At 43.6% G+C, this 1,108,387-nt stretch overlaps 18 protein-coding genes and 3 long non-coding RNA genes across 50 annotated transcripts; 8 read left to right on the forward strand and 13 right to left on the reverse strand.

Annotated features, from left to right (window-relative positions):
* Positions 1–23,957: 23,957 nt before the first annotated feature.
* Positions 23,958–26,682, reverse strand: LOC140069003 (protein kinase C delta type-like). The gene is made up of 3 exons (XM_072114348.1): positions 25,533–26,682; positions 24,500–24,720; positions 23,958–24,315 (listed from the first exon to the last, which is right to left on the reverse strand). Exon 1 carries the CDS (start codon positions 26,636–26,638, stop codon positions 25,559–25,561), a length of 1,080 nt encoding a protein of 359 aa, XP_071970449.1. The 5' UTR covers positions 26,639–26,682; the 3' UTR covers positions 23,958–24,315; positions 24,500–24,720; positions 25,533–25,558.
* A 2,734-nt stretch (positions 26,683–29,416) lies between these two features.
* Positions 29,417–43,354, reverse strand: LOC140070254 (phospholipase A and acyltransferase 5-like). Its single transcript, XM_072116606.1, has 6 exons — positions 43,309–43,354; positions 40,919–41,018; positions 35,284–35,570; positions 33,688–33,787; positions 30,659–30,930; positions 29,417–29,446 (listed from the first exon to the last, which is right to left on the reverse strand). The coding sequence occupies exons 1-6, from the start codon at positions 43,318–43,320 to the stop codon at positions 29,417–29,419; spliced, it is 801 nt and encodes a 266-aa protein (XP_071972707.1). The 5' UTR covers positions 43,321–43,354.
* An 8,088-nt stretch (positions 43,355–51,442) lies between these two features.
* Positions 51,443–79,395, reverse strand: FERMT3 (FERM domain containing kindlin 3). 2 transcript variants are annotated; one of them, XM_072118349.1, is made up of 15 exons: positions 79,272–79,395; positions 73,816–73,992; positions 67,265–67,498; positions 67,060–67,185; positions 64,286–64,457; positions 63,475–63,577; positions 63,263–63,370; positions 60,238–60,369; positions 58,342–58,391; positions 57,560–57,684; positions 57,073–57,179; positions 56,446–56,658; positions 56,230–56,354; positions 55,908–56,049; positions 51,443–52,504 (listed from the first exon to the last, which is right to left on the reverse strand). In XM_072118349.1, exons 2-15 carry the CDS (start codon positions 73,973–73,975, stop codon positions 52,322–52,324), a joined length of 1,980 nt encoding a protein of 659 aa, XP_071974450.1. In that variant the 5' UTR covers positions 73,976–73,992; positions 79,272–79,395; the 3' UTR covers positions 51,443–52,321. The 2 variants fall into 2 exon arrangements, with proteins under 2 accessions (XP_071974450.1, XP_071974451.1); XM_072118350.1 differs by having other exon boundaries at positions 73,816–73,986; positions 79,272–79,375.
* A 3,766-nt stretch (positions 79,396–83,161) lies between these two features.
* STIP1 (stress induced phosphoprotein 1) lies at positions 83,162–101,147 on the reverse strand. The gene is made up of 14 exons (XM_072118352.1): positions 100,976–101,147; positions 94,184–94,393; positions 93,683–93,824; positions 93,459–93,600; positions 91,131–91,299; positions 89,938–90,064; positions 89,748–89,850; positions 89,337–89,457; positions 88,163–88,259; positions 86,934–87,058; positions 86,221–86,257; positions 85,542–85,645; positions 85,199–85,371; positions 83,162–83,499 (listed from the first exon to the last, which is right to left on the reverse strand). The coding sequence occupies exons 1-14, from the start codon at positions 100,982–100,984 to the stop codon at positions 83,427–83,429; spliced, it is 1,632 nt and encodes a 543-aa protein (XP_071974453.1). The 5' UTR covers positions 100,985–101,147; the 3' UTR covers positions 83,162–83,426.
* Positions 101,148–117,476: 16,329 nt separating this feature from the next.
* Positions 117,477–607,652, forward strand: MACROD1 (mono-ADP ribosylhydrolase 1). 2 transcript variants are annotated; one of them, XM_072118356.1, is made up of 11 exons: positions 117,479–117,770; positions 123,773–123,874; positions 129,302–129,421; positions 543,325–543,354; positions 590,322–590,438; positions 591,235–591,356; positions 597,810–597,840; positions 597,927–598,000; positions 600,085–600,166; positions 603,845–603,875; positions 607,526–607,652. In XM_072118356.1, exons 1-10 carry the CDS (start codon positions 117,578–117,580, stop codon positions 603,847–603,849), a joined length of 876 nt encoding a protein of 291 aa, XP_071974457.1. In that variant the 5' UTR covers positions 117,479–117,577; the 3' UTR covers positions 603,850–603,875; positions 607,526–607,652. The 2 variants fall into 2 exon arrangements, with proteins under 2 accessions (XP_071974456.1, XP_071974457.1); XM_072118355.1 differs by lacking the exon at positions 603,845–603,875 and having other exon boundaries at positions 117,477–117,770.
* On the reverse strand, positions 323,953–349,249 carry LOC140069004 (uncharacterized). The gene is made up of 3 exons (XR_011848673.1): positions 348,429–349,249; positions 342,644–342,753; positions 323,953–324,275 (listed from the first exon to the last, which is right to left on the reverse strand). It is a non-coding gene; the product is annotated as an uncharacterized lncRNA (long non-coding RNA).
* On the reverse strand, positions 396,442–532,575 carry FLRT1 (fibronectin leucine rich transmembrane protein 1). 2 transcript variants are annotated; one of them, XM_072118353.1, is made up of 3 exons: positions 532,275–532,575; positions 449,966–450,618; positions 396,442–401,798 (listed from the first exon to the last, which is right to left on the reverse strand). In XM_072118353.1, exon 3 carries the CDS (start codon positions 401,732–401,734, stop codon positions 399,701–399,703), a length of 2,034 nt encoding a protein of 677 aa, XP_071974454.1. In that variant the 5' UTR covers positions 401,735–401,798; positions 449,966–450,618; positions 532,275–532,575; the 3' UTR covers positions 396,442–399,700. The 2 variants fall into 2 exon arrangements, with proteins under 2 accessions (XP_071974454.1, XP_071974455.1); XM_072118354.1 differs by lacking the exon at positions 532,275–532,575 and adding an exon at positions 452,230–452,459.
* Positions 607,653–635,001: 27,349 nt separating the features above from the next.
* Positions 635,002–641,263, reverse strand: OTUB1 (OTU deubiquitinase, ubiquitin aldehyde binding 1). The gene is made up of 7 exons (XM_072118357.1): positions 641,100–641,263; positions 637,785–637,846; positions 637,508–637,606; positions 637,299–637,417; positions 636,433–636,517; positions 636,084–636,278; positions 635,002–635,445 (listed from the first exon to the last, which is right to left on the reverse strand). Exons 1-7 carry the CDS (start codon positions 641,140–641,142, stop codon positions 635,248–635,250), a joined length of 801 nt encoding a protein of 266 aa, XP_071974458.1. The 5' UTR covers positions 641,143–641,263; the 3' UTR covers positions 635,002–635,247.
* A 5,195-nt stretch (positions 641,264–646,458) lies between these two features.
* LOC140071083 (uncharacterized) lies at positions 646,459–648,765 on the reverse strand. Its single transcript, XR_011849038.1, has 2 exons — positions 648,495–648,765; positions 646,459–646,669 (listed from the first exon to the last, which is right to left on the reverse strand). It is a non-coding gene; the product is annotated as an uncharacterized lncRNA (long non-coding RNA).
* Positions 648,766–664,716: 15,951 nt separating this feature from the next.
* On the forward strand, positions 664,717–669,084 carry LOC140071084 (actin, alpha skeletal muscle 3). The gene is made up of 7 exons (XM_072118358.1): positions 664,717–664,864; positions 666,385–666,532; positions 667,339–667,663; positions 667,756–667,917; positions 668,184–668,375; positions 668,463–668,644; positions 668,839–669,084. The coding sequence occupies exons 2-7, from the start codon at positions 666,404–666,406 to the stop codon at positions 668,980–668,982; spliced, it is 1,134 nt and encodes a 377-aa protein (XP_071974459.1). The 5' UTR covers positions 664,717–664,864; positions 666,385–666,403; the 3' UTR covers positions 668,983–669,084.
* Positions 669,085–673,112: 4,028 nt separating this feature from the next.
* Positions 673,113–681,498, reverse strand: NAA40 (N-alpha-acetyltransferase 40, NatD catalytic subunit). 2 transcript variants are annotated; one of them, XM_072118359.1, is made up of 8 exons: positions 681,315–681,498; positions 680,083–680,178; positions 679,938–679,990; positions 679,189–679,284; positions 678,804–678,962; positions 676,375–676,458; positions 673,571–673,648; positions 673,113–673,480 (listed from the first exon to the last, which is right to left on the reverse strand). In XM_072118359.1, the coding sequence occupies exons 1-8, from the start codon at positions 681,318–681,320 to the stop codon at positions 673,342–673,344; spliced, it is 711 nt and encodes a 236-aa protein (XP_071974460.1). In that variant the 5' UTR covers positions 681,321–681,498; the 3' UTR covers positions 673,113–673,341. The 2 variants fall into 2 exon arrangements, with proteins under 2 accessions (XP_071974460.1, XP_071974461.1); XM_072118360.1 differs by lacking the exon at positions 681,315–681,498 and adding an exon at positions 681,172–681,238.
* A 34,365-nt stretch (positions 681,499–715,863) lies between these two features.
* Positions 715,864–728,775, forward strand: RCOR2 (REST corepressor 2). Of its 2 annotated transcripts, none has more exons than XM_072118362.1 (13): positions 715,864–715,989; positions 716,477–716,631; positions 722,266–722,322; positions 722,500–722,577; positions 723,484–723,536; positions 724,240–724,401; positions 725,322–725,440; positions 725,638–725,707; positions 725,794–726,009; positions 726,364–726,441; positions 726,531–726,588; positions 727,138–727,364; positions 727,933–728,775. In XM_072118362.1, the coding sequence occupies exons 2-13, from the start codon at positions 716,511–716,513 to the stop codon at positions 728,197–728,199; spliced, it is 1,506 nt and encodes a 501-aa protein (XP_071974463.1). In that variant the 5' UTR covers positions 715,864–715,989; positions 716,477–716,510; the 3' UTR covers positions 728,200–728,775. The 2 variants fall into 2 exon arrangements, with proteins under 2 accessions (XP_071974463.1, XP_071974462.1); XM_072118361.1 differs by having other exon boundaries at positions 715,892–716,152.
* A 5,808-nt stretch (positions 728,776–734,583) lies between these two features.
* On the reverse strand, positions 734,584–814,058 carry MARK2 (microtubule affinity regulating kinase 2). Of its 10 annotated transcripts, none has more exons than XM_072118365.1 (19): positions 813,170–814,058; positions 764,714–764,911; positions 762,269–762,322; positions 760,260–760,308; positions 759,193–759,258; positions 754,783–754,853; positions 754,275–754,331; positions 753,042–753,278; positions 751,772–751,891; positions 750,846–750,945; positions 750,396–750,508; positions 748,789–748,921; positions 748,474–748,652; positions 747,135–747,232; positions 746,157–746,306; positions 744,723–744,977; positions 743,891–743,917; positions 737,877–737,921; positions 734,584–735,448 (listed from the first exon to the last, which is right to left on the reverse strand). In XM_072118365.1, exons 1-19 carry the CDS (start codon positions 813,218–813,220, stop codon positions 735,094–735,096), a joined length of 2,358 nt encoding a protein of 785 aa, XP_071974466.1. In that variant the 5' UTR covers positions 813,221–814,058; the 3' UTR covers positions 734,584–735,093. The 10 variants fall into 10 exon arrangements, with proteins under 10 accessions (XP_071974466.1, XP_071974465.1, XP_071974470.1 ...); XM_072118364.1 differs by lacking the exon at positions 813,170–814,058 and adding an exon at positions 799,282–799,688; XM_072118369.1 differs by lacking the exon at positions 813,170–814,058 and adding an exon at positions 781,890–781,935.
* Positions 814,059–831,298: 17,240 nt separating this feature from the next.
* Positions 831,299–850,181, reverse strand: LOC140071090 (kelch domain-containing protein 1-like). The gene is made up of 11 exons (XM_072118374.1): positions 850,028–850,181; positions 842,284–842,469; positions 841,090–841,183; positions 839,710–839,884; positions 839,338–839,460; positions 836,547–836,734; positions 836,256–836,452; positions 835,359–835,450; positions 834,823–834,877; positions 833,823–833,920; positions 831,299–831,680 (listed from the first exon to the last, which is right to left on the reverse strand). Exons 1-11 carry the CDS (start codon positions 850,090–850,092, stop codon positions 831,475–831,477), a joined length of 1,479 nt encoding a protein of 492 aa, XP_071974475.1. The 5' UTR covers positions 850,093–850,181; the 3' UTR covers positions 831,299–831,474.
* Positions 850,182–864,144: 13,963 nt separating this feature from the next.
* On the forward strand, positions 864,145–878,617 carry LOC140071091 (uncharacterized). Of its 4 annotated transcripts, XR_011849039.1 has the most exons (5): positions 864,870–865,039; positions 866,667–867,355; positions 870,583–870,891; positions 873,983–874,554; positions 877,967–878,617. XR_011849039.1 is itself a non-coding variant. In XM_072118378.1 (4 exons), exons 2-4 carry the CDS (start codon positions 866,671–866,673, stop codon positions 874,246–874,248), a joined length of 1,260 nt encoding a protein of 419 aa, XP_071974479.1. In that variant the 5' UTR covers positions 864,145–864,228; positions 866,667–866,670; the 3' UTR covers positions 874,249–877,071. The 4 variants fall into 4 exon arrangements, 3 of the variants coding, with proteins under 3 accessions (XP_071974479.1, XP_071974476.1, XP_071974477.1); XM_072118378.1 differs by lacking the exons at positions 864,870–865,039; positions 877,967–878,617 and adding an exon at positions 864,145–864,228 and having other exon boundaries at positions 873,983–877,071; XM_072118375.1 differs by lacking the exon at positions 877,967–878,617 and having other exon boundaries at positions 873,983–877,071.
* Positions 878,618–890,997: 12,380 nt separating this feature from the next.
* Positions 890,998–906,264, forward strand: ZFTA (zinc finger translocation associated). 2 transcript variants are annotated; one of them, XM_072118379.1, is made up of 6 exons: positions 890,998–891,380; positions 893,486–893,953; positions 898,908–900,329; positions 900,520–900,999; positions 902,280–902,699; positions 903,876–906,264. In XM_072118379.1, the coding sequence occupies exons 1-6, from the start codon at positions 891,233–891,235 to the stop codon at positions 904,307–904,309; spliced, it is 3,372 nt and encodes a 1,123-aa protein (XP_071974480.1). In that variant the 5' UTR covers positions 890,998–891,232; the 3' UTR covers positions 904,310–906,264. The 2 variants fall into 2 exon arrangements, with proteins under 2 accessions (XP_071974480.1, XP_071974481.1); XM_072118380.1 differs by lacking the exon at positions 893,486–893,953 and having other exon boundaries at positions 890,999–891,380.
* Positions 906,265–919,155: 12,891 nt separating this feature from the next.
* On the reverse strand, positions 919,156–941,649 carry RTN3 (reticulon 3). Of its 6 annotated transcripts, none has more exons than XM_072118381.1 (9): positions 941,566–941,649; positions 939,689–939,778; positions 928,894–929,862; positions 923,902–924,109; positions 922,022–922,160; positions 921,831–921,900; positions 921,704–921,750; positions 921,160–921,218; positions 919,156–920,008 (listed from the first exon to the last, which is right to left on the reverse strand). In XM_072118381.1, the coding sequence occupies exons 1-9, from the start codon at positions 941,633–941,635 to the stop codon at positions 919,963–919,965; spliced, it is 1,698 nt and encodes a 565-aa protein (XP_071974482.1). In that variant the 5' UTR covers positions 941,636–941,649; the 3' UTR covers positions 919,156–919,962. The 6 variants fall into 6 exon arrangements, with proteins under 6 accessions (XP_071974482.1, XP_071974484.1, XP_071974483.1 ...); XM_072118383.1 differs by having other exon boundaries at positions 941,473–941,610; XM_072118382.1 differs by having other exon boundaries at positions 941,447–941,587.
* On the forward strand, positions 941,554–971,328 carry ATL3 (atlastin GTPase 3). Of its 2 annotated transcripts, none has more exons than XM_072118387.1 (13): positions 941,554–941,902; positions 953,399–953,607; positions 954,265–954,408; positions 955,265–955,369; positions 956,392–956,442; positions 956,707–956,763; positions 958,827–958,919; positions 962,005–962,143; positions 963,107–963,234; positions 965,356–965,412; positions 965,502–965,573; positions 966,122–966,553; positions 967,527–971,328. In XM_072118387.1, exons 2-13 carry the CDS (start codon positions 953,401–953,403, stop codon positions 967,608–967,610), a joined length of 1,569 nt encoding a protein of 522 aa, XP_071974488.1. In that variant the 5' UTR covers positions 941,554–941,902; positions 953,399–953,400; the 3' UTR covers positions 967,611–971,328. The 2 variants fall into 2 exon arrangements, with proteins under 2 accessions (XP_071974488.1, XP_071974489.1); XM_072118388.1 differs by lacking the exon at positions 941,554–941,902 and adding an exon at positions 950,830–950,874.
* A 9,760-nt stretch (positions 971,329–981,088) lies between these two features.
* LOC140069007 (uncharacterized) lies at positions 981,089–988,517 on the forward strand. Of its 4 annotated transcripts, none has more exons than XM_072114350.1 (5): positions 981,138–981,183; positions 982,278–982,295; positions 984,104–984,203; positions 985,614–985,861; positions 987,613–988,517. In XM_072114350.1, the coding sequence occupies exons 1-5, from the start codon at positions 981,169–981,171 to the stop codon at positions 988,171–988,173; spliced, it is 942 nt and encodes a 313-aa protein (XP_071970451.1). In that variant the 5' UTR covers positions 981,138–981,168; the 3' UTR covers positions 988,174–988,517. The 4 variants fall into 4 exon arrangements, with proteins under 4 accessions (XP_071970452.1, XP_071970454.1, XP_071970451.1 ...); XM_072114349.1 differs by having other exon boundaries at positions 981,159–981,183; positions 984,101–984,203; XM_072114351.1 differs by lacking the exon at positions 982,278–982,295 and having other exon boundaries at positions 981,089–981,183; positions 984,101–984,203.
* Positions 988,518–990,441: 1,924 nt separating this feature from the next.
* LOC140071097 (uncharacterized) lies at positions 990,442–1,057,369 on the forward strand. 2 transcript variants are annotated; one of them, XR_011849041.1, is made up of 4 exons: positions 990,442–990,519; positions 990,826–990,955; positions 1,050,177–1,050,278; positions 1,057,134–1,057,369. It is a non-coding gene; the product is annotated as an uncharacterized lncRNA (long non-coding RNA). The 2 variants fall into 2 exon arrangements; XR_011849040.1 differs by lacking the exon at positions 1,050,177–1,050,278.
* LOC140071096 (uncharacterized) lies at positions 1,056,356–1,097,073 on the reverse strand. Of its 2 annotated transcripts, none has more exons than XM_072118390.1 (20): positions 1,096,877–1,097,073; positions 1,083,187–1,083,308; positions 1,082,621–1,082,690; positions 1,080,851–1,080,920; positions 1,080,692–1,080,750; positions 1,078,574–1,078,657; positions 1,078,327–1,078,467; positions 1,077,940–1,078,085; positions 1,072,964–1,073,045; positions 1,072,322–1,072,471; positions 1,071,800–1,071,946; positions 1,069,731–1,069,935; positions 1,069,401–1,069,585; positions 1,063,838–1,067,994; positions 1,063,447–1,063,572; positions 1,062,572–1,062,758; positions 1,062,290–1,062,435; positions 1,062,088–1,062,183; positions 1,060,542–1,060,684; positions 1,056,356–1,057,334 (listed from the first exon to the last, which is right to left on the reverse strand). In XM_072118390.1, exons 1-20 carry the CDS (start codon positions 1,096,934–1,096,936, stop codon positions 1,057,057–1,057,059), a joined length of 6,654 nt encoding a protein of 2,217 aa, XP_071974491.1. In that variant the 5' UTR covers positions 1,096,937–1,097,073; the 3' UTR covers positions 1,056,356–1,057,056. The 2 variants fall into 2 exon arrangements, with proteins under 2 accessions (XP_071974491.1, XP_071974490.1); XM_072118389.1 differs by having other exon boundaries at positions 1,056,356–1,057,337.
* Between the last annotated feature and the right edge of the window lie 11,314 nt (positions 1,097,074–1,108,387).

Here is a 1,108,387-nt window from a genome sequence, read left to right on the forward strand (position 1 = left end):
TACAGCCCTGAGCCCCAGTGTACAGCGCCAGCCTCTGATATACAGCCCATAGCCCCAGTACACAGCGCCAGCCTCTGATATACAGCCCATAGCCCCAGTATTACAGCCCATAGCCCCAGTATTACAGCCCATAGCCCCAGTATTACAGCCCATAGCCCCAGTATTACAGCCCATAGCCCCAGTATTACAGCCCATAGCCCCAGTATTACAGCCAGCCCATAGCCCTGTATACAGCCAAAAGCCCCTGGTGTACAGCCCATAGCGCTAGTATTGCAGCCCATAGCGCTAGTATTGCAGCCCATAGCGCTAGTATTGCAGCCCATAGCGCTAGTATTGCAGCCCATAGCCCCAGTATTGCAGCCCATAGCCCCAGTATTGCAGCCCATAGCCCCAGTATTGCAGCCCATAGCCCCAGTATTGCAGCCCATAGCCCCAGTATTGCAGCCCATAGCCCCAGTATTGCAGCCCATAGCCCCAGTATTGCAGCCCATAGCCCCAGTATTGCAGCCCATAGCCCCAGTATTGCAGCCCATAGCCCCAGTATTGCAGCCCATAGCCCCTGGTGTACAGCCTGCTCCCGCTATACAGCACCAGCCCCTGGTATACAGCGCCAGCCGCAGGCGTACAGCATCAGCCCCTGGTATACAGCCACCCCCACGCCAGTACATAAAAACAATAAAACATGAACTCACCTCTCCGACGCCCCGACGCTGCTCCCCTGCTTGAACCCAGTCCGGCCGCGGTGACAGCTCCGTACGGGCCGGCGTCGCACAGACCATGACGTCAGCCGCTTGCCGACGTCATGGTCTATGCGACGCCGGCCCGTACAGAGCTGTCACCGCGGCCGGACTGGGATCAAGCAGGGCAGCAGCGGCGGGGCGTCGGAGAGGTAAGTTTCATGTGTTATTGTTTTTACACCGGCCCCAGCAGTCCAGGACCGGCCCCAAACCAATCGGCCCACCGGGATTTCTCCCGGTGGGTCTTATGGCCAGTCTGCCCCTGCTCCAGCCACATGAGGTCTAGCATTGTCCAGCATTAGGAGAAACCCAAGGCCAACCGCACCAGCATGTGGTCTCACAAGGGGTCTGAGGATCTCATCGCGTTTCCTAATGGCAGTGAGGATACCTCTGGCGAGCAAGTGGAGGGCTGTGGGGCCTACAAAGAAATGCCACCGCACACCATTACTAACCCACTGCCAAACCGGTCATGCTGAAGTATGTTGCAGGCAGCAGATCGCTCTCCACGGTGTCTCCAGACTCTAGACTCCAGACTCACGTCTGTCACATGTCCTCAGTGTGAACTTGCTTTCATCTGTGAAGAGCACAGGGCACTAGAGGTAAATTTCCCAATCCTGATGTTCTCTGGCAAATGCCAAGTGTTCTGCACGGTGTTGGGCTGTGTGCACAACCCCCATCTGTGTGGAGACCTCATACCATCCTCACCGAGTCAGTTTCTAACTATTTGTGCAGACACATGCACATTTGTGGCTGCTAAATTTTATTTTGCAGGGCTCTGGCAGTGCTCCTCCTGTTCCTACTTGCAGTGGAGGTATTGGTCCTGCTGCTGGTTTGTTGCCCTCCTACGGGCCCCTCCATGTCTCCTGGTGTACCGCACTGTCTCCTGGTAGCACCTTCAGCCTGTGGACACTACCTGACAGACACATCAAACCTCCTGGCAACAGCTCGCATTAATGTGCCATCATGGATGAGCAGCACTACCTGAACCACAAGTGTGAAAGCACCACCAACAGTCAAAAGTGGCCAAAGCATCAGCCACAAAGCATTGGTTCTGAGAAGAGGTCTGTGGTCCCGACCTGCAGAACCACTCCTTTATTGAGTGTGTGTCTAATTGCCTGTGAAATTGATTGACAATCAGTGTTTCTTCCTAAGTGGACAGTTTGATTTCACTGAAGTTTGATTCACTTGGAGTTATAATTTGTTGTTCAAGTTTTACCTTTATTTTTTTGAGCAGTGCATAATATTAATTTTAGAAGAAAGGAGAATCTGGCACCAAGGCTAAGACTTCAAATCTTTATTGATCCATTAAGTACATGTTCATGATACTGTACATGTACAGTATCTCCAGAAGATGCGTTTTGGTCGTTGACACACCGTTACTCTTAGGTTATCTTATAGATGTCTGACAAGTTTAGATCTCACCTCTAGACCACTCAACTATTAGGAGAAACATGACCTCAACATTGTTAGAGATATTGTAAGAGATGGGCACTATTTTCCACATGGTAGCTGCTTTATGTAACTCACGTTGACTTTACCAGAGAGAACAAAGGACCATGCAGAGAATCAGAAATTGTGATTGGGTTCTTTACACCCTATTCTCTCTCTCAACCTACCAAGATTACCATACAGTCACATTATAGTGGTAGATACAGGTTCTACTTAGAGCTCACACATTTTATTAATAATCAGAGAATATAACAATGTAGTGACTTAAAGATAACATCGCTGCCTCAATTCATACACAATTCCTGTTTCTTCCCTCTGACCAGGGCCACCATGCAGGGCCACCATGCTGGACATTCACTGGGCCCACATAAGGATTACATAAGGAATCCATAGGGGTGAAGCGGCTTATGAAGGGGTGAAGAGACTTATATAAAATAACCATAAGGGGGCTGTCAGGCGCGCACCACCCATGAGGCGAGTTGAGAATCTTGCTTCGGGCGATGTTCCAATGGACAATGAGGGGGCGGCATGCAGAAGAGTACACTGAGGCCGGTAAAGTCAGGACATGTTTTATTAAAATAACCATAACCACAGCATGTCCTGGCTAGAAGTCAATCAGCAGATGGAGGAGGCAGCAAACTGAAGTGAGCGTGGAGCGGAGCCGCAGAGAATTACTTCCAACAGTACAGTGTCAGTCAGCAGAGCTTAGAAAGTGCCCGTGGCCAGCCTACTTCAGGGGTGGCTTACCACCCCCCAGTGCAGGGATTCTGAGAGTCATCACCGCCCATACAACATGAAAGTGAGTCCTGGCTTGTTCCCCCGGCATCCCTCTAAATGCACACTGGACCAGAGAACCATGTGAAGCACTCCGGGAACTGAAGCACCCCAACTTCCACAACAGCATATGTGTTGCAGTAAACATCACGCGGCCTGAATTTCTCCTCCAGGACATGGAGCTCATCCGATGGGGACAGTGTGTGACTGCTTCACTGTGCGTCAGGGATGTGTAAAGCTGGGGGTGAGGTGTGGTGGGTACGGCAGCTGCCATATTTAAATCACAGAGTAGATATCTCAGGAGATGGGGCTATGAAAGGGATGCACTAGGCGATAGGTGAAGGGTGACATGCAAGGGCATGCTTAAAAATAGTCTAAGGGTGCTATGTAAGTGATGCATTATGAGATGGGCACAGGTTGCATGCAAAGCCTACATTATACAATACACAGAAGATACAATGCAAGTACTGCTTATCTAGTCCACGCCCACAGATCTGAATCTTAGGCTCCTTTCACACATGCCATGTGGGGTTGTACTGTGAAGAATACGTCTAGGGAAAACTTTAGGGAACAGGAGACTGTTTTAGTTTCTAAATTTTGAATGTCGCCATGTGAGTTCACTGCAAAGGAGCCACTGAGGCTTTGTCGCCCAGGGGCCTACTGATACCTGGAGCCAACCCTGCCGCCATGAACTGCCAGCTGCATATTGGATTTACAGTATGTTTAAAACAATAAATAATTGGTGAAGTATTTGAATCCAACCCACAAAAGGCAGAAAGTTGAAACAGTTATACAATCATGCTGAAATGGATGTCCATGGTTATAGATGTAAGAATAGAATATTCCATTTATATCCATCAACCTGAAATTCTTATGTAGTTTTCTGCTGTGCCCACATATACAGGCAGGGTCAGACTGGCCCACTAATGTGTCGGTGAAAACACTGGTGGGCCCAGACGCTTTTTAGCTCTTGCCCTTTCGTCAGCCATTGAGAGTTCAACTCTTTCTGTGTCTGGAGAGGGCACAAATAGAATTGAATAACAGCATGGTGCAGAGAGCTATTAGTTTTCTGCAGAATCACTGTAGCTGTGATGCCGGCAGGCGCAGGGCAGTGATGACATTATCTGTCGGCATCACAGCGTTGAGAAGGATAAGAAGAGGAAAACCGCTGGGGAATGGGGACAGGGGAGTATGTGGTGTTTAGTAGCAGGTTGTAGGTTGTCTATAAAACAACTTTACCACTTGATATGAGATTGAAAGGGAGTTCTGTAAGTGGATAGAATTTTTTCCTCCCACACTGCCATGTACAGATTGGCCAGCGATGGGGAGCATTTGCCCCCCATCCCTGCGCCACATCTCTTTATGTAACAATGCCAGATTAAGGTTGGTGGGTTCCCCTGGGCGCAAAATCTGGTGGGGGCCCCCAATGAATGTAATCCAGACAGGGAACAGAAAAAGATATATACTGCCCCCCGACCGCAATAACTACATACAGCCTCTGCAGTAATGACTATATACTGCTCCCAGTAATCACAATATACAGCTCCCTAACAATAACTACATACAGCTCCCAGTACATACAGCCTCAAATACTCACTATATACAGCCCCCCCAGGAATAAATATATGCAGCCACCCAGTAATTAATGTATACATCCCCTTGTAATGACTATATACAGCCCCTAAGCAAAAACTATATAAAGCTCCCCAGTAATAACCATATAAAGCCTCCTAGCAATAAATATATACAGCACCACAGTAAACAATATATACAGCCCACTAACAATAACTATATACAGCTATCAGTATTCACTATATACATCCCCCAGTAATCACTATATGCAACCTATATACAGTCCCGCAGCCTTAACTATATACAGTTATCTCCCAGCATTAACTATATACAGGCCCCAATAAAAACAATATACAGCCTCCCTATAACTATATACAGTCTCCTCATAAATATATACAGCCTCCCCATAACTATATACAGCTCCCAATAATAACTTTATACAGCTCCCAATAATAACTATATACAGCCCCCAATAATAACTATATATAGCCCCCAATAACTATTTACAGCCCCCTATAACAACTATATATAGCCCCCTATAATAACTATATACAGCCACCCTTTTTAACTATATACAATCCCCCTTTAACTATATACAGCCCCCAATAATATACAGCCTATCTATAACCATTTACAGCCTTTCTATAACTATATAGATCCGTTGTATAGTAACTACATACAGCATCCCTATAATATCTATATACAGACTCCCATTATAACTATATACAGCCTCCCTTTAACTATATATAGCCTCCCTATAATAACTATATACAGCCTACTTATAACTATATACAACCTCCCTATATCTATATACAGCCTCCCTATAATAACTATATTCAGCCTCCCTATAATAACTATATACAGCCTCCCTATAACTATATACAGTCTCCCATAATAAGTATAGACATCCTCCCTATAATAACTATATACAGATGCCTATATTATCTATATACAGCCTCCCATAATAACTATATAGTTTTCCTATAATAATCATATTCAGCTGCATATGATAAATATATACAGCCTCCCATAATAATTATATACAGCCTTCCATAATAAATGTATACAGCCCCCTATGCTAAATATATACAGTCTCCCATAATAACTATATACAGCCTCCCTATAACTATATACAGCATCCTGATAATAACTATATACAGCCTCTCATTATTACTGTATACAGCCCTCCTATAATGCATATATATATATATATATATATATATATATATGTGTGTGTGTGTGTGTATATATATGCATATATATGTGTGTATATGTATGCATATATGTGTGTGTATATTTTCATATAAATGTGTTTAAATATATATGCATATATGTGTGTGTATATATATATATATATATATATATATATATATATTGCTGTTTGTGTGTTTTTGTATACAGTGTGAATGTACAGTTTTTGCTGTATATCCTGTATGTGTGTGTGTATGCTGTATATACTGAATGTATGTGCATGTGTGTATATTCTGTAAGTATACGTAGTATGGGGGTTATTTATCATTAGACCAGCTCCTAGATGTGAGGCTCGGGGCCCCCGGTCCTCACCAGGGCCTGGCGCAAATCTGGATGGTCTTGCTGTGGCATAGAGACACCAGGTCGTTCCACAGGTACAACTTGCCTGCGGTGGCAGCCAAGGTCCTGGTACAGGAACAGAGACCGGTCTCAGAGTCTTGAATAGGCTGATATTCAGGTCAGGGTCAGGTCTGAGGTCACAACAGGAGGTCAGGATACAATGAACAGGAATCGCAACAGGAAGTTCTCTCTCAGGCATAAAGCTCAAAGATCCAGCGGGGGTTGATGAGAGCAGCCGGCTTAAATAGAAAACCCTGAAATGGCCAGCGCCAATCAGCGGTGTGCTTGCCCTTTAAATCTCCGAGAGCCTGCGTGCACACTCCCTAGGGAGTGGGGAGCGGCTGGAATGGAAGCAGGAACGCGGAGAGGTAAGTGCGGGCCGGGGAGGGCGCCGCCACAGAGAGGAGCTCTATGTCTATTTTTTGAGCTCCGCTGCCCATCAGGTTCATTAAAGTGGCTTTAGGCGTCTAATAAATGTTCTTATGGTCTATTTTCTGTCTGGGATTTGTTTTTCAAAAGTCCCAAAAAATCTAGTCTCAGCACATAGACCAGCAGGGGACCGAAGCAACTATGAGACTTTTTATTTGACATTTAACAAAAGTCCTGAATCTGGCTTTTCACTGTGTTGCACTAGCAATAAAGAGGTGTATGTAGTTCTGTGACACTTTTTAACAATGAAAAGTCTCAAAAAGCATCAATGTGACTACTTTGAGACTTTTTTACGCCAAAATAAAACAGGAAAACCAATGATAAATAACCCCCTATGTGTGTATATGGTGTGTTTATACTGCATTTATGTAAATATATGGTGAGTGTATAAGGATGATATATATAGTATATGTGTATGTATTATACAATATGTGTGCAAATTTGATTTGCATATACTGTATGTTTGTATATACTGTATCCTCATATACTGTATCCTCATATACTGTATCCTCATACAGCATAGGGTCAGATCGGGGTGCCTGGGGCCCACCAGTGAAATTGATCTTAGGGGCCCACCCAGGGCGGACAAAGGGTGGGGCCCTTGGCGCAATCTGTAATTTTTATAAATGTTGCTAGTAATATATGATAATATATGTTGCCCGTAATGAATATATACAGCTCCCCAATATACAGTGCAACCCCCTAGTAACACATATACCAGTATACACAGCAATACACCTGTTAACATACAGACACATATATATATATATGTATATTGCCATCTAAAATACATACAGCATGCCACCATACCGTATATAATACATACAGCGTGCGGCCATATAATATATAATACATACAGCGTGCCCCTATGTAATATATATATATATACACACTGACACCATACACACCTACATATATACACACACTGACACCATGCACACCCTACATATATAGGGTATACACACACTGACACCATATACACCCTACATATATACTGTATACACAAACGGACACCATGTACACCTACATATACAGTATACTGTATACACACACTGACACCATATACACCTACATATATACTGTATACATACACTGAGAGCATGCACACCTACATATATACTGACAGGCATACAGTATATGCAGATCAGTATTTTTTTATACCCCCTTTTTTGTTTTAACAATTTTTAGTGTCTTCATTTTACACTGAATAAATTGGATTCTATACTAAGTTGTCCAGCGCCTTATTAACGCTCAACAAAGCACATATTCTTTATGTGTTATTCCACAAATTTTACTGGAGACGTGTTTCCAAGTAGCAGAAGGATTGACATCGGGAGCATGGCTGCAGCACAACTCTGTCAGGTTAGTAGTTCCACTACTACTCTCATACCACAATAATTAATGAAGGATATTGCACTATAGGAGTGCCCCCTCTCTCTCCATTTTCTTCCAGATTATTATCTCCTTCTTACTCCATGCTTGGACACTTGCATATTGAGAATTCTGGGCGCCCGTTCAATGGGATCATAATCCCTAGTGCCTTTCCAGTGACATCGGGGGATAATCTCCGACCAGGCCAAAGAAACCGAGTTGAAAATCTGGAAAAACGGGCAAAGTCATCCTTAATCAGGGAAATGAGTTCTCCTAACTTTACCCGACCTAAATCATTGCCCCCCGCATGGACAATAATGATCATGTCACTTTGGTGGTCCCGGCTGACCTGCACTACTTCCGGCAAAACTTGAGTCCACCGCATGCCACAAACACCACACCAGTGCACTTGAGCCTCCTTAAGACCTAAATCACAGCAGCAAGGGCGGACAGCCGCTCTCCGCTCGGCCCAATTAATAAAGGAATGGCCAACGATCCAAATGTGTTTTTGGGGCCCTGGAACATCAGGAAACAAGTTTTTTTTGTATTTAAATAAATTCATCCAGATTAACTAAAATATAAGTTTATAACTAACCATTTAACAAATGAAGAGGTCTACAGTAAGAGATCAAGATCTGGGCGGATATATAAGACTTAAAAAAGTCAGATTTCCACTGGCCCAGTCTTTTTATGGATTCCTTGCTCATTCCACATGAGTGTGCCGTAGTTGCTGCACCAATGCGGAAGGAATGAGTGCCAAATTCCTTAGGGTTCAAACCTAAATAAAGCAGAGATTTCTTTAAAAATGCACTCGATTGATAACTAAATATTAAAGGAAACCTACCACTTGTAGTGGCAGGTTTCTGATGGAAACACCGGGCACCAGCTCAGGGTGAGCTTTTGTTAGTGTTTTAAACCGCGGTATCGCGGTTTAAAACACTTTTTAAACTTTATATCAAGGCTACAGTGCACGGATCGGTACCCAAGGGAAGAATGGAAAGCCATATGCCCCTGCCAAAAAAAAAAATCTGTTTTGGACCGACAAATACAAACTTTAACTAAATTATGTTTAACAATCATGTCGCGGCTGAGTAAGTCGCCAGGCTTAGAGACGCTGAGCGGGACTAATTCCCCTATCCGAGGGGCCCCGAAAATGGCGATAGAAGAGGCCGCTTTAAATGAGGACGCCTTAAAAGCATCAGAGTAGACAATGGGGGTCATTTACTAAGGGCCCGATTCGCGTTTCCCCGACGTGTTACCCGAATATTTTCGATTTGCGCCGATTTTCCCTGAATTGCCCCGGGATTTTGGCGCACGCGATTGGTTTGTGGCGCAACGGCGCTATCATGCACGCAAGGGAAATCGGGGGCGTGGAAAAACCGCCGCATTAAAAAAAAAAATTGGTCGCACGGGCCATACTCACATGCACCACGATGAAGATGATGAACTCCAGGGCACCTTGGCGGACTTCGGCGCAGCAGCGCCACCTGGTGGACATCGGGCGCAGGACCTTCATGAATCTCCGGAAGACCCTAACGCTCGTCAGAGAAGCCGCCGCTGGAACGCGAATGGACCGGGTAAGTGAATGTGCCCCAATGTCTACAATGGAAATTAAACAACAAAATAGGGGAAGAGACACTGGTCTCTGGGAATTGTGGGAAGATATTTCACGTTTCCAGCCTTTTAGGATTTGTTTTAAGAGGAAATCTTAAGTTATATCGGGACGGTTATGTAGTTTTAGCATAAAGGTCAAACTACTCTTTGCCTTATTAAATGAGGCGCCCTGTTGTCTAATTTGCAATAGCCAATTTAGCGAATTATCCAAAGGTTGGAACCTCTCCGCGGGTAGTGTACCACCAGAGAATGACAACCAATGTGACCAAGACACAGAATACTTCTGCCATGTAGCTGCTTATATAGAAGTCCTTATTAAGTGTGCAAACTGTTCTTGAACCAGGCTCCATAAGAATTGGGGGCATACAATCCCGGACTCGTCCGCTGACCCGTGAAGTTCTTTGAACGCCTGAAATTGTGAATGGGACAAGGCATTAGCCATGTTGTTCGAAAAATCAGGGACATACCTAGCCTGAAGCCAGATGTTGGATTGGAGGCAGCGTAAAACCAGGTGACGTAGCAGCACAAGTACGGGATATGAAGAGGAGGAGAGACTATTGATGGCATGTACCAGTGAGGCGTCAGTTGACCACAATCTAATCATGGTGTTGGCTAAATTAAAACCCCAAATTTCAAGAGCCATGGCTAATGGGAAAAGCCATAAAAGGGTGCAATTAGTAAGTAGACCCATCCTTTGCCGTGATGATGGCCAAACATCTCTGCACCAGTATTGCGCCAGATGGTACCGAAGCCTTCGTTAGCGGAAGCTGTGGTAAATAAATTCAAGAAACAACTGTTCGTTTCTGCATCCTGTAGGATACGGGAACCATTGAAATCCTGTAGGAATATCCCCTAAACTTGCAATCCACGTCTCAGGGGGCTGGTAACTCTAATGAAGTGACTAGGGTGAAGCATGCCTTTTGTGGCTGATGAAAGGCAGCGTGAGAAAGCGCGGCCCATGGGAATGACTCCATGCGAAATTGAGCAGGCCCAGTAGGACCTGAAACTGGGGGAGTGGGGCTTTCTTTTTACTGAGCATGCAAACAATCTCTTGGCATAAGAGGGAAATTTTTTCCTGTGGCAATCTAAAAGTCATGGTAGATGTGTCAAGCTCAATACTCAAAAATGATAACTGTGAAACCAGACCGACAGTCTTGTCAGTGGACAAAGGGACCCCGATGTACTCCACGAATGATGTAAAACTGCGCAGAAGGAAGGAGCAAGTATCAGAATCCCTCTGCCCAATGAAAAAAAAAACATCCAGGTAATGAGTCATTTAAAAAATTTCTGCCTCATACCCGATAAGCCACTCCAAAAACGTGCTGAAAACTTCAAAGTAGTAGCACAAAATGGAGCGGCCCATGGGGAGGCACATGTCGTAGTAGTTGTAACCCTCCAGGCAACACCCCAGGAGATGAAAACAGGCAGGATTGACCGGGAGTAGCCTAAAAGCAAATTCGATGTCAGACTTCGCAGGCAAGGCTCCTGGGCCTGCTTGCCTCACCAAGTTAAAGGCCCGATCAAAAGAGACATAAGACACAGCGGCGTCTTCCTTTAATATGGCATTGTTAATTGATGAACCTTTGGGGAATGAAAGGTGATGGATCAGCCTAAATTTGTTGGATTCCTTCTTGGGAACCAGACCCAAGGGGGAAACTCTGAGGTTTGTAAAAAGGGGTTCAGAAAAGGGGCCCTCCATCCTGCCTAATTGGACTTCTTTAGAGACCTTCCTCTGAGGCTAATGAAGGATTCTCCCTTACCGACATTATATTGGTGACTGGGGGCTATACAACTGAGGGGGCCCAGGGCACACCCCACTGCTACATAGAAATATTACCTACATTGCAGTTTCATTTCTTGCCACTGGTGGGGGAGGCAGTAATGTATATATAGTGATCCCTTTTTCCTTTCCTCTCTTCAAGTACTCTCGGTTTGTGCAAAATGGCTTAGATATATGAAAACTAGTGCAATGTCTCTTCTGCATTTTGCCTCACTAATGTGCACTTTGTGCCACAATATTTAATAGTGTAAATCTGGTCAGTTTTCTGGATGCGTCAAAGTTTCACCTTTTTTTCTGGCACACTATGCTTCATGCTGTTGTGTATATATATATGGGCCAATAACTGTGGTGGTGATGTAATGTTAGGGCATTCGGAATGTACATATCACCACTCAGCATCAGTGTTACCAATTATCAAATGCTGTCAACAATAATAACTGATGACATTAACCATCCCACAACCAAACTCTGGGGTCACAGTGCTACATAGACAGAGGAGATTTCTCTTGACACTGGCATTAATCAGAATGATCAGCAGAAGTTGTGTATAGTACTTCACAGGTGACACAACTTCCTCAGGTCCGGAACTGTGTGAAGACTTCTCTCTTCACATAATTTTCCATCAGTTATTGGCTTCTTGCAGCATATCTCCACACTGCACCCCTAAAGATACCATATTCAATGTCAGTATAATGGCACCTGGATAACAGATATGACCCACATTCTGCTCCCCCTTTTCTGATGACCGCCTTGGTATTAAGCCGTTGCTCGGACGTGCTGTGCGGGGACCAGTAATCACTTGTAGAAAAAGAAGAGTTATCCGGCATCCAGGCAATGAAAGTAGTTTTTGTAGAATTAAAAATCCACTTTTTTTGAGAAATTATCTTTAAAAACATGAAGACGTCCTATAACATAATCGGTCTGACGCGTTTCGGACTATGAATAAGGACTGGACATGGTCCGAAACGCGTCAGACCGATTATGTTATAAGACGTCTTCATGTTTTTAAAGATAATTTCTCAATAAAGTGGATTTTTAATTCTACAAAAACTACTTTCTTTGCCTGGATGCTGGACAACTCTTCTTTTTCTACAAATACCGTATATATGCACAAAAAAATGTGCTGAAAAACCTCACTTCAGTTTATACTCGAGTCAAGAAAAAAAACAAACAGTATACTCCATGCCAGCATCGGCACAAACTATGATGTCAGCAAGCGGCTGACATCATGGTCCTTGAGATGGACCGTGGGGACATGGAGATGATGCCAAAGCATTGCTGTATACAAGAGGACCTGCCGGGGGGGGGGAGAAGGGGCTTCGGAAGGTGAGTACACTGTTTGTTTTTTTTACTACAGGAATTATATCGGGGGTAGGGGCTGCAGGCTATATACAGGGGAGCCTGGAAGGCTATATAATACAAGGGGGTGGCAGTCTATATACTAGAGGGTCTGTCTGGCTATACACTACAGGGGGATGGGCTGGCTATACACTACAGGGGGGCTGGCTGGCTATACACTACAGACGGGCTGGCTGGCTATACACTACAGGCGGGGCTGGCTATACACTAAAGGGGGGGCTGGCTATACACTACAGGGGGGATGGCTATACCCTACAGGGGGGCTGGCTGGCTATACACTACAGGGGGGGCTGGCTGGCTATACACTACAGGCGGGGCTGGCTGGCTATATACTACAGGTGGGGCTGGCTATACACTACAGGGGGGGATGGATGGCTATTTATTACAGGGGGGTGGCTATACACTACAGGGGGGCTGGCTGGCTATACACTACAGGGGGGCTAGATGGCTATACACTACAGTGTGAGCTGGCTGTACACTACAGTGGGGGCGGGCTGGCTATACACTACAGGGGGGCTGGCTATACACTACAGGGGGGCTGGCTACACACTACAGGGCAGCTGGCTGGCTATACACTACAGGGGGGCTGGCTGGCAATACACTAAAGGGGGGCTGGCTGGCTATACACTAAAGGGGGGCTGAATGTACACTACAGGGCATTTGGCTGGCTATACACTACAGGGGGGCTGGCTGTACACTTCAGGGGGACTGGCTTGCTATACACTACAGGTGGGCTGGCTGGCTATACACTACAGGGGGGCTGGCTGGCTATATACTACAGGGGGCTGGCTATATATTACTTGGGGGCTGGCTGGCTATATACTACTTGGGGGCAGGCTATATACTACAGGAGATGGCTGGCTATATACTGGGGAGGCTGTGACCAGTGCATTTCCCACCCTCGGCTTAGACTTGAGTCAATAGGTTTTTCTATTTTTTTTTTTGTTAAAATTAGGGGTCTTGGCATATAATCAGGCCGACTTATACTCGAGTATATACAGTATACCCCCATAAACAGAAAAAAATTGCTATTCTCCCTGTATATATCAATGATTTTACTGCAACCCCTCAATATATACAATAGCCCTGAATTGGCAATATAGTGTGCCCCCAATTAAATATTTAATAAATTATTTCCCATGAATTATATATAGCGCCTTCAATAAATTGTTTTACCTATGTCAAGCCCCCTTTATTAATTTTATACAGTGCCTGAGGCGAACTATAGAAAAACGCGCCCCCCCCCCCATCATATGTGTAAGGGCTCATTTACTCGGTCATCCGCGGGGACGTATATGCGGCCGCACATACGTCCCCATAGACGGTGTGGCACTGTTCCGCGCCACACACCAGGAAAAGATAGAACATGCGATCCGCCATATACCATATAATACATACAGCGTTCCGCCATGTACCATATAATACATTCAGCGTGCCGCCATATACCATATAATACATGGTGTGCTGCCATATACCATATAATACATACAGTGTGCCACCATATACCATATAATACATGGTGTGCTGCCATATACCATATAATACATACAGCGTGCCGCAATATACCATGTAATACATACAGCGTGCTGCCATATACCATATAATACATACAGCATGCCCCCATATACCATATAATACATACAGCGTGCCGCCATATACCATATAATACATGGTGTGCTGCCATATACCATATAATACATACAGCGTGCCGCAATATACCATATAATACATACAGAGTGCCGCCATATACCATATAATACATACAGAGTGCCGCCATATACCATATAATACATACAGCGTGCTGCCATATACCATATAATACATACAGAGTGCCGCCATATACCGTATAATACATACAGAGTGCCGCCATATACCATATAATACATACAGCATGCCCCCATATACCATATAATACATACAGCGTGCCGCCATATACCATATAATACATACAGTGTGCTGCCATATACCATGTAATACATACAGAGTGCTGCCATATACCATATAATACATACAGAATGCCCCCATATACCATATAATACATACAGCATGCCCCCATATACCATATAATACATACAGAGTGCCGCCATATACCATATAATACATACAGCGTGCCGCCATATACCATATAATACATACAGCGTGCTGCCATATACCATATAATACATACAGTGTGTCGCCATATACCATATAATACATACAGCGTGCCGCCGTATACCATATAACACATACAGCGTGCCACCACATACCATATAATACATACAGCATGACACCATATAATACATACAGCATGCTGCCATATACCATACAATACATACAGTGTGCCGCCATATACCATATAATACATGGTGTGCTGCCATATACCATATAATACATACAGTGTGCCACCATATACCATATAATACATACAGTGTGCCGCTATATACCATATAATACATACAGCGTGCCGCCATATACCATATAATACATACAGCGTGCCACCATATACCATATAATACATACAGTGTGTCGCCATATACCATATAATACATACAGCGTGCAGACATATACCATATAATACATACAGTGTGTCGCCATATACCATATAATACATACAGTGTGCCGCCATATACCATAGAATACATACAGTGTGTCGCCATATACCATATAATACATACAGCATGGCGCATTATCCTGCTGAAAGTAGCCATCAGATGTTGGGTACATTGTGGTCATAAAGGGATGGACATGGTCAGCAACAAAAGGCTGTTGCGTTACAACGATGCTCAATTGGTACCAAGGGGCCCAAAGAGTGCCAAGAAAATATTCCCCACACCAGGGGCGTCGCTAGGTCAAAAGATCCGGGGCTCGTGCCCCGGATCTTTTGGCCTGTGCCCCGGATCTCCCCGGGCCTCCTCCCCTCTCTCAACACGATCTGTGTCCTGCACGGATCGTGATGAGAACGTTTGCTGTCACTGCTTTCCCCAGCAGCTCAGCCTCTGGTGAATAATAATTACAGAGGCTGAAGGACCTGTGATGATGTCATGGTCACATGACCTGCCGGGGAAAGCAGTGCACAGAGAGAGAGAGCACTGCATCTGTGAGGTAAGGGGGAGACATGATAGGGAAGGGGGGGAATAAGGGGGGTTAGTGTGAGGCACATTACTTACTGGGGGGCTCTGTGTGAGGCACATTACTTACTGGGGGGTTAGTGTGAGGCACATTACTTAGTGGTGGGGGCTGTGTGAGGCACATTACTTACTGGGGGGTTAGTGTGAGGCACATTACTTACTGGGGGGCTCTGTGTGAGGCACATTACTTACTGGGGGGCTGTGTGAGGCACATTACTTAGTGGTGGGGGCTGTGTGAGGCACATTACTTAGTGGGGGGCTGTGTGTGAGGCACATTACTTAGTGGGGGGCTGTGTGTGAGGCACATTACTTACTGGGGGGCTGTGTGAGGCACATTACTTAGTGGTGGGGGCTGTGTGAGGCACATTACTTAGTGGTGGGGGCTGTGTGAGGCACATTACTTAGTGGGGGGGCTGTGTGTGAGGCACATTACTTACTGGGGGCTGTGTGTGAGGCACATTACTTAGTGGGAGGCTGTGTGTGAGGCACATTACTTAGTGGGGGGCTGTGTGAGGCACATTACTTACTGGGGGGCTGTGTGTGAGGCACATTACTTACTGGGGGCTGTAAGTGAGGCACATTACTTAGTGGGAGGCTGTGTGTGAGGCACATTACTTACTGGTGGGCTGTGTGTGAGGCACATTACTTACTGGGGGGCTGTGTGTGAGGCACATTACTTACTGGGGGGCTGTGTGTGAGACACATTATTTACTGGGAGGCTGTGTGTGAGGCACATTACTTACTGGGGGGGGGCTGTGTGTGAGGCACATTACTTAGTGGGGGGCTGTGTGAGGCTCATTACTTACTGGGAGGCTGTGTGTGAGGCACATTACTTAGTGGTGGGGGTTGTGTGAGGCACATTACTTAGTGGTGGGGGCTGTGTGAGGCACATTACTTACTGGGGGGCTGTGTGAGGCACATTATTTACTGGGGGCTGTGTGTGAGGCACATTACTTACTGGGGGCTGTGTGTGAGGCACATTACTTACTGGGGGCTGTGTGTGAGGCACATTACTTACTGGGAGGCTGTGTGTGAGGCACATTACTTAGTGGGGGGCTGTGTGAGGCACATTACTTAGTGGTGGGGGCTGTGTGAGGCACATTACTTAGTGGTGGGGGCTGTGTGAGGCACATTACTTACTGGGGGCTGTGTGTGAGGCACATTACTTACTGGGGGGCTCTGTGTGAGGCACATTACTTACTGGGGGGCTGTGTGAGGCACATTACTTAGTGGTGGGGGCTGTGTGAGGCACATTACTTACTGGGGGGCTGTGTGTGAGGCACATTACTTACTGGGGGGCTGTGTGTGAGGCACATTACTTACTGGGGGCTGTGTGAGGCACATTACTTAGTGGTGGGGGCTGTGTGAGGCACATTACTTAGTGGGGGGGCTGTGTGTGAGGCACATTACTTACTGGGGGCTGTGTGTGAGGCACATTACTTAGTGGGAGGCTGTGTGTGAGGCACATTACTTAGTGGGGGGCTGTGTGAGGCACATCACTTACTGGGGGGCTGTGTGTGAGGCACATTACTTACTGGGGGCTGTGTGTGAGGCACATTACTTAGTGGGAGGCTGTGTGTGAGGCACATTACTTACTGGTGGGCTGTGTGTGAGGCACATTACTTACTGGTGGGCTGTGTGTGAGGCACATTACTTACTGGGGGGCTGTGTGTGAGGCACATTACTTACTGGGGGGCTGTGTGTGAGACACATTACTTACTGGGGGGGCTGTGTGTGAGGCACATTACTTACTGGGGGGGCTGTGTGTGAGGCACATTACTTAGTGGGGGGCTGTGTGAGGCTCATTACTTACTGGGAGGCTGTGTGTGAGGCACATTACTTAGTGGTGGGGGCTGTGTGAGGCACATTACTTAGTGGTGGGGGCTGTGTGAGGCACATTACTTACTGGGGGGTTGTGTGAGGCACATTATTTACTGGGGGCTGTGTGTGAGGCACATTACTTACTGGGGGCTGTGTGTGAGGCACATTACTTACTGGGAGGCTGTGTGTGAGGCACATTACTTAGTGGGGGGCTGTGTGAGGCACATTACTTAGTGGTGGGGGCTGTGTGAGGCACATTACTTAGTGGTGGGGGCTGTGTGAGGCACATTACTTACTGGGGGCTGTGTGTGAGGCACATTACTTACTGGGGGCTGTGTGTGAGGCACATTACTTACTGGGAGGCTGTGTGTGAGGCACATTATTTACTGGGGGCTGTGTGTGAGCACATTACTTACTGTGAGACTGTGTGTGAGGCACATTACTTACTGGGGGACTGTGTGAGGCACATTACTTAGTGGGGGGCTGTGTGAGGCACATTATTTACTGGGGGGCTGTGTGTGAGGCACATTACTTAGTGGTGGGGGCTGTGTGAGACACATTACTTAGTGGTGGGGGCTGTGTGTGAGGCACATTACTTACTGGGGGCTGTGTGTGAGGCACATTACTTACTGGGAGGCTGTGTGTGAGGCACATTATTTACTGGGGGGCTGTGTGTGAGACACATTACTTAGTGGGGGCTGTGTGAGGCACATTACTTAGTGGGGGCCTGTGTGAGGCACATTACTTAGTGGTGGGGGCTGTGTGAGGCACATTACTTACTGGGAGGCTGAGTGAGGCACATTACTTAGTGGGGGGCTGAGTGAGGCACATTACTTACTGGTGGGGGCTGTGTGAGGCACATTACTTACTGGTGGGGGCTGTGTGAGGCACATTACTTACTGGTGGGGGCTGTGTGAGGCACATTACTTACTGGTGGGGGCTGTGTGAGGCACATTACTTACTGGTGGGGGCTGTGTGAGGCACATTACTTACTGGGGGGCTGTGTGGGCACATTACTTACTGGTGGGGGCTGTGTGAGGCACATTACTTAGTGGGGGGCTGTGTGAGGCACATTACTTACTGGGGGGCTGTGTGAGGACATTACTTAGTGGGGGCTGTGTGAGGCACATTACTTAGTGGTGGGGGCTGTGTGAGGCACATTACTTACTGGGGGGTTGTGTGAGGCACATTATTTACTGGGGGCTGTGTGTGAGGCACATTATTTACTGGGGGCTGTGTGTGAGGCACATTACTTACTGGGAGGCTGTGTGTGAGGCACATTACTTACTGGGAGGCTGTGTGAGGCACATTACTTAGTGGGGGGCTGTGTGAGGCACATTACTTAGTGGGGGGCTGTGTGAGGCACATTACTTAGTGGTGGGGGCTGTGTGAGGCACATTACTTAGTGGTGGGGGCTGTGTGAGGCACATTACTTACTGGGGGCTGTGTGTGAGGCACATTATTTACTGGGGGCTGTGTGTGAGCACATTACTTACTGTGAGACTGTGTGTGAGGCACATTACTTACTGGGGGACTGTGTGAGGCACATTACTTAGTGGGGGGCTGTGTGAGGCACATTATTTACTGGGGGGCTGTGTGTGAGGCACATTACTTAGTGGTGGGGGCTGTGTGAGACACATTACTTAGTGGTGGGGGCTGTGTGTGAGGCACATTACTTACTGGGGGCTGTGTGTGAGGCACATTACTTACTGGGAGGCTGTGTGTGAGGCACATTATTTACTGGGGGGCTGTGTGTGAGACACATTACTTAGTGGGGGCTGTGTGAGGCACATTACTTAGTGGGGGCCTGTGTGAGGCACATTACTTAGTGGTGGGGGCTGTGTGAGGCACATTACTTACTGGGGGGCTGAGTGAGGCACATTACTTAGTGGGGGGCTGAGTGAGGCACATTACTTACTGGTGGGGGCTGTGTGAGGCACATTACTTACTGGGGGACTGTGTGGGGCACATTACTTACTGGTGGGGGCTGTGTGAGGCACATTACTTACTGGTGGGGGCTGTGTGAGGCACATTACTTACTGGGGGGCTGTGTGGGCACATTACTTACTGGTGGGGGCTGTGTGAGGCACATTACTTAGTGGGGGGCTGTGTGAGGCACATTACTTACTGGGGGACTGTGTGAGGCACATTACTTACTGGTGGGGGCTCTGTGAGGCACATTACTTAGTGGGGGACTGTGTGGGGCACATTACTTACTGGTGGGGGCTGTGTGTGAGAACATTACTTAGTGGGGGGCTGTGTGAGCACATTACTTACTGGGGGGCTGTGTGAGGACATTACTTACTGGGGGGCTGTGTGAGGACATTACTTAGTGGGGGGCTGTGTGAGGCACATTACTTAGTGGGGGGCTGTGTGAGGACATTACTTAGTGGGGGGCTGTGTGAAGACATTACTTAGTGGGGGGCTGTGTGAGCACATTACTTAGTGGGGGGCTGTGTGAGGCACATTACTTACTGGGGGCTGTGTGAGCAGTGTGAGGGGGGGCTGTGTGGGGACATTACTTACTGGGGGGCTGTGTGGGCACATTACTTACTGTTGGGTGATGGGTAACACGCACCTGGTTTCGTTTGGTTTTGTTGATACAAGGCAGGATGGATCCATGCTTTCATGTTGTTGAGTCCAAATTCTGACCCTACCATCCGAATGTTGCAGCAGAAATCGAGACTCATCAGACCAGGCAACGTTTTTCCAATCTTCTACTGTCCAATTTCGATGAGCTTGTGCAAATTGTTGCTTCAGTTTCCTGTTCTTAGCTGAAAGGAGTGGCACCCGGTGTGGTCTTCTGCTGCTGTAGCCCATCTGCCTCAAAGTTTGACGTACTGTGCGTTCAAAGATGCTCTTCTGCCTACCTTGGTTGTAACGGGTGGTGATTTGAGTCACTGTTGCCTTTCTATCAGCTCGCACCAGGCTGCCCATTCACCTCTGACCGCTGGCATCAACAAGGCATTTCCGCCCACAGAACTGCCGCTCACTGGATGTTTTTTCTTTTTCGGACCATTCTCTGTCAACCCTAGAGATGGTTGTGCGTGAAAATCCCAGTAGATCAGCAGTTTCTGAAATTATTTATTTTCGTCATGTTTTTAAACAGATGTAAAGCGTTTAAACGCTTTAGTAATCTTTATATACAAGTACCATGCACGTGAACACTTCATGCGCCTGAATAGGAAGTGCTCGTGTGCATGGTGCGCCGAGCGCGGACCACGGTGTGGTGAAGCTACTTGTATATAAAGATTACTTAAGCGTTTAACCCCTTAATGACCACCCTATCGGGATTCTACGTCGGTCATTAAGGGTACTTCTTCTGACGCGACGCCTTTCTACGGCGCCGCGTCAGAAGAAGATTTCGGGACATCGGGTCAGTATAGTGCCGGTGTCGGACTGTGATATCACAGCCCAGACCCGGCACTAACACCCGGGATCGGAAAAACTCCGATCCCGGGTGTTTAACCCCTTACACGCCGCGGTCAAGCATGACCGCAGCGTGCAAGTGTGTCCCCCGTGGATCGGACCCCCCCGGTGTGCTTACCGGGGGATCCGATCCCTCCTGCCGCTGCCCCGGGTCCCGACAAGTGACCCGAGGCTGTCAGCTCCTCTTCTCGCCGGGTCCTGCCTTCCTGGCAGGACCCGGCTGTAAGTAACTGAGCATGCGCGACATGCTCAGTTACTTTCACTTTACACTGCAATACAAGTGTATTGCAGTGTAGAGGCTTGAATAAGTGATCGGATGATCGCTTGTTCAAGCCAAAATGTGGAAAATATGTGAAAGTAAAAAAAAAAAGATTAAATAATTTTATAATAATAATTAAATAAATAAATAAAATAAAGTCCCATAATCTCCCCAGTTACACATATAATGCAAATACAGTATATAAAACACAAAAACACACGAAAAATTTACATATTTGGTATCACCGCGTCCGTATTAATCTGTACAATAAATCTAAATCAATATTGAACCCGCTCGGTGAACGATGAAAAAAAAAACTATGAAAAACTTCCCGTAATATACAATTTTTCATTAAACACCATCACAAAAAATGTTCTAAAAAGTGATCAAAAAAAGCTATGTTCCCTAATATGATACGACTGAAAAGAACAACTCTTTTTGCAAAAAATAAGCCCTCAACCAGGTCTGACAACATAAAAATACAGAAGTTATGGCAATAAAAATTTGTCAATAGTAAAAACAATGCGATATTCTCCAATATTGGTTTTGCTCAGGAAAATTGAGCAAAGATAAGAAAAGCTATATAAATGAGGTATCACCGCAATCGTAGTGAACCAGAGAATAAAGATAAAATATTATTTTTACATTACGGTGAGCGGGGGGAAAAAAAATGCTAAAAATCCAAAATAAAAATTGATGATTTTGTTTGTGTCCCCCTTGAAATAGTTAATAAAATCTCATGAATAAGCTATAGACCCCCCTAAATGAATTATCTATACATTGTATCTCATTCCGTAAAAAATAAGCCCTCATATGTTTGCATTACCAAAAAAAATAAAAATTTATAGGTCGTACAATGTGACAATACAAATCTGCAGTGAATGGCGCCTCCATTCATTCTATACTCGGCCGTGCTCCCGTACAGCAGTCACCACCACATATGGGGTATCAGTACACTCGGAAGGAATTGGGCATCAAGCGTTGCAGTGCGTTTCATCGTTTAATTTATTCTGAAACTGTCAGTTTGGCCTAAATGAATGTATTTTCCAAAAAAATTCCATAGTTTCTAAATCGCAGGTCCATATTGTTTTAACCCATGTGAAACACTTAAAGGGTTAATGGACTTAGAAGTTGTTTTACATACGTTGAGGGGTGAACTTTCTATAGTGGGGTAATTTATGGGGTTTTACTATTATTTAGGCCTCTCAAAGTCACTTGGAAGCTGAGTTTTCCCTCAAAATGTGAGTTTTGGCAATTTTCATGAAAATGAGAAAAATCGCACCTAAAGTTCTGCACCTCATAACATCCTAGAAAAGTGAGAGGATGCATAAAATATCATCCCAACATAAAGCAGACATTCCGTAAATGTAATTTATCAAGCTTTTTGGGTAGTTTTACTTCCTATGTGGAAAGCAGAACATTTAAAACTTGGAAAATGAAGAATTTTTACAAACTTTTGCCAAATTTTCACTTTTTTTCAGAAGGAATCGCAAAACGTATCACTTAAATTTTATAACTAACATGAAGTACAATGTGTCACGAGAAAACATTCTCAAAATCACCGGGATATGTTAAAGCGTTCCGAAGTTATAACCAATTATCGTGAGACATGTCAGATTTGAGTCTGGTCATTGAGCTGAAAACTAGTGTCGGTGATAAGGGGTTAAACGCTTTACATCTGTTTAAAAACATAACGAAAATAAGCGCCGGCACCAGCTCACCCTGAGCTGGTGCACGGCATTTGCAGCCTATAACCACCATCGGAAGGTTGGTAGGTTTCCTTTAATGAATTCCCCCCAGTGTGTCATCCGGGTGCCATCCGTATTTGCAGATCACTTGCTAGGTAACACAATCGTGTGAGTCCTCAAGGGGTTGGGACAAGTTACTGACATCACTTATCTGCCTCCAGTTCTTTTTCTTAACGGATCCGCAAAATGGATGACGTACAGGTGACGTATTGCAGCAACTCTAATGTATGATGAAATTGTAGTGTAGAGAATCAGACAGCTCTGAATGTAATGTAGCAGCGATCCAGGATTCCCATAGACAGTAATTCTGTCACTACACAACGGACATAGATGTCTCCTTCCAGCGCCATCCTATGTGTAGTAGTGCCCGGGCACCGCTCAGAAGGGTGACATGTGTAATATACTGTAAGCAGTGACTGGCAGCTTCTCAGGAGAGGGTAGAGGGACACAATTACTGGCTAGTGGCGCCCCCTCTTCATGTAGCACCCCCTCTTCATGTAGCACCCCCTCTTCATGTAGCACCCCCTCTTCATGTAGCACCCCCTCTTCATGTAGCGCCCCCTCTTCATGTAGCGCCCCCTCTTCATGTAGCGCCCCCTCTTCATGTAGCACCCCCTCTTCATGTAGCGCACCCTCTTCATGTAGCGCCCCCTCTTCATGTAGCGCCCTCTCTTCATGTAGCACCCCCTCTTCATGTAGCACCCCCTCTTCATGTAGCGCCCCCTCTTCATGTAGCACCCCCTCTTCATGTAGCGCCCCCTCTTCATGTAGTGTGTACTCTATGTTATACAACACAGGACATACAAGGACATATTATCAGAAGGAATGAGCTGGAGAATATAGAAATATCCTGACCACAGATTCCGCTAATAACCAAAGTATTTATTCATAAACTAAACCAAGATCAGTAACGTTCTCTTCCTCTGGTTATTGTTCTGCGGATAAAGCCATTGTTATCAGAGGAGATTGGACTGAAAGGCTTTAATGCCAAGGTGAAGCCTTCCCGTTGTCCCCGCAGTCTACATTGATGCGGGTAAAAGCCGGGCAGCTGTTTTATACAAGATTCAGCTTCTGTTTTCCTGTAGACTGAGTTGTGTGTAGCGAGGGGTGATGGAGGTGTCACAGTGACACTCTGAGGTCGGCTTGTGTGGTCACTATAGAGGTCTTCAGACGAAGCTCAGAAGCTTGTACCATCTCCGCGCTCAGTCAGGCCCCACAACTCGGTGATTCGAATCCAAAAGCATCTGCCATCTGCTTTACATCCTCTGTCTATAGGCTACAAAGAAACATACATTTATACTTTATTGTCCCAAACACAGAATTAATAGCAAGTGATAAAATGTAACAGGTCCAGCAACACATCATACTATATACACATCATACTACCGTATATACACATCACACTATATACACATCAGACTGTAATACAGCTATAGCTATTTCATTGAAAAGAAACTTACCTTATGGTTCAGTTGCCAAAAGGCCAAAAAACTAAACATGAAAAGTGGTCAGGTCAGGGGGCTACATCCAAGTCCTGTTCTAGGTTGTTATCCAGGGATTTCATGTCGCTGGTGTCCAGCCTAAGACGCTGCTTCCCCGGGCTGATGGATTGAGAACACAAGTGGAGGATGAGATAGTTGAACCTCAACTCTGTGTTAGCATTTAGTGAAGAACCAGAATCCTTAAAAAAAACATAAATACTTTATTATAAGGAGTATAATTTTCTTAGTGAGAAGGAAATGTACAAGAGCAGTTACATGTTTACAGGTTATTGTTGTGTTACAATAGAAACTTCATATGGAAGTAATGTTACTGGCTAACGCTGAAATTACCAATGTTCTCCAGAAGTTGTAACATGACTCTGCTTAACCCCTTCATGACTGCCATACGGTTATGTACATGCCCCATGCAGAAAGGACGCCTATAAAAGTCTTGACAGTGACCAACTTCAAAATGCAATAACTCCCGAACCCTGGAACATAGAAGCTGCAGAACCTCCCTTTGAATATGTTGTATGGATTCTGTATGGATACTTAACAGAACCGGAGATATTCACCTTTAAAGTTGTACTAAAAAAATTATTTTTATGTACAGCTTTGTATTCCCGATTGTAACTTTAATAATGGATATCTCCGGTTCTCTTAAGCATCCATGTGGTGTCTAACCACTAGGTAATAAATGAGTATCCTGGTTACTACAACTTATCCCCACTCCACAGGACGGAGGAAAGTGTCTGATCAGTAGTAATCTACCATTAGGACCTTCTCCAATCTTGTCCTGTACCGTGTATGAATGGAGCAGTAAGTTGTGTCTGTGCATTGCTGGTCCATTCATTTCTGGTGAAGATATCACTGGGGTATCAGCGAGAGACCACCACTGATCAAACGGTATATTCCTACTATTTGTATGGTGGATAACTTGTAATAGATAAATATCCCTATAACAAGGTCAGGCAGATGTAACTTACTATACATTATAAGACTGAATACTCACAGTGCCGCCTCCTTTCTGGATGATATTCAGGATTTTGATTCTCCGGGGATATATGGTGGTGTTATACGCAGCTGCTCCAGGTCTTCCCAATTGATGCCCTTAAAAAATGGATGAGATCTAATACAACCGTTCAGTCCTAATCGTGTATTGGGATTGTCATCCAGCAGCTCCTTGATGATATTTGCAGTGTCTCTGTGAAGGCCTTTGGATGGGAAAGCTGATGGGATACAGCGGGAGCTGGGGAGTCCTGTGGCCAACTGGAAGAGCACAACCCCAAAAGAATACCAGTCCGCTGCTAAATTGTAAGCTCCTCCGCGAAGAACCTCTGGGGCTACGTATCTGGGAGTACCAGCTTTTCCACAAATATCTTGTGTTTTCTTCACTGCCAGGCCAAAATCTGCCAGTTTCACATGTCCAGAGCTGGCAATAAGGATATTTGAGGGTTTTATATCCCTGTGGATATATCCTTTTCCATGCAGGAATTGGATGCCGGTGGTGATCTCTGCTGCGTAAAATTGGACACTTGATTTAGGGAGACGTCCGCTGGTTTTAAGATGAGTTAGTAAATCTCCACCAGAGGCGAACTCCATTGCAAAGTACCAGAGTTTTTTGGTGGTAAAGGACAGATGGCTGTGGATAAGGAATGGGTTTCCAATTGCTATTTCTAAGACCTCCTGCTCCGTGCGCAGAGACATCTCAGCCGATGATGACTTTCCTCTGGGGACAGTTTTTATGGCAATATGGCGTTTTTTTATCACATCCCAGACTTTCACCACTTGTCCAAAGCTTCCCTGTCCTATGACCTCTTTTCCTGTGTATCTTTTCGTATTCATGGTAGCCCCACTATCAGGGGGGGTCACTTTGCTAGGTCCAGGCTTGGGCTCCTTCTCTTCCTCAGCCTTTGACCCGCATCTCATCCTCTTCTGAGAAGGACCAGTAAAAGGACTTACTGGCCTTTTTCTGTTTTTTAGGGCTTTTTCAGCCTCTTCGCCTTGCTCCCTCTCTGGGCAAGGCTTCTTCTTTGGGGGCTCTGATGATAAGAGTGCCTCCCTACTCCTCTTCTTACCTCCATTTGGGTCTTCTTTAATTTTTTTTGAAGATCCCATGTTTGCAAAATTGCACACTTAAAACGCACGTCTGTAACCAACAGTCGCCAATGGAACACTGACCACGGTTGCCAGGATCAGAATCATGTAGAATCTTATGATTTCATATTAGAACATTCTGATGTCAGTAGACCATCATGATTAACCCTTTACATGCTCTATCTTTAACACGTATGACTGGGGATCCACTATGGATTCTGGGAAAGGAATACGCATATAAGCTCTGGAGCAGAGGAGCATTGGACTTTGGACATTTGTGGACATTTGAATATTTCCCCTATATAAAACATGTCTTACTTTATTTCACATTAAAGGACATATACGACCAGGATGAAGGATGGTAAACCAGGCACACTGACATACTGGTGTTTGTCCCCTCTGGCAGGATCTGCTCTTATTTTAGCTTTTAAAATTATTCAAATAGGGGCTCCAGGCTTCATAGGTGTTAATGGAGACTGGAGCCCCTCAGACTTATTTGCATAATTTTTAAAGCCTTTTTTTTCTTAAAAACAAGGGCATAGAAAGCTTAAAGAGGAGCAGATTCTGCCAGAGGGGGCACACACCAGTATGGCAGTGTGCTTGGTTTACAATTCTTGATCCTGGTGGTAGATGTTCTTTAAGCTCTAGTGTTGTGTAATATACATTCCATTTATTAGTACGGTGTCTATATAGACCTGTGATTGGTTATGAGTGGAGAAAAATGGGCTCATGATAGAACTCTACCAGAGGAAAAATAACGGGTCCAATAAAGTTTACGGTTAAAGGAAATCTACCATCAGGAAACTACTTTCTGCACTAATTCCTGCTGCAGATTTTCGCTTCCCTCGGGATTTTTGCCTAATTCTGGGATGCAGCTGCTGACGATATAAACTTTAATAAATCATTATGGTAATTAGCTTCAGAGTCTATTAGGGGTGTGTAGTAGCCTCATAGCGCTCTGGGGCTGAAGGCTACTCCTCGCTAGCCAGAAGCCATTTCATACCCGCCTCTATGCTCGTAATTGTTCATAAGACCATTTTTCTCTAAACATAATGATCTATCAACAGTCACAGTCCCTAGTGTCCTGCAATTTGGGAACATGTGTTGGAAGCGGATAATCGGCCTGGGTGACCAGAAGAAGCAGAGATGGGGACACCCTGACATAGACACTTTGGCCATGGACCCAGCCTTTGGAGAAAGTGAGAAACATTTAGCGCAGGCCTTTCCTCAGCATGAAATCCTTCTTCTGCCAGGGAAGAGATTGGAGAAGTCAGCCCCATGTTTTTGTTTGTGTTGTTTTGCACTTTGATTTCCCCAGTAAAGAAGCTGCTTACTGCAGACCCGGACTCTCCGGGCCTATTTCCATTTTGGTGCACCAGACCATACTATCCCTACTGGAGAGCAGCAACACATGGTGACTCCTCGATGGTGTCTGGTAGACTCAGCATAGGATATGTTTCTGCTGGCAATATCGCTCACAGCTCAGATTTCACAAATGTTTTTTGATAATGCACTTCTTTATTGTATATCTTTATAAAATACATGCAAATTGATATATCAAATAGTCAATATTTGTCACACAATGTGATAAATTTATCACATAATTTACTGTATATCACACAGAAAAATCAAGTAATAAACATATCAACATATATAAATAATTTCATATCACTAGTACTGAGTAGTAGTACTGTGCTGTGCCAATATACACTGGATAGAAGTAGTAGTACTGTGCTGTGCTCGTATATACAGGATAGGAGTAGTAGTACTGTGCTGTGCCCATATATACTGGATAGAAGTAGTAGTACTGTGCTGTGCCCATATATACTGGATAGGAGTAGTAGTACTGTGCTGTGCCCTTATATACTGGATAGAAGTAGTAGTACTGTGCTGTGCTCGTATATACAGGATAGGAGTAGTAGTACTGTGCTGTGCCCATATATACTGGATAGAAGTAGTAGTACTGTGCTGTGCCCATATACACTGGATAGGAGTAGTAGTACTGTGCTGTGCCCTTATATACTGGATAGGAGTAGTAGTACTGTGCTGTGCCCATATATACTGGATAGAAGTAATAGTACAGTGCTGTGCCCATATATACTGGATAAGAGTAGTAGTACTGTGCTGTGTCCATATATACTGGATAAGAGTAGTAGTACTGTGCTGTGTCCATATATACTGGATAGAAGTAGTAGTACTGTGCTGTGCCCATAGAGATGCAGCATGATTTAACGCGACTTTAGTTATTACAAATATATGTCATCTATTCGCTTATATCACAGATGTGTTATCATGTCTGGTTAATGAGTTAAGACAGTCATGTTAGTGCTACATTTGTATATACAGGACAAGAATAGTGCTGTGTTGTGCCTATATATACAGGATAGAAGTACTAGTACTATGCTATGTCTATGACGTCCCCATATATCCAGGATAGGAGTAGTAGTACTGAGCTGTGCCTATATATACAGGATAGGATTAGTAGCACAGTGCTGTGTCCATATATACAAGAAACAAGTAGAAAGGAGTAGTATGAGGATGACACAGAGACACACATAAAACTCATACTTACCTCACACATGTGCTCAGTCTCCCCTAAAAGGACCTTTGGAGGGATGTCACAGGTCCTGGAAGACCAACAGTAATAAATATGTGTCAGGAGCTGGCGCACATGTATTACCATAGAGACGAAAACAAGGCTGTACTAGTAACTGTGTATAACTCTGTGTCCTAGAGAAGTAAAGGTTCTCCTTACAGAGACTTTGCCACTTTAGGGCCGCCTTGTAGGCATATGGAGACTTATAGCCATTGATGCTCCACTAGGGAATTCTGAGAAAATAAGCAGACAAGTTTCAGGATAGGATAAGGAAAACCAGGCCTCTTTTAGCTACCTTAATAGGCAGCTCCTTTGACATCAAGCATGACCTTCAAGAAGCCTAATGACATGATGCAGGATTAAGACCAAATCAGTATATCTATTACAGAAGGAACAGACTTCCAACTGTAGACAACACTTTTCGACCTGGTTGGGTCCCTTCAGTACAGCGTAGGGAACTGGCTAAGTGAGAGGCTTTTGACTAGGATCAGGACAAACAGCTGTCAGAGTGGGCCCCTCAAAGCTCTGGGGCCCAGAGCCACCACCCCCTTTGCCCCCCTGGTTACTATGCCCCTAGTGAGTGATAGGATATATATGATAAAAATGTTAAAGGGGTTGCACAATAACAATCTCCCCCTCTTCATATAGTATGTGTTATATGCTATGCAGAATTAAAGTTCTCATCTTCCGGTTATTGTTTTGCGGAACCCATCATTTTTCATCTTGGGGATTGTACTGAAAGGCTTTAATGCCAACGCGATGTCTTCCTATTGTCCCATCGATTGAATATTTGAATCCTTTCTGATTTCTTCCATACTTTTTATGCCTATATCAAAAACCAAAAATGCATTCTTTTTTATTCTTTGTAAGTGAAAAGAAAATATTTTAATGATGACAAAGAGCTGTTAATATTACATGGTAATTTTGTATAGTAATATTGGCCCCTTTTACTTTTGGTCCCCCACTTTGTGATCTATTTCATGTATCCCCCCCCACCCCACCCACACACATAGAAACAATTCCCTAGCTTTCTGATATCCTACTACCCCCTCCCTTTTCCCATTGTAGCCCCTGTCCCCAATCCCCCTCATATGTGGCCTCTATCCATGAGCACTGGTATATGATAAACTTGCCCCATGTTGGTCAGAATGAGCCTAATATTTAGTACCTGTACCAGATTTCCTGACATAGACCTCATGTATAGTGGACACTGTAATTGGATGTTCATATATATATTTTATTACATCAACTCATTAAATAAAAATGTGCCATGTGTCAGATATCTGCTCCTACATAGTTTGCTGTGGGACCCCAAAACATCTGTGTAGGTCCTAGGAGCATTGTGCACATGATGCAATCGGTGTAAGTGCAGTTTTAGTAAGGAGCGCCGAACATTATATTCTATGGATCTTATACTAATATTACCTAAAGAAGTAATAAATTACCTGGTCACTAAAGCCTTTCCCATATCTTAGTTCGGTCACAAAATGTTCACAGTTGACATTGTATGTTGTCTTTTTCCCCACTTCTTCTCTTGCTGCGTTCACAATTTGTAGGGGTGGGAAAGGTTCATATCTTCTGTCATACTTGTTATTCACTCTATAGGTACAGGCAATAGCAGGAACATTTGGAACAACGGCAGCGGCAGCCTCTAAAGGTTCTTCTGTCACCACAGATAAGTATCCAAATAACCAGTCAATGAGGTTATCATTTAGAGCTGAGTAGGAAGCAGAAGGAAGATGTACTTAGGGGACTTATTGTTCATCTTTTAACTTGACTGCATTGCCCTATTATTTGTCATGTACTGTACTGTAGCCCTAGGCTACAATAAACTGCTATAACAGTTATCACAGGTGTCTGCAATGAAGCTTTATTGTTATTCCTGGTTCTTATGACAATCCAACATTTTTAAAATCCAATTGTCACAGAGACAAAAAAAATTTGGCTGGATCTGCAATTATACACTTCCGACTTACATACAAATTACATACAAATTCAACTTAAGAACAAACCTACAGAACTACAAACCTTCATAACTCGGGGACTGCCTATATATATATATATATATATATATATATATATATATATATATATATATCAATCATGTGTATAGTGTTTGCCTTCTGTGGCCTTAAGACAATTAATGTCTACTTTATTCTTTGGGTCGTTGCGATCACAGGGATACCAAATTTGTATAGGTTTTATAATGTTTTCATACATGTACAAAAATTAAAACCTCCTGTACAAAAAAAATTCTTCATTTTGCCATCTTCTGGGGCTAATTACTTTTTCATACTTGGGTGTACGCTGCTGGGGGTGGTGTCATTTTTTGCGACTTTTGATGAAGTTTTCAATGCTACCATTTTTTGGCCGGTACGACCTTTTGATCACTTTTTATAGAATTTTTTATATTTTTCAAAATGGCAAAAAAGTGCCATTTGCAACTTTGGATGCTATTTTCTGTTACTGGGTTAAATACTGTGAAAAATTGTTATTATATTTTTACCAGGCATTTTCAGACACAGAGATACCTGATGTGTTTAGGATTTTTACTGTTTACTTCTAGGGAAAGGGGGCTGATTTATATGCCGTATATACTCGAGTATAAGCCAACCCAAGTATAAGCCGAGGCCCCTAATTTTACCACAAAAACCTGGTAAAACCTATTTTTTTTTTTACTTGAGTATAAGCTGAGTTTGGGTTTTCAGCAAATTTTTTTGTGCTGAAAACCTAGGCTTATACTCGAGTATATAAGGTATATATTTTTTTAACTTTTTTTATTTTATTTTTACTATTTTTCAGACCCCCTAGGGCAGTGGTGGCGAACCTATGGCACTGGTGCCAGAGAGGGCACTCGGAGGCATCTCTGTGGGCACACGGGCTGTCTCCCAGGTACAGAGTTTGCCAGACATGGCATCTTCCTGCAGTCTCAGGTAGTCCAAGTAGTGCCCTGTTATTGTAAAGTGACCCATCTTGTGCTGCTTGGTCCTGTCCAAAGAGTGAAAAGGTGTCGGATTGGAGCTCAAAGATTCTGGTAGCAATAAGTTTGTTACTGCCTAAATTGCTGTGTTGGCACTTTGGGAAAAGCTAGTGGTTTTTGAGTCTCACTTTGGGGACTCGATCTCTAAAAGGTTCACCATCACTGCCCTAGGGTATATGGGGATTTTGCACATTTCAAAAATCGCACATTGCAATAGATAGCCTAAAACATTACAGCCTCAGATCTTTGTGTATCGAATCTACCATATACTGCCATACTACATTGTGGCAGTATATAGGGGGCATTTTCCACCTCATTCATTAAAATGTGCAAATCACCCATTTAAAAAAGTTAAAACGAGACAGCCTCGGGTCTTCAGAAGACCCGAGGCTGTCATGGCGACCGATCACCGCTCCCCAATTACGTCGCGGGGAGCGACGATCGCCATCAAGATGGCGCCGCCCATCGCGATCACGGGTGTTACCGGTAAGTCTTTGCTACAATAAACAGCAAAGATTTACCAGCCCGTGAGCCCTCTCTATGTACCTGCACCTGTAAAGGGTTAATAGAGCAGCAGACAGCAATCTGAATGTGCCACAAATCTTTAGAGGCTATTAGACAGGATACCTTCTAGAGATAGATACACTCAGATGAGATAAGATGTCTAATCTATAATACAGGGAAAAGTAGGGATAACTCTATCTGCAACTTGCTATCTATCAATATAAGATCACTAATAAAGGGGGGGAAGTTATCAAACCCTCCTAGATCCAAATGTTATGTTGCACAGAGGATAGTATCTCCTAACCCCTGCACACTACAATTTCAGTTACTGTCTGTCTGTGTTTTTAACCTTTCACTGTAGCTGTTCTTAATGAGGAATACATAATAAAGGTTATACTTTAACCATTCACTCTATCCCTGGTGGATAAAGGGTTTTTTGGTCGTAAACTGGGCGACTATTGTGTGTTGTCTGTATGGGTTTTTTTTAGTTTAATAAACGGTATTTTGGATATTAGAATACATTTAGTTTGTTATTTTATGTGTGTGCAATTAGTTTTTTTTGGGGGGAGTAGGTTGATTATTATGTTATTTTCCCTGAATGCAACCTGACAGAATCCTCTGTGTAGTTCCAGGGGTTGGGCTTTGGTTTGGATGCATTTCAAAAAACAACACGTAACTTGTCTGTGCTACAGACTGCTGAGGTCTTTGCCCCCACCTTTGTGCTCCACCTTTTACGTGTTAAAGTAAAATCTATTCTTGCAGACCACTATTGTACAGCTACATGCAAATACTTTAGGAAAAAGGAAATATGGATTAGTACAGTCACAGACATCACCTACATGTTACTACTTTTTTATTGTTCTGTCATCTATGATAAGATCTGCTGAGCCATCTGTAGAGCCAGTATCTAAAACTATAATATATTATAACTGGTGTTAATGCAATCTTGGAAACCTGTGACCGTCATAAACTACTGATCAAAAATCTTACCTTTTAAATGAACAACTTTTCCGTCTCCAACGTATATTGCCCAGTGCTGGTAAGCAAAGAACTCATATTCAATCAGGTCGCCTTCTCTTGGGAAAGGGCCCTTAAAAGAATCACATTATACTGGATATTATTAAGCATCCAGGTGACCTTGTTTCAGTAAAGTTTAGTTTATTGAATAGGTGCTAAAGTGTATATATAAATTCTCAAACATTAATCCCTAAGTGATGTTTACACAATAAAAATAATTTTTAACACCTTATTTTACAATTTTACTCAGTTGCATTGCTGTTTTAGCTCCTATCACTTAGTGATGGCCAGTGTAAAATTCCAGAGTGTGGATTCCTCTGTGTTATAAGATAATATGTGCTGACAATGTGCTTAGATTTTCAGGGTAGAGGTTTATGTACACTTTCATTTAGCTTCTGAACATTCCCTAGTATCTGACACATAGAAAAAGACAGATCAGAAATGTCAGCTCTGCTGTGCCTCCCTGGATAAAGACAAGGGGGGTCATTTATCATTAGACCAGCTCCTTGGGACAGTTCTATGTCTATTTTTGGAGCTCCTCTGCCCATCAGATACATTAATGTAGCTTTGGCCCTTTAATAAATGTTCTTATGGTCTATTTTTCTGTCTGGGATTTTATTTTCAAAAAGTCTCAAAATGCATAAAAAGTCTCAGCACATAGACCAGCAGGGGACTTTTTGTGAGACTTTTTGAAAAAGTCTCAAGTCATGAATCTGGCTTCGCACGGTGTTGCACTAGCAGTAGTTCTATGTTTAGGCCAGATTAACGAAGAGGTGTATATTATCCTGTGAGACTTTTTAGCAGTAAAGAGTCTCAAAAACCCTCAATTTGACTCCTTTGAGACTTTTTTAAAGCTAAAAAAGCCCAGGAAAACCAATGATAAATAACCCCCATTATCTGTCTGTTTGTTATTTGTCTGTTGTAATGCAAGGTGAGGGGCAGGAGGCAAAAAGGAGCTCACTGCAGCATCAGACAGGAGAACAAACTGTCCTGTCTGACCCTAGTCTTCTGATTTATGGTCGGATCCTGTGAAACTGAAATTGTGTACAACAGGACTGATAGAGATTGATCATCCTAAAACATGATATTCTACCTGATGTGGCACCCTATAATATCTATGTAGGACCGAGGACAGTGGTGGCAAACCTATGGCACCGGTTCCAGAGGCGGCACTCAAAGACCGCTCTGTGGGCACACGGGCTGTCCCAGGCAGTATTGCTATTTTATTTTAAAGTAACCCAAATTGGGCTGCCTGGGACTGTAGAAATAGTGAGAAGATGTGGACTGAGTTGGTTTGGAACTATTGGAGAACTTGCTCCTTGCCCCCAAATTCTTCCTGTTCAGGGGCCCTTACCTAACTTCCTGTTGGGGTCCTAAAGACGTCATGTTAAATTGCCATGTTGACACTTTGAGAAAAGTGTGGCACTTGATCTCCAAAGATTATGCCATCACTGCACTAGGAGGTTTGTGCACATGATGCAGTCACTGTAAGTACAGTTTTTGTACATTGTACAGAAAATTATATTCTATGGACCTTATACTAATGTTAACTAAAAAGTAATAAATTACCTGGTCACAAAAGCATTTACTATATCTTAGTTCGGTCACAAAATGTTCACAGTTGCTTTCCATGAGGTTGTATTTCTTTAGTTTCCCCACTTCTTTACGTGCTGCACTCACAATTTGTAGGTGTGGGAAAGGTTTACTTCTCTTGTCATACTTATTATTCACTTTATAGGTACAAGCACTAGAAGGAACATTTGGAAGGAAGGCAGCAGCGACCTCTAAAGTTTCTTCCGTCACCACAGATAAGTATCCAAAGAACGGGGCAATGGTGCTGAACCAACCATGTAGAGCTGCAGTAAGAAGCAGAATAAAGATGCACTTAGGGGACTGTATTTTTGCTCTGTACTAGATATATCACACATATGTTATATTACTGGTTTGCAGTAATAGTCAGATTAATCCCAGTGACTGATGTCAGGTGATAAAATTGATGCATCTATTGTATAAGATGTAATAATATGATATTAGAGACGGGTCAGATGTCAGGTTAGTGGTTTCATGTCAGGGCAGGAAATTATGAACTTATTTGCGAGCTGGCTGAGGACATCTATAGGGGTCTCTGGATCTCTGGTTTCAATGGTTGAGAAGTAGTCAATTTCATTCCTTTTTTTTTTAAACAGTTTTTATTGGATTTATAACAAGTGACTGCAAGGCACATACAAAAATTAAAAAAGAGAACAAAAAAGACAAGGAAAATCAAAACAACAAGACTGATTACTGTATATACTCGAGTATAAGCCGAGTTTTTCAGCACAAAAAAATGTGCAGAAAAACCCTAACCCGGCTTATACTCAAGTCAAGAAAGAAAAACTAAAAGTGAACTCACCTTCCGACGCTCCCTGGCATCCATCGCGGCTCCGACATCGGGTCCCAATTCGTTGCAGTCTTCATGATGTCAGCCGCATACTGACACTCTAATGTGTGTGCTGGCATCGGCACACACTATAATGTCAGCGTGCGGCTGACATCATGGTGCCTGCGACGGGGGGCAGGTAGGCTATATACTCGAGGGCACTGGCAGGCTATATACTCGAGGGGGCTGGCAGGCTATATACTCGAGTGGGCTGGCAGGCTATATACTCGAGGGGGCTGGCAGGCTATATACTTGAGGCGGCTGGCTGGCTGTATACTACAGGAGGCTGGCAGGCTATATACTCAAGAGGGCTGGCAGGCTATATACTCCAGGGGAGTGGAACGCTATATACTCCAGGGGAGTGGAACGCTATATACTGGGGGTGCTGAGACCAATGCATTTCCCACCCTCGGCATATATTCGAGTGAATAGGTTTTTCCCTTTTTGTGTCGAAATTAGGGGTCTCGGCTTATACTCTGGCTGGCTTATACTCGAGTATATACGGTACTTAACATCAATCCTGCTACTAAAACTAGGCCTAGAGCTACTGACAATCCGATATCAATCTTGGAAATATACGCTTTGTATCCAAGTATCCCAATGTTTTATAAAGGTGGTATAGTTATTGTTTTGTAGAGAAATAGCTTTCTCTTAGGAGCATGTGGTATTTATTTGTGTTATGACCTCCTTAATTTGGCCTTGGAGTATCCTTCCAGTACCTCGTTATTGTCAGTTTTGTGGACATTAGGACATGTGCTACTATAGTACGTGACTTAAAAAGGGTTTCTTTCAGGTTCATTAATAGAAGTGCTGTAGCCGGGGAGAATGGGATGTTGGTAATGCCCAAATTGTTAATCAAATTGTATGCTTCTAGCCATAGAGGTTTAACTTTAGGGCACAGCCATAAAATGTGTGTTAGAGAACCCTTTTGGCCGCGTAATCTCCAACAACCTGGGGATGAAGACCTAAATATTTTGTGAAGGCAGGCGGGGGTAAAATACCAACGTATATGCGTCTAAATTATCGGGGACAATCTTGCCTTGTACCATTCGACCAGGTGAACTTTTGAGACAACCTGCCATTGACAAATACCCTTGCCGAAGGGTTAGAATAAAGCACTTTGATAGTAGTCAAAATAGTACCAGTAAGTCCGAACTTGCTTAAAGTGGCAAATAGATGGTTCCAGTTCACCCTGTCGAAAGCTTTTACGGCGTTAGGAACGAGGACGGGGTCTGTTCTAAATCGCATACTTGAAGGAGATCTATTCGTTTCCTAGTATTATCAGAGACCTGTCTACCTGGGATGAATCCTGATTGTGGGGATTACGTTTTTTGATCTGTCTGCTAGGATTCGGGCATATATCTTAATGGGGCAGATTTACTTATCCGGTCCATTCGCGATCCAGCGGCGCGTTCTCTGCGGTGGATTCGGGTCCGGCCGGGATTCATTAAGGCAGTTCCTCCGACGTCCACCAGGTGGCACTGCTGCGCTGAAGAGCATCGGAACGCACTCAAGTTCACCGGCCTATTCCTAGTGAAGGTAAGTGCAAGCTCCACGACACATTTTTTTTTTAAAAATGCGGCGGTTTTTCAAAATCCGTCAGGTTTTCATTCGGCCACACCCCCCGATTACCGTCGCGTGCATGCCAGCACCGTTGCGCCACAATCTGATCGCGTGCGCCAAAATCCCGGGGCAATTCAGGGGAAATCAGTGCAAATCGGAAATATTTGGGTAACACGTTGGGAAAACGTGAATCAGGCCCTTAGTAAATGACCCCCAATGTCTTCGTTTAAAGAAATAGGGCGGAAATTAGCTGGGTTGTCTGTAGTTTTATTTGGTTTTGGAAGGGTTACTATTACGGAGGAAAGCATGGCTTCAGGGAATTCTCCTCGAGAGGATGCAGCCTCAAAAACTCTTGTTAGGTAAGGGGCAATTAAGTTTGAAAATTTTTTGTAATATGCCCCTGGGTGGCCATCTGGGCCAGATGCCTTATTGGGAGGTGGTATTTTATGGTCTTCATTATTTTGTCACTTAAAATAGGAGAATTAAGTCTGAGGATGTTTTATATATGGAATGTTGGCTTTCAGTCCCCTTTTTTAAGCTTATTAGCGTGGAGAGAGACAGCTTTTTGGTCCTGAGAATAGTATTTTATTTTGAGCCTGCGAAGTATGCATGCATGGTTATGAAGCAGGAGATTTCTCAGGTCTCTATTTATTTAATGCTTCAAGTGAGTTTTGAGATATCGCCCTTTTACTATTTTGTAATTGTTGGATGTTCCCTAAAGACAGATTAATTTCTGCTTCTCTTGTTTTCTTAATGTTGTGTTCTAACTTTCTAAGATCGTCTTGGATGTACCCTTTATGCATCAGCCAAATGGAGAAAATATCTGCCTTACCGTTGTCATTAAATCTTAAAAACTCTCTAAAGGCAAGTTCTATTTTGGCTGAGTTAAGGGGGTGGGCAATGGCTGCCATGTGGCTTTCCAAATGGCTTGAATGCTGTTCTGATATTGTGATTTTTATATGGGCATGATCTGACCATTTAATTAAACCAATAGAAGAAGATTTCACTAAGTCTATAAAGTAGTCTAATAAAGGAGATTTGACCGCTATTGGGGGTATACAGATTGGACAATTTGAGGGCAATAAGGACCCCTCTTTTTTTTGAGAGAGAGAAAGTGGACATGAAAATATGTGGAAAAAGCGGGTTAGATATTTTTGGTGGATTTAGAGAGTTTGCGTGTGTTTCCTGGATACACAAAATTTCACATTTTTCTCCCCGAGCCTCTTTCCAGACAAGTGACCCTTTTCTATGGGGTGCTCAAACCCTTTAAATTAAGCGACAAAATTGTAAACCCCATTGGAGTTTAACTTTTTGGAAGCTATATATAATACTAGATGCTCCATCAACAGCTACAGGATATATTGGTGTATATTTTAGTTAGGCTATAGCTCATTAGGCCTATGGAAGTAATCATACTAAACAACAAGAACAAAAACATAAAAACAATTAACATATTTTTTGGTACCAGTAAGAACGAGTACTTCTTTGGGGTAAACAGTTCCAGTGGAAGCATGATAGGAGGCCGGCAGTCTCTATGCCCAATAGATATTCATCAGGACTGCTGAGAAATGACCAGCGGTCATTTGATTTTGCACTCCTGGTCTTGACGGTTTTGACGTGGCAGTTTAATGTTATGTAGGTCGTCATCTTTCCATCAGTTCCAAGGCTTCTTCTAGTGTTTTGATGGCCACAATGGTATTTTTCCACTTCACCAGAATTTTTGTGGGTATGTCCCATCTGTTGGAAATTTCTTTTTCTCTGAGGAGTGACGTGATAGGGTACCTCTTCTTCCTGGCTTGCAACGTTGCCGCAGATAGATCCATGAAGAGTTTAGTAGAATCGTAGGGAGCCGGGAGGGCTTGCAGTTTCCTTGATTCTGACAGGAGTTGTTCTTTAACGTGATAAAATGTATATCTTGGTGAGACATCTCGTGGCACCGAGTATAGGAGGTTGCTAGGTTTGGGCACTCTGTGTGCTCTGTCTATGCAGAGCTCATATTCCGCCAGATTAGGAATAAGGGTTTTTGTCAGTTGTTGAATATATGCTTTCAGATGAGCTTTAGGCACAGTTTCTAAGATGCCTCTGAATTTAACAGTATTGCGTCTATCTCTGTCTTCAGAGTCAATGATTTTAGCTTGAATTGCAGACACTGAATCTTCCAGTGAGTTATGAGAGTCCACTAATTCGATATGTGCCTGCACAAATTAGGTTAATTTATCGTCTGATTGAGATTTTTGCACCGTTAATTGTCAGGAAGCAAAATAATGGCCTGTTTTAAAGTGTTCTAACGGAAAATCTCTGGAACTCTTTAGAGACATAGAGGGGGTAATATTAACACTAGCAATTACACTTTTCTGTTCCAAAACAAATGCTCTCCCCTCACTTATAAATGGCGCAAGCGGCAGGATGAGGAGTTTGTATCCTGGATATTAAAGAGCATAACAAATAAAATATGGGGATGTGGCTCCAGTCACAGGACTTTGTGGAGGGCCATGGATCCTTTAGCCAAGGCCGTGAATGTCCCGGTCAGCGGTGCTGTTTAACCACTCCCCAAAATTAAACCTAACTGCGTCGTCCTAAAGCAGATAGGGTTGAATGCTATGTAGTATTTTGTTTGTAGATGCCCCCTATGATTTGTAAAACGCTAATAATATGATGGTGCTATATACTATAAATAAAGATTATTATTATTCTGGAATACAGAGCTTTCTGCTCCCTGTTACACAATGCAGCCTATATTAAGCAGTTCCCAGACTTGCTTGTTTTTATATTATACAGAGTGGGGGCATTATTATAAAGACTGGGGAAGAGTGGGAACATTATAAAGACTGGGACCGAGTGGGGGCAGAAGGATAATTCTTATATTCTACACTTTCCCCTAACAGAAGTCTTTGTGATAAACTCAACATGGACGATGCATGGCAGGAAGAGAAGACATGGTGATTTTAGGCTTATTGGAGAAGTTAAGGAACAAGAACAATTAGAATTTGAAGACACGTCACCTGCAGTCACTGGATGGAATAGGTGTTTTGTCTGTATTTTCTGTAGCTGTATATGATAAGCACTGTGTTTTGGGGAAGTGCATGTGTGTGGGGTATATGTAGGGGTCGGCCGCTACTTAGGTAGTGCATGTATTTGTACTGTTTTGGGACACATAGGGCCTGTCTTTCATGACAGTGGTGATACTCCTGCCATCAGTGTTATGTAAACTACTGATCTTACCTTTTAAATGAACAACTTTTCCCCCTCCAACGTATAAAGCCCAGTGCTGGTAAGCATAGTGTTCATATTCAATCATGTCGCCTTCTGTTGGGAAACGGCCCTTTAAAAAAATCAACAATACTGTGTCAACTGATTCAGGACAGTTCATTGGGGGCTGAGGGCATTTTAGGAATTAGGTGGGTTTAGTTATGAAGCAGGACACATACGGGAAGACTAGAGGTGCAGTGTATTACCGGGTCTGGCTTAATTGGGATAGACAGTGTCAACTGATGCTGAAGCAGATACCTGGGTGAAGGGATTAAAGCAATGCTTATAGTTGTTAGGAGCCAAAGCCAGAAGCTAAAACTGTGAGCCAAAGTGAGAAAAAGGCAAGGCAAAAGAAGTTTGTTCAAAAGGACCCTAAAATGACACAGGGGCATGCAGCAAGGTCCTAGTCAGGATTTAGCCCAGTGTTTGCCAAATAAAAGTTCACATTACTCCTACCTCAAGTCCCCAAGATAGGGTGTTCCAAAAGTTTTTCATCAACACTGTCCCACCATGTTATAATCTGTGCATATAATATATAGCATCTCCGTTATTACGGTAGTCAGAATCATGAATCATGGGTTTGTCAAAGTTGGAGCACTCCTGTATGTCCTTCTTAACAGACTCTTAACCAAAAAGCAAGAGGTGGCCGCTCTTGTTATCAAAAGATACTACTGAATGGGGGGGTCTTACACTGTTTTATGCTGAATTTGTGCTACAAAATGACTGCATATGCCAATGGTGACTGAAATGTTATAATGGGACAGAGTTCATCTTAAAAATATGATGGTCCACACAATAACGCTAGGCACCCTGGAAAAATAATGGATGGCAACTCTTAGCAAGTTTAATTTTAAGACATAATATCAGCCAGGAAGGGACCATGCCCATGCAAATGCCCTGTCCCTCTGAAGAGAAAGGAGAGGAGGTTGCGATATCCAACGCAGTTTTAAGCATATGGGAGAGCGAGGGAACATTGGGGCACATTTACTTACCTGTTCCTTGGAGTTCACAGAAAGTGCATTGTCTGACGATAATGCACTGTGCCACGTTTTACTAAGATCTTGCGCCCGATATCCCGCATGTGTCGCTTCCCCGCTCAAGTCCGCAGGAGTTCACCTTCTTCTTCCCGGTGCATGTAAGTGCATTGTCTTGCGACACAATTTGAAACTTAAATCCTGCGCTCAGTCCGAATCAGTCGGACCATCTGATGGCCCGCCCCCCGATTTCTGTCGCATGACACAATCCCAGCACAAACCCCTGTTAAGTACATGTCAAAGCTGCGTAAATCCTGAAATGGCAAACAGTCAGACGAAAGTGAGTGGCGTGACCCTTAGTAAATAAGCCTCAATATGTTCTCTGCTCTGCCACAGTCCCAGAAGCACACAGTCCTTGGCATCCTGGTACAGGCGGCGCTGTGACATCACACATGCGCCGCAGTAGGAGGTAGAAGGCTGTATATAGATTAATTACTGGGGGGAGGCTATATATAGATGAATAACTGGGGGGAGGCTCCCTATAGATGTATTACTGGAGGGGGGAGGGTTTCTCTGGCCCCTGATCATTTTTTTTATTCAGAGCTTCCACTGGATAGGTCATCACTAGCTGAGATGTGGACATTGACTCAACAATCATTCTGCCTTTGGTCATCAGAACCTGTATGCTGGACAGAACTAGGTACCGAAAGTTCTATCCAACGGATAGTGGTGGCACCACAGAACCGCCTGTTTACATGAATGGGATTTGTGCTTCAATTTCAAGTTTCTAGCATCTGGAGGTTTGGTTGCTGAACTAAGCAGGAAAGCTGCAGGCTGCTGCCTGAGGCAGTGTTTGCTGGTAAAGTTCATTACATTATGGCCCACATTTATTAAAGTGTTTGCACCAGTTTTCTGTCTGACTTTGCACTGGAAAGAATGTGCAACCTGCTTGCACATGTATTTATAAAGTGTATGCGCCAGTTTTGTTTCGCGGCAGCCCTGTGTCCGACAAGACAGAACAAGTGTTCACCAAAAGGGGCGAGTTACTGATTAGTCGGAACGTGTGCCACGATTCTGTCTGACGTGTGCCACAACGGGACCATGCTATCTCAATAACAGGATTCCTGTTCTCACTAATGGGTGGAGTGGCAAGCATAGTATGCACCGAACCAATGCTGAGCACAGCGCTCAACTATTTCTGAACACACATAGTTCATGAGAGTGAACTCACAATCAGTTCATGAGAACAGGATCCCTGTTCTCTGGATAGCCGGGGTCTCATTCTTGTGATCTATTATTTTACAAAAATGATATAAAGAAGGTAACACATAATACTATATCCCAAACAGTGTAGATATATACTGGATAAAAGATGCCAATCACACTCACCACTAATGGCATGGCTCCAGATTTCTGTGTACTCCTGACTCTTCTTTGTCTATGGAATATTTGAGGAATCACTGAAGAAAGAAATTGCACAGAAAGATAATTGTATAAATTATCATAATGAGCAATTACCTTGTAATCCTAGAACATAGATACACGACTTACACCACAGCAGATCCGTCCAGAGGACTAATGTCGTCTGTCAGTTTCCTTTATATATCTGTTCTTTCACTTTTGCGGTGAGTTTCGTTCTTGAGTAAATAAACACTCAGAACTATAAGGATGTAGCACTGGTAAACATGACTGGCCTAACCTATTACCCAGACTTGATTACTTAAAGGGAACCTGTCACCAGATTTTGCCCCATTATTTTACAAACCCCCCTCAGGTACGGTATGAAATGTTGCTTGTAGAATTCAATTTTCTTGTGAAATCTCACCCATTTACTTATGATAAATCTCCTCCTCGTGTGATAATGAGTAGGGAAGGGTCACATAGTGCTGAGAACAGTGCAGGTGCTGCGGTCCTGCCCCCTCCACTTCTGGCCGATACATTCTACAGCTTCTACACAAAACCCCCTCCCACAAGTCCTCCACAACAAGACGAAGACTTCACATATGGAAGGTAAATTGATTTGCAATGGTTAACAAGTGTACATTATGTGTGTCGCACAACTTCACCATTTGTAAATTCCCTATTACAGTGTGTTATGTGTTCAAAATGTAAGTATCACTGGATTGATAGAATATTGTCCAATTAGTATAATTAGGGGGGCCTAATAAGATGTCTGCTATGGGGACCAGTAGGCTTGGGCTGGCCCACAGGTGAACAGGTGGATCCCCCAGTGGGCCCCTGAGTTAGGTTGGCCCCCAGGCTTTGCATAAGTAGTGCTGGACAAGGTAATTACATGTCCCAGTAATTTACACATATATTTAGCATAGAGCGTCTCAACTGTCCTATGTATTTATCCATTAGATGTCTGACCGCTCCCATAGACATTGTAGGGAGCTACAGAGAACATAATTATCAAGTCGCTCTACCCAACCAAGTTCTCCAGATTGTGAGGGTATCATTTTCATGAACAGTGAAGGCCTGAACATAACCAGCCACCAGCAGGAGAGGTAAGTGTGCAATGTACAATAATGTGTATGTTTATGTAGAGGATCTGTAAGTAATGTTTGTGTTGTTTGTATGTACATAGAATTGTTACATGTGTGTGTATATAGTATGTAAAGCCCATGTGTGAGCAATATGAAATATGTTTTGCATGCAGTATAAGTGTCGGTGTATATGTGAATTTATACACTGGAGATCAAAATTAGAGAACAATGTATGACCACTTGATATTGATAAATAATGTCATCTCCCTTGATAAACATCTGATGGAGTATTGTACACCATGCCACTAGAACAGTGTTTTACAACATTACCAATTATATATCAACATAAACCTTTATTTTGCAAAAAAAAGTGATGATCATAATTAGAGAACAGCAATCAGAAAGACTATAACTATATTTTCAGAAGGGTACACCAGTCATCAATCAGCAGAAGTACACAGCACTTTGCTTTGGGGCATAGGACATCACTACTCTGGTGGGATTTTGATTCACTCTTCTTCCAGGCTCTGCCACAGTTCTGTGACTATTGTGGCCATAACTTTGTCACCACTGATTCTCTAGAGATTTTATATTGGGTTTAGATCAAGATTGTGGGCTGGACATTTCATTGTTTCAATGCTTTCTATTGCAAGGAAATGCTTTACCTATTTTGGTTTGTGACAAGGGGAATTGTACTGCCCAGTGTTGGGTATGTATCCAAGCTCTGCCATTGTCTGCTCTAATAGCAGACTTCTTATTCCTCGCTAACGAGGACAATTCCAGACACAGGAGTTTCCACAAGGTGTGGACTGGAGGGGATGGGAATGGCAAGTCTACTATTATCTACTGGGGGCACTGGTAAAATTGGCTACTGAGGGCACTGACTATTGGCTACTTAGGACACAGTGACTATTAGTTTCTGTGGGGGCAACTTTCATATTGGCTTCTGTGGGGAACTGTGACTAATGGCTACTGTAGGGCACTTGTCTGTAACTATATTTGCTACTATGAGGGCCCTGTCACTATATTGTCTTTTGTGGATCTCTGTGATTGTATTGGCTACAGAGGGAGCATCATTAATATATTGACTACTGTGGGGACACTGCTACTATATTGACTACTGATGGAACACAGTTACTAAAATTGAGAGAACTCAGTTATCACCTGCAACCTACATCTTAAAATGTTTAGGTGATCTGAGCACACAGTACACCATATTTATAAAAAGGAGAGTTTCTAAAATGAGCAAATAAGATTATTGGTAATAACAGACAATTGTATATCTCAGAGAGAAAGGTCTGGGAGAAGAAACATGTGACATGGTTTATATGCTCTATAACTCAAGGAATGTCCCTGTCAGACCTGGCGCAGGCATCTTCCATAAATCAGAGGACAATAAACCGTTCACACTCCCTATCTATGAACTGCTCTTACTTCTACAATTCTTTTTACTTCTCACATTGTTGAATCTATATGATATTCCATCTCATATTAATATATTAGATTTTTGTCCATAAAAATGTAACTTATCAGATATTAAGTTATACCAGACTAGTAGTCTCTAAAAGCTTATCCTCTTCATAGTACCCGACCCAACAGATACTGCATCCACTTTGGCTGCAAGAAGCTGCAAGAATACAGAGCATGTTGAGACTAAGGCTACATTCACACAAACGTATGGGGGGTGTATATACGGCGTATATATAAGTCACCCATATATCGCAATGGCCTCACGGCGCTATATAGGCTATACGTGCGGCACCGTACTGTTCCATAGCCCTTAGAAAGATAGGACATGTCCTATATTTCTACGGAATACGGCACCGTGAGCTGTTTATTTCTGTGGAGAGGGGCGGGGGTGAGCAGTGCTCTCCCCCTCGCCGATGTATGCCCGCCGTAGTACGGTACAGCAGGCATACATGGTGTCCATGTAGCCTAATACTGTAACTTGGCTGTGGACGGAAGGTTGGCAGTGACATGCGGTGCCACGGGAGAAAAAGAATGTAGGAGGAGGTGAGTATAAGGTTTTCTTTTGTTTTATAGCCACTCAGGCCTTGTATAAAATTTTTAAAAACCTCGGACAACCCCTTTAAGCTGCCCCTGAACTAAACTATCGGACACTATTAGACCAATATCAGGTAAGTATACAAAAACACTAAAAGTCCTATAACCATTGTAGTGTTTCCTGTTAAACAATAATGGTTTGATGTTAATCAGTAATGTAAGAGAATGTATTGTATTGGTTTATATAAAATCTGCTGGGGTAGAGTGGTATGTAGGATTTCTGATCACTATACTGAGAATAAATGTAAACAATCAATTAGATACATGGACAGTCATGCTAATCTCTTATTATATAATCATAACAAGAAGATAATGTAAAGGTATATACCGTATATTCTGGTGTATAAGACGACTTTTGAAGACAGAAAAATCTTCTGTCTTCTCTGGGGTCGTCTTATACGCCGGTAATCCCGACCGCCCGCCTCCATAGCCGCTAAGTCTTTGCTGCCGGCAGCCTCAAAAAGATAGCGGCGCCCATCTTACCGGCGCTCCCCAGGCGATCCGTCTCCATGGTAGCCTCGGGTCTTCCGAAGACCCGAGGCTATTTCGTTTTAACCCCTTCATTACAATGTGCTGATAGCACATTGTAATGAATGAGGAAAACCCCATATACTGCCATACTGTAATATGGCAGTATATGGTAGGATCGATCAGACAACCTAGGGTTAAAGTACCCTAGGGAGTCTGAAAAATAGTATAAATAAAAATAAAAAAAAGTTTAAAAAAAAAAATTAGAATAAAAAAACCTAAAATTTAAAATCACCCCCCTTTCCCTAGAACTGACATAAATATAAATAAACAGTAAAAATCATAAACACATGAGGTATCGACGCGTCCGAAAATGCCCGATCTATCAAAATATGATAACGGTTTTTCAATGCGTTTAACCCCGTAACAGAAAATAGCACCCAAAGTCTAAAATGGCACTTTTTTGCCATTTTGAAAAATATAAAAAAATCTATAAAAAGTGATCAAAAGGTCGTACAGTCCTAAAAATGATATCATTGAAAATATTATCAAATATCGCAAAAAATGACACCACCCACAGCTCCGTACACCAAAGTATAAAAAAGTTATTAGCGCCAGAAGTTGGCAAAATCAAAAAAATAATTTTTGTACAGGAGGTTTTCATTTTTGTAAATGTATGAACATTATAAAACCTATACAAATTTGGTATCCCCTTAATCGTACCGACCCAAAGAATAAAGTAGACATGTCATTTGGGGCGCTCAGTGAAAGACGTAATATCCAAGCCCACAAGAAAATGGCGCAAATGCGTTTTTTCACCATTTTCATTGCATTTGGAATTTTTTTCCCGCTTCTGAGTACATGGCATGGAATATTTAATAAAATAAAAATTTAAGGTACAGTATGGTAACATTTACAGTAAAATGGACGATGGTAATGTTGTTGTTGTATGCCTTATGTTTATGAGCGACAGTTTTCCTGCTATATACCTGCATGTCATAAGAATTTAAATTAAAAAAAGGACCATGTTAAATTCAAATCTGTTTTTTTTTTTTAATTTTACCGGTGTTTTGTATGCGTTGGAAAAGGGGTAGTCTTATACGGCGAATATATCTTAAACTCTATATTTTAAACAGGAAAGTAGGGGGGTCGTCTTATACACCAGGTCGTCTTATACGCCGGAATATAATATCATGCATACAGTAAAGGGACTGTGATACAGGGGATTTCTATGAGGATTTTGGTATGTTGTATGTTCCTTTACTAGTGTCTGCATAGCCATATCGTTGTACTATTTATAGAGACAGTAACATAGTCGTAGGGTTAGGGGTATGTCCTCTGCATATATACACAACACAACGGGCCCCAGCAGCCCAGCGACACCCACCTTTCCAGGTTCAAGCGTCTTTTACCGTGGTCTGGCGTAGACGTCCCCGGCCCCTAATGCTCGCAAGCTGGCTGTCCTGACCTTTCTGTTTTGTCCCTGTCTCTGATCCCGTGCTGCCTGTCCTGCCCTCCTGCCTGTCCATGACTCCTTCTCTGCCTCGCGATTCTGCACCTCGCCTTGGCCACCACCACAAGCAAAGTAGCGCCTGTAGAGCGACTTGGTGGTATCCTGTCGCAACAAGTCCAACCCGCTTTGCGGCGGGCTCTAGTGAAAACCGGGTGTCACTTAGACTCGCCATCACTCGCGGTGATTCAGTCCTGACACACAACTTCCTCACTCTCAGTGCTCTAGGCCGTCCTCATGGCGTCACCCACTGTATCTCTCTAAATCACTGAACATCATCACTGACAGACTGAGAAAAAAGGGATGGAGCAGGATCAGTCATGATCTCCTACTTCAGTCCCCATTAAGCAGTGCTCACACTGTAAACAAAGAATTATGGAGAGTCTGCAAACAGCGCAAATTTAAGTAGCAGTAATGCTTAATCACCTGATGAACATTCAGGGCAGTAAAAGCACATGGTCAATTTATATAAAAGAATGGCCAATCCATTGAATAGAAAATCACCATATAACATGACAGAAGTTCATGATTTCAAACAAAAGATCGGACAAACAATGATGGATATCTGTTTATTATTATGAATGACGTACAGTCATATTATTAGCACAGGTTTTACTATTTGAAGTGTATTGCATGTAGCAGGGCTGTGGAGTCATGATAAATTGGACCAACTCAGACTCAACACATATAAAATACATTGGCATAGTTTGATCACTGGAGCTGAATATATTTTTTAATAGAAATTTTGGAAAAAATTATAAAATGTCCTTTAAATGTTGGTTCTATTCCTGATTTAAGAATTCAGGCCAGGGTTGAATGACCTCTCTTGGTCAGAGATCCACATTTTCATACTGCTCAACAGTACAGCACAAAATGCCACCCTACAAATTGTAGACAACACAGTACAGTAATAATAAAATCATTGCTGGATAGAGAGTCTGATTTAGAGAGACATCTAGTGGTAGAATTTATGTAATACATGTGTGTTGAAATTGTGTTTCATTCAAACTGTAAAAGACATCTACCACCAGGATGAAGGATTGTAAAGCAAGCACACTGACATACTGGTGAGTGCCCCTCTGCTCTTCTTTTAGCTTCTTATGCCCTGTTTTTAACAAAAAGTGGCTATTAAAATTATGCAAATAAGCCTGAGGGGCTCCACGCTCCATAGATTTTAATGGATCCTGGAGCCTCTCAGGCTCATTTGCATCATTTTTAATGCTTTTTCCCCCTAAAAACAAGGGCATTGGAAGCTTAAAGAAGAATGTATCATGTCATAGAGGGCAAACACCACTATGTCAGTGTGCTTGCTTTACAATCCCTCATCCTGGTGGTAGATGTCCTTTAATGGGTTTTCTGGACCTAAGCTATAGGATGGGTCATCAATAGGTGATCGATGGGTTCTAAAACCTGCCACCGCGGTTGATTAGCTGAGAATCAGACCATTTTAAACATAGTATGGCGGCGATCCAGTATTCCTGTAGACTCTACTCTTGTTCATGTCAATGGGAGACAAGCCTGCAATAATCCTGTTAATACACTATAGATATAGATGTCTGCTTCCAGCTCCATCCTGTGTGTAGTAGAGACCCAGGCACAGCTGATCAGCAGGGAGCTCCAATGACATGTGATATGTTGTGTGATATACTGCAAACAGTGACAGCTTCTCAGGAGAGGTTAGAGGGGACACTAATACTGGCTGATAGCGCCCCCTCTTCATGTACTTGTATTCTATGCTATACAACACAGGACATATAAGGACATGTACTCTTTGAGTCGAACTTTCAATTTTGCATGGAAAATTGGTCTTTTAAAAGGATGTTCTGCTCATAGGGGGGAGTATAATAGGGAAAAATATTGGTCTTCTAGGGAAGGGGTCTTCTAAAATAGGTGGTCTATTATGTGTAAGAAGGCAGTGGCGTAACTTGAAGCCGAGGGGCTCCAGTGCAAAGTCTGTGCCAGCCCCGCCACTATAATTAATTAATGTACCTATCCATTAATTATCTCTCTATGCCCTACATATTCCCTATATTTTACTCTATCATTTACCTATATTTTCTATTCCTGTATCCCCTATATATTCCTACACCAATTCCACAATCATCTTTGTTTTCTTTCTGTTACTTAATCCTACTGATAAACTATCTGTTATCTTTATTCTACATCCATCATCTGTCAGCTATCTATCCACTTTTTATGATCTATACCTTTATCCTATACCCCTCCCATAAATATATTTTGCCCTTCATATCCTTATTTATCCCCCTATCCCCTACATATATTTGTTTATCAATTATCTATCACTTTAGTCACTATATTCCCAGAAATTGTTATTTTTACACTTAAATTTAACTCGTCACCAGTTTTTACCCCACTAAATTACTGGTCCCCTTAAGTATGGAAGGAAATGTTCTTTCTAGATTTCCCTATTTTATGTGAAATCTAACCCATTTACCTATAAACAATCTCCCCGAATGTTAAGCAAATATAACTCTTCTCACCCAATTTTCTAGCGTCATTTTCACATGAGACAAGTCACGTTTAATGGTTACAGGGGTAGTATCAATTTAGAAGCCCTTATCCTCTGTTGTATAAGCCCTACAAACATGCTTGAGTCATATTAAAGTTAAGGCAGTCTATGGCTCTATGAGCTACAGACCCGGAGATACAGGCAGCTAAAGACATAGTTGGAAATGCAAACTGCAGATAAAGATCCTGTTCCTGCCTAATTTTTTAGTGGCTGTACATGCAGGTAAGTGTCATGATGTGTCTTGTTTGTGTCTTATTGATTTTGTCATATTGATTCTTATCTTTAATATGACACATGCCTTGTTTTTAGGCACTATAGAACCAAAGATACAGACTTCTGAAGTGACACTGCCTCAAGTCAAAATGGGATGAGGAGGGTCATATCTGCCCGACTTTGGGGGAGATGTTTTATAGGTAAACGTGTGAGATTTCACATAAAAGAGAGCCATGAGAAAAGACATATCAAACCCTACCTAAGGGCCCTAGTAGTTTAGTAGGGTAAAACCTGGTTCCTTTTAACATGGTGTCATTGAAAAATACCACCTTTTTTACAAAAAAACAAGCTCTCATATGTTGGCTAAAAGTATATGTACCATAACTCCCTGATGCACACACAGACAGGAGATCAGATCAACAAGTTAAAAACTAAGGTAAGGTAATTTATTTTATTTTCCAGCAGTAACATGTATGTAACAATTGTTACTAAGTATCAACAATGTCATCCATAGTTTGATAAATGGGCTGTCTGTGAAAGTGTCTAAGGAAATTCACAGGAAATCCACTCTTTGGCTGTAGCAGTCACGTGCCGACATGCATGAAAAGATGTATATTAGTGAAAAGATGGCTACATGACGGCTCAGGGATGAATCTAAACTCTCTGCTGCCTAAGACAAACTATAGAACGGCACCCCTTCCAAGTTGGTTCCCCTTGCAGTGTCTCACATTCATGCTGGCATCGGGTGTCAAGAGACGCTATTATTATCAGGTCCTGCTTTATAGCAGGTGATTGCACCCCTGGTGCTGCCCCCATCTAGCTGCAGGTGTTGCTGCCTGAGGAAAGAGGCTCAGTTCGCCTCATGGATGATGCAACCCCTGTGATGCTTCCACTATTAATTCCTTCTGTCATATTTACAAAGAACTGAAAGGTCCATGAAAAACCTAGCTACTATTATAAGGACAACTATTCATTGGTGAAAATCTAAATACATGGAAACACAGAAGTCGCACTGTTTTTTACAAAAAGTCATAGCTTTACATCAAAACCAGAAATATATACTGCATGTGGATATGATAGCGAGTGAGGTGCAGGTATCATACATGAAAAAAAAAAGTGAAAAGGCAATTCCTAGAGAGCTTCATGCCCCCCAGTAAGTTTATGGAACAAATCTTCATTCAGGCCTTTGGTGCCTCCATCCCTGGCCCTTGTAGACATAAAGATGTAGCCTCCTATATATTCATGGACAACTTTACAAGAAGCAGAGACACAGGTGAAGGCAACATTAATGTTCTCAGTGAATTCAATGGACACCTGAAATGTAAATCAGGAAGAGAATAATTATTTCTAAATGGCGACACAATTACAAGTAAGTAACGAGCACTTCCCCCTCCTGTACATGTTCCTTGGAATTTACATCTAGCATCAAGGTAACCACATAGTAATAGAAACATTATGGCTGCCCTATTCAACAAGTAGAATCCCTAGGCTATATATATATATGTATGTGTGTGTGTTTGTTCATGAATATATATATTTTATGCTTCTCATAAATTTGTACGCCTACTACTGTAAATGTTATGTTATCCATTAGAACTCTGGCCTGACGAAGACACCAATACAGCGTAGAAATTAGTTGGCTGAAAGCTTTAATAAAACCTATTTTAGATCAGAACTTTTTTTATTAAAGCAAAGACAAAACAACGCTTTCCATTTTAGAAGAAAGGACACTGTACATAAACAAATGGACATTTCCAAAAAGGTGGAGAGCTGGGAGCTAAAAGTACAGATGAAGAATGAGAAACAAAAATTAACAGCCCAAGTTGCCCTTACAAGACCCATAACCCAATCCCTGGTCTGGCGCCTTATTGCCTGCAAACGGGCATAATATTTGTGCACATATTGGGGCACATTTACTTACCCGGTCCTGTTGCGATCCCCGATCTGGACTGTCTGACGAGGACGAAGTCCGACGCGATTCACCAAGATCGTGTGCCCGATATCCTGCATGTGTCACTTCCCTGCTCAGGTCCACCGGAGTTCACCTTCTTCCTGGTGCAGGTTAGTACATGTCTTGCGACACAATTTGAATTTTAAATCCCATGCTTAATCCGAATTAGTCGGGTTGTTCGATGGCCACACCCCCCCCCCCCCCCCATTTTGTGTCACATGAAAGTCGTCGTGATTGCGCCAAAATCCGATCATGGATCGACGGAAATGCGGTCCGCGGACCCTTAATAAATGTGCCCCATTGTATTAGAGCTCAGCTCATACTCCTGTAAGATACACTTTGAGGTGTGAAGTGCCCCTTTACAGGACCGTGATCCCATCATTTTCCAATAATCTATACCACCTAACTAGTTGGAAAGTAATGCCAGTTTCTGTTTAAATGCTAGCAATGCTCCTGTTGGTAAGCCCAGTGTGTTGCCAGCGAACGACCCCACAAGATTTTGGGGGGTTTTCCTCTTCAAATAGACCCTATATTCTAACCTAATAATGTTATATATACAGTTTTTGTATTCCCTCATAGTTGGAGATGAGCCCCGTATCCAATGAGAAACAATTTACTTTCATGCTTGATATGGGGCTTTTTGAATTCCCAAACTAGTTGGGCTGTTTATTTCCAATTCAGGCATATTACCAAAAATACACATTTGGGGGGTCAGTACTTAAATGAAACTGGAATACCCCAAACAGTATGGGTAACACTTATGTAATCTAACTCGCTGCATGCCCAGAGCATATGTAGGAAGTTGGCATTGTCATTGTGACAATGAGGATATTGAGATACTGGGCAGATACTAAACCTGTACAGCAGGTCAGGAGTCCTGTATAGATAAGGAACAACTGGCTCAGCCATTGACTATCACTAGGGGACAACTTAGGTATCATGTCCACAGGTCATCTGTAATTCGTCCCATATCATCTTTCCATTTTTGTCAGGCTGGAAACTGGAATTAATTTAAGTATTTCCCCAAAAGCCAGGAATCATCCCTGAGGTCTCTTCTCTCTTGGTGATTTGTCAACAAAATATTCCCTTCGATTGCTAGGGTCCCCTCCCCGAATATAACCGCAAAAACTGGTAAAAGAACCCACCCCCCAGGTCAAATTCATTGTTAAGTTGCTGAAATGTTTTTAGGTGGTCGTCCTGTTTAGTCTGAGCTACTGTAACCATTCTCTTTCGTTCCCATGGGGAAAAAACTTCTGAAATAATTCCGGTAAGCGGGGGTTACACCATTAGGGACTATATTCTGTTACCAGGCCCAGCCTCGTAAGGATCTTTGAAGGAGGCCCAAATGTGAGTCTGCAGTGGGAGGGTAGGTAGCAAAGTGTAGTTAAGTTAAGTGAACCCTGCCTCCAGGGCATGCAGAGAAGTGGGGTATCCCGACCAGCGACAAACTAATCTTCCTGCAATCCAAGGCGTTGCTGAACACCCAGGTATTTGAACCTATACAGCAATTTTACCCAGTTGATAAAGTTCAGGCCCAGGCCTAATTTTTGCAGGACTGCCCATAGGAACCCTCCCCACTCAAAAGCTTTTGCATCGTTGGTCCTCGCCTGGTCAGATGTATGATTACCGCAGACAGACTATTGGCTATGGCCTTCACTACTATCTTAACACCTGTAGACATTAATGAAATGGGCTGATAAAAATCATGAAGATGGTGGTCTTTGTCCACTTTGAGCAGAACCACGATTATGGCCTCCCGCATATATACCGGCAGTCGCCCCTCATCTAACGCATCCGTAAAAACTTTTAGCAATCTAGGCAGTAGGGTATCCTTGTATTGTTTGTAAATCTTTCTAGGCAGGCCGTCTATCCCTGGAGCTTTTTTATTAGGGAGAGTGGCCAGTTATGTCTCCTACTCAATACAGGCGGTCCCCTACTTAAGGACACCTGACTTACAGACAACCCATAGTTACAGACAGACCCCTCTGCCCACTGTGACCTCTGGTGAAGCTCTCTGGATGCTTTAAAATAGTCCCAGACTGCAATAATCAGCTTAAAATTGTCTGCAATGAAGCTTTATTGATAATTCTTGGTCCTATTACAGCAAAAAAATTTGAAACTCCAATTGTCACTGGGGCAAAAAAAAAAATTGTCGGAAACTACAATGATAAAATATACAGTTTCGACTTACATACAAATTCAACTTAAGAACAAACCTACAGTCCCTATCTTGTATGTAACCCGGGGACTGCCTGTAAAACCTTTTTACTCACACATTGTCTAATATATTATTCATCTCCATGATGAACAGATTCACACATTATAAACTATTTAATTTCATAAGTGGCACTAAGTCATTATATTGTCAAGTAACTGAGGCTATAGAGAAACATGCAGCTGCAAGGGTTTCAGTATTCTCCCTTTACTCTATTCTCCCTACATTGATAGAAGAAGCAAAATCACTGCTCATCATGTATAACCTGTATATAATTTGTGTATTTACCATACTTAGAGCTGAACTGAGGTATCTAAACTGCCTCTGTAGGTAAGATGTGTTATTTAATATGTTTCCAGAATACACACAGCTCTTTTGGAGGTCAAGGGAAAAACATATTTTTCGGATTTTGTCCCTAAATTTTTAAGACCAGGGCAATGAATTTAGCTGCTAGTTCTGTATTGCTGGGTCATGTGACGAAATGTTGCCCTGGGGCCCATGAGTCTTTACTTGGGCCCTTGTATCTATTTCTTACAAAAACTCAATCTTACCTGTCTGATATCCCAGTTTACGTTCCACTGCTTCATGTTACTGTACATCCAGGTTTTCACCACATCTCCAACATTCAGGTCTATTCTAATTAACCGGTTGCTGGCAATGCCTAATATCTCATCCCGACGAGCACCTTTGAACCTGGAGATTTAAATATGGAAGAGAAATATAATTGTAAGTGAATAACCTAAATATCCAATGATCTAGTTGGATATATTGGCTATAGGTGTAGTCAACATCAATTAAATAAGGCATACCGTAAAAAGCTATGCATGAGTACAGGAATAATTTATTGAAGGTGTTCAAGAGAAAAATACTAACCTTACAAGGAAGTATGAGAGTCCAAAATCAGGTAGGGATTGCCAGTCCTGTATTAAGCGCAGTTTAGCTTCCATAAGTGTAATCTGGGCAATATTCTGGTAGGCCTCCAGTATACGAGGTGATAACTGAGAAAATCACATAGAAAAATTATAACAGAGACAAGACCTTGATCTACAGAGTGATTTCTAATTATTTTTTTTGGTTTTAACCCCTCACCTGCTTAAGTTTGAGCTTTTTTTGGTACCTTGGTGATACCAGGGCAAGCATGTTGATGGACTCCGCTGCTGAGGTTGATGTTTGCGCATTGGATTTCTGAAGCGTCAAGAAGGATAAAATATTTTGCACTTCTCCATCATAGGATGAATCCCCCATGTTGCGTCCTTTTGCTGCCAGGCGGCATCCAGCCATCCAGCGGGCATACTGCTGTTCCTGAGACCAATGGTTACATTGTGTTGGTTTAGTTTTTGGTTCCAACAACAGGATAATTCACATTTACTAAGGTCTCAACCCCTGAATTCTGCTTCCTTTTAGTACAAATTTATTTGGATATAAAAAAAAAGAAAAATGTGTTGACCGTGGGACATATTTTTTTGTGTTGTCGAGACCTTAAATGGACCACGTTTAATACTAGAGAACATCAGCTTTTTGGAACAGTGTCAACCAAGTCCATCAAGTCAACCATGTCAAGTCAATCAGGTCAACTAAGTCACTTGAGTCAACCATGTCAAGTCAGCCAATCAGTTGGGTAATTTTGGACTTCTTGATTTTAGGTTATAAATTCTAAATATTGGGCAGGATTATTAAATATAAGACAATAATTTCTACAACCTGATTGACACTTACATTTTCACATCGCAGATAAACTTCATTCATTCCTTCAGGAGATGGCACCAGAAGCTTGATACAGAACTTCTGAGAAGCAATGTTGACCTCTGGTATAACTTCGCATCCTAGACAGAAATGTGGGGTCATATTTTTATTATTATTTTATTTATTATTTCTATATTAGTGATGTACCATCTATATTCGGGATATATGTTGATATCCTTGATGCTATGTTGGTGGTATTAGAAAGTGTCCAGCAGTGAAGCATGCTGCATAAAATAGATATAACCACAGAACCCCCTTGGAAGATGACTTGAAGACAATTCATGTAGCAGTTTTATGGCAGTTTTCTAAGTTGGGCAAGGTCCACTGTTAATTCTTCATGAATACAGGGTCATGACTGGATTGTTAAGCTACATCTCCATATTGTATGAATACCAGAGGTTGGTATATTATTTATTGGCAGTAGGGTATTTGGGTTTTACGGTCCACAATACCTACTCACCCTTCAGTGCCAGTAATATCAATGGTTCTCCTCTGGCTTCTTCTTTGTTCTTATAACATGACACGTTGGTGCCTTTCAGCATCACCCAATTCTGTTTGTAGCCTTTTAGAGTCATTTTACGCGGCCTAAAGAATACAGTAAAAGTCTCAAGGTTAAAGACAAACTATAGAAGTACAAAGTCTCCGTTGAAGATTTAGCATCAGGAGGAGTTTTGTAGAAGATCCACTACAAGATGTAATGTCTGTAATTGTCGGGGACTGTAGGGGATTTGCCACAGGCGTCTCCATTTCCATTAGAAAAGAGAACATTCTTAGGGAAAATTTATAGCAGAAATTCACATGCTTTGGATTGAAAATCTTTTTCTGTAGATCCTGATATGTGGCCGGGATGGAGCTGCTTAAAACAATAAACATGTACTTACCTCCGCGGTCCCTCCCGATGTCCCGATACAGAGCTGAGACAGGGGACGGGCGGTCATAGCCGGCTGGCCGGAAGCTGCTTCCATGCCCCTATAAACAAACAGGGGCACGGCCTGGAGAGACAGCGGCGCAGAACACCACGAGGGACTACGGAGGTAAGTACATATTTTTTGTTTTAAGCAGCTCCTTCCTGGAAACATATCAGTTTTTTTAGGTCTCGGATAACCCCTTTAAAATATAATCCATAAAAATCCATTAAATCCAAAAATCCATAAACATCTATAACCAATAATATACTGATTTTCTGTCTAAATCTGCACGGCAAATCCACAGAATATTGTCCTGTAGAAAAAATAGATTTACCTGAATACTTTCAGATATTCCTGGAGCTCCGGCTCAAGTTCAATTCCTTCCTGGCAAAGATTGAGGTGAAAAAGCACATAGTAAGTGATCTAGATGTTTGTATTTATTAATGTTCTACGTTATTAGTTATAGTATTAGACTAAATTTTATTGCAATATTATCAACTATGGTGAATGGCGATTATATACACCACACAGGCTCAGAATGGCTCACCGCTGGTCCCCAATTCCCATAGAAGGCCCCTTCCTGTGATAGCAATATTTAGCTGAAATGGGACCAAGGATTGTCAATAAAGCTTTATTAGACACCTTACAGCTGATCATTGCAGCCTGGGACTATACAAAAGCATCCAGAGAGCTTCACCAGAGGTCACAGGTGGCAGAGGGGTCCGTCTGTAACTATGGGTCGTCTGTAAGTCAGATGTCCTTAAGTAGGGGACTGCCTGTAGAGGCAGATGGCATTAACTAGGACACAGCACACGTAACTTTTGATTTAGAAAGCGCAGCCACATCCTGTTCCCATCCGCCCCGACTCCCACCAGAGGAGGTGGGAGCCCTGCCATAAGTAAGTTATTTTTTTAAAGATACATAAAGGCAATGGCCACTGTATTTAATATTTTATGGGGGCATATATGTAAATCAATTCTTTTGGAACACTACTACCCCCCCCAAGTGTTTATTTACACATAGTGACCCTCAAAGTATTAATTTAGATCAAATGTCCCACCAAAAGTATTTATTTGCATATAGGTCCCCCAAAGAAATGCCCCTGTATGTGAATTAACAATTTGGGGGCGCTATATGTGTCATTGTAGGGGCTATATATGATGATATAATGTGGGAGCACTATGTATGAAAAAATACTTTTGGGGGACATTATGTAAAAATCAATACTTTGAAGGGGCATAATATTTACATACAGTATAGTGCCCCTTAAAAGGATTAATTTATGTATACTGCCTCCCAAACTATTAACTTACATACAGTACCCGCAAATATATAGACTTATATATAGTGCACTGAGGCGACCGAAAAGGTGAACTGTCTCTACATTCATGATGTTGAACTAGAACTTAGTAGACCAGCTTTTCGCTCATCTATTAATGTGCCAAAAATTGCGCCAAAAAAGTTTCAGAAAGCTAGAAGAGCAAGAACAGTTTTATACAGGTGCTATATTACATATTGTAATATATTGATATTGCAAAGTAATTTTTGATATTTGCAAGGGGCACAGCACGATTTTGTTATTTGAGGTATGTTTGATATATTGGTGAGGGGGGAAGCGTAGTCAGTTACATCGTGGAGGCTAAATAATATTGTTATGACTGTTATTTTTAGGGGCACAGTGTGGAGATGCACTGCATAGGGCTGAAGCCATCAGGTAAAAAAAATCTGCTGTCAAGAAAAGGAGAAGTTGTTGTACATTTCTGTGCCCAAAGGCGACTACATGTCGATCTATGATACCACGTCTTCTGCACAGTCTGATCAGAACTATCTAGATTGTGTCAATGAGACAAGTCTGCTTTCTGAATAAGGTGTGGTGGTAGTAGGGGTTTAAAACAAATCTTGAGTTATTAACTGGTAACATTGGTGCTGACACTTACATCCCTAACTACAGCCCAGCCACCAGCAGAAGCCCTTGAGACCAGGGGTAATTATTATCCCCAACATTAATGCCTTGTGGATTTGTGCCGCTATGACGGGGATTTAGAAGTGGATTGTGTCGCACGCGATCGGATTTTGGCGCAGCGGCGCCGGCTTTCATGCAACAGAAATCAGGTGCCCCATCGGGCGCACAATCTTCGTGAATCGGGCCAGAGTGCATGAACGTCGGAACAATGCACTTTGGATGAACTCCTCAGCCGGGTAAGTAAATGAACCCCAATGTCTGACGTACCAGCGCCTCACTGGGAGTCGATGCCTCTAATTTCACTTCCAGATGTGACAGCGCCTCATCCAGGTCCTGAAGAGCAGGGTCTTGGGGCAAAAGCATGGGGTCTGAGGTTGCCGATAGTTTGTTCACATGATACTAGGGAAGCCATAGAAAAAATGAAATATTATTAAATTCGTATTTCCCTGTATGGAAATATTTTATACTAGGAATTTACAGCTATTTTGTCCTGTCCTATAAATCAAATATAATCCTGTAAATGACAGATTCTGAAGGGTAAGTGCTCATAATGCAGATTGTTATGCAGAAATTTGTCATAAAAATCTTTATGAAGTATTTGTGAGTACAGTCAGTTAGGATATACGTTTACATAAACTATTGGTTGATCAAATCTATGGCCAAAGTTTACTCCAAACCTGTAATTTTGTCTTGCTATGTTGTGATTCAAACCATGGACTCTAACTACAGCCCTGCTAATGTAAGACATGCCCCCTGCTCTAGCTCTAGGGGTACCTGACACATTTTAGATCCATATAATGGAAGCCAATGTTCTCCTGAATTCAGTATAATGAATACTTATGATACTGGTGATTCAGACAGTGGAATTTGTAACCAACCAATATGGTGTCACTCAGGTCCCATGGGTGACTTGTTTAGACTTCACATCATGTTTTTCCATGCGTTGTAAGGACACGTCAGGTTGATTCCTGAGGGGTTCTTACAACATATGGCACAGACATATCCTTATACATATACACATCCTTGTATGCTTATACAGTGGGATACATTGTCCTGAATACGGGGAGAAGAGTGAACAGCAGCACCAGCCAGTGATTGGCTGCTGCCAATGTTAGGGGTGTTTCCCCAGTAATGTCACTGTCCAAACACTGTGTGTAGGAGGAGTTATCAGGACTCTCCCTGTCAATCACTTTGTGTGGGAGGGATTATATGGACTAATTTAGGGTAATATGGGGTCATTAAGACTTTCACTGTCAATCACTGTGTGTGGGCAGGGTAATCAGGGCTCCCAGTGTCCATCACTGTGTGTGGGCTGGGCTATGAGGACTCTCACTGTCAATCACTGTGTGTGGGAGGGGTAATCAGGACTCTCCCTGTCAATCACTGTGTGTGGGTGGAGTAATCAGGACTCTCACTGTCAATCACTGTGTGTGTGCGGAGTAATCAGGACTCTCACTGTCAATCACTGTGTGTGTGCGGAGTAATCAGGCCGCTTACAGTTTCTCTTTGCAGTCCTGTCAGATTTTACAGAGTTTTTTACACAGAAATTATCCAAGTTATTAATATATATATATATATATATATATATATATATATATATACACTGCTGTAATATAGGGCAATGCTGGTCACCTGATGGATTTGCTTTAAAAGCTATGGATCATTGATGAGGATTTGTCTTGTGCATCAGCTATATTTTACCTTATCCTGTTGAAAGAGTCATTTACTTTGTATTTTATTGCGGGTGAATGCTCAATTATATTTTTATTCTACCTAAATTGAATTTACTTTCAAGTTTCCAAATGATTTTATAAACGGATTATGGGCACTTTAATAAAAGAGGACTTAATTATCCATGAAAAATTGCATCCTTAACTCCAGAGGGAACAAGGGCATTTATAAAGAACATAAAGTCTTAACAGGAACATTTTCAGTTAATGAAAGTGCTATTACTACGAGTCCAAGAATAAAATGATCTATGTGTACATCATTTCTGAACATTAACATTAAGTGCAGCAGATCACATTGATTATTTTTTAATGAAATAACTTGCATTATATAAGACAACTACTGAGGTATGAAGACTAATCTACTGGCAATATCTTAATCCACTCAAACAATACTAAAATAATCTCTAGAGGGATGATGAGGTAGGCGGTGATAACCCCCAGATCTCTAGGCTTCCTGAAAGTCAGACTTTGACTAAAAGCAAGCTGGAAACCGTATTTGCATATTCCTTAGCCAGAACCCCTAGGAGACAATGCATGGGCTTTAAGACTCTGTATGCACAAAAGGTGATATACAAAATCAATCTCCATATCAAGACATAATTCCTTCCTGACCTATCTCCATGACCAAACCAATTCCCTATACTGTATTGTTGAGATCTAATAACATCAAAACAGTACTGTATACAGTAGAGATTATATTCGTTTTGTAAAAGACTAACTATTTTGGCTATAACTTCACAATATGTCACTAGGTTTTTTGAAAGTCAACCATTAATTCCTTCCTGACCTATGCCAATGGCTTATAACTTAGCCAAACCAGTGTGCTATAGTCCACTGATCAAAACAATGCTATGCACAGCATAGAGTCTATTCCTTTTTGTAAAAGACTGACTTTTTTGGCTACTACCGCATGTCACTAGGTTTTTTTGATAGTCATCCATTAATTCCTTACTGACCTATGTCCATGGCCTATCACTTAGTCAAGCCATTTCTCTATAGTGTACCGATTGAAACAAAACTGTGTACAGTAGAGAGTCTATTCCTTTTTGGTTTGGCTATTATCCCTATTACAAGGTTTCCTCAAAGTCAGTCACTGATTTAGAAGGAGCTGCCTAGTACTGAGGCATAGTTTTCATTTTTCCCACCCTGAAAAATTATTTGCATATTCTTTACCCATGAAGACTAGAACACTCCCTCCATTTTACTACATAAACTTTTAAGAACACTTTGCAACATTAAATGTATGTCTGGCAAACTTAATACTATGCCCTAAACAATGATTTCTTTACTTAGGGGTAGATTAGGAAACTGGCAGAATCCTTTTAAAGTGGCAACATAGCCAGTGCACAGCAATTTAGATGGTTCGGATTTTCACTGATCTGAATTGGGTGAAAATCTCTCAAAATGTTAATTATGTAAAGGAACCAGCTGATTACATTTAAATGTAGTGTGACCCAAATGAAAACAAATGTGGATTTATGTTTTTCCATGTCATATAGAATGTGATCACATATAGGGTAACATCGCTTGGTTTGTATTATCACTGATAATAGAGTAAGTACCTGTAGTGCAGCAAACATCATCATCTCCTCTTCAGTGCACTCGGTTTCCTCTAGAAGAACGGCCCAGCGCGCTTGTTCAAAAAGTAGGTTAATCCGTACAACATCCATCTGTGGGAGAAAATTTTACTAAATCAGTATATTTTCTATGCAGGACCTTTAGTCGGATCTGGAGAACATCTCTACAGAATATCATGTTATATATGTTCTCTCACTTTTGGATCCAAGTTATGAAATGTATAATATTTAAATTGCAGCCATAGCCGGTCCCCTTCCTGGACTCCTTGCTGCATGAGAGACTTGGAGGAATCAAGCCACCTGTATATGAGAAGAGGATATTGTGAGTGTAACTATATAGAGCATAAAGGGCAGTGCACAATAGCTGTTTGGCACAAAATGCACAATTTTTTGGTGTGATAACTAGAGATGAGCAAGTATACTTGTCCGAGCTTGATGCTCGTTCGAGTATTAGCATACTCGGAACGGGTCGTTGCTCGGACGAGTATTTCCCCTGCTCGAGATCAAGCATTTAATTAAGAAAAGACAGTGAAGAACAGTGAAGAATACAAAGAAAACAGTGAACGCAGTGAACACAGGATCATTTAAGTGAAGAACACATTGAAAGAACACTGAAGAACACATTGCAGATGTTTCCATACATATATTGTTCTTCACATACTATTGTGGAGAACATCGTTCTGCATGCGAGTCTTCGGATAAGTTAGCAGATGTATGGAAACATCTACAATGTGTTCTTCAGTGTTCTTTCAATGTATTCTTTCAGTGAAAACATCTGCAAACATCTGCAATGTGTTCTTCTTTAGTGTTCTTTCAATGTGTTCTTTCAGTGAAAAATGCTGGAGTCTCCCATTGACTTCAATGGGGTTCGTTAGTCAGGACGAGCACTCGAGCATTGGGAAAAGTTTGTCTTGAATAACGAGCACTCGAGCATTTAAGTGATAACTAGTGATAACTAGTGATAACATGAATATATTTCCCCAATTGTGAGTGTGCTGCAGTTCATACCTGGCGTGCACCGCAGTTTTATCAGTCACAGAAGTGGCCTTGTATCGTTTCTGTATATCTTCAGGAGTTAGTCCGATTTGGCAGACAGATAAGGCTCTGTAACATTCTTGTCCTTCAGGGGAACCAATAAAGTGTGGTGGTACTCCCCCAAATTGTGTCTGTCCTTCTCTGGCTGGGAGAGTGGTAAATTAGAAGGCGTAATGGAAAAATCTAATTAAAGGTGTCAATTATGTAGTTAAGTTAAGTAGTTCTCACAAAAATAACACTTATTCCTTATCCACGGGACGGGGTATGGGACTGGTCTATGCAGGTGTGACGGACCGAAATTCTCTTGAAGCGTCTTATACCAAATGGCGTGCAGATACAAAAGCTTGGCCTGATTCCATTCACTTATGTGAGTATACTCGGCCGAGATAAGAGATAGGCAGAGGCAGGCGCGTGCATTTGCTGCATTTCTCTTGTGTGTCTTAAATAACACCTGATGAAACTTGTGTTCAGTTAGCAAATTGAATAATCCTCCAGGACCCGTGATGACATCATCACAGGTCCTGCCATTTAGGAGAAATAGCAAATGTGCTGTCATCCGACAGGATTAAGGATTGTAAACCAAGCACACTTACATACTGGTGTGTGCCCCCTCTGGCAGGATTTGCTCTTCTTTTAGCTACTTAAGACCCTGTTTTTACAAAAAAAAGTTTTTAAAATTATGCAAATGAGCCAGGCTTCATTGACATCTTTTGAGTCATCTTATGAGCCTCAGGCTAATTTGAATAATTTTTAAAAACCTTTTTTTTGTAAAAACAAGGGCATAAGAAGCTAAAAGAAGAGCAAATCCTGCCAGAGGGGGCACACACCGGCATGTAAGTGTACTTCGTTTACAATCCTTCATCCTAGTGGTAGATGTCCTTTAAAGCTCAGCAGCATTTTCTGTAATGTGGCATGCATTGCTTTACATGGTTATAATTTTTGCACACCTTAAACAACAAATTGATTCTGAGATTGTCTTTTTGTTACATTTTGTTACCAAATATTTGCAAATGCGCATGTGTTTTTGTGTCAATATATTATGAAATTCATATGTTTTTATTTATCTATTTTTCAGTCAACAAGTTTGAAGGAGCATTGTTTTCTTTTTTATGTGACAGAATCACCGGATATGGATTGTTTATGGGAAGTGGATGAACACTGTCTTTCTGCTCAGCATCTTATGATCTATAATTACCTACCTAATGGTAGGACAATACCTACAATTCACTTTCAGTAAATACAGGCAGTCCCCGGGTTACGGACTAGATAGGGTCCGGAGGTTTGTTCTTAAGTTGAATTTGTATGTAAGTCGAAACTGTATATTTTATAATTGTAGATCCAGACAAAAAAATGGACCAATGGGACCAAGGATTATCAATAAAGCTTCATTACAGACACCTTACAGATGATTATTGCAGTCTGGGACTATAGTAAAGCATTCAGAAAGCTTCATCAGAGGTCAGAGGGGTCTGTCTGTAACTATGGGTTGTCTGTAAGTCGGTTGTCCTTAAGTAGGGGACCGCCTGTAATTGATATTGTTTGGCTAATGAAAAGTTGTACAATTTTCCAATATACTTTCTTTATCCATTCCTCACTGTTTTCCAGATCTCTGTTTGCTGTCATTCTATAGGATGCTTTGTTGTTTACTTCCTTCTGTTCTCATTATATCCCTGGTCATGTGATGTCACACAGGTGCACAGCTCACTAGTATCACAGAGAGTAATCAGAGCTGTGTGCTATAACGAGCCGTGCACCTTTGTAATTTCACATGACCAGGGGTCGTGGTTTATCCACAGGAAGTAAACAATGAAACTTCCTGTTGATTGACAGCAAGTAGTGATCTAGAAAACTGTGATGACTTTATACAGAAGGTATATTGGAAATGTTCATTAGACAAACAATAGCAATTATTTGCTAAACATGAACAACTGGCAACATTGTAGGTGCCCTTTACCATATTATTATGCCCATATGCAATGTGTCCATGGAGATAATTATACTAGAATATCTGCTTATTGCCAGGCTCTAGTAATCGTAAGTAGATTAGAAGAGGAGGATCAGAATATAAAAACATAATGTAACGTTGAAAATAGGATTGAACCCTAGGGCAGTGGTGGCGAACCCTTTTTGTGGGCACCCGGGCCATCGCCCCAGCGCACCAGACAGGACTCAAAGAATCTTCCTGCAGTTCCAAGCAACTTAAAAGATGCAGTTTTCAGTCATATTTTGATACTTACTTTGCTACTTGGGACTGTCGGAAGAGGGAGAATTAGACAGGGCCGAATTATCTGTGTACAGAGGGAAACTGGAAAGAAGCTAAAATGATGAAAATTTTCCATCTTTCTACTGTGTTTCTGTCCTCAGGAGGCCAATATGATTGAAAGTTGTTGAAAAACAGGGAGCAATAAGTCACTGCTTTAATTTTTGGTTGTCACCTCGCGATAAATAAGGGGGGTTTTGGGTTGCAGTTTGGGCACTCGGCCTTTAAAAGGTTCGCCATCACTGCCCTAGGGGATGTAAAAATAACACCACCATATATTCATCTCTCTCTGGGGTCACACTGGTCTGGAGCATTGGAGAGAGGTCAGTTTAGGTTGGTTGTTATTTTTAAACGCTTTTGAACCTAAAAAAAAAAAAACAATTTAGTAGAAGAACTAATAGTCAATGATTTTTATAGCACTTCTCTTTTAACTTGGGTTTATCTAGACAAATCCAGCATATGGATCTAGTTGTATAAGGTGCATTACCGACTGTGGGCTGGATGGAAGTAAGGTCAAAAATTTCTTGCGTCACAGAATCCTTATCTTTTTTTTTCTTTTTTTCTCGTTCTTCGGGAGCTTTTAGGAAAGAAAGTTCTTCTGGATGCCTGATACCTAGAAGAAGAAAAATTCAATAAGTATTCGGGATAATCCATAGATAATGTAGGACAAACTAAAAATAGCAGATACTTACCAAGTATCTTACAGACCTCAGCGCATGCGCCGAATGTGGTGCTGGAGAAGCAAACACGGATCCTAATCGACCGCTGGTTTGGTAAAGATAAGATGACGGGCTTGTGTTGGGGCATAAAATATAGAAGGGCGTCTGCCAGGATACCATATTTATCCAAGGCCCAGTTAGTTCTAAGCAACCACTGACGCTTCTGCTTCCACCATAAGCCATGATCAGACCAATCCTTGGCGATATCTATATTACAAAAGTAACAAGAAAGAGAGGAAAATATAAAATTGGTAATTTGACCTATCATAGTAAAAAAATGAATTAGTCTTACCGGTAATTCCATTTCCTTTAGTCCACCATGACGGCCCCACCTGGAGGATGACCCCTTGACCTCTGTGGGGACAGGAAGCAGAGAAGTTAAAGGCCCCACCCCGGCATCCATACTCCAGTGTCTACCAAATAACTACACCGGCTTGGATGCAACCCGATTTATTGCCTGTTATTATGCACAAACAATTAAATCAAACAAGATTTTAAATAAATTAAATCACATAACCTAGGGTGGGAAAAATATATGGGCCGTCATGGTGGACTAAAGGAAATGGAATTACCGGTAAGACTAATTCATTTTTTCCCTTACGTCCCCATGACGGCCCCACCTGGAGATATACCAGATGAATTATTTTTTAGGGAGGGACTACGGCCTGTAGTATCTTTCTCCCAAAGGAAAGGTCCATGTTATTCGGAATGTCCAGCCTGTAATGTCTAGCGAAGGTAAGTGAAGAAGACCAGGTAGCCGCTTTACATATCTGTTCAATTGTGGCTCCTCTTCTTTCAGCCCAGGAGGTAGCCATCGCTCTTGTGGAATGGGCTTTTACGGTATCTGGTGCCGCCTTATTTATAGACTCATAAGCCTCTCTGATGACGGTTTTGATCCATCTGGATAAGGATGCTTTTGAGGCCTTTCTCCCTTTGTTCTTCCCTTGGAATTGGAGAAGAATGCCAGGTGATTTCCTTAGCGGATCTTGGGTTCTGGCAAAATGAAGGTAGGACCACTTCCTGATTGCGGTGGAAAGCTGTGCAAACCTTAGGAACAAAGTTTGGGTCAAGCGTTAAAATGATCCTATCATCCGAAATTAAACAATAAGGTTCATTTATAGATAGTGCCTGAATCTCGCCAATCCTTCTTGCGGTAGTAATTGCAATTAGGAAGGTTGTTTTCAAAGTTAGATTTCTAAGGCTTACAGATTCAATTGGTTCAAACTGAGGCCCAGTAAGAAAATTTAGCACTAAGGATAAGTCCCAGGGAGCCACTGAAGGTTTCACTGAGGGCCTGATTCGGATAGTTGCTTTTACAAACCTTTTTATCCATCTATGGTTAGCCAGGGATGAATCAAAGAACACACTCAGAGCTGCAATCTGGACTTTGAGGGTACTTGTTTTAAGGCCCATGTCGAACCCGGCTTGCAGGAAATTTAAGATCTGAAAGATATTAGGAGAGGATTGATTGGGGACTGCTGGACCACAGAAAGAAATAAACTTCTTCCATATCTTCAGGTATATAGCTGAGGTAACTGGTTTTCTACTAGATTGTAGAGTAGAGATTACCTTGTCAGAAAGGCCTTTTGCCCTCAAAAAGCTCCTTTCAGGATCCATGCTGAGAGCCTGAGATCCTGTGGATTCGGATGCAATAGTGGCCCTTGGTAGAGTAGATCTTTCTGAGTGGGTAGCATAAGAGGTTCTGCTAGAGCCATCATCTTCAGGAGCGGAAACCAGCTCTTTTTGGGCCAGAAAGGAACGATCAGGATGACCTTGGACCTGTCTCTCTGAATTTTCCGAAGAACTCTTGCTATTATGGGGAGAGGAGGAAAGGCATATGCCAGAGAAGCATCCCACTTGTGGCTCAATGCGTCCAGGTTCGAAGTGGTCTCTGAATAACTCAGAGAGTAGAAAAGATCCGCTTTTGTATTTTCTCTGGTGGCAAACAGATCCACTACAGGCATGCCCCACATCTGGGTTAGAAGATGGAACACTTGCTGGTTCAAACACCATTCGTTGTGGTCTAGTTTTTTTCCTGCTCAGAAAATCTGCCACCTTGTTGTCCCTTCCTCTCAGATGGACTGCTGATAGGGACTTGATGTTCAATTCTGCCCATGAGAATATTTCGCTCGAGATGTCTGAAAGGTCTGGAGATCTTGTACCCCCTTGATGTTGAAGGTAGGCTATCGTCGTGGAACTGTCCGATAGGATTTTCACGTGTTGACCTACCAAGAGATGACTGGCTGTCTTCAGGGTTTCCAGGACTGCTCTCAGTTCTCGATAGTTGGAAGACATTCTTTGAATAGGAGGAGGCCAGCTTCCCTGGAAGAAGGACCCTGCTATGTTCGCACCCCAGTCCTTTTGACTTGCATCTGTTTGGACTATAGATAGGGGCCAGGGATGCCATGGAACCCCTTTCTGTAGATGTGCAGGAATGGTCCACCACTCTAAGGACTGTTTGACCACAGGAGTAATGCTGATATAACTGTCCAGATGTAGGGGATCTTTGTCCCATGATTGCAGTATCCAGCCTTGCAGGACTCTCGTATGGTTCTGAGCCCACTGGACACACTGGATGCAAGACGTCAACTGCCCCAGGAGCTTCATAGCATCTCTTATGGAGCATCTCTGGCGATGAAGAAAATGGTTGACCTGACATACCAGGCGTTCTGACTTCTCTGTGGGAAGATAAGATTTCTGGTTCACAGAGTCCAGGAGGGTTCCCAGGAAAAGGATCTGGGTATTTGGATGCAAGGCAGACTTCTCCCAGTTTATAATCCATCCTAGATCCTGTAGCGTCTGGATTGTAAAGTCTCTGTGTAGAATAAGCTCTTCTCGATTTTTCGCTATTATGAGTAAGTCGTCCAGGTATGGAACGACCAGGACTTGATGTGTTCTCAAGAAGGCTACGACCTCTATGATAATTTTGGAAAATACTCTTGGCGCTGACGCAATCCCGAAAGGTAGAGACCTGTATTGGAAGCATAGATTTTTCCCTTGTGGTGAGACTATTGCGAACCTCAGAAACTTCTGAGACGGAAGGTAGATAGGGACGTGGTAATACGCATCCTTCAGGTCTATCGTGCACATGTAGGCTCCTGGATGGATCAGTGTTACTGCAGATTTTATTGACTCCATCTTGAACTTCCTGTACAAGAGATGCTGGTTCAAGCCTCTGAGGTTGCAAATCATCCTGTGGGATCCATTTGGCTTTTGAATGAGAAACAAGGGGGAGAAGTGACCGCACTTCCACCTTTCTTCTGGTACTGGTGTAATTACGTCCATCTGAATGAGTTTCTGGACTTCCTGAAAAATTAAAGCAGTCGACTTTTGAGACTCCAGCCTGGTAAGGATAAACTTGTGGGGAGGAAGAGAGGTTAGTTCTAGCTTGTACCCTTGTTTTATTATGTCCAGAATCCAAGGGTTGGATGTGATCTGGGACCATCGTGCAAGGAACCCCAGTAACCTTCCTCCCACTCTGGCGTCATTGTTTCCCAAATGAGGTTGAATTACTGGAGCTAAGGAGGAAGCCTCTACCTCTACCTCCTTTTGGATGGCTCCAGCGCCCTTGCTTGCCTTTGCCTCTGTATGAATTCTTTCGATCTCTAAAGTCCTGAAAGGGCTGTTTTCTGGGTGGCTTCTTAACCTCAGGAAACCCTTTCTTTTTGTCCGCTGCTTTCTCCAAAATAGAATCAAGTTCGGGACCAAACACAAATTCTCCTTCAAATGGAATGCTGCAAAGTTTGGACTTTGACCTGAAATCACCACTCCATTGTCTTAACCATAGCGCTCTTCTGGTTGCAATGGACAATGCCCCTTCTTTTGCCGAGAACCTGACGGATTCACCAGATGCATCGGCAATAAAGGCAGTAGCCGACTTTAAAGTTGGAAGAGTCTCTAGCAGGAGTTCTCTAGGGGTGCCTTCCCTAATGTGATTCTCCAGCTCAGATAGCCAGAAGTACATTGTACGGGCAACCGAGGTAGTGGCTACATTAGCTTTTAGATTAAGCATAGTAGACTCCCAAGCTTTTTTAAGCAAACAGTCAGCTTTCCTATCCATAGGGTCTTTTAGCTGGATAGAGTCCTCAAAGGGCAGGTCAGTGCGCTTTGTTAGTTTTGTTACCTGGACATCAACCTTGGGAGGTGAATTCCAGAATTTAGTATCGCTTTCGTCAAATAATAGACGGTTCCTGAACTCCTTAGACGCAGAAATCCTCTTTTCAGGATCTCTCCATTCTTCCTGAATAAGTTGTTTGAGAGTATCATTGATGGGGAACACATTCATTTTTTTTTGGGATCTAAGGATGCCAAACAGCTCATCCTGAATGGATCTAGCTTCCTCCACTTCCTCAATCTTTAGAGTATCACGAATAGCCTTAAGCAATTGGTCTAAATCCTCAGAGGAAAACAGATATCTGGATTCCATTTTTGAAGCGGATAGAGAAGTGGACGGCTCCATTTCTAGAGAATCCCTAAAGGAGGAATTATCCTCTGAGTCAGGGTCTGAATCTGAGGCACATATTAGAGCCCTTTTAGGTGGGGGCTAAGAGAGGCTATGGAGGAGGCTACAGAAGACTGGACTTCTCCTTTAATGAAAGAACGTATCTCTTCCATAAAACCTGTTCGCTCTTCTCTTAGAAGGTTATCCAAACAGTCCTTGCATACTGTTTTTTTATAATTAGAATTAAGCCTTGTATTGCACATGTTGCATTTACGACAGGCTGATTTCTTCCCATCTTTAGAGGGATCCTCACTCCTCACTTTCTCTTTCGGCTCCTGCCAAGAGAGAAGTGACAGCTTAGTTTTACAGGGGATATAACATATATATATGAATAGAGCCCCAACCCCTTTAAATCTATAAGACACTCACTGGGCCTGTAGACAGGGGATCTGATACAGAAGATTCCATGGCAAGGACCTCGCTAGAAAAGATAGATACTTCCATGGGCCCTATAAATCATAGGTAAGGGGGGCTTATTCACATACAGCAGTACAATATATAGCAGTATCAAGTACATTAACACATGAGCATCATGTACAGTACCTTATCGGCGTAGTGGTAGGCGATCTAGACCTCAGAGTCAGAGTGACTACCTGCGACCAACCTTAATTTTTGGCGCCGCCGAGCCCCCAAACGTCACTTCCGGTGCGACCGGAAGCCATGTAAACCGTGCGCTGGAGCACCTGACACCACTCCGGCCTTTCAGTGACCCAAACGTCACTTCCGGTGCGACCGGAAGTCTCCATCGAAGCACGTGACCGGAGCCACCACGTGTGCTCCGACTTCCGGGTACCCTGGAACTACGCGGAGTCGGGGGTAGAGCCGGCACAACAGTCCCCTTATGGAGCCAGGGAGGGCGCGCGATGCGCCGAGGCGAGGTCCGGGAACTGGCAGGGTAAGGGTCAGGCCCGTGCCTGCAAGCTTGTGCTCCCCCCACTGCCCCACCTGGAGGAGGCCTGTGAGGAGAGATCCATCTCTGCTCCCTGCCCTGTGTAGGGACAGGAAGACACTGGAGTATGGATGCCGGGGTGGGGCCTTTAACTTCTCTGCTTCCTGTCCCCACAGAGGTCAAGGGGTCATCCTCCAGGTGGGGCCGTCATGGGGACGTAAGGGAAAAAAGGTTAGAAAAAGACATCAATCCATCAACCTATACATTATATTGCATTGATCCAGAAGAAGGCAAAACCCCAGGAAGGCCAAAGCCAACCAGCTTGGTGAATCCTGGTCCCGCCCCAAAAATTTGGAGAGAGATGGTGATGTCAGAGAGCCAGGGCTCAGAGAGTGCAGGGCGTGAGCTTTCTGTAAGCTCTTCAGGTGGGACCAGGACGGACTATAACAATGCAGTTAATTTATAAATTAAAAGACGCCAGTGACACTTCCTTTCCCCCCTGCTCCCTCAGCACTTCCCCCTCCCACTGTGTGCTGAAACTTTCACTGCTGCAATGAGATTACATCCGGCAGAGGAGGAGGGAAAAGCTGGCACACAGTCATAGTGCCTGGATCTATGAGTAAGTGCTCCTGATTTCCTTGCAAGCACATGTCAGAAGAGTAGAAAGGTACCTTTTAAATTACTATAGAGTGAAAAGGGGAAGACTGAGTAAGTCACCATGGGACCTACAAGGTCAGATGATCCATGCATGGTTCACCTTGGATTTACTCTGATTACTCCTGTGTACCGCATTGAGCTGGTTACAAATTCATTTTATCTCTTTCATATACAGATTTTCTCTATGAAGTTATTATGTCTATTTCTGTAGTTGTTGCTACCACTCCTCTTCAGTGACCACGGGCAAAACACTTCTTCCTCTTTCCCATCACTTAAGTTATTTTTGTTTCTTAAGTGTCAAGCCTTGACAAGGATAGGAGGAAGTAATAACCATAGAGAGGCCTGGACCATGAAGATTACATTTCAGGAATACTCAACGGATACCACAAGAGTGGAGCGAGCATAAGATGTCAAAGCGGACAGCGGTACATGGAAACTTCAGATGTTAGCAGTGTTACGAGCTAAAGATGAAATTACCGATTTTCTCCACAAGTTGTAACATGACTCCTCCAATGTGTTGTTCACCGGTCACTCGGAGTGTTATTGGATCAGCATCTTCTCCTAGGTCCTCCACATGGACCTTTAGCTCCCACGAGGAATCTATATATTCTCCACTGGCGGTCTGTATTCCTGCCATTTTCAGTCCACCTGCCGCTATTGAAATAAAATATGTATAATTATGTGTTTTTAAAAATAATATTTTTTTTGTCTTTATGTGACTCATTATGTTCATGCAAAAAAAAATCTACCATCAAAATCCATCATGATAAACCAGGGACACTTGGATAATCCAGGCAGCGTGACTGTGGTAATCTTTTTATATTCTAAAATCAAATTTTAAAATTATGCTAAGGAGCCTAGAGGGCTTCAGGGGGTGTTACCAAAGTCCTCAGTGCTGCAGATTCACAGTTCGTTACAATGAGCAGAACATGTCTCACCCAACCTCCTGTTTCTCCCTCCTCTAACTACCTCTGTAACACAGCAGCAGCAGGAAGTGAGGGGGGAGGGGAAGACCTGCTTTGCACATTGTAACAGCCTGTGAAGCTACAGCAAGGAGGGGCTCTTGAGGCTCATTACCAGAATATTAAAAGTTAGTAAGAGTAAGTGTTCCTAGTTCATGATGCTTTATTTTAAGATTATTTTTAAGAGGGTTGTCCAAGTGTATAAAATTTTTTATTCCCTTCTTATGCCCCATCCAGCCACTGGGTGAGGAATCTCCAAAAAGGGCGGGTGGGTGATCATTTCAACCAGGTGCGCAGAATCCCATAGGAAGAGGATCTGATGTGCCCTGTCATTTAAAGGTTAGTGGCTATCTACACTCCTCCTCTTCCAGCCCTAGTAGTCCATCCTCTACCATAGGTCAAAGCAGATTCTCTCTCTCTCTCTCTCATATTATATATATATATATATATAGAGAGAGAGAGAGAGAGAGAGGCGTGGTGTGGATTAGTGGTATAAAAGGCTGAAGAAATCTGAGCACAATCATCACCTGTAATATTTTAGATGCCCTTTCTACCTGTGGTTGATGAGTACTGTAGTCACTGGTTAACCTTCTAGTGTGTGAAATAATACAATGCCATTTGGTGTGTTATTGTAAAATTGAATTGTTAGGGGGCCCATACAAGGGTCTGTATTTGCTGAAATTTCCCATGGCAGATACTGTAAATACAGCTGTGAAGGGGGAAGATTCAACAACTAGTGGCACGTGCCCACTTCCCCTTAATCCTATCTGAACCTGATACATATATCTAGGGCCAGCTCCAAGTTTCAGAAGGCCCCTGGGCGACAGAGCTTGAGTAGGCCCCGTTACAGTGAACTCACGTGGCATTGATTCCTAATGTACAACCTTATGTGAGCACCCCAGCAGCCCTTGGTATGCCCAGTGCTGGTCCTACATATATCACATTATATAAGAGGAGAGAACTACAAGCCTCATCATGCCTAGAAGGCATTAAATAGTGATGCTACAATAAGAGATATCACAGACTCTCCACCACCTCATATGGTGTAACCATTTTACAGGTCCTTCATCCAGTGCTTTTTCTGCCCACCACTAAACTCAGCCTACTCACAGGTCCTTTAATCAATACTTATCTTCTCCATTGTAGCACCTGGACGCCCTTTAACCACAGTTTTAGCTGTACCTACTTCACATTTCATGTGACCGCCCCCAGACAGTTACCTCCCTGTACTATGCTGTCCAACAAAAGCCCAATACATAGGCTTACCAATATCTAACAATACATAAGTTAAAACTTATGTAAACAGGTGTCAGTGTTAGGTATTAAATATGCCATTATATGATCTATGACTAGGACTTCTGACCATGTCCTAAAATGGAAACTGTGAGGGTCATTTACTAAGGGCCCGAATCGCGTTTTTCCGTCGCAGTACCCGAATTTTTCCGTTTTGTGCCGATTTTCCCTGAGTTGCCCCGGCTTTTTGGCGCACGCGATCGGATTGTGGCGCATCGCCGCCAGCATGCGCGCAACGGAAATCGGGGGGCGTGGCCGAACGAAAACCCCATGGATTCGGAAAAACCGACACATTTTTTTAAAAAAAGTGTCGCTGGACACGCGCTTACCTGCACCCGGCTTGGTGAAGTTCAGTGCATTCCGATGTACTTCAGCGCAGCAGCGACACCTAGTGGACGTCAGAGGAACTGCCTTAGTAGACCCGAATCCTCCACACACAACGCGCCGCTGGATCGCGAATGAACCGGGTAAGTAAATCTGCCCCTGTATGCCTAAAATAATGTGTTGCAAAAAAACTAAAAGGGCGTTTTGGAAATAACATGAATATATTTTTTGGGAATCAAAATTATTTTCATCCACTGACACCAATCTGAGATCTTAAAATTAATCTTTTTTAAGTTCCACACAGAGACTTTATCTTGCAATTCCTCTTCATTACACAATACATCTATATCCTGTATATAGCGTATATACTGTACATGGATCTGCTCTCTTAGTCTCATTTGCAGATTTGGCTGAACAGGTGTCATGTTCTATTTGCAGCTAGAAGGAGGAACAGGAAGTGTCTTTGATCACGAAAAAAGCGTTGTGCAACACCCCTACCAATCCATAGGCATGCTGATAGTTTCGAAGAACGCCCTCTCCAGGGTAGGAGCTGTCTGAGGGAGTCGTGAACCCTCTATGATGGTTCCAGAACCTGGTAATTATGTAAGTGCAGCGGCAATTAAGTGTATTAACCAATGAGTTGGCTGTATTGTAAACTGGAGTGTGATTGGAGAGGTGCTACCACCTGACCAAGGGAAGGATAAAACCCCCGGATAAAACTACCAGGATGGTGCTTTATTTCTGCAGATTACTCTCCATGCCCACTCCAGTACCAGAATCTTCTGTTGACCGTTTAGGCCCGTTGCCTGCTACCTGTTCAATAAAGAACTGTGAGATGATTTGCACAACGTTACCTCCGTCTGATCCCTGAATATGGCTGTCACCACCACGGGCTTATCTATTTATCTATTATTAGATCAATATTTTCCATAGCCCTGACATTACATCCTAATAATATTCGCTATATGATCGTAAGCATGCACACAGCCACACCTTTCACAGGAAATGCTATATTTCCTCACATGAGCATTGCACACTAGCTAGCAGAGGAGTAGCAGGGTGAGACAAGAGGTTTCTTAGTCATTTGCATAGCATTCAGTATTGCATGGTATTGCTTTGTCATAAGCCAAATAGGATACATTGCATTGAGCATTAAGCCACCTATCCATATACATAATAGGGGATAAGAGTCAAGCTTGTGAGTCCTGTGTGCATGCACACCACCAATACGTTCATCTCTATGGGACCATAGAAGCCTAACCCCAGCAGTCCTGAATAAGGTATCAATGCATAATTATTCACTTTATATTGATTCACTGATGTGAATATTATCCTCTATCCTTTGAGAATAATGTAATAACAGGAGTAATGAGCTTTTACATCGCTAAACTATCTGACTCCTGAAGAAGGGTATGAAATATCCTTTCCTGCATTCTCTTTAAAGGGGTATTCCCACAAAGACAAGATTGTCGAATATACTCAGGATAATGAAATAACACATTCTTTAATTCAGTATTATTAGGATAAATATAGCATTCCAATTCCAACCTGTCTCTAGCAGTCCTTGTGTATACAATGTCAATTAACCTGGAATTCGACCGTACATTCTCTGACTTAGGGTCAGGCAGGGCAGATTCTCCTCATAAATAGCTTCTCAGGTCTGCTCACTGCAGTGTTTCTCTGCATAGGCCCCTCCCCCTGCATTCCAAGACAAGCTCACACACAGACACTTCCTGCCGGCAAGCAGTAGTGTGAGGAGACTAAATCTACAGATAAGATCTTTATAGCAGTGGAGGGAGTTATAGCAGGGCTAACAGTGTTTGTTATGGCTCAGATGTAGCAGAGCTGAAGTGTATCATTGTGTGTTAAATGCATCTCATGGATGTGTCAGATACTAGGCAATGTTCAGAAGCTAAATGAAGTTGTATATAAACCTGGACCCTGATAATCTAAGCACTTTTCAGCACACAGCATCTCATAGCAAGGGAATAATGTCGTGTCTCAGAGGGTCCCCACCCACACTCTGGAATTTTACAATGACCATCACTGAGCTAAAACAGCAAACTGATTAAAATTGTAAAGTAAGGGGTTTATTTGGTAAACAAAACTAGAGGATTACAATTTGAGAACTTTCTTTCATGGGAAAACCCCTTTAATGTTAAAACATGCCTATTTTCTTGTTAAAATAATTCAATACAAATTCATATGCAAATGAACTGAAAAGGGTTATTTTTCTCCTGAAATTAGTCATTTATAGAGGCTGTAGTGGAAGCGTCACTTCAAACTTACCCAGCATGGGTCCTATGGCAGCTAGAACTATGAATCGGGAATTAGATTACAGGAGATACAGTCTGTTAAAGACAGTTAACCCACAGTCCTAATGTGATTTAAAAGATTCAATTTAAACCTTTAATATGACACCAGACTTAACACCACCTTTCCAGACTCTAAAGATGACTTATCTCAGCAGTGGCATTACTAGAAGCTGATGGGCCCCAGCGCAAAGTCTGTGCCAGGCCCCCTGACTACAATGTATGGTTTATTGTAATAGTCTTCTCATATGGGAAAGTGACACCATAAGGACCCCCTAAACCTCTTGGGCCCAGGTGCGATCGCAACCTCTGCACCCCCTATAGTTACGCCCCTGTATCTCAGTCAAAAAACTGAGTTATCTATTCTCTGCTTTTAAAGGGGTTAAATATAAAAGGGGTTAACATAAAAAAGAAATGCTAGAAAGGACATTTCACTGTAAATGCTTTAAATAAATATTTTAATAAATACTTTAACCCAATTTTGGAACATCAAAGTATGTCTGGCATTAGATGAAGAAAAAGATGGATTTAAGCAAACATACATCTGCCAGAAGATACATCTGCACAGCTCACCCCCTCCCCTCTCCGTAGGTATACACAGCACACAGTTCTGTATTCCGTCGAAAGATAGGACACCTATCTTTCTACGGGCTACAGAACGGTGCTGCTCCCATACAGTGCCGTCAGGCCATAGAAGTGTATGGGGGACGTATAAACGCTGTATATACGTCCCCCATACGTTACTGTAAATGTAGCCTTAAGCTGTTCCAAAGATTCTTCATTTAAAGAACAGCAGAACAGAACTGAAAAAATTGACCTTCACATTCAGGAACCAGTGACCCTCGGTGCCTGGAGAGTTGAAGAGGATGGCCAGGATGTGCAAAAAGTTTCCAATCACAAGTAAAAAGATACAAACTACGCACTAGTATAATCTAATGATAATGTATCCATAGTCTTTCTCTTAAAGTAACATGGCAGATCCTTTTATACTACTATTACTGCTATTTTCTGATCCCCCGCAATGCAATGAATAAAGTCTTACCGTCTTCCTTGGCTTCTGGTTGGGTTTGTTGGTGGTTTTCCCGCCCGTGTTGGTTCGCAGAACCCTATAGTACACAACTCATGCAGTCACTTCTTTCAGCGACTCTTTGTGAATTGTCCCCTCCCTCCTCTTTCCTGTCACTTTAAATTTACTGAGTTTCCTCTTAAGTTGACTTGACTGCTCATCTCTCCCCCTACCGGTAACCGTTACACCTACCGATTTTTTGATATCTCGTCTAATACTTGTGATTTACCACTTTTTGTTTCTCCAGCTATTCTCTGTCTGTCCACTACAAAACCCTATTAAATCGCACTTCACTCCACTACTTTTACTATGTCGTGTTCTTTACACTGTTGTCCTCTTTCTACCCCCTTCATTTTATCTTTACTATGCATCTCCTATGCCCTCTTCTCCTTCCTCCTTTAGTTTCCTTCGTAACCTTCACTTCCCCTTTATATATGGAATTAGTGATTTTCAGAGCGTGTAACATAAACTAATCAGCAATGTGATCCTACAACGCTGCAGCCAAATCAGCCGCAACGCTGGAAAACTCAGGTGCCATAGACTCTGCTTGGAGGGTGAAAAATTCCCAAATTGTGTCACAAAAAGTCACAAAAAATTACATGCAAATTAAAAATAAAGATTGGCATTTCATTTTCTATGCCGTGAACTGGAAAGCAGGAAAAAAAATTTGCTAAATGACAAAAAACAAACTGGTCTTTACAACATTTGGGCACAATTTTCCATAACAGAGTTCACGCACGGGAATAACCGTTTTATATATCGATAGATTAGGACTTTCGTTACGCAGCAATATCTAACATGTTTATCTTTTTTATTGTTTATTTTTAAATTAGTTTTAGGGAAAGGGATGTGATTTGTACTTTTAGGTTTATACTGTCAAGCTATAGTAATACTGCCATACTACGGTATAGCACAAGGGAGTAACTAGGAGAGGCGGGCCCCAAAGAAGACTTCTGAATGGGCCACCTTTCTTGAGAAGTCTTCTTTCCCCAAGGAGGTCGAGGGCACATATCTGTCCCAGGAACTGCAGACCACATGAGGGACGTAGACGGCAGGAAGCTTAAGAGGAGAGATTCCTAGTTCGGCTGTCGCCTCCCCAACATTTCTTATCAGAGTTTCCAACTCAGGTGTGTACTGTAGAAAAGGTCACTGTTATATACATATTACGATGTGCAATGTAATATGTGTATATATAAGGGTGCATATTCGGTTTATATTAGTGTGTCGGGTTTGATGCTGAGGCCCCCTGACACTGCAGGCCCCATAGCAGCCACTATGGCTGCTACGGCTGTGGTTACGCCCCTGGTATAGCAGTACATGGGTTTTTTTTTTTTTAACACGATCGTTGGTGCAGATCTGCATCAATGACAAGTCCAGGGGGTCATACAAAGCACATAGGCTGTTGTGACGAGGGATTGTTGTCCCCCAATGACCACATGAGGGACGTAGACGGCAGGAAGCTTAAGAGGAGAGATTCCTAGTTCGGCTGTCGCCTCCCCAACATTTCTTATCAGAGTTATCTGGCAAACAGTTGATCTATACCAAGCTCCAGGCTTCTCTGCAGTCGTTTTCACCTAGGACCCTGTAAATAAGATGGCGGCTGATGGCTGGTTCAAGCAGCAACATCGTTGTTTAGTAAATTATTTATTAAATTATTTTATATTGGTCCCTTATAAAGAATGGCTGGACCATTATACAACCTCTTGTGTCACCCCCTTTGTTCTGTGTAATGTAATATAGTTGTATTTGTCACCTATGATTTGTAAAGCACTACGGAATTTGATGGCGCTATATGAATAAAGATTATTATTATTATTATATTATTATTATTATCACAGGGAGAGACTATCCCAGCAAAGATGGCCGGACATGCATTGATCGTGAGTGGTAACTGCAATATACTTGGGAGCCCTCTCCACACACCACGCCAACGTACTATTACGTCAGTTTGCAGCAAGAGGTTAATGGAATCACGAAACACTGCAGCACCCAATAATAATGAGCCCCAAGTCATGCATTTAATGCATGTATCAAATCAGTATATTAAACAGAATACACAAGTCATCTTAACCCACAACTACATGGGGCCGCACACACATGGTATCCCTCTAAAAATGTTGGTCTACCTCCGTTACTTCCACCACTGTCCTTACTGGACCCCAAAATGGCTTTCTTTTTGTTCTTATACATCAACTTGTCTTTTCCAATTTCCCTCTTCACTGTAATTTCATTGGTTACAATTTAATTTCCTCATTTCATTTCGGAGAACGACGTTTACATAATTCTATCCCTTTTGTGGTCTAATTTCTGAAGGAAGATGACAAGGATAATTGTCACGTATACTTGGGGGACCATTCAGAAGAAATTGTACAAGAACCACATGGACTCTGCTCAGATGTGGTGCTGGAAGCCAGTCTGGGGCACTGTACCACATAGGGCTCATAGGCAGATCCTACCTACACGGAGTGCTGTATGCTATTCTCTATTAATAGAAGTAATGGAACAGTGTATTATCAATTACATGCACTACTATACGTCATATAATGTGATAAATTAGCACAAGAAGAAATTGGCAGCAGAGGATATAATAAAGTTCTTGTTGCAGAAGTCACTGACACTTGGAAAGAAGTTCCACAATACACAGAATAATGTACTTTAGCTTCTCTAGTGCCTTCAACACCATGAGCCTGAGTGTAAATAAACCCCCATCAAATTGAGACTAAGTAGTGCCAGGTCAAATGTCTGAATGAGTAAATGTGGTGAACCACAGGGGACTGTCCTGTTACTGCGGCTGCTATGGGGCCCACAGTGTCAGGGGGCCTTGGCATTAATCCTGACACCTTGTACTCACCACAAAGAAATAGCGAAAAAACAATGACAGAGGACGACACCTCGGGTAATAACATTGGATAATGTGGATAGAAAAATTGCAAGTAGGGTGCTCACCTGCTCTGCAATAATTAATTGCATGTAACCCTCGAAATAGGGTGGTCCGGGTAATGTTCTATGGACGAAATCAATGATTGGTGTCAAGCTGCTCCCAAGATCCAAAAAAAACCTGTTTCCTAAATTAGGGCTGGTACACAGCAAAAATGGAGGGGAAAAAATAGAAATAGATGGGCCTCTAATGGGGTGCTATACAGAATTGGTATGGGTATGGAATCTCATAATACACTCCTGGATGAAATTTTAATTGTTTAAAATCATATAAAAGATTAAAATTTCCTATAATACATTTCCGGGTCAAGCAGGACCCTTTTTCAAATATTGGACGTAAAATGTACAAATATAAATATCATTGAATGTCCGGGATGAAGCCAAATCAATGGCACCTTGTACTCACCCGACTTCAGGCAAAGTTGCAACATTTGTCATCTACAAAAATTCTCATCCAAGAAAACAATGACAAGTACAGACAAGTTATTCATGACTGAGTGGTGTGATAGAAATGACCTGATACTTAACATAAAAAGGACCAAAGAAAAGGTATTGGTCCAAGGAAGAAGCATAGGGAGGTGCATTCTGTGAACATGAAAGTCCAGGCCATTAAATGTGTTAAAGAAGACCCTCACACCAGTAATACCTGCTGGTAATGGATTACAAGTCCTCCACATGTAACCTAAAATGATCACAGGCAAGAGAACATGTTACCAAAATTTCTTCCTTCCAAAAACAGCAAAGAACGGCTTCTTGCAAGTGATATTAGATAGAAGGAATCACTAGCCCCCTTGTGCCAATTGTCTGAATGCCACAGCTGTAATGTACGAACAACCTGCACTACAGCGACATCTAGTGGTAAAGAAGGGAATTGCAGAACTGATTCCGAAGGTTTAAAACAAATAACACTTCCACCAGTCATCAGAAAATCTTGTCACGTGCTGCTTTTTATTAACATTATTACAGCTCAATAAACTTAACATCTGGGAGAGATGGACAGAACAACAGCGCAACCGTAGAGTGCCTGGCGCACAGATCTCTCCCCCTATTCCTTGCTGAATCGAGGGGGATCTTCTCAGCGAGTCCTTCAGCTCTCAGCCGCTTCCTCACACATGGAGAGCAATAAAGGAGTAGCAGAAGGACGACAGGAGACCGACATTGGAGACGAAAAAAAAGGAAGGAGTGGGGAAGTCATCACCGAATAGCAATAAGTCCAACATCCATCAGCTTCTGGATTTTCTGGGCAATTACTGGATTCTTCAAATGTCTGAAATAATACACAGAAAAAAGATGAAGTATGAATTAGAAAATGAAAAAAAAAATAAAAAATGATATCCTCCTGTAGGATAGAATGGATCGGAAGGATGCATATGGTTCTAACTGCTTCACCCATTAGTGAGAACGAGACCCTCGGTTATCTGGATTACAGGGGGTTCTGTTCTCATGTTGGGACCCTCGCTGATCACCTCATTATTACTCCATCTACGGTATAGATGCCCAAGCAGGATTAACCCCTTTGATATTTTTGGGGATAGTTCTTCTACAGAGGCTTTTTATAAATGCAAAAGTGTACCATTAAAATATATAATTTTTTTAAATATACATAGGCATGATAAGGAGTCCCCTGAATAAATGGAGCAGCAGAGCTCCTATATGACCACCACTTTATTCACTTATATAGGACTGATGGAGCCATGTACCACTGTCTCAGTAAGGCATTACACAGACGACCATCGCTTTGGCCTTGAACTAGCCGCACAAATAGTGTCCAACTCACTGTCCCATTGGTTCCTATAAGGCATGTTCATGGTGCGATGAATGTAGGGAAGTGACTTACATGCATCCTCTAGTTTGAGGGCATATTAGCCGTTCTTAGGGGCAGACTGGGGACCGCCCTTGTAAGGGCCGGGAGCTATTCCATGGGGCTAGGGTTAAGATATAGTAGGGTGAATTAGGAAAACGCCACAGCAGATTCCCTTACTCCCTACCCCTGGATGAAGACAGGTGAGATCAAAACCAAATTGATTGCTGTATCTCTCTCCCTGGGATGAAGACTGGTGAGACCAAACCTATCTTTCAACTGTATTCTTTCCCCCATTTTTCTGCCGTAATTTATGCCTGAAGGACTTCTATGCCCTCTAATACTATGTATTTGTCCAGGAATAACTGTCCTGGTTTGCGTTGATTGTCCCGGACTAGGTTTGACATACAATACAATTGCATTTGTTTGTATATGTAAATGCTGAGACCATTTTTTATCCTGATTTATTAAATGTTAATTTTTATATAATTCATTAGGGCATTTGCTTCTATAATTTGACTACCATTGATGCCTGGTCACTGACTGGTTCCCTATGACTGACTAATCATTTAGCTAGAACTGGTTACTGCTGTGTAAACTTTGCGATGAATGTACTGTGCATCGCTGTGTATATGCCGACTGCCCATACAAGAAAAGATAAGATAGGAGAGCTCTTATTTCTACCTTGTTTGCAGTGCAGGCAGCAATTTCCTATGAAATTCAGAGGGGTGGGCAGTGCACGTGCGTCAACATGCAACAAATCAACAACAGATGGGCAAAGGCATAAGGTCCACAGTCATGTGCAAGAGGAGTTTTGTGATCAGACACTATAGGGGGTTTACTCATTAAAAAAACAATTTATGGCTTATCAAAAGAATATTTCATACAATCTCTGATGCAGGTTCCTATATTCATCTCTAAAATGATCCCTTAGCAACCTCTCCACACTGTGTGCTTTGTTTTTCCCCTAAAAAATGTAGAACTGGTGAACAGTTTTTTGAGCGAATTTGAGAATCAGACCTCAGTAGACAGTAGGTACATAGGTCAAGGGGACATGGTCACACGTAAAGGTCCCAAATATGGAAATGTATCATTCTGTGGACTTTTAAATGAATGCCTTTCATTGGAAAACCCCCATCTACATGATCCAAGCGTTAGGACTTACTCGCTCAGTGCCTGTGGATCCTTTTGCATCTGTTCCAATATAAGTCTCATTGCCGGATCACTCATGATCTGCTGAACTTCAGGATCTGCCATGGCTCTGCGCTTCACATCCTCGGGATTGTCATTTCGGTTGTACTGGGACATCATACACCTCTGATAACCTTCACTCGCTTCCTGTGCACATAAAATATCAAAATAAACACAAATCACTTTTCACAGCACTTATCTACAAAGCCTATAAAAACAGCACCAAGACCCGTAGTACCTGCAAAGTATTGTGGGAACATACAGGTCCAGAGTATCTACAACAATATGGTAATCTATGGATGCATTTTGTACAGTACCTTGCATGCAGAGTCCAGATCTAGCGCTTTTTGATAGACATCCATTGCCTTGGTGTAATCTTTCATGGCCTCTAGTGCAGCAGCTTTACGAGTGTAGCCTTTAACTGAGGGAGAAGATAAAATGTATTATATAAAGATACAGCAAGAGTACAGATTTAAAGAAGAATTCTAAGCGTGACCCCATAGAGAATGACACAGGGCATGATCAGACATGCAGGAAACTGTACACTGCGCTACTCAATCTGTAGGTTATTACTAACACTAAGAATCATTTCTACAGTCAGCAATACTTCTCCTCAGCACATGCTTTTCGGTTCAGGCACCTCGGAGTTTATATTCACATATGTTCAGCAACCTGTATTATTCCACAGATTTAAAAATCTGGGTGCCAGGCCCAACTTAAGTCTATAGAGTTCTAGTGGGTATGACCCATCTTCACTACTAGCGTTTCCATTCCCAGGTGCTCAGAAGAACCAAACATATGTGAGTGCCCCCTTACGACAGGTGCAGCATCAAAAACTGCCCCGCACTTCTGAACTCATAAAACACAAACCCCTCTCACTAACCAGAAACATAAGGCCGGGGGTAGAGGATTGTGGTCTATCCATGAAAAATAGACCACTATAATGGGAATTTTAAAACATAAATAATTTTTTTTAAAAAGAAAAAGAATACTCACTGAATGCAGGTTCTAGCCGTATACATTCTTCACAGTCCTAAAACAAAAGTCCAGATAAGCGTGTAATCTGTCAAATTATGTCACTAATACAATCTCTTAAAGGATCACGATTGCAGATCACTCACTAGCCAACAAATATAGACCGCAAGGAGATTACACCTTTGCGTTATCCACGTGGTGTTCCCCTTTTTTTTATTTTTACATTCACATAGATTTCTATGGGGAGGCTCAAACCACTAACATTGACAGGATAAGAACCTGCTTTGCGTTTTCTAAAGGCGCCACACTGATCCAAGATGAACAAATTCATTCCTATGGGTCTATACAATAACGGCTAGCATGATTCCAAAAACAGTATTTACGTGTGTTTTGGGTTTTAACTTTTTGTACATTTTTGAGATTTCCAAGTAGCTTTTTTTTTTTTTTTTTTAGGGGCAACTGCAATGCCTGACTAAAGTTAAATTGTCCCACTTTTCTTGGTTAGCGCTGGATTTAGTGCAACAGTTCAAATATCACAAATACACCTCCATAAAAACCCATCATGGGTGACGTTTTGAAGGAAGTTTTGTCGCTCTACAGTACTCTCTTGAGAACCTCAAAAAGTCTCACAGGCAAGAGAAGCCTTTAATGTTCTCTCTGGTAATAACGCAGCCCATAACAGTCACAGGAAAGCCACAGCCTTACATTGCAGTACTAGTAATAATGTCCATTACCTTTAGTGCAAGTTGAAACTCCAGCAGTTTTGTGTAGCACGCCGCGCGATTACTGTACAGTTTGGCATCTTTCGGGTTCCTCTTGATAGCCTCTGTGTAATGTTTCATTGCTAGAGGGTAATCTCCTGCAGAAATAGAACAGCAAATCAGATACTTTCACGTCTTTGGGATGATTCGGGGGTCAGGTCTGCTTCAGAATTTGGAATTCTGGAGCAGATTCAATTGAAGCAACTTTGCAGCTGTAGCCTTCAGCCACCATTGCAATAGCGGAGAGCCACGCAGAATTGATATAGCATCGAGTCCACTGTATAGGGCATTTAAAGCAAAATTCTATCTAAAGGTTGGACTTCATGGACTTGCGTCTTTTTCCAGCCTTATATAATATGATACTATGCTCAGCCCGCAACAGAGGAGTCTTACATGCAGAATTTGTGGCTCTCATCTATCACACCAAGTTTGGTACAGGACATCTCCACATATGATGCCATTACATGGCATAGAAGGATAATTGGAAGTTGCAGACAATTCACCTCCATGAATACAATTACAATAATATACAATATTCAGGGATTGTCTAAGCAGGTGGAATATTAATGATGTTCTGGGCAAGGACTAAGAAATTAGATATTTCAGAATGATAAGTGTTATACTCAGGCACTACCACACATAAAGGAATGACCTTACACATCAATGCGCAACTTTCAAGAAATGGGATAATGGCCAAACCAGTAAATGCCTTTAAAAAAAAAAAAAAAAGGGGAAGAGGATTACAAAACAAAGCAGTCTATTGCTTCTGGGAAAGACCTACTGATTTGGATATTAGTCCACATAATCTCAGGAGTCTACCTGCATGTCGACATTGATGTAGGTAGTGCTGCCAAGGGCGTAGGTTATCCCTTTTCCCATTTCAGAAAACTGATTTGCATAATCCTTACCCAATATTTACATGAAGGATTGCCAGAAAATCAAGGGAGTTTGGCAATACAGTGTTTAGCATGTCCTAAAGACATTATGCGCACAACAACACTTGTGATCTGGAATGTCTAAGACTTCAATGTATAATATAAAGATTTGTTAGCAAGACCCATGACCAGCTGCAATCCAGCCAAAGGGATACAACTTGGGGTAGGTTACGATAACAAAACATAAAGGACACATCTGTATGTTGGGGCTGGCTTCACTGTAAAGTAGGTATTAAAATAACTGTAAATGACAGGCAAGTACTCTACCTTTCTGGAAAGCATCATTGCCTTTATTCTTCTCCTCCAGAGCTAGCTCAGGATTGATATACGCTAAACGTTCCTGTTCCTTCAGGATTTTTTCAGCCTACATTTGAATCAAAGAAAAGCCACGATTAAAATAATTATTCTATTTTCTAATGAAACTTTTATGCTGGATCTAAATGACCAGCCTGGTGTACCATAGGCTCTGGCTCCCGGGCAGTGCTGTCACAGCATTGTACTAGGGCAGTGATGGCAAACCTTTTAGACACCAAGTGCCCAAACTACATAAAAAACCCACATATTTTTCGCAAAGTGCCGATGCGACAATTTAAACAGTAACTTATTACTCCCTGCTCTTTCACAGGCTTAAATTGTATAGGCACCTGAGGACACCAATACAGTAGAAAGAAGGAGAAAAAGCTTTGGTTATCATTGTAGCCTCCTTCTAGGGTCCTGGGCTGCCTGGGACTGCAAGAGGCCTCGAGTCCTGTCTGGCGGAGTCTCCGGTGGGGTGATAGCACGGGTGCCCATAGAGAGGGCATAGGTTTGCCACCACTGTACTAGGGGTTAGTGGTGGGTGTCTGCTGTGTAATTCATCAGTCACCTGCTGTGTGTGTGTCTATGGCTCGGCTGAGCCACCTTCGAGATGCTGTAGCGTAATAATAGTCTTTAAGGTTTTAGTGTGCAAATATATGAAACAAAAAATAGCTCCACTTTATTTAGACGGAGCCAGAAGTGTGCCGAGCCTGACTCGTTTCTATAACATCTCCAAAAATACAGCACCAGCCCTGACCCCACTTTACCCCCACAATAGAACATGCTAAAGGTACTAGGGGAGAGACCATAGCCCTGCGTTAGGATGCATGCAAATCTCCTAAACCCTATTCAGTATTTAGGAATTATCCCATGTCTGTAGGTGTTACACCCAGGGCTGGCACCAGGCAAACCAGGGCAAGTGTCGGGGCCAAGAGCTGCTGGGGGCCTGGAAGTGCTTGGTGAGTGGGGCTTTATACATTTAATCCATGGGGTGTCTGTATATAATAAGCCCTTGACAAGGGAATGATAAACTAGGGAATATTTTAGGGATCCACTGAGGTTCGGTTGCCCAGGGGCCTACTGAAACCTGGAGCCGGCCCTGGTTACACCATTAAGCATTTCTTCTGCTACTATGAATACAGACCTGCTGACATTTCTTGAGAACATCGGGTGTTCGGTGCTCCGTCAGAGATTTATTAAAGTACTGAATCGCTTCCTTGTATTTTTCTTCTTTGTAATAGGAGTTTCCGATACGTGCATAGGCTCTGAAGATAATAAGGAAAATAAAATTGCCCTTTTTGAAAGTTTCTTATCAAACGTTTTATTTTTTACTTTTTTGGAAAGTTCTATACTATATCAATAGAACCTGCAATATAAAAACAAGTACTATACGTATATATAATCTACATGGATACCTAAAATACAGATACAATATAATGAACCTGTACCAACAAACAATAGGATATTAAACATACACTGCACAAAGGCCAAATTTAGCCAAAAGTCTGCTGCACAACTTTGCTAGAAATCATCATACGACTCCATTAGGACTCACTTGGCAATTTGTCTATAGTCTTCTCGATTTTCTCGTCCGACTTCGATGGCTGTTTCGCAGAGCTCTCTGCACCGATTGTAATCTCCTTGTTCAAAGTATACAGCTGGATAACAAAAAGAAAACGTCAAGTTAGGGGGAAGTAAATAATGAAGTTTTGAATGAGCGCCTGACATCATGGTTCAGAACTTACCTGCCTGGTTTGTAATATACGTCATGTTAGTAGGATCAAGCTCCCGTGCTTGTGCGTAGTGCTTCAGCGCAGACTCAAAGTCTTTCTTCTTGTAAGCTTCATTGCCAAGCTCCTTCTCCTTTTGAGCCTAAAAATAAGAAAGTTTGACACGTCATTCACTCATTTATTAATTCTCTACCAAAAAGTGAAAGAATGTATGGCATCTGCAGCAGTCATATAACTTAAGATCTACATGACAAAAAGGTCATTGCTAAATGCCAGGATGCCGACCACTTCACTCACTGTTTGGTTTGTTTCAGACTGTCATCGAGTGGTCCATGAAACATGGACTTTGTGGTGGCCTCATTTCACAACATTGAGTAAGACACTCCGAGAATCACACTTCTAGATGATGCAAGAAGACCATTTTTCTCCCATGACATAACAATGCCATACTGAAAACATAACTTCCCTATGGTGTGGTCATCCTGCAATGGGTGCAGGGGTTCCTTTCATCATGTAGGAGTATGACATTTGGATTCCCCAATCTAAGGTAATGTTCAGTTTGTAATAAGCAGCAACACATATAGCATGTGGATTAACTTAAAGGGGTTGGCCACTTTACCTCCTGTTTTTTTTTTGTAACATGTGTGTAAGTGTGGGGTGCAGGATATTAAGTAATTTACCAATATACATCTATTAATAGTTCTGCTACGCTTTCTTGATATGTAAAGGGAAGTCTCCGGTCTTTTACCTCATCAGCCAGAGATTCATGACCATAAAATGGCTGCAGATGAAGGGTTGTGTGATCTTATCTGTCAATGAACAAGTTACAGACCACATGACCCTGAAATCTATGGCCATTTTATGGTCAGGAATCTCTGGCTGATGAGGTAAAACACAGGAGGCTTCACTTTACATATCAAGAAAGCAGCGCAGAACTACTAATAGACGTATATTGGTAAATTACCTAATACCCTGCCCCCCAAACTTTTCAAAAAAACATAAGGTAAAGTGGCCAACCCCTTTAACTCTCCTTACAGATAAGGACAGAGTTGTACATGTCATGCACTGCAGCTCCACTCACAACTTTGCACCATGGTCCCCAAAACTTTGTGTCCCAAACAGATTAAATTCTAAGTAAAAGTATCATGCGTTTCTGTAAAAGAATAGCAAGGAAAGAACTTTATACAGGCTTCCAGCAAGTGTATTACCTGTTTTTTGTTCTCTGGGAGGTCTTCTTCCATTGGCTCTGGCTTGGCCTCTTTCTTGGGCTGTGGGGGAGGGGGGGCAGGTGGTTCCTCTTCCTCATCGTCAACACTTCCAAGGTCCACTCCGAGTAAGACACTGAGGGTAGTCATAACCCGGGGATCCTGAAGCTTTCTGCATAAATGGCAAATATTTTGGGAGATTAAATTTTAGCAACGAATTACGGACCTAAATTCGAATTAAATTTGACTTCTTATCGGTCACTTATAAAAGAGCTATTGTGGATGTAACAAGTTGTCACCAATCCGTTGGATAAGTTATGGGATGGTTAGAATCAGAGGGGTTGGTGGGTGTCTTTATGTGGCCTAGCTGAAAAAAAAAAAAAAAAAAAAGCCAATCCATTTGCAGACTAATAAATCGGTGGACATTCATACACCGCCACGGTCCAAATCAGCCAAGGCCTTTACTTGAAAGTTGCTGAACAGGGAGCAATAAGTTACTGCTTTAATTAGTTCTTTTAGCTATAGAGTGGAGCAGCAGTGCACACGCTCCATTCATTTCTGCCCATGGTCTTCTGGTTGGCCTGAAACAGGAAGGGGCGGTTAGGGTTACCCTTTTTTAGTAGTTAGCCTGGGTCCCTAGATGTATGGCAGATATACTGAATAATTTATAGGTCCACAGTGTTAACCAGCATAAATGTTCTGTATAGATATTTTATACATTTACACACGCAATGCGGCATGAGTCAGACGTGCTCATGTAGAGAGGACTGCAATTGTTTCTCCATCCTCCGCACTCCTGAGCGACAGTGTATAGCGAGGAAGGAGTCACTCACCAGCAAAGGGGGATGGGGTGCTTTTTGAGGGCAGCATTATGCACCTAAATGCTACATTCTCAAACTTGAATTTATTGAATTTGATCCAATACAGTTGCTTGGGGTCCCCCCCCCCCTTACAGGTCCAGGTCACAAACATAGGCAGTAATAGGACCCGTTCTAAAATGTGCAGCCCAGACAGTCGGCTCATAGACGGGGCTGTGGAAACCATAGCCATATGTAGGACCCATAGAAACACACGGAACCATGTGTCAAGGTTGTAATGCCCAAGTTTAAAAAGTCCAAGTTTAGTGATGGTAGAGGTGTCCTGATAAGAAGTAATGTTCCTCAAGACTTCTTTTATTAAAACTCTATATGCCGCCGAAAAATAGGATTATAAAAGTGCTGCAAATTACCCTGGGGCGCTCGGGCTACGTCACCCGAGCTCCTCAGGGAGCCTTGCATTGTAATATAATTAAAGTCTTTCCTTAGTAAATGTCCTTTAAGCTGCACAACCCCCACAAGAACAATTTGCCTGTTCGTCAGATGAATTTATGGTTCCGTTTGCACCCTGGAAATATGAGTTACTTTCGGTGACAAAGAGACCAATGACATCTGACTGATCCATATGGAAATCATTATTTGGAGCAGAAGATGGAAATCATGTCGGAAAAGGACTTCAATCTATTAGTCACAAGATGTGGCGTGACTAAACCAAGCTGCATATTATAAAAGTGACAGATGACATAGAAATTGTTAGTTTAAAGGGAACCTGTCACTATATTAAACTACCAAAATAAAATAAAAATATGTGAAATCTTGTCCTTTTACTTCACTATTACTAGAGAGTACGGTGAATCAGGTGAAACAGGGGGAGGAGGTGCCCTATTTTAGTAGTTGGTATGTTAAGTATGTTACACACACACACACACACACCTTAAGACATTCCCCCTTCAGCCTCTAAAATTGACTCATCTCATGACAAATGACTGCTAATTCTTAAATGACTTGAGTAGATTTTTGAAAAAGGTAAATGGGAGAGATTTTACATGAAAAAGGAAATACTAGAAAGGAAATTTCCTACCCTACCTGAGGGGGCAGTGGGAGATAGATTCCTGACAGAATTCATTAAAGAACCCATTCCACTACTATATTATACAAACATATCTATCAATGAACTCTCATTAAAAGACCTTTGTTGTTAAGATATGTAAACAAAAGTTCAGTCATCTCCATGGCCATAGGATTTGTGAGGGTAGTGGTCAGGAGTTTTACCCATGACCAATTAAAAGCTGGGGAAGCCAAGAGGCGCTTGGGTGTCACCTGCCTGAGCGCTTCCGCCACTTTTACAAAGTTAATATTTCAGTTTTAAAGATGCAAGAAAAACCTCTTAAAAACAGCGCCCCCCCCCCCCCCCCCCCCATCCCCCTAGATGGAAAGAGCAGCCTAATTAGGACACTATCTCCAGTATTCTGGTAATAGATGTCCTTTAGACAATGATACACTGATGTGTACTTACGTGCCAAGATCAGAAGGTTTGTTTCGGAGTTGTTCTATAAGTTCTTTGTAGCTGGGGTCACTAAGGAGGGCTCTGGTACGGGGGTCAGACTCTAGTTTCTGGAATAAGTTAGGCGAGTTGAAAGGATTCATAAACTTTCTCTCTGTAGACAATGGAGAGAAGATTATTAGTAACAAAGCATAGATCTATGTCCCTCTATAGCTGTAGAGTAACCGCTCCCGTACCCGCTAGCCTCGCTTCCATGTTCTGCAGGCCTTCTTTAAGCTGTGCATTGGTCGGCTCATGTCTTAGACCTTCCTCATAGGTTTTCTTGGCTTCCTCAAAGCGATTAAGAAATTCCAGGGCAGCGGCTTTCCGGGAATATCCCTGTATTAAAAAGAAAAAAAAGGACATAGTTGTGTAATTGAGGAGTTTGCATGTCATACATTTTCTGCATCCACAGAACTAGTTGAATGACAATGATGTGAACAATCTTATTATACATAGGTCATAGATCCAGGCACCGTAAATGTGGTAATCCTCTCCTTCTAAAATCAACTTTTAAAATTATGCCGATGAGCCCAAAGGGTTCCTGGAGGGTGCTTCAAGATGCCCCTCCATGCTGCAGCTTCACATGCTGTTACACTGTCTCCAGTCTCCGTCTTCAGCACCCCCCACTTTATACTTGTATATAGTATCCCACTATAATAGAACACAATAATAGTCCAGTGTTATGAGGGTTTTACCTTTCCCCAGTCTGGCTTCAGCTCCACGGTTTTGCAGCCATCTTCTAGGGCTTTGGTGTACTCCCTCTTCTTGGCGTAGGCGGCGGAGCGATTACTATACAGCACATGGTTTTTGGAGTCCAGCTTGATGGCTTCTGTGTAGCATCGCACCGCTTCATCCAAATTCCCGGCTGAAAGAGCCTTGTTGCCCTTCTCTTTTAATTCATTAGCCTGAGAAATGTGGGTAAGAAAAGGAAAAAGGTAAATGAGACAGAACCTATAGGTCATAACTTCGGCTGACAACTTTATAATCAGACTTAAAGGGCATCTACTACCAGGATGAAGGACTGTATGCAAATGAGGCTAAGGGGCTCCAGGCTCAATAGGAGTTAATGGAGCCCGAAGCCCCTCAGGCTCATTTGCATATAGTACTTCACCCTGGTAGTAGATGTCCTTTAAAGGACACCTGTCATCAGGTCTGTGTCACTTGTCCTGTCACTACTACCTGTTGGAGCAGCTCACAAGGATCCCATCCCTGCCTTTATCTAGTTATTTCATACATTATTCATTGTAAAATCATCTATTTTTTTATCATGTAAATGAGGCTGGTCACATGGTCAGAGGCAGTGATGTCACCCCTGTTCCCCCTCCCCTCTCCTCCCCCTGCTCATGTCTGTGTGTAATGTATAGTAAAGCATGGCTAGTGTGTGTGCTGCATCTGCTGACATGCTGCATCCTCCTAATATACAGGTGAGAGACACAGACATCAGCTACACATGAATCTGACATGTTCTGCTGTAACATGGCTGCCTGGAGCTGCTGTATCTCTCCTGTACACACACACGCATGCACACACAGGCTGCAGGGGGCGTGGCCACCAGCACCAGGAAGCACATCATTATACAGCCTCACATCATTATACAGGCTGTCAGTCATGCACTGGGGGTGTGGCTGTGCCTCCCACTCATGAATAGAGTGGACAGCTTGAATATGCTAAGGCTTCATTGGACATATCACAGGTCATTTGCATACAGCTTTAGGACCTCGTTGCTTAGGTTTACAGGCATGTAGAGGGACAATGAAGGGATAGAGGCAATGCTCTCTAATGGCAGTTTATGAAAATATATTTAGTTTAGGGGGGTTATTTTGCATGACGGGTTCTCTTTAAGTGCAATAGTCTGAAGCATTTCCACAATGTTGAGTCAACATGGGTGCTGAGAGTCAGACCTGACCAAACCGGCACCCAGCTCTAAACTTCCAGATTATCTGCTAATATTCTTCATTTTACCCCAATATTTGGCTCGAATCCATGTACTTACCATACGCACAGTGTCAATATTTGGATAACACAGTCACGTTACATACAGACGCTGCGCATTAAAACATCCCCACTTCAGTCTGTAAACCATCAATTAACCCCTCATGTCCCACAACCCTCTTACAGCTGCCGCCCCCACTCTGACTCACTCAGGGCAGCGTGGGTTGGATAGAAAAAAAAAAAGAAAGGCACAATTTTAACGATTTTCTTCTCTGCAGAGAACTGTAGACCGCCTGAGCCGCGGAGCAATTATCTAAAGTATAGGTTACGCTAGAATTTTACTTAAAAACACATCTGAGCCGAGACGGGAAGGAGTGCAGCAACAAAATAAATGGAGATCTTGTTAAATGGGTTTTCCCACGAATAAAAGTTAGGCCCTATCCACAGGGTAGGGCCCAACTTGCTGATCAGTGGAAGATGAAGGGTCCGATAGGGTCCCACGTTCCTCCGTCGGACCGTCGCCGCTCCATCAGAGAAATGGAGTTGACAGCCGCGCATGACCATTCTGCTCCGTTAATCTATATGGAGCTGATGGAAATGAACGCCGCGCTCACCAATCTTCGTCAGCTCCATAGAGATTAAAGGAAACCTACCACTTGTAGTGGCAGGTTTCTGATGGAAATACCGGGCACCAGCTCAGGGTGAGCTGGTGCCGGAGATTATTTTCGTTAGTGTTTTAAACCGCGGCGCTTACCATGCGCGCGGCTCTCCTTCACTTCCTATGTAGCCGCGCGCACGGTAAGCGCCGAGCTCGTACCTGCCTGCGCCGGCTATAAAGTTTAAAAAGTGTTTTAAACCGCGATACCGCGGTTTAAAACACTAACGAAAATAAGCTCCGGCACCAGCTCAGCCTGAGCTGGTGCCCGGTATTTCCATCAGAAACCTGCCACTACAAGTGGTAGGTTTCCTTTAATGGAGCAGAACGGTTTGCTCCATTACTCTGATGGAGCGATGAGGGGGTCGATAGAGGTACGTGGGACCTCATCGGACCCCTCGTTCTGCGGGGGTCTCAGCACTGAGACCCCCAATGATCAGCAAGTTGGGCCCTGTCCCGTGAAAAAGGCCCAACTTATGTTCGTGGGAAAACCCTTTAAAAAGCCACTCAATTGAAGCCAACTTATAGGTTACGGGGTGAATGTATGAAAGCTGAAAGCCCCCTGATCACAGACACAGTGGTTCCAAGCACCAAGATCAATGGTCAAGTATGCACCCACTCTACATGGCCAGGACCACAGATGGGCTCACATGGTCATCCTACTGCTCCACCATTAGAGAGAACAGGACCCCTGGGCTATGGATTGCTGGGGATCCTGTTCCAGTGATCAGCGAGGGTCCCAGCAGTCAGACCCCCGTCCCAATCAAGACGTTATGCCACACCCTGTGGACAGGAGATACATTTAGTAAAAAAGGGCCTTTAAACAGAATTTTACTCTTCTTTAATACAAGCCGCATCCTTAGAGACGGTACAGCATATTCATACATTCCACATGGAAGTATTTGATACATAGCCCCCAATAGGGTAAAGTAATAGACCCTCATAAACAAGCTATTCTTAACCCTACATTGCAACACTAGATCATACTAAACCAACCCATATGGATGCAAACGTCTCATCTGTGTGGGGGGACAAATACAGTTACAGAACAGGGATTTTTAATTATTTAATTTTTATCTCCAGTCCTCAAGTGCCCTCCATAGATTGTATATTCATGTTCCCCTTATGTTCAGGCCCCAGCACAGATCAGCAGACTGCTGTAGTCTAGGATTTTCTTCCCCTCCGGCGATCAGCTGTTCACAGGGAATCTGTCACAAGGATTTATGTAGTGTTGTCTGACCGCAGTATTAGAAGTGACAGACGCCCTGCATCCAGCGCTGTGGCACTTACTAGACGTATTGCAGCATTTTCCGGCCTGCTCCTGGTTTTAGTTTGGCTCCTGTATAGAGGGGCTCTCTGGCTACACCTGTCCTGCTCCTGGTTTTAGTTTGGCTCCTGTATAGAGGGGCTCTCTGGCTACACCTGTCCTGCTCCTGGTTTTAGTGTGGCTCCTGTATAGAGGGGCTCTCTGGCTACACCTGTCCTGCTCCTGGTTTTAGTGTGGCTCCTGTATAGAGGGGCTCTCTGGCTACACCTGTCCTGCTCTTGGTTTTAGTGTGGCTCCTGTATAGAGGGGCTCTCTGGCTACACCTGTCCTGCTCCTGGTTTTAGTGTGGCTCCTGTATAGAGGGGCTCTCTGGCTACACCTGTCCTGCTCCTGGTTTTAGTGTGGCTCCTGTATAGAGGGGCTCTCTGGCTACACCTGTCCTGCTCCTGGTTTTAGTGTGGCTCCTGTATAGAGGGGCTCTCTGGCTACACCTGTCCTGCTCCTGGTTTTAGTGTGGCTCCTGTATAGAGGGGCTCTCTGGCTACACCTGTCCTGCTCCTGGTTTTAGTGTGGCTCCTGTATAGAGGGGCTCTCTGGCTACACCTGTTCTGCTCCTGGTTTTAGTTTGGCTCCTGTATAGAGGGGCTCTCTGGCTACACCTGTCCTGCTCCTTGTTTTAGTGTGGCTCCTGTATAGAGGGGCTCTCTGGCTACACCTGTCCTGCTCCTGGTTTTAGTTTGGCTCCTGTATAGAGGGGCTCTCTGGCTACACCTGTTCTGCTCCTGGTTTTAGTGTGGCTCCTGTATAGAGGGGCTCTCTGGCTACACCTGTCCTGCTCCTGGTTTTAGTTTGGCTCCTGTATAGAGGGGCTCTCTGGCTACACCTGTCCTGCTCCTGGTTTTAGTGTGGCTCCTGTATAGAGGGGCTCTCTGGCTACACCTGTTCTGCTCCTGGTTTTAGTTTGGCTCCTGTATAGAGGGGCTCTCTGGCTACACCTGTCCTGCTCCTGGTTTTAGTGTGGCTCCTGTATAGAGGGGCTCTCTGGCTACACCTGTCCTGCTCCTGGTTTTAGTGTGGCCCCTGTATAGAGGGGCTCTCTGGCTACACCTGTTCTGCTCCTGGTTTTAGTTTGGCTCCTGTATAGAGGGGCTCTCTGGCTACACCTGTCCTGCTCCTTGTTTTAGTGTGGCTCCTGTATAGAGGGGCTCTCTGGCTACACCTGTCCTGCTCCTGGTTTTAGTTTGGCTCCTGTATAGAGGGGCTCTCTGGCTACACCTGTTCTGCTCCTGGTTTTAGTGTGGCTCCTGTATAGAGGGGCTCTCTGGCTACACCTGTCCTGCTCCTGGTTTTAGTGTGGCTCCTGTATAGAGGGGCTCTCTGGCTACACCTGTCCTGCTCCTGGTTTTAGTGTGGCTCCTGTATAGAGGGGCTCTCTGGCTACACCTGTCCTGCTCCTGGTTTTAGTGTGGCTCCTGTATAGAGGGGCTCTCTGGCTACACCTGTCCTGCTCCTGGTTTTAGTGTGGCTCCTGTATAGAGGGGCTCTCTGGCTACACCTGTCCTGCTCCTGGTTTTAGTATGGCTCCTGTAACCAGCTCACCCCAATATCACAGTCCTTGGGTGTAGCTTTCTCCTAGGCCTGTGGGAGTTACAAAAACCCCATAACAGAGTTTACATACAACCCGACCACTATTGACAGCCCGGATGTGATGACGAGGAGCGATAGGGCATGGTCCTGGGAGAAAAAGTACTTTACTAGGTTTACTGTGCAGTTGAGATGTAGGAGATGTGGTATATAATGTGGTCATTATTTGTGCATGATGTAGGGTGTGTACATAGCGACCACATTGCTATATGATCATATTTTACATGAAATACCTGCAATAAACACACTAGACCTGTGAGCACACACTAATATATATGTGGCTGAATACCAGATGGAGCGTCACACACAACTAGTGCAATGAACATAACGGACCCCTCACCACTTTCTGTACAGATATGAAGTTTATACTTAATTGCAGTCAATTCTGTCCTAAAAATAATTGTTATTAAAGTGAATTATTATTAAGTTTATTGACTTATAATCCCATGAGAAAACACTTGAACCTCCTTCACACTGTCAGTATTTCACATCCGTACTTGAAAGTGGAAGCAACACAGAGAAAATGGAAAAACTGGCTTCGCTTCTGGTTTTGGCTCAAATACTAATAGTAACATCTGCCCTGTACAGGAACTACACAGAGACGCCTGCTTAGGAGTCTGTCTGTACTAAAACTTTTGGGGGTGCAGAATCAGCCCCTCAACAATCAGATCACAGGGAAAGATCATCAGTATCAAAAATGTTCCAAAACAGATAACATCTCCATGCCAACAGTTCCTCACGGATGCATATTTTACATCAAAATGCTTGATGTTCTCAAGTTAAAGAACATATACCACCAGGATGAAGGATTGTAAACCAAGCACACTGACATACTGGTGTGTGCTCCCTCAGACAGGATCCCCTCTTCTTTTAGCTTCCAATGACCTGTTTTTTTTGGAGCCTCTCAGGTTCATTTGCATAATTTTTAAAGTATTTTATTCTTAAAAACAAAGGCATAAGAAGCTAAAGAAGAGAAGATCCTGCCAGAGGGGCACACACCAGTATGACACTGTGCTTGGTTTACAATCCTTCATCCTGGTGGTAGATGTTCTCAAAAGGAAATCTACCATCAAAATCCATCATGATAAACCAGGGACACTTACTCATAATTATGCTAACAAGCCAAAACATTTTCTCTAGCTCTTCTGTGATTTGGCTTTAGAGACTGTTACACGGTCTCATTCTTGCTTCTTCAGCAGTTCCTACTCAGGAGGGTGAGGCAGTGTAACAGCCTGCAAAGCCAGATGACAGAAGAACTAGAGAAGACCCTCGGGCTCATTAGCACAATTATAAAAGTTGATTTAGAAGGAAGGAGTCTATGGATAACAAATATAAGAAGATTATCACAGTTATGGTGCCTGGATCTAGGAGTGTCATCAGGATGGTAGATTTCCTTTAAAAGACTTATACAAGGATATTTCAGATCAAGCCAGACAAGACGGTATGAATTAGGTCTAAGGGCTTGTTCAGACGGGCATGTCCACAACAAACGTGGATGTGTATTATCTGTATATTATATCCGCATCATTGTGCGATCTTTGTTTTTTTTTTTTTTTTTTGCAGAACCATTGCATGTCCCATGTCCAACAGTCTGCACATCAGTGAACAACTTTTTTGTAACAACTTACAAATTACAGAACGTCTACAATCTCTATTGTTACCAGAAATTCCTATACAGTCCTATGGCCCCCAGACCCAAAAGCTAAACTTGTGTGTGGCCCCCCAGAGGCTCCCTGCTCCCCCAGCCCTGCAGAGGCTCCCTGCTCCCCCAGCGGCTCCCTGCTTCCTTAACACCAGGGGGATCAGCCATACACAGCACAGGAAGTCCGTGCACCGCATGTGGCCCCAGGAAACTGGAGGTAAAGTTCTGCACGTCCCGCACGTAACAGACCGGTCATTACTGCAGTCACTACTATACTGGGTGCACTCCCTGCCCTTCACCCTAACACAGTCTCCTACCCCCCGTGACTTACACCCGGTGCCCCTTACCGTCTCCATAGCTGCACTGTATTCCTGTCTCTCCACGCGTCTTCTGGAACCTACTAGAAGATGACAGTTCAAAGCCAGCCCACTAAACGGCCAGCTATTCGCCGAAGTCTTAAAATGAATATAGTCGATTGGACCGCACCGACGTCAATCAACAAGCGACTCCCTTCTCCACCTTTGGCAGGGGAGTTGCCAGGCGCTGTTAAAACCCTCCCCTCGGAATGTTGGCGCGCGATTGGTCGAGGCGGATAATGTGAGTTGGGTGGAATTGGCTGGTGGATTCTGGAAGCTTCTACTGTGGGGATTGGCTGACGTCAAGCGCTCTGCGTGTGATTGGTCACTGTCGTGAAATTCCGCCCATAATCTTCATTGAGAAAACGTGAGGTCATCAGAGGGCCAAACCGGCAGTGATGTCACTGGTGTCAGCTGGGGAAACGTCATGTTGTCATCACACGTGACTAACCTTGCGTTATATAAAAGATAAGGGCAGGGTAACCTATAGCTGGATCCAGGTATATGTGATCTGCTATGAATGACCTTCATTTTTGGTAACATTTAGGCAGATTTGGGCATTGATTGTTTGTAAAAGTGACAGATCCACCCTGGTTCTGGGTGCAGCTTTGTGGGGCAAGATCTAAGGGGGTATTCCAGGGTTACAGAAACAGAACAATTTTATTAACCCCTTGCAACTCCCCACTCCCCATACCGTTTTCTATTTTTGTGTTTCTATTGGCTGTAGTTTTTATAACTTTTTTTTTTTTTTGTAAATTTACTATTTTTGTAGGTCTGATCGCTACACTATACTGCAATACTAATGTAATATTAATGTACTAATGTATTAGCAATTCAGTGGACCCATATTAGAAAATGGTCTATGACAGGCTGAACTCCAGGATGTCATAGCAAGGGAGGGGGCGATCACAGCCAATGTGGCAAAGCAGGACCTTACAATATCTCATACATGTAGTGATGCATATACTATTGTGTAGGGGTTGCTACACTGATTCAGGGGCACTTTGAATTTTCTTTCTAGCCCCCGTGGTTTCTGAGATATCAGTAGAGGTATGTGACCATCATAATCCTCTCTACTGTCAGAGAGGAGGAGTTGGGACAGAGGTAGGGGAGTCTTCTACTTGTCAGAGAAAATTATCATAACACATGGCCCCTCCCAGCTCCTCCTCTCTGACAGTAGAGAGGATTATAATGGTCAGATATTTCAGCAACCATGGGGGCTAGAAAGAAAAATCAAAGTTCTCTGGGATCTGTGTAGCAGCCCCTACATAATCCACATTTCCATTTAAGTGGTGAAAAGTCCTCCTACTTAAAGGAAATCCACCAGGTCATGGATTGTTAACCAAACACACAGACATGCTGGTATGTGCCCTCTCTGGCAGGATCTCCTCTTCTTTTAGCTTCATATACCCTTGTTTTTAAGAAAAAAAAAAGGCTTTGCATTTATGCACATTGACACCCATTAAGCCCCTCAGGCTAATTTGCATAATTTAAAAAAGCCTTTTTTTTTGTAAAACCCAGGGCATAAGAAGCTAAAAGAAGAACAGTTCATGCCAGAGGGGAGCACACAGGCCCATAAGGACCTCTGGGTGGTTTAATTTTCCCTGACAGGACCTTAAGTGCCACAGGTAGCTTTGCCTGCAGAAAAAAATGGTTAGCAGTGATATCTGATATATAATGCAGCAAACACTTGCTATGTTGGGGGATAGAGAAGTATGTGAGCCCCCTCCATATATTCCTAACAATGCTATACAGTAGTACAGAGAGGGGGGACCTCTGAGGAAGCCACGTGTAAGTGCCGAAACGCGTGTGATTTCTCTCCCCCCTTCAAGCACAGCCATTGGTTTATATAGGTGATACTTAGTGCAATAGTATTTCTAATTAGACTCAAACTTGAACTACATTTTTATACTTTATACCAGTGGTGGCGAACCTTTTGGAGACAGAGTGCCCAAGTGACAACCAAAACCCACGTATATGTCACAAAGTGCCAACATGACAATTTAAGCAGTAACTTATTGATCCCTGCTGTATCACAGGTTTTAATCGTATTGGCGTCCTGAGTTTACCAATACAATAGAAAGATGATGGAGAAATTTGGATTGTTGCTTCCCTCCAGGGCCCCCTGTAGAGGAAGAATCAGGGGGCCCAGAGCAGGAGCTCCAATGACAATCCATCTCTATCCACACCTTCTCGCTCCTCATGTAGTGCTGGCAGCCAAATAGCTCTGAGCATGGCACGCCCTAGGCTGTATTGGATCACAGGAGAAAGCCTTGAGTCCTAGCTGGCAAACTCTGTGTTGGAGTGAAGGCCTGAGTGCCCACAGAAAGGGCTCCGAGTTCCACCTCTGGCACCAGTGCCATAGGTTCGCCACCCCTGCTTTATACCTTGTACAGTTGTGCAATATATCTACTCCTGTGTAATATTCTGTATATCTTTCGCTAGGGGAGAGAGGATAATACTGGGTTGGGATTAACTGTATTAAAGCTATGGTATTTGCACTGTCCATTTTAATTATTTTTAGAAGTTTTTTTTACCTTGATGATAATAAAGATTTTTTTCACTGGCATAGCTCGGTCTGAATATGTCATTTCCTTGTTTTGTGTATTAGTGTATCTATTTGTTTTTGGGGAAGGGATGAAGCTATTGACCTTTGAAGCAGCCAAACACTTCGTAACAACGAAACGCATGTGTCAGAACGCCACGTGTAAATGCACCCACATGAATGTAGATGGTGCTGGTCTAAATAATATAAGACAGTAGTACAGAGAGCATTGCTAGGAGTAAACCCCTTATGGCATGTGACTGATTATTACACCGGAGGATGGGTTCACACGATGCGTTGTGTCGCTTTTTTTGATGTGTTTTCAAATGCAGCGAAAACGCGATGTAACCATAATACGTGATCAAGGCTGAAGTCTTTGGAATGCATCAAACCCCCCCCCAAAAAAAAAAAACCACAACGCATCTGTGAACATGGCCTCAGCCTTCTCCATACTTGGTGGGTGTTTGCTGCATTATACAACTGACACCTATCACTAATGCCTGTAATTGGTGCTGGCATTGATCGTGGGAATAAACCATTTAAATGGCTTGAACCAAGTTAGCAAGCGAATATGTATTTAAAATATAGGGACTGATTTGCCAAGCTCTAGGCGCACTATATAAATAAAGGAACTATTATTATTAACCCTGAAAATGGGGTCTCATTTTCCACTACTGTATATAAATGGAGTGCTGGTCGCACTGGGGTGCTGCTGCTCTATTAATCGGTATTGGGAAGACTGGACATTCTGCGCAGTACTTCTAATCTTGAAATGAGGGGGATCTATGAGGATAGTTGCCTCAAAACAGAATATAACCTCTGACCTATCCTATGGATGCCTATGGACATAACCCCACTGATTAAATCTTATATCAATGGAATCGTCAGGAATGATAATCTAAATGATTAAATCCTAGTAATCTAAAGTACATGTATGGCCCAAGTAAGATACTAAGGGTGGTGGCACACGTGCCGTTTTGGCTGCGTTTGGTAACACCTGCGATCGGGAACGAGCCGCCAGTGTTTTCTGTTAATTTAATGCCATAGAAACGCTGATGCGATCGGCCGCGGCCCGCGCCGGTGGTTGCAGCTTGGTCTGAGTTTTCGTTTGCAAACGCAGCCAAAACGGCACGTGTGCCACCACCCTAAACAGAGCTGGTGCAATGGTTGCTGTAGATTTTCTTTAATTCTGGTCCCAGACATCGAACATATGGCTGCCCCTGTCAGTGGTAACTATGTGGTTTACATCATGCTGAAATCTTAGTACAACCAAGGGAAGAACCTTTAGGACAGTGGCGGCGAACCTATGGCACGTGTGCCAGAGGCGGCACTCACAGCCCTTTTTGTGGGCACCCCACAACCTCAGGCACGCCTCATCACACCAGGCAAGACTCAAAGAATCTTTCTGCAGTCCCAAGCAACTTAAAAGATGCTGCTTTCAGTCATATATTTAAGTGATACTTACTTTGCTACTTGGGTATGTAGGAAGAGGGAGAATGTGTAGACAGGGAGGAATTATATTTGGAAGACCTTCTGCTGGCCCCACGATTCTCTGTACAGAGGGACACTGGAAAGAAGCTAAAATGATGCAAATTTTCCATCTTGTCCTCAGGAGGCTAATATGATTGAACTTGTTGAAGAACAGGGAGCAATAAGTTACGGCTCTAAATTTTGGTTGGCACCTCGCAGTGAATAAGGGGGGTTTTGGGTTGCAGTTTGGGCACTCGGCTGCTAAAAGGTTCGCCATCACTGCTTTAGGACATCTTACAAAAAAGTAGTGGTATAAAAAAAATCCCCTTAGGATGATGCCACACATGGCGCTTTTAGTCTTTTTTTAAGCATGCGTCTTCAGTTCGTTTTGTCAGTTTTTCCCAATTATCCTAATTAATCGTACAAATCTATTTATAATAATACCTAAACCAATTGGATATCCAATATATAAAAGACACAAAAAAATATATCATAGGGAGCATTCACGCGTGGTATGCCCGACGTGTGGGCATACCGTCGTGTGCTGGAGAGGAGGAGGAGGTGAAAACAGTGGCGCACACTCGCACACAAATAGATCATGCGGTGTACGGCGCCGGGCCGCCATTGACGTTTATGGAGACAAATTTGCGGCCGCATCTACGTCCCCCCAGACAGCCGTGTGATTGAGCCCATATGTATAGGCACAAAAATATATCATATAACACGTGTAAAGTTGACCCTGGCCATTATCTTAAGGCGGCTACCAAAATCTCACTGTGCTGCCAGTTTAGGCCGCGGTAACACGTTTCGCTAGCATTGCGTTCATAACAATAAGGTCAGACAGATGTAAGTTACTATACTTTATAAGACTGAATACTCACAGTGCCGCCTCCTGCCAGCTCATCTCGTAATTATCGGTCACAGCTGGTATCTGCACAAGTACAGAATGGTGGACGATCTCACGTCTTCTTCTTTGCTGGATTATATTCTGGTATCTGGTGTTACAGGGATATATGGTGGTGCTATACGCAGCTCTTCCAGGTCTTCCCAATCAATATCATTAAAAAAGAGATGAGATCGAATGCACCCGTTGACTCCTAATCTTCGGCCAGGGTCTTCGTCCAGCAACTCCTTGATGATATTTTCAGTGTCTGTATTAAGGCCATAGAATGGAAACTCTGATAGAATACATTGGGAGACGGGGCGTCCTGTGGCCAACTGGAATACCACAACCCCTAAAGAATAATAGTCGGCTGAGATGTTGTAAGGTTTTCCTGAAATCACTTCTGGAGCTTTGTATCCATGAGTACCAGCGTTTCCCCGAATGCCCTCTGTTTTCTTTAATGCCAGGCCAAAATCTGCCAGTTTTATGTGTCCAGAGCTGGCAATGAGGATGTTTGATGTTTTTATGTCACGATGAATATATCCCTTTTTATGCAAAAATTGGATTCCGGAGATAATCTCAGCTGTGTAAAAGGTGGCGCTTTGGATAGGGAGACGTCCACGTTTTTTAATATGGGCCAATAAATCTCCACCACCAGCGAACTCCATTGAAAAGTACCAGCGTTTTTGGGTGCCAAAGGACAGATGGCTGTGGATAAGGAATGGGCTTCCAATTGCTATTTCTAAGACCTCCTGCTCCATGCGCAGACACATCTCAGCCCATGATGACTTTCCTCTGGGGACAGTTTTTATGGCGATATGGCGTTTTTTTATTACATCCCAGACTTTTACCACTTGTCCAAAGCCGCCCTTTCCTATAACCACTTTTCCAGTGTATCTTTTCGCAGTCATGGTGTCTCCACTATTAGCGGGGTGTTCTCTGCTAGGTCCAGGCTTGGGGTCCTGCTCTTCTTCTTCCTCAGCCTTTGACCCGCATCTCTCGCCTCGCTCCATCTTATGGCAGGGCTTCTTCTTAGGGGGCTCTGATGATAAGAGTGCCTCCATTTTACTCTTCTTATCTCCATTTGAATTTGGGTCTTCTTTAAATTTTTTTGGAGACTCCATTACTGCAAAATTGTACACTTGAAATGCACGTCTGAATCGCTAATGGAACACTGGACACGGTTGCCAGGATCAGAGTCATGTAGAATATTATGATATCATATGAAAACATTCTGATGTCAGTAGACCAACATGATTAACCCTTTACACACTGCCTATATATCAGTGAGGGCGAACCTATGGCACGGGTGCCAGAGGCAGCACTCAGAGCCCTTTCTGTGGGCACCCAGGCCTTCACCCCAGTTTGCCAGATAGGTCTGCATGCTCAGCCCTATTTAAAAGCGACTCCTGGACTACAGGAGGAGCGAGAAAGTGTGGATAAAGATGGTTTGTCATTGGAGCTCCTGCTCTGGATCCCCTGATTCTTCCTCTTCGCCCCAGCACACCAGACAGAACTCAAAGAATCTTCCTGCAGTTGCAAGCCACTTAAAAGATGCTGCTTTCAGTCATATTTTGATACTTCCTTCTCTACTTAGAACTGTAGGAAGAGGGAGAATGAGTAGAGAGGGCCGAATTATCTTTGGAGGACCTCCTGCTGACCCCACGATTCTCTGTGTACAGAGGTGGATGGAAATTTTCCATCTTACTACAGAACCCGAATCCTCGTCGGACAACGCGCTGCGGAATCGCAACAGGACCGGGTAAGTAAATGAGCCATTAATTTTCTTCCTCAAAACCCAGCAAATAGAGTTTATACTAAAATGGTCTTATCTGACAATATGACCTTTTACCCGTGCCTCCTCTGAAACATCCAGATGATCAGTGGGGAACTTCAAACAGGCTTGAATATGTGGTGGCATGAGCAGCGGTACCCTGCATGATTTCAATCTAGTGTGTTACTAACGGTAATCTTTGAATCATCCTTGTCCCGCGAGGTTGGATCTTGCATGGAGTCCGAGAGTGAGGAAGATTGACGATCATCTAATGTTTCTTCCATTTTCTAATAATTGTGCCAACAGTTGTCTTCTCAACAAGCTGCCCGCCTATTGACCTGTAACCCATCCAAGCCTTGTGAAGGTATGCAATTTTGTCCCTGGTTGTCAGGATTTCAACCGGCATCCCGTCACCTTTCTAGACGGTTCTCCACTGCTGTGCTATGTAGCCGAGTGGGCATACGTCCGGAGCCATGGACCGGAAGGGGGGTGACCCCCTCCCCTCTCCATAGCAATGCAGTAGGTGCGGGCCGTAACACAGGGAAATATAGGACATGTCCTATCTTTCCCCCACGTACTGAGCGGTACGGTGCCGCACATGTGTAGCACCGTATCACTCTGTGCGGCCATTGCCATCTATGGTGTGGATTGAGCCTAAGGCTGGATTTATCATTCAGTATTTGCTAGGTATTGTTGTATTCGCAGCTTATCCCTGGCTCTGTTCTGAAGGAATATCTATACTTACTAAGTAGCTTGTTTTTTTGACTGTGGTGAGAGATTCTGTTAACTTTGTCTTTTCTCCTGTATTCTCTCACCACTTTCCTACCTGTTCCCCTTTGTCTGTGTTTATTTTATAGTGAGTGTTTTGTGGACCTGCTCTGGTTGTTGCCCTTTATTCCTGCCCTCCCCATTGCCCTCCTTCCAGTCTTGGTTGTGTGTTTGTGTGCATGTTGGCATTGCTAGAACGCCATGTTTTTCTTGCAGCAATTGTTTCGTTAGGGGGAGGGGGGGGGGACCAAATTTAGTACACCAGACCCTAGTATGTTTTAGTCCTTTTTCCTACTATCCGGAAAGCACTTTGTGTTTAGAAAGAGAGAATTTGTCGGGTCACGGGCATATTACAGCAAACACCCACCGCTCACATTGACGAGTATTAACTTTTCCAATGCTACCAGCAGCATTTAAAAGACAGCAGCGCATGGGTACCACCATCTTTGTTCCGATCGTTGCTTCCCAGGACGTCATCGGAGAGCAGTTAATGCCATGACCTTGGATCTTTGGTAGACCGGAGGCCGCATGGCTTGTGAAGATTCATTATAATGAGCTCAGTGGCACCGCCAGGACAAGTAACTTTATAAGTATTTATATAGATCTGTGCATATATATATATGGTATACGCTCGAGTATAAGCCAAGTTTTTCCTGTACAAAAAATGTGCTGAAAAACCATAACTTGATTTAAACTCGAGTCAGTGAAGAACACCTCTGTACGCCCCCGCAGGTCCTCTTCTGTCTTCAGATCCATCTTTGGAGTTCCCATGCCGTCCTGTCGCACAGAACCACAGCCATTGCCGACATCATAGTATGTGCTGCCATCGGCTTTTGGGTTGGGTTTTTTTTAGGCTGGGTAGGGTGCTGCTGGTATATATACAGGGTGGGGGGAAGGTACTGGCTATATGCGGGGGGGGGCAAGCACTGACTATATACGGGGGGTTCAGGCACTGGCTATATACTGGAGGGGGCAGGTGCTGGCTATATAAGGGGGGACAGGCACTAGCTATATACTGGGGGCAAGCACTGGCTATATACTGGGGGCAGGCACTGGCTATATACTGGGGGGCAGACACTGGCTATATACTGGGGGGCAGACACTGGCTATATACTGGAGGGGGCAGGTACTGGCTATATAAGGGGGGACAGACACTAGCTATATAATGGGAGCAAGCACTGGCTACATACTGGGGGCAGGCACAAGCTTTATACGGGGGGAGCAGGCACTGGCTATATACTGGGGGGCAGGCACTAGCTATATACTGGGGGGCAGGCACTGGCTATATACTGGGGGGCAGGCATTGGCTATATACTGGGGGGGCAGGCATTGGCTATATACTGGGGGGGCAGGCATTGGCTATATACTGGGGGTGCAGGCACTGGCTATATACTGGGGGTGCAGGCACTGGCTATATACTGGGGGTCTGGCACTGGTTATATACTGAGGGTCAGGCACTGGCTGTATACTGTATATCCAGTTTATATGTATGTATATGCATATACAGTATATAAGCGCATATATATATATATATGCATAGATATAAATATGTTTATATATATTTATGCATATACAGTATGAGTGTATATGATGTACATGTATATGTGTATGTTTATATTAGTTTATTTGCTGTATGTATGTTTAAAGGCTATATATACTGTTTGTATATGCTGTATGGATACGCAGTGTGTGTAGATGCTGTATATACTGTATGTATGTATGTGAATATATGATGTATGCATGCACAGTATGTGTGTATTCAAGTCCCAAGGTCAACAAGAGTTTGTATGTTCTGACCGTGTTTGTGTGGGTTTCCATCAGGTCCTCCAGTTTCCTACAACACTCAAAAACATACTGGTAGGTTGATTACATTGTGAGCCCTTTGGGGACAGGGACTGATTTGGTAGCCTCTGTGCAGTGCTGCGTAATCTGTGTGCGCTATTTAAATAAAGAATTATTATTATTAGCTATGGGGCCCAAGCTCTCCTAGTTATGCCCCTGGATAGAAAAATAGATGATGGATAGATTATAGATAAATGTAAGGTATAGAGAGAAAGATTGGTAGGCAGATAGATTGATCAATCAATAGTGCAGCCTGTTGAAGTTCCCGGGGGCTCTCCGTTCTGCACTATTGTGGTCTACAAGAAGTCGCTGCAGAACCTGAGCCTGTAGTATCAAAGGAAGTTGTAGCAGGCACAGATGTGACACGACCCTTCCTTGCAGGTCTATCACCACCGCTGCTTTTTTCATTTTAATATACCGTATATATTCGTGTATAAGCCGAGATTTTCAGCACAAAAAATGTGCTGAAAACCCTCACCTCGGCTTATACACGAGTCAACTATAAAAAAATAAAAAAAACAAGTAAAAAAAAAAAAAATAATACTCACCCTCCGGTGTCCAGATCCTCGGCGGCAGCTCCCGATTCTCGGCAGCTGCTCCGCTCCTCTCTTCTTTCTTCACTGGCGGCTCCCGGGCTCTTTGCTTCCTTCGCTAGCCGGCAGTCGGGCGCACACTAAGATGCGGCGCTGTCGCATCATAGTGTGCGCCCGCCCGCAGATCGCATGGACGCGACTGCCGGCTAGCGAAGTGACCGGGAGCCGCCAGTGAAGAAACAAGAGAGGAGCTGCCACCGAGGTTCGGAAGCCGCCGCCAGGACCGGGAGCCACCGCCGAGGACCGGGAGCCGTACCGAGCATCAAAGGTGAGTATCGTCGGAGGGTGAGTATTAAGTTTGTTTTTTTTATTCACTTGGCATACTGGGGGCAGGCTGTATACTACTATTGGGGCATGCTGTATACTACTATTGGGGCAGGCTGTATACTACTATGGGGGCAGGCTGTATACTACTATGGGGGCAGGCTGTATACTACTATGGGGGCAGGCTGTATACTACTATGGGGGCAGGCTGTATACTACTATGGGGGCAGGCTGTATACTACTATGGGGGCAGGCTGTATACTACTATGGGGGCAGGCTGTATACTACTATGGGGGCAGGCTGTATACTACTATTGGGGCAGGCTGTATACTACTATTGGGGCAGGCTGTATACTACTTGGGGGCAGGCTGTATACTACTTGGGGGCAGGCTGTATACTACTTGGGGGCAGGCTGGCTGTATACTACAGGGGGGCAGGCTGGCTGTATACTACAGGGGGCAGGCTGGCTGTATACTACAGGGGGCAGGCTGGCTGTATACTACACCCTCGGCTTATACTCGAGTCAATAGGTTTTTCCAGTTTTTGGTGGTAAAATTAGGGGTCTCGGCTTATACTCGGGTCGGCTTATACTCGAGTATATACGGTACTTGCAGTTCCTGTCACTGTCCTATTAGAAGATATGGGAATACACACAAAGTTCTTAATACTGCCCTGAAAAGGATAGTTATTTAACAATTCTAGCTGCCCCTGTCATTCTAGCGGCTGGAGTGTGGCCTGGGTCCACTCATAACTACCCATATTGTCATAGAGCACAGTGACATTGGGTTTTAATTTTTTTTTTTTTTTACAGCATAGTAATTTTTTAAATTACAGCATTTAATTTAGTTTTAATTCCTTTTTTGTTTATTTATGTACTTAATTTTTTTTTATCTGGTATTATTTTGAGTACTTTCCCTACCCTAAATTTTGGCAGAGCAGTTGCCATGTTATTACCCTCATTTTGCAACCTTACAATGTCCATCTAACAGCTATTTTTGGGTCTTTAATCTCGGGCTTGGTTTCCATGGGGATCGGATTTGGTTCAAGCCCGAGTCACTAAACCAGACTAAAGTGCAGAAGAACCTATTAAAACTGAATTTCGACAAGTTCGCTCAGCGCTGTTCCTCTTCATGCTTCAAATACGAGGCACCTATTAGTAACGTTTGTTTCATCATTTCCAGAAAAAGTCGGGGATTTCACTGTGAGACCAAAACAACTTTGCCCTTTGGGAATATTTTTGGCTATCCATATGTCCAAATGGCCTCTTTTTGCCATTTAGATCAAATTGTATAATTCACAAAATGGTATTTATGACAATGTCAGCTCATGCTGCAAAAAAAGAACACCTTAAAGGGGTATTCCCATTTCGGAAAATTAATGTTATTGTTTGTATGATAAAAACGTATACAATTTTCCAATATACTCTTTGTATCTATTCTTCACTGTTTTCTAGATCTCTGCTTGCTGTCATTCTATAGAAAGCTTCTATGTTTACTTTTAGTGGACAGAAATCAGTCCATGGCCACACAGGTACACGGCTCATTATATCACACGGCTTTGATTACTCTCTATGACACTAATGACCTATGTGAACATGGACAGATTTCTGTCTACTGGAAGTAAACATAGAAGCTTCCTGTAGAATGACAGCAAGCGGAGATCTAGAAAGCAGTGAATAATTGATACAGAAAGTATATTGGAAAATTGTAATAACTTTTTATGATACAAACGATAACATTTATTTGCCAAAATGGGAACACCCCTTTAAACTGTAAGGAAGTATGAAAAGATTGCAGGTGGCGAAATTAAGAATCAAATTCTAGGACAGTTCTTTTAGGCCCACGATCCAATGTCTGGAGGATGGAAAAGGATTATCTTCCAGGCAGAAATTATACAGCTGCATTACCAGTTGCAGACAGTAAACGGCGCACAGAGGTGATGAGTCTCTATCAGACACATGCAATCTAATAGGAGCCATATTTTGTAATGGCAGAGCCATTAGACTAGTACACAAGATAAACTGTAAGGCCCCATGCACACGTCCACATCAGCAGACGTGAGCCGCAAGCCACCACTCCCTTGGATTGCCGAGCGGCTGCGCCATAGCCTTGGCATGAATAGCAAACCGCTCTATCATTTGCGGTGCGACCACCATGTCCAACCAGTGCCCACATGCAATGCATGCCCATGTTTTGCAACTAGCTCACGGCTACCACCATGCGAATGTGTGCATGGGGCCTAAAGAAGAAGGAGTTGAGCTATTCTCTGCTCCCTGCAGCGGCTCCCACAGGCTCACCAAACCCCGCCCACAAATGGCTCACCATGCCCCCTTTAACCTGATAAAATCGTGTTAAAAGTGGAGTGGTGCGGGCGCCTGACCGGCCTGCGACTCCCTATTATATATTTAATAGGGAGCCGGAAGAGTCGGCTCTTCTTAGTGAGCGGATCCTAATGAGCCAGCCAGGGGCATAACTAGGTGCGACAGGGCTCCATAGCAGACCTCTGAATGGGGCCCACTTCCCCCTTAAAAAAATATACATATTTGTATACTCACACAGCATAAACAAAATACAGTATAAACATACATACAGTAAATACACAACATATATACATAAAGCATATATACAGTATATAAACATCACACACAACCAGCATAAACAGCCCCAATACTGCAGGTGGTGGGGCCCACTGACACTATGGGGCCCATAGCAGTTGCTATTGTTGCTTCCCCTGTAGTTACGCCCCTGGGGCCAGCTCACTAAGAAGAGCCGGAATTCCTATCACTAGGAAAAACAGCACTAAAACTGAGTAAAATTGTAAAGTAAGGGGTTTAAAATTATCTTTATTGTGTAAACATTACTAGGGGATTGAAATTTGAGAATTTTCTTTCATGGGCAAACTCCTTTAATTAGCTCATTCAGAAGAACAGACTATAAGCGCTCATTATGCACACAATGGGGCACATTTACTAAGGGTCCGAATCACGTTTTTCCGCCGGGTTTTCAGAATTTTAAAGTTTTGCAGCGAATTGCTCCGGTTTTTTGTCGCACGTGATCGGATTGTGTCGCTTCGGCGCGGGCTTGCATGCAACGAAAAATGGGGGGGGGGGGGGCCTCGGAAAAACTTTACTACAAAACACATGTGGAATGCCAGTATATGATATGAAAATGATCTGAGTTAAAACAGAATTTCCACTAGGAGGAGCTACAGTACAAATTATTAACTAAATCCTGACTGATCTCTTACAGTGTTCACAAAGTTAAAGTGGTTTTCAGAATTTTATAGTATATTGATGGCCTATGCTGTGCAGGGCCACTACACAGAACATCTGCCTCTATTCTCTGCAATTACCAGAATGTTACCCACGGGGATGGGCCTGTTTGGGCAACAGTTAGCATAGTGCTATGGGAACCTGTCATTAGGTTTATTAGTGAAAATCTGATGACATGTTCCCTTATTCTGTTTAATATCATGGAAAAATAAAATTCCAAATATGATGAATTTGGCAGGAAATTTTTTCTTACTGACTTTGTCTTTTAAAGCTTTAACTATGCACAACCCAAATGACACATCCCTTCTATTTGTTGGTTCGATCCGATCTTGGGGGATACCAAATTTATTTGGTTTTGTTATGTCATAGTACATTTAATATTGTTCCTTTGTAGCATTTTCTTTCATATCATTTTGGGAACTGCCACATGTGTGGCACTGTTCTGCGCTGTACACAGGGAAAAGAAAAGCAGGCTGTGTGCCGCTGTTCTCTATGGAGGGGTCACCTCCTCTCCAGCGCACAGCGGTATGCCACAGCCGGGCGGCCATACGGCTGTGTAAATGTGCCCTTAGGCTACTTTCAGACAATGTATGCCCACCGTACCATACATTGGCGCTGCAGAGAGGAGCAGGGGATGAGCACAGCTCACTCCCGCCCCTCTCCATAGGCATATACAGCGCATGGCGCTGTATCAGGTAAAAAGATAGGACATGTCCTATCTTTCTACTGGCTACGGAGCGGTATGGTGCCGCACATGTGCGGCACCGTACCGCTCCCGTACAGGGCCGTGAGCCCATAGAAGTGTATGGGGGACGTATATCGACCGTATATACGTCCCCCATACATATGTGGCATTACAGGACATCTACCACCAGGATGAAGCATTGTAAACCAAGCACACTGACATACTGGTGTGTGACTCCTATAGTGGGATCCACTCTTCTTTAAGCTTCTTGTGGCCTTGTTTTTCAGAAAAAAAGGCTTTAAAAGTTATGCAAATGAGCCTAAGGGGCTCCAGGCTCAATTAACACCTATGAAGACTTTAGCCCTTCAGGTTCATTTGCATCATTTTAAAAAGCCTTTTTTAAATAAAAACCAAAGCATAAGAGACTAAAAGAAGAGCAGATCCTGTCTGTGCATTCACACGTTGCGTTTTGTTAGTTTTTAAGTTTGCCTAATGACATTGCTGTCAACATTGCATTTACAAAACGCAATCATTAACGTGATATTAACACGTGTTAACAAATGCATGCATTAACAAAACACTTTTGTAAACGCAATGTAATTAGGCAGATATCATTTTCATCTGTTTGAAAACGCTTGCGTTAAACGCAAACAAAACGCAATGCGTGAATGCAGGCTAAGCGTGTTGCCTTGCTTTTTTTAATGTGTTTCTGACGCATTCCAAAGGGCTTTCATCCTTGATCATATGATAAGGTTACATTGCGTTTCCACAGCATCTGCTAAAATGCAATGTAAACTCAATATGTGATCAAGGCTGAAGTCTTTGGAATGCGTCAAGAATGCATCAAAAAATTAGACACAACGCATTGTGTGAAAGCGCCCTTAATGTGAGGTTAATGCATGCATTAACATTGCATGTTGTAAACACAAATGTTAACATCAATGTAATTAGGCAAATCTCCTCTCTTTAGCTGACATGTTGCGTTTAAAAGGCAAGCTTTAACCCCTAAACGCTCTGCGCCGTAGCTCTACGGCGCAGAGGTATAAGGGATGTATGAAGAGGGCTCACGGGCTGAGTCCTCTTCATACAAAGGTGGGGGTTTTTGCAAAATGCATAAAACCCCCACCGCTAATAACCGCGGTCGGTGCTAGCACCGATCGCGGCTATTAACCCCCCCCCGTTGCCGCCGGCAAAGCGCGGGCGCCGCCATCTTTTTTTCGATCGCCACGCCCCCGAACGTCATCGGGGGGCGGCGATCGGTTGCCATGGTAGCCTCGTGTCTTCTTTTGACACGAGGCTATCTGGCAGCTGCAGATTCGTTACAATGAGCCAGTGGCTCATGTGCTGCAAAAATGCCATATATTGCAATACAGAAGTATTGCAGTATATGGTAGCAGCGATCTGACCATCTAGGGTTAATGTACCCTAGATGGTCTAAACGATAGTGAAAAAAAAAGAAAAAAAAAAGTTTAAAAAATAAAAAAAATTAATAAAATATTAAAAGTTCAAATCACCCCCCTTTCCCTAGAACGGATATAAAACATAATAAACAGTAAAAATCACAAACATATTAGGTATCGCCGCGTCCCAAAATGCCCGATCTATCAAAATATAAAAACGGTTACAGGCGGCGGTGACCTCAGAGGCGGGAAATGGCGCCCAAATGTCCGAAATGCGACTTTTACACCTTTTTACTTAACATAAAAAATGAAATAAAAAATGATCAAAATGTCGCACAGACCTCAAAATGGTAGCAATGAAAACGTCGCTTCATTTCGCAAAAAAGACCCCTCACACATTTTTTTTCTTTTTTGTACACATTCGTTTAATTTTTGAAAATGTATTAAAACACAATAAAACCTATATAAATTTGGTATCACCGCGATCGCACCGAACCAGAGAATAAAGTAGGCGTGTTATTTGGAGCAAAGAGTGAAAGTCGTAAAAACTGAGCCCACAAGAACGTGACGCACGTGCGTTTTTTTTTCCAATTTTTCCACATTTGGAATTTTTTTTCAGCTTTGCAGTACACGGCATGTTAAAATAAATAACATTACGGGAAAGTAAAATTTGTTACGCACAAAATAAGCCCTCACACAGGTCTGTACACGGAAAAATGAAAAAGTTATGGATTTTTGAAGTTGGAGAGCGAGAAATGAGCCGAAAAACCCTCCGTCCTTAAGGGGTTAAAGACAAGGGTGAATAAAGCCTAAAAATTTGCAATGAATCCACAAACTGACCATGAACTCTGGTGTTTATAGAAAAACCGAGCCCTGTAACAGAACCAAAATTATGTGCAGTAGGTCTACAACAAAATGGCGGCTCACCACCGCTTCACTGTGCGGAGACAGGTGACACGCACCTGCGTTCCACGCTCACTTCCCGGTAGCGCCCCCTGTCCGCCGTCAGCTGTCACAATCACTTATAAGGAAGAATAGTGTCTCCTGAGCTAATAATAATCTCCTGCCCTTGTGTCAGCCGCGGCTAAATATACCCGGATGACCAGTGTCGTGCTCGTGCCCCGCGGGCTCCTCAGCCCCCGCTCCCTGTGGCGAGCAGCCTCCTCCGCCCTCCCCGTAGCCCTCCCGCTGTCCCGCTGCTTCACCCCGAGGACACTGACCTCCTCCGCTCACACCATGGCCGGCAAGATTGACCTCAACTCTCCCTCCACCAGCTGGAAAGAGGCCAAAAGTGAGAAGCTAACGCTGCCTGCTGTGACCCCGCTAACTGCCCCCACAGGGAATTGCCCTGCTAGCAATTGTCTAGTGTAGTGATATGGACATTGCAGTCATCCTGCTGCTAGGGGGAGCTAGTCTGTGAGGGTTTCGGGGTCTACCTGAATAAACTGGATGGGCCTTTTTTGTTGTAACTACCTCTGCAAGCTGTCAGTGAATCCATTTACCTCAGGAAGTTCTGACAGCTAAGGTTTGGGTTAGTAGCAACCTATTCGGACTGCATTCACACGTTGCGTTTACTTGAATGGAACGCAGCCTCATGGTGATGCCACACGTGGCGTTTTGGTCTGTTTTTAAGCAGTCTGTTAAAAAAATGCATGCGTTTTTGACAGGTTTTACCAATTATCTTAATTAAAACGGGTCAAAAACACATGCGTTTTTGGACGGACTGCTTAAAAACGGACCAAAAAGGATTCAAAACGCAATGTGTGGCATCACCCTCAGTCTTAACCGCTACGTAAATCTATATGTGTAGAAAAAAAAGCAAGGCGTTGCAAGAGTATGTTCACACTGCCCAAATACATGTCAGGAAATACTGTGCTAGAAAAGTAAGATTCCTGAGGCAAACTCTGGGGAACAAATAGCTTGTTTTACTTTGGAGTCGAATACTGGGTACAGGAAAAGTTGTGGCGTGTGAATTAGAGCTTAGCTTAGTATTGAAAGATGAAAATGTTTTGTTGCGCGGGTTCCAATTCAAAAAAGTGTACATAGCCTGAGGCTGCGCTCACATATTGTGGTTGTATTGTGTTTCCAAACGCTATCAAACTGGGGAGGGGCCCGTTCGCACATGTGTTTACGTTGAGACGCATGCGACCGGTGCCAATACCCGGTGTCTTGTATGTCAACAATGCAAAACACTCAGGGCGCGTTCACACGTTGCGTTCAGGTCGTGTTTTCATTGCGTTTGAAACGCATATGAGAGGTGATTTGCTGATGAGAGGTGATTTGCCTAATTACATTACCGTCTACGTTTGTAAACCCAATGTTAATGCATGTGTTAACATCACGTTTACGATGCGTTTTGTAAACGAAAATGTTAACAGTGATGTAATTAGGCAAATCACCTCTCCTCAGCTGTTGTATATGCGTTTCAAACGCAACGAAAACGCATTTCAAAACGCAACGTGTGAACGCGCCCTCAGTGTTTTCTACCAATCAAATGCATTTCAATGGAAACTCAATTCTATTCGGGCTTAACGTGGAGGCGCTGCTCCCCAACATGGATGCGTTTAGAAACTATGAACACATTGTAATGGGGAAAGACGTATGTCTTGTGGAGAGGTGATTTTCCCAATTACATTACTGTTGAATTTTGCGTTTACAAAACGCATTGTAAATGCATGTGTTAACAACATGTTAACAAATGTAAACAGTAATGTAATTGGGCACCTCTCCTCAGCTGTTGTAATGCGATTCAAAACACAATGAAAACGCAACCAAAATGCACTGTGAGAACGCAGCCTCCTGTGCCTGAATTGAGTTTCCAAGCGCAACATGTGCTTCCTGGATTTTATGGAGCGAACACAATGGGGGACATTTACTTACAGTGTCGGTGTCTGCATTGGCTTTGTTACCGACCTGCTCTCGGTAAGAAGATACACATTTAATATTGTGGAGCTGTGCAGAGACATTTCTGGCGCCGAGACCATTTTCTTTCGCTGGGACCAAAATCTGTCCCGAGCACCAGAAATGTGTCCAACAGTCCCTGCTAGACCAGTTTTCTTTTGGTCTACTTTCCGTCAGTTTACACCGCCCAAAAATGGCTGTGACACATAGTAATTGTGTCTGAGTTTCCACTCCGCCAAAGCCACGCCCCTTTTCGGAGAAGAGTCGGAGCAGACGGAAAAAGGCATTTTTTCTGTCCCCGACAGCTAATAAATAGGTCGGAGAGCAGAACATGTGGTGAGAGCGCCACAAAACTGTCGGAAACGCCATAGTAAATGTCCCCCAATGTTTGCAGGAAAAAAAAAAAACTTCTTGTATCATCTTTGACTATAATAAGTCCACCCAGAGCACAGACTGACTGCGGTCGTGTGCTGCCGGCCTGAGGGTGAAGACACACATGGCGTTTTTTGTCCGTTTTTCCGAAATTGCGCAATGAAAACCAGACAAAAACGCATGCGTTTTTAAAAAACGGATGCGTTTTTTAACGATCTGAAAACGCACTTAGTAAAAACGGCCCAAAAACGCCATGTGTGTCTTCACACTGAGGGCTAGTTCACACGGTGGTATTTGACGCAGATTCACAGAATTTTTACCACCATGTCCTGGCTTCAGAGCGTTATCCGCCCGGATTCTATTTGGAATCAAAGGAATGTTCCATATTTTTATCTGTGTGCGGAAAATATAATGTGCAGCCTCTCATTGTGGGACATGTACAAGCCCTGAAAGGAATTGTGATTATTTCCCGTTTTACTCGACCTCCTCTCCAAATGGGCATGGAGGGTGTGATGGGGGTACGGCTAGCGACAGAGTAGGCCTGAACAGGGGCAGGTATTAGCGCAATTGTACGCCGGAGCCTCTTCATGTATCTAGGGGCGGCAATTTCATCACACACTGGCGCGACTAGAAACCGGCGTATGATAAATTGTCGCCACTAAAATTGGAGAGGATTTTTGCCGCAGATTTTCCAAATTGAAAATAAACGCCAAAATGAGAGTGTAGGTAAACGGAGAGGGGTCGTTATTGGTAACCGGCACAAAAATTTCCTGCGTAAATGAAAAGATCTCCACCATTCGTAATAGTAATAATAATAATTAATAATATGACTGACTATGGTATCGCTGTATTCAGCTCTGTTCACATCATCCTAGCTTCTGTCTATAACTGTGGTCAATGCGTCACCTTATTACAGGCTCGGCCAAAGCATCCATGGCTTTGATGAAAAATAACACTACAAGCCTTACTATTTATTTTCTTTTTTTTCCAAAGTCTCTGACACGGATGTGAACAGAGCCCTAGGGCAGTGATGGCGAACCTTTTAGAGCCTGAGTGCCCAAACTTCAACCAAAAGCCACTCATTTATTGCAAAGTGCCAGCACAGCAATTTAAGCAATAATTTATATCTCCTTGTTCTTTGACAACTTTCAATCCTTCAGCCTCCTAAAGACACCAACACATTTAAAAGGAGGAGGGCAAATTTGTCTATGATTGTATGAAGTTTCTATAGGAAGATTCTTTGAGTCCTGTCTGGTAAACTTCATTCTGGGGTGATGGCCTGGGTGCCCACACAGAGGGCTCCGAGTGCCGCCTCTGGCACCAGTGCCATAGGTTCGCCACCACTGCCCTAGGGGGTTAGTACTAATGCAAGTCCCTAATGTACCCTCTGAAGGGAAGTACTGGGGCGTTTCAGTCACTCACCAGAACACTTTGATTCCTAGGCGATAGACACCTTTGGAGCTAGGTTTTTTTATTATTATTGTATTATTTTATGTATTTTGGCCTAAAATACTCTTATAATGTGTTATTTAAAAAAAAAAAAAAAAGTTTAATTTGCCTTCTACAGATTCTTTGCTTTACACGACATTGCAGGCTACAGAATTTATATTTTGTGATAAATTGGTCGGTCACACTACAGATGCTCCAGTCCTTCTCCTTCTTTATGGCATCTTCAAGCTCAATATGTGACCAAATTTTGTGAGAAATATAATGAGCCGTGCACCTGTGTGACATCGCATGTTCAGGGATGTAACGACTTGTGTGACATCACATGTTTAGGGATGTAACGAGCCGTGCACCTGTGTGACATCACACGGTCAGGGATCTAACGAGCCGTGCACCTGTGTGACATCACACGGTCAGGGATCTAACGAGCCGTGCACCTGTGTGACATCACACGGTCAGGGATCTAACGAGCCGTGCGCCTGTGTGACATCACACGGTCAGGGATCTAACGAGCCGTGCGCCTGTGTGACATCACACGGTCAGGGATCTAACGAGCCGTGCGCCTGTGTGACATCACACGGTCAGGGATCTAACGAGCCGTGCGCCTGTGTGACATCACACGGTCAGGGATCTAACGAGCCGTGCACCTGTGTGACATCACACGGTCAGGGATCTAACGAGCCGTGCACCTGTGTGACATCACACGGTCAGGGATCTAACGAGCCGTGCACCTGTGTGACATCACACGGTCAGGGATCTAACGAGCCGTGCACCTGTGTGACATCACACGGTCAGGGATCTAACGAGCCGTGCACCTGTGTGACATCACACGGTCAGGGATCTAACGAGCCGTGCACCTGTGTGACATCGCAGGACAGTTTTTTATCCACGTGAAGTAAACAATAAATTTTCTATAGAATGAAGCCGGTGGCACACGTGGCATTTTGAACCCAGTTTTGGGCTGTTTTTAAGCAGTCCGTTAAATGCTTGCATTTTTTTGAAAACGCATGTGTTTTTGACTGGTTTTACCAAGTATCTTAATTAAAATGGGTAAAAATCCGATGCGTTTTTTAAGACTGCTTAAAAACGGGTTCAAAACGCCACGTGTGCTACCGTCCAGACAGCAAGCAGAGATCTAGAAAACCACAATAAATTGTTACAGAAAGGATTAAAGTTTATACATTTTCATTCTACAAACAGTATGAATTATTTTATGAATGTGGCTGACCCCTGCACCAATAAGTGGGGTACAGTAAGTTTACTTCTAGAGATCTATTTACTTCTTGAAAAGGTTAAGGTTCATTCAATCATGGATTGTCATATGATCTATACTGATGCAATAAATGCCCAGGTTTTCATGGGCTCACACAAAGGATGGCCTATATGTGGGATACACAAAGGATATCAGATTGATGGTGATCGGACATTGAGCACCCCTGCCAGTCAGGAGCTATGACATATGGAAAGTCCTGCGGCCTACTCGGCCAGGCCCATCCATGACAGCACATGGGTGTCCCCTAATCATAGGGTTTGGGGCACATTCCAGGAAGACAAAGGGGGACATTTACTTACAGTGTCGGTGTCTGCATTGGCTTTGTTACCGACCTGCTCTCGGTAAGAAGACACACATTTAATATTGTGGAGCTGTGCAGAGACATTTCTGGCGCCGAGACTATTTTCTGTCCCTGGGACAAAATCTGTCCCGAGCACCAGAAATGTGTCCAACAGTCCCTGCTAGACCAGTTTTCTTTTGGTCTACTTTCCGTCAGTTTACACCGCCCAAAAAGGGCTGCGACACATAGTAATTGTGTCTGAGTTTCCACTCCGCCAAAGCCACGCCCCTTTTCGGAGAAGAGTCGGAGCAGACGGAAAAAGGCATTTTTTCTGTCCCCGACAGCTAATAAATAGGTCGGAGAGCAGAACATGTGGTGAGAGCGCCACAAAACTGGCGGAAACGCCATAGTAAATGTCCCCCAAAGTGTCAGGAAGCCCTTAGGCCAGCGGCGTTTTGCACCTGTTTTTGGGCCGTTTTTAAGCAGTCCGTTAAAAAACGCATGTGTTTTTGACCGGTTTTACCAATTATCTTACTTAAAAAGGTTTAAAACCGGATGCGTTTTTTAACAGGCTGCTAAAAAAAGGCCCCAAAATGGGTTTAAAATGCCACGTGTGCCGCCGTCCTTAGATGCCGCAGTCACTGTATCCAAACTTGGCACCAGGGTAGGTATCTCTTATATAAGAGCTGGCACCTGCTGATACTAAGTTGAAGCCATATTCATAAAACACATTTATGACATTAACCAGTAAGTTTCCGCACTTAACACATATAAATCTCGTTATTTTTCTCGTCTCTCTTGTCTGGTCTTCTGCTAAGAAGAGGATTAGCTTCCAGCACAGTGCTGTGCCATGAGCAATAAGGTGATCAGTAGGGCCTCCCTAAAAATCTGATATTGATGATCTCTCCTAGGGATAGGCTGTCAGTAAATATCCCGCAAAACCCATTTCAATTGTACTCGATCACTTAAATCCCTATGTCACTTTTTTTGTTTTACCTCTTTTCTTTTTACATGTTTGCAGCCTTCTTGAAGGGTCTCAACAGTAAGCAGAGGCGTGAGCACTACTCGGTGAAAGATTTCATCAAGCTGAAGGAGATACCGTCTTGGAAAGACATTGCAAAAAGTGAGACACAAACGTTCACTGTCTATGTGTGGTGGTAATTTATAATATACATTGCATAACTCCAAATTTGTACACTATGTTTTTCTATGTATGTAAAAAAAAAAAAAATGTACGACCTATCACTCCTTCCATTGTGGGAAAGAGGATGATTCTGATTGTGGGGACCCACTGGTCAGAATGTTATCTTCTATCTGATAAGAGTTGTTAACATTAAAGGACATTACCACCAGGATGAAGGATTAACCTGAATCTCACCCTTACCGCTAGATTGGGGGTTCTCCTACCCGCACTCTACTTTGGGTGTGTCAGAGCGGGCTTCAGCCTCTTAGGGTGGGTTCACATGTTGCGGTTTGATTGCTGAGGAGAGGTGATTTGCCTGATTACATTATGTTTACATTTGTTAATGTGATGTTAATGTACATTGCATATGTTAGCAATGCGCGTTGTAAGCCCAAATGTTAACAGTAAGGTGATTGGGCAAATTACCTCTCCTCAGCTGTTGTAATGCGTTTGGACCAACCAAAATGCAACGTTTGGATGCGAGCACTGGAATTTTAATTCCAGTGGGTGGAATTTTGAGACTGGTGTTCAAAAAAAACATAATTGGTCTGAAATCACAATATTTTTGTCGCACACACATGACAGTTTCCAGATTACATATCAATCCATAATAAGAAACATTTTACTAGGCTTATATATTACTATATGCTGTTGTACAAAGCAGGGTGCATAACTAGGAGAGGATGGGCCCCATTGCAGATTTAAGTATGGGCCACCCTTCCCTTTGAAAAATATATACATATTTGTGGACACAGGTTTATAGAATAGCACACATTTATAAACTTGTGTGCACACATATTTATATACTTACTGTATATACACACAAAGTTCTACACTCATACAAACACATTTATACGCCCTTACACACACGCATACATGTATACACTCATGCACACATTTATGTACTTATATATACATTTAAACACCTATTCATACAGTATATACACTCACAGTATGTACACATATACAGTATATACCACTGGTCACCAGACCAGAACCCAATCGCCATGTTTTGGGGCACGCTGGACCACAGAGTGAAGGCAAAATGGCCCACAAGTGCTAAGTATCCCTGGGAACTCCTTCAAGACTGTTGGAAGACCATTTCAGGTGACTACCTCTTGAAGCTTATCAAGAGAAAGCCAAGAGTGTGCAAAGCAGTAATCAAAGCAAAAGGAACCTAGAATATAAGACATATTTTCAGGAACTTCACACTTTTTTTTTTTGTTAAGTATATAATATATGTTAATTCATAGTTTTGATGCCTTTAGTCTGAATCTACAATTTTTCTAGTCATGAAAATACAGAAAACTCTTTGAATAAGAAGGTGTGTCCAAACTTTTGGTCTGTACTGTACACCCATACAGCATATACACACCATAAACATGCATACATTTATACACTGATACACACATGTATATACTCACTGCCAGACAGTCTTCTTGTCTGGATGCAGTAGCCAATGAGCACATGGGAGATGTAGATGGCAGGCAGTAGAAATGAGAGATTCCCAGTCCTGCTGCCCCCTCCCTTTCCCTAATTATTTCTCATCTGAGCTATGGGCTCAGCTGTGTACTGTGGAAGATATCCACTGTTATATACATGCTATGCTCTACAATGTGCAGAATAATATGTATTTATAACAGTGCGCCTCCTCCGTTCTGTAGTGTGGCAGGTCGGTGCTGGGGCCCCTGACACTGCGGGCCCCATAGCAGCTGCTACGGATACTACCCTTCTGATGTTTTCAGATTCAAACCAACTTTTACCTTAAATGGAGATGTAATCTACTATAAGAATTTTATGATATATGATGATATATTATCTTCATTTTAAAGGGGTTGTCCGAGTTTTGAAAAAAAAAATATATGTGGCCGGGAGTGGGCTGCCTAAAACAATAAAGCTGTACTTACCTTCCGGTGCCCTCCGGTATCCAGCGCTGCTGTCGCTACGGTCCGGGCGCCATGTAAACAACATGGCCGCCTGAGCAGGGATGCATTCAGCTTCCGGCCGTGGCCGGGTACGCCTATCCGTCCCTATACACAGCATTGTGTATGGGCCGGCCGGAAGGTTGTAGTGTCCTGCCAGAAGCTGAATGCAGCGCTGCTCCGGCGGCCATGTTTGTTTGCATGGTGCCCGGACCGGAGCGACAGCAGCGCTGGATACCGGAGGGCACCGGAAGGTAAGTACATCTTTATTGTTTTAGGCAGCCCTCTCCCGGCCACATATATTTTTTTTTCAAAACTCGGACAACCCCTTTAAGTAAGTAAAGTAAATAAAATTTTAATTAAAATGTTGCGCATTAATAATAATAAACTTACCACTTCTTCACTGAAAAAAATATCAAAACATAAAATTACAAAAACGCTGCTTTGAAAAGTTTTAATCCATAGTAGAGTTGCTTATAGACGTTAGAAAAATGTCTATAGGAAAAAGTAGTTTGGCCAATGCTTATCATCTCATCCCTTTTTTTTATGGAAAATATACATATAATTTCAATGAAGAGAAGAAACGAGATCCATCCAATTTTGTTAATTCCTAAACGAGTAATTGGCTAAATATTAAAGGCTGCGGATCGCAAAACACATATCGCGTAATATAATTTTGGAGCAGCTTTTCTTATTGCTCTGCATCACATAGTTTCTCTGTTATTCATCCTGAATTTGAATGCACTGACAAGTGGGAGTTACTATTTTTTCGATGGGGCGTGTCCCTTCACTTGCAACACTGATTGGATAGAGCTAGAGATTGCAGGGACAACTCCTTTCTCTTTGCCGAGTCAATTTATTTCTAGGGGAAATAACAAAGGAACAGTAAATTTACTAAAATGGACATGTCTGGAGAGATGACAGCAACTCTTAGAAATTTAGTATTGAGCTGGGGCGACGTTTAATCCTCTGCCGTGTTATAAAACAGCAGAGAACACAAGATTGTGCATTATACACACCGTCTTCTCCAGGCAACGCTTCATTTACACACCGTGGTTTCCTCGCACGGTGCACCAGAGAATGACCGGCCACGGCTATAATTGCTCGGCTTAAACGGGCAAAATGATTGTAGCAATTGGCGGCTGCATTCAGCAGACATCCTGAACAATTTTCTTCTGTCAATCACAGCTACAAGGCAGAGTGAATGTGGAGTAGACATCATTATGGGGATTAGGAAATTCCGTTTTTTTCTTTAAAATTTTACTCCCATCATTGCAAAAAGAAAAAAAATAATTTAAATTAAAAAAAAAAAATTCTCCCTTTCGCTCTCATCTATTGCTTACCTTATTGAACTAGAACAGCTCCATACAATGGAAAGGTTTTGCCAGCTCATTTATTTGATGTGGATGGAGCTTGGAGAACCTTCACTGCATGCTACAAAGTGCATGGACTGTGCTGGTTCTGGTACATACCAGCTTTTACACCACTGATCTACCAAGTATGAAAATATCTCTCTAGGGCAGTGATGGCGAACCTTTTAGCAGCCGAGTGCCCAAAAAGAAAATTCAATTACAGCAGTAAGTTATTGCTCCCTGTTCTTCAACAATCATATTGGTCTCCTGAGGACAGCAATACAAAAGAAAGATGGAAAATTTGCATCATTGTAGCTTCTTTCCAGTGTCCCTCTGTACACAGAGAATCCTGGGGCCAACAGAAGGCCCTCCAAAGATAATTGAATGTCTATTCATTCTCCCTCTTCCTGCAGTCCCAAGTAGCAAAGTAAGTATCCAAATATGACTGAAAGCAGCATCTTTTAAGTTCCCGGAACTGCAGGAAGATTCTTTGAGTCCTGTCTGGTGTGCTGGGGCGATGACCGGGTGCCCACAGAAAGGGCTCTGAGTGTCGCCTCTGGCACCCGTGCCATAGGTTCGCCACCACTGCTCTAGGGTATGAAATATCTTTCTAGCAGTTACTTGAACATGCAAACTCTTGCTCTTTTACTTCTAAAAGAGTCATGAAAGTCTCAATGTGTTGAGAAAAGACACTTTTTGATTGAAAGGAGTCATTTCTAGAGACTGGAAGAGCATGGCACTTTTAGAGGCCCCTAGTTTGGGCTTTATAGTACTTAAAACCATGCTTTTAGTATTTTAAAGATTGTACTTCTGTGTTATAGAACTGGATAGACAGTTAAAGACATAGTTGGGAATGTGAGCTGCAGATAAATATTAAATTCCTGCGCATGGTTTTAACTTTATCTCTAATTCTGTAGCTCACAGAACCCCAAGCCTGAGGGTGATGGCACACGTGGCGTTTTGAACATGCTTTTGGGTCGTTTTTAAGCAGTCCGTCACATGTTCTGCTAGCGTTGCGTACATAACGTAACGCTACGCTAACGCACAGGGGGCTGGTCTCGGCCCGATCGTATATGCATTTCCAGAGACTTGTGACCGCGGCCTTAGGGTGGTGTTACACGTCACGTTTTGAATCCATTTTTAGTCTGTTCTTAAGCCGTTAAAAACTGCATGCATTTTTTGACAACGCATCAGTTTTTTTGCCGTTTTTGTCTGTTTTTCCCAATAAGCTTAAAGGAAACCTACCAGTTAGAATGGCAGGGGTAAGCAGCAAGTACCGAGCACCAGCTCAGGGTACCGGTACTTACTTTCGTTAGTGTTATTAACCGCTGTATCGCGGTTTTAACACTTTTTAAACTTTAGAGCAGAAGAGGCTTCGGCGCTGCGTGCGCACGATCGTGCGCGCGCCTACATAGGAAACAGCGGAAATGTTGCGCGCGCCAAACCGTCTTCTGCTCTAAAGTTTAAAAAGTGTTAAAACCGCGATACAGCGGTTAATAACACTAACGAAAGTAAGTACCGGCACCAGCTCACCCTGAGCTGGTGCTCGGTACTTGCAGCTTACACCTACCATTCGAACTGGTAGGTTTCCTTTAAGATAATTGAGAAAAACGTACAAAAACGGTAAAAAAAGGATGCATTTTCAAAAATGCTTAAAACGAACTAAAAACGTATTTAAACCGCCACACGTGACACCACCCTTAGGCCAGTGGCACATGTGGTGTTTTGAACTCGTTCTTGGGCCGTTTTTAAGCAGTCTGTTAAAAAACGCATGAGTTTTTGACCAGTTTTAATTAAGATAATTGGTAAAACCTGTCAAAAACGCATGCATATTTTAATGGACTGCTTAAAAACGGACCAAAAATGGTGTTACTTTTACTCTGCTCACCTCATTTGCATATGACTTTGAAGATGATTTGTACAAACCATGTTAACTTAAAAGACAGACGAGCCAAAAACGTTTCTGGTAATTTGCGAATTTTATGGGAAAACGACTATAAGGGCGGCTTTCCCGCATTGCCACGTGATAATTTTGACAGTAGTATCAGAAGAAATTGCAGTTCACAGATTTTGTTTTCTTTTGTCACCTATAGAGACAAAAGCCAAGCAGCCTGAAGAGGTGAAGTTCCCAAAGAGCAAGGATCTGATAGAGAAGATTTCTCTCATCAGAGGAGACATCACCAAACTAGAGGTAGATGCCATTGTTAATGCAGGTAAGAAGAGCATCACATCCCCTGTGTATAATGCAAGGGAGAAGGAACTCCAGAGTATTTGTGTGCCCCTTACTACATGTAGGTAATCTGTGCCGCACAATCACCCTGACAATGTGTAATGAACTGCAGCCACTTATAAGCAGTAAGGTGAGGCCGGCACAATCGTGCGGAAACTGTTTACCGGCTCATTATCTTTCAGCAATGGAAAGTCTTGTGTACAATGTGCCTCTCTTCAATAGTACAGCGATGTACCGACGTCCTATTCTCATTATCAATGGTGTTCCTCACAATTTCCTAAATTAACAGGTGACAATCATTAATAACGCATCCATTTTTGACAGTTTACCATGGCTGCTTAGATCCTGTTATCTATTAACATAATCTGGAAAAACGGTCAAAAATGGATTCTTATAAAAACGGACCAAAAATGCCTTGTGTGGCGTCACCCTTAACTGCAATATGTGACTGCATGCGTTCATACGTGGAGTCCTGGCACATGGGTTCTTGTGTTACTATGCGTTTTTCATCATGGCTAAAATGTAAGCAGCTGTGTGCCAATGTTCACACAGCTGATTACACTTCTAGCTATGAAGAAAAACTCTTTTTGCGGCCGCGGTCCATGGAAACGCATATGTGATCAGCCGAAGCCCGCTCCCTGAGCGCTATACCGTTATGAACAGACGGTTAGCGGAACGTGTGACTGCAGCCTCAAAACTGGAAAACAAGTAACAAAAAAAAGTCATGGTTCAAAACTCCACGTGTGAGTTCACCCTGAGACCGTAGTCACATGTGCTGCTAGCATTGAGTTTCTTAATGGGAGGTTGTGTGATTGCACCCTAAGGCCATGTTTACGCATTGCGTTATCAAAACGCAATGTGACAACAGGTGAGGGAAGCCCTTTTATTGTGTATGAAAACCCAGTGTGTGAATGCGGCCTCAACATATCTGATGAGTTTTAGAGCTGTTTCCGTGCGTATTCGTTGCATTTTGAAATGTATTGCAAATACATTGGTAAAAAACGCATGCGTTTTGGGGAACACACATAAGCTTTTATAGAGTGTATTTTTCCTTGATGTTTTAAAACGCAGCAAAAATGTCATGGGTGTAAGTAGGACTAAGGACTAAGCTTCATGCACACATACATCCTTTTTGTCGATATGCTATCTGTTTTTTTTTTTTTTTTTCCATTTGCATTTCAATGGACCCACGCACATAAACCTGCTTTTTGTGGATCCGCAATTAGGCTATAGAAAACCCAGAGCCGATCCTTTTCCTGTCCGTGTTTGCGGCTAAGTCCTTCCTACATGTGGAAATGCCAAATACAAATGCGATGCAGGTGTCCGTATGCGGTCTGTTTTTACGTATCAGTTGATTGTTTTCTCCAATCGTGTGACCTTTTTAAGAGGTTGGGACTAGCTAGTGACGTCATTTGCTATCATTTTAGATAATTTTCGAATCCGCAAAAATGAATGCCCACGACAACAGTCCATGTGTCATCCAAATGTCAAACTGTATGGTTCGGCAATTAATTATACACTGGTGAAACACAGAACCCGAAAAAATGGACCACGGTTCCTTTGTTTGCAGCCTGAGAACATAACACATTTGTATGCAGGTAGCGTCGGCCCAATTGCATCTGAGTTTCCAGTGAAACGCATCGGTAACGAGTACCTAGTGTTTTGCATGTACACAATGCAAAAAAAACGGGTACTCGTTACCGATCACATGCATTTCGAGCCAGGTCCTGCTCTATTCCTGAATGTATGAAAGCAGCCTGTAGTGATGGGGATTCCGGCTCTTCTTAGTGAGCTGGCTTATTAGGCTCCTCTCACTAAGAAGAGCCGGCTCATCTGGCTCCTGAACGGCTCCCTATTACAAGTATATTAGGGAGCTGCAGTCCAGCCAGTCACCCCATTCCACACCATTTTTAACAAGATTGTATTGGGTTAAAGGGGGCGTGATTAGCTGGTCCGGGGCGGAGTTAAGTAAACAATTGGCTAACTGCAGGGAGCTGAATCCCGTCATTCACGTAAAAGAGCCGGCTCTTAGCGCAGCCCAAGTCTGAGAGAGGATGTAGTAGGTACTTGTGTTTTAGTCATTAGCTGAATGTAATACGAGTGTGTTTATCTATACCCTAGACCTTGTTGGCTTTATTGGCATCTATCAGCTTATGTTGTGTCTTCAGATGAGATGCACAGAAAAACAGCTCTTATAGAGACCCAGCGGATCCATACCAACAAGGTCCAGATCAATACGTACCTTTCTACAACAATCTCAAGTGTTGCTAGATGTGTGGTAGGAGAATTACATTTACATAATCGCTATATTTTTAGAGACCTGAGAAGAAGAAGAATAATCAATTGAAGGAGATTTCTAGGGTAAAAATATTAAAGGGCCCCATTATTATATTGGTGGGGATGCAACACAAGAAGCAGACAGCTCCACGGTATGTGATGTGGTGGATCCAGGATACTGTAGATCAACTCCCTTTATTTGAATGGGACTAAGCTGTAGTTACTCTGTTCAGCCACTACATAGGGAGTGGCGCTGCCCGCTTCCTGTTTCATTATTTAGTCGTCAGTTGCAGAAAACAGCTGATCCGGTTGGGAGCTGGGTGTACCTGATGTTTTACCATATTACTGGTATCTCATCGGTTCATTTGTAAATATTTAATGTCTCCCATTAAGTAAATAAGGTTCATCAAAAGAATTTTTTATTTCATGAGTTTTTAAATTTTTTTTACTAGTTTTGAAATTTTGATGTACCCACGTGAAAATTCTCTTCATCTATTGTCATGTGATATCTTTGATAAAGTGCTTATATGTTGCCGTCATTACTCCTTTATACACAAAACGAAAACTTCTTGATCCAGAGAAGCTGAAATGTTAAAATCCTTTTTTCAGATTCCAACATAAATATGGAGTCCTTTTATTACTCTACTTCTTTATCAGACTTGCCTTGCGCCAAAAGTTTGGGTCCGCTCATCTCTAGTGTTAATGTTGTGCGCTAATTGTTTTGTTATTTAGAATTCTAAATGATTAAATATTCTACATATGGGGTAGCATCAAAGTATAATAGATCACATATGAGCTTTCACAAGGCATAAAGTAAAATATTCCAATTTATATTTGCATGGTTTATAATCTCAAATGGACATGTTTTCCTCCTTGCACTATTTTACCCCAAAATTACCCCCCAAAAAAACAAATATGAGCTAGCGGTTCAGGTCCAAAAAATGCATATACCCATTTCAGGCTCCTAGGTCGCATGATTACTCGGAGCTTTAGAGCTCTTGGTAACTCTGATGCAGCACTCCTAGATGGAATCGAAAAGATGTTGGCAGGTCTGTAGATCTCAGATGTCATTTTTTTGTTTGTATTTTGACACAGGTTATAGTAAATTTGGCAGACCAAGGCGTTCCAAGCCCCCAACTCTTCCCCTTTTTTTTAAATTTAAAAGTGGCACTAAAAGGTCAGCATTAGAGATGAGTGAGCCCAATGTTATTGCTCCGGTTTGGATGCATGACCTGGACACATCACTGGATTGGGGTCACCCCTTAGCCAATCATAGCCTAGGCTAATTGCCAGGGGCATCACTTTGCCGGATTGGTTGTTCGTCAATGTGTCCAGGTCGCAAAGGCCAAACCAAACCGGAACATCATGTGCGTTCGCATCTACATGTTGTAAAATACAATATGATTGCTGTGTTTGCGGTGTCATGAGATGGGCTCTGGATGCTGAGTACGGCAGTGGCGGGGGTTAATGGGATGAGACTGAAAGAGGTATGGAAAGTGTAGATGATAGAGAGGAGAGAGCGGGATGGGGCGGGCTGGGGGACAGATTAGGGAGAGTCTCGTTAGCCAGCTGTCAGGAGATAAATTGCATCTATCATGCTGCGCCGCTGACATCCATTACTGCTGGGGACAGATCTTCATGTGGCGTCACCTCCCTTGGGACGATCAGTGTAGGACTGTACTGCCTTATAAGTAATGGTTTCTTTACAGATGTAACCATATTTACCGGGTTATGATATTGTGCATGAAAACGAATTCTACATTCCAATTTCCAAGTTCCATTCGGGCCATGAAATAACATCTCCTAACGTATTACATGTCTCTGTCAATAAAAGGTAGACAGCGGGATGCTCACATAGGCTCGACCCATTACATTGTGTGACAGATGTCACTGCAACATTATATTTCTCCATTTACATACAGGCAGATTGATAGGAGCCGTTACTGAAACAAAAGGACCGACTTCCTGCTAGATCACTTTGTATATACAGTATGTAATGTTCTATCATTCATGAACCAATGTCTTGTATAAGGGCGCCCATACACATTAAGACATTGTATGAAACTGATTGTTGGGCAGACCCTGTATTTGCGGTTGATATATATTATTTTTTAAATATTTTATATATATTTTATTCCACATCTTCATCCATATTTTATAAAAAAAAAAAATAATGCATATTGCGATTTTCACTCTTCCAATTTAGATTAACTATACACTGATTGTTGTAAATTTGGTGATAGCTGTATATAAAACATCACTATTGACAATAGATGATGTCACGGCTTATCCCCTCCCCCTCCCTGTACAATGACCTCTATATAGACAACAATGACCCATTATTACATCACTACTGACAATAGATGATGTCACAGCTTATCTCCTCCCGCTCCCTGTACAATGCCCTCTATATAGATAACACTGACCCATCATTACATCACTACTGACAATACCTGATGTCACAGCTTATCTCCTCCCCCTCCCTGTACAATGACCTCTATATAGATAGCACTGACCCATCATTACATCACTACTGACAATAGATGATGTCACAGCTTATCTCTTCCTCCTCCCTGTACAATGACCTCTATATAGATAACACTGACCCATCATTACATCACTACTGACAATAGATGATGTCACAGCTTATCTCCTCCTCTCCCTGTACAATGACCTCTATATAGATAACACTGACCCATCATTACATCACTACTGATAATAGATGATGTCACAGCTTATCTCCTCCCCTCCCTGTACAATGTCCTCTATATAGATAACACTGACCCATCATTACATCACTACTGACAATAGATGTCACAGCTTATCTCCTCCCTCCCTGTACAATGACCTCTATATAGATAGCACTGACCCATCATTACATCACTACTGACAATAGATGATGTCACAGCTTATCCCCTCCCCCTCCCTGTACAGTGACCTCTATATAGATAACACTGACCCATCATTACATCACTACTGACAATAGATGTCACAGCTTATCTCCTCCCTCCCTGTACAATGACCTCTATATAGATAGCACTGACCCATCATTACATCACTACTGACAATAGATGATGTCACAGCTTATCCCCTCCCCCTCCCTGTACAGTGACCTCTATATAGATAACACTGACCCATCATTACATCACTACTGACAATAGATGTCACAGCTTATCTCCTCCCCCTCCCTGTACAATGACCTCTATATAGATAACACTGACCCATCGTTACATCACTACTGACAATAGATGATGTCACAGCTTATCCCCTCCCCCTCCCTGTACAATGACCTCTATATAGATAACACTGACCCATCATTACATCACTACTGACAATAGATGTCACAGCTTATCTCCTCCCCCTCCCTGTACAATGACCTCTATATAGATAGCACTGACCCATCATTACATCACTACTGACAATAGATGATGTCACAGCTTATCTCCTCCCCCTCCCTGTACAATGACCTCTATATAGATAACACTGACCCATCATTACATCACTACTGACAATAGATGATGTCACAGCTTATCTCCTCCTCCCTGTACAATGTCCTCTATATAGATAATACTGACCCATCATTACATCACTACTGACAATAGATGATGTCACAGCTTATCCCCTACCCCTCCCTGTACAATGACCTCTATATAGATAGCACTGACCCATCATTACATCACTACTGACAATAGATGATGTCACTGGGTTTTTCTTTTGCATTGCATAGTGATGATTCCACTGCACATCTTTTGCAGATTCAGTGTCAGTACCACATGTGTCCAGCAGGTGGTGTTGTGCAGCCCTTCTCTATACCTGCTTATTGTTTTGCTCTGTACCCAGTGGACAGAACATTTATGTGAATTTATAGATTTGTCGGGATCTATATTTTATATGCGTCACATGTATTTGCCGTATGATTTGACAGCATTTGACAAAAGTTAAGGGTGAACTGCCCCATGAAAGTGCTGTATTTGTTTCATCGTAACGATTTCTTGTCAGGGATCTTTCATGTACTGTACACTTGTAAGCACTGCAGATCCGCTATCCCCATAATTATATTCATAGGATTCTGCAGAGCCGCATTTCTCAAGTGGACCCGTGTACTTGACCTTATTAGTCTATGGACATAACCTAAGGTTACAGCTGAATGTTTCCCAGTGCTGAGTTCTCCGGACAAAAAAGATGCCGACAAATATATTAAAGGAGAACATTCCACAAGGAAAGATGCTTGTGAATATGTATACATTCTACCTATGATTCTGTGTGGATGGGTTTATCTGCTGTCCCAAAATTATGTTTGGTCCTAAGTTGAATCTTTTCCTCTAAATGGATCATCTGTCCTAGGAAACCTCTACAAATAGTAAGATAGGAAATACCTTATCAGCAATCCTTGCTGCCTTCTCTGCAACTATAAGAGAACATGCAGTGGATGGACATTACCCTGCTTGTATTTTGTGAATGGACAAAGAACATGGCCACAGGCCAATGATGGTGAACCTTTTAAAGTCTGAGTGCCCAAACTGCAACCAAAACCCACTTATTTATCGTAAATTGCCATCATGGGGATTTAAAGGAAATTTACCATTAATCAACTTATTCATAGATCCAGGCACCGTGATTGTGAGAATGTTCTGATATTTGTAATCCGTGGTCTCCCATGGTCTCCTAACTTCTAAGATATACTTGTGTTACCAAAGCTCCTCTGTGCTTCAGATTCACAGGCTGTTACCCCCCCCCCCCCCCCACTGTGTGAGATTACATCAGGCGGAGGGAAGTGCTTATGAAGCATTGAAAAGATAAGACAGCGTATCAGCCTGTGAAGCTTCAGCGTGGATGGGCTCTGGTAACAGCCCTAAAAGCCCTATAGGCTCATTATCAAAAAATCAGAAGTTGATTTTAGAAGGAAGGAGGAAATGGATAAAAAATATAAGAAGATTTCCACAGTCAGAGTGTCGGGATCTGTTAGTAAGTGTCCTTGATTTATCCTTCTTGATTTTGATGGTAGATTTCCTTTAAGCACTAACTTATTGTTTTCTACTCCGTCACAGCTTTCATTCGTATCAGGTGATGAAAAATGCAGGTTATTATTGTAGCTTAGCTCCAGAGTACCCTGAACGGGAGGGGAGCTCCAAAAATAATCCAGCTCTGTTCACACCTGCTCACTTCTGTTGTAGTTCCAGGCAGCCAAGGATGTGTCACTTTAATATAGTGCTGAGGTAAGTACATATTGGGTGGTTGAATCCTGTATGCCAAACTCTGTGCTGGGGTGTTTACCTGGGTTCCCAAAGCGAGGTCTCTGAGTGCCACCTCTGGCACCCGTGCAATAGATTCACCACTACTGCTTTAGGCTCTATATGCTTTGCCTTGTGCAGAATACAAGATGCTATAATTATGTGGTGGGGGGGAGGTTAGGAATCAGAATATTGATGGCCCCTGCAAACCTATGTAAGCACAAGCACTGTACTTCTTTAAACAACTACTTGCTACAGGTGTCAATGATAGGACTCTCCCTTTAAGACCATGGTTCCCGGTCCTGTCGCGATGCCCGCGGTGCGTTGTCCGACGAGGATTCGGGTCTGGCGCGATTCACTAAAGTCGGGCGTCCAATTTCCTGCATGTGTCACTTCTCCACTGAAGTCCGCCAGAGTTCACCTTCTTCTTCCCAGTACATGTAAGTGCTTGATCTTGCGACACAATTTAGTTTTGAAATTCTGCGGTTGGTCCCAATCGGTCAGGTTGTCCGACGGCATGCAAGCCAGCTATGCGCCACAATCCGATCGCGTGCACCAAAAACCCGGGGCAATTCGGCGCAAAAAAGGAAATATTTGGGAAACCTGACAGAATCGCGTTCCGCGGTCCCTTACTAAATGTGCCCCCATATGTTCACAAACGTAGACTTTGTCCGTGCACGCATTCGTTGATTCAATGGCCAGCAGTATATTGCCAAATGCTTTTCTATGGGCTCACAGATGTGGTTTCCATTGCTCATTGTGTGAGCTGACTCCCTGAGCCACAAATTTTAGGACAGAAACTTGTTCCTACCTGTGCTTGGAGCAGTCTTTTTTGTTAAATTGAGATCTGTTCATGGGCTGGTGACACATTGGCCACAAACAATTGACCATATGTCATGTGCAGGTAGCCTTATAGAGTGGCCACAGCTACTCCTGGCTCTGCCTCCTGTAGAGGCAGCTAATGATGTAGTAACTCCCCTGATCACATTATGTGCATTAGTGTCAAAAGTGTCTGGTTATAGGGCTTACCTCCCTCTTCTCATTTATAACACATGCACACAAAGTGAGTATCGATGTATATGGGAAGGCAGCTGTGAGCGTATTCACGTAAACGTATTCTGTCCATGATATTGAGACCTTGTGGTAGGTGTTTTTCATGGACCAATCGTTGCCTCTGGAGCAGGACTTTAAGCTTTATAGGTGTCTAAGATGCTGGGATGCTGAGAGTCCCTGCTCTCCAGTACTTGTGAATACATAAGTAAAGTCCAGGACAGTTGTCCTGGAAGGAGACTCTCCCTCATTGCTTTTTAGAAAATTCTGACGCTCCCAGCTCCTGGGCTAGTGTTTGTCAGTGAAATGCAACCAGTACATGGTCACTATTTCAATTATTAAATGGATTTTCCATAAATATGTAAAAACCAGGGGGCCAGAACTGGGGTAAGAAAAAAAAAATTTGGGAAAACCCTAGGGGGCAAGGGATACTAAACACACTATGGCTGCAGGTTCCGGCATCATTTGGTTTCTTTCGATTTTGCATCTTGTTGAAATTTCCAGAGGATCACGGGAATGGCCTCCACATAGATGGGACCTCATTCTCCTTTTCCGGGGGACTTCACTTCAGTGTTTTTCCCTTGTCCAAGGTGACCAATCAATGGATGACGCTTGTCCCATGACACTCCCCCCTATAATTTTCTGATGGAATTTACGCCCGAAATCAGAAGTATCGGAGTGACGTGACCAAGTCCTGGTCCCCTTTATGCCCAAAGGTACTTCTCCACATTAAATAATCTTCACCACAAGGAAGGAACAAATGTATGTTGTTCTATATTCCTATTGAATTTCCAAAATGTATTTGAAATTCCTTCTGAGATACGGAAAGACAATGTCTGCTTATACATTTACTCTGATGCCTAAGTGCCTGGATGCTTGACAAACCTCTCAATCATAATAAATGTAGATACAAAAAAAGAATATAGTCCATTTAGACTCAATATCTAGTCATTTGCTGTAATTTCTTCCTTCCTTCCGCTCCTTTTTTTTCTTTTTTTTCCCACCATATATATACAATTTAATCCTCTCCCGTGTGAATCAATGCTTTTTTTTTTCCTCCGAGCTGGAAAGCTCTCAGGTCGGCTTTTAAAGACTGCTCGGTGACAAATTATTTTCTGAGCTTGGGCATTCATTAGCTCGGAGTACTCTGCGCCCTGGCACACCTTCTTGTTTGTTTTAAGAGAACGAATCTCAATTTTCTGCGGGTAGAGGGCAGCGCTGAAACTCCGAATCTTGCACATTGCCTACCCCCCCTTCCACCCCATCTCCTCTGCTCTGTTTCCTCAAGGCAGGAAATTAATCTCTAGAGACCATAAATCACCCTGTTTATTAAAAGAATAAAGAGCTTTAACTAACAAGAGGTTTTGTCAGCGCTCCATAAATCTGCTCTCCTGCCTTTTGGATACCCATATGTGCTTAATTCATATGTATAAGTCCAGAGCGTGAATATAATACTTGTCCATTAAATTCTTCTTGACCTGATTAAAGTCATTAGCTGTGAATAATTATCTCCTCTTCGTTTCTATGCTGAGCCGATATAATGCAAATGGCCTCATCTTTACCACGGATGAGAAGTGTTTGCTAGGCGATTGGTTTCAAAAGAGTCTTCTCTCTTAATAAATCAAACCTGGAGTCGCTCTTACGGTAAAACTGAATGCGTTTTAATAGAAAAAGTAGCATATGTTCTCCTCCTTGCGGAACCGCATAGCAACATAAAAAGAGGACGACGGAAATTTTTCCGCCTCTGTTGAAAGCACAAGTGGAATGACATTTAGTCTGACTGGCGCAAACGCCGTGTGTTTTAGAGAAGGCTTAAGGTTACTACGGAGGCCACGGCGGAGGAGCCCAAATGAAATGATGGCTTCTCACCTTGTTAATTTGATTCACACAATCACATTTGCAGCATCGCAAATTAATGGATTTCAATAAATTTAATGTTTCATTTCTAAAGCCAGACATAAAAACACAGATAAATTCGCCTTTTGCGGACCATGGGTCAAAGCGTTTTTTAATGGTGACCCTTCTTTTTCACTTTTTCGTAGTCTTTTAACCACTGAGTTCTCTTGCATTCTAGTAGAATGTGAAAAGAATTCTGCTGGATTCCGCTATAGAGATATTGGCGCTGGGCTTCCATTCTCTCATGCCAATTATTGTCTGCCACACAAATTTAGTTACTTCACATCAATTCATTCAATGGGCGCATGCACGTAGCAAGCAGCAAAACTCAGAACGGGTCCTAGTGGTGCCCATGCTTACGACTGTTGCAGTCTGTGTAGCGGTCATTGGGTGTGTGAGCTGACCTCACGCTGATGACATGCAGAACCATGGTTCCATTGCTGCGTCCCATGATATACATTTGTTTGTGTGCATGAGGGTTAAATTGTAGAGAGTGAATCCATCTACTCACAGCGAGACCAAACAACGTTAAAGTGGTGTTCCCATTTCGACAAATTAATGTCATTTTTTGTATGATGAAAAATGATACAATTTTCCAATATACTTTCTGTATCAATTCCTCACTGTTTTCTAGAACTCCGCTTGCTGTCATTCTATAGAAAGCTTCCATGTTTACTTCCAGTGGACAGAAATCTGACCATGGTCACACAGCAGCACGGCTCGTTAACAGAGTAATCTGAACCGTGTGATATAACGAGCCGTGGATGTAACCATAGAAGCTTTCTAGAGAATGACAGCAAGCAGAGATATAGAAAAATGTGAGGAATTGATACAAAAAGTATACTGTATAGGAAAATTGTATAACTTTCCTATGGCTGCATGCATAGCTCTCACCAGAAGTGAATTGAAGAGGCTTTCACCAGAAGTGAAGGTGTGCAAGTATGGCCACGTCTCTGCGCATAGTGTTTAAGCCTTCAAGCTTTTACCAAGAATTAGAACTTAAAGGGGTGCCTTTTTTATTATTTGCCACAGGTGTAAAAAAAAAATCAAACCAAAACCAATAGTTTCCTCTGTGCTTACCTCCCGTCCAGGATGGTGACCTCATCCAGGAAATCAACTTTGAAGTAAGATTTATATTGGTTCTATAAAGGTCATGGGTCGGGAAGTATCATAAGGCCTCTTGTAGGTCATGCTTGATTTCAAAGGAGCTATCTTACAAGGTAGCTAAAAGAGGCGTGGTTTTCCTTATCCGATCCTGGAAAACTTTGCATATTTTCCTAGAGGTCATGGGGGCAGAGAATTTGGCACTGAAGTCCAGCTCTCCCCGCATCAGAATGTCTCTAAACTGTCATTGACCACATTCGCTGTACTTACGGAAAAATAGTTATTATTTTCTGGTCATATGGTTGGCAATTACAGGAAGGTGTTGTGCTGAAGAAGGGAGAGCTTGACTTCAGTGCCGAACTCTGCCTCCTTACAACCAATTTACAATCTTACTTCAAAGTAGATTTTCTGGATGATGCCATCAAACTGGGCAATGAAAGACTCATGATCTGGAAGGTGTTACTCTGCTTGACCGCATACTGGTAGTGGTTTATTGGATGATTTTCTGATGCAAGGTTCCCTTTAAGTAAATGGGAGCTGAGCTGCAGAAACACAGTTCAGCCACTATGTCAGACCCTCTACTAATCTGATTTTAATTATATTTTATTGATAAGACTCCTTGTAAAGTTTTCCTCAACTTTGAATTTAATCCATAAAGTATAAAGAACTTTGGACATTTTTTTTTCTACCAAATTACTAAAAAAGTGTGTAGTGTCTTCCTAATTTTCCTGATATTTAGAATGCACCCCAAAGAAATTTGCCTGGTTTAGCATAAGCAAGTTTTATAATATTTAGAGAGAAGTGAGCATCATTAAAGATTAACTAGTATTCATCAAAAACCTTAACCAGCAGCGATCGAGAGCATGGATTGTAATCACAGTGTGATCAGAGTCTCATGGGATGAGATAATCTGGTTTGCTGTAGAAATCTATTGTTCTGCTCAGTTCCAGCTAGTAGGTCGATTACTACTAATTGAATGTTGTTTTGAGCCATACACTTGTACAACATGTTAAGGCATAACTAAAGAATGAACATAATGGAACAATATTTTTTTCTGTTGCAGAAATGAATAGAGCAGGTGATAATGAAGTACAAGACAATGTTTAGTATTAAGTACAGCAGCTTCTCTATGCCTTTTCTTCTCTTTCTCCTGTAGTGAGCAGTGTATCTGAAAACCTTTTGAGGTCTATCAACTTCAGACAGATAAGGAGGCTAATGATCAACTCTTTCCTTACATAAAGAATATTTCCCTTGACTATTCAGCTGTCCAAGGAGATTATATATCCAGGGACTGTCTGTAAAGGGTTGTTATTTTCTTTTTGTTCATTTATCCCTAATATTATTGTTGTTATAGTTTGTACTTCACTCTCTGTACCCTCTCTGCTGCTGTAACGCTGTGAATTTCCCCACTGTGGGACTAATAAAGGATTATCTTATCTTATTAGTAGTAGTATCAGTTTCCTTTATCTCTCAGCTGTTGGTGGATACAGCACAGAAAGATTTATACATATTGCTTAAATAAAGTGTAGCCTAGCCTAGACTCTTTATACTTTGACCTATAATGGATTATTAGGTTTTCAGTGGTTACCTTGAATAATATAACACAACATTCAGTATGGACGCTTTATTCATTGATAAAAGTGATCCGGCTCTAATAAATCTCTGATGAGCTCAGTCCTTTCCCATATGCCCCCTATGCACACAGTAAGGTTGAAACCAATCCTAATTAAGGTCCTTGTGCATTGTATTACACAGAATTAGGCTACGTTCACACGACCGTTGCACAACTGTTGGGGGGCGTGTATACGGCCGGCAATGGACGCACAGAGCAGTATGGTGCAGCACACGTGTGGCACCGTACCGCTCCATACCCGGGGAAAAGATAAGACATTTTCCTATCTTTCCCCGTATGAGGGCGTCATGCGCCATGTATGTATCTCTATGAAAAGGGGTGGGGGTGAGCAGCGCGCACCACCTCCTCCCCTTCGGTGCGCACAGTGGGCACACGTTCGTGTGAATGTAGCCTTAGCCTTACTTATGTTGCCTTTGTGCCATTTATGTGGCATTTCCATTTTTAACTTTTAGCTGGAGGAAAAGGCAGCATAAAAAAAATTGTGCAAAACACAGAAATATCACAAAATCCCTGTGGCTTCTTACACACTCACAAACAAAGGGAGGCAATTGAGAAGAAAGAGTGGGCCGGATGGAGCGAGCGTTGTATGCTTCTGTTTATTGCCTTTGATCTGATAATACAGCGTGTAATGCATCAAATTGATTTGATTTTGTGTTGTGACTTTCAATATTTTATTACACGTTACTGACAAGATTCATCACATCACCAAAAATATTTCATCAAAATCTTCCAGCAGTAACACATTTGCCTGGGATTTGCAGGTAGCTGAAATTAATAAATAAACTTCTTCCGGTATGTGTCAGAACAGTAATGAAGATCTGGGAGAGTTAAAGGGCCACAGGAAAATTCTTTGTGAGCTCAGTATTTGTGGGCATCATACATGGTAACTATAGTCCATGGTCCATGCTGTCATCCAGAGAAATCCGAGCAGGAATCATATAGTTGCTGGACACTTTCCTAGCGATTGCCTGGGCTCACAGCATCTTTAATTGGTCTAAAATCTGAACAAACACGCTTCAATCTTAAAGGGGACCTGTCACCAGGGACCTCATTTTCACTAAAGGCAAGTTGCAGAAGCCCATAACACCTGCAGTGCAGAAATGCATCTCTGCCTTTTCTAAGCATTTGCATTACAATATAATTATGTGTTATAACTTACCTTGCACTCTGAAAAAATCCTGGGGTAGTTACAGGGGTTGGGCTTTGGCTTGGATGCATTTCAAAAAACAACATGTGACTTGTCTGTGTCAATCACTCCTCAGATCTCAGTCTCCACCTTTGTGCTCCTGTACAGCTCCTCCTCCTGCTTCTTCACAGAGGTCACAGCCTCGTGAGATGACATCATTGGGAGAGGGAGAAGCTGCACAGGAGCACAAAAATGGAGGCCAAGAGCTGAGCAGTCTGCAGCACAGACAAGTCACATGTTGTTTTTTGAAATGCATCCAAACCAAAGCCCAACCCTGTGACTACCCCAGGAGGGTAAGTATAACAAGCTTACATTGTAATGCAAATGCTTCTAAAAGGCAGAGAGGCATTTTTGCACTGCAGGTGTGATAGGCTTCTGTAACCTGTCTTTAGTGAAAATGAGTTCCCTTTAAAGGACATCTACACCAGATCTACTGGTGGTAGACCATCCTCACCACACTGCACATTACCTGTTCATGTTACAGGATGTCATTTTCTTTAGCTCTTAAACATCCATATGGATAAAAAAAAATCTTTGTAAAAATATGCTAATGAGCCTGAGGTGCTCCGGCCGACTTCATCGGAGCACCTCTTGGCTCCACTGTGGAAACTCTATGGAAACTTGTCTACACGTTGGAGGTATGTTCCACTCTGTGTTGTCAGTATAGTCATACTGGGTGGGGGAGACCCTTTGGACTGTAGGAATGAAAAACACAATTTCTAACAACACATTGAAGACTTTAAATGAAAAATTTAAATAATTAAAAAAAAAAACTTTTACATTTTTAAAAACAACAATGAAATTAATATTTAGAATTGTTATTTCCGACACAATCGACATGTCGGGAAACAGACAGGTTCTCTTTAGAATGTTCAGCTAGTGGACATAGTGCAGTGTTGACAAAATTTTACAGGATCTTGCCTGTGATGTCAGCATATTAATACAAAGTGCAGTTGCGCCATTTGCAGCAGTTACTGTGGGTAATGTGAATATATGAATGGACGTATATGGGGCGACAGCATCAAGAGACCCTGCACAATCAATGCCGTGAAGAAAGATGTTCCCTGTCTGACTCGTATAGAGGTTGCACCTCGAGGGGAAGGCTCTCACAATTAATAGATGTAGAGACTGAATGCAAAGTGACTTCAAGTGTATCTCACAAGGGGGACAGTTCTCCACGCTCCAACGCCATGTAAAACAGCAGGGAAATCAGAGCAGCGCAGCTGAATCACGGCATGTAATGGAAACCAACAAAACCATCCATTTTACTGAGCTCCCAATGTACTATATTTAGGGTGACATTTTCAAAGGTCTGAAAATTAGGTGGAAAAATGATGCTCTTAAGTCTCACAGAGGTTTGACCATTACCTAAAGGGGATAAAAATTGAGGTATTGTGATATTTTGGAGTCATTCATCTCCAGGTATGGCAGTTTTATAAAGTCTGATATTATAGCAAGGGAAAGAGATTAATCTCGTTCAGTCAATAAACCCATACACATATCCTGCAAATGGCTAGTAAGCTGCAGAAATATTACATCTGCAATATTATATAATATGGGGTCTATTGCTAGTAACTGGCATTAGTCTTAAAAAAACAAAATCTATACTCATATTCCGGCTTCTTTTCCCCGGTCCTGCGGCTATGGCTTCCCCTTCCGGACGGGGCGCACCACTATCATGCGGCGATGTCGTGCCCGCATGTTGTCATAGTGTATTTGAATTGCAAGCAGGAAGAGGAGAAGACACTGACGTTGAATATAGGGTTTTTTTTTTCCAATAGCTGTGGGCGGTTTATTAATGTGGGGTGGGGGAATTGGGCCTTTTATGTAAAGAGGGCATCTGCTGTGGACATTTTATTAAAACGGGGCATCTGCTGTGGACATTTTATTAAAGCGGGGCATCTGCTGTGGACATTTTATTAAAGCGGGGCATCTGCTGTGGACATTTTATTAAAGGGGGCATCTGCTGTGGACATTTTATTAAAGCGGGGCATCTGCTGTGGACATTTTATTAAAGCGGGGCATCTGCTGTGGACATTTTATTAAAGCGGGGCATCTGCTGTGGACATTTTATTAAAGCGGGGCATCTGCTGTGGACATTTTATTAAAGCGGGGCATCTGCTGTGGACATTTTATTAAAGCGGGGCATCTGCTGTGAACACATGTTAGTTTGGAAGCTGGGGGGGTCCCTAGTCGGGTAAACAGCCAAGAGCCCATGGGACACATAATCTGCCATGGATTGTAAGGTCCTCCCTAAAGCTCATCACCTTTTTTTGTTGCATCTCTATTTCATAAGCCATTATGAACATGGCCACCTGAGGACTTCAGATGTATGAAATAAACAAAAAAACCATACAGGGGTGGCTAAACTGTTTTCAACATCTTTTATCAAAGATAGAGAGGCTACTGGGATGTGGAGTAGCTACAACGTGTAGCTTCATGTCCGGCTACTCCACGCCCCAGTAGCCGCTTAAGAAAATTTACATATTAGGGTATTAAAGTTTTAAAAAGATAGCGGGGACGTGAGGATTAGCTCTGAAAAGGGCTATCCTCACGTGCCATACATCCACCTACCACCTGTTCTACCTTTTATAGGTAGAATTGTGGTGGTAGGTTCCCTTTAAGGGGATTTCTATGGCGAACACCCAGGATCGCAACCTGACAAAGTCTTTGTGACCTCATCTTCCTCTGCCCATTTACAATCAATAGATACAGTTCAGAACTAAGAAGAAAGCAGCAACCTGACAGATGGCTATGGCTATGGATGTATTTCCTAGGATAAAGCTCCCCCTTGTATATGATTTAGTGCTGTGTAACCTGGACCAGACCTTTGTTTTACGGTGAATCATAATTCCTACCAAGGGAAATATTTTGCTTTTAGGTTTTGATGTTAATACGAAACATTAGTAGCATGTCAAATAAATCAATTAAACCTGCTGGAAACAGTAGGACAGAGATCAAAGGAGAGGGTTACATGTGGCCCCAGTAACCCCAGCTAGTCTGATACAAAGAATTCTCCATTATTTCTTTTAGTCCATTGCAGTCTGAGATTTTACTACCTGGCAGTGGAGAACTTAATAATTTTCTTTGCATTGAGATAACAGCTGCACGCACAGAACCCAAGCAAAATAATACTAATAAAAAAAAGCAAATAAGTGAGCCGGGTCTTGTTTTGCAATCTGGCTTAATTTCCCTGGATATGCATAATAATTTATGAGCAGTGCAGATTAGATGTGATATTTCTAGTTACTGGGAGAGTTATAGGACACTTCACATCTAAAGACTGAACACTTGTTATTTTAGCAGCAGGACATACGGGATATCCTTAGAAGGAGATTATATGCTTTGGTGCAGGTGTTTACCCTTAGAAGCCTATAATATATATCATAGCTTCCGGCTGAAAGCAACAATGCATTATTCTATTATTTTTTTTATTATGGTGCAATTCCTGTATACAAATATTTACATAGCTCCCTATTTATCCCCTTATCTCCACATCTGCATTTCACTTTAATGACCATGCTATTTCACAGTTTTTTCATCAGTGTCTTCCATACTTTTCTGTTACTGTATCCGTATGGGGTCTTTGTCTGCATTCACACACATGTATGGGGGACGTATATACACTTCTATGGGCTCACAGCATGGTACGGGAGCGGTACGGTGCCTCCGTAGCCCGGGAAAAGATAGGATATGTCCTATCTTTTCCCGTATTACAGCGCCGTGGCCCATATGTTCCTATGGAGAGGGCCGGGGGTGAGTGGCGCTCACCTCCTCCTCCTCCTCCTCCTCTCCCTGTGCTGCCGTGTGCCCATCGTGCTACGGTGCGGCGGGCACACAGTGTGCATGTAGCCTTTGTCTGTGAGAACTGACATTGAAAAGAGAGATGCAGTGGTTGATGCTTTGAGTACAGTGAGTGATAAATTTCTGTACCATATATACTTGAGTATAAGTCAACCCGAGTATAAGCCAATGCCCCAATTTTACCACAAGTAACTTGGAAAACTTATTGACTCAAGTATAAGCCTAGGGTGGGAAATGCATGGGCCACAACCTACCTGAGTAAAGTAATGCCTAGCAGCATCTCCGAATAATGAAATGCCCCAGAAGCCCCCCCCCCTAGTAATAAAATGCCCCATGCAGCCCTCTAATAAGGCAATTTGAAATGCAGCCCCCCTTATAATGCAATGTTCGATGCAGACCCCCTAATAATGAAATGCTCGATGCAGCCCCCCTTATAATTCAATGCCTGATGTAACCCCCCTAATAATGCAATGCCTGGTGCAGCCTCCCCTAATAATGCAATGCCTGTTGCAGCCCCCCTAATAATTCAATGCCTGATGAAGCTCCCTAAGAATTAAATGCCCGATGCAAGAATACAGCCCCTCGGTGTATAAAAAAAAAAACCTCCCATACTCACCTTCCGAACATTATGATGCGTTCGTGCCGCCACTGCTGACATCTCGGCTTGTACGTGAGTATATACAATTTATGTGCAGAGGGCAGAATGATGAGAGCAGGGAAAGGCTGAGACTCTTAAAGGTAAAGACACAGGTGCATATACATATACAGTTGAACAAACTAAAATGGGGTAGAAAATGAGAAAAATGAGTCGTGTAGTAATGACTAGATGCTAAAATTGTTACTCTATAAACTATACTACCATGAACATCCGATCGTTGGATAGCATATAAATGAAACTTATTGTCATCCCTCCATAGTAGGGTTGAGGAATCCAACAGAGAACATAAATTAAGCAAAATTTTTTTTACATTTTATTTCAAAATAATGAAACTCTGATTAAAATGGTATTGTCCTAAATAGGACACAAAAAGAGGGTTGTATGCCAAGCAGCGGATCAAATCCTATAACATTATTAATGCAATCATATGCTGGCAGCAATGGCCATATAAGACCTAGCAATGGCCATATAAGAATAGCTTACCCATATTGTTGATCGCCCCTGCCCAGGATGACAACAGCCCATAAGTTTTGACTGGGTTGCAGCCTTCGTCTGGGGGTGGATATAGGTGCATATTCATGCAAAGATTTGTCTGAGGCTGCGTCCACAGGTTCACTTTTTCAGATGCATTATTATGCTCCACACCTGCTTTTGGCTTTAAAAACTGCATCCGAAAAACTTAACGTGTGGCTGCGCTCTAACGGAAGAGATTTACTGAAAGTGTCCAAACCCTTTCTATATAGCATATTTAACAAAAGAACTGAAATCAGACATTGGGGCCCATTTACTAAGGGTCAGCAGACCGCACCATCGTCGATTTATCCGACGCTTTCCAATTTGCGGCGCATTTAGCAGGGGATTTTGGCATACGCGATCGGATTTTGCCGCATCGGGGCCGGCTGATTCCGACTAAGCACGGGATTTAACTTTTAAATTGTATCACAAGACATGAACTTACATACACCGGGAAGAAGGTGGTGAAGTCCAGCGGACCTGAGCAGGGAAGTGATACGTGCAGGATATTGGGCGCACATTGTAAGTGAATCGAGGCAGATGTGCATTCTCGTCGGACAACGCACCTCGGGGAACGCACAGGGACGGTTGAGTAAATGTGCCCCATAGTTTTTAATAAAATAAACATTTTCTGCATTCATCGTGAAACCTGAATATAAACGATGGGTCATTACTCGTACAGCGATACCAAACCAAGGGTTTTATCAATTACCTTCATTTGAATAATGGCATCCTTTTTGGGGGGAAATAACTTTAGCATCTTTGTCTTGCAAACACCTTAACTTTTTTTTTTTTTTATCTTGTTTTTTTTTTTTTTACTTTAAATTTTTTCCACACTAGTGAGATCTAATCTCATGAGATCATTTGATCTCTTAGATAATACACAGCACTACTTATGAACACCAGCTCTGGATCCTATTACGAACATGTATTGATTTCATTTTTTTGATATCTCTAATACTGGTTATCGACAATACACTTATGATGTACTATGTATCTATAGCTGCTCTGTTTTTCAACAATCACTGTATCCATTGGGCTTGTACGATTAGGATGCAGCAGACATCTCTATATGAAAGGGATTTCCAGCTTTTCATCAGCCTCAGAACAGTACAATAACAATAGACGTAAAATGAAGCTTCCTTAAAGAAAGATTTGACAGAGTCAGTCCATTAGAAATCCATACAATGGTTATGTCAGATGTAGGTCACCTTGCAATGGAGAGTACTGCACAGTCTCCAAGTAATCTGCAGATGTCTCCACTTTATACTATTACTAGAGCTGTGCTATGCAGCAGAAATAGGCAAGTCTATTTTTTCATTCCCTTTGCTTAAATATCTCCAACATATTCCACTCCCTGCCATCCTGCAGAGGGGAAAAGTATCGTGTACCAATACATTTTAATACATATGACACTTTTTTTTTTTTTTAAAGTAACAGTAAGTACAGGCATCTATGACGCTTGTACAGGCGCTAATGCGACCTCTGGGCTGTACCAAGTTAGCATGATCTCCCGTATCCATAGTACAGGTCAAGTAGCGGCGGGTATGAGATCTTGATGCGAAGGCTGAGCCTCTGTATACAGACTGAGGCAGGAGGTGATGGAAGATGCTGTGCTAGAGCGGAGATTAGGACTGAGTTGAGTCTTAGCTATTTCTTACGTATATATCAGCTGGGGGGGTCTATAATATAAAAAAAACTAATTATTTTGATTTTTGACATCTCCTTTAAAGGGGTTGAATCAAGTTAGTCCGTTATCCCCTATCTACGGAATTGTAGGTTACAGGTTTATTGGTGAGCATCCCACTGTCCATCTATCATAGTAATGGGCGTCCTGTTCTGTCTAATGAGTGGTGTGGATGCTTATCCAATATTCCACCCATCAATGAGAACGGGAACCCTGTCCCCCGGATTACTGGGGTCCTGTTATGGTGATCGGTGGTAGTCCCAGCAGTCTGACCCTTAATGATCAGTTTGTAATCCAGTAGATTGGGAATAACTCGCTAACTTGATTCAACTCTTTTAAAGGGTTTGTGCAAGATCAACCTTATCTTTCTTATTGACCCCCAGCTGATATAAAAGTATTATTAGTGTATAAAACAAAAATGTAATACCTTGGTTATTGCCTCTGGCGGCCAAAGCGTGGCTCCTCTCATTATCCGTGGCCCTTGTGTGTGTACAGAGTCACAGTAAAAAGGCACACCCGCTACATCCAACTACAGACCATGTAGCGATGGGTATGAGCTGTTACCGCAAAGGCTGAGGCAAGAGGTGATGGGAGGAGCTGTGCTAGACCGGAGATTAGGACTGACTAGAGTCTTAGTTCTTTCTTAGGGTTCTTTTACACAAACATGCGCATCCCATGTATATGCGACATATGGTGGCACCATCCCACGGGCACAGAGCGGAGCATGGGAGTCCATGTATTATATAAAAAATATAATACAAGGACGTTCCCCCTGCTGGCCAAAAGGCTGCACCAGAACTATACTAATTATTACAGTTCCGTCGTGGCTAGTCGAGGGTTAGGGTCCTCTGCCCTATGATGAGCTGCAGTACCTCAAAACGTCCACTAAATATCACTAGGTCATCATTTTAGTAATTTACTCTCCAAACCCCTTTAATTTGTTGCCTGTACCTTCTTATATTGGTAGGTTAGCCCTACATACTTTTGTTATATCTAATGGAAAGAGTACAGACAGTCCCCTACTTAAGAACACTCGACTTACAGACGACCCCTATTTACAAACGAACCTCTGGATTTTGGTAATTTACTGTACTTTAGCCTTAGGCTACAATGATCAGCTATAACAGTTATCACAGGTGTCTGTAATGAAGCTTTACTGTTAATACTCGTTCTTACGACGACCCAACATTTTTAAAATCCAATTGTCACAGAGACCAAAAAAATTTTGGATGGGGTTAGAGTTATAGGATATACAGTTCCAACTTGCATACAAATTCAACTTACATGCAAACCTACAGAACCTACCTTGGGGACTGCCTGTATGCATAGAAACTGAAAAGTGATGGATAATTCCATCTTTACCTCCCCCTCCACATTATCCTCAACTGTTTAAGTCTTTTATATTGTAGTTTTTTTTCTTTATAAAGGCAAATAACACAATTTTGCACATCGCTGTAATTGGGTTTTCTTGCACACACATCTTTATTGCGCAGCGCTGAAGACTAGAATATAGACAGATGCACATAAAGATAGAATGTATCCAAGGAACAGAAAGATGGGAAGAAATGTCTGTGTGGAAACTGGTTTAATTTTAGTTTAATTGTTTTTAATTGTTGTAACGTTTTAGTCCTTCGCCGTGCAGTATTTCTGTACCAATTAGATGTTGCAGTTTCTATCCTCGCTAATGTCTTTTTTTTTCTGCTTCTTTGCCTTCTTTCCTAATGTATCATTTCTTGAGTACACACTGGTTGTCATAATGATGCCGGGTATCGTGCGCCGGGCATGTAGCACTGTGTACGGCTGAACATGGCACTTTGTCTCACGCTGGGCGCCTGTGCTTTGATAATGAAACTTTAATGTTCCCGAGTATCTGTTTACATTGGGAGTGTAAGACGTTGTGTGTCTCCCTGCATTTACAGATTAAATGATCCAGGGTTTTACCACCTCTGCACAATATAACACGACCCAGAGCTGGAAGGCCGCGACAAACTGTATCTGCCACGTTCTAGTTCTCACGCGGGTGAAGGTTAATTCATTCAGACCAAACATATGTTTAGGCAAAATAAAACACCATTTCCATCTTCTGCAATTAGCGGCCTTTCCCTTCCGGTATCAGTCACCGTCTTCGCCTTAAACTCGCCGCTCCTTGACAGATCTGCTGCCTGGAGGAATAGGACAGTCATTTGGCATCCCAGACCTGCAGGGTTCTGGCTTTACATATCACATTATGAAGTGTTAGGAGGCGTCTAAAGACAAACCGTTCATTTATTTCACTTAGTCCAGGCTCTCTAAAGATTATTATTGCTGAGCGTAGGAATGCTCATAGTTTAATTTTTGCCTTTGCACAGTAGTATACAACATATACTAGCCAGACAAAGACATAGCAGGCTGCGACTTTACATTCAGCTGCCTTCCGCTGAGCAACATGTACGGTCAGCGGAAGCGGCCATTGAAGCCTATGGGGGCGGATACAGCAGTACAGCTTCTCCCCCAGCCTCCGCTGAGCGTATACATCACTCAGCAGGAGGGAGGATCCCAGTGATGTCATTGTCCATAAAAGAACCTCACTGGGGAAACACCAGAACTTCGGGGAACCCCGCATTCTGACAGCAACATGTTTCAAGTTTATTATTAATTTAGGTCTGTGTTCACGCACATCTTTTGCTACGTTAAGAGGAAAAATATGAGTTTCTAGTTCCCAAACACAAGTGTTTAGGTCTGAACACATCAAGTTTGGGAGTCATTCCTCCCAGTTGCACTTGGATTGCCTTTTCAAAATGTGAATGTGACCTATGCATTTTGCATAGTGAGCAACAGAAAGCTTCAGCGTATCACACAGAGCAAACCTTCTGTTTTCTCACATGTAAGGAGCATCAGGTGCAGTGCTGTAGGAACATTAACCCCAGAAATTAATGGAAAAAGATAAGTGCTGCTTGATGATCCAGACACAAACATCCTTGGGAAAATAACCTGCAGAGAACACCAGGTTTATAGGCCAATCTCTTCCATCTACCTTCCAGTTTACAGTAATCTTTACCATATGGCAGCAAGAGCAGGATGGGGAGCTGCTGCTACATCCAGTTGTCTTGCAGCCAGGTAAAGACAGAGAGAAGGCAGGAGCATAGATAGAAAGAAATGAAAAGAAGAGAATAGGTAATGCATGTTTGACAGGACGTGAACAGTTGAGATAGGAATAAAAAATATGGGGCTGGTTCACCTCCATATATTGTTATGGTGTCAAACAATACATAGGGGCTTATTTACTAAGGGTCCGCGGATCGCATTTCCGTCTGACTTCCCGACATTTTCGGGATTTGCGCAGCTGGGACAGGTATTTAGAAGGGGATTGTGTCGCACGTGATCGGATTTTGGCGCAGCTGCGCCGGCTTTTATGTGACAGAAGTTGGGGGGCGGGCCACCGGGCAATCCGACTGATTCGGACTGAACGCGGGATTTAACATTTAAATTGTGTCGCAAGAACAAACACTTACATGCACCAGGAAGAAGATGGTAAACTCCGGCGGACCTGAGCGGGGAAGTGACACATGTCACTATCCATATAAGGGCAGTGAAATCACTGTGGGACACACCCTAAACATCTGCAGCAGCCAATCATTGACTGCAATTAATTTTCCTCCTCTAGGTTTTAGGGGGGAGTGGGACAACATATAGTGGTGTACACATATAGATGTACACATCCTCCCAGTATATCCTTACAACGAATTAGAAAAAGTACTTATGAATGAAGCCTTATATACAATAATAGTACAGTACCGGGTAGAGGGAAGACTCCTTGTAATACACAGCATTTATCTCCTCCATTTATAGAAGCGCTTCCACGAAATCCTCCATCGCTTCATATAATCTCTCTATGTTTGTCTTCATCTTCCAGTCTCACTAATGTAAATATTTTACTCCGTTTTACCAGTGGAGTAGCCACAATGCTCCTGAGGTCTCACTGTCAGCGAAAAGGATTAATTGTGGTGGCCTAATTTAGGAAAACAGCGCAAGTGTTCACTACACTTTGTGTCTCTCATTACTCAGAATCGCTTTCTATTCACTTGGGCCTTGCTGTAACGAATGTCCCCCCCTTCCCGTTTATTCTAATCGCTGAGCTGTGAGACGAGATTAAGAATCTAAGGTAAATAAGACGCGGCGGCGCAAGGTGGTTGAACTCGTTTATGGTCATTTCTTTTATTAAAGGTCGCAGCTCAATTACATCTACTAATATCATGGTTTGCCTCTTGGAGATGAATGTCACCATTTACTCTGTCCATTGAAATCGGGCATTAATGTCTGATCCGCTGTTATTGCCCGGTGAGGATGAATTATTGGCTATAATTACAGAAACATAATATTGCTTGGTGGTGATTTGAATAAATGGGCTCCTATGTAATTCATGGGCATGTGGGGTGCAACAGAAGTCTCTTACAGAATACATACTGGGAGGTGCCAATCAGATATGTATTGGCAGGGGTTGGGTGCTACTATTGTACGTGGTCTACCAGGTCTTTTACACTAGAGAGTGGTCTACCGGGTAATAACTTCTCATGCCCTCTGACATTCAGAAAAAGGGTCTCCCAGGATACATTTTGGATACAAGAGAAGAGACACAGTGGGGGAAGATTCGATATTCCTTTCCTTACAGTTTCCTGGCTTCTCCGAAAGACAACTAAGGTGTGTCCAAGCAGGCAAAATCGTGAACACCCGGCTCCCCAGATTTACTACGGAAAACCGGTGGAGACTAGGAGAAAACTCTGCCATATCAGACACAGTCTACAGGTCCTATCTGTAATGATTGTGCCCTACCTACTAAGCAGATATGGGTGCCGGGGAATCGGCAGGGGGAATCTTAAGAATTGAGTATAAAGGTCTCCAGTATTATTTGTTCTGGGTGTCCCCATAATTGTCTGTTTTGGTGTTCTCCAATAGGAATTGTCTGCTGGGGGGGGGTCTCCATTATTAGTTGTCTGATCTGGGGGTTGCTACTGCTGTTGGTGGCTCTATTAATAGTTGTGTGCTCTGGGGGTTTCCATTACTACTTGTCTGCTCTGGGGGTCTCCAGTATTACATGTCTGCTCTGGGGGTCTCCAGTATTACATGTCTGCTCTGGGGGTCTCTATTATAAGTTGTCTGCTCTGGGGTCTCCATTATTACTTGTCTGCTCTGGGGGTTTCCATTACTACTTGTCTGCTCTGAGGGTTTCCATTACTACTTGTCTACTCTGGGGATCTCCAGTATTATTTGTATGGTCTGGGTATCTCAATTATAAGTTGTCTGCTCTGGGGTCTCCATTATTACTTGTCTGCTCTGGGGGTTTCCATTACTACTTGTCTACTCTGGGGATCTCCAGTATTATTTGTATGGTCTGGGTATCTCAATTATAAGTTGTCTGCTCTGGGGTCTCCATTATTACTTGTTTGCTCTGGGGGTATTCATTATTAGTTGTCTGATTTTGTTTTCTATGGAGCATTGCCATACTATTAATACCCAAAGGGTTGTAGTGATGTACCGCTGTCGGAGAAGCTCCTGTATCTTGTATGATGTTTTACTGCGCAGTCTAATCCTATGGAGAACAGCTATTATAATAATGATTCTCTGTACGGTCCTCCCCACATCCTACACGTAACACACACTGCACCTGACTCCTTTCATTTTTGGTAATTACCTAAAATCAAGGTGATTTGTAAACTCCATAGACATTCACAGTGGAGTGTGTTTATGCATTCAGTACACAAGTGCGGGGAAGCCGTCGTATAAGGACTCGGCAATTACACAGACTGACTTTAACTTGTGGATTATTAATGCATCGAGGGCGGTAAACACAAGGCGGCATTCTGTGTTACTGACTACGACAGCCTTTTACATGTGGGCAAAGTGCAACAGCCCCGAGTGCTATAAACATCATACCATTTAAAGTCATTACACGAGCAATTAGAATGTATTAAGTCTGGATCAAAGGATACGATGAATCGCTAATAAGCATCATATAGGATCGCTATAGGCTGCTGTAGCCTAGCAACTGTGGACAAACATAGTAAGTATAACATATCTACGAACATAACTACATATCTACACAATCCCTATATCTATACACATATGGGGCCAAGGTAGACATATATATATTTATATATATTTATATATATATATATATATATATATATATATATATATATATATATATACGCTGAAAGGTGGCCAAGATGTGATGTAAGTCATAAGCTGCTGGGGGAAGAGTACAATAACATCATTCAGCCACTGCACAGCATAAGGAGCTGTGCACATCCAGCTTCATACACTCTTTCTGCCTGGGTCAAGGCTGTTGATATCAGTAGATTAGAGGGGGTGTCGAGTGTTTGACCCTTACATATGTAATATTGCTATTTCAGCGAAGGGCAACCTGTATGGAGTTAGTATTTTCCGCTCATCTTCTCATGCAGTCATCATGTTAATTTGCACCATGTGAGATGTGGAAAGAGGGGGAGTACAAAAAGAAAGGGAGAGATAGTCGCCTTGTGGTACTCGTGTTGGCCTCATTGGATCGGGAGGAGCTGGTTGTGGCATCTAGCCGAGAATCGGGGAATGTGCGATAGCCAAGTGAAATAGAGATAAAAAATATAGTAAACTCAGCTCTTGTCCTGATGAAGACACCGTTTTCCGTGTTTGGATTTCTATCAACTCAGGACATCCTTTGATCTGGTAATCCTCTGATCTATGCCCATATGTTTTTATCTCCATTTCACACGCCTTGTAAGATGAGGTTGACGTGACCTCCACTCTCTGATGTCGGCGTGATCCCTTCATGAACTGCCAGTCAAAAGTGGCGTGCAGCGGCGTAACTTGAAGCTGATGGGCTCCAGTGCAAAGTTTGTGCCAGGCCCGACTATAATGTATGGTTTATAGTACTAATCTTTTCATATGGGAAAGTGAGACCTTATGGGCCCCCAAAGCCTCTTGGACCCAGGTGCTACCGCACCCCTGCACCCCCTCAAGTTACGCCCCTGGTGGCGTGGTTAATTGTGATGACTAGATGATCTGGTCCCTGCACCATTCACCAATTAAAGTGGTTTTCCAGAAATTTCTGAAAACCCAGTGGGGGCTGGGATGGTCCCACCAGTTTTTAAGTCTTCAGAACCTTTGCACAGATTAAAGGGGTTGGCTTTTTTTTTTTTTTTTTTACCAAAATTGCCCATGTGCCTTTACTGCCTTTAATAATAATCCCTGAATGTTCATCAAGTGATTCAGAAGTCCTGCTACTTACTTTAGTACATTCTGCAAATCTCCTTTATTTACATGTCTGAGCACTGATGAATAGAAGGAGCTGTAGCAGGAGATTATGACTCATCTTGCTCTCCCCTCCCCTCACCATGTATCTGTCAGTGAGTGGACTGTGAGAGGAAGAGACACCATTAGGTAAGGCTCAGTCCACACCTGCACCAAGACTTTTGGTTACACTCTCTGTGATAGAAGACCTTAACAGAAACTAAAAATGAAAGGTGTTTTTTCTTTTACCTTCCGTTCCGGATTGCCGTAAATGAATGGAAGGTTACCTTCCCTTACACTTCCATTATTTATAGCGGAAAAGATTTGGGCTATTTAATAATGGAAAAGGCGCTCAACAGGTTCCCTCTTAAATATCTTCTGCTTGGTCCAATAAAAGGTTTGAGAGTCCAGTGGATTGACTATAAATGACACTCTTTCCTGTATTAGACCATGTTCACACACTGGAACGTCCACACAGATTTTGGCCACGAATCCACGTAAAGTCTGTATCTCATACATGCGCAATGAGCTCTATAAAGCCCCATTAATATGCATTATAGATTTTCTGTTGAGGTTTTTGCTGCCTCAGTGGAATATCCAGAGATAATACATGGGGAATAAACGCCCTGGAAAATACAAGGATTTGATCACATTATACAGTATTAGTAAATATCCTGTGTAAATCATTATATAACAAGGGCGCGCTGTCAGCAGGACACATTCCCAGAGACACAATCATATTACAATCCTGAGCTCTCAATTTCTCTTCAGATATTACAAACCAGATGTGTCCCTTTGGAGTTTGATGTTTTTTCTTCTGACCAGCAGAGGGCAGTGTTATGGCATAGATTTCACAGTGGTTGCTGAGATTTTAGAAAATCTCATCATTTTTGTCCCATTCTATCCTTAGAAGAATTATCTTAATATTACACCACATGCTACATATTCTGGTTTTATGAGTCATCTGGATATCCTGGAAAATTTCACAATCCCTAAGCTTCATATACTGTAATGTGCAAACATATTATTATGAGTACATGTAGATTGTATAAAGTTCGAGGCAAAGACAGAAGTGCGTTCATGGAGAATTTTATAACTATTTTAACATATACTTTAAATGGGCAGAGACCACCCACAGCTTATGTTTGAATGGGGACCTGACTGGCATGGGGGGAATACAGTCCAACGCCCACAAAGATTTGATATTGAAGTGATGGGGCAGCACGGTGGCACAGTGTATTACATTACAGGCATTACAGCCTTGCAGCGCTGGGGTCCTGGGTTAACATCTTCAAAGAGTTTGTATGTTCTCTCCGTGTTTGCATGGGTTTCCTCTGGGTCTTCCGGGTTTCTCCCACACTCCAAACAAATACTGGTAGGTTGATTAGATTGTGAGCCCCATGGGGACACTGACCGATTTGGCAAGCTTTATGCAGCGCCGCGTAATCTGTGTGCGCTATACAAATAGAGAAATAAAGAAATATTTTAGGACAACAGTAAGTCCCGGAAATGGCCAAGTATAATGGCTATGGGGATGGGCATTGTGCAGAAAATAGTCTGGTTTGAACTAACTATAGCAAACCCCCTGTTGATGACTTGTATTTCATAGTAACAAAGATTTGGATGGGTAGAAATCTAATGCTGCCTAATTCTTAAAAGGGACTCTTTCACCAGATTTCATCCCGTTAAAACAGGTAGGGTATGAAATGTATTTTCTAGGATTTCCTTTTTTATGTGAAGTGTCGCCCATAAAAAAAAATCTCCTCTAAAGTCATGTGAAAATGAGCAGAGAAGAGTCATATTTTGCCCGAGATGAGTCACCTTTGGAAGCAGCAGGGGGAGAGTCGCTTCAGGCGCCCTTATCTTCAGTTCTATAGCACCCAGAAACTTTATTAAAGGAGATCTACAATCAGTATCATTGACGGCAGACTAGTCCTACTTATACACTCCTGTAGAATCCCTATTATCTGAATGTCTTTTATTATAAGCCTTTACAAATTATGCTAATCAGTCTGAGGCGCTCAGGCTTTTGTCACCGGAGCTACTCTGAGCGCCACAGCTTATAATTTATTCACTCCCCCATTACACTTCCTGTCCCACCTGATCCCTGATATCACATGGTCCAGACTGGACTGGAAGAGTAATAGGGGAGTGAATAAATTATAAGCTGAGGCTCTCCAGTGACTCCTCTATATTGCCGAAATCGTGGCGTACAGGGTTACAATAAATGATGTTTGGAGAAGAAGGATTCCTCAGGAAGTAGGACTAGTCTATCATCAGTGAAAGTGATGGTACATGTCCTTTGAAGATAAAAATCTCCTCTTTCAAATCACATCAGGCATGTTCTTTGAGCTACAGAGCCTGAAATACAGTATAGACCTGTAAAGAAATAAGCCAGAACTGTATCTTTATCTAGAGCTCACATTTCCAACTATGACTTCAACTGCCTGTATATCCAGGTCCATAGATCACAGAACCACAAGTCTGATGTGGTTTGAAAGATGGGATTCTGACCTTAAATATATACCCCAAAAGAATTAAAATGTAGATGTGAAGATAGGGGTGTCTGAAATGATGCCCCAACTACAGTGACTCATCTCCGGCAATACATCTATTTTCACATGACTTTGGAAACCATTTTTTATAGGTAAAGGGATGAGATTTTACATAAAAGAGGGAATTGTAGAAAGGACATTTCATCGCCCTCGTCCGGCGATCCTGCCGTCTGCGCATGCGCAGAAGAGCAGGCCCGCGCCTGCGCGGTCACTACTCCGAAACAGGCGCGGGCCTGCTCTTCTGCGCATGCGCAGACGGCATGATCGCCGGACGAGGGCGCGCAGCTACGCGGAGCTGCGCGCCGAAGATGGGTGAGTAGGAGGGGTAAAGTGGCTACCGGGGCGTGGAGTAGCCGCCTCGTGTAATCTCATATGCGGCTACTCCACGCCCCAGTAGCCGCATAAGTAAATTTGAATAAATATCTAATAAAAGTTATCAAAAAAGTGCAGGGACGTGAGGATTAGCCCTTAAAAGGGCTATCCTCACGTCCCATTGATCCACCTACCACCCAATCTACCTTTATAGGTAGATTTGTGGTGGTAGGTGCCCTTTAAGCCTGGTTCATACAGCGGATGTTGCATCATTCAGATGCTGTCTAGAAGCCACCTGCTGGATTCTGCTCGGAATATATGGTAATTCAGTCAGAATTGTGTCAAATGAGCAGCATGGTACCTCAGTGGTTAGCACTACAGCCTTGGAGCGTTGGGGTCCTGGGTTCAAGTCCCATCCAGGTCAACATCTGCAAAGATTGTCTATGTTTTCTCCATGTTTGTGTGGGTTTCCTCCGGGTCTTCTGGTTTCCTCCCACACTCCAAAACAACATACTGGTAGGTTGATTAGATTGTGAGCCCCCATGGGGACACGGACTGATTTGGCAAACTCTGTGCAGCGCTGTGGCATCTGTTGGCACTATATAAACAACGGAATGATTACTACAAATGCCGCACTACTGACCCTAACCATGATGGGTGCCGTGAGTAGACCTTTGTATGATCCTCAGACACACATTACATTATAGTTTATCCAATATGTGTGACCGACTTCAGACAAATCTCTGCTCCGAAAAAATATTGTGCATCAATGTCCAATTCATCCTCTTCTTCTACCGATCCATTCACTCATGCAAACGTCTAAACACATAACACGTAATCGGAGCTTGGTAAATACCGTCCAATAAGCGTCTCCTCAGCGGCCGCGGTGACAGTCATATGTTTGATGGTCCATTCGTGCTTCCGCAGCTTATGATCAAACTAATGTCATTTCAGGAAGGAGCACAAGCTGAACCCCATAATGTTCCCAGGCTATGACCTTGCAGAGTAATCTCTTTTCAGGAATTTATTTGTTGCCGTAAATTGGGCTAGCCTTCATAAATCCTTTGCAGGTTTTATCCCTGGTATATTTTGCTTAAACCCAGAGACAGATGGAGCACATAGTGATTAACCTTCAGATAAAAATCTTGTGTGTCGAGATTTAAAACCTCAGCCGCTTCTATTATAATAATTATCCTTATATTGTATTAACCATAAAACCCGCTCCTTATATCGGAGGGAAAAATCCTTCATCTGACAGAGGCGGCCATTTATCGCAGCCCGCTCCGTTATGTCGCCCCCATCCGCTCTCCATGATGGACCGTTGTGGATGGAGCTTCATGATTCTTCTTCCTGGGTTGACGCAGCATTTCACACATCATTGTCAGCCTCTTTGTGTCAGGAAGTTATGGCTGACTATAATTATTCTCAATATTGTTCTGTCTGCTGTTTAAATGCCACCCAGGCCCTCAGTTTTTGCCTTGATTGATAGAGGTGGCAACATTACTGGAAGGCCGAATTTACACAAATGTATGCCCACCAGACATACGTGTGTTGGACCCCCAAAGATCTGAAATTAAAGACCTATTCTATTGATATATTATTTAGATTTTGAGCCTAGAAAACCCCTAGAAATCTACCGTTTGATTTCATGCATTATGAACCAAACCTTGAGAATGCTGTAGCTACACTGATACAGAAACTTATCTTGCTTAATCCCTGAGCGGAGTGGTTTTGCTGAAAAAACTATTATGAAATTATGATTATGAGGCTCTGGCGCTCCTGTGGCTGCTCTGCACTTCTCCTCTTACCCTTGCACTGCTTCAGAGAACGCTGTAATCACTGTGTTGTCCTTGACAGGCAGAAGTAATCAATTGCTGCACGATCCCGCTGGTTGCTGTGTATGAGTCATCCAGCTCAAGTTGATTAGTCCTGTCTGGACAGTTTGGAAAGCTCCATGTAATGTGTTTATGAACGGCAGCCTTGCATGCAACTCCGCTTTCCCAAGGTCCTGAATTTTATAATTGTTTTTTGAGCAAAACCACTTGGATCAGGGGTTAAACAAGATATGTTTCTGAATCAGTGTCGCTCCAGCATTCTCAAGGTATGTTTGGTTCACAATGCATAAAAACAAATGATAACCTACCGTTACTTATATTTACCTCTTTTTCTTCATATTTCCTCCAGTACTGACATCAATGAATATTTTAGCTTTCTTTCTCAATTTTTCTATTAGACTAAAAGCAGTCATGATTCCTGCGGGGAGGACTACAATAAAAAGCTTTAGAAAGAATCTGGTTTGATTTTTTTTTTTTTTTGATTTTTTTTTATTCTTTATGTCAATATCTGTATTGGAAAGATTCAAGTGATTTTGCCGTTTTTTCACTGACTGTGGCCTTTTATAGTAGTCAAAATCCTCCTGTTTTATAGGGATCATTTTTAAGTCATCCTCTTATCATCCTCATTACAGACCATAAAAGGTAACCCCTCCATTAGAAAGCATGAAATGAAACCCTCATACAGATCACAGATCATGTGCACAACTCTGAATACCTGAAGCCTGCTATTGGGCAATGGAAAAAAAAAGTGAAATTGATTACCGTATACAGTTACATTTTTATTTTATTCTCTGAATAAATATATTTGTATGTCAAAGTTTTAAAAAAAATACTTTGAAAACAGCCAAAAACTACTTTTTAAATTAAATTTTAACTTAAAACCTGCAAAATGATTGAAGACTACAATAAACTTCATTACATATGTATTTTTTTGCGGTTCTAAAATTAGCGGCGTTTTTGTTTTTAAATAATTTTTATTTTAAGCTTAGACAAAAAAATACCCGTATATACTCAAGTATAAGCCGACCCAAGGATAAACCGAGGCCCCTAATTTCACCACAAAAACCGAGTATACGCCGAGTTTGAGTTTTCAGCACATTTTTTTTGTGATGAAAAACTAGGCTTATACTTGAGTATATATGGTAAATATAAAAAGAAAAGCAAAAGCAGAAAATAAAAAATGAGCCAGTACTTCCCTAGTAAACTTTAAGTGCTAATGGGTGAACTGGGTAACCCTCTTTTTTAAAGGCAGTATAATAACTTACGGTTTTATTCACTGGTTATAGTTATTAATTATATTGTGACCCTTTTCTTGCTCTTTCTTTAGTTTATCTGGTTTGAGGGGCAAGGAAGCTGTACCTTTACACTGCCTTTCAGTATCTCTTCTACTCCAGGTCACAATGTCATAGCATCATAAGATAGGGGCTGGATCAATGCTAAAGAAAACCAGCCCCCTCAGTCACAGCTGGGTTACTAAATTGTCAGATGTCGGGCAACTACTATGACTGAGGGGGCTGGATGTCTTCAGTGAGTCCACCCCTGGTCAAATTACTCTCAGGAGGTAGTGACTGTGACACGCAGTCTGTGTGTCATTGGAACGCAGTGTGGAGACACCACTTCCGGGTTCCTACATCAGATTAATTATTTTAAGGAGCGACCAGGGAAGGGGAAAAGTTAGTTTGTAACATCACTGAGAACTGAATACACTGCTGAGATTTTATATTCCCCGGATAACCATTTTAAAGTTTTATCTTTTAAGCAGAAGCTGTTTGATATAAAGGAATTTACCACTGACCATAATGAATATCAAGCATCTCCTGGCCTGGTAATTGGGATGAATATTACATATTAATATAATGTAATTGAACTGATCAGTTGTGTTGGACATTGCTATTACTCCATTTATATCCTAGGCTCTTTTATATAAATGAACGATTAATAACCATTGTTTCCAGGAATGGATCTGTAGAACCTTTGATAATACCAAAGCTTTCAAGTCGTCTTCCTATGATACAGTGACATGAAACATAATTGTAATACCTTTATTTTTAAAAGTGTAAAAAAAAAAAACTTATTATGGACATAGATCGCTCCTCACTGTAATATAATTGATATCAAGAAATTGCTCACAATCCAGTTACTTATTATAATTACATTTAATGAATGTGGAATTCCTGTAATTAGCTTGGGGGACATAATCACCAGAGTCAGATTGACGTTCTATGGAATTGTGGTAAATGGGGAAGGTGGCATTTTGTTCATTTTTAGGGGGGAAATGGGGAGCACTAGCACTCGAGGATAATGTGAAAGTACCACTACCATAATGACCACATGGGTGTCTCTAAAGGGGTTTTCAGGATTTTTTTTTTTCGTGATGGTCAATGCTCAGGACTTTCTCGACGATCAGATGTTTGGACCTGGCACAACATTCACAAAGTCGGAAGAGTCTCCTGTTTAGTGAATAGACTTTATTCCATCTAAACGTTTTGATCATTGAGAAAGGTAAATTTTTGACCAAAAAGTTGTAGAACGAAAAATCTGTCTACTTGCATCGTTTCCATAACATACTGGGTTTTCGGCAAGCCTTGTAGGACCACATAGCCTCTACACATGAGGCTTCCCTAGTTTGATTGAACTCTAGGGGCACAATTTTTTTTGTGGTCATGTGGAAAGTGAAATTATTTGCATCTGTTTCTGGTCTACAAAGGAGAATGGGAGGACTGGAAACGCAGACAATCAATGGGCACCAGCATGAAACTGAAGAAGAAGCCCCCAGGATTATGATTCACTTCTTGTTATTTTCACTTCGTCTTATTCGCTTTTGAAAATAAAGAGCAGTGATTCATATTCCTTGAGGCTTTTCTTACAATTTGATGTTTGCTCCCATTGATGCCCTTTGACACTTCATTGTTAGCCCTCATGGGCTGTGGCTGGACCTCTTTAGCATGTCAGATGCTGGGACCTCCAGTCCTCCAATGGGCTAGTCCATTATTTGACAACCAAGGATCTTAAATGAAATCTACCATCAAAATCCATCATGTTAAACCAGGGACTCTTACTCATAGATCCAGACACAGTGGATGTGATAATCTTCCTATATTTGTTATCAATGGCCTCCTTCTTTCTAAAATAAACTTTTTAAATTATGCTAATAAACTTGGAAGTCTACTGGGGTTATTAGCAGTGCCCCTCTGTGATTCACAGGCTGTTACAGTGTGCAAGGATCACTTCCCCTCCCCACTGTGTGCTGAAAACTTCCAAAGCGATTACATCAGGCAGAGGAAGGGAGAGAAGTGCCAAGAGGGGAGGGGGAGACAGTGTAACAGCCTGTGAAGCTATAGCATGGAGGGGCTCTGGGAAATGCCCCAGTAGCCTTCCAGGCTCATTAGCATATAATTAACAGTTGATATTTGAAGGAAGGAGGCCATGGATAACAAATATAAGACCTTTACCACTGTCACGGTGCCTGGATCTGAGTAAGTGTCCCTAATTTATCATGATGGCATTTTGGTGGTAAATTTCCTTTAACCATGATAAGGATTTTGTATCAACTGAGAAAGAGAATTTGTTTTTATTTTTACTGTAACCCTACAAAACAAATCTAACATTGTTGTGCCTTTGAAAATAAAATGTTAAAAATATAAGTATTGAGCCTTTGACTCAACAATATATATATATATATAAAAGAACAAAGAGCATCTGCTCGAGTGGAAGGATTGTCTGCCGCTACGTTGAAGAGTTCATTATGTGACTGCACACAACAAAGGCAGAACTGAAGCAGATTTCCCTCGTCAAAATAAAGCCAATTTGATGTAGAATTAAAAAAATAATACCGTAATAACATTTTTCTTTATTGAAGTTAAACAGGGACCTGTGCTGTCATTTTTTTAGCTAATGCTGTGAAGCTTACGGTTGTCTAGTGTGGACGTCACTATGTGGTATTTGTAGCACAGCTATCCTGAGCTGAGAACATTGGCAGCGGTCATTGATATTCAGGGTGTTTCCCTCCAGTGATGGGTCTGTCCTTCTATGGCACCTTTCTAAGCTCAGCAGAGGCCGGGGAGGGATGCAGTGCTTTGCATTTGCCCCCCATTGCCTTTAATGGCCTCTGCTCAGCGTATATGTGACACAGCAGGACGCAGCAATGGTGTTTATTTCAATCCAGGCTTTTCCACAGTATATGATGTACACTGGGCATTTGACTCCGTCTGCCATTATATGTCTATAGCGTATGAGTGTATTAAAAAAATGTGATTTGAATGTAGCCTTAAACAGGAACAGGAAGTGAAATTTTTCAGCAGGAAAGGCCATGTAACAAATTTACTGGGTAGATTGGTGAGGCGACACCTTCCCTACCAATCGACTGATTGGTAGAACTTACCAAACCCAGCATTTTGGGGAATTTAATGTAGTGCTAGAAATTTTTTTATATCAAATTTCTGTCTATCCAACTATAAAATAGTAAAAAGATTTAATACAGGCAGTCCCTTACTTAAGAACACCAGACTTACATATGACCCTTGAACCTCTGGATGTTGGTAATTTACTGTACTTTAGCCCCAGGCTACAAAGATTAGCTGTAACAGTTACCACATGGGTCTGCAATTAACTTTTATTGTTAATCCTGGTTCTTATGACAATCCAATTGTCCAATTGTCACAGAGACCAAAGAAAATTTGCCTGGGGTTACAATTATAAAATATACAGTTCCGACTTACATACAAATTCAACTTAAAAACAAACCTGTATACAGATATGACCTAATTGCAACTTTAGGTTTGGCAGCTCTTCGTAACCCGGGAGTGTTGCTTGAATGGCTGTGATTGTCCAGGTCCACCGGGTGTTCGTCTGACCAATCACAGCCATGACTAGTTGCTAGGGGCATAAAGCTGCCTGAATGGCTTCTCTGTAGCCCATCAAGCAACACATCTGGGTTTGGCGCAGCTGCCAAATGGCGGATGCCGAACCCATGGACATTGATCAGTAGAGGAGGTGATGGCATGTAAGTAGAGATGAGTGTAAGTTAGGTTCTGGGATTTGGGTGGGTCCTGCACGACCCGGACATATTGCTAGATTGGATCTGTAAAATTGATGCACCTAACTACTAGCCATAGCTGTGTTTGGCCAGGGGTGTCCTATTGAGTCATCACAATTTTTGCTAGTAGCTAGGGTTAAAGTTGTGGTGCGCTCATCTCTACATGTGAATAGCCCAAAAAGAAAAGGTGGAAACTCTTCATCCTGAAAAATCTAATTTGTCACTGGCAACGGCTTCCGCCCTTTGCTGATGTTGCCATTTCTTTTATCCCTTTGAGGTTTCATTGACGCATTTGACTCCTTTTCCATCTTGTAAATGTGCGTGGTTTTCTTTGCTACATTCCTGCAGGGATTCTCATGGAAAAGTGGATGGATATCGGTGGATGGATATCGGATGTTGGTGCAATGCACACAGCGCAGGTTTTGGTCACTGCATGTGGATGAGATAAGGTAAAATCTCATCCATTACACAGGTTCAGGACAAAATAGCCGGTGATGCTATAGGGCAGTGATGGCAAACCTTTTAGACACCGAGTGCAAAAATATGCAGGTTTTGGTTGTAGTTTGGGCAAAGTGCCAATGTGACAATTTAAGCAGTACCTTATTACTCCCTGCTCTGTCACAGGTTTAAATTGTATTGGCATCTGTGGACACCAATACAGTAGAAAGGAGGAGAAGAATTTTGGATTATCAATGTAGCTTCCTTCTAGGGTCCTGGGCTGCCTGGGACCGAAACAGTGCTTGAGTCCATTCTGGTAAACTCTGCGCTTAGGTGATGGCGAGGGGGCTCATAGAGATGGCTCTGAGTTCCACCCCTGGCACCCGTGCCATAGGTTCGCCACCACTCCTATAGGGGATGTAGAGTTAGAATTTTGAGTGTACATTTTTTGGGAAGAGTGAAGTTGCTGACTCACGGCTGGGCGTTGTCTGGATCTACCAATTTTTTTCCATCATAATAGATAATATTGAAACTGTAGCTGCTTTTTATTCCCTTTTGTAAATGCAGAGTTATTATAATTTCCTGGGTTTAATATAACCGGTCTGTAGACATTTGGAACATCACAAGTGACAGTAGAATTTTGCAGAGTGCGCCGTTAGCTCGACTCAGCCGAATTTTTAATGAGATGCAAGAAAAATCAGCAAGACTGTCTCAATTAGTGAGGGCCAGACTAAATCAACAAGGGCGACAGGTCTGCTCCTGGCTATTTGCTTCTCTATTCCCTTGGATTTTTAATCTAGGACCTAAATGTGGGAGCTGAGAAGTGCTGATTTGTATTTGCATCAGCGCCAGTCTCTAATCTCGTAAGCAGGCGGCGGCACCGCGGCTCGGCTTTATAAAACCAATTTTGTTGCTTTGTTTTTCCTTTTAGCCATATGATAAAATTTCACAACTTTAAACAGTTGGGGAGAAGCGAGTCATGGGCTAACATTAGCTGTTTAATTGATGTTTCCCTCTGTAGATGATGCTCATTATAATCACAGAGGCATCACTGATTCTACCCCTCCCTTCTGTAATATGTATTATGCCGGAGACTAGCGGCTGTCATTGTCACAGCTGTTTGTTAGAGAACATGGCATGTCTTCATTTTCTTTTCAACTTGGATATAATAATTATTATTTATGAAGATTGTAATTTCCCCCTATATATAATATTTCTATTAAATATTACAAAGTCGATAGTGATATAGACATAACTGCTCCAGATGCCATGTACAGGACCCGGTGTCTCTAGTTTTATTTGCATAACTATAAAAATCTGAATTTTCTATTTGATTTGGGATCTATTAGACCCCTCTGGCATGGATCCTGGTTTACTGCTAAGTTGTATTTCAGAGGAACTTTGGTTTATTTGAGGTTTTACACCTGTAAAACAACTCCTCAACCATGGATCCAGGTATATATGACCTTCTGTCATGTAAAGTAAGCCAAACTTAGGCCCATCCTACACGAATGTTTTTTCTTTTGCGTGCTACCCATACCGTACCATTTTGGTACGGGTAGCATACAACCACATAGGCAATACGTATTGCCCACCGCACCGTACATGGAAATAAGATCGAGCTTTCTCCATCTTACCCCTTACGTATGGCCGGCCGCACTGCACTCCTCCCCTTCTCTCCTCTAGCGTGCAGCTGTATGGTTGCCCGGACAAGCATACATTCATGTGAAAGAGGCCTCGTTCTTAGGTTATTTATATTTAGATCTACCAATTTGTACCTATAGTAAATAACTTTTGTAGACTTTGTGGTGGTTTCTGGAGCTATAGTTGTCCATTGATACAGCCAAATAAATGGGGTTCAGAAATCGGTTACGGGGCTAGTAGGAAACTGCTGTTAGGGTAATGCTTAACAGGTAGATTAAATTGTGTAACGACAGATAACAAAGACACAGACATTGTTTGCTGTATCTAAGGAGATCTGAAAACAATAAACATCTTATACTTGCCTCTCTCCGCGTTCCCGTTCTCCCGCAGTGACTGCCGTTACAGCCGGCTTCTGTTTGTATACATCGGCTTCTGTGTCGACAGTGTGAGTGCGGCTACACCATGAGCTCCTGCTGTAGTGGTGTGCACCCTGTCGGCTTAACCTCACCACTGGCCTCTGTTTGTATACAGTATACAATAATGAGCATCGCAATGGAAGAATGGGAGCCCAGAGAGAGGCAAGTATAAGATGTTTATTGTTTTAGTACACCCCCCCACCCTTAGCAATATTTTATTCTGATCCTGGACCACCCCTTTAATTCTCTGGACCGTACCTACTTTCTCTTTTATAAAATTTGGTTATGGTGAGTGTCTCACCAAAATAATAACAAAATTTTGAATTGTAAATTACTCACTTACTGTTTTTTTTTTTTTTTTTTAAAATTCCGTTTATTAATGAAACAAACAGCAAATCGATATGTGACATCATGCGTCATATCAAATACAGTCAGTACATGTATATTTGGACAGGCATGTGTCTCTGAATAGATACAACAATAGAATTAAATTACTATGTGGGACCAATTCGCATGTCTGTCTCTTTTTTTTTTTTAAATTATTTTTAAAGAAGGTAGAGAGAAAAGGAAACAGGAAGCATTGTGTATAGAATGTCAGCCCGGTAGGGCTCTAGGAAAGCTAAACAGAGGGTTATAATAGGGAAATGGGGAGCGGAGGGATTTGGGTGGGTGTAGGGGGTGCTGGGGAAGTAAGGGGAGGGGTGTCAGGGGAGGTGTGGGGGGGGGGAGTGGAGAAGGGAAGGGGAAAGGGGGAGGGTAGTGAAGAGGGGTGGCTGGTGGGAGCATGCCCCTCCCAGGAGGAAACCACCGCGTTTCAACCTTCAAAGTAGTGCCCTATATTCGGGGGATTGTTTAAATTGAAGCCATGGCGACCATGTTTTGTGAAATTTCTCATAGGTGCCATTAACGGAGGAGGTAAGGTCTTCCATATGCATTAGGTCATTCACTTTCGCCACCCACATAGCCATGGTTGGCGGTGATGTCTGTTTCCAAAGTATCGGAATGCATGCTCTTGCGGCAATGATAAGGAAACGAATAAGAGATTTCTTATACCTTTGTGTGGACATGTCACAGTGATGGAGTATGAGGAGGGGGGGTTCTAAGCTAATCGTTTCTCCACATAGCACAGTCAGCGTCCTCCCAAGTTCTTCCCAAAATGTAGACAGTGTCCTACAAGACCAAAACATGTGTAGGAAGGAACCTTCCTCTTCACCACATCTCCAGCATACATTAGATACATGTGGAAAAATGGTATGTAATCTGGTGGGGACTCTATACCATCGTGCCATCAGTTTGTAACTCGCTTCTTGGTATCGTGAACTGATGGAAGCGGAATGACAGAGTTCAAAGATCCTGTCTTTTTGTTCGTGAGTCAGTGAGATATTTAAGTCATCTTCCCATTGTCTGAGATATAGTGGGCCCGGGTCTTCAGGAATTGACAGGAGACAGGAGTAAGCTAATGACAAGGTGTGTCTCAAGCCGTTTACATTGCCGCAAAGACATTCAAAAGTGGTCTTTCTCCCTACATATTGCTCGCATGGGGGTAGTGAAGTCAGGTAATGTCGTAGTTGGGTAATTCTCCAGGCTCCCAGAGGGAGAGGTTCAGTCAATGCCGCTAAGTCTGAGGTCGTCATCCAGGTCGCATCTCTAATGAAGTGTTCCGCCCTGAATCTCCCGGCTTTTCTCCACTGTCCGAAAACAGGGTCATTCAAACCAGGGGGAATTCTGGCCTACCGAGGATTGGGGTAAGGGGGGATGTCAACGGTAGGAGTCTGTCACGTACTAGTTTTGATTGACATATCTTCAGTGTGGGGCCTATTGTTGGGTGGCATTTCAGAGATGTCGTTTTGGAGGACTCTAACCAGGGTAGGACTTGTAGCGGTAACTGTGCAAAGGATTGCTCAAGATAAGCCCAAGGTTTAGAGGTATGGTTGCAGCACCAGTCTAGGACTCTCGCCATGTGAGCAGCATTATAGTAGTTTCGAAGGTCAGGGAGTCCCAAACCACCCGATCTCTTGGGCCTGAACAATGTAGAACGGCCTATTCTTGCTGGTTTATCTGCCCATACAAATCGGTGCTGGAGAGCGTTTAAGGAGCGGAAGAAGGCTACGGGTAGATGGATGGGGATAGCCTGAAACAGGTATAATAATCGTGGGAGGATATTCATCTTGAAGATAGCGCATCTCCCGAACCAGGAAAAAAGTCCCTTGGACCATCTGGAGCAATCTCGTTGGATATTCTGGAGGATAGGTGGGAAGTTCAATGCGTATAATTTGGATAGTTCCGCTGGTAAGTGAATACCGAGATATTTTATACTCGTTGGGGCCCATTTGAAGCTAAAGGAGGCTCGCAGTGTTTCCACCAGAGAGGCAGGTATGGACACATTAAGAGCTTCCGATTTCGACCAGTTGATACGGAAATTAGTCAATAGAGAGAAGAGGTCTAGCTCTTTCATGAGATTAGGAAGGGAGACCTGTGGATTTGAGATAAAGAAGAGCAGGTCATCTGCATATGCTGCAATTTTTTGCGTGGATCCTCTAGTCGTGATGCCAGAGACATCCTGACTATTGCGAATCCTGCGTAAGAAGGGTTCTAAAGTCAAAACGAACAGTAAAGGGGAGAGGGGGCAGCCCTGACGTGTGCCATTTTGAATGTTGAAGCTGTTGGAGAGTAAACCATTCACCCGGACAGAGGCTGACGGGGAGGAGTATAGTGACAACACCCAAGAGAGCATTCGATTGCGCAGTCCGAAATGTCTCAGCGCCTCAGTCATGAAGGACCAATTGACTCTATCGAACGCTTTCTCGGCGTCTGTTGAGAGAAGCATAAGAGGAAGTTTCTCCAGTCGTGCCTTATATATCAAATTTATAGCCTTCGTAGTGTTGTCCCTGGCTTCTCTCCCTAGAATAAAGCCCGCCTGGTCCGAGTGTATGGTCCGTCTCAAGAGGGGGGCAAGTCTTGTCGCCAATACTTTCGAAAATAATTTGAGGTCTTGATTCAACAGTGATATCGGTCTGTAATTGGAGCATAGAGTGGTATCTTTGCCCGGTTTGGGTATGACTGTAATTGTGGCCTGTAGTGTCTCCCTAGGAAGAGGGGTGCCAGCAGCAACCGCATTAAAAGCTGCCAACCAGTGAGGTTCAAGTTGTTTTGCCAGTGTCTTGTAAAAAGGTAGGGAGAAGCCATCTGGGCCAGGGGCCTTACCAGTCTGTGTCTCTTTTAGGGCGTGCCTGAACTCTATGTCCGTTATCGGGGCTTCAAGTGTCTCTGCCTCTTCATTTGTTAGCGTGGGTAAACCCGATTCTATGATATAGGATCGCATCTTACGTCTGAGGTCCTCCCTAGATCTTTGAGATGTCGGCTGTTCTAGGTTGTACAAAGATTGGTAATAATCTCTAAAAGTGGCTGCAATGTCTCGGTTAAGGTGCAGAGTCGTTCCTGTCGGGGAGGTGATCTTGGGTACAAAGGTGTGGGTCCTCTGCTCCCTCAGGGCTCTGGCCAGGGTCCTACCACACTTGTTGCTATATTCATAAAAGTGTCTCCTACATTTAGCCAGGGTACCCTTGGCTTTGTCAATGAGCAGGGTACGTAGTGATTCCCTGGCAGATAGCAGGGCAGTCCTAGTGTCGGGGGCAAGAGTCCTCTTGTGTAAGAGCTCTAGTCTCTTGATTTGTTCTAGGAGGTCAGTTATAGCTTGTGCCCTCTCTTTCTTGCGACGGCTACCATGTGTTATCAGGATGCTACGGGCGTTGAACTTGTAGCCCTCCCATGCAATGCAGGGATTAATCCCTTCCGTCAGTGTTCTGTCGAAATGAGAAGTAATTGAGCTCTTTAGCTCTTCTAGCACTAGCGGGTCCTCTAGGAGGGAGGCGTTGAGTTTCCACTGCCATTGAGAATCTGAAGGGTTTGGGAGTGTTATGGTGATGGAAATCAAGGCATGATCAGAGAAGGTGATGTTGTCTATTGTGGCCCTTTGGAGTAGTCCAAGGTCTCTGTGTCGTAAGAATAGATAGTCTAGTCTCGAGTAGTTATCATGGGTTGAGGAGTAAAAGGTAAAGTCCTTGTCTGAGGGGTGGAGTAATCTCCACGTGTCACTTAGCTGATGCTCATGTAAGGTGTTCCTTATTCTGCGCAAGCTAGCGTGTGTAAGTGTGGATGAGCCAGACGAAGTGTCTAGCAGTGGATCAAGAGCTGTGTTAAAGTCACCGCCAGTTATTACTGTTCCCTCAGCAAATTCGTCAATCATGTCAAGAAAGGAGCTTACAGCTTGGGCCTGTCCTGTATTTGGGAGGTATAGCGAGGCAAAAGTGTAGAGACTGTTAGCTATTGTACCTTTGACCATACTCACTCTACCCTCTCCATCACTGCAAGAGTCTAGAAATGTCCATTGGAGTGAATTGGACAAGAGAATAGATGTGCCTCTTGATCTGGTATCGTCAGTGTAGCTGTGATAGGAGTGTGGAAACCAATTGTTCTTGAAATTGTATGGTCGTGCTTCCGTGAGGTGTGTTTCTTGAATGAAAGCTACTTGGATCTTTCTGCGTTTGAGCAAGTTGAAAAGGATGGATCGTTTTTCAGGGCTATGGAGACCTTTTGCATTAAGAGAGCCTATGGTCAAGGTGCGCGAGGCTTCCCCTGGTCGAGGCATGTCTGTCATCAGTTGTGAGGTAAGGGAGGTGGGGAGGGGAAGAGTGTGTGGGGTCAGTAGTTCAGGTTAATGAGGGGGGGAGGGGTAGGGTGTGTCTAGTGCGGGGAGTGGGTAGTAGAGGGAAGGAATCAAGTGGGTAAGCGTGAACAACGATGGGGTAAACCCCTATATCCCAGGTGTGAACCCAAGGGATCACCTATGAGTGGTGAGTGGGAAGCGTGGAAGTACAGTAGCGGAGCTTGTAGACCAGCAGGCAGTAAGTTGTGAGATGACATGCGATGGGGTCCGTAAGCGTCGTCCCCCCTGCCCCTGTGAGGAACGGGACAACATTGCCCCTCCAAAGGCATGGGTCATGAGGGGGAGGTACGAACTTAGGGAGCCGCTTTCCCCAAAGGTGGGGGTAAAGCAGGCTAGTTTCGTTTAAACTTGTTGAGCAGCATTACATAGTAATTAACAACAAACAATATAGACACTGTAGTGAAGTATTAGGCAGTGAACAATAAGGTATCTCGTTCTGCTTATCTAATGATAACGTCTATGTGCATTGGTGATGGATCAGTGGGATGACTCTCTTGTTGGCATAGCTTCGGTCCCCTCACCACTCGTCTGAGAGTTTCATGGATCCAACTAGCCCAACACCAATACGGAACATGCAATTAACAAATAATACAAATAGGCAACTCAAAAGGATATGGCGTGGGCACAGGTGAGTCATCACTGCGCATCAGGCGATGAAGATAAGACTTTCACGGAAGTAGGTAATGTGTAATGTAAAGGCTTGGTGCGTTTGTTAGGTCGGAGTTTTTGATGGAGCAGTGATGGCGTCTGAGGAAATCCGTCTCGTCCAGAGTGCAGTTTCAGGCCTCTGTGGGTAATGCCACGGATAAGTCAGGGCCCAGTGGGGCATCGCTTTCGGTGTGTATGGTAGCAGGCTGATTTGTTGCAATTGCAGTAGACGTGCGTCTCCTTCTCAAGGAGTTTCTTCTCCCTCTGGTTGTGGTGGCTCCCAGTCTGTTGTGTTCTAAGCTAAGCCAGTTTGGTACGTCGATAGGGGGTATGTTCAGGAAACAGAACAGGTCTGGAAGGTCTTCTGGTTTGCGTAGAAAGAAAGTGTCACCATTGTGTCTGATCACTAGGTGGAATGGATGGCCCCAGCGATATGTGGCACCCATCTCCTTGATGCTATGTAGTAACGGTTGTAAGGAGCGTCTCATGTTTAGTGTTCGTGCTGAAACATCTGGGTAGATGTGTATTTCGGCTCCATCCACCCGAATAGTACCTTCAGACCAGGCTGCACGGATAATTTTATCTTTGTCAGTAAAGTAATGGAGACGGCAGAGCACATCCCTGGGTAGGGAGGGATCTGTAACTGACATCCTGGAGACTCTGTGTACCCGATCCATAGGCATGTCTGCGGTTAACGGTCGGTCCAGTAGTTTGTTGAAAATGGAAGATACCCTTTCTGGTAGGTTGTCATTAGGAAGACTTTCTGGTAGGCCTTTAATGCGCACATTATTCCGCCTTCCTCTGTTTTCCTGGTCATCTAGGAGAAGCGCCAGGTGTTGCATATGGAGTCTAGAATTACCAGCTTCTTGTTCAAGGGCAGAAACTCTGTCAATCAAGGAAGCAGTGGTACTTTCAGTGTTCTCAGTGCGGGTCGCCAATATGTCCAGGTCTTCCCTGATTTCCACTAGTGCCTGTTGATGTGAGGCCTCTACTCTGTGGATCACAGAATCCAAGTCCTGCCGTGTCGGGAGGGCCTGTATAAGCTCTCTGAGCAGCTGGAGTTCAGAATGAATTGTACCCCTGTGTGTGATGCTGCTGGTAGGTGATGAGCCTCTTTGGGGGCTATTCTGCGGGCTTGTCCATTCAGGACTGGAAGCTAGGGCAGACTCCAGGTTTTGTGGGGAGCATTGGCCTCTGTGTGTGTGTACAGAGGGATACTGCCTTCTCCATCCCCATTATCAATGTCCTGTGGCCTGCTGGTACCCTGTTTATGGGTCCCATGTGTCCCATGTGTGGCAGGCTGAGAGCCTGTCACTGACTGACCTGGGGGGGAGAGTGGTATAGGTACCGAGGCACCAGGCGGGTTTTCTGCGGTCTGCGCCGCTGTGAAGGAGGCATCTCCAGCCGCGCCGTCTGTCATGCGGCTTATCGCGGGAGCGGGCGCCATCTTGGCCCTGGACTGCGGCTCCGGCCCGTCTCGCGACTGGCGCCGGAATCGCTCCAGGCTCGGTGGTGGAGCGGGATTCGGGGCTCCTGATTTACCGGTGCGCACTGCGCTCCTCCCCCTCTTGTTTGCCATCTCACGGGCTCGGAACGGCTCTCCGGATCCAGTAATGGCGCCTGTCGGTGGGGAGCTCCTAAGGTGAGCGTCCTCACTCCGCCATGTCCAAGCCACGCCCCCCCTCACTTACTGTTTTTACAATTTTATTTTTAGATGTTTTTCCCTATTTTGGGAAATGTTAAAATTATGGAATTAAACCGTATTTATTATATATTCCCCCATTGGCCATTGCATTAATACAAGGCAGAGAACAGTGGAACTTATGTTGAACACAAATTAATTTTACGCGGTAAAGTACCTTTGATGACATCATTGTTGTGGTGGAGTGAGTGTCCTGCTCTTGTTCTCCTGAAAGCAGGATAACAAATTTTGAAAACATTGGAGACTGTACATGGTAATCCTTTTGATCTGGTTGTTGTAGGATAGTACAGACACCTGTCGTGGGCAAGACGGACAGATCCGCTCCTGTTCCTGCTCCATTCAATATCTAAGTTCTTTTCCACTACATTTCTGAAAAAATCCTCCCATACATTCTGAATATGTTTTATATTAACTAATACACTGCAGGCTTGCTACACGTTTGCTACATTTTAACACCGTTCTAACTGTCCCAATGTATAGGGCAGCATGAAACAGCTGTCATATCTCTATCTAACCTTACTTGTTCCATGGGGTGAGAAACTTGGCGTAACGAAGGGCTTAATTTGTTACGACAAGGTGATAAGTGCCATTATCATTTACTCCTTAGTAGGTAGATGAGCGGACGTCGAGGACATGTCGCTGATGGTCCTGCTGCTCAGCGAGGACATCATACCAGGCTCGTACTGAATGTGCTTATACTGAGGGTTTTTCTTCTCCTTTCTGATTCTGCCGACTGTTCCATAACTACCTCTTGATGTACCGCAGGAACTGATTTCTACAGATATTAGATATTGGCCCACCTCTCTGTAACTAGATTTTGTCTTTTTGCCTGGAGACCACTATGTCTGACAATTCATCCAGTGTTCAAGCTGCTCATCCCCCAGATATATTATACCAAGAGATTACTTAAGAGTTTTCTAATCAGTGTGATTCAAGTGCTCTCTAGATGCTGCTTTATTATTTCTTTTGTCTTTTAAAAGGCAAGTAGCGACGGCGGCTATATATATTCTTCTCATCATTGTGTATTTTACAGTAAAATAACTTGTGTTTTTACATTACTAAAGATTATTATTATTATATTGCTGGGATGTTTTTTTTAGCTCATAAAGAATACATAACTGTATAACAGTATATTGCTATAGTACTGCTGCGTTACTGTACTACTCATCAATTTATGGTCACTGGTTTGTAGGGCCTAACATGCTGATCGGTGGGGGTCTCAGTGATGAAACCCCCACAGATCATGAGAACGCGATGGAGTCAGAGGTACCTTAGTCGGAGTAGGATGTATTGCTAGTCCTGCCACTCCACCCACCTTCTCTTAATTCTCATGAATGGTGGGGGTGCAAGGTGATGAACCTTCACCAATTAGGAAGTTATCCCCTATCCTATTGATTGGGGATAACTTCCAAAGAAGGGACAACTCCTTTGAGAAGTTTAATCCCCATAAAATACTGGCTGTCCCCTACTTAAGAACACCCAACTTACAGGCTGGCTGTATACTACATGGGGGCAGGCTGGCTGTATACTACATGGGGGCAGGCTGGCTGTACACTACATGGGGGCAGGCTGGCTGTACACTACATGGGGGCAGGCTGGCTGTACACTACATGGGGGCAGGCTGGCTGTACACTACATGGGGGCAGGCTGGCTGTACACTACATGGGGGCAGGCTGGCTGTACACTACATGGGGGCAGGCTGGCTGTACACTACATGGGGGCAGGCTGGCTGTACACTACATGGGGGCAGGCTGGCTGTACACTACATGGGGGCCGGCTGGCTGTACACTACATGGGGGCCGGCTGGCTGTACACTACATGGGGGCCGGCTGGCTGTACACTACATGGGGGCCGGCTGGCTGTACACTACATGGGGGCCGGCTGGCTGTACACTACATGGGGGCCGGCTGGCTGTACGCAACATGGGCCAGGCTGGCTGTACGCAACATGGGCCAGCCAGGCTGTCTATATACTACTGGGGCTGGCTGGCTATATACTACTGGGGCTGGCTGGCTATATACTACTGGGGGCTGGCTTGCTATATACTACTGGGTGCTTGCTGGCTGTATACTGGGAGGCTGTGACCAATGCATTTCCCACCCTAGGTTTATACTCGAGTGAATAGGTTTTCCCAGTTTTTGGTGGTAAAATTAGAGGTCTCGGCTTATACTCGAGTATATACGGTACATAATCACATACTACGATTCTTTTTCTCAATATTGCCATTATTTGGTGATGTTATACAGTTTATCGGTAGCCTCTGTACTCTGTTTCACAAGTGCTTGATGTCCCTGCCATTGCCCATTCTGAAGCCTGTAACTCCCCCTATTACTCCATTTAATCAATGTAATCTCTTCTTTCATTTAGTCCGTCTCGCTTCCTCTAATAGACATTTGGTATCCTGGACACATAACTTCTTATCTGTAATGAGCAGCGCTTGCCTTTCCTTCTAATAGAATATCAACAGTAAAGTCTAGGTAAATATTAATACACCGAGAACGTTATAAATATTTCTTAATGTGACCAGCCTTAAAAATAAAATAAATAAAATTTTATACAAAAAATAAAAAAGCTACGCTACCTTAGCTCAGCAAAAGATTTAATGGTCAGAACTGCGAAGGTTGCGGTTTAATTTCACAGTTCACCAGTCGGGAAATTGATGCCGAAAAGATGCAGAAAAGCCAAGATGTGAGACTCTCTGTTCTACCAAACAGATACAAGCGAGGATTCCCCCGGAGAAATGGCCTAGGCAATCGTTCTTTCCTTCTGTCTGTCTTTCTGTCCATCCATCACATCTTATCACTTAGCCTACTTTATGTTATTGTTGTTTTGTAAATATATAATTTAGATATAACTATTTTATATATCTATTTACCACTTTGTTACCACATGGTATTATTTGTAATATTTATCTGTCTATCTATCCATTTACTATCTCCTATCTATCCATGTACTGTCTCCTATCTATCCATCTACTGTCTCCTATCTATCCATCTACTATCTCCTATCTATCCATCTACTGTCTCCTATCTATCCATCTACTATCTCATATATATCCATCTACTATCTCCTATCTATCCATCTACTGTCTCCTATCTATCCATGTACTGTCTCCTATCTATCCATGTACTGTCTCCTATCTATCCTTCTACTATCTCCTATCTATCCATCTACTATCTCCTATGTATCCATCTACTATCTCCTATGTATCCATCTATCTGTCTCCTATGTATCCATCTACTATCTCCTATGTATCCATCTACTGTCTCCTATCTATCCATGTACTGTCTCCTATCTATCCATGTACTGTCTCCTATCTATCCATGTACTGTCTCCTATCTATCCATGTACTGTCTCCTATCTATCCATCTACTATCTCCTATGTATCCATCTACTATCTCCTATGTATCCATCTACTGTCTCCTATCTATCCATGTACTGTCTCCTATCTATCCATCTACTGTCTCCTATCTATCCATCTACTGTCTCCTATCTATCCATCTACTGTCTCCTATCTATCCATCTTCTGTCTCCTATCTATCCATGTACTGTCTCCTATCTATCCATGTACTGTCTCCTATCTATCCATCTACTATCTCCTATCTATCCATGTACTGTCTCCTATCTATCCATCTACTGTCTCCTATCTATCCATCTACTATCTCCTATCTATCCATCTACTGTCTCCTATCTATCCATCTACTATCTCATATATATCCATCTACTATCTCCTATCTATCCATGTACTGTCTCCTATCTATCCATCTACTGTCTCCTATCTATCCATCTACTGTCTCCTATCTATCCATGTACTGTCTCCTATCTATCCATGTACTGTCTCCTATCTATCCTTCTACTATCTCCTATCTATCCATCTACTATCTCCTATGTATCCATCTACTATCTCCTATGTATCCATCTATCTGTCTCCTATGTATCCATCTACTATCTCCTATGTATCCATCTACTGTCTCCTATCTATCCATCTACTGTCTCCTATCTATCCATGTACTGTCTCCTATCTATCCATCTACTATCTCCTATGTATCCATCTACTATCTCCTATCTATCCATCTACTGTCTCCTATCTATCCATCTACTATCTCCTATCTATCCATCTACTATCTCCTATCTATCCATCTACTATCTCATATATATCCATCTACTATCTCCTATCTATCCATCTACTGTCTCCTATCTATCCATGTACTGTCTCCTATCTATCCATGTACTGTCTCCTATCTATCCTTCTACTATCTCCTATCTATCCATCTACTATCTCCTATGTATCCATCTACTATCTCCTATGTATCCATCTACTATCTCCTATGTATCCATCTATCTGTCTCCTATGTATCCATCTACTATCTCCTATGTATCCATCTACTGTCTCCTATCTATCCATGTACTGTCTCCTATCTATCCATGTACTGTCTCCTATCTATCCATCTACTATCTCCTATGTATCCATCTACTATCTCCTATCTATCCATCTACTGTCTCCTATCTATCCATCTACTATCTCCTATCTATCCATCTACTATCTCCTATCTATCCATCTACTGTCTCCTATGTATCCATCTACTGTCTCCTATCTATCCATGTACTGTCTCCTATCTATCCATCTACTATCTCCTATGTATCCATCTACTATCTCCTATCTATCCATCTACTGTCTCCTATCTATCCATCTACTATCTCCTATCTATCCATCTACTATCTCCTATCTATCCATCTACTGTCTCCTATGTATCCATCTACTGTCTCCTATCTATCCATGTACTGTCTCCTATCTATCCATGTACTGTCTCCTATCTATCCATCTACTATCTCCTATCTATCCATCTACTGTCTCCTATCTATCCATCTACTATCTCCTATCTATCCATCTACTGTCTCCTATCTATCCATCTACTATCTCCTATGTATCCATCTACTATCTCCTATCTATCCATCTACTGTCTCCTATCTATCCATCTACTGTCTCCTATCTATCCATGTACTGTCTCCTATCTATCCATGTACTGTCTCCTATCTATCCATCTACTATCTCCTATGTATCCATCTACTATCTCCTATCTATCCATCTACTGTCTCCTATCTATCCATCTACTATCTCCTATCTATCCATCTACTATCTCCTATCTATCCATCTACTGTCTCCTATGTATCCATCTACTGTCTCCTATCTATCCATGTACTGTCTCCTATCTATCCATCTACTATCTCCTATGTATCCATCTACTATCTCCTATGTATCCATCTACTATCTCCTATCTATCCATCTACTGTCTCCTATCTATCCATCTACTGTCTCCTATCTATCCATCTACTATCTCCTATCTATCCATCTACTATCTCCTATGTATCCATCTACTATCTCCTATGTATCCATCTACTATCTCCTATGTATCCATCTACTATCTCCTATGTATCCATCTACTGTCTCCTATCTATCCATGTACTGTCTCCTATCTATCCATCTACTATCTCCTATCTATCCATCTACTATCTCCTATCTATCCATCTACTATCTCCTATGTATCCATCTACTATCTCCTATGTATCCATCTACTATCTCCTATCTATCCATCTACTGTCTCCTATCTATCCATCTACTGTCTCCTATCTATCCATCTACTGTCTCCTATCTATCCATCTACTGTCTCCTATCTATCCATGTACTGTCTCCTATCTATCCATGTACTGTCTCCTATCTATCCATCTACTGTCTCCTATGTATCCATCTACTGTCTCCTATCTATCCATCTATCTGTCTCCTATCTATCCATCTACTGTCTCCTATCTATCCATCTACTGTCTCCTATCTATCCATCTACTGTCTCCTATCTATCCATCTTCTGTCTCCTATCTATCCATGTACTGTCTCCTATCTATCCATGTACTGTCTCCTATCTATCCATCTACTATCTCCTATGTATCCATCTACTATCTCCTATCTATCCATCTACTGTCTCCTATCTATCCATCTACTATCTCCTATCTATCCATCTACTATCTCCTATGTATCCATCTACTATCTCCTATGTATCCATCTACTATCTCCTATGTATCCATCTACTGTCTCCTATCTATCCATCTACTGTCTCCTATCTATCCATCTACTGTCTCCTATCTATCCATGTACTGTCTCCTATCTATCCATGTACTGTCTCCTATCTATCCATGTACTGTCTCCTATCTATCCATGTACTGTCTCCTATCTATCCATGTACTGTCTCCTATCTATCCATGTACTGTCTCCTATCTATCCATGTACTGTCTCCTATCTATCCATGTACTGTCTCCTATCTATCCATGTACTGTCTCCTATCTATCCATGTACTGTCTCCTATCTATCCATGTACTGTCTCCTATCTATCCATGTACTGTCTCCTATCTATCCATGTACTGTCTCCTATCTATCCATGTACTGTCTCCTATCTATCCATGTACTGTCTCCTATCTATCCATGTACTGTCTCCTATCTATCCATGTACTGTCTCCTATCTATCCATGTACTGTCTCCTATCTATCCATGTACTGTCTCCTATCTATCCATGTACTGTCTCCTATCTATCCATGTACTGTCTCCTATCTATCCATGTACTGTCTCCTATCTATCCATGTACTGTCTCCTATCTATCCATGTACTGTCTCCTATCTATCCATGTACTGTCTCCTATCTATCCATGTACTGTCTCCTATCTATCCATCTACTATCTCCTATCTATCCATGTACTGTCTCCTATCTATCCATGTACTGTCTCCTATCTATCCATGTACTGTCTCCTATCTATCCATGTACTGTCTCCTATCTATCCATGTACTGTCTCCTATCTATCCATGTACTGTCTCCTATCTATCCATCTATCTGTCTCCTATCTATCCATCTATCTGTCTCCTATCTATCCATCTATCTGTCTCCTATCTATCCATCTATCTGTCTCCTATCTATCCATCTATCTGTCTCCTATCTATCCATCTATCTGTCTCCTATCTATCCATCTATCTGTCTCCTATCTATCCATCTATCTAAAAAGTAGAAGATCCAGAGCAGCACAGCTAGCGGTGGGTGCAGAAGCCGGTGATCCCTTGGCCAGGGTCTCCAATATAGGTTTTATTCCATAAAGAGCGACGTTTCAGTGTACCATTACACCTTTATCAAGCTTGATAAAGATGTAACGGTACACTGAAACGTCTCTCTTTATGGAATAAAGCTTCACCCCTTTCACTGCTACAAGGAGTGCTGGCTCTTCACTGAACCTATCTATCTATCTATCTACATATGCCAGAGGCAGCACTTCAAATGTATTAGTCATCCATTGTGCTAATCTGGATTTTCCATTTCCTCTTTTCCTATCTATCTATATATCTACCTGTTTTTCTCTTTTGTGTCTTTATCCAGGTAGGTCTATGCAAAAAAACATGGCGATCACCTCTATTCCAGTGTTTGCCCCTCCCCCTCCTTTTGCACCCAGGTCTTTCCATTGTGTAGGCCCTGTTCTCTGAGGCAGGTGGAGGTCCAGGTGTAAGAACCCTAGCCATCATGTACTGAGTAGTAATTCTGAATAATGCTTAAAGGGCCCAAGATATGGGCATCTGAAGTGATGCTCCCTCTTCAGCCTCTCAGCTTGACTCATCTCAGGCTCTCTTCAGCTCTTTTTCACCTGACCTCGAAAAATTATTATTTTTTTAATAGGTAAATGGGCAACATTTAACATGAAAGAGCAGATTTTAGAAAGAACATTTCATACCTGAACTGAGTGGACTAGTAATTAAATGTGGCAAATGCTGGTGGACATGTCCCTTTAGGGGACAAAACAACCATTTTTATTGTCTATATGTACCTGTTAGCAACTAACATAAATTCAGCTTTAATAAACTAACTTTCTGCTGAATTTATTTATTTATTTTTTTTATTCAGGGAAGTTTCTCTTGTAGTCGTCCACGTCAATTTTTTCTCCCCCCCCCCTCCCACGCTTTTTGTATCACAGTTTTAATTAATTGTTAGGAGATTTTCGGGGGTAATTTTTTTTTTCTCCTAATCAAGTCATGCAAAACTTTATTTACCAGATATTATTCCGATGGAGAGACAAGACCATTCCCGTCTGCTAACAAGTCACTGAGGGATTCCTCCCAGAGGTTTTTATATATCTTAACGCGGGAAGCAAATTAGACAGGTTGTTTCACTCCAATGTTGTCTTTATCAAGGCGTATTCTTCCTTTGGAGAAAGTACGGCAATGGCTTTGTGCTGTTATGTTTTATTTATGCAATCAGTCTTGTTTGTGCGGTCCTATAATAGTATACCTGACATATGGATAAAATACGGTGCGCAATATAAGAAAAAAAAAGTAATTACCGCGGATTACATTGTGTGATTGCCCATACTAACGAGCTCGCTGAATTGTAACAGGAGAACTTCCCGACGACAGCACTTTTTTTTTTTTTTCTTTTGTATTTTAGTTATTTTTTTTTTTTAATTTACTGGTTTGTGATTGAAAAAAATAGATTTGTGACTTGTGAATATGGAGAGACCGCCGCATTATTTAGCTCTGCATTCCCTCCACTCTCATCCCTGCAGAGCAGCTCTTGCGGGAACATTACGGTGCAGGAAAAACCTGAAACCTGTTTAATATTTATTGACATATCCACAGGATTATAGATGTGGGTACCCCCCCCTCTCAAAAACGGGGGTCCGGTGACCTCCTTCCATCGGCCCAGATGATTGGGCAGCTTGGCTCATGCACTTTCATGGATAGCGGAAGCATTGAAGAAGCTTCTGTTCCATATATGAGAACCTAGAGAGAGGGTTTTTTTTCTGTATTTTCTGTTAAACTCTTCTATTCTATTAGCTTAGTTAATATTACAAAAAATGTGCCTTAAAATGTGCCAGCATCTAAATCCATCATGATAAACCAGGGACACTTACGCATAGATCCAGGCATCGGGACTGTTGTATTCTTCTTATGTTTGCTATCCACGATCTCTTTCTTTCTAAAATCGACTTTTATTATTATGCTAATGAGTCTGAAGAGCCACTGGGTGCATTCCCAGAGCCCCTAAGTGCTGTAGTTTCACAAGCTGTTACACTGTCTCCCTCTTTCCCTGCACCCTGAGCCCATCCCCTCTCTCTGCCTGATATTATCTCACACAGTGGGAAGGGGAGACATGCTCTTTCACAGTGTAACAGCTTCAGGCTCATTAGCATAATTTACAAGTTGATATTAGGAGGAAGGAGGCCATTGATAACAAATATAAGGAGATTACCACAGCCTTGGTGCCTGGATCTATAAGTAAGTGTCCCTGAATTATCATGATGGATTTGATGGTAGATTTCATTTGATTTAACATTTTTTTTTGGATATATCAAAAATACAGGATACATGAGTCCCAACTTAGAATTGCTGCAGAACATTTTTACGATGCCACACAAGTCATAAGAGTGTCCAGCAATGATCTAAAATCCTAAATAACTGCGGTGCTTGGGATTTATGCAGTTACCTGGCTCAAATTGCTACAGATTTTTTTCCAGAACATCTTGATAAAACCTTTTTGTTTTAAGGAACATTACAGTCACCGCTGATTATACCTTATGTGCAGGACCTGAAGGGAGGAGCAGGACTCCAGGTTCTATGAATACAATGAAAATGAGTCCTGCTCCTCCCTTCAGGCGCTGCACCAGGTATTATACAATGAATTAGCTTTGACTGGAGTGTTCCTTTAAGGAGAATCTACTACTACTAAACAGCCTGCATTCCTTTTAAATGGCTGGAGTTTAGGGTTCTAAAAATATTAAGCTCACTTCTGGCCTTTGCCATTATAAAGAGATACCTGGGTGGAATGTAACCATTGATCTAATATGAGGTTCTGGTGCAGTGCACCGGATGAAACCGAGGACGGAACACCTTGCTTTCCTGCTCATTCTAAGGATACAGGACAACTAAATGGTGAAGTGTGCTTCTCTCAGTACTGTGCATGCGCAGGAGGCCAATACAGACCCGTTGCATCTGACCCACAGCTACTTTCCACCCATATTTCTCTTCATCGCAACATGTAAAAGGAGGGTGCATATGATTGGGACCCTAAACACCAGTTGGATGATTAGTGCTCCTAAACAGTCTGGTGGGTTCCCTTGAATTTTATATTTTGGTGGGGTCCAAGAGTTAAATCTAGTCTGATCATTAAGTGCACTGATCCCCATCTTGAATGCAAAAAAAACCCAAAAATGTATTGAGTAGAAGCAGCTTTGTATCTAGTGCAGCCAGGAGTCACACCAGGATTTGGGGATCCTCTGCCTCTTCCTTGCAGATCCCCTTCAGTTCCCTCAGGTTGGAGAGTGAATGTTGGTGGACGCCATTTTCAAGTCTCTCCACAGATGCCCAATTGGGTTTAGGTCAATTTGTCTCTGACCTTAGTCAAGAATGGTCATAGAGTTGTTCAAATCTTGGTGTTGCCTCTCTAGTTATATCTCTAAAGAGCATCAGAGAGGACCAGAGTAGTTGTGCTGGAATCGTGGAGAATTATATATATTTTAACCGGAATTTGACCGATCATGACAATCTCTTTTATGACCTTTTAAGCTTCAAAGTTTTAATTTAAAAATGATCCTATTTCCCTTGATGTACAGTAGCGTTATGTGACACAGTGTTCAGGAGTGGTCGTGTCTCCTAAGAAGGTGTATGTGATATATTTATGCCTACAAACCATACAGAGAAGCTGATTACGATGTGCCAGGAGGTGCGGGGAGGCCGGCATGCAGACGCTATGCAAACAAGGCTTCTTAATGTTGCTGCGAGTTATGTAAATTCTGCCTTTGTAATGACTCTGTGGCTTAAACTGACAGCTCCGGGCTAATCACTTAATAGCGGCCTGAAATTCTCCTGCGCTGATCTTGGTTAACCCAACGTACAAAAGCCGCTCGCTGTATGACAGGGCTCATAGTCCTTATGATGTGTCTTGAGAAATATAAACAAATGGAGCTCATTTATAAAGTTTTATCCATTGCAGGGTTTGCGTTTCTTAATGACAGTAGTAAGAAATTTTCATAATAATCTCAAAGAGACATTCTCTGACACCGGGGGAGTTTCTACATAATTTGTTGTACAAGGCGAATCTCAAAAAATCGCCCCTCCACCCTAGTATACAGGTATCCATCACACTGCACCCTCCCCCCCCCCAGCATATAGGTATACAGCACGCTGCACCGTACAGTATCTAGGTATACAGCATGCTGCACCATACAGTATATAGCACACTGCATCCTCCCCCCAGTATATAGGTATACAGCACACTGCATCCTCCCTAGTATAAAGGTATCCAGGACACTGCCCCCCCCCCTCAGTATATAGGTATGCACCCCCCAGTATAAAGGTATACAGCATGCTGCATCCTCCCAGTATATAGATAGATAGCATGCTGCAGGTATCTCTTTATAATGGCCAGTATATAGGTATACATTACACTGCAGCTCCCTCCCAGTATAAAGGTACATGGCACACTAAAGCCCCCTTCTCAGTTTATAGGTATCCAGCACACTAAAGCCCCCCCTCACCCAACCAGTATATAGATTTCCCCCTGGTATATATGTTTCCAACACACTGCACCCACAAGTATATAGGTATCCAGCACACTGCTGCCCCCCCCCCATACCCAGTATACAGGTAACCAGCACACCACAGCCACTCTCCACCTTCTAGTATGTATGTATCCAACACACTGCACCTCCACTATATAGATATCCAGAACACTGCACCCCCCAGTATATAGGTATCCAGAACACTGCACCCCCCAGTATATAGGTATCCAGCACGCTGCACCCCCCATTATATAGGTATCCAGCACACTGCAACCACCTCCCAGTATATAGATAGCCAGCACACTGCAACCACCTCCCAGTATATAGATAGCCAGCACACTGCAACCACCTCCCAGTATATAGATAGCCAGCACACTGCAACCACCTCCCAGTATATAGATAGCCAGCACACTGCAACCACCTCCCAGTATATAGATAGCCAGCACACTGCAACCACCTCCCAGTATATGGATAGCCAGCACACTGCAACCACCTCCCAGTATATGGATAGCCAGCACACTGCAACCACCTCCCAGTATATGGATAGCCAGCACACTGCAACCACCTCCCAGTATATGGATAGCCAGCACACTGCAACCACCTCCCAGTATATGGATAGCCAGCACACTGCAACCACCTCCCAGTATATGGATAGCCAGCACACTGCAACCACCTCCCAGTATATGGATAGCCAGCACACTGCAACCACCTCCCAGTATATGGATAGCCAGCACACTGCAACCACCTCCCAGTATATGGATAGCCAGCACACTGCAACCACCTCCCAGTATATGGATAGCCAGCACACTGCAACCACCTCCCAGTATATGGATAGCCAGCACACTGCAACCACCTCCCAGTATATGGATAGCCAGCACACTGCAACCACCTCCCAGTATATGGATAGCCAGCACACTGCAACCACCTCCCAGTATATGGATAGCCAGCACACTGCAACCACCTCCCAGTATATGGATAGCCAGCACACTGCAACCACCTCCCAGTATATGGATAGCCAGCACACTGCAACCACCTCCCAGTATATGGATAGCCAGCACACTGCAACCACCTCCCAGTATATGGATAGCCAGCACACTGCAACCACCTCCCAGTATATGGATAGCCAGCACACTGCAACCACCTCCCAGTATATGGATAGCCAGCACACTGCAACCACCTCCCAGTATATGGATAGCCAGCACACTGCAACCACCTCCCAGTATATGGATAGCCAGCACACTGCAACCACCTCCCAGTATATGGATAGCCAGCACACTGCAACCACCTCCCAGTATATGGATAGCCAGCACACTGCAACCACCTCCCAGTATATGGATAGCCAGCACACTGCAACCACCTCCCAGTATATGGATAGCCAGCACACTGCAACCACCTCCCAGTATATGGATAGCCAGCACACTGCAACCACCTCCCAGTATATGGATAGCCAGCACACTGCAACCACCTCCCAGTATATGGATAGCCAGCACACTGCAACCACCTCCCAGTATATGGATAGCCAGCACACTGCAACCACCTCCCAGTATATGGATAGCCAGCACACTGCAACCACCTCCCAGTATATGGATAGCCAGCACACTGCAACCACCTCCCAGTATATGGATAGCCAGCACACTGCAACCACCTCCCAGTATATGGATAGCCAGCACACTGCAACCACCTCCCAGTATATGGATAGCCAGCACACTGCAACCACCTCCCAGTATATGGATAGCCAGCACACTGCAACCACCTCCCAGTATATGGATAGCCAGCACACTGCAACCACCTCCCAGTATATGGATAGCCAGCACACTGCAACCACCTCCCAGTATATGGATAGCCAGCACACTGCAACCACCTCCCAGTATATAAGTATGAATTTACTTTATAGTGAGGGCAAGACTTGTAGGTAGCAATGTTCGGTGTATGTTTGATGATTTGAGGGTTTTATATTTTCAAGGGGTTGCATATTGCAGTAAATGCCCACCATGAAAACCTGTGGTCGGTGCTGACGTTAACCATGTAAATGCGTCCGGCAAAGCTGTCGGCATTTGCTTGGATTTGATCGCCACCCCCCCAGGGGTCATCAGGGGGCGTCGATTGGTTACTATGACAGACGGGAGTCTAGTATAGACTGTCATTCAGCCTGAACTCTAAGCCTCTGCTTGAGCCAGAGACGTGGAGATCACTAGCAAAGCCGCCATGTACTTCAATACTGCAGAATTGGTAGAAGTGATCAGGCACCCAAGGGTTAAAGCACCCTTTGAAGTCTAAAAAAATTTGTAAAAAAAAATTTGAAAAACCTATACCAATAGCCACCCTTTCCCTAAAACTGATATAAAAATAAGAATCATAAACATGTTGGGTATCGCCACGTACCATTATTCCAGATCTATCAAAACATAAAAAGGGTTATTCCCGCTGTTGAACCCTGTAACGGAAGATAGCGCCCAAATATCCAAATTGACACTTTTTTTTGTTGTTTTGCAGCTCATAAAAATTTTAATAAAAATTGATCAAAAGGTCATACAGTCGCCAAAATGGTAGCAGTGATAACGTCATTTAACCTTGATGAGACCATACACATATCTGTATCTGTACGCTGTAGTATGAAAAAGTTACTAGCGCCAGAAGATGGCAAATTTAAATTTAAAGGAATAAAGTGAAGGGCTCCATTGGAACTCGCCACATTTGTAATTTTCTTTCCCACTTCCCAATACACGGCATGGAATATTAGACACCATCACTGGAAATTACAATTTGCTACACAGAAAACAAACCCACATACAGCTCTTTACATAGAACAATAAAGAATTTAAGATTTTTGAAGATGGGGAGCAAAAATTGGAAACACAAAAACAAAAAAGGGCCAAGTCATTAAAAAAAAAAAGGCTAGAGATGCACAGGGTGACAAACATACAAAGTTGTATCCTTTGTGTCCATAGACATGAATGGATACGTTGTAGCACACATTTTGATACTTTTCCTTTTCAGTGAAAGTGTCCTCCAGCAGTGCGCAAAAAACGAGTATTACAAGTGTTCTAGTATATTGATACGAAAGTAAGATCTTAAAAGTAAATGATTTGTCTCTGTAATCCTGGTGACCTGAAAAAAATAAAGTGTTTTGTTTTCATGTCCACCACGTTTGATGTATTATCCAATGCCACTCGGAGTATAAGCCTAGTTTTTCAGCACAGAAAAAATGTGCTGAAAACCCAAACTCGGCTTATACTTGAGAAAAAAAATAGGTTTTACCGGGTTTTTGTGGTAAAATTAGGGGCCTCGGCTTATACTCGAGTATATACGGTAATTATATTGCATTACTGTGGACGGAAAATAAAAAGTTGTGGCAAAAGAGTTAAAAAATGGAACCTCAAAAACAGAAAAAAAAGTTAAACAGTAAATGTATCGTGCCTATTATCTAAGATCATTCCGCTTTTTTAGGGTGTTTATTAACCCCATGCTGTGACATTATAGTCTTAATTGTGCCTATACTCTTCGTTATCCACATGTTTTGATGCTTAGTTTATTATCCCTCCAGTTCCTCTGCTATATACTTATTACGCCTTGTTGCAGATTTTTGCATTTGGGCTCCGAAACTTCACGTTCCACTTGAAAGGGCATCAATGACACTGATCCATAGCTTCATAATCAGGATGGTGTAGGACACCATTGTCAGATCACTCGTTCCGAGTATCATAATTGAGGTTAAAGTAAAAAGTCAGTGTTAATGTCGATTTCTTCTGTCCTATGTTGTTGGACTTTACAATATGCACAAGAATAATACATTTAAATAGGCAGTAACAAAGGCCAGACAGAGATGTTGCCTCCTAAGTTATAGAGACGGAGTAGAAATCGAGATTGTATGGACAAGGGCATTGTTACAATTCATTTACCCTGGGAAGCGCATCAATGAGGAGATAATAGTAAAGGCCATGTATGTGTGTGATGGACTAGACAGCCATGAAACAGTAAGATTACACCGCCTATTACCCATTATCTCTGCTCATCAATACCCAATACACCCTTCTAGTCTTCATCATGTGTTGGGATCTATAAGAGGTTTTTATGCATCCTTCAGACAAGCATGTAACATTAAAGGCTATTCTCACCTGTGTACAGGGAAAATAGGGTGCTAGCCTAGGTCCCTGTACTAAGATAAGAGGCACTTAGCTGTTTTGAGTTTTTATTATCATGTATTCATAAATCATTTCTAAATTGTAGTTTCTTCTCTTTCAGACTTGTGGCTGTGGGGTGTTCCGTATCACTGGTAACATTTTTTAGCTGTCTGTATCTTACATGTAGGAGACTGCTCTAATCTGCTCACACTCACTTCCCCATTTAATCGACATAGCTACAATGATAAAAGGATGGTCTCGGGAGATTCTGCTCTCTCCCTTGTGTTATCCTGATATATAGAGACTGATATAAAACTAACACTACTCCGTATAAGAGAGGAAAGTATCGGAAGTGAGTGTAGCTGCAGCAGGTATGGGTTTTTATCAAACTGAGCTGTCTGCTGTGAGATGAGAGTTGTGTGGCTGACAGTATGCTACAGCTGTAGCGAGCTGTATCACACTGAGTGCTCTGCTGTGAGAATGAAGGATAGGGGTGTGGCTAAGGGAAGGATATAGCAGTAGTGAGCTGTATCACACTGAGTGCTCTGCTGTGAGAATGAAGGATAGGGGTGTGGCTAAGGGAAGGATATAGCAGTAGTGAGCTGTATCACACTGAGTGCTCTGCTGTGAGAATGAAGGATAGGGGTGTGGCTAAGGGAAGGATATAGCAGTAGTGAGCTGTATCACACTGAGTGCTCTGCTGTGAGAATGAAGGATAGGGGTGTGGCTAAGGGAAGGATATAGCAGTAGTGAGCTGTATCACACTGATTGCTCTGCTGTGAGAATGAAGGATAGGGGTGTGGCTAAGGGAAGGATATAGCAGTAGTGAGCTGTATCACACTGAGTGCTCTGCTGTGAGAATGAAGGATAGGGGTGTGGCTAAGGGAAGGATATAGCAGTAGTGAGCTGTATCACACTGAGTGCTCTGCTGTGAGAATGAAGGATAGGGGTGTGGCTAAGGGAAGGATATAGCAGTAGTGAGCTGTATCACACTGAGTGCTCTGCTGTGAGAATGAAGGATAGGGGCGTGGCTAAGGGAAGGATATAGCAGTAGTGAGCTGTATCACACTGAGTGCTCTGCTGTGAGAATGAAGGATAGGGGTGTGGCTAAGGGAAGGATATAGCAGTAGTGAGCTGTATCACACTGAGTGCTCTGCTGTGAGAATGAAGGATAGGGGCGTGGCTAAGGGAAGGATATAGCAGTAGTGAGCTGTATCACACTGAGTGCTCTGCTGTGAGAATGAAGGATAGGGGTGTGGCTAAGGGAAGGATATAGCAGTAGTGAGCTGTATCACACTGAGTGCTCTGCTGTGAGAATGAAGGATAGGGGTGTGGCTAAGGGAAGGATATAGCAGTAGTGAGCTGTATCACACTGAGTGCTCTGCTGTGAGAATGAAGGATAGGGGCGTGGCTAAGGGAAGGATATAGCAGTAGTGAGCTGTATCACACTGAGTGCTCTGCTGTGAGAATGAAGGATAGGGGTACGGCTAAGGGAAGGATACAGCAGTAGTGAGCTGTATCACACTGAGCTGTGTGCTGTGAGAATGAAGGATAGGGGCGTGGCTAAGGGAAGGATATAGCAGTAGTAAGCTGTATCACACTGAGTGCTCTGCTGTGAGAATGAAGGATAGGGGTGTGGCTAAGGGAAGGATAAAGCAGTAGTGAGCTGTATCACACTGAGCTCTCTGCTGTGAGAATGAAGGATAGGGGTACGGCTAAGGGAAGCATACAGCAGTAGTGAGCTGTATCACACTGAGCTGTGTGCTGTGAGAATGAAGGATAGGGCGGGGCTAAGGGAAGGATATAGCAGTAGTGAGCTGTATCACACTGAGCTGTGTGCTGTGAGAATGAAGGATAGGGGCGTGGCTAAGGGAAGGATATAGCAGTAGTGAGCTGTATCACACTGAGCTTTCTGCTGTGAGAATGAAGGATAGGGGCGTGGCTAAGGGAAGAATATAGCAGTAGTGAGCTGTATCACGCTGAGCTCTGCTGGGAGAATGAAGGACAGGGGTGTGGCTAAGGGAAGGATACAGCAGTAGTGAGCTGTATCACACTGAGCTCTCTGCTGTGAGAATGAAGGATAGGGGTGTGGCTAAGGGAAGGATACAGCAGTAGTGAGCTGTATCACACTGAGCTGTGTGCTGTGAGAATGAAGGACAGGGGCGTGGCTAAGGGAAGGATATAGCAGTAGTGAGCTGTATCACACTGAGCTGTGTTCTGTGAGATGGAAAAGGAGGGAGCATTACCAAGATGCCAGGTGGGTGTTGTATAAAGAGGGTATTGAGCCCCCTGAATTTTACACAGATGGTTTTTACTGAGAAAGCGCTGCAGTGTACTGCTACCCTTTTAAACTGCCTAGATCAAAGGGTGGCAAATTGGCAATAGATTCCCATTGGTACAATTATTTTACCTCTCTCTTTATGAATACAGTGTAACATTGCTTTATGAGGATTATTCGTTCTGGGAATCGCTCGTATATCAAAGCAAGTTTTCCCATAGGATATCTTTAAAAAAAAAACCAGAGAATTGGTTCCACAATGTCTAAAAACCTTGAATTATAAGAAGAATTTGTGCTCATACGTCAAATCGCTTGTATGTGTCGAAGCAAACTTTCCCATAGGAAGTAATTGGAACACCGACAATTCGTTCCACACCAGAAAACTATTAAACTATTTAATACAACTTCTAGCACCTTTATTTAGTAAAGACAAAAGAAGTTGGTTCTCTTGATAGAAGTGTCCTATGACTATGAATTAATAAAAGGAGGAAACAACATTTAAAGAAGATCCTTCACCTCCTCAATCAACTCCAGTCTTTCAACCATTAATAGGTTCTGTTTTGCTGATTCTGGGATAGTTAGGAGTTTTTTCTGTAGCCCCCTTCCATTGTCATTATTTTCATCTCTCTGGCAGTAGGGAGGAGTCAGGTTGTCAATTCCAACTCCGGACCACCCATTTGACGGAAGAGAGCTAATGCAAATTAGCATATTGGTTGCTGAAATTATTGATATTTGGCTACCTATTATAGGACATTAGGGAGATGAAATATTGGCATTAAATAATCCGGAATGGTGGAGGCTAGTGAGAAAATTTAGTACAAAATCAGTGGAACAATTGGAGAGATGTATGACTCTGTCTACGACAGATAAGTCGTATATACTCAAATATAAGCCCAGGCTCCTAATTTTACCACAAAAAAAATGGGAAAACATATTGACCCGAGCATAAGCCTAGGATGGGAAAAGCATTGCTCACAGCCTCCCCCCAATATATAACTATTCAGCACCTATGCCTCCAAGTATATAGCTAGTCAGCCCCCTGGCCCCAGTATATAGCCATCCAGCCCAAAGTAAATAGGAAACCCTCAGTATATAGCCAGCCGGCCCAAAGTAAATTGGAAACCCTCAGTATATAGCCAGTCAGCCCCCAGCATTTAGCCAGCCAGCCCAAAGTACATAGCAAAGCCTCATTATATAGCCAGCCAAACTTTCAGTAAATAACCAGCCCAGCCCTTCCAGGATAAAGACCGACACATTAATCCATCTCCCTCACTGTCTGTAAAAGGGTGCAAAATATTGGGTGGTGGTGAAAGTTCCACTTTTATTACAGGCTACAGGTAATTTTTGCCTCATTCTGACCTGGCTTGTTACCTGACTCTAACTCCCTGTTTGCTGCCTGCTCTGGTGTAATATTTTCCTTTGCTTATCATTGAAAATGTCATGCCAGTCCTGACCTCTGTAGCTACTGACACTCTAACATTACTTGGGGTGATCTACTAGTGAAAGGTCAAGGCCAAGGGGACCCTGGAATTCTCTGCCACAAATACTAGATCACTGTATGTAGGTTAAAGGGTAACCAATCTTCACCAATCTTTAAATCCCCAAACTGTGCTCTGTATTAAATATCCTGTAAAAATTATATTTAGAAATTTTAATTAATTTTAATAATCTTTCGGTGTGAAGCTCTTCTTTTTTTTTTTGCGAATTGCTGATGTCTTCGGATTTTATACGTGCAGTCCTCTTGTGTGAGATAAGTGGAAAAAACTTTTTGGATTTATGATACCATCATAATCGAGCATATTAAAGCAGGGGCTCTTTTTAATAGATCCAGGCACAGTGACTGCGGAAATCTTCTTATATTTGTTATCTATGGCCTCCTTCCTTCTACTATCAACTTTTAAAATTATGCTAATGAGCATGAAGCACTCATTTGGGTGTTACCAGAGCCCTTCCCTGCTGTAGCTTCTCAGGCTGTTACACTGTCTTATCTTCCCCTCTGCTCCCTCAGCACTTCCCCCTCCATATTCCTGATGTTATCTCATACCAATAAGGAAGGGGCTTATTAACATAATTATAACAGTTGATTTTAGAAGCACGGAGGTCATGGATTACAAATATAAGAAGATTATCACAGTCATAGTGCCAGGATCTATGAGTAAGTGTCCCTGGTTTATTATGTTTGATATTGAAGGTAGATTTTCTTTAAGTGGTATTAGGTTTACAAGGGCTAATAAGGTTGCTAGAGGTAGGATATAAAGGTATATATCCTTCACTATTGTATATGAGATTATAGGACTTGGGTTTTCACCATTCGACTTATCCATTGCTATGAGATAAAAAGTTGAAGAACTGTATGAGGATAAATCTGAAGTGGGGTTCATTAGTTTAGTAATTCAAGTGGCTTTGAATTATGCAAAGAAACGGGCAGAAATGGAAAACCTCTATTAATAGAAATCAAGCATTTTAGGTTTTTTTTTTTTGGGCCCTTAATTTTGGGGTCCTTAATTCAATCAGAATAAGTAGTACACTCATTATCATCAATGGCCGCTCTTATCATCCTGTCCATGTGTTTATTGCTAGTAGTCAGATCATGCACAGGATTCATTTGTTTCTCATTTTTTAACCTTTTTTTTTAAGGGAATTTAAAGATTGTAAAGATAGGCCATCAATATCTATTTGGTGGGGGTTTGACTCTCCGCACCATTACAATCATCTGTTGTAAGGACCAAGGCTGTAAAACATGTGTTCTGGCCTCTTCATTGTTTGCACTGTTTTTTACACCTACTACTTAGTAGCGATGCATTTCAGCTTCAGAACAAGGCTCTGAATACAGTACACTGACACTTGTGAGTAGAGGACATGCAGGTAGATGGATTGATGTAAACAATGAAGGTCACAGGACTCGTCTGAACACTGAGATTATCTAATATGCACTAACAGAAAGATATTCTATTGTACTGCCATGGCTTCCATCAGCAGAGCTGGATAATGTCACTTATATGGCTTAAAAATACAGTATTTAATACACTATAATTTACTTGGATATTACTTAAAGGGAATCTGTCACAAGGGACCTCATTTTCACTAAAGAAAGGTTGCAAAAGCCCATTACAGCAGCATTGCAAATAAGTCTTTCTGCCTTCTCTAAGCATTTGAATTACAATACAGTTGTGTGTTATAACTTACCTTGAACCTTGAAAGATTCCTCTGTGTAATACCAGGGGTTAAGCTTTGGTTTGGATGCATTTCAAAAAACAACATGTTACTTGTTTGTGCTGCATACTCCTCAGCTGACCTGGCTGTGACCTCTGTGAAGGAGCAGGAGGGAGGAGCTGTACAGGAGCACAAAGGTAGGTGCTTAGATCTAAGGAGTAAGCAGCATAGACTTGTTGTTTTTTTTAAAAATGCATCCAAACCAAAGCCCAACCCCTGGGACTACACAGAGGACTCTGGCAAGGTGTAAGTTATGACACACAATTATATTGTAATGCAGATGCTTAGAGAAAGCAGAAAGACATCTTCCCAATGCAGCTGTAATGGGCTTCTGCAACCTGTCTTTAGTGAAAATAAGGTCCCTGGTGACAGGTTACCTTTAATTTTCGATAGGAGGACTCTCATTTCCCTTATCAATTAATTTCAAGCACAAAAAAAGCAAATGTATACCTAAACCCAGATCGAGAATACCTGAACCTAGAAATTTGCCAAATGTACGGAACATCAAAAGGTTATTGAAATAGTTTTTCTACAATATGTTTTAAAAAATTCAACTTAACTTCCCGCCCCAATCCCTTACAAATCTTATATCACTGCTGCTCGGGTCTCTTCCAATTGAATTTAACTGGTCCAACTCAACACATGAAAAAAAATGCCCCAGAAGGTTTTTTATTTTGAGAAATGGTGAAAGAGAAGTCATCAGGACGGGCATCACAAAGGTTAGCCTAGATTCTCTGTGTACTGAAGTAATCCTTGTCTAAATCACAGTCCTAATAATGACTTGGGCATAAACTTGAAAGTAGATTTGAGCCATAATTTTGGCTTATTTATTATGTAAATGATAATAATTTTATGGGGTGGTGAGAGAATTTTTTTTCTTTTACAAAAGTAATAAAGACCACAAAAAAGGCAAATGTTTGCGACATCTTATGTCACAATTTGCTACTTCTACAATTTTTGTTGCAAGGAAAAGGTGAATTAGGCCTCACGAAAACAACCATGTGCCGAAAGGGGCCACAAACCGGGGAAAGTTTACAGCCTGTTCCGGCCAGATGGAGATGGAGCAAGTCCTATTTCTGGATGTATTTGCAGGCCTCCCATTTCCTATCTCTTGCGGTGTGGCTGCCCGACTCGGACACGGTGTGGCAAGACCTCTGCGGTGGCCGTGAGCTGGTCGCAGTTTGTCGGTTGTGTGTATGAGGCCTAAGGACTCATGTACATGAATGTTTGCTTACCCAGGCCGTAACCTGAGGAAGCACATGACCGGGAGGAAGAGGGGGGAAGCGCTCCTCACCCATCAACTCTCCATAGAAAGCGGCTGCCGTATTTCAGCTAAAAATATAGTAAACAACCTAAATCTTGCACTGGCGCCAGACTCATCATGGAGAGACACTTGGGGAGATTTATTATGTTTTCTGGCAGAGAAGGCACATAAATCTTCCCTTACCACCTATTTCCTGAACCCACATGCCCCGGACAGAGGGCAGGGCAGTCTAAGGACGATCAAACCGGGAGAGACTATAGCAAAAAAAACTCTGCTAGTTCTCACCTGTTCTACAGATCTTGTAGAGTTTGTACTTGTATTTAGTAAGAAGCTGGAGCCTCTTTGTAGATATGGGGGCGCTGGACCACCAGCTGGGCATACTTTAAGACTGGCTTAATGAATTCCCCGTACCTTGACTGTGTGACCAAAGGGGCACATTTTTCCCTTATACAGTGGGTACATGAGGCTTAACTCTGATTATTTTGGAAAACCGGTCAGAGAGAAAAGTGGGTGATTTCCTTCTGGCTTGACAGATTTCTCCCTAAACCAGTTATCAGGATATAAAATATTCATTGTAATGAGGTGCCTAATTGGGCCTGTTCTTCCATAGGTCCACCTGAATCTCCTGGCAGGTTCTCTTTAAGGAAAAAAAAACCTGCATACATCTATGAGATAAGTTATTGCGCTTTCTTATGACAAATCAAAACCATCTGTATAACAAACGTTACAAAAAGCAAAGGAAAACCCCCGCCACTGTGATCATCTTATACCGGGGGTCGAGCGAAAAGGACGTAAACGAGAACCCCAGCCAACACATTGTTTCCGCATGTAGGTTCAGGAGGAAGGAGGCTGCATCTGCTGCAAGCAACCGTGTGGCAGCTTTTTATTTTCCTGATGACAGCTTTGATAAATTGCCAGACAGAAGGGTACATCTGTCTGCGGCGTTTTCTAACCTTTTGCACGATGTTACTGATAGCCTGAGACGACAACGCAGGGAAGACAGTTCTGACAGATTTGGATGGTTGGGTGGAGAAATGGTAGAAGAAAATACTTTGGATGATGGCGTGGATATTCTTGGATGCTGTGTTTGGGAAATCATTCGGAGTAGGAGGTTAGATAATTACCCAGAGGTAACATATGGCTATAACTAATATATATAGTATACATACACATATATAACTAGTATATATACACATATATAACTAGTATATATACACATCCCAAATCCTGTTAAAGGAGCTCTGCAGTTTTACATAGTTATAGTGGGAAGAGAAAGCATACAGAGTAGTGAAGTTATTTATTAATGCAGGGTATCTAAAACTGATTGTACATAGTGTACTATCTCCAGGCAGCATGTTATAGAGCAGGAGGAGCTGAGCAGATTGTATATTAGTGATCGTAAATCTGGCTCTTCTTAGTGAGCTGGATCATTACTCTGCTCGTTAAGAAGAGCCGGCTCTTCTGGCACCGATTAAATATATAAAAGGGACTCTCAGGCCACTCTACATTTAACCCAATTTATCAGATTAAAGGGGATTGGTGAGCTGTTTAGGGGCAGGATTAAGTGATTTTTTGGCTCACTGCACGGAGCCGACTCCCATTGTTCACAAGAAAGAGCCGGCTCTTTGCGCTGGTTCGTTCACAAACGAACCATCACTGTTGTGCGTAGTGTCCTATCTGCAGGCAGCATGTTATAGAGCAGGAGGAGCTGAGCAGATTGTACATAGTGTCCTGTCTACAGGCAGCAAGTTATAGAGCGGGAGGAGCTGAGCAGATTGTACATAGTGTTCTATCTGCAGGCAGCATGTTATAGAGCAGGAGAAGCTGAGCAGATTGTACATAGTGTCCTATCTGCAGGCAGCATGTTATAGAGCAGGGGGAGCTGAGCATATTGTACATAGTGTCCTATCTGCAGGCAGCATGTTATAGAGCAGGACGTGCAGAGAAGATTCTACGAATAAAACACATGTACAGATAGGTCATCGATATTAAATCAAATCAATTTTTGATTTCTAGTCTCTTCTTTGCAGAAAACTAATGAGAATGTTGCAGGGTATCTGCCAGTCATAAGCTCTGCTACCAGACATGCCTAGCGCGCCTGTTCAACAAAACGATTCAGCAGCAAAAAAAAAATCCAGCATTTACCAAACAATTTTTAAGAGAGGCGCACCATTCCCCAACAGGTAAATCTATTGATCTCAGCATTTCACGCAATCATAGAGATGAATGGATGAGCTCTCCCCAGCCATGCGTATAAGCGCATAATATTGTCTTGTCATGCCTGCAGCTCAGCACAGGTATACAGCAAGAACGGTAGACATTGTGTACAGAACATTACACTGTAGATTGTTAGCTCTTGGGTCCCTTGTAGCACTCTCTGCAGCTCGGCCCCTCTCATCCCTTCCGATACAGTATTGTGCTCCAGATTTATAAATTATGGGAATATTGCACTGGCCGGGACAGTTCTGTGGTTTCTCTTTTATGCAAATGAACTTCTGCTCAGCTCAAAGCAATTCATTTTCATGAAGTCCCCGGCAGCTGTGTCAGAAACGGGGTTTGGACCCATTTTTCTCCCGACGCATACACTTTGTGAGCAATTACACTAACACAAAACATTGACAATTGTTATCCTTTAAAATGGCCCCGGAGAGGGGGTGACGCGTCCTCTCCACAAGACGCGTTGTACTCGCTTCCCTTATGTTACACACTGGATAAAATGTCATTTAAATAAAAGTGCACGTTCCAAGATAAGGCGACCTGTCTGCTACCGAGAAGACAAACACAGCCTCAATTTTATCACTTCAGCCTTTTTTTCTCTCTCCCTATATTGATGGTTCGCTTCTAAACATGGATAGGTAGGAAATATATGTCGCTTTCTGGAAGTAAGTATATATCTTACAAATATGCATTTGATGTCTCCCTTTATTCCTTTAAAAGCAGAAAATCTTCTCAAATTCAATTTTCCCCCAAACAGCTGTAATTTACTTCTCTTTGTAACTCCCATGTCCCTTTTAGATCTCGTTTTCCGAATCAGGAAAAAAAAAGCTTTTTGGCTTCATAGTACATGGGGGGGGGGGGGGGAGAGAGTTTGTTGTTGGAGTGTATTATGAAAAGTTGATAACAAAAATTCTTTGGATGCTTCTTAGTAATAAAAAAAGAGAGGAAAGATACATGGAAGAAGGTTAAAGGGGTTTGGCTATGAAAGAAAGTTCTCAAATTTTAATCCCATAGTGATGTTTACACAATAAAGTGTGGGTGGGGACTCTCTAAGTAGACACTTCATGCAATGAGATGTTGTGTGCTGACAATGTGCTTAGATTATCAGGTTATAAGGTTTATCTACACTTTAATTTAGTTCCTGAACAGTCTACTAACATCTGACACATAGAAAAAAAGAGACAGACGGATCAGAGATGAGAGGGATATAAGACACAATAACACACTGAGCTCTATAAAACAGTCAGCACCACTATGTCACCCCCTCCCCTGGGATCTTGATTATGGAGCAAATTCCACTCTTGTGTCCTCTCCCCTGATGAACCAAGAAGTGCCTTTGTCTGTAGTATTGTCTGCCTCCTACTCCTCCCTGTGACAGGACAGATAGAGACAGGTTGGACTTATATCTGTGAAATGCTGTATTTTTGTTAATGACAGGCTGGCTGGCTATATACTACAGAGGGCTGGCTTGCTATATACTAAGGTGCTGGCAGGCTATCTACTACTGGGGCTGACTGGCTGTATACTACAAGGGACTGGCAGGCTATATACTACAGGGGGCTGGCAAGCTATATACTACAGGGGCTGGCAGGCAATATACTGCAGGGGGCTGGCAGGCAATATACTACAGGGGGCTGGCAGGCTATATACTAGAGGGGGCTGGCAGGCTATATACTAGAGGGGGCTGGCAGGCTATATACTAGAGGGGGCTGGCAGGCTATATACTAGAGGGGGCTGGCAGGCTATATACTAGAGGGGGCTGGCAGGCTATATACTAGAGGGGGCTGGCAGGCTATATACTAGAGGGGACTGGCAGGCTATATACTAGAGGGGCTGGCAGGCTATATACTAGAGGGGGCTGGCAGGCTATATACTACGAGGGGCTGGCAGGCTATATACTACGAGGGGCTGGCAGGCTATATACTACGAGGGGCTGGCAGGCTATATACTACGAGGGGCTGGCAGGCTATATACTACGAGGGGCTGGCAGGCTATATACTACGAGGGGCTGGCAGGCTATATACTACGAGGGGCTGGCTGGCTATATACTACGAGGGGCTGGCTGGCTATATACTACGAGGGGCTGGCTGGCTATATACTGGGAGGCTGTCACTAATCCATTCCCCACCCTCGGCTTATACTCAAGTATATACAGTATGTTTAAAAATCTTGTCTTTGTGGGAATGCCCCTTTAACCACTGCTTATTTTAGGGTCTTGTTGTTATGGTTATGACTTGATTTTAATACAATTAATCTTTATATAGCTTCATTAAATTCTGTAGAGCTTTACAGATTCTGTGGAATATATACAAATAAAATAAGACATTACAAAGTAGAAATATGAAACAATAGGAGTGAGGACCCTGTCTTTCTACGACAATGGAGAGTGTACACGTTTTCCAGGAGCTTGGTGAAGTAGATGCGTTTATCTCTTACATGATATGTTATTACTCTTTATTTTTTAACCTGCTACCACGCAGCTGCAGATATATGACCAAATGAAGATACATGTCATACCTGGGGGGCTAGAAGTTTTTCAGGGGACATCATACCCATTTCAGTCTATCACCTACTGCATGCTTTAGGCTTTAGAATTTAATAGTCTACAATTTTCCAATATGCTTTCAATTCCTCACTGGGAGTATAACATTCATTATAAAATTCTTGCTGACATTCAACCGGAAGTTTCATTGTTTACTTCCTGTGGACAAAAAAAAAACAGTCCCCGGTCATGTGATGTCACACAGATGCATGGCTCATTATATCACAGAGAATAATCGGAGCTGTGTGATTAATCGAGTTGTGCACCTATATGAAATCACATTACCAGGGATATATAACAAGCTGTGCACCTGTGTGACATCACATGACCAAGAATATAACAAGCCGGACGCCTGTCTGACATCACATAACCAGGGATATACCAAGCTGTGCACCTTTGTAACATCACATGACCAGGGATATAGCAAGTCGTGCACCTGTGTGACATCTGATGACCAGGGATATAACGAGCCGTGCACCTGTGTGACATGACATGACTAGCAACATATCAAGTAGTGCACCTGTGTGACATCACATGACCAGGGTCCGGTATTTATCCACTGCAAGTAAACAATTATAATTGTATAACTTTTAATTGGGCAACCAATATTATTTGCAGAAAGTGGAAAACCCCGTTAAAGTAGAAGTATTTTTTTCATTTTATTGACATTCACGTTTTTGCTGTCTTTGGTTAATGACCCATCTTTTTTCTTCCCTTGGTTATCGTACATTTCTGTCTTGCTTGTCTCTTGTACTACACCCTAGTTCTCTCTGACATCTTGTCTCCCTCTCATGTAGCTCTGCTTCGTACTATGCAAAGTCTTCCCCTGGAGTTGGCCATATGCTTACCTTTTTCTAATATTAATTATGAGGGGAGTTAATTACATCTTCAGGCTCTTTTCGTTCCTCTCCAATGCTCTTCACCCACAGATAGAAATGCAGCCACGCTCCACATAGGATATGTGAACTGTCACAGAGATAGATCACTTCACCCCTTACTTGCTAAAGGCGATTTATATCCGAGAAGCGAACTGGAGCTGATCTGCATATGGTCTCTTTACCAAAGTGCCCTTTCTCCATACCGAAAATCTACATATTGATCTATACCATGTAGATCTCTATATATCTATAATACTGTATATAATCTATAATACTGTATATATATATATCTATAATACTGTATCTATATGTATGTTTATAGTTTGTTCCGCATTCTACAATGTATCCGTTATCTGTTCTTTCCTCGATAAATAAGAAGTTAGAAAAAACAAGAAAAATAACAGTTTCCATGTAATTTTTACAATAAAATCAAGTCTAGTCTGCTTTTTTTACATTGTTTTTTGTGGAAGACAAAACCAATCCAGGAAGAATAGCAGATGCAGTAAGTAGCCTCATGTGAACGACTTGTGTTTGCTCATTTGCGTCTTCTTTTTTTAGAAGGTGGACCTAGAATCTTATAATAATACATTTTTTTTATTTATATAGAGCCATCATATTCTGCTGTGATGTACAGATCATTGGGGGCATTTACAAATAAAACAAGACATTACAGAGTAATAAACATAATCATGCCAAACAATAGGAACGAGGGCCCTGCTCCCAAGAGCTTACAGTCTATCATCATATATATGCATGTTTGCACCTTTACTCTTTACAGGGGTTTTACCAACTTTGATTGTTATCCCCTATCCACATGATAGGGGGTAATTGTCTGACCAGTGGGGGTCTGAATGCTGGGACCCCCATGATCACGAGAATGTACTATCTATTAACGAGAACAGGGTCCTAATTTTCAGTAGTTGAATGAAGCGGCAGGTTGATCATGTGCCCTGCCGCCCTATTCAATTTTATGGCAGCACAACACTCTGCTGTCTCTCCAATTTAAGATGGTGAATGAGAGCCATAGGGTGCATGCTTGTCCTACCAATTCTTTCAATTAGTAAGTTCAGGTTCCCTCTTCTCATGAACTGCAGTTCTCTGTTCTCGTAATTAGTGGGGTCCCAGCAGTCGGACACACACAGATCAGATTATTAGAAGAATTCTAATGGAAGGAGAATTCAGGAATTTGGGAGGCATAAATACCAAGGGAATATTAATGGGAGAAGAGTGACCTAGAGGGAAAGTCAGACATCACTGAGACTACATGGAGATATAGGTTGAGCTCATGTTTTGGTGTATAGATACAACTCAGTGTGGCTTGTTTACTAAGGGTCCAGCGATCAGATTTTGGCGCAGGTGTGCTGGCTTTCATGCGACAGATGGGGGGCGGGCCATTGGTCGATCCGACTGATTCGGACTGAGCACGGGATTTAAGATTCAATTTGTGTGCATTGTGTCGTAATGCACTTACATGCACCAGGAAGAAGATGGTGAACTCGGGCGGACCTGATCGGCGAAGCGACAGATGCAGGATATCAAACGAACTTGGTGAATCACGGCAGAGTGCATTATCGTCGGACAATGCACTTTCGGGCTAAAATTAAAAAAAAAAATAAAAAATTGCCCCAGTATCTGTCTCCAGTACCTGGTGGAAACTTCTGGATACAGTGATAAAGCATAAAGGCCCCTTATGAAGGGCATGAAGACCACCCGTATCAAGGAAGATTCTATTACTCCTACAACTTTGCCTTATAATTAGTTTTCATTCCTTTATTTCAATGTTGGGTTCAATGACTCGGTTGTGTACAAAGAATCTGAAGAGGCCTTTCACCTTCCAATTGATTAACATTGATTCAATGTTCTCCTAGGTATAATTACCCCCAGCCCCTCTTACTAGTGACTGACAGCCACACAAGGGTCTTCTTCATTCACTCGTATGAATATGAAGTGCTCATAACTATGAAGGTGCTGTGGATATTGTGCGCGCCTGTCCCTGTTATCTTATTTATGGACTGGTAACATCTATTCAGTCATTGTTTGTTGATACACCTGCGCGTTCCGCTATGAAGCCCCCGGCGCCGGTATACAAAAGCTTATTCAGGACTTGAACACAAAGCTGATAGAACAAGAGTTAGCTGAGAATTGTAGAAATGACAATGCTTTGCCCTGGTGGTCATGTTGTATACTATGTAGCTGACAATAATATATGGTCTCTGTATGGTGGCAGGATTCTATTCATAGGGCTATGATTGTTTGGTAATGACACATATACATATGATTGGGATAGTTTACCTTGACAGAAGCGGAGGTCACTCATTCTCTACCAAGTGATTTCTTTATTAAGTGAATTTTTAAGAATTACAGAAGACAAGAGGCCACATAGACTCAACTCTCTACCTGAAAGTAGCTCTCACCTTATTAGTGTATGTACCATCAATGTTCTTACAAACATAGCAGTGCTGTGTCAGCGTGGCAAGGCACGGGCTTATCTGTAGACCATTCCTTTATAAAGGTTTTTTGTATTGATGGCTTATCAGACTTCCTATATCCTCCCTATCGGACTCCCTATATCTTCTCTATCGGACCCCCTGTGTCCCCCCTATCGGACCCCCTGTGTCCCCCCTATCGGACCCCCTGTGTCCCCCCTATCGGACCCCCTGTGTCCCCCCTATCGGACCCCCTGTGTCCCCCCTATCGGACCCCCTGTGTCCCCCCTATCGGACCCCCTGTGTCCCCCCTATCGGACCCCCTGTGTCCCTCTTATCGGACCCCCTGTGTCCCACCTATCGGACCCCCTGTGGCCCCCCTATCGGACCCCCCTGTGGCCCCCCTGTCAGACCCCTTGTGGTCCCCTTTTTTTATTAATCAAAAGAAATGAACAAGGTTGTTATCTAAATGTCTATTTCAGACAAAAAGTTACAGATACTTATGGGTTATGGGTTGAATTTGACAAATCAAATAGCTGTATTTGTGTGTAGCAGAGCTGTCTGCGTGTGCATGTGTGTGTCGCACATAGCAGAGCTGCATGTATGTGTAGCAGTGCATGTAGCAGCTCTGTCCGTGTATGTGCATGTAACAGAGCTGTCTGTGTGTGTAGCCCGTAGAAGAGCTGTGTGTATGTGTAGCAGTGCATGTAGCAGCTCTGTCTGTGTATGTGCATGTAACAGCTGTCTGTGTGTGTAGCCCGTAGAAGAGCTGTGTGTATGTGTAGCAGTGCATGTAGCAGCTCTGTCTGTGTATGTGCATGTAGCAGAGCTGTCTGTGTGTGTAGCACGTAGAAGAGCTGTGTGTATGTGTAGCAGTGCATGTAGCAGCTCTGTATGTGCATGTAGCAGAGCTGTCTATGTGTGTAGCACGTAGAAGAGCTGTGTGTATGTGTAGCAGTGCATGTAGCAGCTCTGTCTGTGTATGTGCATGTAGCAGAGCTGTCTGTGTGTGTAGCACGTAGAAGAGCTGTGTGTATGTGTAGCAGTGCATGTAGCAGCTCTGTCTGTGTATGTGCATGTAACAGAGCTGTCTGTGTGTGTAGCACGTAGAAGAGCTGTGTGTATGTGTAGCAGTGCATGTAGCAGCTCTGTCTGTGTATGTGCATGTAACAGAGCTGTCTGTGTGTGTAGCATGTAGAAGAGCTGTGTGTATGTGTAGCAGTGCATGTAGCAGAGCTGTCTGCGTGTGCTTGTAATAATAATAATTCCTTTATTTATATGACATATTCTGCAGCGCCACACAGAGCTTGCCAAATCGGTGCCTGTCCCCATCGGGGCTCACAATCTAATTAACCTACCAGTATGTTTTGGAGTCTGGGAGGAAACCAGAGAAAACCCTCACAAACACGGAGATGTTGACCTGGATGGGACTTGTACCCAGGACCCCAGCGCTGCTGTAGCATGTGGCAGAGATGTGTGTATGTGTAGCAGTGCATGTAGCAGTGCTGTGTGTATGTGCATGAAGCAGGCTGTCTGTGTGTGCATGTGTGTGTAGAATGTGGAAGAGCTGTGTGTGTAGCAGCGCTCTGTGTATCAGTTCATGTAGCAGATCTGTCTTTGTGTGTGTGTCTACGTAAAAGAGATTTGTTATGTGAATTGTTAATTGCTGTCAAATATGTAATTTGTTTGTTTTTATTTTTTAAGTCCAAATCTGCAAGTTTGTCTTATTGCCCAAAAAAATAGTCACAATGAATATTTTAAACTTCTAAACCCAGTAAAATCCTGAAATATGATCGTTCTTTTATTGACAAGTAAAATGAATAACTGCGTTTAGTAAGTTATAACTAAAAATAGTGCTGAATATGGCGACCTGGCATGTTATAATTGTGGAGTTTTGTAACTTCGATTTGGCATGGTGCCCACCATGGGCTGCACTATAAATAGCGATGAATGCCCCCCTTTCCCTCATGCACATTTCTATATCGGGCTCTATGTAGGTGTGACATCATTACGGTCGTGAAGTTATTCAGGGTTCTCTGTTTCTATAGCACCCCAATTCATTCTATGGGCTCGGAAGACTTTGTACTACACACCATCCCTATTAGCATCACTGAGATAATTTACATGATTTTATAGAGCTGTGTCCCCATTCCGAGTATATATTCTCCGCACATCATCATTATACATCTGCACTGTGGTGGATGGAGACAGAGTTAGGGCTATGCCTTCTTCTTTGAACATAAAATGCTGCATTAATCATAATGCTCGCTGGGTGAAATACTGACATATATCAGAGCATTTTTCATCCGAGTTCCTTCCCCTAGAAGGCAAAGGATCAGGCAAGTTAAGCTGATGAAAGGTTGTGATTTATCTCCCTGTTACGATTTCCCCTTTTGGATAAAAAGATTGTAGAGGTCAGGTATGGACATAGCAGTCAGAGGATGATGCTCCCCGGTTGGCTTTTTAGTAGGTTTGAGTTACTTTGCTATCACTTTTCTCTTTTCACAGTGATTATACTTAAAGCGAACCTTCACTTTTTACCTTTAGCTGTGTATTAGGCAGAGAGGACTGATTATTTGTCCCAAATATATTCGGAGGTATTAAGAAGACATCTATTATGATGATCCAGACTATAGGCAGTGTTAGGTATTGACCCTGGAAAGTTCTTAATTCTTACCCCTAATATATATTTGCAACGTGAGGTAGGCATTGTTTCAATGGGTAGCACATGACCCCATGTATTTCTATGGGCTCTTATACATGGGTTTAGTCACAACTGCACCCAGCATGAGCTGACTGCCTGAGCTGCAAATTATGTAAAGGGTCCGATTTTTGCCCAGGTTTGTCGGTTGGGCAGGGTTTATTGCTGAACGTTCTGCATTGAAGGGATGCTGTCATCAGGATCAAACATATTAACCTAATGATAGGTTCCCATAGTCTTTTTAATACTAATTTCCAATCTCCTTTTATCATTCATTTTACTAATTTCAATCACTGTTAAACGTTAATAAAAGTTTACCTTGTAAGGAAACTGCAAAACTAGAGTTAAATAGTCATCATTATTATCTCCTCCCTGCCCATAGAAGTCTACGTCCGGCTCCCTCCTTCCCGTCCATCATGCAAACATGAGTTGCCGCTGTGTTGCGAGCAAACCTCTGTCAGCGCATGTGATCATGATGGGTGGGGCTGTAGGGAGCTGGAAGTAGAGTTGTAAGATCAGAGAGGAGATAATGATGATGCTCCATCACTTGATCCAGTTCTCTGGCAGAGAGACAGGTATATTTTTATTAGCTTTTGATAGTTGGTGGAACCAGTAATCTTAATTATAAAAGCAAATTAGGAATTGCGTTGAAAATGTGAGATCATGATGAACGGATTTGCTTTAAAGGTGTTGTTCAGAGATTGAAAAACAGGGCTGCTGTCTTTCAAAAAACAGCTCCTCTGGGAAGTGCATGTTATTGCAACTCGGTTCCATTCATTTCTACAGAGTTGAGCTTCAATATAGAAACAAACCTTGGTGAGATGTGGCGCTGTTTTTGGAAGAAAGCAGCCATGTGTTTCAACCTCCACACAACTTCATAGCCTTTCCATTTGCTACACTGATTTTATACTCTTGTGGCGATCTGGAGATCTGTAAAAAAAAAAAAAAAAAAATTAATTTTTTAGCTTGTTTTCTTTGAGATCAGTTGTTTTTTTTAAATAATAATTTTTAAATTACAAAAATGTAGGGGGGGAGTGGAGTGGGGACAAGGAAAAAAAAGTTACTCACCTTATTCTGGCTCTAAGGAAGGATTAATATTGATAACTTTATTCAAAATTTCCCCCGGATCACTTATCTCCTTGTGATTGCAGCTTCTCTTTCCTCAATGTGGTGCTGACAGGAAGGGAATCAGTGAGTGTCTCTGAGCTCCATGCAGGGGTCGGGGCTACAGGCTCAGAGCAGAGAGACACAGAAATCTCAGCTGCACAATCTCACATAGAAATCCAAGATGGCAGCACCCCGACCCTAAGGCTGCATTCACACTACCGCAAGGGGGACGTATATACGGCCGACGTATATACGGCCGATAAACGTACCGCATAGACGGCAATGGGCGCGCGGCGCCCTACGGGAGCGGCACCGTACTGCTCCGTGCCCCGTGAAAAAATAGGACATGTCCTATTTTTTCAGGGCATACGGCGCCGTGCGCCATATATCCCTATGGAGAGGGGCGGGGGTGAGCAGCGCTCTCCCCTCCTCCTCTCCCCGCACGCTGCCGTGTGCCCGCCGTGCGGGCCCAGAAGTTACAGGATCGTACAACAGGACTGATAGAGACAGGTTGGGCTTATATCTGTGAAATGCTGCATTTTAGTTACTAACAGTGAATTAGAGAATGTGTTATTTTCTTATCCTGAGTACATATAAGAAACTTGTTTTGGGGGAATACTCCTTTAATAGGTAGATTACTGATGGTAGGTTTCCTTTGAGGAGACGTGTTACAAGCCTGGACTAGCGTTCTGATGGAATTGTATAAACACTCTTATATACACCGGTGTAAAGAATATTTTCCTATACAGTAAATTGACCCCCTCCCCGAATACACTTACGGTATATAAAGTGTTATTCCAGACCGTACTGATGGGCATGAAAATCACATTGGTTAATACAATTGGCCAATATAATTGAAAAATAGTAATAGAAAAATACTTTAAGTCAGCATTTCCATTAAAATGAAGCTTTCATTCCAAGAAATCCATTTAAACCTTTCACAGAACAACATGTAGCACAATGTGGAGCGCCCCATTATGCTTTTCTAACCACACTGATTCCTGGTAAGATCCCGCTGTGACTGAGATGCCATGTGGAGTTCTTGGAATACCGTAAATGCTTTGTGTTAAATGAGGTGCTGGAATGAAGTCTGTCAATTTACCTACCTACCTTACAGCCACCAAGTTACAACATACTGAGATTTAACATATCAGTAGAAATGAGTGTAGTACATTTAATTGCACAGCATACACAAAGGGGGTCATTTACGAAGGGCCCGGAACACGTTTTTACGTCGGGTTACCCGAACTTGACCGTTTTGCGGTGATTTTCCCTGAATTGCCCCGGGATTTTGGCGCACACGAACTGACTGTGGCGCATCGGCGCCGGCATGCACGTGACGGAAATCGGGGGGCATGGCTATCGGAAAACCCGCCGGATTCGTAGAAACCGCAGTATTTAAAAAAAAAATAAAAAATGTGCCGCTTGACACACACTTGCCTGCACCCGGCCTGGCTTGGTGAATTTCAGTGAACTTCGACGAAATTCAGCGCAGCAGCGACACTTGGTGGACATCGGGGGAACTACCTTAGTGAATCGCCGGAAGACCTGAATCCTCCACAGAGAACGTGCCGCTGGATCACGAATGGACCGGGTAAGTAAATCTGCCCAAAAGTATATCTTAAAGCTAAAGCAACCCTTCAATTCACAATAAAACTTTACAAAAAATTTCTTTATGACATTTTGTTAAATAGTCCATCACAAAAAGCATAAATCTGTAGCAGGAGTGAACACAATATATTTCATATCGGAGGAAAGTTCTTCTTTCTAGTAGTCTATGCAGCGGAGAGGGGGAGTGTGAAGTCACAGAAGCTAGGTCTCCACCCAGCAGCTTAGACACAACTACAAATTCCCAGACAGAGAATACACAGATAAAAATTGTAAGAAAATTAAGGATTCAATGTCATGCAATGTCCAGAAACTGTGTTATATGTGTTATATTTTATAAGGCAGCACCCTCCTTATCCTGTCTACAGGGGGTCTTCTATATCATTTTTGAAAAGTCTCACTGGTTTGGCTTTTCACTAGGCTTCTTGAAAGTAAGACATTGAATCCCCAACGAAACCTGCATTCCTAAAAAGGTGTCCTGCAAAGGCAATCAATGTTAGGGTGCATCCGTCGAGGCCAAATATATCGTCCCCCATTCATGGCTATGGAGTCTGGGTTCGGTGAGCCTTGGCAGTGCAGAAGAAAGAGCATGATCTCTCTTGGGCTGTGAGATTGGCCGTGCGACATTTTTTATGGAGAGTGGAGGGGGTTTCCCCTCCTCCTCTCCAGGGCGCCCCCGTATGCTCACTCGGCTGCATACATCCATGTAGATGTAGTCTTAGAAGAATGACCAATTCTTGACTGATTAAAGACCAAGTAGTATCTTAGATTACCATATGCACTCTGTGCTTTATAGTCTAAGGGTATTTTACGGAAAAACTAAGGGAACTTCACCAGAAAGGAGGACACCAAATAATTTAATAATGCATTACCATATTTTTCGGACTGTAAGGCGCACCGGATTATAAGGTGCACCATCAATAAATGCCTGCTAAAACGTCTAGTTTCATATATAAGGCGCACCGGATTATAAGGATGAATGACCAGCAGGTGGCAGACCTGTGCACAGTTCAAGGCAGCTGTTGTCTGTAAGTACGGTTTATATATAAGGCGCACTGGACTATAAGGCGCACCTTTTGATTTCTGAGCAAATCCAAAGATTTTTTGTACGCCTTATAGTCCGAAAAATAAGGTATATATTAATTGTGATTTTTTATTTTTTTTTTGCAATTTATGATCTGGATTGCCCTGTAAATAAGACGATCTAAATACATGTGTTTATTTGTATGTGTCAGTGTCTTGGTTGGTTTGTGAACATCCGTCTTTCATTCCAAAAGCTGTCTCACTTTGATGCGCTACACAACTGTTGCCGTGCTCTGGGGGTACCGCTGTGATTCTGGCCCTCGGGGATTTGTATAATGAGCCGTGTTTTACATTCTCTTGTGTTTTACCAGCCTTTCAGGTATTTGGTTAGAACACAAGTTAAAACAAGTTTCTGATGTGTTCCTCTGCTGCGTCCCTATTGTTTATTTGTCAATACTAATACCCTTGCCAAAAATATCTGCAGGATTAGGGGTTAATCGTATAGAATACTGCGGCGCCTTGAATAAAAAACCGAAAGGACACAATTTCCCAAAATAAATTTTGCAGTATGTGAGAGCGATCTATCCCCTGACTAATAATACAAAGTAAATGCTGCGGCTTTTAATTTTCCCCAAGATTCTCACTTTTGAAAATCATTAAAAGTAAAAATGTGTTTAAGATCAGACGGAGGGAACACGAGGCTCTTGTTATCGTTCTGCCGCTCATTACGGGAACGAAACAAGTGAAAGCCCCATCAACAACAGGCAGCCGCACACAGTAATTAATTTCCCAGTAGTGATGTTTCTCTATCTATCAGAATTGATTTGCAATTTGACACAAAGTTGCCTAAAAAAAAAAAAAAAAGGTTTATTTGTGATGTTGGCATGGACGATGCGTTCTTCATCTAGACAAGCTTCAGCCTGCTGGAAGGAATTACAAATCATCCAGGGGTGGCCGCAAAAGGTCACATCTGACCTACTGCTTGCATATTTACAAAATGCTGAGCGGCATATATGTCATGCTGGGAAAATGATGTTTTTTCCCTGTCACATGCCAGGCCTAGGCTGTGGTGTCACACCATTCATCTATCATTGGGTGAAAGGAAATCTGTCAGCGGTTTACACCACTCAAAACTGCTGACAGCGCTATTAGAGCAATGGAAGCATACCTTGGGTAATGGCCATGCAGGTAGCATGACTGAGATTTCCAAGTTTTAACGTAGACCACATTCGCAAGCAGTATCGGACTGAATTTCCTTTGGCCCACTAGATAAAATGATTCTGGAGATCCACCTTTCATCTCCTAGTAAAAAGATACTGCTATATCTTTGGGTTGCAGTTTTTAAAATAGTCTGGGCCCACCGGGGGATCCTCTGATTCTCTGGTGGGCCAGTCCCAGGAGGAGGTGCCTTCACATGCAGTTTACAAGTCTCTATCTTCTGCTGTGTCTCTGGGATGCAATATTACAAAAGTCTGGGCCCACCCGATGATCCTCCGATTTTTTTGGTGGGCCAGTCCCAGGAGGAGGTGCCTTCATATGCAGTTCATCAGGCTCTCTACACTGAACACTCCCATCCTCTCCTCTCTCCATTGAGTGATAAGGTTAGAGGTTTTGTTATTGGACACCAGAGTGCCCTGGGCACTTTTCATCAGGGTGATAGGGCATTGAGAATTTACCCCAGTTATGGTTATACTCTGAACTTTGGAGGGATGATATCCCTTTAAGTCCTTAATGAGGTATTCCCATTTCGGCAAATTAATGTTTTTGTTTGTATGATGAAAAGGAAGTAAACATAGAAGCTTTGCATAGGATGACAGCAAGCAGAGATCTAGAAAACCACGAGGAATTGATACAGAAAGTACATTGGAAAATTGTAAAACTTTTCATTATTCAAAGAATAACATTTATTTGCTGAAATGGGAGCGCCACTTTAAATTATTAATAATTCAACTTTTTCCCTAGACTTTAGGTGGTAATCCAGTAGATCTGTATAACTGACAAAATCTAACATCGTATTAGACTGAATTCATAACACCGCTAGTGGCGTCCATTAATCTGTTCAGTAATGGAATAGAATAATTATCACCTAGAACGGATGGTAAATGGATTGGTTCCCACTGACCCTCATGTCAGCAATTATTTCTTCCGTACATTTTGTATTTTTTTTTTCAGAGGTACCGTAAATTCTTTTGCCCGGTTTAATCCTTTGGAAAGTATCAAGTAATTTTGTACATTTTTTTCTGCTATAGAGTAAATAAATATTAGCGTAGCAATATTTTGTTTTTCCTTGTAGTGAGTGTATAACTTGAGAAAGTAATTTTGGTCTTGTGCAGTGAAGAGTTACGTGGTTAAAGGGGAGATGAAGAATGTTAGTGGTAAACTTCCCGGTGGTCTACATGAGAGAAGGATTTAATTTTTTGTTTAGGATTTTATTATTTTTTTTTTTATTCCCTGGTGGTTTTAGGCATGAAAGGGTCAGAATTAAATACAGGTGCCCAATGTGCCTCCATGTAAAACCAGTCCTGTCTGGATTGTTTTGACAAGATTACAGCCAATAGGGGGATTTATCTTGTGCCAGCGTACGATTAAACCCCAACCCTCCGCAAACCAGATCTCTTGGGAGGCGGGAGGGAGTACGATAAATATTACTATAACTAATCTTTCCCCTGATGAAGTCACCTTGAGTGTCGGAACGCGTGGGGTGTGTTTGCACCCTGGCTGCCTTCGGTGTCTTGTTTTCGCCTGTACTGATGGGTATGATGTGATTCACATATTTTTCCCGGCTCACTTGAACTGGTTGTTTATAGGGCATCAGACAGGTCATGGTAGGTATTTTAAACTGCTACTACACAATGGTGCACATTTACTTACCCGTCCCATTGCGATTCCCGAGGCGTGTTGTCCGACGAGGATTCGGAGCTGCCACGATTCACTAATCACCGGAGTTCACCTTTTTTTTCCCGGTGCATGTAAGTGCATGGCTTGCGACGCAATTTTGAATGTTAAATCCTGCGCGTTGTCCGAATCCATGAAATCATCCGATGGCCCGCCCCCCAATTTGTGTCATGTGAAAGCTGTCGCTGATGCAGCAAAGTACGATCACGGACGAAAAAAGGCCTTCTAAGTGTGGCGCACATTGGAAATCGTCAGTTATTCCAGTGATAGTGCGGTCCGCTGACCTATAGTAAAGAGTCGCACTTTTGTCGGATTTTCTGACGTTTTCGGGTTTTGCGCAGCTGTGACAGATGTTTAACAGGGCATTGCATCGCACGCAATCGGATTAGTGCAGCTGCGCTGGCTTTCATCCAACGGAAATCGGGGGGCAGGCCTTCAGACGATCTGACGGATTCGGACTGAGCGCGGGATTTAACTTTCAAATTGTGTCACAAGATCAAGCACTTACATGCACCGGGAAGAAGAAGGTGAACTCCGTCGGACCTGAGCGGGGAAGCGACACATGCAAGATATAGGGCGCACAATCTTAGTGAATCGCGGCAAAGTGCATTATACACGGACAATGCACTTTCTGTGAACTCCTCCAGACGGTTATGTAAATGTGTCCCTATATATGCGTGTTACCGTATATACTCGTGTATAAGCCGAGTTTTTCAGCACAAAAAATGTGCTGAAAAATCTCACTTCGGCTTATACACGAGTCAATTAAAAAAAATAAACTTCTATACTCGCCCTCCGGCGGCCCCAATGTCGGCGCGGCTCCACTTCTTTCTTCGATCTTCTGTACAGCCAGCAGGGACGCGGCCATGTTATCTTCCTGGCTGGCGCATACTATGATGCGGCCGCTGATGCACCGGCCAGGAAGATAATATGGCCTCCCTGTCACAGGGAGCAAATCCAGGAAACCATTAACAGTCTTGACGGAAATGCGATCTGTGGACCCTTAGTAAATAAGCCCCAATGTGTCTAATTTATCTAATACGGTGCAGGATACATCCTTTTATTTGTTGGAATAGGGAGTAAATAGTCACAATTCCCGTCCATGCACCAGGAATTTCAAGTAAAAGCTTTCAGTAAAAGCAGAAGCTTTGCCTTATATCCTCTTATGTATTGAAAGATCAGTGGATCAAACAGGACCGTTTCACTGCATTGTTTTCGGGTTTTAGATATTGATTACCTTTTCTTAGCATTGGTCTTCATTATCAGATGAGTAGGCATCCAAAATATGGTGACACTCATTGATAAGGTAAAATTGGAAGCCGTTTTGCTTGCACTTTAAAGTTTACAGAGATGGAAGACGACAGCTCCATTTTCAGTGTAGTGGTGGTACTAAGTTATTGTATCTCAGCTTCATACATTCAGAGACTGTAAGCTCTTGTGTCTCCCCTCATCCTCATAGACTGTAAGCTCTTGTGTCACCCCCTCATCCTCATAGACTGTAAGCTCTTGTGTCTCCCCTCCATCCTCATAAACTGTAAGCTCTTGTGTCCCCCCTCATCCTCATAGACTGTAAGCTCTTGTGTCTCCCCTCCATCCTCATAGACTGTAAGCTCTTGTGTCACCCCCTCATCCTCATAGACTGTAAGCTCTTGTGTCTCCCCTCCATCCTCATAGACTGTAAGCTCTTGTGTCACCCCCTCATCCTCATAGACTGTAAGCTCTTGTGTCTCCCCTCCATCCTCATAAACTGTAAGCCCTTGTGTCCCTTCTCATCCTCATAGACTGTAAGCTCTTGTGTCTCCCCTCCATCCTCATAGACTGTAAGCTCTTGTGTCACCCCCTCATCCTCATAGACTGTAAGCTCTTGTGTCTCCCCTCCATCCTCATAGACTGTAAGCTCTTGTGTCACCCCCTCATCCTCATAGACTGTAAGCTCTTGTGTCTCCCCTCCATCCTCATAAACTGTAAGCCCTTGTGTCCCTTCTCATCCTCATAGACTGTAAGCTCTTGTGTCTCCCCTCCATCCTCATAGACTGTAAGCTCTTGTGTCACCCCCTCATCCTCATAGACTGTAAGCTCTTGTGTCTCCCCTCCATCCTCATAGACTGTAAGCTCTTGTGTCACCCCCTCATCCTCATAGACTGTAAGCTCTTGTGTCTCCCCTCCATCCTCATAAACTGTAAGCTCTTGTGTCCCCCCTCATCCTCATAGACTGTAAGCTCTTGTGTCTCCCCTCCATCCTCATAGACTGTAAGCTCTTGTGTCTCCCCTCCATCCTCATAAACTGTAAGCTCTTGTGTCCCCCCTCCATCCTCATAAACTGTAAGCTCTTGTGTCCCCCCTCATCCTCATAGACTGTAAGCTCTTGTGTCACCCCTCATCCTCATAGACTGTAAGCTCTTGTGTCACCCCCTCATCCTCATAGACTGTAAGCTCTTGTGTCACCCCCTCATCCTCATAGACTGTAAGCTCTTGTGTCACCCCCTCATCCTCACAGACTGTAAGCTCTTGTCACCCCCTCCATCCTCATAGACTGTAAGCTCCTGTGTCACCCCCTCATCCTCATAGACTGTAAGCTCTTGTGTCACCTCCTCATCCTCATAGACTGTAAGCTCTTGTGTCTCCCCTCCATCCTCATAAACTGTAAGCTCTTGTGTCCCCCCTCATCCTCATAGACTGTAAGCTCTTGTGTCCCCCCTCCATCCTCGTAGACTGTAAGCTCTTGTGTCACCCCGTCATTCTCATAGATTGGAAGCTCTTGTGTCCCCCCTCATCCTAATAGACTGTAAGCTCTTGTGTCACCCCTTCATCCTCATAGACTGTAAGCTCTTGTGTCCCCCCTCCATCCTCATAGACTGTAAGCTCTTGTGTCACCCCCTCATCCACATAGACTGTAAGCTCTTGTGTCACCCCCTCATCCTCATAGACTGTAAGCTCTTGTGTCACCCCCTCATCCTCATAGACTGTAAGCTTTTGTGTCACCCCCTCATCCTCATAGACTGTAAGCTCCTGTGTCACCTCCTCATCCTCATAGACTGTAAGCTCTTGTGTCACCCCCTCATTCTCATAGACTGTAAGCTTTTGTGTCACCCCCTCATCCTCATAGACTGTAAGCTCCTGTGTCACCTCCTCATCCTCATAGACTGTAAGCTCTTGTGTCACCCCCTCATCCACATAGACTGTAAGCTCTTGTGTCACCCCGTCATTCTCATAGATTGGAAGCTCTTGTGTCACCCCCTCATCCTAATAGACTGTAAGCTCTTGTGTCACCCCTTCATCCTCATAGACTGTAAGCTCTTGTGTCCCCCCTCCATCCTCATAGACTGTAAGCTCTTGTGTCACCCCCTCATTCTCATAGACTGTAAGCTTTTGTGTCACCCCCTCATCCTCATAGACTGTAAGCTCCTGTGTCACCTCCTCATCCTCATAGACTGTAAGCTTTTGTGTCACCCCCTCATCCTCATAGACTGTAAGCTCCTGTGTCACCTCCTCATCCTCATAGACTGTAAGCTCTTGTGTCACCCCCTCATCCTCATAGACTGTAAGCTCTTGTGTCACCCCCTCATCCTCATAGACTGTAAGTTCTTGTGTCACCCCCTCATCCTCATAGACTGTAAGCTCTTGTGTCCCCCCTCCTCCTCATAGACTGTAAGCTCTTGTGTCACCCCCTCATCCTAATAGACTGTAAGCTCTTGTGTCACCCCTTCATCCTCATAGACTGTAAGCTCTTGTGTCCCCCCTCCATCCTCATAGACTGTAAGCTCTTGTGTCACCCCCTCATTCTCATAGACTGTAAGCTTTTGTGTCACCCCCTCATCCTCATAGACTGTAAGCTCCTGTGTCACCTCCTCATCCTCATAGACTGTAAGCTTTTGTGTCACCCCCTCATCCTCATAGACTGTAAGCTCCTGTGTCACCTCCTCATCCTCATAGACTGTAAGCTCTTGTGTCACCCCCTCATCCTCATAGACTGTAAGCTCTTGTGTCACCCCCTCATCCTCATAGACTGTAAGTTCTTGTGTCACCCCCTCATCCTCATAGACTGTAAGCTCTTGTGTCCCCCCTCCTCCTCATAGACTGTAAGCTCTTGTGTCACCCCCTCATCCTAATAGACTGTAAGCTCTTGTGTCACCTCCTCATCCTCATAGACACATTCCTTACATCATATTTAATAATCTATCTGGATATTTTCTGCATCTTGTGTGGGTTTAGACAGAAAGGGATGTAATTTATCAGGAAAGGGACATCACACTCCAAAGGTACAGCTACATTTTTGGTGCATTTTATGCTGCAAACTAAACGTCAGTACAGGCAGTCCCTGGGTTACATACAAGATAGGGTCTGTAGGTTTGTTCTTAAGTTGAATTTGTATGTAAGTCGGAACTGTATACTTTATCATTGTAACCCCAGCCACATTTTTTTTGGTCTCTGTGACAATTAGATTTTAAAAATGTTGGATTGTCATAAACCAGGATTAACACTAAAGCTTCATTACAGACACCTGTGATAACTGTTACAGCTGATTATTGTAGCCTAGGACTAAAGTACAAGAAATTACCAATATCCAGAGGTCCGTTTGTAACTAGGGGCCGTCTGTATGTCAGGTGTTCTTAAGTAGGGGACCGCCTGTATAATGATCCACCAAGATTCTCACCCAGATTTAGTCATTGGAAAAAAAATCTTGTTCAGTTTAGGCTACATTTACCTTTTTTTTGGAAATGTTCCTTTTATCTCTGTGCTTAGAGGATATCCTTTAGTCTAGGTTCTCTACCTATAGCAATAGGGAATACTCTGTCCTAATGTCATGCACAGGGTATGCTCAGAGCCTTGTGGGCACTTAGAGGGCACTTAGCTTTGAAAGGTGATGATATGTAGAGGGATGGAGGCGGGAATAGTGGGATTACAGGCTCCTTGAAGGGGCAGATTCTAATTACCCTAATAGGATATATTACAAAGTATCATGTGTTCTCATGTACGACCCATTTCTGAAAATTAGAATGATAGGTAAGCTTTAAGGCACAGCTCTTCATGGCACAGACACTTCCTCTGGCATTTTCGAGTTAATAATATTGTTACTGGAATTATTTCAATATTGAAAATCCCTGGATTCAGGGGATGGGATCCACAGACATGGCAGTGCATTGAAAGTGAAGCTTTATGATACTCGAGAGCAGCATAGTATGAAGGAAGGTCCGATACTCCATTGTGTCATTTGGCTAATAGCAGCAATCAAAGAATAAAGCCGACTCTTCGTTACACTAGTTCTCTCCTTTTTACACGATACAAAATCGTTTCTGAAAGACATAAGGTTTCATTAGATGCTTGATTCCTTTTAAAGCTACACTTCTAAAAAGAACATTATATTATGACTATGGGTCTGTACGAATAGAAGTCAAATGGGACCAAAGAATGCTGTACTATAATCCAACTATGAAAGTGCTCACTGGTCTCATCGTTTGAGTCTGGCAGTATTCATGAGCAAAGTGCTCACTCCATCTCCGCCTGTTTCAGGATTATCATTGATAGGCTGCTGTGTACAGAGGTAACTTAACGTGACCTAAGGTAAGTTACAGGGGTTGTCCAAGAGTAATAAAAAATAGCAAGGTGGTAGGGGAGGAGCTACATAAAAAAAATAAACTTGTACTTACCTGATACAGTGCTGGGACTGAAAACGGGTGGTTGTGCCCAGCCGTCAGGAAGTTGTCCTAGTGGAGCTTCCGTGCCCCTGCTTAAAGGAATTGGGATAGCCGGAAAAGGTTAAGTACAAGTTTATTTTTTTTATGCAGCCCCTCCCTGGCCACATCACTATTTTTTATTACTCTTGGACTACCCCTTTAACTGATTTAGTTAACTCACAAAAGGTGCTCTCCCTAATATTACTGTGTTTCTCCACATATAACACATTGGGGGTCATTTACTAAGGGTCCGATTCGCGCATTTTCGTCGATTTCGGGTTTTCCGATTTGCGCCTTTTTTCCCTGAATTGCCCTGGGATTTTGCCGCACGCGATCGGATTGTGGCATATCGCCGCGGGCTTTCAAGCAACGGAAATCGGGGGGGGGGGTGTGTGTGTGGCCGTCGGAAAACCCGACGGATTCGGCAAAGCAGCGGAATTTTTTTTTTTTTTAAAAGTGTCGCTTGAAGCACGCTTACCTGCACCCAGGCTAGAGTCGTGAGCTCCTGTGAACTTTGGGGGACTTCAACGCAGCAGCGACACCTGGTGGACATCGGGCGCACAACCTTAGTGGATCGCCGGAAGACCGGAATCCTCGACAGAGAACGCGCCGCTGGATCGCGACAGGACCGGGAAGGCTTAGTTTCTTGGGATATCTGTATTTTTACCAAAAACAAATGTTCATATATAATTCAAATATAATTCTTTAATTAACTTGATTTATTGGCCCTTATTTCTAATGTCTTGCAATGGTACTTGTCCTTACAGGAGCCTCACTTGTCCATGTAGCTGCTTGCAGGCATTTTATCTGTCAACTCCCTCTTCCCTGCAGCTCCCTCCTCCTCCTCCTCCTCCTCCTCCTCCTCCATCTCCCTCCTCCTCTTCCCTCTGACTTCTGCTGACGTGCTGGATGGGGCACATTTCAAACAGTTACATCTTCTGCATCTAGAAACCCCTTTCTGGTGTCATTTTAAAAAGGGTAATCTCCCTTTTAATATTGCACAAGGATTATGTTTTTTAGGCCACAGGGACACAGAAATATCCACTGTTAAATTTAAAGTCAGCAGTTGGATCTGTACATAAAAATCATGCTCTAAACTGTACCTTCAACAGTGAGTATTTCCAGTTCTCTGGAACCTTGAAAGAAGATTGAGCAAAATTTAAGGAAAAAACCTTGTCTTTAAAATTACAACAAAATGGTGTTTCTACGTGCCATGGTTCATGAGCCATTTATAACTAGTGCTCATTTTCACTATGGCTCATAGCAGCAGCGGAGGGAGGAGCACCCAGCTCATGAATATAGCTGGATTCAAACATGAGACCAATGTATTTTTTCTTATTTTCAAATAGCAAAGATTTAATTTATACAGAAGTAACTGGGGCTTCATTCTAGTAGACCGTGGAGAACTTATTATGATCTGTTGTCCAATATCATGTAAGTATAGTTTCAAAATATTCTAAAAAATGTTGAGACAGGCTTCACAAACCTTACAAGTCATTGTTGCTTCCCATTTATCTGTGGATATAGAAAGGGAAATGCCTTTTCCAGTGGAGATATGTAGCAGAGGCGCTACTGTCAGCTTGTTCTGTTTTACGAGGTCCAGCTCGCCATATTTCACGTAAAGGTTTTACACATCATTACAGCATCTCCTCACAGGAGCAGGAGGTCAGCAGACAAATTCCTTGCCAAAGGTTTGCTGTAGCCTATAAATCTCTGCCCATATGGCCCCGAGTTTGACATTTGGTAAGGTCTCATCTCTATGTACAATTGTTGAAAGCAACAAATCCTGGTCTTAAAGGAGCAACACTCGCATCATTTTGTACTGCCAGTCATCAATCCACGGCGGCGGACAAAATTTTAGATTGGTGAAACATTCTTTGGAGCCTAGTCACAAAGATTATTGTCATAAGTGCTTGTTTTTTTTTTTTACTTGATTTGATATATTTTTTATCTACATTTGATTTAGGGTTTCAAAGGAGTGCATACAAGATTATACTAACATGGTTGCTTTTTTTTCACAAACGGTACCACCACTGGTCAAAGAAGGTGGATGGGAATGCAGAACTCGGTACCACTGGCCACCTGTTTGATTGCATCGTGCGGGCATTACAGGGGAGAGGGTTTTACAGCAACCACTGCTTATTTTTTGCACATATCTACGTGGCTGCTATTGTAATCCTTGCATCATTTTGCACATATTTGACTGATTACATAGGACATGAATTTGCACATGTTGGTGCTTTTAAATGTTTTTAACTTGTCTGTAGTATGAATTTAAATAAAGATATTTGATATTTTTCCAAAAACTATATATTGAGTCAGTACCTTTAACATGTCAATTCTAGGAATTTCTTGGTGGTGTTGTGCCCGGACTTCAGCACCTGCATCTAGCCGGAAATGCTGGATAGTCATGGGACCCACTTCTGCCAATCCTCGGACTGGACAAAATAGGTTTTGTTACCTGACACAGTGGGCCCCATAGGAGCTGCTATGGCTTCTCTCCCTGTAGTTATGCCCCTGTCCTCACTGTCGGACATGGGGACAGTTTTAGTCTATCATCTTGCATTGGGGAGATCAGAATGTACTATAACACTATATAGTTTGCCCTGGTGTAAACTGTCTTCCCGTACTACATTGACGTCAGAGGGCAGCAACATCTTCTCTGTTTGAGAAGCTACAATGGTAGATATATGCACGAGCCGCTAGAAGAGCAGGGGTCACATCTCCGGAGATAACTGTGTTATTCAGCAGCTGATCCTTCCACAAAGGAACGTCATTAAACGCTTGGATGAGCCAAACTGCAGCATGAAGATTATTAAGGTGACATCCACATTGCTCACATTACTAGACCTATACTGCCTAAGCGGCTGCAGGGCACAGGGATGATACTGAAAGCCTAAGGTGTAACTTGCTACTATAACCTCTGGACATCATGTGTCACCTAACACCGTAACATACAAAAACCCTACCTACGCACGGACATGTGCTTTGTTGGGCTGTGAACAACGCATCTCTGTCCCATTGTTTGTGTTCCATGTGTCATCAGTGTGTGCGGTCCACTCGCACATCGATGACTGTATAAAAGACCCCCCCAGGGCCTGCACTGAGTTTTTCAGTTCAGGTAGTCGGCTAATAGAAATTAATTTGTCCATGTGCTTTCTTTTGATTCAAGAGATAGCACAAATACAAAAACACTGGCCTTCTGTGTGAGCGCCAAGGCTGGGGAAGACCGCCTTCGTCCAGTTCAGATTATAACCATGCAATGTTGATCCAGAGGCAAGAACCGCGAAAGAGAAAAGCCAAATTTTCCTTATCTTTGGGAACAAATCCTTCCTAAAATAATGACAATAAATCCCTGCATCAATGACCCATCTCCAGTTCCCTATTAATTGGCCACAGATCTTCAAGTTTTATAATAATGAATAGTACAAAAGAATATGGGAAATGTTTTAATACATCTTATCAGAGTAAGTGCCTCTTTAGCCACTTTCTTTGCTCCATTCATGCTCACTCCCGCCCTGATAAAATGGCTTTCCTTTTAAGACTTCTGCTGAATTCCGTCTTGCTAATAAGGCAGATGGGAACACAACTTAGGTGTCTTCTATAAGCATTATAGAGAGGGGCTGGGTGAACCTGAACTGAGTAAAAAATACTATAAAGCAGTGCTGGCGAACTTATGGCACGGGTGCCAGAGGTGGCACTCGGAGCCCTCTCTGTTGGCACCCAGGCCATCACCAAAGAGGACACAAGGTATCTTCACGGATTCCCAGACAGCCCAGGACTTTCTGCGCTCAGTGATATCTTAAGGCAACAGCGCTGTCTGAGACTATAGGAGAAAATTCTTTCTATTCAGGGGCACCTAAATTTGTCACCCTTCCTTTCTACTGTATTGGTGTCCTTAGGATACTGATATGATTGAAAGCTATGACAGATAAGGGAGCAAGAAGTTACTGCTAAAATTGCACTTAAATGTTGGCACTTTGGGATAAATAAGTGGGTTTATTGTTGTAGTTTGGGCACTCAGTCTCTAAAAGGTTTACCATCACTGCTATAAAGTATCGGACTGGCCGAACACAGCACCAGAGAATCCTCAGGTGGACCCAGGCTCTAAACTGAATACTAGAAGAAGACAGGAGTCAGCTCACCTGGACACACTGATCTGTGGTCCAGGTAGTCTCACAGACTTGATACTTCTAACTTTAGAGTAGAGAAGTCCAGCTCAGTGAAGCGTTCCACAGCTGGTAAATATAAAATATATAATTACCGGATGTGGAACGCTTTATTGAGTTGGACTTCTCTACTCTAAAGTTAGATCTCCCCCCTACTTGATACTTCTATCAAATGCCGGCACACTCATGCGCTGGTGTACGGTCCCCTCCTGTGCCTTGGGATACATTAGGAGACTCCGTCCTCCTGATGTATTCGGCAGGGCAGCTGCTGCGCTAGTGTATGCAACATCCTATGAACTCTCAATCATGAAAGTTTGTAGCGAGCGCCGATTGCGCTCCCCTCCATGCCCGCTCGGCATGAAGGTGCCTTATAGGGCATAATAATCGCAATTCTTTGCGGTTCGCATTACACATCAATTATGTTGGCAATATGGCGTAAAAGCCCTGATAAACCCTGGTAAAGTCCATTTCCTGGGTAACAATGAACCTTGGGCCTCCAGAGTAATTTTACGTGGTGGACCCAACGACTCCCAGTTCAACATTGCTACTAGGTCTCCACCCAGTAGCTCAGTGACAACCGAAAATCAAATATAAAGGCTGCAGATGGGAACGGCAAGACAATATAGTACACAACTTACTGTATATACGCGAGTATAAGCCGAGTTTTTCAGCACAAAAAATGTGCTAAAAAACTCATTCTGCCTATACTCAAGTCAAGAAAAAAAATAGTCAAAACTCACATTTCCAGCGCCCCCTACAGGTCTACTCTTCTTCCATCGGCAAGGGGCACTGGATGGCTATATACTGGGGGAGTGGGGCTGGCTTGCTATATACGGGGGGGCTTGCTGGCTATATACTTAGGGGCATTGGCTGGCTATGTATTAGGGGGCACTTGGTGGCTATGTACTAGGGGGCACTGGATGGCTATATACTAGGGAGCTCTGGCTGGCTATGTACTAGGGGGCGCTGGCTATGTACTAGGGGGCACTGTCTGGCTATGTACTAGGGGGCACTATCTGGCTATGTACTAGGGGGCACTGTCTGGCTATGTACTAGGGGGCACTGTCTGGCTATGTACTAGGGGGCACTGTCTGGCTATGTACTAGGGGGCACTGTCTGGCTATGTACTAGGGGGCACTGTCTGGCTATGTACTAGGGGGCACTGTCTGGCTATGTACTAGGGGGCACTGTCTGGCTATGTACTAGGGGGCACTGTCTGGCTATGTACTAGGGGGCACTGGCTGGCTATGTACTAGGGGGCACTGGCTGGCTATGTACTAGGGGGCACTGGCTGGCTATGTACTAGGGGGCACTGGCTGGCTATGTACTAGGGGGCACTGTCTGGCTATGTACTAGGGGGCACTGTCTGGCTATGTACTAGGGGGCACTGTCTGGCTATGTACTAGGGGGCACTGGCTGGCTATGTACTAGGGGGCACTGGCTGGCTATGTACTAGGGGGCACTGGCTGGCTATGTACTAGGGGGCACTGGCTGGCTATGTACTAGGGGGCGCTGGCTGGCTATGTACTAGGGGGCGCTGGCTGGCTATGTACTAGGGGGCGCTGGCTGGCTATATACTAGGGGGCACTGGCTGGCTATATACTAGGGGGCAGGAGGCTGACTAGCTATATACTGGGGGATGGCTATATACTGGGGACATGTGCTGGCACCAATTCATTTAGGTTTTTCCAGTTTTTTGTGGTAAAATTAGGGACCTGGGTTTATATTTGAGTCGGCTTATACTCAGGTATATACGGTATATAATGGTCATGAATAGTGTTACTTCTCAAAGGGCACTGTATGATATATTGGCAGCCTCTTGAAGCCAGTATTTTAGCACATGTCGGCAGCCTTTAAGCCATCCTACCCTTATCGAGTAAGATGCAAAAACTTTCTAAAATGCATTAAAATAAATGAAGTAGTAAAACGCTTGTATAATGCTGAGAGGGAGGATTCTGGCATGCGCATGGTCAATCCCATCAAGTAAATTGCAGTCTCCGTCTGATGATAATATGTTTCTGTGTAATGTACATTTTTTTTATTTTATATTTTTCATTTTTTTTTTTTTTTAGAGGATCTAGGCAAAGCTTTAATTCTCCGTTGTTGATGCTTTCCTTAATGAGTAAATTATTTCATCTTTAATTCCAAATTACTCCATTGGGAACGCTTGACAATAATAAATGATGAAAAGCATGAAAGCCATATAATATATTCTCAGCAATCGCGGATATTGTCTTGCTCGCTGCATATGTTCCTCGCCGCTCACTCATTTGGTTTTAAATAGATTGTCTGCGGAGAAGAGATGGATGTTGGCGCGTCTGGTACAGTGTGTGTAGTCTCCATTGTGTACACTACTGCCGCATTGTTCTAAATGATACGTAGGATAATAATATACCTTCCCCGAGAACAGATCTGATCACGTTCCCAGCTCCAGGAAATATCTGCACAGAGTAATAAATAAAGGCCGGGGCGGCACAACTGTTGGGTTTCCCATGTTTTTGCTTTGTTTATGTCCCATATTTTGCTTGTTCCAGAGGGCTTGTTTAATGTACCTAATATATTTCGACATCAATAAAATACTTACATGGCCTGAAAGCTCTCACAGAGCACTTATACGCTCCCTCCTCCTCTGCCTACAGCTTCTTCCCTGGAAGGTGCTTCTGTGCAAGAACAGAAATAAACCAAAGCCTCGCAATGACTCAGAGACACAATGATTAAAAGTCTTTGCTAATCGAGAATTAGCTCAATTGCTTAATTTTTAGTACAATTTAAAAAATGTCTATCTCTATTTATCCGTATCTATCTATCTATCTATCTATCTATCTATCTATCTATCTATCTATCTATCTGTGTGTGTGTATATATATATATATATATATAGATATATATAGATATATATAGATATATATAATGTATATGTCTGACCAAAGGGGGACCCTGCAGTCCAAACCTTCACGTGGCAGAAAGGGGGATCCTCTTAGTTGCCCTGTGACGCTAATTTCGGCATTGGGTCCTTCTGTAAGTTGTGCGGAAAGTCCCATACATAGTTAAAGGGGTCTTGTAGTCCATTCTGCCGATCACGGGGGAAGGTGGGGTTGGAAATCCGTTGTTGGTTTACCCCATAAATCTCTTTTATATTATAGGTGCTAAATAACAGGTCTTCAGTGCATTTCAAAGGCCATGAAACTGCGGTCAGTTGTTTGCGATCCTTGTGTCATTGGCCTGTGAGGTACATCCATGCGCTAATTATTAAGCCTCCTTAAACCACCACATGGCAGGAATAGGATCTGCTCCAAGTGTTTCAGTCTGGGCAGTCGGTGAATCCTTTGCCACTGCCGTGTGAGCCCATAGAAATACATGGGGTGATACATGTGCTACTGCCAATACAACGGTTGGCACACGTCCCTGAAATACATTTGTGTCTATGACGTATAAGATAGGTGATGATCATAGACCATCACAGATCAACGGATTCAGGAGCTGAAAAGAGAAGAGGGAGTAGCCTGCTCCATTCTCTGTGTAGTGATCAGACCAGAAGCCCTGGAACAGCATTTAGGTATGATAAATTCCCCCAAGAAAATTGATCTGTCTACCTTATCAGCTGCTGAGATCGGAGGATGTGTGAGGGTACTGGGTGTTGGACCCCCACCAATCTGATATATAGGGGAGAGACTTGAATCTACAATGACCAGAGAATCACTTTGGTGGCTTTGATCTAAAACAATCACTTCTATAAAACATCTATAACTGAGCAATTCCAATGTCATGGGTGCATCTCAGGCGCACCAATGCCCCTCTCTGTGGCGCCCACACTCCCCGGCATCACCTCTCCACGCTCCTGCACCCGGCACGGGATCCCAGCACATGCGCCCCCTGTAAATTTAAAGGGCCAGTGAACCGCTGATTGCCACTGGCCATTTACCGGAATGGGGTATAATCCGGCTTCTCCCAGCATTCCCTGCCGGACCTTCGTGCTATATGCCTAAGAGAAAGCCTGTATCTTTGCTATATTCCTGTGTATTGATCTCCTGTTGTGACCCCGCACGTGTTCCCCTTTACGCTCCTCCGCTGCCAGCCCTGACCTTCTGCTCTGCCTTTCACCCTGAACCTTTGCCGCCTGTCTTGACCTCCTGCCTGTCCCCCACCACGAACTTGCTTTCTGGCTCTGCACCTCGCCTTGGGTGCTACCGCGGACAAGTCGCACCTGTGGAACTACCTTGTGGTACCACGCCTCAGCAAGTCCAACCCGCTTTGCGGCAGGCTCTGGTGAAAACCGGGTGCCACTTAGACTCAGGTCCCAGGTGTCAGCTTTTGTCATCGTCCGCGGGGGTCCACTACCCCTGAAGCCTGACAGCCGATGATGAGCACGTCTTTATCTCAGTTGGAATATTTTTCGCAATGACGGTAAGCAACTTTTAAAGTTTTATATCCAAGTTGTCTTGGAAAGCAGAGGGAGAAAAAACTTTTTTTCTGTCTCTACTCTTGGTAATGACTCCCTGTTAGATTAAGTTTCAATTTTCACGCCGTTGTTTTGGACGGTTTTTGCAGTAATCACAACAAAAACTCGCACCATAACCGCAGCGTGAAAAGCCAGACTATATTACTACTTCTAATCTCATCATAGCACTTCCTATGTGATCGAGCTGTCTGCATTGTGCACGCCGTGACTACTTACAGAGGATTGTCTCTTACTATAAAACACATCATCATGGCAAAGGATGTAAGTTTTCGCATGTCTATATCTGTTACCAAGACGTGAAAAATGAAGCTGCGACTGTCGGTGAAGAAAACAAGCACAAACACCTATGTACTCAGCTACTTCATAGCCCCGATCTCTCCCTGTTTTACACCAGCTGTAAATTATAGCATCCGAATTGTCTGCACTTCCAGGCAAACACGTCCCTAGTTGTGTGCAGCGCCTTACATCTCAGCTTGTTTACTTGATATAGAACCAGACATATACTGTATTAGGAATTCATTGCTTGGGTATTTATTGGTTACAGCTATCCTATATTTACAGTATTAATAGACAGTTATTAATATAAGGAATATTAGATTGTGATGTCCCCCACAGGTGCAGCAAATATATGACTGCAAATCATTTATGTAAAATTAAATAAAGAAATTTGAGTGCAGCTTTCTAAAGGAAGGTCAGGTATAACAACAATAGTGATTATGGTAAATTTAAACCTAGTAACACAGGTCTAGGTTTTAACCATAGGCCAAAAGCGGCCCTATGGCAGCAAGGGACCTGCCTCAGGATGTAGATAGAGTTGAATGTTTTGGCCACAGCCGAGATGAGGCATTTTGGTGTCCCCCCCCCCATTAAAAATAATTATAAAGGCCAACTGGTATGGAAACATCTACAATAAGGCCTCCCAGTCATGAACATAGTGTGCAATAAAAAAAAAATGTCCCTCCAGTGAAAATACCTGTGATGATTATACCAAAAAGTATCTAGCAAACACATAAATATATTCCAGCAATGAATATACCAAACACATGAATACCAATGACTAGGCCACACATATAAATATTTACCATCAAGGAATAAACAGCTCATAATAACATCCTGCACTTATAAATACTGACCAAATATTAATTTACTAGACACATCAATATATACCAGCATTACATGTACTACACACATCATTATATACCAGCATTACATGTCCTGCACATCTGAGCTGCACAGACATCACTTACTCTTAGGATGCCGCTGTTTCCTTGTATGTCTGTGTTGGCCTGGTCCATCCCACTCTTCCTCCTGTAGTATCGTCATTGCCGCCAATTCTTCTCTATCAGGTAGAGAACGTCATGGAAACTTCTTCCAGTCGTGACTTATCTCTGCAGAATTTGCCACCTTAGTGACTGTGGCCTCTGGAGAACGTCTCCACACTCCGCCTCTAAAAAAAAAAAAAATCATCAGCCACACACCTGGGGACTAGAGGACACTGGCTACACACAGCAACCAGCGATATGTTCATCTTAAAGATACACATGTCGCTGGTAGCTATAGGGGCCAGGGCGAAGCCTTAGGATGGGAGGTGAGGGTAGCGCTTTAGGCGATCACCTACCCCTTGTCCTGGCCCTGGCTTTTGCAATAAGAGTCTGTCTTTATACTAGTTTTGTGTCGTACAGCACAGTGCTACTGCTCCTATCCTGTAGATATGGGCACAGATGTTCTCCTTCTATTCTCTATATATGAGTGCTGTACAGTTATTCTACATCTATTCTGTATATATAGACATAGCACAGTACTACTGCTACTTTTCTGTAGATATGGGCATATCATAGTACTTCAACTTTTAAATGGGCACAGTACTACTACTTCTATCCTGTATACATGGACACAGCACAGTACTACTACTCCTATCCTGTATATATAGGCACAACACAGTACTTCTACTAATATCCTGTATATATGGGCACAGCACAGTACTACTGCTTCTGTCCTGTAAATATGGGCACAGCACAGTACTACTACTTCTATCCAGTATATATGGGCACAGCACAGTACTACTACTCCTATCCAGTATATATGGGCACAGCACAGTACTACTACTCCTATCCTGTATATACGAGCACAGCACAGTACTACTACTTCTATCCTGTATACATGGACACAGCACAGTACTACTACTCCTACCCTGTGTATATAGGCACAGCACAGTACTACTACTCCTATCCTGTATATATAGGCACAGCACAGTACTTCTACTCCTATCCTGTATATATAGGTACAACACAGTACTTCTACTAATATCCTGTATATATGGGCACAATACTACTACTATAAATGGCCATCAGGGTACTACTACTCCTATCCTGTAGATGTGAGATCTGCACAGTACTCCTTCTCCTAATCTGCATATATAGCATGGCCACAGCACAGTAATAATAACATTAATAATATTTCCTTTATTTATATAGCACACACAGATTACGCAGCGCTGCACAGAGCCTGACAGATCAGTCCTACTACCTCTACCCTGATCACGTTTACTAATGTTTACATGTTATATGATTAGACTCGTTGTAAAATAGGTAATTCTTACTCATATCCTTATTGTACAATGAGACAACAGGTATAACATCGGTTTCCTATCTGTATGTTTTGCAATCTAAGGGGCCAGGATCTCCCCATTTTATGGCTAAGTGCTCCCCATGTTACAGCCGAGTGAGCAAGATCACAAGAAGATCTAAAATTATAAATTTCCCTTACACCTTTGTGCTTCTGCTTAGATAACAGATGTATTGTCAGAGGATGCACTCAAAGGATGCACCATTGTTAACATTTATTTCTGTGGCAGATATTTCTCACTGGTTTCCTCTATAGATTTTACATCAGCATGATAAGCAGGTGGTGTACGACTGAAGCTCAACTTCCGTCAAGGAGCAAAGAATAATATAGTAAAAAATTCAATTGTTCTAGAAATCCGTCTTAAAGGGGCGTCCCATCTTCTCATTTTCTCTTTATGCTCTGGGACTCCTACAGCGCAAGAAAATGGGAGTTGTGTTCCTCCATTTTATTGGAGCCATAGGTCCAGCATGCTCCCTGCCATTCCATTCATTCCCTATGGCAGTGTTGGCGAACCTTTGGCACGGGTGCCAGAGGTGTCACTCAGAGCCCTTTCTGTGGGCACCCCAGCACAGAATTTACCAGACAGGACTCAAGACTTTCTCCTGCAGTGCAAGAGACGCCTCATTGGCTGCCAGGACTACACGTGGAGCAAGAAGGTGTGGGCAGAGAGGGATTATCATTGGAGCTCCTGCTCTGCATCCCATGATTTTTCCTCTTCAGGGGACTTTGGAGGGAAGCTACAATCCAAATTTCTCTATCTTCTTTCTATTGTATTGGTGTCCCCAGGACGCCAATACGATTGAAACTTGTGATAGAGGAGGGATCAAGGTTACTGCTTAAATTGTCAGGTTGTCACTTTGCAACATAAAAATGGGTTTTGGTTGTAGTTTGGGCTCTTTGTCTCTAAAAGGTTCACCATCATTTCCCTATGGCATAGCTGGCATCGCTTTTCGTTATTCCAACAGTGACTAGTGATTAACTCTTTCCGTACTAAGAACATATTTTCTCTTATGATTCTAATAAATAAGGACGAAAGACATAAGGAAGGACTTTGTCGAAAGATTATTTAAAGGCAATGGATCTTCGAAAAAATAAGCCAATGTGAAAACACCCATTGAAAACCATGGCCTTGGCATCCGTGGAAGTCATCGAACCACTTATCTGAATAACAACATCAATGTGAAAGGGACATTTGAGTTTGTTCTTAAGGGATTAGGGAATTTGCCCCATTTTTGAGGGTTGTAGTCTCCACACTCCCAGGAGGTGATGTAATTCATACAGTATAGTGAATCCTTTATATGGAATGAAATGATAGACATTTGATAAAAATAACTGATGTATTTATTACCTCCCTGTGTTAATGGGTTTTGACATATTATTAGCACCGTTCATTAGGTAGCTGGATGCTTTCCATATAGGGATTAATATCAGTGTTATTCATTCTAAATGAGTTATAATTGAAATAAAGATCTTTCAGGTAGACATTTCATGGTTACTGTACTTCTTATGTTTTTTCAAGGTCTTCTCTCTAAGGGTGCGGTCACACGTTGCAGTTAAAACTGCATCGCAATTAGTTTTGGGTTGGTTTTAGGTGGTATTACTTATTTTAACAAGTGGAAGACATGAAATCACCAGGTGAATGAAATTTGTGGAACAGGTTTCTCCTTCAAAATCAAATTCACCTATTCAGTTCATGTCTTTCCCCTCTGAAATTGACAAAACTGCACCTAAAACCACCTCAAAACTAATTGCGATGCAGTTTTAACTGCAACGTGTGACTGCACCCTAAATGTTATATATTCAACGTGTCCGGGTACTTGGCTTGAGAGAATAGGACTCCATGGAAACGATTCTCTATTTCTCATTAGAAAGAGTAGTCCCAAAATTCCTTAAATATCTTTTTAACAATTTGGTCCCTGTCTTTTACCCCTGCCCCTCTCTTGGTTCTCCTGTTCATACTTGAGTGGGCTTACTCTGCGTTTTTGAAGTGTAACACAACCTGAAAACTGTAGATCACTCTTAGACCTCATTCACACGGCTGTGTGCTCGCCCCGAAGCGGATCTCAGGTGAGCACAGGGTCGTGAGGAGGAAGTGGTAGAGGTGAGCGCTCTTCACCCCTCCTCCCTTCATAGCCAGATGAGCAGCCTTGCCGTAATATAGGACAAGTCCTATATTTTATATTGCGGCGCCTTACTTGGTGGCGGTGCGGTAACATACAACATGCTCAACGACACCGGTATCCATAGAAATCTATGGGGCACATGACCTGGTCACAAATCATGCGACTAGATCATGACCCCCATACAGACCGTGCAAATGAGCCCTTAGACCTACTGTGATTGATTTTCCATGATGTGGAAAGGGATGGTACAATGAAGGACCTACCATCTGTTCCTCTAGATTTTCATGCTTCTTTACTAGTTGCTAAGCAATGTATTATAAATTACTGGATACAATCATCCAAACCGATCGGCTCGGAAGTAACCACTCATAAGATATCTGATTAGACTGGATACATTGGAAACATTATGACACAAAGAGAAACAAGCAACAGGTTTTACTGGTAAATGGAAAGAGTTGTTGACTCCTTTTTCGACTCACAACATGGTATAACATGGGGGTTCTTCGAGGTGCACTCGGAGCTCTCCAACTCTGAAAGGACCTGTCACTTGGTTTTCTGCTCTATATACCGTTTCTAGATCTCTGCTTGCTGTCATTCTATGGAAAGCTGCTATGTTTACTACTAGTGGACAGAAATCTGACCATGGTCACACAGGTGCACGGCTCGTTATAGCACACAGCTCTGATTACTCTCTCTGATACTAACGAGCCGTGCACCTGTGTGACCATGGTCAGATTTCTATCCACTAGTAGTAAACATAGAAGCTTTCTGTAGAATGACAGCAAGCAGAGATCTAGCAGTGGGTCGACTCTTAGGGCAAAGTTTTTACTCCCCTCCTAAATGTACTTTTCTTGGGTTATTTATGTTTTTTGATGGCTTTAATATTCTGGTAATATTATTGCACACCAATATGTAATACCAACGCCAATACTGTTTTGTATGTTTTTTCCTTTGGAAATGTTATTGGAAAACCAACAAAAAAACTTTGAAGCTGTATTTTCTATATTAACAGTGGGAAATTATTAATGACCCATAACACTGTGTAATTATCCATCAAAGAGGACCTGTCACCAGATTTTGACCCCCCCCTGACTAACAATGCCTACTGATAAAGGGTTACAAGTCCTCCCCATATCACCTAAAATTAGCTGCCAGTGGGGCCCTGTACCTTAATTACAGACGTTTTTCTAATGTGCAAATTAGCTTTTCTGACTCATCTCTGACACTTCACTCTCTCAGGCTGGCAGTGAGCCATGCCCCATAATTCTGACTGACAGCTCTGTGTCTCTTCAAATCCCTGCTTGTACTTTGGGGCCGCCTGCTAATATTCAACTACAGACATATAGAGCTCTATGTAAAGATGGGAAATATTGTGTCAAGTGTTTTACATGGTGCCTTGTGGTACATTCATGCCATGTGACCAGTGACATCATCGCAGGTCTCTTAGCCTTCTAACAATAGCAAACTGTACACCATGTATGTGATTACATGAAATCACAGAAGCCTCCTTGGAGGATGGAGAGGAGTAGAAGTCCATGGAGGCTGCATATGTGGTAAGATACAGTTTGCTATTATGAAGTGGCTAAAGGAACTGAGATGATGTCACTCTGGTCACTTGACATGAACTGTGACCAGTTAGGAGCATAAGGCATGGGGAGGATTAAATGGGAGGTGCCGGCTGAGCAGGACCCCCCCCCCCCCTCTGATGCCAGGTAATATAAGATGAAAAAGTGATTTATGTGGATGTAAGCGAAACAATTTTTAGCTAAAAGAAAGGGGTCAGTCAGTTAATAGAGATCTATAGGTACCTTTCACTGGCTGTATATGTGCAAATTAATATTAATTTATGATGCAACGAATCCCTGATTACCCACTAGACAGAAGCAACGATACTGTAAACAATTACAATACATTGCTGCTGTTGAGGAGCAGCACTGGGTAGATGCGTAATTATAGATTTTTGCATGTTGTTAATAGCAGCAGCAGGACTGTGAAAAGTAAAATTTTAATCCAGTATTGCAGCTAGGGCAAGGTTTCTGGAAGGTCTTTTTAGCCTGAAGAGCTTTCTGCTCTATAACTTGTGCTGCTCCACAACCCCTCTGCTGCCAGTAGGAGCTGTTTTGGGGTTTTGGTTAGAAACTTACAGCAATTACCCAGGGCATAGGGGAGGGACTATTCATTGCAAAGAGCAGAAAGCTCTTCAGGGTGAAAGACCTGCGCAGAGCCCTTGAAGGAGCACTGGATTAAAACAGTTCACTTTTTACCCTCCTGCTGCTTCTTACAACACACAAAAGTAATGGTTACGCAGATTTACAGTTCTTCTACCTGAAACTATCTGCAACTTATTATGATCCAAATTGCTGAAGAATTCCCTTTAAGGCTTCATTTCTTTAGCTCACATTCTGGTATCTCACAATACTGAAGAGCCTTGTGTCAGGACAGAAGAAATTTGTTGCTATCTCATTTGTGGATCTTTTTTGCTTGATATATAGTTGGCTGTGGTTTTACTGTCTGCTAGTAACAAAAAATTATAAGCTGATTCAGCCTGAAGCGGGGAGAGGACGGAGTCGGCTGAGATGATGCGGGTTTTCATGTGCACCTTCAAGCACTTCATATTATAAATGTAAAACGGAAGCCCTAACAATGTCAGCTCTATAAGAACCTGCAGGGATTCTTGTGGACTTCACTGCCTGCGAACAATGCGTCCTTTTAAAGGTCTCTCCCTTAGGATTTAAGAAGCTTTTCTGTCCCTGAGTCTTTCTGTCTTCATCTTTATACATAAAGTGAACATCTGATGTCAGAGCCACTGACCTGGAACTAAACCCCAGCGCAGGGTATTAAAAGAGGCCTCGTCCTTTCTCTTACTGTATTGGGCATCTGCACAGTCACAGAAGGTATAGATACCATATAGATGATACTGTGTGTGTGCTATACATTACAATGCATGAAATTTAAAGGCACAGCAACACGTTTTTGAAGAATATTCCATTACAAGAAACCTAGAAGTGTATTTTTTTTATGTTTCTAATTTGTGCTGGGACACCAATCATTTCTGGAAACTGGAGTACCCAATTCAAAAGCTTTAGTGTCAGCACAATAATGCATATTTTTAAGGGAACATGTCCACATTAAAATTATAGTACATAGTGTCCTATCTGCAGGAAGCATGTTATAGAGCGGGAGGAGCTGAGCATATAGTACATAGTGTCGTATCTGCAAGCAGCATGTTATAGAGCAGGAGGCACTGAGCAGATTGTATATAGTGTCCTATCTGCAGGCAGCATATTATAGAGTAGGAGGCACTGAGCAGATTGTATATAGTGTCCTATCTGCAGGCAGCATATTATAGAGTAGGAGGCACTGAGCAGATTGTACATAATGTACAATCTGTAGGAAGCATGCTATAGAGCAGGAGAAGCTGAGCAGATTGTACATAGTGGGGCTTATTTACTAAGGGTCTGGCGGCTGCATTTCCGTCGGGCTTTCCAACGTTTTCGGGGATCGCGCCGCTGGGACAGGTATTTAGTAGGCGATTGTGTCGCACCCCATTGGATTTAGTCGCAATTGCGCTGGCTTACATCCGACACAAATCGGGGGGCGGGATGTCGGACAATCCGATGGATTCCGAAAAGCTGCGGGTTTTAACTTAAAAATTGTGACACAAGCTATAAAGTTACATGCACCAGGGGGAAGATGGAAAACCTGAGCAGGGAAGCGACACATGCAGAATATTAGGCACACAATCTTCTTGAATCGCGGCACAGTGCATTGTCGTTGGACAATGCCCCAGTTTTTTATCTGCAGACAGCATGTTATAGAGTAGGAGGTGCTGAGCAGATTGTACATAGGGCACATTTACTTAGAAAGTCCAAAACTGCAATAAAAGTGCTATTTTCGTGTATAATGCGGCAATTCACAAAGATCGAGCAGAAATCATGAATCTGTTGCTTCCCTGCACTGGCCCGACAGAGTTCACCTTCGTTTTTTGTGGGGCACCTTTAACATAGGGCGTTCAACACAATTTACAAGTCAAGTACGGCGCTCGGTCCGAATCAGTTGGACCTACTGATAGCATGCCCCCTAATTTGTCTAGCAGGAGTCTAGCAGGGGGAAGGGTCAGGTTAATGATTGACAGCTATCTCTGTGTATACATCGTGGCTGTCAGTCACTCGTAGGATTTCCCAGGTGATTGCTTCTAAGCACAGGAAAGCTAAGGTATAAATTATTCAATCTCTACTATTAGTGTATCGTTTCCTACTAAACCAAGAATGATCCTGCTCAGCTCCTTTTGCTCTATAACAACATAATGCACACTAAATGCTTTATGCATTAACTTGACACATAACAAATCCACACATGATCATCCATGGCTTCCAACACCAGTGAATGAAGACAAAAACAACTACTTTTACATCTGCCCCGTGTTTACATAGCTCCAAATAACTGATTGGTGTAGTAGTTTTGCACCCTCCAACCTCATGATTAACTATTATAGGCTTATCCTGGGTATAATGGGTAAACCCAAAACCCACTTGGTAGAATTTGACACAGATTCTGGGTTTAGAATCCCAGGAGAAAAAAAAAGCGGATTTATCTATACTTTTTATGGAATCTTTGTTGGTTCCGTAGTCCAAATCTGCGTCCGAATTTGATAGCGATTTTTCCGCAGTGCAAAATCACCATGTGACCTTGGACATTTGTCTTTGTCGCTTCCAGAGGTTTGTCAGTGAAGACGCATTGGCTGTGGATGAATGGTTGGCTCATCTAATGAATGGACGCCATTGGAGGGAAGGAGACGTAGGAGAAATGTATGGCCTCAGTTAATCTTTGGCTTTGAATTTAGATATGTTAATCTTGTCAAATCAATTAGCCCTTCTGGCAATAACCACGCGATTCATTTCCTTACTACAGAACGCCGTTGCACTAATTCGTGAAAGATCTCTGTCCGCTGTCTCCCACCAGTCATTACTATCACCGTTAAAACAATGTACAGTACATAACGATCAATAATATTGATACCAAGCAGACGCTCGTCCGCGTTGCATCTGGAGCCGCCAAGAAAGGCAATAAAGCCTGACACTCACACTCGCTCAAAAATTATTTCAGAGGATATCTAGGGCACGTGAGTGTATGAGGCGCGCTGTATTTTACTAGTATTGATGTACTGACCTGTCTCTGAATGCATATGGGTTTGTCTGGGTTGAGCAACAGATGGTTGTGTTTTAGATCGTCTGGTGCCGGAGCCATTGATCATGTCTACCTGCAACATCCAGCTCTAGGATTTATCTATAGGGATAAGTTATGCCCAGCGTACACTACATACTCTGGATGATATCTCCAGCTGTGTCAGGGCACAGCGCTGGCCAAGTTATGAAAATATATGGATATGGGGCTAAGTTATGCCTAGTTATATATATACAGGGTATATAGGGATAAGTTATTCCAAGCGTACACTACATACACTGGATGATATCTCCAGCTGTGTCCGGGCACAGCACATACATACATATGTATATATGTAAGTGTGGGATATACTATGCAGAACAGGATGGAGGTAGTTATCTCACCACATATGATGATGTTTAAACACAGGTGTGAACAAGGCCTAAAATGTTTTTTTTTTTTAAAGGGAATCTGTCAGCAGAAATCTTGTCAAGTAGCTTGCAGATGCTGTTACTTTCATGGTCCAGGGTGGTGGCATCATTCTGAAAATCAGCTTTGAGCTGAAATGCAATTGAAAATGGATGTATTACACCAGAGGCAGAGAGTTTAGTACCCTTCTAAAGTCAGGGGGGAAAGGGGGGTGGGGGTGTAAAATGGTTGTATAAAGCCAGAGGCAGAGAGTTTATTACTGAAGTCAAGCTCTCCCTCCCTCAAATCGCCCGCCCCCCCCAACTTTAGAAGGGCTGTTTTTTGATGATCCTGGACATAAGTGAATCAAATACAGCTAAGGAGACATCCAAAACTTAAATGTAAAAATTTTGAAAAGATTTTGTTTAACCCCTTGCCGCCAATGCCCTTTTCTGTTTTTGGGTATACATTTTCTGCTCCCACCCTTTCAAAAGGTGAGTGTAGATTGGTGATGATCCCGGACAATATGGCGGCTCTGACTGCAGCACTTTAAACTCCAGTTTGTAAATGTGCTTGGTTTACAATCCCTGATCCTGGTGGTAGATTTCCATTAAACACCTTATGACCTATGAAGTGAGCGCATGGGCTGAAACTTCTTCCTAATGATGCGGCAAATGCCCACCGCTGACTCCCTCTTTCAGTGTTGGCACCGATTGAAGGAGTTAAACAGTTAACTTATGCCAGCATCGCATTTGGCGGTAGTTAAATGGCAGCACTGTATGGGATTGTTACTCCCTGTGATGTTATTAGGGGCCGACAAAGTCTTACCATGACAGGGTGGAGTCTTTATAAGACTTCAGGACCTATCATTTGGCAAGATCTATAACAGTGTGCCAGAGACAAACTTCTATAGATACTTATCATATTCTGCATATACTGCAATGTAGTATAGTGTTTCAGTATATAATAGTAGTGATCAGACTCCTTTGGGTTAAAGTTCCTAAGGGGGCCTAAAAAATAGTTTAAAAAAAAGTCCCAAAGTATTAAAACGACCTTACTCGCCGGTAAACACGGTAACTGAAAATAGAGCCCAAATGTCCAAATGCCACTTTTTGCCATTTTGCAACACATAGAAAATGTAAAAAACGCGATCAAAAAGTCATTGGGGGTCATAATATTTCCAATTTGCGCCGATTTTCCCTGTATTGCCCCGGTTTTTGGTGCATGCGATCGGATTGTGGCGCATCCGGTGCCGGCATGCACGCGACGGAAATCGGGGGGCGTGGCCGAACGATAACCCAACGGATTCGGAGAAACCACCGCATTTAAAAAAAAAAAGTGTCACGGACACTCGCTTACCTTCATCCACGATGGCTCGGTGAACTCGAGTGCATTCCAATGCTCTTCAGCGCAGCAGCGACACCTGGTGGACGTCGGAGGAACTACCTTGGTGAATCCCGGCCGGACCTGAATCCACCGCAGAGAACGCGCCGCTGGATTGCGAATGGACCGGGTAAGTAAATCTGCCCCATAGAGTTCCCCAAATGGTAGTAATGGAACCATCAGCTCTTTCCAAAAATAAGAACTCCTTTTACAGCTCTCTACACTGAAATATGAAAACTTTATTGGCCTCAGAATAAGGTAAAATAGAGACTTTTTTTTTTTTTTGGACAAAAGGTTCTTAATACAGAGAAGTTTGCAAACTTTAAGACGATGACTGAAAGGGGTAAAACTACTAGAATATGAAGAGTACAAGCACAAGTACATACCCACACACACTGGACTACTAAATTCTGGAGAAACCGATTGTTGTTTTCTTTAAAGAGAACCCGTCATGCAAAATAACCCCCCTAAACTAAATATATTTTCATAAACTGCCATTAGAGAGCATTGCCTCTATCCATTCATTGTCCCTCTACATGCCTGTAATCCTAAGCAATGAGGTCCTAAAGCTGTATGCAAATGACCTGTGAAATGTCCAATGAAGCATTAGCATATTCAAGCTGTCCAGCTTATTCATGAGTGGGAGGCACAGCCACACCCCCAGTGCTTGACTGACAGCCTGTATAATGATGTGAGGCTGTATAATGATGTGCTTCCTGGTGCTGGAGGCCACGCCCCCTGCAGCCTGTCTGTGTGTATATAGGAGAGATACAGCAGCTCCAGGCAGCCATGTTACAGCAGAACATGTCAGATTCATGTGTAGCTGATGTCTGTGTCTCTCACCTGTATATTAGGAGGATGCAGCATGTCAGCAGATGCAGCACAGACACTAGCCATGCTTTACTATACATTACACACAGACATGAGCAGGGGGAGGAGAGGGGAGGGGTAACAGGGGTGACATCACTGCCTCTGACCATGTGACCAGCCTCATTTACATAATAAAGAATAGATGATTTTACAATGATTAATGTATGAAATAACTAGATAAAGGCTGGGATGGGATCCTTGTGAGCTGCTCCAACAGGTAGTAGTGACAGGACAAGTGACACAGACCTGATGACAGGTGTCCTTTAAACCAGATAAGTCTCATTTCCGGTCTATTCTGCATTCATCTGCTCTGACTTGCCCCGATACCTGATCCCAGTATAGTACAACTTTCACTGGTATAGAGGGGAATATTCTCCATGTTATCAGGCAGTGAACATTGCGCCCTTAGCAGTCTACTTGTCGAATCTATTGAGAATCTTCTTTCATCACTGTATAAAGACTTTTGTTTGTGGAATATTCCGAGCATCCCTTGCTACTTCCAGCCGAAAAGCTATTATCTTTGGACAAGTGTTCAGTAAATGGAAAAAGGTGTACCATAGAATCTTCATTAAATGAACCAATTACCAACCAAATACTTGGAGATCGGGTACAAAAGAACCTGCAAGGGTCAAGTTACATAATGGATGTACCGCTTCACTCCGAGCATATAGAAAGCTCCGGAACATCGGCACAAGTGGCTGGAAAATATTAATTGCGGATTGATTGCTATAGCAAAAGTAGACGATTAGGACGACTTTTAACGACTATAGTGTTTCCCCTGGATTTCAGATCCCAGGAAAACAAGTCCTGTCAATTACATTCAGCCATTAGTTAGGATACATACAAAAGACAGTCTGACGTGTTCCACTAAATGATGGATGTTGCTCGAGAGACCTATATGTAGCGACTTAGCAATAATTGTGAGGAACGCCATGTGTGAACGCAGGTTATTGCCTGTAATCATCTGCCATGCAGTCCACCAAACACTTTCCCTATGCGGAGCGCAGCTATTTCATTATCATTCAGGGTTTATACCTTCTGTAATTTGCTGCTTGGGAACATTAGCAAAGTAGAGATGAGAAAATTCCTGTACCATGCAAAAACGGAAGCCATGGCTGGTCTGTAAGCGTCTACAAAGGAGATGTATAGATTGGTATAACTAGGGTGAAATAACTAATGTGATATCAATGTACATGCAGTTTACTTTGCCTCGTTGTTGTTTTGTTACTCATGTGTCCTAGATATGAGGACATGCACAACACCTGTATATCATCCGTATGCCACTGTAAGCCACCTCTAAGAATACGGCCAAAAATAGGACATGCATATTTTAGCTGAAATATGGTATGGTGGTAAATACGGCAATTTAAATGTGCAGTGGGATTGGCAACAGCTAAACGGTACAAATTTGCATTGACAATATAATTGGTGAGATTTATAGAAAGCAGTGAAGCCGGGTGTAATAGGCCAGTTCAATTGTATACGTGTGCGGGCTCCAAGTGCTCCGGAACAGAGTAAACATTTGTAAATACTTATTGAGCACCATTGTATGATGAAGATCGCGACCTTCATTTGTATGTCAGACCTGACTTGCATAGAATTGCGCAGCAGCCTGCAAACTTTATCATAGTAAAAAAGGTTAGAAAAAGACATCAGTCCATCAAGTCCAACCTATACATTATATTGCGCTGATCCAGAAGAAGGCAAAAACCCTGCAAGGCTGATGCCAGTTCGCCCAAAGAAGGGAAAATTTTCTTCCAGACCCCTAATTTGGCGGTCAGAATATCTCCCTGGATCAACAGAAGCTACTAACAAAACGTTTTATTCCCATACAATGTGATATTATTGCTCTCCAGAAAGACATCCAGGCCCCTGGATGTCTTTGACCATGTTCAAAGAGAGTTGCATAGTCTCACTGCTCTTAGAGTAAAGAACCTTAGATTATGGTGATGGTAGAACCTCCTCTCCTCTAGGCGTAGAGGATGCCCCCTTGTCCGGGCCAGAGGCTTAGGTACAAAAAGACCTTTGGATACTTTTACTGCCGGGTTCAGATATTTGTATGTTGTAATGAGGTCTCCCCTCATTTTGGTTGCTCTCCTCTGCACCCGTTCCAGTTCTACCATGTTTATTTTATACACTGGTGCCCAAAACTGTACACTATTCCATGTGTGGTCTGACCCCGGATTTATATAAGGGCAAAACTATTTCCTAATCATGAGAATCTATTCCTTTCTTGACACATTTCATAATTTCATCTGCTTTAGCAGTAGCCGCCTGGCTCTAGTCACTAAAATTAAGTTTACCATCCACCAATACCCCCAAGTCTTTTTCTCCATCAGTTTTACAAAGAAATTTATCGTTTAACACATAATTATAATTTTCGTTTACTTGACCCAAGTGCATAACTTTACATTTATCTACATTAAACCTCACCTGCCATTTTTCCGACCATGCCTACAGTTTCCACAATTCCCTCTGTAATGTTATAATATCCTACTTTGTGTTAATTACTTTACACAGCTTAGTATCATCTACAAATATTGAAACTCTACTTTGTAAACCCACTACAAGGACATTAATAACAATATTTAAAAGAATGGGGCCCTAATACTGACCCCTGTGGCACTCCACTGATCACGTTAATCCAATCTGAGAATGTGCCATTAATGATGACCCACTAAGCCATTTGCTTACCCAAATACACAGATTTTCCCATAGTCACAGCAGTCTCATTTTATGTACCAACCGATGTTAGACTCACAGGTCTGTAGTTTCCAGGATCACTTTTTGACCCTTTTTTTTTATTATTTTGGCAGCACACTTGCAATGCACCAGTCCCGTGCAACAGAGCCTGACTTTTATGAATCTTCAAATATTAGAAATGATGGTGTGTCTATCACAGTACATAATTCACGGAGTACCATGTGAAATTTTTCTGGCTGTAGCCAATACGACGGAAGTGCCCCCTTCATGCCACTTGGCGTGAGGCTGCATAAAGTGGATAATTCTGACAGTACCTGGCAGTTCACTAGGCATTGCTATTATTTCAGGGCTCATACGCCAGAATACTGGCATAGAAACCCTGATAAACACCCCCCCCCCCCTGTACATTATATGTTGTCTTTATCTCTCTATTGTTATATTATTATTACTGTAAATTCAGTATTTTAGCACTTTTTTTAATATCCGAACTAAACAAAGCACAACCATTACAGCAATAGGTTTGTGTCTCCAAGTAGTTGGTATTCTGTCATGCATGGCATTACGGCAGCTCTTGGCTCACTACATGGTCAAGAAATCCTTCATAAACAAAAAGTAAAAAAGAAAAAAAAAATTATATCCCAAATGAAATGCATGAGCCCGGCCGGAAATATTATTACCCAGCCATTGTATCAAGAAGGGTCAGAGAACGAGCGTTGCTTATAATAATAGATTCCTGTATTTCTTTAACCTTTGTATATGTGTGTTTTCAGCTTGGGGGTCAGTGCGTTCTCTTCCAATTCGCTCAAATGTAAATGAAAGTTGCTGCACACGCTGTCTCGGTGCGAGTACCCCGGGGATATGCTAAGCAGAGCGGCTGGCGAGCAGGACGCCCAGCCAGTAATTACACCTCTCTGCTGCAGCACGTAAACAGGGACTTGATGGATAGCAAATATTACAAAGTGCTTGCCCAAGGTTTAATGTATAGGAAACACCACTGCTGATGAAATGTTCCTCATCACATTCGGGAGATGGGGGAATAGTTACACCGCTCTGCACCACCCTAGCACAGCAGTGATACAATTATTTACTCCTGAGCCCTAAAAACCTATAACTATCCTAGAATTAAGGATAGCACTTACCCCAACACTATAAATGTGAGGCCGCCTTGTGGTTCTGTAAATATTCTTTATCATGACCTTGGTTCTGTCTTGGTATGAAAGTGCAATAAAAGTGAAGTCTGGCATCAGCAAAAATATTTAAAGGGCATCTGTCAGCAGTTTTGATCATACAAAGCTGCAGACAGTTTAAGGGCCTTGAGATCTATGTAACCACACCTTTCTGTGCATTGTTAGTAGCAGCAGGACTGTGAAAAATGCATCCAGGATTGTAGTTGGACTTGGATCACTCTGGTTTCTGGTTTACTTGTGTGTATGTGTGTGTGAGATCTCTTCAATGTACTCATCTTTCACACTAACATTTTTTTTCCCGGTGTATGCTATTCGTACCGGTAGTATATGGTTGCATGCATTTCGATGGGCAATACGGTTATCCTTTTATATGGATGCATTGCCCAGCGTACCATACCGTGCACAGGAAAAAGATGGGGCCTGCTCTTTCTTTCCCTGTACGTATAGCCGTTCTTTACTCCTCCCTATGGAGAGGGCTCACCCCACCTCTCTTCAGCGCAGCTGTATGCTCATACGTTAGTGTAAAAGAGGCCTTAATCTGTCGTGTTACAAAGCTGCAGACCGTGTTAGGTATTGGCTCTGGAGATCTGTGTAATTTTACCTTTTGTGTTTCTTGTTAGTAGTAGCAAATATGAAAAATGCTTTTTCATTCCAGGATTGTACCTCAACTGGTGCACCTGTGTGAAAGATCTCTACAATGTATTCCTCATTGTTTTGTTATATATTTAATGTAAATTTTTTAGTGTTAGAAATTGGTCCTGGATATATGTCTAACTGTACCATGTCTAACCGTATTGTTAGTAGAAGCAGGACTGTGAAAATTGCATTTATATTCCAAGATTGTAGATGAATTGTGGCACTCTTGTGCACTTCTTTTCACTGTACTCTTCACAATTTTGTACCTTTGTTATGCATTGCGTTCCGAGAAACATAATGCGGAAAATGGCAACCAGTCCGATATTATGCATTAGCCAGTCGGCTATTACATTTACATTTGTAGGAAGAATAAGAGAATTGCAGGACAACACAGAGCAATGCAAGAAGAAATGATCTCAAATTGTCATTTTATGGGGAATAGTAATATTCTCTGTGACAGACATATCCACAGAGGTGACTGGTTCTCAGAATTTTATTTGGAGACGTGTAAGCAGTTTAACAGTGAATGTCTCTGCCATTGACTACAATCTATAGTGACAGGTCGGAGACCATACATAACAGGTGCTGGCATCAGTGGGCGTCCAAAAGCACTGACTATCCCCCCATTTATATTCCTCAAGTTGTATTCCTTGGAAGAAAAGAGTCAGGAAAGTTCCATATGAAATATGCATGTGCCTTGGCTACAGCGCAGTCATATCACACACAATTTGTAAGCAAACGCAGTGACATGACTGATGCGGTAACCCTAACAATATCCCGGTGCTCTACTCTTTTGCAGCCAAGTACATTTGATGCCCTCCCGTTTTAAGTAAGCGAAGTGGAAAGAAGTCACCTCCAGACCAGAGATGAGAAATAATTTCCAGAGTGCAATGACTGGTGACATTGCGAGTGGCTCGCTACAGGCCTGAAGCCAGCGCTCGCTGGATTTATTTTTAGAAGTGCATGCAATATTTATGTGTTGGAGGCAGGCATGGTAGGACTGGTTAAAAATTCATATTTTTTTGTGGGTCTGCAAAAAAAAAAAAAAAACGTAAACAAGAACCGGAGTAATGACCTGAACGAGAGCGCCCCAGTACCATCTCCGACGGCACGGTTATCCTTGCTCTAACTGGTTAAAGTCTTCTCCCTTTGACACAGATGACTGATCACTTTGTAGACAAATCAGATTTAACACAGTTTGACTGCTTTTCTATGATTTATGTCTGAAAGTCATTCTAGGGGTTTCCATGTTTTTAAGTGGTTTCTTTCATTCTCGACACTAACGGGATACTGGAAGACTCTAAACCAACACAGTTTAATGGATTTTTCCATAGTAAGGCTGCATTTACACACACACGTATGCTCGCTTGGCCGTAGGCAGAAAAGCATACAGGAAGCACATCGGAGAGAAGTAGGAGTAAGCAATTCATAGGGGAAGCAGTTGGAGAGAAGTAGGAGTAAGCTCTTCATGCGGGAAGCACGCTGGAGAGAAGGAGGAGTAAGAGCTTCATGCGGGAAGCATGCTGGAGAGAAGTAGGAGTAAGCGCTTCATAAAGGAAGCAGTTGGAGAGAACTAGGAGTAAGCACTTTATATGGGAAGCACGCTGGAGAGAAGGAGGAGTAAGAGCTTCATGCGGGAAGCATGCTGGAGAGGAAGAGTAAGCACTTCATACGGGAAGCACACTGGAGAGGAGGAGTAAGCACTTCATACGGGAAGCACAATGGAAAAAAGGAGGAGTAAGCGCTTCATATGGGAAGCACACTGGAGAGAAGGAGGAGTAAGCGCTTCATACGGGAAGCACAATGGAGAGAAGGAGGAGTAAGCGCTTCATACGGGAACCCATGCATACGAACGGTGAAAGATAGAACATCTTCCATCTTTTCCCCGTTTATAGTTTGGTTCCACATGTGTCTGGCATCATACTGCCGCTGGGAGCCTATTGCTGTCCATGGGGAGATATATAGAGCGTTAAACTTGCCGCCATATATATACGTCTCCACAACGGCAGTGTGAATGCAACCTTAGACTGATTTAATCATTAAGGCTTCAAAGAGGACAGAGTCGTTCTCCGGACATGACTAATTTACCGTAGTAAGTAATTGTATTCTCCAACATATAATGATTCCAGACTTCCAGTCTCTTGCTCTTCTACTTTAATTCCACTTGTAAGTTAGAAATAAATTGTCAAATGGGCGTTACTAAAAACAGGTTACCCTTCTGTGTACTGTTAGACTTTTCTTACACTTTTTAGCAGAACATTTCAGGCTGATGCACAATGTTATCTCCATCTCTCTCAATGGAGCCCTCTCATAGGGATTGCTGGAGATGACCAATTTCTAAATCTCCCTTAGCATTGATTGAAGAGGCAAGACATATGTTCGACCTGCTGCTCCATCTTTTAAAAAGGAGCTGCACCTACTCATTCTCCCTCAATAGACCTGTCTCTTTGGGAGTGCCAGAGATGGCCAATTTTCAAAACTCCCTTAGAATTGATTGAAGAGGTGGGACACATGCTCGACCTGCCGCTCCATCTTTTAGGACGGGGTCCCCTTTGTCATATCCAGTGGATTGCAATCAAACATGAAAGGTTCCCTTTAATGTTATCAAATAGACAGTACATTGGGCCCACACTGGTCTCAAGCTTTTGAATAAATAGATATAACCCCCTTGTCCACGAAGGCTGTATCCTGAATGGTTTCTCCTGCACGTGTTCCGCTTCTGTGTGTATTAGGCAGAACATTCATTGCCTGAGTGCTTTGTTAAATTCAGAGATTAAGCCCTTGAAAACTCACACGGAAAACGGCTTTTAATTTTACATGAAAAGAGGTGAAACCTTACAAGGAAGCAGCGTCCTTTCTGCCTGCTGACTGAATTATAATTGTTGGTTTGCCATTGATAAAAGTGGCAGCGATTTATCTATGTTATTGACCACAGTGGAGATTTGTTATGATGCTGGGGGCCTCTGGGACATGAGGTCACCACATCTCGCCTCTCCTCGTTGGGCCTAGAGCAGTGGTGGCGAACCTATGGCACGGGTGCCAGAGGCGGCACTCGGAGCCCGTTCTGTGGGCACTTAGGCCATTGTCCCAGCACACCAGACAGAACTCAAAGTATCTACCTGCTGTTGCACGCCACTCAAAAGATGCTGCTTTCAGACATATTTTGATACTTGCTTCTCTACTAAGAGCTGTAGGAAGAGGGAGAATGAGTAGACTGGCTCCTGCTGGCCCCATGATTCTCTGTGTACAGAGGGACACTGGAAAGAAGCTACAATGATGCAAACTTTCCATCTTTCTACTGTGTTTGTATCCTCAGGAGGCCAATCTGATTGAAAGTTATTGAAGAACAGGGAGCAATAACTTACTGCTTTAATTTTTGGTGGCACCTCGCGATAAATAAGGGGGGTTATGTTACAGTTTGGGCACTCGGTCGCTAAAAGGTTCGCCATCACTGGCCTAGAGTTTTGGTTGGAGAGTGCCCATGCTTCTTGAACACAAATTGCACTTATCATCTTCCCATATGAGAAGGTGCCTGAGCAATGAGGTACCTATTGTCCTGCAATGGTGCAATTACGATGACAAACTAACTCATTCTGCTCTACAGCAAAGAGGTTATAGAAAATTATAGATAATAACATTGATCCCAAAGAGAAAAGTTGAGTCAGGATCCAGGGGACAGGTTTAAAGGAGTAGAAAACTTTAGCAGGTAAGCATCAGACCCTTAATAATACCGAAACAGATGTTTAGAAAAAATATATATCCTTTATTAACATTCCATACAAATAATGCAAATATAACTCCAAAAAAAGATTGGGGTAATTCAAAATATGGAGGAAAACGGACGTCCCAGAACCTGTAACCATCCCACCCACCCCCCTTATGCCCCAGAGTCAACGCGTGGCCAAATTTAATTAGCGAAAAGTAATGCGTCCAACGAGAGGACAAAAATAGGGGTAAAGTGACAATAGTGCAGTAACCACCAATAATTCAATAAACCGGAGGTACCTATCGGTATTAAGGATTTTAGGCATCTATGTCACACTTACCCACAGACATGATGAAAGGCAGATAAAGGACAATCAGAGGGGAGGCCGGAAGATGAACCCCGATGCGCGTTACGCACAAATGCTTTGTCAGGAGGTTTGGCTTTTAAGCATCAGACCCTTACAGGGTCACCCATTTTATACTTGCCCTGATAAAGTTTCCCGTTTGCCGCCAGGAAGACATAGTTACATTTCCTCCAGGCAGCAGGCTTGGGATTGACCCGTGTCGTGCTAGCTTCTGGCAGATATATTATATGCAATCTACATCCGTCATATCCAATATCCAAGTTTTCTATAAGTGGCCAAAACAATCCTGTCTCAATTTGTCCCCTTGGTATCAATGTTGTTGCTATGCAATTTGCATGGCTTAGCTATCGGTGAATGGAGACTTATGCCGACAACCACTGATATTGGATATGACAGAGGTAGCTTGCCTATAGTAATTTCTAAATGGCCACCTTACATTCATTGGAAACCAACAGAAAGCGGGATGTCACAGGAATTCCCATGTCCTGCTGCATGGGCATCATGAGACTCACTGCTCCCAGTGGTGAATGGGAAACTTTTTCAGTATATGGATAATATGGATGACCTTGTAAGGGTCTTATACTTACCCTCTTAAGACCCTATACTTACCCTGTCTCAACTATCAATGTTGTTGCCTTTCAACCGGCCTGGCTTATCTATCACTGAATGGAGACTATTCAAAGTGGTAGTGACCCAGTGGTCCTTCAGCAACATCCATATCTCAGTAGAGGGTTAAAGGGTGCATACCAGGTAACCAATAAGACAACACCCTTGATAGTAGCCACTAGTGACGTGTGGTGGGTCCACGCCGGCTGCACTACAGATGTCCTTGTATTTTCTGTAGTCTAGAGTTATTATTATTACATGATCAAGTTACATGTACGTAACATCCTCTCACTGACACACAGAAAAATTCTCTTCAAATTCGGGTTGGGAGTTTGAAGAAAAAGTAAATTATTCTGCCTTATCTTTGATTTTTGGCTGGAGATGAATCTCAACAGCCTCAGGGGATTTTTCTGTGATTCGGGGGTTGTCCTGCCAGACACCTAGAACTGCCTTGTATTTGTTACTGTGTTACTGGGTTATTTATTGTATAATCACATTTTTGTAATGTGTGATGTTTTTTTATCTGTGAATTTGACTGAAGTGTATTGTCAAGGATGGCATTAAGGATTCTGTTTAGGATATTGTGATTGTGGACTTTGATTGCTGAGCTATTTTTGTCATTCCTATTGACTTTAAAGTCTTTGTCCCAACTTTGGAAGTTATTCCCAATCCACAGGATAGGTGATAACTTCCAAATTAGTTAGGGCCCAACAGCTGGGACCCCCACGGATCATGAAAAACTACCCCCATCCCCCCCAGCAACTGGGTATAGTGGCTGTGCACGCTGCCTCTCCATTCAGTTTTATGAGAGCTCGAAGATTGCTAAGCATAACATGAATGGAGCGGCATACCCTTTCTTGGCCTGCTGTGCCACCCATTAGTGAGAATCTCTGGGATCCCTGTTCACATGATCTGTGGGGTCCCAGCTGTGGGACCCTGATTGCCTTGGAAGATATCACCTATCCTGTGGAGTGGATTAACTTTCTTGAATAGGAAAACCCTTTAAGGGGAGTCTACCAAAAGTCTTCACCACCCAAAGCTGCATGCTTTGTATGTTGTTAGTAGCTGCAGGACTGTGAAAAATGTGTTTATATTCCAAAATGTATTGGGGCACGGAGCACTATGCTGAAATCTAAGCTCTCACAGCACAATGTGATCTGTGACAATGCAGAGATCTAAGAATACAACAGTGTGAGGAGACAAGCTACACTTCTGGAATATAAATATATTTTTCACAGTCTTGCGGTTACACAGATGTCCAGGAACAATACCTATGATTGTCTGAAGCTTTGAATGGTCAATAATGCTTGTAGACTTTAAATGCAGTCCAAATCAACACTCACCTGATGTGAGTCCATTGAGGCCCTGCATATTCAGTGGTTACTGAATTGCCCCTCCTCCTTGTTCCTGATTGACTGGTCTCGGTTCTATGATATGCTGCTGTATGGAACATTGAGAGAGAGCTCTGTTACATCATTGGGCAAAAGTTATGTGACCAGGGTGATGTCATCAAAGGTCCTGTTACATCTGCTACATCTACCCCATGTATGTATCTGATCACATGAAATCACAGCATCATCCTTCCCATTCTCCATGGAGTCATTCTGTCAGATACATACACGGGGTAGACATTGCAGGTGTAACAGGACTTTAAATGACATCAGCTTGGTTACATGACATGAAGTGCTGAATACTTAGAAGAGGCCTTTGACATGGGGAGGATTAGATGGGAGGGGCCAGACAAGCAGGACACACCCCTCTGATGCCAGTAAACATAAGATAAAGTTGATTTATGGGCATGTAAGGGAAACCATTTTTAGCAAAAAGCATGTGGTCAGTTAGTTAATAAGGGAACCTGTCTCTAACTGCATTTGTAAAAATGTGGCGACAGGTTCCCTTTAATAACTAGACAGCCATTACCCTGTTATTTTTGTGATCTGTGTGAGTACCCAGAGATTACTCTGTAGCACATAAATACCGGATGCTCATGCACGTCCATAGGTCTCATACACATATGAATAACACTTGCATTGAATTAATAAAGAACATTGCAGCGCTGCAAGGAATTCGGGAGAGGGGCATTGTTTGTTTACTCATGTACACTGCTACCATTGAGACTTCTTGTTAAACCAAGTAATATATGCACGTCAGGGGACTTTAAAGGGGTTGTCCAGAATTAAATAAACATGGCTTCTTTCTTCCATAGACCTCATCATTGCAATGTAGTTTAACTCCAATATCTCAAACACTTCATGCATTGTCTCCAGAAGAAAGAAGCCATTTTTTAAGCTTAAGGGGGCTTCACCAAGTATTTAAATTATCTCCTATCTACAGGATTGTTGTTATGTTTTCCTTTTTTTTTTATATCATACTGTAAATATAAACTGAGTCTTTATATTTTTTTTATTATATTTATTTTTTTCAGGAGATATTTAGCATGTAATCCTTACTTCTGTGTAATCTCTCTTTTTTAAATAGGATACTTTTTATTTAAACATAAACGGATACAGTAATTTTTAGTAGATGCCGTTAGACCCTGCCTCTGGCTTGTCCTAATAGACATCTATACATGGTAGCCTGGAGGCCATTGTTAGGCCTAAGGCTCCCATGGTAAGCCCTCAGCGCCCCTAAATTGATTTTTAATACTTTTTTAAAATTACAAATACATATATTAAACTTGTTGCCAGTGCTCCGCTCCATGAGACACGGCAGTAATGTTATTCTGACGCTCTTATACTTCTGGGCTGCTCTAGAGGCAGGAGCCAGTGACAGCTGATGACCCGGCCTGGGAGTTAATATCACATGCTTTTGTAGTGTCCGCTATTTAAAGACTAGTAGCCTCCAGCAAGGACCTGCTGCTCCTATGGGAGGGAGAGAGGTCTTGACACGCGTCTCTTGATAGAGCCTCCTTTCAATCACTGCACTGATTATGGCTGCAATCCTGTCTTCCTCGGTTCTCCTCTTACCACATCTTCAGTCACATTTCCCTCCTGTCTACAATGAGCAATTACTTGATACGAGTCGTCCAGTCTTTATACTGTGTCCCTTATAGGTGGAATCTCATAAATTCTTCCCTTGTGTCTTCTGTAGTTATAATCTAGTTACCTTTTATGCTGCATAGTAGAGAAAATCACATTCGATACAGCTCACCCCTGCGATGTTGGATAGATGGGAGTCAAAGGGGCACATGTATCATAAGTCTGGCTTTTTTTGTCTGTTTTTTGAGACTTTTCTTGGCTTTTCTGCTGGTCAGATGTATCTTAGCTCTGTTTTTCCTTTATTGATACATGTGTCGTTTGGTCTGTAGTGAATTCGCGACTTTTTAAAACAAAAGTTGCAAAAAGTCTCCAAAAATTTGAAAAACATTTCCCCAGCTAATTTCTAGATTTCTAGATGTACTCAAAAAAAAAGTTGATACTTTCACATCTGGATTAAGGTGATAACTCGGGGAAGACTGCAGAAAATGAAACAATGGAGAACTTTGAAGGGAGACTGTTTTAGGCACAAAAAAAAGTCGCAAATGAGCACAAGAACCATGAAAAGTCTCAAAAATGAAAGAAAAAAAGACCAGCCAAAAGTTTGATACACATACCCTAAAGCAGTGATGGCGAACCTTTTAGAAATCGAGTGCCCAAAATGAGACCTAAAACACCCTAGCTTTTCCCAAAGTGCCAGCACGGCAATTTAGGCAGTAACAAACTTATTGCTACCAGAGTCTTTGAGCTCCAATCCGACCCTGTCCACACCTCCTCACTCTTCAGACAGGACCAAGCAGCAAAGGATGGGTCACTACTTGGACTGCCTGAGACTGCAGGAAGGTGTCATGTCAGGAAAACTCTGTGCCTGGGAGACAGCCCGTGTGCCCACAGAGAGGTCTCTGAGTGCCATCTCTGGCACCAGTGCCATAGGTACACCACCACTGCCCTAAAGAGTCCTGTGTATTACATCAGAGAGGTTGAAGCCTGTTGAAAATTCAGTTGCAGAAAAAAGGTGATCCTAGATTAATTTTCAAAGTTGATTTTAGAAGCAAGGAGGTTATGGATAACAAATATAAGCATATTACCACTGTCACACTGCCTGGAGTAAGTGTTTATCATGCTTGGCTTTGATGGTAAGCTCATAGTTCAGTGCCTTCAGTGCAGTCCTACTAGGTGTATATGTGGCGTCTAGTTGGGGACGTAGCTAGGAAGACCCCCTAAGCTTGGGAGGCCCACACCACACTCTCTTAGTTTTTTCTCTGCTGGGTCCAAATACTTGTATCGAGCCGTGGTGTAGACTGCAGCAGACACTTCACAATTTTCCTGGGAGACCAAGTACCACTGAAGTACATCATGTTCAGCCCAAATGTAAGAACGCTGACAATTCAAAATGAAGGAATCATCCGAGATTTAATTTGCCTCCGGCTCAAATCGAATCAGTCTGAACTGATTTTAATTCAATTATCCCTATTCCCTAATCTCTGGGATGAATGACCCCTGACCATACCACTTTTTTTTGGCTGTCTCCACCGCCGCCAATTTAACACCAAGACACTATCTATACTCCTACAGCAGAAGACCTTCTATAGCAGTGATGGCAAACCTTTTAGAGATCGAGTGCCCAAAATGAGACCCAAAACACACAAGCTTTTCCCAAAGTGCCAACACAGCAATTTCGGCAGCAACAAACTTATTGCTACCAGAGTCTTTGAGCTCCAATCCGACCCGGTCCAGACCTTCTCACTCTTCGGATAGGACCAAGCAGCACCGGATGGGTCACTTTAAAATAGCAGGGCACTATTATCGGACTGCCTGATACTGCAGGAATGTGCCATGTCAGGCAAACTCTGTGCCTGGGAGACAGCCCGTGTGCCCACAGAGAGGCCTCCGAGTGCCATCTCTGGCACCAGTGCCATAGGTTCGCCACCACTGTTCTATAGACTATAATAGTGAGGAATTGATACAGAAGGTACTGTATATTGGAAATTTGTATAATTTTTCATTACACAAACAATATCAATTATTTGCTGAAAGTGGAGAACCCCTTTAAAGTCAAAACAGATCACCACAGGCCGGTTGACTAACAGAGGGTCAGACCAGGCACTACTGCTATATTCCATGTACCACTTGTGAAAGAACCAATAATATACCTCGCTATACCTCCTACTGTCATCTAATACCACCAAATCAGCCCCCCCTCCCCCATACCTGTCATACCCTCCCCCAGCCTTTTTTTTATCATCCTCTCCAAACTCTAACCTCTAATAACACTTAAAGGGATTAGCAATGGACCATTGGAGCTAACAACGTAAAATAATAAGTAAATCTTTTTCTATGAAATGCTGAATAAATCTACATAATAATTACATTTGTCATAGTTAGAGTGGGGGGGGGGGAGGTTGGACTGCACCATAAAGAGTCACGAGCCATCAGCTTAGCCAATACATTTATGCAAATTATACATTAGGTGGATTAGGCCTTGGATATGTATGTTAGGTGGAGATATCTTTTCCTGGAAACACCATCAATGTACAGAAGACCACCATTAAGTGGCTTAGATGACTGAGCTTCTGGCTTATGAAAAGTTTGTTGAGTTGGTCCTCTTCCTTATTAAATACTAGGGTGTCAAACTATTTAGTAGGAATTGAGGCATTATGGGGACAAGATAGAGTTGAAAGAATTGTGAATCCTCTCCAGAGTTCCTACAACTGGTTCCTATGTGAAGACGTTAGATCCATTTAAAGGAAACCTACCATCAGAAATCCACATATTAAGCTAGAACTGATGGTAGGTTCCCAGTGACCTTCTAAACCCTAATTTATTTTTAGCTAATCCTAGAATATGTTACACTAAACTACAATTTATCTAACTAATACAGGCAGTCCCCTACTTAAGGACACCCGACTTACAGACAACCCATAGTTACAGACGGTCCCCTCTGCCCACTGTGACCTCTGGTGAAGCTCTCTGGATGCTTTAATATAGTCCCAGACTGCAAAGATCAGCTGTAAGGTGTCTGTAATGAAGCTTTATTGATAATCCTTGGTCCAATTACAGCAAAAAATTTTAAACTCCAATTGTCACTGGGACAAAAGAAAAAAATTTGTCTAGAACTTCAATTATAAAATATGCAGTTTCGACTTACATACAAATTCAACTTAAGAACAAACCTCCAGACCCCATCTTGTATGTAACCCGGGGACTGCCTGTATGCTAATTTCTGGCTATTGAGGATGGAGTAAACTCTCTGGATATCGGGAGCAAAGGCTACGCCCCAGTAACCTCTGTGATCCCTCCCACCTTCTCATCGCCGGTGCGCTGCTTCGATGCTTCCACATTCCTGGCCTCCTCTGAGCTCTGCGCATAAATATGAGCCAATGTAGCATGCATACCGGCGCCCAAAGGACCCGAGGACGCAAAAGCAGAGCAGCAGTGCACCTGGGATGACCCGGTGGGAGGGATCTCAGAGGCTACTGGGGCGTGGAGTAGCATTTGCTCCCACTGCCCAGAGGGGCTACTCCACGCCCCATATAGCCTCTGCCAGAAATTAGCATATTAGTTGTATAAACTGTAGTTTAGAGTAGAAAGTATTCTAGGAACAGCTATGGAGAGATCAGGGCTTAGAAGGTCAACCTACCATCAGATTAATAGGTAGTTTTCTGTGGGTAGGTGTTTTTTTTTTTTTTTTTACTTTGCCCAGTTATGTTACCCTAACTTTTGTTAGTGGCGCTAAGTCAGTTTTATAGTTCAAATTTGGTTTTTGAGGTTTTTTTTATGCCATTTTTATGAAAGTTTCTTCATCTTGGCTGGGGGACTGGGTAATAAACTGAGTAATATTTTTTGTAGGACCTCAGAGTCTACTTCCTAAGAAGTCCCCAGTCGTCTGTTGCTTTTACTAATTCATTAGTTGAAAATCCTTGTTGAAGAAATTTGGTCAAGAAAATAAAATAGCAACAAAAGATGATCGTCCGTCCTGTAGTTTTTATTTGTTTGTTAACCTTGTAAAACTGGTTAAACTTGTAACTTTTCCTCTAAAAACATTTTCCTATTGTCATTTTTACCCATGTAGCTCATCCCCATCCTCCGTAATCAGCCAGACGAATTTCGGTGACTCAATAGGACATTACCAGCCAATGTGTAGTAAAGAACACTAATGGTTAATTGGATATCCGAGCAGAGAAAAAGTCAGAGCCTGAGAGTTTTTTTTTTTTTTTTTTTTTTTTTTTTTTATTTGTCTCAAGGTTTTTGCTGACTTTGACAAATGTTTGTGTTGGAGCAGCAAGGTTCATTAATAATGTTAGTGAGTCCTCTGCTCGTGTTTAATTCAACACTTCGTCTGTCTGGTTACTACCAAACGGAATATGTTATCATGTAATCCGTCTCCTCTTCGGAATATGCCCCCTCACAAAAAATAACGGCAGCAGTTTACAAAGAGGAGTCTGCAGCTGGGTCAGCGTGGAGGAGGTACGCGCTATGTGGTTGTATATTCATACTAACCGGAATGACCTTGTACCCGGGTGAACCCAAAACCTAATTTTCCTTTAAACACAGTACATGCAAATTTTCTAGGAGTATTTTTGTGGTAGGAAACAAGAGGATTTTCACATAAATGCAGTCAGACTATAAAAACTGCTTGTAGTTAGTGGCTCTTTCTGCATGTTAATTTACATACATATATATATATATATATATATATATATATATATATATATATATATGACCCTAAACCTACAGTTCTCTTGAACTGTTGCCAAGTGCTGTGAAAACAAATCCTTCTTAAAGGGGTTGTACCAAATTGCAGATTAAATCCTGATCCACAGGACAACTGCAGGCACCCCCAACGATCTCGGGAACGGGACCCCCAGCAACCCGAAAAACAGGAGTCCCATTCTTACTATAGCAGAACATTTGGATATTTCTGAGTAAAGGCACTGCCTGTAGATAGGATGCTATGTACAATCTGTTTAGCTAATCCTGCTCTATAACTTACTGCCTGCAGATTTCACACCTTGTACAATAAGAAAAAACCTCCTGCTCTGTAACATACTATTTGCAGGTAGGATACTATTTACGTCTGCTTAGCTCCTCCTGCTGTAAAACATGCTGCCTGCAGATAGGACACTATGTATAATCTGCTCAGCTCCTCCTGCTTTATAACATGCTGCCTGCAGATAGGATACTATGTGCAATCTGCTCAGCTCCTGCTGGTCTATCACGTGCAGTCGTTTAATTGGACTGTATTCATGCTTTCTCTGAGTATGACAGCATGTACAATCTGCTCAACTGTTCCTGCTTTATAGCGTGCTGACTGCAGATAGGACACTATGCACAATCAGCTCCTCCTGTTCTATAACATGCTGCCTGCAGATATGACACTAAGTACAATCAATTCAGCTCCTGCTGGTCTATCACGTGCAGTCATTTAATTGGACTGTATTTTCATTGTAAATAAAAGGTTTAATCAAAACACTTTTACAGTCGGTCCCCTACTTAAGAACACTCGACTTACATACGACCCCTAGTTACAAATGGACCTCTGGATATTGGTAATTTATTGTACTTTAGTCCTAGGCTACAATAATCAGCTGTAACAGTTATCACAGGTGTCTGCAATGAAGCTTTAGTGTTAATCCTGATTCTTATGACAACCCAAAATTTTTAAAATCCAATTGTCACAAAGACCAAAAAAGTTCTGGCTGGGGTTACAATGATAAAATATACAGTTCCGACTTACATACAAATTCAACTTAAGAACAAACCTACAGACCCTATCTTGTATGTAACCCGGGGACTGCCTGTACTTATATCTGCATCAACTTGTGAATGAAATCCCTTATAGTGCGACATAGAAGATTACCAGAACATTTCATGGATGTGGGTCTAGGTCGTAAAACCTAGTACAGGCAGTCCCCGGGTTACATACAAGATAGGGTCTGTAGGTTTGTTCTTAAGTGGAATTTGTATGTAAGTCGGAACTGTATAGTTTATCATTGTAACCCCAGAAAGAACTTTTTTGGTGTCTGTGACAATTGGATTTTAAAAATGTTTGGTTGTCATAGGAATCCGGATTAACAATAAAGCTTAATTGCAGACGCCTGTCATAACTGTTATAGCTGTTTATTGTAACCTAGGACTATTAATTACCAATATCCAGTGGTCCGTTTGTAACTAGGGGTCGTATGCAAGTCGAGTGTTCTTAAGTAGGGGACCGCCTGTACCAGAAACCCAACTACCAAAACTACAGATGCACAAATATGAAAACCACCAAATTGCAGTGTCAGACTGGGGGTTCTTGGGCCCACCAGAAAACATTATTCCGGGGTACTACTTTTGACATTCACAAAAATAGCAACCAAATGGATAAGTTTAAAGTTCCTCCCGTAACTTACAGTACAGAAAACAAGCTAAATAGGGGTATATAGGAGTAGAATTATGCTAAAATGTAACTTTTATTTAGTACACATAAAACCGCACCAAAGTAACATGTGCTATTGGTATGATGTAAGGAAAAAAAAGACAAAACAATTTAAACCTTATTGAGTGCCGTATCCTCAAAGGTCTCAATGTGAATTTGGACGTCAATATCAGAAACAATAACACTCTTACCGTGATTCTGACGCCAAAAGGATCATTCGGGCCGGAGGTTAGGGGTGACAAGTGGACATCTGTCCCTATAGTACCCCAATTGACTCCTGCCCTTACAAGGACAGTCCACAACTGACCCTGTAAAGTCAAAGCATGCCCCCTAAAAAACACCGTATACCCTGACGCGTTTCGTCAAAATAGACTCTTCAGAGGGATTTGTAGATAAATAAAGCAACCTGCCAGATGCTCGGCTTTAGTTGCGGTCGCAAGTGGCATGCATAGGAAAACATGAACGGGCTCGCTGTAAGCTGCTGCCCCGAAGACATTAACCACTTAGCGCTCCGCGCCGTAGCTGTACTGCGCAGCTTCCGACTATTAGCGCTCAGCGCAGTACAGCTACGGCGCGAGCGCATACTATTTTAGAATTGTCACCACGTCTCGCGACGTGGTGACATCGGGACGAGAATTGGGTGACAGAGGCAGGAGGAGTTCCTGTCTCCGTCACCCGACCAATCAAATCGGTCCCGCCCGCCGATCGCCGTGATTGGCCAGTCAAACCTGACTGGCCAATTACAGCGATTTTGGGCTAAAAAACGTGCTTTTAGCCCTTTCCTCTTCCTCCAGCGGCACCATTTTGGTTTGGTATCGCTGGAGAGAGGAGAGAGCGTTACTGTGTGCACCAAAATACACCTTTACACTAAAAATAGTGTTCTGATCCTTATCTGATCCCTATTGTTCCCTACAAATTCCCATCCCTATCTGTTTTTTCCTGTGTCCTGTGTGTTCCCTGTGTGATCGCCTTGTGTGATCCCACGTGTCTTCCGTTTTTCCCTGTCTGTCCCTTCTGAACCCAAACGCACTTTTCAGTGCGCTGTGTTAGCGTTGTTCTGCACTGGACGCACTTTTCAGTGCGCCGTGTGAATAGCGCTGCACAGAATCTTTAGCAGTCTTAGCGGTAGTTAGTTTGTCTTAGGGCAAGCTAGGTGCATTTGTAGCGCCTTTTTGCGCGGTGCACATAGGTTTTTTTTCGGTGCCTGGTAATATTTTTTTCCAGAGCGCCGTAGGTGTACCCGTACGTAGCTACTTTTTGTGTGTGCCATCTGTGCGGCTGGTCCGTGTGGTTTGGTGTGCATTATCTTTTTTTTTGTGTGCTATCTGTGCGGCTTGTCCGTGTAGTTTAGTGCGCATTATTTTTTTTGTGTGCTATCTGTGCGGCTTGTCTGTGTAGTTTAGTGCGCATTATTTTTTGTGTGCCATCTGTGCGGCTTGTCCGTGTAGTTTGGTGTGCATTCTCTTTTTTTTTTTTGTGTGCTATCTGTGCGGCTTGTCCGTGTAGTTTAGTGCACATTATTTTTTTTGTGCCATCTGTGCGGCTGGTCCGTGTGGTTTGGTGTGCATTCTCTTTTTTTTTTGTGTGCTATCTGTGCGGCTTGTCCGTGTAGTTTAGTGCGCATTATTTTTGGTGTGTGCCATCTGTGCGGCTTGTCCGTGTAGTTTAGTGCGCATTATTTTTTTTGTGTGCTATCTGTGCGGCTTGTCCGTGTAGTTTAGTGCGCATTATTTTTTTTGTGTGCTATCTGTGCGGCTTGTCCGTGTAGTTTAGTGCGCATTATTTTTGGTGTGTGCTATCTGTGCGGCTTGTCCGTGTAGTTTAGTGCACATTATTTTTTGTGTGTGCCATCTGTGCGGCTTGTCCGTGTAGTTTGGTGTGCATTATATTTTTTTTTTTGTGTGCCTGCTAGACGGTTTATCCGTGTAGTTTGGTGCACATTATCTAATTTTTCTAGTTCTCTATTTTTTTTGTGTGCAATGTCTCAGAAGACATACACCGTGTTGGAGGCATATAACATGCTTGCCTCCGACACCGAGTCAGCTAGTGGGGATGATGGTCCCTTTTACCTATCCTCATCCTCCTGCTCATCTTCCAGTGACCTGGAAGGACCCCCAAGAAGGCGCTGTAGGGTTCCAGGGACTTCTGCAGGAGAAGTGCCTGGGACTTCTGCAGGAGAAGTGCCTGGGACTTCTGCAGGAGAAGTGCCTGGGACTTCTGCAGGAGAAGTGCCTGGGACTTCTGCAGGAGAAGTGCCTGGGACTTCTGCAGGAGAAGTGCCTGGGACTTCTGCAGGAGAAGTGCCTGGGACTTCTGCAGGAGAAGTGCCTGGGACTTCTGCAGGAGAAGTGCCTGGGACTTCTGCAGGAGAAGTGCCTGGGACTTCTGCAGGAGAAGTGCCTGGGACTTCTGCAGGAGAAGTGCCTGGGACTTCTGCAGGAGAAGTGCCTGGGACTTCTGCAGGAGAAGTGCCTGGGACTTCTGCAGGAGAAGTGCCTGGGACTTCTGCAGGAGAAGTGCCTGGGACTTCTGCAGGAGAAGTGCCTGGGACTTCTGCAGGAGAAGTGCCTGGGACTTCTGCAGGAGAAGTGCCTGGGACTTCTGCAGGAGAAGTGCCTGGGACTTCTGCAGGAGAAGTGCCTGGGACTTCTGCAGGAGAAGTGCCTGGGACTTCTGCAGGAGAAGTGCCTGGGACTTCTGCAGGAGAAGTGCCTGGGACTTCTGCAGGAGAAGTGCCTGGGACTTCTGCAGGAGAAGTGCCTGGGACTTCTGCAGGAGAAGTGCCTGGGACTTCTGCAGGAGAAGTGCCTGGGACTTCTGCAGGAGAAGTGCCTGGGACTTCTGCAGGAGAAGTGCCTGGGACTTCTGCAGGAGAAGTGCCTGGGACTTCTGCAGGAGAAGTGCCTGGGACTTCTGCAGGAGAAGTGCCTGGGACTTCTGCAGGAGAAGTGCCTGGGACTTCTGCAGGAGAAGCGTCTGGGGCTTCCACTGACCCCACATGGGTAGCCCCAGATAATTATACCCCTCAGGTCCCTGACTTTACGGGCCATCCTGGAATTAACTTTGACACGACAGGGCTCAGAGCTGTGGACTTTTTTAAGTTTTTTTTTGATGAGGCGCTGCTGAATATTATTATATTTCAGACAAATCTCTACGCTGCACAACATATTGCCCAAAACCCCACGTCCTTTTATGCACAACCCTACAGGTGGACCCCTGTCACTGCAGCAGAGATGCACAAGTATTGGGGCATAATACTCCTTATGGGGATAGTAAAGAAGCCTTCAATCAGGGACTACTGGAGCACAGACATACTGTACCACACCCCCATGTTCCGCATGGCAATGAGCAGGATGCGCTTTGAAGCCATCCATAAGTTTTTGCACTACACTGACAACACACAGTGCCCACCCAGAGGTGACCCCAGTTATGATCGGTTATTTAAGGTCAGGCCCATATTAGATCATTTTAGTGCCAAGTTTGTCCAGGCATATACCCCCGCCAAACATGTGAGCATAGACGAGTCCCTGGTACAATTCAAAGGGAGACTTCAATTCCGCCAGTACCTGCCCAATAAGAGGGCAAGGTATGGTGTGAAGATGTATAAGCTGTGCGAAAGTTCATCAGGGTACACATACAAGTTCAGGATATATGAAGGGAAGGACTCCACTATAGTGCCCCCAGAATGCCCCCCCTTCCTGGGTGTTACAGGGAAGATAGTGTGGGATTTAGTGCACCCACTGCTGGACCAGGGCTACCACATCTACCTGGACAATTTCTACACCAGCACCACCCTGTTCAAGTGCCTCACTTCCAGAAATACTGCGGCATGCGGCACTGTACGCAGAAATCAGAAAGGTCTCCCTAAGTCGCTGCTTGGGCAAAAACTTAAAAGGCACGAAAGCAGGGCACTATGCAGCGACTCTGTATTGTGTGTTAAGTACAAGGACAAGAGAGAGGTCCTTGTATTAACCACAATACATGAGCACAGCACCACCCCTGTCCCAGTACGAGGTACCAGTACAGAAACCCCCAAGCCAGACTGTATTTTAGATTATAACAAATACATGGGAGGGGTGGACTTGTCTGACCAGGTGCTTCAGCCGTACAATGCCATGCGGAAGTCAAGGGTGTGGTACAAGAAGCTGGCCGTGCACATCATGCAGATGGCATTGTATAATGCTCATGTGCTGCATCGATATGCCGGCCAGAGGGGAACTTTCCTGGAATTTCAAGAGGTGGTAATAAAGTACTTTCTTTTTGGAGACCAGGAAGGGGGGAGTGCTAGCACATCTGGAAGTGAGGCCACATCACGTATTGTACCAGGGCAGCACTTTCCAGGAGTAGTTCCCCAAACAGCCAGCAAGGGAAGGACACAAAAGAGGTGCAGGGTGTGCTCCAAAAATGGCATTAGGAAGGACACCATTCATCACTGTGAGACATGCCCAGAAAAACCAGGGTTATGTATGAAAGATTGCTTCCGAATTTATCATACATCCCTGGATTTTTAGAGTACCCTGTTGTTACCCTGACGCACAGCTTATACATCATGCCGCATGCCGCACCTTCCCTTCTAAGCCCTGCCATGTGCCCAGCCTGTAGATTACTGTCCTGTATGCTTTACCCGGGAAAACATGCATCATGATTTTTAGGGTGTTTGTCTCCCATGGCAGCAGCTGGGCACAAAATGACATAATGGATATTTTTTACTATGCACTATCCATTATGCACTTTTTCAGGGGTCCACCTGTGGGGTTAAAATGCTAACTATACCCCTAGATTAATTCATGGAGGGGTGTAGTTTCCAAAATAGGGTCAGTTCTTAGGGGTTTCTACTGTACTGGCCCCTATTGGCATCTACAAATCTTTCATGATGCCAAAAAGAAAAAAAAATGTACAATGTCTGTGCTCCAACAAGTTATTCCCTTTTGAGCCCTGCCGTGTCTCCATCCTACAGGTTATTGCCTCCTATGGGGTATTGCCCTAACCGGGGTAACCCGCAGAATGATCTTTGATGTGTTTTTCCCCAGTGGCATGAGTTGGGCAAAATACTTTTGTCACTTCAATGGCATATTTGATAAATTGCAATACAATTGTTTCTCTGCACTACTCACTTTGTATTACATTTGAGCCAGCACCTTAGTGGTTAAAATGCTCATACAAGCCTACATACATTCTTTGAGGGGTGCCCTTTCCAAAATGGGTTCACTACTTGGGGGTTTCTATTGTACTGGTACCTCGGGGGTACCCCCCATTACCAATCTAGTGAAAACGAAGCTTGAAAACCTAAATTGTGCTTCTTTCTTCCTGACCCCTGCCGTGTGCCCAGCCTGTAAATTATTGGCACATGTGTGGTATTGCCGTACTCGGGACAACCCGCAGAATGATTTTTGGGGTGTTTGTCTAAAGTGGCATGGGTTGGGCACAGTACATGAGGCACTAAAATGACATTTTTGAGATAAAAACACAATTTTTACTCTGCACCATTTACTTTGCACTCAATTTTGGCCAGCGTGTTGGGGGTTAAAATGCTCATACAAGCCTACATACATTCTTTGAGGGGTGCCCTTTCCAAAATGGGTTCACTACTTGGGGGTTTCTATTGTACTGGTACCTCGGGGGTACCCCCCATTACCAATCTAGTGAAAACGAAGCTTGAAAACCTAAATTGTGCTTCTTTCTTCCTGACCCCTGCCGTGTGCCCAGCCTGTAAATTATTGGCACATGTGTGGTATTGCCGTACTCGGGACAACCCGCAGAATGATTTTTGGGGTGTTTGTCTAAAGTGGCATGGGTTGGGCACAGTATATGAGGCACTAAAATGAAATTTTTGAGATAAAAACGCAATTTTTACTCTGCACCATTTACTTTGCATTTAATTTTGACCAGCGTGTCGGGGGTTAAAATGCTCACCACAACCACCGATATATTCTTTGAGGGGTCTAGTTTCCGTAATGGTATCATTTATTGGGGGTTTCTATTGCACTGGCACCTCACGGGCCCTGCCAACATGACATGGCACTCCAAATCCAAACATGTGAAAACGGAGCTGGAAAATCAAAATTTCACTCCTTCCGTTCTCATCCCTTCTGTGTGCCCAGTCTGTAAATTATTGGCACATGTGTGGTATTGCTGTACTCGGGACAACCCGCAGAATGATTTTTGGGGTGTTTGTCTAAAGTGGCATGGGTTGGGCACAGTATATGAGGCACTAAAATGACATTTTTGAGATAAAAACGCAATTTTTACTCTGCACCATTTACTTTGCATTTAATTTTGACCAGCGTGTCGGGGGTTAAAATGCTCACCACAACCACCGATATATTCTTTGAGGGGTCTAGTTTCCGTAATGGTATCATTTATTGGGGGTTTCTATTGCACTGGCACCTCACGGGCCCTGCCAACATGACATGGCACTCCAAATCCAAACATGTGAAAACGGAGCTGGAAAATCAAAATTTCACTCCTTCCGTTCTCATCCCTTCTGTGTGCCCAGTCTGTAAATTATTGGCACACATGTGGTATTGCTGTACTCGGGACAACCCGCAGAATGATTTTTGGGGTGTTTGTCTAAAGTGGCATGAGTTGGGCACAGTATATGAGGCACTAAAATGACATTTTTGAGATAAAAACGCAATTTTTACTCTGCACCATTTACTTTGCATTTAATTTTGACCAGCGTGTCGGGGGTTAAAATGCTCACCACAACCACCTATATATTCTTTGAGGGGTCTAGTTTCCGTAATGGTATCATTTATTGGGGGTTTCTATTGCACTGGCACCTCACGGGCCCTGCCAACATGACATGGCACTCCAAATCCAAACATGTGAAAACGGAGCTGGAAAATCAAAATTTCACTCCTTCCGTTCTCATCCCTTCTGTGTGCCCAGTCTGTAAATTATTGGTACATGTGTGGTATTGCTGTACTCAGGACAACCCGCAGAATGATTTTTGGGGTGTTTGTCTAAAGTGGCATGGGTTGGGCACAGTATATGAGGCACTAAAATGACATTTTTGAGATAAAAACACAATTTTTACTCTGCACCATTTACTTTGCATTCAATTTTGACCAGCGTGTCGGGGGTTAAAATGCTCACCACAACCACCGATAAATTCTTTGAGGGGTCTAGTTTCCGAAATGGTGACATTTTGGGGGGTTTTCTATTGTACTTTTACTTCAGGGGCTCTTCAATTACACTGTGGCACCACAAAATATTTGCAGCCAAATTGGCCTTCCAAATTCCCAGTATCGCTAACTCTGTTCTGGACATCGCTGTGCGGGGAAACAGCAGCTGACATCCACATGTCTGGTATTGCCGTACTCGGAAGAAGCAGGGCAAGAAATTAGGAATATATATTTACCTCAAATTCCTTCTGAATGTATCCGTTTTAGGGCTAAATTGGAAAGATTGAAATCAAAAATTGAAATTTCAAAATTTCCACTCCATTTTCATATGCTTCCGGAAAAATAATTAAAGGGTTAACAGACTTCTTAAATGCTGATTTGAATAGGTTGAGATGTTAGGTTCATAAAATGGTGTTACTTGTGGGGGTATATAGTACATAAGTCTTTATAGGGCACTTCCAAACTGAATTGATCACCAAAAAGTTAGCATTTTTCAAATTTCAAGAAAATCTGAGAAGTTGCTCCTAAGACTTCAAACCTTCTCACATCCATAAAAATAATGGAAACGTAAAACAAATTATGGATATAAAAAGAAGACCAATGGCAAAAGGTTTCTATCAAAAAAAATTTGTGGTATCACTTTTTGTCTAAAAATTATAACATTTGAAACTTTGAAAATAGTCATTTTTTTCAAATTTTTCCTAAATTTTTGAATTTTTACCCCCCAAAAAAGGAACGGATCACCGAAATGACACTACTAACATAAACTACAATGTCTCACGAGAAAACAATCTCAAAATCACAGAGATATCTTAAAGCGTTGAAAAGTTATTACCACAGGAAGAGACACTGGTCAAATTTCCAAAAAAAGTTGCGAGCCTTAACCTGCAAACAGGCTGCGTCCTTAAGGGGTTAAAAGAAGCTGCTTATCCCTAGTCCCAGTGGTGGACTTAGGAACCTGTTGTGTGCAGCTGGCACAGGAACTTGCACAGGAAAGTGCAAGTTCCTGTGCCAGCTGCAAGTCCTTGTAAGGGCAGGAGTCAATTGGGGTACTATAGGGACAGATGTCCACTTGTCACCCCTAACCTCCGGCCCGAATGATCCTTTTGGCGTCAGAATCACGGTAAGAGTGTTATTGTTTCTGATATTGACGTCCATTTCACATTGAGACCTGTGAGGATACGGCACTCAATAAGGTTTAAATTGTTTTGTCTTTTTTTTCCTTACATCATACCAATAGCACATGTTACTTTGGTGCGGTTTTATGTGTACTAAATAAAAGTTACATTTTAGCATAATTCTACTTTTGACATTCAACAAAAAAAAAAAGATCCTTCCTGCTTCCAAATTTAGTCTTCTGCTGTATTTTTGCAGTCCAGTTTACAGTTGCAGCCTGGACCCACCGGAGGATCCTTTGATCCCTCGGTGGGCCAGTCCGACACTAGATGGATGGAGGTAAGTGGTTAGTTTTTAGCTCAGCAATGCAGCAAATGAGGAACATACATACATGTACACTAGGCAGGGGTCATACAGGAGACTGCAAATTAAGCTCCTTCTCTTGCGCACCTATAATAGATAGGTCATGGCCGCCCACGCACATCCTACTAATTATTGCTATACATTTCCACGAACATTTTGATCATCACAGGTTGATCTATCACCGTTTTCTTCAACACATGTGTGGGAGGTAGATGACTGAGAACAAAATTAGGTACACAGAGTCCTAGGAATCCATTAACTTGGGCTTTGTTTTGCTATGTAACATTGGTGGCGGTTAATTTCCTTCTATTATATTGTGATAAATGTCATCACTTTTTTGCTTCCATGGCGTAACTAAATAATTTTCTGCATTAAAAGTGACTATTATTAGATTTTCATTACTAAACCGTTGCGTTTCGCATAAGAATGACCCTTTAGTCTTCTGTACATGACACTGCCTCAGAATTTCTTTTGAGTATATAAATACAATTAATGGAACAATATGATTAGGTCAAATGCAGATGGTTATTACAGCAGCAAGAGCTATGTGATCACTACTAGTATCGAGTGGCCTTCAAATAAAATTACATATTTGTGTAAAAATTAGTCATTTTAGAAAATTTTAGCACTGCGAATCAACTCTAAGTAGGAAAATCCAGTGCCCTGGTGAAATCACAGATCATTTATTCTCAATGCATTGGTGAATATTAGATAAACTGAGTAAAATTGTCCACTTTAATGGCTCTATGTTATAGAGCAGGATGCACAGTCTCCTATTTGCTGGCTGCATATTATAGGAACAGGAGGAGCTGAGCAGATGGTGTATAGTGACATATTTGAAGGAAGCATGTTATAGAGCAGGAGAAGCTGAAAAGATTGTACATATGGGGGCTTATTTACTAAGGGTCGCGCTACTCACTTTTATCGGATTTGAGCATCTTTGACAGGTATTTAACAGGGATTTGCACTGGGATTGTGTCGCATGAGATTCGATTGTGGCACTTGTGATAGAAATATGGGGGGGGGGGGGTGTTGTGCCGTCAGACGATCCGAGTGTTTCGGACTGATAGCGGGATTTAAGTTTGGCCGGCACTTGTTTGGCCGCGTGTGTTACCATACTAGCGTGACCGACCTCGATAGACTCCAGTTTTGCGAGCGAGCTGATATCAAAGCTGAATGCTAGGAGATTTAGAATGAGATAGGTGGTCGTTATTACATGCACCTCTGATGAACCGCTATCACACCTATTAAGCAGGGAAACGCGTCAGGCTTTAATTGACTAGTGGTCACTATAGGTGCAGATCCTGGAATGCTAATATCTACATAAATGAAGGCAGTAGGGACTAGCACCAGAAGTTTTATGTAGATGTATAGGTTCCATCACTGTGCTGAATAGTGGTTGGGCATAAAGTGTTGAATGAGAGGAGTGTGTGAATGATAACTTAACACAACACTGTCCTCCTCACACAGAACCATTAGTGTTTTGGAATCTATACTCTAATTTGTTTTGTTCGTCCTGTCAACTTGGTCATAAAAATAGGCAGCCCTATTAGTATTTTTAACGTTGTTCTAATAAAGTTTACGTTGTTTCAATGGCCTTTTGAGGTAGTTTCTAGAAACCACTATATTTAACATAACCATCAATGTTCTTTAGGTGTAATAAGGTATCTGGACCCTTCTTGGAGCTCTCTGCTGTCCCTGCTGTGACCAGCGCCTGAGGCAGGCTACTCCACAGATTGACAGTTCTTATAGTAAAAAAGTCCTGTCGCCCCCGGTGATTAAACCATGTTTTCTTCAGACGGAGACAGAGGACCATTCATATATTTATATAAATTAATCATGTCCCCTTTTAGTCGTCTCTTTTCCAGACTAAATATATCTAGTTGTTTAAATCTTTCCCTCCATACCCCTTATCATTTTTGTGGCTCTACGTTGAACCCTCTCCAGCTCCAGGGCATCCTTTTTTATGGACCAGTGCCCACTACTGGACAGCATATTCCAGGTGAGGTCAAACCAATGCCTTGTACAGTGGTAATATTACATCCCGATACCACTTTTGATACTTGACAAGAACTTGCCGACTTTAGAGGTAGCCGATTAACATTACATTCTGTTATTTAATTTATGATCTACTAGTACCCCAGGTCCTTCTCAACAAGGGACTCTCCCAGATTTACTCCCCCAAGGACATATTTTGCCTGTGGATTATTAGCCCCCAGGTGCATAACCTTACATTTATCCACATTGAACCTCTTTTGCCAAGTGGATGACCAAACACTCAGTTTGGTCAAGTCCCCCTGCAGCCTATGAACATCCCCCATAGACTATTACACTACACAGCTTGATGTCATCTGCAAAAATAAACACAGTGCTAATAATTCCTACCTCTATATCATTAATAAATATATTAAATAGTAGTGGGCCAAGCACAGAACCCTGGGGTCCACCACTCATAACTGGTGACCATTCCGAGTAGGAATCATTGACCACAACTCTCTGGACACAATCCTGCTGCCAGTTCTCAATCCAATTGCAAATGATTCCTGCCAAACCAATAGCCCTAATTTTACCCATCAGGCGTCTATGAGGGACAGAGTCAAATGTCTTTGCAAAGTCCAAGAACACAATATCCACAGCAGCTCCTCCATCCAGGCACCTGCTCACCTCTTCATAGCAGCAGATCAGGTTAGTTTGACAACTTCTATTCTTTGTAAACCCATACTGGCTGTCACTTATTATACTATTTGACGTCACATACTGCTATATATAGTCTTTTAGCAACCCTTCCCCACAATTGCAGTTAAGCTTACAGGCCTGTAATTGCCTGGCAAAGATCTAGAGCCTTTTTTAAATATTGGCAAAACATTCGCCTTGTGCCGGTCACTTGGCACCGTACCAGAGATTTTAGACAGCGGTACAGCAGTTACAGAACTGAGTTCTTTAAGAACTCTGGGGGGGATTTTATTGAGCTTAGATTGGATCATGTCTACATTGAAGCCAGTCTAGTATATTACAGGGTGCATGACGTGCACTGGCACCACCCACGTCAGAAGTTCTTTCTTCTATTGTATAAATGGAGCTAAAAAACCCATTTAGTATCTCTGCCTTCTCTTGGTCCCCAGTCACCAATGCCCCATTTTCAAAATATAGGGGTCCAACCTGCTCCAACCTCCATTTTTTTCCGCGTGGATATACTTTCTTAGGATTTGTTTTGCTGTCTTTGGCCAAATGTCTTTCATTTTGTACTTTGGCTGATTTTATTTCCTTCTTACAGAATTTAGTAAGCTTCTTGTAATTATGGAAAGCCTGCCGGTGACCCCTCAGATTTATACTTTTTGAATGCCGTCTTTTTATCATTCTTTGCCCTTTTATCTGTAGTTGTAAGCTAAGTAGGGTGTAAACTTGCCTGTCTATACTTGTTACCTATTGGAATAAATTTAGAAGTATGATGACCCAGTATAGATTTCAATGTCTCGAATTTAACATTAATACCAGCTATTCTTTATGCCCCCTCCCCTAATTTACCTATTTGTTTTTAAGCGTTATGAACCAAACATACCATGAGAATGCTGTAGCTACACTGATGCAGAAATATACCTTGTTTAATCCCTGAACTAAGTGGTTTTGCTCAAAAAACAATTATAAAATTCAAGACCTTGGGAAACCTGTGTGCAGACTGGCTGCAGTATACAGTATAAACACATTACACGGAGTTTCCTGAACTGTCCAGACACGACTAATCAACCTGAGCTGGATGACACAACACAGCAGCCGGGGGATGATTCAGCGATTGATTACTTCTGCCTGTCAGGGACAATACAGTGATGGCCTATTCTCGGCTTATGCTGAGCGGGACAAGGCTGGAGCAGTGCATAATTAGGGTAAGAGGAGAAGCGCCTGGGCAGCCACAGGAGTGCCAGAACCTCATTATCATAATTTTTAGAATTGTTTTTTCAGCAAAACCACATAGTTTAGGTATTAAACAAGATATGTTTCTGCATCAGTGTAGCTACAGCATTATCAAGGTATGTTTGGTTCATAATGCATAAAAGCAAATGGTAGATTTCCTTTAAGCATATTTGTCACATTGAAAATGCGACAGACCGCTCCATCCGCAGACTGCTCCTTACACTGTAGGAGTAGTGTATTGGTATATTATTACAGTATAATATACATATAATATACAGTGTAATATACATATGCAGCATACATATGTAGAATACATATACAGTATAATATAGTGTATTAGTCCAATTACAGTAGACTCCTCCCACTGGACTCCTCAAGCCAGAATAAGCAGATTTACATCATTACTTGATCAGTTCTACTTCTCATCTGATCCTACTATTTAACCCCCCCTACAGATTAGACCACAGCCATTTCTTTTGATAAAAAAAAATAGATTTTTTTTCTTTTTCTTTTCTTTTATCCTGACTATAGGGCTCTGAACGCTATAACATCAAACAGGTTCTCTTTCCCATAGTGTTGGATTCCGAAGGAATCTCCAGGGCTTCTTACCATTAACAAGATTACTCCTGGTATTTTACACTGATACATTCATTTCCCCATGTGATTTCATGCCTTGCTGTCTGGGCTAATGGTATTACATGTGTACATACAAAACACTGTAACACTAACCCCACTTTGCCTGGTGGTGTTAAAAGCATAGGAGCCGCAGCAGTTTTGTCTGTGCAATTGATACCAGTAACACTAAGGCGCCCATGACAGGGCGTCAGCACCTTATCCCGGCAGTGTTGTGTTTTATCGCTGGGTGCTAGTTGTCTGCGTTATGGTGAAAATGTAATCTGTCCATCAGTACCGACACATGATGTATTATTTATAAGAGTATCTGAATATATTTCTGTGTATAAAAGTATTCATGGCATATCCTGAGGATGTCAGCGGGGGATCATCAATCACCTGTATGTGCCGGGCCCTACACACGGCCCACGCTGCTCCTGGCAGTATATCTGAATGCTCCCCCATCAAAGGGGCGGTCTGTTATCATCTGTACTCGCTTGATTCTAAGTAATTATAATGACATTTGTTTAGGTCTAACAAATAGAATAAATTATTGCTTGGGGATATTGTGATGCTCTGGATAACTCTATCCATAACTGGATAAAAAAAAATGCTACAATACTGGTAACGAGTGAACAAAAACACTGTTGGGATTCAAAAATTACTGCCATACTGTAAAAGAACATTACCTCCATCAGAGGTCGCATCACAACGCGTCATAGACGCATGATGAGGCACCATTACCCCCCAAAATAATTGCCATGCGTAAAGATATGCTTGACCTGAGAGCATTGCTGGGTGAGTGTGAGCCGCTGCCGAGGGTACACTGCACTCTTCGTGCATGTGCTGTGTGTGTGTGTGTACGCTGTGCGCGGTGAGTGTGTGTGTACGCTGTGCGCGGTGAGTGTGTGTGTACGCTGTGCGCGGTGAGTGTGTGTGTACGCTGTGCGCGGTGAGTGTGTGTGTACGCTGTGCGCGGTGAGTGTGTGTGTACGCTGTGGGCGGTGAGTGTGTGTGTACGCTGTGGGCGGTGAGTGTGTGTGTACGCTGTGCGCGGTGAGTGTGTGTGTACGCGGTGAGTGTGTGTGTACGCTGTGCGCGGTGAGTGTGTGTGTACGCTGTGCGCGGTGAGTGTGTGTGTACGCTGTGCGCGGTGAGTGTGTGTGTACGCTGTGCGCGGTGAGTGTGTGTGTACGCTGTGCGCGGTGAGTGTGTGCGCGGTGAGCGTGTGTGTACGCTGTGCGCGGTGAGCGTGTGTGTACGCTGTGCGCGGTGAGCGTGTGTGTACGCTGTGCGCGGTGAGCGTGTGTGTACGCTGTGCGCGGTGAGCGTGTGTGTACGCTGTGCGCGGTGAGCGTGTGTGTACGCTGTGCGCGGTGAGCGTGTGTGTGCGCTGTGCGCGGTGAGCGTGTGTGTGCGCTGTGCGCGGTGAGCGTGTGTGTGCGCTGTGCGCGGTGAGCGTGTGTGTGCGCTGTGCGCGGTGAGCGTGTGTGTGCGCTGTGCGCGGTGAGCGTGTGTGTGCGCTGTGCGCGGTGAGCGTGTGTGTGCGCTGTGCGCGGTGAGCGTGTGTGTGCGCTGTGCGCGGTGAGCGTGTGTGTGCGCTGTGCGCGGTGAGCGTGTGTGTGCGCTGTGCGCGGTGAGCGTGTGTGTGCGCTGTGCGCGGTGAGCGTGTGTGTGCGCTGTGCGCGGTGAGCGTGTGTGTGCGCTGTGCGCGGTGAGCGTGTGTGTGCGCTGTGCGCGGTGAGCGTGTGTGTGCGCTGTGCGCGGTGAGCGTGTGTGTGCGCGGTGAGCGTGTGTGTGCGCTGTGCGCGGTGAGCGTGTGTGTGCGCTGTGCGCGGTGAGCGTGTGTGTGCGCTGTGCGCGGTGAGCGTGTGTGTGCGCTGTGCGCGGTGAGCGTGTGTGTGCGCTGTGCGCGGTGAGTGTGTGTTTGTGTGCGGAGAGCTAGTTTTTGTATAACTAGCGTTTATTAACATTATATAAGGCTATGAGTATTATATATTATTTAGTTATATGTAGTACCGAAATTTTCATACTCCTCCTCGGCTAAAAATACTCCTCAAAAAGAGTAGGAGGAGTATTTTTAACCTTTTGGGAAAAGAACATTACCTCCATCAGAGGTCGCATCACAACGCGTCATAGACGCATGATGAGGCACCATTACCCCCCAAAATAATTGCCATGCGTAAAGATATGCTTGACCTGAGAGCATTGCTGGGTGAGTGTGAGCCGCTGCCGAGGGTACACTGCACTCTTCGTGCATGTGCTGTGTGTGTGTGTGTACGCTGTGCGCGGTGAGTGTGTGTGTACGCTGTGCGCGGTGAGTGTGTGTGTACGCTGTGCGCGGTGAGTGTGTGTGTACGCTGTGCGCGGTGAGTGTGTGTGTACGCTGTGTGCGGTGAGTGTGTGTGTACGCTGTGCGCGGTGAGTGTGTGTGTACGCTGTGCGCGGTGAGTGTGTGTGTACGCTGTGCGCGGTGAGTGTGTGTGTACGCTGTGCGCGGTGAGTGTGTGTGTACGCTGTGCGCGGTGAGTGTGTGTGTACGCTGTGCGCGGTGAGTGTGTGTGTGCGCGGTGAGTGTGTGTGTACGCTGTGCGTGTGTGTGTACGCTGTGAGTGTGTGTGTACGCTGTGAGTGTGTGTGTACGCTGTGAGTGTGTGTGTACGCTGTGCGCGGTGAGTGTGTGTGTACGCTGTGCGCGGTGAGTGTGTGTGTACGCTGTGCGCGGTGAGTGTGTGTGTACGCTGTGCGCGGTGAGTGTGTGTGTACGCTGTGCGCGGTGAGTGTGTGTGTACGCTGTGCGCGGTGACTGTGTGTGTACGCTGTGCGCGGTGAGTGTGTGTGTACGCTGTGCGCGGTGAGTGTGTGTGTACGCTGTGAGCGTGTGTGTGCGCTGTGCGCGGTGAGCGTGTGTGTGCGCGGTGAGCGTGTGTGTGCGCTGTGCGCGGTGAGCGTGTGTGTGCGCTGTGCGCGGTGAGCGTGTGTGTGCGCTGTGCGCGGTGAGCGTGTGTGTGCGCTGTGCGCGGTGAGCGTGTGTGTGCGCTGTGCGCGGTGAGCGTGTGTGTGCGCTGTGCGCGGTGAGCGTGTGTGTGCGCTGTGCGCGGTGAGCGTGTGTGTGCGCTGTGCGCGGTGAGCGTGTGTGTGCGCTGTGCGCGGTGAGCGTGTGTTTGTGTGCGGAGAGCTAGTTTTTGTATAACTAGCGTTTATTAACATTATATAAGGCTATGAGTATTATATATTATTTAGTTATATGTAGTACCGAAATTTTCATACTCCTCCTCGGCTAAAAATACTCCTCAAAAAGAGTAGGAGGAGTATTTTTAACCTTTTGGGAAAAGAACATTACCTCCATCAGAGGTCGCATCACAACGCGTCATAGACGCATGATGAGGCACCATTACCCCCCAAAATAATTGCCATGCGTAAAGATATGCTTGACCTGAGAGCATTGCTGGGTGAGTGTGAGCCGCTGCCGAGGGTACACTGCACTCTTCGTGCATGTGCTGTGTGTGTGTGTGCGCAGTGAGTGTGTGTGCGCGGTGAGTGTGTGTGTACGCTGTGCGCGGTGAGTGTGTGTGTACGCTGTGCGCGGTGAGTGTGTGTGTACGCTGTGCGCGGTGAGTGTGTGTGTACGCTGTGCGCGGTGAGTGTGTGTGCTGTGCACGGTGAGTGTGTGTGCTGTGCGCGGTGAGTGTGTGTCTGTGCGCGTGTCTGTGCGCTGTGCGCGGTGAGTGTGTGTGTGCGCGGTGAGTGTGTGTGCTGTGCGCGGCGAGTGTGTTTGTGTGCGGTGAGCTAGTTTTTGTATAACTAGCGTTTATTAACATTATATAAGGCTATGAGTTATATATTATTTAGTTATATGTAGTACCGAAATTTTCATACTCCTTCTCGGCTAAAAATACTCCTCAAAAAGAGTAGGAGGAGTATTTTTAACCTTTTGGGAAAAATGTAAGTGCGACCTCTGACCTCCATAATAATTGCACTTATTGTAAGGATATAGGAGGAAAACTACCATCTAAATCAGTGGTGGCGAACCTATGGCACGGATGCCAGAGGTGGCACTCAGAGCCCTCTTTTTGGGCACCCAAGCCATCAACATTGCACAGAGTTTGCCAGACAGGACTCAAAGAATCATCCTGAAGTCCCAGGCAACTCCAGAAATGCTGTTCTTAGTGCCATTTTAAAGCAAAACATTCTTGAATGCTTAGGACTGCAGGAAGAGGTAGAACATGTGGAAAGGGGAGGATTATCTTGGCCCCACATTTCTTCCTGTACATGGGGAACATGGCGAGATGCTACAACAATAGTCCAAATTTTCCCTTCTTTCAACTGTTTTGTTGTCCTGAAGAGGCTGACATAGCTGAAAGTTGTGGTAGAACAGATAGCAATAAATTACTACTTGAATTGGCGTGCTGGCACTTAGCAATAAATAATAAAAGTGGGTTTTTGTTGTAGTTTGGGCACCCGGTCTCTAAAAGATTCACCATCACTGATCTAAATGAAGCATGATCAACCAGGGACACTTACTCATAGATCCAGGCACTGTGACTGTGATAATCTTCTTATATTACTTATCCATGGCAACCTTCCTTCTAAAATCAACTTTTAAAATTATGCTTAAGAGCTGAAAGGCTCCACGTGGTTGTTGCCAGAGCCTGTATGTGTTGTAGCTGCACAGGCTGTTACACTATCCAGGAGCACCCCCACTCCCTCTGCCTGATGTAATCTTACAGAGTGGGAGAGGGGAACTGCTCCTGCACAGTGTAACAACCTGTGAAGCTACAGCACAGAATGGCCCTGGTAAGAACTTAGAACACTTCAGGCTCAATAGCATAATTTTAAAAGTTGATTTTAGGAGGAAGGAGGCCATGGGTAACAAATATAAGAATATTACCACAGTCACAGTGCCTGGATCTATGAGTAAGTCCCTGGCTTATCATGATGGATTTTTATGGTAGATTTCTTTTAATAGCTGTTCCCCCATTTCTATATACTGTATTATAGAGCCTATAATCACCCGTTCCTTCATTCCTACATACTGTAAAACTCCCTCATGACATCCCTGTACATAAAGACTATTAACTTGCTTTATAACATGCTCCCTGCAGATAGGTCACTTTATACAATCTGCCCAGCTCCTCCTGCTCTATTATATTCTACCTGTAGATTGTACATAGTTTCCTATCTGCTCAGCTCCTCCTGCTCTATAACATGCTGCCTGCAGATAGGGCACATTAGAAAAAAAGGATTTTATACAAGTTGACTGGAAAATAAAGACAACCTGAATAAATGTTCTTTTGCACATTTTGTACAGCCAGTGAGCCCTGCGTGTAGAACCACTACTAAGCGAAATCTGAAGAATTGAGCCAAAATGATAGTGGCCCCTGCGGTATCATTGATGCAATGAAAACATGAGTGTGTTATCCAGTGATGTTAAAATAAAATCTTTATATGAGCTTACATCGCTCTCTAATGTGTATCCACGATTGCGAAAATATATGTAACATAAAATATTTATTTCCTGCTTGATATCGGTTCTGGTCCGGTAATTAGAGGAGCGGGAGGGCTGGAAACCCCAGTGATCTCTGGACGCACTTAGAATACATCTCATATCTATGGCCGGACTACATGGATGAGACGATAACTGTGTGATCATTATAACCTACATCTTCTATCCAAAGGTAATGAACTAGAGATCTGACAATTACTACTGAGCAGAGCCGAGAATTTCTTGGAATGGTGTAACATATCGGGGCTGGGGAAGGCGAGGGAACGGATTTTACAGAAGCTGAACTACATTTTGTGTAGATAAGACTATCGGTAAGCTCATGTGTACTATGCTGACTCCCACCCTACAGATAACATGATGGCTGCCATACCTTTCCATGGGTGTGTGGGTCCCCTGAAACGACGTTCCCAAAAAGCAAATTGCCTGTGAAAAGAGGATAAATGGCTGATCACTGGGATGGCCTATAGGACTGCGACTGAAGTCAATAGAGAACATAGACAACAATTGGGCTTCTGGCATAGTTCTAAAGATGAGCCCATTCTAGAATTTGGCATCTCAGAGAAGATATGGGGACTTTCAGACCCCAGTCAATTAAACATATATTTTGTATTTTTTTGAGAAAACCCCATTAAAGGAAATCTACCATCAAGATAAAGTCTGATAAACCGGGGGGGCACTTACTCATAGATCCACCTTGACTGTGGTAATCTTCCTATATTTGTTTTCCATGGCCTCCTTCCTTCTAAATTCAACTTTTAAAATTATGCTGGGTGACGTTACCAGAGCCCCTGGGTTCTGCAGACTCATAGGATGTTACACTGTGCACGAGCACTTGGCCCTACCTTGTGTGATATCACAGCAAGCAGAGGGAGGGGGAAGTGCTCCTGCCCAGTGTAACAGTAAAGCTGCAGCACGGAGGGCTTCTAGTAACAACCCCACTGCCCTTATGGCTGATTAGCATAATTTTAAGTGTCAATTTAAGATGGAAGGAGGCCATGGATGCCAAATATAAGAGGATTACCACAGTTACATGCCTGGGTCTATGGGTTTATCGTGATGGATTATGATTTCAGCTAAAGGGAGTTACGAGGGTAATTTCGGAGACACTTCCATACTATTTAATGGAGCTGGCGCTCCACCTGTTATTGGGTACAGGACTTTTCATGGATGACCCACTATTTCTATTGTTTAATCCTGTCCTTATAGAGATCATTGTCCTAGGACCTGATTTTTAGTCATGCATGTTTATGCAGAATGATAATATGTTTTATTATAAAGTGCACAGATATAATGATATGTTTCTGGACTGCTAGTCACACAGCGTGCTATACGGGTGAGTATTAGTGACACGTCTGTACAGCAGATCCCTATGTTAGTCGACTGCTGTTATGTTTCTCTTGTCTTTTCCTATTAACATGACAGCTCTGTGATAAATACTGTGATTTAGTGCTTGTTGTAATGAGTCCTCAGGATCTAGTTAACAATAGAAAGATCCAGCATTCAGGACAGACTTGATTGCGTCTCTCGCAGTTGCATTTGATGCCTGCAATAGGTGACACTTCTTATCAAACAGTAAACCATTGTAGATAATAGAGTCATTACAGCAAGATACATACAATGCATGTTCCAGACGGCGGCTATATACAGCACAGATCTAACATTATAGGATAAGCTGGATATATTAAGGCAATACAAGCAGACAATGATTATGCCCACAGGATGACTCTGACCAAAAATCATTTTTAATAAAACGGCAATGGTTACTTTCTGTATGCCCGAGGCAGCCGCGTCACACTGCGCTCACACATTGGTGTCACATAGAATACGTGCTACCAGAGAAGTAGCATGCAGACATATGGTCATGTTACCGAAATAGTAAAATCACTTTTTTATTTCTCAATAGTGGTAAAAGGGTTTGTTACCTTCACAAAATTTATGTTGTATTGTTAGAATAGGATAGACTTTATCTGATTAATATCACATGACTCAGGGTCTTTAGTATTGGCATCCCAGCATATCAGCAGAAAAGGGGTGTTCGGAGTTTGCCGCAAATTCATTTTTCTTTTAAGGGAACTGTCACAATAGTAAATCTGATGACAGGATCACAAACCACTTTTCTAACTATCGCTCACACTGTGCCCCATGTCTCCCACCATCTCCCTCGTTTCCCCTCCCTGCGCCAGAGGAGGGCAGAGCAGGATGTTGGCCGAAAGGAAGGAGGAAACAAGGGAAATGCCAGAGACATGAGCTGAGACACAATGACTCACCTGAATAACAAACTTGTAAGCTATCCTGAGTGCCAGGAAGGCTTACAAAGTTCATTTTCTGGACATAGGTATTATGCATTCTTTTTCGCGAAAGTGTGGGCATTAGTTAGTGCAATGGAAACCTGTCATCAGGTTTAGTAGTAAATGGAAATCTAGCAAAATGGGGTTCTAAAGTTAAACTAAGCAAAATTACCTATCGTCATATTTTACAGCAGTGATTTTCAACCTTTTTTGAGCCGCGGTACACTTTTTATACTTAGAAAATCCTGGGGCACACCACCAACCAAAGTAGCACAAAATGACACTAAAACAGTCATATTATACATATAGCTAATAATATAGATTCTAAATTTATTTTACCCAGTGTGAAACCTGGGCCTGTTTCGATAAACACAAAAGGGATATCCTGGCAGGAATGGTGGAAAGACACACGAAGCTCTTCCTCAACAGTTCTCAGTTTCTCCCTGTTTTTAGTATATGGTGCTGATTGTTATGTGGCTCATATACTGCAAAATAAAGGGGTACAATGAGAAGTACTATGGCCATGAGGCCAGAGTACAAGTGCCAGCTCATATACTCAGCATATGAGCTGGTACTTGTAGTACTCCAGCCTCATGACTATAGTATTTCTCATTTTACTTTTCTCATTGTTATATGCAGTATACTGCTGGAGTACTAAAAGTACCAGCTCATATGCTGAGTATTCTGCCAACAGTTCATGTACTCAGGCAAAAGCTCATATAGTCAGCATTATTGGAGGGAATTACCTTGGCGGTGGGCAAATGCGAGAGTCTCTTCGCTCTCAGGATGATGCGCCGGCCTCGGTGACGTCATTTTGTCTCGCGAGGTTCAAAGCTTGTACATGTGTTATTGTACACGTCTCCTACATTGTAAGAAGCCGTGACTGTGCATCGCTGCGCATTGCCGGGAAACAAAACACAGGGGGCACCATAGTTTGGGGAACTTTCCCCGCGGCACACCCGACCATGTGTCGCGGCACACTGGTTGAAAATCACTGTTTTACAGGATCCTGGCACTGGTCTTCATTATGCTCGACATGGCAGGACCACTGAAAAAAAAATGAGTTACAAAAAGTAGCTACGGAGCGGAGGGCATGATGTCAACCACTCCAGGCTGTTAATTATTCACGTGCCATAGCCTGCTGCTTGTAAAAGGAAAAGGGGAGAAACCCATCGAAAGCAGAAGGCAGGAAAGACAGACAGATAGAAAAAGCTTTGACTTCTTGGATCCAGAGTCTTCATAGGACACGTAGTCAGGTGTGAATAAGAACTATAAAAGGACTAAGTAGAGAACAAAGATACCAGATAGCTGGGGAAATGCTTTTACACTGATATACAGAATGCTTACTTAAAGCCAGGGGAGCCTTTGGGGCTCCTTTGGTTCACCAGCTAAAATTATCCTGGGGACCCACTCTATGTCCACTCCTATAGAGTAGACCTGAGCTGGGATGAAACCTAAACCCTCTGTTGCCGAAGGCGAGCTATAGAACTGTGCCTTCTGCTCCCTATCTGGTAGTAATGTATGAGGTTATTTTCTTCAGTATGTTGGTTCTCCATGCACCTATGATGACATCAGGTGTGAAGAGACATTATTTTTAAGTTTAATGTCCCAGATAATTGTGCCCCTGATGCTGTTCCTCTGTTCCAGTCCAGTCCTGCTTGCAGGACCTCCATGTTGCAGCACGTCATTTGGAGAATGTGCATGATTTTTTTTTTTACCCCCAAGGCCCTGCACACCGCGTGACACCATTCATCAGTTTTGCCCAATGTGGTCCCTTCATCTTTGGACAGCAACATCTTTGAAGGGCTTAACTGTCTACTCATTTCAGCACTGAAAAATGTATGTATTCCTGCATCATGAACCGTGAATCTCTTCCCTTTTATGAACAGTAAATGAACTGCTCTTATGAATTCATGATAAAAGAGTTGAAGAGCATGAAGAATCATATCTGTAAAGTTGATAAAGGCACATTAGGTATTTCTCCCATACACATAACCCCAATGCGAAACTAGCACATAGCGTACCGAGAATTCCACCGACTTCTAATTTATACCAACTAACCTTCCCTCCGTCAGACCTTACAAATGCTTATCCGATAAATCCTCAGGAGTCTTATTGATTCACAATGAAAATTAAGCAATTTTCTCTGCAGATAGATGGCAACATGTTTATGCATAGCTCCGTTAGCTGTTAAGACGCCTTGGCCTGGATATTAATTACCATCGGTCAGTTTTTTTCCCATCTGCCTTTTATTTTCAAGGCCGGGGGGGGGGGTCAATATTACAGTTTTTCCGGCAAATATATATTTTCTGGAATGCAGATATTTTTTTTGGAGATGTGCTGGAAGAGAGAAGAAAGAAGTTTGTCGCCATCTATCACATGGATAGTTCTGCGTCACGCTATAGGGGACAGAAGACGAGGCAAGAGGGGGGCCCGATGCGCCAAAGGAAGATTTAAATATTTCATTTTAATATACAGCAAAGCTGATGTCAGGGCGTGAAATACGGCCCCGACGCCGAGCAATGAAATCAAAGGCAAACACAATTAAACATATAAATAAATGGAATTGATTATGTTTAATTCACAGCTTTAAAGAACAAATACATTCTGCGCCGCGCTCTGTCTCTTACATAGTGTGACCCATTTTTTCTGGAAGTGTCTAACCATATTAAAGCAATTTAATATAATAAAAGATGTGAACGTCCCAAGAGGACCATGTGCTATTCAGAGAGGGTTTTTCATTTTTTTTTTAGTGTCGCATGCAGTCTGAAACCTACATTTTAGCTGTCCTGTAAGACTGCATCTGCAGCGGAATGTATAATTTGTATATGTTCTAGAGCTGAATCCCATGATACGGGGGCATGGCTCTAGGAAAAGTGCACAGCATAATTTCTCTACTATGGGAGACCTACATAAATATTTAGAGCCAAAAAGCTAAGGCTGGGGGCACACAGTGTGAACTCGCAGCTAAATTTCCATCAGGGAGATTCCACTTCAAGTTGCTTTGAAAGCTGCGGTGGCAAAATCTGGTGGTTATTACTTCAATGGTCCTGCAGGAGTCTCTGTAGGTCCCTTGCGGATTTTAAGCTTTGCACTACAAAGCTGTGGGTGAAACCCATTGCACAAACTGAGACGCTGCATGGTTAAAGCATCTTTGCACTGCAGATGTAAGTCGCATTATGTGGATAAGATTTATTTAAAGGAAATCTACCTTGGGGAATCTACTTTCTGAGAGATTCCCCATAGTAGATTCCCAGTCTGAATTGGTGACAAAATGGGATGCAGCTGCTGCAGAAATAAAGTTATATTGTTCAACATGCAAATTAATTTCTAAGGCTACTGGGGCGTGGAGTAGCCTCAGACAGCTTCGGGGGCAAAGGCTACACCACACCCCCAGTAGCCACTATGACCCGCTTTTACCCGCTCCAGCTTTCTCTGGCATCATATGAGCTCTGTGCAAATGTAGGAGTTCACTATCGGCAATGCGCATGCGCAGTAGCTCCCATTCTTCTGCCGGCAGCACACTAGCAGCAAGCTACGGTGCTTGTGCAGAGCTCATATAATGCCGGAGCAGGCATAGGCAGGTCAGTAGTGGCTACAGGAGGCGTGGAGTAGCCTTCACCCCAACAGCTGTCTAAGGCTACTCCATGCCTCCAGCAGCCTTAGAAATTAATTTGCATATAAAGCATTAAACTTTATTTCTGCAGCAGCTGTATCTCCGACTTAGTAAAAAAAACAGGATGCAGCTGCTGCCCGGACTGGGAATCTACCATGGGGAATCTCTCAAAAAGTACATTCCCCATTGTAGATTTCCTTTAAAGTGGTTGTACAAAGTTTGAATATTATCCCCTGTCCAGTGGGTAGGTGATCACAAGAACGGACCACCATCAAAAACGTAAAAAGGAGAGGAAATGAAGCAGCAAGCCGATTTGGCTTCCTGACACTCCATTCAATACTATGAGAGTGATGTAAACTGCAGAGCGCTCGGCAATCTTCAGCACTCTTCTAGACATTGGGGGTCATGTATCTTTTTCTCTCTCCCATATTTGAAACGTTTTTATTTTGGTGCATTTTCGCTACAACATTTGCAATTTTTTTATTGACCTTGGAAAGCTGGCTGCGAAAGAAGTCCAGATGTGGGCATATAAAAAAAAAGTTGCAATTTGGGCACAAACCACTGTAAAATGGCACAATTTTGGCAGGAATAAACAAGGTTCCAGAAGAATTTGCAAGATTTTGATGACCCGATCCTCCAAGGCCAAGTTAGGACTCTCAAAAAGGGCAGCTACTTTTTGAGAGACTCACGTTTTTGGCAGAATTTCTGCCGCAGCCAGGGCGACACACAAAATAAATTTGGCAAATCCATTGAATCAAAGTTTTGTGATAATAATTGATCACCTCCAGGAACTACCTACCGTAAATGATTGTACACTCACCGGCCACTTTATTAGGTACACCATGCTAGTAACTGGTTGGACCCCCTTTTGCCTTCAGAACTGCCTCAATTCTTCCTGGCATAGATTCAACAAGGTGCTGGAAGCATTCCTCAGAGATTTTGGTCCATATTGACATGATGGCATCACACAGTTGCCGCAGATTTGTCGGCTGCACATCCATGATGCGAATCTCCCGTTCCACCACATCCCAAAGATGCTCTATTGGATTGAGATCTGGTGACTGTGGAGGCCATTTGAGTACAGTGAACTCATTGTTATGTTCAAGAAACCAGTCTGAGATGATTCCAGCTTTATGACATGGCGCATTATCCTGCTGAAAGTAGCCATCAGATGTTACAGGGTACATTGTGGTCATAAAGGGATGGACATGGCCAGCAACAATACTCAGGTAGGCTGTGGCGTTGCAACGATGCTCAATTGGTACCAAGGGGCCCAAAGAGTGCCAAGAAAATATTCCCCACACCATGACACCTCCACCACCAGCCTGAACCGTTGATACAAGGCAGGATGGATCCATGCTTTCATGTTGTTGACGCCAAATTCTGACCCTACCATCCGAATGTTGCAGCAGAAATCGAGACTCATCAGACCAGGCAACGTTTTTCCAACCTTCTACTGTCCAATTTCGATGAGCTTATGCAAATTGTAGCCTCAGTTTCCTGTTCTTAGCTGAAAGGAGTGGCACCCGGTGTGGTCTTCTGCTGCTGTAGCCCATCTGCCTCAAAGTCCGACGTACTGTGCGTTCAGAGATGCTCTTCTGCCTACCTTGGTTGTAACGGGTGGTGATTTGAGTCACTGTTGCCTTTCTATCAGCTCGAACCAGTCTGCCCATTCTCCTCTGACCTCTGGTATCAACAAGGCATTTCCGCCCACAGAACTGCCGCTCACTGGATGTTTTTTCTTTTTCGGACCATTCTCTGTAAACCCTAGAGATGGTTGTGCGTGAAAATCCCAGTAGATCAGCAGTTTCTGAAATACTTAGACCAGCCCTTCTGGCACCAACAACCATGCCACGTTCAAAGGCATCAAATCACCTTTCTTCCCCATACTGATGCTCGGTTTGAACTGCAGGAGATTGTCTTGACCATGTCTACATGCCTAAATGCACTGAGTTGCCGCCATGTGATTGGCTGATTAGAAATTAAGTGTTAACGAGGAGTTGGACAGGTGTACCTAATAAAGTGGCCGGTGAGTGTATATTTCGCATTACTATTTTTTTCTTTTGTTTTACAGGTTTTTTTTAGTTTTTTTTTTTGTTTATTTTTTAGTATGCGTTAATAGTACAGTACTTACCTTGTACTGTTGGGGTTTTTTTTCCCTTCTGAATGTACAGCATTTTTACTCGAGGCTGTCTGCCTTCATTGCAGATGATGTATACAGATATATGGCGCATATGCACTGCAGCCGCTGCCATCTATGTCTTTCCGGTTGAGATTGACTATTTGTCTCTTGGCAGATGTGTTATCAGGAGTGATAGATGGGAATAGACTGTGTACGTTCTCCAGTGATCTCAGATTTGATCACCGAGGGTTGCATTCAATACCTGCCATCATAGAAGCATCTCTGAATATTGATGGACTGTGCAGTATAGAGATGTATAAATATATATATGAAATGTGGAGTAGCCTCGGCTAAGTCTTTTATCTTGCGAGCTTATTTATTCAAGGTTTTTTCACGTCTCTTGTCACTGTATGGATTTTCTCATCATTCAGTATTGCTGGAACTTCTAATCTGCTCTCTCTAAACCTTATTTTTCTACATTTGTTGTTCTCAAGTAGAGATGTCTGCATTACTTCTATTACTCAAAGAGGTAATACATTCAGTGTAGCTGGCCATAGATGGGCAGATGCCTTGCCAAGACTGATGGGATTGTCTGCCCATTGCTGGGATTCCTGCTGCGCTGGCAGCACCACTGGCACCGTTTGCACTTGATTCTCTTCTTTTCTATGATTTTTTTTAGCAAAATCTCTTTGTTATAAAATGTGTTCTGAGTGATATTAAGATTTTCTGTTGATTGGAAGCAGTTGGTATTTACCAGAGATGAGTTGGCTCATCAGCGGAAAGATTTAGATCTATTAATTTGGAAGTTGCATCATTTTGTTACAGACTTTGTTTTTACAACTTTCAGTGTCTGAGCTCCTGTTATACAATGCTAATATACTGCTTCACTATTACATCCTGCCTCCAGCAGGGTACGATACTGGTGGTTGAACAGCCATGGGAGCTTCTTTGAGGTGCCAGAAGCGGCGGGTGTAAGCTGTGCAGCACAGCTAACACCCTGCTGTACCACCCACGATCAGAGTTGCCCCCGATTGCGGATGTTAACCCCTTACATGCAGCGGTCATGCTTTATAGGGGGATCCGATCCTCTTTATGGCACCACCTAGGTGTAATGTGTGCAATTATGATGAAATCAGCTTGACATAGATCCAATCTAATCTAATCTTGACATAGATCCATGTGTTCTACAGGGTTTAATAGTCTCCAGCTATTCACCAAACCGAGAAGTTTCAAAGAACTTTCTTTATTGGGATTGGATGGAGGCGACCTGTGCTCTGCATCATCTACAAGATTAAAATCTCCTGCAACAATCTTATAGCACTGATTTTCTAAAATATTTTTAGTCATGTTATCACAATTTTTGTTTGTGTGTGAATACCATGTAGACCCTTTTAAATGAGTTCAATCCTAGGGTAATTTGCGCCCATTTTCCCTCATGATCATTCATATGACCGGTCACTTTTGCCATCAATTCCATATTTATAAGGATACTCCAGATTTTTCCCAATTGCTAAGGATCCAAACACTTGTTAAAAGAGATCTACCACCAGGATGAAGGACTGTATAAAATGAGCTTAAGACTGTATGCAAATTAGCCTGAGGGGCTCCAGGCTGCATTAACAGCTATGGAGCCTGGAGCCCCTCAGGCTAATTTGCATACAGTCTTTCATCCTGGTAGTATATGCCCTTTAAACTTGCTGACCTAAATATAGTCCTTACTGGTGACATTGTAGGGGGTCTGCCATATCAAACTACCGTTCTTGGGTTTACATTCTACAAATATTTAGCTCTTGTTAATGTTGATCTTCGGAAACGTAACATCTTGAGAGTGAAAAATGAGACCTCGAGCAATATAATTACCCTCTCACCGCCGCGGATACTTAGTGATGAAGGCTAATGACTTTGATGGGATTTATATTCCTCAAAAATACATACATTTATTACAGTCTGACTTTGTGATGTTAAACATGAAGAGGAAGCTGTTATAGTTTTATTGTCATTATAAAGGAAACATTATATTTAACAGATGAAATTGCCGGCTTAAAAGTGAAGCGTACAAGGCTATTATTTGATCTCCCGACAGACGAGCGATGCGTCTCTCATGCAGATTACGACCCATGCTTCAGCTACCCCATTACGTTTTTAGTGGTCCCTGCGCTGACCAAAGAAATTAAAAACGCTGTGTTCCAATACAGAGATGATGGCGAGATGACACATCACTGGAGGCCCAAATCTGACAACTGCAGATTATTTATGAGCTAAACATTATCTGGAAGCTTAGAGCATGTGAGGTTCTGTAATGGACTGATAAGAAGTCTTAGAATCACCGGAACCGACCAGTGGTCTCTTTTTATTTGTAGAGGAGTCTCCAGTTTGGCTGAAATGAATCAATGGTTTGGTGTTTGGCAAAACCACCGTCCCACACACCAACTTTAATTATTAAGTAGTATTCAGAAAATTTACTTTAGCAACATTGTATGGTTAGGTATTGAGACCATGGGACTCATTTACTAAGGGTCCAAATCGCGCGATTCCGTCGGGTATCCCGACAATTTCCGATTTGCACCGAATTCCGCCGGGTTGCGTGCAACGGAAATCAGGGGCGTGGCCGTCGGAAAACCCAACGGATTAGGAAAACCTGCGGTAATTAAAGTGTCGCTTGACACGCACTTATCTGCACCAAGAAATAGAAGGTGAACTCCAGCGGACTCGGCACAGCAGTGACACCTAGTGGACATCAGGCGCACGGACCTTAGTGAATCCCGGCCGGACCCGAATCAGCGTCGGACAACCCGCCGCTGGATTGCGACTGGACCAGGTAAGTAAATCTGCCCCCATGTGTATGATTGTGTGTGCACCTACCGGTCATAGGCCACAGCCGGGCGCACATCCATCACAACATAACTGCTGAAGCTCTGTGTGCCAGCAGAGGGCGGCAGTGATGCGATTAGTAGTGCCGGACCTAAGGTAGGAAATGAGAGGGTGGGCACTGCCTAATAAGAAAAGAAATACAGAACACATGGGTTTTAGGGGCCCTCTGGGAATATTAATTGTTTTTTATATGCTCATACTTGTCCCTGTCCCCCTCCTGTTCTCATGCGGTACCACCCGACTCCTGTTTGTATTCTGAGCCCGACGTTGATGCAGTTCTGCAGCTTCCGTTTTTTATTCTGAAGCTGCAAAAGTAGTTGGAGCGCATCACCGCTTGAGAACGGGAGCGGGGAGAGAGGTAAGTATAATTTTTTTTAAAGCCCCCCCAATTGTCCATAGAGAAAATAATTAGTACTCTCAGGTAACCCTTTTTAGAACACATCTAATATTTTATTGTATTTAATATATAAAGAGCATAACACAGTTAAAACAATGAAAAAACCTGAAATCCCCACACAAACAAAAAAAGATAAGTGTACAAACAAGAAAAGAGACCATAGTCCATGAAAACTTTCTTGGGAAGAAAAACACCATATGTGGCACCCCCCTTCAAGTCCATGACTGAATCTTTGCTAGGGTATAATTTCATAGGCAGCTCTTAAAGTGCGCTGGGTTCAGATATTTGCCCCTTAACAAATTTTGGATCATGACTTTCTAAGCTTCTCAAAATGAAGGCTAGATCTGCTATTATTAATCGCAATTTCTGGAATAAATGATAGTAAATCTGCTGTGACATGTTGGGCCCCACACACTATTTTTGTCAAAGGTAGAGCAAAGGAGGCAAAAGGCACAGGTTTTTTTTTGTACAAAAATGATGTACTTTATCATTCCAGAAATCTGGCATATATATAGATAGAGAATCTACTCCTCTATATATAAGATGTTTATATCACCTACAGCGTGATTTTGGATGCAGTATTATTGGCACTTACAGTCCGTTTCCTTGTGGGATTTCTTGGTCTTTGGAAAACTGTATATATTTTATAACAGTTTCAGGCGTTTAATTAAATTGGCTCCTGATCAGCTATGGAGGTATTCAGAAGCTTTGTGTTAATTGCTGATTGGCACATTAGTAGGCATGAATTGCTAGCACTAGCCCATGGAGATTTGGGGAAACCATTTCACATCTGTCTGTGTAGTGAGTAAATAAGGGCAGGCTTGTAAGTCGCTTTGAAAGGCCAATGAGTAGAGAGTCGGGGGACCGCCATTGTCTGGATGGAATATGTCAATAGGAAAGGTGCATCCTATTTTCGATACAGCACATTTAACACCACCTAAATAGCAGACCCTGGATGATTGAAGAATTTGGACCTGACATGTCGTCTGTCTTATCTTGTAAAAGAGCTTTGTGGGCTATTTAGCATCATCTAGTGTGCGAATCACAATCTGAAACACTGCTCCTTCTTGCTTAAACGTCGATACCATTTTACCATTCATACTCAAGTATAAACCAGCCTGAATATGAGGTGAGGCCAAATTTTTTACCACAAAAAACTGTGAAAACCTATTGACTTGAATATAAGCCAAGGTTGGAAAATGTATTGGTCACAGCCTTCAACCAGTATATAGCTAGCCAGCCAGTCAGTTCCCTGTATGTAGCCAGCCCCCTGCCCCAGTATATAGCGTGCCCTCTGCCCCCAGTATATAGCGTGCCCTCTGCCCCCAGTATATAGCCAGCCCTCTGCCCCCAGTATATAGCCAGCCCTCTGCCCCCAGTATATAGCCAGCCCTCTGCCCCCAGTATATAGCCAGCCCTCTGCCCCCAGTATATAGCCAGCCCTCTGCCCCCAGTATATAGCCAGCCCTCTGCCCCCAGTATATAGCCAGCCCTCTGCCCCCAGTATATAGCCAGCCCCCTGCCCCCAGTATATAGCCAGCCAGTCAGTTCCCTGTATGTAGCCAGCCCCCTGCCCCCAGTATATAGCGTGCCCTCTGCCCCCAGTATATAGCGTGCCCTCTGCCCCCAGTATATAGCGTGCCCTCTGCCCCCAGTATATAGCGTGCCCTCTGCCCCCAGTATATAGCGTGCCCTCTGCCCCCAGTATATAGCGTGCCCTCTGCCCCCAGTATATAGCGTGCCCTCTGCCCCCAGTATATAGCGTGCCCTCTGCCCCCAGTATATAGCCAGCCCTCTGCCCCCAGTATATAGCCAGCCCTCTGCCCCCAGTATATAGCCAGCCCTCTGCCCCCAGTATATAGCCAGCCCTCTGGGGACCGCCATTGTCTGGATGGAATATGTCAATAGGAAAGGTGCATCCTATTTTCGATACAGCACATTTAACACCACCTAAATAGCAGACCCTGGATGATTGAAGAATTTGGACCTGACATGTCGTCTGTCTTATCTTGTAAAAGAGCTTTGTGGGCTATTTAGCATCACCTAGTGTGCGAATCACAATCTGAAACACTGCTCCTTCTTGCTTAAACGTCGATACCATTTTACCATTCATACTCAAGTATAAACCAGCCTGAATATGAGGTGAGGCCAAATTTTTTACCACAATAAACTGTGAAAACCTATTGACTTGAATATAAGCCAAGGTTGGAAAATGTATTGGTCACAGCCTTCAACCAGTATATAGCTAGCCAGCCAGTCAGTTCCCTGTATGTAGCCAGCCCCCTGCCCCAGTATATAGCGTGCCCTCTGCCCCCAGTATATAGCGTGCCCTCTGCCCCCAGTATATAGCCAGCCCTCTGCCCCCAGTATATAGCCAGCCCTCTGCCCCCAGTATATAGCCAGCCCTCTGCCCCCAGTATATAGCCAGCCCTCTGCCACCAGTATATAGCCAGCCCCCTGCCCCCAGTATATAGCCAGCCCCCTGCCCCCAGTATATAGCCAGCCAGTCAGTTCCCTGTATGTAGCCAGCCCCCTGCCCCCAGTATATAGCGTGCCCTCTGCCCCCAGTATATAGCGTGCCCTCTGCCCCAGTATATAGCGTGCCCTCTGCCCCCAGTATATAGCGTGCCCTCTGCCCCCAGTATATAGCGTGCCCTCTGCCCCCAGTATATAGCGTGCCCTCTGCCCCCAGTATATAGCGTGCCCTCTGCCCCCAGTATATAGCGTGCCCTCTGCCCCCAGTATATAGCGTGCCCTCTGCCCCCAGTATATAGCCAGCCCTCTGCCCCCAGTATATAGCCAGCCCTCTGCCCCCAGTATATAGCCAGCCCTCTGCCCCCAGTATATAGCCAGCCCTCTGGGGACCGCCATTGTCTGGATGGAATATGTCAATAGGAAAGGTGCATCCTATTTTCGATACAGCACATTTAACACCACCTAAATAGCAGACCCTGGATGATTGAAGAATTTGGACCTGACATGTCGTCTGTCTTATCTTGTAAAAGAGCTTTGTGGGCTATTTAGCATCACCTAGTGTGCGAATCACAATCTGAAACACTGCTCCTTCTTGCTTAAACGTCGATACCATTTTACCATTCATACTCAAGTATAAACCAGCCTGAATATGAGGTGAGGCCAAATTTTTTACCACAATAAACTGTGAAAACCTATTGACTTGAATATAAGCCAAGGTTGGAAAATGTATTGGTCACAGCCTTCAACCAGTATATAGCCAGCCCCTTGCCCCCAGTATATAGCGTGCCCTCTGCCCCCAGTATATAGCGTGCCCTCTGCCCCCAGTATATAGCGTGCCCTCTGCCCCCAGTATATAGCGTGCCCTCTGCCCCCAGTATATAGCCAGCCCTCTGCGCCCAGTATATAGCCAGCCCTCTGCCCCCAGTATATAGTCTGCCAGTCCCCTGTATATAGCCAGCCTGTCCCCCGTATATAGGCAGACAGACCCAGGAGAGTGCAGAGGTTTTTTTTTTATATACCCAAGTATAAGCCGAGACAACATTTTCACTGAAAAACGTGACTTATACTCAAGTATATACGTTAATTCTAGAAATCCTATAAACATGTTAGGCCTCATGTGCACAACTTTTAATTGCATGCATAGCACCGTGACCAGGCAGAATAGAACTGAAAAGGACACATTTAACAAACTTTTACTTGCCCATTTCTTTAATATTTGTGATTTTTCATGGCGCATGCGCTCATTTACAACTTATTTTGCTCCTAAGACAATTTCCCTTAAAATTTCACCATTGTCTAGTTTTCTGTAGTGTTCCTTGAGTTATCACCTGAATCCAGATGTGAAAGTTGCCATTAAAAAAAATATATATATATTGCTGCCCCTGACCAGACGCAGAAATTAGCCTAGAGCTGATTGCAACTTTTGGAGAATTTTTGTGACTTTTGTTTTAAAAAGTTGCAAATTCACTAAAGACCAAACACCACATGTATCAATAAGGAAAAACCACTAAGGTACATCTGACCAGCAGAAAAGCAAAAAAAAACTGATGGACAAAGCCATACTTATGGTACATGAGCGCCGTCAGCCGTCTGTGTGCAAACATTGACGGCCTATTACGTACAGCCTGAAAATTGCACAAGTTCTTGAAACCTTTACATCCTTCCAATGAGATGTTCTGATGGATTTCATTGCCTATTATGGTATGTTGGGTCTGCATCCTATGGAGGTTATGTACAGTCCAATGTACAGTTGAGCGCTAATTTTATGTCTGCTATGAGATGGGTTTTAAGAGGGTTTTCCAGGAAGCCTAAAAAAACTGTTTAGTAGCTGAGGCAGGGGTGGCCAAAATAAAGACTACTCTGGGTACTGGTGTCTACATCATGTCAGCACTTCAGGTCTTCTCACAAGCCCCACCGGAAGCGCCAAGTGGTCAGTCGTCAATAGTACACAACGTATGCCAGCATGTATTAAAGAGTATATGAAGGAAAAAAGTAACACGTACAGTCGTCACAGGATCTGTTCTGGCCTCAAGTCGTGGAGATGGTAGAAGTACATTATGGGGACCACCAGAAAATTACTTTGTATTCGCTAATACAGGCAGTTTGTTCTTAAGTTGAATTTGTATGTAAGTCGGAAAAGGTATATTTTATAATTGTATCTCCAGGAAAAAATATTTTTTGCCCCAGTGATAATTGGATTTTCAAAATTTTTTGCTGCCATGGGAACAAGAATTATTAATAAAACTTCATTACAGACACCTTACAGATGATCATTGCAGACTGGGACTAAAATAACATCCAGAGAGCTTCACCAGAGGTCACAGTGGGCAGAGAGGTCTCTATGTAACTAGGGGTCAGGTGTACTTCAGTCGAGAGGTCTGCTTGTAACTCGGGAACTGCCTGTGTTGCCATTTTCACATGTATTGACAAATAGTCGACAAATTAGGCTAAAAGAGTTAAAGGAAACCTTCCTTTTGATTTCATGCATGATGAAGCAAACATGCTGTAGCTACACTGATGCAGGATCATATCTTGGTTAATCCCTGTGCTGAGTGGTTTTCTGATAAAACAAAAATAACATTATGATAATGAAGCTCTGTGGCTTCTATGGCTAGTTCAGCACTTGGTTCAGCGCTTGTCCTACCATGTGAGTTTTTTGCTGCAGGAGAGGATGATGCAATCACTGTTCTCCCTGCCAGACAGAATAATCAATTGCTGCACCATCCCCCAGCTGCTGTGTATGAGTGACCCAGCTCAGGTTGATTAGTTATGCTTGACTAACCACCATTTGTAATTACAAGCTCAGTGTCTAATGTGTTGATTTAGGCAACCAGCTTGAACCAGCTTTCCCAAGGTCCTGAATGTTATAATTGTTTTTTTCTGCAAAACCTCTCAGCTCAATGATTAACCAAGATATGATCCTGCATGAGTGTAGCTACAGCATTATCAAGGTATGTTTGCTTCATAATGCATGAAATCAAATGGTAGATTTCCTTTAACCCCTTAAGGACCAGGCCCTTTTTCGTTTTTGCGTTTTGATTTTTCACTCCCCACCTTCAAAAATCTATAACTTTTTTATTTTTCCGTGTACAGAGCTATGTGATGGCTTATTTTCTGCGTAACAAATTGCACTTCGTAGTGATGGTATTAAATATTCCATGTCGTGTACTGGGAAGCGGGAAAAAAATTCTAAATGTAGTGAAAATGATGAAAAAACACATTTGCGCCATTTCATTTGGGCTTGGTTTTTACAGCTTTCACTGTGCGCCCCAAATGACAGGTCTATTTCATTCATTGGGTCAATACGATCACGGGAATACCAAATTTGTATAGGTTTTGTAATGTTTTCATACATTTACAAAAATTAAAACCTCCTGTACATAAAAAAAATTCTTCATTTTGCCGTGTTCTTGCGCGAATAACTTTTTCATACTTTGATGTATGGAGCTGTGAGTGGTGTCATTTTTTGCGACTTCTGATGACGTTTTCAATGCTTCTATTTTTAGGACTGTGCGACCTTTTGATCACTTTTTATAGAATTTTTACTATTTTTCAAAATGGCAAAAAAATGCCATTTGCGACTTCGGGTGCTATTTTCCGCTACGGGGTTAAACGCAGTGAAAAACAGTTATTATATTTTGATAGATCGGGCATTTTCGGACGCGGCGATACCTAATGTGTTTATGATTTTTACGGTTTATTTATATTTATATCAGTTCTAGGGAAAGGGGGGTGATTTGAATTTTTATGTTTTTTTAATATAATTTTTTTTTTTTTTACTTTTTTTTATTTATTTTTTTTACTATTTTTCAGACTCCCTAGGGTACTTTAACCCTAGGTTGTCTGATTGATCCTACCATATACTGCCACACTACAGTATGGCAGTATATGGGGATTTTGCATACCATCTATTACAATGTGCAGATCGCACATTGTAATAGATAGCCTCGATCATGACAGCCTCGGATCTTTGTGTGATCCCAGGCTGTCATGGCAACGGATCGCCGCTCCCCGGCGACGTCACGGGGAGTGACGATCGGAGCCAAGATGGCGGCGCCCACGCGCCGCCGGCTCTTTAATGCCGCTGGCACCTTTGCCGGCGGCGGTCAAAGGGTTAACACCCGCGATCGGTGCAAGCACCGATCGCGGGTGTTAGCGACGGGCGTTTGCTTCATTATGAAGCAAATGCCCGGTGAGTATGAAGAGGGCTCAGCCCGTGAGCCCTCTTCATACTCCCCCATGCGCAGTAAGACGTAAGGGTACGTCTTATTGCGCTATGGGGTTAAAGGAAATCTACCATGACTTTTACTCAATTCCTGAGGAACTATTTTTTCCAGGACTTATTTTATTATGACTCTATATGTCAAAATTTCGGCAATATAGAGTTATAAAAATTATGGGGCGCTCTGGCTAAGTCCCGGGAGTGCCTCTGAGTGGCTCATCGATTAATTTATTAAATTCCCAAGTTATGGTACAAGTCTACCTGCTCTCTGATGTCCCCTGCTCTATGCCCTGCGGACCGGCCGGACTTGTATTGCAACAACTAAATTAAAGACTAGTCACACTGAGGCGCTTAGGTGATGTAGCCGGAGCACCCCACACTGATTAGCATAATTTGTATACTGTTTAATGTATTGTAACTGTATATAGCTGCAATCTCAGTGTATAATAAAAGAAGAACTGGTTAGTAGGACACGTCAACATCCGTAAAACTGATGGTAGATGTACTTCAATGCTATCATTTTACTACTACCCGAATATAAAAAATGAAGCGCCATCCACTAACAACACATACATACACACATGCATAACAAACTTTAATTTACATGAACTTCATGTTTTTCCTCTTATGAATATGTACATAGTAATGAATATTCATCTGAGCCAAACACATACTTAGGGGGATACGGTTGATATTTTGCAGCCCATGGCTTTATCCATTCTCTTTCAGTCCCTACACACAGGATAGCCATGTTTTCCACTCATCAGAAGCCACTCCGCGTCCACTTGTGCTTCTTCTTTTATGCTGCGTTAAAGCCTTTGGCAAACAGACAATCAATTTCTCATCTACATATAGAAGTACACATGTGCCTGGAGCGTAAATAAATATCCCGACCCACCGCATGTTGCTAGACTACATTTCCCAAGATGCCCAACCAACCAGTGGTGTTCATAATACCTGGGGAAATGTAGTCCTGTACAGCAGATGGATCATAATGTGTTCATCTGTGACCTAACCTGTCTTACAATAACAATATAAAATCCTACATACATGAATAAGAGGTAAAATGATGCGGTAGAGTGGGATATATAAACTCTGAACCATCAAAGTGTCACCAAGAAAAGGCTAATTTTGTAAAGTCGTTTTTAATGAATGTTTCCAAAATAGAAGTAATTTACACTGCAATTTTCACATCACAGAGAAGATTATAATAGAAGATAACTCCATTGTTACATCATTACTGACAATAGATGATGTCACAGATTATCTCCTCCCCCTCCCTGTACAATGACCTCTATATAGATAACACTGACCCATCATTACATCACTACTGACAATAGATGATGTCACACATTATCTCCTCCCCCTCCCTGTACAATGACCTCTATATAGATAACACTGACCCATCATTACATCACTACTGACAATAGATGATGTCACAGCTTATCTCTTCCTCCCTGTACAATGTCCTCTATATAGTTAACACTGACCCATCATTACATCACTACTGACAATAGATGATGTCACAGCTTATCTCCTCCTCCTCCCTGTACAATGACCTCTATATAGGTAACACTGACCCATCATTACATCACTACTGACAATAGATGATGTCACAGCTTATCTCATCCCCCTCCCTGTACAATGACCTCTATATAGATAGCACTGACCCATCATTACATCACTACTGACAATAGATGATGTCACAGCTTATCTCCTCCCCTTCCTGTACAATGACCTCTATATAGATAACGCTGACCCATCATTACATCACTACTGACTGTAGGTCAGATTGTTCAATTAAAGGACACCTGTCATCAGGTCTGTGTCACTAGTCTTGTCACTACTACCTGTTGGAGCAGCTCACAAGGATCCCATCCCAGCCTTTATCTAGTTATTTCATACATTATTCATTGTAAAATCATTTATTCTTTATCATGTAAATGAGGCTGGTCACATGGTCAGAGGCAGTGAAGTCACCCCTGTTATGTCTGTGTGTAATGTATAGTAAAGTATTGCTAGTGTGTGTGCTGCATCTGCTGACATGCTGCATCCTCCTAATATACAGGTGAGAGACACAGACATCAGCTACACATGAATCTGACATGTTCTGCTGTAACATGGCTGCCTGGAGCTGCTGTATCTCTCCTAAACACACACACATGCACACACAGGCTGCAGGGGGTGGGGCCACCAGCACCAGGAAGCACATCATTATACAGCCTCACATCATTATACAAGCTGTCAGTCATGTACTGGGGGTGTGGCTGTGCCTCCCACTCATGAATAGAGTGGACAGCTTGAATATGCTAATGCTTCATTGGACATTTCACAGGTCATTTGCATACAGCTTTAGGACCTCATTGCTTAGGTTTACAGGCATGTAGCGGGACAATGAAGGGATAGAGGCAATGCTCTCTAATGGCAGTTTATGAAAATATATTTAGTTTAGGGGGGTTATTTTGCATGACGGGTTCTCTTTAAATTGCTGTCCAGTGATATAAGGTGTCATTTAGAGAGTGTACATCTACAATTGTCGCTTGCCATCATCCTTAGGTCAATTAGAGGCAGGGTCCCGGAGAAGCATTTAATTATCAGTCTTTGGTAATAACAGCTTCTTTCATTTACTGGACGACACTAAATATATTTTTCTCCCTCCCTAGAGCCCCAGGTCATCCATAAACAAAAAAAAATAAATCTATAATCAATACTTATGATTTATGCCTTGTTTGTACAATTGACTATTACGAAGACTCAATAAGCCAATAGCCTTCTTGTTAAAGAGGTAGAATTTTACATCCACCGTAGGGAGTAGTAGTTTGTCTTCTAAGGAGTAGAACAAACTAGGTATAATAGATACTGATTCAGAATCAGCTCTGTAGTGCACTGTAATTCTTTTATATATATATATAAAGGAAAGAGTCCAGAGCAGCACAGCAAAAAAAACAGTGCAAGAGCAGTAGATCCCTAGGCTGGGGTTCCAAATATATGTTCAGTGAGGAGGCAGCACTCCAAAAATGTGTGAAAGAGGGTGAGTCTTTATTCCATTAAAGCGACGTTTCGGTGTAATGCTACACCAAGGTGTAGCACTGGTGCTACATTATAGGTGTAATGTTACAGGCCTGGTGTAGCATTACACCGAAAAGTTGCTTTGATGGAATAAAGACTCGCCCTCTTTCACACATTTTTGGAGTGCTGCCTCTTCACTGAACATATATTTGGAACCCCAGCCTAGGGATCTACTGCTCTTGCACTGGTTTTTTTTCCTGTGCTGCTCTGGACTCTTTCCTTTACCATACCGTATATACTCGAGTATATCCCGATATTTTTTTTTCAGTACAATTTTTGTGCAGAAAATTCCCCACTCGGCTTGTACTCAGGTATCCAAAAAAATAAACTACTCACCATTCCGACGGCCCGGGCAGCTTCTCTTCATCTTCATGCCGCAGGTCCGCAACAGCTCCGTGGCCACTACTTCTCTGTCTTTATGCCGGCTGCAGGTCCGCAACGGCTTCGTGTGCACGGCCCGGCCGCCGCACAACTGAGATATCAGCTGCTGCTGACATCACGAAGTGCACCGGCTGGGCTGTGCGCATGGATCTGTCACGGACCTGATGCCTGCGCACATGAAGACAGAAGAGGCGTGGCCACGGAGCTGTCGCGGACCTGCGGCATGCAGATGAAGAGAAGCTGCCTGGGTAGTCAGTTTATTTTTTTTCTTACCAGCAAGCTATACCCTACAGGGGGCTGGCAGGCAATATATACTAAAGGGTGGGCTTGCTATACACTTAAAGGGGCTGGCAGGCTATACATTACAGTGGGCTGGCAGGCTATATACTACAGAGGGGGTGGGAGGCTATATACTACAGGGGGCTGTCTATATACTAGAGGGGCAAGCAGGCTATATACTAGAGGGGCTGGCAGGCTATATACTACAGTGGGTTGGCAGGCTACATAATACAGGGGGCTGGCAGGCTATATAATACAGGGGGCTGGCAGGCTATATAATACAGGGGGCTTGCTGGATACATACTGGGAGGCTGTTACCAATGTATTTCCCACCCTCGGCTTATACTCGAGTCTATAGGTTTTCCCAGTTTTTGGTGGTAAAATTAGGTACCTCGGTTTATACTCGAGTATATGTACGGTAATAATCCTGGAACCTAGCCTAACTTGATACAAACTTTTATTTTAGTAATATGTAAATTATCTGCAGAGGCTACTGGGGCGTGTACTAGCCTGGCCGGGCACTGGGAGCTAAGGCTACTCCACACCCCAGTAGCCTCTGCAGCTACTTTACATATTACTAAAATAAAGTTTTTAACAAGTTAGGTAGGTTCCAGGATTATTACATTACAGATTAGGGCAGATACATGTAGGGGGACTTTACGATTAGATCTACTTCTGATAATAGATTTAATGGTAGGTTTCCTTTAAGCATAGCTTTATTTTTCGTTTACAATACATAGGAAACTGATGCATCACCATATGATGTTTATACCTTAATACACCTCCTTATGGTGTTTACTTTTGTGTATGTTACTGTCTGTCTTCCTGGGGCTCATATTCTTGTATATTTCTGTATGTTTGCATTAAGCTGTGACAGCCATTGTGTGTATGTGATAATCACATTTTGTAGGGAGTCAAAACTTCCCGACTCTTTATTGCAACACTCTGATTCTTTATGCCCCTCCCAGAGCTTTCTGGCTTTGAGTTGATCACACATGTTGTATTGGATATATATCAGCTGGACCAGACAGCCATCTTGTGTTTAGGAATTTTCCGACTTTCCCTCTCCATCAGATATTGGAAGAAAGATGCATCAGGCATCTGTGAAACTAAACTTTTGAAGCTTGTTTTTTTAGAAATTAGCAGAGCAGGTGATGATAATGAACTTTATTTACAATTCATTTATCAATTTTTAAGTTACACTTTAAAGGGAACCTGTCATCAGAAACTGGCCTAATAAACCACTACTAGTATATTGTTAAGCAGTGTAACACCTTCTAGTTTTTGGCCCATGGTGGTGGCATCATCCAGAAAATCAACTCAAGTAAAGTACCGTATAAGACGACCTGGTGTATAAGACGACCCCCCTACTTTCCTGTTTAAAATATAGAGTTTAAGATATATTCGCCGTATAAGACTACCCCTTTTCCAACGCATACAAAACACCGGTAAAAAAAAAAAAAAAAAAAACAGATTTGAATTTAACATGGTCCTTTTTTCAACCCCTTCCCGACATTTGACGTAATAGTACTGCATCGCGGGAGGTGCGTTCCCGCAAAATGCAGTACTATTACGTCATGCTTCTGGCCCCGGCTCCTGAACAGAGCCGGGGCCAGAAGCTGCGGGTGTCAGCCATATATTATAGCTGACACCTGCCTCTAACACCCGCGATCGGAGATTTCTCCGATCGCGGGTGTTAACCCCTAACACGCCGCGGTCGCGCTGACCGCGGCGTGTTAGGGGGAATTTAAAGTGAATCAGACCCCCCCGCGGCGCTTACCGGGAGGGGTCCGCTGTTCCGATCGCAGCCCCGGGACTGCCGGTGCCCGGGGCTGCGCGATCCTCCTCCGGCTGCCGGGTCCCTGCCTTCTGACAGGACCCGGCTGTAACACACTGAGCATGCGCAGCATGCTCAGTGTGTTACATTACACAGTGTAATACATCTGTATTACACTGTGTAATGTGAAGAATAGCTTGAACAAGCGATCCGTGGATCGCTTCTTCAAGCTTACCTATAAAAGTAAATAAAAAAAGTTAAAAACATTAAATAAAAACATTTTTGAATAAAAATAATTAATTAAATAAAGTTAAAGTCCCCTAAACACAAATATTCCCTATACATATGCAATAAAGGGAGAAAAACACAAAATCGCCCAAAAAAACCCACATATTTGGTATCGTCGCGTCCGTAACAATCCGTACAATAACTCAGAAACATTATTGGACCCGCTCGGTGAACGCCGTAAAAACAAAACCCGAAAAACACGCCAAAAATGTACATTTTTCATAAAATCTCTGCACAAATATGTTCTAAAAAGTGATAAAAAAAAAGTTATGTGCGCCAAAATGGTACCACTGAAAAGAACAACTCAACACAAAAAAAATAAGCCTTAAACTAGCTCTGTCAACCAAAAAATATTAAAGTTACGTCTCCGAAAAGATGGCTATGCAAAAACAAATGAGATTTCCTCTATATTAGTTTTTATCCAGTAAAATTGTAAAAATAAATGAAAAACTATATAAATGCGGTATCACCGTAATCGTAGTGATCTGTAGAATAAATATAATATAGTATTTTTAGTGTACGGTGTACGACCCCAAAAATATACAAAAAGAAAGGAAACCAAAATTGACAATTTTCTTTTCACCCATACATTCAAGAGTTAATAAAACCTCATCAATAAGCTAATGACCCACTAAAATGAAGTATTTGTAAAGTGCATCTCATGTCGCAAAAAATAAGCCCTTAAATGTCCAAATTGCCCAAAAAAAGATTGTATAGCCAATAAAATGTGACAATGCATAATCTGCTCTGAATGGCGCAGCTTCTCTTTGATGCCCTGGCATGTGCCCATACAGCAAGTTACCACCACATATGGGGGATTGTTATACACGGGAGGGATAGGGTATCAAATTTTGTGGAGCGTTTTGGTATTTTATCCACTGAAAATTTGTACATTTTTTGAAAAACACATTAATTTAGCCAAAATAATTTCCCTTTCAAATTTGCATCCGATTTTGTTTTAACCCCTGTAAAACAATTAAGGGTTAACAAACTTCATAAAAGTTGTTTTACGTACGTTGAGGGGTATAGTTTCTATAATGGGGTAATTTATGGGGTTTTACTTTTATTTAGGTCTCTCAAAGTGATTTAAAACCTGAGCAGGTCCCGCAATAGCAGGATTTTGCGGTTTTTATGAAAATGTGAAAAATTGCACCTGACGTTCAAAGCCCCATAACATCCTACAAAAATAAGAGTATGCATAAAAAACCATGTCCACATAAAGAAGACATTCGGTGAACGTTAGTTATTAAGTATTTTTGCGGTTATGACTATGTATGGAAAAAGTAGAACATTTTGAAGTTTGAAAATCAAGAATTTTTCCAAATTTTCACCAAATATCTGATTTTCTCATAAATAAATGCAAAACATACCACCAAAATTTTTCAACTAACATGAAGTACAATGTGTCACGAGAAAACAATTTTAAAATCACTTGGATATGTTAAAGCGTTTCGAACCACTTATAGTGACACAGGGCAGATTTGAAAAAATGGGCCGTGTCAGGAAGGTGAAAAGTGGCTTCAGCGTTAAGGGGTTAATTTAAATTCTTATGACATGCAGGTATATAGCAGGAAAACTGTCGCTCATAAACATAAGGCATACAACAACAACATTACCATTACAGCACAGCCCCCAGTAGTATACAGCACAGCCCCCAGTAGTATACAGCACAGCCCCCAGTAGTATACAGCACTGCCCAGCACAGCCCAGCCCAGCATTAAAAAAAAAACCAAAAACTTATATACTCACCCTCCGGTGGCCCCGATGTGCTGCGCTGCTCCCCCAATGTCGGCGCGGCTCGTCTTCAGTCTTCTGCGCCGTCTTCTTTCTTCTGCTGGGCGCCGCCATTGATCTTCCCCCGCAGGCGCCTAGTATGACGCGCCGCTGCTGACGTCATACTAGGCGCCTGCCGGGGAAGATCAATGCCGGCGCCCAGCAGAAGAAAGAAGACGGCGCGGAAGACTGAAGACGAGCCGCGCAGACATCGCGCCCATGCGCCGCTATCTTTTTGAGGCTGCCAGCAGCCATCGCTGTGAAAACACCCGCGATCGGTGCTAGCAATATGCAGCAAAGACTTACCGGCTATGGAGAGGGCTCAGCCCGTGAGCCCTCTCCATGCAGCGCGATCCGACTGCGGTAGGGATTACCGGCGTATAAGACGACCCCAGACAAGAAAGAAGATTTTTTTGTCTTCAAAAGTCGTCTTATGCGCCGGAATATACGGTAAATCAAGTAAATTGGTTGTATAAAGTCAAGGAAGAGGAGAGTTTAACGTTAAAGGGCCTCTACCATCAGGATGAAGGACTGTATGCACCATTTTCATAAAGTCTTTCATCCTGGTGGTAGATGTCCTTTAAAGTGAAGGTTGGGAACTCTGAATGCCTTCTCCAAAGTGATTGACATCATCCATCGGACTTAAGGGTAATGCTCTTGTATTGATGTCTCTCAATGCAGGACCATCAATTACACTGAAGGGCACATTCTGAGGCAAGGAGAGCTTGACTTCAGTGTTAAAATCTCCGCCTCCTTGACTTTATACAATCAATTTACATATCACTTCAAAGTTGAATTTCTGGATGATGCCACCACACTGGGTCATGAAAGAAACAGGGCCTTGAAGGTGTTCAGCTGCTTGGCAACATACTGATAGTGGTTTATCAGCTCAATTTCTGATGACGGGTTCACTTTAAGGGATTTTCTGATATTTCCATACATTTTACATCTATTTTACTTGCATATAAATAGAAAAAAATAAATAGATGACACCGTTGAATTTCAGAAAACCTATGTAAACATTTTTTTACTCTTACATTAAAAATATAAGAAATTGGTAGGAAAATCCAGCATCCAGGAAAAATGTAGAAAAAAATAAAATCCCAAATTCTTTATTAAAGATTATCAAAATTAAATACACATAGGGTCGTCACTATAACATATTTGTGACGTAGCCGAACAAAATGATATAGTGCAGAGTATTTAAAGGGGTTTCTCTAGAGTTCCAAAGAATTATTAGTCAGGCTGGCACTTGGAGCTGAGACATGGAGTGCGAGTAAAAGCTACTCCCTGCCTCAGTAGCCTGTTTTGACACCACCTACGACCTTCTGTAAAAAAAATAAATGTGTACTCGCCTCCTCCGCCCATCCTGATGTCCTGTGCTGTGATCAGTCTGTTCCGTGCCCTTGTAAACTGTGCTTGGGGAGCCTCCGGCTGGCCAGCCACACCCTATCGGACGTGGCTTGGTGGGTGGGCATTTTTGGCCACCATGTTCTGCAAGAAGCTCTTCGAGCACAGCTTCTGTGCCCCTGTAAGCAAACTGAGGTATGGATCAGTCAGATCACAGCGTGGGACATCATCAATGATGGAGGTGAGTATACATTTTTTTCTTTTACAGAAGGTGGTAGATGACATCAAAACAGGCTACTGGGGCAGGGAGTAGCCTTTACTTGCACTCCATGTCGCAGCTTATACATGCCCCAGTAGCCTTCGGAGCTCATTTGTGTAGAACATAACTAATTTAGTGGGTTATATTTTATATAATTATTTAATTAAAAAATTATGGGGATTTATGTTAAGGCAACCTATCTGGTTGGTTTCCATGGGCTATGGAATGCCAGGAGCACTGCAGGGGGCATTCCATTAGAGGGGAGCACTGCAAGGGGCATTCCATTAGGGGGGAGCACTGCAAGGGGCATTCCATTAGGGGGGAGCACTGCAGGGGGCATTCCATTAGGGGGGAGCACTGCAGGGGCATTCCATTAGGGGGGAGCACTGCAGGGGGCATTCCATTAGGTGGGAGCACTGCAGGGGGCATTCCATTAGGTGGGAGCACTGCAGGGGGCATTCCATTAGGGGGGAGCACTGCAGGGGGCATTCCATTAGGGGGGAGCACTGCAGGGGGCATTCCATCAGGGGGGAGCACTGCAGGAGGCATTTAATTAGTGGGCACTGCAGGGGGCATTTCGTTAGTAGGGGAACACTGCTGGGCATATAATTTTATGGGGGGAGCACTGCTGCAGGGTAGGTCATCAATAGCAGATCTTGAATAGGAGCTCCTTTTCAATGTGTTTCAGGATAAGCTGATCATGGGGGTCCTGTGTATTTCATGGGTGTGGTAGCAATAGTATGTATACCGGCAATCCTGCGCCATCACTGGAATAGATGTTTCATAATGCACTCTTGCGGCTGAGAGATGTGCGTAGTAACTTGTTTGGTGTGTTTGTCATTTTACTTTCAGTGAGTAAGAAAATATTATGGTCGTGTAGAGGAAAATATAAAGGAAAGACATCTTAAGCAGCAGACAGCACCGCCTACATGATGTGAGAGCTGTAAGACTGGGGAACAAATTACAGTCAATTTCAGATACAGTATATGTGCAAAATACCGTATCCTTATTCCCTTCCACGTGAACTCCAGAGAGCTTGAAAATGCTTTACTGTTTCATGAATTAAAGAGAAGGGTGAAGAAGGACAGCGCTGAGAGCCCATGTATAGGGGGGTTTACATTATTTCATAGAGATTACAGTGGGGAACATTCATTTTGGTGCCTTAAAGGGGTTTGGCCAGGAAAGAAAGTTCGCAAATTTGAATTCCATATTTTTAACCCCTTACTTTACAATTTTACTAAGTTTATTGCAGTTTTAGCTTTTTATAACTCAGTGGTGGTCATTGTAAAGTTTCACATTGTGGGTGGGGACTCTCTAAGCAGACACTTAATGATTCCTCTATTCCATGAAATGTATCTACACTTAGGTTTATCTACACTTTTATTTAGCTTCTGAACATTCTACTAGTATTTGACACATAGAAAAAGAGAGATGAGAGGTCGGAGTCATGACATGGATATAAAACACAATGACACAGCTCTCCTGTCTCACCTATAATACAAACATTCCTTCTGTGTCCGAAAAGTCAGTCTCTGTTGAAGACCTATCTGACTCTTGTTCTCGTGGGGTCCAACTGTTCAAAAAGGTATAGACCTTGTTTTCTTTGAAATCAAGGAGGTCCCTGTGAAACTGCTTGTGCTTCCTTTCTTTTAAATGAAACTGGAATTTGTCCAATACTGTCTGTAGCTGTATTTCCTTATTAACAAATTCTGTTTCGGACTGAAATTTTTTTGTCGTATCTATTTGTTCCCTCAATTTTATCTCTAAACTGGCAAGGTTAGTCCTTTCCTCCTCTAAAAGTAAATTCATAAAGCGTAGGGAGCTATTTGCAGCTTCTTTATCCCATTTAGCCAACAAGGAGGGGTTCCTACACCTCTCGGCTGGTGTCAGGGAAATGCGTAGACCCCTTGGGACAATCCCACTTTTAATGTAGTTGTCAAGACTTTCTGTTTCCCACCAGGATGTGATGTATTCTTTGTATATCTTAGTCAATTCCTTAAATGCTGTAAAAAAAGTTGGGGTGTATTTCTTTTGTGTAAAGGTTCTGTCTGAAAAAATGTCTTTTGCCTCTGTCAACCATTGCTGTTTGTCTAAACCGACTGTCAAAAATCCGGCCATGCTCCCAGATCCACTCTTAACAGTAAATAACAAGCAATGAAGTTCCTCTGACCCTGTTAAGGGTACCGGAACGTTCACCAGAGAGTAAATATATGTTATCAGCACAGGTGAAAAAATAATAATCTTAAAACATAACTTTTACTTAACTTCTTAAAATTCAGGCTCCACAATATCTCACATAATACAAAGCATAAGTGAAAAACTCACTCAAAAATACCTGCTAACTATAATGAAGCAGGATACTTCAATAAAGACCAAATAACCACACACAATCACTATGTAGTATTGCAATCGGTTTGATACACTGTAGATTTGTTCTCATCTCAGTGCCTATCCCAGCTTATTAGTCAAAATACTGGCAGCGGGTTATGGTCCAAACAAGACATTAAAATGCAGTATGGAACGGTCTTACCATTGCTGTCTTGAGGCTCAGTGCATTAGTCCAAGTCGACATGGCTCACAAGTTTAGGAGTCCATCCATGTGTCACTGGATAAGGGAGGTCCCATAAAAAAAAGTGACCCTAAAGAAACCCTATTGCACCCTGGCTCATATTTTTTATAGCTCCCGCCCTTACTAGGGCAGTCCCATTTCTGACCCTGGTAAATTCCTACCCTCGCCCTACGCGTTTCATACTTTGGTCCGTAATCATCAGGGGCTTGAACGGAGGTCTAGGAGACGAACAGGAGTCCCTAGCAGCGTTAACTACGTGGGACTGGGTCAATAATCTTCCCGTTAAGGGAACAGATGGGGAGTCTATGGTTTAACCCCCCCCCCTCCTTTCTCTCTAAAGTGCAGTGGGAGCCGTGTCTGCCGCTAAGTGTGTCAATCGCGGAGTTAAGTAAAAGTTATGTTTTAAGATTATTTTTTCACCTGTGCTGATAACATATAGTGCATCATGGCCTGACAATTCACCAGGGACAAGATTTGCCTATGGATAGCTAAAAGTTCTCCAACTCTTATATGGAATTTTCACACATTGATTTGAGAAAGGGACTTTCTCACCTGTATTTTCACAGTTTGATTTAATTTCATATGCCATATATACATTTCTTCAATTGGATGTTATCAAGAAAATGTACCTGTGTGAAGTTGCCGTAATGTTCCTTAGACATGAAATTTGCCCTTGAATATGATCACACCTACTCTCTGGCAGCGCTGGTTAGATGCACCATACCACCAGGATTCAGTGTCACAGGACACTGGACGGCCACAGGACGGCGGTGGGACATGCAGAAACTCTTTGATATTTCATATGCAAAAACTATTTGTTTATTTCTGCAGTCACTCCAGCAATGGTGGTCGTATCCAAGGACAACAATCTAATTTCTAAAGGACAACACAAATTATCTTCACACAGGTGCATTTTTAATAACATGCAATAGAAAAAATATATCTATATGGCCAGCGTATCAAATTAAATGTGAATGTCCAGATGAGAATATCTCTCTAAGCCTGGATGTCTGTAGGCAAATCTGGTTGACCCATGGGGAACTTATAGACTGATTTTCATATTCATGAAGAGATGATTATTATGAGTATTTTGGACATGGCAAGTATGCCACCACCACCATGGTCCCAGCAGTGCCTGTTTACTTCCATGTAGTGATGATGGGTTGTGCACCTGAATCTCTGCCAATCCTGGACCTTTTTAGTGATCATGTGACTCACAGGCCTCAGCAGTTTCACAGCTGAGGCCAGTGATTAGATGCGGCGGTCAAACAAGACATCTGAGTAATCGCTGTGGGTCCTATTGGACAAAATTAGTTAGGATAAAGCTGAAAAACACCTGTATCCTGTCTGGATTACATCATTCACTCTTACCTGACTAGTTGTGTACATGGGAGTGTCGTGCCAGCACATAACCTCACTGTATACATATTTATATTGTACCTTGTGAAATGCTTTCTTTGGAGTCCCGTTGTTGCCTTGCCCCGTAGCTTCCAATGTATAAATTATGTTACCAAATATCTTATTTATATTCCGGGCACATAATATATTGCTTGTACTCTGCAGCCATAAAGCATCCAGAGCAGTTCATTCTGTAGTTTTCTTTGGATAGAGACATGGCTAGCATTTACTAGAACAAACAACGGCTGTAAACACCCTCCATTATCAGAGGGAGCATTAATGCCATTTAACTGGATCCTCATTAAATGCATCCCGTGCTAGGACACAAATTCCCATAATGCACCCTAAAAGGACTTTTATGGTCCTGTATCCTATGGGAGCAGAAGACTGTCAGGTGAAGTCTTATCCTTGTCTGTTAGTTTAAAGGGCATCTACCACCAGGATGAGAGACTGTATGGTGGTAGATGTCCTTTAAGGCTACATTTGTGCATTGTTAAAGGGGAAGATAGGATATGTGCGTGATATCTAGGGTCCAGCCATTGGAATCTCACTAGAATAAGGTCCCTAATTGGAATGGAACTGATGGAACTAGATGGAAAATCCAAAGTTAAAAAAAACACCAAACCACTTTAAAAAAATAAAATAAAAGTACACAGAATTTGGTATTTCTCAACTGTACCAATCCAGGTTAGACATCTATAATAGTATTTATCTCATACAAAAAATTTCTTTTAAATTAATAAAAATTAATTAAATAGAACTTTCACTGTCAATCACTGTGTGTATGCAGGGTAATCAGGACTCTCACTCTCAATCAGGGCCGGTTTTAGACAAAGTGGGGCCCCAAAATAAAACTATTTCTGAATGGTCACAGTCAGTAAGAGTTTACAGACAGCAGTATGAAAAGTTTCTGTGATATGGGAGTGTAGGAGAATTTTGGTAGATTGATAGGTAGATTGATGATAGAAGATGAATATGAAAGATTATAGAGATTTATAGATAGATTTATAGATACAGAAATATAAAGTAGATTATATATATCGATAGATGATGGATGATAGATATGAGAGTAGAAGAGAGTTAGAAGATTAATTGATATATGGATAGATAATAGATAGGAGATAGGTAGGTAGAAGATGCATAGATAGACAAAAAGCTAGATAGATAAATAGTTAGACAGATCTATAGATAGGAAATAGACAAATTATAGGAAATAGATAACTAGACAGATAGATGATAGATATATAGACAGGAGATAGTTGATATGTATCTTCACCCGGGCATTCAACCAAGGGGTATTAAAGGAGCAATAAGTCCTCTGCCCCAATGCAGGGGCCGCTGGGCAAATGCCTAGTTTGCCACCCCCTAACAGCAGCCCTGCTCTCAATCACTGTGTGTGGGAGGAGTAATCTGGTTTTTCACTTTCAATCATTTTGTGTGGGCAGAGGAATCAAGACTCTAACTTGGAATCACTGTGTATGAGTAACGGGATAATCGTGACTCCCACTGCCTATCACTGTGTGTGTGTGTGGGGGAGGGGGTATTCAGGGCTATCACTCCCTATCACTGTGTGTGAGCGGGGTATTCAGGGCTATCACTTACTATCACTGTGTGTGAGCGGGGTATTCAGGGCTATCACTTACTATCACTGTGTGTGGGCGAGGTATTCAGGGCTATCACTGCCGAACACTGTGTGTGTGTGTGGGGGGGGGGGGGGGGATTATTCAGGGCTATCACTTCCTATCACTGTGTGTGGGCGGGGTATTCAGGGCTATCACTTCCTATCACTGTGTGTGGGCGGGGTATTCAGGGCTATCACTTCCTATCACTGTGTGTGGGCGGGGTATTCAGGGCTATCACTTCCTATCACTGTGTGTGGGTGGGCTAATGCGGGCTATCACTACCTGACCTAGGATTCCTGTTACAATTCCCACAGATTTTTAATCAAAATCATATAAACCCATAGATTATAGAGCTTATTATCTTTGCCTCTTATCATCTCTTCCGAATCTATTAAACAGTGTCCTATATATGTATGAATTGGTTTAATCCATTACACCCCCTGTTCTGGGCGCTGGTCATACCGGCTTTGTCTCTATTTATAATGCGAAAGACAAATGGGTGTTGCTCATTTCACATCCTGATAGAAAATATCTATTATTTTCAGAGGCAGATTACTACATTCTGCTTCACTTTCCTGCCCAGGAATGCTGATATCTTAACCATAAAGTCACTTTTAAAAAATGTAACAAAATCGGAACAGGAAACCTTCATTCTCCTGGATTACGCTCCCCGGAGTAGAACGTTAGTGTGAGCAGTGAGCGGAGCCTTAGATGAATGTTCAACGCTTTCAGTGCAATATTTAATAATTTACAAGTCCCAGACATTCGCAGTCCGTGCTAGTGGAGCCCGCAGAGATGGCTCATTATAACATTGATTGTCTGAAGTGCTGGATATTATTCCAGCAGGTGAACCGAACAGCGTCTGGAGCCCAGAACCCTTAAGAAACGGAAAATAAAATGGCTGTCAAATTTCTGCTTGACTTTTTTCGGTACCCTGCGGCATATGCTTGTGCAACACTAAATAGCCACCCATTGGTTGAAGCCTTAGCCAAGCTCGGGAACTACTAAAATAAGACATTTTGACTGCCTCTCTATGCAAGCGATATAAGGCCAGGATGAAGTATGACTGCAGGAATACTGATTGCTTCACCAGCGGCCGACTGTCCCTCTGTCTTAACCTGCAAGACCTGGTAATTTGTGTTGTCGAAGTGACCTCCTCGCCACTCTGGAAATTGCTTTTCTGCTGCAAAAGATTGGAATCTGCTTTATTTAATTATTTATTTCTTACGGCCCCAGCTTGATATGCACATTATCTATCTGGGAGGACTAGAGATCCTGGAAATGATATCGACTCCATTCTTTATCGTTTACCGTTTAGCGCTTTTTATTACTCCGTTTTATATTTATTTTTCTACGAGGTAAGAAAACAGTTCAGCAATTTATAGCCGGGGCTTCCATTGCCCTCCAAGGCGTACCGCAGGTCAGACATTAATCCCAATTTACTTTCAACAGTAAAGCGGAGAATGCATCGTAGAAGAAAAAACCCTTCTCTTTAGGAAATGTTTACACTGGCATTTTGGGTATAAGCAGACGGCAGGCGGCATTGTCAGTGTACGTTCTTGTGATATATCTGGCTGAGGCAGATTAAAGCAGTGGGTAGTATCAGCCAAAGGCAACAGTTGCAGCTGGATTTACCTCTGCTCCCATAAATTGAAGTTCACTCGCTCCTTGTAGATTTGCGAGAGTGAATTTTTTCACCCTGAAATGAAGGTCACGCAACTCTCCTGATCACTGAGGTGTCTCCCCTGGGTGTCAGATTAGCGCACAGCAGAAGATGAGCAGCGGAGAGAGATCTTGAACAGAATAAGAGGAAAAGACTAAAAATATACCACAGATTTGTTTGCCTTGTGAGTGACAGATATTCATTGCCGAAGCTTCAAACTCTTTCTAAGGGCTTACTCTGATAAATGTGGGCCATGTGATGGACCTATTTCCCAGAGCGGGAACTAGGAAACTGTCCTACGACAGATAAGGACACCTGGTGTCAAATGCCAACTCCTTGGGCACCATATGACCCATGATATATGGCAGGGGTAGGGAACCTATGGCTCGGGAGCCAGATATGGCCCTTTTGGTGGCTGCTTCTGGCTCTCAGACAGATCTTTAATAAATAGTGATGGCTGCTGTGTGTGTCTAAGACTGATCACTGGATACAGGCAGCAATGTTACCGCTGCCTACGTCCTTTGTACTACCCAGGTGCCATCACCGCTATTGTTTAAGCCTGGGAGTATGCGCTGTGGCTACCTATCTACTGGAAGGCATGTGCGGTGGCTATCTATCTACTGGAAGGCATGTGCGGTGGCTATCTATCTACTGGGAGGCATGTGTGGTGGCTATCTATCTACTGGGAGGCATGTCTACTGGGAGTATGTGCTGGGGCTACCTATCCACTGGGAGGCATGTGCTGTGGCTTCCTATATACTGGGGCATGTGCTTTGGCTACCTATTTACTTGAGGACATGTGATGTGGCTACCTATATACTGGGGGACATGTACTATGGCTACCTATCTACTGAGGGTATGTGCTGAGGCTACCTATCTACTGGGAGGCATCTGGTGGGTGTCAGGATTTGCAGTAGTGAACCCCCTGGACCACCATGGACAATGGTGTAAGCAGACACGTGGGACCGGAGTCTAAGTGGTACTTAGTCTTCACCAGAGCCCGCTCCAAAGCAGGATGGTCTTGCTACAGCGTGGTACCACCAGGTCGTTCCACAGCGCAACTTGTCCACAGTGGCAACCAAGGTCGAGGTACAGGATCACTAGGCAGCATTGTGGTCAGGAACAGGTAGACGGTCAAGACAGGCAGCAATGATGCGAGGTCGGAGACAGAGCAAGAGGTCAGGGCTGACAGCTAAGGAGTAGAATCAGGAACAGGTCCTGGTGGTCTGGTGGTCTTTATAGGAACCCGGGAAGTGGGCAGCACCAATCAGCGGCGCACTGGCCCTTTAAATCTGTGAGTGCCGGCGCACACGCGCTGGCCAGCCGGGAGAGGAGCCGGAAAGTGGTGATTGGAGAGGAGCACGGGTATGCCTGTGATCCGAGATGTAGATCGTAGGGGCATCACTGACACTGGGACTACGTATCTACTGGGTGCATTTGCCTATGGTACGGCTCTTACGGAATAACATTTTAAAATATGTGGCGTTCATGGTTCTATCAGCCAAAAAAGGTTCCTGACCCCTGATATATGGTCAGTTCTTGGTCTGTTTTTGACAGACCTGGGCAACATACACACGAACATGTGCAACTGAGAACCGCAAACAAGAGACCTGCGTTTCATCCACATGTGAGGTCCCCTCAATCGCCAATGGTTGCCCGAGCCATAAACATGAGCAAAAATAGAATCTGCTCTGTTATTTTTGTCTCGGACAGTATATTAATACATGAGGTCTTGGAAACCAAGCCCATATGTATGAGCCCATTGGGGCCTTTTTCCTTGCTTTACAGATGATGCTATGGGAACAACTTTTCTGTCCCCATTGAAAACACATTCATGTTTATACTGTTCTTTATGTTCCTTTCATTTTGATGAGTTGAGTGGACTAGCTGTTCGTCTCGTAAGCACTCAGCTTTTGTATGTGTATTTCCACCATACAGGGGTTGTCCCAAGTATTTAAGTTGTCCCCTAACCTATAACTAGTTGATTGTTTAGGTTCCAACTGATCACAAGAATGGGACCCACATCAGTCTGGAGAAATGGATTCCCGTTCTCACCGATGGGTGGACTGTCAGGAGGAGCATTCATCCTTACACTCTATTCAATGGGAATGCAAAAAATTGCTGTGTACAGATCTAACCGATTGCAACCTTAGACAGTTAAAGGGAGCACATGGGACCAATGAAAGAGAAGGGAATAGTTGTTCTCAGGCTTACTGGTATTCCTATTCTTGTGATTTTCCGAACCTTACACATCACCGAGGGACAACCTCTTTAAGGCTGCATTCACAAGCTGTTTTTGAATTCCATTCAGAAACACAATTCAAGGGCAGAGGGGAAGATGCCCAGCAGAATCCTTTTGATAGTACTCAGTACTTACTTACGGTGCTCCCCACAGCTTTTCTTCCCTTTCCACTTCCGGTGTAACAGCATGAGTGGAGATGGGTCCAATTGCTCTGCCCATGTACACACAATGATGTCATCAGGCAGCAATACCGCTGCGTCATAGTTTGTGCAAACAAAGTGCATGGGCCCTTCTTTACCCACGCTGTTAACCTGCGGTATTTAATAATAATAATAATAATAATAATAATAATAATAATAATTATTCCTAATATTTATATAGCACACAGAGCTTGCCAAATGGGGCTCACAATCTAATCAACCTACCAGTATGTTTTGGAGTGTGGGAGGAAACTGGAGGACCCGGATGAAACCCACGCAAACACAGAGAGAACATACAAACTCTATATTTAAAGGAAACGTACCATTTGATTTAATGCATTATGAAGCAAACATACCTTGAGAATGCTGTAGCTACACATATCTACACAATCATATCTTGGTTAATCCCTGGGCTGAGTGGTTTTGCTGTTAAAACAATTATAAAATTATGATAATGAAGCTGTCTCGCTTCTGTGGCTGGCTCAGCACTTCTCCCAGCACATTCACTGCTGCGCAGGATGAGGTCAGTGGTGTAACAACCACCATAGCAGCCGTAGCGAGTGCTACGGGGCCCGGGTGCAGGGGGGCCCGCGAAGGACGGGGAAAGTAAACTTTATTAAGTCATAGCGCTGGTATTGGGAGCCGGCAGAATTATACTATGCTAATGATATGTCTCCGGGTCCGTCCCACTACTTCCCCTGACTACAGGTCTCATACCAGGTGGGCGGAGAGGTAGTGGGACGGGCCCAGGCGGGCACATCATAAGCAAAGTATAATTCCTGCTGGTCCCTGTACCTCCCCTGAATGAGAAGCTCGGCTGGCCCGCGCGCTCGCCTCACGTGCTGCCGGCACCTTGCGTCCGTCCCCCGCCGGCGGCACTGAGCTTTGGCCCCCCCTGCCGGCCTGCATCAAACTCCCGCATGCCGACCGGCCAGCACCACTTTCCAGCCGGGCACTGTGCTCCCGACCGTCAATGTGCTCCCACCCCCCACTCCCCGTATATTTCCGCTCCCGGTTCCCCTTGCGCTCCCGTGTCAACCCCGCTCTGCTCCCATTTCAATTCCGCTCCGCTCCTGTTTCCCCCTTCCCCCTCGGCTCCCGGCTCCGACCGCCCCCGCTCAAGCTCCATATCCCCCCCTCACCGGCTATCAAGTATTCCCGCTCCCGGTTCCCCTTGCGCTCCCGTGTCAACCCCGCTCTGCTCCCATTTCAATCCTGCTCCGCTCCTGTCTCCCCCTTCCCCCTCGGCTCCCTGCTCCGACCGCCCCCGCTCAAGCTCCAGGCTCCATATCCCCCCCCCCCCCACCGGCTATCAAGTCTTCCCGCTCCCGGCTCCCCCACCGCTGCAGGACAAGGCGCTGATCACAAGAACACAACAGAGAGGTAAGGTTACTTTATCTTTGTGTATGTATATATATATATATATATATGTATATATATATATATATATATGTATCTGGACCAATTTTTTACATGCTTTGTGCAGTGCTGCGTAATCTGAGTGCGCTAAATAAATAAAGAATTATTATTATTATATATGTATATATGTGTGTATCTGTGTATATATGTATATGTGTGTGTATATGCTGTATGTATATGCAACATATGTGATATTTAACAGGGCTTCTATTTTGTACCTCATGGCGGTACTCTGTATGCATTTTATACTACATGGCGGTACGCTGTATGCATTTTATACCACATGGCGGTACGCTGTATGCATTTTATACCACATGGCGGTACGCTGTATGCATTTTATACCACATGGCGGTACGCTGTATGCATTTTATACTACATGGCAGTGCGCTATATGCATTTTATACTACATGGCGGTGCGCTGTATGCATTTTATACTACCTGACGTTACGCTGTATGCATTTTATACCACATGGCGGTACGCTGTATGCATTTTATACTACCTGGCGTTACGCTGTATGCATTTTATACCACATGGCGGTACGCTGTATGCATTTTATACTGCCTGACATTACGCTGTATGCATTTTATACTACATGGCGGTACGCTGTATGCATTTTATACTACCTGACATTACGCTGTATGCATTTTATACTACATGGCGATACGCTGTATGCATTTTATACTACATGGCGGTATGCTATATGCATTTTATACTACATGGCGGTAAACTGTATGCATGTTATACTACATGGCGATACACTGTATGCATTTTATATTACATGGCAGGACACTGTATGCTTGGGGGGGTGTCTCTCTATGCATTTTATACTACATGGCGGTACGCTGTATGCATTTTATACTACATGGCGGTACGCTGTATGCATTTTATACTACATGTCGGTATGCTGTATGCATTTTATACTACATGGCGGTATGCTGTATGCATTTTACACTACATGGCGATACGCTGTATGCATTTTATACTACATGGCGGTATGCTATATGCATTTTAAATTACATGGCGGTAAACTGTATGCATGTTATACTACATGGCGATACACTGTATGCATTTTATATTACATGGCAGGACGCTGTATGCATGGGCAAGGGGGGGGCGTCTCTCTATGGCTTGCCTAAGTCAGCTGAAACCCACCGAGTGACATCCGAGCTGAGCTGAAGGTGGGTAAGTAAAATTACTGCATGTGTGTGTGTATATGTGTATATCTGTGTGTATGTTGAGTATAGACTGGATGTGTTAATGTATGTATGCTGTATATCTGTGTGTATGCTGTAAATACTGGATGCATGTGTATATATGCTGTATATCTGTGTGTATGCTGTATATACTGGATGCGTGTGTATATGCTGTATATGTGTGTGTATGCTGTATATACTGGATGTTGTGTGTTTATGCTGTATATCTGTGTGTATGTTGTGTATATACTGGATGCATGTGTATATATGCTGCATCTGTGTGTATCCTGTATATACTGGATGCGTGTGTATATATGCTGTATATGTGTGTATATATATATATATATATATATATATATATATATATATATATATATATATATATATGGGGAATGGGGCCCCATTCAATGGTCTGCTATGGGGCCCAGCCTCTGCTAGTTACGCCCCTGGATGAGGTAATGCCTGGGTTGTGCCTGAAGGCAGAATAATCAATTGCTGCACCATCCCCCAGCTGCTGTGTATGAGTTACCCAACTCAGGTTGATTAGTCATGTCTTGACTATACTCCATGTGTAATACAAACTCTGTGTGTACTTGGGATTGGGATTAACCAAAATATGATCCTGGATCAGCTGATTGGAATGGAACCCCCAGCAGTCTGGAGAAATAGGATCCCGTTCCCACTGAGAGTAGGAGGTGCTTTCAAGATAGTCCCCTTTTAGAAAGATACACTTCTCCCAATGTTCCTGCCATTTTTTTAACCCCTCCAAAAAATAGCATTTGTCGAACTCTCCAAAATACACCTCTGTCTCGGCGATGACTTCCTCGTTTGAGCCAATTTCTTCATTTTAGGGAAGCCGCAGGGAGCCAGATCGGGTGAATACAGTGGGTGCGGCAGCAATTCATAACACCTGAATAAATGTGCTGGCGCGTTATCGTGTTAAAACCTTCTTTTTCGCCAAATGCGTCCGTGTCTCCTTCAATTTTTTGTCGAAGCGGTCCAATAACTCACTGTAGTATTGCCCGGTGATCGTTCTTATTTTTCCTAAAAAATCTGTGAGGATGACGCTGTTTTCATCCCAAAAAATCGTTGCCATGTCCTTTCCGGCCGATTGGATCGTCTTCGCCTTCTTTGATGCAGATTCACCGGGAGAAATGCATTGTTTTGATTGTTGCTTAGTTTCTGGTGTGTAATGATGAATCCAGGTTTCATCAACTGTGACAATTCGGCGCAAAAACGCCTTTAGATATCGCTTAAATTCAATATTAATTGCTATTCAGGCTGACACACCTATGGCCTCTGCTACTTCATACACTTTCGTTCGGCGATCGGCGAGTATCATGTTGTGGACTTTTTGAATGATTTCCTCAGTAACTACGTCTGCCGGGCGTCCTGGTCGCTCCTCATGAAAAACGGATGTTCACCCACGTTTAAATTCATTGAACCAATATCTAACTGTGGTCATAGATGGCGAAGTGTCCCCATAAAGAGCATCCAACTTTGCTTTTATCTCCTCACATTTTTTCCCATCCGAAAACAAAAAGCGAATTACCGAACGATACTGTTCTTTTTCCATCTCAGCGAAAATCACGAAACGCGTCTTACTCAAATGGCTGCAAAATTCAAACTAACCTATTAGTCAGTCTGCAATTTGTTTTGCCATCGTTTGATAGATGTCAGCGCACAATGATAACACCAACTTCCCTAAGGAACGCCCTCTGTTGTCAAACTTATTGAACCACCCTCGTGTGTGTATATACACTCACCGGCCACTTTATTAGGTACACCTGTCCAACTGCTCGTTAACACTTAATTTCTAATCAGCCAATCACATGGCGGCAACCCAGTGCATTTAGGCATGTAGACATGGTCAAGACAATCTCCTGCAGTTCAAACCGAGCATCAGTATGGGGAAGAAAGGTGATTTGATGCCTTTGAACGTGGCATGGTTGTTGGTGCCAGAAGGGCTGGTCTGAGTATTTCAGAAACTGCTGATCTACTGGGATTTTCACGCTCAACCATCTCTAGGGTTTACAGAGAATGGTCCGAAAAAGAAAAAACATCCAGTGAGCGGCAGTTCTGTGGGCGGAAATGCCTTGTTGATGCCAGAGGTCAGAGGAGAATGGGCAGACTGGTTCGGGCTGATAGAAAGGCAACAGTGACTCAAATCGCCACCCGTTACAACCAAGGTAGGCAGAAGAGCATCTCTGAACGCACAGTACGTCTAACTTTGAGGCAGATGGGCTACAGCAGCAGAAGACCACACCGGGTGCCACTCCTTTCAGCTAAGAACAGGAAACTGAGGCTACAATTTGCACAAGCTCATCGAAATTGGTCTGATGAGTCTCGATTTCTGCTGCGACATTCGGATGGTAGGGTCAGAATTTAGCGTCAACAACATGAAAGCATGGATCCATCCTGCCTTGTATCAATGGTTCAGGCTGGTGGTGGTGGTGTCATGGTGGGGGGAATATTTTCTTGGCACTCTTTGGGTCCCCTGGTACCAATTGAGCATGGTTGCAACGCCATAGCCTACCTGAGTATTGTTGCTGACCATGTCCATCCCTTTATGACCACAATGTATCCAACATCTGAGGGCTAGTAAATATATGGCAATTTTCCAGGCTATCAGCGGCGCCAATCACTCAGAATAGTTCCTTTTCATAAATGAGTATCTTTATTCATAGGCTGAATAATACACGTTTCGAGGCGGGCCGGGCTCTTCCTCAGTTATATACAGCTCTTCCTCAGTTGCTGTATATAACTGAGGAAGAGCCCGGTCCGGGCTCGAAACGCGTATTATTCAGCCTATGAATAAAGATATTCATTTATGAAAAGGAACTATTCTGAGTGATTGGCGCCGCTGATAGCCTGGAAAATTGCCATATATTTACTACTCTGTTCTCCGACGAATTCTATTGCCGGAAAAACCCAGGACGGCTGCCGAGACCACTACAATACCTAAGCTACTATACGAGTTGTACCGCTTGTACAACCAGAAAAGGTGAGCAGATTACCAATCATAACTTTTTTTACCAAGCCAGAAACTGCTTTCACACATGTGGCGCTTGTATCGCTTTTCTTTCTTCTCTTTCTACATCTGATGGCTACTTTCAGCAGGATAATGCGCCATGTCATAAAGCTGGAATCATCTCAGACTGGTTTCTTGAACATGACAATGAGGTCACTGGACTCAAATGGCCTCCACAGTCACCAGATCTCAATCCAATAGAGCATTTTTGGGATGTGGTGGAACAGGAGATTCGCATCATGGATGTGCAGCCGACAAATCTGCGGCAACTGTGTGATGCCATCATGTCATTATGGACCAAAATCCAAGTGGGGCCATCTCTGCACAAAAATTATGCTGAAAAACTTGGCTTATACTCGAGTATATATGGTATTTTAAATTTTATAGGATGAATAACAGAGTAATGGTACAATATAGCTTTTGTAGGTAAAGATACTCCTGAATTGTTATTTCATGAATAATTCAAGCACTAACAAAATAGACATGTCTGGAGAGCCGACTAGTTCTCTATAACGCTAAGGCTACATAAAGGAGATGTCACTGAGAATTGGCAAATTCCCTTTTCTGCACAAAAGACGGGAAAAATGAATAGCAAGTTCCATATTCTTGAATAGCTGTAAAGTATTTTGTACATAAAAGAATAACAATAGACTTGGTTGGACTTGCGGAGAATCCTCTCGTGGGCCAAGGCTCTATGACAGTTTCTGGGTCCAAAAAGTCCAGCAGATGATAACCCATATGGAAGGGTCCTCGAAGCCAAGAATCTGCATTGATGCACGAATAACAACATATTAGTTCTTAATGATAATATTCATGTATTCGGATTTATTTACTTTAGTGAGCCGAAGTCTGACACTGACAATAGAACATATTATCAGACATTATGTTTCAGGCTGCGTTCATTGTTTCTCAATTGTGTTTTGAAATGCAATTCAAACGCAATGAGGAGGGAGCTCAGCCCGATCGAAAAATGCTTTTACACTGAAACGCTTGCAAATTGCTAATGAGGTGCTTATTTTACATGCATTTCAGTGGAATCACATATACAATCAGGCCAAGCTCCTCCCTCTTGTGTTTCAATTATGTTTAAAAATATGCGAACGTGGCCTTTAAAGGGTTATGAATATTGATGACTTGTCATTAGGTTCAAAAAGATTCCCAACCCACCAATTTTCAGCATTTCTTCACTTACCTACCACTTACGACAGTTTTCTCCCTTTACAGGAACACTATCAAACGGGGGCGTTTATCCGGTTTCTGAAAAGTTTTGTGAAAAGTCGTCAGGCTGGGAGGTTGAACTTACTGTAGCCTATGCGATTATATTGTCACAGCTTTTAGCGAGACTTATGCCATGCTAGACTTGCAACCAGAATTACTAAGAGTCAGGAACCTCCTAGTAATTCCAGTGTGTTGAGCGCCAGTCATAATAAATCCTCCCCCCTCCCCCCCCCGTAGTTTCAAATGTGAGCCGCAGATAAAATTCCACTTCTGTGATACGTCTTTAAATGCATCTCTGGTTCTGTAGACTACAGAATCACAATCCTGATGTGATTTGAAAGTTGCGATTCTTATCTTTTATATAACACCAGCAGCATGTTTCTAGGTGCTACCAAAATGAGTTTGTTTCAGAAATGAGTCCCCCTTCAGTGTCTAAAAATATGATTTTTTTCTAAAACTATATAAAATATTACATTTTACTCAGTTTTTACTTAATTTTTGGGAAAAAAATGCTACCTGGACATTGTAATTGCCTATTTCTAATTTCCAGCATCTGGATTATACTATTCGTTGTAGTGTGGGATTTTAGACACAATGGTCTTTCGCTCTGTCTCTACTGTCAGTATTATGTCAGCCCCCTATCTGTATCACCTTGGGGCAGTTTAGCATCTCTTACCCTTCCTGGCTGGGGCAGCAGCAGCTGAGATTCCAGCAGTGTTTCCAATTTGACTACCCCCCTACCTTCCTGAAACGCTATGCTTTCTGTCTCTCCCAATCCGCCTTCTCTGCATCTTAATGCGCCAATATCAGATCAGGGAGAGCAGACCTTGCCTAGAATAACAATAAAGATGATGGCGGCTCGGAGAGGAACATAGCAAATGTAATAGTGGAAGAAGATGTGTATTGAGAGAGTGGGGTGAAGTCTGAAGTGCTGGAAAATGCAGCGGTGTGGAGAGATAATTAACCCATTAGTAGGCCCAGGCACCTGCGTTCCCCTCTCTACATCGATTGTCTACATTTTCGGAGCCGTCCTAGACCGACTTGTTGACATTTCTATATTTACATAAGTAATCAGAGTCCCCGAGAAGTGAAGCGTCTTTGTACTCTCAGGACCACAGGTGACAGTCTGCCTGATAGGTGATGAAATTCAGATGATGTATTTATGATCATGTATCCGCCGAAACGCTACTACATTAATATTTGCAATTTTTGTTACCAAAGGTGTTTGGCTACCTCCTGTGTATTGCTGCATTTATACATTGGCCACACTCAGAATCACCTCATACATATTCCATAGCCTGACTACAATTTTTTTCTTTCTTTCCGTTTCCCAGGATTCTAAAGTTTTATTATTTATTTTTTTTCCTATGTTGGTTACATTGTTATTGATGTATTTTTCAACACTTTTTTCTTTTTTATACAAGTGTCTATTGACTTTTCACACTTGAAAACTCCTTCAAAGTCTCTGCTGCTTTATATTACTCCCGCATGTCTGGTGCCCTAGGATAGACTGGGCCGTTATAATACACAGAGTGTTGATATAGTCATCTGTCATAAGGGAAGACACCAATATTGTAAGATGCACATGATTGGACAGAGCAGAGTCACAAAGTGATTTTGGTAAATTATTCATGCCTTCCTATCCTAGAGGGAAATATAGAAGGAGAGATGGTTAGCTATATGATGGATAGGTTCATATGATTTGGAGCAGAAGTTTTGAGTAAAAAGCAGAGTTAATAATGTCAGGACTCCTGGGGAAGTCAATAAGAGTCCACATTAACCCACCCAGGGAGAACAATGTCAATCAATGCGTGTGGGCAGGGTAATCAGGACTCTCATTTTAAATATCTGTGTGTGGACTGGGTAATTAGGACTCCTACTCCCACTTTGTGGGCAGGGTAATCAGGATTCTCTCTGTCAAACACTGTGTGGGCAGGGTAATCAGTATTCTCGCTAGAAAATCTTTTGAGTGGGTGGAGTAATCAAGACTCTTACGGTCAACCACTTTTTTGTGGACTGGGTAATCAGGATTCTACCTGTCAATCATTGTGTGTGGGCAGGGTAATCGGGACCATCCTTGTCCATTACTGTGTATGGGAGGAGACATCAGGACCCTCCTATTCCATCAATGATTGACCATGAGAATAGTAATTTCTGCACCCACACACAGTGATGGACAAGGAGGGTCCTGAAGTCTCCTCCCACACACAGTGATGGACAAGGAGGGTTCTGAAGTCTCCTCCCACACACAGTGATTGACAGGGAGGGTCCTGATGTCTCCTCCCACACACAGTGATTCACATTGAAAATACTAATTACTCCGCCCACACAATCCACTGTGTGTGGGTGGGGTAATCAGGACCCTCCGTGTCCATCACTGTGTGTGGGAGGAGACATCAGGACCCTCCTTGTTTATCACTGTGTTTGGGCGGAGTAATTAGAATTTTCACTGTCAATCATTGTGTGTGGGCGGGGTAATCAGGACACTTACTGTTGGGGTTACCACGATTTGTTATTGTCTTTCCTAGGAGTCTTGTCAAGATTTAAGTTTTTTAAAATTCAGAAATCTCAATCCAAATCATATCAACCTATATACCTTATTTTTTTTTCTAACAAAGTTTACTACTACAAACAAATCCAAATTTGAATCCACCTCTCCTTAAATGACAGCTCTAGATTGGTCTTGGAAAATGAGTTAGAATATCTCATTGGCTTTGGATCAATTCTGATAAAGTGATAAGTGTTTATGCAGCTCTCAAATATATAATTACATGTTCATCAAAAAAACCAGATAATTGACTCATTAGGAAAAAAAAAAAGTATTTGGCGCCACCGTCTTAGGACATGAGAACATTAACCCTCATTTCACTGTGTAAATACATCTTTGATTTGTAGCACATTCATGGAGTAAAACATGATGCAGCTGGTTTTCAATTAAAGAAACAACAGGTTTCCACATCATTGCAGCATTTCCTGTAAATATACTGCTGGCCAACGCGTTTCAAGCGTCCTCGCCCTTACTCATGACCACAACCATGATATGAAGATTGCTTGTCTTTTTAATAAAAATTGGAAGAATAAAATAAAGTTGGAATGCTTTAAACTTCATCCTGGTGCTGGAAAAGAATCTTGTTCTATTCTGGATCTATTGTTACGAGCATCCGAAGTCCATGTGGTTTCCTGCATTTTGGTTACTGGTTGGGAATTATACATTTCTGATTTGTATTTGTAATCTCACATCATGTTTTTAGACTTCTTGTAGGTCATACTTGGTATTAAGGGGGCTGCCTTTTAAGGATGCATTGTTTTCCATTTAACACCTATGAAAACGTATTTGCATACTTCCCAGAATTGCCTAGTGGAGCATCTATGGCTTTAAGTCTCCACACACCGATAAGGCGTCCTTAATTGACAACCTCTCCATAAGGAGAACTTTTACTTCTGATTTGTATTTGAAGAGTCTTAGTGGGTTTCTAGAGTCAACAAATACTCTTGACCAGACTTTCTTTAGATCAATATCTTCAACGTGTATCCAGTCCCTTCATCTTCCCTCTTCTCTTCTCTCTTCCCCTGTCCAAGCTAAGCCAGAACTTATATAGAGTGAGTTAGGCGCCACACTCACCGTTTAGATAAATATGGGCCCCCAACTGTACCAACCACCACTATGGAATTAGTATATTAAAGCAAGGTGGGTAAAATATAACTTTTATTCAAAAATTCCTTACAAATTACTTAGTAAACCAAAATATAAACACAATGCTATCATCATATGAGCAAACACATAGGAAGTTCAGCCAGTATTATGTGATGCTCAAAAATTCAAATCAAATTCATAGAAAGGACAGCAAAAACGTTCCAAGATTGATTATCCTGAAACAATTGGAGAACTACCTATGCGTCATACGGCACCCAGATACAGATGAGGGATAGGCTTGATATACATAAATTGGTGATCAGATTTCATCACGCTGTATAAACAGCCGGACATGCGCAGACTATCCCTGCACACGCCAGCCGAGCATCCGGTATTCACTATGCCGGGTTGCATGTGGAATGGAGCCACTGCTTTATTCTAACTAGCTATACATCTTTTATTATTTTCAAAAAGGATTAGTTTAACCTGATCTGTATCCCCTGATGAATCTGCACCATAGCAGAGGAAACGCGTTGGGATTTTTGTTTGCTGGAGACTACCTAAGCCAGGGCAAGATATCCAGTAGGGATAGCTGTGGACCGTCCTTGTGAGGACGGGAGTTTGGGCACTTAAAGGGAAATTTAAAAGCTGAGGGTTATACAGAGTCTCTACATGAACTGCATGAGTCGATGACCTGAGATCTCCAGGAATGGTAAGATCACCTTATGCTTTTCCCATCCTTGTCATTGGCAGAAGGTAAGAGCATGCTACCTGCTATCTAACTGTATGTGCCCACATTGTGACTATGTCCACTCTGTGTCCATACCAGATATTTATATCAAGCATGGTATATAGTGATGAAATCTGATCACCAATTTATGTATATCAAGCCTATCCCTCATCTGTATCTGGGTGCCGTATGACGCATAGGTAGTTCTCCAATTGTTTCAGGATAATCAATCTTGGAACGTTTTTGCTGTCCTTTCTATGAATTTGATTTGAATTTTTGAGCATCACATAATACTGGCTGAACTTCCTATGTGTTTGCTCATATGATGATAGCATTGTGTTTATATTTTGGTTTACTAAGTAATTTTTAAGGAATTTTTGAATAAAAGTTATATTTTACCCACCTTGCTTTAATATACTAAGCCAGAACTTATAGGAAACTGTAGTGGGGTAAGTAGAAGACTCATCGGGTTACCCATATTGAACTTGCCCACACAGTTTCCATAAAGTTTCCCGTTCCACAAAGAGAGCTGTGACCCCCTAGGCAGCAGGACTTTGGTCTTCCTGTGACGTCCCGTGTCCTGCTGGCTTCCAGTCGGATGGAGGAGGCCATGACCTTTTAAGAAAGGGAATACTGGGACATCAGATTGCAGAACAACAACTTTTTTTGCACTGATGTTGGGTAGTAATTTTTTTTATGTAGGACTTCTCTCACCTCCAGGACCTTGATGATCTGGTCCCAGCTGTTCTCTGCTTCTGCCAAAAGGCTATAATTCATAGTAGTCAGAAAGTCATCAAGGCTGAGGACCACCGTGTGAGTGGTGCTCAAAAATATTCGGAGATCACACAGCTCATTTAGAATTAGATCTGAGCTCCAGCTCCATGGAGACTAAAAATGAATGGGACTGTTAAATCCTCGACAGTGAAGTCTTTGTGGCTCATACACATCCTTCCAATATTGACCAGATAGGTTTGTGACCATGGACAGTTATGATTGATAAGCGTAGACCCCTTTATGTCTTTGCTCACGTGTTGGCATAGAAATTTTTTATTGTCCCTTTAAATCATTTGTAGAACAGTTTTCTCTCTGCACAGTGGCCTCCAGCCCATCCTGCCTGAACAAAAATATCAGTTTGTTTTGCAGTAAATCTAAGCTTAGTGGTGTTTGATGAATCCACATTTGCAATGTAGATTTCCTGGCAGCGAGAACTAGCAATGCAGCCAATTTTTTGTCAAGTTTTCGGTAAAATGGTTTGCGATCTTCTGTCTCTGAACAGGGCCTGTTCCGGGAGCATAGGAATATGTTCCGTTAAGCCGGTCTTCTAGTAACGAAGAACTGTATCCCAAATTATGAGAGGGTACAACCACAGACAGGGTGATAAATCAGCGTTAAATATGGCTGATCTGTGATATTGGAAGATTACGCATTTCCTATATATTTTAGAGGAATTCAGGAAAATGAGGCAGAAGTGAAATGAAATAGCATCGACTTGAGTCCTGAGGGTCAGAGCCCTTCATAACTAAGTTATTATAATAAAAAATCCTTGTAACCTTTACCAGCCTGTGACTTTTCATTATGCATTGGCTTTGCGTTGCGTCCTTCCAGCTACGGGACAGATGTGATCTTCACGATGCAGATGTCATCTTCTACATCTCAGTAACGTTTTTCCATATATCTCTAAATATATCTCTCTATATGCGGAATAATATCCCGTGGCATCTGTATTATTACATATTTATGCCCTACATTCCCGAATTACATATCGCTGTCAAAATTAACAAATCTGATCATCTCTGTGGTTGGGTCCATTCTGTTCTAATTCACTCTATATAGATTTTTTTTTATAACGCTTGATACAGAGTAATGGACTCTCTTTTTTTTGCTACGTGTTTAGACTTTGTGAAAGCCTCTTGATGGATACAATTGTCATTGATATGGTGAGTTCAGCTCCAGTGCCCGTGGTGGTGAAATACAGAAAGCATGTTATATTTATCTGTAATGGTATTTTAACCTTTAAATTGCAAGACTATCTTACAAGTAATTCGGTTTTGTGGCCAGGAGATTTACTAGTGTGTGGACCGAAACATAAAGGCCCATCTTTTCTGTTACCTTTGGTGACGTGTTGCATGTCATTTTTAGATACATTTATTAATCAGCAGCCACAAATTTTAGGTGTTTTAATGATATCTTCATTATTTCTAATTTTTGACTACAATTCAGACATCGCCATTTTCTTCCTACCTTGAAGACAAATTTATGAAGCCACACTAGACCTAATTACAGTCTGTCAGAAGTTTAATGTTGGGAGAAGTTTGGTGTTGTACCAACAATATAACTTTTCAAGCAGATTGGTGAGGGTTCAAATGATGGTACCCTCACCGATCACGAGAACAGGACCCTTAGCAATGTAGAGAACAGGGATTCCATTTTTATGAATGGTTGGAGCGGCTGGTTAAGCATGTATACTGCCACTCCATTTTATAGTATGGGACTGCCATGGATAGCTGAGTGCTTTTGTGAATTTTTGAAACTATCATAAAATTTAGTTGAGCACACGAATATGCTTTATTAAGATATTCTGCCTAATTTGTAAAACAAAACAGGCTCCAGAGCTCCCTCCCATAGAGATCCCTATTCACCTCTGCATAATGTGTGTTTATAGAGCTGGCTATGAGCTTACGTCTTATCTCACTGTTTCTTTAAATAGCTGTGGGAAGGGAGAATTAATCCTTCAGCTTGCTAAAAATAATAATCATAGTATAGTATAGCCAGAGAAAGAGCAGTATAGGTTAACACTCACTGCTTAGAGCTGTGTAAACAAACAGAGATGAGAGAAAGTTCTGTCTTCAGTCTTGTAGACAGATATGCCTTGACAACAGAGAGGTAACTCTGTTACTAAGGGACACTGCAGCCTGCTTCTTTTCAAGCTTTGATGTTGTACAACATTCACAATACGTTCACTGTTAAGTCCTTCATTAATAGGTAAGTGGCTTGATTGTAGTCTCTTCTATTGAAATTTTTGTTCCAGCACTTTGAACAGAATTTGTCCAATCTTTAAAGCGGTTTTCCCACAAACAAGTTAGGCCCTATCCATGGGTTAGGGGTTAACTTGCTGATTGGTGGGAGTCTCAGTGATAGGATCATCACAGATCACGAGAACGAGGGTTCGACACTCGCTCCCCGAGATGACCGGAGCAGCCATTTGCTTTGGAGCTGATGGACATTGCCGAGCACCACGGATCACTGTTCAGACCCCCGTTCTCGTGATCCCATCACTGAGACCCCTACCAATCAGCAAGTTAGGCCCTGTGCTGTTTCTAAGGCCCAAATTGTTTAATGGGAAAACCCCTTTAACACCAAAGTAAATGAAACCTCACATTATCAAATAATATTCAGGTTGTAATAGTCACATTTACTTTTCTCAGCCTAATTTCCAAAGACTTAATGTAAGAGATTCTCTATAAATTGAGAACCTTATAACACAGTTGTGCAGCATGTCACAACCTCATCCAGTAACGTTCATCATATTAATGCTGCAGGCGCAGGTTTACGGACAAGTAGCTTCCTATAACTATGCTGAATGTAGAGAATACACAGGAAAATAATGAAGGGTGTGGATATTGTTTTAGCAAAACTTGCAAAATGTTCTTGTTTTTTCAATATCCAATACAAAGTTAATGACTTGAAAAGTTCTTTGAGCGTATCAGCTGCATTGCCATAACTCTTTTCTGTGCACTACATGGGGATATTATTAAGATCTAGGAAAGATTTACTCTGTAGTACTTTTGGTGTTGCTGGGTATCTTCAGAGACGTTTAAGCAGATGTTCATTTTGTTAGCATTGCTAGTCAGGCAGAGAAGGCATTAGGGAAATGTCTCTGGGTTATATGCAGTGTTATAGTAATTGGGGATGCAATCCTTAGACTATGGGGCTTATTTACTAAGGGTCCGCGGATTGCATTTCTATCAGGTTTTCTGACGTTTTCAGGGATCGCGTCTCTGCGACAGGTATTTAGCAAGCGCAATTTGGCTCTTTCATGCGACACAAATCAGGGGTGGGCCGTTGGATGTTCCACCGGATAAGGACAAACCGCGGGATTTAACTTACAAAATTGTGTCGCAAGACACGCACTTACATACACCGGAAGGAAGAAGGTGAACTTCGGGGGACCTGATCGGGGAAGCGACACATGCAGGATATCGGGCGCACGATCTTATTGAATCGCGGCACAGTGCATTGTCGTTTGACAGTGCACTTTCGGGAACTCCTCTGGACCGGGTAAGTACATGTTCCCCTATGTGTAGAAACTTTCACCTGTTTGCATCCGGGTGAAGGTATGAGGGGTAAGCGCTGTTCACCCCTACAATCTCCATTGGAGAGGAATGGGCCACCTGGCCCGACCACGGTGTGGTGAGACACAATAGGGAGCTTCATTAAGACTGGCTTAAAACTCCTTCCGCCGACGGTCCGCCGCCCATATACACTAAGAGGCTCCGGCTGCTTGGTGTTTAGGGGTGCTAACTCCACTAGTTCTGAACTCTAGACAAGATTGGATCTAGCAGAGTTTTCAAATATAGTCCTCACGCCCTGGCCCCCGCTTGGTCCGCCCCACTCCCTGCCATAGTGAAGTTCTGGACGGAGAAATTCCAAATCTGGCAAGGAGATTTATATGGTTTCTCTACCAGAAAAGTGGCAAAGAAGCCATAATGAATATTCCCCAGTGTTCTCACCACACTGTGCCCATGCAAAAGCTCACAGACAAAAGAGTGGCCTGTCCGCAGGTTCAGTCATCAGTATTTTTAGCATAGAAAACCTTTTTTTTCCAATAGCCTAAACTATTCTGATTAAAAATGCCTTTGTCAGCATTCTGAATTATTTCAATATTTTATATAAGTTTAGTTCACATTACCTGGCTCCCTGCCACCACAAAACAGAATCAAATAAGTGCAGTTTTTTTTTTCGGTGCTCTCCAAGGTTCTGATCCCATGCTATATAGTAAAATTTAGGCCTCATGAACAACCCTGTGCTAGCCTCCCAAATTCACGACTCTCATCCACTTCTATACTTGCACTGCACTGTGAGCATTCTGCAAATTGTAGAGCAAGTCATATTCAGCCATGGGGCTGAACTTGGCTGCAAACAGGGCCTGGTTGTAGCTTGTAATTCACACATTTTTGTGTGCATGAGGCCTAAATTCTACTATATAGCATGAATTCAGTACCTTGGAGAGCTCCAAATAAAGAGATGGGGTAATGGGACAAAAAGCTTAGTAATACTGCATTTGTTTGAATCTGTTATGTACAGGCAGGGAACTGGGTAATGTGAATTAAACTTTTATAAAGTATTGAAATAATTTAGAATGCTGACAAAGGCATTTTTAAAATCAGCATAGCATAGGCTACTGGAACCTGTAACTGGCTAAAAATTACATTCCTGGTGATGGCTTCGCTTTAGAGAATGATGATCTTAACCACTGTGCTGGCTAAGTGAGTAAGACCAGTGACTGTGAAGTGTTTATGCTAATGATTGTAGAGCCCCTGGCGAAAGTCCCAGATTGAGCCTCATTGACACATAACCCCAATTCCCATTGTATGGTATCAAATACAGGCGGTCCCCTACTTAAGAACACCTGACTTACAGACGACACCTTATTACAAATGGACCTCTGGTAATTGGTAATTTACTGTACTTTAGCCCTAGGCTGCAACAAACAGCTATAACAATTATCACAGGTGTCTGTAATGAAGATTTATTGTGCATCCTGGTTCTTATGACAAATCAACATTTTTAAAATCCAATTGTCAAAAAAATTTATCTGGAGTTATAATTATAAAATAAACAGTTCTGACTTACAAATTCAACTTAAGAACAAACCATCAGAAACCTATCCTGTATGTAACCCGGGGACTGTCTGTATTATAAGGACAGAAATTACAATAAATCATGGAACATGGAAATTAAAAAAAAAATATTTGTTTGCTTTGATGTCAAAATTTGATTTTGATTACAAAATGACATTTTCTAGAGTCAAATATAGAAGTTATAATAGAAACATAAAACTTTCTTTTTTCTTTTCTAACATACAGTATAAAGTCATTTCTGATGCTTATTCAAAGCTTTGGGTATTTGCACATATGTTCAGGGATCTGAGGACACCATACAGGGAATACTGGATGTGTTCCACCTATTGTGTGCCACCACTCTGTGGCCTCAGACTGGACATAGCAGCCAGTAGTGGATTATAATATTGGGTAGTATGGGCAGCTGCCCCTGGGCTCAAGGCTCCTAGGCAGCCCATAGGCACCTAAACCAACAAATCTTGAAACTGACCTGTAGAAATAGCAAAATGAAGATTCTCCAGCCATGAAATCCTCTTACATGTGTTCCTTAGCAGACAAGAGCCCTTTCAGAACCTTTGAGGTCCAGAACTGCAAGTCGACAGAAGGGACCAATCCTCCTTTCCCAAGTAGCTTGGTACTGTTACTAAATGTCGGAAGTACTTTGAACTAATTTTGACTTGTGGATGCCTACTTACCTTATATCCCAGGGCCAATGGCTTCCTTAATCTGCCTCTTATGGCAGTGGACCTGTTATCTAGACAGAAATTACCGTACTGCTATCAATATAATTTGCATAAATGCTGCATTACCAAAAGTGCTTGAATCCACCCATACAGTGGCTGTCCCCTCCATGTGTCTTATTGGTCAGTCATGGAGATGAGTGGACTTAACGTTCCTATTTGGCCATAAGACCCGGACATTGCCTGATTGGCAGCACTGGCGGTTATGATTAGCCAGTGGTGTCAGTTTTCCAGATTGGTGGTCTTTGGACCGATTTGCAGTGCGGCTATTGTGATTCCTATGAAGAGGGAGGGATGAGGAACACTCATCCCTCTCTATTTCCCACCAGACATGTGCTACACCCAGGTTACGACCCGGTGAAGCAGAGGGTCGTGTGCATGAAGCCTTAGTCCACCACATATGATATGGGTTCTTTACAAAATATTGGGGGAGAATCATTAAGACTGTCCAGCAGTGAATATGGGCGCAAACACTGCCAGTTCCGATCTTTAGAACAAATAAGAACTGGCGGAGATTGTTGCTATGGTATCCACCGTTTTTATGGTGAAGACTATACTAAATATGACGGGTCAGTGATTCACACAAAGGGCTACCCTCCGCTCCGCCCTCTCCCCACCCGTTCTTCGCCCCAACACGCCCTTAGTGCCGCGCGGATTGGAGAAACCTCAAAACTGTCGGAGACAAAGAGATTCATATGGTTTCTCTGCCATAAAACAGAGAAGCCATAATTAATCCCTACCTTTAACTCTTGAACAATCTGATTGAAGTATTTAGAGATTGTCGAAAATTAAGCCCAATTCACTTGGGTGACCTCAGTGCTCTTGTTTAGGGCATTGGACATGCAGCTGCGTTACTGCTACCTTCGAATATGGAACTTTGGTGAACCCAATTTTCATTATCACTGGACGTTGCAATCTTACACCAGTTCCGCCTTTAGGATAGCAAAAAAATGTAAACATATGAAAAATATCTGGTTTTATGTCATAAGACGTATTGAAACCAAACCATTTATTCCACATGATGCCATAATGCGACACCAATAACGCCAGTACCTGTCAATTTCCCGGACAAAATGGAACAGCGTGTTATCACAGAATTTGTAACACAATCTGCAGTGAGGAAACCGATACAGATGTGAACTGCGCCTGATAACAGATTTATGTCTGCGAGATATAGCAATCTCTGATTACTAGATATCATACAGGAGTTTTCCATTAACCCAGAAGGCAGGAAATCCAGAAAGAGCAACACGTCGGGGAAGGACAGATCCCAAACTCCTTGGAAGATCAGGACAGATGTCCCCTTGAGGGTGGCAGAGAGATGAGATTGTAAAAAGGCATCTCGAGAGATGCCACATCAAGTTAAATCATCGGAGCGAGGCCGGGCCTTTCATTCTGAAGGCTGAGTTCAGCATAACCAAGAGATTTGTCCCCAGGGCTCATCAGATATGACAGGACTGAGACTAAAGTATCTCCGGAGAACAAGGGACAGAGGAGCAATAAGGAAAGATGACGACACGCAGTGTAAAATCAGAGAAAATATTGTAATTGTATTTGGCAAAGTGCTGTGTGATGATTTTGCTCTATATTAGCAGTACAAAGATCTATGATAATAATCTCAATATCTCTGGCTGACTAAGCGTTTACTCACTTCATTCACTTCTAATTCATGTGTTACATGTGATGAGGAGTAGCCTTTTTTTGTTTATTCATATTCAAGGGGTTGAACACTTATAGAAAACTTTAATGGACTAAGGCTATGGGGGACGTACTACGGCACGGCGGGCATACATCGTGTGAATGTAACCTAAGGGCTTATTCACATGGCCGTCTGCGGGGACGTACATGCGGCCGATGTATGTCCCCATAGACGGCAATAGTGGCACGGCGCAGATACAGTGCCACACATGTGTGGCACCGATCCGGGCCACACACCGCAAAAAGATAGAGCAAGCTCTATCTTTCGGCGTGTGTGCAGCCCTGCGCCGCTAATCTCTATGGAGGGAGGAGGGGTCACCTCCTCCTCCTCTCCAGCACACGGCGGTATTCCCGCACCGGCATCCACTGTCTTCATGGCTATCTGCATGGGGCATGTAAAAATAGGATGTATATGTATATATAGCCATATGGAGGTGTTATAGGGGTATTCCAGGAATAAGCATAATTCATATACAAATGGATCCTTGAAATATAAGCTAATATGTAATTTGTTGTTACTTAAAATGTTGCTCCTCTTAGCAGAAAAATGTGGTCATACTATATGATGAAGAATTAAAATGTTACTGGCCCTTTAATCAGTCCTGTGACTTTGTTCCTGTGATGCAGACACGGGACAGAAGATGGCCACTGGTCCCATGTCCACATCACATGTCCTCCACCTGCCTGAGCAGGCAGGTCATGTGATCACCACTATATTTGGCTGTAGTTAGTTGGTTGCAGAGCAACCGGTATGACCAGTGTTGTGGTGAGACCTCATCTGAGTTCGGCAAAGTCAGTTAAATTATCACTGGGAGCAGAGCATGAGAGGGAAGAGGAGTTACTGATAACAGAAGGATCATGGTATTTGTAGTTTTCAGTGGCGGCCATCTTGCTTATAACTCTGCCTACTTTAGAAAGCCCATAAGATTTTGTGAGTCAAAATCAAACCATTTTGTGACTATTGACATTGAGTTTTGTTATATTCATTTATTTATAGCATTATGGGTTTTAGTAACAGACGATCATATTCCCGGAATACCTTTTTAATATAGCTTTCAGGGGTTGTCCGTGATATAGAAAAAGCATCTTGTTTCAGCATGACTCATATTCTGTATTTCAGTAATTTTCCATCTCAGTTTCTAAGTTTCCCCTGAGCTGGGAAACCGAGCTTGACTATTTGAGGAATCCTATAGCCAGCTTTTGGAGAAAACAGGAGATTCTCCTACACCCATCATATAGATCATCATAGAGAGGTACTGAGTGGTATTGATATGCAAAAAAGAATTTTCCTGTTTCACTATGAATCTATCATTTTGTCCCTTTCTGCTCCACTCTCCAGATTTCTATGGGGACATGTAACTTTATACCTCAGTCAGTTGACAGTCCGTCTTGAGAGACCAAGATGGATTGAGCAAAGATTAAGCAGTGTTTAGGACAAAACAGAAAATCAGCCTACCAAGTGCAGAGAAGTATTGTTTGATAATGTTTATTAGAATGTGTTTTTTATATTTTCATGTACTTTTGGAAATGTTAGTGACTAGAGATAACATAGTGTGCTGGTTTAGCCCTGCTGGCCCGGAGATATTGCCAGATTTGGGACCGAACATCCAATCTGGCAAATTGACACCCCCCTGGCTAATCATAACTATGGCTTGTTGGCAATTTTCCATGTCACATGGCCGAACACGAACGTCTGGTCCACTCATCTCTATTACTGACTAATAATCACATGGAGGGGACAGCCACTGTATGGGTGGATTCAAGCATTTTTGATAATACACCATGGATGCAAATTGACAGCAGTACTTTCTGTCTAGAAGACAGGCCCACTGCCTGATTAAGGCAGCCATGGGGTGTGGAAAGGGGGCCTCCAAATAATTTGTTTAAGGTATCTACTTCCTACATTTAGTACCAGTACTACGCTACTTGAGAAAGGAGGATTGGGCCCTTCTGTCGACTTACAGTTCTGCATTTTGAGGACCCTTCAAAGGTCTCTGCTGAGAAACACATGTAAGACAATTTCATGGCTGGAGAATCTTTCTTTTGTTATTTCTACAGGTCAGTATCAAGCTTTGTTGGTTTAGATGCCTATGGGCTGCCTAGGAGCCTTGGGCCCAGGGGCTGCTGCCCATACAGCCCAATATTATAATCCGCTACTGGCTGCTATGTCCAGTCTGAGGCCACAGAGTGGTGGCACACAATAGGTGGAACACATCCAGTATTCCCTGTATGGTGTCCTCAGATCCCTGAACATATGTGCAAATACCCAAAGCTTTGAATAAGTATCGGAATCATCATAACTTTATATTGGAAAAAGTTTTCTGTTTCTATTATAACTTCTATATTTAACTCTAGAATATGTAATTTTGTAATGGACATCAAAGCAAAAAAACAATATTTGTTCTGATTCATTGTAATTTCTGTCCTTATAATGAATATTCGATATAATAAGCTTACAATGGGAATTGGGGTTATGTGTCTATGAGGCTCAATCTGGGACTTTCGCCAGGGGCTCTACAATCATTAGCATAAACACTTCACAGTCATTGGTCTTACTCACTGAGCCAGCACAGTGGCTAAGATCATCATTCTTTACTATGGAGATGAAACATCTTCTGGGGTAGAATATCCATATCCGAGTGTTGGAAGGGAAATGTAGATATGTTCTGCATGGACGAATGTTTTACTTAAAGAGACTTCAGTTCAGGCTGGGGTCAGGTGAGCGCAGCGCTGTGGTAGACATCACTTCATTCATCTATTTTGAGGTCATTTTCATAAGATGGATTTTTTAATTTTCCGATTTTTCAGCACATTTACACATTGTGTGATGAATAGAGATGTCTATAATTTTATTTTTCAGTAAAGGATAATGCTAAAACACAGGTCCAAAGCCTTCTAAACTGAAAGGAGTAATAATGTCTACACTAAAACCTTAATACATGAGCTGAGTATGAAGAATACATTTTCACTGTCATCCTGACTTTCTGTTGTGGCTTTTACCGAATAAAAATGATAATAATTACACCTCCACTTCACTATCATCAAAGATTTTCACATGTCTTTATAACAGAAGCTCTAATGGGCTCTGCTACAGTGTATCACGCTGACTGTATGGACACCGGACTAGCTGTGACATATACTATAAATATACACTCACCGGCCACTTTATTTGGTACACCATGCTAGTAACGGGTTGGACCCCCTTTTGCCTTCAGAACTGCCTCAATTCTTCGTGGCATAGATTCAACAAGGTGCTGGAAGCATTCCTCAGAGATTTTGGTCCATATTGACATGATGGCATCACACAGTTGCCGCAGATTTGTCGGCTGCACATCCATAATGCGAATCTCCCGTTCCACCACATCCCAAAGATGCTCTATTGGATTGAGATCTGGTGACTGTGGAGGCCATTTGAGTACAGTGACCTCATTGTCATGTTCAAGAAACCAGTCTGAGATGATTCCAGCTTTATGACATGGCGCATTATCCTGCTGAAAGTAGCCATCAGATGTTGGGTACATTGTGCTCATAAAGGGATGGACATGGTCAGCAACAATACTCAGGTAGGCTGTGGCGTTGCAACGATGCTCAATTGGTACCAAGGGGCCCAAAGAGTGCCAAGAAAATATTCCCCACACCATGACACCACCACCACCAGCCTGAACCGTTGATACAAGGCAGGATGGATCCATGCTTTCATGTTGTTGACGCCAAATTCTGACCCTACCATCCGAATGTCGCAGCAGAAATCGAGACTCATTAGACCAGGCAATGTTTTCCCAATCTTCTACTGTCCAATTTCACTGAGCTTGTGCAAATTGTAGCCTCAGTTTCCTGTTCTTAGCTGAAAGGAGTTGCACCCAGTGTGGTCTTCTGCTGCTGTAGCCCATCTGCCTCAAAGCTCGACGTATGGTGCGTTCAGAGATGCTCTTCTGCCTACCTTGGTTGTAACGGGTGGTGATTTGAGTCACTGTTGCCTTTCTATCAGCTCGAACCAGTCTGCCCATCCTCCTCTGACCTCTGGCATCAACAAGGCATTTCCGCCCACAGAACTGCCGCTCACTGGATGCTTTTTCTTTTTCGGACCATTCTCTGTAAACCCTAGAGATGGTTGTGCGTGAAAATCCCAGTAGATCAGCTGTTTCTGAAATACTCAGACCAGCTCTTCTGGCACCAACAACCATGCCACGTTCAAAGGCCTCAAATCACCTTTCTTCCCCATACTGATGCTCGGTTTGAACTGCAGGAGATTGTCTTGACCATGTCTACATGCCTAAATGCAGAGTTTCCGCCATGTGATTGGCTGATTCGAAATTAAGTGTTAACGAGCAGTTGGACAGATGTACCTAATAAAGTGGCCGGTGAGTGTATATGTACAGGCGGTCCCCTACTTAAGAACACCCGACTTACAGACGACCCCTAGTTACAAACGGACCTCTGGATGTTGGTAATTTACTGTACTTTAGCCTTAGGCTACAATAAACAGCTTTAACAGTTATAAAAGGCGTCTGCAATTAAAGGGGTATTCTCGTCTGGGCACTCACATTCAGTTTCATCAATCTGCCATATATAAGCATTTCTTCAATTGGATGTTATTAAAAAAAAATGTTCCTGTGTGAAGATAATTTCTCATAAATGTAGTCATATGGTCCCTTAGAAACAAGACTGTGTCCTTGGATACGGCCACCTCTGCTGGAGGGATTACACAAGAAAACAAAAAGTTTCTGAATATTAAATGTCAGAGGGGTTACTACAGGTTCCACAGCCGTCCTGTGGTAATGATCGCTGAATCCAGGAGGTTGGGCAGGACTCAATACCACATGTCTGGCAACCGCTGCCAAAATGTGAGGTGGTCGTATCTGAGGAAACCATCTCGTATCTAAGGGTCAACATGGCGACATTTATGAGAAATTGTCTTCAAACAGGGACATTTTTTTTAATACCATCCAATTGAAGAAATGTTTACATATGGCAAATGAATTTAATTAAATGTGAATGGCCAAATGGGAATACCCATTGAAGCTTTATTGCTTATCCTGCTTCTAATGACACCCAACAATTTTTAAATCCAATTGACACATAGACCAAAAAAAATTTTGTCTGGAGCTACAATTATAAAATATACAGTTCCAGCTTACATACAAACTTAAGAACAAACCTACAGAACCTATCTTGTATGTAACCTGGGGACCCCCTGTGTATCTCGTGTATATGTACATATTCACACTCGCATTGTTAATTTTCATCAGTCTCCATGAGAAATCTCACAAACCTAATAGATAGTTTGTCAGCAGAGAAAAACTGTGCTGCCTCCGTCATATTGTATCCATATCGTAAAAGATTATGATTGATCATATTATATTTCTCATATTTTTCTCGGATCTGCAAAAAAAAAAATATACAAGTTATGATTGCAATCTTCCATCGTTGCTATGACAGCAGTAATAGTGGCTCCCTTTGTGTGTGTGTTTTTTTTTATCCCTTACTGTTCATTAAATAAGGTTTTTTTTTTTATGGCCATCGCTACTTCTGAATTAATTGAAGATGTGAGTGAGTGTGTAGATGCAACCTCATATCAGGGACCTCAAACCGAGAGCTTCTAGCTTTAATGGGCTTTAATTTTTTGCAAAAAAATGTGTAATATACCATATTTTATCAGCGGAAAATCCTTCTTTCTCTTCTTATATGGATCTTTTCCTGCACCCCCTGCCCTTTACTCTGAGGTCTGTTCTGAATTGTGTTTTGTTTGTGAGATGTACAGAAGATCATTGAGTTGTAAACCACTAAGGGGTAAGAGAAGGGACTGCCCTATAATTTATCCGTTCATGTTATTGTCTGTATTGATAATAGCATTAAAAATGGTTCTAATAATTTGCTTGTTATTCCGTATACACAGGATACTAGATAACAATCTGATCAATGTGGATCTGCCTGCTTGGACCTGTAGCGATCATGAGAATGAACTCCCAGTAATCAGTAGAATGGGGGTCCCGTTCCTACTAATTGATGGAGTAACGGGTATAGCGGTGGCTGAGTGGGAAGCACTTCTGCTTTGCAGAGCTGGGTTCGAGTCCCACACAGGTCAACATTTGCAAAGAGTTTTGTATGTTCTCTCCGTGTTTGCATGGGTTTCCTCCGGTTTCCTCCCACACTCCAAAACATAAAGGTAGGATGTTTAGATTGTAAGCACCATTGGGGAAAGGGACCAATGTGACATGCTTTGTGCAGCTCTGCGTAATCTGTGTGCGCTATATAAATAAAAAATTATTATTAAAGAATTATTATTATAGTGTGTGTCCTGCCACTTCTTTCAGTAGTATGCGATTGTTGGGAATTGCTGAGCACAGCACTTCATTCACAGTCTATGAGTGTGCTGGTGATAGACTGGTGACACTTGACCTGCCATTTTACACATTTGGAGAATGGGACAAACCTTCTCCAGATTGCTGGGAATCAGTTCTAGTTATTTTGTGGGTCCCAGCAGTCCAACCCTCGCTGATCAGATTGTTACCGCCTCTCTCTTGGATAGGGAGTAACATGGAAAGGGTACAACCCTAGGAATATTAATCCCCAGGCTACGGTACAGTATAATACTGCGGGCACCCGGGTGCAATGTAACTGGCACAACCTTTACCATGCTAAGCCACACTTTTATGGAGTTTAGCGTTCTTACTTGTCCGTATTAATAGTATTTCGCTGAGCAGACAAGGGGTTAATCATAATGCATGGCAATGCAAACACACGTTGAGGTGCTTGATATAAAAATTAATGACTGTTCTGTGCATTGTGTCATGACGCTCAAAATGCCAAATACATTTCACGACTACACAGCTGAGGCGAATTATTAATTAGAAACCCGTCCAACGATGCCTCCTCACATGCCATTTTGATGCCGTTTCTAAAGCCAGTGCCAGGGGAGGATCAAAAGGGGGTCTAGGTAGGAAGAATTCAACTTCTCTTTTAAAAAAAAAAAAAAGATTTGGACACCTAATAAAATATTCTTTAAAAAAACTATTTTGTTCACGAGAAAGTATGAACAATAATGCCTTCCTGTGATTACTGCCACCTACTTGTACATTAACATCATTGTCAGGTAGTCTGAGACACTTCATGAGTGCTGGTCCATCCAACAGCAGGGGGCAGTGTCTTAGTCTACCGAAGCATGGTGTACATAGAGTAACCTCAGAAGCCATTCAAGAGGGGATTGGGAATTTTAGCAGCTCTATTACCCGATCATGAAGCAAAACAGTAGTTTTAGGGGAGAATTTTTTTTTTTTTAGAAAATAACTGTGGGTGACATTTGTTACGGCTTTAAACTAGAGTAGAAACCCTGAAATTATTGCAAACCTCCAGCAATTTTAATTATTTCCTTCCTGACGCCATCTCCACACTAAGGGGGCGTTAAAGGGGGGGGCTGCAATTTGCAAATTTTCATTAGTTACATTTTAAATTCTGCAAATATCTCTACCCCAGGTAGAACCTTGCATAGAAATAAACGCTGTGCAGAACCAGAAACACCAGATACATGAAGAGCATGAGCGCTGGCATATCATAAACCATCCCCTATTTGAGGACTAGAGGAGGTTTATACCAATTTCCAAAATAGCTGGACAAACATAGTTTCCAACTGACCCGAATCAAATCTTTCAAAAGATCTGTTGAAACTTCAGTAAGGCGAGCCTTGCACCATGCACTTCTCTGGTTATGTGTATAGGATCAGGTCTAGTGTCCTGGATAGTTTACTTTCATGTAGGCGGTGCTGGTCAGGGGAAATCTGGTTCCTCCCATCTGACAGTAGAGAGTCTATTCAGAATGCTGAGTGTCAAAACTAAAGGCAATGATTCTACGGGAACGGTGGGGACTACAGCAAACATATTGATTAAAGGATCCAAAGATTTGGAGTTGGTGGAAGCAGTAAGGTACTCTGTAAGAACTCTTTCTTATGACAAAACTCTTAAATTCATAACATGCAATGAGAAAAAGACCTATATAGCATATCATTGTAACACAATATTACCTTAAAAAGCTTATCATCTTATGCAGGGTTGGCTTCAGGTTTCAGTAGGCCCTTGGGCGACAGAGCCTCAGTGGGCCCCTTTGCAGTGAACTCACATTAAAAATTCAGAAACTAAAACAGACTCTATTACCTAAAATATTCCCTAGTTTATCATATCAAACAGCCCCCTCATTGTTATTTTATATACAGCCCCACTCACCCCCTATGGACTTATTAGATACAGCCCCCTCATTTCTATGGATTCCTTATGCATAGCCTTATGTGTGCCCCCCCCAGGAACCCTGGGCCCCAACACTTGCCCGGGTATGACCAGTGCTGGCGCCAGCCCTGATCTTATGACACTTATCTTGAGATGTCCATCCAAGAGGAACACAGAAACGGGGTTGGTGAAGACAACACATGGGGGCTCCAATGTACAATCTAGACATATTAGTAAAAAGTAAAACACAGATGACGCGTTCCAGGAGCGAAACATTCTCCTTCCTCAGGTCCAATTTTAAGAACAGTAGAAGAAGTGTTGCGGCGTGCCCGTGTGAACCCTAGAGTCAGAATAAGGTCAGGCACGTCTGTATTGTGAAAATTCTACAGGGAACTGGTGGAATCTCTTATTTTGGTATGCATGGACATGAATATGTAGATAATGCATAGATACTACACACAGGAATAAAATACTGCGTGTCAAGACAAAAATTGATATTTAATTCCAACAGAGGTATAACATTTTCCTTGATGAACAATTATAAATGAAATCCATTCTCTTCCATAGTACAAAGCGGAAGGTGCCATCATCTGTATGAGCCGCAGCGCATTTATTGGAACATTGTGATGACTTATTTGTATTTAAATGAATACTATTTCACCATCTTCTCAAAATGAAAGTGTTAAAAACATTGGGGCTTTGCATATTGCGCCGCCTGTACGATCCATTACCGGAGAATCATGTATGCCGAACGCATTATGATTCTAATGGCGAGCAAGAGAGAAAGAGGATGGAGACAGTAAATGAGCCACGCGGGAGCCCTTACCTGACCCGTGTGTGAAATGGAATAAAAATTACCAAGCTCTAAGGTTCCTGGGTGAGAGAGGGAACAGTTAGGGAAATGTGTTTGGTTAAACCAAGCTCCAGGTAATGTCTATAGAACTGCATCCGATTCTGCAATAATCAAGAGAGAAATGGCATATGATAAACAGCAGCCCTGGAAAAATAGGGCAATCTCCCTAGGATTAGGCTTTCCGGGTAAGATGATACTGACGGACAATTTTCGACTCGGAGAACATATAGATCTCTCCTCTTCTACGTGCTCAATGCTACACAGGCCCCTTCTAAATAACAATCACTGGACGTTTCTATTCCTCGGATTTTCTTCTTTTACCAGGGGTTTTGATGTGATCCTGAGTGGTTTCCTATTGACTAAAGCATCACATTAAGCCACAGGATGAATTGAAAACTATTGGTTGCCAACAGCTGCCAAATAACCTGACCAAAAGGGATGAATGTGCATCATATCTATGCGGCTGTACAACCGCGCTGATGTAAGAAGCATTAGCTCTGTAGATATAAGGGAGCAAAGGCTGAAAGTATTTTGCAGGGCATCTTGATTGCAAATGAGAAGCCGCTATCGTTGTGATCTTCCTGTATATCGCCACATGCGCAGAAGCATCTTAAAGGATTTTATTCCTATTTTCCATCAGCCCCAGTGATGTAGAGACTGTTATCCTCAGCAGTGTTTACTAGTGCACTGCAAGCTCAGATTATATACATTAAAAAAAAATCTAATTTTTTCTGATTTACATATTAGAGTCTTGTAGAAATCTTTACCAGTCTAAGAGCATATCCTAAAGGCAACCTATCATCGGGTTTTCACCATTAAACCTAATGGCAGGTTCTCACAGAAGTCTTCATACAGTGCCCCATCCTTTTCTTTGTATCAAAATCCATAGCTCAGATCTAGCTGAAATCACTTTTAAAGTAGATCTCTCACCAAAATTTTACCCCTCACACCAGTAATACATGCGGCTAAAGAGTTAAAAGTCCTCCCCATATCAACTTAAATTATCTGCTACTGAGGCAGAGTTGGGGTAAGGTTTATTTTGTTGGTTTGTGATGACAGGTTCCCTTTAAGGAGACTCAACAAGTCACAAGGGACAGCTTTCTTGTCCCCTTTTCCCTCAGGAAAAAGAGCTATGTATCTGTAGGCTCAACTCCCTCACTTCCCCCTTCCCTCGGGAATAAGGGAGTTGAGAGAGATGTTGGATGTGTGTGGCTTCTTGAAGAGAAATTAGCTCCCTAATCCCCCCCCCCTTCAGGATTTCTCTTCAAAAAATTCAACTGATCGTATATGTTTTCGTAATGGAGAAGAAAATCAGCCAATACCAGACTCCTGTTGTGGTAGATAATCTTTTCGGAAAACAAATGATCTCAAAAGTTGAAATTCCGTCACTTCTAATTCTTCTTTAAGTTAAGTTTTAGAGTGAAAAATGGGTTTAGTGGTATCGATTTATTGATACTTTTGGGAAAATTTATCTTCGAACAAGAACACAACATGTCAGCCTTGGGGCATCCTACATAAAAAGCACACCCGTTTCAAGCCCGGACAAATTTCACTAGATAAATGAAAATTCACGACCAAATGACAGTTGTCATTTATGAATTTCATAAAATATTTATTTAGTCGATGTCCAGGTTTTCCAAAGTTATAATATGTTAATTGACTCTGCAACCTTATTAGAATGAACAGAATTTAGCACCGTGCTGAAGCAGAGGAGCGCTCACCCCTCCCCTCTCCATAGAGCATGCTCTATCTTTTACCGTGCATGGAACGGGTGTGTGGTCACCGTACCACCACCAGGCCCCATAGCCTTCTATACACCTCCCCACATGTTCAGTGTTGAAGGGGCCTTAATCAGATAAATATCTGATGTTAAGAAGTCAAGATAACCCCAACAGTGAGTTTCTTATGTTTTTGTAAAGTTATAGAAGATTTAAGGCATAGATAGAAAGCGCTTTATATATCAGCCGGTTCACTATCCCTCAACAGACCTTGCTTTCCGTTCTTCCAGCCAGCATTAGCCCCTTTGATATTGCTTAGAGAAACCTATAAAAGATAGAACATAGCTAATGTTAGAAATGATAGAAAAAGTTTAAAGTTTCAGTGAAAAATCTTGACCAGAGGACAGCAGTGATCAGATCACAGAGACTACGAGATCATACAATGGACAAATGAACCTTCAACATCGCATCCATCTGAAGCTGGCACTAGGCCAACCTTAGGTTCACCAGTAGCCCCTGTGAAATCTTTGTTTGGTGCCCTGCAATCATTATAGGGAAGACTTGGACATACTATTCCTTAAAGTAAAACCATAAATTTTGTGTGCGTTAGCAGGACTGTGGAAAATAAGGATTTTATTCCAGGATTGTAGCTGAGCTTGGTTCGCTCTGATGCACTTCTGTGATGTGAGATCTCTTAATTGGACTGATTAAAGTACCTTCCCTCTGCTCTGAGTAACCGCTGTAGTATTGAAGCAGTATCCCACAGTTTCATAGATTCCCTTTAAAAATATGCCCTCCCCTTGTGTACCCTTCAAAAAATATTGTGGGAGTGATGATGAAAACATGTCCTTCAAGTTTCTTGTAATCATATGTACTATTAGTTTATGAAAAGTGTCTGACCATTTAAAGACAAGAATGCAACTGAATATAAGTAAGGACGGCCAGCTCCGAGGCATAGAAGACCATATGATATTGTGTTGTCTACTTAGAAAAAACATTCTTCTGGAAAGAAGGCAAGTTGAGGGAGAAAGTGTGAAGCTCTGGGTAATGCCCTCAAGGAAAAATACCTAAGTCCTGGTAAATATGTAGGTGTTTACAGTGACACAGGCCATCCGCCAAAACATCATATTAAACCATGTATCTCCTAATGGCATACGCCTCGTAGTGTAATGCCTCTTACTACACCAAGGTTCAAGCAATATTAGGATCGGAGAGTTGACTGAACCTTGGGGTTAATGCCAATCATACAAAGGGGCACCATTTAAACCATTCAAGTGGTGCCCAAATACAGGTAAAAAAAATTCAAGCTCTACTCTAGTTCAGATGAAGATTTGTAAGGATTTGTTAAAATTTTGGTTGTGAGCTGGCTGCACAAACGGCGGCCGGTTCACATCTCCCGTAGACTTGTACTGTGCGTAGTCACCGCATGGTGAGGCATAGTGGATGCACTGTGTTTTACAGCACCGTGACTGTGCCTGGTGACATGGTCATTCACTTCCGGTGGACATGCCCCTCCTCCCATCGATGCCCACCAGCCAAAATGGACACATGGTTGTGTGCATGAAACCCAAAAGGGACAACTCCAGATGTAGCTCTTTTCCATGGATTGGAGTACTGTCTGATGAGTTAAACCTCAGGCTAGTAGATAGCACAACCTTGATTTATTGGTCCTCGTAATAAATCAAAAAAGTTTATCCATTTCCTGATAACCCTGAGCAAAGCTACATTTTTTTGAGGGATCCTTGTACCATGGTTAGACAGCACTCTCCTTCTTGCTGACAGTCCCAATACTCGGCCCAGGGACGCTTTAGAAAAATATTTCTTGATGATTCTGAACTGCTATGATGTCTATCTCATTGTCTGTAGCAACCGGCTCGCTCTCTGTAGTGCGGATGATTTGTTTTCCCTTTACCCATACCAAGACGAATGACTCTTAGTCGTACAATCAAAAGGCTGATTTACTGCGGTTGCTGTGAGTTTTCTTTTATTGCAACACCTAATTCAATGATAACATTTAAAAGTATAACTTGTACATCCTGTCGTACATCCTCTTTTCTCATAACTAATACCCTCCATACCCCTTATCATTTTGTGGCTCTTCATTGTACCCTCTCCAGCTCAATAAACCAAGGACCACTTCAGTCCAATAGTTACAAGCAAGCATGGATAAACCAGGGACACTTACTCATAGATGCAGACTGTGGTAATCTACTTATGTTTTTATCCATGGCCTCCTTTCTTTCTTAAATCAACTATTACAATTATGCAAACGAACCTAAAAGGATACTGAGCCCCTCTATGCTACAGATTCACAGGGTTTTACACTGTACAGGAGCACTTCCCCCTCCCATTTTGCGTAGGAGATTCCTGTGCGGCAATGAGATCACGTCAGGCAGGGGGAGGTCCTATAGGAGGGACTCTGAGAACTGCCCCAGTAGTCTTTTAGGTCATTCGCATAATTTTAACCGTTGATTTTAAAAGGAAGGAGGCCATGAATAATGAATATAAGAAGGTTACCACAGTCACTGTGCCTGGATCTATGAGTATGTGTCCATGGTTTATCATGATGGATTTTGGTGGTTGGTTTCCTTTAAATAGTCAATTCTGTTTGTAAGGCTGTACAAATGTAATGTTCTTATATTCCCCAACATCTTACACTCAAGCAGCCTATCTTTATGTGCTAGGGCCTGGGGCATGGGCTTCAAAGAAGATCCGTCTATGGCTGTATCTAAAAACTGAGCTTGTAGACCTTTGGACCTTGTGCGTCACCTATGACAAACAGCTGTCTGCCATGATAAAAATGTTTGCCTTTGCTAAACCACAGGGTCTTTTTGAGGGAGTGATAGTTATCAGAAGGCAGTAGATAACTACATGTACATTCATACAGGCGGTTCCCGACTTAGGTCCGTCTCTTACCAGGTGCCCTTATCGGCCCACTGCTGAATGTTTCTGGATACTTTACTTTAGTCCCAGGCTGTAATGATTAGCTCTTAGGTGTCTGTAATGAAGCTTTATTGATAATCCTTGTTCCCATGATGGCACAAAATTGTAAAAATCCACTTTAAAAAAAAAAAAATAGGAAAATTTCTGGAGGTACAATGATAAAATATACCAGATTCTACTTACATGCTAGAACAAACCGAAAAAACCTGTCTTGTACGTAACCCGGGTACTGACTGTATATACCTTTATTGAGTAAGGTCCGGACACATCTAGTTGCTTTGGTTTTTAAAAACTGAAATGGGGTCACTTTCTGCTTCTATATAAGGTCGTGTAACGGGTTAAACCGTAGCAGAAGTAAAAGGTGAATAAACATGTCAGCTACGGATGGATAATTAGTTTGGTTAAGACTTGAAATGGATATGAGTCAACCGATGCGCGGTGGTCATTCCTATTTATGTTGCATTAATAGCAAAATTAATTATTTACACATCAATATTCCTTTAAAGTTGTCTCACTGGGAGGACCGGATACGTGAGCCAAACATCTTATAGCGGTGACCTTGACCCGATCTCCTCCCTCTCAAATATTCCATCAAATTTTCCAGAGTATAATTAACATGTCTTCCTGTTTATTCTGAGCCTTGATACTTCTTATTCTGTCTGACTTTTATTCCTAATGGAGACGGTCACTGCGAAATCTGTTTTCAAAGGCTTAATTTGATGTGGAGCAGGATATCTCCTCCAAATGCAATTGCTTCCCAACGTGTAGGCAATAATTTATGTTTATATGTTTTTCTCGTCTAGTTTTTTTTTGTTTTGTGGCTCCTACAGTTTTAGTTGATTGATGGATTTCATATTTTCTTTCTTTTTAAGACTTGAATCGTACACAAAGATCTGTAGGGATGGAAATAAAAAGGAGCTTATGCTTCTCTTTCCTGTTGGATTCATTTTTTGCTTTGGCTCAAATACAGGCGGCCCCCTACTTAAGGTCACCCGACTTACAGATGACCCCTAGTTAAAGACAGACCCCTCAGCCCGCTGTGACCTCTGGTGAAGTCTCTGGATATTACTATAGTCCCAGACTGCAATGATCAGCTGTAAGGTGTCTGTAATGAAGCTTTATTGATAATCCCTGTTCCTATTGCAGCAAAAAATTTTGGAAATCCAATTGTCACTAGTCTGAAGAAACAATTATAAAATATACAGTTCCGATTTACATACAAAGTCAACTTAAGAACAAACCTAAGGAACCTATCTTGTATCTAACCCGGGGACTGCCTGTATAGTGTATGCTTCCGATTTTAGGCTATAATCACATGTGCTTTTATTGTGCACGTTTTTGGAGTAGTTTTTTGGCTAGTAGATGGGAGGGGCATTAAATAGATAGATTAAATAATTACACATAAGAAAAATATGGTCCAAACCCGCTAAGTAGAACCAGATAATGTATATCTAGTAAAACAAAGGTAACAAACTTAGACTATAAACCCTATATAACCCCCATATTGGACAATTCAATCCCCTTATCTAGCAAAAATTAATATATTTATATATTTTTGTCTTGAAGACTTTCTGTCACCGCGATTTACTTACCCAATCCAACATGTTACATAGGACTAAACCCACACATGCCACCCATACATTTGGTTTTATATATCAGCTGCTTCTCCTGTACCCAAATTTCCCTTTGGAGGGCTCCTGGTTTCCACATCTTTTGGACCTAGGAGTAATGAAGGGTGAAGGATGAGTGAAGGTGCTGGGCAGTTGGAGTGTAGCAGGTTGCGCTGTTAAAGCTGCAGAACTGGAGTCCTGAGGTGCTCTGCTAACACCCCCAAAGCACTTCAGCCTCATTTGCATATTTGTAAAGTGAAGCTTTTGGCATGGAAGGAGCAGCTGGAAAATAAAACCAAAGCTATGGACGGTATGTGTGGTCTTAGCCCTATGTAACATAGGAGACAGTTCAAGTAGGTAAATTTGGGTTAGGATTTCCCTTTAAAATACTGCATGTGTGGTTTTTTAGCTTTAAGTAGTCATTAAATGCATGATTCTTTTCTAGAAGGGGTTTCCAGCTGCACTAAATTATTTGTAAAATTGCTCAACATGCTGTTAAACTATAAATGAAATTATAATGTCATTTATCAATCCCCCGCATCTCCCCATTAGACAATGACTGGTTCCCCGTCCTCTCTCCGTTTCCCAGGTCTACATTGACGTGTGGACAATGGGGCATCTCTGGCCACAGTCTATCTATCTCATATCTATGTATCTATCTTCTGTATCTATCAGTCTGTCTATCTCATATCTATCTATCTTATATCTATCTCATATCTATCTATCTATCTATCTATCTATCTATCTATCTATCTATCTATCTATCTATCTATCTATCATCTATCTAATCTATATCTTTATCTATCTTCTGTATCTATCTATCAGTCTATCTATCTCATATCTATGTATATATCTTCTGTATCTATCAGTCTGTCTATCCCATATCTATCTATCTATCTATCTATCTATCTATCTATCTATCTATCTATCTATCTATCTATCATCTATCTAATCTATATCTTTATCTATCTTCTGTATCTATCTATCTAAAAGTTTTCAATATATATTTGAAAGTGAATAGACAAGCTATGCATTGAATAAATCATACATTATTTATTAAATATAATATTTGATTTTGAAGCCGGAGCCATTTCTAACCAACAATGATTCAGGCTCCACAGCCCAGAATGAATGGATATTGTGTTAAAGCTATTGAAAGTCTAGGCCGCATATTTATTATAATTTAACAAACATTTAAAGAATCTGTGCAATCTATGGGAAATCAGATGGAAAAGCAGAGTAAATGTACATTACTATATGCGTGCCTCTTATTTACAGAACATTCCTCCTATCCCTCCATTCTTCCATTTCCTGTTTATTATCCCTCTCCTCCTGCTATCAGTGACCTGTAAAATTGCCTACTCTGGAAATCCATCTTCCTAAGAGCGGCAACATTTGTGTTATGCCGGGCAGCCAGGTTTTTGCAGAACGCGCTATATGTTTATGTTTTAACCCCTGCAGTGGTGGATGTGGCTATGTCAACATCTGCACAGAGTTTGTATGTTCTCTCTGTGAGTTTCCTCTGGGTCTTCCGGTTTCCTCTCACACTCCAAATCATACTAGTAGGTTGATTAGATTGTGAGCTCCATTGACACAGGGACTGATTTGGCAAGCTCTGTGCAGCGCTGTGTCTCTGTGTGCGCTATATAAATAAATATAAATAAAGAATTATAATTATTATTATGTTTTTGTATTAACCTCTGCAGTGGTGGATCTGGCTATGTTTTTGTTTTAACCCCTGCATCCGTGGATCTGGCTATGTTGCTGTTTTAACCCCTGCAGTCGTGGATCTGGCTAGGTTGTTGTTTTAACCCCTGCAGTCGTGGATCTGGCTATGTTGTTGTTTTAACCCCTGAAGTGGTGGATCTGGCTATGATTTTGTTTTTACCCCTGCAGTGGTGGATCTGGCTATGTTGTTGTTTTAACCCCTGAAGTGGTGGATCTGGCTATGATTTTGTTTTAACCCCTGCAGTCGTGGATCTGGCTATGTTGTTGTTTTAACCTCTGAAGTGGTGGATCTGGCTATGATTTTGTTTTAACCCCTGCAGTCGTGGATCTGGCTATGTTGTTGTTTTAACCTCTGCAGTGGTGGATCTGGCTATGTTGTTGTTTTAACCCCCGCAGCGGCAGATCTCGCTACATAACATATGACAAACACAAACAAGAGCAAATAAAATAAATGTAAATGGCTACCGCCTTAAAAACATCGTCTGCAAGGGAAAAGATAGTGGAATTAACTCTACAGCGTTGATCTCTTCCCTCCATAACCGCTAATGAAATGTATCTGGAAAGTGAGGCATGTTCCTACAGCAAATAGTATGGAAGGAAATAAAGTAAAGCAAGGATACTTATCTGCATGTCTGCACATTGCAGCTTCCTCTTCTCGGATAAAAGGGAAATCTCCCTTCTTCATTCTTAAAAGAGAAGCTGTGTGTTCATGTACTAATCACCCCATGGAGAGAGGCTGCTCTCACATTCCCTGTGTCTAGGATAGAACGGCTTCTTTCTTTCCCAATGTTCTTTTCGCCTTTGTGTTCTCCTCTCTGTGTCCCCTCTCTTCATCCCCATTACACAACCAGTAAGTTTACGCATTACCGGTAGAGAACCGGTGGCGGCGGCGGCTGCACCCAACATCTTGATGGACAAATTAATAAGATGTATCATCATTGCGGAACAGGTGATCATCAGATAGTTTTCGAATATTTAACTAATTACGGAAGATTAATGGTTATTCATTTCTGATTAACTCCCGACACGGATACTGGACCTTCAAATTCAATTCAGTATTGTAGCAGAACTGCTCAACAGGTGGGGGGCACCGAGCGTGGACAAAGAGGAAGATGACAGCACTTAATAATCAACAGGACGCAACTGCTTGTCACTTCCATAATGATGACAAATGGCCTCGTCTTGGACACTGGCGTGGTCCTGAATTGACAATGAGGATGCACTTTTGTGGTGGTTCATAAGATGGTATTGTAGGTAGCATCTACAAACTATATACTGATAATATACAGTGGACTTCCAGGACATATATTTCTTCATTTCTGCAAAAAAAAAAAAAAAATCATACTGTCTGATGCCACCTTACCTGTCCTATTAACCCATAACACCCAATATAGGGAGAATACGTGAAATTATAAAGTTCATGATCTCTTTGCCAGCCATGTCAATATCTGCATCCGTATGCTTCTGGAATAGCTGTAGGATTACCACTGCGCTGAATCCTGCAGTAATTTTAAGCAAAATGTGCAGATAGTAAGAATAAAGAGCCGCCAGTGCTCAGGTGAGCGCTGTGGTGTCTTCGCCTAGCACATACCGTGTTTCTACAAACTTATAAAACAGGGTCTTGTATTATTCTTTGCTGTGAAAAATGGGTCAGGACTTATTTTTAGTGGATGTCTTTTTTTTTTCCATGTACAAAAATCTGCATTTATACCAGAACAGCAAGATCACCATTTATTCATATATATAAGCATGTCAACATTTTCTGGAACAACCTCAGAACACACAAACTTATGCAAGCACAGTGGCTCAGTGGTTAGCACTACAGCCTTACAGCGCTTGGGTACTGAGTTCAAGTCCCATCAAAGTCAACATCTGCAAAATGTTTGTATGTTCTCTCCGTGTTTGTGCGGGTTTCCTCCGGGTCCTCTCATACTCCAAAACATACTGGTAGGTTGATTAGATTGTGAGCCCCATTGAGGACAGGGACTGATTTGGCAAGTTCTATGCAGCGCTGAGTAATCTGTGTGTGCTATATAAATAATGGAATAATGATATTTCTAATAATTCTATTGTGAACTTCTTGTGAATTTTTTGTGCCTTTTAGGTTTGTTGGACATTTATCATGGCTAGCACTGGCACTTTTCTTGAATGAGCACCTCTTGTGGCTGTGACTGCTTGTAGCGCATTGCATCTCCCTCTTCCTCCTATTCCTTCTCCATGCTGCCTTCAGCTGACACGCTTTTTAAAGAGAATCTTCTCTTTAATACTGCATGGATTGTGTTTCTTGCTGCCATGTAGATATTCAAAGTATGTCAATGCAAAGAGGAGATCATTGTCTTTAAAATGTCACCAGAATTGTGTTTCTAGGTGCCATGATTCAGAAGATATAGCCATTTGTAACTAGGGCTTATTTTCGGGGTAGAGCTCATATTTCAGAACTTCTTTAAAAGATGGATACTGCAAGGGCCTATTTTGAGGGTAGGTCTTATTTTCTGGGAAACATGGTAATACAGTGGCTGTCCTTGGTATTGCAGCTCAGCTTCTTCCATTTCAATGGTACTAAGTAGTAAACCATGTGATGAAGTTTCTTTATGTTACTGGCTTGTGAAGTGTAAGCACTACTCTCCTCAGCATGCAACCAGTTCGGGCAGCCGAATTGCCAGTTGGAAAGGTATCACCTATCCTAGGGACAACCCCTTTAAATGCGCGTCTTTGTTGTATAGTAGTTGTCTGCTATGTCTGGGGATGAGCAGACCTGTGGAGCCGAGTTTACCCAAATTTGAAAGTTCTGTTTGGGTTTGGGTACCGTACACTATCCCGAACATGCACACAGTAACATCCGCAGCATCGCTCCCTGTAGCGTCATTTGGGAGCGACAATCCTACAGTAAATGGTGCCGGGGGGGTGAGCACAAACACAAAACGCCAACTTCTTGTTGAAGTCGGGTTTCTGTGACCCGAACCCTCAATGTTCGCCACAGACTTGACCACAAGGCAGTTCGGGTCTGCTCATCAATGACATATTCCATCCCAACGTTTATATCTGTAGTTCATGTCTGTGGTAGTAGTTTACCAAACCACGTTGGGCGGACCTGACATCAATGACCCAATTTTGTCTAACCTAGTTTTTAAGAGACTGTATTAAAGAAAACTGCATGGCAGATTCAAGGTTGCTAGATTTGTTTAAAAAAGAAAATAATAAAAAAATAAACTGGACATCTGTGACCTACATATGTTGGATATCTATTTTTAAATAACTTATCATTTCTGCACCAAATAACAGTATTCATAGATTATTTATATACTATACAGTAATCTCTATACAGATCCTCGGTGTTATGTCATGTCTACTATCATACAGTCACTAGCTTCTAACAAACGTAGCACAAATCAACAATACAAGCGAATAGAACAAATGCTGTGGTATATTATATGGGAGAAAAATTCCTCTTTCTCTTCTTATCCAGTTCTTTTCCTGCTCTCCCTCCTCTTTCCTTCTAAACTGATATTTACATCATTTACAGTCATTACTTTACTGTATTGTCTTATATGATGGTTCAGCTTCCATAAGTGAGCCAGAGAGGGAGGGGAGCTGAATTTCCTAAATCTTTATGCACAGTATAATGGAGACATAATAGCAGCTAGTCTCCAGCCACCAGTTCTGAGACATAAGAGCTTGTAGAGTTCAAAACTTCTGGAAAGAAACCATATAATTGAAAGATTAGGGGTTACTTATAACGTACTTAAACGTATCAGCTCATCCTGAATACAGAAAGTATATTGGAAAATTGTATAATTTTTCATCAGTCAAACAATAACATTAATTTGCCAAAGTGGGATTACCCCTTTAATAATCCTTTTGTTCTCTGCCCAAGTGTATAACTTTCGATTTATCTACGTAAAACTTCATCAGGGCTGCTTTCAGGCAGAGGGGAGGAACAAGACAGTGGGACTCATTTTCTAAGGGTCCGCGGAGCGAGTTTTCGTTGGTTTTCCCGACGATTTCCATTTTGCACCGCATCACGCCGGGGATCGTGTCGCATGCGATCAGATTTTGGCGCATCAGGGCCGGCTTGCACGTGACAGAAAACGGGGGGTGGGCCGTCGGACAACCCGACGGATTCGGACTATGCGCAGGATTTAACATTTAGAATTTTGTCCCAAGACACGCACTTACAAGCACCGGGAAGAAGAAGGTGAACTCCGGGGGACCTTGGCGCGAAAGCGACGGATGCAGGAACTCGGGCACACGATCTTCATGAATTGCGCCGGACTTCATCCTAGTCGGACCATCCGAATCGGGGATCGCAACAAGACCAGGTAAGTAAATTTGCCCCAATGTATCATACTGTATATTCATACACTGGGATACGTTCTAGCCTGTAGTGGATTATAAAACAGGACCTTCACCTATGAAATCCTCATACATCTGTTCCTGCTCTCAATACACAAGTACACAAGAGCCATTACAGGATTTTTGAAGGACCTCAAACCGTAGATTGAAAGCAAGCGGAAGAGATAGATCCTCCATTCCCCAAGAAGCTGATTCTAGTACCAGATGTAGGAAGTGATTCCAGACTTGTAGGGGCTATAATATTCATACAGCCCAGGGTCTCAGAGCGGTCTTAATCCACCCCTGATCCTTGCCCTCGGTTGTAAGAGCCCTCGGAATACACCTAATGGGGCACATTGACTTACCCGGTCCTGTCACAATCCCCGAGGTGTGTTGTCCGACGAGGACGAAGTCTGCTGCGATTCAACAAGATTGTGCGCCCCCAAAATCCTGTCACTTCCCCGCTGAGGTCCGCCGGAGTTCACCTTCTTCCCGGTGTGAGTGTGGTGTGAGTGCGGCGTGTCTTGCTTCACAATTTGAATTGTTAAATCCCTTGCGTGGTCCGAATCCGTCAAATCGTCTGTTGACCCACCCCCCGATTTGTCTTGTGAAAGTCGGCGTGATTGCAACACAAAACGATCGAAGGGACACAATCCCCAGCGCGATCCTCGAAAAGTCCGGAAACCCGACGAAAATTCGGCCGCAGGACCCTTAGTAAATAAGCCCCAATGTGTCCTAAAATGTGTATATGTATATTTATAATCCACCATTCTCAACAGGTGATATCACAGTTATCATCATTGGCTAATTAGCTGCCCCCATAATCTAGTACAAATATATAAAAAAAACTTATTGTCTCAATTTTTTTCTTTATTGATGGTGAGAAATAGATGATACAATATTTAAAAGAGTTTTGCTGAAATAGAAACCTTGAAAGCATCACCTTGTCCTTGCTCCAATGGCAAAAGCCATGTAGCTATTACAAAACTAAAATTACAATTCTAAGAAGAATTCATCAAGCCGGAGCGTAGAATAATCCGGAGACATGTGTGACAGTGTGGAAGATGGCACTTTATGATGTGAGCGGCCCTGTACAGTGTCACGGTGCCCCGTTCAGCTTTGTCAATTAGCACCAGCCGTGACATAAGCGAGCGCATAACCCTTCCTTCTTACTATTCTGCAGGAAATCACTTAACCCCCTACCAAACAGAGACCCCCCGCTGTCCTGCAGAGAGGCGTCGTGAGCTCTTCTGTGTCGCTTCACCCTGTACTTCTAATTATAGTTATCACATCTCTCTTCTTCAGTCGCTGCTGAGACAGATTTTTCCTCGGATCCTGTGGTCAGGATTCCTCTTGTCACTGCTTTTATCAGCCCTGTCCCCTCCGCGTTGGGGTCTCTCAATCAAGCTGACAAGTTTTCCCAGGTGCAGAGGGCTACTATCCCGCTAAGGAGGCGGCGCAAGGACCTCTCTGTCAGACTTCATTCCTCTTCATAGGATCGCTCCGGCTTCAGCCTTCTGCACAGATTAATTTATAGGTATTTAAGGCTGGCAGGACCTTTAAAGGACTTGACTAGGAAGCTGGTGCCATTAGACCTGGGCGAGTAGAGTCAAAGGGGAAGTGACACTGGGAAAGAAGAGTAGAAATTGACCAGCATGATGGAATTAAGGGAAAAAAAGTTTTCAGTGGTGTTCAAATTAATGTCTTTCTTTAAAATTGTCTTTGAAACAGTAGGATGGATAGTACAAGAAGTTCCAGAATCCATGGTGTTTTAATGCAAAAGTAGGTTTGTAATTTAAGCATTAAAAAGCCCCCTCAGGTAGAATATGAAATGTCCATTCTAGAATTCCCTGATTTATGTGAAATCTAGCCCATCCAAATGTATAGGCAAGTGAGCCGAGACAAAAAGAGTCACTGTTTACCTAAGATTAGTCACTTTTTGCCTGAGATGAGTCACTTTTAGAGGCTGTCTTTGTGATCAGGTTCCAGCTTCTAGTAGCTCCAATGATCACAAAAACAGTTTTCCTATCTACAACTGCTTTATTCATTACTATGGATCTACTAGCAATGGCTAAGTAAAGAATGAAGAAGAAGAAGTAGAGAATGAGAATGAAAGAACACCTCTGCTTTTGAACTGGAGTGTTAACAGTCATGGTCAGGCCGCTCCACTAGAACAAAAGCACCTACTGTATTTTTTCGGACTATAAGATGCACCCCAGATTTAGTCATTCAATAAAAGGAAATTATAGTTGATTAAAAATTACATGTTGGTCACACACAATCACAGCACAAACAACTTTTTCACATCCATTCACTTCCACACAGCTCTGTTACATCAATTCACTCTCACAAACAAAGCTCCTCTACATCTATACACTCGCACACAGCTTTGCTATATGCATTCACTCACACAAGGTTCTTCTACATCCATACACACACACACACACACACACACAGCTTTGCCACATTCACTCACTTCCAAACAGCTCTGCTATATCAGTTCACTCACACAAACAAAGCTCTGCTACATCCATTCACTTCCACACAGCTCTGCTATTTGCATTCACTCACACAAGGCTCTTCTTCATTCACTCACACACAGCCATATTCTATCACTCTAAGTCCTGCAGTACCACTGCTGTTGGGACAGCTGGGAGAGGGAGAGATCAGTGCAGAGGCTTTGCTCTCTCTGAAACTGGTGAAATGCTTTATCAGGGCTTCACCCGATCTCCAGGACAGTGGTCAGGAGGGCCTGGCAGAGCTGGATCCACCTGACCTTTTTAGTATAAGATGAAGGAACATTTTCCTTTAGCCAGTAAAATTTATAGAAATTTAGAGTAAAATTTAGATACAGGAGCATAGAAATTAAGAATTATCTGGGTTACCAATTCAAAAAAATAATTGTGCTTACATGAGGCTACTGAGTTAGGGTAGGTTAACAGCAGGGTTGTGCCACCTCAGGCATTCATGACCTATCCATAATGTCAATAGGTGCAGCCTTAGATATTTTTGGCACTCCCTTTGGCATGAATCAATCAGTTGTGCACATCTCCATTCAGGAGCGGGGGTGGGCACACTGAGGTCAGTATAGGCGTGGGCCCCACTGGTAGGCTTATTGTTCCAAAATCAAATATGTTTCCTTTGGCAGCACATGAGTACTTGATTGAAGGTGCTAGGCACAAGGAACGCTGTATGTTGGTTGGTGGGCACACGGCATAGGATGTTGATTAGACTGAAATTGTAGGTGTCCCAATAGTCAAAGAGCTTGTGTTGCCCAAAATTCAACCAATGCGGAACATTTTCTATATAAGATGTGCATATATATATTTTTTAATAATAATTAATAAAAGATTACAAATCAGTCATGTGACTGTCTTCCTGCAGTGTTGTCAGAAAGCAATGGGAGGGGGTCTCTAAAGAAACCGATGGGGCAGGGGACAGTGACGAGATACCAGGACGGGAAGATTAATGTATGGATTGTGCCCTGTGATACATCTAATGTATTTTCCTGTTGGTAAATAAGCTCCCTGTTTGCTTTGTAGGCTGCTGGGTCCCTGTGAGACAGTGTGCTCCGAGAGTGCGTGTGTTGTCTTTATCCTTCTCAGTGTCTTGTTCACCTCTGCGTGAATCCGCTTGTTTGTTAACTCCGGCTGTGATGTGGGTATTAAGCAGCGTTAAGCATTACTGGTGACAAGAGATCGCTCCCCGCGCCCTGTGTACTGCGCGTTATCTGCTGCGCCTGTCTCTACCGTGACTGTACACAATATGGACGACCCATGGCACAGCCCGAGCTGATAGTCATGTGTGTCATCATTCTCAAGTCATAATGATATATTTATTTACACCACAGAGGGGGGTTTGTAACAATTTACCATGTACCCATGACCCATGTTTAAAGGGGTTGTCCACTTTCAGCGAATATTGTATTTCCTGCGTATAAGCCGATCCGAGTATAAGCCAAAGCACTTAATTTTACCATAAAAAAACTGGGAAAATTTATTGACTCGAATATAAGCCTAGGGTGGGAAATGCAGCTGCTACTCTTTAATAAAATGTCCAGCCGAGCCCCTTCATTAATAAAATGTCCACAGAAGAGCCCCCAAATTAAACTCTGTATTTACTACTGGTATCCTCCTCACCCCATAGCTCCTCTTCTGTCCGCAGCTCTGGTTTCTTTACCCGGCATACACACTATGGCGCGTCAATGTCACCTGCTGAGATATTGGGGCTCATTTACTAAGGGCTTCGCGGCCGCATTTTCGTTGGGTTTTCCGACTTTTTCCGTTTTGCAGAGAATTCCGCCGGGCTTTTGGTGCACATGATCAGATTTCGCCGCAATCGCGTCGGCTTTCACGCGACAGAAATTGGGGGGCGTGGCCGTCAGAAAACCCGACGGATTCGGAAAAACCAGCGGATTTAAAAAACAAATTGTGTTGCTAAATCAATCACTCACATGCACCAGGAGTAGGTTGGTGAACTCCGGCAGACCTCGGCACAGAAGTGACACCGGGTGGACATCGGAACGCACTACCTTAGTGAATCGCCGGAAGACCCGAATCCTCGTCGGAGAACCCGCCGCTGGATCGCGACAGGACCGAGTAAGTAAATTTGCCCCAATGTGTCAGTAGAGGGCATAAATGTGTACCTGTCGGCACTCCCCAGAGGACGCAGGGAGAAAAAGGAATCGGAGCTGCAGTTTTTTTTTATATGCACCCAAGTACAAGTCCAGTGGGGTCTTTTTCTGTAAAATTTTTGTGCTGAACAACTATTCTCGAGTATATATGTGGTTAATCGATATTGTTTGTGTAATGAAAAGATACCAGTTTTCAAATGTACTTTCTGTATCAATTCCTCCCTGTGTTCTAGATCTCTGCTTGCTGTCATTCTATAGGAAGCTTCATTGTTGGGACCCCAGTTCTTGTGAGCAGCCCCCATTAATTATATTGTAATCTCCTATCCCAGTGTTGGCGACCCTTTAAGAGACCGAGTGCCCAAAATGCAAACCAGACCCACTTATTTATTGCAGAGTGCCAACACAGCAATTCTAGCATTACATTATTAAAATCTTCTTGCTCTGTGTTATTCAGCTTTCAATGGTGCTGAGGACACCAATATCGTTGACAGAAGGTGGGAAAATTCAGATTGATATTGGAGCTTCCCTGAACAGGAAGAATTGTGGGGCCAAGAGCTTCAATGACTCCAATGATAATCAGACCATGTCCACACCTTCTCTTCCTGCAGTCCCAGGTAGACCCATATGCTTCACGTCCTGGGCTACCTGGGCCTGCCGGAGGAACCCTCAAGTCCTGACTGGTGAATTCTGTGCTGGGGCAGCAGCCTGAGTGTCCACTGAGAGGGCTCAGAGTTCCACCCCTGGCACCCGTGCCATAGGTTCGCCACCACTGTCCTATCCTGTGCACAGGTGATGGTGATACTCCGGGGTCATACATTTTAATAATCTATTGTTAGGATAGTTCATAAATGTCAGATTATTGGGGGTATGGCACCCACCAGCCCTGACAGCACCCCTGACATTCAGCTAAGGTCTATGTTGATGTGATGGCTAGAAGAGGTGATTTAATGATTTCGGTAATAACAATTTAGTTCTTACATGTTCTCCATCTCTCTGGAATCAAAAACCAGACGGTTTTCCGGCTACACAGCAACTTTCTGTGTACGATGTTACTTTGTATGCAGTATCCAACCCCATAGGAACGCGCTAAGATCCATACAGCGCAGTGTACGAGACCCGCATAACCAGGTAATGTATGTATGTGTAGCCGCCGTCCAGATAAAACCATGCTGCTGTTAATCTGATTATTCCGCGTATGAGTTTTATGTACTTTTTCTGGTCGAATGTCTCTCTAGCCTCCATTATTAAAGGAGAGGCAGGGGATCATGAATATCTTGTATTACATTAATGTGCCTGTTAGTGTAATGTGTGAAGTAATCAGGGAGAGAAGTGTGAGCGCAGCGATCTGCCTCTGTTTACTAATATTCACACGAGGGAGAGGAGAGCCGACGGATGTGCAGGTAGCCCGCCGCTTGTTCTGTGCTGCGTCTCGCTCTAGCAAGGTCATCCCATGTAACTCTCCGTATGTCTAACAGAGAATAAAACCTTTATTCCTTCTCCGGTTCTTTACTCTATTACTTATTAGTTCTGGTTATGCCTCATATCTGCACATGGTTTGTACCGTCACAAGACTGACACCATTGGAGGCCATAGAACTCCAATGACCGTACAAAGCATTGGGAATATGCAGTTTAGTTCTGGTCACCAGTCCATAGAGAGTATGTACTGGAGCTGGAGCGTTACAAAAATCATAAACGGTATGGAGGGTCTCAATTATGAGGAACGATTAAACTAATTATTTAGTCTCAAGTAGAGACGACTAAGTGGGGGGACATGATTGATTTATATATATGGTTTTTACACAACATCTGGTGAAGAGTTGTTGCAGGTCAAAAGACAGGGGGCGCTAGGCAAGGTTAAATCCCCAGAGGAGAACATTTTTCTTTACCATAAGAACTATGGATCTGTGGAGTAGCCGAGCTCAGGTGCTGGTCACAGCAGGGACAGCAGAAAGCTTCAAGAAGGTCCTAGATGCCTTTTTACAGCAAAATAACATTGATAGTTCTGTTATAATATAGAATTATTTCCCTTACATCAATTCCTCATCCCAAGCCTTTTCTTTCCTTCTTTGTTTGATACAAGGAACTTGATGGACATGTGTCTTTTTGTAACTATTTAAAAGTTCTTTTGGGCTCCATAGTATGTATATCACGGGCTCGAAAAAAATCTGGCCTGTCCACCATTATTTGTGGCTGGTGTGTCACTGGTGTGTGAGGCCTGTGCTGCAGTTTGTGCTCCAGAGCTGAACTTCTTACTGTAATGGGAATAGTTCACAACATAAAACCATCAGCATTCCACCTGTAACCTGCTCGTATTTGAGTAGTCAGTATGTTTTCGGAAAAGGGGGAAAAAAACATAAACTCCTTACAGATGTCGCCCTTGGTCGGATTCAGCCTTGACATAAGAAACTGAATATTTATAAGACAGAACTTCTTGTTCTTTTACAATCTACTTTCCACTCCATTCTGTTTGGATGTAGAACTACCAGAACTCCAAGGCAGAGAACCCGCAGATCTGTCTCCTACTCCAATATTTAAAACAATGTTCATATTCAATAAATGTTTTCCCTTGGCAACCCACAAAAAGTGTAATTTTGATTCATTCTTGACCATTTTCAATCAGTCTTTCTCTCACGTAACTTTACCCTCTCTCTGCTTTATCCATCTGTATTCATCTCTGTGACCAGCCACTAGGCTTGTGCGCCTACAACTCATCTTTCATCCATTAGGTTCTCCAAATTGCCTCGCTTTTCTATATCACCTCCGTACCTCTCTGCCTGCCACCCAAACTGTGCTGTCCAATCAGCCAGTGCTACAAGAATGACCTCATGGTCCCAGACTTTTCTTGTGCTGAACTAATTCTCTAGAATGTGCTACCTCAGATAATCAAGTGGCTTCCCTAAAGCCACAGTGTCATAAGTGTCCTCATAAAACATGGAAAACGCCCAGGGGGGAACATAAAATTTGGTCGGGGTGTCATATGCCTAATGTGTGTTTCGTGGATCCGTATCCTGTCTGTGGTCAGAGTCTGAGGAAAGGTTTTGCAGTTCCTGACATTACATGGGATGTTCCTTTTTTGTATTTTTGATGGTAGGAAGCTCCTCATCACAATATTTTTGATATTTGGAGATTGTCTGTAGCACAGCAATGGAGGGTCTGGGAACACTAAAGGATTATTATAAAGGATTATATAGGTGCCAAACCTTCACCCATGAAATGCTCATACATATATACATGTATATTGAGGAACAGGAACAGAAGACATTTCAGAACCTTTGAAGGTCCTGAAACCACAGATTGAAAGCAGAAGAAGGAACACATCCACCTTTCCCCAAGAAGCTGATTCTGGTACCAGATGTAGGGAGTGATTCCAGACTTGTAGGGGCCATAATATTCATACAGCCCAGGGCCCATGGTAGGCTTAATCCGCCCCCGTCTGGGGACATTGGCCCAGAATTGTGTTGTATCTCAGTCATAACTATGGCACAAACTATTAAAACCCACACCACTGCGCCCCTTTAGGTGCACCATGTCTGACAAAATGCAACCGCAACACGAGGCTCCAAAGATGCTTTTTTCACGCAAATGTGGAAATAAAAGAGGCGCAGACGCAATAATTTATCTTGGTCACTGTCTTTAGGCAGTCGTCTTTGTGGAGAATGTGGCGGGGATTTCCTGAGGTTGTTTTTAGTATTCCCAAATGTGTCGAAAAAGAGAACACATACTTTGCTCTGGGACCCAATATCCAGTACTTCCAGCTTTCGGGACTGACATTACGGGGGTGGGGGTGACCGACCCTAATGAATGGCCTCCTTAATCTACAGGACATCACTTGCGTTTTTTAGGGGAATTTGCTCTTTGGTTGGAGGAGGCCAACTGGAAGTTCTAGCCCTGTAGACCAGAGCTGGAGTGGGGTAAGTATGTGCACTTTTGTTTTTTCCATCCCAGCTCCTGGGGGTTTTCTTAACTTTGTAACTTTTTTTTTTATTCTTAACTGCTAACTTTTTCTTATGCTCCACACACTCACATTCACTACAAGTCACGTTCACCATCAAAAGGAATAGAGCTACAAAGATACAAGAGGTGTATTCGCCTTTTTTGATGTTTAGAGAAGTGATGAATGGACCTGTTAAAATTCATCTTTAGGTTCGGCCGAACTACAACGGGTCTGCTCATCACTTCTCTTGACGTCAGTAAAAGCTGTAGATAATTTTCCTGTCTGATTATCCAAACCCAAAATTTTAAAAACCTGTCCTGGACCCCAACCAATAACATCCATGATCAGTGCTGCCACTAATTGCGAGGGTAACTGTTTAAATGTGATTGGCAAAGTCTCCAGTGACATTTAATTTACCCCCAGCAACAACCTGCCGGTGGCATCGGGCGCCGTCATTTTCAGGGGGATCATCGCTCACCAATGACAATTTTGTCACATGCGATCATTTTAACGCCGCTGGGGACTTTGCCAGTGACATTTGTGGGTGTTACTGGTTGGGGTCTGGGTTCGGGACAGCTTTTTTATTTTCAGAGTTAAAGAGTTAATAAGCTCTTATCCGCAAACCACTGGATGGAAGAATGGACAATAGGTGGGTTTCACCATCGCAGAATATGGGGGGTCTAACTGGTGCCAACTAGGATTTGGCCAAAGCCTCAGGCAACGAAACAATACAATCAAAGTTGCCTTGAACTCTTCTTTTTTGGGCTTATTCCTGCACAGCTAATCTCTAGTCTGCGTAGTCAAGTCCTTTACAAATGTCCTTCAGGAAACGTCTTTATTGTTTGAAAGGAAGCTATTAGATTAAAGAAGAGACACAGGAAGAGCGTCTGCAGCCTACAGAAAGCCTCGTCTGGCCTGGGTAATAGTGAATTCCAATTTCATGCTCGGAGATGTACCTGCAAGATTAAAAAATACAGCTGTTTTTAAATCAAATTTGGGCCACGATTTGCCTCCTGGGAATAGGATGCATTTGATATTAGTTTGTTTCCCAGATAAGCATTTCTGAATGAGCTGTACTGTAAAAGCTCTCCGAATGATTATAACCCAGACAGGTACATTCATATATGGGTCCTCTACCATCCCGAATGCAGGATTATTTCAAGGGCTGCAAACTTTCTTGTAGACACATGGCAGAGGTCTCTCTGTATAGCTGTGTTCCGCTTCTACTGGGACATAGAGAAGTATCTGGCAACAAGGATCTTTTAATGGAAATATTATTTCTCTTTAACTACCTGCCTAAGGACTATATAGATACCTGGGAGATAAGATACATCAATCTATATAATAGATATATACCGTATATACTTGAGTATATAGCCCCCTGTATTATATATCCTGTCAGCCCCCTGTAGTATACAGCCTGTCAGCCTCCTGTAGTATATAGCCAGCCAGCCCCCTGTAGTATATAGCCTGCCAGCCCCCCTGTAGTATATAGCCTGCCAGCCCCCCTGTAGTATATAGCCTGCCAGCCCCCTGTAGTATATAGCCTGCCAGCCCCCTGTAGTATATAGCCTGCCAGCCCCCTGTAGTATATAGCCTGCCAGCCCCCTGTAGTATATAGCCTGACAGCCCCCTGTAGTATATAGCCTGACAGCCCCCTGTAGTATATAGCCTGACAGCACCTGTAGTATATAGCCTGCCAGCCTCCTGTAGTATATAGCCAGCCAGCCCCCTGTAGTATACAGCCTGCCCAGCCCCCTGTAGTATACAGCCTTCCCAGCCCCCTGTAGTATATAGCCTGCCAGCCCCCCTGTAGTATATAGCTGCCAGCCTCCTGTAGTATCTAGCCAGCCAGCCCCCCTGCAGTATATAGCCTGCCAGCCCCCCTGTAGTATATAGCCTGCCAGCCCCCCTGTAGTATATAGCCTGCCAGCCCCCTTGTAGTATATAGCCTGCCAGCCCCCTGTAGTATATAGCTGCCAGCCGCTGTAGTATACAGCCTGCCAGCCCCCCTGTAGCATATAGCTGCCAGCCACTGTAGTATATAGTCTGCCAGACCCTGTAGTATATAGCTGCCAGCTGCTGTAGTATACAGCCTGTCAGCCCCCTGTAGTATACAACCTGCCAGCCCCCTGTAGTATATAGCCTGCCAGCCCCCTGTAGTATATAGCCTGACAGCCCCCTGTAGTATATAGCCTGCCAGCACCTGTAGTATATAGCCTGCCAGCCTCCTGTAGTATATAGCCAGCCAGCCCCCTGTAGTATACAGCCTGCCCAGCCCCCTGTAGTATACAGCCTTCCCAGCCCCCTGTAGTATATAGCCTGCCAGCCCCCCTGTAGTATATAGCCTGCCAGCCCCCCTGTAGTATATAGCCTGCCAGCCCCCCTGTAGTATATAGCCTGCCAGCCCCCTGTAGTATATAGCTGCCAGCCGCTGTAGTATACAGCCTGCCAGCCCCCCTGTAGCATATAGCTGCCAGCCGCTGTAGTATATAGTCTGCCAGACCCTGTAGTATATAGCTGCCAGCTGCTGTAGTATACAGCCTGTCAGCCCCCTGTAGTATACAACCTGCCAGCCCCCTGTAGTATATAGCCTGCCAGCCTCCTGTAGTATATAGCCACCAGCCCCGTGTAGAATATAGCCTGCCAGCCCCCTGTAGTATATAGCCTGCCAGCCCCCTGTAGTATATAGCCTGCCAGCCCCGTGTAGAATATAGCCTGCCAGCCCCCTGTAGTATATAGCCTGCCAGTCCCCTGTAGTATATAGCCTGCCAGTCCCCTGTAGCATATAGCCTGCCAGCCCCCTGTAGTATATAGCCTGCCTGCTCCTGTAGTATATAGCCTGCAGCCCTTGCCCCCAATATAATGCCTGTAAAAAAAACAAAAAACAACAGTGTACTTGTCTACCGACGCCTTCCCCCTAAAGGTCCCTTCTCTAAACAGCAATACTCCTGCATCAGCTCTGTGTCCCCTGCCATCCGTCGCATGCACCATGACGTCAGCCACTCGCTGAAATCATAGTGTGTGCCGATGCCGAGTAGAATGTCAGAGAGCGGCAGGGGACACGGTGCCAATGCCGAAGTATCGCTGTATAAAAGAGGACCTGCCGGGGGCGTCGAAAGGGGAGTACACTGTTTTTTTTCTTGACTCGAGTATAAGCCAAGGTAAGGTTTTTCAGCACCTTTTTTTGTGCTGAAAAACTTGGCTTATACTTGAGTATATATGGTATATATATTTGTGTACTGTAGCAGTTGTAAAGAGGCATCTATATCAGGAGCCAATGCTGAGGCTTGCTAACCTCCCTGTATGGTTGGTTTATAATAAAGGACGTTTTTTCATTTCCAACACCGGAACTGGTGAGTGCCGTTACCTTCTTCTAGTTTGTTTTCTGTACTCCTTTGATATTGACTGAGCACCATCAGAAGGTCCAATACTGGATATATTGGTCACAGCCCATAGTCCAAGTGTGTGGTTGAAGAAAAAATCCGTTGTGGCAAAGACAGTGTCTTTTCTCTCGTTTGAAGGCTTATTCACATGGTCATACTGGGGGCAGCGAGTTGCATGTTTTGCGTCCAGATCCCAGTCCCCATAGACCTCTATGGCCCCCCCCCCCATCCCCCAACAGGTGATAGCAAAGAATAGCACGCTCGCGATCGAGGACTCGTGAAACATTCTCAGGATCTTGTTTCATACATTTAAGGACCTGAGTTTCCTGAGAAAATAAGATCTTGATGCGGCTTTTTTAGTTGCTCGTCTGCAGTTTTCAGCCCAATCCAGTTTGTCATTGATTATGACCGGGCACCCAGGTACTTGATTACCATTTCCTTGGTTTTTGCAGTATTAAGAATGAGGTTCTTGTCCTCACTGCAAACTACAAATGAGTTGATGGTGTCCCTGTAGTGCTCGTCGTCACTGTCCTCAATGCAAACGAATTGAGGCCTATTGGTTAGATAGTCATGTATCCAATTGACATTGGAGGGGTGTAGGTTGAGGTGGGTCATTTTCCCCCTAATCAATGCTGGGTTTATGGTATTAAAAGCACTGGAGAAGTCAAAAAAAGGTTATTCTTACAATTTTGCCCTTGTGTTACGGATGGGAGTAGGTCCTATGTAGAAAATACAGCACCACGTTGAAGGTCTGCCCTTCACATCCTCCTTCATGTGAGACAGGAGAATTATCTCAAAGGATTTCATTATATGGGATGTGAGTGCAATAGGGTAGAAGTCCTTGTAGTTTGTTGGATTTTTTTGGTTTTTTTGCAGTGGTCTAACACAGGACAGTTTCCAGATTTTAGGGACTGTCTCCTATAGGCTATAATTGAATATATCGGTCAGTGCCCGGCTTAGCCCATGGACAGATTACGTCAGGCCCCGCAGCCTTGTTGGGTTTGAAGCCGGATAGGGCCCTACTAACTTCCTCCACAGTTACCATCAGCCCCTTATTTCCATAGGTGTTGGCTCCATCGGTTGGTGTAGGTAGGAGTGTAGTGGATGGGGGGTCAGACATAGCTGTGTCCCCCACCAGGTTTACCGGGAACCCGAGAATCCATTAAAGCATTGATACCATCCACCCAGTGCACCGATTCCTCACTCAGGTTGAGTTCCTTCCCCATGATGGTGATTTCTTTTCAATCCCTACCCAGACCTCCTTCATGTTGTTGTTTGCAAGTTTTGCCTTTGCCATACTTGTCCTTACTCTTCCGTATTTCTGCTCTCAAATTAGTTTGTATTTTCCTAAGTGCTGCTTTGTCCTTGCGTCTAAAGGCATCCTGTCATACAATGATACTGTATCCCGTGATCTTCCAGAAGCAATTTGCGATTTTTAATCCCTCACGTTGTCCGAATCCGTTGGATCGTCCGACGGCCCGTCCCCCGCTTTGTGTCGCATGAAAGCCGATGCGCCAAAATCTGATCGCGTGCACCAAAAACTCCTGTTAAATGCGGCGCAACTTGGAAATCGTCAGGGAACCTGACGAAAATGCGGTCCGCGGACCCTTGTTAAATGAGCCCCGATATGAGCTGTAAAGTAATAAAAATCCTACTCTCTGTTATACATTGTTAGACTGTGATACATAAGTAAAAGCAGCAGCGATCCCTATTAAATATGTCCCTCTCCGGTTAGAAAGCAGCCCTGAGATTCAGGATTCGGTAGTCGCACATTGCTCTTATTCAGAAATAGAAAGAGCGCGGTCTGCTCCTGCTGCTTATTAGATGTAGCGGCTTCTGTATCTCATAAAGTGTTGGTGCGGACCCCGGCTATCCTCATTACAAAGGCCGTTCTGTGAGATAAGCTCATCACATAATCCTTCTGAATGGTAAAGGTCACCGCGCTGTGTGCAAAATGTCGCTCAGAGAATCGGAAGGGACAAAGCATAAAGCTAAATGCGCTTCTCCTGTCAGGACACCACCACAACTTCCTGCCACAAGGTAAGAGAGGCCGGGCCCAAGCCGGAGGAGGATGGAGAACAAAGTGTAGGACGGGGAGATTATAATGGGAAAATCAAGCAGGATAAATCACAGACACGTCCCATCTCCGATCGCTCTACAAGTAATCTCACACAGTGGTGAAAAGTGGTCCTGCACAGTGTAACACCCCGTGAAGTTATAGCATTGACAGGCTCTGGTAACGCCCCCAGAGCCCTTCAGGCGCATTAGCATAATTCTAAAAGCTGATTTAAGAAGGAAGGAGGCCATGATTAGCAAATCTAAGAAGTTTACCACAGTCCTGGTGCCCGGATCTTTGTGTAGGTGTCTTCTGTAGCCCCCGGGAGGCGCACTGTGATGACGTCCCTGCTTCTGCCAGGCTCTGCTGTGTACAGACATGGCAGTGAACTGGCGTAGATGCAGAGAGCTGTATTACCATAGCAATGCATCCAACACTATCAGCGACCGGTGGACAAGGTTAATATCCCAGGCCATACCTCCCGCTGGACAGGACAGAGCCTGCAACCCGGGACAATTTGAGTTTCAATTTTTTTTGCTGTAATGGGACCAAGGATTATGAATAAAGCTTCATTACAGACACCTTACAGCTGATCATTGCAGTCTGGGAATATAGTAATAGCATCCAGAGAGCTTCACTAGAGGTCACAGTGGGCAGAGGAGTCTGTATTTAACTAGGGGTCGTCTGTAAGTCCAGTGTCCTTAAGTAGGGGACCGCCTGTATACAAATAAGTATATTTTCTGAGGGGGGTGGAGGGGCCCTGCCTCTCCCAGTTAGGCTCCTGCTGTTGCCCCCCGGGGTGCCTTTGGGCCGCTCATATGCTTTTCCTCTTTGTTCATTCCTTGTGTCTGGGCCTTGGTGTTACTTACTGTTCCTTACCACAGTATTCAGTGATCTATAATTGTACCATCTTATATTATTAATCACCTACAATATCACAGACACATTGTACTACTTCTCATTTTATACTTTTTTGCCTTCCTCTGATGATTTCCCCTTTATTGTGATATTTACTGGTAAATGTTATGTCCAATTAGCTTCTGTAAACTTCTGACATCTCTGCTATTACGGATATAAGGATTGTGCACGCTTTTTTGTTCTCTTTTCCTTCTCTCTGTTTAATTCCTTCCTATAAACCATATTATGTTAAAAAAAGTATGCTAAAAATAACATAAATGGTGAAAAAAGTTTTTACAATGTGGTTATGATCCTATGATCTAAATTCAATCTTAAAGGGGATCTATTGCCAGGATGAAGGATTGTAAATCAAGCACACTGACATACTGGTGTGTGCCCTTCTAGCTTCTTGTTTTAACAAACAAAGGTTTTAAAAATTATGCAAATGAGCCGGAGGGGCTCCAGGTTCCATTGATATCTATTGAGCCTGGAGCCCCTTAGCCTTTTTTATTAAAAAGAAGGGAAAAAAGAAGCTAAAAGAAAAGCAGATCCTGCCAGAGGGGGGACACACTAGTATGCCAGTTTGCTTGGTTTACAATCCTTCATCCTGGTGGTAGATGTCCTTTAAACAAAGTTGGGATATTACCACAAATTTGTGGTATAATGATCTGCAATAATCACTGCAACAACAAACCCAGAAAACGGCACTGTAAAAACCCAAACTAAGGCTCCATGTAAGAGTTGTTACTATCCAGCTGTGGAATCATATATGACTATGATGCAAGGAAACCCTTTCACTGCACTGTGCTCAGTTCGTGGGATCTGACCAACACACAGGTCAATTTCCATTGACCACCCACGGTAGTGTTGTCCTAAGAGCCCTTTACTTATTTTAATTCTTTACTGAGTATGTGTAAGGACCAAGCACAGTGCCGGGGATGGGACTCCAAACATCCTAGTGCAATATGATACAGGGAGCCCCTGCTTCCTCACAAAACAGAAGTGCCTTACACTAATCATGGTGACATTTCTCCGCAATGGCTGCAGGGATTCCTTGTATCATATATCACTATGATGCTCGCAGTCCGGTCCTCTGCTCTGTTTTGTCTTTGCCTCACACTCCGTTTTTTATGGACCTTCCAGAATCGTGTTCCGCCGGCCCAACACCTTGTATCAGAAGTGCTTGTAGGTTCAGCCAGTATATCAGGTTTGACCAATAAACATCTGTACATCTCATGTGTGCGGTCATTTTACCCCTATTCTATGCATTCTATTGTTCTCTGTTATCAGCTATTGGGGGTGGAGGAGAGACTATAGTGCTATATAGAATCCCTTTTATAAGCCACTTTACGGCTCCTTATAATCCAGTTTTTAGATTTTTTTTTTTTTTGTTCCAGCCCCGACAGCTCATTTATCTTATTGATCACAACAGATTATGGAAAAATTAGCAGCGCCGCTCTCAATAACAAAGCGTGGCATTTACGTGGCGGCTGCTTGTCGTCGTACTCGCCGTAACGCCGATCCTGATTATGTAAACATTGATAATGAGCCTCCGTGTGATGCTGACTTCACGTGTGAAGGGAATAAATAGAATATGGGTGTCAGCTTCCCGAGCATGAAAACCAGGATTACAAGAGGACACATTAAAGGGACCAGCTGCCCGAAATACCACAGAATGATGGAGGAGGGGGGGTAACGTGTGCTCACCCTGTATGAAGTATCACAGGAAAGACGAAAACTTAGATAGGAAGAAGTGACCATGAGGCATAATCGCAGCAGGTTCACAAAGTGAGCTGCAGCTTTTTTTTAGAAGGGGTTCCAAAATAAAATTATGCTGAGAAAGGTTCTGCAGGGGTAGCACCACTGGTCCCTGTCGCCCTCCACTTCCTGTGTGGGAGCAGCACCACCTGATTCCTGGCGCCAGGGCCGGCTCCAGGTTTTAGTGGGCCCCTGGGCGACAGAGCCTTAGTGGGCCCCTCCGTGGGCCGCCCTCCAGTGGCCACACTTCCCCCCCCTCCCCACACACTGACCACCCCCCCTCCCCTGCGGACACACTGACCCCCCCAACCTCCCCCTGCGGACAAACTGACCCTCTCACCCCCCCCTGCGGACACACTGAAACCCCCCCCCCTGCTGACACAATGACCCCCGCGCTGACACACTGACCCCCTTCTCCCCCTGTATACACAGTGACCCCATCCCTCCCCCCGCGGAGACACTGACCCCCCCCCTCGCCCCCTGTATACACACTGACCCCATCCCAACCCCCGCGGACACACTGACCCCCCTCCCCCTCTATACACACTGCCCCCTCCTCCCCTCCCCTCCCCCCCCGCGAACACACTGACCCCCCCCCCCCCCGCGAACACACTGACCCCCCCCCCTCTCCCCCTGTATACACACTGACCCCATCCCTCCCCCCTCCCCCTGCGGACACACTGAAACCCCCCCTCCGGGAAAGAAGTATTTTACCTGTCCTGGTTCCCCCGGCGCAGCACCTGCAGCTGTCTTCGGCCTGGGCCTCCCGTACGCGCCGGCTCTGAAGCCGGCACACGTGACCCGATGACGTCATCATGTGCGCCGGCTTCAAGGCCGTCGCATACCCTGCGGAGCGCCGCATCGTGGGAACCAGGACAGGTGAGTTTTAGATTCTGCCTCTATGCTGCGCTCCCGACCAGCGCAGCATAGATGCAGAATAGTGATCCATCCGGATGGTGATCAATTGTACCAGTGTCTCATAGAACACATAGAAACACCCCACTCAGTGGCACCAAGCCCGTTCACCTCCGGCCGTGCACACCACTGCTCCTATTGATCCGGGGGCCCGAGTGGGCCCCTCCAGTACCCCGGGGCCCCAGCACTTGCCCGGGTTGGCCGGGTGCTGGTGCCGGGCCTGCCTGGCGCCCTCCACTTCCTGTGTGGGAGCAGCACCACCTGATTCCTGGCAACCTCCACTTCCTGTGCAGGGTCAACACTACTTTACCCCTGGCACACTCTGCTTCCGGTGTGGGGGCGGTACCACCTGATCCCCGTCTCTCTCTACTTCCTGTGCAGGGGCTCTACCATCTGATTCCTGACGTCCTCCACTTCCTGTGTGGGGGTGGTACCACCTGATCCCTGGTGCCCTCCACTTCTTGTTCTGAAGTAACACCTGATCCCTGGTGCAGTACACTTCCTGTGTGGGAGAGGCACCACTTTATCCCTGGTGTCCTCCACTTCCTGTGCAGTGCCACCTGTTCCCTGATGCACTACTCTTCCTGATCCCTTTGCGGTGTCACCTGATTCCTGGTGCACTCCACTTCCTGTGAAGGAGAAGTAACACCTGATCCCTGGCGCTCTACACTTCCTGTGCGGTGCCACCTGTTCCCTGATGCACCCCACTTCCTGTGCGGTGCCATCTGATTCCTGGCGCTCTCCACTTCCTGTGCGGTGCCACCTGATCCCTGGCGCTCTCCACTTCCTGTGCAGGGTCAACACCACTTTACCCCTGGCACACTCTGCTTCCGGTGCAGGGGCGGTACCACCTGATCCCTGTCTCTCTCTACTTCCTGTACGGGGGCTGTACTACCTGATTCCTGACGTCCTCCACTACCTGTGTGAGGGTGGTACCACCTGATCCCTAGTGCCCTCCACTTCCTGTGCAGTAACACCTGTTCCCTGCCACTCTTCACTTCCTGTGTGGGAGAGGCACCACCTTATCCCTGGCGCTCTCAACTTCCTGTGGGGTGCCACCGGTTTCCTGATGCACTTCACTTCCTGTGCGGTGCCACCTGATCCCTGGCGCTCTCCACTTCCTGTGCAGGAGAAGTAACACCTGATCCCTGGCGCTCTCCACTTCCTGTGCGGTGCCACCTGATCCCTGGCGCTCTCCACTTCCTGTGCGGTGCCACCTGATCCCTGGCGCTCTACACTTCCTGTGCGGTGCCACCTGATCCCTGACGCTCTCCACTTCCTGTGCGGTGCCACCTGATCCCTGGCGCTCTCCACTTCCTGTGCAGGGGCGGATCACTATTACAAGCAGTAGATTGGTTGGGTGATCTCTCCTAGTATTTTCTGTGGTAATAGGGAGGTCTAAATTCCCTTTTATTAGTTTTTGGCCCCCAGCAGACCTATTTTCAGCACAATTTTTCTTCCCTTTAACCCAGACAATGCAAACTTTGAAAGCAGAGTCACATATACAGTGACAGGTAGGTTATAGCGACTCACCTGGATGTATTCTCTTCTGCTGGGTCATACAACGGACATGGCAGAATATCTTGGTAGCGCCCAATATCCTGATCTATTACATTGTCAGCAAGGAGGTTGAAAAGAGAAACAATTTAATTCGCCCAAGTTTTTTGGGATATGACTTTTTCTTTCACTGCCGGACACGTTTCCATTTACAGAGCGATATATCATCCAGATAACACACCGGCCTGTAAAATGGTGAAATACAGGTCTATAAACTAGTTCAGCCTCCCCTGTGTTATATGGAGGACTCCAGGTTGTAAAAGGAGCTGCATAAAACATATGGAGCAGGTCATCTCAGTTAAAGGGGTTGTCTACTTTCAGCAATTAAGTGATATTTTAGCGTAAATTAAAAGTTCTACAATTTTCCAATATACTTTTTGTATCAATTCCTCTCAGTTTTCTAGATTCCTGCTTGCTGTCATTCTATAGAAAGCTTCATTGTTTACTTCCTATGGATTAAAAAACAGTCATGTGATGTCACATAGGTGCATTACTTGTTAGTATAAGAGAAATAAGAGCTGTGTGATGTCACAAAGGTGCAGGGCTCGTTATATATCCCTGTTCATGTGATGTCACACATGTGCACAGCTCGTTACATCACATGACCAGGGATATAATGAGCCGTGCACCTGTGTGACATCACATGACCAGGGATATAATGAGCCGTGCACCTGTGTGACATCACATGACCAGGGATATAAGGAGCCTTGCACCTGTGTGACATCACATGACCAGGGATATAATGAGCCGTGCACCGGTGTGACCTCACATGACCAGGGATATAATGAGCTGTGCACCCATTTGACATCACATGACCAGGGATATAATGAGCCGTGCACCGGTGTGACCTCACATGACCAGGGATATAACAAGCCATGCACCTGTGTGACATCACATGACCAGGGATATAATGAGCTGTGCACCCATGTGACATCACATGACCAGGGATATAACGAGCCCTGCACCTGTGTGACATCACATGACCAGGGATATAATGAGCCGTGCACCTGTGTGATGTCACATGACCAGGATCCAGTTTTTATCCACAGGAGGTAAAAAGTGAAGCTTCCAATGGAAGCAAAGATCTAGAAAACTAAGGAATTGATATAGAAAGTATATTGAAAAGTAGATCTTTTCCCTACACAAACAATCTTACTTATTTGCTCAAAGTGGACAACCCATTTAAGTTTCGTTGCCCTCTTACCCCAGCTGTGGCTCAAATTTACCCACAAATCTGCAGCCCACTGCCCTATGATATATATTTAATAGCGTCTCAATGTTGATAATCTTTGCTTTGAATCCTAAAAACAGAACAATAATTTAGCAAATACTAGTAATAAAACATTTATATTCTGTTATTTTCGGTTACCCCCGGTGTCCCTTTGGTCAGATTCCTGATGAGATCTGAATTGTTTTTTGGTTGGGCCTGTATAATAGGAAGAATTGCTTTTCCATCTTGTATAAAGTGTCCATGTTTTGTGATTAAGCTACTGAGCATGTGCGACCACCTGCAATGGACATAATTGCACGTTCTGACAAGCAACAAAAGGACCACCAGGTGGCGCCATAACAATATATTTAATAAAAGTCAATACCAATTGCAAACTTGCACTTAAATGAATATTTATTTTACTTTTTTCCAAGTTTCCTATTTTATCTGTTTATAGCACAATAATCCTAGCAAAATGATAAAAGCAGGTGACACAGAGGTGTCCACATTACAAGGCAATGCATTTAATAAAGCAGATTTTCTATTCATATGAGGCGCAGTTTAAACTTTACTCCGTTCAGGGTGAGTACAATGGGCGCAGCGTTTCCAAGATTTCGGCCTTTGTCTGATATAACGATTAAAATCCTCTTCCTCGCAGAATTCATACATAACATCCTGTAAACAGATGAGTCCCGGACCCCCCTCTGAACAATGCGCAGTGGTTTCTTCTGTCCTGCTTTTATGACTTTGTGTCCTTTTGCAGCACATCGTCCTCCCTGAGCCGCACAACAATGGAGGACACCACAGAGTCACAAGTAAGACAAATGGTGCTTGTCAGGCAGGTCTTCAGGGGCAATTGTGCAGGAAGAAAATTAAAAATTAGTGGGGCGCTAGAAACTTTTCCCTGTTGTTTACATGGTAGATTTTTTCTAGCCTAACAAAAATACAATCAAAATCCTTCTTGATAAACCAGGGACACTTACTCATAGATCCAGGCACCGTGACTGTGGTAATCTTCTTATATCTGTTATCCATCACTTCTTTCCTTACAATTATGCTATTGAGCCTGAAGGGCACTGGGGTTTTACCAGAGCCCCTCTGTGATGTAACTTCACAGACTGTTACACTGTCTCCCCCACCACTTACTCAGCAATTCCTCTCTCCCCCCATTCCCTCGGTACTTTTCTCCATCCCTCTGCCTGCTTTAATTTCAGACAGTGGGAGGGGGGGGGGGGTGCACCTGCACAGTGTAACAGCAGGTGAAGCTACATCACAGAGAGGGGCTCTGATAATGAACCCCAGAGCCATTATGACTCATTAACATACATTTTAGCATTGCTGTGAGACTCTTGCAGTTTTATTTCATTTTGCATAGATGATTCATTTGATGTCAGTGGTCTAATATCCTGGACCCCCATGTCTGCGTGCAGCTCAGCTCTACTTTAATAGGACCTCTCACCACCTTCACCAACCCCAACTCTTTTATAGCCACACTGCAGATTCTGGTGGATTTTTTTTTCTTTGGAGCCCAGTAATCTATACTGTCAGATAGGCGGAGCCAGACTGTCTGCTCCATCCCAGGACCACCCATCTGACAGGAAATAGCCTAACTAGTATACTATTTAAAATCATAATATACTAATTAACAGCTGTCAGAACATTCCAAATATTTCAGAATCATTCAATTTTCTGCAGTTTTTACTCATGGTTTAACATTGGTTAGAAAACACAAGGCCTGGTTCCCTGACGTCATCAGTGAAAAAAACGGACCTGTCATCAGTTTTATTTTTGCAGACCTGTAGACTTCTATTGCCTTCACTGTACCCCAGTGTGTGAGAGCCCTGACGGAGGAGGCCCAAGAGCGAGACAAATCTCTGTGCACTAGTGGATTATAATATCGGTGATTCTAGAGAAGGACTGAGAAGGACCTTTACCCATGAAATCCTTGTACATCTGTTCCTGCTCTCAATACACATGTACACAAGAGCCAATTCAGGACCTTTGAAGGTCCTCCAAAGGTCCTGAAACTGCAGATTGAAAGCAGCAGAAGGGACACATCCTCCATTCCCCAAGAAGCTGATGCTAGTTACATGTATAGGAAGTGATTCCAGACTTGTAGGGGCCATAATATTCATACAGCCCAGGACCCATGGAAGTCCTAATCCACCCTTGGATTTCCTGAACTGCACCGTCCATCAGGGACTGAATAGATAAAGCTGAGTTCAGTCCAGTGATAGGAGGTTCAGTCTTGGAAATCCCTCCAGCGCACGGAATGTTTTTCCCGGGACTGAACTCATTTGTGGATAACCGGCCCGATGCCCATAAAATAATGTAACAAGTTGGAGTTGATGGCGGTGGCGAAAAATTTTCTCTAAGTGAACAACGCAAAACACTTGGTCCTCGTTCCTTATAGCGAGCGCTTTAGAAAAACTCCTATCCCACCAAACCCCTCCCCCGCAGTGTGTGAATGCTGCCTTAAAGGGGTCTCCACTTCCTGACAAGCACATGGCTGTACATAGTGTGAGGAGAAGTGAGGAATAATATATATAATAACCGTATAGAGACAAAGCACATGCAGGACAAGGACACATGTGAAATTCTATTTATTTCAAGAAAGAGATGGATAGTTGTCACTTACAGATTTTTATACTTCTATGAAAGGAAATAAAGAACAAGAGACACATTCATCAGAACAGTGAAAAGATCAAGGCACCTTCTAGAGTCCAAAGGGCTATTTAGCAGTGCACTTTGGTTCTGTTTATTATTATTATTGTATGGAAACCCTTATGTATATTCATATTTATATATATATATTTATATTTTCTTTAACAAAAAGTCACCCAGAATATACAAAAAGCAAATGATAAAGTTACTGTAGAGGGGCGGGAGGCTGCTGCTATCAAACAGTCCAAGAACATGTTCATCCCTAGGGCAGAAGTCTGGACCCGCTGCTGTGTGACCGCTGGGGGAGATATTAGTATGTACAACACAGGGACCTCCGGACACCATCCGGAAAAGTACCGGCCCGCTAAGACAGATTGGAGGGAAAAAAAACAAAAATATTTCTTCTTTGTGGTTGTTGGATTGGTAACATTCCGGAAGGTGCATGGAACACAAGAGTTTTCCCTAGTTCTGGGATCATCTCAGTTGTTGCAGGAATATCAGTGGATGTACTGATTATTTAGCATATGGAAAGGTTTTGTATATTTGTAGCATAAGGCCATGGGGAGTGATCGGTGTCGTTCACCATGTACATGAACGTTGGTTTGGCCAACAGCTATTCCTCCATACATGGCCAAGTTCAAGCTGAACTACGTGAGTGTGGACAGGGGAGAAGCCTGGACACCTACAGGGGTGGAGAACCAATATTCCGAGTGCCTCAGTCTTGATATGTCTAGTTGGGAGCCCCCATACATGTTAGATGGTTGGCCGAATGCGCAATAATCAACAGGTATGACCACTATGTATCACAAGATATATTACCAAACTGCCTGTCCCCAGAGGAGCTTACAATCTAATGTCACACACTGGGAACAATATTGATGGGGGAGATTTATCAGATCTGTTCTAGTTGTCCATGGCCACCAATCAGAGCTCAGCTTTCACTTTCCCACAGCTGTTTATGAAATTAAAGCTGAGCTCTGATTGGTTTCCATGGTCAACCAGAAAAATTTTATCACAGAAACTTGATGATAAATCTCCCCCTATAGGTCCGTGAAGAGTCGGCATTGATACCAGAAACATGATTGTAGAATCGGACATGACACAGACGATGGGGGATAATGAGGTATCACACTGCAAGTGATATCATTACATGGGTGGCCATGATTGTCACCCAGGTCTGCGCCCTCCACGATCTCTGTCACATGTCGCCTCTGGTTTTACGAAAGACTCTTAAAGGGGTTGTCCCATTTTGGCAAATTATTATTGTTTGTATAATAAGTTATACAATTTTCCAATATACTTTCTGTATCAATTCCTCATGGTTTTCTAGATCTCTGCTTGTTGTCATTCTGTAGAAAGCTTCTATGTTTACTTTCTGTGGATAGTCCATGGTCACACAGGTGCACGGCTCGTTAGTATCACAGACAGTAATCAGAGCTGTATGATATAACGAGCCGTGCACCTGTGTGACCATGGTCAGATTTATATCCACTGGAAATAAACATAGGATGACAGCAAGCAGAGATCTAGAAGACAGTGAGGAGTTGATACAGAAAGTATATTGGAAATTTGTATAACTTTTCATTATTTACTGAAATGGGAGCAGCCCTTTAATCTCCCTGTGTGTGTCATCATTTGCTATACATGGAGCGCAATTTATTCATTTCCAATACATTCAGATGAAAGCTAATGATGTACAACGCTCTGTCCACATGTACAGCGTCATGCCTACACCTCTGTTTTCATACGTGTAGAACAGAAATATCCAATAATGCACCAAAAACATAGAAATATGATAGACAATTCTGATACAAATACAATGGTAACTGGTAAATCTTCTTACATTGGATATAACCCTATGTCATAGGATCTCAGCGTTGCACAGGGTAAAGCCTAGTACTGAGTCTAAGACTAAGTATTGTACACCCGGAATGTGGGACAGAGGTTTTTTTTTTTTTTTTGCATTATTGCTAAGTGGTTGTAATTACGTGAAATATTAAGTGTTTACAAAATGTTAACATTGGTGGAGAGAAGGAGGAGGGTAAATAGATGGGGAGCAGCAGGTAATTAGGGGCATGTAGTAAGATAAAGGTATATCCCAGGGGTGTCCAAAATCGCTCACCCGTCCAGTACCTCCATACAACTAGAACGTGGTCAGATGTATCTATAGGTGGCATGTCCTCCTCCATGTATAGGACACATTTGTCAGTGTGGATTTGGGGGGGATGTTAAGCCCTTGTATACAGCCCTCCTTGTAGTAGGTTACAGCGCACACGGAGGAGACCCGGGGAATGATCACATGATCCCACATGGAATCGCCTGGGGCCGGAATATCTGTAGAACAATCAGGACGTTGATGGATTGATACTTGTACATTTCCATAATTCTCATTGATCTCCATCCAGCTGCAGGGCCGCCTCTCATACACTGTATATGAATAATAATAGGCCTGATCACTATATATGTGATATACCGGAAGCAGGGAGCTTGTGCAGCTTCTCGCTCCATTATCCCGCTGCTGAGGATGTGTCATGTCAATAAATGGAGAGTGAAGGGAAGCAGATGACGGCGGTGACACTGCACAGCCACGTCCTGTACCGGGGCGCGCCACTTACTGTCATGTGAACTTCTACTTTCTCTAAACTATAACACAATCTGGGATTCATTTCTTGCCAAGTATCAGAAGACTCTTCCAATGGGGGAGAAGCTGAACTGTGCTACCCGAGGCGAGTCCTAGGTGACAAACCCCTCCGCACCATCCAGTGTTACCATATCAATTCTCAAATGTCTCACACCCATATAGCTCATATTAGATGTGAAGAGACTATTGTTGAGTGTCAGGTCCTGCTTTGTAATAGTTGACTGCACTCATCATGTCGCCCCCCATCTTGCTTCAGGTTCTGCTGCCTGAGGCGAGAGGCTCAAAGTGCCTCATGCCAGGTGCACTCCTCCTCTTCCATCTCTTCATGTCCACATTTCATGGGGGGTAGTTACTATCACCCTATACCTCAGTACTATGAAACTTGTCCCCATACCAGAGATTCTGCTGTCTTATGCCTTAAACCCTTGCCGGGTCACACATCATGATGGCAATATGTCAAGAATTATGATGGCAATCTACATTTTGCTACTTTCTTTGAGCATATTTCTGCATTGATTTTGTAATATTTTGCACTTTTCCCCCAATTCACTTGTAAAAGGGGGTGCAACTTTAAGGAAATTTGCACAAGAGACGAAGACATAGTTAAGACAGGTTAATACTGCATTTGGGTTCATCATTTTCTGATGCTGGTTGATAAATTTAAGGGTGGGCTTGTGCACTGGCTGTATTTCATGTACCAACCACAATCTGGAGGACAGGACTGTGTTCGTTAGAGTGATATATAATGTAAGGAGTCCCTGCTTCCCTGCTGCTGTTCCACAGGGAAGCAGGGACTCCTTATATCATATATATATGCGTGTATGAAACTTATAGTCCCGTCCTCTGCTCTGTGGTTGGTTTGTAACAGACCTACCACCATCATGTGCCGCAGGCCAAAAAGTAAATCTTATTAGGCCACACCTTTTACAAACGTCACACCGCTTTCCAACAAGGTTGTGCCCAAGTTTCGGGTGAAAATGGCGCTACACTACCCTCTATGTTTAATAAGTGTCAAAAAACACAGAACTCTTCTCCCGTCTCTTCCTCCTGCTTCTCCTCCTCATAGATATATGATCCCAGCAGCTACTTACTGGTTCTAGTCACTGCTGGGACATGTGCCTGGCACTGTTAGGGAACCCAGAACCCAGTGTGGATGGGTGAGCTATGGATTTTTATAGCACTTCTACATCAATTAATCACTTTATGGCAGCCAATTTTTTTTCTCCATCTCTCTGGTAACATGAGGGGGCGCTATACAAGGGTTAGAGCTGGATGCATCCGATATACTACAAATCCATGACGCTCCTTGTTATGTTTATACTCCTCAATATAAATCCAGGCTCCAAGTAATTCATTTACCAAATAATGTATCCAGGAACTGCTCCTTATTGTGTTATTTGCTAAATGAATTACTTTAAGCCTGGATTCATATTGATGGAAATAAAGTCACAGTAAAGATAACAAGCGCCATGGATTTATATCGGAAGAGACACCGGCAACACTAGTAAGTAGAGATGAGCGGAACCGAAGTGTAGGTTTAGGATGGGGGGCGTCCCTCTCAACCTGAACATACTGTCGGATTTGCTGCCGAAGAGGCAATCCGGCAAATTAACGCCCCCCAACAACTAAGCATGGCTGTGATTGGTCAGGGGGAAAATCCGGGTGCCTTACTCGACCCAACACTTCAGGTCCGCGCAACTCTACTTCCGTAGTAAGGCTCCTTCTCCGGTCGCAAACAATGGACCAGTGGTGGCCTAAGTGCGAGGTCCGGTAACATGCTGATGACAGTAGAGTCTGTCGAGAACCGCAATCTCTGCAGCAGTAGGACCTGTTCTATAATCTGTGGCTCCGGCAGTCAGATCATACATGGTCATGGAAACCACATCCATGTGTATGAGCCCATAGAAATATATAGGGCTGTGTGCTAGCTGTTGTAGTTACCCAAAATACAAGTTTTTGTGCATGTGTCTGAGACGTGCCAGAGAAGATTTATGACTAGAGATGAGCGGACCCAATTGTTGGGTTCGGTGTTCGGCTGTTTGACCCAAACATATTGCTAGTTTGGCAGCCGATCAGCCAATCCGGAAAATTGATGAACCTCGCAACTAGTCATGGTTATGATTTGCCAGTGGGTTGCTAGGGGCATGAATTAGCTGGATAGACTGTTTGGCCACCAAACCAGCAATTTGTCCGGGTCAGGCGGCCGAACCCAACCATCGGGTCCATCTTTATGGGACAGAATTTTGTCCTACATTGCGACTTATCACCTAGAGTGGGTCCGATCACCCGGAGCCCTTACAATGCCGCTACTTCCATTTATGCCAAGCGGAGCTGTACAGGACTGAACTCTTACAAAGGAAGACAATGAAAAGATATCAGCCTGGAGGAAAGTCCCCTAAGAGCAGATTGTTAGGACAAACCAATGTTCTGCTTGTATTGAAGGATCAGTCCTGATTCTCCAGGAGGTGGAGGTAGATGGTGCATGGGTAATGGCTTCCCTCCTGGCCTTGGCACAGATACCCGGCTCTCCAGCCCTGCCACATTCAGTCACTGCGCTGCACAAATAGACCTGATCCAATTTAGTCTCCCAGATGCTGGTGTCTTAGAGGTCATAGACTAACAGGTTTAGCTGAGACACCAGGCGGCAGAGATGACAGCGAGCCTGACAGCTGGGATTCCCACATCACTTTATAGCGCACAACTACTAACACTCCCGTACAATGGCCGCCATCCTGCGGGACGCTGGCTAATCTTATCTGCAGGCACCGTCTTACATGATACAGGGGCCGACTCACTAACAATAACCCAGATGAAAGCGAATAATTGGAACATGGAAAACGGCAGAATATTTCCTCGATGTCTGTAGGCTGTGGGCGAATGTCTCCGGGCTTCATTGTCAGGAGTTAATATGTTCTCTCTCTATCCATTATCTCCCTGACAGAGGTGAAGGGTCACATGCAGATAATTGATTTCTACAGGAAGATGATGGCTAAGCACATACATGACGGGAGGCCCGTGTCACCTGCTTACATGGCTCTATGTATCTCCCTGCCATAGACTATTATACTGTAGTGATATTACCCTGAGCGGGCACATTACAGACATCACTCAGGAGAACAAAAACTGCTGAGGATACAGAACTGCGATGATGATGAGGACTTATCGGACCCATCAGTGCCTACACCCACTGCAGGATCTGCAGAAGTCATTGCTATAATGTCCTGCCTCTAAGACATTGGAGAGAGGAAAGGGACAAGTTTGGCAGAATGTTATAGAGCAGGAGGAACAGTAGATGAATATAGCATTATGTTAGAAACGTTCCAGCATGACTTATCCTGTATTAATGGGTTAAGGGCTCCAGTGCATTGTCCTAATCAGGTCATTGGGAGTCATCTGTAAGTCCACTTTCACACGTCAGTATTCGATCAGTATATTGAATCAGTATTTGTGAGCCAACATCATAAGGGAGTCCAAAAGACTGATGAAAAGCAGAAATTTCCATTACAGGTGGTCAGCGACTTAAAGGAAACCTACCATTTGATTTGATGCAGTATGAAGCAAACATACCTTGAGACTGCTGTAGCTGCACTGATGCAGGATCATATCTTGGATAATCCCTGTGCTGAGTGGTTTTGCTGATAAAACAGATATAACATTATGATAATGAAGCTCTGTGGCTTCTATATGTGCTCTGGCGCTTTCTTTCCCGCTTCTCATAGCAGGAGAGTTTCTCTCCGATTGCATCATCATCTCCTGCATTTCTCTCCCTGCCAGACAGAATAATCAATTGCTGCACCATCCCCCAGCTGCTGTGTATGAGTCATTCAGCTCAGGTTGATTAGTGCTTGACTAGTCATGCTTTACTTAGCAGCCATTTGTAATTCCAAGCTCCGTAAGCCAGTCTGTTCCAGCTTTCCCAAGGTCCTGAATGGTATAATTGTTTTTTCAGCAAAACCATTCAGCTCAGGGATTAACCAAGATATGATCCTGCATCAGTGCTACAGCAGTCTCAATGTATGTTTGCTTCATAATGCATGAAATCAAATGGTAGGTTTCCTTTAAGGACACCTGACTTACAGACGGGCCACTGTGACCTCTGGTGAAGCTCTCTGGGTGCTTTATGTTAGTCCCAGGCTGCGATGATCAGCTGTAAGGTGTCTGTAATGAAGCTTTATTGATAATCTTTGTTACCGTGACAGCACATAATTTTGAAAATCCAATTGTCACTGGGACAAAAAAAAAATTGTCTGGAGCTACAATTATAAAATATACAGCTCCAACTTACATACAAATTCAACTTAAGTACAAACCTAAAGAACCGATCTTGTACATTACCTGGGGACTGCTTGTATACTGAAAATACTGATATGAAATACTGACGGTGTGAAAAAGGCTTTAGATTGTCGTCCATAAGTAGGACCACTCAGAGTTACACCAGCCATGAGGTGAGTTGAGCCTCTTTCCTCAGGCTGCATTACCTGCAGCAAGATGGGGGGCGGCATGAGATGTCACTAAAAAAAAAAAGCAGAGCAGGACCTGTGTTTTCACACCTGATGTTTCCATGGGTGTGATATGTTGCTAAAAAATGTGTTACAAAACTACTGGATGGGGTGGAGCAGTTCTAGAGTTTGTTTCAGGCAGAAGAGAGTTAAGGTTCACCCCTGCGACCACCGTCCGGACTCTAACCCCAGAATGAGCAGATATATAAGACTGTCCGATGTGTCCTGGGTGGTAAGTGAATCCTCATCAGTAACCAGGAATAGGCCGCCCGTCACTCTGCGTATCCGGAAAGGTTATCCGAATTAATAGAACGTCTGTGAAATGTAAGAGAAGGTCAATGGCCGCGGATCAGTGACCTCCGCAGATATTTTTAATGTTTTTCAGAAGGGGAACATTAAATGTTAGAGAGAAGTTGTATAGTGAGGGGCGTCGGTGTCTAATCTGCCGCTAATGATATTATGGAGTTTGTTTTAACACGCGCTGGTCCTGCTCTGGGGACCCCTGATTATCCCACTACCGAAGTAACTGGATTACTGTCACATGTCATCATGTTAACTGGAATAACTAATGTGTTCTTAAGTAGATGATAACAGGCTTATCCCTTCTGGGAAGAGCCGTGTAATGTGGTTATAGTCAGAGTATTCCTGGAAATGCCTCCTCGGGGAGTATGGCCGCCCCTTCCAGGCTCTCTATACTATAGCGTCCTGGGATTGCTGCTCTTATAAACTTCTTTATTTGTATGATATATAGGACCAGATGTAAGAGGCCGATAGCTATAAAGAGCCATCAGACCCAGCGCATATGTGACAGGAGGGGACAGATGGAGAATGGGGTCCATAGTCTATGGTGCGGCAGGGATGGATCACGTGTCTATAGTAATGGATGTGGGAGATCTGTATGCACCGGCCATAGTCTCTACCTGTCTCCTCACTACAAAACATTAGAATTCACAGCCACTTCTAACACCCAGTTATATGCAAACCAGCTCCTATCAGCCCCGGCCAGACATAGCGGCTGATTTGCATACTTTTCTTTCCCATGGAGCATTGCTGGATAATGAGAATCCATGAAATTAAGTCTATGACACCCCCTCCCCCCAAAAGGCAAAAATAAAAGTTTTGTTTTTAGCATCGCCGAGACACAAAAGTTTCTAAAATTACAACGTCTCAGTGTCTTATGTAGAATGATAAGGCCCTGATCCGATACGTCCTCCATAATTTCATTCAGTTCTTTTTGAACCCAAACCAGGTTTGGATGAACTCACAGAACAGGTGCTATACGACTATACAGAGATGAGGTATAATGGTATATAGACTTGGTATAGATAAGATGAGGTAAATAGACTTGTTCAGTGTGCTCAACCAAACCTGGTTTGGACTCAAAAGAACTGATGCAAAGAACTGAAGATGGAAAAAATTAACTCTTGCGTGGACTGGTCTAGTCGTATTTTGCATCTCCTATTAGTTGAGTTAGTTTATGACAGAAAACTGCGCCAAAATTCTGATATCGTTTTTGGTCTGACCGATTCTCCCAATTAAGCCGCACCCCTATGTTGTACTAGATCTCAAAGTAGCTAAAATCCTAAAAATGTGGTGCAACAAATTTTAGACAGATTAAGAAATCTGTTCCAAAATATCCATCCTCCAAGCTTTAGTCCTCTTTGGAGCAGTTTACAAGGATTTCCAATTAGATTTTGATAAATGTTATGTTATTTTCCTATGTGTACTGGACTAGGGTTCAGTAGAGAAGAAGCTGGGGAGAGTCCAGTCACCAGTCACTCTCGCACATTTAGTTTTTGGTATTTGTAAGGCCTCATGCACATGAATGTATATTGGGGCCATGTGATAGGTGCTGTATCATTAACTTCTATGGGCTCATACAAGGCAGTGGATTCCGCGTTTCATGTTTGAGCTGTCAAACAAATTTTAGAGCAGCCATAGTTTGTGATCCTGGCAATTTTTTTTCTAGTGTCATTGACTTGTGTGACAGACCGCAGGCAAGGGACCACAATCCCATTGCAAGATGTCCCCGACTTAAGGACATCAGCGTTACAGACGGACCCCTCTGCCCACTGTGACCTCTGGTGAAGTCTCTGGATACATTACTTTAGTCCCAGACTGCAATAATCAGCTGTAAGGCGTCTGTAATGAAGTTTTATTGATAATCCCTGTTCCCATGACAGCATAAAAAATTTAGAAAATCCTATTGTTACTGGGACAAATATATTTTTTGTCTGCAGCAACAGTCCTAAAATATACCTGTTTTCTGACATAAGCACAAAACTAAAGAACGTCTCTAGTTTATGTAGTGTCCATGTCGTCTTAACTAAAACCAGACTTGGAAACTACAGAAGAAGTTTAAATGGATTTTTCTTTGTAAATACTGACCAAATACTGACTGTGTGAAAGTGGGATCTGGAAAGTTTAGTTATGGTTTCTCATTGTTCTCTTCTGTGAAGGAGGAAGATAAAGGAAGATAAATTAATTTACGACTTGATATTGGAATAACTATCGCAGCCGAGTGTGCAAGTATCTTAAATAACAGAAAACTTGATGCTCTGTTCTGTTTCATAGCAAATGATATAATGGCCACGCGTCACGGGCCCCTAGATACAATCTTATATTAATGTTACATATTACTCTGGGATTAAATTACCAGAAGAGATTAGTATTTGTGTATCTGAGATCCTCTGGTTACTATGAGGCAGTGGTCTGGTAACACGTGAAGTCGTCTCCCGCCGGCTTGTCTGCCTATCATAGACTGTAGACGAGCAGGAGACACCGAGGCGCGAGGTAATGACTAGGATTTTGATGGTAATAGCTGCCCATAGCTTAATGCTATCATCTCCCACCTACATAACTGTACAGCCAGGCATAAAGCTACATGAATATCCCCAAACCCAAATGTGGGGGCCCTGTTGCTATCTCCAGACCCCTAATGACTTGTTACCTCTCTACACGGATGACCTGCAGCGAATACATTTTAAAAATTCTAATTTTCCTACATAGTGACACTTTTTGGGGGCCCTTTGCAAAACTGCAATAGGTACTGCCATGTCTAATACATAAAAGCAGGATAGACAATGACTAAGGGTATAGACAGTATACAGGGGAAGGGGCTGGGGGCGGCAGATTCCTCCTCCTACACACCATGAATACACAATGGCCATGTTACAATCATGTATCGCCTGTAAATATCACTTCATATGTGATTTGATCCAAATCCTTGAAAATGAAGAAATAAATGGCGACCTTTTATACCCCGCAATCCTGTAAAGTGTCATGCATTTTTCATGATGGATTCTCATTTGCCAATGAGTGCGACAAACACACGGATGAATGCGGGATAATCAAGGGAAATGTCACCAGAGATCCGTCTCTACCCCTGCACCCTAATAAATGCCGCTTACTCCCGGCTCCTGTGTGTGCACGGGATTTTCTAGCTTTCTGCTCAGGCCCCCTCCACTCATTGCATCTACTTTATGACATAACCACATCTTCTGTGACCTACGGAGCTGAATTTGGATCTTTTATTTACACAACACAACCGCCCTGTGTCCCTAACCCATCCTATTCATGTCGGTGGCCGCCATATGCGGAGGCTGCACTGCTCATTTTTAAAGGGGTTTTTCTTTTGAATAGTCATCAATATCAGATCAGTGGGCGTCCAACACTCTGGGACCCCCACAAAGTATCAACACAGTCAATGGACAGGAAGGACAGCGCCACCTATATGTAGTGTCTGTTCTTGCAGGTGCTTTCTGTGTTGCTTCTGGCCTCTAATACTTAGGATATCAATGATCACTAATATATGCCATAAAATGCCTTTAATTGTGAACATTGCATCCTATCAATCGTTACCATTTACTGTATTTGGATCCAGCATTTATGTTGCATATGGAGAAATATTGCAGGAAACTCATCCAATAAATAGGTAGAATAACCTGCACTGGCAGACATGAAACCATCTATAAATGGACCCATAGATGTCAGGAGTATGACTCTCCATTAACAGCCATGCGTTACTAGTACAGGTATCCCTGCAACCCTAACATTCATATACCTCTAACCTTCCTATCTCCCTGACTGTCCTATTCCCATGACCATCCTATGTCCCTAACCTTCCTATGTACCTAACAATCCTATCTTCCTGACTGTCCTATTCCCATTACCACCCTATGTCCCTAACCTTCCTATTTCCCTGACTGTCATATGCCTCTAGCCATCCTGTGCCCCTTACCATCCTATATCCCTGACTGTCCTATTCCCCTGACCACCCTATGTCCCTAACATTCCTATGTACCTAACAATCCTATCTCCCTGACTGCCATATGCCTCTAACCATCCTGTGCCCCTTACAACCCATCATATCTCCCTGACTGTCCTATTCCCATGACCACCCTATGTCCCTAACCATCCTGTGCCCCTTACCATCCTATCTCCCTGACTGCCATATGCCTCTAACCATCTTGTGCCCCTTACCATCATATCTCCCTGACTGTCCTATGCCCATGACCGCCTTATGTCACTAACCATCCTATGACCATGACCGTCCTATGTCCCTTACCATCTTATCTCCTTGACCGTCCTATGCCCCTGACCATCCATCAGGGACCTTCCTGATTATCCTGTGCCTCTAACTATCCTGTGTCCCTGACCTTCCTATGCACCATCTGATCTTACCAGAAAATAATCTATATCACTCCTAATAAGGACCGAAGGCTTGTTTATAAAGGAAAGTAATGCCCAAAGTATAATTTCTGTGGACATGGATTGTGGATATTGCCCGGGGGAAATATGTCAACCAATAGAACGTCAAGACTCATTTGTTGTAGGTTACAAATTGTCTTGGATTTTTTTGCACCTCCCATAGAAACCAATGGATGGCCCCCCACACACAGGGGTTTAGGAGACCCCCCCCAGAGATGTTGGTATTGGGAAGAGAGTAGGTGGAATAAATAATTGTCGTGTAATCCCCGTATTGTGATTGCAATGTGGAAATGACTAGAAACAAGCGATGTTGGAGTTGCAATAACATCAATTGGCATTTATCATGTGCTGCATTAATGGGCCTCAACCTCGTAAGGAATAATCTCCTCTGTGCAGAGAGTAATGTGTGTATAAGGTAGAGGAGGGACAATGTGGGGGCTGGTGAATGGAGTATTTAACATCCTATCCCTCCTGCTTCTTCTTCTATGTGGAAATGTCATGTAATTATTATATATAAAGGAACACAATTCCAATAAGAGATTGTAATAAATGTATCTGCCAACACGTTCCCTCTCATCTGTGAGATTACACATTGTCATCAGAGCCTCGCCACCCCCTCTCCTGTTATAGCTGGTGAGAAATTTGCATTACCCTCCCAAATATATTTCCTCCCATCGCTTTTCCCACTTTCACATTTCAGCTCCCTTCCACATGTTGCAGATAGAGTTTCTCTAGCGGAAGAGAACTGCAAATTGCTTGTTAATATAAAGCCGGCAGCAAACAAAGACAAATCAACGAGAAGAGAAAATGAATGCGGGATGGGAGGCGCTGTAATGCTCCGGCTGTCTCATGGTGACTTGTACAGTAAGGAATGGGGGTCAGCTCCATAATCTGAGGAGCAGCAGGAATGTGCTAAAAACAATGATTGGAATCATGGACGTACAGGACAACCACAAAAAAACAACTAAACTGGAGCTTTAACTTTATGTCCCAGGAAGACTCCTGCTCCAGCCAGTTGTCCTGCAGCTTGTATGAGCCCTGTGCTATGCTGTGGGAAGAGGCCAGGCTCATGTCTGTATTAGAGATAAGCGGACCTGCTATTCGGGTTAGGAAGCGCAACCCGGAAAATGGTAAGCTAATTGCATACCTCTCCAGGGCGGAACGACCGTGTGCATCAGTCCCCTTTATAGCAGATGCGAATGGGGCCTTGGTACATGACCCTACCTCCATAAATAAGGTGTTTAAGGAATTTTATTCTTCCCTGTACAGTCCTAGCATATCTACTTCGGCTGCCGAAATGGATGCCTTCTTGGATGACCTTCCTCTGTGGCACTTAACCCCTGCTCAATCACTAGAACTAGACTCCCCTATCTCAGCGGAGGAGGTGGAGTTGGCTATTCAGTCTCTTCCGGCAGGTAAGACACCTGGTTTAGACGGGTTGGGGGGAGAATGGTATAGGAGCAGATGTGAACTCTTGGCCCCTAAGCTGCTTGAAGTTTTTAACACAGCCCTTGAGAATGGCTCGTTGCCTTCCTCTATGAGAGAAGCTTTAATAGTAGTTCTCCCGAAGCCCGGGAAAGACCCTTCTCTCCCTGACTCCTATCGACCTATCTCTCTCCTTAACACCGACGTAAAAATCCTAGCCAAAATCTTGTCGACAAGACTGAATAGGGTGATTCTGTCACTGGTGCACCCGGATCAGACGGGTTTCATGCCCGGCAGGGGAACGGATATTAATATCCAGAGATTATTCCTAAACATAGAAGCAGCTGAGGGCTCTCCTGATCCTGGCTTTGTTCTATCACTTGACAATTGCAAGGCCTTCGACTCTGTCGAGTGGCCATATCTATGGGCCATACTGGCTAAAATGAGAATAGGCCCCAGATTCCTGGCCCTTGTCCAGCTTCTATATCAGGGTCCAAAAGCCAGGGTCAGAACTAACCTGAATGTGTCTGCTCCCTTCCCCATGGGCCGGGGCACCAGGCAGGGTTGCCCGTTGTCCCCATTGCTTTTTGCATTGGCCATTGAGCCCCTTGCTGTGGCTATTCGCCTATCCGATAATATAGTTGGATTGGTACGAGGGACGATCACAGAGAAGGTTTCTCTATATGCGGACGACACCTTAGTATTCCTTGGAGATGTTGGTGCTTCCCTAGTGTCTCTTCTTTCCCTAATTGACAGATTTGGCTCCTTCTCAGGCCTACGGGTAAATTGGGATAAGTCGGTCCTCTTCCCTTTATCCGGAAATACCAGTCTTAATCTATCTATCCCCTTGCAGGTGGTATCAAGCTTCAGATATCTTGGGGTTAGGGTGTCCCGCAGGGTCCAGGATTATGTTGCATTAAATATTGACCCCCTGATAACAGACACAGAGAAACGGCTGCAAGCATGGTCCACATTACCCATATCCCTATATGGTCGCATTAATATTTTTAAAATGATTTATCTACCAAAATTCTTATATCTACTTCACTCCTGCCCGGTACTACTCCCCAAACTAATATTTAAACGTATAGACAGTATTTTAAGATCTTTTTATTGGCAAGGGACCAGCCCACGTTTCAGTCTGGCCGTGCTACAGGCTCCTAGATCCCGAGGTGGACTAGCGGCACCTGACCTATACCTTTACTATCTGGCATCCCAACTTGTCTACGCACAGTGGTGGATTGACATAGATAGGGGGAATGCAGCCACTGCTTTGGCCGGGTCTCTGATGGGGTCATATGAAGCTCTTACGAACCTTCTATATAGGTACAAATCCCCGGCCTCAATCCCAATTCCCTTGCGTACCATAGCTGTATGCTGGCGAAGAGCTCAATTGCTAGTCAGCCCCTCCTCCCCCCCTCCAGTGTCTCCCAGATCTCCCATCTGGTTAAACCCTTGGTTCCCACACCTTCTCTCCCTACCTGGGTGGACGATGTGGGGGGTGGCAGGTGTCAAGTTCATCGGTCAATTGTTATCCTCTAACTCTGAGCTACTCTCCCTCGGTGAACTGAGGGAGAAATTTTCCCTGCCCCCCATGGCGTCCTTCCACTACTCCCAACTGAGGCACGCCTTTAAGGCCCAGTTTGGGTCCACTAAATTGTCCACTAAATTCACTAAACTGGAAACCCTGCTAGGAACTCCTGACTTATCTAAAACTCTCACACAAGTGTACACTGTTCTGCAAGCGCAGGGAGTTAGACCATTTGATCGGGCTCATGGGCGCTGGAGAGAGGATATCCCAGACCTCTCAGAAGAGGAATGGGGGGAAGTCGAGCACTCATACTTTGATTCAGTGGTGAGCGCTAGGGATTTCCTAGTACAAACAAAATTCCTTCACAGAATTTATTACACCCCAGTAAGACTTAATCGTATGGGGGCTAGACAGGACGATAACTGCTTCAGATGTCAGGGAGCCCGTGGTTCTTTCCTACATTGTGTGTGGGCCTGTCCCAGGGTCAGTGCCTTTTGGACAGAAGTGCTAACCTTCCTCAACAGTCATTTTGGCTTTCCCCATATAGCCAACCCTAAGGTTTGCCTTCTGGGAATAATAAATGAGGTCATTGGTGGCCATTATGACAGGATCTTCTTTAGACTCGTTCTGTATTACGCTCGTAAGGTGGTGATAATGTCCTGGAAGGATCGTGATCCCCCTCCTCTGCAGAAATGGATATCGCTGGTCAACAAGGTTATCCCTATGTATTACTCTGTATACAATAACAGACAATGCCCTAAAAAATTTGAATTTATTTGGTCAAGATGGAACATGAACTCTAACACTGCGGTGTAAAGTAGCTATCATAAACGAATCCTTTTGTCTGGCTCGAACCCCATGCAAAGAGGGTGGTGTGTTGTGTTGTTAGTGTTTTGTCTTTTTGTGTCGGCATGAATGGGTGCCTGAATGTTTGTTCATTAAGTTCTGACTGCGGCGTTTACATGCTGTATATGTACTGATATGGTCATCTATTTCTGATATTAGAATGCCATTTGACCGATTGCGATATTTGCATATGCTGCTTTGCTATTTTCAAGTATTACTACGCTGCGCCGTAGTCCAATGTGTTAGGGTGTTACTGTTGAATTTAAAAATGAAAAATTCATAAATAAAATCTTTTAAAAAAAAAGGAAGCGCAACCCGGATATATTTGTGACCAAACAGCCAATCCGGCAAATTGAAGCCAATAGCAACAAGACATGGCTACGATTAGCCATGGGAAAGACAACCATCTCATCGTAGCCAATCATCTCAACTATCCATGGCTATGATTGGCTAGGGGGAGTCCCTCTGGCCAATCATAGCCATGGCAGTCCGCTATGGGGGTCAATGTGCCGAATTAGCTGTTTGTCCGCCAATATGTCCAGGTGGTGAGACCGAACAGGAACGGCAGGTTCACTCGTCTCTAGTCTTTATATATTGCTCAGTTTTCGCTGTAATGTGAAACTAATTATGACCAAGAGAAGAATGAGATGAAGGGAGGAAGAGCTGGGACACTTATTGTCTTTTGTGCATTTGCCATGTTTTTAGTGTTTAGGATCTGCTTAGGATCGGCTCCACTCTTGTCCATAGGTTGTGCCTGATATTGTATCTCTGGGGACTATGGACAGCAGTGGCGCAATCAATTTTTATTCGAGCTCTAAAGATAGTAAACCAAAATGTAAAAAATCCCCCTCAGAGGCCTTGATAAATAATCACTCTGGAAGCCATATTACCAAATATTCATTTATCCATGGTTATCCTATAAGAAATGATAAGCCTGCAATAAAGATAACGTCATGAAAACATCCCGAGCAGTACATAGCAATAAGGCACCTTCCGCGCTACCTGCAATGTGTCTTAGTGGGAAGCAGAAAGCAATGAGACCTTACATGTGGACATGAAGGACGCTCCTTACCGGGTCTGCTACATACACAATGTCATTGGCTTTATGGCTGGCAAAGTACTGCCGTCTTGTATATATTAAGTAAAATATATGTGATCCTGAATCTTTTACCACCTCACCCACCTGACGTTACATTCACTATAATCTCTACCTAGGGAATAACAGTGTATCCTATGCATGAACATTAGATATTATCAGACATATGCCGTCCTATGTACAGCGCTCTGCATATCCCTCTTACTAAGAAGCCGTTTCCCAGGTAGAGGAGGAAAGCCATAACATTTCTGAGATCTACCTGCTTGATATAAAAGTGTCTCTTCCAGATTAATGAGAGGGGCCTGCGATGTGGACCAGGCGGTCGTTCTCTGCCTAATTAACCAAGCCGTGACTCCGGCGGTCAGGTAGTGTATGATACATTGGGATACTGAACACGTACGTATTACCATCACACGCTACAGATATCTGCTGAAGGATCTGAGTGTCAGTAAGGGTTTCCACAGAGACCGAATAAAAAGTCTATTGTATAGAAAGTCTATCGTAGGTAACATTTCAATTATTCTCTAGTTTCTCTATCAATCGGTTCAAATTTTGACCCTTTTCAGAAACGAACGCAAAGTTCTCTATAAATCTGCAATTAGGAAAAAGAAGAAGAAGAGGAAACGATCTCCCATTTGTAGAATAAGTTGCTTTTCTTATTTTTTTTTTTTCACCATTTATTTCCAATAAAATTTAAAAAAAAAAATTGGAAAAAGGGAAAAATATATATATATATGAACTAGTAGAGAGATGTAAAACAAAGATATTCATTGCACCGTGTCTTCATTTTCACCCTGAATTTAACAAAACCGAAATAAATGCAAATTGTATCCAAGTGCTTGACTCGATTTCCTTGTTCTAGAATGGTTTAAACTTCTGTAATAAAGTTCTCCCGAGACCCTTTCGATTTGCCGGATGTGGACTACCGCGTCTAGTTTGTGTTTTTTTTTTTTAATTTTTCTTGAATTCTTTCGGCTCAGGTGTTTTGGGATGTGAATATTGTTTCTATTTCATACAAATGATCCCATAGAGTCTTGTTGGTGTCATAACTTAGGTTTTCCTATGTATCTAATTCTTTCTCTTACACTGTTACGTATCTTGTGGGCACCAGGAGAATCAGAGATTTTACTATGGGAAGGAATCTGGACAGTCCAAGAACTAATGGTTCATCATGTATAGGAGTAGTCTGTGTCAGGAATACCACCATCTCTGTATCCCCTGTGGGTGCCATAACCTATCGTGTGGGTACTTTTGTAAAGACTGGTACCGTTAGATGGAAATATGGTATGGATCACATACTCTTCCTTTGCTCTATGTGGGTTTATCGGTAGCATCTGAAGTCCTGGTCCTCTAATCTCCAATATAGAGTTATCTTTCTTGGTGCCGGATTCAATATAATCGTCCTTCTTTCGGCTTCCCCGACTGCAGGCTCTTTCCCGGGTTAGTAGTTGACCAGCACGATGGACATACCAACAGATAGATGCTAAGATGAGAAAAAGGAAGACAAGTGTGACAGCCCCACCAATAATACCCGCCAGAGGTAACCCGGCCAAGGGATCCGCATTTTGTTCTCGATTCAGTGTAGTAGTAGGGCCATAGTTGTCCCCTGTCTCTGCCTTGGCACATACAGGAGACTCATCTGTAAGGTAGGTGTTTCCAGTTTCCATTGATACCATACAGATGATGTAGGTCGATCTAGGCTCCAGGGCGGTCAATAAATACTCTGTCTTGTCTCCTTGTACCAAGGTTTCTGTAATAGAGCCAACAGCTGGGCTATGACCCAGTCTCAACCAGCTCAGACGGAAAGAGCTGGCTGGAACAGAAGACTTCCAAGTGATGCGAATACTGTCAGCTGTCAGTGGTTTGACACTTATCACCAAAGACTTTGTCCCTGCTCCAGTTTCCATAGGGTAATCCAGGTTGGAATCAGGCAATCGTATCCCTGGCCTTTTAGACTTAAGAGTAAAGAGGGATCCTTGGGGAGGGGTAGTGATTGAAGGACTTGCAGAAGTTGCTCGGGCAGATGCTACATTGCTCTGTGGACCTCCCTCAAAGCACTCATCCATCTCATGTGTGATGTCTTTGATGGCCATGCCCCTAACTTTCTCAGGACCCTGGCACATTAAGCCACGTACATTGACTATACTGGCTCTAGCCTTCACCCAGTCTCGTAGCCATATAAGATTGCAACCACAAAACCAGGGGTTATTCCTGAGGAGGAGTTGGCCCAGGTTTTCTAGGTCATCAAAAAGGCCACGAGGGAGTGCTGTAAGGTTATTGTTGGACAGATCCAGTCTCTGTAATTGCTTCATCTTGGACAGTGTGTTATAGGGAATATGTGTGATGGCATTGTCCTGTAAATACAATTTCTGGAGATGTGTAGCGGGCAGGTTTAAAGGTGGGGCACCCAGTGAATTTCTTACCAAGGACAGCTCCGTCAAATTTTGGAGCCGACTAAACGTGTCATCTGCAATGCGCTGATTTGCCAGGAGATTGCCATCAAGCACCAACCTCCGTAAATTGTTGAGTCCTTTGAAGGCATGAAGAGGAATAGTAGAAATGCGATTATCATCTAATCTTAGCTCTTCCAAAGTGTGTGGCAAACCATTGGGAATGCTGCTCAGATGGTTCCGGGAAAGGAAAAGCAAACGAAGCTGACGACTATCTAGGAAGGCGTCGTCCTCAATGCTGACAGTGGACACAGAGTTGTCATCTAAGTGAAGCTTCTCTATGAGTGGTATACGGGAAAGGGCATCCCGGGTCACACTGCGGATGTTGTTATCTTGGAGGTGAAGCTCTCTAAGTGATCTGGGAAGGTTAAGGGGGAACTCGTCTAGGTCGTTCTCATACAAATAGATAACTCTAACATTGGTTTTAGTTTTCAGCTCTGGTGGGACTCCAGCATTGTTGATCTGATTGTTCTGGAGGTAGAGGGTGGTTGCATCGTCTGGAATCTCGGCTGGGATAGATGTGAGACCTCGGTCATTACAGTAGATGAAACCATTGTCACAACGGCATACATAGGGGCAATTGGTGCTATCTATTACTTCTGTCAAAAATGCGATGAGTCCGTAGCACAGAAATAGCCAATCGCGTAAGTCCAAGGTAGCTGTAGTCATAGCAACTGTGGTAGCAGTGGCCGTGGTGGTGGCCGCTGCCGAGGCAGCCGCCGCAGTGGTAGTGGTGGTTGTGGTGACCGTCATGCTGCCGCTGCGTCTTCCAAGTTGCGACAGTGTTGTAGGTTTCCAATTAATTATGAGTAAATTCCTGAAAAACAAAACGTAAAAACATCAATTAGGATTGATATAAAGGAGAAAATAATGACTTCAACTTATCTAATACAGTATACCACAGAACAAACACTAAGAATTATCCAATTAATAAAGGACTATCCAATATTGAGCATAAATCTCCAGATTGCCTTCCTATGTATCATTCACACCATTGATAGCCATACACCTACTTATACAATTGCTGAATACTCTTTAGGTGAGCAGCTAGTCCTTTGACCTTCACATGCACATGCACACTCAGTTTGACCAATATAGTGTGTATCCTAAGTCAGGAAAGAAATGCTGTGGGCTAAATTATTTCCTAGGGGAACAATGAACCAGACACGATAAGATTGTCTATGCTTAGATATCACGTTTCAGGGCAGACATAGGAACCCCCATACACATAATAATAATAATGTTAGGTTTCTACTAAAATTAGGCTTGACCAACCTTTCTCTAACTGATATAGGGGCCTTAAATCGTTCATGTATGGCCACCCAATGGCCCTCTTTTTTGGGTGGTTGTCCCTGTGGGGTAGGATTCCCCATACGCCCCCGGCTGTTCTCCACATATTGCATGTATTCTCCCGGCAGGCACACTACATTGCCCGTGTGAATCACAGTGCCTGCGTTTTGCTCCACATAAAAGCAAATTAATAAGTGAAGAGACGCAGAAGATGAAGTGATTATAATGTGTGAGGAAGTTCTGAGAGTGATTTTTAAGCGCATGATTGTAAAAGCAAGTCCATCTTTTGACTTACATAATAGCTTCTCCAAGCCATCTCAGCCGGGAGATTAAAGCCTGCGTCACCGGCATTATGATGGAAATCACATTCTCATAATGATTGAGCCCTTCTTCAGCCCTTGGAGAGCGGCAGAAAATAACTCTCCTCACAATAATCTGGTACCTTGCCAAACGTTAGCAAATCAACCTCGACTCGTCATGGCTTTAGAGGGTTAATATCATGATACCCTCTAAGTGTCGAGAAGAACATTTCGAACATATTAAATCGGAGAAAGAAAAGTACATTTGGCCATTTTGAAAGATCATCTGTCAGCGACTTCTACGGAAGAGTCGCTTTTCCCATGAAATAACAAATCTTATGCATCTTCTCTCATAAATGTATGATGTGCCCTTCTTTCGTTATTTCTCCTCAAAATGATTAAAGAAATGGACAACTGAGTGTTACAATTTCTACTGTCCAATAGTGAGGTGTTTTTAAGCTAAATGAATACCGTAAAAATCAACTGGAGAGTCTTTGTTACATGTTGATCACATTGCGTAAACCCAGTAACCTCTTCACGTTGACCTCTAGTGGGTGCGGCATCTCATGGCACCACATAACACCAGCAGGGGTCAAGAACGAGCAGACCGCCAGTACCCATACTGATTGCTTTGGGCCTTGGCATCCCACAAAAACCTTACCACAACAGTGGATGCCATGCAGTACCGCAGGTTTACAGCTCTCCATTCTTCATGTTGTCTCAGACATGTTCACATGTTGCAGTACTGCATGGTGTCCAATGTCCATAGCTCATACCATATCAGTAGGTACTAGTGAGTTTCTGGGTCTTTGTCCCTGCTGGTGTAGTGCTGTGGTGAAGCAGCACCCATTAATGTAGGGACCAACTAAAACAAGGTCACCAGTAAGAGACTAGAGGAATAATGCAGTTATGGACCTTGGCGTCGCTTTGGACTTACATTGTGTAACGTTTGGAAGTGCAGTCCAGATCTCTCTGGCAATGTATAAAACAGGTCCACTGGCTGTACTCCTGCCGGGAGCTGGGCCCATTATGCCGACCTGGAGGAGTCACCAATGTGCAACCACCAAGATGGTAGCGTTACAACATAGTATGAAACCTGCACTAAAATCTCATGAATATGGTGGTACACATACAAACTAACTCGTAATACAAGACAACAGGTAAGGACCCTGTTTAAGGAACCAGTCCCACAAAATAGTACGGAGATGACTTTTAGTCCAGCATGGCACAACTACACGACCACAAGAAGCCCAAAATCTTGCCAAGAAATATCCATGGATAACTTCTCCCTGCAGTCTTGCTTGTGTCTATCTCCTGCCATATAGCAGGCACAGTAGGAATACACATTGACATGTAATTGACACAATTGTAGCCGCACGTGGACTAAGGACAAGTCACAATGTCCCATCATCGCTCCAGCGGGTCACTGCCATATTGAATAGACAGGTAGGATGAGGCCAGCAGCCCAGTACATTAACAAGTATATATAAAGAATAAATGTCTTTGTGACTAGTTGCTAAATCTGTCAAGACATCATTACGAGAAAGTCTTGAGCAAAGTGGACAATCGCTTTCAATGGTTCCGGTAGGAAGGCCTGGATACCTGAAAGAACGCTTTATGTTATACCATCAAAGGCAATGGTGAGCTTCAAATAGGAAGAGAAGAAAACCAGAATCTCTGAGAACAGGAAGGAATTCTACTTTAGAATACAGACGAGTCAAATGAAACCCTGGATAGGAGACACACAGCCCCATGGCGGCATCTTTAATGGGGCCAGATCTTTCTACCTGTTTAAAGTATTCAAAGAGCAAATAGCTGATAGAAATAAGTAAATTTGCTCCGGTATGATGGTTTATTCATTCCCCAGAGTCAAATCCGCAAATGTTCCATTCGCTCTCTCCCTTCTGTATCCTGGGATTACAGTGAAAGACTCAGAAACCATCTCTCAGTGTCAATACTCGGCTCTGCGAGCGCTGCCTTTAATCTCTGCTCTGCAATAAGAGCTGGCAGCAAGTGGTCCCTGCCGGGTCAGACCTGGGGGCTTTACTTACCCCATCACTAGTGACGGCAGTCTGGTCTTATGCTCCCACGGGATGTATTAACCTCTCACCCTACGGCTGGATAAATGACTGTTTTCTGCTACTGAAGCTATCATCTATTTCCTAAATATTGTATGAGGGGGAGGGGTGCTGGCCCTGCGTGTGCGTGTGTATGCTGTGTATTTGTGCCGGTCTTCTCTCCTTTGCTTTTCCTTTCTGCTGACTGGGAAGACTGGATGTTATAATTTATTATTATTTATGTGTAGCCTCTAGCTACATCCCCCGCACCCTGAAGTGAGTGCACTACTTCCAGGACCCCCATAGACATCTGCATCCATGAGGGGGAGAATCCCCCCATTCTCCAGCAGTCACATTGTTATCCCATATCCTGGCCCCTAGTGACACACGCTGAGTGTATATGCTGTGATGTGTACATGGAGGGGACATACAATTGTCTGATTCTACCAATCCTGTCCAATATTTAGTCAGCATAGATGTTATTTATGACACATCCCCTTTAAAATTTACCACAGTGACTTCATCAATTATGTGTTCGGTGCTTTTTTTAGACACTTTTGTCTTACCTATTGGTGGCTAACTTTGTGCCATTGTATCCTTTCTAACCTCTCTTTATTTTAATTCTAAGCCGGAACCTCCTTGTCAAATAAAGAATGAAAAGAGTACTCTACATTTAAACAATGTTATACAATTCATATATGGCTATATCATATCTATCATCAATATTTAATATTTATCGCCTATCTATTCATCCATCTACATATGTCTCATATCTATATATATATATATAGGATAAGAAAGGTAAGCAGCACTCCAAGACGTCCAATGTCAAGTGGTAATAAGAGGTGTTCTTTATTCCATGTTCACAGGTACAATAAAGTACAGCGACGTTTCGACTCTCCTGGAGCCTTTTTCAAGCCAAGTGATAACACCTCTTATTACCACTTGAAATCGGATGTCTTGGAGTGCTGCTTACCTTTCTTATCCTTATTGCTGGAGCTTGCACCCACAACTATTTTCTTTAGTGTGCTGTTTTTGTATTCATCTATCTATCTATACAGATATAAAAACATGTTCAGCATCACCAATGTAATAACCCTGCTCTTGTGGGTGCAAGCCCAAATGCTCATGACTTTCCTGTATATGCTAACTCAAAAAACAAAAGGCTGCACTTCAAAATAAGTGAAAAAACATGCATTAGGTACTTTATTAACCCAAGTACTACTTTCCAGACCCTATTCCCAAATAAAGTACCTGTAACATGTTTTTTGAGTACCGCATATACAGGAAAGTCATGAGTGTAGGGGCTTGTACCCACAAGGTTATCACATAGGTGCTGCTGATCTTATTCTATATATGTACTGTATACAGATATCTGTGTTAGTGTGTGTATGTGTATATAAACATATACACATACACACACATATATCTATGTATATCCTTCTGTATGTATGTCTATTTATCTAGCTATCTATCATTTATCTATCCTACAGTTATCACCTATTTTACATATATATTTACCTACATATGTATCAACTATCTACATACTCTATCTCATATGTATTTATCCTACGTCTATTTTCCTATCTTACATATATAGTTACTTACATATCCATCTAATGTGAACGTCTTTGATGTGAGAAGATAATAAGGCAGAGCAGATGTATGTGGAGAAGTGGAATACATGAATATCTAAATGTCACTTGTATAATATCCCATAGTGTGATGTAGATGACCTGGCAGTATATACAGAGTGTGTGTGTGTGTGTGTGTATATATATATATATATATATATATATGTACTGACTCATTCAAGTTCGCTGCAAGAAAAGTTGTAATTCTGATAACTAATAAAACCCATCGGATGGCTCCTTTCACCCCTCCACCTTCAGAATAATTGAATTCATTCAGCCCTCCCTTTATTTTTCCAGCCATTAATTTTAAATCAGGAACATTAATTTTCCGCTTCCTTTCCATTACATGTACAACCCTTGTGTTCTGTCTCAGTTTTGCCTTCTGTCATTGCTGGAGATCTTTAGACCTGCATTGGTAATGAGCTCCGTTTTGGAGACCTCACCTTCAAGAAGATCTCAGTAAGTGTAGAACTTCCTAGTAAATTGTACATAAAGCTGTTACATGTAGATAAAAGCTGACCCCTCGGAAGTAATATAGGTGAATGGGGCCGTGTTGAGACCCTGAGGTTTGCAGTCGTAATAAAAATTTTTCTGGAAATTTAAAGTGAGACGTAGATTTGCAGGACTTGAGCTGTGGATCCGCAGCACATTATACTTACTATGTAGAATATCAGCCATAGAGTTGAACATTTTACCTCCACATGGAAATTAAATTTCCATTCCACTGATTTACCCAGAACTTGCCAAATTCCTGATGTGCCCCTAAAGCCAAAATCACAAAGACCTCTCCCCAATTAAAGGAACATGAGAGCTGGGAGGACTAATCACCAATTATTTGATCAGATTGTATGTACACAAGGTGAAGCAGCACACGATCTATTACATAGGTATAAAGATTTTCAGTGCCAGACAAGCAGAACAAGCCAGAGATGAACCCGACTCTGCAGATTCTGAAATTATTGTCCATTTGATTTCACCTCTAACAGATATCATTAAAGTTTACAATCAGGAAAGCAGATTTCACAGAATCCTAAGTGCTCAAACTAAAGTTCATGCTCTGTAACTAGATGTTCAGCTCTGGAAAATATATGACTGTGCCCTGGTATAATAAAAAGACTGCCAGGCTCATCTCACCCAGGTATGAGCTCCTGCTCGCCCTCACTCCTGTACATATTGGGGCTTATTTACTAAGGGTCCCGCGTCCCCATAGACGGCAATAGCGGCACGGCGGGGATCTGGCCCGCACACCGCAAAAAGATAGAGCATGCCTCTATCTTTTGGCGTGTGTTTGGCCGTGCGCCGCTATTCTCTATGGAGGGAGGAAGGGTCACCTCCTCCTCCTCTCCAGCACACGGCGGGCATACCGCTGTGTGAATGTACCCTTAGTGAATCGCGCCGGACTGCCTGATCATCGGACACTCCAGAACTCGTGAACTGAAGCGGCTGGGTAAGTAAATGTGCCCCATTGTGTGGATCATTGTGAGATAGCATGTTACTACATGTCTACTCCTGCAGATAGGACTCTATTTAAAATCTGCTCAGCTCCTCCTGCTCTATAACATGCTGCCTGTAGAATAGGCTGCATTTTTAATAGTCAATTTTCCCTTTACCATGTAGATCCCTGAGCAGTTAGTAACTGATGAGTGTTCTTGTAAATGCCTATTACTTATCTGCATAACACTGACAGGCTCACTTTGCCATATTTTTATTGTTTCTCTCTAATGCCATGACATCATTGAGTTGGCAGAGCTATAATTATACACTGGGCGTCCTGCTAAGAGGATCTGCCTGGAAATGCTGCTCAGATTTACATTCCTGAGATGTCACATGGATTAATTACACAATGACTGGCCCCTTCTGTAGTCCAGCAGATGCTGCCCAGTGTTTTCTCTGACCCCTCAGCCACTTTCCTCCTGGCCCACCAGATCGCTTCCCTGTCATTTCCATAGTGGGGATAGATGAGACCTGGTAGTGACAGCCAGCCGCTGGCTCCGGACCGCAGGCTACTCATCAATGCCTTGTTCCAAATCACAAAAGCAGCTGCTGCTCCTGTGTAAGGAAGGAGTTATAGATATCATCAACCTCAGGTCAGCTCCGGCTATTCTGCAATGTGTCCTAAGGAGGTGTCACCATAATATACTCCCAATAATGGGAATAATGACCTCCGTACAGTAACATATAGTATATAGTGACCACATGAGGATGCGCTTCTCATCATCATCATATACTTCAGCTTGTTATCCATAACAGCAGTGTATGTTACAGGGAAATCAGCTCATTGAAGGTCTAGTGTGTATATACACTGATACAGGGAGAGCTGTCAATCACTGTGTGTGGGCGGAGTAATCATGTGGCTCCGTCCAATAGTAATGCACCAGCTGGAGGAAGTAGCTCTGTGGATTCTATAAAAACTTGAATTGGGACCACATGAATGTATATTGCTTATTATGAAAATACTGCCGTTACTATTGCTGACAAATTTGTCCACAGAATACAGATTAGTATACATGGCAGCCTTCCTTCTTGTCAGCATAAAACCTGCATAACTTTACTGACAAGACCAGACCCATCAATAAGATTTAGGAAATAAACTATCTATACTTTGTAGATAAACTAGATAAGTGGTGACTAATCTACATGATAATATATTCTTGCACTTAGTACAGTCAATGTCCGACCCTTTAACAGGCTTCACAACATGAAAAGATCCAAGCCCCTTTATATGTAGCACAGACCCATCTGCGGAAACCTTACAAGTCCTATAAGACTCCTCAGGTCAAGTGTCTGTCTCCTCAAGGGAACCTGTTCTCTCCCACCCCTAACGTCTGGTTGAATATATAACATAAACCACAGACCACAATGGTCGAAGGAGATCAGCAGAAGACACATCTTTGTGTAATTGCAATTCGAAGAAGCCAATCAATAATTCACTGACACAGAGAAGGACATTTGTAACCAGTGTTTGGTCAAATCTGATATTTATGGACTGGCCCTCAACTTTAAAGTCACACATGTACCCACCAACTTTCCAGTTCCCTACTTTTGGGCATGTTCTTTGTTAAGAGACACGCCCAAGGTGTAAGGTTGACGCAAATTCGCCAGGTTTTGCAGACATGTCGAATATTTACACTATAGCTGAGGACTCAACGTTAACCCTACTCCTAGAAATTTCCCACTGATGTTATTTTCATCAATAGCATCATCTAGTGCAGTGATGGCGAACCTATGGCACTGGTGCCAGAGGTGGCACTCAGAGCCCTTTCTGTGGGCACTCAGGCCATCAGCCCAGGACAGAGTTCACCAAACAGATTTAAATCCATTGACTGTTTGGAACTGCATGAAAAGTGAGAAGGTGTTGAAAGAACTGCATTATTCTTTGGAGGTCCTGCTGGACCCACCATTCTTCCTAAACAGAGAGACCCTGGAGAGAAGCTACAATGATAGTCTGAATTTGCCCACTTTGCTTCAACTGTATGGGTGGCCTCAAGGGGCCGATACAATTAAAGAAGTGAAAGCACAGGTAACAGTAAGTTACTGCTTAAAATGGCACACTGGCACATCAGGGTAAATAAATGGGTTTTGGTTGTAGTTTGGGCACTCGGTCTCTAAAAGGTTCACCATCACTGATCTAGTGGGACAGATTTACTTACTACTTACTGTAGTGTCAAGTTGGGGTAAGTGTTGGATGATAAAACCCAGTCAGCCTAGTCTCACTATATACCTACTAGTAGTTGGGTAACTTTATGTCAGAACATTTTGGTGCAAAGTGTTGAAATTTAGGCCGTGCCCAACCGGCTGAATCACAGGCTTATTCCATAGGCTTGACAAATGTGAGACCAGACATGTCCTACATCCGCATATACATATCACATGTGTAATGGATCTAGAATTACAACAGGAGATGATTGGCCTGGGCTGGAGAAGAAGAGGTCTATGTCCTCATCAATGACCCCTATAATAAAACAACATAGAACCTGCTGCCCTAATCTTTCAGTGAGGAGGAGATCTACTACTTCTAAGCTCCAGTATGAGTAATAAGAGCGTTAAAATCCTTCTTTATTACCAAGGGTAACGTATTCTTGACATTGAACACAACCAGGTTCATAAATCTGGGTTAAACATCTAAGTAGGGGGCAGCAGATAAATCATTAGGTCAGTATCCTGTCTTATGAAGAGACTATCACAGACGGTCTCATTGCCCGGTTGCCCCGTGACTGGGCTCTGGTTGCAGTGATCAATGAGGCAGATGCCCTCTGTATTTTCGGCAGGCAGTGTATGGAGCCCGCGTGGTCACGCCATTGTCAGCCCCGGCTGTTCGCAGCACACACTCCAGCTGATATATGGACAAGTCCTATGGGTTAATTGTCTCGGAAATGTATTAGGCCGTTTTTAAAAAAGACTTAAAGGTTACGGAGAGTCTGCCGGCCGTCTGCTGAGCCCTGCGTACAGACGAGGAACAAAGATGAGACAAAGGGGGATTAGAAGTGCAGGCTTTGATGTATTTGGATTATACAGATTCTCCGGGAATTGTGCAGAATCGCTAGAAAAGCTACAAATAGACCTTTCTATCTGCGGACAAAAATACAGCATGTATTGTTTTACAGAAGCTCCGCGCTATCCATCCGCCCCAATGTGCAGCTCCGCCACGTGCAGCTCATCACTATATAGAAGTGTTTTGTCTGGTGTCTTATTATTTGTGCTTGTGAATCTTTCGGGATGATATTTTATTTTACCTCCTATGGACGGACAATGGGTAACACAGAGCCTCATTTTGTTGCATTGTGTGTTGCGGTGTACAGGGTCTGGGAGAGGTGCACAATGCAGGACACTGTCTGCTATTCTTCTATGCGGATGACAAGCAGTTTGGAGAATAAACAAGCTGCTTATTCCCCTTTATCGTCTCCGCAGCTCCATTGTGCTCCTTGCTGAATGGAGGGAAGAATGGAATTATCTTCTTGCCATTTAGATGTGGTTTTCTCCAAATGTTCATCTCATAACTAATGCATTTAGCGCAGCGGAGAGGATACGGAAACTATTACTGTAGAAGTTACTATAGGATGCTGTGTAGCTGCGCAGGCTTGTAATGATCTAAGGCAGTGATGGTGAACCTTTTAGAGACCGAGTGCCTAAACTATAACCAAAATCCACTTAAGTGCCAACATTGCATTTTAAGCAGTAATTTATTGCTACCTGTTCTTCAACATCTCTCAATCGCATCGCCCCCTTGAGGCAAAAAATACAGTTAAAAGGAGGGCACATTCAGACTGTCATTGTAGCTTCACTAAAGGGTCTCCCTGTACAGTAACAATGGTGGGTCCAGCAGGATGACCTCCAAAGATGACGCGGTTCTGTCATTTCCTTATCACTTTTCCCGCAGTTCCAAACAGCCAATAAAGTGTTGCTTTGAAATAGCGCTAAGAGCAGCATCTCCTAAGTTGCCCGGGACTGCAGCAAGATTCGGAGGATTTGGACCTGTTTGGTCAACTCTGTCCTGGGGTTGATGGCCTGAGTGCCCATGGCTCCGAGCCATAGGTTCGCCACCACTGATCTAAGGTGTATGGGAGCCATTCAAATTTCAAACCATCAAAATCCATCATGATAAACCAGGGGCACTTATTCATAGATCCAAGCAAGCTGTGGTAATATTATATTTGTTATCCATGGCTTCCTTCCTTCTAGAATCAACTTTTATAATTAAGCTAATTAGCTAAGACTGGGGCGGTACCAGAGGCCTTCCATGCTGTAGCTTCACAGACTGTTACACTTTGCAGAAGCACTCCCTCCTAATGTCTGAGATTGCATGAGACAAAGGAAGGGATAAGTGCTTGGGGAGCAGGGGGAGGCAGTATAACAGCCTGTGAAGCTACAGCATGAAGGGGCTCGGGTAACGCCCCTAGAGCTCTTCTAGCTCATTAGAATAATTTTCAAAGTTGATTTTAGAAGTAAAGAAAAGATTGAAAAGACCTTCAGAAATTAACTTTTACAATTATGCTAATGAGAGAAGTTTCACGGGCTGTTATACTGTAAGGGGCACGTCTCCTCCTTTATTGTGTGAGATTACATCAGGCAGAGCGAGTGTAAAGTGCAGATGGAGCAGAGGGGGGGGGGGCGAGACTGTGAAACAGCTTGTGAGGCTATAGCAAAGAGGAGCTCTGGTAACACCCTAGAGCACTTCAGGCTCATTAGCATAATTATAAAAGTTGATGTTAAAAGGAGGCCATGGATAACAAATATAAGATTACCACAGTTACTGTGCTTGGATCTATGAGTAATTGTCTCTGGTTTATCGTGCTTGATGGTAGATTTAGTTTAATATAGGATCCTCGAAGACTATCCTTGTCTCCTTGGAGCACCTGCATTTGAGGGCAACATCTGCAAAGATCTTGTATGTCCTCTATGTGATTATGTGGGTCTTATGTTTAGATTGTCACTTCTCAATGACTCCACAATCTCTCTGCTGTATCACTGCAGAATATGTTGGTGCTAGAAAACTGAGTAAAACAATGTTATTTCAACCCTTTACAAGCTTTACTGCTGCCAAGATATCTCCAAAATGTCTCACTGAGCTTTTAAGAAATCCTAATCCTCCTTTCCATAACTCAACATTTTATTTTATAGAGAAAGTCTGGATCCTAGATCCACTATACATGTGTGAATCCTTCATTTATAGATATTGGAAGGTCACCAGTATTTCTGCAAACAAGAGCGGCATAAAACCCCTCAACGGGAAACATCAAACCCCGTTTTTTCCTGCAACATATACTGTACATTCTCAGGCCGCAAGTGGAGGAGCCATGGCCCGCTGTGTGTGGCCAATTTGTCATCAGCATGGGAGGTCCGCTCACTGGACAATGACAGTAGAAGACCCTTATAACACCCTCATCCTCCTTGTCTGTGGATAGGAAATTTGTGTCACTTTAAATAGGATGTGGTTATAATCCAGAAGCTGTGTTACAAGTTTACTTAGTTTCCTTCATGTTCTAGAACATTGGGGCTTATTTACTAAGGGTCGCGGATCGCACTTTCATCTTACTTTGCATCGTTTTCAGGTTTGGAGTGGCTTTGACAGGTATTTAACAGGTGCCTGCGCTGGGATTGCGTTGCACGCGATTGGTTTTTGGTGCAGCTGCGCTGGCTTCCATGCAACAGAAATCGGAGGGGCGTGATGCCGGACGATCCGTCTGATTCGGACTGAGTGCTGGATTTAACTTTTAAATTGTGTCGCAAGACAATGCACTTACATGCACCAGGAAGAAGAAGGTGAACTTCGGCGGACCTGAACGGGAAGCGACACATGCAGGATATCGGGCGCACGTTCTTAGTGAATCACGGCACAGTGCACTTTTGGTGAACTCTGTGGGACCGGTAAGTAAATGTGCCCTATTGTATATGAAGATGAGAAATCTGCAGTATCGGGGACCGTCTGGTAGCGGTCATATATAACCAGTATTAGTATTCACCTGTTTAATACAGTCATTACTTTTTATCCATCCTGACAAAAGAGAAAGGTTGAATACGTGGTAATGACTGTGCCGCTCATCCTCCATTACATAAATGGGGCTCCATTACGTGATATGCAGCAATGTATAGCGTACAGCCGCACTGTATAGGGCCATGTGATCACATAACATAATACCAGCTCCGGATTAACCTGCCATTATCTGCACATGGTGTTATATCGCGGGATACATGTAATAGTCATTATTCTCTCTCCTTTATGAATTGCAGGAGACATAAAGCAGCACAAAACAGAAATGATAATATAGAATTGTATTGAAGTATTCTAGGAAAATAATAGACTGCACTGGATTTTTTTTTATATATATATAAAGCCCATAATAATGGGGCAAATTTTCGCAAGAGAGAAGATTCGATAACTGAGAGTAATGATTGTGCCATTGCCTAAGTGGAAAGTAACAATGTCTGCGATGCCGGGGAATCTTCTTCCGTGCAGAATCCCTGGAGGCAAATGTTATTGATAGACGATCGCTCCTCCACAATCCGCTGATCAGACATTATCACTAAACTTATTTTTATTTGTGGATTTGGAAGAGCGTAAACTTTTCATGTATGATGTGAATGGCTGATACTGGTCACATATGTCGCTGAAATGACCCCGATGATCAGGAGTTTGGAGTCCCAGCAATCCTTACAATGGGGGTCCAGTTCCCGCTAATGAGTGGAGCAGCAGGTAAGGGAATAGCATAGTGTCAGAAATCGGAAATCCCAGCACTCGGCAATCTCTGGTTCTTACAGAGACGGAGGGGTTAATTTGTCATGCCATATGTACCATAAAAACATTGTAATCCTGGCACCTGTGGCACTTGCTAAGGAATTTGCAACTTGTTTTGCTGCACAAATTTACTATAATTTGCACCTAAAACCTGGTGCAGGTTATAGGTGAAATCTACACCACATGAGGTTGAAACCTCTGGGTAATTCCAGTATGTCGTGCCAGATGCGACAGTCTACTAATACTTTGGCCCCAGTAAATGGCAATACCAGAGATACCTGGGCACTGTGCTGTGCAATTTCCGACACTACCATACTATTGAACTGAGCAGCAAGAAACATGTATTACCTGCTACTCCACCAATTAGGTAGAAAAGGACCTCTCTTCTCTAGATTTCTTGGGGTCCGTTCTCATGATACATGATGCATGTTCTTGTAGGGTAGTGCTTCTTGTGTAAAAATGGGGAAATTAGATTGTGAGCTCCATAGGTCACAGCACAGTACAGAACTGAGGAATATATTATACAATAAATACTCCTGCCCCCACACAACATCAAATTGCCATATAATTACCCTACCCTATAAATCTCAGAGCTCAGTCACCTTCATGCCTCCTGCAGTAACAAACCAAAATATAATTGACTTTGTGGAACTGTCAAGGCTCAATGCGACACACAAAGTGAGAAGTATAATCTCTTGTGTGTGTTCATACATCGCCCCTAGCGCTGCGCTGTTCTCTCCTGACTTTACACCAACCTGATGCCGGTGATCTGATAAGCTGTCGTTATCAATATTACTATTTTTTGGATAAGGATTTGTTCTGATCAGCTCTGTCATAGGAAAGTCTTTATGTAAAACTGTCTGGTGCCGGCGCTTTAGAAGTCTCTGGTGTAACTCCATCAGGGGCCTGCAATGTGACACTGGCGCTATAATACTGACACGCGCCTCCTCTCATCATCCATAACACCACTGATGTGTGTCCAAGCCAGTTGTAGGTACTAAATATTTATCACAATGTGAGGAATTATTTTTTTTAATCAAAACTATTATTTAAAGTAGTAACTTAGTTTCGACCAAATTCTATAAATGATTAGCGCAGAATAAACTTTGTCATATACTTTATTCATGAAATCTGTCCCTGTGTCCTTCTTTTTTGCTCTGCCTTTCTTCCTGTGTTAAAGGAGTTTTCCCACGAACAAAAGTTAGGCCCTATCAACGAGGAAGGGCCTAACTTGCGGATCAGTGGGGGTCACAGTGCTGAGACCCCCACAGATCACATAAATGAGGGGTCCGATGGGGTCCCACATACCTCTGTCGGACCCCTCGTCGCTCTGTCAGACTAATGGAGCAGACGGCCGCACATGACAGTTCTGCTCCATTAGTCTCTATGGAGCTGATGGAAATTGCAGAGCACCGCAACGAACCCCTCATTTTCGTGATTTGTGGGGGTCTCATCACTGAGATAGGGCCTAACTTTTCTTCATTGGAAAACCACTTTAAGGAGTTAGTGTAAATCATATTTCTGTCCTGTTTCCACTGACAGCTGAGAGATAAAGGAACCTGATAAAGTGTCTAATGACTTAACTCCTTACAGACATTTCCTGGGGAGTCTAATCTCCTCAGAAAGCTGAATCATCACAGGAAATATTATCTTGTTATGGAAAGAGTTAATCATTAACCTCCTTATCTGTCTGAAGTACCACAAAAGGCTTTCAGATACACTGCTCAGTGCAGGAGAAAGAAGATGAAAAAAGACACAGAGAAGCTGCTTTTTTTAAAGGGGTTGTCCGAGAGTTATGAAAATTAACTAAAGGTGTCCGGAGGGGGCTGTTTAAAAAAACTACCTTCCGGTGCCCTACGATTCTGGCCGGACCCAACAACCTTCTGGCCCCCATACACAGTGCTGTGAAAAGGGACGGATAGGCGTGCCCGGCCACGGCAGGCCGGAAGCTGAGTCCAGCACCCACAGGGCGCCAGAAGATAAGTAGTTCTTTATTTTTTTAAGCAGCCCCCTCTGGACACCTTTAGTTAGTTTTCATAGCTCTCGGACAACCCCTTTAATGAAGTGTATTTCAACGTTTTCTAATACCTGCACTAATCATTTCTGAAATAGAAAATATAGTTTCAAAGGTGGTTGTCAACTTCAAAATTGTTAGCTCCTACCCATCACATGTCCAGAAAATGATGAGATTACAGCAGGAAGAGGGAAGGGGCAGTGATCAGGGAGCAGGAAGAAGGAGGGGGAGACATGATATTGCACAGTGTAGTATCCTGTGAAGCAAAAGCATGGATCGGCTATGATAAAATTCCAACAGAGCATCTCTGTCTCACTATCAACATTGTAAAAGTTGATTTTTAGAAAGAAGGAGGCCATGGATAAAAAAAAAGAAGATACCACAGTCATGGTGCCTGGATCTATGAGTATGTGTCCCTAGGTTATCATGATGGATTTCCTTTAATCACAGCTGGTCTATGTAATAGAATGAGGACCCGTTCGGCTTGCCGCTTTAATATTTGCCAAAGAGAAAGTGCCTCTAAAACGGCAAAACAATAAGAATAGCTGCTGTCTAGAAGATGAGGTGACGCTTGCAGTGATCAGACTTTTATACTGCAGCTCTGTGTTATATGGGATACAGCAGATTAGAGATTAGTGAAGTCTATGGCTGCTGCAGAGTGACCTGTGCGCTGCTTATCTGCTGCAGACCGTTCTAGGGGAGAGCTCCTTATATGTTGTGCAGGGTGACTTCTATGGCTGCAGATTATCATGTGCTGCCTCGGCCATTTCTAGTCTTCCAGCTGAGAGACCTCCAGAATACATTTATTGAGCGGGGGCTCAGGCTGGCGGCTTTATCTGCACTTCCCTCCCATTTGTATTTTAGCCTGTACCTGGCATTATTTCCATAACTTGTCTCTGCGGGGCCCATGAGGTTACTGCTTGTGGAATAAGTAGTGAGGGAGAAGTCACGCTGAATACAGAACAGGCTGGCGATAAACTTTCAGCATTACCAGCGTCGGAGCCAGATAAGGCCTTATATATAACCAGGCTCTATGTCTAGTGCTTTGCTGGAGAACAGGCCTGCTGATACATAGTATTATATATTCTGATGAGAAATGTATACATTGCCCTGTATAACAATGCCATAGACAGATGGGGATATGCTGGGCCAAGCATGCATGTGTTTTCAGTGTGGAAATTGGACATATTCTCAATCCTTATCTCTCAAGGAGAGATCTAGAACACCCCTTACATATCAAACAGCTGTCAGGTACATCTTATGTGTATGGTCAGGATTAAAGTGCATCTAACTTTTCAACAAAATTTGCATAAAACAATAAGGAATAACATTACTTAGAGACATTAAAAACTTGAATTTTGCAGATTTGTATCATGATGTTTCAGAGTGAAAGACTATTTGACGGGGGTGGGCATGAAAGGAGCTAAGTATACAGAGAAAGAAGTACTTTCCTCTGATAGGATTTGCTTCTCATATTCTGTTGTATTATTGATTTATGCAAAGATTGTGCAAAAGTTATTATTCATTTACGTTAATAACCTATACAGTACAAATACAGTGGACGTTTGGCCTATGGTGTCTGAATTATACAGTATAAGAAGTTAGAAGCGGGTGTAACTCTACATAGTCTATATAGGGAGGGAGATAAGTGGCCCTATTCTATCGTTTAGGGAATTGTGATTGGTACAATGTCTGGTATTATACTGTATCACTGTGATTTTTCATTCAGGCTCTGCTCAGATTACTGTCATGGTTTCTCTTTATAATGGAGCCATTAGAGCCATTCTCTTACTGACAGGTCCCATTGACTATAATAGGGTCTGTCTAGTCTACAGGATTTTTGACAGCAGGATAGTGCTATTTCTGTCACTGGAAACCCCAACAGAAAAGGTGTGAACAGAGCCTTACATCCACAGTCATTCTTGAAAAATTCTAGAAAAACTAATTATAATTCTTTTAGATTTTAATGCGGATGCACAAATATCCAGCCTTTCTTTTGCTACGTCTATAACCCGCTGTAAATGGGTCATGAAGGAAGGACCTATTCCACGCCAATGAAATCAGAAAGTCAGTCTAGTGTGACATGATTCTTGATTTCATACAGATAATACATGGAGAAATTACCGTACTTCATTTCTGTGCAGTCTGGAGAGAAAGGATGAAATCTCATCAATAAACATGAAGGCTTAGAGAAAAATCGGAGGTCACGTGACACTTTTATGCTAAGCAGCCTCTTTTAGAACAGGTGAGCGGATTTGTAAGAAAATGTTAGTCTCCGGTAAAATAATGTGGTAATTGGTGACTAAATACAGAATAAAATATGTGTCCTTGAATCAGAGACTGCGCTTTTACACCTGGCGTTATGTAGCGTGTTACCATCTAGTAATAATTATTACATACACAGAAATAGCTCTGCTTAAAAGCACAATAAAAATGTGCCGTATTGTTTCAGGCTGTGCTCATGTCTGCGTTGGAGACTTCATCACAGATTGTATCAAAACTGACGGAGACAATAGTACCGCAAGCTCCAAGCTTATCCTGTTATGTATCTATAGACGTCTATAGAGTCAAATCTATCCAAAGACAGTAAACCAGGGACATATAATGCACTGCCACATTGTTTTACCTCCCAGCATCAAGCCAGCAGAAGTAACCAGCCCCCTAGAAGCCCCAACTACCACAGTACAGCACAAAATGCCACCCCAGAGGTTATAAATACAACAGTACAGCACAAAATGCCACCCCAGAGATTATAAATACCACAGTACAGCTCTTAACCCCTTAAGGACGCAGCCTGTTTGTAGGTTAAGGCTCGGTCCTTTTTTCAGAAATTTGACCAGTGTCTCTTCCTGTAGTAATAACTTTTCAACGCTTTAAGATATCCTTGTGATTTTGAGATTGTTTTCTCGTGAGACATTGTAGTTTATGTTAGTAGTATCATTTCGGTGATCCGTTCCTTTTTGGGGGGGGGGGGGTAAAAATTCACAAATTTAGGAAAAATTTTAAAAAAATTACAATTTTCAAAGTTTCAAATGTTATACTTTTTAGACAAAAAGTCACACCACAATTTTTTTGGGGTAGAAACCTTTTGCCATTGGTCTTCTTTTTATATCCATTATTTGTTTTACGTTTCCATTTTTTTTACGGATGTGAGAAGGTTTCAAGTGTTAGTAGCAAATTCTCAGATTTTTTTAAAATTTGAAAAATGTAAAATTTGTGGTGATCAATGCAGTTTGGAAGTGCCCTATAAAGGCTTTTGTACTATATACCCCCACAAGTAACACCATTTTATGAACCTAACATCTCAACCTATTCAAATCAGCATTTAGGAAGTCTGTTAACCCTTTTATTATTTTTCCAGAAGCAAACAAAAATGGATTTGAAATTCTGAAATTTCAATTTTTGATTACGATTTTTCTCATTTAGCCCTAAAATGGACACATTCATTAGAAATTTGAGGTAAATATACATCCCAAAATTATTGCCCTGCTTCCTCCGAGTACGGCAATACCAGACATGTGGATGTCAAGTGCTCCTTTGTCGCACAGCGATGTCCAGAACAGAGTTCGTACTATTGCGTTTTTGGAAGGCCAATTTGGCTGCAAATGTTTTGTGGTGCCACAGTGTACTTGAAGAGCCCCTGAAGTAACAGTATAATAGAAAACCCCCAAAGATGTCACCATTTTGGAAACTAACCCCTCTACAGGCTGGGGACACGGCCGGGCTGAGAAGAGACCAGCAATATTTAGCTTTTGGAGCACCCTTTTCACTAGAATGTTATTGGGGTGCCCCTGAGGTACCAGTGCAATAGAATCCCCCGAGTATTGACCCCGTTTATGGAAAGGGCACACCTCAAAGAATTGATCTAGGGTTGTATGAGCATTTTAACCCCTGAGATGCAGGCCCAAATGTAACACAAAGTGAATGGTTCAGTGTAGAAATAGCATTGTTTTCTCAAATGTGCCATTGTAGTGACAAATGAAAACAGCCCAACTCATGCCACTATGGATAAACACCCCAAAAATCATTCTGCGGGTGATTACGGGTATGGCAATACCCCATGTATGGCAATAGGCTACAAGGTGGAGACACGGCAGAGCTCGGAATAGAATGGTATTTGGAGCACAGACATTTAATTTTTTTTTTTACATCAAAAAACATTTGTAGATGCCCTTAGGGATCAGTACAGTAGAAACCCCTAAAAGCTGACCCTATTTACAAACTACACCCCTCCATGAATAAATCTAGGGGTGTAGTGAGCATTTTAACCCCACAGGTGGACCCCAAGGATGATGCATAATGGATAGTGCATAGTACAAATTATCCATTATGTCATCTTGTGCCCAGCTCCTGCCACGGGAGACAAAAACCCCAAAAATCATGATGTGGGTTCTCCCGGGTACGGCAATACCCCATATGTGGCAATAATCTACAGGCTGGGCACACGGAAGAGCTCAGCAGGGAAGGTGCGGCATGCGGCATGATGTATAAGCTGTGTGAGCTGTGTGCATCAGGGTACAATTATACATCCAGGGACGTGTGATATATCCTAAAACACTCCTTCATGCATAACCCTGGTTTGTCGGGGCATGTGTCACACTGATATATGGTTTCCTTCCTTATGCCCCTTTTTGAGCACACCCTGCACCTTTTTTGATTCCTTCCCTTGCTGGCTGTTTGGGGAACTTCTCCTGGAAAGTGCTGCCCTGGTACAATCCGTGATGTGGCCTCGCTTCCAGACGTGCTAGCACTCTCCCCTTCCTGGTCTCTAAAAATCAGCTTCTTGACTACCACCTCTTGAAATTCCAGGAAAGTTCCCCTCTGGCCGGCATATCGATGCAGCACATAAGCATTATACAATGCCATCTGCATGATGTGCACAGCCAGCTTCTTGTACCACACCCTCGACTTCCGCATGGCATTGTACGGCTGAAGCACCTGGTCCGACAAATCCACCCCTCCCATGTACTTATTATAATCCAAAATACAGTCCGGCTTGGGGGCTTCTGCACTGGTACCTCGTACATGGGCAGGGGTGATGCTGTGCCCATGTATTGTTGTTAGTACAAGGACATCCCTCTTGTCCTTGTACCTAACACACAATACTGAGTCGCTGCTTAGTGCTCGGCTCTCATGCCTTCTGAGCTTTTCCCCTAGCAGCGACTTAGGGAGACCTCTCTGATTTTTCCTAACAGTGCCACATGCCGCAGTTTGTCTGGAAGCGAGGCACTTGAACAGGGTAATACTAGTATAAAAATTATCCAGGTAGAGGTGGTAGCCCTGGTCCAATAGTGGGTGCACCAAATCCCACACTATCTTTCCAGCTATTCCCAGGAAGGGGGGGCATTCAGGGGGCACTATCCTAGAGTCCTTCCCTTCATATACCCTGAACCTAAAAGTGTACCCTGATGCACTCTCACACAGCTTATACATTTTCACACCATACCGTGCCCTCTTATTGGGCAGGTACTGGCGGAACTGAAGTCTCCCTTTGAAATGTACCAGGGACTCGTCCACTGATATGTGCCTCTTTGGAGTATACACATCCATAAATTGGGCACTCAGGTAGTCTAATATGGGTCGGACCTTATAAAGCCTATCATAACTGGGGTCATCTCTGGGTGGGCACTGAGTATTGTCAGCAAAATGCAGAAACCTATGGATGGCTTCAAAGCGCATCCTATTCATTGCCATGCGGAACATGGGGGTGTGGTACAGTATGTCTGTGCTCCAATAATCCCTAATAGAGGGCTTTTTGACGAGTCCCATAAGAAGTACTATGCCCCAATACTTCTCCATCTCTGCTGCACTAACAGGGGTCCACCTGTGGGGTTGCGCATAAAAAGAAGTGTGGTTGTGGGCAATGTATTGTGCAGCGTAGAGATTAGTCTGGGACACCATCAAACTAATAAGCTCCTCAGTAAAAAAAAACTTAAAGTAGTCCACTGGTCCGAGCCCTGCCGTGTCTCTGTGTATTCCAGGGCTGGCCGTAAAATCAGGGACCTGAGGGGCATAACTACTGGGGGTCACCCATGTGTGGTCAGAAGTCCCGGGCACTCCAGCAGGAGTCCCGGGCACTCCAGCACTACTGCGTAAGCGCCTTCTCGGGGGTTCCTCTGAGTCGCTTTGTGAGGACGAGGAAGACAAATAAAACTCGTCCCCACTTGCTGACTCCGTATCGGAGGCCATAAAACTATAGACCTCCAAATCCGTATACGTCTTTTGGGACATGATGGGGGGGGATAGTATGCAACCTACACTACAACTACTCCACTCCACTACTACACCGCCTTCTCCTCCTCACAACGCCTTCTCCTCCTCACAACGCCTTCTCCGCCAGGGATCTTGCGACGGGATGACCGAATTTCAACATGTCACGCCGCTGGCGGATATATCCGCCATCGAGCGCTAACTCACTGCGCTCGATGGCGGATATATCCGCCGCGGAGCGTGAAGGGGTTAATGCCTCCCCAGAAACCAAATACTGCATTCAGACAATAACTAATACAGACCCAGGACCAGGCAATAAGTAACAATACAACAGACAATAAATAGACCCCAGACCAATAAATACAGCACCCAATCCAGAGACTAAATAATACATGCCCAGAGCAGACAATACAGTTCTTACACCAAGTAGAGACCAATAAAAATGGAGACCCCAGAGCAGATATATAATAATAATAATAATAATGGAGACCCCAGAGCAGAAAAATAATAATAATGGAGACCCCAGAGCAGATGTATAATAATAATAATGGAGACCCCAGAGCAGATGTATAATAATAGTAATAATAATGGAGACCCCAGAGCAGATATATAATAATAATAATGGAGACCCCAAAGCAGATATATAATAATAATAATAATAATGAAGACCCCAGAGCAGAAAAATAATAATAATGGAGACCCCAGAGCAGATAGTAATAATCTGCACCAATGTTTTAAACAAAAGGTATGAATACATGTCTAAAAACGAAAGTTTTTCCTTTTTTTTCCGTTACAATGGAGAATTGTATAGTTTTCTGATTGGAAAAACCAGAGGAACACAGAATGTGTCCCAGTTTTGACAAGGCTTGGAAAAATGTTTTTCAGGATGGGTCATGAAAAACATTGCTATATTTTGCTACCTTGTAAGGCAGCTCCCTTACCATCAAGCATGAGTTTTAGAAGGCCTAATGTTATGATGTGGAATTAAAGCCAAACCAGTACATCTATTCCAGAAGGAACAGACTCCCAACTGTAGACAGCGCTGTTTTGTTTGGTTGTGTCTCTCCAATACAGTGTAGGGAACTGGTTTAGCTGAGTGAGGTCAGGCAGTAAGAGTTTTCCTTACAGAGACTTTGCCAATTAAGGCCACCTTGTAGACCTGTTGATGCTCTACTAGGAGATTCTGGGAAATATGCAAATACTGTATATACTCGAGTATAAGCCAAGTTTTTCAGCACAGGTAAAATTAGGTACCTTGGCTTATACTCGGGTCAGCTTATACTACCTATGTACGGTACATTTTCCAGGATGGAACAAGGAACATCGTACCTCTTTTGCTACCCTGTAAGGCAGTTTGCCTATCAATCAGGTAAACCAGTTCCCTACACTGTACTGAACAGACAAAACCACATGGAAACAGCGCTGTCTACACTTGGGAATCTGTTCCTTCTGAAATAGATATACTGGTTTAGCATTAATTCCGCATCATGTCATTAGGCTTCCTGAAAGTCATGCTTGATAGTAAGGGGGCAGACTTACAAAGTAGCAAAAGAGGTAAGGTTTTCCTTGTCCAATTCTGGAAACTTGTATGCATATTTTCCAGAACCCCTAGCGATGCATCAATGGCTATAAGTCTCCACACACCTGCAAGGTAGCCTTGACTGGCAAAGTCTCCATAAGGAGGTAAGTAGGTGTAGCCAGGGGGATCAAGGCAGGCATGGAAGGAGACTGCGTAGCCTGACAGAGTTCCTGGCTTGTGTAGATAACTGCCCACAGGACCTATAAAAAATTATTAAAAGGTCAGAGCCTCAAATGTCTGGTGCACCTTGTGCCAATCTTAATACCTCAGGCCCACGGTTCCTAAGATAGACATATGGTGGTAGGTCCTCTTAAACACTCCGGAACCACTGAAAGAGTTTAGCTGTGTCAGATACAGTAATCAAAGGGCCAGGCATACTAAAAATGCCTAGTGCAGGTACCACATAGTCGTATGGTTTTCTGTGGATGCCCATGGGTCCGACAGAGATCTACAGAAAATGGTTGCTGGTTCATGTGGTCATTTGCAGGGCCTGGACATCATTTCCTTATCCTAATGTATCCCTAGTGTAAAGATGGCCACTGCATATAAGAGAAGTAGAGCGTAACAAGGCCATAGGTTATGGAGGGGCTGGTCAGTAGCGGGAATAGTTTATGACTATGATGAATGCAGCACTATGCTACGCTTATGAGTTGTTACAGAGATGATCTGTCCGCTCGGTGACCACAGCATAACCTTGTCATGAATGGACAGTATAGTCATTCATCGGACAGCGCTCTTGCGGTTTCCCATTGCCGCATCTTACTGAAAGGACTAATGGTGACCCTCACACAATAGGCGCAGTCCTGGCTGCACTCACGCCATGAGAATCACATGCTTTTTATTAAGGTCATCCTCGTGCACCATTTTATTTATTCAACTGTAGCTGCCCGAGCATTGTTCCCCCGCTTTACTAAGCGCTAAACAACACTTTATAGTTGACCTTCGGGCTACACCAAATGCCCTGCTGACCCTTAGGAAGACCTATGACCTTTGCTTATATGAAAGTCTTCTTTCATTGTCTTCAAAAGTCAAAGGATTTCAACAGAATTACAACTAATACCGCAAATATTTTCTTGTGAGCAGAATGATGCCAGCAGTGGAAGAAACTGCTGTACAGTGAGAGACACATACTATGTAGATACTATACTGTGTGCTATAGCGATTATTTTACACATTATGATACAACAGGCTCAGGGTTGTGGTGGGCACTGGATGGACAATATTTTCTATGCCCCTTATTGGACTGTGGGACAAGTAGTTGGTGAAGAGAGTGGAGTCCTGTACAGGAGAGACAGCAAACATCACTTGGGGGTACAACCCCTACTACAGGGGTACTACCTGGGTCCAGTGATCAGCGAGGGTCACAGCAGTGGCTCCCCCATAAATAATAATACAGCAACATGATATTCCCCAACCCTTTACACAACAACTAGACACAAGCTTTACTGAGACATTTCCATACATGGTAGGTGTCTGCTGTATATCAAGAATCCACCACCTACGGCTGCGATCTGTGCTGACTGCAGCATCTAAGTGGCTGTAGTACATGGATGAACGACGGAAATGAACGCATTTATTGCAGTATATTGTATAAGCCATCATAGTTCCTCATGTCTGCACATGTCTATGAAATAAAAAAATGAAAAAAAAAAAATATATATATATATATACACACCTATGTAATGCTGTACTGAGGGTACATTCCCCAAGTTGGTATATAATTGACACCGCTCTATTACACAAAAATGCTATCGCCCAGATAGTAGTAGTAGAAGATATTATTACACTAAGAAACTTTGTAATACATGTTTTTATAGTAAAGTGCCCATTTCTACATTTACTTTTATCATCCTCAATTATTCCTTCCCAATCTTCTTTTCACTTTGTAATTGCTGCTGAATTCCATCTTGCTAGAAGGACAGGAGGTGTAAGATTACATAGAAGAGGAGGGTGGAAAGTGAGTGTCAGCAGCTGGTTCTAGGAAGCAATCTATAGATACATACTGCAGAGGAGAGGAACAGTGAGTGCCAGCAGCTGGTTCTAGGAAGCAATCTATAGATACAGACTGCAGAGGTGAGAAACCGTGAGTGTCAGCAGTTAGTTCTCCAGCCCACATCACAGACCAGGAAGCAATCTATAGATACATACTGCAGGGGGCCAGTGAGTGTCAGCAGCTAGGTCTCCAGACCACATCACAGACAAGGAAGCAATCTATAGATACATACTGCAGGGGGCCAGTGAGTGTCAGCAGCTAGGCCCCATATCACAGGAAGGAGATACAGACTACAGATAAGATTAAAGTGTTACTTCTCATGTTCACACACTGGAATACTGGCTACTTCTGCAAAATCTGTTTAAAGGCGAGATATGCTTAAAGAAAATCTAAAAAGCAGTCTGGACCAGGCAAAGAACTTGTTTGGTTCTGCTCTACTATCCATTGCTTATAGATGAGAATCCCCTACTTAATATTAGGCCAGGATATCTGTGACATATTAGGGGTCTCCGGAGTGTCATGGCTCTTTATTTTAGCTGACACATTTTTGCTCCATAATTTGCCTGCAAAACCCCTTTACCTCACCTGTCCCTGTACACAAATCATCTTGGCATCCTGTCAGATCGCTTTGTGTTATTTAGACTGCAAACCCTTTCTAGGTACAAACAACTAATATGCATGTCACAGGATTTTAATTGTAGGGTTATGTCATTAAAGAGAAAATAAATAATAAAAAGCCAAATTTAAATCAAACAAATCATCCTGAACATTAATTACTGTGGCACTGCCTTATACATTAATCATGCGGGCCTCCCATCCTCTCTATGTAATTACCAGCACACGCACGCCAAGCCGGAGCGCTCAGTCAGCTGCACAGACTTCATTTAATCACAGCGGATAAGGCCCGGGCCCAGCGCACACTCCCAAGGAGAAGGGAGAGGTGTATGTCAGATTATATGAGGCAATTGAAGGAATATTATATTGAGAGCGATAAAATGAGCTGTAAAGGACAGAAATTAGAAGACCAATATTAGAGTAAATATAAAAGAGCAAATAGCTTTACGAGTTAAAGGGAGGAGCGAGTCTTTCCTGCAGCGTCAGCGCCGCGGCCTGCGAGGGGAGACATTGTCCAAACGCCTGCACAATAACACATTGTTCTCTAGTTCCCTTGCAATGACAGTCACCTCGAATAAGCTTTGATTTATATACAGTGTGTAATGTGGTTCTGTTGCAGTGGCGTGAAAGAAGATGGAAAAGGAATCGTAGGAATTCATAGGGAAGGCTTGTTTTAGTACATTGGGCAATTGATGAACTGCTATCCCCTCATACACAAGGTTCTGCAGAGCTGCAGCTCTAAACTTCCTCCATACCAGAAGGAAATGTTATAAAGTTTTTGTCCAGAATCAGAGAGAAATACAGTAGTATCCATGTTGGCGAGAGGTGAACCAATCAGGGTGATGGCACACATGGCGTTTTGAGGCTACGGGAAGAGGATTGGCGCAGATGTGTTGAACTGAAACGCTTACAATCGGAAGCCAATCATGTAAACAATGAAAAACAAGTGTTTTTACCAGAGGCACATTGATAGTGTTTACAAACGCCCAATGACTGATTGCATATGCGTCTCTATTGAGCCTCATGTGATTGGTAACCAGCACCCAGAGCATTGCATTGTTTAAGTGCAAGACACCAGGTGCTGGTTACCGATCGCATGAGGGTCAATAGAGAAGCATTTGCCACCTGGTCGTGACCTGACCGCCGGCGCATTGTAAACGCAATCAAAACGCCCCGTGTGAACGAAGTCTTAGTGCAGCCATTTGCCAACAGTTCAAAAACGGGACGGCACACGTTCACTGTCACGTTTCGCTAGCCTAAGGGTGTTGTCACACATGGCGTTTTTGGTCCGTTTTTAAGCAGTCCGTCCAAAAACGCATGCATTAAAAAACGTTCTTGACCAGTTTTAATTAAGATAATTGGTGAAACCTGTCAAAAACGCATGGGTTTTTTAAATTGACTGCTTATAAACTGTCCAAAAATGGGTTCAAAACGCCACGTGTGCCATCACCCGAAGGCCGGCGCCACACAGGGCGCTTTGTCTGCGCTTGCAAACGCAGACAAAGTCGCGCCCACCGGGGCGGTCCTCGGCCCGATCGCATCGGCGTTTCTATGGAAACGCCTGCGATCGGGAACGAGCCGCCGGTGTTTCACGTTAAATTTACGCAAAACACCGGCGGCTCGTTCCCGATCGCAGACGTTTCCATAGAAACGCCGATGCGATCGAGCCGAGACCCGCCCCGGTGGGCGCGACTTTGTCTGCGTTTGCAAGCGCAGACAAAGCGCCCTGTGTGGCGCCGGCCTAAGGATGATGGCACACGTGGTGTTTTGAACGCATTTTTGGGTCGTTTTTAAGCAGTCCGTTAAAATGCATGCTTTAAAAAATGCATCCGGTTTTGAAAAACACATCCATGTTTGACAGGTTTGACCAATTATCTTAGTTCAAACCTGTCAAAAACAGATACATTTTCAAAAAACGCATGGGTTTTTTGCCGTACTGCTTAAAAACGGACCAAAAAACACCATGTGTGACATCAACCTAAGTGTCATGATTTTGCTGTGGATCCTCAGTTCAATGAAAAATGAGAAAAGATAAACCTGTATTCTCACTACCATGGCAACACTTACATTACCCCCCCTTTGTATTTGTATGTTGGCCTCCGGCGGTGTCATGTTGTGTAGTAATGTGACCTCACATCTACACTGGAGATGTTACCAGGGGCTAGCGAGAAAATCCACACTTTTTGTTTTAACTTTGCCTTTGTGTATTGTCCTCCGCCTCCCCAGTCCCCGGGCTCTATCCTTACCTTTCTAAATGTATATAGTGTAATGTATGTAGTTGCACCGGTGCGCGGGACTACAAGTAAATGTCTCCAAGATTTGACTGGAGTCATCCAGATTCTGTTGCACGACTTGGTGAATATCGGGTAATATAACATGGCGTAGTACAGTATCTGAATCGGTTAAAATGTAAGACAATTATCCTATATATTCTCACTATATTCCTCCGGAGACCTGGTAATAAATAGACTGCTAGTGGGGGGGGGGAGGTTGTTGCTTAGAAAGCAGCAGGTTGATCAGCTAACAAGGCCCGGTGGAGTAATGTGTGCTCAGTTTACATCATCCTTTCATCACCCTGATCCACCCTTATCCTCACTGGTGTATATGAGCGGCTACCTGCTCCAGGATCACGCTCAACGTCTCATCAGATACTGTACTGTTACCATGGAGACTGCACTGTCTTGGGGTGATATTTTTACATAAGATCGCCCTTTCTTTAGTAAAGGTGGAGTATATTACTGCACTCCATAATATTATAATAACATAATAATCAGAATGTGGCCACAACCGGTAGTGTCTTTATGAGGGGATGTTCCAGGAGGACGAGAAATGTAAGGCTATATTCACACTGCCGTTGCCCGCCCGTACCGTACCGTAGCGGGCAACGGCAGTGTACGGGGAGAGGAGGATGAGGTGAGCGCAGCTCACCCCCGCCCCTCTCCATAGCAACCTATGGCGCACGGCACCGTATTAAGGGAAAAGATAGGACATGTCCTATCTTCTTCCCGGGTACGGAACGGTACGGTGCCGCACGTGTGCGGCACCGTACCGCTCCCGTAGGGTGCCGTGCGCCCATAGAAGTGTATGGGGGACGTATATCGGCCGTATATACGGCGGCCTTATATATACGTCCCCCATACGTTCGTGTGAATGTAGCCTTATGGTCCAAATACATAGTGGGGGTCATTTACTAAGGGTCCGATTCGCGGTTTCCCGACGTGTTACCCGAAAGTTTCCGATTTACGCCGATTTTCCCTGAATTGCCCCGGGTTTTTGGCGCACGTGATCGGATTGGGCTGCATCGGCGCCGGCGTTCACGCGACGGAAATCGGGGGCCGTGGCCAAACGAAAACCCAACGGATTCGGAGAAACCGCCGCATTAAAAAAAAAAAAAAAAAAAGTGTAGCTGGACACGCACTTACCTTCACCAGTAGGCGGACCTCGCGCGGACTTCAGCGCAGCGGAGGAACTGCCTTAGTGAAACGCCGGAAGACCCAAATCCACAGCAGAGAACGCGCCGCTGGATCGCGAATGGACCGGGTAAGTAAATCTGCCCCAGTGTCTATGGGACTAATCCATTGAAGAAACCGATGGGTGTTACTATATGGGGGTGTGTCCCTGCACAATCTGAAATACTCAGCTATGATTGGCTCCAACAACTGGTAACACCCAACTGTCCCCATATTCGTTTGAATGTATTCCCATCTCGTAACCGTTTTTGCAGTGGTTCGGTTGGGTGGGACAGATCCCCAATTGGCTGCATAGAAATAGATAGAAAACACTGACAAAGGGAAGCGTTCTCTGCAGTATTTACACGGGCCTAGCTGATATATTCATGTAGTAGAACATCTGTAGTATAATATACATTCACATCATGGCTATAGCTTTCATGCTTGTTAACAATACGGATCAATATATTACTATAATAAATATTTTAGTATTGCTTGCTGGAGGGCACAAGCAAAATCTACTGCTCAGGCGGCTGTAAAAAAAAAATCAGGAAACAGCAATGATAGACTGTGATTAGTCTTAGTCGTGTGCAGCTGCCGGTCTCGTATAGATTTTGCTAAGTAAACACAGAATAGATTAAAATTTGATCCTAGAAAGAGAACCTCACCTGTACTTAGGTAGGATGTGGTACTGCACTTCAGCTCCGTTTACTTTAACTCTCCCCTTTAAGAGAAACTGACATTTGAACTAACCCACCCAAAATAAATACACTTCATTAAAAACTATGATTAAAAAGCAATGGCCTTATCCCTAAACGCTTCCTTTAAATTTCTGCAGTTTTAAAAAAATAAGTTTGTAAACTTGTATGCAAATAACTCAACGTCAGTGATTCCTGCATAGTAAATTTTACTTGCACTGCCCCACCTCCTTGTTCCTGATTGACAGGTCTCACTGTTAGGACACGCTGCTATGTGTAACATTGAAAAGAGAGCTCTGTAACATCATCGGACAGTTTATATCATGTGACCAGGGTGATGTAATCTAAGGTCCTTTAACTCAAGTACCCCATGTATGTATCTGATCACATGAAATAACAGCATGCTTCCATGGAGAATGGGGAGGAGTAGAAGTGCGTGGAGGATGGGGAGGAGTAGAAGTGCGTGGAGGATGGGGAGGAGTAGAAGTGCGTGGAGGATGGGGAGGAGTAGAAGTGCGTGGAGGATGGGGAGGAGTAGAAGTCCGTGGAGGATGGGGAGGAGTAGAAGTCCGTGGAGGATGGGGAGGAGTAGAAGTCCGTGGAGGATGGGGAGGAGTAGAAGTCCGTGGAGGATGGGGAGGAGTAGAAGTCCGTGGAGGATGGGGAGGAGTAGAAGTCCGTGGAGAATGGGGAGGAGTAGAAGTCCGTGGAGCATGGGGAGGAGTAGAAGTCCATGGAGGCATGGGGAGGAGTAGAAGTCCATGGAGGCATGGGGAGGAGTAGAAGTCCATGGAGGCATGGGGAGGAGTAGAAGTCCATGGAGGCATGGGGAGGAGTAGAAGTCCATGGAGGCATGGGGAGGAGTAGAAGTCCATGGAGGCATGGGGAGGAGTAGAAGTCCATGGAGGCATGGGGAGGAGTAGAAGTCCATGGAGGCATGGGGAGGAGTAGAAGTCCATGGAGGCATGGGGAGGAGTAGAAGTCCATGGAGGCATGGGGAGGAGTAGAAGTCCATGGAGGCATGGGGAGGAGTAGAAGTCCATGGAGGCATGGGGAGGAGTAGAAGTCCATGGAGGCATGGGGAGGAGTAGAAGTCCATGGAGGCATGGGGAGGAGTAGAAGTCCATGGAGGCATGGGGAGGAGTAGAAGTCCATGGAGGCATGGGGAGGAGTAGAAGTCCATGGAGGCATGGGGAGGAGTAGAAGTCCATGGAGGCATGGGGAGGAGTAGAAGTCCATGGAGGCATGGGGAGGAGTAGAAGTCCATGGAGGCATGGGGAGGAGTAGAAGTCCATGGAGGCATGGGGAGGAGTAGAAGTCCATGGAGGCATGGGGAGGAGTAGAAGCCCATGGAGGCATGGGGAGGAGTAGAAGCCCATGGAGGCATGGGGAGGAGTAGAAGCCCATGGAGGCATGGGGAGGAGTAGAAGCCCATGGAGGCATGGGGAGGAGTAGAAGCCCATGGAGGCATGGGGAGGAGTAGAAGCCCATGGAGGCATGGGGAGGAGTAGAAGCCCATGGAGGCATGGGGAGGAGTAGAAGCCCATGGAGGCATGGGGAGGAGTAGAAGCCCATGGAGGCATGGGGAGGAGTAGAAGCCCATGGAGGCATGGGGAGGAGTAGAAGCCCATGGAGGCATGGGGAGGAGTAGAAGCCCATGGAGGCATGGGGAGGAGTAGAAGCCCATGGAGGCATGGGGAGGAGTAGAAGCCCATGGAGGCATGGGGAGGAGTAGAAGCCCATGGAGGCATGGGGAGGAGTAGAAGCCCATGGAGGCATGGGGAGGAGTAGAAGCCCATGGAGGCATGGGGAGGAGTAGAAGCCCATGGAGGCATGGGGAGGAGTAGAAGCCCATGGAGGCATGGGGAGGAGTAGAAGTCCATGGAGGCATGCTGTGATGTCATGGGATCAAATACATAAATGGAATAGACATTGCAGATGTAACTGGGTAAAGAACTTTAGAGGACATCACCTTAATCACATGGCATTAAGTGCTAAATGCTGAGAAGAGGCCTGGCACATGGGGAGGAGTAAATGGGAGGGGCACACCCCCTGTGACGCCAGGTATAATATAAAATAAACTTTATTTATGGGGATGTAAGGGAAACCATTTTTAGCTAAAAGAAGGGTGGCATTTAGTTAATAGGGCTCTATTGGAACCTGTCACTAGCTGTATTTGTGAAAATGTGGTGACAGGTTCCGTTTTAGGTTGTCGGTCAAGGGGCTGAGAATTGGCAGGAGGATTGGAAGCATGGTCCATAATCAGGATCTCTTTTTCCAAAATGTTTAAAGGTATTAGAACATACAGTAAGTATATAAATTTGCAATCCCCATGATCATTTTAAGTCCTCATTCAATGAACGTAATGAGGACAGATATGCAGCCGCACCATTTGTGGCCGCACATTGGTCCCCATTGATGCCTATGGGGCCCGGTCACTGTACAGTGAGCACACATTGTCTCACCGCACAGGGCAAAATATAGGACATGCCCTATTTTTCGTCGTGTTACGGCATCTGCCCTGTGCACCTCTATGGAAAGGGGGGGGAGGGTGATCAGCGCTTATCCCTCTTCCTCTCTAGCTTACTTCCACCACTTTTTCTTAAGGCTGATAACCCACTTACCCCGGACTGGTGTTAAAACATATGGCAAACAAGTGGTGGTAAACAACTGCTATGTTGAAACTTTATTGCATGAGCAGCTCATGGTGACCTGCTGTGCCAACCCCCCATAGCTGCCTGGACGTTTTAGAAACCCTTATAAAGCTCTGTACACATAAAAATTAAAATGTTATGACTTTTTGGAATAAGGGGAGTAAAAATGAAAATGCAATAATGAAAAGGAGCTGCCATGAAAATCTATCATAAAAAAACAGGGACACTTACTGTATGTGGCAATCTTATTATATTTGTTATCCATGGCCTCCTTCCTTGTAAAATCAACTTTTATAATTATGCTAATGAACCTGAAGTGCTCCGTGGGGGTGTTAGTTTCCGGAGTGTCCGGTGCTCAGTCAGGCCGTGCGCCACATTTATCATGCAAAGTCCGACAGAATTGTGTTGCACGCCCCATGTTAACAGTGCACTAAAATAAAAATTGGTGCAGTCTTTCGGGGCTACGCAGGAGGTGCCAGATTCATGAAGAACGTGAGACACATTTCATGAATCTGGCGCCCCCTGCACACTACACAGGCAAACTGCACTTAGTACAGACTGCACTGTTCTTACTAAATGTGCACCATTGTTTACTACTTACAACCACATTCAGTATTTTTTCCCTGGTTCACTGCACGGAAAATATAATTTTCCCTGTAGAATAGAAAATGAAAATAGGAAAAAAAATGGAGGAAAAACAGGAGGAAATGCAAAAACTATCTGCGTAGTCAACAGGTTTATTGGGAATACTAGACACAACCTATGGACGAGCGAGGTGCTGTTTCTGGGAGCAGCCTTAAATTTCGTACCCTGTTACAACCCCTTGTAGAATTTTTAAACATCCCACAATTTTGTAGCGTCCATATCCCATAATGCCTTGCATGCAGTTATAACAAAAAAAAAACCCACTGGTAGGTTGATTAGATTGTGAGTACCATTGGGGACAGGGTGTGATTTGGCTGCAGTGGTCACATGACTGGACATGACATCATCCCTGCATGGTATATAAACATAAGCTGGTAACACGCTATCAATATGTTACAGCACAGATGCCCGGAGTGATCCTGGTCCCCGCTGATCTGCTCTTTATGTATCCAGTGCTCTATACATCCTCTATTTGTACTTTGGATGGAAATGCTTGAGCTAATGTAATAAAAACTGTTCAACTAATGTTTGTTGTAAATGTCAAGTGCAATAAACTACACGGCTGATCCCTCTCATGAAAAGCTAACAAGTAATATAGGACAAAAACCTAACATGAAGCTGAATGGAGGCGCTTAACTCAGCGATGGTGGAGACCGGGCTTTAGTCACTATGCCTATTGGGTTCTCCACTCTTCTTTGAAAAAAAAAAAAACTTCTTTTAAAAATAAATAAATGATAACCATGTTCTTTTCCCCTTTATCACATCCTTTTCATTGGTCCTAAATAGAAACCGTGAAATATATCAAGAAACATTGGGGAGAATTCATTATTGCTCCTGTGCCATAAAATGACGGATCTGCGCCAAAAAAAAAAAGAGTCTAAAATGCTTTCTTAAACATTCAGACCATTTTTTGGCCGTTTTCTGACAAAGGGGCGTGGATATATGGGCCAAAGAATTAAGGAGAATACGCCAAAATGTGATGCACATTTAGATCAGCTAAAAGCAGGTCTGAAAGTAGACCTTATCCTGCGATAGATTGATTATCACAATGATGAATCTGGTGCAGCACTAGACAAGTGGTGAAGCTCTGCACTGTCTGAGCCTGCAACACATCAATAAATTCTCCCCATTGGAGCTTATTTACTAAGGGTCGCGGAATGCTCTTTCGTGGGAGTGTGCGCTGTTTTTGGGATTTACACAGCTTGGACAGGTATTTAACAGGGGACTGTGCTGGGATTGTGTTGCACGCGATCGTTTTTTGGCACAGCTGCGCTGGCTTCCAAGCGGCACAAATTGGGGGACGTGCCATGGGATGATCCGACTGATTCAGACTGAGTGCAGGATTTAACTTTCAAATTGTGTCGCAAGCACTTACATGCACCAGGAAGAAGAAGGTGAACTCCGGTGGACCTGAGCGGGGAAGCGATACATGCAGGATATCAGGCGCACAATCTTAGTGAATCACGGAATTATCGTTGGACAATGAACTCCACGGACGGGGAAAGTAAATGTGCCCCATTGTGTCTAGATGTAAGACAACTGGCTGGAGAAGGATCCTGTCTGTATAAGGCGAGAAAGCCCCATGTCAGGCTTCCTACAAACAACGTGTGCGGTTCCCTGGGAGTGCAAACTATTGTCTCGTGGATTGTTGTTTGGTCCGACGTGTGAGCCGGAATAGGACCTGTTCTATCGTGGGGAGCTCCGTCAGTCGGCTCCCACATGGGGCCATATAATCCTTGACCTTGTACATGAGCTCATAGAAGTAAATGGGGACATTTGCTAGTTGAAGAAAAAATGGCACATGTCCCAATTTCAGGTCCATCTGCATAAGGCCTTAGGGTGCTGTCACACAGGGAGTTCTTGGAGCGTTTTTTTTTCAGTCCGTTTAAAAATGGTCCAAGAATTCTGTGGAAAATGAGGCAGATCAACTTCCCAAATCACACCACAAATAAAACCAGCGTTGTGTGACGTACTATATAAGCATATAAGAATACCACCACCATTATTATCTTTCTTTAAATTGATTTCGCACTGCACCAGGTGTGGGGCCATGTTATGCTTTCTTCAATGGGTTAAGTCATTACTTATGCAAAGAGTCAGTGCTGGTCGGCGGGTGCAGTGAACAGAGAGAGAAAACAGGTGCATTAGCAGAATTGGCTCCGCCCCTGGTGCACCTAGCAGCTAATTTGCATAAAAAGAAAAACAGAATTTTCTATACAATGGAAAATCAGTGGCAAACGGGAAAAGATGTGCATGGAAAAATTATAAAATGCCCTTCACCATGGGAACATTTCCGAGACGTTAGATTCCCCATTTGAATAGATCGCTGACTACAAACTGTATAGTCCTGCAAAGATTCATCACCTTACAAACTCGCCCATAACTTCTCCGGTCCTGGGAGGTCTAAAACCGCGCCAGGTCTTAGACACGTTGCTTTGAGGTTTATGTACGGCTCGTGGTTCTACAGCAATGAAGCTACGATAATTATTATTTTTCTTCATTAAAGATCTTCTATAATCCAGCGCCCACACATTTTCTCACTACGTGTGAGTTTTTATCTACATTCGTGAGGCGATACACATGGGGGGAGAGTAACATGTCATCTGTTATAAAACAAAAGATCATTATCTCTCGCCCTGGAAAGCGCGGAGGTATTTTTGCTTCAGGAATATCTGAGAAATGAAATGATATGATGTTCCATCCTCTCCTCCTTCACTAAACAACACGTGATACAGTAATGATGTGTATAATGTAATACACTAAGGAATAGCAGAGGTGGACTGTACCAGGGGCTGCTTATTACCTGTTTTATAATAGGCCTAACATCACCAAATTACTAGAGGGGAACATCCACATTCAAGTTTCAGTTTAGTATAACACATACATTTAACCCCTACAGGACTCAGTCTCTTTTGGCCTTAAGGACGCGGCCCCATTTTTCAAATCTGCCCTGTGTCACTATAAGTGGTTATAGCGTGGGAACGCTATGAGATATCCAGGGGATTTTGAGATTGTTTTCTCGTGACACATTGTACTTCAAATTAGTTTAAAAATTTGGATGATATCATTTGTGTCTACTTATGAAAAAAAAGAAATTTGGCAAAAATTCTTTATTTTCAAAGTTCTAAATTCTCTACTTTTGATGCAGCTAGTCATAGCAGCCAAATAAATTCATAACTTACATTTCCCAAATGTCTGCTTTATGTTGGATGTTTTTTTAAGATTCCACATATTTTACTAGGATGTTATGAGGCCCAGAATTTGGGTGCAATCACCAAAACTAATATTTAGATGGACCTGCTGAACTTTTAATTGACTGTGAGAGGCCTAAATAATAGCTAGACTTGTTAAAGGCCCCATTATGGAAACTACACCCCTCAATGTATGAAAAAGCACTTTTAAGAAGTTTGTTAACCCTTTAGGTGTTTTATAGGGGTTAAAACAAAATGTACAATACTGTACACTCATTTTGGGTGGAAAATTAAACATTTGTAATGGATTAAATGAAAAAAGGCTCCCAAATCTGCTCAGCTCCTGCTACTAGCAGCTTCTGCTGCTCTATAACATGTTGGCTGCAGATAGTACACTATGTAAAATCAACTCACATCATTTTGCTCTATAATAAGCTGCATGCAGATAGGACACTATGTAGAATCTGCTAAGCTCCTCCTGCTCTATTACATGCTGCTTACAGGTAGGACACTATGTACAATATACTTAGCTACTCCTACTCTATAACATGCTGTCTGCAGGTAGAACACTATGTACAATCTGCTCAGGTCCCCCTGCTGTATAACACACTGCCTGCAGATAGGACACTATGTACAATCTGCTCAGCTCCTCCTGCTCTATAACATGCTGCCTGTAGATAGGACACAATGTACAATCTGCTCAGCTCCTCCTGCCCTATAACATGCTGCCTGTAGATAGGACACAATGTACAATCTGCTCAGCTCCTCCTGCCCTATAACATGCTGCCTGCAGATAGGACACTATGTACAATATACTTAGCTACTCCTACTCTATAACATGCTGTCTGCAGGTAGAACACTATGTACAATCTGCTCAGGTCCCCCTGCTGTATAACACACTGCCTGCAGATAGGACACTATGTACAATCTGCTCAGCTCCTCCTGCTCTATAACATGCTGCCTGTAGATAGGACACAATGTACAATCTGCTCAGCTCCTCCTGCCCTATAACATGCTGCCTGTAGATAGGACACAATGTACAATCTGCTCAGCTCCTCCTGCCCTATAACATGCTGCCTGCAGATAGGACACTATGTACAATCTGCTCAGCTCCTCCTGCTCTATAACATGCTGCCTGCAGATAGGACACTATGTACAATCTGCTCAGCTCCTCTTGCTCTATAACATGCTGCCTGCAGATAGGACACTATGTACAATCTGCTCAGCTCCTCCTGCTCTATAACATGCTGCCTGCAGATAGGACACTATGTACAATCTGCTCAGCTCATCCTGCTCTATAACATGCTGCCTGCAGATAGGACACTATGTACAATCTGCTCAGCTCCTCTTGCTCTATAACATGCTGCCTGCAGATAGGACGCTATGTACAATCTGCTCAGCTCCTCCTGCTATATAACATGCTGCCTGCAGATAGGACACTATGTACAATCTGCTCAGCTCCTCTTGCTCTATAACATGCTGCCTGCAGGTAGGACAATATGTACATCACTGCTCTTTTTTTTACTTTACAAATAGTAAAGCCCCAGCTGCTTTTATAACTATGGAGATGGGTTTATAATGATGACTATTAGTGAAAATATACACAGGTTATGGTAATGGTTCCTGGTAGAAGGGGGAATATTTTAAAAGCAAATATGCAGGTGGAATTAGGCTTTTTTCACTGTAAAGCCGTCAGATGTGTGCTCGCAGTAGACACTGATCAGATAAAATTTGCAGTGACATTTCGTATGTTAAAGAACAACAAGAACCTGCAAGAAAAGTGCAGAACGTCCGAGATCTCCCACCACATAATCACATGTGATAAGCACTGTGCAATGCTGCATGTAGAAAATTGTGTACAATCTCCTGTCATTTAGAGCACGGCTCCACAGCGGCTGCAGGACGGACACCATGGAGCCTCGGCCTAGACGCCAGGAAATTGCTTGCAATCTTCTACATGTAGCATCAGACTAGACCTTCATTCAAATGGGGAAAGGAACTTGAAATGACATCTCAGTATCACTCAGCATAATATTACAAGCGATTTTAATTAAATTTGACTCTGCAGCCCTTTCTTTGTTCTGGGTGTCTGATTTTCACTTCCCAACTTCCAAAAGCAATAACTTTTTTGTTTTCAAATCTGTATGAGGGCTTGTTATTTGTGGGACAAATTGTATTTCCTATTTCCCAGGGGGTTATCTAAATTTGATTTTTTTTCGCCCCCCGAGGGTACATGAACCATAGGTTTTTTTTTTAATCAAATACTTATTTAATTTTTTTAAAGATTTTCAATGACAACAAATATACACTCACCGGCCACTTTATTAGGTACACCATGCTAGTAACGGGTTGGACCCCCTCTTGCCTTCAGAACTGCCTCAATTCTTTGTGGCATAGATTCAACAAGGTGCTGGAAGCATTCCTCAGAGATTTTGGTCCATATTGACATGATGGCATCACACAGTTGCCGCAGATTTGTCGGCTGTACATCCATGATGCGAATCTCCCGTTCCACCACATCCCAAAGATGCTCTATTGGATTGAGATCTGGTGACTGTGGAGGCCATTTGAGTACAGTGAACTCATTGTCATGTTCAAGAAACCAGTCTGAGATGATTCCAGCTTTATGACATGGCGCATTATCCTGCTGAAAGTAGCCATCAGATGTTACAGGGTACATTGTGGTCATAAAGGGATGGACATGGTCAGCAACAATACTCAGGTAGGCTGTGGCGTTGCAATGATGCTCAATTGGTACCAAGGGGCCCAAAGAGTGCCAAGAAAATATTCCCCACACCATGACACCACCACCACCAGCCTGAACCGTTGGTACAAGGCAGGATGGATCCATGCTTTCATGTTGTTGATGCCAAATTCTGACCCTACCATCCGAATGTCGCAGCAGAAATCCAGAATCATCAGACCAGGCAACGTTTTTCCAATCTTCTACTGTCCAATTTCGATGAGCTTGTGCAAATTGTAGCCTCAGTTTCCTGTTCTTAGCTGAAAGGAGTGGCACCCGGTGTGGTCTTCTGCTGCTGTAGCCCATCTGCCTCAAAGTTGGACGTACTGTGCGTTCAGAGATGCTCTTCTGCCTACCTTGGTTGTAACGGGTGGCGATTTGAGTTACTGTTGCCTTTCTATCAGCTCGAACCAGTCTGCCCATTCTCCTCTGACCTCTGGCATCAACAAGGCATTTCCGCCCACAGAACTGCCGCTCACTGGATGTTTTTTCTTTTTCGGACCATTCTCTGTAAACCCTAGAGATGGTTGTGCGTGAAAATCCCAGTAGATGAGCAGTTTCTGAAATACTCAGACCAGCCCTTCTGGCACCAACAACCATGCCACGTTCAAAGGCACTCAAATCACCTTTCTTCCCCATACTGATGCTCGGTTTGAACTGCAGGAGATTGTCTTGACCATGTCTACATGCCTAAATGTGATTGGCTGATTAGAAATTAAGTGTTAACGAGCAGTTGGACAGGTGTACCTAATAAAGTGGCCGGTGAGTGTACACACAACTGAAAATCCCAACCCCCCTCCCTCTCCAGATGAGCATCAGCGCCCATATCTTAAAGGGCATCTACCACCGGGATGACGGACTATATGCATATGAATCTGAGGGGCTCCAGGCTTCATAGGTGTTAATAGAGCCTGGAGCCCCTCAGGCTCATTTGCATACAGCAGTGATGGCAAACCTTTAAGAGACCGAGTGCCCAAACTACAACAAAGACCCGCTTATTTATCGCAATGTGCCAACACAGAAATTTAATTCGTGATTTATACTCCCTTCTCTGTGCACAACAAGTCCTGGGCTGTCTGGGACTGCAGGAAGATACCTGGAGTCATCTCTGGTGATGGCCTGAGTGCCCACAGAAAGGGCTCCGAGTGCCACCTCTGGCACCAGTGCCATAGGTTCGCCATCACTGGCATACAGTCTTACATCCTGGTGGTACATGTCCTTTAAGGTAACAGTATGAAAACCGTCCAGCAGGGTAACATCATAGGCCTCGGATGTTGTAAATTTACTGGATCTGTAAAAGACCCTGCCTCCGGAAGGCTATTCCAGTCTATGCTATTATCCACATTTCGGGGGACTTCATAGTGGTCACAGGTTGCTGAGCAAAATAAATCTCCTCTCTTAGGGGAAACTATATCTTCTTCACTGTCATAGATAAGGGTTAGAATATGACAATGGTCATATCAGTGCTCACAGACTGCACTACGTCCTTGTTTTCAGCATGTATCTGAACGTAAGTGTAAATTGCCTGGATATCCTTTTCATTGATAGTATAAGGCTGCATTCACACATTCTGTTAACGCATCAGAGCAGCTGTGAAGAGGAGATTTACATTGCTGTCAACATTGTGTTTACAAAACGCATGTGTTAACACAATGTTAATGCATGTGTTAACATTGTGTCAGCGCATGCGTTTGTTAGCGCTATGTTAACACATGCGTTTTGTAAACGCAATGTTGACGGCAACGTAATTAGGCAAATCTCCTCTTCTCGGCTGTTGTGAACAAAACGCATCGTGTGAACACTCCTTGAATCTCCAGGTTGATGCTAGGAACCCATAAACTAAGGTACTACTGTAGTGGGGATCAATGTACGGCTATGTGTAGCAGAGGTAAGTGCTACCCCCCCCCCTGCCCCGGGGCCCAGTATATGGAATAGCAGGGTGCAAGGGTACAAGGAGATAACAAAATCAGGTTCATCGTTGGCACATTGCCCAAAGAATGGTCAATGGACGTGTAAAAGACGTATTTATTGGTTTATGACTTGTCTATACTAAGACTACAGGTTTAGGGAATGATTTGGTCCCTTCTTCAGGTCAATTTTGTGTACACAGCATGATAAGGGAGGATGAGTGCCACTTGTATACCTCAGACATGGGGCACTTACCTCATACCCATAACTAATATCTGTCATGGTGATTGTGTATCAACAGAACCATCCATCTAAGGTGAGGAGAACCTTCAGTTTTTGGATGTAAAATTGCATTCCCATCTGTGTTTGAGGTTCCATTAGAAACCTTTGTCACGTATTCAATCAAGAATGCCAGACTAAATAAGACACCATGACTGAAAACCCAACCAAGCTGTATAGCCAGTGAGTCCTTGGGGTGCGCCTATGGTGTCCATCATGTGGCTGATCTGGCACTAGCATCGCAGGAGCAGAACAACAAACTGATTACTGCAGATGTGAACAGGGGCTTATCCTGGTTATGTGCCAACAAGGCCTTACAGAAAGGAGCGACAGAAAATTATGCTGTAGCCCGTGTGACATATAGCAGGTATGTGACATCTAGATTTTGGTGCAAGTAATCCTGGTGCATAGTAAGGTCCTCACAGACGACGTGTCCTAAAGAGACCGGAGGGGAAGTCGTCGGCCTTGAGGATACACTGATGGCGTTGGCCATTAATAATAGTTGTCACTCTAACCTTTTACCGAAATAAGGGCCAGGAAAATGATTGGTGACAGCGTAAGCCTGGCCGGGTGTCATTGTGTAACAATCCTGCCAAGCACTTCATCATGGAAAGCTCTGCCGCTGATTTATACGTCCTGATATCCTCCAATACACCCCAAGAAAAGAGTCTCCCTAGTAAATCAGAAGCTTCTCCTAACTTTCCTCCCCTCGCGTCTACCTCGGGCGTCTCTAAATCTATGCACATCCTAAGCTCACAGCAGATGCTGCACAACCACCATATGCTTCTACATTGATTAAATATCTTGTAAGAAATTCTCCCCAATATGCACATAAAACAGGATTTATGCCGAAATTCAAGGATGTGACTAATAAAAGGTTGATATGTGACCACGTTAATACACGAGCAGAAGCGACTAACAAGATGGGACGGCGATAAGGCGTAAAACAAACTTTTATGGGGAAATAATTGACAAATAGTGGATACGTCTGTACTTTCCATAAACTACGTTTAAGCCTCTTAACCTTAAACTCCACGGTTTGTAAGAAAAAAAAATATGTGCATATTTTATTCCGGTTATTGATTTGCTGCGATTCTCAGGCAAATTTTCTTTAGTGCTAATATGGAGGTTGTTAGCGGGGCTCATAAATGTATATAAACAGCTGGTAATGGGCGCACGTTCCCGGTGTCCATCGCTATTCATACCCTCCGTATTGCTACTACTTATATCTCCTGGGCATTATGTGTGGAATTGAAAATCTTGATTGTTCCCAACCCACTGCCCCCCATAGTGCAGACACCTTCTACCACAACCCCCCATAGCCCATACACATACATGAGCTTCAGTGCACCAGGTGTGTATATATAATCTAAATTCTTTTCCAACATTCTATCTAAAGTTAAAAATAATTTACGATCCTGCAGTCTTGCATAATACAAGAAAAACTTCTAAGTCACTGACCTATGGGTTTCGGACAAAATACACACATCTTAGTCCTTAGTCATCATGGTGACGACCATAACTAAGGTCCACTGAAGACCTGGGTTGGCACAGGATCCTTTCCATTCCTGGCACCGTTCACATGAAGATTGGACTCCCCATACGAAAGTGTTTTGGTGTCCCAAAACTCAGCCTTAAAGGGGTTATCCACTTTCAGAAAATAATTGATATTGTCTGTGTAATTTAAATTTATACAATTTTCCAATATACTTTCTGTATCAAATCATTGTGGTTTTCTAGATCTCTGCTTGCTGTCATTCTACAGGGAGCTTCATTGTTTACTTCCTGTGGATAAATATTGGTCCCTGGTCATGTGATGTCACACAGGTGCACTGCTCGTTTTATCCCTGGTCATGTGATGTCACACAGGTGCACAGCTTGTTATATCCCTGGTCATGTGATGTCACACGGGTGCATAGCTCGTTACATCCCTGGTCATGTGATGTCACACAGGTGCACAACTTGTTTTATCACAAAGTGTACTCAGAGCTGTGTGATATAAGGAGCCGAGCACCTCTTTGCTACTTCTTCTCTCCTCTGATGCCATCCAGGTCTCCTAATGAATTCTCACACCTGCACACAAAACTTTCACCATATGTCACGTGCAGAGAGCTGGCAGAGGAGCAAACCCACTCAGCCGCTCAATTTTGTGCACAGCCACGATAATTTAGCAGAAGACCTGGATGACGTCGGGGGAGGGGAGGAGGAACTAGCGATGAGCACCGCCTCCCCCCCAACCCCCCACCATCACCTTCTGACTCGCTCCTCATTCTAGCAAGAGGACAACTAAAAGAACTCTTTCCGGTAAAAAGTTGTCCATTAGTTTATACAGTGCTATGGGAACCTGTCAAAAGATTAAATAGCTCAAAGGTGGTGACAGGTTCCTTTTAATGAAAATTAGTTGCAATATCACACACCACCGATGGTCAGGAGAGGAGCTGTTTTTGGGAGAAAGCAGACATGGTTTTAAACATCTGCACAGCGCCTTCAAGTAGGCGAAATGAGCAGATGTCTGTCATGATCTGTAGCCTTGTCTGGGCTTGTGTTGATGGGATCAGAACATCTTCAGCACTAGACTAGGACCAAGAAATTCCATATCAACATTAGTAAATTTCTACTATTAATCATCATATGTCATGAATTGTTTAGATTACGCAAATGTGCTAAAAACATACAAATTCAGCTGCTTCTTTCTTCCCTTTAAAATCGTTTACAAGTTCTATAAACACATTTTTACATCCAGGTTTTGATGCAGGTTTTCAAGTCAAAATTGAGGAAAGTATAAAGAAGGAAAGTATAAAGGACAGATGGTTCTTCTTCTCATTTTCCATCCACTCCTGGTTTTGGCATCAAACGCTACATCATAAAGCCTGAATATAGAAACACATCCTTCCTGATGCTGTAATCTCCAGCACTACCACTTTATTTTTTGTCATAATAATTCAATGCAATTCATGGGCCATACATGTAGCAGACAGACAGGCCAGGGCCTCCAGGGTGAACGGTAGTTTTGGTAGGTTATTCAGATTCCCCTATATTGACATGACTTGAAATGGGCCTAAAACAAGACTAAGACTGTCATCCTAATACATTAAACATGACGCTATATAACCAAAAGAAAATAAATAATACAGGCGGTCCCCTACTTAAGGACACGACTTACAGACAACCCATAGTTACAGACGGACCCCTTTGCCCACTGTGACCTCTGGTGAAGCTCTCTGGATACATTACTATAGTCCCATGCGGCAATGATCAGCTGTAAGGCGTCTGTAATGAAGCTTTATTGATAATCCTTGGTCCAATTACACCAAAAATTTTGAAACTCCAATTGTCACTGGGGCAAAAGAAAAAATGTGTCTAGAACTTCCATTATAAAATATACAGTTTCGACTTACATACAAATTCAACTTAAGAACAAACCTCTGGACCCTATCTTGTATGTAACCCGGGGACTGCCTGTATTGTGCTGTTGTAAACTAGTAATGCAGAGCAAATCCACTGGTCTCATAATACAATTGGGGCTGTCTGTATTCATGAGTTGAGTATATAAGCAATTTGCTCATGAATACGCCGGAGTTAAACTTTGAGACCAGTGTGTTCTTTTCTCTCTTTTAGTAGCAAAAACATTACAAAATGTCTCAGATCGAATGAATGAACTCATTTTTAATATATCATTTTAGTAATGACACATCTGTCAAAACTCGAGAATGTTACTGGAAAATGTTCTATAATTAAACATATATAAAAACCAATCTGGATGTGAGGATTCATTTACATAAGCTAAGATGCAAAATAAAACTTGCTTATGGTTTAGTAAAAATATAATCATCATTTTATGAGGTCGTACATATGTAATCCGGAGATGAGGGTAAAACAGAGATAAAATCCCATGTGATTCCCAGCACCCATGTCCCAGAGCTGGGTCATCAGACGACACATTTTATAGATTTTGATTGTTAAACATATCTCAGAATGGGTTAAAAAGTTGAACGGGTGAATGTTGCAGCACCAGGGTCATGTCCAGGTTGGAGCCAAATTTCATGGCCTTATACATATCCCTGACATATATTTTATCCTGAATTACATATATTTTTGCTTCTATAGCAGTGCTCTTCAGCTGGGGAAAAATTACAACCTCTTCTGTCTTTTGGGACATGTGAGAAGTCATATTTGGCTGCTCATTGGTGACCACTGCTCATACCAATGCCAAGCTGACACACCATCTGTGCCTTGCTGATCCATCCACTAAAGAATACAACAACAAAAATAACTCTCACCCACCGATTTCTCCAACCTGCCCTATAACTTTCCCTACTTCACCACCCAAGAACAGACTAACATCCTCCATTACACTTCTCTCATGCTGCACCAGTTCTCTCGAATGCGCTGCTCCAGGCAGTCAGAATAATTTCCAATGTTTACAATTTAAAGTGTGACCTAAAAACACTCTTGCAGGTCTTAATAACTTAACTTTTCTCCACTTGTTCCCTCTTTTTAAAAGCTTTCACCATGATTTACTATGCACTCTAAGCTTGCACTGGATGACGGATTTTTGCACTTTTATGTGTAAAACTTTGTTCTCAATCTGACGATCAGACCTTTTATCTGCAGAAGAGCCAGAAAGGTCTGAAATATCTGTGACTTGTTCCCCCCCCCCCCCCCAGGCAGAGCTCTCCCCTTCACCCATTTATACATGACAGATGGACAGGGGCTAGTTTACAAAAGATTAATGAGCTAATGCACGCTCCAGACACATCTTATGTTATCCCACATGTTCTCATGTGATCTCCGTCTGGTAGGAGACCACAGGTTTGTGTTTTGAGCCCTGGCTTGATGTTTTCCCAGCTGACTTGGTTCACATTTATAATTCCATCCAGCGCTGATGTCTCTCATACTTAATACTGAAATGTCAGGGATATGATATCAGTTCTGACTGCTGTGTTAATATACTTCTACTCTCATGTGACAGTTCATGAGGAATCACATCTGTATATAGAGATGACATTACCAGGAGAGCGTCTCTACATAGTGCTGTTACCAGGATTGTTCTTTGTCACCTGTAGGTATTACCTGATCAGTAATTAGGTACATAGAGAGCTGCAGGGCTGTGATAGAAGTATTTTCTGTAGGGGATATTGGCTATATGTACCAGTCAGCAGTCAGTGAAACATAGATTCTCAGCTCGGCTGAGCATGCATGTGTTCTAGACCCTACAGCAGCACAGAATTTTGGTCATGATGAAATCCAATATGCCAGATCTTTCTCCTGACAGTAAATTGAAATGGTCAATAGTTAAACAATACACGTCCAGTGTGTGATCAGCTCAGTAGTGGATTGTAGTGGAGGGCCCATGGCCACCCAAGCAACCAACCAAATTGTATAATGAAAAGGACCTTTACCCATGAAATCCTCGTACATCACTTCCTGTTCTCAATACACATATAGACAAGAGCCATTTCAGGACATTTGAAGGTCCTCCAAAGGTCCTGAAACCACAGATTGAAAGCAGTAAAAGGGTCACATCCTCCATTCCCCAAGAAGCTGATTCTAGTACCGGATGTAGGAAGTGATTCCAGACTTGTAGGGGCAATAATATCCTTACAACTCCGGGTCCGCCCTTTGACCAGGTAAAGGGCCAGCCTAAAGCAGTCCTGGGGATACTATTGTTTGTGTTGTTTGGATTTATATTCACAAGGCCGGGAGGAGGAGGGTGTGGGGTGAGCGCTCTTCACCCCTCCTCCCTCTATAGGCAGAAGAGCAACTGCAAATCTGCCAAAATATAGGACAAGGCTTATATTTTGGGCGTGGCCGCCCGGCTCAGTGGCAGTGCAGCAACACATTGGGAGCCATAGAGGTCTTTGGGGGCCCTTACCCCAGTCTCCAGCTTTTACTTCCCGGTCTATATCTTAACATTGACACTGCTGTTCACTGTAATAAACTTCATTACAGTCCCTCCCCCACTACAGAGTAAATGCTGTTGCAGGAACCTGCCCCAATTAGTAGAAGGGAGGGAGCTGTGGGGCACTTCAGTGCTGATAATGGAGAGCACAGCAGTGTGAGGACACGGACAGTGCACTTGGGAAAGTTACATATTTGGAAAGTAAATTAATTAATTTTTCTCAGTCCTGCTTCTATTAACAGCACACAGAAAGATATAATTACACAGATCACCAATAATGTTTAATACTGCTGACAGATTGTAAAGCTTAGCCCAAAGTTTTTCTACCAGCTGGCATACTTACCTTGCCCTCCAGCACTAAGATAAGTCCCAATATGTAGGCTGAACCATGTCCCATATTGATCGGCCAAGAAAATAATGATTTCCCTTTGCTTATATAGCAACTTATCCAACAATACGTCTTTTAATTTATAATAGTTATATCTCTGCCCACTCGAGATTTATGAGTCAATTGGGCGGTCTTACCAAGTGACTGACCGCAATCTCCATATAAGCACTTATACAGGGTAAGCGATCCGCCCACTGGACTCCTAAGCCCAGAATAAGCAAAGGTTTAATGGTATAAATGTCCTGTTCTATTCTACCTAATCTAGTTTGAATAGCTTGAACCCAGTCTTCTCCTGCTCTATAACAAGCTGCCATTTATTTGATGTATGATGAGAAAACCAGGCAGCAAACGCACCCAAACAGGAGGAAAAATACAACTTCATGCACTTGTTGTCCTGGTCAGATGGGAAACTTGTGCCAAAGTGCTACAAGGCGACAGCAGCTGGAGGTGTAATATTATTATTCATTCATGCACTGACTTTATGTTTTTATACACTTTAATATATAGTTTCATTTATAGCTATAATTCATTGGTGGTTTATAACTTTTATCAATTCCTGATTAACTTAAAAGGGGTTTCCCAGCCACACCAAGCCACATAGTGGTGGGACCCCCCTTGGTCCTTTGTACCCCCTAATGGACTGAGCTACTGGCCACACATGCAGCTGCTGCTCTATCCATCTCTATGGCACATGCTGGACCTGCCTTTCCCTATATTTGGGGGACAAAGGACCCCTGCTTTCATGATCCATGTGATTCCCACCGCTGGGACCATGTAATGCAGAGCACAGCAGTGTGAGCACAGTGTAGCTGGACTGTAAATGTACTTCGCATTATGCTTTTTTATATATATATATATTCATTTACAGCTCTAATTCATTGGCAGGTTATACATTCCCGTTGCACTTAGTATTGCAGACCTAAAGTAACGCGGCCTCTTACTTCTCTTTATTAACCATTACTTTACATTATCCACTTTGTCTCCAATCTTTTCCCTTTCATCTTCTCCCATCTATTTTTATACAGATACATTCTAGTATCATACAATTCTTCTGGATTGCTGTTATGCTCCAATTTATGCTGCCATTAAAGAATAACCATAGTTTTTTTTAGTTGTTTTTAGCCTCATGCCACCAAATCACATTTATATGCAAGTTGAATCTCTATATATTTCAATACCAGAACCATCTCATCGGGTACGTACCTCTTATTGAAAAACTGAAGGCATCTGTATTTTGTTATTCACCTGTCTTCATCAGTAGTCGTTTTTTTTTGTTTTTTTCCTCGCCTCACATCCCTGAAATTTGTAAATCCAACAAAGGGTGGTGGTAAATATAAAAAGTGCAATCCACAGGAGGTCTCTTCCCTGCGCCTGACAGGGCTTATTCCACCGTCCGGGTCACTAAAACTGAATTAAAGCATTTTTTCCTCTTCCTTTCTTCCCACTTTATCAATAGAAGAAAAAAATTTCTATTATTTCAGCCGTGCTTTTTTACAGCAGCGAGTGATTCTGCTTCATGGCAGGGCACAGACGGAGGGGGCAGGGTTATACGTATAGAATAAGAGCAATGTTGCGTGACCGGCCGAAACCTAGGGACTTCTTAGCAGAATGTATTCATAGACAAGTGGTGGAGGTTTGATCGTGTTCTCCAGAGTGAGGAGGAGCATGAGGAATCTTTTCTCCCAATATTTCACTACTTGACAACATGAAGTTTTTAGTTATTTTACTTTTTTTGTTGTTTGCCGTAGAACTGAATGAGAAGTTAAATCTGGAAGAGCGTGGAAGGAAGACTCCGCTTTTTTAAATTTTAGGTTTTCATTTTATAATCCCATAGAAAACGCTGCGACTTTTGATACCTGTACGGAAAAAGAAAGAAAGGAGAGAACGTTACGGATCGAACAAAGCGGAGAGAAATCTGGCGTAACGTAACCTTTTGCTCAAGTGATAATAAGATGTTTACAGTGAAGGAGATCGCGCGGCGTCGTATTGTTAATTCTGCTAATTACCCTCTTGTTTTTTTTTTAATAATGAGCCCATGCCCTAAATCCTATTACCATGTAAAATATTTCTAACAATTGTCGTGTTGTGTCTGTCACTAGACAAAACCTCTCGGTACTCGGTGAGATAGGAGAAATAGCTTGTGCTAATAGGAAGGTATTGTGACACGTTAATGAGCGCCCATTGCTAATATGTTAAACATGGCTAAGAAAGAAATCCTTTTTACTAATACATGATGTATTCAGCCTCCAATAAACACCTAGGTAGGAGGTTGGAAATACAACTCATCCACAAGTGAGAAGATAAAAGCCTCTCTCGAAACTGCTCGGGACGTCATATTTTTTATAGTAGGGTTTTAGCTTCTTTTGTATAGTTTTCTTGCGCTATACATCACCTGGACTCTAGAAGACACCTACAAGACAAGGCTCCATATGATCTACCACCACATCAAAGAAAGACAAAGATGCTTGAGCGCTTTATACCGTGCATGTGTGGAGTTGAGTTATTTTTAGTTAACTGGTCCTTTTCGGCTTCTTTCACACAACACAACATCACACACACATACACCAGCCATGAATTGAGAAATGTGGCAGATATAACAGAGCCTGGAGGCGTACACACAATGTAAAAAAGATGGAGAAGAGAAGTGAGAACAGACAGTGCTGTCTATGCGCTGTGAACCCAAGTAACGTCTCGGTCTAATTAAACTTTCTCCGTAATAACGTGTACGATTGTCAGATGAACTGGAAGAAAAGTGTACGAGCTCCTAATGTGTTAACAGAAGGTGGGGAAAAGAGGCAAGAGAGCGAAATAGTCTCGTTCTGATACTTGTTAAGCTTTGCAGGCTCCTTAATGAGGTGAGAGGCGGCAGAAGCAGACGTGAGGAGACACCAACGCCAAGAGTGTGGAGTTAGTCCCTTTCAATGAAAATGAGACCCCCACCATTATAGGTCAGCGCAGAGTTGATATCTCGTGTATGGGGAGCAAACGATTCACAGGTGAGGCTCTAGGGTGCAATAGGAGCACAAAAAGTGGCGTCCTGCGCTCTCCATCCAGCACCGATGCACAAAATAATCATAGTAGTGTAAACTGGAGAGGCTAGTAATAATAGGAATAAGTCACACGAGGTTACAGCGAGGCGTTAAAGGTGCAGCTACAAGATACACACAGTCAGCTAAGTTTGCTATATAACAAATATGACCTTGTACCCGGCAGCAGGCAGGATGATAGAGGAGGTCGGTATCTTAGAGGGATGTGTATTAGGTGTATGTGATGATGAATAGTTTATGGGCCATTCACACACCGAACCTCAGAAGTAGTTTAAAGAATCAGTTTTATAGCGCAATAGAACAGGTACGTCAGGAATATTAAAACCTGGCATCAGCCCAGATCATTTCCCGTAAAACGCATTCACATGGAAAGAAATGCAGAGATATGAGGAAGGAAATACAGAAAGGCATCTTTCTCACCGCTCTTATACATCGCAGTGCAGAAGCCCTTGTAGACTGGAGACGGTTTTCATATACGGTGGAGGAATAGCTTTTTCTTCCTTGCTCCAATCGTCTCCCTGAATCAGCCCCCCTCCATATGTGCACCCCAGTGAGGATAGTGACTGCACTTGGTAGTTTGACCCCCTCCCCTTAGGGTAACCTCTCACGGGAGTGAATAAGGATTGTATTGAATATCAGGACACGCTGGTGAAATGCATTAGAGCAAAAGCGTAGAGAAAGGGAGGAGGAGAGAGACGGTGAAGAGGAGGAGGAGAGAAAGAGGGAGGGAGAAGAAAGGAGCTGGAGGAATACAGAGGGAGAGACAGCAAAAACTGAAAATGCTCCTAGAAAAGAATAACAAAAATGAATAACTTACACCTAAACAATACATTACGGCCAGGGATGACCTGTTTATATAGGGTCATATGCCAGAGGGTGAAAGGGATATGTAACCACTATTAAACGAAAATGACATATCAGGAGGTCACCAGATCTTCTACAAATAGTTCTTTTTCAATTGTCATTTTGAGGAAATCAACTCAATCAGCTAATGTAGAGAAGACGGGATTTGCAGCAGTATCTTTGTTTACTAGCCTCGTCTCCATAAGAAGAAATAAGGGATGAAGTAGTAACTTGTGTTAGGACTCATAATATTGTATCTCAAGTTCATTCATGGAGGGAACTAAGACGTACAGTACACAACTTCTAAACACTAATAGTGATGCATGGCTGATGGAGCGGACTTTCGAAATACAATAGCAATGGAAGATTATGACAATTATTTAGTTTAAATTATATATATAATTATCAATCCTTATACTCAGAGGCCCTACACCTTAACCTTGATCATGGGCCCATCCAAAATCAGTAAGCAAGTTTGTATCAACAGGAAGGAGGAGAACAAGCTGATCAACGGGGTCTCCCGATCATGAAAAGACCCCCTGCGGTCTGGAGAATGAGGGTCCCTTTTTACTAATAGGTGGAGCAGCAGGCTGTGCCATGTGTCCTGCTGCTCCATTTAATTGTATGGATGCCTCGGAAATGGCATAACTGGGCTCCGATACTAATGAATGGAGCAGAAGGACACACGCTTAACCAGCACTCTTCCCATTAGTGAGAACAGAACCCCCATTTACCTGATTGCGGGGGGGGGGGGGGGGGGTTGTTACCTGGGTTGGGGTCCCAGCAGACTGACCCTCAACAATCAGCTTGTTATCCCCTATCATAATGGAGGATAACTTGGAAACTTGGAAAAACCCCTTTAACAAACAAACAAAATGTACATTTGATGTTGATCGCCTCTTTTAGGCTTGTAACCTGTGTCGAAAATGTTGTCCATTGATAAATGTTGTGTACATTAGAAGGTAACTAACAAAATAAGACAACCGTCAGTGTTTCCTCTGGGGACTTCACCCCATTTCCTCTGACCTCCTGCCTGCTGGTAAACCCCTGTCTTGCTGCCACCATGCTTGTAGGTAAGATTGAACCATTTATTTCTATCCCTTATATGGTTGTTTCCCCCTATGGATTTCTGGACATCCAGCCATGATTCATTTATGTTCTAGTTGTTCTCATTTTAAGATATACTTAAGTTATGTTGGAGTATGCAGTTTTGGAGGACCATGAATACTTGACTGATATTCTTAACCGTATTTTCATAATTGAGTTCTAATCATGCAACAACATTTGTGACAAATCCACATAAAACAAGTGTAGATTCATTGTGGATACTGCCACGTAAATATTACTAGGTGCAACTTTGCAGAGATACTTTGTAATACAATTGTATACAGAAGGACTAAATAGTAGCAGATTGAGTGTGTGTGTGTGGCCTATTGCATATAGGAACATTGAATGCATAATGGAGAGACATAAATATTAATGTTATTTAATCAAAAAAACAACACAGAGAAAGGCGACACGTTTATCCAGGGTCAGCCACTTCCACTATTTGCCTTTGGGTATTAGTGAATACAGATCACAATTAAAAATCTGACATTGTTATATAAGATTGGAAAACGGAAACAAAACCCGAGAGCCTCAGGCGCTTATATATGAGTAATGTTCCTGGAGGTGGTAATTATGGTCCTGTGAAACCCTAATACACATGTACAAATAATGAGGAACAGACTCCACATACGACTTACTGTGCTAATATATTAGAGACTGTATAATTTGGTGCGTAGAGTAATATCTGCATCCCATTATGTTAGTAGCATCCTGGAGTGAAGATATTTAGCCATCATTATACGCTATTACTAAAGCAGGACATGGGCTCCATGATTTAGCCTCTGGAAATGAGAGTTATCGGATCGCCCCTCCGGGGCATACACTAATGTTTTGCTGCAATCTCATGGATCCTGAGCAAAAATTTTTATAATTAATTCAGTACAACATCTGCATTGGGGGCGCATATAAAAGTAATGTGAAAACTGTACAGATGCTGTTATATTCAATGAATCACTGTTTTGTGTTGCAAATTAAAAATGCTGATGGGAACTCAGTCTACGAAACCAGTTGTCCTGGTTAAGCTACTGTTTTTCTATCTATTGTCCTGAGTACAGTTATACATATAGGATTATCTGCCTGTCTGCGAGAAAGACACTTCCATTGCTGCTCCCGTCATCTGCTCCATAGACAGAAGTAAAGGGGAAGTCTGTGAGTCTTTCCCAAAGGACTCATAAAACGTAGCAGTTATCGCCTGTCACTTCCACTGAGCGGACGGCATTAACATCAGTGTATTTAATTATGCTTAACGATCCTAAAACATCAAATATTTAGAAGTGAACTCTGCTTCTCTTCTGGCTAAATAAACCTTCCCCTCCCTGCGCTCATCACATGGAAGGCAGCCCGGATCGTAGCAGTGTTGCTCCACTATTACCAAAATTCTGGCAGGAGAAAGGCTAAATATTGCAGGAGCTGGATGCCTGCATCACAGGGGTTAAGTGGTTCCTGTAAGCAAAGATCCAGGCCTGTTTGGGATAAGTGTATGCATGTGTGGAGTGGCTCCCTGACATGCGTGTGTCATGTTTAATTTGCAATGTCACTGCAGCCTGCTTTCAGCCTGTCCTCATGAATCACCAACACACAACAGCACATCCCCAAGAGGTGAATGCAAAGTTCCCGGTGCTAAGCTTCATCCAATTCACAAACCTCTTACTGGAAACCTGCAAATCCAACAATTCGCTAATGTGAGCAAACAAATAACTCTGGCGACGGCACATTGGGTTGAAATGTCTATGAAATCGGTGTCTAATTTGTCGGTTTTGCAGAGAATTTTCTAAATAAAGATTCAAAGTTTGTATCATGATGAGATTGGTGGTTACACATGGTTCAATCCTATCAAATGGCGCTAAATCCACATGTGAACCTCAACCTGCCAAATCATGGGGTTGATGCAAATTTTACAAATGTAAGAAACCGCTTTTTTGCATGTGCCTTAAAAGAAATCTACCATCAGAGTCAAGCATGAAAAACCATGTATTGATAAATCCAGGCACCTTATATTAAACTTTTAAAATTATGAGCCAGAAGGGCTCTGGGAGGAGGGGAGGGCTAATAGAGCCCCTCTGCACTGTAATAATAATTCCTTTATTTATATGGGGCACACAGATTACGCAGTGCTGCACAGAGCTACCAAATCAGTCCCTGTTCTCCTGGGGCTCACAATCTAATCAACCTAGCAGTATGTTTTGGAGTGTGGGAGGAAACCGGAGGACCTGGTGGAAACCCATGCAAACACGGAGAGAACATACAAACTCATACATGTTGACCCTGGGACATGAACCCAGGTCCCCAGTGCTGCATGGCTTTAATGCTAACCACTAAGCAACTGTGCTGTGGCTTCAAAGGCTGTTACACGGTGCAGGAGCAAGTCTCATCACCCCTGCTGATCTCTCAACACTTCCCTCACCCCTCTGCCAGCTATAATCTCACAGCAGCAGGCAGTTTTAGCACACAGCTCCTGCACCGTGTAACAGCCCGTGAATCTATTAGCATAATTTTAACAGTCGATGTTAAAATGAAGGATGCCATGGATAACACATATAAGAAGGTTACCAGAGTCATGGTGCCTGGATCTTAAGTAAGTGCCCCTGGTTTATCACCTTTGATTTTGATCTAAATTTCCTTTAAGGGTAATAGGTTTTGATGCGGAAATTTCTATGACCGATTTCTGCAACAAAATCAGCTGCGTGCAACTACACTCTTGCAAAAGGATCTCAAGATGATCTATAATGGACTATGGAAATGTGATTGGCAGTGTGGACCCCATGGCACGGCTCTTTATGCCACATGATATTTCGTGAGTCGCATCATTACGTGTAAATCCACTGATAATGAGAAAATATAAGTGGTTTCACGCCTCATAGACTTTTAGATGTTATTCTTGCCCGTCGGTCCTCCTTGGTTTTCTCTGAGCCAAAACCCCCTCTTCCCGTCAGACCTCCGTCTGTCACTCCGTCTGGAAGTTTCAAGTGTTTCTTACGTTAATTAAAAAAAAATCCTATTGACAAACCTGTTACATTTGACACAATGAGTGCCTTGCATCAGCAAACATCTGACATATTGTCCGTCTAAGTGCACCTAGATTTATATATTTAATGTATACCTTTTATGACCCTCTAAGTGCTTACACCTATATTTATACCTCTATATATTACTTGATTCTTTCACCCTTCAGTCCTGAAACTCACGCCCACTCAAGCTGACCTCCAGATAGCATTCACCTAAGACACCTACGCTAATATATATGTACATAGTAAGGATGTTGTGCGCTATTGTTGCCTGGAATATACACTTATATTATAATATTATTTCTTAACCATCCACGAGACTCATAAATCAAGATCCTTAATGGATTGGGAGTGAAGCAGTGTGTGTTTGTACGTGGGAAAGGGGGGGTGGAGGGAATAAATATATCTGGCAAGTGTTGGAGATAATGAATTAATATTGATTTGGAGACACAGGAAGGAGAGAGAGAATAAGGAGTAACAACTTGTGCTTTGCTGATGTTTTATGGGGGGCGATCTCCCTGGACCTACCTACTAAGATCCAGAGAGGGCAAACTCGGAGAAAAACAAAGCTGTAAATAAGATAAGAAAGAGAAGAGAGACGCTGTTTTCCCAACCAAGTCACTGTGGGCTTTGCTGAGTTACAGAGCCCCTGGCTCCTCAAAATTTATAGCCATCCAGCACTAATGCACTTGGCACTCCTGCCAGAAACCTAAGTACAGAGACTGAGCCCAAACAAGATGCAGACGCTGTGCAAACTGCTAGTCTGAGGCTCTGGTTAGCCCATGGGGCTGACACGTGGAAGATAAATGCGATTATAAGGTCAAGCGCTATTTGCTATCATCAGACTCCAAGGTGTCTGTGTCTGCTCCTCGAAATTACAAGCCGCACTGCCCAAGGATTAGGATAGGCAGATGCTATCTATTATGGAGAAGGTGGAATCATCACTCGATGCCTCTGGAACAACCGAAGTTCATATATATATATATATAGAGGAACACATTTATTGTTGCATAGAAACGTACATCTGTTATAAGATTACTCGCTCATTGGGCATCAGTCCTCGTGTGCTGTGGCTTTCCACAAACCCAGAGACACCAATCAGATTCTACTTTAAATCTAGGTAAATGGAAGCAGTAGTGTGATTGGTTGTGAAGGACAACGCTGCAGAAATTTGGAAGGCTGGGTTTTTGATTACACAGAATTATTAGGAGCTAGATGGTGTCAGACCCAACATGTAATAGACACAGATTCCAAGAAGCCCCATTGACTATATTGTGGTCTACGAGGTCTCGATTACAGTGACGGCCTCTGTACACATCCATCTTTGGATCTCCTGGCGTTCACTAGCAGGTGTAGACGATGCCATTCAGAGGTTTGCAATTTGGCAATCTATGGGTGGAATTAATTAAGACTGGCACCTTATATTACAGACTGTAGCTGAAGTGCTCTGGAATATGATGCCATAAATATAATAATATACTGAGATGTATAGAATGCGTAGATCTACCCTATAGATATAAACCAACATCTGGCATAAATTATGGGTAAATTTATCAGGCCCGTAACTAAAATTTTGGGCTTTTTAATGTGTGCCACAAATCAGTTATTACAGTAAATTCTGCCTGTCTTCTGTGATGGGGTGTTGTGGATGTTACCCATCTCTTAATTTACACACCTCCGGTATTTTGATGTACCTAGTGGTTTGTGTTTCTCCCCTTCTTACTAGAAGGATACCGTACAGCCCTGGATCTGTCATTATTAGTAGAGGTTGCAGTGTTGTGTTGGATTATTACTCAAGTCTTGTATAGTTCTTGTTTTTATTGGTCCCAAGATCAGGGTAAAGAGCCTAGTGACACAATGTAGAGTTATAGTTTTCCAGATCCATTTTGCTTGAATTCCCAGCCTGCCCGCGCTCCACCTGCACATTCTTCATAGAGTATTAGGAGGACATAATGGCTTGTCTTCTCTATGTATGCCATATCCACGGCCAGACTGATACTGTGCATATGCAGTGAGGAATAGAGTCAGCTACAGAAATGATCATGCAACTTATTTCCATGGATTCCACATGGAACCTGAGGATAATCTTGAAGTAACAAAGGGCACTGTATCTTTATCAAACATTGGATACTAATAAAAAGTGATGGGTAAGGGCAGCAGCAGAAAGTGTAAATCTTTTAGAATGTAATCTACGCTATATATCTATGCCCGACCACCTAAACAGATCTTCTCCCCCACATCTGCCATTCAGGAGCAGTCATACACATAGCGGCTCATTTTGGTCAGAATTATGAATTCTTGATTGTTGCTCTTGCCGATGTTTGACCACCGTGTTTAGCTTGTTTCTGCATGGCTTAGTGAAATGTCATATTGTCCAGTGATCTTTGCTATGTTGGTTGACAGCGTACATTATGTATGTGAAACTCCTTCCAGCAATATAATTGCTTGTTCTTCACTCATGCTGATATAAGTGAAGCAGGCAATAGCTAGAATAAGGTGGAAATGTTTCCTTTGACTTCTACAACACAAGGTCTGTAAATCGATAATATCAATGTCATTCGTTAAAAGGGTCTACCAGAAAGTAAACCTATGAAACAAGTGTCTTATCTGTGAGGGTCCCAACTACAGAGGTCGCATTAACGTCTGTACAATCGTCTGCTTTTCACTGTCAGTTTTCTATGACAAAGTTCTTAAAAGGTGTGGTAAGAGAACTGCTGGTACTATGCTAAATACATCAGTAATATTACAAATTTTGATGTAAATGACTGATTTATAGGTTTGCTTTTTATGCTTATACCTTGAAAGTGAAGTTGATAATAGGATTGTGTATAGTAGTTTCCTTGTCATCTGCGACCCATTTTTTAAAAAATTTTTTGGAAGCACTATTATTTATTTTATATTTTTCGGCGACTCAGTGAAATGCAGTTTTCCTGGGCTCCTCTCCAAGGGATCCGTGTTGAGTGAGGGGGTGAGAGTGGGAGGGAAAGCTGCAGAAGTCAAATCTCGGCATGACTAAACAGCCATCACCATTTATTTTAATGTCTTTCTGGGCACCCACTCTGTAATATACATCTATACACACGCTGCAAATTTTACTGCCTCACACTGCTAAATTATTCCAGGTCAAGTTCCTGCTCCACAGACGCACTCCTATTTATGGGGCAATCCCTTAAATATCTATCTGTATAACCGCAGTAGACAGGGCACGTTATGCAGCGCTATTTATGCAGTTGTCTGGATTCTGAATCCGCCTTCTACTACATGATCCAGAGTCTCATTTATTGGAAAGCAAAGGCACTAATTTCCAGGCAAACTGTGGAAAGGGTTTTTTTTTTTTTTGCTCCTAAACGTCATTAGATTCTTCCTGCCCAGGGGAGCTGTCCAAGGTGCCAGTTTCAGCATATCCACAGATCTTACTTGTGTGTGTTTAATGCAGTGAAAATCAAGTAAAAAGCAAAGCTTACTTTTCTGTTTAGCCAAGGGACTGTTTGTGAAAAATATTACAAAATATTGCATAAGAAGTCCAGTCTGATTTTCAGGCAGCATGGTATAGAGTAGGATGAGCCAAGTAGATTGTATATAGTATTCAAACATGTTATAGAGCAGGAGAAGCTGAACAGATTGTACACAGTGTCCCATCCAATGGCAACATATTATACAGCAAGATACCGTAACCTGAGCATATTGTTGATTGTGCCCTGCAAGCAGAAGGTTATAGAACAGGAGGAGCAGAGCAGATTGTACATAGTGTCTTTTATGCAGACAGCATGTTATAGAGCAGGAGGAGCTGAGCAGGTTGTACATAGTGTCCTTTATGCAGACAGCATGTTATAGAGCAGGAAGAGCTGAGCAGGTTGTACATAGTGTCCTTTATGCATTTGTGGCACCCCGTTCTTCATTAATCTGGTGCCGCCTGCACTGCTCTGACAGAGTGCACTAACTTTTTTATGGTGCACCTTTAACTGCATGATAAATGGGGCGCACGTGTCCGACCGTGCACTGGGACGGCCATTTCAGTGACGAAATTTGTGAAGTATAGTCCGTCAGCTCCACAAAAGGGTCGTGTGTGAACACTTCTGAAATTACATTAGCAAGCAGCTTGCACATTAACCACTTCGCGACCGCCCACCGTGTATTCACGGCGGCGGTCGGGTCGCGCTGCATGGAGAGGACTCACGGGCTGAGCCCTCTCCATAGCCGGTAAGTCTTTGCTGCATATTGCTAGCACCGATCGCGGGTGTTTTCACAGCAATGGCTGCCGGCAAAGCTGCCGGCAGCATCAAAAAGATAGCGGCGCATGGGCCGCCATCTTACCTAGGATCGCCGCTCCCCATGACGTCATCGGGGGGCGGCGATCCGTCTCCATGGTAGCCTCGGGTCTTCCGAAGACCCGAGACTATTTCGTTTTAACCCCTTCATTACAATGTGCTGATAGCACATTGTAATGAATGAGGAGGAAAATCCCCATATACTGCCATACAGTAGTATGGCAGTATATGATAGGATCGATCAGACAACCTAGGGTTAAAGTACCCTAGGGAGTCTGAAAAATAGTAAAAATATAAATTAAAAAAAGTTTTAAAAAAAAAATTATAATAAAAAAACCTAAAATTTCAAATCACCCCCCTTTCCCTAGAACTGACATAAATAGAAATAAACAGTAAAAATCATAAACACATTAGGTATCGATGCGTCCGAAAATGCCCAATTTATCAAAATATGATAACGGTTATTCAATGTGTTTAACCCCGTAACGGAAAAATAGCGCCCAAATTCGAAAATGGCACTTTTTTGCCATTTTGAAAAATATAAAAAAATCTATAAAAAGTGATCAAAAGGTCGTACAGTCCCAAAATGATATAATTGAAAATATTAGCAAATTTAGCAAAAAATGACACCACCCACAGCTCCGTACACCAAAGTATAAAAAAGTTATTAGCGCCAGAAGTTGGCAAAATCAAAAAAAATATTTTTGTACAGAAGGTTTTAATTTTTGTAAATGTATGAAAACATTATAAAACCTATACAAATTTAGTATCCTCTTAATCGTAGCGACCCAAAGAATAAAGTAGACCTGTCATTTGGGGCGCTCAGTGAAAGACGTAATATCCAAGCCCACATCTACAGGCAGCATGTTATAGAGCAGATGGAACTGAGCAGATTGTACATACAGTCCTATCTGGAGGCAGCATGTTATAGAGCAGGAGGAGCTGAGCAGATTGCTTATAATATCCAATATGAAGGCGCATGTTATAGAGCAGGAGAAGCTAAGCAGATTTTATTGTTTATTGTGTGCTGCAGGCAGTGTGTTATGGAGATAGGGAGGGGTTGAGAATATTGTTATAGACAGGGGGATACCTACAGCGATAGTAACAATAGCAGCTGCTATGGGGCCCATTGTGTCAGGTGGCCCTGACCTTATGGAGAATGTGCAACATATACATATTATGCTGCAAGTTGTACAGGGCACATGTATATAACAGGGCACATCTTCCACAGTGCACATCATTAATCGGCAGCTCAGATAAGAAATGTTGTTGGAGAAGATGGGGCAGCAGAACAACAGGAGAGGAATCTCTCATCTCTAATTCCTGCCGTGTACTGTCTGCATGTGGTCAGCAGCAAGTGTATATATTTATATTTATATCTGTGCATAAATGTGTGAGTAATATATATGTATATTTTCTGAGGGGGTAGGGGTGCCCATTCATAAGTCTGCTATGGGGCCCGGTCTCTCCTAGTTCCGTCCATGGCAATGTGAACATATTGTTATATAAAATACAAGCTATATTGCATCTCTTCCCCTTCAATATATTTACATACACAAATACAAATACATATGCGTCTGTTCATAAACATTTCCTCTCATATTGTCCATGCTGCCAAATCAATGCGAGGTCACTGTTACTTTTCTCATTATTGATACTTGCAACAAATGAGAAATGTTGCTAATTTCCACATCACGTCCATATGTGATGAAAACACAATCTGTAAGAGCAGAAATCCGTATGTATGTGTACAGGGGGTACAGCCAATCTCCCTTCATTTCCAGGATACTACAGATTGCTGAGGTCACAAATCAATAGCAGATCTACAAACCCCACCAAATGTCATGTCTATGTGGTGCTGGCAGCTACTGTGAGCCGTGTACTGAGGATCCAGCTGATACAACAGGGAGAAATACACTTCTATTCAGAAGGTCCTGGGAGGTAGATTAGGCAGGGAGAGATTAGCATCACATGACCCTTCATCTCCAGCCAATTCATGATTAGAAATATCAGCTCATGTGGTAAAAGACCACTCTGAATCAGGGGGCTTTCTTTCACATGTATGTATAATAGATATATTGATAAATTACCTAATATCCCACCCCCAAAAATTACAGGAAACTTGAAGTAAAGTGGGTAACCCCTTTAATACTATGGGAGTGTTGTCTGTCTTTGGTACTCTGATAAACTCTGTGAATGGGACTGGTGGAGATGACTGGTGGGACGTGCTCGGCAATTACCAATGCTCCCATAGTATTGAATGGAGTTATCCGGTGTACAGGGGACAATCAGACTCCATACAAGGTCAGGAGATAACCCCTATGTGTTTTGCAGGATCATACACAACGCGCCACAAACTGGTAAGCACCGCGCACAATTATATTCCTGCTTACTTTTAGGATTTATTTTTAGGTTTAGCATTTAAATGGAGTGTGAATAGTAATTAATATAGAAGAGATCAATGGCTTATTGTTCATGGGTCACTATAAAATCTCTATGTGCAGCTGGGGAAGGATTAAAGGGATTGGCCACTTTATCTCATGTTTTGTGTAATATGTGTGTGTGGTGGGGGCAGGATATTAGGAAATGTATGTTATTGTTTGTGTAATGAGACGGTATGCAATTTTCCAATATACTTTCTGTATCAATTCCTGACAGTTTTCTAGATCTCTATAGAAAGCTTCTATGTTTACTTCCAGTGGATAGAACTCTGACCATGGTCACACAGGTGCACGGCTCGTTATATTGGAGACTAATCAGAGCTGTGTGATATAACGAGCCATGCACCTGTGTGACCATGGTCAGAGTTCTATCCACTGGAAGTAAACATAGAAGCTTTCTATAGGATGACAGCAAGCAGAGATCTAGAAAACTGTCAGGAATAGATACAGAAAGTATATTGGAAAATTGCATAACTTTTTATCATAAAAACATTAACTAACATAAATATGCTGAAATGGGAACATTCCTTTAAGTGAAGCCTCCTGTCTTTTACCTCATCAGCCAGACATTTCTGAATATAAAATGGTCGCAGGTGGAGGGTCATGTGATCTCTATCTGTCCATGAGCAATCGCCCTGACAGGAACTTGATCTTATATTCATGAATACTATCATAAGGTCCTGGCAGGGCAATTGCTCATGAGATCACATGACCCTCCATCTGCAGCCATTTTATGGTCAGGAATCTCTGGCTGATGATGTAAAAGACAGGAGGCTTCACTTTACATATCAAGAAAGCAGAGCAGAACTATTAATAGATGTATATTGGTAAGTTAGCTAATATCCTGCCACTCACACTCACACACATTACAGAAAACATAAGAGAAAGCGTCCAACCCCTTTAAAACATCTCAAGCAATAGCTCAGGGTCCCCGGTGTCTTCTACCCCTATAGATGGCAATGCACATCTTGTATACGCTGCTCATGCCCTCGTACAGTATGATAATGAAGCAATCATTAGTAGTGAGAGGAAACATCATCTAGTGTCATTGTGTAATAATGATGAGACGTCATTGTGCCGCTCCACCACCTCCTTATACTGTTGCTGTTGTTTTATGTGTCAGGAGGCCCCAGTGGGACTCTACGCATACGGCCCCATCTGCGACTTTAACATCCTATTACCATACACTACTACTGCCTCACTTTGTATATTTGCGAAGAATCTGTAATAAAACCTTAGTTTCTTGTTATTCCGGCTCAAAATTTATCTCTCAACTTTCCATTTTAAAATTGTATCTTCTCATCAGTAAAGTGCCATAAGGGAATGTAATGAAAAATATTAATGAAATATATTATACCCCTTTGGTTACAAGGCAGTCTGTGCCGCCATATGTTTCTGGCTAAGCTGAAAAGGAAGCAGGCAAATGTTGTGTTTTCCGTGCATAAACAGGCCCGCAGCTCGATTAATAAAATTGGACAAATGTATTCAGGAGCCCAAGAACAGAGTCAAATAAATAGAATTGTCATATTAATGTACATCCCATTTCTTTTCAGGGAAGCAAATATCCTAAACCCCACTACACCCACCACTATAAAGCGTATATTACAGAATAAAAACACTTATACACCGCCACGTTCAGGCTCTCTCTTTATCACATTCAGGCAATTCTAATGATGTCTTCTGTGCCGAAGACTATGCAAAACTGTGTCCCCAGAGATTGGTATAGTATAACTCGGTTAAGCATTGCTTTCACAGTATTGAGAAGTATAGTTTACTTACATCTCAACACAACTAATGCAAATAATGTAACTACAAACTGGTATACATTTCTAATGTTACAGGAGAATCTAGTACTGGAATATATACACAAAAATCTAGTACTGGAATATATACACAAGAATCTATTCCTGGGGTATACGCTGGAGAATCTATTCCTGGGGTATACGCTGGAAAATCTATTCCTGGGGTATATGCTGGAGAATCCAGTAGCGGGGTATACGCTGGAGAATCCAGTAGCGGGGTATACACTGGAGAATCCAGTACCGGGGTATACGCTGGAGAATCCAGTAGCGGGGTATACGCTGGAGAATCTAGTAGCGGGGTATACGCTGGAGAATCCAGTACCGGGGTATACGCTGGAGAATCCAGTACCGGGGTATACGCTGGAGAATCCAGTACCGGGGTATTCGCTGGAGAATCTAGTACTGGGGTATACGCTGGAGAATCTAGTACTGGGATATACGCTGGAGAATCTAGTAGCGGGGTATACGCTGGAGAATCTAGTACTGGGATATACGCTGGAGAATCTAGTCCCGGGGCATACGCTGGAGAATCTAGTAGCGGGGTATACGCTGGAGAATCTAGTAGCGGGGTATACGCTGGAGAATCTAGTACTGGGGTATACGCTGGAGAATCTAGTACTGGGGTATACACTGGAGAATCCAGTACCGGGGTATTCGCTGGAGAATCTAGTCCCGGGGCATACGCTGGAGAATCTAGTACTGGGATATACGCTGGAGAATCTAGTCCCGGGGCATACGCTGGAGAATCTAGTACTGGGATATACGCTGGAGAATCTAGTCCCGGGGCATACGCTGGAGAATCTAGTACTGGGATATACGCTGGAGAATCTAGTCCCGGGGCATATGCTGGAGAATCTAGTAGCGGGGTATACGCTGGAGAATCTAGTAGCGGGGTATATGCTGGAGAATCTAGTACTGGGGTATACACTGGAGAATCTAGTACTGGGGTATACACTGGAGAATCTAGTACTGGGGTATACGCTGGAGAATCTAGTAGCGGGGTATACGCTGGAGAATCCAGTACCGGGGTATACGCTGGAGAATCCAGTACCGGGGTATACGCTGGAGAATCCAGTACCGGGGTATTCGCTGGAGAATCTAGTACTGGGGTATACGCTGGAGAATCTAGTACTGGGATATACGCTGGAGAATCTAGTAGCGGGGTATACGCTGGAGAATCTAGTACTGGGATATACGCTGGAGAATCTAGTCCCGGGGCATACGCTGGAGAATCTAGTAGCGGGGTATACGCTGGAGAATCTAGTAGCGGGGTATACGCTGGAGAATCTAGTACTGGGGTATACGCTGGAGAATCTAGTACTGGGGTATACACTGGAGAATCCAGTACCGGGGTATTCGCTGGAGAATCTAGTCCCGGGGCATACGCTGGAGAATCTAGTACTGGGATATACGCTGGAGAATCTAGTCCCGGGGCATACGCTGGAGAATCTAGTACTGGGATATACGCTGGAGAATCTAGTCCCGGGGCATATGCTGGAGAATCTAGTAGCGGGGTATACGCTGGAGAATCTAGTAGCGGGGTATATGCTGGAGAATCTAGTACTGGGGTATACACTGGAGAATCTAGTACTGGGGTATACACTGGAGAATCTAGTACTGGGGTATACACTGGAGAATCTAGTACTGGGGTATACACTGGAGAATCTAGTCCCGGGGCATATGCTGGAGAATCTAGTAGCGGGGTATACGCTGGAGAATCTAGTAGCGGGGTATATGCTGGAGAATCTAGTACTGGGGTATACACTGGAGAATCTAGTACCGGGGTATACACTGGAGAATCTAGTACCAGGGTATACACTGGAGAATCTAGTAGCGGGGTATACGCTGGAGAATCTAGTACTGGGATATACGCTGGAGAATCTAGTCCCGGGGCATACGCTGGAGAATCTAGTAGCGGGGTATACGCTGGAGAATCTAGTAGCGGGGTATATGCTGGAGAATCTAGTACTGGGGTATACACTGGAGAATCTAGTACTGGGGTATACACTGGAGAATCTAGTACTGGGGTATACACTGGAGAATCTAGTACTGGGGTATACGCTGGAGAATCTAGTACTGGGGTATACGCTGGAGAATCTAGTAGCGGGGTATACGCTGGAGAATCTAGTACTGGGGTATACGCTGGAGAATCTAGTAGCGGGGTATATGCTGGAGAATCTAGTACTGGGGTATACACTGGAGAATCTAGTACTGGGGTATACACTGGAGAATCTAGTACTGGGGTATACGCTGGAGAATCTAGTACTGGGGTATACGCTGGAGAATCTAGTACTGGGGTATACGCTGGAGAATCTAGTACTGGGGTATACGCTGGAGAATCTAGTACTGGGGTATACGCTGGAGAATCTAGTACTGGGGTATACACTGGAGAATCTAGTACTGGGGTATACGCTGGAGAATCTAGTACTGGGGTATACGCTGGAGAATCTAGTACTGGGGTATACGCTGGAGAATCTAGTACTGGGGTATACGCTGGAGAATCTAGTACTGGGGTATACGCTGGAGAATCTAGTAGCGGGGTATATGCTGGAGAATCTAGTACTGGGGTATACACTGGAGAATCTAGTACTGGGGTATACACTGGAGAATCTAGTACTGGGGTATACGCTGGAGAATCTAGTACTGGGGTATACGCTGGAGAATCTAGTACTGGGATATACGCTGGAGAATCTAGTACCGGGGTATACGCTGGAGAATCTAGTAGCGGGGTATACGCTGGGGAATCTAATACAGGGGTATATGCTGAGGAATCTAGTATCGAGGTATACGCTGTACTATTCTCATAGCTCAACCACAATTGCTCATAAGTTTGCTCTAACCTTTGCCGATCTGGTTACAAGGCAGACATACTATATCACTATGGAGGCTATGAGATGGAAGCGTAGATATAAGGCTGAAATAAATAATTTCAGCCACAATAAATGTTCTTCAAGTGAAATTTAACAATGCACAATTGTTTTTATGACCATTGGCACACTGACATATTCAGGTCCTGCAGTTTTTGGAGCCAAAACCAGTTGTAGATCATAATGGTAAGGAACTTTTAAGGAAACATAGTTCATGCCCCTGTAGATCTCAAACTGATCACCCATCCTATGAATTAGAAAACCACATATGTCCTTAATCATGTGCTCCTACCCAAATATGTAGGTCTATAATAGCAGTAACACGAGGCATATACGGGTTATATGTTCCCCCATCATACAGTATTAGCTAGAACGTCCAATGTTTTACAGAATTCTTTGTAGAAGCTGTAATATTTTCCAGCTGTAGCCTCATTGTTCTCACAAAAGATCAGCACATTACTGAGTCTGCTAACTGAGATGGCAGTGTATATATTTTTTTGGCTTCAAAGTCACAAAGGCCATGGATAAAACAAGTACTGTGGCCATAAGCAATGAAACTGTGATAAGCGCTTCACTTATCTGCTCCCAAAAGTACTGACTCCAGTCATACAAATCATCTCTCTGGCTGATGACTCTGTAACCGGAAGTCCCAGTGTTCCCTGCACGTCTGCTGGAATGTAATGGGCGCAGATAGAAATCTCAAACTTTGCGGTGACTCTTTCCTTTAAATGAAGGATTGTTGAAGGCTGATGTTCCTGCATTTTGACTAATAGTGCCATTTTAGAAAGGTTTTTATAGGTTTTTTTAAATCAAGCTAGCTTTGTGTGAGGGGGAAAAAATATAACCAAAAAGTTAAAACCAAGGATAAGGATCATTCAGTCAGTTGTCTAGGCGGATATTCATGACAATGAACCCACAGATTGTATACTGTATTTACTGGTTTTATACTGTATATTTAGACTCCTTAGGGCTAGGACAATCTTGCAAGGTATCAGACAGCCAAGACATCCCCTTGAATATGACACTATTTTCAAGCCTGGACAACGCATGGGCCACTTTTCAAGCACTTGTCAACGTATATAATCCATTGCGACCAGCTTTTATCCCATGTGTATAGGCAGCTTTAGGTTGTTCTACAACTGGTGTGTATTATGCAGTGATTTTCCATAATACAGCAGCGGCATAGTGAAGAGGATTTAACCAAATCCCACACACACATAGTCCAAAAAAATGGCAACAGAATCAGATTTCAGCTCCTGATTAATAATGAAAGGGATGTCGCTTATTTTGTTGCTGTTTCTAGGGAAAACTGTTACAAAAAATGCAACAAAATCAGACAATTTTGACTGGTTTTTGTTGCCTGTGGAATTACCCTGTTTTAGACTATATTCACACTAACGTGTGGCTGCCGTACTGTAGCACTGCGGGCACACGTCGGCGCCGGGGAGAGGAGGATGGTGTGAGCGCTGCTCTCCATAGAGGAGGGGGAAAGCGCCCCTCTCCATAGAGAAACATGGGGCACGGTGTTGTATTCTAGGGAAAGATAGGACAGAACGGTACAGTGCTGCACCATACCGCTCCCATATGGCGCCCATTGCCGTCTATGGGGGGGGGGGCATATATCCGCCGTATATACATCCCCCATACGGCTGTGTGAATGCACTCATATTGTGTTCAGATAAAAACTGATTATGCATCCATTTGCATTAGATTTTACAAAAAAACTAAAAAAATCTTTTAATGGAAGCACGTTGAAACTGTGTAAGTCACTAGTACAAGTTGAGAACATAAAATACCAGCAAACCATAATCATTCTACTGTGTGCAATATCTTATGTGTGGTTTTGGTCCCTCTGCACAAACTTCTAGGAAAATGGGCACAATCAAGCTAAAAAAATTTTTTTTTAGTGGTACCTTGTCTAAGATGTTGCCTTCTCCCAGCACATATGAAGTAATCTTTTTAGTTACATTTAGAAAGGAGAGGGAAGGGTCTGAAAAGTATGGCTAGGCCATAGGGGCCTTGGCATATAGACATCCCAAATTTTAGTTATAAAACACAGAAACAAAGCAGGATGTATCATACATCCTGCTTTGTTTCTGTGTTTTATAATCTTTTTAGTTAATAATTGTAGAATCACTAATTAGAATTAGTGAATTCTAAAACGTACAATTGTGGTCCCTGGCAATCAGCTTATGTGTATGTGATCAACGTGTTATGATGAAGCATTGGTGACATTGGACATTTTGATGAAACAGGTCCCTTTCCGACCGCCTTACCAATACTCGAACGTTACTGTGCTAATGATTTCTATGAATCTGGCTGATCCAATAAACAAGGAGATGGGTGGTCGTTTGCATTGTGCTATATATACCGGCTTCCATTAGTTTGTGGTGTTGGCACCAGTACCATCTGTGGAGGTTGGCAAACCCTCTTAATTTTTTCCATATTTCGTTCTGCTCTTACGATGCGTATTAATTATGTCTTCATTGTTTCAATTGGATTGCAAAGAAGGTGCAAGACGTTGCAAGGATTTTTACAAGGTCAGTTGCGAATAGGGAAACATTGATATTACACACTGTTAATGCTGATTAGAAGGTGATTTTACACTGTGAGACCTTAGTGTAATCCTTAAAACTAAGTTATTAGACCAAAAGGCAGTAAAATGAATTAGTCTTTTTTTCAGCTTTCTTATACTTAACTATCCTGTCTCCTGTAAACACTCCATTTACACAGGCGGCTCGGGATGCCTATTCTCCCAATTATTTGGGGTACAAGAGACTTCTAGACACTTCTTCATTATTCTATAGAAAATGCATTAAAGGGAACCACATTTTCACAAATACAGTTAGTGACAGGTTTCCATCCCACTAACTAAATTCCACCCTTCTGTTAAAAATTGTTCCCAATACATCCCCATAAAATCAACTTTATGTTATATTACCTGACATCAGAGAGGCTGTGTCCTGCTCGGCTGGCCTGTCCAATGTACTTCTCCCCATGTCCCATGCCTCTTCATAGCATGTCATGTGACAGAATGTCATCTAAGGTCCTTTACCCAGTAAGATTTTTACCCCATGTATGTATCAGATCGCATGAAATCACAGCATGCCTCTATGGACTTCTACTCCACCCCATCCCCATCCGATACATACAGGGGGGAGATGTTACAAAGCTAACTGGGTAAAGGAAACTTTAGATGACATCACCCTAGTCACATGGAATTAAAGTGCCAATAAGGTAACAAAGCTATGTCTCAATGTTTGATATAGCAGCATGTCCATGCAGTGAGACCTGTCATGTAGGAACAAGGAGGCAAGACAGTGCAAGTAAGATGTAATATGCAGGACTTAGTTTGTAAACGTATGTGCAACTCACCTGATGGGAGTCCCATCATACTGATTTTTTTAACATTGCAGCCATTGAAAGGAACCATTTAGGGATATGGGCAATGTTTTCATGAAAAAAATCAAAGTTTTAATAAAGTATTTATTCTGGGTGGGTTCATTTAAACAGCAGGTTCCCTTTAAGTGTTGTTTGTGAGAAAAGCTCATTGATACAAGGAAAGTACAAGTTACACATTGCAACTGTGACAAATGTTAGGAGATACATTTAAGCAGCCATCTTCATGTAAGTGGAATGATACAATAGCCCCTATGCAGAGAAATAACCTGCTGCTGATGCAGAATGTAAAATCATCATCATTTTATTGAATATTATTTCTGTCCCAAAGGCTTTTAGATCACTATACCGCGGCTGGCAGCAGCTTGCTTATTTACATGGCTGCAGTGTTGGGTATTTTATATATAAGATGTTAATCTAAATTTTCCAAAATGTTGTATAGGATAAGAAGCTGATTCACCAAACTAATTCTTGTTGCGTGAATATTGAAACGTGTATCCTTGGAAAACATTCAATAGAACTTATCAAATGTAATCCCTACTCCAGCCATGTTTAGGAGTCCAGTGGGACAACAATCAGCAAACAAGTTATACCGTATTTTTCGGCCTATAAGGCGCACCAAAAATCCTTTAATTTTCTCAGAAATCAATGGTGCACCTTATAGGCCAGTGCACCATATATATGAACTTATACAGAAATGTACTACAGACAAGATGTACTGTACATTTACCAGTGTTTAATAGCTCCATCCTCAGAAATTTCCTGCACCTTCCCACACTGTACACAGGGTCCCTAGCTCCTGAAGTGCCCTGGCACCACAATTAACATTGTGCCCATCCTGCCCTCCCCTAGCACGGGGAGCCCGGAGCTGCCATAGTGCCGACCACGAGGCAATCATCATCAGTAAACAATCCCCCATACCTGCCAGCCCTGTAACAGGGGAAAGAGAAGGAGCCACAGGGAACCCCACAGGAATAACACCCTGGCTGAGGAGGGAAGGAGAAGGGGCTTAACCCCTGCTGCATCACCCTGCATTAACCCCCAGCAGCCCATACCTCTGGGATCGGAGCTCTCTGACACGCTGAAGACAAGTTTCCCGGGAAGTGTAGCTGGCTTGAACTGTGCACAGTACTGCATTTGATCCTGCGCCTTATACTCCAGTGTGCCTTATATATGAACCTAGATGTCTTAGCAGGCATTTATTAGAAGTGCGCCTTATAGTCCGGTGCGCCTTATAGGCCAAAAAATACGGTACCTACTATGTTCCTGTAAAACTATTAATCTGCTCATCTCTATAACATACAGCTGGTAGATCCAACTTCATTTTTAGCGCGACAGGTTCCCTTAAAGGAAAAGTTTACTACCTGCAATTGTTAATTAGGATAAAAACCTTACTACCAAAGATTAGTCTACACTAATGGATTCTTCATTGTAGAAACATAAAAGATGCTGAATAAAATTTACTATGTAACATAAAGAAAACACTAAGGTCTCCTATTTATTGCGCTAAAATAAAATGGTTCCCAATTTGGAAATAGATATGTTTGAAGGTTAATCATTCATTATTGGTCATCAGTTGCTGTTTTCAGTGTATTTTCGGTGCAGCAAGGCTTTTTCTGTCTTGTTAAAGTGCCCTTATCAAGCTGAGATAATCCCCTTCCTAACCCTTCCCCTCTCTATAGATATATTGATCATCTGGTGTAAGGAGGAGAAGCTTGTTCCTCACTATTGACATCTGCATTAACATTAATGGCCTTCTCTCCACCGTCCCGTGCTGTCTCTCCGGGATGCTCCCTATAACTCCATACAGATCACATGTAGGTGGAGTAATGAGTCAAATCACCATTTCACGGGGACACAGTCGGCCTTGTGGGAGTTTAATGAATCACAGAGGTCAAGAGGAGCTCAGTCCTTTGTCTGGATGATGGATAAATAATAAATATAAGCCCATCAGATGTTATTGCTGCTTCATTTAACCTCCCACTAACCCCCTCAATGGACATTCCCTATGATCTCTGATACAGAAACCTAATTCCATCTTTCCGGGCATATGGATATGACCCTACCTAATGGTGTCTACTTACACAAAAACTATTGAAATTTAAAGGGAAAAATGTTTTTACTGATGCAAGTTTTTTCACATGCAAATACATGCAAATCAGTTAAAGGAAATCTACCATCAAAATTCATCATGATATTCATGATGATTTCTTAACCACAGTCTCCTTCCTTCTAAAATCATCTATTAAAATAATGTTAATTAGGATGAAGGGCTCTAGAGGGTGTAGTAGCTTCACTGTCTGTTAAACTGCCTCCTCCTCCTCTGCATGCTCAGCACTTCCCCTTCCTCTGCCTGCTGTAATCTCACACAGTGGTAGGGAGGAAGTGCTCATGCACAGTCTAACAGCCTTCAAGCTACAGCAGGGATGGGTTCTAGTACTGCTCCTCAGTGCCCTTTTGACTCATCAGAATAATTTGCAAAGGTGATTTTAGAGGGAAGGTGACCATGGGTAACAAATATAAGAACATAATAAGATTACCACAGTCACGCTGCCTGGATCTATGAGTAAGTGTGCTTGGTTTATCATGCTTGATTTAGATGGTAGATTTCCTTTAAAGGGTTGGTTATGACTTTTAAGATTGTTCTTCAACAGGTGGCTCCCAAGAAAGTTACTATAAGCTGATCACTTTCCCACCTACATGGATTGTCCAAGTCCACGAGTATAATGGCTATTGCTTGTTGGCAGTTCTTTCCTCTGATCTTGATACCAAAAATGTTATCTTAACAGGTTAGTTAAATAAAATATGTTGGGTTTAAAGGGAAACTGTCAGCAGAGATTGACCTAATAAGCTATTACCAATATGTTTCCAAGCAGTTTACCACCTTCCAGATCAGGTTTCTTTTACGACCCTGCGTGGTAACATCATCTAAAAAATCTACTTTAAAGCGAGATGTAAATTGCTTGCATAAAGTCAAGAAGAAGGAGATTTTAACACTGAAGTCAAGCTCTCCCTTTCTCAGTAAGCCCCTTCACTGTAATTGATGGCCCTGCATCCAGAGACATCACTAACCAGATCTCCTGAAGTCCGATTCATGATTCACAGAAGAGAAAGGTGTTCAGAGCTTTCCATCTTCAGTATTAAACTCTCCGCCTCCTTGACTTTATACAACCAATTTACTTCTCACTTCAATGTTGATTTTCTGGATGATGCCACCACCATGGGCCAGGAAAGAAACATAAACTAGAAGGTGTTACACTGCTTGGCAATATACTGGTAGTGGTTTATTAGACCAATTACTGTTGACAGGTTCCCTTTAAGAGTTCAGTCAGCAGAGATATAGATTAGTCATTGAGTAGGGCCACCCTCTAGATTCCTAAAGTTAAAAACAATACATTATATCATTTAGCTCCAACTGCTTTATAACATACTGTCAGCAGATAGGACACTGTGTACAGTCTGCTCAGCTCCCCCTGCTCTATAACATACTGCCTGCAGATAGGGCACTTATATCTGCTCAGCTCCACCTGCTCTATAACATACTGCCAGCAGATAGGACACTATGTAAAATCTGCTCAGCTCCTCCTGCTCTATAACATGCTACCAGCAGATAGGACACTATGTACACTCTGCAGGCAACATGTTACAGAGCAAAGGGAGCTAAGCAGAGTGTACAAAGGGCACTTATTATGATTTTCTCAGCGCCGCCTGCAGATATGACACTTATTTCGATCTGCTAAGCTCCTCCTGATCTGCAGCATGATGCCTGCAGATAGGACACTATGTACAATCTGCTCCGCTCCCCCCCACTCTATAACATGCTGCCTGCAGCATAGCTCCCATTAATAGCACTGAATATACATATTTACAGGTTTCCGTACATTCTAGATACCATTTGCATAAACTTTATCACTGATCTCTGTTATTTTTATGAAATATTTCAGAACAGCAGCAATAACGGCAGAGCTACAGATAGTAACCATATGTTTGGTTAAAGGTTACATCTCAGATCTGGGAATTCCTCATCCTCTGCACAGACAATTCTGATGCCTGTGATGGATGTATAGGGGCACAAATGCTAAGTGTCTCTGCAGGTTCTTTCACCAATATCTATCTGAGGATTAGAGACATAGAGATACCCCCTGCAGACTAAATTCATCCATATCTTCCAGTTTATAATCTGCCCATTGCATTAAAGCAGGCAATTAATCCCTGTCCTCCGGAGGGGCCGGGAGGTCACAGTCAGTACTTAGTAACCTGGTGTGTGATTAATACTGATACATAGCGCTCCCTCCATCTCCTATGCTGTCAGTGCTGTATACGGACATTATAGATATACACATTATATTACCAGGTAGTTTCACAGCATAGTGTTCATTAAATTACAATCTGCAAGTATATGATAATAAACAAATGACTCCGGTCACTTGCTGCTGGATTTGTCCAATGAACCTTTCATAAAGACTTGTGCATCTAATAAAACAAAAAAACGTAGGCGCCAATTTGCTAAGACTGGCGCATTATGTGCCAATCTCCACCATGGGCTCACCCGATGCCTGACATGATGGAATCAATAAGCAATTCTCATCTCTTAGTAATTCACAGCACTTGTGCCAGACTTATATTAACAGCACAAGTTATAGTAAATTTGGCCTCCCTATCGTGCCCTAAATGACCAACCTAAAATGTGATCCCCTATTCCCTCTAACACTTTCAAATAAATTGCCTGCGACACTGATGTGTAAGGATGCGGCAAGGCATTCGGCGCTTACCGTATGGACTTGTGCTCTTGTTTATATGTAAATACAATTGCCTCCATGTCATCTCAGTTTCCATGACAAGGGACAGGCGAGAAATGATATTTATATCCACATAAAGGTTTCATAGCTGCACATAATGACACTAAGCAATGTTGTGAAGGATCATCCGAGCTGTTATTACCCTGTGTGAAATGTGAAAAGGGGCAGAATTGTTAAACAAAAATTTTAAAAAAACAAGTACTTACCACCTCGCCCCCTCGGTTCCCCCACTGCTCTATGGGAAATATGACTCAACCAATCACTGGCTTAGTATTGACATCAATGCTAGTGATTGGTTGAGCTAGAACTTTTTGCATTTGAAAAGGATGGTAGCCACAAAAGATCAATTAGGTGTTTTTTTCTTTGTTGACCCATCTGCCCTTACCAGTAAAAAGTAAAGAACAAACCATAATGTGAAGAAGAATATACAGGTCCTTACTTAAGGACACCCGATTTACAGACGACCTGTAGTTACAGATCACTCTTTGCTTACTGTGACCTCTACTGAAGCTCGCTGGATCTTTTACTTTAGTCCCAGTTGACGCCCCCATGACTTCAGGTACTGGACCAGAACCCATACATGGAGGGACGCAAACCTAAAACACTGAGGCCACATTCACACGTTCCGTTTTTCAGATGCAGTTTTTGAAGCCAAAAGCAGGTGTAGATCATAATGATTGAGAACATATCATTGAGGCTGCGGTCACATGCTCCGCTAGCGTTGCATTCATAACGCGACGCTAGCGCACAGGGGACGGGCCTGTTTCAAGGGACCTGGTCATCGATCACATGTGTTTCCCTCAAAACGCTTATGCGATCAGGCCGAGGCCGCTGCGTTATGAAAACAACGCTGGCGGGATGCGTGACTGCGGCCTGAAAAACTGAACGCATGAACACGTTGGGTTTTGGTTGCGTTGGGAGAGTAGATTTGCCTAATCGTTTCACTGTGTTAATCATGTGTTAACATTGCATTTTGTAAAAACAAATGTTAACAGCAATTTAAGTACGCAAATCTACTCTTCTCAGCTGTTGTAATGTAAGCGCAACCAAATCCCAATGTGTGGACGTGGTCTCAGGGAGCATTCCCACATGGCTTTTTTGTCACATTTTTAAACGCATCCAAAACGCAAGCAGGAGGGGGTTTAGACAAAACCCTATGAAACACACGTGCATTTTGGTCAAACCCCCTCCCACTTGCGTTTTTGATGTGTTTAGAAAAGCAGCAAAAACACCACATGGGAATCCACCCTGATGGTGGTGGCACAAGCAGCATTTTGAACCTCTTTTCGGGCAGTTTTAAGCAGACCTTTTTTCCCAATTATCTTAATTAAGATAATTAGAAAACGGACAAAAACGGTCAAAAAACGCATGCATTTTTTAAAGGACTGCTTAAAAAACGGCCTAAAAACCAGTTTAAAACGCCACGTGTGCCACCACCCTGAGGCTCCATTCACACGTTCAGTTTTTCAGAAGCAGCTATTGAAGCCAAAAGCAGGTGTGGATCAGTGAGGGAAGCAAACCCTCCTCTTTTTTTATCAGTCCACACCTGGTTTGGACATCAAAAACTGCATCAGAAAAACTGAATGTGTGAACACAGACCTTAATATCGATACGGCTCACGGGTATACTAGGTAGAGCTAGTATTGTCACATGCAGCAAGTAGTTTTTACTTGAACAGAGCAAAAAGTTGCTGACGGTTATCAGAAATTCCCAGTCCGTAATATTAAGCTCATGTCTAAAGCCTTGAATTCTCCGGGACGTCAGTGCTATCCCCTGCGTCTTCGTAGCTGCGATGTTTAATAATTCTGCTCAGCCGTCATCTGAGGACAACTGTTTATATACCGTCTGTGGTTAAGATGAGCAATATAACCAACATTAAGTGTATTTAATGACTCATGTTCAGAATCAGATCACTTTGTATAATTACAAACCCTTCATAGCAAACATCATTAAGAATAACATTATACTTTATGCACTCAGGAAGAGCTTTCTTTTTTTTTTTTTTTTTGGACAGGCACAAAGGCAAAAATTAAAGCCCCAATGCAAAATCTGCATTTTAGGCCTCAAAATATCAGGTCAAATTCATTGTGTGTGCATATAACAGTGCCATCTGTGTGTGTGTATGTAGCAGAGCTGTCTGTGTACGTATATTTTATATGTTTCTAATTTGGGTCAAATATGTTTTTCCTCAGTATCAATGTCCAAATCTATCCAATGTTACATACACAAATACCACAAGCCAAAATCTCTCCATCAAGTCCCCACTGATGGCGTCCAGGTCTATCCATTATTTCTTCATCACATCAAAGTTTATTCAACTAAAAGGGAAAAAAAATGATGCAAATGTCTCTGAATGACATGAACTAGTTTTTAGGCTGACTGGTAGCAACAGTGTTAAAATGTCCATTTCCAGTGCATGCTAATCGCGGATGTTGAGTTTAAGGTGTTGCTTGACTATAGATGTGAAAATTGCATGCTTTGTGCAAGACTGAACAAGCAATTTGCAACATGCAAGTTTCACACTTCTGCTCAAGTAACTGTTCATTACACATAACAGACAGCGACAAGTTAACCACCTCCGCACCAGGGGATTTTTGCACCCGATTGAGCACAATTTGTTATAGGCGGAGTTTATGATTTTGATTTTAAGATTATACTTCTAGTATTAGCACTTTTCTGTGACGTCACTTTAACAATTTCAGTGGTCAACTTGCTTTCAACTAGACTTTAAAAACATGTTGCCTTTAAGTCAGGTCACGTTACAGAGTAATATCTGCCCAATGTACTCCGGATAACAAAAATAACACATTCTCTAATTCACTGTTATTAACAAAAATTCTGCATTTCACAGATATAACTCCAACCTGTCTCTATCAGTCCTGGTGTACACAATTTTAGTTGCCCCTAGACACGACCCTGTAACTTCTGACGTAGGATCAGCAACAATCTTAGTTTTCTATGTGATGGCTGTGGAGCAGAGACTTCTGTCTCTCTCTCTCTCCCAGCATCCTAACGATTTCCGTTTTGCGCCGCCGGAACAGGGATTTAGAAGGGCATTGTATCCCACAATGGATTTTGGCGCAATCGTGCCGCTTTCATGTGACACAAATCGAGGGGGGAGTTGGGCCATCGGGCGATCCAACGGATTCGGACAAACTGCGGTATTTAACTTCAAAATTGTGTCTCAAGCCAAGAACTTGCATGCACCGGGAAGAAGAAGGTGAACTCCGCGGGACCTGAGCGAGGAAGCGACACATGCAGGAGATTGGGCGCACAATCTTCATGAATCGCAGCAAAGTTCATCCTCGTTGGACAGTTCGGGTAAGTAAATAAGCCCCACTGAGTTCCTGCCGACAGCAGCATGAGGAGTGTAAAGCTACGGACAGATAAGTTCTTTATCTGGGGAGGCACAGCAGATCTAGTGTGTCGTGGAGTAGCAGAGATGTAGGAGAGCTACGGTAACCGTCATTGTGTATAATAGTCATCTCATGGATCTCATCATCTCTGAACTGTCTCATCTCTCTTTCTATGTGTCAGATACTAGTAAGTGTTCAGAAGTGAACAGACTTGACACCAATGAGACACATGATATTGACCACAAAAACAGACTACAGACTTGTGGTTTTCAGACCGAGAAAAGCACATGAATACGCAGCGTAAGGGTTAAAAATTATAGGGGCTCATTTACTAAGGGTCGCGGATCGCACTTTCATCTGACTGTTCGCCATTTTTGGGGATTGCACAGTTCAAACGGGTATTTAAGAGGTGTCTGTGCTGTGATTGTGTTGCATGCAATTGTTTTTTGGAGCAGCTGCGCTGGCTTTCATACGACGGAATTCGGGGGGGGGGCATCGGACGATCTGACTGATTTAGACTGAACGCGAGATGTAACTTTAAAACTGTGTACTTACATGCACCAGGAAGAAGAAGGTGAACTCCGGAGGACCTGAGTGGGGAAGCGACACATGCACAATCTTTGTGAATCGCGGCACAGTGCATTATCATAGGATAGTAAGTGTAAGTAAATGAGCCCCATAGTCTGTATAGATATTCGTCCACCTTGTTCAAATACTCTAGAAAACAGGGTCCTGTGTGAAAAATCTTAATTTATATGTATAGGAATCTGTTTCAGTATGTTTTCCCTCCCAGCAGTCACATACATTAGATAGTGTCAGTCGCCTCTTTGCATATGCATGTACATCCTATAGTGAGAAGAAGAGGAATAAGGAGCCTGTATTGTAGGCTGATCTACAGGCTCCGCATACAGATCAGCCTGGTCCTGCTTCTCTGGATGCCTTGCGACAGCTCTGTTAACAGGATGGAGACGGCTAGTAAAAGGGTTAATGTTTCTGCAGCTGATTTCGGCAGGCGCACGGGTTTTACACAGTCAATCATCCATCTTCCATATTTTGGTGCCTGATTTGCGATATATTTTTTTTTGTTCCTCTTGTGTCCGTGTCGCTCTCCTATATAGTGTTTTTTCCTCTCATCTCCTTATACATCCCCTGCACATATTTCTCCCCTATCTTCTCACACACTCCCTCCCTACATCACACACATCCCTTTCTCTTATTACACACGCACGCTCTGTCACCTTCGCTGACACATCTCTCATCTCTCCCGCTCACACTCCGTATTTCAATCAGAAATAATCTTTTCATATCGTAGATATCACAGATTCCTGCTATTTCTCAGAGCTGAGCCCTGTCTCTCCGTTTCTCTCCATCTTCTATTGTCTCTATGCGTCTCTGATTGCATTTTGCATTCCTCTTTTTTTTTTTTTAGTTAGCGCCCTCAATGTTCTTTTACACCTCTACCGTCGGCTTGTTTCTCTGCTTCACCCACTTTCTCTAACTCGCGCCTCTTCCTTGTCCCCAATTCTATTGTCTAGGGTGACACGGCAGCATCCATTGTTAGTAGTAGTGTGGGCAGCACATGGCGCAGATATAGGAATAGCTGGGATATCGCCATGCAGTGTCATTGAGTCACAAGCATTTACTGATGGGTCAATACTACATATATTCTGTCCGTGAGCTGTGCGCTTATTCAGAACTGCACCCTGCCATACTATAGACGTATTTTAAGTATAATTTATGTCTCATTCAAGACCAGACAAAGGATCCCCTAGTGGAGGCAAACCTATGGCACGGGTGCCAGAGGTGGCACTCAGAGCCCTCTATGTAGGGACACTGGTCCTCAGCATAGAGTTCATAAGACAGGGACATAAGACAGGACCCATGGCCTCCTCCTACAGTCCCAGGCCACGCAGGATATTGTGCACTCAGTACTATTTTACAGCAACACATCCTTGGCTGCCTGGGACTGCAGGAGGAGTGAAAATATGTGGACAGAGCTGGATTATAATTTGAGCTCCTACCATGGCCCCTGCAATTCTTCCCGTACAGGGGAACCTGGGGGGTAGCTACAATAATAATCTGAATTTTTCCTCTTTCTACTGTATTGACGTCCTCAGGATGCCAATGCGATTGAAAGCTTTGACATAGCAGTGAGCAATAAATTATTGGTAAAAGTGCCTTGTTGGCGCTTTAAAATAAATACCGTATATACTCGTGTATAAGCCGAGTTTTTCAGCACAAAAAATGTGCTGAAAAACGTCCCCTCGGCTTATACACGAGTGTATTACCCCAAAAAAATTACCCACTTAAAAAATAAAATTAAATACTCACCCTCCGATGTCAGCGCGATTCCCCGATGTCGGCGCGACTTACCGATGTCCCCGATGTCAGCGCGTCCCGTCTTCTTTCTTCTCCGCGGCTCCTCTTCTTTCTTCTTTCTTCTATCATCGACGCGGCCATGTTTTCTTCATGGCCGCGCATACTGTGACGTCAGCAGCGGCCGCGTCATAGTATGCGCCTGCTAGAAGAAAGCATGGGCGCGAGAAGAGTGAAGAGGAGCCGCGGAGAAGAAAGAAGACGGGAAGCGCTGACATCGGGGACATCGGTAAGTCGCGCTGACAACGGAGGGTGAGTATTTAAGTTTATTTTTTTAAGGGCCGTGGGGGCAGGCTGTATACTACTAGGGGCAGGCTGTATACTACTAGGGACAGGCTATATACTACTAGGGACAGGCTGTATACTACTAGGGACAGGCTGTATACTACTAGGGACAGGCTGTATACTACTAGGGACAGGCTGTATACTACTAGGGACAGGCTGTATACTACTAGGGGCAGGCTGTATACCACTGGGGGCTGCTGTATACCACTGGGGGCTGCTGTATACCACTGGGGGCTGCTGTATACCACTGGGGGCTGCTGTATACTACTGGGGGCTGCTGTATACTACTGGGGGGCTGCTGTATACTACTGGGGGGCTGCTGTATACTACTGGGGGCTGCTGTATACTACTAGGGGCTGTTGTATACTACTAAGGGCTTGCTGTATACTACAGGGGGGCTTGCTGTATACTACAGGGGGGCTGCTGTATACTACAGGGGGGCTGCTGTATACTACAGGGGGGCTGCTGTATACTACTAGGGGCTGCTGTATACTACTAGGGGCTTGCTGTATACTACTAGGGGCTGCTGTATACTACTAGGGGCTTGCTGTATACTACTAGGGGCTTGCTGTATACTACAGGGGGGCTGCTGTATACTACTGGGGGCTGCTGTATACTACTGGGGGCTGCTGTATACTACTGGGGGCTGCTGTATACTTCTAGGGGCTGCTGTATTCTTCTGGGGGCTGGCAGGCTGTATACTACTGGGGGGGTTTGACCAATGCATTTCCCACCCTCGGCTTATACTCGAGTCAGTAGTTTTTCCCAGTTTTTGGTGGTAAAATTAGGGGTCTCGGCTTATACTCGGGTCGGCTTATACTCGAGTATATACGGTAAGTGATTTTTTTTTTTTTTTTGTAATTTGGGCTCTCGCTCTCTAAAAGGTTCCCCATCACTGCCCTAGAGGGTCAAGGGCGACATAACAATTTTCAGAGCTGCAGCAGAAGACAACCACTGTCCACTATAGATACAAAAAAGAGATGGCACATAAGTAGGGATGGATTAAGACTGGATTAAACCCCTACAAGTCTGAAATTCACTTCCTACAAATGGTACTAGAATCAAGCTTTTGGAGTATAGAGGATGCATCCTTTAAAGGTCCTGTAATGGCTCTTGTGTACATGTGTATTGAGAGCATGAACAGATGTATGAGGATTTCATGGGAGAAGGTCCTTTTTCAGTATAAAATTTAGCCATGGGCCCCCTAGAAGGCTTGGGTCCCGGGTACTTCCCAAACCGGGTTACGTACAAGATAGGTTCTTTCGGTTTGTACTTAAGTTGAATTTGTATGTAAGTCGGAACTGTTTATTTTACAATTGTAACCCCACACAAAATGTTTTTTGGTCTCTCTGGATTGTCATAAGAACCAGAATCAACAATAAAGCTTAATAAAAGACACCTATTTATTATTGTAGTCTAAGACTAAAGTACAGTAAATTACTACCATCCAGAGGGCCGTTTGTAACTAGGGGTCGTCTGTAAGTCGGGTGTTCTTAAGTCGGGGACTGCCTGTATTATAATCCACTACTGCACATAAGTTTGGCATGTGACATTAGCTTTACATTTTCTCTGTTGAAGCGTCTTTCTTAGATTTAATAAAAAAACAAAACAAAATCTATAGTGCAGCCCGCTGTGCTATTTTCTCCTGTAAGAAGACAGACCCTCTTACAGAAACCCCACAGACTCCATTATAGTCAGTGTGAGCCATTAGTTGCCATTGATGTCCATCATAGAACAAATCCAGCAATACCATTAGTTTTTCTAAGGGATTATATAAATATTTAGCACCACTTTTCTTTCTGACAGATGGGAAAGAGAAGAGAGATACATGATCTCATTGTATTTCGTTGAACTTAAAGAGAACCTGTCATGCAAAATAACCCACCTACAATAAATACTTAGAAAGCCTTGCCCTTATCCCTAAATGGTTCCTTTCCTTGGCTGCAATGTTAAAAAAGATCAGCTGACGTGAGTCCAATGTCACTACTTGAGTCCAAAGCCTTGCATATTCATGAGTTACTTGCATTGCTATACCTCTTACGGTAGTTCCTGATTGACAAGTCTCAATGTTACAGAATTGCTGCTATGTGGAACATTAACTTGGAGCGTTATCACATCATTGGCCACTATATGTCATGTGACTACGGTGACATCATCTAAGGTCCTGTTACATTTGCAATGTTTACCGCATGTACAGTATGTATCTGATCACATGAAATCACAGCAGGCTCCATGGAGGATGGGAAGGAGTAGAAGTCCACAGTGGCGCGCTGTAATCATGCTCTGATACTGCCATGTGATCAGATATATGCATGGTGTACAGTTTGCTAATGTTGGGAGGCCAAAGGACCTATGATGATGTCACCCTGGTCACATGACATGTTGAGAAGAGGCATATGGGACATGGGGAGGAGTAGATGGGAGGATCCAGTCGATCAGGACAAGCCTTCTCTGAAGCTAGGTAATATAAGATAAAGTTGTTTTATGTGGATGTGAATTAAACTATTTTTAACAAAAAGAAGGGTGTCAGTTAGTTAATATAGTTCTATAGCTGTGTATGTGAAAATGTGGTTACTGGATCCCTTTAATGTGGTTGGTCATGAGTTTGCATGCTATCCCCTATTTAAAGGATAGGGGATAACAAGAAAGCCGCCAATCACAAGAACAGGACCCCCTGTACATTCAATAGTATGGGAGCGGCAGATTCCCAAGCACATTGCTCCAGTACTTGCATAGACAGTGAATGGGAGATATCCAAAACTATTCCAACTATATCCAAACTATTTTCCCACAAAATTATATAATTATCAGCTCAGGTCTTTCCGCTTCATAAGACACTGCCTTTAAATCAGACGCCATAATTATCTGTCAGTAAATGTATGCCGTATTATTATTCCACTTGCTTATAAATTTTAGGCCCTTGTATACAACTATGCATTAGGGGCTGTTATCATTTACATGCTAAGTGAACATCCATATAACCTTATCAAGCTACATTACTATTGTAGATCTATGACGGCCACAATATGGCTGGTTTTATATGTTTTATATCTGCTATACATGAAGGGATTTTGTACGCAAATTGCCTGATAATGCAGGGTACAAGGTTTAGAGTGATGAATACCATGGATATAAACCATCCAAGATATTATCCATCCTCACAACAAGCTCCGACCTCACAACCAACGACAGACAGACAATAGTGGAAGATGATAAATCTCCCCGAAACAAAGGCCCAGTGATGCCTCCATCAGGCTGACGTGAGTGGTCATTGTACTAGCCTTGCTATAGGTATCCGTAGGTCATTAGATCAAGGCCCCAGTCATTACAGTATAGACTTCTCATTAGGTGCCCAATTCATTCAGCAGAAAACATTCTTATACTTTACATAATAAAAGCGAGTCCTATTCAATACCGCATTGACTCGCTCATTATAATGTAGCAGGAGACACTGGCATTCATTATGTTCAGGTTGTACCTTTTGCTAGAAGACATTGCTTCAGAGAAATAGGTCCTAAATCTAAATTCTAAGTTTAGGGGTCAGAGTGTCTAGCTGAATTGTTTCCAAGGCTTCAACCTGTTGGTTTTCTATCATTTTAAAGCTAATGATACTGAAATCGTGTGTTTGATGGTCTGATACACCCATCTGCTAATGATTGAATCACTGCAGAGATAATCTATAGCCCCATATTCTCAGTATTCCCAGTCACATTCATTTCATTAGGACTGCAACTACAACATGGACATCATAAGTGACAGATCATGTATTGCCGGTGTGTCCAACCCTACCATCAGAATCCATCATGATAAACCAGGGACACTTACTCATTGACCCAGACACCGTGACTGTGGTAATCTTCTTATATTTGTTATTCATGGCCTCCTTCCTTCTAAAATCAACTTTTAAAAGTATGCTCCTGGGGCGTTAACAGAGCCCTTCCATGTTGTAGCATCACAGGCTGTAACACTGTCTTCCACTCTGCTCCCTAAGAACCCCCCACCTGCCTGATGTAATCTCACAGCAGCAGAGGAAGTTTCAGCACACAATGGGAGGGGGAAGTGCTCCAGCACACTGTAACAGCCGGTAATACTACAGCACAGAGGAGCTCTAGGAACACCCTTAGGAGCCCTTCAAAATTAGCATAATTTTAAAAGTTGATTTTAGAAAGAATGAGGCCTTGGATAAAAAATCTAAGAATATTACCACAGTCAAGGTGCCTGGATCTATGAGTAAGTGTCCCTGGTTTATCATACTTTAATTTGATGGTAAAAACACTCAAGTGTTTCAGTCTTCCAAATTAAAAGAACATCACAGCTCGCTAACAAAAAAAGACTGTAATCCACACCATGACCACTGGGTGGTGGCACCAACATACAAATGGGATGGACATCTTGTTACAGAATATCATGAAACTGTGTTGGTGTAAAAAGTTGGTCATCTCATAAGACACACACGCTGTATCTGGTTATGTCCATCCAAGAGGAAAAATAAGGGAGGACATACCTGTACATAGAAAACCATTAATCTGCCGGATTCACCTTCCCGTGGATAACAGAAGGTGGATTTTCTCATTAAGCGGACTGTCCAAGTACATATTCCATAAACTATAGTATAAGGAGGACAATCCTGTACGTGTGAAGAAAACATCATTTGTCTTCGGTTCTAGGCTAGGATGCAACGTGCCCAATGTTTACAATGTAAGAGCGTGGGGAGAACTTAAGTGTTTTTATTATCAGCCTTTCCATCTTGTTTTGTCACAGTCCTTTACTGCCAGATCCACTCTGTACAACCTGCAGGATAAGGAGACTTAGGAGATACCACGGCCTTTATGCACACATATCTCTTGTGGAGACTGGACAGTAATAAAGCAGAAAAAAAAGAGCTTTTAAAGAAAGTGTTTGATTTATTAGGACCAGAATAACCCCTTAGGGAGGTACAGGGGTAAAGCTCTCCCCTGGCAGTAGATGACAACAATAGTAGTGGTAAGAGCGGAGGCCGCATGTCCTCCTGATGTAATAATTACTATCCTGCTCTGTTAATCCTTCCTCCTGCGGAGCGATCATGGGTTGTTATATAGGATTGCTGGAAGTAAAAGGAATCGGACAAAACCTGACTGACGCCCACACCTGCTCTTGTCATGTTCCCTGCAGGTCAGGCAGCTGGTAACCTGAATTGGAAAAGGTTTGAGACATCGGGGAACCCAAAATTACCGCGAACGTTTACAACACTGGGAATATCTAGCTACACTACATCCCAAATTTATCAATATATTGGCACCTGGTAGATTTTTAATCCAAAATAGTGTCTTATCTGCTAAAAGACATTTGAGGGGTATTCTCATCTTGGCCAAACATGGTTTGGATGGGAATATTCTGCTCCAATTCTGTCATGAAGTTACGGAAGCACCTGAAGTTGCAGAAATAGTGCTTCTCGTGTGCTCTACTTTTTAGGTTTTTGTGGGGATAGGGTTATTCTTATCACACCTACAAATGACCTAGAACAGTGGTGGCAAATCTTTTAGCAGCCGAGTGCCCAAAAAGCAACCCAAACCCCCCCTTATTTATCGCGAGGTGCCAACCAAAAATTAAAGAAGTAACTTATTGCTCCCTGTTCTTCAACAACTTTCAATCATATTGGCCTCCTGAGGACAGAAACACAGTAGAAAGATGGAAAATGTTAGCTTCTTTCTGAAAGCAGCATCTTTTAAGTTGCTTGGAACTCCAGGAAGATTCTTTGAGTCTTGTCTGGTGTGCTGGGGCAATGGCCCGGGTGCCCACAGAAAAGGCTCTGAGTGCCGCCTCTGGCACCAGTGCCATAGATTCGCCACCACTGACCTAGAATAACCTTTTAAACATAAGCACCAAAACTAAGTCATCAGTTTGTTAAAGATGACTGATGAGGTTATGGCTTGCTCTGTGGCCGGGATTAAGACATATTCATGAATATGGAGGAATTTAAAGGGGACCACAAAGGACACACCAACACTGCATGTGAAGCCCACTCATGAGGTCCCTGACCACATACTAAATAATGACAACCTTCCTCAGGATTGGGAACCAATATGAGATCGGTGGAGGTCTGCTAGCACCAAGCTTTGTATAGCAGCAGTGCCTGCTATAGTAACTCAGTCCCCATTCACTTAAATGATACAGATCTGGAGAAAGACCCCCTTGATATCACTGAGAAGCAGCCACAGGACTCATCAGCTTATTGTGAGGATGGTGGGAGCCACAACTCTCATTTATGTTCTATTCTAAGGATAACTTGTCTATACAGTAGGTAAAGTTATTTAGGTTAATATAATGTGCCAGTGTATATTATTTTTGCCCAAACTAGGGGGGTGGTTAATTTTTGGCTGTGCCCCGCTATCACACCCCCTCTCTTCAACTGAAATCTAGAATCCTGTAAATTAGATTGTACTTGATCTGGAGTGCAGGCTGGTTATTTTATGTTTTCTGATGATGTTATCTCTTATTCTTTATATTATTGCCTTATATATGTGAATACTCACATCATTCTATTACTTTTACTCCATTTATCCGCACTCAGTTTGTGTTGAATGTGAAGCTGACTGCATAATACAGTGGGATATAGTCCACAATACATAATATATGAAGTGGCAGGTTAATTCTTCCTAAAAGGTATATTGATCTCAAATTCTTGTCTATGGATTAATTCACAATGACCCTTATTCCCCCCGGTTGTCTCATCATGGTGCAGCTGATACTTTTCATTCTTCAATATGATTAATGTAGACGATTCAGGAGAAGTTTAAATTTTGGAGTTAATGACCACAAACCCAGGAGACCTTTGTTCCATGCAAATCTTTTCTGCTAAATTTCCTCTAACTTTAATATATTTGCTTTGTCTTGATGCAGTGGTGAAACCACTCTTCGGGTCAGTTCACACCCAGAGGATTTTAGTACAAGAAAAGACTTCCAAATCTCCACGTTCCAGCCAAATAGCAATCCAGGCGGTCCCCTACTTAAGCACACATGACTTACAGACGACCTCTAGTTACAGACAGACCTCTCTACACACTGTGACCTCTAGTGAAGCTCTCTGGATGTTACTTTACTCTCAGAGAGCTATGATCAGGTGTCTGTAATGAAGCTTTATTCATAATCCTTGGTCCCATTACAGCAAATAATTTTGAAACTCCAATTGTCACTGAGGCAAATAAAAATTGTGTTACAATTATAAAATATACAGTTTCAACTTACATACAAATTCAACCCCCCCCCCACAAACAGCGGTGCCACATTGTAATCATGATAACGGCACAGGACTGTTCCGCAGGGACTTCCTAAATCATATATCACTAAGATGCTCATAGTGCCGTCCTCTGGTCCGTGAAATTTAGCCAGCATATGGTTAGATTTTTTATGGACTGACCAGCCCGTGAGTTTTAACCCTAATTTAGTACATTGGGGCGGGCTGCAATACCAAGGATGGCCACTGTACAATGTATCGAACTGTGATTCAATCCGTTGATCAGTGGGATTATACCATTTTGGAGCCCCTCCAATCTAAAATTGATAATCTATACCTAGGAAGAAGTGATTTTTGAATAAATCGTAGCCCTTTTTAACAAAATTTTAATTGACCTAAACATCAGACCACCAGTATGTCCCCTATAACAGGATCCGAAGGGAAGTTACATTGCTGATGTGAACATATTTGGGCTTCGGCTCACCCCCACCGCGGCCTGTTATGGAGGAGGGATTATGCATCGCTCCCTTTGGAATAATTGCTATGATAAAAGTCCAGATCCTTGTACAGTTTCCCCCCCCAAATCACAGCTCTCACATTGCTCTTAGTTATGTGCAGCGTCTGGCTTCTTTACTGTAAAATTTTGTTTTATTATCGAGCTTTTGAAATCATAGCTTGACCCGCTGTGCTGAGTTATTGTCAGGACTGTGTATTAGCAGTTTGCTATTATGAAGGGCTAGCGTCACACGTCTACATACATCCTTACCAACAATTAGGAAACTATTATTATAGCAATTTAAATAAGTCTTGGATTTTTTTTTTTAACTCAGTTACAGATAAAATTAGCAATTTCTCACAGTAGAAAACCACAGCCGAAAAATTACCAGTTAGGCTTTAACCTGTATTTTATGATCAGCTACTGCACACATACTGGGATAAGACTAAAGCCTCACAAGATATTTATGTGACTGTCACCAGAGTCGTCCAAGCTCAGTTCACAAGGTTTTATATATGGTTAAGGGGATGCGCTTGGACATATATAAAATCTATGGATGCTGTATGAGATGTGTCAAAAATATTCCAGAATGCCTCTTCTTGGCATCGGGATAATGTTTATTACTATATTGAAAATATGGGCTGTAGGAATTTTGGCAAAAATATCTCACCATAAGGATTTCAATCTTGTGTTTTAACACCCTTTTATGATGGGTTTTCCTCAAAAATGAAGAAGGAAGGAACAGAAAAATTCAGCTATATCCGATATGGTGTAAGCAGTGGCATACGCCTACATCGCTTTCTAGCAGAATACATTTACTTGCTGTACTAGACATAAATGTCATGTGACACTGGCCCAAAGTCAAACACTATTCCATGTAAAACCCCTAGAGCGGAGATGCTCGGTTTGGGCAATGTTGGAAGAAAAGTTCTCACTAGTTTTTCACTTAGCATCCATATTAGGAGAAAAACGACAAGTCTGTATGTGTTGAAGAAACGGTGCTTGAAAACCTGAAGCGGGTTGATATTTTGAGACGCAGATTAACCAAATAAAGTGTTTTTGGGGAACGTTAGGTGAATAGAAAAGTAATGGAAAACCAAAATGGAGATGTGAACTGGGCCCTATAGTTCAACCAAAATCATCCGGCACAAGCACTAGGACACTTTAAATCCCTCTGAGGAGTCAGATGAGAAAACGCGTCAGGGAATTTGGCGTATACAGGGGGCATGCTTTACTTCAAAAGGGACAGCTGTGGACTGCCCTTATGTGTTTTGAATTAAAAGTTATATTTTAGCACATTCATCACTCAGTAAGACCCCTAGTATGCTATCTTTCAGTACATTTTTAGAGTGAACTAGAATATCTGTTTGGCTTTATTAAGTTTACAAGATCTCACTTACTTCTGTACTCTCTAAGTGAAGTGATGGCACCATCAGAGCAGCCAGCACCATCACTACCAGGTGCTTGTAGTATTATACCACTGATAACAGGCTCCATCTACCTGCATTGAAGAAAACTGATTGCAGCAAAGAACCAATCAAAAATAATGCAGTGGAATTAAGAAATTTTCAAAAGCTTTTTAACATTTGCACAATAAATGGTTTGTTTTTTAATAAATACATCAGTTATTTTAAAAATAAGTAGAAATATATATATACACTCACCGTCCACTTTATTAGGTACACCTGTCCAACTGCTCGTTAACACTTAATTTCTAATCAGCCAATCACATGGTGGCAACTCAGTGCATTTAGGCATGTAGACATGGTCAAGACAATCTCCTGCAGTTCAAACCGAGCATCAGTATGGGGAAGAAAGGTGATTTGAGGCCTTTGAACGTGGCATGGTTGTTGGTGACAGAAGGGCTGGTCTGAGTATTTCAGAAACTGCTGATCTACTGGGATTTTCACGCACAACCATCTCTAGGGTTTACAGAGAATGGTCCGAAAAAGAAAAAAACATCCAGTGAGCGGCAGTTCTGTGGGCGGAAATGCCTTGTTGATGCCAGAGGTCAGAGGAGAATGGGCAGACTGGTTGGAGCTGATAGAAAGGCAACTGTGACTCAAATCGCCGTTACAACCAAGATAGGCAGAAGAGCATCTCTGAACGCACAGTACGTTGAACTTTGAGGCAGATGGGCTACAGCAGCAGAAGACCACACCGGGTGCCACTCCTTTCAGCTAAGAACAGGAAACTGAGGCTACAATTTGCACAAGCTCATCGAAATTGGACAGTAGAAGATTGGAAAAATGTTGCCTGGTCTGATGAGTCTCGATTTCTGCTGCGACATTCGGATGGTAGGGTCAGAATTTGGCGTCAACAACATGAAAGCATGGATCCATCCTGCCTTGTATCAACGGTTCAGGCTGGTGGTGGTGGTGTCATGGTGTGGGGAATATTTTCTTGGCACTCTTTGGGCCGCTTGGTACCAATTGAGCATCATTGCAACGCTACACCCTACCTGAGTATTGTTGCTGACCATGTCCATCCCTTTATGAGCACAATGTACCCTGTAACATCTGATGGCTACTTTCAGCAGGATAATGCGCCATGTCATAAAGCTGGAATCATCTCAGACTGGTTTCTTGAACATGACAATGAGTTCACTGTACTCAAATGGCCTCCACAGTCACCAGATCTCAATCCAATAGAGCATCTTTGGGATGTGGTGGAACGGGAGATTCGCATCATGGATGTGCAGCCGACAAATCTGCGGCAACTGTGTGATGCCATCATGTCATTATGGACCAAAATCTCTGAGGAGCTTCCAGCACCTTGTTGTATCTATGCCACGAAGAATTGAGGCAGTTCTGAAGGCAAAAGGGGGTCCAACCCGTTACTAGCATGGTGTACCTAATAAAGTGGCCGGTGAGTGTGTGTGTGTGTGTGTGTATATATTGTTAAAGTTTTAAGCAAAGGGAACACATAAAAACTAAAAAAAATAATTTGCATTGTTTTTGTCCACCTCGTCTACACAAAATAAGAAGCGTCCTTGCACATAATCTGAGCCTTAGAATATGTATAATTTTCTATCGTATTATATGTGTTCATACAGAATGTCATGTTTATGTGGACAGATCATTTACTCAATTAAGTCGATGTAAAGGATGTAATTAATAAAAATACCCCCTCCCTTTCCTTTGTTGCTGCTGTCACATATCTAGAGACCTTATTAAGGGTTTTCAAATGAAATGTTGGAATTTGGACATCTCATTTTAAGACGCCTGGTGGGACCAGAAGATTGATTAAAGTGCTACAATTAACATCCAAGTAATCGTGTTAGAGCATGGATCGCTATTCCCAGGAGAAGGCATTCCCCTATGTCCATCTCCTAAGTACTGGAACTTTGAGCATATAATCGCACATAAGAAGAGCCGGCTCTGGCTGACACCGGCTTCTTTATTGGAAAGTAATACCCTCTGCAGATATTTACTAGCAAACTGCAAAAGTTTCATAACTCATCGCAACTGAGCAGACTGTGACTTTCTATTCCTACGTTCCAGATGGCTGATAGAGATTTGCATTCTGTCATTATATAACACCGTGATTCTCCTTCAACCCGCGTTTTAAGGTTTTAATAGGAAGGAAAATTAAAGCGTGTGAAAATATATAAAGGGGATGTCTGGCTGATTAAAAAAAATATTATATATATACATAAATATATTATAGTATAATATAAAACAATATAACAAAAGTCCTAATGACTAATCTCCTGCCGCTCCCGAACAAGCGACTCTACCAATCACTGGCAGGGGACCCATCAAGCGTCATAATGGAAATAGTGGGGGTTTGGTGAGGTGAATGCGACTTATTGTATTACCTCACTCTATTCTAATCCATTTTACAACCCCTGATTTTCCCTCTAATCATACTTAAAGGGAACCTGTCATCAGGAACCCCTTTTATGGCTCCTCCGTGTCCCAATTGACAATAGTGTGCACATTAGCGAAGAGTTTTTATAGTAAAACTAGCTTTTTCCGAAAAAAAAACTAAGTTGGATGAAATTTTACTTTTCTGTATGCAGAGCTATGTTCCCGTGTTCCTAGTCCCCTGGGAGTGGCTAGTGAGGAGTGGGGCAGATATGATGTCCTGAGGGGGGGGGGAGATACGGGGGACATGGGAGGTTTTTGTTATTTGAAATTGATTGAGGATGGAGTGGTTTCCGAGGGTGCAGGGGAGGGGGGACCACTCCTCATTGGCCACCCCCCCATGGGACTAGGGACACAGCTCTGCACAGAGAAAGGTAAACTTTCATCTTATCTTTTATTCCGAAAAAAACTGTTTTACTATAAAATATACCAAATACACCAATATCTTTGGTAATGTGCACACTATTCTCTATGGGGACATGGGGGAGCCAGAAAAAAGGCTCCTGATGACAGGTTCACTTCAAAAGGGAATCTGCCACCACAATTCACCTAGTCGAACAAACTGCTATGTCACATTGGGCTATGCCCACACATGCCACCTATGCCTTTATTTTCATAGTCCAGCTGCTCCTCCCATGCAAAAACGATGTTTTAAAAATATGCAAATTAGGTTAAAATGCTTTGGTGGTGTTAGGAACACCTAAAAGCTCCAGCACCACAGCAATAACAATGCCCGTCCTAAACCTCCACCACTGTGTGCCTTCTCTTATTCTTCCCCTTTCAGCTATGACACTCCTGCCAGAGCCCTCAAGTGCTATGCTAACTCTTCCAAAGGCATTTCAACCTCATTTGCATATTTCAAAATAGACGTTTTGAAATAAAGGGAGCAGCTGCAATATTAAAACAAAGGTATGGGTGACATGTGTGGGCATAGCGCTAACATAGAAGTTAGTTTGGGTACATAAATTGTGTTTTCCAGGAATTCCTGGTGGTCTGGGTTGGAAGTATCAGAAGACAATTTGAGATTTCTCAGGATACCCCTCTAATCCCTGTCTACAAATATGCCTATTTCTTTTTGTTAGACCAAACTGGATGCCGGGAGCAATAAAATTGGGATTTCTCAAAGGTAAAAGGGGTAAAACTGCTGACAGCTTCCCTTTTAAACCCAGTGCAGTATTATAAAGCTGGAGAATGAGGTGGAGTTTTATTCAGTCAATGTTGATAGACAAGAAAATCCCTGTTGACAAGCAAATACAATCCTGGAAGACGTTCACAATGACAATTTCATCTATATGAAAGATTATCTTTCACTAAACTGGCAAGTGTTTTCTGTTTGTTTGACTTTCTGTGGAGCATAAATGATGAGCTTTCTTTATGGATAAAGCAGATATGACTGATGCATACATGTGAGAGTAGATGCACTCGTGTTACGTTTCTACACCTCTATGTAACCAACCTCATTGTCAGGAGAGGCTTTTGTTTAATGCAGATGAAGCCTTGAGTGGATAATTGCTCTTGTATTACACTAACCGGTTTATTTATATAGAGGTTTGTAAGCTCAATGACTAATCAAATTATAAACCCATTATAAACGTGATGTAAACACATTGTACATGCCTATAAACAAGTTGTTACCTTGATTCAAAAATGTTATAAATTAAACGTTAACATAATATTTACACTATGTGTTTTAAAACACTGTAAATATTTTGTAAACACATTGTGTTAACATAGCCTTAAAGGGAACCCCGTCACCTCATTTTTCACAAATGCAGGTAGTGACAGTTTCCCATAGAGGCCTAATAACTATCTGACACCTTTCTTTTAGCTAAAAATTATTTCCCTGAGATTCCCATATATTCAACTTTATCCAGAAGCTCCTTTCCATCTTATATCTGTATGCAGCTGTAATGTCATGTGACCAGGGTGACATCATCACAGGTCATATAGCTTTTGTAGCATTAGAAACTGTACACTAAGCATATATCTCATGAAATCACAGCAGCCTGCAAGGAGAGGAGTCCATGCAGGCTGTGGGGTGTCAGATAGTTAGTTACTAGAGCTCTATAGGAACCTGCCACTACTTATATTTGTGAAAAACGTGGTGACCGGTTCCCTTTAAGTCTCAAGTAGGAAAAAACAAAAAACAGTCTATTAGTGCACCAGCCACAATCGCCAGGTTACTAGTAATCAGTAGGCTAAAGCAGAGGACTAATGGGAAGATGCTGGGTAGGATCCCCAGCAATTCCATGGTATAGAAACATCCAAATGTAACACATGATAATTTTACAGCAGAGTTGCCTAAAATTGCACGTTTTGTTATTCCCCCCTAAGAATTTTGCCACTTTCAGAGATTGCCAAAAAGGGGCTTTACCACTAGGTATCATGGCAACTGACCCGACTGATCAAATACTCAGGCACATTTTTCGGACTGTGCATCTTTTTTTAATTGAAAAAAGGCTTGCTGTGGTATTTAAGCAGCGGGTGCGTTGCGATTGTGTCGTGTGTGGCCCAAATGATTCGGACTGAGCGTGGGATTTAACTTTCAAAATATATTGCAAGCCCAAGCACTTACATGCACCACTAAAAAGATGGTGAACTCTGTCGGACCTGAGCGAGGAAGCGACACATGCAGGATATCGGGCGCGCGATATTAGTGAATCGCGGCACAGTGCATTCTCATCGGACAACACACTTTCTGTGAACTCCGGGGACGGGGTAAGTAAATGTACCCCACTGTGTTGAAATCCACTGTTGAGCTTTCACATTTTCACATTGGATGTACACACACCGGATATAACACTCTGGCTTTGTAGGCAGAAAATCCACTGCAATGTACAGTAGCAGAAAAGTGGGTAAGATTTATACAAATCTCATCCGCACACTGTGCAAAACTCACAGCACAGATTGTCCTGCAGAGTCAATTATACTGTTTTACCAGAGGATTTAACCCTTAGTACAAACCGCGGCACAGTGGTTTCAATAGTGCATTTCCCAATCTGGAAAATTTTCATTGAACCTGACCCGCGCGGACATATGCTATATCCCACTTATAATTAGGTAATATAGGAAAAGTCTTATTTAAAGGACCTAAAAGGGCACCTGTTACCAGATTTTACCCCATTAATCTACAAGCCCCCTGGGATGAAATGTCTTTTCTAGATTTCCCTTTCCTAACTTCAGTTCTATAGTACCTAGAAACTGGTGTCATATTAAAGAGAATAATATCATCTTTTAGATCATATCAGGATTGTGGTTCTGTGAGCTACAGAAACCGGAAACACCAGCAGTTAAACAAAAGGTAGCCAATGGATTTTATACGCATCTCGAATTCCCAACTGCGGGGGGAATTTATCATTGCTTCTACGGGTGATTCCTGGTGTAGAAGCAGTGAAATTCTTGGGCACCTCAATGTCATTTGAGCAAGAAGGGGACGTAGAAGGGAACTGCCACCAGCAGAGCATACTTTTTAAAAACCTGTTTTGCGCAAAGCTCCACTGGACGTGGCCGCCATCTGGTTAAGTCAAGGGGCTTGTACCTCTTGATGTATTCGGTGGGGCGGAGGGGGCGCCTACTATGTCTTTAACTGCCTGTTTCTCTGGTTCTGTAGATCACAGAACCACAAGCCTGAAAGCTAAAATACTTATCTTTAATATGAGACCAAAAGCATGTTTCTTGGTAATATAGAACTTAAGTTAGAGTCATCTGAATTGCCCCTTCCTCTGCAGCCTCTAATTTTGACTTGCCTCAGAAAAAAAATGACTTTCTTTGCCCATTTCGTCATGAGTTCTTTTATAGATAAGAGAATTAAATTTCACATAAAAGAGGAAATTCTAGAAAGTACAATTTATACGGCGCTGGTAGTATAATAAAATCTGGGGACAGGTGTCAAAATGAAGCCAACATGAATTTTTAGGCAGAATTCACATTTAGAGATGTAATTCAAGGGCACCAGGGAAGGGGTGCTCCTGGAGGCCAATGCATTTTGCATTGTTAACTGGCAAAACACATGTCGCTAGTTGCCGTAGGTGTAAATGCATCTGCTTTGTGCAGTTACATTGAAATTCAAACGCAGCGTGTGAACGCAGACATAGATTTTTTTTCTTCTATTGGTCATCTATTACAAACTCCTCTCGCCCTAGGGGGAAATGTTTGTAACCTATCGCTCTGACAATGGCATCCTATACAGCGAATGGCGCTGCGAGCACCCGCGCTCTTGTCAAGATCTGTGAGATGCATTAAAAATGCAATACGTTTCAGGAACGAAAAAAATAGAAAAAAAAAAAAAAACCAACACACAAAATCACAGTAACCTGTGCAAATAAAGAGAACTTAACATATTCATAAGTGTCAGCTCACTTTGTTCAGTTTATCACGTTAACACGCTATTCTTTCTCATCACAAAGTGACAATTAGCTCGTGTAACCGTCTGGCAGATGCCGCTGCTCGTAGCAATCGCTGCGTCCAGAGTCTCCAGCAAAATGTTCTTCCAGTTATCTTTGCCGTACTCCCACATCTTTGGAGTGCGTTAAAGGCACATTTCCCGGCATTTTATCAGACATCCTACAACTATTCATACATAAAACATCATTGAGGGAAAATATAAGCAGCCTGACTCATTCCTCCATGTAACCATTGCATCATGTAGATGGTAGAGCGGCGATGCCACCTGCACCTGGGGAGGCATTGCCCGTGTCATACGTGGCGGCTATGAGGCACATTTTCCACCTGCATACTCCGAGGATTGCATGCTCCGTAATATGCCCTGTAGCACAAGGAACTGGCTTCTCGAGTCTATCGATTTGTCTGCACACGGCCCACTGAATTAACATTTATCCCCATCACACGAGAGCGGATCCTAAACAAACTGCACACTACACAATAAATATTTGACCAAAGTATGATTGATGCATGTAATGCAATAATTTCCCACAAGCCCCATCAGTTTGTGAGTAATCCCGCAGAATCGTACCTTTGCCGGAATCCCATTTTGAAAGTTCAGAGCAGGCGGCATCTTACATATTATACTGACAGCACAATCCACCGGGGGATTTAACTCTTTGTACTAGGCCTAGAACTTACCATCAGTCAAAAAAAAAAAAAAAGAATATCGGAAGTAAAAAAATAAAAACAAATTCACTTCTGCTACAAAAGCCGCTTGAATATCTGTAGTACAAACATCATTTACTCGTGGCAATTTTCTTAGGTTTTAATGATATCATTACAGCCTGGCAGGATTATGAGCCGGCATAATAAAATTACAAGGTATTTTCTAAATATATTTCTACCCGTTATTTTATATGGTGAGGAGGTAAACAGGACTATTTTAGGTGTGTTGCTAGAGGCAGCTCTGACATGACTGCTCTCACATTAGCTCGGTGTGCCGTACATATAAACACTTTGCAATTGTAAAATAGACTCTCTAATGTGTTTGTTATGCTTTGTGTCCTCCCTGGTTTATATATTTTCTAGTGCGTTTTACACAGCCTGCGTCTATAGCATAATAATAATACTAATCTTTATTTGTATAGCACCATCATATTCCGTAGCTCTTTACCAATCATAGGTGACATATAATAATAAAATATTACAAAGTACAAACAGTCACATGGAACAATAGGAGTGCAGGTCCTGTGCCCAAGAGCTTACAGTCTATTGTACATTTTAACAATTACCAGATCAACCAGCAATGCTACGTTTCGATCTGCCCTTCATCGCGCATGATCTGAAGGTGGGGCTCCTTATTTGAGGTTCACACATGGTGGATGAATATAATTTGTGATTACAATAAAATAATACAACATTAAACATTTAGGGTGATGCCACACGTGGCGTTTTGAACCCGTTTTTGGTCTGTTTTTAAGCAGTCCGTCCAAAAACACATGCGTTAAAAAATACATGCGTTTTTGAAAAAGTATCCATTTTTGACCAGTTTTAATTAAGATAATTGGTCATACCTGTTAAAAAATGGATGAGTTTTTTTAACGGACTGCTTAAAAATGGACCAAAAACGCGTTCAAAACGCCATGTGTGACATCACCCTTAGGCTGAAACATAATACAGGCGGTCCCCTACTTAAGAAAACCCTACTTACAGACGACCCCTAGTTACAAACAAACCTCTGATAATTGGTAATTTACTGTACTTTAGCTCCAGGCTACAATGAAAAGCTATAACTAAAATGTAAGCAGTATGGGGGACATTTACTATGGTGTTTCCGCCAGTTTTGTGGCGCTCTCACCACATGTTCTGCTCTCAGACCTATTTATTAGCTGGCGGCGCCAGAAAAAATTACTTTTTCCGTCTGCTCCGACTCTTCTCCGAAAAGGGGCGTGGCTTTGGCGGAGTGGAAACTCGGACACAATTACTATGTGTCGCAGCCCTTTTTGGGCGGTGTAAACTTGCGGAAAGTAGACCAAAAGAAAACTGGTCTAGCAGGGACTGTTGGACACATTTCTGGTGCTCGGGACAGATTTTGGTCCCAGGGAAAGAAAATGGTCTCGGCGCCAGAAATGTCTCTGCACAGCTCTACAATATTAAATGTGTGTCTTCTTTCCCAGAGCAGGTCGGTAACAAAGCCAATGCAGACACCGACACTTTAAGTAAATGTCCCCCTATGTGTGTACACAGCCTTACAGCCTCAAGGTGATGTCACTCATGGCGTTTTGAACCCGTTTTTGGTCCGTTTTTATAGTAGGATAAAAGTCCAACTAAAAAACTACATATAGTAACTGATGACTTATCTATTGGAAAAAAGGAATCCACCAGAAGTCTGAAATGTACATTTTTACTCAAATTTTTAAACCAGAACGAGGACCTGAGGAAAAGAGCACAACAATTACTATCCTAAGTACAATCCTAGTTCACACTTTGGGTTCCCTGACACGTATGTTGACCAACATGCTTTATGTTTTCAGTAGAATATTGTCAATGTTGCTCCAATCCAACGACTTCCCATTGGATTTTGATTAACTCTCCCTTAGGTCGGCTGCACACGTGGCGTTTTGAACTAGTTTTTGGGCTGTTTTTAAGCAGTCCGTTAAAAACTGCATGCGGTTTTTGAAAACGCATCCGTTTTTGACCCATTTTAATTAAGATAATTGGTAAAACGGGTCAAAAGCGGATGCTTTTTCAAGAAACACATTCGTTTTTCAAAAATGCATGCATTTTTAAACGAACTGCTCAAAAACGGCCCAAAAACGGGTTCAAAACGCCACATGTGCCACCGGCCTAAGTGCCCAGTGCACATGATTCGGACCTGTTTCGGACATGATTCGGACTGAGCACAGTGCAAATAATACATTTTCCGCAAGCATTTTTGTGTGCAAGATGTTTTATAAGTCTGCAGATAGATGGCAAAAACCCAGCAAACATAGCTGGTTTCCAGTTTCTTTTGCATAGTTGTGAAATTTGCAATTTGCGCCTGACTCCACACGAGTACAGTAATAGATGTAATATGTACCTTTTTTTTGGATTACACTCAATTTTGCTATGTTGAGAATGTAAATATGTACAGGTTGGCTATCAATGATTTTTTTAGAGTGTCCCCGACCTAAGATTTGGACTGCCTAATTTTATACTTGTGATGTTAGCATTATATGTTTTGTATCTCTACGGCATTAAATCTTGATTTTTGCCCAGTTGTCCTTTTCAATAGTCATTAGTGGTTTCCACTCCTACATAATAACACATAATCATGTCATATCAGCGTCTGTCAGGTGCTCTATTATCTGCATGCCATTATGCCCCATCTTGGAAAACCTTTACCTTTAAGTATTTAAATGTATTCTCGACAAACGAGAAGATGTGACGCTAATTTAGCTATGCAAAAAAAAAGGCTGAGGAAAGTTCTCCTTTGTGGGCAGGAAGGTCAGGGCTGACAAGAAAACACTGTCACACTCCATCACTGTGAATGAAAGCCTTGTACGGCTATGAATAATTGTAAGCGCTTTGTCCACGGTCATTAACCCCATTCTGGATCTCTGGAAGATTGAGGTGCGTAGGGTGGGGTGATAGCAGTGTAAAGAATGGAGGCAGCTTATGGAGAAGATGAGGGGAAAAGATGATTTTAATAAAAAACTAAGACATGTATGGAAGGACAATACACAAATAGAGCCAGTGTTCACACAGTCCTATGGTGCTGTTTCTAAATGCACTCAACAAACTGGCTCCATTTATCCCCCATGTCCTTGGAGCCAGAAAACCATGTTACATAATGTAGATATTTCGCTAGACTGTGCATCCATATGGGATGCCAAGTCAGCCAAAAATTAAAATCTGCAACACATTTGGTGCAAAATCTTCATATAAAACGCCTTTCCGCTGCAGAATTTAGACACATAGAAAATATATGACCTGTCACCAGGTACAGAAATGAACCTCTACCATGCAAAGGTTGAGATTGGACCTCAATGCCAGCAAAATCCCTGCCTAAATCTGATGTTTGTGGAATTGCTGCGGGATTAGCGCTGGGGTAAATCTCTAAGCCATGATGCAAAGTGTGCAGATACCCTGAGGGTAAAATCTGCAGCATAAATTCACAAGCTTGGGATTTACAATCTGAAACTAACTTTTTGTATATATTTATTTCAGCCATTTCCTGCTAAGAGACTTTGAGGGTGCGATCATATTTGGCGTTTTATATTGCGTTTAGAAACGCCTTATCGAATATGCGATTTCATTGAAAGACATGAGATCGGTAACAATGCAGAACACCGGGTATTGGTTACCGATCACATGCCTGTAGAAAAGGACTGCCTAAGCTGGGCAGGAATAGGACCTTCTCCTGAATTGGTGGTTTGGACAGTCGGCTCATATACAGGGCAACAACCACAAGTCGACAGAAATAATTGGGGATGTGTGCGAGCTGTTGCACAAATGGCTAGAAAATGGCAAGTTTGTTGCACGTTTGTTTGAAACAATGGCGAACAGACGGTATTGTGCATGAGCCTTTGGGTGAAGACACACGTGGCGTTTTTAGGCCGTTTTTGGGCTGTTTTTAGTAGAGCGTTTTTAGATCGGAAAAAAACGCATGCGTTTTTGAGCAGTTTGAATTAAGATAATTGGTCAAAACCTGTCAAAAACGCATACGGTTTTTAACTCATGCGTTTTTTACGATCTGAAAACGCGCTAACTAAAAACGGCCTAAAAACGCCACGTTTGTCTTCACCCTTTAAGGTGAGTTCACCAAAATCAAATTATTATTATATTATAAGAGAAAAAATTGAGCATGTGTGTCAATATCCATATTAGAAAACCGAAAGTGTGAACTTGTTTTGTACATGTTTAGGATTTTGATGCCGAGACCAATAGTAGATCATGAAGAGTCAGAGTATGCGTGAGCCCATATTAATTTATTTGTTTGTTGCTATCCATTAAAAAACAGATACCACACAGACAAAAAACTAAGTTCATTTAAAGAGGGTCTAAGGTTGGTTGCCTTGTGTACAGATGCTTTGCACAAGTGATGTTTGAGAAAGGACTTTGAAACCCAAGTGTTGCATCTAATAAGGATCCAAACAGTCTAACACCCATAGATGTGGAGAACGTAGGAACAGAGGTCCTTTGGTATTTCCCCCTACACAGAGAAACTTTTGGCCTCCATATTCTACAGGAAAACAATATGGCTTAACCAGTGTAGCAGCCCCTTAATTCTAAAAACCAGAAGGGTTCCTGGCACTCAGACCTCAACCGTGAGAACAAATTTGAGAGATTTCCATAATTTCCTTAAAGCCTCTTAACCAGAAGTGAAGTGAAATAAACCTTGGTTCAAGTACTATTTTGGATCTCTAAATTTACAGGTGCAATTTTTTTCCAACTGGAACTCATCCCAAACAAACAAATACCGTACAATTAGGAGCTTCATGCTGTCGCAAGTATAACGCTGTAGTGCTCATTCACATCCACAACATCACAGCTTTTTACAACTTCCAAATTCTACAAAGCCATAATTTGTCTCCTTAAGTCTACTGGGCCCTACTTAACCCCAGCATGCCTGTAGAGGAGAATACCTCTATGCATAGGCCATAAAGCAACACAATAAAGTCTCTTCCTTCAGGACAAAAGACAAACTCTATTTGGTTAACAAAATATACTAGAGGACTTTTTTTGGCATATGTTTGTCAGGCTAAAGGGACAAAGATTATTGAACCCTACTCGGTAGGACACTCGGCAATACGTGCACCTTTTAAGGCTGTGTATAGTATCTTCATTATCAAAGAAATTAATCATTTATACAAATTAAAATCAGAATCCAGAATGATCACACGCAAGACCCTGCTCTTACACTGACGTGGACTAAATAAAGAAGAATATATTTCTTAAGGAAACGTGTAAGTCTGCTGGACATTCTGTTTGTTTGGTTTTGGTCTCACACACAAGCCCTGTCCAACGCCTTACCCTATGCCGTCAATGAAAAAGACTTTTCTAACAACACTACTTTCTGAAAAGGGGAAGGCTTTGGTCAAGCAAAATCAGGCTGTAACTTGTTGATAAAGGGGCAACATTTATGTATCCAAGAGTATTGAAGCCACTTTGCCTTAGGCTCAAAATACACGCCTGTGTCCCGTCCATGAATCCCTATCCATGGACTGGACAGGTTTTATGGACCAAACAAATGCCCATAAAAACTGTTCCATTTTTAAGCAGTCCGTCCAAAAATGCATGCGTTAAAAAACGCATCCGATTTTGACAGGTTTTACCAATTATCTTAATTAAAACTGGTCAAAAACGGATGCGTTTTCAAAAACGGACTGCTTAAAAACGGACCAAAAACGGGTTCAAAACGCCATGTGTGGCATCACCCTTACAAGTTTTTTCATGTTCGACAAGTCAATCTCCGCATATAATAAAGTTCTTGACTCGTCATCCACAGGCCAATCACTAGAAAGTGGAGATCCACTTTCCCTCCCACTCTTGAGGAAAAGTTTCAGAAGCGGCCTCCGCCCACCGCATGGTGGAAGAGTTTGTAGCCCAACAGATAACACTTGTTGTATTTGCACTTGGACCCACTTGGGTAACATTCCAGAACTCCCCTTTGGGTCGCACGGTACTTCCCCACCCTGGGTTCCCTGCATGTTAATAAATAATAATAATAATTCCTTTATTTATATAGATATGCAGCAATCTGCACAGAGCTTGCCAAATCAGGCCCTGTCCAAAAAGGGGATCACAATCCAATCAACCTACCAGTATGTTTTGGAGTGTGGGAGGAAACCGGAGGACCCGGAGGAAACCAAAGCAAACATGAGAACATATAAACTCTTTGCAGATGTTGACCCTGGGACTTGAAACCCAGGTCCCCAGCGCTGCAAGGCTATAATGCTAACCACTAAGCCACCATGCTGCCCTACTTCCCTTTGTGGTATTTACTTGCCTGTCTTTAGTTGCTTTGCCCCACTCCTTGCCAATCTACACACATTAGGGGAGATGTATCAATCTGCCTTCTACAGAAAACTAAAATGCCTAGAAGCACATTCACTAAACAGATTAATATATCTCCCACACTGGCTTCATGAGCCTCAGTCTTGCACAACAATGTTTTGATGTCATTTATACACTTTTAGTTCTATGTTTATATAAAAAACAATAAGACGCAGTGATAAAAAAAAAAACAAGGAAGCTTTCTGAACCTTTGCCCTCAGTTCTGATTAGAGCACCAGCCAGGATTGGGACCACCCTTGTGGCACCTCAAGGGCATGTTCTGGGAAATCAAGATATTATTCCATTTTTAAGAGATTTCCACCCATATTCTGTAGTGCCAAGAATCACAAGATAAATCATCCGACAGACTCCCTAGACTCTGCCTTTTTATGTTGTTGAATATTGCTAAATGTATACACTACAATACACTACTGGACCACTGTCTTCCACATAGCAGCGACCCATATGATACTCACTGTGTACCCTTTCTTGATTTCCCCTGATGAACGGTCAATATAAAGTTTCCCTCGAAAAACCTCGGGATCTAATCTTTAGGATTTTCTAGGGCTCCCAGGATTTTATAGGGAGATTCCGAGAATTAAAGTGGTTGTCCAAGGGTATAAAAAAGTCCTTGGGTAGCCAGGATGGGGCGGGTAAAAAAAAAAAAAAAGGACTTACCTCCCAGTGTCTTCCTGGCATTCAGCACGGCCACGTCTCCAGTCTGTTCCCCATGTAAACAAACTGGGGCACGGAAGCTGTGTTGCATTCAGTTTCCGGATGGCAGAGGTGGTCGGTCACACCCACTGGTCCTCCATGGCTGGGAATAGGGACGGGTGGGTATAGCCGGCTACCTTTTTCCGGCCAGAAGTTGATTGCAGTGTGGCTTCCGTGACCCTGTTTGTTTACATGGGGCATGGACCGGAGAGATTGCCGGAGGCCGGGAGGTAAGTACATGTTTATTTCTTTTAACCCGCCCCATCCGGCCACCGCTGTTTTTTTTTTAATACCCTCGGACAACCCCTTTAAGGGAGAGCACAGTCATAAGGACTACTAGGGGCGGTGCTGGCTTCTAACTCCTGACCTGGTTGATCCCGGTATGTTTGGTCTCCCTCCCCCCATGTGATCCCATATTTACTACTGCTCCATAAAGACTGGTAAGATCTTATCTTTTTACACCTACTCCGCATTATAGTGCATTGGCTCTTGATACTGTGGGGCAGATTTACTTACCCGACCCATTCGCGATCCAGCGGCGCGTTCTCTGCGGTGGATTCGGGTCCGGCCGGGGTTCACTAAGGTAGTTCCTCCGACGCCCACCAGGTGGCGCTGCTGCGCTGAAGTCCGCCGAGGCCTGCTGGAATGCCCTGAAATTCACCGGCCTATTCCTAGTGAAGGTAAGTGCAATTTTTGCGACACATTTTTTCTAAAAAATGCTGCGGTTTTTCCGAATCCGTCAGGTTTTCGTTCGGCCACGCCCCCCGATTTCCGTCGTGTGCATGCCAGCACCGATGTGCCAAAATCCGATCGCGTGCGCCAAAATCCCGGGGCAATTCAGGGAAAATCGGCGCAAATCGGAAATGTTCGGGTAACACGTCGGGAAACCGCGAATCGGGCCCTTAGTAAATGACCCCCAATGTGTCTTCTTTTGCTATGTGTTTGTATTTGCTGGTGGCATGTTGTGTGGTGGGGTGATATATGCCTGTGGCCCCTGTTTTTTAGACCTATTAACTAAAAGTTATGTTTTAATGCTTTTTAACCTCTTCCATTTATAAACTTTATATATTTGTTACCATCAACATGCTAATTAATTAAAATAATGAAACTATTTGACATCCAATACAGATTTTGCATCCAGATTTGTTTACATATGTATACGTAAAAAAATATCTTGCATACCCCTGACATATGTAACTAAAATAAAGAAGATTATATATCCACTAAAACAATAATTAGGGTGTAAAAACAACATAAATAAAGCATAAAAAAAACAAACGGCTACCAAGGCCAAGGAAAGGAGAGAGAGGAAGGGAGAGGAGATGTGCTATTCACGTGGTTTGGCAGGGAAAGGTTACATCAGTATTGTGTGCACAGCTGGCGCTGTGTAGTAAAATGACAAGTCAGGCAGCAATGCTCTTTCTGCTTGGATTGTTCAGCCGCTGTGCCCTCTAACACAGGCACGGCACATAATCTGAGCTCCCTGACATTCCCATATTAGTCCCCTGAGATTACAGCTAACAAGAGCATTGTCCAGTCCTACCCAAACCACCGCCACAAGCTGTACAGTGGGTATAAAAAGGGCAGCCTCACAATGCCACATCTATTACAGGTTATGTAATGTCTACAGACTAAATAATCACTGATGGCGAATGCACAAGACACGCCGCACTCCTACACTTTGATTGGGAAAAGGCGGAGTACATTAGCGGTCCCTCACATCGATATATCCACCTCTTCCTTTATCTGCAATTGTAATTAATTGAGCCTTAATCAATAGCCTTTCCTTTTATTGACTCCATCCAGCACAAGAGGTCAGTCTGTATATTGCCTACTCTCCGCATGCAAAATAAGGCAGAAAACACTGAAGTACATCATGAGGCTCCCTGCCTGGCACACTCAGATATTCAATCCTGGCTTTGTATTAAAAAACTGCAGGTGTGATTGTAACCTTTAGCGGTCTTAACTAAGCTGGAATAGAGAATAATGTACTGAGCAGCCGTCTATGGATCTATGGCGGCTTCTACACGGTGCGATGAAGGGGAAAATGCAACCCAAACACAGTATAAAATATGTACTCTATGTATTTTGCCACATGGAATATGAATATGTTTACCTATAAAAAGTGCATGAAAAACATCTGCAAAGATGCCGGGATATTATTTGGATGCAGATTAAAAACAAGTTTTAACCACGGCATGTGAGCTTATTCTTAGTTTTTTGAAAACGCATCCGTTTTTTACCAATTTTAATTAAGATAATTGCTAAAACCTGCGTTTTTTAACGGACTGCTTAAAAACGGGCCAAAAATGGGTTCAAAACGCCACGTGTGACCGCAGCCTTACCAATATTTGACAAAAAGGGTTCTCTTCCTATAAAGGATAAGGGGATAGATGCACAGGGGATACATGTATCATCAGTAGAAGTCTCAGTAAACAGGAGTCTGTTGAGCCTCATATTAAAGGGTTTATCTGTGCATTCGTTTTTGCTCAGTTTTAAATAAGATAATTGGGAAAACCGCTCAAAAACGGATGCGCTTTTTGACAGACTGCTTAAAAACGGGCTCAAAACGCCACATGAGACCGCAGCCTTAGGGTGCAGTCACACGGTGCAATCCCAGTGTGTTTTTGCACGATTACCATGTGTTTGGCTGGTTTGAATCCATTTTTCTTCATTTGTGGATGTTTAAGCTATGAAAATGTTAATACAGCTGCTTACACTTCCAGAAATGAATAAAAATAGATTCAAACCATTCAAAAACGAATACGTTTTAAAACACTTGCATTTTAAAAAACGCACCAAGAATTGACCAAGGATGCGTCGGGTGACAGCACCCTAAGGGAGCCTGATTCTGCTGCTATTGCCCCTCCCAAACTTGAGAGTAGTTGGAGGGACCGCTCACAACGATCTCACTCTCATTGTTATGTACCATCTGCATCACTGCCCCTTCCCATCAATGTCTTAGCACATAAAAACAAGGAGATGGATTAGGGGGGGGGGCACAGAAAGCCAAGTAAAAGCCCCTTGCAAACAGACACAGTCTCCTCCCATCTGGGTTTGCCATCACATGACAACAAGGGGCTGGCAACTACATTGTAACCAGCCACATGTAGTGATGTGGTTATCTGGGTGGATGAAGGCTCCCTCCCTTACTTCTGGTTATATAATGGCTACTTTGTGCTGTCATAGCAAGTGACTTGGTGATGCCACTTCCTGCAACACCAAGAACTATACTGAAGAGATCTGCAAGGAGGAAAACTGAACTTATTTTAGAAAGTTGGCTTATATAGTGTGCCTTATGTCCTATCTTTTCTCGCCGTACGGTGCCGTGAGCCATATATCGTTATAGACGTTTGCCCGCTGTGCTACAGTAAGGTGGGCACACGTCCATGTGAATGTAGCCTTAAACTCTACCTATCACCAGTAATGTCATTATTATTATTCAGCATTCTGAATCATTTCAGTACCTTATAAAACTTTATATCACATTACCTGGCTGCCTGCAAGCGGTGTATTAGGGGAAAACAAAGGGGAAGGGGTAGTGTAGGGTCAGCTGCAGCCTGTGTGAGTCTCAGCCTCCTCCTCACTCATCCAGCTCCATGTCCCCCCTCTCCATGCCCTGTCATGTGCACCTTTTTAACATATTAAATAGGTAGAAAAAATATTAACATTTTTTAAAAATTTTAAATATTACCCTGTGTAGAAACAAAAACAAGCAGTATAGTATAAGTGCAGAGACTTTGGATAGATAATTTCCTCTAAATAAAAAATATATTCCCCCGTAAAGTCTGCGCGCTGCTACCGTCTGCCACTTTGTGAGAAAATCTATTTGCTGTTCCTGACGATGCTTACCTGTTTCGAGGAAAGAAAGTGACAGCCAATATGCCATTACAACTCCTATGTGTAGCAAGTGATGTGTCACTACACGACTAAAGAGGTTTGGTACACAAGGACTGGGTAAGTAGAGTGACAAACCCTGTGGGAGCTGTAATGGCAGCCATATTGGTTGTCTCAGCTCTCCAAGAAACGTACAACATCACGACAGCCGAGCACAATCCATAACAAGCTGACAGTAGAGGACGACTCAAAGACTATTACTGGGGGATTTGATCTGTATTAAAAACACAGTTTAATAGCAGCAGTGATTCGGTAGTTCTCCCGCTGTTGTGATACTACAGGTCCCAGCATGCCATGAAATAATATAAGCTGGAGGCTGTGATGGTTTAGCAGCCGGAGAAGCTACAGGTTGCACAGACTGCCATGTGTACATTTTGTAGCCTCCCTCTTGCCACGATTTAGTGCAGTGACATGTAACTTCTGCTCTTATTAAAACACAAATCCTCCCCTATTAATATCCGCAGAGCAGATTTGAGGACAAAGCGCTCATAACATTAAAGAAGGATTACACTGGATAGATTTCATCCACGGAGCCTAGGAATTTGCTTGCAGGATATTATAGTGTGATTTGCTGAGTTACATGTTAATGAGAAACCGTTTTTACTTCATTTAAACATTTTAAAGGACATCTACCACAAGGATGAAGGATTGTAAACCAAGCACATGACATACTGGTGTGTGCCCCCTCTAGCAGGATCTGCTCTTCTTTTAGCTTCTTATCCCCTTGTTTTTAAGAACCTGGAGGCCTTCAGGCTTATTTGCATAATTTTAAAAGCCTTTTTCTGTAAAAACCAGGGCATAAGAAGCTAAAAGAAGAGCAGACCAGAGAGGGCACCCACCAGTATGTGAGAGTGCTTGGTTTACAATCCTTGATCTGGTGATAGATGTCCTTTAAAGAGGTTGGTACAAGTTGCAACCATATCCATAGGATAGGGAATAACAACAAGCTGATTGGTGAGGGTCTGACTGCTGGGACCACTCGCAATCCAGAAATCGGGAAACCCATTCTCCCTAATAGGTGGGAGTGTCTGAAATTGCTGAGTACATGGCTCTGCTATATTCGGCCTGCACATAGGCTCAAAGGGGGGGATTTATCACTGCTTCTACGTCAGTTTTCTGGTGCAAAAGCTGCAAAACAATTGCAAATTACTATGTACTGCAAGAATCTGCGATTATTATCAGTCTACGCCACCTCTACGCCATGTTCGTGTCAGGGGGTACAGCCGGCGGCGTAGTGGGCAGGCATGGGGCACTTGTGCCCACACTGAATAGGAGTGTCATGGATAGCTGAGCCCATTAGTGAGAATAATACCCACATTCTCTGGAATACTAATGGTCCCATTCTAGTAATAGTTGAGGTCCCGGCAGTCGGACATCATGTCACGTCCACATTTTGCATTTTAGTTGGGTTTTAAAATGCAATTCAAACAAAATGAGGAGGGCTTGGGCCAAATACGTATGCCATTCCAATGAATGTGTTAGCACCACGTGTTTTGCATGTAAACAATGCAGGACACCTGCGATTCAGTGGGAACAATTATTTGTGATTGGTCCAAACCCCTCCCCATTGCATTTGAATCGTGTCTCAAAACACAATTCAAGCCTCACTGTTCAGCGTAATATCCCATCTGTATTTTTAATCAATGTAAATGTTTGCCTCATTTTTCTAACCCTGTCATGGGGGAAAAGATCTGTTGCTCTACATGAGGAGAATCATTTTCGGAACCTCCTTGTCTCATCTACCTCTTATGTCCCACTTTTGCCTTTCCTCTGTTAAATCCACACTATAATGACGAAGTGCTAATTAAACAGAGGAAGGTGCATTATTGCTTGATTACATTTTTATTGGCAGTTTAATTGGATTGTTAGAGGCCACATGGGAAGCGGAGAGGTGCAAAAAAAAAGAGTGCAAGGGAAAGAGAGTGCAAGGATTTATGAGCGAGATGATAGCGGGGGGGAGATGTACGCGAATGAGTGAGAGTGGGGTGTGATAGAGACGTCAGTCTGGGTGGAGCAGTCATACGTTATAGTGTGACAAATACAGAAAGACATCTAGTGGTCAAATATAATGAAGGTGAATAAAGAGCAAGATTTATAAAGAACTGGATGGTGGGAGATGAAAAGGGAAAATGAAATATAAGGTCAGGACAGGAGAATGTGAAAGAGCAAATGATCTGTTAAAATACATCAATTTTCCATGTTCCTACCTGACATTCATTGATTTAGTAACCAGAAATGAATGTACTCTGAGAGCTCGGGCCTGCACCACTGTCTGCAGACTCTGTGTGTGCATCCGCTGCAGAGGTGAGGACTATGTATGTACCTGCATGGGGTGTGCACACCTGTAAGGGCTCTTTCACATTGGCGTTGTTTTGCACGTTCGTGGTTCAGTGATTTCCGCAGATGCCTCACAAAACTATTGTTTTTGATGGGTGTTTTCACATTGGCTTCTATTTTCACTGATCTGTTGTCCGTGGAAAAAAATGATGAAACATGTTCTATTTTTTTCACGGATGCGGATCATGGAAGGTAATAGAAGTCTAAGGGTCCGCATGGGTTCACTGATGAGGCAGAAAAACCAGGTGTGATGCTTTCAAAGCAATGTTACACCTTCAGGGGGGTTTTTTGTGGACACGGAGACGAAACAGAAGAGAAACATAACATAATAGAGCCAAAATGTAACAGTAGCTAAGCACCAACACCAATGTGATAGAGTCCCTAAGGCTTCATTCACATTTCATTATATGACGTTCAGTATTATTCATAGACAGAACATGATTCTAATGATATCATGGATACGTTTATACAGTATACTTTCTATGCCATGTCTGTAAAAATCACAGATGGCAACGATGTACGACGATGAGCTCCAATATTTTAAACATATCCACAGTCATTCACATCCATATTCATTAATGTCAAATTGTCAAGGGTCCAAGAGCCTCTCTCTACCTACATATCCGCCTGTCATTCAATCTATCTACAGATATATCTCTCTACCTACTGATCAATCTACTTATCTACCGGAATCCATCTTCTAATCCACCTACCTATCTACTTATCAATCAATATATCTATCTCTCTACCTACCTGTTGATCTACTTACATTGGTTACAGAAAGTATTCAGACCATTTGCTTATTAATGTGCACTCTGCACCGCATCTTGACAAAAAAAAACAGAAATGTAGATATTTTTGCTAATTTAGTAAACTAGAAAGACTGAAATATCACATGGCTATAAGTATTCAGACCCTTTGCCGTGACACTCCTATTTAACTCGCATGCTGTCCATTTTCTTCTGATCCTCCTTGAGATGATTCTACTCCTTCATTGGAGTCCAACTGTGTTTAATTAAACTAACTGGACTTGATTAGGAAAGGCACACACCTGTCTATTTAAGTGCGTGTAAGAGCTCATGAGAATCATGAGGTCTAAAGAACTGCCCAAGGAGCTCAGAGACAGAATTTTGGCAAAGCATAGTTATAGCACTCAAGGTTCCTAATGGCACAGTCGCCTCCATAGTCATTAAATGGACAAAGTTTGTGAAGACCACAACTCTTCCACCACCTCGCTGTCCAGCAAAACTAAACACTGGGGGCGAAGAGCCTTGGTAAGAGAGGTAAAGAAGAACCCCAAGATCACTGTGGCAGAGGTCCGGAGATGCAGTAAGGAGATGGGAGAAAGTTCCTCAAAAGTCACTATCACTGCAGCCTCCACCAGTCGGGGCCTTTATAGCAGAGTCTGTTAATGGAAGCCTTTCCTCAGTGCTAGACATATGAAAGCCGCATACAGTGTGCAAAAAAACACATGACGGACTCCCAGACTATGAGAAATATGATTCTCTGGATTGATGAGGCAAAAATTGAACTTTTTGGTGTTAATTCAAAGCAGGATGTGTGGAGAAAACCAGGCACTGCTCATCAAGTGCTAACTACAATCCCAGCAGTGACACATGGGGGTGGCAGCTTCAGGCTGTGGGGACAGAGACAGGACCGCTGGTTGTTATTGAAGGAAAGATGAATGCGGCCAAGCACAGAGATATCCTGGATGAAACCCTCTTCCAGATGCTCTGGACCTCAGTCTGGGCTAAATGTTCACATTCCAACAAGACAATGACCCTAAGCAAACAGCTACAATAACAAAGCAGCAGCTTCAGAACATCTCTGTGACCATTCCTGACTGGCCCATCCAGAGCCCGGACCCAAACCCAATTGTGCAACTCTGGAGACAGATGATAATGGCTTCCACCGATGTTCACCATCCAAACTGAAGGAACTGGAGATGATCTTCAAGGAAGAGGCAGAGAATCCCCCAAATCCAGATGGGAAAAACTTGTATCTTCCTGGCTTCACCAGCTCAAAAGTCATTTCTACTCAATACTGAGCAAAGGGGCTGAATACTTTCTGTGCCCACTGTATCTACCTACCAATCTGCTTATCATTCTATCTGACGTTCTATCTATCTACCTACTTATCGATCTACTTACCTATCTATCTGAATATCTATCTCTCTACCTACCTATGTGCCTATCGTTCTACCAATCTATTTATCCATTGATCCAGACGTGTATAAAATGTAGTTGCACGTTAGCTACATGAGACTATACCAGATCTATCATAAAACCGCAGACATAGCTGAGCCTTTATTAAACCTCGTACAATAAAGCATGGTACATCCACCTGGAGGAACACGATCACATCATTCTATGTTTGCTTAATGGAAAAATACTACTGGCCTTTAAAAGGTTATGCTTCACACGTCGCACATTGAGACAGCAGCTCTGCATACAGTTTTTTGGGCTAAATCTGCGAATCAATCCAGAACAACAACAATAAAAAGAAGAATAAAATCTCCTCCCTGTAGGCTTCACTCCTACTGTTGGATTAAAAAAAAATAAAGTTAAAAACTACTAATCAGAATGCAAAGTGTGAACTGGGGCTGACAAAGAATTCCTTTGGAAACTGCTACCTGCTGTCTTCAGTAGCGGCGTTCAGTTGGCAAAACAACTCTATTTGTGTAGTGATTTATTCGGAGAAGAAAAAATAAAATATTTATGTTTTTCACGAGGCCTAATACAAGTGAATGTGTAATTATTTGAGCAGAGACTTATGTGGCATTTATTTAACAGATGTGCTGGGATTTTATTAACCGCATATACCACTGTAATCGCTGGTGTTATTTCCTGCCGTTATTGCTTCAATAAAGTATTTTACAAACAAGACGCACATAATGGGTCGGCTTATCAGCGCTCCTCATCCACAAAGTGATTGCCTTCCCTACTAAACTCTCCCGCCTACCTGTGCCCTGTAGGATGTAATAACAGCAGTGTGACCAGCATTCTGCTTCAGTCCCTTCCCTTGCCAGTAAGTACTTGGATTATACCAATTCTAGAACCTAGTCCTATCTTGTAACTTCACATCGTGCCGCTTTTCTGTTATTCCTTTTAGAGATTGGTGAATAAATTGACTATTGAGTGTTAGTCAAAGGAAACGTCTTACCAGGTTTTACCCCATTCAACTACTAGCCCCCTCAGGTATTACCATGTAGTGCCTGAGATGAGTCACTTTTAGAGGCGGCAGGGGCAGTGTCACTTCAGATGCCCCTATCTTCAGTTCTATAGTACTTTACTCCATGTTTTATATCAGGCTTGTGGTTCTGTAAGCTACAGAACCAGGGATACAGGCAGGTAAATAATTAGGCAGGAACTGGATCTTTATCCGGAGCTCACATTTCTAGAGCCTTATCCGCGGGCGCTGCTTTTATTATACGCCACTGCTTTTTTCTGTAGCTCACAGAACCAAAAGCCTGATGCAATCTGAAAGATGAGATTCTTATCTTTAATGCCACAATGGGACATATTTATCAGGGTCTCTTCGCCACGTCAGAAGCCTTGAAATAATTGCAAATGCTTGCTTATTGCTAGCACTTGCGATTATTTAGCCCATTCCGTCACCTTCACGCCAAGGCGCGGCCAGCCGGGAGTGAGCCAGCGCGGGGCTTTACTGCCCCAGTGCGTGCACACTCGCTGCAGCTGGCGACATGTGATAAGTTGCCGTCCGCATTTATTTCTACGCCAGGCAGGCTTCAGCCTCTTGATGTATCGCGCTGGGAAAAATTAGCGGCCGGGCTATCATACGTCGGCGCACAATAAATAATTATCTGTATGATGTATGAACACTAAAAAATTTTTTCAATGTTTGTGTTATCATTCATTTTCACTGAAAAAGGCCAAGAAAGCTAAAATTCTGCAGGGGTATGTAAACTTTTGACAACTATTCTTGTCATGATGATCTGGTGCTGTGTATAACCCATTGGACTGTGTCAGGAGGCAAACTACCCCCAAATAAAAGACTCATTAATGAAATAAAAGTGTTAACAATTTTAACAAATTCAGTTTTGGCAAGTAACGTGCTGCTGGTCACATGCCACAGACTTGTTTTTGATATTTTTGCAAATGTTCCAAACATGTTTTTTTTTCAACGGCTCCGCAACAGATTTAGAAATGATCTGTCAACTAAATGTCCAAGTGTGTTTTCCTGGACTGCATAGGGTTATTTAGGGTTCTGTATAACCCATCAGAAACATATGAAGAATATGGCCTGTTTTGGCCTCTCAGTTTTTTTTCTGTTTTATGTCAGCCAAGCCATATTCGGTCTTGTTGTTTATGGGGTTTATTTGTATTTTTCATTAGTACTATTTGTAGAGTCCAATTAAGAAACATTTTTTAATTGAGGGAAAAAAATAACAATTCCACTGTTGATTTTTGTTTTATACATTTTTTACAATATACATTATAAATGTATCTTACATAGTACGCCTGCAGCCATCACATAGCAGGGCTTTAGTGGTGCAGTCATTGACTTGACAGACCCCATTGATGCTTTTCCTCACATACATATATGTATACGTGATTTTGCACAAAATGTTTAATTCAATGGTAGTAACGGTATGGAAGGCAGTGTATCGGTGTAAATTTTAACTACGGTATATGAAAACAGCTTGTGTGCTATAATGAAATATTTTAAGGAATTTATGAAAATGAAAGCAATAATAATTGATATGAAATGAACAGCATTTGTACCCTCGCCATCACTGATCGGACCTCCTGTTCTCAGTACTGCACCCAATTGCTCCTGTGTGCATATAGTAATATTAGCAGAGCACTGAGAAGCGACAAAACCAAGGGGTTATGTACATGAAACACAAGCAACCAGTCTGACCTTTCCCCCTCTCACCACGACAGCACCCAACCAGAGAGAGGGATCCGCCTCCAGGGACAGGAAACCCAGACTTCAAATTCTGCGGTACGCCCCACCTCCTTCAGTGGTTTCCTGTCCCTGACATGGGATCCAGTGAGTCTCGGTGAGGCTCAGGAGTCGCGGTGAAAGGGGGGAATGGGAGTCCCAGGTACCCCCAGGTGGCTGCACAGGTCCCCCGCCGAGACTTACCGGAGGGTGGTTACTCGGCGGCGGTGGAGAGGTGAATGCTGCGAGGTGCAGCGCAGTCTGTGGGTGCGGGCGGACTCCGGCACGCCTCCGATCCGGAGTGGAGGCGTGTGAGTGGAAGGGCGGCTGAGCGCTGGCTTCTTCCTCCCCGCGGTGGTCTTCTCCAAAATGGCGCCGACTCCACTTCCGGTGGTGACCGGAAGTGACGCGCCGCCCAGCGCCACATGGGAGATGACGTCAGAGGCGGGAATTTTAAAAAGGAGATCCCACACAGGAGTCCTGTGTGTTGTTTCTAGCACCCACAGCCAGCCACAGGAGTTGCTCCAGTCGTGGATGAAACAGGAGCTGTATCCTCACCACTGAATAAGATGAGTTCTAATGAAGGTGGTAGAGAGTCGGTGGACACCGCTACGGTAAAGTTTGAATAGGGGGATAGTCCGCTGATTGGTGAGTGTGGCCTTACCATGCCTTTAAACTGGTTCTGATGATGTCTTATGTGATTCTTATTTTAGAGGGAAGAATCTCGTAAGGGGAAAGCCACTGTAAAGTCTAAGCATCATGCATGTAGAATCTGTGGAGATAATCTGCCTGACGCTTATGTAAAACCTAACTGTGACCAGTGTGTTCAGCGCCTGTTAGCACAAGAGCAGTCGACCTTGTTTGAATCCATGCGTATGCTAATCCAGCAGGAAGTACGTAGTTCTGTGCAAGAAATAAGGAGATCCCTCAGGTCAGAGAATTCCCCAGGCACTTCCAGGCAGTTTGAAGATTCTGGCCCTAGTTCGGGAGAATCATCTGAGTCAGAAGAGGAGGACAGGTCAGGCAGACCACTGTTTCCTATAGAGGATATTGATCATCTGGTGAAATTAGTAAGATCAACTATGGAGTTAGAAGATGAAAAGGAAGAACGCTCTGTAACAGACGTTATGTTCCAGGGTCTAGGACAGTGATGGCTAACCTATGGCACTGGTGCCAGAGGTGGCACTCAGAGCCCTTTCTGTGGGCACTCAGGCCATCACCAGAGATGACTCCAGGTATCTTCCTGCAGTCCCAGACAGCCCAGGACTTGCTGTGAACAGAGCTATTTTAAAGTGACAGGACTACCTGGGACTATTTTCTGCTTTATTGGTGTCCTCAGGGGCTGGTATCAATGAAAACTGTGACAGAGAAGGGAGTATAAATCACAAATTAAATTTCTGTGTTGGCACTTTGTGATAAATAAGCGGGTCTTTGTTGTAGTTTGGGCACTCGTCTCTAAAAGGTTTGCCATCACTGGTCTAGGAGAAAAGAAGAGAAAGGTTTTTCCTATCCATGAGAATATTTCCTCCCTTATCCAGGCAGAATGGCGCAAGGCGGACAAAAAGGTTTTTATCCCCAGAGCTATGAAGCGGAAGTACCCCTTTCCTGAGAAGGAGACAGAGATTTGGGACAAGGCGCCGAAGGTAGATGTTGCCGTTTCTAAAGTGTCTAGAAAGAGTGCGCTTCCAGTTGAGGATTCAGGTGTGCTTAAAGACCCTATGGATAAAAAGGCGGATGGCTTCTTGAGGCGTTCCTGGGAGGCAGCAGCAGGCGCATTCAAACCTAACGTCGCGGCTACATGTGTATCTAGGTCTCTTTTTGTTTGGCTTTCCCAGCTGGAGGAGAAGATTAAGGCTGGTGCATCCAGGTCACATCTTATCTCGGAGGTTACCACTGCACAGAAAGCCTCTGCCTTCTTAGCCGATGCCTCGGTGGACGCCTTAAGGTTATCAGCAAGATCGGTAGCCTTATCTAATTCTGCCAGAAGGGCCTTATGGCTGAAAAACTGGACAGGTGACCTTCCATCTAAAAGTCATCTGTGTAGTATTCCCTGTGAGGGGGAATTCTTGTTTGGATCTGCACTAGACAACATCTTGGAAAAGGCAGCTGACAGGAAGAGAGGTTTTCCTAGTACAAGGCCTCAAGAGAGGAAGTTTTTTCGCCCCTCAAGGCGATTTAGATCTCCTCAGAGATCCGGAGACAAGAAAGAGGGGTGGCGACCCTCTAGGAGGTCTAAGGGATTCATGTTTTCCCGGCCTCAGGATTCCAGTAAACGTCCCGGTCAGCAATGACGCCAGGGGTCCTGTGGGGGGAAGGCTCTCCCTGTTCAAGGAGGAGTGGAGCAAGATTTCAGGGAGCAGGTGGATTTTGGGGATCATACAAGATGGCCTAAAATTACCTTTTCTATCCCCTCCCCCACAGCGTTTCAAGATAACCTCAGTGGCCGGAAGAGCAGAAAGACAGGCTCTGGAGACCGAAGTAAGATCCTTACTGAGAAAGGAGGTGCTACGGCGGGTGCCACTGCAGGATCGAGGGACAGGATTTTATTCAACCCTGTTCCTTATAAAGAAACCGGATGGCACATTCCGGACCATTATAAATTTAAGACCACTAAACTGCTACCTACAGGTGGAAAAATTCAAGATGGAATCGATAAGGTCAACCGTAAACCTGCTCTTTCAGGATTGTTTTATGGCCTCCATAGACTTAGCGGATGCGTATTACCACGTCCCTATTCATCCGGACAGTCAGAGATTCCTGAGAGTGGCGGTGATGATGGAGGGCAAGATAGAGCACCTCCAATTCAGGGCTCTACCCTTTGGAGTGGCGATAGCACCGAGAGTTTTCACAAAACTTATATCAGAAGTGGGAGCCTACATACGAAGATATCAGGGCACCTTTGTGCCATATCTAGACGACTTCCTGTTGATCGCGGGTTCAGCAGAGAAGTTACAGACCTTCATAAGGATGGTGATGAAGATCCTACATCGCCTGGGCTGGATGATAAATTTGAAGAAGTCCTCCCTTACTCCGGCCAGATCAAAGATATTTCTCGGCATCACATTAGATTCCACTCAGCAGAAATCTTTCCTTCCTCAGGACAAGGTGGTGAAGATTGTAGCCTCAGTGGAGAAGCTGTACAGACAGCCATCCCCTACCATAAGGGACATTATGAGGACTCTAGGTCTCTTTACAGCGGCAATTCCAGCGGTGCTCTGGGCGATGTATCACGCAAGGCCCTTGCAGCTCTTCATGTTGAAAAACTGGAGGGGGGACCAGTCCTCCTTGGACCAGAGGATTACACTTCCCCAACAGATCCTGGATTCCCTGAGGTGGTGGCTAAGAGAAGAGAACCTCCAGGCAGGCAGGCCTTGGAGAGAGGAGAATCCCCTATCCATGATTACGGATGCGAGCTCTACGGGTTGGGGAGCTCAGGTCAAGGGACTCTTGTTCCAGGGCGCATGGAACGAGGAATCCAGAAAAAAGTCCTCAAATTACAGAGAACTAGAAGCCATCCTGCAGGCAATCAGACGGGCTCTGCCGATGATTCGGGGGTCAGACCTGAAGGTTGCCTCGGACAATGTCACAGCAGTGGCGTTCGTGAATCGCCAGGGGGGTACCCGAAGCGGGTCCTTAATGAACCTCTCGCATCAAATTCTAGACCTGGCGGAAGCCAATCTAAGATCAATATCGGCGGTACACATAAGGGGCAAGGACAATCTGCAGGCAGACTTCCTAAGCCGTCATCTCTTACGTCAGGGAGAGTGGTCCCTGAATCGGAGGGTGTTCTCCAAGATAACCAGACTCTGGGGTCAACCAGAGGTGGATTTATTCGCCACAAGAAAGAACAGACAGGTCAGGCTCTTCTGCTCCCTAGACCCGAGAGACCAATCCTTAAGTTTGGATGCCTTCTCAATCAAGTGGAACTTCAGCCTAGCCTATGCATTTCCACCCCTGTCTATTCTCCCGAGGGTTCTGAAGAAGATACGACAAGACCAGGCCAGAGTTATTCTTATAGCCCCCTTCTGGCCCAGGAGGGCATGGTTCTCGGTACTGAGAGATCTATCGATATCAGACCCTTGGATCCTCCCAGAGAGTCACGATCTCCTCTCCCAGGGCCCAGTATTCCACCCGCAGATTGCGAACCTCCATCTGACGGCCTGGAATTTGAGAGGCGCATCTTGAGGGAAAAGGGCCTCTCGGACAAGGTAATTACAACCCTGCAGAAGAGCAGAAAGGTAGTTACCTCTAGGATCTATTTTAGGGTCTGGAGAGTATTCTCAGATTTTTGTTCTCCAGATAAGATAGACTTAGCTCATCCAGATATAGCTAAGATATTAGATTTCCTGCAAGCAGGATTAGATAAGGGCCTAAAACCTGCCACCCTTAAAGTTCAGATCTCTGCCCTTAGCTCCCTGTTTGAGTCCCCTTTAGCCTCTCATCCCTGGATATCTCGGTTCATAAAGGCGGCATCTCGTATGACCCCCTTTAGGAGATGTACGGTGCCCCCCTGGGACCTCACTCTGGTATTAAATTATCTGATAAGAGATCCCTTTGAGCCCCTGGAATCTTGTTCACTAAAGTGGTTGACCATTAAAGTTGTATTTTTGGTAGCAATCACTTCAGCCCGTAGGGTTGGAGAGATATCTTCTCTATCATGTAGAGCGCCTTTTCTCAAGATCTTGGATGACAGGGTAGTTCTGGTGACAGACCCGGCCTTTTTACCAAAGGTAGTCTCTAGATTCCATAGATCCCAGGAGATCAGGCTCCCATCCTTCTGTAGCAACCCTTCTACGGATAGGGAAAGGGAGTTTAACAAATTAGATGTTAAAAGGGCCATTGAGCTATATTTGGATAGGACTAAAGATTGGAGAAAATCTGATAGTCTTTTTGTTCTTTTTGGTGGCAAGAATAGGGGGCAGAAGGCCTCAGCGGTAGTCATAGCTAGATGGATTAGGCAGGCCATTAGCTCCGCTTATGTAGCAGCCGGTCAGCCGATACCAGAAGGTCTAAAAGCCCATTCCACTAGAGCAGTTTCTTCCTCATGGGCAGAATTTAGAGAGGTGTCGGTTAATCAGATTTGTCAGGCTGCCACCTGGTCTTCTCCACATACTTTCTATAGGCACTATAGGCTAGATGTAGCAGGTGCACAGGAACTTTCCTTTGGGCGAAGGGTTCTTTCTTCAGTTATCCCTCCCTAAGGATTTCATCTATGTTATTCTCTCTGGTTGGGTGCTGTCGTGGTGAGAGGGGGAAACCGGTAATTACTCACCGGTAATTGTGTTTCCTTGAACCACGACAGCACCCTGGGTATTCCCTCCCTTGTAAATTCTTTTTCACACTTGGGTGTTCAGTGTTATGTGTGGGTCACAGAGGTGTGAGATACTCTCATTGAAAGTGATACTGAATGACACGGTGGTCAGAATTAATCGAGAACATTAAGTCCCATACAGTCTCTGTAATCCACTGAAGGAGGTGGGGCGTACCGCAGAATTTGAAGTCTGGGTTTCCTGTCCCTGGAGGCGGATCCCTCTCTCTGGTTGGGTGCTGTCGTGGTTCAAGGAAACACAATTACCGGTGAGTAATTACCGGTTTCATGTCATGTCCACGGGGCTTTTATTGCATTAGGGCATACCTTATTGCTTTTAAGAGTCTTCCTTATGAAGGACAAGGAAATGTGTGAGGACATAGAGCTAATATTGGTGTAGGATGGAAAGGGTGATGTCAAGAATATATAACTATAAAATTCTACATGTACTCTAATCCCCTGCAAGGTATTAAGAAAACGGGCGCTGTGTCTGTGCTGCTTCTGCAGAATAGTGTCATTGACGCTTTATATGAAACATATTATGCTCTCTGCGGCTGCCAATGAGTGTTAGGAACAAGGAATCTGCAGCATGCTTGCTAATGAGACAGATAACAAGAGAGAGGTAGGGAGGGAGAAGAGCGAGGGAAGGAGGGAAAGACGAGTGCAGAAGAGAGGAAGAAAAGGGGAGGGAGTGTAGACGAGGAAGATATTAGATATAAAAAGAGAATATACATACTGATTTATATACACAAATACTATAGCTATAACCCCATCCTGATCTAACCGCTCCATGGTAACTGCTTCCTGGGACATACCCTCCAGAGTGTCTGTCTCATAGAAACACAGCTGAGCGCTGATGAAATATTGGCTACCCAAGAGTATTCACTTGGCACTGAAACCTACGTCTATAAGGCGCTTATGACTCTACGCCAGTAAATACGTATCCAAATATTCGCAAAGTAATTGCAAAACTAATACTTAATACAAAAACAAACCACAGGAATAACAAGCGATATGAAAAGCCAATGTCACTGACCACACAATGGTACGATTGAAAGTGCTGACTCGATGTGTCAACAAAACTGTTAAAACGACGTAATATTATTGAAGTTACTTTCCCTGTATAAAAAGTGATCCATTTTAGGACAGGGCTTACTACAATTTAGCTGCTGAGAGTCTCGGGTCATCTAATTCACACCTTCACACCAATTGCTGGTTCAGGCTGCTACTTTGTTCCTCCTCTTGTAGCTATAATTTTTCAGGCTTTACATCTATTCCAAAACATAGTCAACTATGTAATTTTCATCTAGTTAAAAAATGGTACCAGGTAAAAATACAGAGCTATATCTTGGCATAATATTCGGCTACTGTAATCCATGGGACTGTGGGTATATATCCTGATAATACAGATGACGAGTAACCAGATCCTAACTCTTTAGGATTTTAACACAAAGAGGTTGCATTCTAATCAAATTTCCCAAAATTCTGTGTTACGGTTCCCTTCTAGTAACACACTTTTTGCTTTTTTGCTTTTTACTTTAGTATGCCTTATTACAATGGAGACCTCTGCCTCCAAAGAGTTATTGAGCTTTGGAGATGAGAAAAACTATAAATTCCTCTTTCTGGATTCCCCATTTGTCCTTTGCCACTCATTACCCATGGCACCAAAAGAGGAGATGGCCTAAGGATGGAACAGTGCCAGACCCTTGCATGCATGTGCTTGGTGATCTACCAAACGGCAGAAGGGCATGTTACCAAGTAGGAAGAAAGAGCACAGTTTCAGGCACATGAGACTGATTCTTAGATGGTGCATATATAGTATTTTTTGGGCTCCACATAACCCCCATAAAATATGAATCAAAAGTAAAAACAGACTAATGCACTTGTAGCAAAGTAATGTATAATAGATAATAATATGGGTTGTCCAGTAAGTTAGTGTTAAAAGAAAGTTAGTTCTGAGGCTCCAATTTGGCTACTGAGGTCGGTCAGTGATGTGCCATATCAGTAATTGGCTGGAGAAGTGACCTATCCTCAGATGGCACATCACCTGACAAAGCTGAGACACAGTAGCCCGAACTGAGTGACCAGTGCTGGATCAAATGGTCATTAAATGGGCTTACACCAACCTTATAAAACCACTTAAAGGGATTTTACCATCTTTCACCCTATCTGATTGGTGGGGATCTGACTGCTGGGTTCCTCATTGATCACAAGAACGGACCCCAGCAGTACACAAGAACAAGGGGTCCCTTCTCACTAACTGAATGAAGCAGCAGGTCAAGTTTCAATACTATGGTAGCAAAAGAAATTAACAAGCATTAGCCTATTCAATGTCTATGATAGTCCAAGAAACCGTAGAGCAAATGCACTTAGCAATTTCCACCACTATAGTATTGAATGGATTGGCAGGACGAATGCTCAACCTGCTGCTTCATTCAATCACTGACTACAGGACCCGCATTCTTGTGAACTGCAGGGGCCCATTCTCCTGATCGATGGGGGTCCCAGCAGTTGACCCCTGCCAATCAGATTGTTATGACCTATAATTTGGATAGAGGATACCAAACAAAGTTGGTATACCTTCTTTAAGTCAGAATCAAAACTATTTCTCTCACAGACAGGTGCAATTCTATTAACATGGTAGCTTGGAAAACAATATCCCTTCAGAAAAAGACAATGATTGTGAATAAGAAGCATCATGAACAGGACACACGGCAGGTTAATAAGGATGTATGTAATACACACACGTCTGCACACTGCCTATCATATGTGCTAAGCGCCTAATAGTGGTACCCTAGGGAGGAGATCCACTCAATCACATTGATAGTTTGCTGTGTTATATTAATTTCATCCATATAGTCCCAGCATCACTGGAGTTGTGAGCTATCCTTCTGAATATGTACATGTAATAAATATGTATTGTGCTGTAAGAAGACGTATGCCAACCCAATATAAGGGCATATATTAGGTGCTAGTCTGAAGGAACCGGTTTGTGCTGAAAATTTGCAGCGGATACATACAAGACTGACCCCACTTAGTAGAGCTCATATGCGTGTAAAGGCCCACCATGGTTTCTGTAAAAAAAAATAATTATTTTATTTGTGTAGTACAAAAAAATATATAAAATGCAAAAAAAATAAAAGGAATTTACAGCATAGTACTTGAGGGCTGAGTTACTGATGCTGTCTAACATTTAGACAGTGTAATGTTTATGCAGAAAAAATGCAACAAAGATTGTTCACATTTTTGGAGAACATGTATCTCATCCAGGGCTGTTTAGTCGGAGTTGTGGATTCAGAGTGCTAGGTCCCCCACTGATGACTAAATAAGGGGTCCTGAGGCACTACATTTAAAGAGAGTGGCTATCACACGTGAGTGCTGACCTCCATTTAAAGGGAACTTGTCATCAGGGAGGTAATTTTTACCTGAAGACAGGTTCCAATAGCCTATGACAAATTTGTCAGCAAATTTAATAAATCCAGTGCTTTTTATTATTTACATCCAGCAGTCCCAGGGAAGAGAAGCAATTCAAATGGCACAAGTCATCTTCCACTCAATCCCTCCTCCTAATTCAGGGAGAAGGGAAGAGCCTGTGAGGGACCTGAGTGAGGAAAAGACGACGAATCAACAGGGGACACATACTGTATATATAGTGGGGGGGGGCAGTTCAATAATTGTTATTAAAAAAACAAAAAAAAAAACAAAAGTATCAATTAAAATAGAGTTAATGAACGCGGTATCCCCCCAGTCCAAACGAAAATAAATTAAATAAAAAATTCAAACTTTAAGCTTTATGTTTGTATAATACAGCGTCATCGGACACAGTCTGGATGAGGGGGCCGGTGCCAGCAATAGTCCGGTTTGGATGGTCACCACCAAGGGTCTAGGTGGGCAATGTCGTTCATAGTCTGACCAAGGGGGTCTGGCTGGCCGGTGGCTATATTGCAAACAGGACAGTCTGGATGGCCGGTGTCAACCATAGCCTTGACAGTGGGGTCTACGTGATTGGCGTTGGCCATAGTCTGGAAAGGGGAGTCCGGGGGTCATGTAAAAATACTATAAATGTCTCAATTGCACAACCACCATTTCATCCAAATGGATGGACTAAGGGGCTTAATTGGTTGGTGCCTTCAGGTAACTCAATCCAGATCGAGGATAGAGTCAGCACTGTGTTCATTGTCTTCAGATGTCTACTGGATACTGAACAGAGATTTACAAGAAAAATAGAGTACTGCCTGAGCACGGGGGGCAGAAAATAGAGGAAAACTAGCAAATAACTATTTACAATTTTGAGCACCTTAGCATCTCACAGCAGATAGGATTGTATGGCTTTGGTTCATAGGCAAAACCCTTTAACCAAGAAGCAAAAGTATGATACATTGTTAATGTTCAGTTTGTAAAAAAAAATAACAAGTAAATAAAAAATTACACCTTCTTGTTTGTAACAATTCTTCCGCCTTTTGATCTGCTTCTTCATGTTTCCGTCAATGAAAAATCTCATCCTCGGCACCTGTCTCCCTAAGGTTTGCTTAGTACAGCTTGATCCCACTTCTCTATGTATAGCTCGTTTCCCTGGCACTGCTGCTCCCTCTGCACAAGGCAGGTTACATGGTCACATTACATATACATTACAGCTCACACAGAGCAAGAAAAACATGCTAAGGTGTTTGCAATTAACACAGCTGTAATTACACCAGCGGAGGGAGCCGCAGCAGCTGTACACAGAAGGGATCCTGTTATATATTTATAACAAAGTCAAATGAGGGGCAGAACCACAGATCCATGAGGCGTGCAGGCGTGATCACACCAACATGATAACCGTACATGATGGCGTGAGGCTGAATTCTCTTGTATGGTCAGTGTCATGTTGTATGTTATACGCAGGGTCATATCTCAGCCTGACATCATATAATACAAGTGCAAGACTTCATATAATGTTATACAATAATAGGGCAGTAAGGTTCACTGCATTTATATAAAGGTTTTCTATCCTTCTGCTTATTGACTAGCCCACACCATAGCTTATTACACAAGGAAGCTCCTTGTAATTGTCTCTGGCTCCATCAAGTCTTGTCTCTATAAAGCAACCAGCAATTTCACTGAAGATGTTGCATTATTACCGTTCACATTACCGCACTTCTGTATAGATTCTCATATTATTCTGTAGGTTTCCTTCGGCCCCTCTTTTAAAGACTCCTATTTTTGTCGCTGCTCAGAGAATGCCTAGTATTATTTTCTTGGAGGTTACGATGCTGATCTTACATCTCTTTTGTCTCTGAGAGGGTACTAAGCTGTAACCACTGCTCTTGATGGGGAACTTAAGATTGACTGCAGATGCTGAATTGAAGAAGTCGGAATAAACCCAAAACATAAAAATACTGAAAAGCATCAAGATATATCTTGCTCGTTCTAGTTCTTGCTGCCAAGTCAATGAGGGAGATTTATATATCTGTCCTAAAGTGACATTTGTCTCTTTATCAACTTGGTGCATCTTAAAATTCTCTATAGACAAAAAATAAAATGTATTCTTTTACAAGGGTTGTACTATTTGTGGTCAATGATGATGATGATAAATCTGTCTCGGATATCCCCTCTCAGTTTCCCTTAAAGAGCCTTGGAATTATATTTATACTAATATAAAAAAACGTACAAACTAATTTGCATAATATTTTAATGATATGCAAATGAATAATTGGACTATGATCTGGAATAATTAGGATGGTGTTCAGCTATTTGATAAGGTACTGGAAGCAGACTATTTTGACTATTTCAGTTCCTTTTCAAGTGATGAGAGAAGACTAAAGTTACAAACTTTAGTAAAAAAATGTGCAAATGTTTTAAGCAAAAGCTTAAAGCGGCCTAACACTGATGATGAATTCACCCTCATGCAACATTCATTTGCGGCTGGATAAAATATTTATGCATTTGTTTGATAGTCTAGTTCAATTTTTCTTTTGGATTATCCTTTGAATATGTGCTCGAAATCAGACTGATGGTGAACGGAGACGTAGCAACCCCACTCATCACTAGGGCTACCTGTAGGCAAACTGATTTTTGGCTGTGCCCATTTGTGATGTGTTGTTTTCAACAACTTGTTTACTTCACTGGGTGAATCAGATGCAAATATATGGACCTATAGCTATTTCTTTCTCTTTGCACATGTATTTTATATGTCTATTATATATAGTGAAAATGCAGTTGAGTTGAATAAGGCCTAACACAGGTAAATGCGTCATAAGCAAAGCTCCTTTCTATGTCCGGTCACTGCAGCTCAGCTGCTCCTGGCTTTGATTTTTGATCATCCGATACCAGCCGTGGAATTACAATTTGATAAGGATAGGTCATCAATATCTATAACTAGACACTCCTATTCTATGTGCTAGTCAACTGTTTAGATGGGCCATCATCCATAAAAAGAAATTACCTATCCTCTCTATATATATTTGTCTAGGGGCCACCCTCACTAGTGAGTGCAACTCTGACTCCAAAGTGATCACCAGCCATAGGAAGGTTGATTTATGCAGAAAGCAGATGATCTATGCTGTGGTGGTCTAGGGATATCCCACCAATAATATTATGTTCATTATATAGGTCATAAACAATAACTAATGTTTGACATTTAAATGAGGCTAAAAGGTCAATGATGATTTAGGATATTTGATCACATAGAACAGCACCACCTAGTGTATAGATAGTATACTAATGTATGCATCCACCTACTTAGATGCTCAGTCACCTCTATAGACCGGTCCTTGAGTAGCAATCCTTTGTTTACTGCAGAACAGCCAACTAATGTAGCCCTGTACCCTACTTGTCAGGGAAGTCGACCCATTGGAGTCAATTGTGAGAGTCAGGGTACAGTACCACTGCAGTACTTGGCAGCGTAACTAAGTCCTTATGCAGGGAGAGGAAGACGGGAATATAGTGTTGGCTATCAAAGGGGTAAGGAGACTGATCCTTCCCAAAGCCAGACGTCAGCAACATCAAGGGGGAGGCACAAAAGCAGAAAGTTATGAAAAGGATATTATTTTGCGTGATGTGCTGTGAAATCACTTATGCTACAAGAATTTCTGATTCAATGGAATAGCACAGATAACCCCAAAGACTTCTACTCCCGTCTTTTCGTACCAAGGCCTCATTGAGAATCCATTACATAGGCTGAAAGTCTAGACCTCATGTGGAAAGCCTATTTAACATATTGATATGATTGTACTGTTTGCTTTGTATTATATTGTATGTTTTATAATACATTACTGTCCATGCCTGACTAAGTCAATGTATCAGATTTATCCACTACTGTAATGCACATCATTGCTCTTATGATGCTCAACCAACCTATTCTTCCTAGAGGGGAAGCTAAATGGGGTACAACCACTTGTTACCCCAGCAATGGGGGCCCGCATCAATTATAGATTGGGTCCTCTGGTGCCAGTCCCACAGATGGGAATAAAGTTCTGGACAAAGTGAAGGAAATGCAAAATGTCCGAATTCCCTGAAAATATGTTATGTAATTTCATGGAGAATACAAGTATTTACAGCACAAATGAAAAACTGAAAAAGAGGACCCATTCTTGTAGCATTTCTGTGGTTAGCCGATATCTCTTCTACATACTACAACACATCATCTTTTTTGCATGACATATTTATAAGAATCTAGAGGCCACCATGAGCTCAGCAGCGTTCATCATGAGTTCTGCACCATGTCACTCAATGTTGATTGGAATCTGCTCGCTGTCACTTGGATTAACTGAGAGCATCCTAAGTGACTGCTGGTGACAAAGCTTCATTTTCACAGACGTCGGCGAACTACTCCCTATTTATAAACCTATATGAGAACAGCTACCGAAAAATACAGTATCGTCTCAATACTGTCCTTTAAAGTGAACCTGTTATTGTAAAAATAGAGCAGGAGGAGCTGATTGAGCAGATTGTACACAATGTCCTATCTGTAGACAGCATGTTATAGAGCAGGTGGGGCTGAGCAGATTGTAATAAGTGCCCTATCTGCAGGCAGCATGTTATAGAGCAGGAAAAGTTAAGCAGATTTTACACAGTGTCCTATCTGCAGGCAGCACGTTATAGAACAGGAGAAGCTGAACAGATTGTACATACTGTCCTATCTGCAGGCAGCATGTTATAGAGCAGGAGGAGCTGGGCATATTGTAAATAGTGTCCTATCTGCAGGAAACATGTTATAGAACTGGAGGAGCTCAGCATATTGTAAATAGTGTCCTATCTGCAGGCAGAATATTATAGAGCAGGAGGAGCAGAGCAGATTGATAAACAGTTAATAGAAAAGACTCATTTATTCATTTAAACTCCTGCCCATGCCCATTTCCTCCACCTATAGAGCCTGCCCCCTCTTGTATATGTACATGCTGCTCATCTCCTCCTGTTCTATATGCTGCCAGCAGACTGCAGAATGAAAGAGTATCCCTTTTTTTTTGCCTTCACTGAAATCTCATTTTGTGTCAAAACTTACATTTCCAGAAGACACACACAATGGAATGATTAACCCTACAGATATTAGATGCTTCCTCCTATATTAGACAGCTGTGATACCTCTGACATTCATTTAAGCCATACTGGGATGGTGCATGCACTTCTATCATGAGCTGTTATGACAGGTGTGATCTCCTATCCCAGTATATAGCATGTCAGCAGGTGCCATATGTGTGATGTGTGATATGTGTGTGAACGCTGTGAGGTCATTAGCAGGTCTCCTATCACATACAATCCTCAATATTAGCAATACATAGGGTAATATTTGCAAAGATTTTAATGAGCAGGAACATTTCTCAGATCACAACGCCTGATAAATCATGATGATAGTCAAGTCAATCCATCCCTACAAATTTACCGCCCAAAGAATCGGAAACTTTCTCAAAACCGATGCCACTTATTTCAATTTAATCCATTTTTTTTTACCAAAGCTGTTTTTATGCTGAAACCAATGAGATGATGGGTTTGAAATGGAAGATATCAATCATATCAGATTTTACGATTCTACATCCCATTGATCACAATCATCATATGGGGCCAATAGGATACTTCCAGTAATATATTTTTCCATCTATTCCCAAAATAACGGGCGACTAATAGAAAAATGGAAGCTATTTTTTTGGTGCGCGTCATCCATTGCAACCGAGAACGGAAGTTTTATGTTGCGTGAACGCTGCGATCAATACGTAAAAAATAATATCTATCCGTCTCAATTAAATAAATGTGGCACGAATATGATGAATTATCGGTCATATTCGCAAGTTACGCCACTTTTTTACAAACGGGAAGTTGTAGGGGATACAACGTATAGGATATAGGGATATATAGGGACATATACAACGTATGCATCAATGTAAGGTGATGTCATCCATCGCACATTGGAAACAATTATACGCCAAAATAATCTGATACCCCTCAGTTTTGGTTTAATGGAAGCACACCTTATATATACCGGATACTGCTAGCGAATGGCGACAATAATAGCAATAATTTTCATTATACCTAGCCTGGCATCACTTCATATAACACCCTGGTGTCATATAGATACATGTTATTGCAGTTTCACCAATACAGGTGCCAGTCTAGCGAGCTGGCAGCACTACAAGTTAATGCCAGGGTGGCACATACATCACTCAATGCACTGGAGACCACGGAGTGTTTACCATGCACATAGGATTCAGCCATAGAGACTGGCACAGATAGATGCCCCCTCACATATGTATATATACACATCGTCATCTCCCCGGCTCACCTGCAACCTGGCGATCGTATGGGCAAAGTTGTGCACGATATTCCAGGCAGGGAAGACGAGGCAGCGGCTGCACCGATCACTGCAGCAGGAGCGGGGTGCAGCACCCCAATGTCGTGCCACCTCCGCCTACTACCCCCCGACAGGGGAGACAGATGCTGATAGAGATGCTGATGGAGGTGAGGGGCAGCCAGCGAGCTCTGTGGTACTGGCGCTGGATGAGGGGAGGGACCTGGAGGAAGGAGGGAGGGAGAGATGGAGGGTGAGGGAGGAGGAGGAGAAGAGAGATGGAGGGACGGGGGAGGCTTCAGCGCGAGAGAGAGAGGGAGAGAAAGGCGGGAAACACGTCAGGAGGAGACACCTCACCTGTGTCCACACATCCCTCACAGTCACACACGGGGGTCTGTGTATCCTCACTCTAAGGGGGTCTTCAGTGATTAAATTATAAATATAATCAGTTATAAGTATATATTAGTTCACTTAATAATGGGTAATATGCGCATTACATAACATGAGAGGTAAAATACCTCAAAACGCACACAAAAGCGTTATAAAAGTAGGTAAACGGGTGCAGCGTCGCCCTACTTGATAGTATACTGAACGCCTGAACGTTGCGGCAATAGATTTGGTACGCTATGAATAGATATAATATAATGGTGGCCGTATACCCTTACTGTATGTGAAGGGTATATGGCCGCCATTATACTATATCTATCCAAAACTATTGCCACAACATTTATAAATTCAGGCGTTTTGTATACTATCAAGTAGGGTGACAGTGCACCCCTTTACCGACTTGCGCCCATCAGTCGTACAGTTTGCACAAATAACTTATCCGCCCCCTGCGCCTCAGCCCATAAGAAGATGTTCAGACAGAAGAATCTGACTGAATCATTGGATTATACGCCATGATGCTTCTTTTTTTCCCCCCACTACTGAACAAAACTACTGTCTGAAAAAAAATACAAAAAAAATCAGTTGCAAAAACTGTTTTCTAAGGTCGGCTACACACAACCATGGTCTGCCCAAGAAACTTAAGATCATGGGGCACATTTACTAACCCATCCGCGGGAGTTTACCAAAAGTGCATTGTCCGCCGATAACGCACTGTGCCGCGATTCACTAAGATCGTGCGCCCGATATCCTGCATGTGTCGCTTCCCCGCTCAGGTCCACTGGAGTTCACCATCTTTTTAGTGGTGCATGGAAGTGCATTGTTTTGCGACACAATTTGAAAGTTAAATCCTGTGTCGGTTTGTCTGACAGCATCCCCCCCCCCCCCCATAATTTAAGCCGCATGGAAACCAGCGGAGCCGCGACAAAAAACGAAAATCCCAGCGCAGACACCTGTTGAATACCTGTCCAAGCCGTGTAATCCCCTAAAATGTCAAACAGTCCGACAAAAGTGCGATCTGCGAACCTTAGTAAATGAGCCCCCATGTGTTTCTTCCCAGCAAAACTGCAGGTCGCAATCATGATTACAGAGGGGAAGCAGGGGCTCCTTGTATTGTAAATCACCATGATACTCAAATTCCTGTCCTTATACTGTGGTCGGTCAGTGAAATCCTGCCAGCACACAGTACGTTTTTTACGGACTGGCCAAAGTCATGTCTTGCCAGCCTTAGCGTGTTTACCCTTTTTTTTTTTTTTTCCCCAACCTGATTTTGATGCTGGAAAAAAGTGAGATTCAACATAGAAAAGTACTTCAATGCAGCCACATGTTGGGGGAGATTTATTGTCCCTTCTCTGACAATTTTCAGTGTTTTCTGTCCCGCACATCACTTTGTGGGGAGTGGATTGGGGTGTTAATGCCCTGTCACATTTACTGTTACTTCCGCCGGAAAGTCGGCGGACACTATACAGGCAGTCCCTGGGTTACGTACAAGATAGGGTCCGAAGGTTTGTTCTTAAGTTGAATTTGTATATTTTATAATTGTAGTTCCAGACAAATTTTTTTTTTTGCCCAAGTTTAAAATTTTTTTGATGTAATTGGATCAAGGATTATCAATAAAGCTTCATTACAGACACTTTTAAGCTGATTCTTGCAATCTGGGACTATAGTAAAGCACTCAGAGAGCTTTTACCAGAGGTCACAGTGGGCAAAGGGATCCGTCTGTAACTATGGGTTGTCTGTAAGTCGGGTGTCCTTAAGTAGGGGACCGCCTGTAGCAGAAAACTTGGCCAGGTCAGATCTGGTCTAAACAGAGACTGCGCCTAAATCTACTTAGAGGCCAGAGGCTCATAGTAGATACAGCATAGGAGCCAGACCACCAGCAAGGGGGAATAGTGAATTTCTTCCATTGTTTTTTCAGTATTTTGGTCTGTGTTATGTACTCTTCCTATTGACTTATATTGAGAGATTGCAGTGACAGTGCAGCTGGCAACAATTTTGTTTCTTGCACACTTTTTACAAATCATTTTTTCAAGAGAATGAGAATCTTCTCGCTTATGGGTTACTAATCACATGTTGACTAGCCAAATTGAAATTTGCCACAGGTGGAGGATAGTGATTGTGGTCATTCTGAAAAACAGATTTTTGCCACTTGTCATGTTGTGGTACTTTACAGGTTGTGACATGGCCATGTACACGACAATCATTAACAGATTGATATTGCCACATTATGTCACATTCAGGGGCGGATCAGACATTTTGGGGGCCGAAGGACAAATATGTCTTTGTGAGTCTGCCATAGTTTTAAACTGGGGACAACAATATGGCGCTAAGCAGGTGGTGGGGGGGGGGGATTATTGGTTGGCATCTAGCCATTTTTCGATACCATTCTGGATGAACTTGGTGGCCATCTTGATCTCAGTTGATAGAAATTGTCTAGATTATAGTGGATTGAAGCAGTGAAGTTTGCTGAATATTCTTAACAATCTATGGAACTGATGATTTCCACCAATAATAATAATAATTCTTTATTTATATAGCGCACAAAGATTACGCAGCGCTGCACAAAGCATGACAAATCGGTCCCTGTCCCCATGGGGCTCACAATCTAAACAGCCTACCAGTATGTTTTGGAGTGTGGGAGGAAACCGGAGTACCCGGAGGAAACCCACGCAAACACAGAGAGAACATACAAACTCTTTGCAGATGTTGCCAATCAGCTGTTCCCAACAAATGGAGCTGAAAGTCAAACTCCCCTGCAGTTCCCTGTATCCTAGGACTGGTGGTGGTGGTTCCGAATAATGGTTTCCCACGAACAGAGTGCATTAATTCAACAGCCCATAAAAATAGGCCCTGGTAACAAGTGATTGGCACCAATGACATGACTGTCATCTCCTACAGTCATGGCAAAAAGTTTTGAGAATGACGCAAATATTATATTTTCACATGATCTGTTGCCCTCTGGTTTTTATGTGTGTTTGTCAGATGTTTTTATCACATACAGAAATACAAGTGCAATCATATTATGAGGAACAAAAGCTTTTATTGACAGATAGAATGAGTTACTGCAGCAAGTCAGTATTTGTAGTGTTGCCCCTTCTTCTTCAGTACCTCTGCAATTCTCCCTGGCAGCTCTCAATCACCTTCTGGACCAAATCCTGACTGATAGCCGTCCATTCTTGCACTATCAATGTTTGCATTTTGTCACAATTTGTTGGTTTTTGTTTGTCCACCCGTCTCTTGATGATTGACCACAAGTTCTCAATGGAATTAAGATCTGGGGAGTTTCCAGGCCATGGACCCAAAATCTCTATGTTTTGTTCCCTGAGCCATTTAGTTATCACCTTTGCTTTATGGCAAGGTGCTCCATCATGCTGGAAAAGGCATTGCTGATCACCAAACTGCTCTTGGACGGTTGGGAGAAGTTGCTCTTGGAGGACACTCTGGTACCATTCTTTATTCATGGATGTGTTTTTAGGCAAGACTGTGAGAGAGCCGATTCCCTTGGCGGAGAAGAAACCCCACACATGAATAGTTGCAGGAGGCTTTACGGTTGGCATGAGACAAGACTGGTGGTATCGCTCACCTTGTCTTCTCCGAACAAGCTTTTCCAGATTCATCAGAGAAAATTATTTTTTCCCAGTCCTCAGGAGTCCACTCCCTGTACCTTTTGCAGAATATCAGTCTGTCCCTGATGTTTTTTCTGGAGAGAAGTGGCTTCTTTGCTGCCCTCCTTGACACCAGGCCTTGCTCCAAGAGTCTCTGCCTCACAGTGCGTGCAGATGCACTCACACCTGCCTGCTGCCATTCCTGAGCAAGCTCTGCACTGCTGGTAGCCCGATCCTGGAGCTGAAACACTTTTAAGAGATGGTCCTGGTGCTTGCTGGTCCTTCTTGGGTGCCCTGGAGTCTTTTTGGCAACAATGGAACCTCTCTCCTTGAATTCCTTGATGATGCGATAGATTGGTGACTGAGGTGCAATCTTTCTAGTTGCGATACTCTTCACTGTTAGACCAGTTTTGTGCAGTGCAATGATAACTGCACGTATTTCTTTAGAGATAACCATGGTTAACAGAAGAGAAACAATGATGCCAAGCACCAGCCTCCTTTTAAAGTGTCCAGTGGTGTGATTCTTACTTAATCATGACAGATTGATCTCCAGCCCTGTCCTCATCAGCACCCACACCTGTATTACTGGAGCAATCACTGAAACCATGTTAGCTGCTCTTTTTAAGCCAGGCCTGCAATGAAGTTGAAATATGTTTTGGGGTAAAAAGTTCATTTTCTTGGCAAATATTGGCTTTGCAATTAATTGCTGTTAAGCTGATAACTCTTTATGACATTCTGGAGTATATGCAAATCGCCGTTATAAAACCTGATACAGTAGACTTTGTAAAAATTAACATTTGTATCATTCTCAAAACTTTCGGCCATGACTGTAGATTTGCTTGGTTATCCTGTTACTTCCTGTTCCCTCTTGACACAGGAAATGCCAATTAGCCAATCACGGGCTGAGGCAGCTCACCATAGTCTTTTGGTGTTACATTTTGTACAAGTGAGTTTTTTCCCCCAGTTTATTCATAGTGAACACTCAGAGACACCCCTTGCCATGACTGAGGGGGCTCCTCTGATCAGGCCCCACTGTGATCAGATATTTATTGATAGGGATAGGTGTTATTTTTAATGAATATTATATATCCACTGTTAGTTCGCAGAGAAGACCCTAAAGACGAAATGACTGCTGCAATGATGCATTGTGTGATTATTATAATATAATTAATATTTAATATAATAAATGTAATCTACCTCATATACTTATACCATTAGCAGAGGCATGACTGCGACAACCTCTAATTCATTATAATTAAATCAGATCTGCCACAAGATCATCAAACGCTACACCGCTATAAATTAATTCAAGGGCAATCTCTAAGAAGGCTGTTGTGCAGATGCTCATTGTTAAGACTACCTGTCAGTGTGATATAACATACACATGGCGTGTGATGTAGAAAATTGCATATCATATTCATGTCATTTATAAATGCTTCCCGCTTATTGACTTCATTATGGGACCAATACAAGGCGAAGGGACATTGAGCTGAGTGTGGAAGATACATCCACCAGTCTTACTTATTGTTGGGGGCTCAGTTTAGCTGACATTATATAGAAAAACTTGGATGGTTGAACTTCCATGCAAACAATTCACAACCAAATATTTTGTAGTTAATGTTGGTCATTACAATCGGTAAAGGACCACCAGGATGAAGGATTGTAAACCAGGTGTACTGACAAACTGGTTTGCGCGCTCTCTGGCAGGATATGTTCTTCTTTACACTTTTTATGCCATATATTTAAGAGAAAAGGGCTTTAAAAGTTATGCAAATGAGCCTGAGAGGCTCCAGTCTCCATTAACACCCATGGAGCCCAGAACCCCTCAGGCTAATTTACATAATCTTATTAACCTTTTTTTGGCTTACAAGTCTATAGATACATATTCAGAGTGGGCAAAGGATCATTTCAAGAGAAAAACACATTTTAGGAGACTGAAAGATTTTTTGACTACTCTTTCAATTTAACGTCAACTATTTTTAGATAACTAACACATGTTGCTTACAGAAATCCTCATTTTTTTTTAGAATAAATGGGTTTTCAAGGATAATGATGTTGATAAATGAGTTTATCAATTAGATAAATTAGTTAATCAATAAGTGGAGTTGCTCTGACTCTTGTGACCCCCCCCCCCCCCCTGACTCTTTTCCGCTGGAAAGTGCAGATAAAATCCTATTCAAGAATATAGGAACTAAGCTGCAGTTTCCTGAACTGACCATTATACAGGGAGTGGAGCAAGACATATTATTTTTTCTGTGTGTGGAAATCCCTTGATCAGCTGGATATATTAATATTGATGACCTGTCTACATCATTATCCTGAAAGATCCCTTTAAAGGAAATCTAAATCAAAATCAAGTAAACCAGGGGCACTTACTCACAGTGCCCCCAGGCACTGGAGGTACGGTGACTGTGGTAATCTATATATATATATATATATATTTGTTATCCATGACCTCCCTACTTCTAAAATCGACTTTTAAAATTATGCTAATGAGCCAGAAGGGCTCTGGAGGGTGTTACCAGAGCTCCTCCGAGCTGCAGTTTCACAGGCTGTCACACTGTGTAGGAGCCCTCTCATTTTGTGGTTAAATGTCCCCTGTTGCGGGCAAAAGGAGAAGGGAAGCGTTGAGGGAGCAGGGCAAGCCTGTGAAGCTACAGTACGGAAGAATTCTGGTAACACCCCCCAGAGCCCTTTATTTGAAGTTTACTTTAGAAGGATGACATGGATAACAAATATAAGAAGATTAGCACAGTCACGGTGCCTGGATTTATGAGTGAGTGTCCCTGGTTTATCATGCTGAATTTTGATGTTAAAAATCAGAAAAACCGAAGATATCCCCCCTTCATAATTGCCCTGTCTAAGTGATTGCTGGGCCCGCTGGAGATCAGAAGAATGGAGGATTTCAGTAATTGAAGGAAGCAGCAGGTTGAGCAAACGTCCTGACTCTCCGCTGTGCTCAGCAGTTTCCAGCGCTATTATGGTATATGTATGAAGAGTGAACTCCAGGGTTTCCAGCAGTCAAACCCCCACCAATCATATCTGATAGGGGAGAACAATCAAAGTTGGAATAATTTGTTAAATATATTATTGACACGAAAAAGGTAAATGACCAGGATCAGGCTCTGCACAGATACCGGAGAAGCTTTGACTTCTTGTTTGAGGACTGTACAATCATGTACTTTTAAATGTCAAGTTTTAGAAGCGAAATGCATAAAGCTGCAATTTGCAGTACACTTTTCCAGATTTGTTGTTTTTGTATCCTGATGACTTCTCTATATTTATGGTGAAGTTTTTCAATTGTATCTGCTGACACTGCTATTATTATACTGCTGTGCTACAGAATTTGTTATTCTTCAATAAAAAGAGCTTAAAGGGGTTGTCCACTTTAAGCTCATTACAGCAAATTATTGATAAAAAGTTTTCAAAATCACAATATTACAATGGGGCACATTTTCCGCCCGACGGAGTTCACAAAAAAACGATTGCTTGCAACACAATCCCAGTGCAGTCCCCTATGAAATACCTATGAATGCCGTGCAATCCCCGAAAACCGCAAACATTCCAACAAAAGTGCGGTCCGCAATCCTTATTAACCCCTTCACGCTCCGTGGCGGATATATCCGCCACGGAGCGCAGTGACTTAGCGCTCAGTGGCGGATATATCCGCCACGGCGCTTATGCCGGCTCGGCTCTGGATCAGAGCCGAACCGGCATCGGGAAACACGGGGTGCCGGCTGTAACTAATAGCCGGCACCCCAGTGTAACACCCGCGGTCGGAGTCGGCTCCGATCGCGGGTGTGTACGACCGCGGCATCTAACATGTCTCTGGGGTGTCTTTCCCCCACGATCGGCCCCCCCGAACCGTTTTCGGGGGGCACCGATCGCTGCTATGGATGTGCTGGGGTCCGATCTGGTCCCCAGCACAGCCTGCAGGCACTGCCAGTAAGATGGCGTCTGTGACGTCATCTTACTGGCATAGTGCCAGCCTATGCAAGTGCATAGGCTGACACTGATAATACTCTGCAATACATGATTATTGCAGAGTATTATCATGAACAAGCAATCAGATGATTGCTTGGTCATTTCCCATGGTGGAAAAAGTGAAAAAGTAAAAAAAAAAAAATGTTATTCAATAAAAAATAAAGTAATAAATCAATAAAAATGCCCATAAGCCCCATAACATATAAAGAGACATATAACCCCAAAAAAGTCTAAATCATAACAAAAACCCCACATATATAGTATCACCGCGTCCGTAACAACCCGTAGAATAAAAGTAAATCATTATTGAACCCCCACGATAAACGCCGTAAAAAAAAACTGCTATAAACCTTCCAAAAATTATGATTTTTAGCTATTCAATCCCACAAAAAATGCTATAAAATGTGATAAAAAAACCATGTGTACTCCGACATGATACTGGTGCAAAGTACAACATGTCCCGCAAAACATAAGCCATCAACCAGCTCCGTAGCCAAAAAAGTAACAATGTTATGCCACTTGGAAGACGGCAATACATAAATGATAGATTTTTCCCCACATTAGGGTTTTGTTTGACAAATTTAGTAAAACGTAAGAAAATATATTCATGTCTGGTATCCCCGTTATCGTATCGACCCATAGAATAAAGATAACATGATTATTAGTCTATACGGTGAACACCAAAAAAAAAAAGAGTAAAAAATCCAGTACAGAATTTACTACTACTCCATTTCTACTCCTGCCCTCAAAAAAAGTTCCAAAATTTTCAACAATAGGTGATACTAACCCCAAAATGGTAACAATGGGAAAAGCATCTCATCGCGCAAAAAAAATGGCATCACATGGCCCCAATAACGAAAAAGCGAAAATTTTATAGCCTTCAAAAGGGGCCAATGAGGAAACTAAAATCCTGGCAGCTGCAGCGCCCTCCTTCCCTTCTGCGCCTCGCTGTGCCCCCATAACACAAGTAATGGCCACATGTGGGGGGTCTTTGTACTCAGGAGAAATTGTAGAACAAATTGTATGGTGGGTTTTCTCTTTTTATATTTTGGAAATGTGTAAATTTTAGTGCTAAATGAACGTATAAGGGAACAATTTGACCATTCTAAATTTCACCTCCATTTTGATTCAATTACTATGAAGATCTCAAGGGGTTAACAATCTTCGTAAAAGCGGTTTCTGATAGCTTGAGGGGTGCAGATTTGAAAATGGGTTGGTTATATAGGGGGTTTTGATGCTAAATATGTAAAATTTCATTCAAAACTGTATTTATCCCCAAAATAGTCAATTCTGAAAATCCGGAAAAGCGATATTCTTTTTGTAAGCCGCGTGACATCAAAATAAATTCTCCAGACATTTCAGAAATTATGAAAATGTAAAGTAGACAAATGGGAAATGTTATTCAGCAACTTATTTAGGTGGTAAATCTATCTGCCTGAAAACGCAATGATTTTGAATTTTGAAAATGGCAAATTTTTCAAAAAATTTATCATATTTGCTTTTTTTTTTGTAAGTAAACGCAAAACTTATCAGCCAAAATTTACCACTAAAATGAAGTACAACATGTGGGGAAAAAACAATCTCAGAATTGTTTTGATAAGTAACAGTGTTCAAAAGTTATAACCATATAAAGCGACGCAGGTCAGAATCCAAAAAATCGGGCTGAGCCTTATGTTACAAAATGGCTGCGTCCTTAAGGGGTTAAATAAGCGCCATTGTGTTTGGTATCATAATCCACAATTCACTTTGCTGCTATAAACATTTTCTGTAATTATAAAGGGTCTAAAAAAGTCAGCTCGAAAAGTAAAACCAGCTTTATGCAAATTAGTTGATCAGTCCCCTGGGGGAGAGCTGGGCCTAGTGGTGCACCCATTCTCTTCTTTATTCACTGTTCTATTGCGTAAAAGAGTAGCGACGTCCCCTAGGAAGAGCAAAAAGATAAAAATGGAATTTTCAGGATGATGGGAACAAGAAAGGTATGGCGTGGGAATCTTACAGAGTGCTGTGTTTTTTGTGAAGCAGCTAGACTACCTTTAAGGAGTGTATCTGGGATCAAATATTTTTATTCTTGTCCCCAGGTGGTGTAAAAAATTAGAAAGAAATCTAATAGTCACCTCGGTCCTTCCTTCCAGTCCAGTACAGCTCCTCCAGAGGTGATGAAGTGAATCGCGCTGGACCATGGGTGAAATGGGGTGCTACGCGGAGTAGAAAGCAGTAAATGGGTGCACCACAGGCACAACCACTCCCATAGGAAGATTATTTGAGACGTGTTTACTCTGGCCAAAACACTCTAAGGAACAAGATACATGCAATAATAAGAAAATTTTTTCTTTATTTAGCGCACACAGATTATGCAATATACTTCCTTCCCTTTGGATAATTGGAGGAAATTGGTACAGTAGAGTAATTTGGTGTAGGATGTAAATTTATTAATGGGGTACATTCCCCAGTGGTCTCCCCCCCCCCTTCCCGGATCAGGGTCTATTTAGTAGGGGTAGTTCACACCCCAGGTCAGCAGTCTTTCCTTATGACAGATACTTTTTAAGAAACCGAGTCCCCAAAGTGTCATAATAGATTGTAAGCTTTGTCGGGCAGGTGTTACAGGTCTATTTATCTATATGCCGCTTATATACTTAGTCAGGTAGCTATGTAATTATCAAGGGAATAATACCCTCCTTCTCTTTCGTCTTTCTCATGATCCCACTTTCCCTTGTCACTTTATCTTACTTAGCCCTCGGTGTTCATGTAACAAACGATGTGCCCTCCAGTGCTGGGAATAAGGGATCTATCACTAATTATACCCCAGACGCTTCCGAAAACAGAGGGGATGCGTGTAAACTAGACGAGAGAAATGGATGCAGGGAAACAATTTCTGAAAGATTTCCGAGGTCTGGATTTAACCTCTTGGTCAGCAACACTTGGAGTGACTCCAGAGTTCCTTCTCCCTCCAGCAATAAACAGATGATGTTAGATAAAAATAAGCATTTTGTGATGACTTCTACACACGTCTAATAATGATTTTTTTTCTCTCTTTTTTTATTTCCACCACATCCCTTGCCTCTCTTCTTCAGCAAACAGTACTCTTCTGGGAGGAGGAGGAGGTAAGTCTGTGTTTGTCTTCTGCTCCCTGGGAGACTCTTTACATTTTCTACATGCAGCTTAGAGCAATATACAACACTAGCTGTCAGACGCATTTCCATCCACAGTTTATTAGGGAAATAGATGAACAAGGGATTCGTCCAGGTGTATGCATTCACAATATATTGGTATGATATCCAAATTCTAAATGACATATTGGTAGGAACAGTATTGATGAATAGGGAGATACTTAAAAAGATCTTCAGAATTATGTCCTGGGGCAGGAAGCTGACCTTTGTCACTCCCTGAAGGTGGATCTGTCTTAAAACAATTCTGCTATCGCATGCTGTTAATAGGACTAGTGGGCCCATACGGTGTACCTTTTCTATATGATACTAGTACTATAAACAATAAATCATAATTAGGGGGCCTGACACACATTTTGCACTGGGGCCCGGCAGCTTTAAGTTACACCACTGCTGCTGTACACCTGCATATACCCACTTGTGCTAATGGTTAAGTGGGCAACATTGGCCATTGTCACGTCACAGAGCCACAGTGACCTTAGATTACATTTTTTCAATCCATTGTCTTTCTTAGATGTTGTCTATGTAGCATATCATATTATTTTATTTGTGTTATTTAATTTAGTAAACTATTTTATACAAAGGTGTATATTAAAAATACTGTGGGAATGCTTTCTGAGAGATCCCCCATGGTAGATTCCCCGTCCAGGCAGCAGCTGCTTCCCATTCTTCACTAATTTAAGGATGCTGCAATTGCAGAAATAGAGTTTAATTTCTAAGGCTACTAAAGGTGTGGGGTAGATGGAGACAGCTCCAGGGCCGAAGGCTACTCCATGCCCCTGGTAGCCACACCCGACCCGCCTCTACCTGCTCCGGCCTGCTCCATCATTTGAGCTGTGCACAAGCGCAGTAGCTCGCTCCTGGTGCGCCGTTGCCAGACAAATGGGAGCTGTGCATGTGCAGAGCTTCCCAGCAGCACATGTGTTGCCAGCAAAGATCTACTGCACTTGCGCAGAGCTCAAATGATGCCGGAGCGGGTAGAAATGGGTAAGTAGTGGCTACTGGGGGCATGGAGTAGCCTTTGCCCCCAGAGCTGTCTCAGTCTACCCCATGCCCCCAGTTGCCTTTGAAATTAAACTCTATTTCTGCAGCAGCTGCATCCCTGCAGAAGTAAACGGGATGCAGCTGATGCCTCTCAGAAAGTAGATTCCCCATGGTAGACTTCCTTTAACGTGGAGTGGGTTCTTACAGAGGTTGGTCACTAATAACAAACTTTTTCAGAGTATGTAGAAAACCCTAATTGGGTCACCTGTATTGTACATAGCCCAGTATAGTTTGGTAGCAATGGGGCAGTTGACCCTTCGGTAGCAGGACTTCCTGTGACTTCCCATGTCCTTCTGGCTTCCAGCAGATGTCTGTGCACTTATTCCTGTATGCATGCCCTCTCCATAAGAACAACTCCTATATAAGTGGTAAGATGGGTATGACAGGACATCCACACATCCCTCCAACGATGTCATGGAGGGGGCATGAAGACAGTAATAAGTGCACCGCCATCTGCCTGAGCCTAGCAGGACATGGGAAGTCACAGGAAGTGTGGGATGTATCAATACATACATAAATCTCATGGGTAGACATAGGCTCACTTATACAAGGTGATGACCGATCAGACAATCTTCAATAAGGACATATGTTCCTGACTATTGCCACAGTGTAAACATGTCCAGCAATCGAACAAAAGATGAGTAGAAGCTTCTTAGTCATCGATCACCGAAAAATCATTGTCATGCAAACAGAGGATGAGCTGCTGACCATACTGCAAACTGTATAGCAATGAGCGCTTTATTATCGAGACATCTTCACAATTATCATTCCATGGGTGACGGAGCAGTGCAGAACATGTGATTGACCTCCGTTCTTTATGGTAAATTCTTTTTCTGTATAAGTCGGATATTTTTATCTTTTTCACGGGCAAACACATTATAAGAAGTGGGATGCACTCAGAATGTCTATAAATGTTTAAGGTACAGCGTATTTAAGCGCTCTCTGTAGGAATGAGGAATTACTCTAATAGTACTATCATCACAGACAAAAAGAGAAGTTAGAGACCTGAAAACGTTTCCCAATCCTGAACGCTGTAACGTTTTTCAGTGTCTGACAACTTGAATTAGCATATTGAAATGTAGCAGAATAACACATCACAATTCATCATAATAAAGGGATGATATAATTGCAACGGAACAGAAGAGGTAATGAAAACATATGGTGCTTAGGTGGCATTGGGAAGTATATCTGGATGCATAGATTACACACACAACAGCCTTATTGACAAGTTGCGAAATGTGTCGGCTTAGTTGATCTTGGCATTAACTAGGGATAAAATCATTAGGGCCATTCCGACTTACCCAGAGGTTATATCAGGGAATGTAGATATTGTACTTTGTGTGACCTCATTGTTGGTGGACCTTGTAGAATCCAAAGGACATGACGAACATAGTTTTTGCTACAGGGCAAAGGAATCTGTCGGAGAGAGATAACCGCCATCTCAGCAATGATCCAGATGGTTCAATAAAGTAACAGTACGGCTTGCATTCAGAAGTACATCTTTAAGCAGCATACATCTTCAAATTCAGCGCAGTGTGAACACTCCATGATTTGCAAAGTGCTTGGTTTTGTTTTCCAACAACTCACAGTTAGGTTTAATGTTTGGACCCGCCTTCCATGGAGACCTTAAAAAACATAGATGTAATTAGGTTAAAGAAGGAATGTTTACTTTATTAATAGATTTCCACCTAGAAGAAAGTAAAAAGAAGAACTGGGGAGGTGTTGTAGGTAAAACCCACTCCTATCCTTTAATAAGGGCAAATCAAAGATTTACCAAATGGTAAAAGTGCACTGAGACAAGAATCCCATAGATGTTTGTGAATTAGTGATGTATACTGGCCAAAAATGTATTGGATTGAACCATTGTAGAAGGTCTGGGAATGCTTGGAATGGCACTGCATCCGTGTGAAAGTGCGTTGATACAGTGGTGCATCATTCATGAGACGAGTTAAGCTTCTTGCCTCAGGCAGCACCACCTGCAGAAAGGTGGGGGGCAGTATCACAGACGCAGTCATCTGGTATAATGTTGGAACTGGCACCTAAAAATAGTGCCTCTTCACAACCGGTGTGAAAAAAATAACCTGATATAATATTTGGATTGGGTGGAGGGTGTTCCGTTCTGTAGCTCGCCTCAGGAAGCAGAGAGTTTAGTCCCTGGGTCGGTATAATGGACCCGTTATAACAGTTCTTCATTAATTAGGATGTCACTGATCGATATGACAGTAGAACAATCCAGCAACACTTATCTACAAATGAAATTTATTATTCTGCCCATGGACATTTTATAATATAGGAAATTGATAGGATTTATAAAAACCAGAATGCTAGTCATAACTAAGGATATATAATGCCATGCAACTAGCTTCTTGGCAATCCATTGTTGCAAACATGAGTTTTAGGATGACCAGAAAAAAAAGTTATAACACGTATAACGCCATTAACAGCTACAATATTCCTCCTCACTTAAATGCCCAGGGACATTTTGGTGGCATGCCTAAAGTGCTCTTACCTGCATCTATGGAGAAATGCTGCAACAAGCCTCCTCATTGACTTTTGAACCATAAGAGATACAGAGATAGGTCCCCTATTTAAGGACACCCGACTTACAGACGACCCCTAGTTACAGACAGAGCTTTCTGCCCAATGTGACCTCTGGTGAAGATTCCTGGATGCTTTATTTTAGTCTCAGGCTGCAATTGTCAGCTGTAAGGTGTCTGTAATGACATTTAATTGATAATGCTTGTTCCCATTACAGCAAAAATTGTCACTGGGACAAAAAAAAAATTGCCAGGGGTTACAATTATAAATTATACAGTTCCGACTTACATACAAATTCAACTTAAAAACAAACCCAAAGAACCTATCTTGTACATAACCTAGGGAACTGCTTGTAGTGCAATCTGATTGTGTCAATTAATGTGATCAATTTTTATGCAACATTTCTTGTCTTCTTCGATCTGCTAAATAACCCCCTTCCTATTGGAAAATCTTGTGCTGATCCAATATGGTGTCTAATATCGGTATAATATTCTAGTCATAGCCGAAAAGATAGGCCCCTCACCCATCACTTCTGGGGTATTCAGACATGTCATTTTCAATTTTTCTTCTAAAATAAAGGATGTCCTGGGACTTTTGACTCATCTTGTACTAATGGGCACACCAGAAACAGAAGAAAATAAATAAATATTATATACCTTACTCATATATATATATATATATATATATATATATATATATATATAGATAAAGCCTCAGTAAAGTTAAAAAAAATTTGGGTGTACTGCCAGTATTTAGATCATATATATGCACAGTACACATATAATCTCAGAAGACAGATGGTATCAGTCTCAGTCTGACCTGCGGGGTCATTCTACACATTACAAGAGGATAAATCTAGACATCTATTCCATTACAATAGTAGGCCCCGTGTCATCATCAAGTCTAGTTGCTGATGCAGTAAAACTCCATTAATTTGGCACTCATCATGACAGTAGTCTAAAAATTCATAATCCATCAAACCCATAACACAGTCATTAGAAACGTATCCCAGTAGCATAGAAACATTTTGTAATTTTCCAGTGGAATCTCAGCTTCTGCATCAGAAAGTAGAACTTGTGTAAAAGTGAGGAATCTCAACTACCCGAATGAGGGTAGAGAAGCACTTGTTGTGGGGTTTTCCCACGATTACAAGTTAGGCCCTATCTAGAGGATAGGGCCTAACTTGCTGATTGGTGGGGGTCTCAGTGATGAGACCCCCACAGATCACAAGAAGGAGGGGTCCGATGGAGTCCCAGTTACCTCAGTCAGACCCTTCGTCGCTCCGGGAGAGAGTAATGGAGCAGACGGTCACATTCTTTTTCTATGGACCTGACGGAGATTGCTGAACCCCACGCTCACCAATTTCTACCAACTCCATTGAGAAATATGGAGCAGAAGGGTCATGCGCAGCAGTCTGCTCCATTACTCTCATAGAGTGACGAGGGGACCCCATCGGACCCCTTGTTTTTGTGATCTGTGGGGGTGACATCATTGAGACCCCCACCAATCAGCAAATTAGACCCTATCCTGTGGATTCGAGGGAAAACCCCTTTAAAGCAATGTAGGAGTTTCTTTCGACAGATCTGTATATGACAAATCAGATACATATCAGATTTTTAGACATTTCTTGTAATATGAATATTAAAAACGATGCATATGTAACTAAGTTTAGGACTAGATCAAGGCTTGATAAATGTAATACATTAAAAAAAGAATTTTTTTTGCAAATATTCTGTACAACGGGGAAATTATGAATGAAAGAAGCAGAAATTTCTTCTAAGCTCTATGCTAAACTCCTCTGAGAGCACATCCATGCCCCAAATACTACAATTTAAGATGTCTCCTGGCTTTGAGCCTTTCCTTCAGCTAATTCAGTGTGTCTTCTGCTTACTTATATATAGCCCTAGCTGAAAAATAAAGGAAACTGGTGGAAAGTGAAAATATTTGAAGATAAATTGAAGATGATTTCAAGCCAAATGCCGTATTTAGTCTGCGCTGCACTTTACTATTCCTGTGTGTCAGATTTACATGACAACTTTCTTAAAGAATACATTTTTTTGCAACCAAATATTTATTACTTCACTTAAACTACATAAAAATGAAGTAGACTAATCAAGTCACCATAACGTTATCTATTTCCCTTGCAGTTGTAATTGTTTCCATGTTTGCAAATAATCCTTGTGTAGTCTAATCCTGCAGTCATTATGCTTTACATCTTTCAGCAATGTCTTCCCAGGTTTACAGTCAGTAAGTTAGCAAGATATAGAGGACAAATGGAAAAAATAAAATTATACAACCTTCAGCAGGGTCATAGCTAAAGAATAACAGGGCCTGGTGCAAAAATTTACATTATGGCTCGTGTATAATTTATCCTCATCAAAATCATGCATGATAATCCAGGGACACTTATTCATAGATCCAGGCACTAATACTTGTCATTCTTATTCCTTCTAAAACCATCAAATAAACCAATAAATAAACCATAAAATGTTAAAATTATGCCAATTAGCCAGATGAGCTCTTGGGTGGGGGGGGGAGGGGACGCCTCAGCTCTATAGGCACCTCAGCTCTATGTTCGAAACCTATATAATGGAAGCTTATAGACTTTGGATTATCCCTATATATGGTCAGTTCTTCACTTATGGCAGCCGAGATTCAGCAGTTCAGCAGTATGGCAGCCAGTAATCGGCTGTACACAATGAGAAGTGATTACACTCCAGCTACATCCGGTGACGTCATCTTTGATAGTGAGTATAGAGTCTCATAATTGACTGTATATATAGTTAAATGTGACATTATAGGTTATTAATCTATTAAGAGGGGTCATGTGAGCCTGAATCATAAATATCTGTACACAGAGTTAACCTACCTCCATAAGGACTTGTGCAGTGAAAACCCTGGCTGTATGTGTGAGCCTGTTGAAATGAATGTGCCTAATGTGCTTTTTGTTGAATTAGTGGCAAGAACATGGACAAATACAACCTTTGTGTAGCAGGGAGCCAAGGGATGAAGGATTGATAATGCTTATATTACTAGGCAGTAAAGGAGATTACCGTGACCACTGCAAGCCCTATAGCAATGTCACTAATTTTCATACTACATAATTTGTGTGTAACCACAGACAGGGGCGTAACTACAGGGGTAGCAGCCATAGCAGCTGCTATGGGGCTCGCAGTATCAGGGGGCCCAGGCATCCTAACTGATACACTAAAGAATGGAAGATGTACAACATTATATACATATTATGCTGCAAGTTGTACAGGATAATATGTATATTACAGTGCACATCTTCCAAAGTGCACATCATGAATTGGCAGATCAGATAAAAAAAACATCGGGGGGGGGGGGGGGGATAGCAGAACAACAAGGCTAGACATCTCTCATTACTAATTCCTGCCGTGTACTTCCTTCATGTGGTCAGCAGCTACTGGGACAGAAGTGTATAAATGTATATACTATATTAGCAGCACAAATTCGTTTGCATCCGGAACGAATTCTTCATAAGTTGCATAACCTACTATAAACTGAGGCCTGGAAGTGTCCTTTGGCTGGTAGAGGCTTACGAAGTGTAAAAAGATGAGGACAGAATAGCTTAGACTGTGCTATTCAATTCACTATTGAAAACAACAGAGACCATAATAACATGTGGGAGACGGATGCCGATATATAGCATCTGTCACCAGCCTCTGTTAAACGGTGACCTCTGGGCGCGCCATTGACATAACTGTCCAGATATCGATACTTTCCAGTCAAAGCCATTCCTATGCCATGGCTTCTTTCCTAGTTGTGCCGGACATCCCTCTCCCAGCCTCTTCTAACTCATATTTTGATGAGGCACTTGAATATGCCTCTATTATCAGGGCTGACAAAGTGGGGTCCCGGGCAGAATAGTGGGGCCCCAAAATAAAACTATTTTATGAACAGTCACAGTCAGTAAGAGGCTCCTCTAGTTCTGCACAATAATAACGCTTTGTAGGTTTTACACAGTAGTATGTTAAGGTAATCTGTTATATGGGACATTAGGGGAAACAGATGATAGAGGTAGATGATGATGATTGATAATAAATATGAAAGATTATATAGATTTATAGATTTAAAGATGCAGAAATATATAGCAGATCATACTGTATATAGCTAGATTGATGATAGATTTATAGATGGAGGAATATGCTGTATATAGCTAGCTAAATGACAGAAGAAATTAAGATATGAAAGATAGATATGTAGATAGAGTAGAAGAGAGATAGAAGATTGTTTTATGGATGGATTGATAGATTTTCACTTAATTGGGAGTGATGCCTCTTTTTTTTAACTTTTTAATTCAGTACTTTGGGTAAGGCTCAAAGGAAACCTACCACCATGGATCTACCTATTAAGGTAGATCCGGTGGCAGGTTCCTCTAATGTAGAGTTGTATAGCCCTTGTTTAGGGCTAATTCGTTCGTGGCCCAGAACTTTTATGCATCTTAATTCGCACTGAAGATGCATTGGTAGGAGGAACGCAAGAGGCTCCTGGGGCATGGAGTAGCCGCACCGTGTAGACTCAGCTCCGGCTACTCCACGCCCCAGTAGCCTCTTTAGAAAATTTGCATATTAGGGGAATTAAAATATATAAAAGTTCTGGGCCACGAACGAACTAGTCCTAAAAAGGGCTTCACTACTCTACATAAGAGGAACCTGCCACCGGATCTACCTTAATAGGTAGATCAGTGGTGGTAGGTTTCCTTTAAGGGTAGCTATGTTACTTCAACTTCAACTGCAGCTGTTCGTTGTTTTAGATAGGTAGGTAGATAGATAGATAGACAATAAGCTTTATAGATAAATGCTTAGATAGACAGATATATAAAATAGACAAATTATAGGAGATAGATAACTAGACAGATAGATGATAAGCATTCAACCAAGGGTTATTAAAGGAGTAATACATCCGCTGCCCACAAAATTCTACATTCCTTTAGGAAGGGGGCCCTGAGCAAATGCCCAGTTTTTCACCCCCTAACGCCGATACTGTCTATTGTTACTTCTTTCTCCTGTTTTGTCTGTCTGTAATGCTGGATAGGACACATTGTGCAGCAGCCATATTATACTAATTACATCCACATTACTATAATAATAAAATGGCCCGAGGGATGGGGTGAAGTGGGTTTTCCTTCCCTTTCCTTTTGACCTTATCATTCCTATACTGCTGTCCTTCTGTTTGCCCTTTTTCCTTACTCTCAGCTTTCTTGTATCCGTTTAGACCGCTCCCGACAGGGAGGACTGATCCCCCTATTGTGTGCGTTTATATATTGTATTAATCCATGGAGTTGCCGAACTGTATTGCCACCCGCTTATTGTATTATATTTTTTGTATTTATATCTCTACATATTGACATGTGAGATTTTTGTTGTTTTTCTGTTAAAACTCAATAAAAATATTAATATGAAAAAAATAAAATAAAATGGATGATTCCATGATTTGTTTCTGTAAGCTGGTTTCCAAACCTTACATATCATAGATATATTTTTACATTAGCTGTGATAGCTGTATATCAGATATTACACATGCTCATTAATGTGTGCTAGTAATGTAACTGGTTAACAAGAATTTTCTCACCTTTCAAGACTAGTATACAACAGATTAAAAATAGCTTGTTTTGCCTGTGTAATGGCAGCACTTTGATATGCTTATGTTTGATAAAATGGCTGTAATCACTATTAGTGCTAATTACACTAATGACGAAGTCTAAATTAAGGTATACCCGATTCTAACCTCATTATCATAGAGAGCATGCGCATGTGTACACTGTGGTTAATATGTTTGGTAACATCGCATTAGTAACAACTTTTTCTTCAAATTCGCCAGTTTGCGCCAATGATTTTTCATCTGTTTTTACATCGGTTATCGTAAACAAAAGCCAGGACTGGTCAAACACATAGAACAAGTGCAAAATCACTATCATTATACTCTGAATAGTTAAAATACTTGTGATACAGTTCCTTCCATTCCTAGTCTCCACTTCATTATAGCCCCCCGCATATTAGATTATTCTACGCACACTGTGCTCCTGTAGTCCTGAAGTAGTGACACCGATTACCGAAACACAATGCAAGGAAATTTCATGGATTGCATTCCCAGTTAGGAATTGCACATTTTTATCCTCTGACACCACCTCCACATTAAGTGGGCAGGGATGGGGCATGGAGGAGACCAGTAGTAAATATGTATCAGTAGCAAGGACATTGCAAGGGTGGTAAAAGATCCGGGGCCCCAATACATAAGCATCGTACTTTCCGTAATGCCCACTCCTGTACTTATCCCCCTCACACTTGGTTGTGCCAATAACAACTGTTATATACAGCTACAAAACATAGGAGAAATCCCTACCTGTTACATCCAGTCCCTACAGAAATCAATCCTAGGAGGCTCTAATCCAGAGCTGCAGCTTCCACAATTTGGATACAGCTCCATCTCAATAATCCCAGCCTGCATCTACTACCAGGCTGGTGCACTAATCCTGCTCACCACTCTCCACGACCACTCCAATACCAGAATCTGCTGTTGACCATTTAGGCCCATTGCCTGCTACCTGTTGTTCAATAAAGAACCGTGAGTTGATCTGCTTAACGTTGCCTCCGTCTGATCCCTGGAGGCTGCTGTCTACCACCACGGGCTTCCCCATCCATTACCAAGGGTCCTATCTTACAGACACTCCCTCCATATTTCTTGCACACACCACCTGCCAGGCTTTAGGACAGCCCTCCGGTCCCCATACCAAGTACCTGCATCTGCAGGCCGCAATTGCCAGCCACTTCGGTATTCTGGGCCCCGGCAGCCTCTAGGCCCCAAGAAAAGACTAGGGCCCAGTGGGGGATGTTGCACTTGCGTCTGGTAAGTAACAACAATTGTTTTTAACACAGCAAACCACTTGTTGCTACTTACCAGGCACAGACATTTAAGTCTAAAGACATATATATGCTCTGGGAGGAGAATCTCTAGATGTGCTTAAAATGAATTTCTAAACACAATTCAAGCTCATTTTAAAATGCATTGCAATATACAAAAGCAAGAACCAACATTAATAATGATGTGATTTGGGATGCGTCAAAACATAATGGGGCAAATTTACTTACCTGTCCGGAGGAGTTCACAGAAAGTGCTTTGTCCGTGTATAATACACTCTGCTGCTATTCACTAAGATTGTGCGCCCCGATATCCTGCATGTGTCGCTTCCCCACTTAGGTCCGACAGAGTTCACCTTCTTCTTCTTGGTGCATATAAGTACTTGATCTTGTGACACAATTTGAAAGTTAAATCCTTCGCTCAGTCCAAATCTGTCCGATGGCCAGGCCCCGTGATTTCTGTCGCATGAAAGCCAGTGCAGTCGCGCCACAATCCCATCGCGTGCGACACATACCCCAGTTAAATACCTGTCCCAGCGGCGCAAATCTCGAAAATGCTGGAAAGTCAGACAAAAGTGTGTTCTCGGACCCTTAGTAAATAAGCCCCAATTAATCACATGAACGTGGGTTAAAAATGTAGTGGTAATATTTCCAGTAGGAAATAATAATAATAGAATTTTTATTTTTTTTTTAAAGCGAACAAGATAGTCTATTATTTCTAAACCCGCACAGAAGATTTCACATTATAATTTTGTTTTAAAAATAGAGTATGCGTATATACAGTGCTGTCTGTAGGTGATACACAACTGCCTGCAGGTTATATGCTGCTGCCTGCAGGGTATACAAAGCATTATGTAGGTTATTCACAACTGTCTGCAGATTATACAGAATTGTCTGTGGGTTGTACAATAAAAAATTGTAGGCTTCGCACAAGGGCCTATAAATAGCTGTCTGTACATTACGCTTACCTTTATGTTATGTAGAGCTATCTGTAAATTATTTAGTGTGAATGATAAGACTACATATATTTTATTGAAATAAAGTCACATTCGGGAGCCTTCTATCAAGGTAGAAATTCATAGCAATGTACCACAGGAAATTTTTACATTTTGTAAAAATATGAATTTCCCCCAAAATACCCTGCATACAATTTACTTCTATTTGTGCTCTTTCTGTGTAATGCAATCTGGAAATTGCAATCTATCACGTTTTAGGGTGTTTTGTCAACCAAGTTAAAAGTATGTTTTTGTTTTTTTTTAAATTCACAAATAAAGTTGTGCAGAAGTGATGTCACCTACAGACTAACTTGTATTTAGCATGGCACTGTAATAAAACACTCAATTTGTAAAAATTTCTTGATGAAAATTCCTAAGTATTACAAGCAGCCCAGCCATGAAGGGACAGCCATGTAATGCTAAATAGGAGAGCCACTGATGCACATATTGGGGAATACTTGGTGTTATATCAGCCCTTAAGGTTGCACTGGATATACCATGATGCTCTGGTGTACAATAGCACTACAACCTGCACAAATGGACTACAGCTAGTGCTCCACACACCTCCGCACTCACTTGGCCTGTAGGTGGCGTAACGGGGAAAATGTAGAAATACATGGCTTTTATTCACACACACCCCCAGCTTTACTGGCACCACCTAGAAATTTGCAGAAACTCTCTGAATGCTCTGTAGGCAATAACTGTCGGGCAGGGGACGTGAATAAATAACATCACGGCAGAGCCCACAGGTGCTCTGCAGAGTGCCTCAGGTGTATTTTTTCGAAAAATGTGGCCATTCCAATTTATACCAAAAGAAGATTATTGCAAATGGGGACAGGAAGGGGTGAGTAATAATCATCTACCATCAGGGAATCTAATGCTAGATGTCCTTTAAAGCACCCCCGAATCCTGGAGCATGAAGCACTATAGATGTGTTTTGGGGAGTGACATTTGACATTACTTGATCTGTCAGTCCAACAGGTAAGTCTTGGTTTGGCAAATTAAAGGACAATACAACCTGCCTTTATGCATTGTTCAAGTTTGGTGGAAGCGTTATGGAGTGGCTTTTTAGGGGTTGACTTGTTCCACAAAATTTGGTTTCCCACAAGAAAGTTCGTACCGACAAACTCGCTCCATGCACATGCCAGAATTTCCTGACTAAACACTGAATAATTTAGCTGAACTGACATTGGCGAGTTAAGTTTAGGGATTTTAGGTTAGGTCCGGTAAATTTGGAATGCGTACAGAGCGAGTTTGTCTGACCAAACTCTCTTGTGGGCAAACGGCCTTCAGTAATGGAAAAGTGTCAGGGTCTTAAGACATGTTGGGCAATTTTACACTTCCATCTTTGTGGAAAGTGTTGGGGGTAAGCCCTTTTCTGTTCCAGTATCTCTGGAAACTGTATAAAGGCAATTGTTGGGGGGAGTTTAAGAGTACAGAAGGACATCATACACAGCCCTGACCTCAACCCTGTTTACAACTTAAGGCTCCATGCACACTGCCATGTGCACAAACGGGCCGTAAACAGGGGAAGGCGCTGCTCATAGTCGCCTGGCTCCGTCATGATGCGGTGAGACACAGATCTGAGAGACCACTATCTGGGGAGTAAACTAGCTCCAGTTTGTGCGGCCAGCTCACGGCCTGAAATGTGCCCTTTGTCTTAAGATGAATAAGAATGGAGGCCAAAAAATTTCAACTGATCTTTCATAATCTTGTAAAAAGCCTTCCAGCAAAAGTAGAAGCACCAAAGAGGGAGCCAACCCCATATTAATTCCTATGTAACTTTATATGAGCACTTGTGTTTTTTTTGTGCATTTCTTTCATTTTTTTTCATCATTATTATTATTTCATTATTTAGGTTATTTAGTGAAAAAATGTACAAACAATGTAACCGCATATTAGTATACTTCAAAGTAATTAAAATATTGATAGCAAAACAGATGAGCTAAAAGAAAGCTACAGAATAGGTTACAGAGATAAAAGAAGAAAAAGTCACTGAAACATAAAAGCAGTAACCCCTTCCGTGACTCTATACTTTGTACGTAGCGTGTGATGGCTATCTCTCTTTATACGGAGATCACACACCACTATGTCAGGGTCACATGTGGGTGTCTGTGGATTATACATAATGATGTGGATAAAAGGCTGCGCTGGCTGTAGATATCTCTGAGATGAAATGCGCAGTTCTTTAGGTTATGAGGACAGCTGGCTATAGGTTATAAGCAGCTGTCTGCTGTCATGCACATCTGCTTACAGGTTATTCATAGCTGTCAATAAGTTATATGCAGCTGTTAGTCACTTTTACAAGACTGACTGTCAGTATCATGCCGTTTTATATGTTCACTCTGTCAGTATTACATTCATCATACACTTCAGTTTATGCACAGCTTTCTTTTAGTTATATGCTGTCATTTTTTCAGGTGAACCATCGTCTCCCTGCTCGGATACAGCTAAATTTCCCCTATCCAATGACACATGTTACTTGTACATGGCTGTATGTCATGACTGGCTGTACATGGCTATCTGACTGAGCACGCAGCAATGACTATTCCTCTCTGATTTATTGCTCCTCTAAGTACCTGAGCTTAGAATTAATGGGATTGAAAAAGCAATTAAAACAGTGAAGACAAACAGAGAAGAGATGAGAGGGGGAGGCAGACTGGAACACAATGGAGAGGGGAAGAGTGAATAGGAAATCTGGAGGGATCCATGGGTTCCCTGAAATGGAAGCAAAGAATGTTATTATCGATTTATTTATTTATTTATAGTACTTTCCTCTTGCAGGGGGAAAGTTTATGGCCATTTTAATCCTATAATTATACAAAGACTAAGTGCAGAAATGTAGTAGTAAAATAAAGAGTATGCCGTAGTCCTTACAGTGTTCTTTCATCACACATCTGTGAAAGATAAACAGTGGCCCACATTTACTAAGGTTCTTGTCCCAGTTTATTGCACATATATTTAAAGGAAATCTACCATCTGTTTTTATGTATTGTGAACTAAACATACTTTGATGTAGCTACAGTGATGCAGAAACATATCTTGTTTAACCCCTGATCCCAGTGGTTTTGCTCAAAAAATAATTATAAAATTCAGGACTTTGGGAAACCTGGGTTGTATGCAGGCTACCATTCATAAACACATTACATGGAACTTCCTGAACTGTACAGACAGAACTAATCAACCGGAGCTGGATGACTCATGCACAGCAGCTGGGGAATGGTGCAGCAATTGATTACTTCTGCCTTTCAGGGACAACACAGTGATGACGTATTCTGAGCTAAGGCTGGGTGGGAGAAGGCTGAAGCAGTACATAATTAGAGTAATAGGAGAAACACTGAGCCAGCCACAGAAGCAACAGAGCCTCATTATGATAATTTCATAATTTGTTTATTCAGCAAAACCACTCAATTCAGAAATTAAACAAGATATGTTTCTGCATCAGTGTAGCTACAGCATTCTAAAGGTACATTTGGTTCATAATGCATAAAAGCAAATAGTAGATTTCCGTTAAGAAGTGTCCGAGACACATTTCTGGCACATGCGACACAAATGTGGCGCACGCTGCACTGTTCCCGAAGCAACACAAAATTCTGCACTGAAATGGGCGTTCTGGTGCACAGTCTGACCGTGGCCCACATTTATCACGCCAACAGAATTGTGTACGCACTCCCCATGTTAAAGGTGCACCAAAAAAAGATGCACTTTGTGGTAGCAGTGCAGGGGGCACCAGATCCATGAAGAACGGGCGCCACAATTCCTGATTCTGGCACCCTCTGCACACTGCACAGGACACTGCACATAGTCACTGTTTTTAGTAAATTTGGGCTAGTGAATATGAAGTGGTCCTTTAACATGGTTTCTAGATGACCAATGAATTTTAAGAGAATTTATAATACCTACCTAACCCTTTACTGTAATAATGGGGGTTGTACCAAATTTGCAAGTTATCAACTATCCTGTGGAATAGGATAAATCTGATCGGTCTGGGTTCCGAAAAGCATTCTCACCAATTAATGGAGTGGCTGGTTGAGCATGCTGCTGCCTCATTCAATAGAACAGGAGTGTCAGAAATTGCTGAGCTCTGCACTCGTCTATCCCTGGCACTCCTGCTCACTGTTTATGTGGAGGTTCGAGATACCTTAGTGCTGAACGCTACAATTTCCAACACTTCTGTAATTTTGAATGAAGCAACAGGATACATGCTCAACTTGCCACACCACCCTTTTGTGATAATGTTGTCCCCATTCCCCCAATTTCTGAGGGGGCCCGTTCTCATACTGTGTAAGGGACCCAGCAGTCGGACCCTCATAAATCAGCTAGTTATCCCCTATCATATTTATTTGGATAACTTACAAACTTGGAACAACCCCTTTAACTATCTTTAACTTTTCATGATCTTTCCAGATCTTTCAGCCAATCACACGTATGATTGATTGATGATGATGCTACAGTTAATATGGCCGAGAAGAGGTCATCATTACCTAAAAAAGTAATTACAAATTGAGGACAGTGTAATCCCACAAAGCCCTATATGCCCTAGTGCCTTGCAAAGTGCAAAATGTTATATGTTATTTGCTTGAAATGGAAGTATGAAGAAATTTACAACCTTATACAAGAGTGTAATAATTAGTGTAAGGGAATGATAAATTCCCCCAGTGTTTTTGTTATTTGGGAAAGTAATCTTTTTTACATCAGGTCCCAACTTTGACTCTAAAAAGTGCTTGATAGGTACAGCAACTATGGAGTGTGCATGAACTACTCCAAGGCACAAGTATGTACCAGATTAGCTGAACTTAACTGTGGAAGAAACTTAAAGGAGTTGACCCATGTTCAGAGGTTATCCCCATTCGAAAGGATAGGGGATAACTTCCTAATCCATGAGGATCCCAAATAAAGGACCCTGAGGATTTAGGAGAACGTGGATCACATTGTCAGTAATGTGTGGAGTGGCAGCTCGAGCATGCGGCCGGGTGCTCCATTCAACTCTATTAGGGCAGCTGAAGATTGCCGACCACAATACAATAAAGTGTTAATTATTGCTGACAATTGACCCGTGCATTTCATTAATTGTAATGCAGATTTTTAAAGCTTTTGGATAGGGATGTTGAGCCTTAATGATGCAAAAATACAATTAAGAGTTTCCACAATAGTTACAGGCCTGGGTTTTTTTGGCAAATAATCTTGGATTATGTAACAGGACTCATCTAGACGTTGTTCTTTTTTGTTTTGTTTTTTGGGAAGGAAGGGGGGGGGGGAGTTGTTTCTATAGTCCCTAAAGGAATTTACTAATTTTTGGGTAAAACATTTATACACAAAATTGTGCAAATTTGGTATATAATTTAATGTGCTTTACAATGGAAAAGCGCTTCAAAGACGACTCTCCTTTTGCAATATGTTGCTGTCATTCTGGTTTAATCCTCCAACAAAGGGCTTTTGATATGTTATCTGGAAGTTATACCAAAGCGCTGTATAATAAGCTATTCTTAATCTTTCACATTTTGTGATGATCGTGTCGTGAATACTTTCCACTTTAAGAGACGCCTCCATTTCTCAACATTCAACGTAAAAGAGTAAACACAATCCTTACTAAAAATTATAAAGAGGTACATTTATATTAGAATCTCTATATAGGGCATCCCTTCACTAGGCAAACCAGTGAGTAGAAAAGTCTTGGGAAAGTTTTCTCAAGAAAATCTCTGAGAAGTTACCTGGACAACCAAAGAATAATGATGGCAGAATTCATAATCTATGAGCAATGTGCTGGTTTTATTCATCCAGAAAATCCTTCAAGACCGGCAGCTGTGTTCTCCAGACCGTGACTAGGCTACTTTCAACTATTGCAGCCCATCCTTTTAACTAGAAACCTTTTCTATTGCTCTCCTTTATAATTTCCAAGTATATATTCCAGTTCTCTCTAATACCTTCTTCAATGGTTTTGCTTTAAGAATGAAAGAAAAAATAATAATTACCACTTCAATCCCTGGACGATCTAGTGGAGATCTGCTGGTGGTCTTTCTTGTGCAAGCAATATTGTGGTGTACCGGCATGTGATCTCCGCACCCGATCAGTGGTTTCAATGGTCAAATGGTGTATTACTGGCATTACTGCGCAGCATGTAACACCCGGGCTACAATTTAAGATATTGCCTTTTTTTATATGCTGGCTGAATGCTTATAATTACACAATATATATAATTCTATAAAATGGATTACAATGATGAATAATTGCTTTTAATAAAAATCCTGAAGGTTGGACACTCACAAAAAAATTGTCTTAAAGGTCACATTAGTTTGACTCTTTATCATTTTTATCATCAATATTGCATAAATTCTGAATATGCTGCTCATAAAAGCTGCAGGTCCAAACTATGGGCTCAATATGACTTCTTACATGTAGATATGCAGAGGGTTTTTTTCCCACAGGTTCTGTGTGCAGCACGGCAAGCCCATATTATACAGGTATTCAGTACTAGAAGTATTGTTCCTAGGAAGAAGTATGGTGTATTTTCTTTCCACAAATCAATAGCTCTTGCCGTTCAGGACAACTTTGCCTACTAGTTTCATTGCCTATTTACATCAGCTTCAATCCTGTCCTCTTCAGTTTAGCCTGTCCCTGCAGTTGTTGTCTCCTCTGTCTGTGCTGATTATCTCTGTGAGACATACTTTGTTTACTGCTCACACTAAGGAGGGGGGTTCATGTATTGCTGCTCTGTGTAGCTAGCAGGAAAGCCTTGTGAGTGCAGAAGAATAGTGAGGTAGAACGGCTTCCCTGTTCCCTGACAGTCCCCCCTCCATCCCATTCTCTGATTCTTCAGAACTTTCTATTTCTTGCTGCACCTTAAGCGATGTCATAGACTTTTCACTCATCTGCCACCATACTCCCTTCCACTGAAGCCGATGCTCCCTGGACACTATTTTCACAGCAGGGAAGCTGTTGTAGTCACACTGCACAAACTACACTTCATGTTTCACTGATGGTTTTTACTGGTCCTTGTGATGCAAGCTTCTAGGCGACTCATTATATAGATACTGTATGTACACACAATACTGAGCTCAGTAGATTTACTTTTTGGATGTTACTTCATGAGAGAACACAAAGTATTATGAGAACTATGGGCAGGATGTAATTGACTCCGCTTTAGATCCCATTCACACAGCCGTAATTGTGGCTGTTATCTGGCTGAACAAATTGCGGCCAGATCAGGGCCACAATAGTAGTCTGTGGCACCCGGTCATGGTGTGGTGAGCAGACGATGTGTCTCATTGCACCATGGCCCCCTGGGCTTTTACTGGAGAGGGGAGAGGTGAGGAGCGCTCATTCACCGTCCCTTCTCCACCCGTGATCTGGTCCAGGTGAGCACACGACCTTATGAATGAGGCCTTACAGCAAATACAAAAAATTGCTAGCCTCCGCCCACTTAAAGGGGTATTCCCACAAAGGCAAGATTCTTAAATATACTCAGGATAACAAAATAACAAATTCTCTAATTCAATGTTCTTAACAAAAACACAGAATTTCACAGATATTATTCCAAACTGTTTCTATCAGTCCTGAGTATACAATTTCAGGTGCCCTGGATCCAACTGTAAATCTTCTGACTATGGTTGGGCATAGCAGATTCTTCTCATGAGTAGCTCCTCCTGTCTGCCTCAAGCTCTCCCCCCCCCCCTTTACAAGACAAGCTCAAACTCAGAAACATCCTTCCGGCAAGCAGCATCCTGCAGGGACTTTCTTACAAGCTACAGATAAGAAAGGGGACACTCTGTGTATTATAGCTCAGATGTAGCAGGGCTGAAGTGTGTCATTGTGTGTTATATGCATTTCGTGGATCTGATCATCTCTGATCAGTCTCATCTCTCATTTTCTCTGTGTCTACTAGTAGAATGTTCAGAAGCTAAATAAAAGTGTAGATAAACCTGCACCCTGATAATCTAAGCGCATTGTCAGCACACAGCATCTCACAGCACAAAGGGGATCATGAAGTGTCTGCTTAGCGAGTCCCCGCTCACACTCTGGAATCTTACACTAACCTTCACGGATAGATGATAGGAGCTAAAACAGCAATAAAACTGAGTAAAATTGTAAAGTAAAGGGTCAAAATGATCTTTATTGTGTAAGCATCACTAGGGGATAAATTTCCTTTAATGGGAAAACACCTTTAACTGTTGCTGAGGAATATTGTTTACATAAAGCTTTACAAAAGGAAAAATGACATAACTTTAAAAAGAAAAGGGTGAAAATCACAATATTGCCATCATTCTGTTTGTTTTGAAAGGGTAAATCATATATGGCAATTTGGTAAAAAGCATTATAAATCCGGAGTTACAATTTGACTACAAATATTATAGTCAACGATATTATGCTATCCTTTGTGCATAGGTAACTGGAGATCTACCTTTCTGACAATTAGCATTCTACAATTATTGTAGTGATATTAGTTTTATAAACTACTAAATGGGTCTCTACTTATGGATGCTTTTATATGTATTAAAGGCAGTCCCCGGGTTACATACAAGATAGGGTCTGTAGGTTTGTTCTTAAGTTGAGTTTGTATGTAAGTCGGAACTGTATATTTTATCATTGTAATCCCAGCCAGAACTTTTTTGGTCTCTGTGACAATTGGATTTTAAAAATGTTGGGTTGTCATAAGAATCAGGATTAACAATAAAGCTTCATTACAGACACCTCTGGTAACTGTTATAGCTGTTTATTGTAGTCTAAGGCGAAAGTACAATAAATTACCAATATCCAGAGGTCCGTTTGTAACTAGGGGTCGTATGTAAGTCGAATGTTCTTAAGTAGGGGACCGCCTGTACTATGTACAGTGCTTCTTCACAAAGCAGATTGCTGTATCTTCTGACTCCCTCTTATATGGTAAATGCTTTATTATTTTTGTCTTGTATGTGGAGTTAGGAAAATCATGTCTGAAATAATTCAACTACCTTCATTCATACCATGAACGCTATATGACTGAGAGCTGAGGAACAACATAGAAAAGTTTGCAAGTGACATGACCGGCTGAAATTTAATAGGCTAATGGCGGGGTCTGCCAATATCACTTCCATATCTGATTTATACATGGCAATTATAGTCTCTGTGCATTTCCGTAAAGTGGTTTTCCACCAAAATATATCACCAGAGAACATTACAGACAGCCACATATTTCCCCATCATGTGTAACAATGTTAAAAGAGGCAACTCAATGCCAGGCATGGTGGGAGATCTTTATAATTTAAGGTGATCTTCCATAGTTGCATACTTTTCAGCAAACTTTGCATAAATTACTTAAATTTTTATGTGAGTCATAGCAGCTAGGTGACCACCAAGTAGCTGTGAGACTATGCCACCTTCATGCCATGTGGGGGTGAAGGGGTCATGAAGGAGCGAAGTAAGAGTTCACCTTTTGACAGTCACTATAAGGAGAACTCCTTCTTCCCGACCCTAGTCAACAGCCTCACACTCAGCCAAACCAGTTCCCTACACTGCTACACTGTACTGAAGAGATGCAACCACGGTGAAACAGTGTTGTCTACCATTGGGAATCTGTTCCTTCTGGAATAGATATACTGGTTTGGTTTTAATCCTTCATCATGTCATTAGGCTTCCTGAAGGTCATGCTTGATGTCAAGGGAGCTGCCTTACAAGGTAGCTAAAAGAGGCGTGGTTTTCCTTATCCCATCCTGAAAAACTTTTTTGCATATTTTCACTACAGATAAGAGACTTGTCTTTCAGATCGCATCAGGCTGGTTAAAAACAGGCGGATACCAGATTATAATCTGCAGCTTTCCAACTGTGCACTCTACCACCTATATCTCTGGTTCTGTAGCTCACAGAACCACAGCTACTATAGATACAAACATATGGGCGTCTGTAGTGAGGCTCCCTCTTCAACCTCTAAATATGACTAATCTGCTCCTTTTCAAATGACTTGTGGATAAATAATATGGAATTTTAATGTGAGATCTCTTTAATATAAGCTCCGAAAACTATTTAGAAAAATACACAAAACCAGATGTTACCTAATTTCTATTTATAAACTGTTTTCTTGTGAAGTGTTTTTGGCATGTTTTAACTGCACATTACTGATTTTTTTTTTTTTTTAATTAAAGAATTCTCACTGGCCCTTTCACCTGTTCTCTGTTTTATATACAAGACAGTAATGGGGAAAAAACAAGCATTTACTAAAATAAACATACCAGAGAGGCAGCAGGTCCTCTTTGATGGGGTTGTAGCAAGCTTACATGTTATTCCATATCTATGGCATAATAATATGATTGGCAAGGGTCTGACTGCTGGGACGCCCATTGTAATCAATGGAGTGGCTAGTCAACCATGTGTCCTGCCGCTCCATTCAATACTAAGGGAATGTCAGAAATTGCTGATCACATCGCTTAGTTATCTCTGACACTCACATAGACGGTGGATAGTAGTTCTGGGGATACTCAAGCATTATGTTTGGAAATTTCAGAAACACCCATAGTAATGAATGTAGCAGCAAACCACAAGTTCAATCTGCTGCTCACGAGCGTAACTACCACCAATAGCCAAAAAATGTGCTCACATGTGCGACTGGCTGCTCTGTTCATCTTGGCTACAACAGAGGTACAACAGACCTCTGTTTTCATGATCCCTGCGGTCCCATCACTTAATCCCCCACCGATCATCAAGTTAGCCTTACTTTTTGTCACTGTGCAACCAATGTAAGTGGAAGCGGGGCCATTTCAGAAGTCTGCTATGGGGGCCAACCTCTCCCAGTTATGTCCCTGCTGCCGCTCCATCATTTAGAACAAAAAAACCCTGTTTTGCAGATTGCTTGGAGTTTGTTCTTGTAATTATAGGGGGGGGGACCAGCCATAAGTGATAAGATTTTTATCTAATGCAAACTTAGTACAACCTCTTTAAATATCTAGTGCATCTATTCCAATGTACACTAAACCTAATATATAGCTCATAGAGAAGTTTTGAAATGTTCAGAATATACTAGAGCTAGTACTGCTGCAAATCAAAGAGGATGGCCAACCTATGTGACTTCACTGGATCAATGTGTAGAACACGTAGAGTCATGAAAACGGCCATAGACTCTTAATAATCCTTTTATATGACCCATTGAAGCTGAATAGATGAGGTTCACTGCAGGTATGTAAGAAAGAAGGGTATTCTTATTAGTGAATAGCGTGGATGTGAAGCACATATGCTGTAAAAATGAAGCAAAAGGAAACGTAAAGTCTCCAATTCAATGGAAGCAATAAATGACTCATTAATATATCCAGAGACTGAAGGTAAAGCATTCATCCAGGAACACAGCGAGAGCAAATCAGCCCCCTCAGTTCAGACCATGGCACTGCCTCTCCACAAGAGACACATTTCCTGTCTCCACACTGACATCTCGCACACATCACGTCTAATATGTCAATTAACTTTCCGTTATTATCAGTAAATGGGGACTTCCACCATCTCGCTGGAATACATACTGTGAAATGACCCCAATAACAACCCGAGGCAGGTTGTGAATATACAATATACACATGGCACTCACTTTCCACATTTTTTACTATATGCTTTAGCAATTAAGCTATTATAGAATTACCCAGCAAAAAGTATGGCTCTGAAAGTTGGATATTGAAAAGTAGAAGTGCTAAAATTCCGCCTGATGAGTGAAGACAAGCTGAGCGTTCTATAAATGGACTGCTCAGCTCCAAGTCAGCGTGCTAGCTTTTAAAGAGAACCTGTCATGTTTGGATTTGGTCCCAAAACCATTAAATTGCCTATTTTTATTAAAGACTTTGTAAATGCATTCATTACGATACATAAAGGTCTGCCGTCCGTAGATCTTAATGAATGTGCGCCGTAATTCGCCTTCTATAATAATAAGCCATCTCTTAAACCATTAAATGGAAATTGTGTCTAATATCATCTGATTTTATAAAGGTTATCTCTGGGATATAGGAATCTGACTGTACATTGTAAAGTTGATTTAAATAGAAAATTTGCTCCAACAACTAGAGCTTCTTAAAGAGAACCCCCGGAACTAAATATATTTTCATAAACTGCCATTAGAAAGCATTGCCCCTATCCCTTCATTGTCCCTCTACATGCCTGTAAACTTAAGCAATCAGGTACTAAAGCTGTATGCAAATGACCTGAGAGATGTCCAATGAAGCATTATCATATTCAAGCTGTCCGGCTTATTCATGAGTGAGAGACACGGCCACACCCCCAGTGCATGACTGACAGCCTGGGTTTTCTGGGCTAAAAAAAATCATTAAAATAGATCCTCAAGATGCAGAACTGAGTATTCCCACTTTTAGCTGTTCTCAGCAGCTGAAAAAGAAACATGGAACAGGAAGCAGAGAGCTCCTTTCTTGTTGTAGTGGTCAGACCAGGTTACTGCAGATCAAGTGAATGGAAGCCAATACAATGAGAACTGAACTGAACATGTGAACCTTGTAGTCAAGGTAAAAATAAATGTACATGGCCGATACTAATTTCAGGATTTAGATATCAGAAACCTCTCTTTACAATAATTCACCAGTCTCAAGCCTCTATGTGTCCATCACCCGGAACCCTCACCAGTTGGATAATAATAAGACCCATGGTTCTGGCACACACCGAGTATAAGGAGTTGTAAGTACACAGATACATCCTTTATTTAGGTTTATTGTCCCTGTTCCTGATGACAGGTTCCCTTTAAAGGAAATCTACTGTTTACTTTTTTTCTTTTGGTAGATTCCCAATCGCTGCCTCCTTCATGTACGTGTTTTACTATTTCTTGAAAAGCTGCCTAACACTTTGTAAACTTAAATTATGTACAGTATATGCAAATTACCTACGGAGGCTACTCGGGGGGAGGAGTAGCCTGTGAGCTCCAGCGGCTAAGCCCACACCACGCCCTGATTAGCCAGGCAGATCCGCCCCCTGCACGTCGATGCCGCTTGTAAACGCAGCAGCATGGCCTACGCAGGGGCAGAGACTCCCGCCTCGTCACGGCTCAATGACCGACTTTAATTAAGTTAGGCAGCCTTCCAAGAAATAGTAAAAAATGTACAGGGATGAGGGAGTGATGGAGAATCTACCTCTGAATCTACTTAAAAAAGACAGTAGATTTCCTTTAACCACCCATTAGATCATTGTATAATGTGGGCATATGCATATTGCAGTAAACACCCACAGATAAAACCTGCATCATCAAAATTGTAAAAAATTGCTTTGGCCAATTACATGACAAAATTTCCAGGGAAAGGGTTCAATCACATTTTAAAGGGAGTCAACAAGTGCCTAAATCGCCCTCCAAGTATAACCAGCATTGTGCATGGCCCTTTATATGCTTTCAGATTTTTCCATGGAATAATAATAAATTATATTTATCCACATTAGGTTCCCTGTGCACTGTGGGTGTGGCCACATTTGCTGGTGCATCATGATCTTTCTACATATGGGAGTTGTCAATAATTGTGTAAAGATTAAATCTATGTAGTGCTGGAAAGGAATAAACGTGCACTGGTAGGCACAGTCATGCCCTTTGCGCACCAAGAAGCAAATTTGCATAAATATAAAAATGGCATTGTCTTTGAAACAAAGGACTCGCTGTGAAAGAAGATAGGTATTTTTGAACAGCTAATAAAATGCCCTCCACAATGCTGTTTTTACTTGTGAAGGGATTTGGTAGCTGGTAGATACGTTTTAATGGCGTTGCCACAGATCCACGGTGATGTACAAAACCTAAATTATAAAATTTGTCACTATCAAATACACTGGAATGTGATTGTATTTTACAAATACTGCTAAACGTACCAAACTAAGCCGCAAGGTTACCAAACTTTTAGTGAATTCTACGGACAATCCATGAATTTACCAACAATAACCAACTCAGCAAATGTATACGGTGTAAGAATAGCCGGGCCTCTCTCCTCTCTCAGGGCACATCTAACCATGTTGCCTTTCGGCCCCTGCTATATTCTGTTCAGTGACCATTAAACAAAACAAAATGGAGCTCTAAACTGACTTTGCACACGGATAATTTTTTTCTTCCGAGGATCACAAGGGACGTTCTCACAAGCACTCATAGCTGTGCTGAATGAATATATGATGGGCACAGGCAGTAAAAATACTGTAAAGTATGACCATGCTCCATTGAGCATTCCCCTTGCATTGCATTCAATGGGCATAAGAACATCCCTGGTGATCCTCATAAAATTCAGTGACCCCCTTTTAAATTTCCTTTAAGCTTCATTCTGTTCTTTGAAAGAGCGGTGGGAAGAAAGCAGGGTGGACAGAACTGCACATTTTTAACAACTGACCATTTCATGGTCGATTTTTCTTCACATGACTACATTTTTCCATACTGGTAATACAATGCTTTCTTTTTTTTTTTTTACTTTAAACTTCTCTTGCATGTAACTTATTGTTACAATGTAATAGCAATGTGTCTTTTCATGTGCATATTGGTTACTATAAGCATGAATTTGCTTTGTTGATATTTACTTGAACTTTATTGATTTTTTTTTTTATGCTTTAGGCCAGAAACACAAAAAATGGTCAATCCGTATATCCCAAACTGTGCACTAGATGAATTTTACAGACCAAGCAAAGTGTCAGGATGGGACTATGAACATGTAAGGAGTCCCTACTTCCCCAAGGAATAGGGGACAACAGTTTGGCGGGGAAGAAGGGACTCCTTGTATCATATATCACTATGATGCTTGTAGTCCCATCCATGGCACTGTGAATGGTTTGTAAAATCTAGCCAATGCATCATTTACATCATTTACAGCATAGTCATTTACATCTACCCTATCTATATATATATCTCCATTTTTGTTGACTTAGTTTATGCCAGAAAATTTGATCCATATTTTATAATGCCAATAATTGGCATAATTTTTGACAAAATTTAGCCCATAACCCCTTCCGGCAAAATCACTTTTCAATATGCTCCTTTTGTCTTAGAAGTATCTAAAATTGCCCAAAATACTTGAAGGGGTTGTCTATGTATTTTATTTTTTAGATGGGCCCCAGGAAGTCTAAAAACTGGCTATACTCACCTATCTCCAACACTGCAGTCCAGCATGATGCAGCCCGGTCTCTGTATACAGAGGCTCAATATGGTGAAGCTGCGTTGCGTGCCCGTGTCTGTCTTTTTGGGGTGTGCGACTGTAAACAAAATCACTGTTGAGCCTCTGTATACGAACAGAGACCGGCAGTGATGGGAGGCAGTATGCTAGACATTTTTATTTTTATACCCCCTGGGTTTCATATCATAAAATGAAGATACAAAATTACTAAAGACATATGTTTCCATCTTGCATGAGATTACTGTATTGTGTAGTCTTACACCTGAGGATGAAATGAGTTTACCTGGATTATGGGATCAGAATGTATGATCCCACATTAATATTTATTGCTTTAGTTAGATTAAAAAACTTGTTACAATGTCTTTTTTTTTACACTGAACACAATTATAAACACTATTGACAAAACATTAATAAGTCTCTGACTCCTGGGAGCACTGGCGAAGGGACGCTCACCAATGCCTCTGATGCCCCATATGTTTAGATTTTGTATATATCACATGTATGGATATATCTCTATATATGGATGATCTAGATCAGTGATGGCAAACCTATGGCCCTTTCTGTGGGCACTCAGGCCATCTCCCCAGGATAGAGTTCCCCAAACTAGACCAAATCCACTAAATCTTCCTGCAGTCCAAAAGATGCTGCTCTTAGTGTATTTTAAAGCGACACATCATTGACTGTTTGGAACTGCATGAAAAGTGAGGAGTTGTCGACAGAAGTGCATTATCTTTGGAGTTCTTCCTGCAGGACCCACCATTCTTCCTGGTCAGAGAGACTCTAGAGAAAAGCTACAATGATAATCTGAATTTGCCCTCCTTCTTTCAACTATATTAGAGGCCTCAGGCGGCTGATACAATTGAGAGATGTGAAGAACAGTTAGAAATAAGTTACTGCTTAAACCCCTTCCTGATGCCCCCCACAGGAGGTTTTAATTTTTGTAAATGTATGAAAACATTATAAAACCTATAGAAATTTGGTATCCCTGTGATCAATCTGACCCAAATAATAAAGTAGACATGTCATTTGGGGATTTGGGGCGCACAGTGAAAGCCGTAAAGTCCAAGCCCACAAGAAAACAGCGCAAATGTGTTTTTTCACCATTTTTTTCCCCACTTCTCAGTACATGGCATATAATATTAAATACCATCACTATAGAGTGTAATTTGTTAAGCAGAAAACAAACCCTCAAAGAGCTCTTTAAGTGTAAAAATAAAAAAGTTATAGACTTTTGAAGGTGTGAAGGAGTTAAAAAATGAAGGAGTAAAAAACAAAAAAGGGCCAGGTCGTGAAGGGGTAAAAATGCCATGTTGGCACTTCACGGTGAATAAGTGGATTTTGGTTGTAGTTTGGGCACTCTGTCTCTAAAAGGTTCACCATCACTGGTCTAGATTTTCTATAACTATAATTTAATTTTAGATGCTAGAGCAAATTAATAAATTTTTTGACTCACTTCACTAATAACCCCTCTTGCAATGTATATGATGTTGTTCTGTTGCTGCATTTACTATGTGCAGTCGCCTTATCAGCTTTCCTTTGGCTCAGTGCAGAAACGCCGGAGAGAAACTGATGTCAGAAAGGATCTTAAAGTTTTCTATGGGATTGTTCATGGCATCCAGCACATTCAGGTTTGACGTCAGGCATGACTTTTTCCTGGATAGAGGAACACATCTGACTTACGCTGCCTATGGGGGCCGGATGGGTGTAATATATGAGTGCAGACTAATAGGTTATTTGTTAATGAACCATGTAAAGATTGCTGGAAGGGTGAGAACAGACAATCTGGCTGCTGTATGTGACCTAAACCCTGCTTCATTATGATGGTTTTTGTCATGATTTTTGTGAGACTGGCGCGTCCCAATCGTAGTACCAAACTACTCCTCTACATCTATGCCACCACAAGAAATAGGGAATTTTACAAGAACGGATAACCTCTTGCCCCCTCCAGTAACCCATTTGTATAGAAACTGACCCATTTATTCACAAAGGAATGAGTAGAGATGACCCTGTTGAAAGAAAAGAAGGTGCAAGACTGTGTCACTCAAGGGAAACTGTTTATTGACTTTCTCCCACATAGAATGAAGACAAAACTTAACACTTGTTTAACACATGATATTTAAACCATCAGTTGGCTCACAACTCTCCCCCGGTTCTGTGACTGCACACCCACATAGAACAAACTCCCTCCCTCCCTTGTCCCCCTTCCATATGGGCTTACAATTTGCACCTTACTGTGGTCATATGGGCACCAAGATACAGCCATTGTTTGACCTCTATGCTGCAGACCACAGTATTTAATCCCTGACTACTGTCATGGCTCTGTAGCACCTAACTGCACTACCCATTGGACTTCTTTTATCGCTCTGCTAGATGTCCACCAAACATCCAATGATGACAGATATTTTGTGGCAGTCTCACCACCCTCTACCTTTCCCCACCATCATCCAAACCCCTATTTCCCACCCTGTTTGTTTTTTTTGTTGAAGATTTAGGGGGTTCCTCAACTTTATTGTTCATAGTACGGCCTTGTTTTTCGGCTGGAAAGGACATTTCACTATAATGCATAGACTCTCATCCCTGGCACTCTGCTCCTTCCATAGAATCCGACCAGCACATGGTCTATTTTCCATGGACTGCGCATGGTTGTGTGCAGTTAGCCTTACAGTAGGCGATTGGCAATTAAACTTAAAGGCCTATTTGGGACACTAAACCACCCACAGATCCTTATGGACCAGTGGTTTATTGCCCCAAACCACTTGATGTGTGCACAAAAAACAAAAATCTAACTTCATATTCATCTCTTTTCCCGATCCTTCGGTGCCTGCACATTAGTAGTGAAGCCGGCGTAGTACTGCACAAGAGCCTCATGGTATCCTGGCTTCATGTACCTCATCACAAGAGGCGGCACCTTCACATCATCTTGAGATGTGAGTCTGATGTGCCTCATCAGACTCACATCTAGGTGAGTATAAAAGTTTAGTTTTTTTTTTGCTTTTTCTTCGCCCACAGCTCTTGTAATAATCGACTTGGGACCCTAAACCACAGGTCCACAAGGACCTGTAGTGGGATTAGGCTCCCAAATCGACCTAACAGGCCTTCTTTAAAATATGGGACTCATTGGATCAACTAAAGGTATCAATTGATCTTTTGAGAGGGCAACCTGATCCTATAATGATGACACTACTAAACCACTTCTGTAGTGTCACTCAATATACTTCATGGATCTGGTGGTTTATCAACACCACTTCAGTATATGGTTCCTAGGACTGGAAGATGTTTGCCTACCTCAGCACCCTGACATGTATTTTAAAGCATTGTTTTTATATGTAAACTGGGCAAAATCATCCAAATCCAGAATATGGGCAGAATCCTAACGGAAAATAGTTCCATATTAACTGCTTATACAGTATGTAGTTGGTGTCTCAACACAAGAAGAGCCCATTGAAAAACACATCTGCCAACCAAGACTAAAAATATTTATCTGCTGTGAATAAACTTTCAGAAAAATGCCAGCGGCTTATCGCTAGTCTCATTCAGAAATATTTCTTAGATTTATTGGGTTTGATCCTAGACTTTCAATCTGTGCCTCCCTTCCAGCCACAATGTTCTTTTAAATGAAGAAACCAACTGAGCTTCAGTGCAGTTTATTTCACAAGAAAGAGCTTTGGATCTAATCACAGCGAGGTCACGTTTCTCTGCATGCTGCAGTACAACATCCAGCTACCCGGGCCACTACTAGAGAACAAGTGCCGTCTACTTCACCCACTGTACCCGCGACTAAGCTCTGCCATCACTTTATAAATATCTACAGAACGCAATATACACAAAGCACAATAATACTATTATAATACGGCTTTTAACAGAATTTCTGGGGTTTTAAATATATGCCACTTAAACAACCTAGTACATTCAATGGCCTAAATTGCTTATATGCTCTGTGTTCATAAGGACCTATCAGTTTAAAGCAAAACACTAAAAAGTGACAGCAGATGGAATAATAATACTTTAGGATGATTGCTCTCAGGGTACGGGCACACCCACACATAAAGGGTTTTGCTATGAATTCATGATAAATATGCTGCAGTATACAGATACTTGACAAATGAATTTGATGTGGATTTTGATGTAGTAAAACTGCTTCAAGTCAGTGTCTGCTACTAATATTTCCCATGTATCTGACCCATCTGTGCCCCAAGCATCATATGATACAAGGAGTCCCTTCTTCCCCTCTAAACAATGATCATGAGAGGGGACACTGTGCATTCGGTGATTTATAGACCACAGCCCTGTGTTTTAGCCCTTATGTTAGATGGACAGAGCAGTGTAAAACAGATATAGTTCTCTGTTAAATAGTGGAGCATGTCCTAGTGTTTTTCAGGGATCACTCATAGACTATAGTTTATGAGGATACATAAAAAAGGGTTTCAGAGGATCTCAAAACTGCTGTGAAAAATAAATGGCAAGGCATGTTGAAAATAGGATGTTATGTAATGTTAGTTATGTGACATAACTGTACTTGTCAGTTAAGGATGTATTGAGAAGGCTCATTTGCTACACCTGCTCCATACACAGCGGGTGTTAGCTGCATTATGCAGCTAACACACACGGCTGAAACCTGCAATCATTGTTAACCCCTTAAAGGAAATCTGCCATTTGTTTTTATGCATAGTGAACCAAACATACCTTGAGAATGCTGTAGCTACAATGATACAGAAACATATCTCGTTTAATCTCTCAACAATTGTAAAATTCAGGACCTTGGAAAAGCTTGGTGCCCTGGCTGCTGTACATAAACACATTACTTCCACATACACAGGAGCTGCCCAGACAGGACTAATCAACCTGAGCTGGATGACGCATGCACAGCAGCTGGTGGATAGTGCAGCAATTGATTACTTCTGCCTGTCAGGGACAACACAGTGATGATGTATTCTCAGCTTATGCTGGGCAGGACAGGGCTGAAGCAGTTAATAATTAGGGTGAGGAGAGTGCCACAGGAGCTACAGAGCCTCATTATCATAGTTTTATTGTAGTTTTTTTTCTGCAAAACCACTCAGTTCAGGGATTAAACAAGATATGTTTCTGCATAAGTTTAGCGACAGCATTCTCAAGGTATGTTTGGTTCATAATGCATAAAAACAAATGGTAGATTTCCATTAAGTGCCCCCTTAAAATGCAATGGCGCCACTTATGGTGCAGCATGGCTGCTGCCATCTTGGATCCGACCAGTGCTTCCAATAACATCATTGGTGGGCATGATTCCATTGCATGGGTCAGCAGGCTCTTTTACAGATTTAGTAAATTTACAATATACTAATACAGTAGTAGAGTCTAGAAGTAGAAAAAAGTAAAAATACATTTTAAAAAAACCTAAACGTTCAAATCACACCCCCTTTCCCTAGAACTGTTATAAAGATAAATAATAAAATCTTAAACATGTTAGATATCTATCAATATATAAAAACGATTATTGCCGACGGTGAAGCCTGCTAAGGAAGATAGCACCCAAATGTCCGCAACGACAATTGTTTTGTCATTCTGCATAAAATATTGAATAAGAAAAAAATGTGAAAATGTCACCTTACAGAGGTCCATATGCCAAAATATGAAAAATGTATTAGAAGTATGAAATGTGACAAAATTAAGATTTTTTTTTTGTACAAAAGGATTTAATTTTTTAAAATGTAGTAAAACCAAATAATACCTTTGAAAAAATTTTAAGTCGAAAAAGGGGAAGGGTTAACATCCATATTCACATCTGAGAATCGTCTTGTTCATATGTATGTCTAGCCTAAAAGGGGTATTCTCATCTGGGCATTCACATTCGATTTACTTTATCTGCTATATACCTGTATATACAATTTTTCAATTGGATTTTATTAAAAAAATGTGTTTGAAGAGAATTCCTAATAAATCCCGCCATTTCGCCCCTTAGAAACAGAGAGCAGCTGTCTTATAATATGGCCACCGCTGCTGTAGTGATTGTGCAAATTTTTGACTTACAAATTAAGGGAAACCTACCATTTGATTTCATGCATTATGAAGCAAACATACCTTGAGACTGCTGTAGCTACACTGATGCAGGATCATATCTTGGTTAATCCCTGAGCTGAGTGGTTTTACTGAAAAAACAATTATAACATTCAGGACCTTGTGAAAGCTGGATCAGCATGGCTGTCTCAATCAACACTGAGCTTGTAATTACAAATGGCGGTTAGTCAAGCAATGACTAAGCATGACAAATCAACCTGAGCTGGATCACTCATACACAGCAGCTGGGGGATGGTGCAGCAATTGATTATTCTGTCTGGCAGGGAGAAAAGTGATTGCATCATCTTCTCCTGCAGAGAAAAACTCTCTTGCTAGGACAAGCGCAGAAGCAAGGGCTAAAAGGAGCCGTCCTGCAATAGTGCATGTCTGCTCACTGCTGGAAGAGTGCAGAGGTGGTTGTATCCAAGGACAGCTATCTCAATGACATTTATGGGAAATTATCTTCACACAGGAACATTTTTTCAATAACATCCAATTAAAAATATGTATGTATATATATATATATATATATATATATATATATATATATATATGAAGAATTACCGTATATACTCGAGTATAAGCCGACCCAAGTATAGGCCGAGGCCCCTAATTTTACCACAAAAACCTGGTAAAATTTATATATTTTTTACTCGAGTATAAGCCGAGTTTGGGTTTTCAGCACATTTTTTGTGCTAAAAAACTAGGCTTATACTCGAGTATATAAGGTAAATTGAATGCGAATACCCAGAAAATCCCTTTAAGGTCAGTAAATCACATGTATTGTTTCTCCCTACACACAAAGGAATAATCTATTTACCTAATATTCCCAAAAATGTTTCAAAAGCAGATCCAGATAAATGAATTTACAAATCTGCTACAACAGGCAGAGAATCAGCACAACACATTCAGCATTAATTCTTCTTGTTTGCTGTCAGGCGCCTCCACTTTACTTCCTACAGAAAAGTTGTTATTTATTAGTTATGTGATTTGTGATTTTCTTGTGTACAGTGAATGCAGCTTAGCTAAAGTAGGAAGATACAGCTGTTTGCAAAGTGTTAATTTGCTAGAGGAGGAGCAGGAGAAAGCGGTAAAGTGTTAAAGGAAATCTCTCTGTAACTAATACAGTGGGGCACATTTACTTAGGACCTTGCACCAGTTTTCGGTCAGACTTTGCACAATCTTTCATGTGCAAATACCTGTACAGGTATTCAAGAACTGTCCGCGCCACATACGTGGTGCAAGCGACCCTTTTGTGGTGCAGCTGGGCTATTTTTCACGCGACACAAATGTCATGATTGAAATTGGTGCTCCGGTGCTCAGTCGGGCTGTGCGGACATAGAAAGTATACCAGAAGTGTATCGCACGCCCCATGTTAAATATGTACCAAAAAACGTTGGTGCACTCTGTCAGGTCAGTGCAGGGAGCACCAGTTTAAGAAAAAATGGGCGCCACAGTTCATGAACCCGGCGCCCTCTGCACACTACACAGGCAAACTGCACATAGTACAGACCGCACTGTTTTTAGTAAATGTGCCCCAATGTGCCCCTGAACAAGTTTTATAATTTATTACCTATAGGTTTATAAAACCCTGCCATCCATGCCACTTGTGAACGCACAGGTGCAGTGGCTCCCAGCGTGCCGTCGGCTAGCACATGAGCTCCTGTTCCCCAGTTTCACTGAATTGTAACATGCTGGGGGCCAATGTGCCTGCACAGGCTGTGCCACCACGTTCACAAGCGGCATATACACCACACAGAAGGCGTATGTACACCCCCGAGTAGCCTCTGCAACTAATTTGCATATATATATATTAAAGTTTATAAACCTATAGGAAACTCTCCAATAAATTATAAAACATGTTCAGGGATGAGACAAACATCAGAAATCTACCTCTGGAAAGAAAAGGTAGATTTCCTTTAAGTTGTTAGAGGAGTAGGTGGATATCTGATTGGAAATGGTAAATCTTAGGCTCTCACTATGAGTACAAGAAACCATAGGGTTTACGTTTCCTGCCTACTCTCTTCCTTCTCTTGCTGCTCCATAATAGACAGGAATCTGTCTTACATTGCTGTTAATGTAATAACACCCAGCATGAAGTGAGATAGAAGCACAAATTTGTGTTATAATCCTGCACAGTCTCCCAGCTAAGGCGCTGTTCACATCTCCACTTCTGATCTCCACTGTTCTCCTCTGTCATAGGGTCAAAACATCAAAGGCAACAAATGTGGTAACTAATGCCTGTTCGTGTCTGTCATGGGACCCATCATTTTACAGTACAAAATCAGCATAGTATTCTGTTCTTTTTGTTTGGCAATTTAGACAGACAGAAACTCCAGCGCCTCATGGATTCTTCACTGCAGATGTGAACAAAGCCCTAGAAACAAGTGCAACTTCCCCCACCGGGGCCTAGCCTTTTCTTGGGGCCTGGAGACAGCCGGGGCCCAGAATACCGGAGTGGCTGGCGGTTGCAGCCTAGGCACGCTAGTGTCACGGTGCTTGGTATAGGGACAGGAGGGCTACAGCCTGGCAGGTCTCCAGCAGGTGGTGTTGGCAAGAAATGATGTAGAGGGAGAGGCTGTAGTACTGGTTCTCCCTGGTGCAGCCCTTAGAGTCTGTAGTGTGTGTCCCTGGTAGGTAGATGGGGGCGCCCTTGATGATGGTACAGCTGTAGCAGGGACCAGACGAAGGCAATGTTGTGCATAAAAGTAACTTACAGTTCTTTATTCAACCAACGGTAACAACACGCCAAACGATTCTGTAAAAGTGCAATACTGGAGTGATCTTGGAGGGGGACCTCAGGAGTTTTGTCACCAGCCTGGATGCAGGGGCAGGCTGGGATGTAGCTGTGTCCAATGATCATCCGATCGCTTATTCAAGCCTTTACACTGTAATACACTCGTATTGCAGTGTATAGTGTAAGTAACTGAGCATGCCACGCATGCTCAGTTACTTACAGCCGGGTCCTGCCAGGAAGGCAGAACCCGGCGGGGAGAGAAGCAGGAAGCCCCGGGTCCCGACGAGTGGCAGGGGGGGTCCGATCCACGGGGGACACACTTGCACGCCGCGTTCATGCTTGACTGCGGCGTGTAAGGGGTTAAACACCCGGGATCAGAGTTTTTCCGATCCCGGGTGTTAGTGCCGGGTCTGGGCTGTGATATCACAGCCCAACACCGGCACCAGCGAGACCCGGTGTCCCGATATCTTCTTCTGACGCGCCGCCGTAGAAAGGCGTACGTGTCAGAAGAAGTACCCTTAATGACCGCCGTAAAAAGCCGATACGGCGGTCATTAAGGGGTTAAATAGCCCGCCCCAGCACAGCCCTTAGTTATTCCAGAACTCGGATAACCCGTTTAGCCTCATGTTGTTACTGTCTTAGGCCCCATTCACACGGCAATCATGGAGACGTATATATACGTGGCCGCACATTTGCAGATATATACGGAAATTTACGTCCACATACATGGTTATGGTGATCCAACCGTGATAAGGTGCCACATAAGTGTGGCTCCATACTGTTCTATACAGGGGGAAAAGATAGAGCACAGCTCCATGTGAATGCAGCCTTACTCTGGATCAACAGTGGAAGATAATAAGCTAAACTAGATGGACATCTTTTCTTCATCCCTACAAACTGAGTTACTATGATCAATTGGGCATCAGAGTGCCATATTAAAGCCCAGCTATGACAGCTGAAACCTGATGCACGCAAAATAATGTTGGAAACAAGACGCTAACATCACCTTTACTGGTAACTTGGGACACAAACTGTACAGAAGCCACTATTAAAGCAACACTTAGTTTACGATAAAAATGTCACAAGTGCCTTAGGTATTGTTAAAATCCCTAGCACCCTCCTTATCATCTTTCTGTTACAGTTTCTGAGATTTACGGGAAAATAAAGAAAAAATTGTAGGATCCAGCACTCACAATGGTAAACGCTCGTTAAAAACTACATCTTTAAGGGGAACCTGTCAGCAGAAATTGACCTAATAAACCACTACCAGTATGTTGCCCAGCAGCTGAACACCTTCATGTTTCTTTTATGACTCTGCGTGGTGGCATCATCCAGAAAATCTACTTTGCAGTAATATTGTATATTGTACAGTAATATTGTAAGTCAAGGAGGTGGAGATTTTAACTCTGAAGTCAAGCTCTCTCTTCCTCTGTAAGCACCTTTACTGTAATTGATTGTCCTGCATCCAGAGACATCACTAACCAGATCTCGTAAAGTTTGATGCATGATGTCGATCACAGAGGAGGAGGCATTCAGAGTTGACTTCGATGATAAACTCTCCGCCTCCATGACTTTACACAGCCAATTTACTTCTCACTTCAATGTTGATTTTCTGGATGTTGCCACCACCATGGGCCATGAAAGGAACAAAAACTAGAAGGTGTCAACCTGCTTGACGATATTCTTGTAGTGGTTTATTAGACTAGTTTTTTTTCTGAGATTTCCAGCCCCCTCTGACTACCAAGTGTACCCAATGTTGTCTGAGACATAAATGCCTATTTTTCAGTCTCTCCAATAAGGAAGACACTAAGTATTTGTGTAAAATTTTTATTGTGATTGAGAAGGTCACTGCCGGTCTTGTTTAACTTGTCAGATGAGCAATAATTTGCACACACAACACCATTACAACGTATTCCCTAACACTGCAGGTAAAGATGGCCATTGATATGGTGGAGGCATCAGAGAATTGTCCTGATTGTCGCTATGCTATAATATTAATAGGTTACTACAGTGAATCGCTGGAGGTTACTTTCACTGCATGTTGCTTCTGCCACTGTCATTACATTGCTTCCACCTGTTTTCAGAAGATATCAGATAATGGATCTAAATTTATTTTCTTGGAATTTACATCCTTCATAAGAGATATATCATACACATGAAATCTTCTGTCTACTATCCCCAGGCATATGGAGGAAAACAGAACAAATACAAGGTATAAAAATTGCAAGGCAAGGGATGTGAACTCTGAATGCAGAACATATGTCAGAGTGAGAAAAGCAGGAATCTAGTGGAAAGGATAATCCAAATTTATACCACCACTGAGAGGAGAAAAGAGGCCCTGCACACTTATAACCTGTCTGATGGAGCAACTTACAATGATTCTTATGTGTGAATTATTCAGCACGGCAGTACTAAAGGGGCTTTTGATGATACACCTGTTTTTTGATTACACATTGGACAGTGTTGTTGTGCTAAAGCTAAAGAGCATGGTAGCTCAGTGGTTAGCACTACAGCCTTGCAGCGCTGGGGTCCTGGGTTCAAGTCTCATCCAGGTCAACATCTGCAAAGAGTTTGTACATTCTCTCCACGTTTGCGTGGGTTTCCTCTGGGTCCTCCGGTTTCCTCAAACACTCCATAACATACTGGTAGGTTGATTAGATTGTGAGCCCCATAGGGGACAGGGGCTGATTTGGCCAATTCTGTGCAGCGTTGCGTAATCTGTGCGCGCTATGTAAATAAAGGAATTATTAATTAAATTATTCATTTATTACACAGTGACCTTTTCTAACTAGTGAACTAGCTTCTGTGTCTTTGGTGTGTGAGGTCTGTTCATGAGGCCATGAGAGTAGAAAAGGACTGCCCAAACTGAAAACACGGACAGGAAAAGGACTTGCTCGAAAATTTGTGGCTTGTGAAACCACATGTATATGACCCTGGACTCAGTAGTGGAATATAATACAGGAGGTTTGGACCGTAGCCCAGGACCCATGACCGCCAAAACCACCCACCAAATTTTATACTGAGAAGGGTATTCACCCATAAAATTCTCGTACATCTGTTTCTGCTCTCACTACACATGTACACAAGCCATTTCAGGACCTTTAGAGTACCTTCAAACCACAGACGGAAATCAGGCAGGAGGGACACATTCTCCATTCCCCAAGAATCTTGATTCTAGAACCATATGGAGCTATAATATTCCAGGGCCCAGCAGTCTTAATCTGCTCCTTCCTGGACTATATGCTGGAACAACAGCAAACACACAACCCCAAACAACGTTCGTGTACTAGAGACCTTACTCTGAATTTGTTAGGCTAGGTATGTGACTTTCCTGGTGTTTCTTGATGAACAAGGACATTTTTCTTTACTGATAATTGTATGAATATAATTTTTGCCTTTTTAACTTTAATGCTTATTCTGGTAATAATCTGCAGTTATCACTTATTCCAAGCCCCAGTCCTGTATATTCATACTTGGAGGATACTGGTGGAGCTGTATCTTTTGGCCTAAGTATTGTATGACAGTAACACATAACGGCAGCATAACGTGCTGCTATATAAAGCATGCTGTTAAAGCAGTGAGCAAGTGATAATCCATATGACGATGCCCCAAGGATTACCAAGAAACTAAACTGTAAATGAAAAAAAAGCCACTGTAGACAGAACTGTGTTATTACATATCGAATGCATACAGAAAATTTTCAATTTGCAGTTAACCCATTAATGCCAAAGACCTTGCTGTTGTTCAGTTTTTTACTCTCTGCTTTCCACAAGCCATACAGGCAGTCCCCGGGTTACATACAAGATAGGGTCCGGAGGTTTGTTCATAAGTTGAATTTGTATGTAAGTCGGAACTGTATATTTTATAATTGTAGCTCCAGACACAATTTTTATTTTCCCCAGTGACAATTGGAGTTTAAACATTTTTTGCTGTTATGGGACCAAGGATTATGAATAAAGCTTCATTACAGACACCTTACAGCTGATCATTGCAGTCTGGGACTATAGCAAGACATAGAGGTCAGAGGGGTCTTTCTCTAACTATGGGTTGTCTGTAAGTCGGGTGTCCTTAAGTAGGGGACCGCCTGTACTTTTCTAATTTTAAGTAATGAGTTTATAGTTTTTTAGGGGGCTGTTTATGAACTCTGCATTACTAAATAGGGAGAGAAAGGGAGCTGCTAACCTCTACATTACTTTATGTAATGTAAAGAGTGGGGGGAGGGTGAATTCTGCATTAATTAAAAAGGGGGATTGATGAAATTTATATTACAAAAGGATGGCTGTTATGCTCTATATTAATTGATGAGTGGTTGTGTGCTACATATTAATTAATGAGGGGGGGGGGTGTTGCTTTGCGACATTTTATTAAAGAAGTAGTATGCTCTTTTTGGGTAAACAATGAAAATCAGCGCTCCTCTATTTGATATCCTTTCATTGTCCAAGGTCCTCCAATTTTTTTGTTTGTTTTGTTTAAAAAATGCTTTTTACCATATATTCCTTGTGGCATGGAAAGAAGACTAAACATGGCCTCCACGTTACAACAAAAGATTGCAAATCCACAGATACTCCGCTCCCATGGAGGTGTGCGCTGGCGTATACTGCACACTCTGTTCTTACGATTGGTTCATTCCAGCATGCACCTTGGGTCCTTTGGTCCTCTTCGGATTCTTCCGCTCATCTTCGGCTCCTCTTCGGGTCTCCGTGCTCGGTCGGCACACAGAATGACGTCGGCCACTTGCGGACGTCATTGTTTGTGAGCTGCTGGCATCGCGAGGAGCAGAACTTCCCGAAGAGGAGCTGAAGAGAAGCAGAAGAACCTGAAGAGGATCCAAAGGACCCGAGGTGGCATCGAAGGCAGAAGAGAACCTATGGGTGACGTCAGAAAGGTGAGTTTTGACTTTATTTTTTAGTTGACTCAAGTATAAGCCGAGTTAGGGTTTTTGAGCACAAATTTTGTGCTGAAAAACTAGGCTTATACTCGAGTATATATATATATATATATATATGTATATATAGGCTTGATGAAGGTGTTACACACCGAAACGTCGCCACTTGTTCAATAAAGTTCACCTTTTATTTTGAAATTTGGAACCATGGAGTGCTGCCCGCTTTTTACTTTATTTATCTACAAGAGGATCAAGCCAGACCCTTTGGGGGCGCTGCACCCCTCCTTATTAGGAGTCCATAAGATTGTGCTGACTTGGATTTTACTTCTTATATATATATATATTATGTATATATATATATATATATATGTGTGTGTGTGTGTGTGTATATATATATATATATATATATATATATATATATATATATATGGTATAGTGTGTGTGTGTGTGCAGTGTCTATATAAGTGAGAAATGCATTTGTAGTGTATGTGTATATGTCTGTGTTGCATATATATGTATGCTTAAGTATATAGTGATGGCGGGCTTAGTTTTATGGGGCCCGCTCAGCAAGTTATATAGAGAAAACTCAGATTTTATTGCAGAAGATTAAGTAACTATCTGATGGATGTGAAGTCCATGTCCAGAATCTGAACATATATTAAAAAATAAGGGCCCATGACTTTTGACAAGCACATGTGTAGCAGCTCAAGGGCTGGGGCAGGCATTGGTTTACCCTCATTCTCTATGTAAGTGCAATAACCAGAAGTGCAGTTCACATCTAAAAGTTATTCACAGCATGTCCTGTAGATATACTCAAAATATCTTCTTCCAACACAGTTTCTGAAAATATTTGAGATAAGAAGCCAGTAACGTTCAGTGATTTGAAGCAGGCGAATGATGTACTAGGTTGATGTACGGTAGAATAAGCACAGCTGACAGCTTTTTCCTTCAAATACCTGTTTACATAGTAATGTTGGTGTCAGTTTCATAAGCTCGGTCCCAGTTTTTAACCACATTGCGTTTATAGAGATCTTTAGATATGCCATATTTTCTTTGCAGTCAAACTAAGTATTTGACGTGATTGTCTTGGACTTTACAATGAATGTCCACCCTAGAATTTATTTACCTTGTGGCCTAAATAATAATAATTCTTTATTTATATAGCGCACACAGATTATGCAGTTCTGCACAGAGTCTACCAAATCAGCCAATATAATTAACCTTCCAGTATGTTTTGGAGTGTGGGAGAAAACCAGAGGACCCGGAGGAAACCCACGCAAACATGGAGAGAACATACAAACTCTTTGCAGATGTTGACCTGGTTGGGACTTGAACCTAGGATCCCAGCGCTGCAAGGCTGTAGTGCTAACCAATGAGCCGCCGGGGCGGCATATTAGAAATTTTCAATTGAACCCCTACTGTTTTATCCGAAATTGGGCAGGCACTACAGATAACTAATAATATTGTAAGCCTGATTAAATGTGTTGGTCATAAGTATTTTCTTTGGACTATAGGACTAGTGTCTGGTATTTGGAATTGCATCCTTCAACATACAAAGGCTTGTATCTTCTCAAGGAATGTAGCAAATTAGAACTGTAAAGTATCTACAAGCATCTGTCAGATAAAGCCTCACAGTTCTGTACAGCAGTGCATCTCCAGGTGCTTTATGTCTGATATCATAAAGTAATATACATAGTAATAAAAGCAATGTTAATGTACCGCAACTCTCTTTACCAATATAAACAATAAATAAGACTAAATTGAGCATTATATTAAGAGAGAGCATAAAGCATCCAGCTACCCTCCGGTTCACAATATAAAATTCACAATAACTACATAATTCATGGTTAAAAAACATGTTTTCCTCCTTTTTACTATTTATAGTGCACTTCTTCTAAGTCCCAGTCCCTTTTTTATTACTGTACAATGAACACTGGTTTTTCAGACTACTCTATGTAGTCCAGACTTTCATATTCATGTCCCTATTTTTATCAATTGGTCAATTGATATGTTACATGACATGTACTAAGGACACATTACAGAAGCGTGCAGAGGTTGGGGGTACGATGTGGTGCTGGTTCATGGTCCACAGATGTTACACCACCTATAAACACAAATATTCAAGCCAAGATAACCTGCTAGTTATGTTGGAGGTAGATCAGGTTTTTGTATTTCCACCACCCAACATGATGCAGTGATGCATTTATTGAGAACAGGGACTCTAAAGTGGGGATGATTTAATGTGAACCTGTCATATTAAAAATGCAGTGCAGACTGAAGAGAGGATATTATAGAGCAGGAGGGAAAAAGCTAATGAAAATATACTATCATACAACAGCCCCAACAGCTCTATAACATGCTGACTGCAAATAGGGAAGTACGTACAATGGGGCTTATATACTAATGGTACACGGGTGTACTTTAGTCAGATTTTTATACGTTTTTGGGTTTTGCGCGGCTGTGACAGTTAATTAACAGGAGGTTGTGTCACACGCAGCTCGGATTTCGGCGCAGCTGCGCTGGCTTTCATGTGACAGAAATCGGGGGCGTGCAGTTGGACAATCCGACTGATTCGGACTGAGCGCGCGTTTTAACTTTCAAATTGTTTCACAAGCCCAAGCACTTAGATTCACCACTAAAAAGATGGTGAACTCTGTCGGACCTGAGCAGGGAATCGACCAATGCAGGATATTGGGCGCACGATCTTAGTGAATCGCGGAACAGCGCATTATCGTCGGCCAATGCACTTTCTGTGAACTCCTCCAGACGGGTAAGTAAATGTGCCCCAATATGGTCAGCACCTCCTGCTCATTCACATGATGCCTGCAGATAGGACAAAAAAATTTACATTCTTCCTACAGATGAGATCTTATGTGCAATCTTCTCATCTCCTACTGCCCTATAACATGCTGCCTGCAGATAGGACACTATGTACAATCTGCTCAGCTCCTCCTACTTTATAACATGCTGCCTGCAAAGAGGACAATGTGTACACTCTGTTTAGCTTCTCCTGCTTTATAACATGCTGCATGTACACTCACCGGCCACTTTATTAGGTACACCTGTCCAACTGCTCGTTAACACTTAATTTCTAATCAGCCAATCACATGACGGCAACTCAGTGCATTTAGGCATGTAGACATGGTCAAGACAATCTCCTGCAGTTCAAACCGAGCATCAGTATGGGGAAGAAAGGTGATTTAAATGCCTTCGAACATGGCATGGTTGTTGGTGCCACAAGGGCTGGTCTGAGTATTTCAGAAACTGCTGATCTACTGGGATTTTCACGCACAACCATCTCTAGGGTTTACAGAGAATGGTCCGAAAAAGAAAAAACATCCAGTGAGCGGCAGTTCTGTGGGCGGAAATGCCTTGTTGATGCCAGAGGTCAGAGGAGAATGGGCAGACTGGTTCGAGCTGATAGAAAGGCAACAGTGACTCAAATCGCCAAGGTAGGCAGAAGAGCATCTCTGAACGCACAGTACATTGAACTTTGAGGCAGATGGGCTACAGCAGCAGAAGACCACACCGGGTGCCACTCCTTTCAGCTAAGAACAGGAAACGGAGGCTAAAATTTGCACAAGCTCATCGGAAATTGGACAGTAGAAGATTGAAAAAACGTTGCCTGGTCTGATGAGTCATGGTGTGGGGAATATTTTCTTGGCACTCTTTGGGCCCCTTGGTACCAATTGAGCATCGTTGCAACGCCACAGCCTACCTGAGTAATGTTGCTGACCATGTCCATCCCTTTATGACCACAATGTACCCAACATCTGATGACTTTCAGCAAGATAATGCGCCATGTCATAAAGCTGGAATCATCTCAGACTGGTTTCTTGAACATGACAATGAGGTCACTGTACTCAAATGGCCTCCACAGTCACCAGATCTCAATCCAATAGAGCATCTTTGGGATGTGGTGGAATGGGAGATTCGCATCATGGATGTGCAGCCGACAAATCTGCGGCAACTGTGTGATGCCATCATGTCAATATGGACCAAAATCTCTGAGGAATGCTTCCAGCACCTTGTTGAATCTATGCCACGAAGAATTGAGGCAGTTCTGAAGGCAAAAGGGGGTCCAACCCGTTACTAGCATGGTGTACCTAATAAAGTGGCCGGTGAGTGTAGATAGGACAAAAAATGTACAATCTTCTCAGCTCCTCCTGCTCTATAACATATTCCTGTAGATATAGCACGATGTGCAATCTGTTTAGCTCTTTTCAGCACAATCCGGTAAGATCCTCCTGCCCGTGGCATTTTCAGCTAGTCCTATTCTATAACCTGAGGTAAAATGTTCTCTTTAAGATATAGTAATGTTTTCAATTCAAAGGTTTTGACAGATTAGCCGCTGACATTTGATACTGTATATACACACAAAATTAGTTTCTAATTTATATTCCTGAACAAGAGTATCACTTGAATTGACTTTAGTGAAGATGTTGTGTATATATACAGTATCTACAATCAGATGTCAGGGGATCAGCAGCGGAATCCTCTAAGCATTAAAAAGAATTTGAAGAATACAATAGTTAGGGATTTCCAAGAAAATTGCTTCTTTTGTGTTTGCTTTCACATGTAGCCCTTAAGGTTGTTTGATAGGCAGGTATTTCTATACAAATTAACATATACAAGTGGGGTTAGATCCTCTAGATGTATGCTTATCATTCTTGGGGAGTTCTGCATGGTATGTTGTCAAATTACCTGATATTATGGTAAATAGTCATCACTGTTCTTTAATCATGTCTACGTGTGTTTATTGTATTGCATCCTCTGTGTGAAGCTTACATGGCCTTTCGGTTGATGTCTGTTAAGAAACCATACACAATTGTCAAAGGAGCATATTTTATGTAAAATTATGTTTATCATATAATATGTAAATTAGATTGCATAATATAACTATAAAATATGGAAATATATACAAGTGCAATACAAGAATTGTCAAATCACTCATTTCAATAACTTCACAATGGACCAACCGGTATCATTCACTTAAAAAAAAACTTATATTTAATAGTATACATTAATGTATGCACCGTAATGGCACTTATCACATTGTTTGGATTAAAGGATGCACCTTATGATAAGTTGCATCCATAAATAGAAATATAAAGGAAACCTGATTTCCTCATCATGTACACACACTGACATGGGCACTAAGTAATTAAGTGGATTAATCAGGGTCAGGACTCTTCCTGTCAATCACTGTGTGTGGGTGGAGTAATCATGACTCTCCCTGTCAATCACTGTGTGTGGGCGGGGTAATCAGGACTCTCCCTGCCAATCACTGTGTGTGGGCGAAGTTATTAGGACTCTCACTGTCAATCACTGTGTGTGGGCAGAGTAATCAGGACTCTCCCTGTCAATCACTGTGTGTGAGTGGAGTATTCAAGACTCTTCCTGTCAATTACTGTGTATCAGTGGAGTAATCAGGACTCTCCATGTCAATCACTGTATATGAGCGTTGTTATCAGGACTCTCCCTGTCAATCACTGTGTGTGGGCAGGGTAATCAGTACTCTCCCTGTCAATCACTGTGTGTGGGTGGGGTAATCATGACTGTCATTGTCAATCACTGTGTATAGGTAAAGTAATCAGAACTTTCCTGGTCAATCACTGTGTGTGGGTGGGGTAATCGGGACTCTCCCTATCAATCACTGTGTATGGGCGTTGTTATCAGGACTCTCCCTGTCAATCACTGTGTGTGGGCAGGGTAATCAGGGACTCTCTCTGTCAATCACTGTGTGTGGGCGGGGTAATCAGGACTCTCCCTGTCAATCACTGTGTATGGGCAGAGTAATAAGGACTCCTGTCTCTCCTAAGAGTCTTGTCAGTATTTACTCTGCTTTTTATTCAGAAATCCTGCACAACATCTTAAAAACCTATAAATCCCAGAGCTCCACTTTCATCCTTCCATCTCATCACGCTCTCAGAAATAACCTGACTTGTTTGCAGAAAGCAAGCTATAAAGATCATTGCTGTCAGGTTGAAAAAAATTAGGTAAATTGAATCGTCCCTGATTCAAGCCTCTTACTGTGCCTTTCAAAATGACCGGTTTTGGTCGCTTTTGTAATTTTTTTTACAGTCCTCACCATTGCATCTAAATGGAGGACAATAATTTTGCTCTGAGCCTGATCATTCAAATCTGCATATATGGAGGTCGGCCGCTCTGTGTACGTTGTTGATTTGATTTCCAGCTAAATTACAAGTTACCAGATTAGAACCAATTCATGAGATGATATTTAATTGTGTCCCACAGGGGGAGAGAACACAACAGAGAGAGAGAGAGGAGTTATAACATGACGGAGAACGAGAGGATTCATCACACGGAGATGGAGGGTAGGGGGGAGATTAGAACCTGCGCCAGATATAGACGGCTTATAATATTGACAGCAAGGAGCACATTTATAAAGGTCAGGAGGACGTGAATTATGGGGTGAGGTTAAGCTAGTGTTTTATGTAGTAAATTATCAGTCTGATGTGTATTAATGATGCAAATCCTGAGAACGCAGGAGGATGACTGTAAAAACAGCCAGTCTTGTGTAGTTTCCTTAGAGATCTGTATACTGTCTCTTCTTCCACAGATGGAGCATGCTGGTCGCTCTCCATGGTGCTGCACTTCTTGCTCTGTTCTTATAGTTGCGGGATGCTGATTGCTATTGTTCCCTATCTACCGTTCCTTTTCTAAGTCTGTCTCCATCCTTTGTCTTTCTTCTTGCAGTGGATGGATGTATACATCGGGCGGCAGGCCCACTCCTGAAGCTCGAGTGCAGCTCTCTTGGCGGCTGCGAGACTGGACAAGCAAAGATTACCTGTGGATACCTTCTGCCGGCCAAGTGTGAGTGTAGACTAACAAGATTACAGGCTGTCCCCTACTTAAAGAAACCCAACTTACAGACGACCCCTAGTTAAAGACAGACCCCTATTCCCACTGTGACATCTGGTGATGCTCTCTGAATGCTTTAGTATACTCTCTGGCTGCAATAATCAGCTGTAAGGTGTCTGTAAGGAAGCTTTATTGATCATCCTTGGTCCAATTACCAAATTTTAAACTTTAATTGTCACTGAGACAAAAAGATTTTTTGTCTGGATCTACAATTATAAAATATACAGTTTCGACTTACATACAAATTCAACTTACAACAAACGTTAACAAACCTATGGAACCTATATTATATGTCAACCGGGGACTGCCTGTATCATTCTATTATTCACTATTCTCCCAACAGGTCCCTGTGCATCCAGATTACTAGAGGGCTGTCATTTATATTCTGTAATAAATATGTTTTATGCCAAGTATAACTATTGTTATTGACTCACCTGCAAAGGCTTCTCAGCAAGAAGCACCGTCTGAAAGTGCTGGCTTTGTTCTCGTGCAAATACCTGCCTAGAGCTGAGTGTTTCTGAACCACGCACCCCCTACTCAAAGAAATTACATTAAAATTACCCTCACGGCTATGATCATAGCTGTACTGTACCTGTTCAAAGTCCAGCATGAGGACGTTGCAAGTCGAGGCGTGTACTCACTGGAGCGTGCAAACGTCATTTTTAGAATCTACGACCTAGAGGAGTAAAATACGGTATTATGTCATGGGTTTCATTGGTTTTTTAATGGTCTTTTTTCCCCCTATTAGATGTCATTCATACGGTTGGGCCAGTGGCACAGGGGCAACCAGGACCTAGCCAGAAAGAGGAGCTGATGAACTGCTACAAGAACAGCATGTACCTGGCATCTGAGGGCAAGCTGCGCACTGTGGTGAGAGATGCAGGGCCCTGCGATCAGCAAACTTGTCTCTATGTAAAATGGGAACCTGCTGATGACAATATGCAAATGGATTGGGAACCCCCATAGAGTTTGTTTATGGCCATAAAAAGGCCCTTTAAACAAGTTGCAATCAATTTGTTAAAGGGAACCAGTTACAAGTTTGTACCCCAATAAACTGTTAACATTCTCAGGTAGGGCATGATATGAATTCCTTCTTAAAGGAAATACACTATCAAAATCCATCATGATAAACCTGGAAAACTTAGGCCACATTCACACAATCCATTTGAGGGATGTATATCCGTCCGCATGATATACTTCTCCATAGACAGCTATGAAGCCCGGGATCTGTACAGTGAGCACAATGTGTGCTCACCGTTCCATCCTGTGCCCGCAAAAAAAAAAGTATGCTTTTAGTACATCCATGCAGCACAATTTCCTATGGAGAGGGAAGGGGTGAGACTATTATGCTAATTGTCTGAAGAGCTCTGTTGGGGCGTTACTAGAGGCCCTCCATGCTGTAGCGTCACAGGCTGTTACACTGTGCACTTCACACCTCCCACTTTGTGATGAAACTTCCTCTGCTGCCATGATATTACAGCAAGCAGAGGGAGTGAGAAGTGCTAGTCATTAGCATAACTATACAAGTTAATTTTGGAAGGAAGACGACCATGGATGACAAATATAAGAAGATTATCACAGTCACGGTGCCTGGATCTAAGAGTAAGTATTCCTGCTTTACTGTATTTGATGGTAAATTTCCATCTTGCTAATTTACCTATTAAAAATGATCTCCAAAGTCAATTGCAAATGATCTGAGGAGAGTCACTATTTACTTGAGCTGAGGCAAAACAGTGGTTCCCAAACACACATGTATAGGTCTGAATGCATCTGCTTACAGGAGTAGGGTTCCCGGCTGCTATTCAAATGCATTGTAAACCCTATTCAAATGCAATGTGTGAATTCAGCCTGAAGGTGGCACCTCTCTTCAGGTGTTTTCTTCCAGTTTACCAATTGATTGGTATCTGTTTTCATGGATCCTCATAAACTTTGGTCTGTGAGTGGAAAACAGCTCAGACCAGGACATGCTTTACCTTTTAATGGATTAGTCGAATTGCACAGTTTCCAGCCACTACACAGAGCATAATACCTATTTTTCCACCGTGAGACAACTGCAATTCTCTAATTTACACTCATCTGCAGCCATTTGTCAGCTAGCAGTTACCTTGCCGCTCTGGCTGTATTTGTTTGGTTGGTTGAGATGTGAATCCGTAGATAGGTGGAAGAGAGGAGGGTGGGTGGATGTTGTTGGGAGGGTTACTAGCACATGCACGCTCATGATCAGTAGCTGCTGGATGAAGGATAATATCAGTCCCGGCAGCATGCAAAAGCTCCTGCAGTGAGCTCATAAGCATGTTTCATAGTTTCATAGTTTCATAGTTTATACGGTTGAAAAAAGACACTTGTCCATCAAGTTCAACCAAGGAAGGGAAGGGATTGGATGAGGAAGGGATTTAGGGGAAACAATTCTATATAACATAACCATCAATGTTATTTAGGTGTAAAAAGGCATCTAGACCCTTCTTAAAGCTTAGGGGTGGCGGAGTATTTAAACTAGGATCGGGGGAGGAGGAAAAGGAAGACACTGAAGGGGTAGACAGGTCAGAGAGGGGGCAGGTTATGTTGGTGGGTGGTGAGGTGGGCGGTGTATGTGGGACCAAGGCGGTGGATAAGGAGATCCACAAGTTGCAGAACAGTGGTGAGGATATATGTGCCAGTAAAATTATTTTAAATCAGATAAATAACTGTGGAAAATTAAATTGTATGTTCACAAATGCCAGAAGTATCACAGGCAAAATGGGCGAGCTTGAGGCTCTGATATTAGAGGAACAGTTAGATGTTGTTGGTGTAGTAGAGACATGGCTTGATGCATCGCATGATTGGGGTGTTAATCACATGCTTCAGGTCATCCAATTACATACCAGGAATGGTATGTAACAGAGCTCCAGTGCTCTGTCTTTCCTGCCTTGCTCTGCACTAGATCTCTGTACAAGCAGTAACACTGATTCTGTGTCCTGATTGGCTGATTGGCTTGTGCACGTTCACGTGAATGCCATCACTGCTTTGGCATCACTGCCCATAGCTGATGTCACAACCAGGAAGTCCCGCCCACTTGAGGAAAAGCTGAATGCATTTTATAGATAGCCTCATATAGCTATTATGCCTATATATAAGGATAGGAAGAAACTAGGAGCATGATATAGGTATTGTTGGAATTGTTGTCAAAGGCTCTCTCCAGCTGTGCTAAAACTTTTTTTTGGTCAAGTAACTTTACAGTTACCCTTAAATGTTATTTTCTAATGCTTTGATCTAGTATTTCTTCTACTGACACAGGTTGTCACAGGGGATGTATTAGTTTCCCTGTAGATATTTAGCAGGCCCTGGTGTTATGGATAGCTCAGGATAATATGACCATTCCTAATATGATTGATTATAGACAAGTCATTCACTTCATCAGTCATTTTGACCACCAAACAAAAACACATATAAAAAGCCTTTTAGTCTGAGGTTGTAAATTACGTGTTGTTACTTTACGATTTGTGTTGAGTTACGGTTTTACTGTATGTAGCCCCTGTCTCTTACTATGTGCCACCATAATCATCGCTTATTCACAATTATATAAGGCAGTACTTACATACATTTTAGGCATTGCTAATAAAACAGCTCACATCCAGGCCAATTTTTAATAGCAAAAGTAAAAATAAACATTAATAAATATTAAGCAAACAATTACTGGAATAAGTAAAATTCACATTAAAATGCACCAACATTTCTGTACATGATGTTCAAATGATAAGTTTTAAACAATTTAACAGAAAAAAATCACAACTGAACAAAATTATATACAATTATCAGCAATTCACAAGCCTATTTACAGGTCGATCTGACTTTGATGTCATCAATTATTCACAACCTGAATGTAATCTGTCATCAGTTTAGACCAGATCTGGGCATTGCATGGTCGAGCTCCCCTCCCCATCATTAAATAATGATGCAATTAGGTTCTCCATATTTTCATTAAATCATTGTAATTTATTATGTTTTACTTTTTTTTCCATGTAGGGATATATTATATAGTTAATACAGTATATAGGTATTTGGTAGAACTTAGTTAAGTATATTAGTCCAGCCCTCTGAAACCATTCCAATCTCTCAAATTAAATGCCCACCTCTGGTTTACACCAGCACCTGCGAGTGCTCTGGGCGGGTCTTGCAGCCTGAAGAGCTTTCTGATCTTTGCAATAAATTGTTCCACAGCCCCTCCCCTATGCTCGGAGTGGCTGCTGTAAGTATCCAACCAAAATCCTGATACATCTCCTAATGGAAGCAGAGGGGAGGGGATGTGAAGCAACACAGTACACAGTGCAGGAAGCTCTTCAGAGCCCTTGTAAAAGCTGTAGAGCTGGATTATAACTTCAATTTTCATAGTCCTGTCAATACTAACCACACACAATATACCTGTATATACTCGAGTATAAGCCGAGACCCCTAATTTCAACACAAAAAAATGGGAAAACCTATTGACTCAAGTAAAAGCCGATGGTGGGAAATGCATTGGTCACAGCTTTCCAGTATATAGTGTGCCAGCCCCTGTAGCATATATCCTGCCCAGCCCCTGTAGCATACAGCCTGCCCAATCCCTGTAGTATACAGCCTGCCCAGACCCTGTAGTATACAGCCTGCCCAGCCCCTGTAGTATACAGCCTGTCCAGCCCCTGTAGTATACAGCCTGTCCAGCCCCTGTAGTATACAGCCTGTCCAGCCCCTGTAGTATACAGCCTGCCCAGCCCCTGTAGTATACAGCCTGCCCAGCCCCTGTAGTATACAGCCTGCCCAACCCCTGTAGTATACAGCCTGCCCAGCCCCTGTAGTATACAGCCTGCCCAGCCCCTGTAGTATACAGCCTGCCCAGCCCCTGTAGTATACAGCCTGCCCAGCCCCTGTAGTATACAGCCTGCCCAGCCCCTGTAGTATACAGCCTGCCCGGCCCCTGTAGTATACAGCCTGCCCAGCCCCTGTAGTATACAGCCTGCCCAGCCCCTGTAGTATACAGCCTGCCCAGCCCCCGTAGTATACAGCCTGCCCAGCCCCCGTAGTATACAGCCTGCCCAGCCCCCGTAGTATACAGCCTGCCCAGCCCCTGTAGAATACAGCCTGAAGAGGACCTATGGGTGACGTCAGAAAGGTGAGTTTCGACTTTCTTTATTAGTTGACTCGAGTATAATTATTATTTCAGTACTGTACATTAACTGGCTTCCTGCCAGCAACGTGTGGTTAGTCCCAGGTGGGAGGCAGCGGCAGTCTGTAACTCCACATGCATTCTTCCTCTCCTACACACCACCTCCTCCCTCCTTGCCTGCTCAATGCACACGAAAGAAAGTGTGGAGGAGAGGAGACTAAGACACAGGCACCCAGGTTGCAGCAGCTGTTTCCCACTTGGGACTCACCACACACTGCTGGAAGGGAGCCAGATAATATGAAGTAGATTTTTATAAAGTATTTAAATGATTCTGAATGCTGACAGTGGTAATTTTAAAATCAGCATAGCACCTATTAGAACCTGTCACAGCTAAAAATGACATTCCCAGTGACCGGTTCATATAAAGGTCCTCTAGAGAGTCCCAAAAAGTATGTATTTGTATGAAGAATGAGCACACGTTTGAGGATTTCGGTGCTGAAGGTTCCTCTCTATATTATCTCTACAGGACAGTATCCGACTTGGTGAGTGGCTTGGGGAGCCATAAGCCTCTTAGAAGCCTTGGGGCCCAGGCTGTCTCCCAAACCGCCCATATTATAATCTGCTGCTGGTGTCGGAGATAGCCATGCGCTGTGCTCAGCTATTTTCTGTGTGTCTATAGACATTGAATGGAGAGGCAGGATGGTCTGTTGCTCCATTAATTGGGAGAAAAGGGCCTTTGTTTTTGTGACCGTGGGGGCCCTTTGGGGTTCAGGCCCCAACTGATCGGATTAAACTTGGGCCAGCCTTTTTAAGCTGATCCACAACACAATCACATAGATCTATGCATACATAGAACTCAAGACGTCAAAATAGAATACTGCTTGTACTTCTATACCTACCTCCTATTTAGGGGGTGATGATTTGAAGCAAGTTGTTCAGTGTTTTAACCAGTATTAATAAAGTGAATTATTATTATTCCTCTCCGGCAGTCTCTTAACACTGACCAATAATCATTACGATTGCTCAGAAACGAGCCATGATGATAACTGGTGAGTGTAATAGGCTTAGTGCCTAGGGCAGTGTGAGATGTAAGTGGCGGCCCTGCTTGTCATGCGCTCTGTTTGGCCATATTTTACTAATCCAATTTGGCTTTCGGCAGTGGAGTATTGCCGGCTTCCAATGACAACGTGGGACATCCATTAATGCTTCATTTTCCCTGCAGCCTCAGTGTAGGTAAAACTAGCAATTACACAGAGGTTTTCTACTAGCTGATCAGGGGCACATAATCTGATGTTATCTTTACATCAAAAGGATTTTTTTTTCCAAGTTCGCAAAGTTTGGCCAAACAGAGGAAATGGCATAAGATAACAAAAAAAAAAAAGTTAAATGCCCTACTGCTGCACTACAAATGTCTGACTTTTTTTTTTTGTCTTCTCGTCTGCAAATCACTGGTCTCATTGGTCATGGACTTTACACTGCTGAGGCCAATGATGACAGGGGTAGACAGGAATGTTATCAAAGACCTGCAGGATCCATAGGAGAGACAGAACATAAAGGAAATCTACCATCAAAATCAAGCATGATACACCAGGGTCACTTAGAATTATGCTAATTAACCTGAAACCCTCTTGGAAGTGGTACCAGAGCCCCTCTGTACTCTGGCTTCTAAGGCTGTTTCACCTTCTTACTATCTGCTCCTTCAGCACTTCTCCTTGCTGCAGTAGAGGGAGTTTCAGCACACAGTGGGAGGGGGAAGTGCTTTTTTATACACTGTAACACCTTCTAAATATGCAGGGTTCTGGTAACACCTTCTGAGCCCTTCTGGCTCCTTAGCATAATTTTGACCATTGATTTTAGAAGGGAAGAGGCCCTGGATCACAAAAATAAGAAAATTGCCATAGTCATGGTGCCTAGATCTATGAGTAAGTGTCCCTGGTTTATCAGGTGTGAATTTGATGGTAGATTTCCTTTAAAAGGTTATATCACAATCCACGACTGATCCGTACACAGCTGTTTTGGGGCACTTATTTCTCACCAGTACAGTTACAAGTGAATGGGAACGTGAGTTCAATTTTACACAACCCAGGGAGCATCTGTACAGGGGGTTTTTACGTGTTTAGGGGGTGACACATATGCAGGGGGTTAATATTTTACAATACAATGATTTTTTGACAATAAAAAATCATCCATTTTATCTATTATAGGCATTCCCATGCATTTCCACTGGCGTCTTTGGTGAGTCTTGTTTTCTGTATGTTCTGTTGTTTGCACTTTTTTTTTTTTACAATAGTTTCTTAGTGGTAAAACTGTTGTTTCCACAGGATACCCTGCTGAGGAGGCCGCCGAAGTGGCGCTGGGATCTATTAGGAGCTATCTAGAGGAGAAAAAAGACAAGGTGAGAGCCACCGAGAGACTAAAATACAAAAAAAAAATAGAAAGAAAGTGGAAAACACATGGAAGAGACAAGAGAACTGCAGAGATAAACACGGTCGGAGGGAGACAAGGATTCACAGGAAGTAAAAAAAACATATAAAGGATGCCCCAAATAAGACACGTCCTGAAAATTCTGTATTCCGACAATTGCCAGAATTTCCCATTTACAAAGCAAGATTTTAGGTTAGGAACCATCACTTTATAAGTCACACATTGATGTTTTCATTTGTGTTCTATGTCTCCTTATAGCTTAGTAGATTGGATATACCTGAAATCTGCACAGCTTTATACTCACTTACACATCCTATTTGTATAACTAGGTTTAATTATGAAAAAGCAGGCAGCTCGAGCAATTTCAGAGATTTCTGAAGGCGAGACCACCCATTTTTTTTGCTGTGCCGTAGCAGGAATACAGCTCGTATACAGCATCCAGCAGCTCAATATAGCATATATCCATGGGCGTATCTAGGAGATACAGGGCCCCATAGCAGACTTCTGAATAGGGCCCCCCAATTACACTCATATTTACACACACATTTATATACATAAACATACAGTTCTTCACACACATGTACGCATAGAATGTAAGCTCTTGTGAGCAGGGCCCTCACTCCTATTGTTCCATATGACTGTTTGTACTCTGTAATGTAATATTACACTTGTATATGTCCCCTATGATTTGTAAAGTGCTGCAGAATTTGATGGTGATATATAAATAAAGATTATTATTATTATAGGCACACATATAGAGCATATTCACATCACATACAAAATGTACCATATATACATACAGCATATCATATATACATACAGCATATACACATCACAGATACACACACATATGCAGCATATATACATCAAATATATGCTATATATACATATATATAATGTGAGGCATTATATGTATATAATAGCACACATCCTCCATTCTTTAGTGCCAGATCAGATGATGGGGCTCCCTGACACCGCGGGCCGCATGGCTGCTATCTTTGGTGTTACGCCTTTGCATGTATCTTAAGTACGGGTTATAAATATCTCATTAGTAGGAGCTTCAACAATCCATGGCTCAGCAAGTGCAGCACAATACATTGTATAATGGTTGTACCTGGTATTGCAGCTTATCCCCAATGTCTGCAAAGCGACTGAGCTCCAACCAAGAAATGTGACTGCCGGTCAGTTGTGCTATGACAAGGGAGATCACTGGAGTGTGGTCAACCATTTAGTGGGGTGTTGGGTGCTAGACCCAAATTGATTTTATATTGATTACCTATCATTTGGATAGATAAGAAGTTCATAAATATTAGAATTGCCCTTGAGGTTGACAATATATATTGGACCAAAGTAGATTGATGGTAGAGTAATAATTTGGCCAACACAACATTGTAGTCCATATCGGCCCCTACAATCATACTTGAGGTTCAATGAGACCAGACATAGAAGTGTCTTCCTGAGATTTTTTTTGTGTAATCAATTTTTGCCAGATGATAACGATGGCCCTTATTGGCCGGAAGAAGACTTATTATTTTGGTCAATATGTTGTAATGTGTAAGGGCAGGACACCCGAATTCTAATTTATGTTTGTTTGTTTTTTCCAAAAATGTGTCTTATTATATCCCATATTTCTTTTATTTTTTTTTTTTTAATGTTCACTGTTTTATACGAACTTACAAGAACAGGTCATGAGAGTAGGAATTAAGAAACAGATATATTCATCATCAAAATACTAGATGCCTCACAAGATTATGGGAAATTTGAAGAAACTATCTCCCGGTCTGACCTCCATCATATGCATTATTCGGCACCCATTTGCATATCTAATTTCTGCTCCCTCATTTTGTTCCCGATCCTTTGATGTCCACTCAGACCTCCTCTTAGCATCCTCTTGATCGGTGTAGCAATCATCCTAGTTCCCTCTTAGGCCTCAGTTACTTTGTTGCATACGATTCTATCTTCTCGTCCTCTAAATCATCCTCTTTCTCGGTTTGTGTCTCCTTTATACAAGTTAAATAGTAATAGATGCATTAACATATGTGTTTTGATTCCCAGTTTGACCGTATTATAATCTGCGTCTTCCTGGAGAAAGATGAGGAGATTTATCTCCGGAAACTGCCAGAATACTTTCCTTTTGGTGAGTGACTGGAAAATCTGTAATGTTCCTGGAAAAGTGATCAAGATTGTTGTCAGGGCTCTCAGTGCCTTCAAATAACTGTATATAACACCGTTGCTATATATTATATACTGTAACATATTATTATATATCAGCAAGTGCACCTCAAAATGGCTGTCTCTACATCATTATCAAAGGGGCTGTCCAGTAATTTTTATGTTTAAATGAGAGCTTTTAGATTTTGTTTCTTTGTGAAAAAGATGGTGGAGCGCAGTGTGGACAGCTCAGCCAAATTTGCTATAATTTTTCTCTGTGCATCTATTTTATATGGTCTTATCCTAAGTTTTTTGGCACAATATACAATAAATGGGCTGCACTTTAGAACATATGAACACAGTATTACTGATGCAATCCAAACATTTCTACAGACTTCCAATGACATTGTACATGGAATAGGAACGCCAGTAATTATTGGAGGTGACTCCTAGTAAATCTATGCAGGAAGACACATCCTTAAAATCAAACGTGAGACTGAAATATTGCAATCTAATGGATATATACTGTGTTGTGATGGTACAACATTATCACACAGCAATAGCTGGAATCAGAAGTAATTACGTTTTTGGGAATTTTACTCATTAGATGCCCCATTCAAGCATAGCCGTGGCATCTAAGTTGGAAGACATTAGGGGCCTTATGATCACAGTAAAATAAAAAATTGTAAATTAAAAAAACCTTCATGACATACCATGAATTGCAAAATAAAAAGAATTGTGTTTTTGTTTTCAGTACTTTTTTAACTTTTTTTTTCAATCATAAACCAAAAATACATCAGATAGAAATGGATAGGATCAGAAATAACACCATTCCTACACATTATACCTCTTAGATGCCCCCGCATGACCATGGAATCTAAGTGGTAAGACATAATAGGGGGGTTTATTAAGGCTTGTAAAAAAACAAAAATCAGCATTTCAGCTGATTTCTATCTGTTTGCACTCCACACACCACTTTGAGCATGACAGGGCATGGAGCCGAATGGGTGAGGTGGGAAGAGGGACAGAGCGGGTATGTGAATGCCCTGACCGGCTGAATTTACTAAAGTCTCCCCAGAAAACGTTGGAGACTTCTAATGATTCTCCTGATTTCAAACTTGGTAGATTCCAATTTACTAAGAGGCTGGAGCCTTTTAGTAAATCCGGCATGTGTCTAAAATGCCATTCTGGATAAATCCCAATTAAAAGAAAAAAAAAGTTCCCAAAAAATCTCAAGTGAGAAATAAAAAAATAGTTTTTTTGTGCAACCAATACTTTTCTAAAATAAAAGTTCTTTAAATGCAAACAAAAAAAGGAAGGATCATAAATTTTCCCCCGACATAATATTCAAAAAAATAAAAAAAGATTTACATTTTCGGTTTCTCAAAACTGTGCAATTGAAAAAAAAACATATCTACCAGCCCTTGTATGTAAGGTATAATAAAAAAGTTCTGCTTCTTCGAAGGCGAGCTGGAATAACATTAAAAAACATTCATGCCGAAAGCCAAAATGGGCCGTCTCCTTAAGGGTTTAATCGTCAATCGGTAAAAAAGTCGTTTAAAAAGTGAAAATAGAAATAGTCTGAGCAGAGGAAGAGTCAGGACAGCTGCTCCCGGAGCCCAGAGATGAAACCAGCTGAAGAGGCCTGGGTGTTGTGGGACTGTGTTTCCAGGGATTTGTGCTCCTTCTCGCTGCTATGACTCCCTCTCCTTATGTGCACTTCATTATAATACAGCAATTCCCATCTGATTCCTCCCTGCATATAAATACAGGAAGAAATAGAACCGCAAACTCGAGAATACACAGTCCAGCATTTCCCCATAATTGAATTAATTCATCACATATTAGTAAAACCCAGAGATGATTCTTTTCATATTTTTTTTTTCTTTACCGAAGGCAAAAGGGGACAGTAAATTAATTAAAATAAAGAATCGGCAGCATCTTCAAGTTGACTCTTTTCGGGAATTAAATAGACTGAGCTGTATTCATAGCTGCCATTCACTGGGAGAAACAGTATGATTTTGATTTCAATAATAAATGAGAAAGTATATCAACAAAACTGCTGGCGGGGACCGCCTGGAAGTGGCAGCTTCTTGTGTAAAATATGAATTTATCTTTCCTTTTCATCAGGCTACTTTATACAGACTGCCACAAGATTGAAAGCTTTAAAAAATTCAATAGTGAATAATATGATGAGAGATTTAGACCCCCGTTCCCCCCCCCAATGCTCAGAAAGACGGCTTCCTGGTATTGATAATAATGGATGTCGGTTTCCGTAATTCTCATTTAAACCTATACAGTTCTTTACTCTTATTCTTTGATGGGGGGGACCGGTTTTTGGATCCAGTCTGCTTGAATTGTTACACTTCACAACGTTACACTGAAACTTTTTTGGTATTTTTATTGATCCAAGCTCCTCCCACACAGCCTGAACCAATATAGGTGCAATACATCTCCTAACCACACCCACGGTGCACCTAAATTCAAAGATTTCCCCATGTGACTTGTCTGAGCTGCAGGCTGTCTCCGTGTTTGTGCTTCTGTACAGCTCTGTCCCTCCCCCACTGATATCATCTCACCAGGCTGTGACCTCTGAGAAGGAGCAGGAGGTGGTGCTATACAGGAGCACAAAGGTGGGGGGCCAGCTCTGAGGAGGGAGTAACACAGACAAGGCACATGTTGTTTTTTTAAATGCATCCAAACCAAAGTCCAGCCCCTGTGACTACCCCAGGATTTTGTCAGGATGCTAGGTAAGTTGTAACACACAATTATATTGTAATGCAAATGCTTAGAAAAGGCAGAAAGGCACTGCTGGTGTGAAGGGCTTCTGCAACCTGTCTTTAGTGAAAATGAGGTCCCTGGTGACAGGTTCCCTTTAAAGATAAGGATTTAGTCTTTCCAAATGCATCTGTAAACTACTGAACCAGAAATACAGGCAGTTAGAGACCTTTATCTGCAGCTCCAACTATGTCTTTAACTTCCTGGATCTCCGGTCATGTACATCACAGAACCCCAAGTGATTCAAAAGATTCTTACCTGTCCTTTGATACCAAAAGGTTCTAGGTACAACAGAGCCCCAAGTCAGAGGTTTCTGAAGTTGAGCTAATCTTTCAGCCTCTAAAAGTGACTCCTCTAAGGCAAAAAGTAACTCCTCTCAACTCATCTACATATGACTTTGGAGAAGATTTTTTATAGGTTAAAGATGAAAGATGGAATTTGAGAAAGGATATTTCTTACCCTCATTGAGGGACTAGCAGTTTAGTGAGATAAATGCTCATGACAGTGTCGCTTTAATTTACATGGCCATATATTTTGTATATTTGTGACCTTTGACCTATTTGTGACCTATACCTGAGTCCCTTTTTAGTAAGACTCAGATTAATAAAATAAAGGCATAATATATTTTGAATCTGGTTTAGGCCCGTTCCACACTTGCGAGTTGATGCGATGAACTCGCATCACACTCGCAACGCATGCTGCCGGGAACGCACGGCCCGAACTCTGCACCGCGGGAGTAAACTGACATGCTGAGTTCACTCCCGCGGTGCAGCGTTCGGGCCGTGCGAGTTCATTGCATCACACTCGCAATTGTGGAACGGGCCTTAGAGTAGGCAGTCGAAACAGAACTTATTTTCCCTAGTAATAACTCTTTCTGCTTTTCCAGAGTAGCACAGAAGGCGCCCTCTATGTGCGGGGTAAGACTGGTGTGTGAACATCTAACATACTACAGTGTGTGTGCTGAATGCATCTAACAACTGATGAGTTTTATCCTGACCTTATACACACACGTGCATGGTTTGTGTGCATCCTAAGGCTACATGTACACGAACGTACATGTACGTCCCCCATAGATGACAATGGGTGCACACGTGCAGCATAGATGCGACATGTCCTATCTTCCCCGAGAATACGACGAAGTGCGCCATATATTACTATATGGAGGGGTGGGGCGAGCAGCGCTCACCTCCTCCTCCTCTCCCCGGCGCCGACATGCTCCCGCACTCATCGTGTGAATATAGCCTAAAGTTTAGGCACAGATCACACCTATTATTATCTTCTGTCACCAAAACAACAATAACAGAATGCCTTAGATTTCAATACCTTACGTTACAATTCTTTTGCACCACTTCTGTTACTTTAGAATGGAAACGGAAACCAACGGATACCGATGGAAGCCATTAAGGATCCATTGAGATCAAAAAACATTTTAAAGATCTGCTAGATCCCGTTTTAGTGATGGAAGATTATAATAGAGGTCCGAATGCGGGTGTGAACTGGGCCCAAGTTTAACACAAATTTCGCTTACATTAGCCTTTATAAGATCAATAAGTTGAGAGATACTGACCAAGCTGTCAGAGGAGCTCACGGAGGATGGGATGCAGCAGCCTGCAATGTAACAGAAAACATTTATGCTTTAGGAGACAGGCGGTAAGACCTAGACATATAAATTTAGGCAAAACAAAGCAATACAGAAAATACATTCAAATCAGTCCATGGCCTTTAAGACCTTCACTCAAACACTGTTTGACTTTTCTTTTTTTTAGTTTGCATCGTGTTTGTGTCTGCTGCTAAATTCCTGCCTGGAGGGGTGGAGTGAGCAAATCCGAAATCAGCTAAATTGTTTAAGACTTTGGCAGCAAATACTAACAGAAGTCCAGTGCTTATAGGATTTGCTGATGTTTAGATTAAACGTCTTAATTGAGATCTATAAGAAACTGATAAAAGTGATTCTTAAAGGGAGTTAGATGACTAAGCATTCTGTTTCTCTTTTAGATCAAGCAAAGCTTAATCATTTTTTTATTGAAAACATTTTTAGAAATAGTAAATCAATCAGGTGCAAGTATGCTCCACCTAATGTCACCAGAGTAAGATTTTACTGCACAGAGTTTTATGGATTGCTGGAGTGGCTCCATAGCATCTGAGTGATGGGGTAGAGCTACTGAACATGTGTGACCATCTTCATTGCACATATGAGGTGGACATTCTAAGAAGGATTCATAAGAACACCATTTAGGAATGTGTAAGCGAGACAGGAATATTATTATATATTTATCACAAATACAGGCAGTCCCCAGGTTACATACAAGATGGAGTCTGTAGGTTTGTTCTTAAGTTGAATTTGTATGTAAGTCGGAACTGTATATTTTATCATTGTAACCCCAGCCAGAACTTTTTTGGTCTCTGAGACAATTGGAATTTAAAAATGTTGGGTTGTCATAAGAATCAGAATTAACACTAAAGCTTCATTACAGACACCTGTGATAACTGTTATAGCTGATTATTGTAGCCTAGGACTAAAGTACAATAAATTACCAATATCCAGTGGTCTGTTTGTAACTAGGGGTCGGATGTAAATCGAGTGTTCTTAAGTAGGGGACCACCTGTACAAATTATGTTTTGCATGATCTAGTGAAGAAATGTTATATTGAATTGTGGGACAACCTGATGTCATTGTATCTAGACAATATGGCTACTTAGTACATTCTCTGTGTATAACCTAAACCTTTGCATATTCAAGACCTTACTATTTCTGATATATTGATGCAGTGTCTCCGCACTACACATGCATCATGCATCCTCTAAAGCTGAAATAAATGATTGCTCTGGGAAAGTGGGCAAGTAATTTGGAAATAAAAAAATATAGCAAGACCATTCAATAAAGCAATATAAGGCTTCATACACATGAGCGTACAGAAATATGAGTCTGCATTTGGACAGAATTTACAGACGTTTCATCCGCATTCACATCTGTATTGATTTTCCAAGCTTAATAAATTGTTTATGTCACAGTTTTATCTATGTAAGGCCAGATACATACTCATTTGTTCCGGGCGGTTTACATTCTCCCACAGTCCTTGGTCAGCTCAGACATAATATAGACAAACACGTAAATTTAAATTAAGGTATTTTATGTTACATGTAAAACGCTACGGAATTTGATGGCAATATATAAATAAAGATTATTATTATTATTACTACATATAACTTAAAAACTTTGTAAATTATATTGTCAGTGGAAAATGGTTCTTTCTCCACTTATCAGGCTCTTTTCCAGCCCCCGTCTTAAACTGTCATTTAATCTGAAGTCAGTTTACTAGGTCTTGTTAAAGCAAGATGGAGTGCAGCTCACAGAGGAGAGGTATCAGATAACAGTTCACTATATAATTCTCTGGAGAGGAGAGGGGGCAGGAATTTGCCTCTTCTGAGTTTGAGAAGATTTGCAGAATTCTGAATAATTTAAGTACCTTATAAGACGTTATTTCACATTACCTATGTTGATTGATTCCGGGGGGTGGGAGCAGGCGTGTCTGTGGCTCAGTCTCCTCTCCTCCACATTCATCCATCCCCCATCCCCACTTCCTGTTATGCACATTGAGCAGGAAGGGAGCGAGGGGGATCATGTGGAGTAGAGGGAGAATGCATATGGAGACTGAGACACAGGCTGCTGCAGCTGGCCCACTTCCCCCAGGACTCACCGCATGCTGGTGGCTGGGAGCCGGGTAAAGTGAAATAAAGTTTATAAAGTATTTTTAAAATCAGCATAGCAGAGGCTATTGGAACCTGTCACTAGCTAAAAATGACATTCCTAGGGACAGCTTCGCTTTTAAAATGCATAAATAACGCTGTTTTTTGGAACTTTTTATGTACAGCCAGCTCTACATTCAAAGTGGGTGCAAGATCAGGATCTCCAACCTCCTTTTCAATGTGTATTAGTGGTTAAATCTCAATCTATAAGACATTGATGTATATTCGATGGATACATCCATGAAGGGTTTTTGTACTTTAAAGGGAATGTGCCAATGCCTTTGTCAGCATTCTGAATTATTTCAGTAGTTTTTAATAGTTTATTTGACATTATCTGCCACTAGTGTGTAGTGAGGCACTGGAGGGGCAGCTGCATCCTGTGTGTATGTGTCAGTCTCCTCTCTTCCACACTTATGCAGCTCCCTCCCGATCCCTACTTCCTGTTATGTGCATTGAGCAGACAGGAGAGGGATGGTGTGGAGGAGAGGAAGAATGTATGAGGAGACACAGACACATACAGGCTGCAGCTGTCCCTCCACTGAGACACCACATGCTACTGGCAGAGAGCCAGGTAATGTGAAATAAACAATGATAAACTACTGAAATCATTCATATTGGAACCTGTCATCAGCTAAAAATGACATTCCCTTCGCAGTGTTCTGATATTTAAAGGAGATCTTAATGCACAGCACTTCCCATAATATTATCTTTTGTTATTTCTGATTAATATGTCAGAATGTAGCTCAGAAGGAAACATAGAACACACCCTGGATGATATATATTACATACTTAGCATTAATCTTTGTCTTTTCCCTTACAGATTGGGCGCAGGTGTCCTGTAAGCTATAGCATCGTGTGCACGGACTGATCCTGGAAGAACAGAAGATCTGCCTTCTCTCCTGCCACACTTTTGTTTTTCTCTGATATCAATAAAATCAATGCCCTAATAGTGTGATTATTTACCCCAAACAAAAGGCAGCAGAAAAGACACAAGAGGGACGTCCCTCCCTAATCATTTCATTAAAAGCTGAGCCTAAAACCACTTATCGATCTGCTCTTCCATTAATCTGAGACGTCACATTGAGAAAAGATAGAAGCTGAGACGGTGTCACAACATTCAGGGAATGCAACAAAATGAATAAACATACATTTTACTATGGAGAGAAAATTTGGAAAGGCCGGCTGCACTAGTTACCCAAAATATCATTGAGGTCGACAGAACACAGCCCAGGCCTGTACTCCAGGGATCCATTTGTATTGCATACAGAAAACTGGCAGAGAAGGCAGAACCTACCCCAATGTCTGGACTCTGTCCTTAGTCCAAAATATTGAGCCATCGGGGAACGCTGGGTGACATCCATTCTTAAAGTACAAAATAATTGTATAACTACACCGGTTCACTACATGGGACATCCTGGTTTCCGGAGTACCACACAATTGCATGGCATGGCATTATGTGGTCATCCTTGGCAAAAAAAAACTTTTAAACCTATGATAATGAGTGGAGGGGGTAAACTCTGGGGGAATTACCAGGGCCCCTCTGTGCTGCAGAGTCACAGGCTGTTACACTATGCAGGAGCACTTCCTTTGCCTCATGTAATTTCAGCAGAGGGTGTTTAAGCACAAAGGAAGGAGGCCATGGATAACAAATATAAGAAGATTACCACAGTCACGGTGCCTGGATCTATGAGTAAGTGTCCCTGGTTTATCATGGTTGAAATTTCCTTTAACCCCTTAACGCTCTGCGCCGTAGCTCTACGGCGCAGAGGTATAAGGGATGTATGAAGAGGGCTCACGGGCTGAGTCCTCTTCATACAAAGGTGGGGGTTTTTGCATAATGCATAAAACCCCCACCGCTAATAACCGCAGTCGGTGCTAGCACCGATCGCGGCTATTAACCCCCCCGTTGCCGCCGGCGACTTTGCCGGCGGCAACGGGGGGGTTAATAGCCGCGATCGGGCGCCGCCATCTTTTTTTCGATCGCCACGCCCCCGAACGTCATCGGGGGGGCGGCGATCGGTTGCCATGGTAGCCCCGTGTCTTCTTTTCACACGAGGCTATCTGGCAGCTGCAGATTTGTTACAATGAGCCAGTGGCTCATTGTAATGAATGTGCTGCAAAAATGCCATATATTGCAATACAGAAGTATTGCAGTATATGGTAGCAGCGATCTGACCATCTAGGGTTAATGTACCCTAGATGGTCTAAAAGATAGTGAAAAAAAAAAAGGTTAAAAAATAAAAAACATTTATAAAATATTAAAAATTCAAATCATCCCCCTTTCCCTAGAACTGATATAAAACATAATAAACAGTAAAAATCACAAACATATTAGGTATCGCCGCGTCCCAAAATGCCCGATCTATCAAAATATAAAAACGGTTACGGCCGGCGGTGACCTCCGAGGCGGGAAATGGCGCCCAAATGTCCGAAATGCGACTTTTACACCTTTTTACATAACATAAAAAATGAAATAAAAAATGATCAAAATGTCGCACAGACCTCATGGTAGCAATGAAAACGTTGTTTCATTTCGCAAAAAATGACCCCTCACACATCTCCGTGCGCTAAAGTATGAAAAAGTTATTAGCGTCAGAAGATGGCAAAAAAATTTTTTTCTTTTTTGTACACATTCGTTTAATTTTTGAAAATGTATTAAAACACAATAAAACCTATATAAATTTGGTATCACCGCGATCGCACCGAACCAAAGAATAAAGTAGGCGTGTTATTTGGAGCGAAGAGTGAAAGTCGTAAAAACTGAGCCCACAAGAACGTGACGCACGTGCGGTTTTTTTCAATTTTTCCACATTTGGAATTTTTTTTCAGCTTCGCAGTACACGGCATGTTAAAATAAATAACATTACGGGAAAGTAAAATTTGTTACGCACAAAATAAGCCCTCACACAGGTCTGTACAGGAAAAATGAAAAAGTGATGGATTTTTGAAGTTGGAGAGCGAGAAATGAGCCGAAAAACCCTCCGTCCTTAAGGGGTTAAGGGATTTTGCAGGCAGGGGTGGATCTACCAACAATGCATGTCATGCATGTGTTGCTCCAGAAACCAGTGTGTCTCATGTAGTGATGGGCTATAGTTATACAATTATAATAATAATTCATTTATATAATTTATATAGCGCACAGAACTTGCCAAATCAGTCCCTGTCCCCAAATGGGGCTCACAATCTAATCATCCTACCAGTATGTGTGGTAGGAAACCGGAGAAACCCCCCAGCACTGCACAGAGCTACCAGATCGGTCCCTGTCCGCATGGGGCTCACAATCTAATAAACCAACCAGTATGTTTTGGGAGGAAATCGGAGGAGCAAACCCGAGCAAACACATAGAGAACATACAAACTTTTTGCAGATGTTGACCTGGATGGGACTTGAACCCAGGTCCCCAGTGCTGCAAGGCTGTAGTGATAACCACTGAGCCACCGTGCTGCCCCAAATCTTGTGCCTTAAGATTGGGTGTCACTCCACGTTCTTTGCTGGCTCAATTTTTGGACCAAGACAAATGGCCTGCACAGTGGCTCAGTTTTTAGCACTACAGCCTTGCAGCGCTGGGGTCCTGGGTTCAAGTCCCATCCAGGTCAACATCTGCAAAGAGTTTGTATGTTCTCTATGTGTTTGCTCGGGTTTGCTCCTCCGATTTCCTCCCAAAACATACTGGTTGGTTTATTAGATCGTGAGCCCCATGGGGACAGGGACCGATCTGGTAGCTCTGTGCAGCGCTGCGTAATCTGTGTGCGCTAGATAAAGGAATTATTATTAAATAAAGGAATTATTACTGTCATACTGTCTTCAGACATTGGGGGAGATTCATTATGCTTTCTCTGCCAGTTTTCCTGCAGAAAAGGCACATGGATCTCCTCCTTGCCCGGCCCGCCACATTTCCTATTGTCCTACTACACTACAGCAAAAAAACTCTGCCAGTTCTGATCTAATCTACAGGTCGAAACTGGTGGAGTTTGCACCCACATCCTTTTATGAATACGGGTATCTGACTACCAGCAAGGGGGAGGGTCATTTAAATCGTCAGTCCTAATGATTTTCTCCCATTGTATCCAATGAAGCAAACGCCAACTATCCCAACCTCAGTTAAGATATTAAAAAGGCGATCCCTCAATTAAAACTATTTATTTATCATGACTATTAGTCTGCTAAAAAAAAAAAAAAGAATAGGCATCATTTTTATTTTTGCAGATTTGACACACAGGCCCCTTTTCATGTACTCAATTCAACCCTTCCAGTGAAATGAATGACACAAGGGCTGTTCTTCGGTCCTACGACTTTTATCCAAGTAGCTCTGCTTCATAAATATAGATCTGTATTTAGATGACATAAATCTTTCCTGCAGATATACTGCCATCTAGAGGGCTTACTTTGTAATGCAAAAATGTATTCCACAGATCCTTGGTCTTCTATACTTTCACCAACCAGAACATGTACACAATAATTATATCCAACGGACTAAACCAGCAGAGCAGAGGGGTAACATTGCCATGGCAGGAGGTCCTGTACTTGCATCCTTACAGAATATCTACAATTGACGTAGGGTGAAGCAGAGAGCTGTCAGCTCCTTGTTTCATGCTTTACACTACATTGACCACATTTATTACAGCGTTTGCACCAGTTTTCTGTCTGACTTTGCACTGGAAAGAAAACTGCACATATATTTATAAAGTGTCTGCGGAAGTTTTGTGTTGCGGCTGTTCCATATCCGACAAAACAGAAAAATGTGCACCTAAAGGGCCATGTTATTGCTTAGTCGGAGTTTGCACCACATTTCTTAATGACGTGCGTCACAATTCTGCAGAATGAACAAAGTGCACCAAAAAAAGAATGGCGCCCACTTCCAGAGCAGTGTGGTGGGGCGCCAGATTCATGAAGACCATGCACCAGTTTTGATGAATCTGCCACCCCCTGCAAACTGCCCAGGCACCTAGTAAACACTGTACTAAATTATATATATTAAAATATTTAAATTAAAGATTATTACCATGGATAGAAAAATCTTTAGACCTATTTAAGATTATTTTTTCCCTCATGTTACCTCATTGACACATGGACAATCTACACGTATCCTGCAATATTCACTTTACAGCACAGACAGAATTACAATAGAAGATAACAAATGTAGAGAAAAAAAAAACATTACATCACTACTGACAATAGATGATGTCACGGCTTATCTCCTCCCCCTCCCTGTACAATGACCTCTATATAGATAACACTGACCTATCATTACATCACTACTGACAATAGATGATGTCACGGCTTATCTCCTCCCCCTCCCTGTACAATGACCTCTATATAGATAATACCGACCCATCATTACATCACTACTGACAATAGATGATGTCACAGCTTATCTCCTACCCCTCCCTGTACAATGACCTCTATATAGATAACACTGACCCATCATTACATCACTACTGACAATAGATGATGTCACAGCTTATCTCCTCCCCCTCCCTGTACAATGACCTCTATATAGATAACACTGACCCATCATTACATCACTACTGACAACAGATGATGTCACAGCTTATCTCCTCCCCCTCCCTGTACAATGTCCTCTATATAGATAACACTGACCCATCATTACATCACTACTGACAATAGATGATGTCACAGCTTATCTCCTCCCCCTCCCTGTACAATGACCTCTATATAGATAACACTGACCTATCATTACATCACTACTGACAATAGATGATGTCACAGCTTATCTCCTCCCCCTCCTGTACAATGACCTCTATATAGATAACACTGACCCATCATTACATCACTACTGACAACAGATGATGTCACAGCTTATCTCCTCCCCCTCCTGTACAATGACCTCTATATAGATAACACTGACCCATCATTACATCACTACTGACAATAGATGATGTCACAGCTTATCTCCTCCCCCTCCCTGTACAATGACCTCTATATAGATAACACTGACCTATCATTACATCACTACTGACAATAGATGATGTCACAGCTTATCTCCTCCCCCTCCCTGTACAATGTCCTCTATATAGATAACACTGACCCATCATTACATCACTACTGACAATAGATGATGTCACAGCTTATCTCCTCCCCCTCCCTGTACAATGACCTCTATATAGATAACACTGACCTATCATTACATCACTACTGACAATAGATGATGTCACAGCTTATCTCCTCCCCCTCCTGTACAATGACCTCTATATAGATAACACTGATCCATCATTACATCACTACTGACAATAGATGATGTCACAGCTTATCTCCTCCCCTCCCTGTACAATGACCTCTATATAGATAACACTGACCCATCATTACATCACTACTGACAATAGATGATGTCACAGCTTATCTCCTCCCCTCCCTGTACAATGACCTCTATATAGATAACAATGACCCATCATTACATCACTACTGACAATAGATGATGTCACAGCTTATCCCCTCCTCCCTGTACAATGACCTCTATATAGATAACACTGATCCATCATTAAATCACTACTGACAATAGATGATGTCACAGCTTATCTCCTCCTCCCTGTACAATGACCTCTATATATAGATAACACTGACCCATCATTACATCACTACTGACAATAGATGATGTCACAGCTTATCTCTTCCTCCCTGTACAATGACCTCTATATAGATAACACTGACCCATCATTACATCACTACTGACAATGTATATATACATATATGGCCGGCGTACATAGGCAATTCGTCGGCAATGGGCGCACGGCGCTGTATGGGGCACACGTGTGTCACCGTACCATTCCATAGCCGGGAGAAAGATAGGACATGTTCTATCTATCCCCGTAAAATGGCGCAGTGCGCAATATATCACTATGGAGAGGGGCGCTTACCTCCTCCTCTCCCTTGCGCCAACGTGTGCCCGCCGTTTTATGGTACGATGGGCACATATTTGTGTGAAAAGAGCCTAAGACTAAGTAGACAACTTCTCTACATGAGCCCTTTTTTTAGTATTGGATGTTCATTAACAGGGGGGAAAAATAAATAAATAAAAAACATGATCTTTCAAAGTGGCCACTTAGGAATAGATCCAGAACGCTGTAAATAACAAAATCAGCTAAATGTCACTTAAAATCAACTAATGGCTACTATAAATCAGTCAGATGCAGGATATACAATCAATCTGAGCCATTTAAGTATAAAGAATATATATTAATAAGAACACAAGTCAGCAGCTACCATGTACAGGAGGAGATGCTAAAATAATCTGTACCTGCCGCACATACAGTGAGGACAGAAAGTATTCAGGCCCCTTTACATTCTACACTCTTTGATTCATTGTAGCCAATTGCTAAGATAAAAAAAAAAAAATTTGTACAATATTGTGCACTCTGTCCTTAAATATACAGGAAAAAACAGAAATGCAGATATTTTTGCCAATTTATTAAACAAGAAAAATTGAAATATCACATGGTTGTAAGTATTCAGACCCTTTATGGCAACACTCATGATTCTCTGATCTGATGAGATAAGATGGAAATTATTGGTGTTAATCCTAAGCGGTGGAGAAAACCAGGCGCTGCTCATCACCTGCCAAATACAATCCCAGCAGTGACACATGGTGGTGGCAGCATCAGGCTATGGTGGCAAGGACCGGACCACTAGGTTAGTGATGGGAATTATGACTCTTCTTTATGAGCTGACTCTTCTTTGTGAGCTGGCTCATTAGGAGCCACTCACTAAATATATAATAGGGAGACGCAGGCCAGTCAGTCACACCACTCCACTTTTAACCTGATTGTATCGGGTTAAAGGGGACATGGTGAGCCAGTTAGGGCCGGGGTTAAGTGAACCATCGGCTCACTAAGGAGAGTCGGTTCCTGTCGTTCACGGACAAGAGCCGGCTCTTTGTGCAGCTCGTTTGCGAATGACACATCACTACACTGGGTGTACTTAAAGGAAAGATGAATGTAGCCAAGTACAGAGATAACCTGGATGAAAACCTCTTCCATGGTGCCTCTTTAATCTTCAGGTTTTGAGAAAACAGGACAGAGTTTAAAATAGCCTCTAGATCCAACAACAACAACAACTAAACACCAAGTTAATAATAAATCAGAGATGCGCTTTATTCAGCAACTAAGTCATCTGTATCCGTCATGTAAGGTAGGATAAAATCTGTTCAATTTCTCAAAAGGGAACCATGTAGTTTTCTGGGAATGATTTTCCACCAGCCCTTTATCCAGCTCACATAACACTCCCTTTTCTGCAAGAGTGTTTAATTAAACTAGAAACCCCAAGTCTCACATCAAAAACGTGTATAGAATACATCATGTATAATGTATAGAATTTACTCAGTTCCTACTGCTATATAACATGTTTGAACAATATGTACTATCTGCTCAGCTCCCCCTGCTCTATAATATACTTCTTTTAGATAGGGTACTGTGTAGAATCTGTGCAGCTTTTCTTGCTCTATAATACGCTGCCTGTGGATAGGACACTGGGGCACATTTAGTTAGCTGGCCGCCGGAGTTCAACAAAAGTGCATTGTCTGACGATGATGCACTGTACCGCATTTCACTTAGGCCCCTTCCACACTTGTGTTTTTCACGCGCTTGTTCTGCATGTGCTTTTGACGTGCAGAACTTGCATTGCACTCTGACCCATTGTAATCAATGGGCTTTTTCAGACTTTTTCCCAGTTACCTAGTTACTCTCCTCGTTGCTCCGGGAGAGTAATGGAGCAGATGGCCACGCATGATCGTTCTGCTCCATTAATCTCTATGGAGCTGATGTAAATTGCCGAGTACAGCGCCCACCGATCTCCGTCAGCTCCATAGAAATGAATAGAGAACGGACATGAGCGGCCGTCTGCTCCATTACTCTCCCGGAGTGACAAAGGGTCCGACTGAGGTAACTGGGAGCTGTTATCTGTGGACCTCCACCGATCAGCATGTTAGGCCCTATCCTGTGGATCCTGTGGGACAACCCCTTTAAATGTGCCATGGATTGTTGTACATGTAAATAGAGTCACAAGACTCAGATGGTTTTGCTGATGTATGTGATGAAATAACTACAGTATATTAATATTTTTTTTCAACAATAAATATGAATTAATCTCTTAAAAATAAGACCAAGTTCTTCTTTAAGAGCAAAAATTAATATAAGACACTGTTTTATTTTCGGGGGAAACATACTCCCAGCAGAAAAGACACTGGTACAAGCTGCTAAATTTTTCCTGCTGTATAACATGCCGGTTACAGATAGGACACTATTTATAATCTGCTCAGCTCCTCCTGCTGTATAACATGCCGCTTACAGATAGGACACTATTTATAATCTGCTCAGCTCCTCCTGCTGTATAACATGCTGGTTACAGATAGGACACTATTTATAATCTGCTCAGCTCCTCCTGCTGTATAACATGCTGGTTACAGATAGGACACTATTTATAATCTGCTCAGCTCCTCCTGCTGTATAACATGCCGCTTACAGATAGGACACTATTTATAATCTGCTCAGCTCCTCCTGCTGTATAACATGCCGCTTACAGATAGGACACTATTTATAATCTGCTCAGCTCCTCCTGCTGTATAACATGCCGCTTACAGATAGGACACTATTTATAATTTGCTCAGCTCCTCCTGCTGTATAACATGCCGGTTACAGATAGGACACTATTTATAATCTGCTCAGCTCCTCCTGCTGTATAACATGCCGCTTACAGATAGGACACTATTTATAATCTGCTCAGCTCCTCCTGCTGTATAACATGCTGTTTATAGATAGGACACTATTTATAATCTGCTCAGCTCCTCCTGCTGTATAACATGCTGTTTATAGATAGGACACTATTTATAATCTGCTCAGCCCCTCCTGCTGTATAACATGCCGCTTACAGATAGGACACTATTTATAATCTGCTCAACCCCTCCTGCTGTATACCATGCCGCTTACAGATAGGACACTATTTATAATCTGCTCAGCCCCTCCTGCTGTATAACATGCCGCTTACTGATAGGACACTATGTATAATCTGCTCGGCTCCTCCTGCTCTATAACATTCTGACAACACTTTCCCTTTAATCTTGTTTCCAACTATGGAAGAAAAGAACTTCCTATAAATTGTGAGCTGTATAATATTATTAACTAAAACAGTTAATAATAAAACAGTTATTATTATAACTTTGCGGAAGCTGTGGAGGTGAAACCGTGAATTAATAATTTAATTCCATTACAAATTATTTATTTTCCTCCTAACATTAATTCTGTGAGGGGTGGACTTGCTTGAAGGTACGTTTGTAATATACAGTCCCTATTTTCATGACGATGAATGATAAGCTATTCAGTACTCTCTGCGCCAGTGGGCAGGACATCATAAGGACATCGATAACTTAGTGAGAGATCAGTACAGGGAAGGAGAGACTGCAGCACAGTCATCAGGTCCTATGTACACGGCTCTTCCCTGGTTATTTATATTTATATCACTTCTATGGAAAGGGGGGTGATTAGAATTTTGACTTTTTTTTAAACTATTTTTCTGTACTATTTTTTTTTTACTTTAACCTTAGGTTGTCTGATTGATTCTATTCGGGCATAGTCATTCTTATTGTTTCATACGACTGTTATTACTCTGTAATGTCTTATTTGATTCGTACAAGTTGCCCCGAATCTTTAAAGCGCTACGGAATTTGATGGTGCACTATAAATAAAGATTATTATAATTATTATTATAAGTAGTAGTAGTATTATATTATTCTTATTGTTATATTATTATTATAACAGGCAGTCCCGGGTTACATACAAAATAGGTTCTGCAGGTTTGTTCTTAGGTTGAATTTGTATGTAAGTCGGAACTGTATATTTTATAATTGTAACCCCATTTAAAAAAATGTTGGTCTCTATGACTATTGGATTTTAAAAATGTTGAGTTGTCATAAGAACCAGGATTAACAATAAATCTTAATTGCAGACATCTGTGATAACTGTTATAGCTGCTTATTGTAACCAAGGGCTAAAAGTAATATAAATTCCCAACATTCAGTGGTCCGTCTGTAACTAGGGGTTGTCTGTTGGGTGTTCTTAAAGAGAAACTGTCACCTAGAGTAAGCAGCTCCTAGTGCTTGATCAAACGCCTCAGTGTTAGAGTGATAGCGTTACCGGAAACCTCATGAGGGGGCAGAGTTGGGGCGTGGCTAGGGGCGGTGACTGGCGCCTAGCGTGCGGCAGTCACTGCCGGCCTATGGAGCGAGCGGGGCGGTCCGGGGAAGAGGCAGCGCCTCGGACCGCCCCCTCATTAATACATCGGACAGCTTTGTGAGCGGTCCGATGATTACATTGTACTCTGCCGCAATGTTAGATAGCGTTACCGGAGGTTTCCGGTAACGCTATCACTCTAACACTGCGGCGTTTGATCAAGCACTAGGAGCTGCTTACTTTAGTAAGAAGCTTCTTGTGCCGATAAATTGGGTGACAGGTCCTCTTTAAGTAGGGGACAGCCTGTATAAGAGTTTCTCGCTAGCCTTCCCCATTTTTGAGTAGAGATGAGCAGACTTGGTGTCTGGGTTTAGAGTTTGGGTTCGGCCACCCAACCCAGACATATTGCCAGCGGAACAGTCAATCCAGCAAATGAATGCCTTTAGCCTCTTATTGTATGAATGTTCCTGGAAATTCTAGATGTTCTATATTATACACTACATTTTCTATTACAATATCATATCTCTTGGTAAAGGGTTTTAACCAGGTTTGCAAGTTATTCCCTGTCATCCTTATGATCGGTGGGGTCCAAACTTGGTGGTTTGCAAATTTGGTAGATCCCCTTTAATTTGTATTCTTTAAAATTACCCAGTACATTGGTCATGCTAAAGCTGCAGATTATATTCCTACATTTCCAGGGGGAATAACAGAGGATTGGCAAATCTTATAACTTCCATGTCTATAAAAAATTAAATTTTTTATAGGGAACACAAGTATTTAGTAAAACCCTGTGGCCCGGAGCACTGGCGAATGTCCTTTAAATCAAACCAATATATAATTACTCTGAGAATAAGTGTCTCCACTCGTTCTGTACATTATGTTCCTTTTAGTACATGATTTTAAAGCATATTTGATTCCTCTTCAGAACTTCCAGGTTATAAAACGGACTTGCAGTGGAAGCTTAGTGCATGTTAATAGGCTTAATGTGATTATTAATTTATGGAAAGGGACATTAATTAAAATTTATTGATACAAATATATGGAGGATTAAAGAGAAAATCATTAAAATAATAGATCTGGATGTTCTGGGCGACAGAGTTCAAGAACTTCGATAGAAATTCAATAAATATAAAGACAATGCATTGTGGTACAGAGTAAAAGTGTATACAGTATAAATCTCATATCTTCAGAGGCGGCTGCGAGGGAATAATAACATGTGGAACTCCTCGGACTCCCCACATTCTGCTTTTTGACAGATCACTTGTCAAGAGACCTTTAAATGGTCGTATATCAGAGTTTTAGCAGCTCCATTTTTTAACTGCAGAGGAAAGCAACAAAACCTTTGGCCATGTGCACACTTAGCTGATTTATTGCAGACTTTCAGATTTCACACGGAAAAGAGAACAGTACAATGTATGGGAATAGGATATTATGGGGAAGATAAAACTTTGCTGAAATTTGCTTAATTTTTGCTTAAATTTGGCAAAACTTTTTTTTTTGTTTACCAAAGTGAAGTAATAATTATTTCAAGGTGTCATGCACTGGATTTATTAAATATCTAAATCAGAGGCAAACTTACATATTGTAGAAGTCACTGGGCTGTAGGTGTAGAGTTTAAATATACACTCACCGGCCACTTTATTAGGTACACCATGCTAGTAACGGGTTGTACCCCCTTTTGCCTTCAGAACTGCCTCAATTCTTTGTGGCATAGATTCAACAAGGTGCTGGAAGCATTCCTCAGAGATTTTGGTCCATATTGACATGATGGCATCACACAGTTGCCGCAGATTTGTCGGCTGTACATCCATGATGCGAATCTCCCGTTCCACCACATCCCAAAGATGCTCTATTGGATTGAGATCTGGTGACTGTGGAGGCCATTTGAGTACAGTGACCTCATTGTCATGTTCAAGAAACCAGTCTGAGATGATTCCAGCTTTATGACATGGCGCATTATCCTGCTGAAAGTAGCCATCAGATGTTGGGTACATTGTGGTCATAAAGGGATGGACATGGTAAGCAACAATACTCAGGTAGGCTGTGGCGTTGCAACGATGCTCAATTGGTACCAAGGGGCCCAAAGAGTGCCAAGAAAATATTCCCCACACCATGACACCACCACCACCAGCCTGAACTGTTGATACAAGGCAGGATGGATCCATGCTTTCATGTTGTTGACGCCAAATTCTGACCCTACCATCCAAATGTCGCAGCAGAAATCGAGACTCATCAGACCAGGCAACGTTTTTCCAATCTTCTACTGTCCAATTTCGATGAGCTTGTGCAAATTGTAGCCTCAGTTTCCTGTTCTTAGCTGAAAGGAGTGGCACCCGGTGTGGTCTTCTGCTGCTGTAGCCCATCTGCCTCAAAGTTCGAAGTACTGTGCGTTCAGAGATGCTCTTCTGCCTACCTTGGTTGTAACGGGTGGCGATTTGAGTCACTGTTGCCTTTCTATCAGCTCGAACCAGTCTGCCCATTCTCCTCTGACCTTTGGCATCAACAAGGCATTTCCGCCCACAGAACTGCCGCTCACTGGATGTTTTTTCTTTTTCGGACCATTCTCTGTAAACCCTAGAGATGGTTGTGCGTGAAAATCCCAGTAGATGAGCAGTTTCTGAAATACTCAGACCAGCCCTTCTGGCACCAACAACCATGCCACGTTCAAAGGCACTCAAATCACCTTTCTTCCCCATACTGATGCTCGGTTTGAACTGCAGGAGATTGTCTTGACCATGTCTACATGCCTAAATGCACTGAGTTTCCGCCATGTGATTGGCTGATTAGAAATTAAGTGTTAACGAGCAGTTGGACAGGTGTACCTAATAAAGTGGCCTGTGAGTGTATATGTATCACCAATTTTCATTTTACCCAAAGAACAAGTGTTGTATGTTTTCATTTTCTGATTGCAGTTTTATCTTCTATGTCCAGCCCAACATGAGGGGGAGGAGATAAGCTGTGACATCATCTATTGTCAGTAGTGATGTAATGATGGGTCAGTGTTTTCTATATAAAGGTCATTGTACAGGGAGGGGGAGGGTATAAGCTGTGACATCATCTATTGTCAGTAGTGATGTAATGATGGGTCAGTGTTATCTATATAGAGGTCATTGTACAGGGAGGAGGAGGAGGTAAGCTGTGACATCAGCTATTGTCAGTAGTGATGTAATGATGGGTCAGTGTTATCTATATAGAGGACATTGTACAGGGAGGAGAAGGGGATAAGCTGTGACATCATCTATTGTCAGTAGTGATGTAATAGGGTTTACTTTAAAATCCTGTATGTGATGTTAATTCTATAGTGGTCAGCTCATTTATAAGTGTCTATATATTTGGAATAGTAGCCAAACAGTGAGATATATAGTAAATCTTAATAAATATAGTAAGAAATTTTTTTTTAAGATTTCAAACAGATGTTAAGCAGGCAGATGTTATATTCTACATCAAGATTCCAAATTATGGAAATGAGCTGATCATTACATGTTGGTGACTCTTACGGTCCCATCATACATGTCTTATGCATAAGTCCAATTTGTATTAATGGAGGGGACTTGCATACTGACCCATTATAGAACAAGGGTTTCCTCATGCACACTTGTACCGCTGCAAGAAAATTGCAGCATGTTCCATTTTCATTTTAATGGATCAGTGAAAATATTGACTGAAGTTATAGTAATGCAGTGTGTATATGTGAGTGTGTGTACATTTAAATTACTGTATAAAGGAATAAAAGTGTCAGAAATCCTGGCACCTCTTTCTGTACTTTTGTAAAACTGGTTGTGATTGTTGTAAGAATCTGCCCTCTAGTGGTTGACTTGTGAAAGGCTATACAGAAAGCCCAGGCAGTTGTTGCATTGTAAAAAGTAGTGTACAGTGTACATTTTCTCACATTTGTCTGTATTACTGATAACCTCAAAAATATAAAAGTATAGGCGGCCTCAACAGGAGGATGGAGGAGGTAAATGGGGCTAGGGTCCTGCACAGAAATAGTTAAATTATTCAGGGGAATCAGGGACCCTCGATCTTCACGACTGGTTGGAGTTCCACTTACATGTTTCAGCAAATAATTGATTTTGTTTGTGTAAAGAACAGTTTTCTAGATCTCTGCTTGCTGTCCTGCAATAGAAAGCTTCTATGCTTACATCCAGTGGATAGAAATCTGCCCATAGTCACATGATGTCACACAGGTGCAAGGCTAATTATATCACACGGCTCTGATTACTCTCCGTGATAATAATGAGCCGTGCGCCTGTGTGGCATCACATGACCATGGGCAGATTTCTATCCTCTGGAAGTACATATACACTCACCGGCCACTTTATTAGGTACACCTGTCCAACTGCTCGTTAACACTTAATTTCTAATCAGCCAATCACATGGCGGCAACCCAGTGCATTTAGGCATGTAGACATGGTCAAGACAATCTCCTGCAGTTCAAACCGAGCATCAGTATGGGGAAGAAAGGTGATTTGAGGCCTTTGAACGTGCCATGGTTGTTGGTGCCAGAAGGGCTGGTCTGAGTATTTCAGAAACTGCTCATCTACTGGGATTTTCACCCACAACCATCTCTAGGGTTTACAGAGAATGGTCCGAAAAAGAAAAAACATCCAATGAGCGGCAGTTCTGTGGGCGGAAATGCCTTGTTGAGGTCAGAGGAGAATTGGCAGACTGGTTCGAGCTGATAGAAAGGCAACAGTGACTCAAATCGCCACCCGTTACAACCAGTACAGTACGTCGAACTTTGAGGCAGATGGGCTACAGCAGCAGAAGACCACACCGGGTGCCACTCCTTTCAGCTAAGAACAGGAAACTGAGGCTACAATTTGCACAAGCTCATCGAAATTGGACAGTAGAAGATTGGAAAAACGTTGCCTGGTCTGATGAGTCTCGATTTCTGCTGCAACATTCGGATGGTAGGGTCAGAATTTGGCGTCAACAACATGAAAGCATGGATCCATCCTGCCGTATATCAACGGTTCAGGCTGCTGGTGGTGGTGTCATGGTGTGGGGAATATTTTCTTGGCACTCTTTGGGCCCCTTGGTACCAATTGGGCATCGTTGCAACGCCACAGCCTACCTGAGTATTGTTGCTGACTAGAGATGAGCGAACACTAAAATGCTCGGGTACTCGTTATTCGAGACGAACTTTTCCCGATGCTCGAGTGCTCGTCTCGAATAACGAACCCCATTGAAGTCAATGGGAGACTCGAGCATTTTTCAAGGGGACCAAGGCTCTGCACAGGGAAGCTTGGCCAAACACCTGGGAACCTCAGAAAAGGATGGAAACACCACGGAAATGGACAGGAAACAGCAGGGGCAGCATGCATGGATGCCTCTGAGGCTGCCTAATCGCACCATTATGCCAAAATTATGGGCAACAGCATGGCCATGACAGAGTGACAGAATGAAGCTAGATAGCATCTAAAACATCCAATAATTGACCCTGACACTATAGGGGACGGCATGCAGAGGCAGCGGCAGCAGCGGCAGGCTAGAGAGTGGCATGGCGACATACCCTAAATGGACTCAGGCTTCAAACCAATGGGTGGCAGAGAGGAACCAAAGGAGGTGAGCAAGAAGCGCTCAAATAATATCGGTACATGATAAAAGTTTGCCAGTATATTTTGTGGATTACACAGCAGGGTGGCGACAAAGTTAACATGGAAGCCATGAAAACAACCCCAAATTCTGCCTGACACAGCTCGTTTGATAAGGGGACCATGTATGCTTACAGTTCATGCCAGTCGCTGCACTTGCTGCCAGTCTCCTTTCGAATAGTTTAAAATAATAATAACCCTCATCCATAAAGCTCTGTATAATGCTGCACCCCCCTACCTCTCCTCTCTTATCTCAGTCTATCGCCCAACCCGTGCTCTTAGATCCGCCAGTGATCTTAGATTAACCTCTACCCTAGTGCGGACCTCCCACTCGCGTCTCCAAGACTTCTCTAGAGCTGCACCAATTCTATGGAATGCTCTGCCCCGGACTATCAGACTAATACCTAACCTCCAAAGTTTCAAACGTGCTCTTAAAACCCATTTCTTTAGGCAAGCCTATAACACTCATTAACTGCATGAAGTTTTAACTCTTCTACTAACCCGTCCTGTGTCGTCCTCCCATCTGTTATCCAGCAACCAACAGGCACCAGACTTCTCTGCAGTCCCATTCACCCTGGACCTGGTATATAAGATGACGGCTGAGTGTTTCAAGCGACAGCAATTCCATTTATTATATTTTTTTCTATTCCCTAAGAAGAATGGCTTGACCATTAAATATTCTTTTACCTCGTGTTACCCCATCATCTTCATAAACCGTAAGCTCTGGCGAGCAGGGACCTCACTCCTGTTGTTCCATACAAATGTTGTGCTCTGTTACATTACATTTGTATTTGTTTCCTATGATTTGTAAAGCGCTGCAGAATATGATGACGCTATATAAATAAAGATTATTATTATTATGGAGGCAGTGAACTAGTAGTAGATTAAAGGTGCTGCAACTATGTTAGTTGGATCTTGTGATGGAGCTGGCGCTCTGCAGCCAGGCGAGCTTTCGCCAATCCAAGCCCCTGTTTCTAGGCTACTCCCCAAACAGCACTTCTAAGAACCTTTTGTATAAGATCAAGTGTAGTAGCGTTCTTATAAGTTTAGGATATGCCGGGTGAGGGGAATGTAAACAGATGCGCAAGAAGCGCTGAAATAATATCCCTAAATGGTAAAAGTTTGCCAGTATATTTTGTGGATTACACAGCAGGGTGGCGACAAAGTTAACAACTTTGATGTGGAATGCCCTGTAATAGCTCTTGGGCGGTGTGCCTTTTATCGCCTAGGCTCAGCAGTTTCAGCACCGCCTGCTGTCGCTTAGCGACGGCACTGCTGCTGTGCCTAGAGCTACCGACTGATGGCGCCATGCCCACGGATGGTAATTCGGAGGAGGAGGAGGTGGAGGAGGGGTGGGAGGAGGTATAGTAGGCCTTTGAGACCTGGACCGAGGTAGGCCCCGCAATTCTCTGCGTCGCCAGTATATGAGCAGCCCCAGGGTCAGACTCGGTCCCAGCCTGCACCAAGTTAAGTGTAGTAGCGTTCTTATAAGTTTGGGATATGGCGGGTGAGGGGAATGTAAACAGATGCGCAAGAAGCGCATGATGCGCATGGAGCTGGCGCTCCGCTGCCAGGCGTGCTTTCGCCAATCCAAGCCCCTGTCTCTAGGCTACTCCCCAAACAGCACTTCTAAGAACCTTTTGTATAAGATCAAGTGTAGTAGCGTTCTTATAAGTTTAGGATATGCCGGGTGAGGGGAATGTAAACAGATGCGCAAGAAGCGCTGAAATAATATCCCTAAATGGGAAAAGTTTGCCAGTATATTTTGTGGATAACACAGCAGGGTGGCGACAAAGTTAACAACTTTGATGTGGAATCCATGAAAACAACCCAAATTTCTGCCTGACACACCTCGTTTGATAAAGGGACGATGTATGGAGGCAGCTATATGGACGACTTTTGGAGGTAGCAATGGAGACAACGTGTGGAGGCTGCTATGGAGACAATTTAATTTGGATAGTGCCTGTATGTGGCAGTCCCAAACATTTTTCAAACCAGAGGAGCAGGTAGGTGGCCCTCCAGTAAAATGGAATAGATTGAGTGCCTGTATGTGGCAGTCCCAAAAATGTTTCAAACCAGAGGAGCAGGTAGGTGGCCCTCCAGTAAAATGGAATAGATTGAGTGCCTGTATGTGGCAGTCCCAAAAATTCTTCAAACCAGAGGAGCAGGTAGGTGCCCCTCCAGTAAAATGGAATAGATTGAGTGCCTGTATGTGGCAGTCCCAAAAATTCTTCAAACCAGAGGAGCAGGTAGGTGGCCCTGCAGTAAAATGGAATAGATTGAGTGCCTGTATGTGGCAGTCCCAAAAATGTTTCAAACCAGAGGAGCAGGTAGGTGGCCCTCCAGTAAAATGGAATAGATTGAGTGCCTGTATGTGGCAGTCCCAAAAATTGTTCAAACCAGAGGAGCAGGTAGGTGGCCCTGCAGTAAAATGGAATAGATTGAGTGCCTGTATGTGGCAGTCCCAAAAATGTTTCAAACCAGAGGAGCAGGTAGGTGGCCCTCCAGTAAAATGGAATAGATTGAGTGCCTGTATGTGGCAGTCCCAAAAATTTTTTAAAACAGAGGACCGGGTAGGTGGCCCTCCAGAAAAATGGAATAGATTGAGTGCCTGTATGTGGCACTCACAAAAATTGTTTCAAACAGAGGACCGGGTAGGTGGCCCTCCAGAAAAATTAAATGCATGAAGTACTATAGCAAGAGCCAGTGGGCCCTGTCAAAAAATAGCCATTTTCCTCTGCTTTACTGTACAAAGAGGAGGAGAAGGAGGAAAATGAGGAGGAGGAGGAGGAGTGGATCAATTATTCAGGTTGAGCTTCCTTCACCTGGTGGAGATTGGAAATTCTGAGAAATCCAGCCTTTATTCATTTTAATAAGCGTCAGCCTGTCAGCGCTGTCAGTCGACAGGCGTGTACGCTTATCGGTGATGATGCCACCAGCTGCACTGAAAACCCGCTCGGACAAGATGCTAGCGGCAGGGCAGGCAAGAACCTCCAAGGCGTACAGCGCCAGTTCGTGCCACATGTCCAGCTTTGAAACCCAGTAGTTGTAGGGAGCTGTGTGATCATTTAGGACGATGGTATGGTCAGCTACGTACTCCCTCACCATCTTTCTGTAAAGATCAGCCCTACTCTGCCGAGACTGGGGACAGGTGACAGTGTCTTGCTGGGGTGACATAAAGCTGGCAAAAGCCTTGTAAAGCGTACCCTTGCCAGTGCTGGACAAGCTGCCTGCTCGCCTACTCTCCCTCGCTACTTGTCCCGCAGAACTACGCACTCTGCCGCTAGCGCTGTCAGAAGGGAAATACTGTTTCAGCTTGTGCACCAGGGCCTGCTGGTATTCATGCATTCTCACACTCCTTTCCTCTGCAGGGATGAGAGTGGAAAGATTTTGCTTGTACCGTGGGTCCAGGAGAGTGAACACCCAGTAATCGGTGCTGGAATAAATTCTTTGAACGCGAGGGTCACGGGATAGGCAGCCTAGCATGAAATCTGCCATATGCGCCAGAGTACCAACGCGTAAGAATTCACTCCCCTCACTGGCCTGACTGTCCATTTCCTCCTCCTCCAACTCCTCCAACTCCTCTTCTTCTGCCCATACACGCTGAACAGTGAAGGACTCAACAATGGTCCCCTCTTGTGTCTCGCCAACATCCTCCTCCACCTCCACCTCCTCCGATATGCGCTGAGAAACAGACCTCAGGGTGCTTTGGCTATCAACAAGGGAATATTCTTCCCCCGTCTCTTGTGACGAGCGCAAAGCTTCCGACTTCATGCTGACCAGAGAGTTTTTCAACAGGCCAAGCAGCGGGATGGTGAGGCTGATGATGGCGGCATCGCCACTGACCATCTGTGTTGACTCCTCAAAGTTACTCAGCACCTGACAGATATCAGACATCCACGTCCACTCCTCATTGTAGACTTGAGGAAGCTGACTGACCTGACTACCAGTTCTGGTGGAAGTTGACATCTGGCAGTCTACAATCGCTCGGCGCTGCTGGTAAACTCTGGATAACATGGTCAGTGTTGAATTCCACCTCGTGGGCACGTCGCACAACAGTCGGTGAGCGGGCAGTTGGAGGCGGCGCTGCGCTGCCCTGAGAGTGGCAGCATCTGGGCTGGACTTCCTGAAATGCGCACAGATGCGGCGCACCTTCGTGAGCAAATCAGACAGATTGGGGTATGTCTTGAGGAAACGCTGCACTATCAGATTTAACACATGGGCCAGGCATGGCACATGTGTCAGTCTGCCGAGTTGCAGAGCCGCCACCAGGTTACGGCCGTTGTCACACACAACCATTCCCGGCTTGAGGTTCAGCGGTGCCAGCCACAGATCAGTCTGCGCCGTGATGCCCTGTAATAGCTCTTGGGCGGTGTGCCTTTTGTCGCCTAGGCTCAGCAGTTTGAGCACCGCCTGCTGTCGCTTAGCGACGGCACTGCTGCTGTGCCTAGAGCTACCGACTGATGGCGCCGTGCCCACGGATGGTAGTTCGGAGGAGGAGGTGGAGGAGGGGTGGGAGGGAGGAGGAGGCATAGTAGGCCTGAAACACCTGGACCGAGGTAGGCCCCGCAATCCTCGGCGTCGGCAGTATATGAGCAGCCCCAGGGTCAGACTCGGTCCCAGCCTCCACCAAGTTAACCCAATGTGCCGTCAGCGATATATAGTGGCCCTGCCCGGCAGCACTCGTCCACGTGTCCGTGGTCAGGTGGACCTTGTCAGAAACGGCGTTGGTCAGGGCACGGATGATGTTGTCTGACACGTGCTGGTGCAGGGCTGGGACGGCACATCGGGAAAAGTAGTGGCGGCTGGGGACCGAATACCGAGGGGCGGCCGCCGCCATGAGGTTGCGAAAGGCCTCGGTCTCTACTAGCCTATAGGGCAGCATCTCCAGGCTAAGCAATCTGGAGATGTGCACATTAAGGGCTTGGGCGTGCGGGTGGGTTGCACTATATTTGCGTTTCCGCTCCAGCGTCTGGGGTATGGAGAGCTGAACGCTGGTGGATGCTGTGGAGGATCGTGGAGGCGACGATGGGGTTTTTGTGCCAGGGTCCTGGGCAGGGGGCTGACTAGCAGCTGACACAGGGGAAGGAGCAGTGGTGTGCACGGCCGGAGGTGAACGGGCTTGTTGCCACTGAGTGGGGTGCTTAGCATTCATATGCCTGCGCATACTGGTGGTAGTTAAGCTAGTAGTGGTGGAACCCCTGCTGAGCCTGGTTTGGCAAATGTTGCACACCACAGTCCGTCGGTCATCCGGTGTTTCCTTAAAGAACCTCCACACTTCTGAAGATCTAGCCCTCGCCGCAAGAGCCCTCACCACGGGAGCTTCACTAGTTGACAGTGGCGCTGATGCACCAGCTCTGGCCCTGCCTCTCCGTCTGGCCCCACCACTGCCTCTTCCAACCTGTTCAGGTCGAGGACTCTCCTCCGTCTCAGAAGCACTGTGTTCACCCGGCCTCTCAACCCAGCTTGGGTCTGTCACCTCATCATCCTCCAATCCCTCAGTCTGCTCCCCCCTCGGACTTCCTGCCCTGACAACAACTTCCCCACTGTCTGACAACCGTGTCTCCTCATCGTCGGACACCTCTTTACACACTTCCACTACGTCAAGAAGGTCATCATCACCCACAGACTGTGACTGGTGGAAAACCTGGGCATCGGAAAATTGCTCAGCAGCAACCGGACAAGTGGTTTGTGACTGTGGGAAGGGTCCAGAAAACAGTTCCTCAGAGTATGCCGGTTCAAATGGCAAATTTTCCTGGGAGGGGGCAGACTGGGGGGGAGGAGGCTGAGGTGCAGGAGCTGGAGGAGTGGGGATTTCGGTGACATGGGTGGACTGCGTGGAAGACTGACTGGTGGTGGACAAATTGCTCGAAGCATTGTCAGCAATCCACGACATCACCTGTTCGCACTGTTCTGGCCTCAACAGTGCTCTACCACGAGTCCCAGTAACTTCAGACATGAACCTAGGGAGTGTAGCTCTGCGGCGTTCCCCTGCTCCCTCATCAGCAGGTGGTGTCTCACCCCGCCCAGGACCACGGCCTCTGACCCCTGCAGTAGTTGGACGCCCACGTCCCCGCCCTCGTCCTCTACCCCTAGCCCTCGGGTTAAACATTTTTAAAATGAGAGTTATAACTTTTTTTTTTTTTTTACTTCTTTTTGTTTTTTTTTGTGTTTTTTTGTGTTTTTTTTGTGTGTTTTTTGTTTTTTTTTGAGTTTTTAAAACCAAACAATCCTATCCTATTGCTATGGCTATTTTCTAGCCAAGTATCAAAGGAAGCACACTACTATGCCAGATGAGATGACACTGAGTTAGTGCCTAATAGAAATCCAACCCCTACTGAATTTTGCCACTTCGGCCTTTGCTATGGATATGTGCGCCACTAAGCGCAGAACACAGCGGTCGCAAGTCTCACTACAAATTGCTCAGAATTGGCAAGTACATGCACTGCAGAAACTACAGCCACCAGCAGATCAACCAGAAATCAAATATATAGAACGCTACTGTAGGCTTCAAGAAGCTGTTTGTATTCTCCTATGGCTATTTTCTAGCCAAGTATCAAAGGAAGCACACTACTATGCCAGATGAGATGACACTGAGTTATTGCCTAATAGAAATCCAACCCCTACTGAATTTTCCCACTTCGGCCTTTGCTATGGATATGTGCGCCACTAAGCGCAGAACACAGCGGTCGCAAGTCTCACTACAAATTGCTCAGAATTGGCAAGTACATGCACTGCAGAAACTACAGCCACCAGCAGATCAACCAGAAATCAAATATATAGAACGCTACTGTAGGCTTCAAGAAGCTGTTTGTATTCTCCTATGGCTATTTTCTAGCCAAGTATCAAAGGAAGCACACTACTATGCCAGATGAGATGACACTGAGTTATTGCCTAATAGAAATCCAACCCCTACTGAATTTTGCCACTTCGGCCTTTGCTATGGATATGTGCGCCACTAAGCGCAGAACACAGCGGTCGCAAGTCTCACTACAAATTGCTCAGAATTGGCAAGTACATGCACTGCAGAAACTACAGCCACCAGCAGATCAACCAGAAATCAAATATATAGAACGCTACTGTAGGCTTCAAGAAGCTGTTTGTATTCTCCTATGGCTATTTTCTAGCCAAGTATCAAAGGAAGCACACTACTATGCCAGATGAGATGACACTGAGTTATTGCCTAATAGAAATCCAACCCCTACTGAATTTTCCCACTTCGGCCTTTGCTATGGATATGTGCGCCACTAAGCGCAGAACACAGCGGTCGCAAGTCTCACTACAAATTGCTCAGAATTGGCAAGTACATGCACTGCAGAAACTACAGCCACCAGCAGATCAACCAGAAATCAAATATATAGAACGCTACTGTAGGCTTCAAGAAGCTGTTTGTATTCTCCTATGGCTATTTTCTAGCCAAGTATCAAAGGAAGCACACTACTATGCCAGATGAGATGACACTGAGTTATTGCCTAATAGAAATCCAACCCCTACTGAATTTTCCCACTTCGGCCTTTGCTATGGATATGTGCGCCACTAAGCGCAGAACACAGCGGTCGCAAGTCAAACTACAAATTGCTCAGAATTGGCAAGTACATGCACTGCAGAAACTACAGCCACCAGCAGATCAACCAGAAATCAAATATATAGAACGCTACTGTAGGCTTCAAGAAGCTGTTTGTATTCTCCTATGGCTATTTTCTAGCCAAGTATCAAAGGAAGCACACTACTATGCCAGATGAGATGACACTGAGTTAGTGCCTAATAGAAATCCAACCCCTACTGAATTTTCCCACTTCGGTCTTTGCTATGGATATGTGTGCCACTAAGAGCTAAACACAACGGTAGCAAGTCCCCCTGCTAATTCCTCACAAAATGGTAATAGATGCAAATTAAAATAAAAAAAGTAGAACGTTATTGTAGCCCTAAGAAGGGCTGTTGGGTTCTTTGAGAATCACTCCTGCCTAACAGTAAGCTAATAGAACACCCTAACGCTTTCCCTGACCAGCAGCAGCTCTCTCCCTAGCGGCATCCAGAGACAGAATGATCCGAGCAGCGCGGCCAGCGGCTAGTCTATCCCAGGGTCACCTGATCTGGCCAGCCAACCACTGCTATCGACGTGTAAGGGTACCACGTCATGCTGGGTGGAGTGCAGAGTCTCCTGGCTTGTGATTGGCTCTGTTTCTGGCCGCCAAAAAGCAAAACGGCGGGAGCTGCCATTTTCTCGAGCGGGCGAAGTATTCGTCCGAGTAACGAGCAGTTTCGAGTACCCTAATGCTCGACCGAGCATCAAGCTCGGACGAGCATGTTCGCTCATCTCTATTGCTGACCATTTCCATCCCTTTATGACCACAATGTACCCTGTAACATCTGATGGCTACTTTCAGCAGGATAATGCGCCATGTCATAAAGCTGGAATCATCTCAGACTGGTTTCTTGAACATGACAATGAGGTCACTGTACTCAAATGGCCTCCACAGTCACCAGATCTCAATCCAATAGAGCATCTTTGGGATGTGGTGGAACAGGAGATTCGCATCATGGATGTGCAGCCGACAAATCTGCGGCAACTGTGTGATGCCATCATGTCAATATGGACCAAAATCTCTGAGGAATGCTTCCAGCACCTTGTTGAATCTATGCCACGAAGAATTGAGGCAGTTCTGAAGGCAAAAGGGGGTCCAACCCGTTACTAGCATGGTGTACCTAATAAAGTCGCCGGTGAGTGTAGAAGCTATATATAACAGGGCAGCAAGCAGAGATCTAGAAAGCGGTGAGGAATTGATTAAGAAAGTATCTTAGAAAATTGTATAACTTATATAACCATATAAATTATTTGCGGAAAGCAGACATCACTTCAATGATGTAAAACCTTGAAGGGAACCTGTCAGCAGTTTTTCAGATATCAGGTTAATGGTGTGCTACTGCAAGTTTCATTATACACAATCCAAACTTGTATGTGAAAACACACCCCATGTGACAATGGTGACTCCAGGACTATCCTGGATATCCCCAAACACAGATTTATATATAGCATCAACTCTCAATCCCCTATATTTAATAACTGACCCCCATCTGATCTTTATCGCATCTGTAACGCTGCCCTCCCCTTCTTCTGCAGCTCCCCAGCTACCCCCAATATGTAGCTGCTGAGCCCTGCTTCCAGGTCATGTGACCCAATGATGTCAGGCAAGGTCCTTGTCCAGATGTTAGGAGGGAAAATAAGAAGCGCAAAAATGCAGGGTTAAATGTGACCAGTTAAAATGCTGTGTCAGCATTTCACCCGAGCACCAGGATTACGGTCAGGAGGGTCTGGCAGTGCTAGATCCTCATAACCATTAAATTTAAATACTTTTTAGCAAGATTATGCATCACATGGTGCATTATAACATAAAAATATTAAATCAAAATCTAGAACCCTAGAATATGCCCCCAAAATTCACAAACGATTTCTGGGAAATCCTAGCTTTCAGGTGAAGGGAGAAAATCTTCATTCTTCAGTTTTTACACATCTATATATCGATGTAGCAATTCCCCCCAGCTTGGTAAAATGGTCCATCAGTAGCGAGAACAGAACTCTGTTCTCTAAATTGCTGTGAAGGGACATGTCAAGTAATTGTCCTGCTACTCAATTCTATAATGTAGAAGCATGATTTTCCAAGCACAGCACTCAGTTATGTCTGGCCCCATCAAGTCTATGTGAGAGCCTGAGATAACTGAGATTTCAGACACTCCCGTATATTTGGATGGAGCAAGACACATGCTCGAGCTGCTGCTCCACCTCTTAGTGAGAACAGGACCCCTGCAGTAGCACCTTCAGTAATCAGCTTGTTTTTCGTCTATCTTACATAAAGGATAACTTAATTAGTTGGTACAACCCCTTTAAAGCATCCAAGGAAGCCTGATCTAGAACAAGGTACACAAACTGCATGCTGGCTCACACTCAACGATGTGTCCAATTTTTCACATTCTGTAAACACAGATTTAAATATTTACCCAATTTCTTATTTCGAGAAGTTGTCCAGCAGGTCATACACAAAATGTTCTGGTAAGAGAATAGATTCACACCAGAGATCCAGTTAAATGCAGTTTTTTTGTTACAGAAATTTCTGCACCTTTCAATCGTATATCAAAAGCAACCCTCTGCATCATTATGCAAATTGAAGGTTGCCATTGTACGCCACAGATGCCATGGTCAATGCCAGCCATGGCATCTAGTGGGTTGAACAGAGCTTAGTTGGTTGAGGAAGATCTTCTGTCTCCTGGATGGGTTGGGTTCACATGAAGTAGGTTTATTACAGACAAAGAAACTGAACTGAGCTTGTAAAATAGATTCACAATCAAAACAATGGCATCCAAATGAGTGAGACTTGAAGTTTCTGAAACAAATCTGCTGCATGTGAATCTACCCTAATTGTAAGTTCAGGGGGAGAATTATGAAGTGGATTTTCCTTTTTTTTTTTCTTTATAAAAGGTTGAACTTGCATCTGTTTCTAACCTCTTATACTATCATTTTGATTTACTACGAAACAAATTCTACAGTAAATTTATGCTACGATAATGCAAATCCAAACCAAAATCCATGGTAAGTCACATGTACCACGGAAACACTTTTGCAGGAAAAAATAATATATATACATATTAAGGCCGGCTACAGGCGAAGGTGGAAACAGAACAGTATGTTGGTCCAATCCCATGGACTACAGAGGGCAGGAGTCCTTGCATCATACATAAATATGATGCAAGGATTTTCCATCTGCTGGACAAACTTCAGTGCCAGCACTGTTACAATTGTAAGGGCAGTCTGTGGATAAGGGCCACTTGTCCGCCTGGCCCCACGGACTGCACAAAGAGGTCCTTGCATAATTAGATGACTTGAAGAGATTTTGGGTCTCAATCGAGCTGATGTGTTTTGGGCAAAAGAAAAATCACATGCCCTTTAGCTTAGCTAGGACTTAGGGCATGTGATTTTTCTTTTGCGCGAAACACATCAGCTGTTTAGTAGGGACAGTCATGTCACTGCATTTTAATGTTTCAATAAAAAAAAGTTTTATTTTTTATGGAGCGGAGATCCAAAATCTTTTCATACCGTCTACTAGTTTTTGCTGCACTCCAGGCAGTTTAGTCTTGAGCCTCGATTGAGTCAATGGGACTCATCTGTATTCGGCAAGTGGCTGAGCTGTGAAGGATCTTCTATAAAAAGTGTTTTCACTGTCTCCTCAATTCATACCAAAATATGATATAAACAGCTATTAGTGTGTCGGTGCTGCAGTCTGGCCAAGAAATCAGAAGGTCTTGCATTATATTTTGATAGAACCCAAAGACATCCATCCTCTGCACTGTGTGCAGTCCTTCAGGCTGAGCCAACATATGGGCCCATTTCCATGGACTGCAATGGGCAGTACAGGCGCTGAATTTCGTCCAGCAGATGGAAAGTCTGTACTGGCGCTATAGTTCAGCCTGCAGGCACGAGTCCAAAATCTGTAGCCACCATACAATATCAAAAAACAAGTCACTCTAAGTTCCAAGCATTCTTAGTGAGATTTTATTGATTGCCTCACCCCCCCAGATCTGCCCCCCACTGTCCCATCACAACATATATATCCAGGAGTCTGTAGAGTTCGTTTATTTTGCTCCACTGAAATAAAACGTAACAGGCAGAAGATAATGTACAGATAATGAGGGAATAGATCAAAGAACAGAGGAAGGTGGAGACAGGAGAAGGCGAGTTTGAGGGGAAGGGGATGTGTAGAACACCACAAAACAGGTCATTTATACAGAATATCGTAGTGTCCAGGTCGGTAGAGCAGGAACACCTGTGGATTTGACCCCTCAGGAAACACATGGGTGACTGTGCTGCCCCCCTCACCCCTGTCCATATATTCAACCTGGATAGAAACATTCAAGGCCTGGGAGAGAGCAATGATGTGAATGTGGTCACTTTCCTTACACATGGGCTCAACCTCCTGCACAGAGATGAAAAGCAAACGGGTATCGATGGAGGGAGGAGAGAATAAAAAAAATTGTTACATTAACATAGTAAATATTGCAATATCATATCAAGTGATTTACACATAGAACACATTAATATTACTTTATTATGGAGCCAGTAAGATGGAAATAGTACAATACATATTTTTCCAGCTAACTCCTGCAGACAGGAACACGTGGTATCCAATACTGATCATCTATAAAGTGTTAATGCACAAGAATCCTCTAAAATACATGTGTACGAGATTGGTTGTCCTTCAGGAACTTTGCTCAGCAGTCATTGCAACTATATGTGTCCCAAGTCTTGCTCGAGTCTTATTGATATGATATAGTCTTGATGACCTACAGACATGCTAGATACTATGTAGACAAAGTATGACTGTACATATTAACATTTATAGTGTGCAATAAACTTTTATTGAACCAAAAAGACATGTGTATGTATAGTCAGGCTATGAGGCTGGATATGGAAGAAAACCTAATTACTTTCATGATACAAAACTGTATACCAATAAAAAAAAAAAAAAAAAAAAAAAAAAGGAACATGGTCTGTATCTATTCATAACTCCTAACGAAAAACAGGACAACCAGCACATGATCAGCAATCTCTTACCTGCTGGCAGAATTCCTTGACGCTTCTTCCGCCTTCTATAAAGTGCTGGTAGAAGACATTTTCTCGCTGCAAGTGTCCAGAGGTCAGAAGACGCAGGTAGACGACCACGTAATCTGATACAGTCTGCTCATTAAATGCAGCTAGTAGCTCGGACACTGTCGGACGTTTCTCTACAAGAGCAATTAGATCCATGAACTGTGAATGCAAGAAAACAAAAAGTCCCATAGACCGAGGGTCACCACATAGAAAAGACATGAAGGTACAGAGCATCAGAACATCCACTCTAAACTAGAAAGAATACAAGCTACTGAATAGTGCATTAGAGGGCCGAGTAGGGAACAGTGCTTACTGTGTTGTGGAAATCTTCTATAGTGAATTCTGTGAACCCTTGTCTTATGAGATCCTCCTTACTGCGTAGTGCCACCTCCTTAAACCTAGCAGGGAAAAAAGGGTTAAAAGAGAATGAACTATACGGCTTCTGAATGTAGTAGTATCATTGTTATCACTCATTTGTATTAAATTCCTCTTTCCTTTAGCTAACCGAAAAATAATCTTGCCCTTTTTGGGGGTGGGACCAGACAAATTTCTCAACACTCAAAATTAAAGGGAGAAAAAAAAAAAAATACAAACAACCGTGCCAAAATGAGTAGGTTTTGTATCATAGAAAATGAAATATAATTGTTTGGGTCCTTGTAGGGTTGAAAGATACAGAGAGATTAGTTAGGAGAGAAGACTAAAGGTTCTTTTTAATACCCGCTTTCCACCATATGGGGGTAGTATTGGGAGAGATGTTGGTCAAACGAGCTTTCGGCAGACAACTAATGCTAGACTTAAGAACTTGCTTTTGACTTTGATAAGATTTACAATTGCAGCACACTTTATCATGTCAATCACAAAACTGCACCAAAAAAAGCTGTAAATACTATGAATAAAGGTAGATTTCACCTACAGATGAGCAGTTCTATCTAATGGTCATTGACAAATTGACGAATCTGGCAACTAGCCAATATGAACATTCATCACAGAACTTAGAGAGGGTGGATCAGTGAGGGAAAATGAAGAAAATTCAGACAAACCAAATCTTTAAGATTTGATGATGTTTCTATGAAATTGAAAATTAGAGATTTTCATTGATTGACGATTTAATAAAATAAATAGATATTTGCCCTTTTCTTGCACAATGTGTAGTCTATGGCTGACAAGTCCAGGCCTCACCTTTCAAGTTCACTTCCTCCATCGAGCAGAGCTTCTAAATAGGAATAGCCAAACGCCCTGTAGAAACAGTTGCCATCTGGTCTTGTTCTGCGTATGTAAGTGTATCTTCTGTGCAAGTCCTGGCGGGATACATATCAGTATTGAGGTTATGGTGCTTAAAACATTCAAGTGCGACAAAAACACTATAGATGTGGTTATTAAGACAATACCTTAATCTTGTCTTGGTAGATTTGGTCATCGGCAGCATATTCCTGGTAGAGTACGGAGAGGTCCAGCCGGTCAGAGAGCAGTGGAGTGTGTCCAGCAATCTAAGATAAAGAGTGAGAATTGCCGTCATTGAATATTAATAACACTCAGAGATAAGCGGCCGTCGTTCATTCTACGTCTCCATTTCAATTAGTCTGAAAGCTTCCAACACAAGCGACTTAGTGAAAGTCTCCGGATGTCTCATCTTGCACTTGTCAGACTTAATCAGAAGATACCAACCTCTTGCTGTATACGGTCCTGCTGGGCAATGATTGCTTCATCGTACGTCAGGCAGTTTACACCTAAAGTGATAGAAAACGAGAGGAGAATAATTATTACACAAGAGACTTTACAAGATTTCTATACAGACATCTACAAAACGCATGATCACAAGTAAACACGAAAGACATACTCCTTCAAAAAATAGATCAATATGGGCAGCGAGGTGGCTTAGTGGTTAGCATTACAGCCTTGCAGCGGTTTCCTCCCACACTCCAAAATATACTGGTAGGTTGATTAGACTGAGCCCCATGGGGACAGGGACCGATTTGGCAGCTCTGTGTAATCCTTGTGCTCTATAGAATTATTATCAATATTGTTTTGACATTCAGGAGTCTAGGAAAGCAGAGTTAAAGCCTTTACTGAGTTTGTACTGGTGCCTGTGTCACCCACAAACACTTGGTTAAACAGAATATTAAAATGCAGTGCGACTCTTGGGACTTTTTATAGGAAGGTTGTTTTTTTAGTCTTCTTTTACTGCCGGGGTGAATGCGGTGGGGCTTTTCTGCACCAATACATGCACAGAACAGGCTTATAGTTGGGAGGAAAATGTCTTTTGGATGCGTGGGTAAACATATTATTTTATTGACCTCAGACCCATGTACACGTCACCTTCACAGTCGCATTATATACAGCATTAAGATCAGACACCTGGATATACTGTATGTGAGATAAAACAAAGGTCACCTCTAGACGTATCTTTCCATAGAAAGTGATAAGACATATCATGATTTATGTTCATGTACATTTCATGTCTTCACAATGATTTTAACCCTTCATTCTCATAAGTTGTATGTTCACGGGGACAGCCATGGTCTCAACATACTATATACTTTTGATAATACTTAAAAAATTCCATCTTCAGTCAATGTCTAATGGTCTGAATTCCAGCCCTTGCCTGGCTCAATATCAGGGGATTGCTCATAACGTACTAACCCAAGGGTCAGCCTCTATTTTCTCATGTGGAGTTTGGGGTTTGTCATGTGATGGATACAGAGGTGCATGTGTGTTATAGTGCCATTTGACATGGGTACAGTAACGACCGGGGTATATCACAAGTGTCCAGCTATATAAAATCAGATATCAGTCCACGATTACTACAGGGCTTCAAAGACATAATTCCTGCAGCCAGGTTAACAATTTACAGCTGGATCAGACGGTGTCAATTTAAATTGTGGATTTCAAGGCATATCCAGCATCAAACTGCCCAAGGGAAAAGGTTAGAGGTGTCCATGGTTTTGTATTGTACTCTATCACAATCCATCGTGATAAATCAGGGACACTTACTCAGATCGAGGCACTGTGACTGTGGTAATGTTATATTTTTTTATCCTTCCTGCTAAAGTCAACTTTAAAATTATGCCAATAAGTCTGAAGGGCTCTGGGGATGTTATCAGATCCCCCCCCCCCCCCACGCTCCAGCTTCACAGACTGCTACACTGTGCACGAGCCCTTCCTCATTCCACAGTGCACGATTACAGCAGGTAGAGGGAATGTTGAGAGAGTAGACGTGAGAGTGAGATAGTGTAACCTGTGAAGCCAGAGCATGGAGGGGATCAGTATCGACCCCCACCCCTTTCCACAGCCCTTCTGGATAATTCTGTTTTCTGGGGACTTCACTTTCTGTGTTGTCCCCTTGTCTGAAGAGTGGGTCCTATAACCTACAAGAACTTCCGGTCAGGCACAGGACCCAAAACTGGAACGATGCAGGAAACGTCTCAGTATGTGTCCTTTTTTTCCCCATATGGCCCCCGAGTGTTTTCCTTACCCTCTAACATCCCTCTGTTCCAGGACTGTCAGTATCAAAAATGGTGATGTCATACTCATCGATCATGTGACTGCTCAGCTGATCACTGGCCTCCATGGTTAAGTGTAGAGAAGAGTAGAGATTGTGGTTGAGCAACCGCGGCTGGACGTATTACTGGCCGAACAGCCAATCCGCCAAATTGACGTCCTTAGCACGGAGTCCCTATGGCATCATAGCCAAGGCTAGTTGGGAAGAGGATCAATTTGCCGAAATTGCTGTTAGGCACCAATCTGCCCGGGTCAAGCAGCCAAACAAAGTCGGGTCTGCTCATCTCTAGCCAGTGCCTGTCTGACATGTTATATATGCCTATTTCTGCTGTGGTGTGTAAATGTTCATCCATGTACTGCAACAACACACACCCTAGTCTTAGACTTTGGTTTCTTCAATTCTACCCCCTACTTGGGTATGGCCATATATTCCCTAACTGGACTTTGCTAAATTACTGTCCATCTATATAGAAAGGAAAGCGATGAAGCAGCACTCCGTATAGTGAAAAATCTTTAGTTTTATTCCACCATGAAAAACATGGTGGAATAAAACTAAAGATTTTTCACTATACGGAGTGCTGCTTCATCGCTTTCCTTGCTACTACGGTGGGTTGTGTCTAAGCCCGTTTGGAAGATTTTTGCACCCGGCTTTATCCTCTGCACGGTGCTGCTCCACACCTGAATTTGTGTCTGTCCATCTATATATGTATCTCATCTCTTATTTTAAAGTGTTCATCCCAAGTTTATAAATTATCTATCTAAAGGAAACGGGATAGCAAGGTGAGCGGAGGAAGGGATCAGCTGCTGATCCTGAGAAAGGGTCCCCTAGCAATACAGAGAATCGTATGGGATTGTGGAAGATACTTGAGCGCTGTGCTCTGCCATTTTGGACACTTTCATACTATTGAATGGAGCAGCAGGACGCATTAGTGAGAAAAGGATTCTCATTGATCAACTAGTTATATCCTATCCTGTGGATAGGGGGAAGTGGAAAAGTTGGGGCAATCCCTTTAACAGAATGTCATGAAATTTCCATATGGCTGGTGCCCATCACATGGGTCCTAATGTAAAATCTGTACCAGTCCCTAAATATAACACAATCTTTATAGTATTGGTCTCTTCATATGGACATGTGACATCTACCCTCCACTTGTTACACCCCCGTCCCCAGACATGTACTTTACCTCTTTTATGCACTATTAGTAGCACTGGACAATACCATTGTCATGTTCAGGGGCTGCAGATCAGTATAACCTGCCCCTCACATAGTGTATTACAGGCCTGGTATATGGAGACCTCTACACTGCAGCACATAACATCTGCATGCGGCTCCATGTCTCCACATAACAATGCAGTGAGGAGAAGCGCTCCCCTGCAGCGTCCACACTAGGCGGAGGATGTGGTCCGGTAACGCTGCGGTTATGTGTCACACTGCCCACGTCTGAGCATCACCCTCCATCCCAGCGCCTCCTCTCCCCTCACCGTCACAGTCGCTCTGGAGACGCTCAGATTCTTCAGTCGCCATCTTTCCTCCGGTCCCCGCTAGCTATCACTTCCGGGAGACCACAGACCGGAAGTCAGGCTTTCATTTCACCCAGGCCGCCGGATGTGGATGTTGTAGTGGGAATTATGGTACAGTACCGGACATCTGTCTGTCCTTAAAGCAACCAATCATAGTGCAGTTGTCATGTGTAATATTGTCCGTGCAGAATCAAAGCTGTGTTGTGATTGGTTGCTGATAGCTATGAGCAGTAGGCGGTTTTTCTTTTACTTTCATCAGTGAGACACTGGCTGTCAAAATCAGCCAATCACAGCACAGTTCTCATGATTAATAGTGCCCTTGGAGAATAAAAGATGCCCTGTAATTGGTTTTTGTTTGTTTTTTAATCGAGATCTGTTCTGTGATTATTTGCTATAGGAATGGACCAAGCCTCAATTATGGAAATAAAAGAAAACGGAAGCTAATCAGTGCAGACTTTATTTCTAAGGCCGTGGTCACACGTACCGCTAGGCGTCCGTTCATAACGCGACGCTAACGCACAGGGGGAGGTCCTCGGCCCGAACTCTCTGGAAACGCATGCGATCGGCTTAACAATCCTCTGGAAACGCATGTGCATTCGGGCCTATGACCTCCCCCTGTGCGCTAGCATCGCGTTATGACAGACGCCTAGCGGTACGTGTGACCACAGCTTAAGGGTGGTGACACACGTGGCGTTTTTGGGCCGTTTTTAGTGCTTTTTCAGATCTGAAAACGCACTACTAAAAACGCCACGTGTGTCACCACCCTAAAGCCGGCGGTACACGTGGCATTTTGAACCAGTTTTTTGGGCCGTTTTAAACAGTCCGTTAAAAAATGTATGCGTTTCTGAAAACTCATCCGTTTTTGACCGGTTTTACGAATTATCTTAATTAAAAAGGGTCAAAACCAGATGCGTTTTCAAAAACCACATGCATTTTTCAAAAATGCATGCGTTTTTTAATGGACTGCTTAAAAACGGCCCAGAAACGGGTTCAAAATACCACATGTGCCGCTGGCCTAATAGTGTTCTTAAAAAAATTAAAGCTTTGCTGTGATTGGTTGCTTTGCCTATTGTCCATAATCAAATATGATACAGCTATCATTCTTCAAGAGCAGTATAAAACTGTGGTCACACATGGCGTTTTGTTTGCTTTTTTTTTTAACTACGCTTAATGTGTCTACATTGTGTTTTGATAGGTTTTTGGTTAAAACACACAAAGGTTTCAAAGGATGCGGATTGCACAATTGCGCTTGGAAGCGTTTCCAAACACAATGAGACTGCCATGTTTTACCGCGGTGTGAAAACTGCTCAACAAAGCAGTTCTGTAAATGCCACACAGTTGAGCATCACCGTGTCAAAATAATTTCTCGGTAAATTATTGCAAGATAAAAATGGCAAGGTGATCCATTCGACTGGAGCAGGGGAATACAGCTGCAGACTCTGGACATGGATACTGCATACTTATAAAAATACAAAAAAAAAGGAATCACTAATTGGGTCGATGTAGATGCAGTAGAGCAATGGTTCTCCAATGGTGTAACATGATACAAATTCCGGCCCCATGCACACGAACGTGTAGAGAACGTATTAAAACGGTCAGCATACAACCCTATGGCAGGTGGCACAATTGGCGTTTTGAACCTGTTTTTGGGCTGTTTTTTAAGAAGTCCGTTAAAAAATGTAAGCGTTTTTGACCGGTTTTACAAATTATCTTAATTAAAACGTGTCAAAAACGCATGCGATTGTGCACCATATGCTGCTGTATATATGTTCAGTTTCTATGTAGACCTGGGCCTGTGGAAGGAACCTAGGTTCCTAGGATACGTAGAAAAGGAAATTGCGCTCCAGCAATTGATCGAATAAAAAGTTTCTTCTTTATGATAATCATTAAGTCCATAATGCACTTACTATACATCCTTTACACAGACGCCTTTTGACTAAATGTAGTCTAAGGCCCCTTCTACAATCGTAACGTATGCTGTCCAGATCGCACGGCCCGAACGCTGCAAACTGGAACTGAACTGACATGCTGAGATCAGTTCCGGTTTGCAGCGCATGGGCCGTGCGATTCAGGCAGCACGCGTTGCGAGTGTAGAAGGGGCCTTACTCGTGGTAAGAACACGATTAAGACTACATTTAGTCGAACCGCAGCGGTGTAAAGGATGTACAGTATGTGCATTATGGACTTTTATTCATTATAATAAAGAAGAATCTTTTTATTTGATTGAGTGCTGGAGCGCAATTTCCTTTTCTACATGTTTGGCACCTGCTTCGGGGCGGAGTGCCATGCACCAGTTGTAAGGGCCAGGTGAGCTTTTTTTGGTGTACCGATTCCCAGGATACGGTACAGATAAGAAGCCATACGGTTGCTATACATCCCATCCACCGCCATAATACAGCCGTATATACAGAACAGAAATGACCATATGGTCATGTGCATGAGGCCTCAGACTGAGAAGCTCAGTTATCCAGAACCTAAAGACCTGCAATTTTATATGCATCAGAGCACAACAATATACCCACCAATAGGGATGCACTGACCTATTCAGGTTCGTCCAAGCCTGAAAGTTCTGTTTGGGTACCAAATATTCACCCTGCTCGCACCAATTGCAGGTGTTAACCCTTTAAATACCAGCAACACCATCATTTTCCAGAGGATCATCACTTCCTTTGACATCACTAGAGAGTTGCGATCCAAGAGTAAATGGATCGCCAGCATCAATCGCAGGTGTTACCGGTGGGGGTTGAGCCAAATTTGTGGATGAGGCTCAGATTCAAGGACACAAACATTGTGTCTTGAGTCCGCTCATAACAAACTGTATATAACAGTGATCTGGGGGGTAACTATGGGTCCGGTCACACGTTAGAAAAGGAATCAAAGTGCATGGGGGCCTGTGGCAGGACCCTGTGCACTTTGATTCCATTTCTAAACAGTCAAAGCGCTACTTCTGACAGCACCCTAAACAGGGCTGTCCTACACTCTGGGTTTCCAGTGCCTAATTTCTAATCAACAGATTTAGAGTTTACCTTTCCCAAATATGTTTAATGTAGATATGTAATGTTTACAGGAGAATTGCAAAGTTTGTGGCTTGATTTCGACAATAACCAGACAAGACTAGTTGAGAACTGCTGATGAATGATATGAAAAAAAAATTCATGCAAGTACTTTACATGTCCGCAGTAACAGCCAGTACACAGTATAGCTTAGAATGAAAACAAAACCAGAGGTAAGAATGAAATCTGACAGCTTGTAAACATCTAGTTTTCAGGACTAAACAAGTTCTAGCAAATTGATGGCACATTTGTCAGTTTTGCGGTGAAGCTCAAGGTGACATTTCCACCCTTAAAGGGGTTGGTCAAAGTTGTTATGCCAGATTCTAAAGATAGTGGTAACTCCACAATGAAACAGGGTTTCCATTTCAACCAAATTTTCAAGTTATTGTGAGACAGGAAAACAAACTGGTCAGTGAGGGACCCCAGCAATCTAGAGACTGGAGGCTCCCTTTTTAAATAATGGGTGGAGCAGGAGATTTAGTATGAGTACTGCCACCCCTTTCTATAATATAGGATTGTTATAAGTTGCTGAGAACAGTGCTCACTTATCTCTGGCGCTCTTATAGAGAGCGACAGTACTGAAGGAAACTGGCTGCTGTACTCAACAATTTCCCAAACATTCCCATATTACTGAATGGAGCTGCAGGACTTATGCTCCATCCATTAGTGGGAACTGGACCCCAGTTCATCCAATTGCCAGGGATTTATTTTCATGATTAGTGGAGGTTCAAGCAGACAGACCCTCACCAATCAGCTTGTTATCCCTTATCCATTAATGAATGGAGGGGAGGGGTGTCAAGCACGCACACTGCTCCTCCATCCAATCTCTACGGAAGTGCCGAAAAAAATAGCTAGATAGCTAATAAATTTGGCATATATTATGTATACACTTACCAAGTTCTTTCACCCAGATGCCTCAGGTTACTCAGCAGCAGCCAAGCTCCACTATTTCTAGAGCTACAAAAGTGTAACTGGGCCACTATGGAGCAAATAGAGCCATCTGCTTCCATCTCTGGCTATACTGCCACCAACAGCTGAACAGTGCAGGGCTCGGGTGACAGCCCCAACAATCCGCAATTAACCCCATAAGACCACATCTTTCAGTTTCTACATTTTAGCTGTGTATTCATCCCATCAAAACCATTTCTCAGTTTGCAGATAACTGTCTTTTGTTACAGACTTTGTTCAAATGTTAATATTAACTTCTAACAGATTAGAAATTGAGAAAAGCCTAACGAGTTTTTTTTCTTAAAAGTTAAAAGCAATGGGTATGTTGAATGTTTGTTTTTTTTGTTTTTTTTTTTTATAAAGACCAGCCCTATAGATCAAACACCTTATGGGCTGGATTAAATTAGAAAAAAATAGTGAATGTACAATAGTGATCGCTGAATGACTGCCACTGAAGTCATTCAGCTAGGAGAGGCTCACAGCTGTCATAGCAAGGGATCGTCTTCACTCTATACATTGCTCGTTTTAAGTGGTTAATGAACCATCCCAAATATAGAAAGTGAACCCTAGTCAACTGAGGGCATCTGATCTGACTACTCAGTAGGTATGGAAGCTACTTACGAAGTTGTCCAAGCCTACAGTGCATTTCATAGGCCACATACAATGGAACTGTGGTCCATTGTTTGCAGTCCATGTGATGTCCACAATTAGATGTGTGATTGCTTTTTCAGCTAGGGTTCCAGATGCATCCCACACAAGCTGGACATATTCCCAGATTGACACCCCTGCCTACTAGCCCTGGCTGTGATTAGTTGGTGGGAGGGGGGAGATTTGTGAGACTTCTGTATCCGCAATAAAGACTAAGGGCTCATTCAAGGGCCCATCGTGCAGGCATACCGCCATGTGCTGGAGAGGAGGTGGCCCCTCATTCCTCCATGGAAAACATCAGCGCACGGCCACACTCACAGAAAGATAGAGCAGGCTCTATCTTTTTGCAGCCCGGATCCCCGCCATGCCACCATCGCCGTCTATGGGGACGTACATGCGGCCGCAAATTTGCGGACTGCAGATACGTCCCCGCTGAAGGCCATGTGAATTTACCCCAAGCCACATGCATGAGAGCACAGACCTATGTGCTACATACACTGGGTGAATGCTTGCAGAGGTAGCTACCACCCAATGTCAGAATGTGGGGACCACTGTAGCTGCATAACCCATTAAATAAATCCGCCTCATGGCATCAATTCTGTTTTAATGCTTTACACCCAATGTTGTAGAGTGATGCATTCCTAATAATCAGTGGTAAGACACAGACAGGATTACTGGAGGAGTGTAAACAGTTTATTGTAACAGACATGAGTGTGCGTTTAGATCCAGCATCTTCTGTACATTGCTGGGAATGGAATGCTGTAACATGGAATAGAAGCTCTGGGATTAGTCCCTCTTCTTGTACTCCTCCAGGTTGGCCAAGATGTAGCCCGATGGAACCAGGAAGGTGATCATGAATGCGGTCAGGCCAATGGCTGTGTCCTGGAGAGAGAAGATAACATTAATACTCCATTCAACTATTTCAAATGTAAAAGCAGGAGTCATCCACACAATACATGTGATGTACTAAGGACAATCCATTATCTCTTCCCTAAAACCAGATGTACAGAAGAGTACGGACAGTATATCAGACATTATTAAAGAGGTTCAGTTTCAGCAAATCAATATTGTTTTTGTAATGCAAGTTACAATTTTTCCAATATACTTTCATCAATTCTTCAGTTTTAGGCTGCATTCACACGCGGTATGCCTGCCGTGCGGGCATACCGCCGTGCCCTGGAGGTGAGGAGTTGCCCCTCCTCCCTCCATAGGAAACAGCGGCGCACGGCCACACACCAGGCAAAAGATAGAGCATGTTCTATCTTTTTCTGGTGTACGGTGTGGATCGGTGCCACACGTGTGGCGCCGTGCCACCATTGCCGTCTATGGGGACGTATATGCGGCCGCAGATTTTCGGCGGCATGTACTTCCCCGCAGACAGCAGTGTGAATGAGCCCTTAGGCTGGTGCCACACGTAGCGCTTTGTCTGCGCTTGCAAACAGACACTAATTGAAGCCACAGAAATAAACACTTATTTTTGTTACAGAAGATGGAGGTCCAAACACATGCATGAGCTGGGACTAACATGTGAAGAATAAAGGAGATTTCAGCCATTCCTAACCACAACGTAACTTTACACCAAGCATCATTTCAATCCCATACTAAAAAAAATAAATCATTTCCCCAAGTTTTTACTTTCTTTGTACAATTCTGTACAAGGACCGTAATAAGCCCTGCCTGCAGCTACCTCCAGCAGATAGATTCAGTATAGCCACAAATCAATAAGGTCTCCAGTATTAAAAGACTCCAGTTTCAGCAGATAAAGTTAAAATTACCCAATAAACTTTCTGTATCAATTCCATACTGTTTTCTAGATCTCTGCTTGCCGTCATCCTATAGGAACCTTCATAGTTTACTTCCAGTGGATAGAAATCAGTCTCTGATCATGTGATGTCACACAGGTGCAGGGCTCATTACAGTAAATCAGAGCGAAGTGATAATGAGATGTCACTCCTGACCATGGACTGATTGCTATCCACTGGAAGTAAACAATGAAGGTTCTTATAGAATGACAGCAAGCAGAGATCTAGAAACTAGTGAGTAATTGATACAGAACGTTTATAGGGTAATGTTAACTTTATCAATTACTCACTGGTCTCTAGATCTCTGCTTGCTGCCATTCTACAGGAACCTTCATTGTTTACTTCCAGTGGATAGCAATCAGTCCATGGTCACAAGTGACATCACATTATATCACTTAGCTCTAATAACTGATGAGCCCTGCACCTGTGTGACATCACATGATCAGAGACAGACTTCTATCCACTGGAAGTAAACTATGAAGGTTCCTCTAATATGATAGCAAGCGGAGCTTTAAAAAAGTGAGGAATGATACAGTGAGCATATCGGAAAAATTAAACTCCTTTATGCAATTAACATTTACCTGCTGAAATTGGACAACTTTAGTCAATGGAAATTCAGTATAGTTTATAATAATGAAGATAATTCCATGTGGAGCTACTGGATATACTGGAATGGAATATATCCATCATTTAGTTGCATATATGACCTGAGTAGATCTTTATCAACCTAGTTAACATACATAAAGTGGACAATCCCTTTAAGTGGAACACACAGCCGTCAGCAATACAATATTCTACTGCTATGTAAAAATTGATGCAGGCAGCAAGATACTGGCGATTAACACATTACATCCTGGCCCCGGCCATGCTCAGCCAGTGCGCGCCCCCACTGCACAGGGCCTTACCACGGGGCTGGAGCCGGCGGTTGCCACGGAAGAAGACATCCCCCTCCGGGAGATGAGCTGGGCTAGGCGGGGGAGACGGAACAGACGGGACACTGCGGAGGATGACATGATGCTGCGATCTGCGATAACCCTGCGGCAAGGTCGGCAAAATGGAATCTGCGTTACCGGCTGCTTTATATAACCACGCGATCACGTGACCGGAACAAGAGCTAGAGAATCGATGGAACGCTAGGGAGAAAAGGCGGCCATTTTACCGGAGCTCAGCTCAGTGTGTTTGGGTGCGCGCGTGCACGCTGCTGTGATTCACAAAGATTTGTTTTAGGGATGAACAACATTACAAATAAAAAAAAATGGATTGGTGGAGCTTATATGTTATGTTTCTTCAAAGGCAAAGGTTTTTTCATTTGGCCTGGGATGCATATTGTAGTTATTGCACTATAGTGATTACAGTAAAGCTAAAGCGTACACAGCAGGTTTTACCTGTGAAACTTGTCAAAAAACAAGTGCCTTGGATTGTGACCTCCGAAGTTGTCCCAACCGAGTGATGTCAAGAGAGCTGCCTTGCAAGGGACCTAAAAGAGGGTGGTTTTCCTTATCCCATCCTGGAAAACCTATTTCCACATTTACCCAGAATCCCCTAGTGGAGCTTTAATGTCTACAAGTCTAGAAGGTGCCGTTAATTGGCAGTCTCTGTGAGGGTGATGCCACACGTCTCGTGTTCAGTCCGTTAAAAAACGCATGCGTCAAAACAGACTGAAAAAGGGGTGTGTGGCGTCACAACTCTTAAAAATTACCGTTTTTAATACTAATAACTTAAACTGCTACAAGCAAAATGGCCCACAGACATTATTTTCCTTCTGAAGCTTTTTACGGCGTGTCGTTATGATCAAAGAGGACATGTCACCCTAAAAAAAACGCACTAGGAGCTGCTCATTAAAGTAAGAAGCTCCTAGCACTACCCCGGTTGTAGCAGTGTTAAACTGCTAGCTTTACCGGAACCTTCCGATAAAGCTAGCGAACACTGCAGCGCCATAGCCTCAGAACGCTGGACCAAGCTTACAGCAGTCTGCCTTATCCATGAAGGGGCGGTCTGAGGAGCTGCTTCTCCCCTAGACTGCCCCTTCCACACCATAAGCCGGCGGTGACTGTCGGGCTTCATGCGGCAGACACCGCGTCCTTGAACTGCCCCCTCATGAATATGCCGGACCGCTGTAAGCCTGGTCCGGCGTTCCGAGGCCATGGCAGTGAAGTGTCCGCTAGGAGCTGCTTACTTTAGTAAGTGCGTGTTTTTAGGGTTACAGGTGCTCTTTTAACTGAAATGAGATAAGGAACAGAAATTAATTGAATAATTCTAAGTCCGATCTTCAAAAGTTTTAAGGGTATTAAAATTGCAACAATATGCATGGAATTATTGCAATAAACAACATGAGATGTTTAAACACCAAAACGGGCAGTAAATAAAATCTACATTAAAATACATTAAAACACCCACACACACACTCACACACATAGAATGGACATACAAATTGAGCAAAGAAAATCATTAACATGTTAAATATCCTCACATCTAGAGATGAGTGGACCTTAAAGAGGACCTGTACCCCAATTTATCGGCACTAGGAGCTGCTTACTAAAGTAAGCAGCTCCTAGTGCTTGATCAAACGCCGCAGTGTTACAGTGATACAGTACAGGAAACCTCCGGTAACGCTATCAAACACTGCGGCGGGGTACAGTGTAATCATCGGACAGCTTGCAAAGCTGTCCGATGTATTCATGAGGGGGCGGGGTTGGGGCATGGCTAGGGGTGGTGACTGCCGCCTAGTGCGCGGCAGTCACTGCCAGCCTATGGAGCTAGCGGGGCGGTCCGGGGAAGAGGCAGAGCCTCGGACCGCCCCCTCATGAATACATCGGACAGCTTTGCAAGCTGTCCGATTATTACACTGTACCCCACCGGAGGTTTCCGGTAACGCTATCACTGTAACACTGCGGCGTTTGATCAAGCACTAGGAGCTGCTTACTTTAGTGCCGATAAATTGGGTGACAGGTCCTCTTTAAGTTCAAGTTGTGGTTTGGCTGTACATATTGCAGGATTGGCAGCCGTACAGCCAATCCGGTAAATGGACGCCTCTAGCAATTAGCCATGGCTATAATTGGCCGGAGGGACACCTCAAACTTACAACTGTGTAAAAGTATAACTGTGTAATAAATTTTCCTTACATTAAAAACACAATTTAGCTGCAATACTCAGAACTGTCCAAGACTGGAAACTGTCACAGCCAGAACAACAGCTGCTCAAATGGGGGCGCACAACACAGATTTGTGACTCTTTGAAGCTTTTGCAACCAAGGCACAGGGCAAGTCAGGACGGGGGCGCCTTTGCCAGTCAAATTTACAGTAACCTCCACCAGAATACTGACACAGGCTATAGATGAAATATTATACTGGCAGAGAATTCAATTGCTGTGCTGCAGCGGAATTACTAAGAGCTCAGAACTGTAAATCCTGTGTGCTGTGTGCCAGGTTGGGGATTATTAAGGCCCTATACACAAAAAATAAAATACAATGTCAAGCTAGTAAAGCTGACGCATAGCGCTTGAGTCTTAGGCCTCTTACACACTAGAGAGTGTGATGCGTCCAACTCACATCACGGTCACAGCGTGTACTGGCTGGAATGTTTGGCCTGAACACTGAGCAGCAGGAATTGATATGCCGAGTCCAGTTCCGATCGCTAAGCGTTCGGGCCGGTTGCTCCAGCCAGCACATTCTGTGAGTGTGATGTGAGGCTGGGTACATCACACTCACTATTGTGTAAGGCCGCGCATGGTCACAATTACCACTAGGCGTCCGTTCATAACGTGACGCTAGCGCACAGGGGACGGTCATCGGCTCGAACGCACATGCGTTTCCAGAGAAATGCATGCAATCAGCTTATCAATTGCATGCGTTTCACAGGAAACGCATGTGCGTTGGGGCCGAGGACTGCCCCCTGTGTGCTAGCGTCGCGTTATGAATGGACACCTAGCGGTATGTGTGACCGTGGCCTAAAGGGCAAAAGACTTGCACTCTGTGACCCAGTCTTACTAAGGCCTCATTCACGAAACCCCTAGAAGGCCCCCGTAGAAGTCTATTTTGCATGACAGCTGCATTGAGGCACAGAGTGCTTACCGGGTGGCCGCTGTGTGAAATAAGGGGCATGTACTATATCTTGTCATTCTGCAGTGGCAGCTGCTCGGCTTTCTATGGAGATGGGAGGGGTGAGGAGTGCTCCGCTTCCCCTGCACCTAGACGTTTGCTCGTCTGGCTTGCGGCCCAGGTGAGCACACGTTTGTGTGCATTCGGTCTGAATCTTCACTGGCTTCACATTGTATTTTATCCGTAGGCCCAAGGCACCCCAGTTTGATACTGATCCGTTTTCTGTGTACAAGCTGAGTACAGATGAAAGGGCACCAAGCTTCTGTAACATGGCCACTGCACAGAGAATAAGGCTGTGCTCCTGTTTTATTTTCTGTGTTACTTCTGGCGTCCGCAGCTGCTGTGAACAGCTGACCATGGAGGTGCCGGGTGTCAGACCCCCACCAATCTGATACTGTTGACCTAGGTCATCTATATCTTTAACTCAGAAAATCTCCTTTAATAAAAAAAAAATTATTCTATGGTCAGCTTTAGATATACCATCTATTATACCTTTTGAACAGTAACAGGCATTTGTTGAGATATATAAGATCTCCCCATTCAATCTGCAATCTCTACAAATCTTGTTTCATTATCCGTGTGGTCTCCTTTATGCTGTAGGTATAGTGTGCAAACAATCATACATTGATGGTATCATATGGGAACAGACAATGATTGTACTAGGCACATGCAATATTATGGTGTATGGGCCCATATGTAGTTCTGTATGTCTTACACATTGATTCTCTTCCTGAGGCAGTGCTATTCCGAGTCACCATCCACCGCATCGGATATGTCCGTAAAATGGAGCCGTAAAAATTGCTCCGTACAGGCTTCATGGACATAACTTAACTTGGATCTCTACTGGTAGCCCCCTTGCATCATGCCGTCGAGTAGTCACAGCTTTACACTCTAGTTTCCTTTTTTGGCCAAGCTTCAGCAATGTTTTAGCAGCTGCTGACAGCATAGTGTTTACGGCTCTCAGAATGTATTTACAGCTACGAGAGCTCCTCAAGCTAAAAGACAGTGACAGCTACTACAGTTTGTGAATCAAAAGGGTGAAATAACTAATCGATTTTACTTTAATCTGGATTACACATAACATTGAGACTCGTCAGAAGTGGATATCCTTTACTACATGATTATAGGCTGACTATACAACTTACCGTAGTTATGCCCCAGGGTCCTAAGTCCTAGGGAACCCAAAGAGCTTAATGGACAATCTGCTGACATTCATCTATGTGATGGCACAATATTGTGGCTCAACCAGATTAGATCAATATAAATAGTTGGAACATTGCCATAGTTTATCAACCACAATGTTTCCATGTAGTGATATTTTCTTCACTCTCAAAATGTTTCTGATATTTCAGACCACAAGCTTTTTTGGCTGATACGTGACCACATCTTATATGATAATATATATTATATCCATTTGTGGGAATAATATAAATACATTACATTCACCACTTTCACACAGCAGTATTTTGTATCAGTATTTGAAATCCCAAGGTTTTGCCTGCATTGGGAGAGATCTGCCACAAAAAAACTGTATAATAAATAGTTTGGTTTGAACCAAAATTAGGGAGTACGGGATTTACACAAAACACAGTTCTTTGTGTTTTTTAATTGATTTTAACATGTGTAGTCATGTATTACATTAAATTTTTCCAATAAAGATTGTTTGATTGTAAGCTTTGGTCCCAGTAGCACACTTCTTTTTTTCATTGAGTTCCCAGAGTACGGGATTTAAGTATCCCCAAAAAATATAGTTAACATACTTAGTACCCTCTGTTCTGCTCCTGGTGCTCCAATTGGCTTCTACTTTAGGTTTGATTCCTGGAAGTCAGAGATACTCCTGTCTTTACAGGGAATGGAGCATAACGTTATATATAGGATGGCTCTATCCACCTCTTGTTGCACATGCATAGATGTCCTTATGTACAGTATTGTAAGTTTTATCACTTAAAAGAGTTCTACCAACTGTTACCCCTATCTAATGTATAGGGGATAACATTCTGATGGGATGAGGTCCTTTCCTCACTAATTAAATTAAATAGAGTCAGAAATTGCCAAGTACAGCCCCTGGCAGAGTGGGTTTAAACTTGGAGAAAATTCAAAATACTGGAAATTTCTAAATTCTGGAAAATACTAAGCTAAATTTGTATACAGACATGGGGATTATTTATCAATAGATCAGCTACTTTGGACAGTTATATGTCTAATTTTGGAGCTCTGCTGCCCATCAAATTCAATAAAGTGACTTTGGCCCTTTAATAAATGTTCTTATGGTCTATTTTCTTTCAAAAAGTCCCAAAAAAGTCTCAAAATGCATAAAAAGTCTCAGCACATAGACCAGCAGGGGACTGGAGTGACTATGAGACTTTTTATGAGACTTGCAAAATCTCAAGTCATGAATCTGTCTTTGCACAGTGTTGCACTAGCAGTATTTCTATGTTTAGGCCAGATTAATGAAGAGGTGTATGTAGTCCTGTGAGGCTTTTTATCAGTGAAAAGTCTCAAAAACCTTTTTACGCCACAAATGCCTAGGAAACCAAGGATAAAGGGTTTTGGTTATAGCAGGACTGTGAACAAATGCATTTATATTCCAGGATTGTAACAGGACTGGAAACAGAGGAAGAACTCCTAGCACTACTGTGTTGTTATATTTCTGCACTTAAAGGGAACCTACCGCCACGATTCTACCTATAAAGTTAGATCGAGTGGTAGGTGCATGTATAGCACATGAGGATAGCCCTTTTTAGAGCTAATCCTCACGTCCTCGCTATCTTTATGAAATCTTTATTTCCCTAATATGTAAATTTTGTAAAGTGGCTACAGGGGTGTGGAGTAGCCGGACATGAGGCTACACATCGTGGCTACTCCACGCCCCAGTAGCCTCATTGCGCATGAGCATCTCAGGGTAGATGGAGTAAAGAGGCTAGTGGGGCGTGGAGTAGCCACGACGTGTAGCCTCATCTCCGGCTACTCCACGGCCCAGTAGGCGCTTTACAAAATGTACATATTAGGCCAATAAAGATTTCAAAAAGATAGCGGGGATGTGAGGATTAGCTCTGAAAAGGGCTATCCTCACGTCCCATACATCCATCTACCACACGTTCTACCTTTATAGGTAGAATCGTGGTGGTAGGTTCCCTTTAAACGGCTCCAATGCTCTTCCCCTCTTCTATGATTTCTAACCAGAAGCTTGATACTCCAGGGGGGAGGTGTTATACTGTGTTCATTGATGAGATCTCACATAGGAGTGCACCAAGTCCTCCAAATCTAACTTCAATCCTAGAATATAAATACAATTTTGATAGTCCTCCTGCTACTTACTACACATACAAAGGTATGGTCACACATGTCTCCAAGGCTACTAACCAACACGGACCCCTCATAATACTACAGATATTATGCATGTGTTTTGTCAATTTCCAAAGTAACCAAATTCCTTTACTTTGCATTGGTTGACATCCACCTGATTTTTTTTTAGACCTATCAACATAATAGGCTGTCATTTATACACAAAAAGGATAAAAATATTTGTAATCGAATCATCTGAAATTAATAATTAAAGATTACAAAATTCGGAAGTGTGAATAATGTCTAGCTCTAATGAGATTTTCTACTAGTCTCTCAGTAGTTATAAAACACAGCCAACAGTGGAGCAGGGAATGTCCCGACCAATGCTACACGATCAGACTGTCACTGACAGCTGAGTTTGTTTGCAATTTGAAAAGACTAACATTTTTATTACATGACAGAAGAGGACGCTTCAAGGTCATTCATCAAAGTTTTTCTTTTTACATTTTTGTGAATAAGTTCAATCATTGCAGTGAGTCACAAAGCTGCAGCATAACTGCAATGTAGGTTATTAAAAAATAGTTTTGTAGAAATCAGCTTCTACATGATCAAATCCCTTTCGAGAATGCTCCAGCTTGCTTTATGCTATGCCGTCCCCAAACCGCACCCCACAGATCAGATATCTATGGCCTATCCTTAAATGTAGCCCTGGTACACAAACCTCACCAGCCCACATACAATCTCCCCACCCCTCATAGTCCTACAAACATGTGCATTACTCATTTCATTTCATTCTAATTTCGGGATAATAAACACAGTGAGGTCACAGACAATATAGGGTTAATTGACACAAGAATGTCATAGTCCAAGGATAAGACACACAGAAATTTTATAATAGGGATAATACACACAGTGATGTCACATTATAGGGATTATACACACAGTGATGTCACATTATAGGGATAATATACACAGTGACGTCACATTATAGGGATAGTACACACAGTGATGTCACATTATAGGGATAATACACTCATTGATGTCACATTATAGGGATAATACACATAGTGATGTCACAGTATAGGGATAATACACTCAGTGATGTCACATTATAGGGATAATACACATAGTGATGTCACATTATAGGGATAATACACTCAGTGATGTCACATAGGGATAATACACATAGTGATGTCACATTATAGGGATAATACACTCAGTGATGTCACATTATAGGGATAATATACATAGTGACGTCACATTATAGGGATGGTACACACAGTGGAGATTTATGAGAAGCGTCTGAGATCAGAACTGCTGTAGTTGCCCATGTCAACCAATCATAGATAAGCTTTCATTTTCCCACAGCCGATGATAAAATTAAAGCTGAGTTCTCATTGGTTTCCATGGGCAACTAGAACAGTTTTGCCTCAAACAATTCTGATAAATCTCCCCCCAGTGATCTCATATTACAGGGATAATACACACAACCAATCAGAGCCCAGCTTTCTTTTTCTTACAGCTGTTAATAAATTAAAACTGAGGTCCGATTGGTTGCCGTGGGAAATTAAAATCCATCTACTTCTATGAGCTGATAGTGTGGTTAGATTTTCAGGGTACAGGTTTATATACACGTTCATCTGGCTTTGAAACATTGTACTAGTATCTGAGACAGGTTGGAAATATATCTGTGAAATTATGTATTTTTATTAATAACAGTGAATTAGAGAATGTGTTATTTTGTTATCTTGCGTACATTTAAGAAACTTGTCTTTTTGGGAATACCCCTTTAATGCTCATTAAAATAGTTTTAAAAATTGCCTTTAGAAGGAAGGAGGCCATGGATCACAAATACAATAAGATTACCACAGTCACATCTATGAGTAAATGTCCCTAGTATATCATACTTGATTTTGAGGGTAGATTTCCTTTAATTTCTGTGTTTCCACTCCTACATACTATAGCTCCCATTCCTCCACACCTATGTATTATACACCAATACCCCCAACACCTGGTATATTTTGGGCAGGTGCCCAATGTTTAGACAGGCACCTGACCTACCAGGAATTCTCAATACGGGGCCTGTTTTCTCTTTTTCAAGAGTTTCCATATGGTTTTCTTTACACATGTGATTCCTTCATCCATTCACTTCAATGATTTTTGGTCCGAATTAAAACAGACTCTTTTTGGTCCGTTGGGCTAGTGATAATCACAGACAGCACAGGTATATGCTATTCATATATTGGGGCACATTTACGATCATGCATTGTGCCGCGATTCATGTAGTTCGCGCGCCCCCGATTTCCTGCATGTGTCGCTTCCCCGCTCAGGTCCACCAGAGTTCACCATCCTCTTCCCGGTGTAAGTGCTTGATCTAGTGACACAATTTTAAAGTTAAATCCCATGCTTAGTCCGAATCAGTCGGATCGTCCGATGGCCCGCCCCCTGATGTGTGGCCCGCCGCTGTGCCAAAATATGATCGCGTGCACCACAATCCCCTGCTAAATGCGGCACAAATTGGAAAACGTCAGAATAAGCGACAAAAATGTGATCCACTGACCCTTAGGCTGGCACCACACGTAGCGCTTTGTCTGCGCTTGCAAATGCAAACGCAGACAAAGTCGCGCCCACCGGGGCGGGCCTCGGCCCGATCGCATCAGCGTTTCTATGGAAACGCCTGCGATCGGGAACGAGCCGCCGGTGTTTTGCGTTAATTTGCAAGCGCAGACAAGGCGCTACGTGTGGCGCCAGCCTTAGTAAATTAACCCCATTGTGTTAAAAGTATAGGAACTTAGTCTTTACAATTCTCTAATCTCTAATTTACAATTTACTAATTCCAAAAAAGCAGAGCAGTCACTAACACCACACATGTCCATAAAATAATTGGGAGCACATCTCCATAAAAAAATTGGGAGGACATGTCCATGAAATAAATAAGAGCACATGTCCTTGGGAATATATATATATATATATATATATATATATATATATATATACAGTATATATAGCGGTCCCATATGCCCTGTTAGGAAATATTGAATTCACGGAAAGAGATCTCCTCTCATCCTCACAGGATCAGCTGATCACCGGTGAAACTGATTGTAGATAAGAGGTCTATCTCCTTGGGCATTTTGAAACAGACACAAAAAATGGCTCAGCTATATAAGAGTTTGAGTGATTCCACTCTTGGGGGGACATGTATATTTATTTTTTTCTTTTCTTTTTGTGCATTTTTAAATTATTGCCGCCTTTTGGAGAGTATTTGCAAATTATTTTGCGCCTTAGAAAAGGAGTTAAAATGTTAAGAAAAGGGGCAGCAGAAATACAATGATACGTTTTTTTCTTGGAGTAAAAAAATTATCTACTGCCAAAATAATGGCCCCCATTACTATTAGTGAGACAATTTGAACTACGTGCAGTTAGCCTCACTTTATTAATCTGGTGCACCCTGCACACGCAAAACGGGCATACACTGAGAAGAACACTTTTTTTTCTGGTGCACTCCCTTTAATAGGTGTGAGCCACAATTATTATAATTTTTTTTTTTATAATTTACTTTATTGTGTGCCACAATTATGTCAGACTTGCCGACATAAAAGTGTCTGCTGATGCGAATGCGCACTGGAACGCCAAAACACAATACTGGTGCACACGGGTCATAAATTCATGTGTGAGCAGTTTGCACATGTATTTATGTGCAAAGTATACCAGAATACTGGCACAGAGACCTCTGGTGAAGCTCTCTGGATATTACTATAGTCTCAGACTGCAATAATCAGCTATAAGGTGTTTGTAATGAAGCTTTACTGATAGTAAATTAAGCAGAGACACTAATCATGCTGATAAGAAATAGAAGGCCGTCAACATAAGCTGCCATTTTAATCACAGAACCTTTGACCAGGATACTAATAACATCTGGATTATTTCTGACAACTATGGCAGATTATTACCTACACCATGGTAGAAGGCAGGCAATACAGAGATTTCAGCCATTTCAATGCGGTACTGGAGACCAGACACTCAATGGACCCTGTTGAAGGCTTTCTCAGTGTTGGTGGACAGCAATATCAGATGATTGCCGTGTTGATCAGGTTCATTGCCTTTTTGGTGTGATGTCTAGCTTCTCTCCCCATCATGAAACCTGTCTGGCCTGGGTGGTTGACACTTAACAGAAGGGTGCAGTCTAGCAGCCAAAATATTTGAGATCAAAGAGCTTGAGGTCTACATTAAGAAGGGCACTAGTCTTGGAAATCACTATGAAGGGAGCCACTGAGGCTCTATCGCCCACGGTCCCACTAAACCTGGAGCCAGCCCTGTACCGGCATCTACTAGGCACCCCAAACATTGTAAGCAAGTCCTATGTCTCATGTGTTTCCGTTCTGTCTGCCCAATGCAAGTCTATGGGAACATATAATATATGGGTTGCATACATGCTGCATATGGCTGGAAAGCATATGCTGACGTATTTACGTGCAGTATCCAGGGAGATCAGAACCAGTGGGAGGTGCATTCTGTCAGCGAGCCAATAGTAAGATATCATCTATTATTTGCCAGCCCACTTTATACGGATATGGTACTGATACAGTGCCATACATGCTCATACGGGTGAAAAACGTGCTGTATTTACAGCCAAAATACAGCTGTATACAAGGCCTATAATGTGCCTGTAATTCTGCACTTTCTATTACAGCGCTGCATGTATCGCTATGATCATACTGACCTTTTGGGGCACACAGTGAACACAAAAAGAAAAACAAAGTCAACAAAAAAATGCAGCAACTGGATTTTTTCTTTGGTAATTCCATTACATTTTGAATTTCATGTTATCGCTTTTGGAATTAGGGAAGTGGAAAACAGAAAGGGACTGGTCCTCAACTAGTTAAAGACATGAACAAGGATTAGCGAAAGACTACGTATATATTCACATCATGTGATGCTATTGATCTAACATTAGAATACAGTATATATAGGCCATCCTGAGCTGAATATGCATGTGGAAGTCAGAAGCAATACAAGATACATCCCACAGTGATCAACCATTTCTACCTTACCCATTATCTTTGCTACTAAATCATGCAAAACTGATCTCCTAATTTATCTCCTACAGATTTTCTCCTACTGACCTGTAATTGACTATTTTATAGGGAATCACCATAGCAACAATCTCGCTGCATAAAGGTATTATTACATGTATCGCACATAGGTTACCGCTGAAGGCTGGGTTTTAACTGACTTGCAAGGAAAATTTGGATAAAGATATTTGGGAACCTATCAGCAGAAACTGACCTTAAAGGAAACCTACCACTGCCGCATGATGAAATCATGCGAGCAGACCACCCGGTAGGCTACTTAATGCTGATGCCGGCACATAGTTTTGTTAGGCACGGCGATCGTTAGTTTAGCTAAAAAAACTATTTTCTTACATATTTAAATGAGCCCTCCGGTGCTACCCTGCGCCATCTTCGGGCTGGCGGTGGCTTCCGATGTTTAATTATTCCTCCTTCACGTGCCGAGAACCGTGACGTTACCAAGCTCTCGGCACCTGAAGGAGGAATAATTAAACATCGGAAGCCACCGCCAGCCCGAAGATGGCGCAGGGTAGCACCGGAGGGCTCATTTAAATATGTAAGAAAATAGTTTTTTTAGCTAAACTAACGATCGCCGTGCCTAACAAAACTATGTGCCGGCATCAGCATTAAGTAGCCTACCGGGTGGTCTGCTCACATGATTTCATCATGCGGGCAGTGGTAGGTTTCCTTTAAAAACTGCTACTAGTTTTACACCTTACAGATCATGTTTTTTTCATAGCCCAATATGGTTTCATATTGGCGCTCTCCACTTCCCGGAATTTGATAAAAGCCGGCCCTTTCCAGCATTCTCTGCCAGATCTTCGTGCTCTATGCCGTTGAGAAAGTTTTGTCCTGTGCCTAGTGCTTGTGATTGGATTCCCCGTTGTGACCCCCAACCTGTGCCCGTTTACGCTCCTCAGCTGCCTGCCCTGACCTTTTGCTCTGCCTCTGAACCACTGCCACCTGTCTTGACCTCTTGCCTGTCCCCGACCACGAACTTACCTACCGACTCTGTAATGCGCCTTGGATGCCACCATGGACAAAGTCGCACCTGTGGAACGACCTGTTGGTACCACGCCGCAGCAAGTCCATCCCATTTTGCCGTGGGCTCTGGTGAAAACCGGGTGCCACTTAGATTCCGGTCCCAGGTGTTGGCTTGTGTCACCGTCCGCGGTGGTCAAGGAGGTCCACTACCCCTGAAGCCTGACAAAGTGGTAGTATAAAGTTAAGAAGGCGGAGAGTTTAACAGTGAAGTCAAGCTCTCCTTGCCTCTGGACACCTCCTCCCGTGACTTGCATCATCTGGTTAGTGATGTCTCTGGGTGCAGGACCATCAATTAAGGTGAAAGGGGCTTTCTGAGATAGGGAAAGCTTAGATTCATGAAAGAAATATGATCTGGAATGTGTTTAACTGCTTGACAATATACTGCTAGTGGTTTATTAGGTATATTTCTGCTGACAGGTTCCCTTTAACAGCACCCTAAGGCTGAAAGGGGAATAACCTCTGTGAAACCTGCAAAACACTTTTTGCAGCTCTTTTCACACAGAATGTGGAAAATAGTTGTATAAAGTAGCTGATCACAACCAACTTTCGCAGTATAATAGAAAATGGTCAATTTTAGTTGCAGATTCTAAGAGGGCCCAGACATCCCCTCCTGTTCTAGGAACCCAAACAACAGATCCATGGTCCGCCTTTGCAGTTCATGTGTCATCAATAGTTAGTGAACTGTTTTTGAGCCATACGGCAGAAAAACATAGCCCATGGGTTGTCCATAGCATTCGTTTTTTGTGCATCCCACCATCCCCCTCAGTATCTTGAAGCGTCACATGATTGTGTTACCAAGCATCTGATCTACTGATCAGCAATGAAAAACATGGCTGCTTTCTTATGACCATGGGCAGTGTGTGGTATTGCAACTAAGCTCCATTCACTACGATACAGCTGAGCTGCAATACCGGCACGAGTCATGGGCAGGTGTGACAATGTTTTTGGAAAAAAAAGCAGCCATGTTTTTCAACCTCCGGACAACCCCTTTAATGTGTTAAGGCACCTTTGGTTAAAAAAATAGGTAGCACATTGAAAACAATGTTACATGTGCCCTACAGTAGCAGATTATTGTATGGGATTTGGATAATGCACTGCAGAAAAAAATCTGGAAACAGCTTTGTGCTGCAGATTTATGATGCCATTTATCTGCTGCAAATCCCAGTGCGGAATTCGGCCTTTGCATTGCAAAGAGTTAACTGTGTACCCCCTTCTATTCTGCAAAAAATGTGCAACACAAACAACATATCAGAATATTTAAAGGTGCTTTTCGAATAGCAGCGCAACTACTGCCCTGCTGCTGCACGTGCAGATACCCTTAGAGCGGAATATATTCTTTACATTACACGCTGCCCTTTCACTGTGAATTGTCTACCAGACATATCCCCCAGCAATACAGTCCCATGTCCTTTAAGGGATTGTACCAAGCTTGCAAGTTCTCCCCAAGATAACAGGCTGATTAGTGATTGTCCGACTGTTGGATCCCCCACCATTTAAGAGAAATGGGACCCCCATCCTGTGAATGGCAATGCGAGCATGGGTCCTGCTGTTCCATTCAATAATATGGGTGCCCACACGAGCACATGTTATATCGGACCACAGACAATGGACCTGTGGCCCATGTACCATCCGCTGGTAGGGTACGACCCATGACAATATAAGAAGACACAGACAGGTCTCGTCTGGCCTAGCCCTGTTAACATGTTTTTGTTAATATGTAAGAGATTATCAATTACACTTAAGGACTTTCTCTGGACCCGAAGTTTGGGACCACCGAAGTAAGCCACCCCAAAATTATAAACTTGGAAGTACATGCTTGTCTCCTGTAACCCTATGTAGTGTGATAATTTGTCTCTGCATTTTCTTATATGCTAATGTTGGAGAATATATTGCATACTTTGTACACTAATTGTATGACCCAGGGTTCTACCTAATGCCTGATAATATTGGGGCTTATTTGCTAAGGGTCCCGGATCGCACTTTCGTCAGATTTTTGAAATTTTCGGGATTTGCGACACTGTGACAGGTATTTAACTGGGGATTGTGTCACACGCGGAAATCGTGAGGTGGGCCGTCAGACGATCCGACGGATTGTGCCACAAGGCAATGCACTTACATACACCAGGAACAAAAAGGTGAACTTCGGCGGACCTTAGCGGGGATTGCAGATGCAGGAAATCGGGCGCACGATCTTTGTAAATCACGGCAAAGTTCGTTCTCGTCAGACAGCGCACAGTGGGGATCGCGCAGGACCGGGTAAGTAAATGTGCCCCTTTGTGGCTATTGTATCACATTGGGGCACATTTACTAAAGGTCCGAACGCCGCACTTTCGTCGGGTTTCCCGAATATTTCTCTTTTGCTCTGAATTGCCCCGGGTTTTTCGCGCACGCGATCGGATTGTGGCGCATCCGCGCCGGCTTGCATGCGGCAGAAATCGGGGGCGTGGCGGTCGGACAACCAGACTGATTCAGACAAACCGTTGAATTTAAAAAAGGAAATGTGTCGCAAGATCAGCACTCACATGCACCAGGAAGAAGAAGGTGAACTCTGGCGGACCTCTGCACGGAAGCGACACATGCAGGAACTTAGATGCACAATCTTAGTGAATTGTGCTGGACCCGAATCCTCCTCGGACAACACACCCCGGAATCACAACGGGTAAGTAAATCTGCCCCAATGTTTTTTTTTTTTCTTTTTATAATGGATGAAACAAAACTTTTAATAAAAATTACAGTTATATAGAAAAAAAGACACAGACAGGAATAGGACCCGCTCTACATTCAGTGGATTAGGCAGTCGTCTCACACAAGCCGTGTATGAGCCCACTGAAATATATGGGCTTGTACAACAGCTAGCACACTGCCAAAAACAATGTTTGCGTGCTTGTAGCCTTGAATGTGAATGAGCTCTACGCTCTGCGATTTCCGATACTTTGAAGAATGAAGAACGGGACTTCTGTTCTCTGGATTGCTGGGGTCAGCTTGCTTATCTAGTACAAAATGCTGTATAAACTATATATTTATACCACTTCATACACCTATAGGGTCAAGTTTTTAATAGGCCTATAAGATGGATATATATTGCACTTCAAGCATCAATGATCTGCAAATTTTTACTAAAAACTAATATTTAGAATGTAGTCATTTTTAGTTAAATGTATTCAAGAATTATATTTGCACTTTTGTTGAGCTTTTTGTTGCACTTATGCAGCTCTGCAGTTTGCCATGTAATATGGGGCATGAAGTGAATATGATATTGTGAATAGAGTATAATATATACAATGTAGTAATATGATTCATGCCAAAACCATCTATCAAAACCTTTAACTAGAGCCTATAATATACAGACACCATCATTATGTGGGCGGCTCCTTGTAATTACATTATTGGTATTTGTCAATCCTGATTCTACAATCTTTCTAAGTATTATATCTGTTAATCTTTTCTCCCAATCTGATAATATATCTGTCTTGGGATATCTATACACACAGCACTTTCTAAGTAAAGCTTCTCGGGTTCTATATCCAGGAATAGCCATGTGTAAGTGTGAGCTCTATACAGGCTTAGGGGGAGGGAGACCCCCTCTATATATGGTCAGTACTCAGACCCCCAGCTCGGACCCTCACAAGGATGGCCAGTCCTGGCTTCTCTCCAAATATGGAGCTAAGTGAGTGTGGGATTTCCCTGGTCACCAGTACAGGGGCTACCAATATAAATACATGGCAGTGTAGAGCACTGGTCAGCTCACAGCTACACCTCCGCCCTCACTGCTGCAGCAAGGTAAGTCCTGTACGGCTCCATACAACCCTACATACAGCAGAGTGTGCCTTTAGTCTCCCACTAGAGACTACCCTCTTACCCTATTATCCCAATCACTATATAAATGATTCCCATTTACTATCCCTAACACTAGCTACATTTATTTTCTTCTTATTTTTACTTTTCTAGTCTTAAGCAATTTAACAATTTTTTAACAAGCTTTTTTTATCCTTATTTTTTTCCTTTTCCAAGCCTTAAACCATTCAACTATTTAATTTTTTTGCATTTATTTTTGCAAGCTTTTTTTTTTAATGATTATAATATCTACTTAAATGGAATTTCTATTACAAGCATCCCTTATAAATAAGAAATAATTTTCTATATTGTTCCTTCAATTATGGTAAATATATAAATCCCCTTTAAGTAGAGCTAAAACATGACCTGCCTCCTTAGTTCAGTCTAATACAGAATGTCTGCAGAGAATCTACTATGCAGGCTAGCTTAGCATTAAAGGGGTGTTACAAATGAAGGTGATAACTTATAAATACTGAAATGACCTTTTAGTAACCTTGGCATAATGAATACACAAAATTAATCTCAACTCCTTATAAAAATATCCTTGATTTCTTTACTATCCCTAATTTATTACGATTTTTCAAACCTTAAACAATACAGCAATTTAGGATATTTTTAATTTTTTTTTACATTACTTTTAACAATTTTAAGGGTCAATAACTTTATTGAACACATTATTTGACAAGCAATTTCAAAGGAATACAAGAATACACAATTGTAGCTTTTAACAATTTTAGAGAATTTAAAATTTCTGCTTAAAACTAAAAATCATATATTTTTATATGTGTACAATGTAGCATATAGACTTTAAGAAGAATCAAATTCTGTAAAGCATGAACTTACCCCTAGAGCCAGGCTAGTATAAGACCACGAGGAGAGAATCTTTTATGCATGATTGCTTAAAATTAAAGGGATATTCCAAGTAAAGAGATAAAAAGTATACTTTTATCCTTAAATAGTATATGTATAAAAATTACAAAAAGAATCAAAAAGAATAGGCAAACCTAAACAACAATAATAATTTCATTTTCTAGAATTTCATTTACTATATATCTATAGTTAACCTAGAAGCCCAAAAACAAACTTTTCCCCAAAACAAACACTAGCAATGTCTACTCTAGCAAGTAATGTTTAATATGTCTAATATCAGCAACACATTACATATAAGTGTGTAAAACCATCGTGCCTAGAATATTCCCCACCTTAAAGTCCTGTAAGAAGCAAATAATGCTTGCCAAGGACTTTCTAAGGAGTTAATTATATCCCACTCCTGCCAAAGTTCTTACTTGACATCTTGAGAAAGACAGCTGAGCTAAGACAGAAAGGAACAACTGGGCGAAGGAAGCAGATGGGACAGCAGGGAGGACAGGTGCAGCAGCCGGGGCGAGGGTGAAATATCATTATTGGATACGGTCATAGTCTCTGCTGATACTTAAGTGTATTCTCTTACTGTCATCCCTTTACAGCCTCTCTCCAGACTCCATCATGTGTGACGACGACGAGACCACCGCCTTGGTGTGCGACAACGGTTCAGGGCTGGTGAAAGCTGGCTTCGCCGGTGATGATGCTCCCCGTGCTGTGTTCCCCTCCATTGTTGGACGTCCTCGTCACCAGGTAATTTCTTAAAACTTTTGTTTTTTTTGGTCACATTTTATATATTCTTTATATAATATCAATGAAGTCTCATTTGCATAAAATATATACCTACTACTACTTTTTTTTTTTTTTTAGACATAGTCTTATATAATTCAGTGAAATCTTTCAGAAAGCTGACCTCTTAATGTAGACGACAATATACAATCCCACTATACATTAGGTATACTGGCCACCTTACCTTGGAAACCCATTACCTGGAAGAACACAATTGATTTTCAATGAGGTTTCTTCTAATGGCAACATAAATTCAAAAGTTTTGTTCAAGGACATCTACCCCCAAGATGAAGGACTGTATGCAAAGGAGCCTGAGAGCTTCAGGCTCCTTAGGTGTTAATGGAGACTGGAGCCCCTCAGGCTCATTTGCATACAGTCTTTCATCCTTGTGGTAGATGTCCTTTAAGTATTATTCCTTTTTTCCACAACTAAGATTTTTCTATGGAATATAAAAGATTAAGACTGGAGTTTTTTTGGAAACTTTTTGCCTAAATAAAAGTTCTCTATGGCCTCATCCACACTGTGAACAACATAAAACAGAACTGTGATCCATATTATGGACTCTTTTCAATCTCCAGTCTTAGGTTCTCAAAAACAGCCCAGTCAATCTTTGAATCATCCTAAAATTTGAGACAATTTAGATGTCAACAATATGATGTTGACCACAAAAGATTTTCATGAAAGATACCTTGTCGCAACATATATTCTCTGTTATTACATAGTCCCATGATGTAGTTTACATATCTGTATGTATAATTTTCTCTCTCCAGGGTGTCATGGTTGGTATGGGTCAAAAAGATTCCTACGTTGGGGATGAAGCTCAGAGCAAGAGAGGTATCCTGACCCTGAAGTACCCAATTGAACACGGTATCATCACCAACTGGGATGACATGGAAAAGATCTGGCATCACACCTTCTACAATGAGCTCCGTGTAGCCCCAGAAGAACACCCCACCCTTCTTACTGAAGCTCCCCTGAACCCCAAAGCCAACCGTGAAAAGATGACACAGATCATGTTTGAGACCTTCAACGTCCCAGCCATGTATGTTGCCATCCAGGCTGTGTTGTCTCTGTACGCCTCCGGTCGTACCACAGGTGAGATCCATAATATGAACTTAGAATCTACGATCTCATTTAATTCCTTGGCTTCTACAAAAAAATTAACCATTTTTCTAATATCTCTACAGGTATTGTGCTTGACTCTGGAGATGGTGTCACCCACAATGTACCAATCTATGAAGGTTATGCCCTGCCCCATGCCATCCAGCGTCTGGACTTGGCCGGTCGTGACCTGACTGACTACCTCATGAAGATCTTGACTGAGAGAGGCTACTCTTTTGTCACAACTGGTAAGAACTTCTTAAACTTCAAGCAAAACCAAAAACATATAATACAAACTCAATACAGAAGGTATTATACAATGGGTGGTATCACTTTGGTAGATGAACTTTATTAAATAGAGGTCTTTATTTTGGGTCTCTTTAATTTCATACTTAGTGCTTACGGATTCTTCTTGAGGGGGTTAGAATACGAAGAGTAAATCACATAGTTCTACATATTGGGGCAGCTATCTCATATTTTTCACTGTAATCACACACAATCTTTTGTCTTATAGCTGAGCGTGAAATTGTGCGTGACATCAAGGAAAAACTGGCCTACGTAGCTTTGGACTTTGAGAATGAGATGGCAACCGCTGCATCCTCCTCCTCTCTGGAGAAGAGCTATGAACTTCCCGACGGACAGGTCATCACCATCGGAAATGAAAGATTCCGTTGCCCAGAGACCCTCTTCCAGCCATCCTTCATTGGTAAGAACACAATTATGTTCACTTATTAGCAATTATTTGGTGGTGATATCCTTTGATCTTACTCTACTTTTTGCAATCCACCCCTAGGCATGGAATCTGCAGGTATCCATGAGACCACCTACAACTCCATCATGAAGTGCGATATTGATATCCGCAAGGACCTGTATGCCAACAATGTACTCTCTGGTGGTACCACCATGTACCCTGGTATTGCTGACCGTATGCAGAAGGAAATCACAGCCCTGGCACCCAGCACCATGAAGATCAAGGTAAGGAATCGATAATGGATATATTGTATATAACACTCAGCACGCAACAGGAGTAATGGTCTAACTACATTAAGACCCCCACCTTATTAATTGGACCACTTTCTGTTCTTCAAGTGATTTAGTATAACAATGCTCTTGCAGAATACATGTTTGCTTCTCAACAAGTAACATTTGCCGATTTTTCTCTCTACTAGATCATTGCCCCACCTGAGCGTAAATACTCTGTCTGGATCGGAGGTTCCATCTTGGCTTCTCTGTCCACCTTCCAAGCTATGTGGATCAGCAAGCAGGAATACGATGAGGCTGGTCCCTCCATTGTGCACAGGAAGTGCTTCTAAGTTAACAACCCATCTCCTAATATTTCCCAGTACCTCATGTGGTTCACTAACCATTATACAGATCATCTCTTATTCCTACAAATAAAGAACTTTTGAATAAAACGTCCGAGTCAAAGTCTCATTTTGGGCCGTGGGGGAGCTGTGAAAAAATAATGGGCTTGTCTTTTTGAATGGTTTTACTGCAAAATCAATGCAGTAGTGGTAGATATCCCAAAAATTGCCTACAAGTTAATAACCTCAGGGAACAAAGAGGTTGCAAGGTGGAACTTCTCTTATCCTATACATACACACTACATTGACTGTGTAACGATGACCATACCCATGCAAATGACAGACGACACACATGTGCACACAGCTAGGACAAGCATCTAATTAGCATCTATTCTAACTAGGAGAAGTGACCCACTGAAATGTACCTCTGGTGGCAGCTAAACTCCTCAGAGGTTGTACCAACAATTTAAGTTATCCCTTACCCACATGAGAGGAGGTAACAAGGTGATAGGTAAGGGTCCCACTAATGGGAACTCTATTGTTTACAAGAATGGGACCCCTGAAAATCCAGAGAACAGGGTCCCATTGTGATTAATGGTGTGGCAGGAGTAGCATACTTGGATAAGGGATAACTAAAATAGTTGGTAAAACCCCTTTATACAAAAGAGGATCATGCAAATCCAACAGCGCAATACTCACCTCTGTAGACAAAGTGGGGGACACATAAGATTTGTCTAATTTCCATGGTTATGTTAAGTCAAGCTAAAGAGTTTTATCTTATAGAGAAACAGTGATGTGATTGGCCATAAACATTAGACAGCTGTATGCTCAGTATTCCAAAGCTTTTACATATATACATACATACATACATGCATGCACAGCCTAAGTGTGCATGTGTCCTGCTCTGGGCACCTCTGGAAGGGGTAGACATTACCTGCGAAACAAAAGGTGAAGGCAGGGAGAGGGGGATAGAATAAAATCTCTATATGCAGAGGTATATTTCGAGGTAGCACTACATTCTGCAGTAGTTGCATATACAATGACAGAAGTCATGGCCACTGTGATGTTAATCAATTTTGAGTGTGGACATCTCTAAAAACCTAGGTTTTCAATAGCGTGATGTAGAAGAATGCATAGAATAGTGACTGAACACTGTTCTATAACACACTGCCGACATAAATCATCTGTTCGTGTCTGGCTACATGACACACGCCATTGTGTTTAAAAAAATAAAATAAAATAACCCTTAACAAATGGCATAAATCTATAAAAAGCAGAAGATAATAGTAAACTCTGTAATACACTTTATTAATGAAATCTGTTCCTTTGTCATTTTTACGCTTCTTTCCTGTATTAAGCAGTTTGTGGAAATCAACTTTCTGTCCTGTCTCCACTGACAGCTAAGAGAGAGTTAATGACATAACTCTTTACAGACAGTCCCTGGTAGGGTTGCACTGATACCAGAATTTTGAGTGTGATACGATTATTGATTGACTGAGCCGGAGAGAGAGCAGGTAAGGTGTTCCTGTAATCCTAGACGCGTCATCTGTGTTGAAGTGATGCGCACATCGGCTGCATTCAAAATGGTACTTTTTTTTTTGTATTGCAGCCTATAAAATCCTGGTATTGAAGCGTTTGCAGATGGATTGTATAGAAATAGTACCAAAGTTTCGATACATTGTGCAACCCTAGACCCTGGATAGTCTAATCTCATAGGAGAACTGAATAAAATAAGAGAAATATTTTTCATGAAAAAAACAAAAGCATAATATGAATTCAAAATGTTCATTAAAACACACAAAAATCTGGAGACAGCTGCTGAAGAACACCCAACTCTTTGAGAATGAGTTCACACACTGGGTTTTGAAATGTAACTCAAGCACTGCAGGGAGGAGTTTCCCCTGATCGCCCCCATGTGTTTAGATGTAGAAGTGCTGGCGATCAGGGAAGGTCACTCATGTTTTGGTGGGAACAAAATGCAGAACACAGACCAAAATTGTTTAATTTTTAACACATCTGCGATCGGGAAAAGCTCCTCCCTGCTGTGCTTGAATTGTGTTTCAAAACACAATGGCGCCAATTTATTAAAGCCCCTGTGCCCGTTTTCTGACAGACTTTGTAGATTTGTTTTTTAGTAGAAATGGCTTTCACATGTATTTAAGAAGTGCGAGACACATTTGTGCCACGGCTGCACTATACCCAAAATTCGGCACATAAAAGGACATTCCAGTGCATAGTTGTACTGTGCACTTTTATCATGCAGTGTCCGACAGAATTATGTTGCACGCCCCACTTTAAAGGTGCACTTAAAAAAAAGTTGGTGCACTCTGTCATGGCAGTGCAGGGGGCACCAGATTAATGAAGAATGAGCACCAGAAATCCTGAAACTGGCGCCCTTTGCACACTACACAGGAAAAATGCACATAGTACAGATGGTACAGTTTTTGATAAATGTGGGCAAGTATGTAAATATGACCTGAGAGTACAGCTGCCACCAAATGATTGTGAATGAGTTGGTTTATTCTCATCAATTAATTTCATGCTACTGCTCATCTAGTCGCATGATGTATTTAAATAATTTCAGATTTAAGTCATCTTGTTTTCATTCAAAAATGGAGTTATAGCCATTTATATGGCTTCTTCTATTTATTAACTGGGAACTCCAGATGAAGCATGGACTGGGTAAACTTCTCCTCTGTCTGTGGTTATAGCTCAGCAGGAGGGATCACTGCAGGAATGAGGCCATCTCTGTCCTTGGATCATCCAGGATGTCCGGAGGAGGTCTTTGTCTGCTCCTGTCACTCTGGCAGTGCAGAGAGCAGATCTCCATCTCTCATCCTCCGGTATAATGAGCCATGGAGAGGCAGTCACCTCCCCCACCGTATACTTTCTACACTGTGTGTACGGAGTATCAGTGAGTCGGAGAGAGAGCGGGTAAGGTGCTCCTGTAATCCTAGATGCTTCATCTGTGTTGAAGGGATGTGCACATCAGCTGCATACAACACTGTACTTCTATTTTTTTTAGATTGCAGCCGATGAAATCCTGGTATTGAAGCGTTTGCAGACGCATTGTATAGAAAGAGTACCAAAGTTGTCGATACATTGTGCAACCCTAGTCTAATCTCGTGGGAGAACTGAATAAAATAAGAGAGATGTTCTCTAGATAGAAAAAGAGTTAAACTTCAGAGATGCTGCTCACTACAGGAGAAAGAAGTAGCATAAAAAGGCACAGAGAAACTGCTATACGGTGTATGAAGCACAAGGTTTACGATTATCACCTGCTCCATTCATACCCAAAATATAAAGATTGCTTCAAAGATGAAGTTAAATTAAATTAAAAAAGACATTACCACCAGGGTGAAGGATTGTAAACCAAGCACACTGACATACTGGTGTGTACCACCTCTGTAGCAGGATCTGCTTTTCTTCTAACTCCTTATTCCCTGGTTTTTACATTAAAAAGAAATTCTAAAGTTGTGCAGCCTCAGACTCATTTGCATAATATATTAGGGCGGCACGGTGGCTGAGTGAGTAGCACTTCTGCCTTGCAGCGCTTGGGTCCTGGGTTCGAACTCCACCCAGGTCAACATCTGCAAGGAGTTTGTATGTTCTCTCCGTGTTTGCGTGGGTTTCCTCCGGAGACTGTGAGCCTCATGGGGACAGGGACCAATTTGACATGCTTTGTGCAGCACTGCGTAATCTGTGTGCACTATGTAAATAAAGGATTATTCTTTATTCTTAAACGCAAAGGAATTAGAAGCTTAAAGAAGAGCAGATCCTGGCAGACGCGGCACACACCAGTATGTCAGTGTGTTTGGTTTACATTCCCCGATTCTGACGATAGTCCCACCAGGTGTTTAGAGGAATTTAATTAAAAAATATACATATATATAATAATAATAATAATAATAATAATAACAATAATCATCATCATCTGCTTCACGTGGTCTTAGGAGGACATTTTTTAGGACTTCTGTGCCGGAAACTGAAATAATCACAATTGCTAGCCAATTGGCAGCAATTGCGATTATTTCCCCCTTCAAGCACTGTATTCACGATCGTTCAAGCTGAACAAATCAACAATGAATAGTGAAAAACAGTGAAACAGTGAAAAATATTCCAGATTGATGGAATCGTCCTGAAGTCAAACAAGAATTTATTTACCGTTAAAAGGACTAGTAGAGACATGAGTTACACACATGTCCACAATAGTGCTGCATTTATACATCACCAAGTTTAAAAAACATAAAAAATACAAAAAAACAAAACAAAAGAACAAAAACAAACCAAAAAACCCCATTAGATAAAGACAATCATTTTGTCCATTACGATCCTCCACAGTCCTCAGGTATCTATCCGCCTCTGCATTCAATGGCAGCAGCCAGCACACTGTGCTGAATGTGAATGGGGAGCATCTCCAAACTTTGTTCTGCGGCTCAGGATCTCATACGTGCAGTCATCAGCACAGCAACCCGAAACACTGGGGGACGTCTCATCTATCTCAAATCTAAAAGATTGGAAAAAGTTAAAAAGGAGATAAAACCCCATGAGGAGACAGAAGGCAGGTAAAAAACATGAAAGCAGCAGCTAGACTTACTGTAACGCATCTCTGAAGAACTGGTAAGCACCATGGTTGTGTTTGAAGACTGTAAGGACAACTTTCTTCATCTGTGTGCTGAAAACAAAAGGGAGAATTCATGAGCCAATTGCCTTTATGTAACCATCTGTATTCTAAGATATACCCTGACAGTCAGCCTCAAAATTTCAGAGCAAGTTCTATTCCTGGATTCACTGACTTTGGAGTTATTTTCTTAAAAATTAAAACGTAGCTTTTATTTCACATATAAAAAAGGATTGAAGGACAAAACTGTGATTGTAAAACATACAACATAAATGTAATTGCTTTGTTAGTTTTTCCTTTGTAGGTGCATAGACTGTGCATGCTAATGTATCCTACTTTGATTGTTGCATCCATTTCTGCAGCATTACTAGAAGCAACTCTAAAAATGTTTTATACAGCACTGTGGTGATTTTGAATATTGTGTTATATCACCACTCAGAGTTTTGGCAGTGTGGCTAAAGCAGTACTTGGTTTGACCTGCTGCTTCTATACTGATCTACTTTTCGGAGTGACTAAATGGTATTCTTTTCTACCTCTGGCTTACCGCGACTGTGCTCAAGCTGCTAGTGAAGGTTGACTTAAGCGATTTGTGCTACTTTTTATGTAGCCCTTCTGCCATTGAGCTATATCAGTCTTATCTGCTGCCTATCTGGTAGTACCATTCACACACATACTCCTAGCTGGATAAGCTGATTTTGGAGTTACGATCAATAGAGGCTATGGTTTAGCCCTATCACTGCCATTCATACTGAATTGACCCTAGGACCCAACGCATTTCATTTTGCCAGAACTCATCAGGGGTCTTAAGGGAAGGCATGAAAATCTAGGGTATAAATTATGCAGACAAATGTGCTGTGTGCACGCCCGGCTAGTAACATGCCGGGCGTGCACACAGCACATTTGTCTGCATAATTTATACCCTAGATTTTCATGCCTTCCCTTAAGACCCCTGATGAGTTAAGGCACATTAGCAGAATGTTAAAAGTTGATTTAAGAAAGTAGACCATGGATAATAAACATAAGCAGATTAAAACAGCAAAGTGCCTGGATCTATCAGCAATTTAATGTAAGTGTCCCTGGTTTAAAGGGGTTGTCCGAGTTTTGAAAAAAAAAAATATGTGGCCGGGAGCGGGCTGCCTAAAACAATAAAGCTGTACTTACCTTCCGGTGCCCTCCGGTATCCAGCGCTGCTGTCGCTGTAAGCAAACATGGCCGCCGTACCAGCGCTGCATTCAGCTTCCGGCCGGACCCGACAACCTTCCAGCCCCCATACACAATGCTGTGTATAGGGACGGATAGGCGTACCCGGCCACGGCCGGCCGGAAGCTGAATGCAGCGCTGCTCTGGCGGCCATGTTTGTTTACATGGCGCCCGGACTGGAGCGACAGCAGCGCTGGATACCGGAGGGCACCGGAAGGTAAATACAGCTTTATTGTTTTAGTCAGCCCGCTCCCGGCCACATATAGTTTTTTTTTTTAAACTCGGACAACCCCTTTAATATGCTTGATTTTGATCAGTGAATAGACCCCACAGATCACAAGAATGTATGTTTGATGTACCCCCGTCTGAGACCTCGTTGCTCCCAGAGTTAATCGGAGCAGCCAGTCGCGCATGTCTCAATGCAGCTGACGGAGATTACAGACTATGGTGCTTGGCAATCTCCATCAGCTTCATAGAAATGAACGGGGCAGCCCGAGCATGTGCGACTTGCTGCACCTCTCTTCTCGGGGAGCGACAAGGGCTCCGACGGGGTTACACAGAACCCCATTTCATCACTGAGACCCCACCGATCAGCAGGAAGATATTTTCTCTTGCCAGACCTTCCTAACAAGCCTTGCTCTTTTATTTGGGTAAACATGGCTTGTTAGGGATCTACACATTGCAGCATTTACTCCAGCAATTTTATGCCACGATTTTGCAGTAACCAGGGGGCTGGACTCCACTTCCAATTTAATAATAATAATCCTTTATTTATACGACATACACAGAATAGGCAGCCCTGCACAAAGCTCGACAAATCAGTCCCTGTCCCCAATGGGCCTCACAATCTAATCAACCTACCAGTATGTTTTTGAGTGTGGGAGGAAACCGGAGAAAACCCACGCAAACACGGAGAGAACATACAAACTCTTTGCAGATGTTGACCCTGGGACATGAACCCAGGTCCCCAGCACTGCAAGGCTGTAATGCTAACCACTAAGCCACCATGCCGCACAAGATTGCAAAGTTTAAATGAATAAATCTTTTACTACACTGCTATTTTAATATGCTGCGGATTCTGTGTGGATTACCGTATGTGCAGATTTTGATGCAGCCCAATACAATATTCAAGAAAATGTGGAAAATGAAATGGTGATCATGCAGATATTTGCATGCGCTTTTTCTTTCATTGGAGTCTATGGGTGAGAGAAAATCTGTATGAAAAATAACATGATGTAGACTTTGTATAAAATGACATCATTAAAAAAAAAAAAAAATTGCCATTAGTAAGGAATCTTCTCTATTATTCCATGGGCGGTGCCTTGGCATATTTTCCATAAAAAAAAAAAATTAAAAAAAAGGCCCAATAAATGCATGCAGAAAAAAAGAACATAAATCTGCATTATAAAATTATAAAAACCCAGCATACAAAAAATCCTGTCATACACAATGTGATTATTTAGCTACAGGGTTTGTAAAACCTAAATATGGGAAATGTCGTTTAAGTCGTTCATTATGCCGAGACTGAAACCCTGACACAATATATATATCAATTATAAAGCCGCACATAATAAACTTACTTATTTGCCATCAACTGCAAGATCTGTACTAGGAACTTTCCGACTCCTTTCCTGCGAACACGGACTTCTAACTGCACCTCGTAACTGGAAGGAGATATGGAAACATATGGTTGACGGCGAATAAAAGTTTCCTTTTATTTTCTCTAGTGTAAAACCTTTAACCCCTTCACGACCGCCTCAATGTAAATATACGACTGCAGGTCCTGAAGGGGAGTGTGGAGAGGGTTCATGGTGTCAAACTAAAAGAAATCAAATCACTTTCCCTAAAACACATATAAAAATAAACACGTAACATCATAAATATATAAAGGTATCAACACATCGCAAAACGTCCAAATTATTCAAATATTAAAAAAAAAAATTACTCCCGACCATGGACTGTAATAGAAAAAAGAACCTAAATGTTCAAACAGTCAATTTGCCAATTTACCAATTAAAAAACTGGAATAAAAAGTGATTGAAAGGTCGTACAGTTTTCAAAATGGCATCAATGAAAACTCATCCCATCCCGCAAACAATGTCACCTCACACACTGAAGTATGAGAGTTACAGGTGGCAGAATATGCCGATACGAGGCATTTATTTTTTTCAATGCAAGATTTTTAAAATTATTTTTAAAAGTTAAGTTGCAGCCTGTGAAAGGAGTGGAATGAAAGAAAAAAAAATGTAAATTCCAAATAAATTGGCAAATCCCCTGGTCTTGAAGGGTTTAAAGCGTAACTGTAAAGTTACTGACAAAAATAGTGTTAGCACAACTGGAGAGAGCCTGTGATAACAATTCCAACTATACATGTATCATGCTGCTGTCTTCTTCCTATCCTGAGATATATCAGGTATATATAAAATTAGATTCAGATTTAATTCTGATGTGGGTGGGCGCTTCCTGGTTGTGACATCAGTTCACCCTCCTGAAGCCAGAAGAGGAGAGCATGCTTAATAGTAATCGTAAATAGTAATAGTAAATTGTAGAATTGCTTATTTTTGCTTAGTGCAGTTAGTTTTTAGAAGTTTTTATACTTTACAGTTGTACTTTAAGGAATATAGATGAACTTTATTTATATGTTAATTGCTTAGGGTGAGGAGGAAGATTCAGAAATTTGTGATTGGTGGGGTTTCTACAATGGGCAATGGCTTGCATTCCACTTGACTAACTTGAATGGGTTGTATAAAGATCTTTCTAAACCTAGGCCTGTGGCCAAGACCAGGGGCTTCCTCTACATCTAAAGGAGATTAGGTTCTACCATCACCATAGACAGGGAGTATCCTCTACACCTAGAGGAGGCTCTACCATCACCATTGGCAGGGGGCATCCTCTACACCTAGAGGAGAGGCGGTTCTACCATCGCTATAGACAGGAGGCATCCTCTACACATCAAGGAGAGGAGGTTCTATCATTATCATAGACAGATGGCATTCTCTACACCTAGAGGAGAGGCACATCTACCATATACAGGAGGCATCCTCTACACCTAGAGGAGAGGTGGTTCTACCATCACCATAGACAGGGGGCATCCTCTACACCTAGAGGAGGTGGTTCTACCATCACCATAGACAGGGGGCATCCTCTACACCTAGAGGAGAGGTGGTTCTACCATCACTATAGACAGGGGGCATTCTCTACACCTAGAGGAGAGGCGGTTCTACCATCACCATAGAAAGGGGGCATCCTCTACACCTAGAGGAGAGGATGTTGTACCATCACCATAGACAGGGGGCATCATCTACACCTAGAGGAGAGGCGGCTCTACCATCACCATAGACAGGGGGCATCCTCTACACCTAGAGGAGAGGAGCTTCTACCATCTCCACAGATGCGGATTCTTAACAGCAGTGAAACTGTGGAAATCTCTGCCACAAGATATTGTGATGTCTATTACTTTGTACATATCTGTATGGATAAAGTGAAGAAACTTTTTATTCCACCATGGATGAGGATGCAACGTTTCGTCTTACTCTATGAAGACATTATCAAGAAATGCTTGATAATGTCTGCATAAAGTAAGATGAAACGTTGCATCCTCATCCATGGTGGAATAAAAAGTTTCTTCACTTTATCCATACAGAGTGCTGCTTCACTTGTTGTTTACTGCTACGACTAACGGGGTTTGTCGGACCCCCGACAAAGACCTGCACCCTCCCAGTTTTTGCACGGTGCCGTTCTACACTTTGCTTTCTCCTTTGTACATATCTGGAGGTCTTTAAATGCAAACAAATCCCACATTAAGGGAATTCAATGGATTATTCAATTAATTTCCCTATTATTGGCCAAAAGGCATCAGCCTTATAGGGTTCTTCGTCTTCCTCTGGATGACTGTAGGATTTATAGGTTGAACTTTATAGACCTCAGTCTTTATTGAAACTTATCTACAAAGACCAGCACTTGATGCAACATAAAACAGAATTAAATGGCATCATATAATATTACTTACCAGTAAAGCACTTCATCTCCACACTCCACATCAAATCGGAAGTGCACAAAAGCAACCGGCATACCAAGTTCATCTCTGGCAATGAGGTACCAGGCACGTTCATCTGTCAGCTCTTCCCTTTTCTCTCGCTCTTTCCATCCCCATTCGCTTTGTTCATAGCTACAGTAACACATTTATACATCATTTATGATAGGAAATGAAAACATTAAAAGTTCCAAGGGGGAACTTCACAGCTTGAGACATATCATAACACTAAGTTAATCTGATCACTGTGGCTAAGGGACTAAACACAGGGAGTCTACAGAGGAGAAAAACCTGCCAAATAGGACATACACATGTCATGTGATGGCCAGAAAGAGTGTACAATCATGTAAGAGATCCTTACAGCATCTGCATATTTGTCTTTGTGAGTTCAAAGGCCCAGTCTATGGTCTTCGAGTCCAAATCAGTAACTCGGCAGCACTCTATAGTCAAATTCAACCTGAGAAAGAAAAGCGCAACAAGTAGTAAAAAAAAAAAAGTCAGATTTAAAGGAAATCTACCATCAGGATCATGGATTATAAACCAAGTACCACTAAGACACCCGAGTTACAGACAGACCCCTCTGACCTCTGGTGAAGCTCTCTGGATGCTTAACTATAGTCCCAGACTGTAATAATCAGCTGTAAGGTGTCTGTAATGAAGCTTTATTGATAATCCTTGGTCCCATTACAGCAAAAAATGTTTAAACTCCAATTGTCACTGGGGCCAAAATGTTTTTTGTCTGGATCTACAATTATAAAATATACAGTTTCGACTTGCAAACAAACAAATTTAACTTAAGAACAAACCTCCGGACCCTATCTTGTACGAAAACCGAGGAATGCCCTTGATTTTTAAGAAAATCTACTTTTAAAACTATGCAAATGAGCCTGAACTTCTATGGAATGTGGAGCCACCTCGGGTTCATTTGCATATTTTGAAGCCTTTTTTTTCTTGTAAAAACAAAGGTATAAAAAGCTAAAAGAAGAGCGGATCCTGATAAAGGGGGCACACACCAGCATGTAAGTGCACTTGGTTTCTAATCCATAATCCTGATGGTAGATGTCCTTTAAAATAAAATAAAATATATTTTGTCCCTATAAAACACCTTACCCATTTCTGTCAAATTTTTTAAAGACTGGAAAGGCTCCAAGAGGGTCTCCAAGCTGCAGAAAGAAATTACAAGTAAAAAAAGATCTGTAAACCTGACAATCAGGGAAATTATCAGTTCAAATATGTTGTACATTAGGAAGGCTACCTGATTGGCTGCTTGCACCTTGGCACACACAGCTGCCATAGCAGCGCGCTCCTCCTGGCGCTTTTGCTTCTTTTCTTTTGCCCGAACAGATTTCCTCTGAGGACCAAAAGAAATGTAAAAAGTATTATAATGAAAAATAAAACTCTCACAATAAAAATACAGTACAGTATGCAGAAAGCATGTTATAGAGCAGGCGGAGTCCAGTCCAATCAGTTGCCACTTATTCAGGTAAAACTTTCAATCACCGAAAGGGACCACATCCTGGAGCCCTATGTGCAACCTGGTCAGCTCCTCCTGCTGTATAACAGGCTTCCTACATATAGGACACTATATATAATCTGCTCAGCTCCTCCTGCTGTATAACAGGCTTCCTACAGATTGTTATACAGCAGTAGGACCTGAGCAGATTGGATATAGTGTCCTGTCTTCCTACAGATAGGACACTATATCTAATCTGCTCAGCTTCTCCTGCTCTATAACACCCATCTAATTGGAGCTGTGGGCCTGGAGTGATGTATTGCATTAGCTCTTACAGTCTCGTAGAGGGGAATAGAGCAACAGTACAGATGCAGAACCTCTATGCAGGCAAGAGTATAAAGGCACTTCTCATTACTGATTGGAGGGTCCAAGTAATGACAACCAATACATATGCAACAGTTTAGTAAACCTGGTACAACTCCTTAAAGCCAAATGTAGTGTCATCCATAGGAACAATAAATGTCTACACTGATAAATCATCCTCAATCCAGCACCACTGCTCTGCTTCTACCTCCTGAGCTTTGTTTACGTGGCTGCAGGGTTGACACGTCTGTATATACTTCACATCGCTACTCCAGCCAATGCTGTATACAGCGGAGGCAAGTGACATGCTGCAGAGGGGTATACAGGCACATCACCAAACAAATCAATGGGAGAGGGACCCAGAGCAGAGGTGCTGGAATGGGAAGGTAAAAGGGGAGCAGAGAAACCACATAACATTTTATCATATATAAAGCCCCTCTCTAAACTCTCCCACCCCCTGACAATAGCCCAATAACACAAGAATTTACAGGGATTTCTACCCCACATCACATTTAGACCCTTATTTACACAGCCAGACAAGACCCTCTGCCCCAGCCATGATCTATCAGCCCCCACAACTCTCCATCATACACCGGTATCCAAAACCCTCCTGCCACAGCCATCTAAGTACCCCAACCTCTTCTCCTGCCCATTTCCCCCTCCCTCCTCACCCCCATGACGTGGCTGATGACGTAAGACTTTCAATCCCGGTTCGGTTCGGTGCTGGAGGGGGAGAAGAGTAGAGTAAGGGGCTAAGTGATGATATCATCACGCACTGGTCCCAACACGCCCACTCATGTATCACCCCGGCATAGCGAAGCCAAGTGGAACGCAATGCGTGACCTGCGTCTGCGTTCCAAGCCTCACTGCCAAAAGGCGGGGAAACTGACGCTCCGCCCACTCTGTCTGAGTCTTTGTCTGGGTGCGGGAACGCGGCTGACGTGACGTCACATCATGGGGGAGAAAGGGATGAGAGGGATGGCGCCTTTATGGGATTGTTTCTTTCCATAGTTCAATAGCTGAGAAAGGTTCCTGCAACTAGAATACATTAATATCTGGTCAGAGAACAATACATGTCCAATTACTGACAATTACTGTTTTTTAGCAGGCTACACAGAGATTTTTGTGTAGCTATGTGTTTTAAAAACAAATGAAAATCAATAAAAACAAAAAAAAAGTCACCTGTCATCCTGTTTGTGTTTGCGTGAAACAATAGGACCACATTGAAATCCTTAGATATGATGTCACCTCATGACATCACAACTGTAAGAACAAATGCATTCTGCATACAATGGGATGTGGCAAATATTTTGCTTTATGTTCTTCATATTTTTGGGTTCAGTCCCCAGGCTATGTACAAGATAGGTTTGGTTTAAAAGTTGACTTTGTATCTAAGTAGGACCAGGAATATTTAGTAAGTGTGACCAAGGTGTTTTTCAGGACCATATGGCAATTGAATTTTAAAGGAAATCTACATTCAGACTGAAGAATGATAAACCAGGGACACTTACTCATAAATCCCGGTTATCTTATATTTGTTAACCATGACCTTCTTTCTTCTGTGGTGTGTTGCCAGATCCCTTCTGTGCTTCACAGGCTATTACACTGTGCATGAGAACTTTCCCCCTCCTGTGTGATATTACATAAGGCAGCGGGAGGGGGAAAGTGCAACAGCCTGTGAAGGTACAGCATGGGGGGTTTCTGGTAACACCAACAGAGCCTTTTGGACTCATTTGCATAATTCTAACAGTTGATTTTAGAAGAAAGGAGGCCATGGATAACAATATATATATATATATATATATATATATATATATATATATATATATATATATATATATATCCAGGAGGCCTGGATCTATGATTAGTTCCCCTTATTTTATAATGTTTGATTTAAAAAAAATTGGGTTGATTTCTGAACAACAAAGTTTCACTGCAGACACAGTTGATCATTGAAGCCCGGGGCTAAAGTTCAGTAATTGCCAGCAACCAGAAGTCACATTGGGCTTGAGGTCTGTTTGTAACTAGGAGTTGTCAATAAGTTGGTTGTTCTTTAATCAAAGCTGCCTGTGTTGGGTGGCTCCTGAATAAATGGGTGACTTCTTTGAGCCCCTATAGCAGTGATGGCGAACCTATGCAGGGCCGGTTCTAGACAAAGTGGGGCCCCAAAATAAAACTATTTTATGACCAGTCACAGTCAGTAAGAGGCTGCCTTTAGTTTGGTAAAACAAACTGTAATATGGGAGAATTTTATAGGAGATAGATAAATGATGGAGAGATTTATGGGCAGCACGGTGGTTCCGTGATTAGCAGAACAGCCTTGCAGCGCTGGTCAACATCTGCAAAGATTTTGTATGTTCTCTCTGTGTCTGCGTGGGTTTCCTCCGGGTTCTCCGGTTTCCTCCAAAAAATTACTACCCTGTTTCCCCCAAAATAAGACAGTGTCTTATATGAATTTTTGCTCCTAAAGAGGCACTAGGTCTTATTTTCAGGGGATGTTTTATTTTTCTATGAGCAAGAATTTGCATTTATTGGTGAACCAAAAATCAACATCTAAAACATCCTTATAACTCTCCAAACTCTGAACTATTGGAATATTTGGCCCCAATCTCTCATGTTTAGCAATAGCACTTTCCTTAAATGACCACTTAATGTCCATGTAGCTGTGTGTAACAGTCAGTGATTTTATTCCACGATTCTTCACCCATGTCACAACCTATTGCAGCATATAAAAAATCTACTAATATTAATGTACGGCTTGGAGTGAGATGTAGCAATATCTGACACTAGGTCTTATTTTCAGGGGAGGCCTTATATTTCTAAGATTGAACAACATTGTACTAGGTCTTATTTTCGGGGGATGTCCTATTTTAAGGGAAACAGGGTAGTAGGTTGATTAGACTGTGAGACCATTGGGGAGAGGGACCGATATTTTCTGAAAGCAGACACTTGCCCCATTTTCAAAATTGCATCAAAGATTTTATAGACATAGGCGCCTTCATGCAATTTTGATTCAAATTGAAACATTTTATTAAAAATAGTTAAAATTTGACTTTGATGGCAAAAAACTTGATCCAAACAGAAAATATTTACCTTCACATCTCCTTAATGTAATACATGGACATTTGCAGAATTCACAAATGTGCCCTATTGATATGTTCACATAAATAAATCCACATAATATCACTTAAACTGTAATAACTAGATATCTGCTTTTCAGCTAGAAATTTTAAGACCATCACAACCTGCAAAATATAGCAATAAAACAGAATAAAAAGTAAAGGCGCCATAAAACCTATAGAATAGAAAGCAGACAACCAGGCGATGCATTTGGCAATTAACATTGAAAATTTCCTCTAAAATATGTACAAATCCAGATACTTATATAAAGAAAATATACTTTCCTAAACCAGTAAGATGTGAGGATCATACAGACCCTACATGTGGATATTCACAAAAATATGCAGCAAATGGAACTGCAGAAAATTCCCACAGATGTATCATTGTCTGTTCCTTAGACAATGGTAACCCAAATACAGGCGGTCCCCTACTTAAGAACACTCGACTTACATACGACCCCTAGTTACAAACGGACCTCTGGATATTGGTAATTTATTGTACTTTAGTTCTAGGCTACAATAATCAGCTATAACAGTTATCACAGGTGTCTGTAATGAAGCTTTAGTGTTAATCCTGGTTCTTATGACAACCCAACATTTTTAAAATCCAATTGTCACAGAGGCCAAAAAAATTCTGGCTGGGAGTACAATGATAAAATATACAGTTCCGACTTACATACAAATTCAACTTAAGAACAAACCTACAGACCCTATCTTGTATGTAACCCGGGGACTGCCTGTAAATAACTATATATCCATAAACCTCTCTAATTAGGTAATCAAAGTCACTTTTAGATGTCGCCATTGTATTATCTGCACAATAACAGAACCCTCCGCGCTCCATAAGAATGAGAGTGAGAACCTCAGAACATGGGTGTATATAATGGAGGATGGGGGAAATAAAAACTTTATTGCAGACATGTGTGTGTTTTTGGTGTTACATATAACTTTATGGACATGTTCTGGGTTGCAGTGTTAATATATAATAGCGACATTAGGCAAAGAGGATTGAATGTTCATCGTATCAGTCAATTTTCCTAACAAAAAATAACTATCACAAAATAAAAGGGAATAAGAGAGAAAGGGCCACATTTATCACTTTTGTGCAGTAGTTGCGCCTGTTTTCCAGAATTATCACAAGCTACAACCATCTGTGATAAGTTAATTTCCTGCCTCTTATTAATCACTTTACTTTAACACAGTTTAGGCGCAATGTTAGATTCAGGCACTTACATGTGATCCTGCTACAAGCTCCTCTCTGCTTCTCCCACAGCCCAGAATGAAGATAACACTCACAGCAGCACCCAGGTGTGTGACACCCAGCACCCAGTGACCTCCTCAGCAGTGGCTTCTCCTGGAGGGGATCCCCCAGTGCTGGTCTCCTGCTGCACCCCTGTAATTCTGCACAGTATCCCCCTCAGATACTGTGCAGAATTACATGGGGGACACTTGTATGTCGTATCTGCAACATTCTGCAAACTTCTGCAAAGTTCTTTTCTCTCTTGCTTTGAGCTCAGGATTCTGCAGAATGTTTTGTAAATAGAAGGTGATGAACTGTAAATAGAGTCTGCAGCTCCTGTCTGCAGAGTATCTCATGTCTGTATGATCTGTACTAGTGTCTGCAGTGTCTGTATTATCTGTACTAGTGTCTGCAGTGTATGTAATGTGTCCCGTTTTTGCGCCCAAATGAAAAGTCGCAAGTGATGAATATCATTAGGCGCAGCAAAACATCTGGATTGCTAGGATAAATGAGGGAAAGCTGGTTATTTTTGCTGCGCAGCTAGTTTGGCGTTTAGTCGCAAAAATGGCACAAAAACGGTGCGCCTGAATGAAAAGGCGCAAAAACAACCGAAAAAAACGATTGATACATGTGGCCCAAAGTGTGTTCTTAGATAGTTCTGCATAGAGAAGGGTTAAAAACATGAATATTAGTTGATATTATCCCTTCTCAAAATGTAGTAACATATAAAGTGAAAATTTCCATTATCTGTGAGGTGCAGCAAATGCTCCCTGCAGACTGATGGTTAAGAATCTGGATTGGGGGGGGGGGTAATTTCAGGGGGCTGTATCTCTGGCTCTGTGACACATAGAACCTTACTTCTTTTTTCCTATGAAAGAAGAGAATATCCTCTTTTATATGAATCTAAATTTGTGTTATCTGTTAACCTGCTGTTGGGAGTGATTTTTATATATAAAAATGGCACCTGATATTCTCACTTTAAACCTGAATATCTCTGGATCCCTGGCACCTAGAAACAAAATTCAAGATTCATTTGAAAGAAGAGATTCTCCCCTTCCAAGGGGCCCTGGGCAATTGCCACCTTTGCCTACCCATAGCGCCGGCCCTGAACCTATGGCACGAGTGCCAGAGGTGGCACTCAGAGCCCTATCTGTGGGTACCCAGGCCATTGCCCCAGCGCACCAGACAGAACTCAAAGAATCTTCCTGCAGTTCCAAGCAACTTAAAAGATGCTGCTTTCAGTTATATTTTGATACCTCCTTCGCTACTTGTGACTGTAGGAAGAGGGAGAATGAGTAGATAGGGCTGAATTATCTTTGGAAGACCTCCTGCTGGCCCCTCTATTCTCTGTGTACACAGGGACACTGGAAAGAAGTGATGTAAATTTTCCATCTTTCTACTGTGTTGCTGTCCTCAGGAGGCCAATACGATTGAAAGTTGTTGAACAAGGAGCAATAAGTTACTGCTTTAATTTTTAGTTGGCACCTTGTGATAAATAAGGGGGGTTTTGGGTTCAGTTTGGGCACTCGGCCGCTAAAAGGTTTGCCATCACTGTGATATGATTTGGCTTTCATCGGCCCGTAGATAAAACTTACATGATTTGCTTGTAAGTACACAGTGGGTGAGAAGACAATTTAAAACTTAACTTTTAATATAGTACAAAATATATAGATATAAAAAAATAATAATATTATGAAGAGTGAGAAAGCACTCATCACGTGGTTATGCCGGTCAACAGGGCATCCAACTTAGTGTGTACAACACCTTGAAAAGCTTTCAATGCTGGGGTACTTTATCGATGTCCAGGTGGTTCTCAAACCTGAGTGGCCTGCTGCACGCCTGTTCAGTTTCTGCAAGCAGCTATTGGGCAGGTGCTGGGTGCTCTGATTCTCCTAAGTGGATATTAATCAATAGAAAGGACCAAGGCACCAACACAGAGGTGGAGAGGGAGATACCAATAGACAGTGAGAGGTAAGTATAGTAGAGAGGTATTGAAACACGTAGGGGCAGAGGGGGGGATGAACCTTGAAGGTCTCAAAAATATTCCTAGAATCCTAATTATCCCTGATGGAGAGAAGGGAAAAGGATCTAAATGCACCCTACGGCCTCAACCAGCGATTGCAGCCCTATGAAGCTGCAACCTCGTCTGGAACTTCACCCTGTACTCGGCCGTCTAGCCCTGTACTAAAAAGGGAGAAGCGGTAGAAAAAGTTGCCATTATATAGTTGAATTAAGTGTAAGTTTACACCGGAGAGGTGGTTGGAAAGGTGTATAGATAGGTTTCACTCATCATATAGATAGGTTTCACTCATATGTGGTCAGGGTCCCCGATGGGTGCGGTTTGTTTGCGTTTGCAAACGCAGACAAAACGGCACATGTGGCACCAGCCTAAGGCTACATTCACACCGCCGTCTTGGGGACGTATATACGTACAGCAATGGGTGCACAGCACCGTACCGTTCCGTAGACGGGAGAAAAATAGGACATATCCCCGGAATGGTGCAGTGCGCCATATATCACTATGGAGAGGGGCGTTCACACCCCCCACCCCCTCCAAGCTTTTCTATAGAAATCTATGGGGACGTGAAAAATACCAATTTGCGGATGTGAACTTTCAAAGGGGTTGGGACAAGAATTTGCCAGCATGCCGGATCTGCAAAATTGGATGACGTAAACGGTCATCACTAGCCTGAAATGTGTAGAGGTGCCAGCTATAGAGAGACACTTTATGTGCAGGGAAGGCTAAACTTCATGGTCGACAGTTCTGTTCGCATTGGATGAAACCCCATATTCTCTCAAAAACTGGCTAATAAGCTGTTTGCATCGAGAGACTTATGGAGGTGACCTCCTTCTCTCTGCAGTGAGTCCTTCCATGTTGTAGCTTCTCAGGCTGCCGTGCTCTGCGGGAGCACTTCCCTGCTCCAACTCTATGCTGAAGCTTCCCCTGCTGCTGAGAGATTACATGTTGCAGAGGGAGTGCTAAGGGGGAGGGTTAGACAGTGTAACAGCCTGTGAAGCTGCAGCAAGGAAAGGCTTTAGTAACACCTCCAAGAGCCTTTCAGGGTCATTTGCATAATTTTAACAGTTGAATTCAGAAGGAAGGAGGCCATGGGTAACAAATATAAGAATATTAGCATAGTCACAGTGCCTGGAGCTATGAGTAAGTGTCCCTGGTTTATGAGGGTAGATTTCCATTAAAGGTACATTATTTTACCATAATGAGATGCTGTGCATATGGTATAGTAGGGAGGGACTAGTCAGACAAAACTTTCTTTGATGAAGTGAACGCAAGCAATTGTGGCAAGGTATATGTATCATCTGACTGCAGCATCCATAGTGAACTCCAAGACCTGTCCCTAGGAATGAATTGAGCAGAATGTTACCCTGACTTTCCATTCAGACCCATGGACAGTGAATGGGGCGGCGATGAACATGCACAGCATGCCACTACAGTCACACAAGGTAAGGGCACCCCTGTTGTTGTGATTGTTGGAGCTTCTCAAGGATTGGACCCCCGCTGATCAGCATATTGGGTTGGATCGATTATTCTGGCTGTGCCAGTTATCTGTCTAACTCTGCACTAGAAAGAAGGTCTTTGTATGAAGTGTCCGCACCAGTTTTGTGTTGCAGCCGGGCGAGCATACAGCAGTGTGCAAGTAGCCTAAGGAAAAACTGAATTTTAATATACTCCTTATGAACAAGATTCCTCTTTATTGATTTTAGAATAGTACACGTTATCTCCTGTAGGTGGCAGCATATTACTGTAGAGTAGCCGAAAAACTTCCTTGATCTACACACGTGAGTTTTTTGTAAAACAAATATAGGCAGTCCCTGGGTTACATACAAGATAGGCTACATAGGTTTGTTCTTAAGTTGAATTTGTATGTAAGTTGGAACTGTATATTTTATAACTGTAGCTTCAGGCCAAAAATGTTTTTTGCCCCTGTGACAATTGGAGTTTCAAAAGAGGGGTCTGTCTGTAAGTCGGATGTCCTCAAGTAGGGGACCGCCTGCAGTGTATTTTTTAAGTTTAGAGTTCTTTATCTTTCTTGTTTTGTTTCATTTCACACATTTTTACTCATCACTGGTTTGCCTTGTGAAGCATTGTTTTTTTTTTTTTATAGCAAGGTCCTTGCAAACCAGCAACCAGGGTTATTGTTGAGGTTTTTATAAATTAGAGCACAATTTATGTTTTGAAGGCTTTGTTATTATATATTTCAGCTGTAATTTTAGTGCTGTGGGTGAGACAATAGACGAGAAATAGCCTATGAAGCTACAGCCAAGAGGGGCTCTGGTAACACCCCAGGAGCCTTTCTCATTATTACAATTTTGACAGTTGGTTTTAGAAGGAAGGAGGCCATGGATAACAAATGTAAGAAGATTAGCAGAGTCACAGTGCCTGGATCTATGAGTAATGTCCCTGGTTTATCATTTGTCATTTTGACGCTAGATTTACTTTACGTTTGCATCATTGTTCACTGATTGTAGTGTTTAAAAAAAAATGAAACAAATGAGATTTTTATCTGCTATTGTTGGAAATATAATACAGGAACACTCACATTGTATTTGTGATTTAACGTATCTATAGCATAATTACAATGTATGCTATCCTATAACGTAAAAATGATGACTACAAAGAGGTAACAGTAATGTATGGTATCTCTCATCACCGCGCGCAGATAATTGCAGATAGGTTTGTTTGCATATAATGCGCAAAGATGGCAGTAAATAGTGACAGATGTGTTATATTTCTTTGAGGACCTAGACAACAGATGGGCAAAATCGTACCTTTCCTCGAGTGATCACAAAGCCATAGAAAAAAAAAATGTATCAATAAATTTACTCCAACAAGAAACGTAGATTGTAAATAATTGTTGACAGTGAAGCTTATACAACTTGGCCTTATAGGGACTCTGTCAGCAGATTTTACCTAGCAGCGTCCTCAGGTAGGAGATTATATGTCCTTTCTATAATTCTGACTTTTATATGACATCTCACTGCCCGGCTACTAATAGGTTTGGGGATTGTATTGAAGGGCTAAAGGAAGTTTGTGGGTCACATTACGAGGCATTAACTGGTAGACCACCAGGGCAATATACTATACATGTATATTACATACATATGATGTGATATGTTTGCTCTTTTGAAAGGGATCCCGGCTCTTCTTGAACATGTTAAAGTATCCGCCATAACAAACTCCTCCAGCAGAGAGTTCCATAGTCTCCCTGCTCTTGCAGTAAAGAATCCCTGTTAATGGTAGATTCCTCCTGTCCTCTAGGTGTAGAGGATGTCCACTGTCTATGGTGATGATAGAAGCACCTCTCCTCTAGGTGTAGAGGATGCCCCCTGTCTATGGTGATTGTAGAACCTCCTCTCCTCTAGGTGTAGATGATGCCCCCTGTCTATGGTGATGGTAGAACCTCCTCTCCTCTAGGTGTAGAGGATGCCCCCTGTCTATGGTGATGGTAGAACCTCCTCTCTTCTAGGTGTAGAGGATGCCCCCTGTCTATGGTGATGGTAGAACCTCCTCTCCTCTAGGTGTAGAGGATGCCCCCTGTCTATGGTGATGGTAGAACCTCCTCTCTTCTAGGTGTAGAGGATGCCCCCTGTCTATGGTGATGGTAGAACCTCCTCTCCTCTAGGTGTAGAGGATGCCCCCTGTCTATGGTGATGGTAGAACCTCTTCTCCTCTAGGTGTAGAAGATGCCACCTGCCTATGGTGATGGTAGAACCACCTCTCCTCTAGGTGTAGAGGATGCCCCCTGTCTATGGTGATGGTAGAACCTCCTCTCTTCTAGGTGTAGAGGATGCCCCCTGTCTATGGTGATGGTAGAACCTCCTCTCCTCTAGGTGTAGAGGATGCCCCCTGTCTATGGTGATGGTAGAACCTCCTCTCTTCTAGGTGTAGAGGATGCCCCCTGTCTATGGTGATGGTAGAACCTCCTCTCCTCTAGGTGTAGAGGATGCCCCCTGTCTATGGTGATGGTAGAACCTCTTCTCCTCTAGGTGTAGAAGATGCCACCTGCCTATGGTGATGGTAGAACCACCTCTCCTCTAGGTGTAGAGGATTCCCCCTGTCTATGGTGATAGTAGAGTCGCCTCTCCTCTAGGTGTAGAGGATTCCCTCTGTCTATGGTGATGGCAGAACCTCCTCTTCTCTAGGTGTAGAGGATGCCCCCTGTCTGTGGTGATGGCAGTACTGCTCTCCTCTAGGTGTAGAGGATGCCTCCTGTCTATGGTGATGGTAGAACCACCTCTCCTCTAGGTGTAGAAGATGCCCCCTCTCTATGGTGATAGTAGAACCTCCTCTCGTCTAGGTGTAGAGCATGCCCTCCTGTCTATGGTGATGGTAGAACCTCCTCTCCTCTAGGTGTAGAGGATGCCCCCTATCTATGGTGATGGTAGAACCTCCTCTCCTCTAGGTGTAGAGGATCCCCCTGTCTATGGTGATGATAGAACCTCCTCTCCTCTAGGTGTAGAGGATGCCCCTGTCTATGGTGATGATAGAACCTCCTCTCCTCTAGGTGTAGAGGATGCCCCCTGTCTATGGTGATGGTAGAACCTCCTCTCCTCTAGGTGTAGAGGATGCCCCTGTCTATGGTGATGGTAGAACCTCCTCTCCTCTAGGTGTAGAAGATGCCCCCTGTCTATGGTGATGGTAGAACCTCCTCTCCTCTAGGTGTAGAGGATGCCCCTGTCTATGGTGATGGTAGAACCTCCTCTCTTCTAGGTGTAGAGGATGCCCCCTGTCTATGGTGATGGTAGAACCTCCTCTCCTCTAGGTGAAGAGGATGCCCCCTGTCTATGGTGATGGTAGAGCAGCCTCTCCTCTAGGTGTAGAGGATGCCCCCTGTCTATGGTGATGGTGGAACAACCTCTCCTCTAGGTGTAGAGGATGCTCCCTGTCTATGGTGATGGTAGAACCTCCTCTCCTCTAGGTGTAGAGGATGACCTCCTGTCTTGGCCACATGCTTTTGGAAGTATTTGTATATTATAATGAGGTCTCCCATTTGAATGATCTAAAACTTTGTAATCAGCCCCCCCCCCCCCCCCCATTCCCCTAATAATCTTCTATGTCCTTTAAATATACAGGTGCCCAAAACTGTACGCAATTTTCCATGTGTGATCTGACCCGTGATTTGTATAAGGGCAAAACTGTCCCTTTCATGTGAATCTATGTCTCTTTGGATACATCCCATATTTTATTTGTTTTATTAGCAGCTGCCTGGCTCTGTTCACTAGAATACGGTTTACCTTCCACCAACACCCCCAGGTTTCTTTCTGCTGAAGTTTTAATTGACTGTTTGCTCTTTCCTCATCTCCTTCCACCAAAATTCCTCAGAGGGTCCACACGTTAAATAGGACCTGTCACCCAAAAAGAAGGCACTAGGAGCTGCTTACTAAAGTAAGCTGCTTCTAGTGCTACAACAGATGTAGCGTTATCAGAACCCTGCCACGCTGTACCATAGGAACGCCGGACCGCACTCAAAGCCCCTCCCACTCCATAGGCCAGCGGTGACTGCCAGGCCTCCACCTCCTAGTACCGTCCCCTCATGGATACGCTTTGATCGCAGTTCGGCGTTCCTTTTGTACAGCTCTGCAGTGTCTGCTAGCGTTATCTGAGGTCTCCCATAACGCTAGAAATGTAACACTGCTACATCTGTCGTAGCTCTAGGAGCTGCTTACTTTAGTAAGCAGCTTCTTGTGCCTTCTTTATGGGTGACAGGTCCTCTTTAAGTTTTTAGTTTCTTATCATTCATACACCTAAAAACTAAATACTTTTACTTTCCTTTGTTGCCTCTGTTTTGAATGTATTTTTGTTTCATTAATCCTGTAACGCCTCATCGCTAACTTTGTGTTTTAGTAGTAGTTTAAATGCTTTATCTTTCTTGTTTATTTATTTTGTTTTTCTCTGAAATAATTTACTGTATTACTGTTTCTAATATTCTGTTGTACCGCTGATTACTGTAACGTTTGTTCAAAAATTAAATTTTTTTTTCCCCTATCCACATGACAGGAGTAACAAAGTGATCGATGAGGGTCTGATGGATGGATGGGATAACAGCACCCCTGTGATCCAGGAAGGAGTGGTTGGTCAAAGGGTGGAGTGGTAGGTCAAGCATAGCATGCTTCCTGCTCCGCTCTATTGTGCTGTGTTTCGGCACTCACATAGGCATTGAAAGGACGCATGCTAGTCCTGCTGCTCCACCCACTAGTGAGAGCAGGATCACTATTCTCTGGATTGAGGCTGTCCCTTAAACTTGGGATAACCCCTTTTAAAATACCTTCCAGAGGACTTAAAGTGGTAGTCTGGCAGTAAAATAATAAATAAAGTAATACTTGCCTCCCTGATTTCCCATCACTCCTGTTATGGTGCCACATAGGCTACTAGGTGGATGGACCTAGTAGAGACTTGGCAGGAACCCATGTAGCGCTGAAACAAGAGCAGTGACCTGTGTCTCTGGAAAACGCCTATCGGCTGTATACGGACCGTCCACTGTGCTGGGGATGGGGATTTGAGCATCATAGTGATATATGATCATAATCACAGAGAGAAGGGACTATATATCACAGTGATGCTCAGAGTACTGTCCCCGACACTGTGGACGGTCCGTGAAATCGGTCCAGTGCATGGTCCATGATTCACAGACCGAACAGAGTTGTGTGTCTCTGACCTTAGACGTGGAATAATGTATAATTATTATGGTAAGGCCCAAAGTCACAAATGTGAGTATATTTTTATACAGGAAAATCCATGGATCCCACTGGGAAGAATTGGAATTCAACATTACGTCTAGGGACAGGAAATTTATGAATAACTATTTGATCCTCATATGATACATAGGTCTGTGTGAGAGGTCGGGCTTGTATTTTTTAGCCAATTAAAGAAGGGAACTGCCCTGCGTCCTCTACTGAGTATCAATGTAATGCTCAACATTACTGAAGTATTTCCTGTAGGGGGAGGGGTGGGTTAGCCGGTCCCTGCAGGGTAGCTGTGACAAGGACAGCTCAGGAGAGATACAAGTTGGGGGTAGAGGGCAGGACAGCTGGTGGTGAAAGTCCTGAATGATGTCTGTTTAACCTGTTCAGTGCTGGCCGTGTGTTGGGATTCAGGGAGCAGATGGTCTTTTGTAAAAAAAAAATGGTGTTCTTGTATAAAACAAAAGAATGGTAAATCTTTAGAGTCCTCCGTGTGACCTTTTTGTTTCTACTAGTTGTATTGTTATTAAGGATTATATATTTGAGTACATATAAGAAAACAGCAGCACAGTCCTTTTAACAAAATTTGTAATGGGTGCTATCCTCTACTCTCACCAGTCCAATATATATCCAAAAAGATGAAAAATGGCAGCACTCCAATTTAGTGAAAAAACAAACTTGGTGTTTATTCCACCTCCAGCTGAAGATTCAAACCTTAGGTCGCGTTCACACAGTACAATTGGATTTTGCTTTGAAACTCCTCCCCAAACACATATGTGCTAGACCAAAATGTTTGCACTCAGTTCAAAGCAGCATGCGTATCGCCCGATGCACTGGAAGAAGCGATAACTGATTTGATGTGACCAAAACCAGCTGATCTGTGGGAGTGATGCATGTTAGACCCCCACTGATCCAATATTAAAATAAACCTGTCACCAGGAATGTGAGTTTTAGCTGGTGACTGGTTCCTATAGATTCGAATTTTTATTTTTTTATTTTTTTTAAACCTTTTTTTTTTTGCTATTTCTCAGACCCTCTATGGTACTTTAACCCTAGATGCACGGTGGCTTAGTGGTTAGCATTACATCCTTGCAGTGCTGGGGATCTGGGTTCATGTCCCTGGGTCAACATCTTTAAAGAGTTTGTATGTGGGTGCGTGGGTTTCCTCTGGGTCCTCTGGTTTCCTCCCACACTCCAAAACATACTGGTAGGTTGATTAGATTGTGAGCCAAATTGGGAACTGGGACCAATTTGGCAACCTGGATCTGATTATTATTATTAGATGGTCTGATTGTTCTTACCATATACTGCAATAGTAATGTATTGCAGTACAGGCGTTTCTCTACTTAAGAACACCCCACTTACAGACAACTCCTAGTTACAAAGAGGCCTCTGGATGTTGGTAATTTACTGTACTTTTATGGCTCATTCACACGGCCGTTCATGGGGACGTACATGAGGCCGCAAATTTGTGGACACATATACGTCCCCATAGACGGCAATGGCGCCCCGGCAGTGGTACGGTGCCACACATTTGTGGCACTGATCCGTGCCGCACACCGCAAAAAGAAAGAGCAAGCTCTATCTTTCTGCAAGTGCGGCCATGCGCTGCCATTTTCTATGGAGGGAGGAGGGGTCACCTCCTCTTCACCTCCAGCCCATGACGGTATGCCCGCATACCGCATGTGAATGAACCCTAAGGGTACAATAAACAGCTATAACAGTTATCAAATGTGTCTGCAGTGAAGCTTTATTGTTAATCCGGGTTTTCATGACAATCCAAAATTTTTTAAATTCAATTGTCACAGAGACCAAAAAAAAAATTTGGCTGGGGTTCCAATTTACATACAAATTCAACTTAAGAACAAACCTACATAACCTATCTTGTATGTAACCCGGGGACTGTCTGTATATGGTATTTTTGCACAGTGTTCATTACAGTGAGCCAATGGCTCATCATAACGAATCTGCAGAAACCAGACAGGCTATCATGGCACCCAACCCCCTCCCCGATGATGTCACGGATCCAAGATGGCGGCATCTTTGGCTACCTTTATGGATTTTTTCACCATTCTCTTCTATCGCTTGGAAGAACAGGGCACCGAGAGAAACATCCTATCATCCATCCTATCTTCAAATCTGACATTTTTGTCATTTGAAATTGAAATTTCTACAGCAGCAAATCAGTCTCGAGTAGAAGATTGGGATTGTTACTGCAGCAAGTGCACAGATTTATGCAAATACTATTTACGTAAGCAAGAGGACGCAAACACGGAGCAAACATGCAAATTCTTTGAAGATGTTGACCTTGATGGAGCTTAAACCCAGGACCCCTGTGCTTCAATGCTGTAGTGCTAACCACTGAGCCACCATGCTGTCTGTTTATAGTTATTATTGCTATTATTGCTTGTTGTCATTTCTATAAATACAGTCTTATATGCTGAATAAAGTTGTATTGTATTGTATGTGCTGGTGTAGCATTCATCATTTCCTTATATATTAATAGAGACAAAACCCTGCACACATAACGCAGAATAACAAAAAATAACAAGTACAATCTTACATACTGTGTATCCCCACCCCTTTCCTTACATACCGTCTCCTATTATCTCCTGAAGATTTGTTATCACTTCTGTTTCATGGCTTCCTGTCTGTATCAGGCAGACATGGCAGTAGTCATTAGGCCGCAGTAGGGTAATTTATACAGTTTAGCTACAATGCAGCACGATGCAGGGACCGAGGGAAGGTCCCTGCTGGATCAATCGCAGGCCTCAGCAATGATGACCTTCCGGTGAATGGGTCATGCAGCACTGGAACTGCAGCAGGAATTACCAACAAACTATGGAGGTATGGACAACCCCTTTAAGAAGAACCTGCTAGGAGATTTATGATATCTGCATCACAAGCAGTATGAAATCCAAAAAAGATTACTATGCTACAAACACGTAAGGTTACCTGAAAAGAAGCAGCATTTAGGCCGGAGTAACACAACCATGTCGGATCTCATGGACCGGCCTCAATGCAGAGGACTGGACTCTGAGGATTATAATGATATATGACGTAACGAGTCCTTGTTCCCTGTGAAACAGCAGCGCCAAACTGTTTTGTCATGATTACATAGGGGAAGCAGTGACTCCTTTCATCATATATCACTATGATGCTCTGAGTCCTGTCCTCTGCACTGAGTTTCGTCCATAAAATTATCATCTGCACTACTGATTTATTCAATTTTGTCAAAAGTTTAATTATGCTTTAAAATTATAAAATTGGCTAAAATGCTCGAAAAACACAAAGCATGATTTTCCCACAAATTTTTCATGTTTTCTGTTGTATTTGGACTAGTTGATATTTTACCACACCTGAGATTGTAGTTGGAATTCTCATCTGCTGTGTAGTTTACATGAAATATGATATTGCTCTGTATTAGAAAACATCATTGTGATTTAGGCTTCCCTTTAGTTGTACAGAATTCATCTCACAGGCTATCAGTTACATTTTAAAGGACATCTACCATCAGATTACCTGATGGTAAATGGGTATTACTTACCTCCACTTCTCCTCTCCGTCTGTATTAAAGGAAACCTACCGCCACAGATCTACCTATTAAGGTAGATCCGGTGGTAGGTGCCTCTAATGTATGTAAGGATAGTCCTTTTAAGGGCTAATCATTTTGTCCCCTTTATCTTTTTTAATCTTTAATTGTGGTAATATTCTAATTTAAAGAGGATACTGGGGCGTGGAGTAGCTGGAGCTTTGGCTACATGGCGTGGCTACTCAACGCCCCTGTAGCCTCCTTGATCCTCCTACCAGATATCTTCAACGTGCGGCTATGAGGAGCTGCTCGGACTCGCCGGCATTTTGCACATGCGCAGCATCTCCGGCTTCGGACCCGAGACCACACAGCCGGTGGCCTGCGTTCTGCACATGCTCAGAACGCCGGCTTCCCGGACGAGGGCACTGAAGATATCTGGGTAGGAGGATCAAAGTGGCTACTGGGGCGTGGAGTAGCCGAAACTGAGGCTGCATGGCGCGGCTACTCCACGCCCCAGTAGCCACTTTGATCCTCCTACCCAGATATAATTATAGCATATTACCACAATTAAAGATTAAAGATTTTCTCAGAAATCGAAGGTGCGCCTTATAGTCCAGTGCGCCTTATATATGAACCGTACTTACAGACAACAGCTGCCTTGAACTGTGCACAGGTCTGACACCTGCTGGTCATTCATCCTTATAATCAGGTGCACCTTATAGTCCAGTGCGCCTTATATATAAACCTAGACGGTTTAGCAGGCATAAATTCTGTAATAGATTTTCGCCTTTTTTGGTGTTCACCATATACCCTAATGAATGTGTTAACTTTATTATTACTATGATTATGGCGATACCATATTTACATACACATCTTACTAAATTTGCAGATGTGGGTAAAAATCTATAGTTTTTGCTTAGGGGGAGGGCTCAACATCTGACAGACAGGGTCAAAGATGCACTTGTAATGGGTCGGTGCATGTGTGCCATATTGGAAGAGATTGTCCCCGCCATGATGTTATTGATCTGTTGCTATGGCTAAGGAAGCTCTGTGAAGCTTCCTTAGCTGTCATATAACAATCTACTATAGATGTCCAAATCATTGTTTTTTTTTGTTTTTTTGTTAATAAAAAGTTATCAGACAGTCCATTAAGATGGTAGCAATGAAAACATCAACTTCTCAATCCTTGTACACTGAAGTATGAAAGAGTTATCGAGTGTGAATATGGTGGAAATTTTTAATATGAACATTCAATTTATTAAAAAATATTTTTAAAAAACTATATACCGTAAATTATTTTTCTTTCCTCCTATGATCGTTCTGATCTAAAGTATAAACGGGAGGTGTTATTTGGACCGAAAAGTATAAGCCATAAAAATAAAGGCAAAACTGCTTTCTTTATCAGTTGTGCTTCGTTTGGAATTATTTTTGCAGCTTCCCAGTACATTGCATGGAATATTAAATACTGATACTGTGGAGTACAATTTTTTCTGCAGATATCAGAGCCTCGTCTGTTTTTTATACAAAAAAATAAAAGGAGGGGAGTATAAAACAGAGCAACAGCATTAAGTGGTTAATATTTTGTAGATAGTGTATGTATACAGTCATAGTGATGTTCCTCCCCCAGGGCTGGAGCCAGCACTGGGCATAACGGGGCAAGTGCCGGGGCCCAGAGCTGCTGGGGGCCCCATATAAGAAATCCATTTCAGTGAGGGAACTGTATCTAGCTATATATAAAATAACCATGAGGGGGCTGTATATAAAATAACCATGAGGAGGCTGTTCGGGATGATAAACCAGGGAATATTTTAGGGAACAGGAGACTGCTTTAGTTTCTTAATTTTTTAATGTGGCCACGTGAGTTCATTGCAAAAGGGCCCACTGAGGCTCTGTCACCCAGGGGCCTACTGAAAACCGGAGCCGACACTGCCCTCTCCTACACTATATATGGAGACACTGCCCTCTCCTACACCATATATGGAGAAACCCTTGTTTGTGTCCTGATATGACTGCAGGACTGATGCCTCGTCCTAAAAGCCTCATATAAGCCATGATACATTGTGCAGGTCACTGTACCACCTAGGAGACAGAATGTGCAGCCATATTACGTCTGCAGTGACCCTGCTCCCTATATTCTTCTCTATGTTATGGGCTTGTGAGTTCTGTAAAAAAAAAAATACATCCTTTCAAAAAATCCTTATGTTTTTAAATAATTCTTAGGATATCTGTCATAAAATATCTTTCCCTACTCCTTTTCAAAAATCTGACTTGCAGGAGTGGCGCTAAGCAGTTCATGGTCGCCATATTACGTCCTGCAGCTATGTTCATTAGGCCTCATCATTATCAATCTATTCACTTTCACCTCTTCTCTGGCACAACATATTCGTGACTCTAGAGTCCCCTCCCTCGCATGCAGCTTTGCTTCTGCAGAGGAGATTTTTAGTCTGCTGGCTGCATCTTTGTGACACCTCCTCCCACTACACACCTCTTCCCTCCCTTCCCCCCTCCAGTGTCTCCAGGGAATGTATGGTGTGCCTAATGAGTGGGAGATAGATAGGACCATGGATAAATAGATAATAGATAGAAGTATGAATAGAACAATACATATGAGATAGATAGAACAATAGATAGCTAGAATAGATAATGGACAATAAATTTACATTGTCTTAACGTCATTTAATCCCTACAAAGACGAGGCTATTCTTGCAGTGACCAAATCAGGGTCAAACATATGTTGTACTTTCTCAAAAGTATCTGATTTAGGTTAATATAATTTTATGCAGTATGGTAGCTGTAGATTCTTGGATATCGGTGGATGTAATAGACCTTTTAGTAGCTGAGTATCATTGTAGGTTCCAGACATATCCCTTCTCCGTATGTCAGTAAACATGCACACTTGGCTCTTTCGGGCAAAGAGATGGGACTTACAGTCAACAGATGACCGTGGTCGGTCCATGAATCACAAACTTGCAGCGATGGATAGCACTGAACAACCACAGTGTTCTGAGTATATATAATACATAGATTTCCTCCTGCGGAGCCGTGATTCCCCCCACATGTACATAGTTGTCCTTGAAGGACTGTTGAAAGTTCCTCCAAAGGTCCTTAAAGCCCTATCCACAGATCACGTGAACAGGGTTCCAATGGGATCCGAAGTACCCCCGTCACACCACAAGGTGACCGGAGTAGGTGGTCGAGCATGTGCGGGCTACTCCGTTCATCTCTATGGCGTTGACAGAGATAGAGCTGAATGGAGCAACCCACACATGCTTGGCCCGGGTGCAATGGGTGTACATCGGAATCCCATCAGACCCCCATTCGCTTGATCATTGAGCCCCCCTCCAATCAGCAAGTTAAGCCCTATCCTGTGAAAAGGGCATGACTTGCTTTGTGGGAAAATCCCTTTAAAGAGAATATCTCACTAACCATACATGGGACTTGCCATGCACTGGCACCCGTACACCATCGTGTGGAGGTGCCGCCAGAGGGATGGTAGGGTAGCTGCGCTGGCATACATTTATACGCCTGCAATTATTCACTTACGAAAAGTCCTGATAAATCTCCACCTATGTTTTTAAGTCCCTTAACAGGTATTGTTCGACTCAGAAAGCAATGTATTTATTTTCGGCTCCAGCCGAGGACCACCCATCTGACAGTAGAGAGCCTTATTAGCATAGATTCAATAATTAGATTCTCTACTGTCAGATGGGTGGTCCTGGGCCGGAGTAGACTGTCTGGCTCCAATGATTTGACAACAGAGATCGGAAAATGACATTGATTACTTCAGTGGGCACTGGAGAGGAAATTCCATGTACTCCAGAATCAGCAGAGCGACACCTCTTAAAGGACATGATGATCTTCTTAAAGCTGCATGACTGCATAGGACAGGTGTAAGGTAAAGTATGATACAGCATTGTACTATTACTGTTAACAAGTGCACAGTACTACTACTCCTATCCTGTATATATGGGCACAGCACGGTACTACTACTCTAATCCTGAATATATGGGCACAGTACAGTACTACTACTCTTATCCCTATTACATGGGCACAGCACAGTACTACTACTCCTATCCTGTATATATGGGCACAGCACAGGACTATTCCTCCTTTACTGTGTATTTGGGCACAGCACAGTACTACTACTCTTATCCTGAATATATGGGCACAGCACAGTACTACTACTCTTATCCTAAATATATGGGCACAGCACAGTACTACTACTCCTATCCTGTATATATGGGCACAGCACAGTACTACTACTATTATCCTAAATATATGGTACTACTTCTCTTATCTTAATTTAATAAATAAGGGAACATTTACACAGCCGTATGCCCACCTGGCCACAGCCGTTGTGCCCTGGAGAGGAGGAGCAGGTCACACATGGAAACATAGAGCATGCTCTATCTTTTCCCCTTGTACGGTGCGGATTGTGGCTCCGCACTGAAAAAGCATGTGTTTTTGACCAGTTTGAATTAAGATAATTGGTCAAAACGGGCCAAAAACACGTTCAAAACGCTACGTGTGCCGGCACCCTTATAAGCTTATTGGGTGCCAAAACTAACAGCAATGATTGTACAGAAATGACTGGTAAATAATTTGTCTGCCCTGTTACCACATAATGCTATACCTCATGTATGTCTCTTATTTGACCACTAGGTGACTGTAGTTGTTCTCTATTGTCTGTTCCGTCATTTTCCTTGCAGTTCTCTTGTCACGAGTCCTTTTTATTCTTCTATCTCATTCCATAGTTCTGGTTTTCCCGCCTTAGTTTTCAATTCTCACTTATTTCTAGTGTCTTATCACCTCAGCCTTTTATCATGTCCTTCAGGCTGCCTGTGCCACCACTTTCCACAGGTTTTCCCTCCTTTTTGTCATTCATATCTCTTCTACTTTTCTCACTCATTTACCTATAACCTTATTTTATATCATCTATTTCTCAATAATCTCACATTGTTCTCTGTCGAAAGGGCGACATAAGAGAAAAGTCAGCTAAACTCAGGATTGTCCTTCTCTTTTATGAGTATGAGGCCTCCTTACTTTCCGGGGGAAAGATTTGGCATAATGCTTCTCATCTAGTTAAGCTGTCGCCAGAGGTGACTGTCAGCAGCTACACGCACACCTGGCTGGGCTCAGCATTCATGTGTACAGGGATGTTATAGGGGGAGATACTGGAGTGCTGTGCTCGAAAATTTCCAAAACTCCCATAGTACTGAATAGAGCAGCAGGATGTATGCCCCTACAGCTCCAACCTTTAGCTTAAAGTACATAAACTACATACATTTTGTGATTTTAACACAAGCATACTGGTGTAAGCCCTCTGACACAGGATCTGTTTTTCATTTAGTTTTTAATGGCTTATTTTGAAAAAAAAATTATATATATGCAAATGAGCCTCAGGGGCTCCTTGTCACAAAACGCCCCTTCCAGCTCTGTCAGCTGTCACCGGAGGAGGGGGAGGAGGAGGAAGGGTGCATAAGCACTGGATGAAGACGTGAATTATTAGCAGCCGATGGCCAGAAGGGGGGGCGTAAAAAGAGCCCCTGAAGCTCATTTGCATATTTTTAAACATCCTTTTTCCTGAAAAATAATCTATTATAAGCTGAATGAAGAAAGGATCCTGCTTCATGCTCGTGTTGAAACCACTAAACCCATGTGGTTGATTTCCTTTAACATACAACCTCTTAAAGCTGACTGTGCATACCCTATATATTAACACGCACTCCAATGCTCTTTAGCATAATTGATTAAAAAAAGGGCAAAAGCGAGAACGTCATTATGTCTGGTAACACCAAAGATTATATTTTTATCACCTTCCTACCTAAGTAACTTCTTAAAATCTAAAATACGTGCTCTTTAGCAAACGCAGCCAGACAACCATGTAATGTGCACTGAGGCCTCATAATGGTGGGGATTTCAATGGCCGATCCTTCTTTTGTTCTCCAGGAGAGATTACCCGCTGCCAGCCTGACCCTCTCTCATTCAGCACACACATACTGCTCTTCCGAACCGAGCATGCATGTACATTGTAGTGTCAGCCTACTGTAATGTGTACTGTGACCAAGCAGCTATTCTTCGATTGTGCTGCGCCATTAAGATGGAGCCTCTGACACATATAAGAACCGATCCTACGGTGTCACCATAAAATAAATGAAGATCGGTTTTGACTAGGGTATCTCTGGTCATACTGTTGCTGGATCTATATACTCCATGTTTGAGTCTATCTCTTTACCACCCACTCCTACATTGCAATTCTGCGAGAAGAACTCTGCATGTGACCAGGACTTGTTACCACCCACTACTGTATCTGTGCATAATCTATCTCCATCCCAGCCATGGAAATATCTCTGGAAGAGACTCCACACCAGGCACGGCTGTCTCTGTGTGCATGCTCCAGGCTGTGAAGCTTCCAATATATATATATATATATATATATATATATATATATATATATATATATATTGTATATGTGTATCGTCCTTTACGTATATCAATATTATATTATACCATGAAATGTCTCCCCCCCCCCCATAGCAGACCTTGAAGGAAGATAAGGATTCTTTTTGTTCTCTGTGAGATAAGCTGGTGCCAGTTATCCCTATCTGCAGCCTTCTCTCCATTATCCATTCAGTACAAATTCCATGCTCAGCCAAGCTGAGTGTGCATGTGTTGTGGGGAATCGAGGACGATAGATGGCTCACGATTCCTGCTCCACACTCAAATTTTATGTTTTTCACTGATGTTTCTACGTCTTAGTTGGAACCTGTCCCATTGAGAGCAGAATCTTATATGCATGTATTATATGACTTATAATTTATCGATTTCATTTTAGGCTTGCTCTGGGTTCGGAGTCTAAATCTACACTGAATCTAAAGATTTAAATAAATGAAAGACGTTATACAGAATCTTTTTTTCCAAACAACCAGGTCCCCTTGCAACACACTGCTTGCAGATAGGATAATATATACAATCTTTCAGCTCCTCCTGCTCTACAATATACTGCCTGCAGATAGCACACTATATACAATCTGCTCAGACCCCCCCTGCTCTATAATACACTGCCTGCAGATAAGACACTATATACAATCTGTTCGGCTCCCCCTACTCTATAACACGCTGCTTGCAGATAGGACACTATATACAATCTGCTCAGCCCCCCCCCCCTGTTCTATAACACACTGCCTGCAGATAAGACACTATGTAAAAACTGCTCAGCTCTTCCTGCTCTATAACATGCTGCCTGCAGATATTACACTATGTACAATCTGCTAAGTCCCTTCTGCTCTATAACATCCTGCATGCAGATATGACACCATGTACAATATGCTCATCCCCTCCTGCTCTATAACATGCTGCCTGCAGATATTACACTATGTACAATCTGCTAAGTCCCTTCTGCTCTATAACATCCTGCATGCAGATATGAAACCATGTACAATCTGCTCATCTCCTCCTGCTCTATAACATGCTGCCTGCAGATATGACACTATGTACAATCTGCTCAGTCCCTTCTGCTTTAAGATAAACTGCTTGCAGATAGGACACTTTGTACATTTGGTTCAGAACCTCTTGTTCTACAACATGTTGCCTTTAGCTAGGACACTATGTTAAATCTGCTCAGATCATCCTGCTCTGTAAAATACTGATCACAGATAGGATGCTCTGTACAATCTGCTTTGCTCCTTCTGCTCTATAACACACTGCCTGCAGTTAGGACACCATGTATAATCTGCTCAGCTCCTCCTGCTCTAGAACTTGCTGCCTGCTGACAGAACACTATATATAATCTGCTCTTTATACTCTATAACATGCTGCCTGTGGATGGGAATCTATGTACAATCTGCTCAGCTCCTCCTGCTCTAACATGCTGTCTGCAGATAGAACACCATATACAATCTGCTTAGCTCCTCTTGCTATATAACATGCTGCCTGCCTTTATCAATTTTTTATTCAGATTGTTTTCCCTTTGGGTCTTTACTGTGAACCAGCATGGAGCTGGCTGGTGATCAGCAATAATGAATGTGTCTATGACTCTGGAATGGTGGTAATTTCTCTTCCATGTTCTCTGTGTGTATGTCTTTATTTCCTCCCATGAGATGCTGCTCTGGATGATGTATGTCCACCCCACTATCCTTGTCTGCTCCTGAGTCTTCATGCTCAGCCACCCAGACAAAGGTGCCTCCCTCCTGCCCAGCTGGGGATTACATGCACAGATTTTAGTCCCAATTATACAGATGTTCACTATTAATTATTATCTGAGCCGGACATAGGAATATTTCTGCTGCTCCTATTTTTGGCAAGAAAAAATCCAGGACTTCACGTTCAAACCACTGGTCATCGCTGTACGATAATAGAGATAATGGTGGTCAGATAAGAAGTCAATGGTGATGATTGTAAGCGATGGACTGGATCATTCGGATGTCATGTGGTTGGCTGCAGCTGAAAACCCAATTTTTCATCATTATTTTATATAATTCCTAACAACCATTTAGGATATTTTTAATATCCCATTGATTCCGTAAGCGACAGTATTCCAAAATGTGCCTCCCCCCCCCCCCCCTTCCTGAACTTCCTCTGTATGTAACCGGACACTTGCACAGATGATGGAGCTTGGCAGACCCTCCCTCTGTGCTGCACATCTCCCCCCTGTGATCCATGCACATTTTGCATGCGGTGCTGCAGACGCTATGTGAATCCCCCGGAGCCCTCGAACACCCCATACACATCCTGAGCCTCCAGAACCAGATCAGCTGACATCTGTATTTCTGTACAGTGATATCTACTAACCTCTGCTGGGATCTACACGACTGCGTTACTAGCAAAGAGCTGGAAGAGAAGGAGTTAATTAACACATTTCTTGCCGGCAGGGGAAGCAAGAACCAGAGCTAATCCTAAATGGTTAAAACCACCCACTATAAAGATAAAATAGTCCCTCCAGCTGCCAAATTTAAGGGTGGGCAATAATATTGGATCAATGAGGAGGAATAATAAATCATACATTGTACAGGGAGTGTGGATGGGCTCATCGCAACGAGGAAGGAGATTTCATTACAGGGACACAACTAGAAGCAAGGGGATAGGGGGAGGGGCAGAAATTTGGGTGCTGTGATATATGGGTTATTAATAGGGACACAAAGGGCTCACATAGACAGGCGTCTTCTCTCCTGTATCTACAGGAATGGATCCCAGACAGATAACACTGGAATGGTGAATGCTAGGATCCACTGAACACATGACCTGCCCCAGGATTTTAATAGGTGCCATGTAAGGGCGCGTTCACACGTTGCGTTTTGGTTGCGTTTTCATTGCGTTTTAAACGCATATACAAAAGCTGATGTGAGGTAATTTGTCTAATTACATTACCGTTTACGTTTGTAAACGCAATGTTAACGCATGTGTTAACAAAACGCATGCGTTAACATCGCGTTTACGATGCGTTTTGTAAACGGAAACGTTAACAGTGATGTAATTAGGCAAATCACCTCTCAGCTGTTGTATATGCGTTTCAAACGCAATGAAAACGCAGGTCAAAACGCAATGTGTGAACGCGCCCTAATGCTTTCTTTTCTCACCAAAACACGTTATTAAAGGGATCCTAGAGTCTTAAAGGGGTTTTCCAGATGCCAGTTGTGTGTCAGCCAAACACCCTGTTTTCAGCCAATCATCTAATTTGTATGGAGGCCTCTGAGTCTCAGGAAATTGAGAAGGATTGGACCCTGATCCTTTTGTTGTTGACCACCACCAGGAATGTCCGGCATCAGCTTACTCCCCTCTCCCCTTTAAAATCAGTGGTAGCTGTCATTCAGACAACATCTCCTGTATGGCGTCAGCCTAACAATCACTGGTTAAAGGGGTTGTCCCTCACAGGATAGAGGATAACTCGCTGATTGGATCATAAGGGTCTGTTGTATCCGCAATGAATGAAGCCGCTGGTCACAAATGCTTCACTATTCATCTTTATGGCGCTAAGGGTGATGCCGCACACGGCGTTTTGAAAGCGTTTTTGGCCTGTTTTTAAGCAGTCTGTCAAAAAAAGCATGCGTTTTTTGAAAACGCATCCGGTTTTGACAGGTTTGACCAATTATCTTAATTCAAACTGGTCAAAAACGGATGCTTTTTTTGAATGACTGCTTAAAAACGGGCCAAAAACTCGTTCAAAACACCATGTGTGGCATCACTCTCACTGAGGTATCCGAGCGCAGTTCTCTAGTTCCGTTATTGCCATGGACAGTGAATAGAGCGGCAGCACGCCTGTCCAACCTACTGCTCCATTCATTTGGAGCACAATTGACAATTATCATGATCTGTGGGGGTTCCACCACTGGCACCCCCACCAATCTGCTAGTTTCCTCCTAACCACAGTTTAGGGAAAATTGATTGGAAACCCCCTTTTAAGCCAAACCTCCTGTTTTAAGATGTGTCTAGAGGCCTCCTTAGGCCGGCCCACACAGGGCGCTTTGTCTGCGCTTGCAAACGCAAACGCCGATGCGATCGGGCCGAGGCCCGCCCCGGTGGGCGCGACTTTGCGTTTGCGTTTGCAAGCGCAGACAAAGCGCCCTGTGTGGCCCCGCCTAAGGGTGAAGACACACATGGCGTTTTTGGGCCGTTTTTGGGCCATTTTTACTAAGTGCATTTTCAGATCGTTAAAAACGCATGCGTTAAAAAACGCATCAGTTTTTTTAAAACGCATGCGTTTTGGCCGTTTTTCCGAAATTGCGCAATGAAAAATGGACAAAAACGGATGCGTTTTTAAAAAACGGATGCGTTTTTTAAGGCATGCGTTTTTAACGATCTGAAAACGCACTTAGTAAAAACGGCCCAAAAACGCCATGTGTGTCTTCACCCTTACTCTTTGTAAACTGAGAAGGATTGGACCCTGATCCTTTTGTTGTCAAGGAGATAACTCAAAACCTGTCACGACCGGCATCAGCTTATTCCCTTCTTCCCTTTAAAATACATGCTTTCTTGGCCAATTTCTGAGTGCATGTGTAGAGAGGGGGTCACGCTAGCGCACAGGGGGCGGAGTTTGGGGCGATCACATATGCGTTTCCAGAGAAACGCATGCGATCGGGTTATTAATCGCATGCGTTTCCTGGGAAACGCATATGCGATCGGCCCGAGCCCCGCCCACTGTGCGCTAGCGTCGCGTTATGAACGCGACGATAGCGGAACATGTGAACGCGCCCTCAGGTCGTGCTCAGACGTTGCGTTTTGTCCTAGGTTTTCATTGGGTTTGAAACACATTACAACAGCTGAGAAGAGGTGATTTGCCTAATTACATTACTGTTTACATTTGTTAACACAATGTTAACGCATGCGTTCACAAACGGAAATGTCAACAGCAATGTAATTAAGCAAATCACCTCTCCTCAGCTGTTGTGATGCATTTTAAAACGGAATGAAACCGCAACCAAAGCGCAATATGTGAACGCGCCCTCAGGCAGACAGTGGGGCACATTTATCAGTCTGTTTACAACAGAATTATGTCTTAATTTGCACAAAAAATTGTCTACTAATCAATTTTTGATACTGCTGATCTATCCACATGTCCATCAGTCGGCGGTGTGACACGCAGCTTCTATACTGACCAGTTTTTCCTATACAGTGGACAGATATGGATGCCCCATATAGCGCTGGTACCTGGCACTGTAACATGTGATTGGTGCGGCCGGGCACCTACCAACTGCATATTGATCACTTGGGTCATTGGTATTAAAAATTGCTTAAAGGCATAAAAAAAAACAAAAAAAACGCTTTATAAAATTGTATATTCAGATGTGCAGGTTTAAAGCCCATAGTAAGAAGATAATAAGCAGATTTGAACCTTACAGGTAACAGGATGGACTATTTGGCAGATATTTATAGTGAGGCTTGATGGTTATTTAATATGCATCATTCCTATCAACCTTTTTGGATATTTTTGATATGTCATTGATTCCGTAAGCGACAGTATTCCAAGATAGCCCTCTCTTCCTGAACTTCCTCTGTATGTAACCGGACACTTGCACAGATGATGGAGCTTGGCAGACCCTCCCTCTGTGCTGCACATCTCCCCCCTGTGATCCATGCACATTTTGCATGCGGTGCTGCAGACGCTATGTGAATCCCCCGGAGCCCTGGATCCAGCCCTTACACATCCTGAACCTCCAGAACCAGATCCACTGACATCAGTATTTTTGTATAGTGATATCTATTAACCTCTTCTGGGATCTACACGACTGCGTTACTAGCAAAGAGCTGGAAGAGAAGGAGTTAATTAACACATTTCTTGTCGGCAGGGGAAGCAAGAACCAGGGATCATCCTTAAGGGTTAAAACCACCCACTATGAAGATAAAATAGTCCCTCCAGCGGCCAAATTTAAGGGTGGGCATCAACATTGGGTTAATGAGGAGGAATAATAAATCATACATTGTACAGGGAGTGTGGATGGGCTCATCGCAACAAGGAAGGAGATTTCATTACAGGGACACAACTAGAAGCAAGGGGATAGGGGGAGGGGCAGAAATTTGGGTGCTATGATATATGGGTTATTAATAGGGACACAAAGGGCTCATATAGACAGGCGTCTTCTCTCCTGTATCTACAGGAATGGATCCCAGAGGGATGACACTGGAATGGTGAATGCTAGGATGGCACTGAAAACTGCCCCAGGATTTTAATAGGTGCCATGTAATTTTCTGGAAATCACATTGAAGGGATCCTGCAGTCTTAGGACGCGTTCACACGTTGCGTTTTGGTCGCGTTTTCATTGCGTTTGAAATGCATATACAACAGCTGATGAGAGATGATTTGCCTAATTACATTACCGTTTACGTTTTGTAAATGCAATGTTAACATCGCGTTTACGATGCGTTTTGTAAACGGAAATGTTAACAGTGATGTAATTAGGCAAATCACCCATCCTCAGCTGTTGTATATGCGTTTCAAACGCAATGAAAACGCAGGTCAAAACGCAACGTGTGAACGCGCCCTTAGGGGTTTTTTAGATGCCAGATGTATGTCAGACAAACACCCTGTTTTCAGCCAATCATTCAATGTGTATGGAGGATTATAGTGTCCCCAGCAGTTCCCCCTTTTATTGTGCTCGCCCACCAGTTCCACCTCTTATTGACCCCCCCAATAGATCCCCCTCTTATAGTTCCCTCCAGCAGTTCCCCCTTTTATTGTGCTCGCCCACCAGTTCCACCTCTCATTGAGCCCCCCAGCAGCTCCCTCTCTTATAGTGCCCCCCCGCAGTTCCCCCTTTTATAGTGCTTCCCCCACAGTTCCCCCTCTTATAGTGCTCCCCCCGCAGTTCCCCCTCTTATAGTGCTCCCCCCAGCAGTTCCCTTTGTTATAGTACCCCCCAGCAATTCCCCTTTATAGAGCTCCACCCAGCAGCTCCCCCTGTTATAGTACCCCCCAGCAGTTCCTCCTCTTATAGTGCCCCCCAGCAGTTCCATCTCTTATAGTGCCCCCCAGCAGCTCCCCCTCTTATAGTGCTCCCCCCAGCAGCTCCCTCTCATATAGTGCCCCCCCATATTTCCCTTTGTTTTAATACCCTCAGAAGCTCCCCCTCTAATTATTTATAGTGCTCCCCCAGCAGACCCCATTCTTATAGTTCCCCCCAGCAGTTCCCCCTTTTATAGTGCTCCCTGTAGCAGCTCCTTCTCTTATAGTACTATATACTCCCCCTCTTATAGTGCTATGTCATCACCTGATGGCTCTTTTACATACAGCAGAGCCAGAGGAACAATGATAGTAATCATTGTAATCAGTTCTGTCGGCCAACAGACTTTATGTCCCAGCACATACGTCCTGCTGGGCGGGGACAGGGGGACAGCGCCCAAAAATCGTGACTGTCTCGCTGGATTTGGGATGATTGGGAGGTATGCAATTACTTGTTAAAGGGGTTGAGGAATTGTCCAAACACATTCCCTTATCCCCTAAGCTCAGGATAGAGAAAAGCTTGCTGATTGGATGAGAACAGGGTCTGTTGTATCTGCAATGAACAAAGACGCTGGTCATATGCTTCGCTATTCATCTTTATGGCGCTGAGATAGCTGAGCGCAGTACTCTACGTCTGTCATTGCCATAAAAAAATGGATGTGCCCCCTTTAAGCCAAACCCGATGTTTCTGGAGGCCTCCTATTTCTTGGTACTGTATATACTCAAGGGTGGGAAATGCATTGGTCGCAGCCTCCCCCTAATATATAGCTAGCCAGCCCCCCCCCCCCCACACTATTTAGACAGGCAGCCAGCCCCCTGTGTATAACCAGTCTCCTTGCACCCAGCATATAGCAAGCTAGCCCCCTGCCCCCCCAATTATATAGCTAGCCAACCTATGCCCCCTAGTATATAGCCAGCCCCTGCTCCTCAGTATAAAGTCAGCCCCTGCCCTACAGCATGTAGCCAGCCAGCCCATTCCCCAAGTACATAGCCTGCCAGCAACTGTCCCCCAGTATATAGCCAGCCAGCCTATACCCCCAGTATATAGCTAGCCACCCCATTCCCCCAGTATATAGCTAGCCAGCTCATTCCCCCAGTATATAACTAGCCCAGGTCCCCGGTGTATAGACAGCCAGCATATGCCATCCAGGATATAGGCAGCCAGCCCATGCCCCCTAGTATATAGCCAGCCAGCACATACCCCCAGTACATAGCCAGCCAACACATGCCCCTAGTATATAACCAGCCCATGCCCCCAGTATATAGACAGACAGCATATGCCCCCAGTATATAGACAGCCAGCCCATGCCCCCAGTATATAGCCAGCCAGCCCATGCCCCCAGTATATAGCCAGCCAGCCCATGGCCCCTAGTACATAGCCAGCCAGCCCATGCCCCCTAGTACATAGCCAGCTAGCCCCCTGCTCCCAGTATATAGCCAGCCAGCACATGCCCCCCAGTATATAGATAGCCCTTGGTATGCCTAGCACATAATAAAACCCCTCCATACTTACCTTTCAGACGCCCCCCCATAAGTCCATAAGCTAGCGCATTCCCCCAGTATATAGCCAACCAGCATATGCCCTCCAGTATATAGGCAGCCAGCCCATGCCCTCTAGTATATAGCCAGCCAGCACATACCCCCAGTATATAGCCAGCTAGCCCATACCCCCCTTATATAGCTAGACAGCACATACCCCCCAGTATATAACCAGCCCATGCCCCCAGTATATACACAGCCAGCATATGCCCTCCAGTATATAGGCAGCCAGCCAGCACATACCCAGAGTATAGATCTAGCCAGCCCATGCCCCCAGTATATAGCCAGCCAGAACATGCCCCCTAGTATATAACCAGCCCATGTCCCCAGTATATAGACAGCCAGCATATGCCCCCAGTATACAGTGAGCCAGCCAGCCCATGCCCCCTAGTTCATATCCAGCTAGCCCCTTGCTCCCAGTATATAGCTAGCCAGCACATGCCCCCCAGTATATAACCAGCCCATGCCCCCCAGTATATAGACAGCCAGCATATGCCCCCCAGTATACAGTGAGCCAGTCAGCCAATGCCCCCTAGTACATAGCCAGCTAGCCCCCTGCTCCCAGTATATAGCCAGCCAGCACATGCCCCCCAGTATATAACCAGCCCATGTCCCCAGTATATAGACAGCCAGCATATGCCCCCAGTATATAGACAGCCAGCATATGTCCCCCAGTATACAGTGAGCCAGCCAGCCCATGCCCCCTAGTTCATATCCAGCTAGCCCCTTGCTCCCAGTATATAGCTAGCCAGCACATGCCCCCCAGTATATAACCAGCCCATGCCCCCCAGTATATAGACAGCCAGCATATGCCCCCCAGTATATTGCCAGCCAGCTCATGTCCTGCAGTATATCACCAGCCAGCACAGTCAGCCCATGCCCCCTAGTATATAGCCAGCCAGCACATGCCCCCCAGTATATAGATAGCCCTTGGTATGCCTAGCACATAATAAAACCTTTCCATACTCACCTTTCCGACGCCCCCCGCAAGTCGTCTCCTTCTTTGCTGTCGGCGTCTGGTCAGCTTACTCCCCTCTCCCCTTCATAATCACAGGCATTCTTGGCCATCTTTTGAATGCAGGTACAAAGCAGGAGGAAGGAATATTTTGTCATAATTTGCACTAAAAATCAGTGTGACACGCAACTTCTACAAGACTGGCCAGCTTTTCCTATACAGTGGACAGATATGGAAGCCCTATATAGTGCTGGTACTGGCACTGTAACATGTGATTGGCACCTACAAACTGTACATTGATCACCTGGGTCATCAGGATCAAACATTTTTAAAAATCCTTTATAAAGTGATGTGTTCACACATATTCACAGGTTCTAAAGCCCTATTTTATTTATATACCTGTGTGTAACTGGGCAGATATTTATAGTGAGACTTGATAGTTATTTTGTGTGAGTCATTCCTATCAACCTTTTTGGATATTTTTGATATGTCATTGATTCCGTAAGCGACAGTATTCCAAAATGTGCCCCCCCCCCATCTCCTGAACTTCCTCTGTATGTAACCGGACACTTGCACAGATGATGGAGCTTGGCAGACCCTCCCTCTGTGCTGCACATCTCCCCTCTGTGATCCATGCACATTTTGCATGCGGTGCTGCAGACGCTATGTGAATCCCCCGGAGCCCTGGATCCAGCCCATACACATCCTGAGCCTCCAGAACCAGATCCACTGACATCAGTATTTCTGTATAGTGATATTTATTAACCTCTGCTGGGATCTACACGACTGTGTTACTAGCAAAGAGCTGGAAGAGAAGGAGTTAATTAACACATTTCTTGCCGGCAGGGGAAGAAAGAACCAGGGCTCATCCTAAAGGGTTAAAACCACCCACTATGAAGATAAAATAGTCCCTCCAGCTGCCAAATTTAAGGGTGGGCATCAACATTGGGTTAATGAGGAGGAATAATAAATCATACATTGTACAGGGAGTGTGGATGGGCTCATCGCAACGAGGAAGGAGATTTCATTACAGGGACACAACTAGAAGCAAGGGGATAGGGGGAGGGGCAGAAATTTGGGTGCTACTATATATGGGTTATTAATAGGGACACAAAGGGCTCATATAGACAGGCGTCTTCTCTCCTGTATCTACAGGAATGGATCCCAGAGGGATGACACTGGAATGGTGAATGCTAGGATGGCACTGAACAGGATTTTAATAGGTGTCATGTAATGCTTTGCTTTCTCACGTTATTAAAGGAATAATGCAGTCTTAAAGGGGTTTTCCAAATGTCAGACGTTTGCCTGCTAAACCCCGTTTTAAGCCGACCATCTAATCTTCTATTACAAAGGGGGAGCTGTTGTACCCCCAAATGAATACAGTAACTAGTTTCCCGCTGCTGCTCTATTCATCTCTATGGAGCTGACTGAGTGTGGTATTCGGCTCCTTACATCACACGGCACCCCTTACATTTGGGGTCCAGTATCCCCTGTGTGGATCCTCCACAGGAACTGCAACGACGAGCAAGAAAACCTGATGTGAACCCCCCCCATACTGATCCTATACACTGGTCAGAGCCCTCCATCCATCGTATAGTGCTGGTACCTGGGTGCAGTGACCCCTGATCGGTGTAGTTGGACCCCCGCCAATTGCATACTGATCACCTGGGTCATAAGTTTCAGCCTAGCCTTGCAATGCTGGGGACTTGGGTTCAAGTCCCATCCAGGTCAACATCTGCAAAGAGTTTGTATGTTCTCTTGTGTTTGCGTGGGTTTCCTCCAGTTTCCTCCCGTTTCCTCCCACACTCCAAAACATACTGGTAGGTGGATTAGATTGTGAGTCCCATTGGGGACAAGGATTGATGTGACAAGCTCTGTGCAGCACTGCGTAATCTGTGTGCGCTATATAAGGAATTATTTATTATTATTATTATTACCAGCGGTTTATGGTATATTCACATGTGCAGTTTTTTAAATGCAGTTTTTGAAGCAGATATTAAGATTAAAATAAAACAGATAGAGACAACATTTTGGGCTCACGAACGGGGTACAGATCTGTATGTCTTTGGGAACCCAGCGGACCGCACACAGTGCAGAGGATGGAAGTCCTGGAAGTTATAGCAAAATATGATGCAAGGACTTCTCGCCCTACGGCCAGCACTGTAATAGTTAATATAGTGCAGGAACCGCAGTACGGCAGCAGACAAGAAAACACAAGGTGTGAATGCGGCTACAGAATATTTCTGTATCTCTCAATCCTTCTGTATTTCTATCTATGGAATATGATGACTCTATACAGAAGTAGAGATTGAGGGTGCGTTCACACGTTCAGTTTTTTCAGATGCAGTTTTTCCCTGTCAAAACCAGGAGTAGAGTAGAAAAGCAAGAGGAGGATCAGCACCTCCTAAATACGTTCTCACCCATTCTGATCCACACCTGCTTTTGGCTTTAAAAAAAAACTGCATTTTTATACAAACTGAACGTGTGAACGCTGCCTTATTATCTTTAGCATTCGCCAGTAATTCCTCCTACCTGCTCTTGAATTACATTTGAACTCGCAATGCAAACGCATTGTGTGAACAGGTTAAAAAAAAAAAACTTTTAATTTTAATTTTTTTTTCTAAATATCTGTGTGTCAGTGGGCAGGTCGGGGGACATGGTTGTATTTGGGGGTTGGTGGTCCTGGGGGTTAGAGGAGGGGAGGTCACATTGGGTGATGCCGGCAGCTGTGCACTCACATGGTGCTGTGGCGGAGTGATGCCTCCGCGGCGGGAGTGAGGCGGCCGTGCCGGATCTTGATGCGTGCGGCTGTGTGTGGCTGCTCTCATTGTGAGTGAGCGGCACAGGAGACGCTGCGCTGTCTCCCTCCTCTGCCCGTGATACTTTGTATCTGCTCCCAGCACCCCATGACCCGGTGCTCTCCTCCTCCTCACAGGGACACACTTACCTCTGCAAAACTTTTCTGTACGCAGCCCCCAGGGCAAAGCTCCAGGTACAACTACTACTCTCATCATCTGCCCTGCTCCCGGAGGAGTCCAGCAACTCTCCCCTCCTGCTGCATCCCTCACCTTATGCCCCCAGGTTCCTTTGTTACCCCGTCCTGGTCACAGTCCTTGCTGTGCTCTGGGGGTCATCCCATCATTTTCTTCCTTTTTATCAACTTAAAATAGCGAAAAACTTGTAAAATTTTGCCATCGCCCTCCTGACTTTAAATTAATAAAATCCCCCCCCTTTCCTTTAGTCACTTTCTCTGTTAATGTGCTGTAACTTTATTCAATTTAATTAAATTTTTTTTCCCTCTTCGTTATCTTTGAAGGTGATCCTGCATTGAAGGGTTAAAAGATCCAGCGATGCCCTCCGTGATGGATAAGTCTCCAGGCTCCGCCGCGATCATCTCTCGTAACCGAGCCAAATCCGACAGCATGGGAAGCAATTCGGAGGAGGACAGCAGCGAGGACGAAGCCCCAAGGGGTGAGGGTTCAGGAATCTCTAAACTGATGGACTTGTCTATGGGGGGGGGGCGGCTCATTGTCTCGCTGCGCTGTGCAGGGAATGAATGGGTTAAGGGTCCTCCTTGGGAACTAAAAGGATTAACATCTGCTTTGCTTTTACGTTTGCGGCATTGCAGGGGTTACAGTGCGGGCGTTAATGGCTGCAAAGGGTTAAGGATGGCTTATCCTGCACCCAAAAGGGGTTATAGCCAGGGGGCTCCATGGAGTATGAAGGGTTAAGAAGGGTTTCCTTACAGCTGCCTTTTCAGACAATGGGTTAATGGGAGGAAGCCTCCCCTGGGGAGGTAAAGGGTTAAAGGCGGCTGTGTACTTCTTCTCCAGGGATTCGGGGGCTGTCACGCTGTTCCCTGGCAGGAAATGTGTGTGGGGCTTCCTAACGGCTATCCTGCAGGAAAGATGGGCAGCCGCTCTCTGGTAGGACAAGGACCCTCTCCAATAAGAGGAGCGCAGCTCCGGCAGGACAATGGCTTAACGCTGCCTTAGGAGGGCAAGGGTTGGGAGCTGCGAATGCAGGGTTATGTTGTGTAAGGTGAGGATAGCCCCCCCCTCTATAGGAAGAGATGGGATCACAGGGAATAATATTGGGCAAAATTCAGTCATTTTTGTGGTCCTGGTTTTGTAGCGATTTCTAGGAATGGGATATGATCTGCACATATGTGAACATATCCTTATCTGTGGATATCCTCCTATCCCAGCAGCTCCTCATATTTTCTATCTGTCTGGTCTTTGTCACAAGTTAATTAACCTCTTCCTGGCGCCTTGTGTTTACAGCTTCCCTCGCTGTATCCTCGCCCTCTGTAATACATTTTTACTCTGTAGAGTCCGATCCTGCTCTGGACCTTCTCTGGTTCTGTGTCTCATGATGACCTCTGTCTCTTTTACATCTTGTAGATTGTAATGCCTATGAGGATAGCCGGTGTATCTTGTGTAACGACGCCTGCTAGGCTCCACCCCCTTGTCCACTTGACGTTGTGTATTCATTCATATGTGCTGACAGCGGCGCCAGTCTAGATACCTGCCGCCAGGATACTGGTTCTGTGGGGTCCTGTGTCTGTATCTAGCACCTGGGTCTGTATTATACCACTGAATAGGTACAAAGTCAGCCTACTAGACAACACATAGGTGATAATAGTAGAGGACCCGATACTAATGGTAATTCCTCTATGCCTTAGGCTTCCCTACTGTCTGCCATTGATGCCCTAATGCAGCGATGGCTAACCTATGGCACTGGTGCCAGAGGTGGCACTCGGAGCCCTTTCTGTGGGCACCCAGGCCATCACCAGAGATGACTCCAGGTATCTTCCTGCAGTCCCAGACAGCCCAGGACTTGCTGTGCACAGAGATATTTTGAAGTGACAGCTCTACCTGGGACTGTTTTCTGCTTTATTGGTGTCCTCAGGTGCTGGTATCAATGAAAACTGTGACAGAGAAGGGAGTATAAATCACAAATTAAATTTCTGCGTTGGCACTTTGTGATAAATAAGCGGGTCTTTGTTGTAGTTTGGGCACTCGGTCTCTAAAAGGTTCGCCATCACTGCCCTAATGTCTGGCATGTGGTATTTTACCTATTGGTATTGGAGGTTCGAATACCTTTTGTTCAGATTGTGAGCTTATTTTGTTTTGTATTTTTTGCCTATCCATGGAGATCAGCCTTTACCTTCTAAACTACTACCAGCCTCGGGTAAGGTATGAAATGTAGTTTTTAGAATTCACTCTTTTATGTGAATTATCTCCCTTTTACCTATTAAAAAAAAAAAAAGTCATTTGAAAATGATCGGAGAAGAGTCATATTTGCCTGAGATGAGTCACTTTTAGAGACTGCAGGGGATGTATGAAAACCATATATTTTAAGATGGCTTGTACCTAGAAACGTGCTTTGTTATGGTGTTATGTTAAAGATAAGAATCTCTTCTTCAAGGTCACATTAGGCTTGTGGTTCTGTGATCTACAGAATCGGATTACAGGTAGATGCAGAAGAAATGGAGCTTTATCTGCAGGTCACATTTCCAACTATGTCTTTAGCAGCCTGTTTCTTCGGTTCTGAAGCTCACAGAACCACAAGCCTGATGTAATTGTACCCAAAGATTGTGGAGTATAAAGTGATGCTCCCTGTGTCCCTAAAAGTGACTCATTTTGGGTAAAATATGACGCCTAATTTGCATAACACTTTCTAGATGAAATTGTACAGGTAAAAGGTGAAGATTTCACATAGAAGAGGGAATTCTATAAAGGGCCTTTTTGTTTCTCCTATCTGAGGGGGCTGGTATTTTAATGAAGTAAAATCTGATGACCTGTTCTCATTTACATATTGGACAGAAATTGGGGGGTGGGAAGGGGAATGTGAAGCTGACCACTCACATAAGGCACTGTTTTTGGCAGCCAACCAACTAATGGGTTTAGGGTTTCTCTTCCATAAAGGCAGGTATCGGGTAGGATCGAGCTTTTGGAATTCAATATGCCTGATCCTTTTGGGGAAAGTGGCGGTAGTCCGATTTATATGTGCGGCGAAGCTTAAAAAAAAACCTATCATCAGGAATGTCATTTTTAGCTGATGACAGGATCCAATAGCCTATGCTGTGCTGATTTAAAAACATATTTGTCAGCATTCTGAATATTGTCACTACTTTATAAACTTTATTTCACATTACCTGGCTCCCAGGTAATATCATTTTTTGTTTTTTTTAGTAGCCAAGTGGGAGGTGAGTCCTGGTGTGGCCTGTCACAATGTTGGGCACGCCCCCTGCTGGTAACACCCGCCTGGCTAAACCCTCCTCTTTACTAGGAGGAATAACAGAGGCTCTGCCCTACGTTGCTTTATAAGAACAGAAGCTCCGGAATTGTTTTTTCATGGAGATTACAATTATTTAATAAACCGGATGAGTCAGGAGAAGTGACGGCTCCTCGTTATAATTTGTCCTCTGTTGCCTGTCTATAAGCAGCGCGAATGATACTTATTAGGCAGGTTGGGATTCGGCAGTGTGATCTTATGTTCCTCTGATGTTACCCTAGGCCCCGGCTCTTCCTTCATGTGACAGAGTTGATCTTGGACGTGTATGTGGGAATCGGGAGAGATGATCTGCCAGATTAACGCTTGTTCATTCAATTTGTCATCTGATGTTTAGGGTCCTCCGTAAAGGTGTAAACGGAGGCATTTTAGAGGAAATCTACCATTTGAGATCATGCATTATGAAAACATACCTTGAGCTACACTGATGCAGAAACATATCTTGTTTAATCCCTGAGCTGAGTGGTTTTGCTGAAAAAACTATTATAAAATTATGATAATGAGGTTCTGTTGCTCCTGTGGCTGCTCCGGCGCTTCTCATCTTACCCTAATTATGCACTGCTCCAGATAATTATGTAATCGCTGTGTTGTCCCTGACAGGCAGAAGTAATCAATCTCTGCACTGTCCCCCAGCTGCTGTGTATGAGTCATCCAGCTCAGGTTGATTAATCCTGAAGCGCCCTGTAATGTGTACGTGTATGCACCCAGCTTTCCCAAGATCCTGAATTTTATCATTGTTTTTTGAGCAAAACTACTCGGTTCAGGGATTAAACAAGATATGTTTCTGCATCAGTGTAGCTACAGCATTCTCGAGGTCTGTTTAGTTCACAGTGCATAAAACAAATGGTAGATTTCCTATAAGAATTCCCGCAACCTTTAAATAGAAATTCCTCCCCCCCCAACTAAAGTTGGATGGGAACGCTCTAATTTAAAGCGATTGCATAAGGTGCAGAAGCTGCCCCCCTTCCCCTCCACATATGGTGTCGTGCTGTAGGATATCCCATAGTCTTATCCATTTTTAATGGCCGTCTCCTCTTGCCGGTTCCCGCTTTGCTCTCCCCTTTTGTTCCTGTACAGGATGGGCCGGGGGAGGGGGGAGAAGACTTGTGTCATTGTGTTATTACAGGTATCATTAGGTTGATGCTTGGGCTGACAGTCGTTTTGCGGTTGGCGCCGTAGACCTCTTACCCCATCTTGTAGATGTTCGAAGCCGTAGATGAGCCGGAGCACAGGACGCGCTGTATTTCTAGGAACGTTCTTTCAAGGATTTTTGTGTGACCTGAAATTCTTTCATTGGAACAAAAGATCTTTCATCAAACTATCGAATGAAGATTTCAATCGCGGTCGCCTTCTTCTTTCCAGGCGCAGGAGGCGTGTCATCTGCTCACCGATGCTATCATTTCTTCATTAAATTCCACTTGATGAACGGTCATTATGAGTGAAATCGTCTATTAGAGTCTTGGGTAAAGGAGCTAAACATTCCCGTATTATTTCCCAGCTCCTGTCTCTTTGAACCTTTTCCCATCTTACTTTCAGCTTTAGAGGCGGCGCCATTACCTGTCATAGACTGCGCTCCTCCTGTCTCCTCTTACATTTATTTGATTATTTTCTTCTTTTGCTCTGCAGGGTGTTATAGAGCAGGAGGAGCTGAGCAGATTGTACATAGTGTCCTACCTGCAGACAGCGTGTTATAGAACAGGAGGAGCTGAGCAGATTGTACATAGTGTCCTATATCCAGGCAGTATGTTATAGAGCAGCAGGAGCTGAGCAGATTGTACACAGTGTATTATCTGCAGGCAGCAAGTTATAGAACAGGTGGAGCTGAGCAGATAGTACTTAGTGTCCTACCTGCAGGCAGCATGTTATAGAGCAGGGAGATTGGAGCAGATTGTCCATGGTGTCCTATTTACATGCAGCATGTTATAGAGCAGGAAGAGTAGTAGTATTAGTGGAAACAAGCCCCATAGTTTCTTGGTGATCCCAATTGTTGGGTGACTGCAAATCCTTCATCTAACTCCTGTTCATAAGAAAGAGCATAAAAGTTTCCATTAATAATGGCTGCTTATTGGTGTTCACATGTTCATATGTGGAAGTTATCGGTCACCTGTTATTGTAAACTACTGGCAAAGCGAGAGGAACCGGCGGCCTCAGTTTTCTCCCCTGATGATGAGTTTCCTATACTCATTATTATAGTGTGATTGGGGTCCTGAGAAATGTAGAGACTCGTCTTATCGGGGATTGGGTGATCTCTCCTCTTCCTATAGCTGAATAGAGAAACCAGCGGGAATTGGTCTGCAGCGTCTGCCTCCTGGGGATGTGGTGATGTCACATGGCGGCCATTCGGATATAAGAATACCACACTCTAGAATGGGAACCATTCTGTCTTATTGGAGGGGCTCCAATACTTTACTGAAAACCAATGATAGTCTTGAGACCCTCCCTTTATGTTTTCCTTTAGAGAAGTTTCTCATCTTCTTAACTCTTCAAAGTTTGGGACCCCCCCAGCAATCATGAGGATGGGACCCCAATAATTTTGTAAACTCGTACAGACACCTGTTTAGTTTACATTTTACGTTCCTATAATCTTTAGGTTTTCTTGGTGCTGGGTAAGGGGCTTGTATCGTACTAAACATCCAGGGATTGAATCCTCCTGCATTTGGCTTCTATATCCTTCCTGTATCCTCGCTCTATCCCCAGGATGATTTATGTTCCTACTCGCTAAGGGCTGCGTCTGGTGTCCTGATTTTTATGGGATTTTTTTATCATTTGTTTTTTTTAATCTCCAATTTTGTATTATTTCCCTTTTAGACAGTATGATCCGAGTGGGTTCTGACTACCAGGCTCAGATTCCGGATTATAAACCAGGTAAATCCTATTTTTAAGGTGTTTTTTTTAAATTATTATTATTTTTTTGAAATCTTAAAAGTAAATTACATAAATACTTTATCTAAAACCTAATATCAAAGGCTACACCGTATTATGTGACCTGTAACCTCATAAGAATCTGTCACAACTAAACTCTGAATTCTCTGATCTCTCCAGACACCGCAGCACAGAATCCGGTCGACATGAAGGGGATGTTGGTTTGGTCACCAAATCATTTTGTATCCGATGCCAAATGTAAGTTTTTAGTGGGGTAATTCCTACCCCTACATTAAGGCGTACAGAGTCGTTCTCCCCATGGTGCTGTAGAATACGGAAAAGCGCTACGGAATTTGGCGCTTTATAAATAAAGATTATTATTAATACAGAGAGGTTCTAGGTGACAAAGCGATGATACTCCACATTATACATCAGACACCTTGTATTATCAGTTCTGTCAAATACTTATAAATCTCATAGATCTATTCTGCCTCTGATATACATAGAAGCCATGATGCCCGTCACAAAAGGGCACAAGACTCACATACTTTACCATCATAAACCAATGCCACTTACTCCTAGTCCCTGGCACCATGACTGTGGTAATCTTATTTGTTATCCATGACCTCCCTCCTTCTAAAATCAACTTTTATAATGAAGCTAATCAGCCAGAAGGTCTCCTGCGGGAAATACCAGAGCCCCTCCATGCCCCTCACAGGCTGTTACACTTTGCAGGAGCAATTTCCCCCTCCCTCTGTCTGAGATCAAAGCAGGCTGAGGGAAGAGGATACAGTGTAACAGCCTGTGAAGCTACAGCACATGGGTTCTGTAAAAGCTGCCCAGAACCCTTCTGACTAATTAGCATAATTTTTAAAGTAGATTTTAGAAGGAAGGAGGCCACCTATAACAAATATAAGACGATTTCCACAGTCAGAGTGCTTGGATTATGATGATAGAAAGGGGTTTTATATGAATATCCAAGGAGGCCACTTACTGGAAGGAGTGAGACCTATGAACACCTGCAACTTCCAGTCAGGAACCGGGCCAGAAACCACCTGGAAAACCCACATCTGTTACATCCTTTATTTCAAGGCCTGACATTGCTGTCCTCTGTGTGATCCTTTGCGTTGTGGTCTTTATTCCCTCTTCCCTTTTGTCTTGCAGTGGATGAGTACATCTCAATGGCAAAGGAAAAACATGGCTACAATGTGGAGCAGGTAATAGGGACAGACTATTCTCTAAATTCTTTTTTTTTACATAAATTATCATATTTTATAAAGCCGCTCCTGTCCCCCTTCCCCCCCACAAAAAAAAAAAGGCTTTAAAGGGTTTTGAGCAACTTTTTTAAGTTGTTCCCTATCCAGAACAAGCTGATCGCTGAGAACACAATCTATGGAACTCTGGCAGTGAATAGGTGTGTTAGAGATACCGGAGCGCTGTGCTCTGCAATTTTTCATCATCACCCTCAAATTACTGAATGTAGCAGCAGGATACACGCCCCATGCAGTAGCTTCACCCACCTCTGAGAATGTGAATCGCCATTCTCCGCATCACTTAGTTGGACACTCATTGATCAGCTCGTTATCTCTAATTATGTGAATAGGGAGTAACGTGAAAATTTGGTAAAACCCCTTTAAGCCTTTCTTGGACCTTGCTTCTCAGCAGAGACACACACTTACTTTTGATACTTTTTATCTGTACGATCTCCCTGCTGCCCCATCTAATCTTCACACATCCATGACCCAGGACTTTTTATGTAAAATAAATGTAATTTTTTGGCTTGATCCTTGTGCAGGTGGATATACTAATTGTTATATTTTCTCCCTTTTGTGTTCTCTCGCTCTTTCTCCATCATTCCCTACTCTTCCTGCCGTCCTTGTCTTCTCATCCGTGCTCCCTCCATTCCTCCGGACGTTACAGGCTCTCGGGATGCTGCTCTGGCACAAACACGATGTTGAGCGTTCACTCGCTGACCTTGCAAATTTCACCCCGTTTCCTGATGAGTGGAGCGTGGAGGATAAAGTTCTCTTTGAACAGGCGTTCAGTTTTCATGGAAAATGCTTCCAACGGATACAACAAATGGTAACCTGACATCTTGCGTGTTCTGTTGTTACATTGTATTGAATACTAACGTGATAAGAGACGGCTAATTTGCATATTTCTCAAGTGAAGTTGGGAATTTAAGGACAATAAAGACAAAGGTATAGGCATAGCCCTACGTAACATAGCAATAAGTCCTTGTGCGCACGACCGTATGGGTTTTGCTGTTGTTTACGGAAATAAAAAATGGGCCTTGTGACTTCCGTCTGTTATCCATAACTTTTCATATCCACAAAAATATTTGGTGGGCTGGCATCCACGTGACCTGGTCTCACGGGCAATTTGCCTTAAAATTGGCCATTTATACGATGGACGACACCATATGCAGCCTTTTTTTTTTCCCTTCCATGGAGGGCCATACTGCAAAAAACGGCAAATAGCACACATTATATCTTTTATGTTGCGGTCTAGCGGACATTTGATGGTTCAGAAATACGGTGATCACATACATAATGGTATTTCACATTAAAGTCAATGGGCCAGGTTTTTTTTTTTTTTAAGAAAAATAAATTGTGCCCGTCTTTACGTCTAAAAATAAGTGTTGTGTTCAGTTCGGGTACCTAAAATGTGCCAATGGATTCTCTTTAGGGAAGAAAGACAGGGGCAAAAGAAGGACACCTGATCATATTTCTTTAATAAAGTATATTGCAAAGTCTGTCGATTTAGGCAACTTTTTTAAAATGTTAGTTGTGAGATAAATCAAGCGACAGGGGAAAAAAAAAAATTAAATTCTAAAATAAGTCATTTATCCTTTGCTAATTTCATGGCCGTACTTACCTGGTTGCTTTATACTTCTCTCTTGCCTTTGTGTGCATTTTGTATATTGCTGGACTGGGGAAGGGAATAGGAGATGTAGGGATTGTGAGATCGATCTATGTTGTAACTATTCCATGCTCCGTCAGCTCCCAGATAAACTGATCCCTAGTCTGGTCAAGTACTACTACTCCTGGAAGAAGACCCGAAGCAGGACCAGTGTGATGGATCGTCAGGCCCGAAGACTGCAGAGCAAGCGAGAAGAGAGGTGAGAAGCTAGCTGCTCCTGTGGGGGAGTAATGGAGACGAGACAGGGATAGGAGGCTTGTGGGGTATAGAAATGGGGGAGGGGAAGGTTGTAAGTTATATAATGGGCAGTCGTAGCGTAATATAAATTTTGATTTACAAAGAGGTTTACTGGGATGTTGGTTCTTACAATAAATATGTGTCTCCTCTTTCTTACAGTAATGAAGATGCAGAAGAGGTGCCCAAAATGAACGACAATGAACTGGATGTTGCCAATATTAAGAAGGAGGTGAAGTATTACTATTACTTTTTTATGTTTATTTGATTTTTAAAAAAATATTTCCGCTATATCATCATTGTCTACGATTATTACAGGACACTCAGAAATCTGCATCCGGTGGAAAATCTGGACCAATCAAAAAGGAACCAGTGGTGTCTCAGTATCGACATCACCCGTTACGGTCCCGTCGGAGGCCGCCAAAAGGCATGCATCTTAGCAAGAGTGACATTTCCACTGTGTGTGCCACTCCAGAAATGCCAGCACTTACTGTAAGCCAGCTAGACACACAACTGGTGTCGCTCAAACGCCAGGTAGGAAAGGTTTTTGCTCATCGCTCTATGATACGGGAACCAATCACAATTTATGGGAGATAACATGGCCACCACTAACCTGAGGCTCCCAATAAGTGATGTGTGATCAAGATAAGAGGAGCTGCTTGTAGTACCCCCTTTGACCACAAGGTGGCAGTGTTATATTGGGATCATAAAAGTCAGGTCATAGTTCAGACTCCTATGTCAGATAACACATTGGATGATTTTACTTCTCATAGATGTGAGATGCGAGTAGTTTATGTGTCATGAAGCAACAGTTTGCAATTCATCAAGTGACTAAAAACTTTCTTGTGTTTAGTTGTGCAAGTATTGACTGTCCTGTTCAATTTTCAGGTACAGAACATTAAGCAAATGAATAGTAGCTTAAAAGAGACTCTAAATGGAGGGGTCACCAACCTGAGACCCCCAGAGGTAAGATCATCCCCCAATCTTTCTATTAGTCTACAATCCCAGGGCATTTAATTGAGCGTTTACCCAATTATCTCCTGTTTTATCTCCAGCTTAATATCAAACTGAACGCTCGCTGGACCACAGATGAGCAGCTGCTGGCCGTGCAAGGTGAGGGGATTTCCTAATAGCGCTCTATTTATTCTGACTTTATCCCGGTTTTTTTTTAACCTGCGGTGTCATGTGATCTTGTTCTGGACAGAGCATGTGTCTAGCCACAAATTGTGACCCTCTATAGCCACAAATTGTCTCCGCTTCGTACCTGTCCCCTGCCTCCTGCTTGTAAGAACTGACGAGGAGAAGCTGATCATAAGCAGGAGGTTTGCTTCACAGTAGATATTTTGAGACTCTGAAGTGTATGTTAGGAGACAGCAGTCCCATGTAATTGATGGTATTCCCTGCAATTCTTAAAGAGCATTTACCACCAGGATGAAGGACTGTATGCAAATGAGCCTGAGGGGCTCCATACTCCATTGGTGTTAATGGAGCCTGGAGCCTCACAGGCTAATTTGCATACAGTCTTTAAATCCTCTCCAAACTCAGAGATGATATAGGAAAATCGATTTGTCATCATGATTACATGTAGGATGTACCTACGTGGTGTTTCCTCCCTGCGCCCATCAGCAATGTACAGAGAGAATATTTTCTTGTTTGTTCCAGCCGTCAGACGATACGGGAAGGATTTCCAGGCCATCGCGGAGGTTCTCGGTAATAAAACTCCATCCCAGGTGAAGACTTTCTTCATAAGTTATCGTAGACGGTTCAACTTGGAGGAAGTCCTTCAGGAATGGGAAGCTGAACAAGACATCCCTCCATCAAGTGTCCCAGCGGAGTCTTCCAACAAGAGCACGGGCTCCTCCCAGACAGTCACCGAGGATGAAGAGGAGGTGAGGCGCCGTTTATGGGATGGATTCTATTTCTTCATTATTTAATGACTGAATACATTTTACACCACAGAGTGTTTGGTCCTCTGTGACATCTGTCACATCTGCTGAGGCGTGGCATCATACCATACCATACCATACCATACTGTGCACAAGGATAAAGTAGAGCATGCTCTCTTTCCCCGTGTCTCCGGATGGGCGCCATCGCTATGAAGATCATCCTCCAGCACGCTGTTGTATGCTCTTAGCCGGGCTACAGCAGTGTGAAACTGGCCTAAAGGAGATACTCTACTGCTGTATCTGCCTAATGTAGACCCTCATCTACCAGGGGGGTACCACATGATGACCATATTATGATGAATATGCCTGGGGTGGTGGCTGTATGTTTGCACTTTCCTCCTTTAATGATCCAATCCCTCTCTACATATATAGTTTCAACATGATATAAAAGTTGTAAAATTTAAAGCACCTAAAATCATCTTTGTGTTTCATGACCTGGAAGTAAATACTCGCCATTGCATGTAATATTGAAGTGTTGCAACCTCTTACTCCGTTTTTTTTTCATCTCCAGGTACAAATCACATCCGTCTCTTCTACCACGCAGACTGTAACGACCACCGCTACAGCGCCCCCTGCTGCCGCCACTTTGTCTCTCCCTCCTCCGTTACTGCGTCCAGCGCTTCCTTCAGCTCCCACGTTGCATCGTCAGCCGCCTCCTCTCCAGCCCGGACGTCTCCTACAACCCCGCCCCCCACCTCTGGTGCGCCCGGCCCCCCGGCAGAGCCCCCGTGGACCACCGGCCCTCTTAGGAAATCATGCGGAGCCCGCCTTCTCATGAAGAATTTCCTATGGCAAATTGTGAATGGGGTGGGTTTATTTATGGGGTAGCGCTGAGATTGTAGTATTTAAGCATCTGACCTGTGAAACGACTCCTCTTTTCTCAAAGAAACAGCACTAAGCGTTGTGTGGACATGGGACCCTTGTAGTAGAGGATGCACCATCTTGCGGACCTATGGATAAAGACTCCTGATGGGTGCAGCCCAAAAAGGGACCCGTTTTTTTTTTTTTTGTCTTATGAATGTTTTTCTATGTACCTGCTGTCGCCCTCTTGAGGATGATTTGAACTATTACACCAAGGATTCGGATATATCAGTTTTCCCTGGGAGGTGCTGAGCAGTAGAATGTCTATGGCTGTGGTAAGATATGATGGACCCGGCCTTGTGTCTCCAGGACGGCCGTGTCTTTCGGCTTCCATCCGATGGTGAGTTATAAGGTTATGTGCAGGTTGGTGTCATTAGACTGTTGATGTGACGGTGTTGTTGGGCCGTGCTAGGGTACACTTACCTGTGGGATATGTAGTAGTGACTTTTAACTTTGTGAATAGTTAATAAATAAAAATGGGTTCGTTTCTTAATATTTGTATTCATTTAACGCTTTAAAAGTGAAGCCACAGATTTCAGACTCTGCAGACGGATTAACCAATCAGCCTGATTAGTGGGTCATATTATTGGGCAGGAGATTTGTTCTTTTGTAATTTTTGATGGCCGAGTTTGTGGTCTGAATTATTTACTTTGACTTTTTTTTTTTTTTTTAACAAGAGAAACAATGTCACTCAGTCTAGGACCGCCCAGTGGACTCTTAAGCATAGGCAGGAAAAATGCAAATGACCAAAATACAAGTTCTACTAACAGCATATAAAGACAGATCTGCTCAGCTCCTCTTGCTGCATATAGAGCAGGAGGAGCTGTGTAGCTTGTACACAGTGTCCAATCTGAAGGCAGCATGTTATAGAGCACTTACTGCTCGGCTCCTCCTGCTCTATAACATGGTGTCAGCTGACATTGAGCAGGAGAAGCTGATCAAATTGTGTATATAAATATTAAGGCTTTTATGGGGACGGGATGTATATCCGGCCGAAATATAAGTCCCTATGGCACTTGGACGCAGTACGGTGAGCACAACCTGGCTCTGTTCTGGAGTTTACTGGAAAATAACGGGTTTCCAGGCTTGTAACATGAGCAGATCATTGGGGGGGGGGGGAATTCATTTGGTGCTTTTTTTTTTTTTTTTTTTCTTCCTTTTCTTGTTCTTTGAGAGGGTTTGCACGGACTATTATTATTATTCCCCTTCCACCAAAGCAGTGAACATCCACAGCGAGATGCATTATAAATGTTTTAGGATTCTTGTGTGAACATGCACCTGTCTGTCCAAGAGGGGCGACAAAAGAAATGGGCAGTATGTGTACCAGTGTTACATTCCCCATGCTGGGCACAAAATTAGAGTCACTAAGACGTAACTTTCTCTTGAAATATCAGAAGATGATAATATAGAGCCCTTCAGGCTCATCAGCATAGAGTTGATATTAGCATGAAGGAGGCAATGGCTGACAAATATAAGATCATCACCACAGTCGCTGTGCCTGGATCTATGTTTGAGTTAGAGCTGCCATGATTTTCTCATGTTAATAAGGAAAGCTGGAATTTTCCAATCTTGCTTTGTTCTTTGGGTGTCAGAAGTTTGGGTTAATATGTTCCTTGTAGAACTTCCTGTGCAGAAATTTCTCAGTGTGAATACAGCCCGAGTACACTGGTTCTTAGTATATAAAAGTTTAAAGGGCACCTACCCCCAGAATGAAGGACTGTATGCAAATTAGCCAGAGGGGCTCCATATGTGCTGCACGTCATTTACATTAAGTCCTTCATCCTGGTGGTAGATGCCCTTTAAAGGGTATCTACCAGCAGGATGAAAGACAATATGCAAATGAGCCTGAGGGGCTCAAGGCTCCATTAACACCTATAGAGCCTTGAGCCCCTCAGGCTCATTTGCATACAGCCTTCCATTCTGGTCGTAGATGCCCTTTACATAAAACTGTGGATGAGCATAACGAAAGCAGGGGCTGTTTTGACCCCCTTTAAAATAGAAATGCACTGGGGAGACGCCCCCAACCCCTAAAAGTCTGTTTATGGAGCGACAGCGCACATACTGGTTATTGGCATCTTGGATTGGCTCTTAGCTGAACGATATTCCTGGGAGTAGGATGTGGTTTAGGAAACGGACCGGTTCAGCATCATCTGAGATCGTAAGAGAACTGAAATACCCATAATATGGAGAAAAAGAAAATCTGCTCAAGTCTAGTTGGGTCTTGGTTTAATTAAAAAAAAAAGGCTGATATGTATCATGATCTTAGGTTTTATAAAACCATAGAACATGTGAATCCTCCCTTAAAAGTTCTATGCGTCCTACATGCACTTTTCTTAGCAAAATCCACTGCAACTCTGCCAGCAGCAGGTTCCTATGATACCACACGAGACCCACCCAGGTCCTAAGCTATAATACAATAGGGATGGGGACCCAGCATTCGCAGGGGTCGTGCAGAACTCTATGGACGCTGCTCTTGGTTCTACATGGAGCTCAGTCTCACTGAATGAAATGATTTATCAAGGCTCCAATAATCCAGCAAGTGCAGTAAGTCTGAACCCGACTTTAATGACAAAATTAATATGTGCTCAGCACGGCTCACCCGCTACATGCGGCAGAATAATCTGTCATACAAGTCCATGATCTACTATGCATCAGGAAAGGACCACATTCTGGTCTGCAGTAACATGACTATGTGAATCATAGGTGTTTCTGACTTCTGGGACTCCCGCCATTTACGAGAAGTGGGGTCCTGTTCTCACGAAATGGATGGAGCAACAAAAATTGCTGAACACTGTGCTCAGTTATCACCAGCACTCCCATTCACAGTCCATGAGAGTGGTGGACATAGTTGAGCGCTGTACTCAGCAGTTTCCAGTTCTATAATATTAAATGGAGAAGCAGGACACCTACTCAACTTGGCGCTCTAGCAATAACAATTGGACCCTCACTGATCAGATTATAATCCCCCAGCCTGTGGTTAGGAGAAACAATACAACAATTCCTTTATTATTTTACAAAAAAGGGGGTGGGGGATTCTAGCAATGGAAGTTATTCCTGAACAAATACAACTATGAAGAGCTTAGTAAGAAAGCTGCTCCACACAACCCATTCCCATAGAGGCCACATTTTCATGTTTTTATCTCCTTTCATTAGTCTTGGGTAACTTCTATTATGATGTTGCTTTCAGCAGGATTAGTGTCACATTTCCACCATATTTAATTGCATTTAGTACCAGGGTTTATGGTGCAGTTTCTTATATGTAGGACATTACATACCTGCCTAATACAATAGACAGAACGAGACCCCCGGCCTTTGTAGTCTCCCATTCTATAGGGATCACCACCCTGTTATAAGGTTTTATTCACATCTTCAGATATGCTTAGTGTATACACTGAACATGTCCAAAGGCTCGTACTCCCAAGTTAGGGAAGGGGGTGAGGAGAGGGCATCCCTTTCTCAATCTGTTCAGTATCCATGAAATCCAACAGGAAACACCGGAAAAAAAAAAACCCTGTACTAGTCCGCTGGAAGGAGCTGTGTATATTCAGCAGAGGGTGAATACCACAGCCCCTGTTTAACATGCACTATGGGTGCAGGCCTGGACTTCATCCTGCCTCACACACCCTCGATAGTAATCAGGTGTATGTGCGTCTTTAAGACACACAAATCACTGATTACTGGGTGCAGGCAGCCCGATGTTCCTGCCACCTGCGCCCTCTGTGTGAGCCAGGAGGTGTCATCAACTAAGCAGTGACATTGTTGGCACTGCCTGTGTCATAGAGAGGACGGATGCAGCAGTGTCATCACACTGCCCAGGTCCTGGAGAAGGAGCGTGGGTAGGAGAGTATACATTTTTCTTTTCCTGCTGGGCTCCCTCTATAGCAGCTCCAACCTAATGTGAACAGGCAGCCCAGGTGCAGTACATTGCAGGTCCTATTTTAGTGATATATAAAATTTGTGTATTTTTAGGTGTTCCGTTATTTCATTGCAGGTGAACATTTATATGTGCAGCATAGTCATTAGCAGGCCCGGCTCCAGCACCCGGCATACGTGGGCAAGTGCCGGGGCCCAGAGAGCTGCCGGGGGCCCACACACGCTGTGCACATCTTCACTTCCTGTGATGAAGAGCTGTGTCCTGCACTGTTTCTCCCCCACTCGGACAGACACAGCACAGGTAGAGGCTACAGAGCTGCCTGTGTGATGCAGCACATTATGGGTTAATCCCCCCCTCCTCCTCCCCCCATCACCTCTTCACACGAGCTGCAGCACAGCTGAAATCCGGCAGCTCAGAGATCAGGAGGAGGAGAAGCCTGAAGACTCCTCTGTGTGACACCAGGGCTGCTGAATGGTATGTGACATGTATGGATGTGTATATAATGAGTGTATGGTATGTGTGATGATGTGTTTGCCTGCATGTGTATCTGTCTGTCAGTGTGTGTGTTTGCCTCCGTGCTTGTCTATCTTTATGCATGTCTCTGTAGCTGTATGCATGTATCTATCTGCCTGTATATATGTCTTGCTGCATGTGTGAATGATATTAATCATCTCAAATGTACATGAGAAGCAGAGAGGGTTCAGTGTAAGCAGTGATGTGTATTATGAGGTTCCGCAGCAGCTCAGGTGTTTATTAGGAAGTTCTGCAGCAGCTCAGGTGTATATTTGGAGGTTCCGCAGCAGCTCAGTTGTGTATTAGGAGGTTCCGCAGCAGCTCTGGTGTGTATTATGAGGTTCCGCAGAAGCTGATTTGAAGTTTCAGTTTTATTACTTGGCAAAGTGGAGGGATACACATTTTTAGGTTCGCTCTGTTGGTTAAATGACCTCAAAACTGCCCTGACCGTGACACGGCTGTTTGGGATGATAAACTGGGGAATATGTCAGGGAACAGGAGACAGTTTTTTAGTTTTTGAATTTTTAATGCTGGCACATGAGTTCTCTGCAAAGGGGCCCACTGAGGCACTGTCGCCCAGGGGCCTACTGAAACCTGGAGCCGGCCCTGGTCATTAGGATCTACGTGTTTGGTATATACATTGCAGGTATACGCATGTGTGTAGTTTTTCGCTTGGGGACATTTTTCTATTTGCACTACATGTACTGCTGATATGTTTAATTGCAGATGATACCATAGCTTTTTTTTTTTTTTTTTAAATGGTGGAAGCAACTTTAGTTTTGCCACGTAACACAATTCTGTTACAATTTTACAGTGAAGGGTAGCACAATTTTGCTGGTCTGTCTAGGCCACCTTAATGCCTTATCCTAGGACCCTGTGTGGGCCTTTCCCTACAGATGTAACTGTCCATATAAAGAGATATCCAATCTCATAGGTTTAATGCCAGATGCATTGCCCCTCCTAGATAACCAGTCCTATGTGTCCTACCTGATTGAGCTGTAACACATCTATCACTGTGCAGAGCCCAGGCTTCTACTGCTGAAAGCTTTCATGTCTATGAGAGTGAAGGACAAGGTGCGGTTTAATGAAACAAAGGAAAGAAAAAATGTTTTGTCACAGAACTTCTCTTTTTTTTTTTCCAAACAGCAATGAAATCATTCACACAAAAGGAAAAAAAAAACAAACAAAATAAATTGCAAAATCTGGAAAGTAATCACCACCTGTCGGACGAGGTAACTACTCCACCCCTCAACTGCAGCTGGGAGTCGCACACAGATTCAGATTGATATATACAACAGAGAAAACCCCACGACTGCTGCTGAGGGGGTTCTTACAAAAAGTCCGATATGATGTAACTGGAGGATCCACGGACATTCCCACAGCGAGGCCGCCGCGCCATTCATCCCGCTTCACTGATCCTTTCTGGGATTGTGATATGTACACTGCCAGCGTTCATACAAGCATTGAAAAGGGTGCGATCTGTATACTGTGACATTGTTATAGTGAGGTGCTGCCAGGTCTGGAGAAGAAGTGGGAACACTGAACATGGAGGAGTAAGTCATGGTGGGCGCCCCCCTATACCAGGGCCATGTATGAAGCTCTCGATACAGGAAACCATAGAGAAATACAAGAACCTATGTTTGCATTAGAAACGTAGAAAGTATTTTTGTACCAAAGGAGTGAGTGACGCACCCACCACGGTGCCACATTTATTTCCCCACAAAAAGTCACATTCTGACTATTTTTTGGTGATGGGAAATAGAAAAAAAAAAACTAAAGAAAAATAGCAAAACACTAAATTAAAAAAAAATGGATTCCTCCCTAATTTTTTTTCCTCCTGGTTACCCACAAGAACTTAACTCCGTGTTGGGGCAGTCTTGGCCTGTACCTGTGTTGTGTGTTGCCACCCTGAGCTAGTAAGTTCAGTGTCTTAGACATGATTTTTTTTTTTTTTCATATTTTTTTTTTTTATAACAAATTTCTGTACAAAGGAAGGTGGGGGAACTGTCTGTGAATAAAAGGGGAAGGACACGCGTCAAACCCCTTTAAACCTGTGGCGGTCTGATTCCATAAAACCGTACTAAGTATGATACAATTGCGCGTTTCTAGGAGGGGGCGGCCGTTCTAGCTCACTTTACTACAAGACTTTTTTTTTTTTTTTAGCAGTCTATTAGATAATCTGAGTCCCAAACCCAATTTAAAAAAAAAAAAAAAAAATTATAAATCTATTTCAAATAAAATAATCCTCAAAACCTACAATGAAAGGAGCAGTAGTTTATCCCAGGGCACCCTGCCCGCCTCCATCTCCACCAGCGCCGCCCGTACGGAGAGCCCGGCTTCCTCTTGGTATAAGGAGCTGGTCAGGCTGGGGTAGGGGCGCCTGCAAGTGTCTCATTCTGTGTCTCTTACAGAGCAGGATCCCTGTTAAAGTTTGAGTTCGTTGGCAATTTTGGAGGCAATGTTCTTAAATGCCATGGAGGTGCCGGAGATCCTCTTGAAGCGCACGCCGTTGAGGGAGAGCCGTGGAAGCTTGCACACCTCCATCTCCCACTGCACATAGCTGTCGTGGCCGGGCGAGCCGTGGATGCACAGCAGCATGTACTTCTCCTGCGACTCGTGTTGGCAGTTATTGGCGTCCAGCACTTTGCGGATTTCGCTCATCATCTCGTTGGGCTCCATCGAGCTGGTGGTTTTCATGCTCCATGTGAAGCGCAAGGAGCGCGGCTTAGAATCCCTCAGGACCTCATCCTTCTCCTTCTCTGCGACAGTCAGCTGAGGCCTGGAGAGAGACCAGACACAAACACATTTAGACAAGGTCTACCAGGGTTATAGAGAACTCATCCCTTTATAGAGCAGGAGGGGCTGAGCAGGTTAAGGTCTGTCCCACATATAACAGTTCTATTATGATCAGTCTAAGCTTAGGGGCCGAGTGGTTGAAGCTCCTCCTGCTCTATAACATGCTGCCAGCATAAGGGATAATATGTACAATCTGCTCAGCTACTCCTGCTCCGTAACATACTGACTACAAATAGTACACAGTGCACAATCTGCTTAGCTACTCCATAACATGCTGCCTACAGATAGGACACTATGTACAATCAGTTTAGATCATCCTGCTCTATAACATGTTGCCTGCATATAGGACACTATAAAAATTTGCAGACAGCATGTTATACAGCAGGAGGAGCAGAACAGATTGTGCATAGAGAAGGAGGAGCTAAGCATATAGGACACTATGTAAAATCTACTCAACTCCTGCTGCTCTATAACATGCAGATAACATGTTACCCACAGATAGGACACTATGTACAATCTGCTCAGTTCCTCCTCAATAACATGCTGCCTGCAGATTATACACTATGTACAGAGAAGTAGGAACTAAGCAGATTGTACACAATGTCCTATCTGCTCAGCTCCTCTTGCTCTATAACATGCTGCCTGAAGATTAGACATGTTCCAGGTGATGTGTCCCCTTTAACTATAGTTTGGTAGAGCAACATATTTAAAGAAATATCATGAGACGTTTCCTCTAACAAGTGTTAATGAACATTGACATTATATACTGTAAGCTATTACATAAAAAACCTAAAGGATAAAACTGATGCAGAAGGACAAAATCATAACAAACAGATGCCCTATATTTACATAATGACGTATATCTCAGTAATAAGGACAAATGTCTGTAATGCATCCATTTTATTTTTACCACTGAATCTGCAGGAGGCTGTAGAAAAGCCACCCAAGAGTATCAGGAATACAGGGAAGCAGCACATCATCCATACATGAAGGTGACAGACATGACAGCGTAGTCACGTCCAAAAATGGAAAAATACTCTAAGCTCTGCCCCCAACATAGCAGCAATGTCCTGCCATTGTGTCACCAACAGTAATTATATAGAAACTAAAAATAAAATAAATAAGACTTAAAATATATCTGAATAGTCAGACTCAGACCAAGGTCCCTCAAAATCCCATGATGTGGATTTTTCAACAGAACCAGTAATGGAAAAGTTTTCCATAGAAACTAATAAGAGTGAGATTTTTATGTCAAACTAATTATAAGGGAAGTTACACAAAGTTTTCTGGAATTACAAGAGGATATATTATCTAAGTGCTCCGTACATAAGAGCAGCACCGAGCCACAACCTATTGGACAGACCAGTGTCTGGTGCAAATTATGACAGAACTTTATCTTGGAGACCTGTGGTTAAGTGTATTAAAACACCCTGTGATATTTTGGTCCATAAAAATGAAACCTTTATATACTTACCTGGAGTTTAGAGATGAGCAGGACTGCTTTTTAAGTTTGGGTTCGGGTGCGTTCTGAGCTACCTGGGCATATTGTCCGATTGGCGGCCATGCGGAAAATGCGGAAAACTGACGCCCCTACCTACTGGCTATCACCATATCCCTCCCCCAGCCAATCACAGCCACGGCTAGTGGATAGGGGCATCAATTTGCCAGACTGCCTGCAAGGCTGCCAAATCGCAATGTGCCTGGGTCACACGGGACACACTCGAACTCTGGACTTAAAGTTTGGGTCCGCTTATCTCTACTAGAGTCACTAGTCATTCGGTGCATAGGATGCACTGAAGCCATTGTGCACACACAATATCTACATTGAGTGCACAGTGGAGCCGGGTGCAATACGGTGGCTTTATTCCTTCATTGTGCAGGCCCCAAGAGCTCTTGGCCTAGTTGAGTATATAAAATTCTGTCCTATGTTGACAAAATACAGGGCGATACGTGACACTAAACCACCCACAGGTCCTTATAGCTCATTGGTTTAATGTCCCTAATCGCCCTGATCGGTTATTTTTAGAGTGAATGCATCCCCAATTTAAAAAAATTAAAAAGAAAAAAATTCCCTTTAAAAATTTGTGATTTGTGAAAATGTAAACGAAAAAGAAGAAAAAATAAGAAGAGTAAAGCTCTGTGTTGTATATATTCAGGAGTTGTAACAAAAATAGTAAAGATCTCCGAGGATCACAGTAATTTAGGATCAGACTCCAGAGGGAAAGAGGAATAAGAGCCCACAGGGAGAGCAAGCCAAGGAATTAAGGAAATGAAGTGTTATATAAAATGGCAGCAGGAGGAGGAGGATGAGATGGAAATGGGAGAACCACAGAAAAGAAGAAATAATATGTAGAACAGGAAAGTTACAGGGACATGTACAGTGACAAGGAGACAGGGTCATGATCTCTCACCTGGTGCTCTCCACTCGATCTTTCCCTTCTGGTTCATTTGGGTTCCTCAAAAGAGAGTTAAAACAAAAAGTGTGTTGAATGTGCGCTGCCACCTCCAGAGCACGGACGCTAGAGTCCATGTTACTCCCTGATACAATGTAACAATTCTACTTGTCTTACGTTACAGAGGAGGAAACATTCTACATTATCCAACAAAGTCATAAAAGATAACCGTGCAGCCAAAATGGTCAATGTTAGGGTCACAGATTGTGTTTATGACACTTGAGATTCTAAATTTTACATTTATAAGGACGCAGGATCACCTGGATAGCAATAGTTCATTTTTTTTTGCCTGTCTGCCCAGTACACACTGGATGAAATGTACAGCAGTCTACGATTTCCCATCCTGCTGGAGAGAACAGCATAGGCTCAGCTGAGGCCATTAGTGGCTACGGATGCAAATGTATGGCATCCATCCCCGGCTTATGCTGAGTGTACGCTCTGAGTGTTTCTACAGAGAAGCAACTACCCATATAAAAAAAGTTACCTCGCCTGAAACATCGGCAGCAGAAAATCAATGGCTACTGCCGATAGTCGCTTTCAGGAGGTATGAAGCAAAGTGGAGGATATATATCACTGTACGAGCTGATGCTGCCACTGAGATTTCTCTCAATGTATCCTTACAACCAATGGCAAAAAATTAAATATGAATGCAGCTTATATCTATAGAACACCAGGGGGCGCTATGACAAATATATAGAGTGATAACTCCGCAAACTCCTTACCCGTTTACTGTGGTTCTGTATTTTAAATACTGGATATGGCCCCAATGATGTGCCAGCTATGGATTATATGGTCTGTCCCTCCCATCACATGGTATTACTAGGGGCTGGTTTAATGCTGCTGTACTGAAGATATCCAGCCCTCGTCACAGCAGGGTGTACCAAGTTGCCAAATCTGGTTGTCTGGCCAAGACTGTATCCCCAAGCACCATTTGTCGTAATGATATTCTCTCTTGAAAGGTAGAGACCACATGACCCAGAGTCAGTGTCATTGCAAGACACTGATACTGCATCCAAGCATCTAAAATACACGAGTTCTGATATTCCTCAGTTAAGGGGAACCAACATTTTCCCACATACAGTAGGTGACAGGTTCCCATAGAGCCCTATTATCAAACAGACACCCTTCTTCCAGCTAAATTTTTCCCTTACATCCCCATAAATCAACTTTATATTATATTACCTGGCATCACAGGGGGCGTGTCCTGCTGAAGCAGCCACTCCCATCTACTCCTCCCCATGTCCCAAGCCTCTTCTCAGCATGTCATGTGACCAGGGTGATGTGATTCAAGGTCCCATTACATTTGCAATATTTGCAACTCATGCATGTATCTGATCACATGAAATTATAGCAGCCTGTGATTTCATGTGATCAGATACATTCATGGGTTAGATGTTGCAAACATGAAAGGACCTTTGGGCACTTCATATCATGTGACAAGGCTGATGTCATCAATGATGTAGCAGAGCTCTCTCAATGTTCCACACAGCAGCATGTCCTGGCAGTGAGACTCGTCAAGCAGGAACAGGGAGGCAGAGCAATGCAGCGAACACTGCATATGCAGGACCCCATTACTATCATTGGATCTGCATCAGATGCAAATTTACAAACTGATTTTTTTTATTTTTTTTTTTTAACATTGCAGTCATGGAAAGGAACCATTTATGGATAAGGGCAATGCTTTAGTAATATTTTTTTTTGTTTGGGTTAATTTGCATGGCAGGTTCTCTTTAACCCCTTCACTTTTTGCCATTGTGAGATCTGTAAATAATTTTGTGTTGTCTGAATATCTAAAAATAAACAAAACACACAGATGGAGCCTGTAACATACTCTGCATTATGAACGAATTACCAAAAGAATTAATAAATAAACCCAACATCAAACATGTGTTGAACGCGACAAGCAAAAATTATGATTCATAAAGCCACCCGATATATGCAGACGGTGAGGAGGAAGGTGGTGGGTGGTAGAAACTGCATCTGACTGCTTATTATGCATCGCTAGGAGGAGTAAGTCCAGGGGGATCTGTAGCACATAAGCTCTTCACAGGGGCCTGGATCTAGATACATGGGGACTGGACCGGACAACCGGCACCTAATATACATACACTACCCCCTCTGACAGTAGGAAGGAGCTACTAGGAACATGCCAGGATTATTCACACCAACGTCCTTCTGACAATGAGCAGTACCCAATAACTGTCACTTATTGGGCTGAGGTGGCCCCAGGAGATGGCACCATGACCGGCTCTGTTCAGGATCAGACAGGCTCAGACCTAATGGACCTCTAAAGGGGCTGCAGAACCATCTGGCTCAGTCAGAGTAAACTCCCTGAACCTCATAGAAAAATATTCAGCATCTTAAAGGGATTCCGCAGGGAACTGTGACCCACATACTTCATCTGTTCTGACTCCTGTGTCCCTCCATTGATTCTGGTTTGTGTCTTCCAAAACTTCCTGGGTGAAGGGGTCACGTGACCCGCTTCATATAATGACGGACCAATTTGGAATGGGGATTATACAAGAAATGAGGTCCCCTGGAGGTCAGCCAAAATATGAAGCGGGTCCGGTCACCTCCAGTAATTTCTGGTGGAGTGCATGGTCTAAAATCTGGAGTACCAGAGATCTCAAGAACCGGGAAGTTAAAGGGGACCTACCACCACGATTCTACCTATAAAGGTAGAACGGGTGGTAGGTGGATGAATGGGACGTAAGGATAGCCCTTTTTGGTCTAATCCTTACGTCCCGGCTATCCTTTTGTAAACTTAAATAAATTAGCATATCAACTGATTAAAGCGGCTACTGGGGCGTGGAGTAGCCGGACATGAGGCTACTAGTCGCGGCTACTCCACGCCCCAGTAGCCTCGTTCCTCCGCCTACCGGGTAATCTTCGGCGAGCAGCACCTCGTAGCTGCGCGCCCTCGTCCGAGCATGCGCAGTAGCGCCAGCCTCAGAGCTACGGCCGCGCACTCGTAGGCCTGCGTCCTGCGTATGCTACGAGGAGCTGCGCGCCGAAGATTACCTGGTAGGCGGAGGAACAAGGCTACTGGGGCGTAGAGTAGCCGCGACTAGTAGCCTCATGTCCGGCTACTCCACGCCCGAGTAGCCGCTTAAATAAATTAGCATATCAACTGATTAAAGTTTACAAAAAGGATAGCCGGGACGTAAGGATTAGCCCAAAAAGGGCTATCCTTACGTCCCATTTATCCACCTACCACCCGTTCTACCTTTATAGGTAGAATCGTGGTGGTAGGTCCCCTTTAAATACATCTTTAAAGGGAGGTTTCCAGGCTCCACTTTGATTGTTTAGAGGACCCTCTACCCTGGCTCTTGGTAAGGCTATTGCAGGGTAGGGGGCCCTATACATCCCAGGCCACCCTGCGTGCATACATACAGGGTTAGTCAGGAATATACAATAGCTATATACACACACTAGTCCTCTAAATTTTTGAAGCTGCAAATTTTCTAAACGACCAATAACGTATTGTTAATATCTGAAGGTTATGTTCTGCCTGACCTGATCCGTCTTTTTGTCCTATTGCAGAGAAGGTGCAGGAGGGAGGCAGCAGCTCCGGACAGTTGTCTTACAGCCTGACTGAAAGTCCTTTCTGCTTTTTCCTTTTACCTGCTCTTACATGACTAAACTGAGAAATGGATAATATTGTGCCCGTAGAGGAAGCATCTGTTTTTTTGTACATTTTTGAGGTTAGTGTTCTATATACTGTGATGGGAGGAAGAAGACAAGCCGTCCTATGGTGATATAATGTGTACACCCCTTCGACTGTCAATACAGAGACATCAGGAGACGCCTAAGAGGCTGAAGGCAGCTGTTCATGGCAAGAGGCTGCTCAAATCTTCTTACTACAGGGATTTGATACCTTGCTCTGCCGCTAAGAAGGGATTATGTTGAAAAATAGACGAGATGTGTCTGTATCAGTTGAATAAGCAATTAAATGACATGGATAGCAGGGATCCTTACTGTCTGACCTGGCCTCATGGTACTAGAATATCTGATTGTCAGGAACACAACATCGAATAAGGCACCAAAATTTCTACCTATATCAGAATAATTTCTCTTACTTAGACAATTTTTTTTTTTAATGTTTTAGTCTGTGTGACCAAGAAGATTAGCAAAGTCCTTCCTCCTTCTCTGGCTGCAGGACAACTATCTGTAGCAGGATCTGCTTTACAGCCCCCGCACTGATCAGGAGGAGCAGGGTGGCCAAGTAGTTTATGGGTGCTGTATTATGGATCTCTAATGTACATGACGTCTAATATGGGCTGCACTTATCATAATGCATACTGTAGGAGAAAAAAAAAACATGTGTGCACCTTGACCGCACACCCAAAAACTATCCTGTTGCATTCCCACGGTTATCATCCCCAGCAGTGAAGGGGTTGGATGTACAGCATCTTTACTGATAAGTAGGGGAGGTGAAGATAGATAGGGCAGTTGTTACAAGCAAGAACTTTTTGAGAAATACACAGAGACAAAAAGTTAGATTTCTCCCAAACACACACACGTCCCGAGGCAGCTTTTCATTTACACTCTGACAGGGAAAACGTAACGTCAGTCAAAACCTAAAATGAAGGATGCCATGAGACGTTATATTAGCATGTTACTTATTCTGGTGACTTGTATATCAGTTGTGGCTGAGCAGAACCAATATTACCATATTATACTGTATGTATTGCTCTATATTACCAATACCTCTGGCCACGCCTCCATCCTATTGTGTACCAACATAAGGAATTATATATATATATGTACATACAAATTTTCTATACTTCATATATTCAGTTACAGGATTCTTACAATACATAAGTTTCTAGATACATAACTTTAACTTACAGAGTCGGCATTTCTGGGTGTTCTATAAATTACTAAGACTATTACAGGGATAAATATCTGCAATGCAATTGGTTGATTCCCACCAGACTGATGACCCTATTTTAGGGTCGGCACAGGTTGATAGAGCCCCCTCTCAGTCTTTCCGGTGCAGAAAGGCGGCCGGGAATGAGCCGATGACTCCTACATTCATGCGCAGATTGTCCAGATGGTAACATGATGGCAAATACCTGGGAGAGTATATGTATGGGGAAAGTGGAGGGAGTCGAGAAGAGACCCGCTATATGGTATATCATAAAGCCTGCATGGTGTCAAGCACCAACCCAAAAAAGTAAGAAAGAAAAAGCTTTGGACACTGCAGAATGAGCTATTCAGCTAGGACGTTCATGCACAATACTATAGGCACAGAATTATTTTTTGCTTATTTTCATAATGAAGAATGGCAAATTTAAAGAAACACTAATGAGGAGGGGGAGGGACTATAATAACAGGTAGGTACACCCGGCCAGGTGTCACATTTCTTTACTTAGTAATACGAGACAAAATACGACCAAGGGTAAAAGGACACATTTTTTTTTACACATTTAGTGTTCCTTTAATGAAACCCATTAGTGAAAATAGGACTCCACAGCTCCGGGTCTCCACACCTTTTGGGGGGTCCAGTTCTCCTAATCTGCAAGAGCCCCAGCAGTAACCCCTCAGTGGATAGGAGATAACTTGAAAAGTATGGATGCTTTAAAAAAAACAAAAAAACAAAACCCCACACTATTTCTAGCTGCAGTGTGCAAAGCTTGTTTCAGCAGAGAATGAATAACATGTGGACAGCATGAAGAGGAAAGTAAGGAGCAAGACATAGAAACAAACCCAAGGAAAAAAATATATATATATGTCTATCCCCAGTAATGACACAGAGACATGAGGCAGCTCATTCTGCAAGATAGTGATAGTGTCATACATATTGTCATGTCCTGAATCTGCCTCAGCTCTCCATGTACACACACTCGCTCCACGTCCTAGCCGCACCACACGTAACACTTAGGAGCGCTCCAAAGACAAGAACAACAGAGAATAGCCAGCAGTGTGGAGGAGGGAGAACAAGAGAGAATGGGAGAATCCATGCCTACCTTCTTGGAAATCTGAAAGACAGATTTCTAGATAGAGGGACGGGAGGAAAACAGGGAGGGGAGAAAAAAAAAAAACACAGATAAGTGAGGGGGTAGGAAAATTATGACTTTAAGTCTAAACATGATATGACTACGAATCCCCTTCACTGCTGGACTGTAGCAGAGATAACACTAATGCAACAGAGACTACAGAAAACCATTGAGGTTCTACATTTTGGCCATAACTACTAAGGGCGTCCATAATCCTCACCAGGTACAGATGTAAGAGTGCAAAATCTGTAGTCAGACCACCACTAGGGGTAGATGAGACCAAGAATGTAGATCCCCTCCCTTTAAATGAAGGTGTTGTCCCAACTTCCCCTTCCTAATTGTTGATCCTTCGTAAAGGTCCCCTTCCTAATTGTTGATCCTTCGTAAAGGTCCCCTTCCTAATTGTTGAGGGTCTGACCACTGAGACCCCCCCAACAATAATGGGAGCCGTACCCCCGTTCCCCCCAGCAATTAGGAAAAAAAGCTCGGGTATCTTCGGCCGATGATAGAAAAATGAACAGAGCGTGTGCTCTGCCACAACAGAGAGAAATGGATCTTAATTTTCCTAATTGCTGGGGGTCCCACCTGTCGGACTCTGACCAATAAAGTAGTTGGGAGGGAATCGCCAATCCACCTGATAGAGTACCATCTGTGGATACCCCTTAAACTTTCTCATGAGCTATACTAAGCATAGTCATATACAACTTGTCAACAATACAACAAAATATACAAGAAAAGAAAAACACTACACAAAATATACAACTATGGCAACAAACTGGACACATTAAGTTCAGCAGCTCACCTGCGTACAAACTTGGATGTGAACTTGCTGAAGATGCTTCCAGTTGCCCCCCGCCGACCCTGGCTATTGCCAGAAGGAGAGGCTGGTGTAACGCCCCCAAATTGGGAATTCTGCTGGTCCCGCGCTTGGCGAATCTGACCAGCGTGAAACGTGCTCCGACTAGATACTCCGCGGGGGAAGTTGGTCCTCTCCGGCGCTGCACTGCTGATGTTGTGAGCGGATGGGGACGCGACAGGGACTCTCTGGGGCGCTGTGCTGTAGGGTCGAGAAGAGGGAGAAAATACTAATCAGAACACATTTTTTTAAAAAACAGGGAAAATGCTGAGAGAGACTTGGAGGAGACTCCCTACGATCAAACATTTACCCCCCTCTATCCTAAAGATAGCGGAGAACCACCTATACACAGCTGCTCCATCCAATGTCTATGGGACTACCGGCAACAACCAAGACCAGCGGTCAGCTATACCCATACTCTCATAAAGAGTGAACAGAGTACCAGGTTGCATTTTCTATCAGGAGAACAGGACCCTCCGTTCTCATGAATAATGGGGGACCTTGTCATCAGACCCTGAGGATAGTCAATTAAAATAGAATATTCCTTTCAAAGAAAAACAAGGAACATCCATAACAAGTCCAATTGAGTAAAAAAAAAAAAAATAGATAAAATAACAAGTTTTAAAGTATGACCTTTGTCCATGCTCGAATCACAAACAACGCTGGGAAAGGAATATGCAAATTAGTTTTTCTTGTTGGGTAAAATAAGGTGACAATCATCCCCTCCTGACTGCCAGTTCCCTGCTCTGCACTGCCAAGGAGCAAACAGCCCAGAAACTGGGTCCTTCTGCAGATGGGACTTGTTTATCTCAATCCCAAGACTTTTAGGAAGTCGCCTACGGCTTGTAGGGAGCTACCTTCTTAAAAAAGGTGGCAGTGGAAGCAAAAAATATATTTGCATATTCCTCTCGGTGCACCTTAAATTGCGCGGTTCTTCCTCTTTTACTCCTCCTGAAAATAAATTTGCCGTTTTTTTTTTAATTCTACTTGTCACTACATATTCTTAAAGGGGGTTTACAACTAAACAAGTTAGGCCCCATACACTCCTAACTTGCTAACCATTGGGGGTCTCAGTGATGAGAAATCCACAGATCACGAGAACGAGGGGTCCGATGAACTTCGGTCGGACCACTTGTCACCCACAGAGATGAGAAGAGCAGCCGGGGTGTAGCGACAAAGAGCCTAAAGTAGGTACATCGGACTCCCGATTCCTCTGGTCTGTGGGGGTGTTATTACAGAGACTCCCACCAATCAGCAAGTTAGGCCCTATCCACAGGATTGGAACTTGTTTCATGTGAAAACCCCTTTAACACTGCCCTAAAAAATTACAGATAAAATAACTCTAACAAAAGTTTCCCCAATGCCCAGTTTTACACTTGCCTTGGTCTCTGTGCATCACTGCTGCCCTCCAAAGAAGGTGTAGCTTTTGAGGGGTGCACAGAGGTGGACATGGATTTCTGATGCGAACGTATCCGAGCTGATGTGGCTGGGGCAGAGGCGGTGGAGGCACGGGAGCCGGGTGTGGAGAAGCTGGATGGAGGAGGGTGGAAATGGAGATACAAAACACCAAATGGATGCACAAACCAATATAAGGGAAAAAGCCAGGGAAGAAGGAACATGTAACATGTGAAAACATGAGACTGAAAGTACAGGACTGGATGCTCTCTCTTGCTAATGGTGAATGCTTGGAATATACAAATGACTTACAGGGAACACAAGGAAAACCTGGCGGCTGTGATAACTCATGTAGAAAGACACATATGGATGTACTTATGTATAGGCAGCTAAAAGGAACCTAGAAAAGAATGATAAAATACATGCAGTCTCCACCGCTTATCAGGCTGCAGGAACTTCTGCACAATCCTAACACGCACTGAGGACTTCTATCATTGGCTGATAAGGGTTACAAGTAACTTAAAATCTGTTGTCAAACTGCAGACAGAGCAGGTGGTATTGGGCTCCTAGTAGTCAAAAACAGAACAGTACGGAATAAGTGGGAAGTCTGAGAGCTCCTCGGACACACAGAGAATATCCCTTTACACCATCATCATAGATTCAATATGACCACTGAGAAGGAGGAAATGAAGGTAGAAAGAGCTGGTGGTATGCAGTTTCCCTTTAAATAAATGGGTTCTTAAAGGGGCTGGCCAAGAACTACTGAGGCTTATAGAAAGTTTTAACAACAATTCCGGCTTTCGATTGCAACAGGGACCTAAAGGTTCCAGCTCCATGTTCCCGATTTTACATGGTGCCGGAGAGCTGATAAGTGGCTGGGGCTTGAGGATCAATGCTCTTTTCTTGGCCAACCCCTTTAACAACGATACTCATGCAGTACCACAGATGAGAGAGGCTTCTTACCTATCCTTTCCATTCTGGACTGACCCAGGACCAAGGTTGGCTCTCTCTAGCATGGGAGAATTGCGGCTACGATTGGTACCAGTGGATAGAACGCTGTTCTATAAAAAATAATAATAAAAAAACATACCACATTAGTGTCATAAAACAATGTGATATTCTGCACATCCACACCACGGACTGTCTCGGATGCATCACAGAAGTCACCCAATATGCTTCACATGGTAAAATCCCTGTTGAAAATCTGCAGTCACACTTTTCAGGCTGCTAAAAATCTGCACTGCAGGTCAATTTACACTGCAGAATTTTTTTTTCTGGTCTCCAGCAGCAAGTGAATGAGATTTGCTGGCGAATGGATAAGGATGGATACACAGTATATCCATACAAGGTAAACATATTCAAATAGATAAAATATATATATATAATATTATACACACAATTCAAATAACAATCCACACATGAGTGTGCCAAATAGCCTTAATAGGTTCTCATTAAAGAAGACCTTTCACCACAATTTTACCCCTCACACCAGTGATACCTGATAGTAAAGGGTTAAAAAGGTCCTCCCCATATCACCTAAAATTATCTACCACTAAGGCACTGTATCTTAACTACAGCCATATTTCTAATATGTAAATGAGTAGAGAAGAGTCATATTCAGAATAGACGAGTCAAGTTTTTAATAGGTAAGACAACTGGGACCTCCACTGGTTATAAGAACAAGCACCCCCCCACCCCTCCTCATGACAACAGCTGAAGATTGCAGAGCACAGTACTTGGCAGGGCAAGTCCTTGGTCTGCCACTCCACCCATATGTGAGAAAGGGACCGTTACTAAATAGGAAGTTATCCCCTATCCTTTGAATCCGGGAAAACCTCCTAAGATGGGACACTCCCTTAACCCCTTCCCGCCGCAGACCTTTTTCGTTTTTGCGTTTTCATTTTTCACTCCTCACCTTCAAAATTCTATAACTTTTATTTTTCCATGTACAGAGCTGTGTTTTTTATTTACATTGCTTATTTTCTGCGTAACAAATTACACTTTAAAATGGTGATATTTAATATTCCATGCCGTGTACTGGGAAGCGGGAAAACCCCTTTAATATATGATGTAAGGAATCTTTATTCCTCGCAAAACAGAAGTAGTGTACACTAATCATGATTATAGATCAGTACTGCTGTTCTGCAGAGAAGGGACTTTTATCATATCACTATGATGCTTGGAGTCCACTGCACTGGGATTGGTTCATGAACAAGGCACGGCATGGTCCGTGATTCAGCCCTTAGATAGTTACTAAATTATAATTTGGTTTACTTTCAGCAACACAAACAGCACTTCTTACTGTGGATGGCGTTGGAGTTGTTCTCTTCCTCTCTAATCCAGATAAAGGACTGGGTGGCACTCTAACCGTGCTGCTAGATTTGCGCCCACTTTCTCGCTCCTCGTCAGGCCTCTTGTTTTCTGCATTGTTGCTCTGTGTCTTTTTGGAGTAGGAATTCGACGTGGGGATGGTTGGACCAACTGAAAACAAAACAAAATAACATGTACCCATCATCTTGCATTTTATTTTGGAAGATTTAATATATATATTTAATATAAATATATCGTTAATATAATTTTTATATTATATATTTTACTTTGAGAAACTGGTGCTTACCCTGGTCACTGAGCCTTCTCTGCTTGGTATTAGCGGACACACTGCGATGGACTTTATGAGCAGGTGAGGGCGCTGTACTGTTGGTGATGTCTGGAGGTGGTCTGGGTTTTAGGGTCAAGTTGTCATTGTCCAACTGGGCACAAATGGCAATAAAAAGTAGAGTTAATTTTATACTTGTATGATATAGACATGACACTAGGTATTGCCCCACATATTCAATTCTATATTGCTACAACTTGGAGAATTGGGAATCGGGAGTGAGCCACCGGTGTTTTGAGTTAATTTAATGCAAAGCACCGGTGGCTCGTTCCCGATCGCAGGCGTTTCCATAGAAACGCCGATGTGATCGGGCCGTGGCCCGCCCAGGTGGGTGCGGCTTTGTCTGAGTTTTCAAACGCAGACAAAGTGGTGCGTGTGGCACCAGCCTAAATTGAAATTAAAAGAAGTTGATAATTGATATTACTTGCGTAATGAAAAGTTATACAATATTCCAATATACCCAGTTTCAATTCCTTGCCCTTTTCTAGATCTCAGCTTGCTGGCATTCAATATGATTTATTACGGTTTACTTTCTGTGTATAGAAACCGGTCCCTGATCATGTGATGTCAAACAGGTGCACGGCTCGTAATATCGCACAGCACTGATTACTCTCCGATATAACGAGCCGTGCACCTGTCTGACATCACATGACCAGAGTCTAATTTCTATTCACAGGAAATAAAGAATGAGGCTTCCTATTAATTAACAGCAAACAGAGATCTAAAGAACCCTAGGAATTGATATAGAAAGTATATTTTAATATTGTATAACTTTTCAATTCATAAATAACATTTATTTTCTAAAAACTGGTCAATCCCTTTAAATAATACCTTATCCATAGCTTAGGGCAGTGATGGCAAACCTTTTAGAGACTGAGTGCCCAAACTACAACAAAGACCCGCTTATTTGTCACAAAGTGCCAACACAGAAATGTAATTTGTGATTTATACTCCCTTCTCTGTCACAGTTTTCATTGATACCAGCCCCTGAGGACACCAATAAAGCAGAAAATAGTCCCAGGTAGAGCTGTCACTTTAAAATAGCTCTGTGCACAGCAAGTCCTGGGCTGTCTGGGACTGCAGGAAGATGCCTGGAGTCATCTCTGGTGATAGCCTGAGTGCCCACAGAAAGGGCTCTGAGTGCCACCTCTGGCACCAGTGCCATAGGTTAGCCATTACTGGCTTAGGGGATAGCTAGCCAATTGGTGAGGATCCAATGATCACATGAGAGGACCCCAGCAATACCAAGAGCTGTGGTTCCACTCTCACTGATGGGTGACAAGTCCTGTTTATGACTTGTTGTACGGTAGTGTAGGAAACTCCTGAGCATAGCGCTGGGCCGCTCTGGGCGCTCACATTTACACGATGAGAGTGTTGGAAATACCGGAATGCTGTGTTCGGCAATTTCCAAAACTACCATGTAAGGAACTGCAGGATGCACTTCAGTCCTGCTGCTTCATCCATTAGCAACAGCGGGGCTTTAAATAGTTGGTACAAGCCCTTAAACATCTTATACAAGTTGCACAAGTAACATGAAAGCTCCATATAATATAATTAGTATACAATACCTCGGAAGATTTGTAGCCAAGAAGCAGATATGTTGCCATGACTTCATTATATTTCTGGTTAATAAGGGAGTCCTGGATTTCTTCACGTGTGTAGCCCATAGTTATCATCAACTCTGTACAGGAGGAGAGGAAATACTTTAACAAATCAAAGAGAGTAGATGCAAATGACAATCTTTTACTAGCTAAAGAGTATGATAGTGGTTTTGGAGCAATGAACACTTGTGCAGGACCTGAAGGGAGGAGCAGGACTCCAGGTTCTAGGAATACAATGAAAATGGGTCCTGCTCCTCCCTTAAATCCCTAAACCATGATTTCTTATTGGAGTGTTCCTTTAAAATGACAAAAAGTTTAGATTTTACTAAAAAAAAAAAAAAATAATAATAATTATTTGTATATCCTTAGGCATTGCATATGGATAAAGGAAGGACTAGTAAAGCAGAGAAGACCGACCTGTCCTCTTCGGATCCTTGTAATCTGGAACTGGTTCAGTATATGGCTTCAGCTCATCATCCTCATAGCCTACATTCATCCAACGATCCCTCATTATTTGCTAGGAATAAACAAAAGTACAATAAATATAAGATTATTATAGAACAGTATAAGGCAACATTCACACAACTGTATGGGGGATACATGTACGGCCGCATGGAACAATACGTACCGCTCCATACACAGGGAAAAGATAGAACATGTCCCATATTTCTCCATGTGTATGGCCCACATGTCGTGTATTTCCCCTAGTCAGCCCTTCTGCTCTCCATTGCGGCAGCCGTATCCCCACCCGGCCGTAGACGAGCAAGCATGTGTTTGTCTAAATGCAGCCTAAGACACTTGAACACGGATGAGGCAGTGCCTTTGGACAGATGTGAAGTTTCTGGGAAAATAAAGCTGATCCTTTCCTCTAATCTTGGATTGCTTATTTCGTGAGACTTGACCTTTTTCCTTCTAATCTCATGCAATCCTTTTAAGTTGCAACTGGCTAAAATGAACACAAAACTAAAAAAGGTAGAGAATTGGTTGGTGAGTAGTACGGTACTGTAGTACAGCCGGCACACGTCAGCGCCAGGGAGAGGAGGAGCTGCTCACCCCCGCCCCTCTCCATAGAGGAACAAGGCGCACGGCACTGTATTATACAGTATAATAATAACAAAGTATAATAAATGTTTTCCAGGACTTGCAGCAAATGTGTCATACATGGTTTCGAATGCTTATTTAAGAGCAGTAAAGGAAAAAGGGAAAGAAGCCAAGCTCGGAGAATACATTTATACAATTACCCCACAAACAGCGATTGACCGAGAGAGTCCCTATTACCCCACACGCACACACACAACCATATGGGATGTGGGTAAATACCTCACTATGATAAAAGCATTTACCTCCAGTGTGCCTCTCTTGCTTGGATTTAAAATGAGGAATTTTTTTAGCAAGTTTTCACAGTCCGTAGACATGTAGAAGGGGATCCGATATTTGCCTCTCAGCACACGTTCCCGTAATTCCTGGAAAAGAGGAGCAGATACAGTTTTGAGAAGTTTCTAAATCCCACCGTTTAACAGACGATAAGCAATTTATGCCCATATGTGACTACAATGACAAAGCTGTATGTATCATTGCTTGGAGACTTGAGTTGGTGTTACTCTACCAACTTTTTTTTTGTAGTTTTTTCACATAGGGTAATGTGCCATTGAAGCTTTTAATACCCAACAAAACTCTGATGTACAACATTTAACAATGAATAATCGGTGAGAATATGTCCAGAGTATACTTAAACTCCGGCTGCATCCGGGAATTGGGTGTTATGCTGAATGCCCCTGCTTTCGCCGTTTTACCTTGTGTTTTTTTATTCAAAAATGGAAAAATGTAAGGCTCTGTTTTTCTCTGCCTTAATAAAAAAAAAAAAGTTTGGTTGGAAAAAAAAAAAAAAAAAAAAAAACTATAAATAATAATAATAGTTCCTTTATTTATATAACGCACACAGATTACGCAGCGCTGCACAGAGCTTCTCAAATCAGTCCCTGTTCCCAATGGGGCTCACCTCTGAGCCACCATAAAAGCAGCCCCAACACACATCTAATGTGTACTGGAGTGTCCCAATCCCTTTCCAATAGTGGAAGTCAAGCAGGACGGGTCAGATATATCCTATTTTATCATGCCCAACACTTCAGCCAGTGATGGCTTTGCTTAAAGAGAATACATGCATGTTCAAAAATAAAAAAGGCGAGAGTACAATCATAAAGGCCTCACTAATTTAATATACCAGGTGCCCTAATTTCCCCTGCACTTTAACAATAAGATGCAGGGGACTAAAGCCCCCCCCCATACTCATTTGAATTGTCATGACAGATATTACACTGTACACCTAGATGTTTTTCTTCCTTACATCTAGACTGACATGTGAAAAGTGTCAAGTCTCCAGCCATTCAATGATTGAATGAGGCCAAGTGTACACAGCTACTAAATCTCCTAAAAAGTAAAATCTCCTTATAGGGTCGCCCATATTATACTTTCCCCCTTCTGCCCATGAGAGTCACATGACCCACCGGAAGTCACTTTCATAAACTTTCTTATTCGTGCCCAAGCCATTTTAGTTACCAGTGTAATGTAAAACTCTATTCATATAGGTCACAATCATTTTTTGCACAAACATACCTTAAGGTTCTGCCCATCGAAAGGCAATGAACCGCTGACTAATGTATAAAGAATAACGCCAAGACTCCACACGTCCACCTCGGGCCCATCATACTTTTTCCCCTGAAAGAGCTCAGGTGCTGCATAGGGCGGGCTCCCGCAAAACGTGTCCAGCTTGTTCCCAAAAGTGAACTCATTGCTAAAGCCAAAATCAGCAATCTTTATATTCATATCCGAATCTAGCAGCAAATTTTCAGCCTAAAAAGGTGGAAAGGAAAGATGAACTTATTAGTTAACAGTTCTTGAACGATTACACTACATTTCAATTCTCCGAGACTTTACTGGCCATTTGTTTTTGTTATCTAAAATCGTATGGTGTCAAACAACTACAACTGGGGTAATGTGGCATCTATGTGTAAAAAGACATTTCCATCTATAGTGTAAATACATTTCATGGGTCTTCCCATGTCACAGTGATCCTTTATCATTTTATGGAGCCAGGGTTTGATCAACAAAAGTTGAGAAAGACGGACTGTGGCCTCCAACATACAATTTTCCGCTGCACAAGACATGTACTGGCCATGTAAGGAAATTGGAGAACAGCTCCACTGATCTTCAAGTCACATAGGACAGGACGATGACAAGGTTTTCTGAGAGTGTCCGACTGCTGGGACCCCCCACTGATCACATGAACTGGACCCCCAACAATCTGTAGAACGTTGGTTTCGTTCTTACCAATGGGTGGAGTGGCAGGACAAGCATGTGTCCTAACACTCCATTCAATACCATGAGAGTGCCAGAAATTGCAGAGCACAGCGCTCAAGTATCTGTACAACCCCCGATCTCCACACGGTGGTCATGTTCTTTTGATTGATGAGAGTTACAGCAATCACAACTTCAACAAATTGTTCCATCAGGTTAACGGGAGAAAACTTGGTTCAACCCCTTAACTGGCAGGTTGGGGATTCTTACAAAATGTAGGTGTAGAGAAAACAGATTGGCAAAAATTCTTGAAAATTGCAGCAATCAAACCTATTGATTGGCCGTGCTTTGAAACCTGATGATATTTCAAGTGGGCACTGGACAACATGTAAAAAAGTGTGGTCACTAAACCCTCTCTCCTCTGATAGCAAGCAGCTCCGAGCCCAAATGTGAGTATTCTCAAAGCAGACAGAGGGCTGAGCCATAGGAATGAGGAAGGTACATTTTCCCTGGCTTGCTAGGGGATAGACAGATAGAAAAAAGTCAGCTTACCTTCAAATCCCTGTGAACTATAAACTTCTGATGACAATACTGAACAGCAGACACAATCTAAAAGATAAAGAATCAGATATTATAAACTACTCATCCTACATCCATCACTACCACCAAGGTTGGGCAGATGAGATAAACAACCAGCTCTACAAATAAGTAACATATTAAAAAGGCAGTGATTAAAAGTTTTGTATCTCCATGAAAAGAGGTTACTACTATTGCTGTAATTTGACACAATCTTTAAAACAGGGAAGAAACCTATTGTTCTGTCCTGAATGAGACAAGGCACATAAGAACCAAGCGCTCAGAATCAGGTTACAGATGTCATACCCCCAGGCACGGCCCCATAAAGGCAGGTAAAGCCATCACTATGGGGTGGCAGTCCCAAAGAGCTTGAACAGAGGGTCTCCATGCTCAACAGGGGAACACAGGACCAATCTTCTTGGAATCAATAAGGAAAAATCCCAGTTTTTTTTTATCACTAGGATGATAGATATTTTATACCCACCTGCCGAAACTTGGCCCGTGCCTCTTTCTCTTTCATTCTTCCATGTGCAACCAAGTAATCAAACACCTCGCCTAAGGGGTGAAGCGCAGCAGTATGAGGATACATTTTTAACTTGTCAATTACACAAAACATGAACAAATGACAAACTAATTCATTTACAAGCAAAATTTAAAAGAACTGGTTTAGAAATAAAGTGTTTAGTCCCATCTCGTATGGCGTCAGACAGGGGTGATACAGTTGGTCCCCTACTTAAGAACACTCGACTTACAGACGACCCCTAGTCACAAACAGACCTCTGGATGTTAGTAATTCACTATACTTTAGCCCTAGGATATAATAATCATCTGTAGGAGTTCTAAAAGGAGTCTGCAATGAAGCTTTACTGTTACTTTTGGTTCTTATGACAACCCAACATTTTTAAAATCCAATCGTCACAGAGAGCAAAAAAAATTCTGTCTGGGGTTACAATTATAAATTATGCAGTTTCGACTTGCATACAAATTCAACGAAAGAACAAACCTACGGAACCTATCTTGTACTGCCTGTACCTTAATCGTTTTAAAAGGGGGTTTTAAAACATGGCGGCTTTCTTTCAAAAACAGCGCCATACCTGTATAGAAATGAATGGAGCTGCAATACCATGCACTACCCATGATCAAGTGTGGTGCCGTTTTCCCAATAGCATATGTGTCAAAAGCCAAACGCTGTGGTCACTAAACGATGCTTAACACAAGGTCCTCGCTCCCAATCGCAAGCATTAAGGTCTCAACGCATATTTGTGTGGATTGTGTGGGTTCTAAACGCAAATCGAACGCAAAATGTGAACGTGGCCTGAGTGATGACGAAAATTCAAAGGGATTGAGGCTGCGTTCACATGAAGCATGTGGTAACGCATTATAAATGCAATTTAATTGTGTTTACGCTATGTAAGCATAGGGGAGATTTTATCCGGGCTTGTATGCCAGTTTTCTGTCGCAATTATCCCCAAGTGGGTGCGCAGGGGCTGAACCTGCCATCCATTCTATAGGACTGTCCTAGAACAGGTGACAACTGTCTTTTGCAGCACAACCCCTTTAAGTTCCAATTTCAAAAACAACCCCTTTAAGACTTTGCATAATACTGTGCATAGAAGACTAGTAAATCCAAAAGGATATAAATATAAAGCACACAGCTGGGGCTCCCCAATCCCTTCTTAATAAAATCTAAATCCAGCAGCTATACCCGGCCTATGTCACCTGCACTTACTATTCTCACTTTTGTTCAGGTCAATTCAGGTAATAAATACCCGATTTGATGCAGATTTACCCCTGGCATCATCTTTCTAATAGTAAGTATACAAACTATGTGTATACAGTCCTCCTATAACGCTCTTATGCTGGGCCGCCTTAAAGGAAATCTACAATTTGTTTTTATGCCTAGTGAACCAAACATACAGTACCTTGAGAATGCTGTAGCTGCACTGATGCAGAAATATATCTTGCTTAATCCGTGATCAGAGTGGTTTTACTCAAAAAAAACAATTATAAAATTTGGGACCTTGGGAAAGCTGGGTGCAGACTTGCTTCTCTACATAAAAGAGCTGCCTGAACTGTCCAGACAGGACTAATCAACCTGAGCTGAGACCAGAGACCCATACGAAGCAGCTGGGGGAATGGTGCTGCGATTGATTACTTCTGCTCGTCAGGGACAACACCGTGAATACAGCGATTGGGATGTTTTATTGTTTTGGTTTTTGTGTTACAGTGTGCCTGTAACAATGTTAAAAAAAAAGTTTGTTTTTTAAAAAAAAATCAAAAGTGATTAAGAGGTTGTCCACTTTCAGCAAATAATTTTGTTTGTGTAATGGAATTTTCCAATATACTTTTTGTAGCAAATCACCACAATTTTCTAGATCTCTGCTTTCCGTCATTCTATAGGTAGCTTCATTGTTTACTTCCTGTGAGGGGAAAAAAAACGGTCCATGGTCATGTGATGTTACACAGGTGCACGGCTTCATTATACCCCTGGTCATGTGATGCCACACAGGTGCACTGCTTGTTATACCCCTGGTCTTGTGAGGTCACACAGGTGCACGGCTCGTTATATCCCGGGTCATGTGAGGCCACACAGTTGCACGGCTTGTTATATCCTTGATCATGTGATGTCACACAGTTGCACGGCTTGTTATCACACAACACTGATTACTGTGATATAACTAGCCATGCACCTGTGTGACATCACATGACCAGGGACAGATTATTATCCACAGGAAGTAAACAGTGAGGCTTCCTATAGACCAGTGATGGCAAACCTTTTAGAGACAGTGCCCGACAATGTGGCATTTTAAGCAGCAACTTAATGCTACCTGTTCTTCCACTTCTTTCAATTGTATCGGCCACCAAAACAGTTGAAAGAAGGAGGGCAAATTCAGACTTTAATTATAGCTTCTCTCCAAGTTGCCTGGGACTGCAGAAAGATTTAGTTAACTCTGTCCTGGGGTGATGGCCTGAGTGCCCACAGAAAGGTCTACGAGTGCCACCTCTGCCACCACTGCTATAGACAGACAGAAAGCAGAGACCTAAAAAAAAAAAACTGAGGAATTAATACAAAAAGTATATTGGAAAACACAGGCACACAGACAGTCTCTGTATTATGAATACTGGGTGTATAGATCCGTGTGCACCAGATGGTTAGGTCATGATGACATGCAGTGGAGTAGCTGTGGATTACTTCCAGATTTAGTCAATGCTGCAGCCACATACAATATAATATATGTGACTAGGGTGAAGGGAAAGCCCATACTGATGCTATATGAAAAATCTAAGCAGCTTACAGAACATGCCTAGTATTTTCCAATCCCTTTTCAATTCCACATAGCTCCAAACTCCACGATTTCCAATGATAGTGTGACATAGTAGGAAACTAGAGCAAATATATGGCCAACATCTCCGCAAGACTAAAGCAAACACCCGTCCAGAAAGGAGATCCCTCTGACATTTGCCTTATAATCATGCCATCCATTGCCTCAATATGCTCTATACATGGGAAATGTCCACAGATAAAATATAGAAACACATTAAGGCTGCATTCACACAACGCTTTTTGCAACACATTTCTCATAACGCAACATTAAATGAAAACCGATTGTGTGAACATGGCCTAAATATCAGATTTCAGAACAAACTTGTGCAGATATTTTGTTTATTAACAATTTGGTACTGCACAAAATCCTTGGTCAATTCTAGTGTTCAAAAACACTTTTCGTGTTACACATACCCCCCTCCCCCATAGTGTGACATGCAGCCTCAGCAGACTGATAACACTGGCATTCTGAGTGATAGACAAGTATTAACTCATGGCCATGGGTGTCACCATAAGTATGAGGTCTGAGGGTGCTGGGAACATGTTTGGACATTTGTAAGATTTTAATTTGAGGTGAAAATGGAGAGATATTTCGGAATGGAGCACATCGTTGACTTATTTTCAGCAGGTGTTATCCATTTCCTGCAGGGCAGCGGGAGGGTTAATACGATTGTTTTCAGGGCAGCAGAGAATCACTGATAATAGGGACATAATGCCTATTATACAGCAGATTGTTCACAGGGACTTGCAGAGACACCGTACTCTTGGCATGCCCTCCAGCTCCCTGTGCCACAAGGAATTCCTGTAGTAGTGCTATGAATTGAGGTATGCAAATTAAAGGGCAATTGGTAAAACAAAACAAAAAAAAAAAAAAAAAAAACGTGAAGACATTGGCTTATTAATTTACCAGAGTGTTAACGGGAACCTGTCACCAGGGGCCTCATTTTCACTAAAGACAGGTTGCAGAAGCCCATTACAGCTGCATTGCATATATGCCTTTCTGCTTTCTCTAAGCAGGTGTTATAACTTACCCTGCACCCTAACAGAATCCTCTGTGTAGTCCCAGGGGTTGGGCTTTGGTTTAGATGCATTTCAAAAAACAACATGTGTCTTGATCTTAGTGCTCCTGTACAGCTCCTCCCTAAGGTCTCCTTCATAGAGCTTGCAGCCTAGAAATCTGACATCAGTGGAAGGAGGAGGAGCAAAGGGGGGCTGAGAGCTGAGCAGCATGCAGCACAGACAAGTCAAATGTTATTTTAAATGCATCCAACCCAAAGCCCAACCCCTGGGACTACACAGAGGATTCTGTCAGGGTTTAAGTTATAACACACAAGTTTGATTGACCTGGTTATCCCCTTATCCATAATCTGATAGTTGAAGGTCCAATTACTGGGATCTCCAACTGATGAAAAATTACCAGCGTCCTCTCTTAAACAATGAGTGGACAACAAACATGCCCTTTAAGGATCAGGCAAAGCAAAACTCAAGATACCCAATAACACAACTTAAACTTAAAGGTGTATAGAAAAGGTGGAGTCCACTACATAGAGGAAAATAATAGAAACAAACCTCCACTGGCGTATTCCATTACAAGGTACAAAGTCTTCTCTGTTTCTATAACTTCAAATAATTTTACTGAAACAAAAGCAAAAGAAGAAAGGGTTAATAATGAACAGGGGAGGCTGGTGCATGAGTAACAGGGGAATTCACAAATTACCAAAGTAATCTGGGATTTCTTATACAAAGCCAAAACTGGTCAGACAACTTTTTTCAAGGGGTTTTTACAAGACTTTAATGCTGAAGGCCAACTACAGGCGGACGTCAACTTAAGGACGACCCCTAGTTAGAGGCAAACCTCTCTGCCCCCCCCTCTCTGCTGTAAGTTTTTTTTTTTTTATAATCCTTGTTTTCATGAGAACATAAAATTTTGAAAATCCACTTGTCATCGAGACAAAAATATGTTTTTGTCTGGAGCTACAATTATAAAATATACTTGTTCCGCAAAATTCAACTTAAAAACAAATCTTGTACGTAACCTGGGGACTGCCTGTATAAGATATATCATTGATATGAGAAGTGAGGGACACAGAGGCCTCATTGTTCACACAGATGAAAGCCATGTTTCCCCAAGAGGCCAAAAACACTCCTTTAAGGCATACACTAAAACTCTGTACATTTGTGAAAGAATGTGTGCTCAGAGACTGATAGCAGGGTGTAGACGATCTATTTAACAATTAAGCTTATGGCTGTCAGTTTAGTGGATGGGCGCTGTGATTTATAGCAACATCATGGACTTAGGACAGCCATAAGAATAAGGTTGGCTGCAGGCGAACGTGTTCAGCCCATGGAAACAGACCCCCAAATTGGTCCGATCCCTGGGTCTGCACAATAAGGGAGCCCTTCCATCATACAGAAATATATAAGGGCTTCTGGTCAGGCTTCCAAACTGTAAGAACTGTTATGGTAGTAGCGCTGCAGTTTGGGCGGCAGACGGGGAGTCCTCACATGAGATTTGTGAACGCTGCAAGGACTCGCATCCTGTGCAACGTGTTCAGTCTGTGGAATTGGACCAACATGCGGGTCGGATATCACGTGTGTGGTTCAAGAATTACTTATCAAGTTTTTGGTTTCCTTACCTATATTAGGGTGGTTCAGGACCTTCATTATTCGCACTTCTCTGAAGAGCTGTCAAACAAAAAAAAAAAATGTTAAAATGTTAAGGAAGACTGGTCACTGGTCCGAATATTTTTTTTTTTTTTTTTACTACACACATATATTGGTCACCTATAAAAAAAAAAACAACTAAAGGCAAAAGAAAGTTATTTGTGGTCCGATTGTTTGCATGTGGTCAAACTATTTTGGTGATCTGCATTCACAATCCAGAAATGTGTGCCAACTGCGACCATGGCAGCTTTCACACTTGTGTATTTTGCTCAGTAAAGTGAAGGAAAAAGTGTAATGGACAGATCTGCAACCGTTTTGTGGCCCACACTCACTTGTGGCTTACAAGTATTAACATGTGATAAATGGAGGTACAGAACCTGTGCAGGGAGCAGCTGAGTGAGCTCACAGCCTGGTGAGATGACATCAGTGGAAGAGGGAAAAGCTGTACAGGATCACAAAAAAGTGGGGGCTGAGAGCTGAGCAGTCTGCAGCACAGACAAGTCACATGTTTTTCAAATGCATCCAAACCAAAGCCCAACCCCTGGGACTAAACAGAGGATTGTGTCAGGGTGTAAGGTAAGTTATAACACACAAGTTTGATCGACCTGTTTATCCTCTTATCCACAATCTAATCGTTGATCCAATTACTGGGACCCCCAACAGATGATGAGAATTGGAGGTCCCATCACTCCATTCAACATTATGTTTTATGGTCCACACTCACTTGTGGCTTACAAGTATTAGGCTATATTCACACTGCCGTTGCCCGCCCGTACCATACCGTAGCGGGCAACGGCAGTGTACGGGGAGAGGAGGAGGTGAGCGCAGCTCACCCCCGCCCCTCTCCATAGCAACCTATGGCGCACGGCGCCGTATTACGGGAAAAGATAGGACAGGTCCTATCTTTTTCCCGGGTACGGAACGGTACGGTGCCGCACGTGTGCGCCCATAGAAGTGTATGGGGGACGTATATCGGCCGTATATACGGCGGCCGTAAATACGGCGGCCGTATATACGGGGGGCGTATATATGGGGGACGTATATACGGCGGCCGTATATATGTCCCCCATACGTTCGTGTGAATATAGCCTTAACAAGTGATACAGAATGTGCACAGGGAGTGGCCGAGTGCGCATGTGTTTCCATCATTTGAGGATTATTGCATTGGTTTAAGATGGTTTCACATACAGATTCGTTTGCTCTTCCTGGCTTTAGTGATATGTCATTGATGCCTTACTTTTTTTCAACTAATCCAATGTTGTCAGCGGAAAAAAAAAAAAAAAAGTGTGAAAAAGCCCACTGAAAATAAATGGTTCAGTAAGGCATCAGTCAAAAATCACTGAAGAGAAAACAAATCTGTACGTGTCCATAAGCCCAGGGCAGGTTTCACATTAGTCTGTGATCACGGATGTGAGAAGTGCCGTGCCATGGACTGATCACTCTGCTGGGGACTGAATTCTGTGCGTTATATATCAGTATTATGCACAGAGTTTTTGTTTCCTTGATATGTAACAGATGACAATACAGTGTCAGCTCTGCTGTATATCAGGGAAACAAGAACTCTGGGCGTCATATCAGTATAATGCACAGAGTTCAGTCCCCAGCAGTGATCAGTCCATGGCACGGCACTTCTCATGTCTGTGTCCTATACTATGGATATGTAATTAGTAGTAGAAGGGCTGAAGACCCACCTTTAAAGTCAAAACTCATGATGCACACTGACTGAAGCCAATTACACTGCTCCGTTATGCACTTTATTTACAAGTGAATGCAAGAAATCGTCAACCGTGAAACGCTTGTTTGTTGTTGAGCTTGATGCAGTAAAAACTACCATTATCTGCAAAAAGATCTCTAAATAAAGAGGACACTTGACACGAGATCGCTGCCTACTGTAAGCCACTAAATAACTATGCTCCTCGTCTGACTCATCTCCTTCGTGATGAACACTGAGTAGCAGCACAGCCCCACTACCATCACTTACCTTTTGCAAACTAGAAGAATTTAGTTGTGTTTTGTCTATAATTTTTACAGCAACCTAAAAAAATAAAATAAAATACAAAAACGTAAGACGGTTAATAACCTATATTGTATTTGTGATGGCATGATAACGCCACTGCATTGTATATGACCTCAGGCTCTGTATTCTCCTCAGCTGAAGCCACTTGTACATATGATTGTACCCAAAGCCGTAGGTGAGGAGTTTACATAATGGAAGTTCTTTTCTCACAAACACCACTTGCCTCTATCCACCCCTTAATGGGTCTGAGCAGTGGGACTCTATACTGAGAATGGGAATCCCTGCATCACCTGTGTGAATGGAGAGGTAACTGTATACATGTATCCTATTCCGTCCTAGGGGACTGACAGACACCTAAATACTGGACTCCTCAGCCCCACAGAAAGTCCCATGAAGCAGGAGTCACTAATACATACTGCCACTAAATTCACACATGGGTCCAGAGCCATTGACCACAGTGCAGGTCTCAGCACCTGGGATAAGAATCTCGTTCCCTGGGAATGGAGAATAAAACATTTAAAGGGGTCGAAACAAGTATTTTATGGGGGTTCGATTGCTGGAACCCCCAGAATTTGGAGAACAGAGATCCCATTCTTCATGATGGGTGGAAAGGCAGGACAAGCATAGGATCTATTGGAGCACTCAGTCATTCCCATACAACTGCACGGTGCAACAGAGTGCTAAATATTCCTGACACTCCACCCATTAGCGGGAACTGGACCCCTATTCTCCAGATTGGTGGGGGTGACAGAAGTCGAACCCTCACAAATTAGCTTGTTATCCCAGTAAACAAAACTACATTTCTTATGACATGTTTTTTTGCACAATACCTCTATTCTGTGTGTGTGTGTGTGTGTGTGTGTGTGTGTGTGTGTGTGGTTGGGAACTGCAATGTGAAACCACCCATATAACAAGACATGGTGTGACATCACATAAGTGGGGATATAACGAGCCGTACACCTGCGTGACATCACATGACCAGGAACTGCTTTTTATCCACAGGAAGTAAACAGTGAAGCTTCCAATAGGTAGACAGCAAGCAGAGATCTAAAACACTGAGGAATTGATAAAGAAAGTATATTGGAAAACTGTAGAACTTTTCGCAAAAAAATATTTATTTGCTGAAATGGTAACATGCCTTCCAGAAAGTCAGATTAATTGTTCATTCCCCAGTGTAAAGATGCCTGGAAACATCCACGCTTTATTATTTAAATGACATGAAAAGGGGGGGGGGGACCTTTAAAAGGACATCTACCACAGGATCAAGGAATGTAAACCAAGCACATCTTGGTGTGTGCCCCCTCTGACAGAATCCACTCTTCTCTTCTTATGCCCTGGTTTTTCAAAAGTATGCAAATGAGCCTGAGGGGCTCCAGTCTCCATTAAAGGGGTTTTCCCACGAAGACAAGTTAGGCCCTATCCCCAGCAAGTCGCGAAAACGAGGGTTCCCACGAACCCCTCGCCGCTCCTCAGACTAATGGAGCAGACGGCCGTGCATCTCTATGGAGCTGACAGAAATTGCCAAGCGCCGCTGAACGGTCATCTGCTCCATTACTCTTATGGCGCGATGAGGGGGTCGGTTGGACCCCTCGTTTTCACGATCTGTGGAGGTCTCAGGACTGAGACCCCCACTGATCAGCAACTTAGGCCCTATCTTGTCTTTGTGGGCAAACCCCTTTTGAAAGCCTCTAAGAAGCTAAGAGAAGAGTAGATCTTGCCAGATGGGGCACACACCAGCATGTAAGTGTGCTTGGTTTACAATCCTTCATCCTGGTGGTAAATGTCCTTTAAAATATTGTTGTATAATGTTCTGAGTGTAAGAAGCCACAAGCTCTTTGCACTCTTATGTTATGGTTTGTTTTACAGGATCTATGTCAACTATCTTGAATCCATATATGTTAAGTTTCCCCCAAAAAACGTCCTAAGAGGAATAGTTGTATCCTGGAGTTAAAAAAATCATATTTAATAGGTATGCATTAAAATTATTTGTTGTACCATGTAGGGAATAGTAAACAGACGCCTTTTGATTCGTAAAGAATCTTAATGGTAGTGTGACCTTTTCTGCTGGAAACCTAACATAAGAATTTTCTTTACTGAACTCTTGCGTGCAGAATGTTTGTGTGGATGGCATCTTAAAAGGTGAGCTGAAAGGTTTTATTTTTCTCAACTATCCTGAATCTATGATCAGTCATGAACAGTTTATGAGCCATGAAATCAGGAAAACCCTAAAAGAACATTTAAGCAGGGGTCAGGACCAGGAGTCCAGTAAGTGTGTCTCTTTTATTTTCTGTGTGTTCTGCTCTTACCCCACCCTCTAGAAAACCTGTTCACTCCCATTAACTTTTCAAAAACAGTTTGGAATGAAACCTAAATTATAGATTCTACCGAGTAAATCTTAGCCAATTTTACCTCTTTTCCAGTTAAAACATGGCGAGCTAGCTTGACCTTGGCAAAATTGCCCTTGCCGATGGTTTTGAGAAGACGGTAGTTTCCGATATGCGGCTGCTCATCTGCAGAGGTTGGGATGGAGGTGCGACATCTCAGCATATTGGGTTTGCTATTGCCGCCTCCACTACTGGTCTTTGAGTCGGCGTGACCCAATGCAGGCTGCAAAGAGAGAAAGGGGCGTTTTAGTTATTTGACAGGAAAAAAAAAAAAAGAAAATCTGGATATCACATGATACAGTGCTTTTGTACAGGTGCCTGTAGAAACACATGCAGGGCATAGAGCCCTTCACCACACACACTTTGGGGAAGATATAAAAGGTGAGACACTGCAGAGATATACTAGACAGCCTTACACCTCAGCAGACTCATCACAATGCCTGCATGTCTAGTCCAACTATACCCCTCCTATTAATTAGCTTAGTTTAGCAAAATTCGAGTGCATTTGCATAATCTTTTGCACTCTCCTGAAGCCACACCCCTTTTGTCGGACTAGTCGTCAAAGTGTCTAAAAACCTTTTGCCACAAATTACGACTGATAACCGCCCCGCTGCTGCCTCCAAGGGGACAGGAGTCAGAAGTTTTTGGATTATGGGCTGCAAAGTTTTTCTGTTTGACCCTGCCCCCTTTTCCATTCAACCACACCTCCTTTTAGGCCACGCCCCATTTTAGGCAAGAACCTGACCAGCTCATAGAAAAAAATGGCATGGAACTCAAAATGTTTGGGAAAGATTGCCCTGTTTCATTGAAGACTATGGGAAGTCTGCCAATTATTCAGAAAGTTAGCAAGTAAAGGGATTGGCCACTTTACCTCACGTTTTGTGTAATGTGTGTGTAAGAGTTGGGGGGCAGGATATTAGGCAATTTACCAATATACATCTATTAATAGTTTTGTGCTGCTTTCTTGTAAAGTGAAGCCTCCTGTATGTTACCTCATCCGCCAGAGATTCCTGACCATAAAATGGCCGCAAATGGAGACTCATGTGATCTTATCTGATCATGAGCAATCGTCCTGCCATGCATATATGATCAAGGCCCTGACATGGCAATTGCTCATGGACAGGTATGATCATGTGGGCCTCAATCTGCGGCCATTTTATGGACAGGAATGTCTGGCTGATGAGGTAAATGACAGGAGACTTCCCTTTACATATCAAGAAAGCGACGCAGAACTAATTCTAATTATATTATATTATATTAGTTCAGACATTGTGATGAATCCTCTAGGACAGTAGTTGTGAACCTATGGCACGGGTGCCAGGAGGTGGCACTCAGAGTCCTCTCTTTTGGCACTCGTACCTTCACCCCAGCACACAGCTCACCAGACAGGACTCAAGGCCTCATGTACTCCCAGGCAGCCCAAGACCCTGTTAGGAAGCTACAATGATAATCCAAACTTCTCATTCTTTCTACTTTATTGGTGTCCTCAGGTGCCTATACGATTTATACCTGTGACAGAGCAGGGAGTAATAAGGTACTGCCTAAATTGTTACATTGGCACTTTAATAAATATGTGGGTTTTGGTTGTAGTTTGGGCCCTCTGTGTAAAAGGTTTGCTATCACTGCTCTCGGAGATGGCTGGTGGCCAATAACTAGTCACTGGAGAGCACTCGACGTAGGCAGAAAGCAGAGAACGACTGTTCCAGGAACGCACAAGTACTTACAGATAAGGAGTCATTGATACCAAACCGTACCCCGTAACTGGTTTTAATAGGTCAATGAAGGCAAACTTCATTGGATCATTCGAAAGACTAGGCCTGAACCGGCCTCCATATAATCCGGTGTTCAGGCCTTAGATGATGTGTTTCATGGGGCGGTCATAAACGCAAACAATTCAAGGGTGATTAGTGACTCAGGTAAAGCCGGATGAGAGACAAGCCCGAGCACGATAGCTTACGGCTAAGGGGCTGGGCATATGTTTCCATAGCTATTCTAACCTGACGGAGCCGGCTAATTGCAAGGAATGAAGAGGCAGGGATGGGTAGGAGGGTGGAGAGAGAGAGGAAAAAAAAAAAAAAAAGTTATTCAAGGTTGATCTCGATGCAGTCACTCCACAGCGGAGAGCTGCGTGGGCAGAGTATATAGAGGAGGAACAGGAGGGGGGAGATTTCAGAAGAAATTAGAAGATGAACAGAGGGAAGAAGGGGCCGGCTGATGACCTGTTTGAGTCCCTAAATACTGGGACATGCTCGCCCTACACCGCTGCTCAGGATCCTCATAGACCGTGAGCTCTTGTGAGCAGGGCCCTCACTCCCATTGCTCTATATGGCTGTTATTATTCTGTACGGTCTTATTTTATTTGTACATGTCCCCCAGAATTTTTAAAGAGCTACAGAATTTGATGACGCTATATAAATGAATAAAGATTATAATTATTATCCATATAACCCAGACTGTGGTTTGAAGCGCACCATATAGATCCATATTATTACCCTTGCTGTACAGTCCTCCAAGTCCCCCAGTAGATTGTAAGCTCTTGCGAGCAGGGCCCTCACTTCTATTGTATCATGTCATGTCGTTATCTGCTCTGTGAGGTCTTATTTTCATTGCAATCATCCCCCATGATCTTAAAAGCTCTAAAGGTATACGATGGCGCTACAGAAATAAAGAGTTTGTATTCTTACGCTTTGACGGACATATCACAGAATCTGTGGAGGAGGACATGGATTAGGAGGCATCACACCAGGTTTACCTCCTCCACATGCCTGAATACGCTGGATATACAGTAACGTGTGCGTTCTCTGCACCGTTGTATCCGGGAGATCCATAATGACTCCTGCTCTAGTTTCTAGCTCACACGACAGGAGAATTATAAATCACTTTGATGCCACAAGTTTAATAGCTGATCCTCAGACTGTCTGGGAAATCCAGGTGTCACATAAGTTGCATTTCCCAGCTCACTCATTGACCCCAAGGCATTTTCCTGCTCCAGGGTCAGCTGTAAGCTCGGTGGATAACCAGGTACAATATATGGGTACAGGATACACAAAGAGGTGTCAGCAAGACGATAGATTAAAAAGGAACCCATCATCAGTTTTTACCTCATTAAATTTCCTAACGCTCACCAGTTTGCCTACAAAATAATCTCCTCCATAGTGATGTAGAAATGAGCTGAGAAGAGTCACATTTTGCCTGAGAGGAGTCAAGTTTAGAGGCTCATTTTCTTATGACCTTGAAGGATTTCACATAGAGAAAGAAGTTCTAGAAGGGACATGTTATCCCCTACCTGAGGGGTCTAGTAACTTAAAGGGAAATTGTCACCAGCTTTTATCCTATTAACCTTTTTTCTCTGAACAATGGTTATAAATAAAGCTTGACGTTCAGGTTACACTGTATACAAATCTCAGAGGCACAAACTACATCTGCTGTTATCAGCCCGTAGATACAACTTTATAGTAATATTTAATGATGGTGCCTAAAAACCCCCCATGCTAATTGTTTTTTTTTTTTTTTTTTTTAAATACCATGTAATTATTCGGCAGTCTATTTTACACACATACATACATACATACATACCAAAAAGAAAAAAAATATACACACACACACACACACACACACACATGTGAATTTGTGAGTCATGCGATTTTATACACACACTTAACACTTCCTGTTCTATGGAGATCACTTCCTAATACTCATCTCCTCATCATTACAGTAAAATCATTGTTACAATAAAAAGGTGACAGCTTCATCATAAAGCTAGAAGCAGATAACATGAGACTACACAACCAAAAACAAGTTAAAATGGCACAGAGCATGCCCACAAAACGGTCCCACAGAAGCCAATATGTCATATCTGCGGCGGTTTTAAAACGTCTATACGGTTACAGTAAAGCATCTTCTGAATTGCTGGAAAACAGAACCAAAGAGCAGCTCAGGCAAAAATCAGGGCAACCCCCATTGTGTAAAAAATAAATAAAAATTCATTATCTGTTCCAAGAAAAAAAAAATAATAATTAGGAGATATATTCTTGAAAAGCAAAACGCGGTGAAGACGTGATGATCTGCCCCAGGCTTTGCTTTTCCTCGGTTATCTGAACATAAGCTTATAAAACAGATTTCGTTGTCTCTTGGAGCACTAAATCCCTTTAAAGGTCTTTTTAAGATATAAACTGCAAATCTCCCGCTAAAGCTTCTTAAAGCTCGTTGATTCACAACATTCGTGCTAATATAAAGTCGCGGAGAATCCCATTAAAGAAGATGCGGTTTAAAGTTACGACTCTACAAGACCTAGAGGACGGACGGCCACTGGGGTCAGCGCTCTGCTTAACCCAACAACGATCTGTGCTCTTATAGACAACTATAAAGTCACAGCGCAAAAGGCGATTTAAAGGGCGATGTCAAGTTAATTTTAAAACCGGTAAATATTCACAACATCTTTACCACTTCCAGACTGCCGATGACTGTTACAGGCAACCCCTCACCAGATTTTACCCCATTAACCTACCAACCCTCTCAGGTAGGGGATGAAATGTCATTTCTAGAATTCCCTTTTTTACGTGAAATCTCGTAATCTACCCCATTAACCCATTTCCTATTAAAAATTTCCTCCACCTTCATGTGGCAATGAGCAGAGAAGAGTCAGATTTTACCCGAGATGAGTCAAGTTTAGAGGCTGTAGGGGGGAGAATCACTCCAGACCCCCCAAAGTTTAGTGCTATAGAACCTAGAAACATGTTTTTATATTAAAGAAAATCTCAGATCGCATCAGGCTTCTGGTTCTGTGATCTACAGAACTGGAGATATAAGCAATTAAAAGACATAGTTGGAAAGATCTAGCTCCCACCTATTTTTGTGCTTCTGTAGCTTACAACCCCGATGCAAGCGGATTAGATTATTATCTTTAATACGACACCAAAAGCATGGTTAGGTGCTATAGAACAGAACTATAGCAATCATTTCAGACCAAATATGACTGCTCATTTTCACATGACTTTGGAGGAGATTATTTAAGTAAACTGGTGAACTTTCACATTGGGGGAATTCTAAAAAGGACATTTCACCCCCTACCTGAGGGGAAGAGAGGTTGAATGGGGTAAAGTGTGGTGACCGGTTTACTTTAACCTCATATATTTTCACAATCTAAAAATGTAAAAGCAAAAATATGAGGCCATCATTCTATATTGAAGCGCTTGTCCAGCCCTGAGGCCGAAATTCAACTTAAAAATTTTCCGATAGACGACGAAATGTAGATGTACAGACCTGCTGATGACTGAAGTCTCTGCAGAATAAAAGAGGTTTCTCCATTACCAGGAGGGTCTCACCAGTATAAAAGCCGGGCCCCAGCTCCATATTCCATTAGCGACGCGGCCCCAGGGCTCACGACGGAGAAGATTTATCTGCTGCCATGAACAATAGTGTTCATTAGAAAATAGAATCTTGTAAATGACAAAATTTCTATGTTGGAGTTAAAGGAATTTAAGCAAGGGGGGGGGGACATAAGATTGAGAGAGATTTGCAAACCCAGTCATATTTAGGCCACGGCCATGGTCGGTCCTTAGTCCAACCTTGGTCCATGGTGCAGAGCATGATACTTTGTAATGAAAGTAGTCCTGCTTTCCTGCTGCAAGTTATAGCTCGGTGCTGCTCTTCTGCAGGGAAGCAGGGACTCCCTAAATCATATGCCACCACAATCCTCATAGTCCGGTGCTTAGCACGGTTGTCAGTCCATGAATTCCTGCCAGGCACATGTGCCTTCACTCGTAGACTAAGAAGCCTTAAAGGGGTTCTCCGGTGATCAAAAGTTACCCCTATCCAAAAGGATAGATGCCAAATTGCTGATTAGTGGAGGCAGGTTCATTGTACTCCAGAGGAACAAAGCAAACAGTTAGGGATGCGCCCTGCGGCTCTACAGATGGCGCTGACGGAGATAACCAAGCGCAATGCTCGACCATCTCTGTCAGTTCTACAGAGAACCGCCACTCAAATCTTTTGGGGTGGAACAGACTCCCTCATTCTCATGACGTAGGGGTTCCATTACCGAGACCGCACTAATCGGCATGTTATCCCTTATCCTGTGGATCGATGCTAACGTGCTGTCACTGGACACCGAGTGATCAAATTTACTAAATGATTTCTGTGATATTACAGATTTGCTTCCGCCATTAAAAGGGTGTTCCTAAGATTCAAGGTTATTCCCTTCTGATGGCAGGCTCGGGTCACAGTGTGGGGACGAGGTCGTAGGTCCTGTGTCAGACTCGCCATGCTGTGAATATATACAATAGTAGACAGGTAACGCTTTTTTTTTTTGCCACGTTATGACAATTGGCTACAAGTGATGGTGTAACCCAGGGGGCGAATTATATAAAAACTGATTATCTACGAGGTTATCATCAGACGTCTCCGTCTCTACGCGTTCATCTTGGGCGCGGGCAGATTGATGTACTCTGAATGTTTAATGTAAAACCAGGAGGCACAGATGCTCCGCTGAGCTCCCTCCTCCCACATTACTGAAGATCCCAAAGTAGGGCTGGCATCTCCCGGAAAGCAATCAGTTGTTGCAGGCCAAATTGGGCTTTTTTTTTTCTTCTTCTTCTTCCCTGGTACCAGATCCATCTTTTTTATGGATAACCATGGAAACCAACGCGTTTCTCGGTCTGTGTTTCATTTTGTGTGGGTGTACGTGAGAGGGGTGTGGGAACCACGGATTCTCTTAAAGCAGGCAGTGCGTCTCCACGGAGGGGATAGTCAGGGAAATGTGACTTATCAGTATGGAGATTCATTAGAAGACCCACAATATACTACATATGATGCAGAGGGGTCTACATTATTCCGAATTCCAGATTACCAATTTCCCTGTATATAACGTTTGCATTTGGATATATTTGTACTATATTTAGCAAGAGAGTATTTAAAAGATTTCCTTATTAATACTTAATTTACAAGAAAAAGAAAATTAGAAGACCAATTTTGTGCATACAGACCACATATACTCGAAATGGGTGCCGTGTAGTGGCACCCATAGAGGTGCTCGTCTTCTATATATTTGTGTGTTTATAGCTTCCCAAGTGTCCGAGCACAATTGCATTCATGCGGCTGTAATGGAGATAGTCACAGTAGCAATATGGAAATTTTGTACACACGACCGTGACCGAGGGGGCTGCATTTATTCAGTACAGCATCCTGATCACTTCATGCAATGACGCTGGAGATGGTCCACCCCGCCCCCCCATTTGTCCCTAAGCGTCATTGCAAAGAAGTGTAGTGTAAAGGGACTGGTTCCGGGTCCCTTGAATCCGACGGATCATTTTAAAAGCTGAGAAGCAAGGATGAGTTTGGACTGATGAGTTTATAGATACTCTAAGTTCAAAATACTTGCTAAATACTTATGACAAATTTATTTCAAACCCAAACATATGCAATTGTATAAGAAAACTGTACATGGCTCTCAAGCGCTACATTATTTGGTCCACTCCTGAACAAGCGAACACTAGAAACTTCCTAGTCGGAGCAGTGATGTGCCTGCAGCAGTGACCCGACTCACAGACAACCCCTTTAAGACTGGAATACAGGTATAATATAGCCTTCGTAAACCTTCTTTACAGTAATAACTCCTGGTAAGTCACTGTGTCATCAGCAGAATTCAGACTAATGGCAGGAGCATTAGGCCTCCATCTCTTAGTAGACATGGAATTAGAGCCCCCTGCAGCTTCCCACTATATACTGTGTATTATGCATTTCCAGTAACTCCTTAGTGTGTGGGTTCAGCAAAGGCGATTCTGCTTAACTAGTCCATAATGTGTCATTTCACCATAAAGAGTAGACAAATCTGATTACTGTAATCCAAAATTAATTACATTTTCCAAAAGAACAGCAAGAAAGTAAACAATGTAATGAAACTGCTTTCCAAAGGAAGTAGTAAGGGTAGAAGCCATTCTAGTTCACTCATAGTAAATATTTTCGGGTAATAGCTTCGGGTCAGAGAGAACGAATGTCTGCAGTCTACGGCTGTAAACTATTCTACTGTGTCGATTAAAGAGGTTGTGCCGACTTTTTTAAATATCCCCTATCCACAGTATAGGGCAGCGGTGGCGAACCTATGGCACGGGTGCCAGAGGTGGCACTCGGAGCCCTTTCTGTGGGCACTCAGGCCATCAATCCGATTTCACCAAACAGGACCACATCCACCAAATCTTCCTGCAGTCCCAGCAACTTAAGGGATGCTGCTCTCAGAGCTATTTTAAAGCAACACTTCACTGGCTGTTTGAAACTGCAGGAAAAATGAGAAGGTTCTGACAGAACTGCATTGTCTTTGGAGGTCATCCTACTGGACCCACCATTATTCCTGGAGAGAAGCTACAATGAGAGTCTGAATTTGCCCAACTTCTTTCAAATGTATTGGTGGCCTTAGGAGAGACAATACAACTGAATGATGTTGAAGAACAGGTAGCAATAAGTTACTGCTTAAAATGCCATGTTGGCACCTCACGGTAAATAAGTGAATTTTGGTTGTAGTTTGGGCACTCGGTCTCTGAAAGGTTCGCCATCACTGGTATAGGGCATAACAAGCTCATTGAAGTGGGTCCAACTGCTGGGAACCTTACTGATCATAAGAACTGGACCCTCCAGCAGTCCTGAAAGCTTGAAGGAGTTGGGACAACCCCTTTAAGGCCGGTGTGTCCCTGGCCGAAATAAGTCATTTGGTGTAGTGCTAGAAGATTATGGCCTACAGGGCATGGTAACCAGTCTTTACACCTCTATGCGACTGTCAGAGCAATAGTGAGACCCCTTTGTCCATAGCTACCAGGCACTATATTCCAGGAGATGGAAGATAAAAGTATTTTAGTGTGAAAAATCTTGAAAAGGTTTAACAAAGTACTGCAAAATGTATTAATAAACAATCTAGTCGGCATGTTGAAAGTATAGGCGACTATCCATACATGTGACTATTAATACTCACCACTTATTACATACACCACCCAGGCTAAGAAAATGATTCACTGTCACAATGTGAGTCATATAGCCGTGTAATGTTTTCTTAGTACAAGCTGTAGGGATATTCACAAGGCGCAGTCATTGTATTTGTATTCCTGCGGCCTCGCTGCTCTTCCTCCTGTGGTCATCGCCTTTGGAAAAATGGTCAATATCGTCCCTGGAAAATGAGCCAATATGTTGTATGGACTCCATGTGATCACTAGTCATCTGACAGAGTAGGGAGCAAGATTTGACATCTTCCCGAGGTGGTAATATCTACACTGGCAATCTCCGTCAGCGCCATAGAGATGAATGGAGTAGAACGGACATGTGCAACCATCTGCTCTGCTCATCTCGGGGTCCGACTAAGGTACCTCGGACCCCATCGGTCCCCCGTTCTCGTGATCTGTGGGAGTCTCACTAGGAGACCCCCAGAGATCAGCAAGTAAGGTCCTTTTCTGTGGATATGGACTAACTGGTTTAGTGGGAAAACCCCTTTAAATCCTACAATTTTGCATAGTAAGATAGACGATACACAACTATCCAGATTGCAGCTGTAGCCCCGGCACAGGCCGTCTCAGAGGAGAAGCAAGCAGCTGAGCCCCGATGGTCAATCCTCTAGTCTACTGACAGATTATTACTTTCCATGATAACACATGAGATAAAATGTAACCCCCCCACCCCACCCCCCTTCTGTAAAATCTGTTTAAGTTCATTTGTGGAAATAATTTTTGCTAAAAATAGAAATGAGGCCCGTCCCTAACAAGCCTTAACCAGGCCTCAGCTTTACAAATATAAAAAAAAGTTAAAAGTTGGCAAGGTTTCCGGCAGTGGTAAAAAATAAAAATAGAATTGCAGGATTTTGAAAAAGTTTTGCAGTCTGATCTGGAGACAACATGTTATAGAGCAGGAGAAGCCAAGAAGATAGGACACCATGTACAGCCAGCTCCTCCTTCTCTATAACATGCTGCCTGCAGATGCATAGTGGTTTAACTGCAGGCAGCATGTTATAGAGCAGCTGAGCAGATTATACATGGTGTCCTAACTGCAGGCAGCAGTTGAGCAGATTATACATGGTGTTCTAACTGTAGGCAGCATGTTATACAGCAGGAGACGCACAGTAGATTTTTTTTCTCACAGTGCCATAACTTAATCTTAACATCTAAAAAAAAATTATTACAAAATATTGCACATTCTGCGTTTAGAAGCCAATTGGCAGAGTTACTTTCTTGAGTCACAACGATCTCTGTTGTCAGCAAGGTCCCAGAGATGGGGATGCTATTTTTATGGCTTATTCAGTAAAAGCGCCACCGATTTCCAAGATGGAGCAGCACTGGTGTACAGCAATTAAAGGGGCTTTCCCACTTCTCATTTATACTAGCTTTAATAACTCTCCTGGTCTCTGTACAAGCGAAAGCTCATTCCCTTTATTTAGCCCATTCTTAGCGCCTTATTATCCACCTTGGTGTATGATCATCTTATATTTTAAGTATTTCTACTTACAGAATCCATTAAATTGGTAAAATAAAATCACAGTAAAATTTTCTTTACGATGTATTAATTCTATTCAGTACACATAAAACATCCTATCAATTACATACTAACCTCTACTATGTCACACCTGAAGATGCAGCAGTATAAAAGTGCCCAAAAAGTTGCACGTCACAAAACAAGCCGCAAAAACCTCCTTTGCGGCAGCCGTCTAAAATAAAAGTCAGGTAACAATAAGAAATCCCGGTACTTAAGTATTGTGGTTACAGATGGAGGGACATTGAGGTGATCTTATACCCCCAGCCACAAATGGGCATCACTTTTTTTTTAGGCAATGTAACAGCAGCATGGAGGTAGCAGAAATGTGGCACAATTGCTTTTCTACAATATACACTTAAGTTCAAGTATATGATCAGCATGTGTTTTTGAAGGGGCTTTTTTTTGGGGGGGGGGGGGGGGGGGAAATTCAACCGCACAGGACAAGAAAGAATGCACAGTACACTACACGGTTAACCGTCTTGTTCATGAACACCAATGCCACAGCTCACATTAAGATCCATGCAAAAAAAAAACGAGATGTGAATAGCTTAGATGTGGTAGGTTCACCCTGCTTGTAGTGGTACTGGGCCATGCCCGAAAGCATACCCTAACCTGCAGTGTAACCCCCCCGCCCATAAATAAAAATGGACCAAATAGCCAAATAGTGCCTTAGGGAAAATGACCACCAGGATCAAGGATTGTAACCCAAGCACTTAGTATATGGAGAGTATTGCATGGATTTCTTGGGACCGAAATCTTAGTCATGAACACTGTTAAAGGGGGACCCCGATTTAAAGACACCCAACCCCTAGTTACTGACGGACCTCTCTGCCCCTCGTGACATCTGGATCCTTCATCTTTGTCCCAGGCTGCAATGATTAGCTGTAAGGTGACTGTAATGAAGCTTCAAGGATAATCCTTTCACAATTCTAAAAATATACCAGTTCCAACTTGCGTACAAACTCAAACTTAAAGGGATTCTCCCCATGAACTAAAGGTAGGCCTTATCCACGGGACAGGGCCTAACTTGCTGATCAGTGGGGGTCTCAGTGCTGAGGCCCCCACAGATTGCAAAAACGAAGGGTCCGACTGAGGGGACAATTAATCCCTATGGAGCCGATGTGAAATGCCAAGTGCCGCGCTCAGGACGGTCATACGCGTCCGTCTGCTCCATTACTCTAATGGAGCGACAAGGGGTCCGATGGAGGTATGTGGGACCCCATCGTAACTTTAGCTCGTGGGAAAACCCCTTTAAGAACAAACAAAGAACTGATCTTGTATGTAACCTGGGGACTGCCTGTATAAGAAAGCTACAGACATGATCTTACATTTTTAGTGTCTAGTGTTAAGTAGTGTGTAAGGTGCTATGCTTAGGATATGTTCACACTGGTCTTTTATGTTCCAATATGCCTCCCACCAATCTCGCTTCTCTCAGACTTGAGGAAATATCATACACTATCCTGCTATGCTTTCCGCTACAGAAACCGAGCCAAAACCGCAGAAACATGGGCAAGAGGCGAGGAATGGAATCCAAATATAATAGAAAGTTCTGAGCTTTTCATTCATAAGAGCCATCACACTTCATTCACACACATCCAGAAAATCTCACTACATACAATATGCTGCTACATAAGAAGAGACGACGATACAGAGCACCGAGTATCTTACCACCACATATGACTATTATACACATCTAACTAGAATGTAGCACAATTCATTTTTTGCATCATATATAATCGCTTTCACATGTATGAGATAAGTCACCCCCAGGAGGTATCACACAGCTATTCTGCCTTCTGTGTCAAGAATATTCCTGACAAATAATTACAATAGGGGCTAACATGTATCCCAGTGTTGCCATATATAGAGTGATGCATCATCCTGTTCATCCCCTCTAAAGCAGGAGGAGGGGTGAACATCAACACCAGCCAGTGATTGGCTGCTGCTGATCTTCAGGACACATCCCCCAGCGAGGTCACTGTCCTAATATGCATTATATCCTTATATGGACAGTGACATCACTGGGGACCTCCCTAAGTGTATGCTCCGTGGAGGACAGATGAGGGATGCAATACATTGCATCCGTTCCCCTTAGTAAATATTCACACAACCATATGGGGGACAAATGTAAGTCCGCAAGCTTGTGACCGTACAAACGTCCCCCATAGATGGCAATGGCCGCACAGAGCGATACAGTGCCTCTCACATGTGACACCGTACCGCTCCGTCCATGGGAAAACAGAATCAGCTGTGACACAGATTCAAAGCAGCCGTATGCACAGTTAACATACAGAAACGCATGCATTTTCAGTGCAATAAAAACAGTCCAAGAACGCACCGTGTGACTGCACCCATAGGCTCCAATGGCCTCCGCTGAGTGTAGGGAGCAGGATGGGTAGACATAGCGTGCTGCGTCTTTCATTCCTGTGTTTTCCACAGTACACAACATAAGCTGAGCATCTTTTTGCCTCTGTCTGCACAGTATACATGTCAGGAGCTTTCCCGGCATATCCATAAGATGTGATGTGAACCCAGCCCTAATCCCTTTTTCCTACTCAGAACACATGTACACTTTGCTGAACCTAAACATGTATTTCTAGGGTGAAATACTGGGAGTAGTTAACTCCAAGCCTCAAATCCATGAGACATCCAGGTTAATACATTGCACTAGATAATACACTACATGTATGACTTACAGAGGAAACTTTTCACGCATGAAGACTCTACTTTCCATCACGTCTACACTTTAAACAGAAACACAATGGAGAGTCATAAATTCTGACCGAAAACAAAGGACACCCTTTGACCTTCTGAGCCATCAAAAGAATATGACGCAATTAAAACAAGGGGCAAAACTGAGAAGAAATACAATTTATTCTACAGGTTTCAGTCTGATACAGAATTCCTGGGCCTGGGACTTGTACAGTAGCTATGGGACAGCACGTCACGGGTTAAGCAGGTGAACTTTGCTCACTGTAGCTCTCTAGCGGCACGCTCAAGACGGACGTGTCCTTGAGACGGTCGTGACTTGGGAATGGGACGCAGCGCGCTGTAAAGTCACGAAGCCGGACGTGCGTCAGGGGTGACCGATATGAAACCTGGTACAGAGGAGACATGGAGGGATCAAACACAGACATACGGTACATCCTCTTGCACACAGCCATAATGCCTGATCCTGCTAGTTTTCTCAATAATAAATGGATGATTTTTAACCCTTGGGTGGCGGTCATAAAGGGTTCTAATAGTGACACTTCAAAAGCACATTATGGACAGTCAGAGAAGTCTCCGATTCTGGTCATCTAACCCTTTGGATGCTGCAAGTACTAGCAAGCGCTGCGTCTAAGTGGTTAACAGAGTGACTTGAGTAGTCAGAAGCTTTTATTACAACCATGTAAACTGATTATTGGCCAAAGGAAGTAAAATGAACGAATCAATAGCTACAAGCCCTCAAAGGGCTTCTCCAGTAACTGAAAAGGTAATAAAACAATATATTTTTTCCACCTTCCCTCGGTAACCTTTAGGAACACTGCAACAAACAGGACTTTTCAACACTGATGAGATCACCGCAGCAATGACATCATCGCTGGAGGCCAGAGACCAGCTGGGGGACCCGGAAGTGGCAAATAACTTGTTCCATTATTATGCAACCTTAGGAGGTTTTCAACACTTTAACCCAAGTGTCTTGAGAACCCCTTTAAAAGTGCAATTGACTGTCCGAAGATGGAGCTGGATATAAAACGACAAACTATGGTAAACATGACCTCATGCATACGAAAACCCTAGTTAGTTATTTGCTGGAGACACTCAACGGAGGGAGTGGTCAGCTGTATAGACCTCTGGCCGAAGAGTCTACAGTGCGGCTCAAACTTCCACATCAGGACGAGGATGAACCTGGCAAAGTGTAGCGATAGCGCAGCAGACTGGACAGGTTTTTACGGTTTACCAGGATATTACTTTTCAACAAATATCACAATGGGGCTTATTTACTAAGGGTCTGCGGACGCACTTTCGTTCTGCTTTCATGAGACTTAAAACAGGGGGCGGGACGTCAGACGATACGACTGAGCGCGGGATTTAACTTTCAAATTGTGTCACAAGACAAACTTACATGCACCACAAAGAAGAAGGTGAACTCCCTCGGACCTGAGCGGGGAAGCAGCACATGCAGGATATCCGATGCACGAATTTAGTGAATGGCGGCACAGTGCACTTTTAGTGGACTCTGGTGACCCAATAATTTTATTTATTTTTTTTTAAATTGTGACTTGAAAAGGAAACTGAAAACAGAAGATGTATGGCAGATTTTTGCACAATACTACATGAGCCATAACCTCTACCCAAGGCCCCATGAACATAAAAATATATATTTGCATTGGGAACAGCGGCCAGCACACTTCCCCATGTATTTTTATTGGCTCATACACACGAATGTGGTTTCCACTGCACGGTGTGCGAGACATATCATATTCGGGACTCAAAATTATAGATTCCCTCTAATCCCTACCCCTGCTTCAGGCTCGCACAGCGCTTTTCCATTGTCATGACATAGGCCAAAAAGACTGACCATGGGTCTGTAGTTTGCAGTCCAAATCTACCCAGCCACTGCACGTGTCATTTATCTAATGCTCGGCTGCATTAAGATTGCGGCATAAAACGCAGCAGAAACCAGACAATCAGAGGAATGGCTGTGGGATTAAGGTAAATTACAACCTGCAGTAATAACGTACAACCACTTCATACAGCAAGGAGCCATCTGCATGCGTCGCTCTTTATTGTACTGGGTCGATACAGCAGATTGGTGAAAGGTTCAGGAGCTTGGTCCCAACTGGTTAGAAAGGGATGACCATCAATACATCATCATTAAAATAAAATTATTACAATGGACAACCCCTTGAACACGGACCGTCACTATGTGCATGTACATCTTGTACGTAACCTGGGGGCTGCCTGTATAACCTTACATGTAGTTTGCTGTGACATTACAGAGTCTGTATACTAGAATACGTGTATACAATTCATGCCACATTATAGAATCCTAATTTACTATGGAAACAGGCTGTACATATTGTATTCTAACCTCACAAGTGAAGCGATAGATGTACAGTGAGATATATGGCGGCTGCTCAAGGCATTGCCCTCCTCCAGGAGACTCATCATCCGGCTCACAGGAAGCCTTGCTCACAGACCTGTTGTAATACTGGTTTTGCACAAGACGAGCCCCATGGTGAATCAGAAACAGGTGTTCACCGGGACACGCAGACAACTGCTTTACTGAATTGGGTATTTGGAGAGGAAGCTTATATATACACGGCATCCCAGAGGAAACAACAGGATTTGTGGGGTCAGTACATGTCAGACTATACCAGAAAGACAGGCTGAGCCGGCTGCATGGAGAGGGAGTCCAACACCTGAGAAAGTCTCTGCACCGGACAGAGAAGAAAAGTGCAATTTAGAAGAAACCTACCGAGGTCCAGGTGCCGAAGTGTGCACAGAACTGTGGAGCCCAGGGACTTGGTTTTGTTTTTGTGATCCCCTATGATCTGTGTGTAGTATAGACCCAAAGTCTCAATTTACATGTCTCAATTATGCTACATATAACCTGTATAAATGTTACGTATAAGGACCTCTCACAGACATGCTCATAACACCACAAGTAAACCTTCATTAACCAAGTCAACTTTATCCTCGATGTGGTCCTGGAAATCCCTCGTGCCACCAGCATGTGGCCTTAGTATACATGGATATTTACTGACAACTGGCCCCAATATAGATAAAGAAAGAAAGAGCTATAGATATATAGAGATAGAAAGCTAGAGATCTCCCTCTCTATTTCGCTCTCTCGGATCAGCTCGCCCCAACAAATATGCATCTAAGGCTGTTGACACACGACCATGATCAAATCGTTTAAAGAAAACCCCCAAAAAACGGGCAGTGCGCTGGATTTCATGGCCCAAGCGCAGTGCAAAGCACGGAACTCCTTGTGTCATATCACAGTGATGCTTGGAGTCCCTGCTTTCCTGAAAAAGAACAATGACCATTAGCAGGGACTCCTTGTATCATATTGCTATATAATATCACCATCCTTTGCACTATAGTCCACCAGGGAAATAATCCCGCCCGTTCCGTTATTCAGACTGACCACGGCCCTGTCTTTGTGGAGACAGTGAGGAAAGAAAAGGATTGAGAATGTAGAGATGCAACTCTTCAATCCTTCTCTACTAACAGTCTATATCTTACACGTATGGAAAATTTCAGATTTCCGGATGCAATATCCTTTACATGCAAACGTAAGCGTCACCTTGTCTCACGTTTATTTCCTGGTTAGTCACAGGTTATATCAGTAACCATAGAATTCAAAGTAGACGTCATTTGATGTCATCCTATAAAATTTGACACCACACAACACACAAAAACCACAAATTAATACAAAAATTAAAATGTGAAAAATTATAAAAACTCTACAAAAAAAAAAACCCATTAAAAATACATTACACATCTGAGAAGCCAAAAACACGTCTATACATACCCGGATCAGTGTTCTCATGGATCTAGTGAATGAAACTTTACATCAGGACAGTAACCGCAGATAATTAAGATCTATATTTAACCTTCCTATGTCACACAAGATATTCATCACTCAATACTTTCATATAGCTAATAATGATAATAATAACAACAAGGCAATTATCCCGCCCTACCTGAAGGAAAGACGAGGCACAACGGCTAGACCGGGGCCAGCTTGCGGAAGTGTTCTTAGTGTACACAAAACAGGTAAGAGGGCAGAGCCGGGTGTTACTGTATGTTTGAGGAGTAATCTTCTACCCCTCCCCTCCGTACAGCTTAGTAACACAAACAAAACGTTTAGATTACTGCACTCGCCCCGAGAAAAGATGAAGCTGACCAGGCGGTGAGAAGGCGCAGGGCGAGGACAGGCCTGACTATAGACCCAACTACAGATCAGAACATAGATACCACTACCTTTAGGTTTAGGAAACTAAACCAACCTAAAAGTCGGCGTTTAGCTTCCCAAATCTGTGTGTGGCGCCTAGCAAAATAAAATAACCGTATCCCACAGTAGACACATAAAGGTAGATACTTTCTCCTGCTTTTCCCCCCTGAAAGCATCAGCCAGTGACACCCAGAGAGTACACATAGTGGAGGCCACGGCCCGACGCATCCGTCTCCAATAGGTTATTATGGCCTCTGCTGAACACAGAGGTCGCCCAGCAGGAGAGAGCAGGATGGAAAGACGTATATGCAAGCTACATCTTACCTAGAGTGCCAAGAGCAGTGGCATGGCAAGTATAAGAGTTGTGGGACTAGGTAGAGATGATATAGGGCGACTTCAGACACTAAATCACTGGTCGGTAAGACGCTGTCAGGGGCGTTACTATAGGGCAGTGGTGGCGAACCTATGGCACTGGTGCCAGAGGCGGCACTCAGGGCTCTCTCAGTGGGCACCCAGACCATCACCCCAGAATGAAGTTCACCAGACAGGACTCAAAGAATCTTCCTACAATGATAGACGAATTTGCCCTCCTCCTTTCAACTGCATTGGTGTCCTTAGGAGGTTGAACGATTGAAAGTTGTCAAAGATCAAGGAGAAATAAATTACTGCTTAAATTGCTGTGCTGGCACTTTGCAATAAATAAGTGGCTTTTGGTTGACGTTTGTGCACTCCAGCTCTAAAAGGTTCACCATCACTGCTATAGGGCTAGCAGCCATAGCAGCTGCTTAGGGGCCCCAGCATCTGGGGTACTGGGTGTGTATATGTACATGTATATGCTCTATATGTGTGTGCATATGTAATGTGTATATGCTGCATGCATGTATAAATGGTGTGTATATACTGTATGCATGTGGTATATAAAATGTTTCATTTAGCTTGTGTGACTATAAAAATATGTATATTAGGGAGCCCCATTCAGAGGTCTGACAGGTTCCCTTTAACATAATATTAGGAGTCTCGATACCAAAACAAAAACAGTTTAAAAAGAAAATATCCTATCCTATCGGGAACAGGATTTTCCGCCCGCCCGTCATGTGTCCCGTTTACACCAATCAGGATGAAGTAAATAACTACATCTGCTACACGTGTGGCCAGTAAGTTGGACATTCTCTGAGCCATCCCCATGCTTGAAGCTGCCACCGGCCAATGGAAAACCTGCAGGGTCCTAAACGTTCCACATTGCGGACTTAAAGCCAAACACAGCTCAGTATGGCAAATTTAGGATATCCAATAATTTGCTGATCAAAAATTTTATACAATGTACAACCCCGCCCCAAGTTAGACACAAGAGGGCTCATAGCAAAAGAGTTAAAATAAAGATCATAAAAGTTGGTCACCTTTACAGCACGACAAATTTTCTACTGCGTATCCATCCTGGAAGCGGAGGCAATATCTACGACTAAACTTTTTGGTAAGGACTTACAGCAGATTTTACCTAGCAATGATTATACACAATGTGAATTGACGCAATGCACATTTACGATCCACAAGGCACATGGATATCCAGAAGGCTACTGAAGAGTAGGGGGGGGGGGGACATAATCAGAGACTGTTAAATAGGGATCAATAAGATTTGCAAGGTACGTGTATTGAAATCTCTTGGTCATAGCTGGGTAACCTGGCAGGACAATGCTCTGTGTGTGATACAAGGCGGTTCCGGGGAATGTTATAACCTGCTACAATAACACACACAAGAAGCCGGACGTGCCTAGATCACTACTGAGCTGTGGGAGAGGCCATCACCGATTTTCGAAAGAAATCTAAACACAGAGTTAGAGTCATTCTTAAAACACAGGTGCCCGATGTCTTCAAAAGAAATACTGACAGTACTAAATGTAATTAATTACCGGTACTTATTCTCTGCTTTAAAAAAAAAAAAAAAGGGAGCGTTGTGGACCCACTGTAGGTACCCACAGGAGGGCACCAAGACTAAGGCTCCATCCACACTGAAATTGTGGAGACACACACACATATATATATATATATCCTTAAAGGACATCCTGGGGTGCGCCCCCTCTGGTAGGATCTGCCCCTTTTTAGCTTCTTATGCCCTTCTTTTTAAGAAAATAAGACTTTAAAAATGTATGCAAATGAGCCCGAAGGCTCCATTAACACAGATGGAGCCCAGAGCCCCCCTCCTTTCCATTATCATTTTTTTGGTAAAATCTAGGAGATAAGAATCTAAAAAAGAAGAGCAAACATGTTAGCGGAAGCACACACCATTATGTCAGTGTGCTTGGTTTACAATCCTTCATCCTGGTGGTAGATATCCTTTTAAAGAGGACCTGTCAACCCCAAAAAGACCCCTACCAAAAATGCTCCCCATAATCCTCACCCAAGCCCCTTTCTATATATGCCAATTTTTTTTTTTTTAATTTATGTTGGGAAAGTTGGTTTTAACAGATCCGCCCTCTTAACAAATAAGAGGTCGAATCCTTGTATCCCATGTGCAGGATTATGGGGGAACATATTTGGTGGAGGGGGGGTCTCTTTGGGGGCGACAGGTCCTCTTTAAGCTTGCGCCCATATATACAAGACTGCTATAGGTTCCCAGGGGCAGTACAATGCCCCACGCGTGTGGCACAGTACTCCACCGTACGGTCGTGCATTTCTATGGAGAGGGGAGCGCTGCTCACCCCTCCACTCCAGTGTGCCTTCTGGGCAAGCATACGGAAGTGTGAATGCGCGGTTCTTGAACCAACAATGACAGCTCCATGGTCCGTTTATGCGGTCCAAAAGTCATCGTGTAAGCTGCTGCAGAGCCATCCTGATCTATCCGGTGAGAGGTGGGGCAGGTCCTGCCTGGCATGGAGTTGCCCTATAGATAATGCACAGCCCCCTTGGCACCCAGAACAAGAACTGATGAATCTGTCCCAATATGAACGATTTGCCACTTTGTCCTTCACATCTCTTCTCCTATAGACGCCCTATAAGATCACTACCTAGAGAACACAAAGTAGCAGACCAGACATCATCTACTACCGGCCGGCCATGGTAGGATTCACAGCATGAAATGCTTTCTCTTCATCTCCTACTAACCGCGATATTGCACTAAACACGTTCTACAGCTTGGTCTGAATCACTTCCTCCCACGGTGGAGATATTTTTGGGCCTACATACAAGTATAATAATAGAGGGAGCGCGGTGCTTAGATATTCTGATGCCTATGACTGATGTACAAGCGGAAAGCATAGGTCAGCTACTGAAAGACAACAAAACAGGTAACATTCATAGCGTAGAAGCACAAGTCACTATAGTATAAAAAGTATAGTATGTGTATAAAGCAAATCCACAATTGCATGTACGGTTCTTATTATATAAAAAAAAAAAAAAAAAAAAGTTTATACATTCACACAAGTTCGGGGAATGGTCAACTATTCAAGTGTAGCCCATTTCATACGCTATGCAGCTTGAGAAATTTTTCAATGGAAAAGATCCATGGATGATTCTACGGTTACACCATATTAGATTTTTGTTGTATGGTGACATACATAGGTCGGGTGAGGCCAGAACAAGGACCCATAAAACGTATTTTGCAAGGATTTGTCCCGGTACAAAATGGTCACTACTTCTAGAGCTCCATGAACATGGGGGGGCTTGCAGACCCCTATATTCTTGGTCGGTATTTGTCACAGTCCTCATTGATCAGGCGCTTATACCCTAAATTGTGAATAAATTGCAATGGTTGGAAATCGCATTTAATTTAAATTTAAAAAATCCCTTAAAAAAAAAAAAAAAAAAAGGGACTGCTCCACCTGAATCCCCCCCCCCCCCCTCCCGAGTCACAGAGCACATGCCAGCTCATCCTCTGGCAGCCTGTAATAAAATGTATTTTAGCAGGTGCCATGTAACACTACATGTCCCCTGCGGCCGCCACTAAAAAGGAAGAGAGCAGCGGCACCGAGCTTCCTGCAGACGTAATCGCTGGCCACCAAAGCCTGAACTGCGGCCAACAGTTGACTGAGAGGATGACATGACCGTGGGCTGCCCAGATGAATTTAGTCCTGTACACTTTCCCCACAAGACGCCCATGGGTCATAAGAGACCTGACAAGCGGCTCTGTAATGTTCCATGTTCTTACCTTCATCCCTGCTTTGGTCTTACTGTGACAGAATCCCTTCCTGGCAAGATCAAAAATACCTGTACACCAATGTGCCCGACACCACACCAAGATATCAGAAGCTCAAAGGTGACAAGGCATCAAGAAGTCACTTACCATTAGTTCACAAAAAAATAAAATTAATAATAATAATATGCTGCTAGGTGCTCCTGTTGTCCCTCCTGGACATGTGTGCATTAACTTTCAAGCAGAAAAGCTGGAGTTTACAAGTTCAATGAAAAAATACAGAGGAGGAGCAACAATTGTCAATCATACTTTTTCCTTTCTTTAAGAAAACCTGAAAACTGCCTAATGGCTAATATAGTAAAGCCACTCATCAACAAATTATGAAAATGACAGATTTCTGCAAAACTTGGCATTGCTAATGAACAGAAATACAGGTGTGGCCTGCTTAGACACTGGGTCTTCCCAAAAGGCAGTGTAAAGGAGATTCCCCTACTCACACAGGTCACTTTTGGGCAGTGTACCACTAAATGAGAGACTGTTGACTTCTAAACATGCTTCAAAAGACATTTAGGCCACTTGTCGAGATGAAGAGCATTGGTCAAATTAGACAGATTCACAGTATAATGTTGGGTTAAGGCCTTTGAGAGACCATACAGACCACTAGTAGAGACAAGTGTTCACGGTTCAAAGGAAACCTACCATCAGAAATCTAACTATTCAGGTAGATCTGATGGTCGGAGGCTAGTAACATGCCAAGACTTAATCAAGTTTTACATAATAAAATACTTTCTAAACTACACTTTATCTAGCTAATAGGCTAATTTTTGGCAGAGGCTACTGGGACATGGAGTAACCTTTCCGGAAAGTTGGAGCAAAGGTTACTCCACGTCCAGATAGCCTCTGCGATCCCAGCTACCTGTGCGCTCCACACACTTCTGTAGCGGTCAGCTCCTTCAGAGCTCTTCATTGCACCATATTCCACCACAAGGATGAAGGTTTGTAAACCAAGCACACTAACAGACAGGTCTGTGCGCCTCTGGCAGTATCCGCTCCTCTCAGCTTCTTACGTCCTTGGTTTTACAAAAAAAAAAAAAAAAAGGCTTTAAAAATGGTTCAAATGAGGAGCCAGGATTAACTTTTAAAGCCTTTTTTTAAAATTTTTTTAAAAGGACATAAGCAGCTAAAAGAAGAGCGGATCCTGCCAGAAGGGGCACACACCAGCATGTAAGTGTGCTTGGCTTACAATCCTTCATCCTGGGGGAAGATGTCCTTTAGTTTAAATCCTTGATTTTTAGAGTTTCAACTGTGTCCAGTTCTGGAAGCTTATACTGTGCTCCGACTTCTATTCTGCCATCTAGAATCTCCTTGTGACCGCTATGTTTTTTTGTGTGTGCGGGAAGTTCTCCGGTATAGTATGTCTGTTCTCCGATTACCTGTGTAAGCTCAAAGGTCACAATGGGCATAAGGCAAAGTACAGAATAATCTGCGCGCTGCATGCCACATACAGAAGACGCCATTGTTATAAGAGAAATAAGACAAAGCCAGGAGCAGAGGCGCCAGCACCAATTTCTATCCAACTACATTCATACACTGCTGTGTGTGTATTCTGGCAAGGGCATTACATAAACTGGTTGTGGGCAATATAATAGCAGGCCATTTCCAAAGCAACTTGCTATACCCATTACATTTTTGGTAGGCAACCCTGCTGTCTACATTGGATGCGAGGGATAATCCACAATGTGAAAATATATGGAGACACGGAGCCAAGAATATCAGATTTTATTAGGATATTTAACGTTAAACCATCATGTGGTACATGTCCTCCGATCCGACACATGGACTGATACATTGTTACACCGATAACTTATGTTGTAGCTTATTCTAACCTCTGCTCTTTGTATCTATCAGGGGTTCCTTGTACTACCGTACCACGCACACAGACAGCCGTATATCACAGACTGGAATGGCCAATGGGAGCTGCGGTTCTATGGGCACAATACATTCATGTAGGGAACCTCCAATATATATATATTTTTTTTGCAGAATAGAGATTAGTGTCTGCTCATTTAACGTCCTCACACTGGACCTGTCATGGATTTTCGGTACAGATTGTGCAGGAAAAATCTGAAACCAATTTGCAACATGTGCACACTCCCACGTAGTTATCCTCCCCGCAGGACGCACATCTGCCTCTCCGTGAGGCGGATAGACTCTGACCCGGCTTTTTGTTTGCGTGCAAACATATACAAAGATTCAGATTTTGTGTAATTCACCTGTGTTTAAGGTTTACAGAGAAATGTATCCATGCATCAGCTCAAAAGTGGAGAAGTGTGACAAAAGCGTTGAGATCCGCTATTTTATTTCAGGCTTCATTCATTTATATACTGTCCTTGGAAAACCCGGTGATACATAATGCATCATTGTCATCTTCACCTCTCCGGTGGATGAGGATGAGGATGAGAACCGCATAGCGCTACATGCGGGTGCAGGGATCAGCGATACAACCGAGCCCTGGCCACACATCTCACAAATGCACCCAGGAGATCACCCTAGGAAGTGCAAGGACACACGTCTGCTGTGGCTAGTACAGGCCTGAATGCCATCATGCCTGTATTACCACCTAACCTGGTGACTGGTAGCAGTCACAAGCGCCTGTATAGCATAATGTCAGGACTGGAGATGGGCGATTCTAGTAGCAAGGGAAGATTTTGGCTTATTTTATCCCACTTTCTTCTCTTACTCAGACTCATCTGCATGTTATGTGTCATTTTTATTTTTTGGATGTCACTCATTTCATTTATTTAATTGGACCTTTGCACATGAACAAGTTTCTCACGGATCTGTGGCTGTAGGTCCTTTCCCTGCCCAGGATTACAGCTCACATCTTCCTTCAGAAGTCTATGGGAACGTGATATACAGGCGGTCCCCTACTTAAGGACACCAGACTTTTTGACTGTGGTGTGTGAACACGCCCTTACAGTCACAGCACGGTTATGACCCAGAAAAGAAAACCATGAAGGGCTGCGAGTACAAATCCTGAAAACTGCTGAGACCTTGTTTAGAAACCTGTGTAACTTTATAGCACCATGGAGTAACCTCAGATTCAGAGCTCCATTATATTAGTCCTGTGCCTCACTCTTCCGGTTCCTGGAAGGTGATGTCATCACTTGCCGTGTACAGCTTCGCTCCCGCCCCATCGCCGCCCGCCTGTCCTACAAAGCGCCAACCCTCAGGGCAGCCTCAGGGCTTCTGGCACAGAGTAATGAAAGATTAGATCCAGCAACAGCAGGCAGAGGGATTGAGGCGTCCTAGCAGACACAAAGCAAGCAGAGTAGAAAAAAAAAAAATCATGAAAGAGATTACAGAGGTTCTCAGCCCCATGACTTTAAAGGGTTAATACGACTGGGTATGGACTGGATACAAGAGAACCCAGGAGCAACAAGGGAGATCAGAAGCTATTCAGATTTCATTAAAACTGCAAGAAATCGGCAAGGAAATTCCAGAAAATTTGCAGGGAAAGATTCGCAAATCGAATTCCCAAGAATAGAACGATGTGACAGTGTATTTTCGCTGCAGAAAATAAACAAATGCGGAGGGAGCAAGTGCGAGACAGTAGCACGGAGGGGCTCTGGTTACACCCCCAGAGTCCTTCTGGCTCATTAGAATAACTTAAAAAGTAGATTTTAGAAGGATGGAGGCCATGGATAACAAACATATGAAGAATACCACAGTCACAGTGCCTGGATCTATGAGTAAAGCATAAAGGTTGGAGCGGCACCGTGCGGAAAATCGTAGGGTGCAGGTCTTCGTAGGGGTCCGACAGCCCCTCCAACGGTAGAACCAAATATACAGATGAAGCAGCACTCCAAAAAAGTTTAGATGAAGAAAGTGATGTTTATTCCACCAATGATGCGACGTTTCGTCTTTTCATTAAAGACATTCTCAAGCATGGATCTATGAGTAAGTGCCCCAGGGTCATCATGAGGGATAGCGATAGTAGTTCTTCAAAAGGTAGATACAGTAATATTACTTATAGGTGGCACATTTATCAAAACTAGTCTGTACTACGTGCAGGGTGCACTCTATTCGTGCTGCAGAATTGTGGCGCAGACATTGTGTTGGTAATAAATGTGGCGTAAACTCCGACTAAGCAGTAACTCTCCCCTTTAGGTGCACATTCTGTCTGTCTTGTCGGACATGGAGCAGCCACGACACAGAACTGGCACAGAAACTTTATAAATACATGTGTAAGCAGTTTGCACGCTCTTTCTACTGCCAAGTCAGACCAAAAACTGGCGTAAAAGTTTAAATAAATGTTGGCCAATGCGTCGGCTCTTTAGCCAAGAACAATAGATAAAAAAAAGGAACCAAATATAAGACTCAAATCCCTATGAGCGCCCCCCCAAAGAAGTGCACAACAAACCCGCCCCCACCCAAAAAAAAAAAAAAAAAAAAACAACACTACTGCACCCGCTGTAGGCACCTAGTGACATAGGCAGAGGAGGAAGTATAATGTTTTCACCTAGTCAATCTAGGAAAAGTAATGTGCCAAGCATGAAGCACCAACTCAGTTACACACCTCACCTATGGCTCCCTTGTACCTCATACTTCAAACTATGTGTTAAGGGGCACGGCCTGCAGCCCAAGAACTATGCTATGCCATTAAGCCTCGCCCCCACACTTAATAGGTTGTCAATGTAAGCAATAGGGGAAACTGTAAACTTCTACAAATTCATGATTTATATTATTTTTCAGCATCGTAGGGACATCTTGAATTGGTGACGTATCGCTAGTCGCCAACATAAAGTAGCAAAAGTTCTCAGCTCAGCATTGCCCCCTGTATTTCACCTTCACCCTCCAAACGCTCAGCAGCCAAGCAGATCTCAGCACCGGGACCACCTTGTACCCTGGTCTAGTAATAGGCGTTTGTTATAAGCAGGATTCTGCTTCACAATTCCCATAAACTACAACGGAGCGGCCTGCACACAAGGCATGACTGTACTACACTGCACGGTCTTCCAGAAACAGCGCCGCACCTGCCCATGGATTTGTCTGGCATTGCTGCTCAGGTCCATGAGGATGATCTGCTATGTAGCGCTCAGGAAGATATAACCCAGAAGTTCTATAGAGAACTCAAATACATTTTAAAATCACGTACTAAAGTGCAAAGTGCAGAGTTAGAGTAATTCTATATTGGTTTGATTTCAAGGACATTTGTCAGTGCTCCGGGCCACATGGTTTTACTTGTGTTCCTGATGAATAGTGTCGAGTCAACCCGAACCACAAAGTTCAGATTTGTACTGAACTTACCGGGTTTGGACCCCCCCCCTTCTGCTTTTAACCCCAGAGATCGGTGCTAGGACGTAAAGTCGTAAACTCACCAGCGGCATTTAAATGACTGGCGGATGAGCTATGCGGAGGATTGTCGTACCCCGAAGCAGACTTTGCCAGCAGCATTACAACAAGACACCTGTGATTGGTGAGGTGTATTGTACCCAAATAGCTATTTAAAATTCAGATCCGCTCATCATTACTTCTGTAATTATATAAATGACATTTCATAAGTCAGAAAATGTGTTGCTCCTCCGTTATTCCCCCTGGGAAAAAAAAAACAAAACCCTGATTGCTAAAGCCATCTACTGTTGGGCATCGTGATAAGCTTAACCCCTGACCTGTGGATAGAGGGATGACTTGCAAACTAGGTACAACCCCTTTAACAATTGGGGGGATACAAGTTATCAACGATCCACAGGATAAGCTGATCTTGCTCCCACAAATCACAAGAGCCTCAACGATCTGATGAATCGGGGTGTCATTTTCACTAATTTATGGTGCAGCTTGTTAAGCATGTGCCCTGTCGCTCCATTCAATAATATGGAATAACAAGCAGATTGGTGATGTCCCAGTATTTAGATAATTGCCAGAACAGGACCCCTGTCCAATTACTCATTGCCAAATCACTGAAAGCTATACCGCAGCACTAACAGTCTCAGAATCCATACTCTATATTAAAATAACAGCAGATCAATTATTCTGGGCCCATTTATTAACTTGGCAATACAAAAAAAATGAAATCCTGCTCTGCCTACTAAAAGTTCTGTAGTAAGGAGAAGGAAGTCGCATTTTCTTAACTGGGCTGAGAGAACCCACCTAGGCTTTTGCTGCAAATAGAACTTGGATTTTGATAACCCCATCATAAAAGCCTCATAGGAGTGAACACAGCCATAGACACGTGCGTCATTGATGGGACAACCCCTTCAAAAGCTTCCCTGGTGTGAAGGCATCTTTACGTCTTCGGTGATGACATGTAAGTTAATAAGCAGTCACAATTAATACACAAGACTCCAGTTACTCATCCTCTGAGGGAGTGCAGCATATGCTAGTTGTTAAATAAGCGATTCCTTACTTCTCCTTAGTGGATACGGCAAGTAGCAACCTGTTTTTTGCTGGTTAACAGGACAAATCCGAATGCAAGCGTTTGGGTATAAAAATACTTCTGTGTTCCGGATTAGCTCCTCCTATTGCGCTTGAATTGCGCCTCTCAGCTAAATTCAAGGACAATGTGTGAACACAGCCTCATGCACACAAACAATTTTTTTTTTAGGCCATGAGGTGGTCACACAAACAGTGGTCCGCTCACACTCCCGCAGACTTGTGTTGTGCGTGCACCATGGCCGTGCCCAACGGCCCCATCCTATATTGTAGAGCAGGTCCTATTCCTGCCCTTATTTACTATGGATATCAATGGGGTCTCTAGCAGGGCCTGTTTGTAGCCCATTATACACACATGATGTCTTAGAGTGCGACCAGTTTTTAGATGCCGTTTTTGATGCCCAAACCTGAAATGGAGTAAAAGTAGGAGGAGGAGCAGCACCTTCCAGTGATTTGTCTTGCACATTATCATCCGCACCTGCTTTTGCCTTCAAAAACTGCATCTGAAAAACTGAACATGTGGACTTTTTTTTTTCCTTAATTATCTTAAGATAATTGGAAAACGGACAAAAACTGTCAAAAAACAGATGCGTTTTCAAAAACGCATGCGGTTAACAGACTGCTTGAAAACGGATTAAAAATGGGTTCAAAACGCCACGTGTGCCACCACCCTTTGGCTACATGCAACCCATTCACACAAACATGTGCCCACCCGGCCATAGCTGGGTGGGCACACATCCGGCGCGCTGGAGAGGAGGAGGGATGACCCCTCCCCTCTCCATAGAGATGTACGGCATACGGCCGTGAACATGGGGAAACATAGGACATATCCCATCTCTTCCCTGTGTGCGGAGCGGCACCATATCACAAGCCTGCAAGCTTTCATCCATGTGAATGAACCCTGAGGGTGAAGACACACATGGCGTTTTTAGGCCGTTTTTGGGCAGTTTTTAGTTAGTGCGTTTTCAAAAAACGCATGCGTTTTTAACGCTCTGAAAACGCACTAACTAAAAACGGCCCAGAAACGGCCTAAAAACGCCAAGTGTGTCTTCACCCTTAGGACCCTTTCACACTTAAGTTTTTCAAGTGCGTGTTGTGTGCATTTTTTGACGCGCAGAACTTGCACTGCACTCTGACTCATTGTAATCAACAGGCTTTTTCAGACTTGCAAAAGTACAGCATGCTGAGATTTAAACGTGCGTTAAAAAAACCTGCAAGTCAGGCACGTGAAAAACGCACCATACAAGTCTATGGAGACGCATCAAAAACGCATTGCCCTCAGACACATGCAAGTGCAATGCGGTTTTCACTGATCAATTGCCATAGAAAACATAGAGCTGAGTCCCGAGTTCTTTTCACGTGCGTTATCTGCGCGTGAGAAACGCATTGAAATTGTCCAAAAAAATAAAAAATGCGCGTAAAAAAAAAAAAAAAAAAAGACACTGAACTCTGATGAAAAATGTCAGTTTTTCACTGACCAAACCCAACTCTGATCAGACTCTGACGATCTACAACGCAAGTGTGAAAGAGGCCTCAAAGGAAACCTACTACTTGAAATGGCAGGTTTAAGAAGAAAACACCTGAGCTGGTGCCGGAGCTTATTTTTGTATCCCGCTGTATCCCGGTTTAAAACACTTTTTAAACTTTATAGCCGGCGCAGGGAGGTATGCGCTCGGCGTTTACCATGCGCGTGGCTCTCCTTCACTTCCTATGTAGCCACACGCACGGTCGCGCGCATGGTAAGCGCCGAGCGTGTACCTCCCTGCGCCGGCTATAAAGTTTAAAAAGTGTTTTAAACCGGGATACAGCGGTTTAAAACACTAACAAAAATAAGCTCCGGCACCAGCTCACCCGGATTTGGTGCTCGGTGTTTTCTTCTTAAACCTGCCATTTCAAGTGGTAGGTTTCCTTTAAGGCAGGCGGCACACGTGGCGTTTTGAACCCGTTTTTTTGGGCCGTTTTAAAGCAGTCCGTTAAAAATCGCATGCATTTTTTGAAAATGCATCCGTATTGGACCGGTTTTACCAATTATCTAAATTAAAACGGGTCAAAAACGGATGAGTTTTCAAAAAACATGCGTTTAACGGACTGCAGAATGTGTGACCGCGGCCTGAGGGTGAAGACACACATGGCGTTTTTGGGCCGTTTTTACTAAGTGCGTTTTCAGATCGTCAAAAACGCATGCGTTAAAAACGCATCCGTTTTTTAAAACGCATGCGTTTTTGTCCGTTTTTTCGAAATTGCGCAATGAAAAACGGACAAAACGCATGCGTTTTTTAACGCATGCGTTTTTAACAATCTGAAAACGCACTTAGTAAAAACGGCCCAAAAACACCATGTGTGTCTTCACCCTTAGGGTCTCTCCACAGGGAGGTAAATTTAGAGATCACGGATCTCCATGGTACATATAATTTCTGGCTGCATAACTAGTGACTTGCCTCCTAGAATACTTACATTTGCAGAGAGGACATACCAGGTACACCTTAAAAGCTGAACTGTGTAGTTAATAACCGATCGGAAATAATACACAGGGGCCTCCTAGTTGTAATCCGAGGGAGTCTGCTAATTTCACAGTCAGGCGACGCTGCAAAAGACTGCTCACTGTAAGTGTCTGTTCACACTCACACTTATGCGTCTCATAGCCAGCTGTGTGTACATTACATGACTGAGAACACACTGGGGGTTTGTGTAAAAGGTACTTTTTTTTCCCCCTCTACCCACCATTTTAAAAACTAATGCTTTGGTTACGAGCCCTTTCTCCACTATTTTTTGATTACTAATAGAAAAATAGACAAAAAGGTGCTAAACTTAAACTGGTACAGCACAGCTGCGCGCTCACACGAGTCTTCTTAGTGGCCAAAAACAGTGGCCTAGGGTCAATATCAATTTAGAATTTAGTACAACCCACAGGACCCCCACAGATTCATCTCAACTAATAAAGCATGAAATAGGAATCAGACAGCTCCGTTCTCAATGTAGTGGCTGAACTGACTCATTGCAGCTCCCATATGATCGTCGCTGCAGTTACCGGGTCTGACCACTACAAAGAGAACTGCGCTGTCCACTTCCTGTTCCTTTGACTGTTAATGTACTGCATAATGGACTCCCCCTCCTTGTAACCACCTCTTTAAGCCAACTGGTATATAGGTTTATACCAGAATACCTCAGAGCTAACTGGAGATGAACACTGGGCTATTGTCAATATAGGCACGAGTACAGAGTGACAAATATATTATCTGGTTCCGGTCAATAACTTGGTCCCATCTGCGCCAGTCCATGCAAAATCCAAAGCTCTCTATTGTTTTTATACCAGAAGACGAATACAACCAAAATGAAGCCCAATGAAGTAGAACTGAGGAGCCCATGATCATAGACAGACGGCAGTAACAGGAATCAAATCGGTAAAGATTTCTCTCGAGTTGCCCATAACAGGCGCCGATCAGAGATTACAGGAAGTTGATGTGCGCTTGTTTACTTTCATTTTTACTCACAGACGTGTTAAACCTTTATTCCTATCCCTTTGTCTCCCTCCTGTACACAGTCCTTTCTATGGCTGCATCAGCTGATGTAACTAGTGTTGTTTCTCCGAGATGGCTGGACACATTTACACCGGTAAAAAAAGTTTATTTCGACGATCATTAGGCCGGGTAAAGGGGTTGTACCCAACTCCTGGGAAACACAACCACAACAAAAATGGGCTCCAGCAAATCATAAGTACAGGTGTCCTGTCACTCCATTCAATAGTAAATTGCTGAGCACGCCCCACAGTTATCTCTGGCGCTCCCATAGGGGGCCATAAACTAATACCTTTTTGGTATAGAAAAATTTCAAAACACCAGTCTGCTTTTTATTCTTAATTAGACCAGAAAAAAAGTTGCATAAATGGAGTCTTTTTCCCCCCACCCTACCCGGTAGCAGACCCATGCGACTTCTATACGAGCAGGCACGGTCATGTATTAATAACCCCACGTTATTGTGAACTGCAGAGGTCCGTTCTTGTAATCGGTGGGAGTCCCAGCAGTCAGATCCCACTGATCAGTTATATGGATAGGGGATAACAATCAAACTTAAAACAACCCCCTTTAACAATGCTAGGAATATTGTTCATCTTTGAAGGTGTCCCCCCACCACCACAAAACAAGTTAGGCCCTATCCACATGATGTCACAGGTCTGAAGGACTAAAAAGGCTATGACCTCGTCTGCAAAAAAAAAAAAAAAAAAATCCTTAACCAGGTGGTTGCTCATTCAACAGTTGTCCAATCATCAACCTACTCCTATGTATGTATGTATGTATGTATGTATGTATGTATGTATGTATGTATGTATAGGATTGCCTTCCCTAAGTTTTAGCAATGAAAGTTCATACTTTTACAAAGCAAGAGATCCTGTTCCCACTTTAGTTTCCTAACAAAGGCCTTATAAAATATGATGCCAGTGATGTGATATGACGACGTCAGTGGTGTGAGGCGTCATCATCATTTGCCTGACTGATGGTGTCCTGTCATGACTGATCCTCCTTACATTAATGCATGAGGATAAATCAGAAATATCCACATTAGTCATCAGATTATTTATTTGTGCATCATGTCTAGGTTAGAATTAAAAACTTCCTGATCCCATAAAGCTTATACAAAGCTCACAATGTATCCAAGTCCAGTGAATGTATACATTGCGGAATTTCCGTCATTGAAGATCTATGACGGATAAGATCACACCTGCGTTCCGTCACTAAAACGAGAATAACGGAAGTCAAACAGATCCGTTGAAACATCCACTGATTTCAATGGACTTAATGGCTTCTGCTAGTGTCTGTCCGCACCACGTACTTTGGGGTGCGGTCACACGGTGCGTCATTGGCGCAGTGCGTTGTTGGTCAGCTCTTGGTGCGTTTTGTCATTTTTTACCATACGTTTGTCTGGTTGGAATCGGTTTTTCTTCATTTCTGGAAGCGCTAGCAGCTGTATGAACATTTTCACTGCAGCTTAAACTTCCAGAAATGAAGAAAAAAAGGATTCAAACCATCCAAGCACAAGGTAAATATGTAAAAACGCTTGGGCTTTTAGTGTGTTTAAAAAAAACACACCAAGAGCTGACCCACGCACCGCGTGACTGCACCATGAGGGTGGAGACACACATGGCGTTTTAGGCCGTTTTTGGGCAGTTTTCAGATTTTACAAAAAAAAAAAACGCATGCGTTTTTGACCAGTTTGAATTAAGATAGTTGGTCAGACCTGTCAAGAACGCATGCGTTTTTTTTACGATCTGAAAATCCACTAACTAAAAACGCCATGTGTGTCACGACCCTTAGGCCGCTCTCACACTTGATGCGCAATTTAAGAGTGATGCCACACATGGCGTTTTTGAGCATGCACTTTCAACCAGTTTAAAAACGCATGCGTTTCCAAAATACATCAGTTTTTTTTACCCTTTACCATACGTTTGGCTGCTTTGAACCTGTTTTTCTATTAAGAAAAACAGGTTCAAAGCAGCCAAACGCTTGATAAATGCTAAAAAAATGGATGGGCTTTAAAAAGGAGCAAAAAAGCATGCTGTGGCATCACCCTAAACGCTTCTAGATAAATGGCTTCATAGGGGTCTCTAGCAACGAGTATTTTACCTCATTAACTAGGGAAAAAAAAAAAAAAAACGACATTGGTTGTTCCACATCTTAAGTGTTTAGGTGTAAATGTAACTCCTAGTCGGTGCACTTGAACTGCGTATTGCAACGAGTGAACCTGGCCTCATGCCTCCATTATAGGATATGCCACCCAAATTTCCACTCGAATGACAGAAGCAGTGACAAAAGGTGGTACAGACACTTACAGAAGCCAGTGTTGAAATCAATGGACATTTTAGTGGACCAGTTAGACTTTTGTTTTTATTGTTTTAGTGACATTAGATAACAACAGAGGGCAGAATAGGGGCAACCCAAGTCTTCTGAGCTCTTTCAATGGTTAGGATCTGCAGCATAAAATCGGCATACAACAGGTCAGATATGTGGATTAGACTTATTTTAACCTCAACCTGCCCAAGGTGGACATACCTTTATAATGGATATACAGAACATCCATGTACCCACATACTCCATGTTTAACGAGACAGGACAGCACTTGCTTTCCTATGACCCTGACTTGAGGCCTACATTGCTAACATTCACACCTATCAGATACCACAGCTGTAACAAGTTACTCATCTCAACTACGCCGTCTACCAAACCAGCTCAGCTCATATGTGACAACATAAAAGCTGTCATTATGTGTACAGCCAGGCCAGCACTCACAGAGCCCTAGTTTAATCATTAATCCGGGACACAATGGTACAGATTGGTAACCAGCTCATACAAGTCTACAAGACACCAGCGATCCACTTCCCTAACACTCCCAGGAGATAAGCCGGGCTAAACACTTGCTTCCACACTTTCTATACATTAAAATATAGTACATAGACCCTTCCTACTACTGGTATTAGGCAATAAAGCAGCTAAAAAACACAACACTGACCCCACGTAACAATGTAGCAGCAGCTACACACCGGATACATTGCAACACAAAGGCTCTAACAAATATATAAATGGTTACAAACCTCCAGAGAAAGCTTTGGGCTCGTACAGGAGTCAGGATGGTCACGACGCTTGGCTGCTATATCCTCCAACATGGTTTTTTTTTTTCCTTTACTGAATCCGTCTCATGTAGATAAATAGGCTGAAGCCAGATTGTCTGATTTTTTTTTTTCTTTTTAATCCGTCAGTCCAGACTTTGTGGCAGGAGGTGGTGGTGGTAGGGGAGGGGGGGGGGGGTACACCTACTTGCTAGCTCACGTTCTCTTCTTTACTAAACTAGAAAGCAGGAAGTTACCACCCTGAAGTATCACGCAACAAGGGAGGAGAGCCTGACCTGTCCCCTCCTTACTAGGGCAGGTAACGCCAGCGAGATAGAGGCTGACATCATGGCATGCGATGCAGGAGGATGCAGTTCTCATGAACCTAAACTGCGAGTGAGAGAAAGGTAATTCTTCCTCTCCCAACCCCCTCCAGCCAGCAAGTTGTGCTCCTCCTCTTCCTATACAAGACACTGAAGCTTTGCCTTTCTGACTGTTGCTTCTTCTTGTGCAACAGAGCAAAGAGTAAACTGGGAGGGAAAGAAAGGGAATTTGCTTTCTGCATCTTTTTTTTTTTCCCACAAGACTCAATGCACTTGACAGCGGCTTTCTAAGGTCACTATAAGGGATCATAGATGTAATCTAGGAAACAGAACCCTATAAGTGGATACATTCGCCGCTGTATAATACAAGTGTGAAATATACAAGGAAAACCTCAAACTAATTGGCACCAAGTGACGTTGTTTAGACAATCCAACCGAGGGAACGTCATCATGAGACGGATATGTTCAAAATAGCCGGAAATTAGATTGCAAGCTCTTGCTATCGGGGCCCTCCGTTCTATTATTTCATATGACTGTTCTTATGCTATACTTTGTATTTGTACCCCAGCGTTGCAGAATAGGTTGGTGCTATAAAAATCTATGCAGAGTATCTTTTTGATGGACAAAAGGCAAAAGAAATTTTCTACCAAATTTACATCCCTTCCGCCCCATAAACGCTCACTTAAAAATATAGGACATGTTCTAGATTTTGCCGGATTACGTTGGTGAGCACTTGGTTTTCTACAGAGAGGGGAGTGGTGAGAACCCCCTTCTCTCCTGCACCCGCCGATAGCCCGGGTGAGCATACATTTGTTTATATGAGGCCTAAAGCCGTTAAAACGTTTAGATTAAATCGTGTTAGAGAACGCAAATTGAGGAGTAACTCCTGAACACAGACATATTTTGACCTAAACACTTGCAACACATGTTGTGCTGGTTAGCAATGCGAAACCCTGACACTAGTTCCAGAACACGAAGGTTAAAATGTCAAAAGCAGTGTGAGCGTAACCTAAAGCTGGACTCACACGAACGTACGCCCGCCGGGCCGTAGCCGGGCAGACACATGTCTAGCGCCATGGAAAGAGGAGGAGTAATGACCCCTCTCCATAGAAATGCACGGCGTATGGGCCGTACACACAGGGAAAGATATCCTATCTTTTTCCAGTGTATGGAGTGGTATCACTCCGTGCGGCCATTGCTGTCTATGGGAGACGTATGTACGGCCGCAAGCTTGCGGCCGTACATACGCCCCCCATACAGTCGTGTGAATGTAGCCTAAGGGATGGGTTTTGCCACCGATTCAAATACTTATGGCCAATTCCCTCCAACTGAAATCAACTACTAAACTGAAGTGTATAGGAGCAGCCTCCAACCAGGAATATATACAGTGTCCGTCAAAATCCACATAGCAGCATAACGATACCCATATGGCACAAATATACCACCGCATTTTTAACTAAACCAAACACCTTCAGGCTATACATTTTGCTGTGTCATTAATGGTGATGTACTGCAGATTTTGCCCTATTCTTAGCAAAGGGCGACTGCCAATGCGGATGCCCCACAAAGTTTTATGCAGTTTTCTAGTTGTATACAGTAAGGATCTCTTTCACTTTTCACTGCTCCCATAGACCTTAATGGGCAAAGACTTCATTGAAAGATGGACAAGAATTAGAGGCGTGGATCACAAGTGTGTGTTGCCCTATAGACTTGAATATGTATAGCTGCTTACTACTGAGTAACAGGTGCAAGCCCCCTGACTGCGCATTTACTAGCCAAAGCTCAATAGTTATAAATCAATAGGCAGCGCTACAGAAATTGCAGCATAGGTGTCAGTAGACCTAAATCCTAAACAAATGTTATGCAAAAATCCCTTGCAGTGGTTTTAAACCCAGACAACCAGCAATGTGGGTTCCCACTTTACAAATGTCATTGGGTCAATAGGACAGCGACATTTAGGTAACCCTAGCACTTTATTCCGTCGCTCCCTGACAATGCGGCCCTTTCAGGACAATGCACTGTGTTTTGCATCTGCCTGACAGACCATTAGTAAGTGGCACATACAAGGCTATAGTATGTTTGCTCCCTCCCTCCTCCTCTTCTAAAGAATGCTAGAATGAAAAGTTCCCTGCCCCCCAAATACAGCAAAACATGACAGGAGAAACCAGTCTATCTGCTGTGTGATAAGAACAATCCACAGGGACTCAAACCGGGATGAAAACAAAACACTGCAACGTCCTACAATTCTAGACATCATAACACTTGTCGTCCTAAAAAACGCGTGATACTTTGCTGACCTGTAGTAAATAATTGCATTGCACAAAGTACAGTCATTTCTGGATCTTATTTTCTCAGAACTCCTATGTTTGCCATCCGGTTCTGCACATACATTAACAGACTGTGTGTGGGATTAAATGGATCGAATCTAAAACTGCTGAAGGGAAATGAGCGGAGCACATCGGTTTAGTGACTCCAGATTTATCTGAACTTGCTTGTCCATCACCGGCCTTGATTGATTGATCAGTCAGACATGGACCTAATGGTGTCCACATTGGTCAAACACTGTGCCAGGGAAGGACCGCCAAGCATAACAGTTATAAATCATACAAAAAGTTCCTGAATACCATTGGGACAACAGTTTTGGATTGTAATCGTACAGGAGAATTTTAACATATAAAATTGCCAATTTATTCCTAGACGTCCCAGAGTAATAACAGAGGAACGTCACAGCTGGAGTAAAAGTCACATCACTTAGGTCGCTCGCCCAGAAGTGCTCTCAGAGTCTGACTGAACTCTGACCCATGGATAGTCTTCTGTGCTTTGCATTTTCACAGTTGATCCAATCCTATAAGAGCGTAAAGCTGCGTGCGCTACTCCACTCCGAGTTGCGCGTTGAAATGATCGCTTGACTAAAAAGAAACGGATGACACTCCGATGCTAGCCTACTGAGGTCAATTCTTTATGCGCGTGTTTCAAGGCAGTAGTTGTGAAAATCGGATGTTTAAATCTGACAACGCAAACAACACCAGGGCGACAAAGTGTATTAAGTGACCTATGAATATATGTTGCCATGTAATCTACAATCAAAATCAAGCATGATAAACCAGGGAAACTTACTCATAGATCCAGGAACTGTCTATGGTAATCTACCATTTGTTATCCATGGCTTCCTTCCTTTTAAAAGCAACTTGTAAAATTATGCAAGCGAGTCTGACGGGCTCTGTCGGACATTACTAGACCCCGCCATGATGTAGCTTCACAGGCTGTTACACTGCTTCCCCTTGTCTGATAAAATCTCCCACAGTGAGATGGGGACAGTTCTCCTGCACACAGTTTAACAGCATATGGAGTTGTAACACAGAGGGGCTTTGGCAATCCCTCACAGAGCCCTTCTGGCTCATTATCATAATTTTAAAAGGAAGGAGGTCATGGACAGTAAATATAAAGAAGATTATCACATTCACAGTGCCTGGATCTATGAGTAAGTGTCCCTGGTTTATCATGCTTCATTTTGATGGTACATTTCCTTTGAGGATTTTTTATGCATTTGTTTTTCATGCCAGTAGAAACAGTGGATCCTTAAAAGGAAACAAAAAGTCATAGTAAAAGCTGCTATCTATATCCATTCTTTGGTTGTACTATTTTAAAGGGGAATTCCTTTCAAAATAATTCCAATACAATTTGCCATTATGTAACCCAAGTCCATAATCTGTAAAGCTCAAGCAAATCCAGAGCAGACGCATCATACCCGGATGCGAAAAGTTCTGGCATGGCCTCACACCCACATGGATATTTTTTCTTAATGTGTTAATACGATTTTCGAAAAACGTATAATATATATATATTACTTACACACACACACACATTTTACACCACCACTGCAAAATATACAACATAAATCTACAGCAAATACGTCATCAATATTTTTCAAAGACCGGATAATGTCCATAACCATTTGAGACTGTTGTCAGCCCCAACACCAAACCAGATGTATAACCAGATCGATATATGCAAAATAACGCAAACTGCATTGCCAGCAGCCGGTGTCATTATAGTTGTCCGAATCCCTCCCCCTGGAATGAACACATTTACGCCTGTTATTTGGGTAGGTAGGAAACTCAAAACAAGAAATTAAAAGATTTGGCACAAGGGTAAGCTTTACAGATGCCCCTGGTAACATTGCGTGTACCAAGAAGGACATTAGTAAAAGTAAATGGGAAGTAATAGACGTCCATGTAAAAACTTAACTGCCGGGCGATCTATAAGAGAAGAAGTCACATGGAGTGATGCCAGAGCATGAAATAGAAGGCAAAAACACATGTGATCATCTACCAAATAGTGAGTGACTATATCACTTCCATATAATACTACAAGCTGCAGGAGCTTCTCTTTAGTTGAGGGATGTACCATAACAGCACATGTTATAAAACAGAACTTTACATCCCCAAAAACAAAGGTCTTTACCTCTGCTCCTTGGTATTCCCAGCGTGTACATAAGGAGGCGATGCAGTTTCTAGTCATTATGTGCCTTATATTTATCACTTTCTCGTAGCACTCCTCGGCTCGCTCTGTGTGTCATATGAAGTGGTGTCTGAGCCGATGTATAGGGATCTAGCTGCTGTGACTCACTTTTCCCCCTCCCCTCTCCATAGAACCAATGTAATCTGACACTTCTGACAGCGAGTTCTTTCCCGGCTGCTCAGTTCCTACCTTATTAAACGGTTTCCATTCTATAGAAGATGCTACATGTTAACAAAAGATCTTCTATCCACCTTCCGTTCCCCGTAGGGTTACAGGGATGGAAAGGTCATATGTCAGGCTTCTGTTGCTTATAGTAAAAGAAAAACATTATGCAGGCATCGCCATTTTTCTCACTATAAAAGACAGAAGGCCATTGTGGCACCTACAGAATGCAGATGTGAACATGTCCTCGCAAGTAAACGAGAATTCAGAGGAGATTTCAGAGAGAATTATATTTTTTTTTTAATAAAGAAAGAAGAGAGTCTTAGGACTCATTCAGATGGGCGTTTTTGACATCAGTATGCCTTTTTTTTTTTGCAGAGAGCACACTGACCCATTGATTTCTATGGGTCTGTTCACATGTTCATTTTTTTTTCCACCAATGTGCAGACTGAAAAAAAGAATACAGAATGCGCCATTTTTTTCACATGCAGATCACAGACCGCCACAGAAGTCAACAGTTCTGCAGATAAATGACGACATCTGTATGCAGTGCGTTTTTTTCTGAAATGTTGCTAGCCAAGCAGCTGGAGGAAAAGGAAAAAAACACATTATGAAACCATCTTTTTTTTTTCCGGATGCACGGATGCAGATAAAATACGGACCGAAAATGTCTATCATGCGTCTGTCACAGATTTTTTTTTTTTTTCCCTGAAACCTCGGCTGAATAAGCCCTTGGGCCACATTTTACACATGAGTTTCAACTCATTGACTGTAAGCTCTTGTGAGCAGGGCCCTCACTCCTATTGTTTCATTTGACTGTTACTCTAAGGCAGTGGTTCTCAACCTTTCTAATGCTGTGACCCCGCAATACAGTTCCTCATGCTGTGGTGACCCCAAATCATGCAACTTGCAATAAAAACACAGTAAAATTGCGACTCCGATGGCTTTAGGCGACCCCCGGTTTTGGTCGTTCGTCCCCCGCTGGGGTCCCGACCCACAGGTTGAAAACCACTGCTCTAAGGTCTCATTTTATTAGTATACGAATCCCAGAATCTGTAAAGTGCTACAGAATTTAATGGAGCTTATATACCGTATGAACCCAAGTATAAGCCGAGTTTTTCAGCACAAAAAAATGTGCTCAAAAAGCAAAACTTGGCTTATACTCGAGTAAAAAAAAAAACAAAAAAAAAAAAACCTCAATACTCACCTTTCCAACGCATCCCATAGGGCTGCTCTTCTATCCAGCCGTCAGAGGCTCTGATGTCAACTGCTGCTACAAAAGTATTGAAGGCAAGTATTGACTTTCTTTTTTTTATGATTTGGGTAAACTGGGGATTGGCTGTACCAATGCATTTCCCACCCTAGGCTTATACTCGTTTTTTGTGGTAAATGTAGGAACCTTGGCTTATATTCGGGTTGGCTTATACTCGAATATATACGCTAAATAAAAATGATTATTATTAACTGGGTTTTGATATGCAATTTACACACAAAGGGAGTGTCTGGTCCAGATGGCATATGATTTTCCATTGAAACACATGCAATCGGAAACAGGAATATAAACAGGTGCCGCTTGTTGCTTTTGTGCATTTTAGTGTAATTGCAATTGGATACAAGCCCCTCCCCTTTGTGTCCAAATTGTAGTCCGATAGGTTTCTTCTATTCTCTTGTTTCAGTGATTTAGTTTGTTGATACATTACTGACCATCTGACTGCATGGTACTTCATACAGAGAGTTCTATCGATTAGAGAAGCGGACTTGATGTCCATGTTCGGATCCGGCCTTGCCTCCCACACATAAAGCTGGATTAGTGGTGGAACAGCCGGCCCGACAAATGTACGCCCCTTGCAACTAGTTATGGCCATGACTGGCCAGGGGCGGCACCTGGTACTAAATATCCGAAACCAATTTGTTTTTGATTTTGGGTTCTGACAACTGAACAGAAAAAAAAAGGAAAGCTCAATGTGCACGAAATGTGACCGCTTCAAAATTTCAGGAATGTTATGATGTCACAGGCTTCCTGGATTGAAAAAAAAGGACAAACAGGAAAGTGATTTATCCAAGATTTTAGTTATTCCATCATCAGATCGATAATCGGTCACACAGGACAATGCGTGGAAAATATAGATCCCTGTCGCCGCACTATGGGAACTAATGTAACTTTTTAGAAGAAGGTAAATCCCAGCCATCCTGTCTGACCTCAGGGCATTGTGAATGGATTTTGCATGCTGAAGATTTAAATGTCCATATTACAGATGAAATACTAACACAGAATTCAGATTGACACAAAGTACAATAACACAAGTGTAAAAATGCCAACCAAAAATATTAAAAAAAATATATATTATAAAATTCATCAATAGCCAAAATACAGAAAAACTGTGTGTGTCTTTCTCCTGACCAGAACACTAAGGACCTGTAGGAGTCTATTACACTTGCTGAATATGAAGCAGGTATCCAGTGAAGTATTACAATATTATAAGGCAGTACAATTGCCTGTGACTCACAACCTAGTTCAATGTCTGTCAAAAATAAATCATCTCCCATGACAATTTTATTTTATTTTTTTGCCAACATGGACATATGGGTTTTATTTTTCACAGGATAAGTTGCTTTTGCGGATTTATAGGATGTAGAATAACAGGAAACTGTGGTTTTGAAGTTAGAAAGAAAAATCCACAATTTTTTTTTTTTAATGCGTGTTCAATAGAAGAAAATGACAAGTAACCTTCGTTCTGAATACCGTACACACAGCAATATCTTATCTTTATGCTTTACTTCTGGTGGGGAACGGGAGCACAAGAGCGGCACAAGTGCACTATATTTTTTTTTTTTGCTTATTCCTGCCTAAAATATCATGATTATTAACATAAAATTGGGGCTAGAAGACGCCACCACAATTCTTGACGACTACTACAGTTACTAATCCTAAGGCCAGTGGCCGACAAGAGAGTTTGATTCGATAAAACACGCTTCATTCGCTGGCCGGATTTCCCGGACTGAACTTTGAACAACTGGACTGAACTGACATTGTAAGTTCAGCTCAGCATTCACATTTGGTCCAGGAAATCCTTCTAAATCGTGAAGAGTTTTTCTTGGACCAAACTCTTGTCGGCAACAAGCCTCAGGTTTTCTTCGCTTTTAGGTTACTACGTAGGGAGCCATGTAGCCCGATCGTATGCACGGGGAAAGAAAGAACAAGTTATGTCCTTTTCCGCAGTACGATACAGTATGGTTGGCAATACCTCCATTTAAATGGATGGAATTATTGCCCAATGCATGTGGCTGTATGTTACCTGTACCGAAAAGGGTACTGTACAGGCAGCATACAACAAAAAGAATTCCATGTGAAAGCAGCCTTACGCTCCCTATTTTTCTGTTATGCGACTGATCCATCATATGGCAAAGAATGTTTCCTAAAGATTCCAATGTGAATGGGAACATGGCCTTAAAAGGAAATCTACCATCAAAATCCATCATGATAAACCAGGGACACTTGCTCAAAGATTCAGGCACCGTGACTGTGGTAATCATCTTAGAGCGGTTATCCACAGCTTCCTTCCTTCTAAAACCAGCTGTTAAAAATTATCCCAATAAAGTAAGAAGGGCTCCGAGGGGAATTACCCTGTGGGTTCACATGCTTTTACAATGTGCAGGAGGGAGCAAGAGGAGACTTGCTCCAGCACAGTATTACAGCTTTTGAAGCTACGGCATAGAAAGGCTCTAGTAACACCCCCAGAGCCCTTAATGCTCATTAGAATAATTTTTTAAGTTGATTTTAAAAGGAAGGAGGCCATGAATAATAAATATAACTATAATTTAACTATGATAGACAGTAACAGTGCCTGGATCTATTGATGAGAGATTTCTTTTAACATTTTCTCATATTAGAGAAATAAATGTAGGAAACAAAAGCATGGTAATTGCTATAGATATTAATATTTTCAGATGAAAACATTATGTACATATATTAGGTGACTGACATTAGTTCCATCACAAACACTTGAAACGTGACTGTTGTGTCCCCGGAAACCAGAATAATATGTACCTTGGAGTTCACACAAGCAGAAAAGCAAGTCTATAGATAAACAGGTTCTGCTGCATATTAAAGAAGGAAGTGGCACACTTCCTAACTTCATACTAGCGTCACATCAGGGTGTATCTGTATTCACCAGATGAAAACCCATCCGACAGGCACGTCACAAAACCTTGACACAAAGATTTCTGAAGCTGCAACAGTCCAATTTTGGATGGAACAAACAATAACCGAATGCCTATATAGCAAGGAAGATCCCCACCATGAGCCCCCATCATGGGAAGGAATATAGAACAGGCATGCTATATAACAGTATACTCCAGTCCCAAAGATAAGGAATGAGGGATAAAAATAGGGCAACCAGATACTAAACATCACATATAATATCTTAGGTAGGCCTGAGAATAACTTGTAACAACTATTTCTAGGAGGGATAATGGAAGATCAACCAATACAGAGCAATGAGAAAAAAGATGATTGTTACATCAGAATATCATTTCTTACCAATATAAAACATATTTGGACACTGAAACAATACAAGATAAAAAAAAAGGTACAAGAAGATATTTTCCATGATGGCAGGTTTGGCTGCCTTCTCCCCAGCAGTTAAAAATGGCACTAGGGGCTGCTTACTAAAGCCAAGACGCAGCCAAGTTACACTGCTAGCGTTTTCGGAAACCGTTTTTACAGGTGACATGTCCTCTTTAATGGAAATCTACCAGATGGGTGCAGTGCTTCTAAACCAAGTACACTTGCATGCTGGGGTGGTCCTCCTGAAACGAAATCTGTTATTTTTGCTTCTAATGGCTCCTCCCTCCCCACCCAGAGAGCTGAATTGGAGCATAAATAATTATCAACGGAGCCAAAAGAGGTTTCTGTGACATAGACAGGAGCCCCTGTGGCTCATTTGCATAATTTAAAAATATGGTTCTCTCAGAAACGAACCCATTATAAGGAAGAAGAAAAATGGATCCTGTTTCAGGAGGCACACCAGCATGTAAGTGTGATTGGTTTGTAAGCATAGTAACCATGTGGTACATTCCCTTTAAGCTATCCCTTCTATTAAGTCAGGGGGTGACACCATCCACCATTTGAATGTTAAATAGGCATCCTCTAAGTCCATTCACTTTCCATGGTACAGCGCTCGGGTATTCCTGGCAACCCTATAGTGAGGAGGGAGAAACGGGACCCCCGCTCTCTTGAGCAGTGGTTGTACCCCCACCAATCAAATAAAGTCTGTGCTTAGGGGATAACTCTTGGGTTATACAAATTTGATTGTTACCCCTTATCCATATGACAGAGGAGAGAGTAACCAGCAATTGGTACTCCCAACAATCAACAATTAGAGTCTCATTCTCATGAATTGATGCTCAGCCAAATTGCCAAGCATAGGGCGATGGTATTTCTAGCACTGCCATCCCGGTCTACACCAGTGCTGGATTTGGGCGAGTGCTGTTCTTTGTAACTCCAAACACTCCCATAGTATTAATTAGAGCACCAGGACACGTGCTAGTTATGCTGCTCCATTAGTAAGAGCAGGACCCCTGCTATACTGATTGGAGGGGGTCCCAGAAGTCATCCCCCACTGATCAGATTGTTATCCTCTATTCATATTACAACCCTCTCAAACTTCGGAACAATATCAGTTTTCAATTTTTTTTTTGAAGTGGCCACTAGAGGTGAAATATAGTATTACACGGTTGCCATTCAAACCGACGGGTGGTCAGACTGGGCCTGTAAGACCTCTGTAGGAGCAACTCTCCAATCTGGATCAACGAGGGACAACCCAACCGGGAGAACATTCTTCATGAGACTCATACAACACAGAACACACGTAGAAAATAACGTCATGAGACGCCCCCTTAACAAAAATACACACAATAAGAAGAGGAGGAACTTCAGGACCTAGAAATAAATATATACAATATACATACAGATCAAGTTAGAGTCAAACTGAATTAGCAGTGTTGTACATTTATGATATCATGTGAAGCGCTGAGAACTAGTAAGACAACTTTTAACAAGTTCAGAAAAGCGCATGCACCACTGCAGGTCCTTCTCGTTAGTCCACATTCCACGTATGAGAACTTACATCTGTAAAAATAGCGCATAATTGGTATAAGAGGCGCTGATGCAGCACAGTAATAGAAAAATTACCACCCATAAATCCATCTTTCCCAGCTAGCCTTCTGATTCACTAGTACACAGTCACCGCAGAAGAATAAAAACTCAAAGAACGTAGAGAGACAATGAAGTGACAATAAAACGAGAAGTTCATGGTCTTACAACAGGGCAGTAAAAAGATCCTTTCACACCAGCAGTTTCCTGGCGCTTGTCTGCAGTGCAGTATTTAGGTGCTGATGACAAACAGCTTTATAATATCACAGCGACCCGAGCAACAGCAGACGGCCGAACAGGTCTGCTAACATTAGCCAAACAACATGGACTGGTACCGAAACATCCACAGAATGAGTTCATTTCCATATATTATATTAAAAGGACAATACAAAATATAAAACACAGCGTCAGTTTTGTGTCCTTCACTTCTACTTCACCAGGAAGCAAGGCAGGCAATATTATATCAATGGGCAGAGATTACTGTAATCTTTTTACACCTAGGACTGTATCAATGTATCAATCACTGGCAGGCGTCAGCCAAGCCACCGCGGGATGTTAAATCAGCTTAACGCAGGTACGGACAGAATTCTGCATATCCGAAGAACCAATTTAGACCAAGGCAGAAGACAAATCTTAACGACTTGCCGAAACAAACTTGCATCAACATTACCAGAAGCACACCTAAAAAGTATGGTGGAACCTTCATGGCTGACTGACCTTGTGCCTGACACATGTATAGAAAACCCTACAAGTAATGGGGTCAGTAAGACGAGACTCCCATCAACAACGATGACAAGGTGGATTATTACTCCCATGAGCTGATTATATCTTTGAGCCAAGTGGTTCTGACAGAAGCCCTTTAAAGGGCTTGTCCCAAATTAGGAAGGTATCCCCAATGCACAATAACTTCCTAACCTGGGGACGTCAGAGAGTTAGGATCTCCCACTGATCGCGAGAACGGAGACCCCCGCCCCAACAATTAGGAGAATGGGGATCCTGTTCTCACCAAGCTGAACAAGTGCCCTCCCGCTCCCAGGGATTGCTGAGAACAGCGCTATCTCCTTTCTAAAAATCAACTTTGAAAATGATGTCTATAAGCCTGAAGGGTTCTAGGCAACTTAGCAGAGCCCTTCTGTGCTGCAGCTTCACAGGCTGCTACACTGCCTAAACCTTCCTCCCTCCGCCTGATGTAATCTTACACAGTGAGAGGGGGCAGTGCCCCTTGCATACTAACAGCCTGTACAGCTGCAGCACTGAGAGGACCTGGTATTGTCCCCCAGAGCCCTTCAGGCCAGACTCATTCAACACAACTCACTTGGCATCATTTTAAAAGTTGATTTTAGAAGGAATGTGGTCATGGATAAAAGATATAATTACAATCACACTTCCTGGTTTAGACATGCATGATTTTGATGTTTGATAATAGATTTCATTTAAAGGGATGTTCTTTGGTCAGAACTGGTCTGGGATCCCCTATCCTCCAAATCGGGGGTAGCAATCAACAGGTGTCTGACCAGCATGTATTGTATTCCTATGTATAGGGGAATAACAATCAAACTTTATCCAACCCCCTTAAAGAATTTGACTACATGAGGTAAGGATGCTGTGGCCACGTCAACGTGCACCATTTGTTAGAGCATTGTAAACGCAAGGAGTTTGAGTTTACAATGTGGTAACATTATATTTACAGTATGTTTACATAAATGCAGTGTAAACATAATGTCACCACACTGCAATCACAACTCAAACAATGGGGGCGTTAACACTCCCTGCCTATTTACCACCCAACAAACTAGCAGCTGATCAGTAAATTATCACCTATACTACAGAAAGGTGTTCATTTTCTAAAACACTGAATACTCCTTTAACAGAGAGTATAGATCTCCACTCACACATAGAAAGAGGGCAACTTAAAGGGGCATTTATAAGTTATCTCCTTTTCTATGGATAAAGAAAGTGTGAGGACCCCCACCTCTTACAAGAATACGGGTCCCTATAGCAGCTCCATCTACTTTTCCATACTGCAAGGCCAGCACCTCTATTCATTTGGGGGTCCCCCGCTATCACAGTGGGTGGGGTTACAGTAATCATATACTTATCTACTATAGTTATATCCCTTTAACAGACTTGATAACTAGATCTCTCCACGTGTAACAAGGACATATCTTACAGGGGAATTTTGCTGGATGACATTCCCAACAATCATACACTTATCTCCGGTATTAAAGGGATCAGACCTCCACCTACATGTAATAAGAGGGTATCTCAAATAGGTATTTTGATGGGGGGGGGGTCCCCATAATCATATACTTCTATCCTGTGTTAAAGAAATACCCCTTTAACAGAGATGATGAGAACAGATCTCCATCTACATGTTAGAAGAGGGTATCTTAAAGGGATATTTTGCTGAATGGGGGTCCCAATAACCACATACTTATCTCCCAAATAAAGGGAAAACCCCTTATCGGAAGTGACGAGAACAGATCTCCATCGGCATGTAATAAGAGGGTGTCTTAAAGGGGCATTTTGTTGGATGGAGGGTCACAACAGTCAGACACTTAGCATTACGTAGAGATCCCTTTAATTCGACGGGTAAGTAGGCGCAGCAGGTGACAACGCTCCTGTAAGTCTGGTACATACACGGATCGGGGTCCAGTTCTCATAGCAACCATGCAAAGCGACAACAAGACAAAGACACATGTCATATACTCACTTGGTCGCCATCGCGTTCATTCACGGTCGGTAACGGGGTCCGAGTGGACATTTTACTCAGTTGGATTTCCGCTTTAAGAACGGCATTGGACGAGAGAGAGGGGTAGAAGCTGCGGTTGAGTGGGGTGTGAACAGGGGGCAAATAAGGATTAAAGGGGATCCCAGGGGCATTTATTAAGCATGTGACACCCAGTGGGGGGATAATGTTGGGGGGAGTCTTCACTACACTACAACTAATACATAATCCTGTGCCCTGCTAGGGGGGAACTCACTAGGCCCCGGACACTGACCGGGACACTGAGTAAACTAGACCCTCGAGGCTGCCCCCTTGTGGTGCAGGGGCAGGTACTGTACACCAGGGCTCACACTCAGGTGAGTGTATATAGGAGCACTACACCCCCCTCTTCCTGTTTGGTTCCTTCCAGCGGCGGCCCGCCCCCTTTCGGGAGTTAATGAGTAATGGAGCCCGCTGGGCCACCGCGGTGTGAGTGACGGCTCTAGGAGTGGAGTTGAAGGAGGAGGGGGGGTGACACAGGTAAATTCTCCCGCCCAGGTCTGGCGCCGCCCCCTTCCCCCCCAAGTGCGCGCTGTTGATCTCCCGCTCGCCGCTCCAGGTGTGTCCCCGCTCTCGCAGCTCTCTCTATGGAGGGAGGAGGGGGAGGGGAGGAGGGGAGGAGGGGCGCGCACGCACGACCCCGGCGTCACCTGACTAGAGAGCGGCGGCCCGCGAGGCCTCTCCTGCGCTTATCGGGCTGCGCGCGCATACCCGGACCTGGCCGCACGCACATACGGGGCTCCGCACTGCGCATGCGCCCAGCTACCATCTCTCTCCATAAGGTGTACGCCAAAGAGCGGATTTGTCATATACGGGTACGGCCGATAGGTGTCGCAGTTGAGAGCTCAATACTCTCATAAACTTTAACCGGCCAATAGCACCCAATCGTAGAGAAGCTTATGCAGAACGATTTTACTGGAAATGAAAGCTAACCGCTGATAGGTTACGACGGGCAACACAAAAGACGAGTTTGTGGGCTGCTGTTCAGTAAGCTGCTCTGTGATTGGTTGCAATGGTAGTTAATGATAAATATGTATTATAGTAAGTTTGAGGCAGTATAGCTGTGAGTAAAGGGTTAAAGTGGATTTTTTAAAGGAATCTTGGAAAATAAACTTGGGGCATTAGATAGCCCCCCCCCAAAAAAAAAAATTCTTACTCCTGTTCTAGTTTTATGGCAAAATCCCAAGCTTCAGCAATTGGGACCTGCTCCAAAGTAGCAGGGGTTACTGGAACAGCCAATGAGGACACTTGTTGCCCAAAACAAGTTGTGATGCAATTGAAAACGCACGCGTTACTGCCACGTGTGAACGCACCCTCACGTTAGGGCTACACAACAACGTCGAGTCAGACACCTATCATGTGGCTAAAGTTCACATCACAAGGTCATCACAGCTACAGTCTAGTTCACACCTGTATTCAGCAAGGTCCGATCCCCCTTGTTTTTAAATAGCGCAGCATCCATTGCCATTTTATCTTCCACAATTAAACTAACCTTCTGTAGATTAAAGTCATTGGTGAATAGACCTTCCATTTCTACAGAAAGCCATGGCGCTGGTGTGGACTGGGCCCAACAGAAAAATAATTAATTTCTGTGATCATCATGTTGCTGCGATACATACCTTTCAGTCTTCGGGGTTACAGATGAAGTCGCTGACAAGCCACAGACTGAGAAAGGGCTTCAGCGCACTTAGGCCCCTTCTACACTTGCATTTTCGTGTGTTCTGTGCATGCTTTTGACGCGCAGAACTTGCATTGCACTCTGACCCAATGTAATCAATGGGCTTTTTCAGACCTGCATTTTTTTCACACACACACACACACGCACGCGTTTTTTTTAACGCGCGTTTAAATCTTAGCATGCTCTACTTTTGCAAGTCATGCGCGCGAAAAACGTACCATACAAGTCTATGGAAATGCATCAAAAACGCATTGCACTCTGAGACAAGTGCAATACGTTTTTCACGTATCAATTGTCATAGAAAAGATAGAGCTCAGTCCTGAGTCCTTTTCACACGCGTTATCTGCACATGAAAAACGCATTGAAATTGCATTTAAAATGCGTGTGAAAAACTGAGACACTGAACAAACTTTGAGGGCGCGTTCACACGTTCCGCTAACGTCACGTTCATAACGTGCCGCTGGCGCACAGGGGGCGGGGCTCGGTCCATTCGCATATGCATTTCCAGAGAAACGCATGCAATCGTGTTAGCAATCACATGCGTTTCCCGGGAACATCCCGTTATGAACGCGACGCAAGCGGAATGTGAGAACGCGCCCTGACTGAAAACTGATTGAACTCTGATGCAAAATGTCAGTTTTTCACTGACCAAACCCTGATCGCACCCTGATCAGACTCTGACGTGATCTGCAACGAAAGGGTATAAGGGGCCGTACTCCTTCTTATTTTTCAATGTTCAAGTTTAGATTTTGCTGGATTTCTTTGTGGTGTAATGGAATAATAAATATATCAATGTACATAACATTTTTATGGTGTCGTTCGAAGCTAGTTCTCCAGCCCAAACCGGGGGTCTTCTGTCCTGGACTCGCTGCATAATAAACCCTACTATGTCTCATTCAGACTGTATTTGTCTGTGAAATCCGGTACACGTGCCAGATGTATTTCTTGGACCTAACACTGTGCAGGAGTTCCCACCGCTGCATTAGGTCTACTGTCCCATACTGAAAACATCATTTCAGTATCAGACAGTAGTTAGGGGCATAATAGCATTGTGGAGAGCATCTGGTTCTGCAAATATGGCTAGCATATATTCACAATATTTCACAATCCACATGCCTGACTGACAGAACTGACTGCAATCAGTAGACTAAAGGACCACAAGTTTGTCCATTATAGAATTTTCAAACCAGTCAATGAACAGAAATTCAGATCCCTTGCGGCCAGACATTTATCCTCTATCCCAGTGGTTCTTAACCTTGTTTGAGGTACCGAACTCACCAGTTTCATATGCATATCACTGAATCCTTCTTTAGTGATAAACCAAATATGTGTGTCTTGACCTCCATGGCGGAGGCTCCGCCGAACCCCTGAGACCTACTCACCGCACCCCTAGGGTTCGATAGAACCTCAGTTAAGAACCACTGCTCTATCCAATGGATATGGGATAAATACTGATTATAGGAAACATAGAAACCTTTAGGCTATGAGTTTGAGTCACTTGTGGTAAGTTTCTTAAAATTGCAGTGACCGCATGCAGCCATATTTTTCATTGCTTATAAGGGTACATGGACATGGAGTTTCTCCAGGCTGATTCCAAAACACATTCTGTGTCATTCCAATCGGAAAAAATAAAGTAATTATAACAGGGCATTAAAAAAGCCTATGGCAGTGATAGCAAACCTTTTAGACACTGAGTGCCCAAACTACAACCAAAACCCACGTATTTTTCACAAAGTGCCAATGTGACAGTTTAAGCATTAACTTATTACTCCCTGCTCTTTCACATGCTTAAATTGTATAGACCCCTGAGGACACCAATACAGTAGAAAGAATGAGAAGAAGTTTGGATTATCATTGTAGCTTCCTTCTAGGGTCCTGGGCTGCCTGGGACTGCAAGAGGCCTTGAGTCCTGTCTGTCGAACCCTGCCCTGGGGTGATGGCAAGGGTGCCCATATAAAGGGTTCTGAGTGCCACCTCTTGCACCTGTGCCATAGGTTCGCCACCACTGGCCTATGGAATATTATTTAAAGAGACTGATGCCTGCATCAGGACTGGTACTGGAGGGATAGTTATATATCCATATTAGACTCCATTGTATTTCAACACATCAACAATTTTCGTTTTCCAACAATGTCTAGTGATTCTTCTGAATTTACACAGCTGGTAAAACCACAAAGATAATCTTAGATTTCACTTATTGCATTGCCATATACTCCAACAGGTCTAAACACCATCAGTCCATCTCCAGTTCCCATCTTCTTTTAATACTTTATATGACATCATGGCCAATACCATAACATAGCGAACTAGCAACTTAACATATACAACTAAAATACTCATCTGCTTTTGTACAGCTTTTTTGTATTTACAGACAAACATGCAAGAAAATTTCTCTTCGGTTGCCCTTTTTGTGATTTAACTCACCGGATCTAGGCCCAGCGGTGACCCAGGATGGACGCATGGTAGGCACCCCTTCCTACGACCACAAATCCAGCCGCTGTGATGCATGATAGTCCTGTGAGTTTGTGTCTCAGAGTCTGGAGTCTTGGAGCCAGTGGCAGGTGTCACATGTACAAACCAGCAGTGGCACATGAGCCAATGTACATATATACATAACAACAAACGGATGTGATGATATTACTATTTAAAATGGATTTACACATCTTTAAACTATGTCACATTTCCAGTGCACATGGTACTGTACAAGATGTAATACGGCTAACATACCTGGGAGCAATGGCTATCTTTTATTATTAATGCTATCACATACCTCATGGCGGTAGTAACTGTGTAATCTATGTAGTCATAATGCATAAATTACACACAGTATGACATGACTAATTGTATCTGGCTGCATATTAAACAATGGAATCAAACATTTTATCATCCAAATTTTATCAACATTAAAGGGGTTTTCCACCACACTAGGGGTTGGCGAAGATATGCCTTCACAGTCCCTAATGCTGGAACCACCGTGACAGTACATCTTTAGAGTTCTAGCTCTCTCACAAGTTTTTCTATACATTAAAACTGCTAGTTTTCTAAGGGAAGAGGCATAAAAGGGTTGTTCAGTCACGAGTTAGCCCCTATTGGTGGGGGTCCTACTCATGGGACCCCCAGAGAGACTCCCATGGGACCATGATCTCTATGATTCTGATGGAGCTAGCAGAGTGCCGGACTCTGTATGGAGTGTGGATGTGTGCCATTATATTCTTTTGTGGTGAAATGGGGGTGCAACACAATTACGTTGTTGTGAACCATGTAGGTCCCATTATTATGACCCCTACCATCAGCAAGTTATGACTTTTTTCCATTGGACAACCCCTTTAAAGAAGCTTGGTCCCTTTTTCTCCGCATAGGAGACAGGGGTCCTAAAAGTTGACCCCATCACAGATCAGTACAGCTTCCGAGGTGAGGTTATTACTATAAAGCTGGAAATTCAAATGCAGTTTTTATTTCAGTTTTGTAAGCCAACCACAAGGATGGATATAGAAAAAATAAGTATTCATCCTTCTATAATATTTGTGTTATTTAGGTCTTATTCTCTTTTTATCCGACGGTGTCAGGTCGGGAATTTCCTCATACACTGGCACATAATAAATCTCTCTGAATGATTGCAGATCTATACATACATTGACACAGGCAGAGCTGGCAATCACACTATTGATTTGATTGACCCCTTTGTAATGTTCAATGTCTCCTGGGGTGGCGCTGCAGACAAATTTAACACCTCCTGCACTGCACATTACAGCAGACCCAAAAAAACAAGCAGAGATTGTCAAAGTCAGGCAATCTTTTTAGAAAAATTAATCCAGTAACTTGTCGCTGCAACATTTTACCCAATAATTATTAGTATCATTCTTGTAGCTTATCTGAATAAATGAGATTTCCATCCAAGTAATAACTGCTATTTTTTAATCAAAATGTTAGAACCTTAAAATGCCACATAAAGTTCATCTCCGCACCCATTCCGCTGGTACAGTGCCGGCTTTGTCCTATCTCTTTCATTGTCATTATAAAGAGGGATCACTGTACTGTAATTAGTCCAGACAATCACATACGGCATACAATTAGTGTTATGACTAACAACAGCAAGACAAGAAAGATACTGCAAGGGGGAGGGAGAGCAAAAATATCCTGACAGAGCTGCACAGAAGAACAGGTCTAATGCCTGCAGATATCAAAACAGTCAGATCTCAAAAAATAATAATATAACCTATGATTTTGCCCATTTTACCTACATTCTTACCCAGAACACTTAAAGGGGTTTCCTTAAAGAACATCTACCACCAGGATGGCAGATTGTAAACCAAGAATACTGGCATACTGGTGTGTGCTCTTCCTGGCAGGACCTTGTTTTTACAGGGAAAACAAGTTAAAAAAAATTATGCAAAAGAATCTGAGGGGCTCCGGGATCCATGGATCTCAAGGGATCCCAGAGCCCCTCAGGTTCATTTGCATAATGTTTAAAACTTTTATTTCTTAAAAACAATGGCATAAGAATTTACACAAAGCACATATCCTGATAGAAGGGGCACCCACCAGTATGTCAGTGTGCTTGGTTTACAATCCTTCATCCTGGTTGCAGATGTCCTTGAATTAAAAAAAAATGGAGCAGCATTTGTTTCCAGAAACAATGACCAATCTGAGCACTGGTTGATTTTGGTATTGCATTCCACATTTTTTCATGAAAAACATGGCTGCATATACAGCTCCTCTCCTGACCATGGGAGGTGTGTGGTATTGCAACTAAGCTCCATTCATTTTTATACATTACCGGCCCAAACCACGGTCAAGTGTGGCACTGTTTTTTAAACCTTGGTCAACCCCTTTAAATGGAGATGAGCTGCAATACCATATGCTACCAATGAACAAAAGTGGCACTGTGATGAAAAAAAAGTTAGCTGCAAGTAAACTACATCTGAAAAACTGAACGTGTGAACGCACCCTAAGTGAAACTGGGGCAACAGCAGAAGAAAGTAATAAGAGGTTTATTGTTTGTAAAACAGGAACTATGGATAGAAATAGGTAAGTAAAGGGGACAAAGTTGGGGGTATAAAATAGTCACCAAGTCAGAAGTCAGCGGAGCAAAATTTCTCCCAACACTAACATTTTTAAGTGGGCTAAGCATTACCTATTGATTAAAAATGACACTCTCATAGGGGGGTCCATCTTTTTCACAGTTTTTGACATTGGTAATGGTGACTTTGAATAATATATATGAGTGCTGTATAAAACTGATCTTCTAGAATATTGGGGCAGATTTACTTACCCGGTCCTGTCGCAATCCCGGAGGTGAGTTTTCCGACGAGGATGAAGTCCGGCACGATTCTTCAAGATCGTGCGTCCATTTTCCTGCATATGTTCCTTCCCCGCTCAGTTCCGCCGGAGTTCACCTTTTTCTTCCCGGTGTATGTGAGTGCATTGTCTTGCGACACAATTTGAATTGTAAATCCCGCTCTTAGTCTGAATCAGTCGGGTTGTCCATCGGCCACGTCCCCTGATTTGTGTCGCATGCAAGTCGGTGCGATTGCGCCAAAATCCGATCGGAAATAGTCGGGAAACCCAACGAAAATGCGCAGTGCGGACCCTTAGTAAAGAGAGAACATACAAACTCTTTGCAGATGTTGACCCTGGGACTTGTCCCCAGCGCTGTAGGGCTATAATGCTAACCACTAAGCCACCGTGCTGCCCGAGTTTACAAAATGTGAGATTATTGCTGTAGAGGTGTAAAGGATATGCCTGTCTATGGGGATGGTAGAACCTCATCTCCTCTAGGTGTAGAGGATGCCCCCTGTCTATGGTCATGGTAGAACCACCTCTCCTCTAGATGTAGAGGATGCCCTCTGTCTATGGTAATGGTAGAACCGCCTCTTCTCTAGGTGTAGAGGATGCCCCCTGTCTATGGTGATGGTAGAACTGCCTCTCCTCTAGGTGTATAGGATGCCCCCTGTCTATGGTCATGGAAGAACCACCTCTCTCTAGGTGTAGAGGATGCCCCCTGTCTATGGTGATGGTAGAACCTCCTCTCCACTAGGTGTAGAGGATGCCCCCTGTCTATGGTGATGGTAGAACCGCGTCTCCTCTAGGTGTAGAGGATGCCCCCTGTCTATGGTGATGGTAGAAATGCCTCTCCTCCAGGTGTAGAGGATGCCCCCTGTCTATGGTGATGGTAGAACCTCCTCTCCTCTAGGTGTAGAGGATGCCCCTGTCTATGGTGATGGTAGAACCGCCTCTCCTCTAGATGTAGAGGATGCCCCCTGTCTATGGTGATGGTAGAACCACCTCTCCTCTAGGTGTAGAGGATGCCCCCTGTCTATGGTGATGGTAGAACCTCCTCTCCTCTAGGTGTAGAGGATGCCCCCTGTCTATGGTAATGGTAATACCGCCTCTCCTCTAGGTGTAGAGGATGCCCCCTGTCTATGGTAATGGTAATACCGCCTCTCCTCTAGGTGTAGAGGATACCCCCTGTCTATGGTGATGGTAGAACTGCCTCTCCTCTAGGTGTAGAGGATGCCCCTGTCTATGGTGATGGTAGAACCACCTCTCCTCTAGGTGTAGAGGATGCCCCCTGTCTATGGTGATGGTAGAACCTCCTCTCCTCTAGGTGTAGAGGATGCCCCCTGTCTATGGTGATGGTAGAACCTCCTCTCCTCTAGGTGTAGAGGATGCCCCCTGTCTATGGTAATGGTAATACCGCCTCTCCTCTAGGTGTAGAGGATACCCCCTGTCTATGGTGATGGTAGAACTGCCTCTCCTCTAGGTGTAGAGGATGCCTCCTATCTATGGTGATGGTAGAACCTCCTCTCCTCTAGGTGTAGAGGATGCCTCCTGTCTATGGTGATGGTAGAACCACCTCTCCTCTAGGTGTAGAGGATGCCCCCTGTCTATGGTGATGGTAGAACCTCCTCTCCACTAGGTGTAGAGGATGCCTCCTGTCTATGGTAATGGTAATACCGCCTCTCCTCTAGGTGTAGAGGATACCCCCTGTCTATGGTGATGGTAGAACTGCCTCTCCTCTAGGTGTAGAGGATGCCTCCTGTCTATGGTAATGGTAGAACCTCCTCTCCACTAGGTGTAGAGGATGCCCCCTGTCTATGGTGATGGTAGAACCTCCTTTCCACTAGGTGTATAGGATGCCCCCTGTCTATGGTCATGGTAGAACCACCTCTCCTCTAGATGTAGAGGATGCCCTCTGTCTATGGTAATGGTAGAACCGCCTCTTCTCTAGGTTTAGAGGATGCCCCCTGTCTATGGTGATGGTAGAACTGCCTCTCCTCTAGGTGTATAGGATGCCCCCTGTCTATGGTCATGGAAGAACCACCTCTCTCTAGGTGTAGAGGATGCCCCCTGTCTATGGTGATGGTAGAACCGTCTCTCCTCTAGGTGTAGAGGATGTCCCCTGTCCATGGTGATGGTAGAACCGTCTCTCCTCTAGGTGTAGAGGATGCCCCCTGTCTATGGTGATGGTAGAACCTCCTTTCCTCTAGGTGTATGGGATGCCCCCCGTCTGTGGCAATGGTAGAACCACCTCTCTCTAGGTGTAGAGGATGCCCCCTGTCTATGGTGATGGTAGAAACGCCTCTCCTCTAGGTGTAGAGGATGCCCCCTGTCTATGGTGATGGTAGAACTGCCTCTCCTCTAGGTGTAGAGGATGCTCCCTGTCTATGGTGATGGTAGAACCACCTCTCCACTAGGTGTAGAGGATGCCTCCTGTCTATGGTGATGGTAGAACCGCCTCTCCTCTAGGTGTAGAGGATGCCCCCTGTCTATGGTGATGGTAGAACTACCTCTCCACTAGGTGTAGAGGATGCCTCCTGTCTATGGTGATGGTAGAACTACCTCTCCTCTAGTGGTAGAAGATGCCCCCTGTCTATGGTGATGGTAGAACCTCCTTTCCTCTAGGTGTAGAATGGTGGTCCCCAACCACCAGCCCGTGGCCCAAGACTGGACCGTGGAACTCCCGGGCCGCGGCCAAAAGGACTTAAAATTTAAAAATCCATACTCATCTCCCATGCTCCTCTTTTTCCATCCGTCTTCCCGGCAGACTGCCAGGGGCAAGTCTATGCACGTTGCCAGTGCGCACACACACTGTGACGCAGCCGTTTACGTCATACTGTGTGCACACTGGCAGTGCACATCCCTGGGCAGGGGACATTACTACGGGGGCTGGGCAGGTGACATTGCTGTGGTGGCTGTGATGGGGACATTACTTTGGGGGCCCAGCAATGGACATTATTATTGGGGGCTGCACTGGGGACATTACTATAGGGGCTGCGATAGAGACTTTACTATGGGGGCTGGACAGAGGACATTACTATGGGGACTGGGCAGGAGATATTACTATGGGGGTTGGACAGGGGACATTACTATGTTGGCTTGGCAGGGGACATTTCTATGGAGGATGGGCAGGGGACATTAGTATTGGGGGGGTTGTGCGTTTATGAGGGGGCCTTTGTTCATTTTACTAAAAAGGGGAGGCTTCTGGACATTTCATTAATGAGTTGCGGCTGCATTTCCCACCCTAGGCTTATACTCAAGTCAATAAGTTTCCCAGTTTATTTTGTGGTAAAATTATATAAATATATACTCAGGTCAACATATACTCGAGTATATGTGGTATAAAAAGCAGGCTACAGAAAAAAGAAGCACTATTAGGAGGAGGCTACACAAAATGGAGAACTAAAAATGGGGGATACAGAAAAGGGAGGGGGATACAAAAAAGGGGTGCTATAAAGGGAGCTACAGTAACGAGATAGGGCTACATAAAAGAGGGCACTATAAAGGGATGCTACAGGAATCTTATTTCTCATGGTCTGGGAGTCCTTCATGTGTTTTACACACTGTATGCCGCTTTCATATGTCTTAAATGGAGAGTATTCCATCAGCAGACCCTGCCATAAAGCCCCGACTGGTGGAGGCTGCAGTGATAGTTGACTTTGTGGAACTTTCTCCCATCTCCCTACTGCATCTCTGGAGCTCAGCCACAGTGGGGTTCTTCTTTACCTCTCTCACCAAGGCTCTTCTCCCACGATTACCTCTCTCACCAAGGCTCTTCTCCCACGATTGAATAGATTGGCTGGACAGCCATGTCTAGGAAGTGTTGTGGTCGTCCCAAACGTCTTCCATTTAAGGATTATGGAGGCCACTGTGCTTTTAGAAACCTTGCTACAGAAATTTTTTTGTTACCTTGGCCAGATCTGTGCCTTGCCACAATTCTGCCCTTTGAGCTCCCTGGGCAGTTCCTTAGACCTCATGATTCTCATGTGCTCTGACATGCACTGTGAACTGTGAAGTCTTGTATAGACAGGTTTGTGTCTTTCATAATCAAGTCCAATCAGTTTAATTAAACACAGCTGGATTCCAATGAAGGAGTAGAACAATATCAAGGAGCACCAGAAGCAAATGGACAGAATGTGAGTTAAGTATTATTGTAACAGCAAATAATACTTATACTTATGACCATGTGATATTTAATTCTTTTCTTGTTTAATAAGTTAGCAAATATATATTTTTAGCAATAATAGCAAATATATATTTCTGTCAAGATTGGGTGCAGAGTGTACAAACTTAAAAGGGGTCTGAATACATTCCATACCCACTGTATGCCCTTATCATGGCTATCTATCCCTCTCTTGATACATTCCATAATTTTTCTTGCTTTGGTAGAAACTGCCTGGCACATGGCACTAAAATTAGGTTTATCTTTTTTAGCCTACAATTCAAAACATATTTCTACTTTTTATTTCCTCAGTCCAAGTACATTACCTTACGTTTATCTACATTCAACTTAATTTGCGGTTTCTCTGCCCAATCCTCCAGCTTCCACAAATCCCTCTGTAATATTATATTTTGTTGTATTTATTATACCATCTTTCACTGTTTTGATAACTCTACAGAGCTTAGTAGCATCTGAAAAAAATTTAAATTCTACACTGTAAACCCTCAATGTGTTCAGTAATAAAAAATAATAAATACAAATAATGTGTACAGGGTATTACAATTCTTATACTACATGAGACAAACTGCTGAGGAGACTGGCAGTTAATTGTTTCCTTCTAGGAAAAAAGACTTGGCTGAACAGAGTGTACATGTTGTTGAGCCAATATGTTTGTCTTATGTCCTGAAATTACAAATACAGTATGAAATTAACCTACACATTATAAGTATCATAGTAGATTAAGAAAAAGACACAAGTCCAATATATAACCATAAAGTAATCCTGAGGAAGGCAAAAAAAAGTTCCTTCCTTACACCAAATATGGCAGTCAAAATAAATGTCACAATTAATATTACTTGAAACATTTGCACTTAAACCCTTCACAACGCCGGGTCGAGCCCTCTCCATAGCCGGTAAGTCTTTGCTGCAAAAAAAGTGCCATTTTCGACTTTGGGCGCTATTTTCCATTATGGGGTTAAACGCAGTGAAAAAACGTTATTATATTTTGATAAAAAATTTGCTGCAATACTGAGACCCCTGCAGATCGCGAAAACAAGGGGTCCGACTGACGCTACTCAGACTAATGTAGCAGACGGCCGCACATGACCGTTCTGCTCCATTAATCTCTATAGAGCAGATGGAAATTGAAGAGCGCCGTGCTCACCGATGGCCGTCGGCTCCATAGAGATTAATGGAGCAGAACGGTCATGCACGTCTGTCTGCTCCATGACTCTTATGCAGCAACAGGGGGTCTAACTTGTCTGTGTGGGAAAACCCCTTTAAAGGGGAACCTATCAGCATAAATTGAACTAATAAACCACAGCTAGCACATTGTCAAGCAGCTGAACATCTTCCGGGAACACTTTACAGGTCAGCAAGATAGCATCATTTAGAAAATCAATTTTGAAGTCAGATGTAAAAAATTTGTATGAAGTCAAGGAGGAAAAGAGTTAAGAAGTTATGTCAAGCTCTCCTCACCTACCCACTTTGCTGTAATCTATGGTCCTGCATCCATAGACAACGCTAACCAGCTCTCCAGAAGTCTGATGAATGATGTTAGTCAGAGTGAAATGGGCATTCTGAGCAGGGAGAGCTTGACTTCAGTGCTGAACTTTACACCTCCTTGACTTTGTACAATCAATTTACCTATCATTTCAAAGTTTATTTTCTGGATGATGCCACAACACTGGGCCATGAAAGAAACATGATCTGGAAGAAATTAGTTTTAGGGCTCATTTACACGCGGTATGCCCGCCGTGCGGGCCGCCGTTGCCGTCTATGGGGACGTATATGCGGCCGCATGTGCGTCCCCATGAACGGCCATGTAAATGAGCCCTAATTCACAACATATTCACAACAGTAGTTTAATGGGTCAATTTCTATGACATTAAACCACCCACAGGTCCTGTGGATGTATAAAATGGATGTATATAAAAAAAAGCATTACCAGCTTTACTTGCTGCATGGCGAGAGGAGGTGCCGGTGTGAGATCTGCAAATGCGGAGTCTGATGCAATACAACAGTCATACATGTGGATTTGGGACCCTAAACCACAGTTACATAAGTAAGAAATTTATCAAGGCCCCTCTTGAACATGTGCAAATTTGTAGCCATCACAAAAACCCATTCTGGCCCACCATGCTCCTCCCTATCCTCCCTATTGTGTTGTATGCCACATAGGGCCACACGCATCAGGGGTATGCTAGAGCAAATAGAGTTGAAATCTGCAACACCCCTGCCAATGCAATGGTTAACTTATGGGTTGTGAAATTAAATCACACTCCATCCCATAGAGTATCTGAGTGAGCCTCAACTCACGGGGGTCTCAAGTGCTGGATAATGGTTATGCAGCTGATAATTCTCTGCCTGTGAAGGAATACTGATATTGTTTGCCAATGAGATGTGCTATAACAATTGTAGTGCCAGGAGAATGCTGGTTAGATAATGAGCTTGCTACCTTAATAAAACCCCTTGTGGCTGGAAGCTCGGGGCTCTCTTACCGCCCAGGACAGGACAAGAAGCTCAGGTGTCTACTGCACTGACACCATTGGCCAGAGAGAACACCAGGCCTTCATAAGACCTCCACCCTTAGGAGTCTGCCCTACCTTGCTGCAGAAGCAGATGATTATCTACCCACCCTGAAGCCACCTTTCCAGGCTGTGAGAATCTTCCTGAGGAACCAGACCCAACCAGCTATATCCATCCAGTTGCTGAAGTTGTGGCCGTTGCCAGTTCCTAAATAAAGAACTGAAAGTTATAAACTTTACCAATGTTGCCTCTGAGTGATCCTTGTACCAGGCTGTTTACCACCAAGGGCACCCCCTGACCAGCACCAGGGATCTCTATCTACACATCAGGGTTGCCCAAGGGAGAAACCTACACTTTCAGTCTCTCCCTCAATTTTCTTGTACCATCTGCCTGCTGGAGACCTGCCGGGCTATGGACGAGGCCTCCGCTCCCTGATACCAGCCCCTGTGACCACCGATGACCACTAGGTCGCTCTAGCCAACAACTCAGGTATTAAGGACCAAGGCTTCCTCCTGCAACGAAAAAGGCTAGGCCTTGGTGGGGGATGTTGCAAATCCATTACATCCTTCCCAGGGAATACAGACAGACCCCTAAATCTGGGATGTTTGGAAGGAACGCTACCAACATTCATCTTCTTCTATATAGCCACTCAAAACAGATTGATTTCACAGAAAACAAGTTCAGAATAGGTATTTGCAATCTAGTGCTGATATGGATTTTTGATGCCAAAAGAACTTGAGCAAATCGGTGTTGAAAGAATTAGAAGTTTTTTTTTTGCGTGTGGGGAAGATGAGTTTAGAGTCTTAAAGGGGTTTTCCCACAAAGACAAGTCAGGGCGATAGGGCCTAACTTGCTGTGCTGAGACCCCCACAGATTGCCAAACGAGGGGTCCGACCAACATCGATGCAGCTTCTCCTGCTTCCATGCTAATCGCAGGAGCAAGTGAATGGAAATTTGCTAAAAATGCCCCAGTTTTCCACCCACTATACCTCCAGCTTTGCCACGCCATAAACACGCAATTGCCAGGTGATCAGCTAGTAGAAAGCTCCTTAACTGTTCCCCCTTATCCTCCTGGAAGTCCCGGGTAAAGCCCTCATCTCCCGGTTGTATAGTGAGTTACTGTCCACCCACACCAGATGCGCACCTGCTCCGGCGAGGGCACACTGGGAGAATGAACTTGGTCCATTGATTGACGAGAAGTGGGATCTGGCCCCTCTCCTCGCCCAAACTGGTCTCCCCTAACTTAGGGGGTAGAATGTCTCAAGTTTATATACTGCATCAAGTATACTCAACTAATGGCAGTGTTAATAAATTTTGCCCTGGGTTCCTGGACCTCTCTCCTAAATGCTCTGAGACATCAGGTACCTTCCACCATCTACTCCGGTCCGGCCCTGTGGTGAAGGGATTCTGGGAACAGGTTGGCAAATTCCTATTTGATAAAATGGGGGTGGCTGTCCCTGAAGACCCTAAGCTTTGTCTCCTCCTAGTAGATCCATAACCGGTCCACTACGGATGGAGCCTTCCTTACCAAAATGGAATCTGCTATGAAAATATTAGCTAGATTCTGGTAAGCCACCCATCCCACCGCCGCTCTCCGTGACTGGATCCAGGCCGTTAATATTGATCTCCCAGTCAAGAAATGGATATTTCTCCATAGGAAGACGGATAGGAGGTTCCATATTATCTGGAATACGTGGCTTGAATCACCATATACTGCTGTCCCCTAAATTCCATCCTAACCGATGACATGTGTAGGTTCTCCTCACTCTTTACAGATTGTATTATTAAGGGTGGCCCTGAGGGTGGGGGCATGGTGCAGCCATGGTTTTATAGTTTTTATTACAAGGGACCATGTATGCATAACATATAACTGTACACCGCCCTTCATGTTATTTATTTTTTCAGGGGTCCTGCAAGACCACCATTTATGCGCTTTGTCTGCTGTGTAAATGGTATCTCTAAAGTGCCTTTAAATAAAGTGTATTATTGATTTAAAAAAAAAAAGCCCCAGTCATTAACGGGCATCTACCACCAGGATGGTTTGTATTCAAATAAGTTTGAGGGGCTCCAGGCTCCATAGTTGCTAATGGAGCATGGAGCCCTTCAGGCTAATTTGCATATAGTCTTTCATCCTGGTGGTATTTGACCTTTATTTGTCCTTTTTTCACTTTACTCCATTATAATAAAAAAAGGGTATCTTGGCTGGTTGGTCAGATACTCTACCGTCAACCTAAACCACAATAGATAAAACACAGATTTAGGCTCTAGAGATTAAAACTAATCCAAAACACAGAAGCGGAAAACAAGGGAATTGAAATAGAATAGTTACAAATCTCCTTGCACAGACAGACAGCGCCACCCTCTGGTAGCAGAATAAATTGCACTAGAACAGATTTCCTGTGTCCCCAGTCTGATCTCTTTATTAATCCTCTACAAGATGCTCTGTCATCACTTGTAAACCTGGGGAGATGCAGGCAGGATAATGGTTTAATTGAACTGGGAGTGAACGTAACTATTTCACAGACCTGCCCAAATACTGTCATGCCATGGCCCAATTACTGTGCCAACATAATATAATAGGTATTTTGCCCAATAATGCTGACCTTACCGGGAGTGTAAGGAGTGCACTTGGATCCAAAAACCTTAGAGGACCCAAAGAGGGTTTCATCTCCTATTCACATGACCTAATGACCTTTATGCCCAATAAGGCAACCTCCTTTAGCAGAAGTTGTCTCTATTCCAATATACAGGGTGCACACAATACAGTAACCCAGAGAGTGGTGGTCCCTCGAAAAGCACCTAAAGATTTTTATCCCTACATGTAAACCACAGGTGTGAAACGCAAGGCACGGGGCCAAATTCGGCTGGCGGCCTTGTGTTATGTGACCCAGCTCCTTGCCCCTATGCTGAGCTTGTCTGGGCCAAAAGGTGCGGGGCGCTGTGGCTGCTGCCGGGTCGGTAGGTGCGGGGCGCTGTGGCTGCTGCCGGGTCGGTAGATGCGGGGCGCTGTGGCTGCTGCCGGGTCGGTAGATGCGGGGCGCTGTGGCTGCTGCCGGGTCGGTAGGTGGCCCCTTCTGGTGGAAAATAGTTTGACACCCCCTGATGTAAACCATAATGGAAGGATCTGGTCCTAATTTCATAGCGTGGGTCTGACACCTCTACCACGCTTCCATCTACTGTGCTTCTATAAAAGACTCACTTTCACCTACATTACAGAACCAGACAGGGTTGTTGCCCAACCCTATGCATAAGAATGCATTGGAGGAACACCTAGGACTCTACACTATTACATTTGGATTAGTTTAGATTTCATTGTTTGTTTCCTAGGAATACTATGTGCAGATAAGAGCTCAAATCACATATTGTCATTATCTATACACCTCTGTTTTCTATTGTTATCTATATAGAGGTCATTGTACAGGGAGGGGGAGGAGATAAGCTGTGACATCATCTATTGTCAGTAGTGATGTAATGATGGGTCAGTGTTATCTATATAGAGGTCATTGTACAGGGAGGGGGAGGAGATAAGCTGTGACATCATCTATTGTCAGTAGTGATGTAATGATGGGCCAGTGTTATTTATATAGAGGTCATTGTACAGGCAGGGGGAGGAGATAAGCTGTGACATCATCTATTGTCAGTAGTGATGTAATGATGGGTCAGTGTTATCTATATAGAGGTCATTGTACAGGGAGGGGGAGGAGATAAGCTGTGACATCAGGTATTGTCAGTAATGATGTAATGATGGGTCAGTGTTATCTATATAGAGGACATTGTACAGGGAGGAGGAGGAGATAAGCTGTGACATCATCATTGTCAGTAGTGATGTAATGATGGGTCAGTGTTATCTATATAGAGGTCATTGTACAGGAAGGAGGGGGAGGAGATAAGCTGTGACATCTATTGTCAGTAGTGATGTAATGATGGGTCAGTGGTATCTATATAGAGGTCATCATTGTACAGGGAGGAGGAGGAGGTAAGCTCTGACATCATCTATTGTCAGTAGTAAAGGTGTTTTCTATTGTTATCATGTCTGTGATGTAGATTGAAGTTAGGTAAAAAATGTCTACAGAATTAAGATTTCTTTATATTCTCCAAATTAGAAAAAAAAAAAGGTAAAATAAAATCTTAATATTCTAGTAACATATTTTCTTAAAAGCTCACAAGCCTAACAACAACCACTAGATGTCTGCTTCACTACCACACTACCATTAGTCCTAGGTGTCATAGCTCCCAAAGGTGACAACATTCAGGGCTAAACACTACATGGAACGTATACTACAGGCATACTTTTAATATTGTGTCATAACCTATAAGTGCCCAAGTGCGGGTTATAGAAATATAACATCTTATAACGTTGCTGGGCCACTTAACCCAAAAGCATTTTTGTAAATGCTCTTTTTATGCAATTTCATACACAACACCTGAACATTTTTATATGTTTATTTTTATAAAAGAAAATTTCATTTACCAAAACTGAAAAGAAAAACTGTTTTAGAAATTTATTAAAACTATTTACAAAATCACCAAACATTATATACATACACTTAAAAGGAAAAATTCTCAAAAGTAAGATCTTTAAAAGGGAAACACACATAAAAGCAGCTAGTAATCGCGGAGATCTGATATCTGCAGCCTGACTGTATCACTGTAGAACTGGCCCTCATTGTCCCCTCCACCAAAGATGAGCAATTCATCTGGGTTGTATTTGTCAGTGTCATCCTTCACTCCAGGGAGGGACAACATGGAATAACCGGCACGAGGAGAACACGGTAGAGAGTCATGGACCAACGTAGTCCAAGTTTTTGTCACTGAAAGAAGAGAAAGAATGTTTCCGATTACTATACATGACAGCGTATACAACTACCGTTCTATCCGTGTATAGCTACTAGACTGTAGTTATTATCACAATGATAAAATACTATAAAATAACCCCTTAAGGGTTTTTTCGCTCATTTCTCGCTCTCCACCTTCTAAAATCCATAACTTTTTCATATTTCCGTGTAGAGAACTATGCGAGCGCTTATTTTGTGCACAACAAATTTTACTTCTCCGCGGCGTTGATTATTATTTCATGCAGTGTACTGGGAAGCTGGAAAAATATTCCATATGTGGAAAAAAAATGTTTGTGGGCTCAGTTTCTACGACTTTCACCATGCGCTCCAAATAATACCTCCGCTTTATTCTTTCATTCGGTACGATCACGGTGATACCAAATTTATACGCATTTTCAGAAATTAAACGAATGTGTACAAAAAAAAAAGAAAACATTTTTGCCATATTCTGATGCTAATTACTTTTTCATACTTTGGTATGGCGGTGTCATTTTTTTGTGAAATGAGCCGACATTTTCATTGCTACCATTTTCAGGTCGATGCAACATTTTGATCACTTTTTATTCCATTTTTATGTGATGTAAAATGGTGTAAAAGTCGCGTTTTGGACATTTGGGCGCTATTTTCCTTTTGGGGTCACCGCCGGCAATAACCGTTTTTATATTTTGATAGATCGGCATTTTGGGACGTGGCGATACCTATTGTGTCTGTGATTTTTACTGTTTACTAGGTTTTATATCAGTTCTAGGGAAAGGGGGGTGATTTGAACTTTTAGGTTTTTAACTTTTTATTATTTTTAAAACTTTTGTTTACTACAGGCGGTCCCCTACTTAAGAACACCTGACTTACATATGACCCCTAGTTACAAACGGACCTTTGGATGTTGGTAATTTACTGTACATTTAATGTACTGTACATTTAATGTAATGTACTGTAATTTACCAACATTTTTAAAATCCAATTTTCACAGAGACCAAAAATAATTTGGCTGGGGGTTACAATGATAAAGTATACAGTTCCGACTTGCATACAAATTCAACTTAAGAACAAACCTACAGACCCTATCTTGTATGTAACCCGGGGACTGCCTGTATTTTTTTTATGTAAACAGGACGAAACAACAACAAGAGAGGACGGCGCCTCGTGTAATACTGTTGGGATCAATGGTTGGAGAGAGAAGAGAGTACTGCTCACCTGAAAGCACCTTGTTACAGTGCAGTTTGTAGCCCACCCCGGGGAAGGGTTCCAGATCGTATGGCTAATTGAAGCCGTTAGCAGGAGTAGATGGATGGTTTGTTGTAAGCAGCTCCCACAGCTCCAAAATACCCGGACCTCAAATAGAGGCCGGTGTAGACAGTGGAGTAAAAAACGGAAAAAACTGGAGAAAGAAGCTATCGTGGGGCGCTAATAGGCCAAATCGTATCTACAATAGTGATAAATAGCTGGAAATAATCTGTATTGAAAATATTTTATTATATAAAACAACAAACAGTGCTAAAAATAAAAGTCTAGGTTATTAACTTTTATTTTTATCACTGTTTGTTGTTTTATATAATAAAATATTTTCAATACAGATTATTTCCAGCTATTTATCACTATTGTAGATACGATTTGGCCTATTAGCGCCCCACGATAGCTTCTTTCTCCTGTTTTTTCCGTTTTTTACTCCACTGTATTTTTTTTAGATCTTCTAGGGTACATTAACCCTAGATGGTCTGATCATTCCTACCTTATACTGCAATACTACTGCATTGCAGTATATGGCATTTTTGCACAATATATTACAATGAGCCACTGGCTTATTGTAAGGAAATTGCAGAAATCAGACAGGCTTGGGTCTGACGAAGGCATGTCATGGAAACCAATCGCCACCCCTCGGCGCCCATGCGCCGCTGTCTTTTAAATGCCGCCGACTGCCTCGGAAGAGTTAATACGTGCAGTCGTTGCTAATAGCTGTGGGAGTTTGCTGCAATATGCAACAAACCCCACCTTTGTATGAATGTATGGCGACGAGCGTGAAGGGGATAAAGCAGTTCTAGCTGTAAAATTACAAAACCCTATTCTATTACAAATGATCCTTAACATTTGAAGTAGGTACAAATTTTTGAACTATATTACCTGTATTGAATATATGTGTATCATTCAGAGCCTGATTTCCATCATAGCCACCATGAATTAGGAAACTGGAACTGGACAAGGGGGCAGCAGAATGCCAGCTAAAAAAGAAAAAAGATAGACGGAAATTAGATTTATTATTTTATATTTAATATTAATGATATTTTTAAAGTTTTTGGCAAGCTTCATTCCAGGCCCTCATCCATAGTCATAAAACATTGCAGCAGTTTTCCCACGGATCGCTAGTTTGGCTCGGGGTGGGCTGTCTTGGGGTCGTGCTGGACTCCGATCTCTCCTGTGCACCGTATATTCAATCATTAGAACGCTCTTGCCGTGCGCATCTCAACATTTCTCAAATCTGCCCTTTCCTTACAATAGAAACCTCTAAAACGGTAATTGTCGTAGCTTATATGTTCAGCTGGAGGTGAGCGCTTTCTCACCCCTCCTCCCTCCATGGGGATGCATGCTGCCGAGCAGAAAATGAGCCCTCGCACAGCTCTGTATTCGAAAAAAAATTTACTTTGAAGTGAGACTACAATTGGTTGTATAAAGTCGAGGAGGAGTTTAGCACTGAAGTCAAGCTCTCCCCCTTTGCTGTAATTAGTGGTCTTACATTACTAGTCAGCTGGTCAAAGTGGACAGGGATCAGGAGGGCATGACTTCAGTGCTGATCTCTCCACCTCCATGATTTTATACAACCAATTTACATTTCACTTCAAAGACAATTTTCTGGATGAGGCCACAACACTGGTCTATAAAAAGGAGCATGATCCGGAAAGTATTAATCTGTGATACAACATACTGGCAGTGGTTTAATCAGGTCAGTTTCTACTGATAGGTTTCCTTTAAGTATGTGGTGAGGAGGCTACATTATTACCGTGTCATGCGATATGAGTTTTTGTTCCCCCTGTAGAAAGTTTACAAGGTGCAGGCGATAAGATTGTTCTCCTCTCGGGCACCAAGCTCCTGGGTAATACAATCCTGACAGTCCAAATTAACTTACCAACGTGGTGTGGGGGAGCTTCCATTCACTTCTACTAAAGAGAACTCCATAAGTCCTTGAGAAAAATAAGAAATTGCACAAAACAAGCAAAGTTATTAACACTTATAAATATGTCCTTTTTAGGCGAAGGGTCTACACATTAGCTATTCATAGGGGGTTATACCGATTGTACCCCCCAGCGATCGGAAACATCATTTGAGAGAAGTAAACTGCATCTGCAACGCATACAGCAGAATACAATTCCTGTTGTAATCAATGGGCTGTGCATATAATGTCTAATCATATCGGATCATCCACTACCCACCCTGTAAACGCGGTTCTACTAAATGTACATGTTATCTCCTATGAGACACATAGGTGGTCACCTTGACTGACTATGCAATCCAAGACAGGGAAGAAGTTGGTCCTCTGTTTAAAGTACATCTAATCTATAGTATCAAGCAAGTAGCTTTAGATCCCCCCCCCCCATTTAAATTTCATGCAAGTAAAATGCAAACTATTTCTTTTGGTCCCAAATACAGGCCCCATATACTCACCAAGATCTAGAAGATAGAGATCACTGTAACACACAGGCGTGTCCCAGCCTCCAAAGACATACAGCTCCCTATCAAGGAGGCAGGCAGAGTGTCTAAAGAGGAGAACGCGCATCATATACCGTATATTAGAAACATGCACAGAAACTCAGGCAAATAGAATATAACCAGAACAGTATAATATTAATATTATGCAATAATATTGCATATTCCCAAAAAAGGCAGATGAAAATTTAAAGGCGTTGGCCAATTTACTTCATGTTTTTTGCAACGTGTGTAAGTGTGCGGGGCAGGATAATAGGTCATTTACTAATATACATTAATTAAAATGTTTTGCTCCGCTTTTCTGATATGTAAAGTGAAGGCTCCTGTCTTTTACCTCATCGGTCAGTCAGAGATTCCTGTCCATAAAATGGCCGCAGATAGAAATCACATGACCCTCCATCAGTCCATGAACAATCACCCTTCCAGGACTGTATGCTTATATTCGTGAATACTATCATAAGGTCCTGGCAGGGCGATTATTCATGGACAATTAGAGATCACATGATCCTTCCCCTGCAGCCATTTTACGGTCAGGAATCTCTGGCTGATGAGGTAAAAAGCAGGAGGCTTCACGTTACATATCAAAAGAGTTAAGTGGCCAACCCCTTTAAGCAGTTTGACTAAACATGCCTGATCTTACTCTCTTCAAGGACGAGAAACCTGGACCCAAGCACACACAGGAATAGGTGTACAGGTAGCATGACCCATATGGGCGTGTTAACAGCTCCAGGAGACGCAGATATTATTTTTATGATTATACCATGATGAACACAGCACATAACAAACGTGGAACTGACTAAAACAATGTATATCCATCTGTTCTGCAATCCAATATACTCCTCCTTTACTTCTTACCCAGATCGTGCAGCAGGTTTATCTCCTAAAACAATGGGCTGGTACCAGATTTCATGCTGGGGATCAAAGATATATAGAGAGTCACTGCAACCATCAGGTTCAGGGTGGGGACGTGGGAATACCCCTCCAAACACAAATAACTCGCCCCGAAAGAGAGAACAGGTGTGATAGGAAAGAGGTGGCACTTTGCCTTGAGCCTAATGGAAAAAAAAGAAAAAAAGCAACCAGTACAAATAATATAAACAGGATATAAAATAAATGATAATATAGTAAATAAATATGACCACTTACCTCCACACTCCTCCATCTCCAAGCCGCTGTATCCAAGATGTGAACATCGTTAAACCACTTGCGGTTTTTGGAACCGCCAAAGACATATATGCGTTGGCTCTCTGGGTCGAACACCGCAGTGTGGCCCGTGCGAGCCTCTGGTGTGGAGCCGTCTGCCAACGCTTCCACGGGGAACCAGGTATCATTCTCTAAAATTGAGAAAATTTCTACAAATGTCATATGATGCATCAAGACCTCCCAGCAGCCAATGACCAGATCTAGTTTATTTACATGCTACTGGATCAACAAGACCATGGGTCTTGGGATTGTAGTGGGCCACAGGGAAAAGATGGGACACATCCATCTAGAACAGGTCCAAGTCATGCAATATAACCCATTACTCAACCACAAGACATGCTCACATGGCTCATTTATTACGCTGCAAAATCAGCCACAGCCCTGGATCAGCACAATAGCTTGTTTCAATGGAGCGCATCTCCCATGTGGTTAATAATGGAAACTTGTTAAAGAATTTATATATTTCAGGCTCCCCCCCCCCCCCTTCCAGATTTTTAAATTTTCAAAATAGTGTACGAATGAAGTGAACATGCAAAGGAAACAGAATCCCTCCCAATCGCAACTTATTTTATGGGTCAGTTTATACTTGCTGTGGGCTAAAATTATTCCGCATCGCTAAAGGAGCGGATTTAAGAAACCAAAAGAAAAGAAATAAGAAAGCAAAAATCACAACAAATAGAACAGAAGCCTCCACCATGTTCTATATTCTAGAATAGATGTAGAAACATTTTGGCTGACATATTAAAAATCTGAATAATTTTTTTAAAACAATTGCTTCAGGGTTGTGGTTTTGTGATCTATAAAACGGGAGGCATTTGGGGAGAATTATCGTGCGCAGGCGTAGGATGAAATGCACACCCCTCCCTCTACAGCCGGCCGGGCTGTGCAGTGCGTATATTACTCGGCATAGAAATGTGCCACAGCCTTTGTACTTTTTCTTGTGAAAGTTCACTGGCTGCAGCCCACACTGCTTGCCACAACCCCTTCGCACCCCCTTGGCGTGGAGATGGCGTGAAGGGGGAAATAAATGCGATTCGCTGACAATTGCGATTATCTCAGGGTTTCTTTATCTCTTGTCCTGTAGATCACATAACCAGAATCCGAATGATGAGAATCCTATCTTTAATACGACACCAGTAGCAGGTCTCTAGGTCCGATAGAACTCAAAGGGCTGCTGAAGTAACACACATCTACACCATCTCAACGTGACTCCTCCAAGGTAAAAAGTGACTCCGCTCTTCTCATTTTCACATGACTTTAGAGGAGGTTTTTTTTTTTTTTTAATAGGTAAAAGGGAAAGATTTCACATAAAAGGGGATTCTAGAAAGAATATCTCATATCCCATCTGAGGGGGGGCTGGTAGTTTTGTGAGGTAAAAGGTGAATTGGAATGTATTGGAACAAACATGAGCCTCCAACGCAGATATGAACATGACTTGAAAGAGTAAAGGTTATTTCTAGGGCTGTGCATAGATTTCTACAAACCCCATTTCATACATGGAGGCATGCCTGTAACTGATCAGATATGAACATATCTGTACAGTATACTGTTCACAAGTGGAAATAAAAAAAAAAATAAATAAAATAATATATATATATATATATATATATATATATATATATATATACACACACACACACACAAATCACGTGCATTGTAATAAATTATTCTTCAATATTTTATGACACAAAGCAGGTATTGATCCTAATGTCACGCCTCGTCCACCCCTTCTTAATCACTGCTTCCATCTCCACAGTCTGTGACAGAAATCTGTCATGCCTGTTTGCCTGATTCAGGATATGTGACAGTTCAATCAATCAAATTTTACCCACATTTGCATATATATTAATGATGCTAATAACTTTGAGCAAGACAAATGGAGGCAACAAATCTTCAACATGTTCAAACAACAACTGACTCCTCCATGATACAGAACTCTCTTGTATCCAAGTCATAACCTAAACACAATGGGGGCACATTTACTAAGGGTCCGCACACCGCATTTTCGTTGGGTTTCCTGACTTTTTCTGTTTAGCGCTGCATTTAACTGGGGGTTTGGCGCACGCAATCAGATTTTGGCGCAAACGCTCCGACTTTCATGCGACACAAATCGGGAGCGTGGCCATAGGACAACCCGACTGATTCATACGAAGTGCGGGATTACACAGTCACAATTGTGTCGCAAGCCATGCACTTACAAGCACCGGGAAGAAGATGGTGAACTCCGGCGGACCTCAGCGGGGAAACGACCCAAGCAGGAAATTGGACTCACGATCTTAGTGAATTGCGGCAGCTCCGAATCCTCGGGGATCGCGACGGGTAAGTAAATGTGCCCCAATGTTTTGCACTCAATGATTACTTAACCTACCATCAGGAATCTACCGTACTTATTAAGGTATATCTAATGGAAGGTTTCTATTAATAGTGTAAACCCTAAACTATCCTTCCCTAACCCCATAACAATTTGTTTCCTAATCTACAGCTTATCTATCTAATATGCCAATTTTCTGGAGAGGCTACTGGGGAGTGGAGTAGCCTCTCCAGGGAGCAGAAGCCCCAGTAACCTCTGTGATCCCTCCCTACCTGCGCTCAGCCAAGGTGAATCTGGCACGCCACCGCAACTCAGCTAAGCACAGTATCCAGGTGCGAGCGATAGATAAAATTCATTTATAGGCATTCAGCAGACTACATTACAGAGGATTTCAGGACATCATTTTACTATTATTTTTGTTACCTCTATTTAGTTTCCACATCGAGTCCTTACAAAACTGCATTCGCGTTCCTTGCCCACCAATGAGAATCACCGTTTGAGAGTCAACAGGACACAGGGCATGTCCCCAGCGGCCAGTTGGACCACCTAAAGAGATAAAATGGTGATTATTATGAGGGGTTTCAATATGCATCACATAAACAGTTCTACAGTCCAGGTTGCAATATTTCTAGAACAGACTTGATTAATTAATTTATTAAGTCCTCTGAACTTTGTACTTTAAGTGTGCCCTTTGTTCCCTCCAAGTAGTTTACATAATTGCTATAAATTAACAAGAATACCGTTTGTCAAGAAAGGAATTTTATGCACAGAATTCGTTAGACACATAAGACTCACTTGAGACGGTCCCGTTTCCTCTCGCCAGAACCTTTGTGACTGCCCCTTCTTTACCACTCTTCACCTTTTGCTGCGGAACTTTCACAGGTCCCTTATTAGGACAAATATTTTCCTCCTCCTCTTCCTTCACTCGCTTTCTCTTCTTACGTTCTTGGTTCGGACGACTGGTTTTAATCTTAAGGGAATAGTAACAAGTACAAGAGGGAGCTCATACAAATGTAGCATTATAAAATATAGACTGAGCTGCATGTACAACCAGGTTACATTTTCTTGCGTACCAAAATGGAACAGGGACCATGAGAGATTATAGTTTGGAATGGTCTCCACATTGAGTTCTTCGCAACAGACTGAGGACACGGACACCTCAACGCTCCCCTCTCCATAGGAAACAGCGTCGCCCGCCCATACACACAAGGAAAGAAAAAGCATGCTCTACCTTTTCCCCCATGTACGGTGGGATACTGTACCACTGTCAGGTCGCCATAGCCGTCTATGGTGACGAAATTTGCGCCCGGATATATACATCCCCACGAGTTGTGTGAATGGAGCCCAAGGAGGGCTTCACACTTGCCAAGGTCAGTTCATGGTTAACAGGGTCTTGCTTTACTAAGTGAAGCCACTCCTGGGAACGGGACTCCAAGCACCAGAGTTCCTTCCCCGATACACAGCAGAGCTGAAATTGTAATCATTACAGTGTTGGTGCTACTATTTATTAGGGAAGCAGGGACTCTGTGCATCATACATCATAATGCTGCTCAGAGTGAGACGTCCACGTTTCCAAATATAGAAAACACTCATCTTCCTCGGCAGATTTATTTATGTTTCCGATGACTTTTTGGCATACGCTGCCATTTGTGTAAAGGACGCCATAGGGCTATGGCTTCTAGGCCATAAGAATCACAATTTCTTGAGCAAAACCATGCACACACATCACCGGTTATGATTAATATCCCACTATATCTATGTATTTGTGTGTTTAAGAGACACAATATTTTATATTTTTAATATATTATATATATTTTTTGGGGAGTTTCTTTACCTGCACCCAGTCTGGGTTTTTAATTGGTTTTAAGATTTTGCTTCAAATAAAGTTTGTCATTTTGTATCTATACACATCTATCTGTTTTTTGTATTGATAGTATCTTTTTGATGTGTAATACACTCATATTGTTATCCCATTTTCCTATAAGTTTGGGACACAATATATCCAACAGTTTCGTGGTAGAAGTAAAATTTTGCAACAAGATGTTACTGATATGACCAAACGTTGCGGTATTCACATACAGCAGACCTGACACTTTGGATGATCTATATGCTTAAAAATGAGAGATTACAGACCTTGTGTGACAGAGGCTACTACATATAGAGCATCCCTCTTACCAGTCCATGTATGACCATGCTGACAGTAAACTCGGCATCCCCAGATTTGCCACTGTTGTAGCCATCCCCTGATGCTCGCTCCCAAAGGAAACATCTGAAGATCAATATTACAGCTGAATGAAATGTGCAACACACAAGACAAGAAAGATAAATAACACAGATACAAGTTACATGTTATATATTGTCCACAATTTCCTAAGGCATCTATAATTATATTATGTATAATTTACTATCATTATAAAAGCCCTTATTATTTATTACAGACCACTAGTGCTGCATCGCTAAACTGTACCACTATCCAAGTCCTTTACATTGATGTGGTAGAGACCCAAAAATGAAAGTCTATATGTCATTAAGCTGATGCAACATGGCTCCATCTTGCGGTATATTATGGAGCCCCAGAAGATTACATGGTCTCTCAGAGGCACCAAATAGTAATGTAGAGCCATAAAAGTATACAATAATAACTGCAATCTTATGTCCAGTACACAATAGCATAACATTAAAGCAGTTACAAGAATTTGTAACATAAAAACAAGAAATAAAAATAATTGGTGTGCTAGGAGAAACCCATGGCTGTTCATACTATTCCTATTTTGATAGCACAGATCGCTGGGATTCTATGAGCGTTAGAATCACTAATTGATAAAGAATCAGTTCAAGAAAGTATTCTGATGTGCCATTTTATGCCACGTGTGTATTGGAAACCACTAAGCACAGCCTTGCAGTATCTGTAACACAGTGAATGGGAGTGCTGGAGATCCTGAGTGCTGTGCTCAGCAATTTCCAATACTCCCAGCCTCCCAGAGGGGTTTTCAAGAATTGACTACACACCCTGTGTGGGGATCTCATGGCAATGTAGAGCGGTATTTGCAGGACCAGAACAGGGGGCACAGAGCTCAGCAGTGCGAGGGGAAAAGAAAGGTCATGTGAAGGCGATAAGTCACATTACAGGTCACAGCGAATAGCTCCCAAACTCTGCGCTGGACCTTGGAAAAAGGACAACACGCTGCCTCAATATCATGGACGGATCATAGAGGATAGGACTCTGCATCATAGGGATATACGCCATCACAGCACTGTGGTCGGTCCGTGAAATCCAGTCGTGTCACAGAATGCCCACAATTGTGTGCCGCTGACCTGCTGTCAGGGCATTAAGATGCTCCCAGGGAGATAATTTGATCAGATTCTTACCTTGATTCACGGGTCAATGTCCCAATTCTGACCACATCTCGCCCTCTAACATCCAGCTGAACCTCTGCTTTACCATCAGCAGACAATCCGGACCAGTCCCCCACGCTGAAAACCAGTATCTGGGAAGGCACTGGCAAAGACAATGTGGCAGAGAAGTTGGGAGCATCTCGAGGACCTGACGGCAACCTGAGGAAATACGAAGGATGGAAAAAATTCATCATTATATATTAATTTAAATTACATTTGCCATGAGGGTCCCCTCCATGCTGCATGCCATCTACCTGCCTGCAGATACCACTGCGGTTCCAAAAGGGGACGCCATTATTTCTGGACCGGTCCTTCTCAACCAAAAGGGCCCCATTTCGCCATTATATAACCCTTTACTAAATCTCTTTTTGATTGATTTGGGCTCTTGTTTTCTTCCTCTTCTTCCTCCTCCTCTTTCACTGCAGGATCTCTGCTCAGATGTACAAATGTTCTCTCTTAGGGCGCGTTCACATAATGCGATGCATTTTCTGATGCGTTTTGCCGCATTCCAATGGCTACAACCTTGATCACATGTTGAAGTAACATTGCATTTCCATTGCGTTTGCTGTTACTTTAACATGTGATAAAGGTTGAAGCCTAATGAATGCGTCAAAAACGCATTAAAAAACCGTGACAAAACGCATCATGTGCATTGTGCCCTTACAGTTCTTGGTTATTACAGCCAGAGCATGAATTATTCTTTTCTGGAGAGGGGCCAAACCCAAACTGATGAAATGGATACTATGTGGTTGTCAGACCTGGCTACAAGTTTCAGTAAATTTAGTGCTTGCTCTCTGGGCCTATTCTAAAAAGTGACATATGGTGGTGGTGGGGGGAGGGTCCTATCTCCTGACCCTGCACCATAGTAAAAGTCCTCCCAAAGAGCAGAGAACCTGACGATGATAACATATGATAAGTTTTACTATACTTGGATGATTTTTCAGAGGTCAACACTGTACCAGGAACATACGCAGACCCCATGTGAGCCTCTATGGATGGGTCTGTGCTCTTTGGATCCTGGTTAACCTTTTTATTTATTCTTAATTAGAGATGAGCGAACATACTCGTCCGAGCTTGATGCTCGTTCGAGCATTAGCGTACTCGAAACTGCTCGTTGCTCGGACGAATACTTCGCCCGCTCGAGAAAATGGCAGCTCCCGCCGTTTTGCTTTTTGGCGGCCAGAAACAGAGCCAATCACAAGCCAGGAGACTCTGCACTCCACCCAGCATGACGTGGTACCCTTACACGTCGATAGCAGTGGTTGGCTGGCCAGATCAGGTGACCCTGGGATAGACTAGCCGCTGCCCGCGCTGCTCGGATCATTCTGTGTCTGGATGCCGCTAGGGAGAGAGCTGCTGCTGGTCAGGGAAAGCGTTAGTGTGCAGGTAGATTACTGTTAGGCAGGAGTGATTCTCCAAGAACCCAACAGCCCTTCTTAGGGCTACAATAACTTGTGGCTGGGCTTGCTGGCACTAGTAGTGCAGCTAGTACCATATTGTGAGGAATTTGCAGGGGGACTTGCTACCGTTGTGTTTAGCTCTTAGTGACACACATATCCACCTCAAACACCAAAGTGGGAAAATTTATTAGGGGTTGGATTTCAATTAGGCACAGTCTGCCAGTTTCTTTTTATTTTACGTTTATTTTTTCATAATTCAGCGTCATCTCATCAGTGTGCTTTCATACTTGGCTAGAAAATAGCCAAAGGAGAATCCAAATGGCTTACTTTCGCCTACAATAGCGTTATATATATTTTATTTCTGGTTGATCTGCTGGTGGCTGTACTTGCTGCAGTGCATCTACTAGCCAATTGTGAGGAATTTGGAGTGAGACTTGCGACCGCTGTGTTTAGCGCTTAGTGACGCACATATCCATCGCAAAGACCGAAGTGGGAAAATTTATTAGGGGTTGGATTTCAATTAGGCACAGTCTGCCATTTCCTTTTTATTTTACGTTTATTTTTTTAATAACTCAGCGTCATCTCATCTGGCATAGTAGTGTGCTTTCATAGTTGGCTAGAAAATAGCCATAGCAATAGGATAGCATTGTTTGGTTTTAAAAACTAAAAAACACAAAAAAAAAAACAAAAAAAAAAGTAAAAAAAAAATTAAAGTTATAACTTTCATTTTCAAAATGTTTAACCCGAGGGCTAGGGGTAGAGGACGAGGGCGTGGACGTGGGCGTCCAACTACTGCAGGGGTCAGAGGCCGTGGTCCTGGGCAGGGTGAGACACCACCTGCTGATGAGGGAGCAGGGGAACGCCGCAGAGCTACACTCCCTAGGTTCATGTCTGAAGTTACTGGGACTCGTGGTAGAGCACTGTTGAGGCCAGAACAGTGCGAACAGGTGATGTCGTGGATTGCCGACAATGCTTCGAGCAATTTGTCCACCACCAGTCAGTCTTCCACGCAGTCCACCCATGTCACCGAAATCAGCACTCCTCCAGCTCCTGCACCTCAGCCTCCTCCCCCCCAGTCTGCCCCTTCCCAGGAAAATTTGGCATTTGAACCGGCATACTCTGAGGAACTGTTTTCTGGACCCTTCCCACAGTCACAAACCACTTGTCCGGTTGCTGCTGAGCAATTTTCCGATGCCCAGGTTTTCCACCAGTCGCAGTCTGTGGGTGATGATGACCTTCTTGACGTAGTGGAAGAAGTGTGTAAAGAGGTGTCCGACGATGAGGAGACACGGTTGTCAGACAGTGGTGAAGTTGTTGTCAGGGCAGGAAGTCCGAGGGGGGAGCAGACTGAGGGATCGGAGGATGATGAGGTGACAGACCCAAGCTGGGTTGAGAGGCCGGGTGAACACAGTGCTTCTGAGACGGAGGAGAGTCCTATAGCAGAACAGGTTGGAAGAGGCAGTGGTGGGGCCAGACGGAGAGGCAGGGCCAGAGCAGGTGCATCAGCGCCAAATGTGTCACGTAGTGAAGCTCCCGTGGCGAGGGCTCCCGCAGCGAGGGCTAGATTTTCAGAAGTCTGGAGGTTCTTTAAGGAAACACCGGATGACCGACGGACTGTGGTGTGCAACCTTTGCCAAACCAGGATCAGCAGGGGTTCCACCACTACTAGCTTAACTACCACCAGTATGCGCAGGCATATGAATGCTAAACACCCGAATCAGTGGCACCAAGCCCGTTAACCCCCGCCGTGCACACCACTGCTCCTTCCCCTGTGTCAGCTGATAGTCAGCCCCCTGCCCAGGACCCTGGCACAAAAACCCCATCGTCGCCTCCACGATCCTCCACAGCATCCACCAGCGTTCAGCTCTCCATACCCCAGACGCTGGAGCGGAAAAGAAAATATAGTGCAACCCACCCGCACGCCCAAGCCCTTAATGTCCACATCTCCAGATTGCTTAGCCTGGAGATGCTGCCCTATAGGCTAGTAGAGACCGAGGCCTTTCGCAACCTCATGGCGGCGGCCGCCCCTCGGTATTCGGTCCCCAGCCGCCACTACTTTTCCCGATGTGCCGTCCCAGCCCTGCACCAGCACGTGTCAGACAACATCATCCATGCCCTGACCAACGCCGTTTCTGACAAGGTCCACCTGACCACGGACACGTGGACGAGTGCTGCCGGGCAGGGCCACTATATATCGCTGACGGCACATTGGGTTCACTTGGTGGAGGCTGGGACCGAGTCTGACCCTGGGGCTGGTCATATACTGCCGACGCCGAGGATTGCGGGGCCTACCTCGGTCCAGGTCTCAAAGGCCTACTATGCCTCCTCCACCTCCCACCCCTCCTCCACCTCCTCCTCCGAACTACCATCCGTGGGCATGGCGCCATCAGTCGCTAGCTCTAGGCACAGCAGCAGAGCCGTCGCTAAGCGACAGCAGGCGGTGCTCAAACTGCTGAGCCTAGGCGATAAAAGGCACACCGCCCAAGAACTATTACAGGGCATCACGGCGCAGACTGATCTGTGGCTGGCACCGCTGAACCTGAAGCCAGGCATGGTTGTGTGTGACAACGGCCGTAACCTGGTGGCTGCTCTGCAACTCGGCAGACTGACACATGTGCCATGCCTGGCCCATGTGTTAAATCTGATAGTTCAGCGTTTCCTCAAGACATACCCCAATCTGTCAGATTTGCTCACGAAGGTGCGCCGCATCTGTGCGCATTTCAGGAAGTCCAGCACAGATGCTGCCACTCTCAGGGCCTCCAACTGCCCGCTCACCGACTGTTGTGCGACGTGCCCACGAGGTGGAATTCAACATTAACCATGTTATCCAGAGTTTACCAGCAGCGCAGAGCGATTGTAGACTGCCAGATGTCAACTTCCACCAGAACTGGTAGTCAGGTCAGTCAGCTTCCTCAAGTCTACAATGAGGAGTGGACGTGGATGTCTGATATCTGTCAGGTGCTGAGTAACTTTGAGGAGTCAACACAGATGGTCAGTGGCGATGCCGCCATCATCAGCCTCACCATCCCGCTGCTTGGCCTGTTGAAAAACTCTCTGATCAGCATGAAGTCGGAAGCTTTGCGCTCGTCACAAGAGACGGGGGAAGAAGATTCCCTTGTTGATAGCCAAAGCACCCTCAGGTCTGTTTCTCAGCGCATATCAGAGGAGGTGGAAGGAGGATGAGGAGGAAGAGGAGGAGAATGTTGGCGAGACACAAGAGGGGAGCATTGCTCAGACCTTCACTGTTCAGCGTGTATGGGCAGAAGAAGAGGAGTTGGAGGAGGAGGAAATGGACAGTCAGGCCAGTGAGGGGAGTGAATTCTTGCGCGTTGGGACTCTGGCGCATATGGCAGATTTCATGCTAGGCTGCCTATCCCGTGACCCTCGCGTTCAAAGAATTTATTCCAGCACCGATTACTGGGTATTCACTCTCCTGGACCCACGGTACAAGCAAAATCTTTCCACTCTCATCCCTGGAGAGGAAAGGAGTGTGAGAATGCATGAATACCAGCAGGCCCTGGTGCACAAGCTGAAACAGTATTTCCCTTCTGACAGCACTAGCGGCAGAGGGCGTACTTCTGCGGGACAAGTAGCGAGGGAGAGTAGGCGAGCAGGCAGCTTGTCCAGCACTGGCAGGGGTACGCTTTACAAGGCTTTTGCCAGCTTTATGTCACCCCAGCAAGACACTGTCACCTGTCCCCAGTCTCGGCAGAGTAGGGCTGATCTTTACAGAAATATGGTGAGGGAGTACGTAGCTGACCATACCATCGTCCTAAATGATCACACAGCTCCCTACAACTACTGGGTTTCAAAGCTGGACATGTGGCACGAACTGGCGCTGTACGCCTTGGAGGTTCTTGCCTGCCCTGCCGCTAGCGTCTTGTCCGAGCGGGTTTTCAGTGCAGCTGGTGGCATCACCACCGATAAGCGTACACGCCTGTCGACTGACAGCGCTGACAAGCTGACGCTTATTAAGATGAATAAAGCCTGGATTTCTCATAATTTCCAATCTCCACCAGGTGAAGGAAGCTCAACCTGAATAATTTATGCACTCCTCCTCCTCCTCTTTGTACACTAAAGCAGAGGAAACTGGCTATTTTTTGACAGGGCCCACTGGCTCTAGCTATAGTACTTTATGCATTTAATTTTTCTGGAGGGCCACCTACCCGGTCCTCTGTTTTAAACAATTTTTGGGAGTGCAACATACAGGCACTCAATCTATTTCATTTTTATGGAGGGCCACCTACCTGCTCCTCTGGTTTGAAAACTTTTTTGGACTGCCACATACAGGCACTATCCAAATTAAATTGTCTCCATAGCAGCCTCCACACGTTGTCTCCATTGCTACCTCCAAAAGTCGTCCATATAGCTGCCTCCATACATCGTCCCCTTATCAAACGAGGTGTGTCAGGCACAAATTTGGGTTGTTTTCATGGATTCCACATCAAAGTTGTTAACTTTGTCGCCACCCTGCTGTGTTATCCACAAAATATACTGGCAAACTTTTATGATTAACCGATATTATTTCAGCGCTTCTTGCGCATCTGTTTACATTCCCCTCATCCGCCATATCCCAAACTTATAAGAACGCTACTACACTTAACTTGGTGCAGGCTGGGACCGAGTCTGACCCTGGGGCTGGTCATATACTGCCGACGCCGAGGATTGCGGGGCCTACCTCGGTCCAGGTCTCAAAGGCCTACTATACCTCCTCCTCCTCCCACCCCTCCTCCTCCGAATTACCATCCGTGGCCATGGCGCCATCAGTCGGTAGCTCTAGGCACAGCAGCAGTGCCGTCGCTAAGCGACAGCAGGCGGTGCTCAAACTGCTGAGCCTAGGCGATAAAAGGCACACCGCCCAAGAGCTATTACAGGGCATTCCACATCAAACTTGTTAACTTTGTCGCCACCCTGTTGTGTAATCCCCAAAATATACTGGCAAACTTTTATCATTTACCGATATTATTTCAGCGCTTCTTGCGCATCTGTTTACATTCCCCTCACCCGCCATATCCTAAACTTATAAGAACGCTACTACACTTGATCTTATACAAAAGGTTCTTAGAAGTGCTGTTTGGGGAGTAGCCTAGAGACAGGGGCTTGGATTGGCGAAAGCTCGCCTGGCAGCGGAGCGCCAGCTCCATGCCAAGATCCAACTAACAGTTTTAACTGCAGCACCTTTAATCTACTACTAGTTCACTGCCTCCATACATGGTCCCCTTATCAAACGAGCTGTGTCAGGCAGAATTTTGGGTTGTTTTCATGGCTTCCATGTTAACTTTGTCGCCACCCTGCTGTGTAATCCACAAAATATACTGGCAAACTTTTATCATGTACCGATATTATTTGAGCGCTTCTTGCTCACCTCCTTTGGTTCCTCTCTGCCACCCATTGGTTTGAAGCCTGAGTCCATTTAGGGTATGTTGCCATGCCACTCTCTAGCCTGCTGCCGCTGCCTCTGCATGCCGTCCCCTATAGTGTCAGGGTCAATTATTGGATGTTTTAGATGCTATCTAGCTTCATTCTGTCACTCTGTCATGGCCATGCTGTTGCCCATAATTTTGGCATAATGGTGCGATTAAGCAGCCTCAGAGGCATCCATGCATGCTGCCCCTGCTGTTTCCTGTCCATTTCCGTGGTGTTTCCATCCTTTTCTGAGGTTCCCAGGTGTTTGGCCAAGCTTCCCTGTGCAGAGCCTTGGTCCCCTTGAAAAATGCTCGAGTCTTCCATTGACTTCAATGGGGTTCGTTATTCGAGACGAGCACTCGAGCATCGGGAAAAGTTCGTCTCGAATAACGAGTACCCGAGCATTTTAGTGCTCGATCATCTCTATTCTTAATCCATTCTACTCCCTATCAGCTTATTCCAGCTTCCAATGCAATGGCTGTGGTCAATGATTACATCGGTCACAGCCATTTAACCTTTCAATGCCACAGTCCATAGTGACCCACCACATGTAGGGGGTTTATGTCCGCAGTGGAGTGATCTCTTACATGTACGTAGTTGCAAACTTTCTATAGGCTCAATTTACCCATTATCCATTATGGATATCTGATGGATCGCACTGACATATCAATATTTTTATGGAAACCAATCAAGTAACTTAGGGAGGTGTGAAAATCAAATACATAACTATATGATGCGTTTTATGATGTATGTGTCCTCATTGTGTAGCACCATCCTAGAGGACATGAAAGACAAATGTGAACAAGCTTCTTCAGAATCAATGGCAAATACAAGTAATAAGAATTATAATACGTCGATGACAGAATAGCCGGTCAGTATTACTATATAATACAAGGTCACCGCTACTGTACCGTTGCAGCCGCACCGGGGGTTTTTGTGTATCACACAGCACGTACAGCTCCGGTATCCGCTCCATTCTCCGGTGCACAAGACACTTCCCGCCAGATTAGACAGCGCCGCGCTCCAAAACACCCGCCACTGCCAGGGCCCGCCCACCTCCAGCGTCCTTCACTCTGTCCCCACCCACATACAGTATAGCCACGCCCATTTACTACATTCTGCCTAATAACCTTCTCCTGCACCCGCCCCCCTGCCATGTCACGTGGTGTGGTGGAATGTATATGATATAGCTCTGCGGGGTGTTCACATGAGGCGATTGTAATCTGCAATGCATAAGTAGCAATTATGGTATAAAGACAGAAAACGCATCAAATGTGTCTCCTTTTGATGTCAGGAAGCACTGTCATGGATTATCCTGCCATAGATTACGGAAATGGTCACTATTTCACCATCTTCTATAGAGGCCGCCTCCTCCCCCACCTCAAAAGAGGTGAGAATTCTGTAGATGGTGTAGTACAATTATATAGGTGACCACTATACACATTATATAATATCACCAATGTGCTCCACACAGTGTAATCGTTTCCTTTATGGTCTTGAAAATACATAATTCAAATCCCTCCACCCCCACCTGATTGAAAATGTTCCCCCATACTCTATAATACCCCATGTGTGGCCCCCAGACTGTATAATACCCCCTTGTGGCCCCAACACTGTATAATACCCCATGTGTGGCCCCCAGACTGTATAATACCCCCCTGTGGCCCCAACACTGTATAATATCCCATGTGTGGCCCCCAGACTGTATAATACCCCCTTGTGGCTCTAACACTGTATAATACCCCATGTGTGGCCCCCAGACTGTATAATATCCCCTTGTGGCTCCAACACTGTATAATACCCCATGTGTGGCCCCCAGACTGTATAATACCCCCTTGTGGCCCCAACACTGTATAATACCCCATGTGTGGCCCCCAGACTGTATAATACCCCCCTTGTGGCTCCAACACTGTATAATACCCCATGTGTGGCCCCCAGACTGTATAATACCCCCCTGTGGCCCCAACACTGTATAATACCCCATGTGTGGCCCCCAGACTGTATAATACACCCTTGTGGCCCCCACTCTCTATGATACCCCATGTGTGGCCCCCAGACTGTATAATACCCCCTTGTGGCCCCAACACTGTATAATACCCCATGTGTGGCCCCCAGACTGTATAATATCCCCTTGTGGCCCCAACACTGTATAATACCCCATGTGTGGCCCCCCGACTGTATAATACCCCCCTGTGGCCCCAACACTGTATAATACCCCATGTGTGGCCCCCAGACTGTATAATACACCCTTGTGGCCCCCACTCTCTATGATACCCCATGTGTGGCCCCCAGACTGTATAATACCCCCTTGTGGCTCCAACACTGTATAATACCCCATGTGTGGCCCCCAGACTGTATAATACCCCCTTGTGGCTCCAACACTGTATAATACCCCATGTGTGGCCCCCAGACTGTATAATACCCCCTTGTGGCCCCAACACTGTATAATACCCCATGTGTGGCCCCCAGACTGTATAATACCCCCCTTGTGGCTCCAACACTGTATAATACCCCATGTGTGGCCCCCAGACTGTATAATACCCCCCTGTGGCCCCAACACTGTATAATACCCCATGTGTGGCCCCCAGACTGTATAATACACCCTTGTGGCCCCCACTCTCTATGATACCCCATGTGTGGCCCCCAGACTGTATAATACCCCCTTGTGGCTCCAACACTGTATAATACCCCATGTGTGGCCCCCAGACTGTATAATACCCCCTTGTGGCCCCAACACTGTATAATACCCCATGTGTGGCCCCCAGACTGTATAATACCCCCTTGTGGCTCCAACACTGTATAATACCCCATGTGTGGCCCCCAGACTGTATAATACCCCCCTGTGGCCCCAACACTGTATAATACCCCATGTGTGGCCCCCAGACTGTATAATACACCCTTGTGGCCCCCACTCTCTATGATACCCCATGTGTGGCCCCCAGACTGTATAATACCCCCTTGTGGCTCCAACACTGTATAATACCCCATGTGTGGCCCCCAGACTGTATAATACCCCCTTGTGGCCCCAACACTGTATAATACCCCATGTGTGGCCCCCAGACTGTATAATACCCCCTTGTGGCTCCAACACTGTATAATACCCCATGTGTGGCCCCCAGACTGTATAATACCCCCTTGTGGCCCCAACACTGTATAATACCCCATGTGTGGCCCCCCAGACTGTATAATACCACCTCGTGGCCCCCACACTCTAAAATACCCCATGTGTGGCCCCCAGACTGTATAATACCCCATTGTGGCCCCCAGACTGAATAATACCCCCTTGTTGCCCCCACAATCTATAATACCCCATGTGTGGTCCCCAGACTGTATAATACCACCTTGTGGCCCCCACACTCTAAAATACCCCATGTGTGGCCCCCAGACTGTATAATACCCCATTGTGGCCCCCAGACTGTATAATACCCCCTTTTGGCCCCCACACTCTATAATATACCATGTGTGGTCCCCACACTGTAAAATACCCCCTTGTGGCTCCGACACTGTATAATACCCCATGTGTGGTCCCCACACTGTATAATACCTCCGGTGTGGCCCAAACACTGTATAATACCCCCTTGTGGCCCCCAGGCTGTGTAATACCCCCTTGTTTGAACTATCTCTGTAAAATACCCTCCTTGTGGCCCCAACAAAGTATAATGCCCCCCTTGTGGCCCCCAGGCTGTATAATACCCCCCTTGTTTGAACTAGCTCTGTAAAATACCCCCCTTGTGGCTCCAACACTGTATAATACCCTCCTAGTGGCCCCAACATTGTATAATACCCCTCTTTTGGCCCCAACACTGTATAATACCCTCCTAGTGGCCCCAACATTGTATAATACCCCTCTTTTGGCCCCAACACTGTATAATACCCCCCTTGTGGACCCAACACTGTATAATACCCCCGTGAGGCCCCAACACTGTATAATACCTCCCTTGTGTCCCCAACACTGTATAATACCCCCCTCGTGTCCCCAACACTGTATAATACCTCCCTTGTGTCCCCAACACTGTATAATACCCCCTTTGGCCCTAACATTGTATAATACCCCCCTTGTGGTCCATACACTGTATAATATCCCCCTGGAGGCCCCAACACTGTATACTACCCCCTTGTGGCTCCAACACTGTATAATACCCCCCTCGTGTCCCCAACACTGTATAATACCCCCCTCCTGTCCCCAACACTGTATAATATCCCCATGTGGCCCCAACACTATATAATACCCCCCTTGTGGTCCATACACTGTATAATACCCCCTTGTGGCCCCCTGACTATATAATACCCCCTCACTGTAAATTTACAGATAAGGGTTGAAGTCAGGACAACTGGCCACCGACCATCCAAAATCCGAGATGGAATTTGGGCTCTGGATCTTATGGCCTAAGCCCGGATGTTCCTGAGTGAGCAGGACACTTGTCCCACAGTATAGCTTCCTCCTCCTCTGGATACAGACAGAGATGTGCATATCATGTGGCTGGGAGCCCTGCAGGAGGCGTGATGATGTCACTACCACGACTTGTATGTAGTGACATCATCACGGCTCGTCCTGCACTGCAGTATAAGCTCCTGCGCTCTGCTGCAATGTGCAGGTGCCAAAATATATTCACATGTGCTGCTGCACCCTATAGTGACCACATGGTGGCAGTCTTTCTCTGCAACACTGCAATGCATGCCAACAATAGTTTCCGAGAACTTGAAGTTTTTACCTCATTAACCCTTTAAAAGGCGCAGCCTTTTTTCCCTCGTTTTTCGCTCCCCACCTTCAAATATCTCTAACTTTTAAATTTTTTTTTCCATGTACAGAGCTTTTTTAGGGGATTATTTTCTTGAAAAAAATTCAAATGTGGTGAAAAAAATAATTTGTGTCACTTTTTAGTTTTTACAATTTTCACTGTGCTCTCCAAATGATATGTCTACTTTATTCTTTGGTCCGGTACAATCAAGGTGATACCAAATTTATACAGGTTTTATTGTGTTTTAATGCATTTTTTTTTTAATGGGAAAAAAAATTCCTTTAATTTTTTTATTTTAACAGCAAAATTAAATGAAGGGGAAGTGGGGGCAACGGAAAATGGACATACGTAATGGAGAGGCTTTAAAAGTGAGGCATTATTAATGGGGGTTCATATAAGTGGGATTGCTACAGAGAAGGGGCATTTTAAATGAGAGACAAAGAGAAAGTGGTAGATTATAGGTGGGAATGGCTGGAGAAAAGGGGCTATTATAAGCAAGGGGCTACTGGAAGGGAGTCATTATGAATTGGTATATGTGGTGGGTCACATTTGAGTGCATTATAAGGGGGAACCACATGGAACAAGGGTCCTGAAGCATTATATGGTGTGGGCAAGCAACAAGAAGAGGAGCATTATACAGATTGGGGTATCACAGGAACAGGGCATTATACTATGTGATGACCTATAAGGGTGGCATTATGTAATGTGTGGGTATAATAATAATAATAATAACAATTCCTTTATTTATATAGTGCACACAGATTATGCAGCAGTGCACAGAGCTTTGGGTATCATACTGTGTGTATACACTAGAGCAGTGATGGCGAACCTTTTGGAGACAAAGTGCCCAAGCTACAACCAAAAACCACTTATATCAGTGATGGCAAACCTTTTAGACACCGAGTGCCCAAACTACACACAAAACCCACATATTTTTTGCAACGTGCCAATGCGACAATTTAAGCAGTAACATATGACTCCCTGCTCTTTCACAGGTTTAAATTGTATTGGCACCTAAGGACACCAATATAGTAGAAAGAAGGAGAGGAATTTTGCATTATCATTGTAGCTTCCTTCTAGGGTCCTGGGCTGCCTGGGACTGCAAGAGGCCTTGAGTCCTGTCTGGCGATTTCTGCGCTGGGGTGATGGCAAGGGTGCCCGTAGAGAGAGCTTGGAGTGCCACCTCTGGCACCCGTGCCATAGGTTCGCCACCACTGACTTATATGATACAAAGTGTCAACATGACAATTTAAGCAGTAACTCTTTGATCCCTGCTGTATCACAGGTTTTAATCGTATTTGTGTTCCGAGTTCACCAAAACAATAGAAAGATGGAGAAATTTGGATTGTAGCTTCCCTCCAGGGTTCCCTGAAGAAAAAGAATCAGAGGACTCAGAGCAGGAGCTCAAATGACAATTTTTTAAAATTCTTTATTTATATAGCGCACACAGATTACGCAGCGCTGCACAAAGCATGTCAAATCGGTCCCTGTCCCCATGGGGCTCACAATCTAATCAACCTACCAGTATGTTTTCGGAGTGTGGGAGGAAACCAGAGTACCCAGAGGAAACCCACGCAAACATGGAGAGAACATACAAACTCTTTGCAGATGTTGACCTAGGTGGGATTTGAACCAGGGACTCCAGTGCTGCAAGGCAGAAGTGCTACCCACTCAGCCACCATGCCGCCCCTAAGCGACAATCCATCTCTATCCACACCTTCTTGCTCCTCCTGTAGTCCTGGCAGCCAAATATGTAACTTTATAATGGCGCGTCCTGGGCTGTATTGGACCACAGGAGAAAGCCTGGAGTCATATCTGGGAAACTCTCTGTTGGGGTGAAGGCCTGGGTGCCCACAGAAAGGGCTCCGAGTGCCACCTCTGGCACCAGTGCCATAGGTTCGCCACCACTGCACTAGAGGCAGTGGCGTAACTAGCAGTGGCTGGGCCCCATAGCAGATTTCTGCATGGGGCCCCCTTCCCCTTTAAAAGATATATGCAAATTTATACAGACATATACACACATATAACGTTCTACACTCATACATTCACTATCCTATACTCGCATCCACATACATACATGTATACACTCATATGCATACACAAATACATTTATACACATATATACAAACTCATACAGTATATACACATCAAATTTGCACACTTACTGTATACTACATACACATTATATACATATAGTATGTATATGTATACTTATACATACAGTATAAACACAACATATACATACAGTGTTTACATACAGTACATACAGCATTTACACACATACATTAAGTATATATATCATATACACACACGTATAGCATGTACACACATACAACACATGCATACATTCACATTCGCACCATATACAAAAACACACATACAGCATTTATATATTATATATACACACACACATACCCAAGCATAAGCATATATATATATATATATATATATATATATATATATATAAGCATATATATACACACACACACACATACATAAGCATATATATATATACACACACACACAAGCATATATATATATATATATATATATATATATATATATATATATATATACACAAAACACACACATTAGCATATATATATATATATACAAAACACACACATTAGCATATATATATATATACAAAACACACACATTAGCATATATATACAAACACATGTAAATAATAGTACTTACTTTTTTGATGTCCAGCGTGGCGGCTGTGTAGGCCATCAGCTGGGTGGTTCGGCGTTCGGGCGGGCAGGTGGGATCGCGTGCGGGGGGCGGGCGGATGGCAAGTGCGGGGGGCGGGCGGATGGCAAGTGCGGGGGGCGTGCGGATGGCAAGTGCGGGGGGCGGGCGGATGGCAAGTGCGGGGGGCGGGCGGATGGCAAGTGCGGGGGGGCGGGCGGATGATAAGTGCGGGGGGGCGGGCGGATGGCAAGTGCGGGGGGGCGGGCGGATGGCAAGTGCGGGGGGGCGGGCGGATGGCAAGTGCGGGGGGGGGCGCGCGCGCGGGGATAGTGCAGTGGGGGCGGGCAGTGTGGTCGGAGGTTCCTTGTGCCGGCGGCTGGGAGGGAAGTTCAGTATTCGGGGTGGGTGGTCGGTCCCCTTTGACGGCCGGCGTATGGGAGGCTGTTTGGGAGGGAGTAGGCAGGTTAGGCACATGCGGCCGTGCTTCCCCGGGCCCCTTAAGTTCACGGGCCCCGTAGCAATCGCTACGGCTGCTACGGTGGTAGTTACGCCACTGACTAGAGGGTGGGATAAGTGGTGGCACAAATGACATGACATAGGACATTTTCCCTTCCATCTTATTTCCTTTAAGGAAATCTACCACCCAAAGCAAGCACGATAAACCAGGGACACTTACTCATAGATCCAGGCACTGATGACTGTGGTAAGCTTCTTTTTTTTTTTTTTTTTTCAAATAAACTTTTGTTGTTTTTTTTCCAAACATAGTTATAAAATACAATTACATTCCTTTAACAATGATCATCTCCCGTGTACATTACACATCTTGCACTGAATTGCAAAAAAACCTCCACTCTTAGGTTACGCATAATATTATGTACACATACATGGTTGAAACCCTCCCCCCCACCCTCAGACACCGATGAAGAGGAAAACAAAACAAAATAAAATAAAAAAAAAAAAAGCTTCTTATGTTTGTTATTGATGGCTTCCTTCCTTCTAAAATCAACTTTAAAGTTATTAGCCTAAAATTAGCCTGAAGGGCTCTGGGGGTGTTACCTGAGCCCCTAAGTGCTGCAGATTCACAGGCTGTTACAATGAGCAACACATGTCTCACCTTCCCCCTGCTCTCTCCCTCCTTCCTCTGCCTGTGTAATTCAGCAGCAGCAGGAAGTGCAGGGGAAGGGGAGGGCTGCTCTACTAATCGTAACAGCATGGAGAGGCTCTGGAAACACCTCCTAGAACACTTCAGACTATAAAAGAGACACTTCAGATTATAAAAGTTGATTTTAGAAGGAAGGAGGCCATAGATAACAAATAGAAGCTTACCACAGCCAGGGTGCCTGTATCTATGAGTAAGTGTCCCTGGTTTATCATGACGGATTTTGATGGTTTTCTTAAAGGTTGACCTTATACTCTAAACTGCCCATATTACAACCCACAATTGGACATCAGTTGCAGTCCTGCTTTTGATTTATAACAATCTATCTGAATAGAATTATGTAAGCTTGTATTCTAATGGAGGTTTAAGTTTAGGATTTTTTTTACCAGATTTGAAATAAACTGTGTCCCCCCTTGGTCAACTGGTAAGTACAAAAAAGTGGCCATTTGTGTCTGGTCATTTAGGCTGTTGTCACACGGTGTCATTGAGATGCAACTGAAACTGCATCAATTCGTGCACTTTTTTTTTTTTTTTTTTTTGCTTCCTTTTGAATGCAGTTTTTATGTGGTTTCAGCATGTGTGAATAGACACTTATTCAGACTAGATAACAACAGTTGCTAAATTATCATTCTGGAAGCCAGAAGATATATCCATCCCTAAGGCTCATTCAAGTGGCAGGATTTTTCATCAGCATTTGTAAGCCAAAGCCGGAGTGGAATCCACTGAATGAAACTAAATTTACATCATCATTGATCCCTCTGATGCTGTTTGTTTGGTTTTCATGAGACCAAAGTTCAGGCCGTATTACAGGAGAAGCAGGTTGCCCATATTACATTCATGAAACTGGCCTTAGGGCTCATGAAACTGGCCTTAGGGCTGTTACAGAGGATTCTGCATTTTAATCTATAAACAGCTCCGTAGACCAAAGTAAAAAAAAAAATGACGGCTGTCGAAATATGTTCAAATGATGGGTTGGTTTTATTTATTTTTAAGATTTTTTTAAGGATTTTCTCTGGATTTGATCTGCAGTACTTTAAAAAAAATCAATTTTAAATAATTTTCTTATTACCATGTTTGTATTGACCCAAAGAAACGTGTCATTTGGAGCGCAGTAAAAAATCTGAAAAAATAAAGCCCATAAGTAAACAACAATTTTTTTTCCTGCTTTCCATTACAGTTGCATTCAATTTTAAATGGTGACATTAAAAAGTACAATTTATCTTGCAGAAAACAAGCCCTAATACAACTCTGTAAACTGGAAAATAACAAAAAATAGCAATAAGTTGATATAGTAGAGCACATTTACTTACCCAGTCATGTCGCGATCCCGCGGCGTGTTGTCCAATGAGGATTCGGGTCCGGCGCAATTCACTAAGACGTGCGCCAGAGTTCCTGCATCTGTCGCTTCCGCGCTGAAGTCTGCCGGAGTTCACTTGCTTCTTCCCGGTGCATGTGAGTGCTTGATCTTGCAACACAATCACGTTTTTAAATTCTGCGGTTTGTGCCAATCCGTCAGGTTGTCCGACGGCCCGCCCCCCGATTTCTGTGGCGTGCAAGCTCCGATTGTGTGCGCCGAATTACCCCGGGATTTTGGCACACGCAAGCGGATTTTGGTGCAGAAATCGTCGGGAAACCCAACAAAAATGTGTTCCGCGGACCCTTAGTAAAGGAGCCCCAATGTGGATGCTCAATCCCTGCAGCAAACGGTAATACAGGCAGTCCCCGGGTTATGTACAAGATAGGTTCCGTAGGTCTGTTCTTCAGTTGAATTTGTATGTAAGTCGGAACTGTATATTTCATAATTATATCCCCAGCCAGAATTTTTTTTTTAACTCTGTGACGATTGGATTTTAAAAATATTGGGTTGTCATAAGATTAACAAGAAAGCTTATTTGCAGAGATCCTTTATAACTCCTACAGCTGATTATTATAGCCCAGGGCTAAAGTACAGTGAATTACCAACATCCAGAGGTTTATTTGTAACTAGGGGTCGTCTGTAAGTAGGGGACCGCCTGTATACAATGGCACTGTATTACACTACAGATTTCCAATACCTAAATTCTTACATAATATGTGCCGTATTTCGACCAACCTTTAAAACTTGCAAGCAACATGCAAATTCCGTTGTTGATTTGGATGCAAATTTTTGGATAGATAGAGTCTCGATTGTGTCCTACTACTTGGATTTGTGACCCCCATCTCCTCCCCAGCGGAAACTTTTACCTATAAAGGTAGAAGGGGTGGTAGATGGATGGATGGGACGTGAGGATAGCCCTTTTTTGGGCTAATCCTCACGTCCCGGGCGTCTTTTACAAAACTTTATTACATCTATATGCAAATTTTTTTATGCGGTTACTGGGGCGTGGAGTAGCTGGACATTAGGCTACTAGTCGCGGCTACTCCACGCCCCATTAGCCGCGTTACTCCGCCTACCAGATAATCTTCGGCTGCGCGGCCACGGCTCCGGGGCCGGAACTACTGCGCATGCGCAGTAGCTGGGGGACTCGGACGAGGGCGCGCAGCTACCAGGAGCTGCGCGCCCAAGATTTCCTGGTAGGCGGAGTAACGCGGCTACTGGGGCGTGGAGTAGCCGCGACTAGAAGCCTCATGTCCGGCTACTCCACGCCAAAAAAGGGCTATCCTCACGTCGCATCCATCCACCTACCACCCCTTCTACCTTTATAGGTAGAATCGGGGTGGTAGGTTCCCTTTAACCCCTATCTTTCTCCCCTATTGTTTCCCTCCTCTTTCTTACACGCTGTTGTGACCCCATTACTAAAGAGACCTTCCCTAGACCCATCCGGTGCTTCTAACCACTGACCAGTCTCTTATCTCCCTTTCATCTCCAAATTCCTGGAACGCCCAGTCTATTCTCGACTAACCTGTTATCTCGCTGCTAACTCCCTCCTCAATCCCTCAGAGCCCAGTTTCTCCCCTCAAACTGCTCTTTTCTAAAGTCTCCAATGATCTTCTCACAGCTAAATCCAAAAGTAACCATTCTCTCCGCATTCTCCTGGATCTTTGTGCAGTGTTTGGACCACCGGCTCCTCCTCAGGAGGCTTTGCCCTGATGGACACTGTTCACGTAGCATCCCTCCTGCCTTACTGCAGAGCATCAGTGATTGTCTCTCTGCCGTCTCTAACATCGTGTCCTCTCTCTAACTGAAACGTAATCCTTCTGGAACGGAACTTCTTGTCTTTCCGCCATCTAATAACCAACTCTAATCCCTGATCTCTCCTGTGTGCTATCCCCATAACCTCAAGGTAGCAACCGCTCTTTTGCATCGTATATATTCAATCACTTTTTTCCATTTTTACACATGAAAATCCCCTAAAACCCTAATTGTCCTTCTGATTGGCTCTGAACTTCACTACTGTAACTCCCTACTTATCAGTCTCCCACTTACTAAAGTCTCTCCTCTACAATCTATTCTTAATGCAGCAGCCAGGCTTGTCTTGCAGTCCAGACTCTACACAGACAGTCTTTATCAGTCACTGCACTAATTGCCCTGCTCCTTCCAAATACAGTTTAAAATCATCTACCCACCTTATCTACCAATGATAGGGATTTTTATGCTGGGCCCCAACAGCCCTCTTGACTTTTGTAAGGTGAGTCCTAATTAACCCTTTCATGGTTGTCCCGGTACACGTCACTCTCTTAGTATATGTAAAGATCTTCTCCCGTTTAATATCTCCAATGCATAATATCACAGACAGAAGAGTCATCAAAGAGGCGTGAATAGTATACTGCAAAGCTATTGGTCATCAGCACATTCTACAAAAAGTTAATTAATTGTGCTCAGTTCTCAGGGACCTTGTACACAGATATTGTTTATACCAATTTCCTGAGAAGAAGGAGATAAGCGGACTCCAGAATCATAATATTGAACTAAAGATGAAGGACAGACTGGCTTCTCATTGAATGTCAAAGGGAATTAGCTGACAGGCAGCAAACAGGTTACATAAAATGAAGTTTGAACTGGACAGTACTTTGACACCCAGCGTGACCCTTGGCTAATACTTAAAATGGCGGAGAGTCCCTTATTTTGGGATTTCTTAAGTCAAGATGGCGTCCGAAACCAGTGCCATCTCCTTAACAAACAAGCTCTGCACACTGCTGCACCTACATACCTCTCCTAACCCATTTATGTCTATTTCCTAGCCTGTGACCTTTGATCTACCAGCAATCTAAGATTATTCTCCTCTTTAATTCGAAATTGCCACTCACATCTCCAGGATTGCTCTCGAGCTGCACCGATTCTCTTGAATGCCCTACCCTGGACTACCAGACAAATACCCAGCCAAATGGGCCCTAAAACCCATTTCTTCAGGCAGTCCTTTCACATTCCTTAACCAAATATGTGCACTCCTCCTGTTCATGTATTCCCAAAAGCACTATATAGTAATATACAGGCTACACTATTACCGTATATTCTTGTGTATAAGCCGAATTTTTCTACACAAAAAATGTGCTGAAAAACCTCACCTTGGCTTATACAAAATTAATACTCACCCTCCGGCTCCCAATACTTGCGCAGCTCCCGGAGTCTCATCATCTCTCTTCTTTCTTCTCTATTTCTTCTCTAGCCGGCAGAGTCGTGTCCATGCAATCTGCCGTCCAGCGAGCACTATGATGCAGCGCACAATAGTGTGTGCCAGCCGGTAGATCGCATCAGCTATGACATGTAAGAGAAGAAAAATCGGGAGCCGTGCCGAGCATCGGGGTAAGTGAGTATCGCCGGAGTGTGAGTATTAAGTTTATTTTATGTGCTTGGCATACAGGGGGCTGGCTGGCTGTATACTACATGGGGCTGGCTGTATACTACAGGGGGCTGGCTGTATACTACAGGGAGCTGGCTGTATACTACATGTGGCTGGCTGTATACTTCATGGGGCTGGCTGTATACTACAGGGAGCTGGCTGTATACTACTTGGGACTGGCTGTATAGTACATGGGGCTGGCTGTATAATACATGGGACTGGCTGTATACTACATGGGGCTGGCTGTATACTACAGGTGGCTGGCTGGCTGTATACTACATAAGGGCTGGCTGTATACTACAGGGGGCTGGCTGGCTCTATACTACTTGGGACTGGCTGTATACTACATGGGGCTGGCTGTATACTACTTGGGGCTGGCTGTATACTACTTGGGACTGGCTGTATACTACAGGGGGCTGGCTGATTGTATACTACATGGGGGCTGGCTGTATACTACAGGGGGCTGGCTGGCTGTATACTACTGGGGGCTGGCTTGCTGACATAAGCCGACATCCTCGGCTTATACTCGAGTCAATAGGTTTTCTCAGTTTTGGTGGTAAAATTAGGGGTCACGGCTTATACTCGGGTCAGCTTATACTTGAGCATATACGGTATTGTTATTATATTATTTTTATATCTCTAGGCATACAATTACTGATCCAGACTGTGTAAGTGTCCTATGGCTGCATGGGTGTAGCTATGTGCCTGTGCACAGTTGTAAATGCCCGGATGTGATATTGTACAATGTTATGTTGAAAGTTCCTTCCTGGATTGCAGAAAATGTGACTTTCCTGTGCCCCTACAGTAATTCGCCCTATGGTGTTAGCAACAAACTTACGTCAGACAAGTGTTTTAGTATGGATTTATGATGCATTAGAGGTCTCAGGTATATCAAAAAAAGTAACCGTGGGACAGAGGCGACTATGTGAACATAGTCATCATTTCTCATTCTCCTGTATCACCTTGTCTCCTTTGGTGTATGACTGGTTTTCTTCGCCAACCTCTGAGTCAGGTTTGTGGAGCTTGTATATACAGGCGGTCCCCTCTTAAGAACACCCGACTTACAGACGACCCCAGTTACAAACGGATCACTGAATATTAGTAATTTACTGTACTTTAGCCTTAGGCTACAATAATCAGCTGTAACAGTTGTCACAGGTGTCTGCAATGAAGATTTATTGTTAATCCTGGTCCTTATGACAATCCAACATTTTTAAAATCCAATTGTCACAGAGACCTAAAAAATTCTCGCTGGGGCTACAATTATAAAATATACAGTTTCGACTTACATACAAATTCAACTTAAGAACAAACCTACAGAACCTATCTTGTACGTAACCCGGGGACTGCCTGTATACACAAATTTTTTTTTTACAAATTCAATAAAAATTACTTAAAAGAGGATTTTTGAAAAGGAAAAAATTAAGAAAACATTTAAAAAAAGACACTGGGTATAACAAAAACTAGGGGGGAGATTTTCATAGCTTGTGCCATGAAACATAAAGTGTAAGCTACATGCACAAGCATGTTGTTTCCGTCCATGTCCTATCAGTTTTTTTCCTTGATTTTTCCCATTAGTTTCAATGGACCTGTCTGTATTTTTTCACAGATCCATTTGGAGTCTGTAGAACGCAGGTCCTATTTCTTCCTGTGTTTGTGGCTCAGGGTTCCCCATAAAAGTCTATGGAAACGTGAAACGCGTGGCTGCCGTGCGGATGTCATCCAGTTGCCGTCCGTATTTGTGGATCAGTTTCTAGGTAATCAAGTGACCATTCCTGACGTTGGGACAAGCTACTGACATTTTCCAGCCTGAATTTTTTATTTTATGCAAAAATGGATGACGTTCAGGTGACACATGGACCATTTTTTGCCGCCATACAGCTTGGCATCAGATTACACACAACTTTGGCTACAGATAAAACATCTGAACCCCACACGGCGTTTTTCTGACAAGTGGGCAGGGCTTATTGGGATTAAACGTGACATTCGTTGTCCAATACAGTCTTTAGAATTTACTATTTTCTTTCTAGTTACTGTATATTGCCCCATTTTAGCCCTAATTGGCCAATGCACTATTAGTTTGGCATACAGCAGTTACTATTGTAAGTGGATAGTGAATAAAGCACCAAGGGGTAAAAAAATAACCGCACTTTGTGAACCAACCCTTATGGTGACTATAATTATCAGCCATGAGTGAGGCAGAGGCTGCTATACAATGGTGTACCCCCGGGTGTGTATGGCGGGGTACTACTCAGTCATGCTATCTGTCTGCCCCTTTGTGACTATTCCCTGTAATCAGCAGAATGTGTGAGGTAGTCATTATCCCGGGCGGGATGGCACAATGTGGACGGCCGCTGATTGGCTGGCGGTGATGTCATCTCATGTGGAGGGGGAGGGGCTTGCGGCTCGGCACTCAGTGTCACCCTGTGCACACAGCAGATGCACGCGCCGGCACGGGGCGCACACAAAGGAGCGGGGCACCCGGGCACATGAGGGCGCTGCAGCGCGGGGGAGCTGCTGACAGAGGTACGAGGGCTGCCCGGCAACTCACATCCATCCGACTACATGGTATATATCTATAGTACTCCCTGCACAGCAGTGTATATAATACTGCTATATGTATATCACATCTTTATACTTGTGCAGTGTATACAATACATCTATATACTATGTGTGCTACATGTTATATACCCATAGCATCCCTGTGCAGTGCACCAGTATATTACTTCTATATACTACATGTTGTGTATATATATATATAATATCATTCCTGTATAAAAGTGTATATAATACATGTAAATACTATATGTGCTACATGTTATATATCCATAGCATCCCTGTGCAGTGCACCAGTGTATGTATTACTTATATATACTACATGTTGTATGGATGTATATATATATATATATATATATATATATATATATATTCAGTGTCTATAAGTACTACATGTGTATATAATCGTCTATGTACAGTGCTTCATTGTCTATACTACATTGCTATATGTTATGTAGCATCTCTGCAACAATTTTATTTACTACATCTATAGACTACATAGATACTATATAGAGCACCAGTATATTACACACATATATACACACACTGTGTTGTATACTTATAGCGTCCCTGTACAGAAGTGTATATACTATATGTGCTAAATGTTATATATGAATACCATCCTTGTGCAGCAGTGTATATAACACATCTGTATGTTAAATAGCATCCCTGTAAAGTGCCACTACATGTGCTACATGGTAAATCTATATATAGAATCTCTGTGCAGCTATTTTATTTACTACATTTCTAGACTATTTGTTCTATATGACTGATTTGGCAAGCTCTGTGCAGCGCCGCAGAATCTGTTGGCCCTATATAAATGAAGGAATTGTTATTATATAATATTTATAGTATCCATTTAGAGTGCACCAGTATATTACATCTATATACTATATGTGCTGTTGTTATATACTTACAGTATAGCATCCCTTTGCAGCATTGTCTGTAATACATTAATATGTGCTACATTTTATATATCTATAGTATACAACAGTGTCTATAACACATCTATAATTGTATGTGTATATATTGCATCTATACTGCATGTGCTACATTATGTATTTCTATAGCATCCAAGTGCAGAAGTGTATGTAATACATCTATATACTATATGTGCTACAAGTTATGTACGTACAGCATCCAGTGCAGCAGTGTATATACCGTATGTGCTACATGCTGTATATCTATACTATCCCGCATCTCTAATGCACGTATGTTTTGCATGTGTATTGATAGGTGTAGGTGTGTATAGGTGGCGCCTATGTCTGTATACATTGTACGGTTTGCAGATTGATGGAAAACCTGCATTATGTGAAGGTGATCTGTACAGATTAGATGGAGCTCACGTTTGGGAGCAGAGACATCTACCGCAGAGCCGCAAATGAGAAGGAGAGGGAAGGACATAGACAGTGAAGAGCGGTGCACTACATTTATACCGTATTTCCATGCACGCTGGGGGGATGTCTGCAGGTTTGGCGGTAGATCACACAGGCGGCTTGTGCTGTCTTGTGGATATGAACAAAGCATCGTTTTCTCCGGACAGATCTGAAAAGCGGGTTACAAAATGTATATAAATGGGAGACGTCATTGCTACATGATATCGTCTATAATTCTTTTATTTTTTTTCTTCTCTCATCAGCATCATGCCCCCTGTGCCTCTAGAAGATCGTCCGGTCCCCCTGCCTCGCCCCCGTTCCCTTCCATTACGTACCACTCCACATAATACAAGAATGGCCCCCGAGGTCCGGGGTCTGCAGCCAGGACACAGGGCACCGTCCCACGCTGACCTCACGTTACCGGGACTGTTACCCCAGCTCCAACCTCCCCGCTGGCCACGTGAACCTTGTTCTCGTCGAAGGGGTTCACCACCGTCACCTTCCGCTCGATCACCTTCATGTTTCCGCTGGGCTCTCCACCCTCTAAAATGTGGCTGCCGGGGCTGTTGGCGTCTGCTTCGCCCTCCGAGAAAGTCTGTGGGTTCGTCTTGCAGCTGTGACCCTATTGTGACGTTTGACCCACAATTTGTGGGGAGTTCAAGGGTCAGCTATGACGAGGATGATGATTATAGTGTACGGGCTATCTGGCCGGATGAGCTGGCACGGAAAATTATGTCTCGGACACGTGGAGGGATGCTTGGAGGAACACCCTTGTTACTGGACTGTAGAGGCTTAGAGGGATTGGAGGTAGAGGACCCCATGCCACCTCACTCTCCTCCACCCCCATCCACACCACCACCAATGTCTCCAGTTGGTACAAATAGAAGACTTCAAAGTTTATACCTACTTCTGGAGCCCTTGAGTGAAAAAGAAAACTCTGCAGGAGTAAGAGGTAATTTTATATTGTGTTATTGCCTGTGGGTCTTAAAGGGAACCTGTCACCAGCCAACACGCTTTTAAACCACATATAGTACCTTACGTGGCTGTTTTCCTTGTTGCTCCTGGCCATGTCTTTGTAAGTTTCCAATGCTGCTGCAGCCCGAAAAATGAATTTACATTCTAGTTCAGCATGCAGACAAGGGGGTGGGGTTTTCATCATGGCAGTCAAGCAGGCACTCCCTGTCATGGCCACCTTGTCGCCTAACTACGTCTAATTATCTCTCTGTACAGGCATTGGTCCCTGCCTTCTGGCTCCTCTTCCACTCCCCCTTTGGCCAGTGTCTTCTTCGAATTCCTGCGCATGCGCCGTGCATACGCAGCTTTTCTTCTATTGTCAGCATCATGTAAAGTGAGCACGTGCGGGAATTCAAACGCAACACTGGCAGGGAAAACGGCCATATAAGGTACTTTTTATGGTTTACAAGCGTGGGGGGCTGGTGACAGGATTCCATTTAAAGGGACTCTGTTACTAGATTGTACCCTCTCAGGAAGAGTACAATATATCTTTTCTAGAATTCCCTTTTTTTTATGTGAAATCTCTCCCGCTTACCTAAAATAAAAGTCTCCAAAATCAAGGGAAAATTAACTGAGAAGAATAATTTTTTTGTCTGAGATGAGTCACTTTTAGAGGCTGGAGAGGATAGTCAATTTTATTGCCTCTATCTCCAGTTCTAAAGTATCTAGAAACAAGATTTTGGTGTCATATGAACGATTAGAATCTCACCTTCAGCTCACATCAGGCTTGAGCTACAGAATGAGAGATAAAGGAGGACATTTGGAAATGCGAGCTGAAAATAAAGATCCATTTCTCTCCTTTTATCCTTTTATCTTTTACAGTCGATATACTCTGGTTCTATAGATCACAGAGGCAGAAGCCTAATGAGGTCTAAAATATTAGATTTGTATCTTTAATCTGGCAAAAGCATGGTTCTAGGTAATATGGAACTGAACTGACACCCCCCTTTAGTCTCTAAAGTGACTTATTTGAGGGAAATATGACTCTTCTCTGCTAATTTTCTCATGAATTTGGAAGCATTTTGTTTTATAGGTAAACTGGTGTCATAAAAGACAATTAGAGAAAATCTGTTTCTTAAACTGATGGGACTATAACTTTAATGGGGTAAAATCTGGTGACCCCTTTAAGGCTTATGTACACATAAAGAATAGTCACATGAACCCACCAGTTTTGGCAGGACAGGGGAACCATCTTATCAGTCATCAGTACATTGTTTGACATTGTGAACTAATAATTGTTAATACGATTATTTGATGACATAAAGTTTTGGAAATTCTATTTTTTTTTTTTGTCCGATCCTTAGTCTTCAAATGAATAAAGAAAATGATGGAGAATCCCAACAAGTTCATTAAACTTTAGATCAAAACTAAAAGTCTAATGATAGATTTGCAATAAATTTTCTATTTCACTTAGGTCTATGAGGTAATGGGGATTTCAGGGGAAAGGAAGCTAAGAGACAACAATGTATTAGTAATGAATTCGGAAGAAGACGGGTGGATCACAATGATGAAATTGGGCTGATTAATAGATCAATGTACATGTGTAATAGAATGGTGACTAATATATATACTCATAGATAACAGGTGACATAATGTACCGTCCAAGCAGAAACTTGTCAGCCGGAGACATTGTATACAGTGACACCTGACTGTAATCCAATGACCTCATGTAACAAGTCATAAACAGGAAGGAACGATCAGTCTGACACATTATAGGCATATGTCTCAATGGGGACCCATAGGCACTGTACTTATGTCACTGACTAATCCCTGCACGATCATACAAAAAGGCAAGAGTATTCATGAATCGTAAAGGAAATCTACCACCAGGATGAAAGATTGTAAACCAAGCACACTGACATACTGGTGTGTGCCCCCTCTGGCTGGATCTGCGCTTCTTATGCCCTGGTTTTTAAGAAAAAAAAAGGCTTTTAAAAATTTGCTAATGAGCCTAAAGGGCTCCAGGCTCCATTAAAACCTATGGAGACCAGAGCCCCTCAGGCTCATTTGCACAATTTTAAAATCCTTATTTTTTGTAAAAACCTGAGAATAAGAACCTAAAAGAAGAGCAGATCCTGCTAGTGGGGGCACACATCAGTATGTCAGTGTGATTGGTGTACAATCCTTCATCCTGCTGATACAAAAAAACGAAACCTTATCATGGTTAATCTTGCAGTTTCTGTCATCAAAAATAAAACGTCAAATATAATAAAATCTCCGTGGACCCCTTTAGAGCTTGTTCTCCCTATTAGAACCAGTTCAATCTGAGTCGTCAGCAGATTTTTTTTTTTTTACTTCCCATTAGTGGAATTAGACCAGAACGCCTAAAGTTCCAAAACAATTTCTGCAGTGGGACCCTAGCATTATAGTCATTGTGGTCACTTAGGCTGAGCTGACTTCAGGTAAGCGCTCTTAGACATTGGTGTTGATTTTCGGCTTCAGTTGCGGATCCGTTGTCTCCGTTTTTTCCATTTTGTCTCTGTGATGCATCCGTTTTGTCTGCATGTTCACAAAAAAAACCTGAAGATCACTGAAGAGGTTTTTCAGCCTCATCAGGAAATAAAAACGGATGTTTCATCCAATTTCTTTCGCGGACCCATAGACTTCTATTGTCTTCCGTGATCAGAATCCGTGGAAAAAAATAGGATGCGTTTCATAATATTTTTTTTCCACGGACAACGGATCAGTGAAAATACAAGTCAGTGGGAAAACACCCATAGAAATCAACGGTTTAGTAAGGCATCCATGGAAATCACAGAATCAGGGACGTGAAAAATAACGCCAAAGTGCAAGAGCCCTATTATAAGCAAAATTAATGAGACTAAAGGGTTGTGGCTATTGGCAGTGGCAGACTTCCCTATGCACATGCAGACTCAGTTGAGTGGTGCATGTATTTGGCTTTAGAAGAGGGTATACGGCTGCTGTCAGTTTTGGTAGCAATGTTTTTTTTTTCTAGATACGGACAATCCTAATTTCCCTTGACATTTCCTTAGTCGTTTGAGTGATTAGGGAAAAGCGGATTAGATGGTGGTTGGGTTTGGCTGATGCATATCTCATAGATAAATGAATCCTCCTAATGTTTATATAAATATAACCAATTCTAAAATGCTCTAGAATTTTAGGGTTCATACGGTAATCTTCTGACACCTTGTCATGTACTTGCAGCTTTAGCTGACCCCCCTGCTGATGACTGCGTTATACCGCCAGAAGTGACTCCTGCTCTACCATTGTCTCCTGACGTAGAAAAAGCTGAATTGAGCCCCATCTTGCCTTTCCTCTTCCTGGGCAACGAGAAAGACGCCCAAGACCTGGGCCGGATGGTAACTCTAAATATAGGCCATGTCCTAAACGTCACCACCCACCTGCCTCTCTACCATGCCGAATCCGGAGCCTTGCGTTACAAGAGATTGCCAGCCACCGATAATAGTAAGCAGGACCTCCGCCAGTACTTTGAGGAGGCCTTCGAATTCATCGGTAAGTAAGAATCCTCTAAGCCCAACCTATCATAAAGTCTAAACCCCCTCCCTCCAATCCCAAAATTTAACACCTTCTATGAAACACAATGGGGCACATTTACTTACCTGGTCCAGTCGCGATCCCGCGGCAAGTTGTCCGATGAGGATTCGGGTCACTAAGGTTGTGCGCCCGATATCCAGCAGATGTCACTGCTGCGCCTAGGTCCGCCAGAGTTCACCTTCTTCTTCCTGTTGCATGTGAGTGCTTGATCTTGCGACACAAAGACACAAATCGTTTTTTAAATTCCGCGGTTCTTCCAAATCTGTCGGGTTGTCCGGCCACGGCCACGCCCCCCGATTTCTGTCGCTTGAAAGCCGGCGCCGATGCGCCACAATCCGATCGCGTGCGCCAAAAACCCAGGGTAATTAGGCGCAAAACGGAAATATTCGGGAAACCTGACGTAAGCGCGGCGTTCGGACCCTTAGTAAATGAGCCCCAATCTTGTTTTGATATCTGAAATTTTATTTCCTTTTTTTTTTTTTTAGCTTTCTAAGCCGATTTCCTCTTATTTAATCAATTTACGTCAAACTATCCCCAAGGCTATGATCATACACGCTACTACTGTCTATTAAAAGCTCAGCAAGAATACCAGCCAATGACATGGCATGTGTGCCCTGAGGTCGAGAACCTAAGTATCAGACCTCTCCTTAGTACAGTTTTTATGAATGGGGTTTCTTAGAAATACAGAAATGTGATCCTAGAACAAAAATGTGTTGATATAACAAAGAAATCATAAATGTTAAATCCCTTGTCGCTTCGGTGCTCCTCTCTGCAGTGCCCTTACACCCTTGTGATCACTGCAGATAATAATTGGACTCAGCAGTCTCATCCACCAGTGAGGCCAGTTATTGGCTTCAGTGGTCACATGGACTGACGGCCATGACACTACTGTAGAATAATTCAAAGTCCCCATCTCTATATAGGGCATAAAAAAGATTTATTCCAGAATCTGAACCTGTTCTATAGCCACAAATGGTGTTTTTGGATGGTTGGGCACACCCTTAAAGCCATAGACCGTGTTAGGTAGCTGCCCTGGAGAGCTGTACATCTATACCTTTGTGTAAGTTGCTAGTAGTGACGGGACTGTAAAGCCTAAGTTATAATGTAGCTCTTGCAGGTGCTCTGGTCTTTCATCCTGAAGAGCTTTCTGCTCTCTGTACTGTGCTGCTCCCCATGCCCTCCCCCTGCTACCAGTAGGAGGTGTATCAGGATTTTGGTTTGATGCTTACAGCAGTCACTCAGAGTGGAGGGGAGGGGCAGTGTAACAATTCATTGCAAATAGCAGAAAGCTCTTCAGGCTGAAAGACTGAGCACTTGCAGAAGTTGCAGAATTAGGCCCCTTTCACACGTGTGTTTTTCAAGCGTGAGTTCTGCACATACTTTTGATGTTCCAAACTCGCATTGCACTCTGTCTCATTGTTTTCAATGGGCTTGTACTTATTAGCATTTTACTTTTGCATTTCACATGCGTTTTTCATGCCCCATTCTAGTCTATGGAGACGCATCAAATACACATTGCACTTGCGAGCATTTTAAATGCAGGGGTTGGTAGGTGATGTAAAAAAAAAAAAAAAAAGTGGCATACGGGTACCAATGAAAGAATCCTGTGATTTAAAACATGCGCATAAAAATGCACCGAAAACGCAGTAAAAACGCTTCTGACTCCTAGCAAAAACTGACCAAAAACACATGCAAAAATGTCAGGTTTTTCACTCATTGCACTCTGACATGATCTGTAACGCAAGTAGGAAAGGGGCCTTAAAAGTTCACTTTTCACAGTTCTGCTGCTACTTACTAAACATACAAAAGTACAATTAGACAGCTGTCCAGAACCTATACCCAGCACTATATGCAGTTTACTATGGGCAAAATGGTAGTGACAAATTTCCTTTAAATGGTGTTGTCCCAGCAATTCTTGTTTATAATTGTTGTTATAATGTTATAAACTTCTGATTGTGGGGACCCCATGAGATCATAAGAACATGGTAAAGTTTCTTATAGCGAGAGTGGGAACCTTGGTGGGGGTCTCAGGATGTGGATCAACACAATAGGATTATGAATAGGGGGGGGGGGGAAATAAGTGTAACCCCTTTAAGCTTGCATAAACACTAAATATGAATACTCCTTACTCATTAAATATTGAATAATCTCCATTTGACAAATCAAATTTTTGCCTCCCTCCCCAGAAGATTCTTCATTCTGGTCCAAGGAGACATAAAGACCATCAGGATTTTCCATACCAAAATCCACAATCAAATCCTTATGGGTTTGTGTCTCGCAATTCAACTTGCGCCAAATCTGCAGCAGAATATTAAAATCCTCCGTTTCCGTGTACATAAGATATTGCGGTACATTTACTTGCCCGTCCTTGGCGCGTTCCCTGATGTGCATTGTCTGTGTATAATGCATTGTGCCGCAATACACTAAGATCGTGCGCCCGATATCCTGCATGTGTCGCTTCCCCGTTCAGGTCCGCCGGAGTTCCCCACCTTCTTCCCAGTGCATGTGCATTGGATGCAACATAATATGAGTTCCTGAGTTCAGTCCGAATCCGTCTGATCATCTCCAACGGTCTGCCCCCCCCCCCCATATTTCTGTTGAATGAAAGACTGTGCCGCTGCGCCTTCTAAATACCTGTCAAAGCAGCGCAAATCCCCAAAACCTCAGGAAGTCTGGCAGAAATGCGATCCGGGAACCCTTAGTAAATAGTGTAGATTTGAAGGGTACTGTAGTAGGCTGCATTCACACGATGTATCGTGCTGCTCACCCCCGCCCCTCTCCATAGCTTAACATAGCCCGGTGCCGTATTCCGTCGAAAGATAGGACATGTCCCCCATACATTCGTGTGAATGTAGCCGTACACTGATACATTTTGGGGGAGAAAACTGGACCATGTGTGTAGGCATTATGGGGGAGATTTATCATGAGTCTCTTAGAGCAGAGCTGTTGTAGTTGTAAAATCTCCCTCTATATGCCCAATATTTATGTGTTAACCATAAATTAGATTGCTGGTATATGACCCTTATTCTTGCATTTTTCTTCATTCTAGAAGAGGCACAACAGGGAGGTAAAGGAGTTCTCATCCACTGCCAGGCGGGGGTCTCTCGTTCTGCCACGGTGGTCATTGCCTACCTAATGAAGCACACACTCATGACTGTCGGAGATGCCTACAAGTTTGTTAAAGGGAAGCGTCCAATAATCTCCCCCAATCTGAATTTCATGGGGCAACTCCTGGAGTTTGAATCAGACCTAAACGCAGGCATCACGCCAAGAATCCTCGTACCCCGATTGAGGGGGGTCGAGAGTGATGTGTGATGAGGACAAAAAAAAAAAAATTTGAGGATGGAAGAAGCCAATTTTGATGTTGCACAGCAAGACGTGATTAGACAAGCAGCAAATCCTTCCAAATTAGATCATTATTGAAATGCAGCGTCAGGATCCACCAGGCAAATCGCTTCTGCGTCCACAGAAAATGCCGCTTCAGGCCTCAATAGACTCACTGTTCACTCATAGTAAAATCTGCAACCGCAGTCTCCAAAACCCTAAGGACCTCTGATCTCTCCTTCCCTAATTTGTGCAGCCTCAGTCGTATTAGGTGACGCCATAATTGAGGCTGTTGAGGTATTTATTTGATGTTTTGTATGTTAAGGGTTTTATTTTGTGCGTGAGAAATGGAAAATAAGCTTTAGAAGTAAAGGATGGATAGAAGTGGATGTAATGTAAGGGAATCTGTCACCGTTATCATGTCTGATCTAACATTATGGTATCGATGCAAATGATCAATGAGTGATTGAGATTTTCTATACGTGTGGGTATAGATCTGTCAATCACTGGAAGGATCTCCCCTGTGACTAGATGACGGCTTCTAATCCTAGAAAGAGCAAGTGTATGCAGAAAAGATAAATTAAAATTAAGTTCTATAACATGCTGCCTGCAGAATGGACACTATGTACATAATCTTCTCAGCTCCTCCTGCTCTACAACATGCTACCTTCAGCTAGGACACTATGTACAATCTGCTCTGCTCCTTCTGCTCTTTAAAATGCTGTCTGCAGATAGGACAATATGTACAATCTATTTAGTCCCTCTTGCTCTATAACATGCTGCCTTCAGATAGAACACTATGTACAATCTGCTCAGATCCACCTGCTCAATAACATGCTGCCTTCAGACAGGACTGTATGTACAATCTGCTCTACTCCTCCTGCTCTATAACATGCTGCCTGCAGATTGTACATAGTGTCCTATCTGCTCAGCTCCTCCTGCTCTATAACATTCCACCCCCAGATAGGTCTGCATTTTCATAGTTAGACCCCTAATCTGAGAATTTAGCTGGTATTTATTTAAGTAAGTTAAGTTACTGTATACAGGTGTCTTCCATACACAATGACTTACTAATCTGTTCAGTCCCTTCTGCTCTATAACATGATGCCAGTAGATTAGACTGTACTTTTACTATGGTGACAGATTCTCTTGCCTTCAAGCCATGACTTTACTCTAGATTGGAGCCCCATAGTGGTAGCATCAGGACATGTTATGTCATTGTAAACCCTTTTGTTTGTAGCATTTAGATTATGTTTGATATATCTACCTATAGCAATGTGTTCTCCATTATAACCTTTTCTCCTTAAGTGCCAGACAGCCTAAAAATTTTTTTTTTACTGTACAGAATAAAGAACAGCTTCTTATAATAGTAATGGGGGTCCTACAGCAGTTATGACCCTGAAAGGCAGCCGAGATCTGGCCTCCTATTTAAAGGGGAAGTATAGCATCTCTCTCTGTCTCTCCATTTCCTACCAAGCACACTGCCATACATGGTATAGAGCTTGTGCTTGGTATTACAGTTCGGGCTCATTCACTTGAAAGAGACTTGAGTTACACACGTGATGAATCCCATGATGGGGAATAGTTGGCCATGGGAGCAAAGTAACCACTTCTGATAATTTTTGGAAACCCACCAAAAAAAAGTGTGAAGTGGAGAGAATAATATGACTGAGAAGACCTTTTAATCTAGTAGACACAGCTACCCCAAGTGCTAGAATGGTCCGTAAAGGGGTTTTCCAGGTTCACAATATTAGGACTAAGGACCTCATTAATATCTTGAATGTGGAAAAACCCTTTAACTCTGTAGTGCTCGCTACCAATTTCAATGCGTGAATCATAAATTAATATACATATAAAACTGTATGAATATGCAAATATAGACACTGTGCAGTGCTCCAAACTTCTTCCCCTCTGAGGGTAGAGGGGTTTTGGAAGGCCATGAGCATTTTTTAGCATTGGAGACCTCCCATTTAGCACTTGTGGTAGCATTAGTTTTTCTTGTGTCGTCAAGAAAATGTGGCCAAACAAATCGTCAGGTTTCTAGAGGTTTGTGGACAAACAAATTGCCAGGTTTTGGCAATTTTTGGGGGTCATAACTGCTGACTGAAACTCTTAAAGAAAGGTGAAGCGCCCCTGCCATCCATGCATGCCAGCCATTTTGAGTGCTGCGCCAAAGTTTAAGGGGTTGACACACTTTCAGCAAATAATTTATACGAAAAGTTCTACAATTTTCCAATATACTTTCTGTATCAATTCATCAAGGGTTTCAAGGTCTCTGCTTGCAGACATTCAACAGGAAGCTTCATTGTTTACTTCCTGTTGATAGAAACCAGTCCCTGGCCATGTGATGTCATGGATTCGTTATACACCTGGTCATGTGATGTCACACAGGTGCACTGCTCGTTATATCCCTGATCATGTGATATCACACAGGTGCACAGCTCGTTATATCCCTGATCATGTGATATCACACAGGTGCACAGCTCGTTATATCCTTGATCATGTGATGTCACACAGGTACACGGCTTGTTATACCCCTGGTCATGTGATATCACACAGGTGCACGGCTCGTTATATCCCTGGTCATATGCTGTCACACAGTAGCACGGCTCTATATACCCCTGGTCAAGTGATGTAACATAGGTGCGAGGCTCATTATAACACACAGCTCTGATATAAAGAGCTGTGCACCTGTATGACATCACATGGCCAAGGGCCGGTTTCCATCCACAGGAAGTAAATAATGAAGCTTCCTATAGAAGGACAGCAAGCAGAGATCTAGAAAACTGCAAGGAATTGATGTCGAAAGTATATCGGAAAATTGTAAAACTTTTCATCACACATTATCAATTTGTTGAAAGTGGACATACCCTTTAAAGGGAACCTACCACCACGAATCTACCTATAAAGGTAGATCGGGTGGTAGGTGGATGTATGGGACGTGAGGATAGCCCTTTTTAGAGCTAATCCTCACGTCCCCGCTAGCATACCATAAACTTTATTGCCCTAATATGTTAATTTAATTAAGCGGCTACCGGGGCGTGGAGTAGCCGGACACGAGGCTACACGGCGCGGCTACTCCACGCCCCAGTAGCTGCTTTCCCCCGCCTACCCTGTGATCTTCGGCGCGCAGCTCCTGGCAGCTGCGCGCCCTCGTCCGAGAAGCCGGAGTTCTGCGCATGCGCAGTAACTCCGGCCAAGATGCGCGATCTCGGGAACGAGGCCGGAGTTACTGCGCATGCGCAGAACTCCGGCTTCTCGGACGAGGGCGCGCAGCTGCCAGGAGCTGCGCGCCGAAGATCACAGGGTAGGCGGGGGAAAGCAGCTACTGGGGCGTGGAGTAGCCGCGCCGTGTAGCCTCGTGTCCGGCTACTCCACGCCCCGGTAGCCGCTTAATTAAATTAACATATTAGGGCAATAAAGTTTATGGTATGCTAGCGGGGACGTGAGGATTAGCTCTAAAAAGGGCTATCCTCACGTCCCATACATCCACCTACCACCCGATCTACCTTTATAGGTAGATTCGTGGTGGTAGGTGCCCTTTAAGAATTGATGCTTGTATTCAGCTATTCGCTTAGAATTTTTGGGATATTTTGGGTTGGCTTGTTTACAACTATTTGCATAGAAGATGGCCGCTTTTGATGATAATTTGGGGTGAAAAGGCAGGGATATAGGATTTTTTGCACATATTAATCATGTATTCATCTAGGGTTGGATGTGTCCATTTATATATAATTCATACACTGGAACCCGAAAGAAAGAAATTCCTGCATTGAGGGTGAAGAAGAAGTGGAATGATTACATAACATTAATCTGCCGGATAACAAATGTAATCCCTCTCAGCCGGTGGACAGGGCTTCATCACAAAATGAAAAAGAGAAAAAATAAATAAAAAACGGAACGGCGAATACCAGGGTTTTGTACTTGCAGAAAATGGATAATAACGGACAATATTTTTTAAAGAACGATTTGCAACAAGAATAATGTGCAATAACAACGTGACAGACTTTTTTTTTTCTATGCTATATATTACATTGTGAAAAAATTAGGTATCAGCCTGAGATGTAGCATCATTACCCCGCCCCCCGCCCTCATCCTAGGGGTATTTTCATGCCAACTCCTGCCCATCCCCCAATATCTGTGTCTTAAATCTTCCAAGCGGGAGACTGAATTACCTCGGGCATTAAATCCCCCTATTTACACTGTGAAACTGGGCATCCTCCAAACGGAGGGAGTAGCAACAAGATGCCCACCATCCCTTTTACCCTCCTCATTGCTCCCTATATTTTATCTGGGGAACGAATCTTTATTTATTAAGCTGATCTATTTATTGAAATAAAAATCTTTTTTTTTTTCTTTGTACGGATTTGTCTTGTCGTCAGGTGCGCTAATATTTCTTGTCACAGGCGAGCGGCTCATCGCACGCACACACTTTCTGCATTTCATTATCTCTCCCGTCTTCTTCTGTCAGAATTATGCTAATACACAACATCTTTTCTATTAATTTGTATCTGCAGACGCATGCAAAGCGCCTTCTCTGCATCACGGGCAGATAGAAATTAATACGTTCAGCACATTCGGAGACTATAGACCATCTGCGTTGAACAGTGTAATGTCAGCGTTTGTTCTATTGTATAATCATATCCTTCTTTACAGGTCTGAAAAAAATTCTGAAGAGATTGATCGAGCTGATAAAAAGCACAGGGGTATAGTAAAATATAAATCCTGCATTGTCACTGGTCCACATTATTCATATACAGGCAGTCCAAGGGTTACATACAAGATAGGCTCTGGAGGTTTGTTCTTAAGCTGAATTTGTATGTAAGTCAGAACCGTATATTTTATCATTGTAACCCCAGCCAGAATTTTTTTGGTCTGTGTGACAATTGGATTTTAAAAAAGTTGGATTGTCATAAGAACCAGGATTAACAATAAATCCTAATTGCAGACACCTGTGATAACTGTTATAGTTGATTATTGTAGCCTAAGGCTAAAGTATAAAAATATAACCCACCCAGATAGAAGTGTTGGATAGAAAATCAATGTTACACCAGGGTCGGCACCAGCACTGGGCAAACCCAGGCAAGTGTCGGGGGCCCAGAGCTGCAGAAGGGGGGGGCCCCACATAAGGCTGTACATAAGGAATCCATGGGGGTGAGGATGGCTGTATCTAATGAATCCATAGTAATCAAGGGTTTTTTTTTTATATAAAATAACCATGACGGGGCAGTTTGGGATGATAAACTAGGGAATATTTTAGGGCACAGGAGACTTTTAGTTTCTGAATTTTTAATTCTGCCACGTGAGTTCACTGAAAAGGGGTCACTGAGGCTCTGTCGCCCAGGGACCTACTAAACCTGGAGTTGACCCTGTGTTACACTGCCAAAGGTGTATCCAGATGCTATAGGCCTTGGTGCAATGATTCAGCTCCACCAATCCCCTCAAAGAATAATGATGATTATAATTACCAACCAAATATTAAAAAAAGCCCCCAATCGGCAATGAATAATTAATAAAAAAAATAATTCAGGAATAGCCCCTCCCCCCATCCTGATGCAAGCAGCCCATAAATGAAAGGATGGCTTGACTCACTAACACTACAGATGCTGTGAGTTGTCTCACACACTAGAAGGTTAGTCATGGACTACATACAGAGGTCATATGGAATGATTCAACTTCATGATGATAGGTCTTGGACATGGATCATCGCTGCAAAATTTGCCCTCAGATTTTGATGAATTTTGCTGCTCATCTTGACACTGTGCCAGACGCTTATAATAAAGTGTATCTTGGTTAACCCCACTGTGCTCCTAAATCCTATATATACGCCGAAAAAACTTCCCACACTGCGCTACCACATATATAAAAGGTTATGTTTAGTCACAGAATATAAAATATACATTGTGACCTTTTAAATGCGTTATAATATATACAGTGCAATATCCCATGAATATATTATAAGATATGCTTATTGTATGTATTGGAACCCTTAGGCCTCATGAACACGACCGTAGGTATTTTACGTTCCCTTTTTTACTACTGTAAAACGGCCATAAAAATGGCTGTTTGTTTCCCGTACTCAACCCATAAGCAGTACAGTGAGAAATATGGCAATCATAGATCTCTGTATTTCCCATTAAAGTGAATGGTGACATTTTTAGGATGTAAAACACTGGGCTATAAGAGATATTTAAATATGTGCTATGTGCACATTTTGTACCATTAGTGTTGAGAATTACAGTGGTCATCTCTGCCACCTCCTAAAGCCACATCACTACCAGTCCACCGTTATATTTCCTGCCATTGCCAGCCACCATCTCCTTCATGTGCAGGGGTGCTGTGGATGCAACTGGACTGGAATTTTATCATCCATAGTAGCAATTCCACATTCTATTTGAGGTTTGAATACCATCGGGTTTGTCTATGGGCGACTTGTGGTGTGATCTTTAATACTGGCTTTGATGTGGAGTTAGTAGTGGATTGTAATACAGGTTGTTTGGGCAATAGTCCCGGGCCCAAGCCTTCTAAAGGGCCCATGGCCCCCCCAAACAGTGCACCAAATCTGATACTGAGAAGGACCTTCACCCATGAAATGCTCAAATATCTGTTCCTGCTCTCAAAACACATGTACGCAAGAGCCATTTCAGGACTCTTGAAGGTCCTCCAAAGGTCCTTAAACCACAGATTGAAAGCAGCAGAAGGGATACATTATCCATTCCCCTGATTCTAGTACCAGATGTAGGAAGAGATTCCAGACTTGTATGGGGTATAATATTCATACAGCCCAGGGCCCAGGTCAGTAGTAATTCACCTTGTGTGGAGTGACCCACTTCCCCATATATAGTCACCCCTAGTAGTGATACAAGGGACACCTACAGTTTAGCCATAAGTGCAGCTTATCCTTATTACTGTATCCAGTATTAATTTTTCAATTTCACAGTTACTTTCCCCTCCAGATGCATTAGTCAATTAATCTGTCTTCTATGTGTTGTTGATTCACCTGATGTCCTTTTCTTGGATCACGGCCGGTTAGTACTAACCACACCGCACACTGGGAATGCCAAATCATATTTTTTTAGATTCCCGCTTTCTCATTTCTCTTGCTTATAACATATCCACTTCCAAAATGGACGCACTTGACATCTAGTATATCCAACCACTTGACAGTTGTTACTGACTTGAGATAATCAGTACCCTGACTATTTACTGTTCAGTACAAATTAATTAGTCGATTCAAATAATACAAAAAGGCCCTAATGTTTTCAATGGAAAATATGGTCATCCATTTGATTGACTGAACCCTAATTTGGCCCGGCAGCCATGCTGTAAAATATAGGACATGTCCTATTTTTGGGCGGATTAGTGGTGTGGCCGCTCATCTTTCTATGGAGAAGGGAGGGGTGAGGAGCGGTCGTGTGCCGTGCCCGCGTTCCGACACCGGTGATCAAACAGTCGTGTGCACGTAGCCTTATTTTGCTGTTAGAAGGCATCATGGCCCTATTTGAGGCTTTCTGCTGTCTCTGCTGTGCATTCTGATCCAGAATGTGCGTCCATGTGATGACATCATCAAGCTGCCACGCATCCTGTTCCTGTACGTCGGGCTGCAGAGGGGACGTGGGAAAGCTAGCAGAGGTGAGTTTATTTTTTTAATAGCCATAGTTTAGGAATCATAAAAGGGAAGGGAACACAACATGGGGCCCCTATATAATAATAAATAATGGTTCGACTTACTAGTATTAAATAATTAATAATTATATAAGAACTAATAATGTGGGAGCACTATATGAAACTTTATAATTTGGAGGGGATTATAAACTGTATATACTCGAGAATTTCAGGACAAATATTCAAATATAATAAAAGAACTAAAGTGGCGCAAAGTCCTTAGTAAATGCGCCCCAGTATATATACATACAGCAAATACACACATACATACAGTACCATATATGCTCATGCATTATATACACAGACATACAGCATACATATACATCATATACACACACACATATAGAGCATAAATACATCACATATGCACACATAAACCTTTGTCCACTCATGTGTGACATGTCAAAAAGTTACGACATGTACCCCGAACAGAATAATTCCCAGTATCCCGCTATATAAATTGACCTTTAAAAAAAAATGTTTTTATTGCATGATAAATCCATATGCCGAAAGCTCCCCCTAGTGGGAAACACAAAGTATTCTTCTTAAAGGCAAATTAAAAACAGAAACTGGCCTAGGTTTACTAATAGTTAGAATAGAATTTTTTTTTTGGGGGGGGGGGGAATAAAAAAAATATTTTATAAAAAATATTAGACACTGTCAAAGAACAGAAAAGGAGGAATAAATGAATGTCTCTGTACAACAGCACATTTGGATATATCTGAGCAAATTTTTATCATCCTTTTTTCTAGTAAATAATCCCAATTATCTACCGTAGTTTGCATCGGTTTTCTACCTCCCAGACTCCTGGATTGTTACCGGAATCCCGGAAGAAGAAAATTTAAAAACATTACTTGCATGAATTGCATGAAGTTTTGGAATAACTGTATGACTTGTATGTGGCATCAGATATACTAAACTCCAGGGGCCTAACAAGGAGAGGCTGGACCCTATTGCAGACTTATAATCGGGGCCACCGTTCCTCTTGGAAAAAATATACATATTTGTACACTCACACACATTTATACACCCATATACAGTTCCACACTAATACACACACACACATTTATACACTCATCTTATACACACACATTTAGTATATATATATATATATATATATATATATATTTCATATTATTACACATACAGTACATACACACCATATATACACATGTATACAGTATTAACACATCATTTACACACATACATCATAAACACACATACATACAGTATATACACGCCTTATACATACATAGAGCATATAAACATCACATATCCACAAAGATATAGCGCATATATACACACATATAAAGCATATTAACATCACAAATACATACACACACATATAGCACATACACATTATGTACACACACATGTAGGATATACACATCCATACATTTATACACTCATACACATTTACTTGTATGTATATAATCACTGTCAGGTGATCTTCTTTATCCCGGGCCAGTAGCTGCTGACCACATGAGGGATGTAGACAGCAGGGAGTAAATATGAGAGATTCCTAGTCCTATAATCTCCCAAAAAATTGTCATAAGCTCTTGGCTCAGCTGTGTACTGTGGAAGATGTGGACTATTATGTACAATGTGCATTATAATATGTATATAATGGTGCACATCCTCCATTCTTTAGTGTGTCAGGTTGGATGTCAGGGCCCCCTGACACTGTGGGCCCCATAGCAGCTGCTAATGTTACTACCACTGTAGTTACGCCCCTGCTACACTGTGCACACCAGAATCAATACATTTGGTAGAATTTGTGCTAAAGTTTATACAAGACTATTGATGAACGTGTTACCAATCTCTCACAACTGTACGCCTCAATTCAAATCCCCACATCCAGAATAAAAAGGCAAATTGAAAATTTCAATATGTGTAAAAATGTAAATAAAATCCCAAAAATTGGGCTCACTATGGGACAATTTGGGCTCACTTACACAAAAGGTTTTATTCCACTCTTTCTGTTTTTGGAAGTTGAGTGGGAAAGTGGGTATGCATAACCTGTGAAAACAAAAAATGTCACAAAAATGTTATAATTTCTCTCCAGTAGGGGTCGGTAAAGTAATATCTCAGGACAGACTAAAGAGTTTTCCAAGATTAAAAACATTAACATTATCCAGGATTAATAACATTAACTTTTTTTTTAACACAAACTATAAGTTGGTTGTTTAATTACAAAACTCTATCCTCTCCTCTGGTCGAGCTCAGTTCCTCATGACCATGGTCACCACTGCTACCTACAACTGACCCTAGCCAATACCTGGCCTCAGCAAATGGCTGCAGCTATGACACTATACGCCTAGCATATATACCATGATAGCTCCCAACGAATACCCTCAGCATAGACACATACTGCCTGGAGCCATCCTTTTTGCCTTGGTCTGACCAGTATACATTGTATACTGTGGGAAACACAGAATGGATAGATGCAGCAAACTCCTTCTTTCCATCCCGCTGAGTGTGAGGCCATAGGAGCCTATGGGGGATGGATGCAAAGTATTGAATCCATCCCCTGCCTCCACTGAGTATAAACATAAATCAGCAGAAGGGAGGAAATGATGTATCATCCATATAAGGATGGTGAAATCGCTGGGGTAAACACCCTGAACATGTTCAGCTGACAATCACAGGCTAATGCCAATGTTCACTCCTCCTCCCACTTTTATACGTCTTTGCCCTTCGTTGTAAGGGTGCAGCCACACATGGCGCTTACATCGCGTTTATGCATTGGATTGGTAACCAGAACCCACTGTTTTGCATTGTTTCAATTTGTAAATGCAATGCAAGCTCCACAGAAATAATAAAATAATATTCATCTTTTATTTGTGAACCTTTGAAAAGTAAAAAAATTGTGCAGTGTTTTACTATTTTAGTCACCAGGTGAAGTAGAAAACCAGGCAATGCTAACAATTGATTCCTTTATTAACATGAGGCAATAATGAAAAAAGTCCATCATATCAAATGTATTTTTCAAAGATTTTACACACAGGGGCACATTTACTTACCCGTCCTGTGAGATTCCTGAAAGTGGATTGTCAGACCGGAATGCACATCTGCCGCGATTCACTAAGATCGTGCGCCCGATATCCTGCATGTGTCGCTTCCCCGCTCTGGTCTGCCGGAGTTCACCTTTTTCTTCCTGGTGCATGTAAGTGCTTGTTCTTGCAACACAATTTAAATGTTAAATCCCACACTCAGTCCAAATCAGTCGGATCGTCTGACGGCCTGCCCCCCCATATGCCTCCCACAGCTGAGCCACAATCCGATCGTGTGCGACACAATTCCCTGCTAAATACCATTCCCAGCGGCGCACATGTACACATGAGTCAATTCTGGACCTTTGAAGGACATCCAAAGCAGTAGCAGGGCCCGCATTGCACAGGGGCCCGGGATGGATGGCGGAAACAAAACTTGTCTCCCTATTGACAGCACCTGGTCCGCATGTAGAGCCACCCACCTGTGGCGGCTGCCCATTCTCCCACCCACCTGCACAGTCGCCAAAACACCCACTTGCCTGCCGACACGGCCAGCCGCCGTACCTGGCCAGTGGCACAGTTTGCTGCCCTTCCCCCAGCCCAACAGCACAGTGGTCCTCTCCATTCCCCTTACCCCTTGGCAGACGACAGAGCCGCCTGAACTTCCAACCAGCACAGACTCCCGAATGCCCACCCACCCGACAACACGGACTAGCAAATGCCCACCTGACGGCAGGTACTCCCGAAGGCATGCCCCTGCCTGTCGGCACCATTCACTGCCCGGATAAACGAAAAAGCAAGTTTTTATATGTATCTGTATATATATACAAAAAGATCCAAGCAGCACAAACAGCGATCGGCTGTTTCTATTACGGGAGACGACGGGGAAACAAGTCCATCCAAAAGGGCATGTTTTTAACTCAGTGTGTAGTTATATGTACTGGATCGATACAGAACACTGATATGTCACAGCAATATCTCTACACAGTAAAAAAAAATTTTATATACCGATTGCAATTTTATACATATGTGCTGGCACAGGTATGTGTATTTGGATATATTTTGTTACAATGTATCTAGACTTGATTGCACTACAGCACTTTGTATAGGAGGGGGAGTGATTTGTGTCATGTGACACTCTACACCTGCTATATATATGAGTTGGCACTACTGCTGGATTGTTCTTAAGTTGAATTTGTATGTAAGTCGGAACTGTATACTTTATAATTGTTAACCCCAGCCAGAATTTTTTGGGTCTCTGTGACTATTGGCTTTTAAAAATGTTGGAGTGTCATAAGAACCAGGATTAACAGTAAAGCTTCATTGCAGACACCTTTAATAACTGTTATAGCTGTTTATTGTAGCCTAAGGCTAAAATACAGTAAATTATCAAAATCCAGAGGTCTGTTTGTAACTAGGGGTCGTCTGTAAGTCGGATGTTCTTAAAGGAAACCTACCACTTGTAGTGGCAGGTTTCTGATGGAAATACCAGGGTGAGCTGGTGCCGGAGCTTATTTTCGTTAGTGTTTTAAACCGCGGTATCGCGGTTTAAAACACTTTTTAAACTTTATAGCCGGCGCAGGCAGGTACGCGCTCGGCGCTTACCATGCGCGCGGCTCTCATTCACTTCCTATGTAGCCGGTGCCCGGTATTTCCATCAGAAACCTGCCACTACAAGTGGTAGGTTTCCTTTAAGTAGGGGACCGCCTGTATACAATTGCACTGTGTTACACTACAGAATTTCAACACCTAAATTCTTATATAACATGTGCCATATTTCGACCAACCTTTAAAACTTGCAAGCAACGTGCAAATTCCGTTGTTGATTTGTACGCAAAATGTTTTGATATTCTTGATTGTGTCCTACTACCTGGATTTGTGACCCCATCTCCTCCCCAGGTGGTATATATACATACATATATATATATATATATATATATATATATATATATATATACATACTATTTGAATGTATATAATGTGTGTGATTGTATAAACGTGTCTGTACAAATATGTATATATTTTTTAAGCGGTAGAGGGCCCAATGGAGAAATCCGCTATGAGGCCCAAGCTCTCCTAGTCACACCCCTTGCTCCAAAGATCCTAAAACTGCAGATTGATAGCAGGTAGAAGAGACGCATGCTTCATTCTCCTGAAGTTTGATTCTAGTACCATATGTAGGAAGTAAATTCCAGACTTGTATTGGCTATACTACTACTTTTTTAGGTGTGTTGACAGTTTTTTTTAGCAGATTTGCATTTTATATTGAAAAGAATCCTTGGGTGTTCTTCAACAGACGTATCACAATATTTGTCGCTTCACGATAAGGTGCAGAACTTCCTGTAGCACAAAGTTTGCAAAAAAACCCCCAAAAGGATGTTTTTAGCACCTGCCAGGATACAGATCTGCATAACATTTCGCACCTGGGGTGCAGAGCTCTTCTGCTAGTGCAGGGGTACAGAGACTATTGGACTATACAGTGGGGAAAAATGTATTTGGTCAGCCCCCAATTGTGCAAGTTCTCCCACTTAAAAAGATGAGAGAGGTCTGTAATGGGTAGAACCTCAACTATGAGTGACTAAATGTCAAAACAAATTCAGAAAATCACATTGGCCGATTTTTAAATTTGCAAATTATGTTGGAAAATACGTATTTGGTCAATAACAAAAATTCATCTCAATACTTAGTTATATCCTTTGTTGGTAATGACAGAGGTCAGATGTGTTCTGTAAGTCTTCACAAGGTGGGTGCACACTGTTGCTGGTATGTTGGCCCATCCTCCATGCAGATCTCCACTAGGGCAGTGATGTGTTGGGGCTGTCACTGGGCAACATGAACTTTCAACTCCCTCCAAAGGTTTTCTATGGGGTTGAGATCTGGAGACTGAATAGGCAACTGCAGGACCTTAAAATGCATCTTTAGCAGCCGCTACTTTGTTGTTCTGACGCTGTGCTTGGGATCATTGTCATGCTGAAAGACCCAGCCATGTTTCATCTACATACTCTTGCTGACGGAAGGAGGTTTAGGCCGGCGGCACACATGGCGTTTTGAACCCGTTTTTGGGCCGTTATTAAGCAGTCCGTTTAAAAAAAAACATGTAAAACCAGTCAAAAACGGATGCGCTTTCATAAAACGCTTGTGTTTTCAAAAACTCTTGCGTTTTTTAACAGACTGCTTAGAAATGGCCCCAAAACGGGTTCAAAACGCCATGTGTGCCGTTGGCCTAACACTCAAAATTTCATGATACATGATCATTCTCTCATGTACATGGATCAGTCGTCCTGGTGCCTTTGCAGAGAAACAGCCCCTTGCCATGATGTTGCCCCACACGCTTCAGGGTAGGTCATGATGATCTTTGGATACAACTCAGCATTCACTCTCCTCCAAACACGACGAGTAGTGTTTCTACCAAACATTTCTACTTTGGTTTCATCTGACCATATGACTTTCCCCCAATACTCTTCTGGATCATCCAAATGCTCTCTAGCATACTTCAGACAGGCCTGGATGTGTGCCGGCTTAAGCAGGGGGACACGTCTGGCACGGCAGGGTATGAGTCTATGGTGGTGTAGTGCGTTACTGAAGGAAGCCTTTGTTACATTGGTCCTAGCTTTCTGCAGGTCAGTCCGTAGGTCCCCGCGTGTGGTGCTGGGATTTTTGCACACTGATCATTTTGACTCCATCGGGTGAGATCTTGTGTAGGACCTCTGATCAAGGGAGATTATCAGTGGTCCTGTATGTCTTCTATTCTCTAATTATTGCTCCCACTGTTGATTTCTTCACACCAAGCTGCTGCCTATTGCAGATTTAGTCTTCCCAGCCGGGTGCAGGTCTACAATGTTTCTGGTGTCCTTTGACAACTCTGTGGTCTTCACAAGAGTGGAGTTTGGAGTCAGACTGTTTGAGGTTGTGGACAGGAGTCTTTTATACTAATGACAAGTTCAAAAAGGAGCCATTACTACAGGTAATGAGAGGAGGACAGAGGAGCCATTACTACAGGTAATGAGAGGAGGACACAGGAGCCATTACTACAGGTAATGAGAGGAGGACACAGGAGCCATTACTACAGGTAATGAGTGGAGGACACAGGAGCCATTACTACAGGTAATGAGAGGAGGACGGAGGAGCCATTACTACAGGTAATGAGAGGAGGACGGAGGAGCCATTACTACAGGTAATGAGAGGAGGACACAGGAGCCATTACTACAGGTAATGAGAGGAGGACACAGGAGCCATCACTACAGGTAATGAGAGGAGGACACAGGAGCCATTACTACAGGTAATGAGGGGAGGACACAGGAGCCATTACTACAGGTAATGAGAGGAGGACACAGGAGCCATTACTACAGGTAATGAGAGGAGGGCAGGGGAGCCATTACTACAGGTAATGAGGGGAGGACAGAGGAGCCATTACTACAGGTAATGAGAGGAGGACACAGGAGCCATTACTACAGGTAATGAGAGGAGGACAGAGGAGCCATTACTACAGGTAATGAGAGAAGGACAGAGGAGCCATTACTACAGGTAATGAGAGGAGGACAGAGGAGCCATTACTACAGGTAACGAGAGGAGGACAGAGGAGCCATTACTACAGGTAATGAGGGGAGGACACAGGAGCCATTACTACAGGTAATGAGAGAAGGACAGAGGAGCCATTACTACAGGTAATGAGAGGAGGACAGAGGAGCCATTACTACAGGTAACGAGAGGAGGACAGAGGAGCCATTACTACAGGTAATGAGGGGAGGACACAGGAGCCATTACTACAGGTAATGCGAGGAGGACAAAGGAGCCATTACTACAGGTAATGAGAGGAGGACAGAGGGGCCATTACTACAGGTAATGAGAGGAGGACACAGGAGCCATTACTACAGGTAATGAGAGGAGGACACAGGAGCCATTACTACAGGTAATGAGGGGAGGACACAGGAGCCATTACTACAGGTAATGAGGGGAGGACAGAGGAGCCATTACTACAGGTAATGAGAGGAGGACAGAGGAGCCATTACTACAGGTAATGAGGGGAGGACAGAGGAGCCATTACTACAGGTAATGAGAGGAGGACAGAGGAGCCATTACTACAGGTAATGAGAGGAGGACACAGGAGCCATTACTACAGGTAATGAGGGGAGGACACAGGAGCCATTACTACAGGTAATGAGAGGAGGACAGAGGAGCCATTACTACAGGTAATGAGGGGAGGACACAGGAGCCATTACTACAGGTAATGAGGGGAGGACAGAGGAGCCATTACTACAGGTAATGAGAGGAGGACACAGGAGCCAGTACTACAGGTAATGAGGGGAGGACAGAGGAGCCATTACTACAGGTAATGAGAGGAGGACACAGGAGCCATTACTACAGGTAATGAGGGGAGGACACAGGAGCCATTACTACAGGTAATGAGAGGAGGACACAGGAGCCATTACTACAGGTAATGAGAGGAGGACACAGGAGCCAGTACTACAGGTAATGAGAGGAGGACACAGGAGCCAGTACTACAGGTAATGAGGGGAGGACAGAGGAGCCATTACTACATTTCGTCTCTCATAGTTGAGGTTCTATCTACGATGTCCATTACAGGCCTCTCTCATCAGTGGGAGAACTTGTACAATTGGTGTATACAGATCTGGAGAGAGCATTATATAGCATATGTGGTATGGGGAGTATATTTGGCTACTATTTGTCATGTGCAGAACAGTTTGTAACAATGTGGTGCAGAACATTGGCTGTATAACTTGTTGAGCCCAGAACACTTAGTAGCACGGTAGATCTGCAGAGTATGTTATAATATTATAGAATATGTAATACTGGAGGATCCAATAATCCAGGTATCACAGTAGTTAGCACTGAGGGGCAGAGCATTATGTTGCATGTACTTGGTCACTTTTTCCGTACAGGTAACGCAGGGGATCTGATCACTGTCCTAGTCCTATGCCTCACATAATGAAGAGCTAACAGGATGAGACAAGCAAGACCTCCGGCCCCCAGGGTGTCACGTCTCCGCCCCTCGCCCGTGTGGCCCCAGAAAGGGGGAGGAGTTACACCCACACCCACGTGACGCAGCCTATCCGGGGGCCCCTGTCCGGTGCGCCGCGCGCCTTTCCCGTGACGTCAGAGCCCCGCCTCCTCAGTCCTGTGCGGCGCTGGCTGGACCTGCCCCTTCCGTGGCGTCAGGCACTGGCCCCGCCCTCCTGTGCGGTGCTGTGCGGCGTGTTCCTCGGGCCCCCCGGTCTGTCTCCGCGCCGTGCAGTGCGGAGGAGCGCGAGGACACGGGCGGAGGGTGAGGAGAGAGAGAAAGCGAGACCGCCGCAGGCATGCAACGCGCAAAGTTGACGGACGAAGAACCGGAAGTGGTGATGGGGCCCAAGACGGGCCCGGCCGGGGAATCGTCCTCTAAGAGCAGCAGCCTAGAACTGGATAGTCCGGTGATGGGGATAAAGGAGGAGGAGGCCGCTGCAGGGGGTGAGTGATGGCCAGAGGTGACACATGGCGGTGCCAGGCGGGGGCTATGGCGACACCTAGCGGCTGCTTATGAGACTGCATCTGAGATCGCAACTCGTGACCGTGCACAGCAGCGCCCCTGCCGGCTGCCCCGGGGCATGCACGTGCTCCCCCCTGTTATACACAAGCTCCAGCATAGAAGGGAGTGAACCCCCTGTATATACAGCACATGCACCCCCTTATCTTACTCCTCTGTGTATGCACTTCATAGGGGGTTGTAATATACAGGACAGTGTAATACAAGGGTGTGTTCACACACAGGGGAATGGACAGCAGTTTCATCAGAATTCCCCTGCATGGCAATCAGAGGATGCATTTAAATAGGGATTGGTGACCACAATGTTCAATAGGAGCCCCATAACATTCCCTTTAATAAGAGGGTCTTCCATCTCTCCCCCTGATGGATCAGGGACATGTAAGAGAAACTGAAACCACCCTCTTTAATAAGCATCTCTCCAGTAATTCCATAACATGTGGTAATTTACTCTCTAGCACTCACCGTTCCCGACCAATCAGTACCATTATTTTTGCACCAAATATGTCAAGAGGGAGGTCCCAGGATATGTTCTCCAGTCCTGGACCTCCTACTTATGTTGTCTTATTAGACACTGATCTATTGTGAAAATTTCAAATGGGCATAGAATTGATGGAGCAACACTTATATATAGATGGAACATATTGGAGGTGGTGAAAGTTCTCTTCAACGCTTGATACTTTTTAGGGAGATGAGGAGTGGAGTGTAAGAGGTTCCTGCTAGTAACTTACTCCCATATCCCCCCATTGAGAACCTGTGCAGCTGAACCGAGGGTCTATGTGTACAGAAAGATAGAGAGGAATAGCTGTGTTGCACATTTCAGCACTTCAGCAGTGTATCTCTAAGTATCCATTGTACATCCAAATCATCATCCCTCTTCTCATCTACATGCAGGGGATGCTGTTCTTGAATTTTAGGTGTAACTAAACTTTTGTCAAAATGTAATGAACAGTGCAGATGATAATAGTAAACTTTGATACTTCATTAAAGAAATATGTTCCCGTGGCCTTCTTTTTCCCCTGCTTTTCTTCCTGTATTAATCAGTTTTGTATAGATCGGCTTTCTATCCTAGATCCACTGACAGCTGATAGATAAAGGAACCTGATAAAGTGTCTAATGACTTAACTCCTTACAGATATCCCTGGATAGCCTTATCTCCTCTCAGAACTGAATCATCACAGGAATTATTCTCTAGTTATGAAAGAGTTAATCATTAGCTTCCTTATCTGTCTGAAGTGCATGGACCTTAGAAGGCTTTGAGATGCTGCTCAGTAAAGGAGAAAGAAGCAGAGAAAAAAAGAAAAAGAGAATCTGCTTTACTTCATGATGTACATTACAAAGTTTATTATTATCATCTTTTCTCTGAAATTTAAAAAAAAAGGTTTAGTTAGACTTTGTCACCCAGTGTCTGGCCTAAACTTGCAAATTTTAGAGCAGCTACCGCAACAATATTGGTAAACTATAACATGATGTTTCTTTTCTCTTTTTGTAAAAATCATCTATCATTGGAAAGGGGTATTCTGGTATTGACCAGTTAAAGGGGTTTTCCAACTTTTTGTGTATTTTTTTGCAGTCTGCAGTCATGTGCCGTTTGTGCTAAGGAGGTCACCGCTGAGACCTGTAATTGGTCGCGGCGGTGACCTGCCTTAAACGGGATGTCACTGCTGATGCAGATAGGGGAAGGAGCGTTCGACGCTGGATGCGGAGGAGTACAAGAGGTGAGTACCCATCTATATATACTTCTTCTATGCCCCCCTCTGTGCAAAGTGTTTAGATTGAAAAATAGAGAGTTGGAGAACCCCTTTAACCTTTATCCATAGAATAGGAGACAATTGTATGATTGGTTTGGGGTCTGACCATTCAAGATTGTAAGACTCTAAGGCAGTGCGAATGGCATGGCACGCACACCCCACACACCATACTCACAGATCCAACAATCGCCATTACCTCAATACCTCTTCAGCTACTTGCTGTTTTTATTTTTTTTTTGTATATATTTTTTTCTTATTTTCTTTTTTTTTGTATTATTCAGATACAAGTTATGCAAGCTCAATAGATGCCATGTATCCAGATCCGTCCGATTCATTTCCGGGTGGCCTTTTCCCAGGTTCTGCCTCCTTTGATTGGAGTTCCCCAGATAGTAGTAGTGAGGGGAGAAACATTGTCGGAGGAGTAGCAGGGCAAGAGCACTATGAAGAAAGGGCTTCCCGCCCTGGAAATAGCAGAATACCCGGAAAAGACCACAGGCGTTACTACCATAATCACTGGAGACTAGAGTATTTGATGGACTTTAATCCCCGCTCCCATAGTATGATCTGTATGGTTTGTGGCAGTTCTCTGGCGACTTTAAAACTCAGCACCATCAAGCGACACATACGCCAGAAGCACCCCTATTCCCTCAACTGGACTCCTTGTGAGAAGGAGGTCATCATTGGTAGCTGGGATGCGCACTTATGCGTTGATGCTCAGACACTTGCTGGAAGTGAGGAGCAGCTGGCAGGTAATTCTCCATCCGTTACAAATGCATGCCTGGTCTTCATCCGTACACTTCTTGTTGTAATTCCTTATGTAATAACAGAAAGAAAACCCCCTTCCTTTTATACTTTGCATAATACCCATATCTATCAAGTGATAAAATCAAATATTATGACACATAGGAAGAATCAGAATAGTCTTGTCTGACCTTCTTAGTGGTCTGACATACCCAGGTTAAAGGGGTTTTCCAGCTTCTTGATATTGGTGACGACACACGTGGCTTATTTCGATTCAATTTTATCAGATTTGGACTCATTAAAAGAGTTTTCTAGCTACTTGAATAGTATAAGGCCGGCACCACACTGGACCAACTAACTGTAATTATGATAATTGTAAGGAAGCAGGGACTCCTTGTATCAAATATTAATGCCCCTCCTCTGCAGTAGTGTCGGTACTTGAAATCTGGCCAGCACACAGATGTTTTTCATGGACTGACCACAGTGCAGAGGACGGGCTTTATTATGATATATGATACAAGGAGTCCCAGCTGCCCTGCAAAATGACAGCGCCGAACTGTAATTATGATTACAAGAGGATGCAGGGTCTCCTTGTATCAAATATTAGCATAACGCCCATACTCGCTGTGGTCGGTCAGTGTGACCCAGCCAGCACATGTTTTTTTTTTTCAGGAACCTAGCATGGTCATTTGGCGTCGGACTTAGATCAGGGGGAGGTTCGCTCCCCATGCCCCACACTCATCAGACACCTGAACTATGATATTGATTACTTATCCTGTTGATAGTTATCCATAATAAAGAGCTGTAAAACTCCTGCAATGTGTCCAAATTTGTTTAAATGTAATCTCAAAATTGGAAAGTTGCCCATTGAATCTTAACGGCCTGCACATTAATGGCATATTTCCTTATTAGGGGACTTGTATTTTGTGCTGGACTAACCTTGTTCTTATTGCACTTGTTAAATTGATAATTATTACACAATTTTATACAATTAGGAAAATAATATAGGAAGTCCCATACAATTTCAGTTCCTGCAGAAATCTTAAACAGGGATAGCAGTCTCTTATGACTCCCCACTATGTGTACATGCTCAGTCTGGCTGAGGGGGGGTATTTATTGTGGAGAGGGTTAAATTGCTGTTGAACTTCTTGGGGCAATTTCTCTCCCAGGAGATAAAAAAAAAATTGGGAATGATAAAATTCAGTTTGTCCTTCAGGGAGATTCTGCATGCATCCCATTGTGTGTCTATGTTCAAGTGGGGAAGGGCTTTGTTTTTGTTTTGTTTGTTTTTTCATATAAGATGTTTGATGTGCAAATGTCATCTTTGTCTAAGGTGGGAAGGGCAGACGGGTAGACTGTTTAGCCTAAAAGGAACCTGTCACCAAATTTTACCTCATGAAAACACTAGGTGCCTCAGGTAGGATACTAAATGTCTCCAATTCCCTCTTTTATGTGAAATCTCATCCGTTTACGTATATTGAAAAAAAAAATCTTCAAAATAAGGTGAAAATGAGCAGACAAGTCATATTTACCTGAGATAAGTCATGTTTACATGCTGCAGGGGACACATTAACCCCTTTGTGACCGATGGTCATTAAAGGGATTTTCCCACAAATCAAAGTTAGGCCCCATCCACAGGAGAGACCCCCCAACAGACCACGAAAACTAGTGGTCCGATGGGGTTCCAGTTACCACAGTCGGACCCCTTGTATGACTGTTCAGCTCCATACATCCCAAAAGAGCAGAACAGTCGTGCGCATGCGTCTTCTCCATTACTTTCCCGGAGCGCCGAGGGGTCCGAATGAGGTAACTGGGACCCCGTTGAACCCTCGTTTTTACGATCTGGGTTTTTATCAGCAATTGAGGCCCTATTCTGTGGATAGGGCCTAACTTTGATTTGTGAGAAATCCCCTTTAACCCCTTAACGCTCTGTGCCGTAGCTCTACGGCACAGAGGTACAGGGAATGTATAAAGAGGGCTCACGGGCTGAGTCCTCTTCATACAAGGGTGGGAGTTGTTGCATATTGCAGCAAAACCGATTGCGGCTATTAACCCTTTCATTGCCACCGGCAAAGTCGCCGGCGGCATTTAAAAACCGGCGGCGCGCGGGCTCCGCCATCTTTATTCCGATTGCCGCGCCCCCGAACGTCATAGGTAGCCTTGGGTCTTCGTTTGACCCGAGGGTATCTGGCATCTGCAGATTCGTTTAAATGAGCCAGTGGCTCATTGTAATGAATGAGCTGCAAAAATGCCATATATTGCAATACAGAAGTATTGCAGTATATGGTAGGAGCGATCTGACCATCTAGGGTTAATGTACCCTAGATGGTCTAAGAAATAGTGAAAAAACAAAGTTGAAAAAAGAAAAAGTTTTTATAAAATATTCAAATCCCCCCCCTTTCGCAGACACATTAGGTATCGCCGCGTCCCAAAATGCCTGATCTATCAAAATATAAAAACTGTTACGGCCGGCGGTGACCTCCGAGACGGGGAATGGCGCCCAAATGTCCGAAATGCGAGTTTTACACCTTTTTACATCACATAAAAAATGGAATAAAAAATGATCAAAATGTCGCACAGACCTCATAATGGTAGCAATGAAAACGTTGGCTCATTTCGCAAAAAATGACACCTCACACATCTCCGTGCACCAAAGTATGAAAAAGTTATTAGCGTCAGAAGATGGCAAAAAATGTTTTTTTCTTTTTTGTACACATTCGTTTAATTTTTGAAAATGTATTAAAACACAATAAAACCTATATAAATTTGGTATCACCACGATCGCACCGAACCAAAGAATAAAGCTGAGGTGCTATTTTGAGTGCACAGTCAAAGTCGTAAAAGGGAATGTATAAAGAGGGCTCACGGGCTGAGTCCTCTTTATACAAGGGTGGGAGTTGTTGCATATTGCAGCAAACCCCCACCGGTAATAACCGCGGTCAGTGCTTGCACCGATCGCGGCCATTAACCCTTTCATTGTCGCCGGCGGCATTTAAAAACCGGCGGCGCGCGGGCTCCGCCATCTTTATTCCGATTGCCGCGCCCCCGAACGTCATCGGGGGGGGGCGGCGATCGGTTGCCATGGTAGCCTCGGGTCTTCGTTTGACCCAAGGCTATCTGGCATCTGCAGATTCGTTACAATGAGCCAGTGGCTCATTGTAGTGAATGAGCTGCAAAAATGCCATATATTGCAATATATGGAATGGAATAAAAAATGTTCAAAATGTCGCACAGACCTCAAAATGGTAGCTATGAAAACGTCGGCTCATTTCGCTAAAAATGACACCTCACACAGCTCCGTGCGCCAAAGTATGAAAAAGTTATTAGCTTCAGAAGATGGCAAAAAATGTTTTTTTCTTTTTTGTACACATTCGTTTAATTTTTGAAAATGTATTAAAACACAATAAAACCTATATAAATTTGGTATCACCGCGATTGCACCGAACCAAAGAATAAAGCTGAGGTGTTATTTTGAGTGCACAGTCAGTCGTAAAAACTGAGCCCACAAGAACGTGACGGCTCATTTTTCCACATTTGGAATTTTTTTTCAGCTTCGCAGTACATGGCATGTTAAAATAAATAACATTACGGGAAAGTAAAATTTGTTACGCACAAAATAAGCCCTCACACACGTACACGTCTGTACACGTAAAAATGAAAAAGTTAAGGATTTTTGAAGGTGGAGAGCGAGAAATGAGTGAAAAAACCCTGCGTCCAGGTCAATTTTTGCAATTCTACTACGCTCTTCTTTGAATGCTTCACATATCAAAACTATTTTTTAAATGACATGTGAGACTTTGGTAAGATAGTTTTACTAATAACATAATTTTTTCTTTATAAAATTAGTCGATAATTTACCGTATATACTCGAGTATAAGCTGACCCGAGTATAAGCCGAAACCCCTAATTTCAACACAAAAAACTGGGAAAACCTATTGACTCGAGTATAAGCCGAGGGTGGGAAATGCATTGGTTACAGCCTCCCAGTATATAGTCTGCCAGCCCCTGTAGCATACAGCCTGGCCAACCCCTGTAGCATACAGCCTGCCCAGCCCCTGTAGCATACAGCCTGCCCAGCCCCTGTAGTAGGAAAAAAAATAACACTGTACTCATCTTTCCGACGTCCCCCATAGGTCCTCTTCTGTCTCAGACTGTCTCAGACAGAAGAGGACCTATGATGTCAGATGATGTCAGAAAGGTGAGTTTTGACTTTATTTTTAGTTGACTCGAGTATAAGCCGAGTTAGGGTTTTTGACCACAAATTTTGTGTTGAAAAACTAGGCGTATACTCAAGTATATAAGGTACTTAAAATGTGAAAAAATATGCTTTTTTTTGTTTTTTCCAATTCAAGGGGTTTTTTAAGCAGTCAAACTGAATACACTTTTGCCAAAATATGTTATAATTATGTACACCATCATTCCTTTACCCCTTTTTCCAAGTTCAGATACAAATGCAGAGGGTGCGTGTACTTCTTCTAAATGTAGCTAATTCTTTCCTGCATCTCAGGTAAAATATAACTCGTCTGTGCTTTGGCGGAGATTGTTTCTAGGTAAACGTGTGAGATTTCACATAGAAGAGGAAATTCCAGAAAGGACATTTTATCCTCTACCTGACGGGGCTGTTAGATTAATGGGGTAAAATGTACAGTACATATCTGGGGCATTGTTTCATAAATAAACAGAGACCTTTTTCGACATTTGTTTTCACCTATTTGATATGGAAATTGCACTCTCGTTATCCCGTTTGCTGACTATCACGGTTTCTTATTCCTTTGTGACTCATAAACACTGACTTAACCAGAGGGTGGAGGGGAGAAGTAGAGGACATTTCAAGAGTAAAAGGCTTAGTACCATATGGCTTGCAGTCATTTTGTCTGTAGTTTTGTCTTTTTTTCACATTTTACTTTTTATTTTTTTAGTTTCTGATTATTATTTTTTTGTGTTAATTTTTTCTTTTTATAGAGGGTATGATGGTCAAACCTGGCCCGAAAAAGAAGAGACGTCGTCTGCCACCAGTGGCTAAAGGAGGAGCATGGAGGCCTATGCTCGGCCCAGATCAACCTCTACCCTCGCCGCCTGACAAAACCCAGCTGGAGCAGTACATGAATCAGTCACTTCAGCACTGGTTTAGATTAGAGTTCCTGATGGATTATGACTACCAAGCAAACAAGGTCCATTGTATGATGTGCACGACCACCTTATCAAGTCTAAGTCTTGGTGAACTCAAACATCACATATTAGATAATCATCCCAACTCACTGCAATTCAGCCCCACACAGAAAAGTATCATTCTAGATGCTTGGATAAATCGGAAGAAGAACCCAGAAATTGAAGACTTGTCCCCAGATGTGGAGATAGAGGATGACCTGGATGACAACAAAGCAGAAGATAATTTGCCTGCAAAAGATCAATCAACACCCAAGCCAAGGATGGAAAAAACACTGAAAACAAATACTTTTCTTGATATAATGAAACATAGAGTGGAGAGCATGAACAATTGTAGCGCACAATTGATGGAAGAGGAGAAAAGCGACTCTTCAGATGTGGAGCTGTTGGAGGAGGAGGAGGAACCAGCGACTGAAGACATTGAGCAGTTTGATGATGACGATTGGGACTTGCAATTAGTGGTGGATGAGGAATGGAAAGCTGGGAAGAAACATGTTCTGAAATCTAAAGAATTACAAAATGCAAGGAAACTCCAGTCCATGGAGGAAGAGAAAGGGACAAGTAGAGAAAGACCTGTGATGGAAGAGCAAGAGAAATCCTCAAAAACCACACCATTAGAAGAACATCAAAATCCCATGGAGTCTGAGGTGCTGAAGGAAGAACATAGAAGAGTTAAAGAAACACAACTGCTCGAAGAAGAGAAGATAAAAGCCATGGAAGCTGAGTTGCTAGCTGAAGCAAAGAGGAAAGAAAGAGAATTTGAGAAGTTGTTGGAACTTGAGAAGAAGGTGGCGATGGAGGCCCAGCTCCTGGAGCAACAGCGGAGGAAAGCTAGAGACGCACAGTTGCTTATGGAAGTTAAAGAACCCCAACTAATAGTAGATGAGAATATGAAAGCTAAAGAGGAAGAAAAGACAAAGACTAAGGGAACTCTGCTGATAGAAGAACAGAGCGTTGTGGAGACCAAAAGACTGGAACAAGAAGAAAAGATGAAAGTTAAAGAGTCCTCAAAGGAAGTCCAGAACGTGGAAGGAGAAATCACTGTGAAGATAGAGGACCCGGAATATACGGAAACACCCAATAACAAAGAAGAGATCCAACAAAAAATGGTGGAAATTGAAAAACAACCATCCAGTGACCCAGGAAAGCAAGTAATAAAGGTGCGACCGGTGCAGCAAGCCCCGGCTGTCCTGGGAATTGGACTTCCTATGATAAAAAGTAAGTGAATTACAGGTTTGCTAATAATTTGAAGAGTCTGGAAGGTTTTGGGTAGGCTGGGCAATACGTTTTCACCTGTGTATATGATGTAATGTGAGCAAAGCCTAGTATATGTTACATAATTATGTTAAGAATAGTGAATACCAATGTGTATTAGTAGACTATTAAGTAACGTCCGTTTCTCTTTCAGTGGAAAATCCGACGCCCATAATTATTACAAGGGTTTCTGTTCTCCCAGAACATACCATCATCCAGCCGCCTAAACCCAAACCCTCCACCTCTTCTGTTGATCTCTCAAAAATCTGGCGGGTTATAGCCCCTAAGTTCTCTCCGGCAGATGCCCAAAATCAGCAGGCTCCAACTGGGGTTGACCCTGTAGTATGGGAGGTTGGTATGGGAAAGGGTAACAATGGAAATACCGCTCAGAACAATTCATACCAAATACGCTGGCGCTCCGAATACCTGATGGACTTTAATGTAGAACGTGGGTGTGTGAACTGCATGTATTGTACCTCCACTCTCACTGTCCTGAGAGAGAGCAGCATCAAGAGACACATCGTACAAAAGCATCCACATACGGCAAACTTAACCGCGGAGGAGAAGGCGGCCATCATTCTGGAATGGGAGAGTAAATTGTCTGAAATGAAGAAGGGGGCACCAAACATGGAAGGTAAAAATTGTAACTAGTTAATACCACAACACGGAAGCATGTAGAATTGGGCGGGATACATGTCAATACATTTGACTCCGCACAATTATATCTCTAACAACCTTGTCAACTTTATTAACAGAACAGCATTTTATCATATTTAAAGGGAACCAGCCACCAAATTTTTCACAAATACAGCTAGTGACAGGCTCCCATAGAGACCTGTTAACTAAATAACACCCTTCTTTTTTTTTTTTTTTGCTAAAAATGGTTTCTTTTACATCCCCATAAAATCAACTTTATTATCTTGCCTGGCATACAACCAGTTCGAGCTGGAGTCAAAGGGTGAATGGCCTGCTTGGCTTGGCGAGTACCTTCTTCTCACCATTAAGCACTTAATTTCATGTGACCAGGTTGATGTCATCTAAGGTCCTTTACCTAGTTACATTTGCAACATCTACCCCATGTCATGATTGCATGAAATCACAGCATCCTCCATGGACTTAAACACCTCCCCATCCCCCATGGAGGCTGTTGTGATTTCATGTGATCAGATGCATACATGGGGTAGACATTGGTAATGTAACTGGGTAGAGGACCTTAGATGAAATCAACGTGGTCACATGAAGTGCTGAATAGTGAGAAGAAGGTACTTGCCAAGCCGAGCAGGCCATTTACCCTTTGATTCCAGCTCGATCTTGTTGTATCTGATCACATGAAATCACAGCAGCCTCCATGGTGGATGGGGAGGAGTAGAAGTCCATGGAGGCTGCTGGGATTTAATTTGATGTTTTGAAAACTTCATGACCCTGGGGTCTGTGTTTTTGATGAATTTAGTGTCCCGATTCCCGCTCAAACTAACAATCTGATCTAATATGCTGAGCGGGGTTCGATACAATGAACCTGCAGGTGTGAACCAGCTCCTAGTTTCCCTTGTTATAGTCGCCTATAGTAATGATACATTTGTTGCGTCTTTCATCTGTTAGGGTTGGGCCATGCATCACAGTTTTGGTCAAACAGTAACCAGTGGCTTGTTAAATGGAGGAATTTTACTGATGATACAATTTTGTTTCTGCAAAACTGTGGCCTTCATTATGTTCTTGTCTGGATTGCAACAGTTCCAGGGATCAACCTTGGTCCATATGACTTATTAGGTCATATAAACTTCATAGAAAACGTCCCCTTCTCTTGATCCAATCATAAATTACATGGGCAACTTTTTACCTGAAAAAAACCCTCAAAGTTTCTGCTCAATATTCACATTTTTCTCTCTCCTCTGATCATCGTTTTTGTTCTTTCAGACCAGGCCCTGAATATGGTAAAAGTTCCAGATTGTGACCCTATGGAACCGGAGGAGGAAGAGTCCAATTGGGCCGGCGTACTACCAGAAGGCAAAGGTGCTTCATGGGAGTTTGCATTTGGAAGACTTCAAGCGAAAGTAAAAGACCCCGGGAGGTATCAGCATGACCGCTGGAAGCTAGAGTTTTTAATGGACTACACGCCTGCCAAGGATGGATTGATTTGCATGGTGTGTGGCGTGACCCTGATGAATCCAAAAATCAGTACAGTAAAGATGCACATCCAGCAGAAGCACCCGGACACCACGTACCTGAGTGATCAGGAGAAGGCGGTCGTCATGGAGGAGTGGGAGCAAAAAATGGCCGTTGGCAGGAGAGCGACCAGTCAGCAGCAAGACGATGAAATCTGCATAGAAATCAATGGTAAGTCGTGCGATTGTCTGATTCTGCTTTAGGGGGACACACAGATCGATCAAACCAGACATTATGACAAAGAGTTTATGGCCAGAACTGACCTTACGTTGGACAATATAGCAACAATGTATTCTCCATACATAAAGTATTATAGGGATTGCTACCATACATAGAACTGAGATGCTGTATCTAAGCTGCCATTGTATATGCATCCACCAACTACAGAGCTGAGCTGCTGTATCTCAGCTCACATTATATATGCATCTACCATAGAGCTGAGTTGTTAACTACCGTTATATAGGTATCTGCCATAGAGCTGAGTTGTGTATCTCAGCTTCGATTATATATGCATCCACCTTCCATAGAGCTGAGCTGCTGTATCTCAGCTACCGTTATATAGGCACCCACCTTCCATAGAGCTGAGCTGCTGTATCTCAGCTACCGTTATATAGGCACCCACCTTCCATAGAGCTGAGCTGCTGTATCTCAGCTACCGTTATATAGGCACCCAACTTCCATAGAGATGAGCTGCTGTATCTCAGCTACTGTTATATAGGCATCCAACTTCCATAGAGATGAGCTGCTGTATCTCAGCTACTGTTATATAGGCACCCACCTTCCATAGAGCTGAGTTGCTGTATCTCAGCTGCCGTTATATAGGCACCCACCTTCCATAGAGCTGAGCTGCTGTATCTCGGCTACCGTTATATAGGCATCCACCTTTCATAGAGATGAGTTGCTGTATCTCAGCTCCCATTATATAGGCATCCACCTTCCATAGAGATGAGCTGCTGTATCTCAGCTGCCGTTATATATGTGCATCCACCTTACAAAGAACTGAGTTATCTACCATACATGTAGCTGAGCTACTGTATCTAAGCTACTTAGTTAGAAAAGATGCATTACTGATATGTTAACAATATATACAGATTTTTTTACTTTGTGACATGGCAGTACTGCATCAATGGGTCATGTGAAGGGTCCCGTTGGACATAAACAAAAGTTTTGTTGGGGCCACAAGCTAAATCTCTGCCCTAAACTTGTCTTTATCTACAACCCTGGGAACCGGCATAAGACTTGCAGTGTGCACACGGCCTTACATTGCTATTAACACATAAAAGTTTTGTATTGTTCTGTAACTTACAAGCTGTCGTATTATATACTAATCGTTCTTCTTTAATACAGAAGACTCGACGACCTCAGAAACAAACGGATCAAACGCTGCAGCCAACAGTCCTCGTCCCGAAATCGTTCTACCGACCTTCCCCAAGGCGCCTAAATCCACCCCTTCCTTACCACCGCCTTGCAACAGCGCAAAGCGTAATTACCAGGTCCGCTGGCGCACAGAATTCATGATGGACTACGACTGCCGCCGGCAGGGCCTCATCTGCATGGTGTGCGGCGGGACGCTAGCGACTCTGAAAGTCAGCACCATCAAGCGCCACATAGTCCAGGTGCACCCGTACTCGGTAGATTTCACAGCGGAGGAGCGGCAGAGGATCTTGGAGGCCTATAGTGAAATGGCAGTACATTACATCCATTCTGAGGAGTGTTTTAAAACTCAGCCCCAGGAGGAGGCGAAAGGACGTAAGCGAAAGTCGACTATGGAGGAGTTGTGAAGAAAGAATCGCCATCTTTGACTTTAGCCGAATGTGTGATCTTTTGCACCTTAACATGGTGTCCGATTTTACAGTTCCCTCACCATTTCGGAGACGGGTAGAGGATTGACTACCTGTTTTGAGACTTCTATATGGGATTATCTTCGGACTCTCCCATAGTTCTCCCTGCTATCAGTGACCGTGCGTCATTTACGTTTTATCGCGAGCAGACTGTAACTATGCACAATGTATTTTACACGTACGCGGTTTCGCATTTTACAGCCGCGTGTACCAGACTGTGAAATCATGGTCCATGAAAGGTTTCTCTTTTTGGGGATAAAGTAAATTTTCAACAATTAACATTAATTTTTTTTTTTAGATTTTTACTTTAATGCTTTATTTCCAGCAGTTGTATTGACCCCCTCCACCCCCTTCAAATAAGTGTTACCTTCTCTCGCTAGAGAGAGTTTAATGCAGTCAAGAAGATTTTAATAATTTTTCACTGGACTCTTTATAAAGAATTTTTGGAAAACTTTAAAGAGGGGGGAGGGTCTCCCATCTCTTGTTTTTATGGCATAATTTATAGGATACACCATAAGTGGCTCCCACCTAGAATTAGGTTCAGGACCCTTGGTCCATCCACATTGGTCATGAAACAGAGGTGCCCGATACCGTTTTGGATATGATTTATCCGAAACGATATTCTATAGATGCACCATAAATTTCTCAGAAAGGGAGGCCACTATGATTCATGTAATGTAAGTTACAGGGAATCTGTCACCACATTTTAACCCATTAAACTACTAGTCCCCCTCAGTTAAGGAATGAAATGTCCTTTCAAGAATTCCCTCTTTTATGTGAAATCTCGCTTGTGTAAAGCTCTTCCAAAGTTTTCTGAAAACGAGCAGAGAAGAGTCATATTCTGCCTAAGTTGAGTCAAATTAAGAGGCTGCAAGCTGAATGTTGCTTAAGACACCATTATCTTCAGTTCTTTTTTTTAAGAGAAGTCTTTCAGATCACATCAGGCTGGTGAGCCACAGAATCAGACATAAAGAAAGTTAGTCATGTGTTTTAAACTTCCAGCATGGTTTAAAACAGAACCACAAGTCTGGTGTGATCTGAAAGGTGAGATTCTTATCTTTAACATGACACCACATTTCTAGGTCCTATAGAACCAAACATAGGGGCGTCTGATGTGACAACCCTACCCCCACTCTAGTGTATCTAGTGCAAAATATGACTCTTCTCTGCTACTTTTTACATTAATTTGGATGGGTTTTTGTATTTTATTTTTTTATTTAGAGATCAACAGGTGAGATGTCACATAATAGAAGGAATTCTAGAAAGGACATTTCATACCTTACCTAGTAGGGTAAAATCTGGTGACTTAATCCCTTTGTAACATTTAGATTGGTTGTAAATTGTGTGCCCACCATCTGCCCTAATTGCTCCTCTGCAAAATAGTGCACAAGTCCGATGCAGACTGGCATTTTGTAGATCCCTTATAGAAATGTAATGGTGCACACCTATCACTTGTCTATATAGTGCTACGTTGTCTCCTACATCTCATAGGGAGTTTCTTCTCTGATGTTAATTTTGGACGCTGAGTATCCCCTGTAGGTATCCAGGGGATTAAAGACCACCCCACACTGGACTCCTATTATAATTCTTGACCCAAACTCCCTTTTTCTGTATACATCTGCCTTATTTGGGCTTTCAATTGTAAGAAAGCATTCCCAATTGTTAAATTTCATAATGAAAGAAATATTTGGCAGCCGATTTGGGGACCTGTCCGTTACTTTCCCTGTTTTTGCTTATAAATGAGATTGATTGATGCTTCATAATAAAAGAAAACTGTGATTATGAAATATGACGGAGGATCCTGGATGTTACCGCTTCTTGTGAACTGTGCTTTATGGGTCATTACTTGCAGCTGTACAGACTTGAAATATGTATAAAAAGTTTGAAATGCGAAACCTGGTGTTTTTGGTTCAATTGACGTTACATTTTTTTTTCACATACGTTATTTTAGTTGTTGCTGACGATATAATAATAGTAATTCTTTATATAGCGCACACAAGTATTGGAGCGCTGCACACAACTTGCCAAATCACTCCCTGTCCCCAACGTGGATCACAATCTAATCAACCTACCAGTATGTTTTGGAGTGTGGGAGGAAACTGGAGCACCCGGAGGAAACCCACACAAACACGAAGAGAACATACAAACTCTTTGCAGTTGTTAACCCTGGGACTTGAACGCAGGACCCCAACGCTGCAAGGCTGTAATGCTAACCACTAAGTAACTGTGCTGCCCCTGATTTAAAGGGTACCTGTCATGATGTAGAACTATAACCACCATCGGCATGTTATACAGGACCGTATCAGGATATAGGACATCATCACAATGATGTCGATACTCTGGGAGATTTAGCTTCAAATTCTGGATTCTCAGACATGTATGGTGTCACAGGAGTGGGGAAGAGTTGCGCTGGACTTGTATGATGCCCCACGGGCCAGGTACATCATCGTGAGCCAACTGCTGAAGGTTGGTTTTGATGTGTAAGTTCTGCAAGATATTAATGAAATCAGCCTGAAGTCGAAGTCCGAGGGGAGGGGGAGAAGACAGAAGTAGAAAAGACAACTGGATGTGGCAGCAGCTTCAGCTGATTCACAAGTAAACTTGTCACTACATCTGTATAATGTCCCCCATGTGCATGGCAGGATCTCCTCATCCGTGTGGGGACAATAGCCAGAGTGGAGGTCAGTGAACGCTCAGGTTGCGTTTCAAAAATGCAATCTACACAGAACAGGACGTAGCTTTGCCCCATCGCACATGCGTTTTAATAATGATCGCTGGGTGTAAACACCAGGAGCTTATTACTAACGCACACATTTCTGTCAAAACGCAATCCAGGCAGAAAGCATGAACGCAGCCTCACGCTTACAAGTGTAGCCTGGACAAGGGAAAACTGGTAGTAAATGTAGAACATCATGGGTAGAGTTATTCCTCGTGTACATACACTGCTGCTCGACTGAAACAACAGTGAACCAAGCAGAATAGCAGTGTCCTCGGATATTCTGTCTCAAGGGTAATAAGAGACTTAAAGGATATAGTGATGCTATGTATAGCTTAGTAATCCACTTTGTACTGACATGTCCACATGTACATCCTGAAATGCCAAAGAAAATCCTAGTATAGGGCATCTATACTGGTGACTTTTTTTTTTTACTACCTCATACAACCTGGACTGGAGATTGGGGGGATGTGTCCTTTGAAGGGAGCGTTCACACGTTCAGTTTTTCAGATGCAGTTTTTGATGGCCAAAACAGGAGTGGAGTGAAAAAAAGAGTAATAGTATAGTATCTAATAATAAAAATATTAGAAATTCAAATCCCCCCCCTTTCCCTAAAACTGATATAAAACTAAATAAACAGTAAAAATCACAAACATGTTGGGTATCCCAAAATGCCCAATCTATCAAAATATGATAACGGTTATTGCCAGCAGTAAACCACATAATAGAAAATGTCCAAAACACGACTTTTACACTATTTTAACATAAAAAATGTAATAAAAAGTGATGAAAAGGTCAGCAAAATGGTAGCAATGAAAACGTTGGCTCATTTCGCAAAAAGCCCCGTGCACCAAAGTATGAAAAAGTTATTTGCGTCAGAATACGGCGAAACCAATTATTTTTTCGGACATTGTTTTATTCTGTGAAAATGTATTAAAACAATAAAACCTATATACATTTGGTATCACTGTGATTTTACCAATCCAAAGAGTGAAGTAGCGTTATCATTTGGAGCGAACAGTGAAAGTCGTAAAAACTGAGCCCACAAGAAAATGCGGTTTTTTTCACCAATTAACCACATTTGGAATTTGCCTTGATAACTTCTGGCCACAGGCAAAACTCCTGATACAGGGGACAGGTGGGCGTGGCCTGCGGCCAGAAGTTGTTATAGGGGGGCTTTTGTGCCCCTGTAAACAGTGCCACGGCTCAGACAGACCACGGTGCAGTCCCCCGGGAGTAATGGACGAGGCTAGTACACATTTTTTTTAAAAGCCCTCCCCAGCCCGGGTCCTAGATTTTTACAACACTTGGACAACCCCTTTAAATACTAAGGAAGTGTCATTCACTATGTATGAGAGCGCTGGAGACTTCTGTGCTCAGCAAATTTCAGACGTAGAGTTAAATGAACCTGCATGACACATGCCTAACCTGCTGCTCCGTCAGACCTTACCCTGGGGAGAACCATCAAAGAGGTTGAAAGGTTTTATTATTGTCATCCCACCTATAGGACAGGGGATAATAATCTGATTGGTGGGGCCGACTTCTGGGACCGCCAGAGATCCCAAGACAGGTGAACGGAGCAGCAGGGCACAAGCTCAACTACTTCATCCAAGTAAGGGCTCTTTCACATTGGCGCTGTTTTTTACTTCCATGGTTCAGGGATTTCCATGGATGCCTAACACAGCTATTATTTTCAATGGGTGATCCACACTGGCTTGTATTTTGACAGATGCGTAAAAAATTATGAAACCTGTCCTATTTTTTTTACTGATGCGGATCATGGAAGCCAATTCAAGTCTATGGGGTTCATTTACTAAGGGCCCGATTCGCATTTTCCCGACGTGTTACCCGAATATTTCCGATTTGCGCCGATTGTACCTGAATTGCCCCGGGATTTTGGCGCACGCGATCGGATTGTGGCGCATCGGCGCTGGCATGCACGCAACGGAAATCGGGGGGAGTGGCCTAACGAAAACCCGACGGATTTGGAAAAACCGCCGCATTTAAGAAAAAAAATGTGTCGCGAAAATTACACTTACCTTCACCAGGTATAGGCCGGTGAATTTCAGGGCATTCCAGCGCGCCTCCGGGGAACTTCAGCGCAGCAGCGCCACCTGGTGGACGGCGGAGGAAATACCTTAGTGAACCCCGGCCGGACCCGAATCCAGCGCAGAGAACGTGCCGCTGGATCGCGAACGGACTGGGTAAGTAAATCTGCCCCATTGTGTACACATGGTGCTAGTTACCGATCACATGCTTTTCCTTTTAAATCGGCACAAGCGCACAGATCTGCTGCCGGCCCAATGCTCTGCTCATATCAGCGGATCCACGTGGGGCAGAGTTCTATGTTTCCGTTTGAATAATATCCAAGCAAAACCTTTCCATCATTGTGAGGAAAACAGGGAAAACATTGCCAAAGGAAAGTTCCACTCATTTTCCTATTGTGGAATCTGATTCTCTCTCCTAGATGTTCTCTGAAGCAGCTACAACATCTATATGGCTGCACATATGAGCAGAATGTGAAGTATCCTGGATGGCATCTTGATTGCAGTGAATGATAGATACTGCAGTACTTTTACTGTCCTCTACACAATGTATGGTGCTGTGCATGTGATGGCTCCTTCAAACTGCATACTGGTGAGGTGCCAGAAAGTGAACACTGATAGTACAGACTGTCAATATCAGATAAAAGTCACCAAAAAGATAGGGGGCAGGTCTAAGAGATTTGACTCCTGGGACCCCAGTGATAATAAGGATGAGGTTTTAATTTCCATTTTTCTTGTTTTCTGTGTAACAAATTGCACTTCATAGTGACGGTATTGAATATTCCATGCCGTGTACTGGGAAGCGGGAAAAAAATACCAAATGCAGTGAAATTGGTGAAAAAATGCATTTGTGCCTTACTCTTGTGGGCTTGGATTTTACAGATTTCACTGTGTGCCCCAATGTCTACTTTATTCTTTGGGTCGCTATGATCACGGGGATACCAAATTTTTTTTATTTTGCCATCTTTCATACTTTGGTGTACGGAGCTGTGGGTGGTGTCATTTTGTGCCATTTTCGAATTTTGGCGCTATTTTCTGTAATGGGGTTAAACACAGTGAAAAACCTTTATATTTTGATAGATCGGGCATTTTCGCATGCGGTGATACCTAGTGCGTTTATGATTTTTGTTGTTTATTTATATTTACTGTATATCAGTTCTAGGGAATTTAGTTTTTTTACTATAGTTATTTTTTTAAACTTTTTTTTTTACTTTTACTATTTTTCAGACCCCCTAGGGTACTTTAACCCTAGGTTGTCTGATTGATCCTACCATATACTGCCATACTACAGTATGGCAGTATATGGAGATTTTCCACCTCATTCATTAAAATGAGCAAATCACACATTGTACTTTACCTTACTTTACCATTTTACTCAGTTTTATTGCTGTTTTAGCTCCTAATACTCAGTGATGGTCAGTGTATGATTCCAGAGTGTGGGACTCTCTAAGCAGACACTTGATCCATCTAGTTCTGTGAGCTGACAATGCGCTTAGATTATCAGGGTCCAGGTTTATATACACTTTCATTTAGCTTCTGACACATAGAAAAAGAGATGAGACAGATCAGAGATGATGAGATCCATATTACACATGACATTCTCAGTCTGCTATCACAGCCATAACATACATAGCTCTGATGTGCCCCCTCCCCTGGATAAAGACCTTATCCGTCTGTGGCTTGTAGCTTTACTCTCCTCACGATGTGTTTGCTGGCAGGAATTTCGTGTGTGTGTGAGCTCGTCCTAGATTGTAAGGGTGGGGGCTGGAGGCAGAGAGGAGCTCAGTGCAGCATCAGACAGGAGAGCAATATGTTCTTCCGACCCTAAACTCAGAAGATTAATGTTCGGATTCCGGCACAACCGAAATTGTGTACACCAGGACTGATAGAGACAGGTTGGAATTATATCTGTGAAATTCTGTATTTTTGTTAATAACAGTGAATTAGAGGATGTGTTATTTGTTTATCCTGAGTATATTTAAGAATCGTATCTTCATGGTAATACCCCTTTAATGGCAATACCAGTCACTACCCATGTTAAGGAAAGGAGCTGTGTTTGGAATAAAGCAACCATGTATTTTAACAAACATTCCTGATGCTGGATGCCTCTGAACATGTGCCGCCCATTATAGTTGACTTGTATGTCAGATTTCTTGGACTGCACACATAGTACCAAAATACCAGGCAAGGACTTTCATATGGACATCAGATGCAAGGACTCCCTATCTGCTCACTGAACTGCAGCTCTGGCACTGTAACAGTTTTAACAGTAGCAGATGGCAGACAGCGAGTCCTTGCATCATATTTCTGTATAATGCAGGGATTCCTGTCCTGTGCAATGTGTGCAGCCGGCCTGACCGTGGAGCTTTGTTCCTGTTGGCAACATTATTATCTCATGCGCTGTGCAGCTCCCCGTAGTATAATCATGGGTGGAGAGCCAATGCCTTCAGCGAGTTTCTACTCTACGGTTTTGCATTTCCCGTCACTATGGAAGCAGAAAGCAATGCTGTCCACTGGGAGCCATAAAGCAACCCCTCCTTTATACCATCAGACAGCAAGAAACAAGAGAACAGATCAATGAAACCCAAGCAGGGGCACAATGGAGTTACAGGACGCTTCACCATAGAGGTGGGGGGCACCAGGACCCCTACTCCATCCTATATAAAATTCTCTCAGGATTGTAACATTTACTAAACTACTCAATTCATCTTAAAGTGCAGTATGCAAAGAAGCGGGTGCTGTCTGAAACTCATGCAAATAATTTGGAGTATTAGGTTACTGACGGATGTAAGGTTATCCTTCCTGATATACCAAAATTATATATACGTTTGGTCAAACTTGCACATTCTTTTGATAGGAAGAGGGGAAACACTGCAGAACTCCCGACAGCTGTTTATTGTTCCAAGAACTAAAGAACTGGGCATGTAGTAACCTTGTGCCAACAATTGCCATATTCTTGCTCATATGCTCATAACTGGAAGTGCCCTCTTTTGAGAAAATTGTAAAGAGAACCGGTCATCAGCCTAAACCGGGTTAAACTACAAAATGCACCTTCTATGGCCGGTTACATATTCTATGGTGATGTCTTTATATATGATCAACTGTTTCGGACACCTGAAAAATTAAGTTAGATTTGTGGTTTGGTGGTTGGCGCAGTAATCAACCTGGCCACCCCTCCGCACAGCTCAAGAACCCGGATCCATCCTTTCTCGCAGCAGCGCTAGGCCCTACCTCTTGCTTGCAGCCGACTCCACGACTAAGGCTGGTGACAGGTACCCTTTAGACAAATCAACCCCCCTCCTTTTGAAGGCCAGGGGTGCACAACCTTTATTGGGCCAAGGGCCTCATCATCATCCCACCGATCAACTTTAAGTGGCTGCACTAATAACCAAAACCCTAGATGTGCCAACAACCACAGTAAAGCACAAATGTCACCCCAGAAACCAAATACTGCATTTTTACTAACTAATAGACCCCATGGCAGACTGTAAATACAGTGCACAAACCAGACAACGATAATGGTAATCATCTATAATAACCCCCCCTCCCCTAAAACAGGCACTAATAATACTGGAGATCCCATAACAGACGTATAATAATGGAAAACCCAAGAACTGGCCTATAACACACGAGTGTGCCTCCAAAGCTGACTTGCATATAAGCTGACTTTTCTTTTTTTTCAACTTTTTAGACAACTTCTTTTTGCACCTAAGCCATTCTCCCTTCAAGCTTAGAGTTTTTTTTTGCCGTGTTCCCTGAGTTATCAACTGATTCCAGATGTGAATGCAGCAACTCTTTCAAAAAGTAAATTTTGGCACAAAGCTGACGGGCTGAACCCTCTCCATACAAGGTGGGTGTTTGCAGCATATTGCAGCAAATACACAGCAGTAACACCTGCGATCAGTGCTGCCATCTGGTGCTTCCATCTTGCCTTTGATCGTCGCTTCCTGTGACGTCATCAGGGAGTGACGATCTGTCTATGACAGGCTTGGGTCTCACAAAGTATAACACATGATCATTCGTTATAATGTGCCAGTGGCACATTGTAATACATGATCAGTAAAATCCCTATATACTGCAATATGGCAGTATATGGTGGGATCAACCTGGGGTTAAAGTACCCTAGGGGGCTCTGAAAAATAGTATAAAAAAAAATAAAATTCAAGTCACCAAATCACTAGAACCGATATAAAAATAAACAGTAAATATCATAAAATACCATAAACATGTTTGTATCGTCTATCAAAATATAATAAATATTATTCCCGGCATTAAACCCCGTAACAGAAAATATTTTTTCAAGTTTTAATTTTTTAAAATACAATAAAACCTATGTAAATTTGGTATCTCCATGATCGTGCCGACCAAAGATAAAAGTAGACATGTCATTTGGGGCGCACAGTGAAAGATGTAAAAACCAAGCCCACAAGAAAATGGTGCAAATGCGGTTTTTCACCAATTTCACTGTATTTGGAATTTCTTCCCGCTTCCCAGTACACGGCGTTGGATTATTAAATACTGTCACTGCAAAGTGCCATTTGCTCCGCAGAAAACAAGCAGTCACACAGAAAAATAAAAAGTTTCGAGGTTTGTTTTTAGATATTTGAATGTGGGGAATGGAAAATGAAAACGCCAAATCAAAAAATGGCCTTGGTGGGAAGAGGTTTATAAGGAGACTCCCAAGATACATCTGACCAGCAGAAAAAGTAAAAAAAAAAACTTACCTGAAATGTACTTGAAAGGTTTTACCGCTAGGGGGCTAGGTTTGGAACAAAATAACAAAACTCTGTGTAGTCACCAAGCTCCGGCACTTCTAGTTTTGGGGCATGCCCCCAGTTGGAAGTCCTGAGAGGTGATAGGACGTGTTACATCAAGAGTGCCCACCTCAGACCTCGGGATTTTACTTTGTTTTCCACTGGTAAAAGGAGACCACTCATTGGATGGAGTGGGTCCTTAGAGCTGAGGCAAGGCAGGTGTGACCATTTTTTTGTCGCCCATCCTCCTAGATTTCTGGGGAAAATAAATGGAGGCCACACTTTGGATGAAGTGAGTCCAGAGGGATTCCTGGGAAATCCCTTTAACTAGGAAACACATTTTGCGCAAAGATCTATAATAATATACATATAGAAGTCACACTTCCTGGACAGGATAAAGCATGTATATTTTGCGAAGTGTTCTCCTCTGCAGTCTTCTCTTGAGTGAAAACGTGGTACTATTGGTTCTCTCTTACACTGCACACAAGAAGTAGGAGAATATCAACTTGGTCTTGAAAAGCTCCGCCATCACTGTCCTATATGAGGTTTGAGTGAGACCGAGTACCAAATTTGCAATGTTAAAGGGAACCTGTTGCCACATTTTCACACATACAGCACATGACAGGTTCCCATTGAGCCCTATTAACTAACCGACACCCTTCTTTTAGCAAAAACAAATTTGTTTACTCCTCTCCATCCTCCATGGAGGCTGCTGTGATTTCATGTGATCAGATACATACATGTGGTAGATGTTGCAAATGTAACAGGACCTTAGATGAAATCACCTTGGTCACATGATATGAAGAGCCCCATGATGCAGCAGCTCTATATATTTTGGGCGGGTTAATTTTAAATGGCAGGTTTTCTTTAAGCCCACTTATTTATTGTAACACAGCAATTTGCCTTCTCGCTCACATAGCTGCTGCTCTATACACCCTCGTCTCCATAGACATCTACACTCACCGGCCACTTTATTAGGTACACCTGTCCAACTGCTCGTTAACACTTAATTTCTAATCAGCCAATCACATGGCGGCAACGCAGTGCATTTAGGCATGTAGACATGGTCAAGACAATCTCCTGCAGTTCAAACCAAGCATCAGTATGGGGAAGAAAGGTGATTTGATGCCTTTGAACGTGGCATGGTTGTTGGTGCCAGAAGGGCTGGTCTTAGTATTTTAGAAACTGCTGATCTACTGGATTTTCATGCACAACCATCTCTAGGGTTTACAGAGAATGGTCCGAAAAAGAAAAAACATCCAGTGAGCGGCAGTTCTGTGGGCGGAAATACTTTGTTGATGCCAGAGGTCAGAGGAGAATGGGCAGACTGGTTCGAGCTGATAGAAAGGCAACAGTGACTCAAATCGCCACCCGTTACAACCAAGGTAGGCAGAAGAGCATCTCTGAACGCACAGTACGTCCAACTTTGAGGCAGATGGGCTACAGCAGCAGAAGACCACACCGGGTGCCACTCCTTTCAGCTAAGAACAGGAAACTGAGGCTACAATTTGCACAAGCTCATCGAAATTGGACAGTAGAAGATTGTAAAAACGTTGCCTGGTCTGATGAGTCTCGATTTCTGCTGCGACATTCGGATGGCAGGGTCAGAATTTGGCGTCAACAACATGAAAGCATGGATCCATCCTGCCTTGTATCAACGGTTCAGGCTGGTGGTGGTGGTGTCATGGTGTGGGGAATATTTTCTTGGCACTCTTTGGGCCCCTTGGTACTAATTGAGCATCGTTGCAACGCCACAGCCTACCTGAGTATTGTTGCTGACCATGTCCATCCATTTATGACCACAATGTACCCAACATCTGATGGCTACTTTCAGCAGGATAATGCGCCATGTCATAAAGCCGGAATCATCTCAGACTGGTTTCTTGAACATGACAATGAGGTCACTGTACTCAAATGGCCTCCACAGTCACCAGATCTCAATCCAATAGAGCATCTTTGGGATGTGGTGGAACAGGAGATTCGCATCATGGATGTGCAGCCGACAAATCTGCGGCAACTGTGTGATGCCATCATGTCAATATGGACCAAAATCTCTGAGGAATGCTTCCAGCACCTTGTTGTATCTATGCCACCAAGAATTGAGGCAGTTCTGAAGGCAAAAGGGGGTCCAACCCGTTACCAGCATGGTGTACCTAATAAAGTGGCCGGTGAGTGTATACAATCTAATAACTACACATAATTCCAAAGTAATGCCAGTTTAGCTGTGGTGAGAGAAGTTGATACAATGGATTTACATAATATTTCTTGCCATCAGTGACCAAATTAAAGAATCAGAACTATTCAGAATGTCATTGTCATAGTCCAGTGATTACCACTTTTTTTTTTTTTATTGTCTAGCATTAGAGAAACTGATGTAACATCAAAGGCTTTCATTCTTCAGTGACAGATTTTATGGACTTTTTTTCTTTCTTGCTGTACGCCCTCAATCCCATGATGCCTCAGTATGCTTAATGCAAATTGTTTCACTATCTTCTGACACCAATAACCGTTTTATACTTCTGTGTACGGTATATATCAGTTTTTATATTTTGATAGATCGGGAATTTTGGGCCACAGCAATACCTGACGTGTGTGATTTTCACGGTTTATTACGTTTTATATCAGTTCTAGATGGTCTAATTGTTCCCTACCATATACTGCAATACTAGTGGCATTTTTACATAGGATTCACAAATCTCCAGAAGCCATGCAGCTTCAAGTCCGACCCAAGTTGTCACGGCAATCGATAGCTGCTCCTGATGAGATCGCCGCTCCCCATGACGTTAACAAAGATGATAGCACATACGCGCCACAGTCTTTTAAATGCCGCCGGCAATCAGGGGGTTAATACTCGCGATTGGTGCTAGCAATATGCAGAAAACCTCAAATCTGTATAACGACCCTATACCCTTAGTAGCTCTGTACCGTACAACATGAAGGAGTTAATGTTCATCAAGTGATTCATCATTAATGTTACTTACTTTAGTGCCGTCTGCAAACTTTTTTTTTTTTACAAGTCTGAACAACGATGAATAGGAGGAGCTGTAGCAGGAGATTATGACAACTCTGCTCCTCCCGCCCTCTCCATGTGCCTGCCAGTAAGGCTATATTCACACGACCATTGGGGGACATATATACGTCCGCCGTATATACATCCCCAATAGGCAGTCAATGGGCACATGGCGCTGTACGGAGCGGAGCAGCACAAGGGCGGTAGCGTTCCGTGCCTGGGGAAAGACAGGACATGTCCTTTCTTCTCCCGTATAACGGCACCGTGTGCCATAGATCTCTATGGAGAGGGGCGGGGGGCGAGCAGCGCTCATCTCCTCCTCCTCTCCCGTGTGCCGACGTGCTACGGTACGGCAGGCACAGGTTTGTCTGAATGCAGCAGAAGACTGACACAGAAAGACACTTTGGGTGAGGGCATTAGGATGACTGAACGAATAGGAAGTTGTGTCTACATCTATATGGCAGGAAATGCAAAAAAAAAAAAAAAAAAAAAAAAAAAAAAAAAAAACAGGAAACAGGGAAAGGCTGTAGCTCTAAAAGGAGACAAAGGTACAAGTACATATACATGCAGAGATATGTCTAATAGAAGACATTTATTGAAAGTGGCCAACCCCTTTAACGAGGGGCAATTGTTAAAGTGTCTCCAGATTTTCTTAATTATATATTAAATAACTCAGGACTATCCTCTTTAAATAGGAAACATGACCCCTTTCTGCTTATCAATTGGCCCCGGACTGTTTATCGTCGACTCCCTTGGGAATGAACAGGCAAACTCTACAATTTGTGTCCTACTCTTTAATACCACATGTATTTGCAATATATATAGAATTTTGTTCCACAGAAACTCAAGGAAAAAAAAAATTTAAAAGAAAATTAATTCTTTATTTTATACGCCCCCCGCCCCCCCCAAATAAAAACAAACCCTCTTCTTCCGGCGACAACAAGCTACGTTACAGGCTTTACTCGTGAATACTTCATCAGCTTGTTCCCTTCTCCAGTCTTAAAGTAACAATAAAGCAATTGTTATACAACATTTTATAGTGACACACAGTGAATAGTTAGAAGCTCAGTGCAACACAAATCACATTAATAAAACAACCCACCCTGACAGAACATATGCACCATCTATGGCCACGTAGCCCGCCCCGACACAACAGTGGAGCGGTATACAGGCACAGTGTGATGTCATGTACAGCTGCCATTGGACAGAACATAATCACCTGACTCGCTGGAAATCATGTGGCCTCTGTCCCCATATGCTACAGTTTCATTGTGCCTTGAAGGTATTTCCAGGACTTAAAGTGCATCTACCACCAGGATGAAAAGACTGTATGCAAATGAGCCTGAGGGGCTCCAGGCTTCATTAACACTAATTCAGTCTGGAGCCCCTCAGGGTCATTTGCATACAGTCTTTAATCCTGGTGGTAGATATACCTTCTCCTCTAGGTCCTGGACAATCCCTTTAACAGGAAAATTAGTCACTTCATTATTCCACATATCTTCTAGATATCTACCAACCTTTACTCTCCTTGTTCTGTTCCACTGTTGTGTTGGGCCCAAAATAATTTTATTCTGCAGTAACTAACCCCCCCCCCCCACCTCAAGGCTGGTTTTACCAAACATTAAACTAAACCCCAAAAAGTGAATGTCCATCCTTTTACATTTTTCGTCTAAAAATTCTGCACAAATTTTCAAATACAGTCCCGTAGGTTATGACTAGTAATGCAGCCAACTCCCATTCACTTCTATAAAGTCGAGTAAGAATACCACACACACACCACCTACAAAACAGGAGCAGTATATTTTTTGAAACTCCAATTTTCTGATCAAACGCTCCAAATCTACCCATGCAAAAATTTCATTGAAAACATGGTGGTAAATTGTATCCACCACTAGAGGGAGCATGAAAGTTAAATGTATAACAATATACAGTAAGCTTTATAGCTCCCTCTAGTGGTGGCTATAATCCACAAGTCTTATTTTCTTAATCTATGTCAGTGCAGAAGCTTTGAATCGGAAAACTGGAGCACTCACTGATCAAAGGATATATTAAGAAATTAATCAGCACAGAATTATGGATCTAAAAACATTAGGAGAGAAGGACTGACTTTTGGAAGTGTATTGTAGTGGACTTATGTTGGCTGGTTACATGAACAGCTCTGCAGACATCAATGTCTCTCTCGTCAGGGGAGAGCATTGCATTGTTCTTTACAGTGTAGGGAATGTTCCATCTTTCCTGGTGCCAGGGAGGGGACAGATACGATACAAGCACAGAGTGGAAGTGACGGGCGCTCTATCCGTCTCCTTTCCAGAAAACAGAAGCAACTAGGTTTCTTTTTTTTTTAGTTACGAAATTGAACACAATTCTACACTTAATCCTCAGCATAGACATGAAATATAAATTAAATTCTGCATTATTAAATAATAAAACTCGCTTATGGTGTAAGAAACTCCCAATATATTGGTTAAATGTGGCAATAGGTGGAACTGAACAGTGATCCAACTGAGAAACTGATAGAAACAGACGAGTCTGAAAGGGGCGAGGGACGTGAGAGGGCAGTGTGTGTATATTTGTGCGCTGAAGCGGGGGAAGTGGCTGACGTTTAGTATGTGGTCTAACAATAAATAATTTCAGGAAGATGAATGACATTATTCAAGACTGTAAAGAAAGATAACGGGGTGAAGATGTGCAAGAATTAAAAAAACGGAGCAAATTAGGCGCCATTCTGTTACGATGAGTGTAAGAACAGGGGAAGATGAGCTCAATAGATAGGAGAGATGGGAAGTGTAAGAAGCAGGTATTACTATTATCGGGTGCTAGGTCCCTACCAAACTCTTCAGGATGTAGAATACCAGGAATCTTTTACAATCCATGACAATTCCGACACAGACGCTCTCTTCCTACTAGAGAGGAACCATGTACACGCAGGTATACATGACGTACATGCATACAGAAGGTTCCTGTGAGCTATATAAAGGCAGGCAATTTACAGAGTAGTAATGAGATATGTAGCCAGTGTGTATACTGTAAGACCCTCCCAGCCCACCCACCCAGTATTAGATCATCCTTCATTCGGTTTTCTTCTTCAGTGCTGCTGGAAGCTTTGCCTGAATCCTACAAGAACAAAAAAAAAAAAAAAAAAAAAAAAAAAAAAAAAAATGTATAGAAATTTTAGTGCTCAATTTAAGGATTAAAAGATGCAAATGAATAAATTGTGAGTTGCGGTGTCCATGCAATTCATGGTCTCATTCTCATGAATGGCAGGGGGGGGGTTCCCGGCAGTTGGGCTCTACAATCAGGTTTAGCAAGTTTGCTAGTTTTTGCCTATCCACAGGCTTTGGGATAACAAATCTGTTTAAGGTTCCCCTACACATATTAGAAAATTGGATGTTCTTGCCAAAACTGCATGGTTATGGGGTCTGCAAAGTACAGAAAAGGACTGGTAGCTGTGGCATGGAAAGCTTAGAAGGAGTGAGAATATCTCCAGAATTCCCACTATATCTATAAGACATTAAAGGGAACCTACCACCACAAATCTACCTATAAAAGGCAGATCGGGTGGTAGGTGGATCAGTGGGACGTGAGGATAGCCCTTTTAAGGGCTAATCCTCAAGTCCCCACCCTTTTTTGTTAACTTTTATTAGACATTTATGCAAATTTACTTATGCGGCTACTGGGGCGTGGAGTAGCCGCCTCTGAGGTTAGACGAGGCGGCTACTCCACCCCCCGGTAGCCTCTTTTCCCCTCCTACCCACCATCTTCGGCGCGCAGCTACGCGCCTCCTACCCTCGTCTGGCGATCCTGCCGTCTGTGCATGCGCAGAAGAGCGGGCCCGCGCCTGTTTCGGAGCCGTGACCGCGCAGGCGTGCTCTTCTGCGCATGCGCAGACGGCAGGATCGCCGGAGGAGGGCGCACAGCTGCGCAACGAAGATGGTGAGTAGGAGGGGAAAAAAGAGGCTAACGGGGCGTGGAGTAGCCGCCTCGTGTAACCTCAGATGCGGCTACTTCACGCCCCAGTAGCCGCATAACTTTTATTAGACTTTTATGCAAATTTACTTCACAAAAAAGTGTGGGGACGTGAGGATTAGCCCTTAAAAGGCTATCCTCACGTCTCATTGACCCACCTACCACCCAAACTACCTTTATAGGTAGATTTGTGGTGGTAGGTTCCCTTTAAAGGAGATCTACCACTTGTGTATATCTGTAGTCAGCCTTACATAGCAAAAAAAGTCACTAGTTCTAAAAGCAAAACATACTAAACTTACTTTTCAGTTATAGATTTCATGTGGCTTTGCACCAGAGACACATAATGGTCAATCTGTACCTGGAAGAAACAGAAGGGGAAAACAGAAACCACATTGTTAAAGGGGAGGTACACTGCATGTCACCCAACTTTACAATATCAGTATTCCATAGTGTGTATATGAGGAGTAATACGGTTTCTGGCCTATGTGACTTGTAATGTTCAGATTTTAGCAGTGTGATTTCTACGCCGTGCTGCTGCCACTTACTTTTCCTACTCACCTCACCAAACAGCTTCTATGTGATCTGATAGCTCATAGAGCTGTCAAGTCTTTCTAACCTTTTGTTAAATCATTCTGGTTGTGAATATTTTTTACAATCCTTTTTTTTTTTTACACTTTAAAGCATAGCTCCACCCGGGACACAAAATGGTCCAGAGAGAAATCTCCTTCATTGCATCCATCTTTCCTGATTGCATGTATTAAATGTTGATCCTAGGAATATTTCTTTTCTTTTTTTTTTTTTTAGAATTCAGATTATAAGGCTCAGTACATTTGGTTAACTTACCTTATACTTCTCATACACAACCGGAGCAGTGAACGCAACCAGGACTCCTATGGGACATGAAAACACACAATGAGTCACTGTCATACATCTTTTGGTACATGAGAAGCTTAGGGAAACAGCTTTTTACCCAGAATGAGAAGTGTGATCCCGTTGAACACCGCTCCGACATAGGTCATCAGCCACATGAGAAGGGCAAACTGTTGTGTGAAAATGTGTGTAAGTCAAGTTGACCAAGGCAGCTACTACATATCATGTAGTAGCAGGAGAAGGTAGAAGTTCTTATAACGTGGCTAGAATATTGGTTATAGGATTTCTTACCTTGAGGGAATCTACAAGATCCTCCACAAGAAAGAGTCTTACAATGTACTTCAGGGCGCAGTTGACATGACCAAGAGATGCATTTGCCTTCTTCTGAACTGCGTCGGAGGACAAGGTGATATCTTTGTCCAGCAGACACCTGTAAGATCAAGCAAAAGGATTTGCCGTTTATAATGAATAGCCCAAATATATGTTCATTCGTAGGCAAACCTAAAAAATATTTAACTTCAAGATACACAGCAGAAATTTCAAGCCAATATTCACATGAATGCAGCAGATCTGTCATACCATGGGGCTACAGCTTGCAGATTGAAGGGAACCTGTCATCAGAAATTGGTCTAATAGACGATTACTCGTATGTTGTATAGCAGCTTTACACCTTCCAAATCATGTTCCTTTTCATGGCCCAGCATGGTTCCATCATCCACAAAATCAACTTTCAAGTGAGATGTAAATTGGTTGTCAAGGAGCAGAAAGTTTAACATAGAAGTCAAGCTCTCCCTGCCTCAGAACGTCTCCTCCCCTGTGATTGACATCATGCACAGGACTTCTGCAGATCTGGTTAGTGATTTTTCTGGGTGCAGGACCATCAATTACAATGAAGACAGCGTTCTCAGAAAGAGAGAGCTTGAATTCAGTGTTAAAAACTCCACCTTGACTTTTTCCAACAAATTTATACTCGCTTCAAAGTTGATTTTCTGGATAATGGACCACACTGGAAGGAAACATGATCTAGAAGGTATTCACCTGCTTGACAACATACTAGTAGTGGTTTACTAGGTCAATTTCTGGACGACAGGTTCCTTTTAATGAAGGTTCCTGTATCTGCACACTGAACAGGTTTCCCCCCCCCCAAAACCTCCCCCTCTCTGTTAAGAAAATGAAAAAAAAAAAAAAAAAAAAAAAACAACCGCCCCCCCCCAAAACACACAACACGGTAATGGGACCTAGTCATGGAATCTCTCTTGTGCATCATACTCCCTCCCTTCTCCTTACATCTCTATGAGCATGTTGAAAGGAAACCGGATATACACGAGATTAGAAAAGCAACAGGAAGATGCGTGGAGGGACTTCATGACTTGGAAAGCTCAGTGAGCCACTCAATACCACGGCTGCATCTCTGGTAATGAGCCATAAGAGATATTTCGACTTAATTTACTTCTTAAAGGGCATCTACAACCAGGATGAAAGACTGTATGCAAATGAGCCTGAAGGGCTCCATTAACACCTATGGAGCCCTTCAGGCTCATTTGCATACAGTCTTTCATCCTGGTGGTAGATGTCCTTTAAAGGTGTTTTCACAACAAGCAAGTTAGGCTCTATCCACAGGGTCAAAACCTGATGAATGCTTCTCTCAAATACTATTTTTTCTCTACGATGGAAATCTTTTTGAGGTGAAAGGAGCAAACCCAAAAAGTACTGAAACATACTTTCAATATAATTCATGTAAATAGACAGACACACAAGTTAGAAAAGACTGCATTTTAATGGAGACAAATAAAAGAATAGGACTTGTAATACATGTGTTATGGTCTGTGGTTTTGGGAGGAAGAAGCAGCCGTTTTGGAAGCAGCCGTTGTGCTCAAGTTCCAATGAGAATATTATGTATAACATTGAGTTGGAGGATGAAGGGTCAACAAGGCATAAAGGGATCAATAGCGAATTCAATATTTAAGCACTGTTAACCTAAACTAAATGCAGTTGTGAAATTCATGCCAACAAAACTACTCATCTATGTGAATGCATGTATAATGGTGTGTAATTTGGATTATGTGAGACGCTATACGGATCTGGCAGGAGTACAGCTGAGCTCTGGGCTCTCTCACATGACACTCCATCACATTGGTGAGTGGAACACGGCTACGAGAATAGTCTCTTACTTGAAAGGATGTCCCTCATCAGTCTTCTGGACGGCTTGCATGACGGCCTTATAGATGCGGAAGCTAATGGTAACGGTCAGCAGGGCTAAAATCAGATAGGAAATAACACTAATGATGCTGAAGGCTGCAAGTGACAGGAGCAGAATCATCGTCCCTCCAAAAACCATTCCCGACTTCTTCACATCCCTCCAGAAGAGCAGGTCGTGCACTAAGGAGAAGAAGAGATGGATACCATGAACATACTACTACAAGCACAATACAGTACAAGGTACACATCATGGAATCTAGTACAGTCGTGTAAAGGATGAAGTCATGATTATTCTGCATTAAGAATGTGAATAAAATTCTAGTCTGGACAGAAAAAGATTCACCAGCCAAAATGGAGCTGCATTTTAAAAGTTGAAGCTGCTAACATTGCCCTTGTTAAATAAAAGTTATACTGCATCTTTTGGTAAAAAAAAAAAAATTAGTGTCCCATCTGCTCAGCTCCTCCTACTGTACAACATACTCCCTGCGGATTGTAATATATTGTCCCATCTGCTCAGCTCCCCCTGCTGTATAACATACTCCCTATGAATCATCCATAATGTTGGTCCTGCTCTACAACACGTTGCCTGCACTTTGCTCCCTTTGTACAATGTGCTCAGCTCCTCCTGCTCTATAACATGATGCCAGCTTATTCTCTCCTACAATGAGTGATTTCAACGGTCCAGCAGTCTCATATTCACATTCAAAATCATGATTAAAAGACAAAAACACAAATGGAATGGAATATATAGAAGCATTAAATAGATTATTGGGGAATATTAGCTCAATAGAAAGGTCTCACAAGCCATGGCCACTATCCATTATACTAAGCAGAAAACAGACAGCAAGGCAGGGATGCACATAACTAGGGTTAAGCAGATGCATTCACTTTCACAGAATAAATTAGTAATACATATGAATTATATCAAAATTGACCACAAATCTAAGTAGGGGAAAACAGCATCTTCCTTATTTTCTAGTGTTGTGTAGTTCCCCTTTAGTCTGCCTGCAGGCTTTCTGTAAATCCTATCCCCTCACAAGATCAATTCTGTGCCAAGTCTGCCCAGTCAGTCCTTAAAGGGACATAGTCCTAAACACTCAAAACTACTTAACAGATAATGTGGATTTTGCTGCATCTTAAAGTACAAAAGTGTAAAAATCAAGAACAGAATCAGCTTTCTGTAACTAAAGCTTAAAAAAGGGGTTGTCGGAGACTTAAAAAAACAAAACCACCACATGTGGCCGGGAGGGGGCTTCTTAAAAAAACGACAAAACATGTACTTACCTCCTTGCGCCCTCTGGGCGTCTCTCGCTGCTATCGCTTCGGTTCATGCCCCATGTAAACAAACATGGCCACGGAAGCAGCGCTGGATTCAGATTCCGGCCGGCCAAGGGGTCCGGCCACGCCCATCCATCCCAATTCACAGCATTGTATATGTGGGACGGATGGGTGCCAGGTCCGTGGCCATGGTTGTTCACATGGGGCACTGACTGGAGCGACAGCAGCGCAGGACACCAAGAGGGCGCCGGGAGGAAACTACGCATTTATTTTTTTAAGCAGCCCCCTCCCGGCCACCTTTGTTTTTTTTGGAAAGTCTAAGACAACCCCTTTAAAAAGGTTTATTCAAATTATTTGCCGTCCAGATGGGAAAAGCCCCCAATCTGTTTTTTTGTACACTTCAGTTAGAGGTAAAATAGGACTTCCAGAAGCCACATAGCAATCTAAAATAGTTTCTGTAAAACCCATCAAACTCTACGGGAGGTAGAGAAAGCGTATTGAACGACTGAAAATAAAAAATAAACCACCCACTCTCAGAAGAGAATTTTGTTGGACAGAAGAGGATTATCAATATTGCCTGCTCCCTCTCAGAAGGCAGTGTGGTATTCCTGTGTAGTGAGGGTCTTAAGGGGCAAATCGATTTTATTAGCAGAGATTGGAAGACAGCTCCACTTTATGTAATTGGTTTGGCACTAATGACTGATCCTTATGTTCCAATGCCAGAACAATGTGGCTTCAAACAAACCCAGGATTGGGTTGGCTAATATGTCAGTATGGTCAGAGATAGAGGTCCAAACAACATCAGTCGATGCTTATCTTCCGTGAAAAAGTAAAAAGCATTGAACATCTTCAAATCCAACATGGCAGATCTTGGCCTCAATTACATCTGAGACCCCAAAAGACTATACACTTCAAAAAGGATTTAACTACTTTCCAAAATAACTCAACAAAATGTATCTACATCAAAGTAGGCGTTGCCTGGCATGGAAAAATGCAGTTCCCAAAAAAGGATTAAGGAATGCAACAAAAGGAATTGAGGTCAGTAAGAGCTCTTCTTATAGAGAATTTACCAATTAAGGCCGCCTTGTAGGCCTGTGGAGCCATTGATGCTCCACTAGGGGATTCTAGGAAATATGCAAATACGTTTTCCAGGATGGGATAAGGAAAACATTGCAAAGTGCAGACCCTAGTTTGTAGCCTCTCACTCAGCCAACGAAGTTCCCTACACTGCACTGAAGAGACACAACCACATGGAAACAGTGTCTACAGTTGGGAATCTGTTCCTTCTGGAATAGATATACTGGTTTGGCTTTAATCTACCATTAGACTTCCTGAAAGTCATGCTTGATGGTAAAGGGGCTACCATAAAAGGCAGCTTATTAAGTGGCATGGTTTTCCTTGTCCAACCCTGGAAAAATTATTTGCATATTACATATACATATTACTTAGAAAGTACAACATTTAAGTACTAATGAACTTCTTATCCTCAGTTTCAGTGCTGGTGGTGGGGTACAGAAACTAAAGGAGAATCCATCCCAAATATATTCACATGTTCCAAAGATACAGGCCCCAGTCCCAAGTTAGAGCAGCCAAGCTAGTATGAAGACCAAACCAACGCTGCACCATGTAAGCAGCTAGAATAGATGGGAAGGGTCCTCCATGTATAGAGAATATACAGGGCTCTCCATATATTTATATATAAAAGTTGTTGTAAAATGCTGCAAACCTTTCGAACAGGGACAACTAAAATACAACTGAATATTTTCAAGCATAAACTGAAAGGATTTGTTCTAGACTGTAAAATGCTTTTAACTAACATTGCAACTGCAGTTAAGGAAAAATAAAATGGCAACAGTTTTAAGGCTATAATACGCAGAAGCTTCTACAGAAAACTAAAACGAAAAACCCAGAGACTGCAATAAGTCAATTCAGCCATTAGCATATTTCAAAAGATACATGGTAATTTTTTAGGCTATCACTCAACAGGATAAAAACGACTTCTCGGTGAGGGGTTTCCACCAGTCACAAGGAGATCCCATGCACTTAGGTATAAATGGCGGTCTAGTAGAGGCCGGACAGGGCTCCCTGTGCTGAGCTAAAGGTTATGTCTCTTGTGAACGATTGGAGGACGCAAGAGCCTAATCTCCCTGGATCAGACAGCTTTTACCTTTCCTACAGATACAATAATATTCCTTTAAGCTGGTCGTACACATCAATGCCTGTCCAACCCTCTGATTTCATACAGGCATCCAGTGTGGCAGGGTCTAAAGGGATCTATTACACAAAATACACACTCTACCAATATCCTCCCATTTGGTAATCATTCCCCCCTATTCTACATGTGGCCCAGAAGTTTAACTTCTTCTTGGGCCCCATCTGACTGGCTGCAGTAGGAGAATCCCGCCAACCTCCCTCCCACATGTCTGATTAATAGGAGGCAATATTAAGAGGGTTGGTTGACGATTTACCTCATGTCTTTTGCGTGCGTGAGGTAATTTCCCGTTCTACAGCGCTCTCTTGATATGTGAAGTGAAGCCTCCTGTCTTTTACCTCATCAGCCAGAGATTCCTGACCAGAAAATGGCCGTAGATTGAGGGTCATGTGATCTTAGGATAGTATTCATTAATATAAGATCAAGATCCTGGCTGGGCGATTGTTCATTAACAGATAGAGATTACATGCGGCCATTTTATGGTCAGTATTCTCCGCCTGATGAGGTAAAAGACAAGAGGATTCACTTTACAGATCAAGAAAGCGGAGCAGAACTATGAATAGATATATAATGGTAAATTGCCCAATATCCGTCCCCCCACACTTATAATATGAGGTAAAGTGGCCAACCCCTTTAAGCGCCACTATTACCAAGCCCCCAAAAAAGGAAGAGATAAGATGAAACAGCATAACCTGTGCACTCTTGATAGGAGGTTTTCCCCCCCCCCATTTCTGCACATCATTTATTCATACGGTTGGTCTTAAATTGCCCATTAAACAATTATCTGCAGGATAGGTGACATAAGAAGCTGCTGGTTGCCCCAACTATGGGAAAAAAAGTTCAGATACTTCATTTAAAATGTGGGGGACACAAAACGCCCAACTATGTTCCATGATAGGCACTAATAGCACCCCATTGACTTTAATGGGCTCTGCATATGCTATACATGGGTGGGTGTCAAAAATTTATCAACCACTCAAAAAAACCTAATCCATCAATACCCACAATATAGAAGTAATAGTAAACAATGGGTTTCAGGATACAGTTTACAGAAAGCCTGAGATAGTGAGAAATAAGTATGTAATTTATATCTATATTTACATACAGATAAATACCAAGTAGGTAAGAAGGAGAAGTACACAGGGAGGATACACACATGCCAATTCAAACTTACAGTAAGTACATCAAAAAGGTAAAAAGAAGCAGGTAAAGGTAAAACTGGATAGCCGTGCAAGGCAGCAATGTGTACAGAGAGAGGGCAGGTTGCTGTGCCAAGAGCAAGTTGCACATGCGGTGAGTCAAAAGATGTGCTGCTGGGTATCACTGATGGGTATTAAGAGACATCTAGAGCATGCCAGTGGTTCATGGCCCATGCCAATACTGCATGCCAACAACAGATGATCGGGCATGAATGGTGTAAGTCAACAATGTGAGGATCATGCCAACGGTGCATTGGATAACATTTCTTCTTTACCTTTGGCCGTTATACCATCAGTAGAAGATTTGAGGTGTTCTCCTCGACCTGGCATTTCCTTTAATTCCTGATAGGTAGTACTTTGTGGAGACAGGATTTCTGGGGAAGATTCCCGACTTTCCGCACTCCAGTCCGGCACCCCTGCAGCCAGTGCTTTTAGTGCTTCAATTGTTAGACTTTCCTGTACCTTATCTTCTGAGCTCTCAGACTCTGAATAGTATATAGTTTCTGTATGAGTGTCACCAACGCACGTTTCTGCTAGGTCAACGAAACCCTCGCTATGTGGAGAGTCAGGAGTCTTTGAAACAGAAATGTCGAGCTTGTCAGAAATGCCATCGCTTGAAGGCAAGGTTTTGGAATGGATTATCACACTCTCAGTCTTTGTTTTGTCTTCTTTGCCAAGTTCATTCCTTTGGTGTGCATCACGGAGCTCAACCCAGCCTTCCTCGGCATGTCCCCTTTGATCTGCCATGGAAGCTTTGACTCTCCACCCAGCATCTATAACCGTGTCATCAGATTCTCCAGAGCTATCCAAGTCTTCTTCTACATCTGGCCATCGGAGATCAGTCTTTGGATCATAAGAGCCATCTGCATGTTTTACAGAATCAAATCCTACACATGTGTCCAAACTTGGGTCTACAGGGTCTTCATTTTTGGATTGTTTAAACATTTCTTCCATGTCTTCATGCTGGAACTCAACCTGATCAGATTCAATAGTGGCCAAATGTCCATGGTGAAAGTCTTCTGGCCTATGCGTGAAGACATTTTGTGCTGAAAACTCGTACCTAGCCAAGAACGGCTCAACGCCTTCGGAGGGCTGGAAATGGAGTGGCCTTTGGCCAGAAACTAGTGAAAGTCCATGGCTAATAGCTTTGTCTTCACAGTCCTTAAAGTCAAAACCTGAGCTGTTGGCAATCATTTCAAAGGGAGACCCAGGCGATTCTGGACTGGGGTGTTTAGGATGAGGTTCTGGAGAGAAGGGCGTCAGAGAAAAGTCTGTAAAGCGTCTAACAAACATGGCCTTTTCAAAGGGCTTTTCCAACTAGACATGGAATAAGTGTCTGATCAATGGGGGAAAAGGAGTAACCACTGGGAATCTTAAAAAAAAAAATTAAAATCATAAACATTCCCTCCCTCCAATTTCCATGTGTACATGTGTGACCATCACTCTTTTCACCCAAAGGACTCTGGTGATCCCACAAAATGGGGATTCCAATCTTGTAGCGATCAGATACTTTTCCCTTAGCCCAAGATTAGTGGGAAAATCCCTTTAACAGGGCAAAGACATTTACAAGTGACTCACTGACACAATGTAACAACAAATGTAGTCAGAAGGGTAGAGGGCATGAACTAAAACCTTTCTTATCCGCCCCTAGTATTTCTTGTTATTTGCCCATCTTTAGTTTTGGTTTCTTATACTTCAGGGGTCAAAAAAACTTCTCCAGATGATGTGAGCTAACCAAGTAAATTTTTAGGGCAAAATTGCGAAATTTGTCATTGGGAACAAATCACAATGTCAGTATACATTAGGATGAGTCTATCCAGCATTCTGGAAAACCACTGGGCTCTCCAAAATCACATCAGGTGAAGGGATTAGATTAGAGAAATGTCTAACTTGTCATAGCCACGACAGACTGATCAGTTCTGAATGACCCATTCAGATACGGTAATTCAACACAAGGTATAAGAGGTAAACAACCTTTCCTATGGGTTACACCTTTTTTAAAAGTTTCCATTTGAGACAATTTAAAGGAGCACTAAACCTAGAAATGAAGGATAAAAGTTAATATAGTGGTCTTTCATGTATGTGTGTGCAGCTTTTACTGCACTATAGCGACACAAGGAGACTTAAACATCCTGCAGAGAACACAGGACTCAATGTCCAGTTCATCAGACCCATCTTCAGCAGCTCTGAGGGGGGAGCATAGTAATATTTGTCCTACTGCAGGCAGAGTAGAGTGCAGAAGATTTCTGCTCCACACAGCCAGAAGAAACAGGGGAAAAAAGTCTTTGTATATTTATTGGTTCCAATTGTGAGACAAAATGAAATCGGGAAGATGAAGCAAGAAACTCATCTATTTAGGCAACTTTCTGTATTTAGTGTTCCTTTAAAAATATTCATATAGAAAGCAGTTACACAGCTTCATACAGTAACCGAAAAAGCTCTAAAAGGGTAGAAAAAAAAAACAAAAAACAAAAAAAACCCCAATGACATGATGCCAAAACACATCACAATTTATAAAGCAGAGTGCATAAAGTTTAGCTCATATTAATTTGGGGTGGTGGTGGTGGTGGTTGTTGGGGGGGGAGGCGGGGGGGGGGGGGGGAGGCACCTCAGTTTGAGAGGTACTGGTTAAAAAAATGTAACTCATGCAGGTCCAATTTTTATGTAGTGTACCCATACGATTAAACATTACCCAGCAAAGGTACCTTTACCTTACCAATTCAGAATGGTTGAATAGGGGGTTCTTAAAAGTTACAGGAATTCCCACCCCCCACGAGTCTAGGAAAATTGAAGGTGGCAGGACATCAGAATAAATTAGTCCGATTTCTTCACATTAAAACCCAATTGTGATGTTGCTAATGTACGGTAAGTAACAATCAGGAATAAACAACTTTTAATATAATAAATCTGCATTAAAAAAAAAAAAAAAAACACAACTATGTCCTGGGTGGTGTCAAGGGAGGGTATTAGGGCTGCACACGACGGTTCAAAGAAGAGTAAAATGCAAAAGTAAAAAGGCTGCAAAAATAGTGCGATTTAGCTACAAAGAAAGGAGGAGTTTTACTGGTTAAAATTTATAATAAGTAATATTATATAATTATATAAAATTGAGTTTTGCCATTATCTTTATAAGACAGACATCTCATAGGAATAGATGTTCAGGTTCACACAAATGGGGCACAAGGAACCCCTGGAGCCTGTTAGTCGATAATGTAGAGGACCGTAATAAAAGGCAGAATAAAAGGATTTCATCCTTCCACAGATATATGGACTTCTATAATGTTCTGGAAGATTATTCCATAGAAGTAAAAGAACTTCTACCCTACACACGCACCATCGGTCAGGTCACTCGCTATAAAGCTTTCCGCAGGACCCTCATACACATTGGTGTATAAGCCTCCATTGTACAAGAGTCTTTCCTAGCAGATAAGCCAAGGAAACCAGAAAGGGTTGTAAGTCTTTCCAGCAATTGAGAGACTCTAGAAAGATGACGCCAACACTTGGCACTAACCTATACTGACAGGACTGACCACTTAGCCTCTAATCTAAGGGAGGTCATATCATGACAAATTGGTAAATTGGTATTAGCAAGCAGCTAAATGTACGTCACCTCTGTGTTCAAGGAGACATTCACTGACTGATCCTTTATGTGGCTTCAGGACCAGTTATAGATGCTTAACAGACTTCCAAAGAAAAATTAATCTTCTGGGGGCTGTTCTGTTCAATCGCAGTGAGTCTGTGTGTGCTCTTCACAGTTGGGCTATATTCACATTAAGTTTTTTTGCACACGCTCATACATGTCCATAGACTTATACTGGCAGGTCCCTTTTCCACTGGAGAGTTGGAGAGTGCAGTATACACTCAGTGGAGGACATAAAAGCCTACAGGGGACAGATGCACCTGTATGGCATCCAATCCTGTGCTCCGCTGAGTGTACACTGGACAAATTAAGGTCACTCTGGAGATACACGGGATATCTGCAGCAGCCAATCACTGTCTCCTGCTGATGTTCAGTCCTTCTCCCGCATTCAGGAGGGTAAGCTGAACCCAAAGACAAATCTCACAGTATGATTATACAAAGGAAGGCTACAATATTTTCCACTGTAAGGACCCTTCTAACAGAGGGGAAAAAAAACTAAGTGTGACTATAGCTTTATAAGCACATCCACAGAGACCAATAGCGAGTGACTACCAGTGCACTGAGCCCGATTGGATAGAGATGGAGCACTTCTGTATCATTTTCTCGTCTTTATCTGAGATCTGTACAGCCGCGTTTTGGATCTTTTACAGCTCATCGCATGCTATACTGAAAGTATTTGGTTCACACTACTGCAGTCAGTTGAAGAAATGTTGCCCACAAACCAAGCAGTTCTTTAAAATTATGGAGCCATAAAAATGCTTCTTGTTTCCATACATATTACATTTTCTATTAATATAGGAGGAAATCAATTGGAAGTTTTGAAGTACAGTTGTGAAGGCTACAAATTTACTGTATACACACAATGCGCACGAACCAAGTTTGGATAAGGGGCAACAAGCTGATTGGTGAGGGTGCAACTGCTGCAACCTCCATTGATCCCGAGAACAGAAGCCCCCCTCACTAATGGGTTGAGTGACAGGTTAAGCATGTGTCCTGCTGCTCGATTCAATAGCATAGGGGTGTCGGAAATTGCAGAGAACAGCGCTCACTTATCTCCGACACTCGCCATAATACAGAATGGAGAGGCAGGACACATGCTCATCCTCATCCCACTTGTGAAAACAGGACCCACAAAAATCTTGAAAATAAGGGTCCCACTCTCACAAATGGGAAACTGTACCGATCACCTGGTTATCCTCAATATTGCGGATGGGGGAGAAATTGCAAACTTTATCTTGTAGGGCACCTTATCAGTTTTCATTTTATCATTTATACGCCGTCTACCTCTGTACAAGAAACATCCCCCACAGTAAAAACAAGCGCCCCTAGTGACAAAACTGTTAGCAAGCTGGTAGACCATCTTTAAAGAAGGAGATAGGGCTATTCCATGACCCCTTTTTAAACATTTAAGAAAAACAGAATTTGCCATAAAGATCTAGATATGGGTCCCCTGACAACTGTATTGCAGTCCTCCATAATGTGGCTCTCTGTCTATTCACCCAAAAAGCAAGTGTGTTCAAACTATACATCTCCAAGATGGGAAAATGCCTTTAGGGGGGTCACAATCCGAAAACCACACGGCGCTTAAGGATCATTAGGCCTCAGATGAAATTAATAGAAACAAAAGCATGCTTTGTTATAGGAGCACATCCATGCCAAAAAAGAGGGAAGTGTAGGAGCGGCACACAGCTCATATATAGCCACAAACGTGACAAAAACATAGCAACAAGCACAATACATCGCAAAAGCACACTCAACACAGGAGAGGTATTAAAGGACAAGGAGAAACGCAACATGAAAGTTATTTAAATAAAGTTGTGTATTTTTTTTAGGAATAGAAAAACAGTTTACATTAATAAGGTGCATTATTGCTAATAAAACATAAAATGTAATGTACTTGTGCAGTATTGTCCCACACTCAATTTTTTAGCTACCTGTACACAAAACAAACAAAAACGTACAGCAAGAGGTCGATAATCTCCATCGTGCTTATCTGCTTCAAATGTATGGTCTCATTTACACTTATATGCAGATTTTAGAAACATTTTTCCTCACAGAAAAAACGAGGAAGAAGTCGCCTGTAGACTTCAATAACAAGGGTTGAGGCGACAGATCAAGGCTATTTTTTTCCTTATAAACTTTACAGAAAATAAAAATCGAAAAATAGTATTGGAGCCATGCGGATTCTAATCAGGGCCTACAAATCTGCCATGGATTCAGTTTCCTCACTCCCTGAACAAAAATTTAGCCGGTCTCCCATTCATTTCAATGAGGGGGATTTTGTACAGGGAAAATCTGTGGTAAAATCTGCTATGTGAACTGATCTTTCCGGACATGAACGAAGAACTGCTTAAGGCTACATTCACACTGCCGTATGGGGGACGTATATACGGCCGATATACACCCCCCCCCATAGAAGGCAATGGGCGCACGGCGCCCAACGGGAGCGGTGCAGCACCGTACCGCTCCGTACCCCAGAAAAAGATAGGACATGTCCTATCTCTCTCCGTAGTACGGCGCCGTGCGCCATATCTTCCTATGGAGAGGGGTGGGGGCGAGCTGCGCTCACCTCCTCCTCTCCCCGTGCGCTGCCGTTGCCTGATACGGTACGGTGGGCAACGGCAGTGTGAATGCAGCCTAACCATGAGCCCCCTCCCGATTCTCAGAGATAGGACTTATACTGCACATTCATAGTATAGCCAATGCTCCCCACAGACAAACACGAAGGACCAGATCTGGACCAGTGACCTGTTAGGCCCCAGCCCATCTCCATAGGAAAGCTTAACGTCCCACTCAGACACCGTGCGGCGAGACAAAAATGTGCTCACCGTTCCACGCTCGCATGCTATGGATGTCTATGACAGCCATGAGCCAGCTACTGGTTTAGCGGCTAGCCATGATGCAGGAGTGTGCATGGGGCCTTACATGTACACTATAGGACAGCTTTCATTTTCTTATTCTGGTAGTTTTCCTTTAACTCTAGGGCTCCATGTCAACATTTCCTCACCCACAAGCCATACTTTTGCAGTATTCTCAACTTTTACACAACCTTAATATTTCCCTATTAAGAAAAAAAAAAAAAAAAAGTTGTGCAACAATTATATGAACTTTTACTTTTCCTCCAAGTCACAAGATGTTGTGATAATCACGAGCGGCCGAATCATTGTGCCCTAGCCGAATATTCAGCAGTTTTTCCAAAAGCCTATGATGAACAGTGAATCAAAGCTTTTTACTGCTTAATAGGAAATCTATGTTCAAGTGGGAATGTTTTTGCAAATGGGTTTAGAGGGATTCCCCACCCTCTCCTTTGATGAACTACCTACCATCGATTAATGGCAAAATATTTGCAACAGAGATCTGTCATTAGTTTTATCCATCAAGATAGACAATTATAATCCCAGAAATTATCTCTTCCTTTTCAGAGGCAGTTTTACTCCTCTAGAACATCATGTAGATCATGAAATAGTCTTCCCAAAGGCTCTCAATGTAAAAAACCTAGATGCACTTGTGTTTCTATGCATTAGTTTAGGGGTCATAACTTCTTTTTGCCACCTTAAAATTTTTAGCAGCGTAGGGCTACTTAAAGGACATCTACCACCAGGATCATGGATTGTGAATCAAGCACACTGACATACAGGTGTGTGCCCCCCTTTGACAGGATCCACTCTTCTCTTAGCTTCTTATGCCCTTGTTTAAAAGAAAAAAAAGCCTCTAAAAATTATGCAAATGAGCCTGAGGGGCTCTAGGTTGCTTCAGTGTTAATGGTATCCCCTCTGGCTCCTTTGGATAATCTTTAAAGGCTTTTTTTCTTTAAAACAAGGGCATAAGAAGCTTAAAGAAGAGCAGATCCTGCCAGAGGGGGCACACACCTGTATGTCAGTGTGCTTGGTTTACAATCCTTCATCCCGGTGGTAGATTTCCTTTAAACCTTATTTATTTAGGTCCCATTCACACAACTGTATAGAGGCCTGTGATCCAGCAACACAATTTGCATGTCCAATATTTTGCTGGATATGTGGCCAGCTTCTCAGCTTACAATAGAGAGGGAAGGGGTGAGGAGTGCTCACTCCTCCTCCATTCTCCACCCAAGAGTGAGTGAGTGAGTGAGTGAGTATAGAGGCTTTTTGTAATGTATAGTATATACACAAATGAACTCAAAATAACCATAATAATAATAATTTCATTCCCTAGTGTGTGTGATGGTCGTTTTGTAGTAATATAAAAATTTGTCTCAAGCCAACAGGGCAATTTGTTCTTTTTTTTTAATTATGTTTATTTCAAAACGTTTGTTAAAGGGGTATTCCCATTTCAACAAATAAAATGTTTTTGATTGAATAATGAAAAGTTATACAATTTTCCAATACACGTTCTGCATCTATGTTTGATATCCTATAGAAATCTTAGTTTATTTCCAGTGGACAAAAAAAAAAATCTGACCGTGGTCACACAGGTGCACTCCTCATATCTCACAGCTCTGATTACTCTCCATGACACTAACAAACTGCACATGTGTGACCATGGTCAGACTTCTATCCACAGGAAGTAATCAATGAAGCTACCTATAAAATGACAGCAAGTAGAGATCTCGAAAATAAGGAATTCAAACAGAAAGTATAATGGAAAATTATATAATTTTTCTCAATACAAACAGTAAATTTAATTTTCCAAAATGGGAATACCCGTTTAAGATTTACTGTGCGTCTTAATTCAGATGTCCCTCATGAAGTCATCATAGACCCACTTTGGGGGCAAATGTCTGCGGCAGAGTTGTACTGGTTAATAGCGTGACCAGCAGTGCAGGCTCCAGTATTCACTGCATAACGCTGAAGTAGGAGGTAGAAATAGCAATAAGCCGCTTCTACCTTCTTCATCGTGTCTCTGGCTGTGTCTGACAGCCGGATAACTGGTCCTGCTCCCAGTCAGCGAGTTATAGTGATTGCCCCAGACAATATGACAGCAGACAGAGTTAAATCTGGTACACAGCAGATGGGGGTAACAGGACTCCCCCCTCAAAACAGAGATCTGTAACCTATCCTAAGAAAAAAAAAATATCAGTAGTATAGTCCTGGAATACCCCATATTGTAACTTACACAGAAAAAATATTGACTAGTGGATTCTTCTACATCTGTTGAGCAAACCGCATCCATCCACATGATGAATGCCATCTATAATAATGCATTGACCTCTTTACCCCATTTACGGAATCATAGAAATCTGACAAACTAATTCCAAATTACAGGTAGGCAGGTAAGGTATAAACCCTACAGATTGTAAGCGGTTGTGAGCCGGGCCCTCACGCCTATTGTTCCACATGACAGAGTTATTATATCTTATTTAGTTTGGATACGATACCCCATGATGTGTGAAACGCTGTGGCGTATGATGGCTCCATATAAATTAAGTCACATGTTATAGAGTTATATGTATAGCTAGATCCGTAGCATACCATACTCTGCATGGAAACTGTGGGGATACAGGCTCAGGATATACCCTCGTCTGAGAATTTGGCAAATTGCACATAAGACATATTGTTAAAATATTCTGTAGGCAGATTCTGGCAGAGAAATACAAGCGCTACAAATTCCACCCCATCCACTGTACTGACACATTGAGAGTGACTACATCAGTAAGTCATTCTTCAGCTAGTGCTGCCTCTGTAGCAACAAAAACCAAGGAATATTTGCCAATTACCTTATCTATGAATATTGCATTCTAAAAGCTTGAAATAAATTGACTTTTCCCCACTTTGCTGGGTGGATGCATACAATATACCGTAATTAATTTATTAAAGCAAGTTATGATCAGCGAGTCTGATTGCTGGGACCCCCACTAGAAGTGAGCAGGTCAAACAGGTTTCCTCCTGCGCCCTTCAAAACTGAGAGTGTATTGAATAGGAGAGAAATGGAAATTGCAGAGCACAGCGCTCACCTAGCTCTGGCCCTTACAACAGTGAACAGGAGTGCTGAAGATATGAGATCACTGTGCTCAGCATTTTACAAAATTCCCATATACTAACGAGTATCAAAATATCAAGCTTTAGCTGCTGCTCCATATTCACAATCCCTGTGGGAATCGTCCTTATAGCTAGGCCAAGCAAAGTGAGGAGAAGCAGGGGAAAGGGCAAAACTTCACAAAAATTCCTAGAAAACTTATTTTTAATTGTAATAGAACATGATCAAATAGGGAAGGAAATTAATAAAGAGAAAGCTGCTGCTGCAGCATCATCTGTTGGGGGGGGGGGGGATTTCTCAAGTTTAGTGTTCCTTTAACCAAACAGGAAACATTGACAACAAAAGATGGCGACTGACTGCCCCTAACCCCTAGAAGTTACCCAGTTTAGCCAAAACGATAGGAAAAATTCCGAAAATCATGCCAGCACACAATTACAGTGGTAGATGAAAATAAATATATTTCCTTATAAAAGTCATATAAAGCTAATGGGCCCAACATTGATCTACCGCCCTTTTCCTGGTTTGTCATGATGGATTACTATGGTAGATTTTCTTTAAAGTAACCTGCACTGGAATACTGATCCTTTGAATATCCTATTCGATGGAAGCGTCACTGCCAACTTTAGAAAATGGTTGCATAAGGAAGGACCACCTTCTTAATGATGCTAAAAATGATCAAAAATATAAATGTATCGAGTTTCCTAATAGTTTTTATGAAAGCTGTGTCCCAATCTTTCTCTACTACTGCAACCCCAATCCCTCACTTGGCCAGACTTCAGTCACAGCCAGACAGCGCCTCCTATCGTATGATGGCAGAAGCGCAGTGGAGGAAGCCAAGCAGAAATGCCCTCTTTCTGCAGCTATGAAAAGGCCCGGTTGTTGCCAGAATTCGGTTGCATTCACACCACTGTACGGGGACGTATACAAGGCCGCAAGCTTGCGACTGTACATACGTCCCCCATAGGCCAGCAATGGCCGCATGGGGCGATACGCGTACCGCTCCGTACACGGGGAAAAGATAAGACATGTCCTATCTTTCCCAGTGTTACGGCACCGTGCATCGCTATGGAGAGGGGAGGGGTCACCGCTCCTCCTCTACATCGCAGTAAATGTATGCCCGCTGGGCCTATGTATCCTAGAACACAACCTAAATCTTTATTAATAGATAAATTATCTTACTGGCTAATCGGGACCCTCTACTTTTTTGCAGTCTGCAATATTCTAATCAAGCATTTCTGACCCCCGGATGGTGACTGTGTAATGTGAACAAAGCCTCTAGTACTAGTCTAGGCCATCATTGCCCAAAGTATTTCTGAAAAGCAGATCATTTGCATTTATCACATTCTAAGAAATCCAGCAGCACATAGCAGCCGAGCCACTGACTCATGAGGTGTGCCCGAGCGATTCATGACATCTGCATGCATATATAAGAATGGCTCCTGACACATTCAGATACGAGGAGATAGATTGGAAGTTACCTGCACAGCTGCCGCCCTTCTCGGCCACCGATGAGGAGGAAATATGTGTAGATTGATGTCCACCGGTTTCGGCCATGTTGCTGCCAATCTCTGCATTTAGAGAACAAGGGGGGGAGAGTATGAGAATGTACAGGCAGAGCGGTCATACCATGCAGTGACAATTACTATACTACAACGGTGACCCCATTCTATACACACTCAGATCCATATATTGCACTTACTATGGGACTATTGTGAACGATCCCCTCATACAGGAAGGTCAGCAAATATGGGACTGGACTATGAAGGCCTTGTATCAGACACAGCACCTCTAAAGGTTGTGTCTGGTACTGCAGTCAAGAGCGCTTGATGTGAATGGGTTTATGTTGCGACGTTATGTAAAATGTGTACCAGTTCCCCCTCGTCTATAGCAAATTTTTTATAGTACAGTAATTAATTTAATTTCCATGGACAGGTAGGTGGCATAAAAATAGTGACCATATGGGACCAGGTGCACAATCACCACATCATACTAAAACTCATCATCATTACATATGAAAGGATCCATCAGCATACGGCCATTGGGTCCGCTCTCCCTAGCCATGGCTAGTTGCTAGGGGAGTCAATTTGTAGGATTGGTCGCCAATATGTCAGGGTGAGGCAGCCCACCAGCTCATCATCTATAGACAGGATGGGGAGTGGCTGGCCAGTATGTGCTGGGCATCGAAAAAAATATTCACCACTTGCAAGAATTGTGACTCCCTAGCACCCCCATCTGGATGGAGTAGTGGTGGTACAGACATATGGCTGAGGCTTCTGATGGCTCTGAGGCCACAAGAAATGGATTCACGGTCCGTGTGAGGTCCACACATGCAATGATGACAGTATATAATAGGACTGTCACAGGCATTAACATGCACTAGAGTAGGACCTGTCCCATAATTTGGGGCTTTGGCATTCTTCTCATACACAGGGGCAGTGAAAGACACATCTGCATGTATGGGACCATACAAAAGTAGGGATAGAACAAGGAAAAAGTCTAAATTGTACATGTTACCTATAAACCAGCATAAACGCTCAAGCCTAATACTCCATTCTGATTGGGGTACAAAACAACACTATTTTAGGGACTGATGAGAGGCCCAGAAGTGACAACCACTTAAAATACAGTAAAACAAATCCAACTTAGCACAGCCCCTTTAAGGATACCCCAAACATGACATTAATCTTTGCCTTTAAATGATACAAATTAGGTTGTCAGCCATCTAAATCAATCCCAGATCACCGGGGGTCAGGGCGTGGCATCATTTATTAATCAATGAGGTGTCCTCCATGACAGTTCTTCCCGGGTGCAAGGGTTAAATATCCATTTACATGAAGAAAATGAGCAAAAACACAACTTTGATCATAAAACAGATGGATAATTTCATCTATGGGGGGAGAGAATTGATTTTTTTTAAGCAAAAAATTGTAAATTTTGACAATTTTCTCCCATGAATTATATAGAGTAGAGGGAATATATGGATCATGATGTGATATAGATATCTATATAGATAGATAGATATATTTATGCGCACACACACCCAATGTAAAGGCAAACAGTCCATGCATCTGTACCGCCTCGACCATGCATTCCCATCACGGCACACCTATTACTGACAATGCGGGAGAACAGAGCATGCATATCCACATCGACCAGAAAAACCGCACCACCCATATAATCACAATGTAAACAGCATCCTAGCAATAACACGACAACAGTAAATAGACAATATATACGTGCGGATCCCCCGTCCTTCTCCTACCACCGAGCGACCAAGCGCGACACCGACACAATGACGCAGCGAACGGGCGACGTTAGCGGAGGGCGGAGCTATCACTGAAGTGGGTGGTGTTACCGAGGCAGCAGAAATTATAACATAAGGGCGTCGCTCTGGGCGGAGTCACAGGCATATTATTAATACGCATGCGTAGTCCAGTTTCCACCCGATAACTTTATTGACACATTGCTAACGTAACAACCTTAGGCAGAGTTGAATCGACAACATTTTTAAATAAAGTTATAGTATTTAAAAAAAGAGCGCGATGATCGTCGGGATATGTAGTTTCCACGACTGTTTTGTAAACTGTAAAATATCGGTTGCGGAACTACGTTTCCCTACAGACTGCGGTATATTTCGTCTGCCCCGCCTTGTGATTCCTCCGTTGCGTTGCTGAGATCCCGGAAAGCATCAGGTTGGTTGTAGTTCTTACTTCTCACTAGATATTGCAGATGGGAGGCTTGTGTGTTATGTAACAGAGGATGTGGCAACTTTAGAAGCCTCAGTGTGTAGTAAGAGAACAGAATTAACTATGGAGAGTTTGGTTTCTCCTTATTGGAGGCTGAGAAGTTCACTTATCAGTTTGGGGGTGCTACTAGCTGTCATTGAAAATGCCTGGATAGGTGAAATTGCAGTCTCCCTAGTATCCAATCAGACGCCGGCTCTCATTCTCGCAGCGTAGTTTATAAACCTTAACCTGTGTCCTGATTGGTTGCTTTGTTGCTATGTGGAGCACTTAGTTTTCAATCCCTCTTGTTACTATGTGTGAAAAATTCAACTTCTTACGTTGTTCAGCTCCAGAATTTATGGGATTGGAAAAAATGAAGAATGGTGAATCAGAAAGGCGACATATATCACGACTGCCACAATATCAACAAATACAGACACATTTCTTTCCAGGCCCAGAGAACACTCTCAACGGAGTTCTCTCATGTTGTTGTCCTCTATCACCTGACACCACAAATTGGGGTTCTTTGTCCCCAACATGGAAAGAGCGCTCTATCTGTAGCTTCGAAAAGTGACCCATCTCCGGCAAATATAACTCTTCTCTGCTCATTTTCTCATGCGTTTTGGATTTTATTTTTAACTGAAATGGTAGAGATCTTGCATAAAAGAGCAAATTCTACAAATTTAATTTCATACCCTACCAAGTAGTAGGAGTTAAATCTGTGTTTTATATTTTTACTGTACCAAAAAGTAGTTTTTATACTGCAATATTACATGGCAGAAGCAACAACGGTTGACTAACTGGGACTGAGGGATGGCTGGTATCCCTGCTTCAGCGGCATTCATAAAAGAAAAGGGGTTGCCTCACGGAAAGACCCCAGTCTGAGTGAGAATCTACATGATTCTAGAGCTCTATTATTTTAGAAATTTGTCTTTGCATGGTGTCCTGTAACTTCCTAATCAGAGCAATGTACTGACATAGAAAGACGTAGGGACTGTTAAAACCCCTTTCTAGGTACAGAGGTGAAGGCAAAGACCTGCATCTTTTCTTTGGATGCTATTGGCACTAGGGCATGTGAAGATATTTAAAGGACATCTATCACCAGATCAAGGATTGTATACCAGCACACTAACATACTGGTGTGTGCCCCCTCTGGCAGGATTTGCTCTTCTTTGACCTTCTTGATGTTAAAATTATGCAAATAAGCCTGAGGGGCTCCAGGCTCCATAGGCCCCGCAGGCTCATTTGCATAATTTTTAAAGCCCTTATTTCTTAAAAACAAGGGCATGAGAAGCTTAAGCAGATCCTGCCAGAGGGGGCGCACACCAGTATTTCAGTGTGCCTGGTTTACAATCCTTTAAACATTTACAATCGAAGAGTTCATCTACAACCAAAACCAACAAATTTCATTTTAGGAATATCAACTTTCCCCACTTGAGGTCTTCTATCATTGATAAAAATTTATCACCACAAAAATAATACCTGGAAGGTGAGAGCGGATTTCCACGTGGCTTTTTTGTTGTGTTTTTATATGCATTCAAAACGCAAGTGGGAGGGGGTTTGGCCAAAACTCATATGCATTTCCATTAAATGCATGTGTTTAGTAGGAAATGAATGTGTTTTGGATACGTTTAAAAATGCGACAAAAACGCCACGCGAGAATCCACCCTCATTTAAATTTAAAATTTTTTTTTTTTTTGTACAAATATACAGTATAAGTAGCCGGGAAATGAGACTCGGGGTGACAAATTTACTTGCTATTTTTGTAAATAATATCTAAGCACTAGACACACTTAGACAAACATGGTAACATTCTTAAAATCAAAAAAAGTTTGAGACTTGGTTAAACTTTAAAGTTTAGTTGTGGCTCCAGCTCTCAGTTGGAGGTTCGGCAGCTTGTAGGTTGGTCTGCCTGTTTCATGCCCTGGAGAAGTTTGAACAATCAGTGATGTAAATTGGTTATTGCCACAAGGCTTCCTCTTGGATTACAAGGTGTGAGAAGTAAGATTTATTGTGTCTCTAGTCGTGGAATGAAGCACTGCCTTGGGGGGAGCAGGGTTTACAACCTATGTACTTCACCTATGGTTATATGTAGTGTACACAAGACGTTTGAGCATGTAAAAAATAGTTTGTCTTATTATCTCACTGCGGATATGGCACACTGATGAAATTACTACCACTGGGGCCCTGTGCGCGTTACCAGAGCCCCTCAGTGCTGCAGCTTTAAAGCGTTTTCGGCCGCATTTACGCAGTGCGTTTTGGTTGCGTTTATATTGTGTTATGAAACGTATAACTACAGCCAAGGAGGTGATTTGCTTAATAACATTACTGTTAACATTTGAGTTTGCAAAACGCAACTGTCAAAACAATGTTAACAAAATGTTACCGGATTGTTGTGTGAGAAAGTGTAAACACAACCGCAAGTGTAAACACACATGTTAACAGTAATGTATTTGGGCATATAACCTCAGCTGAGCTGTTATGCAGTTCAGAACACAATGTAAAAGCAACATGTGAACGCGGCCTTAGGAGTGGAACATGTCTTGCCCATGCCTATATAATCTAGCAGTAGCAGGAAGTGCAAGGGGATGAAGACCTGTCTGCTCATTGTAACAGCCTGTGAAACTACAGCATGAAGGGGCTCTGGAAACGCCCACAATAGCCCTCCAGTCTCATTAGAATAATTCTAAAAGTTGATATTAGAAGGAAGGAGGCCATGGATAACAAGTATAAGAAGATTACCACAGTCACTGAGCCTGGAACTATGAGTACAGGCGGTCCCCTACTTAAGGACACCCGACTTACAAACGACCCCTACTTACAAACGGACCTCTAGTAACTGGTAATTTACTGTACTTTAGGCTTAGGCTACTATAAACATCTATAACAGTTATCACAGGTGTCTGTAATGAAGCTTTATTGTTAATCTTGGTTCTTATGACAATCCAACATTTTTGAAATCCAATTGTCACAGAGACCAAAAAAAGAGCTACAATTTTAAAATATACAGTTCCGACTTGCATACAAATTCAATTCAAGAACAAACCTAAAGAACCTATCTTGTACGTAACTGCCTGTAAATGTCCCTGATTTATCATAATGGATTTTGATTGTAAATTTTCTGACCCTCATTCCCTAAATTATTGCTTAAATGGAAAGACTGGAAACTATACAATGTATGTTTTACTTGGGGTGATGAGAGAGCTGGTACACTCCCTTTAAAAGTATGTACGTATTGTGGATTTTCAATGCAAATTTAGGCGAGTGTTCTCCAACATCCATATGGAAGCTGTGTCTATTCTGCATCCAAATGCTCCAGATTAAACGAATTGATATTTGATTCCTTAAACAAATTTATTGAATACTCTGTTTTTCTGCTAAAGGGGTTGTATCCAATTTCCACATGATCAGGGATCACGAGAATGGGACCCTCAGTGGTCCGGTGAATGAGGAATCCGTTACTCATGGGTGTAGAGACAGGATGAAAATGCGTCCTGCTGATCCATTCAATAGTATGGGAGTGTTGTAAAATGTCGAGCACAGCACTTGGGTATCTCCAGCACTACCATTCATGTCTACGGGAGTGTGGGAGATATCTGAATGCTCTGCTCAGCAATTTAAAACATCCCCGTAGCACCCAATGAAGGATGCATGCTCATTCTGCCACCCGTAGGTGAGAACGGGACCCCGATTTTCTTGGTCCCTGAGGGTCTTGTTCTCATGGTCTGTGGAGGTCCCTACACTAAGGCCCCTTTACTGAGGACAGATGATATGTCCAGACATGAACATAGAAAGAATGGTGGCTGCTCCACTGAAAAAGTAAGCAAGAGCAGCAACAATGTAATAAGTAATTTTAGTAGAAGCAGGACTGTGAAAATGATTTTTCAGTATTGTAGTGGCTACAAGTGCAGCGTTTCTTCACACTGCTGTGCCCTTAGCTCTGTGCTTTGAACTGCTACATAGCCCCTCGCTATTTTAGGTAAATGCTATTGCAGGCTTCTGAATCCAGAGATCTAAGGGCACAGCAGTGTGAGGACACCCCTGGAATGTATTTGTATGTGTTCCCCAGAATCTGTAAAGCGCCATGGGATTTGATGGTGCTATATAAATAAAGATTATTATTATAATATAAATGTGTGTTTTTTTTTTTTTTATCAGTCCTGCTACTACAAAGGTATGGTTACACAGATCTCCAGGGCCAATCCCTAACACTATCTAAGACTCGTACGGTCAATACTGCTGACAGATTCCTTTGAAATAACCCAATATGATAAATCTGAAATGCACAGAATCTAGAATGGAATTTTGCGCTCCGTCCGTGTGTGACCCTTCCCCTATATCCACTCGCATATCAGTAATCCTGTGTCTGAGAGGGTTTTGTTCTCTGTGATACTCCTCACCAAGGACATTATCAGTGGTCCCTAGAGGCAGACACACCCTGGCCCTATTCACCCAGCCTTCACGTCTATTAACCCTTATCCGCTCTGACACTGCCGTATTGACATTCATACACCATAGCCGGTAATTCAGAACATTAGACCATGTCCGGATTAATACATCCGGATTGTGGGTGTATTGAAATCTGCAGCCTGTCAATTCATGCGGCACGTTCTTACCATGACATTTGGCCTTAAAGGGATCCTGTCAGCATGTTTTGCCCCATTACACTAATAACCTCCTCATGTAAGGTGTAAAATTAGCTTTCCTAAATTCCCTCTTTTTTTATGTAAAATGTTTTTCTCAAAAATCATGAAAAAATGAACTGCGAAGAATCATATTTTATATGAGAAGAGTCAAGTTTAGAGGCTTCAGGTGGAAGGACGCTTCAGACACCCCTACCGTAGGTTCTATAGCAATGTACTTAAAAACATGCTGCTGGTGATGTATCGGAGATGGGAATCTTATTTTTTAGATCACATTAGGATTGTTGTTTTTTGATCTACAGAACTGGAGATACAGGTAGTTAAAAACCTAGTTGGAAATGTGATCTACAGAAGATCCAATTCCAGAAACTGTCTTTAGATTTTTTTTTTTAAAGAACAGGATATATCATCAAAATCCATCATGATAAACCAGATGCTATTACTCATAGATCCAGGCACCGTGACTTTAGTATCTTCTTATATATGTTCCTTATAAAATCAACTTTTAAAATTATGCTAATGATACAAAAGGGCTTTGGGAGCCCCATGGTAAAATCTGGTGCCGGATTCCCATTAAATAGTACAGTAAATTTCACTCCCTGCCTGGTGCACTTGCTGGAGGCAGAATAACAAGCGACATTGTGCAGGATGCTGAAGTCAATGGTTATCTGCCACTCGCACATCATCTTATCAGCGTGACAAGTAGTTATCTTCATTCCTAACAGAACTTGGTGTGGCGCTAAATATAAGTGTATACGTTATAGCCAGGCTCTGCGGACCCGGGATCAGGTAGGAAATATACATGCAGACAGGTGTATATTAGGACTGCTATGGGCCCTGGGCTGTATGAATATTATAGCCCCCTATGGTACTAGAATCAGCTTCTTGGGGAACGGAGGATGTGTCCCTTCAAAGGTCCTGTAATGGCTCTTGTGTACATGTGTATTGAGAGCAGGATCAGATGTCATGGGTGAAGGTCCTTCTCAGTATAAAATTTTGTGGGTTGTTTGGGTGGATCCCTTAGGTTTGGGCCCTGGGCAACCGCCTGCACTTTAATCCACTGCTGCAGCCATATAATCTTTCTTCTATTAGAAGCTCTACTACATAAATCATCAGCCCCTGTGGTATGCAGTCAGTGTAAATGTGTATACAGGTAACCACTACTGGTGTTATAGAAGATCCCTTGTCTCGACATGAATACGCGCTGTGCATGTTGATCTTGGCTTCTTTGACAAACAGGTTTGCCTGGGACTAGGAGGTGATCAGCGGTGACTGTATATATACTGTATATAGCATTGACTTAATTGCAGTTGCTATTTCCATTGCTGAGGTTGGGTGTATAGCATGACACACGTGGCAGAAGGAGAGCTGCCTGTACTTTGTGTCTGATATAGAGTGAATTTCTCCATAGGGTTGATAAAGACCTTTCATAGGGTCCTTAGTTTCAACTTTTTTTTGGTTCTAGGATGTATAATTTATCTGTACCATTTAACTACTACCCCTAATATCCCAATTGGTGTTGGTGTGACACCAATGACCTTTGTGTGGTGGTCCGGGGGCACCGCTACACTATACCCAGAGCCAGAATGTGCTGATCCATTCAACTCTACAGGACGCCATTGCACACCTAAAATTGTCAGTCTATTCAAACAATGGGACCGCTGATTGTGACTTCTCTAACTGTAAAGAATCCTTTCCTATATAGATCATGTGACCACCCATATATATATATATATATATATATATAATATAGGATCGCTGCTAAGGCGTTTCTGTTTTCCTAACCTCATATTATTCTAAGAGTTACCTCCCATCACATTCTCTATCTCGCCTATATCCTTTTCAGTCTACAGCCCAAAACTGTATCTCCTATTTGAGATGTGGTCTTTAGAGTTATTTATAGAGGGGGGGGGGGGCAATCTTTCTTTGTGATCAGCAGCTTTATACACCCTGAAATCTTTCTTGCTTTCGCAGCTGCTGCTTGACGTTGCTGCTTACCTGTATGCTGAATAGTCACTTTTTTTTTTTTTGTCCCATTGAATATGGTGTAGTTTATATGTTTTAGAGTTGGCAGTAACATTTTGGAAAAATTTCAGTTGTTTATTGTGCATCATGGCTTCACATGGAAATGTGCAACCACAAGTATGTAGTCACATGACAAGAAATGGGATGGTGAAAGTGACTATTGTATTGTGTGAGCTGCTTACACTTGGCCATTGAGACTTTCATCTTGGTGTCATGTCCTCTCTGCATGACCTGTCAAACCAACAATAGTTATAGTTTTAAAGAACATCTACCACCAGGGGTACACAGCAGTATGTCAGTGTGCTGGTATACAATCCTTTATCCTGGTGGTAGATTAAAGGCATTTGCCCATCAAAAAAAATTTCAATCCCTTAGTGATGTTTACACAATAAAGATAATTTTTAACCCCCTTACTTTACAATTTTAGGCTGGATTCACACTACCATTGCCCGCCGTACCGCAGCACGGCGAGCGCACGGGGAGAGGAGGAGGGGGAGAGCGCTGCTCACCACAGGGATGTATGGCGCCGTATGCCGTGAAATGATAGGACATGTCCTATTTTTTCACAGGGTACGGAGTGGTAAGGTGCCACACGTGTGCGGCACCGTACTGCTCCCGTAGAGCGCCGTGCGCCCATTGCCGTCTATGGGGGACGTATATTGGCCGTATATACGTCCCCCATGCGGCAGTGTGAATGAGGCCTTACTCAGTTATATTGCTGTTTTAGCTACTATCACTCAGTGTTGGTCACTGTAAGATTGTGAGCAGGGACTCTCTAAGCAGACACTTCATGATCCCTCTGTGCTATGAGATGCTGTGTACTGAAAAATGTGCTTAGATCAACAAGTTCCAGGTTTATCGACATATGACACATAGAAAAAGAGAGATGAGACAGATCAGAGATGAGAGATCCATGAAATGCATATAAATCAAAATGACACACTCGGTGCTGCTAACTCGATTATACAATAAAACACACAATACTCTGCAATAAAACACTTATCTGTCTGTAGCTAGTAGAGTACGTTTCTGTAGACTACTGGTTGCCGTCAGGAAGTGTCTGAGCTAGTCTTGTAATGCAGGGGGAGGGGCAGGAGGCAGAGAGCACTGCAGTGTGCAGACTAGAGAAGCTATTTATGAGAAGAATCCAACCCTGGTTAAAAGATTTACGGTCAGATCCAGGGACACCCAAAATTGTAAACACCAGGAATTAGATCTGTGAAATGCTGTATTTTTGTTAATAAATTGAGCTAGATAATGTGTTATTTTGTTATCCTGAGTAAATTTAAGAATCTTGTCTTTGTGGGAACACCCCTTTTAAAAGGAGTTTCTCACATTTAGACACATCGTGACCAAATGTCATGCATATAAATACACAAGACATTACTTTATTTTACTGCACTAAGGGGAGCTGTAACGAGCGGAGGTGCTGCACAGTGGCAATAACAAAGCTACTTACTCGTCACCTATATTGGGAAAAATAGTTTTTATTTTTATTATGCATGAAATTATAATGCTTTAAACTCCACCCAGTCCCATAGAGGTGGCACATTTTATAGATAAAAATGAACCTTTAAGATGGAACTTGATATTTAATATAATGTCATGTTATACACATTAAACCACTGAGATCTGCTCAGCTCATCCTGCTTTATAACATGCTGCCTGCAGATAGGACACTAAGCACAATCTGCTCTATAACCTGTCGCCTGTAGATAGGACATTATGTCCTATCTGCTTAGTTCCTCTTGCTCTATAACATGCTGCCTGCATATTGTACACTATTTATAACCTGCTCAGCTCCTCCTGCTCTATAACATGCTGCCTGCAGATAGGACACTATGTACAATCTGCTCAGCTCCTCCTTCTCTATAACATGCTTCCAGCATATTGTACACTATTTATAATCTGCTCAGCTCCCCCTGCTCTATAACATGCTGCATGCAGATACCTGCTAACATTCCGAAGTTAAAAAAAGAAAATAATGTCACTCTTTGAGTGCGCCCCCTATAGGCCAGTGAGCTGGGATCCAGTTCTCTTGTCTGGATGCCATTCCTCCATGCACTTTTATGTATTTTTTCAGTATTAATAGTCTTATTGTATGTGTGCTCTCCCTCTTTCCATGCCAGTTAATGGTTAAAGTATGTAATGTATATGCAGCTTATAGCCGTGTCTTATGAGTCATATGTGTTGGCCCAGGATGCTGTATTTCCTCTGCCGGGCGTGGGCCTCTCCTCCGCTGGTGCCAGCGCTCCTACACTCAGAAGCACGGTAGTTTTTACTTCTCTTCCAAGCTTTTTTTCCCCCTTTCAGGCCATGTTTTCTTATATTTTTCATGTCGGATAGTCAATCGCTGCTGTCTGCAGTATAATGGGGACTTCTGTGCGGTTGTATAAGTCCTATGAATAATGAATTTTCTATGGTGTTTGTGGAGTTTGGAGATAGTTTGTGTTTGTCCTGTAACATTCTGGAGCAGATTCCTTTCGGCATAACTTTACCTTGAATCATAGTTGTGGATTACGTCTAGTAGTATGATTTTGGAAATATTTTGCCCTGCTTATTAGAGTATGAGAAGATCTCGTGTAGATCCTGTATCATTATTCTTACTCTCACTTCTCTATCTTACAAGACACATAGCATATAGATCCGGCAGGGTACAGAGGAGATTGGCACCAGGATTGAGTTTCTAGGTGCCACAGAATTGGCGATATCCACTATTAACTCCTTAAAGAACATTTACCACCAGGATGAAGGATTGTAAACTAAGCACACTGACATATACACTGGTATATGTCCCCTCTGGCAGGATCTTTTCTTCTTTTAGCTTCTTAAGCCCTTGTTTTTACCCCCAAAAAGTTTAAAAGATTATCCAAATGAGCCCGAGGGGCTCCAGGCTCTATTGACACCTATTCTGCGCATGTGACTGTGTAGCATGCGCAGAACACCGGCTTCGCAGACAAGGTATCTGTTAGGAGGATACTGGGGAGTTGAGTAGCCGCGACGTGTAGCCTCAGCTATGGCTACTCCACGCCCCAGTAGCCGCTTTATAAAATTAGCATAAAAAAATAAAACCTTTTGTGCAAAATAATAACTTTTTTAAACTTTTCTGTACGGAGCTGTGTAGGGTGTCATTTTTTGTGGGACGAGATTATGTTTTCATAATCCGTTTCATATTCCGTTTTAGTGATTTTACGACTTTTTGATCACTTTTAAATTGAATTTTTATATGATGCAAAATGGTGAAAAAGTGGCAGTTCTGACATTTGGATGCTATTTTCCTTTATGGGGGTTCACCACCGGGAATAACTGTTTTTTAAATTTTGATTGGGCATTTTGGGGTGCGGCATTACCTAATATGTTTCTAATTTTACTTTTTTTGTTTTATAACAATTGTAGGGTTTTTTTTTTGTTTTTTTTTTTAATCTAAAAAAAATGTTTTTACTGTATTTTTAGACGCCCTAGGGCAGTGATGGCGAACCTTTTAGAGATCGAGTGCCCAAACTACAACCAAAGTCCAGTTATTTACCGTGAAGTGCCAACGTGCCATTTTAAGCAGTAACTTATTGCTACCTGTTCTTCCACTTCTTTAATTGTATCGGCCGCCTGAGGCCACCAATACAGTTGAAAAAAGGAGGGCAAATTCTAAGACTATCATTGTAGCTTCCTTCCCGGGTCTCTCTGTACAGGAATAATGTTAGGTCCAGCAGGAGGACCTCCAAAGATAATGCAGTTCTGTCAACACCTTCTCACTTTTCAAGCAGTTCCTAACAGACAATGAAGTGTCGCTGTAAAATAGTGCTGAGAGCAACATCTTATAAGTTGCCTGGGACTGTGGGAAAATTTAATGGATTTGGTCCTGTTTGGTGAACTCTGTCCTGGGCTGATGGCCTGAGTGCCCACAGAAAGGGCTCTGAGTGCCACCTCTGGCACCAGTGCCATAGGTTCGCCACCACTGCCCTAGGGTACTTTGAACCATAGGGTGTCTAATCAATCCCAACATTTACTGCAATGCTACTATATTGCAGTATATGGGGATTTTGCAGTACATATACTCCTGGGTGTCTTGGCAACCGATTGTCGGGTCACGGAGCACACCACTTGAAACTAATACGGAGGCGCCAACATCTAAATGCCCCTGTCAACTTTGCCGCCAGAATTTTAATTGTTAACACCCGGGATGGGTGCATTATGCAGCAAAGACCCGATGAATATGAAGAGGGCTCAGCTTTTGAGACCTGTTCAAACTTCCCCTCCCGCAACAGGACGTTCATGAATGTCCAAATGCGGTAGGTAGTATAAATAGCATCTTCATAGATATCTTCTGTTCTGTGGCACCTAGAAACGCAAACTATGAAATGGGAGATTTTCCTCTTGAAAATGACAGCAGAACTGTTACGATTTACACTTACTATCTGCACTGGGGATTTGCAATTAGAGCGTATAATCCTGAAGGGGTTAAGGGCCAAATTAGATGCCAGTCTGCGGTCTGAGTAACACACTCCATTGCTTCCAGAATTTCTGCATTATAGTGATCTGTGATGTCGGGAGTTCCTGCCCAATCACTGCTCATGAATATCAGCATTGGCACACTTGCCAGTTAGTTGTTTTAAGGAGATTGTGGCGCCAACGGAGGCGGTGGAAGTAGACATAATATGGGTTGCCATGAAAAAGATGATCAGGGGAAATGCCTCTGATTGGTTATCACTGCGAATTAGTCCGCCACATTTCTTTTACATTACTGTATATTAATGTCCTGATCCTGTGTTAATCCCCTCTGCCTGTTTTTTGTCTGCAGACATGGCTCCGTCAACTCCTGGCCCAGTCCAGGTAGTTATCGTGCAGAAGGATGATCACTCGTTCCAGCTGGATGAGGAGGCTCTGGCCTCTGTGCTCCTTCAGGACCATATTCGGGATCTGGATGTCGTAGTTGTTTCCGTGGCTGGTGCATTCCGAAAAGGGAAATCTTTCCTGCTTGACTTCATGCTGAGATACGTGTACAGCCAGGTGATGTCTTACTAGCAGCATATTATGCGCATAATGTAACGTCTTAGATGCTGTGATCTACAGCGACCATGGCATCTTGGTGATAAGTAGGTGGGTGGGACACTTGCCACCAGGGGATATGTACGAATGTTTGATGCTTGGGGTCACAAAGCTGGGTTACCCCCAACACCCATGAGAATAGAGATTCCAGGATCTCCTACATTTTGTGAAACTTTCTTGGACAGCCGAGGGTTTCCCCCACACAGTTTCCTTATATACACCATACATTTTTCTCTTCGTTATTAGCACACCCAAACAATAAACCTTCCGCTCCAAAGTCGTATTAAATTCAAATTTATTTAGACACCGTGTTAGAAACTCTTTGGTTTAGCCTTTTAACACAACTCGCCCCTGCTGTAACCCAGGTGTAGTGCACTGATCATTGGAGGAGGGAAGGGGGAGCACCCTTCCCCTCTCCATTGAAATCCGGGTTAGATCACAGTGCGGTGAGACGTGGTGTGCTCACCGTACCTTGGTCACAGCCCCCATAGAGGTCTGTGGTACCAGATCTGGCTGCAAATTTTGTGGCCAGGTCACGGCCCCCATTACAGTCGTGCGCACGTGTCCTTATTGTACTTGGATTTTTATATTTTTTGTTTTGTTCTTTGGGCTCCACAGAAAGATGGTAATACACAGAAGTGGCTGGGGGAAGAAAATGACCCTCTTACAGGATTTTCATGGAAAGGAGGTTCCGAACCAGACACCACTGGTATCCAAATCTGGAGTGAGGTGTTTACTATGTATAAACCGGATGGTAAGGAGGTGAGAGATTCGTTCATATAACTTATGTATTAATTATTGATGTTGATTGAATGTCTTTCTAAAGTACAGATGAGCACGGGAGAGCCACCATGGATTGGCTTTATATCACAGACTTATCTACAAATATCTGTGTTCAGAATACACATTTAGGTGCCAGGTATTGACATAAGGACCAACAGGTCTCAGAGGACCACTGGTATACAGTATGTATTAAGTATACATATAGCTCCTGCTGTGGTTGCTAACATCTAATACTGGGGGTTTAACCTCTTAGATGCTGTGATCAGCAGCGACCATGGCATCTAGGTGATAAGTAGGAGGGTCTATCTTTATCAAGCCATCGTACGCACTACTGGTGACATGATCTTAAGTGGCATCTGGAACCCTAACCTATTAGATCCTGTAGACCAGCTGCATTACTGGTACAGAAATACAGGCAGTCCCCTACTTAAGAACACCTGACTTACATACGACCCCTAGTTACAAACGGACCTCTGGATATTGGTAATTTGCTGTACTTTAGTACTAGACTACAATAAACAGCTATAACAGTTATCACAGGTGTCTGTAATGAAGCTTTATTGTTATTCCTGGTTCTTATGACAACCCAACATTATTAAAATCCAATTGTCACAGAGACCAAAAAAAGTTTGACTGGGGTTACAATAATAAAGTATACAGTTTCGACTTGCATACATACTCAACTTAAGAATAAACCTACAGAACCTATCTTGCACGTAACCCGCGCAGGGTGTTGTAGAACTGATCGGGGTCATCGTTGTTCAAATGTCCAAAATGTTTGGTCTAGACATTAAAATGACTAGAGGTTAATGTATTTTGTCCTCCTGTTCATCAGGTGGCGGTGGTGCTGATGGACACACAAGGTGCATTTGACAGTCAGTCCACGGTAAAAGACTGCGCTACTATCTTTGCCCTGAGCACCATGACCAGCTCCATCCAGGTAAGAGGATTTGACAGTTTACACTTTCTTTGCACAGATCAGGATCTTCAGTCATATTTTTCTCCTCCTGGCCATGTGCTAACCTGGGTTACAGCCCGGGCGAGCTCACGTTCATGTGCATAAGCCCCAAGACTTACAATTTAGTTGCACGGATCAAGAAAACGCCATTCGCCTTTAGAGGGCTTGTCTTGCAATTTCATAATATAAACAGGACTTGGGTTCTGGTGGTTCCTACTACTACAGCAACAATATCATAAAAAGGGTATCTCCACGAAGACAAGATTCTTAAATATACTCAGGAAAACAAAATAACACATTCTCTAATTCAATGTTATAAAAAAATACAGCATTTTACACATTTAATTCCATCCTGTCTCTATCACTCCTGGTGTATAAAAGTTTGGATGCTCTCGGATCCAACCTTCAATCTTCCTACAATGATCAGGCATGGCAGATTCTTCTCATGAATATCTTCTCCTATCTGCACACTGCAGTGCTCTCTGCCTCCTACTCTTCCCCACTGCATTACAAGACAAGCTCAGACACAGGCACTTCCTGCTGGCAAGCAGCAGCGTGCATGGACTTGCTCTACAAGCTACAAGGAAGATAAGGTCTTTATCCAGGGCTGGAAGGCATTTAGCAGGGTTGACTCTGCGTTTGTGTGATAGCTGAGATGTAGCAGGGCTGAGCGTGTCATGGCGTTTTATATCCATCTTAAGGATCGCATCATCTATCATCTCTCATCCGTCTTATCTCTCTTTTTCTATATGTCAGATACTAGCGAATGTTCAAAAGCTAAATAAAAGTGTAGATAAACCTGTAGCCCCATAATGTAAGCACATTGTCAGCACTTGGTAAATATATTCCGTCTGTCCTTCATTTTAAGATAATAAGCAAGTCGTTGCTTTCTGTAAGATTTTTAGCTATGAATTAATAAGGATCAATATGTAATATTTTTTGTAGTAGTCCTGAAAACGTCCTTAAATTTCTGTGCTTCATTTACTTCTTGTCACAACGTGCAGATTTACAACTTATCCCAGAACATACAAGAGGACGACCTCCAACAACTTCAGGTAGGGAAGTTTTCCTTTGGAAACGGACAAAATAAATTTGTCTGGATTATATTACGTAGTTATCCAGGTTTCTTCTGTGTATACCAGTGATATTACAAGCACATATAAAAGCATATTCCACATGTTACATCCACTGAGGAAATATTACTCCTGGGGTAACCCTTTAATTATTTAGTATGGTAAATTGTATCCTTGTATCAGTGGATCCTGATGGGGCAGACAAGTGGAGATTAATTCATATAGACTCTTTTTGTTTGTTTTTAGCTCTTTACAGAATATGGACGTTTGGCTATGGATGAGATCTTCTTGAAGCCGTTTCAAGTGAGTCATATGTAGGACGTAGAATGGAATTATACAACTTCACCCACCTATCATCTGTGTTAAATCCGATTTGCCAGTAAGACCGTCTTTTAAAGGGAACCTGTCACCAGGGACCTCATTTTCACTATAGACAGATTGCGGAAGCCCATTACAGCTGCATTGCAATTATGTCTTTCTGCCTTTTCTAAGCATTTGCATTACAAAATATTATTTTACATTACAATATAATTGTGTGTTTTTACTTACCTGGTTTCCTTGCAGAATCCTCAGTGTAGTCCTAGGGGGTTGTACTTTGGTTTGGATGCATTTAAAAAAAAACATGTGACTTACCTGTGCTGCAAACAACTCAGCTCTCAGACCCCCCCCCCCTTTGTGCTCTTGTACAGCACCTCCCTCCCCCACTGATGTCAGCTCACCAGGCTGTGAGATCTGTTCCTGAGAACAATGGTGGGGGCTGAGAGCTGAGGAGTAACTGCACAGACAAGTCACGTGGTGTTCTTTGAAATGCATCTAAACAAAGCCCAATCCTTGGGACTAAACAGAGAATTTTGTCAGGGTGCAAGGTAAGTTATAACACACAATTACATTGTAATGCAAATGCTTAGAGAAATCAGAGAGACATATTTCCAATGCAGGTGTGATGGGTTTCTGCAACCCGTCTTTAGTGAAAGTTAAGGCCCCTAGTGACAGGTTCCTTTTAACCCTTTCACGACCCGTGACGTAATAGCACGTCACGGGTCGGCCGCGGGTGCATGGAGAGGGCTCACGCGCTGAGCCCTCTCCATAGCCGGTAAGTCTTTGCTGCATATTGCAGCAAAGGCTTACCGGTAACACCCACGATCGGTGCTAGCACCGATCGCGGGTGTTTTCACCTCGATCGCCGCCGGCAATGCTGCTGGCGGCTTCAAAAGGATGGCGGCGCGTGGGCGCCGCCATCTTTTCGAGGATGGCCGCTCCCCGTGACGTCATCGGGGAGCGGCGATCCGTCGCCATGGTAACCTCGGGTCTCACGAAGACCCGAGGCTACTTCGGGTTAACCCATGCATTACAATGTGCTATCAGCACATTGTAATGTATGAGTAGTAAAATCCCCATATACTGCCATACTGTAGTATGGCAGTATATGATAGGATCGTGCAGACACCCTAGGGTTAAAGTACCCTAGGGAGTCTGAAAAGTACTAAAAATAAAAAAAAGTTAAAAAAAAAAATTATAATAAAAAAAACCCTAAAAACTCAAATCACCCCCCTTTCCCTAGAACTGATATAAATATAATTAAACAGTAAAAATCATAAACACATTAGGTATCGCCGCGTCCGAAAATGCCCGATCTATCAAAATATGATAACGTTTTTTCACTGCGTTTTAATCCTGTAACGGAAAATCGCGCCCAAAGTCGAAAATGGCACTTTTTTTTGTCATTTAAAAAAATTAAAAAATTCTATAAAAAGTGATCACAAGGTCGAACAGTCCTAAAATTGATAACATTGTAAACGTCATCAAAATCCGCAAAAAACGACACCACCCACAGCTCTGTACACCAAAGTATAAAAAAGTTAGCGCAGAAGATGGCAAAATCCCCCCAAAAATTTTTGTACAGGAGGTTTTAATTTTTTTAAATGTATGAAAACATTATAAAACCTATATAAATTTGGTATCCCCGTAATCGCACAGACCCAAAGAATAAAGTAGACATGTCATTTGGGGAGCACAGTGAAATCCCTAAGATCCAAGCCCACAAGAAGACGGCACAAATGCGTTTTTTTACCAATTTCACTGCATTTGGAATTTTTTTTCCGCTTCCTAGTACACGGCATGGAATATTCAATACCATCTCTATGAAGTGCAATTTGTTACGCAGAAAATAAGCCATCACACAGCTCTGTACATGGAAAAATAAAAAAGTTATGGATTTTTGATCATGGGGAGTAAAAAATGAAAATGAAAAAACAAAAAAGGGCAAGGTCCTGAAAGGGTTAAACCTACTCACTGCACGGACAACATCCAGGACTAAAATTATACATTTTTATGCAAACTTTTACACTTTTTTTCTTTTATTTTAGACATTAATGTTCTTGGTTCGTGATTGGAGCTTCCCCTATGAATATCCATATGGAGCTGAGGGGGGTGATAAGTTTTTAGAAAAGAGGCTACGGGTAAGAACTAACTTATATTTTGGGAATGTTTTATCTTGCGTATTTTGCAAGTTGGATACAATTGTGAGTGGTTAAAGGGGGTTTCTGGCCATTGAATTTGGTAATTGAAAACACTATCCACTGTCGCTGTGGTTTTGATTCTGCCCAAATCTCTCTTGAACCACAGTAAGTGACTACACAACCAATCACTGGCTGCATTGATGATCTGCCTAAGCCGTTGTTCATTTACTTTGTGTAGAAAAATTCGATGTAGGATTTAAGACTTTCGAAAAATATAGTCATAGTGAGTGGCACATCTGTGATATTTTAGCTTAGGGGTGTTTTATAATTGACTTAAGTTTCTTTAAGGGGTTGTCTCAAGTTTGTTAGCCGCATTTACTGTGGGACCCCAATTACAAGAACATTCCACCGACTGAAGGAGTGAGGGATCAAGCATACGACTGCTGTGAAAAATAGCACTTGATAATCTCATGATTGCTGGGTGTCCAACCACTATCCCGTGGATAGGGAATAACAATTAAACTAAAGGGGTTTTCCCATGAAGACAAGTTAGGCCCTATACACGGGATAGGGCCTAACTTACTGATCAGTGGGAGTCTCAGTGCTGAGACCCCCACAGATCGCAAAAACAAGTGATCCGACCGACCCCTCCGTTTTCTTGATCTGCGAGGGTCTCAGCACTGAGACTCCCACTGATCAGCAAGTTAGACCCTATCCCGTGTATAGGGCCTAACTTGTCTTTGTGGGGAAACCCCTTTAAGGCTGAGATACAGAGGATCCATCTTGTCAAATTGGAAATACTATTTTCAGTTTTTTGGAAACAAATCTGTTGCCGTTATCAGTCACTGTTCTTTTGCTCCAGTTCCTATAAATCTCAGCACAACGTCCTTAGGTATCTTAATTAAAGTTATCCGTCCGTTGTGAATCCTGCCCTGTAAAGCCTCCTCTCTACATAGTGACCATATTAACAAGCCAGAACTGACTGTAAAGCTTGTAAACATCAAACGTAAGCAGACGTTCCCCACAGATTTATGGGGGTGATCACCACACTTAATAGACAAGTCATGTGCTGAGCTTATGTTATACTAGTGATTTATACTAGTATAATTATAAATATTCACTTTATTGTGCAAGTACCATAATAATTCCTGATTCATAAGGATTGGCTATATAGGTGTAAACCATATAATAATTATATACAAACTTGTAACTTACAGCAGCCGAATATATATATATATATATATATATATATATATATATATATATATACTTTGGTTTGACATGTTTCTTAGGGATAATGATAAAAGCTGGTACAACCCCTGTAGGATTAGTTCTATAGACGATGCTCGGTGGGGTCTTAGTGATGGGATAACCATGAATCACGAGAGTTGGCCTTTTTTGTGCTCCTTAATGAATGTCAGGTTGAACTACTGTGTCCTTCTGTGACAATCTCTGTTTCTCAAACTAACTGAAGTAGGCAAGTACTGCGCTCCTCCATCGCCTGGGCTGCGGGAAAAGGAAATCTACCATCAAAATCCATAATGATAAACCAGGGGCACTTACTCGTATATCCAGACTGTGACTTTGGTAATCTTTTTATATATGTTATCAATGGCCTTCTTCCTTCTAATTTTTTTTTAAATTATGCTAACACCAGGGGGTGTTACCAGAGCCCCTCTGTGCTTTAGCTTCATTACACTATTACTATTACACTGTTTCCTCCTTCACCTGTTCCTTCAGTGCTCCCCCTTTCTTCTGCTTGCTGTAAACTTACACAGTGAGAGGGGAGTAGTCCTCCTGCACCATGTAACAGTCTGTGAATCTGCAGTATGGAGGGGCTCTGGTTACAGCCCCAGAGCCTGTCAGGCTCATTAGCATAATTTAACATTGATTTTAGAAGGAAGGAGGCCATGGATAACAAATATAAGAAGATTATCACAGTCACCGTGCCTGGATCTATGAGTAAGTATCCCTGCTTGATTGTTATGATATATTTCCTTCAAGCCTCTCATGAGAAGTTGGAAATTATTTGGGGGAGATTTATCATAGGTGTCTGAAAGTTGCTCATGGCAGCCAATGAGAATTTACCTTCAATTTAATAAACAGATGTGGGTCAATGAAAGCCGAGATCTGATTGGTTCCCACTGGCAACTAAAACCGTTTTACCTCAGACACGTCTGATAAATCTCCCCCAATCTCTCCGATCTCTATATAGAATTAACTACCCGGCTTTATTATAGTTTATGTTGGTAAATGGTCTTTTGTAACAATTTAGTAAAGATGGAGTCATTGTGGACTTCCAGTGTCTTTGGGCTAATAATGAGGTTTCTTTCCTGTCCTCTGTACATTGGATGCTTTAAAGAGAACCCGTCATGCAAAATAACCCCCCTAAACTAAATATATTTTCATAAACTGCCATTAGAGAGCATTGCCTCTATCCCTTCATTGTCCCTCTACATGCCTGTAAACCTAAGCAATGAGGTCCTAAAGCTGTATGCAAATGACCTGTGAAATGTCCAATGAAGCATTAGCATATTCAAGCTGTCCACTCTATTCATGAGTGGGAGGCACAGCCACACCCCCAGTGCTTGACTGACAGCCTGTATAATGATGTGAGGCTGTATAATGATGTGCTTCCTGGTGCTGGCGCCCCCTGCAGCCTGTGTGTGTGTATAGGAGAGATACAACAGCCCCAGGCAGCCATGTTACAGCAGAACATGTCAGATTCATGTGTAGCTGATGTCTGTGTCTCTCACCTGTATATTAGGAGGATGCAGCATGTCAGCAGATGCAGCAGACACACACTAGCAATGCTTTACTATACATTACACACAGACATGAGCAGGGGGAGGAGAGGGGAGGGGTAACAGGAGTGACATCTCTGCCTCTGACCATGTGACCAGCCTCATTTACTTGATAAAAAAGATCTGATTTTATAATGAATAATGTATGAAATAACTAGATAAAGGCTGGGATGGATCCTTGTGAGCTGCTCCAACAGGTAGAGGTGACAGGACTAGTGACACAGACCTGATGACAGGTGTCCTTTAAGTTTCATTTCTAATTTTACCATCTTTTCCACCAGGTAAAGGAACATCAACATGAAGAGATCCAGAACGTGCGGAAACACATTCACTCCTGTTTCACCAACGTCAGCTGCTTCCTTCTTCCACACCCGGGGCTCAAGGTCGCTACCAGTCCTCAGTTTGACGGTCGGCTGAAAGGTTTGTTAAAATTTCCATATTATATTCATATATCCCTTGTGTCAAATAAATAGCAACAGACGGACCTTACAGTTCGTTACCCATTGATCTGCGGATATTGTGGGTCTCGAGGAAAAATTAGGAAATTTTCTAAGTAACTTTAATCCAGGGGTGGACAATTATTACCATCTAGTCTCATCCCACAACTTCAAGGGGCAGAACTACTAACCAGCACCAACCCCAGTACTGCAAAAAATGCCACCTAGCAATTTATACAATAACTAATACAGATCCCAGAGCAGACTGCAAATCTAGATGGACCCCCTCCAGACAAACCCCTCCCCCCCCCCCCCAGAAATGACGTATAATAATGGAGACACCCTAGAGCTGACATATAATAGTGGAGTCACACCACCCTATCCCTCCCGGAGCTGACGTATAGTAGTGGAGACCCATTCCCCCCTGGAGCTGACGTATAATAGTGGGGAACCCCTCGGAGCCGGAGTACAATAGTTGGGACGCACCCCCTCGGAGCCGGAGTACAGTAGTTGGGACGCACCCCCTCGGAACCGGAGTACAGTAGTTGGGACGCACCCCCTCGGAGCCGAAGTACAGTAGTTGGGACGCACCCCCTCGGAGCCGGAGTACAATAGTTGGGACGCACCCCCTCGGAGCCGGAGTACAATAGTTGGGACGCACCCCCTCGGAGCCGGAGTACAATAGTTGGGACGCACCCCCTCGGAGCCGGAGTACAGTAGTTGGGACGCACCCCCTCGGAGCCGAAGTACAGTAGTTGGGACGCACCCCGTCGGAGCCGAAGTACAATAGTTGGGACGCACCCCCTCGGAGCCGAAGTACAATAGTGGAGACCCACCAAACCACCAGTACAATTAGCGCCGCGCCCTCCTCCGGCCTTCAGGAGCTGACATACAATAGTAGAGACCCACCTAGTCTTGTCATATGTTTCTGCACTTTTTCTTACAGATATTGCTCCGGAGTTCACAGAACAGCTCAGTTCTCTGGTTCCGCTTGTCCTTGGCCCCAAAAGCTTGATTGAAAAAGAGATAAATGGTGCAAAGGTTACCTGCAGAGGACTCCTGGAGTATTTCAAGGTATATAGGTTTTATTATAACAATATGTAATCGCCATTAAAGAGAACCCGTCATGCAAAATAACCCCCCTAAACTAAATATATTTTCATAAACTGCCATTAGAGAGCATTGCCTCTATCCCTTCATTGTCCCTCTACATGCCTGTAAACCTAAGCAATGAGGTCCTAAAGCTGTATGCAAATGACCTGTGAAATGTCCAATGAAGCATTAGCATATTCAAGCTGTCCACTCTATTCATGAGTGGGAGGTACAGCCACACCCCCAGTGCTTGACTGACAGCCTGTATAATGATGTGAGGCTGTATAATGATGTGCTTCCTGGTGCTGGTGGCCACGCCCCCTGCAGCCTGTGTGTGCATGTGTGTGTGTGTATAGGAGAGATACAGCAGCTCCAGGCTGCAGACATGTTACAGCAGAACATGTCAGATTCATGTGTAGCTGATGTCTGTGTCTCTCACCTGTATATTAGGAGGATGCAGCATGTCAGCAGATGCAGCACACACACTAGCAATGCTTTACTATACATTACACACAGACATGAGCAGGGGGAGGAGAGGGGAGGGGGAGCAGGGGTGACATCACTGCCTCTGACCATGTGACCAGCCTCATTTACATGATAAAGAATAGATGATTTTACAATGAATAATGTATGAAATAACTAGATAAAGGCTGGGATGGATCCTTGTGAGCTGCTCCTTGTGACAAGACTAGTGACACAGACCTGATGATCGGTGTCCTTTAACACCGTATATACTGGCTGAGATCGTCACCCCCCCACAGCTCGATACATCGAGGTATAAAAATGTTATGTCAGAAAACTTTTTTTTTTCTTTTGAATGTACTAAAACATATATCCTTTTTTACTAAGATTGTACTAAACCAAAGCATAAAGGGGATTTGTTATTTGGACTTTGGACATTGCAGTGAAATCCATAAAAACAAAGCCCTTAAATAATTAGCACAACTGCATTTTTCTCATCATTTGGATTTTTTTTCTAGCTTATAAGCTTTTATAAGCTTATTACTTATTTTCAAGGAACACTCATTTTGGTTCCTTGAAAATCGGAACTGTTTCAAGTATGTTTGGGTCCCTGATTCTGGAAATGACACCCGTTTCTATCAGCTCTATTTTTGGAGATCTGACATTACCCCCTTATGAAGGATACGCTGCTCAAACTAGTCACCACTCAGTATTGTGATAAGGAGATTTTGAAAATGAATGTCCTATGCAAAAATAGACAAGAGAATCGGGGAGCAAAAGGTTAAAATCATCTCAAAATTACCAGCATGTAGCATATTTTTCAGATGTAAGATGCCCCTGTCTATATGATACACAGGTGTAGATGATCTAAATGGGGGGTGGGGGGGGAGATATTTGGTAATAATGAAACTAGTGGTCTTGAACTCTGGAGTAACATTGCAGAACTAGGTTAATGCCTCCTACAATATGTGTCTTTAAAGTCAAAATGTAAAGTTAAAAATTACATCTAATAAGTGCTTTCAGATGTTGAATTTAGTCCTTAAATGCCAGTTTTATCAAGAATGTTAGCACTGTATCATATGAGATCTGCTAAAAAAAAAAAGAAAGATAATTCTCATTGCAGAAAAAGTAGGCAATGTTAAGCCCACCCGGAGATGTAGGTTACCTTATTTTCCTAGCGGGGAGAAAAATACAGGCGATCCCCCTACTTGAGGACACCCGACTTGCAGACGGACCCCTCTGCCCACTGTGACCTCTGGTGAAGCTTTCTGAATGCTTTACTATAGTCCCAGGCTGCACTGATCAGCTGTAAAGTGTCTGTAATGAATCTTTATTGATAATCCTTGGTCCCATTACAGCAAAACGTTTTTAGAAACTACAATTTTCACTGGGGCAAAAAAAAACTTTTGTCTTGAACTACAATTGTAAAATATACAGTTTCGACTTATATACAAATTCAACCGAAGAACAAACCCAAAGAACCTATCTAGTATGTAACCCGGGTACTGCCTTTATCTACCTAACACCGCTGAGGCCATCGATGTGACTGCAGCCTCTATGTAAATGTGTTGTATTCTTCACTATAAAGAACATGATCCGGACTAAATGTTATTTTTGTAAAAAAAAATGTATTTTTATCAGGCGTACATAAAGATTTATCAAGGTGAAGATTTACCCGAACCAAGATCCATGCTGATGGTATGACTTATGGTTTAGCACCTGGCGATTTTACTTTTTTTTCCCCCTGTGTTGTTCCTTCCTTCAACTATTTTCCTCTCTTTTTTTAGGCGACAGCAGAAGCCAATAATCTGGCAGCTGTAGCGTCCGCTAAGGATTTGTACAACAGCAGTATGGAGAAGGTGAGAAGTCTATTGAGTATTCTTGTAGTGTAGAAAATGATAGCATAACTACACAATATATAGCACATCGAGTATAGGCTGATATTATTGACTCCAGTATAAACCTAGGCTTGGGAGTGCGGCCTTCCCCCACTGACGAAATGCCTGTCATGGTGTGTGCGTGGGCAGAGTCTACAGACCTGTCTCTACCCACGCTGTTACACAGGAAGCCAGAATGGAAGAGGAGCAGTGGGGAGCGCCGGAGGTAAGTACTAATTTTTTATTTATTTATATACTCAATTTTAAGCATAGTGAGTCTTTTTCGACACAAAAATTGTGCTAAAAAACTCTGCTTATACTGGAGTATATACACGGTACGAGTCCTATAGATGCATCTTTCTTGAGAATGGAGTGTGACAATCTCTGGATGGTTCCTCCATTAGCTTTGGCATGGTTTCAGAAACCACCTCACATCTGTATGAAACGGGACAAATCCTTCAGTTCTGAGCTGATTGTGTCCAAAAGTTGACAGTATAAGTTTACACCATTGTGATCTTCTTCTGTGTCAGATATGTGGAGGGGAGAAGCCATACGTGTCTCCTGACGTCCTGCGGGATAGAGATGCTGTTTGCAGAGATGAGGCGCTCACTTCTTTTGACCGTTCAAAGAAAATGGGAGGCGTGGAGTTTAGCCGGCAGTACAGAGAAGAGCTGGAGAAGGACATCGAGGCCATGTACACCGCCTTCTGCAAGCACAATGAAAGCAAGAACATCTTCACCGCTTTTCGAACCCCGGCTGTGCTACTGGCCCTGGTGGCGGCGCTATATATGGCCTCCGGTATCACCGGATTTGTAGGGTTAGGCGTCGTAGCCCAGTTGTTAAACTGTGCGATGGGATTGCTTCTCATTGCACTTCTCACCTGGGGCTACATCAAGTATTCGGGACAGTACAGAGACCTTGGGAAAGTCATTGACTCTGGAGCAGATTACGTTCTAGATCAGGTAAGATTACGTCAGGAATTGTATTTCCCTGTAATTGTGTTATCTCAAAGTTGAACTGAAGTCTGAACCTTTAATTCAATTTGGGCAATTCTGAAAAATGTAAAACGAAGGAAATGTTTAAAGGGGGTTGGCTACTTTTCAGCAAATCTTTACCTGTAGACATGTCTTTGCATGTAAATGTACCTGTGTTTTTGCCTCCTTTAAGAGCTTCAGCCTTTTCCTGTCCTCAACATGCTGCCCTCTGCATATATACAAAGTTTCCTGTTTCTTCCAAAGTCATACCATCCTAATGGCGTCACCCACTGTGCCTCTTTCTCTAATAATCCATCTCACTGACAGACATGGGGAGGTGGGGAGCAGCTCCTCCTGTTCTGCAGAGCTCAGACATGTAAACAAAGATCCACAGAGAGTTTGCAGACTGCATTAAAGTAAAGGATTATTATTAAAGGGGTTTTCCCACCAAAGAAGCCCACGCTCAACAATCTCCTTCAACTCCATAGAGATGAATGGAGCAGAATGGACATGCACAGCCGTCTGCTTCGTTCATCTCTGGGTGCGACGAGGGGGCCGATGGAGGTACCTCAGATCCCCCCCAGTTCTCTTGATCTGTGAGGGTATCTTAACTTAGACCCCCATCGATCAGCAAGGTAGGCCCTATCCTATGGATAGGGCCTAACTTGTTTGGTAGGAAACCCCCATTAAGGTAATATTAAGGAACATTGGCAACTTATGTAAAAGAGTGGCCAACCCCTTTAAGTGGGATTAATATAATAGTCCTGGGATAGATCAAATAAATCCGATGTATGTGGTAGGGTGCGGCTCTTCACATCCTTATTGATCATCTGTTCAGGGTCAAGAGGCTGCAGGGTTCACACAAACAAGTATACACGATGCTTAAACATTACCAGAGAGTGAAGATTTTAATACATGTAACTAAATCCATCTTATTTTTATGCTTTCACCACCGAAACAGGCTACAAACCGTCTGGGCAACTCCACTCGCCGCCTTACAGAACCCGCAATCGGCGCTCCACCGGAGAGGAAGAAACAAAAGTAGCGCCAGAAGCGCGTAACTTGCGTCTCTCCTGCCACCAGCCACCGCCATCCCAGCAATGCCACCTGAGATTATATGATAGCAGTGCCTTCTATACTCTTTTCAGTCCTCCTATACATTCCCCATTAGAAATAGGCAGACATGATTCTGGTTTGCATCCTATGATGGGCACGGGGAAGCACAGTATCCTGTATATTACACCCCCTGCACTTTATACAGCATGAACAAAAAGTCCTGTCTTTGGTAAGAACTTGTAATGTGTCTACTATATTCTTTCTCTTTTACTCGGTAAAGCTGACTATAATACTGAAAATATATCTCCAGGCCGGTCCCAGTGCCAAATCTTATTACTGTAATATAGACGATACCGCTTTACTGTTATGCCCGTGCAATTGATCCATCCTTGTATTATATCTACAAAACTGTGTATCTCAGAGATGAGCAAATATTTTATATATTCAGATTTTATGAAGCTTAGGTAGCTGTTACACTTAGTTCACTTGGCTAGATGCTCCTTATACCCATCATTACTTATATCATTATTACTATATTTGTATTTCTGGAGGGGTCCTACTATAACTTTTGGTAGTGCCTTATAGTTGTTAAAGGTGTAAGAAAATGAATTCCATATATATATATATATATATATATATATTTCAGTAACACAACATAAGTCAGAGATATTTGTGTGTCCTGGAACCAATCTGTTAAAGGTTACGTACACCTTTCTTGTTGCACCTTTTATGGGCTTAAAATTATATCTTTGAGATAGTTTTATTAGAAATCTTGTTTTGTGGATGGTCTGTAGATTGTAGATTGTCGCACTCACTTCAGGCTTGTGTGCTCCCCTCGCGGAGACATCTGTCAGAGAAGCAGCTTGATGTAAAAACAAACACAAAAAAAACCACTTATCAGATTGGCTTAAAGGAAATCTACCACCAGGATGAAGGTTTGTAATCCAAGGACACTGACATACTGGTGTGTGTGCCCATCTGGCAGGATCTGCTCTTATTTTAGCTTCTTATGCCCTCATTTCTGCAAAAAAGGCTTTAAAAAATATGCAAACATCTATGGATTCTGGGGCCCCTCTGGCTCATTTTTATAATTTTTAAAGCTTTTTTTTTTTTTTTTTTATAAACAAGAACATATAAAGGTAAAAGGCGAGCAGATCCTGTCAGAGGGGGCACAAACACCAGTATGTCTGTGTGCTGGGTTTTCAATCCTTCATCCTGGTGGTAGATTTCCTTTAAAAATGTGTTTCTAACCACATATCAGACATCAGGCATCAGACGGCTTCTGTGATGGGTTTCTCTGTATTGGGGTAAAAGCAGCCTTTAATGAGTGTGAGAAGAAGCCCAATAATTCCAGACCAGTGTAAGTTCAGATCACCATACAATATTTAAAAGGGTTTTCCCACGGTCAGTATTGATCGTCTACAGGTTTGGTGGTGAATGCTTAATCTTGCCACCAAGAGGGATCCCCCACTCCCCTTTGTGAATGGAGCAGTAATGCCAAAGCATGACCACCACTCAGTCCCATAGAAGTGAATGGTACCTTCATACCTTGAACGTGAAGATCCTCCATCCTTATAATTGGTGGAGTGTCAGCAGTCAACACACTTTTTTTTGGAACATTCCTTGGAGAAGCTTACATTCCTAGATAGTAATTTATTCCAAAACCCCGAAGGATCCGTAAATGATAAGTTGTATAGAAGTTATTTTTAACAAACCTATATCTTGGGTTCAGAACAGAATGGACAATGCAGTTACTACTTTGGTGGACTAATGGCCACCGTCAGACAGTTGCAACCAAAATGAAGTAAAATCTATGACACGTTGACCACTTAATGCTTTATTACCCATTGAAAGAAACGCCACACGGTTAAACCATATTTAGATACAAGTGTATGTTTAGGAAGTCATAATTAGCTTAAATTTTTTGTGGACATAAAACCTTCCCAGGTCTTGTTAGCCGCCTTAGGCCGCATTCACACGAGCGTAAGGGGACGTATGTACGGCCGCAAGCTTGCATCCCCCAAAGACCGGTAATGGCCGCACACATCCGACACTGCTCCGCTCTGTACACGGGAAAAAGATAGAAGATGTCCCATCTTTCCTCGTGTTATGGGCTGTAGGTAATGCATTGCTATGGAGAGGGGTCACCCCTCCTCTTCTCCATTGCGGCTGACGTATGCCTGCTTGTCCGTAGCTGTACAGGTATACGTCAGTGTGAATACAGCCTTAGCGCGATGATGTGTCATATACAACATGTAATGAGAAGAAAACCTATGGTGCACCAAATGGCAGCATTGTCGACACTACATTGATATGTAACTAGTGGGGGCACAACTCTCGTAGTAGTGGAGTTAGATATATTGGCTATGGGTTGCTGGGGTCTCCCAGATCACAGAAGTTGGACTCTACTGCAGAGTAAAGGTAAATGGAGATGCCAATAGTAAGAAGGAAGCAATACACTTCCCTCCTGCTTCATCGGATCCATTGACTTCTTCTGTATATAACATTTCAGGACCGTGATCTCAGTATAAACAGATTTACGTATTGTGCGATACGACGTTGCGATGCCGTGATAACAAAAAGTGGATACAATGATCTTATCATTGTCTGCTTCTTTCTTCCGCCATTTGCCTCCTAGTTTGGATCACTTTTAAGAACCCTGTTCTTGAACCCATCCCTGAGTTCAGGTTTTTTTTGCACATGTTCATGTTTCAATAGAAACATTCCAAGATTCTAAGCAAGCGGACCAGCGTTAGAGGAATTGAGATGTTCTTTATATTTGATATACACAGTGTATTACCAGTACGTTCTCTCTGTTTTCTTCATGATTCAGTTGAATTGGTTCTACAAATTTGTTCCAGAAACGTGTTTTGTGGGCCAAATTTTTTTTTATACACGATGTGAGATGTAGGAGTCCAGTCCAGAAGACCGTGTGCAAGTAATATATTCTTAAAGGGGTATTCTAGGACATGATCACCATTCCTATAGGATATATCATAATGGCGGGGGTCTGACACTTGCCCCCCACCCACTGATCAGCTGCTTCGCTTCATAGGCCTGCACTTGCCACGTCCATCTCCTTGAACAATTAGTGAGCTGCAATACCAAGCACAGCCACTATAAAATGTTTGGTGCTGATTGACGGGGAGTACTGTGTGTCTGACCACCATCAATCTGATTTATACCCCTTTTAGATTTCTCCGAAAAGCACTTTTAATAGGACTAACTGAGAGCTGACATGCACAAGCGATGGAGAAGTTGCATTTTATTGTAATAAATGCCTGTTCAAGTTATACACCAGTATGCCGCTTCTATCTGGCTACATTTCCATAGATTGTGCCTTATGTCCTAGCCCCTTGTGCCATACACATACATTTCTATCTATGTGCAATTTAAAGATTTGTCTTTATCGATAAGATATATATATATTGTATGTAGTAGACATGGTGTGAATTTTAATAGTTGTGTCTGTTTTCTTCCTTATACAAACGAATATGTATATATATGTCTGACTTTATAGAGAGATTATATACTAAACACTAGATTCCAATGGTTTTGCGTGAATTTACTCGCCCCCTTCTATTCCAAAGTTAAGGTTAAAAGCTAAATTCCAAAGCACAGCTGAAATCTGGACCAATATTTCTTATTCCTGCTGCTTCTTTTTCTATCCTTTTTGTTTATTTTTAATAAAAGCAATTGTAACACTGCCCTGAATGACTTTGTGTTTTTTGCTAGTAGAGTTTGGGGCAAAAATCTAGTTCCTCAGGGTCTGATATCCGGACCCCACAGATGCTCGCAGTGGCCATGGTGCTCCTGTGTGGGCCATCTCTGCTTCCGGAGTTCATGTCATCCCATACAGTGGTCACCTTTTAGAATAGATCGCTTATATTAGATCAGTGATGGGCAACCTTTTGAGCTTGGTGTGTCAAATTCGCCAAAAAACCGAGCATAACTCGGGTGGTGTGTCACCTTGAAAAAAAAACCCATCATTTTGTGATATTTATAGTTTAAATAACAAATATGTATAATTATTTAACTTCTAGGGTACTTTAATCCTAGGTTGTGTGATTGATCCTACCATGTACTGCCATACTACAGTATACTACAGTATGGCAGTATATGGAGATTTTCCACATCATCTATTTATTACAATGTGCAAATCGCACATTGTAATAGATCGTTACAATCAGACACGTGTGGAAATGCTTAGTAACCTGCAAACTTTGTCGTGAAAGTTCACAGGTTATAGTGAGTCACAGGCGCTGCTGTCTGCATCTCCTTCATGAGGAGCAAAATAATCGCAATGTCTGACAATTTGCAAGGCGTTGTGATTATTTCAGGGCTTGTACATCACAAAACTGAGACACAAGCCCTGATGACTGTCTTTCATCATACAGTACACTGACATTACTCACTGTATGATGTCTTGTATGTATGATGAGAGTGGTTGTCCTCCCTCATCCCTGCTGTGGAGATGGTCAGTGTAGAGGTGACCTACCACAACAACTCCCCCCAGCACAACTATCAGGAGCTGCAGAGGAGTTTCTGGAGTTGATGGTCGGGTCCCCTCTCTTGGTGCTGAGCTCCGGGATGATACCTGTGCTGACTGGAGACACGAGGCACAGCTCACACAGGGGGAGAGGCCGGCCCGGTAGAGGAGGAGGAAGTGCTGTGAGCTCAGTGCATGACAATCTCTCAGCCTCCCGGTTACTGCACCTGGCCATGTAGGAGCGGAGGATGAAACTTAGCTCTCCGGTGGCCGTGTGTCACTGAAAATGGCTAGGCGTGTCAGCACTGACACGCGTGTCATAGGTTAGCCATCACTGTATTAGATCATCATAGAGAAATCCCTATAAACCTGCATGGCACTGTGATCATCAAACAATCTGCTACAGCATGAAAACTGTCCATGAGGTGGCGCCAGAGTCCTGTGACCCGATGCATTACTTACATTCATACAACTGTTCTTTGGGCCAACATTTACCCTCCTTAATCTAGAGCTAATAAAATATTATTACAGGGTTATACTGAGGTTACTACTATGTACAGGATAAATGATAAGTGACTGATATATATAAAGCTACAAAAGCCTCCAAACAAAATCAATATATATGTCAAAACATATAAAACTAAAAAAAGGGAGAAACTGATGCAAAATGAAGTATATTTTATTAAATCTAAAATAAGAATATGTACAGACATAAAATGTGTAAAAATGATGTAAGTACCCTGTTTCCCCGAAAATAAGACAGTGGGGCAGATTTACTTAACCGGCCCATTGGCGATCCAGCGGCGCGTTCTCTGTGGTGGATTCGGGTCTTCCGGCGATTCACTTAGGCAGTTCCTCCGACGTCCACCAGATGTCGCTGCTGCGCTGAACAGCATCGGAACGCACTGGAGTACACCGAGCCGGTCTGAGTGAAGGTAAGTGCGTGCCGAGCGACACTTTTTTTCCCGAATCCGTCGGGTTTTTGTTCAGCCACACCCCCCGATTTCCGTCGCCCACATGCCGGCGCCATCGGGAAAACGCGAATGGGGCCCTTAGTAAATGACCCCCAGTGTCTTATATTAATTTTTGCCCCTATAGATGCACTAGGTCTTATTTTCAGGGGATGTCTTATTTTTCCATGAACAAGAATTTACATTTAGATCAATGTGACATACTAATAATCCTCTTGTCAATAGGGAATACCAATCAGAGAACCCTATTCCAGTATAAATCCTATCACCAAAGCAACAACAATAATACCAATAAAGGTATATAGGACAAGAGTCAACCAATAGTCACAGACCAAAAGTACTATTGGGAATAAAATATTATCAATCTTTATTAAATACAAGTTACAGCAATCAAGACAAATATTAAAAACTACATTAAAAATTCCACAAAGACACAAAAGGATGTGGTGGTGGTCCAAAGTAAATCAATGTATATACATCTCCAATATCATGTCCTAATATACAAGGCCAAGTTTATGCAAATTCATATTACCCACCCGGGCATGACATCATGCAAAACTGCAGGAGAGAGACTTGACCACCACCACAGCACCCCGACGCACGTTTCGCCGTCGCTTCTTCCTTGTTCATGTACAGGTAGAGATCACATGACCCTCCATCTGCGGCCATTTTATGGTCAGGAATCTCTGGCTGATGAGGTAAAAGACAGGAGGCTTCACTTTACAGATCATCTACTAAAAGATGTATACTGGTAAATTACCTAATATCCTGCCACTCACACACATTACACAAAACATGAGGTAAAGTGGCCAACCCCTATAATATACAAAATTACAAAGCAGCAATGTGCCATTAAGATCCAGCAATAATAATACGGGTACGTAATACGGACAACAGTAGAAACTTGTGTCTGATTGATGTCTTATTCATGAGAATAAGGCTGAAGGAGAGAAATAAACAGACCTGTTATCCATTTTTTTTTGCAGTTCCATAAACTTCTATTGCCTTCTGTGATCTGCATCCATGAAAAAAAAATAGGACAGGTTTCAAAATTCTTTCCACAGACAACAGATCAGTGAAAGAAAAAAAAAAAATGGTGGGAAAACTGACTCAGTAAGACATTTGTGAAAATCACTGAACCACAGATGTGAAAAACAATGCCAGTGTGAAAGAGCCCTAAGGGTGCAGTCGCATTTTGCGTTTGACGCATGCATTTAAAAAAAAAACACAAGAGAGAATCGCCTCATTAAACAGCTGTTAACACTTGCGCTTACAAAGCGCAACTGCTAACACATTGTCAATGCATGTGTTTGTTAACATGATGCAAACACGTGTTAACGCAAACTTTTACATTGCCGTTTTGTGAACGCAAGTGTTAACAGCTTTAATGAGGCAAATCTCACTTCAGCTGTTGCAATGCATTTAACCCATGCTTCAAACATGACGTGTGACTGCACTCTTTTTTGAAAACGCATTCCGTTTTTTGACCATTCATCTTAATGACGATAATTGGAAAAAACAGTCAAAAACGCATGCATTTTTTAACAAACTGCTTAAAAACAACCTAAAAACGGGTTCAAAACGGCACGTGTGCCACCACCCTTAGGCTACATTCACATAAACATATGGGGTCGTATACCATTCCCTAGCCCGTAGAAAGATAGGAATGTCCTGTCCTTCTACGGAATACGGCACGGCGCGCTGTGTATTCCTACGAAGAGCGGCGGGGGTGAGCAACACTCGCCTCATCCTCCTCCTCTCCCTGACGCCGCCGCGTGCCCACTGTGCTACAGTACAGCGGGCAATGACAGTGTGAATGCGCCCTTAGGGTTTATAGTTGTATGATTGTAGTGCTACCACTAGATTTTTGGGACCCCGCGATGATCTTAGCAGGAGTCGCTTGATCACACATCTAAATGCAGCAGCAGGTACATTGCAGCCCTAGTCACCAGATTTGGTCTCACATTTGGTCATAGAGTTGGCAATATATAACTGCATATAAAGTCTATCTCAGCAATACTGTACAGGGGCTTTCATCAACTTTCCATTAACTCAATATTCGGCCCACACCTAAATTGTGTCACATGGCCACCACACCACAGATCATCCATTTTGTATACATTTGTATTTCAGAACTAAATAAAAGTAGTGGATTGGCTGTCCTTAGGGTTCATTCACACGGCCGTCTGTGATACAAATATACATCCCCATAGACGGCAATGGCTGCCTGCCCTGTGTATGTTCTGCGCTGTACACCAGGAAAAGATCGAGCATGCTCTATGGAGGGGTCACCTCCTCCTCCTCTCCAGTGCACAGCAGTATGCCACCCGGCTGAATGGGGGTCCCGCTCTCACAGATGGAGTGGCAGGTCCAGCATATATTCTACTACTCCATTCGATAACAATGCTGAGAACATCGCTCCAGTATCTCAGGGGCTCTCGTAGACAGTGAATGGGAGTGTCAGGAAAACCCAAGCTCTATGCTTGGATATTTCCAATGCTCCCATAGTATTGAATGGAGCTTCAGGATGCTCCTACCACTCCAATAGTCTGTTTCAGTTGCAATCTAAAAGCTATTACTTTTACTTACTGTTGCTATTAAGGGGCTTGTTTTTTGTGAGATGAGTTGTATTTTGATATTTAATTTATGTGACCTATAACTTATTGAAGACATTTTACTATCCCATAGACCCCAGAAGAAGATGTTATAGCTGAAGTGAAGTAGGCATCTTTTTGACCAACATAAACTCCTTTGTTATATAAAATCATCAAAAGGAAGGAATACATTGAAACCAGGAGTCATGCCTTTAGAGGTAAGTGTACGTGTTGACAAGTTTCAGACTTGTCCTTAAAGGAAACCTACCACCACGGATCTTCCTTTTAAGGTAAATCCGGTGGTAGGTGCCTCTAATGCAGTGATCATAAGTACCCAAACTTCAACCAGAAGCAGCCTTTTTATGGCCAAGTGTCACCACAGCAATTTAGGCAGTAATTTATTGCTGGTCCTCGAACTATTGCAGTTTCTCTACAGGGTCCCTGTGTACAGGAAGAATCGTTGGGCCATCATTCTTTGAGCCCTGTATGGTGAGTTCTATTCTGGGGTGATGGCCTGGGTCTGGGCCGGCTCCAGGTTTCAGTGGGCCCCTGGGCGATAGAGCCTCAGTGGGCCCCTTAACAGTGAACTCATGTGGCGGCATGACCCTGCCAGCTGAGCTCAGACACAGTAAAAAAACAATCATATTTCAATTACATCGGCAACAAGGATGCTGTCGCTGATGTAATTCAATTTTCTGATCAGGAGCGTAATGAGCTCCATAGCAGACCATTTCCTTAAAAACACATGCATGTTTTTACACAATCAATCATTTTTACACTCATTCACGTGTCTACAGATTTATACACACATACAGTATATATCAAATTTACAACATTCACACAGATATACAGCATTAATACACACACGCATCCTGTATGTACAGCATATATACACACATGCATCCAGTATGTACAGTATATACATGCACGAATCCCATATATACAGCATATATACATACACATCCAATATATACACACAGCACATACGCAGATATACACACGCATCCAGTATATACAACACATACGCAGACAAACAGCATATATACACACGCATCCAGTATACACAACAAATACGCAGATATACAGCATATATACACACGCATCCAGTATATACAGCATATAGGCACAGATATACAGCATATATACACACGCATCCAGTATATACAGCACATACGCACAGATATACAGCATATATACACATGCATCCAGTATATACAACACATACGCACAGATATACAGCATATATACACACGCATCCAGTATTAACAGCACATACGCACAGATATACAGCATATATACACACACATCCGGTATATACAGCACATACGCACAGATATACAGCATATATACACACATCCAGTATACACAACAAATACACACAGATATACAGTATATATACACACACATCCAGTATACACAACAAATACACACAGATATACAGCATAAATACACAAAAAAACACATATAAACACAAATACATGCATTTACATATGTAGCAATTATACTTACCCCAGCTGGAAGTCGTTCGGTCAGAACCTGGTGGCTGGATCACGAAGAAGGTGGACAGAGCTGTGAGGTGCCAGGACGGCGGGACTCGAGGTGTGCGGCCTGGCGGGACGCGAAGCACGCAGGCCGGGCCTGCCGTGAGGCCCAGGACGCGCCGCGTCACAGGAGAGGTGGGTTGAGCAGGGCGGGCGGGCCAAGTCTGAGGTGGGTGGGGTAGGGCAGGTGGCCCATCTCACTATCTCTCCGCCACTGGCCCGGTCCGCCGGACCGACCTGCGGGTAAGTAATAGATTGTGGTGGGCCCCTTTGGAGCTCCGGGGCCCCGGCACTTGCCCAGGTCAGCCGGGTGCTGACGCCGGGCCTGGCCTGGGTGCCCACAGAGAAGGCTCCGAGTGCCGCCTCTGGCACCCGTGCCATAGGTTCGCCACCACTGCTCTAATGTATGTAAGGATAGCCCTTCTTAGGGCTAATCCTTTAGTCCCCTTAATCTTTTTAAATCTTTAATTGTGGTAATATGCTAATTTACCAAAGAAGCTACTGGGGCGCGGAGTAGCCAGACCTGAGGCTACACGACATGGCTACTCCGTGCCCCAGTAGCCTCCTTGATCCTCCTACCCAGATATCTTCAGCGCGCAGCTACGAGGAGTTGTGTGCCCTCATCTGCAAAGCCATCCTGCGCAGGCGCACAGTCTCTGCTCTGAAGCCGGAGCTACTGCGCCCCTGCGGGGCTCCTGGCTCAATAGATATCAATATCGCCTAGTGCCCCTCAGGCTCGTTTGCATCATTTTTAAAACCTTTTTTTGTCAATAGAAGATCCTAAGAAGCTAAAAGAAGAGCAGATCCTGCCAGAGGGGTCACACAGCAATATGTAAGTGTGCTTGGTTTACAAACCTTAAACATGCCAGGATGTATCTCCACATATTTCTTCAACATCCAGCTACATCTTTTCTTCTCTCTTTTCCTTCTGTCATAAAGTTGCCAGTTGTCACCATATACTCTGTCATTTCTAGTTTATTGCTATTCTGTTGTAAAGTTTTATAATGTTTTTGTTATCACCATTTATTACTTTAATATTATGTGGTGGTAAGTCTGTGACAGGTTCTAACATGATCAGTGGAAGGTAGGATAGAAGGTGAGAGTCCGCTAGTATGGGAGTAGTACATGCTGCGCTGCCTAAGGGTCTGGTTGCTATTTGGACAAGGCACCAAAGGAAACCTACAACCAAGGATCTACCTATTAAGTGAGAATTCCTGAGGCTAGGAGATAGTGGAGAACAGCAAGGACAGTCTGACAAAAGGAAAAAGAGACAGTCCAATTTAGATCAGGTCTTAGAGAATTGAGTAGTAGACATTGCAAAGGAGCCAAATATGCCCAGAACCAGGGCCAAAGGCATTAAAGAGGACCTGTCACCCCATTTATCGGCACTAGGAGCTGCTTACTAAAGTAAGCAGCTCCTAGTGCTCGATCAAACGCCACAGTGTTAGAGTGATAACGTTACCAGAAACCTCCGGTAACGCTATCTAACACTGCGGCAGGGTATAGTGTAATTGTCGGACAGCTCGCAGAGCTGTCTGACGTATTCATGAGGGGGCGAGGTTGGGGCGTGACTAGGGGCGGTGACTGCCGCCTAGCGCGCGGCAGTCAATGCCGGCCTATGGAGCGAGCGGGGCGGTCTGGGGAAGAGGCAGCGCCTCGGACCGTCCCCTCATGAATCCATCGAACAGCTTTGCAAGCTGTCCGATGATTACACTATACCCCGCTGCAGTGTTAGATAGCGTTACCGGAGGTTTCCGGTAACGCTATCACTCTGACACTGCGGCGTTTGATCGAGCACTAGGAGCTGCTTACTTTAGTAAGCAGCTCCTAATGCCGATAAATGGGGTGACAGGTCCTCTTTAAAGAGTAACCATCATTTCAGTTGATTTTTCATATTGTGTGGAGGGGGGGGGGGGGGGGCAGTTGTGAACATTTTTTTTTATGTACTTCATTAACAAATTCTCCGTAGTTTGTAAAGTAACAGGCTGCAAAGTGCCTCTAGTTACAATGTTACTTCTACGTTGCTATAGGGCAAATCTGTCTTCTTTCCTGTTTTCTACACAGCTGTGTGTTAACCCTTTCTGCCTTCTTCCTGGCTGCAGTATGCTCTGAGCATAATTTTCAATCATCAAGCTTAAGCTTAAGATGTGAGCTCATGAAGCCTCCATAGACGCACACTGTTACATGCTGAAAACCTGTTAAAAAAGTGTATCCTCCCATACATAATATAAAACATTATTTCAAATGACGGTTACACTTTAACTGGAATATTGGGGCACATTTACTTACCCTGTCCCTGATCCCCGAGGTGCGTTGTCCAACAAAGTTGAAGTCCGGCGTGATTCACTAAGATCGTGCGTCCGATATCCTGCATGTGTCACTTCCCCGCTCAGGTCCGACAAATTTCACCTTTTTCTTCCCAGTGTATGTAAGTGCATTGACTTGCGACACAATTTGAAATCCCGCGCTTAGTCTGAATCAGTCGGGTTGTCTGACAGCCCGTCCCACGATTTGTGTTGCATGAAATTCTCTTTGATTGCGCCAAAATCTGATCGCGTGCACCAAAAACCCCTGTTAAATGCGGCGCAAATCGGAAATAGTCAGGAAACCCGACGGAAATGCGCTGTGTGGACCCTTAGTAAATGTGCCCCTTTGTGTCCAGTATTGTGCAAGAATTGTGAACCAAAGAGGGGAAGCCCCCTTGCCCAGAGTTACTACTCTATAAAGAAGTTCTGTAATTTGTATATTACACTCTATAGACAACACAGGTCCAACCTCTTTCGGTCCTTGCTCCTGCATTGTCATATCACTTGACTTCAAGGGACCAAAAGAGCATCCTATAAGCACTGAGTACTACAGAACAGCACAAATTACCGCTTCAGAAATTATAAGTACCACAGTGCCGATTGAAATTTGATCCTACAAACCAAATACAAACCAAATACAGACTAGTCAATAAATACTAATAGGGACACTAGACCAGTGACCAATAACAGAAGCCCCAGACCAGAAAATAATTAATAACTGAAACCGCCAGAGGAGACACCACAATAGTAAAAAAAAAAAAACATATTAGAAGAAAAGTAAAGAGAACCCCCAGAGCAGATAAAGATAGTAATAGATATCGAAATTAAATAAAATATAATGAAACCGGACAAAAAATTATAATACAGGACCTGAAACAGAGAAAAATAATAATGGATACCCTAAATCAGACTATAACTATCAATTTAGACACAAGTCCAGCCAAAAAATAATTTAACAAATACTCACCTCTCATTGCTGCTCTTCTGTTCAGAGAGCCACACTCGATGTTCTGCTAATACAATGTATTGCTCTGACTCCAGACGCCAGGGCATATGCCGTAATCAGGATCCAGAGCGGTGCCCGCAGCAGTGGAGGACCATTAAGCCTAGAGTACAGTGTGAAAAAATCACTTCTCCAAAACCCTCCTTCTCTGGAAAAAATAATTCCCTGGACCAGATATATTATAAATAAATTAATTAATAATTTATTATGCCCAAAGGGAAATTTGATTGTCGAAAGACATTAAAATAGACAAACAATGTCACATAAAATAAAATAAAAATATAGCAATAAAAATCCATGACATAAAAAACAAGAACATCTCTAGTGTCTATTGTTATCATTCTTCATCAAAGAGACATTTACTTCAAGAAATCTTATATTGTCCATGTTGGCATCTGTTGTATACAATAGATGCTGTATATTTACTCATAAGTTATTTTTAACCCCAACCACATATGGGGTGATGTTCTTGCATAATTATGTAATTCTATGAATATTCCGGATAACACATTGAAATATTTATTTTTTTATTGTACATGGAATTTGACCTTTGACAGACAGCAAGAAACTTGTGTGTTATTTTCATGGATGTCTCATAGTTATTAAACCAAAGTTACTTTGGTTCAGGGGACAGATCACACGAATGTCACAGGAACTGGTGAGTTATGATATTGTAGCATTTTTCTCCCAATGAAATGTTTACCCTAAACTATAATGCATATATTTTATATTTTTCCTTAAGTAAAAAGTGCACATAATCCTTGTCCCTCTTCACTGAGGGACAAAAAGGAAAAAAAAAAACGTTTTTTGTCTTCAACTGAAATTTGTTTTAGATGATTTTTCATTCTTCCATCATAAGACCATCATAACCACCCATGATTAATGATTGTAGTGGAGCATCTATGGGAGTTGCTCCCATGTTAAAATTATACTCTTAACATCTGCTGTAAAAAGGTGATCCTAGACAAAAACATTCAAAATTGTAATATTTTCATAAAATAAAATGAATTGCTTTATAGAAAAAAATTTACCGGTAATTTTATACTCAGAACATTTTCCATTACTAACTTATATCGACTGTCTATTGGTTAGGGGATTAAAGTCTAATCACAGAAGATCCCACCTTTGGGATCTAAGTTGTCAGAACCTCAGTGATCAGAAATTAATCTGCTTTCATGTGGATTGAAAATTTTTTTGCAAAGGAAAGACGGATTTCAGCACTTCAGCTGTTTAAGGCTAGGGGAATACTGCATTGGGATAGCTGCTGCAGATTTCAGTACAGCTAGACTACAGTCAATTAGAAGAGAAAAATTGAAGGAGTTGCGGTACTGGGCTAAAAAAATCTTTAGTGATATTTTTTTTAAGTTACATTAAAATACATAGAGTAAAATGGAGTAGTAAGGCAATCCAAGTCCTGCACCGTAATGTGTAAAAGTGGTGCTCACAGCTGAGGGTTTTGGTGCTCGAAATCAAGGTCAGGCACTATCGATGGAGGAAACCACAGCACCCAGAGGTATAAATTCCAAAAGGCTTTATTTACATATCATCCAGGCATAAAAGCACGACATCACATTTTTATGCCTGGATCATGACATGCAGACAAGTTGACGCGTTTCGGGTGAAAAAACGCCCAGTCATAGCTTTTTTTTAGTCCAGTCCTAGAACTCCTTCAATTTTTCTCTTGTGTTTGTTTCATTGGTGTCCGGACAACTTGTTCCATGGCACGGACCTGAAATGTGATCGGACCCACAGCTACAAGGACCTCCAGGGGTGAGCTGTGTTGGACTTTATTTAATTATATTTGCTTCTACAGTCAATTATAGTTGTGGTTCTGCAATGCAAAAGATGAAAGATCCATAGCTGAAGATCAGTCTCAGCAAAAAGCCAAATAGTTTATACAACCAGATAGTTTATACTACTAGAATATCGTTTTTGAGACCAATAGACCCCACTTCTCTCAATGACCACATGATGCTGAATTAAGATCAAGGAACTGTGCAAAATTGTGGAGTTAAAGCATCTTCATTGCTCAGCTTATAAGAATCAAAATAAAAATGAGAGACATTTTAAGTAAGATCAAAGCGGAATAATATATTGGGGCACATTGGGGGTCATTTACTAAGGGCCCGATTCGCGTTTTCCCGACGTGTTACCTGAATGGGGGTCATTTACTAAGGGCCCGATTCACGTTTTCCCGACGTGTTACCCGAATATTTCCGATTTGCGCCGATTGTACCTGAATTGCCCCGGGATTGTGGCGCACGCGATCGGATTGTGGCGCATCGGCGCCGGCATGCGCGCGACGGAAATCGGGGGGCGTGGCCGAACGAAAACCCGACGTATTCGGAAAAACCGCCGCATTTAAAAAAAGTGTCGCTTGGGGAGCGCTTACCTTCACCTGGTCCGAGGTGGTGCATTCCGGCGCGATGAGATGACTTTCAGCGCAGCAGCGCCACCTGGTGGACGGCGGAGGAACTACCTTCTTAAATCCCGTCCGGACCCGAATCCAGAGCAGAGAACGCGCCGCTGGATCGCGAATGGGCCGGGTAAGTAAATTTGCCCCAATATTTCCGATTTGCGACGATTTTCCCTGTATTGCCCCGGGATTTTTGCGCACGCGATTGGTTTGTGGCGCATCGGCGCTGGCTTGCACGCCACGGAAATCGGGGGGCGTTGCCGAACGGTAACCCGACAGATTCGGAAAAACCGCAGCATTTAAAAAAAAAAATTGGTCGCACGGGCCATACTCACATGCACCACGATGAAGACGATGAACTCCGGGGCACCTCGGCGGACTTCGGCGCAGCAGCGCCACCTGGTGGACATCGGGCGCAGGACCTTCATGAATCGTTGGAAGACCTGAACGCTCGTCAGAGAAGCCGCCGCTGGAACGCGAATGGACCGGGTAAGTAAATGTGCCCCATAGGGTCGTATGTAATCAGGGTCAGTGAACAGGTCAGTAGTGTCATTGAGCTAAGATGGGCCATAATAGTGTTCGGGTCAGAACATTTATGGCCAGTTGCATTATACTCTGTGATACAAGCGGGTAGATTTATCAGATCTCTGCTTTCTTTTTCCCACAGCTGCTTGTAAAATTAAAACTGAACTCTGATTGGTTTCCATGGGCAACTAGAACAGTTTTACCTCAGACACTTCTGATAAATCTCCCCCTTAGTCACACAGGTTGGAAGGCTGTATATAGGAACAGAGATTCACATATATTCAGTCTAGCTAACCTGAATTTTGGAACAGGGTAACAATCCCGATAAATAAGCATGATCACGTTTTGTTGCTATTCACACTGAGAGGCTAAAACTGTGGGTTCCACACCGGAGCAAAGATAGTAAATACTGAAATACTTTTCTATTAGTGAAATTGTTTGTAGCCCTTATTTACTATGAACCATGGCGAACCAAGCCCTGGTTTTAAAAACCAGTTCTGAAAATCACACACTTTTTATCTTGTATTTTTATTTGTATAATTATGTTTTAGCATTCTACACAATCTTTGGTGATTGATTAGTGATTAATGTGAGAGTACTATAATATAGACTAAACAATATGCTTTCCCTCTAGCAGAGCTGCACTCCCAATCATGGAGACATTATTGAGATTCTCCGACCTGGACATCGACACTGGGCCATATATATCGGAGATGGAAATATTGTACATATAACAGGTACTATCTGTGGAAAGAATATGTGTACAGTACATTAGAATGACTAAATCCATGTAAAAGGGTCTTAGGCTACATTCACACGATGTATGCCCGCTGTACCGTAGTACGGCGGGCATACATCGGCGCCACGGAGAGGAGCAGGGGATGAGCGCAGCTCACCCCCGCCCCCTCTCCATAGGAAGATACAGCGCACGGCGCCGTATCACGGGAACAGATAGGACATGTCCTATCTTTAGCCGCGTTACGGAGCGGTACGGTGCCGCACGTGAGCCCATAGGAGTGTATGGGGGACGTATATCGGCCGTAAATACGTCCCCCATACATGTGTGTGAATGTAGCCTTATAAGAGCCAGAATAATGGGAAAAAATTGGGGCAAGGGAAGCTACAATTAGTTATAAATAAATGTCAAGAAAAATGGGCAGCCAAAATAGTATCCATTTAAGCCATGTATTAAAAAAACAAAACAATTTACCTGGCCCCATGTTCCAGTATAGCTGACCCCATTTAGAGATTGTCATTTGGGGCACACGACCACTTCTGCCAATCAGGTGCCTGTTCAGGGACTGCTATATTCATGGCACCACTAAGGTTAAAGGAAATCTACCACCAGCATCATGGATTTTTCACTATTCGAATTATTGCTCGCAATTTCATAGTGATAAACCGGGAGGTGACAAGAGGTTTAGGAATCATGATAAATGTCAACTGAATCAATTAGAACAGATTTCAATTGCACGAAAAACTAATAAGAAAAATGACAGATTGTTCATTGAAATGAGCCTCTCAACGTGATCCTAAAGTTCACCCCTTTAGTGAAAAAAGATAGCATTTTTGTATTTTAGAAAACTTTGACATTCAAAGAGCAGGGACAAATAGTGATATATACCATAGAAAATAATAATTTCTTTATATAGCGCACACAGATTACACAGCACTGCACAGAACCTGCCAAATCGGTCCTTGTCCCCAATGGGGCTCACAATCTAATCAACCTACCAGTATGTTTTGGAGTGTGGGAGGAAACCGGAGGACCCGGAGAAACCCACGCAAATGGAGAGAACATACAAACTCTTTGCAGATGTTGGCCCTGGGGCATTAATTGAATTTCAGAATTTCTACAATTTAATACGTATGAAATTTATTAGATGAAAAAAATTGCAAAAATTTGACTGCAACTCTGATGTCCACGTGAGGTGCATATGACTGTGCCTCCTGACTATCCCTAATGGTAGATGTTGGGCAAATATGGATTGGTTGGATTTTAACTGCCCGATCCTTGTGTACTCTGATAAAGGTGTTGAGCAGCGGCTTTCTCCCCTCTCTTATTCCTTTTTTATTTCTGCTCAACATATTGTAACTGTATGTCATAATAGATTAAATTAATAACTTTACGTGCACTTAATCCTAAGGTACTGTTGTGGGCGTTGGTGATGACTCTGTCCATGGAAACTGTGTGGTTGAGCAAAGTACACTGGATACGGAAGCAAAAGAGAGTGGGTTCCGAGTGAATAATATCTATAATGGCGAGCTGACCCCCATACCCAGGGATCAAGTGGTTAGATCTGCACTCCAAATTGTTGGCGAAAATAAACCGTATGGCTCCTGCTGCCGGAATTTTGTCCTTGAACTGAAATTTGGACCAGCAAACCTGGATATTGTAAGTATGTTTAAAATATGTGTCAAATTATTTGTATATTTTCTTTAAAGGGCATTTCCATTTTAATAACACTAATACATATGATTCAAGGATAAATGTATGGGGGCTCGAAAGGACTGAACTGGAACTTGTAAACTGTCCTTGATATACTGAATGTCCTTAAAAAATTCCACTAAGTGCAGTAATCGTGTTTGTTCGGTTTCTGCTCCAAGTTTATGTAAGTTCCTAGATTTAAAGCAACCAAATCAGTTTCTGAAAACCCCAGGGTTCCACAAAATAAGGATGGGTCATGGCAGGTCATGTTTGTCCATTCAGTAGGCCCATTTTCATGTCACAAAATGGCGGCCAAATACAACGTGGACAACATGACTCACTGGATGCTAGGTGGGGTAGAGAACCTTTGATAATATACTGACCATATCTTTAAATGTACAGCTGCTCATTAGGTAGAAAGGGGTGCTTATGTTTTAGGGTTCCTACCCCTGTTATAACCACAAATTGTCACAAAATGGCTGCCACGATGTTAGAATATGCTCAATATGAATGTCCAAGACACTTTTGATGTTATGCCCAAACACAAAGGTTCATCACATGGTCATAATATTAATTTTGTCATTAAATCCAAGCTTACCATCATGCAAAAAAAGAGTATTGTTTATTTTCGGACAAGTTGGCCAAGTTTGACATTTCGGCTGTCACAGCAGCCATTTTTAAACACATTAGCCGACTATGAAAAGATGGATAAAAGGTGTTAGTGGCCTGCATGCAAGAGAATGGTACCGTGACAGTGACAGCTGAAACATGCTTTTGAAACCTGGCCGGAAATAAACAGTACTCTATTTTTCAATCTGGTGAGCTTGGATTTAATGACCAAATCAATATCATGACCATGGGATGAACTTTTGTGTTTGGGCATCATCAAAAGTGTCTTGGACATTCATATTGGGCTTATTCAAATATTGTGGCAGCCATTTTGTGACATGCAAATAGGACTTAAGGAGGGAGAGAAGGAGGTAGCAACTTTACTGTACATGGGGTATGTATGGTTAAATTTTTGAGGCTGCTGGGCCTTTCATTAAAAAAGGGAGAGTGAGACCAATGCATTTTCCACCCTAGGCTTATACACGAGACAATGGCCTACATTAATTGTTCTGTTTGCGCCTTTGCACATAAAAACACATGCAAACTGCTTGGACATGTGTTCATAACGTGTCTCCGCCACATAGTGCGGCCGCGACACAATACTCTGCACCTATAGGGGCATTCTAGTGCATATTCACACCGCGCATCACATTTATGTTGATTTATGAGTACACTAGAAAAAAATTGCTGCACTCAGTTTAGGCGCTATCAACGGGTGCAGTGTGCCCCGGATTAATGAAGACCATGCGCCATTTTTCAATAATCTGCCACACTGCACAATAGTGAGGCACTCTACACATAGTGCAGTTTGCCTCACTAATACCATAAGTTTTCCCAGTTTATTTGTGGTAAAATTAGGAATTTTGGCTTATATTCAGGTCACCATACACTCGAGTATAAGGTAATATGCTCTTGCATTCCTCAGGGACAGCTTTGGATAGCTAAAATTCTCATCTTCTACACAGATGACTCTCCAAAAAGAAATTCTTTAGACTAATTATTTAGTGGAAAAATTTGGAACCTCTTGAGGTTGAAATTAATTTTATGCTTCGATTTACTGGCTATTGACTACTCATGATATTATTCATAATGTATTATCTTCTTTATAGATAATCCAGAACTTGATGCCAATTCCAGGAGAAATCACAGTTGCTGCAGCAAAAGGAGTCAAAGTAATGGGTTCAACTATAAGCTCAAATTCTGAAATTGTGGGATCAATCGCAGCTAAAGGAGTTGATCTTGCAGGCCAGGGGCTGACGGCAATGTCAGATGCAGTAGGCACGGTTGCGGGAAGGGGTGTAGCAGCTTTTGGAAACATGCTCTCTATTGGTGCCCAAACATTGGCTCCGATTATTGCATCTAAAGTGGACGCAGTGTCTGCTGGGTCAGGTACTATGGTGCTGTCTGCTGCGGGATGTATAGCTCCAATAGGGGAGTCTTTGGCAGCCCAATCTGCAGAGGCAGAAGAAGCAGCGGCTCGTACTGTGATGCAGCTGGGATCTTCGGTTGCATCCAGTTCAGCTGTTATTGGGTCATCTGTGGCCACAGGATTGTCTTGGTTAGGGTCAGCCTCAGCTGCAGGAGCTTCCAGTCTTATCGGATATTTCACGTCAACTGCAGAGACATCCAATGAAGTTTCTGATAAGGACACCTCTAATGAACACAAGTAATGGGATTAGTTTTATCCATTCCAGTTCTTATTCTTCTCTCATTGTATAGTTTGCAAGCAGATATCAATATAGATACTATACCAGAAATAAGTGAACCCCAAATGTTTTCGTTCAGGGCATGGGCTGGTCCAGCGCGACCTAAACATATTTCTGGATTTTTGTCTACCTATTACCATAAGTCACTGCAATCTACCAGGCAAATATAGGTTTTCTAATTGACTTAATCTCTTTGAGATTTCGCACTCTGTACTCTGTATTTTGTAATTATAATGTGTGATACAGATGGGAATAGGCTGTAAATAAACAAAAAGAAAACAATGTTATAATAACCACCTATAAAAATAAACCTGATTTCTGAAAATTCTAGTTGTAGGTGGATTTTTTTGGAATCTATACACCCTGTTGGCTTCTTAATTTTGTTTGCTTTGTCACTTTAGTGTTAGTGTGAAATAGTTCACAGTATCTGACTGGAAGCAATTCCTTGTTATATATTGAATAATATATTTAGGGTCATCTTCCCCTTTAGTTTGTGTGAAATACACTGCTCTATCTTCCTGTATTCAATTACTTGTTGAATAATATTATATTGGGGTCACCGTCTACTTTAGTTAGTGTGAAATACACTGCACAAAGTACAATTGCTCTTTGAAGAAGTTCATTCGTCAGCAGTCAAATTGTTATGTCAAGATGCGCGCCTGGCATAAGCACATGCTCTCCTTCAAATTCTAAATCCACATCTGGACCCGGCTAGTAGAATCTATATTTAATATCTTAGACTTGAACGTTTCTGATAATACCTCATATGACTTCAGGGTCGGACTGGCCCGGCGGAGGACCGGAGTAGGGCCCCGGCCCGGCAGGAGGAGGAACTAGAACAGGGGGGAGAGGGGAACTAGAACAGGGGGGAGGGGGGAGGGGAACTAGAACAGGGGGGAGGGGGGAGGGGAACTAGAGCAGGGGCAGCAGGAGGAGGGAGAGGGGAACTAGAACAGGGGCAGCAGGAGAGGGGAGAGGGGAACTAGAACAGGGGGCTGCAGGGGAAACTCGAACTGGGGGCAGGTGGGGGGAGGGAACAGAACTGGGGGCAGGAGGGGAGAACAGAACTGGGAGCAGGAGGGGGGAACAGAACTGGAGGCAGGAGGGGAGGGTGGAATAAGAACTGGGGGTAGGAGGGGAGGGGGGAATAGGACTCGCTGCAGTAAGGGGGAGGGAAACTAGACCTGGGGCAGAATTATAGTAGTTACTGTATATTCTTGTACATAGGGGGCAGTATTATAGTAGTTATATTCTTGTACATAGGGGACAGTATTATAGTAGTTATATTCTTGTACATAGGGGACAGTATTATAGTAGTTATATTCTTGTACATAGGGGACAGTATTATAGTAGTTATATTCTTGTACATAAGGGGCAGTATTATAGTGGTTATATTCTTGTACATAGGGGGCAGTATTATAGTAGTTATATTCCTGTACATAGGGGGCAGTATTATAGTAGTTATATTCTTGTACATAGGGGACAGTATTATAGTAGTTATATTCTTGTACATAGGGGACAGTATTATAGTAGTTATATTCTTGTACATAAGGGGCAGTATTATAGTGGTTATATTCTTGTACATAGGGGGCAGTATTATAGTAGTTATATTCCTGTACTTAGGGGGCAGTATTATAGTAGTTATATTCCTGTACATAGCGGCAGTATTATAGTAGTTATATTCTTGTACATAGGGGGCAGTATTATAGTAGTTACTGTATATTCTTGTACATAGGGGCAGTATTATAGTAGTTATATTCTTGTACATAGGGGATAATATTATAGTACAGGCGGTCCCCTACTTAAGGACACCCGACTTACAGATGACCCATAGTTAAAGATGAACCCCTCTGCCCGTTTGGACTGCAAGGCAGCAGTGCTTATCACTAAGCCAATATACTGGAACTACATTACCGAAGGCGCAAGCCAGTTGCTAGAAGAAAGACACATTGGGGGAATCATTATATCCAGTCCTAAAATGCATCAGGTTTATTTATGGCATGTTGTAACCGGAAACAAAACACAACCTTTTATTTCCCCACAAAGCAGTTGTTTAAGATCATGAAGCTGCGCTCACACGCTTTGAATTGGAGATACAAAATGCAATAAAAAGAATCACAGCCCTACCAACAAAATGGCTGACGTTTGTTTCAATATAATAAACTTTATTTAAACATGGAATTGGTATCCTTGACAACACGTGACATCACAGTACAGTACATTCCGGGGATCCACTGGCCAGAAGAACCATTGGAGCTGCTGGAGGTGCTGAAAGATGATGGCTCTCTGCACGATCCATACCAAAATAAGGTAAGTGTGGACCTGTAGGGTATAGATGGGGTAGGATGGACACCAATCTACAGTATACGGAACATTTTGATAATTAGGGGTTAACCACTGGGATTTTCAGGAAGACCACAAGGGTTTTGTCCATCGAGTCCATATTCAGAAGCTAGAAAAGGTATGTTTGGAAGTTTCTACCCAAAAATACTAAAATTGTTTTATAGGTTTATAGTTATTATTATTGAATTCAGGGATATTTAATATTTTGGGCCTTAAGAGGCTTGTGCCATGAATTAAACTTATCCCCCTTGACTCTCTCCACCCATCCCATAGAACTTTATTGGTATCCTTGACAACACGTGACATCACAGTACAGAACATTCCGTGGATCCATTGGCCAGAAGAACTGTTGAAGCAGCTGGAAATGTTTGAAGACGATCGTTATCTGCATGGTCCATTCCAAGTAAGGTAGAGGGGACCTAAGTATGTGTGGAGGGTACACAGCCAGCGTTTAGTAATGGAAGCACACGTGTCCATGCTGGAAACATTTGAGGATTTGAGACCTGAGCTGTGATTGGTTATTATAGGCAAGACAGTTTTGATTTTCTACAGTGTCTAACTCTGCCACTGGGTAGCAGGCGCCCTGCAAACTCCGCCCTGTCTGACATAGAAATAAACGCAGCCGGCGACTTTTCAGGGGACTGTAACACCCTGCACACCCCAGTTCTGGCCGATGACGTCAAGGGGAGCGACAATCCTCGGAAAGTAAGTCACTGGGGAGCAGGCGCCCTGACTCAGCCACTGGGGAGTATGCGCCCGGAGGGTCTCTGGTAACCCCGTTTGCGTCCTGACTCAGCCACTGGGGAGCAGACACCCTGCCTCAGTCACTGGGGAGTAGGTGTCCTGACTCAGCCACTGGGGAGCGGACGCCCTGACTCAGCCACTGGGGAGCAGATGCCCTGACTCAGCCACTGGGGAGCAGATGCCCTGACTCAGCCACTGGGGAGTAGGCGCTCTGACTCAGCCACTGGGGAGCAGGCACCCTGACCCAGCCACTGGGGAGCAGACGCTCTGACTCAGCCACTGGGGAGCAAAGGCCCTGACTCAGCCACTGGAGAGCAGACACCCTAACTCAGCCATTGGGGAGAAGACGTCCTGACTCGGCCACTGGGGAGTAGGCACCCTGTCTTAGCCATTGGGGAGCAGAGGCCCTGACTCAGTCAAATAGGAGCAGACGCCCTGACTCAGCCATTGGGGAGCAGAGGCCCTCACTCAGCCATTGGGGAGTAGGCGCCCGGAGTGTCTCTGGTAACCCCCTTTGCGCCCTGACTCAGCCACTGGGGAGCAGAGGCCCTGACTCAGCCATTGGGGAGCAGACGTCCTGACTCAGCCAAATGGGAGCAGACGCCCTGACTCAGCCACTGGGGAGTAGGTGCTCTGACTCAGCCACTGGGGAGTAGGCACACGGAGGGTCCCTGGTAACCCCACTTGTGTCCTGACTCAGCCACTAGGGAGCAGAGGCCCTGACTCAGCCACTGGGGAGCAGAGGCCCTGACTCAGCCATTGGGGAGCAGACGTCCTGACTCAGCCAAATGGGAGCAGACGCCCTGACTCAGCCACTGGGGAGTAGGTGCTCTGACTCAGCCACTGGGGAGTAGGCACACGGAGGGTCCCTGGTAACCCCACTTGTGTCCTGACTCAGCCACTAGGGAGCAGAGGCCCTGACTCAGCCATTGGGGAGCAGAGGCCCTGACTCAGCCATTGGGGAGCAGATGTCCTGACTCAGCCACTGGGGAGTAGGCACCCTGTTTCAGCCACTGGGGAGCAGAGGCCCTGACTCAGCCAAATGGGAGCAGACGCCCTGACTCAGCCACTGGGGAGTAGGTGCACAGAGGGTCTCTGGTAACCCCACTTGTGTCCTGACTCAGCCACTAGGGGGCAGACACCCTGACTCAGCCACTGGGGAGCAGGCGCCTTGATACAGCCACTGGGGAGCAGAGGCCCACAGGGGAGCAGGAGCCCTGACTCAGCCAAGGGGAGCAGGCGTCCTGCCTCAGCCACTGGGGAGCAGACACCCTGCCTCAGCCACTGAGGAGTAGGTGTTCTGAATCAGCCACTGGGGAGCAGACGCCCTGGCTCAGCCACTAGGGAGCAGGCATCCTGCCTCAGCCACTGGGGAGCAGACACCCGTGACTCAGCCACTGGGGAGCAGAGGCCCTGACTCAGCCATTGGGGAGTAGAGGCCCTGACTTAGCCATTGGGGAGCAGAGGTCCTGACTCAGCCACTGGGGAGCAGAGGTCCAGACTCAGCCATTGGGGAGCAGAGGTCCTGACTCAGCGATCGGGGAGCAGACGTCCTGACTCAGCCAAATGTGAGCAGACGCCCTGACTCAGCCACTGGGGAGTAGGTGCTCTGACTCAGCCACTGGGGAGCAGGCACCCTGACTCAGCCACTGGGGAGCAGAGGCCCTGACTCAGCTACTGGGGAGTAGGTGCTCTGACTCAGCCACTGGGGAGCAGACGTCCTGACTCAGCCACTGGGGAGCAGATGCCCTGACTCAGCCACTGGGGAGCAGAGGCCCTGACTCAGCCACTGGGGAGCAGAGGCCCTGACTCAGCCACTGGGGAGCAGACACCCTAACTCAGCCATTGGGGAGCAGAGGCCCTGACTCAGCCATTGGGGAGCAGATGTCCTGACTCAGCCACTGGGGAGTAGGCACCCTGTCTCAGCCACTGGGGAGCAGAGGCCCTGACTCAGCCAAATGGGAGCAGACGCCCTGACTCAGCCACTGGGGAGTAGGTGCACGGAGGGTCCCTGGTAACCCCACTTGTGTCCTGACTCAGCCACTAGGGGGCAGACACCCTGACTCAGCCACTGGGGAGCAGGCGCCTTGATTCAGCCACTGGGGAGCAGACACCCTGACTCAGCCACTGAGGAGTAGGTGTTCTGAATCAGCCACTGGGGAGCAGACGCCCTGGCTCAGCCACTAGGGAGCAGGCATCCTGCCTCAGCCACTGGGGAGCAGACACCCGTGACTCAGCCACTGGGGAGCAGAGGCCCTGACTCAGCCATTGGGGAGTAGAGGCCCTGACTCAGCCATTGGAGAGCAGAGGTCCTGACTCGGCCACTGGGGAGCAGAGGTCCAGACTCAGCCATTGGGGAGCAGAGGTCCTGACTCAGCGATCGGGGAGCAGACGTCCTGACTCAGCCAAATGGGAGCAGACGCCCTGACTCAGCCACTGGGGAGTAGGTGCTCTGACTCAGCCACTGGGGAGCAGAGGCCCTGACTCAGCTACTGGGGAGTAGGTGCTCTGACTCAGCCACTGGGGAGCAGACGTCCTGACTCAGCCACTGGGGAGCAGATGCCCTGACTCAGCCACTGGGGAGCAGAGGCCCTGACTCAGCCACTGGGGAGCAGAGGCCCTGACTCAGCCACTGGGGAGCAGACACCCTAAATCAGCCATTGGGGAGCAGGGGCCCTGACTCAGCCATTGGGGAGCAGATGTCCTGACTCAGCCACTGGGGAGTAGGCACCCTGTCTCAGCCACTGGGGAGCAGAGGCCCTGACTCAGCCAAATGGGAGCAGACGCCCTGACTCAGCCACTGGGGAGTAGGTGCACGGAGGGTCCCTGGTAACCCCACTTGTGTCCTGACTCAGCCACTAGGGGGCAGACACCCTGACTCAGCCACTGGGGAGCAGGCGCCTTGATTCAGCCACTGGGGAGCAGACACCCTGACTCAGCCACTGAGGAGTAGGTGTTCTGAATCAGCCACTGGGGAGCAGACGCCCTGGCTCAGCCACTAGGGAGCAGGCATCCTGCCTCAGCCACTGGGGAGCAGACACCCGTGACTCAGCCACTAGGGAGCAGAGGCCCTGACTCAGCCATTGGGGAGTAGAGGCCCTGACTCAGCCATTGGGGAGCAGAGGTCCTGACTCAGCCACTGGGGAGCAGAGGTTCAGACTCAGCCATTGGGGAGCAGAGGTCCTGACTCAGCGATCGGGGAGCAGACGTCCTGACTCAGCCAAATGGGAGCAGACGCCCTGACTCAGCCACTGGGGAGTAGGTGCTCTGACTCAGCCACTGGGGAGCAGGCACCCTGACTCAGCCACTGGGGAGCAGAGGCCCTGACTCAGCTACTGGGGAGTAGGTGCTCTGACTCAGCCACTGGGGAGCAGACGTCCTGACTCAGCCACTGGGGAGCAGATGCCCTGACTCAGCCACTGGGGAGCAGAGGCCCTGACTCAGCCACTGGGGAGCAGAGGCCCTGACTCAGCCACTAGGGAACAGAGGCCCTGACTCAGCCACTGGGGAGCAGAGGCCCTGACTCAGCCACTGGGGAGCAGACACCCTAAATCAGCCATTGGGGAGCAGGGGCCCTGACTCAGCCATTGGGGAGCAGATGTCCTGACTCAGCCACTGGGGAGTAGGAACCCTGTCTCAGCCACTGGGGAGCAGAGGCCCTGACTCAGCCAAATGGGAGCAGACGCCCTGACTCAGCCACTGGGGAGTAGGTGCACGGAGGGTCCCTGGTAACCCCACTTGTGTCCTGACTCAGCCACTAGGGGGCAGACACCCTGACTCAGCCACTGGGGAGCAGGCGCCTTGATTCAGCCACTGGGGAGCAGACACCCTGACTCAGCCACTGAGGAGTAGGTGTTCTGAATCAGCCACTGGGGAGCAGACGCCCTGGCTCAGCCACTAGGGAGCAGGCATCCTGCCTCAGCCACTGGGGCGCAGAGGCCCTGACTCAGCCACTGAGGAGTAGGTGTTCTGAATCAGCCACTGGGGAGCAGACGCCCTGGCTCAGCCACTAGGGAGCAGGCACCCTGACTCAGCCACTGGGGCGCAGAGGCCCTGACTCAGCTACTGGGGAGTAGGTGCTCTGACTCAGCCACTGGGGAGCAGACGTCCTGACTCAGCCACTGGGGAGCAGATGCCCTGACTCAGCCACTGGGGAGCAGAGGCCCTGACTCAGCCACTGGGGAGCAGAGGCCCTGACTCAGCCACTGGGGAGCAGACACCCTAAATCAGCCATTGGGGAGCAGAGGCCCTGACTCAGCCATTGGGGAGCAGATGTCCTGACTCAGCCGCTGGGGAGTAGGCACCCTGTCTCAGCCACTGGGGAGCAGAGGCCCTGACTCAGCCACTGGGGAGCAGAGGCCCTGACTCAGCCACTGGGGAGCAGACACCCTAAATCAGCCATTGGGGAGCAGAGGCCCTGACTCAGCCATTGGGGAGCAGATGTCCTGACTCAGCCACTGGGGAGTAGGCACCCTGTCTCAGCCACTGGGGAGCAGAGGCCCTGACTCAGCCAAATGGGAGCAGACGCCCTGACTCAGCCACTGGGGAGTAGGTGCACGGAGGGTCCCTGTTAACCCCACTTGTGTCCTGACTCAGCCACTAGGGGGCAGACACCCTGACTCAGCCACTGGGGAGCAGGCGCCTTGATTCAGCCACTGGGGAGCAGACACCCTGACTCAGCCACTGAGGAGCAGACTCCCTGACTCAGCCACAGGGGAGCAGGAGCCCTGACTCAGCCAAGGGGAGCAGGCGTCCTGCCTCAGCCACTGGGGAGCAGACACCCTGCCTCAGCCACTGAGGAGTAGGTGTTCTGAATCAGCCACTGGGGAGCAGACGCCCTGGCTCAGCCACTAGGGAGCAGGCATCCTGCCTCAGCCACTGGGGAGCAGACACCCCTGACTCAGACATTGGGGAGTAGAGGCCCTGACTCAGCCATTGGGGAGCAGAGGTCCTGACTCAGCCACTGGGGAGCAGAGGTCCAGACTCAGCCATTGGGGAGCAGAGGTCCTGACTCAGCGATCAGAGAGCAGACGTCCTGATTTAGCCAAATGGGAGCAGACGCCCTGACTCAGCCACTGGGGAGTAGGTGCTCTGACTCAGCCACTGGGGAGCAGGCACCCTGACTCAGCTACTGGGGAGTAGGTGCTCTGACTCAGCCACTGGGGAGCAGGCACCCTGACTCAGCCACTGGGGAGCAGAGGCCCTGACTCAGCCACTGGGGAGCAGAGGCCCTGACTCAGCCACTGGGGAGCAGACACCCTAACTCAGCCATTGGGGAGCAGAGGCCCTGACTCAACCATTGGGGAGCAGATGTCCTGACTCAGCCACTGGGGAGTAGGCACCCTGTCTCAGCCACTGGGGAGCAGAGGCCCTGACTCAGCCAAATGGGAGCAGGCGCCCTGACTCAGCCACTGGGGAGTAGGTGCACGGAGGGTCCCTGGTAACCCTACTTGTGTCCTGACTCAGCCACTAGGGGGCAGACACCCTGACTCAGCCACTGGGGAGCAGGCGCCTTGATTCAGCCACTGGGGAGCAGACACCCTGACTCAGCCACTGAGGAGTAGGTGTTCTGAATCAGCCACTGGGGAGCAGACGCCCTGGCTCAGCCACTAGGGAGCAGGCATCCTGCCTCAGCCACTGGGGAGCAGACACCCGTGACTCAGCCACTGGGGAGCAGAGGCCCTGACTCAGCCATTGGGGAGTAGAGGCCCTGACTCAGCCATTGGAGAGCAGAGGTCCTGACTCGGCCACTGGGGAGCAGAGGTCCAGACTCAGCCATTGGGGAGCAGAGGTCCTGACTCAGCGATCGGGGAGCAGACGTCCTGACTCAGCCAAATGGGAGCAGACGCCCTGACTCAGCCACTGGGGAGTAGGTGCTCTGACTCAGCCACTGGGGAGCAGAGGCCCTGACTCAGCTACTGGGGAGTAGGTGCTCTGACTCAGCCACTGGGGAGCAGACGTCCTGACTCAGCCACTGGGGAGCAGATGCCCTGACTCAGCCACTGGGGAGCAGAGGCCCTGACTCAGCCACTGGGGAGCAGAGGCCCTGACTCAGCCACTGGGGAGCAGACACCCTAAATCAGCCATTGGGGAGCAGGGGCCCTGACTCAGCCATTGGGGAGCAGATGTCCTGACTCAGCCACTGGGGAGTAGGCACCCTGTCTCAGCCACTGGGGAGCAGAGGCCCTGACTCAGCCAAATGGGAGCAGACGCCCTGACTCAGCCACTGGGGAGTAGGTGCACGGAGGGTCCCTGGTAACCCCACTTGTGTCCTGACTCAGCCACTAGGGGGCAGACACCCTGACTCAGCCACTGGGGAGCAGGCGCCTTGATTCAGCCACTGGGGAGCAGACACCCTGACTCAGCCACTGAGGAGTAGGTGTTCTGAATCAGCCACTGGGGAGCAGACGCCCTGGCTCAGCCACTAGGGAGCAGGCATCCTGCCTCAGCCACTGGGGAGCAGACACCCGTGACTCAGCCACTAGGGAGCAGAGGCCCTGACTCAGCCATTGGGGAGTAGAGGCCCTGACTCAGCCATTGGGGAGCAGAGGTCCTGACTCAGCCACTGGGGAGCAGAGGTCCAGACTCAGCCATTGGGGAGCAGAGGTCCTGACTCAGCGATCGGGGAGCAGACGTCCTGACTCAGCCAAATGGGAGCAGACGCCCTGACTCAGCCACTGGGGAGTAGGTGCTCTGACTCAGCCACTGGGGAGCAGGCACCCTGACTCAGCCACTGGGGAGCAAAGGCCCTGACTCAGCTACTGGGGAGTAGGTGCTCTGACTCAGCCACTGGGGAGCAGACGTCCTGACTCAGCCACTGGGGAGCAGATGCCCTGACTCAGCCACTGGGGAGCAGAGGCCCTGACTCAGCCACTGGGGAGCAGAGGCCCTGACTCAGCCACTAGGGAACAGAGGCCCTGACTCAGCCACTGGGGAGCAGAGGCCCTGACTCAGCCACTGGGGAGCAGACACCCTAAATCAGCCATTGGGGAGCAGGGGCCCTGACTCAGCCATTGGGGAGCAGATGTCCTGACTCAGCCACTGGGGAGTAGGAACCCTGTCTCAGCCACTGGGGAGCAGAGGCCCTGACTCAGCCAAATGGGAGCAGACGCCCTGACTCAGCCACTGGGGAGTAGGTGCACGGAGGGTCCCTGGTAACCCCACTTGTGTCCTGACTCAGCCACTAGGGGGCAGACACCCTGACTCAGCCACTGGGGAGCAGGCGCCTTGATTCAGCCACTGGGGAGCAGACACCCTGACTCAGCCACTGAGGAGTAGGTGTTCTGAATCAGCCACTGGGGAGCAGACGCCCTGGCTCAGCCACTAGGGAGCAGGCATCCTGCCTCAGCCACTGGGGCGCAGAGGCCCTGACTTAGCCACTGAGGAGTAGGTGTTCTGAATCAGCCACTGGGGAGCAGACGCCCTGGCTCAGCCACTAGGGAGCAGGCACCCTGACTCAGCCACTGGGGCGCAGAGGCCCTGACTCAGCTACTGGGGAGTAGGTGCTCTGACTCAGCCACTGGGGAGCAGACGTCCTGACTCAGCCACTGGGGAGCAGATGCCCTGACTCAGCCACTGGGGAGCAGAGGCCCTGACTCAGCCACTGGGGAGCAGAGGCCCTGACTCAGCCACTGGGGAGCAGACACCCTAAATCAGCCATTGGGGAGCAGAGGCCCTGACTCAGCCATTGGGGAGCAGATGTCCTGACTCAGCCGCTGGGGAGTAGGCACCCTGTCTCAGCCACTGGGGAGCAGAGGCCCTGACTCAGCCACTGGGGAGCAGAGGCCCTGACTCAGCCACTGGGGAGCAGACACCCTAAATCAGCCATTGGGGAGCAGAGGCCCTGACTCAACCATTGGGGAGCAGATGTCCTGACTCAGCCACTGGGGAGTAGGCACCCTGTCTCAGCCACTGGGGAGCAGAGGCCCTGACTCAGCCAAATGGGAGCAGGCGCCCTGACTCAGCCACTGGGGAGTAGGTGCACGGAGGGTCCCTGGTAACCCTACTTGTGTCCTGACTCAGCCACTAGGGGGCAGACACCCTGACTCAGCCACTGGGGAGCAGGCGCCTTGATTCAGCCACTGGGGAGCAGACACCCTGACTCAGCCACTGAGGAGTAGGTGTTCTGAATCAGCCACTGGGGAGCAGACGCCCTGGCTCAGCCACTAGGGAGCAGGCATCCTGCCTCAGCCACTGGGGAGCAGACACCCGTGACTCAGCCACTGGGGAGCAGAGGCCCTGACTCAGCCATTGGGGAGTAGAGGCCCTGACTCAGCCATTGGAGAGCAGAGGTCCTGACTCGGCCACTGGGGAGCAGAGGTCCAGACTCAGCCATTGGGGAGCAGAGGTCCTGACTCAGCGATCGGGGAGCAGACGTCCTGACTCAGCCAAATGGGAGCAGACGCCCTGACTCAGCCACTGGGGAGTAGGTGCTCTGACTCAGCCACTGGGGAGCAGAGGCCCTGACTCAGCTACTGGGGAGTAGGTGCTCTGACTCAGCCACTGGGGAGCAGACGTCCTGACTCAGCCACTGGGGAGCAGATGCCCTGACTCAGCCACTGGGGAGCAGAGGCCCTGACTCAGCCACTGGGGAGCAGAGGCCCTGACTCAGCCACTGGGGAGCAGACACCCTAAATCAGCCATTGGGGAGCAGGGGCCCTGACTCAGCCATTGGGGAGCAGATGTCCTGACTCAGCCACTGGGGAGTAGGCACCCTGTCTCAGCCACTGGGGAGCAGAGGCCCTGACTCAGCCAAATGGGAGCAGACGCCCTGACTCAGCCACTGGGGAGTAGGTGCACGGAGGGTCCCTGGTAACCCCACTTGTGTCCTGACTCAGCCACTAGGGGGCAGACACCCTGACTCAGCCACTGGGGAGCAGGCGCCTTGATTCAGCCACTGGGGAGCAGACACCCTGACTCAGCCACTGAGGAGTAGGTGTTCTGAATCAGCCACTGGGGAGCAGACGCCCTGGCTCAGCCACTAGGGAGCAGGCATCCTGCCTCAGCCACTGGGGAGCAGACACCCGTGACTCAGCCACTAGGGAGCAGAGGCCCTGACTCAGCCATTGGGGAGTAGAGGCCCTGACTCAGCCATTGGGGAGCAGAGGTCCTGACTCAGCCACTGGGGAGCAGAGGTCCAGACTCAGCCATTGGGGAGCAGAGGTCCTGACTCAGCGATCGGGGAGCAGACGTCCTGACTCAGCCAAATGGGAGCAGACGCCCTGACTCAGCCACTGGGGAGTAGGTGCTCTGACTCAGCCACTGGGGAGCAGGCACCCTGACTCAGCCACTGGGGAGCAGAGGCCCTGACTCAGCTACTGGGGAGTAGGTGCTCTGACTCAGCCACTGGGGAGCAGACGTCCTGACTCAGCCACTGGGGAGCAGATGCCCTGACTCAGCCACTGGGGAGCAGAGGCCCTGACTCAGCCACTGGGGAGCAGAGGCCCTGACTCAGCCACTAGGGAACAGAGGCCCTGACTCAGCCACTGGGGAGCAGAGGCCCTGACTCAGCCACTGGGGAGCAGACACCCTAAATCAGCCATTGGGGAGCAGGGGCCCTGACTCAGCCATTGGGGAGCAGATGTCCTGACTCAGCCACTGGGGAGTAGGAACCCTGTCTCAGCCACTGGGGAGCAGAGGCCCTGACTCAGCCAAATGGGAGCAGACGCCCTGACTCAGCCACTGGGGAGTAGGTGCACGGAGGGTCCGTGGTAACCCCACTTGTGTCCTGACTCAGCCACTAGGGGGCAGACACCCTGACTCAGCCACTGGGGAGCAGGCGCCTTGATTCAGCCACTGGGGAGCAGACACCCTGACTCAGCCACTGAGGAGTAGGTGTTCTGAATCAGCCACTGGGGAGCAGACGCCCTGGCTCAGCCACTAGGGAGCAGGCATCCTGCCTCAGCCACTGGGGCGCAGAGGCCCTGACTCAGCCACTGAGGAGTAGGTGTTCTGAATCAGCCACTGGGGAGCAGACGCCCTGGCTCAGCCACTAGGGAGCAGGCACCCTGACTCAGCCACTGGGGCGCAGAGGCCCTGACTCAGCTACTGGGGAGTAGGTGCTCTGACTCAGCCACTGGGGAGCAGACGTCCTGACTCAGCCACTGGGGAGCAGATGCCCTGACTCAGCCACTGGGGAGCAGAGGCCCTGACTCAGCCACTGGGGAGCAGAGGCCCTGACTCAGCCATTGGGGAGCAGATGTCCTGACTCAGCCGCTGGGGAGTAGGCACCCTGTCTCAGCCACTGGGGAGCAGAGGCCCTGACTCAGCCACTGGGGAGCAGAGGCCCTGACTCAGCCACTGGGGAGCAGACACCCTAAATCAGCCATTGGGGAGCAGAGGCCCTGACTCAGCCATTGGGGAGCAGATGTCCTGACTCAGCCACTGGGGAGTAGGCACCCTGTCTCAGCCACTGGGGAGCAGAGGCCCTGACTCAGCCAAATGGGAGCAGACGCCCTGACTCAGCCACTGGGGAGTAGGTGCACGGAGGGTCCCTGGTAACCCCACTTGTGTCCTGACTCAGCCACTAGGGGGCAGACACCCTGACTCAGCCACTGGGGAGCAGGCGCCTTGATTCAGCCACTGGGGAGCAGACACCCTGACTCAGCCACTGAGGAGCAGACTCCCTGACTCAGCCACAGGGGAGCAGGAGCCCTGACTCAGCCAAGGGGAGCAGGCGTCCTGCCTCAGCCACTGGGGAGCAGACACCCTGCCTCAGCCACTGAGGAGTAGGTGTTCTGAATCAGCCACTGGGGAGCAGACGCCCTGGCTCAGCCACTAGGGAGCAGGCATCCTGCCTCAGCCACTGGGGAGCAGACACCCCTGACTCAGACATTGGGGAGTAGAGGCCCTGACTCAGCCATTGGGGAGCAGAGGTCCTGACTCAGCCACTGGGGAGCAGAGGTCCAGACTCAGCCATTGGGGAGCAGAGGTCCTGACTCAGCGATCAGAGAGCAGACGTCCTGATTTAGCCAAATGGGAGCAGACGCCCTGACTCAGCCACTGGGGAGTAGAGGCCCTGACTCAGCCATTGGAGAGCAGAGGTCCTGACTCGGCCACTGGGGAGCAGAGGTCCAGACTCAGCCATTGGGGAGCAGAGGTCCTGACTCAGCGATCGGGGAGCAGACGTCCTGACTCAGCCAAATGGGAGCAGACGCCCTGACTCAGCCACTGGGGAGTAGGTGCTCTGACTCAGCCACTGGGGAGCAGAGGCCCTGACTCAGCTACTGGGGAGTAGGTGCTCTGACTCAGCCACTGGGGAGCAGACGTCCTGACTCAGCCACTGGGGAGCAGATGCCCTGACTCAGCCACTGGGGAGCAGAGGCCCTGACTCAGCCACTGGGGAGCAGAGGCCCTGACTCAGCCACTGGGGAGCAGACACCCTAAATCAGCCATTGGGGAGCAGGGGCCCTGACTCAGCCATTGGGGAGCAGATGTCCTGACTCAGCCACTGGGGAGTAGGCACCCTGTCTCAGCCACTGGGGAGCAGAGGCCCTGACTCAGCCAAATGGGAGCAGACGCCCTGACTCAGCCACTGGGGAGTAGGTGCACGGAGGGTCCCTGGTAACCCCACTTGTGTCCTGACTCAGCCACTAGGGGGCAGACACCCTGACTCAGCCACTGGGGAGCAGGCGCCTTGATTCAGCCACTGGGGAGCAGACACCCTGACTCAGCCACTGAGGAGTAGGTGTTCTGAATCAGCCACTGGGGAGCAGACGCCCTGGCTCAGCCACTAGGGAGCAGGCATCCTGCCTCAGCCACTGGGGAGCAGACACCCGTGACTCAGCCACTAGGGAGTAGAGGCCCTGACTCAGCCATTGGGGAGCAGAGGTCCTGACTCAGCCACTGGGGAGCAGAGGTCCAGACTCAGCCATTGGGGAGCAGAGGTCCTGACTCAGCGATCGGGGAGCAGACGTCCTGACTCAGCCAAATGGGAGCAGACGCCCTGACTCAGCCACTGGGGAGTAGGTGCTCTGACTCAGCCACTGGGGAGCAGGCACCCTGACTCAGCCACTGGGGAGCAGAGGCCCTGACTCAGCTACTGGGGAGTAGGTGCTCTGACTCAGCCACTGGGGAGCAGACGTCCTGACTCAGCCACTGGGGAGCAGATGCCCTGACTCAGCCACTGGGGAGCAGAGGCCCTGACTCAGCCACTGGGGAGCAGAGGCCCTGACTCAGCCACTAGGGAACAGAGGCCCTGACTCAGCCACTGGGGAGCAGAGGCCCTGACTCAGCCACTGGGGAGCAGACACCCTAAATCAGCCATTGGGGAGCAGGGGCCCTGACTCAGCCATTGGGGAGCAGATGTCCTGACTCAGCCACTGGGGAGTAGGAACCCTGTCTCAGCCACTGGGGAGCAGAGGCCCTGACTCAGCCAAATGGGAGCAGACGCCCTGACTCAGCCACTGGGGAGTAGGTGCACGGAGGGTCCCTGGTAACCCCACTTGTGTCCTGACTCAGCCACTAGGGGGCAGACACCCTGACTCAGCCACTGGGGAGCAGGCGCCTTGATTCAGCCACTGGGGAGCAGACACCCTGACTCAGCCACTGAGGAGTAGGTGTTCTGAATCAGCCACTGGGGAGCAGACGCCCTGGCTCAGCCACTAGGGAGCAGGCATCCTGCCTCAGCCACTGGGGCGCAGAGGCCCTGACTCAGCCACTGAGGAGTAGGTGTTCTGAATCAGCCACTGGGGAGCAGACGCCCTGGCTCAGCCACTAGGGAGCAGGCACCCTGACTCAGCCACTGGGGCGCAGAGGCCCTGACTCAGCTACTGGGGAGTAGGTGCTCTGACTCAGCCACTGGGGAGCAGACGTCCTGACTCAGCCACTGGGGAGCAGATGCCCTGACTCAGCCACTGGGGAGCAGAGGCCCTGACTCAGCCACTGGGGAGCAGAGGCCCTGACTCAGCCACTGGGGAGCAGACACCCTAAATCAGCCATTGGGGAGCAGAGGCCCTGACTCAGCCATTGGGGAGCAGATGTCCTGACTCAGCCGCTGGGGAGTAGGCACCCTGTCTCAGCCACTGGGGAGCAGAGGCCCTGACTCAGCCACTGGGGAGCAGAGGCCCTGACTCAGCCACTGGGGAGCAGACACCCTAAATCAGCCATTGGGGAGCAGAGGCCCTGACTCAGCCATTGGGGAGCAGATGTCCTGACTCAGCCACTGGGGAGTAGGCACCCTGTCTCAGCCACTGGGGAGCAGAGGCCCTGACTCAGCCAAATGGGAGCAGACGCCCTGACTCAGCCACTGGGGAGTAGGTGCACGGAGGGTCCCTGGTAACCCCACTTGTGTCCTGACTCAGCCACTAGGGGGCAGACACCCTGACTCAGCCACTGGGGAGCAGGCGCCTTGATTCAGCCACTGGGGAGCAGACACCCTGACTCAGCCACTGAGGAGCAGACTCCCTGACTCAGCCACAGGGGAGCAGGAGCCCTGACTCAGCCAAGGGGAGCAGGCGTCCTGCCTCAGCCACTGGGGAGCAGACACCCTGCCTCAGCCACTGAGGAGTAGGTGTTCTGAATCAGCCACTGGGGAGCAGACGCCCTGGCTCAGCCACTAGGGAGCAGGCATCCTGCCTCAGCCACTGGGGAGCAGACACCCCTGACTCAGACATTGGGGAGTAGAGGCCCTGACTCAGCCATTGGGGAGCAGAGGTCCTGACTCAGCCACTGGGGAGCAGAGGTCCAGACTCAGCCATTGGGGAGCAGAGGTCCTGACTCAGCGATCAGAGAGCAGACGTCCTGATTTAGCCAAATGGGAGCAGACGCCCTGACTCAGCCACTGGGGAGTAGGTGCTCTGACTCAGCCACTGGGGAGCAGGCACCCTGACTCAGCTACTGGGGAGTAGGTGCTCTGACTCAGCCACTGGGGAGCAGGCACCCTGACTCAGCCACTGGGGAGCAGAGGCCCTGACTAAGCCACTGGGGAGCAGAGGCCCTGACTCAGCCACTGGGGAGCAGACACCCTAACTCAGCCATTGGGGAGCAGAGGCCCTGACTCAACCATTGGGGAGCAGATGTCCTGACTCAGCCACTGGGGAGTAGGCACCCTGTCTCAGCCACTGGGGAGCAGAGGCCCTGACTCAGCCAAATGGGAGCAGGCGCCCTGACTCAGCCACTGGGGAGTAGGTGCACGGAGGGTCCCTGGTAACCCTACTTGTGTCCTGACTCAGCCACTAGGGGGCAGACACCCTGACTCAGCCACTGGGGAGCAGGCGCCTTGATTCAGCCACTGGGGAGCAGACACCCTGACTCAGCCACTGGGGAGCAGAGGCCCTGACTCAGCCACTGGGGAGCAGAGGTCCTGACTCAGCGATCGGGGAGCAGACGTCCTGACTCAGCCAAATGGGAGCAGACGCCCTGACTTAGCCACTGGGGAGTAGGTGCTCTGACTCAGCCACTGGGGAGCAGGCACCCTGACTCAGCTACTGGGGAGTAGGTGCTCTGACTCAGCCACTGGGGAGCAGGCACCCTGACTCAGCCACTGGGGAGCAGAGGCCCTGACTCAGCCACTGGGGAGCAGAGGCCCTGACTCAGCCACTGGGGAGCAGACACCCTAACTCAGCCATTGGGGAGCAGAGGCCCTGACTCAACCATTGGGGAGCAGATGTCCTGACTCAGCCACTGGGGAGTAGGCACCCTGTCTCAGCCACTGGGGAGCAGAGGCCCTGACTCAGCCAAATGGGAGCAGACGCCCTGACTCAGCCACTGGGGAGTAGGTGCACGGAGGGTCCCTGGTAACCCCACTTGTGTCCTGACTCAGCCACTAGGGGGCAGACACCCTGACTCAGCCACTGGGGAGCAGGCGCCTTGATTCAGCCACTGGGGAGCAGACACCCTGACTCAGCCACTGAGGAGCAGACGCCCTGACTCAGCCACTGGGGAGCAGAGGCCCTGACTCAGCCACTGGGGAGCAGAGGCCCTGACTCAGCCACAGGGGAGCAGGAGCCCTGACTCAGCCAAGGGGAGCAGGCGTCCTGCCTCAGCCACTGGGGAGCAGAATCCCTGCCTCAGCCACTGAGGAGTAGGTGTTCTGAATCAGCCACTGGGGAGCGGACGCCCTGGCTCAGCCACTAGGGAGCAGGCATCCTGCCTCAGCCACTGGGGAGCAGACACCCGTGACTCAGCCACTGGGGAGCAGAGGACCTGACTCAGCCATTGGGGAGTAGAGGCCCTGACTCAGCCATTGGGGAGCAGAGGTCCTGACTCAGCCACTGGGGAGCAGAGGTCCTGACTCAGCCATCAGGGAGCAGACGTCCTGACTCAGCTAAATGGGAGCAGACGCCCTGACTCAGCCACTGGGGAATAGGTGCTCTGACTCAGCCACTGGGGAGCAGGCACCCTGACTCAGCTACTGGGGAGTAGGTGCTCTGACTCAGCCACTGGGGAGCAGACATCCTGACTCAGCCACTGGGGAGTAGGCGCTCTGACTCAGCCACTGGGGAGCAGAGGCCCAGACTCAAGCACTGGGGAGCAGACGCCCTGACTCAGCCAGTGGGGGGCAGACACCCTGACTCAGCCAAGTGAGAGAAGATGCCCTGATTCAGCCACTGGGGAGCAGGCGCCCTGGCTCAGCCACTGGGGAGCAGATGCCCTGACTCAGCCACTGGGGAGTAGGCGCTCTGACTCAGCCATGGCGAGCAGGCGTCCTGACTCAGCCACTGGGGAGTAGGCACCCTGTCTCAGCCACTGGGGAGCAGAGGCCCTGACTCAGCCAAATGGGAGCAGACGCCCTGACTCAGCCACTGGGGAGTAGGTGCACGGAGGGTCCCTGGTAACCCCACTTGTGTCCTGACTCAGCCACTAGGGGGCAGACACCCTGACTCAGCCACTGGGGAGCAGGCGCCTTGATTCAGCCACTGGGGAGCAGACACCCTGACTCAGCCACTGAGGAGCAGACGTCCTGACTCAGCCAAATGGGAGCAGACGCCCTGACTCAGCCACTGAGGAGTAGGTGTTCTGAGTCAGCCACTGGGGAACAGACGCCCTGGCTCAGCCACTAGGGAGCAGGCATCCTGCCTCAGCCACTGGGGAGCAGACACCCGTGACTCAGCCACTGGGGAGCAGGCACCCTGACTCAGCTACTGGGGAGTAGGTGCTCTGACTCAGCCACTGGGGAGCAGACATCCTGACTCAGCCACTGGGGAGTAGGCGCTCTGACTCAGCCACTGGGGAGCAGAGGCCCAGACTCAAGCACTGGGGAGCAGACGCCCTGACTCAGCCAGTGGGGGGCAGACACCCTGACTCAGCCAAGTGAGAGAAGATGCCCTGATTCAGCCACTGGGGAGCAGGCGCCCTGGCTCAGCCACTGGGGAGCAGATGCCCTGACTCAGCCACTGGGGAGTAGGCGCTCTGACTCAGCCATGGCGAGCAGGCGTCCTGACTCAGCCACTGGGGAGTAGGCACCCTGTCTCAGCCACTGGGGAGCAGAGGCCCTGACTCAGCCAAATGGGAGCAGACGCCCTGACTCAGCCACTGGGGAGTAGGTGCACGGAGGGTCCCTGGTAACCCCACTTGTGTCCTGACTCAGCCACTAGGGGGCAGACACCCTGACTCAGCCACTGGGGAGCAGGCGCCTTGATTCAGCCACTGGGGAGCAAACACCCTGACTCAGCCACTGAGGAGCAGACGTCCTGACTCAGCCAAATGGGAGCAGACGCCCTGACTCAGCCACTGAGGAGTAGGTGTTCTGAATCAGCCACTGGGGAACAGACGCCCTGGCTCAGCCACTAGGGAGCAGGCATCCTGCCTCAGCCACTGGGGAGCAGACACCCGTGACTCAGCCACTGGGGAGCAGAGGCCCTGACTCAGCCATTGGGGAGTAGAGGCCCTGACTCAGCCATTGGGGAGCAGAGGTCCTGACTCAGCCACTGGGGAGCAGAGGTCCAGACTCAGCCATTGGGGAGCAGAGGTCCTGACTCAGCGATCAGGGAGCAGACGTCCTGACTCAGCCAAATGGGAGCAGACGCCCTGACTCAGCCACTGGGGAGTAGGTGCTCTGACTCAGCCACTGGGGAGCAGGCACCCTGACTCAGCTACTGGGGAGTAGGTGCTCTGACTCAGCCACTGGGGAGCAGGCACCCTGACTCAGCCACTGGGGAGCAGAGGCCCTGACTCAGCCACTGGGGAGCAGAGGCCCTGACTCAGCCACTGGGGAGCAGACACCCTAACTCAGCCATTGGGGAGCAGAGGCCCTGACTCAACCATTGGGGAGCAGATGTCCTGACTCAGCCACTGGGGAGTAGGCACCCTGTCTCAGCCACTGGGGAGCAGAGGCCCTGACTCAGCCAAATGGGAGCAGGCGCCCTGACTCCGCCACTGGGGAGTAGGTGCACGGAGGGTCCCTGGTAACCCCACTTGTGTCCTGACTCAGCCACTAGGGGGCAGACACCCTGACTCAGCGATCAGGGAGCAGACGTCCTGACTCAGCCAAATGGGAGCAGACGCCCTGACTCAGCCACTGGGGAGTAGGTGCTCTGACTCAGCCACTGGGGAGCAGGCACCCTGACTCAGCTACTGGGGAGTAGGTGCTCTGACTCAGCCACTGGGGAGCAGGCACCCTGACTCAGCCACTGGGGAGCAGAGGCCCTGACTCAGCCACTGGGGAGCAGAGGCCCTGACTCAGCCACTGGGGAGCAGACACCCTAACTCAGCCATTGGGGAGCAGAGGCCCTGACTCAACCATTGGGGAGCAGATGTCCTGACTCAGCCACTGGGGAGTAGGCACCCTGTCTCAGCCACTGGGGAGCAGAGGCCCTGACTCAGCCAAATGGGAGCAGGCGCCCTGACTCAGCCACTGGGGAGTAGGTGCACGGAGGGTCCCTGGTAACCCCACTTGTGTCCTGACTCAGCCACTAGGGGGCAGACACCCTGACTCAGCCACTGGGGAGCAGGCGCCTTGATTCAGCCACTGGGGAGCAGACACCCTGACTCAGCCACTGAGGAGCAGACGCCCTGACTCAGCCACTGGGGAGCAGAGGCCCTGACTCAGCCACTGGGGAGCAGAGGTCCTGACTCAGCGATCGGGGAGCAGACGTCCTGACTCAGCCAAATGGGAGCAGACGCCCTGACTAAGCCACTGGGGAGTAGGTGCTCTGACTCAGCCACTGGGGAGCAGGCACCCTGACTCAGCTACTGGGGAGTAGGTGCTCTGACTCAGCCACTGGGGAGCAGGCACCCTGACTCAGCCACTGGGGAGCAGAGGCCCTGACTCAGCCACTGGGGAGCAGAGGCCCTGACTCAGCCACTGGGGAGTAGGCACCCTAACTCAGCCATTGGGGAGCAGAGGCCCTGACTCAACCATTGGGGAGCAGATGTCCTGACTCAGCCACTGGGGAGTAGGCACCCTGTCTCAGCCACTGGGGAGCAGAGGCCCTGACTCAGCCAAATTGGAGCAGACGCCCTGACTCAGCCACTGGGGAGCAGAGGCCCTGACTCAGCCACTGGGGAGTAGGTGCACGGAGGGTCCCTGGTAACCCCACTTGTGTCCTGACTCAGCCACTAGGGGGCAGACACCCTGACTCAGCCACTGGGGAGCAGGCGCCTTGATTCAGCCACTGGGGAGCAGACACCCTGACTCAGCCACTGAGGAGCAGACGCCCTGACTCAGCCACTGGGGAGCAGAGGCCCTGACTCAGCCACTGGGGAGCAGAGGCCCTGACTCAGCCACAGGGGAGCAGGAGCCCTGACTCAGCCAAGGGGAGCAGGCGTCCTGCCTCAGCCACTGGGGAGCAGAATCCCTGCCTCAGCCACTGAGGAGTAGGTGTTCTGAATCAGCCACTGGGGAGCGGACGCCCTGGCTCAGCCACTAGGGAGCAGGCATCCTGCCTCAGCCACTGGGGAGCAGACACCCGTGACTCAGCCACTGGGGAGCAGAGGACCTGACTCAGCCATTGGGGAGTAGAGGCCCTGACTCAGCCATTGGGGAGCAGAGGTCCTGACTCAGCCACTGGGGAGCAGAGGTCCTGACTCAGCGATCAGGGAGCAGACGTCCTGACTCAGCTACTGGGGAGTAGGTGCTCTGACTCAGCGATCGGGGAGCAGACGTCCTGACTCAGCCAAATGGGAGCAGACGCCCTGACTCAGCCACTGGGGAATAGGTGCTCTGACTCAGCCACTGGGGAGCAGGCACCCTGACTCAGCTACTGGGGAGTAGGTGCTCTGACTCAGCCACTGGGGAGCAGACGTCCTGACTCAGCCACTGGGGAGTAGGCGCTCTGACTCAGCCAGTGGGGAGCAGAGGCCCAGACTCAAGCACTGGGGAGCAGACGCCCTGACTCAGCCAGTGGGGGGCAGACACCCTGACTCAGCCAAGTGAGAGAAGATGCCCTGATTCAGCCACTGGGAAGCAGGCGCCCTGACTCAGCCACTGGGGAGCAGATGCCCTGACTCAGCCACTGGGGAGTAGGCGCTCTGACTCAGCCATGGCGAGCAGGCGTCCTGCCTCAGCCACTGGGGAGCAGACACCCTGCCTCAGCCACTGGGGAGCAGGCGCCTTGATTCAGCCACTGGGGAGCAGACGCCCTGACTCAGCCACTGGGGAGCAGAGGCCCTGACTCAGCCACTGGGGAGCAGACACCCTAACTCAGCCATTGGGGAGCAGAGACCCTGACTCAGCCATTGAGGAGCAGACGCCCTGACTCAGCCACTGGGGAGTAGGCACCCTGTCTCAGCCACTGGGGAGCAGAGGCCCTGACTCAGCCACTGGGGAGCATAGGCCCTGACTCAGCCACTGGGGAGCAGAGGCCCTGACTCAGCCACTGGGGAGCAGAGGCCCTGACTCAGCCACTGGGGAGCAGAGGCCCTGACTCAGCCACTGGGGAGCAGACGCCCTGACTCAGCTAGTGGGGAGCAGAGGTCCTGACTCAGCCACTGGGGAGCAGGCACCCTGACTCAGCCACTGGGCAGCAGGCACCCTGACTCAGCCACTGGGGAGCAGATGTCCTGACTCAGCCACTGGGGAGTAGGCACCCTGTCTCAGCCACTGGGGAGGAGAGGCCCTGACTCAGCCACTGGGGAGTAGGCACCCTGTCTCAGCCACTGGGGAGCAGAGGCCCTGACTCAGCCACTGGGGAGCATAGGCCCTGACTCAGCCACTGGGGAGCAGAGGCCCTGACTCAGCCACTGGGGAGCAGAGGCCCTGACTCAGCCACTGGGGAGCAGACGCCCTGACTCAGCCACTGGGGAGCAGACGCCCTGACTCAGCTAGTGGGGAGCAGAGGTCCTGACTCAGCCACTGGGGAGCAGGCACCCTGACTCAGCCACTGGGCAGCAGGCACCCTGACTCAGCCACTGGGGAGCAGATGTCCTGACTCAGCCACTGGGGAGCAGGCACCCTGACTCAGCCACTGGGGAGCAGAGGCCTTGACTCAGCCAGTGGGGAGCAGACGCCCTGACTCAGCCACTGAGGAGCAGACTCCCTTACTCAGCCACAGGGGAGCAGGAGCCCTGACTCAGCCAAGGGGAGCAGGCGTCCTGCCTCAGCCACTGGGGAGCAGACACCCTGCCTCAGCCACTGAGGAGTAGGTGTTCTGAATCAGCCACTGGGGAACAGACGCCCTGGCTCAGCCACTAGGGAGCAGGCATCCTGCCTCAGCCACTGGGGAGCAGACACCCGTGACTCAGCCACTGGGGAGCAGAGGCCCTGACTCAGCCATTGGGGAGTAGAGGCCCTGACTCAGCCATTGGGGAGCAGAGGTCCTGACTCAGCCACTGGGGAGCAGAGGTCCAGACTCAGCCATTGGGGAGCAGAGGTCCTGACTCAGCGATCAGGGACCAGACGTCCTGACTCAGCCAAATGGGAGCAAACGCCCTGACTCAGCCACTGGGGAGTAGGTGCTCTGACTCAGCCACTGGGGAGCAGGCACCCTGACTCAGCCACTGGGGAGCAGAGGCCCTGACTCAGCCACTGGGGAGCAGAGGCCCTGACTCAGCCACTGGGGAGCAGACACCCTAACTCAGCCATTGGGGAGCAGAGGCCCTGACTCAACCATTGGGGAGCAGATGTCCTGACTCAGCCACTGGGGAGTAGGCACCCTGTCTCAGCCACTGGGGAGCAGAGGCCCTGACTCAGCCAAATGGGAGCAGGCGCCCTGACTCCGCCACTGGGGAGTAGGTGCACGGAGGGTCCCTGGTAACCCCACTTGTGTCCTGACTCAGCCACTAGGGGGCAGACACCCTGACTCAGCGATCAGGGAGCAGACGTCCTGACTCAGCCAAATGGGAGCAGACGCCCTGACTCAGCCACTGGGGAGTAGGTGCTCTGACTCAGCCACTGGGGAGCAGGCACCCTGACTCAGCTACTGGGGAGTAGGTGCTCTGACTCAGCCACTGGGGAGCAGGCACCCTGACTCAGCCACTGGGGAGCAGAGGCCCTGACTCAGCCACTGGGGAGCAGAGGCCCTGACTCAGCCACTGGGGAGCAGACACCCTAACTCAGCCATTGGGGAGCAGAGGCCCTGACTCAACCATTGGGGAGCAGATGTCCTGACTCAGCCACTGGGGAGTAGGCACCCTGTCTCAGCCACTGGGGAGCAGAGGCCCTGACTCAGCCAAATGGGAGCAGGCGCCCTGACTCAGCCACTGGGGAGTAGGTGCACGGAGGGTCCCTGGTAACCCCACTTGTGTCCTGACTCAGCCACTAGGGGGCAGACACCCTGACTCAGCCACTGGGGAGCAGGCGCCTTGATTCAGCCACTGGGGAGCAGACACCCTGACTCAGCCACTGGGGAGTAGGTGCTCTGACTCAGCCACTGGGGAGCAGGCACCCTGACTCAGCTACTGGGGAGTAGGTGCTCTGACTCAGCCACTGGGGAGCAGGCACCCTGACTCAGCCACTGGGGAGCAGAGGCCCTGACTCAGCCACTGGGGAGCAGAGGCCCTGACTCAGCCACTGGGGAGCAGACACCCTAACTCAGCCATTGGGGAGCAGAGTCCCTGACTCAACCATTGGGGAGCAGATGTCCTGACTCAGCCACTGGGGAGTAGGCACCCTGTCTCAGCCACTGGGGAGCAGAGGCCCTGACTCAGCCAAATGGGAGCAGGCGCCCTGACTCAGCCACTGGGGAGTAGGTGCACGGAGGGTCCCTGGTAACCCCACTTGTGTCCTGACTCAGCCACTAGGGGGCAGACACCCTGACTCAGCCACTGGGGAGCAGGCGCCTTGATTCAGCCACTGGGGAGCAGACACCCTGACTCAGCCACTGAGGAGCAGACGCCCTGACTCAGCCACTGGGGAGCAGAGGCCCTGACTCAGCCACTGGGGAGCAGAGGTCCTGACTCAGCGATCGGGGAGCAGACGTCCTGACTCAGCCAAATGGGAGCAGACGCCCTGACTAAGCCACTGGGGAGTAGGTGCTCTGACTCAGCCACTGGGGAGCAGGCACCCTGACTCAGCTACTGGGGAGTAGGTGCTCTGACTCAGCCACTGGGGAGCAGGCACCCTGACTCAGCCACTGGGGAGCAGAGGCCCTGACTCAGCCACTGGGGAGCAGAGGCCCTGACTCAGCCACTGGGGAGCAGACACCCTAACTCAGCCATTGGGGAGCAGAGGCCCTGACTCAACCATTGGGGAGCAGATGTCCTGACTCAGCCACTGGGGAGTAGGCACCCTGTCTCAGCCACTGGGGAGCAGAGGCCCTGACTCATCCAAATGGGAGCAGACGCCCTGACTCAGCCACTGGGGAGTAGGTGCACGGAGGGTCCCTGGTAACCCCACTTGTGTCCTGACTCAGCCACTAGGGGGCAGACACCCTGACTCAGCCACTGGGGAGCAGGCGCCTTGATTCAGCCACTGGGGAGCAGACACCCTGACTCAGCCACTGAGGAGCAGACGCCCTGACTCAGCCACTGGGGAGCAGAGGCCCTGACTCAGCCACTGGGGAGCAGAGGCCCTGACTCAGCCACAGGGGAGCAGGAGCCCTGACTCAGCCAAGGGGAGCAGGCGTCCTGCCTCAGCCACTGGGGAGCAGAATCCCTGCCTCAGCCACTGAGGAGTAGGTGTTCTGAATCAGCCACTGGGGAGCGGACGCCCTGGCTCAGCCACTAGGGAGCAGGCATCCTGCCTCAGCCACTGGGGAGCAGACACCCGTGACTCAGCCACTGGGGAGCAGAGGACCTGACTCAGCCATTGGGGAGTAGAGGCCCTGACTCAGCCATTGGGGAGCAGAGGTCCTGACTCAGCCACTGGGGAGCAGAGGTCCTGACTCAGCGATCAGGGAGCAGACGTCCTGACTCAGCTACTGGGGAGTAGGTGCTCTGACTCAGCGATCGGGGAGCAGACGTCCTGACTCAGCCAAATGGGAGCAGACGCCCTGACTCAGCCACTGTGGAATAGGTGCTCTGACTCAGCCACTGGGGAGCAGGCACCCTGACTCAGCCACTGGGGAGCAGAGGCCCTGACTCAGCCACTGGGGAGCAGAGGCCCTGACTCAGCCACTGGGGAGCAGACACCCTAACTCAGCCATTGGGGAGCAGAGGCCCTGACTCAACCATTGGGGAGCAGATGTCCTGACTCAGCCACTGGGGAGTAGGCACCCTGTCTCAGCCACTGGGGAGCAGAGGCCCTGACTCAGCCAAATGGGAGCAGGCGCCCTGACTCAGCCACTGGGGAGTAGGTGCACGGAGGGTCCCTGGTAACCCCACTTGTGTCCTGACTCAGCCACTAGGGGGCAGACACCCTGACTCAGCCACTGGGGAGCAGGCGCCTTGATTCAGCCACTGGGGAGCAGACACCCTGACTCAGCCACTGAGGAGCAGACGCCCTGACTCAGCCACTGGGGAGCAGAGGCCCTGACTCAGCCACTGAGGAGCAGAGGTCCTGACTCAGCGATCGGGGAGCAGACGTCCTGACTCAGCCAAATGGGAGCAGACGCCCTGACTAAGCCACTGGGGAGTAGGTGCTCTGACTCAGCCACTGGGGAGCAGGCACCCTGACTCAGCTACTGGGGAGTAGGTGCTCTGACTCAGCCACTGGGGAGCAGGCACCCTGACTCAGCCACTGGGGAGCAGAGGCCCTGACTCAGCCACTGGGGAGCAGAGGCCCTGACTCAGCCACTGGGGAGCAGACACCCTAACTCAGCCATTGGGGAGCAGAGGCCCTGACTCAACCATTGGGGAGCAGATGTCCTGACTCAGCCACTGGGGAGTAGGCACCCTGTCTCAGCCACTGGGGAGCAGAGGCCCTGACTCAGCCAAATTGGAGCAGACGCCCTGACTCAGCCACTGGGGAGCAGAGGCCCTGACTCAGCCACTGGGGAGTAGGTGCACGGAGGGTCCCTGGTAACCCCACTTGTGTCCTGACTCAGCCACTAGGGGGCAGACACCCTGACTCAGCCACTGGGGAGCAGGCGCCTTGATTCAGCCACTGGGGAGCAGACACCCTGACTCAGCCACTGAGGAGCAGACGCCCTGACTCAGCCACTGGGGAGCAGAGGCCCTGACTCAGCCACTGGGGAGCAGAGGCCCTGACTCAGCCACAGGGGAGCAGGAGCCCTGACTCAGCCAAGGGGAGCAGGCGTCCTGCCTCAGCCACTGGGGAGCAGAATCCCTGCCTCAGCCACTGAGGAGTAGGTGTTCTGAATCAGCCACTGGGGAGCGGACGCCCTGGCTCAGCCACTAGGGAGCAGGCATCCTGCCTCAGCCACTGGGGAGCAGACACCCGTGACTCAGCCACTGGGGAGCAGAGGACCTGACTCAGCCATTGGGGAGTAGAGGCCCTGACTCAGCCATTGGGGAGCAGAGGTCCTGACTCAGCCACTGGGGAGCAGAGGTCCTGACTCAGCGATCAGGGAGCAGACGTCCTGACTCAGCTACTGGGGAGTAGGTGCTCTGACTCAGCGATCGGGGAGCAGACGTCCTGACTCAGCCAAATGGGAGCAGACGCCCTGACTCAGCCACTGGGGAATAGGTGCTCTGACTCAGCCACTGGGGAGCAGGCACCCTGACTCAGCTACTGGGGAGTAGGTGCTCTGACTCAGCCACTGGGGAGCAGACGTCCTGACTCAGCCACTGGGGAGTAGGCGCTCTGACTCAGCCAGTGGGGAGCAGAGGCCCAGACTCAAGCACTGGGGAGCAGACGCCCTGACTCAGCCAGTGGGGGGCAGACACCCTGACTCAGCCAAGTGAGAGAAGATGCCCTGATTCAGCCACTGGGGAGCAGGCGCCCTGACTCAGCCACTGGGGAGCAGATGCCCTGACTCAGCCACTGGGGAGTAGGCGCTCTGACTCAGCCATGGCGAGCAGGCGTCCTGCCTCAGCCACTGGGGAGCAGACACCCTGCCTCAGCCACTGGGGAGCAGGCGCCTTGATTCAGCCACTGGGGAGCAGACGCCCTGACTCAGCCACTGGGGAGCAGAGGCCCTGACTCAGCCACTGGGGAGCAGACACCCTAACTCAGCCATTGGGGAGCAGAGACCCTGACTCAGCCCTTGAGGAGCAGACGCCCTGACTCAGCCACTGGGGAGTAGGCACCCTGTCTCAGCCACTGGGGAGCAGAGGCCCTGACTCAGCCACTGGGGAGCATAGGCCCTGACTCAGCCACTGGGGAGCAGAGGCCCTGACTCAGCCACTGGGGAGCAGAGGCCCTGACTCAGCCACTGGGGAGCAGAGGCCCTGACTCAGCCACTGGGGAGCAGACGCCCTGACTCAGCTAGTGGGGAGCAGAGGTCCTGACTCAGCCACTGGGGAGCAGGCACCCTGACTCAGCCACTGGGCAGCAGGCACCCTGACTCAGCCACTGGGGAGCAGATGTCCTGACTCAGCCACTGGGGAGTAGGCACCCTGTCTCAGCCACTGGGGAGGAGGGGCCCTGACTCAGCCACTGGGGAGTAGGCACCCTGTCTCAGCCACTGGGGAGCAGAGGCCCTGACTCAGCCACTGGGGAGCATAGGCCCTGACTCAGCCACTGGGGAGCAGAGGCCCTGACTCAGCCACTGGGGAGCAGAGGCCCTGACTCAGCCACTGGGGAGCAGACGCCCTGACTCAGCCACTGGGGAGCAGACGCCCTGACTCAGCTAGTGGGGAGCAGAGGTCCTGACTCAGCCACTGGGGAGCAGGCACCCTGACTCAGCCACTGGGGAGCAGATGTCCTGACTCAGCCACTGGGGAGTAGGCACCCTGTCTCAGCCACTGGGGAGGAGAGGCCCTGACTCAGCCATTGGGGAGCAGGCACCCTGACTCAGCCACTGGGGAGCAGAGGCCTTGACTCAGCCAGTGGGGAGCAGACGCCCTGACTCAGCCACTGAGGAGCAGACTCCCTGACTTAGCCACAGGGGAGCAGGAGCCCTGACTCAGCCAAGGGGAGCAGGCGTCCTGCCTCAGCCACTGGGGAGCAGACACCCTGCCTCAGCCACTGAGGAGTAGGTGTTCTGAATCAGCCACTGGGGAACAGACGCCCTGGCTCAGCCACTAGGGAGCAGGCATCCTGCCTCAGCCACTGGGGAGCAGACACCCGTGACTCAGCCACTGGGGAGCAGAGGCCCTGACTCAGCCATTGGGGAGTAGAGGCCCTGACTCAGCCATTGGGGAGCAGAGGTCCTGACTCAGCCACTGGGGAGCAGAGGTCCAGACTCAGCCATCGGGGAGCAGAGGTCCTGACTCAGCGATCAGGGAGCAGACGTCCTGACTCAGCCAAATGGGAGCAGACGCCCTGACTCAGCCACTGGGGAGCAGGCACCCTGACTCAGCCACTGGGGAGCAGAGGCCCTGACTCAGCCACTGGGGAGCAGAGGCCCTAACTCAGCCACTGGGGAGCAGACACCCTAACTCAGCCATTGGGGAGCAGAGGCCCTGACTCAACCATTGGGGAGCAGATGTCCTGACTCAGCCACTGGGGAGTAGGCACCCTGTCTCAGCCACTGGGGAGCAGAGGCCCTGACTCAGCCAAATGGGAGCAGGCGCCCTGACTCCGCCACTGGGGAGTAGGTGCACGGAGGGTCCCTGGTAACCCCACTTGTGTCCTGACTCAGCCACTAGGGGGCAGACACCCTGACTCAGCGATCAGGGAGCAGACGTCCTGACTCAGCCAAATGGGAGCAGACGCCCTGACTCAGCCACTGGGGAGTAGGTGCTCTGACTCAGCCACTGGGGAGCAGGCACCCTGACTCAGCTACTGGGGAGTAGGTGCTCTGACTCAGCCACTGGGGAGCAGGCACCCTGACTCAGCCACTGGGGAGCAGAGGCCCTGACTCAGCCACTGGGGAGCAGAGGCCCTGACTCAGCCACTGGGGAGCAGACACCCTAACTCAGCCATTGGGGAGCAGAGGCCCTGACTCAACCATTGGGGAGCAGATGTCCTGACTCAGCCACTGGGGAGTAGGCACCCTGTCTCAGCCACTGGGGAGCAGAGGCCCTGACTCAGCCAAATGGGAGCAGGCGCCCTGACTCAGCCACTGGGGAGTAGGTGCACGGAGGGTCCCTGGTAACCCCACTTGTGTCCTGACTCAGCCACTAGGGGGCAGACACCCTGACTCAGCCACTGGGGAGCAGGCGCCTTGATTCAGCCACTGGGGAGCAGACACCCTGACTCAGCCACTGGGGAGTAGGTGCTCTGACTCAGCCACTGGGGAGCAGGCACCCTGACTCAGCTACTGGGGAGTAGGTGCTCTGACTCAGCCACTGGGGAGCAGGCACCCTGACTCAGCCACTGGGGAGCAGAGGCCCTGACTCAGCCACTGGGGAGCAGAGGCCCTGACTCAGCCACTGGGGAGCAGACACCCTAACTCAGCCATTGGGGAGCAGAGGCCCTGACTCAACCATTGGGGAGCAGATGTCCTGACTCAGCCACTGGGGAGTAGGCACCCTGTCTCAGCCACTGGGGAGCAGAGGCCCTGACTCAGCCAAATGGGAGCAGGCGCCCTGACTCAGCCACTGGGGAGTAGGTGCACGGAGGGTCCCTGGTAACCCCACTTGTGTCCTGACTCAGCCACTAGGGGGCAGACACCCTGACTCAGCCACTGGGGAGCAGGCGCCTTGATTCAGCCACTGGGGAGCAGACACCCTGACTCAGCCACTGAGGAGCAGACGCCCTGACTCAGCCACTGGGGAGCAGAGGCCCTGACTCAGCGATCGGGGAGCAGACGTCCTGACTCAGCCAAATGGGAGCAGACGCCCTGACTAAGCCACTGGGGAGTAGGTGCTCTGACTCAGCCACTGGGGAGCAGGCACCCTGACTCAGCTACTGGGGAGTAGGTGCTCTGACTCAGCCACTGGGGAGCAGGCACCCTGACTCAGCCACTGGGGAGCAGAGGCCCTGACTCAGCCACTGGGGAGCAGAGGCCCTGACTCAGCCACTGGGGAGCAGACACCCTAACTCAGCCATTGGGGAGCAGAGGCCCTGACTCAACCATTGGGGAGCAGATGTCCTGACTCAGCCACTGGGGAGTAGGCACCCTGTCTCAGCCACTGGGGAGCAGAGGCCCTGACTCAGCCAAATTGGAGCAGACGCCCTGACTCAGCCACTGGGGAGCAGAGGCCCTGACTCAGCCACTGGGGAGTAGGTGCACGGAGGGTCCCTGGTAACCCCACTTGTGTCCTGACTCAGCCACTAGGGGGCAGACACCCTGACTCAGCCACTGGGGAGCAGGCGCCTTGATTCAGCCACTGGGGAGCAGACACCCTGACTCAGCCACTGAGGAGCAGACGCCCTGACTCAGCCACTGAGGAGCAGAGGCCCTGACTCAGCCACTGGGGAGCAGAGGCCCTGACTCAGCCACAGGGGAGCAGGAGCCCTGACTCAGCCACTGGGGAGCAGAGGTCCTGACTCAGCGATCAGGGAGCAGACGTCCTGACTCAGCTACTGGGGAGTAGGTGCTCTGACTCAGCGATCGGGGAGCAGGCACCCTGACTCAGCTACTGGGGAGTAGGTGCTCTGACTCAGCCACTGGGGAGCAGACGTCCTGACTCAGCCACTGGGGAGTAGGCGCTCTGACTCAGCCAGTGGGGAGCAGAGGCCCAGACTCAAGCACTGGGGAGCAGACGCTCTGACTCAGCCAGTGGGGGGCAGACACCCTGACTCAGCCAAGTGAGAGAAGATGCCCTGATTCAGCCACTGGGGAGCAGGCGCCCTGACTCAGCCACTGGGGAGCAGATGCCCTGACTCAGCCACTGGGGAGTAGGCGCTCTGACTCAGCCATGGCGAGCAGGCATCCTGCCTCAGCCACTGGGGAGCAGACACCCTGCCTCAGCCACTGGGGAGCAGGCGCCTTGATTCAGCCACTGGGGAGCAGACGCCCTGACTCAGCCACTGGGGAGCAGACGCCCTGACTCAGCCACTGGGGAGCAGACACCCTAACTCAGCCATTGGGGAGCAGAGACCCTGACTCAGCCATTGAGGAGCAGACGCCCTGACTCAGCCACTGGGGAGTAGGCACCCTGTCTCAGCCACTGAGGAGCAGAGGCCCTGACTCAGCCACTGGGGAGCATAGGCCCTGACTCAGCCACTGGGGAGCAGAGGCCCTGACTCAGCCACTGGGGAGCAGAGGCCCTGACTCAGCCACTGGGGAGCAGAGGCCCTGACTCAGCCACTGGGGAGCAGACGCCCTGACTCAGCTAGTGGGGAGCAGAGGTCCTGACTCAGCCACTGGGGAGCAGATGTCCTGACTCAGCCACTGGGGAGTAGGCACCCTGTCTCAGCCACTGGGGAGGAGAGGCCCTGACTCAGCCACTGGGGAGTAGGCACCCTGTCTCAGCCACTGGGGAGCAGAGGCCCTGACTCAGCCACTGGGGAGCATAGGCCCTGACTCAGCCACTGGGGAGCAGAGGCCCTGACTCAGCCACTGGGGAGCAGAGGCCCTGACTCAGCCACTGGGGAGCAGACGCCCTGACTCAGCCACTGGGGAGCAGACGCCCTGACTCAGCTAGTGGGGAGCAGAGGTCCTGACTCAGCCACTGGGGAGCAGGCACCCTGACTCAGCCACTGGGCAGCAGGCACCCTGACTCAGCCACTGGGGAGCAGATGTCCTGACTCAGCCACTGGGGAGTAGGCACCCTGTCTCAGCCACTGGGGAGGAGAGGCCCTGACTCAGCCACTGGGGAGCAGGCACCCTGACTCAGCCACTGGGGAGCAGAGGCCTTGACTCAGCCAGTGGGGAGCAGACGCCCTGACTCAGCCATTGGGGAGCAGACGCCCTGACTCAGCCATTGGGGAGTAGGCGCCCGGAGGGTCCCTGGTAACCCCACTTGTGTCCTGACTCAGCCACTGGGGAGCAGACACCCTGACTCAGCCAAATGGGAGCAGACGCCCTGACTCAGCCACTGGGGAGCAGGCGCATTGATTCAGCCACTGGGGAGCAGACGCCCTAACTCAGCCACTGGGGAGCAGAGGCCCTAACTCAGCCATTGGGGAGCAGACGTCCTGACTCAGCCACTGAGGAGTAGGCGCCCTGACTCAGCCACTGGGGAGCAGACGCCCTGACTCAGCCACTGAAGAGCAGAGGCCCTGACTCAGCCACTGGGGAGCAGACACCATAACTCAGCCATTGGGGAGCAGACGCCCTGACTCAGCCAAATGGGAGCAGACGCCCTGACTCAGCCACCGGGGAGCAGGCGCCTTGATTCAGCCACTGGGGAGCAGACGCCGTAACTCAGCCACTGGGGAGCAGACGCCGTAACTCAGCCACTGGGGAGCAGAGGCCCTGACTCAGCCATTGGGGAGCAGACGTCCTGACTCAGTCACTGGGGAGTAGGCGCCCTGAATCAGCCACTGGGGAGCAGGCGCCGTGATTCAGCCACTGGGGAGCAGACGCCCTGACTCAGCCACTGAGGAGCAGAGGCCCTGACTCAGCCACTGGGGAGCAGACACCATAATCAGCCATTGGGGAGCGGACGTCCTGACTCAGCCACTGGGGAGTAGGCGCTCTGACTCAGCCACTGGGGAGTAGGCGCCCTGAATCAGCCACTGGGGAGCAGGCGCCGTGATTCAGCCACTGGGGAGCAGACGCCCTGACTCAGCCACTGAGGAGCAGAGGCCCTGACTCAGCCACTGGGGAGCAGACACCATAATCAGCCATTGGGGAGCGGACGTCCTGACTCAGCCACTGGGGAGTAGGCGCTCTGACTCAGCCACTGGGGAGCAGAGGCCCAGACTCAAGCACTGGGGAGCAGACGCCCTGACTCAGCCAGTGAGGAGCAGACACCCTGACTCAGCCAAATGAGAGAAGATGCCCTGACTCAGCCACTGGTGAGCAGAGGTCCTGATTCCGCCACTGGGTAGCAGGCACCCTGACTCAGCCACTTGGGAGCTGAAGTCCTGACTCTGCCATGGGGAGCAGACGTCCTGACTTAGCCACTGGGAAGCAGAGGCCCTGACTCAGCCATTGGGGAGCAGACGTCCTGACTCAGCTACTGGGGAGCAGGCACCCTGACTCAGCCAATGGGGAGTAGGCGCCCGGAGGGTCCCTGGTAACCCCACTTGTGTCCTGACTCAGCCATGGCGAGCAGGCGTCCTGCCTCAGCCACTGGGGAGCAGACACCCTGCCTCAGCCACTGGGGAGCAGGCGCCTTGATTCAGCCACTGGGGAGCAGACGCCCTGACTCAGCCACTGGGGAGCAGACGTCCTGACTGAGCTCGTGGGGAGCAGAGGCCCTGACTTAGCCACTGGGGAGCAGAGGCCCTGATTCAGCCACTGGGGAGCAGACGTCCTGACTGAGCTCGTGGGGAGCAGAGGCCCTGACTTAGCCACTGGGGAGCAGAGGCCCTGACTCAGCCATTGGGGAGCAGACGTCCTGACTCAGCCACTGGGGAGCAGACACCCTAACTCAGCCACTGGGGAGCAGGCGCCCTGGCTCATCCACTGTGGAGCAGAGGCCCTGACTCAGGCACTGGGGAGCAGACGCTCTGACTCAGCCAAATGGGAGCAGACGCCCTGACTCAGCCACTGGGGAGCAGGCGCCTTGATTCAGCCACTGGGGAGCAGACGCCTTAACTCAGCCACTGGGGAGCAGAGGCCCTGACTCAGCCATTGGGGAGCAGACGTCCTGACTCAGCCACTGGGGAGTAGGCGCCCTGAATCAGCCACTGGGGAGCAGGCGCCTTGATTCAGCCACTGGGGAGCAGACGCCCTGACTCAGCCACTGAGGAGCAGAGGCCCTGACTCAGCCACTGGGGAGCAGACACCATAATCAGCCATTGGGGAGCACACGCCCTGACTCAGCCATTGGGGAGCGGACATCCTGACTCAGCCACTGGGGAGTAGGCGCTCTGACTCAAGCACTGGGAAGCAGACGCCCTGACTCAGCCAGTGGGGAGCAGACACCCTGACTCAGCCAAATGAGAGAAGATGCCCTGACTCAGCCACTGGGGAGCAGGCGCCCTGGCTCAGCCATTGAGGAGCAGATGCCCTAACTCAGCCACTGGGGAGTAGGCACCCTGTCTCAGCCACTGGGGAGCAGACGCCCTGACTCAGCCACTGGGGAGTAGGCACCCTGTCTCAGCCACTGGGGAGCAGAGGCCCTGGCTCAGCCACTGGGGAGCAGAGGCCCTGACTCAGCCATTGGGGAGCAGACGTCCTGACTCAGCTACTAGAGAGCAGGCACCCTGACTCAGCCAATGGGGAGTAGGCGCCCGGAGGGTCCCTGGTAACCCCACTTGTGTCCTGACTTAGCCACTGGGGAGCAGAGGCCCTGACTCAGCCACTGGGGAGCAGACACCCTAACTCAGCAACTGGGGAGCAGGCGCCCTGGCTCATCCACTGTGGAGCAGAGGCCCTGACTCAGGCACTAGGGAGCAGACGCTCTGACTCAGCCAAATGGGAGCAGACGCCCTGACTCAGCCACTGGGGAGCAGGCGCCTTGATTCAGCCACTGGGGAGCAGACGCCGTAACTCAGCCACTGGGGAGCAGAGGCCCTGACTCAGCCATTGGGGAGCAGACGTCCTGACTCAGCCACTGGGGAGTAGGCGCCCTGAAGCAGCCACTGGGGAGCAGGCGCCTTGATTCAGCCACTGGGGAGCAGACGCCCTGACTCAGCCACTGAGGAGCAGAGGCCCTGACTCAGCCACTGGGGAGCAGACACCATAATCAGCCATTGGGGAGCAGACGCCCTGACTCAGCCAGTGAGGAGCAGACACCCTGACTCAGCCAAATGAGAGAAGATGCCCTGACTCAGCCACTGGGGAGCAGGTGCCCTGGCTCAGCCACTGGGGAGTAGGCGCTCTGACTCAGCCACTGGGGAGCAGAGGCCCTGACTCAGCCACTAGGGAGCAGGTATCCTGTCTTAGTCACTGGGGAGTAGGCGTCCGGAGGGTCCCTGGTAACTCCACTTGTGTCCTGACTCAGCCATGGTGAGCAGGCGTCCTGCCTCAGCCACTGCGGAGCAGGCGCCTTGATTCAGCCACTGGGGAGCAGACGCCCTAACTCAGCCACTGGGGAGCAGACGCCCTGACTCAGCCACTTGGGAGCTGAAGTCCTCACTCTGCCATGGGGAGCAGACGTCCTGACTTAGCCACTGGGAAGCAAAGGCCCTGACTCAGCCATTGGGGAGCAGACGTCCTGACTCAGCTACTGGGGAGCAGGCACCCTGACTCAGCCAATGGGGAGTAGGCGCCCGGAGGGACCCTGGTAACCCCACTTGTGTCCTGACTCAGCCATGGCGAGCAGGCGTCCTGCCTCAGCCACTGGGGAGCAGACACCCTGCCTCAGCCACTGGGGAGCAGGCGCCTTGATTCAGCCACTGGGGAGCAGACGCCCTGACTCAGCCACTGGGGAGTAGGCACCCTGTCTCAGCCACTGGGGAGCAGAGGCCCTGATTCAGCCACTGGGGAGCAGACGTCCTGACTGAGCTCGTGGGGAGCAGACACCTGCCTCAGCCACTGGGGAGCAGGCGCCTTGATTCAGCCACTGGGGAGCAGACGCCCTGACTCAGCCACTGGGGAGTAGGCACCCTGTCTCAGCCACTGGGGAGCAGAGGCCCTGATTCAGCCACTGGGGAGCAGACGTCCTGACTGAGCTCGTGGGGAGCAGAGGCCCTGACTCAGCCACTGGTGAGCAGACGTCCTGACTTAGCCACTGGGGAGCAGAGGCCCTGACTCAGCCATTGGGGAGAAGACGTCCTGACTCAGCTACTGGGGAGCAGGCACCCTGACTCAGCCAATGGGGAGTAGGCGCCCGGAGGGTCCCTGGTAACCCCACTTGTGTCCTGACTTAGCCACTGGGGAGCAGAGGCCCTGACTCAGCCACTGGGGAGCAGACACCCTAACTCAGCCACTGGGGAGCAGGCGCCCTGGCTCATCCACTGTGGAGCAGAGGCCCTGACTCAGGCACTGGGGAGCAGACGCTCTGACTCAGCCACTAGGGAGCAAGGCATCCTGTCTTAGCCACTGGGGAGTAGGTGCCCGGAGGGTCCCTGGTAACCCCACTTGTGTCCTCACTCAGCCACTAGGGAGAAGACACCCTGATTTAGCCAAATGGGAGCAGACGCCCTGACTCAGCCACTGGGGAGCAGGCACCTTGATTCAGCCGCTGTGGAGCAGATGTTCTGATTCAGCCACTGGGGAGCAGACACCCTAACTCAGCCATTGGGGAGCAGAGGCCCTGACTCAGCCATTGGGGAGCAGAGGCCCTGACTCAGCCACTGGGGAGTAGGCACCCTGTCTCAGCCACTGGGTAGAAGAGGCCCTGACTCAGCCACTGGGGAGCAGAGGCCCTGACTCAGCCATTGGGGAGCAGACGTCCTGACTCAGCCACTAGGGAGCAGAGGCCCTGAGGGTCCCTGGTAACCCCACTTGTGTCCTGACTCAGCCACTGGGGAGCAGAGGCCCTGACTCAGCCACTGGGGAGCAGAGGCCCTGACTCAGCCATTGGGGAGCAGAAGTCCTGACTCAGGCACTGGGGAGCAGACGCCCTGACTCAGGCACTGGGGAGCAGACGTCCTGACTCAGCCAGTGGGGAGAAGGCACCCTGACTCAGCCACTGGGGAGCAGGCGCCTTGATTCAGCCACTGGGGAGCAGACGCCCTGACTCAGCCACTGGGGAGCAGAGGCCCTGACTCAGCCACTGGGGAGCAGACACCCTTACTCAGCCATTGGGGAGCAGAGGCCCTAACTCAGCATCTGGGGAGCGGACGTCCTGACTCAGCCATGTTGGAGCAGGTGCCCTGAGGGTCTCTGGTATCCCCCTTTCACAATTACTGAGGAACTGGGGAGCAGGCGCCCATAGGATCTCTTGAAACCCTCGGCCACTGGAGAGCATGCTCTGTGACTTGAATTCTTTGTTAGCACTCCAATTGCTAATTATAATTCTAACACTTTATAAATGAAACTATTCAATAGCTTTTTTAAACTGTTAAGTTTTAGCTACTTTTTTACAAAACATAAATTTCTTTTGTCCTTTTTCATGTAATGCTGAAGTGGCCCGTTGAAAATGAGTATGACATTCTCACCCTACACCATTCTCTCTTTCTACCTCCATCCCTTACTTCCTCATTAACCCTATCCCTATCACCTTCCTCATCCACTTACATTTTCCTTTCCTCCATCCTCTTTCTGTTCTCCATTCCACTTCCCCTTTATCCCTCCCTCACACCAAGCCCTTTATCTTTCTCCATCCTCTTTCCCTTTCTCCCACTCCATCGTATTCCTCATTCAGTCACTCCATTTCCTACCCTATATTTTTTTCTCTGCCCCTACACCATTCCCTTTCTTCCTCTATCCCCTACACCATCTATCCCCATTACTTTACTCCTTCCCCCTCCCTTGTCCTCATCCCTTACCTCTTTCAATTTTTCTACCTCCCTCCACTACCCTTTGCCATTTCTCTACCTCCATCCCCTTCTCCCATCCTCTACCCAATCCCATTTCTCTTCCGCCTTCTTCTACCCTATTACCTTCCTTTATCTCTTACCCATCCTCCTTCTCCATCACTTAGCCCATGTCCTTTCTTTTCCTGCATCACCTACTATATCCCGTACCTCATCCCTGTTCTCAATCTCCCACTCCCACCCCACATATTTTTTCTTCCTCTTTCCCATTCCTACCCCATGACTTTTCCTCCATGCTCTTTCTCTTACCTCCATATTACATACCTTTACTCCATCCCCTTTCTCCATCACCTACCTCATGCTCTTTCTCTATCTACATTTCCGATCACACCCTGTTTCTTTTCTTTCTTTCCCTGCCCATCATCTTTCTCCACCCCCCTGCCAATCCTCTTTCTCTTCCTCTATCCACTATACCCAACCCCGTTGATTTCTATTCCTCTATCCCCTTTCCAATCCTCCAACTCCCAGACCTTTGCCTCTCTCTCCTTCCATCCTCTACCCCACCTCTACTTGCACCATCCCCTATCCCATTCCCTTCAGTCCATCTACTACTCCATCCCATTCCTACACCCTCTTATCCTCTTTCTGTCACCCTATTCTCTACTCCATCCTCCTACACTGACCATCCCTTTCTCTAATGTATTGTTTCTAAATAGAACATTGGTTTAGTTTATCATATACAATTGGAATGTATCCTGCACCACAGCTGGATTCCGTAGATATTGATGAACTTTCCATAGGAGAGGTCATACCCCCTAAGGCATTGATAGACACTTTTAATATGTTAAACACAATTTAATTCTTTATTGTTTTGAATTTTCCATTTTAAAACCTTTTTTCATACAACTTCACTATACATAGAGCTTCCTCTACAGTGACTGACTATGCAAACAGCAGACTTTCTACCGATTGCATACCATTAGGTTATACAATAATGCAAGTGCAGTTATATGTCTTATATGACCTTATGTTGTGCACCTATCTGAAGCACTTCCCTCCTTATACTGGCGGGTCCCTACACTAACACAAACACAAATAGTCTTAGTGTAGGGACCCATCTGAATGAGGTCGCCTTGACGTGGCAGATGGGCTCGCACAAATGTGGAAATTGTGTGCTAAGAACCTCATAGTTCTTTAGGGCTAGCTGACAAGATTAACCCCATAATGTAATGAGGCCTTCAAGCAGGCCCGGCGCCAGCACCCAGCCAACCCCGGCAAGTGCCGTGGCCCCGGGGTACTGGAGGGGCCCACTCGAGCCCCCGGATCAATTGTACCAGTGTCGCTATAAGACACTGGTACAAATGATCAACATCCGGATCAATTACTTTTCTGCCTCTATGCTGCACTCATCGGGAGCACAGCAAAGAAGCAGAATCCAAAACTCACCTGTCCTGGTTCCCTCGAAGCTGCGCTCGGCACGGTATGCGATGGCTCTGAAGCCGGCGCACATGGTGACGTCATCAGATCACGTATGCCGACTTCAGCGCCGGCGCGTACGGGAGGCCCAGGACGGAGACAGAAGGCAGCTGCAGGCGCTGCTCCGGGGGAACCAGGAAAGGTGAGGTTTTTTTCTTTCCCGGAGTGGGGGGTCCAGTGTGTCTGCTGGGGGAGGGAGGGGGTCAGTGTGTCCGCAGGGGGAGGGGGAGGGTCAGTGTGTCCGCAGGGGGAGGGGTCAGTGTGTCCGCAGGTGGAGGGGGCGGGTCAGTGTGTCCGCATGGGGAGGGGGGGGGGGTCAGTGAGTCCCCAGGGGGGGGGGGGGCTAGGGAGTCAATGTGCCCGCAGGGGGAGGGGGGGTCAGTGTGCCCGCAGGGGGAGTGGGGCCCACTAAAACCTGGAGCCGGCCCTGCCTTCAAGTAACCCCTTAATGTAATGTGACATAATTGTGCGGAACAATGTTTAAAGAGGGCTCACGGGCTTACTACATGATACAGCAAGCAGCTGCCGTCACATTGACAATCATTGCGCCACCGATTGCTGGTGTTAACATTTTAAATACCACTGGGAAGGCTGCCAGCGCTATTTACATCCCCAGCAACCTGTGGGTGCTGCCATCTTGGCAGGTTTGGACATTTGCTGAAGATATGCTAAATTATGCCACCACACTGTAATGGATCTTCAGAAATGCCCTGCTGTCTTTTTCGCCATTTTGCAACTCATATAAGAATTGAACTAAAAAGTGATTGGAAGGTCATTCAATCCAAACTATAGTTTGTCATCACCTCCTGTAAATAAATGACACCTTACACACCTCTGTATGACAAAGTAGGAAAAAAGTTATTAGCATCAGAATACAGGCAATCCCCGGGTTACATACAAGATAGGTTCCATAAGTTTGTTCTTAAGTTGAATTTGTATGTAAGTCGAAACTGTATATTTTATAATTTTAGATCCGAGCAAAAAATTTTTGGAGTTTCATAATTTTGTGCTGTAATGGGACCAAGAATTATCAATAAAGCTTCATTACAGACACCTTACAGCTGATTATTGCAATCTGGTACTATAGTAAAGCATCCAGAGAGCTTCACAAAAGGTTTCAGTGGGCAAATAGGTCCGTCTTTAAATAGGGGCGTCTGTAAGTCGAGTGTCCTTAAGTAGGGGACCGCCTGTATGGCGAAACCATTTTTTTTAATAATACAAAGGTTTTCATTTTTTTTTTAATCTTTGAAAGCCTAATAAAACCTACATAAATTTGATCATACCAACTCAGTGAATAAAGGGGGGAGGTGTCATTTAGAGAGCACAATGAAAAATCTAAGCCCACAAGAAACTGGAGCAAATGCGTTTTTTCCATCACTGAGTTTGGAATTTTTGTTTCCCGCTTCCCAGTTCATAGCATAGAATATTTAATACTATCAATAATAAGTAGTATTTGTTATGCAGAAAATAAAATAAATAAAATTCCAAACACATAAAAAAGTTATGGATTTTTAAAGGAAAATTGGAATCCAAAAAATGGCAATGGTCGGGAAGGGGTTAAAGGTGTTTGTCTGATTTACCTTTATGTTTGTCTTTGTAGGAATGCTTTAAGAAGAATTTCAGACTTTATATCAAATACATGGTAATAAAATGTCAAAAAAAGTTTTTTGTTGAAATAGGAGTAACATCTTCGGGCTTAGTGTTAAAGCTGCACAAACATTTATCAATAAATACTCCCAATGCCAAAGGCCTCATCTCACAAATGAATTGTCTTAATCTACTCTTCATATAGCCCATAGCTACCCTATGCAGTGGTGTGTCGCCTATGGATGCAGACCAGGGTGGCCAGGGATACACAGGTGATTAATAACTCCTCATTAGTGATGTGTCGTTTGCGAAGGAGCCAGCTCTAAGAGCCGACTCTTGTTCATGAACGACGTAAGCCGATGTCTCACTTAACCTTGCTAGGGTCGGACTGGCCCGGCAGTGGACCGGAATATCCTCCGGTGGGTGCCGTAACCTGGCTCTATGGCAGGGGCCTCTGTCCCGATAGGAGGCCCCTGCCAGTCCTAATAATAGTACATGATTCGGTCGGCACTGGGCGCTCGTGCGCCATTACCGGGTGGAACTTGATCAATGGCATCCGGATCTGTAAGATGCCAACGCCATTGAAAGTCACAGTGCAACACGGCCGGGACACTTTCCCGACGCACGTCGAACTGTGACCCAGGATGTGCAGCCTCTAAATGATGACATCACGCGGCCGCGCATCCTGTGCCCTGCAGGATAATCCAGCGTCCTCTCAGGTGAGCAGAGGACACGGGGGACTGGAGGGGCCTAAAGGAAGGACAGCAGGGCCGCGAAAGATGAGCAGTAAGGGGCTGCAGGACCTTCCTGCTGTATACAGAGGAAGCTGGAGGACCTGTGGTCATGTCATCATCACATGACCCTCCGGCTTCTCCTCTATACAGCCTCCAGCAGAACTGCTGCCAACAGTGAGGTAAGGGGAACTAGAATAGGGGGGCAGAGGAGGGGGGAGGGGAACTTGAACAGGGGGGAGAGGGGAACTAAAACAGTGGGCAGGGGGAGGGGAACTAGAACATGGGGGCAGGAGGAGGGGGAGGGGAACTGGAACAGGGGGGAAAGGGGAACTAGAACAGAGGGGCAGCAGGAGGGGGGGTGAGGGGAACTATAACAGGGGCAAGAGGGGGAGAGGGGAACTAGAACAGGGGGCTGCAGGGGGGGACTAAAACTGGGGGCAGGAGCGGATGGGGGGAACTCGAACTAGGGGCAGGAGGGGAGAGGGGAATAGGACTTGCTGCAGTAAGGGGGAGGACCTGGGGCAGTATTATAGTAGTTATATTTTTGTACATAGGGGGCAGTATTATAGTAGTTATTGTATATTCCTGTACATAGGAGTTTTCCGCCTCTTGATGTAATGGCGCAGAGTCTAGAAAAACGCAGTCAGTGACTTTTCACTTATGAAAAGTCGCCGGCAGCAGCGAGTCCGCTTGGCCGCCTGCACCCCCCTTTACGGCCCACTGGCATGAAGGTGGCGGAGAGGGCAAAATAATCACAAGTGCTAGTAATAAGCTAGAATTTGGGATTATTTCAGGGCACAGAGGCCCTGATAAATATACCCCAATGAATGTAGCATGAGGGTGGGCCCCAGGCACCCCCAGTCCGACCCTGTATGACTTTGTGTATTAAAAAAACATTTTTGGCTTAAAGGCAGGATGGAAGTAAAAATTGTAGATAAAAGGACTGAAAAGGGAAGGGGTTAAATTCCCTGTCCTAAGCATAGCATGATGTTTCTGTAATGACCTGTAGTTCCTGTTTAGTTGTTTAATAACTTAAATTGCTTATCTAATTAACAAACTTTTATTAATCTGTGTATGATAGATATATGTCACAATTTGCTCCCATAAAAAAAAAATTCACCTCTTTTATGAATAGTTTTAGTCACCTTTTGGCTGGTACAACAAAATGGTCTGGGACTGAATTGCACCTAAAGAACCTCAAAATCTTTATTGTTTGTGGCCATAAACTAAACTCATCTAGTGCAGTACAAAACTGTCTGGTCTAACTTTTTGCTGTCTAATGTTAAAAAGGGCTAAATCTGACCCATTGGGGCAGATTTACTTACCGGGTCCATTCGCGATCCAGCGGAGCATTCTCCGACGCTGATTCGGGTTCTGCCGGGATTCACTAAGGTCGTGCGCGTGATGTCCACTAGGTGTCTCTGCTGCGCTGAAGTCCGCTGGAATTCACCTCCTTCGTTCCGGTGTATGTGAGTGCTATTTTTGCGACACAAATTTTTTTAAATTCCGCAGTTTTTCCGAATCCGTCGAGTTTCCCCCCCGATTTCTGACGCATGAAAGCCGGCGCCGATGCGCCACAATCCGATCGCTTGTGCCAAAATCCCGCGGCAATTTGGCGCAAATCAGGAAAATTCGGGAAACCCGGCGGAAAAACGCGGACCCTTAGTAAATGTGCCCCATTGTATATAATACTCTTCAACAAAATGTTTAGGTTTTATAGTTCAATGAGGAATAGACTGCCTTTAAGCTGAAGGTAGGGCACCAAAAATGGTGGCCCAATGTACTGCAGTCTGGAAATTTGCAGGCTCCTGCCATCCATATAGAAGATCCATGCACTAAGCTCCTATTGCCTAGGTTTATAGACAGTAGACTTTTTTTGGGTAGAATTTTGGGCCAGAGGTCTGAAAGAGTGGGTGGCCTACATTGTGGTTTGGTGTTGTTCAAAAAAGGGTTAACCCTAACCCTTTCCTTAATAGCTCAGTAACTCCATTTCTTTACTCACACTGCCTAATAGCGGAGTAACTGCATGACGGTGTAATAGTACAGTAACTGCGTCTTGTCCCCTGGTACCGAACGATGGGAATTTCTGGGTTTGTAAATTGGACATGGCTATGCTGTTCTGCTTAGGGCAAGTGTCTTATCAGAGTGTCTGTTGAGCACTGCTGGAAGTGTCATCACCAACAAGAGGTTCCACAGCCAACGTGGACATACTTATATTCATTAAAGGACATCTACCACCAGATTACTGGTAATAGATTGTCCTAATTAGGCTGCTTGTTCCATTTAGGGGATGGGGGGGGGCTGTTTTTTTGTTTTTTCTGGCATTTTTAAGAATGAAATAGTAAAACAGCCGGAGGCCCTTATTAGGACACTCTATCACCAGTAATCTGGTGGTAGATGTTCTTTAAGCACTCACTGCTTGGTTCATTTTAAAGTGTTGGCAACCTCCTCTGCATCTTCCACTTACATTTAAACTCCAACTCCTCCTCCTTTTTTAATATTTATTTCTTTTATATTTCGTTTTTTAAGTTTATGTTATTATTTTAAGTACTTTTCCTAGCTCACTATTAGTATGGCAATCTATAATTCCCATTTTATCATTTTTGGGTCTTAAAGTTCGGGCACCTATATATTTAGGGTCAATTCCAGTTCCCGAACCAAACTTTTTCCTGAAGTTGGGACAAACTTGTAGAACCCAAACATTGATAAAGTACAAAGTTTGTGCCTAGTTTTGTATATTTTACAGAGTTATTTATGCCTTGCTATCTTTTTAGATGTAATAACAATATGTTAATGTACAGAAATTCCTGACCTTGAGCAAGTATACTACCAGAAATGGTATATGGTCCTAAAGTTGCGGATTACATCAATATTAGCTATTAAATCTCAAAAAGAACCATAACATCAAGTATACCAAATGGTAAGTCAGATTGTATATTATATTTGACATTAAACATCTAATAAAGAGAATTTCTAGATACACAAAAATAATTATCAAATGATAAAATACAAAGGTGAGCAGGGGAGATGGATAGTATGGCAAGAGGGGTTTTGGAGGAAGCTATATATTTTGTACCTTAACCAAACTGCAATGTAAACCTGCTTTTCTTTACTTTGCAATTTATGTGTAAGCATTATTATTGCACATAATTTTGCCATGCCCCCTGCATATTTTAAATCCCCCCATCATTATATAATATTCAGACCCCCAAATAAATAACATACAGTGCCCCCACAACAATTGCTATGTACACCACTTTACTAAATTCTAATAGTAAGATCCAAGAAAGTGATAGCAGAGTGTTATCACGGTGGTGGGATTGCCCACTTTTTGGGGGCTAGACCAGCACAATCATTATAGCTTGTTTTTGCCCCAGAAGTGGACCAGCTTTTCCAGGCATCCCTGGTGGCAGAGGATACCAGGGTAATGAAATATGAGGTTACAGATATCCTTGTTTGACAGCAGCTTCTGACTTTAGTAATATGCGCCGTTTAATAGACAATACTAAGTTAGATATATAGTATCGAAAACTAAATGAAAATGGACATTGAAAGTATTTTATTAAAATAAACACACAGATATGATGCCTGGTCAACCATTTTATTTAGTGCCAAAAATCACCCCCATCGATGTAGTCCAACGAATCCGACATAATCCATAGATAATACAGATCTGTGAAAAAAAGATACAGATAAAAATGATCGTTGCAGGAGGAATACGCCAGTGGATAAGTGGTGGATGATGCTTATTGAATAGCAGACATGCAGCTCAGTGTTAACCAGTAGAGAATAGTCACAGATGACCCCCAGTAGCCATGAAGCACATTGATGCTCAGTAGCCAATAGTCACAGATAACTCCAATAGCTATGCTGATAATTACTGCCAAGTAGCCATTATTCACAGATAACCCCAGTAGCCACTAGTCCCATATAACCACCGTTAGCCATGAAGTTCAGTGATGCCTAGTAACCACTAGTCACAGATGACCCCCGTTAGTCATGAAGTTCATGATACCCATCAGCCACAAGTCATAGATGACCCCCAGTAGCCATGCATATCATTGCTGCCTAGTAGCCACTAGTCAAAGATGACCCCAGTAGCCATGAAGATCAGTGATCCACTGTAGCCACTAGTTACAGATGACCCCCAGTAGCCATGAAGATCAGTGATGCCCAGTAGCCATGAAGCTCAGTGATGCCCAGTAGCCACTAGTTACAGATGACCCCAGTAGCCATGAAGCTCAGTGATGCCCAGTAGCCACAGGTCACAGATGACCCCAGTAGCCATGAAGCTCAGTGATGCCCAGTAGCCACTAGTTACAGATGACCCCCAGTAGCCATGAAGCTCAGTGATCCACTGTAGCCACTAGTTACAGATGACCCCCAGTAGCCATGAAGATCAGTGATGCCCAGTAGCCATGAAGCTCAGTGATGCCCAGTAGCCACTAGTTACAGATGACCCCAGTAGCCATGAAGCTCAGTGATGCCCAGTAGCCACAGGTCACAGATGACCCCAGTAGCCATGAAGCTCAGTGATGCCCAGTAGCCACTAGTTACAGATGACCCCCAGTAGCCATGAAGCTCAGTGATCCACTGTAGCCACTAGTTACAGATGACCCCAGTAGCCATGAAGCTCAGTGATGCCCAGTAGCCACTAGTTACAGATGATCCCCAGTAGCCATGAAGCTCAGTGATCCACTGTAGCCACTAGTTACAGATGACCCCCAGTAGCCTTGAAGCTCAGTGACGCCCACTATATAATAGCCACAGTTGCCCCTCTAGGAACCATCCACAACTGTGATGTCAAACAGGTAATTTCATATTTTGTTGTGACTGAATGAAGAGTTCACTTACTTTTAAACAACAGGATAATGGATATCTCGGAATGGCCGCGGAACAACTCACCAACAGCAAAGTGCTAGACGCTTTTCTACTGTGCAGCGCAGAGGCGCACACTGTATGCTACAAAGGTTGCCACGACCGAGCTTTACCTTGGAGGATGGAGACTACAAATGGCCACGGATTGCAGACTACGGACCACTCATGTGCCACGAGCGCTGGACGAGTCTACCTGTCGCTACCCTGGAGATGGGTTGGTATAAACAAAAGCTGACCTTCTAACTTCTGATATCATTATCTCTAAAACTCCCTAGAATCACCACTCCACACGAATGGTCACCGACTCCACAGCCCTGATACTAAGAAGCAAAATTGTTTGCATCCGAATATTTGAAGTTGAATTGTCTTCATGTTTTCCTTTATTAGTAAAATAATTTTTGAAGTATATTTTTAGCTTTTTAATGAAATGGTTCTCCCCAGATACTCATAAAATCTATTGTATATGGTTGTTTCTTAATAGTGTTAAAATATTTATTTTTATGTTGTTGAAAAGCAACAAAAGTAATAGAAAACTAAAAAAATTATCTTTTTTAAATTAGTATTATTAAAAATTTGATGCCTTATATTAGAATACTGATTTCCATGTGTTATCTCTCCAGAATTAAAAAGATTAAAATGTAGCAATTTCATAGTATCATAGTTTATGCAGGTGAAAAAATGTCCATCAAGTTCAACCAAGGAAGGGAAGGGATTGGATGAGGAAGATATTTAGGGGAAACAATTCTATATAACATAACCATCAATGTTATTTAGGTGTAAAAAAGCATCTAGCATCTCTGGAAGCTCTCTGCTGTCCCTGCTGTGACCAGCGCCTGAGGCAGCCTTTTCCACAGATTCGCAGTTCTCATAGTAAAAAAAGCCCTTTTTACTACTTTGAGTAGTATACCTTTGACTACTGGGGGCTGCGTGACTATTGGGTACTGGGGATGCAGGCTATTTGCTACTTGGGGCGACTACTTGGGGTGACTACATAAACATAACTTGGCATTAGTGGGCCTAATGACTATTCACTACTGGGGGCTCTGTTACTATTTACTGTAACTACCAAAAAGGACTAGCTAGCCATGCTGCAGCACACATATACAATCTCCCAAAGCCTTAAAATAATTTTACTGGAGTAGCAAATTCAGATTGAATAAAATTTTGGGGAAATTCGGCCAAGAAGTCAAGTACATTTTTTAAAAAGTTTGTTTTTGTTCATCTCCAACCACAGGTAGCCCAATAATGTCTCACATCAATCTATACAAGCTTCTTTTGTTCCCCTCAAGAACCAATTCTGTCCCATGATGGACACCTTGATACCACCTTCCTCTAGAGACCCCACAGCTTTGCATCAAGGTCTGCAAGATTTGCATCATGTTGTAAAATGCTCTGGAAGAATAATACTGAATTCTGTGCTATTCTCCTTAACAAGTCTGACAATTGTCAATTGAAATGATGGGGCAGGCTGCTACAATATCCCGAAAGAAATATTAAAAAAAAACAAAAATCAGACAAAGTTTGTAACTTTCCAAATCATAACGTACACAGCAAAAATAAATAAATGAAATAAAATAAAAACAGCAATCAAATAGAGCTGCAATAAATGTATTCATAAAAATCTACAATTGTGACCAATTTGACCAGTCATATTAACATAACATTCAGCATTGATTGAGTTAACAATCTGAGCCACAGATCTGTGAGATGAATACATTTCTATTTTCTCAGCAGGATGTTAGAAGCTAATGATGGGTTCAGTGAAGTTCTCACCTACACGGTATCAGGAAACATCATCTTCTCTACCGCATAATTAAACAGCTTGAAACAGAGGCATCAAGGGATAGAGCAGCGGGGAAAGGAAATGTAGAATAAAATGTGTAGTCAGGGCCGGCTCATAGGCGGGGCTCCCGGGGCGCGAGCCCCGGGGCCCCAACCACTTAGCCCTTTAAAGGGGCCCCCACCAAATGAGGGCGAATCGCCAACAGTGTAGTTGGCTTCGGGCTCCCCGGCCGATTCGCGCGATGTTCCTCACTTTCGTCTATGGCAGAGCGAGGGAACAATAAGTTCCCTGCTCTGCCATAGACGATCGCATATAAACAAAGATGGCGGCCCCCTGCCGCTAGCGGCGCAGTGCGTGACGTCTCAGCATGTGACGTCACGGCGCCGCGACGACGGCGCTGCTTGTAGCAGGGCGCCGCCATCTTTGTTTACATCCGACACCGAGAAGGAAGATGATGACGGCGCGCATCGGGGGGAACGCTGGAAGGTGAGAACAATTTTAGTTTATCTGTGACTGTATATAGTTAATTATAGGGGGATTGTCTGTATATATTTATTATGTGGGGAGGGTGTTGTATATAGTTGTTATGGGGGATTGTATGTAGTTAGTTATTATAGGGGGTCTGTATTTAGTTATAGGGGTTGTATATAGTTTAAGGGGGGTATATAGTTATTATAGGGGGTGTATAGTTATTATAGGAGGACTGTATACAGTTATAGGGGTGTATAGTTATTATAGGGAGACTGTATACAGTTATAGGGGTGTATAGTTATTATAGGGAGACTGTATATTGTTATAGGGGGACAGTATATAGTTATTATAGGGGGTGTATATAGTTATAGGGGGACAGTATATAGTTATAGGGGTATATAGTTACTATAGGGGGCTGTATATAGTTATAGGGGTCTATAGTTATTAAAGGGAACTGTATATAGTTATAGGGGGACAGTATATAGTTATTATAGGGGTGTATAGTTATTTTAGGGGGACTGTGTATAGTTATTATAGGGGGACAGTATATAGGGGGAGCTGTATATAGCGGTTGCTTGGGGAGCTGTATACAGTGATTGCTGGGGGAGCTGTATATAGTGATTGCTAGGGGAGCTGTATACAGTGATTGCTGGGGGAGCTGTATACAGTGATTGCTGGGGGAGCTGTATACAGTGGTTGCTGGGGGAGCTGTACACAGTGGTTGCTGGGGGAGCTGTATACAGTGGTTGCTGGGGGAGCTGTATACAGTGGTTGCTGGGGGAGCTGTATATAGTGATTGCTGGGAGAGCTGTATACAGTGGTTGCTGGGGGAGCTGTATACAGTGGTTGCTGGGGGAGCTGTATATAGTGATTGCTGGGGGAGCTGTATACAGTGGTTGCTGGGGAGCTGTATATAGTGATTGCTGGGGGAGCTGTATACAGTGATTGCTGGGGGAGCTGTATACAGTGGTTGCTGGGGGAGCTGTATATAGTGATTGCTGGGGGAGCTGTATACAGTGGTTGCTGGGGGGCTGTATATAGTGATTGCTGGGGGAGCTGTATATAGTGATTGCTGGGGGAGCTGTATATAGTGGTTGCTGGGGGAGCTGTATATAGTGATTGCTGGGGGAGCTGTATATAGTGATTGCTGGGGGAGCTGTATACAGCGGTTGCTGGGGGAGCTGTATACAGCGGTTGCTGGGGGAGCTGTATACAGCGGTTGCTGGGGGAGCTGTATACAGCGGTTGCTGGGGGAGCTGTATACAGCGGTTGCTGGGGGAGCTGTATACAGCGGTTGCTGGGGGAGCTGTATATAGCGATTGCTGGGGGAGCTGTATACAGTGATTGCTGGGGGAGCTGTATACAGTGATTGCTGGGGGAGCTGTATACAGTGATTGCTGGGGGAGCAGTATATAGTGATTGCTGGAGGAGCTGTATATAGTGGTTGCTGGGGGAGCTGTATACAGCGCTTGCTGGGGGAGCTGTATACAGCGGTTGCTGGGGAGTGGTATGTAGCGATTGCTGTTCCTTGTCTGGACTACATTCGATGGGGGCCCCCACCATATTTTGCGCCCAGGGGCCCCCACCAACCTTGATCCGGCCCTGTGTGTAGTCACAAGAGAAAAGAGAAAGACAGAGATAAAGTATCTTCATCAACAAAGAACTGAGAGCAAGGAATAGCATAAAAAAATCATCTCCTATCTATCTATCTATCTATCTCATATCTATGTTATGTATCTATCTTATGTATCTATCTATCTATCTATCTATCTATCTACAGGCGGTCCCCTACTTAAGGACACCCGACTTACAGACAACCCATAGTTACAGACAGACCCCTCTGACATGTGATGAAGCTCTCTGGATGCTTTACTATAGTCCTAGATTGCAATGATCAGCTGTAAGGTGTCTGTAATTAATCTTTATTGATAATTATTGGTCCCATTACAGCAAAAAATGTTTAAACTCCAATTGTCACTGGGGCCAAAATTTTTTTTATCTGGATCTACAATAATAAAATATACAGTTTCGACTTACATACAAATTCAACTTAAGAACAAACCTTCGTACCCTGTCTTGTACGTAACACGGGGACTGCCTGTATCTATCTATCTTATGTATCTGCAACACCCTCGCCGATGCAATGGCGAAGGAGTGCTTGCGAATGAGCCCCACAGCATGTCATCACATAACACAGGGGACATTGCAGTGGTTAATCCTGCCTGGCAAGGCAGAAGTTAATTGTTCTGTGTGATGTAAGAGTCTAGTAACCAATCACATGTATTGCATCCTGTCTCTGTAAGCTGAGAGGTAATTGGAGGAGCAGCCACCACCTGACCAAGGGGAGATGATAAAACCCCTTGCCCAGAATGTTCTGGAGAAGATGAGTAGAATGTGAGGAGCTAGTAGCTAGCTGAGCTGTAGCTCAGGGGGAGACTGGAGTCTCTCCAGTACAGGCTCTTAGGAGTCTGTACCCTTTAGCACACCAGACCAGAGCAGGAAGAGCCTAGCCCCTGCCTCTGAAGAGTGGAACTAGGAGTTAGTGTAGTGAGGAAAGGGGTATCATCCTACCTTTAAGGGTGATACCTGAAGCCCCTGAGAACAAGCTGAAGCATCCTACTAGGACACAGCTACCGCCCAGCCTGCCATCTGCATCCAGGCTGGTGCTCTACTCCTGTGGCTCCCTCCAAGTACCTCTCCAGCACTCCATCACTTTGTTCACGGCATGTTGCTGAAGTTCCTGCGGTTCCAATAAAGAACTGTAAGTTGTTTTCTTCAACCTTTGCCTCCGTCTGGCCCCTGCTACTACAACTACCATCATCACCGGCACCCTGTCCACCACACAGAGACTTACACTCTAGACACCAAAGGGTTGCCCCAGGGAGATCCGCTATAGCAGCCTCTCCCTCATCATTTCTTGCCAACACCACCCTGCTGGAGACCTGCCAGGCTGTAGGACAGCCCTCCGGTCCCCATACCAAGCACCGTGACACAAGCGTGCTTAGGCCGCAACCGCCAGCCACTCAGGTACTGCGGGCCCAGGCTGTCTCCAGGCCCCAAGAAAAAAAGCTAGGCCCCGGTGGGGGATGTTGCAAGTGGCGTCACGAACAGGATATTTACTTCTGTGCCTTGTTACGGCATTAAAGACTATCCTTTATTACAAAAACTGTATTGCCTAACCCTGCTGCCATTCGGGTATAGGCCCAAGAGACTTTGTGTGTTTCTGCATTGGACTGTGTTACTGCTGCCACGTGCTGTCGAGCGCCGCTCCAGCACACAAGAGGTTAATCCCTGCACGAACTGTACCAGCTCTGCTACATCAAGATTTTACCTCAGAGAATCTGTGGCGCAGCAAGTAATTCCAGCCCGCCAAAATCTTCACTGGCGGGAAACCCAGACAACACACCAAGCTCCACCCACGCGCGAAGGGCGCGAACCCCGTCTCCTGTGGCGCAGGAAAAATTAGAGCCCGCCACAGCTCTTGGCGGGAAGAACTTGGACTCCTCCCCCTGGCGCGACGCGGACTTCCTGCCCCGCCTCAGAGAAACGCCAGAACTCATGCGGATTTTGGACTGTGAGGTCGACACCATGTGGGGTCCTCCGCCATTTCCTTCTGTGGAGCGTCCAGACTTTCATGAGATCTTCGAGACCATGGTGCTGGTCTCTGCGCAGCCGGTCCGGAGGCCCTTTGCTGGGCACCGGTTGCATCGAGGACTGACCCGAGCCTTCGTCACCAGGAGGTATGTCCAGACGGTGACGGAGTACCAACTACATCCCGGGCGGTTCCTCGTGCCTCTCCCGGTTACCATGCCGGTACCGCGGGCCCACGTGGAGGCGCCACGTGGGGAGGCCCCGACTCCTGTCGAGCCAGCGCCTGGGCCTACTGCTGCTGTGCCACCTGCTACGAGGCCTGCTAGCCCTGCTGAGACGGTTCCAGATCCTCCGGCTGCTCCGGCTCCTGTTCCGGCACCTGCCCGACCCACGAGGAGATCCGAGCCTGCACCGGAGCCACGAGCCCCAGCACCGGCACCTCCGAAGCCTCGAGGCCGAGGTGAGGCCGTCCGCCAGAGACTCCGGGACGCTGTATCCGAGCAGCGACGCCGGGAGAAGGAGGCCCAGCGGTATATGGCCGGCCGCTCTGCAGCTGGAGCCTGGGTGGAGAAGAACCGCACCACCGGCATGGTCCGGTTCTTCGATAAGCAGCGTGGTTATGGCTTCGCCACCCAGGACTACACCGGACGGGAAGTATTTATACCCCGCCGGTCTGTCAAGAGGCCTGATCTGCCGGAGAGTCAGCACAACCTGAAGCCAGGCGAGTGCATCGAATTCTCCCTGCAAGAGGGGCCCCGCGGACCCTGGGCGGCTGGTGTGATCCGGATCCCCGACTCTGATGAGGACCGCTACTTCCCGTACGAGGACGACGAGTGGCCGGAATCTCCAGACACTTCTTCTTCCTCGGCTGCGAGTCCCCGGGCGGTGACCCACGTGAATGCCCCATCCACGGTAATCGTGAGTACGGGTCCCATTGCCATCCATGGGCCGGGCATGATCCAGGGCGCCACCCCCACTGTCTCCCCTGCCGGGAGCCTTGCCAGGTCCCGTAGTTCTTCTGTGGGAGAAGACATCCAGGCTACCGAACCTTGTCCGGAGGTTCCGACGAGGCCTACTTCCCCACTTGCCGGTTACCAATGGGGTGATGACCTGGCCCCAGAAGAACCGGAGCTCGAGGGTGCAACGGCGCTGCCGCCGGCCCCTATTTATGTACTGCTGGACCCCTCTGTGGTCCCTGGCTCAGTTGAGCCCCCGGCTGGAACAGCCGACATCCCGGGCGACAGCGCTCCTCCCCCTGAAAGTCAGGAGGATGTTGCTGCACCTGCAGTACCCGTAACTGCCACCGGGTGTCCCCAGCCGGAACCTACTCCTGCTGAGGATGTACAGGATTCCTTGCTGGAGCCGGATCCTGTCTTTGCTGAACTCAGCGATGCCGAGTAACCCCTGATGGGCTGAAAGCCCTCTTCAGGTACTTTGTCCATTGTACATATTGTATATTTCTGTCCTTTCCCCAAAGAGCCAGAGACTTTCCTGAGACTCTTACCCTTATTTATCTCAGTCAAGAGATTTTCTGCTGTCTTGTGCTATGATAGCACCCCTTCCTCTGTCACCGCAGAGATTCCTACCAAAGGACACTGTCCCTCTACATATAGAGGAGACCCTTTGCAACTTTATTGCACTTTTCCCCACATCAAGGGCTGTGCCCAGAAGATGGACTTTCCTATTGGAGACCTTCTGAGAGACTGTTGCCAATCTTGAGGAAAAGTTGCCATATAATTTATTACTATTTTGCACTTAATGCCTTCCCTTTTAGGTATGGACATTATGCTTGCACTTTTATGCCTTTTCCTTTTCAGGTAAAGAGACATTTGATCCTGCTACCCTGAGTAGCCTAACTTCCTCTGTAACGTTTGCAACGTTTAAGATGTGTACCCATTGAGCTCCTAAGCCAATGTGAGCTTACAATATGCTTGTACCCTGTCTATATGCCAGTAGTTTGCATTAACCCTTTCATAGGCTTTCCAGGTTGTAGTGTGGCTGTGTCGGACCGTCTTTTGTGTGAAACACTGACTGTTACCTTAATCCCCAAACCGAGGTTTGCACATGGGGGTAGTCCGTAAACTGCGGGTCCTTCGGGGACCGGGGGTGTTACAAAGATAGCACCTGGATGCCACTCATACTATGGGTAAGGACGTCAGGAGGTACTCGTGTCGCATATGCTAATGCAATGCAGATATACACATTATATATTTGTCGCCAGGGAAGAAGTGTTTACATAACAAATATACAGGCCTTGGTGCAAGGAGTGGATTACAGGACATGACACCACACCTTTCCTACTGTACAGTTCGGTTTGATGGCGTCAGCGACCAACTGTCATACAGCTACATGTTTTGTCTTAGTCCGACACCAACCCAGGTGCCTGTCTCCAGGACCATGGGCGGTTTGTCCCTACACCTCACATAGCCTGCACTTCCCAGAAGTGCCTTTAGCCCCCTCTGTGCCCCAAAACATCTATAGTCGAGCCGAGGGCGGCTCTTTCAATTGCCCCCGGGGTATGCAACACCCTCGCCGATGCAATGGCGAAGGAGTGCTTGCGAATGAGCCCCACAGCATGTCATCACATAACACAGGGGACATTGCAGTGGTTAATCCTGCCTGGCAAGGCAGAAGTTAATTGTTCTGTGTGATGTAAGAGTCTAGTAACCAATCACATGTATTGCATCCTGTCTCTGTAAGCTGAGAGGTAATTGGAGGAGCAGCCACCACCTGACCAAGGGGAGATGATAAAACCCCTTGCCCAGAATGTTCTGGAGAAGATGAGTAGAATGTGAGGAGCTAGTAGCTAGCTGAGCTGTAGCTCAGGGGGAGACTGGAGTCTCTCCAGTACAGGCTCTTAGGAGTCTGTACCCTTTAGCACACCAGACCAGAGCAGGAAGAGCCTAGCCCCTGCCTCTGAAGAGTGGAACTAGGAGTTAGTGTAGTGAGGAAAGGGGTATCATCCTACCTTTAAGGGTGATACCTGAAGCCCCTGAGAACAAGCTGAAGCATCCTACTAGGACACAGCTACCGCCCAGCCTGCCATCTGCATCCAGGCTGGTGCTCTACTCCTGTGGCTCCCTCCAAGTACCTCTCCAGCACTCCATCACTTTGTTCACGGCATGTTGCTGAAGTTCCTGCGGTTCCAATAAAGAACTGTAAGTTGTTTTCTTCAACCTTTGCCTCCGTCTGGTCCCTGCTACTACAACTACCATCATCACCGGCACCCTGTCCACCACACAGAGACTTACACTCTAGACACCAAAGGGTTGCCCCAGGGAGATCCGCTATAGCAGCCTCTCCCTCATCATTTCTTGCCAACACCACCCTGCTGGAGACCTGCCAGGCTGTAGGACAGCCCTCCGGTCCCCATACCAAGCACCGTGACACAAGCGTGCTTAGGCCGCAACCGCCAGCCACTCAGGTACTGCGGGCCCAGGCTGTCTCCAGGCCCCAAGAAAAAAAGCTAGGCCCCGGTGGGGGATGTTGCATATCTATCTATATATCTCCTATCTAACCATCTTCTATCTATCTATCTATCTATCTATCTATCTATCTATCTATCTATCTATCTCTTATCTATCTATCTATCTATCTATCTCCTATCTATCTATCTATTTATCTATGTATCTATCATCTATCTATTTTCAGGAACAGGCTGCACTCCAAAATAGTGAAAAAAAAATCAGGGTGTCTTTATTCCATATAGCGACGTTTCGGTGACGCACAATTGTTTACCTCCTGAGATCAGTATTTTCTCCCTCTCCAGGAGGTAGCGGATACAGCTCACTCCAAGACCCGAGGTGCAGCACAGCCACCATCACCCTGCTCCCCCTTCTTCTCTGACCTGACCTGCTGTAATATCCTGCATTCACATGGAGGGGGAGGAGGGCTCTGAACAGAGTGTGAACAGGGGCAGAATAAGTGGCAGTTATTTGTCCTCACTTTTCCCCAGTGGCCTGGTCTATAGAGTATAAAGGAGCCCCTGCCTGGCTCCTGCTATCACACAGGGCTAGATACCACTGGGACAGGAGAAGGTCACGTGACCTTCTACGGTCAGTTAACCCCTTAAGGACTAAGCCTATTTTGACCTTATGGACACAGCCAGATTTTTCAAATCTGACATGAGTCAATTTAAATAGTAATAATCCAATCCCACGAAGAGTAAAGACACGGCACTCACCAGCACAGGTATCGTAGAAAACTTTATTTGGACGAACACAGGACAGGGGAGATGCACGCCACGACTAGGCGACGGGCCGTTTCGCACACACGCGCTTCCTCAAGCCTCAGGCAAAAAATTGCGTGAATACCCCCTCTTTGTCTACGTTCGATAAGATTACATTCTTGTGTGTAATTTTGTTCCAATGGGCAGGCCCGTTTGGCTCTCACAAATTCTCCGAAAGGGAGATTTTTAACCGTATGTTCAGGATGACAGCTAGTGGCATATAACAATGTGTTGCCCGAAGTGGCCTTACGATATAGGCTGCAGCGAACCTTGCCAGTTTCCAGACTAGCTGTCCTCCCTGAATGCTATGTATAAGTTGGCCAGTGATGGTGAAAAACTGACCCCCATGGGACAGCCTTATTTTTGTATGTAATATAGTTGATTGTAATACAGTACATTGAAAAAATTACTGTATAATAATTGGATAATATGGATAATATGGATAATAAGAAAGACAACACAGAAAGAATAAATTCCTGTAACATAATGTCATAATTGTTGTACTTAGACAAATTATATTTTAGTGCCTGTCTCGCTCGTTCATGGGGAATGGAGGTGTACAACGCTGTGACGTCACAGGTATGCCAGCTGTAGGTAGGTATCCATGAAAATTATTGTACAAAGCGTTGTATTGTACAAGTTATGTTCTTGTACATAGGGGGCAGTCTTATAGTAGTTATATTCTTGTACATAGGGGCAGTATTATAGTAGTGATATTCTTGTACATAGAGGGCAGTATTATAGTAGTTATATTCTTGTACATAGGGGGCAGTATTATAGTAGTTATATCCTTGTACATAGGGGGCAGTATTATAGTAGTTATATTCTTGTACATAGGGAGTAGTATTATAGTAGTTATATTCGTGTACATAGGGGGCAGTATTATAGTAGTTATATTCTTGTACATAGGGGCAGTATTATAGTAGTTATATTCTTGTACATAGGGGGCAGTATTATAGTAGTTATATTCATGTACATAGGGGGCTGTATTATAGTAGATATATTCTTGTACATAAAATGCAGTATTACAATATATTTTACTTAGGGTTAGTATTATAGTAGTTACATTCTTGTTTATTGGAGATGGTATTGTAGTATGTTTTTAGTCTTTATATATATATTATATTAAGTTGTGTTCTCTTAAAGAAGAAGCATTATTCCTGTATGAGGGAGGTAGTATATATGAGTCTCTTTCTCTGTGCTGTACATGTTGATTTAGACCATCTATAAATAGTTTTTATGGAGTTTAGTAACTCCACCCAGCGCCCACAGAATGGGGCCACTTTTACAGTTTTTTCCAGGGCCACTTTAAATTCCCAGTCCGCCCCTGAGTATTGATATCCAGGATTTGGACTAGATATTGGACTCTGTGCACACAGTCGTTTCCCACGCATCACGATCCTTGCCTGGTGAGCTATCTTTCATACAATTACCTTTGTTTATAGTCAAAAGGCTTTGCACCTCCTGTGTCTGTATCGAAAGAGAAAGTATCCCAAATATGTTGCATAGAAGAGCTCTCAAGCTAGGCCTTGCAAACACATGAGCAATTTAGCAAAAGTTGGTAACCATGGAAACACAACATTGAAAACCAACCATTGTCTTTAGTGACTTAGCATGTTTTGGCATACACAGACAGTATGCTATTGCAACACCTTTGCCAACGCATAGGCAAGGTGGTAGTTGCAAATAGTACCCTCCCCGTGTCAGGAGCTGTTAGGGAGGAAGCTTCTAGAATTTGGGATATTGTGTAATTGCAGCTGTAGCTAATGCAACAGTTAATATTGTGATATGTGATTGTCCAGTGATGTTCCTGTAACACAAGTTGGAAGGTGATTGGAGAGGTGCCACCACCTGACCAGGGAGCATATAAAACCCTGCTGGGTGGAAGCGCATGGCCTGTCCTAGATTTCTTTTCAGAGCATAAGAGTCTGCAGACAGAACCAGACCTCAAGGTTTGTCCGCCACAGCCGCTGTCCTAATTCCAGGAACTTCAGGTGCCACAGCCCTAATGCCTGGCACACAGGGCCAGTCCGGAGACTTAAGCCCAGAACTGCATCTACTATCAAGCTGCGTGTAACCTTTCTGTGGACCGGCTCTCCATGACTCTTCCAGCTTGAAAATCTGCTGTTAATCGTTTGGCCGTCGACTGCTGTTCAATAAAGAACTGTAAGTCACCTCCCTCTGATCCCTGGATACGGCTGCTTACCACCACAGGCTTCCCAATCCATCACCCAGAGATTCATCCTACAGACATCTCAGGGGTTGCCCCAGGGAGAAACCATTGCATCAGCCTCTCCCTCCATATTTCTTGCACACACCACCTGCTGGAGACCTGCCAGGCTGTAGGACAGTCCTCCGGTCCCCATACCAGGCACCATGACATCAGTGTGCCCAAGGCCGCACTAGCCAGCCACTCCGGTATCCTGGGTCCTGACTGCCTCCAGGCCACAAGAAAAGGCTAGGCCCCGGTGGGGGATGTTGCACTATCCACGCTTGACCTAAACTATTGTAACTATATTTTATCTTAGTTAGAGCCATGTAGAGTGTATGTAGCAGATGATAGACCCCTACCCCAGTGATCTATAGGAGACTAATGACTTCCCTTCATTTGTACATTTGCATTTTGCTACTTTTTTTCAGGGTATCTTTAGCTGTGTTTTTGAACTATTATTATATAAGTACCATTTTGGGTTTCTTTTTTGTTTTTTATTATTTTTCTTTGTAAGATGTCTAAAGAAAATTATATGGAGCCCACCAAGCATGTAAACAAATTGAATAAAAAAGCATGCATCCTATCAACGGGATACAACGGAACCAAGGACAGGGCTTGGGTAATTCCGGCATTCCCATTCATTGTCCTATGAGAAAGAGAAAGCCAAGCACCATCAGACATTTCAACCTACAAGTGTATCTATAGAGACTACAGTTTGCAAAGATTCTATAGAAATGTAGACAAAAAATTTACAGTAGATGAACCTGTAAATGCATTGCAAGCAGTAACAATGGCGTGTCCCAGAATCCAGATGCCTTAAAAAAGGACACATGCACAACACACAAGAGGAAGAAAAGCCCCCTGGGTATAGAGGAGCCCTTCTGGCATGTGTTGAATAATATATACATATTTATAGAGAGAGAGATAAAAGGAGAAAGAAAAACAGATATGTAATAAAAAGCAAATACTGTATATACTCGAGTATAAGCCGACCCAAGTATAAACCGACCCAAGTATTAGCCGAGGCCCCTAATTTTACCACAAAAACCTGGTAAAACCTATTTTTTTACTCGAGTATAAGCCGAGTTTGGGTTTTCAGCACATTTTTTTGTGCTGAAAAACTAGGCTTATACTCGAGTATATATGGTATATATAAAACCCAAGAAGAACAGATCATATGGTTACAATGGATCAGAAGGTAGCAAAAATAAAAAAAAAACAGATACATACAAATAACATAAATATCATAAGGGTAATACAAATGATAATTAAAAATATATTCGGGGAGATTTACTTATCCGTCCGACTGAGTTCACCTAAAGTGCATTGTCCGACGATCATGTCGCGATTCACCAAGATCCTGCGCCCGATATCCTGCATGTGTCGCTTCCCCGCTCAGGTCCGACAGAGTTCTCCTTCTTCTTCCCAATGTATTTAAGTGAATGTTTTGCGACGCAATTTTAAAGTTAAATCTCAGTCTGAATCAGTCGGATCGTCTGACAAAATGCCCCCCGATTTCTGTCGCATGAAAACCAGTGCAGCTGCGCCAAAATCTGATTGTGTGCGACACAATCCCAGTGCAAATCCCTGTGAAATACCTTTCAAGGCCGTGCAATCCCCGAAAACTGCAAAAAGTCCGACAAAAGTGTGATCTGCGATTCTTAGTAAATAAGCCCCATTGGGCCTGAGGTGAGATTAAAATTTTTAAAAAGAGACCACTCTGCCCATTTTGGATCAGTTAACCCTTTCTATTTGTTAGGTGTCATAGATATGACTGTGTGCACTTTGCTGGCTTCAAGCAGAGGAAAGTGATCTCCTGTTTTTCCCCCTCCTGACATCAGTGTGTGAGCTCCAATCACACCACCATTGTCAATAGGAAATAACCGCCCAGACCGCAAAAACCGTCAGGAATAGATCTTTCGCAGTGCGATTTGCAGTGCTATCTTTCGCAGTGTAAGCAGTCGCCAAGGCAATGGCATGGTGCATTCGTGGTGAGCAAACCCAATAGAAATTCATGGAGACATGATTTTGCCACAAAAATAAACAGTTACACAGTCGGGTGCATAAGGCCTCACAACAACTACAAAAAGCTACCACTGAAGCATTTAAAATGTCCAGACACTCCTGTTTATGAGCAAAAATATGAAGTTGGCTGAAAACAGCGATTGATCATGTGATTTAGTATTAACTACATTAACTTGTGAGCATTAACATTTTTAATCTATTCTTAGGACTCGCTGAATTGCTTCTGCAGTGTGATGAAGGGATCCACTTTCAGGCTTCTGTGCTTGTAGCCACTGCTTTGGAGCTTTGATTGACAGCTGCCTTTCAGAGTAAGCTACCTTGGCTGAGCTGGCTGTGTGTTCCTCTGGAAAGTTAGGTGGTTTTATCTGAACCAGTGTGTTAGTATCAGCTGTTACTTGAGTGATGGATGGCTGAACCAGTCAGCTGCTCGGGGTGGCGTCCTGGAATTAGTCATATATTTTCTCAGTTCATATTGCAGGTTGCTGGTTGTTGCATTCCTTTTAAACTTGTCTGTATCTATTGCTTTTCTATTCTATAGACCTCTGCTATGTTTATTTGACCATTCTACTGCTATTTGATTCTGTGCCTCACCGCCATCTTGGATTTGTCACTGTTCTGTATGACTTTGCTGGCCTGTCTATTATATGTTGTTTGTTCATCTGTGTCTTGTCATCTCTACTAGTGTGACACCACTTTTGCTCATTCCAACTTGTACTCAGTTATTGGTTTAACACATTTCTGTAGCCTTGTGTGAATACTGGTCTTTCTTTGACTTACTACCTTCTTGCTCCACTATCCAGCAGCTGCCAGATACAGTAAGTTTTCCCTCTCACCTTGAGGGTCTCTCAGTCTACTCTCTCTCATTCCACTATCAGGAATCAAGCAGATTCCTGATAGTGGGTTTGCCCTTATCGGGATGGTTTATTGGCTGTAGGCAAGGCCCTAGCCCAGAGGGATAACTTGTGCCAAGTTTGGTTGTGCTTGCACTGTTTGCTGGTTGTGTTCTTACAGGTTCATCATCACACATGTATTAAGCATGCAGCATCTCAACCATACTATGTATTCATATTATAATATGCATAGATTAAAGGGGTATTCCCATGAAGACAAGTTTCTTATATGTACTCAAGATAACAAAATAACACATTCTCTTATTCACTGTTATTAAGAAAAATACAGCATTTCCCAGCTATAAGTCCAACCTGTCTCGAACAGTCCTAGTGTACACAATTTCAGATGCCCCTAGACATGACCCTGTAACTTCTGACATAGGGTTGGGGCCGTCATCTTGGATTTCTGTGTGACCGTCGTGAAGCTGAGATTTCTGTCTCTCTGCTCTTTGCACTCTAGCCCCGCCCCCCTGCAGTCCAGCACGGACCACAGACATTGACTCACTTCCTGCCAGCAAACACATTGTGAGAAGTGATAAGATGCAAACTACAAGCAGATAAGTTATCTGAGGGAAGAGGGAGGCAAGCACATATATGTGAAAACAGATATGTAGCAGAACTGATAGTGTAAAAGTCTGTCAGCCTCTTCCTGTCATGCCTCTGCCTCTGATCTGTCTCATGTCTCTCTTTGTGTGTGTCAGTGTTTTAGTACATTGTCAGAAGCCAGATCAAAGTGTATATAAACCTGTACCCTGATAATCTAACTACACTGTCTGCCAGGGCCGGATTAAGGTTAGTGGGGGCCCTTGGGCGCAAAATCTGGTGGAGGCCCCCACTAAGTGTAGCGTACACACACGTCCTCCTGCTTCCTTTCCACTATCCCAGCAGTAACACAGCTACATACAGCCGCCTCATCCCAGTAACACTGCTACATACAGACGCCTCACCCCAGTTACACAGCTACATACAGCCACCTCACCCCCAGTAACACAGCTACATACAGCCGCCTCGCCCCCAGTAACACAGCTACATACAGCCGCCTCACCCCAGTAACACTGCTACATACAGCCGCCTCATCCCCTATAACACAGCTACATACAGCCGCCTCACCCCAGTAACACTGCTACATACAGACGCCTCACCCCAGTAACACAGCTACATACAGCCGCCTCACCCCAGTAACACTGCTACATACAGCCGCCTCGCCCCCAGTAACACAGCTACATACAACCACCTCACCCTAGTAACACTGCTACATACAGCCGCCTCACCCCAGTAACACTGCTACATAAAGACGCCTCACCCCAGTAACACTGCTACATACAGCCGCCTCACCCCAGTAACACTGCTACATACAGCCGCCTCACCCCAGTAACATTGCTACATACAGCCGCCTCACCCCAGTAACACAGCTACATACAGCCGCCTCGCCCCCAGTAACACAGCTACATACAGCCGCCTCACCCCAGTAACACTGCTACATACAGCCGCCTCATCCCCTATAACACAGCTACATACAGCCGCCTCACCCCAGTAACACTGCTACATACAGACGCCTCACCCCAGTAACACAGCTACATACAGCCGCCTCACCCCAGTAACACTGCTACATACAGCCGCCTCGCCCCCAGTAACACAGCTACATACAACCACCTCACCCCAGTAACACTGCTACATACAGCCGCCTCACCCCAGTAACACTGCTACATACAGACGCCTCACCCCAGTAACACTGCTACATACAGCCGCCTCACCCCAGTAACACTGCTACATACAGCCGCCTCACCCCAGTAACATTGCTACATACAGCCGCCTCACCCCAGTAACACTGCTACATACAGCCGCCTCACCCCAGTAACACTGCTACATACAGCCGCCTCATCCCCTATAACACAGCTACATACAGCCGCCTCACCCCAGTAACACTGCTACATACAGACGCCTCACCCCAGTAACACTGCTACATACAGCCGCCTCCCCCCCAGTAACACTGCTACATACAGCCGCCTCACCCCAGTAACACTGCTACATACAGACGCCTCACCCCAGTAACACTGCTACATACAGCCGCCTCACCCCAGTAACACTGCTACATACAGCCGCCTCACCCCAGTAACACTGCTACATACAGCCGCCTCACCCCAGTAACACTGCTACATACAGCCGCCTCACCCCAGTAACACTGCTACATACAGCCGCCTCGCCCCCAGTAACACAGCTACATACAACCACCTCACCCCAGTAACACTGCTACATACAGCCGCCTCACCCCAGTAACACTGCTACATACAGACGCCTCACCCCAGTAACACTGCTACATACAGCCGCCTCACCCCAGTAACACTGCTACATACAGCCGCCTCACCCCAGTAACATTGCTACATACAGCCGCCTCACCCCAGTAACACTGCTACATACAGCCGCCTCACCCCAGTAACACTGCTACATACAGCCGCCTCATCCCCTATAACACAGCTACATACAGCCGCCTCACCCCAGTAACACTGCTACATACAGACGCCTCACCCCAGTAACACTGCTACATACAGCCGCCTCCCCCCCAGTAACACTGCTACATACAGCCGCCTCACCCCAGTAACACTGCTACATACAGCCGCCTCATCCCCAGTAACACCACTACATACAGCCGCCTCATCCCCAGTAATACCACTACATACAGCCGCCTCATCCCCAGTAACACCACTACATACAGCCGCCTCATCCCCAGTAACACCACCACATACAGCCGCCTCATCCCCAGTAACACTGCTACATACAGCGGCGACAGCACAAAACATATATATATGTACATATGTATATATATATATAGAGTATATACATATATTCCATATACACAGTATATACAAAAACCACATCATTCACATATATATAAATGTACACACATATATGCTTATATAAATATATGCGTGTATAAACACAGTATATGCATCTATACACAGTATATACATATATACACAGTAGATGCATCTATACACAGTTTATACATATATACACAGTATATACATCTATACACAGTATATACATATATACACAGTATATACATATATACACAGTAGATGCATATATACACAGTATATACATATATACACAGTAGATGCATAAATACACAGTATATACATATATACACAGTAGATGCATAAATACACACTATATACATATATACACAGTAGATGAATATATACACAGTATATACATATATACACAGTAGATGCATATATGCACAGCATATACATATATACACATTTACACAGTAGATGAATGTATATACAGTATATACATATATACTCAGTAGATGCATAAATACACAGTATATACATATATACACAGTAGATGCATAAATACACAGTATATACATATATACACAGTAGATGAATATATACACTGTATATACATATATACACATATACACTGTATATACACATATACACTGTATATACACTGTATATACCAGTGATGGCTAACCTATGACACGCGTGTCAGTGCTGACACACATAGCCATTTTCACTGACACGCGGCTGCCTGAGAGTTAAGTTTCATCCTACATGACCAGGTGCAGTAGCCGGGAGGCTGAGAGATTGCACTGAGCTTCCAGCACTCCTCCTCCTCCCCGGACCGATCTCTCCCCATGTGTGAGCTGTGCCTAGTGTCTCCAGTCAGCACAGGTATCAGCATGGGGCACAGCAGGAGAGGTAACCCGGCCATACACTCAGGAGGCTCCTCTGCAGCCCCTGATAGTTGTGGTGGGGGGAGGATGGCAGCACAGTCAGAGGTCACATAGCTGCTGGGACATGACACAAGGCAGCAGCGGTCACCTCTACACTGACCATCTCCACAGCAGGGGCAAGGGAGGACAACCACTTTCATCATATAGTAAGTAAAGTCAGTGCACTGTATGATGGAAGACAGTCATCAGGGCTTGTGTGTCAGTTTTGTGACGTACAAGCCCTGAAATAATCGCAACGCCTTGCAAATCGCCAGACATTGCGATTATTTTTCTCCTCACACCTTCTCCATGCCAAGAGGGCATAAGGGAGATGCAGACAGCGGCACCTGCGCCCTCGCTATAACCTGTGAACTTTCATGACAGAAAGTTCACAGGTTACTAAGCATTTCCACACCTGTCTGATTGTAACCGATCTATTACAATGTGTGATTTGCACATAGTAGTAGATGATCGGGAAAATCCCCATATACTGCCAGACTGTAGAATGGCAGTACATGGTAGGATCAATCAGACAACCTACAGTTAAAGTACCCTAGAAGTTAAATAGTATACATATTTATTATTTAAACTATAAATATCACAAAATTATGTTTTTTTGTCAAGGTGACACACCACCCGAGTTATGCTCGGTTTTTTGGCGAATTTTGACACACCAAGCTCAAAAGGTTGCCCATCACTGGTATATACATATATACACACACAGAAAAACACATATGTATATACTTACCTGTTAGGGTTGACCAGGTGCCTGTTTGTTCGGGCGGGTGGGGGGTCTTGCCAGTGCTTGTTCGCCAGGGGGGGGGGGGTGAGTCGGTCGGTTGCTTATTCGGCCGGGAAGGGGGGGGGGGTTGGCGGGTGCATGTTTCGTGCGGGGGACGGGGTGTTGAGCGGGGAGTGAGCGAGCTGAGCGGGGAGCGGGGGGGGGGGTGAGAGCGGGGAGCGGGGGGTGGTGAGCTGAGCGAGCGGAGCGGGGGGTGGTGAGCTGAGCGAGCGGAGCAGGGGGTGGTGAGCGAGCGGAGCGGGGAGCGGGGGGTGGTGAGCGAGCGGAGCGTTAAGCCGGGATTGAGCGGAGCGGGGAGCGAGTGAGCGGAGCAGGGGGCGGGGAGCCGGGGGCGTTGTTAAGCCGGGATTGAGCAGAGCAGGGAGCGAGCAGGGTTGCTTGTCACCTGTGCCGGAGGGGGGGGGGCGGAGTGGCGGGGGGCGGCTCCCCATGCAGCAGGATGAGTGGGCGGGCACTTTATGCAGGGGCTGGATCGCCGGGGAGGCGCTCACCTATGCCCGGAGGCGGAGGGCGGCGTTTGGATCATGAGGGGGGGCACGGGAGGTGCGATCTGGTGGGGGCCCCTAGGGGGGGCAAGATGGTGGGGGCCCCGGGGCTAGAGCCCCGGGAGCCCCACCTGTAATCCGGCCCTGCTGTCTGCTCACAGAACTATCTGCCTGATTAAAACGTTTAAATCTGCTCAAGGAACTAGATGTATAATAATGTGCCTGCTTAGTCCCCACCCACACTCTGGGATTTTGCACTCAACAGCCTTGGGAGTTATAGGAGCTAAAAGTGCAATAAAACTGAGTAAAATTGTAAATTAAGGGGTTAAAATGATCTTAATTGTGTAAACATCACTAGGGGATCGAGATTTGAGAATTTCCTTTAGTGGGAAAACCCCTTTAAGGTAGGTTTTAGTTATGCCCCCTTCTCTTGCTACAGAATAAATAAAATGTCAAGACAACATATAATAATAAATTCCTGAGCTTTACTGGTGAAAAACCACAATCATATTATATACATTATATTGTTTCCATAACTGCCAAAGCTTATTTTATACAGAATATAATTTCAACTAAAATGATATTGTACATTAAATATACTTACGATATAGCTATATGTACATGGAATGGTTGCCAAGCTTTTACTTCAGAAATGAATAGAACAGGTGATAATAGTACCGTAAACCTTTTTAACATACATTGCAGGGAACTGGTAGAAAAAACTAATCCACACTAACTAAACATATCTTTGAAAACTGCTAACATACAGCAGCACAACTATCCCTGTATTGTTCCTCCCCATACCTGAATGGACATAAAAATGAATATGCAACTTTACGAGTGTACAGTGAAACTTTACAGGCATGGGGGAGGAACGATATAGAGATAGCTGTACTGCTGTATAATAGCAGTTTTCAAAGTTATATTTAGTTAGTGTGGGTTAGTCTATCAGAATGGTTCCCTTTAAGAAAAGCAGCTTCACTGTGCCATTAATCTGCTTCTTTCTCCTGTACTCAGCAGTGTAACTAAACGCAATCTGTGGTGCATCCGGGGACTGTCTGTAAAGAGCTACATCAAGAATGAGGGGATTAAAGCTTTTTTTAGTACAGTTATTTTACCCTTCACGTATGTGGCATACTTGAGGGGTAAAAACATGATGGTATGTAGATGCTATAGATAGTTTTCTTAGATGTGTTCTGCTCCACCAGTTACTTTTGGTCTCTCTGTGATCTTTTCACCTTTGCTGTCTCTCCGTCCTTCAGATGCCGAGTCTTCTTCTTCACTGTCATGTGTTTGCCCCCTGTATCTCAGGCGAAATTTTTCCCTGGGAGAAGAGTCAACTGTACTGAATGATTCACTGCCGCGAATGGTGGAGCTCAGTTTTACACGGCGAAAACGAGGAGATGTCATCTGGTGACTAGAGATGCTGAGAGAGCTTCTACTGCGACGAAGTACCACGTCCCCTGCTGAGGAATCAGTACCAGAGAATTAAAAGAAATATGGTAATTAGTGAATATGTTATAGAGCAGGGGGAGCTGAGCATATTGTACATAGTGTCCTATCTGCAGGCAGCATGTTACAGGGCAGGAGGAGCTGAGCAAATTGTACATAGAGTCCTATCTGCAGACAGCATGTTGAGGAGCAGGAGGATCTGAGCCAATTGTACAAAGTGTCCTATCAGCAGACAGCAAATTATAGAGAAGGAGGAGCTGAGAAGATTGCACAAAGTGTCCTATCAGCAGGCAGCATGTTATAGAGCAGGAGGAGCTGAGCAGATTGTGCATAGTGTCCTATCTGCAGGCAGCATGTTATGGAGAAGTAAGGAGCTGAGCAGATTATACATGTCGCGAGTATACTCGTCCGAGCTTGATGCTCATTCGAGTATTAGAGTACTCGAAACGGCTCGTTGCTCGGACGAGTATTTCCCCTGCTTGAGATCGAGCATTTAATTAAGAAAAGACTGTGAAGAGCAGTGAAGAATACAATTAAAACAGTGAACACAGGATCATTTAAGTGAAGAACACAGTGAAAGAACACAGTGAAGAACAGATTGCAGATGTTCCCGAACATCTGCCCACTTAGCCGAAGACACAAGCGCCGACGCTAGATCAGGCATGCAGGAGCGGAGGCTGAAGTGGAGCGGAGTGGGGGCTGGAGCGGGCATGGAGGAGCAGAGCGGGACTGGAGCGAGCATTGAGGAGCAGAGCTGGCATCACGGAGCAGGAAAGGAGGAGCAGAGCCGGCATCACGGAGCAGGAAAGGAGGAGCAGAGCCGGCATCACGGAGGGGGCATCACGGAACGGAGCAGAGGCTGGAGCAGGCATCACGGAGCGGGCATCAGGTAGCGGAATGGAGGCTAGAGCAGGCATCACGGAGCGGGCATCACGGAGCAGGGGATGGAGCAGGCATCACGGAGCGGGCATCACAGAGTGGAACGGAGGCTGGAGCAGGCATCACGGAGTGGGCATCAGCTAGCGGAACGGAGGCTGGAGCAGGCATCATGGAGCAGAGCGGGGAATGGAGCAGGCATCACGGAGCGGCATCAGGTAGTGGAGCTGGGGCTGGAGCAGGCATCACAGAGTGGGCATCAGGTAGCGGAACGGAGGCTGGAGCAGGCATCACAGAGCGAGCATTACGGAGCGGAGCCAGGGCTGGAGCAGGCATCACGGAGTGGGCATCAGGTAGCGGAACGAAGGCTGGAGCAAGCATCACGGAGCGGGCATCACGGAGCGGGGGCTGGAGCAGGCATCACGGAGCGGGCATTGGGTAGAGGAACGGAGGCTGGAGCAGGCATCACGGAGCGGGCATCACGGAGCGGGGGCTGGAGCAGGCATCATGGAGCGGGCATCAGGTAGCGGAACGGAGGCTGGAGCAGGCATCATGGAGTGGAGCGGGGGCTGGAGCAGGCATCACAGAGCAGGCATCATGAAGCGGAGCGGGGGCCGGAGAGGGCATGGAGGAGTGGAGCGGGGGCTGGAGCAGGCATCACAGAGCAGGCATCATGAAGCGGAGCGGGGGCCGGAGAGGGCATGGAGGAGTGGAGCGGGGCTGGAGCGGGCATGGAGAAGCGGAGCGGGCATGGGGGGGGGGGCGGGGGCTGGAGCGAAACGGAGCAGGCATGGAGGAGAGGAGCGGGGGCTGAAGTGGAGGTTGGAGCTGGAGCAGAACCAACAGCACGGAAAGAACACAGTGAAGAACACATTGCAGATGTTTCGAACATCCGCTAACTTATCAGAAGACACGCGCGCCGAACGGTGTTCTTCACAATAGTATGTGAAGAACATTATGGGGGTAATTTACTAAGGGCCCGATTCGCGTTTTCCCGACGTGTTACCCGAATATTTCCGATTTGCGCCGAATTTCCCTGTATTGCCCCAGGATTTTGGTGCACGCGATCGGATTGTGGCGCATCAGCGCTGGCATGCATGCAACGGAAATCAGGGGGGCATGGCTGAACGAAAACCCGACGGATTCGGAAAACCCGCCGCATTTAAAAAAAAAAGGTGTTGCGGGACTCGCGCTTACCTGCACCAGGAATAGGCCGGTGAACTTCAGTGCATTCCGGCGGGCCTCGGCGGACTTCAGCGCAGCAGCGCCACCTGGTGGACGTCGGAGGAACTACCTTAGTGGATCCCGGCCGGACCCGAATCCACCGCAGAGAACGCGCTGCTGGATCGTGAATGGACCGGGTAAGTAAATCTGCCCCTATGTGTGAAAAACACATTGCAGATGTATGGAAACATCTGCAATGTGTTCTTCACACATATCGGGGCATATTTACTTACCTGATCCATTCGCGATCCAGCGGCGCGTTCTCTGCGGTGGATTCGGGTCCGGACGGGATTTATTAAGGTAGTTCCTCCGACGTCCACCAGGTGGCGCTGCTGTGCTGAAGAGCATCGGATCGCACTGGAATACACTGAGCCGGGCTGAGTGAAGGTAAGTGCAATTTTCGCGACACATCTTTTTTTTTTAAATGCGGCGGTTTTCGTTCGTCCACGCCCCCCCCATTTCTGTCGCGTGCATGCCAGCGCCGATGCTCCACAATCCGATCGCATATGCCAAAATCCCGGGGCAATTCAGGGAAAATCAGCGTAAATCGGAAATATTCGGGTAACATGTCGGGAAAACGCGAATCGGGCCCTTAGTAAATGACCCCCATTGTTCTTCATATACTATTGTGAAGAACATCGTTCTGCTCGCGTGTCTTCCGATAAGTTAGCAGATGTACGGAACAACTGCAATGTGTTCTTCACTGTGTTCTTTCAATGTGTTCTTTCAGTGAAAAATGCTTCAATGGGGCTCGTTATTCGATACGAGCACTCGAGCATCGGGAAAAGTTCGACCCCAGTAACGAGCACTCGAGCATTTTAGTGCTCGCTCATCTCTAATAGTGTCCTATCTGCTGGAAGCATGTTATACAGCAGGAGAAGCTGAGCAGATTGTGCATAGTGTTCTATCTGCAGGAAGCATGTTATAGAGAAGTAAGGAGCTGAGCAGATTGTACATAGTGTCCTATCTGCAGGCAGCATGTTATAGAGAAGTAAGGAGCTGAGCAGATTGTACATAGTGTCCTATCTGCAGGCAGCATGTTATAGAGCAGGAGGAGCTGTTCAGATTACACATAATATCCTATTTGTAGCGTGTTATACAGTATTAGGAGCTCTTACATTTTGAGGGGCTGTCTGGCTCCATCAAAGGCTCTTTAGGAGGGTTTAGAAAACGTGCAGCGTCTCCAGGGCCTCTTGTAGATTTTTCCTTGGTCTTCAGGAGTCTCTTCATTTTATCAGTTATCCAGTTAGTTCTCTTGTGGCTGTCAGTAATACAGAAGTGACTGTCAGTTGTCCATACAGATACTAGCTGCTGTGTCCAGTGTAGACTTCAGAGAGTTCTACACGTTGGACACCGAACTAATAGTTAAACACTGAAAAGTGCAATTGTCTTTTTCTAGTCTTATTCTATTACATTTTCAATACCATATGACCCAGAGCTATACAATCTACAGGGTAAGTGAGTCAAATGGAGTCCAATTGGACCAGCAGTGACTTATCTAAAAATTTGTGAAAAAAATTGCCAAAGATGTGATTCCGTATTTGATATCTGGGAAGCCTTTTACTATGTACAACTCTTACATTATGGGTATTTAATGGGTTATACAGATCTTGAATAGGTACCTCCAACTTTAACATAGAGACATATTACTTTGAACTAGCTTATCTTAGATATGTTGGGACATTTATCTTTGTTTCTTCACTTTTGGTTATATTTGATGGTGTATGAGAGAAGGGCCATCTTTTCTAGTGCCGTCAGACACATGAAGAGGCTTAGGCCTCCTGATTAGTGATGAACGGAAAGAGTGGGTTTCGGGTCTGGTGGGTTTGGCCAAGCCTGGACTAAGAGTATGGGTTTGGGTACCCAGACCTGAATCCAAACACCCACAATTGCACAAGCAAGGGTGTCAATTGATTTGAAAATGGGTCCGCTTGTTAACACCGATTATGGGTGTTATCCCTTACATGATGCAGGCAATGATTACCGGCACATATGCACCACCATTTTAAAAGGATCTTGTCACTACCTGCGATGTCACAGGGAGCAACCAGATTCTGAGAAAAATGGAGTCAACATGTACTGCCAGGAAATAGAGCTTTGTCCTTGGCATGTTAGGGACATCTGTGCTCGGTGCCACCAATAGCGGGTGTTACAGATGAGCGTTCTCGCCAAACGCTTAACTTGAACACAAACTTCTTGCTGAAGTACGCGATCCTGTCCAGGGACCCAAATCCACAATCAGAATGGACACAAAAATTGCGGTTCGATCCGCTCATCACTACTCCTGATGTATCCGGCAGGTGGCTGCGTGGTTTGTTTGTTTTGTTCAAAGACCATGCAAATGTTCAAAGGTCAAAAGTCACAACGGGTGCAAAAAATTGCCAATTGTTGTCCAAAAAAAAATTCCACTACTTTGCTTCTTTAGGAAACAAATTAGAAGGGATTTGCTCAAAAATCTTTAACTTTCATGCAACTTTTTGTTTAAAAAGAAGCCCCCCCAAAAAGATGAATCACCCTGTAAGATAAGTCAGACAAGCCAGCCCCCCCTCCTAAAAAGGTACAAATTTCCCGACCAAAGATGAATGACTGCCATGGAGTTACATTGGGAAAAAAATGGACATACAGTGAATAAATGTGGCACCTATAATGGGCTTGCAGGATTACCTGTGTACTGCCGGAGCTGGTTCCAGTACTCTATACTGATCCATAATCTTATCCAGTAGTTTTTGCTTCTCATGTTTCAGCTCGGTCAGTTTCTCACTAGATATCAACGAAAGGTCCGGTCATAACAGGTTTACTATCACCTTATTATTGCTAATCACCCTTTAAACTGATGACAGACTCCCTTTAAATCTGTCGTCCTTACCGGAATTGTCTTTCTTCCTCCTGCCTCAAAGCTCCACTTTCCAGACTCTTCTCAAGTAACTCCCGATTGTCTTGGGTTAATGTATTAATCTGAGACAGCAAATGATTATTCTGCTCCTGAATAGCGAATTTCACCTGGGATAGCACCTAAAAACAGCATAAACACACATTTATAAAACGGCTTATTCACCCAGATGACATTTTAGTTCACACAAAGGCAATCCAAAATTTCATCCCTTTTCAGTCTATAAGTACATCTACAACTACATTGAGAAATGCCCACCTGGCACTGCTCAGATAGTGCTGTATTGCTGATCTCCAAGCGTTGCACAGATTCCTTTAATTCCAGACGCTCCCTCTCGAGCTGTTCTCTGTTTCTCTGCTCCGCTCCGAACTGTCTCTTCATTTCTCTTAGGTCGGAGGTCTTTTCAGTATACGTCTTCTCTATTCGAGACAGTTCTTCTTGTAGTCTATGTTGGAAAAAGCAAGTTCAATTTCTCATTACAATTAAAGGAAACCTGTCTTCACCAAACTACCAGCCCCTCCAGTAGAGTATGAAAAAAAAATCAATTCTAGAATTTCTGCTTTCATGTTAAAACTCTTCTGATCATCTTTTTTTAAAAATCACCTCCAACGTTTTATTCAATTGACCTGAGAAGATTCACTTTTTGCCTTAAGAAGGGAAGCATCAACTCAGTCCCACTCTCTTATGCTCAATAGAAGCAAGGGTTCAGGTATCATATTGATGTGAATCCTATTTTTCAAAATGCATAACAGTAGTTCTATGTGCTTACAAAAACAGAGATACAGGTAGAGAAAGATTGCACTATAAAGATGACACTGGAGGACACAATGGGGAAGCTTTAAAGAGTAGCAAAAGCAGAGGTTCCAATAAAGGGTGGAAATAGGTGGGGATGTTATGAAAAAACAAGGAGCTGAAGTAATCATAGTGGTCTGGGTCAGATGGAAAAGGAAAGGGGGAAAGTGTACAACTCCACTGATGTCATCAGTGTATCACGTAGTCCAAAAAATGGAATTGTACGGTATATATGATATTTACTATAAACCCATTTAATGATGATTAATTGGGCTACCAACGTGACTGAGCAGCACATTTAAGCTTTATAAAGAAAAGGCCCGGTTTACAAAATAATTCACCTCTTGCACTCATCTTGTAGCCTCTGGTTTTCCATCTGGAGTTCTTGAGTTCTGTCCAGCTGCTCTTGCACCTTTCTTTGCTGCTCCTGTTGGATCTGTTCCCCCTGTATGGACAGTTGTGAGAACCTACCAGACAAAAGCAGAGCAGAAATCATACGGCGATCAAATATCACTGAATTGTTGAGGTTCCTCCATTATATGAAGAAGAAAAATCTTATAGACCTGATGAGACCCCTTGGTCTAGCTGTGATCACATCCTTCGCACCCACTCAAGTTACCCACCTGAATTGTTCTAACCAAAACAGGTGTTGGAGTGGATCACTCATTGTTGGGTTTTGAGACAGGCACCCAAACCAAGCTGTCACCCATCCATTAAAGAAATGTCACCCACCTCTCCTGTAACTCGCGATGTTCTTGTTTCAGTACTCTCATGGCATTCCGACCTCGTCTCAGCTCTCTCTGCATCCTTTCCATCTCTCCTTCCTGTCTTTGCAGGTCCCTAAGAAGGGAGTCATAACGTCCCTGTAAATCTGACCTCTCCCTCCTTACACCATGCAGTTCTATGAGAAGCAAAGAGAGGGGCGAATCTGTGGCAGAAAGAGGGGTACAAGTAGAACTGGAATCAGATGTAGGTGGTTGATCTGTAGAGGAGGTCACCAGACTAGATGATAAAGTGGTAACATTAGATCCAGCAAGGTTGGTTTCTTCTGGTGGACCCTTGCAAAATAAGGGAGTGGATTTAATATTTTTGGTTTCACATGGAATACTCGGGGAGGCAGGAATATTTGATGGTCGTGGGACTGAGGGAGTTTCTTCTGATTGTCTTCTTAGTTTTGGCTCCTGATCCTCTTCATGCTGGACTCTTTTTGCGGAAACTATTTCTCCAGAGATTGATCTTTTACGAGGTTCTGCCTCTGGAAAACTGCTGCGTGTTTTACTATCTTCTGCTTTTCTCTTGTAGGATATCTTTTCCCCAGATTTCTGCTCTAGCTGACTTTTGAGATTCTGTATATCTTCAGCACTTTCTTGTAATTGCTTTCGAAGAAGCTCTGCCAACATTTTGCTCTCATCCAATTTGCATTTAAGTGACTGCTCATGTATCTCCCTTGCTTTTAGCTCTTGAGTTAGTGACTGCTCTCTTTCTGCGCTTTTCTCTAACTGGCTTTTCAGGGTTTGTATATCTACTTCTTTCTCAAGGAGACGTTTCTGAGAGATTTCTGCCTCTTCAGCACTTACTTGTAGTTGTTTCATTAGACTTTGTGTATGTTCTTCTTTCTGTTTTTCCAATGACTTTGCCTCAACTGTCTCAGATTGCTTCTTTTCTTCATGAAGCAACCTGGTCATGTTCTGCCCTTCTCTGGTCATCTCATCCAGCTGTCTCTTTAGCATTTCAATCTCAGCACTGTGATGTTTTTGTTGTTCCTTAGCTTGCAAAATGTTCTCATCTAACTGTCGCTTCACTGACAGCTTTTCTCTTTCAATTTCTTCCATTTGTATCTTCCATGACTTTTCTTGTGCTGCACTGTCTTGAAGTTGCCTCCTCAGGAATTGGAGTTCGGCACTGTTCTCCTCTAGCTGTCTCTTTAATAGCTGCTCTCTTTCTTCCAGACGTCTGTTGAGCATAAAATTCTCCCCACATCTTTCCTCTAGATGTCTTTTTTGAGATGCTATTTCTTCTGTACTTTTTTGTAGCTCTCTTTTTAAGGACTCTATATCTTCTACCTTTTCGTTAATCTGACTCCTTAATGAAATCTCACTTATCTCTTTATCATTTAGCTGCCTTGTCAGTGACTGTATTTCCTCCTCATGTTCTTTCAAGAGGTTCTGGAATGAGTGTCTCTCTTTTGAGTGTTCCTCTAGTTGTCTTTGCTGCACTTTCCTCCTTCCTTCATTTTCCTCTAAGTGTCTCTTAAGCAGTTGCAGTTCCCAGTCACTCTCTTCCAACTTTCTGTTAAGGGACTGCTGCTTTCCAGCGCTCTCATCTAGCTGTCTTTTCTGGTGCAATATTTTCTCTTCTCTTTCGTCAAGCTGTTTTTGCAGAGCATTAATATCTGTCTCCCTTTCTTGAATCCTTCTGAGTAAAGACTTCTCTTTCTCAGCATTTTTTTCTGTTGTTCTAGTAAGACTTTCAATTTGGTCCGTCATCTCTTGAACCTGGTTTTTCAAAGAAGTCGATTCTCCTCTCAGTGTTTGCAGTGCTTCAGTCTCACTTGCACTCCCTTGTAGCTGGCATTGAAGACATTTTTCCTCCATATCCTTGAGTTGTAGCTTTAATGACTGAACCATAGAATCCTTATCCTGCAGCTGTATCTTTAGGTTGTTTAGTTTTTGAGAACTTTCTTCTAGTTTCTTGCACGCAGATAGCTTTTCTCTTTGACTTTGCTCAAGTTGTCTTCTCAGTAATTGTCCCTCACTGCACGCATCATGCAATTGCTTCTGAAGAAACTGAATAGTGACTGTGCTCTCCTCCAGTTGCTTCTTCACTAGTTGTTCTATGCCCTCTATTTTTTCCAAGTTTCTTTTGAGTTCTTGCACCTCTAATGTTCTATCCTCCAACTGTCTCTTCACTAATACATCCAATTCTTCTCTTTTTGCCAAGTTCTGCTTGAGTTCTTGTCCCTCTCTTATCTTGTCTTCTAGTTGTCTGTTAATAACCTGATGAAATTCTCCTTCTTTGGCAAAGTTCTCCTTAAGTTTCTTCAACTCTTTTGTTTTCTCTTCCAACTGTTTTTTCAATAGTTGTCCGAGCTCATCTTCTTTTTCCAAGCTTCTCTTAAGTATTTGTATCTCTCCTGTTCTTTCTTTTAGTTGACTTTCCATTAACTTTATCAATTCATTTCTTTTTTCCATATTCCTTGTCAGTTCGTTTGTCTCTGTGCATCTTTCTTCAAGCTGTTTCCTCATTCTATGCTCTGTTTGTTCTCTTTTATCTAGGTTTTTCTTGAGCATCTGCACTTCAGCTGTTTTCTCCTCCAATTGTCTCTTCACTAAATGATCCAACTCTTCTCTGTTTTCCAAGTTTTTTCTCAGCAGGTGTATCTCTCCTGACTTTTCCTCCAGCTGCCTTTTCCATAGCTGCTCTAGTTCCTCTCTTTTTTCTAAGTTTGCTTTAAGAGTTTGTATCTCTGCCGTTCTTTTTTCCAGTTGTCTTTTTAGTAACTGTATTTCACTTGTGCTTTCTTCAGACTGCTTCTTTAAGGACTGTTCCTCTCTATCTTGGAGATGCATCTTTATGGATTGCATATCTCTTGTGCTGGCAGCTAACTGATTCTTTAAGATCTGCATTTCTTCAGAACTTTCTTGGAGATGTTGCTTAAGTAAGTGTGAGTCTCTCATATCGGATAATTGCTGATTTAATAACTTTATCTCCACAACTTTCTCATGAAGTTCTTTTTGTAACTCATTTTTTTCCGTTTCTTTTTCTTGTACCTGACTTTTTAATGTATGTATCTCATTGCTACCCATTTCAAGCTTTGTATTAAGAGAGAATAACTCTGCTGAGCTCAACTCTAGCCGTGACTTTAGAGCCTGTACCTCTTCAACATTTAATTTCTGCTGGGTTTTCAACGACTGAACCTCCTCAGACCTCAATTCCAGCTTAGTGTTCAGTGAGTGGATCTCTCCAGCATTCAGCTCTAGCTGTGTCTTCAGGGATCTTGACTCTCCGACACTCAACTCCAATTGAATCCTCTGGGATTGTACCTCCTCAAGACTCATATCTAGCTGTGATTTCAGTGACTCTACCTTTCCATTACTCTGATCCAATTCCGTCTTTAGTGACTGTATCTCTCCAGATATTGATTCCAATTTTGCATTCAAAGATTGTTCCTTGTTCGTGCTGATTTCCAGTTGTGTCTTCAGTGATTGTACATCTCCATTGCTCTCTTCCAGTTGTGCCTTTAATGACTGTAACTCTCTATTACTGAGCTCTAGTTGTGAAGTCAAGGTTTGTACTTCACTCGTGGTCACTTCTAGTTGGGTTTTTAATGTCTGAACTTCACCATGACTTAACTTAAGTTGTGCCTTGAGTGCTTTCTCATCCTCCGTCTTTACGTCCAGTTGAGACTGTAGTGAGATGACCTCTTCTGCTTTCGATTCTAAAAGTGTCCTCATTGATTGTACTTCTTCAGTGGCTGATTCCAGATGAGATTTCAATGTCTGTATCTCTTTAGCGCCGATTACTATCTGCATCTTTAAGGACTGTATCTCTTTATCACATCGCTCTCTGTACTCCTCCAGATTAACACTATTAGGATGACCTGCACATTTCCCTGCAGACTGCAGAATTTCTGTGGTTTTTGTATCTTGGTCTTGGGTTATCTGATGTTCATGATCAATGTCTATAGAATATTTATTGCTTTCTGTATCCTTTCCAATTTGTAACTTTGGTGGCTCTATAACGTTGGTTGTTTTGACTTTAGTTTTTTCTTTTGTATTTTTTGAATTTTCCTTTAAAACATCAACTTCTGCTTTTTTACTCTCCTTATTATCCCTGTCACCATCTCCAGGTACGGGATCTTTATCCACCAAACTGCCACCATCTGGCTCCTATTGAAGGAAACACATATACAAAATAATTATTTCATAGCTTTGTTATGGAACCTTTTGTAATGATTTTGACTGCCTGATCCTTTGGTGCTCATGGAGCTAAATGTCTAAAAAATGGTTTGGCGGATCAAGTTGCCGCTGAAAATCACTTCCTATTTTATCCAACTGTACTTGAAGAAGGGCTGATTAGCCCGAAACGCGTCTACTATGGAATAAAGCTTTTTACCCTTTTGAAGACCCTTGTCCGAATAGCGCCGTTCCAGCCTTCTTTTGGTTTTTCTAAACCATCCCTTCTGTTTATTGTTCTTTGCAGATGTTGACCTGGATGGACTTGAACCCAGGTCCACAGCGCTGCAAGGCTGTAATGCAATCACTGAGCCACTGTTTTATCTGTCTATCTTTCGACTTAAAATCTAAAATTTCAGATGGTTTTCTGCCAATTTCTACAATTTGGCGCTACAAGGTGGAAGAAGCTGCAAGGCGAAAACCAGAGTCGGGCAGTGACTTGGCGTCCTCGTGGAAATTATATGCGCATTTTAACTTGTTTTTATGTAAGTAGAACTGATATTAAAATACTTGATCTTTTGGAACTGTCTACACTATGTCCTTGTGTATTTTCTCTGCATACCGGAATTAACCACCAGGAAAATACTATAGCAGTTCCGATTCTGAATGGTGCCTTATTTTCATCTGATACGTTTTTGGTCGGATTGGTCTGTAAATATATAGAAGTTATAGAGCTCCGGTCACACAATATATTATACTTTTAACCCTTCGGGTGATACTTGGATCCATCCTGGACCGTTGATGTAGCTCTATTTTACAGATAAGGTGCTGCATTTCTATAATAATTTTTATAATAATTTTTTTGAGTATTACATAGAACACAATAGGGCACATTTACTAAGGGTCCGCACATCATATTTCTGCCGGGTTTCCCGAATATTTCTGATTTGCGCCGCATTTAACAAGGGTTTTTGGCGTACGCGATCGGATTTTGGCGCAATCGCACTGACTTTCAGGCGACACAAATCAGGGGCCGTGGTCTTCGGACAACCAGACTGATTCGGACTAAGTGCGGGATTTAAAATTCAAATTGTGTCGCAAGATCAGCACTTACACCGGGAAGAAGAAGGTGAACTCCGGCGGACTTCGGCGGGGAGGCGACAGATGCAGGAAATTGGACACACGATCTTAGTGAATCGCGGCAGCTCCGAATCCTCGTCGGAAATCCCGGATTGGGGATAGCGACGGGACGGGATGGGTAAGTAAATGTGCCCCAATGAGACCAATAATATAGATAACACAAAGACAAAACCTCACTTTGGATAATCCAGACTTTCTGGTCCAGAGAAGAAATCTTTAAACGTATCCATTTAGTTTTTCATCTATTGTTGGAGTCTTACCTCTCTGACACACAAGTCCCGTAGCTTGTCTGAGATCTGATCCTCTTTTAGCCCTACAGGATATTGTGCTGTATTCTCCAGTTCCATTTTATCTCCGGTCAGGACCTGAAGTCTTTCTCTCAGGTTTTGATTTTCTTTCTCCAGCTGTAGTATAGTCTGAGACATCTCTGAACTTAGATCCAAAACTGTATATGACAATTAAAAAAATGTAACAAGGACACTTTTATACAATAAAGGCCATAAAGCCTCAGATGAACCAACAGAGAGAAATATGAACTCTTTATAACAAAACTCTTTTTTGATTTTCCTAATATATCTACCTATACTTACATTCGGTTTCAGCTTCCTGACTGTCCCAACTATGTTCTCTTTCAGTGACAGGTCTTATTTCCCACTTTGGCGCCGTATCCCCATCAGTTTCATAGACCCTCTCCCAAACTTGAGATGTCTCTTCCCTTAGCACTCGTATCTCTTCAGCCAGAGTTAGATTATCGTGGAGAAGACTCTGCACTCTTTGGCTCTCCGAGTCTCTTTCCTGAAATAAATTAGCTATAGTAATCATACATAGTAATAATGAACACATCAAATGATGTACTGCACATCTATAAACACACGGAAATGAGAATAAACCACAGGCTTATCTTATTGACTGTAAAACTAAGCAGGTTAGACCATAGCTCACATTTCCACATACTCTGAATATATACCCAGACCAATGTGTGTACATGAGGATTCTATACACACATTGGGGGTCATTTACTAAGGGCCCGATTCGCGTTTTCCCGACGTGTTACCCGAATATTTCCGATTTGCGCCAATTTTCCCTGAATTGCCCCAGGATTTTGGCGCACGCGATCGGATTTTGGTGCATCGGCGCTGGCATGCACGCGATGGAAATCGGGGGTCGTGGCCGCACGAAAAACCGACGGATTCTGAAAAACTGCCGCATTTAAAAAAAAAAATCTGCACTTACCTTCACTCAGCCCGGTTCGGTGAACTCCAGCGCGTTCCAATGCTTTTCAGCGCAGCAGCGCCACCTGGTGGACGGCGGAGGAACTACCTTAATGAATCCCGGCCGGACTCGAATCCAGCGCAGAGAACGCGCAGCTGGATCGCAAATGGGCCGGGTAAGTAAATCTGCCCCATTATTGTGTTTCACCCCTCTTTTTGTTGTTATCTTGCATTTGTATGGACCTGTCAAAAGATTTGATTAGCTCACCATTTATAATATTTATTTCTGTACATTGTTGTATACTATATTGTGGCCAGTAGGGGGAGCTGGAGTTCTGGGAACAGTGCACATTATCATATGTCCAGCACTTTCCCGAGGATGTCATTCATTTGTGATTTCGTTCACAATTTTTAAAGGTCTTTAAGCATGTTTTGTGGTGTATTTTTCTATTAATAAAGATATTATTTGCTTGATCTATTTTTCATGCCTCTGTTCTTTTTGTGGCTTTTCTGTACATGAGGTATGACCTATGGGGCTCATTTACTAAGGGTCCGAACGCTGCACTTTCGTCGGGTTTCCCAAATATTTCCGATTTGCGTCAAATTGCCCAAGGTTTTTGGCGCACACGATGGGATTGTGGCGCATTGGCTTGCACACAACAGAAATTAGGGGGCGTGGCCGTCAGACAACCCCATGGATTCGGAAAAACCGCGGAATTTAAAAAACTAATTGTGTTGCAAGATCAAGCACTCACATGCACCAGGAAGAAGAAGGTGAACTAGCTTTCCTAAATAGCCTCTAGATAAGCTCCTACGTGAGTGTGTTTTAAGTATAACATAGCACCTAGAGATATGCAGGTCTTCCCATTGGCTAGTATCTCAGAATATTCCAGAGGTAAACCTATGTAGTCTATAAATAGGGTTCTGCCTTGGGTTCTGGGGTTGGTGTGTGTTCTTATGTTGAAGACTTCTGTAGAGAGAGGACTGATTTGTACTGTATGTAGCAGAGCCAAGAAGGCTCCGAGCACTTCCCAGCATGAACACTGTTGCTGAACTGCTATTATCCCCTGCTATTAAACTGTTAGGCCCTGGTGGACATGATGTATTTGTCTTGCTAGCAAGATGGAATTCAGTGGATATTTCAGAGTGAGAAGCAGACTGAGAGGGAAGGGGAGAAGATGATAACCCCCAAAGTGAGGAAAGAAACACTTTGCTCTAAGGCTTATTTGTTCACTTGTACAGATTTAGACAAAGTTGGTAGAAAAGTTAGTGGCTATCCATGGCTGGCCATACATGATGAACCACGGTCAGTTTAATGCTTGTCTTTTCTCTATCAAAACCCCTGAAAACATGCATGCTTGGTTGAGCTGAGTGTGCAAGTGTTTTCAAAAGGGAACAGATGAAAGTAAATTGGTTCTAGAACAGCTGTGGATACATATCCATTATACCAGTTCAACTCTCTTGAGTTTTTCTTCGAGTAGCTGCTTTTCTCTCTCGCAGAGCCGAAGTCTTTCCGAGCGTTCTCTTTCTGCAGAAAGTTGATGTTCCAAAACTTCTTTATCTTCCAACAAACCTTTCGCAAACTCTTTCTCCTCCTATAAGTAAACACCATATTAAACTTTGTTTTGAGCCACTTGGCCACAAGTTACCAAGTAACCTAAATACTCTCTTGCACATACACATGATATCAGATACTAGTACATAACCCAGACTGGTGACTGAGATAGGTGAAGGTGAATCTTTAACCAAAGAAATTCCGAAAACAGCCAATCATGATCCGGATATTTTGAATATAGTAATTATGGACATAATATTTAAGATTAAGGTGCTAAGTACAGTCCCAGGATGGTAGCTACAGATTGGTTCATTTACAATTTTATAACATATACACAACATCATGTTGGGTCAAGAAAACCTCTTTGTTAAAGGCAGTACAAACGGCGCCGTGGTACTGTATATATGAGTCGGACCTGCAGAGCTCGCTGGATGAGGTCCATGGTGCGTAACTTCTCTGTGAGAGCCTGTACTTGTCCCTCAGAACGTCGTGAGCGTTCTCTTAGAGAATCCAGTTCATCTCGATAACCACGAGACTGCGCTGCCAATTGGGAAAGTTCACGGACCTTGAGAGGAGAGAGGAACACGATAATGTGGAACTGATATAGAGAGGTATGTTGTGAACATAGGACAGAAGTTCTGAATCCCTTCACTAACACCTCCCAATCATCGGGAGGTAATGTGGCCAGTACAAATTTTTTATTAGGGAAATTTTGTAATATGATAAATTAGATTAGAGATTAAATTAGATAAAACTTAATTAATCCCCAAGTGGAAATTCTTTTGCTTCAGTCACTTGCACAAGATAAAACATATAAAAAAAACACACTCAAGACACAAAACAAAACAATGGACTATGAGATAAATAGTACAAGAACAAATCGATTCAGTCAGAACAAAAGTTTTTTGTTAAAGACTCCAATCTGGTTTATAAAGAAGGTGGGATTGCCAAAAAAAACCTTTAACTCATGATGTTCATATGCTATTAGATTGTTATGATCAGTAAATTGAAAATAACTGTGAATAGAAGGTAAAATTGTTTCCATCTTGCACTGTACCTGCTGATGCATTTTCCTTAGTTCCACTTCTAGCAGTTGAACTTGTTGTTGGCTGTCAAGTAATTCCTCCGATTTTTCTTCCCTAAGAAAACACAGGAAAAATATCCTGAACACATGAAGGTTTTAAGTGAACTAACATAATTTATTTTCAGAAAGGTCACAACTAGAGTTGAGCGAACCCATTGAAGTTTGGGTTTGACTAGTTTAAACTTGACCCAAACCTAAGCCCCATTGAAATAATAAATGGCTGTAAAATGGGGAAGAGGTCTACTAAATAGGGGTAATAACAGGGGCAATTGATCTGCAAAAATGGGGTAAGGCAAATACTAATAATATCATAAAATAAAGAAATGTTAAAAATAAAATTAGAAACAAATACAATAATAATTTTGAAACAGGTATCAGTGGTGCAGGGGGGGATGAGGAGGTGGATGTGGTGGTGGAAGTGGAAGAGGTGTAGGAAGGGATAATCAACACTCAAATATCTCACTCAGGCGCTGCCACAGCTAAATCCTGGGGAATCAATGCCTGGGTCATCTTAATGTATGGATGTAAGGATCTCCACTTTGGCTTTGGATAGGCGTATCCGCTTGTCGTTGATGAAACCCCAGGCAGTGGTGAACACATAAGCTCTGGCCACATCTCCAATTTGCCAACCCAGGGTGCGGTGTGCCTGCACAGAACTCCAGGCCCACTGGTGTCATTTGCAGCTCAACTCCCTACCTTTTATTGGGCCTGCTCCATTGATGGGGGAGAAGCACAGCAAGGTCCAGCAATACAAGAAGCATTGGTACATGTCTTGAGCGCTCTCTATATCCACTTGCATTCTCTAATTTTTCTATCACGGATCAAGCATTGGAAACAAGGATGTTATGTAACTTATCTGGTCCTGGTCAATCCATGGAATCTGGCCAATTCAATTGTACAGAGCTAAGTGCTTTCATATAGATTCCATTGTATATTTGCCAGCCTCTACTGCCTGTAACTGGTACTGCAGCTGATTGCCCTCTGCTTGGTAGGGGAGGGTTTGATTGTTGACAAATTACAAATGTTGTCTTATTTATGTTTATCCGGTTCTGCCCTGAGGAACCTTATTGGTTGGATGCCTGGAACCCCACCCAGTGTAGAAATTTGATATAGTCCCTCTGGCTGGAGCTCCAGAGGGTAGTGATGGGAAGTCCAGCTCTTCTTAGTGAGCTTGATCACTAAGAAGAGCCGGCTCTTCTGGCTCCTGAACAGCTCCCTATAAAACATATAATAGGGAGCCTCAGTCCAGCTAGTCCCCCACTCCACACCACTTTTAACCCAATTTTTTAGGGTTAAAAGGGGTGTGGCGAGCTGAATAGGGGCGATGTTAAGTGAGCCAAAGGCTCAATGAGTGGAGACGACTCCCATTGTTCACGCAAAAGAGTCCGCTCTTAGAGCCGGTTCGTTTGCGACCGACCCATTTCTACCAGATAGTTCTCTCAGAGTTCAGATAGAAGTGAGATCTTAAGAGAGCACATGGCCTGCAGACACCAGCCTTCTGCTGTGTCCACTCCATCAGGCCTGAAGCTCTGTCTATCTACACAGAGCCAGCTCTAGGATTCTTGCTCTTCTTCCTTCTCCAGCCACAGTTTCCTAAATCTGGGTTGTGAACTTCTTTATCAGACTGCATCTAACCAGCTACCTCGGACACTGGCAGGTAGGACCTCTACCTCAGCCTGTTACCATTGCTGCATTGGTGTCCTGGAATAGAGAGACTATATTTTTCATATGTTACACCTTGTCTCCACGTGTGACCCCTGGCTGTCGCTTACATCACGGGCCTCTCCTCTACCATCTACCTGGGGATCCCTAACAGAGGCATACATTGAGAGTGCCCCATGGAGAACCCTCCATCATACTGCAGCCCCCCCTCTTCTTACATCCCCTTGCTGGACCAGCAAGGCGTGGGCAAGGCTGGTTCCACCTGCTGCCCCGAGGCAAGGACAAGCTACCCTAAGCGGGATGTGTCTCCTCCTCCAAGGGTTCATTCACACTGCCGTCTGCGGGGACGTACATGCGGCCGCATATACGATAGATGGCAATGGCGGCACGGCGGGGATACGTTGCCGCACATGTGTGGCACCGTTCCGCACCGCACACCAGGAAAAGATAGAACATGCTCTATCTTTTGCCTGGTGTGCGGCCGTGCGCCGCTATTTCCTATGGAGGGAGGAGGGGCCACCTCCTCCTCCTCTCCAGCACACGGCACATTCCCCCAGCCACACTGAAGTGATGTCACTGTCATGGTAGGATACATATATAATCTACCCAGTTTGCATGCAAAAGGTAAACATTGACACCTAGTGGTCAGAAATGATTTTTTTTTTCATATCTCAAAACGAAATAAACAAGCAGAAGTTCTGGATACTGGGTTTGAAGTGAAAGCACCATCCCAAATTCTGATCATTGACCCACCATGCAAAAATGCAAAAAGATTTTGGGAATATTTGTAAAAAAGTAGGCATCGTACATAATCTTACACTGCACAAGACTTACAGCTCCTGACGTACACGTACTCTGTATGTTTTGGGTATACACACCCAGTTATTAACATTGCACTTGAAGACGGTATGGTCATACACTCGCAGATATTGACTCTGCACAAGGCGATGGTATGGATACAGTTCTAAACACTGCCCTGAAATGGGCAATTATTAAAAAATGTCTAGCTGTTTCTCACTATACAGTAGTCTACTTACATGTCATGAAAAGGGAATTTTTTTCTGCAAGTCTGTGACTGTCTCTATCTCCAGCTGCTGGCTCTTCCTGCCCAGCATACATAGCTGCAATTATGCATGTTACCCTCAGCACAGTTCAGATCCGCTCATCACTAATCCACCTCATAACCTAAATTATTATTATGTACAATCTTCTCAGCTCCTCCTGCTCTATAACATGCTGCCTGCAGATAGGACACAATGTACAATCTGCTCAGCTACTCTTGCTCTATAACATGCAGCCTGCAGATAGGACACTATGTACAATCTGCTCAGCTCCTCTGCTCTGTAACATGCTGCCTGCAGATATGACTCCATGGGAAACATTTAAGGGCCGTGCACCAGTTTTCTGTTGGACTTTGCACATTCTTTTCAGTGCAAACTGCTTGCATGGGTATTTCAGAAGTGCCCATGCCACATTTGTGTCGCATACAACCATTTTGTGTTGCAGCTGTACTATTCTTCATGTGATTTCTGCACTGAATTGGGCATTCCGGTGCCCAGTCAGACCATGCGCCAGATTTAACATGCAAAGTCCGGCAGAAGTGTGTCATACAGCACATGTTAAAGGTGCAGTAAAAAAAATGGTGCACTCTGTTGAGGTAGTGCAGGGATCGCCAGATTCATGAAAAACGGGCGCCAGAAATCCTGAATCTGGTGCCCAATGCACACTACACAAACTGCACATAGTGCAGTCTGCACTGGCCTTTAGTAAATATGCCCCCATGTGCAATCTGCTTCTCCTGCTCTATAACATTCTGCATGCAGACAGGATGTTATGTACAATCTGCTCAGCTCCTCCTGCTATATAACATGCTGTCTGCAGATAGGACACTATGTACAATCCGCTCAGCTTCTACTGCTATATAATATCCTGCAAATGTGATATATGAGGTTTCATGTTCCTTTTAGTAAGTAGTAGTTTTCACTCAACACCTTGCTATTGGTGAAGTAGTGATCTTATTTTAGATATGCAAGTTATTTTCCTTGTGGTTTTGTGGATGAGTCATGGTCACCGATAACATCATGGGTAAATTTTGGAAGACTAGATAGATTAACCCTTCTTCCAAAGCTCAAGACTACTGTAATGCTAAGGAGTCCTGCAAATAACTCTGTATCTGTACCATTTGCTTTTATACATTATGAACCAAACATACCTTAAGAATGCTGTAGCTACACTGATGCAGAAACATATCTTGTAAAATCCCTGATCTGAGTGGTTTTGGTGGAAAAAAAATTATACAATTATGATAATGAGGCTCTGGCGCTCCTGTGGCTGCTCCGGCACTTCTCCTCTTACCCTAATTGTGGACTGCTCCAGCCTTGTCCTGCCCAGCATAAGCTGAGAATAGTCATCACTGTGTTGTCCCTGACAGGCAGAAGTAATTGCTGCACCCTCCCCCAGCTGCTGTGTATGAGTCATCCGGCTCAGGTTGATTAGTCGTGTCTGGAAAGTTTAGGAAGAAGCTCTGCGTAATGTGTTTATGTAGGCACCCAGTTTTCCCAAGGTCTTGAATTCTAGAATAGTTTTTTCAGCAAAACCACTCGGTCCAGGGATTAAACAAGATATGTTTCTACATTAGTGTAGCTACAGCGTTCTCAAGGTATTATGGTTCATAATGCATAGAATCAAATGGTAGATTTCCTTTAAAGGGGTTGGCCACTTTACCTCATGTTTTTTGTAGTGTGTGTGTGAGTGGCAGGGTATTAGGTAATTTACAAATATACATCTATTAAAAGATCTGCTCTGCTTTCTTGATCTGTAAAGTGAAGCCTCCTGCCTTTTACATCATCAGCCAGAGATTCCTGACCATAAAATGGCCGCGGATGGAGGGTCATGTGATCTCTATCTGTCCATTAGCAATCACCCAACCAGGACCTTGTGATAGTATTCATGAATATAAGATCAAGGTGCTGGCAGTGTGATTGTTCATTGACAGATCACATGGCCCTCCATCTGCAGCCATTTTAGTAGAACTTTAATAGATGTATATTGGTAAAATATCTAACATCCTTCCCCCCAACAATTACACACACATTACAATAAATATGGCCGACCCCTTTAAGAAAACCACATAAACATGCAGATGTTCTGGATCCTGGCTTTGAATTGAAAGCAGCAACCCGAATTCTGATCACGGACCCACCATGCTACACAAAAATGACAAGAATTTGGAAATATTTGCAGTAAAGTTAAAATATGTACAGAATCTTACACCGCACATGACTTACAGCTCCTGACGTACGCGGCGTAGTTTGCTCTGTAGATCAGCAATGCGCAAGGAGTGGTTCTGCCAAGCGTTTGGGTCAGAAATGACACTTTGAGACCTGTGATCAATTGGTCTGGTCTGTTGGTCACATCTCATGATTGACAACCGCTGTAAAGAGATGAATCAGAACTGAGAATATAGAACAGCAGTGTTTCGATATCATGTTCACTACGTATATTTGTGTCTCAATCTAACTCCTTATGGACATGGCACCACAGGTCTGACTCCTTACCGATCCTGGGCAACAATGCAGTAGGTTGTTTCAATCCAAATACATATAAAATGGAATGATCTACATTGGATATGTGGTGGGTAAAGGTAAAACATGACTGTTCTGTATTATCCTTACCTCAAGAGCGTCATCTCTCTGCTTCAAGATGTCCTTCAAGTGAGAACATAACACATGGACCAAGTCTTCTAGGTCAGAATGAGAGACCTGACACAACTCCGACCCCGGCAGCGATAGTATTTTCTGAGGGTCCTGAGTCATCTTCAAAGAGAGAAGACAAAAGTGTAACTTCAAATTTAGTACAAAAATTGGAGGTGGTAAAAAAAAAAAGGGGGTCAGACAGTGGACTAATAGACAGCAGATTCACCTCCTGAATTTTCTCCGCCAATTTGGTTTGGGAATCTAGACCCAGACTACGGATTCCACTGATTATTTCTTCACGGCCCTCACCCTATAAAGATACCAAGAAAAAAGGAAGATATAAGAGTAAGTAACACATAGAACATAATAACATCCTCATGTAAACCTGATATATGTCTGTGGACTGTGGCGTCTATCAGTAGTTTTGACCACATAGAGTTTCATAGTGTCAGGGATTGGCCCTTTCTCTGTGTTGTAAGTAACAGCAGGACTGTGAAAAATGCATTTATATAAACTGTTTTGTGATATATCTTCACAGATCACAGTGTAACCCCTCCCCTCTGCTCTGTGTTACTGCTGTAGAAGGCTTCTGTTGCAATATTACAGCAGTTACTCATAGGGGAGGAGCTGTGCAGAGGTACAGTGAAGAGATCTCACAAACCAGTGCACCAGAGTGTTCCACGTCCAGCTACAATCCCGGAATTTAGATTAATTTTACAAATACAAGTATAAGAGTAGATGCAATAAACAAAATGCCCCAGAATTCTGCCCTTATTTGTGCGAAATAAAAGTCTGACAAGTATGTAGTATAGCAATGTGTACCAGTAAAGAGACATGGCTTATGTACACTTAACCACCATATGGGTGCATGCATATGGGTAAAACAAAAAATGAGGGTAACTTAGGAGTGTCGATTGTTGATATTTGTCAGGATGTGTCTGAAAATGAGACATGATGTGGATGAAGCTATTAATAACCTATACTTAGCATAGCTCCTCAGCTCACCCCCAGAGGTCATACGTAACTACTCTAAATAGTTTTCACTATACACTCACCGGCCACTTTATTAAGTACACCATGCTAGTAACGGGTTGGACCCCCTTTTGCCTTCAGAACTGCCTCAATTCTTCGTGGCATAAATTCAACAAGGTGCTGGAAGCATTCCTCAGAGATTTTGGTCCATATTGACATGATGGCATCACACAGTTGCCGCAGATTTGTCGGCTGCACATCCATGATGCGAATCTCCCGTTCCACCACATCCCAAAGATGCTCTATTGGATTGAGATCTGGTGACTGTGGAGGCCATTTGAGTACAGTGAACTCATTGTCATATTCAAGAAACCAGTCTGAGATGATTCCAGCTTTATGACATGGCGCATTATCCTGCTGAAAGTAGCCATCAGATGTTGGGTACATTGTGGTCATAAAGGGATGGACATGGTCAGCAACAATACTCAGGTAGGCTGTGGCGTTGCAACGATGCTCAATTGGTACCAAGGGGCCCAAAGAGTGCCAAGAAAATATTCCCCACACCATGACACCACCACCACCAGCCTGAACCGTTGATACAAGGCAGGATGGATCCATGCTTTCATGTTGTTGACGCCAAATTCTGACCCTACCATCCGAAAGTCGCAGCAGAAATCGAGACTCATCAGACCAGGCAACGTTTTTCCAATCTTCTACTGTCCAATTTTGATGAGCTTGTGCAAATTGTAGCCTCAGTTTCCTGTTCTTAGCTGAAAGGAGTGGCACCCGGTGTAGTCTTCTGCTGCTGTAGCCCATCTGCCTCAAAGTTCGACGTACTGTGCGTTCAGAGATGCTCTTCTGCCTATGGCGATTTGAGTCACTGTTGCCTTTCTATCAGCTCGAACCAGTCTGCCCATTCTCCTCTGACCTCTGGCATCAACAAGGCATTTCCGCCCACAGAACTGCCGCTCACTGGATGTTTTTTCTTTTTCGGACCATTCTCTGTAAACCCTAGAGATGGTTGTGCGTGAAAATCCCAGTAGATCAGCAGTTTCTGAAATACTCAGACCAGCCCTTCTGGCACCAACAACCATGCCATGTTCAAAGGCACTCAAATCACCTTTCTTCCCCATACTGATGCTCGGTTTGAACTGCAGGAGATTGTCTTGACCATGTCTACATGCCTAAATGCACTGAGTTGCCGCCATGTGATTGGCTGATTAGAAATTAAGTGTTAACGAGCAGTTGGACAGGTGTACCTAATAAAGTGGCCGGTGAGTGTATTTGTCATATATATTTGGTGTGGCCATTTCCTTTTTCCTAAATTCTACTATTTATTAATAAAGTGCACCAAAATTTTGCCTGCCTTTACCTGAACAGCCGCTCCCAGCATCAGTGACAACACCTTCTCCATCTCTTTAAGGGAGGAGTCTAAATAAGCAAGAATGAAATATTGTGTAAGATTCACATACCCCCAGAACCATAGGCCAATGTTTATCAAGGTCCTGGGACCACCGGCGTACCACCTGACCTGAGACTGGGTCCTGACAGATGAGATGTGTGTCCGGAAGTGACATGAGGATCAATTGCTGAAGCTCATCCTAGAACAGATTTTATTGCATGGTCATGTACAATTCAACTAAAATGTATGAAATTGGACCAAAGTAGTAAGAAGAAAGTTCACATTGATCATAATTTTTAGTAGACTAGATAACATCTCTTCACATCACTTCTGAGATGAGTCACATCTATCACCTCTTCTGATATGTTTGTTTTAGTTTATGTCCCCAAAAAACATGTGAGCAGAAATTTACACACTACTAATGTCTTGTGTAGTAGATCACCACCTTCCAAATCATGTTTCTTTCATGGCCCAGTGTGGTGACATCATCCAGGATATCAACTTTAAAGTGAGATGCAAAATGGTTGCATAAATTCATTGAAGTGGAGAGCTTAGTACTGAAGTCAAGCTCTCCCCTCCTCAGAACAAACCCTCTGCTGTGGTTGACATTATTCACCATACTTCTGGATGCAAGAATGTAAGAATGTCAATTACATTGAATGGGGAATTCTAAGGTATCGAGAGCTTGACTTCCGTACTAAACTCTCCACCTCTTTGATTTTATACAAACAATTTATATCTCACTTCAAAGAAACATGATCTGGAAGGTGCTTGACGACATACAAATAGTGGTTTATTAGTTAAATTTCTGCTGACAGGACTCCTTTAATTTAGAGCATGTTGTCTTAGAACTCAGCATTGTGCTGTTCATTTGCTATGCCATCTAAATATTTATGAAGATAATAGTGGATGTGGATGTTACCATCCCTCCTAGTCAAAGGGGTATGTCCCTGCATACACTGTGAAAGGGCAACCCCATCACAATCCCCCCATACACACACAAATACACACACATCTGGTTTATGCCCTCTTGTCAATTTATTCATTTTTTGAATAACAGGAACGGAACAATACAAAGTTCTAAGATAATCCAGAATTGTTACATAAAGGTAAATGCAAGTATTTGACATGTTGGAAAAAATAATTTAAAAATCCTGTGTAAAACGTGTTTGGTGCCCCTCCCACTGGGTGTAACCGCCTGCAAAGTGTAACAGCCTGTGCATCTAAACTAAAACATGCCAAAGAGATTTTAGGAAGCCATGCATAACAAGTGTGGGAATCTTACCACAGTCACGGTGCCTGGATATGAGTAATTGTCCCTGGTTTACCATGATGTATTTTAATGGTAGTATTTAGAATGCAACTAAATTACAACATGTACAAAACAGTTCCAAGGTGGGAATTTTTGGGAAATTAGCTAATGCAATTTAGTTTTTGCAAACAGCTTTTTTACCTTTCCATAAAATTTATTAATCTCTATGGGGCACACTTACTAAGGGTCCGAACGCCGCATTTTCGTCGGGTTACGCGTTTTTTTTCCGTTTTGCGCTGAATTGCCCCAGGTGTTTGGCACATGCGAACGGATTGTGTCGAATCGGCGCCGGCTTGCATGCGACACAAATCAGGGGTTGTGGCCATCGTGCAACCCGACTGATTCGGACAAACCGCGGAATTTAAAAAGCAAATTGTGTCGCAAGATCAGCACTCACATACACCGGGAAGAAGATGGTGAACTCCGGCGGACCTCCGCGGGGGAAGCGACACATGCAGGAAATTGGATGCACGATCTAAGTGAATTGCGGCAGACCCAAATCCTCGTCGGACAACGCACGGCGGGGATCGTGACGAGACGGGTAAGTAGATGTGCCCCTATGTCTATGTTTACATATAGCCCTTTACCTGGTAATAAGAACGCAGTCTCATTTTCAGCCCATGGAGATCAATATTTCCATTGTACGGACGGGAGTCACTAAAACGGAGAAAATTGTTGAAATGTTAGATATAGTACAACTTTTTGTCTTGTACAAAATTTACCTACAAATTTTAAAGAGGTTTTCATGTTAAAAAAACATATTTACTGTATCGTAATAATAATATAATAATAATATTAAATATTACAACATTAGATATTAATTATATAGAATGAGACTTCACTGCTCCCCATTCCCCCACCACTACAGCACTGCTGCCCCATGTCACCATTACACTTCCAGTGCATCTCCTGATAGGAAACGTTAGGGGAAGACAATCACAAGTTGGAAAAATGACTCGCCTCAGCCAGTGGTCTCAGGAAACCAGGAAGTGCAATAGGGGGAAGTGCTGGTACTGAAGCTTTAAAGGGGCAGCAAGAAACGTTTTATTATATTACTGGACCCCTTTTTAATTATAATTTAAATTTACCAGAAAATTTCTTCAAAGATAATTGTTAGCATTGTATAGATAATAACATGATGCCAGTGTCTCACATGTAACTCATGATGTAGTGCAGGGGGCATCCTGTAGTAAGCTGCAGATACTCTCTTAGGGGATCTTTCATAGGAGATAGCGGTCCACAGTCAAATGCGCGAGATTGCTCAAAGGTTCGGATCTGAGGAATAGTAAAAATGTAGTAATAATAAAACCATGTATTCATTAAGAGTCTTGTATGAAATCCCACAACGATTCCATTTACATTTTAATAATACTTAATAATTTCTGCATCAATATATTTATCTATCTATTGTGTATCTATCTATCTAGAAATGGGAAAGCCCAATAGGGCAGGATGTTATAGAGTCCTGACAACAGACCCAGAAAAATATCAAAGGAAGAGGGGGCACTCCATATTCAAAAGTGAAAATACAGATGACTTTCATTCCATATTTGATGTCCTGAAGTTGGACCATTTCAAAATTAACTTGGCGTTCATGAACTCAGGTGTCTCTGTACTGGCCCAAAATTAGGAGTAGAACTAGACCTTTTATCTCCTAGGTCAGCTGCGTTGCCATTTTGCTGTGTCCCTCTTATGCTACACTTTACTACTGTTCTTTATAGATATGTAGATATTTTAAGATGTCTGCAGAAACATGTTACATATGCAGGATGTACAGTTGTAATTGGCTGGTTCCCTTAGAACAGTGGTGGCGAACCTATGGCACGGGTGCCAGAGGTGGCACTCAGAGCCCTTTCTGTGGGCACCCAAGCCTTCACCCCAACACAGAGTATGCCAGACAGGACTCAGGGCTTCCTCCTGCAGCCCAATAGAGCCCAGACTGTGCCATGCTCAGCGCCATTTTAAAGCACCATCCTTGGCTGCCAGGACTACAGGAGGAATAGAAAGTGTGGATTGAGAGAGATTAATTTTGGAGTTCCTGCTCTCGGAACCCAGATTCTTCCTTTTCAGGGGACCCTGCAAGGAAACTACAATCATATTTCTATTATATTGGTGAATTTAGGACGCCAATATGATTGAAACATGTGATATAGCAGGGGTCAATAAGTTACTGCTTAAATTGTCATTTTGGCACTTTGCGACATATAAGTGGGTTTTGGTTGAATTTTGGGCACTCTATATCCAAAAGGTTCTACATCACTGCATTAGAATGTATCCAAGGACCAAGGGTATATAATTTAAGCCTGGACGGTGATTCTTGGTTAGTCTGTTAGTGCCTCCAAAGGTTGGGTCTTTCTCTGAGCTCCTGTCTGGAGACAGGGCGCTTCCTTCACCACCTGTCAGGAGATAGCCTGGATTTCCTGCTAAATGATTTAGCCTGGTGTCCACAGGATCACCCCTGACATCAAGAAGCCTGCAATAAATTCTGCTGCCCATTCAGCAGAGCCTTTCAGGCTCCTCTACAAAACAAATTGATTCCAGCCACCCTGACCACTGGTTCTTGGCTGAAGATATATATTACCTCCACAGCCCGCTAATTGACTGACCACTAGTCTTACAAATTTCGTTGCCACCCTTTTGCCACTGTTGGAGTTCTTCCCAAAAAACTGAAATGGCCTGCTGGCCCATGGCAGGGTTGGATGAGACCTACCCTAAAACATAGTACTACAGTGACACATGCTTTCAGCCACAGCTAATCCAGCCATTCCAGTCCTGGCCAACAATTGCCCTCCACCAACATCTACATACATGTTCCTGTCAGCCCCAGTGCTGTGCATCTCACATGTCTGTGACATTTCACAACAAAACCTTTCTCCTCAGAAGCCTCAGGAAGGATTCATATTAAATAAGTTTTCCATTATTCACCCTACTCCTGCTCCCGTCTCCGGCTTCGTGGTAATCTTCCATATTTTGCCAATACCAGCCTGACTGAAGCTGTCACATGCCCTTAACCCCAAAAACCATAAACCAACCCAACACTGGAGCTGGGTAAATACATATTTTTTTTGTTAGTAAGGACTCATTGGCTTAACCAGAATTGATAGGGCACCATATCAAACTTTTGCTGGTTGATGTTTTGGTGACAAGAATGGAACCATAGTTTCAACTTGTAATAATAGATAAAGCATGGTAATGGGTGGTAATTCATATTTGTGGCTCGGTAACAGGTACAGGGACCCTAAAAGAGGGTCTTGTTTTGTAAAGATTATATTAATAAGGAACAGGATAGATGTGTATGTGTGGACATTTTACAACTCAACTTGGGTAAAATTACATGAAAGTAAAAAATAGAACGTGGCTCTCTTCAATGTGCTAAATGTAAGAAGCTGAAGTTGAATGGTTATAGAAAATGACACCTTTAGTTCATGTTTTCTATTTCTCGCTACGTACATATATAGCAGAACTTCCAGAAACTAGAACCCAACCTTCTAGAGCAAAATGTTAGAAAACTATCTGCATATTTAGAACAGTATTTAATCTTTATATCCAGGTGGCATATCATATGTCACATATCATCCAGTAGCATCAATAGTGGATTATAATGTAAGCAGTTTGGGAGTAGCCCCAGCCCCAAGCCTTCTAGGGGGACCATGGCCACTCATACCACACACCAAATTTTATTCTTAGAAGGACTTTCACCCATTAAATCATATACACAAGAGCCATTTTAGGACCTTTCAAGGTCCTCCAAGGGTCCTGGAGCCATAGTTTGAAAGCAGACAGAAGGGACACATCCTCAATTCCCAAGAAGCTTGATTCTGGTTCCATACGTAGGAAGTCAATTCCCCACCTCTTTATTCATAAGTGGGCCCCCACTCCATCATGGAGGTATTTGTGCAGGCACCGCTGTGCATAGCCCACAGCAATCAGCCAGTAAGTCATTAACTGGCAGTGCCCCGGGTAAGTCATTAACTGGCAGTGTGCATTGTGCTGTGACAGCAGTGTGTATTAACCCCTATGCTCTGACAGCACTGCGTATATAATTTGTGTGCTGTTACATCACTGTCTGTATTATTCCTGTTTAATTGTGTGTATGAGGAGGTTCTGTAGTTGATAAGGTGTTTTTTATTCAGTATCAGTTTATAGGTAAGACTCACTGGGGGGAGATTTATCATCAAGTTTCTGAGGTAAAACTGCTCTAGTTGCCCATGGAAACCAATCAGAGCTCAGCTTTAATTTTATAAACAGCTGTGGGGAAATGAAAGCTGAGCTCTGATTGATTGAACAGTTCTGCTCTAGGAAACTTATGATAAATCTCCCCCACTGAGCATATAAATTGACATATAGCGGCAGACGGAGACATAGTTGTTGCCTCCGTCTGACCACTAAATGTCGTATTTGGTGAAAAAGGCAGGACGGATATTCCTACTCCTGCTTTGCAACCTACGTGCTATGCGGAGGCATCCCTCCTCCAGGTTGCTGAGCGCATACGTTGCTCAGCAAGAGGGGAGACCTAGTGGTGTCACGGTCCATATAAGAACTGTGGAAACAGCATTCAGGGGGCAGAATGGGTCCGCGGGTGACGTATCCCACTGAATAAGCACACAGTGGGATATGTCTGTGCCATACGTTTTAAGGATATGTCAGAATCCCGGACATGTCCTTACAACGTAAGGCACATAACCAGTGGCGTAACTTGAAGCTGAGAGGCCCCACATAACGTGATGTGAACCCAACCTATTGCTGTTATCAAAGATCTCTGGAGAAGCTCTATTATTTCTGGGGAGGGAGTAAGGCTATATTCACACTGCCGTTGCCCGCCCGTACCGTACCGTAGCGGGCAACGGCAGTGTACGGGGAGAGGAGGAGGAGGTGAGCGCAGCTCACCCCCGCCCCTCTCCATAGCAACCTATAGCGCACGGCCCCGTATTACGGGAAAAGATAGGACATGTCCTATCTTTTTCCCGGGTACGGAACGGTACGGTGCCGCACGTGTGCTGCACCGTACCGCTCCCGTAGGGTGCCGTGCGCTCATAGGAGTGTATGGGGGACGTATATCGGCCGTATATACGTCGGCCGTATATACGTCCCCCATACGTTCGTGTGAATGTAGCCTAACATTTAATTTACTGAAAAAAAAATTGTGGGAAGGGCCGCACCAGTTTACACCCGGGGCCTCCACCACTCTTAATCCAGCCATGCTTGTAAATATGGGCAATTAGATGACTGGTAAGGAAGTAAAACAGGGGGAAGATTATGAAAAGCAAGTACACCCTGTTATGGTGGCATAAAGTATTAATGCAATAATAGTGCTAGTAATAAAATGACTGTCACTCATCACTCCCATTACATGTAAGATATAAACCAAGCTATAGCATCTATTAAACGGAATATTATTCCACTTTTGTGTCCTTTATAATGGTGTTCAAGAATATATACACATGTTACCTTATATCTGTATCTATAGTCCCTGTGCACATGGATTTATCTCCTATATTTAGCTACTACATGTAGACAAATGAGAATGTGTGGTGTGATCAACCAAAATATAAAACAATGGGCTCATATAGATTAAAAAAAAAGGTCTTGCAGCGTTCGGGACCTGGGTTCAATTCAGAGGGTCAACATCCATCTGCAAAGAGTTTGTATGTTCTCTCTGTGTTTGCGTGAGTTTCCTCCGGGTCCTCTGGTTTCCTCCCACAGTCCAAAACATACTGGTAGGTTGATTAGATTGTGAGCCCTATATGGGTCAGGGACCAATTTGGCAAGCTCTGTGCAGCGCTGTGTAATCTGTGTGTGCTGGGTAAATAAATTATTATTATCTTGTTCTCCCTGTCATCTGTCTATGTGAAAAAGGCCCTATAGTAGGTAGTGGGAAAAGATGAAAGGAAGAACAGTATATCCACATGATCAGACTACAATGGATTTGTTTGTAGTCTGTAACCGTGGAGACATGTAGGAGCTCTACACACTAGGCAGATGTAGAAACAAGGAAGGTTATTTATGTAGATTATTGTTGTCACTATACAATCTTGTAGTGGGTTGTGGGTTATGAATCATTGCACTTAGTAAATGGAAACCACCTAGCAGTATCTAAAATGAAGAAATCAGAGATCCTAACATTTAATCTTATATAGTCAACAGGAAAATTGTTCAAATCAAGTCATGACTTGTATATTTCTTCCAACGCCTTATATTATGCTGGTGACAGACTATAAAGCCTGCCATATACTTGACATAGCTGTAAACTGAATACTTGTTCCATGCTATTTCTGCTGACACCATCACATACACCCAACGCTCTACTAGGATTCTGGGAAATAAAAATTACGGTTTCCATAACGGGAAAACCGTGCCTCTTTTGCTACCTTGTAAGGCAGCTCCCTTGACATCAAGCATGACTTTCAGGAAGCCTAATGACATGATGCTGGATTAAAGCTAAACCAGTAGATCAATTCCAGAAGAAACAGATTCCCAACTGTAGACAGCACTGTTTTGATGTAGTTGTGTCTCTTCAGTACAGTGTATGGAACTGGTTTAGCTGAGTGAGAGGCTTTTGACTAGGCTTGTTCCTGATTCACTGCTTAACCCCGGCGATCTACTCAGTGCCATCTGTTGATCTGCAGGAGTCACCTACACCTGGGGTATGAGATGTAGAGACCTGAGGGGTTATTTATCATTGGTTTTCCTGCATTTTTTTGGCATAGAAAAGTGTCAAAGTAGTCACATTGACATTTTTTGAGACTTTTCACTGCTAAAAAGTCCACCTCTTCATTAATCTGATGTAAACATAGAACTACGGCAACACCATGCAAACCCAGAGTCATGTCTTGAGACTTTTGCAATACAGTTACTCCATTCCCCTGCCGGTCTGTGCGCTGGGACTTTTTATGCATGTTGAGACTTTTTTGGGACTTTTTGAAAAAAAAAAATTCCCAGACAGAAAATAGGCCATGAGAACATTTATTAAAGGGCCAAAGCCATTTTAATTAATCTGATGGGCAGCAGAGCTCCAAAAATAGACCCGGAACTGTCCCAAGGAGCCGCCTAATGATAAATACCCTCCCTGGTGACTCTGTCAGAGCAAAGTTCAGATCCATGTACAGGGAAAGGGTCAATAGCTCTTGTTTGCTGGTCTACAGTAGTTAATAATGTAGATCATTCACATGGAATAATACAAAACAAAAGATTCTTTGTGGCATTTTGTTGTTTTTATGAGTCAGCGGAAATCACATTAGCCACTTTATTGGGAAATATGAGGCACAATAAGAAAAATATTTATCTGTTTTAACAAGTATATAACAGTCGGGTTGATGATGCAACAACTATGACTATTCACATACATGACTCCACTTCTCCTTAGTTTCCAAAAACAGTTGTTACTAACTAGTCTGAGATAATTGCATCCAACAAAGTGTGGGGCCCCTGTGATCTCCTGGGCCACAGACAGCTGCATGGGTTGTCTTATAGGCAGCACCACTCCTGCCATAACCGCGACTCTTTATTACAGGCAGTCCCCGGGTTACATACAAGATAGGTTCCATAGGTTTGTTATTAAGTTGAATTTGTATGTAAGTCAAAACTGTATATTTTATAATGGTAGATCCAAACATAAAAAAATTTAACACAGTGACGATTGGAGATTCAAAATTTTTTGCTATAATTGGACCAAGGATTATCAATAAAGCTTCATTACAGACACCTTACAGCTGACCATTGCCGTCTGGGACTATAGTAAAGCATTCAGAGAGCGTCACCAGAGGTCACAGGGGGCAGAGGGGTTCCGTCTGTAACAAGGGGTCATCTGTAAGTTGGGTGTCCATAAGTAGGGGACCGCCTGTATTATTATTAATGGAGTATTTTTAATTGACTATAGTAGAAAACAGAAAACTCCGCCAGTTCCGATCTGCTCTACAGGTCGGACCTGGTGGAACTGGCTCCCATATTAACTAAGAGGCCGTAATCTCTTAGGCCGTTCCACACTTGCGAGTGTGATGCGATGAACTCGCATCACACTCGCAGCGCAAGCTGCCGGGAACGCACGGCCCGAACGCTGCACCGTGGGAGTGAACTCAGCATGTCAGTTCACTCCCGCGGTGCAGCGTTCGGGCCGTGCGTTCCCGGCAGCTTGCGTTGCAAGTGTGATGCGAGTTCATCGCATCACACTCGCAAGTGTGGAACGGGCCTTAGTGAATACAGGCGGTCCCCTACTTAAGAACACTCGATTTACATACAACCCCTAGTTACAAACGGACCTCTGGATATTGGTAATTTATTGTACTTTAGTCCTAGGCTACAATAAACAGCTATAACAGTTATCAAATGTGTCTGTAATGAAGCTTTAGTGTTAATATTGATTCTTATGACAACCCAACATTTTTAAAATCCAATTGTCACAGAGACCCAAAAAAGTTCTGTCTGGGATTACAATGATATACAGTTCCGACTTGCATACAAATTCAACTTAAGAACAAACCTACAGACTCTTTCTTTAAATTTGATAACACAAGCTCGCCTAATTCCATTCCACATATGGGTCCGCATTATAATCCAAGCACTAGATATCCCCAGCAAACAGCAGGTATTCTTACATCCTGTTATCCCAATTTATTTAAATGGGAACTGTATCATACCTCATTACCCTTCTGAGTACCGTAATAGTAAAAAATATAATCACCATCAGTGAAAATGTTATCTCACTTGTATCCTCATCTCCAGACTCCCACAGGTGCTGGGGTGTACGGAAAATGTAAATCCAAGCTGCAGGATATTAAGAGGATAAATCTGGCACACTTAACACAATCCAAGGAATCTCCAAAATGAAAAACTTAATTGGATTAAAAGCATGTGCAGATGACAGAACATACATAAGGTCAAGCCATTTAGATGCACCGTGTCTTAGTCATTGCCCTTCTGGTTATATTATGGAGTAATTTAATACTTTCTACCATGGTCTCCAAAAATAAATTTGATGTCAGGGGTTTCCAGCAGAATGACAGCTTGTGGTATAGAACCGCACACGCCATGTCCAACAATGAATCCGCATGAATAGTTATAGACAACAATAATTTGCATTTCTGACGTGATCTCTGAGTGTAATCTACAGCTTTTGCATAGGTTATGAATCTAAGCAATGGAAGATCCTTCCTTTACTTTATATAAAATGTCCTGTAATCATGTAAACCACTATGGTATGTGGTTTACATGACTTTTCTACATTCTTTTGGATTACTATTAAACACAAATGGATTGTGAATGTGTATTCACTTCCATGATAGAAATGTCCCTCTACTCCTAGCAACCATCAGCCTTTGCATTATATGTAGTTATGGCCATGGGACACTTGTATGTCAGAAGCCACAACTTCCGTAAATGAATCATTTTATTAGAGGGACTTTTGCAGAACAAATACTCAAGTAGAGGAATAAGGAAAATGGTTTTGTCTACCTGTACGCTCCATTATGTAGTATGACATAAAACTCTACTAAGACATTAAACTCTACAGTACATAATGACATATTAAGACAAATAATAGAGATAATAGTAGGGGAAAGAGGATAGGCAAAAGTTACTGTCAGACACCAGCAGTAGTGGACCCACTGTACCACCGTGGACGATGATGTAAGCTGGGAGTGGAGTCTTAGTAGCACCACCAGGTCACTCCACAGGCACAACCTTGTCTGCGGTGGCGCCCATGGCGAAGTACAAACTCATATAGCAGAATCGTAGTCGGGGACAGGCAGGAAGGCGGGACAGGCAGCATAGGACCAGAGGCTGGGACATAGTGGAAGGTCAGGCATTCACAACATGAGCTCAGGGTATCAGGAACAAGCTTTCTCTAAGGCTATGAGGCACAAAGATCCGGTGGGGTGATCAGGGAGAGGCAGGGTTATAAAGGATTCTGGGAATGGCCAGCACCACTTAATGGTGTACTTTAAATCTTCGAGATGAGAAATAGATATGAGAGATATATAGATACAGTAGAGTAGAGATAGAAGATCAGTTGATAGATAGATAGATAACAGATTGGAGATAAATAGGTATAATAGATAGGAGATAGGTAGATGGATGATATATATAAGTAGATAGACAAAAAGCTAAAAAGATAAATGGTTAGATAGACAGATATATTGATAGGAAATAGACAAATTACAAGAAATAGATAACTAGACAGAGAGATAATTGATATATATTTAGGAGATAGATGATAAGCATCTTCCCAAGGGGTATTAAAGGAGTAATACATCCTCTGCTGAGAGGAAGGGGGCCCCTTTAAAGGAGTGGGCCCTGGGCAAATACCCAGTTTGCCGTCCCCTAAGGCTGGCCCTGCATTTAGGGATAGTCCTATTGTATTGTAGTAATTTGGGTTAGCTGTCAGCTTCATATGTCTGCTCCATTAACTGACTATTGTCTTTATTAGAGATGAGCGTACCCGAACTTAAAAAGCAATCCTGCTCCCGCTGTCATCTGTAAGTGAGTTCCTAGTTTCTTCTATTTCCTGTTTTTGGCCGTTCTTATATCTGTTTCATGTTATTACTCCTGTCAATATCCAGATGTTATACAACTCAGTCCTACCACAAGTCCCCTAGTTGTATGAGCACCTCATGCCTTAGAGTAAAAGTGCTACTGTATAATGTTTTGCATCCTATTACAGTCAGTCAATTTTGCACAGCACAATAAAATTCATCCTTTGTAGAAGAATGAATGGTATGTAGAAGTATAGTAGAATCCAATCTTTCCTAACTATAGAAATCTCTTAAATCCTAATTGTCACAGTGATTCACTCTTGCATAGACTACTGTAACTCCCTGCTTATCGGTTTTCGGGTTACTAAACTCTTTCCTCTACAATCTACTTTTAATGCAGCTGCCAGACTTGTCTTTGAGTCTAGATACTACACGGTTGCCTTCTGTCTGTGCCAGTCGCTGCACTGATTGCCTGTCATGTTCCAAATTTAATTCAAACTTATCAACCCTCATCCACAAAGCTCTGCACAGTGCTGCACCCCCCCCCCCCCTAACTCTCCAGCCTTATCTTAGTCCATTGTTCAACTCCTGATCTTCTATCTGCAAATGAGACAAGATTATTCTATTTTCTTATTTAAAACTCCCACTCACATCTTCAGGACTTCTCCGGAGCTGCACCAATTCTCTCGAATGTGCTGCCCCGCATTTTTAGCCTAATACCCAACTTCCAAAGTTTCAACTGTGCCCTTAAAACTCATGGTTATTACACTTATTACTAGGGCTATTACATTCCCTAACCTCATGTCACTGGTACTCTTTTTAAACTATCTTTCATTGTTATAGTACAGTGCAGCACTCCATTAGTCCCATTCAGGTAAAAGCAGTGATGGGTTGTTGTAAAACTACAACTCCCAGCATGACTCGGAAGGCATAAAGGGTTCACTGCATCTCACTATATGGAATAATAGTGATCATACATTTCCATGTGATTCAGCCCTATGGCACCACTGATGTCAGCAGTCCTAGGCACAGGGGGTTGCGGTCTTGCTGATGTGACTGACCCGGGATCACAGTAATGCTGAATTACTGTCACATTTCTTCTATTGACACAAAGAGAAAATGAGGAAGGGACACAGATGGAGAGATAATCTGGTGTTGCAATTGCAACCTGCGAATCATATAGACTATGGCCACATGTCCTGACTTAAAGTGACCGTCTGTTGTTATGGTGTTTCATAACATCCTATGGTCTGTGTACAGTATAATGTACAGGGAGACCTTTAGCTCCATGTAGAGTCCCATTTTATTAAAGGGGTATTTCTTATAGGGATTATATGGGGGTTGTTTGCGCTGGTATTTCAGCTCAGCTGTATAGATATGAATGGGCTCAGTTGCAATAACAACGCCCCCCCATGGTCAGGAGAGGAACTTATTTTTAGAACAAAGCAGCCAGGTTTTTCAGCCTCTTGACAACCGTATTTACTCATATTCAATAGGGGTTAAAGGGGTCGGCAACTTATTCAAAACTTTAACAGGGTAAGTAGAAGACCCCTGATACTCTGTTGTACCAGCTTTAGCTGCAATCACAATTCACAAGTCTCTTGGAGGATGTCTCTACCAGCATTGCACATCTAGAATTTTTGCCCATTCTTTGTTGCAGCATAGCTGTAGATTAGTCATATTGTTTGAAGAACGCTTGTGACCAGCAATTTTCATATCAAGCCACCGAGTCTGAATGAGATTTAGGTCTGGTCTTTGTGCCATTCCAATGCTCTGATTTCAAGAATTACATTTTAGCTTTGTATATTTAGGGTCGTTGTCCCACTGAAGGGTAAACCGATATCTGAGTCTAGCTTTTTAGTAATATCTTTCTTCTTGGCGTCCTGGATGCTTCTCCTTGTTTTGGTTGGTCAGTATTTGTGCTGTACTCCTACCATTTAATGATGTATTCCTAAGTTTTCATGATGCTGTTTGTTCACTATTGTCCTCTAACAAACCTTGGAGGCCTTCAGGAAACAGCTGTAGTAATACTGAGAATAAATAACATACACACGGGGGGAGATTTATCATTAGGCAGGATTTTGAGCAGTTGTCTATGGGGCAGATGTATTATTGTACTTGCGCCCAAAAATTGTCGGTTTCGTTGTTTTTTTTGGGCGCAAAAGTGTATCGTGTCATTTATAATGAGTTTGCGCCAGAAAGAACAGATGTATCAGACTATCCCGACTCCTCCGTCTTTTTTAGGCGCTAGTGGCCGTGGCCTAACTTTTCCACATTAGCCGTCACATTTATGTGTATTTTGTCTGCAATTTTTGGTGCAAATTTAGGTGCACAATAGACCAGGAATAAAATGGTCAGAGAGCAAAATTAAGGCGCAGTCCATGTAAGATTTGGGCACACATTTAATTTTTCTGGCGCACGACCGATTAGTTCCGCCTACCCATTAATTACTAACAGCCATGCACCACTTTAATACAAAGGGCTGTGCTTTCCGGAGACTGATCTCTGATGCCGACAGTTGTGCTTGCGCCAGAATTAGTAAATCCCCCCCTATGTGTTAGACTGGCAGGTTTTCCACCAGTCGGATTTATAGTCCGGTGTATGTGCAGTGTTAAATGCCTTCCTATCAGCTGTGTGTGCTCCATGCGAATAGACTGCACCAGTCGCACGTATGCTTAACATCTGCTCAATTTCTGGATTTTGCAATGTTTTTGCATTATTTTTGAATTATGCAAGTTTGAGCTAAATCTCCCCCCTGTAATAGCAATGGACCCACATACACCACGTCCTATTGTGGTGTAGTTTTGCAATTAAATTTGCTTTCTTTTGAAAATTCTTAGTTGATAAATGTTTGTGTTGCACACTCTGTGGTGTATTTTTTTCGCCATTGCGTGACTTTAGAGTTGCATTTTGTTCCTGCTAAAAAAACTAGCAAAAGCGATGTTTGCGCAAAAATTTGCGACAATTATACGCCAAAAGGCTATATAGAACTAATGATAAGTCTCCCCCATGTACTCTTTCTACTTATTAGATGAAGCAATTGGGCATCTGAGAGGGGAATTTATCAAGACTGAATCCACTGTAATAATAGACAATAAGACGGATATATACCAAGAGAATCTGGCCCCCAGTTCTAGAACAGGTCCTTTCGGACGTAGATTTCTGCTACTACCATGGATACCACAAAAACAGCCAGTGATACATGTGGTCCATGGTAATTTACACAGTGGGCCACATTTACTAAAGCCCCTGTAACAGTTTTCTGTTGGACTTTGCATATTCTTTTATGTGAAAACTGCTTGCACAGGTATTTAAGAAGTGTCTGCTCCACATATATGTTGGACGTGACTCATTGGGGCAGATTTATCAAGCAGTCTGAAAGTCAGAATATTTCCAGTTGCCCATGGCAACCAATCACAGCTCAGCTTTCATTTCACCAGTGCTCATGAATATTTTAAAGGGGAGCTGTGATTGGTTGCCATGGGCAACTAGAAATATTCTGACTTTCAGACTGCTTGATAAATCTGCCCCATTCTGTCACAACTGCACCATACCCAGCGCAACACTAATTTCTGCACTAAATTGGGCGTTCCGGTGCACAGTCGGACCGCGCAACACATTTATCATGCCGATAGTAGTGTGTTGCACGCCCCATGTTAAAGGTGCACCAGACAAGTTGGTGCGCTCTGTCGGTGCAGTGCTGGTAGCTGCAGATTCATGAAGAACATGCGACACAATTCAAGTATCTGGCGCAACCCTGCAGACTACACAGGCAATCTGCAACAACTGTACGGACTGCACTGTTCTTGTGGGCCAGTATTTATAATAATAGAGCTTCAGGGTACATTCATACAACTGTATGCCCATCTTGCATACCACTGTGCGCTGGAGAGGAGGAGGTGACCCCTCCAAAGAGAACAGCCGCTCACGGCCACGGCTCACGTGCTCTATCTTTTCCCCGTGTACGGCGCAGAACGGTGCCACACGTGTGGTACCGTACCGCCGCCGGGCCGCCATTTCCATCTATATGGACATAAATTTGCGGCCGCATATACATCCACCCCAGACGGCCATGTGAATGTACCCTCAGGATGTATATATTACAGATAAGCCGCTCTGTCGTATAATGTACTCGAGAAGAAGCTGAGGGAAGGAAAACATTATGAAACAGATTTGCTCAACTACTTCCTGATCCCTTCTCTCACTCTGCAGTAATGGACCATAGCAATGTGTGGAAAGTGTAATATATATATATATATATATATATATATATATATATATATATATATATAAAGAGAGAGAGAGAGAGCAATATAATAGTAATAGTAAAGCAGGACTTTTTGTATAGAGACATTAATGCAGGTAGAAGCTTCTTACCCAAGTGACCAGAGCTCCATCCATGAGACGGTCGATGGTCAGCCCCTGTTGGCCTTCCATGTCTTCCCGTTTGCGGATCTTGCTGTATACTTCTCAGACCTCCTACTTTATCTCTCCTGGACTTTTCTATACATCTTTTTTTCTCAGTTTAATTTCTCAGTCTTCTCTTCATTATTCTACTTCACTGTGACGCTGTGGTTTCTTCAGATAGATCAGTTCCTCTCTTTTGCAGTCCTGTATCCTCCCTTTGCTTACCACACAGTCACTGAGCCGGAAGCCTCACATTGCGCAGTCGCAGACTTCGCCCCCAGATTGGACTGGAGTTAATTTGAGTAAATTAGACTATACTACAGGTGGTCCCCAACTTAAGAACACCCGACTTACAGACGACCCACTAGTTACAGATGGACCTCTTTGCCCACTGTGACGTCTAGTGAAGCTCTCTGGATGCTTTTCTTTATTCCCTTAAAGCTATAAGGTGTCTCTAATGATACATTTTGTTCCCATGACATGACATCAGAAACCGTCCTGTATTTGTATGTGCTGTATTTGTATTTGTATGTGTGACCTAGCCCACTGTTGACCTTTAATGAAACAGTAAATAAAGATAATGGTACTAATGCACTAATCAAAAAAATTAAGAATAAGTTTAATTAAAAGTATAGATACACATTTATAAAATTAGTTTTCTGGCGCAGTTTGCACATAAATACATAAACGTCTTGCACATGTATCTATGAAGTGTTTGCACACAAAACTCTGCACTGAAAGGGGTGTTCCGATGCAGATTTGCATCGTGCGCCACATTTCAGTAGAAAGTCCGACATAAAAGTGGCGCACGCTGGTTAAACGGAGTGTACCAAAAAAACCCGGTCCACTCAGTTTGAAAGAAACCTGTCACCAGGGGCCTCATTTTCACTAAAAACAGATTGCTGCATCCCATCACAGCTGCATTGCACATCTGCCTTTTATAAGCCTTTTCATTACAATATAATTGTGTGTTATAACTTACTTTGCATCCTGACAAAATCCTCTGTGTAGTCACAGGGGTTGGGCTTGGCCCCCACCTTTGTGCTCCTGTACAGCTCCTCCCTCCTGCTCCTTCACAGAGCTGACAGCCTGGTGAGCTGACATCAGTGGGAGAGGGAGTTGCTGTACAGGAGCACAAAGATGGAGGCAGCCTGCAATACAGACAAGTCACGTGCTGTTTTTTTTAAATGCATCCAAACCAAAGCCCAACCACTGTGACTACACAGAGGATTCTGTCAGGGTGCAAGGTAAGTTATAAATACAATTATAATGTAACGCAAATGTTTAGAAAAAGCAGAAAGACTTATTTGCACTGCAGGTGTGATGGGCTTCTACAACCTGTTTTTAGTGAAAATGGAGTCCCTGGTGAAAGGTTCTCTTTAAGCGTGGTTGGCGCATGCAGGGAGCGCCAGATTATTGGAGACTGTGTAGTAAATGTGGGGCACTGTGTCAATACCTGCCAGAAATAGGCTTCAATAGTACACAACTTTTCCACAAACTTTGCAGGATGCAGTAGTCCACAGTACAGGATGAGTATCTCCAATTTTGATGTTATTCGGAATCTTCATTCTTCAAAGGGCCAGATTTATCAAAAGTAGTGCATTAAGTGCAGTTTGCGTCACTAATGTGCAGGGTGCGCAAGATTATTGAAAAGTGGCGCATGGTCTTCAGTTATTCATAGACTGTAAGCTCTTGTGTCACCCCCTCACCCTCATAGATTGTAAGCTCTTGTGTCACCCCCTCACCCGCATAGACTAAGATCTTGTGTCACCACCTCATCCGTATAGACTTTAAGCTCTTGTGTCACCCCCTCATCTCATAGACTGTAAGCTCTTGTGTCACCCCCTCATCCTCATTGACTGTAAGCTCTTGTGTCACCCCCTCATCCTCATTGACTGTAAGCTCTTGTGTCACCCCCTCATTCTCATAGACTGTAAGCTCTTGTGTCACCCCCTCTTCCTCATAGACTGTAAGCTCTTGTGTCACCCCCTCATCCTCATGGACTGTAAGCTCTTGTGTCACCCCCTCATCCTCATGGACCGTAAGCTCTTGTGTCATCCCTTCATCCTCATAGAATGTAAGCTCTTGTGTCACCCCCTCATCCTCATAGACTGTAAGCTCTTGTGTCACCCCCTCATTCTCAAAGACTGTAAGCTCTTGTGTCACCCGCTCTTCCTCATAGACTGTAAGCTCTTGTGTCACCCACTCATCCTCATTGACTGTAAGCTCTTGTGTCACTCCCTCATCCTCATGGACTCTTTTTTGTGTTTTGTGGAATCTTTTATGTAATTTTTAAATAATTGTTGTCTTGATTGCTGTAATTTGTATATAATAAAGATTGTTGACATTTTATTCCCAATAAGCAGCTTTTGGTCTGTGATTGTGGATTGACTTTCTGTCCTATATACCCCCATTGGTATTATTGTAAGCTCGTGTCACCCCCTCATCCTCATAGACTGTAAGCTCTTGTGTCACCCCCTCATCCTCATGGACCGTAAGCTCTTGTGTCACCCCCTCATCCTCATGGACCGTAAGCTCTTGTGTCACCCCCTCATCCTCATGGACCGTAAGCTCTTGTGTCACCCCCTCATCCTCATGGACCGTAAGCTATTGTGTCACCCCCTCATCCTCATAGACTGTAAGCTCTTGTGTCACCCCCTCATCTCAGACTGTAAGCTCTTGTGTCATCCCTTCATCCTCATAGACTGTAAGCTCTTGTGTCACCCCCTCATCCTCATAGACTGTAAGCTCTTGTGAGCAGGGCCCTCACTCCTATTATTCCATATGACTGTTTGTACTCTGTAATGTATTATTATATTTGCATATGTCCCCTATAATTTGTAAAGCGTTACGGAATTTGATGCAGATCTATACAAATTATTATCTGGCCCACCCTGCACTGCACGGGAAGTGTGCACCAACTTTTATTTTTTTTTTTTGGTGCACCTTTAACAGAAAGCGGGCAACAGAATTCCGATGAGTCGCTGTGTCACAAACTCCAACTAACCAGTAACTCGCCCCTTTAGGTGCACATTTTTCTTTCTTGTCGGACAGACAGTGCAGCCGCAACACAAAACTGGTGCAGACACTTCCTAAGTGCATGTGCGAGCTCCAAAGACGTTCTTTCTAATGCAAAGTAGGACTGGAAGCTGGTGCAGCCAGAATAATAGATGTGCTCCAATATCTATAGTTTCCAGTCTTCGCTGGCTAGTGACGTAGCTGCTGTGACTCACTGCATCTCCTCCACTCTCCATAGACTTCTGCGTTACTTGACATTTCAGTGAGCTCCTGTCCTGTCTCGCTAGCAAGATGGAATTCAGTAGAAATGAATGAAAAAGCTGTCAGGAGGGAAGGAGAACCATCATCAAATGTCCATCTGTCCAATAATAAATCGGAGTGGATTTTATAACGGTGACCTAGTGTCTGATGAAATGATGCGGCCCAAATATGAATAACAACCCCCATGTTTTAGTGTTGCCATCAGGTTCTATAAAGGGAATTAGGAATCCTAATTGGGTGTTATCTGCCTGTTATCTAGGATTACAATGGTCAGATACTGGGACCAATATCCCCGAAACCACGGGTGCAAGAAAGAACTGAATCTGTGAACTAACCCAACACAATGGTGTGTTAAAATGTGTGGTGGTGAAAGGTCCTCTTTAAAAAGGGACCCTTAAGGCTCATCAGCAAAACATTAAAAGTTGATTTTAGAAGTAACAATAAGTATAGGATTCCCACAGTCACAGTGCTTGGATCTATGAGTAAGCGGCCCTGGTTTATCCATGCTTGATTTCGATGGTAGATTTCCTTCTATGCTACATTCACACAAAGTGCATGACCACATGAAACCCGTTACTGTACATTACCTTAGACTTCTGTGGGGCATACTGAACACAAATACATGAGAAAATAGGACATGCTCTATATTTTTATACCAGTCTCTTAAGGTACATGTAAATGGATGGCAGTATTGTCAACTGAAATGAATGGGACTGTATTCTACCCGTATATACAGGCAGGGCCGCATCTGCCATTAGGTGGGATGAACTTCCCGCCTCTGGCAGCATTTTCCGGATCCCTGATGGGTGTGGCAGATCACCAGAAGTATGAACTTGCCAAAAGTACTACGTACATTGTCAGTCTACGTCAAGAGAACTCTCAACCCTAGTCACAAGCCTCTCACACAGCCAAACCAGTTCCCTACGCTGTACTGTCATTTCACAAAAAAGGCCAGAATCAGCCCTGTATATCGGCGTATTCAAGTAAGTTTTCATACGTCCATGTGAATGCAGCCCTAAAGACACACAACTTACAGGCGACTCCTAGTTAGACGGACCTCTGGATGCTGATAATTTTGTCAACTTTAGCTCCAGGCTGCGTACCGTAATACGGCGGGCAACGGCAGCGCACGGGGAGAGGAGGAGGAGGTTATCAAAGGTGTCAACAATCAAGCTTTATTGTTAATCTTTGTTCTGGCATAATCTGCAGTACAGAGGGGTTTTTTTTCTGGAACCTTTTTTTCAATTCTTGTCCTGTCTAGGAGCCGTTGATATAGACCGGTCAATACACGTACCAGAAACTTAACGCAACATAAGGATTAACTAGTGGTATAAATGTAGCAATGGAGAAAAATGGGCTTGAGATTAAGAACTCGGAAGAGCAACACAACTTTGGAGCTCTACTGGGCTGAGCGGGCATCAGACTCTGAAATTGGGAGCACTTTAAGATGGTCTTGTGCAAACCATACTGTAAAACCAATAGGCAGGATTACCAAATCCGCTCCAACGTGTCCTCAATGTACGACACCCAGCAATAGGGGGCAGTAAACGGACAGACAGTTATCTTACTTTAGAAGCAGAACCACTTTGGAAACTCTCAAGGAGCATTTCCTGTAAGACGGTGGTTACAAGGACCTAGAACATAATTACTAGGTGAATAAGCACCTTACATTCACACACAGTCATTTTGCAAAAAGAGTCACCAGAAAATGGCCTACTATTCAGGCAAGTTTTTAAGTTAACCCCTTCCCGTCGATGCCCCTTTTTGTATTTGCATTTCAATTTTTTTTTTTTTAATGCTTTAACCCCTTCACGACATTTGACGTAATAGTACTGCATGGCGGGAGGTGAGTTCCCGCAAAATGCAGTACTATTACGTCATGGCTTGTAATGATCACTGTGTCTACAGACACAGTGATCAAGGGGAGATGGTTGCTGTCCCTGACAGCAGGGCATCTCCCCTCAAGGACTAGGGGGGTCACTCCCCCCCCCCATGCCCACGATCGCTGCAATCAGCTGGTCAATTCAGACCAGCCGATTGCAGCAATGTAATAGTTAAAAGACGCTGTATCAGCGTTTTTACAGCATAGAAGGAGGGGATCGATGCTGATTGTGGAAGCTCCGATCCCCTCCTTCTGTCAGGCGCATTGGTGGCATCGTGCCATCCCCCATAGCGATCCGATCTGTCGGTCTGTAAAGACCGACATGTCGGATCGCGATCGCTGCCGCCGCGGTGCAGTGCTGGGAAGATGGTGACATCACACCATCTTCCCTGAGTCTTCCGGGGGTGGTGCCGAGTGGTGCCACCTCCAACCCCGCCCCCCCCACCAGTCGCATGTCGGAAGCGACGGAAGGGACAGGCAGCATGGAGGGACAGGAAGCATGGAGGGACAGGTAGCGAGGGACAGCATGTGGAATGGTGGTGATCGGTGCTGTGCTACACAGCACCCGATCACCACCTTGTGTCACAGAATAGAGGTGGCATCCTGCCACCTCTCAGATCATTCCGATCGGTCGGTCAGTAGTGACCGACCGATCGGATCAATATAAAGTTTTAAATGTATCAAGATGACTGACAGCCATCATACCTCGTGGTCCCCCTCCCCTTCTTCATCCTTCCCCCCCCCACACTTCTTCTTCCACCCCCCCTCATCCCCCTCCCCTTCTTGATGACGAGGTGGCATCATGCCACCTTCCTGATTGATTTGATTGGTTGGCCTGTACTGACCAACCAATCAGATCTGTGGGGGGAGATTCAAAGTACTGCACACTGATCTGCACGTTGCATTCTAGTCCTGAACAGCGTACAGATCAGTGTGTGATACCCGTCTGTGCTTTGTCTAGCTAGATTTTGCTCCAGTTGGCACCTTTGGTGGCATCTGTCACATTTCCGAGTGTTGCGAGTAATTGCTGAGCTATTGTTGCTGCTGCTGTTTGTCTTTTTTTTGCATACAGCAGTCGCAGCGTCCTGATCCCTGTCCCTATCCCTGTTCCAGACCCTTCCCTCCCCTCCCTTTGTGTGTGTGGCGACTTTGAGCCTCTGTGCTCTTTTTTTTTGTCGCTTTTTTTCTTTTTTTGTCACTTTTGTAGCAGTCGCACCCCCTGTGTGCGTTCTGCAAACCGCAAGCCGCTGATCAGTGCCAAATTTAACTGGTCAGTGCCTGTGCTCTTTTTTTGCGCAGTTTTTTTTTGGTGTGTGGATCCTGTGACCGCTGAGCAGTTGATTGTATCTCTGTTCATTTTTTGGTACAGGCGCAGTTTTTTTTTTATTCTTTTGTCAGTTTTGTAGCAGTCGCATACCCCTGTGTGCGTTCTGCAAACCAGCCGCTGATCAGTGCCAAATTTAACTGGTCAGTGCCTGTGCTCTTTTTTTGCGCAGTTTTTTTTTGGTGTGTGGATCCTGTGACCGCTGAGCAGTTGATTGTATCTCTGTTCATTTTTTGGTACAGGCGCAGTTTTTTTTATTCTTTTGTCAGTTTTGTAGCAGTCGCATACCCCTGTGTGCGTTCTGCAAACCAGCCGCTGATCAGTGCCAAATATAACTGGTCAGTGCCTGTGCTCTTTTTTTGCGCAGTTTTTTTTTGGTGTGTGGATCCTGTGACCGCTGAGCAGTTGATTGTATCTCTGTTCATTTTTTGGTACAGGCGCAGTTTTTTTTAAAATTCTTTTGTCAGTTTTGTAGCAGTCGCATACCCCTGTGTGCGTTCTGCAAACCAGCCGCTGATCAGTGCCAAATTTAACTGGTCAGTGCCTGTGCTCTTTTTTTGCACAGTTTTTTTTTTGGTGTGTGGATCCTGTGGCCGCTGAGCAGTTGATTGTATCTCTGTTCATTTTTTGCTACAGGCGCAGTTTTTTTTAGAATTCTTTTGTCAGTTTTGTAGCAGTCGCGTACCCCTGTGTGCGTTCTGCAAACCAGCCGCTGATCAGTGCCAAATTTAACTGGTCAGTGCCTGTGCTCTTTTTTTGCACAGTTTTTTTTTGGTGTGTGGATCCTGTGGCCGCTGAGCAGTTGATTGTATCTCTGTTCATTTTTTGCTACAGGCGCAGTTTTTTTTAAAATTCTTTTGTCAGTTTTGTAGCAGTCACATACCCCTGTGCGCGTTCTGCATCAGTGCCGAATAGTCTGTGCTCTTTTTTGTGCAGATTGTTTTTCTTTTGTGTGCTGTGACAACTGAGCGCTGTGCTCATTTTTTTGTCATAGTATCTTTTTGTCTTTTTGGCATTGGAGGACAAAAGTTACTTTTTCTTTTACTGTAGTAACTTTTTCTACTACAGTTTTTTTGAAAGCACACAGGTCGTCTTTCTTTTTTTTTTTTTTTTTTTTTTTTTACTAGTGTTATTGGTTCCCATACACGTGTTGAATCACAACATACACACCCCCTTGAATAAAGTTTTTACACGTGTTGAAGCACTACATTTACACACCCCCTCCCAATAAAAAATGTCCCATTCATCCCAAAGAACCTTTTCAGCAGAGGAGGCATATGCCTTTCTTGCCTCCGATACTGATTCAGAAGGGGAGGATGCCACATTCCTCTATTTCTCATCCTCCTCTTCCTCCTCATCCGGTGATGAGGGGCCCTCCAGAAGGCGCCCCAGGGCATCGGTTGAGGTTGTTCCCCAGCCCCCAAGTGACCCTGAATGGATCCCACCCCCTGATAATTATGAACCTCAAGGGAAGTTCAGGAATTAATTTTGAGGCAGAAAGCTTCACAGAAATTGACTTTTTCAAAGTCCTTTTCTCTGAGGATCTTGTGGATTTGATGGTGGTACAAACAAATTTGTATGCCCAACAATTTTTTGCACAAAACCCCGCTTCATCATTTTCTAGGTGGACCCCTGTAGATGCAGTAGAGATGATGAAGTTTTGGGGTCTTGTGCTCCACATGGGCATTGTCAAGAAACCAGAGATACGGCAGTATTGGAGTTCTGATATTTTCTACAGTACTCCTATTTATCGCTCAGTAATGAATCGCACACGCTTTGAGGCAATTCTAAAATTTTTACATTACAATGACAATTCGCAGTGCCCACCTCAAAGCGATCCATCATTTGACCGTCTATACAAAAAAAAGCCAATCCTTGATCACTTTAACACAAAGTTTTTTGAGGCCTACACCCCTGAAAAATTCATTTGTGTAGACGAGTCACTTGTACATTTTAAAGGAAGACTCCGGATACGCCAGTACCTGCCCAGCAAAAGGGCAAGGTATGGAATTAAAATGTACAAGCTGTGCGAGAGTACCACAGGGTACACCCACAGATTTAGGGTTTATGAGGGAAAAGATAAACAAATTATCCCCCCAGAATGCCCCCCTGTCCTAGGAGTTACTGGGAAGCTTGTCTGGGATCTGATACACCCGCTGCTGGATAAGGGTTACCACCTGTATGTGGATAACTTTTATACCAGCATTCCACTCTTCAAGTCCCTCATTTCCAGGGGTACTGTAGCATGCGGCACTGTACGCAGAAACCAGAGAGGCCTCCCTAGGACCCTGATAACTCAACCATTAAGAAAGGGAGATAAAGGCTCTCTGTTGCGAGAACTTGCTGTTGGTCAAATATAAGGACAAGAGGGATGTCCTTATTTTGACCACAATTCACAAAGACACCAGCACCCCCACTCATGTACGAGGTACCACTACCACTGCCCCCAAGCCAGACTGCATCCTGGCTTATAATAAGTACATGGGTGGGGTAGATCTTTCAGATCAGGTGCTGAAGCCGTACAGTGCTCTACGGAAAACAAAGATCTGGTACAAAAAGCTGGCCGTGCACATTGTACAGATGGCACTGTATAATTCCTATGTGCTATACGAATGTGCAGGTCATGTTGGATCATTTATTTGCTTTCAAGAGGCGGTGATCAAGGCCCTCTTATTTGGTCATCAAGAAGGACCCAGTACTTCTGATGTCCCCCGTATTGTACCAGGGCAACATTTCCCTGGCGAGGTACCCCAAACTGGAGGACGAGGAAGGACACAAAAAAGATGCAAAGTATGTTACAAAATGGGGAAAAGAAAGGACACAATTTATCAATGTGACACCTGTCCTGAAAAACCTGGCCTCTGCATGAAAGAATGCTTTAGAATCTATCATTCACCTGCATTTCAGTTATAATTTATTTGCCCTGGTTACCACCTCCTTATACCCATCTGCCCTTCCACCACCAAAAACCCATCCTCACACTATTTGTTCCATTCCACATCCTGCTGTGTGTCCCTACAGAAGTTTATATCCACATGCGGGGCATTTCCTTGTTCAGGAGAAATTGTTGAACAATTTCTGTGGAGCAATTTTTTCTTTTGCCCCTTGTGGATGCCAAAAATTTGGGGAAAAAGTGAATTTTTGATGGAAAAATATTCATTTTTTCATGGTTCAGCCCAAATTTTTGAACTCCTGTGGGGTCCAAATACTCATTATACACCTTGATAAAATCTCTGAAGGGTGTAGTTTCCAAAATGGGGTCCTTTGGGGTGATTTTCACTGTTATGGTACTTCAGGGGCTCTCCAAATGTATCATGGTAACATAAAAGTATTTCAGCTAAATCTACTATGCAAAAAACCTGGTCGTGCTCCTTCCTTTCTATGCCCTGCTGTGTGCCAGTACAACAGTATACCACCACATATTGGGTGTTGGCATATTCAGAAGAAATTGGGTATTAATTTCTGTGGAGCATTTTGGTATTTTAACCACTGAGGATGTGTAGATTTTTTGAAAAATACATTCATTTAGCTATAAAAAAATTAAATTTGAAAATTGTACCTGATTTTTTTTTAACTCCTGTGAAACCATTAAAGGGTTAACAACTTTCATAAAAGTTGTTTTACATTCTTTGAGGGGTACAGTTTCTAAAATGGGGTCATTAAAGGGGGTTTTCTCTCATTTAGGCCTTTCATCGTCACATCAAACTTATCTAGCCCTGCAAAATATAGATTTTGTCGATTTTCACAAAAATCAGAAAAATCACATGTATAGTTATAAGCCTCCTATCTTCCAAAAAAAAAAGCATAATATGCTTAAAAAATCATGCTAACGTAAAGAAGACTTTAGGGTGATGTTAGTTAGTAAGTTATTTGGGGGATATGACAATCTGCTTGAAAAGTAGAAATTTCCAAAGTTTGAAAATAGCATTTTTTTCAAAATTTTCACCAAATTTCCATTTTTTTCATAACCAAACGCAAAAGTTAGCACCCAAATTTTTCAACTAACATAAAGTACAATGTGTCACGAAAAAACAATCTCAAAATCAGCGGGTTATGTTAAAGCGTTCCGAAGTTATAACCATTTATAGTGACACAGGGCAGATTTGAAAAAATGGGCCGTGTCAGGAAGGTGAAAAGTGGCTTCAGCGGCAAGGGGTTAAAGCACCATACAAAAATGTCACGGTATTTAATATTCCATGGCGTGCACTGGGAAGCTGGAAAAAAAAAAAAATTCCAACTTGACAAAAAAAATAAATAAATAAAAATATAGCATTTTATGCCATTTTCTTGTAAAATGTTTTTACAGCTCTCAGTGTGCGCTCTTTGGGACAGTGTGATTACGGGGATACCAAATATATATATTTTTTTTAGGTTTTAAGAAATTAAAATCTTTTGTATGAAAAGGTTTTTAATTTCGCCATATCCGAAGACTAAACACTAAAAAAAAAAAAAAAACAAAAAAGCAAAAACAAAACGGGGGGTCTCAGATTTTGCGCTAATTTCTGTTACAGGGATCAACGTTGAAAATAACTGGTTTTATATACTGATAGATCGTGGCTTTTGAGACGCAGCGATACCCAACAGGTTTATGATTTTGCTTGTTTATTTTTATATCAGTTCTAGTGATATAAATGGGCCATTTCATTGGTCACTAGGGATCAATCCTCCCATATACTGCTATTGTGTAGTATGGCAGTATATGGGAGGATTGATCCCTAGTTTCCACATGATCTGTTACAATGTGCCACCAACTACTATGACACATCTACTTAAAGGAAATCTACAATTTGATTCCATGCATTATGAAGCAAATATACCTTGAGAATGCTGTAGCTACACTGATGCAGAAACATAAAACTTGTTTAATGCCTGAACCGGGTGGTTTTGATGGGAAAAAAAAAAAAAAAAAAAATAATAATATTATTATTATAAAATGATAATAAGACACTCACTCCTTTAGCAGGCTCAGCGCTTCTCCTCCCCCTAATTATGCACT

This window comes from Engystomops pustulosus, chromosome 7 (genome assembly GCF_040894005.1).
Source record: "Engystomops pustulosus chromosome 7, aEngPut4.maternal, whole genome shotgun sequence".
Lineage (NCBI taxonomy): Eukaryota > Metazoa > Chordata > Amphibia > Anura > Leptodactylidae > Engystomops > Engystomops pustulosus.

Coding starts and splice junctions, on each gene's coding strand:
- STIP1 (XM_072118352.1), bottom strand. Junction 88,260..89,336: donor TTCTCAAGAAATGTCAGCAG/GTCTGTATTCAT, acceptor ATTCAAATGTAG/GCTGAAAAAATCCTGAAGGA. Junction 85,646..86,220: donor ACGGCTAGAACCTGCATTCA/GTGAGTATTCTT, acceptor CTTCTCCCTCAG/TTAAAGGCTACACTCGTAAA.
- FERMT3 (XM_072118349.1), bottom strand. CDS start 73,975: ATGGCAGGAATACAGACCGCCAGTGGAGAATATATAGATTCCTCGTGG. Junction 67,499..73,815: donor ACAACTTGTGGAGAAAATCG/GTAATTTCATCT, acceptor TTTGTAATATAG/ATATCGCCAAGGATTGGTCT. Junction 63,578..64,285: donor AAAACTGCGGTGCACGCCAG/GTATGAACTGCA, acceptor TCTCATATACAG/GTGGCTTGATTCCTCCAAGT.
- LOC140071084 (XM_072118358.1), top strand. CDS start 666,404: ATGTGTGACGACGACGAGACCACCGCCTTGGTGTGCGACAACGGTTCA. Junction 667,664..667,755: donor CGCCTCCGGTCGTACCACAG/GTGAGATCCATA, acceptor ATATCTCTACAG/GTATTGTGCTTGACTCTGGA. Junction 668,376..668,462: donor CTTCCAGCCATCCTTCATTG/GTAAGAACACAA, acceptor ATCCACCCCTAG/GCATGGAATCTGCAGGTATC.
- ZFTA (XM_072118379.1), top strand. CDS start 891,233: ATGCAACGCGCAAAGTTGACGGACGAAGAACCGGAAGTGGTGATGGGG. Junction 891,381..893,485: donor GGAGGAGGCCGCTGCAGGGG/GTGAGTGATGGC, acceptor TGTATTATTCAG/ATACAAGTTATGCAAGCTCA. Junction 893,954..898,907: donor AAGTGAGGAGCAGCTGGCAG/GTAATTCTCCAT, acceptor TTCTTTTTATAG/AGGGTATGATGGTCAAACCT.
- MARK2 (XM_072118364.1), bottom strand. CDS start 799,353: ATGTTGGAGGATATAGCAGCCAAGCGTCGTGACCATCCTGACTCCTGT. Junction 753,279..754,274: donor TAGTTCACAGGGATTTGAAG/GTAAGCTGACTT, acceptor CCACCTTTTTAG/GCTGAAAATTTGCTGCTAGA. Junction 737,922..743,890: donor TCTTTCAGATTTCCAAGAAG/GTAGGCATGGAT, acceptor CTCTCTTTTGAG/GAACCCAAATGAACCAGAAG.
- NAA40 (XM_072118359.1), bottom strand. Junction 673,649..676,374: donor TTGCAGTTGATGGCAAATAA/GTAAGTTTATTA, acceptor TTTTGTTTTCAG/CACACAGATGAAGAAAGTTG. Junction 673,481..673,570: donor TTCTTCAGAGATGCGTTACA/GTAAGTCTAGCT, acceptor CCAATCTTTTAG/ATTTGAGATAGATGAGACGT.
- LOC140071096 (XM_072118389.1), bottom strand. CDS start 1,096,936: ATGGAAGGCCAACAGGGGCTGACCATCGACCGTCTCATGGATGGAGCT. Junction 1,078,658..1,080,691: donor TGCTGGGAGCGGCTGTTCAG/GTAAAGGCAGGC, acceptor GTATCTTTATAG/GGTGAGGGCCGTGAAGAAAT. Junction 1,057,338..1,060,541: donor GCCAGACAGCCCCTCAAAAT/GTAAGAGCTCCT, acceptor CTGATTCCTCAG/CAGGGGACGTGGTACTTCGT.
- FLRT1 (XM_072118353.1), bottom strand. CDS start 401,734: ATGACGGTCACCACAACCACCACTACCACTGCGGCGGCTGCCTCGGCA.
- ATL3 (XM_072118387.1), top strand. CDS start 953,401: ATGGCTCCGTCAACTCCTGGCCCAGTCCAGGTAGTTATCGTGCAGAAG. Junction 955,370..956,391: donor CCATGACCAGCTCCATCCAG/GTAAGAGGATTT, acceptor CACAACGTGCAG/ATTTACAACTTATCCCAGAA. Junction 958,920..962,004: donor TTTTAGAAAAGAGGCTACGG/GTAAGAACTAAC, acceptor CTTTTCCACCAG/GTAAAGGAACATCAACATGA.
- LOC140071090 (XM_072118374.1), bottom strand. CDS start 850,092: ATGGAGCGGATACCGGAGCTGTACGTGCTGTGTGATACACAAAAACCC. Junction 842,470..850,027: donor CCCCCGGTGCGGCTGCAACG/GTACAGTAGCGG, acceptor GTATTTCCTCAG/GTTGCCGTCAGGTCCTCGAG. Junction 841,184..842,283: donor ACATTGACCCGTGAATCAAG/GTAAGAATCTGA, acceptor ATTGATCTTCAG/ATGTTTCCTTTGGGAGCGAG.
- LOC140071091 (XM_072118378.1), top strand. CDS start 866,671: ATGCCCCCTGTGCCTCTAGAAGATCGTCCGGTCCCCCTGCCTCGCCCC. Junction 867,356..870,582: donor AAACTCTGCAGGAGTAAGAG/GTAATTTTATAT, acceptor ATGTACTTGCAG/CTTTAGCTGACCCCCCTGCT. Junction 870,892..873,982: donor GGAGGCCTTCGAATTCATCG/GTAAGTAAGAAT, acceptor TCTTCATTCTAG/AAGAGGCACAACAGGGAGGT.
- LOC140070254 (XM_072116606.1), bottom strand. Junction 33,788..35,283: donor GTAAATGCTTTTGTGACCAG/GTAATTTATTAC, acceptor GATTCTTTTAAG/GGCCCTTTCCCAAGAGAAGG. Junction 29,447..30,658: donor GGAAAGGCTTTAGTGACCAG/GTAATTTATTAC, acceptor TTATTTTCTCAG/AATTCCCTAGTGGAGCATCA.
- RTN3 (XM_072118381.1), bottom strand. CDS start 941,635: ATGCGTATTAATAATATGCCTGTGACTCCGCCCAGAGCGACGCCCTTA. Junction 939,779..941,565: donor TTATAATTTCTGCTGCCTCG/GTAACACCACCC, acceptor CTCTAAATGCAG/AGATTGGCAGCAACATGGCC. Junction 922,161..923,901: donor GATGAGGGACATCCTTTCAA/GTAAGAGACTAT, acceptor TTGATCTTACAG/GTGTCTGCTGGACAAAGATA.
- OTUB1 (XM_072118357.1), bottom strand. CDS start 641,142: ATGGCGACTGAAGAATCTGAGCGTCTCCAGAGCGACTGTGACG. Junction 637,847..641,099: donor TCTCCAGAGCGACTGTGACG/GTGAGGGGAGAG, acceptor CTATCACTTTAG/GTGTAAACTGCCTGACGTAC. Junction 637,418..637,507: donor TCTACCAAGACAAGATTAAG/GTATTGTCTTAA, acceptor GTATCCCGCCAG/GACTTGCACAGAAGATACAC.
- LOC140069003 (XM_072114348.1), bottom strand. CDS start 26,638: ATGGGATCTTCAAAAAAAATTAAAGAAGACCCAAATGGAGGTAAGAAG.
- RCOR2 (XM_072118362.1), top strand. CDS start 716,511: ATGCCCTCCGTGATGGATAAGTCTCCAGGCTCCGCCGCGATCATCTCT. Junction 723,537..724,239: donor ATGGCTACAATGTGGAGCAG/GTAATAGGGACA, acceptor CGGACGTTACAG/GCTCTCGGGATGCTGCTCTG. Junction 724,402..725,321: donor TCCAACGGATACAACAAATG/GTAACCTGACAT, acceptor ATGCTCCGTCAG/CTCCCAGATAAACTGATCCC.
- MACROD1 (XM_072118355.1), top strand. CDS start 117,578: ATGACCAGTGTCGTGCTCGTGCCCCGCGGGCTCCTCAGCCCCCGCTCC. Junction 123,875..129,301: donor TTGGAAAGACATTGCAAAAA/GTGAGACACAAA, acceptor TGTCACCTATAG/AGACAAAAGCCAAGCAGCCT. Junction 598,001..600,084: donor TAGAGGAGAAAAAAGACAAG/GTGAGAGCCACC, acceptor TTTGATTCCCAG/TTTGACCGTATTATAATCTG.
- LOC140069007 (XM_072114349.1), top strand. Junction 984,204..985,613: donor AAATATTGTACATATAACAG/GTACTATCTGTG, acceptor CTTAATCCTAAG/GTACTGTTGTGGGCGTTGGT. Junction 985,862..987,612: donor GACCAGCAAACCTGGATATT/GTAAGTATGTTT, acceptor TCTTCTTTATAG/ATAATCCAGAACTTGATGCC.